The following is a 1,153,433-nucleotide window of genomic DNA, read 5'->3' as shown; positions in this document are numbered from 1 at the left end:
CCTTCATTCCCTCAGCAGCCAGTACTGGTTTCCTCCAGGACCCAGGCTTCCCTCTTCTAGCCGCCTGCAGGCACCCGAGACTTGGACTGGCTACCCTCCTGCCCAGCTTCATCAGGAAAGACATATAGAATGACATCCAGAAGACATCCAGTCTAATTGGCATATATATATATATATATATATATATATATATATATATATATATATATATATACATACACACACACACACACAGTCATATGCTAATTAGACCAGACATCCTTCCGGATGGCCAACTGGGCGAAGCCAGGGCTGTGAAGGAAATCTGGGTTCTCGGTGCCTACTGGAGTGAAGCTGGTGCCAGCAGCCAGGGGAAGGAAGGCCTACTCTTGCAGAATTCCATGCTTCAGGCCTTTAGCACTTATATAATTTCAGAGAGGAAGAAAGAGAAACATCAATGATGAGAGAGCATCACTGATTGGCTGCCTTCTTCATGCCCCCTACTGGGGATTGAACCCTCAACCTGGACATGTGCCCTGACTGGAATTAAACTTGGGAACCATCAGTCTGCATTCAAATGAACCTTCAGATATGGTTAGGTCTTCTTCCTTAGGTTTAGAAGTGGTTCTTTGTGGTCGAGCTGTGTAGAAACCCTTGATTCAGCCTTGATTCTGCTCTCTGGAAGGATATCCCTTTAACATTGTCCTCTGAGATCTTTGTCTTCATCATTTAGATTTTTTATTCCATGTATTTCGTTCAGCACTAGGGTAGGGTATAAGAAAAAGATGAAGATACCTTGGACAACCAAAGGTAGCCAACAAAACCCAATTTCTTCTCTTATACCTGATACACCAATCAAAATCAAACAGTCCAACTGAAAAAGTTTAAAATACAGGAAAATATATTTCACCAAATACCACATACTAAGAGCAAATAAGATATTTAATATTATTATTTAACAGGAAAATATAATTAAAAACATAATGAACTATCACTACATATCTATAAGTATAACTAAAACAGAATATAGTAGCAATATCAAATGCCGGCAAGTGTGCAGAGAAACTTAGTCATAAGTTGCTGGTGAAATATAAAATGATATAGCTACTCTGAAGAGCAAATCAGAAAGTTATTACAAAGTGCAATCACCAAACTGCACACTTGGACACTTTTCCCAGAGTATTTGAATACATATGTTCAAACAAAAGCCTTTATTCCTAACAAAACAAAAACAGAAACATCTCAAGTGACTTTCAATGGGAGACTAGTTAAATAAACTGATGTATATGCATAAATTGTTATAACACTGTGCAATACAAGGAACAAACTACTGATACATGTGACAACATAAATTAATCTCCAAATAATTATGCTGATAACAAACAGCTAATACCTAAAGATTACTTGTTATATTATTCCATTCATATCACATTATTGAAACAAAGAACACATAGTCAACATAATCATTGCCAGGGGTTAGAGGACTGGGGGTATGGGAGTGGGTGATTGGTGGTGGGGAGAAAAGAGATGAGGAGGAGAAATGTGAATTTGACTATACAAGAGTAAAAAGAATGGTAATGGGTAATAAGGTAGTGAAGACCTCAGGGGCAGAGGGTAGGTACTGGCAGAAAGAGGGGAAAAGAGCAGAAATGGGAGATATCTGTAATACTAAATGTTTTTAAAAGAGGAGCAAGAGCAATCCTTGCTTTGATGAATTTTTCTGTATTTGTACTGTCAGTATCCTTCTGATAATATTGTACTATCACTTTGTAAGAAGTAACAACTGGAGATTCTAGGTAAGTGGTACATGGGACATCTCTATTAATTTTTACAACTGCATGTGTATCTACACTTTTCTAAAACTTAAATATTGTGTTTATCATAAAATGTTTGTCTAAATTGTCAAAATTTTATTCAGGTATAAGCAAAGCACTAACTTAGTATTTCTTAGTATTAAAATTACTGATTAGTAAAGGAGGTATTCGCTATTCAATTCTTCTGTATTTACCTTTTAGAAACTTACTTGTGTATTTTATGACCACAAAGGCAACAATTTTTCATTGTAAAATGTTATGTTACATAGATAATTATAAGAAATGATCCTATCTAAATCAGCCTAATCCTTTTTTTTTTCATTATTTTTTACTGTAATGGTATTGTCTTTTTTCTTGAAATCAAGTTGATCATTTCTCTCATGCTTTGCATTATATCAATTTTCTGCTTTCTCGGTAAACTTGAGCTATCAATTAACCGTTTGCCTTTAAACTTCTATATATCTTACTTTCCTTCCATTAGCAATTATGTATGCTCAAATGAGTCTCATTCAAAACACCAAGTCAGAACAAAAAAGTACAGAAATAACCTTCAAAGTCAATTTTCCTCTCTGCATTTGATTTCCCCCTCTTACCAAATTCTATTTTCTCCTTCTGAACAATATAGTTTCTTTCCTTAAATTTCCACAGATGCTGCAATCTTTAAAAACATAAATAATCTCAATGTTTTAAAAAAGTATACACAAACGGATCTGGCACTTAAATTTTTCATTATCAGACATTGTTCCCCCATTCCTAGGTCAACACTGGGCACACTGTATTTTGTATTAATGAAAAAGAGTTACTAGTATAATGTGAAGTTAATAACACTTAAACTTTAGGAATCTTCACTTACACTGTAAGGTGTAGCAGCAATACATTCACATTTTGTGTTTTTGTACAATTTAAGAAAGTAAGAAAATTTTATTTCAAAATGTTTAAACCACTATTTTTTTTTTATTTACTTTCTAAATTATTTTCATTCACAGTTCCCTTTTGGAGGTGGCTTACACATGGCCTCTTGCATTTCTGGGATTTATCAAAGGAGGTGCTGAGGTTTGGCTAGTGGGATATATTTATGTGGTTCATAACTGTTTTTTTCAATAGTATTTTTAAGTCTTGTGGTAGGAATGGCTTCCCAGAGTAGTCCTTCCTCCTTCTGTACCTACACACTAGATATCATGACACAGAATATAGAACCAGGCATCTTATTGAAATATAAAAGTGTTCTGTCAACCCCAATTCCAAAATATTTGAGGGAAAAAAGAAACCTGGAAATGTGCAAAGCTAGATGCTAACCTTTAAAAAATTCTTTCGGTAATTGTATCTGAAAAAATGTTAAGCAGAGCACTTGTTTCTATCTAAAACATGGTCAAACAAGAAGTTCTATTCTGACAAGAATATGTGAAGAAGTGATCATAGATGGTATATCCAAACCTTCAGAAAAAAAAGGAATTTGAGTTGTATGTCAGGCAGTTAACTGTTATACACTTTGTTATTTTGGGATATTTTCAAGTTCGTGGAAGTATATAGACTTTTCCTTAAATTCTATTTTGTAGTGATTTTTTCTAATTTTAAACGAGCATTCATTTGCATATATAATTTTGTGCTTGTTATTGTTATTTTGTATTTTTTAAGAAAACAGCGAATGAATTTTAAATATTCAATTTTCATATAACCTGAAGTTCTTTTTAATTCCAGGGTTCATTTACACTTTACCTGTGGCTTCACTTCTGTGTTGATGATTCCAACTAGACATCTCTAATATGAGCCTCTGATATGTCTGTATTTATGAAGAGCCTTTCTGTTTATATGTTTCTAATGAATAATGTTATAGTCATGTCTAAAAAAAGACTAGGTACAGATCAGTAGCTGTTGAAGTGAAGAAAAATATCTGGACAATGGGTCATAGATATTGGACAATGGGTCATAGTAAGGTGACCAGATTTTAACATTGGTAAAGCAGGGCACCATTGACCAGGCAGGGGAGAGGGGAAGGTTCTTGATTAAAAAATTGGTCTATATTATATTATAAATTATTATATACATATTGCTTAAAAACACAGTGAGTAGGTACATAATTACATGAACATATTTAATTGTTAGTTTATAAATTAAATTAATTTGATTGTTATAAAGTAACTATATTTTTTAAATTATTTAAATTTTAATCCTATATTTCTTTCTAAATAATAACAATACTAACTTGTATTATTTTTCCTCTGAATTTGCCATAACGTAAGTCATAAGTGTTACTTTCAAGGCTGGCGCTAGACTTTTATTATTAAAATGTAAATAATACAAATACTGTCTGCTAAATTCAAGAAAATTTGTATACTTATGAAATAAATAAATAAATTACTTACCTAACTTATCTGAATAGCTGATTTGTAATGACATCACTTGTTAACTAGTTTACTAGCACGCAGTATGATGTGTATCATCTGAGAGACAGTCACAAAATGTTTTCGTCGTTGCCAATCCCAAAAAATGCCATTACTCATTAAGTCCAAACAATGGTGGTCAAATTCTAACAACTGATCAACAATGCGGACTTTGATAAGCAATTCTCTATAATCAGTTCTCAACAATTATTTGTTATTATTAAAGTTTAACATTATAAAATTAACAAAAATAGTATAAAACTCATTTCCTGGCTAAATAGCCACATGGCCACCGAAAACCATATATTCTCTTCCCCTTCTCCCGCCTTTCCCTTGCTTATCATGCATTCTTTCAAAAAAATCGGGACTTTGACGTGGGCAAATTGTTAAAAATCAGGACTGTCCCGCCAAAAGCGGGACGTCTGGTCACCTTATATTAGAGCAGAGATCCACAATCAGGTGAGTATCTCACCTTGCAGGACACAAAAGCAAAGGTCAGGGCAAGGAAAGGCATTTGAAATAAGACATGTTCAGCAATTATGTATATGTAGCTGCCAAAGGACAAGGTAAGTAGGATAAGATGCCAAAATCTGAGAAGACAACCCAGAAATCAAAATATTCTTAAGAACAATTCTGCCCTCTTTACCCTCAGGAATAGTAAAATAATTAAAAATGAAATTATTAAATATACAAAATATGACCAAAATAGCATGTTATTACTATTCAGATTGTCAGTGAGCCCACTCTGGTCATGTGTAGGGAGGGCATATGTATTAGTTTAAGTGATTAGCATCAATGTACTCCCAGAAATGGCTGCATCATTTTGAACTCAAACCAGCTGGCAAATCCTCCTTGATACTTGGCATCCTCCATATTTCAGATTATCCCCAACTGACAGATGTGTATATCATTTTCATTTGCATCCTAAATGTGTATTTATTCATCTCTTCATGTGCTCATGGCCTTGGCATTTATTTTATTGTATAAAACTGTTACCATTTTTACATTGAGGTTCCTGTCTTTTTATTTCTGTTTTCCATGTGTTATTGATGTACTCCAGATATTGAACTATTTTTTCTTAGGCACAGCATATAACCTTGCATCCTGTCACCTATACTCACTTTATATATGGTAGATTTTTTGTACAAAGTCCTCTACTTTGCGTGTGTGTGTGTGTGTGTGTGTGTGTGTGTGTGTGTGTGTGTGTTTAAATAAAAGGGTAGTCTACAATAAATGCAGTCAATTTATAAGGTCTTGGGATAAATAGATTTGCAAGTATTAGCAATTCCATGTCATTCATTACCTATTTATCTTGACCTAAATTGGGAACACTACTGATATAGTTGATCTGAAAATGTTAAGTGGACAAAGCCAGAAATAGGTTTTAAATAGAGTGTTGTACTGAGTAGCATAATGCAATCTCCTGTCCACTGAGAATGGGAATCATCCCTTTTGTCCCTTCTGTGCACATCATATATGCTGCCCACCTGTTAGTCACTCAGTAGTTGTCTAAGTTATCAGATCCACTGTTGTGGTATTACAGTACTTGTGCACAAATAAATCTTAACTTAGCTACTAATAATGACCCCAAAGATATCCCCATAAATTTTATTAAATATAATGCCATAATTGTTCCAATTTATCACTAGGTAGTCTCTTATTGTGACTAACATAATTTAAATTTTATCATAGGTATGTACTAAGATTATTTGGAAATGATTTTCTACTCACATTTTATAACTTAAGAAGTTATGAATCTTAGCAGCATTTTTTCTTTTTCTTTTTTTAAAAATATATTTTATTGATTTTTTACAGAGAGGAAGGGAGAGAGATAGAGAGCCAGAAACCTCGATGAGAGAGAAACATCGACCAGCTGCCTCCTGCACATCCCCTACCGGGGATGTGCCCGAAACCAGTGTACATGCCCTTGACCGGAATCGAACCTGGGACCTTTCAATCCGCAGACCGACGCTCTACCACTGAGCCAAACCGGTTTTGGCATCAGCATTTTTTCTATACTCCTTCACTCAGTGTAAAAAACAAACTGTATGAGTTATCCTTATTGTTTTGATAAATGCATCACACTTTCCATGGCTTTTTACTTCCTGGTATTCTAGTTCAGTAATCACTCTGTATTCTCACCAACCCTTTAAAAATGACTGTATAAAACCTATGATAAAATTTGACAGTAGAGATCTCAAAGATCAATAAATCTAAAGCAATCAAATGCTTTCAGATACCTCAGCAATATAAAATAATGACTCATACTTCTTTCTTATTTTTTTTCACTCAGATATTTAACTAATTTAAATATTGATAACATTTAAAAAGGTATGGAAGCTAAAAATTAAATCAATATTTTTTTCATGTTATGAATTTCTAATTTAAATAACTGCTACTTCTTTAAGAGAAAGAAATGAAAATAAATAGAAGCACAGTACTATGGCAGATACCTCAGAAGAGAGAAAGAATTCCTATAGTTACCTAGAGTATAATTGTGTGTGTGTTGAACAAAAACAAAGTGACCCAGACTTGTAGTTTATTATTAGCAAGGAAACATACAATATATAGCATACCAATAAATAAGTATAATAACTCAAGAGAAATGAGAGGCTCATATTTATTATATATTAATATACTATAACTAGAGGCCCAGTGCATGAAATTTGTGCACAGGAAGGGGGTGTCCCTCAGCCTATCCTGAACCCTCTCCAATCTGGGACCCCAAGAGGGATTCTCAACTGTATGTTGTGGCCTAATCCCAGCAGTGGGACATCCCTCTTACAATCTGGGACTGCTGGTTCCCAACTGCACTCCTGCCTGCCTGATTTCCCCTAACTACTTCTGCCTGATAGCCTGATCACCCCATAACCACTCCCCTGCCAGCCTGATTGACGCCTAACTGCTCCCTTGCCAGCCTGATTGCCCCTAACTGCCCTCCCCTGCCAATCTGGTCACCCCCAACTGCCCTTCTTTGACAGCCTGATCACTCCTAACTGCCCTCCCTGGCCTACCATCTTGTGGTAGACATCTTTGACCACATGGGTGTGGCCATCTTGTGTGTTGGAGTGATGGTCAATTTGGATATTACCTCTTTATAATATGGGATAATTATTTAGGATTAGTGCTGGCTCTTTCAATGATGTTTCTCAGAAACTTTGTAATATATCATTGTTATGTTATAGACTAGAAATTTAAGGTTTAGAAAGTTTAAATGACTTTTCTGAGGTTACACAAGTAATTAGATAGAAAACCAGGATATCATCCAATTAATACTACACTGCCTCTAGGTACCTCTGGATGGGCATTGTGAGAGTTTCACTTTCAGCCATATATTAGTGCCATTTTCCTTTTCCTTATTGGAGCATCAGAGAAAGGTGCTTATTCAGTCATTCCAAGTATATTAAACTATGAATTTATATAATAAATTCATAGTTTAATATAGTTTAATTTGTATCAAGTAAAGCTCCATCAGAATTCCTACATCATATTTTTGTTAACAAAATAGAAAAAAATGTAATAAATATAAGAAATCAAACATTTTGGATGTTACACAAGCATATGCTATTCTAATCTGACTTCTGACTTAGAATTCATACTTCGTTTCTTAAAAAATAATTAGCTTTCACATAAATAATTTCAACTGAAGTGTTGTACAATATAAAATATATAAATAATAGTAATGGCATTAATTTAATTTTTAATTTGTGACATTTGTTTTAGTCCTAGGTATCATTTTACTTTAGAAATTAATGTTTGCCTGGCCCTGTGGCTCAGCAGCAGTGTGTGGATCTATGAACCAGGAAGTCACCGTTCGATTCCTGGTCAGGGCACATGCCTCAATTTCGGGTGGATCCCCAGTGCAGGGTGTACAGAAGACAGTCTATTGATGATTTTCTCTCATCATTTGTTTCTATCTCTTTCTCCCTCTCTCTTCCACTCTCTGAAATAAATAAAAAAATATTTAAAAATGAATTAATGCTTAAAAGTATATTCTTGAGTTCTGTGCATTACAACTAAAAAAACTGCTAATATTTCAAAAGGAAGCCAACGTGTATAATTTTTTAGATCCATGCTCCATAAAACTAGATATAAATCAGATTACACGTTTGTTTTTGAAAAGTAGGTATTACCAAACAGGTCCACGGAAGCAATCAGTAAAGGAAGACAGTTCTGGGGAAAAGGGGGTGATGCTGAGAGTGCATTTCCTAGAGCCTGTCTGGGGACGCAGCCAGGAGAGCTCCTGGATTTCCCACGGGGAGTGACAGTGATGGAAGAAGGAGAGCCTAGAAGAGTTTTGCTCAGAGTTGGCCAGAGGTTTGGTTTCTATTAAAAGTACTCTGACACGGAGAAGAAATATGAGTCTAAAACAAGCTGAAGGGATCGCAGTTAAGACTGCCTAACACAGATAAGTATACTTGTTTGAGGCTTTGAGAGCTGGCTTAGAGTATTGCAAAGCCTTGCCAAAACCACTGGGAGTTAGAATCTGCTTGGAAACAGCAGTAATAAGTTGGGTTTAACTAGATGCCATAAGTGAAGTGTGAAAAAATACATGTTAGGAAACGCTAGATGTAGCTCAGTTGACAGTTTTTCTGACAAAAAAAAAAAAATCATTTGTAAATTGATCTTTGGAACTCTGAATCCATTTCTCAAAATATATAATAGTGATTAGTACATCAAAGTTCAGTAGTGATTAGTACATCAAAGTTAATCCTTAACTATATATAAATATACACTGAGTAATGCTTTTCTGACATGGTGAAATTACTATAGTCTAAGTTCCAAATGAGGATGCCTAGAACATGCCTCACAGCCTGAAGACCCCCTGCCCCATAGGACCTGCTGGCCGTAGTGATGGATTGTGTGGGGCGGGCCAGGGAATTGACTCAAAAAAACAAGTATAACAGAGCCCCTGGGAACTTTTAAAGCTAATATTCTTTATAGCAATAAGTGTTCTTTATCACACTTTAAAGATAGCTTAACTGAAACATAGAATAGTTTTATAAGATGGTATTATATCTTTGGTTCCAAAGAATATTATTATTTTACTGATATTTATTTATTATATGTTCATTCTCTGGTAGGTGTGGTTTTATTGATTTGTTTTGTTTGCTACAATGGCATTAATTGTCACTTGTGAAGCTTCTCCTGCACCGGATTATGTGTGAGTGTGTGTGTCTGTTTGTATGGGGTGAGCAGGGGGTGGGGCAGGGTTCAGGGAGAGATGAGGGCATGTCAGTAAAGTCAAAATGGCACAGGGGAAGGTGCTTGACCCTAGAGGCTTGTCAGTCTGACCTGGAAAAGAGATCATTGGACCCATCAAAAGCCCAGAAATCTTGGGAAGTTAATTTCTTATGTTAAAATGTTTCCTGGTTTATCTTTCTTGTTTGTGACTGGCCCTCGCCCCATCTTTGTGTTCTCCCTCACCCAGGAACACATGGCCATGCTGTCTAGTGGCCATGTAGGGACCACAGCACACTGTGTAGGCCCCAAAGGACCAGGAAGCAGAAACTCTGGGCATCGGCCTTTGCCTGGGCCTTGCTGAAGATGCGGTTGCACATTTTTCAGGACAGGACAGAGGGAGATGAGACACTGGGAACCCAAGAGGAGAACTCATTTGCTATTGCATCACAAATAAAACACCACAGTCTCCCATGTGTGGATCCTGGAATTATTTCCTCAAAATCCCATGCAAGAGCCTGTTTCCCACCAACAGCACAACTACTCTTCTCCTTGTTTTCTTCCTTCTTTTTCCTTCTCAGATTGTCTCTCTTCCTCCCTTCTCCAATGTTGCTCTCTCCTACTCCTGCACACTCTCATTCTTCAGATAAGTATCATTCCAGCTACTATACTAAGTGTTGAGAAACAGTGGGAACCAGAGAGAGTCTGTCCCTGCCCTCAAGAGGCTGACATCTATTGGAAAAGACAGACACCAAACATTTGTTAACAGTAAGATAATTATTATAAAAAAACTGTGAAATACATGGAACTGTGAAGTATATAAAATGAGTTTCTGACTTTAAGTGTACACATGGGATAGTAGTAAAAATGATGGAATTTATAATATATTGGTAAATTAAATAATCCACCTAAAATGTGTATGTAGCTTTATATTCCAATAAAATTCACCCCCCCCAAAAAAAAAAATGTTTTCAATTTGAGAACAATTACAGAGATAACAAAAGAAGTGATTTAGTGTTGGGGGCCAACATGACACTAATAAATGGAATTGGAATTTGGGACTCCCAGTAAAGACTTAAAGTTCTTGCTATAATCAACTGTTTGCTTTTCAGGTGACCTGCTATTGACCCATGTTCACAGATGCTTTGTTCTAGGTAACATAAAACAAGAGGTAAAGGAAGATAACACTAAACCGCATCATCGGTTGTTATGCTATTGCTAATGCTACACGTTTCTTCCCTCTTCGTCTCTTTTTAGTGTTTCTTTAGTTTGTAAACATCTGACGCTTAAACTCTTTTCCTTTAATTCCCCATTTCCACTAACTCAGATTCCTGTGCCTGGGTTCAGCAGCTTTATTCCTTGAGCTTTGGCTTGACTTATTTATCACTCCTTTACTAATAATGCTTTTGCCCATGATTGTCCCTTCCTTCTTAAAAAAAAAAAAAAAATGGATATAATCCAACTTGCCTTGTTGCAATCTTCCCTCCATACTGATCTCATTTGACATTTGCCAACTGCTTTCCTAAGTGGAGCAGATTTCATGCCTGTTTCTCTCACTTCGGGCACCACAGGATCCAGAGCCTCCCATGCCCGTAGACTTGTCACACAGCCTGCCAACTGTTCCCTGTGCCAGATGGGCATTTTCAGTTGAAATCTTCATAGTTTTTTATAGTTTTGAACTCCACCTTTGATAACCTGACTTTGGGTGCTCTTTCACCCAATAGGCAATGCTGTCCTTGAGGTCAGGCCTGTTTCCATTATAGCCACAACTGAACTCCCAGTGTTAAAGAAATGTTTTTATACTAGAGGCCCAGTGCATGAATTTGTGCATCAGTGGAATCTTTCGGCCTGGCCTGTGAGATCAGGTCAAAACTGGCTCTCTGACATCCCTTAGAGGTCGCAGATTATGAGAGGGTGCAGGCCAGGCAAAGGGACCTCACCAGTGCATGATCAAGACCAGGGAGGAAGGCAGGAGGTTGGCCAGTTGGGAAGGGATTGAGAGAAGGATTCAGGGCATGTCCAGCCTATCTTGCTCAGTCCTGATTGTCCAGACCCAGCAGCAAGTTAACGTATTGGTCAGAGCATCTGACCCCTGGTAGTCAGTGCATGTCATAGCAAGTGGTTGAGCAGCCTTAGTATATCATTAGCATATTTCACTTAGTATATCATTAGCATATTGGTTAAATGGCCGATCAGTTGACCAAACACTTAGCATATTAGGCTTTTATTATACATTATAGGATTATTTGCTTTTTTTAGTTTAGACCTTTCATGTTTACAAAAATACATATAGCTATGTATTTAAACTACTGCAAATATGGTGATATTTCACACCACTTTGTATTTCATAATTATGCTTCTGATTCAATATTTAAACCAACATTTCTAAATGGGGAAGTTATGCTGAAGATAACATCTAACTTTGCTCCTTCAAAACTAAACAGCTAAGATTACTGATTTTATAGTTTTCTTAGTAACACACCTTCAACAAGGCATCACACATTGTTTATTTTGAATTAGCTATATGCATTTTCTATGACATAAAAGTATTCCTAATGGGATAAAAATTCTTCTTGTGCGAGAATAAAATAATCTTACTCTCTTTATGTATAATATACATGTTTATATAGTTTAGAACAAATAGACAGTATATCTGTGATACCAACACCTCATGGAATTGATTGGAAAATCATGTTGAGAAATGCAAGTAAAAATAAGAAACAGCTTCATCCCTGCTTTAGAGAGCATCCAAGTCAACAGATAACCCTCACCAGGGATTGAGTCATTTAAAAGTGGCATGTTCTGCCCCAGTCAGGTGGCTCAGCTGGTTGAAACATTGTCCCATGCAAAAAAAATGGTCCCAGGTTTGATTCCTGGTCAGGGAACATACCTAAATTGAGGTTCAATCCAGGTCAGGGGGTTGGGGTGCCTACAAGGAGGCAATTGATCTCTCTCTCTCTCTCTCTCTCTCTCTCTCTCTCTCTCTCTCACTCTCTCTCTCCCTCCATATCTCCTCTCTCTCTCTCTCTCTCTCTCTCTCTCTCTCTCTCTCTCTCTCTCTCTCTCTCTCTCTCTTGTTTTGAGATAACTGTAAGAATAACCTGGAAAATGATGTGATAGATCTCTCTCTCTCTCTCTCTCTCTCTCTCTCTCTCTCTCTCTCTCTCTCTCTCTCTCTCTCTCTCTCTCTCATGTTTTGAGATAACTGTAAGAATAACCTGGAAAATGATGTGATAGATACAGAGGAACATAATCAAGTGATACTTTCCAGATTGTCAACTTATTTTAAATTTATAAAGAATTTGTAATTTGCTGACAATCTTTTAAGCTTTTAATTATTTTTAAATTTCCTATTCTATATAATAAAAGGCTAATATGAACAACCAAACAACTGGTCGCTATGACGTGTGTTGACCACCAGGGGGCATGCATGGAGCATGGTGGGCATTGGCTGTGGTAGGATGGTGGACCAAGTGAGTAGGCATGCCAGACCAAGACAGGGCATCAGTTGCTGTCATCAGGGTAAACCTCTGATGGTTACTGAAAATTCTTTTCTTCTTCATGCCATAGTCCTCCCAGTGTTCTCACCTCCTGACTGTTTACACCCACTGCTGGTGCTGGAGCTGCCATTCATACCTGCTACCAGCATCCAGAGCTGCCACTCACACCTGCTGCTAGCATCCAGAGCCAGTCCTGATCTCTCAGTGCTAACAGCAGTTGCAAGCAGTGGCTGTGGGCCCAAATTGCCCTTAAGGGATTCTCTACCTCCCCCTGCTCTTGAAGGGTGATTGGTGCAGAAGCTGCCACACATACCCATTGCTGGCACCAGCCCCAATTGCTCCACACCACCAACACTTTCCCCTGTGCCATGAATTCATGCACTGGGCCCCTAGTGTAATATAAATAGCTATTTAATATATATAGACACAAGCTTTTCATAATAATGCCATATTACTTTTTTAAAATATATTTTTATTGATTTCAGCGAGGGAGGGGAGAGAGAGAGAGAGAGAGAGAGAGAGAGAGAGAGAGAGAGAGGAGAGAAACATCAATGATATCAATGATGAGAGAGAATCATTGATCAGCTGCCTCCTGCATGACTCCCACTGGGGATAGAGCCTGCAATATAGCCATATGCCCTGCCCATGAATCAAACCATGACCTCCTGGTTCATAGATCTATGCTCAATCACTGAGCCATGCTGGTAGGGCACCATATTATTTTAAAAGCCATATACAGGTAGTTTCAGACTTATGGTGATTTGACTTATGATTTTTTTTTTTTTTTTTTTTTTTTTTTTACTTTACAATGATGCAAAGGCAATACACATTCAGTAAAAATCTTACTTTGAATTTTGATCTTTTCCTGGGCTGGTGATATGTGATATTCTTTCATGATACAGGATAGCATCAGTGAGCCACACCACTCAGTCAGCCATGCATTCACGAGGGTAAACAACCGATTTTCCACAGTGCATTCATGTATTCGATGATTTTGCCCTACAGTAGGCTAATATAAGTATTCTGAACATGTTTAAGGTAAGCTAATCTAAACTATGATGTTCATTCAGTAGATTAGGTTTAGTGAATGTATTTTTTACTTAATATTTTCAGTTTATGATGGGTTTATCAGGATATAACACTATCATAAGTTGAGGAGCATCAGCAATTATGTGAAGCATTTGTTTTCATTCAAGAACAAAATAAATTGGATTTAAATATATATCTATATTGTCTCCTGAAGCACACAGATTCATTTAGTCACAGCTACTTCTGAGAGGAAATTATTTTCTACAGAAATAATTCATTTCAGTTATAGACAACTTTGCACAAGTCTCAAAGGTCCTGTATCCTCTAAGAAATAAGCACTCTTCACAACTCAAGTGCCATCAGAGCCATGACTCAAACATTTGAAAACATTTTATTTGGATTGATGACTTATATTAACTTTACTATCTCTAATGTTCCTCTCCATTTCAATGACTTTCTTTATTCTGCCAAATACAGAAACACACTTCAATACTTGTTGTCTTAGAATTCTGTAACACTTAAATGTTAAAATTTTGACATACCTATTACATGTTAAAGACAATCAATTAAATGATATCTTCTAAACTCTCATCCACTTGATCTTTTTGTAGCATTTGACAGATTTTAATATCCTTAAATTTTGGATTTTTGTTACATGTTGTGGTACTGCCTTTTTTCAGATTTCAATCTTCATGTTATTTTCTATTCTCTGTCCTTAGCTCCTCTGTTCTAAGGCTATTACCTTCTTCTTTCTGTTTATATATATATTCCCAACAATTTCCAAGAATTTAATGTCAGGTATATAGCAAACTATATTAATGTGCAAGGTGCTAAGTATATCCAAAGGTAGACTAAATATAAATCTGCCTTTTAGAAGATCTAATAAGATGCTTTCTAAATGTCATACATATATTTGGAACATAATTTCAGAAATTTTTACTTTCACGTTTTGTGAACATTTCAAACTTACTCTATACAAACTTGATTTTTTTAAGCCCTAAAACATATTCTTCTTCCTACATGCCTCTATCTTGGTAAAAGGCACAGCACCCATCTTAACAATTGCTATACACAGTTAACTTTTTCTCTGTCTCTTCCTCAAACCTTAAATAAAATAAGAAAAAAATTATTTCATAAATATGTCTCTTTATTCCAGAGTGTAATAATGGTTTTAGAGACTCATTAAGGTTAGTTTTAAATTATGGTTTCTCCACTTACAAGTTGTGTTGTCTTGAGCAGGACAAACAAAATCCTTGTAACTCAATTCCCGTAAACTCTAAATAATAGGATATTGTAAGAATTACTTGAGGCAACATGTGAAGAGCATAGCACATAATATGTACTGAATACACTTTTAGACTTTCCTTCTCCTCAAATGTTCCTCCTTTCTCATGCCATTGGCATAGATTATAAATTTATTCAGTGTCAACTGGATATTCTGGTAGAGGTTTAAATATATCTATCCTCTGCCAATATTTATCTAAATATCAGAATGTTATTAAGTTGATTATTATGCTGAAAGAATTCTAGAATTTTCAATTTTTCACAATAAAAATATTAATTTCTGTAACATAGTTTATAAGAATCTTTATCCCATTTTATATTCCTTAATATATATATGAATATATATATCCAATAGAACACAGCATTAGGCATAAAGCAGGTATTTGTCTAATGACTCCTGAATTTGGATACCTCTTTTTATAAGAACTTGTGAATAAAGTCCATCTTGATATTACTCACTTTTGAAAGAGAGCTGTCGAAGTCAATCTAATGTTGATTTAAGAATTGTATGGGTTTGGAAGAAGGGACTGAGTTAAGGCACAACTTCCTTTGGTTCTATAGAATCTAATGTGCCCTTACCAACTCTGTTTTCTCTTCTGTTTTATTGGTATCTTTCTGTGTTTTGGTTTGGGAGATGGGAAAAGGCCATAGTGAAGTCACATAATCTCTATACTCTCAGTTGGAGCTAATACTTATTTTACCATCCTTGTTTCATTTCTAATACTGTTCCCTGATTGAAAACTAAGTCTGAATTGTCATAATAACAATAATAATAATAACAATTAATAATAATAGTGGGGTATAAGCAGATTTCCCCTATGAGATTCACCTCTCTTGTACTTTTGTAGTGGGTATGACCTCAGTCGCTCTAGGAAAATCTGGGTTCTTGTGGTTCTCATGTGATACTAGGTCCTAAAACCTTGGTGACTGAATGTGACACTCAGTACTCTGACACTTTTTGGGAAAATATATTTCTTGCTTGAAAATGAAGGAATTATGTACCTTTCAGCATCTTCATACACTTTCATCCAGATTTAACAAAATATGGTAATATTTCTTCCTAGTTCTTAGCTTGATGTTAGCAGGACTCATTTTTGTTTAGTTTGGAGTGCAATATTAGCAGGGCTCATTTTCTGATTTCACATGTCTTTAAACTCTGATGAAATCAAGTTACTTGTTAACATCAGTAATTTAGAAATATAAATTTTTGCATAGATGAATATAAAAAATTGATAGAATATGAAACATCTAGTAATCAAATTTCACTATCTCAAGCTCTACATGAGAACTTTACTTTAATGTTCTAAAATGTTCTCTTGAAGGATTTTATTGTATGGACTCTAGAACTTAAATTTTCATTTCCAATATTTTGCATTATATAATTTTATCTTTGTTATAACTTCAATTTTGTATGAGCATAGCACATTACTTTTTGAGGTGAAATAAATTTTCAAGTTATAATTTTCATAAATACATTCATACAAAATAAAAAGCAAAGTATAAATGTGTGCTTTCTTATTAAATTGATATATTTGGTTGTAATATATTTTTTAGCTCTAATTCCATTTCTTATCAGATATTCTAGTTTCTAAGCAGATTAAAGCAGTGGTAAAGCTGCAAGCACATCCTTAATTTTCTTTTTTTACCATGTGTCTTGACTACTTACATCCACAACAGTCACATCACAACCATCCAACAAAAATGGAAATATTATACTTTACTTTTCTTCAGCTCTTCATTATAGTCTAGGTTAGCATTGAGACCATCATATTCTGAGGTAAATTAGTGATGTTTGATGTATTACTTTTTTACCAAACTAAAGATTTCTTGAGGATAGGAACCATGTCTTGTTTTATTTGTATGTTTTCAATCTTTATTGTTGAAAGTATTACATATGTCCCCTTTCCTCCCAATTGAAACCTTCTAGCTTGCCCCCACCACCCACTCCAGACTTTCACCACCCTATTGTCTGTGTCCATGGGTTATGCATATATGCTTGCAACTTATTTGGTTGATCACCTCCCAAGTTCTCACCCTTCCCAAACTTGCCTCTGAGATTCCACAGTCTGTTCTGTGCTTCTGTCCCTGAATCTATTTTGTTTATCGGTTTCTTTAGTTCATTAGATTTCACATATGAGTGAGATCATGTGATACTTGTCTTTCTCTGACTGGCTTATTTCACTTAACATAATAGCCTCCAAGTCTCTCCAGGCTTCTCAAAGGATAAGAAATCCTTCCTTTTTATTTCTGCATTGAATTTCATGGTATACATGTACCACCACTTTTTTATCCACACATCTACTGACAAATACTTGGGCTGTCTCCAGATCTTAGCTATTGTAAATTGTGTTGCTATGAACATAGGGGTGCATATCTTTTCTCATACTGTTGAGCATCCTTGCCATCATTATTAATGTCAGACATTGTTTCTGACTGGCCCTGAGTACTCTGTTTGAAGCTATCAGCAATCCACAGCTTGTGGCTCCCTCTGCTGGGACTGGGTGTCTTTGGAAATGATGAAGATGTGCAGCAGGGTATACTTTTCTTTACCTTGAGCCCATGCAAGGAATCAATGCCTTCAGACAACAGTCTTTTCCCAAAGTCTGATTGTATTCAGGCTTTATTAGCATCAGGCTATTGACCACAGGGTAGAGAGAGAGCTCTACCAATAGGGTGGAGCAACTGTCTTCCCCCAGGCAAAAACCGCCTAAATAGCCAAAGTCCATGGAGAAAGATGTCCTCTGCAGCTTGAGGGAATGACCACCCAGCCCAAGAAACAGGGGTGACTGTCCTCTGGACTCCAAACCTAGAACCCCCCAACCCTGGACTCTCTTCACACAACTCTAGTCCACTCTTCCCTCCCTCTGCCAGAGCCCAAGGTGAGTGGCTTCACATGAAATTTTGGGTATTGGCCCTTTACTAATGTGCCTGCATTTCCAGTTCTCTCCGGTTGGCAGGCAATCTTACTGCTTTTCACAGCCAGATGTTTTGTGGGCACCTTTCTCAGTTCTGGTTCTCTGGGCTGGAGAGCCCATCTTGGGGCTTAGATCTCAGAGTTCTCAGGGGAAGCCCCTTTCTCCACAACTGAGATAACTTTCTGGACCTTCAGTTGCTGTCTATGGGTTCCTGGCCAGCCTTTTCATGGCTCCACACTTCCTACCAGTCTCTGTGCAGTCTCCACTTTCTATCCTTGGTTATCAGTGTTCTCTCCAGCTAGTCTTCAGTTGACTTTTCAGGAAAGTTTGTCTGTATTTTAGTTGTATTTCCAGTTTGGTCCTGGGAGAATGTCAGTGTAGTTTCCACTTACTCCATCCGATTTTTAAGGTTATTCTGAGGATTATGTTTTTCCATTGATTTCTAGAGTAAATAGAAGGGAGGGAGAAAGGGGGGAGAGTAGACCAAAACATTGATGTGAGAGAGACACATCTATTGGTTTTTCACCTGCACATGCCCTGACAAGGACAGGGATTAACCTGGAACTGAGCTATTTGCCCCTGGTTGGGAATTAAGCCTAAGACCCTTCAGTCCATAGGTTGATGCTCTGTTGAGCCAAATTGGCACAAGAGCTCTTTTTACTTTTTTTTAATTAAATTTATTGGGTGATATTGGTTAATAGGATAATATAGGTTACAGGTATAGATGCCTATGAGAGAAGATTTGTATATTGCACTGTGTGCCCACTACCTTAAATCAAATAATGTCCCCTCACCACATATTGGGCCCCTTCCACACTTCAACCTCCAGAAAAAAATTAAAAAATATATATATATTATTGATTTTTTACAGAGAAGAAAGGAGAGGGATAGAGAGCTAGAAATATCGATTAGAGAGAAACAACGACTAGCTGCCTCTACCAGGAAATGTGCCCACAACCATTGCATATGCCCTTGACTGGAATTGAACCTGGGACCCTTCAGTCCACAGACCAATGCTCTATCCACTGAGCCAAACTGGTTTCGGCTAGAAAAAACTTTTAAGAGACAGTAGTAAGTGATTTTACCAGAACAATGGGCTGATATTATTTGGATCAAGAAAAAAAAAAAAAAGATATAAAAGAAACTGCTCTGGTTTGGTACTTCGGTAACTGAAATACCATTACTTATCCTATATAATAATCCTATATGATAAAGAGGTAATATATAATTTGGCCCTCACTCTAACACACAAAATGGCCACTGTTATGTAGTCAAAGATGGCTGCCCCCATGTGGACACAAGATGGCTGCCACAGGATGACCAGCAGGGGAGGGCAGTTGTGGGCGATCAGGCCAGCAGGAGAAGGCAGTTGGGGGTGACAAGAACATCAGTGGAGAGCAGGTAGGGGCAACCAGGCTGGCAGGGGAGGGCAGTTAGGAGCAACCAGGTTGGCAAAAGAGGGCAGTTAGGAATGACTGGGCCAGCAGGGGAAGATAGTTGAAGGCAACCTGGCTTGCAGGGGAGGACAGTTAGGGGAAACCAGGCTGGCAGGGTAGGGCAGTTAAGGGCAATTGAGCTGGCAGGGGAGCAGTTAGGCTTTGATCAGACTGGCAGGAGAGTGGTTAGGGATGATCAGGGTGGCAGGCAGAAGTGGTTAGGGGCAATCAGGCAGGCAGGCAGGCGAACGGTTGAGAGCCAGCAGTCCTGGATTGTGACAGGGATGTTCTACTGCCCATTTAGGCCTGATTTCAGTGGGACGTCTCTCTCAGGGTCCCAGATTGGAGAGGGCTGAGCTGAGAGGCACACACACACCTTCCTTCACCTCCCATGCAAGAATTTTTGCACTGGGACTCTAGTATCTGAATAAATCACACCTTGAAAATATATCTGTGCCTGTTGTTATTATATACTGAGTCTTGGAGATCTGTTTATTGTATGTGAGTAGGAAAGAGGATCTCTAAGGAAGCCCCAAGCCAGGCATACTGAGAGCAGAAATAAGATAGGAATGGAACCAATGAAGAAATGTTGGTGTATTTGTGACAAAATGAGAAAGATTTAGTGAATTTAAAAATGAAATTAACTAGCAGGTGAAAGGAGGATGCTGTTGAGACTTAAGGGAGAAAATATATACAAGATTTCACCAAGTTATTAGCATGTGTAAGGGAATAGTGATAAGAAAGAAAATCTACATACAAATAAATACATGGACATCTATACCATGCTTACTATGCTAAAGTACTTTCTAAGATATTAAAAAGATATTGACTTTTTGTTGAAATAGATGTAGTATTAAATGCATTTTCTACGTTTTCTCTTAAAGAAAATAGCTTTCCAAAATGAAATTCATGCAAAAATATAGACATAATTACACATGAGAGTCACAATTTACTTCTTCATTATACAGCCTAATGCTTAAAGTGGAGATGAAGGGATTTGAATATTTCCAGAATAGAATTCTGGGGGGAAATTTTTTAGAGCAAAATATATTAAACTAGCAGACTTACCTAAATAAGTACAAACTTCAGTTTACAATCCAGGAATTACTGTTTTATGGTCATTCTAATTTATCTTTCACCCAGTGTGTTTCACTAAAGAATGAATTTAGAGTTATGCCTTTACTGAAGTTCATTTGAAACAATCAGATACCCTTTCAGGGGTCTTCAAACTACGGCCCGCAGAGGAGTCTGATCCGGCCCGCCAGGTTTTTTGGGCAGTGAGCGCAGCCGAGGTGTTACAGTAGGAATTAGTAGTTCATATAGTCCGGCCCTCCAGCTCTCTGAGGGACCGTGATCTGGCCCCCACTTTAAAAAGTTTGAGGACCCCTGCTAGATCCTGTAAATGCCAGAGCACTGGAATGTAGAGTTCTGAAGAGATACATGTGGCACAGAGCATCTTCTGAACTGTGGCTGTCAGTGCAAGCCCTGGGGGATCAACACAAAGATCAGTATCTCTTCTCAATCACTGATTCTCCACCCAGGCAGAGCTGAATATGAGTGAAATTCTGCACATGTGTGTTAAAGCGATTGCCTGCTTAGGAAATCTGGAGAATAAAATAGAGGTATAATTTGATTAAAGACCAGGAAATTAAATGAGGAAGTTTAACAGGAAATTAATGATGAAGATAATTTTAAGAAAGGTTTGGATTGACAGAAATACCTGAAATTATATCTGGCTCCAAAGTAGCAAATCTGATCTATGTGCCATTTTACTCCATCGTGCTCCCTCTGAACATATTTTCATCTTTACTCAGATAGATTTAGGATTTTGCCAGGATTCTACACCGATTCAGTCATCTATGCACTGCCCAACAGCATTCACTTGGTATACACTAGACAAGTTAAAATAATTATTTATAAGTATAATTTATTTTGTATCCACATTTTACAATTGAGTATAATAATGTCTTCCTAGCCAGAAGGCAAGTATCCAGGAAAATCAATTTATTGAGTTATGAGGCTAAGATTGTTTTATTATGTGACAAGTCAGCTTATTGCTGTCTTGCTAAATTGTAGTTACCTATGATCATAACCGCTAGCCTTCTCAAAGTTTCTTGGTGAATGCAGTAATAAAATGATAAACACTATTTTAGTTTTGATTCTCACATGTATTTAAGAGTTATCACTCAAGAACTCAACCATTAATTCTTGGTAACTGCTCTTGCAGAAAGATTTGCGTTCAGTACACAGAATCATTTTCCTCTTAAGTTAGTTCATTGTCCTTGAACTTAAACTATACTACCGATCTTCTACTTTTTCTTGGTTTAATATATGGGGTGTTCCAAAAAAAGTACACACAAACTTTGAATGATTATAAAGGCAGTGTTTATTAAAATACATTTCATTTTCAAAATTGAGTGATCAGCTGCTAAGTGTGTATACATCTTTTGGGACACTCCTAGAGTAGACCATTGTTTGCTTCCTATCAATTCTCTGGAAATGCTCAATTTTTAGGTGAGAGTAAGGATATGAACCCAGGTCATCACAAAAAACACCTGCCATTTAGCTCACTTGAACACATAGCCACAGTATTGTGCTTATGGGAATTATTTAAGGTTTTACATTTTGGAGAGAAAAAAAACACACAAACTAGTGGAATATGCTTCTCAGAGATATGAAGATGATGAACTAGAAAAACATTTTTTTAAAATATATTTTAGTGATTTTTCACAGAGAGAAAGAGAGAGATATAGAGAGATAGAAACGTCGATGAGAGAGAAACATCGACCAGCTGCCTCTTACACACCCCCTACTGGGGATGTGCCTGCAACTCAGGTACATGCCCTTGACAGGAATCGAACCTGGGACCTTTCAGTCCGCAGATTGATGCTCTACCACTGAGTCAAACCGGTTTCGGCTAGAAAAACATTTTAAATGACAACATTCAAAAACAAAAACTTCATTTGAAGATGATAAAAGGTTATATTATATGGTAATTATTGAAAACTACTTTTTTAATAGGAGGTAATCAACTATAATTATATATTCCAGGGAACAATTGAAGATATGAAACATGAAGATATACAAAACTCAATTTAAAAATGAAATCAGACCTATTTGGTTTGGCTCAGTAGTTAGAATGCTGACCTGCAGACTGAAGGTTAGAGTGTTCAATTCAAAGGGCATATACTTCTATTGAGGGCTTGATCCCTGCTGTCTGTCTCTCTCTCATCAATATTTCTCTCTCTCCCCTCCCCTTCCATTTTTTAATGAAAAAATATCCTTGGGGGAGGATTAACAAAAAAGGAGAAATTATTATAGGCTAATACATTTGATAGTGTGCTATTACAATTTATTTATTTATTTTTGTTTAAATCAAATAGCTATAAAAAAATGCTTCAGTTTTTTTTTTTAATTTTTATCTCCTAGATTCAGTAATTTTTCTAAAATCTTTGGAGAACAGCTGTACCTTTCTATAAATGTCTATCTTGTGGCTCCTCTTTATTTATTTATTTTTAATTTCCCCAAGAAGTTAATTTATATCTCATTAATGTTTTCTTCAAAATATTTAACAAAGTCCAACTAACTCAGATTCCTGCCCTCAAATGTGAACAGGAGGCAACCATTACATTTTGCAATCTTTTTCATTCTCTCACTTAGGAAAGTATTTTATTTAATTCACATTTGTCACCTACTTTTACAAGTTTACCTGACTCCAGCATCCTATTTATTCAAATTCCCATTTCTTTAATTACTTTGCTGTTTGTAATGGTTTTATACAGTCTATCTCTTTCATTTCACTGGATCATCAGATAAATTCTAGTCTCATCTTTTGAAGAAAATGAGATTGCTAGAATATATTTCATCAATTTATAGATGTTGTAATTATTGTTGTATAAGCCACATGCTGAAATCCTTCAATTGAAGGGAATATAAAATATTTGAATAACTTAACATATTAGATTTTAATACAATTAATTAGGTTTCTCAGGAACCTGTTACTTCTTGATAACAGTTTAATACCAATTCAGAGTCCTTTTTCTGCCAGAAGGGTGAGATATTCAATCTATCACCCCAGACTTGTCCCACAGTTACAATATTCTATATAGAGCCATGGTGTAAGTGAATAATCTTTAATTAACAGCAGTTGACTTTGGCTCCTCAAGAGCCCATTGTATGGTCTGTAAATATCTCCAGGCTATTATCTCTGTTACTTCCATAATCCAGCCTCTGAAGGCACATACCACAGTCATCCTCCTCCAGCTCTTATCACCCCAAAAGAGGTGCCACAGATTTGTGGCATATCTCTACTTTCTGTCACCAGCCCCATCACACCTCCTAATTTTTCACTTTACTGTTATCTGAAAATGTTAGCCTTTCTCCTTTCTTTCCTTCAAGAGTAGGGCAATGAGGACCCAGAATAGCCCCTCAATAAGTTTACACTTCTATGAAAGTGAGAAAGAAGGCTTCAGACAACTACTATTTTCTGCTTTGTAAAAAATATCTGAAGCAAAAACATGCATGGGACTTGGGTATATGCTTGGAAGTAAGTGGTAGGGAATGGGAAGAACTTCAGAAACACATATTCTTACCTCACTAAATTCTCCTAAGACGTAAACAAATCTCTTAGGCTTTGAAAAACTTTAATAAACATTTATTTTCAGGCTCAGCTTTGAAACAGATAAGGCATCCTGCATAGTTATGATAAGACAAATGAGGATCATACAACAGTATGTGACTTACCTAAGTTAAGATGAGAAAAAGTGATGAGGAAATTGGTATTGTCTTTATAAAATTTATAATATAGTGGGAAAACTAAATATCATAGATATGGAAAAAATAAGTAAAAGGACAGTGTAAGAAAATAAAGTATAATGTAAAATCATAAATTCCTACTTTGGATTGTGTATTAGTTTTCTACTTCTAATTTAACAAATTACAATACACTTAATGGCCCAAATTTATTATCTTAAAGTCCTGTAGGTAAGAAGTTCACTGGGCTAAAATCAATGGATTGGCATGGCCATATCCCTTTCTGGAGGCTCTAGCAGAGAATCCATTTCCTTATATCTTCTAGCTTTAAAAGGCTCCTTACATTCTATGGTTGGTGATCCTCTTACTCCATTTTCAATGCCAGCAACATTTCATATCACTGAGACTTTTCCATAATCACAGCTTCTGACCATATTCAGAAAAGGTTCTCACTTTGAAGGACTCATGTGATTATTCCAGACCCACTTGGATAATCTCTCCAACTCAATATTTTTAACTTAATCATACCTTCAAAGTCCCTTTATAATGTGAGATAATAAAGTCATGACTCCCAGGAATTAAAAAGTAGACATCTCAAGGAGTGAGGTGAGCATTAAATATCTTTGAGATTTTTTTCTAAGTATTTTTTGAACTATAGTTAAAATATATATGTTCTCTGTCAAGGTTTCTTTCTAAGTAAAGTGTTCAGAATGGCTTACTGGCCTCATTTAATTGGTTTTAAGTTTAGGGCATAGGGACATTAGCCAGGAAGAATGGAAAATCCATTACCTGGACCTCATTAAATATTTTGATTAGAGCAAAGTAGATAAAATCATTGACTTAACAGATTTCAAGGTGGTAGAGTAATATACAAATTGACCATCACTCCAACACACAAGATGGCTGACCCCCTGTGGTCAAAGATGGCTGCCCCCACGTGGACACAAGATGGCCAGCAGAGGATGGCAGTTGGGAAGGACCAGGCCTACAAGGGAGGGCAGTTGGAGGCAATCAAGCCTCCAGGCTGGCAAAGGACGAAAGTTGGAATGACCAGGCCTGCAGAGAAGGGCAGTTGGGGGAAAATAGGCTGGCAGAGGAGAAGTTAGGCATTAATCAGGCTGGCAGGGGTGTGGTTAGGGGGTGATCAGGCTGGCAGGCAGAAGCGGTTTAGGGGCAATCAGGAAGGCAGGCCAGCAGTTGCAAGCCAGCAGTCTTGGATTGTGAGAGGGATGTCTGACTGCCTGTTTAGGCATAAACGGGCAGTCAGACATCCCTCAATTGGAGAGGGTGCGGACTGGACTGAGGAACACACACACCCTCCATGCACGAATTTCATGCATTGGGCCTCTAGTATGAGTATAACCAATGGACACAGTCTGTAGGGATGTGAGGGCATTTGCTGAGTGGGGTGCTGGAGTAGTGGTCGTGGAGAGCTCAATGGATGCATCATATCTAATAAAAGAGTAATATGCAAAAGAAGACTTATGTAATACTTTGAACAATAAAGAAAAAAAAGAATTGATTATGTTATAAAGGGAATTAGTATAGTCATTAATGACCTCAAAGGAATAAAAAAAATGCTATAATCACTTCAAAGGTGATAAAATTTATAAATACACATTAAAATAAAGTTTAAAAAGAGACCAATTTCTTGGATGTTAGAATATTGTTTAAATTATGGAGCAAAGGAATATGCATTTTACAAAATACCATTTTTTCTTAAATCATAAGACAAAAATAAACAACTTAACCTAAAGCAAAAATTTCCACACTAGCCCCAGTTAGGTTGGCTCAGTTGATAGAGCATCAATCTTCAGACTAAAGGGTACTGGGTTTGATTTGATCTATAGCACATGCCTGGGTTGTGGGCTTGATCTCCAGTAAGGTGTGTTCAAGAGGCAGAAGATCAATAGCTCTCTCTCATCTGATGTTTCTCTCTCTCTCTCTCCCACTCTAAAATCAACAAAAGTATATTTAAAAAAATATTTCCAAAAAAATAAAAAATAAAAAAATATTTCCATACTAAGCTAAATCACTTTGGGGGAAATGTTGTTATGAAAGAAAATGAATAGTACTAGTATGAAAAATCACATTGTTTTTAACAGAAAAGGAAATTTAAAAACAATACAAATTGGTAGAAAAAATTGATAGACCAGTATAAAAATATAGCCAGATTACCACCTAAATAAAAACAGTTAATTAAATTTTATAAAATAGAAGTGAAAATCTTCAAAAGTTTGTATAACTTAACATGAATTATCGTCTAACACATTTTAATGCCCTAGAAATGTAACCAGAAGTATATAATATAGAATGGTTTTAAGCAATAATAATACAGCCATAACTGTGGTTCTACATTGATAGCTTTTTAACTATAAAAATATATTAGAGCCCTGACTGGTTTGGCTCAGTAGATAGAGCGTTGGCCTGCAGACTGAAGAGTTCCAGGTTCAGTTCTGGTCAAGGACATGTGCCTTGCTTGTGGGCACATCCCCAGTAGGGGGTGTGCAGGAGGCAGCTGATCAATGTTTCTCATTGATGTTTTTATATATATATATATATATATATATATATATATATATATATATATAATAATTAGGACTAGCATAGAGTAGGGAAAATATATAAAATTTTTAATTATTGTGTATTATTGTGGAACTTTTAACAGCTCCAATAAAAAGGACATATTTGTAAAATGAATACAGGACCCATAAACTTGGTTTCTATTTTTGGCATTTAAAGCATTAAGTTAAATTATTATTATTATTATTATTATTATTATTATTATTATGTATTTTTAAATATTTCCTCTGGGATTGTATGATTTTTTTAAATTAGAATTGGGTTATGAGTTTTTCAGGAGGAATGCAAAAGTAAAATGCCAGTTTATCACATCATGTTAATAGTTTGTATGATCAACATGACATAATACTGTAGATACTGGCCTCATTTTCTGACTGGAGTACTGTTTGTTGGGTTCCACACTAAAATTTCTCCTTTTCTCCTTTTCCATACTGTACTCTTTAGAAGGAAGTCACTATATATGACCCACACTTAAGGGTTAGGCAGTTATGCTTTACCACCTTGAGAATGGGCAGCTATATAAATTATTAAAAATCCTTCTACAAGGGATATTTGTCTCTTTTCCCCAATTATCCACTTTAAAATAATGTATTTATATCAATATGGACTCATGGGTAGTTATTTTATGCTTCTGATGATATTTCCATACTATTTAAGTTGGTACTCATATTGCTTATTGCTGGGATACAGGAAAACGATTTACTTTATATTTCTTTTTCCTGCAACCTTGCCGTACTCAATAGTTCCAGTGATACTTTTTTGTTGTTGATTCTTTGGTATTTTCTTCATAAACAAGTCTCCTGTTAACAAAGGATCCTTTGTTTCATATTTTCAAAACTATATACTTATTTTATTTCTTTTTCTTATCTTAATTCACTAGCTTGGACTTCCACTGCAATTTTAAATAGCAGTACTGAAAAAAGGATAACTTTTCTGATTCTAAGGAAAACATGTCCAGTTTCCCACCATTAAGTACAATAACTATATATTTTTGAAATGTTATTTTTCAAGTAGAAGAAGCCCCTACTTTATTCAGAGTTTTTACTGTGAATGGGTGTTAGATTTTTCTCATATGCTATTCCTATATCTATTGTTATGATCATATGATTTTTTTTCTTTAGTGTGTTGATGAATTGAATTTACTGTTTGATTTTCACTTTTTGAATCAGCCTTACAAACACATAGTAAATTTCACTTAATCGTGGTGTATAATCCTTCTTTCATATACTTAGATTTAACTTACTAATATTTTGTTGAGGTATGTTGTATGTTCGTTTATGATAGATATTAGCCTGTATTTTCTCTTTCTCCTAGTATGTCTTACTTTCTTGTAATTAGTAAACTTTTTATCCTAAGGTGAAAGCTAAGATTATTGCTTTTAGATCTTTCTTCTACATGTGTTTAATGCTAAAATTACTTTAAGCAGCAATTTCACTGCATCCCAAAATGTGCATAAATATTTTGTCATTTTCATTTAATAAATTTTTAATTTATCTTGAGTCTTTTACTTATGTGTTATTTAGAAATGTTTTGTTAAATATTTTGAGATTTTTTGAGCAATCTTTCTCATATAATTGCTAGTTTAATTCCATTGTGGTCTTTGAACATACTATATAACATTTCTATTTTGTTAAATATGTTAATGTGTTTTGTAGCCCATTATGTTCCATCTTGTTGAATGTTCCCTGGGAGATTAATAATCTATATTCTCCTGTTGTTGGATGAAGTATTCTATACATAGAAACAGGGTCTGGTTGATTAAGAATGTTGTTTAGGTCAGCTCTATTTTTACTGATATTCTACCTGCTTAACTATCATTTACCAAAATAGAAGAGGTAAAATATCAACTACAACAATGGATATGTTATTTCTCTTTGGAATTCTATCAGTTTTTGTTTCACAATTGTGGTACTGTGTGGTTAGTTGCATATACATTGAGGATTATGTTTTTTGGATAATTATCATTATTAATTCCCTTTATTTTTTTGGATTCCCTCTATTGCTGATAATTTTTCTTATTTAAAGTTAGCTTTGTCTATAACTAATATAGCTACCTCTTTATTAGCATATATCTTGTTATCTTGTTGTATGGCATATATCTCTTTATATGGCTTTGGTTGCTTATTTTCTTTTAGTACTAAATAACATTCCATTTTCTGAATGTATCAGTCTATTTGCCCATATATTTATTGTAGGACAGCTTAGTTGCTTTCAAATTTTGGCAACTCAGAATAAAGTTGATATAAACATCTGTGTACAGGTTGCATATGGAAATATGTTTTCAATTTATTTGGGTAAATACTAAGGAATACAATTGCTTGATCCTATGTTTCATTTTGTAAGAAACTTCTAAATTGTCTTCCAAAGTGGCTGTACCATTTTTCATTCCTACCAGAAGTAAATGAGAGTTCCTATTTCTCTACATCTTTACCAGCATTGGTATTATCAGTGTTTTGGATTATGGTCTTAATAAGTGTATAGTGGTATTGCATTATTTAAATTTGCAATTCCCTGAAATAAACTATGCCTAAACTTTACTGTTATTTTTTAATGCTTAATAACCAATGTGGGCTTCCTATTATTTCCTAGATTAAATCCATGTTTAACTTAGCTTTCAAGAACTGCGTTAAGAGGTGACATCACCAAGATAACATAAGCTATTTCTGACAAGAACAACTAACAATTATTCATAGACTGAGAAAATAATAGAACATGGGGGTGAGCCTGAAGCATCTCTCTGCACCCCTGAGATGACTGCATTAATAAGAGGGGCAGCTACCTGTTGACCATATCACTCCTTTCTCAGACAAGGGCAGTCCCACACCAAGGGGTCTCCAAACCTAAGCCTGTAGTTGCTCAGTGGGAAGAGAGCCCAGGATGGGAATTGAGGATTGCTTCTTGGGATTACCTACTCCAGTTTCACCCATTGAGTACTCTGGGGGAATCTGTGGGACGTGACCAATGGGAATCTGATTGAGATAGAGAAGGGGGAAGGCCTTGCAACCAGCACTCATATATTGGCAGACCAAGTTCCTATTTGCTGCACCCAAATAGTGGTCTCCATCAGCAACTGCAGAGCCACGATTGGGGCACACACAGGTTGCTTGATTTGAGATCTCAAATGAAGAGCATTGTCAACTCTGGAGCTTAACTTCCTCCTCCTCACCTGCTGCATAGGCAGGGGGACTGAGTGGAGTCACAGCCCTGCCTATTGGTGGGTATAACTTCTGCCCAACCAGAAAGCCAGCCAGAACTCCTAAAAGCTTTGTAGCCCCACAAGTGTAGGGCAAAGACTCCAACAGGAAGGACCGATTAATCACAAAGCAAAGCCAGCAGCTTTTAGCCAGAGAATTTGGGGCACAGGTGGCTTGAGTCAAGTTCACAAACAATTTAGTCCATCTTGGAGCCGGTTCTCCCATCCTGCCTAGGTATGGGAGCTAATTCACAGCCTAACCCTGCAGCTGGGTATGTAGCTCAGCCCTGCCAGGCCAGAAAGCCTGATTGGAACACCTGGGAAGCTGGTTGGCACCAACTCCACCACTCCACCTGTGCCGGGGAGCTAATCCATAGCCTCCCACTCCACCTGTGCCAGGGAGCTAATTCAATGCCACCCTTACTGATGAGCATAGCTCCCACCCACCCACCCAGGGATCCTGGCCTGAGCACATGGAAGCCTTTGTAGCCCAGCAGCACTCTAATGGGGAGCCAGCCAACAGTGTTGCCTGTCAGTGGAGCAGAGCAGGTGGCCCATGTTAGGTAGAAAACTTGGAGTGTGGTTCTGCTTTTCTGGCCTTACTCACCTTTGAGCCAGTTTTGCCACCATGCGTGGGAAGAGGAACTAATTCATAGCCTGGCTTCATGCAGAGGGTAGCTTCTGGATTCCTCTGACCGGGAACCCTGGTCCAAACACCTGGGAAATGGTTCGGGCCAGGTGCACTCAAGCAGAGACCCGAGCCAGTGACTGCCCGTCTGAAGAGATAAGCCAGCTACTCCATCTGCCTCAGGAGTTTGATACCCAGGTAAGCCTGCTTAGTCCCCACATAAGAGTCTAGCCTGCTGTGGGGCTTGCTCTGAGACTGTCCCCAGATAGGGGAGCTATTTCATAGCTCTGCCCATTGCTGAATACAACTTCCAACCCTCTCACTAGAAAATTTCACCTGAGTTCCTGAGAATCTTGGTAACCTGCCCTGCATCCCCAATTACAGCAGCACTTAATTAAAGAACCCTACCAGAGGTCTGTCATCTGCAGAGCCAACACAGTGGCTCCAACTGCTCAGGTGGCTTAGCTAGCAGGCCTGTCAGATTTGATTTCCAAATCAAGAGCCTTGTTAACCCCAAGGCCTCTTCTGCAGTGCCAAATGGGCAGAGAAGCTAATTTATGACCCCCAGCTTAAAGCTAAATACAGCCTCCGGTACACCTCCACCAGGAAAGCTAACCGGAGCTCCCAGGAACCTATGCAGCCCATCTTGCAGGCAGAACTTGAGCAGAGAGTGTGGCAGGCAGGCCTGTTCATCTGCAGAGCTGGGAGAGTGGCCTGTCAGGCCAGGGAACTGGGTGCATATTTCTGCCTAATTTAAGTTTCAAATAAGAGGAAAAAAAATATTTAATCCCACCCCCTACTGAGTATGATCTTCAGCTCACCTGACCAGTCACAGAGGCCAGAAGAACTTAGTAGCCCAGCCTATCCTAGAGCCCTATGTGTAGTGGCACTAGAGCAAAACTGTAGGAAAAAACAGGGCCCTATCTGACCAGGAAATTCAGTGCACAATCCAGCCCGAGTTAGGTCCCCAAACAATGAGTATTTCCGTCTTTGAGCCCATTCCGGCTGTCAACAACTGCTAAGTATAGCACCCAGTCTAGGAGCCTGACCAGAGAATGCAGGAAACGAAAAAGCCCATGCTGCAGCGCTGCCTGTGCAGAGAGCCAAGCTAGCAGGCCTACCCAAAAGTTCTCAGCCACATGGGTAGTGGCCTTTCCCTAACGTAGACCCTGATAGTTCCCGCTGTACTAGGGCATTACCCGCAGACACATCCTAACATCAAGCCAAGCAGACAGGGAAGAACTGCCTCTGGCAAAGTGAGCGTATGTGATATATTCAAAAGTTGCTAAGAGCTAAATCCTAAAAGTACTCATGAAAAGACAAAAAAAAAACTCTTTTTTCCTATTTTTTTTGTATCTATATGAAATGATGGATGTTAATTAAACTTACTGTGGCAATCATTTCAGTTATATGTAAGTCCAGTCATTGTGCTGCACAACTTAATTTTATATGGTGCTGTCTGTCAATTACATCTCAATAAAACTGGAAAAAAGAACTGCATCAACTCATAGCTACATTCCCTTTATTTTGTTTCTATTTGACACAAATTCTTTTTTTCTGCTTTAACACTGGTGGTTTATACTACCAATTGGATATGTAAACAAACTAACTACAATGTAATTCTATATAATAAAAGGCTAATATGCAAATATACTGAACCGTGGAACAACTAGAACACCCAAACAAACAGTTGGAATGATGTGTGCTGCCCACTAGGGGTGTGTGTGTGTGCAGAACATGCGGGCATTGGCTGTGGAGGGGTGGTGGAGCAGGTGAGCAGGGGCCTCAGACCAAGGTGGGCTGCTGGTCACTGTAGGGTCAGCCTCTGGTAGTTACTGAAAATTCTTTGCTCCCACACACCGCAATCCTGCCCAGTGCTTGCAACTGCTGCCGGAGCTGGCCCCACTTGCACCCATTGTGGGTGCCCAGTGCCAGTCCCAATCACTTGGTGCCACCAGTGGGTGCAAGCATGGTTTCCACCCTGATCACCCCTGAGGACATATCCATGTCCCTCTGCTCCTGAGGAGTGATCAGGGCTGGCAGCTGCCACTTGCACCTGCTGCTGGCATCAGCCCTAATTGCTCTGTGCTGGTAGTGGGTGCAAGTGGGGCTGGCAGCATCAGTGTCAGTGTGTGGAAGGGGCAACAGCAGGAGCAGAGCTTCCAGCAGACAGAGGAGCTGAGCTATGGCAGGAAGGGCCAGGTGTAGGGGGGGAGGGTCAGAGGATGGGCCAAGACCCACCCCTGTGCTTACGGCAGCCTTGCAGCCCATAGTTCCTTTCAAGGTGCACAAATTCATGCACTGGGCCACTAGTATGAAATAATCTAGTAAAATTCATGCTGCTCAAATAGCCCTGCAAAGAGCTAAACCTGAATTTTGGGTGAATGGGTGATATCCTGATGCAGGTGACATTTTGGCTATGTTTATAGAGTAGGTACAAGAAAATAATTGAACAAAAGGGCTAGCACACAAGCCAAGTGAATACAATCAGCTGCTAAGATATCTGCTGCTAGTACTAGTGGAGAGAAATGGTGCACCTGCATGAGAGGCAGGTAAGGGGAATGAATGCAGCATGATTATAGTAATTATTCATTAGCGAACATTGTGATTCATTTTTAATAATCATATATAATAGAATATTATAAAAATTAAGTTATAAAATTTTTATTAAAAAGTTTTTTACATACCATTATATTGGCTGGGCCACAAAAATACTTTTTTGTGGACTGCATGCAGCCCGCAGGGCCCCAAGTTTGACAAGCTTTTACTGAAAGAAGGAAAACTAGTTGAGGCTATTACAGTGTACAGTTGGGGAACAATGGAGATCTGAACTGAGGAAGTGACATTCACATCAGCAAAACCTATGCAGAATTTAGTGTCTTAGCAGGTCATTCCCAAAGACCGCTTCCTGCTTTGGAATGTCCATCTGGTAACTCTTGCTCATGTTGCTGCTGGTGGCTCCCACCTGTAGGCTCTGCCAAAGCACTGTCCTTGCATAAATGCATCACTCACAGTTTTTATCACCCCGTGATCTACTGATATGAATGACCAGTTTTATAGAATTGGGGATAACTTTTGCAAAAACCTAATTCTTTAGCTCAACAGGACTAAATCTGTGGCACAATTTATATTGTACTTCCCTCTGAGTCAAGCTAAGCCTAGACTTCACCTCAAACTCCAACATTGTTTGGCTTTCCCCCCAATTATGGACAGAACTATATATCTTGGAAATTCTTATGTTGAAATATCAACTTCCAAGGTGATTGTCTTTGAAAATAAATTTCTGTTGTTTAAGCCACCCAGTCTGTAATATTTTATTACAGCAGCCTTGGCAGACAAGTTAATAAAATACATCTTCTTTTCTATATTATTTTGCCCTCACAAGTTTCTCCTGAAAGAATACCCTTAAAGTTAACACTTACATGAAAATCCCCAGCTCAGGCTTTGGATCTAGGGAATCTGAGTTTATAGGGTGACTTATTCAAATATTATATTGGAGTAAAAAGGATAGGGAGACCTCCAGATTTGGGTTTGTGACATTGTATGTATACATTGGGGAGAAACATGGAATTATAGTCTTTCTAAGTCATTAACGAAGGATGGTATTTTTGTCGTCATTTACAATCTTAGGCATCAATTTCTCCATCTTTAAATTGGATCCCCCTGACTCTAAGCCAGTGGATGTTCTGCTTCCTGTACTAGGTTGTTAACATTTGAGTGCATTAAATGGCATTACATATTTTATTCTTGTTCTCCCTCTGCTTTTATTTTATTATTTTTTAAAATTTACCTTTATTGTTGAGAGTATTACAGATGTCCCTCTTTTTAACCAATTGCCCCCTCCACTTGGTTATTGTCCCACCCCAGGCCTTCACCACTCTAATGTCTGTGTCCCAGGGTTATGCATAAGTGCATGTAAGTTCTTTTGTTTATCTCTTCCCAACCCTACTCCTCCCTTCCCTCAAGATTCATCAGTCTGTGTCATGCTTCCATGCCTCTGGGTCTGTTTTGTATGTCAGTTTATTTTACTCATTAGATTTCAGATATAAGTGAGATCATGTTATACTTGTATTTCTCTGACTGGCTTATTTCCTTTAATATAATAATCTTCAGGCCCCTCCATGCTGTCTCAAAGGGTAAGCAATCCTTTTTTATAGCTGCATAGTATTCTATTGCGTAAATGTTCCATCTATCATTTGATGAAGCCCCCCCCCTACTTTATTGGAGGTAGTGAATGATCAGTTATATTATTCACTTATTAATCTCATAGAAAGAGGCCAAAGGAATCCCTCACATATTAAGTACAAATTAATGTCCCTTTTCAAGTGTTGGGGAGAAATCAATACACATACATTTCTGTAAATATTTCAGCTCTTTCACTTAACTTGGACATTTTGGAGGAAGGTAAATGGGTTTAGCCAGCTAATTTTTGCTACAATTTAAACATTTAAAAGGTTATCTTTTGTTTTCTAAACTTGCTAGATTCTGTGTCTGCAGAGAACACAGGCATGATATAATGCACAGCCTTAATAATCAAATTAATCTGCTCACTTTGGCAATACACATAAGACCTGAAAAAGAATGTAGTAAAAAATAGGTGAAAAAAGTCAGATTGGCACAATATAGGCCATAAAACACTATGGTGGCTAAGGAGAATGAGAACAGGTTGAATAAAAAAAAAAAAAACATTAATCAAGAACTGACAAGTGTTGTATTCAAAGCAGGACATGAGTTTGTTGAAAGGCCTTCAAATTTGTCAAGCTTATACCGAAATTAATCTTAAACAGGTAGATATTTATCTGAGGGTTACATTATAATTCATATCATGTGCAGGCAAAAAATGTCTCTTTGTGCATAAATCCTACAAGATCTTTCTAGGGTTTTCTAGGAACTAGGACTTTAACTCTAATGGTCAGGAAATAGACCAGTTCATGATTTTGTTATTTTGTATGGAGAAAAATTATAGTAAATGATTTGTCACAGAAAAAGTAAATTTTGATTAAATAATTTGTTTCCATAATGAGAACATAAAATTTACACTGAATGAACAGATTATTATTATCTGAACACAATAATCTGGCCACTTAGTGTATATTCTATATAATAAAAGGCTATTATGGAAATTGTCCCCTGGACCAGAAGTTCAATGAGCAGGTAGGCCAGTCAACTGCCCATGTCCCCTCCCCCTGGTTAGGCTGGCTACACCACCCATGCACAAATTCATGCACCGGGCCTAAAATACACACACACACACACACACACACACACACACACACACACACACAGATCATAATAATCTGGCCCCTCAGTGTGTGTGTGTGTGTGTGTGTGTAAAATTCAATTCTGTAATTCCGGCTAGGTAAGGAATTTATACAAATCTTGAACCAGAGAGGTGGTAGATGTAAGGTGACTATTAGACTGTTTGGAAATTCAACTTTAAGCACATGCTTTTTTTCCCAAGAACTGGTTTGAGTTGAGATGACTGATTAGGCTAGTGTTTGCTATAGGACCTTTTTTTTGCTTTTATTGAGAAGACTGCCTTTTTTTTTTGTAACTCCACATTATTTTCCATAGTGGTTATAACAGTCTGCATTCCCACCAATAGTGTAATAGGATTCCTTTTTCTTCACATTCTCTTCAGCACTTGTTTGTTGATTTATTGATGGTAGCCATTCTGACAGATATGAGGTGCTACCTCATTGTCCATTTAATTTGCTCTTTTGATGTTTAGTGATGTCCAACATTATTTCATACTAGAGGCCTGGTACATGAAATTTGTGCACAGGGGTGGGGATGTATCCCTTAGCCCAGCCTGCACCCTCCCAATCTGGGTCCCGCCGAGGAATGCCCAACTGCCCGCTTAGACCTGATCCCCAGGGAATCAAGTCTAAATGGGCAGTTGGACATCCCTCTCACAATCCAAGACTTCTGGCTCCCAACTATTTTCCTGTCTGCCTTCCTGATTGCACCTAACTGCTTCTTTCTGCCAGCCTTATCACCCCCTAACCACTTCCATGCCAGCCTGATTGATGTCTAACTCCTCCCTTGCCAGCCTGTTTGCCCTCAACTTCCCTCCTCTGCTGGCCTGGTCACCCCTAACTGCCCTCCCTGGCAGGGTTGATTGCTTCCAACTGCTCTCCCTTGCAGGTCTGGTCTCTCCCACCTGCCTTCCCCTGCTGGCCATCTTGTGGTGGCCATCTTGTGTCCACCTGGGGGCAGGATCTTTGACTACATGGGTGCAGCCATATTGTGTGTTGGAATGATGGTGAATCTGCATATTACTTTTTTATTAGATAGGATAGAGGCCTGGTACATGGGAGGGGGCCAGCCAGTTTGCCCTGAAGGGTTTCTAAGATCAAGGTGGGGGTTCCTTTGGGATCTGGGGTGGCCTGAGCGAGGGGCCTGTGGTGGTTTTCAGGCCAGCCATGCCCCCTGGCAACCCAAGTGGAGGCCCTGCTATCTGGAATTTATTTACCTTCTACAATAGAAACTTTGTAACCTGGAATGGAGCCAAGTCTCCTGCTTGCTCCATGGCTGGCAGCCATTTCTGTTGGAATTTATTTATCTTCTATAATTGAAACTTCATAGCCTGAAGTGGAGGCCTGGGCCAGCCAGAGTGTACAGAAAGCTTAGCTTTCTCCAATGCCAGGGGAAACCTTAGCCTCCCGCTCTTTCTAGCTCCATGGCTGCCACCGTTTCTGTTTGGATTTGTTTACCTTCTATAATTGAAACTTTGAGTGGAGGCTTAGGCTGGCAAAGACAGGCAGAAAGTTTGGCTCTTTATTGCCTGGGAAACCCAAGCCTCCCTCTTACTCTCTGTGGCTGTAGCCTTCTTGGTTGGGTTTATTTGTATACTTGCTCTGGTTGGCTGGTGGGCATACTGGTGGGCATGGCTTGTGGGTGTAGTGGAATGATGTTTAATTTGCATATTACTCTTTTATTAGGTAAGATGACCCTGGCCATTTGTATGTCCATCTTTGAGAAGTGTGTATTCAGGTCTTCTGCCCATTTTTTAATTGGGTTGTCTTCCTTTTTCTGAATTGTATAACTACTTTATATGTTTTGGAAATTAATCCCTTATCAGATATATCAATAGAAAATATGTTCTCCCATACAATGGGTTCCCTTTTCATTTTGATGGTGGTTTCTTTTGTTGTGCAGAAGCTTTTTAGTTTGATGTAATTACATTTGTTTATTTTTTTTTCTTTGTTTCTCTTGTCCAAAACAATGTATTAGTAAAAATTCTGTTCCATGTGATGTCTGATATTTTGCTTCCTGTGTTTTCTTCTAGGATTTTTATTGTTTCACAACTTACATTTAAATATTTTATTCATTTTTAGTTTATCCTTGTGGATGATGTAAATTGGTGGTCTAGTTTCATTTTGTTGCATGTATCTGTCCAATTTTTCCAACATCATTTGTTGAAGAGACTATTTTTACTCCATTGTATGCCTTTGCCTCTTTTGTCAAAGATTAGTTGAACATAATGGCCTGGATTAATTTCTGGATTCTCTTTTCTGTTCAGTTGATCTATCTGCCAATTCTTGTGCTGTTTTCATTACAGTAGTATAGCTTGATAACTGGTATTTTGATTCTTCTATGTCTTTTATCAATGTTCTATAGTTTTCCATGTACATGACTACTTGACCCAGTGATCCCACTTCTAGGAATGCATCCTAAGAATCCTGAAACATAAGTCATAAAGATTATATACTCCCCTAAGTTCATAGCAGCAATATTTGCAATAGATAAAATCTTGGAAACAGCACAAGTGCTTATTATAGTAGATGAGTGGATTAAAACCTGTGATACATTTATACAATTGGATATTATGCAGGTATAAAATATTATGCAGGTATAAAATTATCCTTTGAGACCTGGAGAATATTATAAGTGAAATAAGCCAGTCAGAAAAAAAGACAAATATCACAGGATCTCACTCATATGTAAAATCTAATGAATGAAATAAACTGATGAATGAAGCATGCATCAGACTGAGGTATTGCAGAGGGAGATGGGGAAGGGAAGAGATTAACCAATAAACTTATATGCATATATGCATAGCCCATGAATATATAATAGTGCAGGGAAGGCCTAGTGAGGGGATGGGAGCAGAGTGTAAGGGGCAATGAGGGAAAAAGGGATGACATCTGCAATACTTTCAACAAAAATCTATTTTTTTTAAAGACTGTCTTTGATTAGGCACTTTCTCATAGTGCTCTGTGGGATTCTAATTATTTCCTTTTCTTATTAATGACAGCCAAGAAATGATGACCCAAAATCTGCAACTCACATCTAAGAGCACTGCTTCTGCTCATTTTTCTCCAAAATATGTAATTTTCTCCTTAGATGGCTGTGTCCTCTCCCCCTGCAGTGTAAAAAGGAGAGTATAAAAGCCCTCTTCTTACTTCAAAGTATGAACTGAAAATGGACCTACATTTAACCACTTTTGTAACATGTTTTCTTATCATTAAGTTATTATATGTTCTCCTACAAGGGTTGTTGCAGAATGGTTTAGGACTTCATTTAGTAAATTCTTGACCAATATTATTATGGTTACATATACCAGTGAATAATTATATGGTAAGAACCACCCAAAACACCATAAATAGACCCTGATAACTTTTTAATTAGCATTTGTAAAATGCAGTACTTCGTGACAGAAACTATGTGACAAAATTTGGAATATTCTATCCTAGAAGGTAAATAAGTAGTTGGTAATTGAGGTTGTATCAAAGCAGACATTTTAGCAAAGATTGCATGTCAAGTATTTCTGAAGAGGAATTGCATGTTTTATTACATTCTTTTTTTAAAAATAAATTTTTATTGTTCATATTATTACAAATGTTCCTTGTCCCCCCCCCTCCATTCCTCTCCTTCACCAGGTTCTCACCCCACCCTCTGCCCTTTCCCCACCCCCCATTGTCCTCATCCATAGGTGCACAGTTTATGTTCAGTCTCTTCCCACATCCCCGTCTCCCCTTTTCCCCAAGAATCCTCAGTTCACTCCCCTTCCATACCTCTGATTCTATTACATTCAACAGTTAATATTATTTATCAGATTTTTTTTTTAATTTCCTTGGTTTTTAGATTCACTTGCTGATAGTTATGTATTTGTTGTTCATAATTTTTATCTTTATTTACTTTCTCTTCCGAAAGAACCCCCTTCAGCAATTCATATAATTCTGGTTTATTGGTGATGAACTCCTTTAGCTTTTTTTGTTGGTGAAGCTCTTTATCTGGCCTTCAATTCTGAGTGATAGCTTTGCTGGATAGATTCTTTTTGGCTGTAGGTTCTTACTATTCATCACCTTGAATATTTCTAGCCATTCCCATCTGGCCTGCATGGTTTCTGTTGAGAAATCAGCTGACAATCGTTTAGGTGCTCCTTTATAGGTAACTACCTGCTTTGCTCTTGCTGCTTTTAATATTCTCTCTTTGTCTTTTGCTCTTGGAATTTTAATTATGATTTGTCTTGGTGTGGTCCTCTCTTGATTCCTTTTTTTTGGAGTTCTGTGCACTTCCTGCACTTGTAAGTCTAATTCTTTCACCAGGTGGGGGAAGTTTTCTGTCACTATTTCTTTTAGTATGTTTTCGATATCTTGCTCTCTCTCATCTTCTGGGACCCCCATAATTCTGATGTTGGTTCGCTTGAAGTTGTCCCAGAGGTTTCTTACATTATCTTCAATTTTCTGGATTCTCTTGCCTTCTTACTTCTGCGGAGTAAGAAGTCTTCTGGCTCTTTATGTTTCAGATCTTTGACTTGATTCTTGCAATCTTCCATTCTGTTTTTAGGACTCTGTATAATATTTTTTATTTCAGACAATGTATTCTTTATTTCTTGTTGATCCATATCATTTCTTGTTGATTCCTTATTAATTCTAGTTGATCCCTTTTCATATCCTCATAGGTCTTATCGACCTTTTCTAGGAAATTATTGAAAAACCTTATAAGCGTAGATTTGAACTCTATATCCAGTCGCTTTTTTTCCTCCATTTCTTTCGTTTGTGATCTATTTCATTTTCTCGGCATTTTCGCAGCTTCCCTGATGGGGCAGGGTTTCAGGATGGAGCCTACAGCCTTGGCTTCTGTCAGCCCCACCCTATGCAGCTCCTGAGTCTCAGTAATCCCCAGGGTCCTTCAGTACTCGTTGCAGGCACCTCTGAGAGAAAGGTGCCCTCAATTTTTGCCTGCTACCAAACAGTCTAGGCTCTCCCCCAATGAGCCTGGAACTGGGGTTCAGTTCAGTTGGAAGTGGAGTTGGAGGTGGCGTTCAGAGCAGTCTGGAGCTTTTGTCTCCTTCCCTTCAGGGCAATCCCAAGGCACAGCCAACTGTCCCTTCTCTGCGAGCAATGTGCGTGCCTCTGGGACCTCCTTTTGCTGCTCCCCTGGGGTTCCGCTTTATAGCCCAGCTCTCTGTGGATGAGCCTGAGTCCCCGGGGTCTGGCCTAGAACTGGGGTTCAGAGCAGTCGGAACTGGGGCCCAGCACAGTCGGAGCTTTTATCTCCTTTCCGCTAGGGAACACCAGCCAGGCACTCAGCTGCCCCCTCCTCTCCGGCTCCGTCCTCTCCGCAGTTGCGCGGCGTGTCTCTGTACCTTAGGCTTTTATAGCTCCTCCGCGCTTCCTTCTGGTTTTCTCCTTGCTTCTCGTTGTAGAATTTCCAGTCAGTCCACTTTCCTGTAGTTCTGGGTATTGTCCATTTTATATTTTAGTTGTATTTTATTGAAATTGCTGTGTGCGGCTGCGGCTAGGTGTTTACCTGTGCAGCCATCTTGGATTCTCCTTATTACATTCTTATACTTATGTGTGCAGAGTAACTAGCTCTTTAAAGAAGCCCTCATCCCTTGTATATTCTTGCACCTGGCACAAGAAGTTTTAGACTCTTTGTAAATAAAGACTTTACAAAATAAATAAGTGACCTTTCTAAGGTACACTTGTTATGAAATAAGTTTCTTCCAAGTACTTGACAAAGACAACTACATTCTTTTAGTAAACATTGTATGTGGTATTAGTGAGGAGGAAATATTTTGTGAAGATTAATCACAAGTGAAGCTTTGACTCATAGTGTTTTAGGTCCCTGTGACCTTTTTCATTGCCAATTTTTGAAATATCTTTATGTTGTAAGAATAAGTGGAATAAATTAAATTTATATCTGTGACACCATATTTGCTTAGGAATAGATGACAACAATGGGTTCAAAAAATGTTGCCAAAACTAAAGCGGCTCTCTGTGGTCTTCAGTTAATTTGGCCTCATTCTTTAATTTTTTGTAAATGGGGAAGATGACTATAGAAAATAGCCTATGAAAGCGGACACTCATACTCATAATAAGAAAAACATATGTTACAGCACTAAGTAGAAAGTAAAAAATAGGAATTCTAGCCCAACTCAGCCACTTATTTACATGACATTAACTTTATGAAACATAAAGTTAAAATGAACATTGAGTACTCCCAGTTTATGAGGTAAAAATTCAAGGTAAAAAATGCCGCTGTTAAATCTACAAATGACTAGTGAAAATAAATTACTACCATAAAAGCATAAATGTTACTATAGGCATTATCATCATCTTTTTCAACTTTCTAAACAGTCCACCAAAATAAGCAGCTGGCCAAGCAAAGATGACTTTGTTACTTACGGCAGTAATGGACATCGGCAGGGTCTTAGTAGTGTCTCTGAAAGGCAGGTGGGTAGATACCACAAGGATTAGACTCTGACTTAGGGTAATTTTTTAATACAACAACCCACAATTCATGGTATAATAATTAAGAATTATTAGAGAGTAGTGAGGGCTTTGAATGTGTCTTGATGAATGATCATTCTTTAGATAAGAGAATGAGTTCACTTATAGCATAATGTATTGCCCTGAGAAGGCAGGCAGTGGAGTAGTCTATTATTCATATTAAGTAGATTTTCAGGAAGTTTCTGAAAAAAAAAACAATATTTTTATTGCCACATTATCTTCCTGAGCAAAAGTTTGCTGAAAAAGTAAAAGCATGTCAATTTAGATTGTCTTATTGTGTGTGTGTGTGTGTGTGTGTTGTTGTTTTTTTAATCCTAGTAGCTAGTATATATTTACATGCAGTTTGTTGTAGCAATTATAGGGTTAAGTAAATATTATCTTGTGAGCTGCATTGAGGCATTCTTCTACCTGGTGTTGTACATAACAAATCTTAGCTGAAACCGGTTTGACTCAGTGGTAGAGCATTGGTCTGCGGACTGAAAGGTTCCAGGTTTGATTCTGGTCAAGGGCACGTACATTGGTTGTGGGCACATCCCCGGTAGGGGGTGTGCAAGAGGCAGCTGGTTGATGTGTCTCTCTCATCGACATTTCTAGGTCTCTATCTCTCTCCCTTCCTCCTCTCTGTAAAATATCAATAAAATATATTAAAAAAAACAAACAAAAACAACAACAAAAAATCTTATTTAATTCTAACAGCTAGGCTGCAGTATTTTTATTACTATTTGAAAGACCCAGTCGGTGAGGTTAGCAGCCTTGTTTAATGACAAAAATCCTGATTTCTTTAAGAAATCCAACACACACACACACACACACACACACACACAAAAACCAAACAAACAAACAAACAAAAAAACCCCCACAATTGATAAGTCACTAAACTTTTAATACAGGTATTTGCTCTCTCATTAGTATATTGGAGGTAAAGTCATACATGTATGTTCAATTCACGTCAGAAATGCCAGGGTACAGACTGCACAGACTTTTGCTAGCCACTGGGAGGACATTGAAGAGTCTGTGATGTAGTTTAAATATTCTGACATTTACTCAAGTTCTTAGGCAATAAAGGCACAATTGCGAATGGCTCTTAACATTTTGTCACTATGACTATAGTGGAAAATAAAGACATATTGAAAATTGCAAAGTTATTAATTACTGGCTCTCTAGCACATGAAAAATTATTGCATTCTACATGCTAAAGAGACAGGTGTATAACTGCAGAAAGGTGTAATGCATATCGGAAATGTAAAAGTCTTTAACTGATTGAAATGGGACTAAACACTCAGGCTTGTACAAACTCCAAATGTGCACAACTTCCAATGACTGCCTCAATCTCTGATCCCTCTGTGTTCATTACTTCTCCTATTTCAGAAGTTAGAATTACCACTAAGGAAGGCACATAAGAGTTGGTAGTTGGATTCCAGTGAGGACACATACCCAAGTTGCAGTTTGATCCCTGGTCAGGGTGAGTAGGGGAGGATACTCATCTGGCTGGTGTGGATCAGTGGTTGAGCATGGACACATGAACAAAGAGGTCCCTTGTTTGATTCAGTGACATGGCACATGCCCAGTTTGTAGACTTGATCCTTGGTAGGGGGCCTGCAGGAGGAAACCAATCATGTTTCCATCTCTCTAGCCCTCTGACTCCCTCTCTCAATGAAATAGAAACATAGTTCTTTTTAAAAATAAAGAAAAATATGTGAAAAGTATAGAGTTCAAGAGTAAATGACATTTTAAAAAAGTCCTCACTCATGGATATGTCTTTTTATTATTAGTATTTGCTTGTTTGTGTTACTGATTCTAGAGGGTAAGGGAGGAAGAGAAATAGAGAGAGAAACATCCATGTGAGAGAGAAACATTGATCAGTTGCTTCCAGTACCTGCTCCAAGGCAGGATGGAACCTGAAAGATAGGTATGTACCCTATCATGTGTGCATAGGTATGTAACCAGCAACCTTTTTGGTGCATGGGATAACACCAAGGGAAACACCTGGCCAGGGCATGAGACTCATCTTTAAAGAGATTGTTATTTAACAAAGCATTATTTATAACATTCATGAGATCATATAAATTTTACTTATGGTAAATTTATTCAAATGATGGATTAAAATTTATTTAAAAGAAAAATGTATTTTGTTTTGTAACTTACTAGTTTGGTCTTGATTTATATTCTATTCAGAAAAGATTTCACTCCAGAAAGAAAATTAAATATTTTGATTACAGAAAGCTATAAATTTTTACTCTACTAATTACTGCTTATAGTTAAGCAAGCTTATTTTAGAACAAACTTACATGAGTAAGATGATACTTAACCATCAGCTGATTTTGAGAAAATTAATCAACTATAAAAAGACTATATAAAATATAGTTACAAGAAAACTGAAATCTATTTTTTAATTTACATATCAGAGTAAGAACAATTTTAGTTTTCTATATTTAGAGATATACATTGAGAGAAAATCAGAAGGTAATTAGGAATATCACCAGAGGCTATAAAAATCCATTACTTAAATGTTCAGTATACAAAATTAATATGCTCTCTTTGACACTGAAAAATAATATATTCTTCTTGAGAGCACAGAAAATTAAATATCTTAGAATTATGTGCTTTCCTAGTTATAATACTTGCTCAAATATTATGAATAATTTTATAGTAACAGAATAGGTGATCACCAGAAGATTGTTTATCATATGTGTGTAATACCTTAGAGCCATTTATTTTGAGCTGTCAGGAAGGAAGAACTGCAGTAAAAATCCACTTTGGAATATCAGAACGTGTTTAAGAAAACCATTTGATGACCAGAATAAAGTACATATATCAAAAATACAAACAGTACATTTGGTTTAAAGAAATATTAAAATTTGGTTCATTCTGGTGTTACATTGTGTGTGTGTGTGTGTGTGTGTGTGTGTGTGTGTGTGTAAAATTGTGTTTCTATTTCTATGAAGAAAAATCTAATGTTCTCTCCAAGTGTAATCAATGCAAGTGTAAGCTATAAACATATTATAAAAGGTAAAGCTATAACAAAACAATGTTTTTTAACTAGGAGACCTTTTTCTACAGTGTTAACAATGGTAGTAATGGATCCACAAATATATAGAAATTTGCAAAGTACTTAATGAATTCATGCATTTAAATGCAAACATTGGAATAAAATTATCAATGCTGTTTGTAATAAGTTAATAGGTATTCAGGCACTGTTTCTTTTTGCCTTTCCAACAAAATTCAACTTATACTTAAGGACCTCTGATATTCTGAAAACATGTATAAATTTACATTTTTGTGGGTTTTTTTTTAAAGTACAGACCCCTTACTGTTCAGGAATAATATAAAAGATAAATCAGTTTCTTACTAAATAGAAGATAATTCGGAAAAATTTAAAATACAACTGGTATGGATAAATGAGAGAAAGTGCTAAAATCATTCTTAGTGGGAAAATTTGGCTAAATATTTAAATACAAGTAATTTATATTTACTATAATGACACCATTCTGTGTTTTGTTCATTTTGGAGCTAAAGGAAGGGAAGCCAATCAATGAGAGAGAAACATTGATTGGCTGCCTCCAGATCTAGGAACTGAGCCTGCAACCCCAGCATGTGCCCTGACCAGGGATCAAACATGAGGCCTCTTGGTGCAGGGAAAGAGGCACAATTCACTGAACCACACTGTCCAGGGCAATGGCACCATTCTTGTCTTGGATTTTTACTTATTTTATATTTTAAAGGTCATTGATATTTATATAATTCTATCTCCATACTTGTCATTTTTCTATTTTTAAATTTATTCATTGATTTTAGAGAAAGAGGAAGAGAGTAACATTTGATTTGTTTTTTCATTTATTTATTCATTCATTGGTTACACACTTTGGAGCAGAACTAATTTTACAAAATGGCAAATGGACTGGAGGGGCTTTCCCTATGTAGCATGCTGATTTTGTCCAAAATGCTCAAAATGAGTCTGATTCGTTGTTGTCGGCATGTTATTGTCCTTATAACTCTGGGAAAATTTGTAAAGTCAGTAAGACTATCATTTTTGGGCTTATCTCTCTGGTTAGTGACTAAATTTTATCTATCTTTTATTGGACCTGACACAAAAATACTGAATAAATTATCTATAATAATAAAAGCATAATATGCTAATTAGACCAAACATTCTTCCAGACAACCTTCTGGATGGTCTTTGGATAAAACCAGGGCTGCAAGGGAAACCCGGGTCCCGGGTGCCAGAGGGAAGCCAGTGCCAGCAGCTGGGGGAAGGAAGGCCTACTCTTGCACGAATTTTGTGCATTGGCCTCTAGTGTTAAATAAATGACCAATCACATAACTAATGTTATAGTTATTGCTAATATACTACCCACATTGATTGAATCATTTGCTATATACTTTACCTACATTGTCTTATTTATCCCTGAAACCACCCAGAGATGCATGCATGTTTTATGATCATAATCATTTAACACATTTTAAAAAAATAACCCACTGTGGAGAACAGTGTGGAGTTTCCTCAAAAAACTGAAAATGGAACTCCCATTTGACCCAGTAATCTCACTTCTAGGAATATATCCCAAGAAACTAGAAACACCAATCAGAAAGGATATATGCACCCCTATGTTCATAGCAGCACAATCTACAATAGCCAGAATTTGGAAACAGCCTAGGTGCCCGTCAGCAGATGATTGGATCCAAAAACTATGGTACATCTACACAATGGAATACTATGCTGCCATAAAAAAGAAGGAATTCTCATCATTTGCAGCAACCTGGATGGAATTGGAGAACATCATGCTGAGTGAAATAAGCCAATCAATGAAAGAGAAACACCACATGACCTCACTCATTTGTGGATAATAAAGAACATTATAAACTGATGAACCAAAAGATAGATATAGAGACAGTATATCAACAAGTAGACTGTCAAATTACAGCGGGGAGGAGAGGAAGATCTGGGGGAGATAATAGATCAACCGAAGGACCTTTATACATGCATATAAGTACAACCAATGGACACAAAACTCTGGGGAGGGAGGGGATGTGTGGGAGGGAGGGAGGGGGGCAAAAAAAATCAATAAAATATATTAAAAAATAAATAAATAAATAAAAATAACACATTAGGAAATATTGAGTGACTTCAGTGCTGCAAAATTAATATGTGGTGTGACTGTTTGGTTGTCTTCATTGACATGAATGCCACAGATCTTTACTCTGGGAAACAAATGAATATGAGTAATATACAATCACAGCACCAAGTAAAGAGAAAAAGCAGGTAACTGCCCTTACTCCATTAGCAAACTGAATGGTTGAAAGACAAAATTGTGCAAATTAAATTCAGAGGAATGATAAAAACGTCTTTATAAAGAATAACATCATATAAGGAAAAAATTTTGTTTTGACACTAGAGATTTATTAAATCCTTGAACAAGAAACTGTTTCTTGAGATTGAGTTTCATAGTTCAAATCACTACATCCAATATACTTTTTCTCCTGTTTGAATAATGAAATGATTAAACACTTCAAAGTATTGAAAAGAATTTTAAAAAAGTGACAATTCCAGATGCCTACAGGCCATAAAGAGCATGCTCCACAAGCCAAACGGGGTGTGGTTTCAGGTTGGAAGCCAGTTGGCAAGAGTCAGTGATAAAAATGAAAGTAAGTAAAAACTGTAGAGCTGAACTTTCGGCAGCTCATATTAAGAATATTTGTCAGTTACATTATAAAATTAAAAATAATTTGACTTGAGGTTGATCAAAAAAATTCAAAATTATCGATAGATTACATTGAACCTATAATGTAATTTTCTTTGGGAAGACAAGGCAAGAATAATAATATACACTCTGCATGTAGTGTGTTATTGAATACTAGAGGACCAGTGCATGACATTCGTGTGAGGGGATCCCTCAGCCTGGCCTGTGCCCTCTTATAGTCCGGGACCCATCGGGGGATGTGCACCTGCCCTCTAAGGCCCGTACAGGCCTAAATCAGCAGGTGGACATACCCAGATGGATCCTTAGAGCTACCACTGAGGTGAGAGAGGCTCCAGTTAAGGCTGCTGTGCTCCTCAGCTAGAAGCCAGTCTTGCTGCTCCTTAGCATTACTTCGAAGTCAGGAGAGGCTCCTGCTGCTGATGCAGAGCTCTGCTGCGGACACAGAGCCTGGCTTCTGGCTGATCGGAGCTCCCCCTGTGGGAGTGCACTGACCACCAGGGGGCAGCTCCTTCATTGAGCATCTGCCCCCTGGTGGTCAGTACACATCATAGTACACATCAGTTGTTCCAAGTTTAGTCAATTTGCATATAGGGTTCTATTATATAGGATTCTGACAATTATCTTATATACAAATCTTTTGAACTCTTCAGGAATAACTACGAGTTTCCAAAGCAAAATAATTTTAAATGTTCTCTACTCCCAGTTCTAAATATCCACCCACAACTCCACTGAAATGACCCCCTCCCCGCCAGCAGCCCATGTTGGACGAAAACAGCAAAATAAGGAGAGCCCCTTTAGTGCCTTTGCCTTTGTACAACTGTCCCTGCCCTAAAGAAGTGTGTATTCAATGAATGCCAAATAAGTAGAACAGCAAATAGATGTTTCTCCCTCTTTTTTTTCTCTTTCTCTCTCTCTTTCTCTCTCTCTCCCTCTCCCTCCCGTCTTTCTTTTCTCTCCAAAATCAGTCAATTTGAAAAATGGCAACTATAAATATAGAATTGTATAAATATTAATGATTTCTAAACTATAAAATACATAAAAATAAAAATAAGAATGGTGCCATTATATTAAATATATATTATTTGTATTTATATATTTAGCCAAATTTTCCCACCAAGAATGATTTTAATACTTTCCTTTCTTTCATGTTTCCATAACACAAATGTTTTAATTTTTTCCAATTATCTTGTATGTACTAATAAACTGATTTATCTTTTATATTATTCCTAGGCAGTAAAGGGTATGTACTTTATTTTTAAATTTTTTTATTTTTATTTTTTATTATTATTATTTTAAATATATTTTATTGATTTTGTACAGAGAGGAAGGGAGAGAGATAGAGAGTTAGAAACATCGATGAGAGAGAGTCATCGATCAGCTGCCTCTTGTACACCCCCTACTGGGGATATGCCCGCAACCAAGGTACATGCCCTTGACCGGAATCGAACCCGGGACCCTTCAGTCCCCAAGCCGACGCTCTATCCATTGAGCCAAACCGGTCTAGGCTATTTTTAAAAAAATTTAAATATATTTTATTGATTTAAGAGACAGGGATAGAGAGGCAGAAACATCGTTGAGAGAAAATCATTGATCAGCTGCTCCCTGCACACTCCCCACCAGGAATATGCCTGCAACCAAGATACATGCCCTTGACTAGAATCAAACCTGGGATCCCTCAGTCTGCAGACTGACGCTCTATTCACTGAGCCAAACCAGTTTTGGCGATGGGTATGTACTTTTAAAAAAATTTCAATTTAAACATGTTATCAGAATATCAGAGGTCCTTAAGTATAAGTTGAATTTTGTCGAAAAGGCAAAAAGAAACAGTACCTGGATACCTATAAGCTTGTTACAAAAAGCATTAATAATTTTATCCCACTGTTTGCATTTAAATGTATGAATTGCATTAAGTTTTTATAAATTTCTACATATTTGTGAACCCATTACTAACTTTGTTTACACTATAGAAAAGGGTCTTCTAGTTAAAAAAAATATTGCTTTATCATTTACAATATATTTATAGCTTAAACTTGCATTGTTTATACTTGGAGAGAACATTAGATTTTCCTTCATTGAAATAGAAACACATCCCTAGCCAGTTTGGCTCAGTGAATAGAGTGTCAACCTACAGACTAAAAGTTCCAGGTTGAGTCTGGCCAAGGAAGGGCACATGCCCAAGTTGCAGGCTTGATCCTGAGTAGGGGGTGTGCAGGAGGCAGCTGATCAATGATTCTCTACCATCATTGATGTATCTGTCTCTTCCTCTCTCTTTCTCTCCAAAATCAATAAATTTTAAAAAAGAGGAAAAAAAGAATAGAAATACAATTTCTCTCTCTCTCTCTCTCTCTCTCTCTCTCTCTCTCTCTCTCTCTCTCTCTCCCTCTCTCTCTCTCACACACACACACACACACACACACACACACACAATGAAACAACATAATGAACCATATTTAATGCTTCTTTAAACCAATGTACTGTTTGTATTTTTTATATATTTTACCTTATGCTGGTTATCAGATGCTTTTCTTAAACATGTTCTAAAGTGGATTTTCACTATAATTCTTCCTTCCTGACAGCTCAAAATAGATGGCTCTTATGTATTACACACATATGATAAATAATCTTCTGGTGATCACCAATCTGTTACTATAAAATTATTTATATTTGAGCAAATATTATAGCTAAGAAAATACATAACTCAAAGGTATTTCATTTTCTGTGTTCTCAAGAAGAATGTATTACTTTTCAGTGTCAAAGAGAGCATACTAATTTTGTTTAATAAACATTTAAGTAAAGGACTTTTATAACTTTGGTGATATTCCTAATTACTTTCTGATTTTATCTTGAAACCAGCCTAAATTTGTAATGCCTACTGCCTCTGATCGGCATAGCAAGAAATTATACACAAATTTTAATATAATGAATATTTTGGAATAATAATCTACTACATTTAATAGTTGTGACTTTAAGGATAATTAAGTTTTATAATAAGTATCAACAGTACAATACAAGTAATATATTTTCATGTGTATTTTTAAAAATGTATCTTCAGCTGGTTTGGCTCAGAGCGTTGGTCTGCGGACTGGAAGGTCCCAGGTTTGATTCCGGTCAAGGGCATGTACATTGGTTGAGGACACATCCCTGGTGGGGCGTGTGCAGGAGGCAGCTGGTCGGTGTATCTCTCTCATCGATGTTTCTAGCTTTCTATCCCTCTCCCTTCCTCTCTGTGAAAAATTAATAAAATATATTTTAAAAAATGTATCTTCATATATTATGGCCAATTTTTCATATATAGAGAGCTTTTAAAATCAATACACAATGAGATTGGAAACTGAAAGCTATAAATTCTTCAGAAAATTAAGAATTTCTATGTAAGAGCTATTCATAAATGCTTTAGGGGTAATATTATCTGGCTTCCAATCATAAGTTAGAGACCCCCAACCTTCATCAGTAGACATAAGAAATTAATAGAGATATCATAGAGTGTATTCTCTAAAGATAGATAAGTAATATGGTAAAGCACAAAACATTCAATTTCAGTGCAATTAACAGTACAGTAACCTCTAGATCTGGAAAGTTTTAAGTCAATAGCCGAGAACCACTTGAATGGACAGTGATTGATTTTGCTTACTCTAGCCTAGACGGGAATGATTGATCTAAGCTTTGTTTGTGGTAGCCTTTTTTTATTCCAAGCCTAATGAGGCATAAGGAGTAAAGTGAAAAAGGAAACAATAGAAATAAATTGTGTCTGTATGGGGCCAGCCAACAACATGATGAAATAAAAAAATTAATCCAGCCAGATATTTGATATATTTTAAGCTATACTCTCAAATTTCCATGAGCCTTTTATCCCCACATTTATTATTATTTTTTTTTACATTTCAGCAGTTCAATTGTCATCAGTTAAAACAAATAACTACTTAGTAACTTCTATGAACCTAGAACTTGCAGGAGAGCTTTAGCAAAAAAACATTTTATTTCATATCTTTTATAGAAATGCCATTACAATAGAAGAGTCTGTTGCCAGAATATAAAAATATATTCTTGGCTTTCTGCTATAAACAACATTTGTGAGAATCAATCCTCTTGGTAAATACTTGTTTTGATGGTTTATTTAAGAGCTTAAAAAGAAATTATATAAAAAATCATGGAATATAATACCTTTAAGACTCCATTAGGTTTTTATAGGCTCTCAACCCATCAGTACATGATATTTGGAGATTTGAAATCATACATATTTACAACTAAAAAATAAATTTAAACAATTTTGTGGATGTAGTAGTTAAGATGTAAATAAAATATGTTCAGTGAAAAAATATATTAAATGTTATTGGTCACAATAAAGAAATATTTGATGTGGCCAATAAAAAGTGTTGTTTTTGTCTCCGGAGTATAGTTTCACAGACAAAAACTACAGTATTTTATTCATCCAATAAACATTTATTATGTTCACTCTTATTTCAGTTAATTAATTCCTACTCAGTCTCCAGAATTCACCTTATATAACATTCGCTCAAAGCAATTTTCCAAACCTTCAGACTATGTCAGTTCCATTCTACTTTATATCCCTATAATCCTTTAACTGCCTTTCCTTGTACTTTCCATGCTAGTAAAGATAAATAATTGTGTAATTAGCTTTCCCATGCATATGTATACTGAAGGAAAGCAAAAACTATTTTCCTTATACACATCTATATCTTTAGCACCTAGCCCAGGGCTTTTCACTTAATACATAATAAATAAAAACTGTTTAATCAGCAATTACATAAATCTGTCGGTGTAATTGTAGACAATAAATTTATAGAGTATTGTCAGGCATGTGGCATGTCCTTGGAAAGAATAGGTGTTGCGAGAATACAACAAGTGAATGAACTGTTATAGTTCAAGCTCTGGAGCAAAGATGCCTCGTTAGAGGGTCCTGTGGTGGGCAGAAGTGTCCAGGCCCTAGTTACAATAGTCTTACTCGGCCATTGGCTGGGGCCATCCTGAGAAGAGGATGACTCCCCTCAAAAGCTGAGGCAGGCATGAAAGAGGTGCAGCTGGTCGCCATAAGTTGCCCACACTCCTAACAGCTGGACAGTGAGTCTTCCCTTGGAGTTATTGCCTGTCTGCTACAAGCAGTTTGAGTGGCATGACGTGTGCAGCAGCTTTCTCTAGTCCATGCATAGTTAGGGTGTAAGGACATGAGCTAGGATTGTGGCTGGTGGCAAGGCCAGAGTGAGGTCTTGAAGGCCCTTGTGTATGTCTCCAGGAAATTTGGATTTTATCCCACAGGCAGTGGAGGCCATGAAAAGTTTTAAGTAAGGAAGCAAAGGGAGCATATTTGCATTCTAAATCTCCTTTGCAGGATTAAAAATGAAAGCTGAATGCAGGCCGTTAGTGACCAGCTGTTGGAGAAGCCCTTGTACAAGCATAAACCAAGAGCTCCCTGTAGGAATGAGCAGCCAGATAAATGAGACAGACTCTAAGAAGGCAGGTCTTCAGGATGTGAAGACTGCTTAGAAATGAAGAATAAGTGAGAGCAAAGAGTCTGGGGCACCTTCTAACTTTCTGTGGCCTAACATCTCCATATGCTCCGAGAAGAAGCTTTAAAGGAAATAATGAAATGAGGTTTACTGTACACTTCTACCACTCAGATTTTAAAGCTGTCCAATGATTGCAGCCATATCCTTGAGCATCTCCATACAATCTAGTTCTTACTGTAATTACATAGCACAGTGTCTCAGATTGATATCAAGTGTCAAAGGAAGAAATATCAAGTATTAAACATGATTTGGAGCATGGGACGAGTCCCAGGATCTCAGTCTCAAAGGAAAGTTCAAGACAGGTGGTCAGAGAAAGTAAATGGAGGGGGTTAATTATTAAAAATAAAATAAAACAAAAGACAAATGTTTTCTCCCTCATGCACACACACACATAAAATGGAGTGCAAAATGTGATATTCCCTGCCTCTAAATTTGAAATAAAATAAAATGCCATAATTAGTATTAGATTATGTTGTTGTCAATGAAACTAATGTCTAATTAAACTTTATGCATAAAGGACACAGCTGAATTAATATGAAAATAGGCCACTTACTTTCTGATCTCAAGATAATTATTCAGCATCATTCTCCAAAGAAACCTACATTTGCCTTTACTCATACATTGTGGGGCCTTTCCTTCTTCCCTCTGTCTTCAAATTTCTACTCATTCAACAATGTTCAGCCCAAATTTTGTCTTTTCTGTGTGTTTATCTCTTATGTTCTCCCATGAATGAATCAATTGCTCATTCCTCTCTGCCACCATGAACATTTACACATATGGAAATTGATATTAATATATACATATAGATATTTAATTTAAAATTTTTAAAAAATCACTTTTATATTTCTTGAGTCTAGCAATATGTTTAAAAATAATACTTTCTACCCTAAATAGTTTGACTCAGTGGATCGAGTTTTGGCCTTTGGACTTAAGGGTCCTGGGTTCGATTCCAGTCAAGGGCATGTACCTTGGTTGCAGGCACATCCCCGGTGAGGGTGTGCAGGAGGCAGCTGATCAATGTTTCTCTCTCATCAATATTTCTAACTCTCTATCCCTATCCCTTTCTCTCTGTAAAAAAAAAATCAATAAACTATATTAACAAATAACACATAAATACATAAAAATAATAATGAATAATTTTAATTAAGTTGATTTTATTGGAGACTATCACTTGATCACTTTAAGTAGAAAAAAAATTGAATGAAATATATGTAGAGGTAGAGGAAAAAATAAACAGTATAAGAATAGAGGAAGATTTGATATCTTTTATTACAGAGTTTAGAAATTTCTTATCCTTGACTTAACATTTCTAAATCCTACTAATCTCTTAAGATGAAATGAAAGTAAAGCTTCCTTCAATAGTTTTTTTCTAGTCCAGCTAGAGTGTTTCAGTAGGTTTAGCGCTGCCCCATGCATAGAAAGGTTCCAGGTTTGATTTCCTGTCAGGGCACATACCTGGGTTGTGGGTTTGATCCCCTGTTGGGGCGTGAAACTGATTGATATTTCTCCTTTTCTCTCTCTAAGCATGTCCTTGGGTGAGTATAAAAAAAAAAAAAGTTTTTTCTCGATTCTTTCTTAGGTTGAAATAATTCTTCAAACTCCCATATACTTTCAAAATTTTATTTCTTAATAACTATATTTTAGTTTTACTATTATTTATTTATATTTGTATATATGTGATGTAGATATATGTTATATTAGATAAGTAAATTACATATAAGATATATATTAGATGAGGAAAATATACATAATATAATAATCAGACCTATAAAATAAGTCTTTTCTTAGATTAGACTAAAAGCTCCTTGTAAGCAGGTTTCTGAGGGAATTGATTATTTAGTTCCCAATGTGCTATGATAAAAGCCATTGTGTATTTATCTGGAAAATGAGAAAACAAATAAAACAGAAACTCAAAATTTTTGTACATTGCTATTGCATTCTTTTCATAATAAACATTTTTGATAGTGATTTAAACTGACACAACAAATATTTTCAGGGTCAAGTGAAAACCTCTGTGGCTAGATTTATTTATATGTTGAAGAAAGCACAATTTATCTCTGACATAGATAAACCATCAATTCATATAGAAAATTATAAGCTTAAGTACTCAGCACTAAAGCCTAATATTTTGAACTAGTGGCTAAGTGCACAAAATTCATGCACAGTAAAAGGAAATTAATTAGAGGAAATATTTTAATATCGCTATTTGCCCTTTATAATAGAAATGCCAGAGATGAAAGAAAATTAGTAAAATGTATATAATAATCTTCCTCCTATTCAGAGTCTGGGGCATGCTGCAGGACTTAGAGTCAAGTGCCCGCCCACCCACCCTGTGCACCTTGAAATCATTCGAGACCCAGATCCAGCCTGCCCCACACCAATCAAGTCCTGCCAGGTGAGGGGGGCGGTGAGTGCAACCTCAGGTCCTCTGTCAAGCCTCGCTGGGTGAGTGGTGCAGCCTCAGGTACTCCAACCTGGCACTAGGGTGAGGGGTGTGGCCTGAGGTCCCCCAGCTTGGTGCCAGGGTGGAGGGCATGGCCTGAGGTCCCCAGTCTGGCGCTGGGGTAGGGATTGTGGCCAGAGGTCCCCCATCAAGTCCCACAGAACATGGGGCACTGCCTGAGTCCCACATCAAGCCCTGCCAAATGCGGGGTGGAGGGTAAAAGGCCTGAGGTCCTGTGCCTGGGCCCAGCACCATACAGCCTCAGGTCCCTGCTAATTGCTCACTAAGGTTCATTAGGGAAACTTGGCTTCCACTGTGGGTACAGCCTTCTTGTGTTACAGAAAACCTGCCTCTGCTGTGGGCACCACCATCTTTGTGATGGTGTGATGGTCAATTTTCATATTCACTCTTTATTAGACAGGATTTGCACGGTATTTGTATGTATATAATACAGATATTAATTAAATTTTGTGAGTTATTACTTTGTTTTATATCTTGTTTTAAAAATTGTTTGTTTTGTTGCTATTAGTAATCAGAATGATGCATTCTACTTATCAAATGTTTATTAACAATAATTTTTTCAGACATTTTAATAGCATACAACTGAATAGACATAATTGTAGTTTTCAAGGAACTTATATTTAGTGGCAATAAGTTATCCAATAAAATAAAATAATAATATAATGTACTTGGTTCTATGATACAGATGAAAATGTTGAGGAGGTGTAGAAAAGACTCTTATTCAGTGTCAAAGGCTATACAGGAGGCACCTGGTGGTTTTAAAGCAGAAGAGCGATATATGTATGAATGTGCTGGCAATAAAACATTAGTACTGCAGGCAACGAAACTACTTCAAATAATATAGATATCCTAGTTAAGATATGTTAAGGGCTTGAATAGATCAGAAGAGTGGGGGGAGGGAATAAGACAAACTTGAGAAATACTTGAAGACAAATATTATTCGAATTTCATGAATAATATAAAGTTTTTGGACATAAAGGATTTAAATTGTTTCCCCAGATTCTACATATAGATGAATGAGTATTTAAGTTCTCCACTAATTGAGATAAGAATAAAAGAAGAGTAAAAGATTTTATGAAAAATATCTTGGATTCCCTTCATTTTCATTTGAAATAGTGCACATAACTGAAGCATTTTTACCTAATCTAAGAATAGGAAGTATAGAAGTAGTAAAGACAAATATTAAGATTGACTCAGATAAAGCTTTTTTTCTTGGAAGAAAAATGGCAGAGGAATAGACAGAAGGGTCCTGAGCCTTGTCCCGGAGCAGAAAAGAAAGAACAGCTGAGGGTCGTGTGGGGATTATTTGTTGGTGAGTTAAGGGACAGCTATACTCTTGAAGAATGTGAGGTACTGCTTGACGGGGTTCCCCTGCTGCAGGGTCCCCACCCAGAGTTATGGGCTCAGACAAAGAGAACACGCCATCTTGAAGGGGAAAGTGGATCTTATTGGAAGCCTGAAAATCTACAACTACAGCAACCACCAAACAGCTGTGAGCCCAGAACACCAGTCCCCAATTGGTGCAAACACGCAGATTCAAAGGAGCTTTTCACTCCACCACAGAAAGGTCAGATTTTGCCTGGGATAAGATGAGGTCTCTAGTCCTGGTGGGAGAGAGAAACGCATGCACTGCGGGAGCTGGAGGACCAGGGAAGTCTGTGCCTAGAAAAAACCGTGGCTGTTGGGGCTGGCATGATTCATGAATGTGGAAGGGTTCCTCAGAGCTGCTAATAGAAGGGATCTCTAAAAAGCAACCCATTTTGATTTGATGCAAAAGACAGCCTAAAATTTTTTAAAGTGTGCTGACTGCTTAGACCCAAGGAGAAAGGGGCAGTGCACAGACTTATTTATGTGCAAAGCTGTTGTTTGCGCACTTGGGCTTTCCCACCTCCAAAGCTTTGCTTCTGATTACTAAGCCCAAAATATAGGATCATCCAGTTGGGGACACCCTGAGAAACTGCAGTGGAAAACTGTTTTTCTGAAACCTGGGGATCAGATCAGGGAGTGACCATTGGAGAACCAGCTCTGGGGCAGCTCACTCCCACAAACCAGTATTGAGTGGCAGAGGGAAAGCAGGATCTAAGCACAGAATAGAGAGGCCATATAGATCCAAAAGTTAATCCAGAAACACTGCCACCCAGGGGCTAAATCACAAATTGACTCTCGTGTAATAAAATGTAAAGGGATACAAGAAAATAAGACACCATCTACTTAAAACTCATGAATGACTTACAACACTGTGGAGCAGTGGAATGCAGGGAACTGCAATACTGTCTGGACTGGAAACAGGCGTGCCAAACAGAACAATAGAGGAATTGAATGACCTTTACTACTTCACATTTTATTTTTTTATTGTTTATTTTTTCTTTTCATTTTTTCATCTTTTACTTAAGAAACTAATTTTTCCCTTGCTTGATTTTACCTTTTTAATTACCACATTTTTATTTTCAATCAGTATTATTACTACTACTATTTTACCTTTTTTATTTTTAAGGTGTCATTTTATTTTTTCTTTATTTTACTATGGGATTAGTGTACTACATTCTATTTTCATCTTTCCTTTAGATTCCTTTTGCTCTATCTCAACTCTACCTTTATGCCATCACTCTCTTCCTAACTTTTCTCCTTTTAGTGTTATGTTTCACTTACCCTTTTCCTGCTTCAGATTTTCTCTATTTTATCTGTTTACCCCCTGTTAAAATCTCACCTTATTTATTTATTTACGTATTTATTTTATTGATTTTTTTTTTTATAGAGAGGAAGGGAGAGGGATAAAGAGTTAGAAACATCAATGAGAGAGAATCATCAATCAGCTGCCTTCTGCACACCCCCCACTGGGGATGTGCCTGCAACCAAGGCAAATGCCCTTGACTGGAATCAAACCTGGAACCCTTCAGTCCACAGGCCTACGCCTGATGCAGTTCTGAGAATATATTCCAAGTGAATAAGGGGAAACTACAATAATCATGAAGTCTACTATAATCTGTTCTCATTTGCTTTCTTGCTTCAATTCAGTTAATCCCTTTAATGCTTCCTCTAGTCAGTGTTTTCATTACGATTATTATGCCTTGATATATTCCCAAACTTTCAGTTGGTTAATTATCACTTTGAATATTTCTTGCCACACCCTTCTGGCTTGAATAGTTTCTGTTGAGAAATCAGCGGACCTTTGTATGGTACTTCCGTGTAGGTAACTAACTGTTTTTCTCTTGCTGCTTGTAAGATTCTCTCTTTGTCTTTTGCTCTTGGCATTTTAATTACAATGTGTCTTGGTGTGATACTCTTTGGATTCCTTTTGTTTGGGGTTCTGTACGCTTCCCAGATTTATAAGCCTATTTCTTTCACCAGGTAGGGAAATTTTTTCTGTGATTATTTATTCAAATAGGCTTTATCTTTCTCTCTCTCTTCTTCTGGCACCACCATAACTCTGATGTTGGTACACTTGAAATCGTCCAAGAGGCTCCTTACACTACCTTCATATTTTTTTTATTCTTTTCTCTTTTTGTTTTGGGCAGGGTCGGGTCTTAGGAAACACTAGGGTGTAGCAACCAGTGATCACTGCAAGTCAGCCCTCTGTGTCTCTGCATTTCTGCATCCCTGTGTCCTGCAGCCCAGCACAGTAAACAATGATACCTGTCCACTTCTCTGTGAGAAAGCCACCCTCACTTTGTGACCAGATGCCAGACAATCCAGTTTCTCCCTGTAGGAATCTGAGTCCCCAGAGTCTCACTGGAAACTGGAGTTCAGAGCAGTGAGGAGCTTGTGTCTCCCTCCAGCTTGATAAAGACAACTGTGTCCTCAGTTGCCAGTCGTCTCTGTGTGGGCCTCTGTACCTCTTCTTTTCTGCGGCACTGCACCTCCTACTCAGTCTCAATGCACTTTTTTCTTTCCTTCTAGTTGTAGAATTTCCACTCAGCCCACTTTCCTATGGTTCTGGGTGATAGTTGTCTTTTAGTTGTAGTTTTGGTGTGGTTGTGAGAGGCAACATGTACAGGTATATACCTTATGACACCATCTTGGTTTCTCTGAGAATGTGGCATTTAGATAAAGATCTAAAGGATTGGGAGTTGTAAGTCCTACCACACATGAGTAAGAAGATTCTAGGCAGAGAAACAGCAAACATTACAGTCCTGAAGAGGGAACTGTGGCTCATATGCCCCATAAGAGAGTAGGAATGGATGGTGGAATGCAGTGAATGGAAAAAAGTAATGGGAGATAAGACAGGGAGCTATGTGTGATGGGCTACTAGCCCCGTTAACTAGGCCCATTATAATAAATTTAGCTTTTACTCTCAGTGAGTCAAGAAGGCATCGCCGAAACCGGTTTGGTTTAGTGGATAGAGTGTTGGCCTTCAGACTGAAAGGTCCCAGATTTGATTTTGGTCAAGGGCAGTACCTTGATTGCGAGTACATCCCCAGTGGGGGGTGTGCAAGAGGCAGCTATTCATGATTCTCTCTCATCGGCGTTTCTGACTCTCTACTCCTCTCTCTTCCTCTCGTAAAAATAAAAAATAAAAATAAATAAAAAATAAGTCATCTGAAGGATTTGAAGTAACATTATCTGACACATTTTAAATGGTTGCCATTGTTTAGAAAGGACAAAAGGGGGCAATAACAAGAACAGAGAAACAGTTAAAGATGGCTGAGAATTCAAGCAACTTGTACTGGAGTGTGGGACTCCAGTAGTGATGGTGGAGAAGGAGCAGCTGGGTTCTGCATCAGTTGAGAAGGTCGAGTGTCAGGGGTGGGTAAGGATTGCATGCAGGGTCTGAGAGAAAGAGGAGTCAAAAATTCAAGTTGTTTGTCCTGAAGAATGAAGGATGAAACTACTAATAGATGAGGTGGTTAACTGGCCTTTTTGTATCTTGACATTTGGTTTTCTTTTTGTTGTTTTAGTTCCAGATTATACCAAACCATCTCAAGCATTATGTCTATTAATAATAAATATCTCCATTTTGACCACATTTCTTCAGTATGATCACATAATAAATGAATAATGATATCTTAACTCCTATTTGCTTATGCAGTTTGAAAAGGTTCTGGTAGTTTTAGGCTCATCTGGGAATCAGCCCCTCTCGACCACAACTCTTCTCTTTATATTACCCATCGGTTTAGTAATTTTTAGACTACTGAAATGTTCAGTTGCCAATTTTAAGTTTCCTGAACTTTTTAAGTGAAAAGATGCATAGATTTAGATAGCTTTTTAATTCAAACAGTGTATTCACCTCCCGCCCTCCCCACTCATTAAAGAATAATGAGCTTTGGAAATAAGAAAAAATCTTAAATGGTTATTGTAATAAATGAGAAGAAGACAAATGACAAAGGAAAAACAAAATATGTCCAGGAATTAAGTTAGCCCCTATCAAATTCATGAATAGCTGAGTCCTTTTGTAAAGTCACATAATCTAATTGATCCTAAGCTTTTGTAATTATACTCTGTACTAGTGCCTGGGGCACAAATTTGTGCACACTGAAAAGAAATTAATTATAAGAAATATTTTAATATTGCTATTTGCCCTTTCTATATAATAAAAGTATCAACTAAATTCATAATCTATAATGACAGATCAAAACACCTGCATGCAATTGGTGCCAGCAAGAGCTATATATATATATATATATATATATATATATATATATATATATATATGTATATATATATATATACACACACAAACATACACATATTAGTGGCCCAGTGCACAAAATTTGTTCACATTAAAAGGGAATTAATTATTAATTAGAGTAAATATTTTAATATTGCTATTTGCCCTTTCTCTATAATAGAAGTGTGAGAGATGAAAGGTAATGAGTAAAATGTATTTGAAAATAACATGATTCCATTAATAAATAAAAATAACAAAATGATATATCAATAAACACATGATATAAAAACAAGAAAAGCATATGAAAACAGCAAAAACATGATATAAAAACAACATGATGCAAACAATGACTGATAAAGTGATTAAACTTATTCTAATATCTCCCTGATTACCACATTAAGAGTGAAAACACTTTCAGAGTACTTGACTAATTTCTGTTGTGATGAATTATTTACAACTTTAACGTCACATTCTCTTTGAACTTGAGAGAAAGCAGCATATAACTGACCATGTGCGAAAACGGGTTCAGGTAGGAACATGACTACTCTGTCTAGAGTTTGTCCTTGTGATTTACTAATAGTCAAAGCAAATGCTGGCATGAAGCTGGCTTTTTTGGCCTCAGAGCGATGTTTTTCCAATAGCTGCTTTCTAATACATTCTTTTGCGGGTGCCACCTCCTTCCAAGATCAGACACACGTTGCTCTTCAGATATATTCTGTCAATAATGCCGGCATCGTTTAGCTACAGAGCTATGTTGCACCAATAGTTGTTTTTTAGACATAGTCCCACCTCCCTGCTGTCAGTCTGAGATGCAGGGGAATGAGAGTCCTTGCTGTCAGGCCACTGAGAGCTGTATGACCCACAGCTGATTCTGGCTGATTCTGTGAGGGTGGGACTTCCTGCTCCCTCCTGTCAGTCTCCACAGTGGCCATGAGGAAGCACTTCCCCTATGCCACTTCAGAGGGCACCGCTCTCAGCGGTGGCAGCCACAGGGATCCAAGTGCCCCATGCGCTCCCCCGCTGCTGCTGCTGCCCAGGGCGCCTATGAGGAAGCTTTCTTCCTCATTGTCTCTGTGGAGACTGACAGCAGGGAGGAGGAAGTCCTTCTTCTCCCTGCTAGGCAACCACCGAGAGAGGCACCCTCCACAGCGGCAGGGGGGAGCACCCTGGAAACTAAAGCAAGCCCAGCACCTCGCATGCTCCAGGCACCTCTGGGCCTCTCTCAGCGGCAGAAGCATAGGGAGAGAGAGTGCATGGGGCCGCTGCCCCCATCTTTGTGGCTATGGGTGCTGCCATTTTTATCACAGAGTGATGGTCAATTAGCATATAATGCTTTTATTAGTATAGATACACTTTCTAAATTAGACCTGCTTTCTGATTTAGATAAACATTTTCCAGCCCAGTGAAGCACCCCAACTTCTCTTTCAGGTAATTGTCAGCAACACAGCAGTAACTATCAACATGCACCAGATTATTATTATTGTAGATCATGCAGGGAGAACAAGGGTAAATATTTAACTGCAACAATGTTTGACTATATTCTGAGCGTTATGAAAACCTGAAGTCATTTTCAAGGTCTGCTATTTCTTTCTTCTTTTCAGTAGGGTCAAGTTTCTAAGCCTCCTAAATCTCCATTTTCTGGCTAATGAAAAGAAAATAGGTTTCCACTGAGTCTCCTATCTAACTACTCCAGGACTTCTGTGAGGATCAAATGAGATGATGCATGGGAAAATGCTACACAGACATTAGGTTAAAGTGTACAATGTTTGCTCTTGGCTATAAAGCAAGTTGTGTTCCAGGGCTGAAGAAATTCCAAGGAGACTAGTTGCTAGGGTGGGGAAGCCAGACATTGCTACAAGACATCATTACCCAATGCCAACAGTGACATTTGCTGGGCTGGGCTGGGCTGTGGTCCGAATTTTGCACCATGGGGTCTCAGCGGTGTTGGCTGTGATTTGGTGGGATGTTGCTCTTGGGTAGTGGCGAGCCTGAATCCCACTTGGGAAAAGCCGAGTATTGCTTTTTTCTGTGGTGCCATTTCTCTCTAAATGGCCATTGCATGTGACAGCAGTTCCTGCATTGAGTATCTGTTCCCTGGTGGTCAGTATGCATCATAATGACTGGTCAGACAGTCAGACACTTAGCATATTAGCCTTTTATAAATATATAGATAGATTTGTTGTTCCTTTTGAAAAAAAAAAATAAAGATACAAAATATCTGGACACCTGAAAAATATTAAGTACTAAACTAATGTTAGCTTATAAATTCCAGAGCTTCAAGAAACACAAACCCGACAATTGGAAAAAACGACAATATTTAGTTAACTGAAAAAAAGATAGGTGGCACATCTTAAAGCCTCAAGTGTGAACCCATTATACTTTATTCCTCTACTTTATGCTTCTTTATTTATGTTTTGTGAAAGCTATTTACTTTTCTGTTACAAACCATTTCACTAATGGCATTTCGCCCGGCTTAGAGGCAAAACTCTTGCATCTATAACTTCTAGCATCAGTATTTGCCCATGAGTAATCATAAGCATGAATAAGTGTCAGAGAATGTTCTCTCCCAGTTACTCTCATTATGCTGCACAAGCAGAGGCACCTTATTTTTTCCATCCTTTGTTTTTTGAACTTAACATGTTTTCCATAATATAAAAAATTAACAATGTAAAGAGTGTAGGCAAATTGAAAAACTACAAATATGCTTGTGCAGCACTATACATATACTTTTAATGACTGAAGTCGGAACAAAATAGCATTTTAATAGATACAGTTAAACATAAACCACTCAGACAAAATAATTACATATACTTTTTCAATGTACTAAATAAGAGGATAAATTACCAATATAAAATCAGAAAACAAATATGATTTTCTATTTCAATGACCAATTTAATATTCTAGTTTCAGGCAAACACAGGAATTACATTTTTTTAAACAATATTAAGTTTTTGGTAGGTGTTAGAAGGCAGAAATATCATTAAAATTATGACATTTTTCAGGTTGACCTATATATTATTTATTTTTCAACAACAATGCTGCTAAAATTTTGTCAAAATCAGCCCATAAGAGATCACTGCAATATTTTCCATTTATTTTTTTTAACCACAAGATTTTTAGTATTAACATAAATTTTAACCATTCCCAAAATTACATTACAAAATGTACCATCCTTGCATCAAATTTAAATGAGGAATGTAAGATTGATAACTTAAACTCTACAACTCAAATTCTATCCCTATGTTAGCTTTGAAAATTTGACCAGATTTTCACTATTTTTGGCATCTATTAAGTAATCATTATCAAAATTTGTTAGAAATAGATATGAATACAAATATTCAAAAAGACCTATCACTGCTCTTTTATCCTATTTGTTCTTATTTTTTTCACAGCAAAATAATTTACAAAACACATAGGTATATTTTCTCCAAAAATATATCTCTCACAAACAATCAGAGTCTCCTTTCAGTCTAGCATTAAATTCATGTTTTAGGTTAAGCAACTATTTGTTACCAAAAGGAAACATGAATCTTGGTGAAGTAATACACTGCTATTATTGATTTATATTTTTGAACAACGTAGTTAAAATTTTTTCACTTTTAACTCAGCATGTCATTGAAAATAAATTATTTTAAACAGAAAATGAGCTACAGAGAACAGGAGTTAAGTACAGAATGAATAAGTACAGAAGGATTCATAAGAGGAAAATGAGCAAACATGAAAGGCAAATTCTTCTACTTTAATATTTTGTCTGGATCTAGCTGGTCTTATTCCCCTCTAACATCAGAAGTGACTGAATCACATGCTTTATTAACTAATGCTTTTTCCTTAGGCTAGATACCCATATCACAATGTCTAAGATAAACACACACACACATGTTTATAGAAGAAGAAATGCGGGACTAAAGGAACGACACACGGAAAGCTAATGCATTGGTTCATTATTGACTTTGCCATCACTGTGCATGTGAATAATTCTCACTACTGCTGGATCCTGTTAAGGAGCATTAGGAAAAGTCTCTCAGAACCATGCATCCCAAGGACAAGGAAGGGAAACATTTATTTGTCACTCTTTCCCTTCATGGAATAAAAGACTGTTCCATAGGATATCAACTCTTTAATACTTGCAAATTGTAAATGTGTGACAGACATAAGATTTCTACAAGTCCTCATGTCAAAGCATCAGAGACAAACTAGGGAAAAAAGCACAATATGTGTGTGTGGCATGATAAACTCTCAGGTATTTTCCACTCAAAATTAGTACCACAGCTTTTCTAGTATATTAAATGAGGCCAAGCTGATTTGAAGTGCTTTAAAAGGCATTTTATACAAGTATAGACACTAGTATGTTTATATTTGTCATTAACTCCAATCTATCCTATAGGTCCCTCTAGCCAGATTTAAAGTGTATAAAGTTTCATAAAAGACAAATATTATGACTAATTATATTCCCTGCTTCTTCATCTCACCCTGAGTCCTTAAATGATATTCACAGTTTTACTCCCATCCATCTCTACCATGCATTCTAAATTTCTTGACCTCTCATTTTCCATATCAACTGGTCAAGTGTTTTTGTCTGGTAATTGAACTGATAATATCATCCCCCAAGCATTCCCTCAGTTGCCTTGCCTTTTGGGGCTATGGGTGCTGCAAGTGTAGGTCAATAAAAGTTAGGATGAATGGGGCCCATCTTACTTCGACTTCATTCTTCCTGGATGAGTGTTATTTTAGGATGTAACACAACATGCCAGTCATTAGTCCATCATTTATGCCACATCATGGAAGATAAAACTCCAACCTTCAGTGGTAGACCCTTAGCTGAAAATTTATAAGAAACAATCTATTGTTCCACCAGGTTAGATGTTTGAGTGACAAGATATGGGAACACTAGTGGGTCACATAGTCTTATTCATATTCTAGACTCTGTTCTAAAATAAGTGATGTTTATTATAAAGTTAGATGAAATCCTTCCTCTAAAAATATTAACTAAGCCATAAATTGGGTATTTTCCCATGTGAATATATTAGGGAGGGTTTGATAGCAAAGAATAGGAGTTTGGCAATTCATCTAAGGAATATTTATATTTTTCAAGCTTTTTCATCAGTGGTTTGATGCAGCAATTTTTATTCTTATTGTTTTTTCTTTCAGAATAAAATTAGATAAATTAAAGTCATTAAGGAGTATACTCTTTTGATTTCATGGTAATTTTGTCATAATTATGGGTTAATCTAAAGTATTGTCAAACTAGTTACTTAAATTTTACTAGCCCATAGGATTGTCATTCCCATGGGCTTAGTCAAGTCATCAGGTGATTACATTTCATTTATTAGAAATGGATGTTATTCACTCTTCCAGGCTGTACCTTCAGCAGTAAGCTTTGGGATAAGGTTTATGAATTGCATTATAATCACAATAAAATGTTTCTCCAGTACACTTTATTAAGAATATTATAATTCTTAGGCTAAAAATGTTACTCATCCCACCACCCCCTTCCTCCCACAAATAAATATTTGCATATTTGAAGAAAAATATAACTTCTATAAAAAATATGGGATATATATTCACAAATAGACTGAATGGCAGAACAACAGGTGTTTGGAAATCAGTCATAAGTGAAGTTAGCAAGGTCAATGCAGATAAATATGGACCATTAAATAGCATCCAATTAGAAAAGCAAATATGTGGGCAGCATGATTAGTCAGCATTCATGGCAGATAAGAGTCAGCTGTCAGATTGGCCAGTAAAAAGCAGGGCAAGTGCAGATGTAATCAGGAAGATAAAAATAGAAAGATGCTGCAGTATGAGAGAAATAGGCACCAGGGTTGGCTATGCCGTTGAGTAGTGGGACGGAAATGTCTGAAGGAGTTGAAGTAGCATATGAAAGACAGATGGGCATGTTAATATCAAGGAGACATGATTCCATGAGGCACTTTTCTGCTTCCTGACCCTTGTTTATGGTCTTAAGACAGTTAGTATATGACCAGCGGCAATATAATCCACATGGAAAGGACCAAGTGAAGTTTGAAAGTCATATTTAAATTTCACCTGCCTCAGCTAAAGCTTGATTTAGTCATTAAAATATGTATTTGTTAAATAAGATTTATTCTCTTTGATAATTATGTGGTCAATATAATCAATAGTAATTTTGGCTCTTTAATATTTTAATTACTTAAGCAAAAATTCCAAAAAATAGATTACATTTTATATGTTTCCATACTTAATAGATCAATTTCTTTGATCAGTCCGTTTCTTCTTTCTCCTAGGCACACAACAAGATTACATAGCTTAGTTCTCTTTCAATTTGCTATGTCCAGGTTACTGAGCTCTAGGCAATCAATTTTTAGTAAAATTTATGTGTTTTTTTCCAGATCAAGGCTTTTATAAGTGGCTATGTTTCCTCCAAAACCTTTTACTTCTTCTCCCAGCAAGATACAGATAACAACAATAAGACTCTAAATTTACACTCTCCAATACAATAGTCACTAACTACACATGACAATTTATATTTTAATTAGAGGTCCAGTGTATGGATTTGTGCCAGGGTGAGGTCCCTTGGCCTGGCCTGTGATTGGGGCCTTGGGGAACAAGCCATCAATGAGGAGGGGCGATGGGATATTGGCTGTGAAAGCGCACTGACCAGCAGAGGGCAGCTCCTGCATTGAGCATCTGCCTCCTGGTGGTCAGTGCACATCATAGTGACTGGTTGACCAGTTGTTCCAGTTGTTTGGTTGTAATGGTCGCTTAGGCTTTATATATATATATATATATATATATATATATATATATATATATATATATATATATAAATTAAAATTAAATACAATTATAATTCAGTTCTTCAACCACTTTAGCCACATTACATGTGCTCAAAGGTCACATAACACTTGGCTACTCCTATCATAAAATGCATCTATCATTACAGAAAGTTCTATAGTATAGTGTCACCCTGACAACAGTGAAGCAAAAGTACAAAAATAAACTAAGTCAGCGAGCCACCACAAGGAAAACTACACAAAAACCAGCACTATCTACTGTGACGATTATGTGAGTGAAAAATGAAACTCGCACTGTGTTCGAAGGATTCTGTAGTTTGGGTCTATAGTGTTACAGCTTCTAATTACCCTAGCTAATGTGATCAGTATGATATATACCCAGAAAATGTAGTTCTAGTTAACCAAAAAGATAGTACATTACCAGTCAAGCATTAGCATCAGGTAAGCAGCACAGTATTTCATTTTTGTAGCAGACAACATTTAATACTCTGGTAATACTTAGTGTAAATCTTGTATAACCAAGTGAAATTCCATCATCTATGTGGGGCATATGTCAAGTTAAATCAAGCAATTCAGAGTTTGAGTACATGTGGAAAACAAGGTTATTTTATAGCCAACCCCATTCCCATTACACAGTACAAGAGATTCTCATAACTAACTGTGGGAAGCAGCTGTTTCATCTAGAGCTGATCTATTCAAGGACAGAGAGAAATTGAGGCTTTGTAATTTTCTCAAGATGGCAAGCAACAGCACATTTACACTCACAAATATGGAAAGGTTAAGGAAAGAATATATAAACATTCACTTAGAATAATAACATTAAACTGATGAAAGGACTTTGAAAAGGTTCTTGATTGTTTATTAGGAAATCTCTATGACCTTTATCAAGGGAGCACATTTTATGTTAAGAGTCTTTATCCTTCATATTGAAAGCTGATTATATCAAGTAAAATTACAAAGAGACAAAGACCCCTTATCTTATTTTTATTTCTACAAAAAAATGGTGCCCAGAAAAAGTTAAGAATGTTGTGAGTTAGAAAGTACATTTTAACTCCTGCACTGAAATTAAAAATTCAATTGAAGTATAAATATTCATAGTATGAAAAGTGACAGTTTCCATTCAGAGTTTTTGTGTTTGTTTTTTTTTCCTTCCCAGAGTTTACTGCAAGAAAAGTAATAAAAAATATGAAGAGACTTTCATGTGATCTTATAAAATAGAAAAACATAATCACTGTTTAATTGCTAAGCAGTTATATGCAAAAGAGTGCTTTACCCTATGAGCCTTTTACTTTGGGCCAGAAGGTACATTTGTAATAGCTGCTTAATCTTAACCTCGGGATTTTACAGCTCATGAACTTTTCTATTGGCATTAATGATCAGGCTGGACAAGGTAAAACACAGATCAACACAGACATCTTGTTTTTTGTTTTGTGTTTTTTTAATAAAATTAATAAGGAGCATTCTTTGAATGATTGCCTTAATGGTGATTCTTGATTGACTGAGAGATAAAAAAAAAGTTTTTCTGGTGTGAGAAATTTCCATATCTAGTCATCCCCAAATTTCATTATTTTTTCCTCATTATCATTCCTTATGCAATGAGTGCTGAATATGGTAATAGATTGGCAATTAGAAATTAGAAACCTTGGGAAAGAATCCAGTTGATTAACAAAGTAATAAACCATTTCTTAAAAAAGATAATATTTCAATTAATTATAACTCATGATGCTACACTTATTGAAAGTGAGAAATAAAATTTTCTGAGAATAACACATACACTAATATATTATTTTTCTTTCTTAGGATGGAGCTATTTCTATAATGTGCAGTCACTTTGACCCCACCCTAATTTTATATATGTATGAATAAATATGAGATACATAATATTGAATTGGCAGTTTATTTAATAAGTAGAGGCTCAATGCACAAAACTCATGCAAGAGTAAGCATTCCCAGCCATGGCGGCTTCCTGGATCCCATGGCTGCAGCCCTGGCTCCATCCAGAAGAACGTCCAGTCTAGTTAGCATATTGCACTTTTATTATTATAGATGACCTCAGTGCCAAGTAAACCGAACTGCTTGACAAAATCAATGAGTACCAGTAATTGAGCAGCTTTTTCCCTTGCCGGGTCATATATCTTTCCAGATCATGTGCCTGACAATGTGATTATATTTTTACTATGAATGCTGAAGGAACAGAATTTTGATGGCAGCTGTAAGCATGTGCAAACACTAAATGATCCATGTCACACAACTTTACTTTTAAATAGAATTCTTTCCTCTAGTCATAAAGGTGCAGTAATACTAAATGATTCATGACACCTAGTATCTTAGTCAGGTTGGGCTACTATCAAAATTACCATCTATACTAATAAAAGGGAAATATACTAATTAGACTAGGAGGCCTTCCAGGAGACCTTCCAAATGTTCTTCCAGACAAAGCCATGGTGGTAGGGCCAAGGCAGAGGAGGTTAGGGGTGATCAGACCAGTAGAGGAGGTCAGTTGGGGGTGATCAGGCTGGTGGGGGCGGGGGCAGTTGGTGGTGAACAGATTGGCAGGCAGAGTGGTTAGGGGCAATCAGTAAGGCAGGCAGGTGAGTGGTTAGGAGCCAATGGTCTCAGATTGGAGGAGTCCTAGATTGGAGAGGGTGCAGTCTGGGCTAAGGGACACTCTCCCCTCCCCCGCCTCGCCCTGCCCCATTTGTGTACCCAGCCACTAGTAGCTTATGAATAAGACATTTGTATCTCAAACTTCTTTTTTTTAAAATATATTTTATTGATTTTTTACAGAGAGGAAGAGAGAGGGATAGAGAGTTAGAAGCATTGATGAGAGAGAATCATGGATCAGCTGCATCTTACACATCCCCTACTGGGGATGTGCTTGCAACCAAGGTACATGCCCTTGACTGGAATCGAACCTGGAATATTTCAGTCCACAGGCCGATGCTCTATCCACTGAGCCAAACTGGTTTTGGCTATCTCAAACTTCTTGAGGCTAGATGTTCAAGATTATGGTGCTTCCACAGTCAGGTTCTGGTAAGAACCCTCTTTCAAGTTGCAGACTTCCCCTCCTCCTTGTATGTCACATGGCAGAAAGATGGCTAGAGGATTCTCTGAGCTCTCTTTTATAAGGACACTAATCCCATTCATGAGGGGTCAACTCATACGATTTAATCACCTGCCCAAAGCCCCACCTCCTAACATTGGGAGTTAGGATTTCAACACCCTGCTCTGCATGTGGTCAGAGTGTGACAAAAGGCCATGTCCTGCCACTCTGCCTGCTGAAATCCTATTGCCCTTTCACAATGAGCATGTTAGACAGATGATGACTATCAGAGGTTCATGAGAAAATATATGAAGATCTGAAAATGTGTATAGAAACAAAGTGGAGTACAATTCAATGTTTGGCCATTTTGTGCTGATTTCAGAAATAATTAGTGCTTATGTTTGATGGAATAAAATATTACCATGATCTTGTCCTAAGAGTAGACCAGAAATTGAGCTGTCCTATTATTTTTATTTGATGGTTTAATATTAAAACCTTTAGCCGAAACTAACTCTCTGTCCATCTCTCTTCCTCTCTGTAAAAAATCAATAAAATATATTTAAGAAAACCTTTAAAGAATCAACTAAACCAGCTACCAGGGAATAATAGACCTCCTCAATTGGTGACATCAGAATCTGTGATTGGCATCATTTAATCAAAGTAAGGACCAGATTCCTCATGGAAGACACAGAATTTTCTCAATCAGCCTGTCATTATCTGATGGCATAGGCATCATTTGGCTATTGATATTTGAGGGAGGGGGGAATTAATGTTTGTACTTGAGATTGCTGGTTCTTTTAGGAAAAATAAATCAATACACTTCATTAGTTTTGCATTTTCCATCTTCCCCAAAAGGTGAAAAGTGCTTAATTAAGACTTTCAGTATGGCATTCTCAAGACTCAATCATGTGTGTCTGCTGTCATTTTACTGGGTATTGCATTGGCCACCTAACCAGATTTAAACTTAAAATTACCTTTAATAAAGAAGAGTTTGATTATTTACTCTAGAACAGTGTTTCCCAAACTTCTCTCATGATGAGAATCACCTTGTGGAGTTGTTAAAACACAGATTCCTGAATCCCAACTAAGAAGTGCTAAACTAGAATTTTTGAGAACATATAGGTAAAATTGCATACCTAACTTAGTGCTCTGTATATAACATCTGTCTTAGAGCACTAGTTAAGTATACAATTTTACTTATATGTTCCCAAAAATTCTAGTTTAGCACTTCTTAGTTGGGATTCAGGAATCTGTGTTTTAACAATTCCACAAGGTGATTCTCATCATGAGAGAAGTTTGGGAAACACTGCTCTAGAACTTTGGGGTTCATCTTTAAGTATCTCTCTTAATACCAGATAATCCCATCATGCAACTTTGTCAATCCTTCATGCCTAATTGGTGGCCTAATTTCATTTTTTTTTTTGCATGTATCTGTCCAATATTCTAAACACCATTTATGGAATAGACTAACTTCCCCATTGTATTTTTTTTTTTTTGCCTCCTTTACTCACAGGTGTGAGAATAGCTATCATCAGTTTTGAGTTACCTAAAAAAACACCCTATATACTAAAGAGCCAATATGCAAATGGTCGTCAGGCCCACACACCTTTACATAGTCACACCTGATCCGCTCAGACATTCAACACTGGGGAGAGAGGAATGGGACCAGCCAGGCTGCAGCCCATGAGAGGGACAAGCTGCCTGCACCTATGGCCCAGGAGAGAATCTGCACATCCCTTGGTCCCGGGCTCCAGTGGCTGAGGCTGGGGCCCAGGAGGATAAGCCACCTGTCCCATGGCCTCGCAGTCCAGGGCACCAGTGGCTGCACCTGCGGTCCAGGAGAGGTACAAGCCACCTGCCTCGTAGTCCCAGGCATCTGTGGCTGCAGCCCGGGTGAAGCTGGCCCAGGTCCTGGGTGCCTGCGACCAGCCAGAAGAGTGAATTCTGTGTCCTGGGTGCAGGATGAGGCAGAGGTGGTTAGGGCTGATCAGGCAGGCAGGCGAGCAGTTAGGAGCCAGTGGTCTCAAATTGCAAGAGACAGTCAGACATCCCCCTAGGGGTCCCGGATTGTAGAGGATGCAGGCCAGGCTGAGGGCTTCACTCCTCCTCCATAAATTTCATGCACTGGGCCTCTAGTGACTATATAAATAAATTTAGGGGGGGGGGGAAACATTTGACAAAATGCAGCAAACTTTCATGATAAAAACTCTCAGCATATTAGGAATATAGAAGAGCTTTCATCATTAATTTCTTTAAATCTATGAAAAGCCTGCAATGAACATTATACTTAATAGTGAGAAACTATATCCTTTCTCCTAATACAGAGAATGAAGCAGGGATATCTCATTTAATCTCTCCTATTCAATATTGTACTAGGAGTTTATCTGATATATAAAACAAGGGTAAAAAAAAAGGCTACAGATTAAAAAATTATTTAATACAATTGTCTGTTCATAGATGAGATAAATATCATGAAAAAATCCCAAATAATTGAGAAAAAATCCTCTTGAACTTATAAGCAATTGTCACAATGTTGCTTATAATGTTATAATAATTATATAAATAATTATCTATTTAAATTTAAAATTAAAAAGCACAATAAGATGTATATTAGTATCAAGTTTCTCTTTTGTATGACACAAAATCAAACCACTGCTCCTTTGTGTGTAAAATTAAAGAGAGGTTTCTGGCTTACATGGACACCAAAGGAAGGGACTATCACTACTTGTTCCTGTGAGAGGTGTAGAAAATGTAACTAAGACCTTGTCTATACAAAAAGAAATTGTCAGCCAGTGTGAAATGGAATTGCCATGGCCTAGAGCAAAGAATATTCTTACATGATATTATTCTACAATGTCATTATAATTTCCCCCAGATTTGTGTTATCCTATTACCTATAATTGTACCTCACACCTTTGGGAATAATAAAAAAAAAAAATCATCTTTTTGGTGATTGGAGACAAAGGTAACACATTTCTTGATAATTTAGAATTACAAAAGCATAATGAACAATTATCCCAAACAAACTTACAAACCAATTCTTTGAATGACTGGCAGCAATTTAAAAATGACATGAAATGATTTACCCTTCTACGGTGCAGAGGGCCACCTGGGAAGGCACCTGAGCATTCTTTATTGTTCTATCTTGCCCTTTTGGCCAAGGGGGGCCCTCTTCTCATGGTCCAGTTGCCCACAGTTATTGCCTGAGCTTTCAGTTCATGTTGAGGTTGAAGCATCATGGTAGCTGGTACCATGGCTCTGTCTCTTGCCCAGTGGGGTGAGCTGGACCCTCCCTGGAGAAGAAACCTGAGTTCCCCAAGATATGTGATCAGTGCCAGGACCTTGCCAGCAGGCAAGGGGATCCCTAGATTGGTGCTGAGTGTGGAGGCCATAGGGGCTTAGATTACTAAGGAGACAGTACTGAACCTCACATCACCCTGCTTGGCCCCAGAGGATGGCTGGTTAGCCAGAGATGGGTATGATTCCTCAGGAAAAGAACAGCCTAAGACAGACACAGTCACAGAGGGGCCATCAGGAGAGAACTTGGGATCAACAAATGTGTGGCACAGACCCGCACCCCCAACTTTGTAGGGACCTGAACCTTCACCCCTTCTGAGGGAGGTCTCCTGCCCCAAGGCTGATTCGCTTCCCATGCTCAGCTCAAATTGGGACCCAGGAAACAAACAGAGACTTTGCCAACAGCAGATGCCCTCTCACTACAAGACTTGTTTGAGATGTCTTATAGCCAAGGTGTGGGAAAGTGAGTTTTTTATATCCAAATCCAGCCTAGAACCTAGAATGCTCAGGGCCTACTCAATAATCCTTTCCACCAATATACACAGGGTAAAATAAGATTGTTGTTAGAGTGTTGAGTTTGACAGTAGAATAGTAGTCAAGTTTTCAGGGTAATTTAAACTGGCTAATTAAAACAAATGAATATTCTAGAAAAACTAAATGTACAGTATCAAAAGCTGTTCTTAAAATGTTAACAAAAATTCTTATAGGCAATTCATCTCATGGTAAAATTGCATAACATGTAATTAACCTAAAGCAGTCATATTTTAGTGTAAAAATTAAAATGTAAAAGCTATCAAGACTACATTATAAAATTCCCAAAGCCTCCTAATATTTAAATTTAAAAAGGGGTGATAGTAGAAGAATATCATGTAAGGAAAAATATACTGAAAGTAAATTATATCTAGAAAATTTTTACTTTAGAGAATTAAGTTTCATTTGTAATGCTAACAGCAAGACACCCATGAAAAACACACATGGTGTCAAAATAAGCCAGAGGATAATCATTTGGGCAAAAAAATGAAAAAGGATCTTAAGACAAATTTATAGAAAATATTCCTTTACTAACTTTTTGTAGAGAAATGTTTGTATATTTTCAGAAAATAACTCCAAGACCATGTGTATTCTGGCAACAGAGAGGAATTGACAGAACTGCTCCAGCCATGAAGACAGAAGAGAAACAGTCCAGAGATGGAAGATACTGATGACACCTTGCCATACTAGCAGACAGCTGTGCATCACTGCAGGTTGCCCAGGACCAAACCAGAGATAGTCGAACCTGCATCACTACTATTTATCCACCATCCAGAACTGAAATATCATTGCTGACATGTAAACACGAGGAAATGTTCAATATTGAAATTGGGACTCAAAAGAACTGGGCCCTGAAAGAAACTCACTACAGACTGATTCATTTGCCTCTCAGCAAATAACCATTATGGCTTGTCTCATTTTCAGTTCTTATAAGTGTATTTCTAGTATTACATGATCTCACGCATTTAAGGGAAATAATGAACAACATAAGCTGAAGAAAAAAACAGATCCAGTGACAGGGAAGCATTGATCAGACTGTTAAACCTCAGAGGGAAAGCAAGAGAGGGTGGAGGAAAAGGGGAGAGATCAAGCAAAGGACTTGTATGCATGCATATAAGCCTAACCAGTGGTGAGAGACAAAAGGGGGGTGGGAGCATATGTGCCGAGGGGTTTGGGATAGGAATAGGGGGATAGGGACAATTATGTGATACCATAACCAATGAAGAAATTAAAAAAAAGTAAAGAAAAATTGGAGATAAAAAAGTAAAATATTTAGGCATAATTATAACAAAATACATACAGAACCTACATAAAAACTATAAAATTATGATGAAAAAATTTTAAGAGTTATAAACACAGAGCCATTCCATGTTAATAGTTAGGAAGACTAAATTTTTAAGATGTCACTTCTTCCCAAATTCATCTATATACAATCTTAAATTCCCAAAAAGTTGTTATGGTATCTCAGGAAACTGACTCTACAGTTTATATCCAAAGGCAAAAGACCCAAATAGCCATAAAGCACTGAAAAACAGTGAATTTGGAGGACTGACTATACCAATTACAAAGCTCCATGTAAAAGTACAGAGAACAAAATAGCATGATATTGATTAAGTATAAGTATGTTTTACAATATATGAAGGTCAAAACATGTTGTACTCCTTAAACTTCTATAATGTTGTATGTCTATATCTCAATACAACTGCTCCCCCCCCAAATAAAAAGGCCAATGGAATGGAATAGAGATCCCAAAAATAGACCCATACAAATACAATCAATTAATATTTTATAAGGAACAAAGACAACTCAGAAGGGGAAAAGTAGTCTTAAATTGTACTGAAAAAGATTTAAATTCCCAAATACCTCAAAACATTAGGCTAAGCACAGACCTTATATCTATTGGAGAAAATCATCAAGAAGACCACCAGCTTACCTGCAAGCTGGAACAGGCAACTGGATTCTTCCCAATCACTCCCCTGTGCTTAGAACATGTGTTCCACTTGCCTTCCCCATGGCAGAAGCTGCCAAGGACAGAGTCATGATATAATAATGTGGTGATGAGACCATCTATACTGGCTATGTGACTGAAACCAATTGAAGCTTCTATATAAATTTTTAAGATTTAGTGTGAAATAAGGTAGGTGTGAAAAACTCTTTGTCTTGAGGCCACACAAGACAACCCTTATAAGTAAATTATCTTGCTTACTGAGCCTGCTACCTACCATTCTTGAGCAGTCTGCCTTTTTATTTGGTGTCTCCTGGCATGCTATATATGGGGCCTGGGCCAGTTTCAGATTTTACCAAGGAAGCTCTTGAGGAGGTTGCAACCCAATAACAACTTTTCCAAATATTAATTCAAAATGGATCACAGACCTATGTATAATATACAAAGATATTGAACTTCTAGAAAATAACATGGGAGTCAATATAGGTGTCCTTGGATTTGATTAATAATTTTAAGACACAACACCAAAGGGGGACCCATGTGAAATATAAGTCAACAAATTAGACTTTATTAAAGTTAAGTATGCATTCTGCAAAGGACACTTTTAAGAAAGTGAAAAGACAAGCTAAAAATTGGCAGAAAATATTTGCAAATCATATATCTAATAAAGGACTTTTATGTAAAGTATATGATGAACTGGTTAAATGCAACAATTTTAAAAAACAACAAAAAGATTCAAATAGCTGCTTCACCAAAGAAGACATACAGATATCCAATAATCATATGAAAAGATGTTGAACATCATAGATTGTTAGTGAAATGCAAATTAAAAGCTACCAATATATACTCATCAGAATGGGGGGGGGGGGAGAAACAGGTGACAATACCAAATGCTGGTGAGGATTAGGAGCAACAGATTTCGTGCTAATGAAAATGCAAATGGCACAGCTACTTTGGAATATAGTTTGACAGTTTCTGAGCAAGCTAAACATTTTCATATAATACAATTTAGCAATCTGTCTCCTACATATTTACTGAAATGAGTTGTAAACCTGTATCTAAAAGACCTTGAACACAATATTTGTAGCTGCATTACTCATAATTGCAAAAAAGCAGAAGCAACTAAGATGGTCTTCAATAGGCAGATGAATAAACAAACATTGGTATCTGTATAATAGAACATTATTCAATGATAAAAAGAAATTATTTATCAAGCCACAAATAGACATGGAGAATTCTTAAATGTATATTTATAAGTAAAAAAATACAGTCTATAAGTATTATTATTCCAACTACATGGTATTTTGGAAAAGGCAAAACTAAATAGACAGTAAAAAGAATAATGGTTGATATGATTTCATGGTAAGGAAAAGGGATGATGAATATGTTGAGTACAAGATATTTTACAGTCATGAAATTATCTACACTAATAAAAAAAGGAAGATGCAAATTGATTGTACCTTCATGATGCCAACCAGCCAATCAGAAGTGAATATGCAAACAAACACAACAAAGATAGTGGGTTAATTTGCATATGCACATGACGAGCAGCTAGGGGTGGGTGGAATGCTCTGTCCCAGCTGCTCTGGGCCTGTAGACAGCGTGGGAAGGTGGAAAGGCGGCTCTGGGCCTGAACAAAGGTGGTGCCAGCAGCCCAGGGTAAGAAAGGCCCATTCTTGAATTAATCTTCATGCATCAGGCTTCTAGTCTTCACTAATAAAAGAGAAACATGCGAATTGACCATACTTCCACTACGCCCACAAGCCATGCCCACAAGCCAATCAGGAGTGAGTATGCAAATTAACCCAACCAAGATGGCTATGGCCATGGAGTGAGCAAGAGGCTTTGGTTTCCCCAGCGATAGAGGAAGCCAAGCTTCCTGGCCAGCCCTGGACTCTGCTCAAGGCTACAAACTTTCAATTATAGAAGATAAATAAATCCCAGATACCAGGGACTCCACTTGGGTCACCGGGGGGCATGGCCAGCCTGCAAACCAACACAGGACCCTTGCCTAGGCCACCCCACACCCTAAGGGAACCCCCACCCTGATCCAGGACACCTTCAGGGCAAACCAGTGACCCCCACCTGTGCACCAGACCTCTATCCTATCTAATAAAAGAGTAATATACAGATTGACCATCACTCCAACACACAAGATGGCTGCCTCTGTATGGACACAGATAGCCGCCACAAGATGGCCAGCAGGGGAGGGACCAGGCCTGCAAGGGAGGCCAGTTGGGGACAATCAAGCCTGCAGGGGAGGGCAGTTAGGGGTGACCAGGCAGGCAGGAGAGGGAAGTTGGGGGTAACTGGGCCTGCAGGGAAGGGGGATCTTGGCCTGCAGGGAAGGAGGACCCAGGGCAGTTGGGAGGGACCCAGGCCTTCAGGGAAGAACAGTTGGGGTGGACCAGGCCTTCAGGGGAGGGCAGTTAGGAGTAACCAGGCCTGCAGGGGAGGGTGGATATGGGCAATTGGGCTGGCAGGGGAGCAATTAGGAATCAATCAGGGGAGTGGTTATGGGATAATCAGGCTGGCAGGCAGAAGCAGTTAGGGGCAACCAAGGAAGGTAGGCAGGTAAGCAGTTAGGAACTAGCAGTCCTGGATTTTGAGAGGGATCCTAGATTGGAGAGGGTGCAGACTGTGCTGAGGGTCACACCCCCATGCACGAATTTTATGCAAGGTGCCTCTAGTTCTATATAATACTGTAATGATGGACATATTATATGAGGCATTTGTCAAAACCCATAGAATCATTCGATACAAAAGGTGAATCTTAATATAAACCATGGTTTTTAGTTAATAATAATATATCAAACTGGTTCTTTAATTATAACAAATGTATCACACTAATTCAAGATGATAATTACAGGTTAATCTTTATGGAAAAAAGTGAGGAGGGCACAGAAAAATCCCAGGCAATTTTTTTTCTATAATCTAAAACTGTTCAAGAATAAAGTCTGTTAATTTAAAAAGTTTAAAAATTTTAGATTAAATGTTTTATTCTCCCAGCATAATAAAGTCATCAGTTCTGTATGTGTGAAGTTGTCCTGTGACATATTTTTCTGAAGTGACTTGATACTTAGCTTTTAAGCACTGTCAATATCTCATATTAATAACAATTAACACAATACCAGACAAACTAATTGTTATTTTATTGGAAAGAATAATTGTATCATTAAAGTCTTCCCACTGAGGTTTCTCAATAGGATAAGTTATAGTATTATAACATTCAAAATTAGTGATAGACTTATGTCCAGACCAAAAAGATACTTCCTCAGAAACTCATCAATAATTTACTTAATTTTTTTTCAATCCAAATAGGCCATGCTGTATATTCATGAATTCCTCATCCCCATATTTACTTTGTACCTGTATTAGTTTATTTAAATTTATCTTTATTGTTGGAAAATGTCCTCTTCCTCCCCCCATTAAACACCTAAACCCCACGCTCTTCAGGCCTACTGCACTACTGTCTGTGTCCATGGGTTATACATATTCTATACAATAAAGAAGCAATATGCAAATTGACAATCACTCTAACACATAAGATGGCCACCTCCATGTGGTCAAAGATGAACACCCCCATGTGGACACAAGATGGCTGCCACAAGATGGCCAACAAGGGAGGGAAGTTGTGGGCAATCAGGCCTGCAAGGGAGGGTAGTTAGAGATGACTGAGCTGGAAGAGGAAGGCAGTTGAGGGCAACCAGACTGGCAAGGGAGGGAAGTTGGGGGTTACTGGGCCTGCAGGGTAGGGCAGTTAGGGGGCAACCAGGCCTTCAGGGGAGGACAGTTAGGGGCAATCAGGTTGTCAGGGTAGGGCGGTTGGGGAGGACCAGGCCTATAGGGGAGGGTGGTTAGGGGCAATTAAGCTAGCATGGAAGCAGTTAGGAATCACTCAGGCTGGCAGAGGAGTGGTTAGGGGTGATCAGGCTGGCAGGCAAAAGTGTTTAGCGTTAATCAGGCAGCAGGCAGGCAGGCAAGTGGTTGGGAACCAGAAGTCCTGGATTGTGAGAGGGATGTCTTACTGCTCGTTTAGGCCCGATTCCAGGATCAGGCCTAAAGTGGCAGTCAAATATCCATCGAGGGATCCCTAATAGGAAAGGCTGGAGGCTGGGCTTGGGAACACACCCATCCTGCATGAATTTTGTGCACTGGGCCTCTAATCTCTATATATAAAAGGTTAAGTATCCATCCATCTCTCTGATCTGTAGCTATGATGCACACTGACCACCTGGGGACAGACGCTCAATGCAGGAGCTGCCATGACCTGCACTGGCCATTTAAAAATAAATAGCACCATGGACCTGGTGCCAACAAACCAACACTTGGCTTTCCCCAATTGGTTCACAGGCCCTGCCACCACCCTGAACAACACCCCACCAAAGTGAAGCCAATGCTGCGAAGACCACATCACAAAATGTGGCCCCCAGTCCAGCCCAGCCCAGAAACAATTGCTGTGGGTGCCAGGTAATGACATCAGGTAACAGCACCTGGTTTCCTTTCCCTAAGGACTGCCTCCTTGAAGTTTCTTCCGCCCAGGAACCTTGACCAGAATCGAACCTGGGTCCCTTCAGTCCCCAAGCCAACGCTCTATCCATTGAGCCAAACCGGTTTCGGCTCAAAATATATACATATATATTTTTTTTAATATATTTTATTGATTTTGTACAGAGAGGAAGGGAGAGAGATAGAGAGTTAGAAATATCGATGAGAGAGAGTCATCGATCAGCTGCCTCTTGCACACCCCCTACTGGGGATATGCCCGCAACCAAGGTACATGCCCTTGACCGGAATCAAACTCGGGTCCCTTCAGTCCCCAAGCCAACGCTCTATCCATTGAGCCAAACCGGTTTCAGCTCAATATATATATATATTTAAAAACTTATTTTTCTACACATTGTTATCTGTTATAATCAGTTGAGGCTTAATTAATTTACATGAAATAACCCATCTTTATAAAAATGAAATTTAATATTCTTTAATAATAATATTAATACATTTTTATTTATACTTTTATGATAGTTTTAATATTTTACAATAGTTTTATTTCTTAAGAAAAGGCAACATTATTAAAGGAAAAAATATAAAGTTCAAATATAATCTTTGACATTCTATTAATTAGCCATCATTAAAATAATTTATCTTAAGAGCTCATATCTATAATAATAAAAGGGTAATATGCTAATTAGACTGGATGTCTTCTGGACGTCATTCTGGATGTTTTCCTGATGAAGCTGGGGGTTGAGGGAAGCCAGCCCAGGTCTTGAGTGCCAGAAAGAAGACCTACTCTTGCATGAATGTGTGTGCATTGGGCCTCTAGTAAGATAATGAAAGCATAATATGCTAATTAGACCAGATGTCTTTCCAGGCATCCTTCTGGATGACCTTCCAGATGAAACTGAGGTTGCAAGGAAAGCCCAGGTCCTAGGTACCTGCCAGTGGATGGAGGGAAGCCCAGGTCCTGGGTGCCTGCTGGTAGCTGTAGGGAAGCCCTGGTCCCAGTGCCAGAGGGAAGCTGGTGCCAGAAGCCGGCACCTGCAGCCAGGGGAAGGAAGGCCTACTCTTGTATGAATTTTTATATCAGGCCCTTAACGTATAATAAGAACCAATTTCCATAAGAAGAATGAGATTTGAAGATTTTATAAAATCAAGACAATTAGAACATTTCTTTAAAAATACTTTATTCAAATGCATATCAGGTCTACAGATAATCATAGCAATTGTTTTCTCATGAATAATAACCCAGATTGCACCCTATAATTAATCACCATGCCATCAATGAAATATATCATGTATTACTTTTATTACTGAAAAGCTGTTTTTAGTATTCATAAAAATGTACGATGAAGAATAGAAGCCCAGAGTAGATTAATGAGAAGCTAATGAAGCTTAACTTTCAGGCTACTCACTCTCAGGGGCCTCTTCCTGGGCCGTGGGTGACATTCTGGCAATGTGTTCATATAATCATTTTTTTTTTTTTAAATTACAAGTTTAGCCGAAACCGGTTTAGCTCAGCGGTAGAGCGTTGGTCTGCGGACTGAAAGGTCCCAGGTTCGATTCTGGTCAGGGGCATGTACCTTGGTTGCGGGCACATCCCCAGTGGGGGGTGTGCAGGAGGCAGCTGGTCGATGTTTCTCTGTCATCGACGTTTCTAGCTCTCTATCTCTCTCTCTTCCTCTCTGTAAAAAAATCAATAAAATATATATATATTTTAAATTACAAGTTTATTAATGTTTAACTATAATCAAAATCCCACACATTATAAGCTGTCATGTTGGTGGAGTGATTGTGAGCATTTGGGGAATTCATGAAAGAAAAAGTGAATTTGTGTTACATTTAGTTGAGGTGTAGAAGAATGTCTTCATCTGAATTGCAGTGATCAGGTTATTGGTAGGTATCAGTAGAGAAGATTTCCACTATGCCATCTTACCTAGCATCAGAACATGGATGTGTAGGGACTGAGAGCTTATCATGCTAGAACATGCCCTGTGGTTCCTTGCATCAGTTGTATGTACACAGTGAAAGAGAAACTAAGTTTGAAATGAACAAAGTAAGAAGTTAGTCATGAAAAATTTTCCAAACATTCCATAATCAAAATTAAAAGTAAAGGATTGATCTCTAATCAATCCCTAATCAAATTCTCCTATCAGGACTATATTAAATAATTATTCAAAATATTTGTTTTAATTTTTCTGATGGCAATTATGCAAAAGAGAAATTATCAGTATTTGTAGTTTGTGTAAAATATCTGCAGTGATGAGAAAGTACATTGTTGAGTCAAATCTCAATCACAATAAAATTTTGATCAACTATAATAGAAGAAACACTGAATAACCTTTATAATTTCTATAGAAACTTTTATTACAAAGTCATGGTCATATAAAAATGAAATATGAAAAATGCAAGTCAAAAATATGAGAACAATTAGAGATGTATCAGAAGATTCATTTAATAATTATTTTTCTATATTTTATGATGTTTGTGGTATTAATAAGCATTTTACAACTTGTAATTTGTCATTTCATTTCTCAATGCTAATAAATGGAAATAAATTACCCAATTTATTATTTATAAATTTTACATTCTGTTTTCAAAAGAAGCTATAAAAAATTGTTGGGCTCTCAATCACTTTTAAAGTCATATGGTTTATCTAATCAAAAAAAGTATCTTTAAATAGACTGTAAACTACTAAAAAACTGAGCACCTGTTTTAAAAACACCTCCAAATCTGTTGATGCTAGTTAAAAACTTTATTGCTCAGTAAGTTTTCTTCTCTTTTACTCAACATTCTTTGTTCCATTGAAATACATTTTCTTTTGTTTCCTCTACAGATTTTATTTGAAAATGCTATTTATTGCTTATATTAATATCGTGTATTTTACCTCAAGAAACTTTTAAGAATAAAGACTATCATTTGTAAGTTGAATAAGAGGAAAATAATTTTCTTCCATATTTTTCAGCCACAATCTTGGTGATGGTACTTAAGACACATTTGAATTTCAGAAGAGTATTTTAAAATGAGCCTATGTAAATGATCCTATACTAGAGCTCAGTGCATGAAATTCATGCATGGGTAGGATCCCTAGGCTTGGGCAGTGATCAGGGCCAAACTGTGGGGTGACTGGTGGGATGATTGGGGAGCCCCCCACTCACACCCATCTTGGTTGGTTTGAGGCCTGTGGGCTGGGGGCAGCTCCTGCATTGAACATCTATCCCTGGTGGTCAGTGGATGTCATAGCAACCATTCATTCTGCTGGTCATTCCACTGTTATCCTATTTAATAAAGAGGAAATATGCAAATTGCCATCACACCCTCACAAGACGGCTACCTATAACCAGGCTGGCAGGAGGGTTAGTGAGGGACGACCAAACTATTGAATAATTAGACTGTGTAGAGCGACCTGGTCAGAGGGGAGGCTGTGAGGGGCAACCAAACTGGCAGAGAGGGCAGTTGGGGGTGATCAGGCCAGCACGGGGGTTGGGGGGGCAGTTAGAAGCAATCAGGCTTCCAGGGTGGAGCAGTTGGGTTGACCAGGAAGGCTGGCAGATGAGGGATTATGAGCGAGTGGTCCAGGATTGTGAGAGGAATGTCTGACTGCCAGTGGTCCAGGATTGTGAGAGGGATGTCTGATCCCCAGGATCGGGCCTAAACTAGCAGTTGGACAGCCCCTAAGGAGTACTGGATTGGAGAGGGTCCAGGCTGGGCTGAAGCATACCTTCCTATGCATGACTTTTGTGCACCTGGCCTCTTGTTCTATATAATAAAAGCCCGATATGCAAATTGTCCCCTCAGATGGTCATTTGACCACTCAACTGGGAGTTGACTAACTTTGATGCATGTGCTGACTACCAGAGGGCAGCATGGAACATGGCGGGCATTGGTAATGCACTGTGACCTCTCACCTGCTACCTGGGAGTGGGGGTGATGAGAATGGAGGTGTGGTGAGAATACTGGGTGTCTGCCGAGCTTGCTTGTGCTCCTCCTGCTATCCTCTCCTGGGACACCAGGGATCACATGCCAGGAAAGCCCCCACACTTAGGTGCCAGGTGCCCATGAGGAGCCTGCCCTGCACCTGCGCAGCATCTTCCAGATGAACTGAGCTCCAACTGCTAGGACCACAGGGGCCAAAAGCTTGTCTGCATGGCCAGCCGGGAGAAAGCAAATCTCAAGCCTGGCTTCTGTGTAGCGCCACTGGGCAGCCCAAAGGCCCACGCTGTGTCCTGGCCCATGGCATCTGGCCGCACTCACTGCATCTCCACATGGGGACTTGGGCGCCATGACTCAGGCAGGGGGAGAGGATGCAGGGTCCGGAGGCGCAGGTACTGCCCAGGGCCCACAGGGCAGCTGGGACCTGCCCTTCCATGCCTGATTCTCACTCTTCAGTCACTGGCCAGGCCTGGGGGCCATACCAGTGCAAAATTTTATGCACCAGGCCCCTAGTTTAACTATAAAATAAAAAATAAAACACATTTAAATAATCAGAAATTTAAAATTTAGTATTCAAACCACCATATTGTTATTAGAAAACTTATTGTTTTTTTAATTTAATTTTGTGATTGGGGTCAAGGGTTTACTCACTGTTCATTTTAATTAAAACCATTTCTTGTACCCTTATGTTTTTTCAATAGGAAAATATTTGTTGTTAAATAATTGATAATGTTTTATATAATACAAATTAGATATTCTTTGCAAATAAGTAACTCCTGTACTTGTATAGGAGTTATTCTTAAAACCATGCTAAGCTAGGAAGTTGAATGTAAGCTAATAAGATTTTGGATGATAAATATATCCTGAAAAGTGAAATAATATTTCATATTAGAAGGATTTCTACATATAGGGAGCTAACCAGGGTACTCATTGTATTATTTTCTTTGGTTTTAAAATTAAATTTTGGTAAATAGAATAACTACTTGAATATTTAAATCACTTCATATTTTTAGTTTTATTGAGATATAATTGGCATGTGCTAATGTGTAAGTTTAAGATGCAAAACATGATGATTTAATATATGTGTATATATTGCACAATGATCAGCACAAGTTTAGTTAACAACACCACTACACATAGTTACAAATTTGTGTGTTTTTTTCCTTCTGATGAGAATTTTTAACATCTATTATTTTAGCTCTTCAAACATTCAAAATGGTATTAGTAGCTATAGTGTCATGTTGAACATTACATTTCCAGAATGTATTTATTTTATAAGTAGAAGTTTGTAATTTTGCCATAATCACATCACCCACATCCTGCTCTTTGTAACAAGTTCAAAAAAGGGAAATAATTTCTTCATATTTTTTAGAAATATACTAGTCCAAGTTGGAACAACTTATCATATTCCTAGTTTTGAAATTTTTTCTTGCACTACTTTTTCCTCAAAATTTTCTTACCTTATTATTCCACTCCATGATTAGACATATTTTAGTACAATATCTTTGCCCTCTTGTAATTATTTTTAAAATATTTTTTAAAATTTTTAATTACAGTTGACATATATTTTATTGGTTTCACCACAGTGAATTATATAACTTGATAAGGCATCATCCCATTAAATCTTGCAACTATCTGATTCCATACATAGTTATTACAATATTATTACTATATTCCCTATACTGCCTCTGCCAGCACCTCTGTCTGGGAGAAAACTGCCCCTCCAGCTCTTGCTTCTATGCCAGATAATTCAATTCCTCCCCTTGTGTCTCTGCTGCCTTCTGAGCTGCTGTCCAAGCAATGGAGCTTAAAGTGAGTGAGCCAAGTAAGTCCATGTGTGGGCCCTTTAAGAGGAACTGACTAACAATTCAACAGGTTATCTTTCTCAGCCACAATCCCCACTAGTTTTTACAGCCAGGAGTTATAGGCACTTCTCTTCCCAGCATTAGAACCTTGGACTGTAATGGGGCTGGGACCTGTTGCTCCTCAGGGAGGACTTCTGCAGATGTGATAGCATTCAAATTTGAGTTGCTGGAGAAAGTTGAGGGGCTGTGTTGGTCAGATTGAATTTGATGTGAGATATCCAGTGACGACACCCAGGAAACAGTCCAGCATGTCTGATACTCAAAAATATTACTCTTCATTGAAATTTATGTATGATTTTAAGCCATAAAGTGATTCTGAAAAAAGAGTAGGAAAGAGAACATACATGACAGGTATAAGGAAGAAAACAATTTGGAAAATTAGGAGAAAGATGGTTGTGTATCTACTTTCATAAAGCTTTTATTCTTGTGGGAAAACAGTAAAAACTTAACTAAAAATAATGTTTCTAAAGATATTTCCAAAGCCAGACTATTTTTTCTTTCTATTTCTCTACCTCACCTAACCATATTCTGTCTCCTTTCTTTCCCTCTCTCCTTCGCTCACTTTCTCTGTTTCTTTAGTAGTAGTAGTAGTAGTAGTAGTCATGGAAATTCAATAAATACTCATTGAATATTGTTTAACATTATATTACATTTCATTTACAGCATTTCTGAAAGTATCTTGCTAGGAACACTGATTATTTGGACTAATAATGGGTTTACCTTGGAAAAGAAGTAAGGTTTGGTAGATAATAATAAATTTAACAATGATCAACTTATTTAGTACAGAAGTACTTGGAGCATTTAATGAGATCATGTGAATTATAAATTTTCAATACACATTGTGTCCTGCTTTTTACAAATGATTCTATTGTCTAATTTTTCTATCTCACAGCATGTCTCATATAATAATGAATAATCTATATAGCTAACTTTTTATTCAATACTCTTCTACAACTATTTTCTCTCTCTACAGTTTGATGACAGTAAACTCTTCCTGCAAGAGTTAATGGCACCAATTACTCTCAACATCTGTAAGCTAATGAGTGACAAAATTGTAACACTTCCACAGATCAAAGTTCATATGAAAGTTATTTTACAGAACTATTTTTTACTGACTCATTTGTACTCACCATCAAAGAAACATGCAAAATATAAAGACCAATTATCAAAAGAACTAAATAAATAGAATCATTAAAATTTAACTGAGAGAGTATGTATTAAGGAACAATTTGTTTTCATGACAAACATTTTAAGTGCTAATTGGTTCCAAAGGGAGATCTTAAGATTATAATTTACTTCCTTAGAGACCCCGTTATCAAATATATCCATACTTGGGATTAGAGCTTCAACATAAGAATTTTAATTTATTTTAAATTTGTGGGCTACTGCAAAAAATGCCCATGTGCATGCAACCATAACAAAACAACAATAAAAACATTAATATAAAGCATCTTATCAATTGACCATAAATAACATGAACAACTGAACAATATTGTTAAGATGAACTTCATGAGATCTATAATAAATCATGAAACAAAGAACAATCACAAAAAATGATTCTAAAAATGTAGATGTAAATCATCAGAATTAGTTAGGGTGCTTGCTAAATTTCTGGTTGTCTCTATGAAATATAGATTCTGGTTTAACACATCTACCATAAGAAAAGCATGGGATTCTATATTATCAAAATGTCATAAATAAGACATTCACAAAATTTCTTCATTTCCCATACTTTTAGTGTTTTGTTTTATCCCACAACACTCTTAGGTCCAAATAAATACAATACATAATAGCTTGTTTATTGACTGGTTAGGCCTAAACAACTTGAGTAGTTAGGTTTTAAAAATGTAATAACTATTTGAAAAAAAATAATGAATGTATGCCAAAAACAGTTTTGCTCAGTTGATAGAAGTCTGCCTGAAGACTGAAAGGTCCCAGGTTTGATACCAGTCAAGGGCATGTACCTTGGTTGCGGGCACAACCCCAGTAGGGGGTGTGCAAGAGGCAGCTTATCGATGATTCTCTCTCATCGATGTTTCTAACTCTCTGTCCCTCTCTATTCCTCTGTAGAAAATCAATAAAAATATATTTTAAAAAAAGAAAAAAATAATGAATGTAAATTGAAATAATATAATATTTTTATTATTTTTCATATTTAGTAAATTTTTGTATACCTTTTCTCTTTAGATTTATTTCAAATTTGTATAAAATGTTTTGCATTAATATAAGCATCTATATTTTTCCTTTCGTTTGATTTAATTGATTGTCTACAAAAGAATCAAATTTTGAGCAAATTTGCATGCCTTTAACTAACTATTCTTGGTAATTGCAGTTTCCATAAATGTGTTTTAATATGTATTAACTTATTTATTGTCATATAAAATCAACACTTCATTGTTTAGCTGAGAGGAGTTTATAACAGTGGCAAACAAGCAGGTGGGGAAACCACATAAAAAGAACTAGACCCACATTAATACAGTCAATTGATATTTGACAAAGGTAAAGCACTGCAGAAAAGATAATCTTTTCAACAAGTGGTATTGGAATAAGAACATCCACATGTAAAAAACAAAAAAAATGAACCTCAATAGATAACTTCCAATCCTGACAAAATTAACTCAAAATGGATCACAGAGCTAAATGTAAAACACCAAACTATAAAACTCCTAAAAGATAATAGGGGGGAACAATAAATGAAACTATATGGCAAAGTTTTGTTTTCTGGGGGTTTTTTGATTCAACAACAAAGGCACACTTTATATTTTTATAAGCTGTACTTCTTTATAGTTAAAGGTGTCTTCTCAGGGCACAAGGATGGTTCAAAATTTGCAAATCAATCAATATAATACATCACATTAACAAAGAAAGGATAAAATTATATGATCTTGTCAATAAAAAGCATTTGATAAAATTCAACATCCATTTATTATTAAAATGTTCAATAAAATAGGAATAGAAGGAAAGTACCTCAACTTAATAAAGGCCATATATGATAAACCCTCAGCCAAATATACTCAATGGTGAAAAACTGAAAGCTTTTTTTCCTAATATCAGGAAAAAGACAAATTGCATATTTATTATATAATCAAGTATGTACACGAGGGAGTACTACATGGCCATAAGAAAGATGAAATAGCATCATTTACAACAAAATGGATGGACCTTGAGAACATTATATAAAGTGAAATAAGTCAAACAGAAAAATCTAAGAACTGTATTATTTCACTCATAAGTGGAATATAAAACAGAAACTTAGGAACACAAAACAGTGTGGTGGTTGCCAGATGGAAGAGGGTCCTAATATGAGGTGACAGGAGATTTGACTTTGGGTTGTGGCTCAAAAGCTTATATACAAATTTTGTAAGTTAGTAATCCATGCATGAAATCTATATGTTCATGTTGAGTAATGTTATCCCAATAAAATTAAAAAATATAATGTAAAAAAAAAAAAGCCGGAGCTGGTTTGGCTCAGTGGTAGAGCGTCGGTCTGCGGACTGAAAGGTCCCAGGTTTGATTCCGGTCAAGGGCATGTACATTGGTTGTGGGTAGGGGGTGTGCAAGAGGCAGCTGGTCAATGTTTCTCTCTCATCAACGTTTCTAGCTCTCTATCTCTCTCCCTTCCTCTCTGTAAAAAAAAATCAATAAAATATATGTTTTTTAAAAAGGATCTGCTGAATGAAAAACCCTGTCAAAGAATTAAAAGACAAGCCATAGACAGAGATAAATACTTATAAAAGACATATAAATGACAGATATCCAAACTATACAAAAAATTCTTAAAACTCAATAAGAAAACAACAGAAGTAAAAAAAAAAAAATGGTGGGGGGGCCTGAACATATATTTCACTATAAAAAATATACAGATGACAAACCAACATATGAAGGATTGTTCCACATCATATGTCAGCATGGAAATGCAAATTAAAATAGTGATATTCCACTACATACCTATTAGAATAATCAAAATTCAGAACATGGAAAATACCAAATGGTAGTGAGGATATGGAACAACTCTTTCATCCATTGCTGATGAGAATGCGAAATGATACATCCACTTTGGAAGGCAGTTTGGTAGTTTCTTAGAAAACTAAATACTCTTATCACATGGTCTGGCAATCTTGTTCATTAGTATCTATAGAAAAGAGTTGAAAAACTATATCAGTGCAAAAATCGGCACACTGATGTGTATAACAACTTGACCCATAATTGTGAAAACTTAGAAATAACCATACATCCCTCAATATATGAATGGATAAACTGTGGTATATCCAGACAATGGAAAATAATTCAGTGCTCAAAATAAACAAACTATCAAGGTATAAAAAACACATGCAGAAAACTTAATGTATATTGCTAAGTGAAAGAAGCCATCAGAAAATGCTATTTGCTGTATAATTTCAATTATATGACATTCTGAAAAGGTGAAACTATGAAGACAGTAAACATATTAGTAATTTCCAAAGGTCAAGAGGAGGAAGGGAAGAATAGATGGAGCACAGAGGACTATTAGGCCAAGGAAACTTCTACATATGATACTGTAATGGTGGATATGTGTCATTCAACATTTGTCAAAACCCATCAAACATACAAACCAAGAATGGACTTTAATGTAGATTATGAACTCTGGGTGATAATATATATGTTAGTTAAAGTTCATCAATCATAGAAAATGTACCATTCTGGTTGGAGATGTTGATGATAGAAAGTTATGTATGAGTGGATAGAGGGGTACGTGGGATAATCTCTGTACCTTCAAAAGTTTAATATATGTCCCATTCTTTTAATTTTGAAAAAGATAGATAGGCAGCTATATTAGGTTTGTAACACCAGTTAGTCTACCATCAATCTCTGGTCCGTGGTCTATCTCCTCTCTATTTTTCTAGTTGCACTCTAAGTACAGAAAAACCTCATGCTTGCCTGCATGTCAATGACATACCCAGCCCATTAACTATTGAGCCCGAGCTGTGCACACCATCAATGTAGTTCATATTTGAGAGAACAGATCCAGAAATCATTCAACATGAGCCCCTGGAATGGGTCCAAGGTTTTGTGCAGGAAACAGGGATATGAAAACAGATGAATAATCTCCTTTGTCCTTGAAATCAGATTCAACCAATGAAGGGCCAGAGGGAGGCTATCTATATTATACAATCTACATCAGGGTCTAATGATAGTATTTCAAATGGTCCTATTTTTTAAACATATGCTTTGAAAGTAGCGCATCATACATAAATGGCTCTGGCTCATCCCATACATTTCCAGTTCCATCATTATCAGCATGTTTATGATGCCATCCAAGGATCAAAACCATGAACAGCAACACTCTATCTATAAAAACTGTCCATAGGTTTTCAACTTTCAATCTCTCTTTAAATAGTCAGGAAATCAAATGTTTTCTTCCAAACATTCTTTTCCTTTCTACTGGCCTAGCAGGTGCAGAAAAAAATGAAATTCTATTCATCTCTATCATGGAGATCTGCATGAAATTGATATCACCAGTTACATAATTATCTCAACTTGTTTTAGTCTATATAAGTGAACATAAGCATTAGATTGTCCAGTCAGACTTACACAGTATCAAGCTTTACAAGTTCAAGAATATAAGAAAGCAAAAAGCGCATATGAAGTAAAGAAAGGTCTAAGGCATCTCATGAGGCTCTTCATATACTTCTCTCCTATATCACATTCTATGGCCTAGAGTTAAGAGCTATCTAAAATCAGAATTGCACATCATCTCTCAAACTGTATTCAGGATATGGAACATGTTCATTTTATGTATTCATATTCAACTACCTAACATGACATTTGTCAGGGACCATGTACCCTTAATCCAGAGATCCTGGGGTTGGTTACCATAAGGAATCCTAGACTAAGGACATCCTGCTCAAAACATCCCATGAATGAGAACTCTCCTCCAAGCAAAAGCATTGGTCTGTTTACAGGAGATCAGTTATCATATTGTTTGCAAAGATATTAGACCAGTTCTAAAATTAGGTCTCCTACATTCTTTATTTGCATAAGAAAAAACATCTGCTTGGCTCTAATTAAAAGAGTAATGAGTCAGAGTCTTAAAGATTGAATTTCTTCATCTGCATTATATTGTTTCAGAGAAGAGTATGGAAAGGAGAATGTCAGGGACTTAATTCCATGTCATTATTTACCCAGATTTATAAAATTTTTCTCTTTATGTACCATGAAATTTTAACTAGTATAGGGAGAATACATTACTTTTATGTTGGAAAAAATCAATGGGGTATTTTTCTATGGTCTTTATAGTCACACACACAAAAAACAAACAAACAAAAAAAAACAAACAGGAAAATATAATACTATCTTCAAAGATATGACTTCTGATTATAATTTTAAATTCATACTTAAATTATAAACAGAATGTCATCCTTCAAGTTATGAAAACTACAAATAATTTATTGAAATCAGTTATTAATGAAAGTTTCCTCTAAATTAATTGCTAAATAGCTTATTAATCCTACAAATATAGTTTATGCTAATTTTTAAAATAATTCACTTTTCTTAAATTCTACAAATTATAAAGGGCATGTGCTTGTAGGTGGGGGTGGCATAGAGAGGCCAATGGGGGGGGGGAAGAGAGACTTATGTAAATCACTACACAAAAAATAATTTAAATTAAAAAAATAAACAAGATGGGGTCTTTATTTCTTAAAATATAAAGCAGGATTGTTGTTTTTTTAGGTGGAATTTGTATGTATGTTTAATATTAATACTCTGTGCTTTGTCACACTATAAAAGTTTATCAGGGGAGAAACCAAGATGGTGGCATAGTTAAACACCTAAACTGATACCTCACACAACAATTTCAAAACTACAACTAAAAGACAAAACAGATATCATCCAGAACCATAGGAGGCTGGCTGAGTGGAAATTCTATAACTAGAGGGAAAGAGAAAAGCACACTGAGATTTAGAGGAACTTCGTAAGGCAGAGGTACAGAGGTGTCCGTGGAGAGGGCTGGCAACTGAGTGTGTGGCTGGCTTTCTCAACTGGGAGGGAGACAAAAATTCCCAATGGCTCTGAACTTTATTTCTTGGTGAGAATCTAGAGACCCAGACTCATTTGGGGAGAAACTGCTCTGTGTGGCACCGAACTGAAGGGCAACTTTCTCTCAGACGTGCTTGCAGCAATTACCTCAGGACACAAAGACCCAGGGACTTATTATGGCAGGACTTATAGTAAACCAATGCTGTCTGCTCTGTCATGAGACTCCACCCCATCCAAGCGGAGCACAGAGACTTTTGCAAGTCTTGTCTCATAAGGGTGTCTCCAGCACAGAAGTTCTCTAAGCATAGATATGGCTGATCCTCACAACCAATTGGCTTGGAGGTCAATTCCTCCCAGTGATACCAACAACAATCAAGGATTAACTACAACAAGACTGCCCACAAAGGGGTTCACCATGAGTGTCCACCTCAGTTAACTGGGGAGGCTGAGCCACTGGACCCTAAAGGACACCTAGCACACAGAACCACTTTATCAACTCAGGAAATTAGCCAAAATGTGGGGACAAAGACACAGATGACAAATGAAAGAAATGGAGGAAAGCAAAAAACTGGATATAGAGTTCAAAACCATGGTTATAAGGTTTTTCAAGAATTTTCAAGAAAAGGCCAATTAATTTAGCGAAACCCTTCAGGATATGAAAAAGGACCAAGTAGAAATTAATCATACACTGAATGAAATAAAAAATAATATACAGAGATCCAACAGCAGACTAGAAGATCACAAGAATCAAGTAAAAGATGTGAAATACAAAGAAGCAAAAAACACCCAACCAGAAAAGCAAAAATAAAAAGGAATCCAAAAATATGAAGATAGTGTAAGGAGCCTCTGGGACAACTTCAAGTGTACCAACATCAGAATTATGAAGAAAAGAGACAGCAAGATACAGAAAACTTATTTGAAGAAATAATGTCAAAGAACTTGCCCCACATGGTGAAAGAAATAGATTTACAAGTCCAGGATGCACAGAGAACCCCAAACAAAAGGAATCCAAAGAGGACCACACCAAGACACATCATAATTAAAATGCCAAGAGCAAAAAAATAAAGAGAGAATGTTAAAAGCAGCAAGAGAAAAGCAGTTTGTTACCTATAAAGTAGCACCCATGCGATTGTCAGCTGATTTTTCAATAGAAACTATGCAGGCCAGATATGAGTGGTAAGAAATATTCAAAGCGATGGATACCAAGAACCTACAACCAAGATTACTCTATCCAGCAAAGCTATCATTCAGAATTGAAGGGCAGATAAAGAGCTTCACAGATAAGAAAAAGCTAAAGCAGTTCATCACTACCAAACCAGTAAGTATTATATGATATGCAGAAAGGTATTCTTTAGGAAGAGGAAGAAGAAAAAGGTAAAAATAAAAATTATGAACAACAAATACATATTTATCAACAAATGAGTCTAAAAATCAAGTGAATAAAAATTCTGAAGAACAGAATAAACTGGTGAATATAATAGAATCAGGGGCATAGAAAGGGAGTGGACTGACAAGTCTCAGGGGGAAAGGGGTGTGTGGGGTGCAGGAAGAGACTGGACAAAAAGCATATAGCTACGGATGAGGACAGTGGGAGGAGGGTAAGGGCAGAGGGTGGGGTGGGAACCAGGTAGAGGGGAACTATGGGAGGAAAAAGAGGAACAAATGTAATAATCTGAACAATAAAGATTTATTTAAACAAAAGTTCATCACTTCCCCACAGAATGAATAAAATGTTTAATGCTGCAAAGAAACTTACAGGTATTTTTGGCTTAATGTACCTACTTTATAGACCAGGATACTGAAGGACTAAAGTTAAAGGACTGTCATTCTCAGCTCTATAGTGGTCGTCCTCTCAAAACTTTTTATACTGAACCTTATAATAACTCAAATACTAATACTTCCTGAAATTTCCATTGTGATCTCCAAATTACATTCTAGTACATTTTCAGTTGCTGCAAAATTCAACTCAGTATTTCAATTTTAATTAAAATAGAATTTATCTTATTTAAAACCTGTGTATATTCAGTCTCCTAATCTAGTTAATGTATCATAAATTGCATTTATCATATTAAGCAGTAGAGAGTGACAGTTCTTACATTAAAGCAACTGAAACTTAAAATTAATGTAACGTATTTTAAAGTATTGCTTTAACTAATTTAAAGTTTTCATCTCATTTTTATTTAAGAAATGTTACAAACTGAGAATTCCTACAAAATGAAAAGATGATGCTTGATTCAACTGCACTTTAAATCAGTCAGAGAAAGAGCACAGGAATTCAGGAAGACTCTCATTAACTTAAAACACTTATTAACTTTCCATTTCCTTTGTAGACCCACACCAAATACAAGGATGATTCAATCATTATATGCATCATCTTCCTGTTTAATTATATTGTAAAGTAATCTTTAATGGAAGTGTAATACCAATATGGTATAATTATGTCTAATTTTAGACAACACTTTCACCTTACAATCGAGTGAATAGCCTCAAAATACCATCTGTTGCTTTTGTTAAGCATAAAAGTAATTGGATTCATATTTCTAAAGTCAGTTGGAATATTTGGGTAAATGAACATGAAATTATGTTATTGGTAGGTGTTATCTTAGAAATATTTTGATAAAATACCTACTAGTAAAATGAAGTGCTTTATTTTAAAAATTGGAAAAAGAGAATCTATATATCTATACTAATAATAGAGGAATATGCAAATTGTCCAGGACAGAGTCACAGTAATGGCCAAACAGCAGGCTGCTTAGGGCAACAAGGTTGACAGGGGGGTTAGTGAGGGACAACCAAATGACTGAAAAGCAGACTGCATGGGGCTACCAGGCCAGCAGGGAAGCATTTGGGGGCGGCCAGGCTGTCAGGGGGTCAGTAAAGTGTAAAAGGTGACCAGTCTGGTGGTGGGGAGTCAGGGGTGGCCAGGCTGGCAGGGGCAGGCAAATAGAGCCATCCAGGCCAGCAGGTGGGCCAGTTAGGGATGATCAGGCAGACAAGCAAGTGAGCATTTAGAAGCCAGCATTCCCAGATTGTGAGAGGGATGTTCAACTGCTGGTTTAGGGCTTATACTGGCAGTTGGACATCCCCTGAAGAGTCCTGAATTGAGAGGGTGCTTTTTTCACAATCACTCTTGTTAGCAGCATCAGGCTTTCTACCTAACCTTCCTCAAGAAATGTATCCTATCACATCTCCTAGTACCAAATGAGATTTACTGTTTCTTTCACAGAGTCCCAAATTATGAGCAGAGAAACCAGTTGAGCAAAAGGGAAAGATGCAGCAAGGGCAGTACCAAAAATATTCTTCCCATTACAGACAGAAAACTCAAGAACACTGAGTAAAAGTTTTAGTTACACAGTATGTAAAGGTGGAAATGTCCTATGTACTGGCAAAAGCTGTCTAGAAAACATCTAAGTACATCTATAAAGCCAGGTGCTAACATATTTGTATCAACTACAACACCATAGATTAATTTTGCAAAAGACATATTTAAATAAATAAATTGTATTAATTTGAAACAGTGTAACATTAATAATAACTTTAGAATCTAGTTCCAAATCAAGAAATGAAAGTATTTCAAGCATCTCTGTCTTCAGAATTTCGCACAGAAATTCCTACAGGACTACTTGTATATTTTTATGTACATAACACAAGCAATAAGGCATGGATATCTACATGGGCTCTGTTTTATCTTTTTCCTTTTATTTATCTAAATATAATTATTTATGAAGATCTTCTAGGGGCTTGAAGTTGAAACAAAGAGGATTTTCTCTAGCAAAAAGCAATGCACAGGTCCTGCACTAGTGGGTGACAACACACAGGAAGTTTGCACTGCAATCCCAGGCCATGATCAGATATGACCCCCACAGAAAACAGCATGGGCATGGTGCAGATCGAAAGCTCCCATTCTTTCCCCGAGTCATGAAATCAAAGCTACCTGCTCCTGTGCAGAAATAATAATTATTATAAATGGCTTTTGATCTTTAAATTTCACTATTTTAAAAATTTTAATGTTAAAATATGATCATGATTTAAGATATCAACTGTTTTCAGGTATAAAAAATTCCCACGCCTAAGATCTAAAACTATAATTATTCAAATATTAAAATTAATAACCTTTTAAAATTAAGTTAAGAACAATTTTGATCTTCTTGTCCAATGTCAAAGTGATTCAACATATTAGTTATTCTCCGGTGAACTCAATACTTTCTACTTTCTCAGTGAAACTGAAAGGACTTCTAGAAACAGAAATAGACAGATCTAGGGAGTCCTAGGAATAAAGAGGGTCCATGGGGGAGGAATGCATAGGTGAAGAAGGCTTGAAGCTGCCAGAAGGCATACATTCACAGAGGATAGAAAGGTGCCACAGGATAAGTGAGAGGAGGGCATACATTCACAGAAGATAAAGAAAAGTCAGAGTATGGGGAAAAAGGAAACACACTTTTACAAAGGATAGAGAAAAGTCATCAAGTGCTGGAAAGAAGGAAACATGTTCACAGGAGATAGAGAAATGCAACAAGACAAGGGGAAGAGAAAGAGATGGGCAGTACATGGGTTTTGGAGTTTGAAGCTGATATTCTGCAAAAACAGTGACAAATTAGAAAAGCACAGGGTCATAAAATGGAGAAGGGGTCCAGTTAAAAGGGAAACTGAGGGGACAAAGAACTAGAGCATTTATAAACCTTAGAAAAAAAGGGGCTTGATGGTGCCCCTTGGGAATCCTTCCCTATATGGACGTCTGTATTTGCTTCCAATAATTTTCTATCCTTTCACCAACAAGTCCTTTTAGTCTGTGAATTTTATTCTTCAAACATAGCGAGGCAAGAATCCACAATGGGGAGATCCACTCCCTGCAACCTACTTTTCAAAACTTTAAATAAAGAAATTGGAGAGTTTTATAATCACACTAATTAGAAATGCTGAATTTTCTACCAAGGTCTCACATAACAGGAATAATTGCTTAAATTTAAGGCAGATTACTATTTGTTAATGGTACATTAACCACCACTCACTCTATAGAGATTGGCTTTAGTAATAATGCCATGAAAATACACAGGGATGACTCTCTGATAAAACCAGCAGGTTAACACAGCTCTATTTCTGTGTATAATTCTTCAATATCACTGATATTATAATGCAATGTCATACTTATTTATTAATTTTCAGAAGGGAGGGTAGAAAGATCTGGGGGAGATAATAGATCAACTAAAGGACTTATATACATGCATATAAGTACAACCAATGGACACAAAACTCTGGGGAGGGAGGGCATGAATGGGAGGGGGTAGGCAATGGTATATGTACAAAGATAATAATTTAATTTAAAAAAAAGTAAAAAAAATTTTTTCAAATAAATGTGTTTAATTTGGAGATTTTTTTGTGGAAATAAAATTTAAATAAGATTAAAATTAAGAATACATCCTATATAATAAAATGATAATAATAAAAGGGTAATATGCAAAATGACTGAACAGCAGAATGACTGGTTGCTATGACATCCTCTGACAACCAGGGGGCCAATGCAGGAGCTGACCCCTGGTGGTCAGTGTGCTCCCACAGGGGGAGCTCTATTCAGCCAGAAGCTGGGCTCATGGCTGGTGAATGCAGCTTTGGTGGCGGGAGCCTCTCCTTCCTCCACAGCAGTCAGATATTCCCCAATGGCTCCTGGACTGTGAGAGGCCTCATATTGGGCTGCAGGATCTTCCCAAGTGCACAAATTCTGTGCACTGGACTCCTATTATAATAAATACTAGAGGCCCCGTGCACGAAATTCATGCAGGGGGGTAAGGAGGGGGGACTTTCCCTCAGCCCAGCCTGCACCCTCTCCAATCTGGAACCCCTCTAGGGATGTCTGACTGCCCCTTTAGGCCCCATCCCAGTGGGCAGTCAGACATCCCTCTCACAATCCAGGACTGCTGGCTACCAACTGCTCACCTGCCTGCCTTCCTGATTGCCCCTAACTGCTTCTGCCTAACAGCCTGATCACCCCCTAACCACTACCATGCCAGCCTGATTAATATCTAACTGCTCCCCTGCTAGCCTGTTTGCCCCCAACTTCCCTCCTCTGCCAGTCTGGTCACCCCTAACTGCCCTCCCCTGCAGGGTTGGTTGCCTTCAACTGCCCTCCCTTGGAGGCCTGATCCCTCCCAACTGCCCTCCCATGCTGGCCATCTTACGGTGGCCATCTTGTGTCCACATGGGGACAGGATCTTTGACCACTTGGGGCAGCTATATTGTGTGTTGGAGTGATGGTCAACCTGCATATTACTCTTTTATTAGATAGGATAGAGGCCTGGTGCACTGGTGGGGGCCAGCTGGTTTGCTCTGAAGGGTGTCTTAGATCAGGATGGGGGTTCCCTTGGGGTGTGGGGCAGCCTGAGCGAGGGGCCTATGGTGGTTTGCAGGCCAACCACACTCCCTGGAGACCCAAGCAGAGGTCCTGGTATCAGGGATTTATTTACCTTCTACAATTGAAACTTTGTAGCCTGGAGTGGAGCCAAGCCTCCAGCTTGCTCCATGTCCAGCAGTTATTTCTTTTGGGTCTTGTGTGTCTCCTATAATTAGAACTTTGTAGCCTTAAGCAGAGACCTGGTCTGGCCAGGGTGAAAGCTTTGCTTCTTCCATTGCCAGGGGCAACCCTAGCCTCCCATTCTTTCCAGCTCCTTGGCTGCCGCCATTTCTGTTTGGATTTGTTTGCCTTCTATAATTGAAACTTTGTAGCCTTGAGTGGAGGCTTAGGCCAGCAAGGGCAGGCAGAAAGCTTGGCTTCCTCCATAGCCTGGGAAACCAAGCCTTCCTTCTGCTCTCTGTGGCCACAGCCATCTTGGTTGGGGTTAATTTGCATACTCACTCTGATTAGGTAATGGACGTGGTTAGTGGGCATGGTTTGTGGGTGTAGCGAGGTGATGGTTAATTTGCATATTACTTTTTTATTACGTAGGATATTTCATATATATATTTATGGTTGAAATATCTGAGGCATGAATGACAATGATGATCAATCTTTGATTTCTACTTGATTTTCCAGGTTTATTTCATGTAATTTAAAGGACATTTTAGTTTGTGTCTTAGTAAGCTATTACATTGCAACTTATTATAATATCAAACTTCATTTTTATCATGATTTGAGATAGGATAACATAGTTATAGAACCAAGGCTTTTGAGTTTGAGAGGCTTAGTTCGGAATAAAATTTACCACGGTTACCAGCAATGTTGACATTAGAAAAATAATTTAACATTTTAAGCCTATCCTACTTCAACCATGAAATTGGGTATCTACAACATAAAGTTACTCTTACAATAATTATTTTTGGGCAAGCATATACTCAGTAAATGTTATCTATAAAATAGTTCACTAACAAAAACAATCACAACTTTATTCTTTAAATGTAATAAAGTTATATTCAAATATCAGAAATTTATAGGACAAGTAGGGAAGAAAACTCCCTGGGGAAAAAGAAGCAGAGAGCAATTTGCCTGTCTGGGCAATGCCATTCAGTGGCAAGGTGAGGAGGCTCTGGATCACAGAGCATTGAAAGACAGCGGTGTTTTGGAATCTGTTATAGCTATAGAATCATTTAGTCTATGGCTAGCAGATGTTGGATGCAGTTTCACAAGATATGAAAAGCAGACATATTCTAAATTGACAAAAATAATCAAATTGGGCTATCTTTAAAGCAGTTGGATGGGTAGAAATTTGAATTTGGTGGTGGTAGGTTTTAAGCTAACATTCCTAGCCTGCTATGAAGAAATAAACAACATCGGGACCAAAACTTATGAACAATCTTCAGTCCATTTATATAACAAAACTAGAGAAAGCCATCTGTTCTGCAAGACCTATCCTAATATATAAAAAGCCAGGGGCTGTAACAACCAAAACAACTGGACAGATGACTGAACAGCATGCTAGGGAACTGAGGGAGTGGGATGAACTGTCACCATGAAGGTACCGAGGGCATGCCCACCTGGATCAGGGGCATGGCCAGCCTTCAAACTGCAGACAGCCCCTAGCCCAGGGAGGCCTCCTAACTGAGAGCACATGAGTCTGTTCTGGACCTAGGACCGTGCTCTCCCTGTGAGCAACTTGGAAACCACCAGTGTCTAACTGCCAGTCTCTGGGATGTGGGAGTGCGTCCACCATCCACCAAAGAGTAGGACCATTAACCATTCACAGTCTCAGTGCAGGCACTAGTCCATGGCTGACAGGGTGGAGGCCAGACCAAAACAAATCAACAGAAACACCCTGACCACCTTGGTGGGCGCAGCTGCAGCCCATGTGGGCTGGGCAGTGTAGAAAAGGCTACCTTCTCCCAGGTCCTGTGCTGGCACCACCCCCTCGCTCACCCTCAAGACCCCCTGAGTACTGACAATGAAGTGTGTAGGGCATCCTGCAGGAGTTGTGCTGTTCTCGGTACTTTTGCCCAAAAACACCCTTTGGGATGAATTTAGAGCCACATCTCACTTCCCATGAGACTGGAAGAACAATGTAAAAGGTATTTGAGAAAAGCTTCCCACATCTCTGTTTATTCTCTTGAATCCATAAAACAACCTTAAAACAAACAAACAAAAACAAAACAAACAAACAAACAAAATTGGGCCACCTAAGAGAGAATGCACTTTCTGGCCAGGGCATGCAGGATTCTTTTCCCCAACAGGTTAAAGGAAGCAGAGAGCTGGCACAGTGGAAATGGCCCTGGTGCCCTATGAGGAGCCACAGGAATGGGGTTGCAGAAATCCCACAAGCCTCTTGCCACCTTCTCCTTTGCAAACCACACCATCCAGATCCACCAGGACTGGAGGCAACTGGGAGTCACAGCCATGGTTTGGGTCGCGATAAGCAAATCCTGGGGGGCCTCTGAAAACATCTGCAATTGATTATAAGAATAGTCTTTATTTAAAAAGAAATAAAAGAAGAGCTTTGTTGAGATATAATTCATATACTGTACATGTCCCCTAAAGTGTACAATGAACTGTTGGTGTTTTTTTTTATAGTAAACTCAGAGTGGTACAACCATCACCATGCTCAATTTTTAAATATTTTCATGACCCCTATCCCCTCCAAAAAAATGTCTACCCACTAGAATAACTTTCCTGATCATCTTCCCAAAAATAGATTGCATTTTAAGGGTGGGCAAAGGAAAGTTAAAATACAGCACAAAGGATGTTGTAAAATGACAAGTCCAAAGTGAAGATCCTGTGTTTGCTTTTTTTTTTTTCTTTTTTAACAAATTTTTCTTATTGATTTCAAAGAGAAAGAAAGAGGGAGAGAGATAGAAACATCAATGATAAGAATCACTGGTCAGCTGCCTCCCACAGGCCCCCTACTGGGGATTGAGCCTGAAACCCAGGAATGTGACCCTGACCAGAATCAAACCTGGGACCCTTCAGTCCACAGGCTGATGCTCTTTTCATTAAGCCATACCAGCCAGGACAATGTGTTTTCTTTAAGTTCTGCTTGGTTGTAATGGTCCCCAACTCTATACTAATAAAAGGGTAATATGTTAATTAGAGTGGACATCTTTTGGATGTCCTTCCAGACAAAGCCACAGTGGCTGCTAGGGCCGAGGCTCAGGCAGCCCTGAGTGGCTGTGAAGGGCTGAGACTCAGGCTGGCAGTAGCAGCAGCAGTGGGGTAATGGGGGTGGTGACTTCCCCTGATCCGCTAAGCACCTCCAGCAGAAGGAGACCAGACTAAGGGCTGAGGCAGAGGCAGTTAGGGGTGATCAGGCCAACAGAGGGGGGGAAGGGGGGTTTTCGGGGGGGCCATGTTTGGGTTGATCAGGCCAGCAGGGAGGAAATGTAGGGGTAGTCAGTCTGGCAGGGGGGGCAAGATAGGGGCAATAGGGCTGGCAGGCAGGGGGGTTAGAGGCAATCAGGCAGGCAGGCAGGTGAGCAGTTAGGAGCCAGCAGTCCCAGATTGCGAGAGGGATATTCAACTGTAGATTTAGACATGCCCTGAGGAGTCACAGATTGGAGAGGGTGCAGGCTGGACTGAGGAACCCCCTCTCTGCACGAATTTCGTGCACCAGGCCTTTAGTATGAATAAAAGAGGTTTGCCACTAGTGAGAAAGGACTGGAAAGCCGACTGTGCCCTGGACTCTGATCTAATTTTCATAAGGAGCCATATGTGGATTTGATAGTTGTCATTTTCATAGAAATTCTTAGGAGCCAATTCATGATCTTCTTGCCCTTTCCAGCTGCCATGATCATAGTCACTGTTCATAATGCAGGCTCAATCTACCTCCATGAGTGAGCTCAACAGAAAAATACAAAACAAATAAAAAACACCACATATGTCAAAATTAATATATGGTGCAAGCAAAAAGCTCATTCTTTTCTTAATTTACAAAGATTTGAAGGTTGTTACCGGAGAATAAACTAGCCAAACCTGACTAAAACAATGTAATTTGATTTGTTCATAAAAATTAAATTTACCATTTTATTGAGAGGATGTGATTTACTAAGCAATTTCCCATACCTGAAAATTTTTATAAATCTCATTTTGACAGTAGAAATAATATTGAAACAGACATCCTATATATTAAAAGCCTAATATGCAAACCGAATAGCAGACCGACCAGCAGAATAATTGGTGGCTGTGACATCACTGACCACCAGGGGGCAGATGCTCAACACAGGCACTGCCTCCAGCCTGAAGGCCCCAGGCTAGCCAATGTGGGTGCCAGCACCCCCACCCCACTGGTTGCCCGCAGAGGGAGGTGACTGGCAGCAGCAGCAGCAGGGCCAGTGAGTGGCGGTGCCAGGATGAACACGGCAGATGTCAGCTGGGGCCCCACAGATCAGCCCTGATCACCAGCAAGGCCGAGGGACCCTACACATGCATGGATTTTGCGCACTGGGCCTCTAGTATTTTTATAAGTATAAATATTTTTTACTGATTTAATGTTATCTCACCATTAATCAAAGCTTAAGGACATTATATATATAAGTCTTTAGTTTGCTCTCTCAACTTTGTGCAACACAGATGGTATTTTTAGCTCCCAGATAAGACAGAGTTTTCTGTTATGGTTACTCTAAATTTTTATCACAAGCTACATATTGTTTTGTTATGAGTTCATCACTGGATAATATTTGTATCTTTAAAATCCTACCTAATAAATGAATGAGTGATATACAAATTAACCATCACTCTGCTACACTCACAAGCCACTCCCAACAGCCACACCCACCAGCCAATCAGAGAGAGTATGCAAATAAACCCAACCAAGATGGCAACAGCCACGGAGAGCAGGAAGGAGGCTTGGGTTTCCCTGGCAACAGAGGAAGCCAAGCTTTCCACCTGCCCTTGCCAGCCCAAGCCTCCACTCAAGGCTACAAAGTTTCAATTGTAGAAGGTAAACAAATCCCTGATACCAGGGCCTCCACTTGGGTCGCCAGGGGGCGTGGGTGGCCTGCAAACCACCATAGGCCCCTCGCCAGGCCACACCACTACCCAAGAGAACCTCCACCCTGATCCAGGACACACTGCAGGGCAAACCAACTGGCCCCCACCCTTGCACCAGGCCTCTATCCTATCTAACAAAAGAGTAATATGCAGATTGACCGTCACTCCAACACACAATTGTTGCCCCCGTGAGGTCAAAGATCCTGCCCCCATCTGGACAAAAGATGGCCAGCACAAGATGGCCATCAGGGGAGGGCAGTTGATAGAAACTGCAAGGTAGAGCAGTTGGGAGGGACCAAGCCTTCAAGGAAGGGCAGTTGAAGGCGATCAACCCTGCAGGGGAGGGCAGTTAGGGGTGACCAGGCCGGCAGAGGAGGAAAGTTGGGGGCAAACAGGCTGGCAGTGGAGCAGTTAGACATCAATGAGGCTGGCATGGGAGTGGTTATGGGGTGATCAGGGTGTCAGGCAGAAGAGGTTGGGGCAATCAGGAAGGCAGGTAGGTGAGCAGTTGGGAGCCAGCAGTCCAGTGAGATCTAAAGGGCCAGTTGGACATCCCTAGAGGGGTTCCAGATTGGAGAGGGTGCAGGCTGGGCTGAGGGACACACACACACCCCAACCCAGCCCTGTGCATGAATTTTGTGCACCAGGCCTCTAGTTGTAATATAATTCCAAATAAAGAATATTGAGATATCTTTTAGAAATATATATATATATATTTATCCCAATACAAAGCTCAATGAAAGTTTTGCTGTGTGATGTGATAAAACCTATCAAAACAAGAGTATAAAAATATAATTTGGTTTCCTTGTCAAATTATAGTAACTTAATATAATTTTACTAGTTTTAAATCCTACAATTTTTTTCAAATATATATTACAATAATCTCTTGCTTTTCTTGTTCATCTGTCTCTTATTCCAGGCCCTTAGTATACTAGATCTGGACCACAGCAAGAGTCTGCTATCGCTATCTCCTGAATCTTCCTTATGCAACATTTCTGTCTTCTCAAACATCTTCCTTTTTATTTCAATTTCATGCTCAAAACCTTCTAATAATTACTATAATAAGTATAGTGAAAGTTTCTCCCTCTACCCCTGTACTATTAGAAAATATTTATAGCCTTTTACTTTCCACAGTGAATCTTCTTTCCCAGGGAATCTCAACTTTCTTCTACCAACAGCCCCTCAACATCCTCTTCATCTTACAAACTAGTAAGCTCCTTGATGTAGTGAAATCCAGTTTTACCAACATGATGCTTAGTACATATTCAATTAGATTTCTCTATGGAGAGTAGGCAGAGGTTCTCAATCTTTCTTTAGCTGATATTTTAATATGAATTGTACTAATAAAAAAATTAAGAAGTCAGTATGCATCTGGTGAAATGTTTAAATCACTCCTGATCTTACATAACTTAGAGACTAACTACACAGCACTTTACATTTTTGTCCCTTTTTAAAAATATTTAAAACCACTTTTTTAAATATTTAAAACCAACACATACACACACACACACACACACACACACACACACATACACACACACACACACACACACTTTATTGTAAGAGCGATTTTAGGATTCCAGCAAATTGAGCCAAACATATGGATGTCTTTTACAAAATGTCTTTTTCTACAGAATATCTTACAGCACTAATCCAGAAAAAGGAAAGCATCTTGTATTTTCAAGCCAGTCATGTTTATAGTTTTTATATAGCACCAGAGGCCCAGTTCATGAAATTTGTGCACTGGTAGGGTCCCTAGTGGCTGCCAGCTGCTGGCCAAGGCCTCCCTCCTTTCCCTCTGCCTGCCCCACCCACACCCCTGTCAAACTCCTGGAAGAACTCTGGTTGAGGGGACAATTTGCATACTATGTGTCTATTATAATGGATGAATCTTATTTAAAAAATCTCTTGTTTTACCATTTGGCAAAATGTATTTGCTATGTTAAAATACAGTAGCTAAAGGATAAAGCTTTAATTTCTCTCAACCAGAGTTCATGTTAAGAGAAAGTGATTATTATGGTAAAGCTAAAAGTATAGAAAATGCTGCTAAATTTAAGGTATAAGATATAACATATAATGCTAATCAGAAAATGTAATCAAATAAAAAATATATAAATTAAAAAATAAAGTTACTAAATAAGGGTACTAAATACAAAAATAAAGGTTGGGCAGTAGATCAAAAGATTGTGTCTAAAAATGATAAAATAGTTTACACTATTGTCATAAATGTTAAGACCTAGGGGTGTGTGTGTGTGTATATATATATATATATATATATATATATATATATATATATATAATGTTTCTTATGGTTGATAATTTATTAATAATTAGACATTTTTTTATTTTTTGGTGGTACATAATAGCTTGTGTTATCATAGATTGCAACTTAGATCCCATGAAATATGGTAAATATTTTAAACATTTTAGGATTCAAAGTAAAAATTAATTTTACAACTGATACCATGATTGCATTCAGTAGTCATTTATTTTCAAAACATTTCGCTTGATATTGTATTATGAAATATGTATAATTTATATGATGAAATAGAATTGTCAATAATCCATTTAAAATACTATTCTGATACATGCATAAAACATTCCAGGAAACATAATCAGTAGAGTATTTCTGAAACATTTAAAATATACTGTATATCATAGTGGTGTGAAATGAGGCATATATAATATTTTACACTTTGGTGTTATTAAATATTTATGCTCAAACCCAATGGAAGAATAAGGTCCCCAAAAGTTGTGAAAGTCAAATGCCTCACTTACAAGATTGTCTGAAAATAGTAAGCAAGGATTTACCCTCAAAAAATAAATGCATGAATTCACTCCATACTTTAATATTTAAATATTAAAATTTGGCTGAAAAAATATTCATTCTTTCTGTTTTCAGTTTAGAATATTATCTTCCATAAGCACTACAATGTAACTGTGACTTTAGTGAAACCATGTAGAAGGAAACTAAATTTAAGTAGGCTAATTGATATAAAGGAGTAAAGTTCCTAAGGCAGTCATCAGCATTATAAGAAAACAATGTTTAAGGAAAGGAGGATGTTATTAGAGAACCAGCTGTATATTTAAAGGGTCCTAGGGACTGGGGTAAATTATTTTAAGGTGTGTTTTTGTTTGTTTGTTCATTTGTTTTGTTTTTTAGAGCTGTCCAATGCCCCTGGTTGCAAGCTTCCTGAGGTCCCTTGAGGTTGGGGGACTCTGGGCTGTGGGGGACGGATAGGGCAAAGGGAATAGCTCTCCCTTGGAGGGAGAGATGGCACTGGGTCCTTCATCCTGAGGGTATTTATATCTATTGCACGAGGAAATCTTAGGGGAGGTCTCAGCAGAGTGTCTCAATAGAATATCCATCAGCCTTCCCGGTGTGCTGTCAGGGCTGTGGTCTCTGGTTGGTGCCAGGGCAGGGGTTATTGTCAATGTAGCTGGTCCTGAGACATCCAAGGCATGATTTGTCTGGTTTTGCTGCTTTTCTGGGCCTGGAGCTGAAATACAACTGAGGCCTAGATACTATCCTTAGGGAGGAAAAGGTCAGGGGCTCTAAGCCACCTGGCCAGCAATATGAGGATCCAAAAAGCATGACCAGTGATATGCTAGGAGAGGATAGGTTACCCTGGAGGCGAGGCTCTTGTTTCTTCAGTTTTGCTCTTTGCTAGGCATCCAGAGTGTGCTGCGCTCAGCAGGGCCATGGGTGATCCTGAGGGAGGGAGGTGAAGGATTAGAAAAGACAGACAAGAGAATAAAGTTGGAGTTAGGTGGGGATGCTGCCTTCTCTGATGGAGAGACATCACCACAGCCGAAACCCAAGTCTTTCTTTTATTGCCAGATTCCAGGAGACAAAGTAAGGGCATGGTCAAGATGTTTACAATGTTCTCCTGGGTTTTGAATCTAGTCAATTACATGCAGCTGAACTCTATCAAGCCCACATCACTCAGCTATGTGAGACCACAGGTTCGGACCATAAGGTCAAGCTTACAACTATAGCCTTTTGCTGGGAGGGCTTTGCCCTCCAAGCTGGGACTTGCACGTGGCTTTGCCACAAGAGGACCGTACCCTCTCATTAGTCTGAGGCTTGAACCTGTCCAAACACTGTAGCCACTCTCTGCCCTGGTGAATTTCTGTACCTGGCCCATCCTCCTTTTTTCTGCTCTTTTTCTGCTCGTGTCTGTTTAACACGGTGGTTCTCAACCTTTCCAATGCCTCGGCTCTTTAATACAGTTCTTCATGTTGTGGTGATCCCGAACCATAACATTATTTTCGTTGCTACTTCATAACTGTAATTTTGCTACTGTTATGAATTGTAATGTAAATATCTGTGTTTTCCAATGGTCTTAAATGATCCTGCTAGCAGTTCTCAACCTGTGGGTCATGACTGTAGAAAGCCCTGGTGTGGAGAGTGGCTACAGTGTTTGGACATGTTCAAGCCTCAGACTAATGAGAGGGCACGGCTGCTGGGGAGCCTAAGACCATCGGAAAACACAGATATTTACATTACGATTCATAACAGTAGCAAGATTACAGTTATGAAGTAGCAGCGAAAATAATTTTATGGTTGGAGGGTCACCACAACATGAGAAACTGTATTAAAGGGTCACGGCATTAGAAAGGTAGAGAACCATTAATCTAACACATTATTAAGTGAAAGAAGCCAATCAGAAAGACTACATACTGTAGGATTCCAACTATATGACATTCTGGAAAAGGCCACACTATGGAGACAGTAAAAAGAAAAAAATCAGTGGATGCCAGGGGTTACAGTGTAGGAAGGGATAAATAGGTGGAGTACTGAGGACTTCTCATGTGGTGAAAATATTAGGATAACATATGATGGACACATGCCATTAAATATTTGCCTAAACTCATAGAATGAACTGCAATGTAAGTAATAGACTTTGGCTATTCAATATGTGTCTATGTGTTTCCTCAGTGCTAACAAATGTACCACTCAGTTGTGGGTGCTGACAATGGGGGAGATTGTGCATGTGGGCAGGATGTGGATGGGAAATTGTGGTACCTTCCCTCAATTTTTCTTTAAACTTTAAAGTACTCTAAAAAGTAAAATCTTAATTTATAAAAATGTGTTATTTAAGCCACTGTTCTGGTATTTGTAATTGAAAATACCTTATTTGAAACACTGCCTTGCGTAGCAATTACTATTCTTATTTCCATTATCTAGATTCTAGATTATAAATGTCCTCAAAGAGAACTTGACTAAGGTAACATAGCTGGTTAAGTGTCAAAAACAAACTATATATCAGTTGTCTCTGATTCCAGTTTCTAAGCTATTAACTACATTGGTATATTGCCTCTCATGTGATTAAACATGCATATAAAATGATTTACAGTTGAAAGCAGTGTTGTTACATCAATTTGTAATGAAGAAACATGTATGCTTTTTCTTAATTAGTGAACTGACTGCAGTGAGCTTCATTTTCCTTATCTATAAAGGAAAAAACAAACAATAATACCATCATGCAGGCATGGTTGTATTTTACTTAGGTAATATATAGAGCCCAGCCAGTATGGCACAACAATTGAGTGTAAACTTATGACATAGAGGGTCATGGTTTGATTCCTGGTCCTGGCACATGCCTGAGCTATGTGTTCAATCCCCAGTAGGAAGCATGCCGGGGGCAGCTTATCAATGATTCTCTCTCATTATTGATATATCTATCTCTCTCTCTCCCTTCCTCTCTGAAATCAATACAAATTATTTTAAAAAAGAATAATAATCTATTGAAAATATTCAGAAGCAGTGAACTCCTATACCCACATACAAAATGAAGCACTATTTAATAAGGTACATTTGAGTATTTTATATTAGTCAACATATCTATATATGGGGACAGGTCCTGAGAAATGTGTTGTTAGGTGATTTCATCATGCCAACATCCCAAAGTGTACTAATACAAATGTGGATGGTATAAGCTGGCACAGCTAGCATATCTGGTATAGCTGGGTGCTTCTAGCCTAGAAGCCTGTATAGCATGTTCCTGAATAAAACAACATGAGATTAAATCAAGGACAGAAAAAAGTAATGCAATCAAGAATCACAGTAAACACAAGCTGTATAAGCCTACTGCCTGAGTAACAAAGCATATAGTTTTACAGCAAACATTTTTTGTAAGTAGGAACTGTACAATCTATAAAATAAGTAAAATAGTAAATACATAAACCAAAACATAGTCATTTATTATAATTATCAAGTAATATGTACTGTACATAATTATATTTTCTATAAGACTCATATGCAAAAGGTTTGCTTACACCAGTATCACCACAAACACTTGAGTAATGAGTTGTGCTACAATATTAGAAAGCTAGAATGTCACTAGGTAAGAGGAATTTTTCAACTTCATTATAATCTTACTAGAGGCCCAGTACGTGAAATTGATGCACTGGTAGGGTCCCTAGCAGCTGCAGGCTGCCAGACCCAGTACTCCCTCTCTTCCCCTGGCTGACGCCACCTCCTGGTGGAACTCCTGGACAACTCCTGGTCCAGTGGACAATTTGCATATTATGCTTTTATTATATAGGATGAGACCACTGACACATATGCATTTGAGATCCACCACAAAATTTCAGTATGTGGCCCATGCATGACTACTTCTTTATCAACCAATTGATAGATTTCTCCAATAAAATAATCTCACCTTTTCTTATTTCACAAGTATTTTACTAGCAGCTTTTGTTTTCTTGTTGCTTTTCCATTGTATCTTGCCTCTTCTAATTTAATGTAAGCTCTTAAAGCTAAGGATTTATGATTTCACAGCTTTATATCCCCCACAGACTTCTGAATCATAAAATGGCACACTTAAGGTTCAATAAATTTTGTTGAATGTACACGATATTTTCTTCTTTCACATAGAGCATGTACTTTTTCTATTATATCACATAAAGTATAAGATAATGCTTATCTCAAACATTAGCTAGAAATGAATCAGCAAAAAAGAAATGTGTGCTTCTACAGCTTAGTTTAGGAGAAATGCTCTCACTTGTAATTCTTAGTGAATAAAGCAAACTCACCAGAAATGTCATTTCTGAATTCACTTCAAATGGCTCAGATTTTTGGAAGAGCTGAAAAGTTTGTAATAAAAAGAAATCTCCTGGGGATCAATAAAATTTCACTTCCACATCCAGACTTTTCTACATTTTTCCTCCCACCTATTTATTATATTAAGCCACCCACCCTGCCCCACCAGACACTGAGAATATAAGTTTAACTGAAAGTTCTAAAAATGTATTTGGAAGTACAGCTTTCTTTCTTGTTCTATAAATTGTCATTACTAGAATGTATCTTTTACTACAGAAATCCTAGGGTTTTAAAAAACTAATTGGCACTAAATGCAGCACATAACTGAACTATACTTAGCCCCCAATATGGTGATAATACTTCTGACATTTAAATGTGTTTACAACACTTAACAGAAAGAAGAAAATAAAATGACATTGAGAGATGACTTAAATAGATTTTAAGCTTTGACATAATCTCTCCAAAGTAAGATAGCATTTATTATTTAAAATCAATCTGCATACAATTCATCACATTTTTTACTCCCCATTGGCAAAACTATGAACAGACATAAAAATGCATCTTATGAATTAGGGATATTTTACATTAATGTTTACTTGATTCTATGTAACCTAAAAACTGTGACTACTTAAGATATGTGAAACGTAATTTTTAAAATATAAATATTTACTAAGTACTTGTAATAAATCATGGAATATGTTGAAAACTTTAATATTAAAACTTTATTATTTATTTACTACTTCAGCAACAATTTTCTAATATAGGTGAAATGATGCCAGTTTTACAGAGTAGAAAGCTGGGATTCTGAAACAAGATTACATGACTCAATTTCTAGGGCTTTTGCAGAGCTTCGTAAAGTATTCAAACTGCTGACTGAATAATCTATTTATATTAAGAGGCAACATGCTAATTGGCCCTAATGGTGTCACAGTCAGGGCTGCTAAGGAGGAGGCTGCCTGCGCATGCCAGTGGGGGCGGGAGGGGTGTTGCTGCTGAGACAGGGTAGAAGAGGGGAGGCCCCTGGAGGAGGCCCGCGCCTGGGAGGAGGGGGTGAGAGCCCGTAGCGCCCCCCAGCACCCGTCCTTCCCACCCACCCTGGCACTCAGAGTGTCCCTCCACTCACCTGCCTGGGAAGGGGCACTGAGCAACAGGCAGGAGGTTCCCAGGCTCTCCTCCAGGGCCATGCTGGGGCAGAGCCACTGTATTGCTCTGGAGATGGGGCGGAAGCAGGGAGGCTCCTGGGGGAGGCGGACCAGCCAAGGCCACTCGAGGGACTGAGGAAGGGGCTTGAAGTGGCCAGAGAAGGCCAGAGAGGTCAGGGTGCTGGGCCAGGTGCGCTGGAGCTCTGCGTGGAGAGGTTCAGGTGTCAAGGCAGGCCGGCAGGTGGGTGGGCAGGCTGTGTAATTTCACCCGCTGGGCTCCTAGTGTATCAATAAGCAAGGTCTTGGTTCTATTGTCAATCATTTTGTGTAACCTTAAGCAATTTTCAACTACTCCGTGCTATTATATCTGTCCTAACAAAATGATAAGTAAGTCACCCATTCCTTTTTTCCTATACCATTCATTCTTTGAGTCAGTAATTCTTTTATTCAATCAATCAATATTAATTGAGCATATGATACATTCTTAGCTTAAGCCTAGCTGTCAATATAGAAATGTAAGATTCAAGCCCTATCTTATGAGAATTCCAGTATACTTGGATAGATATAATTTAAAAAAAAAAACTAATTACAATGCAGGGAGATAAATGATATAATAGTGGCATGCAGTTGGCTCTAATTAGAACACAGGGAAGGTGCTTTTAATTCAGACCCAGTCTCTTATCTGAAAAGGTTCCCAGAGGAAGTAGCATTTGAACTGAGTATTTGTAACATGGCATCTTCAGGTTAGTATCCAATTCCTAAAGTCAACTCACTGCTTTCAGCACTCAGTAAAATTATTTTTATTTTCTTTATTTTTTTCTGGGTTAATTAAAATAAGCACCTGGATCATATGAATCAATAAATCAGACAATGGAAACTCTTCAATGTCAGGTCAGAAAGTGAGAAGTGTGGGGAGGAGTGGGGCTTCCTCACACATCCAACCAATGCTCCAGACACCAGTGGGGTGTCCTGGAATTCAACTCAACTCTGACACTATTTCCTGGTAGATCCCACAGGTTAAGGGTTTACTTCTAGGAGACGGCCTCCCTCCCACACTTCACATGACAGTCACAAGCCCAGGTTATCACCTGTGCTTCTGACTACCTACCATAGATAGCAGGTTCCAACAATGCCATGCCTCCCTTGGTCTTCAGACACCATCCTAAGCCCAGGTTTCTACCTTCTGTACTGACTACAAATCAAAGGTTCCTACAGCCTCCTTCTGGGGTTAATTTACTAGAGCTGCTCACTACTCTAAGAGGTACATTTTTCTTGCCATATTAACCATTTATCACAAAAGATATAACTCAGGAACAGCAGATGGAGGTGTACAGTGCAAGGTAAGGGGCGAACGATTTAGTATTTCTAGAATTTTAAGCCTCTTATTTTGCATTCTGAAAAAGAAGACAGAGGATGGAAGGGAAAAAAAAGAAAGAAAAAAAAAAAACCTTACTTTTTGTTGACTCAGCTCACATACATAGCCTTTCAGGAATTACTAGACAATATTTATATTTACATATTATATGACCACTTCTAGCTATGAGTGAGGGAATAGCAATCCTATATAATAAATAAGTGATATGCAAATTGATCATCACTTCAACACACAAAATGACTGGCCCATGTAGTGAAAGATGGCCACCCCCATGTGGACACAAGATGGCCACCACAAGACTGCCTGTGGGGGCAATCAGGCCAGCAGAGGAGGGCAGTTAGGGGAGACCAGACCTGCAGGGGAGGGCAGTTTGGGGAGGGGGGGTCCCAAGCCTACAGGGAAAGGCAGTTCAGGGCAACCAGGTCAGCAGGGGTAGGCAGTTGGGGGCAACCAGTCCAGCAGAGGAGGGCACTTAGGGGTGACCAGGCCAGCAGTGGAGGGCACTTAGGGGTGACCAGGCCAGCAGTGGAGGGCAGTTGGAGGGACCAGGCCTGTGGCAGGGAGGGCAGTTAAGGACAATCGGGCTGGAAGGGTAGGGCATATAGGGACGACCAGGCTGGCAAGTGAGGGCAGTTAGGGGTGACCAGGTATGCAGGGAAATGCAGTTAGGGAATATCGGGCCACCAGGGGTTAGGTGTCAATCAGGCTGGCAGGGGAGTCCTTAGGGGGTGATGACGCTGGCAGGCAGAAGTGGTTAGGGGCAATCAGGCAGGCAGGCAAGCAGGTGAGCAGTTGGGAGCCAGCAGTCCTGGATTATGAGAAGGCAGTCAGACATCCCTTGAGGGGTCCCAGATTGGAGAGGGTACAAGCTGCACTGAGGAACACACATACACCCCGTGCACAAATTTCATGCACCAGGCCTCTAGTAATGGTAATAATAGTAGAGGTCATTTCTGCAATGTATTTTGGACTCAGGATATGTTTTTAAGGCAGATACAAGATTTACTAATATGGCAATTGAAGAAAGCAAGGAATTAAGATAACTTTAGGTTTGGACCTGAGAAAATGGGTGCCTATAGATGGAATTAATTGAAAAGAAAGAAACCAGTTTTAAGTCATAAAGGAGTACCAAGATTTTTGTTTTGACATTATTAAGTTTTCAGTACTCAAAAATCATAGAAGTGTTACTTGAAATTGGTATAAATTTAGAGAAAGGTTAGGGTTAGTGTTATAAGATGAGATCATAGACAACCTGTCTAAAGCACAAACTATCCTTCTAGCAAAAAGTTATGTCCCTAGACTCACTTTAAACTGACATCACTTTTTATCTCAATTATGACATGTATTTTTTCTAACTTACATAATAAAAACATTTGCATAGTAGTAGTCTATTTACAAAGAAATGCCATCTAAATCATTGGGTCTGTCATAACATAATTTACAGCCAGGTATCTGGGACTGGATAAAAGATGATATTTGCATTGATTATATATTTTTTCAAAATAAAAAAATTATTATTTAAATACATTTAATACTTATATAGTAAATTGATAATAAATCATTAAAAGTGATAAAATAAAGAGGTTGAAAATGAAATATGTAGGTATTTTATCAATTCATCCACTCATCCATCCATCTAGTTCTAGCCATATAAATTGTTCTCATCCCCAAAGTAATTCAGGCAGGTTATAAGCACAACCATAATAATGCAAAAGAAAATAAACTAGTGATATAAAGTAAAAGTTGCTGTTCTTTAAGCTTGACACTTTTCTTATTCCACATAACTTTTGTACATCTTTATCAGCTCAACTTTTTCCTCTCTGTGTTTTATTTGGCTCATTCTTATTTGAGAGAGGCGAAAGATATTTTGGTTATAAAAGAGTAGCAAAGGAATCTTGTGCTGGAACTGTTCTGCACCTTAAATGTGGTGGTGACCACATGAATAAACATAATAAAATTGCAAGATCTACATATACTCATACCCATAAATGTCTGCAAAACTGGTGGTAACTGAATAAAGTAAACGAGTTTCAAAATTATCAATTTTCTGACTGTGTGTTATGTCATAGTTATGTGAAATATCACCACTGGAGTAGCTGAATGAATGGTAATAGGATATCTCCATATTATCTCTTACAATTTTATCTGAATCAACATTATTTTAGAAAATTTGGTTTAGAAATAACCTTTCCAGGTAATTCACAAACATTTGCATTATTTGTATGACATTACCATTGTCTATTTATTTAGAAAACATTTAGTATTTTTACAATTAAATGATGGTCAGTGGTAATGGATTATTAATCTCAGGATAAATTTCCAATATTTGAGTAGGTCTAATTGAGTAACTAGTTTCTATCACTTGATAGACCCAGTGGGCAATTATCTGTTTAAATACTAGGTATCAGAAGAATAAAGACAGCCTTACATTAAAAAAATTTTTAAATATCAAATTCCATGAAAAAAAAAAGAAAGTTAAATGAATTCCTCTGAATTTGCTCCTTCGATATGACTGGCTTTTCTTTTTTATTTCCCTTTCCTGCATCCTCAATCTATCTTCACTTGTACATGTTGACAAGTCCAAGATGCCATTGTCTCTCTCATTTCTCTTCATTTATATTTTTAAGAATTGCAAAGACTCTGAAATTTTACCTTAATTGCAAATTAACGAGTTGGTTTGCCAAAGTTCTGTGGATGCTAGTTGAAGACAAGTGATCCTGAGTCAGAGACAAAGAACTTCACTGCTCATGGCATAAACATATAACATCATCATCGTTTCCATTATTTTCCTTCTTTCCCTCCAAGGCCCACAGAAATGGGTTGGTGCCAAAGCACAGATTTACCATGTGTTTAGGAAAGACCTAAACAAATTTTTTAAGAGCATCTAGAAAATAAGCCCAACATTTGTGCTGGATGGAGTCATTCTTTTTATCACCTTCTCAATCTCTGTCATCAAAGGCAATTTTACTTGCAAGATAAATGTTCATAAACATACTTGAAAAAATATAGTTACAAATAAAAACTGAACAATTGTCTTGGAGAATTATTTGCCAATACTTCATTTTCCTGGTAATCTCATCATGATGATTACATAGTTTTAATATCATCATTATATATTTTTCTATGTGTCTAGTCAGAAATAGAACCCAGATTCATAGTTAACTACTCTACTAGAATGAATGAAAACCTGAAGTGATAAGTACTGCCCACCCTATACTTCTTTGCCCCTTCAATCTTCTGGAACAAAACCAGGTTTTCCATATAAATGAAAAAGGAATTATAAGGTAGGAATAAAATAGTCTCTCATTACTGCAGACTATACCACAGGTCACAAGGGGAAAGGATCTTGGACAAGAGGAAATCTTGCTCCTCAAGTCTCTCTATCCCCTGCATTCCCCTCCTTCCTTCATCAAAAGAAATACATCATTGGTGTATCATCACTAGGCATCAAAGAATAAAGACAATCTCACATTTTAAACATTTTAAATATCAAATTCCATGTACAAGTGAAGATAGATTGAGAATGCAGGAAAGGAAAAAGAAAAAAGAAAAGCCAATCATATAGGAGGAGCAAATCTAGAGGAATTCATTTAACTTTTTTCCCCCCATGGAATCTGATATTAAAAATGTGCGATTGTCTTTATTCTTCTGATTCCTAGTGATGAAACACTAATGATGTGTTTTGCTTCCCAAGTCTGCGGATAACTTAGGTACTCTGCAACACCTTCTCTAAAGTCAATATGGATCATCTGCTCAGGTCTCTCTCTCTCTCTCTCTCCCTCCCTCCCTCCCTCCCTCCCTCCCTCCCTCCCTCCCTCCTCTCTCTCTCTCTCTCTCTCTCTCTCTCTCTCTCTCTCTCTCTCTCTCTCTCTCTCTCTGTTTTTCTCTCTTTCAATTTTCCCATCAACTGATGTGGAGATATGCCAGTTCCCTTAAATTTTCTGTTTAGTTAACCATATGCACATTTCCAAGTAAAAGTATTAGTTTCCATGGATAATAGAGTTTTATCAATTTTAATGTAAAGATTGACTTCAAAAGTGCATTCCTTAGCAGACAGTCTTTTTCTGGTAAGATGGCAGTGGGGCAGAGGTATCCAGTTCTGCCATATGAGCTGCTGTTAAAGATGAGATATAGAAATAGGAGCAAGGACAGGATTGCTCAGATATGAGAAACAGTGAATTACCGCACATAAAATAAAGTTGTGGGGAGTGCAAGAAAGCAGTGAATAATTCTGCTTTGCCAGATAATAGTAATATCAAAAACAGTGAGCTCAGTGTTTAGGAAGCAGATAGAGTTATATAAAAATTTTGTTCTTTTATACAAAGAACAAGATTATAATTAGTCTTTATGAACCCAAAGAGGTAGCATGCCTGGAAAGGCTAAAAATGGTTTAAGTGAAGTGGAAACTGGACACAGTGAGACTATTAAGCTAATAGAGGTGATGAAACCATACAATACCTTTCATCCATATTACCTCCAAGTCAGTAAATGCCTCTCTATTGCATAGAAATACTATGAATAATAAATGCATTTTATATACAGATTCTTAGCAAGTTAATGTGTAAAACAAAACAAAAAATTATGAGAACTATTAACTTTTTCAGAACATCAAAATATAATGGAAAATAAAAAAGGTATTTTCTAAAACATTTAACTTAATTTTCAGATAGTGCATCCTATTGAGAGAATATGGTGAGGCATGCTAACCATTTTAGATACACTGGTTAAAATATGTTTTGATTCCTGTGGTTTATCTGGTATTAGCACTGTATTAGACTGCAATACCTGAAACTAAAGTATACTGCAGTGATCTATTTTTGAACTGTAAAATATAGTGGTATATTCTGTACCACTATAAATGTGCTAGTGTTATGTAATGTGCTGTTCTTTGTGATAAAACTTGAAATAAACATTTAGAATAATAGTTGGTAAAATATATTATTAATAATCACTTAAGGCCGAAACCAGTTTGGCTCAGTGGTAGAGCGTCAGTCTGCGGACTGAAAGGACCCAGGTTCGATTCCTGTCAAGGGCATGTACGTTGGTTGTGGGCACATCCCCGGTAGGGGGTGTGCAAGAGGCAGCTGGTCGGTGTTTCTCTCTCATCGACGTTTCTAGCTCTCTATCTCTCTCACTTCCTCTCTGTAAAAAATCAATAAAATAGATATTTTTAAAAAATAATCACTTAAGTTTAAAGGAGTTATTTTTATTCCATTTTACAAGTAAAGAAATTGGGACTAACTGAAACTGAGAAAATCATCCAAATTAATAAGCTGCAAAGCTGTGGTTCAAAATGGCTGTCTCCAAATACATAGCTAAAGCTTATAAGAAGAGTTATATATTGAATTTGTCACTGAAGAAATTCTAGGACTTACCAACTTTTAAAAAATATATCAAAACCAGGACCTGCTGTTATTACAACCATCCATGATATTCTTTTAAAATTACCACAAAAAATAATATACCTTCTTTCTTTATAGAGAATTCTATTTACTTCAGGAAGATATTTCCAATGGAAACCAGCCTCAAACTTGCCAGAATGACCATCATCAAAAAATCAAAATAAAATTTTTAAAAATCAACAAAAAATGTGTTGGTGAGGATGTGGAGAAAAAGGGAACTCTTGTACACTGTTGGTAGAATTGAAAATCAGTGCAGCCACAATGGAACATAGTATAAATTTTCCTAAAAAATTAAAAATAGAACTATCATATAACCCAGTGATTGCACTTCTGGGTATTTATCCAAAGAAATACAAAACACTACGTCAAAAATACATATGCACTTCTACGTTAATTGCATATTTTTTTAAAATGCCAAAATATGGAAGCATACTAAGAGTCCATAAACAGACAAATGAATAAAGAAGAGGTGGTACATATATACAATGGAATATTACTCTGTTATTTGCAGCAACATGGATGGAGCTAAAGGGTATTATGCTAAGTGAAATAAGTTATACAGAAAAAGACAAAAACCATGTAATTTCACTTATATGTGGAATCTAAAAAACAAAACAGAAACAAATTCATAAATACAGAGAACAAATTGATGGTCACAAAGTGGGAGGTAGGTTGCAGATATGGGTGCAAAAGGAGAAATAATTAAGGAATACAAATTGTCACTTAGAAAAAGAGTCTTGGGGAAGTAAAGTATACCATTGGGAATACAGTAAGACTCTAATAACTATATATGATGTCAGATGGGTACTAGACTTGTTGGGGTGATCACTTTGCAAGTTGTATAACCGTCTAATCACTTTGTTATATACCTGAAACTAATATAATATTGTATGTCAACTTTAATTGAAAGAAATAACAATACATAAGGTCTGTTGTTTTGGAGCCTACCTAAGGAGAAAATAAGAGCCATCTTCTTGCATTTCTGGATCAATGTAATACTTTTCAGAATTCTAAAAATTACTTATTTCATTGTGCAAGGAGTCCTAAACATTCTCAGGAGTTTTGCACCATGGTAAGTGAAATATGAAATATGGGAAATGTCTTAATTCCCATTGAAGGAAAAGAGCAGAGTGGGAATCAGACTTTCTGAGGCATGATTTTAAATCGGGAATTATTGCACTGAAAGATTAAAAGTAAGCACTTTCCCATATCTCTACAATGAGGAAAATTAATTTGATTATTGCTAAATGTTATTCTAGTTTTGAATTTATTTCTGCTATACTAGTAAGATTCTTGGAATAGGTCAATAACATTGATTTTTTTTCTCTCAAATGACAGGATCTGACAAAGAGTATGCTCTCAATGAATATTTATCAAAAGAATGAATTAATAATTGGAATTACAGTAAAAACAGAAAAAGGAACCAATGTTAGTCAGTCTCAAGCTGGCAAATGCACAGTATTTTTGCTCCTTATTGTTTCAAACTTTCCTTCTATTTAAATTCTCAATAAAATACTCAGTTATTTTAGTAAGATACATGAGCAAAGCGAAAACTGAATCTTTCTCCTTACCCCTTTCTTCTTACAGGTTCATTACCAAACTGTGTCAAATGTTTTTTTGTTTGTTTGTTTGTTTTTTGTTTTCCCTCTACCATCCATTTGTTCTAACTTTTCTTTAATTGAGTATTAATACTACTTCCTTCTTTAAAAAGAGGCTCTAGGAAACACTTTGAAGAAGGCAGTTGTTTTTCCATCATCAAAGTCCAACTCATGTCTTCCCATTTACCTTCTAATCCTTAAGTATCAATATCAAAACCTAATTTCAGGTAAGGATCTAATTAGTGCAACTATTACTAAGGTCTAAAGAATGTATTATTTGCACTGTAATAAGGGGTAGAAGTCTCACCTGCAGAAAGGATTTCACTTGTGGAACTGAGGCCTTGGGAAGGTGGAGAGGAGCTCTTTAGGGAAGAGGGATGCAGCATAGAGATAAAGGCCATCGTCCTCTCCTCATTCTCTCTAAAATAACCAAACTAAGCAGCCAATTATATTTCTCAAAAGTAAGTGCAGCCTTGATGATTTTAAAATGCTGATATAGACCATTCCTGCTTAAAGAAACTTTGATGATACATAAATAGAACACTAAGTCAACTATGATAATTATATATTTTAAATTTTAATCCACTCCTTCAAAAGCCATCTATATAATCAGTTAAAACAAGGAAGTAAACCTGAGGAGGCAGCTGCACCATTGAAACACTGATAATGGAAACAAAACATGTAATTTTTAAACTAGAAAATGCTTGGTAGAGGTTAACTGAAAATGAACCATACATATTCAATACAAAATACATAAGATATAGCCCTATTTGGTTTTTCTCAGTGGTTAGAGCATCAGCCCATGGACTGAAGTTTGATTCCAGGGTTTGATTTCAGTCAAGGGCATGTACCTGAAGGCTTGATCCCTAACATTGGTCCCAGCACATGTGGGAGTCAACCAATCAATGTTTCTCTCTCTGTGTCTCTCCTTCTCCCTTCCACTCTCTTCAGAAATCAATGCGGTGGGGGAGGGGTGATATCCTACTTGAGGAGTAGGATAAATGAGCAACATAAACAAAAAATATGTAAGATCTATTTTATAATGCATAAACATTGATAAATGAACTAGTTTAAAGAAGAATCATCTTCACTATTGAAAATATACTTTCTTTGTGTAGAATATCTTTTATGCCCCTTCCAACATCCTTTAAACTAATCTGTTTGCTCCAGGCATTTGCTGGGACACCCAGCTGTATACAAATGTAGGCTAATGCCACCAGCCTCAACTGCTATAATCTCTGGAAGCTTTTTTTGTTTTGTTTTGTTTTGTTTTGTTTTGTTTGTTTGTTTGTTATTCCCCCAGCTCTCTCTAGCACCACCACAAAAGATGCAGTAGCACAACTTGCCACTTAGCCCCCACACAAAACTCACCTGGAGACATGAGGTGTTTATGTTTCCTGGGGCTCTCCTTGAAAATAGAGAATGGAATAAAACCAGTAAAACAATCCCTCATTCATGTCTTAGGCAGATAATACTAAGGGGTATTTCACATGGTTCCTCAGAGGGCCCCACGTGGCATTGAAGCCCAATTGCTTTCAATGGAAACCAGCTTGATGATGTCCTTTATCTAGCTTTCTCTCCTTCTTTGTTTCATTCTTCCTTGTTCTCCCCTTCTGTGCTTCACCAAGAAGCTACTATCAAGCAAGTCCTTGTCTCTGATTCTAGGACAGTGGGTTATGGAAGTGGTCTTAGTAGTAGTAAATAGACTGGTTGCTTGGTCATGGACCTGAAATAAGAAGGATTAGAAGATGGAGGATAAGGGGTTCTGCATAAGCAACATTATCAATGGAGGTATGGGAGTTGGCAAATGTGAATATTTTTTAATCACATGTGAATTCCAACAAGAGAACATCTATGGTGGAAGACGTAATAAGCCTCCAATGTATAATAATATATATCAGAAATATTTAACAAACACATTTGTTATTTGTCCTCCTAAAGAAAATCACCATTTTCAAATAAAACTTGGTGTCTTGTTTGGTAAATATATGATCCTATAGTTATAGGCATACCAACATCTAGTTGTATATAAGTATTCTCAGAGGGGAAAAATGTGTAATGAATACTTCAATGACTCCTGCTCCCTTGTGCTTAAGGACTTAATTGTTGATGTGCCTGATATCAAATCATCTGAAAGTTTTAGAGATATGTGATATGGTGGCTTTGTGAACTCTTCCACACACACTCACAATGTTACAGTTTCTTTGACAGAAAAAATATAATTCAACATAAGATTACATGAGAAAATCTGTAGAGAATACACACATTTAAGATTTTATAGACAAAGATATTTGGGTGAGAGTAAAGATGAATTTGTAACTGGTTTCCGAAGGAAAGAAAACCTGGGAGATTGCAAGGAACAAGAGCAAATTTGAAGGTGCACAGGAATAGAATTAGTGTTTGTGGTGGAAAAGATGAGAGCTCATGCTTATTGTACTCTTTGTATGAGACAGATCATGTTCTGGGCCATGTCCAGACTATGCCCTCTCCCAAGTAAAGTCCTTCTGTTATCTCACCCTTTCACATCTCAGTGAAAGTGAAATCTACTCTTATAGTTGCTCAACAAACATTTTTGTGGGCTATCTATTTAAAAATATTGTGGGCTCTACTTACGACATATATCCTGAATCTAACTTTTTTTTTTATCACATATATTATCAATAAGTAGTCTCATTTAACCCACAGTCATATCTCTCCTGGACCATTTCTACAGTCTCCTAGTTTGTCTTACTGCACCTAACCATGCTCTCCTATAGTCTCTTCTTCCACAAGAAGTCAGAGGAAAAATACCTCAGAATCTCAAGGTTACTATTCTGCACAAAATACCCAATATTTCTCTTCCTACTTCAGAGTAAAATCCAAAATCTTTATTATGGCCTGAACTTCTCCCCACTACCTCTCTGCTGTAATCACCAACCACTCTCATTTTGACAGGTTATAACACATTGTAAGTAGTTTAAAAATATTTAGTAAATAACTGAATTTATTACTTTAATTATTTTATAGCACTATGAGATAGGTAGTACTCCCTATTGCATTAAGAGGGAACTGCACATAGAAATATTACATGCTTTTACCACAGTCAATAGTTAATAAGACTTATAATTCAGATTTATACACAGGGTGAAAAGTCTACATTTTTAATGACCATTTTATACTGCCTTTTCAGAATGGAACTATAAGAAGAGGCATAAATGAGCAGAAATTGCATATTAGCAAGAAATAAAAGGTAAGATTTGATAAACTGTATTTTCATACTAGGTCATAATATAAAATATCCTAAATTTAAATCTTTCATTTATTAATGCTTGACTTAGGGATTATAAGAAGTTTATTTTAGCCCATAAATCTAAATTCAAAAAGAAATTAAAAATAACTACTGCTGAGATTGTAAATGTTATATACTTTATTACAATAGCAAAGAATAAGTACTTGAACATATCTTCCCCATTAAAAATAAAAACGAAAATAGAAAATACCTAGTATTTAAGTGTTGTTTGAAAATTTTGCAATTTCCTATTGGAAGGAAAATAAAAGTAGCAAACTATGTTCCTGCCAGAGGTAGGGAAAACATTGAAAATATCATTTAGGAATTACTATTTGTTGATGGCCATAGTTTGGAAGTATATATGTAAGCAAATGTGTTCATTTCCAGAGTAAGTATCATATTCTTCAGAATGATGTCAAGCTGATGAAGACTTGGGTGGTAACCTTAAAGTACATTATTAAGTACAATTATCTCTAAATATTTAATACTGAGTGATACCACTAAATTGTCTTATGAGATACACTACCTGAAAAAACAGCATGCATGTAGGTGATATATGAATGAAAAATTAATTTTTATTATCTTAATCATATGTTAAATCAATGAGCTTTTAGAACATAGATACTATCCTCAACTTATCAATAACTATTTATCAAGTATTTCTTGTCATTTTAAATTTATAAAGTAAGGCAATTTCATTAAATGCCTTCATTTTTTGTGCTGGTCTCGTGCTCTGCATGTTTACCTAGACTCTGGATTAACATCATTTCTTACATTGAAGCAACTTTAAAAACCATTTAAAAAAAACCATTATTTTACTTAATAAGCTTTACTAGGGCTTAATTCTGTTTTACGTTTTTTTTTTTTTGTTTTTTTTTTTTTTTTGCCTTCAATAGCACCACTTTAGTAATTTGTGATTCATTTAAAAATTATATAGAGATATGACATTAGATATCCTTAACTTTTACTATATAAAGAGAAAGGCAGCCAAATAATAGTTAATTTAATCAACACCTATGAAAGGAAGCAAAATAATTCTTATTTGAAATTCAATATAGTGATTCTGCATATATGAAGAGTGGACACGTCAATTCAAAGATATGTGTGAAGAAAAACACACATAATGTGGCTACCAGTAACATATGAATAGCATCATACTGGTTTTAGTTTTCTCTTCCATATATAAAGAAGTTATCATTCCCATTTTCTATAAGAAAAAAACTAGATAAACAAATTGAAAACAAATAACTTTTCTTATACCCAACAGAGAACTGAGGCCATAGGGCACAGAGACAACCCAAAATACGGAGACAGGAGAATCAAGAGAATAAGCTTTGGTTTGCTTACCTGTAGCAGAAACCTCTAGAAAAGTAAACTAGTTACAGCTGAGGCATTTCCAACTAGTTCCTTAGTGAACCCTGACTCTGGTCAATTTTCTTTCCAGGAACCCTTGCTGATTTTCCACAGTGAAGACTCAAGAAAAGATTCCCTTACGGCTTTACAGAGGGAGGGAAAGAGTAGCCATTGTGAAATATGCTCACACCTTTTCCCACAGAGCTACTTTCCAGGAGGAAAGACCCTATTAGACTTTATCCCACCTATGGTAAGAGCACTTAGGCTCCAGTACCCTCCAGTCTTCCTGTATCACTGAATAGGGGGGAGGGTGGGCAAGGTAAGAAACAGCTATGAAGGTCACAATCCAGAGACGTAGATCCATTTATACACTGAGATATAATCACATGCTTAGGGAATATTTCCTCTCTCCCATACCTTACCACACAACAAAAGGGACCTAGTATAGAAACTGGATTACAACTACAAGAGGTCTAAAATAAAGGCTCTGTTTTAGGGAAGCACAAAAACAAGAACACTATAGTATTTTAAAGCTTCTGGAACCTACAGCTATAAGAAACATTAAACATGACCTAATTTCCAGGCAGATTAACATTTGTTGTTGTTGTTGTTGTTGTTGTTGTTTTTAAATATGTTTTTATTGATTTTTTACAGAGAGAAAGAGAGAGGGATAGAGAGTTAGAAACATCGATCAGCTGCCTCCTGCACACCCACTACTGGGGATGTGCCTGCAACCAAGGTAAATGCCCTTGACCAGAATGGAACCTGAGACCTTTCAGTTCGCAGGCCAATGCTCTATCCACTGAGCCAAACTTGTTTTGGCTAACATTCCTTTTAACATAAATCTCTATTTACCTCAGTTCCTTTTATACAACACACCTTATCTGGCTTTCAACAAAACAACCCAATGCATGCTAACAGTCAAGAAAAAAGTCTGAAGTGACCCCCCCCCAAAAAAAAAATAGTATCAGAATATGACTCAGGAAATAGTTTTTGAAATATCATATAGGAAATTTCAAATAACTATCATTAATATATTAAGATCTCTGATGGAAAAAAGTTGACAACATGCAAGAATATCTGGATAATATAAGCAAAAAGATGGAATCTCTATGAATCAAAGGGAAATATTAGAAAACAAAACCACTACAGCAAAAATAAACAATACTTTTGATGGACTTAGTAAAATAAACAAGAGAGAAGAAAGAATCGGTGATCTTGAGGGCAGGTCAATAGAAACACTCTAAACTAAAATGCAAACAGAATGATGAGAACAGAACATCTGAGAACTGTGGGAAAACTATAAAAAGTGTAATATATGAATAATTTTATTTATTTATTATTTATTTATTTATTTATTTATAAATATATTTTATTGATTTTTTTACAGAGAGGAAGGGAGAGAGATAGAGAGCTAGAAACATCGATGAGAGAGAAACACCGACCAGCTGCCTCTTGCACACCCGCTACTGGGGATGTGCCCACAACCAACGAACATGCCCCTAACCAGAATCGAACCTGGGGCCCTTCAGTCCGCAGACCGACGCTCTACCACTGAGCCAAACCGGCTTCGGCATATATGAATAATTTTAATACCAGGAAGAGAAGAAAGACATGATAGCTGAATAAATAATTGAAAAAAAATGGCCAATTTTTTTTCTGAAATTAATGACAGACACCAACATAAAACCAGAAAATTAAATGAATACCAAGCAGATTAGCTACCAAAAATTCTACACCTATGCATATCATACTTAAATTGCAGAAATCAAAAACCAATAGCATCATACTAGTGTATTAAATTTCATTCTGATTTAAAATGACATTTTTTAAACATTTTTAGCACTAGAGTGCTATCTTAAGATTCACTCTGATATGGAAGAACAAGGTATAAAACAGATAAAAAGTATAGTAGAAGAAAAGAGCTGCACTTGTTTAAGAATGTTTGGTATGGGGAGGATAACACTGTTGACCTTCTGTCTCATACATCAAATATTCTAGTACTAGAGGCCTGGTGCACAAAATTCCTATGGGGAGTCAGGGGGTGTCCCTCAGCCCAGCCTACATCCTCTCCAATCTTCTCGCCTGTCTGCCTTCCTGATTGCTCCTAACCACTTCTGCCTGCCAGCCTGATCACCCCCTAACCACTCCCGTGCCAGCCTGTTTGCCCCCACTTCCCTCCTCTGCCAGCCTGTTCATCCCTAACTGCCCTCCACTGCAGGGTTGATCACCTCCAACTGCCCTCCCTTGCAGACCTGGTCCCTCTTAACTGCCCTCCCTTGCAGGCCTGGTGCCTTCTAACTGCCCTCCTCTGCTGGCCATCTTGTGGTGGCCATTTTGTGTCCACATGGGGGCAGCCATCTTGTGTGTTGGAGTGATGGTCAATCTTCATATTACTCTTTTTTTAATATATTTTATTGATTTTTTACAGAGAAAAAGGGAGAGAGCTAGTTAGAAACATCAATGAGAGAGAGTCATCGATCAGCTGTCTCTTGCACACTCCCCTACTGGGGATGTGCCCACAACCAAGATACAGGCCCTTGACTGGAATCGAACCCAAGACCCTTCAGTCCTCAGGCCGACGCTTGCTCTGTGGCAGCAGCCATTTCTGTTGGAATTTATGTATCTTTTATAATTGAAACTTTGTAGCCTGGAGATAAGATCTGAGCGTGCCAGGGCTACAAAAGCTTCGCTTCATCCATCCATCGCCCTAGCCTCCTGCTCTTCCAGTTCAGTGGCTGCCGCCATTTCTATTAGAATTTGTTTACCTTCTATAATTGAAACTTTGTACCCTTGAGTGGAGGCCTGGGCTTGCCAGAGTATGTGGAAAGCTTGGCTTCCTTCATTGCCAAGGAAACCCAAGCCTCCCTCCTGTTCTCTGTGGTCATCGGCCATCTTGGTTGGGATTAATTTGCATACTTGCTCTAATTGGCTGGTGGGCGCGGCTGGTGGGTGTAGCAAAGTGGTGGTTAATTTGCGTATTACTCTTTTATTAGATAGGATAGCTTTATTTAATACATATCTACTATAACTTAAAGGTATTATTTTAAATCACCAAGGAACCACCTTTTCAAAAAGTAAGAAGTCATAGGTGAAACTAATTTTATAACTTTGTTTTATTTTACCTAATATATAAAAAAATCATCATTTCACTATGTAATCAACATAAACTCTATTATGAGATAATTTAATTTAAAAATTTTAATTGATTATTACACATATGTCTTTATCCCCCCATTACCCTCCCTCCCCCCGCACTCATCCCCTTACCCCCCTGTTGTATTTGTCCATTGGTTAGGCCTATATGCATGCATACAAGTCCTTTGGTTGGTCTTTCCCCCTTACCTCCACCTTCCCCTATCTTCCCTCTGAGGTTTGACAGTCAGATCGATGCTTCTCTGTCTCTCAATCTGTTTTGCTTATCAGTTTATATTGTTCATTATATCCCATAAATGAGTGAGATCATGCGATATTTATCTTTTTCTAACTAGCTTATTTCACTTAGCATAATGTTCTCTAGTTCTATCCATGCTGTTGCAAATGATAAGAACTCCTTTTTTACTGAAATGTAGTATTCAATTGTGTAGATGTACCAGTTTTTTAATCCACTCATCTGCTAATGGGCACTTAGTCTGTTTCCAAATCTTAGCTATGGTGAATTGTGCTGCTATGAACATAGGGGTGCATATATCCTTTCTAATTGGTGTTTCTAGTTTCTTGGGATATATTCCTAGAAGTAGAATCACTGGGTCAAATGGGAGTTCCATTTTTAGTTTTTTTAGGAAACTTCATACTGTTCTGCACAGTGGCTGCACCAGTCTGCATTCCCACCAGCAGTGCACCATGGTTCCTTTTTTCTCCACATTCTTACCAGCACTTGTCATTTGTTGAGTTGTTGATGATAGCCATTCTGACAAGTATGAGATGGTACCTCATTGTTGTCTTGATTTCCATCTCTTGGATTATTAGTGACTTTGAACATTTTTTTCATATGTATCTTGGCCTTCCTTATCTCTTCTTTCAAAAAAATATCTATTTAGATCATACAAAACAATGAAAGAGAATTACAGGCCAATATCGCTCATGGATATAGATGCCAAAATTCTAGCAAAATGAATCAAGCAGTACATCATAAAGATCATATACCATGACCAAGTAGGATTTATTCCAGGGATGCAAGGATAGTTCAATATCTGCAAATCAATAAATATAATACATCACATAAACAAATTGAGAGATAAAAATCACATAGTCAAATCAATTGACACAGAAAAATCATTTGACAAAATCCAACACCCTTTCTTGGTAATACTCTCAGCTTGTGGGAATAGAAGGATCATACCTCAACATAATAAAACACATATATGACAAACCCACAGTCAAATCATACTCAATGGGCAAAAGCTAAAACCATTTCCCCTAAGATTAGTAACAAGACAGAGATGCCCACTCTCACCACTCCTGTTAGACATAGTACTGGAAGTGCTACCCATTGTGATCAGACAAGGAGAAGAAATAAAAGGCATCCAATTTGGAATAAAAAAGAAGTAAAACTGTCCTTATTCTCAGATGACATGACATTGTACATAGAAAACCCCAGATTCCATAAAAAATTGATAGACTTCATAAATAAATTCAGCAGTGCAGCAGGATATAATTTTTCTTTTCTTTGACTAAGTCTTCAAATTCATTTTTTGTTTTTACAACTTGATTCAGATGCTTAATTTTCAATGGAAATCTGTGATTTCACAGAGTTGAAAGGTATATTTGCATACCATTGTTATTCTAAACATAATTTTTATGTTTCCCAAACTAAAATAAGTAACCAATTTAACTCAAATTAGTTAAGATTAAAATCTAACAAAATTAACAATTTAATTAAAATTGAAATTTTCAGTAAAACTAAAATTTAAAATTCTGATCTTCAATTTTATATACAAGCCATATTTCAAATGTATAATATTTATGTCTGGCTAGTATTTGCCATATTGAACAGTGATTCTAGAGCTTCACATAATACAGCTTGAAAACTACTTGCCTAATCATAAAACTTATGAACACTGCCATTCAGAGGCTAATACCTTGCTCACCAAGAAGCATTCTGCTTTTATTTGACATCTGGGTGCACAGATAAAATCCTGTTCCTAGACCAATAAGGTGGAGTTTCAAACCTGGACCTTGTTAAATTCATTGACAATAATATCCCATGAAGGATGGGTAATCCAGCTAGCTAGCTATAATTTCCTGGCAGTGCTCCCTTTCAGCATGCATATTGCTTTCAAATATGAACATAGCATCACTCTGAGACTTTGCTCATCTCACAGATGGCAAAGTCAGCTCCTTAAATTAATCAGCCTAACCTGGAAGATGTAATAAGTATGAAATAAATTGGGCAGGAATTATTCCCTAAAGCTTTGTTCTTTCATGAGCTTAAAGCAAAGCTGATCATTGCACTGATAGTTGCAGATAGTTGCTGAAGATAGGCAAAAATCTCCCAGGTGGACAAAAATTTCCCAGGTGAAGGAATAAGAACTTCATCTGCAAAGACATAATCATAAAATAATTACAATTTCAAGCAATAGTAACTTAATTGTGGGCAATAAAGGGTACAGAAATATGAAGGAAAACAATTCAATAAAATTAATGTCTTAATTTAGGCTATTGTAGTTCACAAATGGTTTAAAAAATTAAAAAGCAATTCTTTAGGAAGCACTAAATGTTGGGAATCTTTACAAGGGAATTTTAGCTGGCAAAATCCTGAATCCAAGATATAGACCTCCTAGTAAAGAAATAGATAATAGAAATTCACTATGGGAACCTCCTCTCATTTTCTTTTCTCTCTTGGTCTTTCTATAACCCTAGGGCGTGAAAATGAACACAGGCATGATAATTCACCCTGATTTTGTTGCACTTGAACTCCCTTTCCCCTTCTGTCTTCCCAAAAAAGAAGGCCTGATCTTACAGTTTTTTACATAAGTTTATGAGGAATGCGAAAAGAAGTGCTATTTATGAAATTAGAAACAGTACAGATTAGATATTAAAGGAACAGAATAGATTTCAAAGAATAACATTGGATGGTTTATATGATTTCATGTGCTCTATCGCAATTATAATTTTTTCCTAGTTAGGTTGGATACTTACATCAAGAGTCAAATCCATGCACTATCTTACTAATAGGGGTGTTTTTGTTTTTGTTTTAGATAATTAGAGTATTTAATCGTGTCACCTACTTCTTTTAAAACAACTAAACAACCAAACAAACATTAATCCTGGGCTAAATCCTGAGCATCACAGTCAAGGCTCTTCACAGTATGTTTTCAATCTTTGTTTTCAGATATATCTTTCATTCTAGTATATTTATGCAGAAGTTAAACTGAAAACACATAATTACCACCATGGTACATTTACTGACTAAAAAATATTGATGTTACAGCTTTGGTCTGCACCAGGCTCTTTGAGAATCCCTGCTGTGCAGGTCAGGTCTGGCTTTCTTTTCTTTTCTTTTTTGAAAAATATATTTTATTGATATTTTTTACAGAGAGGAAGGGAGAGGGAGAGTTAGAAACATCAATAAGCTGCCTCCTGCACACCCACTACTGGGAATGTGCCTGTAACCAAGATACATGCCCTTGACTGGAATTGAGCCTGGGACCCTGCAGTCTGTAGGCTAAGGCTCTATCCACTGAGCAAAACTGGTTAGGGCAGGTTTGGCTTTATTGATTTGATCCTAAGGTTCACATGAATCCAAAAAACATTCTGTCTGGACAGAGAAGAGAGCCATATTTGAAAGAATAAGCCTTGACTGTCAAGTGGAATCACAGCAGTTCAATATTTTAACACTCAGAATTGCTGTGTCAGTATGTACCAGCTGAGTGTCAGTCTGAAATGCACCCTACATGATAAATCTCAGACTTCCAATTATCCCTTGTGCACAGAATCGAGCAAGTAAATACTTCTTGAATGGAGTAAAATTAAAAGTCTACACATTTTCATATGTCTCAATGTCTGCTCATAAGATTTCCCTTAGATTACAGTAATTTTTCCACTGTCTCAGCTCTTGTGAATCAGCTGCAAAACCAGCACAGCTCTGCAGGCTTCCCACATCCCTACGATTGGAAGTAATGGCTGCTTTCAGAGCCCTCCCAACAGTTACCATAGGGGGGTTTAATTATGGTTACTTCTACATGGGTTAAGGGCAGGGTTGTCTGTTTATGCTGTAAATCTATAATGGAAGTCCGGCTGAGTGCCACATACAGAAATTTAAGAGAAATCCACAGATACTGCATGAGTAACCCTAGTTCAAATTTACACCCATTCAAGAATAGCTAAAAACAATGCTTTTGTGTATGTTATACTAATCAGTTCATTCTCCTTGTTAAGATAAGCTATTGGGAGCATAAAGAAGGAAACACAAAACTTAGGACTGCTTTTATAAGATGAGGACTAAAGGCTAGTACTAAACCCTGTTTCCAAACTTTTATGTTTCTACCGTATATTACTTTAATAATTCAGTGCTTTAATTTACTTTTAATAGTTGAATAAGTACTCTCATGGTCTTTTTACTATAAATTTTAAAAATTAAAAAAAAAGCACTGTAATTTGTTCCCATTATAACACTGAGTGGTTGTTCTCAACTTTCTGCTGAATAGGCTGTCTAAGAGCAAGCTAAGTACCTTGAAATTCAAGTTCATGAGCACAGTGACACCAACCTGCAAGAAAAGTCAAAGCCTCATTATGCTTCTTTCTAGATGACTGTCTTGTAACCTGTTTTTATTTTATACTTTCACATATCTATGTGTAAAGATTCATTGGTCACTAATAGAAATTATTTGAATTTTAGGGCAAAATTGCTTTCAGCTGCATGAAGAGAACCTGGCAACCTTACATCCATTGCAGGCCTACTTTCCAACTGTGAAAATATTCACTGCATCAAAAATTAAGCCTTGGTTTTGAGATATAGTAGTTTATTATATGCAATACACAGCTCCTGTCCTATCCTATGTATCCTCAACTTCATATTTATTTGTTTCTGAGACAGAATAGGGTATTTTGTTAAAAAGTACTCTATCTTTTCTTTTATCATCAATCCTTCCTTTATTTCCAGCCTTGAATTTCCCAATTCTCTGTTACAAATTTGCAAAGAAATTGTGAATAATAAATCTTCTATTGCTATTTTCCATTTTCTCAATTTTTATTTTTCATTTCAATATAACCCCTTCTAATGACTATTATGTACCTGCATGTGGTTACCACCAGCACAGGTAATCAAAATTACTTCCTGGGTTGGTTCTATTATCTACACCACGTTGTTTCCCTGAGGCTTTTAGTAAATGACAGAGAAATTTCTTTTCCATACCTTCACTTTCCCCTTTCACCTCTAATGCATACATACAGCAAATAAGGCAACAAATTAATATTCTACTTGAAAGTATTTCAACACCTAATTTTATTTTGTCAATGCTTTTCTTTCAGTATGTTATGCTGTTACTAAAATAGTTTGGGGGGGGGGAAATATGTTAGCTAACAAGTCTTTTTAATGTTGGCACACACACATTGTTTAGTTTTTTTGTTCCTATTTTCACGAAACATTAATGCTATCACAACTTGTTTGGTATATTTTCGTAGCTCATTTCATGTACAGTTATTTCACATTTTCAACAGTTTAAATTATTTCTCTTTTACTTTCTATGAGGTATTTAGAAAATAAAGTGAGAATCTTAGAAGGGAGTGATACCTTGTAATGGATTTATGTTGCTAGCAGAGTACAAACTAAAAGGAATTTTTGTCTAAATTTATATATATATATATGTATTATATATATAAATACTTTGTAAGCTAAGACTTTCTCTTTTTGCTTGTTAAAATAATTTACATTATTCTGTAAGCATGTGCCAATATAAAATACATTAAAAATTTTACTGAAAGATATATTTTTATTTTATATTCTATCTTTTATACTTTCTATATAATTTGTTTTTAAATGTGACAGAAAAATAAAATCAAAGAGATTCTAGAAATTATTTTTAACTGGTCAGTGTACTAAAACAAATGAACTCTTGCTAAATATTGGTCTTAAAATTTAATGAATAAGCATAAAAATAATTTATATAGATATGACTGTAATTACAAACTATAAAAAGGAAAACTTATATTACTTTAATTTTTTTTAAAAAGTACAACCCAGACTCCTCCTTAAAACCAAATATGGCATCCAAATTTGAAGAGTAATGAACTATTCTTTTATGTATGTTATACTATGGAAAGATATTCAAGGTCACTAGTCATCAGAGAGATGCAATTAAAACCACAACAAGATATCATCTCACACTTGCCAGAAAGGTTATTATCAATAAATTAACAAACAACAACTGTTGGGGAGGATGTTGAGAAAAAGGAAACTTCACATGCTGTTGTTTGGAAGGTGGGTTGTTGGGAAAGAGTACTATGGAGTTTTCCCCAAAATTAAAAATGCAACTGCCTTAGATACAGTAATTCTACTTTTGGTAAAATATCTGAAGAAACTTGAAAGACTAATTAGAAAGAATTTATGCACTCCTATGTTCATTGCAGTGTTATTTACAACTAGATGCCCAGTGCATGAAATTTGTGCAGGGGGGAGTTACCTCAGCCTGGCCTGCCCCTTCTTGCAATCTGGGACCCCTCAGGGGATGCCTGATCAGGCCTATACCAGCAGTCCGTTGCCCCCATCCACTTGCCTGCCTACCTGATTGCCCCCAACCACTTGCCTGGTTGCCTCATCATCCTCAACCACTTGCCTACCTGCCTGGTCACCCCTAACTGCTTGTTTGACTGCCTGATTGCCCCAAATTACCTCTGCCATTTTTCCTGCTGTGGTGGCTTCATCCAGAAGTACATCCAGATTGATATCTGGAAGGTCGTTCAGCTGTCTGGTCTACTTAGCATATTACTCTTTTATTATTATAGATAGCCAATATTTGGAAACCCATCAGAAGAGTGGATTGGAAAAGCAGTGGGGCATTTACACAATGGAATACTATTTAATTGTAAAAAGAAGGAAATCTTACCTTTTGTGCCAACATGAATGGATCTGGAGAGTATTATGCTAAGTGAAATAAGCCAGTCAAAAACACCATATGACTTCACTTACATGTGGACTCTAATGAACAAAATAAACATACAAATAATATAAAAATAGATTAATAGATAGAGAAAATAGACTGAGAGTTTTCAAGAGAAGGGGATTTGGAGAGCTGGGTGAGAAGATATAGGGATTAATCCTCACCTTCCAATAAAGAACTCATAGACACAGACAGCAATATGGTGATTACAAAAGAGGAAGGAGATGGGGGAAAGTAGAAAAGGGTAATGGAAGAATAAATGATAATGGAAAGGGATTTGAGTTTAGATGGTGAACACACAGTGAAATGTACAGATGGTGCCAGGACCGGTTTGGCTCAATGGATAGAGCGTTGGTTTGGGGACTGAAGGGTCCCTGATTCGATTCCGGTCAAGGGCATGTACCTTGGTTGCGGGCATATCCCCAGTGGGGGGTGTGCAGGAGGCAGCTGATCGATGACTCTCTCTCATCGATGTTTCTAACTCTGTCTCTCTCCCTTCCTCTCTGTATAAAATCAATAAAAAAATATATTAAAAAAAAAAGAAATGTACAGATGGTGCATTTTAGAATTGTATACTTGAAACCTATATAAATTTATTAATCAATGTCACCTCAATAAATTTAATAATAAACTACATGTAATGTATTTTAAACTTTCTTCTAGCAAAGAACTAGAAGTTTCAAAAATTATTTTGCATAATCTTTTCAATAGTTTGTAATCTAATTCAGAAAAAAAAATTTTAATTCCTAAGCCTTGTTTTGGTTTCTTTTATTGTAGTACGCCAATGTTCATATTTTGATGACAACCCCCTGGATAAGCTCTCATTCATGTTCTGATTTCAAACCTCTTTGATTTCAAAAATTTTGATTTAGGAGATTTATGAGTGTTTTGTTTTTTTTGTTGTTGTTTTTTTTTTTGTTTCTTTTTAGGATCAGTTATGTGAAGACTTCTTATCCTTCAGGGATAGCTCTGTCTACCTGAACATGTACATTTTATTGCTTCTCTCCCCTTTGTTCTTACCCTACCTTAATTCTTGATACCCTAGCCCATTATAAAAAGTTAAAAATGAGTTTTAAAAATGCCCTTTTCATTTTTTTTTTATGTGAGCAATGAAAAGAAAAGGGATTATCAACAGAAATATCTGATCAAGAATGAAGGGGCAGGACGAAACCAGTTTGGCTCAGTGGATAGAGCATCGGCCTGGGGACTCAAGGGTCCCGGGTTCGATTCCGGTCAAGGGCATATATCTTGGTTGCAGGCACATCCTCAGTAGGGGGTGTGCAGGAGACAACTGATCTATGTTTCTCTCTCACCAATGTTTCTGACTTTCTATCCCTCTCCCTTCCTCTGTAAAAAATCAATAAAATATATTATTTAAAAAAAAAAGAATGAAGGGCAGGCCTGGTTTACACGGAAGTGGAAAGCTTTAAGAAGATAAAATTCAATGTTCAAATTTACTCTACAATGGAGCTGGATGTATTACATATCCTTACTAGATCCAAATGTACCTAGATTTCTTAATCCATCTAAGAGATGAATAAAAGATCCTTGATCTGCTTTGCATTGAACACAAATTCCTGATCCTATATTTCCCACATCCAGTTTTCTAAATTAGACATTTCCCAGAAAAAAAAAAATGACAAGAAAAATCAGTAGACTATGAAATTTTCAGAACTAACAACTCAATCAATACTTGAATAAATATAATATAGTTTTTTTCTTAACACTCAAATTTAAGTGAAAGAATGCAAAAACCCAGGATATACCTTTCATTTATAACACCAAACACTTGAATTTTTCAAATATACAAAGGAAATTATTTTTTCTACCTGCTTTCTAAAATTAAAATGATAAAAACAAAAATACATCATTTAATAATTTTGTTTAAAAATATGGATCCTGGGTTGATCTTTCAGCAAATTGGGAAGAACAATATATCACCAATATTGGACTCTATCTTTTAATTTGGTCATTTCTCATCTTTCAAGTGTTTCTTACTGCTCTTGATTCCAGCTTTTTTTTTTTTTTTTTTTTGGAAGACCTGGGATGACCCAAATATTTTCCTATTTGATGGATAAAACTACCTTTATACTATCTCCCTAGGGAATGTGTTAAGTAAATGAATGAATGTAGCTTAAGGTAACTTTCAAAAGCATATAAAGATTTATGGATTGTAGAATTCATTCATTCAACAAATACATATACTTATTGTGTCTATTATCTCCTAAGGCATATGTATTGCCATAAGAATAACCTATAAAGAACAGTTACATTAGGAAAATTACTATTAATGAAATACTTTTCTGTGGAAGAACATTTTAGTACCTTTAAATTCATTACAAATGTTAATACTTCAAAATGCAAAAGCTATATGAAATGCCACAAATATATATATATATATATATATATATATATATATATATATATATATATATAAAATTCATGATTAAAAGGAAATTCTTCCCTTATTATCTTGTAAATAAGTTTTACAAAATTTGAAGGCTCAAAGAGGCCCACATATTACAAGTGCCCACGATTTCACACATGAAGACAACAGGTAGAAAAGGTAAATCTTACACACCTAATTATTGAGAGAATTGGAATCTAATTTCAGATCTCTTAATATCCAACCAAATTATCTTTCAGTAATAATAAAAACACTTTCTTACAGACTATTTTATGACTCTATGCTAATTCTTGACAAAAACAAAAATATTAGAAACAAGATTTTTTTCTGCATGACTCTCAAAAGCTCACAATAACTTTTATCACCATTAACCTGGATTAAAAATAATGATAATAAGTCTAACCAGAGTGGCTCAGTTGGTTGATCATTGTCATGTGCACCAGAAGGTTGCTGGTTTGAAAGACGATGGTACCATATCAGCCCTGCCCCCTATCACCCACTCGCCAGCTGGCCCCACCCCTACTGCTAAGATATCCGGAGAAAATGAATATTCTGAGAATTGCATAACAGGATGAGATGTTGTATAAAGCTTTATTTCTGTGAAATTATACCCCTAAGTTTTCAAGGCCCCATTTATCGTTGTCCCCCAAGGAAGAAGTGTAGCTATGGCTTCAGCATAGTTAGAATCAGAGCCAGTGTCCAGGATTTTCACTTCGTATTGAAGCAGTTCTCAGTCCAGCATTAGGCTAGTTTAATTTGTGTTTCTAACTGTACTTCATTGTATGTAGGGTCCACAGTGCCACATGGTTTCAGAGGAAACATGGGTGAATGCAAGAAAGCAGGAACAAGAGAACCCCATGAGCCAAGAGCAGAGCTCGATTGTCTCAGGGATTATGTAATCCCAAATTTTAGCAGGCTTGCAGTGTGGCCCTGCCCATTCTGGCTAATGATCTCACTTCCAAAGTTTGACTGACTACAAGCACATTCCCTGTCACCCCAAATTTAGTGAGCATGCATTTATCTGCCATTTGTCCAGTCCTTTCCCACATTGATCTGTGGGGAATAGACTAGTGGTTGCCTGGGGAGTGCAGTTATAGCGACCTGGTAAAGCTGCACAAATGACATGTTTAGGATGTCCAGTTTTCCCTTCTTATTATTAAATAGAGGCCCAGTGCATGAAATTCGTGCATGGAGGGGTGTGTGTCCCTCAGCCCAGCCTGCACTCTTTCCAATCTGGAACGCCTGGAGGGATGTCCAACTGCCTGTTTAGGCCCAATCCCACCAGGATCAGGTCTAAATGGGCAGTCAGACATCCCTCTCACAATCCAGGACTGCTGGCTCTCAACTGCTCACCTGCCTGCCTTCCTGATTGCCCCTAACTGCTTTTGCCTGACAGTCTGATCACCCCTTAACCACTCCAATTCCAGCCTGATTGATGTCTAACTGCTCCCCTGCCAGCCTGTTTGCCCCCAACTTCCCTCCTCTGCCAGCTTGGTCACCCCTAACTGCCCTCCCCTGAAGGCTTGATTGCCCCCAACTGCCCTCCCTTGCAGGCCTGGTCCTTTTCAACTGCCCTCCCTTGTAGGCCTGGTGCTTCCCAACTGCCCTCCCCTGCTGGCCATCTTGTGTTCACATGGGGGCAGGATCTTTGACCACATGGGGGCAGCCATCTTGTGTGTTGGAGTGATGGTGAATCTGCATATCACTTTTTTATTAGATAGGATAGAGGCCTGGTATATGGGTAGGGGTCAGCTGGTTTGCCCTGAAGGGTGTCCTGGATCAGGGTGGGGGTTCACTTGGGTCATGGGGCAGCCTGGGAGATGGGACTGTGGTGGTTTGCAGGTCAGCCACACCCACCAGAAACCCAAGCTGAGGCCCTGGTATCTGGAATTTATTTATCTTTAAACTTTGTAGCCTGGAGCGGAGCCAAGTCTTCTGCTAGCTCTGTGGCCACCGCCATTTCTGTTGGAATTTATGTATCTTCTATAATTGAAACTTTGTAGCCTAGAGTGAAGGCCTGAGCCGGCCAGGGCTGCAGAAGCTTGACTTCCTCCACTGCTGGGGGCAACCCTAGCCTCCTGCTCTTCCAACTCAGTGGCTGCTGCCATTTCTGTTGGAATTTATTTATCTTCTATCATTGTAACTTTGTAGCTTTGAGTGGAGGCCTGGGCTTGCCAGGGTGTGTGGAAAGCTTGACATCCTCCATTGCCAGGGAAACCTAAGCCTCCTTCCTGCTCTCTATGGCTACAGCCATCTTGGTTGGGTTGATTTGCATATTCACTCTGATTGGCTGGTGGGTGTGGCTGGTGGGTATAGCTGAGTGATGGGTAATTTGCATATTATTCTTTTATTAGATAGGATACCTAGCTAATTACAACCACATGACCACAGGTAGAATCTACTTCAAATGACTTTAAGAATAACAGTATTTAGCAGAGAATCATTGATCAGCTAACTCCTGCATGCCCCCTACAGGGAATTGAGCTCAAAATCTGACCATGTGCTCTGATCTGCAATCAAGTCATGATCTTATGGCACATAGATCAACATTCACTGAGCCACAGCTGTTGGGCAGTATTTAGCATTTTAAAGCAACTCTTCAAATTGTATTATTATAAATAAAAAATATTTTTAAAATTATATCAATTATATTACTTTTATTGGTTTTCAAAGTGGTAGTAGAAGATATGTGTATTGAATAAAAGGGCTGAGTGGTTCTACTTTATGTAGGGAAAAGAAAAGCATTCATTCACTTAACAAATATTTATTATATCCTTTATTTATTTATTTATTTATTCTTTATTCTTGAAAGTCTTATATATGTTCCCTTTCCCCCCCATTGACCTCTTCTAGCCCTCCCCACCCTTCACCCCCAGTCTTCACCACCCTGTTGTTTGTGTCCATGGGTTATGCATATATGCATATAAGTTCATCTCTTCCCACCTACTCACCCAACCCTGCCTTCCCTCAGAGATTTGGGATTCTTTCCCATGCTTCTTATTTTACCTTTTATATATTGAGGGTGAAAATTATGCTTTACTATTCCTTCCTTAATGTTCTCCCTAGTTTTAGAGAGAACAGACATACAAATGAGTAATTATAATATGTAGGTCAATTATAGAATAGTAGCATAATTATAACAAATTATTAGCTTATATTTACTCTACATATATATTCCATCTCTTGGTTCCTGAAACAGGAGCATATTTTATTCTAACATTGATCTTTGACTCCGGTTTCTAATATAGAGCTCCCAAATCACTTGGAATTTCCTGGGTGATAGGAGTATCTTTTGTTTTAATGTTTTGATTTTTTTTTAATTTTAACATCTTAAAAAATAAATATTTTGGGACTCTTCATATTATCAAGATTATATATGCAATAATTTAAAATTCTTGTTTCACACTATTGGTCAAAATGCAGTACTGATGATTCTGAAGGAGAGGAACATAGGGTCACATGGACCAATTTGAAGCATACCTAATTAGTAGTTAGATACCAAACAAGAAAGAAAAACTTATACAGGTCAGATAATTCATATTTAAGAAATCTGTGTGAATAGAGGAATGAGTCCTTTAGTATTTTAAGTGTTCAACTAATAATATCACAATCAGACATTCAACTTGCCATACACCTTAAATTTAGAGAAAATGTTAATTCAGCTTGGGTAAATATACTAAGTTCTAATTTTTTTTTTTTATTACGCTGTCACTCCTGTTTAACTATTTATTCTTGTAAATATTATACTTGTATTGGAAACAAATAGGTGATACTACATTATACCCCATTTTCTACTTCTTTCATTAAAACATTAAGATCTTAATGATACATAAATTTAATGTCTGAAATTAAATGTGAAAAAATAACTGCTTAATTTCATATTTTAAAACAATATAAACCATTACTGAAGGCTCTAAGTTTAAACCAGTAATTTGTAAATGTTTTTTAATGATATAGAATAAAACATCTCAAAAAAAGCTCTCTCTAAAATTCTAGAATGGCTAGTGATTATGCCTTTTAGAAATGATAGAGGTAACACCAGGAGAGATTGTTTACATACCTGACAGGGGAATTGGAGTGCCTTAAGGGCCTCTTTCAAAGACATTAATTTGGAACTATATGTTGAGTACTTCTGGTCTGAGCAGAAAACAATATACCCTTGAGAGCAGCTGTATGTAACACAACATTAACATTACATTTTCTGAATTTCAGGCTGTTTAAATATGTCCTTTCTCCCAAATTTAACTATTTTTGTATTTCCTGTAAGCTCATCTTTAAAATAATGTATATTTTTAACAGAAAGTTATTTTACATATGAATATTTTTTAATGTGATAAAGCTAAACTTGCCAAAGTGTATTCCTGATGCATGGGACCATTTATCACTTCAACTATGAAGACAGATAGAATATATTCATTCTTGGTTTTGCCTATTTTCCTTCATAATAAAACCTCAATCAGAAAAGAAAAACAAAGGAGGGGAGGTGAGGGGAGATAAGGTGAAAGGATTAAGCCCAAAAAAATTAAGAAAAGAAAAGAAAATCTCATAGACATAGACAACAGTATGGGAATTACCAGAGTAAAAGGGGGATGGCGGAAGGGAAGGGAGTAAAAAAGGGTAAAGGTGATGGAATGAGATTTGACTAGGGATGAGCATCACACAATGCAATATACAGATGCTGTATTATTTAATGTATACCTAAAACCTATATAATTTTAGTAACTAATGTTATCCCAATAAATTGAATAAAAATAAAAAAAAACACAAACTAGTGAAGGACAATAGAATTTAAAAATGGAAAATATTTTAAAATGCAATCATTTGGGTGATAATCTAATAGTAAAATACAGAACTAAATAGAAATTTAGGGTGCAAAATTTATATTATATACAGATTTAATATGTACTCAGAATGTCATTTTTAATCATAAGATAAGAAAGAATTTAAAAAGTATTCTTGGTGCTATAAAACCTCATAATTGGGGAAATAAAACCTACTGATTTTACACAGTATTAATAAAAACAATAAATATTACAATTTTAAAAATAAAACAATTTATTGAATAGAAGAAAATAAATGCTAATTATCATTATGTTTAAGTGCATGAACTATGGAGTTAGACCACCTGGATTGAAATCCTGGCTCTGTAAATTACTGACTGTTATAACTTTGGGAAAATTATTTAATAACTTTATTGCTGTTTATTCATTTGTAAAATATGACAAGCATAGCTACTTCTTACAAGGATTTTGTAAGGATTAGAGGAATGAATACATTGTAAAGAACGGTGTCTGACACATAAGAAGCTTCACATAAATGAAGTAGACATGTGAAAACCATTCTGTGTTAAATTAGATAAAGGAACAATACCAGAATGACTAATGAACATTTAAGAAAAAGTGAAACTATTCTACTGTAAATAGAACTAACGAAGAAATAACAAAGAGAAAAAACTGCCACATGTAAATTTAATGGATAATATACTTGATGAAAATTTGCAAATAAAAAAAGAAACAAATAAACCTGTCAAAGGGAAAATGGGCAAAGCCAGGAACTTCATCAAATAGTAATATAAATGACAGGTAAATGTATAAAATACATTTTTACCCCAGACACTAAGTAAAGTAGTAGTTCATAAATAACTTTAGCATAAAAAGGATCTTAAAACTGCAACAATAGTATATTTTAAAAAACCCATGAATCGCCGAAACTGGTTTGGCTCAGTGGTAGAGCGTCTGTCTGCGGACTGAAGGGTCCCGGGTTCGATTCCGGTCAAGGGCATGTACCTTGGTTGCAGGCACATCCCTGGTAGAGGGTGTGCAAGAGGCAGCTGGTCGATGTTTCTCTCTCATCGACGTTTCTAGCTCTCTATCTCTCTCCCTTCCTCTCTGTAAAAAAATCAATAAAATATATTAAAAAATAAAAATTAAAAAAAACATGAATCTTCACTTGGATCAGGTGGGCAATTTGACACTTTGAATCAAGATGCTTAAGTAAGTTCAAGTTTCTTAGCTCAGAAACTACATATCTAATATTTTTTCATAATACAACATTAGGCTTGTGTACAAAATGTTATACAAAATGTCCATCAAAATCTTTTTTCTATTATTGAAAAAAAGCTAAAGCAATTTGAATGTCAAAAATAAACATATATTAAATTATATGATATATTAAAATTAAATTTATATTATAGAAGAACTAAAGGTCTGGTGCACAAAATTTCTTCACTGGGGGATGGTGGGTAGTGTCACTCAGCTCAGCCTTGCACCCTCTCAATCTGGGAACCCTCGGAGGATGCCCAGCTGCGGGTTTAGGCCCAATCCCTGCAGAATATCATTCTCAAAGTCCTGGACTGCTGGCTCCTAACCACTCACCTGCCTGGCTGTCTTATTTCCCTTAACTACTCTGCTTGCCAGCCTGATAGCCCCCAGCTGTCCTCCCCTGCTGGCCTGATCTCACCCCTAACTGCCCTCCCCTGCAGGTCTGGTCCCCACCAACTGCCCTTCCTTGATGGCTTGATCACCCCTGATTGCCTCTGCCTGCCTGATCCTCCCCTACAGCCCTCCTCTACCAGCCAGTTAAGTTCTGATTGGTCGGTTTCTATGCCAGTCAACATCAAAAGCTCCGCCTCCTAGGCAGCCATTGGCTCCTCACAGTTTACCAGATTTGGTTCTGATTGCTCGGTTTCTATGCCAGTCAGCATCCCCCTACCTATCTCCAGGCCTAATCATAGAGACAGGACTGATCAGCAGCCACAACAATCTGCTAGTGAGCAGCTGAACTTCTGACTTCTAGGGCAGAGAGAGAGAGAGGCTTGGCTACTTCTGAGGGAGAGAGAAGCAGGGACTACATTCTTGAAATGACTATTAACATTGGATTAAATAATGCATTAGCCTCAAGTTAAACTTTTAAAATACATTTGTTTTGATTTCAGAGAGGAAGGGAAAGGGATAGAGAGATTTAAAAAAAAAAATCAATGCTGAGAGAGAATCATTAATCAGCTGCCTCCATCATGTCACACACCAGGAATCAAGCCTGCAATCCATGTATGTGTCCTGACCAGGAATTGAAGCATGATTTCCTAGTTCATAGGTCAATTTCCTGGTTTAACTACTGAGCCACATCGGCAGGGCCTCAACTAACATTTTTATAACAAATTCCAGTTATAATATTTTGATTCATTTGGTCACAAGTGATAACAATACTTAATTTTAAGAAAAATTAAGATACATAAAGTGGGCAAGTGCTTTTCACTTATTTATTCAATGAGTACTTTTAAAACCTACCATCTACCATGTGCTTTTCTAAGCAGTAGAGAGACATCATTGAAAAAAGAATTTTAAAAAAATTGTCTTATAGATATTATATCCCATTAGGTGAACAGAGAAATTAAAAATAAGTAATAAAATACATTATAAACTAGAGGGTAAATGCTATGAATAAAAATAAACCAGTGAAAGTGTGTAGTCAGTGCCAAGGTAAAAGTGATGGTCAATTTAAACAGATTCATCAAAAAACTTTTCACTGAGGAGACTATATTTGAAAAAGTATTAATATGAGATGAGGGAGAGAGCTGCCACAAATATGTCTGGAAAAAAGACATTCTGGGCAGAAGAAAAAGACCTAAAGGTAGAAGTATTCCAGAAGCAAGAACAGAGAGGATAAGGAGAATACATGAAATGAGCAATCCAAGAAATAAGAACCAGATAATTTGGGACAAGTGAGATGGAAATTTGAATCCAGGAGAGTGAGATCACTGTGAGATTGAGTGTGTATAAAGAAGAAATAGCCAGCGACTAAGGCTAGAACATGCCCCTCTCAGAGAGGAGAGACATCCTACAAAGGACTTTAAGGAACAGACAGACAAGAGGGAAGGAAGACCTAAACCTAAAGATATGTTTCAAAGAGAAGAAATTGCAATTTTGATGAAATGTACTGAAAGGTCAGTGTGACTTGATATGAAGATTGACCAGTGAATTTAGTAATGTGCAAATCATTGGCAATTTTCAACAGTCTGAGTTTAGTGAAGAGTTGGGAACAAAAGAACATCTGAGAGTAAGAACATGAGGCAGCCTTTTGTGAGGAGATTTGAAAGTAAGGAAACAGATCATTGAGAAGTAGATAGAGGACTAAATGCGGTCAAGTTTGATAGCTGATGAGAAACACTCAATAAAACGGAAAAATCAGTGATCCCTTAGATAGTGGGGAGATTTGCTGGAGGAATGACCTGAAGGTCTGTGCTTCTTGCATAACCAACACAAACAGAAACCAGTTGAACAATGAGGTGATGGCAGAAGACAGATAGTGTAACAGCACCCTTCTCCAATCTGGCAAATCTTACCTAATAATAGACAAGCATGTAAATTGATTGTACCCTTGCTACACCCATAGCCAATCAGAATGAGTATGCAAATTAACCTCCCCAAAAAGGTGGTGGTTAATTTGCAAACATAGGCACCCAGCCCCTATGTCCCAGGAATATCCTGGCACCCAGGTCACTGTGAGGTAAGGCCATGAAAGCCCAGAACAGCCTGGGAAGGGCCTGAGCCAGGGAGATCCTGGGCAGGGCCAACCCTGCAATCAGAATGAGGGGGCAGAGGAAGAGTCTGCAATCCGAGGGAGCTGGAGGGCCCCTGCCCAGGCCTAAAGATTTAGCCAGAGGCTATAGGCCTGGGCAGGGCTCAGCCCATGATTGGTGTGAAATATAGAGGAAAACTCTTTTCTGACTGCACATTGGCTAAGCTTCCCGTATGCCACTAATAATATTAGTAACTTGAATAATAAGAATCCAAAATGGTGATCTAGGGTTTTTTGGGAGAAAAAAAACAAAGGCTAGCTGCTGGAGAGCTAAGAAATATCATATCCTTCCCTAGCCGGTTTGACTCAGTGAATAATTCCTCGGCCTGCAGACAGCAGGGTCTGGGTTGATTCTGACCAAGAGCATGTACCTAGGTTGCAGGGTCCTCCCTGGCCAGGGCCCAGATCAGGACTCATGCAGGAGGAAACCAATCAAAATGTTCCTCTCACTTGGATGTTTCTCTAGGTCTTTTCCTTTTTCCTTTCTCTTCCACATTCTCTAAAAATCAATGGAAACATATCCTCAGTTGAGGATTAAAAAAAAAAAAAAAGAAAGAAAAGAAATGCATATCCTATGAAAGACACATTTTGAAAATGCCTAAAGAAAGTTGTCATTTTTTCTTGGTGAAGGGACTGGAGTCCATGTTGAAGAAAACACCTTGGTGGCTGTGGTGACTGGCAGTTGCTGCAGCAGCAGGGTGATGGGGCTGGTGCCTTCCCCTGATCCACTCGGTTGCCTCCCACTAAGCCATCAGTAGGACATCCCCTGAAGGCTCCCAGTATGTGATAAGGGGCAGGTTGGGCTGAGGGACCCCCACCCTCAGTGTACGAATTTCATGCACCGGGCCCCTTGTAAAGATATGAAAACCCAGTGAAAGGAATCCAGGGTTAATCTGGCTCTGAGCCGGTGTAGATTTTTCTTTAAAATTGCTAAGGGAAGTTTGAAGATTTAAGATAAGAAAGCCATATTCCAGTATGCAGGAATCTCTATAGATTCCTGTTGATGGAGGCAAAAATACCAGGGAGGGATATCAAATAGCATAGAAATGTTTGTTGACAAGAGAAAGCATGAAATGTTAAAGAAACAGCAACATGGGGATAAATATGGCTTGCCCTATATGCACTGAGGAAAGTAATATGAAATAGAGACAAAGTTTAGGGGGCAATCAGGGAACAGAACATAAAGGAACTCAGAACACATTTTAAACACTTGAGGTTTTTTCCTAATGGAATTGGAGAGAATTCTTAGGAAAACTTAAGTAGAATATCGCCAGATAGGTTGCAGTGTTCGCAAAATATCCTATCTACAAAATGGACAGTAGATTAAAAACACTAGTGGGTTGTATAGTTTATTTAACTAATCTATTTTTTAAAGGGGAAAAATGTGTTTTAAAATAATTTCAATAAAGATCTAATAGTAAACATGACTGGTGCCTCAAGAGAGTGAGTTAGGGATGCAATGCAAAGGCTCCTTCCTTTGAAATTCTCTGTAAGGCAATCTCCTCCTGTTTTCCTAATCTATGGTTTTAAAGCTCAGGAATATTTTCCCTTTGAACTGCTTCCCAGACTGTCAAAGCTCTTCTCCCTTCTATCGCAGCAGTTACACAGGTGATTGAACAGATAGTTCAAGCATTTTCCTTCTCTCCAGAATCTAATTCCTCACAATCAGAAACTATATTATATTTAGCTTTGAATACCAGTGTACAGAACAATGTTTCATACACAGATCTTAATAGATCTTTAAAAATTAATTTTTAATAAATTAGCAGAGTATGTGAGTTTTGTGGTTAACTAGTTAGATATGCAAATATCTAGTTCCCTAAAACTAAGAACAAGTAAGGAAAATCCATATAATCTCTTCTAAGATGTTAAAAATTAGTCCTATTATATATTTAATATATGCATATTCCTAAGTATTATTTTAATAATGAAACACACAAGCAGCATGAAAGCAAATTAGTAATTTCTTTAAAAAAAAAAAAAAAAAAACCACAAATTTCTTGACTCACATTAGCACTGTCAGACAAAATAGTTTTGATCAAAAATATGTTCCCATGTTCCAGGAAGTGATGGAAAGAAGAAGAAAGGAGAGAAATCCAAGATGGCTGCTCAGGTAGACACCTAGCCGCAGCCGCACACAACAATTTCAATAAAATACAACTAAAATATAAAATGGACATTATCCAGAACTACAGGAAAGTTGACTGACTGGAAATTCTACGAGAAGCAAAGAGAAAACCAGAAGGAAGAGCGGAGGAGCTGTAAAAGCCTAAGGTAAGGAGACACGCGGAGAGGACAGAGGTGGAGAGGAGGGAGGCTGAGTGCCTGGCTGGCGTTCCCTAGGAGGAAGGAGATAAAAGCTCTGACTGTGCTGGGCCCCAGTTCCGACTGCTCTGAACCCCAGTTCTAGGCCAGACCTCAGGGACCCAGGCTCAAACAGAGGGTGCTGGGCTGTAAGGCGCAACCCCAGGGGAGCGGCGAAAGGAGGTCCCGGAGGCTTGCACATTGCATGCAGAGAAGGGACTGTTAGCTGTGCCACGGGATTGCCCTGGCGGGAAAAAGACAGGGGCTCCAGACTGCTCTGAACGCCACCTCCAACTCCACTTCCAACCTAACTGAACCCCAATACCAGTCTCATTGGGGGAGAGCCTAAACTGTTTGATAGCAGGCAAAAATTGAGGGCACCTTTCTCTCAGAGGTGCTTGCAAGGAGTACTGAAGGACCCTGAGACTCAGGAGCCGCATAGGGCAGGGCTGACGGAAGCCAAAGCTGTAGGCACCACCGTGAAACCCCACCCCATCAGGAAAGCTGCGAAAATTCCGAGACGAAATAAATCACAAACGAAAGTAATGGAGGACAAAAAGCGACTGGACATAGAGTTCAAATCTACGCTTATAAGGTTTTTCAAAAATTTCCTAGAAAAGATCGATAAGACCTATGAGGGTATGAAAAGGGATCAACTAGAATTAATAAGGAATCAACAAGAAATGATAAGGGATCAACAAGAAATAAAGAACACATTGTCTGAAATAAAAAAATATTATACAGAGTCCTAAAAACAGAATGGAAGATCGCAAGAATCAAGTCAAAGATTTGGAACATAAAGAGCCGGAAGACACTCCTCCACAGAAGCAAGAAGGCAAGAGAATCCAGAAAATTGAAGATAATGTAAGAAACCTCTGGGACAACTTCAAGTGAACCAACATCATAATTATGGGGGTCTCAGAAGATGATAGAGAGCAAGATATCGAAAACATACTGAAAGAAATAGTGACAGAAAACTTCCCCCACCTGGTGAAAGAATTAGACTTACAAGTCCAGGAAGCGCACAGAACTCCAAACAAAAGGAATCCAAAGAGGACCACACCAAGACAAATCATAATTAAAATTCCAAGAGCAAAAGACAAAGAGAATATTAAAAGCAGTAAGAGCAAAGAAGGTAGTTACCTATAAAGGAGCACCTATATGATTGTCAGCTGATTTTTCAACAGAAACCATGCAGGCCAGACGGAAATGTCAAGAAATATTCAAGGTGATGAATAGTAAGAACCTACAGCCAAAGATAATCTATCCAGCAAAGCTATCACTCAGAATCGAAGGTCAGATAAAGAGCTTCACTAATAAAAAAAGCTAAAGGAGTTCATCACCAACAAACCAGAATTATATAAATTGCTGAAGGGGGTTCTTTCAGAAGAGAAAGTAAATAAAGATAAAAATTATGAAGAACAAATACGTAACTAACAACAAGTGAATCTAAAAACCAAGGAAATTGAAAAAAAATCCGATGAACAATATTAACTGGTGAATATATATAATAGAATCAGAGGTATGGAAAGGGAGTGGACTGACGATTCTCGGGGAAAAGGAGAGAGGGGGGTGTGGGAAGAGACTGAACATAAACTGTGCACCTATGGATGAGGTCAATGGAGGGTGGAGAAAGGGCAGAGGGTGGGATGGGAACCTGGTGGAGGAGAGCAATGGGGGGTCGGGGGGGAAGAGGGACATTTGTAATAATATGAACAATAAAAATGTATTTAAAAAAATGTTCCCAAATAATATTTATATGGGCAAAAGCATGTTTACAGTTATTCATTTGTAAAAATACAAATCCTATCTAATAAAGATGGAACATGCAAATTGATCATGACTTCATGACAAAGATGGCAGTGCCCATAGCCAATAAGGCGGGAATATGCAAATTGATGCAACAAAGATGGTGGCTTCTGGGCCACGATGCTTGCATCATCTCCATGGTGACTCTGCAGGCTTTTTGCCACGCACTGGGTCCTTCAGGGCCTTTGGGTAGCGTGTGAAGGTGGAAGGTGGCTCCAGGACAGAGCAAAGGTGGAAGGCAGTGGCCAGAGCAAAGGCTCAGGTCCCTGGTGCTGGCAGCCAGCAGTAGGAAGGCCTATTCTTACATAAAACTTCATGCATCGGGCCTCTAGTTAAAAAGAAATAATACAAAAACAAACTGTGTTTCATGTATTCCAAATGAAAAGCCAACTTTTGCCAACCCCTATATATATGTGTGTGTGTGTATGTATATATATATATATATATATATATATATATATATATATATATATGAAATTCCCTTTGACACTTTTAATCTATTTTAAAAGAGTTGTTTAGGAATTTTCTTTTGAAGAAACTATCTTGACTCCAGCGTATGCTCTTTCTCCTTTGTCACATATTAATTGAGCATAATGACTGGGTTGATTTCTGGGTTCCTCTTCTCATTCCATTGATCTATATGCCTGTTCCTGTGCTATAATGAGTAAAATGGCTTTGTAGTATAACTTGATATATGATTTGTGATCCCTCCAACCTTATTCTTCTTTCTCAAGATGGCTTTTTCTTTTATTCCATATAAAATTTTTGGCAATATTTGTTCTATACCTGTAAAATATGCCAATGGGATTTTTATATGATTGCATTGAATCTATTGATTGCTTTGGGTAGTATGGACATTTTAATGGTGTTGAATTACTAATCCATGAACTCAGTATGCCCTTCCATTTGTTTATGTCTTCCTCTAGCTCTTTTTTCAATGCCCTGTAGTTTTCAGAGTACAGGTGTTTTAACTCCTTCATTAAGTTTATTCCTAAGTATCTTTTTGTTTTGTTGCTGTTGTTATTGTTGCAATAGTAAATGGGATTTTTTTTAATTTATCTGAGAGTTCATTATGAGTGTATAAAATTCCATTGATTTATGGGTGTTAATTTTTTATCTTGCTACATTGCTGAATTCAGTTATTAAGTCTAGAAGTAATATGTTTTTAGGATTTTCTATGTATAATACAATAGCATGTCTGATCACTATTGCTAGCACTTCCAGTTCTATGTCAAACAGGAATGGTGAGAGTGGACATTCCTGTCTTGTTCCCATTCTTAGGGGAAATGTTTTTAGTTTATGACCATTGAATATGATATTGGTTGCAGGTTAGTCATATAGGGCTTTTAATATGTTGAGGTTTGATGTCTCTATTCCTACTTTGCTGAGAGTTTTTATAAAAATTGGGTGGTTGAGCATCAACCTATGAACCAGGAGGTCATAGTCAAGGCATATGCTTGGGTTGTGGGGTTGATCCCCAATGTGGGGCGGGCAGGAGGCAGCCTATCAATGATTCTCTCTCAACATTGATGTTTCTATATCTCTCTTCCTCTTTGAAATCAATAAAAATTACTTAAAAAATGGTTGTTGTATTTTGTCAAACGCTTTTACTGTATCAATTGATATGATCATGTGGGTTTTATTTTTCAGTTTGTTTATGTCACATTTATTAATTTGCAGATATTGTACCAGCTTTGTAACTCTGAAATAAATCTTATTTGGTAGTGGAGTATGATCTTTCTGATGTAATTCTGGATCTGATTTGCTAGAATTTTGTTGAACATAGGTGTTGATTTTAGCACCTATGTTCATCAGGGATTTTTGTCCTGTAATGTCTTTATCTGGCTTGGGGATTAAGGTAATGCTGGTCTGATAGAGGGAGTTTAGAAGTGTTCCTTCTTCTTGAATTCTTTGGAATAGTTTGAGGAGGATAGGTGTTAGTTCTTCTTTGAATGTTTGGTTAAAATCCCATGTGCAGCTATCTGCACAAGACTGTTGTTTGCTGAGAGGTTTTTTTTTGTTTTGTTTCTCTGACTCAGTTTTATTTATAGTATTGGTGTATTCAGGTTTTCTGATTCTCCCTGATTGAGTTTTTGGAACATTGTATTTTTCTAGGAATATGTCCATTTGTCAAGGTTTTCCAGTTTGTTGAAATACAAAAAATGGTGTTGGTAAAGTTGGACAGATACATATAAAAAAATAAAAGTAGACCACCAACTTATGCCATACACAAAAATAAACTCAAAATGGATAAAAGACTTAAATGTTAGATAGAAACCATAAAAACCCAATAAAGGGTTAACCTCCAAAATTTATAGGGAAATCATACAACTTAACATAAGGAAGATAAGCAATCCAATTTAAAAATGGGTGAAGGACCTAAACAGAAAATTTTCCAAAGTGGACATTCAGAAGGCCAAAAGACATATGAAAAAAATGCTCAAAATCACTAGTCATCTGAGAAATGGAAATCAAACAGTGATGAGGTAGCATGCCACACCTGCCAAATGGCTATCTTCAACAAATCAAGAAACAAGTGCTAACGAGGATGTGAAGAAAAGGGAGCCCTTGTACACTGCTGCTGAGAATGCAGACTGGTACAGCCACTGTGTGAAACAGTACGAAGTTTCCTCAAAAAATTAAAAATGGAGCTCCCCGTTGACCCAGTGACATCTCTTCTAGGAACCAGAAACACTCATCAGAAAAAATATGTGCACCATTATGCAGATAGAAGCACGATTTACAATATCTATGATTTGAAATCAGCCTAAGTGCCCATTAGCAGATGAGCAGATTGAAAAACAGTGGTACATCTAGAAATGGAATAGTAGGCTGCTGCAAAATAAATAAATAATAAATAAATAAATAAATAAATAAATAAATAAATAAATAGATAGATAGATAAAAATTATTACCATTTGTAACAGCAGTATGGACTTGGAGAGCATTATGCTAAGCGAAATAAGTCAGTCAGAGAAAGATAAGTATGACATGATCTCACTTATATGTGGAATCTATTGAACAACATAAAATGATGAACAAAAATTTACTCAGAGAGATAGAAGCATCAAACAGACTATCCAACCTCAGAAGGAAAACAGGGGAGGGTGTTGAGGGTATGAAGAGATCAACCAATGAACTCATATGCTCATATGCATAATGTATAGACATAGACAATAGAGTTGTGAAGGCCTGGGGTGTGGCAGCACGAGTAAGATGGGAGAGATCAATGGGGGAAAGAGGAGCATATGTAATACTTTTAACAATAAAGACTTTAAAAAATAAAGAAAATTTATTTTAAAAGAAAGTTTGAACACTGAATAAATAATGCCAAAAATATTTCTAGCTTTTAAAATTTAAGAGTACGTTCTACTAAAACCATTCCAAAGTTACACGTTATTGTCAATTTTAATTGGTTGGTTATATATTTTAACTTATTTTATTGTATTATCAAATAAATTATTTTCAGCCAGTAAGTCACTGGATTTGATTCCTCACCTCAAAATATGTGTCAACTAAAAACATGTCATACATGTGAGTCTATAACAAAAATATCTGCTTCTAAAGCAGTAGAGAATCACCCTGCTTGAAGGCAATATAGTAAAAACAGAATACCATTTACTCTTTTACTTAAAACAACCAAAAAACAAAGTAGATGTAATGTATGCAACAATGTTTTTAAAAAACGTTGGACATTATGCAACAAAGGACTGATCCCTGAAAGACAGGACAAAAACCTGTGGTCCTATGACTGTCTCAGCTCATTGCTTTAGGAGAGTTTTTAGGTCATGACATAGACATGAAACTGATGGACTTCCCGAGTTGAATCTAAGATAAGCAGGGAAGAGAGCAAAGAAGGAAACAAAGAAAAGTCCAAAGTTTTGGAGGGGGTCTTCTCCTTTGGGTATTTAGCAGAGTACTGATCAACACATGTAATGAACAAACTACCAAAGACCAAGGAAAGTACCACCCAAAAGAAGTAGAGACAATAGTAGTGGATGTTTCCCTAGGGCCAGACAACCTGTAAAACATCAAAATTAACAGGGCATTGATAAAGAGTCTTGACTCATTATTAGAACAAAAATAGCTTTGCTTTAAATGCTGCACTGTCTTGTCTAACATATTTGATATCAAGAAGCGGGGCTAAGGGGACTGGGTACCACCATCTTGTGGCTGTGGGAGCCATCATCTTTGAGGGTGGGGCAGTCAATTATTATATTCCCTCCTTATTGGCCATGGGCATCAACATCTTTGTGATGGTGTGAGGGTCAATTAGCATATCCCCTCTTTTTGATATAGGATTGAATTAAATTTGCTAAAATTTTACTGGGTGTGTGTTGTGTTCTGTAATTCTTAAATAACTCAACACTCATATAAAAACTACAGGAGAAAAATTAGTAAATCAAAAATACTTCTGGCCCAGTTGAGCATTGACCCATGCACCAGAAGCTCACTGGTTTGATTCCTGATCAGGGCTCATGCCTGGGTTGTGGGCTCAGTTCCTGGTGGGAGGCATTCAGGATACAGCCAATCGATGTTGATTCTCCCCCATCAATATTTCTATCATCTCTCACTCCCCCTTCCTCTCTCGCTCTCTCTCTCTCTTTCTTTCTCTCTCTCTCTCTCTCTCTCTCTCTCTCTCTCAAATAAAAAAAAATTAAAATACTTCTGTATAGCTGAATTGTTATTAATGTTCATAACTCTGTCAAAAATTATACATTTATAGAAAGGACTGGAGGTTGTGTAGATCTGGTAATGTCATTATTGTCCATAGCATATTCTAACTTCTAGGGGAATCAGTCAAGAACTCCTGATGAAATACTATGTATTTTAATATAACAAAGAATAGATTAAATTAACTATAAGTATTTAGTCTCATCTACACATGACTTATGCTCCCCTAAAGGCTCACATGCTAGATCTTATGTCTCTAGTAAAGAAAGGCAACACCAGAATATTATAGAAAAAATGAGCCTGACATTCTTAACTATTGATAATTAAAGGAGTAGACCAGCTTCAAAGATGAATCCTGGCATAGCTCAGATATTTGTCAGACTGAATCATGGATTGGTGAAATTTCTAGGACTTCTTTTAGTCCTAAGTATGATATGTTATCAAAGAGAGGCTTATACAAACCCACTAATAAAAAAAGAAATTATACAGGACTCAACTAATAAGTAAAAAGTAGTTGTGGCAGTTTTATTTGATATATGATTGGTATTCATTTTTAATGTTCTATGTTCTAGTATATATAAGGAAGAGAGGCTTTTTAAATATATTTTCAACTTAACTCAATATTTAATGTTTTTATCAACTGAAATTAAACATTTTAAATGATACCTGATTATCACTTACTCTTCAGAAATCAGGGAAAAAATAATTTACAAAGGACTCTTCCTAAGACTTTCAACCAAAATCTTTCTGTGGAAACAACTTTTCAAAAAAATGAGGTGAAATTCACATATTATAAAATTAACTATTTTAAGTGTACAATTAAATGGGTTTAGCGCATTCACATTATTTACAAACCACTATACCTGTCTAGTTCTAAAACACTTTTGTATTACTCTAAAAGGAAATTCTGTGCTCTTTAAACAATCATTCTCTATTTCCTTTCTTCTTAGCCCCTAGCAATCACCAATTTCTGTCCCTATGCAACTATATATTCTGGATATTTAATATACATGGAATCACATGGTATATAACCTTTTGTGTAAGCCTTTTTCTCTTTGTATAATTTTGAGGTTTATATATGTTGTAGCATTTATTAATACTTCATTAATTTTTATGGCTGTTCAATATTTCATTGAATGGCTATGCCATACATATTTTGTTTATCTATTCACTGATATATATATATATATTTGGATTCTTTTTTTTGTCATTGTCTATTGTGAATGGTGCTATGAGATATTTTAGTTTTATATATATATTTGCATAACAAAATTTTCCATAAAGGAATAAGAGGACAATATATGTACATAGCTTTTAATCAAAATTAATTGCATTACTTTTTCTTACATAAAATTCCATATAAACTATTGGAACCTTGCAGATTCAGGAAAAATATAATCCAATTTTTTTCTTTGTTTTTAATTTTTTTAAATATAGATGGGTCTACAGGGTTTTAAGCTAAGAGAAGTAAGTCAGACAGAGGAAGATAAATGCCATGTGATTTCATTTATATGTGGAATCTAATTAAAATAATCCATATTGTTTTATAGTTTAAAATAAGGCTATTAGGGATTATTATCACTGGATGTGCTAAAGGATACTTTATCTGGTGTGCAGAGTCCTTAGGTCTATCTCAAGTTGCTTAGATTGGCGATAAGAATATTATTGAGAAAATTTATAGAGCAGAGAAAAGTGTGTACAGTCTGTGGGTGCAATTCTGAGTATGATTAAATACATGATGGAATGGATCAGAGGAATGGCAGCATGAGAGATCCCAATGGCCTCTCCCCTTTAATTGCAACAAGTTAATTGATTACAATTCAACAAAGAAACCCCTACAAAATACAGAGGCATGTCTGAGAGACCTGCGCATTGAAACATCTGAAGGTGAGAAACCAGGAATAAAAGGGGAGATAAGGGAGGAAAGCTCAGATGGGCAGCTGTAGACGGGCAGCTGCAGATACATTCCTGCAGCTGGGAGCTTGAGGCCAGGCCTGCAGCAGGAAGGAATCTGGCAGTAACAGGAGTTTCCTTCAGCCAGGAGGAACAGAGAGCTGCAGAGGGACAGTACAGCGAGGCAAGCAGAGCGAACAGGAACTGAGACAACAGACACCTAACAGAGCATTGGGCTTTGCCCTTTCACTGTCCTCTATTGGACAGTGCAGTGGTGTTTCAGACAAAGAAACAGAAACAGAGAGCCCTGTCTCCCATTGAACTCCCAAAAATTGTCTCCCATTACCCCTGATGTTGGGTAGAAGAGCACATTATCAGTAAACCAAGAGCTACTACAGCAAAACTGCTGTTTCCCTCTTTGTTTGATCCCAGGTGGAGTACTTGGGAGTCTAGGTCATCATTACAGTAAGAACAAAACAAACTCCAAACCAAAACAGTGCATCTTTACTGTCTTACTGAAGCAGTGGAGATTAAATCTGGGAGTCACAGATGTAAAAAAAAAAATTCTTCTAATTCAGTGGTGTCTACAAGAAAATAGTAGGAAGATGACTCCTGAGAAAGCTACTGGATAATAAGATTATCTATAAGAAAGAATGAAATGTTGGAAGTTCACACAACATGGACGGACATTGAGAATATTATGCTAAGTGAAATAAATCAATCAGAAAATGCTAAGAACTATATGATTTCACTCATATGTGGGAAATAAAACTGAAACTAGTGGACACAAACAGCAATGTGGTGGTTGCCAGAGGGAAGGAAGTGAAGGGGAACCTAATATATGGTGATGGAAGGAGGTTTGACTGGATGGTGGGCACACAGTACAATCAATATACAGATCTTGCAGCATATTAACCAATGTTACCCCAATACATTTAACTAAAGAAAAATAAATGAATGGAAAAAATACATGTCAGTCTTACTTAGGGAATCACAAAGTTCAGTTCTAAATGCATATCTGCTAACTTATATCTAGTAATAGAATGTAAAACTCTGCAAATGTAATACAACATTTTAACAAAATGTTCATCAAGTTGATAAAATATGTAGGAACCTACCTACTATTTGGATTTGCTTAGATTAATGAGTATTGCCATATAGCTACATTTTTAAGTCAATTTTTGAGCTATTTGGTGCTTGACACATAATAGGTGCTAAAAGTATTTTTGGCATCAAAAATTATATTATTAAGTCTTTGGCCTACATTATTGTTGAATTTAGTATCCAGTGGTATCTTTAAAATGTTAAAATATATTTTATATATTAGTGATTGTTCACTTTAGTGAAAAAGCTGAATGGCCAATGATAGTATATCAGTTATTTATAATAATATACATAGAAAAAGGAAATTGTATGTTATTAAAAGACATCTTATGGTGAAATATTTGTTGATATGAATCATGTACAACTAAGTGAAAACAGAAGTTTCAAAGATAGCTGAAATATAACTTTTTTTATGTCTCTGTGTGCAACACAGACAAAGTAAGATGATGAGAAGAATATACATGAAGATATCATGGTTATCTTGGGGGAATGAACTCAGAGTGTTTTCCATTTTCCTTCTGTGTCTATATGATTATAGTTTCCCCTAAAAATTCACAAGTAATGCCCGTATCTTATTTAAATGAAATATATTTTCTTCAGAATTATACTTTCAAGCTTTTTCTTGAAGAACAGATTGATTATGTACATAGGTACTCAGATACATGATTCATTGACTGTTTTTCATGGACTGCCTATACATTGAAAGAAGTTTCCAATTACTTCTAGCATTTCTCAGGCCACCTTACAAATCCCATGAAAGAGGATTTCATTTTAAATGAAATGTACTTGATTTATCTAAAAAAAATTTTTAAAAAATCCAAATAGCAATTACTTTTTATCAATTTTCCTTTCCCTGAGTGTGGTAGAGAGTATTCATTTGAGGGGTTTCATTGTACCATTTCTGTAATGTTGTCAGACAGGGAACAAAATTATTTATTTTATTCTTCTAAAAGTTATTTGACTTGAGTAATAATCTTTTGAGAGCAGACTACTGAACTAAGTACTGAACTAAGATTTTTCTCCAATCAAATACCACAATAGAAAAAAAATTAATAAAAGCCTTAAAGAAGATAGAAAATCTATTACATTGCAAGGTTGACAGAATTTTGTGTTTTGTTGTTGTTGGTTGCCTCCTGCATGCCCCCTCCTGGGGAAGGAGCCTGCAACCCAGGCATGTGCCCTGCTAGGAATCTAACCTATGTCCTTTTGGTTCATGGGACAACACTCAACCAACCACACTGGCCAAGGCAAAACATTATTGTTTTAATGACCTTCATATTGTTTTAATGTCCTTTAATATAAATATTTTAATTGAAGATTCAAAGTCAATTTTTCTCTTTAGCTTTGGAAATTCTCAAATATTCTTCAGTGGAAGAAAATGACAATGCCTCATTTTGTAAATACCTAGTCAGTAATGCACTTTCTCAGCTCTGACAAAGATCACCAGGTTCAAATGTCAGTTCTGTTAATAGCAGGTTATGTCACTTGGGCAAGTTCAATTACTTTTCTGTACTCCAAACTCTATATGTAAATTATAGTTGACAAAAGTACCTATTTTACAAGGGTGAGAATTCTGTCAGATAATTCATGTAAGGTGTCAGAATAGTGCTTGGCCCATTATAAATACTCACTAGATAATAGCTAAAATTAAATTAAATTAATAAAATTAAATTAAAATATGTTATCAATATATAATAGTAAATACTCTCAATGACATTACCATTCTATATAATAAAAGCCTAACAGTCATTCAGTTGTCCATTCAACCAATCAAAGCATAATATGCTAATGATATGCTAAGGATACTCAACTGCTCCCTATGACATGCACTGACCACCAGGGGGCAGACACTCCAACTGGTAGGTTAGCTTGCTGCTGGGGTCCAGCTGATTGGGACTGAGCGAGATGGGCTGGAGCCCTCTCTCAGTCCCTCTTTGGCTGGCCAACCTCTCACATCCCTTCTTGGCCTCAATCATGCACTGGCGGGGTCCCGCAGCCTGGCTTGCACCCTCTTGCAATTGGGGATTCCTCAAGGGATGTCAGAGAACCGGTTTTGGACTGATCTTGCTCAATGCAGGAGCTTCCCCCTGATGGTCAGTGCACTATCACAGGGAGAGTGCAGCTCAACTAGAAGCCTGGCTCATGGCTGGTGAGCGCAGCAGTGGTGGCGGGAACCTCTTCCACCTCCACAGCACTGCTAAGGATGTCTGACTGCTGGCTTGGGACATCCCCTGAGGGCTTCCAGACTGCAAAAGGGCACAGGTTGGACTGAGGGATGACCACCCGCCCCCCTCCACCACCAAGTGCAGGCTACAAAGTTTCAATTGTAGAAGATAAACAAATTTCAGATACCAGGGCCTCCACTTGGATCACCAGGGGGTTTGGCCAGCCTGCAAACCACCACAGGCCCCTCACCTAGGCAGCCCCACTCCCCAAGTGAACCCCTACCCTGATCCAGGACACCCTTCAGAGCAAACCAGCTGGCCCCCACCCATGCATCAGATTGACCATCACTCCAGCACATGGCTGCCCCCATGTGGTCAAAGTTTCTGTCCGTATGTGGACACAAGATGGCCAGCAGGGGAGGGCAGTTGGGAGGAACCAGGCCTTCTAGGGAGAGCTTTGTGGGCGATCAGGCAAGCAAGGAGGGCTGTTGCGAGGCTCCAGGCTGGCAGAGGAGGCAAGTCGGGGGCAAACAGGCTGGCAGGGGAGCAGTTAGGTTTTAATCAGGCTGGCATGGGAGTGGTTAGGGGGTGATCAGGCTGGCAGGCAGAAGTGGTCAGGGGCAATCAGTAAGGTGAGCAGTTGGGAGCCAGCAGTCCTGGATTGTGAGAGGGATGTCCAACTGTCTCAAGGGGTCTCAGATAGGAGAGGGTGCAGGTTGAGCTGAGGGACACTTCCCCTGCCCCCATGCACGAATTGTGCACTGGGCCTCTAGTATGCTAATTATAATGGACAACCTTCCAGATGAAGCCAGGACTGCGAGGGAAGCCCAGATCCGCGGTGCGGGATGGAAGTTGGTACCAGCAGCCAGGGGAAAGAAGGCCTGCTTGCACAAATTGGGTATCTATTCATAGTAATGTTATATTTCACATATAACTTTTATATAAACTGTATAATCTTGTATATATTCTTCTGAAATTTGTATTCACTAAGCATTATGTATAGGAGATTTATCCATATTTATATAGTTTTCTTAGATGCATTTTTTTTGCTAATCCTGTTTCTACTTCCTTTGACCCAGTATCATTATTTTCAGGTATAATTTTTGGTTGAAATAATGTTTCTGTGAATATTCCTATACATAAGTACTTGCATCTGAATGAACATTTCTTTATGTATATCTATAGACATCGAGAGAGGGCTTTATTGGGCATGTGTTACATACCTTTCAAGAAATTTCAATTTATTCTACCAAAGTCTTTTTACAAGTTTTATTTCCACCAGTGTCCTAACTAGGGCAATCAGATAAGAAAAGAATAAAATGTCTTTAAATTGTGAAAGGAATGAATAAAATTGTCACTGTTTGAAGATTACATGATATTATATATAGAAAACCCTAATTTATATATAGAAATTGGTTGCATTTCTATGAACTGAAAATTAACAATCAGAATGGGAAATAAAGAAAACAATGCCATTTACAATTGAATCAAAAAGTAGAAAATGCCTAGGAATAAATTTAACCAAGAAGGTGAAAGACTGGTACTCTGAAAACCAATAGGACACTGAAAAAAGAAATTGAGTACACAAATAAATGCAAGAATATATCAGGCTCATGGACTGGAAAGATTTATACTGTTAAAATGATCATACTACACACAGCAATCTAGAGCTTAAAAAATAATCATTTTTAATTCTCTATAGCATGATTTCTAATTTTAAGGTATGTTTCTAAATAGAAATATAGCAATATGTGTGAAATTATAATTAAGACAAAATTAAATAGATACAGATTATGTGATATAGTGTCAAGAGAAACAGACTGAGTGTAGGACATACATAGCCTGCTGCTAATTAGCCTTAAGACTTTATTTTTGGATCTTTATTGAATTCTACACCTGGGAGATCTAAGTGTTAAGAAAGCCATTCTTGAAGTGAGGCAATCTTGAATGTGCACCCTTGCTAATTTACTAGCCATGTAATCTTAAACCAGTTTTCTTCTAACCTTAAGTTTCCTACATTACAAAATGAGAACTAATATCCCAACTTCCTGGGGCTGGTATGAGGATAAACTTATATTACATTAATGTATATAAACTGTATAACAATTTCTGCATAAGTGTTCAAAAGTAGAATTAGTTTTCCAATAATTTCTCTTCTTCTCTTAAAATCAATCATAGCATTTCCACTGTTTTTTTATTATGACTATAACTGGTGATTTTTATTTTCATCAAATGAATTTAAAAATAATGGGGGAAAATAAAACTATGGCTATGAATATGTGACAAAAAAGTATAAATCAATCACAAAAATAATTAAACTTTAAGCTCATAAAAGCCCTCTTGTGTATTTTAGATCAAATGTTTTCAACTAAAATGTTTTAATCTTGCATTTTCTCTAACTGCTTTAAAATAATACAGCATCTTTGCAAAGCAAATTTATTTTTCTCAGAAATAGTTAATGTTTTCATTAATGTTACTGAACAAAAAAAGAGTTTGAAGTGGTAAAATTATATATATTTTGCACATATTTGGCACCTCTGACAATTCTTTCAGTGCTGTCAACAAGGTCATCTAGTACTTTGAAAGGAAATTACTTCTTTGGCATTTTCCTTTTCAATCCATTGGCCCACAGTTTTGCTTTTACATAAATCCTTTTCATCATGGCTCCTACAGAGCAAAATTCTGTTTTATTTTTATTTCTTAAATATAATATTTTCATCAAGTCATCTTCTAAATAATAAAAATTTGGAACTGTTTACTTAAAAATAACAGGAATTAATATATATTTTCCTTTGTAACAATTTTTCTATGCAATGAAAAAGCTTTATATCTCTGATTATACCTACAATATAGAGAAATAATCACCTTTTAACCACAAATGGAGTACATGCCTAGTTGTCATGTAATCTTAACCACTCACACAAAGTTAACCTTTGATAAAATTGGTTTCATTATATGTCATTTCCCTTAAAGTCTCAGAACATATTGGAAATATTAAATGGGGACTTAGTATAATTACTTAGAAAGAAATTTAAGATTGCCTTTCAAAGATTTCCACAGGAAAGTGGTGTCTGCATGTGTGACAAATGGTCCTTGATCCAAGCATTTTACAGGATAAAAGTTGAGTTACCATAAATGCTAAACTTTTATGAGTATAACGAACACAGCTCAAATAAATGCATCATAGAAAATGGAAACAGTTTTCAAAAGTATTCATAATATTCTTAAAACTACTGCCTATTAAAAACAAACAAACAAACAAACAAAACCTTATCAAATCAAATCAAATCAAACCATCTACTCTACATAAAGTTATTTATAGATTGCCTTGAAGAGTCTAATTAGCTTTCAATCATTTGGAACCACATTAAGATAATTTAACTAGCATAAACCCTTGTCAAAATTTCTGAAACAAGAAGAGATCCTTGAAGGCATAATTCAGACATAGCTTTAAATCAACTCTACAGACCCAAAGAAAACTTCTTTGAGAACTTTTTAAAAAAATTTATAAAATCTAAATAAAGTGAAGCATTTTTTTATTTTAAGAACAAATATCATAGATACATTTTTCATGTGAGAATGTATCAATGTGTTTATTGAATATAAGCTTTAAATGTTACATATTTTAATTTAATTTACATAATTAACTTAAATAAACACAAAAAATTGGGAATAGAATAAATTTCCAATTTTCAGATACACATGCAATTGGAAGTCAGGGCCCAGCTATACAATTATTAAAATTATTTTCTTTGTGAAATAATGAGGAGATTTGGAAGATGGTGACCAGCAGGAAGGTAGGGAGGGAGAGACTGACGGAGCCATAGAGGAGTGTGTGGACATGTGTGGTGGGTGTGTGTATGAGCTGGGGACAGTTAAATTCTGCAGGTCTTTCAAGGGTCTGCCAAACTAGGCAGGCTTAGACAGGTGAAGCCCAGATCCCACCACAGATACTCCAGGGGTTGCCAGCAGAGGCACAAACACCACGCCATCTTGAGAAACAGAGCTGCTTGAGACTAGAATCCTGGCCTCAGCACCACCCAGGCTGGTCTCAGACGTAAAACAGGATCCTTCAGTCACTGGGGACAGAGACCTGCAACCACAGCTGCAGACCTACAGACACCAAGAATCCAGACAGCCCTGCCACAGATTTCTGTGAGTCACAGAGCCTATCCCCTACCCGCAGGCTCACCGGCACATCATAGTAACTCACTGACATTAGCGGCGCTACAGAATTTCAGCCTGGGAGCTCAGGGATACTGGGAATCCATTCCCCGCAACACAATCCGCCAACCAAACCTGAAGGCCACACAGGGCGGCACTGCCACCTGACCTAGATTCTGGGCAAGCGCAGACAGAAATCTGTTTTCCACAATGCAGGAGTGCACCTCCTGCTGACACAGTGCCCTGTGCAACCCAGTCCCCCAAGCTGACCAAGACCACGATTCTCCAGGTGGGAGGCAGCACTGAGCACCAGTGACTTGACTCTGTTTCTTATCGCGTGCACCTGGGATGCCTGACTCCCAGGGCATTCACACTAAGAGCCAGTGACTCCAATTCTTGCTGCATGCACACACAGGCACCCTAATTCTCAGTGCACATGGAGCAACAGAAACTCTGATACTCAATTATTGGTGCGCTCAGGGAAACTCTGATACCTGGCATGGACTAGGGGACTCTGATTTTCAGCACATGCCAGCAGGGTTTCTGTTTCAGTATGGTGCAGGTGAGGTCCCTGATTCTAGGTACCCACATGAGGCCCCACTGAGCACTAGTAATGCTGACCCCAGGCGAGCCTGATTCCCACAAACCCACGGCAGCCACATGTCTTGGTGTCGGAGCTCTTCAGTGACACTCCAGTGGTGCGAAGATCCCACTGCACATGGCCCGGGATCACACAACTTGATGTTTGAATCTTATGGTGACAGTCAAAATGGGGAGACAACACAATCCCCAAAGGAAAGAAAATGAGGAGTCATCAAGAAATGAAATTAGTGAAATTGAAGCATGCAACATGACAGAATAAGAATTCAGAATAATGGTCATACAATTCATACACTGGATGGATGAGAAAATCAATAACCTATGAAAGAATCAGGAAGAAATGAAAAGTGATATGACTACAATAAAAAACACTATAGAACGTTTCAAAAGTAGACTAGAAGAAGCAGAGGAACAAATTAGTTAGAAGACAAGGTAGAAAAACAAGCTCAATCTGAACAGCAACTGAGGGGGGGAAAAAAAATAAAAAGCAGGAGGAGAGTCAAAGAAGGCTTTGGGACAACATGAAACAAAGTAACATACATAGAATAGGGCTGCCAGAAGTACAAGAAGAGCAGCAAGGATTAGAAAATATATTTGATGAAACATTGACAGAAAACTTCCCGGATATGGGGAAGAAAAAAGTTACACAAGTACAGAAAGTAATCCCAAAAGACACACACCAAGACACATCATAATTATTATACAATGGCAAATGTTAACTATAAAGAGAGAATCTTAAAGGCTTCAAGAGAGAGACAAAGAGTTACCTACAAAGGATCCTCCATTAGATTATCAACCTATTTCTCAACAGAAACACATCAAGCTAGAAGGGAATGGAAGAAGGTATACAAAGTGTTGCAAAGCAAAGGACTGAATCCAAGAAAACTCCACCCAGCAAGGCTATCAATCAAAATTGAAGGGGAAATCAGGAGCTCTACAGACAAAAAAAAAAAAAAAAAAAAAAAAAAAAAGGCTAAAGGGAGTCCACCACTACCAAGGCAGCAATGTAAGAAATGCTAAAGGAAATGCTGTAAAAAGAAGAAATAAAAAGGTAAGAAGGAACACAGACACAATAACAGAAATGACTTCAAACAATTACCTTTCAAGAATAAGTTTAAATTTAAATGGACTAACTGCTCAGATCAAAAGATATTGAGTGGCTGAGTGGATAAAAACACATGACCCATATATATATACTGTCTACAAGAGAACCACCTCAAAATGAGGGATTCACACAGAATGAAAGTGAAGGGTTGGAAAAATATCTTTCAGGCAAAAGGAAATGGGAAAAAAAATCTGGGGTAGCAATACTTATATCTGACAAAATAGATCTCAAAGTGAAGGCCATAACAAGAGATAAGAAAGGCTACTTCATAGCACTAAAGGGATGGATACAGCAAGAGGATATATACTGATTAACATATATGCACCCAATGTAGGAGCACCCAAATACATAAAGAATATACTGGAAGATATCAACAGAGGGATTGGCAACAATAAAATCATAGTCAGGGACTTTAATACACCACTGACATCACTGGATAAATCCTCTAGACAAAAAATCAGCAAAGAAACTGCAATCCTAAATGACTCCCTAGATCAGATGGACTTAATTGACATCTTTAGAACATTTCATGCCAAAGCCATGAAATATATGTTCTTCTCAAGTGCACATGAGACATTTTCAAAAATAGACCACATATTGGGTCACAAGCATAGTCTACACAAATCCAGGAAGATTGAAATCATACCAAGTATTTTCTCAAACCACAATAAAATAATATTAGAAATAAAATACAATAAAAATAATCCAAAAAACTCAAACACTTGGAAACTGAATAGTATGCTATTAAATAATGATTGGGTTACCAATGAGATCAAAAAAGAAATGAAAAACATCCTGGAAAATAATGACAATAAAAACACAACAATCCAAAATCTATGGGACACAATGAAAGTAGTTCTGAAAGTTTATAGCTCTATAGGTCTATCTAAAAAAAATAAGAAAAAATGGTAGTAAACTCAAATAATTAAAAAGAGAGCAATAAGAAAAGCTCAGAGTAGAAAGGAGAGAATAAATATCAGAGCAGAAATAAATGACACAGAGACTAAAAAGAAATACAAAAGATAAATAAATCCAAGAGCTGGTTCTTTTAAAGGGTAAATAAGATTAACAAACTTCTATTCAGGCTCACTAAGAAAAAAAGGGAGAGAACTCAAATAAAATCAGAAATGAAAGAGGAGAAATAGCAACAGACCTCACGAAAATACAGTGGATTGTTAAAAACAACTATATTCCAACAAACTAAACAACCTGAAGAAAATGGGCATATTCCTGGAAAAATATAACCTTTCACAACTCAATCAGGAAGATTATAAAAATATAAAAAAGAATATAACTATGGAAAAAATTGAAGGAGTAATCAAAAAGCTTCCAGCAAAAAAGAGCCCAGGGCCAGATGGCTTCACAGGGGAGTTATACCAAACATTCAAGAAGGTACAAAAACCTATCCTCCTCAGACTATTTCAAAAAATTCAAGAGGAAGGAGCACTTCCAAGCTCATTCTATGAAGCCAGCATCACCCTAATACCAAAACCAGATAAGGACAACACAATGAAAGAGAATTATAGACCAATATCCCTCATGAACATAGATGCTAAAATCCTCAACAAAATTCTAGCAAATCAGATCCAGCAGTACATCAGAAAGATTATACACCATAACCAAGTAGGATTTATCCCAGGGATGCAAGTATAGTATAATATCTGCAAATCAATAAACATGATATATCACATAAACAAACTGAGAGATAAAAATCACATAGTCAAATCAATTGATGCAGACAAAACAGTTGACAAAATCCAACACCCTTTCTTGATAAAAACTCTCAAAAAGGTGGGAATAGAAGGGTCATACCTCAACATAATAAAAGCCATATATGACAAACCCACAGCAACATCATACTCAGTGGGCAAAAACTAAAACCGTTTCCCCTAAGAACAGGAACAAGACAGGGATGCCCACTCTCTCTACTCCTGTTCAACATAGTGCTGGAAGTACTAACCATTGTGATCGATACAAGAAGAAGAAATAAAAATAATCCAAATTGGAAAAGAAGAAGTAAAATTGTCCTTATTCACAGAGGATATAATACTGTACATAGAAAATTCTCAAGACTCCATAAAAAATTATTAGACTTAATAAATTAATTTGGTAATGTAGCAGGATACAAAATTAATACCAAGAAATCTATGGCATTTCTTTACACCAATAGTAAACTTAAAGAAAGAAAGACTAAAAACAGCACCAAAAAAAATAAGATACCTAGAAATAAATTTAACTATGGAGGTAAAAGACCTATATGTGAAAAACTAAAACACACTGAAAAAAAAAAGATAGAGGAATACATAAACAGATGGAAGAACATACCATGGTTGATTGGTAGAATCAACATCATCAAGATGTCCACACTACCCAAAGAAATCTGTAGATTCAATGCAATCCCCATTACAATACCAAAGGAATGTTTTACAGACCTAGAAAGAACTCTCCAAAAATTCATCTGGAATAAAAAAATGCCCTGAATAGCTGCAGCAATCCTGAGAAGGAAGAACAAAGTAGACGGGATCCCAGTATCAGATATCAAGCTCTATTACAAAGCCAATGTTTTTAAAATAGCCCGTTACTGGCACAAGAACAGACATTTAAATCAATGGAATAGAAAATTGAACCCAGAAATCAACCCAAACTACTATGCCCAATTAATAGTCAACAGAGGAGGCATGAACACACAATGGAGTCAAGACAGTTTCTTCAATAAATGGTGTTGGGAAAATTGGACAGATACAAACAAAAAAAATGAAACTAGACCACCAGCTTATACCATACATGGAAATAAACTGAAAATGGATCAAGGACTTATACATAAGTCAGGGAACCATACAAATACTAGAGAAATCAACAGTCAGCAAAATCTCAGAAATATGCCAAAGCAACTTCTTCACTGATACTTCTCCTTGGGCAATGGAAACTAAAGAAAAAATAAACAAACAGAACTACATCAAAATAAAAAGCTTTTGCACAGCAAAGAAAAACATCAACAAAACAACAGGAAAGCAAACTGCATGGAAGAATGTATTTGCCAATGTTATCTCTAATAAGGTTTTAACCTCCAAAATTTACATGGAACTCATACAACTTAACAAAAAAAAAATGAACAATCCAATAAAAAAAAAAATGGGAAAAGGACCTAAATAGATACTTTTTGAAAGAAGACAGAAGGAAGGCCAAGAGACATATGAAAAGATACTTAAAGTCATTAATTACCTGAGAGATGCAAATCAAAATTACAAATATATTATCATCTCACTCCTATCAGAATAAATGAATAAATGAAAAGTGTTGTTGAAGATTTGGAGAAAAAGGAACCATTTTGCACTGCTGGTGGGAATACAGACTGGTGCAGCCACTGTGGAGAATAGTATGGAGTTTCCTCAAAAAACTAAAAATGGAACTCCTATTTAACCCTGTGATCCGACTTCTAGGAATATATCCCAAGAATCTAGAAACACCAATCAGAAAATTTATATGCACCCCTATGTTCATAGCAGCACAACTTACCATAGCCAACATTTGGAAACAGCATAAGTGCCCATCAGCAGATGAGTGAATTAAAAAACTGTGGTACATCTACACAATGGAATACTACACTGCAGTAAAAAATAAGGACTTCTTACCATTTGCAACAGCATGGATGGACCTGGAGAGCATTATGCTAAGTGAAATAAGCCAGTGAGAGAAAGATAAATATCACATGATCTCATTCACTTGGACCTGGAGAGCATTATGCTAAGTGAAATAAGCCAGTGAGAGAAAGATAAATATCACATGATCTCATTCACTTATCAAATATAATGAACATAAATTGATGAACAAAAACAGATCCAGAAACAGAGAAGCATCGATCAGACTATCAAACTCAGAGGGAAGGTAGGAGAGGGTGGAGGTAAGGGGTGAGATCAGCCAAAGGACTTGTATGCATGCATATAAGCCTAACCAATGGACACAGACAGCAGAGGGCTGAGGGTATGAGTGGGGGGGTGTGATTAAGGGGGTAAAGAGGGGATGAGAACATATGTGTAATATCTTAATAAAGAAATTATACACACACACACACACACACACACGTAGGTGATGCAGACCTTTTAGGGGGTAAAAAGAAGCTGTTGAAGTCTATGTGCAGATTGATGATACAGTGAAAGTGTGCTTTGAGGATGTTTTCTGGCAGGAAGGATGGATTAGAAGGCCAGCAAGTGGAGCTGTGTTTCTGTTTTAGAATATTCTTGTAAAAGACAAAGTGAGAGGTAAAAGGAGATTAAGTAAGTTTATGGAGCTAATATAAAAAACAACTGAAGTGACTATTAAAATTCAGTGTGCAAAAGATGGTGTTTAATGACATGTGGTATCTAACAAGAAGGAAATGTTAAAATATATGTACAGCATTTTCAGCATGGATGACTAGAGGAATAATGGTGCCACCAGCAGAAATAGAAAAGTCAGGAAAAAATTTATTGTGGCAGAGGGAATAATGATAAGCATGGTTTTGACTATTTTCAGTTTGATGATCTGGATGGAAAAAGCAAGCTTGAGACATTGTCAATACAAAATTTCAATGTGAAATCCTTCATGACTTCAGTTTGTTTTTTGGTTTGATTTATGATGATAGGTGATTTCAAGCACTAAAGAAACATGGGATGAAAAGGTGAATGGCACTGAGCATATGAGCTAATGATCACAAACCAGCAATGGGTTGTTTACCATTCCAATTTTTATCTAGAAAATACATTTTTAAAGTTTTAAAACTACTTGTTGAATAGTGAACAGGAAAAAAAGGCCAACTGGAACCCTTGGTACAGACTTGGGACAGGGGCATCAAGGCATGGATACATGGATACAACCTTGCTCTGCTCAGACCTTAGCCTCTGAGTCTGGTATGCATGACACAGATAAATAGACAGAAGGCTGAACAGCAGCTACACCTTGTGGCAATGACAACATCTACTGTATCCAGTACAGAGGATTTATGGCTTCTGAGAGACGGAGCAGCAGCAGCATTCTGATATGCTCTGTCTTTCATGGGTTCCTTGCTTCTCACAAAACTCATCTACAACATCTTGTTATTGGTGTTAATCTGTGCTAGATCTCAAATCTTTCCAATAGATTATAATTTGTTTAAATTAGCCAAACTCACTTTGTCAACATGTCACCAAAAACTATGATTAGCCCAAAGTTCAAGCACAGATTGTCCATGTGCATTTCAGTCTATTTCAGTGTTGGAGAGAACTTATTTTTGGGAATGAAACTTGGAGATAATTTCATAAGTGCAGAGCAGTGATGGCAGATAAGTTAGAGTCTGGGTCATTTCAGATGTTTTATCTGAAAAAAAGAAAAGAAAAGAAAAGAACGATTCTTCCCTTTTTTCTAACTTTACTGACAAGTTTCCTGGGTGGAGGTAAATCAACCCTGCCTTTGAGAGTTCCAAACAAATCCAGTTATATAGGTGACCTGGCTGTTCCAGGAGAATAGTCAGAAGTTGGAGTGGAGGATGACAAAGCTGTGTGGCTTGGAGGTTGATAATTTCAGAATGAGACTCAGAGATGGTGTTCCTAAAAATTACTGGTCTCAGGAAGGTGGCTCTTGGTGTGCAAGCAGTGACACTCCTTGTTTCTAAGATAGATAAAGACTTCAAAATGGCTGGGTCTTCTCTCTGGAAAGCTGAGATAGGGCTTAATATGGGATAATCTGCAATCTGGCATTCATTCTCCAATATTAGCAGCTTAGTTTCTAACCTAAGCACGATTCTCCTGGCAAACATTGCTTTTTGTGACTCTCATAATTTGTGCACTCTCCAGATGCTGGCTTTTATTTATCTATTTATTAATATTGTTTTTTGTTTAGAAAAGACTTACTCTTTAACTTTGTGCACCAAATCCTGTCTACCCATCAAAGCCATATTCAATGATAAGTTCTTCCATAAAGTCTAAGCTGATCTTCCTAGTATTTTGTACTAGATAAATGCTGTAGCCCTGGTTATGCCTCTGGCTGAGTCTATTGCAGGGTATCAGAAATCAATCAAAGCAGGGAAGAGGCCTCACATGTGGACTAATGCAGGAGTTGCTGGAAAAATTCAGAATTAAGAACCTCAGCACTGCTCATTAACTGGATTATTGCATACAGGCTGGGGGAAGGGGGCTAAATCCAGGTGTGCACAAATATCCAGGGACATCCAAAGCCATGAGGACCTCTTAGTCCTTTCTTCCTCCCATTAGTAAATGGAAATGCTTTCCATTCTCCTGGGCCTGATTCTAGTTGTAGAGTAAGACAGAACTTCACACACATAATATTATTGCTTGCACCCAAGACAAGGGTTGTGAAGTATAGTTCTCTTGTGGTGTTTTATTAGCACTATTTTTGCATTAGTTATAAAGGCAAATAAAATTTACTATATCCTTTCCAGTTTCCCACAAAGTGCTATGCTATGTATGAAGGAGAAGCTCAGTAAAATATTTTCAAAGAGATAAATGAGCAATTTTCACTATAAAATATGTATCTAGGTGTGTGTATTAATGCCTATTTAATTCCCCCAGTTTTCCTCTTTAGCATCTAATACTGTAATCTATAAAAATTGCTTCTCATGTTCTATTTATATTTAACACTCAGAAAAATATCACTCTAGTTTATCTTACCCATGTTACTTTCATCTTGTGGATGGTGTTTTAATACATTTTTGTGAATGTATTTTAGTACAGAGTTAAACTTTTCTTTAATTATAAATTTTTCATTACATCATCCCCAAATCTGAGTGACAGCCCTTGTATTTCTGTAAATTACTGGGGATTGATCATTATAACATATTTTATGCCTTACGGTAATAAAATCCCAAATAATAAAATCAGATATTATGAAAAATATAGTTCACTCTTCACAAAAATATATTCTTAATGTCCTAAGTCAACCTGCATTTTTATTTTCTTTATGTTTACATTTGGGGAAATAAGTAGACCAAGGAATTGCTATATTTACAAGCTGCATACTTTTCAAAGAGTAACACATTATCATCTGATTGATTTTGTTCTAGGCAATTATGTTGAAATGGTCATCCTGAATAATAAAGAGAGATTAGATTGTTTTACTGGGGTCTTATACAGAGAAATAACAAAACATAGAGAAAAGATGACACAATTATATTATCAATTTATGAACAAAATTAAACTTAAAAATGAGAATTTTTATTTTATATTATGAGCTTTTACAGCTTAAATAATAAAAAAAAATTAGTTTCATTTTCCAGGAAATATTCTGAAACTTCAGAAGATGTTTAATAATATATCTAGGTAGTAGCATACACCAGATTTACTGCATTTCTATTTTGGAAACCATTAGGTATTTTTACAGGCTTATTGCAGATTATATTTCAAACAATCTACTTTAAAGTACTGTTGATTATGAAAACCATATCTAGTCAAATTCAGCTAAGTTACATACTCTCTCAACTAAACTTGGGCATATTTAGGCGAAACCAGTTTGGCTCAGTGGTAGAGCGTAGGTCTGTGGACTGAAAGGTCCCAGGTTCGATTCCTGTCAAGGGCATGTACCTTGGTTGCGGTCACATCCCCAGTGTGGGGGGTGCAAGAGGCAACTGGTCGATGTTTCTCTCTCATTGACGTTTCTAGCTCTCTATCTCTCTCCCTTCCTCTCTGTACAAAATCAATAAAATATATTTTTAAAAAAATAAATAAAAAAATAAACTTGGGCATATTTAATTGAATTCCAAAAGACTTAAAATATCATTCCCTATGTGCAAAGAACTGTGTTAGGTAATTACAAAGATCAATGTTATTTCATTTAATCCTAGCAGTAAGCCTTTAAAATGAAAAACCTCAATTTCAAAGCAGTTCAATAACATGTTCAAAGTCAAACAAGTTGTGATAATATTTGAAATCCTGAAATTAGGTCCTCTGACTAAAAGTGCACTAGTTTTAAAGATACTTTATCATATTTTATACATGCATTATATATAACACATTAAGAGAGCAATTTTATTTATCCAGCATCAAGGAAATTTCCAGTTAAATAATGTTCTAAAAATAGTTTAAATCCTTAAGCATGAAGATGTTAGTTTTATAATTTTTATAAAACTAGACTATTCTTTTATATCCTATTAAATAGTGCAAAATAAAATGGATGCACTTTTTGATGCTTCAAAGTTGCCAACATAATCAGATTTTGTAGGGAGGAGTAATGTAGTCATGCGTTAAGTGATGTTGAAGCTCTATTTCTCCTCACTTTAGTGGAATCTGGAGTATTGTGCTTGCTTTTAGTAGTTGATTTTTTATATACTTTAATTTTTCTACAGCACAATGGTTGTTTCTTCAGTTGTGAGTTTGCCTGTTTGCTGGGATGATTTATTTTTTATATGTTCAAATGGTTCTGTGGAATTTGCAGTATGAAGAAATGTGATTACACATTGCATTTTAAAATTCTACTTGAAGTATAAATTAACTAGCTCTGTGTGATGGCCTAAACATCTCATAAATGAAGCCATTTTCATAATCAATGACCCAATAATGCAATCATTCATTCACAAATATTAAATGACCAATTACTATGTGTCAGAAACCGCTCGCCTGCCTGCCTGCCTGATTGTTCCTAACTACTTCTGCCTGACAGACTGATCACCCCCTAACCACTCTCCTGCCAGCCTGATTGATGCCTAACTGCTCTCCTTAGCAGTTAGCTCTCCTTAGACTGATTGACCCTAACTACCCTCCCCCTGCTGGCCTGGTTGCCCCCAACTGCCCTCCTCTGCCAGCTTGGTCACCCATAGCTGTCCTCTTCTGCAGGACTTATTGGCCACAACTGCCCTCCCTGCCAACCATCTTTGACCATATAGGGGAAGCCATCTTGTATGTTGCAGTGATCATCAATTCCAATTTACATATTACATCTTTATTATATAGGATACCTTTTTTGGCGTAGTTGTTATAGATTTGTGAAATATGCTGATGGTATTTTAATAAGGATCACATTGAATTTATATATTATTTTGGGTAGTATAGACATTTTTATGATTTTAATTATACCAATCTATGAACACAGTTTAGTCTTCCACTTGTTTATATCTTCTTCTATCTGTTTTCAACATTCTGTCATTTTCTGAGTACCAGTCTTTTACTATCTTGGTTAAATTCAGTCCTAAGAATCTTAATTTTATGGTTGTTATGATAACTGGGATTATTTTTGTTTGTTTCCCTTTCTGATAATTCATTATTGGTGCATTAAATGCCATTTACTTCTGTGTGTAAATATTGCATCCTGCTACATTATCAAATTAATGTATTGAATCTAGTAGGGTTTTTTTTGGTGGAGTCTTTAGCGTTACCATGTACAATATCATGTCATCTGCGAATAATGACAGTTTTACTTCATCCTTTCCAATTTGGATGCCTTTTATTTTTTGTGGTCTGATAACTGTGGGTAGGACTTATAATGCTATGCTGAAAGCAGACATCTCTGTTTTGTTCCTGTGTTTGGGGGAAATGTTTTATCTTTTTTCCTTTGAGTATGATGATGTTGGCTATGGATTCATCATGTATGGCTTTTATTATGTTGAGGTATGATCCTTCTATTCCCACTTTGCTGAAAATTTTTTTTTTTTAAATCACAAATGGGTGCTGGATTTTGTCAAATGCTCCTATATTGGGTGCATATATATTTGTTACCCTTAGTATTATGTAGTTACCGTCATTGTCTCTTGAAATGGCCTTCATTTTGAAGTCTATTTAGTCAGATACAAATACTGATATTCCAGGTTTTTCTTTTTTCATTTCTATTTGCATGGAATATATATATATATATATATTTTTACCATCTCTTCACTTTCATTCACTGTGAGTCTTTTGTTCTGAGGTGGGGTGGCATTCTTGTGGCACCCAGTGATATAGTCTCCTTGGTTTTCTGAGCTGGTTGCTCTAGGAATGACCCTTTGTGAGTTATATGGTTTCTTCCGTTGAATTTGGGTCTTGATTGCTATTATTCCACTTCTAGTTTGACTCAGTCCTCAGGCTCGATGGGTGTGACTCTCAAACCTGATCACACAGTGCCACTTGTTTTACCATTGCTGATAGAACAAATCAAGACAAAGCCTGACCAGACCAAAGACACATGGGAAAAAAAGAAAGAAAGAAAAAAAAAACACAAATAACTAAAAAGCAAAAAGAAAGAAAAAAATACTAGAAGACACCAGACTGAAATAATTAGATGAGGAAAGAAAAAATTAAATTAGTAAGTAAAAGAGAATCTGATAGCAAAGAAGAAAGGGACCAGAAAAAGGGTAAGTATAAAAAATAAAAGATAAAAAAATAAGAAATGAAATAATACTTTTTAAAATTAATAATACTAAAAATATAAAGTATAGAATAGGAAAAGATAATGGGGAAAGAAATAAATGGGATTCAAAATAAGAATTAACAAAAAATAAGGAAAATGCAAAAGAAAAAATTAAGATTAAAATAAAAAATAACCATTAAAGAATATGGGGAAAAGAGAAAAATCCAAAAAAAGAAAAAAAAGAAAAACAAACCAAAGAAGAAGGAAGAAAGGAAGGAAGGAAGGAAGAAAGGAAGGAAGGAAGGAAGGGAGGAAGGAAGGAAGGAAGGAAGGAAAAAAGGAAGGGGAGGAGAGAGGAGAGGATGGGATGGGAGGAGGGAAAGGGAGAGGAGGGGAGGGGAGGGAAAGGAAAAACTAAAAACCAAACAAAATCTAAAACCTAAACCTAAAAAAAGAAACACAAAAAACCTTTGGCCCTGCTCCTTGTGGAGCTTGCTGGATTTTGCTTTGATGCTGTTTTACCTGGCCCTTTAATGTTGGGTCCTGGGCCTCGGGGGCAGTTCTCTGGGGCCGTTTTCTGGTGCAGGCCAATGGAGTCCTGGGCCTGGGCAACCTGGCGAAAGCCCTGCAGAGCTCCCAAGATAGTCCCGTAGGTAGGGCCTCCCTAGCCCAGAGGTTAGGTCTGCTTCAGGGCTGGTCCTTTGAACATACTTGTTCTAGGCTACTTTCCTTCCCTCACAAAATTGGGCTCTGCAAGGTTGGTCAGGGTGGTTTCAACAGGTTTGTGTTGGGAATGGTGCCCGTAGCTGCAGGAGAGGTGGGAAGGTGGTTTTTCTCCTTCCCATCTTCAGTTCTGCCTTGGCCACTCCCAACCCCCCGTCACCAGTTCCAGAGGTCAGGAATTACAAAAACAAAAAGAACACAAACAAATAAACAAAAACAGCTCACCTTGGTTCTCTAGTCTTCCAGCACAGCAAGCTTTCACTGCGCAGGGCTTCTGCCTAGGCTCTCACAGACCCAGATGTTTCAGTTGTTGAGGACACTGCCACGAGGCCCAGCCTTTGGGTGCATATTCCCAGACCATTCCAAAGTGGAGGAAGGGGACTCTCCTCCCTGCAGGAGGCGGGAGGATTGCATCTCTTTCTCGGACACTGACTAGTCTGCATCCCGCACTCTGTCCAAAGTTCTTTCAGAGAATAATTGACCCCTCCGATTCATCGCTAGCCAGTCTGCTCACATACCTCCACCAGTCCGGATTTCTGCTGAATGGCCCCTCCGCACACACCAATTGAGGTGGGTTTCCCAGGCTGGTGTTGTAACCCAGCACTCACTTTTTACCTGGGATAAGACAGTCCGAGTCCCCCCAGTGGACTGATGAGCAGCGAATCCCACTGTCAGATGCTACACGAGCTCCCTTCCTTTCTCTGTTGCTCTGGTTTGGGGTCCCTGTGTGTGGTTGAGACCCCACACTCCCAGGGGCCAGGAGTTGCCACAAAGTCCCTCAGTTGGCTCACCCACTCCGACTGTTCTCCTGTCCTCTGGCCACACTCTCTGCTTGCAGTATTTCCAATCAGCTTTTCTCAGCTGGATTTTCAATTTTAATGTTCTGCAGAATAGAGAAAAATTCAGTCCGGTGTTTGGAGCAAGGAGACAGAACTCCTTAGGATGCACTTGTCTTTTTTCCACCAAAGCTTTTTAACTGGGTAGTGAGAAGACCCAATTTTTGTATTAACATAATGAAAGGAATTTTAGGAATAAAATAGGCAGGTTTAGGGTGTTTTAGAAATAAAGAGGGTCCTTGCCGAGACCTGTTTGGCTCAGTGGATCGAGCGTCGGTCTGCGGACTGAAAGGTCCCGGGTTCGATTCCAGTCAAGGGCATGTACCTTGGTTGTGGGCACATCCCCAGTAGGGGGTGTGCAAGAGGCAGCAGGTCGATGTTTCTCTCTCATTGATGTTTCTAACATCTTTCTTCCTCTCTGAAAAAAAAAAAAAAAAAAAAGATCAATAAAATATATTAAAAAAGAAAAAGAAAAAGAAATAAAGAGGGTCCACAGGGGAGGAATAATAGGTGAGGGCTTGGAGCCACCAGAAGGCACATACTCACAGAGGGGGGAAAATGGTGTCACGGGATAAGAGGAAAAGAAGACATCCATTCACAGGAGATAAGGAAAAGCCACAGACCATGGGGGAAAAGGAAACATGCTTTCACAGAGGACAGAGAAATGCAGACAAGTGGCAGAAAGAGGAAACCAGATTTTCACAGGAGACAGAGAAACGCTACAAGATAAGCGGGAGAGAATGAAAGGGACACCATGGGGTTTGGGCTCTGAAGCTGATATTCTGTAAAAAGAGTAATCAGTTAGAAGGCAGCATGAAGACACCCTCCTAAGTGGAAGTCTGTATTTGCTTACAATATGCTATCAGCCCATCGGAGATATCGCCCAAGACCTGGGACACCCCCCTGCAAACCTCCTCCCATGCCTTACCCGAATGCTCTGAGCCAAACCCTGCCCTTGCTGCTGGGATGAGGCTTATGTGGGCGGCCATCTTGGCTATGCCTCCTCACACTGATGGCGTCACTTTGCTTATTCACAGTACACCCTATCAGCACAACAGGGGCCCCGTAAGCCACGCCCCAGCCACGCCCCGGCCACGCCCCCTCAGGCCGCCTCAGCTTTGCTCAGAGCCTCTTCCATGGTCCCCAGGCCTGCGCAGTGACTTGGCCCCGCCCCACCCTCCCCTGAGTTCACACCTCCTTCCAGCAGGACTTCCTTGGCCGCCTCTGAGGGCAGCGAAGCCAGGCCTGTGGGCTGTGCGCCCCTCCCGTTCAGGGTATGTCCTTGTGCACACTACTCCTCCACGGCCCCTCCTCTCTATTGGTGTTCACCTTCATTCTGCTGACTCCACATCTGTCCCTTGTGCCCATGTCCCTGCTTTTAACTCTAGTAATTCCTGTGCCTGAGCTTACCCTCCCGCAACCTCTGGGGCAGGCCAAGGCCATGCCCCATCCTGCAGGGCGAGCACCCATGCTCCTTACCACGCTTCCAGGCTCTTCCCCTCTGGTCGAAGTCCTGGAGTCCTTACCCCACATGGCCAGAGTGCCAAGGGACAGCCCCAGGTCCTGGAGTGCCACCCTGATGCCATGCCTCTGGGCAAATGGAGCAGAAGCTGCATGAAGTAGATGCTGCGACCCCCTCAGGACCACTCTCAGTGGCCACCCCTGACCTCAGGACTGGGGGACTCTGGCATGGCTCAGAGGACTGGGTGCCACCATTTTGTGGCTATGGGCACTGTCATCTTATGGGGGAGTGATGGTTAATTTGCATATTACCCTTTTATTAGATAGGATTTCCACTCTTTTCATCTACCACCTTTTGTCCATGGCTTCATTCTTCAAATCCATCTGGACAAGGATCCAGGAAAAAAATCACTCTTGCATCCTAACAGTTCTTTCCTGAAAGGGACAATGGCAGAAAGGAAACAGATGTAGAAGGTATTCAAGTGTTTTGATGAAACATTTGTGGCAGGAAAATAGCAGTGGCAGTGGTAAAAAGTGTCAGATCAGGCATATTTTGATGCTCACAGCAGTAGGATTTGAAGATGAATTGCTTGCGATAAAGGAGAAAAGGACTTTTTGAGTTTAAAAAAATGTAGTAGACATTTAACTTGAAATGTTGAGTATATGAGACTAAATTATATGAGTATAGACTCAAGAGGAAAGTTCTAAAATATAGACAAAATTTGGAAATCACCACATATAAATAGTATTTTTAAACCCATGAGAATAACAACATCACTAATGATATTCTCTTGATTATTTATGTTTTTTGGGTAGCTGTTTTTGGTTACTTATCTCCATAAGTAATCAGATAATCTATATATTAATAATATAGAAAGTGTGTAGATTCTCTTTAAACAAAATCATGGAACCTTATATTTTAAACTAGAGGCCCGGTGCACAAAATTAATGCACGGGGCGGGGGGGGGGGGGGGAGGGCGGGGTTGGGGGGGGAGGTCCCTCAGGCCAGCCTGCACACTCTCCAATCTGGGACACCTCAAAGGATGTCCAACTGTCCCTAAACGGGCAGTTGGGCATCCCTCTCACAATCCAGGACTGCTGGCTCCCCACTGTTCACCTTCCTGCTGTCCTGATTGTCCCTAACTGCTTCTGCCTCCCAGCCTGATCACCCCCAGCCACTGTCTTGCCAGCCTGTTTGCCCCAACTTCCCTCCTCTGCTGGCCTGGTCACCCCAAACTGCCTCCCCTGTTGGCCTGATTTCCCACAGCTGCACTCCCTTATAGGCCTGTGCCTAACAACTTTCCTCCCCTGCTGGCCATCTTGTGGTGGCCATCTTGTGGGGCAGCATCTTTGACCACATGGGGGCAGCTATCTTGATCTTGTGTGTTGGAGTGATGGTCAATCTGCATATTACTCTTTTATTAGATAGGATAGAGGCCTGGTGCATGGGGGCGGGGGGGGGGGGGAGGAAGGGTGGGCAGCTGGTTTTCCCTGAAGGGTGCCCCGAATGAGGGTGGGATTTCCCTTGGGGCTTGGGGTGGCCTGAGCGAGGGGCCTGTGGTGGTTTGCAGGCCAGCCATGGTGACCCAAGCGGAGTCCCTGGTATCTGGGATATATTTATCTTTTACAATTGAAACTTTGTAGCCTGGAGTGGAGGCCAAGGCCTGCCAGGGCAGGTGGAAAGCTTGGCTTCCTCCATCGCTGGGTGCAATCTTACCCTGCTCTGTCCAGCTCTGTGGCTGCCACCATTTTTCTTGGGGTTTTTCTTCTATAATTGAAACTTTGTATCCTTTAATGAAGGATACAAAGGATACAATTGGTTTCTCCATTGCAGGGGAAACCAAACCTCCCACCTGGTCTCTGTGGTGGCAGCCATCTTAGTTGGGGTTACTTTGCATATGCACTCTGATTGGCTGATGGGTGTGGCTTGTGGATGTAGCAGAGTGATGGTTAATTTACATGTTACTCTTTTATTAGGTATGATATTCTTGCTCAGAGGGAGTCATCCTACATTTATCCCAAGAGCTTGACTTCTAAACAGTTGTATTATTTAACGCTCTTGTTACAATTCCAGCTCATATTAAGCAGGAAATTTATAAGACACTAGTGGTGGTTAACAGAACCGAACCCTAGGATACACTATCAGGGCTTGAACACTGTCAGGGCTCATTTGTGTCTCTTGCCTCAGATTCTTCACCAATCTCGGCTGCATTTTTCTCTTTGACTCAGGCCAGCCTTCTACATATGAATATATTCACAATCAATTGCATCTTTACTTCATATGGCTTCTATGCCTTAGACAAAAAGCAGTTCTCAGGGAAATAAGGAAAAACTTAAGTACCAGAAAAAGTTATGTTCAGTACAGTTTTCAAAGTCAGTTTTTACACTCTCTTAAGAAAATGTATTTTTTCATTCTTTAATTGCCTGCATATATTTTGAACATGAAATTATTAGTAGTTCTCCTTCAAAATTACATAAGGATAAAAATAATGACAGCATTAGAAACTATCTTCATTTTATATAATTTTTAAAAAATTATTTGCACTTTATCCCAGTTCTCATAAAGAGAGTTAGGATTGATGTAACAATTTGTCTGCAGTATATTTGATCAGTATATTATAATAAAGGCTAGCATTAGCTCCAATTAAGAAAATTATATACAGTAGAGAACTACACAGGGAAATATTATTTCATTTTAAACCCAACACTACATGCCATATTTTAGAATTATTCAAATAGCTACACTTAAAATAATGATCTCAAAGATGTGGAGCATATTGAACTTACCACAGTATGAGGTGATGATAAAATATTCAAAACTGCATGAGAAAATAGATCTAAAAAACAGGAAGGATATACATTTCTGTCATTTTTTTTAGTTGTTTCTTATTGATTTGAGGGGGTGGGGGAAGAGAGAGAGAAAGAGGCTTGTTCCATGTATTTATGTATTCATTTATTGATTCTTTTTTTTTTAATATATCTTATTGATTTTTACAGAGAGTAAGAGAGAGGGATAGAGAGCTAGAAACATCAATGAGAGAGAAACATCAACCAGCTGCCTCCCGCAACCAGGGCACATGCCCCTGACCGGAATCGAACCTGGGACCTTTCAGTCCACATGCCGACACTCTATCCACTGAGCCAAACCGGTTTTGGCTCATTCATTGATTCTTATATGTGTCTAACTAACCAGGGTTCAAGCCCTCAGGTATATTAAGATGATTCTCTAACCAACTGAGCTACCTGGCCAGAGGAATTATCTCCTTTATTCAAAGGATAGCAATATTCTGAGTCTAAAGAAAGAAAAAATTAACTGAAAAGATAAATTTGTGTAATTGTAAATATTACAAAGAAGATAAGCACTTTATGGATTGATGTAACAATTTGTCTGCAGTATATTTGATCAGTATATTATAATAAAGGCTAGCATTAGCTCCAATTAAGAAAATTATATACAGTAGAGAACTACACAGGGAAATATTATGAGTCAAAAAAATATCCAGAATTGCTCTCCACCCCCTGCTACCACACAGTCTACCACATCATCTCTGCTGGTGACCAACCCAACACAGAAACAGCCTTGATCCTGCTCTTTCTGTACTGACTCTCCTCCACACAGAGCTCAGAGACAACATTACGAAACAGAAATCAGACAGAATCACTTATTTTGTGTCAACTCCCTAGGGATGTTTTCCTATATCCTTAAAATAAAACTCCAAGTTCCTCCCTAGGCATACACCATCTGGTCCCTACCTTACTCTCAGAATCATCCTCAATTCTTCCACTACCCTTCCTCCTGATCATTTTGTTATTCCTTGACTATGCAATATATACTTATCTAAAGCATGAAGGCTTTCTCTTCTCTGTGCCTGGCATTCTGTTCACTCACATATCTCTTCTGGTTATTACACAAAATTCAAGTCTCTGTTTAGATGCCAACTCCTCACCCTTTGGATGACTTTAATTTTCTTCATAATGTTTATATCTAACTGGCAATATAGTGTAAATTTACTTGTTTAATATCTTTTCCCCTAAATAACATATAAGTACCCATAGATTTTGCCTAAGTCGTAGAAGTGGATGGCACACAGGCAATATGCAATAAATTATTGTTAAATGTATTAGTGTATTAATTGTATCTATACATGCTGTCATGCAAGTTATATAAATTCTAGCTGACCACTTTCTAGCTTTGAAAACTTAGGTTAGTAAAACTCTTTTTATTAAAATAGTTACCATGACACTTATTTTATGTGTAAAGTGCTTATAATATTATATGGTTCACTTAAATGCTTATTGAAGATTTCTTATATTTTGATTATGTTTTTATTATTATGTTGTGGGAACCATGCTAGATATGCCTATTAGTCAAGGCTAATTAAAGCACAGAGGCCTTGTCAATACATCGAATTCCAGGGCCACTCTAAGATAAGACACCATAAGCAGGTGTAAGAAAATAAGCACAACAACCCCAAAGTATATTGCCCATGTATGCCCTTCTGTAGCTAATATATGAATGGTATAACTATTGGCATGAAGCCTTCTTTATCTCTAGAATATTATGCATGTTGTTAACCATCCAGTGGACTAGGGGAAAAGGCTAGAGAGCTCAGATGGAGCAGAGAGCTGGTACTGCTACAATGTAAGGCTAATAGCTCATAGAGAGCTCAGATATAGCTACCTTGTTAACCAGTAGAGTGTGCTGAGCCAGAGAGCTATGATGTAAGGCGGTGAGTTTAGAGGCAGTGCGTGGCTTCTCAGATAATAGCTGTGGGCACAGAGACTAATGCTGCTTTGTGGGAAAGATGCACGTGTTAGGCAGCCAGTGTCTGGCTGCCTGCCTGTATGGACTTTGCTGTGAAGAGCTGTTTTGTCTGGTGGCTATATGGCCACTCGCTTCTGCAAGGACTCATTCTTATACACCCACACTTCTCATGGACTCTCCATCTAAGACCTGGCATTTTAGGAGGGCCATCTAGGCAGAGGGGCTTGGACCCAACACCTGTATCTAGTGAACAGAGGATAAAGGAGGAACTTGGACTAAGTTCCCAACAGTTAGTACAATGGGCAGGGTTTGAGAAGGAACCCGCCCAGGCACAGGTTGAATTTAAAATATATGGACTCAGAACAACTCAGAGTAGCAGTGCTGTGCAGCGCTCCTGCTGTCTCTTACATATGCTATTCTTCATATTTCAAAAATGTGTTATATTCATGTGAGCTGAAATGCATATATAAAATGTGCATAAATATAGGGTCCTCATTACCTTATCAGTATTAGATTCCTGGAGATAATGAGGTTTCTTGAGGAGGCAAAATTCCTAAATATCCCAAATTATTTATTTATGAATGTTTACAATTTCCCCCCAAATACTTAATTTATATTTTAGGTATAGTTTGTAGTTTCACCTAAATTTTATTATGGTTCAAAAAGTATTCATAATACCTATTTAGTTACAATTTTTATTTTTCACTTCAAGTTGACTTTTTCTAGTAACAATTATTTTCAGATTATACAATTTTAAAAATATTTTACTTGTCTTCAAGAATCAGATAAATAAATGTATGTGGATAATGTTTAAGAAAAAATCAAGTTGTAGGTGTAAGCTTCCAGTTTTTATTATCAGTGGCAGAATAAACCTAGGTAAATAGAATTTATCTTTTTGTGAACTCTGCTTTTGAGAGAAAAAGACATGACAGTATGGTGTGTGTGTGTGTGTGTGTGTGTGTGTGTGTGTGTCTCTGTGTGTTAAGATCGGTACATATTTAACACAACCTTCCATACCTTTTCACATAGAGTCCTCTACAATGACAACTTATTTTCCAGAGATGGCTCATTGCACTTACTATGTGTGAAGTTCCTTTGGTAAGTTATCAGATTATTCCAAATTTCCAAATGGATTCAACCACAACAAAACCATATCACTTGAAATTAAGAAACATTTTTCTGCTTTTCTGCAAATAAATAAATAAATAAATAAATAAATAATCTGAACACTTATTCACATGGTTTTAGATTGATCTGATAATAATATTCAGAAGACTGATTGATTTTGCTGAGAACATTTTCTTCTGGCACTGAGCCAAATATTAAAACGAACCCCTATCAATAGCATTAGTTTACTGAGAAAAGGCAGTAATAACATAATATCATATTATTAGCCTGATGTCAGTCAAATCTTTGCTGCTCTTGCTGATGGGAATTTATTGATAGACACTGAAAGTTTTCCAACTTTGTTCATTAATATAGTTCAAGTTCCAGTGTCTCCAGAGATTACAAGACAGTTTTATTGGCATTGGATATGGATTTATTTCAGGTGAGTTTAAACAGTGAGTAGACAATAATTTTACAAAAGTTGATGTTATCAGGGGACTGATTAATCTTATAAGATGGGAAAATATGTTTACTATTTCCTGAAATACTTGCTAGAGATCTACCAAAAAGATTGAGGATGTTTCCTTACTCAATATGCCACTACAGTAGTCCCTCCTTATCTGTTGTTTGGCTTTCCACAATTTCAGTTAACTATGGTCAAGGGCAGTCCAAAAATATTAAATGGAAAATTCCAGACAAAAATAAATCATAAGTTTTAAATTATACACTATAATGAGTAATGTGATGACATATCATGCCTTTCCACTCTATCCTGTCTAGACATGAATCATCTCTTTGTTCATCATATCCACATTGTACAATATATGCCACCCACGCATCAGTAGCCAGTTCGGTTATCACATTGACGGTCATGGTATTATGCTGCTTGTGTTCAAGCAATCCTCATTTTTCTTAATAACGGCCCCAAAGCACCAGAGTAGTAATGTTGGCAATTCAGATATGCCAAAGGAAAGTCATAAAGTATATGTATGTATAGGAAAAAATCATTGTTTACATAAGGTTCGGTACTATTTTCAGTTTCAGGTATTTACTGGGGGTATAGGAACATACCTCCTCATAATGATAGGGGGTATAGGAATGTAAAAATAATAACAGCTTCCACCAACTTACAAAAATTTAATATTAACCAATTACAGCCAGTAATGACACCCACATAAATACCGTCAATTAATCTTTGACAAGGAAACAAAGACAATATAGTGGAAAATAAAAAGATATACTTTTCAATAAATGGTGATTGGACAACTGCATGTTAAAAAACTAATTTAGACACAGACCTTATAACCCTTGATAAACATAAACTCAAAATAAATTATAAACCTAAATGTAAAGTTAAAAACTCTTAAGACTCCTAGAAGATAACATAGCAGAAAACCTAGATGACCTTAAACATTATAATGACTTTTTAGATAATCACCAATCACAATTTATGAAAGAAATAATTGATAAGAGGTACCTCATTAAGAGTTTTTGTTTTTAATCTACTCTGGGAATTGCACTCAAGATAATGGCAAAATAAACACAGACTGGAAGAAAACATTTGCAAAATACATATCTAATAAAGTACTGTTCCTCCAAATGTTCAAAGAACTCTTAAAATTCATATTCAAAACAAACAACTTGACTAACTAATGGGCCAAAAACCTGAATAGAAACTCACTAAAGAAGACATTCAGTAATAAAGAAGCATATGGAAAAATGCTCCACATCATGTCATCAGGGAAAAGCAAGTTAAAACAAGATATTGAAACACAGGCCAAAATACAGAACACTGTAACACTACCAAATGCTGGCTAGGATGTGGGCAACAGGAACTCTCACACATTGCTGGTGAGAATACAAACTGATAAAGACACTTTGGAAGACAGTTTGGTAGTTTCTTACAAAACAAAACATGCTTTTGCCATATGATCCAGCAATCATTCTCTTTAGTATTTACATAAATTATTTGAAAACCATGTCCACACAAAAACCTGCACATGAATGTTTTGTAGCAGTTTTATTCATAATCTAAAAACTTGAAAACTACTAGGAGCATTTGAGATCTTGCTCTCCAGCATATGTCATCAGTATTGGCTCAAATATACTCTTAAATAAATTAAAAAAAAATAATAATAAAACTACCAAGGTGTCCTTGGTTAAAAGGATAATTAAAACAATGGTACATGCAGACAATAAAATATTTTTAGCACTAAAATAGAAATTGTCAAGCCATAGAAAGACATAGAGGAAATGTAAATAATATTACTGAGAAAAATAAGCCAATATAAAAAAAAAACTACATACTAAACAATTCAAACTGACATTCTGGAAAAGGCAAAACTGTGGAGGGCATGAAAAGATCAGCAGTTGCCAGTTGGCAGGATATAGTGAAGGCTGAATAGGTGAATAATGGAGAATTTTTAGAGCAATAAAACTATTGTAAATAATAAAGAGTAATATGCAAATAGACCATCACTCCAACACACAGAATGGCTGCCTCCATGTGGTCAAAGGTAACGGCCACAAGATGGCAGGCAAGGGAAGGAAGTTGTGGGTGATCAAGCTAGCAGGGGAGTGCAATTGGGGGCAACCAGGCCTGCTGGGGAGGGCAGCTGGGGGCAACCAGGCAGGCAGGGGAGGGCAGTTAGGAGTGACCGAGCTGGCAGGAGAGGGCAGTTGGGAGCAATAAGGCAGTTAGGCGTCGATCAGGCTGGTAGGGGAGTGGTTAGGGGATGAACAGGCTGGCCGGCAGAAGAGGTTAGTCAGTGAGGTAGGCAGGCAGGAGAGCAGTTTGGAGCCAGCAGTACTGGATTGTGAGAGGGATGTCCCCCTGCCAGTTTAGGCCCAATCCCAGGGGCCCCAGATTGGAAAGGGTGCAGGCTTGGCTGAGGGACACCTCCCCCAACCCCCCAGTTCATGAATTTCATGCACCAGGCCTCCAGTTCCATAATAATGTATACATGTCATTGTACTTTTTTCAAAATAGACAGAATTGAAAACACTACAAGTGAGCCCTAACATAGACTATGGATGTTGAGTTATAATATGTATCAGTGTAGGTTCACCAATTGTAATAAATATACCACTCTGGTCATGATGTTGCTAATGAAAGAGGTGCTGTGTAGGTAGGCTGTGGGGTAGGAAGTGTTTTGAAAACTTCTCTGTTTTTTTTTTGTTTTTTTTTTAATATATTTTGTTGATTTTTCACAGAGAGGAAGAGAGAGGGATAGAGAGTTAGAAACATTGATGAGAAAGAGAATCATCGATCAGCTGCCTCTTGCACACACCCCCCCCCCCACTGGGGATATGCCCACAACCAAGGCACATGCCCTTGACTGGAATCAAACCCGGGACATTTCAGTCCGCAGGCTAACGCTCTATCCACTGAGCCAAACCTGTTTTGGCAAACTTCTCTGCTTTTTATTTTAATTTATTGTAAACCTAAAACTTCTCTTTAAAGAAGCCCATATATATATTTTTATTAATTTCATAAAGGAACAGAGACAGCCCTAACCAGTTTGGCTCAGGTTTGAATCCGGTAAAGGGCATGTACCTTGGTTGCAGGCACATACCCAGTAGGAGGTGTGCAGGAGGCAGCTGATCGATGTTTTTTTCTCATTGATGTTTCTAACTCTCTGTCCCTCTCCCTTCCTCTCTGTAAAAAAAATAAAAATAAAAATATTAAAAAAAGAAAGAAAGAGAGGTAGAAACATCAATGATGAGAGAAACATCATTGAAACATCAATCATTGATCAGCTGCCTACTCAATGTCTCACATTGGGGATCAAGCCTACAACCTGGGCATGTGCCCTTGACTGGAATTCAAGCTGGGAACCTTCAGTCAGCAGGCCTATGCTCTATCCACTAAGCCAAAGCAGCCAATGCTGGATCCATATATTTTAATGGTGATTGCACTGAATCTATAGATAGTTTGGGGTCTTAAGGACATTTTAATGATGTTGACTCTACCAATCCATGAACACTGGATATTCTTCCACTTGTCTATATCTTACTTCATCTCTTTTTTCAATGTCATGTAGTTTTCTGAGTACAAATGTTTTACCTCCTTAGTTAAATGTATCCCTATGTATCTTAATTTTTTTGTTGCAATGATAAATGGGATTTTGTTTTTGTTTTTTAATTTCTCTTTCTGTGAGTTAATTATTGGTATATAAAATGCCTTAGATTTCTGGGTGTTAACTTTGTATCCTGCTACGTTGCCAAATACATTTATTAAATCAAAAGGATATATGTACCCCTATGTTCATAGCAGCACAATTCACCATAAGATTTTGAAATAGCCTAAGTGACCATCAGCAGATGAGAGGATTAAAAAACTGTGGTACATCTACACAGTGGAATACTACACTGCAGTAAAAAATAAGGAGTTATTACCACTTGCAACAGCATAGATGTAACTGAAGAGCATTATGCTAAATGAAATAAGCCAGTTTGAGAAAGATAAATATCAGATGATCTCACTCATTTATGGAATGAATCAAGTAGTTTTTATTGAGTCCTTAGGGTTTTTGATGTCCACTAGCATGCCTTCTGTGAATAATGACAGTTTTACTTTTTTTCCCAATTTGGATGCCTTTTATTTCTTCTTCTTGTCTGATTGCTATGGCTAGCACTTCCAGTTCTATGTGGAACAGGAGTGGTAAAAGTGTGCACCCCTGTCTTGTTCCTGTTCTTAGGGGGGATGTTTTTTTGTTTTGCCCATTGAGTATGATGTTGGCTCTATAACCTACCTCCATTTCTAAAAATAAATTCTACTAAGCACAAAAGCATCCACGAGGGAATTATTTTTAAAAATTCTCTAAAAAGTTTAGTGCTATATAAAATGTTTCAAAGCATTGGAAGAGAAAATGAAATGTTTTATTAATAATGATAATATATACTACACAAAAACCCAAAGGGGATGCCAAAACCGGTTTGGCTCTGTGATAGAGTGTCTGTCTGTGGACTGAAAGGTTCTAGGTCTGATTCTGGTCAAGGCATGTACATTGGTTGCGGGCACATCCCCAGAAGGAGGTGTGCAGGAGGCAGCTGGTCAGTGTTTTTAGTTTTCTATTGCTCTCCTTTCCTCTCTGTAAAATATCAATAAAATATGTTTCTAAAAATCAAAGGGGAAAAACACAGAGAAATATAATTCATGAATATGGTTTCAATAACACTATAATTATGAGCTAATAGAATTAAGAAACCAAATAACAAAAACAACCAAAATAATAGTTTTTTTCAGAAGCTTCAGGATGGCTCACTGTTTGAAATATTTTAATATATTTCAATATATTTCTAAGATAAAGGATATCCTATATAATAAAAGGCAAATATGCTAAATTGTCCCCTTTGGAGTTTGACAGATCAGGAATTTGACTGACTGGGAGTTCAAGGGCTTTCTATGATTTGCACTGACCACCAGGGGGTGATGAAGAACACAGTAAGGTCTCTGGCCAGCAGCCAGGGGAAGGAAGGCGCTGATTGACCCTGATTGCCAGCAAGGCCTAGGGATCCTACCCATGCATGAATTTTGTGCACTAGGCCTCTAGTATTTAATAAAAACTTATATTATAAAACTGTAATAGTTAAAAAACGGGAAAGCAAGAAATGTCTATCAGAATGCAGAATTTCTGTCAGAAATACATTACATGCCCATCAATGGAGTTGTTGTGATTAAGATATGGCACATTCATGCAATGCACTGCTATCTAAAGAATAAAAATTGCATTTCTATATACAAAGAATATTGCATGAAAATAAGAGCACACACACACTTGCACATTATATTCATTTATATAAAAAGAGCAAATTAAATAAGTATATATATTTGAAATATATAGGATATTTTTAGAATAATATCACAACAGTACTGGGTAAATAGGAATTGAGAAAAATATATTCCATTGTATATTCTTTCCTAGCTTTTAATTTCTATAGCAATTACATGTATTACCTATTCAAAAATAAGTTAATTTGCCAAGAGCAGTTTGGCTCAATGGATAGGGCGTTGGCTTGGGGACTGAAGGGACCCAGGTTCTATTCCAGTCAAGGGCATGTAACTTGGTTGTGGGCATATCCCCAGTAGGGGGTGTGCAAGAGGCAGCTGATCGATGACTCTCTCTCATTGATGTTTCTAACTCTCTATCTCTCTCCCTTCCTCTCTGTACAAAATCAATAAAATATATATTAAAAAAAATTAAAAATAAATTAATTTTAAAATATATAAAAGCTATCTTATAGTGGCAAGAAAAAAAACAAAACAAAATGTAACTCAACTATATTCACAGGCAAAAGGAGTGGTAAAAAAATAAAAATAATAAAATAAAAAGATTAATAGAGGGACCAGTGAGTATGAGTCTTTAAGACAGATGCTATATTTTGCTGCTTCTAAGAACCCTGACTTGGAGCCACCACTAAATTTAGACTTCTACTAAAAGCCATAGTCCTTTCTTTATTTGCCCTAAACTTCCTACATTGTCTTATAGCAATTAATTTGCATACTTTACTCTCTCATGTGTTAGTGCCTTTTCCATGCACCAGGAGGGTTGCAGGTTCCATTCCGTATCGGGGCACAATGTCCAGTTGGAACATGTATGGGAGGCAACCAATCAGACTGTCTCTCTCTCTCTCTCTCTCTCTCTCTCTCTCTCTCTCTCTCTCTCTCCTTCTTAAACCCTTGGTTGATACACACACACACCCACCCACACACACACACACACCCCGTATTTTCCAGCATATAAGATGACCACTGTGTTCTAGTAAAAAGCCTGCTCAGATTGGCCAGAGTCAGAGAGGCTGTCTATTAAAAAAGAACTGGTGTTGTTGCCTCGAAAGTGGGCGTTAGTCTTATTCAGCGAATATAGGCCTAAACCTATGTTTTAACTGTAAAATTAGGGGGTCGTCTTATACGCTGGAAAATACGGTGTGTGTGTGTGTGTGTGTGTGTGTGTGTGTGTGTGTGTATGAAAGATTATTTGACTTTTGGTGGTGGGCACACAATGCAATATACAATGATATATCATAGAAATGTACACTTGAAACCTATACAATCTTATTAACCAACCAGAGGCCTGGTGCACGAAATTCGTGCATGGGGGGGAGGTCCCCTCAGCCCTGCTTGCACCCTCTTGCAATTTGGGATCCCTAGAACATCTCTCTCACAATCCAGGACTGCTGGATCCTAACTGCTCACCTGCCTGACTGCCTGATCACCCCAAATCACTTTGCCTGCCTGCCTCATCACCCCTAACCACTTGCCAGCCTGTCTGATCACCCATAACTGCCTCTGCCTGCCTGGCTGACCGCCTCTATCTGCTCACCTGTCTGCCTAATCAACCCTACCACCTCTGCCTCGACCCCCACCACCACAGCTTCATCCAGAAGGACATCCAGAATGAGGATGAGGTTTGGATGTCCCATCTAATTAGCATATTATGTTTTCATTATTATAGGTGTCACCCCAATACATTTAATTCAAAGAAGGTAAGTGTCTCATCAAGATTTTTTAAATTTTGTACCATTTTAGCCATAAAATATATAAGCCATCAATATTCAGTATGTCTCTTTTTATCCAAATCTGCAACTTATAGTAAAGGTATATTGGGACTACAAAATAATTTTTAAGACGCTGAGCACCAATAGTTTACCATTTATTGGTATGCCACCAAAACAACACTAAAAAATAGGATTTTTCAATCAGCTCTCACAAGCAAGAATGTTGTATGAATGCAAGTTTCTAAAACAGCAGCTGGTGTGGAGTTTTAAAATGCAATTCAGTGTCAAGGGAATAAAATTAAAGTGAGCCTCAGTGGGACTGATAGCTTCTGTTGATTACCAGCTGTCACGGGAACAACTTCAGGATTGTATTCTGTTTCCTGTCTTTAGATTTACTACTTTGAGGGAAAACATATGTTTTTTGTTTGGTTTTATTTTCATTTTTGTACAGAAAGTTTACTGTAACTGTTTTCTCCATTCACTACAAATATTTTGATTCTTCAGGGAAATAAAATTTTGAAACATAGTAAGAAGATTTAAAAGTATGAACACTTCAATGGAGTCTTTCCTGGCACCGATTATTTGGGTGACCTTCTATTCTCCCTGAAATTCAACTCAGACCTGCATAATCTCTTAATATCCTTATATTAGTAACCTAAAATGATGCACTACGAAAATTGTAAATAAAATGTATCCTCCAAATAATTTATTTGCTTCCAAGTAGAACATCAACACATTTACTTTAGGAATCAACTATTCAGCATAGGATACTTGACATGGTTATAAATCAAGTGATCAACACGATTGTTGCATTCTAGTTTGATATTTTATGTAAAAATATACTCAGCTTTCCTGATGCTACTGATAGTATAATCCTTAGTATCATCACAGATGAGTAGTCACCAATAGGTAAAACAAAATGTATTTATTAACTGATAAATATAAAGTGATTATCTATTATATCTTAGATGGCATCATTTCAAGTAAAATATTCATACCTCACATCTTGTCTCAGAATTAAAAAAAAATAACACCTAGTTATAATCTTCATATTAGCATAGTAAAAACAACATTGTTGCTTCTTTTATAAGAAGCATTTAAATTAATTTTACATTTCTGAGACTGCAGTGTTATGACATTATGCCTAAGATCAGATGGAAAGACCTAATACCTAATACTGTACTCTAATATCTGCTGGGGGAAATCATTGGTCACCTTAGCTCCACAGCATGTCTGAAGTTACTTTCTTCCCCTCCTCTTTTCCTCATCTAGATGCTGGGTTCACTTTTAATTAGTTAACATCTATGCTCTGTAACGATGCTCTCTTACAGCTACTGAGTGATTTTCACAGACAGTCAATTCTATTTGGCTTGCCTTATTACACACAGAAAACAGAGTTCAGGGTTATATCCTTTGAGATCAATATACAATATTTTTGTTTTATATTTGCTGTGTCATTTACACACTTCTATTAAAGTTTCTGAAAGTGTACCTGGGATTCCAAATACCTTCTTTACTAAGGAATCATGATACTTAGCTTCATGGTTATGTGTTTCTTCTTTTAATGCATAAAGAAAAACACACTGGGAGGAGAGAAAAACCACGCATGATTATAAGATTAGATTATAGAGTTATGTATATTTATATATAAATATATAATATTTTAGAATATGTGATTAATGAAATACACATGTACCATTTCTATTAGAAATATTTGATCCACCTAAATTTTCATATTTATGAATTTTATATTTGACTCCTTTTACTCTCTTCAACCTCTCCCTAACCCCTTCCCATCTTATAACCACTATATTGTTGTTGTATCTGAGATTTTGTTTGTATTGTTTGCTCATTTATTGCTTTCAGTCAGTTTTATATCCCCATAAAAATCAAATCATATTGCTCTTTATTTTTTTCTGACTTATTTTTTTAGCTGGATATTCTCAAGATCACCTGTATTGTCTCAAATTTCATTTTTTTCTTATTGCTGAATAGTTGACTTTGGGTGGTCCCTTTGCAACTAATTTGTCATAGATTTTAAGTTCTGTCATGTATTTCCACATTAGATATAATTATAAATATTGAATGTAGTTTATCAGAAAGATAATCCTGTATAATAAAGAGATAATATGCAAATTGATCATCCTTCCAACACACAAGATGGCCACCCCATGTGGTCAAAGATGGCCATCACAAGATGGCCGGGAAGGGAAGGCAGTTGTGGGTGATCAGGCCAGCAGGGGAGGGCAGTTGCGAGGGAGACCCAGGTCAGCAGGGTAGGGTAGTTGTGGGTGATCAGGCTAGCAGGGGAGGGCAGATGGAGGGGGACCCAGGCCTGCAGGGGAGGACAGTTAAGGGGGAATAGGCTGGCAGGGGAGGACAGTTGGGGGGGAGCAGGCCAGCAAGGAAGGGAGAGTAGTCAAGGGCAACCAGACTGGCAAGGGAGGGCAGTTGGGAGTGACCAGGCCAGCAGGAAAGGCAGTTGGGGGCAACGAGTCCTACAGGGGAGAACAGTTAGGGGCAATCAGGCTGGCAGGGGAGTGGTTAGGGGGTAATCAGACTGGCAACCAGAAGTGATTAGGGGCAATCAGGCAGGCAGGCAGGTGAGTGGTTGGGATTCGGTAGGCCAGGATAGTGAGAGCGATCCACATTGAAGAGGTACAGGCTGGGCTGAGGGAAACACCCCCCACCCATGCACAAATTTCGTGCACTAGGACTCTAGTATTTAATAATTTCTTATTTAATATTATACTAAGCACTTATGATTGAGCTAAAAATAATTAATTTCAAGACTACACATTTTAATTTTTTGTTTTGCTCCTATAAAAATTAAGTCACTAAACACATGATATTTTTTTCAAATCTACCAAGGTGGGTGATTATAGTGGAGAACAATTAGATGCTTATTTTTAATTATGCAAGAGAATAAGAGTTACAGTATACAGAACAATATAATACAACAAAGAATAAACATACACAATTCAAATTGATAGAAGGTGCATTTGCAACTCTACTTAATTTATGCATAGAAATAGACTTATACTTTACAGAGATATAAATCAACAGCATCTTTAATCCTATCTAATAAAGAGAGAATATGCTAATTGACTGCCCCACCCTCAAAGATGGTGGTGCCTACAGCCATTAAGGAGGGAATATATTAATTGACTACCACACCCTCAAAGATGGCAGAGCCCACAATCACAAGATGGCAGTGCCCAATGCCTTCAGTCCTGACAGGACAGCAGGCATGTGGTCTCCCATTCCCTGCAGCCCCCCAGCCACCCAGGGCCAGCCTGAGGCACAGGCAAACCTCATATGTTGGCTGCCCAGCTACCTAGGGCCACTCGAGGCTCAGGTAACCAGGGCCAGCCAAGGCTTGTGCTGCTGGCAGTGGCAGCAGCAGAGGTGTGATAGGGGTGTCTCCTTCCCCTGATCACCAGGTCACCTCCCACTCCTGAGGGATTCCAGACTGTGAGAGGGGGCAGGCCAGGCTGAGGGACTACCCCTCCAGTGCATGCATTTTCATGCATTGGTTCTCTAGTATATTTTATAAATGATAGTTTTCCCTCAAGGGGAACTAATGTTGCTGATTAGCTAAAGCAAATAGGAAGTGATATGCAATTACAAGAGGTTTTCAGTGACAGCAGCTTTTCTTTTCAAACATAATAAAGATTATAAACATGACACACTTCTCTATACACTCAGGGAAGGCTGAAATAGAATTCTAGAATTCAAGTAGTGTTTTAACTTTGTCATTAATTAGCCTTGTGCTATACAACTTAACTCTGATTCCAGACATATTATAAGACCTGCCTTAGGAACTTAAAAAGGTATCTTAGAATTTCCAACAAGATTCATTTTGATAAACATTTTTATTACCCAACTCTACTAATGTAAGGACTTTTTATGTTGGAAATCCATTGTATATAATAAACCCCTATATTTTTAAGTATTTATGATATATTTTAACAGTTATAAAGCAAGAGATAAAGTAACTATATAGTTGGGAGAAAGGTGGCATGAGACATTTAGCATTTTCTGATTATGTCTACATAGCCCAAAGTTATTTTACACATAAACACACACACACACACACACACACACACAGACACACACACAGGCACTAATTGTATACATATTTCTCAAGTCTATTATCTAATTTCATATACATGGCAATCCTTTAAGCAACATATACCTGCTCAATATTATTTATCCTCATCTCATAGATCAAGAAACTAAATTTAATTTCTTCTGCAAGTGCCAAACACATAATAACGTCAAACAGTGCACCAGATAGAGAACTTCCTGATGCCCAGCTTGTTGCTGATTTTATAGCATGACTATGACTAGCACACAGTTAAGTGGAAAACCATTTTTTTACTCTAAAAACCTGTTTTTACTGTAGAAAAACAAAAATCTGCAAGGGAGGGTCAATGATGGGTTCAAATCATCTTGCTTTACAAAAATCCTGTCTTAGTTTGAATTCCCTTCCTACTCTTTGCCTTGTCAAGTTCCATGTCCTCCTTGTATTGCCAATCATTAACTTGGATAAATGAAAAGGACTGCTACTAAACTTATGAAGAATCTATTGAACATGGTACTTAGCTTTCACTTATTATATGGAACCCTATACTGATTTTTTAACTTTAATGTACTTCTTATTTTTCCAACTAAACTTGGAAAATGGAATGGCTCAATGTTTATGAAATCTCTCACTCTCTGCCAATCATTGCTTCTCTTCTCTGTTGAACAGTTCTCACATAATTTCCCATAAAGATAATTTCTGCATATGTCTGCCTTCTACCGACTCTGAGGTTCTGAAGAATTGTTTTGACTATCATCTAGATACCACAACACCTAGTCCATGAGAATTGCCAGCTAGGACTCAACAAATAGTTAATGAAGACATAAATAGTTGACATATGTTTGTTCTATATTTTATAATAGAATTAGTCAAGCATTTCTTCAATTTAAATTTTTAAAAATGAGAAAGAGCTCTAGCTGGTTTGGCTCAGTGAATAGAGAGCATGAGCCTGTAGACTGAAGGGGTCCCAGGTTCAATTTCCTGTATACTATTGTGAAAATATTCAAAATCACTTGTGGAAAATTTTTATATGTATTTGAATGTTATTAGAGACTTTTTATTTTGATCTTTGTATCAGGTAAATAAAAGGTTGACCATCTAATAGTTTAAGCTTTACATACCAAACTAGAAATTGATTCACTAAGTAAAATATTTATGGTAACATTCAACAAAACAAATAAAATACCTAGGAAAAACTTAACAAAGGATATGAATGACCTATAAATTGAAAATTAGAAAGTATTATTATATTACATTGATAGAGATACAATGAAATGGAAAGAACTTGGAATGGAAGGATCAACATAGTTAAATGTCCATATTACCAAGTAATACACCATCAAAATCCCAATGTTATCTTTTAAAGAAATACAACACACACACACACACACACACACACACACACACACACTCATCAGATTTGTATGGAACCACAAAAGACCTTAAATAGAGCAAGGAAATCCTGACCAAAAAAAAAGATGAAGCAAGATGTATCACACTACTTGACTTTAAATTATATTACAAATAATCAAAACTGCATGGTATTGGCAGAAAAATAGACACATAGACCAAAGGAACAGAATTGAGAACTCAGAACTGAAACTACATGTATATGGGAAAATAATTTTTGGTAAAGGATCCAAAAATATGTATAAAATAAAGCCTCTTCAATATATGGTGCTGGGAATATTGGAAAGACACATGAAAAAGAATGAAACTATATTACTGCTTATCTCCATATACAAAAATTAACTAAAAATTAACTAAAAATGGATCAAAGACATAAATATAAAACCAAAAAAATAAATTACATAAAAGAAAAGATAGGAACTTAACTATGGACATCAGTCTTAGAGAAAATTTTATAAATTTGACCCCAAAGTCAAGGCAAGTAAAGGCAAAAATAGATGAATGAGAATATAGAAACAAACAAAACAAAACAAAAAAAAAAATCTGCACAGCAACAGAAACTACCAATAAAACAAAATAAAAGGCCACTGATTGAATGGGAGAAGATATTTGCCAACAAAAGCTCTAAGAAGAGGTAAATATTCAAAATAAAGAATTCATAACTCAACACCAGTTAAACAATCCAATATGAAAATGATCAGAGGATCTGAACAGACAGTTCTCTCAAAAAGACATACAAATGGGCAACATATATATGAAAAGAGGCTCAACTTCACTTGCTGTTACGTAAATGCAAATTAAAACTACAAAGAGCTACCATTTCACACCTGTTAGAATGGTTATTATCAAGAAGACAATCAGAAGTGTTGAAGAGATTGTGGACAATTTGTTATATTTTTTATTATGTATTTATTTGTTTATTTCTCACTGGAGGACATTTTTTAACTGATTTTTAGAGAGAGAGGAAGAGAGAATCAAACCTCCAACCTAGGCATGTGCTTTGATTTGTATCAAACCTGTAACCTGTTGGTGTACAGGACAATGCTCCAACCAATTGAGCTACCCAACTAGGGCTGTTATATATTTTTAAAGACTTCTATTTAGAATTAGCAGTCTTTAAAATGTACTTCTATAGATTAGGTTAAGGCATTTTTGCATAAATAGTCTAGTGTACCTATAATTAGACTAGATGCTATGCATGAAATTTGTGCAAGGGACTCGGCCCTCATAGCCACAGCTTCATCCATAAGGTTGTCCAGATGGTCGTTCTGCTGTTTTGGCCTTCTGGGTTTTTTGTTTGTTTGTTTGTTTGTTTGTTTGTTTTTTAAATATATTTTATTGATTTTTTACAGAGAGAAAGGGAGAGAGATAGAGAGCTAGAAACGTCGATGAGAGAGAAACATCAACCAGTTGCCTCTTGCACACCCCCTACTGGGGATATGCCCGCAACCAATGTGCATGCCCTTGACTGCAATCAAACCTGGGACATTTCAGTCCTCAGACCAACGCTCTACTACTGAGCCAAACCGGTTTCGGCTGGCCTTCTGGTTTAATTACCATGTTATTATAGACTATTATAGATAGCTTATAAGTAGATCAATCAAACTACTTTATTATTAAATCAAAAGGTACACTCTTGGTTTTCAAAAACATGGATACTAGTTATTGTATAGGATGTCTACTAAAATGAGGAAATGAAAAGAAATTCAAGTTATTCTCTGAAGACATTACTGCTGTAATTATCTAATATTAAAATGTTTACCATTATTCTAAAATAACAAATGGTAAGAAAGCAAAGCAATTAATTATTATTCAAATGATATTAGTGCTAAATTTGTTGATGTACATAAAATATATAAATGTTTCAGTTTCCTCATATATAAAGTATACATATGTTTGATGTACTTATCTCTATAAACATTTCCTAATGAATACCGAGATACCAAGGCTTTACTTTGCATAAATCTTCCATAATAATTCCTAAAATAAAACATCCCTCTCTTATTTTTTAGTTGGCAAAAGACACATTGACTGATACCAAAATAGACTGTTTAAAAAAATGCACAAGAGCCTTGGCCAGGTGCTTCAGTCGGCTGGAGCAGCATCCTATATCCCAAAAGGTGTGGGTTCAGTTCCTTGTCAAGGCACATACCTTGGTTGCAGGTTCAATCTCCAGTCTGTCAGTTAAGGGGTGTGTGGAAGGCAACTAATTGATCTTTCTCTCTTATATCAATGTTTCTCTCTATCTACCTTCCTTTCTTTCTAAAATAAGTAAAATATATCCTCGGGTGAGGATTAATAAAAAATGCATGATAATTCTTTTTAACTCTTTGAAAATTATATGATGAAACATACAGATGTTCCTTCAGAATACCTAGGGGAATTCAACTGTAGAAGCCAATAAAAGGTAAATAATATTTGATCTTATAGACTATTTTAAGTTCAAAAAGCCTTTCTTCCCTCTGCTCCCCAGGAAGGCAACTGTATCTTTATTGATTATCTTTTCTTCCCTTCCCTGTTTCTGGCTCTTGGTCAACTTTAATTTTGGTTTAGGATTGAGAATGATCAATAAATATTTCCCCATTGGTGGTAGGAATGATGTGACATAAATCTATTTTCTTATCAGTCAAATAACAAAAATGTGTTGCTACATTTTTTTCCTTTTTCTTTTCTTTTTGGCCTTTTGGTTTGTTTACTTTACATATCACCCCATGTCAATCAGAAAACTATGTGTTGACTATTAGAAAGAAGGATGGCCCTATGAGATATGGATTATGAGTTATTCTGCTTCTTCTATCTTAACTCATTGCTTAAATTAAAGAACTAGAAAATAACTTACCTTTCATTAAGTGTGAAATATTTCCTATCTCTGAAGGATGTTAATAAATAAGATTATAAAACATCTTATAAAACTCTGTTCTGACTAGTTTGGAAATATAAACATGTTTACATAAATATAATATTGTCAGGAATAATTTCTTTACATGTAACTTTTAACTCTGTCAATGTGGCTTGCTTTTTAAAAATTCCTCTTATTGAAACTGCTACTTCAGTGGCAATTTTGCATAAATCCAGTCAATCAAAATGAACCTTAGACCAATCATATGGCTTGATAAGTTGATTTAAAAATAAGCCATCTAAACATGTTTTCTCTCATTTTTCTCAGTTTGGAGTATATAATACCAGCATTTATTTATTTTTCCTGTGAGAACTGGGTATTCTAAACTTTTCAAACTTATACTAGTTATCAGATGAGCTAATGTTACTATTACATCATATCTGGAATTGAAAAAAAAAGACATAATTATAGTTTCCATCACTAAATTAAGCCATATTAAAAAAACACACATTTCAGTAGTTTTGCTCAGTAGTATGGCAGTTTAAATATAATTTCCATGATAGTGTCTTAATTTTAAAACTTTGAATAATATTAAAATGAATTCATCAATAGGTAATCTTTGCAGAATGTTTTATTGCCTAAATAAGATAAATCACTGAAACAGTTTTACAAGATATATCTTTATAAAGTTGTATTTCTTACTTTATATATTACAAATAATATCTAGCTAATAAACTTATATCTTTGGTGAAAAAAATGTCAGTAGTTATGGGTATTCAGTATATATGGTCATAAGCATTGCGCTTGCTAAAATGCTTGTGTAGAACAGCCGAAACCGGTTTGGCTCAGCAGTAGAGCGTCGGTCTGCGGACTGAAAGGTCCCAGGTTCGATTCCGGTCAAGGGCATGTACATTGGTTGAGGGCACATCCCTGGTAGGGGGTGTGCAAGAGGCAGCTGGTCGATGTTTCTCTCTCATTGATGTTTCTAGCTCTCTATCTCTCTCCCTTCCTCTCTGTAAGAAAATCAATAAAATATATTTAAAAAAATGTTTGTGTAGAACAGACAATTTTCAATTACCTAACTTTCAGTGTTCGTTGTTAATGGTAGTTAATTTTGGTAGAAGTTAAAGTTAATATGGGTGAGTTGTTAGTTTAGTTAATTTTGGTAAAGTTGTAATTTATATGGGTGACTGAGTATATGCTGGACATAAGAATGGCAAAGATATACAACTGTATACAACAAATAATGGGATATCTTTTTTCCCCCAAAGAAAAACAACAACAATAATGTCGTTCTAATAAAAAGTGATTTGGGTAACAATTACTTCCCTTCAGTTTCCATATTTCTTATGACAATGTTGCTACTTACATAAGTGTAATAAGACTTAATCCTCCTCTATACCAAGTAAAATTAAATTAATTATGCAACAATTAAGATCACCTGAAGTGTCACATTGGCTATAAATCAATTTAATAAGCTTGCCATTAATAAAAAAGGATTGCACTTAATAAATGGAGCCAACACCTTCAAGTTTGATACCACGTTTCCAGGATCTCAGCCTCCCAGGCAATGATGAAGATGAAGCAGGACAAGAACTTTAGAAAATCTATTGGATCTCAATAAGAGAAATCTCTCAAATCTGCAGATGTGGTCAGAGAAATCTGGTAGAAAGAGTTTCTTCCATTTAATTTTTTAGCCTCAGGACAGGAGAACAAATTGTAGAGGTTTTTAAAAGTACATGCCATATTTAAATGAAAATTTCTTGGAAGAACTTTATTATCTAGCCTTAGTAGTTACTTAACATTGTGTACTTAAAACTTATATAGTCAATTAGCAACTCTTGGTAAACCTATGTAAATAAGCAGGCCTACACACACACACAAAAAAAAAAATCAATATTTTTGTCATCAAGACTTTGTCATCAAGATAATGTTTAGAAATTATAAATATAGGATATTGTTAATAAACATTATTTTATTTAAATATCATTTAATTACCTACGGCAGGGTGTTAGGGCAGCAAAGGCACTGCTGCTCTGAGTCCGTATATTCTTCTGAATTCTGCTGGACTATGCCCACTGTCAGGGCAGATTCATCTCAAACCCTGCCCATCGCACTTACTGTTGGGGCCGAGCCCCTCTGCCAGGGGATGGACCTTCTTGAGTGCCAGGTGATAGATGGAGAAGCCATGAGAAGTTGTGGGTGCATAAGAATGAGTCTTTATTGTAGGAGCCAGTGGCTGGAAGCCTTTAGACAAAATAGTTATCCACTCACATAGGCAGCTGCACACTGGATGATAAACCAATTCATCTTTCCTATAAAGCAATAGTAGTCTCTGTACCCACAGCCATTATCTGAGCAGCTGCACTCTGCCTCTGGACCCACCACCTCATAAAGCAGTGGCACCTGAGCTCTTTCTTAGAGGTAATGCCTCAGTAGCCTCTTCAGCCTCTTTCATGTCTCCCAGCTTTCTCTCCCTCTTCACACTGGCTTCACATAGCAGTTATATCTGAACTCTTAGCCATATATATTAGCAGCATCAGTTCTCAGCTTCATCTCTGCTCTCTTGCCTTGGTAATATATTTTAATACCAGTAGACAAAAGTGGTCTCATGCCAATAGTTATATCAATCATTTGGGTTATTGAAGGGCACACTGTACCATGAGTTTGCTGTGGCCTTGTAGCTGTGTAGCCCTTGGACATTCTGATTAAGATCCCCATGTTTAGAGTGGCTTTGGCTGTTAAGTGTATTAAGAATAAGGCCTTGACTACCTGGCATCTCTGGTGTGCTTCCCCCACAAGGATAAGCAAAGTTTTTAAAAGTAATTGAGGTTTTTCCGAAACGGGTTTGGCTCAGTGGATAGAATGTCAGCCTGCAAACTGAAAGGTCCCCAGTTCGATTCCAATCAGAGGCATGTACCTTGGTTGCGGGCACATCCCCAGTAGGGAGTGTGCAAGAGGCAGCTGATTGATGATTCTCTCTCATTGGTGTTTATAACTCTCTATCCCTCTCTCTTCCTCTCTGTAAAAAAAATCAATAAAATATATTAAAAAATGGTTAATCTGTTTAAAAAAAAGTATTTGAGGTTTTACAGGACATACAATCTATGCCACTGACTACTCAAATGATGCACAACGTATCAATTAATGGGTATAACTGTGTTACATTAAAAATTCACAAGAAGCCGAAATTGGTTTGGCTTAGTGGGTAGAGCGTCAGCCTGCAGACTGAAAGGTCCCAGGTTGGATTTTGGTCAAGGGCATGTACATTGGTTCTGGGCACATCCTTTGTGGGAGGTGTGCAGGAGGCAGCTGGTCGATGTTTCTCTTCCATCGATGTGTCTAACTCTCTATCCCTCTTCTGTAAAAAAATCCCTCTCTCTTCCTCTCTGTAAAAAATCAATAAAATATATCTTTTAAAAATTCACAAGAAGAGGGAGAAACCAAGATGGTGGCTTAGGTAAACTCCTAAACTGCTGCCTCACACAACAATTTCAAAACTGCAACTAAAAGACAAAACGGACATCATCCAGAACCACAGGAAGGCTGGCTGAGTGGAAATGCTACAATTAGAAAAAAAGAGAAAAACACACTGAGACTTGCAGGAGCTGTGGAAGGCAGAGGTATGGAGGCGCATGCACAAAGAGGGATGTGCACATACAGAGAGGACTGTCAATTGAGTACACAGCCGGCTTTTTCAAGCCTGAGGGAGACACAAGCTCCTGACTGCTCTGAACTCCAGTTCCAGGCAAGACTCTGGGGACCAAGACTCATAAAGGGAAAAACTGAAATGTCTGGTAGCAGCAGGCAAAACTCAAAGCTGATTTCTCAATAGAAACTATGCAGGCCAGATGGGAGTAGCAAGAAATATTCAAAGTGATGAATAGCAAGAACCTACAACCAAGATTACTCTACCCAGCAAAGCTATCATTCAGAATTGAAGGTCAGATAAAGAGCTTCATAGATAAGAAAAAGCTAAAGGAGTCCATTACTGCCACGGTATCATTTGAAATGCTAAAAGGTATTCTTTAAGAAGAGAAAGAAGAAGAAAAAGGTAAAGATAAAAATTATGAACAACAAATATGTATCTATCAACCAGTGAATCTAAAAATAAAGTGAATTAATCTGAGGAACAGAATAAACTGGTGAATATAATAGAATCAGGAGCATAGAAAGGGAGTGGACTGACAACTCTCAGGAAGAAAAGGGGTGTGAGGGGTGCAGGAAAAGACTAGACAAAAATCATACACTTATCGATGAGAACAGTGGCGGGGGGGGTAGTAAGAGCATAGTGTGGAGGGGAGCTATGGGGGGGGCGGAAAATAGGGACAATTGTAATAATCTGAACAATAAAGATTTAAAAAAAAAAAAAGAAAAGAAAAGAAAATGAAAGAGAGAGAGAGATTTTTAAAATCCCAATGATTCCACATGGAATCATATTGGACAGAGGATAATATGTTTTTCTCATTCTAATTATCTTTAGAAAAAAACACACAAAATGGTGATTTCAATCCTCTGTTAATTCTTTATGCTGTTGATGGGAGAAACTAGTTGTAGATGGCTTTTTTTGTACTGTTTTGTTAAGAAAAGTATCAAAGAATTTTCTTTGAGTGGTGCAAAGATCTGGAAAGCCGAAATTTTTATTGTGGGCAAGGCTCATCTATGAAGTTATTTTTGCCTTTTAAAAAAAAAGCCTCCCTTATTTTGGATTTAAACTGCTTCATCTCTAGAAAAAAAGAAAAATTTAATAAATTAAATGCTTCATCTCTGAAAAAAAAATTTATGAAAAGAGATTGGTCAATACACATAGTTTGTTACCTCTGATCTAGATAAACATGTTTTGTGTTTATCTTTGTTATTTTCTGTTAATTAATTCATACATTCTGTAGATTTACATGTTAATTGCAACATTTATATTTAATGTAAGTATAAAAAGCAAAGAATATGATTATATTACCCTGTAGGATATCAATAATATGTGTTTCTAACCTAGGAATCTCATCTCTAATGCTTTTTTGGTAATGTTTCACTTATTCCTTTTCTGTTTTCAGATAGGCTTTTTAGAAGTCTATAGTCTCTTTCTTGGGGAAATTTACAAAATGCCACACAAAATAGTTAATACATTCTAAAACACCGTCATTTCTCAATGAAATTTCCAAAAGCCTATCCTCAGAGGACTAAAAATTTGAAAAACCAAGGAAATTTGCATGAACGTGTCAGTATAGGTAATTTTTCCCCACTGTACTAGTATAACAGATATCAATATCTTCTCAATGAAGGGTGGGGGGATTTTCATTCTATATTCTTTAGCAAATAAACTTAATTCACAGTTTAAGACTTTATTTTCAGGGACAAATTTCAGAATTATAATTCTTTTCAGTGCCAACAAATTCAAAGTAGTATAAGTAAGTATGTTATGTGTTATTTAACTGAACATTCCAAATAATCACACCACGTTGGGAGAATTCTGTCTTTTTTTATCTCTCAGATTAGAATTTCTATTCTGGTGGTTATATTCTCAGTTAAGTTTTTCCTCATAACACAAAATGGCCACAAAAGTCACAAACTCGTATTTGTCTAGTTCAGCAGTGCCAGAGGAAGGGACTTCCCTGTTTCCAAATGGTTCCAGAAATCCCAGGGCTTATTGTCTGGCTAACCCAATTGGTTTGCCTGAGAGGTGGAATCCTTTAGATGGCAAAGCCAGGACAATGTCTTACCAACACGATGGCCAAGAGTAGAATAGAAATGGTTCCACAAAATAAAATCGGGATTTTTTTTTTTTACAAGAAAAGAAATAGGAACAAATGTAGTGAAGAGCAAGCAGCTATAACCTGTAAAAGCATGTTGAAAATGTAATAAATTTGATTTCTGTTGAACATTGTTGGTAGACCTATAGTGACTGAACAAGCATCATTTTCTTTTGTAAATGCTTATAAACCATTTATTTAATAAATTACCTATTTAATAATCTCGGCATTTTATTAGATTTACCTTTTATCATTTATATAATGTTTTTTTCTTAGTTCTGAAATAAAGTAAAAAATGATTTATTTTTATATCTTAGGTATCATGTCATTCCTTTTTAAGCCTATTTTTTTTCTTAAACACTTTTAGACCGGAGATTAAGTTTCTGTTTAATGATATTATTTCATTTACTATTTTGTTTTCATTGGATCTTCAAGTGCTAGAGTTCTCTGCTTCTCTGTCTTCTTGCTGTTAACATAGTTAAAACCGTACATCATCCTTTGAAGAATCATTTTCACAGGCTTTTAGCACAGTCTGTCATTTAGTGTTCCTGACACTATAAATGATACTTTTACATTTATATTTTCTCTAAGACATATGTTCCAATATCCATGCAATTCTTTAAAGTTTTGCTCATTAATATTCCCATTCATGTATTTGATATTTTTCAGTTGATCTTCTATATTTTATTTCTTTATTTGGATAATTTGTAATAAAAGAAGTACCACATATTTTTAGAAATCTTTATTACCCCAAAATATCTGTTTTCAGAAGTCTGAAATGCTGCCATTGATAATATTATTTCTTAGTCCTGTGGTGCTTATATCAGCCTATATCTAACAGCCTCTCCATTAAGTATTATAAACTTAAGGGTTACATGTTCTCAATTTCTGATGGTGCTGTCAGCTCTCAATAATACTTCGGGGAGGCATTATAATGCAACATAAAGACTACAGGCTTAAGGCCTTTCTGTTCTTATTGAAATGGTTAATAATTAGAGTATTAACTTCTTTGAGCCTTAGTGTTCTTACCTATAAATGATTATAATATTATTTGTACCTTGGAAATGTTTAAAGATTAAATATAATAAACTGAATACAGTACTTAGTATAATACCTGATACAGACCAGTGTTTAACAGGTGGATTTGTTTTATTATTGTTGTTATAATTTGTTAGATTTTTTTCTTTAATGCTTCCATCTTGGAGATTTTGGATGTAAAGGATCATTTTTACAACACTAGCCCATTTCTAAGTTTAGTTTCACGCTATGGCTATCTTCCTATGCACAGAGAACTACCAATTCATGACACTACTCATACTTGCAGATGCTTTTGTTTTCTGTAGGGTTAAACATGCCATTATTTTTAAACAAATATGGGTCCCTTCTATCTCTTACCTATTTAAAAAAGTATACAAATTATCTGATATGAAAATCCTATAATTACTATTTTCCTTTTTCTTTGTGTTTCCAGTCATCAATTTCTGGATTCTGGCTTATATCTTTCTCTATTTCCCCATATATTCTCCTTGTTTTCATCCTTCTTGAGTAATTTTTCTATGCAGTAAAGGAACATTTCATCCACTTTAATAACATTTCAAAATCAGAAAGATATTCCGTAAATAGTTTGAATTTGGCATCAATGTTCGGAATTGGTGCCTGTCATTTTTAGTTTAGTTATTCCTCATCACTAGCCTGGATCATCCAACTGTTCACTGCTACCTTCCTGTGTCTTTACTTTGTCTTATTCCTTACATATCCAGAAGTGTTACTTTTAAAGAACTACTATAACTATGAAACTTTGAAGTTTTAGAAAATTAGAGGTTCCAAATTGTTACTGATCAAAGAGCAATGTCAATAGTATGACATTTTATAATCCTGCTTAATCTACTGCTAAATATCAAATGCATGTACACCTACCATATTGAGCCAATTGCTATCCCACATTATTGCCCACTGGACCTTAACAATAGAATTTGTCATAATCACTCTTCTGATTATAACTGAATGGATTAGAAAGAAATCCATGCTTTAACATGAAAAGATTTGCTAGGCCAATCAGATTTCCCTAGTGACAACTTGAAATGTGTACATTAAGAAATATATATAGCCGAAACCGGTTTGGCTCAGTGGTAGAGCGTTGGTTTGCGGACTGAAAGGTCCCAGGTTTGATTCTGGTCAAGGGCATGTACATTGGTTGCGGGCATATCCCCAGTAGGGGGTGTGCAAGAGGCAGCTGGTCGATGTTTCTCTCTCACCAACGTTTCTAGCTCTCTCTCTCTCTCCCCCTTCCTTCTCTCTGTAAAATAGCAATAAAATATATTTTTTTTAAAAAGAAAGAAATATATATATATTTATACCTATCCAGCTGCAAAGTTAGTATATTATTATAGAAACAGATTTTTAATTACTATAGTAAATATATTTAATAATTATTTTTAAAGTTAACTGACTTACTGGTTACTAATCAAGAATAATCAAGAGAGAGAGAGAGAGGGGGGGGGGATGCAGTCTAAAAGTCATGTAGGTTCTGGGACTGGAAAACTGAATATAATAGAAGAGGAAGTCAATCAGAAGAAAGAAACAGGAAGAGATGCTGGTTTGGAAAAAGAAGTTTAGTCATTGAGAACACTCAGAGAGACAGAGGCAGACAGAAATATGGACACATTTCCTTCATTCATGGCACTTTCTAGATGCTATTTTCACTGAGACTTTTGTGCCTTTTAAAAATAAGCCTTTCTCTTGATGAAATAGCTTTTTTTCTGCTGAAAAAGTCTTGACACAGCAGAACAGATGAGCTATCCGTGGTCATCTATATATTTTTCCTCCAGAAAATTAGTCTCTTCTTATAAAATTCTTACCTTTATGTCAAAGCTTAGCTCAAACATTGCCAACTCCATGAATTCATTTCTATCTTAGACCAAACTGATTTTTGTTCTAGAATGATTTAAGAATACTATTTATTTCCTTTTACTAAATGTACTATATGTATCACATTTTCTCTTAATTGACCTAACTCAACTGGCCATGCTTCAGTTTCTGTATTTGTAAAAAGTTAATACTAATGGTATTACCTCTCAGAGAGTTGTAGTTGGAATTAAATTATTTGACACATGTAAAATGCTTACCGATTAGCTATTGTAATAGTAGCAGAGCCTTTCATATCTAGACATTACTTATTCTGGTAGAACCAGTCTCTAGTATATTTTTCTTGATTAGTAACATGTAAGTCAGTTAACTTTAAAAATAATAATTAAGTATATTTAATACAGTAATTAAAAATCTGTTTCTATCCTAATTTTGCAAGTAGATAAGTAGGTATAATATAAGCAATAGGTGGGGCCATGTACAAAGTTTCAAATCAATTAATTTGGTTGGAAAAGAATGGTTTTCTATAAGATGTGTCACTAGTAAATTTTATCCTGAAATGATCAGTAAGAAGCATGTTGGTTGAAAAATTGTTTTATAAACCAGATTGCTCATTTTTCATATGGCAGAGACAAGGATAATGAGGGGTGTGGTGTGACATCTAAATTTTGATATGCAAATATAGAAGCACTTAGTGCTTCAGTCGTCTATTTGAAAATTCAGCTTTTATAAGGGCCGAGTCAGTCTGTCAGATACCCAATGTAACAATGCCCAGGATAACATTTCATGATAAATAGGAATAAACACAGAGGGCTGTTCAGTGACAACTGAGTGCATTTCCACTGTGCTTTAGCCTTGCTTGTGTTATTAGTAAACTCTGCTATTGGTTTTGATGAAAATGAGGAAATAAGCATGTTACTAGTACATTACAAGAAAAAGAGAGTTTAAAGGAAACAGATCAAACAGATTAACCTGCTTCTCTAGCCTTGATCAATTGGGTTAGTGCGTAGTATTCTATTTGAAATGTCTCTGGAACAGCAAAATGAACCAAGCTTCCCAAATCTCTAGCTTTTAGGAACCAGCTAGAAATTGTTTTATTTAAAGTTTAAACAGCATGAATGTCAAAGCCACAGTTCCACATCTTCTATGGCACAACCCTATAGCTGTGCTGTGCTTTAATGGTATGCTCATTAGGAGTGCTTTGATTCTTTGTAGATGAGTCTAGAAACTGATTAGAAGAAACACCTCGTTGCATGTGGCTATAATACTGTGTTTACATAAATATTCCTCAGGAAATTAATTAAAATCTGCCAGTAGGCATACAAAGAATAATAAAATAGCCCAGAAAAATAACATAGAATTGAGTTAAAAATGAGGTTAGTCTTTGCAGACCTATACCAGGAAAAATAATATTTATTTTTCAGTGAAGACTTGTATTTCTTTTATATATATATATATATATATATATATATATATATATATATATATATATATATATATATATATATATGTTTATATATTATATATATGTATAAAATTGTATATTTTTAATTTTTTAAATCAATTTCAAAGAAGGAACATATAGAAACATCAATGATGATAACCTAACCATTGATTGGCTTCCTTCTGCAAGGCTTCTACTGAAGATGGAGCCCGAAACCTGGGCATGTGCCCTGACTGGGAATTGAACTGTGACCTCCACATTCATAGGTAAACACTCATCCAGTGACCCACACCAGCTGGGCAAAACTTGTATTTCTTTAAAACATTTTTAATGTTTTATAGGCTATAACCAAGCACTACAAAGTATGTGCTTTAAACAACAGATATTTATTTTCTCATAGATTTCAAGATTAAAAGTCCAAAAATATAAATGACAGGAGTTGCCCTGGCTGAGTTGTTCAAGTGTCTACAGTGTAGTTCCAGATATGCCAAAGTTGTGGGTTTGATCCCTAGTCGGGCACATTAAACCAATGGATGTATCAATAAGTTGAACAACAAATGCATGATTCTCTTTCTCTCTCCCTTCTCTCTCTCTCTCTCTCTCTCTCTCTCTCTCTCTCTCTCTCTCTCTCTCTCTCTCAATAAAAATAACAATGATGTCACCAGTATTTCTGCCTTATGAAGGCTGTGAGAGAAGGATCTCTTCTAGGACACTTGCTTGGCTTGTAGATTGCCTTCTTTTCCCTATTTTTTTTTAATTAAAATTATTTTAATGTTGACATTATTGCAGGAATCTCCATCCCCCCTTTTCCCACCTCCACCCTTCCTCACTTAACCATTCCTTGGCCTTTACTAAATTATTTTCCATTTCCATGGGCTATGCATATATGTTCTTTAGCTATTTCCTTTATGTTCTTTATCCCTTCATCACCAGTTCCTTCCCTGGGACATTGGCCAGTCTGTTTCATGCATTCATGTTTCTAGGAGTATTCAATGGAGTGAAGGCAGTCTCATCAATAAATGGTGTTGGAAAAATTGGACAGGCATATGCACAAAAATGCAACTAGACTACCAACTTACACCATACATAAGAATGAACTCAAAATGGATAAAATACTTAAGTGTAAGTCATAAAACCATAAACATACTAGAAGAAAACATAGGCAGTAAAATCTCAGACATCTCTTGCAAAGAAAACTCAGGAAAAGATAAGAAATGGTTCTGCTTCTCTGTATTTTTATATCATCTTCACATGCAACACAGCTATCTCTGTGACCAAATTTTCCCTTTTTATAAATTTTCCAGTTATATTGCTAAGGGGCTTCTTCACTCCAGCATGAGCTCATCTTAACTAATTACATATGCAATAAGTTTATTTCCAAATAAGATAGGTATCTATGGTAATGAGGGTTAGGACTTCAGTACCTGAATTTTAGTGGGATATAATTCAACCCATAATACTTCCCTTCTTAATTTTGCTACAGTCATATATTTATTTGATAACTGCCTTTAATATATATATATATATATATATATATATATATATATATATATATATAAAATTGATTTTTTACAAAGAGGAAGAGAGAGGGATAGAGAGAAACATCGATTGGCTGCCTCCTGCACACCCCCTACTGGGGATGTGCCAGCAACCAAGGTACATGCCCTTGACCGAATTGAGCCTGGGACCTTTCAGACCGCAGGCCGACACTCTATCCACTGAGCCAAACCGGTTTTGGCAATAACTGCCTTTCTCAATGTAGGCATGTGTGCCCTTCACACAGAGAATATGTTCTAATCTATTATACATTTATATTTTCAACAACATGAATTGCTTAGAACAAAGGTGAAAAAAATTTCCATCTAGTTGGCTACCTTCTCAATACTGTAGCTAAAGTTGACAGGAGCTTGCCTTTATATTTTTGGCACCGTCTTTCTTCTAGTGTACATTTAAAAGTGAAACCCCCAAATTACCATTAAATAGTCTCTTAAATATTTTCCTTTATCATTGTCTCACCCAAAAAAGGCATACAGATCCATATTTTTCTTCCCAACCACACCAAACCAACCTTTAGGTCTTTTCACTTTCAAACACTCACCCACATCTATCTTTCTGGTTTGCCTGTTTCCAAATTCTTTCAAATTTGATTTCTTTAGGGAACACAAAGTCAACTTATTCGTTTGCTGTTCCTTTCTATTTTATCTCTATTTTCTTATGGAAAATTTTCATGAGGTCACTTTTCTTCATTCACTAGCCTCAAAGTTACTCTTAAAGTGTGATAGTTTTAACGTAACAAATAACATCACATTACATAGGTGGAGACACTGAGTAAATATCAGTGCCTGTATATGGTTTACACTGGTAATTCAAATAGCTATTACCTAGAAAGCCTAGAAAAATGTTACACATGTAACTTAGAGAAATCAGCCACTGGATGGTCAATTATTTTTTTTTCTTCTATGACTGTTTATGGGTATGACATACTCTAAGTATTTAGCTCTGAATCATTAATCTAATTAGTTCTCTAATTAGAACTTTTTCCTAGTTATTTCTAACTTGATGACCCAAAGATAACATATAGGAATGTATAGTTATACCTTGCATTATTAGTTGTCTTAGAAAAACATAAACATTAAAAACATAAGCACGATAAAAATTATCTATGAGGAACTTTTTAATAAGATATATGGTATGTCTCCGAGGAGAAACAAAATGAACAATATGAATCTATAGCGTGGGCAAAAGTAGATGTTTACACTTCTGAGTATGCAAAACAGTTTATTCTTGTATTATTATTTATTAATTATTATTTTCTTTTCTATATAAATAGCTGTAAATCTGTTTTTCCCACCATGTATATCTGTACTTTCTTAGAAATATAAAAATATTAATAACAGTAATAATGGTAATAAGTAAAAGTAAATTGTAAATCACATCTGGTATACAGGATTAGGCCTAAATATATATATCACATATCATATATATATATGATAAAGTAGAAGGAAGAATTTTCACTGTTTACTTTATAATGTGTTTTTATTTTTTGAAATATGTGAATGTAAGAACTATTTGGAAATGATTTTCTTGTAAGAAAAGGGCATTTAATTTGATGGATGACCTTTCCCAAAATAATATATCACAAAGGAAAAATATTTTCTTCTAAAAAATAGTTATGTCTGTTCTAATCCAATCTCTTATTCTTAAAATACATTTTTAAAAATCTCAGAATAAATTCTAGAGTAATACAGAATGCTTCTAAGTATATATATTCCTCAGAGTGAGGAAATATTAGAAAGTATATAGAATGTATTGAATAAATTAATTGTCTATTATCTTGATTTACTTGTGCTAGCTTTAAAATATATTTTATTGATTTTACACAGAGAGGAATTGAGAGGGACAGAGAGTTAGAAACGTCGATGGGAGAGAAACATCGACCAGCTGCCTCTTGCACACCCCCTACTGGGGATGTGCCCGCAACCAAGGTACATGCCCTTGACCGGAATCGAACCCGGGACCTTTCAGTCTGCAGGCCGACGCTCTATCCACTGAGCCAAACCGGTCCCGGCTGTGCTAGTTTTAACACCTGGTCAATTTATTTTATTCCACTAGACAATAATATCGTGAAAACATAGTGTGACAGAAATTAGTTCTAGAGCATAGGATTCCTACATTACTCTCTTATATCCAATTCCCCCTTTACTTTTCACATATGATTAAACTACACTAAATTCTAATTCCACTTTTTCAGGACATCCTTAATCTTTTTTATTATGTAGAAATGGGCATACTGTGAAACAGTAATGAAATAAACAGCTGATGTATCTTGCTTTAGCTTTATTTGGAAATAAATGGATATGCTATCCTTAAAAAGAACCCCTTTCTAAAAGCATTAGGCAAATATCAGCTGTAAAAATGAGCTTTTCTCCTTTCCTTAAGTTTTCTTAATTATATTTGATGTTCAAAGCAAACATATAACATTGCTGATGAGGAATTTAATATATGTATATACATAGAGTAGGTACATAAAGAAAATCACATTACAAACAGGAGAGGATACAAGAATTTAAAGGAAAGTAAGATTTTTACATGTTATTCAATTGTAAAACATAGACATTAGTATATCTACATGGTAGCATAGTTCTATATTGTGGTGGTGGTGGTGGTGGTTACAGGAATTTATCCTGTATAATAAAAGCCTAATAAGCAAATTGTTCAACCAGAAGTTCAACTGCTTGCTATGATGTGTGCTGACCACCAGGAGGTGATGCAGGACATGGCGAGCATCAGTGATGCTATGCTGGCAGCCTGCGGCAGTGGAAGCTCTGACACTCCCAATGGGCCCAAAGGAGAGCAGGACCACAGCAGGATGGTGGAGCAGGTGAGCGGTTGGTGCCAGGCTGATCTCCCCACACATGGTCACCAGTGGCAGTGGCAGTGGCAGCAGGGGGCAGGGCTGCCACCCGGCTCTCAGGAGCTGAGGGAGCTGGGTGGGGGGCCTGGCCCTGACCAATAGCCACACAGACGGTGACCAGCAGCCAGGCCCTGGGCTGGAACAGGGAACTGGGGGTGGGTGGCAGCAACCAACCTCCTGCAATGCCCGAGAAGGGGGCTGTGATCTGCTGGCTACCAGGGGGCAGAGGGTGAAAGGGGTGGGGGTACAATGGCAATGCGGGGTGTCCACCGAGCTCACTCTCCCCTGCTACCTCCCCCCGGGATGCCAGGGCTCACGCACTGGGAAACCCCCTGTGCTCAGGTGCCAGGCACCCATGAAGAGCCCAACCCGCACCCACACAGCCTCTTCGGGGGTGGTGAGCCCTGGTGCAGTCACCAGGACCGTCCCTGTGGTTTTGTTCAGGGGCTATTGGCTAGGCCAGCCATGAGAAAGTACGCTGCCCACCAGGCAGCTTCTGTGTGGGGCCTCCCACGTGTGTCCGCACTCACCACATCTCCGCATGGGGAGTCAGGCACTGTGACTCAGGATGAGGGGCAGGGGTGGGGGCTTAGGGGTGCAAGTGCTCCCCAGCGCCCAGAGGTCAGCTGGGACAAGCCCTTCCATGCCAGATACTCATGCTTGGATCACTGGCCAGGCCTAGTGACCGCACTCATGCAGGCCTTTCTTGCACTGGACCTCTAGTATATGTGATATAATAACATAGAATTTCATATACTTTATACCACTGTCAATTTCCTGGTTTCAATATTGTACTACAGTAACACAAGATGTAACCATTGTGGGGAAACTGGATGAAGAGTACATGGCACTTTTCAATTTTGTAACTTCCTGTAAATCTGCAAATATTTTTTTAAAATTAATTATGATAGCAATGTGCTTAAGAAGATGACCTTTTCATTTCCCTAATGTACACACCAAAAAATGTACAATTTTTGTTACAGTATTCTTCAAATTGTCTATTCTTTTGTCTATAATCATATATAGAAATCTCCTCCCAGTATTTTGATACTACTCAGAATTTAAATAGGTGGCCTTAGAATGCAAAAGGCAGTTCAATATGTAATCAGTGTTAAAAATTTAGTCCAATGGAATAGGATAAAGAACCCAGAAATCTACCCAAACCACTATTCTCAATTAATATTTGACAAAGGAGGCATGAACCTGAAATGGAGTCAAAACAGTCTCTTCAATAAATGGTGCTGGGAAAATTGGACAGATACATTCCAAAAAAATGAAACCAGACAACAACTTATACCATACACAAAAATAAACTCAAAATGGATACAGGACTTAAACATAAGACCGGAAACCATAAAAATACTAGAGGAATCCACAAGCAGAGAAATCTCAGACATATGATGAAGCAATATCTTCCCCAATACTACTTCTAGGGCAATGGAAACTAAAGAGAAAATAAACTAATGGGACTACATCAAAATAAAAAGCTTCTGCATAGCAAAAGAAACCATCAATAAAACAACAAGAAAGCCCCCTGCATGTGAGAACATATTTGTTATCACCAATAGGGGTTTAATCTCAAACATTAACAGAGAACTCATACAACTTAACAAAATGAAGATAAACAACCCAATCAAAAAATGGGCAACAGATCTAAATAGAAACTTTTCAAAAGAGGACATAAAGAAGGGCAAGACACATATGAAAACATGCTCAAAGTCACTAATCATCCGAGAGATGCAAATCAAAATGACAATGTGGTACCATCTCACACCTGTCAGAATGGCTATTATCGACAAATCAACAAACAAAAAGTGTTGGCGAGGATGTGGAGAAAAAGGAATCCTTCGCTGCTGGTGGAAATGCAGACAGGTGCAGCCACTGTAGAGAACAGTATGGAGTTGCCTCAAAAAAATAAAAATGGAACTCCCATTTGACCCAATGATCCCACTTCTAGGAATATATCCCAAGAGCTAGAAACACCAATCAGAACGAATATATACACCTCTATGTTCATAGCAGCACAATTCACCATAGCTAAGATTTGGAAACAACAGCCTAAATGCCCATCAGCAGATGAGTGGATTAAAAAACTGTGGTACATCTACACAATGGAATACTATGATGCAGTAAAAAAAAAAAAAAAAAAGAAAGAAAGAAAGAATTCTTACCATGTACAACAGCCTGGATGGAACTGGAGAGCATTATGCTAAGTGAAATAAGGCAGTCACAGAAAGATAAATAGCACATGATCTCACTCATTTTAGGAATATAATGAAAAACATGAAGTGATGAACAAAAACAGATCCAGAGACAGAGAAGCATGGATCAGACCATCAAAACTCAGAGGGAAATAAGGGAGGATAGGATAAGGGGGAGATATGTGTGCATATAAGCCTAACCAATGGACCCAGACACCAGGGGGATGAGGGCCTGAGTATGGGGGTGGGAGGGCAGTGGGGGACAAGGACACATGTAATACCTAAATCAATAAAGAAAATAAAAATAATTTGAAAATAATAATGAAAGATAAAGTAAAAAGAAAAAGAAAAACATTGGCTTTCAATTCTTATCAATATTTACTTAGCAAGTGTCATTTCAATTTAAAATATCAATGCATAATTTTTAACACTTTATTTAAGAGAATGTTTTATATACCTTATTTATTCACTAATTAGCAATTAGATCACTGAAAAACTTCTACATTAAACTTAATACATAGAAAATATATTAGCTTGTGTTAGAAATTTATAGCTTTTTGCCTTCATATTTCTGCTAGAGGCCCAGTGTATGAAATTCATGAATGGGGGTGGGGTGTCCCTCAGCCCAGCCTGCACCCTCTCCAATTAGAGGCCCTCTTGAGGGATGTCCGTATGCCTGGTGGGATCGGGCCTAAACGTGCAGTCGGACATCTCTCTCAAATCCAGGACTGCTGGCTCCCAACTGTTCTCCTGCCTGCCTTCCTGATTGCCCCTAACCATTATTGCCTGCCAGCCTGATCACCCCCTAACCACTCCCCTGCCAGCCTGATTGATACCTAACTGCTCCCTGCCAGCCTCTTTGCCCCTAACTACCCTTCCCTGCAGGTCTGATCACCCCTAACTGCCCTTTCTAGAAGGACTGGTCCCCCCCCAACTGTTCTCTCCTGAAGGCCTGGGTCTCCTCCAACTGCCCTTCCCTGCAGGCCCTGTCAACCCCAAGTTCTCTCCTCTTTCAGCCTGGTCAACCCTAACTGCCCTCCCCTCCAGGCTTGATGCCCCCAACTGATCTCCCTTGTAGTCCTGGTCCCTCCCAACTGCTCTCCCATGCTGGCCATCTTGTGGTGGACATCTTGTATCCACATGGGGGCAGGATCTTTGACCACATGGGGGCAACCACCTTGTGTCTTGGAGTGATGGTCAATCTGCATATTACTCTTTTATTAGATAGGATAGAGGCCTGGTGTATAGGTGAGGGCCACCTGGTTTGCCCTGAAAGGTGTCTCAGATCAGTGTGGGGGTTTCCCAGGGGTATCGGGTGACCTGAGTGAGGGGCCTGTGGTTATTTGCGGGCAAGCCACATGCCCTTGTGACTCAAGTAGAAGCCCTGGTATCTGGTATTTATTTATCTTCTATAATTGAAACTTTGTAGCCTGGAGTAGGGGCTTAGGCCAGCCAGGCTTCCTCCAATCCTGGGGAAAACCCTAGCCTCCTGCTCTCTCCAGCTCTATGGATGCCACCATTTTTGTTGGGATTTATTTATCTTCTATCATTGAAGGTTTTAACATTGATTGGAGGCCTAGGTTGGCAAGGGCAGGTGGAAAGCTTGCCTTCCTCTTTTGCTGGGGAAACCCAAGCCTCTCTCTTGCTCTCTGTGGCCATAGCCATCTTGGTTGGGTTTATTTGCACATTTGTTCCTGATTGGCTTGTGGGCGTGGCTTATGGGTATAGTGGAGGTATGGTCAATTTGCATATTACTTTTTTATTAGATAGGATGCTCATATCCCTATTTCCAACTCAACCAGTTATATTTTATTTTAAACCAGAGGCCTGGTGCATATTGAATGCATGCATGGGTAGGGTCCAGCTGGCCCACCCTGATGGGTGCCATTGGGCTGGGTAAGTGTGGAGAAGGGACTGCCTTAGGTTGGCCATCAAGCTCCACCCCTGATGGGGGGCGGGCAATTGGGGGCTAGGCTGACTCGGGGGAGAAGCCATGGGAGGTTGGCTGGCCAGCCCTGCCTCAGATATGTCTGGACGGGCCATCTCGGGGGAGGGGGCACATTTGATCAGTCCTGTTGGCCAGCTGCAATGTGCATCATAGCCACTGGTCATTCTGATTGTTCAGGCATTCCAATTGCTTGGCTTTAATATATATATTCATATAATCAAGTGTAACCATGTATATCAATATATATAAAGAGAGCCATATTGTTTATTTGAAGAGAAAATTTTAGCAAAAAAATCGATTTTATTGTCCCTATGTCTCCATGTGTCAATTTATTAACATAGAAAACTAGTTGATAAAGAGCAATGCAGCTAAAATTTCTTCCTGAATTACACTTTTCTTTCACTTAGATTGCATAACACCAATGGTCTAATTATCACATTTGTTTCAATAACAGATGTAGCACTGCTCTTAATTTACTTATGTTTCTATGCTTAATGTAGGAATATATTAAATATAGAATTATGTGTGTAGAAATATGTAAAAATAAAATACTTTTTTTATTTTATTAGCTGATTTCCTATTGATGTTAGGCTGCCAAATTAATATGGCTTAATCTATATTAATAAGAGGGTAAATATGCTAATTAGACCAAATGTCTTCCAGACAAAGTCATAGTGGCAGGGGCCAAGACAGAGGTGGTTAGGGTGATCAGGCTGGCAGGGGAGAACAGTTATGGGCAATTAGGCTGGCAATCATGGATTGGGCCTAATCCCGCAATTGGACATCCCCTGAGGAGTCCCAGACTGGAGAGGGTGCAGTCTGGGCTGAGGGACACTCCCCATGCATAAATTTCGTGCACTGGGCCTCTAGTATTCTATCATCTCCATTCACACAAAAACTCATACAGTAGTAAAAAAAATTAGAAGGGTCTTATGAAATTCACCTGGCAATATATTCAGCTGTTATAAAAATTTCTGATCACTGAGTTACAATCTTGTATTCTCTTTATTGCAAATATATAATAAGTGAATTAATATGATAATGCTAATTTTATTTTATGTCAGGTCCCCCCTTATCCAATGTGGATATGTTCCAATATTCCCAGTGTATGTCTGAAATTGTGGATGATACTGAAGCTTTGTAGGTATTGGTTTTCCCTACATATATATATATATATATATATATATATATATATATATATTTTTTTTTTTTTTTTTTTTTTTTTTTTTTTTTTTTTTCACTTAAAGGAAGTACCTGCGGATTCTCGGGATATCAAAATTGTCAGCATCTCTATCCTTGCAATTTGGGGCCATTATTCAGTAAAATAAGGGTTACTTGAACACAAGCACTGTGATACCATGATGATAAATCTGATAACCAAGAGTACTACTAAGTGTCAAATGAGCCATAGCATATAGAGCTTGGATACACTGGACAAAGGGATGATTCATGCCCCATGTGATGGAGAGGGACAGCTCCAGATTTTTTTATGCTACTCAAATGAGTGTGCAATTTAAATGGGTTATTTATTTCTGTAATTTGTCACTTAACATTTTTGGTTAAATGCAGGTAACTGAATTCTTGGAAAGCAAAAACAAGGGCAACTGTACACATAAATTATAAAAGTAATACATTTTTAATTACTTCATGATGTGAAATTAATGAGTTATTTATTTAGTTTTAGATCTTAATGATAAGCATGAGACAAACAGAGCTGTTCCAGTCTCCCATAATATATCCATAAGCAGTAGGTGGTAAGCCTCTATCAAAAGGAAGTTGCCTATTAAGCTACAAAATTCCTCATTCAGTTGCATGCGTCTCTGCATCCTGTTGTGCCTATTAATATTACAGGGAAACAGAATCAAAGTCAGAAAGAAGTAAAATCTGTCATGAGATATTAGATTCTACCTTGAGGTGATGCTAAGCATTCTCCTATCAAATGGTTTTAACTATCTCTAGTTAAATTTATAAGAAAGTTTAATCAGAGTAAACCCTTGAAAATAATGTTACAATGCAAGAATTATAATAGAGGGATGCATTGCAGTGCTATAATTCAGACTTCTTGAGATAACATCAATTAGCAAATATCCTATATAATAAAGAGGTAATATGCAAATTGATCATCACACCCTCATATAAGATGGCCACCCCCATGTGGTCACAAGATGGCCAGCAGGAGAGAGCTGTTGTGGGCAATCAGGCCAGCATGGAAGAGCAGTTAGGGGAGATGAGGCCAGCAGGGGAAGGCAGTTAGGGGTAATTGAGCCAGCAGAAGAGCAGTTAAGCATAGATCAGACTGGCAGGGGAGGATTTAGGGAGTGAGCAGACAGGCAGGCAGGCAAACAGTTGGGAGCCAGTAGTCCCGGATTGTGAGAGGGATGTCCACAAGGATCGGGCCTAAAACAGTAGTTGGACATCCCCCAAGGGGTCCCAGATTGAAGAGGGTACAGGCTAGGCTGAGGGAACCCCCCCCACACACACCCAGTGCACAAATTTTATGCACCAAGCCTCTAACAGATATAAAAATGAAATGGACTAAAGTAAATTAAACTGAGACTAGACACCAAACAGATGTGTTTGCAACTTGATAAAAGGAAGATAAGTTGTAAATATAATTTTCTAATTATTGGGGACTTAAAAAGAAATGGTCTGTAATTTATCATGTAAATCATAATATACCCACTCACATAATAATCAACAAAGTTGGTAAATCCCCGTTTAGCAGAAGGTTGTATATCTCAACAAGAATACTGAACTTTTTTTTTTTAAGTTATTTGCAGGAAAAACAGGATTGAGGATGATCAGAAGTTCAGGATTTTTGCATTCAGATCCATTTCCCGACATGCCTCAGAAGAGGATCACTATCTTGAAAGACAATCCCATAAAGCCCATGGTGTAAGGGGAAAGCAAGCCATTCGAGTTTTGGAATCTGAGTTTTATAGCTGAAGTTTCAATAACACTACCAGATTTGAATAGGCCCCCAGTGTCATATTGAAAAGTCAGCTTAAGTGACTAATTCCTTGTGGGGAAATGGCTGAGAGCTTTCTATATTGAGCTACCTAAGGAAAGGGGAACCTGTCAGCTACAGAGGATTGCTTCATTGTACAACAGGGACTTGGAAGATATGAAGGTCTTGACAGAAGAAACTTTTTGGAAGATATAATGCTGAAGGAGAAATTCAGCTGTATTAACCATTCATATCAGTGTCAACTGGGAAGATTTCATGAATGAAACAAGGTTTGCAATTAGAGAGGTCCTTAAGATACTTTGGTAACACAAATCATGTCAGATTGGGTAAATTAAATATAAAGTCACTGTCATGCCCCTTTGAATCCCTACAATGACTCAGGTCTGCTCATTCAAGCCTCCTTGTAAAAAAGCAACATTCAGGAACAAAAGAACGAAAAGAAAGAAAGAAAGAAACTTTTGATAGGCTAAACAAAAGAAATACAGATTGTTTTCTTTTTATTCTTGGTGGCTATAGATAACTCCTGGTTGACTCATACTGTTTCTATTTTTATTGTAGTCATGATCAAACAGATATAGCAACACCTATATTTAGAAATAAAACAAAAATACCATGACCTCCAACAATGAGACAGGAACAGAATTTCTTTTTTGGGGGAAGTCTCCTTTTCTATAGCTTTCTTTAGAGAAGGATGATGAGAAGACTCAGCAAACATAAAAAAATTACCTGAAGTTGTGCCTTGATGGAAGACCTATTTGATATTCTCCTGGTGTAGGTAAAAGGGCTTGCAGTGTCATGTTTACTGACCCTTGAATTTTCTTCTTTTGAATAAAACCTTAGTGGCAGGTAAAGAACTCTTTGATTAACTGCTGAGTTAAATCTGAAGGAGAATACTCAGGAGTTCCTCCCAGGCAGGCTCTTCTAGCCTGTCTTTTTCTCACTATGCTTGCACGTATTGGCTAATGTCAATTAATCACATAAATTGGTGGCAGTGGATTTTGGACAATTTCCCCCCTTTGTCATAAAGAGAATGAATTATTCCATACAGAAGTAGACAACTTGCACGACCAATTCAGCTCAATTGTAACCCAGAGTGGACTTACTGCTGTCAAGGGAGAAGTTTGGGTTGATGATTCTTCTGAGCTGCCCAGCTCAGTGGTTTTCTGTTCACAATATTAGCTTTCTCTTGCAGGCTGAAAGCTGTATAAGAAGCTTCACTATAGAAGGAATATGGAGATCTATTTAACAAAAATCTCTTCTAGAGAGAAAAAAAAGTTCCACCTTAACTAATATCAGAATAATTCTCCTCTTTATGCTATAACTTCTAGTTTACCATCTGTAAAATTGAAGTTAATAGAGGAAGTATAAGATTAGCATAGCAATCAATTAAAACATACAAAAAATATATGATCCTGTTTTAAAAATTACTAGTCACTTTTAGAAGCATAACATTTATTGATCAACTACCACAGAGAAGCAATCAGGTGCCTGGAGTTTAACTGGTTGCAAATGACCTAAAGCAGCATTTGTAGCAAAAGAAACATTGATATAAATCCAAAAGCAAACAAACTGGTACTCTTTCTCAGTAACCACTGACATTTCAGAAACTATTCAAAAAATGTAAGCGCTAAACTTTTTCTAAAAATATTGAGAGATTTTTTTTAAAGATGGACATTTTCACCAAAAGATGAATTTATCATTTGTTGATTTGTTGATGATAGCCATTCTGACAGGTATGAGATGGTACCATATTGTTGTTTTGATTTGCATCTCTCAGATAATTAGTGACTTTTAGCATGTTTTCATATAGAGAGTTTACTGAACTTCAGTTTTTCCATGAAAGTCTCTTTTTCAGTTCAAATCCAGGAACACTTATTGCATTGTGATGCCGCCGTCACTGTACTTACTCCCCTTCGATGTGTTACGTACAGTTCCTGGATCCTCCCTTGTGTATGCCCTTTACACATTTGAATATTTGGGTATTTTCTGTTGTCTGATTTTTTCTCATTATAGATATGTTATTAATTATTTGGAAGGCTACTGCATTCATTTCATTTCTCTGCCATAAATACCACAAACCTAATGGCTTAAAACAATAAAATGTATCATCTCACTGTTCTATAGGTCAGAAATCCAACTTGCCCCGGCTTCTCTGCTCTAGGTTTTACAAGCTGAAATTAAAGTGTTAGAAATGTCCTTATGGGAACTTTTTGGGGGAAACCTGTGTTTCTCCTCATTTAGGTTTTCCTGAATTCGGGTTCCATTTCTTTGCCGGCTGTCAGCAGCAATTTCGGCTTCTAGAGCTGCCTGCGCTCCTCCTGCTACCCTGCTTCCTCCGTCTTTAACCAGCACTTGGGTACTGAGTCCTCAGTTTTCATGTGGAAGTTTTCAGTTTCCTCTTCTTGGAAGAGACAGCTAAATAGCTAACCTAACTTTTATTTTGTTAATCCTCACCTAAAGATATTTTTCCTCATTGATTTTTAGAGATAGTCAAAAGAGTGTGGGGGGGGAGAGACAGGAAGGAGAGCTAAGGGAGGAAGGGAGAAAGAGGGAGGGAGGGAGGGAAGGAGGAAGGGAAGGAGAGAGAGAGAGAGAGAGAGAGAGAGAGAGAGAGAGAGAGAGAGAGAGAGAGAGAGAGATCATTATCTCCCACTTGCACTCCAGACCAGGATCAAACTAAAACCAGACACAATGGATCCTAGGCCGACTGTCACTGGTTGACCAAATTAAGCAGAGACAGCATTTAATCATATAAAAGCAGCTATTCCAATAATGCCTTCAATATGGGGAGAGCAGTCAGTCACCTTTAAAATTTTACTCTGATCCCCCTTGCCAATTGGCTGATTATATATCCACTAGAGGCCCAGTGCACAACATTCGTGCATTGGTAGGTCTCTAATGGTTGCCAGCTACCAGCCAGGGTCTCCCTCCCTCCCCTGGCTGCTTGCATGTGCCAGTACTTCTCTCCTTTCCCCCAGCTGGCTTTCCCTGTCCTGGCCAGCCCACCTCCTGATTGAACTGGAAGAACTCTGGTTGAGGGGACAATTTGCAAACTACCCTTTTATTATATAGGATGAGGAAGAAGATAATTTCATGCACGTGCAAGCTGCAAGTGCATGGTAAAGAGAAGGGGAGGGTCTTCAGCCTAGCCTTCAGAAGCTCAAAGTCCCATAACAAGGTGGCAAATCTTCTATGATGTTACAAACAGCTCAGCTCCATTCCTGGGACAGAATGGTCAACGTTCCTGAGGCAAACTCCCCGAGCGGGTCAGGGTCTCAGCACAGCCATGAAATCAAAGAGTGTCCTGTCCTTAGTCTGTTCTCAAAATATATTTCTTGTCTGAGTAATGGACCCATTGAGGCATCTCATTTTTATACAGCCTTGTTTTGTCCTCCAGTTTCTCAGGGTCTGTAAGAAAACATCTTGCTTATAGTTAGTAAGGTTAATAATTATTAAACTACTTTTGCTTTATTCTTATTACTTGCCCTTCCTCTCTATCAAAACCTGCAACCCAGGAATCAAACCTCGACCCTTTGGTGCACAGACCGATGCTCTAACCACTGACTAACACTGGTCAGGGCTGACCTAATTTTTAAAAACAGTGTTTTGTTAAGGCTAACAACAGAATGTACTGGACAGCAATACTGTACTCTTGGTAAATTTGTTTTTTATAGAGGCACGGGTTAGCAATTCTGAAATTATAATATTTTTGAGTTGAACAAACAAGTAAGTATATTGTACATATGAGAGCTAAATACCTCACTGATGGCTAAAGAATATAGTGACAAGCCATTAACAATAGTCAACACCTAGGACCTGATCTTCATTTCTAAACAAACCATTTTTAATTATGAACCTTTTAATGATTTTTTTATCTTACCATAACTCATCAATGGACTGCTTTCAAGCAACAACTGAGCTCATTTCTCAAATGATCTTTAAATTATTTGACATTTAAATGGCAAATCTAGCAATGACAGTTACAGTTCCACTGATGTGGCAGCAAATATCTCTAAGTCCCTGCAGGCACAGTGATGGAAACTATATTGCAACCTCTTTCTGATCAACAATCATAAAACAGCATCAGTTGTGTGATACATCCCAATTTCAGAGGTGAATATGTGAACTAAAAACATGTAACTTAGAATGAATAAAATACTGTAAATATAAAATGCAGGAGATACCAATCAGTTAAGTCTGGGTAGACCACAGACTTATCCTTAGTTCCCTTACTTGTTCAAAATCTCACCTTATTTCACATTTAAATTACTCCCCACTGTAATTCCTGTATCTCACTACACATTACTGGCACACAAAAATTGTCTCTCTATATAAAAGGTTAATATGCTAAGTGTCCAATCATCCAACCAGTCACTATGACGTGCACTGGTGCATTGACCACCAGGGGGAAGGTGCTCAATGCAGGAGCAGCCTTAATGCACACTAGCCATTTATAGAGAAACAGGACCAAGGACCTGACCACACAAAGCAACACTCAGCTTCTCCCAAGTGGTACACAAGACCCACCACCACCTGGAGCAACACCCCACCAAATTGCTGCCAATGCTGCCAAGACACCATGGTGCAAAATGTGGCCCATATCCCAGTCCAGCCTGGAAACTGTTGCTGTGGGTGCCAGGTAATGATGTCACATAGCAACACCCAGCTTCCTCTCCCTAGCAACTAGACTCCTTGCAGTTTCTTCAGCCCAGGAACATGAGTTGCTTTATATCCAGGTGGAAACATTTTACACTTTAACCAAATGTCTATCAAGTGTTTTCCCATGCCTCATCTCATTTGATCCTCACATAAGTTCTGGAGTAGGTAGTTAGGAGACTCAGTAGAATCCTATTTTCTTTTCATTAGCCCGAAAACGGAGATTTAGAAAGCTTAGAAACTTGACCCAACTGAAAAGAAGTAAGAAATGGTGGACCTTGAAAATGATTTCAGGTTTTCTCAACTGCACAGAATATAGTCAAACACTGCAGCAGTTAAATATTTTTACCCTTTGTTCTCCCTGATTGATCTACAATAATAATCCACTTCATGTTGATATTTACTGCTGCATTACTGACAATTACCTGAAAGAGAAGTTGGGGTGCTTCATTGGACTAGAAAAAAATTAGCTAAATCGGAAAGCAGACAAGGGGTAGGGGAAAATGGGGGAAAGTCAATGGGGGTGAAAAGGAGATATATGTACTACTATATGTAATACTTTAAACAATTAAAAATTAATTAATAATTAATTAATTAAAAATAAATAAATCAAAAAGCAGGTCTAATTAAGCAAGTTTATCCTATATATATAAAAGGCTAAATTGATTTGCACATGCGTGATACATATAAAGTTCTCACTGGTGCCAATTGCACACTTGTGTTTCAATTTGTCACTGTTGATTAGATTTTGTTTGACACTTCTATTATAGAGAAAGGGTGAATAGCGACATTAAAGTATTTCTTCTAATTAATTTCCTTTTAATGTGCATGAATTTGTGCATCAGGTCACTAGTTATAAAATAATTATCAACCAGCATAAATGTATACCAAAGAAATCCTCCTTTTTTCAGCAATGGTAACATTGATAAACATGAACACATGCATTACAAGGTACACTAAATTAGAATTTTATGAACTGGTAATTCAATATGCTGACAATATACATACATACACATATACATGCACACACATACATATAAATTATTTGTATATCTGACAGTTAAATCAGCTTTAATATATATTAGAAGATATTCAAAATTTAAGCCTTAAATCAATTTATCCTAGATTCTAATTGTACCCATTCATTTAAAATGTTTCTCCTTAAAAATCACTATAATTAATATCTACTCTATAAAATATTTAGAATATAAATATATTTTTATTCATGCTTTAGAAAGCTTTCAACATGGGCTTTTAGGGGATTCAGTTTATTAATATTAGTACATAATGTTCTCACCATTGGATAAGGACTTAATTAATAGCAGTTTGTGGCACATTTCCTCTATAAATGAATCTTAAGAATGTTGCAGGATGTCAATTCATAATCTTATTAAAAAGTACATGATAATTTCAAATATAATTAAACCTCATCACACATGGTTCCTTTCTATTATCTACAAATAACTACTGGATGAACAAATGGTTACTTGGCAGTAATATTTATTCTAGGAATAAAATAACCTTTTGAAAACATTTAATAACTATAGATTTAATACAAAAAATGATGGTATATTCTCATATACACACTTTTGACTTTTCACAATTTAATTATTGATCTGCTTATATCACTATTTCTCTTTCATATCAAAATCATTGGCTTAAAATAATTTGGAATGCTATCATTATTGTTATTGCCCAAGAAAAAGGTATTTCTTTTTTTTAAATATATTTTATTGATTTTTTACAGAGAGGAAGGGAGAGAGATAGAGAGCCAAAAACGTTGATGAGAGAGAAACATTGACCAGCCGCTTCTTGCACATCCCCTACCAGGGATGTGCCTGCAGCCAACGTACATGCCCTTGACCGGAATCGAACTGAGGACCTTTCAGTCCGCAGACTGACGCTCTATCACTGAGCCAAACCTGTTTCAGCGAAAAAGGTATTTCTAAGTGCCAAATGGTTTGTCTTTGACTAGCAGCATAAGCTTTATAAGTGTTTATAGTTAATAAAACATTCCTATCATCTTTGTAAAATTATAAGATAGCTTGTTACCAGGGCAGAAAAACTAGACAGCAGTAAAGCACAGAAAAAACAACATGTACTTTGCATTAAAAACCCTGGTTGTATTTTCATGAAAGACTTTCTAACCATATGGTCTTTATCATGTTAATTAACTTCTTCCTTAGTTTCCTGATCTATAACATAGGAAGAATTGTGATACAACATTGCATTGTTGTGATCATTTATTACATTAAGGTATATAAAGTTCCTGACATAACTGCCAAACGAGTGGTCCTTTATGCATTAAAATGATTCATGATCCATACATACAGAAAGGTTTTCTCTTCACTATAGCCTCTTATGCATTTCAATGAAAGATTAAACCACATTGATTTACTTGTAGATTACTTACATACATACCATGAATTTGCTATTAATATTTACAGTGGAACCTCTATTCTCAAACTTAAGGCTATTCAAGAAGCAGTTTGCTTGAAAAAGGAATCATATTTTCCCATTAGAAACAGAAACCGGTTTGGCTCAGTGGATAGAGCGTCTGCCTGTGGACTGAAGGGTCCCAGGTTCAATTCTGGTCAAAAGCATGTACCTTGGTTGCCAGCACATCCCCTGGAGGGGGTGTGCAAGAGGCATCTAATCAATGATTCTCTCTTATCAATGTTTCTAACTCTCTATCCCTCTCTCTTCCTCTCTGTAAAAAATTAATAAAATATATATTTTTTAAAATAATGTAAACTGAATTAATCCATCCTAAACACACAAATTATTCCCTGTTTTAACATTTCTTGTATGCCATACATGTCTAATGCATTCTTTAATCTATACACAAACACTTTTTAAATATATTGAACCATCTCCCACTAGCCCTAAACAAATCAGTTTTAGCACTGGCACTCATGATATGGGTGTCTTTCAGGAAGTTAGTATGTGGAATCTTTGCTTTTCCCATATCACTGCCTCTGAAATGCGGTCACTAGCTAACTAAGCACCATGCACTCTGGAATATAAAAAAATCTGATTTAAACACACATTATGGCCTTAATAAGTTAATAGTCCAATTGTGAAATAAGTGAAATGTATTTTTTATCTAATTAAAGCATTTTCATATGTAAACTGGCCTTCTTCACACTGTCTTCTATTCCTTTGATCTACAAAAAGAAGTAATAACTGTTAAATCACAACCTATTGAAAGAACATTGCTGACCATGACCAAATCCAAAAGCTTCTGCCTGAAAAATCAAATGACCAAATCAAGGGAAACTTCAAACTGCTAAATAGTAGATTTATGAAAATCATATACTATCATATTTTAAAATGTAAAACATATATATAAATATATATATTCCTGTTCATATATAAATATATACATACTAGTATAAAATATTATATACTAGTAAATATAAGCACATTCTCTCTTCCTCCCTCCTCCTTTCCCCTCTCCCTCTGTCATGCCACGATACAGCCAGAAGGCAGCATTCCATATGCCAGGAAGACAAACTTCACCTTGATCCTGCACTTCCATCCTCTAGAACAGTGTTTCCCAAAGTGTGGTACACGTACCCCCAGGGGCACGGGAAGAGTTTGGTGGGGGTATGCGTTGCACTGGAGTTTGATGGGAATATGCACTGTACCATGCTTAGTTGCGCCTAATTCTACTTTCTCATGAGTACAAGGTGTACTCAGCATTATAAAAATTATAGAAGGGGTACACATATGTCAAAAGTTTGGGAAACACTGCTCTAGTATGAGAAATATGTTTATTGCTTATGTCACCTAGTCTATGGCCTGAAATGACTAAGATAGAAAGTAATTCTACTTCTTTTCCAGTTCCAAGTGGTTCTATACAAAGATTTGAATTGTTGCAGCTAATCTAATTGGTTCACTCAACACAGATTCTAATCTCTATTTTTCTTATTTTAGAGGCTGGGAAATTAAATTTCTAAATTTACCTGTGCTGCTAGGTGGGGCAGTATGACAGCATTTTTCCAATAAGCTATAAATAGTAGTACACAAATGCCATTATTTACTTTCCTTTCCTCTTACTGCCTGAAATATGTGTTATATCTGTAGAATAGCAATTGTCACTAAGGATGGTGGAGAAAAAAAGAGAAAATTCTTGGTTTATTCATCAAAGATTTGGTATACTTGCCCTGGATTGCACACTTCAAGACAACTCTCACACAGGAAAATTAAACATGCTTGGCTAAACAAGCCTATAACAGAAATTTCTGCAACCCACAGAGGAATTTCATCCTAACTGATACACAGGCCTGGGAAAATTCTATTATACTCTAACCATGTCTCAGAGGCCCTTATAGATTCCTCAATATGTGATGAAAGCATGACTTTTTTCTCTGTGTTTTATAACCCAAAATAATGCTCATTTACTTGAACATTAAATGAATCATTTACATGAACAACTACTCCCAAAACTCTGTGCCTTTGGAGACAAAGATAGCAGGTATCTTTGCAATATTTACATTCCTCATAGTGCTTAGGACGGTTCCTTTCTCTTCATAGATGCACAAATATATTTCATTTGAATTAAAGAATAAAGTTGAAAATCATAGTATAAGAATGGAGCACGTATGAAAAATAACATATTAGAAAAGTAAGTTTAGCCAAAACTGGTTTGGCTCAGCTTGAGGACTGAAAGGTCCCGGGTTTGATTCCGGTCAAGGGCATGTACCTTGGTTGTGGGCACATCCCCAGTGGGGGTTATGCAGGAGGCAGCTGGTCGATGTTTCTCTCATCATCGATGTTTCTAGCTCTCTATCCCTCTCCCTTTCTCTCTGTAAAAAATCAATAAAATATATTTTTAAAAAAAGAAAAGTAAGTTTATTTATTCCTTAATCATAACAAAATTTTGTGTTAAGTAATTAAAATAAGAAATAAAACTCTTTTGCCCATGTTATTTGGTTTTTATTATACCTCAGAAATTCAATATTAATTTTAAAACATGTTTATTACTAAGAGATATGTAGCTATTGGTTTAGCCTAAGGCAGCAGCACTTCATAGACTCTATTAATTCTTAGGTAATGCCTTATGCTTCAATCAGTAAAAATCATAATATTTTGCCCATCCAGCATGGCTTAGTGGTTGAGCATAGACTTATGAACAGGAAGGAGTTCATGTTTTGATGCCTAGTCAGGGCACATGCATGGGTTGTGAGCTCAATTCTCAGTGTGGGACAGCAGGAGGAAGCTGATCCATGATTCTCTCTCATCGACTGAAGGCCCAGTACCTGAAAATTTGTGCACTTGGGGGCTTCCCTCAGACCTGCCTGTGCCTTCTCACAGTCTGGGACCCCTAATGGAATCTCGAATTGACGGCTTAGTCCTGCTCTCCAGGGGTTCATGCCTAAACTGGCACTCAGACATCTCTCTGGCAGACCAGTAGCCCTCGAAGGATGTCCATCAGCCCTGAGTTGGACATCCTTAGTGCTGCTGCAAAGTCAGGAGAGGCTCCTGCCACCGCTGCTGCACCAGCCAGCCATGAGCCAGCTTCTGGCTGAGCGGCGGTCCTCCTGGACCACCGAGGGGCAGCTACTGTGATGAGCGCCTGCCCCCTCAGGATCACTTCAAGTCATAATGACTGGCTCTTCCTAGTTGTTCCACCTTTGGGGTCAATTTGCATATTACCCTTTTATTGGGTAGAATGTTTCTATTTCCCTTCTCTGAAATCAATAAAAATCTATATATTTTTTAAAAGTATAGTATTCAACTTTGTCTTTAAACACAGGTAATAAAAATATTAATATTTTTTAGCTTGAAATATTTATTTTTAATGCAGAAAATGCTCAATTGGGACAAAAAAAGAACTAAGGAATTCTAATTGTGTAACTTACAGTGGAATTTAATGTATTATAGTAGTTAATAAGGAGTCCAATACAATGAATGTAACTTGTAAACTTAATCTTCCTCCCCTCACCCCTCTTTAGGTTTCCGTATAAAATGTGATTTATGAAGAATTTTGCAATCATTTGGATCATAGTTCAGCAATCCTCTCAAAAAACATTCATTAATTTTTATATCATTTATTAAAAAAAAAAACTGTTACCAAAATTCAGCAGCAAATGTAATTGCTTTCTTGATATTCAAATTTTATCTGACTTTCCTTAGTTGTCAATGTGTATGAGAAACATTTAAAGATGATTCTTAGGATTTGTAAATAGTGTGAATATTTGCCATTGCCTTCCCTTTTTCTCAAAATATAGACTGACATAATTATCATTTTGTCCTATGAAGTCTACTTCACAGATGAAAAGGGTTTTAGTCTTTTGTTGTCTGCTGAAAAGTAAAAGAAACATCTTTTTAGGCCTAGGAAAAAGTAAAGTAAATAACTCTCAGGGAATAGCAGAAATCTGTAGTGTATTCTATATGTCATCCTTTCAATTATTGATGTTAATTTTAAATTAGCTGACTATTTATCTAGGTACACAAGTATGATTCTGTTACAAAATTATCTGACAGAATATAGTTTAATTTTTTTTAAAGGAATGAATACATTTTATGGAGAAATTATTTTTAATAGTTTTAATCTCTGAAACTATTAAGGTCAGACTTTAAAAAGAGACTACATTATTATAGGATGACACTAACACAAAGATACTAAAATCCAAGGAATTAAATTGTTTAAATGCCACAATTTTGATTCTTATTTTAATTATGTTTTGAGATCAAAGAATTTCTTTAAAGAAAATTGTAGTACCCACCCCCAGTATCTCTATTATTTTCATGTGATTATAGGATACTTGTGTAAACATGAAGCAAAAATATCTAGTAAATCTAGCTAAATCTTGTGTGTCCGGCTGTATGAATTATAATTTGAACATACCTTATATACAACATATATAATCTGAACATTCATTTAATTATTAAAAGTGAAAAGTAGTAAAAAAAACAAAACAAAAAAAAAGAAACAGAAAAACTAAAAGCCTCAATGTATAAAAAAATTTTTATTGTTGAAAGTATTACATATTCCCCCTTTTTCCTCATTGATTCCTTCTAGCTCCCCCACCCCAGGCCTTTCCCCATTGACCCACTCCTTGTCCGTGTCCATGGGTATGCATATGTGCTTACAAGTTCTTCGGTTGACCACTTACCACCCACCCATCCTCCCCCACCTTCACTCTGAAAATCTATAGAAGAAATGCCAAGAAAATATGTAGTTTTCAAACCTAAATGAAAATTTATTATCATAACTATAAATAAAAACACTTAGTAAATAGAAAAGCAATGATAAATGAGTAGGGAATAAAGCAAATGGAAATATCAAATCAAATAGTCATTGATCATTCATCAAAATGGAAAAGCATGTTACAAAATAGCATTTCAAATGTTATCGCCACAAACCAGGGTACTAATATTGAACACTTAGAATACAGCAATACTAAATAATTAGTAACTATTAGAATATGTAATACATTGGTTACATGTACTTATTCAAATGTGGGCTAGAAGAACTGTGAAAGCTAGAGCATTATTTTTTTTTTTTCATTTAAACAAAACTTTAACAAAACTATGTGGGATTATAGAGTTGTGAATACTAGTTCTTAATACTATTGAAATAAAACATGTCTCTGAAACTTTACCTAAAATCAGTAATTGGAGAGTGATAGCTTCAAACAACAGGGTTTTGCAGTATAAAGGAAAATTTTCATTTAATCATTAAGTGGTCATTTTAAAATGTAGAGGGTTACTTGTACATTTATCATGTTTTAACAAGCTAATGTGTTCCCATTGGATTATGATACAATACCATCATTTTATGATATTACTGGAGGCCCCATGCACAAAATTTGTGCATGGGGTCAGGGGAAGGGGCTGTCCCTCAGCCAAGCCTGCACCCTCTCCAATCTGTGATCCTTCTCACAATCCAGGACTGCTGGATCCCAACTGCTCACCTGCCTGCCTTACTAATTGCCCATAACCACTTCTGCCTGCCAGCCTGATCTTCCCCTAACCACTCCCATGCCAGACTAATTGATATCTAACTGCTCCCCTGCAAGCATTTTGCCCCCAGCTTCCCTCCTCTGCCAGCCTGGTCAACCCTAACTGCCCTCCCATGCAGACTTGATGGCCTCCAACTGCCCTCCCTTGCAGGCCTGGTCCCTCCCAAATGCCCTCCCTTGTAGGCCTAGTTCCTCTCAACTGCCCTTCCTTTGCAGGCCTGGTGCCTCCCAACTGCCCTCCCCTGCTGGCCATCTTGTGGTGGCCATCGTGTGTCTACATGGAGGCAGCCATCTTTGACCACAGGGGTTCAGCCACCTTATGTGTTGGAGTGATGGTCAATCTGCATATTCCTCTTTTATTAGATAGGATAGAGGCCTGGTACACTGGTGGGGGTCAGCTGGTTTGCCCTGAGGGGTGTCTCCAGATCAGAGTGTGGGTTCCCTTGGGGCATGGGGTGGCCTGGGCAAGAGCCCTGTCTTGGTTTGTAGGCCAGCCACACCCCCTGGTGACCCATGCAGAGGCCCTGGTATCTGGAATTTATTTACCTTCTACAATTGAAACTTTGTAGCCTGGAGCAGAGCCAAGCCTCCTCCTTGCTCCATGGCCGCAGCCATTTCTGTTTGGATTTATTTACCTTCTATCATTGAAACTTTGTAGCCTTGAGTGGAGACTTAGGCCAACTAGGGCAGGTGGAAAGCTTGGCTTCTTACATTGCCTGGGAAACTGAAGCCTCCCTCCTGCTCTCTGTGGCTGTAGCCATCTTGATTGGGTTTATTTGCATACTCACTCTGATTGGCTGGTGGGTGTGGCTTATGGGTGTGGCTTGTGTAGTGGAGTGATGGTTAATTTGCATATTACTCTTCTATTATGGTATGTAGGGTGATTATTATTATTGAAGCTTATTAAAGGTATTTATAAATGTATTTATTTATTTAAAAGTATTTTTAAATGCCTCCCAGAAGGAAGTCACTATGTCAGGTTATATATACATTATATATGCTCTAGAGTAGTGATTGAGTGTAGTCCATAAAGGTTGGCCTCCCAAAGCAGAGAGCAGAGTTGAGAAGTGTGGGGATGGATCTGAAGAGACAGAAGACATTAGCAGATTAATTATCTTAATTTCACTATAACACTCATTTTGGCCTTAGTTTCTTCTTTCAGGATTCTAAAATTTAAGCAAAGTGCTGCACAGGAAGTTGCACAACATGTAGTGACTATTATTTGAATTTAAGGCCATCAGAATAGAGAGCCCATGTTTGTCTTTTTCTACCGCTATGCCCTGCTGCTTGCCTCAATGTGAGGGTAAGATCTCAGAAATGCTGAAATCCAGAATCTCAGTATCTCATGTCATTATATGAAGGTTAAATTAGAGACACTGAGCATTATCTGAGAATGTTGAGGAGGCAGAAAAAATTGAAGACATTGAACTGAATGGCTCAGAATGGCTGACTGAATCCATATGTCTCTTTTCTAATGAGTTTCCAAATTACTTTAACTACTAACAAAATTATTTTTTTTAAATAATTAATTTTCCGTTTTCAGCAACTTGGTAAAATATGTACTGAAAACATTCTCAGTTAAAAATATATAAAAAATGTGTTAAATTTTAAAATTCCTTCTCAAAATCTTTATAAGGAAAATAATTGAAAGGCAGAAGAGATAAAGAAGCAATATAACAAAGAGGCAAGAGGACATCCAAGCAGATAACTCTCCTGAAGGGATCTTCTAAATCTGTTCTAGAGTCTGAAATTTAATTGATCTCAAGAGCATGGAAACTGGGAGATAAAGCCTGGGGCTACTGTAATCACAAAAAGTATAGAAATGCAGTTTGTAACATCAAAATTAGTAAAGATAAAAAATAGATTGAAGCAAACAAAAGCAAACACCATTAAAATCAAAAGAAGTCAAGAAAGTTTTATAAAAGAAAGGAAAATATTCTACACAATATAGGACAAATAAATACAAATTAAGAAAATGTACACATTTTTTATGTGCTGATGGAACATTTATAAAAACTGGCCACCATCAAGGAATAAAAAATAAAACAAAAATATTTGGAAATTAATTTTAAAATGAGATTAGAACATGCAGTGCATTTGGGGGGTAAGGGAATACACACACACACACACACACACACACACACACACACAATTCATGCACTGTTGGGATCCCTAGGCCTGGCTGGTGATCAGAGCCAGTGGGGTTCTTTACCTCCCAACCTCCCCTCTTCTCTTTTCCTCACTGCCTGCATCTGCTGCCACCCACCCCCGTCCCCTTTCCCAGCCTGGGGACCAGCCCCAATCAGGCAATCAGGACCTGCTGGGCAGGGGGAAGGACCAGGAGGTTGGCCAGTGCCATCAGCAATCAGGGCCTGGGGGCTGGGGGCAGCTCCTGTGTTGAGCATCTGCTTCTTGGTGGTCAGTAAGCATCATAGCAACTGGTCGTTGCAGTCATTCTGATGTAATGGTCACTTAGGCTTATATATATATATAGATATATATTATAAAGCACCTCACTAATTTAAGTAATCTATGGGTTAAGCAAAAATTGTGGATAAGAAAGGGGGTTCTATGGAAGGTAACCTAACTAGGTGTTCTAATAATAAATTCCTAACTGAGCAGGTCATGGTAAGAAGTCATGCCCCAGGCTCATAACTTCTTTACTAAAAGGTTTAAGGAAGCCCTACCCATTGTTTCACTGCCTCTAGGTTAACACAAATTTTAGACTCCTTCTAATACCTGACCATTCTTTCAGACCTCTTCTAAATCATGCAAGAGGGAACATAGTCTTAATTATCCTATAATCTGATTCCTATCTTGCTTTCTCTCACCCTCATGTAATCTTTCATTCATACACACACACACACACACACACACACACACACACACACACACATACATCTTCTTACTAGGTAGAGGTAATGATATGGATCAATAGGAGCACTCACACTCTGCTGGTTGAAGTATTAATTTTCCCAAGCACTTAAGAAAATAATTTGGATTTTCTACTGAAGTTTGAATATAACTATATTCTATGATCCAAAAATTCTAGATCTAGCAATACACATTAAATGATAGATAGATGATAGAGATATGGATAAAGATAGAGATGAGAGAGAGAGAGAGAGAGAGAGAGAGAGAGAGAGAGAGAGAGAGAGAGAGAGAGCGCGCAATGAGAGAGAATCATTGATCAGCTGCCTCCTGTACACCCTCTACTGAGGATCCAGCCTGTAACCAGGGCATGTGCCCTGACCAGGAATCAAACTGTGACCTCCTGGTTTATAGGTCAAAGCTCAACCACAAAGCCACATCAGCCTGGCACCTGGTAGCCTTCTTTGATTCATACAACATGTCTGTAAATTCTTTCTACACCAAAACACACTTCATAGCATTCTCATTCACTCCATCATGTCTCTGAGCTTGACTATCACTCTTCAGTCTGGCAACCATGCATTCCCTCTTGCACCTCCCTCATCAGTTATCAGTGTAACAGCCAGAGTGCTTCTTTAAAATAAATATAACCAAGCCGCTATTCTGTTAAAGAAGAAAATAAACATATTTAATAATCTCTCATTTAACCCAGAGTAAAACCCAAAGATTTTTATAAAAGGTTACACGGGTTCCTAATACCCAGGCATTAGCAACCCCCCTATGTCACCTTTTGTGGCATTTTTGTCTTTCTTCCTTTGCCTCCTTGCTGTCTCTCAAGTGCAACAATAAGTATTTGCCTTAGAGCTCAGGATTTTGCTGTCCCTGCTGCCTAAGCCTGTTTTTCCACAATGTACCCATCTAGCTCGCTTCTTCACTTTATTTTACTCTGCATGTATTATCTCTTATGAGAAGAGTTCCCTGCCTGTAATTTACATTTCACGTCCATTTTCAGCTGATATCTCTTTTATCCACTAATTTTTAAATTAAAAAAGTTGAATATTAATCATGAGTCAATTCTATTTTAGGCATTGAGAATAAAATATAAACAATCATATATGGATTTGGAAGAACATGTGCCACATGTGCCAGATGTCATTTCTATAATTTAATAGTAACAATAGATAAACTCTGATGTGTTTATATTTCATAGAGAAGTGCACACACACACGCACACACACACACACACACACACACACAAAGCATAAAAATATGTAAAGAAGCAAAGTTGCCCAGATGCCTCTGTTGTGACTTAGACCACATTATCTGCAATCTTTTACCAGTCAGTGATTTAGGAAATCCATTCTTACTCCCACATCTTCAAAAATGTCTTTGATTAGGTGGCTATTTTTATTGTATTTTTATAAACCTAACAAATAAGATACCACTTTACTTTTCATAATTTCTCTCCCCAAATATATTGCACAACTACTAAATTAAGCAATTTCCCATTAACAAAGTTGATTCTCAAGCAAAATTACTCAAAAGGAAATTTCCTAAGATAGAAGAGTATATCAACATAACTGATTTTTTCCCTAAAAACACCAAATCAATAACTAGGCCAAAAAACAAAACAAACAACAAAACAAACAAGCAAAAAAACCTTAAGTTTAAAAAGTAAATGAATTCCATTTTGTCCTGAATCTGCAAAATACCTCACAATTAAATAATACAATTTAACTGATCTATTGAATATGTTTATTTTATAGAGAGTAAATATAATGAGCTCTCCAACAACAAATCTTTAAAGTACTCTAAAAGGTAAAAATTAAAGAATGGAAAGTATTTCATTATACATATGTTAAAATATTTAATAGCATTTGCTTACTTTTGTTTTTGTAATTCTCACAATATCTCAATTTTTTTCATTATTGTTATATTTGCTACAGTGATCTTTGCCAATGATTTTGGGTGTTAATTTTGGGACATTATGAACCATGCTCAAACTTAATCACCAAATCGATAAATGTGTGTATTCTGACTACTCCACCCACTGGCCATTTCCCCCGTTTTTCTCCCTTTCCTCCAGATTCTCTATCCCCTGAAACAAAACAATATTTAAATTAGGCCTATTAATAATTCTATAATGGCCCCCAAGTGTACAAATAAAAGGAAGAGTAGCACCTCCCTCACATTAAATGGAGACCTAGAAATTATTAAGCTTAGTGAGAAAAACATGTCAAAAGCTGCAATAGGTTGAAAGCTAAACCTCTCATACCAAAAAGCTAGCCAAGTTATGAATGCAAAGAAAAAAAGTTCTTGAAGAAAATTAACAGTGCAGTGCTACTACAGTGAATACACGGATGATAAAAAGTGAAACAGCCTTATTTTTTATATGGAGAAACTTTAGTCTGGATAAAAGACCAAACGAACCAAAATATTTCTTTAAGCCAAAACCGAATCCAGAGCAGAGCCCTAATTCTTTTCGGTTTTGTGAAGGCTGAGGGAGGTGAGAAGGCTGCAGAAGAAAAGTGTGAAGTTAGCAAAGTTGGTGAAGAAAATAAGGAAGCTATCTCTATAACATAACAAAGCTAGGTAAGCAACAAGTCTGTTATAGAAGTTGCGGCAAGTTATCCAGAAAATCTAGCTAAGATAATTAATGAAGGTGTCTAGAGTCTAGACTCTAGACTAATCAACAAAATTTAAATGTAGATGAAACAGCCTTATATTGGAAGCAGGTACATCTAATTAGAGAGGAGATGTCAATGCCTACTTCAAAACCTCAAAGGAGAGGTTGACCCTCTTCTTAGGGGTTAGTGCAAGCCGGTGACTTTATGTTGAAGCCAATGCTCATTTAACACTCTAAAACTCCTTAAGAATTATGCTAAAGCTATTCTGCTTGTGCTCTATAAATGAAACAACAAAGCCTGGATGGTAGCACATCTGTTAACAACATGGTTTATTAATATTTAAGCCCATTTCTGAGGCCTACTGCTCAGGGAAAATAAAAGATTTCGTTCAGAATGTTATTAATCATTGTCAATGCACCTGATCACCCAATACCTCTTAAAGAGATATACAATATAATTAATGTTTTTTGTCTGCTAATTCAACACTGACTCTGCAGCCCCTCGATCAAGAAATACTTTTGACTTTCAAATTGTGCCATTTTAAACAATATATTTTATAATGCTATGACTGCCAGGGAGAGTGGTCACTCTGATAGATATGGGCAAATTTAATCAAAAACCTTTGGGAAAAATCACTATTACGGAATTTATTAAGAACATTTGTGACTTATGAGAAGAGGTAAAATATCAACATTAACAGGAATTTTTAAAATGTTGATTCCAACTCACATGGATGTCTTTGAGGGATTCAAGACTTCTAATGCGATGGAAATAAAATTAAAAAATTACAAGTGGAGTCTAAAGACGTGACTGAATGGCTGCAATTTCATGATATTACAATAAACATTAGCAGATGAAGAGATGCTTCTAATGTATGAGAAAACACACACACACACACACACACACACACACACACACACACACACACGATTCCTGGAGATTAAATCTACTGATGAAGATGCTATGAAGACTGTTAAAATTACATAAAAGGCTATTGAAAATTATAACAACTTAGCTGATAAAGCAGCAGCAGGGCTTGAGAAGGCTGACCAGTTTGAAAGAAGTTCTTTTGTGATAAAATATTATCAAACAGGATCGCATGCTACAGAGAAATCATTCATGAAAGGAATAGTCGTCTGATACAGCGAATGTCACTGTTGTCTTATTTTTTAAAATATATTTTATTAATTTTTTACAGAGAGGAAGAGAGAGGGATACAGAGTTAGAAACATTGATGATGAGAGAGAATTATGGATCAGCTGCCTCTTGCACACCCCCCACTGGGGATGTGCCTGCAACCAAGGTACATGCCCTTGACCAGAATCAAACCTGGGACCTTTCAATCCACAGACCGACGCTCTATCCACTGAGCCAAACCGGTTTCAACATGTTGTCTTATTTTAAGAAGTGGTCACAGCCACCACAAACTTTAGCAACCACCACACTGATCAGTCAGCAGCCATCAACATGGGGTAAGACCCTCCACCAGCAAAAGGATTATAACTCGCTGAAGACTCACATGTTGGTCAGCAAATTTTAGCAATAGGCATGTGCAGCCTTTTTAGATATAATGCTATTATTGCATTTAATAGATTAATGATAGTGTAAACAACTTTCATAAGCACAGGGAAACAAAAATGTGTGTGACTCACTTCATTGTGGTGGTAAGGTATCAAACATGAAATTGCTTTAAGGTGTCTATAAAAGGATTAATGATCATTCTTATTATCTGTCTTTTAATAATATTTACTTGCTGAAACCGGTTTGGCTCAGTTGTAGAGCGTCGGTAGGTGGTGTGTAAGAGGCAGCTGGTCGATGTTTCTCTCTCATCGACGTTTCTAGCTCTCTATCTCTCTCTCTTCCTCCTCTCTATAAAATATCAATAAAATATATTAATAATAATAATAATAATAATAAATAATATTTACTTATTAACCTAATTTTTATTGATCCTACACAATGCAGTTAGTCACATGTAGATATAATTATGAAAGCTTTAAATTTATTCTTATGATTTCAAATTTTATTCCTCAAATTATGCATTTTTTTAGTATTAAATAAATGAAATGATTATTTTGAATTTTATTAACATAATCAGGGAAACCATAACATAATAAAAAAAAACATATGAGCAGATATATGAGGAATTTAAGCAAAATAAACAAAAAAAATCTTAATATCTACATAATTAAAGAAAAAGTTTTGTTTTTAATTTCATGTAACATTTAGATTTGGATAATTTCTTTAATACTTTTTCATTAGTAAATTATTTTGTCATATATAAAAATTGGGAGTTATATTTTTTTCATTTTGTAAATGGAGACACATTTGTGTCTCTGAGGCAGGTCCTCTACTTTTACTGTGTGACCCAGACAGTGCCAAGTCTCTCCTGCACTCTGTCTCAGAGCATGTTCTTCAGAATGATCCTTCCTCCTCCCAGGCCTGTGCAAAGAGCTGCTGCACTAGAACAATGTGATACAGAGAAGTCACCAGAAACTAGAACTACATAGCATTTCCACACAGACAAAACTCAGAACCCTCCAACGGATTGTTGACAGTCTTCTAAGGAAGTATAGGCAAGAAGACACACTATAGAATATGGGCAATAAAGCTGGGTTCAGTTCTTCTACAGTTCATGATATGTGAAAAGATCCAGCATAGTTTATCAGCTTTTTAAGTCCAGCTCCTCATATGTCTCCACTCAGAGATAAAAATATGGGTGTCATAATGATGGAGTGTAAAGTGGAGCAAAAACCAAAGATGTTAATTGCCTAACTAGATTTTGATTATTCTTTCTGTTCAAGAGAGAACACTTCATTTCATTAGACTTTTGGCTAAGTACAAGGATTTAAATGTTTTTGCTTTTCATTAAGTGACAGATACTAGGAAAGAGAGCGTGCATTTAATAGTATCATTATATTCTCCCTGTTGTATATCGAAGGTGTAATCATAGAAAATTTGAAACTAATAACATACTCAAAGTCTTAAAATAACTTGTAATGACAGATAATACTTTCTACTCCTGAATGAGTATAAATGAAGAATACATGAATACATGATGTGCTTTATAATTCCTAATCTATCATAATGCCAGTAGCCTTAAGTAAAAGTAAGTCACGAGGTTTTTATGCTGGCATGAAAAGGTTCTCACCTAAAGAAAGCATTCCTCCCTCAGATCTAACAATCAGACAAAGGTGCTATAACTTCTAAAGGAAAACTTTGAATTGAGTGTTTACAACAAGTACGTACCCAAATCAATAGGTGCGATTAAATTGCAACAAATAGGTAGGATAAATTACAATTGTTGTCATATATTGTGGAACTTGCCTCATGGTAAAGAGCAAGCAGTAACTGATTCAATAAAAAAAAGCCAAAGAATTGTAGTTATATTCAACATTTATTACTTATCACCTCACTTTAATATTATCAATCAAAATAAACTCTAAATTTATTATGTAATAAATTTTAGTAAATAAATAGCAAATTTTTAGAGATAAGAGTTTTTTAAATTATCATGGCATAGTCAGGAATTAGCATTCTCCATCCCTGATCAGATGTTTTGAGTTCTAATTTACAGGTGAAAGTTTAATTGGAAGATACAAAGAAAGGCATCAGTGTACCATTCTAGGATCTCCTGGCAAGACTGCTTACAAATATTTAGTAGTAAAAGGGATAGTATTCCGTATTAAGTGACTTCATTCTTTCATTAAAATGAGATCTTATAATGTAAAAAAGCATTTGAGTAAATATATTAGAATATTGAAGTTCTTGGTCTATAAATATAATCTATATTTGACAAGATTACTAAAGTAATTCAATAAAACAAAGATAGTCTTTTAGAGAAATGATGGTGGAACAACTGGACATGCACAGCAAAAAAACAAAAACTAAACATAAACCTTATAATATTCATACCAAGTAATTCAAAATAGATGATCAACCTAAATGTAAAAGAAAAAACTATAAAATAACAATGATATATTCTAAATTATAACTTTTAAGATATAATGCCAAAGTGTAATCTATGAAAGAAATTATTGATAAATGGACCTCATTAAAATTAAAAACTTCTACTCTGAAAAAGACATTATCAAGAGAATGAGAAGGCATGCTATAGCCTGGGGGAAATTATTTGAAAAATATATATCTGATAATGAGTTGTTATCCAATATATACAAAAATACTATAAAAACTCAATAAGAAAACAATGTGATTAACAATGAATATCAACTTCACCAAATAAAATATACAGATGACAAGCATCAGAGAAGGTGTTCCATATCATATATCATTAGGGACCCTCAAATTAAAACAACTATACACCTATTTGGAATCACCAAATAGGTGTATAGTGGTACAAATCCAGGACACTGACAACAATAAATGCTGATAAGGATGTGAAGCAACAGGAATTCTCACTCACAGCTGGTGGGAAGACAAAATGGCATAGCCACTTCTGAAGACAGTTTGGTGATTTCTTACAAAACTAAACATACTCTAACTTTACAATCCAGCCATCACACTCCTCAGTATTTACTCAAAAAGGTTAAAAACGTATGTCCACATGAAAGCCTGCACAGAGATGTTTATACTAGTTTTATTCATAATTGCCAAAACTCAGGGAAAAAAAATCAATATGCCTTTCAGTGAGTGAATAGATAAATCATCTGTGGCATATCCAGACAATGGAATTAGTACAAAAATGAATGCAGAGATTAAAAGAGAGAGAGATAAGTCCATTGCAGCTTTGAATATTTTTAGGGCATTGAAACTATTCTGGGTAGTCATTATCCATTTGTCCAAACCCATAGAACATATAATACCAAGTTTGAACCCTACTGTTAACTATAAAATCTGGATGATAATGATGTTGGTTCTTCTTTTATAATGCTCTGATATGAAATATTGTTAGTGGGGGAGGCTGTGCCTGTGTAAAGACAGGGGATGTATGGGGAATCTCTGTACTTTTAGCTCTGTTTTGCTGTGAACATAAAACTGCTCTAAAAAAACAAAGTAAATAAAAAATAATGTACTGCGTTTTCTTTTATTTTGCTCCCACTCTTTCCTCAGAGTAGCAGTGTCTCTCCCTCTTTTCTTTTTTATTCTTATTTTTTGTCTTTTTCATTTATGCTTCTGCCCCAAGACTTCTCAACTCTCTAATCTATTTCACTGCTCTGGCCCCAAGACTCATTACTACTTTTAGGTTAAAAATTCACCCTTGATTAACATTACTTTAAAATGCATGGTTATTTGTGATAACTGTAAGTTCATACTACCTAAAAATATAAAAGTATCTCGGTAAAACAAAATTGCATTTCAAGCTTAAAAACTTAGCTTGTATACAAAACTGTAAAGATAAAAGCACTATTGATTTCTTCTTGAAAAAGATGTCATTAGCAAGGAGAACCATGCACTTCCTCCCACATTTTCTTCCCAACTCATAATTTAGAGCCCTTAACCCCCTCAAAAGTGTTGGAAGCTCTTGCCTCTTCTTCCTTGTCTCATGCCAGAGGCCGCAAGTGGCCTTTCCTGGCTGGTGGGATGGAGAGAGGCTGCCATCTGGTGGCCAGTGCTTTCTGGTGGCAGAGGCAGGTGGTGCTGAACGTGAAAGCTCACAGCTGGTCTCCCTTGGGCTCCTCTCCTTCCCAGGGAAGGGCGCTCTGGCCCTCCGTGCCTCTCACCAAGTGGCTGTCACAGCAGAGTGTTAGACAGAAGTCTGGTGCAAGTGGTGTTCTAGAAGTTAGGTTCCTCAGCTGTGAAGCCTATATTTTATTTGTTTCCTGTGCCCAGTTCTTAGTTGGCACATAGATCAGAGCAGAGGAGAGGAGAGGATGCCTAGTTAGCATGCCTTCAAGCCCTTACAAATCAATGAAACATTCTATTGCTTTTTAAAAAGTCAATACAGAGCTAGAAAATATAGAAACATATTTATAAATGTGACATTCATGTCAAAAGTTTGCAGGTCATCTCCAAAGGAAAAGGGGGGAGGGGGTGTTCCATTTAAAATTTTATAAAATTCTCATTGTTTTCTTCAACCTCCCTGCCCTTTCTCCATGGCTGACTCCCATCTCCACAGCCATTACTTGCATTCTAAAACTTTATCAAATATTTAATTAGAAGGAAGAGCAAGTAGAATTGATGTGAGCTTGGCTGGAAGTGAAAAAGCTTTGTGAAAGATGAGTCAGAGGGCCAAAGACCAGGGCTACAGGTTTTATTAGAGGAGAAGGACCCTGCCAGGCTGCCTTGCAAAGGAAGAGAGCACACGTGCAGGAGTGAACATGCCTTTTGAGGGAGGACTGGGAAGGGATGGGGCTTAGGGTACTAGGCATGCCCTGATTTGTGGTTTCATATAAGGCACATGATTAGGGACTTAGGGACTTAGGAATTAGGGGCTTGGGGTATTTGGCAGGTGCTGATTGGTGGTGCAATGTACAGTCCACATAAGGTGCCTGGTTAGATGCTCAGGAATGTCCAGGATGCAGGTGCAGTTTACGTCATTCTCCATCCATCAGTTGGGGGAAGGGAGGATCTATCACTTTGCAGAGGAGAATGTTGGAGAGAAAGCACAATAATAAATAAAATAATCAAAAGAAGATCCTAAAGAAGTTGCTTGCTGCATATGCAATAACCTCTCCTCTGAACCTCTCCTCAAAATGAATGAGCAATATGAAACATAAAAATGCTATACAGGTAACTTATCCTTGCTGTTATCTTTGAATGCTGAGAGAAAAACTTAATGTAAAGAGTAAAACAGTTAAATTGGTATCAAATTGGTAAGGTATACACATATTCTAGGCAAAAAATTTTATAGCCCCTTATATAAATGTGAGACATATGAAAGAAAAGTATCTCTAGTGGTTTCTGGAGTTGGTGTGCTCACAAGTGGTCATTTAATTTGAGGTACAAAGAGTTGTTGGTGTCTGGCCTTCCTGGATATTTAACAGAAGCAAAATAATTTGTGGAAGATGAGTTATCATTACAGTAAATGAGGTGGAGGGGAGTAAGTGAAGCAGCGTTCAGGACAGCGGGAAATAAAAGGCTTAGGGAGCTACTGAGCCAGAAAGGGGATTGAAACAGACCTGATGTAGCACTAATCATTAGTGAGTGAAGCAATGAACTAGGAAGAGATGGGGTTTAGTTATGGTTCGCCAAGTGGGAATGAGAACTTCCCAGATGTTCCATATGGTCTGTAATTCAAATGTTTTGTACCTTCGGGTCAAAATTTTCAAATAGATAACAGATGTAGAAAGGATTCAAAATTTCATGCACACACCATGGTGGTTAGCTTTCAAAATGTCAGGGCTTGTGTGCAAACTCCTCTCTTTAGAAGTAGGATTTAAAATAAAACCTGTTAGACCTCCGGCAGAATTCCAGTTGAGAAAAAGACTTTCAGATTAATAATAGCTTTATTTTTACATACCATTTCAAATGGTACAAAACAGCTCCAGGGATTTTAACATGACAGTAACAATTCAAGAGCTGTTGGGGTTCAAAAGAACAATTCTTGCTAAATGGCCTTTTGCTAAAGAAAATATTTTAAATTGAAGATATGGAGATATTAATCCCATGTACAAGTGGACATAATGTCCAATATTTCAAAATACCAATTTCATCTTAAAGGAAAGGACACAGAAATTATAAGAGCAATGAAAAATTCTTGTCATTTAAAAATATATTAGAGCTAAAGGAATTATTATATTTTTTATATTTTCAAAAGTAAAATATAAGCAATTGCATAAACATTGGTGAGGTCCTATGTGATATAGTGACATCATTTCTTTCTTTCTTTCTTTCTTTCTTTCTTTCTTTCTTTCTTTCTTTCTTTCTTTCTTCCTTTCTTTCTTTCTTTCTTTCCTTCTTTCTTTCTTTCTTTCTTTCTATTTTTAATCTTTCTTGTTGAAAGCATTACACATGCCCATTTTCTTCCCCATTGACCTCTCTCATACCACCCCAACCCCAACTCAGGCCTTCACCACCCTATTGTCTGTGTCCTTGCATTATGCAAATGCATATATGAATTCTTACTCTCCACCTTCCCCCACCTTCCCTCTCAAATTTGACAGTCTATTCTATTCTTCTATGTCTCTGCATCTATTTTTGTTCATCAGTTTATGTTGTTTATTAGATTACACATAAGAATGAGATCATATGATACTTAATTTTCTCTGACTGGATTATTTTGCTTAGCATGATGTTTTCCAGGTCCATCAGTGCTGTTGCAAATGGTAAGAGTTATTTCTTTTGTAAGTCTATGAGGTATTCCATTGTATAATGTACCATAGTTTGTCAATCCACTCATCTACTGATGTGCACTTAAACTATTTCCAAATCTTAGCTATTGTAAATTGTTCTGCTATGAGCATAGGGGTACATATATTCTTTTTAAATGAGTATTTCTGATTTCTTAGAATATATTCCTAGAAGTAGGATCACTGGGTCAGAATTTTTCAGGAAATTCCATATTGTTTTCCAGAGCCTGAACCAATCTGGATTCCCAACATCATTGTATGAGAGTACCCTTTTCTCCACATCCTGGCTAGCACTTGTCATTTGTTGATTTGTTGATGGTAGTCATTCTGACATGTGTGAGGTGGTACCTCATTGTCATTTTAGTTTGTATCTCTCTGATGTTCAGTGACTAAGCATTTTTTAGTATGTTTCTTGGCCATCTATATGTACACTTTGGAGAAGTATCTGTTTAGGTCCTTTGCCCATTTTTTAATTGGATTGTTTGCCTTTCTTTTGTTAAGTTGCATCAGTTACTTATATATTTTGGATATCAACCCCTTATCAGATGTGTCACTGGCAAATACGTTCTCTCATGCAGTGGTCTCCCTTTTCATTTTGTTGCTGGTTTCTTTTGTTGTGCAGAAGTTTTTTTTATTATTTTTTTATTTTTATTTTTTAATATATTTTATTGATTTTTCACAGAGAGGAAGAGAGAGGGATAGAGAGTTAGAAACATCGATGAGAGAGAGTCATTGATCAGCTGCCTCTTGCACACCCCCCGCTGGGGATGTGCCCGCAACCAAGGTATATGCCCTTAACGGAATCGAACCCGGGACCTTTCAGTCCACAGGCCGACGCTCTATCCACTGAGCCAAAAATGGTTCCGGCTATTATTATTATTTTTATGTAGTCCCATTTATTTATTTTTCTCCTTTTTCCCCCTTGTCCTAAGAGATGCATTAGCAAACATATTACTATGACATGTCTAAAACTTTGCTACCTATAGTTTCTTCTAGGATTTTTATGGCTTCATAACTTACATATTTTTAATATATAAACATTTTTATTACTTTATTGACTAAGGTATCACATATTTGTCATCACCTCCCATTCCCATCCCAAACCCCTCCCCACACATGCCCTCACCCCCTTTTTGACCATGATCACTGGTTAGGCTCATATGCATGCACCTAAGTCTTTTGATTGATCTCTCTCCCTTATCCCCACCCTCCAATACCTTTCCTCTGAAGTCCAAAAGTCTGAGCAATGCTGGTCGTGTTCATCTGTCTATATCGTTCATCATTTCCCCTAGATGGGTGAGCTCTCATGATATTAGAGATACACTTTTAAGAACCGAAATGAGACAAGCAATAATAGTTATGCTGAGAGGCAAATGAATCACTCTGTAGTGAGTTTCTTTCTGGGCCAACAGTTCTTTTGAGTCCCAATTTCTATGTCAAACAGTTCCCTATGTGTACATGTCAGCAATGATATTTCAGTTCTGGATGGTGGACAAATGGTGGTAATGCAGGTCTGACCCTCTTTGGATTGGTCCTGGGCAACCTGCAGTGACGCACAGCTGCTGATTGCTAGTATGCATAGCAAGACATCGTTAGCATCTTCCATCTCTGGACTGTTTCTCTTCTGTCTTCATGGCTGGAGCACTCCTGTCAATTCCTCTTTGTTGCAGGAATCCACATGGTCTCAGAGTTGTTTTCTGAAAATATACAAACATATTCTTAATCAAAAGTTAATAAAGGAATCTTTTCTATAAATTTGATTTGTGATTCTTTTTCATATTTTGCCCAAATGATTTTCCTCTGGCTTGTTTTGAGACCATGTATGTTTTTCATGGGTGTCTTGCTGTTAGCATAACAAATGAAAGTTAATTTTCTAAAGTACAAATTTTCTAGATGTAATTTACTTACAGGATATTTTTCCTTACATGATATTCTTCTACTATTCCCCCTTTTTATTTAAATATTAGGAGGCTTTTGGAAATTTTATAATGTTATCTTGATAGCTTTCAAATTTTAATTTTTTTGCACTAAAATATGACTGCTTTAGGTTCATTACATGTTATGCAATTTTACCATGAGATGAACTACCAATAAAAATTTTAATTAACACTTTAGGAACAGCTTTTTTTTGTCCAGTACACTTGATTTTTTCTAGAATATTTGCTTATTTTTCAATTAGCCAATTTAAATTAGCCTGAAAACTTGACTACTATTTTACTGTCAAATTTAATACTCTAAACTGAGAAAAGCCATAATGGTTATGCTGAGAGGCAAATGAATCAGTAAGGACTTGTGTGAATGCATATGGGCCTGGCCAGTGGCCATGGACAACGGGGCGGGGGGGGGGGGGGGGAGAGGGGTGAGGGCATATATAGGGAGGGGTTTGGGATGGGATTGGGGGAATGAGGACAATTATGTGATACCATAATCAATAAAAAAAAATGGAGAAAATAAATAAATAAAAGCAGAACACTTTACTATAAAAAAAAATTAATACTCTAACAAACATCTTATTTTACCCTGTAAATATTAGTGGAAAGGATGATTTGCCTTCTTGAGTAGGCCCTGAGCATTTCTGTTACTAGGCTGGGTATAGATATCTAAAACCCCAGTTCCCCACACCATGGGTACAAGATGACTCAAACAAATCTTGTTGCATGAGAGGGCAGCTGCTGTTGGCCAAGTCTCTGTCTGTTACCTGTGTCTGGATTTGAGCTGGGCCTGGGAAGCTAAGCAGCCATGGGGGCAGGAGACCTCCCTCAGGAGGGGTGAGGGTTCATGCCCCTGCAAAGTTGGGGGGTGAAGGTCTATGCCTCACCTCTGTTGAACCCCAAGTTCTCTCCTGATGGTCCCTCTGTGCCTGTGCCTGTCTTAGGTTGTTCCTTCCCTGTGGAATCTTACCCATCTCTGGCTAACCAGCCATCCTCTGGGGCTAAGCAGGGTGATGTGAGGTTCATTTCTGTCTCCTTGGAAGCCTAAGCCTCTGTGGCCTCCATGCCCAGCACCTGCCTTGGGATCCCCTCTCCTGCTGGCATGGCCCCAGCACTGATCACATAACTTGTGAAACCCAGGTTTCTTCTCCAGGGAGTGCCCAGCCCACCCCACTGGGTGAGAGACAGAAACATGGTGCCAGCTACCCAGAGGCTTCAACCTCGGCATGAACAGAAAACTCAGGCAACAGCTGTGAACAATTGGATTGTGAGAAGAGGGTCCCTCTTGGCCAAAAGGGCAAGGGGGCAAATGTAGAGTCCTCAGGTGCCTTCCCAGGAGGCCCTCTACACAGTGGAAGGGATTAAATCCTTTCATGTCATTTTTAAATTGCTGTCAGACATTCAAAGTTTGTAAGTTTGTTTGGGATAATTGTATATTATGCTGTTGTAATTCTAAAATATCTAGAGATAAGTTACCTTTGTCTCAAATCACCAAAAAGATGATTTTTATTGATACCCAAGGGTGCGAGGTACTATTATAGGTAATGGGGGTAACACAAATCTGGGAAAAATTATAATGGCATTGTAGAATAATATAATGTAATATAACTTACATTTAAGTCTTCTATCCATTTGGAGAATACTGGACAGTAACATGCAAAAAACTGAAATAAGACCACCAACTTAATTAATACACAAGAATAAGTGTATTTTTATTTATCTTATTTATTCAGCTATAATGACAGACTTAAAATTTAGGACTAAGAAACCATTTAAAATATCTACAAGCAATATCTGGTCATCTTCAATACAGTAAGCTGGAGTTTATACAGCAAGAGATTAGTAAAATCCAGAATATATGGCACTCCAAAAAATTGTCAATATTTTGAAAAATTGAAAAATAAGAACACAGTTGATAATTTTACTTTTTTTCTTTTTTCCTTTACTGCATCTAAATGCGTCATTATTTCAAAGCCATTGATTATTGTTATAAAATATATTTTAATAGCTTGAGAGTAAATGAACCTGTGAATAATCAATATTTCTTTAACCTGTTTCCTGTTGGTGGGCAGGATTTTTTTCTAAAATGTCAATACTGAAATGACAGTACAATGAACAGTCTTGTAAATTTGTTTCTATATTTATGATAGTGTCATTATTTCCTAGAATTAAATTTTTGAATCAAATTTTATGAATATTTTAATCAATATGTTCAAATAGTTCCACAAAGATGCTACACTTTGAGTAACAATAAACCTAGAAAGGGATTGTTCCTATAACACAAGACTAATGTATCATTTTGAAAACTTTATTTTAATATGGGAAAGTTCCTTATAGTTTTATTGTTCTTTGGTTGAGCATATTTCACTTTTCTTTTTTATATTTCTCATTTAATTATTTTCAAGCTTTATTAATCTCTATTGCTTATTTCCTCCTGAAATACTCAAATTTTTCTGTATGTGTAATATTAATTTTTATTTATGATATTTATTACATACGATTAATAGCTTGTAAGTCATATGCTATACATGCTCTTCTATGTTTATTTTGCTTTTACTTTTGCTTTTACATACACATATATGCATATATAATATAAACTTTAACATTTTACAGTATAATTTTCTGATTTTTATAACTTGTAAGAGTAATTCATGTTAAAATGATATAAACATTTATAATATCACTAGAGTCCCGATGCATGAAATTCAGAGGTCATTCTGATGTTTGGCCATCTGGTCTAATTAACATATTATGCTTTTTTATTATTATAGATTATTTATTAGTCCTATTTATATATTAGTATTTAGTCTCTAGAAATTCAATTTTTAAAACAAATTTTGTTTGATAATCTAACTTTTTAATGTATTCATTCAGCTATCTTCACACTAATTGTTTGACAAGTAATTATTTTTAGTCATGTTTTCATTTGAATGGTATATATCAATTTTCTTGATGTTAACCCTTACCACTTTAGTTTTACATATTTTGATAGCCTTTATTATGAATTTATGTTGCACTTAATCCACTTATATTTATTGTCATAACTGATAAGATTTCTCTTATTTTTATATCAATTTAATTATTTGCTTTTTATTATCATTGTTTCTATTTATTTTTAGTCCTTTGATTTATGGACTTTTTCTAATATAATTGATTTTGCTTTCTGTAAGTTGGTCCTTTTAATTTTAAAAATTAATTGTGTTTGAACCTATATTTTTGTTATCAATATTAAAAATTATATTATCCATTCACTCCTTGTTTTAAGGTGACTGTGTTAGCATACTTTTAAACTTCCTCTATTTATCCTCTTTTAATACCCCCTTTATGGTATAAAATCTAGGATCAGAAAACCAATTCCTTGTATTTATATTTTGTTCTAATTTTTTTTTCCAAAATATATATTTTAGTGATTTCAGAGAATCATTATTTGGCTGCCCCCTACATGCTCCCTAATGGGGATCGAGCCCACAACCTGGGCATGTGCCCTGACTGGAAATAAAACTGAGACCTCCTGGTTCATGAATTGATGCTCAACCACTGAACCACACTGGTCAGGCCTAATCTTCTGGTTTAAAAAATGTTAATGGTATATCCTTACATGATATTCTTCTACTATTCCCCCTTTTTAACCATTTAGCCATAACCATTATGGCTTTTCTCAGTTTAGAGTATTAATGGTATGTATGTTTCATTTTCTTTTATAATCTGACCTTCTCTCCAAGTACCTAAGGTGGTTGTCCTCCAGGTGTTATTGCTAATGTTCATCACAGAGAACCTACCATATGGCAGCTCTCAGCTCCCCAATGCAGTCAATACTAAGGATTTAAGGAAACTGCAAGAATTTAGCCTCTCTGTCATCTGGGTCTGTTTATATGTGTACTATCAGCTCTAATCAGTATGCTGTTAGAGTAAGTGTCATATTATTATAATAGTACTAAAGGCCCAGTGCATGAAATTCGTGCACGGGGGGTAGGGTGTCCTCAGGCCAGCCTGCACCCTATCAAATCTGGGACCTCTCAAGGGCAGTTGAACATCCCTTTCACAATCCAGGACTTCTGGCTCCCAACTGCTCTCCTGCCTGCCTTCCTGATTGCCCCTAACCACTTCTGCCTGCCAACCTGCTCACCCCCTAACCACTCCCCTGCCAGGCTCATTGATGCCTAACTGCTTTCCAGCCAGCCTGTTTGCCCCTAATTGCCCTCCTCTTCAGGCCTGGTCACCCCTAATTGCCCTTTCCTATAGGCTTGATCTCCCACAACTGCCCTCCCACAACTTTTGCAGGTTTGGTCTTTCCCAACTGCCTTTCCCTGCTGGCGTAAACATCCCCAATTATCATACTTTAAGGCCTGGTCTCTCCCAACTGCCCTCCCCTGCTGGCCATCTTGTGGCAGCCATCTTTGCCCACATGGAAACAGCCATCTTGTGTGTTGGAGTGATGGTCAATTTGCATATTACTCTTTTATTATATAGGACTAGAGTCCTGGTGCATGAAAATTCATGCACTTGAGGGGTGGCAGGCATCCCTCAGCCTGGCCTGCTCCCTCTCACAATCCAGGAGCCCTTGGGCAATGTCCTACTGATGGCTTAGGCCCATTACTTGTGGGGAGTAAGCCTAAGCCACAGTCTGGCCTCCCTCTGTAGGTGGCCTATCAGGGGATGGCGTCCCACCTTCCATCCCCACCCAACATTGCCCCTCCCCCACTGCTGGTCACTTTCCCCTCCTCACCCATCATTGCTCCCTCCCTCTGCCCACTGGCATGCTCCTTGGCTGGCCTAAAACTGCCTGCTCGCTGGACTTGACCCTGCCAAATGGTCGCTCTACTGTTTGGTGGATTTGTACATTACACTTCTATTATATGGGGTGTCATATGAATATTGTACCCTAAGAATTCAACTCAAAAGAATGTAACCCAATAGTGTTATCACACAGGGGTAGGGATGGGAGGGAATTATTGGGAAAAATACTGAGGTGCTTTAAACTTCTCAGATTTTGTGGCTTAAGCCAAGGAATACCTTAGGGTCACTTAGGTCAGCTGAAGCAGGACAAGAAGATTGAGAACAATTAGAGGTGCACACACTTTTTTAAACAAGCCAAGGTGCTCTAAGGCTTGCTTATGGCTACGTTCTCTCTTGCTAACATTGCTGCCAGAGCCTGGGCCACTGCAATGTGTTCCCATTTATCCTTGGGGCAGGGAATGGGTCACAAGAAAAACATCTGATTTTTAACTGATCAGATACCTGTTTTACCTGTAGGATGAAGACTTGACATAATGTTCACATCAATGTCTGTAAGTAAGGCATTGTGTGTATTAACACTAGCAATTCACTGTTTCACATGATTGAATTACAAATAGCAATGAAATTTCTGAGTTAAAGCAATCATAAATGTAGGAAATATAGCTTAAGTAAGTAGTTGGGTTAACAAAGAAGCAGCTAGAGGACTCTTAGGACCTCCAACTACTACTTTGAAGATCAGTGTGGAGACAGGAATCCTGCTAAGTAGATAACCCTTGCAGGGTTCTGTTCTCATGACTATACCATACTAGTTGAAAATGTCGTCAGAAAGGCACCTTGCTTGAAAACCAATACTTTGGAGCCCAGCATATGATCCAAATGTCCAGCTGTTCATAGGTGGAATCACACTCAGAATAGTAAAATGGTTTTAGTCTGGGATGGGAACATGCCTTGAATCTACAGATAAATAAACCTATATGTCATTGGAGATAATATGCATGTGTTTACTGCTTCCCAATGTTACCTGTGAAGCAAAGTGAACTGAACTCTAAACTTTATAAAGATCCTTCGGGGAAAGGACAGGGGACATCTGTAATACTTATAGCAATAAAGATAAATTTTTAAAAAAGGACTTACCCTTAGGGCTGTAGGAAATTCTATTCATACAGGTTGTATGATGCAGTTCCCTAAACAATAGAATGTATAAATTTGGACCAGTTTTGTATATCATTGATACTTTGGGGATCAGAGTAGCAAACAAAACTATTTTCCATAATATTCTTTCCCCCATGCTATTTTTCTCTTTTTTAAAAATCACTGTGGGCCGAAACCGGTTTGGCTCAGTGGATAGAGCATCGGCCTGTGGACTGAAAGGTCCCAGGTTTGATTCCTGTCAAGGGCATGTACCTTGGTTGTGGGCACATCCCCAGTAGGGGGTGTGCAAGAGGCAGCTGGACCATGTTTCTCTCTCATCGATGTTTCTAACTCTCTATCCCTCTCCCTTCCTCTCTGTAAAAACTCAATAAAATAAAATAAAAATCACTGTGGATGAATTTAATGAGGATGGATTCAAACTGGAAAAGTAAAAAAAAATAAAGGTGATGTAAAGTCAATGTGATAGGATATTATTTTCTTTTAAACAAAAAAGAAAATAATACTACTTCCATTTTCTCTTTTTTATGTTATTTGTTATGTCTATTGTAAAATAATGTGATTTCTTAAATTAATGTTCCAGTTTTGCACACGCATGCATATATATATATATATATATATATATATATATATATATATTTGTTTATGTATATGTATTATAAATAGAAAATATTGAATATATTTTATATATTCAATATTCAAATAAATTGAATATATTTTAATACATATACATAAACAAATATATATATTTGTTTATGTATATGTATTATAAATAGAAAATATTATCTGAGTGTAATAAAGATATAAATGTGAAATTTTTAATTTTAATATATTTTTCACTTGACTTGATGTATATAGTAGACTTATATGCTAGATATTACATTAATATTAACATTAGGAATCAGAAAGTAAAAGTGCCTACATTTCCTAACAAGATATTATAGCCTTGGGGTAGTTAACATTTTTCAATGACAAAGACAAAAGCTGTGTGTGGATTTTAGAAGAAATCCCTTGAGTATTTGAGTGTGCTTCACATTGCACAGGGTGGTATCTAGTTGGAAAATGCTGAGGTGGCAGCCAATAAATGGGTGCTGTGCACATTTCCCTGTTAGAAATGATACTTGTTCAGTTTTTCCCATATCTACCAAAGCTTTGTACTCCTTTCTCTTTATTTTCTTTTTTTAATTTCCGGTGCCTAAACTCCAATAGAAACTTGATTCCATTAACACTATTCCTCCCGCTTCAATATCCATGATTGAGATTACCACTGGTAATATATACTCCAAAGCCTGGATTTTTATAAATTGAATATATTTTAATAGTTATTTTTACTGGACTTAGATCATTTCTATAACACAGGCTTATATAATATAATTTAATTTAGCCAACAATATGCAATATACAGAATGCTATATAAAACCTGAAACATTCACCAAATAGTTTAGATACAAGAAAAAAGTTAAAACTAAAATATGAGATGGAATCTGCAATGCACCTTGAGAAAGTTCAAATACCATGGGAAGAAATGACCACTCATATCTGCTTGATGGGGTAAAAATTCTTTCATAAAGTGTTACCAGAGACAGATCTAGAAGCTCACAGCAGAATATAGGGAAAACTTTTTTAGACACTTACTTGCATAAATAAAAATGAATGCTGCAATGGGGATGTTATGGTGGAGAGTTAAATTCAGATATGATGTACCATAGAATATTAGAAAATCTGACATAAAGTTTGAAATGCAATTTAGGACAACATTGTTCTGAACTTTAATTGGTAAGGTAAGAAATACCCATTATTTTCAGGCAGCATCAGAAAAAGTGTATTCAGGTGAGTGATGCCATCATCCTAGCAGCATCATAGATAATGATATAGGCATCCGTTTACAAAGCAAGACTCAGGAATGAAGGTATTAATGAGGAGAGTTCAGTTAAAAGGCTATTTCACATTCTCTAACCTCTGAATTTCAGATACCCCTTCTGTAAAAAAATAAAAACCTTATAGCATTGTAATAAGGATGAAATTATTTGTGGAAAGCAAAAGTGGGCACAAAATAAATGGTAGTTCTTGCTAATATTACAAATTATGTAGATTTAGGGAATAATAATATTACCTGAGGATTTTAAAAGTGTACAATGAAATAACATTTGTTAAAGACCTTTGTGAGCAATGGAGTCCTACAAAAGTTATATATATATATATATATATATATATATATATATATATATATATATATATGAAGCAACCAGAAGAACTAATCACAATGATGTACACTGCTGCCAGCCAACCAGCCTGATGGGGGCAGGGCCAGCTGGCCAACCTCCTACAGTTCTTCCCCCAGCTGGCCCCAAGTCCAATCACACCCCCCCAATTGGTGACAGGGCCAGCTGATCTCCCATGTTCCCACCCCTCCCTGGACCAGCCCTGATTGACCCCAATTGGAGGCAAGTTCAGCAGCCAACCTCCTGCAAGCCCTCCCCCTAGCTGGCCCCAATGGCCCCAATCTGGATGGGCTACCCAGGCCCCACCCATGCACAAATTTGTTCATTGGGCCTCTAGTGATGTAATAATTATTTGATTTATAATCTTTAAGCGTTGGTGATATGAAAAAAAGAAGTGTTGCTTCAGAAAAAATGTTTGTATTGGATGGCTAGAAGGGAAAGGGGAAGAATGTGGATTGGAAATGCATAACTTTAGATAGAGCTGTTTGATTTTGTTGAAATATTAAGGAGACAGATTTAAAAAGATTCTGGGGTAGAAAAAGATTGGGGTGATTAGGGAATCATCCACCAGGGTATCATTTGAAGCTTTGGAAATGGAGAGGTATGACTAAGGATGGGTTATAAGGAAAAACTAAAGACTACAAGCCCAAACTTAGAGATTTTCTATATTTGGGAATGGAATCATGAATAGGAGCCAGAGATGTTCTCAGAGAGATAGGCAGATTATTAAAGTTCAGTAATCCCTCTGCACATCTGTTCAATTAATATTGTGTATATATAAGCTCAGTCATCTCTATACTCATTGCACACTGTACCTCAGGGACATCAACAAAGGGTTCGCCATCAAGTGGAGGAGACAAACATACAAACAAAAACAATTATCCATTTCTGACTAATTCACCATGCTAGACGTGGTCTAAGGAAAGCCAGTATCTAATATTCCAAGAACATCCTAGAAAGGCTTCAGAAAATATAGGCAACAGGTGTTTAGATCTGCACTCTTTACCCAGAAAGCCAATGGGAAGGGCATTTTGGGGTGGGGAATCCCTACACCTGAAGAGAGTCATGTCAGCTGAGGCAAGAGAAAGAGAGAGAGTACATGGCATTTGGAGCAACATGTAGTTGGGAAAGTCTGTGTGATCTTATAAAAAACAAGGGAAAAAATCTCAAAAGATATAAGTATAAGTTGAAAAACTCCACCATATTTGTTGTTAACCAAAAATAATAATAAAAACTGTTTAGAAAATGAGTACTCCATGTCAAGCATACCATTGCTACAGAATTACTGATTTTAATACAGTAATTTAGTGTCACTATCATACCCATTTAAAAGATAACACTAAAGCATCAGTAATTTAAAGGAGTAGCCTATATATTTTCTTCTTTATTAGAGAAAATATTTTTATTGATATCAGAGAGAAAGGGAGAGGAAACTAGAAACATCAATGATGAGAGAGAATCATTGATTGGCTGCCTCCTGCAGGCCCTCTACTGGGGATGGAGCCCACAACCCTGGCATGTGCCCTTGACCAGAATCAAACCTGGACCCTTCAGGCCGACACTCTATCCACTGAGCCAAACCAGCTGGGCCCCACATATTTTCTTTAGATATTTCCTTCAACTTATTTATCCAATTGCCCCCAAACCCCCATCTTGGGCATTGGCCAGTCTGTTCCATATAGTCATGCTTCTGGCTCCATTTTCTTTGTCAGTTTACTTTGTGAGATCATATGATATTTGTCTCTCCCTGACTGGAGAGCAAAATTCTCTCCAGGTCTATCCATGCCATATCAAAGGGTAAGACTTCCTTCTTTGTTTTTTTGGTCTTTGTTTGTTTGTTTCTTGTGTGTGTGTGTGTGTGTGTGTGTGTGTGTGTGTGTGTGTGTTATTTTTGTTTGTTTGTTGGCTTTTTTATAGCTGCATAGTATTCATTGTGTAAATGTACCACAGTTTTTTATACACTCACCTGTTGATGGGCACTTGGGCTGTTTCCAGATTTTAGCTATTGTAAATAACACTGCTATGAACATAGGGGTGCATATATTCTTCCTAATAGGTGTTTTGGGATTCTTAGGATTATTCCCAGAAGTGCAATCACTGAGTCAAAAGGCAGTTCCATTTTTAATTTTTGGAGGAAACGCCATACTGTTTTCCATAGTGGCTGCCTTGATCTGCACGCCACCAGCAGTGCACAGGGTTCCTTTTATTCCACACCCTTGCCAGCACTTGTTTGTTAATTTATTGACGATAGCCATTCTGGCAGGTGTGAAGTGGTACCTCATTGTAGTTTTAAGTACCGCCCCCAATCAAGTGTCACAATTGAGATTCAAAACTAGTTTTAACCATAGCTGGAGTATATGAACATTCACAACCATTATCCCAGGAAATAATCAATGTCAAAAAACAGGAGTATGCAAAGAAACTGTATTTGAAGAGTAAATGGTTAATGAGAAAGGGAACAAAAACCTATCTTTCAAATTGAATCTTTTCTAACTAAAATCATCTGAATAAAATAAAAGAGATCACAAAAACTGAAGTGATAATTTTTAAAGGTATATTTATCCCTTAATATGTGAAATGCACAGAGGGGTCAATAATCTCCAATCACCAGGGCCAACAGTCCCTACTAAGCAGCTCTGAGAATCTCTGGAAAGCACTGGGCTGCCCATGGACCTCACCACATCTCTTCATTATTGATCAACTCTGAGACGGAAGTTTCAAAGAAAGCATACACAGGAAGATTACTCTCATTTTTCCCCCCAGTACAATATTCAGGGAACTAGTAAGAATTCTCTGCAGCACTGTGTTTCCTTGGGCTGCCATGACACTAGTGAGAGCTGGCCCCCTGTGCTGTGAGAGGTGTAGGGCTCCTTTTTCTTTTACATCATTCGTGTTTGGCTTATTTAAATCAGATGCCAGTGTCCTATTATTTCTACAACATATACCATATATTGGTAAGCAGTATGTTATCATTTTCAAAAATGTTTACAAAAATATTTCATCAAATTACTATCCATTTGAAACAGCCTTACAAACGTAAATGTGTAAGACATAGTACATGTCTTTTTTTTTTTCAAAAGCGCTAGTATTATAATCATGGAGTTCTCCATCAATGAAAACTTAAACAATGAAAACCATAGTGATCATAAGCATGTCACCTTGCTCTGACTCCTGGCTTATTAGAAAAATCCTACCAAACAACAGCACAACTCCTCAGGGGATGTTTATAGAAGCCGGCAAAAGCATGTTAACACTGAAAATAACATAAAACCTAGTAATTGCTTTTGGATATGTGACTGGAAAGTTTATCTTTCCCCTCAAAAAGAAAAAAAAAAAAAGGTGAACTATTTCAGACCTGGCAATTAACCAGCCACTAGGTTGGCATAGAATCGAATCCCCTCTCTTTGCCTTAAAGCCCTAAAGGAACCTGTCCATGAAGAATGCTCATTTTCTGCTAGGTAAGACACTGTGCAAACGGAGATTTCACAGTTAGCCAGAAGGATGATACCACTTTTCTTCTTTGGAAGACGGCCAGATTTCATCATGAAGGTGCATCACATTGTTACACTGCCGAAAGCAACATATGGCACAATGTGATGTCTCTAAACATCTAAAAAAGGACTTTCTACAGCAAAACTTAGTTCTGAAATAAACAGTATATCTTCAATATGTGCAAAGTTTATCAGTTCAGAGTATAAGAAATCTACAGATTGTGAACAAATAAAGCAATGTATAAGTATACATTTCTTTCAAACATCCTGTAGTAGAAATTCAATGTATAATTTATCATGTGCTAGAAGATATCACATTCTTTTTTAAAAATATATTTTTATTGATTTTTTTACAGAGAGGAAGAGATAGGGATACAGAGTTAGAAACATCGATGAGAGAGAATCATCGATCAGTACCTCTTGCAGGCCCCCTACTGGGGATGTGCCCGCAACCAAGGTACATGCCCTTGACCGGAATTGAACCCAGGACCCCCCCAGTCCGCAGGCTGACACTCTATCCACTGAGCCAAACCGGTTTTGGCAGATATCAGATTCTTTACCTGGTCAAGGACATGAAACATCGGATGCTTTATATGTGATCAAAAGACTGCCAAAATTTGGAAGATGAGTAAACTGGCAATAACTTTGCAATGGTTTGTTGCATCCTTATGCAGAGTTCCATTTTTAAAAGATTAAATAAAGCCAGTAATGGAGACAAGAAATGCATCATTAACTGTAACAGCCATTTATGTAATATTATTTTTATGTACTGTGTTAATTCTCTGGATAGTCAAATATTATTGAAATCTGATAACCAGTTATGGAAAGCAACCCATACACTCATAGATTGATGACTTTAATTATAAAGGGCACATTTCTGTGCTTGTCTTTTCCTCGAGTCCCTGCTGCTGGCAAAGTTACATTCCACAGTTGCCTACAGGTGCAGTATGATTTGGTGGTAAAAAGACCAATATTCTTGTTGTATATCACATATAAAAATAATATGCTCAACGGTAGCTAAAAATGGATAATTGTAGTTTTCCACATAACCTTCAAAATCCCACTTTTCTCTTTAAAGATAATGAAGTCTGAATTGTGTGGCACTTCAAAATATTAAGGAAAGAAATATATGCATATGTACCTCTTTTTCATGCTGGAAAATATTTAGCAATATATTTTATTTTCAGGTGATGTTTTCACTTAAAGACTATGGTGAAGTGTACTACTTTCCCAAGAAAGCAAAACAAAGTAGCATCATATATTGCTAACTTTTACTTTATTTCATATGATTTCCTATAGTATAATGTAATGTTAGGTTTGGGTATAAATGTTGCTATTTCCTTAAATTGCTCACTCTTTAGTTACAGTTAAAATATTTGAGCATTGTTTTTTTCTGTAGATATGACGGATGACATAACCTATAAATCTGAATGATAGGATAATCTGTATATACTTGGATTTCCTTGGACTTTGCATATCATGGTCCATTGCATCATATGTGTTGTTAAACTTAATACCAAATAGATATCTAAATAAACTACTGTCAATAAATGATGATGGTATTCAAATATAAGAAGGATACTCTTGCTTTGTGGGAAATTCCTTAATGTATCTGTTATTCTCACTATATTTACTTATTGACTCTATCAGAGATTTCTTCATTTTCCATATGCAGAGGCACCTGCTAGGCATCTCTTGTAAAGCTGAAAGTCTGTCCCCATATCACTAGCAAGAAAAGTTATATACTTTATAAGGAAATTAGAATATAATTATATTATGTATCTTCACACTGGATATAAAATTACAAAAGTACACACACACACACATTCTCTGTGTGTGCCCAGAGTACTTTCCCAAATATCCTGCCCATCAAACCCTAAATTCCAACAGCTATTTCTCCTGTATAATATGGAGAGAAAAATCTTCTGGGCAATGCAGTACAATAACACAGATATTCAAATTCCCCTGGAATTCAATATTTTATCCATGATGGAATTTTTTATGAACCAGAAAGAATTAAACCGAAGAAAGTGTGTTCTTGTTTGTAGTCACACTAATTACTTTTCTGTATATTGTTTTAAATTAATGGAAGGTCTTCTATCCTGTGACCTTTCCAATACAGGATAGCATAATCACACACACACACACACACACACACACACACACACACACACACACGATTGTTAGCTTAATAGTGGACTTCACTTTAATTTATAGTTATATAATAGACCAAAGATTTAGTATTTCTAGTAGTCTTTCTATACCTTCTGTTGTGGTGCTGTTTGCTAATATTTATAAATGTGACCTTATATCTTATGCCAGCAGTAAAAAGTAGATAAATAGGACTCTAAAATACAACACAATAGCACACAGTACTGTTTAAAGATTAATCAGTGATCTCACTATAGCACTTCAGCTGCCTACAACCTAAAAATATCTTTCCTGTGGAGCTCTCCAGGCAGTTCCCGAGGGACCAGTAAACCAAGAGCAGTAGGCAGAGCTGAGCTCATCTATCACATTTCTGATTGTGCTTTGTTCACCCTGTGTCTCCTTAAAAGCAAATTAAAAGACAGCCTACTGAATGGGAGAATATATTCACCAATGATACATCTTATAAAGAGTTAACATTCAAATTTAATAATGAACTTATAAGATTTAACCCCAGAAAAACAATTCAATTAAAAAATGGAGAAAGAACTTGAATAGATTCTTCTCCAAAGTGGACTTACAGATGGCCAATGACATATGAGATGCTCAGCATCACTAATTATCAGAGAAATTCAAATTAAAACCACAATAAGATATCACCTCACACCTTTCAGAAGGGCTATTATCAATAAATGAACAAATAGCAAATCTTGGTGAGGATATGGAGAAAAAGGAACCGTTGTGCACTGCTGGGGGAAATGCAAACTGGTGCAATCACTGTGGAAAGCAGCATGGAGTTTCCTCAAAAAAGTAAAAATTCAACTGTCTTATGACCCAATGATTCCACTTCTGGGACTATATCTGAAGAAACCCAAAACACTGACTTGAAAGAAGGTATATGCACCCCTAAATATATTGCAGTTTTATTTACAATGGCCAAAATTTGGAAGTAGCCCAAATGTCCATTAACAGATGAATTGATATAAAATCTGTGATAAATTTACCCAATAGAACACTACTTGGCTGTAAAAAAATAAAATAAAAAAAGAAGAAAAAGAAGTAAATATTACCTTCTGAAATAGAATGGATAGACCTAGATGGTATTATGCTAAGTCAGAGAAAAATAAATAGCATATAATTTCACTTATATGTGGAATCTAATAAGCAAAATAAACTAACAAACAAAATAGAACAGACTTGTAGAGACAGAATACAGATTGAGAGCTGTCAGAGGGGATGGGTTTAAGGGATTGGATGAAAAACTGAAGAGATTAAACAAAAATAAACAAACTCATAGAAAAAAATGATCAAATTCAGTACCTGTTCACTGTATTCAAATAAAAGTTTTAAAGGATATACTGTAAAGTGAATTCATTGTATTTTCCCTTTTTATTTATAAAAATCCCAGAACTATGTACTTCTCTGAAGATCTGATTTCTACACCTCTTAATATTTTGCCAGATATAACACCTGCACATTTCCAACCATGTTCTGCCTCTTAGTGATCTGACTGTGCAGGGCACCAGGATGCCCAGGCAACTCACTTCCTGTCATCAGGTACCTAAGGGAATTCAGTTTTTCCCCCTGAGGGCACATACTGCCTTTGCAGTAAAAATCTCAGGAAGGAAGAAGCCAGTGTATGGAATTTGGAATTCTACTCATAACCTACTTGCCTCCCCCACCCCTTCTTACTAGGGACTGAATAGTTGGAAACCCCTGACCTCCAGCTTCCTGCTGAAATAGCATCCCAAAAACTGTGGCCGAAACCAGTTTGGCTCAGCGGTAGAGCGTAGGTCTGCAGACTGAAAGGTCCCAGGTTCGATTCTGGTCAAGGGCATGTACGTTGGTTGCGGGCACATCCCCGGTAGGGGGTGTGCAAGAGGCAGCTGGTGGATGTTTCTCTCTAATCGATGTTTCTAGCTCTCTATCTCTCTCCCTTCCTCTCTGTAAAAAAATCAATAAAATATATATATTTTTTTTAAAACAGAAAACAAAAAAATGTGATGACTGCAGAATCCATCCTGTTATTATTAAACATTAGCATAAATAATTCATAATAAACTGACTAGGACTTTACAATCATTTGACGGACTAAATTGCTGACTCAAACATACTTTCGTTTTAAAATATAAGTATCAGATCTATAATATTAAACACTACAAATATGAGAAAGTGTCTCTAGTTACCTATTTCTTTAAGCAGAGACATTGATATAACACAGTAAAGAATCATTATCTTAACCTGAAGAAAAGGTACGTGCAAAGACCAGATGAAGAGAGACAGCTAAAATTAGAAACCAGATAATTCAAGCCAGCTTCCTTTGGAGCTAACTTCTAATTTGTCTCTGTTTTGGCATTCACTACGTCATCTTCACATCACTCCTTTTGTGTGTAAGCCATCTATACAAGCACAGATTTTAAAAAATGACAATGTTCTCTTATTAACCTCAATTAAACTGGATTTCTCATTGAGATGCTTATTTTTAATTAATTCCTTACATTTACTTCAACAATAAAGGTAGTGAAGAAATTCATTAGTTAATAGCCTTTAAGACAATTATATTTGGCTGTGGTGAGTATCTTGTCTTCTCTGTTCTAATTTTTGTAAAGTTATTTTTTTAAATTCCCAACACTAGATCAAATAATATCTTCTATCAAATAATTTTCATTTTACTGTTCCCAAGGTAAGAGTACATCAGAGAGAATGTAAAATAAATAGGTTCCTAATAAATCACTATTGTTGTAAAGATTATAATTTACCTTTAGAAATACCTCCTTGCAATAAATATTAGTGACACCCAATCAAGCTGTTGTTAAATGATTGCATTATCTATTGACAAAAATCAGCCATGTTATAAATAAGTACACCCTAATGAGCAGACTAATGCAGAGATGAGGTTTGCCTTAACCAGTATTTTTTAAAAATATCTTTGTCATTTTTGAGCTATAAAAAAAGAAGCAGGCATTCAATGTTCATTGTAATTTTTTGAGCCCATGGTGAGGATAAAAATAAAATGACAGAAAATATTTTTTTAATGTGATAGAACTGTAATGAACTTTTAGAATTCACACTTTCATCCCCATAAAAGCACTGAGGGTTCTGATGTGCAAACTGCATTCAGTGCTGCACTAACAAATACAGGTGAGCTGTGGCAAGAGCAGGAGTCACCTCATTACTACTCTTATGAAATAGGAAGACATCTTCACAACTGATACCTACCTATTGCTGAAAGACACAGTCTTTTGAAGATGACCAAGACTGTTTCTTGACATGGTTATATTGAAGAATCATAGTATTCTTGTTGCTAACATTCTAATACATCAGACAGCCTGCCAACATTTGTTAAATGAATGGCCCACTCTCCATTTTTTTTTTTTAATTCACATGGAAATAAACACATTCCAATTTTTTTTCCCTTGAATATATCAGAGGTTGTGAAAGTTCTAGACACAAATGCCACAGGAAGAGTGATATACCTTGCTGTATTTTATTGAGGACATTGGTCATTAAAACTCAGAGATAAATATGAATTACCACATAATATATCTTTTCAGAACTTATGTCAAAGAAAAAGCTTCATGTTATTTTCACCAGTTTATTTTTAAGAATTGATTTGGATAATATGTAATTAAGGAGAGAGGCATAATAGCAACCTAAAATATTTAAAATAATGTCAATTAAAAGGAGAAACTAATAGATACTATGAATTAGAATTAAATTCAAGGCATTGAATTTAAAAGAATCATCTGTCAGATCTGTAAGAGCAAGACTTGGCCAATCATTCATTCTCCCAGTCCCTCAAAAGCTGTGGAAGCTTCAAAACTGCACATGTTTAAACAGTGGCTAAACAACCATTCCTCTGGCATGTTGACAAAAGTTCCTGGATTAGAAGAAAGGTTAAAGTGGGAGACCACAAAAATCTCTTCCACTCTGTAATTCCATAATTAAATATGCTATACTTAATAAGCCATTTGTTATCTCCATGGAGGTGAGTGAATTATAGCATGTGTCTCCATGCTAGCTCCCTGCCAGATCAAGAAACTAAATTAAATTTCATCACCACCAGAAATTAGGAATGTAGGAAAGATATGTCATAATGGTTGAGAGTCTGAAGTCTTTGAATATTCACTTAAGATCTTTACTGTTGATAACAGTTCAGAGTCTATATCATATCATTATCCTAAATATGAGGAATGAAAAGAAAAGTAACATTGATGTTTCCCAAATTAAAATATGAAAGGAGATTGATAAAATACACTTTAATTTCTAAATAATAAAAAGTAGATTATCTAAGCAACCATCTCATAAATATTATACATTTTCAAAGTACTTTAGATAACATTAGAGGCCCAGTGCACAAAATCCATGCACTCAGGAGTGAGGGGGCCTCGGCCCGACCTGTGCCCTCTCACAGTCCGGGAGCCCTTGGGGGATGCCAGACTAATGGCTTAGGCCTGCTCCCCGTGGGAAGTAGCATCATTAGCACTGCTGTGGAGGTGGAAGAGACTCCCACCACTGCAGCTGCCCTTGCCAGCTTGAGCTCAGCTTCTGGCTGAGAGGCACTCCCCCTGTAGAAGCACACTGACCACCAGGGGTCAAGTCCTGCTTTGAGCATCTGCCCCTTGGTAGTCAGTGTGCACATAGTGACTGGACATTCCACTGTTTGGTAGATTTGCATATTAGCCTTTTATTATATAGGATTAAATATTTTAAAGATTGCTATCACTGGAATGTATAAATATTTGGAAGGGGTTTGAAAGACCACTGTAAGCCAATAAACTAAATTGAAATGACACATGTAATACCTATTCATAGCTTTCATTATCTTACCTAATAATAGACAAATCTGTAAATTGATCATACCTTCACTATGCCCACAGCCAATCAGAATGGGTATGCAAATTAACCCACTAACAATGGTGGTTGATTTGCATACATAGGCAGGGCGGGCAGCATATTGGCTGGCTTCTGGGGGTATGTGTCCATCAGGGGCAGAGGAGGCCCTGCGGGCAGAGCCAGACACCACCCACAAGGTACCAGTCCATCTGCCAGGGAGGCAAGATGAGCAGTGCCAGACACCACAGCAGGGGTCCAGGTTCATCGCAGGCCCCAGGAGGGTCAGCTGCCTGCCTGGCCATGCCTGTGATGCCCTGAGAACATCTCAGGCATGGGGTTGCTGAGACCCAGACTGGGCCTCTGGCCACAGATTCATAGCATCAGGGAGACTGAGGGCAGGGATCTGCCTCACCTGCAGAGAGACAGAGGTTCTACAGTGGCCCCAAGATGCGGGTGGGCCCAACCAGGGATCAAAGGGCATGGAAGGACTCCAGGCAGAGGGGCAAGGACCTTCAGCCTTGAGGCGGGGGTTGAGGGTCGGTGCCACCTCAGTGGAGGGGTGCCACACTGCAGGGTATTGGACAGACTGATGTGATTCAGAGAAGCTCCCAGTGCTAACCAGTCTTGCTCAGGCAGCCTTCGCACGTCAGAGGCAGTGACTCCTGCTCCTGCCTTGACCCAAAAGCAAGCCCATACCACCCTGTGCCCCATATATTTTTGCTGAAATAGCTTCTAGGGCAAGGAAAACAAAAGAAAAGATAAATAAATGGATCTAAATCAAACTAAAAAGCTTCTGCACAGCAAAGAAAATTGAAAGAAAACCCACTATATGGGAGGACATATTGGGCAATGATTACATCTGTTAAGGGGTTCTTTCAAAATATATGAAGAACTTATCCAACCCAACAGAAGGAAGACAAAAATCCAATTAAAAACAGACAAAGAACCTAACAGACACCTCTCCAAAGAAGACATACTCCTGGCCATGAGACGTATGAAAAAATGCTCAATCATCAGAAAGATGCAAATTAAACCACAATGAGCTACCACTTCACATCTGCCAGAATGGCTAGTGTCAAAAAAATCAACAAATAACAAGTGTTGGTGATTGTGTGGAGAAATGTGAGCTCTCATTTTGGTGGGAATGCAGACTGGTGCAGCCACTGAAGAGTTTCCTCAAAAAATAAAAATGGAACTTCCTCTGACCCAGTGACCCTACTTCAGGGAATATATCCTGAGAATCCTGAAACACCAATCAGAAAGAATATATGCATCCCTATGTTCAGAGCAGCATTATTTGCAATAGCCTAGATCTGGAAACAGCCCAAGTGCCCATCAGAAGATGAGTGGATGAATAAGATGTTGTATGTTTACACAGTGTAAAACTACACAGCTATATAAAAGAAGGAAGTCTTATCCTTTGAGACAACACAGATGGACCTGGAGAGTATACTACCCTAAGCGAAATAAGGCAGTCAGAGAAAAACAAATACCATATGATCTCATTAATATGTGGAATCTACTGAACAAAATAAACTGACAAAGTAGAACCAGACTGACAAATGTCAGATGGGTTAGGGCACTGGATAAAAGGAGATGAAGAGATTAGCCAAAGAACATATATCCATAGCCCATGGACCCGGACAATGGTGTAGCGAAGGCACAAGGAGGTCGGGCGGGGGTTGGGTGGAAATGGGCAAATGGGGACAATGGGGGACATCTGTAATAGTGTCAACAATAACACTATTTTAAGCTATAAAATAGATTGTGGTAATAGTGCAAAATTCTGTGATTTGCTGCACAATTTTAATAAGTAAATTATATGTTATATAAACTGTATCTTTCTATAGCTGTTGCCAAAAAAACAAAAAAACAAAAAAACAAAAAACAAAAAAATAGAGAATAGGAGCATGAATAAGTGATAACTGATACAGTTAAAAAACTTAAAAAAAACAACAATCAACAATTAATGGTAGTCACCTAGATAAAAACAAAAATTAAGAGGTAGTGTATTATTCAGGAAGACAATTGGGAAAAAAATATTAGTTTCAAGGAGTTAAAAGAAAAGCAATGTTTAATATCTCCTTTTTAGACTTTGAAACTAAAATTCAGGAAAAAATTGGGTCACTAATTTTGACCAATTATATTTTCAGCTTAAACTCTATAGAAGATGTATTTACATTAATACTGCACTCCTTTCCAAGGGGATATTTGCATAAATGTCAATTTACCTGAAGGTTTGAGGCCTCTACAAATGATTTCTCTCTTTTTTATAATAATTGATACATTTTTTCACCCAACAACAGAAACAAGTTTAGTATACTTTCTTTATTGTCGCAGACATCTCATTCTGGTTTTGAGTATGATCTGTCTGTGACATACCACCCTATGGCCAGTGTGTTTGGGTTTGTTTATCTGATTATACAGGGTTATCTTATCCCTTCATTCCATTTCAGCAGAGTACAAGTTTACAAGTGCAAACATGTTCTCCATAAAGAAATATAGAGTTATATTTTAAAGAATATTGTTTTAAAATGGCTTGAGTATAATTTTAGCTATTATTTTGTGTGACTAGACACAACTAAAAATAACTGGAAATAAAGGTAAGTTTGCAGTCTGATCAGTAGATATATATTAAGCACCTACAATGTGCCAGTCTGTGTTCAGACAGAGTAGTGAGCAAAATTGACAGATTCTCACTGTCATAAAGTCTAATTTTAGTGATGTGTGACAGAAAAAAAAATCAAATGAATAAATGAATTTATGAATAGTAGATCAGAAAGTAAAAAGTGCTATCAATGAGACTTTAGCAGAGTAAGAAAACATGAATAGCAGTATTTATGGTGTTGTTTTATATAAATGAGTGAGAAAAGGTCTTTCTGATTATGCTACATTAGAGAAAATACTTGAAGAACTGAGCTATAAGGATATTTTTTCTTCTTTTCAGAGAAAAGTATTACAAGCATAAGGAATAAAAATGCCGTCAAGAGAAGTGGAAGCTGGAAATGTATAGAAATAGTATAACAAAATTCAAATGAGAGATGATGGTGACCTGGACTAGAGATCAAGGAATGAAGGTGGGATAACATGGTTAGGTTTTGGATATATTTTAAGGATAAAACCAACATTTATACTGGACCTTGAAATAAAATGAGTAGTTACTGCTTGCTTTATGGTTTTGTCTTAAGCAATTGGAAGAATAGACTTTCTATTTTTAGACTGAGGATGACTAAAGGTTTCGCTGTGAATTTTTTTTTAGGTATCTTAAGTTTGAAATGCCTATAAGACTGCAAGTTGAATTTATGTGTTTGCAGTTCAGTACAAGGACATAAATTTGGGAGTCAGCAGCATGCAGATAAGATGTAAATGCACATCATTGGATGAGATCGGTTAGAAAATTACTATTGACAAAGAAAACATATTCAAGGATTGAGCCCTATGGCACACTAACCTTTAAAGTCAATGAGAATGTCAGGTCAATGAGGAACAACCATAGAAGATACTTTAACATATCTTTTAAGAACTCAGAGAGGTGTAAGAGAAGCAATAGATTTCTGGTGATAGGTGAATAAAGTGTATCAGGACCCCCTGCGAGAGGGCACAGGCCGGGCCAAGGGACCCCACCTGTGCATGACCAGTGCCAGGGAGGTTGGCAAGCAAAGGAGGGACCATGAGAGGGCTCCAGGGTATGTCCAGCCTATCTCGCTCAGTCCCAAGGTAACCTACCAGTCGGAGCATCTGCCCTGTGTTGGTTAGTGCACATGATAGCTACTGGTTAACTGAGTGACTGTCTGCCCCCTTGTGGCCAGTGTACATCATGTGAGTGGTTGAGAAGCCTTAGCATATCACTAGTATATTATGCTTTGATTGGTTGAATGGATGAATAAATGAATGGATAACCGGATGACTGGATGACCAGATACTTAGCATATTAGGATTTTATTATATTGCGTTTAACGAAATGGAAACTATTGATGATCTAGAAATCAGAAATTCTTATTCATAGATAAACATGTAAGCATAGATAAATTATGTTTAGTGATAGTGAATATAGATATATTTTCAGGAATTGGTGTATAAAAGTAAGCAAAGAAATGGGGAGGTCATTGAAATGTAAGACAAATGTATGCTAAGAGCTATTACAGCACACTTGTATAACAATGAGAATTTTCCAGTGTATTCCTAATAATGAAGAAGAAATAGAATAATAGTAGAGACAAATGAAAATTCCAGAGCTGAGTGTGAGTTGTAATGAGAATGTGATTATATCTAAATGTTGGCTATGCTTGTATTCTTTAAAAAGAAACTTCTTTTTCTTATTTCAGAGATGAAGGGAGAGGGAGAGAGATAGAAACATTGATGATGAGAAAGAATTATTGATCGACTGCCTCCTGAATGGCCCCTACTGAGTATTGAGCCTACAACCTTGACCTCTGGTTCATAGGTTGATAGCCACTGAGCCAGAGCTAAAAAGTAACTTTGTAAATTAAACTCCTCTAACTCCAAAAAGAAAAAAATATAGTATAGGGTCTTTATAATAGAACTAAAGCCCTGGTGCATAAAATTCATGCACTCAGGGGCTGTCCCTCAGCCCAGTCTACACCCTCTCACAGTCCGGGAGCCCTCAGGAGATGTCCAACTTCTGGAGCAGTCCTAAACCAGCAGTCAGACAACCTTAGCACTGTTGCGGAGTAGGGAGATGCTCCCATACCACCACTGCACTCACCAGCCTTGAGCCTGGCTTCTGGCTGAGCAGTGCTCTCCCTGTGAGAGTGCACTGACCATCAGAGGGCAGCTCCTGCTTTGAGTGTCTGTCCCCTGGTGGTCAGTGTGCATCATAATGACCGGTCATTTTGCAATTGGTCAATTTGCATATTAGCCTTTTATTATATAGGATAGTTTAAGCTCTCAAAATATCTTCCCTTCATTCCATTTATGGAAATATTCTTAGCATAAGCAGACTTTTTCAACATACTATTGTATATGCTCTTGTCCTCTGGTTTGACTAATCTAAACATGTTTCTATTAAAGGCTATCATAAACACCAACAGAGAATCCAATGACATTTAGTCAAGCCTCACAGCCAGATTAACATGCCAATGGTTATGCTGATACCTACAAAATATTGCTTTAGCCCTGCTGGTGTTGGTCAGTGGCAGAGCATTGACCCATGTACCAAGAGGTCACTGGTTTTATTCAGTGAGGACACATGCCTAGGTTTCAGGCTTGATATCCAGTGCAAGATGCAGCCCATAGGTGTTTCTCTCCTCAATATTTGTATCTCTTTCTCTCTCCCTCTCCTGACTTCAGTCTCTGAAATCAATAAAAACATATATATTTTTATTGATTTCAGAGACAAAAAGAGATAGAAACATCAGTGATGACAGAGAATCATTGATCAGCTTCCTCCTGCACATCCTACGCTGGGGATCGACCCTGCAACCTGGGCATATGCCCTGATCAATAATTCAACCATGACCGCCTGGTTCATAGGTTTATGCTCAACCATTGAGCCATGCCGGTAGGGCAATATATATATATATATATATATATATATATATATATATATATATATATATAAATGTTTAAATGTTTAAATGTTTAAATATATATATATATATATATATATATATATATATATATATATATATATATTTAAAGGCTACTTTACATTTTCCCCCTTAGCTTTTTAGCTACAAAATTTAGCTTCAGGCAATCAAAGCTTATTGCTCTTCTAAGTTGTTTTTCCCAAAGCAGCTGTTGGTAGTCTAAAGCTATATTTGTGTGGTAGTCATTAGCATTGTGTTTACAAGTTTTCTTTTCATCATGGCTTCTGTAAAACTATATTATGATTTATATTTTATTTCTTAATATTTTCCTATGTTAATTAATTGTCTGGTATGGCATTATATGAAGCATGAATTAAATCATCTGCCAGTCAGACCTTCTTGGTGTTTTAATTATACTTCAAAATATATCACTTCCCCTTTTACTGTATTCCACATATACTTACTGATGCAGTATCTAGAGCAACTTTTCAACCCACTGGAAATTAGTTGCTAAATTTAAACAATAACTGATGAAGTTAGTCACTTAAAAGTTAGGATTAACTCCAGGCATTATTTTTTTTTTTCTTGCATCATATCATTTATGCCACTCAGTGAGCAACCATTGTTAATCCTAATTGCCAATTTTTCATTCTTTTGATCTGACCCTCATTAGTTCCATTTAAAATATCTACAGTCAAATCTCTACTAATTTGAGACTCTTGGACAAAAATAAATAAATGGAAAATGACGTCAGAGGAATGGCAGTGTAAGGGTCTGTCTATCCTCTCCTCCTAACATTTTAACAAAATAACCACCTATAATTCAACAAAGAAGTCCCTGCTCAACACAGGTGCATGCCTGAGAGACCTGCACACAGGAACAAGTAAGCTGGGCTCCTCTGGATAAGTGGGGAGACATGAGAAGGAAGAGAAGCTGAACAGAGCTGCAGCACAGCTGGCAACTGGAGGAAGCAGTCAAAGGCATTTTCCTCAGCCAGTCTGTACCATCAGCGAGTTAACACAACAAGTGGCTGGTTGTTGGAATAGACACTGGAGTGACAGCATTGTGTGGTCCTGCACACAGTGAGAGAGTGTCTGAGCCGTGGGGCACATGTGAATGGGATATGAAGTACAAGTAGGCAGACACCCTCCCTACAAAATCGCTCCCCATGGCAGGGCCTGGCTGCCGGGTTTTAGGCAAAGAAAGTAGATCCCAGTGCCCTGCCATAGATTAGATTCTCAAATCTTGCCCCTGTTGCCCTTGGATTGTTTCCAGGAGTGTATTTCCTATAGGCCAAGAGCTGTTGCAATAGAAACACAGTTTCTCTCTGTGACTGAACCTCAGGAGCAGTGGTTGGACCACTTGGAGGTCAAGGACTGCCATTACTGTGATGAAAAAACAAACCTCACCCCCCAAACAGCAGAAGCAGTACAGCCCCATGAAAGCTTCAAAAGCTCAAAACTTTGAGACCACAGAGAAAATAAATCTTGCAATTCAGCGCCATCTACTGGAACAGAGTAGAAAGACCTCCTCAGAGATAAATGGGAAAACAAAGAATAATCATGAACACCATGAACAAACACAACAATGATGACCAGAAATAAAATGAAAAATCCCCAGAAAACAGGCGGGAACACACAGAATTATGTGAGTTGAATGACAGAGATTTTAAGATTGCAGTTCTGAAAGTGTTAAATGAGATGCAAAAAAAAAAATACTGACAGGCAATTTCACTCACTCATAAAATAAATCAGTGAACAAAATGAATATTTCTCCAAACAAATTGAATTGTTAAAAAAAAAAAAAAGAATATAGCAGAAATCCTGGAAATGAATCTGGGAATTAAAGAAATTAAGTGTGAACTGATGAGCATAGAAAAGAGAACCAACCAGTTAGAGGAAAGAACTAGTGATATTGAAGACAGAAACCAAGAAATGATAAGGGGAAAAAATAACAGACTATAATTGAAACCGGTTTAGCTTAGTGGATAGAGCGTAGGTCTGTGGACTGAAGGGTCCCAGGTTCGATTCTGGTCAAGGGCATGTACATTGGTTGTGGGCACATCCCAGGTGGGGGGTGTGCAGGAGGCAGCTGGTCGATGATTCTTTCTCATCGATGATTCTCGCTATCTATCCCTTTCCCTTCCTCTCTGTGAAAAATCAATAAAATATATTTTTAAAAAAATAACAGACTATAATAAAAGTTATTATAATGAATGTGAAAAAAAAAGATAAGATGCAGAGTGAAGAAGAGAAAGACCTGAGAATAAAGAAATGCAAAATAGCCCTATGAGACAACTCTGATTCCTTAAAAAAAAAAAAAAATTAAAAAATTAAAATTAAAAAATAAATAAATAAATAAATAATAACATCAGATTCATAGGCACAGCAGAGGAGGAAGGAGAGAGTATGGAATGGAGAGTCTATTAAAATAGATAGTCAATGAGAACTTTCCAAATCTATGGAAAGAATAGATCCTCCAATCCAAGAACTGAACAAAACACCTAGATACCTCAATCCAAAGAGGTCCTTTCCAGGACACTTAGTAATGAAGCTGTCAAAAAATCCTCAAAGTATCCTGGGAAAAGAAGGAAATGACCTACAAAGAAAAACCCATCAAAATTTTATCCAGCTTCCCAGCAGAAACTCTATAAGAAGAAAATGAAAGCAAATATTCAAATGCCTAAAAGAAATTACCAGCCATGCATATTATATCCAGCAAAATTATCCTTTAAATATGAAGGAGAAATAAGAACATTCCCAGACATACAGAAGCTGAGAGATTTTATTACTAGAAAACCTCCATTGCAGTAAATACTCAAGGGAATTATTCTACTCAAAACAAAGAACATAAGCTCATAACACTACCAATAGGATTGCTGAGGGAGGTCTCCTGCTCTCATGGCTGCTTAGTTTCCCATGCCCAGCTCAAATCCAGACACAGGTAACAGACAGAGACTACTTGGCTGACAGTAGCTGCCCTCTCACTGCAACAAGACTTGTTTGAGTTGTCTTGTACCCATGATGTGAAGGACTGGGGTTTTGATATCTAAACCCAGCCTAGCAATAGGAATGTTCAGGGCCTACTTAAGAAGGCAAATAACCCTTTCCACTAATATTTACAAGGTAAAATAAGATGGTTGTTAAAGTATTAAATTTGACAATAAAGTAGTAAAGTTTTCAGGCTAATTTAAATTGGCTAATTGAAATAAGTGAATATTCTAGAAAAATCAAGTGTACTAGACAGAAAAAGCTGTTTAAAAAATGTTAACTAAAATTTTTCTTGGCAGTTCATCTCATGACAAAATTGCATAACATGTAATGAACCTAAAGCAATCATATTTTAGAGCAAAAAAATAAAATTTAAAAGCTATCAAGATTACCTTATACAATTTCCAAAAGACTCCTAATATTTAAATCAAAAAAGAGGGCTGTAGTAGAAGAATATCATGTAAGAAAAAATATCCTGTAAGTAAATTACATCTAGAAAATTTTTATTTCAGAAAATTAACTTTCATTTGTAATGCTAACAGCGAGAGAGACACCCATGTAAAACATACATCTTGTCAAAACAAGCCAAAGGAAAATCATTTGGGCAAAAAATGAAAAAGGATCACAAGTCGAATTTATGAAAAAGATTCCTTATAAAGTAATTTAAAAAAATAAAAAATAAAAACTCACATCATAAACTGGGATATTTTGTGACAATAAAAACATACAAGGGGGAGAGGGACAGGTATGGACAGGCAAAGGAAGATTGAGATCAGATGTACTCAAAAAGGAAAACACTATGGTATATTTGCAACTTCAGTGTTTATAAAACGAATGCAACCACACACATAAATTCCCCAAAAAAGACAAATAGCTTAAGAAAAGAGGAGACAGAGGAAAGATGTATGGAATACCACCAAATAAAAAGAACAGATAGAAGCATAAAGAAAAATAATCTATGGAGGCACAGAGTACCAGAAAACAAAAGATAAAATGACTATATGAAATCCTCATTCATCAATAATTACCCTAAATGTTAATGGTCTGACTTCACTAATAAAGAGCCACAGAGTAGCAGAGTGGATCAAAAAACAAAACCCAACCATATGCTGCCTATAAGAGTCACATCTAAACAGCAGAGACAAAGGTAGATTCAAAGTAAAAGGGTGCAAAATGATACTCCAAGCAAATAATATGCACACACACACACACACACACACAAAAAAAAAAAAAAAAAAAAAAAAAAAAAAAAAAAAAAACACAAAAAAAAAAACAGATATAGCCATACTTAAAGCTGATAAAATAAATCTAAAGATATCAAAAGACAAAGAAGGACATTTTATAATGATAAAGGAAACATTACATCAAGAAAACATAACACTTCTTAATATTTATGCGCCCAACCAGGGAGGACCAAAACATATTAAATAGCTACTCATAGAATAGAACTAGATCAAAACACAATTACAGTTGGAGATCTTAATACTCCATTGACAGCTCTAGACAGATCAATTTAAAAAAATCAACAAAGATATATCAGCCTTAAATGAAACACTAAACCAAATGGATATAATTAACATTTATAGGACATTTCATCCCAGAACATCAGGCTATACACTCTTCTCCAGTGTACATGGAACATTCTCAAGGATAGACCATATGTTGGGTCACAGAACAAGCATCAACAAATTTAAAGAGGCTGGCCAAACTTCCACTTCCCTCCCCAGCCCCAATCATGCACCAGTGAGGTCCCACAGCCTGGCCTGTGCCCTCTCACAATCCAAGACCCTAGGTGGATGTCAGAGAGCCAGTTTCAGCCCAATCCCTCAGGCCAGGCTGAGGAATCCCACTAGTGCACTGGGCCACAGTAAATAAATAAGTAAGTGAGTATAAAGAGATTCCAATCTTACCTAATAATAGACAAACACGTAAATTGACCGTACTTTCACTGCTACACCCACAGCCAATCAGAGTGAGTATGCAAATTAGAAGGCCAAAGATGGCGGCTGCCCAGCTGCTCCAAGCAAAGAGTGGCCAGGCGGGCAGGATGCCTGCTATGAGACAGAGGGTGGGGGGCGAAGGGATCTACAGGAGCAGAGTGCTGGAATAAAGACAGGACTGCAGACTGCAGAGTCTTTGGCGAAGACGAAGATGGCAGACTCTGCCCAGAGTGAAGGCCTGGGTCCCGGGTGCCAGAGGAAAACAAGTGCTGGAAGCCAAAAGAAGGAAAACCTATTGCATGATTCTCTTCATGCAATGGGCCTCTAGTCTTATATAATAAAAGCCTAATATGCAAAATATCCCCTTGACTGGGAGTTGACCTGGAGTTCGACCAGGGAGGTGGGCCAGATGGCCAACTGCCTGTGGCCTCTCCCCACTCTGGCCCTGCCCTGGCCAGCAGTGGCAGGCAGCTGGGGGAAGGGAAGCCCTGGTTGGCAGCCAGCAGCCACTAGGGACCCTACTTGTGCACAAATTTCATGCACTGGGCCTTTGAACAGCTTTTAAAGTGTGGTTATTTACCCCATATGGAAGTTACTTTCAACAACAGTGTGAGAAAGGTATCAAGCATTCATATTCCTTGATCTAGAAACCTAAGACCAAATAAGTGTTCCCATGTACCCAGTGTACAATGGAGAAACGTAGTCAGTATAACTACAATGAAAACTTCAACTTGGAAAATGGAAGAATTTTCAGTTTACAAAAATATATGCTTCCTTGTTGTAACATTCTGAAATCCCTCTGGGCACATATTCAATGTCTCCCTCCTGTAGGATGTAAAACATCTCGTAATTAGTTTATGATTCCACTCCTTGAAAGGAGTTTCCCATCCATGGTTCTCTTTGATCACTGGTTCCTCACCTGGGTGATTATTCCATTCCCATTTTGCTACTAAGACATACACTGGACATTAGGGGGGGAGGGAGGAGGAGTCATCTTTGTAGACTGAACCACCTTCGCATCCTATTTACTACCTGGAGAATGCTGGAGATCCAATAGTTATTTTAAGTCTTAAAGAGACAATTTTAAAATTTATTAAATTATCTTATAGTTTCTTTGGCAGTATAATACTCTTAGAAAATTCATAGGCTGCATATTTAGTAGAATCCAGCCTATTTCATGTACCAATTACTGCCCACACAATCTTCTCTAGTTGTCTCAGATGTTTGAAATATCTCTTTACTTTCTCATATGTCTGACTTTTTTATTGGAGTAACATTGTTTAATAAAATTATATAGGCTCCAGGTGTACAATTCTACAACATATCATCTGTATGTGGTATTTTGTGTTTGCTCCCCCAGTCACATCTCCTTCCATCATTTATTTATCCCCTTTACCCTCTTTACCTCTCTCCACTGACACCTGACTTTTTATTACGCAAATTCATTGCAGTTCTCTGCAACCTATTCCTTTTGTGGTAAAACCAAATAATTAGTTTCTTGTCCTTGAGATATTTTTTAATTAAAAAGATTTATTGAAACTACCTTTATACTGAATTGGACCTTTACATTAAGACATCTTAGTTGATTTAGAGATTTTAACATAATAGATATATCAGTCATTCTCTTGATATAACTATTGCCTATGGCTGAGATTTAATCTGTATTTATTGATCAAAAATTTCTTCAGTTTCTCCTTTCCACTTCTATAAGTCTCCAATTTTTAATATTTCTCTATTCCCTTTCATACCAACCTTTGAGACAATGACAGAAAATTCTGGGCTCATTTATTCTTTGTAATTTTTTTTGTCAAATGCAGTGAACAGCTAATATTCACTAACATACTACTATTATATTATGTTTAAGTTTATTTTCTTATACTTAAATGTTCATTAGGTAAATTGTCTGCCTTCCCAAGTTACTACAAGGCTGCAGTTTTCCAACTACTTGTTCACTGAAAATTATAAAATGCCAGCCATTCAACCTCCAGCAACAACAAAAATTAAAGTCACCATAAGTGCATACTAACATAATGAAAATCTATGGTATCAGTCACTTATAGCATCTTTAGGTATTTTTTACGGACTAAGAGAGAGAGAATGAAGGTTATGATACAGAAAGAAGTAACCCTGAAATACACATAAACAAAAATTTGTTTGGACTCAGGTTACATTCAATGTGGTTCATTAGGAGGATTTACGCCATCAGGGGACTTACTTAGCTAATAGAAAGTCAATATTCTCACATATTTCAAGGACTCCCAGAGCATGGGAAGGGATCCAGTCAATCACACATTGCTCAAAAAGGCTTCTGCTGCTGATAACCCAACTGAAGTAACACTTTCTCTTACATTTCATTGTCAAAGCCAGTCATATAATAGTAATTATGCTCACCTTAGAGAGGGTGCAATCCATGCCCAGAAAATGCCACTAATGATTTCTATACACATATCAGCTTTCTGCATGTCCTGACTACAAATTGCTAAACAATATTTTATGAAGAAATTTTACTTTATGCCCAATATCACTACCATGTTTTATATAACTTAATGAGAAGCTAATTGTAGGCTTAGTAATTTATGTTCTGAACAATTTGAAATATGGAGTTTTATAACAAACTAGAGGCCCAGTACATGAAAATTCATGCACTCAGTGGTGGGGGTCCCTCAGCACTCTCTCCCAGTCTGGGACCCCCTCGCTCCTTATTGTCCCTCTGCTTGCTCCTCCTTACAACTCAGCTCGCTGCTCCTTAGTGCTGCCTTAGGAGTGGGAGAGGCTCCTGCCTCCACTACTGTGCTCACCCAGCTTCTGGCTGAGTGGCACCCCCCTGTGAGAGCACACTGACCACCAGAGGGCAGCTTCTGCATTGGGCCTCTGCCCCCTGGTGGTCAATGTGTGTCATAGCAACCAGCCCTTTCACCATTCAGTCGATTTGCATATTTCCCTTTTATTATATAAGAATATTAATAATCATTGTTACCTTTTGTAAGTGAAAAAAACTTTTCTCCTACAACATACATTTAATGTAGGGTAGAAAATTTACACTGCATACTCAAAGAAAACTTTTTGGTCTCTATCTGTTCACTTTCTCCTATTCACAGGAGGAAAAGTGACTTTAACGAACAAGATCCTGGTACCATTATCTAGGTTAACTAGGTTAATCTGTTGAGGATAATTGTTCTACTACTAAGCTTTTTGTTCTCTCTCTCTCTCTCTCTCTCTCTCTCTCTCTCTCTCTCTCTCTCTCTCTTTCTCTCTCTGAAGTGCCTACTTGCAAGTAATGTACGCCCCCCTCTGCCATTTCCTATATATTAACTTCTTCCTATGTACTAAATTATTCTCATACTGAAAAGATGCTGAATTTTCTGCCAGTGACAGAATGAGTATAAATTATGCTAACAGGTGTATGAAGCTGAATTTTTGGCCTCTAGTTCTTGATACATTCATTATACAATCTGGACATTCATTAATTCCTACCATCTTCTGTTCCTATTTTCTATTGGCACAGCACTCAGAGAAAGTACGGTTATTTAGCCTACCCCAGGGTAACCAAAATGTGGCAAAAACAAAATCCTTACGAATAGGGATATATTTGGAAATTAAGGGACCAAATAACACAAAGAAAAGACAAAATACCTTTTGTTATATAGTAGTAGGTTTCTGCCACCGTGAATCTGGTTTCAGTAGATTCATGCCTTATAAATAGGAGCTATTAGTAGTGGAAAGTCAAGCATGATCTCACTACACTCCTGACACAACCTGACCTTGTCTTACATTGAAGAAAAGGCTGAAACAATAGTCATTTACATTCACTGGGGACCCACACACATCAAAACTGGCAGAGCTACTATATATAAGTTCTGTATACAAGCTTAAATTTCAGTTGACATATAAATTCCTCACAGACCACAGAGCTTTAGTCATAAGTTATGAACCATTACCATATCCTATCTAATAAAAAAGTAATATGCAAATTGTCCATCACTCCAACATGCAAGATGGCTGTCCCCATGTGGTCAAAGATGGCTGCCCCCATGTGGACACAAGATGGCTACCACAGATGGTCAGCAGGAAAGGGCAATAGGAAGGGACCAGGCCTACAAGGAAGGTCAGTTGGGGATGACCAAGTCGGCAGAGGAAGGAGGTTGGGGGCAACTGAGCCTGCAGGAAAGGACAGTTGGGGGGGTCAGGCTGGCAGGGGAGCAGTTAGGCATCAATCAAGTTGGCAGGGGAGTGATTAGGGGTGATCAGGCCAGCAGGCAGAAGTGGTTAGGGGCAATCAGGAAGACAGGCAGGTGAACAGTTGGGAGCCAGCAGTCCTGGATTGTGAGAGGGATGTCCAACTTCCCAATTAAGCTCTATCCTACTGGGATCAGGCCTAAATTGGCAGTCGGACATCCCTCGAGGGGGTCTCAGATTGGAGAGAGTGCAGGCTGACTGAGGGACACCCCGCTCCCTCCCTGTGCACGAATTTTGTACACCGGGCCTTTTGTTTCTGTATAACAAACTACCCAAAGTCAATGGCTTAACACAGTAACTATTGAGATTTAATGTGAATCTGTAGAATTTTGGAAGTTTTTCTGGCAGGCCTCCCTGGTTTCATTTATGTCTGTATCAGTAAGGGTCAGACAGATCTCTGCTGATTTTTTCTGGGTTTTCTCAGATGTTTCGGGATGGGCTGACCCTTGGCTAGTCCATGATGGACTCTTCTCTCTCAGATGCATCTCTTCCACCCTCCAAGTAAGTGGGATTGTTCTCATAATAAAAGCAGGTTCAAGTAATCAAGTGACTCAGAATTGTACAATTCCATAGTATTCTATTAGCCAAAATAAGTTATAAAGCAAGTCAACATTCAAAGAGAGGGAAAAGAATATCTATCCCTCTAGTGAGAAAAACTGAAAAATCAAAGTATGTGAACATAGTGAGGGGTGAAGTATTTTGGTCATTTTTCAGTCTTTCACCACTTTTAAAATGTAATGCACTAAAATCGTTGCTGCAGTTGTCCCTCTGTAGATAAATTAATTTCACCTAAGAACAAAGAGGAAGCTAAAGATTATAACTTTGAAGATTCATGTGGTTTGCTACTGACTTCTAGACAATAATCTCAAGTTCCTAGTCATGGTTAATTAACTAAGCCCTGACAAAGGCTTTTGATTTAGAGACCTGGGCATTGCAGCCATCATAGTGGAATGATAATTTTTGTCAGCCAGCTGAAAAGCAGAGTCATTTTTTGATTGAGATATAATTCTTAGGTTGAATAAAAGGAAAGTAACACCATTATTAATGATTATAAATTTTAATTCTCCAACATTAATATTCAGGTTTCTCAGAATATCATTGAGAAACCATATTAGTTTTTTGTGTCTTTTAAATATCTTTTTCCCCATATTTTTTATTGATTTTTAGAGAGAGAAACATGAGAACAAAGCATTGATTGGCTGCCTCCTGCATGCCCCCTACTGGGGATTGAGCCAGCAACAAGCATGTGCCATGATTAGGAGTTGAAAAGAAACCTTTCAGTGCATGGGACAATGCCCGACCAACTGAGCCACACTGGTGAGGGTAAAACCATATTAGTTTTAATAGCAAGTTCAATCTTGCTTTCAGAACAAAAACAGTGAGATGTTAAAATCAAATTAAAGAAAATAGCCCTAGCCAGAATGGCTTAGTGATAGAGTGTCAGCCCACAGACCAAAGGGTCCCAGGTTCCATTCCAGTCAAGATTCCCTGGTTGCAGATTCCCTGGCTCTGGTTTAGTGCATGCTGGAGGCAACCAATGAGTGTGTCCCCCTCACATAAATGTTTCTCCCTGTCTCTCCCTTCCACTCTCTCTAACAATCAATGAAAAATATCCTCAGGTGATGATTAACAATACATTAATTAATGAAAGGAAATAAAGTAACACTATGTACACTATTTTATTAATAGACTAGAGGGCTGGCACATGAAATTCCTGTACTGGGGGTGGAGGAGGACCCTCAGCCTGGCCTGCACCCTCTCGTAGTCCCTCAGAGGATGTCTGACTGCTGACTTGTGGCTGGGTGATCTTCTGCTTCTGCATGGCCTGCTGCTTGAGCTTCAGCAGCTGCTGCAGGTGCATGGGTGAGTTTGCTACTGACTTCTAGATAATAATCTCAAGTTCCTAGTCATGGTTTGTCCAGTGAACATTATTGAGTGGGTGAGTCAAGTGAGGAGGCAGGTTCACCCTAAGTTCCCTGTGCTTCCCTGAGTCACTGAGTTATTCAGACTGACTACCTTCTACAGAGAATGGCACCACCCCTCTCACAGTCCAGGACCCCTCAGGCGATGTGCTACTGCTTACACTGGCAGTCGAACAGCCCCTGAGGGATGTAGCAATCCTCCAAGTGGCAGGTGGCCTGGGAGAAACCCAAATCAGGGCCAGGAGCCATGCCCCTCAAGCTCACCTCAGCCCACTGCACCTGCTGCCTCTGCTTGGTAGTGCTGCTACAGAGTTGGGAGAGGCTCCTGTCATGGCAGCTGCTCTCGCCAGCCTTGAGCCTGGTTTCTGGCTGAGCCGTGCTCCCCCTGTGGGAACACACTGACCACCAGGGGGCAGCTCCTGCATTGTGCATCTGCCCGTTAGTGCACATCATAGCGACTGATTGTTCCATTCATTCTGCCTTAATGGTCACTTAGGCTTTTATTAGACTGGAGGCCCAATGCATGAATTCGTGTTCTGGTAGGGTCCAGTCGGCCTGCCCAGATGAGGGCTGATCAGGGGCTGGGCTGGCCGGGGCAAGGGGCTGAGGTTCCAGTCATTCAGTTGTTCTGCCATTCGGTCTCTGGGCTTTCATTATATAGGATCAGTCATCTCAGACAGCCATAACAAAATATCATAAATGTATGTGGCTTAAACAAACAAAAATGTATTTTTCTCACAGTTATGGAGGCTGGAATTTGGGGTCAGGGTACCAGCATAGCATCATCCCATACACCAGAAAGTGGTGGATCAATTGCCAATTAGGTCACATGCCCATGTTGCAGATTCAATACCCCATCCAGTGAGTGCAGGAAACAATGGAACAATGTTTCTCTTTCTCTCCCTTCTCTCTGAGATCAATTAAAATGAATGATAAATAAATAGTGTTCTATAAATATGGCTTTAACAGGAAAGATATTAGTGATCTATGAAGTGAAAAACTCATTGTAACACATAAATACAGCATGAACCCACTTTTTAAAAACATGGATTTCAGAGGAAGGAAAAGGGAGAGATAGAAACACTAATGATGAGAATCATTGATCAGCTGCCTCGCGCACACCCCTATTGAGGATCAAGCCTGAAACCTGACTGGAAATCATATCATGACTTCCTGGTTCATAGATCAGAGCTCATCCACTGAGCCCCACCAGCCAGACCCCATTTTTATCAATGCCAGTCACATGAGGTACATTGGCAAGATCTCACTCCTAGATGAAAGTCTGAAATTGCCCACATTCCCTTGCAACTAGTTTTCTGGATGTTAATTCCTTTCTGCCAATCGGATGTGCTTGCACAATATTTTGAAAGCAGAAGTGGGGCAGAGGCATCTTCCCACAGTTTGGGCTGTTTGCTGCTGGGATCATGTTTGCAGAGATGTGGAGGTTTTCTGTAGCGTAATCCAGGCTGTGCACAGGCAGTTGTGGCAGAGACAGTGCCCAGTGATTTGTTTTGTAGGAGCTGGAGGGCACTTGCGGTGGCAGCAGTTTCCCGATCCCCGGGTCACAGCTGTGCCAGAGTGTCCTAGAGTTCAGCTGTGGCTGAGGGGGTAGCTTCTCTTGCTGGCCAGGGAGTATTTGCTGGAGGCCTAGCCTAATACAGACAGCCTTCAGGTTACGTCAGACTCTACATACATCGTTTCATGGTTATGTCGCCATATCCCATTTATTTATTTAAAAAAATGTTCCATCATTTTGACATATGTACATATGTGCTTTATGATTCTTACTATTTATTTAACAGCAGTGAAGGAATTGCTATCCTTCTTTTATTTTTTTTAATTTTTTTTTTAGTGTTTCACTTTATTACTGCTGTGTATGTGCTACATGTGAGTGACATAGGTGCTTATGTAGGAGGGTTCTGACTTACAGCGAAAATCCTGTTATGTTGCACCGTAGGAACGGATCTCCAACGTAATCTGAGGAGCTACTATACCCACTCCTCCAGCTTTCCAATGATTTCCCAAGCACCAATTCCCTGTGCTAAATTCTTTCCTGCCTAAAATAGCAAAGATCTAAAAACATTTTGGATCTTTTACTTCCCACTAAAACAATGCTGCACAGGGTCAGGTCTGAGAAGTGGGTGAGGTGTTGTGGAAGGCTCCCTCCTTTGAGTCTCAGCTTCCTCTTCTGTAGAGGAGAGATAAAAAAATTACCTGTTCATAGTTATTGAGTATCATGGCAGCTGTGTTTCCCGAAGATGGCCGCAGCATTTCCCATCCCTCCTGTGGCCTTGCCACTTTCCACCACGTCCTTTCTCTTGAAGTGGGTCTGACCTCTGACGCGCTGGTAGCCAGTACACTTGTTGCCCCCAGAAAGTGTCCTGCCCACTCCACCAGGGTTTCCAGCTCCATCCCTGTCCGTGCTGCTCGGGGCTCTGGCTAGTGCAGGGCCTTGCCCCTTGGCTCCCTTCCCCTCCGGTTGGTGGCCTAATGCCTCACTGCACACCATGGCTCACCTGCTGCTGCTACTGGGCCAAAGGGAGGGGTAAGAGCCAGGTCGTGCCTCGTGCCTCCTGGCTCCTGTGTGCTGCCACCCCCTGTGCACCATGGCCCTTATTCCTGCCACTGCTCTGACCAGGGCCAGATGTGTGTGGCCCACGGGGACTACTGAGGCCACCAGGAAAGCCTCCCCACCCATCCCCAACTCCAGTGCCCTGATCCTGGGTCTTCTCCCACCAAAGGAGAGCTTTGCCTATGCAGCTGCCTGAGACCAAGCACCTCCAAGATCCCCAGACCCCAAATTTCTGCCAGCCAAGGTGGTTGGCCAGCTGGCCCCACCATGATTGGGGTGTTGGGGACAATCTGGCCCAGATCAGGTTGATCGTTTTGGTTGTCCTGGTCATTCTGCTGTAACAGTAACTGGGTTTTTATATAGAGAGAAGATAATGGAGGATATGGAGCCCCAAAGAGACTTAAAGAAGAAAGGAAGATAAGTCTATGAAAAAAATCAAATAAAATTATGGTCATAGGGAATATTTAGATACAAAAAAAGCATTCAAAACTGCAGGTACAGTCTATAATGAGTACAACTGGGAACCCTCAGCTTAAAAACAGACAGGCAACAGAAGGAAATTCAGAAAGATTACAGAAGGGAGGAAAGAAGATCAGTGAAATACTTTAATCAATATTTAATTATTTTGAAGTAATTATTTGTCTTTGTGTGATAGTTTTGTTTTGTTTTAGGTAAGAAAGCATATCTATCTACCATGTTTCCCCGAAAATAAAACATCCTCCGAAAATAAGACCTACTTACAAGTTTCCTTCTGAGTGAAATATAAGGCATCCCCCAGAAAATAAGGCCTATCTCCAGACTCTTGATATTGCAATAAACAAGCCACTCAAAGACAATTTGTGCATGGAAATTAATGACTACATTGAAAATAGAATGGAGAGAAATCAGCGTGGAAACTTTGTGAAACCTAAACTGCAAGAAGTTGTGACTTGGGTGAAGAACTCATGGGAGAAAATCACTGACAGTTGCATTGCAAATGCACTGCGAGCAGGCTACCTTAACAAGAAGTATTTATTTAAAGACAGTGCTATTACTAAACATGAGAGATTTGGTCCACTGATTCTGAAAGAAATGGAGTCACAAGAAATTCACCAGGAAATTCAGGAATTGGGTTGTTATAATGATGTTCCAGAAGATGATGACATGATTGTCATTGAATAAATGAGTAAATTCTTAATACTGTAGGATTCACAGTTTGTCTGGTTTGTGTTGACAACTACCGTACTACCGTACCATATGCAGGTAATAAAATTCCTTTATTTTCATTTAACAATAAATGTGTACCTTATTCTTCTTCATGGAAAAATAAGACATCCCCTGAAAATAAGACCTAGTGCATCTTTGGGAGCAAAAATTAATATAAGACACTGTCTTATTTTTTGGGAAACAGGGTATTTCCAGGGGGAATATGGTAAGAAAATTTATGGAGTTAAATCTCTAAAGACACACTGGAGATAAATCATCCTAAAAAGATCTATAATAGATGAAACAATAAAAATTCTGGTATAAGTTATATTCTATGTAGAATTCAACAATATGATGATCACAGGGCTGATGTGATTTCATAGCTCACCATGGAACACACTCTAAGGGAGAAGCTAGAGAAATATAAGTGAAAAACAAATTTTTGGGCCCAAGAGCAAAGGGGTAAAAAATGAAAACAACTTTATAACCTAGCCTTGCACATGGTAAAGAAAAAAAATAATAATCTAAAAAACACATGAAATATTTAAAACCTAAATAGGCCTACTGTCATGATTAATAGAGTACAAAAGACATAAAACATACTAGGAGTACATACCTCTATTACATAGAAGTGATGAGTAAAAGTAATTCAACTACTATATGAAATAATAGTTACATACACATTGGAAGTTGAAAAAATGAATAAAACTAATATATTAATAAGTATATATTTCAAAACAAATGTTTCTATTCACTGGGATCCTGAGAATATTGTCTCACAAAAGAAATATTGACATAATTCTAAACTGAGACAAAAAAAAAATGAAGAAAGGGAGAGAGTATCACCAGAAATTAATAGCTCCAAAACATTTCTAGATCTGAAACAATGACACAAATATTGTTACAAACACAGCTAAAATTATTCATTAAGTTTTAACAAAAAATTACCCAAAACTCTGTGATAGATCTCCAGTAAATTGGTCATTTTAGTAATCTGTTGCTATCAAAAATTTTAAACTCCTCTACTTCTAGATAGGAAGAATTAAATGAATTGAACTCCAACAAAATATGTGCTCTTATGGCTCTTATTTAAAAAAAAAAAAAAAAAAAAAAAAAAAAACTTTCACACTGCCCCTTTCACACTCCAGTAGCCCTCGGGGATGTCCTAATGATGGCTTAGGCCCACTCCCCCCAGTCTGGCCTCCATCTGCATCTGCAGGCTGATCAGGGATCAGGGGAAGGCACCACCCCCATCACCCCACTGCTGCTGCTGCCACTGCCGCAGCCGCCAAGGTGTTTTCATCAACACGGACTCCAGTCCCTTCACCACAAAAAACAACTTTCTTTAGGCATTTTTAAGATTTCTCTTTCATAGGATATGACATATCTTTCTTTCTTTCCTTCTTCCTTCCTCTCTTCCTTCCTCTCTTCCTTCCTCTTTCTTTCTTTCTTTCTTTCTTTCTTTCTTTCTTTCTTTCTTTCTTTCTTTCTTTCTTCCTTTTTTTTATCCTCACCTGAGGATATTTTTCCATTGATTTTTAGAATGTGGAAGAGAGAGGGAAAGACAGAGAGAAACATCAATGTCAGAGAGACACTTCAATTGGTTGCCTCCTGCATGAGCCCTGGCCTGGGCCCTGGCCAAGGAGGAGTCTGCAACCTAGGTACATGCCCTTGATCAGAATGGAACCCAAACTCTGCAGTTCGCCGGCTTAGGCTCTATCCACTGAACCAAACTGGCTAGGGCAGGATATGACATTTCTTAGCCCCTCCAGCAGCAGACCTTTGTTTTCTCCTCCAGAAGTGTGGTGGAAAAACCCTAGATCACCTTCTTGGATTCTTATTACCAAAATTATCAAGAACACTGAGAGTGGTGTGCAGGGAGCTTAGCCAATGAGCTGCAAGGAAAGGTGTTTCCTCCAGCTCACTCACAGAGGCGGGCCTGCTGGGGTGCTGTCTCCCAGTGGCAGCAACCTGGACACACCCCCCTGCCTCTTGGCTCTTGGTACCTCTTTAGGCCTGCTCCACCTGCTCTCTGTGGACCTGATCATCACCAGGACAACTGGCAGGCACTGATTCCTGTTCTCTGTAAGTCCTGCTCTGTCTTGCTCTCTGTGAGCCCTGCTCATTGCTACAGTACTGGCAGGCACTGTTCCCTGCTATCTGCAAGCCTGCTCATTGCTTGTTGCCTCATCATGCAGCAGTCCTCTCCCCTGCACCTATAAAAAGGTAATATGCAAATCTGTCCAGTCATGACTGTTATGGTGTCCCAAACAAATTCGCAGATTACCTCTTCATAAAATACCACCTATATTTTGGCCCAAAATATACCACCTATATTTTCCTGCATTTTCTTACTGTTTTTATTTATTTCAGAGAGGAAGGGAGAGGGAGAGAGAGATAGAAACATCAGTGATGAGAGAATCATTAATCAGATGCCTCCTGCATGCCCCACACTCAGGATCAAGCCTATAACCCAGGCTTGTGCCTAGACCAGGAACCTAATTGTGACCTCCCACTTCATAGGTCGAAACTCAATCAATGAGCAACACTGGCTGGGCCTATTTTCCAATATTTTTATGAAGAAACTAGAACCCCAGTGCATAAAATTCATGGATGGGTGGGGTCCCTAAGCCTGGCTGATGATCAGGGTTGATCAGGGCCTTATGCCAGCCAGCAGAGGCCTTCCTTCCAGCTTCTAGCTGGGACCTTCCTGCTAGCCACTAGCTGTTGGCTGGGGCCTGCCAGATGGGGGAAGATACTGCAGGAGGTTGGCCATCACAGAGAGGAACCAAGGGAGGTTGGCTGGCCATGGGAGATTGGCTGTGGAAGTGCACTGACCACCAGAGGGCAGCTCTTGCATTGAGTATCTGCCCTCTGATGGTCAGTACACATCATACTGACCAATTGTTCTGGTTGTTCCGATATTCCAGTCACTTAGGCGACTGGAATGAGCCTCAAGAGTGTGTGGGTATCTTGAGGCCCATTGTACGAAATTTGTGCACTGGGAGGGGTGTCCCTCAGCCCAGTCTGTACTCTCTCCAATCTAGGATCCCTCAGAGAATTTTCAACTACAGGTTTAGGCCCCATCTCTCTGGGATGGTTTCTAAACCATCAGTCAGATATCCCTTTCATAATCCGGTATCATTGGCTCCTTACCGCTTACCTGCCTGCCCGCCTGCCTGATCACCCCTAACTGCCTCTGCTTGCTGGACTGGTTGAACCCCAATGGCCCTCCTGCTGGCCTGATTGCCCTTAACCACCTCTGGCTTGGCCCTCATAACCATGGCTTTGTCCGGAAGGAAGACAGACGTCTGAAAAATGTCCGGTTGACTTGGTCTAATTAGCATATAACCCTTTTATTAGTATAGATGTAACCAATTCATGATAGAAGGCAGAATGGATCTTAGATATTTGTTAAGTTAGAAACTCATAGGCAAAGGAGGGATTTTTACGATAGTACAGCATGGTCATTCTCAGGTGATAGACATTTCGAGAGTACAAAGTGTACATTATTGGAGCTTAAGAGATTGGGACAAAGAGAAATTCAAGGCTATGAACCCAAATTTGTTAGCTAGTGAAAGAGCCCTAGAGGTGCATACCAGTTCAGCAGGTGCTTTAGTACATTTTTGGTAGGAAACTCTTCACCTGAACAAATGACAGTAAGACTTAAGAGTGGACTCTTAAAAATATGGGCATGTTGTTGGTTCAATTGGTTGGGTATTGTGCTTTGAATAAAAGGTTGCCAGTTCAATTCTGCTCTCACGTTGATGTTACTCTCTATCTCCCTCTCCCTTTCTCTCTCTCTCTGAAAATCAAACTATAAATATCTTTTTTTCTTTTTTTTAATATGAGCACTTTGTTCACAAAAGGAAGAGGAGGCCTACCTTCAGTTTAAGTATTAGTAATCCAAAGTTCAAAGGATAAGTGAAAATCAAGAAAGATATTAAGAATGAAGGATCAAACCTATGGTAAAAATAGAATTTAAAAGTATATCTTCATACTATAGGTGTCACTGCTATAAATTTCAAAATTTGACAGGAAGATGAATATTAAAATACCAAACTTTAAGAAAGAAGGTTCATAAGACTATCTTGGATTCCCCCCCCCCCCCAAATATGATATATAACAATTGTAGAATCATAAATACCATTTGAATGGGAGATTTCTTCTAATTTATATTAAGATAGGATTTTTGGTATTAGATTAAAATAAATAACAGATTGAAATGCATTTTTTGCAATAAAAAAAATCACAATATTTTTCTTCACTACCTCCTTTCCTTTCCCTTTTCCCTTCCCGTACCCTTATTTCTCTTCCTCTAGCTAATTACACCTCCCATGCAGTTTTTAATGGCCACAGTAAGGTGGCTCTAAAGTGTGCTGGAATAATTTGGGTCATTTTTTGGCCCAATGGGATGCCTATTTTATTTTCAACTTTTTATATGTGAATATGACTAGTACATTAATGCTCTGTTGTGTCTTATGTAACTCTGGAAAATTGGGTTCCCATGAGTAACTTGAGGTTAGATATATTTAACTCTGTAAGTACAAACTAACTATATCCATTCAAAAGGAAGGAAGACAGTCCAACCTGTGACTGCTGATAGACATTCATCTCCACCTAGGCATCTGAATGAAATATGTCCAACAGCAAATGAGTAGATTATGAAATTGGAAAAGGTGGGACTTTATACTTTAATTTTATTAGACTTAATAAGGATTTTTTTTTTTACTTTATCTCTTTGAAATTGTGTGAGGAGTTTAATTTTATACATAGGTATATATTTGAAGACTTTTTATATTTCTTGCAGTGTATTATGACTTATGTTGACATTTGGGCTAGTTACCCAATCTCAGCTCAGTTATACTGAGGGGGGAAAAAAAAGCTGAGCATAATTTAAGGTGGAAAATAAAATACGCGGCAAGATTCTAGTTAATAATAAAATATATACTTTATTTAATTTATTAATGTCTTATTCTCACCCATTGCAAAGATTTATGGGGGAATAGCAGAGGTTTTTACGCTGGATCCTACAGAAACATATAAAGGAGCAATAAGTGTTATTGAGGAAGCATTTCAATAAAAATCTGCTCAGGCTAGCTGGGCTGGGTGCCACTAAGGGGAAAAAACACATAAACATTGCTTGTCCATAGATTTGACTATTAGGTTCAATTAGGTAATAAAAAATGGTCTGGGGAGTTGTGGAAAACATGTTTGATAGAGAGAAGGGAACTTCCACTCCAGCCCAAGGGAAGAAACAGGTTTGAAGTAACTTTATGGTTCCCCCTTATTTCTCCTCATCAGAGTGCACAATATCTTTATGTGGGGTCAATGTGTGAACGGTCTCTGCACATACATGACTTAGTCTTTGGCTCGCTCTCTTTATCTCCAAGCTGCCTTCTTCATCAGTATGCATTCCCCTCATGAGTCAAGAATTTTCAGGTGGAGATTTCCTACTCTATGGAGAAGTCCTAAAATTTCTCAGTTCCTTATACTATTACTGAAAGGGTTGATGAAGTATATTATATTATTTTTCAAAGAATGTTGCCAGTTCATTTAAGAAGCAAATTTTCTGACCAATAGGGCACTGGAGTAAACTATGTCCTTATGAAAGATCAGGGGAGGGATGCTGGGGTTAGCCAGCAAGTGAGGGACTGCAGGAGGGCTCCAGGGCATGTCCAGCCCATTTCATTCAGTCCTTATAGGCTGGACCCAAGAAGTGAGCTAACCTACCAGTCAGTGTGTCTGCCCCCTGGTGATCAGTGCACACCATAGCGAGATATTGAGCAGCCTTAGCATATCATTAGCATATTATGCTTTGATTGCCTGAAAGGATGATTGGATGACCATACACACATATATTAGGCTTTTATTATATAGGATTGTCTATTCTTTTTTTCAAGTCACAACTTGTCTGTTCTTTTTTTTTTTTTTTTTTAATATATTTTATTGATTTTTCACAGAGAGGAAGGGAGAGAGCTAGAGAGCTAGAAACATTGTTGAGAGAGAAACATTGACCAGTCGCCTCCTGCACACCCCCCACAGGGAATGTGCCCGCAACCAACGTACTTGCCCCTGACCAGGAATCAAACCCGGGACCTCCCAGTCTGCAGACCAATGCTCTACCACTGAGCCAAACCGGTTTCGGCAGATTGTCTATTCTTACCAACTGGATGTATTACATATTCCTACCTATGAATGTCCAGTTTGGCCATCTGATTTGCTCCATCCAAGAAAAAATTGAGGGATAATGACTATGCCTCTTCTAAGCAGAAACTTAAGAGCCTTCATATGGTGATTCATTTTTTTTCTTTCTTTCTTTCTTTTCAATAAGCCTGATAATATTCTTACTCCTCAGTCTGGATTCTGAAGAAACCAGACCACAGGAAACACATAATCAAACCATAGCTGTCATATAATATCAGCTAGTTCTTATTGTACTAAGCCATTAAAATTATGAGTGTGCTTTGCAACTGTAGCATACTATAGATAAAGGTGACTAATAAAGCAATATAATTAGGGTACTTCAGTAAGCAATCTAAAATGTGTGGCATTAGCTCAGGGACTGAAGAGCCTACATTTATTCAACTATAATTAGAGCCAAGAAAATGGAGACTCATTTTCTGCAGTGGCAAACATTTCCTATTAATAACCTAATGAACTTGTAACAAGAGAAAACCCAATTTGGTAGTGTGATTTAGTTTTTGTGACTAAATTTAATATATATTATTAAAATCTATAAGAAAGAGATAAGCTCACAAAAGAATTGGCTAGTTTGCAAATGAATTAAAATGGAGTTTAAAAATTCTTTGACCTACAAAGTTGGAAAATGCAACTGTTTTTTCTCTTTTAACCATAGAAAATGAAAAAAAAAAAAGAAAACCTGAATTATACAAATTTTCACAAAACTTCAACTTAATGGCAAGAACAAATCAAAGAGAAACTATAAAATTTATTTTAAAGCATCTGAAATGGTTTATATAGCAGCCATTAAATTATTTTAGTTGGACAAATGGCTTGGAAGAAAGAAACTAAAGGTTTGGCTTTTCCATAGGAGACCTGATAAATCCAAGTTGCCCTTAATTAAATGTAAAGAAAAAGGCATTTTTTATAAAGAGCTATGTATACAGCTCTGGGCAAAGGCTAAATGGTATCAAATAGGTCAAGAGCTGATCATGTTTTTCAGAGTGTTGTACTTCCAAAAGCCCTATGTGTCATGTTGAAAATGAAAGCCTTCTAGGAAGCAGGGCCCTAATCAAGTGTATTCAACATGTCCTAAATAGAGGGGGCACTTATGGCATCTACCAGAAGGACTTCAGAGTTGTTGTGGAACCATGATTACTGAGCACTTCACACTCTTACATTTTATAAATTGTAGTATTTATTGGAGTTACTCTGGCCCTCTCCACTATATAAAAAGATTGTAGGGGAGGCAGATAAATTCAAGCAAAGCTACACCCAGAGCTGGTGCAACTATAATCACTGAACCTCACTCCATGATTGATGTTACACTTGGGGAGAGGATGAATGTGCTTTGATTGTGGAAGGAAAGGTAATAAATATTTACACCCAAGATGTGAACTCTTAAAGATTGTACTCCTGTAAAAATGTTGATGGCTTCTTCCAAAGACACAGATTGAACATCTCTGCCACATTGATGTGAGGCTTGTCATTTGGCTTGTTTTGGCCAGTGAAATATCTGTGTAAGTGACATGGGTTCCTCTATGCAGTTGAATCGCATGACTTAGCCATTTATTTACCTGTGATATGAGCTTAATAATGTTCTGAATGGTGTCTGTACCCTCATTGATGATCCTAACTAAAGAGGATATAGAGAATAACCTAAGATGAGGAAATAAATATTTGTTTTGTAAGTCACAGATATTTGGGATAGTTACTAGTTACCACAATATCACCTAACAAAACCTAATTAATACAATGAGCTGGTGCAATTAAATAAGAACACCAATGTGACATTTTGTCTAAGTTGATTATTCCAAATCAAATAGCAAAGTCAAAGGAGGTAATCCATTTAATTCTAATCTACTACAGACATCTATATATTAGAGGCCTGGTGCAAAAAAATTTGTGCCCGGGGGTTGGGGGGGAGGGTTGTCCCACAGCCCAGCCTGCACCCTCTCCAATCTGGGACCCCTTGAGGAACGTCCGACCTCCCATTTAGGCCTGATTTCAGTTTAAATGAGCAGTTGGACATCCTTCTCAGGACTGCTGGCTCCCAACTGCTCGCCTGCCTGCCTTCCTGATTGCCCCTAAGCACTTCTGCCTACAAGCCTTATCACCCCCTAACCACTCCCCTGCCAGCCTGATGGATGCCTAACTGCTCCATGGCTGGCCCGATCGTCCCTAACTGCCCTTCCCTGCAGGCCTGGTCCCCCCAACTTCCCTTCCCTGCAGACCTGGGTCCCCCCCAACTCCCCTTCCCTGTTATCCTGGTCTCCCCCAACTGCCCTCTTCTGCTGGCCCAATCACCCCTAACTGTCCACACTGCTTGCCTGATTGCCCACAACTGCTCTCCCCTCAGACCTGATCCCCCTCACTGCACTCCCCTGCAGGTCTGATCTCACCCAACTGCTCTCCTCTGCCAGCTTGTTCACCCCCGACTGCCCTCCTCTACTGGCTGGTCACCCCTAACTTCCCACAACTGCCATCCTCTGTAGGCCATCTTGTGATGGCCATCTCATGTCCACATGGGGGCAGCCATATTTGACCACATAAGGGCGGCCATCTTGTGTCTTGGAGTGATGCTCAATTTGCATAATGCTCTTTTATTAGATAGGATTTTTTTGGTTGAAAACTTAGAAAATATTCTGATACTACCTTTTTTATTCTTTTCTTTGTCCAAGACACTCTGTTAACTATTTCATATGTGTTGTCTCAATAAAACTCACCAAACTCTCTATTGCTCTATCATTTAAAGAAAAGGCATCTGAATAGAAGTTATATAATATTTCCAATGTTGCCTGGATAATAAGTGGCTCTGGTTCTGTATAGCCAACCACTATTCTCAAGTACTCAGGATAAACTTTCCCTTGTAAGACTTGATCTCTAATTCTTAACTTCTGACAATAATCAGTGCTCAGTATGTGAAATTAACATATTCTTTAAAACTAAGGGCCTGTTTTACAAAATTTGTGCATTAACATATTTAATCAACATATTGTTTAAAACTAGGGGTCCCTCAGCTTAGCCTGCCTCCTCTCACATACTGGGAGTCCTTAGGGGATGTCCTAAGCCCTAAGCTGCAGTCTGGCCTCCCTTTGTGGGAAGTGACCAGGTTGATCAGGGAAGGCACCAACCCCATCAACCTGCTGCTACGGCCACTGCCAGTCACCACACCCACCAAGGTATTTTCATCATTACGAACTCCAATCCCTTCACCATGAAAAAATGACAACTTTCTTTAGGCATTTTCAAGATGTGTCTTTCACAGGATATGCCATTTCTTCCTTCCTTTCTTTGTTGTTGTTGTTGTTGTTGTTGTTGTTGTTTTTGTTTTGTTTTTTCCTCACCTGAGGATATGTTTCCATTGACTTTTAGAGAGTATGGAAAATAAAGACAGAGAGAAATATCAATGTGAAAGGGACACTTCGATTGGTTGCCTCCTGCATGAGCCCTGGCCTGGGCCCCAGCCAGAAAGGAGCCTACCACCTCAGTACATGCCCTTAATCAGAATTGAACCTGAATTCTGTGGTCTGCAGGCTGAGGCTCTATCCACTGAGCCAAACTGGCTAGCGCAGGATATGACATTTATTAGCCTCTCCAGTAGCAGACCTTCGTTTTTTCCTCCAAGAGTGAAGTGGGAAAACTCTAGATTACTTCCTTGGATTTTTATTACCAAGGTTATCAAGAACACTGGGAGTGGTGGCATATAGGGAGCTTAGCCAATGAGTGGTCAGATTTTCTGGCTCGAGCCACCCAGGAGCCAACATGTCCCCGCTCCTGGGCTGCCTGAGACCAGCACATCCTTGCTCCTGCCAGGAGCCAGCACATACCCACTCCCCAGCCGCCCAGAGCAGGCAAGTCCTCACTTCTGTCTGGAGCACCACTCTAGTAGCTCCCTCTGCCACCCCCTTTTTCCTCATAGCAGGCTTCCCACCGCTCTGTGCCTGTATATGCAAATTAACCTCCATATTTGTTGGGTTAATTTTCATACTTACTCTGATTGGCTGTGGGCATAGCAAAGTGATGGTTAATTTGCATGTTTCTCTCTTATTAGGTAAGATGATATCTTATAATGATCCTCTGCACAGATCAAATATCAGAACATGTTCTGGTCACATATTTTTTGATAAAATGAGTCTTTAAAATGACACTGTCCCCTAAACTGAGTAACATGAAGCAACAAGCAACAGTGAAGTAATCTGGCTTTCTATTTGTCGCCCTATGACGGAGGGTTTATCACTGTTACCTTCTAAACCTAAGACCAAACAAACCCTTGTAGGTCAATTCAGCCAGTTTTCTCCTTCAATCTAAGCAGCCACCTAAGGAGAGCACCTCCAACAGCTGTGGCAGAAATGAATATGGCAGATGTTTTCTCTTTGGATAGACTAAAACTGAAAACTAAAAGCCACTGCTGTTTTGCTTCCTGCCTTTCCCGAATCATTCTTTGTGTAAACATGTGTCACCTAGCAAACTTATGTAAAACACAATACAGCTGCATTTTACAGTCATCTTTACAATGCAGGTGGAATAGTAGGAAGTGTATCATATTTGAAATTAATTCCCCTTTATTACCTTTAGAGGATCAAATCCTTGAGAAAAGTATCCTTTCATTTATTACTTTATTTAGGAATTAGTTCTTTTAAACATAATTTTAGAGTTTGTGTCTTTTTCTGCAAAAGGAGAGTAATATTTCCCATATCTGTATTGTTTAAAATAAAGCAACTAAAAATGAGATGATATATTGATCAGAATAGGCTAGGTTATGCTCTGTTAACAACTTTTGAATCTCATCAGCTTAAGATAGTACAAATTTATTTTTCTTTGCATGTGTAACTTGGTTGGTGAGAGGTAGGGGCAGAAGACTGATGCACAGTCACATCGTCACTACAAGATACCATCATCTTATAGCTGCATCATCTGGCATTTCTGACCTTTTTTCACTGTGGCCAGTGAAGAGAGCACTAAAGGGTCTTGTCCCAGAAATTAAATGCCTCTTTCAGAAGTGACAATATCATTTCTGATCACAGATCATAGCTCCAACTAACTGTAGGAGTACAAAGAAGCAAAACCTTCCTATATCCCCAGAAGAACATGAGAACAATAGATGGATGAGTTCTTAAAGACTCTTCTATAACTAATGTGGCAAATACATGCCATATGTTTGTACCAGGTGCTATCAGTATAAAATAATATTATCTGAATAATATTTTTTTTACCTTTGCATTTAATTTTACCTTCCCCACTCAACCATAAACTGAAATAAGTTCCATTATTCAGATTTTTAACATTTTTAACAAACTGGAGTATCAACTAATCACATATGAGCATTTCCAGAATTTTCTGAGGATACATTGTAAGTTGTCGGGTTTTTTTTAGTTTTTTTTTTAAGAAACTAACACGGTCTCATGAATGTGACTAGACTTGAACATTGACTAATTCAAAGATATTAAAGGAGAGAAGACATATAGTGCCACAGGGTAATCTCTAGCAGAGGGTCAAAGTAAGAAGATAATTAAATTTGCTGATATTTAAAATTCTTTAGTTTGAACTATTTCATCTTATGGCCCTGTCTCATAACTAATTAGAATTTGCAGTGTTGATTTGGTTTCTGTTAGCATTTGCAGTTTGAAAACTCAAATGTTATACACCAGATAATTTCAAGGTTATAAAGCTTTATTTTTATCATCCTATATAATAAAAGCTTAAAATGCTAAGTGCCTGATTGTCCAATTATCCGTTCAACCAATCAAAGCATAATATGCTAATGATATTCTAATTTTGTTCAACTGCTCACTATGACATGTACAGGAGGCAGAGAGTCAACCAGCTGACCAGTCATTATGATGGGCACTGACCACCATGGGGCAGATGCTCCAACTGGTAGGTTAGCTTGCTGCTGGAGTCCAGCCGATCAGCACTGAGTGAGATCGGCCAGACACACCAGGGAGCACTCCCATGTTCACTCCCACATCCCTTCTGGGCCCCAATCATGCACTGGTGAGGTCCCTAAGCATGGCCTGCATCCTCTCACAATCCAGGACCCCTCAGGGGATGTCAGAGAGCCCTTTTGGCCTGATCCAACTCAATGCAGGAGCTTCCCCTTGGTAGTCAGTGTACTCCTATAGGGGGAGCACCATTCAGCCAAAAGCTGGACTCATGGCTGGCAAGTACAGTGACAGTAGCAGGAGCCTCTCCCGCCTCCGCTGCAGTGCTAAAGATGTCCGACTGCTGGCTTAGGTCTGCTCCCCATCAGTCAGACATCCCCTAAGGGCTCCCAAACTGCAAGAGGATGCAGACCGGGCTGAGGGAATCTCTGCCTCCCATGCATGAATTTCATGCACCGGGCCTCCAGTTTTAATTACAATTGCTCCAGTGGCTAAATACTCTGTTTTCCAACTGCTTTACTAAGAGAAACTCTAAGTTTGATCTTACAATCTGATATTTATGTTTAAAAATAAGTTTGTTTAATTTAAGGGTCTTTAAAACTAAAAGGACTTGGTAAAGTCATTAAAACTGTTGTAAGCATTAAAATTCTTTCTAAAGACTTAATCATCTTTTGACTGAATTATAAGGAAATTTTAAAGGTTTTTCTATTCTTATAGCATGGGGGGGCATATATTTACAGAAAAGCATAGGTCTATATGTTCAAAATATAACATGTTCAAGTTATCATGTTTGGTGCCCCCAGGTGAAAATAATCATTTTTTACATACCTAGGCCAGAAATTATAATCTTAAATTATAATCTTAAATCTTAACACATGAATAAGAGAACCATAAATGTCTGGAGAGTAATAATGAAGAAAGATAAAAGGCTTAAAAACATGAGTTCACTTAAAGTCTGCCACAGAGGAGAGGCACCAAAGAACCTTTGGTGAAGACTCAATGAATCTAGACACACAGATGTTTCTAATCAACTAAAAGCTAGCACAAAATAAAGCCATGCATTGACAGCAATCAGCCTAACTATATTCAGGCTTAACTATACTCAGGCTTACAGCTAAAAGTGAGGACTATTTCCTGGAAGTTACAATCTGAGTTTAAAACAAATTTGACATTAAAGCTATTCAACAATAAGAAAAGTAGAAATATGATACCCTACTATGTTTAAACCAAATATTTTTAAATTATTTTAAAATAGCTACTCATTGTGTATAGTTTCTACAAACTCAACTAACAATTATACTACTTTAATAGTATATTTTGATAAAAACTAGATCCTGATTTATCCTACATTTCCTGAAAGAAATATTCACATCATTTTACTTGCTAACAAATATTTGAAGCACAAGCACATATCCTAAAGAAATAAACAGGATTCAATCTTAATTCAAGAAATAAAATTTAAAAAGTGCTATCATTTAATTTTATAATTTTATTTGTTTTAGCTGTTTCTTTACCCAAAGACAATGAAAGTACTAATGCTCTACCCTCAATGGGAATAAATCCATCTTAACTAATTAATCTTCAACAATTGAGTTTAATAAAATGTAATTGGGGAGGTGGCATGATTGTTGTCTCATGTTGATCCCTGTTGTTTTTTTCTTTATTCCTAGATTAAATTTTCTAATATGGTATCTTGTCATTTCAGGAAATAAAGTGATTATTTTTGCACTATTAACCCACAAATCAGCCTCTAGCTTTTTCTAGGACAAATATTTTCTCTACTCTGTAGGAATAGAACCATTTGAGAATCCCTGAGCTATCCCATTTGGCAGATTTGTCTTTACATTGAATGTGCTCCCCATTGCTCTTAGCTCTGCCATCAGCACAACTGGTTTTGTTTCTCATCAACTTTCATCACTCTTTCCATAAAATATTGCACTGGCTACAGTTGAAGCATCCAAAGCAGGGGAAAGAACAGCCCTCCTTCAACACCCGAAGCATTTCTTCCTTTCAAAGCCCCAAATATTCTCCAAACTAGTAATCAACAAATACCTAAAGCATAAAAGGCCCCTGGAGTAATTTTTCGGGTAAGTAATTACAATTGCTTAAGAATAACTGGTCCAGAAATCCCACATGGCAGCCAGCAGGGTGGCAATGAAGGACAGAGTGTGAGTGAGTAAAGGAGTGAGGGGGCGTGTGCGGACATGTGTGGTGTGTGTGGGGGTGAGTGAGGAAGAGGTAAATCTCACAAGAGCCTCATGGACTGGCAGATCAGGCTGTCCTGCACAGGAAGCCCCTGCTGCCACCACAGGCACTCCCAGGCCAGGCATGGAACTGGCACAGAGCCCATGCCATCTTGAAAGGGGAAGCAGTAGAGACTATGAGCCCAGCCTCACAACACCCAGACTGGCCTTGGATACCACCCCAACCCCAAGAAGTGAACCATTCACCAGCCATTACTTGCAAGGGATCACCTCCACACCCCTGCAGTGAGTAGCGACCTACCTCACCATGGATCCCAGACATGCAATGAGCATATACCAGAGAGAGACCTCCCAAGTTGCACCTCCCCACCTAGGCTCCTGGACCCCTCACTGCCATACCCATGATGTGAGTGCAAGCCGGAGAGACCCCACATGCCTCTCTGCCCAGGTCCCAGGACCACGCTGTGTGAGTGAGCCAGAGACACTGGACATGACAGTGCACACTGCCTAGGATCTAGGACCTTGCTGCAATTTACAGAGTGTCCTAGGGTGCCCTACCCTGTCATGGGTGCTGGGCCAGCACATTTTCAAAGATAGAACACATGCTAGGACATAGGCTAAGTCTATACAAATTCATCATGATTGAAATCATATTAAGAATATTCTCAGGTCACAATGGCATAAAATTAGAAATCAACTACAATAAAAACAATACAAAATCAAACACATGGAGGCTAAATAATATGCTATTAAACAATGAATGGGCTACCAAAGATATAAAAAAAGAAATAAAAATACACTGGAAACAAATGAAAATGAAAACACAATAATCCAAAATCTAAGGGATACAGTGAAAGCATTCCTGAAAGGGAAGTTTATAGCACTACAGGCCTACCTCAAAAAAACAAGGTAAACTTGTAAGAAGTTATCTAACACTACAACTTAAAAAACTAAAAAGGATATAAAACTGAAACTTGTAGACACAGACAGCAGTGCAGTAGTTGTCAGAAGGTAGGTAGGGGGTTAATATATGGTGCAGAAGATTATTTGACTTTGCTTTATACAGTGCAATATACAGATCTTGTATCATAGAACTACATATTTGAGACCTATATGATCCTAATAACCAATGTCACCACAATAAATTTAATAATAAAAAAGATTACTTCTGAAACAGTAGCAACAAAAAAGAAATATAGCAATCTAAGTTAAGTTTGATTCAGCATAATCATCGATGCATAATATAAAAGTATATAAACTCTGGAGGAAAAAATCATAGGTTGTTTTTTATGGAGCATTAGGGGATGTGAGAAGTTTTTCTTATTTAATGGCAAGATACAAATCTTATCTAATAAAGAGGGAATATGCTAATTGACCCTCGCACCATCACAAATATGGCAGCACCCACACCCAATAAGGAGGGAATATGCTAATCGACTGCCCTGGCCTCAAAGATGGCAGCACCTACAGCCACAAGATGGTGGTGCCCTACCACTCAGCCCCACCAGGGTGGTAGGCACATGCCTGCCTCCAGAGTCCGCCAGCCCCCTCAGCCCCCCAGGCACCCAGAGACAGCACAAGGCACAGACAAGCCTCAGATGACAGCTGCCCCGGTATCCAGGGCCGCCCAAGGCTCAGGTAACAAGGGCCAGCCAAGGCTTACACTGTTGGTAGTGGCAGCAGTAGAGGTGTGATGGGGGCTTTGCCTTCCACTGATTACTAGGTTGCCTCCCACCCCGAGGGCTCCCAGACTGTGAGAAGGGAAAAGCTGGGCTGAAGAAACCTCCGCTCCAGTACATGAATTTTCATGCACCAGGCCTCTAGTAAGAAATAAATCTAAGCAACTGTAGAAATATAAAGTTAAAACATTTTAAAATTTTAATTATAATATATAAACACAGTAATAAAAAAGAATAGTAATAGCAATAGATTGTGCAACCTGCATCCAACCACAAGGGAAAAAATGAAATCAAATACTTAAAATAGTTCAAATATAGAAATGAAATATTAACCAAAAAATGATAAATTGAGAAAAAGAATATGGCAAAAATAAATACAAATGCATAATAATCATTAAAAAATGAGAATGAGCTAAACCTCCTATTTTAAGGCAGATTCTCTAAGATTTGGAGATTGCCCATTTTGACATACACTGACTCACAAAGATCTGTTAGTCCTCCTACTGTATTTTCCAGTGTATAAGATGACCCCCTAATTTTACAGTTAAAACATAGGTTTAGGCCTATATTCGCTGTATAAGACCACCCCCCACTTCCGAGGCAACACCAGTTCTTTTTTTAATAGACCACCTCTCTGACTCTGGCCAATCTGAGCAGGCTTTTTACTAGAACACAGGGTACATGTTCTGTACCCGAAGCTACACTGTGTTCTAGTAAAAAGCCTGCTCAGATTGGCCAGAGTCAGAGAGGCAGTCTATTAAAAAAAGACTGTGTACACTGTGTAGCTTCGGGTACAGAACATGTACACTGTGTTCTAGTTAGGTAGTATGGTGGGTTTCAAAGATCCACTGGGAGTCTTGGAACATATTCTCATGAATAAGTGGGGGGTCTACTGTATTTGGATCAAAGTTAGAATAAAATAACCCCTCAAAAGTGGATAAGAAGAAAAATGAATATATAAGGACTTTGGTTAAATACGTTGGATTAAAAACAAACTTCCTTCTAAAACCCCACTGAAATGAGAGCAAAGGAATAACAAGCTTCCACCAGCAAGGCAAAATAGGAGAGGATGATTGATGGTGTTTGATAATCTTGGAAGCTGAAAAGCGAAAGGTTGAATGGAAACTTTACAAAGTACATAAAACATATACTTGAATTAACAAGAGTAATCTGTGGGGGGCAGGCAGGATTGTTGATTGATGTTACAGATTCTGGCTTCTCCAAGTACTCCTGCTCACACTTGAATATTGGCAGGTCTTGATCACTTCTGCCCCTAAGAAAAGCCTTATATCTCCTGCCTCGTCCTCAGTCTTTGTTTGGTACCTGGAAAAGGTCCACGGAAAGGAGCTATGAGCAGGTAGATTCAGACTTCACTGCATCTGGAATTCCCAGGATTCTAAAATGACTCACTAGCAATACTCAGCTTCTATAACGTTACCTTAAGTTTGACTCTGTGTCATCCAAACAGCCTCAACTAGCCTCTCATATCATTAAGAATTTCAAAAATAAAAATAAAAAAAATGTTTGTAGATGAAGGAACCGCTGAGCTAAAGCCAGCCCAAGATAATAATTTAATAAAAAAAGGTAAAAAAATAAGTAAATAAAAAATAAAAATAAAAAATGTATAGAATGAAATCAACGCAACAATGAAATAGTGCTCCAGAACTAACAAAGTATAAATATTTCATTTTATGATGATAATCTTGTCCAGATAACTTTTCAAAATGTTTATATTTTTAAAAGATTTAAATTTCATTTAAATGCCCCATTATTAAGTTCAATTAAAATAATCAAATTATTAAATTTAAGCTCTATTATTACCAATATTTTATAATATAAACACTTAAATATTTCCATTTTATTTGCTATTTATTTTTATCATAGAACTGTTTTGCTAGACATATTAATAAAGTATACATAGATTTTCAAATACATTTATACTTGTTTTGTATTTATAAGTAATAAATTATAAGCTATACAAAAAATTATAACTGTACTAGTAGACAGAAACTTAGTGTTAACAAACTTAACAGTTTATTTTGTACCCTGTGGATTCCTTTTAACTTATCACACAAACACAATAAATTAAAAGAGTAATACCTAAATCTAATTGTTTATAATAGATATATCAGTTACTTGTCTTCAGCTATCACAGAACAACACCACCAAAACAAACAAGCAAACAAACAAAAATGCCTTTAAACTAGTGATTATCAAACTTTGCTGCATGTTAGAATCATTTGGGAAGTTTTGAAAACTCCCAATGCCCAGGCAGCATCCTATTTAAACTAAATTAGTATCTCTTGGGTTAGAACCCAAGCATCTTAAGTATTTAAAACACTACAGGTATTTCCAATTTGCAGCCAAGTTTAAATGCCAGTAGTTTAAACAAGATAAAAGGTAATTCCCACCCACATAAAAAAAGCAGTTTAGAACTGATATACAGCTTTACAGGGTCATCAAGGACTCAGGCTCCTATTTTTCCACAGTTCTGTTCTTAAGAGCCAAACCTGCATGTTCTTAAAGTCACCTCATAAAATATGCACTCTTGCTGTTGGCAGGCAATAGGAGAAACTGGAAGGCAAAAAATGGTGTCCTTTTATTTAGGAGCCTTCTCACCTAACACTTATATGCTTTCATGAAAGTGAAGTCAGAGGCATGAACACACCTACTACTGTGTTTCCCCGAAAATAAGACATTCCCTGAAAATAAGACCTAGCGCAACTTTGGGAGAAAAAAATTATTATAAGACACTGTCTTATTTTTGGGTAAACAGGGTAGCAAAGAAAGCTGAAAAACACTTTCTTCTAGCCCCAGTTTTCTCTTACAAAAGATAGATATTGGAGTTAAGAAGCAGTGTTCCTCAAATATGCTTAAAATAATACCAAAATATGTCCACTCTCTCCTCCCTCTGGCCCTCACCACATTGTTGTCTATGTAATATGCAAATTGACCATCACTCCAGCACACAATATGGCCACCCCCAGGTGGACACAAGATAGCCTTGAGGGGAGGGCAGTAGGAGGCAATCAGGCCTGCAGGGGAGGGCAGTTGGGGATGAGCAGGACATCAGTAGGGATCAGTTGAAGGTGATCAGGACAGTTGGGGGGGGGCAGTTTGGAGTAAGCTGGCCAGTAGGAAGGCAGTTGGGAATGAGCAGACCAGTGTACAAGGAAGGTGGGGGCAAGCAGGTCAGCAGGGGAGGGCAGTTAGGGGTGACCAGGCCAGCAAGGGAGGGCAGTTAGGGGTGACCAGGCTGGCAGGAGAAGGCAGTTAAGCATCCATCACACTGGCAGGGGAGTGGTTAGGGGATGATCAGGCTGGCAGGCAGAAGCAGTTAGGGGCAATCAGGCAAGCAGGCAAGCAGGCAAGCAGTTAGGAGTTAGTAGTCTTGGATTGTGAGAGGGATGCCTGGCTGCCCATTAAAGCCCAATCCAACTGGGATTGGGGCCTAAATGGGCAGTCAGATATCCTTTGAGGGGTCCCAGATTGGAGAGGGTGCAGGCTGGGCTGAGGAACATACACATCCAGTGCATGAATTTTGTACACCAGGTCTCTAGAATTTATATACATACATACACACACACACACACACACACACACACACACACGCACGCACGCACATATATATACCTACAGACACACATACACTGAGTGGCCAGATTATTATGACCACCTGACGTTTGTAGGCAAATTAGCTGTACACTGCATCATATGAGATATGGAAGCTGAAGGCCAGTTTGAACACCTTTGCTGTCTGCAGTTACAAAGATAAAATGTTTCTAATTCACACAGGAACATAAGGATTGGACAATCAAGCATTGGAAAAAGTCATGTGGTCCAATGAATCACATTTCCAGTTGCATGATGCAGATGGCAGAGTGAACATTTTGTGGAAACAGCATGAAAGCATGCACCCCACATACATGAGTACAACCCTTCAACCTGGTGGGGGCAGTGTTATAGTTTGGGGCATGTTTTTCTAGCATGATTGGGGCACCTTAATTCACGTGGAACAATGTCTGAATAGCACAACATACCTAAGTATCGTTGCTGATCAAGTTCATCCTATCATGTTGATGCCATATCCCAATGATCATGGCTTCTTCCAATAAGACAATGCACCATGTCACAGTGCTTGTATTGTGCAGGAGTGGTTTCAAGAAAATGAAGATGATTTTACCTTTTTGATGCCCCCCACAATCACCATATTTCAATCCAATTGAGCATTTATGGGACAAAGTTAAAAGAGCCATCAGGCAGCTGTCCACAACCATCAAATCTCACAGAACTGGACAGTGCTATTCATCAGGCATGGTGTCAGATTCCTCACATCAGCTTTCAACATCTCATGGAGTCAATACCAAGAAGAATCACCACAGTGGTGAAGACAAAAGGTGGCCCAATGAAGTACTGGTGGGGTGGTCATAATAATCTGGCCACTTAGTATATAAGGCTATCTCTTCACCTTTTTTCATACCATCCATCTCTACCTCCCCTTTGATGTCAGTCTATTCCACATCTCTGGTTATTTTGTTTGTTCAGTTTATTTTGTTCATTAGATTCCACATATAAGTGAGATCTTATGGTATTTGTCTTTCTCTGACTGGATTATTTTGTTTCACTTAATGATCTCCAGATCCATCATGCTGTCACAAAATTGAAAATATGTGAAAATCAGAAAACTTTTGAACTCATAAGGAGGCTGAAATAACATTTTATTTTGTTTTGACCCAAGTTTATGTTTTTGCATTCTATTTTCTTCCTCAGTGTCTTTGTTCCACTAAAAATACCTCTTTTTTTTCCTTTTAAAAACTATTTATACAAATAAATAAAGAAAAAAATTAACTGTGCATTGTGCTATCAAATGGAATAGTTAATGATATGTCTGAAGAAATTCATTAGTGTAGACACAACCTGAATATTTTATTATTTTCAATGGAATTGACCAATTTCCTAGTATATAAATTGATGCTTAAAAGTATGTAGATTTTAAATTAGTGTTCATCCATGCATGTCTCTAGAACATAAGTATGCATTTATTTATTCATCATGAATTGCATTTCTAAATACCTCTTGTAAGTTTTGAGTGTATCAATTTTGAATTACAGTTATTTCCCTCAGTATAACATAACTCAGAATGTCATTCAGTATCCTCACATCACTTTTTCATGCAAAAAAATAACAAACATATATACATTGGTATAAAATTAATAAGTAAACCTTTTTTCTTACTCTTAGTGCAAACTCATGACAACTCTATTAATTTTTCAAAGAAGAAGCAGTTTAATAACAAACAAAATGTTAAAAATAGAAAGGTTGTGTTATTCTCTCCTTTCACAAAGAGAAGGAAAAGTCAGATCAAATTCCATTTTCACATTAAAATATTCTAATATTTCTCCATGCATTATTCAAAATACCTGCAAGTCAGATAACTAAAATAAATTTCTCTATAAATTAAGGTTAAAAAAATCAAATTTTATTTTAAACTTCTATAGTATTAATAAAATGATTTGAAAATTCTTTGTACCCATGGATCCTACATATTTTTCAATATATTAAACATTCTTCAAAACAAAATGTCATTATTAAAATTGCCTATTATGATTGATTAGATGGGAATATCATTTAAACTTTTTAGGTAGAAAATTGAGATAACTGCCTGGCTTGTGTGACTCAGTGGTTTAGTGTCAACCTATGAACCAGGAGATCACAGTTCAATGCCCAGGTTGCAGGCTCGATCCCCAGTGGGAGGCATGCAAGAGGCAGCCAATCAATGATTCTCTCTCATTATTGATGTTTCTATGTCTCTCTTCCTCTCCTTTCCTCACTGAAATCAATAAATATATATATATATATATATATATATATATATATATATATATATATATATATATTTACAAAATTGAGATGATTTTTTTCGTTGAGAAATAATTCAAAATAATTAACTAAAACGAATGCTGATAATTCTTCCAAATAATATGAATCAGAGCCTAACTTTATAGTAGGCAACATAGAATGGCATATAACTTATGTTATTACAGAAAAAAAAATGTTTGTATTTGCTAAGCTTAAGACTAGATTTTTAATGCAGTAAAGAAAAAATGCTATTAACATGTATCTGGCATAGGTCAACCAAGAAGCAAGATCCAAAATGACATTTTTAGAAATGTCTGAATTTTTAGAAATAGCATACAATATTTTAAAAGCATGATTCACATCAAAGGAAGACTAGTTTTAAGTTCAGGACATTGAATTTATGGTTTTAAAATCTAATCAAAGATGCCATAAATATTTTATTGATCTTCAAGTAAATTAAAATGAGAATTAGAAAACAAATTAAGTACTTATGTTTCTAAATCTGACTGATTGGTGGATCTTCTCCTTGGATGCAACTAACAGAGAAAAACAAGGAAAAAAGTTTTGGCTAAATATTATAATACATAGATGCCTTCAAAGAAAGGGAGTTGGATTTTGTCAAATGTTTTTTTCTACATCAATGGATATAATTATATGGTTTTTATATCTCAATTTACTTATGTGGTGTATCATGTTTATTGATTTGTGGATATCGTACCATCCTTGCATCCCTGAAATAAATCCCACTTGGACCTGGTGAATAATCTTCCTAATGTAATGCTGGATTCAATTTGCTAGTATTTTGTTGAGAATTTTGATATCTATGTTCATGAGGGATATTGGCCTATAATCCTCTTTCTTTATATTGTCTTTATCTGGTTTTGGGATTCGGTAATGCTGACTTTGTAGAAAGAGCTTGGAAGTGTTCCTTCCTCTTGAATTTTTTGGAATAGTCTGAGGAAGATTGGTTTTATTTCTTCTTTGAAGTTTGATAAAACTCCCCTTTGAAGCCATCTGGTCCAGGGTTTTTGTTTGTTGGAAGATTTTTGATGACTGCTTCAATTTCCTCCATAAATATTGGCCTAATTCATTTTTTTTATTCCTTCCAGTTGAGTTTTGAAAGGTCATATTTTTCTAGGAATATGTCCATTTCTTCTAGGTTGACCAGATTTTTGAAATAGAGTTGCTCATGGTATTTTTTTTTATGTGTTTTCATACTTCTAAGGGGTCTATTGTTATTTCGCAGCTTTCATTTCTGTTTATTTGGGTCGTTTCTCTTTGCTTCTTGGTGAGCCTGGCTAGAGGTTCATCAATCTTGTTTATCCTTTTAAAGAACCAGCTTTTATTTTAATTGATCTTTCGTATTTTTGTTGTTGTTGTTCTCTATGTCATTTTTAAAAAATATATATTTTATTGATTTTTCACAGAGAGGAAAGGAGAGGGATAGAGAGCTAGAAACATCTATGAGAGAGAAACATTGACCAGCTGCCTCCTGCACACCCCCTACCAGGGATGTCCCCGCAACCAATGTAAATGCCCTTCACCGGAATCGAACCTGGGTCAGTCCACAGACCAATGTTCTATCCACTTAGCCAAACCGGTTTCGGCCTCTATGTCATTTATTTCCACTCTGATCCTTATTATTTCTTTCCTTCTACTCATTCTGGGATTTTCTATTTACTCTCTAATTCTTCAAGTTGCAGAGTTAGATGGTTTAAAACCACTTTTTGTTTGTTTGTTTGTTTTCTGAGGTAGGCCTGTAGAGCTATAAACTTCCCTCTCAAGACTGCTTTCACTGTGTCCCAATTATTTTGAGTTGTGTTTTCACTGTCACTTGTTTCCAGGATGTTGTTTTTTTTTTTAATTTTTTCTTTGATATCTTTAGTAACCCATCATTGTTTAATAGTATGCTATTCAGCCTCCAAGTGTTTGAATTTTTGTGATTTTTTTATTGTATTTGATTTCATGCCATTGTGATCTGTCAAGATGCTTGATATGACTTCAAGCTTCTTGAATTTTAAGAGACTTTCTCTATGTCCCAATATGTGGTTTATCTTTGAATATGTCCCAGGTGTGCTTGAGAAGAATGTACATTCTGCACTTTTGGGGTTGAATGTTCTAAAGATGTTGACTAAGTCCCTTTGATCTAGTGAGTCATTTATGATTGCTGTTTCTTCGCTAATTTTTTGATTAGATGATTTATCCAGTGATGTTAGTGAGGTATTAAAGTATCCTACTATGATCTCTTCTGATACCTTCCTTCTTTACAACTGCATGTTTCATTAATTAATTATTAATTATGATTGAATGTATTGAGGTGACAATAGTTAATCAAAAAGGTACAGGAAAAAAAAAAAGGTTTCACAGACAAGGTTGATCAAATTCAATGCTTAAAGTGTTTTCCAGACTGAGGACTATCCTTAACACAAAGAAATAAAAGTCAAAAAATAAAGGCAAAGCTATGTAAGTTAGCTTGTGACCTCATTTTAAATTTTGAATAATCAATCTGACCATAGAGTAGAAAATGTATTTCAAAAAGACAACCCCAAAGAAGAGAGACTAATTCTGATACTACTATAGTAATCAATCAGACACAATAAGTTAGATGATTTAATTATCAATAGCTCTAAGGTTAGAAATAAAAGCCTAGATATGATAAATGATATGGAAGTTAAATATGTAAAACTTGCTATTGAATAGGAAAAGAATGAAGGCTACAGAGGTACCTATTATGAATATAGAAATATAGTTATTGTTTTTAACTAAAGAGTGAAATAATAAGACTCAGATCTTTTAAAATAGCGGTCTGAAGAATGAATTTGGCAAAGAGGAGAAATTAGAGTTAAGGAGACAAATTAAGAGACAAATGCAATGTTGCAGATAAAACTTGTTGATAAGCCAAAATATATAAATGAATCAAAGTAACGTATTATAAATCCTTTGCTAAGACACATCAATTCTTCTAAACTGTTCAGCACTTTAGGTAATTCACATGAAAATTAATCACAGAATGTAACTCTAATAGTATAAAATAGTTGGAGAAAAATCTGAAAATTTTAGGCAAATATGTAAACCAACATGAAATGAATTACTTCTGAAGAAAAGGTACATAATATAAAAAGCATAATTTTTATTTGGGTTATGAATAATTACTTCAAAAAAACTTAAAGTAGCAAAAGTCATGCCTAGGAAAACTGTGTTTGACAAATTATTTTAAGCTGGAGGACTGGTGCACAAATTTGTGCATGGTTGGTATCCCTCAGGCTGGCCAGCAATTGAGGCTTATCAGAGGGCTGGCCGGCCCAGGGGAAGGACTGTTGGAGGTTGTCCAGGGGTGGGAAGGGGCCATGGGAGGTTGGCTAGCCATTCCCCACAATCAGGGTGTATGGGAGGTTGCCAGCTGGCTGGGGAGAGAGGCCACAGGAGGTTGGCCAGCAGCCTGGGAGGGGCCATGGGAGGTTGACTATGGGAGCACACTGACCACCAGGCGGAACTCCTACCTTAAGCTTCTGTTGGTCAGTGCACATCATACTGACTGGTCGACAAGTTGTTCTGTTCATTCAGTCGTAACAGTCACTTAGGCTTTAATATCTATATCTATATCTATATCTATATCTATATCTATATCTATATCTATACCTATACCTATACCTATACCTATATCTATATCTATATCTATATCTATATCTATATCTATATCTATACCTATACCTATATCTATATCTATATCTATATATATAGAGAGAGAAGTAATTTAAGTTAAAAACATTAAGTTCTATGTTTTTGACTTGTAGTATATTTATACCTGGATACCTCTATATCTTGGGATCTGGCACTAAACACTGACTGTACAACCTATAGCCCTAAACTTTTGTTCTCATTACTAATTTGACTTATACTCCAGGGAAATGGCTTTCCATATCACTTGATTTATACCAATTATACAAAAGATGTTTGTTTCTGAATAACACACATTTTTGTGTATTATAGTTTAACCAGCTCCAAATAAAAGTTTTAAAAGCATGAAGTGTTGCCCTAACCCAGTGGTTGATAAACTGTGGCTCTCAAGCCATATGCAGCTTGTGAACTGTGGTTTACCACTCTATTGACTAATGAGTTTGTTGACCACTGCCTTAGGGAAAAACTCTTAAAAAATCATTTTAATAATGTACTAATGTCATTAACCTGAAGTCAAAGCTTCTGGGTAAGGGTAATGCCTTACGCAGTGGTCAGCAAACTCATTAGTCAACAGAGCCGCGAGCCACAGTTTGCCAACCACTGCCCTAACCAGTTTGGCTCAGTGGATAGAGCATCGGCCTGCGGACTGATTCAATTCTGCTCAAGGCATATACCTTGGTTGTGGGCACATACCCTGCAGTGGGTGTTCAGGAGGTGTCTGATTGATGTTTCTCTTTCAGTGATGTTTCTGACTCTTTATCCTTCTCCCTTTCTCTCTGAACAAAAATAAATTAAATATATATGTTAAATCATGAAATGTTTATATCAGTTCTCAGGTTTTTTTGTGTTTGTTTTTTTTTTGCCATTTTGCCATGGAAACAGCATTTCCAAAAATGGCTTTTTTTTTTTTTTTTTTAGAATGGGCCTAACAATAATAGGGAGAAGAGCCAAAGCAGCAAAACATCAATGGCTGACATGTAAAATGAACAAAAAAATAGTATTTGTTGTTATTATCTACTTGGATTTGGGTTATTCATTACTGTATAAAGCTGACTGATACAATTAGAAAGAAATAAAGGCAAAAATGGAATTACAGAAAAAAGAATGAAGATAGTGAATACTAAAAACACTCTTTTAAAAAAGCGTTATTATTGAGAGTATTATAGATATACCTCTCTTTTTCCTCTTGCCCCAACCACCCAGTTGCTGCCCCATCCCAGTCCTTCAACATCCTAGTCTCTGTGTTCATGGGAAATGCATATATGCATATAAATTCTTTGGTTAATCTTTTCCACCCACCCTTCCTTGTTCCCTCTGAAACTCATCAGTCTGTTCCATGTTTCCATGCCTCTGATAATTGTGATCATTAGATTCCACATATAAGTGAGATCATGTGATATTTGTCTTTTTCTGACTAGCTTATTCCGCTTAGCATACTCATCTCCAGGTCCTTCCATGCTGTGAACAAAGGGGTGCATATGTTCTTTCTGATTGGTGTTTTGGGATTCTTAGGATATATTCCTAGAAGAAGGATTCCTGGGTCAAATAGCAGTTCCATTTTTAATTTTTTCAGGAAACTCCACACTGTTTCCACCAGCAATGTAATCTCAATTAGAGAATAAACTCAACTCTAAGGAGATTTGGGAGAGAGAATATATATATATAATTTTTTTACTTATTTTTTACCTGAAATAAGATGCTGCTAACAAGAGGATATTGTATGTACAGGAAAAGAAATAATTCAGAGAGAGCCCTGAGAAAGGGAGCTAACATACATTTCAGAGCAGACAGAAGGGTTATCTTTCAGGGGAAAGAATCATGTTTTTCTTTGTAACTCATGGTCAAGAAAAATACTGGGTGCATATCAAGTTAAGTTAGTAAGTAGGTAAAAAAAAAACAACACACACTCCATTTACCTATATGCTCACCCTACCAGCACACTCTCAATAATTTTGACACCAAAAGTATATAGCCTTTCCATACCAAGCAATTCTGACCCTAACTGCCTGGAGTTAATGCAGATCCCATAGATTAAGGGCTCAGTCTCACAAGACTGCCTTTCATTTTAGATATCAATCATAAAAATGAAGTCACCAGGTTTCTCACAATTTTTATCTAACTTGGCTTCAAATCAGAGGTTTAGACCCACTCTTTAAATTCAATCATTTGCAAGAGCATCACACAGAATTCAGGAAAACACTCGTTTCCATTTGCCAGTTGATTATATAATAAAATTTATGATAAAGTATGCAGATGAAGAAAAGTATAGGGCAAGATCTGGAAGGGTCCTAAGCACAGGAGCATCTGTTTTTGTGGAGTTGAGGTATTCTACCCTCCCAGCACATAGATGTGTTCACTAATCTGGATACTCTCTGAAACACATACTTTGGGGTTTTTATGGAGTCTTCCATTACAAAGGCATGATCCATCATTAATACAATCTACAGCCCCAATTCTTTCTTTCCCATGGGGATGGGGCTGAAAATCCCAAGCTTCTAATATAATTTGTTCCTTCTAGTGACTAATCCCCTTCCTTAAGTTATCCACGAGCCCACTAAGAGTTGTCTCTTCAGAACAAAAGACAATTCAATAACACAAGAAATTCCAAGGGATTTAGAAACTCTGTGTCAAAATCAGGATCAAAGATCAAATATAAACCCAACCAGCATGGCTCAGTGATTGAGTGTTGACCTATGTGAATCAGGAGGTCACAGTTCGATTCCCTGTCAGGGCACATGCCCAGGTTGTGGGCTCAATCCCCAGTGTGAGGACCGCAGGAGAGAGCCAATAAATGATTATCTATCATCATTGATTTTTTTTCTATCCCTTTCTCTCTAAAATCAATTATATATATATTTTTAAGACTAAATATAAGAACAAAAGATACTTCTACTGCTCATATCACTTAGGAATGTACAAGAATTTTAGGAGCCTTGTGCCATATTCTCTATTATCCCACAGGAGGAAACCAGAAATTGAGGGAATTTTTTCAGTAAAGAGGTGGGGATAGCCCTAACTGGTTTGGCTCAGTGGGTAGAACATTGGCCTGAGGGTCCCAGGTTTGATTCTAGTCAAGGGTATGTACATCCCCAGTAGAGGGTTTGATTCTCTCTCATTGATTTTTTCTAACTCTCTATCCCTCTCCCTTCTTTTCTGTAAAAAATCAATTAAAAATAGTTTTAAATAAGAGTTGGGGGTGGCTGAGGCTATAAGAAGGCAAAATGGGCAAAAGTCCCCAGTTTGAGAAAAATAGATAATCTGTCTAAGAAATATATAAAAGAATTTCTGGGCACACTAAAGAAACAGATGAAGTTGGAGACTGATCTATAGAGGTAAAAATCTGCCACACTTTTGAAGAATGTTGAGATTTCTAGGAACTGTCCAGAAAAATACATTTCATCCAAAACTCATCTAGGATGGTGTTTTACCAGGGTAGTGCAATGGAATTACAAGGATACAAAAATCTCAGAGGGTGTTGGTTAAAGATATATTAAAGTGATAAAAAATGGTATTTAAAACTGAAGAAAGAAGGGAGGTGTAAAGATGCTAACAGTAGAGAAAACTATATAGAAAGAAATGTGTATTCACTATAAGTCCAATGAAGAAGATACTTGAAGTAATTGAATAAAAGTCTGTTATAGGACATTTCAGTAAACAAAATAATTTAAAGAAATGAGTTCTTACACTTTCATGTAAAGTAAGTAGTATCTGGCTTTCATTCTGAAGCTTCCCATCTATATCACTCCAGGCAGCTCCTTACTCAGTTATTGTGTAAAGTCAACTAAGCTCTTGTCAATTTTTAAAATCTACTAGGAAAGAAATCCAAACCAACTGGAGTGCTCTTTTAAAAAACTATTACTATTGATTTCCACTTCTTTCAAACACAGTATAAGTTTTCCTGATGAGAAATAGATTAGCTTAGAAATAGATTAACTTTGATGAAAAACTCAACAACAGACCAGAAACAAAATAAAAAGCAACTTAGTATGTTTGCTGTAATTGATTTTATCACTCATATTTTTCTTGACGCATTGCCAAGATTAAAAGCAAACATGCTGACATCTTTGAGTTCTTTTTTTATTATTATTATTATTACAGGCATGGAATTTTTAAAGGACATTATCACAGGGAGCCCACTTTTCCATTCTTCTTGACCTAAAAAATCCAGAATAAGTCATTGAAACTTAGGACTATACTAAATTGGGCTCCTATTGAGAAAGCCATTTTATAGCTCATTTGCCAGGGAGAAAAACTTTGAGATTCAATGATAATCTTCTATCATCTTCTATTCTTTTGAAATAATGTATTTTCCACCTCCATGCACATAATATTTCCCCAATTTCACTCTAAAAGTGTTCAATCTATAGTGAAGCCCCTTTTAGAGGGTAAGGGGGAGAGGTTTAAAAAAGATCTAAGGAACCACAGATATCTATTTAAACCCCGACCTAATTCACATATTTAATTGTGGAGATCTCTGTATTACTCTTCTATTATTGTGGGTTTTCAAATACACAAAGATAAAAATAAATGGAGTCCATATTTCAAAGTCTAGAAAATATCCTGGTATATCTAAAGCCGGATTATTTTTTTATTAATTGGGATTCACGGTATGTTAATAAAAAGAATTAAAGTAAAGAATTCACTTTAGCTATTACCTATAATCTTGTCTACCATTAGCTCATTAGCTCCTTTATTAAAACTACTTGGAAAGAGAATCTATCTTTCTCATTTTGGTTCCTCGTCCTTATTTTATTTTATTTTATTTTATTTTATTTTATTTTATTTTATTTTATTTTAATGTATTGGGGTGGTCCCTCATCTTAAGGCAGTGATAAGTAGGAAAAGAAGATACTGATTTAGAAGATTTCCTGGTCCATAAAATTATTTTCTCTATAAAAATATGGCATTCATGCAATTTTAACTTTGATGAAAAACTCAATAACAGACCAGAAACAAAATAAAAAGCAATTTAGTAGTTACAAGATGTTATCAGTATGAAGACTTATAAAATCTCCAGATACCTTTGTCACGGAGTTCAGTAAAAAAAATTGATAGGTGTAGATGATAGGTAGATATATAGGATATATAGGAACTTACATAGATAGGTGGGTGGATGGATAGATGGATGAGCAGACAAAGACAGATAAGTAGGTTTCAGAATTTGAAAGTCTTCTTCAATTCCCAAACACCTCTCAACTTGTTTTAGATTAATGTGCTCCCTGCTTCTTTGTTTTCTTCTGGCTCTTTATGGTTGGTTTTGTTTCCTTTGGTACTATTCTTTTTCTATAACTCTTTGTCACACAATAAATAGTATCCTTTTGTTTCCACAAAACCTTACTAATCAAAGAATGTTCTCCACAACAGACTTCTAATACTATCAAAGTTATCACCTACCATGCCTAACAGCCTAATATTACTTTCCTTGATAACCTTATAGTTCCTTCTTTTCGCCATACTCATGTTTCTCATCATCACCATATCTCTCAAGAGAAAAGAATATTATTTTTTTATTATTAGGGGTCTGGTGCACGAAATTCATGAACTGGGGGTAGGGTGGTCCCTCAGCCCAACCTGACCCCTCTCACATACCGGGAGCCCTCAGAGGATGTCCTACTGACCAGGAGCTGGCCTAAGCCACAGTCTGGCCTCCCTTTGTGAGAGGTGACCAGGTTGATGAGGGGAAGGTACTAGCCCCATCACCCCGCTGCTACAGCCACTGCCACCATCGCAGCCACCAAGGTGTTTTCATCAACATGAACTCCAATCCCTTCACCATGAAAAAATGACAATTTTCTTTAGGAATTTTCAAGATGTGTCTTTCATATGATATGCCATTTTTTTCTTTCTTTTTTTTCTTTATTTCTTTTTTTTTTCCTTACCTGAGGATATGTTTCCATTGACTTCCAGAGAATGTGGAAGAGAAAGGGAAAGACAGAGAGAAACATCAATGTGAGAGGGACACTTTGATTGGTTGCCTCCTGCCAGAGGCCCCAGCCAGAGCGGAGCCTGCAACCTAGGTACATGCCCTTGATCAGAATTGAACCCATGCCCTGAGGTCGGGAGGCCTAGGCATTATCTAATGAGCCAAATAGGGTAGGGCAGGTATGACATGTCTTAGCCTCCAGGAGCAGACCTTTTATATTTTTTTTCCAGGAGTTGGTGGAAAAACCCTAGATCACCTTTTTGAATTTTTATTACCAAAGTTACTAAGAATATTACCAGTGGCATACAGGAAGCTTAACCAAAGCGCAATCAGAAAAGGTGTTTCCTCTGTAGTTCACACCCATCACAGGCTGGGCCTTGCCCAGGCCTAAAGCCTCTGGCCTAAGTTTTAGGACTGGGCAGAGGACCCCCAGCTCCCTCTGATCTCTGACTCTGCCCCTGCCCCCTGGGCTCTGATCAAAGATTAGGCCCTGCCCAGGAGTCCCCTGGTTTAGGCCCTTCCCAGGCTGCTCAGGGCCTACCTCAGAGTGACCTTAATTTGCATACATATTAATTAAATTGCATACATAGGCACCCACATGCCTATGTATGCAAATTAATTTCCATCTTTGTTGGGTTAATTTGCATACTCATTCAAATTGGCTATGGGTGTAGTGGAGGTATGGTCAATTTACATGTTAGTCTATCATTAGGTAATATTATGCAAAATGACTGTGGTCAACTTTGAACTAGCCCTTTTCATCCAGACTGGGAGCTGTGGTTAAAGTAGAGACAGATCCATCAGGGTGCTTTCCTAAACAAAGAACCATCTAACCCCAGTGGTCATGTAAACATCCATCTATAAGACATTCATATTTTGCTTTCAGTGGCCTATTATTTGACTTATTACTTAAATACTGAAAGTTGGCAGTCTGATAGGGAAAACCAACTGTGTATAAATTTGTGACAGAGAAAGTAAATGACTGCTGCTACTTTGTGAGAAAAATGCCTAAAGCTAATTTCAAATACTAAGTATACATAATGGCTTGTGATAAGAGGTCCACTGTGTTAAAAGCAAACTGTTTATAAATGCATTCTAGGTCAACAAGTGTGAAAAACATCTGAACTAAAAATAAAAAGGAGTATATCACATGGCAAGCAACTGAAATTTTTCCAAAGGTTTCAGAATGGTTTCTTTGTATTAACTTCAATAATTTTCTTTCAGTCTGGTCCTCTTTGTCATAGCCCTCCTACACAGTTCAAGCTAAAACAATACTTCTTAACAGCAAGCACAGGAAACAGAAAAATAAGGCTATTTAGAGAGTACATGGACAAAAGAGAAAATAGCCCATGCCTGTCCGCTAAGTGGAAGGAGAATACAGGTCTCCCACTCAGAATCAATGCGCAGTCCATGGCACTTACATGTTTTCCATGGCTCCTCTGGACGTACTGCAGCTTTGTGCAGCCCTGCCTTGCTACCTCCGTTAAAGGTAAAAAAGAGTCTTTGGGCACTGGCGGATGGGTATAATTGCCTCTCTAGCAGCTCTAATTGGTAGCCTGGGCTTGGGATTTCTATAGTGCCTGTCTTCTCATTCCTCTCCATCAATACTTAACCACCTTCCCTTTCCAAAGTGAGGGGATATTTTTCAAAACTTGGTCAGGAGATCAGGATTTAGACATTAACGGCTCAAATTATTTGCCTATCACATTGACTATCTGATTCTATCATATAGCACTACCTAAGCTTTTTTCCTCTCAGAGAAGAAAGACATTTTTAAAAAATAAGAATTGAGTCCAGTAGGCCTGGCTTGCTCAGTGGCTGAGTGATGACCTAAGGACCAGGAGGTCATAGTTCCATTCCCAGTCAGGGCATATGCCTGATTGTGGGCTCAGTCCCTAGTAGGGGGTGTGCAGGAGGCAGCCAATCAATGATTCTCTCTCATCACTGATGCTTCTATCTCTCTCTCCCTTTCCCTTCCTCTCTGAAATCAATAAAATATACTTTTAAAAACTATATAAATGAAGAGTTGAAAGGAGGAACTAAAGTTTAAATAATTTTAAATAGCATTTCAATATATATCTGCTACATCAATAGGCATATGGTCTCCAGTATTCAGAATCACATTACAGTGGTGCCTCGCATAAAGAACGCCTCGCACAGCGAACGCTGCACACAACGAACTTCATTTCATGATTCATACAACGAACTTCGTTTCACACAACGCAGTTGCTCGAGCTTCCACGACCGCTTTGCCCGAGCTTCCACGACTGCTTCGCCCAAGCTTCCACGATCGCTGCCGATGTATTGCATCCTTCCGCGCAGGCACTGCAGGCAGTCATTAGTCACTGCGCTTAACTTAAGCACGTATCGCAGCAATCGTTCTTCATTAGGAATTAAATCACGCACGTATCACAGCAGTTGTCCTTTTAAGTTAAACTCAATATTTTTTTTATATCATGGCTTCTAAGGATCAACGATCTTTACTCCGATACTCTTGTCCGTTATTTCCGGCAGATGTTGGAGAAAAGAGAAAAACAAACGACTTTGGACAGGTTTTTCATGAAACCATCGGCCAAAAAGCAGAAAATGGATGAAGATGTGCAAGATTCGGTAGACTCTACTTAGTCTGTCTTAAAATTAAAAAAATGTGTGTTTTTTTTTTTAAAAATTATGTTTTTAGATGTATCAAAATAAAAATAATAACAAAAAATTTATCTTTTTTATGTCATCTTAGCATATTTTATGCTACAGAACGAATTATTTTTTTTAACATGTATTGTTATGGGAAAACGCGTTTCACATAACGAACTTTTCGCATAACAAATTTGCTCCTGGAACGAATTAAGTTCGTTGTGTGAGGCACCACTGTACTTAAAATGCAAATGTGTAATCCTATATGATGAAAGGCAAATTGACTTTTTGACTGGGAGTTCAACCAGGGGGTGGGGTTGACTAGCCAACTGCCTGTGGCCCCTCCCCCTGGCTGGCCTGGCCTGATCAGCCCCAGTCTGACCAGGCTGGCCAGACCTCACCTGTGAACAAATTCGTGCACTGGGCCTCTAGTGCCAAATAAAGGAAAATCACTAAGCAATGCCTTAATAATCAGTTTTCACCTAGAAATCTTAATACCTTTTAATAGCAGCAATAGTAAGTTCTTACAGTGATCTCTATATAAAGAAATATTCTTGTTACCATGCCAGCATTTTGTTTTCCAGGTCCTAAAAATAGTGCAGCTTACTTGTGTTTTAACTGTTATTGTTTTTATAATATAAAGTAAGTGTACCTCTGTCCAAATTTTAAGAACTAGAGAATAGGGGTTGGAAGGAAATAAAAATCACTAACTTTAAAAAATCTGCTTTAAACGGATATTACCCACCTTTGAGCACACTTAGCAAAGAACTAAAGTCAGCAACAATGCTGAGACATCAGCATCCTTCACACACATACTCCCTAACAAACCATACTGAAACCAGCTCTTCAAGTTCTCCATTATGACAAGAACATCAATTTAAATTGAGGCAACAAAGCCTCACAGGTCTGACATGGTAAAACACTTAAGCTTTTTACCCTCGCTTATAAAAAGCCTTCAGATTCTCATTTGTAAAACAATGGTGATAAGACTATAAATCTTACAGGAGTTTCCCTAGGATTATATGAGTTATTGCAAGTAAAGCACTGCATTAAGTAAAAGGGCAAATAGTAAAAAGTGTTTTAAGGTTAACCATTACTATTATTTTTTTTTTTCTTTTCATTAAATTGGCACTGGGTGAAGAACAGTGTATAATTAATGTCTAAACAGCAAGTAAAATTTATATATTTGGGAGAACATTTAACATTTTCCTATTAATATAATTCTAAGATCAGTGACCCTCTTCCCTCTTTTCTTCTCTCCCTTCCTTTCTGCCTTCCATCTTTTGGTTCAATGTGATAAGCTCACTCTCAAATATATGTGAAAAAAATAATGGGTAAAGAAAGAATATGAGATTCATAAAGAATAGGTTTTTATGGCGGGGGGGGGGGGGGCGTTGAAAATCATATTCTACCAGATACTGAGTCATCCTACCTAATAAAAGAGTAATATGCAAATTAACCACCACTCTACTCCACAAGCCACACCCACAAGCCATGCCCACCAGCCAATCAGACTGAGTATGCAAATAAACTCAACCAAGATGGCTACAGCCACAGAAAGCAGGAGGGAGGCATTCCCCCAGCAACAGAGGAAGCCAAGCTTTCTGCCTGCCCTAGCCTGGCCTAAGCCTCCACTCAAGGCTACAAAGTTTCAATTATAGAAAGTAAATATATCGCAGATATCAGGGCTTCCACTTGGGTTGCTGGGGGGCCGTGGCCAGCCTGCAAAACACCATAGGCCCCTCCTCAGGCTGCCCCGTGCCCCAAGGGAACCCCCACCCTGATCTGGGACATCCTTTGGAGCAAACCAGCTGGCTCCCACCTGTGCACCAGGCCTCTATCCTATCTAATAAAAGAGTAATATGCAGACTGACCATCGCTCCAACACACAAGATGGCTGCCCCCATGTGGTCAAAGATCCTGCCCCTATGTGGACACAAGATGGCCAGCAGGGGAGGGCAGTGGGAAAGCACCAGGCCTGTAAGGGAGGGCAGTTGAGAGGGATCAGGCCTGCAAGGGAGGGCAATTGAAGGTGATCAATCCTGCAGGGGAGGGCAGTTAGGGGTGACCAGGCCGGCAGAGTTGGGAAGTTGGGGGCAAATGGGCTGGCAGGGGAGTAGTTAGACATCAATCAGGCTGGCATGGGAGTGGTTAGGGGGTGATCAGGCTGGCAGGTAGAAGCAGTTAGGGGCAATCAGGAAGGCAGGCAGGCAAGCAGTTAGGAGCCAGCAGTCCTGGATTGTGAGAGGGATGTCCAACTGTTCAACAACTCCCCCCTGCCCCAGTGCATACATTTTGTGCACCAGGCCTCTAATCTTTATATAAGTTCTAGAGGCCTGGTGCACAAAATTCATACATGGGGGCGAGGAGGGGGTGACCCTCAGCCCAGCCTGCACCCTCTCCAATCTGGACCCCTCGGGGGATGTCTGACTGCCAGTTTAGGCCCAATCCCACAGGGCAGACAGTCAGACAACCCTCTTGCAATCTGGGACCCCTGGCTCCTAACCAATCACCTGCCTGCTGGCCTGGAAGCCCCCCAACTGCTCCCCTGATGGCCTGGTTGCTCCCCAACTGCCTCCCTGCTGGCCTGGCAGCCCCCCAACTGCTCCCGTGCTGGCCTGGTTGCCCCCTAACAGTCTGGAAGGAAGTTGGATGTCTGGAAGATGTCCAGCCACCCATTCTAATTAGCATATTACCCTTTTATTAGTATATATAATGTGGTATTAATGTAAGAATAAACCAGATAAACCAGTAAAACAGAAAGAGGTGCTCTGTAATAGGTAAACACACCCATATTTCCCCATGGTCCCAGACGTTATACTGAAGAGTATTTAATAAAAACACTACTAAAGTTCACAGTTTTATGGAAATCACTAAAGGATTGTACTGATATTTTGATCATGCTCCTTCTAATTTTCTGACTAGCCAGCTACCTGTTACCCAGTGCCAATAAGTTGTTATGAATTCATACTCAGACTATTTCTCCTTCCACGTGAATTTGCCAAACAAATGTATTATTATCTTTAGTTTCATATGTCTGCCCATTTGGAGGATTTTCCTTCACTCTAAACGAGCAATGAGAGAAGTAAAATGCAGCAGTCATGTGCTTCTAATTTGTACCATATTACCATGTAGATCCATCAATATACAAAACTCATACTTTTTACTTTCTATTAGCTAGTTAGAGTTTTCCTTATCAGGCTTTAGATGTGAATTGAGGGAGAAATGATAGAATCAAGTAAAATTGAATTCTGAACCAACAGTTTGTACTTTTACCCAATTCCCTGTGTTCTTTAATATCTACTTGGGCCCAGTCTTATTCACATTGTTTTTATTTCACATTCAGTACTACTTTTGACCTCTGACCATGTATTTCACTAAACAACACAGTAACCAGTTCAGGTAGTCCAGACTTGGAATACCTTGATCAGCTTCTGGGTTTTTTTTTTGTTTTGTTTTGTTTTGTTATCCCATGGCCCAGGAGGATTTGGAGTCTTTATTTGCATGAGAATAGGCCAAACAGGGACTAAGGACATGGACTTCTGTCTGTATAAGCCAGCTCCCCTCCGGCTTTGGTGGAATACTTCCCTTTTCCACTAAAGACAAAAACTGAAGACTGCATTTCCACAGCTGATGAAATACCAAAGATGTCTTTCTGGAGCTGAGTAGAGCAGACCAGCACAGGCCAGAGCAGATGGACATAGAACAAAGCAGAGCAGATGAGCACTGGAGCAGACAAATGAAAAGCAGAGCAAAATGCCCTGGCCAGTGTGTCTCAATGACTGGAGCACTGTCCCATGCACCGAAGGGGTGACAGGTTCAATTCCCAGTCAAAAACACGAACCTGGGTTGCAGATTTGATCCCTGGCCTGGTCAGGTCTCCTGCAGGTGGCAAACAATCAATGATGCATTTATTTATCTTTCTCCCTCTCTCCCTTCCTCCCTTACTCCTTCCCTCCTTTCAATTCTCTCTACGAAAGAATGGGAAATATATTCTCAGGTGATAATAAAAAAAAAAGGTAAGCAAGTAAATAAATAAATAAGTGAATAAATAGTAAATAAAGTGAATAAATAGTAGATAAAGTGAGCAGAGGTTCCTGGCCCCAGGGCTGCCTCACAGCTGTGCTCTATCACAATTGAGCTGTTTTGCACTAAATAAAGTTTCCTTCTTCATTGGCACCCCAAGTTGGAAATTTCTGTTGGTGTTAAAGTTTATGCCATTGAAAGGGATTATATGTCATCTTGAACTAAGGAGTAAATTATAGTGGTTTGGAACTTCAGAGGTGAGGAAACCAATTCAATGAAGATGAAGAGCAAATATTTGGTAAATAAAAACCATGGGAAATAGAGTAGACTCAGATCTATAGACACTGGGTAGTCTCCCTCATCATACATAGTTCACATTATACTACACCTATCTAGAGTGATAGCTCCCTTTCTGTAACAGACTCTCTATCTAAATTATTTTTGGTCATTAGGGGCAGTGTCAAAGTTTCTTCCTAATTATTTTATTTTTAAAAATATAAAATAATCCTCATGCCAGAGAAATACTAGTACATTTTCAGTTGTCAAATATTTCTTCCCTATGCAGACTAGATTGAACTGCTGAATATTTTCCGTAAGACAGGATATCTAACATCCCGGTCCAAGGAAAATTGTATCGCCTTTTTCTCTTCCCTTTCCCAAGGAGCTTGGTGTTAGAATTCTGAGACTGAAATGACCTGCGATTTCAGTACCCAACTGAATGAAAATGCAATGTAAAATATAAATATCAATTAGTTCAATGAAATATCTAATATGTGACTCCTTGTTTTAGTATAAGCTGAAAAGTTTCACCAGGCAGTGGAAGAAAAAGAATACTCAGCAATAAGTGAAGCCACTTAGAAAAGCTATTGACCCACACAAAGTAAGGATTTCCCCTGGTGTTACATTTTCATATGGAAATAAGAGATTTTCTTAAATTAGGAAAGACAATCTAATAAAGCATATTCTTAAATACATGGTCTTGATATTACTCTGAATTTATTATAACTAGGTTTAATTCAGAAGCATTGTAAAAACACAATTTTGGAATAATAAATCATGATGTGGGAAGGTATTTTATCTCATAAAATAATACTCATCTAGTTTCCAGGAAGAAAAATAAATTTCAATGTACTTATCTAATAATCAAATCTAGTGTTTCACAGGATGGTTTTTCATAGAATGTCAATAAATATTTATCAGATAAATAAAATAGATATCTTTCTTTGGGATTTTATATAGCTATAAATATGCTAATATGAGCTCACACTGTCTTCAAGACCATTGCATTTTGCAATTACTCCTTGGGAAAACTTTTCTTAGAAGAGAAAGATGTGTAGCATTTCCAAAATCTCTCTGACAAAGAAAACATTTTTTCAGAAAGATGTTAAAATTTCTCAAATACTGTTCCATACGACACAGGCTTGGAATGCTGCCATAAAGATAGCAATTCATTCAATAGTTACCACCATCATTTCAACATAGCAATAATATACAATCCTAATTATAAGTGCTGAAAGTTGTATCTGTTTACTGATGTGCCCAAATATCTAAGAAATCTCTTAGTTCAAATCCCTGGGTGAGCAATTAACCAAAAGAATGCTGACTGGTAAATTCAATCATTTTCATATTTAAATGATGAGTCATCTATTTAATACTAATTTATAGAGCCCATAGGCTCTTGAAAATTCAATATCAGTAACAAGATACAATTTTTAAAAATCTGATATCACAAAGGATTCACTGGCTTCCAGGCCTTCGCATTTGCACTTTGTACATCTTGGGAAGGTTTTCCTCCTGACACATTGCATGGCTTCCCATTGCGTCTTAATGAGAACAAAAATTTGAGGAGAAAAAACAGTATATTGTCCAGTATTCTAATCCTAGAGGCTATGGTATTGCCAGGAATATAGAAGGCATTCATAACTATTCTCAATTGATAAGTGAATAAATGTCTAATGGAGACATAACTTAGGTACAGCTATTTTTTCTTAAGCATTAAATCAATTACATATTAAAAAGTAAAAAGGAAAGAAGTTTTTATTTCAGTATACCTTCATGGAATTTATCATTACTATTCAAAGTATACACAACCAGAAAAAAATGACAATGAGCCTGAAAGGCAATCCAGTATAGAAAAAATAAAACAAAAATATAACTCATAATTATGTAAAAATTATTAAATTTATAAATAATAAAAAAAACAGACATCGATCAGGCTGGCATGAGAGTGGTTAGGAGGTGATCAGGCTGGCAGGCAGAAGCAGTTAGGGGCAATCAGGAAGGCAGGCAGACAAGCAGTTGGGAGCCAGCAGTCCTGGATTATGAGAGGGATGTCTCAGATTGGAGAGGGTGCAGGCTGGGCTGAGAAACACACCCTCTCCCCCCTGTGCACGAATTTCATGCACTGGGCCTCAACTAATAAAATAACACAACCTGGGTCACTTGAACAACAGAAATTTACTTCTCACAGTTGTAAAGACTGGAGTTCAAGATCAAGTTGCTACCAACTCTGATTTCTGCTGAGACATCGCTCCTTAGCTTGCATAGTGACTTTGGGTCCTCACACGGCTTTCTCTCTGTGGAGCATGATGTGGTGTCAGTGATTCCCCATTATTTATAAGAACACCAGTCCTTTTGAATCAACACCCCTACCATTATGACCTCATTTAACGTTAATTACCTCCTTAATGGTCCTATCTCAAAATGCAGTTACATTGGGGGTTAAAGCTTCAACATATTAATTTTAGGAAATACAAGTCAATTCATAGCACAGGAGAATGGCAAAACACATCCTATATGATAAAAGGCTAATATGAAAATAGACCGAATGGTGGAACAATCAAAACAACCACACAACTGAACAACCAGTCACTATGACATACCCTGACTCTCAGGGGGCATTGTGAAACATGGCATGCATCGGATGGTGGAGAAAGTAAATAGGGGTTCCAGACCAAGGTGGACTGGTCACAACCATTGGGGTAAGGCTTTGGAAGTTACTGAAAATTCTTTGCTCCTGCATGCCCCAGTCCTGCCTGGCAGTTGTACCTGCTGCAGGTGCTGGCCCTTCTCACACCTGCTGCCAACGCTGGAACCACAACTTGCACCCACTGCTGGTGCCTTGCACCATCTCCAATCGCTCAGTGCCATCAGTGGGTATGAGCAGTGGCTGCTGTCCCCAATTTTCCCTCAGGGCTTCTTTACTTCCCCCTGCTCCTGAGGGTAGATAGGGCGGGAAGCTGTGAGTGACAGCACCACTCACACCTGCTGACAATGCTGGATCTGCTGCTTGCACCCACTGCCAGTTCTTTATCTGCTGCTTGCACCCACTACCAGCCCTGACCCTGCTCACACCGCAGCTGTCACCAGAGACACTTGTACCCATTGCCGGTGCCTGGCACTGGTCCTGATCACTCAGCTCCATCAGCAGGTGCAAGAGGTGGCTGTTGGCCCTGATTGCCCCTGGGGGCTTTTCCACCTCCTCCTGCTCCTGAGGGGTGATAGGGGCAGCAGCTGCCACTCACACTGGCTGATGGTGCTGACCCAACTCACACCTGCTGCTGTCATTGGACCCAGTCGTTCCATATCTTCAGTGGGTGTGAGCAGTGCCAGTGCCATGAGCACATGGGAGTGGTGGTGGCGGGAGCAGGGCTGCTGGCAGACAAGGATCCAGGCCATGGTGGGAGGGGCTGGGCAGGGGCCATGGAGAATGAGCCGAGACCCACCCCTGTGCCTACTGCAGCTTCACAGCCCACAGTTTCTTTCAAGGTGCATGAATTTGTGCACTGGGCCCTTAGTCCCTATATAAATATGGTGAACTATTACCAGCTATAAATAAAACTTACCCTTTCTAAGATTTAATGATCTAGTCAATGTTAATCATTATATTAGTAAAAACACAATTTACAATACTATAAAAATAATAATCTCAAATTAGCTGAAAGCATCTCATAATATTTTAAAAACCGAATTAATATATATTTGATAAAGCTGTATTCATCAGTTGGAAAGGACTTTACTTTTATCTCCAGTTGTCCTTAATGCGTGTGCAAATAGCCACTAAGTAGCAAAATGCCATTTAAGTTATTTTTCTGTCTAAAATACATGAACAAAACTATTTGTAACATTTGAAGTAAAGAGTAGAAAATATTTAAGTTGGCATGCTGTCAAACAATACAATGGAAAGAAATTTGCATAGCTAAGCCTCTCAGACTATGCTGCATTCTTCTGATATAAAACCAAGAACTATTAGCCTAACATATCAATATATTCAAAGAATATTTACATCAGAGAATTGGCACTATAATAAATCATATCCTCCCTTATGGCTTTTTATTAAAACATTTACTCCATGTGCAACACCTAGATTAGAAAAAGAAAATACACCTACACCCCCTTCACTTAGAAAACATATGAAGTGATAAATGTCTCCTAAAGATTAGCAGGCAGCAATTTAGATAATAGGAGGAAGCCTATTCATATATTCTTAAAGATTTCCAATTTATTTTCTTTATTATCTTTCCAGCTTTAGGGTTGCTGTCTTAGATAATGAGAGTCTGGATAAATTGGAATCTTAGAATCCTGCATTTGTTAAATCAGGGCCCATCAAAGGTAACAAATGAGGTATTTTTGTTCTTATAGTCAGCATCCATAGGCACAATGCCAAGGGCCAGGTAATTCTACATTTCCAGCACTTAGGGAGAAAGTGGTACAGAGAATGCTGAGGAGCCTAGAGTAAGATGGGTGGCCATAGGGTCATCTGCTTACAAAGTGAAAAGAAGAAAAAGAAAACTTTCCTCCGGGGTTTTGGAAGAAATAGGGAAATAGTCATTTGAAGAGTCAAGGCTAAATTTTTAAAAATAGAAACACAACTCTAAATAATAATATGAAATACATGTCAAATTCTTACCTTCATTAATAAGGTTAAATTTATAGACAAAAAAAAACTTGTTATTAAATATTAAAGTCACAAAGCAACATACAGTTAAAATTTTAAATAATTATAGATTTATTACTGGCATTAGTCCAAATCATGTTATCTGCAGTGAATATTTAAATAAAACCAAACATGTTATTAGTTTGCACATGTTGTTCCCATAAAAGTATCTACACACACACACATACACACACACACACACACGGAGTGTCTTCCCTTTTTCTGCTCAATTGAGATTTTTCTTAATTTAAGGAGATAATGTTTTAATGATGGGATATATATTTTTGCCTCCATGAGCTTGGAGCTAATTATTATGTTTTTATTGTAGGGAATAGTATATCAGTTATAAGGAAAGATTACATGCACATTTATCTATTCATATATAAGTATTTTATTGCTCTATATTAAGTTAGTCAATGGAAATAAAGTCATGACAGGATCACTACCCTGAAAGAGTTGATAGTTTTGCCGAAACTGGTTTGGCTCAGTGGATAGAGCATTGGCCTGTGGACTGAAGGGTCCTGGGTTCCATTCCAGTCAAGGGCATGTACTGTGGTTGCAGGCACATCCTCAGTAAGGGGTGTGCAGGAGGCAGCTGATTGATGTTTCTCTCTCATCGACATTTCGAACTCTCTATCCCTCTCTCTTCCTCTCTGTAAAAAAGTCAATAAAATATATACTTTTTAAAAAGAGTAGATAGTTTTTGACCTGACTGAAAATGAAAATGAACTATCTCACAATATACATAGAAATTAAAAGTATTATCAAAAAATAAATAGAATATTTATGGAACATGAAAATCTAATTGTGTAATTCATATGAGAAAAAAAACAAAACAGCAAGTACACTAAAAATATTGCCTCATAAGCTATAAAACCAAAACACCAGTATCTAAACTAATAAAAGTGTAATATGCTAATTAGACCAGACATCCTTCTGGATGATCTTTTGGACAAAGCTGGGGCTGCGAGGGAAGCCCTGGCCCTGGATGCCAGAGGGAAGCCCGGTCCCAGGTGCCAGAGGGAAGCCAGTGCCATCAGCTGGGGGAAGGAAGGCCTCCTCTTGCACGAATTTTGTGCATTGGCCTCTAGTGTAGTTACAATAAATGACCAGTATGAATTTAAGTGGGAATTGCCAAAGATGTAAAGGGAGCAGAGTATAACGTTCATTAAAAACTTACAAACACATGTATATACTTAACTTTAGACTAAATAAAAGCATCACTGACCCCAGTAGGGAGAGTGTGGATCATTTAATAAACTATATTGGACAACCTATTATCAATTTGAAAAACATGTCAGACTTAAACACTAGGGGATGCAAACACACACATATCAAATGGATTACGAGGTTAAATGTTAGGCCATTATTAAAGTATTAGAAGCCAAGTATTTTAATTATATCAAAGTGGAAGTGAACTTTCTAAACAAACAAAAATGTAGATGATGTTTATAAAAAGGCTGACGTTTTAAACCTCAAAAGTTTTAAACTTCCCTACTACAAAAAACACTGAAACAAAGTCAAAAGACTACTGACTAGACTTTCCACTAATCATGGCATTTTTTTAAAAATATATTTTTATTGATTTTTTACAGAGAGGAAGAGAGAGGGATAGAGAGTTAGAAACATCGATGGGAGAGAGTCATTGATTAGCTGCCTCTTGCACACCCCGCAACCAAGGTACATGCCCTTGACCAGAATCGACCCGGGACCTTTCAGTCCGCAGGCCGACGCTCTATCTACTGAGCCAAACCGGTTTGGGCTAATTATGGCATTTTTGAGTATCACCTGACATCTTATTAAAATTACACAAGAGGGATTTGTTTTAAGTTGGGGGAGGAAAAATCTATAAGGATAAATAAAAGTACAATGGGAAAGAAGAAAATAACTGACCAGAAATACAAACTTTTGGAACTGTAACTCCTTGGAATAGTGATAACTGACCTACTGACAGACTAGCAGACACCAAAGCACCTGGTTAAAGAAATTCCAAAGAAGAAAGCTGATCTGAGTCTAGCATATCAGAAAGAACCAAAAAATTGCCATTGGGCATACTGGATATAATTTTCCTTTTCAAAAATTTAAAAGCAAAGAATTCAATGTTTTGTCACTGTATTAGTCACTAGAGGCCCAGTGCGCAGGTGGGGTCCAGCCAGCCAGCCCTAATTGAGATGCATCAGGGCTGGCCATATAGAGAGAAGATAGTGGAAGGTTGGCTGGCTATTGCAATCAGGGCTGATCAAGGCTGTGCCAGCTGGGGGAGGGGCCACAGGTGATTGGCCAATGTGCCCTGCTTCTCAATGAGGTGGGGGAGGGGCTATGGGAGGTTGACTGGCCCGCCCCACCTCTGATTGGTTTTGGGGGGGCCGATCAGGAGTGGAACTGCTGAGGGGAGGGGCTACAGACCGATCAGGATGGTGGAAGGTGGGGTGGAGCGAGCTATGGAGAGGGGCTAAGGGTCTGTGGGTGGTGAGCCAGCTGGCTCCACTCCTGAATAGGGTGGAGGGCCAATTTGGGGCCAGGGGCCTGGAAGAGGGATCAAGGGTGGTTAGCGAGCCAGCCCTGCCTCTGATCAGAGTGAGGGGGCCCATCGGCCCATAGGGAGCAGAGCTGGCTGGGGGAAGGGGCCAGCAGGGAGGTAATGAGGGCTGGGGCCAGCTGTGTGGAGGAGGTGGGTGTGAGCGGATTGTGGTGGTGGAAGCCCATGAGGGGTGGGGCTGGGTGGGCAGAGTGGCTGAGGGAGGTTGACCAGCTGGCCTCATGCCCTGATCGGGCTGCTTCACTGGCCACAGTGGGAGTCATAGTGACTGGTCATTCCTATTGTTATGGCATTCTGGTCACTGGCTTTTTGTATATATAGATGATGGTAGTTATGTTTTTGGATCTCTAAGTTTGTGGACTCTCCCTTGTTTTTATAACTTGGGAAATTTTTATTATGCAATGAGTCATCAAATGCTTTCCCTATATCTATTTATTATATATCACCCTATCACTTCCTCTTTTATCAATAATATGTCAAATTAATGGATTTTTAAATTTATGCTAATCTGTCTTTCTGGAATACACCCTATCTGGTTGTGATATATTGCCTTAGTATATCACTGGATTTAACTTACTAATACCTTGATTGATCCAGGAATTTCCACATTAAACTAATTAATTTTTCCCAGAAGAAAACATCCAATCGTATATTTAATGTTTTCTATAGAACTGAAGGAACTTATCTTTCAAATTAAAAATTCAACATAATTCCCAACTCAAGAAATGAGAAATACAATTGTACCAAAATTCATCAATGCAAAATTTAAGAGCATTAAAAACAAAGTAAATATCCACAAAGCTGTAAGAGAGGAGGATAAAAGGTTCAGAATCAGATGAACAGGAATGGTTTCTGATTTTTTAACAATCACATGGTAAGGTAAATGATAATAGAGCAATGCCTTCAAAATAGTGAAACAAAGTTATTCCCAACCAAGTATTCTTTATCCAGTCAGACTTTTATTCAACACTAGAGGACTGGCACATGAAATTCATGATTGAGGGGAAGGGGGTTGTCCCCTCATCGCAGCGTGCACCATCTCCGATCGGGGGCCCTTTGGGGGATGTCCAATTGCCAGCAGCCGGCTGCCCGCCAGAGCCTTCCAGCTAGCCCCTGGCTGCTGACCAGAGCCTCCCAGATGGGGAAACTGCAGGAGGTTTGCTGGCACAGAGAGGGACCAGGGGAGGATGGCTGTGGAAGTGCACTGACCACAGAGAGCAGCTTCTGCATTGAGCATCTCCCCTCTGGTGGTCAGTACAAGCCATTGTGACCGGTTGTTCAGGTCATTCTGGTCATTCCAGCATTCCAGTCACTTAGGCTTTTAAAGATATACACTAGAGGTCTGGTGAACAAAATTTGTGCATGGGGGTGTGTCCCTCAGTCCAGCCTGCACCCTCTCCAATCTAGACCCCTCGAGGGATGTCCAACGGCCTGTTTAGGCCCAATCCAGATAAAATCAGGCCTAAATGGGCAGTCGGACATCCTTCTCACAATCCAGGACTGCTGACTCCAAACTGCTTGCCTGCCTGCCTTCGTAATTGCCCCTAACTGCTTCTGCCAGCCAACCTGATCACTCCCCTGCTGGCCTGATTGTCCACAACTGCCCTCCCCTGTGGGCCATCTTGTGGTAGCCATCCTGTGTCTACATGGGGCAGCCATCTTGTGTGCTAGAGTGATGGTCAATTTGCATATTACTCTTTTATTGGATAGGACTAGAAGCCCAGTGCATGAAATTTGTGCTTTAGGAAGGATGGTTCCTTCAGCCTAGAAAGTACCCTCTCCAGGACCTCTTGGAGAATGTCCAACTGCTGGTTTGGGCCCAAACCAGCAGTCGAACATCCCTCTGGACGGCTAGCTCCTAACCACTCACCTGGACCGCTAGCTCCTAACCCTGACTGCTAGCTCACCTGCCTGCCTGCCTGATCACCCCTAAACACCTTTGCGTGGTGACCTAATCACCCCTCACTGCCTCCCCCACCTGTCGGGCCACCCCTTACTGCCCCCTGCCAGACTGATCACCCCTAACTACCTCTGCCTACTGGCCTGGTTGCCCTTTATGGCCCCGCCTGCTGGTATGGTTGCCCCAACACCCTCCCCTGCAGACCTGTTCAACCCATGCAGGCTGCTGCTCAGTCATTTGGTTGTCCCTCACTAATCCCCACACCAGCCTGGTTGCCCCATGAAGCCTGTTTGGTCATCTGTTTGGTTGAAATGGTCACTTAGGCTTTTATTATTATAGACTAGGGGGCTGGTGCATAAAATTTGTGCATGGGAGTGTGTGTCCCTCAGCCCAGCCTGCATTTTTCCCAATCTAGGACCCCTCGAGAGATATTCAACTGCCCATTTAGTAGGATCAGGCCTAAACGGGCAGTCAGACATCCCTCTCATAATCCAGGACTGCTGGCTCCCAATTGCTTGCCTGCCTGCCTAATTGCCCCAACTGCTTCTGCCTGCCAGCATGATCACCCCCTAACCACTCCCCTGCCAGCTTGATCAACGCCTAACTCTTCCCCTGCCACCCTGATTGCCCCTAACTGCACTCCCCTGCAGGCCTGGTCCCCTCTACCATCCTCCCCTGTAGGCCTGTAGACCTGGTCCTCCCAAACTGCTCTCCCCTGCAGGCCTAGTTCCCCCCCAATTGACCTCCCCTGCAAGCCTGGTCCCTCCCAACTTCCCTTCCATGCAGGCCTGGTCTCCCCCAACTACCTTCCTCTGCCACCCTTGTCACCCCCAACTGCCTACAACTGCCCTCCCCTGCCAGCCATCTTATGGCAGCCATCTTGTGTGCACATGGGGGCAGCCATCTTTGACCACATGGGGGCAGCCATTTTGTGTGTTGGAGTGATGTTCAATTTGCATATTACCTCTTTATTATTAGAATAATAGTAAAAAAAAAAAAAATGGGATGGTGTTATAAAGGAAAAATTCAAAGCAACAGTTGTTTTCCCTCTCTGTCATTTTTTGTTGCTCCAGTTATATGATGAAACAACTGGACCATTTGACCTGTGATTTTTCCAGTCTCAATTTTCTCTCTGTACATTTGTGCTGCAATTCAACATGTTCTCTGAAATTCTTGCAAATTGGCATCTGGATCAAGATATTTGACTAAATTCAATCTCTTTGACAAGAAAAAAATTAAGCATTTCTGTGGGGTTCTGTCACCAGAAAGAACAGGGTAATATCTGGTTGCTTCCTTTTCTGATGCTAGCAGAGGGTGATGCTCAGTCCTGGATCCTTAATTCAATTAATTAATGAATCAATTCAGTGAGGTTGTAAAAAGGCAATATTCTAATTTTAAAATTTTTGTATTAGCTGTAATAATTTTTAATAAGATAATTTTCTTCTATTTGGTTACACAATAGAGTTGTTCTTGTTGAAAAAGGGAGATAAATGCTCTGTTCTTTCTTTTATTTAACCTATTTTCAAGATAATAAATTTTGTCTCTCTGTTTTAAAAATGTGGCAAATTGGAGTTTTTAAAATAATATTGTTATAAACTCAAGGATTAAAAAGTATTTTGAGTTTCAATCTACTCTAATTCATATCTTTTTAAAACTCAAATTTTACTCAAACTTTAGCAGATAGACATTTTAAGTTACCTCCTAAGTCTTTTTGATATTACCATTATAGTTTTGATAGCTTCTTTGATACCTAATATGTCAAGATATTCCAGGTTCATGTTACATTAATTGCCCTAAAATCAGGCATCTATCCAAGCAGCTCTGACCAGTTGTAATGAGAAGTGATATTTCAATTTGTCATTGTATGTACAAGGCATGTTTCTTTTATCTATGTTTCCTTTCAGTTGACAGATTGGGATAAAGATAAATATAGATTCATAGATTTTTGTACTTCATGAGTTAATATGTCCAAATCAAATACAGAAAAAGGGGGATATTTCCTAATTTCATATGCTTTACTCTGTATGTTCTTTTGTCCATACTGATGACTATGATTTTGAAGAACACAGATGATGGTTAACATATCTCAAAATTGTTTTTTGTTTCATTCCATATTAAAAATGGAAATCTTTTAGATTAATTGCTAATATGAATAATTAAAGCAATTATGATTTTTCTATATGTCATTAGAATTCTTTTTTTTTTCATTTTTATAATTATACTAGAGGCCCTGTGCACAAAATGTATGCACTATTCGGGGGGAGGGGTCCCCTCAGCCTGACCTGTGCCCTCTTGCAGTCCAGGAGCTCTCGTGGGATGTCCGACTGATGGCTTAGACCCAAGCCATCAATCAGAAATCTTAAGTGCTCCTGAAGAAGTAGAAGAGGCTCCCGCCACCACCACTGCACTGGCCAACTGAGAGCCCAACTTCTGGCTGAGTGGCACTCCCCCTATGGGGAGCACACTGACCACCAGGGGGCAGCTTCTGCATTGAGCGTCTGCCCCTTGGTGGTCAGTAAACTTCATAGCAAACAACTGGTTGCTATGACATCATAGCAAACAACTGGTTGTTCCACCATTTGGTTGATTTGCATATTAACCTTTTATTATATAGGATTGCTTTCATTATCAAATCATATATCCACTCTAAAAAGGACCAAAGTTTTTCCACCCTAAAATGTGCCTTTTGGGGTATTCATTTTAAACTCATTATTTAAAAAAATAAATAAATAAATAAACACTCAGAAAGAACATTTTACCAGCCCCACCCCTGCCTAAAGGAATTCAGAGAGATAAACATGTACAAAATCATACATAAATAATTAAAAGTATTGGCAAAGTAGACAGATACATGCAAAATAAATAAAATTAGACCACCAATTTACACCATACACAAAAATAAACTCAAAATAGATAAAGGACTTAAACATAAGGTGGGATACAATAAAAATCTTAAAAGAATTCATAGGCAGCAAAATAGCAGACATATATCGTAGCAATATCTTTACCAATACAGCTCCTTGGGCAATGGAAACTAAGGAAAAAATAAACAAATAGGACTACATCAAAATAAAAAGCTTCTGCATAGCAAAAGAAACCATTAACAAAACACCAAAAAAAGCCTACTGCATGGGAGAACATATTTGCCAATGTTATCTCTAATAAGGGTTTAATCTCCAAAATTTATAGGTAACTGATACAACTTAACAAAAGGAAGATAAACAATTTAATCAAAAAATGAACAAAGGACCTAAATTGACACTTTTCCAAAGAGGACATTCAGAAAGTCAAGAGACAGATGAAAACATGCTCAAAGTCACTAATCATCTGAGATGTTTAAATCAAAAGGACAGTAAGATACTATCACACACCTGTCATAATGGCTATCATCAACAAATCAATAAATGACAAGTGCTGGCAAGGATGTGGAGAAAAAGGGACCTCTGTGCACTGCTGGTAGGAATGCAGACTGGTATAGCCATCGTGGAGAACAGTATAAAGTTTCCTCAAAAATAAAAAATGGGACTCACACTTGACCCAGCAACCCCACTTCTAGGAATATGCCCCAAGAAATCAGAAAGAATATATGTATTCCTGTGTTTGTAACAACACAAATTATAATGTCTAAGATTTGGAAACAACCTAATTGCCCATCAGCAGATGAGTGGATTAAAAAAAGTGGCTGTACATTTATACCATGGAATACTATGCAGCAGTAAAAAAGAGAAGAATCTCTTACACTTTGAGACATCATAGAGGGGCCTGGAGAGTATTGTGCTAAGTGAAGTAATTCAGTAAGAAAAATACAAGTATCACATGATCTCACTCATATATGGAATATAATTAACAAAGTAAACTGATGAACGGTATAGATCCAGTGGGGAGGGGGGCATGGCACATGACCGTCAATGGCCAATGTGTCTTCAGGTTGCATTATTATATGACACCTATGAATGTACATTCCTAATAAATGGCACATTTTCTCCTGTTAGTCTGTCTTTATTAAATGTGATTATTATCTAGCTAGGAGAACTTAGACAGTGGAAGGAAAGTTGTTGGTTTTTGTGTGTGTCCCAACAACTACATATTACATATTATAGTATCCCCTTACTTTCTCATTTTATCTTAGTTTTACAAAGAACCATAAATGTTATGGTCACCTCCAGTCTTATAATGTTAGCATATCAATTCATTTTAATCCTATGAAATTAATTTTGTAGTGAATCCTTATAAGTTACTTTGGGGATAATATTTCATGATTTCTTCAATATTGGTAACAATGTGTGTGTTTCCTTTTTATTGGAAAGCCAGTTTTTCTGGAAGTAAATCCTTGGTTTACATATTATTTCCCTAATATTTTCAATAAATATATATATATATAAAAGCTTAATCAGACAACTGGATGACCTGAAAACTGGCCAGTAGCTATAATGTGCACTAACCACTAGGGGGCAGATGCCCAATGCAGAAGTTGTCCCTGGTCGTCAGTGCACTCCCACAGTGGGAACTCTACTCAGTTGACAGACAGGCACCAGATGCAGGACACTACCCCTGTGCACCTGAGCATTGGCGGAGGCAGGCACAGTGGGGCTGGGATGAGTGAGATCGAGGTGGACAGCAAGCTAGAGCCAGAAGAGCTGGCAGGTAAATCCAGGCTGCAGCAGTGGCAGGGAGGTCCACTGATCACCCCAGGCCAGGTTGGGGGACCCATCCACCAAGCCTCTAGTGTTACTATATTTTTTTAGCATAAAAAATTGCTGTTAGAAAGATTACTACTCAATTTTACGTCTCTTCTAAGTCACATGTACTTTACTGACTAGATGCCCAAATGCTTTCTATTTCATCCTTAAAATTTTAAGTGTACCCTAATGTCTATAAAAATATGGAGGCACCAGAATTGGTGAATTACACATCCCCAGAGACAACAGAGTCTTCATCCATTCCAGGAGTTGTTCAACCATACTGATCAAAGCCATACTTTAGGTTGTAAAGAAAAGGGACCATGCTGGATCTGGAAGTGTTAGATTTCTAGTCATGAACTGCCCAGACAGAAAGACTAAGAATATTACAATTACAATTTGCAACATAAGATATATCTTCTTTGAATTTCTTGAGCCCTTTTATAAATGGTTACAGTTATTCCAAATTGTCAAAATTTCAAATAATTTATAGTATGTGTTGTTAAAATAAATTAACATTCTAATTAGTCATACCTCAGGCATAGCTATTTCTAATCATTGGGGAAGTATATTTTATTAAAGATGCTTATTTGAATATCAATATTTTTACTAAAGATAACTATAATAAGGAAAGAGAAAACACATGTTATTTAAGTTATTAACAAGAATATAAATATTCTAGCAAGTTTAAAGGAAAAAATAATATGATAGAACACAAAAGAATTGGTATAGGTTTTGGGGAAACCATTGAAGATGAATGGCTCTTTCTCATATGTCTGCAATAAGAAAGCAAACTGCTTCTGACTACCTTTACTGGTAAGGTTGGGGAATAAGAATTTGGAATAGGTGCATATAAGGTTCAGGGAATAATTTTATTTCCTCTAAGAAAGAACACAAATCTGGAACTACAGCTGTGTTTGGTATCTTTAACTGTACTAATCCATAGCCATTCTCTAAGACATACCTAGTTTTACACTAAACAAAAGAGTTTAACCTCTTGCATTTTTCAGGTCTTTTTTGGTGCATCTAAATTATTTATTTCCCCAAGAATGAGTAATGATTCACCAACTTAAAGTTGGGAGGTTGGAACAAGGGTATACTTGACATTTCCAAACTTAATGGCCTTAATGCCATGGATCCTAAAATGAATTTTAGAGTTTTTAAAATTACTCAATATATCAATTCTTATTCTGCACTAAAGACCTGGTGCACAAAATACATGCACTGGGGGGGGGGGGGGGGGGAGGGGGAGTCCTCAGCCCAGCCTGGACTTCTGGCACCCAACCGCTCACCTGCCTGCCTGCCTGCCTGCCAGACTGACCCAAATTGCTTCTGCCTGCCAGCCTGATTACCCCCTAACCACTCCACTGCCAACCTAATCAACACTTAACTGCTCTTCTGCTAACCGATTGCCTCTAACTGTCCTCCCTACTGGCCTGCTCCCCAAAAACTTCAATCTTCCTAATCCCATCTCTGCAAAGACCCAACAATTATATAAAGATAATGGTAACTTGTTTATAGTTTAATCTAAATACAATGGGAAGCCATTGATGGTAAAATTATCTCTTGTGTGAAGAATGATTTAAGAGGGAATATATATAAGCAGGAAGACCACCTAGGGGATTATTGAAGTAAACCAACAAAATAACAGCATAGGCTTAGGTTGTGATAGAAGAGATGGAGAGAAATATTTACATTAAATACACATTTTAAAGCTCAACCCAACAGAAAAATAGGAATTACTATTGTTTTGAATGTGAAGTATGATATCAAGACTGACTTCTAAATTTTTGTCTTGAGAAACTGAGTGAATCATGAGACCAACCTTGAAAGGCAGAGGATATCAAGAGTTCTATTTAGAGATGTAAATTTTGAATTTTTATTAGATATTGAAGTGGTTATGTCAGATATGCACTTGAATAAACACTTATGTGGAGATATCAATATAAAATAGAGCTGTTTTATAAGTGTTTTTAATGTTTTTTTTTTAGTGTGAAATAAGCATTTGAGTATTTTTAGTAGCATTTGATGTTACATATGAAATTGATTGCTACAGTTATGTTCAACTTTCTATTGACATGTTTTTTACAAGGCAAGGGTAATTTTAACAATTTATTTTACAATAAGTGATGAAATGCATAAAGCCGTCTAAATATGACTGATCTTCCATCAGGAAACAAAATGTTTATAGTTTGTTTGCTTTTATCTCGGTGGTAATTAATGTTCATTTCTACTTTAAAATTATTAAAAGGAACTTCCATTTAACTCTAGATCATTCAACTTGATAATATCCAAATATATAATTTATTAGTGTATCATCACAGTCACGTGTAAAATGAACAAAGAATTTCAGAAGAAATAATCTTTTTTAAAATTAATTGCATTCTATGACAAGAGAAATGATGGTTAATATTGTACTTTCAGAACTTTATGAGACTAACGCGCTACCTACTGCGCTAACGAGGCACCTACTTTCAGAACTTTAAAACAGATATTAAATTTTATAGTTTAATCATGATAGAAATTTAATTGTTAATTATACCTAATGACTATTATTGACTTTAAGAAAAATACAAACCTAATTACTTTATCCTGAAATATTTATTGAGTTCCTACCATGTTCCAGGTACTAAGTGGACATAAAACACAATTTTGACCTGCTATAATAGATTTTTAATCTATGTGAGGTACACACTGAGAAAGAACCCTAGAAATGATTATTTTTATTGTAAGTAAAATATTTCTATGAGAGGAAATTAAAAGTGCTGATCTAGTCTTATTGTGTGTGTGTGTGTGTGTGTGTGTGTGTGTGTGTGTGTATATCTCTTCCCCTTTTCTTCACTTCAGTTGTGTCAGGATGAGAAGTGGTGATTCTGAATAAATCCACAGTGACCTATTTATTCACAGCTTTATGAGAAATGTGTACATGTGCTTGTTATTGTCTTTGAAAATAAAAAAAGGATAGAAATATATTTTCTGTTAAACCTTCCCCCATCCCAAAGAGGAAATATTTCAAAGAATATTGGAGAACAGAATAGAAAAAAAAGTTAAAGATCTTGTCCTCAGAAAGTACTGGAATTGCATTGGTTTGCTAGGGCAGCTGTATCAAAAGTACCAAAAGCTGAGTAGCTTAAGCAGAAATGTATACTGTCTCACAGTTCTGAAGATTAAAAGTTCATGGTCAAGATGTCAGCAAAGCCCTAACCAATTTGGCTCAGTGAATAGAGCTTCAGCCTGTGGACTGAAGGGTATCAGGTTCGATTCCTATCAAGGGCCTATACCTTGGTTGCAGGTAATAGAGGGTGTGCAGGAGGCAGCTGATCGATGTTTCTCTCACATTGATGTATCTAACTCTCTATCCCTCTCCCTTCCTCTCTGTAAAAAAAAAAAAAACCCACAATTATATATATATATATATATATATACACACACACACACACACACACACACACACACACACACACACACATATATATATATATATATATATTTCTTTTTAAAAGATGTCAGCAGAATTGGTTTCTTCTGAGAACCAATTATGAAGGTGAATCTGTCCCATGTCTCTACTGGCTTCTGGTGGTTTGCTGGCCCTCTGTGGTATTCATTGCTTCTACTGCATTGATCTAATCTATGCCTTTATTTTCACATGGTGGTCTTCCTGTGTTGTGTGTGTCTGTGTCCAGATTTCCTCTTTTTTATAGGACACGAGTTAAATTGCATTAGGGATCCACTGTATTCCAGTATTACCTCATCTTAAACTTGTATATCTGCAATGACCCTGTTTCCAAATAAGATCACATACTGAAGTATATTCTGAGTTTCTTCCTAATAATTTAGTGCCACAGATTGGACTCTACCACCATGAAATTCTTCATTCTTGCTCAAATCTAAGCCCATTTGAATTGTAGACCTTTTCACCAGTATCGCAGCTCTAGAGAACCACTAATTTTTTTTAATGTATTCTTCTCCCTCTTCATCAATCAAGGCCTCTCTGGGGAGATAGATGAGATATAGGGTAGATTTAATTCAGAGTTCTATTATTCAAAGTCCTTTTATTTCTTTTTTATCATCAGGGGTCACAAAATGAGCACAGTGGACTAGGATAGAGTTGCAATAAAGCAAATTGAAGCACACTTGCCCCATCTTAAGCAGACAGTAGCAAATTGCTGCTGCATAGGTATATAAACTCAATGTTGCCAAATCTTTCAAAAGGAGGATGTAAATAAAGGTCTTTTATATAGGTGTATTGGCATATATGTGAACTGTTTTATAAGGGCCACAGAAAGCACTGCTGACAGGCCAGATCCAGGTTGCAGATTGGTTGCAAACAACAGTGGCCAAGTTAATGCTCATGGAGACAAAAGAATTCTAGTGAGTTCTAGATTTTAATTCTGAAAGTATAACTCGTGTGATCAAAAAAAAATAAAGACCTTTATTCCTCTATATATAATTTAACTAACTCATAAGCTCCTCCATTGCATGATTATTTTTCCTCTTTAGAGGTGGTGAATCCTCCTTTTGGTCAAGTACTCAACTAAATTGAGAGTCTTAGCCCTGAGGGCTTCCATCCTTTCTCCACACTTGGGACAGTCTAATGTCAGGGGGAGTTTCTGGTCATTGGATAGCCTCCGACCTTATATAACCTCAATTACTATATAACTTACCCTGCCTGTTTGTGGATATATATATATATATCACTTGCTGATATATATATAGTCCCTATCATGCCAAATTAGTGATATTTCTACAATATGGCCATCTTACTTTAAATCCCAGTTTCTTTTAGTTCAAAATCTGGGAAGGGAAGAAAACAGGTCCCTTACTAATTCCAAAGGCCTGTCATATTGCCTCAGAATCTCCCTCCATGAAATGCTGTTGGTGTCTAGTGTATACCTTTCTGGCCTCACCCCACTTCACTCATAATTAGAGTGGACGGTGTCATAGGGACTCTAAGTCACCTCATGCCTTTAGTACCCCACTACTAAGACATACTGCCACATCTGACACTTTCTCCCCAGTCCTTCTCCAATGCTGAGGTAGCCTGAGCAGCGTTCACAGCCAGGAGTCAAGGAAGGTAACACTCTCACAAGTAACTCTTGACCAATGTGGTGTGGGAGCCTGTGAATAAAAGGCTTTTGCCTCCCACCCTTGGGGGCAGTCTCTATATTTCCCTGGAGATATAACTATAAGGGCCATCTTTGGGGGCAGTCTCTATATTTCCCTGGAGAGTCTGGCAAAAATAAAATCAATTCCATTGCTCACAACAGAAACTTTAATAATACACTTATATTGGCTTTTTCTGTTTGCCTATCTTACTCTCCCCGTTTCCTGAGGATCACCTCCCCAATAACTGAGCTACATGTAAGGCCTTATCACTACCTCTGTTCTTAGTAACAGTTAAAATGTTCTCCACCCTGATACCCACTTCTGGGGTGATTTTTCACCTACTTCTAGAGTGAAATAAAACCATTCCCAAGTCATAATATGTTGATAGTTTTAATTTAACCACAAACATACTTCCATGTATGCTTTCTGTTATGTAAAAACATCCTTAAAATTTCAGTCCTTAAAATTTCAGAGAGATTTTTTTTCTTCGTTCTCAGCTGCCTAACTCTTGAAACTGAAAATCAAGTTTTATGGCCTTTGTAAGTCCTGTGAGGTTTTAAAGTTGTCTATAGAATATTAGAGCCGAATATTGCCTTCACTTTTGGCTGTGTTCTGCCTTCTCCCTAAAGTAATAATTGCTTCTGTTTCAATGGACAGAGCGTCACAGGTAAGAGAATCACAGGAATTAAAAAAAAAAAAAAAAAAAACTGCCAAAAATATTATTCTGCCACATTTAGTTGCAAGGAAGATGTTCTCATATTGGAATGGGATGAAGAGTGACTAGAAAAGTCAGAGTGAAACAGGAACTCTGGGTGACTGTTGATAAGCTTGAGAAGGGAAGCGATAGAAGCTGAACAGGGTAATAGGGCCACAAATGGTTTGTTTATTTGTTTTGTTTGTTTACATGTAAGTTAACTATTTAACTGTTTTAGTATTGGGTATATATACCGGCTAATAAAAGTAAAAAAGCACTGTTCTTATGAAATGTGTCATACACTGATAGGCATTCACCAAATAGTCAGGCTCTTTGTTGACATTGAAGAGTAGCTGCCTAATCAGGGCTACATCCCCAACATGCTTGCATGGCCATTTTACTGGCTATCCTAATTAGAGATGAAATGGAATAAAGTTGGTCACTTCTATGCCAGAGCCTTTAAGAAACAAGAACAGGCTTAGATGATGAAATTTAAAGATGGCAGGGTTTGTGGCAGCCTGGGTCACTGAATGACCATAAGGAGCAAACGCTTTCCTGAATCTCTGATCATAAATTGAATATTTATCTGAGGCAAAAATAAACTGTATTGCTAGCCTCATGAAATTTCACTCTTTATTTGTTACACTAGCTAGTGTTACTCTAAAACATAGGGCTTATATTTTACTGGTGGTGGCAGAAAAAAAATGAAACAAATAAATAAAAACATGCTCTGCTATGAAAAGGACAAAGTAATAGGCTAAATAGATATCTTGGAAAAGACCATTGCAAGAAAAAGTGATAGCAAGTGAAAGAGTTTCAGTTGCAAGCACACTGGCATGTTTAAGGAAAAACTGAAGAGCTAACAAACCATTGCAGCTAGAGTAGAAATTAGGAGTGATGAAACAGAAGTAATTTGAAATGAGAAGAAATATTGTAGGATCCTGTGGAACACTATGAGAACTTGGACTTTTATTCAGAATTATATGTAACTCATTTGGAAGATTTGGGTTTCACCACATTCATTCTGGCTTCTTCATAGGTTTGGAATTGGGGTGGAAGGTAGAACAGGGAAACCAACTAAGAGATTTTGAATGAAAGGTGACTATGATTTTGATCAGGGTGCAATTACACTGGAAGCATGATCATTTGTATCCTGGATATATTTTAAAGGTAAAGCATAAGATATAAAGAGCGAGGGGGAAGAGAATATCTAATTTTCATCTTGGAAGGAGATAGAATTCCCCTATAATTAACAGAAGAGGAGGAAAGGTTAGATGACAGCAAATTAGTAGGTAGGGAGAGGGAGAGGAAAATAAAGTATGCTAATGTATGATAGTTTCTATTTTCTCTCTGAACTAAGCTACAAAACCATCAACTGAAAACGATATGGAAAGGGAAGTGTGAGAGAGTCAAAGAAAGTGCAAAATGTTGGAAATATGATTTAATTAACCTTATTAACTCATAGTCGTTTAAGGATCTGGTTGAGGTTAAAGTTGTAGAAAGACCATTTGTGATGTTTTATTCAGCTCTGGCATGTTGTGAGAAGACAATACTGGAACCAGTCAGGGATAGTGACATGTACCTTTTAAGGTTATTGTAAGGATCAAATAAGATAAAGTATATGATTTGCCTAAGACCAGTATCCAGAATACCACAATACTCCATAAATATTATTTCACTTTATCCGATGCCTTTTCTTTTTCTTCTAAAAAGTGAACTTTTAAACTCACTCATCAGAAGACTGTTAGTTTGTGGGAAAATGGTTAAAAATACTTTTAGGACTATGTATTTTTTCTACCAATCTTTCTTCTTTTCCCAAATTACTTTACCTCATATACTCTCCCTTAACTAGTCAAGCACACATGGACTGAATGTGTTGAATTTATTGACTCTAAATGTATTATTTACTTTAAATTTAAAGTGGTTACATATAATATAATATTAGGTAAATGGTGACTGAAGGTTTTAACTGTTTTGAAATAAATACAGCTTAATACTTTGGTTTTTGAGAATATAATTATCATCAATAGAAATTTTGAGTAAATATGAAAGTGTATGTGATTAGTTATATATTTCTTATCAATCCCTTGGCATGATGGACAAAAGATGGGTAATAATATATCTGGTATTTATTTTTGCTCCAACTTTAGACCACAACCTCCAATATTTTTTGAACTGTAAGCCTATTTTCTATAACTCTTTTAACTATTGTAATTTTATCCCAAAGGGTTTTACAAAAGATAAAATAAGAGAAGTACTTTAATTTATGAGCTTCTACATCAATGATAAGCAAAATTGCTCTTAGAACTGGAGGAAGTGATGCCAAGAACTAAATTTGGTTGAAAGCCAGAAGTCCCCCACCTTTCATGAAACCAACATTAGTCTAGAGAAAACAAATAAGAAAAGAAACAAGGAGACAGATAAGACATAGAGATAGTGAAAAATACAGAGACAGACAGACAGAGAGAAGGTATTTATTATTTTTACTTTTAATAACTGTACTAAAAAAAAACACCACACCTTTCACAGAGAAACATCATGGAAAATGAAATGTTTTCGTATTATAGATAACTAGAAGCCCGGTACATGAATTTCGTGCACCGGGCGGAAAGGTGGTGGTGTCCCTCAGCCCAGCCTGGGACCCCTCTGGGACCTCTCCATTCTGGGACCCCTCAAGGTATGTCCAATTGCCAATTTAGACCAGATCCGGTGAGATCTGGCCTAAACCAGCAGTTGGACATCCCTCTCACAATCCAAGACTACTGGCTCCCAACTGCTCGCCTGCCTGCCTTCCTAATTGCCCCTAACCACTTCTGCCTGCCAGCCTGGTCACCTCCTAACCACTCCCATTCCAGCTTGATTAATGCTTAACTGCTCCCCTGTCAGCCTGTTTGCCCCAAACTTCCCTCCTCTGCTGGCCTGGTCACCCCTAACTGCCCTCCCCTGCAGGGTTTATCATCTCCAACTGCCCTTCCTTGCAGGCCTTATCCCTCTCAACTGCCCTTCCCTGCTGGCCATCTTGTGGTGGCCATCTTGCATCCACATGAGGACAGCCATCTTTGACCACATGGGGCAGCTATTGTGTGTTGGAGTGATGGTCAATCTGCATATTACTATTTTATTAGATAGGATGTGTTGCTCTATCAAAACACTAATAAACACAAGCTCAGAATATAGAGAAAAGCACACTTGAAAATGTCTTGCATGTCAAAGAATAAGTTTTTTCCTAATTTTATGAAAATGATGAGAATATTGTTCATGAAGACCTTTGAACGTTGGAGAAGTTAATAATGAAATAGCTATTAGAAGGAAGATTAGCTATTAGAAGGAAGATTAGCATATATATATATATATATATATATATATAGAGAGAGAGAGAGAGAGAGAGAGAGAGAGAGAGAGAGAGAGAGAGAATCCTTCTGTTGTAGAGATAAACAGAAAAAGCAAATGCTCTTGCTCTAAGCCATTTCTCTATTTTAAGGAGAGATAATAACAAGGGCTTAGAAAGTCTAGGTAAAATTCATTAATTTACTCACCCACTTATGCATCCATTCAACCAATAGTTACTGAGTACCAGCAACTAAGTGTGAGCACTCTTCTAAACATTGGGGCACAAAAGATTAACAAGAAAAGTAAGGTTTCAACTCTTAAAAGATTTTCATTTTAATTGGATGAAGCAAGGCAGTAAGCAACAAATAAACTAAGATTATTTCAGATAATGATTAGAACTTTCATGAAGATAATATAAAGTGACATAAAACATCCAGGAGAAGGAAATATACTACAAAACTTAGCTACTTCAAACAACACACCTGCATTATCTCACAGTTTCTGTGGGTCAGGAATCTGGACCCATATTAGCTCTGTCCTCCAGCCTCTCACTGGACTGCAATTACAGTTTCCACCTAAGCAGCAGTTATTTCAAGATCTAACAGTGGGGGGATCTGCTTCCAGGTTAACTTGGCAGTTGTTGGCTAAATTTAGTTCTCTGTGCACTGGTAAATGGGGGTCTCAGATTTTTGCCACCGGGGTCAGCTCACAGCATGGCAACTGGCTTCCTCAAAGTCAGCCAAAGAGGGAGAGGAAGCAAGAGAGAGGGAGAGACAGAGTCAATATTTGATAGCCTTATCTCAGAAATGGCCTGTCACTTTTGTTATATTCTATTCATTGCAAGCAAGTCACAAGAGGCAGTCCACACATAGCGGAGGGAATTACACGAGAGTGTAAACACCAGAAGTCAGGAAGCAGCCTTGGGGAGCCATTTTAGAACCAGCCTACTCCATAAGGAATCAGAAAAGCAGAAAAGGACCTGAAATTATGCCAGAAAGAGAAATGCAGACCTTCTTAACACTGGGATGAGTCCAGATTTAGCTAATCTCTTAAGAAAGAAACTTTTGTGTGGTATGCAATGGCAGTCCAAAGTCAGAATATACTGTTCAACTTTCATAAATTTTACACTGTTATATCAAAAACATATTTTCTGTTTCAGAGGTAACTGAATACTTTTATCCATCCTTTTAATACCAATTCCCATTCTCTTTTTCAACTTACAGGCACTCTTCCAAAAACAAAACAAGCAAAAAAATCTTTTTTAAATTAAGTTTAGCTCTAGTTTAGCCAAAGTAGGTTAAATTCAGTTAGAGTTGGTCTACCCATAGTTTAGTCAGAAAGCAAGTGAGCATAAATCATTTAGAATTCTTTGATATCAGAATAGTTGTATGCTAAATTCTAGATGATTAGCTTTGGGTAGATAATTTTACCTCTTTGAAACCCAGTTTCCTATATTAAATAGGAACATAAAAATAGTGGCAATATTAATTTCAACATCAAAAATAGATGAAGATTAATAGCATATGTTTAGCATTTTGTAAACTAGAAAATACTGTGCATTTTAGGAAGCTTTATTTAAAAGGCATTTAATACAAAAACAAAACAAAACAAAAAAACTAAGAAAGTTGCTAAGCTTTGGAAATCATGCAAGATTTTTTTATATCACTACTCATTTCTTTCCTGCACAGAAAAATAAGAACATACTGACCCAGTGTTATTCTATTCACAATATTCTAAAATGTAAAGTTAAAGCTTTACATTTTTAACTCATTGCTTACACTATAAAGAACCCACAAACACAGCAATTTGGAAACTCAGAAAAAAAATTTGGAAGATACATTTGTTTACTAAACTGCAGTAAAATTGAGTCTCAAAAGAGTTAACAGGGGAATGAAAGCAAAGGATTATATAATGCATATGGGAAGGAAGAACTATATTAAAATGAGCTTAAGAAAATGATTATTTTAAAACAGATGTGTGTCCTTTTACAATTACAGAAGCTGAAATATAACTGTAATCTATCACCATAAGGTAAGATTTCCATCTTTATATGACATGAAAAATGTGCCAAGCCAAGACTTTCCCATAAACAAAATTGCTTTCTTCAACTCACACTTTAATGCAAGATATCAATCATATGGTAGATTTTATTACGCAGAATTTAGCTTTGTTTTTTGAAAGATTGCTTGCAGTCAACTTCAAGTACAATTGTACATCATCCCTACTATATATACATCTGAATTTGTGGACCCTTTTTTTATTTTAAAAAAGAGTATTATAAATGGGGAGAAGTACCTGGTCAGGCAGAATTAGTTTGACATGGAGCATTTTTACTCAATGTGTGGCTTTGAGAACCTATCATTATTTATCCACAGTATGGCCTGAGGCTACAGGCTTTCTATGACTTCAGGGGATAACAACAGTTCATAACTATATGAACCACCCCTGTATTTTGACATCTTTTTTTTCCTCTTTCACGTGCTTCTCTTTGTCAAGCCATTCTTATCTAATCTAACAACAGAGGAATACACAAATTTGTCCCTTACAGCATCACGGGTCATGACTGGATCAGCAGGCGAGGTCCCCACCTTCTGCTCAGGCAGCTGCAAGGCCCGGGGTAGGATAGGGTACAATAGGAGGGAAAGGAAACTGCATATGGAAGTGGATGGCGACCACAGGGGTCAGAGCAGGGAGCCCAGAGAGGGGAGGGGTGCAGGCGGCGCAGAGCGGGGAACTCCGCCCAGAAGTAAGAGGATGGCAGTGGCAACTGTTGGCTGGGAGGTGCCCATGGGTCCAGGACCAAGTGGAGGATGATCAGAGGCCTTCTGGGCGGAGGTGCTCCTGCTTCTCGGCAGCAGCACACGGGGCTGTGCGGGCCTCGGCCATCCTTGCTGGGCCTGGCAGGAGTCCCAGGCAGGGAATAGGAGCAGGACAGCAGAGGGGAAGCTGGGGAAGGGGGCAGAGAACACCTGGTCTGGACTGAGCCCTGGGCTGGGGGTTAATGCCCCACCAACGGAAGCTTTAAGAAGGGAAGAAGGGAGGGAAGAAATTTATAAAGGAGTCAGTGGAGAGCAAAGTTATAGAAGGATGTATGAGTGAACTATAATGAAAATCAAGTATGTATACTGGGGACAGATTTTAAAAGTAGGAGTCAGAAAAGAAAAAAGTAAATGACATAGCGAACAATTAGGCAGGTAGATATTAAAACAGTGAACGTAAGTAGAGAAGAATGTATGGGAAAGACAGGATGAGAGAGAAAGAGGGAGGGAAGAAAAGTTTTAAAGAGGAGCTGGTAGAGCTTAAAAGGAGAATGGAAGAAATGGGGGAGGGAGCAAAGCAGGTCTGAGGGAGAAAGTGAAGAAAAAAATTAAGGTGTGAAGGAAGGAAAAGGGGAGGACCGGAGGGGTAAAGATAAAGGAAAGAAGGAATGTGTGGAGGGAGGAAGGGTAGGAGAAAGTTGGGAAGAAGGGTGGTGGAACAAAAGTAGGAAATAGGAAGAATGAAAAGTTTATAAATGATGAGTCAGTAGGAAAAAGTGTTAGATAAAGGAGAGAGAAAAATTATGTGAGAGGGAGAAGCCAATTAGGAAGTCAAATACAATTGTGTGTGAAGGGGATAAGATTTTAAAAAAGTTAATAGGGGCAATCATGCAAGTGAGCGGTTAGGAGCCAGAGTTCCCGGATTATGAGAGGAATGTTCAACTTTCAGTTTAAGCTTGATCCCTGCAGAAGATGTTTAATGTGATTTCAATCTTTAAATATATAGAATTGATTTGAGAGAGAGAGAAACATCAATGATGAGAAAGAATCATTGATTGGCTGCCTCCTGCACAACTGCACTGGGGATCAAGCCTGCAACTGAGCATGTGCCCTGATGGGGTATTGAACTGTGACCTCCTCATTCATAGGTCGACACTGAACCCCTGAGCTATGCTGGCTGGGCTAATTTTAATCTTTTTTCATTTATTGAGACCTGTTTTATTTTCCTAACATGTGTTCTATCCTGGAAACTGTTCAATGTGAGCTTGAAAAGAATATATATTCTGCTGCTTTGAAGTGAAATACTCTAAAGATATCAATTAAATCCATCTGCTCTAGTGTGTCATTTAAGGCCACCATTTCCTTGTTAATTTTCTGTCTGGAAAATGGATCTAACTATTGATGTTACTTGGGTGTAAACAATTCTCACTAGGACTATATTATTGTCAGTCTCTCCCTTTAATTTCATGAAGATGTGCTTTATATGTTTGGATACTTCTATACAGGATGCGTAAATGTTTACCACGCTTATATCCTCTTATTGGATTGCTACTTTTATCATTACTAGAGGCCTAATGCATGAAATTCATGCAAGGGCTTGGCTCCCACCTCTGCCTCGGTCCTCACAGCCCTGGCTTCCTCCAGAAGATCATCTGGAACAACATTTGGGCTAATTAGGATATTATGATTTTATTATTATCTGGTGTAGTGTCCATATTTGTCTCTTACCATAGCCATGATTTTAAAGTATATTTTGGCAGATATAAGTATTGCTGCTCCAGTTTTTTGGTTTTTTTAAATTTCTATTTGCATGAATTATATTTTTTCATTTTCCTTACTTTTAGTCTGTGTGGATCTTTTGTTCTGAGATGGGTGTCTTGCAGACAGTATGTATTTGAGTCTTGCTTTCTTATCCATTTTGCTACCCTTTGTCTGTTGATTGGAATATTTAAACCATTTACATTTAAAGAGATTATTGATAGATACATATATATTGCCATTTTATTCTTAACCCTGTTTTTTTTATTTTTGTCTTCTTCTTCTACTTCTTAAGTGCTCTTTAATATTTCTTATAATGCTGGTTTGGTTGTAACAAACACCTTTAGCTAATTCTTGCCTGGGAAGCTCTTTATTTCTCTTCCAATTTTAAATGATAGCCTTGCTGGGTAAAATAGTCTTGGTTGTAGGCCCTTGCTTTTAGTCACCTTGAATATTTCTTGTAAATCCCTATGGCCTGAAATGTTTTTGTTGAGAGATCAACTGACAGTCTTATGGGAGTTGTCTTGTTGTTTATTAACTGCTTTTCTCTTTCTGCTTTTAATATTGTCTCTTTTTCTTTAACATTTGCCATTTTAATTATGATGTGTCTTGATGTGGGCCTCTTTGGGTTAATATTTTTGGGGACTCACTGTGCTTTCTGTACTTTTGTGTATTTTCCTTTATCAGGTAAGGAGAGCATTTAGTCATTATTTCTTCAAATAGGTTTTTAATCCATTGCTGTTTTTTCTTCATCTGGTAACTTTATTATGGGGATTCTATTATGCTTCTGTTGTCCCAAAGTTCCCTTAAAATATCCTTCTGACTTTTAATTCCCTTTTCTTTTTGCTGCTGTGATTGAGTTATTTTTCCTACCTTGTTTTCTAAATCACTGAATCAATCATCTGCTTCATTCAAAGTATTTTTTTATTCCTTTCACTGTATATATATGCAGCCTGCTGTCCAGTTGTTTGGTTTTCCCTCACTGACGCCCCCTGCTGGCCTGGTCATCCCATACAGTCTGCTGTTTGGTTGTCCATCTTTTTATATAAGCCAGGGGCCATCACAACCAAAAAACTATTAATAGATGGACAACCAAACAGCAGGCTATATGGGATGACAAGGCCAGCAGGGGGCATTAGTGAGGGACAATCAAACAACTGGACAACAGGCTGTATGGGGAAAGCAGGCTGACAGGGAGGTTAGTGAGGGTCTACCAGGCCAGCAGGCAGAGGTGGTTAGGGGTGATCAGGGGCAATTAGGGGCAATCAGGCAGGCAGGCAGGTTAGTGGTTAGGAGCCAGCAGTTCCAGGATTGGGCCTAAACCAGTAGTCATACATACCCTGAGGGGTCCCATATTGGAGAAGGTACAGGCTGGGTTGAGGGGACATCTACCCCCCCTCCCCATGCATGAATTTTGTGCACCAGGCTTCTAGAACTTATATAAAGATGACTCAGTATCTGGTAGAAAATATAAAATCTATATAAAATCTATATATATAAAATCTTAAAGTCTATATCTGAGAGATTGCTTGCCTCCATTAATATATATATAACATATATATTAATCCTTACCCAAGGATATTTTTCCAATGACTTTAGAGATAGTGGAAGGCAGAGAGAGAAAAAGAGAGAGAGAGAGAAAGAGAGAGAGAGAGAGAGAGAGAGAGAGAGAGAGAGAGAGAGAAATGAGAAATATTGGTTAACTCCTGCTCTCCTACTGGAACATAGTATAAAACCTGCAACATAGGCACATGCCCTTGAATGGGAATCAAATCCACAACTGTCTGATGCATAACCCAATGCTCTAACCAATGAGCATTGTTCAGGACTTTCCAATATATTCTCAATATCAGATGTGCTGTTCTTGTGACTGTTTTTCCCCCCATGATTTCTATGTACTTTTTCATGCCATAATAGTTCTCACTATGTTCCTTGAGCATTCTTATAACCATTACTTTAAAGTCTATATCTGAGAGATTGCTTGCCTCCATTTCATTTAGCTGTTTTTCTTGGACATTCCACCTATTCTTTATTTGGAGCCTGTTTCTTTGTCTCCCCGTTTTAGCTGTCTGCTTTTGTTTCTATGCATTAGATTGATCTGCTAGATTCCCAGTATTTTTGTGGTGGCCTCCTGTAGTAGGTATCCTGTGGGACCCACTGGGGCAGTCTACTTTGACCTTCTGAGCTGGGTGCTCTAGCAATGTCCCTTATGTGGTGTTTTGTAAGCCTTCTGGCTGTAATTGAGTGTTTATTGCTTTTGGCCCACTTGTATTTGATATCGAACCTTTGGCTCAACCTCAGCCATACCATGTGAGCTCTGCAGATGCTGACTAAAATAATAATAATAATAATAATAATAATAATAATAATAGAAACAAAAAGGAAAATAAGGAATAAGAAAAGATAAAAGAGAAAATAAGAAAACAAAAGAGAAAGAAATGATAAGAAAAAAAGAAAGAATAAGAAAATAAAGAAGGAAAGAAAGACATAGAAAAAGAATAAAGAAATAAATTCTAAAATAAAAAAGCATAATTTATCTTAATAAAGTGTGGTTCCTTCTGAGATCTCCATTTGGGTATACTGTTTGTGAATTTTGTTATATCCTGCTCCAATGTTGTCTGAAGCTGGCCACTTAGGCATGTTGGTTCTGAATGCCTTCAGAGGGTCTTTGGTGCAGGCCAATGACAGGGGCCCAGCCTTGGGCAACCTGTCTGTAGCTACATGTGTGGCTGCACACAGGAAGGAATAAGCTACACTCCAAGGCTGGCCTTTCTGAGCACCAAGCCTCAGGTCAGGTCAGCAAGTGTCTGAAGACACCAGGGATTCATCACTCCATCTTGATGGCATCTTGTTAAGCTTAGTTACCAAAATAATCTGATGGCAGAATCAGGAGGCTGGGGCCAGTGGATCTCCAGTGAGGGGAGGTGCCATTCAGAATTAAGCAAAGGTGGTGGGTTTGATTCCCCACCCTAATGCCACCCAACTGAATCTGTATCAGATTTTTCCCTAATTTTGGAAGGGCAGAGAGTGATATGAGTGGGGCCTCTGGAGCCCAGAGTTTGGATCTGAAGGGAGCCAAGAGGGTGTTTCTCTGTCCTAAGATTTTTGTTTCTTGAAAAACTTAAACTAATCAATATCCCAAAGAGGCATATTTTAGTGTGGCAAACTTTGCTCCTCTTCAATGGGCTACCGTGAATTTAGTATTCCTTGAACGCACAAATAAAGAACAGCAATGCATATTAAAACAAAGATATAGAGCTGTGAAGTGAAGAGTTCATAGCTAACATTGCCAAAAATTTTCAGTCTACTTACAGATAAGAAAAGTGTAAAGAGTTTTTAGGGTTCTCCTTTAATGGGTCAAATACAGAATAGTATTTGCTGAAGTCATGGCAGATACACAATCCTATTGGATTCCAGCTGTCTATGAATAACTATAATACTTTAAATATCTCTTAACCTATCTGTGATGAAAACTGCATGCTAGTTTAAACTCCCTTAGAAACTTAAATTAACCACTGCAGCACATTTAGCCACATAGTACAAGTAGTCCTAAAACTACCATATGCTAAGATGCAAATTAGCTCTGTGGTTCCATAAAAAATATTCTAACCCAGGCTAGTTTTGAGGCTTCCCTTCTCTTTAGCAAAGTGCTTAATTTCCTAGGCTGTCTTAGCTGTCATATTGATTGGTGTGAATTTTATTATTGAAAATAAAGGATAAAAGCCTAATCCCAATGCAATCAAATTTAAGTTGGGATAAATGACTAAAAATCACATTCAAATGCTTAGAAGCAGACTTTTAGATAACTTCTCTATCTAATCCCCACTTAAATGTCCTTATAGAGGTGAGTCTCATTTCCATGGTTTTACATTAATATTTTCTTAACAATTCTAAAATGGTACTTAAAGCGGCTAAGCACATTTCATTATTGCTTTTGAGAAACTTGGCTTAAACATTTGCTTTGTGAGGCATCACAGGCTGTTTCTCTGTGATCAAGTGTCAGCTTTTCTTAAAGCCAAACCCTATCAAAATAAACGTGCAGTAATGTAGAAAGTTAAGGCCAGATCTCTAAAACCACCTTTTACCCCCTTTAAATAGAAGTCAAGAAATTGTTCTTTTATCTAATTTGGTAAGAAATACATTCCTTCTGGTAATTTTTACACTCATTTAAAATCATGCAAAAAAATGCCATCCTATCTAATAAAAGAGTAATATGCAAATTGACCATCACTCTAAGACACAAAATGGCTGCCTCCATGTGGTCAAAGATGGCTGCCCCCATGTGGACATAAGTAGGCTACCACAAAATGGCCTGCAGGGGAGGGCAGTCATGGGCAGTTAAGAGAGATCAGGCCAGCAGGGAGGGTAGTTAGAGGTGACTGAGCTAGCAGAGGAGGGCAGTTGGGGGCAACCAGGCCTGCAGGGAAGAGCAGTTGAGGGAGACCAGGCCTGCAGGGGAGGGCAGTTGGGGGGTGGGGACCAGGCCTGCAGGGGAGGACAGGTGGAGGGGACTTCAGTGCAGGGCAGTTGGGAGGAATCAGGCCTGCAGGGGAGGACAGTTGTGGGCTATTAGGCCAGCAGGAAGGGCATTTAAGGGTGACCAGGCCAGCAGAGGAGGGCAGTTGGGAGAGACCCAGGCCTGCAGGGGTGGGCAGTTTGGGGGGAGCCAGTTTTCAGAGGAGGGAAGTTGGGGGACCAGGCCTGCAGGGAAATGCAGATATGGGCTACCAGGCCAGCAAGAAGGCCAGTTAGGGGATACAAGGCTGGCAAAGGAGGGTATTTAGGGGTGACAGGGCCTGCAGGGGAGGGCATGAGAGGTGACAGGACAGGCAGGGGAGGGCAGTTTGGGGTGACTAGGCCTGCAGGAGAGGACAGTTAGGGGCAACCAGACTGGCAGGGGAGCAGTTAGGCATCAATCAGGTTGCAGGGGAGTGGCTAGTGGATGATCAGGTTGGCAGGCAGAAGTGGTTAGTGGCAATCAGGGAGGCAGGCAGGAAAGCAGTTGGAAGCCAGCAGTCCTGTATTGTGAGGGGGATGTCCAACAGCCCGTTTAGGCCCAGTCCTACTGGGATCAGGCCTAAACAGGCAGTCAGACATTCCTCAAGGGGTCCCAGATTGGAGAGAATGCAGGCTGGACTGAGGGACATGGGGGATGTGCACAAAATTCCCCATGAAGGAATTTTGTGCACTGGGCCTCTAGTGTTAGTATATAACCCAGCTTTAATATAATGGCCATAGGATTAGGTTCCCACAAGTTTATATACCAAAGTTCCTCCTCAAAAAATCATTTGTTTCATTAACTCTTCTTAGTAACATATGTTGTTATATTTGATTTAAAGAACGCAATGTCTATTCACCAAAATTTGCAACTATCAAATGGTTCCACAAGGGGTTAAGATGTGGTCTAGATTATTGAAGTTAGAATCAGTATCTGTCACATATGAGGTGCTCAAAAGAAATTTAAGGAATTGACTGTGCCTTTGCTAACTATAAGGAATAGTTTAACATGTATCTCAGTACCAAATAAATCTATCTGGTTTTTCTAAAGATTACAAATAATACTATCAGTAGCATATTATGTGGCAATATGTCAAACACTGTACTAAGGATTCACACAAACTTTAGATGTGTAAAGAAACTTAACAGTGCCCAGCATTCCAAAGAATTCAATAGTAATACTTAGCCTTATTTGTCTAGATCACACATTTTACAATGGAAGTAGCATTGCTTAGAAAAACTTAGTGCCACTGTGAATCAATTACATTCTGCACTGCATAAAGGCACACTAGGGTGAAGCCCCATATTATGTAAGTTAACTATAGTATTTACCAGTGGTCCATGTAACTAGATTTAATCTGCGATGCTCTGTGTTTGGTTATGTCTCTAAATAGGATGCATTGTATAAAACTATCATTGTAAAGGTACAATCCCACATCATAAAAAGCCTGTGGGACGTCTTGATGACCAATCACCAGGAGGCTGTGTGCACAGCAGACACACATGGGTGGGCGGGGACTTGATGCTGCATCCCCACAGGTTCTGGCAGGGGCTTGAAACTGTGAGAAAAAGGGCAAATAGTTATATTAAAATACTTCTAGTTAATTCCCTTTCAATGTGCATGAATTCGTGCACCAGGCCCCTAGTAGAATTATAATAAGACTAGGTATTTGTTTTATTGCTTGCATTTTCTAGATGAGAGAACTGAGGCCAGGAAGGTTTAAATTACTTACTCAATGTCAAGCAAGTAATAAGTGGTAGGATAAAACTTCAGACTAACATTGTCTGATACCCCTTCCTTGGAACTTAACTACCATTCTATGCTGCTCTCTGTTTATTTGAAGCAGTGGTATACTTTGAAGGACAAAGGCAAGTTTTCAGCCCTTGAAAAAAGTCTGAAAATTCCATTATTTAAAAAAAAATTTAACTTCAGAGAACATTAGCATCTTTATCATCTTTGATAATTTCTTATCTGAAGAATTTCTAATCCTCATGAAAAATATTGTTGAAACAGTATCAAATTGGGCAAGTGCCATTTCTTTCTATCCCCTACCAGGCCCATAATAAATATCAATAATAAATCCCAACACACTTCCACTGAGCCTAATATTGCCTAGAGTCCATGTCAACATCATGGCACATGCAGCTCCTCAAACAGTGAAAACTAGATAGAGCATTTTCCTATCCCAGCCGGAGGTCCTCTCATTTCTGTTAATAGACTTGGAAGCATTTGTTGATATTTGTCCAACTAAGTTTTCCCAGGCACTGTGCTAAATATTGGGATTACAACAAAAACAAGTGCAATTTTGGCCATCAAAGAATACACAAGGTCTCAGGAAAATTGACTAAAAATGTAAAAAATCAGGCATTAATATTCTACTGAAATAATATAGAAAAAGCTTAGATAGATGTGCATATGGAGTGATGAGGGGAATTAATCAGCTATCACAGTGTAGGTGGCTGTGAGAAACAACTCTAAGGGAAAATTACATTTGAGCTAATCTTCAAAAGGCGTTAAGAGTTGGTCAAGGAAAGACCCTGAGGGACAGTGGTTGGATTAAGAAGGTATGGCGTGTGTAAGGCTGGGAAGGTGAACAAAGCTAGATCATTATGGCTTTGTTTCACTAGCTAGAATCTGTTTTTTATCCTGAAAGATTTGGGGATACACTTGAGCAATTCAAACAGGTACATGACCGAACCACTGATCTGTTTTATAAAGTTCCCTGGCTGTGCTGTGTGGATCCATTTGAAAAAAAAAAAAAAAAAAAAAGCATCATTTCAATACAGGATTTTTCTCAGGATTTGCAACAATCCAGGTGAAAATTTATTAAAACATGAACCAAAATAATCACAGTAAGATGCATAGGAAGGGTTAATTAGAGAAACATTGAAGAAGTAGAATTTATGTGACTTTAAAATTGATTGGAGGTGATAGAGAATGAGAAGGAGGTATCCAGGAGGAAGCCTACACATCTGGCTTGGGCAAATTGGTGTATGATGATTCCATTTAATGAAATAAGGAATACAAGAGAAGGCAGGATTTGGGGTAGAAAATGATGAACTCATTTTGGGATATGTTAAGATTGACCTAGTAATGCTGTTTCCATATAGACTTATACACTTTGTAGTTCAAAATAAAGATATGAAGCACAGGAGATAGGAGAACTGATATCTAAGTGACAGTTAAAAACAGAGGCACAGATGAACTCATCCAGGGAAAGTACATTGACAGCCGATGAAAATTTCTGTTTTACATTGTGGGAAGCAATGTAACATAGTGGTTATGATAGTGAGCACTGCAGCCAGACTGCCCAGGTTCATATGGTGGTTCAAACATTTATTATATGTATAATCTTGACAAAATTGCTTAACCTCTTTATGCCTGAATGTCTTCGTAAGTAAAATATGGTAATGATAGTATCTATTTCATAAGGTTACTTTGAAATGTTAATAGATGCAAAGGCTTCGAAGATTGCCTGTCACCCAGGAGCATAATAAATGTTAGCTATTGCAATTATGATCATTTTTGATGATTATAGAAAAAAGAACATACAGCCTTATCCTTACTATTAGGACCTTTCAATATAGAAAAGAAACACAAACACATCTAAAAAATAAATAATAATAATTAATGGTATGATAGTATCCAAAATGTTATGGTCTCAAAACTGCTCAGTGAGTGCTGGGGTGAATGGCGATGTTGGTAACTTTGTGGTGATCAAGCTGTACTTGGAGTGAGACGTGGCTATCATTGGGACCAAGAAGATACACTTCTTGGAGTGATGACCCTGGAAAAGTGTTAGTAAAGACAAATACCACCTAATAAACAACTTTGTGTAAGGCCAGCCCTGCCCATATCTTCATTTCTTATGTGGTACAAAAGGCTCGGCCCAAGATAAAGAAAATGTCAACGGGCACGATGCCTTGAATGTAGACAGACTAGCCTATGGAAGGTGGAGTTGACATTTTTATTATTTCTTTATATAAATCAAGCCACGGATTCTTGGTAGAAGTCGTAAAGAGACAGATACACAAAAGAGAGCCCCTGAAATCAAACATATCCCTGGAAGACAGTGATCAGTGTTGGAAGGTAATAAAATGACGCACTTTCACAGCGGGTGTTCTAGCAAACACTGGACTGTATTTGTCAGGAATTTTATAGAAATGATTCAAACACAAACTTCTCAGTGTGACTAGATGAATCTGTAAGGATTTTTCTCAGTTTTGACAATCTGTGCTAAGTCCAGTATTTCAAACACTCTGTATCTGTAATATGCATGGAAGAAACTGGGGTCACTAAGGGACACTATTACAGCTTCATATCACCAACTATTATCAATGGTAACTAGAATTGTATCTTACTAGTATCATTATTATTTTTTCTTTGTAATTGTATCTTCAATTTTAAAGAGAGGCTGAAGAACTCTCCTATGTTCTAAGAAATTCTATGACAGGGGCTTACCCTTTCTCTCTCAGAAGAAATAAAATACCCAACTGATTCCTTCAACAAGAACTACAGATTGAAATGACTTGTTCTCATCTGATTTTACTATATTCTGAAGAATTTACTTAGGCAAATTGGCTAGTTTTATGCTAATTCTGGCTCATCTTTTACTTGTCTGTTATAGGGAGAAATAAGATTTAGTTTTATTGTTTGCTTTTTTAATAAAATATCTGGCTTTGGTTCCCTCTGTGTTGCACAAAATTGTTAGTACTTTAAGTAAAGAACAGTCCAAGGCACAGCTAATATGTTTACATAATTTCTACTATTCAAATAAACTGTTCTCCCCCATCCCCCAACAAAAGTATGTAACTAATCAGCTATATAAATTGCCTCTATATACTATCATGCTTAAAGATTTAATTAAAAATATTTTATGGTAAGATGATAAAATATCTCTTCCACATGTTTGTTTTTTATTTTTAAAATGTTTTAAATTTTATTTCAGAGAGGAAGAGAGAGAGATAGAAACATCAATGATGAGAGAGAATCATTGATCAGCTTCCTTCTGCACACCCCCTACTGAGGATTGAGCCACAACCAGGCATGTGTCCTAACTGGGAATTGAACTTGACCTCCTGTTTTATATGTTGATGTTCAACTAATGAGCAATACCTGCTGGGCACCTAGGACTAAATTTAACCAAAGATGTCAAAGACCTGTACTCTGAAAACTTTGAGACATTGAAGAAATATATTGAATAAAATATATTCAATATATTTCTTGAATATTTATTGAAGAAATAAATATTCAAGATGTACCTTTGTTAATGGACTGGATGTACTTTCTTAATGAACTGGACAGATTATTATTGTAAAAATGTCCTTAATACCTAAGTTAATATGCAAATTAAGTGCAATCTCTATGAAATACCAATGACATTCTTCTCAGAATTAAAACAACTAATCCTAAAAAATATTTTTTTTTCATATAAAACCACAGACAACCCTGAATAGCTGAAGAATCTTAAAAACAAAGTGGGAAGCATCATGCTCCCTGACATAAAATTATACTAAAAAGCTACAATAACAGAAACAATATGGTACTGGCATAAAAAGAACATAAATCAATAAAATAGAATAGATCCCATAAATAAGTCATCTCTTATATGATCAATTAATCTATGATAAAAGAGGCAAAGATATACAATGGAGTAAATACAATCTCTTAATAAGTGATGTTGGCAAAACTTCACAGATGCATGCCAAAAAATGAAATGGACCGCTTTCTTAAACCACATGCAAAAATAAACTCAAAATGGATTAGAAAATTAGTGAATTAGAGAATTAGAGAATTCATGTTGGACATGAAACCACAAAACTCTTAAAGAAAACATAGGCAATAAACTTTTTGACATTACTCCTAGCACATTACCATGCAGTATAAAAACATTTTTTTCTAGCTTCCTTTCCTTTGTAAACACTGTCTATAAATTACTTACTAAATCAACTTGCCCTAAATAGCATCTTAGAGTAGAAATTTAATAATAATGCAGCCAGGCTGGCATGGCTCAGTGGTTGAGTAGCAACCTATGAACCAGGAGATCATGGTTCGATTCTAGTCAGACACATGCCCAGATTTAGGCTCAATCCCCAGTGGGGTCATGCAGGAGGCAGCAGATCAATGATTCTTTCTCATCGTTGATGTTTATATATCTCTCTCCCTCTCCCATCCTCTCTGAAATCAATAAAAACATATTTTTAAAAATGTGTCAAAGTCTAAATAAACAATTCTCAAAAGAGTCATACAGATGGCCAAGATATATATGGAAAAAAAATGCTCAGTGTCATTAATCATTAGAGAGATGCAAAGTAAAATAACAATGAGTCATCACTTCACAGCCACCAGAATGGCTACCATCAATAAATCAATAAACAACAAGTACTGGCAAGGATGTTGGGAAAATGGAACACTAGTATACTGTTGGTGGGGATGCAGACTGGTGAAGCCACTATAGAAAACATTATGGAGTTTCCTCAAAAAATTAAAAATGAAATTGCCATTTGACCCAGTAATCCCACTTATAGGAATATATTACAGGCAGCCCAAAACACCAATCAAGAAGAATATACACACCCCTCTGTTCATAGCAGTGTTATTTATAATACAATAGCTAAGATATGGAAACAGCCCAAGTGCCCATCAGTAGATGAGTGAATAAAAAAAGCTGTGGTATATTTACACAATGGAATACTATGAATCTGTAAAAAAGAAGGGTCTCATACCCTTTGAGACAACATGTAGGGACTTATAGAGTATTATGCTAAGTGAATAATCCATTTAGAGAGATATAAGTATCACAGGATCTCACACATATGTGGAATCTAATGAACAAACAAACTTACAAACAAAATAAATCAGAGACAGAGGAGATTGCAAAATACTAGGATTCTCGGGGGGGGGAGGGGTGACCGTGAGGGAGTGCTAGAAGAGATTAACTAAAGAACACATGCATAACCCATGGGCTCAGACAATAGTCTGGTGAAGGTCAAGGGAGAGAATGAAACAGGGAGGAAGGTTAATGGGGAGAAAATAAGGGGATATCTCTAATAATTTGAACAATAAAGATACATTTTTAAAAAATAAAACAGCTATATTATTGTTTTGTTTTTGGTGTTTTTTTGTTGTTGTTTTTTCTTTTAAAAGCCCCAGAAAAGTTTTTATGGCATTGTCTGTTATAATTTGTATTTGAACATAACTAAATAATAGTCCAGGAGAAAAATTCCAGGTAATTCCAGCTAAAGGTTTTTATTATGTAACAAAAAAAATTAATATAGTAGTTAGCAAATAATTAGTTTAAAAGGAATAGATATGAATTCAGTAGTGTGAGTTTATGGCCCTCAAAGCAGACTCATTTCTTGAAATAAAATTTTTTTTATTCTTAAAAACAGAATTGGTTTAGCTATATGTTTAAATGAAATAGCATAGTGCCTCTGGCTCTCTAAACTCTAATCATCTAGTCTTCTATGAAAAGATAATTGAATTTCTTATCTAAATATTGGATATTCTTTACTGACTAACTGAAAGTCAAAATTCTTTTTGGTAGAACTTTAAATTACCAGGTATAGTCCTGGGTTATTGACTCAAAGGACCACTATAAATTATATATTAAAATAACTTTCAGGGGATAGTGATTACTTTTAAAAGAATGGTTGTGAAAATCTATATTTCAAAATAAAGAAAGAGTTGTAAAGCTAATGTCTAAATTAGAATTGACCACTTCTCAATGTCTAGCTGAGATTCAGAAAATTTTTACTATCATAAGATGATTTAATATTAGATAATTTATAACCTGGAATGGTTATTTAAAAATCTTGAATGATATTACTATGATCTTATAACTTTGAATATCCCCCTACATTTATATTTTCAGATGTGTAAATAAATGAAAACTACCTAAATGAACACAAGCAAAGGCTATTTATGCAAACCTTGTCTATAGCAAGGGAATCAACCACCACCACCTACATTTGGCAGAAATTCAAAGGCAATCAGGGTAGTGGAAAAGATTTCAAGTGACATATAGGGGGGCTTCAGGTATCCCTTGGTTGGAAGCTATTGGCAGGAAGGTACTGGAGACAGGGTTAGTAGATGTGGGACACCCTATACTCTATGTTTGCTAGGGAAGCATATTTGATTTCCTCTGGTTGGTCCTAATTTTAAAATGGGGCAAACATTAGGGAAGGTGGCAGTTATTGATCCACTTTGCCATTTAGAGCTGACTGCTACAGTGGTTGTGGTTTCGCTCGCATGCATGGCGGCTACAGAGGTTGTAGGTCAGTTCTATTTTTATTTATGTTCTGGCCATTATCTGTTTGTGTATTCTGTTCCTAATAGATATAGATATTATTTTATTATAAAGTTATTTCTAATATAAGGTTCAATATTTATCCAAAGTATAAGCTGTTCTTTGATTTAATAAAACCCTGTGATTTTTATTAATATCTCACCTATAAATTAAAATGTAAAATAAGGTATGATTTTCTCTTAAAGGATACCAAAATGTTCAAATATAAGTCAGAGATTTTCCTTTAATATTAAAAAAGCCAAGGTTGCAAATTATTCAATAAATATTTAAAACATGGCTCAGAAAGTTATCATCCCAAATACAATTATACTATTCCTATTGCCCCAAAGTAGTCACTCTTTATATCTCAGTCACTTTTGGGTCTAACTCATATGAATAGGACAGGATTCTTTCTATTCTACCCTGATTCCAGGCTAATACAGTGCTTCTGATGAAATCACTGATCCACTGGCCTCCCACCCTCTGATTAGCTGCTGCTCCTGCCAGCATTCCAGCTTCCACAGAACATGCATGTGTACCTTATAAACCTCTAAACATGCTACTGGCTTACTCTTCCAGCTTTTATTTCTTAAAGATATTCTATGATATTCATGTTTATGGTTAGAATAAATACCTAAAATTCTAAAGCATTATAAATCAACTAGAGGCCCAGTGCACAAATTCGTGTACCAGTGAGGTCTGTTGGCCTGGCATGTGTGATCAGGCTGAAACCTCTCTCTGATATCCCCCAAGGTGTCCCGGATTGCAAGAGGGGCAGGCCAGGCCAAGGAACCCCACTGGTGCATGATTGGAGCCGGGGAGGAATGTAGGAGATTGGCCAGTCAGGGAGGGACCACAGGAGGGCTCCAGGACATGTCTGCCCAGTCTTGCTCAGTCCCAATCGGCCAGACCCCAGCAGCAAGTTAACCTACCGGTCAGAGCACCTGCCAGCTAGTGGTCAGTGGACATCATAGTGACTGGTCAACCAATCAACTGTCTGCCCCCTGGTGGTCAATGCATGTTATAGCAAGGAGTTGAACATCCTTAGCATATTATGCTTTGATTGGTTGAATGGCTGACCAGTAGATCAAACACTTAGCATATTAGGCTTTTATTTCCCTATATAATAAAAGGCTAATATGCAAATCAACCAAACAGTGGAATGACAGGATGCTATGACATGCACTGACCACCAGGGGGAAGATGCTCAGTGCAGGAGCTGCCCACTGGTGGTCAGTGCACTCTTAGAGGGGGAGCACTGCTGGGCCAGAAACCCTGAGCCAGGCTCACGGCTGGTGAGCACAGAGGTGGTGGCAGGAGCCTCTCCCGCCTTCATGACATCACTGAGGACGTCCCTTAAGGGCTCCCAAGGCCTCCAGAACTGCGAGAGGGTGCAGGCCTGGCTGAGGGACTTCCTGAGCACACGAATTACACGCATCAGGCCCCTATTAAAGGATAAATATAACAAAGGCTAAGAGTGGTGAAAGTATGTATTAAATTCAGTCACATTTCAAAAGCACATCCTATAAGCAAGAGAAAAACTTGATGAAAGTACCTTGTAAGCTAAATGTTGACACCAAAGAACATAAAATATATTTCTTAACATTAAAATTAAACTGAAAAATAAAGTGAAAAAAAAACTTGGAATTTATGTCTCTAGGTTTTTCCATTCATAAAGCTTTATTGCACCTACATCAGCTTAATACATGTGTTTTAACAATTATGCTTGCTTGGTCCTGAAAATTTTGTAAGACATTAAATAAAAGTAGCCACAATTTCAAATTACTTCCCTGTTAACTATTTTACATTCTCATTAAACTTTTAAAAAATCACAAGAGCAAAAAAGCTAAAAAAAAAAAAAAAATTTAAACACATGTTTTTATTCTTTTAATTCCCTGCTTGATATATATGAAGTAATGGGTATCAAGCAATTAAATGTAATGGTTATTTCTCTCTCCAGCTTAAGCCTCTAATGCTGACTCCTATTACTTCTGTGCCCCCATTTCTTACTTTCCCTGTCCAGTTCAACCTGATACCACATTCTGCGACCTCACTTTTCATTTATCCTAAGAACACGCATTAAAGATGTCCTTCACTGAGACTATTGCTTAAGCTAACAATTTTGCCATACCTCTCATGTCTATGTCATTTCCCAGAGCCAATCAGTCCTCAACCTGCCCTGCCTCTTGTGCCCCATAGCTTGACCCAAATAAGCTTAACCTTATTGTAAGTATTTTGATACTATTAATAAAATACAATGATATTACAAAATCATTTAATTCTGAGCAAGAGCATATATAATATGGGTGAGAAGAAAGCAGAAAGATGGGGTATGAAAAGACAATCTCACCATGATGGTGTTACCTGATAATGAGGGTGTCTTTCCTTATGTTGGGGTAATTGGAACTACAGTAAAGTAAAGACATACCTATGGAGCCTGCAAAGGGTCTTCACACACATGAAACAATATATTTCATGTGGTAGCTGAAGGCAGTGAGCAGAGCCTTGGAAGGACATGAGGTCTCCAAAGGCCAAGAGCTACAGGGAAAGTTCATGCTGACTATTTCACACCATGAGTTACAATCTATATATACATAAAAGCCTAATGCTAAGTGTCTTACCAAGCAGTTGACCAACTGGTTGCTATGACATACACTGAGCACCAGGGGGCAGATACTCTGATAGGTAGGTTAGCTTGCTGCTGGGGTCTGGCTGATCAAGACTGGGTGAGATGGAGCTGGACATGCCCAGGAGCCCAAGGTACTTCTCACAGTCTCTCCCTGGCCCACCAGCCCTGATCAGCTCCAATTGGGACTGGGCAAGATGGCCCTGTTTGACACTAATCACCAAATTTCATGCACTGGATCTCTAGTGACAATATAATTTATTGTAATTTTTTAATATGTATATTCTACTACTAACACAATTTTTAAATCTAAGGCTTCTGATGGTAAAGTTCTCAGATGCCCTTCAAATCAATAGAAGAAAATGGTCATGCTCATGATCCATATTCTCTGAAGAAATACTGATTTTGAAAAACATATTATTTTTTTATTTTTTATTTTTATTTTTATTTTTTTAATGTATTTTATTGAGTTTTTACAGAGAGGAAAAGAGAGGCATAGAGAGTCAGAAACATTGATGAGAGAGAAACATCAATCGGCCACCTCCTGCACACCCCCCACTGGGGATATGCCCACAACCAAGGTACATGCCCTTGACCAGAATCGGACGCGGGACCTTCAGTCTGCAGGCCGACTCTCTATCAACTAGTTTTGGCAATATGAGATTTTTTAAAATCTGATGTCATAATGCTTATTATTAATGAGAGCATATCCATGTTTTATCTAAAAATATTTTTTTTCAAAAAAATGTGTCTTAAATTAAATACCCCCAAAAGATTATATATGTACATGTATGGTTAAACCCAATTTAGGAACATATGTCCTAAGAAGAAAAGAAAATCTACTTATTCTGAAAATGAACTTTGGTTGGTGACATTTCATTTACATGTCTTAGGAGGTCACTTATCTCTCTATTCAGTTCTAGATAAATTCAGTGACACTGTCCCAAACTGAATATTAATCTTAAACAGTCATAGGTCCACCCCTCAAGTTTAAAAACTGCATATTAACCTTAAACAGACACTGGCCCACCCCTCAAGTTTATAATCTGATTTCACCCTTCCCTAAGTTAACAGTACTCTCAATTCTCAGCCCAGTCGCCTTTGAATATGCCTTTTCTCTTCAGAATGGTTTGTTTGATTCTATCGCTTGTCTTCTCTTTGTTTTTAAGTAGTGAGCAATAACTTTCCCCAATTATATTACAACTTCTTTAAGGGTAGGAAACATATTTATTTTCCTCTTTATCCTGAAGCCCTATCAATATGTCTGCTCTATTTTTAGGGACTCAATATGTATTTGCTGAACTTATAAATTAATTAAGAAATAAATAGACAGAATATTAAATAGAATGAATACTAATAAATAAATCATATGGCTTTTTCTATATGAATATAGAAATCATATATTCATATTTCTTTTATATAGCACATTGTTTTTAGGATTTATTATATATGTGTATATACATATTCATATTTATATATACACACACATATTTTTATTTCGGTATCTCAGAGATACTGTCAATAGTTAATTAGAACTCATTTATTCCTTGTTAACCAAGTCTATGACTCAGCTCCTTCTAAATTATCCATGAAGGAAAGGCACTGATGTAAAACAAATGTGTCTAAAATTCTCTGACCAAATTCTAGCTCTGGGACTGTCCTTAGAAAATGGTGGCTGTAAATAAAAAATCAAACCATTTCATTTACTTAATTTTTCAAATTAAATGAATTCCTTAATTTTAATAGAAAATAGAATGTCATAAACTTTTTAAAATATGTGGCAGAGATAATGCTATATATTTATTCAATTATTTTATTTTTCTTACAACCACAGCTTCATTTCTCGCTCCCATTTGCAGCCTGAAGCAAAATGATCAGATATGCCTGATTTTTGCTCTTGGTTTTTCTTCCACCTGCACACACCAGGCCACACCAGGCCTGCTCCATTCCCTGCAGATGTCAAAGGTAGCATGTCATGTGGTTACTTACTGTTCACTTCTATATTTTTTATTTCTTTGAATTTTTGTCATTATGTTTTGATGTACATGCAATAAATTTGCTTTGCTTTTTTATGGAAGTTTATGAGTTTTGATAAATGTATAAAGTATTCCTTGTAACAAACACCATGGTCAAGATGCAGAACAATACGATCGTACAAAGAAAATATTCCCCTGTGGCCTGTTTGTGATCAACCCCTCACACATTCTCAATCCACAGGATTTCTTCTTGGTGCTTATAGGTTTGCGTTTCCAGAATGTTTTTTACATATAAAACATTGTGTGTATGTGTGTGGGGGTGGGGGCAGGGGTATAAAAGAGAGAGAGGAGAATATCATACAATAGTCTTTTGTGTCTGACTTTTTTCATTTAGCATAATACATTTCTAATTTATCCATGTTATTGATTTATATCAATAGTTTATTCTTCTTTATTGTTAATTATTATTTCACTAGAGGCCTGATGCATGAAATTCATGCACGAATGGGGCCCCTAGGCCTGGCTGGTGATCAGGGCCAATTGGGGCCTTCCAGCTGCTGGTGGAGACTTCCTTCGTTCCACAGTGCCCCTAGTGGTCAGCACACATCATAGCAAGCAATTGAACTCCCAGTCTCCCACTTGAATTCCCGAGGGGACAATTTAGGCTTTTATATAGAGAGAGATTGTATAAATATACCAGGATTGGCTTATCAATTCACATTGGTTGTTCCCATTTGAGGAAATTAAGACTAAAACTGTTCTAAACAATCACTATTGGTTCTTATGTACACATGAATATTTGTTTCTCTTAGGTTAATACCTAGGACTGAGATTGCTGGATCATATTGGAACAAATACATTTAATTTTATATAATTAACTGCCCAGTTGTTTTTCAAAGTAGTTGCATCACTTTTCATTTCTATCATAATAAAAGAAAGTTCTGTTTCCATCCTCACCAGGAATTGCTAATATCGGTTTATTTTTGTTTTTGGTCTTGTTTTGTTTTAACTATTCTAATATGTGTATATCACTTTGATTTTAATTTTCATTCCCAATTTTCTTTACATGTGTTTTTTTTTTTTGCCATCCTTATATCTTCTTTAGTGAAATGTCTATTCAAACCTTTGCCCAGTTTTGAATTGGATGGGTTTTTTTTCCTCTTATTTTTGAGTTTTGATTGTTTTTATATAACCTGTGACTATTTCTGAATTGTAATTACTCCAGACATGAAATCTTCATTTCAAAAGGTTATCAACAAACTTCAGCACACAGGTTATGTGGCTTCCTCAGAAGAATAAAAATAATAATTATTATCCTACAAAATATGATTCTAAAAGTCCCAAATAAATCAATTTTTGGTTAAATAATTAAAAATTAAATAAATACATTTTTTCTTCAAAGACACCCAGATATCATGGTAAACAAAGGGCAGATTAAACTGTTGTAATTAAATGTGTGTGTGGATTCAGGAATCTGTATTTTAACAACTCCACCAGGTGATTCTCATCATGAGAGAAGTTTGGGAAACACTGCTCTAGAGCATTATCTCAATTCATTGAGGTTCTGCTTCCTGAAATATGTGGACAGTTTGGCTCAAATAAACCCTCAAAATTTTTTACAGGTTTCAAACTGGGTTTGCAGTTACTCAGAAAGACAATGGTTCAAATTCTAGTTACATCATTTTCTACCTGTAGAATTTGGGGCAACTTATTTATCTTCATCTTCATAAAATGGAGATATTTTAATTACTGTGTGAATTAATAAAAAATTCAAATAAAGAAGCATAATGGCTGTCACATGGTAAGTACAAAATAAGTGTTAGTTATTATTATAATTACTATTGCCTTTACACATGTTAATAAAAACTGGTAATTTTAAGCCAGATATACCAATAATTTTATCTGCATTTGAAGTAGACTTTGACTTCTAGATATTTAATTTTAAATACATTTTTATTTACACTATGTATCATTAATTAAAAATTAATATTTTATAGGAATAGAGAAGGTGTGGGGATATGAGTAGAATGATGCAGTATTTAGCTATTAAAGAAATATACTTGAATATTGTAACAGTAATATTGACATAATCCTAAAAACAATCCTGAAATAAAATATTTGGTTTGAAAATAATAGGAAAGTTGCGAAATGCTTTGAAACTCTATGGCATCTAATAGTTATAATTAAAGAGTCCATAAAATTGCATATGACTAGTATAAAGAAATAAGTCTTTCATCCTGATCCTCAAAATACTGAAACAAAAAGGTTTACATTGGCAAATTTGTTTGCATTGTCATATTGTAAATATGTTTGTGAAAGATAAGTTCAGCTGCTGCAGAGATATTAAAACTTGAAGGCAGTCATGCTCTATAAAACTTAAGGTAAAGATGTTATCTCTCAGGTCTCCCCTCATTGCTTATGTCCTATGCCTCTGCAATTACCATTGTCCATTAGTTTTGTAGAAATGAGCTGCTGAAAGGATGTTGGGTTGAGTAAAGGAATCATTTAAACAGAGTAAGACATAAAATAATAATAAAAAAAACAATCAAGGAAGAATAAAAACAGGGACTTGTAGAATATGCTTTGATGGCAAACTGGTCACCTAAAAGTGTCTTTGCACTACTCTTTACATTGCCATGGTGCTAAACTCTTTTGACTTGGAAAACATAAATATCCACAAGACAAAGAAAATTTTTAATATCTTGCTAAAAGTATTGAATTATATAATATAGAGTAAATACAAAAATATTTTTGTTATTTTCCTTTAGCTGTGTTTTTACTTCAGAAGGAAAGGGAGAGTGGTTGTCACATCAGAAACACTTCCAAAGATCTGCCCCTGTGGTCCTTAGTGCCACTCCATCGCTGTAATTCAGGAAACAACAAGGCTACCGCTTTCATTCCAGTAAGTTGGCAGCATTCTAGTTGAGATATTACATTCTCAAGTCAGTCTTAAGCACTTTAGACATATAATACAGCAATATATCTTGCTTCTGAGATTCTTAATAATAAAACTTGAATGTGTGCTGTCCCTAAAGACTTTTCTTCTTTTAAATCTCTTTGAGTTTAGATTCTTCAAATAAAGTTAAATTTTCAATAATGTTTATAATATTAACTGTAAACTCCTTAGAAACAGGCTGTTTATTTTTTCTATCCTCTACACCTGAGGCAGGATAGTAAGAAGCAAGGAAAATTCCTTGGAAGTGGAATTTAGAAACAGAGACAGATAGCTGAACAAACTGGCCTGGTAATTTACAGCCAGCTAGAGAGAGAACTTCTAGGCTTTAGTTGTGTTTCAGCTCCAGGCCAAACCAGGTGGGCATGCCCTGACCAGCTCCAATAACCCCTTGCCCTGAGGCTGACCAAACAACAAAAGCCAGGACCCTAAAAGAATACACCTGGGAAAATAATGAATATTCTGCTGAAACCCTCTCCAGAGACTGCCTCTAGGGTTCACACCCCCAAAACAGATAAAAGCCCTCCAGGGAAAGGACCCAATGCTGTTTTCCCTCCTGGGAGCACACATAGGCCTCTCCCTCCCACCTGTCTTCCCCTGAATATATCTCTGCACCTTGCAAAGGATGATACATTCCTACCAGAAGCAAATGAGATAAATCTTATCACACACTTAAATTCTGTGGCCAAAAGGGCCACATGCTAACTAGTTAAGGAAAGGCCTGCAAGGAGGTTGTACAAACTCAAAAACCTAAAATAATCGCAAAAGATGGTCTGAAAATTAAATATTTAACTACAAACAGGTTATGGTGGGTAGTTATGTCCCTGACAAAGATCAACTTAGATTTTAGCTGAGCCCATTTGTCTTTTTGCCTCTAAAGATAACATACTGGAGAGATGACTGGGTAACTTGTAACTTCCCTTTTTTCCTGACCCCTCAGGGCACAACAAATGGCACCAGGACATTCCCTAGTTGTTATTGTTATCAAGTTAATTGTCAACTGTTAACTATGTTAACTATCCTGTATCCATCTATGTAAAAAAGAAGCATATGTCCATCATTTCACTTTTCACCCTCTCCCAGAGGTTTCCCAGCCTTGCTTTATCCCACTCCCTAATCTATCACCAGTGAATTTCATGTAACCCACCTACATCCCTTTCCTTTAATTGCAATGTATACACACAGATGTAAACTTGCCATTCTCTAGAACAGTGTTTCCCAAACTTCTCTCATGATGAGAGTCACCTGGTGGAGTTGTTAAAATACAGATTCCTGAATCCCAACTAAGAAGTGCTAAACTAGAATTTTTGGGAACATATGGGTAAAACTGTATGTTCCCAAAAATTCTAGTTTAGCACTTCTTAGTTGGGATTCAGGAATCTGTATTTTAACAACTCCACCAGGTGATTCTCATCATGAGAGAAGTTTGGGAAACACTGCTCTAGAGCATTATCTCAATTCATTGAGGTTCTGCTTCCTGACATATGTGGACAGTTTGGCTCAAATAAACTCACAAAATTTTTTACAGGTTTCAATGGTTTTTACAGTAAAAATTCATAGAATACTAGAGGCTCAGTGCATGAAATTCGTGCATGGGGGGGGGGCAGTTATCCCTCAGCCCGTCCTGCACCCTCTCCAATCTGGGACCCCTGGGGGGCAATCAGACATCACTCTCACAATCTGGGACTGATGGTTCCTAACAGCCCCCTTGCCTGCCTGCCTGATTGCCCCTAACTGCTTCTGCCTGCCAGTCTGATCACTCCCAACTGCCCTCCCCTGCAGGCCTGATCACCCCAAACTGCCCTCTCCTGAAAGCCTGTTTATCCCCAGCTGCCCTCCACTGCTGGCCTGGTCACCTCCCACTGCCCTCCCTTGCTGGCCATCTTGTGGAGGCCATCTTGTGATCACATCATGCAAGGGTGTCACACAAGAGCATGACCCCACCTGGGTTTTTATTATATCCTACCAAATAAAAGAGTAATATGCAAATTAACCATCACTCCGCTCAAGCCACACCCACCAGCCACAACCATTAGCAAATCAGAACGAGTATGCAAATTAACTCCAACCAAGATGGCTGCAACCACAAAGATCAGTTGAGAGGCTTGATTTTCCCTGGCAATGGAAGCCAAGCTTTCCACACACCCGGGCCAGCCTAGGCCTCCACTCAAGGCTACAAAGTTTCAATTATAGAAGATACATGAACCCCAACAGAAACGGCTGCTGGCCACAGAGTGAGCAGGGGGCTTGGCTCCGCTCCAGGCTACAAAGTTTCAATTGTAGAAGGTAAATAAACCCCAGATACCAGGGCCTCCACTTGGGTCACCAGGGGGTGTGGCCAGTCTGCAAACCACCACAGGCCCCTGGTCCAGGCTGCCCCACACCCCAAGGGAACCCCCACCCTGATCCGGGACACACTTGAGGGAAAACCAGCTGGCCCCCACCCATGCACCAGGCCTCTACCCTATCTAATAAAAAAGTCATATGCAAATATACCATCACTCCAACACACAAGATGGCTACCCCATGTGGTCAAAGATCATGCCCCCATGTGGACACAAGATGGCCACCACAAGATGGCCAGCAGAGGAGGGCAGTTGGGAGGCACCAGGCCTGCAAGGGAGGGCAGTTGGAGGCAATCAACCCTGCAGGGGAGGGCAGTTAGGGGTGACCAGGCTGGCAGAAGAGGGAAGTTGGGGGCAAACAGGCTGGTAGACGAACAGTTAGACATCAATCAGGCTGGCATGAGAGTGGTTAGGGGGTGATCAGGCTGGCAGGCAGAAGCAGTTAGGGGCAATCAGGAAGGCAGGCAAATGAGCAGTTGGGAATCAGCAGTCCTGGGTCCAAACAGGCAGTTTAACATCCCTTGAGGGGTCCCAGATTGGAGAGGATGCATGCTGGGCTGAGGAACACCGCCCCCCCCACTCAGTGCACGAATTTCATGCACCAGGCCTCTAGTAGGACAATAACATTTAAAAATTTTATTACATTGATAAAAATAAAAGAAATATATTTTGTAATATTTCTAATTTTTTTATTAAAAAAAATTATCATTCTACTTTAACTTCAAAAGACCTAGTGATTTTCTAAACAACTAACAAAAGGCAAAGCAGTTCAGAGTCTAACTTTTTTAAATTGGAAAATAATCATTTATTCCTTTTCTTGCTTAACTATTTTGATTCTGCAAACAGTATAAACTTAAGTGGTTATGATTCTAAGTGTAAAAATACTAAGAATCCTTAGGTATAGTATTTCCATTATCCCATTAAAAAAAAAAGCTTTATCGTTGAAAGTATTACATATGTTTCCCTTTCCTCCCCCCTTAAGTCTTTTTATCCCATCCCTCTCCCTGGCCCAAGCCTTCATATCCCTATTGTCTGTGCTTCTGGTTTACAAATATATAAATACAAGTTCTTTGGTTGACCTTTACCCACCCACCCACCCCCACCTTTCTTCTGAGATTCCACAGACATGCTTCCATGTCTCTAGATCTACCATGTTTCCCCGAAAATAAAACATCCTCCAAAAATAAGACCTACTTACAGGTTTCCTTATGAGTGAAATATAAGTCATCCCCCTGAAAATAAGCCCCCCCCCCCCCCCCCCCAGGCTCTGTCTCAGAATGAAAATTAATTTACCATAAACTGGTCACTAGGGCCACCCAGACTGGAATCTAGCAACCAGTGATGTTGCACAGAGTCCTGACATCACTGCTGTGTGGAGGCAGAGCGGAGGTCAGAGTGAGCAGTGAGCGCAGGGCGGAAGAGAGAAGGAGACTTTCGCAGATGCATGTGGAAGAACAGGAGGATTAGAGTGGACAGGACTCGGCGAAGGTGCTGAGTGCTGGTCTGCCTCTGGTGACACTACCTGATGCTCACAGCTGCCCTCATGATGACTGAAGGTTCTCAGTCAGAGGCAGACCCTGCTCCAGCCCAGATCCAGGCCCCAGCAAGCCCAGTGACAATCCCCAGGCAGGCCCCAGGGGGTAAATGTCTGATAAAGGGGTAAGGGGGATGTCTGGTGAAGGTGTTCAGTGGCACAGAGGTGGGGGGAGGGGGATCACTTAAAATGACCTGGGAGGATCAGAGGGGGCAATCAAAATGACACAGGAGGATCAAAAGGGGTTACTAAAATGGTAATGCCCCCTCTGATTCTCCTGTGCCATTTTGATTCCCCCCTCTGATCCCCCTGTGTCATTTTAAGTGATCCCCCTCCCCCCACCTTGATACCCCAATTCCTTTTTTTTACCCCTAGAAATGATCACAAAAAGAAAAAGCTACTTTGTGGAGTACAAGATAGGAATCATGCAAGACTTTTGGGGCCATCACTTGATTTCATTGATCTTGTCTGCTGCTGTGTTTTCATTTTGTTTTATTTTTTGTTTCTGTTTTTTAAATCTGATCTGTATTGTTTCCTTCCTTAGCTTTCTTTGGGCTTTTCTTATTTTTCTCTTTCTAATTATATTAGTTGTTGGATTAGATAATTTATTTGAGTTATTTTTGTTTCTTGAGGTAGGCCTGTAATGCTATGAACTTTCCCCTCAGGACTGCTTTTACTGTGCCCCAGAGATTTGGAGTTGTTATTTGTTCATTTTCTTTTCTTTTTTTTTTTTTTTTTTAGGAAGTTTTTTATTTCTTCCTTGATTTCATTCATACCCCATTCATTGTTTAATAACATATTATTTAGCTTCTATGTGTTTAAATGTTTTTGAGTTTTTGTCTTGTAGTTGATCTATAACTTCGTGTGATGGATATTACTTCAATCTTCTTAAACTTGGAGTTATTTTGTGTCCTAACATGTGGTCTGTCTTTGAGAATGTTTTATGTGCACTTGAGAAAAATGTATATTCTGCAGATTTAGGATAAAATGTTATGTAAATATCATTTAAATCGATCTGATATAGTGTGTTGTTAAAGGTCACTGTTTCCTTGTTACATTTTTTGTCTGAAAGATCTACCCAGTGATGTCAGTGGGGTAATAAATTCCCCTACTATGACAGGTTCTTTATCCCTTGCTCATTTTCTTCTCCCTCTGAGACCACTATTATACAGATGTTACATTTCATATTGTCCCAAAGTTCCTTAAAGTCTCCTCATTCATTTTAAGTATTTTTTTCTTTATGCTTCTTCTCTAATTAGGTGCTTTTTTCTAACTTGTCTTCTAAATTACTTCTCCACGCCTGCTTACAATTCCTTCCAGTGTATTCTTTATGTCAGACATAGTATTATTCATTTATTATTCATAGTTTCTATGTCTATCTCCATGCTGATATAGTTTCCATTAAGTTTTTTTAGGACTCACTAAATTCCTTTAGCATTCTTATAACTATCACTCCGAACTTTATGTTAGATAAATTATTCCATTTCATTTAGGTCTTTTTCTGTGGACTTATCTTTTTTATTTCATTTGAAGTTTGTTTCTTTGCCTCCCTATTTTAGTTGTCTCTTTGTGTTTGATTCTGTTTATTAGATATACCTGATATGAATACCAGTATGTCCTATGGGACCCAATTGGTGTGGTCTCTTTGAACTCTTGAGCTGTATGCTCTAGGAGCAACCCTTTTGGGTTATTTGTGCCCTGATGTTGTAATTGGGTTTTTATTTTGTTGTCCCATTCATGGTTGGGATCTCTTAGGCTATAAAAATGTGAGACTCAATACTGACCACCTTTTCTGAGCTGTTATCAAAACAGGAAACAAACAAAAACATACAAAAGAACCCAACAACAGCAGCAAAAATAACCACAAAAGAATAGAGATTTAGGAAAGAGAAAATAGAATAAGATTAATAAATGAAAAGAAAGAAAAATTCATAATAAAATAAAAATAACACTAGAAGAGAAAGGATTCTGAAAGGAAAGAATAAAGATAAAAATAGTAAAAGAAGAGAAAGAAAGATAAAACAAAAGAAAGAAAAGAAATAAAGTAAGAAAAGGAGGTAAATAAGAAATATGAAAGATCCAAGAGAGAAAATAGAAATAATAATAATAATAATAATAATAATAATAAAAACCAAAGGAATAAAAAAGAAAACAATGACAAGTAAAAATAAAAACAAAAATACCAACAAATGAAGTTCATCTTGGAAAATTTTAGTGTCTGCTAGGTTTCCCATTGGTTCCTACTCTTTTACTGTCTGAGGTTATTTTGTATGCTTATTTTGGGCCTCCTGGAAGGTACTTTTGTGCTATCCAATGTCAGAAGCTGACAGTTTGGCTCTCAGGGCCTTGTTTGAAGCCTCAAGTCATCTACAACTTGTGTCTGCCTTCATTGGGCTTGGCTGCCCTAGGTAGTGGCCAAGCTGAGCTCCTAGGTTGGCGTTTTAGCAGCATGGGGTCCTAAGGCAAGATAGTAAACATTCAGCTTTCAGAGATGATGGTGTGTGTGTGCCAAGACCACTTCCTTTTCCTCAGCTAGGCAAAGTTCTCAGGCAAGCAAGTGAAGTCTGCTGAAAGCCAAGAGTTTCCATCAGCTCTCCTGTGAGAGGGAAGCACCAGCCAGGTTCCTGGAGAATGTCCCCATCCCAAAGCCAGACACTGATGATCCCTGAAAACGCTGTTCACTGTGTCTGCTGCCTTCATAGTAGGAGTCATGATGCAGGCTGAGGCACACTTTCAGAAAGTGGGGCACACAATTCCTTAAGGTGGGGCAAGCTGTATCCAAGGTGGTATTTGACTTTCCCCAGGCTTCTGCTATTGGGAGGGGCTGTGTCTCTGAGGAGAAATGGCCTCTGGAATATAGAGGAAGGACTCAGTACAGGTATCCCAGTAGTTGTCCTACCCATGACTCCTCCCTACTCCTCCACCCCTTCTCATCTTAAGTGACTCCACTGAAACATAGTTTAAATGCCTGGGAATGAAAATCCCATGCTAAAAAATGTGGTTTTGTTGCCTGGCTCTGTTGTTTGGGCATCACCCCGTGCACTGAAAGGTTGCTGGTTTGATTCCTACACAGAGCACATACCAGATTGCAGGCTTAATCCCCAGTTGGGAGTATACAGGAGGCACCCAATTGATGTTTCACTCTCACATTGATGTTTCTCTCTCTCTCCCTTCCTCTATCTCTAAATTTCAATACAAGATAAAAAAAAGGGGGGTGGGTGCTTTATCTAAAGAGACCTCAGCTCCTTGCCTGTTAGAAACCCCACTGGTTTTTGTCACATAGGTGGCTGTTTCTGTCTCTAGCTGTTCAGGCTGGCATGCTCTGCCTAGGGTCCAGGCATCGCTCCTCTCTGGAGGATCCCTTCTCACCCTTAGCTTGCTGCCCCTGAGAGCTGGGCCAGCTCCTCTCACAACTGCGCCCTTCCTGCCCATCTAAAAATGGTTTCTTCCCTTCCTGTTTAAACATCTCTTCAGCCAGTCTTCAGCTGGTATTTCAGGTTCTAATTCCAGTTAGATTCTGGGGGTAAGTGGGAGAAAGATCCACCTAGTCTGCTGCCATCTTCCAATCTCCTCAAAGCCAATCATTTTTGAAGTAGAAATTGTTTTTTTCCTTGAATTCCCCAGAGTAACAGTTTCTACAACCCAATTTAGAGAGCCTTGCAAAGGTCAGAGGCAGAAGCCACCAGACCCTTGCAGCCACTGAGACCTCCCTCCTGGCCTCCTGCCTCCAGCTTGCTCTCCTGGGACCCTGGGTCTGGGATGACCCAGCTAGGGGAAACAAACTAGGTGGAGTGGGCCTGGTCCCCCTTAGACTGTCATCCTGACTTCTGAATCTCTTCCACTGTCAGACTCAGAGCCATAGTGAACTGGTATCACCAAGCACCTTGTAGGGTTAAGAAAAAGTGCATCTTCTATCTGATAGAGTCTATCACATAGCTCTAAGGTCTTTTTATTTGAGATTGGGGATCAGAAGTCCTGGCACAGAGGACACCATGACAATCTTCTGGCCCCTTCAAAAGTAATTACTTCTTTCTTTAACTTGGAGGATGCTACCTAATATGGAGAAAAATTGAATGTCATGCAGTCTAATATTAAAAAATAAGTTTTACAAGATTGTTCTATCCTAAAGGTAAGATAAAATTCAATTGATATCATTAAAGATTCTTTAAGCACATTAAATTTTATAAAGCACCCTTTGGGTCACATTATTTGCTGCTATATAAACTAAATTCTAGTCTAATCATAGAAGCCCAACTAATTAAAATTGTTTTCAAATAATTTACAAATTTATGTATTGCATAGTTATTTTTTCATGCATAAGTACACAATATTGAAGTTGTAATAAAGAAAAAATACCTGATAAAATTAAATTAAAGGATAATTTTGGTTGTTCATGAGTATATCTTCCCTCCATAATTTACATATGTTAATATATAATAATTTATTTCAAAAAGTCTCCTAAAAATCATTTTTACTTTATTTTTGGTTATGTAGCATGTGCAGGCAAATAAATTATAAATACTAATAGTTAAGTGCTTCCAAAAAATTACTTCACACAAGGTGAGAGAAAATTTTGCATATATTAAGACTAAATAGGAAGATAAAAATAGGTCCTGTCCAGGTAGCTCAATTGGTTAGAGTAGGGGTGTCGAACTCAATCAGAGAAGGGGCCAAAATCTAAAATCCAGCCTAAATTGTGGGCCGAATGGTTTACTGAACAGTCATAAACTGACAATGTCATAAACTGACAGCGGAGTGCAGTGATGACAGCGCGGTGCGGGCCACATTGCAAGGCCTGGCGGGCTGGATTTGGCCCGCGGGCCTTGTGTTTGACACATGTGGGTTAGAGAATCATTCTGATACACCAAGGTTGTGGGTTTGATCATCAGACACAAAACATATAAGAATCAACCAATGAATGCATAAATAAGTTTAACAACTAATTGATTTATCTCTCTCTAAAATCAATTTTTAAAAGATAAAAAAATAACAAAAATAACTTTGTAAAGTAGTTTTTACTTCATTAATAAAAAAATAGGTCATGTGCCAAAAAAGCATAGACACATATATTCCACAATCAGCCTATTGAGAAATTTTTTTATAAGAGATCTTTCTATCCTATAATTTAAATATACTTAGTCAAATCTTGGGATGTTTTGCTCAAACTGTCATGTTCACATCAGATCATAACAAGAATGTATACTCTGTTACTAAGAATAAGTATTTTCCTAAGCACAACTGCCACCGTGTTACAGATGAAGTGATAGCTAGAATCACTGGTTTAAACTAATATATGCAAACTAATGGGAAGAGTGTGAATGACTGCACTTATTTATTTAAAATATTTGTATATAATAAAACAGTTTCTTTTTAAAACTAAATGAAAATTTAGGGACTATTTTAAAAAATGAATGAAGTCTATTACTCAGTAAACAAAAGCAAAGAATTGTTTTTTGTGACAATGATTGTGCTAAAAGCATATCCAGAAGTTTCTAGGAGAGTATTATTTTGTGTGTGTTTTTGTGTGAGAGAGAGTGTGTGTATACATACATACTACAAGTATGGCATATGGTGACTCAAACATCTTTTCCTATTTCTGAAAGGTTTCCATATTGCACAATTTTGTCCTACAGTTGTTCTTCTGATAGTGTTATCAATCGTTGTGTAAAACTTTTATGTAGTATGAGTTCACATTTTCTGTGAGGACCCAGAGAGTAAATATTTTAAGATTTACAGACCACTTATGGTCTCTGTAAAATGTTCTTTTTTTTTCTTAAAACACATTTCCAAACCAGGAAGAGCATCTTGAAGGATAAAACTGATCTCAGAAAGAGGAGGGATTATGTGGAGAAAGTGAAGTGTAGGTAGGAAGGCAGAGAAGGTTGAAGGGGCTGGAATTCCTGGCAGAAAAAGATGACCCTGAAAGCAGATGTTTAGTGGCTCTGAACGTTTTGTGTAAAACCTGGACAGTGGGCAACCTAGAAGACAAAGAAAGAAATATTTAAAGGAGGAAATGAACAACAGTAGTTCAATTTAGAAAAAAAAATTGAAAAGTATGCATTACATTTAAACAATAAAGATGTATTTGGTGATCTTGGTCAAAATAATTTCATATCTGGATGGACACAAAGCCAGAGTATGGCAAGCTAGAGGGTGTTTGGGGGCAAAGAAAGCAGAGTTAGCTATGCTGGGCTTTGTGATGTGAAATATGAGGATTTTTGTATTTTTGAGGGGAAGAAGGAAGTAGGGAGAACATGAAGAAACAGGAGAAGAATTAATCAATTCAATAAGCTCCCTGAGGAGGAAGATATACAGCCTAGAAGAAGAGGTTTTTAGGAGATTCTTAGGTATGTTTCATTATATGACAAAGGAAGAAATTAAAATTGAGTACAGATTTAACCAAATCTGTGTTTGCTGGTAGGAAATTGAAGGAATTCTTACCTGTGGCTTCTATGATCAGTGGCAGTTAGGAATTAGTACCATTTATATTCTTCGGAGAAAGGGAATAAGACTAGGAATTTCAAAAGCATGGAGAAGGATATCATTATGGGAAATGAAAAAGAAATGGAGCTGATGAAAGAGTAAAGAATCTGTATGAGTATTTAATCTCTCAACTGGTTTGTGTTGTTATGATGACAGTGATCATGGATGTGACAGTGGTCTTAGTCCTGGCCTCCTTCAACGCCAGCAGCAGACCTGTATGTCTTTGGTCAACATAGAATTTCTGAATGCAGCCAGATCCTGGTCTCCTGGATGGATTTCACTCTACCTGCCCTGTTCCAAATCCTGAGGCCCTACATTCATATCTTATTCTTTAAGCTAAGACTCCCAGACTATTGGTACCGTCCACAAATTAACTCATTGTATTACACTCCATGAACTTGTTTCTCAGGTCTTCGAATTACTCTATGTTTACTCTGTTCTATATCACTATGTGTGACTGCGTGTGCACATACAGACACACATGAACACACACACACACACACACACACACACACACACACACACTTGTCTAGGCTCAAAATTATTCTGTTCAATGATAATAATAGATATGAACTGTTATTCTTAGACCCAAGGCTATACTAAATGTCTCCTGGAGGAATCCCAAACAGTCATACTTACAAGGATGTTAAATATCCCCAAATATCCTTGACATTTAGATAAGGTTACACTTCTCCTTATGTGCAGAACCTACATATTTCCATTTACTCACTAGTGGCTGGCTAGTACAATCTCTCATAATCCAACTCAACTCTGTAGGAGAATTATAGATTATTGCATTTTCTTTGCAATGCCTGCATCTCTCAAGAATCTAATGAAATCAGGCAAAATGTATGAGTAACTTTTCTTTCTGAGAATAAAAATCTGAAGCTTGATTTCTGTTCACAAATATTGTTATAAAGCTACACAGGATGGGAAAATTTCTAGAATGGATTATCTGAACAAAATAAATTTATGGAATGATCAGATTTCCTCTACCTGGATTAGCAGGTAAATTTGAGACAAGGGGGAGGTCAATACAATTCAATATCCAAACTGCTTTGCAAAAGCAATATGGCAAATTGGTTATGAAGGTGGTCCTTTGTGGCCAACCTGACTGATTCTGTTACCCAAGCAAATTAACCACTTACAGCCTCAGATTGTTCCTCTAAAATAATTTTATTAATAATATCTACCTCATGGGATTGCTGCAAGTATTAAACATGGCATTTTATAAACAATAGCCTGGGAGCAGTCTACCCTGGCAGGAGGCTTGTTTTATCACAGACATTTAAAATTGCTCAAGCACTCTGGTGATAATAAAAAGTTTTTGTCTCCTCAAGTAGACCACTCCCATTCTTGGTGCTCATAAGACTTTGTCTACAACAGTATTTGTTACTGATATTGTTAATTACCTCCTTTTTCTTACCCTGAAAGGTTAAATTTGTCAGGGCCATTAACTAGATACAATGTCTACTGCCCATGCGTGATTGTTATTATATTTTAATGAAATGTACCAAGTCCTAAAGTTGCATTCATAGAAAAATTAAAAGAATGAATAATGTTAATGACATTACATTTTAAAATATACATTTCTGAAAAATAACTACAGTTTATGCTCTGAATCTGCTTTCGTTAATATTGAGTTAATGTAGGTCAGAGAACTGTGCTATTATGAAATGGAATTGAGTGTGTTTATGTCCTAAATTATAAACATACCCCAATTCCTTGAACACTTATTTAATTTATTGTCATGGATCAAGTTCAGTGATATCTAGGATAGTTAGAAAGCTTCTTTCATATCATGGATATTGTGCATCCAGGCATTTCCCACATTCTGGGGCACCCAGTTATCCAAACCAAATAGCCAAGGCCATGCACAAGCTTTTCACCTCCCTTTCAGCAAAGGAAAGTGTAACATGAAATTGTTACTCAAGATCAACTGAGTCCTAAGCCTCTGCTCCCTTGATTGGCTTTTGCTTTCAGGAAACATGTTTAAACTGAACCTCCCAGAAAGGAAATCAACCAATCCATTAAATTCCCCTTCTCTCTGCCTCTTCCTCCCTTTCTCCTCCCTTCATTCTTCTCTCCTCTTCTTTCCCCCTCCTCCTCTCTGGCTTCACTCACATAGGGACACACACAGACACATACTTGTGAATGCAGTTCGCTTTTCTTCTGATAAAATAAATGTATTTAGCAAGCATCCATGTTTAACACCTAAAACATGAATATTTCTCTGAGGTGACTGTGAATAGCTGTGCTTTGCTTTTCACTATTTTAACATGTGTTTTCTTGACATACCTATTGTTTTAGAAAGCTATATTTAGAAAACATAAGCCCACTATTCTTATTTTCTATCTGCCAGATGCCAAGTTGTCTTTAGAGTCTCTCACAGAACAGCAGCCAATGGGCTCTTTGCATTTGCATTTGCATTCTTGTTTACAGAGTGGGCATGATAACAGCTGAAATGAATAGCCACGGCTTAGGGAAATGGTGATGTTTCTTAACTGTCACTGGGCTGTAATCAAGAAAAGCTCAAGGATAAAACATAAACCAGTTTTCAAAAAATAATGGCTCACTGTTTAATTTTTCAGAATCTGCAATGATGAATTTAAGTTTTGGTGTTTTGTTTTGTTTTTCAGTTATTGAAGCAAACTCACCTGAACTTAAGCTGTTCTGAGGCTTTAGTGAGATGACTCTGAAGTTTAATATATCTTTTCAACAATTATCATTCACTTTAGTAAAAAAAAATTTTGAAAATTATAACTTGAGAAAAATATGTTCTTTACAAGAGTTATTTAATGGATATGAATATATAACTTTGAGGTACACATAGGGGTGATAAAAATATAGGAAGAAGGAAATAATTTTCTAATTTGATAATCTATGCCTATACTGAAAAGGGTCAGCTAACCATTTATTTCTCTATCTACCTCAGATACCTGGAATGTTCTTGCACTTACCACTTTGAAAAGTATTTCCATCAAGGGGAGGTAGGGTGGAGGTGGAAGAGAGCATAGAGTGGATACATGGTGATGGGAGGAAATAAGTAAATTTGACTTAAAGTACAGTAAATAAATACATAAGGAAGTAAATAAATAATAGTAATATTAGAATGCTAATCCAATATATCTCTAGTTAACTCCCCATTCCATCTGTCCTAATCCCTTTGGATGGGCTGCTGGATGGCAGCAAAGGGTAAGGAAAACAATCAAGACAAGTTTCAAAATAATAACACAAGTCATTTCACAAAAACCACTACCTTCTGGCCTTGATTTCTTACTGAAGCCTCCAGCTAAGCAATACCAAAAAATTCATGAATCCACAATTCAATACAATCTTCTTCATTTATAAAATATTCTCTTGTATTTCTACAATTTTTATTCTTTATTTATAGCCCTCGGTACCTTATTTTTGTGCACAATCCTTTCAAACTTCCCCCTTTAACTATCATCTAGTGCAGTGTTTCCCAAAGTGTGGTACACGTACCCCCAGGGGTACGGGAAGAGTTTGGTGGGGTACGCGTTGCACCGGAGTTTGGTGCAACGCGTACCCCACCAATGATGGGGTACATTGCATATTTGGGATACGCACTGCACCGTGCTTAGCTGCGCCCAATTCTACGTTCTCATGAGTACGAGGGGTACTCAGTGTTACGAAAATTATAGAAGGGGCACACATATGTCAAAAGTTTGGGAAACACTGCTCTAGTGCATGAGCCAGCTGGAACAATTGTTACTTTATATCTAATTACAATTTACATTATGTTCTTGTAACATGGATTGGTATAACCTCATTAATGTGATAAGTAGATCCAATAATTTGACCAAATAATGTAAGTACTTCCCCAGATCTATGTTAGGTGGATTATCTCTTTCATATGATTACACTCCCTCAAAGCTTTTGACTTTATTCTTACTGTAACAAGAATATAAATTCTGCCGAAACCGGTTTGGCTCAGTGGTAGAGCATCGGTCTGCGGACTGAAAGGTCCCGGGTTCGATTCCGGTCAGGGGCATGTACGTTGGTTGCGGGCACATCCCCAGTAGGGGGTATGCAAGAGGCAGCTGGTCGATGTTTCTCTCTCATCGACGTTTCTAGCTCTCTGTCTCTCTCCCTTCTTCTCTGTAAAAATCAATAAAATATATTTTTTAAAAAAAAGAAGAATATAAATTCTGTACATTCTACCCATTCAACAAATATGTATTGAGTACCTACTATGTACCAGGCATTGTTTTAGATTCTTTGGACAATGCACTGATCAAAAGAATAAGAATATACCATCACTTGAGAAACTTACACTCTTTAGATGGCAGACAATAAATATCAAAAATAATAAATTATACAATTATAAATAATATGACAAAAGTAATAAAGGCTCTGAAACAGAATTACAAAGCAGAGAATGACCAATAAGAGGGAAGCAATAGATAGAGCTGGGCAGAGGACCAGCTTTTCTACCTCAAGTGGTCAGATTAGGCTTCTTTGAGAAAGTGACATTGGAATAAAACATTTATGTTTACCCTTAATCTCTGCTGTTGCTCACAACATTACACCATGATTCACTAATAAGCATGTACTATATATTCTCTATTAACCAAACTATTATATTTTCCTCTTTTGGTATAACAGATTTACTCTGATTTACTCTTTCACAAAGGCAGGTCATTTTAGCTCATAAAGTCTACCTTTACAACAGGAATTAATCAGATAAAGGATTCTCTCCAAGACCTATCCTTAAAAGGCACCTTTCATTGCCAAGTTATGTGTGAAGTGGAATGATAACACTCTCTTCAGTGCTCCTAAGCAAGAAATAGCTGAAAGGTTTTAAGAAAGACCTATGTCTTACACATCATTGGTTCTCAAACTTCACCCTATATCATAACCACCTGGAGTGCTTATTAAAATATAGATGGCTGGGCATTTATCTATTGGAGAGGTTCTGATTCCATAGCTAGGGGTGGAACCTGAGAATTTGCATTTCTAACAATTTCCAGGTGATACTAATCAGAATACATTGAGAACCACTGCTTTGTATCAATCTTAGTAAAGTTATCATAATTTTCCAACTCAATTGTGAAATGCTAAATGAAACAAATAGTCTAGTCCTAATTTTACACAACTGAATGAAAGGATGTTATTTAAAATTTATTATTTTAATCTTTTCTCTCTGCCAGGAAAGAAAGAGGAGAAAAAAGTATATTTTTCCTAACTCTAATATCTGTCAGATATAATATTATCTTCCAAAATAATTAAAATAAATCTTTTTTTCAAGATCCAAATAATACTCTACTTGGAGGATTACATTATATTACTAAACTTACAGCATTTATTTCTAAGATGTTCACAGTCATTCAAGCAGGTTAGCTGTAAACTCAGCAAACATTAGCACTTCCCTTCTTACATCAACTGCGGAAAATCCGTTTTGTGTGTGTGTGTGTATGTGTATAAAAAACCACTCTAAATAAATGTAATTTGAGAGTTTACAGATAAGAAATCACACACACAAAAAATACTCCTTCTCAAGCAGTAAAGGCCCTGATTTCAAATTCCTCTACCTTGTCCTTAACCAATATGGTGTTCCAGAAAAAAAATGTACCCCAAATTGATGGGTGAATTGAGAAAATAACTAGAAGAAACAAGTGGTTTAGTGCTGCTTTCAGAAACCCAGTGAAGTGAGGCTAGAATATCAAGTTATGTTTTGGACCTGTAAAAGCTGTAAGTGTCTCAGTTCATCTTTGTGGAACGGAAGCCTTACCTGTAAATGTTTCTTAGGCAGAAGTGAAGCATACTCCTATCACTACAAAAATGTGTTTATGTGCTAGTATTTGTCAAGGTCTGCTGGATATGTCAGGAAGACAGCAGCATGAACAGCATGAATAGCTGGATGTCAGGAAGACAGTGGGTGACCAGGAGTAAAGATACAATTCCCTTGGTAAACTGATAGTGCATACTTTATAAAACCATACTTATTCTCCAAAATATAATGAGATACTCATTATTATGTGTCAATTAGTCATCCTATTTAAATCAAAAAAATATATTAGAACAAAAGCCAAAAGCCTGTTTCAAAAGACACAGCCATCTACGTGCTATTGAGATGCTAAGATCCTTCCTGATTGAATTTTGGAAGGTTATATTTTTTTAGGAATATTTCCATTTCCTCCAGGTTGTCCAGTTTGTTGGAATAGAGTTGTTTATAGTATTTTTATTTTTATTTTTTTGAAAATTCTTTTCTTTTTAAATATATTTTATTGATTTTTCACAGAGAGGAAGAGAGAGAGATAGAGAGCTAGAAACGTCAATGAGAGAGAAACATCAACCAGCTGCCTCTTGCACACCCCCTACAGGGGATGTGCCTGCAACCAAGGTACATGCCCTTGACCAGAATTTAACCCAGGATCTTTCAGTCCGCAGATCGACGCTCTACCACAGAGCCAAACTGGTTTCGGCTGTTTATAGTATTTTTAACAATCCTTTGTATTTCTGTGGGTTCTGTTATTTCTCCTCTGTTATTTCTCCTCTTCTTGGTGAGCCTGGCTAGATGTTCATCAATCTTGTTTATCCTTTCAAAGAACCAGCTCTTAGTTTTGTTGATCTTTCGGGTTTTTGTTTGTTTGTTGGTCTCTATGTCATTTATTTCCGCTCTGATATTTATTATTTCCTTCCTTCCTTCCTTCTGCTTACACTGGGCTTTTCTTGTTGCTCACTTTCTAACTCTTCGAGTTGTAGGGCTAGTTAATTTATTACCATTGTTTCTTGTTTTTTGCAGTAGGCTTGTCGAGCTATGAACTTTCCTCCCAAAACTGTTTTCACTGTGTCCCATAGATTTTGGATTGTTGTGTTTTCATTGTCATTTGCTGTCATGATGTTTTTTACTTCTTCTTTGATCTCTCTAGTAACCCAGTCATTGTTTAATAGCATGCTATTTAGTTTCCATGTGTCTGATTTTTTTTTGGATTGTTTTTATTGAAGTTGATTTCCAATTTTATGCCATTGTGATATGAGAAGATGCTTGATATGATTTCTGTCTTCTTGAATTTGAAGAGACTGTCTGTGACCCAATATATGGTCCATCTTTGAAAATGGTCCATGTGCACTTGAGAAGAATGTATATTCTGTGGCTTTGGGGTGAAATGTTCTGAAGATGTCAATTAATTCCATCTGCTCTAATGAGTAATTAAGGATTGATGTTTCTTTGCTGTTTTTTTTTTTGTTTGTTTGTTTTTGTTTAGAGGATTTGTCCAATGGTGATAATGGTGTATTAAAGGCCCTTATTATGATTGCATTGGTATCAATCTCTCCCTTAATATCTTCCAGAAGGTTTGTTTGTTTGTTTGTTTGTTTATTTTGTATTTGGGTGCTCCTGTATTGGGTACATATATATTTACCAGAGTTATTTCTTCTTGTTCAATTGCTCCCTTTAGTATTATAAAGTGACCTTCTTATCTCTTGTTCTGGCCTTCACTTTGATATCTAATTTGTCAGTTAAAAGTATTGGTACCCCAACTTTTTTTTCATTTCCATTTGTCTGAAAAACCTTTTCTCATTCCCCCACCCCCCCTGAGGTGGATTTCCTGTAGATTGCAGATGTATGTGTTATGTTTTCTTATCCACTCAGTTACCCAATTTCTTTTGATTGGGGAATTTAATCCATTTACATTTAAAGTTATTATTGATGGTTACTTGTTTGTCACCATTTTTATTCTTTACCCCTGTGCTCCTTCTTTGCTTCCTGTTTCTTCTTTTTACAGCAGACCCTTTAGCATTTCTTGCATTGATGGTTTGGTCGTAATATACGCCCTTAGTTCTTTTTTGTCTGTGAAGCTCCTGATTTTACCCTCAATTTTGATTGATAACCTTGCTGGGTACAGTATTCTTGGATTCAGACCATTCCTTTGCATCAGTTTGTATATTTCATTCCATTTCCTTCTGGCCTGATGTGTTTCTATTGAGAAATCAGTCAATAGTCTGATGGAGGATCCTTTGTAGGTAACTTTCTGTCTCTCTCTGGCAACTTTTAAGATTTTTATTTTGTCATTACCATTTGCTAATTTAATTTTAATGTGACTTAACATTGGTCTTTTGGGGTTCATTTTGTTTGGGACTCTTAGCTTCTTGGATTCGTGTAAGATTTTCTTCCCTATATCAGGGAAGTTTTCTATCATTACTTCTTCAAACAGGTTTCTATTCCTTGCTTATTTTCCTCTCCTTCTGGCACCCCTATTATTGGATGTTGTTTTGTTTCTTGTTGTCCCAAAGTTCTCTTATGCTCTCCTCCTGCTTTTTATTTTTTTTTTTTCCTAGAAGCTGCTGTGCTTGCATATTTTTTCCTACCATGTCTTCTAGCTCACTGATGTGATCCTCTGCTTCTTCTAGTCTACCGTTGATGCTTTCTATTGAGTTCTTTATAGCAGCGATGTCATTTTTTTTCATTTCTTCTTGGTTCTTTTTCATTTCCTCTTGGTTCGTACACATATTGTTGCATTTGTCTTCCATTCTTTTCATCCACCTTATGACCATTTCTCTAAATTCTTTCTCTGATAAGTTGCTTACCTCCATTTTGTTTGCTTCCTTTTCTGGTGATGCCTGCTTTTCTTTCATATACAGGCTGTTTCTTTGTCTCCCCATGATTTCTCTCCTCTAGGTGTCTGGTTATGTTGTTCTCTCTCTCCTACATTGATTTCAAGGCACAAAATACAACACAATAAGGCATAAGGCACTGAACACAAATGTATTCACAATACTAATAACCCCAAATAAAGGTCACCACCAGAGAAAAGTGAATTAGATGATAAGAAAGGAAAAAGAAGAAAAAATAAAAGGAGTGCAAAAAAATAAATTTGGAAAAGGAAAAAAAGTAAGAGAGAAAGAAAGAGAATAAGAAAGAAGAGGGGCTGTAACCAGTTTGGCATGTGGATAGAGTGTCAGCCTGTGGACTCAAGGGTCCCAGGTTCGATTCTGGTCAAGGGCATGTACCGTGGTTGCGGGCACATCCCCAGTGAGAGGTGTGCAGGAGGCAGCTGATCAATGTTTCTCTCTCATTGATGTTTATAACTCTCTATATCTTTCCTTTCCTCTCTGTAAAAAAAAATCAATAAAATATATCAAAAGAAAAGAAAGAAATAGGAGGGGGAAAAACTATTTATATGGGGAGAAAACTCCAATATAACAGCCAATAATTCCAATGAATGCCAGCAACAAATACCTAGACATGAATGCAAACTAGTACAAACAACAATGAAGATCAAGTGAGGAGAGGGAAAACAGAAGCAAAAAAACAAAATAAAACAAAAAAAAAAGAAAAAGAAAAAAAATCTCACAAACAAGCATTAAAAACAATATAATAAACAATCAAGCAAACAGCAACAAAAGGACAGAGAGAGAGAGAAAAATTAAATAGTGAAGAAAGAGAAGAGAGAGTTGTGTAAGGACTTGTAGCAAGGGATTGAAAAGTAGATATATAAGTAGGGTGAAATTTTAACAGGGCATAAAAAAGAAGGAATGGGGAAAATCTAATGCAGGAATAGGGTAAGAGAAACAGAACAACAAAGGAGGATAGTGAGGAGAGAGTGTTGGCATAAAAGTAAAGTTGAGATAGAGTAAAATGATGCTAAAAGAAAGTGACTTAATTATAGGTTATCAGGAATGTTCACTGAGCTTACTGGCTTGGATTCAGATCACTAGCCTCCAAATATGACGGTTACATTGGAATTACCCCTTTAGCTTCCTCAGGGCCATTTAGCAAGAGGAACAGGACACAATAAGGCCAGATACTGGTTATTTGATAGATTTTAGGAAAGTCTGAAGCATAATCCAAGACAGGCCATTTGCATGGAAAAGCCACTGGCAATAGCTTTGGTGGGCCCACAAGATGGTAATGTGGGATCTCAGGGAATCTTCAGGATGGAGCCAACATTTATGGTTCTGTGATGAAGACTCAGATATGGTATGTGCTTGTGTTTGCATAATTTTATGAGAAATTGGTGTCAAGAAAGAACTTCTAACAATGTTTTTGGGTAGTAGACAACCACACATATGCAGTTATTATTTCTACTGTAATTCACTGGATCCTTATTTGAAAGCTCAATTTGTAATGGGTCTACTTTAAAGGACTGAGATGTCCAAAGAAGAAAAATTTTGGCATGCATAAACAACAGTGGTAATCCACAGAACATATACTATTTGCCAAACTCTTCAACACAAATCTAGAGAGGGCTACCTGGTCTTATATTTTTGGGTATTTCACAAGTAGCATACCATATAGTACTATGTTTTTCTCTGCCTTGTCTAAACTACTCAGACTCAATAAATCAGGGAAGTGCATCATAAAGAATTTATGGAAGTTTCAAATGATATAAATTTAAGATTAAATAGTACAATTGAATATTGCTTGCAGATTTTCATTTGAAACTAGCAGATGGTCAAACAAGTTGAACTACATAGAACAAGGACACCTAAATGGAGGCAAACTTGGATGCTGACTTGACCTCAGATGGTTTTACAGTCATCCTCTCCTATCCCCAGAGATCACTATGATGGCAAAACATAAATTCCTAGCTCCTTCTTGAAAAAGAGAAGACAGCCGGCTTCATCCCCGAGGGAGAATGACAGACCTTGATTGGTTGTGTGAGAAGTCATCCAACCTCATAAAGTGTGTTGATGATTAAGGTGGAATTAATAACTTTATCTTCTATCGTATTTCAGATTCATATTAATTGCTCAATAGAAATTTAAAATGTTAGATTACTCACTTATTCTTTCAGTAAATATTTTTTGAAAACCTATTATGTGCCAAAGTTCTTGATGTTAAAAGTACCCACTCTCATGGGGCATATGTTCAGTGGGAGGAATAGACAATAAACAAATAAGCAGTGCTATGTCAAGTAATGATGAATGATGTTAACAAAATCAACATATGTGAGAATAAAGAGCACTGGGGTAAATTTCGGGAGAAATTAAAGGATCTAGACTATTTTAGATCAGATAGTAAGGGAAGACCTTAATGATTAGATGGTATTTGAGCAGGGATATGAAAGAACTAAGGGGTTGGGCAATGTGTGGATTGAGGTCAGAGAGGTTGCCAGCAGGAGATAAGATCTGTAGGAAGTTATAGGCAATAGTAAAAACAAAGAATTTTATTTTGAGTGAACAGAGAAAAAATCATTAGAAATTTTGAGCAAAGTAATAACTTGGACAGACTTAGGTATTCCAAGTTTCACCAAAAGAAGCCTTTACTTTAGGGGGGTGGGAGGGTGGGGGGACTGAGATGGGAATAGATAAACAAGTTAGGAAAACTCTAGAAATAAAAACTAATCAATGAAATATAGCTAGTGTTTATAAAGCAATCAATAATAAAGTATTAGCCATGATTGGTTGGAGTATCACCCTGTCCACCAATGGGTCATGGGTTTGACTCCTAGTCAGACATATACCCAGGATTCAAGTTTGATGGGATGCATACAGAAAGCAGCCAGTTGATGCTTCTCTCACTCTTTCTCCCTCTCCCTTCCTCTTCCTCTCTTCCCCAAATCAATAATAATAATAAAAGTATTAATTTACAAATATTGCTGTACAAAATATCTGTGCAGAAGAAAGGGCATGAAACTAGGTAGCCCAACAGATTGCTCTTACTTGAAAAGAAAATAAAGTATTATTTCCAACTTTTAAAGAAAATGCAATATTATAAAAAAGACAGGTAAATAATAAAAGCTACAAATCAAATAATCATTAGGAAGGCCACGTTCCACAACCTCTCATCACATAATACATAGAGTTCAACTCCAGGAGGATTACCTCTGTATCATAGCCCACTCTTTAAAATGAGTCATTCCCACAGCTATTACCTGAGGTGTTATTTCCTTCCTGGAATGTCTTTCTAACTCTGTTTCTCTAATTAATGCACACAACTTCATTTAAATGCCTGCCAACACTCATATTTACCAGTATATTTTCTGTGATTTATGTCACCCCCTGCTCAGCATACCCCTTACTTTGCAAGCATAAGCACTAAAAGAAAACTTGATCTGTACATTGCACATTAGATGAGAGGTAGCAGTGAGAAAACTGCAGGCTGTACAATGAGAAATCAGAATCTTAATCTACTTCAATTGTGTGATCTTATGCAAGATGTCTAATCTTCTAACATCGCATTCCTTGTTTATACAATGAGAATAAAAATGCCTACTCTATTTGTTTGTTGTGAAAATCAATTATATGATAATAATCACTATCATGTGTTAGACACTTAGAATCTGGTTCCAGAGCCCACACTGTTAATCATTGCCTGATATTGCTTCTGCAATGACATTTGTAAACCATGCAGTCCAACGTCTGATTCATAGTAGACCTTAACACAAATACCAGTTATCTTTTTGTGTTTGCTTATCTTCCCTGATTGTTATACTATTTATTATTTCCCTCTAAATAAATGGACAATTGTGGCAGGCATGAACTGCAATTTTTCTAGGCTTTCCCAATGGAAATGATAAAGTATTGTATACATCATAGAAAATGGATAAGCACCTAGAGAACAATAAATAAGAGAAAAATATGTTTTGTTTTTGTAATAGACTGAAATTTTTATTTCATTGGTTTCACAATAAAGTTGGTTTTTGTATGTTTTTTAATATATATTTTAAATGGTTGACAATATTACAAATGTCCTCGATACCTCTTCCATCAAACCTCTGCCCCACCCCAAGCCTTCACCCCACTATTGTTTGGGTCTATGAGCTTTGCAAATATGTATAAAAGTTCTTTAATTAATCCCTTCCTGTTATCCCAACCATTCCCCTCTAAAAACATATTAGAAATATTATAGACATAATATTTCTAATATATTTTTTAAACTCCCATCTGTCAGTCTGTTCCATGAATCTATGTCTCTGGACTTATTTTATTCATCAGTTTATTATTCATTAGATTCGCTTATAACAGAGATCATGTGATATTTGTGTTTCTCTGACTGGCTTATTTCACTTAGCATAATACTCTCCAAATCCATACATCCTGTTGCAAAGGATAATAGATTCTCTTTTTATAACTGTATGATATTCCATTTAGTAAATGTACCACAGCTTTTTTATCCATTCACTTACTGATGGACACTTGGGCTACAGATCTTAGCTATTGTAAATAACACTGTCATTAACATACCGATGCATATATGCTTTCTAATTTGTGTTTCAGGATTCTTAGGAAATATATCTGGAAGTGAGATCACTGGGTCAAATTGGGAAGATTAGGTACACGCAAAAAAATGAAACTAGGCCACCAACTTACACCATACACACAAATAAACTCAAAATGGATGAAAGATTTAAATGTAGATCATGGAAACTATTAAAAAAAAGCCTAGAAAAAAACATAGGCAGTAAAATTTCATATATCTCATGAAGCAGAATTTTCATTGATATATCCCCTAAGGAAATAGAAACAAAGGAAAAAATATACAAAAGGTCTACATCAAACTAAAAAGCTTCTGCACAGCAAATGAAAACATGAAATGAAAAGGAACACACTTGTGGTAGAACATAATTGCCAATAATATATCTGATAAGGGGCTAATCTCCAAAATACATAAAGAACTCATATAAGTCAACAAAAGGAAGACAATAAAATCCAATTAAAAATGTCCTAAGGACCTGAATAGACATTTCTCCAAAAAGGATGTACTGATGGCCAATAGACATGTGAAAATATGGTCAACATCACTGATCATCAGAGAGATGCAAATTAAATCTATAATGAGGTATCACCTTACACCTGCCAGAATGGTTACTATCAATAAAACAACAAACAAGTGCTGGCTAGGATGTGGGGGAAGGGTAGCCTCATGCACTGCTGGTGAGAATGCAGACTGGTGCAGCCACTATGAAAAGCAGTATGGAGTTTCCTCAAAAAATGGAACTGCTGTTTGAGAAAAAAACATGTTTTCAATAAACTAATTAGGGATATATTTAGTAAAATGACAAAGTTTGCCATCAAGTAAACATTGTCAGTAACAATCCTATGAAATATTCAACTTCATTTGTGAAAATTTTGCTAAGTGCCATTAGTTCCTTAAACTTCCATAAAAACTTGATCAAATTAGTTAGCATATACACAGTAAAACTCATAATGAAAAAATTCCCTGCTGAGAAAATAGTCAAATGAATCTATCATGCAGAAGCCTTTAACTCAACTAATATGTTAATGCTTCCCAGAAACCTTTCAATTTTCTCTTTCCATGTTTTTTTTTTTAAATATTTCCAATATATTTTTCAAACTTCCACAACCCATAATTTATCCCTTTATTTTTAGCAAGACATTTTGCTTACACATGACAAGGAAATCCAAGTGGACCAGATAATAACAGTTTAATTCTTGCAACTTTTATAAATGTTCCCTCACTCATTGAACAGTGAATCCCTCGTGCTCCTTTATCCAACGAAGGCTCAAGTTCCTTCCTCTGCTTCATCATTCCAGCTCCTAACACTACTTCAAATACTTCACTTCATTTGCTACTGACTTTCTAACCTGGGCCCCAACCTCTTCCTTTCTGTTTGTCCTTCCCACTGAATCTACAAACATTCAACTTGCTCCTGGCATACCAAAATAAACAATAAAAAACTTACTTTGACCCTCTCCCTGCCAAATTCTTAGAAATAGAGTCTACATGTGATATTTCCATTTAAAAATGATTGAAGCTGCTCCTGTCAAGGGAACTGATAGTGTTCTTGTTGCAAAATGTTTTACATTTGTGTAGCCTTTGGTATTGACAATTCCTTCCTTCTTTAACATTATCCAACTTTTATTATTTTCTCTGTCTTCATCTCCTTGAAGGCTCTCTTCCTGTCCTGATCTCTACATTTATGTCTTAGACCCTCTTTTCCCATTTTACATATTCCTTTCTGGTGACATAATTTCTTCCATGCATAAACCTCTATCTATGTTAAAGAATGGTTACTAATTCTAATCTCTGCTGAGCTCCAAAACACTTGCCTATAGGATGCAGCCCCAATCAGTGTATTCAAAAGTGACCTAATTTTCTCCCAGTTCCAAACCTGTCCCACTTCCTCTATAATCAACCCTAATAATGGTTCCATATTCACCCCATAACACATACCTGAAATCTCCAAATCACCCCTGTTCATTTCAATCACAGCCCTAAAATTCAGAGGAAGCCGAATGATTCCAGACTGTCTATGCTTCATCAATAATGCTGGCAAGAGAGCCTCCTGAGGCAATCATGAGCTGTCAAGTCAGGAAAAACTACAGAAAACTCCCTTAAAAGATGATGTTTTTCTCATAAATAACCCTATGATCTCCTCATCTTTCCTTCAACTCCCATGCCTTTGAGAATGATTGTTTGTACTAATTCATAGCATTTATTTCAGGTGACTTAACACAATTATAATTATTTCTGCAGGGATTTTTAAAATATATATCTCCTATATTTCAGTAAAGATTCAACCAGGTAACATATCTGACTTGCTTACACTTCATAATTTCTTAATAAATATTTTAAATGAATGTATTAACATTTTAAATAAGTATTTTGAATGAATGTCAATTTATGTCTAATTGACTGTTGACTTCATCCAATGAGGGTTTTTTTTCCCAATCATTGTGGTTTTCAGTTCTATAATTTTCATTTTGTTCTTTTATTATAAGTTTTGTATCTTGGCTGATATTTTTAATTTATTGTTTATATAAAAAGAATTTTTAACTGATTTTGAGTCATTTCATAATGGCTGCTTTAAAATTATTGTTAGAAAATTGCAACATCTGATTCACCTTGGTGTTGACATTTGTATATTTTCTTTATTCATTCAAGTTGTGATTTTTTTAAAATATATTTAATTGATTTTTTACAGAGAGGAAGGGAGAGAGATAGAGAGCTAGAAACGTCGATGAGAGAGAAACATCAACCAGCTGCCTCCTGCACACCCCCTACCAGGGATGTGCCCGCAACCAATGTACATGCCCTTGACCGGAATCGAACCTGGGACCTTTCAGTCTGCAGACAAACGCTCTACCACTGAGCCAAACTGGCTTCGGCTCAAGTTGTGATTTTTAAAAAGAATTGCATCCTAGATACTTTTCTACTACATTAGGAGACCCTGTGTCCTATTTCGCCTTTTTATTTAGCAAGCAGTCAGCCTATTTAGGTATAGCATATGGGTCATGGGCTCTGGGTCCAATTGAAGTTCAATTTCAGCACCTTACAAGTGTTATTATAGTTAGTTTGGGCTTCCACTGGTTATGATCTGGTGCTGTTATCAGTGGAAGTGCAGTTTTTGTGGTACATCAAGGAAAAGTATTTCCTGAGGCCTCCAAGGGTGGATGAGGTTTAATGGAAAGCTCTATGGATTATGCAAAATCAAGGGGATTTCCCCCCAAGGTCTCATTTCTGTCATTTTGCCATGGAATAAGTCCAATCTTGTGTTCAGTAGGGCCAGAATTAAGGCCACTGCTAATAGTTTCTGCTCCATATTAAAATATAGTCCAATCCTGAATCTGGCTAGCTTGGCTTGCATTCTTAGCTTCAGTTCCCAGTTGTGGGTGAGGGTTGCAGGGCCATGGCCTTGCAGCTGCTTAAAGCTACATGGCTATTGAGAGAGAAGAGGTGAGCACATGGGGGAATGTGGGTCACAGAGCAAGAGAGGGCAAGTGAGAACAAGAAGAAGGTGAGTACTTTGGGGATTGTTAACCAAGGTTTTTGTGCTTGCAGGAGCTCCACCTTCCTAGCCAATGATCTTTTTCCCAGGCTAAATTGACAGGCAAGTAGCTTCCCTACAGCACCTCAACTTCACTGCATATGTTCCCATCTTCCCCTTTGTTAGTTCCCTCCCACTGATGATCTGCAGGGAATGGACTAGTGGTTCCATGGGGCATGTGAAGCTGTAGCTTCCTGGTGAACTGCCCAGGTAACTATACTTATAATTTCTGACTTCTCCTTTGCTCTCTTCTTATCATTACAATGATAACATTCCCTCCTAAATAACATGAGGCCTTATAACCTTCAGAGGTAAATGGGTGAAGGACTCATCTGCAACTGCTTCTTTGACAGGAAGAAGCAGTTGCTATTCTTTCTATCTGTAAAAACAAGAAAGAAGCAAAAAAGAAGGGGAGTCTTTATACAAGGAAGAGGGATTTTTGCAAAATCCAGGTCACTCTGCTGTCCCTGGGAGGCAGCATATATGATGCCCAAAGGATGATGTCATTAGAGGATGGAATTTCTGGAGAAACTGGCATCCTTACTGTAGTCTAGAAGTGACAAACTTGACTAGAAATTAAAAAGGCATAGCCCCAAAATGAGGAGAATTATAGTAACTAAAGATCTGCAAAGAGGTTAAAATCAGGTGATGGAAGGAGGGACTACTTTATAGTGTCTGAGATTAGGCTGAAGGGATGGCTTCCCTGGAAGAAGGTATGTCACTCCTATCTGAAGCCATTCATACCTAACTCAAACTAGGCTGAGGGCAACATTCTAATTCATCCCCTCTAAAGAACTGTGAGCCTTTTCTCTTTGACCCATTTGGGCAGAAAAGGGAATGAAGTTTCAAGGGAAGCTGATAGACCATGTCACATTTTATCAACTCAACCATCTAATCATGACAAGTCATTCCAGCCAAACCACTGAGTCTCCTTTCATGAGATGGCAATGTAGATGGACTTCTAAAAGTAGATGGCAAAGTAGGAGGCCTACACTGTGTAAAAAAGTAATCAGGTAAATAAGGTCATAGGCATACATCCTATGAAAACAGAAGAAAGACCAGAAAATACAAAGGTTAATAAACATAGCAAATCATAAACCAGTTTCTGAATTTGTAAGACTTAGATGCAAGGCTTTTGCTGGAATGAAATTAAGCAGTAACAATCTGATGATTTTTCTTTGTAGATTAAACATTTCTGATGATGTCATCAGGTAATTAGGCAAATTCTGCCTGGTCTATACAGACACAATCTTAGAAAAGAAACTATGAAGACATTTAACTGCAATGGAATTTAACATTCACAATTGGGCATTGTGATTTCCATTGAGACATGATTTTTCTCTTTAAAGTTACCCTAATTTTTTATTAGAAAGACCACATTAAGTCCAGCTTTAATTTGACCTGAGTATTTGCATATATACAAGAAGAATAGCAATTGGTCATGCAGGCTCTTTCAAATCTTCTAGATCTGCTTTGCTGAAACCTCACAAGGAATCTTTACATTTTAGGCCCTCAGGGCAAAAAGCCAAGCCAGAGTTGCCAACAGGCTTTGCCTTCAATACCTATAGGTTTGTGTAAATTTATCAAGCTCTTAAGGTTTCCAAAAATGTCTTGATGTTTTTCCTTTTCCATCTTTCAGGGAAACAATCTTTGTTCCCTATCTGGAAAGATTGCCATGAACCATGTGACCAGGCAGGATACCAGGCTATTTCTGCAGTGGACTTCTATTAGTTTCAAAAGTCTATCTCAATTCTTTTTTTCCCTGGTGACATCCAAAGTCCAGGCATGTCTCTCTCAGATATGGAATTCTAGTCACTCTAGTTAATAGAACCACACAATTTCCAATTGTAGTTTTATTGGATTTGTGCAAAGAAGTGTATTGCCATGTGTTAGTCAATAAAAATTGGCAAATTCTGGAGGGATTAGGTAGGGGGAAAAACCTGTTCCTTTAACCAAGCTTTAACTTTATTTGACATTTAAAAGTAAGTAATCAGCATTTCCTAAATTTGCATATATATTCCATAACCTCTAGAAAATGTACCTCATGCAGCATACCAGTATGGTGCAGCACACCAGTTGAAAATCAATGAGTTAGCTTCTAGTCTTCCACCCTGAATGAGATTTTTTATTTATCTTTAACACAATTTAATGAGTGCCAAGCAATAGGAAAGCCTAGGCTGAGCTGTTTTGGCTCACTGGGAAGTAAGAAAAAGGGGGACTTGGAGTCAGGGGGATAATTCAGGATGAGCTGCTGCTGCCCATTGCTCCCCTGGTTGCAAGTCTTGTGGAGTCCCTTGGAGTTTAGGAGATAAGTGCCTATCAAATACTTTGGTTATTGTATCCTTTGTTTGGTTAACTAGCTTATAGTTAATTTTATACTTTTGAACCCGTAATATGCAGGATACTGTGTATACTAAAGAAATGATCATATAGAGACATAAAAGATGTGGAAGACATTTTCCAAAAGTTTATTATCTAAAATAAAAATAAATTTTACAAAACCAATCAAAATCTAAGTGTTAGACATATATGAGCAGAGTAAGGATGATGGGCCAGGTACAGAAACTCACCAGGGAAGAAAGCCCTGTATTCCTAGCAAGGGGCAAAACTGTGAAAATAAGAACTTCACTCCCAGGGTTACCTATCCTCCCTAGCATATCACTCACTGGTCATGAAGTTTAGACACCTGGTTCCCTCGTTTACTGGAAAAAGAAAAAGAAAAAAAAAGTTAAGAAATGAATTCAAGTTTAGACCATAGGAAATTAAGGAAATTAATTTTGACTTGAACAATCAAAAAATTGCTATGATTAAGTGTGCAAATGCACATAAACAAAACTAAGACTCAATAATTTTAGTGTGTCTACACACATTGTGAAGCTCACTCAGGAACTCTGTAGGAGTCAATATGTTTCCATGTTAAAACACTCTGTCTTTAAGATAGGGCAAGTTAACTACATTTCAAACATTACTATGAAAAAAAAAACTTTCTGATTATAAATTAGTTTCTAATAAAGATAATAAACTGGACACCAATTAAAGCAGATGAAGAGAATAGACTTCTGCCTAAACCAGTTTGGCTCAGTGGATAGAACGTCAGCCTGCGGACTGACGGGTCCAAGGTTTGATTCCGGTCAAGGACATGTACCTTGGTTGCAGGCACATCCCCAGTAGGGGGTATGCAAAAGGCAGGTGATCAATGATTCTCTCTCATAGATGTTTATAGCTCTCCATCCCTCTCTCTTCCTCTCTGTAAAAAAAAATCAATAAAATGTATTTAAGAGAGAGAGAGAGAAAGAGAGAGAGAGAGAGAGAGAGAGAGAGAGAGAGAGAGAGAAGATTTCTGAAAATTTCCTGCTAAATGTCTTTCTGAGTGTGTTAGATATACTCATCTATTTATATAAGAGTTTATATTATATTTTGCAACACCAAGGTAATAGCTATAAATATTTTAAATACATACAAAAGTATAGGAGTTTCTATAATAGACACAAGCATGCATGTGAGTAACATTTTTTGAAGTTTATGAAGCTCTTTAATAATCAAATCTGCATGTATTTTTCTGTACAACTATAAACCTACTTTTGCACAACCCTTTCTAAGCCTGTAGAATGGATTCAATTGGTCATATACAAAAGTGATATACTCTACATAACAATGCATAAAGCAAAACTCTTCTAGAAATGGTTGCTAATGAAATAAAAAAAATGGAAATAATAGATATTTAAAAAGAGGTTTTAATTAGAACATTAACTATCTATCCCTCCCCTATGCCCACCAGCCAATCAGAGGCAAATTTACCCAACAAATATGGTGGTTAATTTGCATACACAATTGTAGAGCAAAGACTGAAGACAGCTTAGAAGGATGCCACGCACTGCAGAAGGGAGGGAAGCAGTGGAGAAGGGAGTTAGGCAGCAGAGACAGGAAGGAGTGAGGCAGTGGAGACTGGAGGGAGCAGGGCCACTGAGGTGGAAGGGAGTGTGGCAACAGAGAATGGAGCAAAGCCTGCCTCAACAGGCTTCACTCCCTTCTCTGATTCGCTCCACTGCAGGAAGCCCTATTCTTGTAGGAATAGGCCCAAGGAAGCCCTATTCTTGCAGGAATATTCTTGCAATGGGCCTCTAATACTATTAATATTTGAGGAAGAATCTAAATGTCCATTAATAAGTTGTGATAAACTATAATACTCATACCAGTAAATTAAAAAACAACAATAAAAGAACATTTGTTGCCATAGGAAAATATACAATTCAAAATACAATTAAAAATCAGTGTGTAAAATATGTTCACCACATTATCATGTTTGTAAGAAACATTTATCACGTTTTAGGTAGTTTGAAAACTTAGTTTATTTTTTCCTGTATTCCTACATCAAACTTAGGTTTTTATTATAATAGGGGGAAAAAACCAATAAATGGTATTTTACAAAATGTAGTTATACACTCACATATCATTTTTTGTCATGATAATACTGCATACTTTTAAATATAAATAATACATTTGTCTCTTAAATGGCTTCAGTATATCTAAAATTTAACTACTGTTATAGTAAACTACATTATAAAAGGCTCGTGGCCGTAATGCCTTAACGCCGTAATGACCAAAGGAGCAGTGGCTCTCGTGTTGGGCAGAGCGGGGCGTGAGACACTAGCATCAGGAGAGCTATGAGAGGCAGAGGGCAAGCCAGCAGCTATTGGCAGAGAGCTATGAGTGGTGGAGGGCGGGGTGCAAGGTACTAGCGGCAATGGGCGGGGCGGCCAGCTGAGGCAAGCCAAAGAGAGCTACTCACACACAATTTCCTGCATTCTGGGCCTCCAATGATATAATAATATATAATATGTCTACAAAATGTTTCATAACAGAAATATGGTAGTTTGTGTAAAGCTGGGGGGGGGGGAGAGAAAGCTAGAGACTGCCATTTTATAAGCAATTCACAAGGGCTGTGCAAAAGAAAGACAGTGACTAAGATACCTGTGTGTTTCGGGCAATAGGAAGTTAGGTGCACAATATTAGATAAGGTAGGTCATCAGCCTCCACATCAGCCAGTTCTGATTAAATGCTCTGAAAAACTACAAGGTCCCTTTGCTCACCAGGCACACTTCTGATTAATCATTTGGTTACCCTAGTATCTTGATGGAAGAACACATGGGCCCAAGAGATAAGAGAATGATAATGGTCCTGAGGAAAGCCTTATGTTCCCATAGCATAAATTAAAAAGCTGGTGTGTGTTTATAAATCATTTTCTAGTAAGCTTAGGTTTTGGCTTTGGTACTGTATTACCATTCTGTGTACTCTGCTCAAACGTGAACAGAAAAAAAAAATGGGTTTCCAAACCAGTGAAATTAACCACCTGGTATCATTACCAAGCTGTGTATGTGTATGTATTTGTATATATATGTATATATGTCAGTAAATTTAACCTGGAAAGTCAGCCTCCTGGCCTCTCTTTAGTAATGTTTCTAAACATTTCAACCAAAACAAAGGAAGCAAATAAATTTACATATCCCCAATACCTTAGCATTTTTCCTAGTTGCTCATCTCCCTTTCCTGCTCATCTCTTGATTTGACTGATGACAAGAAGTGCAAATGTAAGTAGCATATGGATCAAATTAGATATAAATGTGTAGAGCATATTTCTTAAGGCTTCATATGTGAATGTCTTGGGTGTGATGATATATGGGAGAACAGAGACTTATGTACAGAGGTCTTCCCCTACAACATAACCTTATGAACCTCCTTATCTCTGTTGAAGAGACAACCAAGGCTTAATACTTAAGTCATGATAGTATATCTGTTTGGCTTACATTTAGAATAAAGAGATCTTAAAGATTTTTTTTTTTTAATTTCTAGGATTGCCACATCTTCTCTAGTTAATTAAAGAGCATCACTCCCCACATCTACTTTCAAAGCTGTAGAAAATAAACCATTACGTAGTTAGATGTGCTGGGTTGTAGGGAAGTGCTGGGGATAGGTCAATGTGGGGAACAGGAGGCATATGTAATACTTTAAACAATAAATAAAGAAAAAAAAGGAGAAGATGGACAAAAGAAGGAGGAGGAGCAGGAAAGGGAGAGAGACTGGGAGAGGGAAGAGGAGTAGGAGCAGGTGGGAGAGAATGAGGAGGAAGAGGAGGAGGAGAAAATTGAGAAGGAGGAGGAGGAGAAGAAGAAGGAGGTGCCTGTGGGAAGCTCGAGGGAAGCCCGCCCAGGTCCTTGGTGTCTGTGGGTGACCAGAGAAGGGAAGAACCACAGGTCCCAGGTGCCGGAGGGAAGCCAGTGCCAGCAGCCATGGGAAGGTAGTATTTCTGTGCTGGAGACAGCCTTATGGGACCAGACTTGCAAAATTGCAAAAGCCTTTGTGTTCAGGTTGGGTGGGGCAGAGTCTCAGGGCTGAGCAGACAGTCTTGGCTTCCCATCAGCCGTGCCCTTGTGCATGCACCTCCAGACTTCTGTTTTCCGTGGCTCCCCTGAGTTTCCGCCTGACAGTCCAGATTCCCTCCATAAGAGTGTAGGTCCCCTGGGGTTTGCCTAGAACTGGGGTTCAGTGCAGTCAGAAATGGGGTTCAGTGCTGTCATAAGCTCCCAACTTCCTTCTGCTAGGGAGAGCTAGCAGCAACCTCCACAGTCAGTCTTCTCTGTGCACACTCACGTACCTGCAACTTCAGACCTCTGCCTGCCTTGGGTTCCCTGAGTCTCCAAGTTTCCGTGTGCCTTTCTCTCTACCTGACAGTCCAATCTCCCCCCGTATGAGCCTGGGTCCATGGGGTTTTGGCTGGAACTTTTTTTTTTTAGTGTATTTTTATTGATTTCAGAGAGGGAGGGAAAGAGAGAGAGAGATAGAAACATCTTTGATGAGAGAGAATCATGGATTGGCTCCCTCCTGCAAGTCCCACATTGGGGATCAAGCCCACAACCTGAGCATGTGCTCTTGACCAGAATCGAACCTGGGACCCTCCAGTTCACAGGACGACACTCTATCCACTGAGCCAAACCAACTAATGCCATTCAATTACCTTTGCCTAGCACTTCATGAAAGTCACCAGCAAGACAGATCTGTAATGGTCCTGGGGCCTAGAATCTTATAGAATCTTATTTTCCTATTCAAATTTCTAGGAGTAGGTCACATTTGAATGCAAATTTATTGTGTATAATTTAAAATTTTTTCTTTAGCTTTGGTTCTCAAATATAACCTTTGAGAAACTGCAGTTGCTTAAGAGTGTCATCTATTTTTATCTTATGTACTTTATTTTATGAGAAATTTTCCCAGGCAGGCACAGCCCCACACTGTCACAGTGACTATTTATAAATATCATAAAGCTTCTGAATGCCTAGAATATATAAATCCCTAATTCTGGGTCTTGGAAGGAATTGAAGGAATATAATAATTTCTGCTCTCATGGACTATGTAATCTCTTTTACTGTATCTTTGATTCTAATTTGAGCATTAAAATGATCCAAAATGTAATCCATGTACATTATTCAGTAGATTAAAATGATTGGTACAAGGTACTATCTCAAGAAAAAATATACAAGTGTATGCAATTATCATCTGGCATTATAACTGCCAAATTTTTATATTTTTTATATTTGTATGTGTTTATATATTTTGCTGTATTTTTCTCTCAGTATAATGTATATTATACAATAAACAGAAGCCATGGCAGGAGATAAATGCATCTAGGGATGTGTACATGTAGAGCAGAGAGAAGGATAAAAAGCTACACAACATGGCACAAACAGGAGATAAAAGCACAGTAACTTATGGCATCTTTCGGAGACCTCACTTCTCAGTCAGAGCAGCCAGTCCATAGATAATAGATGAGAGTCTTGCTCCCTATGCTACCCCAAGGATTTAAAAGAGCACTGGTTGAGATTAAAGGTTTTGACATTTAGAGAGGCAGGCTTCAGATTTTCTCCAGAGATTGTAAGAACCAGACATAAAAGAGTCCAAGGACAACACTATAAAGTACCTTTTTAAGAACTGATTTTTCAAGCAAGAAATTCCTGATTTTTACCTAACCAGATCTTTAGTTACTATAATTCTCCTCATTTTGGGGCTATGCCTTTTTACCTTCTAGTCAAGTTTGACACTTCTAGAATACAATAAGGATGCCAGTTTCTCCAGAAATGCCATCCTCTAGACAACTATGTTTTTTCTAGGCTTTTTTATACTTTCCATGACCTACATTTAAGTCTTTCATCCATTTTTAGTTTATTTGTGTATATGGTATAAGTTGGCTTTAGGCAGTCATTTAGTAATCCCAACAAATGTAAACAAATTATTTGTAAGTGATGCTTTAAGTCATGTATGGGCAAAATTTTGCTTTTCAAGAGTACTAAGTTAAACGGGCTTTAGGAGAATTTTCCTTTAGGATGATGCAATAAATACCACTGTTGGATTTGCTGCTTGAAATGCCCTCCTCCAGAAAAGGATGTATCTAATTATTTTAATTTATTGTTAGAAGGTACATTTAATATATTCAAAACTGAGTAACTCTCTATTTAGCCTATGATACAGCCTCCACTGCTTTGTGGAAAGGCATCAGTTACTATAATAAGAGCCTGTTATAAAGAATTACAATCCAAGGATTCCACTACTGCTAAGAAGAAGGCAAATAACCAATATCTCTTAGTCTCAGACCTTACGGATCATCACTGTCTCTTCCTACCTGCTGCACAAATAGCAGCTGCAAGGTAGAAATGTGTTTTAACAAAAGAAAAATGAACATTGCCAAAAACATTTGGAAAATTCAGTCTAACTAGGAGTGAGAAAAAAAGTTACGTATAAAGTTGCAGTAGTACCTATTACAATGGCAAAGATAAAAAATAAGAGTGAAACTAGTATAGGTGAGTGTGCAGTGAAATAAAGCTTCTTTTAAAGTTGGTGAGAGTGTACATTCATACTCTCATTGAAAAAAAAAAATGGAAGTCTATATCTAGAGCCTAAAATGACTGTACATAATAACTCATGAATTTCACTTTAGGAATTTAGACTAAGGTTAAATCAATAGATATGCCCCCCAAAATTTTAAGAAGATAGTTCATTGTAGAACTATTTATTAAAAATATATATGTGTAAACAGCTTAAATATTTAACAATTAGTGGTATTATTTTGCAAACCTTGGTGTGTCTATGTAATCAGTATATGGTATTGTTATTTAATATTATTTTCCCCCAAAAAAATCTCTAGGGTGAAAATTTCCTGCGATTAAGTAGAAAATCCAACAAAACATTTGCATTAAAGGTTTTATGAGGTTGGGGTCAGCAATGAATATAAAAATTTAGAAATAGGAAAGAACCTTTCACTTGTGCTCATCCCCATAGTGATGTAAGGCATTTGTTGTCTGACTTGAAAAGGCAAATATGGCTGTGAGATCCTCCTTCCCTGTGTCCCTAGTCTTTTGCAGAACAGAATGCAGGCATTCACCAACTAAAAATATTTACTGCCTGGCCTTTCTCAGAAACTGTTTAATGACCTCCTGAGGAAAATAAAGGACAAGGGATTTATTATTAGGTTCTTTTAAATGCTGTCATTACATACTTATGGCATTCTCTTTCCAATGTTTGAATCATTTTTTGGTTATATGATAACTATTTTCAATTTTCCAGGATTTTAGACCCAGGAACTACCATTGCTCACTAGGTAAGTGGTAGGTAATGATCTGAAAGAGTTACTTCATTAAATAATCAAAGGAGAAAATCTAGCTCATCTCAGAATAAAGTTCCATAAAGTATAGTGATTATTCTGCTTAGTATTCCATCAAACTGTTGAATTTTATAGGACTCTCATAAAACTTTAACATTCTTCCAGTGCTATAATCAGATGAGCAAAGCCATATATTAACATAGAGCACTTCTGGTTATCTGACATATTAAGATTTTAAAAACATATGTACAATCTTCAATCTGAAAGCAACAGGATGTTGTATAGTTAATGGTTACAGCTAAATCTGTCATAAAGTATGTTATTCTTTTTAAATCTGGATACAATTTCACTGGCAAAAAATGGTTTCTGCTAAGCCATTAATGTGAACAGGCAGTATGAGTCAACTATAATGTATTAAACAAATCACAGCTATGAACTGTTTATTAAGTAATTTGTTTCATGTCATGTTTATCTCTGTTACTGATCAAGACATTTTTACCTCATGAAGTGTTTTTTTTATTTAAATGAAAATACATACAGATTTATAGTTTCACAATTTTTCATTTTTGTTATGGAAGAAGAAAAATTTTTTAATCTTACTACATTATTTAATGTAAATAAAATATTTTGAAATATGAAAATATTTACATTTTAATAAAAACAAGTCAGTTTCAAATATGTTTCTGAAAGAACAATGACAAAACAAAGAAAATTATTACTTTCTCTCATTTAAATAATTTGTCAGTGCTGTCAATTGAAAGACAAAAATAGGACCTTGTATTCTTATGCCATGCAGCATTAAAATAATTTACAAAATAGTTATTAAAGCAACATTTTGAAAGGGGTAGGTGTAATATAGTTTTAGTTTACTTCACCAGATCCTATATAATAAAAGTGTAATATGCAATATCCGATCAGTCTCTATGATATGCACTGACCACTAGGGGGCAGATGCTCCAGCCTGTAGGTTAGCTTGCTGCTGGGGACCTGTGATCAGGACTGGGTGAGAAGGCTGGACACACCCTGGAGAGCCAGCCCCCATTGGCACCGATCAGGACTGGGTGAGACGGTTCTGATCAGCCCCAATCACTGGCCAGGCCAAGAACACCACAGGTGCATGAATTCATGCACTGGGCCTGCAGTTGAATTATAAGGATGGGAAAATGAATTCAATATCTACTTTTAGCAAAACCAGGAGAGTTTCTTTATCTGCTAAGGTTAAAAGATTTTTCCAAATGACTAAACACTCTGGAGTAAGACTAAAGCTAATAAGAACAAATTCTTTAATTATAACACATTGGGAGGAGGTATTTAGTATAAATTGATGAAAAACCTTAAGCCACTATAACTGCAAGAATAATCTTAAAACTGGTTGGATCCAAATTCTATGGTTCTCTCATTGTACTTCCTCTTCTAATGATCCTAAATATAGGTTTTCTATTCTTTATTTTCCATAGAAAGCTTTTGGCCTCACATCCCCAGACGTGGGACATTCAGGGCTACAACTTTATCCTCTATTTATTATAACTGGCTCTTTTGTATTCTCTGGGTATTTTCTGCCACTGTGAAGAAAAAAATCTTCCTAAAAGGGTTCTTCATGTTCCTTGATTTCCTCTCCTAAAGAATTATATTGATATATTGTGCAAATTTTTTAAAAAATGTGCTGCTAAGACAATTGTATGTCCTCTTTGGAAATGTATCTATTCAGGTTCTCAGCCCATTTTTAAATTAGATTGTGTCCTTTTTGTTGAATTATAGGAATACTTTACATATTTTTTTATATTAACTCATCATAAGATTACTATCAGTAAATATGTTCTCCCATAGAGTAAATTCCCTTTTCAATTCTATGGTGGTTTATTTAGCTGTGCAGAAGTTTTATTTTTATGTAGTCCCAGATGCTTATTTTTTTTTTCCTTAGTTACTCTTGACCTAGGAGATGTATAAGAAAAAATTATGCTATGGGATATGTTTGAGATTTTTAGTGCCTATTATTTCTTCTAGGATTTTTATGGTTTCATGGCTTACATTTAAGTCTTTTATCCATTTTTAGTTTATTCTTATGATTGGTATATGTTAGAGATCTAATTACATCTTTTGCAAGTATCTATCCAGTTTTCCCAACACCATTTGCTAAAGAGACTATCTTTTACTCCATTGTATTCTCTTGTCTTGTGTTTTCAAATATTAATTGACCATAATGGTGTGGGTAAATTTCTGGGGTCTCTGTTCTGTCCCATTGATCAATGTGCCTGTTCTTATACATGTATTAGGCTCTTTGATTGCAGTGGATTTGTAGTATGACTTGATATCTGGTATTGTGATCCCTCCAACTTTGTTCTTCTTTCTCAAGATTGCTTCAGCTATTCAGTGTCTTCTTTTGATTCCATATAAATTTTTGCAGTATTTTTTCTAGCTCTGTGAAGTATGCCATTGTTATTTTAATAGTGACTGCATTGAATCTATAGATTGCTTTTGGTAGTATTTTTTAATTTTAATGGTGTTAATTCTTCTAATCTATGAACATTTTATATATTTTCATTTGTTTGTATCTTCCTCTATTTCTTTTGCCAAAGTCCTATTGTTTTTCAAGTATACCTTTTACCTCCATGGTAATGTTTATATCTAGGTATCTTATTGTTCTTGTTGTAATGTTAAATGGAACCAGTAGGCATGGTTCCATGGTTGAGCATTGACCTATGAACTAGGAGGTCACGGTTCAATTCCTGGTCAAGGCATATACCCACGTTATGGGCTGGATCCCCAGTGTGGATCAAGCAGGAGGCAGCAGGTCAATGATTTGCTCTCATCACTTATGTTTCTATATCTCTCTCTCTCCCTTCTTTTCTCTGAAATCAATAAAAAAATATTTTAAAAAATATTAAATAAGATTAATTTTTAGTTTCTTCTTTTTTATGTTTTATTATTAATTTCATAGAGGAAAGGAGAAGAAAAGAGAATTAGAAACATCAATGATTAGAGAGAAACATTAATCCACTGCCTCCTGCATGGCCCCTAATTGGGATCAAGCCCACAACCCTAGCATATGCCCTTGACCGGGCATCAAACCCTGGACCCTTTAGTCCACAGGCCAATGCTCCATCCACTGAACAAAACAGTTAGGGCTAATTTCTCTTTCTGAGAGTTTATTATTAGTGTATAAAAATGCCGTTGAGGCATAATATTAGAAATCAACTACAAAAATAAACAATAAAATTTTCAAACACTTGGAGGCTGAATAGTGTGCTATAAAATAATGATTGTGCTATAAAAGAGATCAAAGAAGAATTAAAAACATCCTGGAAACAAATTAAAATGAAAACACAACAATCCAAAACCTATGGGACACAGTGAAAGCAGTCCTGAGAGGGAAGTTCATCGTTCTACAGGCCTACCTCAAAAAACAAAAACAAAAACAAAAAACCCAGAAATCAACCCAAGCCATTATGCTAAGTTAATTTTTGACAAAGAAGGCAAGACATACAATGGAGTCAAGACAGTCTCTATAATAAATGGTTTTGAGAAAATTGGTCTCATTTTCTCAAATGAAGCTCAACCAGCAACTTACACCATACACAAAAATAAACTCAAAATGGATAAAGGACTTAAATGTAAGAGTGCCACCATAAAAATCTTAGAAGAAGCGACAGGCAACAAAATAGCAGACATTTGTTTTAGAAATATATTTACCAATACAGCTCCTAGGGCAATGTAAACTAAGGAGAAAATGAATAGGACTACATCAAAATAAAAAGCTTCTGCACAGCAAAAGAAACCATCAACAAAAACAACAAGAAAACCCACTGCCTGGGAGAACATATTTGCCAATATTATCTCAGATAAGGGTTTAATCTCCAAAATTTGTTGAGAACTCATACAATTTAACAAAAGGAATATAAAAATCCAATAAAAAATTGACAAAGGTCCTAAATAGATACTTTTTAAAAGAGGATATACAAAGAACTGTTAGCCCAGAAAGAAACTCACTACAGACTAATTCATTTGCCTCTAAGCATAACTATTACTGCTTGTCTCATTTTCGGTTTTTATACGTTCATTTTTTGTATCACATGATCTCACTCATCTAGGGGAAATAATGAACAACATAAACTGATGAACAAAAACAGACCCTGAGACAGGGAAGCATCGATCAGACTGTCAAACCTCAGAGGGAAGGTAGAGGAGGGTGGGGGAAAGGCAGAGAGATCAACCAAAGGACTTGTGTGCATGCATATAAGCCTAACCAGTAGTCATGGGCAACAAGGGGAGGGTGCATGCATGGGGAGGGGTTTGGGATGTGAATGGGAGGATGAGGACAAAATGTGTGATACCTTAATCAAGAAAAATTATTTTTTAAAAAGAAAGGATATACAGAAAGCAAGAGACATATGAAAACATGCTCAAAGTCACTAATTATCTTAAAATGCAAATCAAAACAACCTATCAGAATGGCTATCATCAACAAATCAACAAATGACAAGTGCTGGAGAGAATGCGGAGAAAAAGAACGCTTAGTGCACTGCTGATGGGAATGGAGACTGATGCATCCTCTGTGGAAAACAGTATGGCATTTCCTCAAAAATTTAAAAATGGAACTGCCAATTGATCCAGTAATACCACTTCTAGAAATATATCCCAAGAAATCAGAATCACCAATCAGAAAGGATATGCGCTCTACGTTCATAGAAACACAGTTTACAATAGCTAAGATTTAGAAACAGCCTAAGTGTCCATCAGCAGATGAGTGGATTAGAAAACTGTGGTACATAGTACACAATGGAATACTATGCTTCTATAAAAAGGAAGGAATTCTTACCAGTTGTAACAGCATAGATAGAACTAGAGAGCAAAAGAAGCCAGTTGGAAAAAGATAAGTATCACATGATCTCACTCATTTGTGGAACATAATGAACAACATAAACTGATGAACAAAAATAGAACCAGAATCATAGAAGCATTGCACAGACTGACCAAGCTATGAGGGAAGGTGTCTGGTGATGGGGTAAGAGATCAATCAAGGGACTTGTATGTATCATATGAGCATAATTAATAGACACTGATAGAGTTGGGGGCGGTGAGAGCATGTGCTGAGTGTTGGGGGTGGTCAGGGAGAAGTCAATGGGGGAAAAAGAAGACTTATGTAATACTTTAAACAATAAATAATTTAAATTTTAAAAATGCCACTGATTTCTGGATGTTGATTTTATATCTTGCTACCTTCCCGGAATTATTTCTTAAGTCTACTGGTTTCCCAGTGGAGTTTTTAGGGTTCTATGTTCATGTCATCTTCAAATAATGACATTTTTACTCCTCCTTTCTAATTTGGATTCCTTTTATCGCTTCTTCTTGTCTGATTGATGTGGCTTGGATTCCAATACTATGTTGAAAAAGAGTGGTGAAAGTGAACATTCCTTTTCTTACTCCTTATCTTAAGAGAAATGTTTTCGGTTTTGCCCATTGAGTATGCTGTTGGCTACAGATTTGTCATATATACGGTCTTTATTATATTGAAATATGATCCCTATATTTTCACATTGCTGAGATTTTCGAACAAAAAAAGATATTGAATTTTGTTAAATGCTTCTTCTGCATATATTGATAAGATTATGTGATTTTTATCTTTCACTTTTCATGTAATGCATCACATTTATTTATTTATTTATTTAACACTTACCTGAGGATATTTTTACATTAATTTTTAGGGAGAGTAGAAGAGAGAGGAAAGATAGCAGGAAGAGAAATGTTCCTGCAAGAGCCCCGACCAGGGCCTGGGCCGGGGAGGAGCCTGCAGCTAAGGTACATGCCTTTGACTGAAATCGAACCTGGGACCCTTTGGTCCACATGCCGACTCTCTATCCACTGAGCCAAACCAGCTAGAGCTATCACATTTATTGTTTTGTGAATATTGTACCAACCTTGCATTCCTGGAATAAATCACACTTGATCATGGTGTATGACATTTTTAATATATTGCTGGATCCAATTTGCTATTATTTTGTTGACAATTTTAGCACCTGTTTTATCACAGACATTGGCATGTAATTTTCTTTCCTTGTAATATCTTTGTATGTTTTTAGAATTAGGATAACCCTGGTTTTGTAAAAAAAAAAAAAAAAAAAAAAAAAAGACCTTGGAAGTGTTCCTTCACTCTTGAATTTTTTGGGATAATTTGAGGGTATAGGTGTTAGTTCTTTGAATGTTTGGGAAAATTCTCCTGTAAACCAATCCAGTCCAGGACTTTTGCTTCTTGAGAGTTTTAAAATTACTGCTTGAATTTCATCAATTGTTACTGGCCTATAAATATTTTCTAATTCTTCTTGATTGAGCTTTGAAAGATTGTATGTTTCTAGAAATTTGTCCATTTCACCCAGGTTGTCCAGTTTCTTGGCATATAGTTGTGCCCTCAATCCTTTGAATTTGTGTGGTGTCCATTGTTACATTGCCTCTTTCATTTCTGATTTTATTTATTTAGGTGCTCTTTCTCTGTTTCTTGATGAGTCTGGCTAGGGGTTCAGCAATCTTGTTTATATTTTTCAAAGAACCAATGCTTGGATTCATTGATCTCTGTACTTTTTTTTTTTTTTGTCTCTATGTCATTTATTTCTGCTCTAATCTTTTTTATTTCCTTCCTTTTACTTCCTCTGGGATTTTCTTAGTGTTCTCTTTTTAGATATATGGTTAGATAGTTAGTGCTTTTTCTTGTTTCTTGTAGTGAGCCTATAATGCCATGAACTTCCCTCTCAGGACTGCTTTCACTGTGTTTCATAGGGTTAAGGTAGCTGTTCATTTTCATTTGTTTTCAGGATGTTTTTAATTTCTTGCTTGATCTCATTAGTAACTCATTCATTGTTTAATAAGATTCTAGTTCAAAGCTACCACCTATGGGATTATGACTGAATGCCTCTAAGTCAGAATTCCGCATGGGCAGAACAAAACAGCAGTACCACGAAGCCTTGGTTGGCCTCAGATAGCCAGTCCCCCGCTGTCCCTGCTGGTGGGCTGTCATGCCCAACCGCCTTGCTGTGGTGACATGGCTAGCACTGGGCCCTGGTCTCCATGCTGCCCGTGGAGACCAGGGCCCAGTGTGGCGAGCCCTTTGTCCTGGGAAACGGGGTGCAGCCAGAAAGGGGCCACCCTCATGCCCTTCATGCAAGGCATGCTCTTCGGGAACCTGGCGCTAACCCATTTGTAGACGACCTGCTTCTGGGTTGGGATTTTGTACGTAGCAGAGCAGCTCCCTCACTGTGATCTGTTGAAAGTCGGCCCTTGACACAAGGATTTGTAAAAATGAAAAAGAAAAAGAAAAAAAAAGATGCTAGTTAACCTCCATGTATTGGGTCGGCAGCTAAGTAATTGCGGATTTTTTAAAGAAAATCAAAGACAATTTTTTCATGGAACTAAATAACTTTATTCTGTAATGTATTGCCCATTTTGATCAATGACCTTTTGCCATCTTTCAGGCAGCATCATAATCCCACGTTCAAAAAACTTCTGGTTTTTATTAGCAAAAAACTGAATCAGGTACGATTTGACATCATCATCATTATTGAAATTTTTACCATTCAAGGAGTTTTGTAAAGATCGAAACAAAAAGTAATCAGATGGTGCAAGGTCAGGACTATATGGTGGATGTGGCAAAACATCCCAACCAAGCTCCATTAATTTTTGCCGAGTGACCAAAGTTGTGTGTGGCCTTGCATTGTCATGATGGAATGCAACACCTTTTCGATTTGTCAATTCGGGCCGCTTTTCTTCAACTGCATTGTTTAATTTTGTTAGTTGTTCAATGTAGACATCAGAATTGATCGTTCGGTTGGGTGGTAAGAGTTCAAAGTAGACAATTCCTTTGTAATCCCACCAGACTGATAACAAAACCTTCTTTTGATGAATATCAGCTTTTGATGTTGTTTGAGTTGGTTCACCTGGCCTGCTCCACGATCTTTTCCGCTTGATATTGTTGTAAACAACCCATTTTTCATCACCAGTTATCAGTCGTTTTAAAAATGGATCATTTTCATTACGTTTCTTTAGCAAATCGCAGCTGCTAATGCGTTGCGTTAACTGTGATTCTTTCAGTTCGTGAGGAACCCATGTATCGAGTTTTTAAACATAGCCAAGTTGTTTTAAGTGATTTTCAATGCATGTATGTGATACATGAAGCTTCTCTGCAATCTCACGTGTTGTACTGTGACAGTCCGAATTGATTATTGCTTTGATTAGGGCGTCATCAACTTCAACTGGACGACCAGAGCGTTTTTCATCTTTGAGTGAAAAATCACCAGAACGAAATTTGGCAAACCAATTTTGACACTGCCGTTCTTTTAAGGCTTCGTCACCATAAACAGCACATAACTTTTTATGAGCTTGCGATGCGTTTTTCCCTTTGAGGAAATAAAAAAGCAAAATATGACGAAAATGTTCCTTTTGATTTTCCATTTTTTAACGAACGCCAAACGAAAACTACAAAACAGATCAAAAAACTTTTTTTACTGATTAACAGCTGAATAGCCAACTATCAAATAACAAAATGTGTTTTACATTTGTACTATGTCTGCAAACCTAAAAATTCAACTGAAGCCATATATGTGTGAAACCCGCAATTACTTAGTTGCCGACCCAATATTTGAGTGTTTTTTGAGGTATTTTTTATTGTAGTTGATTTCTACCTTCATGCCATTGTGATGAGAACATTCTTGGCATGATATCTATCTTCCTGAATTTGTATACAGTAGGTCCCCAGGTTATGTTGGAGATCCATTCCTACGGGGCAACATGACATGATTTTTGCCATAAGTCAGAACCCACTTACATAAACACCTATGTCATTCACATGGAGCACATCCACAGCAGTAATGAAGTGAAATAGTAAAAGAAAGGTAACAAAAGTATAAGGTGACCTTTGACTTTTTAAAATATATTTGGATGTCCCTATATTGGATGCATATATGTTTATAAGGATTATATTTTCTTGTTGAATCATTCCCTTTAGTATTAAGTAAGTAGTAGCCTTTTTTGTCTCTTGTATGGTCTTTGTTTTGAAGTCCATTTTGTCATATATAAGTATTGATACCCCAGCTTTTTTTTTTTTTCCCTTTCCATTTGCATGGAATTTTTGCATCCCTTAAACCTCAATATGTATGTATCTTTTGTTCTGAGGTGGATGTTTTGTAAATAGCGTATATATGAATCATGTTCTCCTATCCATTATCCTATCCTATGTCTTTTGACTGGAGCATTTAATCCATCTACATTTAATGTTATTATTTTTTTTAATATATGTTATTGATTTTTTACAGAGAGGAAGAGAGAAGGATAGAGAGAGTTAGAAACATCAATGAGAGAAAGTCATCGATCAGCTGCCTCTTGCACACCCCCTACTGGGGATATGCCTGCAACCAAGATACATGCCCTTGACCGGAATCGAACCCGGGACCTTTCAGTCCACAGACCGACGCTCTACCACTGAGCCAAACCGGTTTCGGCTAATGTTATTATTGATAGGTATTTATTCATTGCCTTCTTTACCTTCTTTATGGCTATGATCCCATTCTCCAAGTCCTTTTAACATTTCTTGCATTGCTGGTTTGGTGGTAATGTACTCCTTTAACCTTTTTTTTTTTTTGGTCTGGAATTTTTTTTTTTCACCTTCGATTTTAAATGATAGCCTCACAGACATAGTAGCCTTGGATTTAGATTCTTGCTTTTAATTATTTGAATACTTCATGCCACCCCCTTTTGGCCTTAAGGGTTTCTATTGAGAAATCAGCTGACATTCTAATAGTAACTCCTTTGAATATAATTTTCTGTATCTCTCTTGCTGCCTTTAAGATCCTTTCTTTTTTTTTTTTTTATTAAGGTATTATATGTGTACATACCTTATTAAGATCCTTTCTTTGTCTTTAATGTTGCCAGTTTAATTATGATGTATCCAGGTGTGGTCTCTTTGCATTCATCTTAACTGGGACTCTGTTCCTTCTGAACTTGTGTGACTTTTCCTTAAGCTGGTTGGGCTAACTTTCTGACATTATTTCTTCAAACAGATTGTCTGTTCCTTGCTCACCTTCTTCCCCTTTTGGTATTCCTATGATGTGAATGTTGTTAAGTTTCATGTTGCTACACATCTATATCCTTTAAGCCACATGTGTCAAACACAAAGCCCGTGGGCCAAATCCAGCCCGCCAGGCCTTGCAATGTGGCCCGCACCGCGCTGTCATCACTGCACTCCGCTGTCAGTTTATGACATTGTCAGTTTATGGCTGTTCAGTAAACCATTTGGCCCGCAATTTAGGCTGGATTTTAGATTTTGGCCCCTTCTCTGATTGAGTTCGACACCCCTACTTTAAGCTATCTTCCTGCTTTTTAATTATCTTTCCTATTTGCTGCTCCAATTGAGTATTTATTTCTGCCTTGTTTTCCAAATCATTAATTTGGTCCTCTGCTTCATCTTGACTGTTGATGTATCATTCATGGGAGTGGTCTCCCCTTGATTTGCTCAAAGTGAGGCTCAATTCCAACCTATTGTGCCAGCTGTTAAAAAAGGTGCTGACAGAACGAAGTAAGACACAACAGGAATGAACCAAAAATACCATAAAAATTAACCTATGGAAAGCAATAAGAACAGGAAAAACTAAGAAGGAAATAGACAAAAAATCAAAGCAAAGAAAAAAATAAAAATAATACTAAAATACATGTAACCAAAGACTTAAGATATAAAGAAAAATTAGGAATAAGAAAAAGTGGAAGTATTAAAGCAAGAAGAAAGCTAAAAGAACTAGTATAGGAAGAAAAAAGAAAAGGAAACAAAATAAATGAAATAATGATGAACTTAAAACATAGTAATAATGGATATGTTAAGCTATAAATAGGTAAAGTTAAACCAAAAAAAGGAGAAAATTAAATAAGAAAACAATAATTACAACAAAAAATAAAAAAAGGATATAATCCAAGAAAAGAGAAAAATTAGAGCTATGCAAGGAAAAAGAGACAAAAGAAAAAAGGGAGAAAGCAAACAAACAACAAAAAACAAAAGTAACAATAAAAAAAGCCACACACAAAAACTCCACAAAAACAACAACAAAACAACAACAACAACAAAACACACACACACACACACACACACACACACACACTCAAAAACCTTTGTGTCTAATATTTGTGGAACTCACTGGATCTTGCTCTGATGTGTTGAATCTAGTTCCTTGTGTATCTATCCTGGGCCTCCTTTGAGTATCTTTGTTGCTGGCCAATGTGTCACTGCTCCTTTCTGGCCCCAGGCAACCTGATTAAAATCTGATAGGTGAAGCCCCTTGTAGTTTAGCAGGTAGGGACTCCTTAGCCCAGAGGTTGGGTCTGTCTTGAGTCTCACACCTTGATTGTCCCTGTTCTGAGTTGTTCTCATTTCTCCCCTGAAGCTGGGCTCTGTGAGGGTCCTGGTCTTGGCTGGGATTGTTTAATCAACCTAGTATTGCAGGTAATGCCAGTAACTTGTAGAAAAAAGTGTGTGTGTCGGGGGGGGGGGGGGGGGTAGTTCCTTTCTCTTCTTCTTATGCCTCAGCTCTGTATGCTTTGTTGGTACCTCCTTTCTGCCACCTGCAGGGGAGCATATTTCCTGCCCTGGGCTCTTGCAGGTTGGGTCAGAAGCAGCTGTCTTTCAGGTGGGAAACCATTGTGTTTCAGGTAGGCAGGGCTGATCCTGCTTCCTGGGCTTACAGTCCAGACCCCTTTCTGTTCACTAACACAAGTTCCTCCAAGAAATAGAAGGTCCCTGAGATTAAAAGTTGGGTCCTTCAGATCCTTCCATTGAGGATGGCCCTGAGCTCTACTTTGTGGCTCTTCCCACTGATCAGAAAAAGCTTCTCAGGCTGCACAATGGCCGGGTGCTAGCACTACTCTATTAGTCTCCACAGCTAGTGCCCTCGGGGCCTCCTCTCTCAGTTCCAGGTACTCCCATTTCACTCAGACATCTGAAGCCTCTTCAGTCTCCTCACGTCCTCAGTTCAATAGGTCTAGGTCAGGGGAGGCTACATCTACATCCAGGCTTTCAGCACAGTTCCTGCCTCTGAGTTCTGGTGGTGGATCTGAGAAGCTGGGTCTAAGGTGGCAGTGGCAGTGGGTGAATACACAGCAGGTGCGAGAGTCTTGTCAGGTCAGTGGCGGTTATGTGGTGGTCACACAGGGTCCAGACTGGGTGTGTGCCAGGCACATAGAGGTCCCACCTGTGTCTGTTGCAGATGCTCGGGCTCCTGCTAGTGTCCACTTAGGACATAGTCCAGGTGGTGTCCATGGCAGATGCATTGGGTCTTTGCTGTTCCTGTGGCAGGTTCTCAGGGTCCAATGTGAGGTGCATGTGGGTTTGGTCCTGGCCCTGGCGAATCCGGGTTGGGGGGAGGCTGGGTACCTAACCATTCATGTTCCCTTCAGCCTCCTCCCAAGGAGAATCTTGTAAACCCTTCAAGATGGCTAGACCTCCAAGTAAGAGCTATACCTGGGAGTGGCTGTAGTGGTAGCATCCCCACCCCAAAGACTCTGTGCATCATCAGACTGTCCCTACCCACACATACACACATACACTCTCCCTCTCACTCACTAACTCACTCACACTACCATCTTCCCTCAGGTCTTGTTGGCCTCCATGTTGGAATTCCAGGTGTCACCAGAAATATGTTGTCTTAAAGGAACTTTAAAGAAAAGTTTCTATATAGCAATAAAAATATACCTTTTGCTTGTTCTCCTTTTAGACAATGTATTTCTAGTTTTTATTGTAGCATGAGTCTAACCATGCCTTTGTTTTATTTTGAATATCTTATTTCATCAAATAGCCCATTACAACATTCTAATTTTTATTACTTTGATGTATTACAACCAATAATTCTATTAGTCAGGGGTTCAACAGGATTAAGTGAGTAGAATTTAATGAAGAAATGGTAGTGGGTTGAATAGTAGCCCTCCAAAAAATATTTCTACCTGGACCCTCAGAATGTGACCTTATTACAAGTAAGCGTTTTTGCAGATGTAATCAAAGCAATATCTCAAGATGAGAACATACTAGGTTAAGGTTGACTTAAAATTCAAAGACAGGTACCTTCAACAGAAAAGAAAGACAAAGAGACACAGATAAGAAGGCCATGAGAAGATCAAGGTAGAGATTGATCTTCCACAAACCAAAGAATACCAAGAATTTCAGAAAGCCACCAGAGAAAGGCATATTCTCCATACAAAACCAAACCTGTTGACACCTTCATTTTGCACCTCTGGCCTTCAAAACTGAGAGAAATTCTGTTGGTTTAAGCTACCAACTCCATGTTAATCAGTATGGCAACCCTAGTAAAATATTGTAATATAAAACTATTTACAAAAATTTAGCAAGAGTTAAGAAAAATTATCAAGGCATGGAGAAGCACCTTATTTGGCAAAAGAAGAGGAGGAGATTATAAGTACCTCTAAGTCTGAAAAGGCAAAGGAAGGTAAAGTTTCCACAATCCAGAGAAAAGCTCTATGGGAGAGAGCCACCTGTCAGGAACTGTGGCCTTAAACAGAGGAGAGCAATCACCAACAATCTATGACCCAGAAAGGAGAGGAAAAATGCCCCCTCTTTCTTTTGCTCCTTCCAATACTTGTCATTAGTCAAGTAAAGGGAAATGTGAGGAAAAGGGCACAAAGCAGAATGCAGAATGGAGAAAAGTAGATTTAGCAGAACAAATGAAGAATATTTAACACCATATAACATGAGCAATACCATGGAATTATCTTCACAGCAAATGTTGCATCTAATGTTTATTTCTGAGCATGAGCAGGAATGAAAGATATAAAATATAGTAGCTTTTAAAATCTCCTAATGTCTTAATTTATAAGAAATAAATTGCCTTAATACATTTTTAGCAAGGCCTATAGGCCGATAAAGAGTATTTAACTGCAAATATAAGGGGTTTGTGTTATAAATTGAAAGAAAAATGCTTCCCCTATAAACACTAAAGTACATTTTTATAGAGCATTGACTGGTTTTCAAAATATAAAGCTAACATTTTCAAGTTATTATGACACCTTGATTAATTTAGAATTGTAAAAGTACCAGTGTAGAGTAATGATATTTCCTGGTTAAGTCATTTCAAACTTCGCAATCCTCATTTTTGTCCTCTAGCTAATAGCTGCTATTGGAGTCAAACTTTAAAACATGTCCACTATAATGACATTAATTAGTCCACCTTGAAACTTCATTTTAGTTATTTGTAGTTCAATACTATTAGTGCTTGTACAATCAGCTAATATGATGAGTTTAAACAATAGAAAGTATGGGTCAATTGATATGTTATATCAATTTTGTTCCCAGTACTTCCAATTCCTAAATTTAAAAACTTCTCCACCAACAGAGAGTTAGAGAGTCAAACAAATGATGTGAACTGTGAATAGGGAAGGAGAGCTACAAAGATAGTTTCCAGAGATAGCTTCCCAGCTGCAGATCTGTGATGATGCAGACTCAGGTGAAGAAAGAATATTTACATAAGGAGCTTTGACAGCCACAATCAGGAATTATGGCCCCTAGACCACTGTCAAAAAAGATCAATGCTTCCTGCAGAGAACACATTGCAAAGAATGACGTCCCGCCAGACTAGATGTTGAACATTCTATTCCAAAAACAAAGAAAGAGCTTTTATCAAGCCAGCAAGAAGAGAAGGCACATTGAGTGCCGTTCTTTTGCCTCATTTATCTTAGCTGAAAGATGTTTCAAGTAAGAAAGGAAAATCAATTATAAGTCTTAAAGTGAGAGAAACAAATGAACTTAACTTTGGAAACAGACAATCAAGCAGCATATAAAAATTGGGCTTTCCTAAAACTTAGCAAGAAATAAATATCGATGAATATATTTCTGAGAGTAACATAGACTGAATCATAATGAAGCCACAGGGACTGCACTCATGATCTTGATGCTTCAGCTGGACACCCCTCCAGGGTCTACAAGAATCAGGCTTGTTACCACTCTTGCCACTTGACCTGTGTCATGTTTATAGCAATAAGGCACCTCAAGACAAAAGATATGCACATAAATATATTCTCAATTTCAATTCAGAAGAGAAGTTAAACAATAGGAACACTCTAAATAAAAAACAAAAATAAAATAAACATTTCATACCCTATCTTTTTTGTCCCTCAGAAGAAAATTGAAAGTGTACCATGAGCCTATCAGTCAATACCTGTGTGTACTAAGATAAAATGTGGAGAATATGATGTCAGGAAAAGTTAATCCAGTAGACCTCACTAGATATAAAGGATTTAAGATTCAAAAAGAGCACCTTAATGGACCCTTGGCAGAACCAGTCAACATTAAATACATTGCATTTCCAAGTCAGAGTGCCCTCAGGCAGAAGACAATTACAAGAGTGAAGTCTCAGAAGAGAGCCAAGAGCTATTCTGGTCTGCAAGATAAGGAAACAGATTTAAGGCACTGTTCCTAGTCCAGTGGAAATTTGATGCCCATTTTCAATTTTCCTCAATTCTAAGAGGCAATTGAACTCATCTCCAATTTGTGAAATATGAAGTAATCTCTCTGACTCATTTTATTCTTTTTTTAAACCATTTTTCTTGCAATATACTTTAATTCAATTCCAAATACTCAAAACTTAACTAATCCATGAATCATAAATTTAATTTTATAATAATATGTAAGACACAGTCCAAACTTGGATTTGATAGGATTTGGAAAAACTCCTATAAAATCAGTAGCAAATAATTGCACCAAATTTTAAAACCAAATGGCTGCAAAAATATCAGTTGTTCATTAACTTTTCTAATGGTTCTATTTCAGTGAAATATAGTGGCAACCATACTTTGGTAAAAACCGCTGTTTGGATCTTATTGGCTTAGGGAGGATGAATTCAAATTCTAAGCAAGGTTACATGCAGAACTTCCTTTTTTTTTTTTATTTTTATTAAAGAGCCAGCCCTAGGTGCACTTAGTGGTTATCTCGATGCTGGCCTTGAAAACAATACAGTTCTATCCAATTGAAAAAGTGCACCTGTCATGGTATTGAGATTGTGGGCATATCTGGTCTCTGGCCTACAAGGTCAGACAGCTAAGTTTATCTTCATCATTCTTCAAACGGGCTAAAGCAAACTAGAAAGCAACTTTGTATCTAGGAAGAACAGTGGAAAATTCCAAACAACAATGTGTTGCAAAATAGGGGTTTTCCTTCTCAGAACCTTTAAAAAGAATTACCTGCCCCTGAAGCAGTGAAGTTGTGTGGAGTCCGCCTGCGTGTGGTGCTCTTGGGTATGCCCTGGCCAGATATTTCAATAAATCTTTGCCTGCTTTTTTTAATAAATCATCAGCCTCCGGTGGTCTTATTTTGAACCCAGGGTTCAACCCCACAACATTCAGAAATTTTGTTCAACTTAATTTTGTATGATTTTAAAAGTATATGTATTAGCCAAGGACTTCAAATAAACATAAATTTTCTAAAGGCCAAATAAGTAATTATTTTTGTTTTTCTGTCCAACAGTATTAGCTTTATGAAGGAGTATAAACCTAGCCTGTTCTTATTAACTTATCATTGATTTTTACCACCTTAAACAATGATTTTTTTAAATCCAGTTTTATTTAATAGTAAGTGTACCCTGTACTACTCTATATTTCTATTATTTTTCTCATTTCAGGATTTAATTATTCATTTTTCATATCAAAACAAGTAGTCTCACTATTCACTTTTATAGCAGAACTGCCATAAGAATAAATTGTACAAACTATGATTAACCATAAAGTTTTATTAGTATTACTGCATTGTTTCATTGCAGCATCAAAAAAAAATCTTATTTTACTTGAATTAGCATTAGACCAAGTAGCTCTAAAGCTCACAGTTTTTCACATGATCCCACATTCACATTGTATAAAAACAGCATGAAATCAGTAGATTATGATGTTACTAGTATAGTACATGTATAATGTATAAACCAAACACTGAAAGATCATTACAAAGAGATACACTAAAAAACATTATAGATAAATCAAAATGGAATTAAAATAATGTTTAACCAATAGGAAGACAGGGAAAAGATAATAGAGAAACAGAAACAAAGGAAAAAGCGGGGGGGGGGGGGGGGGGGCGCGGGGGGGGGGGGGGGGGAATGACTGACTTAAGCCCTAACAAATGCTTTAAATATACCACTAAAAGACAGATATTGGCAGAGGTAATAAAAAAATAACAAACAACAATAAAACAAACAACCATGACCCAATGATGTGTTGTCTATAAGAAATTCACTTCAAATATAATGATATTACAGAGAAAGGAGAAAAACCAAGAGACTTAACTGGTAATGTTAGGTTAAAAATTTACATTTAAGTGATAAAACGAAAGAAATTGAAGGAAGTAATTATTTTAATGTCAAAATGGTGGATAATTATGCTATGAAGCAAAAATCTGAGATTGATATGGGCATATGGTAGAAAAGGGGAATTTAAGGTGGTAGTTCTAATGCTTTTTTCTATCAAAGTTCTATTTTATCCTGTAGATTGTGGTTACAACATTGTTTACTTTATAATACTTTGTTTAGCTTTTTGTTTATTTTTTGTGGCTTTCTGTATCCCTGTTTTAGTTTCATATAAAAAGGTCAAATTTATAAAAAGTGAATATGGGATAAGGAGAACTTGCCTACATAATGAGAAGAAAATCTAAAATATTAGGCTTTTTTAAATTTAAGAATTATTTTTAAAATAACATGATGTAGAAAGTTTAAAAAGGAAAAATTACCCATATTCTCATTACACAGAATGCATAGCCTGAATTTTCCTAGTTAAAAGTATGCTTTCTCATGAGATAGAAAAAAATTTTGTTAGAAAAGTTTGAGATAATAGCTCTAGATCACCTGAAAACAAAATTCTCCTTTTGACTTAAAAAAAAAACAAAAAAAAAAAAACACGAACACGAACACGAAGCATAAGATCATGCATAATCCTCTCTCATCCATAAAATAAAAGTTTTACTGGGGTTTATTGGCAAATTTACTCTATTCTTAATCTTACAGAATGAGGAGGATTGGGGGATAGAGAAAAATCTTTGAGAAGAAAGTATTATCAAAAATAGTACATTAGTGCTTGCTTCGGCAACACATATACTGAAATTGAAATGATACAGAGAAGATTAACATGGCCCCTGCACAAGGTTGACACGCAAATTTGTGAAGCGTTCCATTTTTTTTTAAATAGTACATTAAAAAGTCTTCAACAAAGTTATATCACCTCTCCCTACAAAAAAAAAAATAAAAATCTAATATACTTCTATAGAAATATAGATGTATAAAGACAACCTCCAAACTAACTAATTAGTATACTTGCTCAACTCTTGTTTATTTTTAAATGAGTAGAAATGAAAGTGCATTTGAGGAATTCAAATACAGAAAATGTGTTCACTGTAAAACTCACAGGCAAAAATTATCCAAAATTCTCTTTCAAAAGCCACTTAGCCGGTAAAAGTCTTATCTGTTCTTCTCACAAAGAAGAATAAATTTGTTCTCTGCCCTTTCAAAACAACAAATTGAGTGGAAGATTCATAATGGGATTCTTTTGTGGTGTCTCTAAATATTTGGATTCAAGCCAAAATGATACCGTTCTATGACTTTAGAAACTATAAAGTTAACCTTAAGTTGAATATAGATGACTTTTGAAATGTTTTTGTTACTTATGTTTACTATTCTATTCTTAAAATAAGTCACTTTTCCAATTATTAATATATTTTAGGATCTGGAGCAGTCCTCAATTCATGCTCTATGAAGAAAAAGGGAACAGGCTCAGAATCATTTTCAGGAATAAACCACCGTGTTAGCTGACAGCCCTCTGAGGTGCAGAGGTGAGGGTGGCTGTTCCTTCCTTGGCTCCTGTCAGTCTCATAAGAAGGATTTCAGACAAGTGACAGACAGCAGTATTGCAGCAAAGCAAGCAAATTTATTAAGGAAGCAAGTAAGCAAATATATTAAAATTATACTTGGCATATAGCACAAGCGGGCACCCAGCTAGTCAGAGCATATGCCCAGTTGAGATTCAAGGGGTTTTATACCTTTCTTCCTACAGGTTCCAAAGCTTTCTTGCCATATATCTTGAGTAGCAGACTAGATTTCAAGATTATTTTTTTAATTATTTATTGTTTTAAGTATTATCTAAGTTTCCTTTTTTCCCCATTGACCTCTCCCTGGCTGCCTCTACCCCTACCACATGTCCTCTCCCCTCCCCACACCCATCCCCAGTCTGTGTCCATTGGTTATGCTCATATGCATGCATACAAGTCCTTTGGTTGGGGCCCCTTTTTACCTTGTGGCTTTTCACAGAATTTATCAGAACATCTGGCATTTTTCTCTTGGTGAGTCGCAAGATCTCTGAGAGACAAAATTCTCCTGTCTTTCCCCCTGCCCCTTTCCTGTATTCTCTGGTCAGGAGGAGAGGTATTAACTATTTGTTCTCAAGTGTCCTAGGTTGAGGAAGATAAACTTTTGTGATTCACAAACTGTCTTCAAGTTACCCAAACTGTTTGACCTTGTTTAATTTTCTTGCCTTGGTTTATTTATTACACCTGCCCAGGAATTTTCCAAGCTTATTACTATCCTGTCTCAACCTGACATGTTAGGATATCAGACTCCAAGGCAAAAGTGCTTAAGTTGAAAATACAAGGTCTCTCTAATAAAACCAAAAGATGTGAAATAAGAAAACATAAGATAATCTGAAGAAAGAGATGTTTTTCACCTTCTAGTCCCTCAATATAAACTACTGATTACTTAGGCAGCAAAAATAGAATCTGATTCTGAGAAAATATCACTTTATTAGCTTTAAACTCTGAAAAAGTGATGAAGCACTAAAAAAAATAAAAATGTATGAATTTTACTGTAAATAAAACCTATCGGCCAATGTTATTACTATCAACAAATAATAATATAGGCTACAAGATAGCATTTTCATATGTAGATGAATTGAGCTTTAAATGTCAGCAATGGCAATATCAGCATATCCATCATGTATGTTTTTATACAGAAATCTCAAATTGACTCCAGAAATCAATTTGTTCTAAGATACAAATCTACCAGAATCCTAAAAGATTTTGAACAATCCAAGCATCTGAATAGCACAATTTGGCCTACAGATTGATATGTTTACAGTCACATATCTACCCATATTCCAGCCAACTGTGGACAGTAGTATGCTGTTATGTGGTATAAATAGAAGTATAAATGTACTAGGAAATGAATACACTATCTAAAGATACCCAAATTAATTTTAGTAAACCAGCTTGTTACTATAACCTGATATTTTCTCTTAAAACTAGAGCTTACATGTTAAAAGTTTTTATTTTTAATACTAGAAGCCCCATGCACAAAATCTGTGCACAGAGTGGGGAGGGGCAGGACCCTCGGCCCAGCCTGCACCCTCTCCAATCAGGGACTCCTTGGGGGATGCCCTGATGCCTATTGCCAGTTTAGGCCTGATCCTGGCCGTCAGACATGCCTCACATAATGCGGACGGCTGGCTCTTAACAGCTCCCCTACCTGCCTGCCTGATCACTCCTAAACCCCCTGTCTGCCTGTCTGATCACCCCTAACCACCTTTACCTGCCTGCTTGATTGTCTCTAACTGCTCCCCTGCTGGCATGATCACCCCTAACTGCCTCTACCTCGGCCCTGCACCTGGTACCCAGGATAACCTCCTTCAGCTGGCTGCAGACACCAGGACCGGGGCTTTCTTCTTTCTGGCCAGCCACTGGCACACCCGGGCCACAGCCAGAGGTGCCTGGGACCACAGGGTGGGTGGTGTCTCCTGGGCCTGGCTTTGTCAGGAAAGATGTCCAGATGGTCGTCCGGAAGACATCTGGTCTAATTAGCATATTACCCCTTTATTAGTATAGATACTTCATAATCAAGCAGTTTCAGGTCCTTTGTGGACACAAGGAGCAGTCTGACTGACCTTCAAGGCTAACACTGCCACAGAAATTCACTGATGATAAAAATAAATATCAATAAATAAAACTTAAGGATGCTGACCCTGAAAATCCACATCAGGACCAGCAAGGATACTGCTGGCATTCCCCCTTGATCTCTTTGTTCTACTTTCCCTCTTCCTCTTTATAAAAAACTCTGCCTGAACTGAGATCTTAAGATGGGTTTTGAGGACTGGGAAATGTTTCTTATCTTCTCAAGATGCCAGCACTTGAGTAAACCTCTTTCCTTTATGAGCACCTGTGCCACAAGTTGGCAGGCAGCAGAATCCAGATTTATTTGGTTTCAAAAAGGCAGGAAAAAAAGGAAGTTGGATAGAATAGAATTGAAAATAAAATAGAATGGAAGATAAGACAGGTTAGAAAAGAATAGAATCCTATCTAATAACATAGTGATATGCAAATTGACCATCACTCCAAGACACAAGATGGCTGTCTCCATGAGGTCAAAGATGACTGCCCCCATGTGGACACAAGATGGCTGCCACAAGATGGTTGGCAAGGGAGGGCAGTTGGGGAGACAAGGCCAGCAGGGGGAGGGCAGTTAGGGACAATTGGGCCAGCTGGGGAGCAGTTAGGTTGATCAGACTGGCAGTGGAGAAGTTAGGGGATGATCAGGCTGGCAGGCAGAAGCAGTTAGGGGCAATCAGGCAGAGAACAGGCAAGCAGTTGGGAGCCAGCAGTCCTGGATTGTGAGAGGGATATCTGACTACCAGATTGGAGAAGGTACAGGCTGGGCTGAGGGACACCCCCTTTCTATGAATTTCATGCACCATGCCTCTAGTAGAATAGAATAATAGAATAGAATAAAATATATTAGTTATTACAGTGACTGGAACATTACAATGGTTAGTATTCAAATTCTCAAACACCCACAGGTTTTCCAGAATTCAACTAAATCCTGACACAACCTTCCGAGAGATAGCATCGGATTTGACAAGATAAGCTTGCAGTCCTACAAGACTTCAACCACCACCACCATCACCCCCCCACACACACACACACACACACACACACACACATACACACTTCAGATGCCATATGCAAGCAGAAGTTACCTGTACTTCTGACTGAATGGCCCCAGGTTGGAGGTTCCAACCACCCTCTCTAACTCAGAATACCAACTGCAAGGTTTGTCAACCACACTTCTGAACAACTGGCTATACATCAGAGATTCCCTTTTTAAGTTCAGGTGATTTGCTAGAATAGCTCCCAGAACTCAGAGAAATCCTCAGAATGCAGAGAAACACATTACTGAGCAGATCTCTGGTTAATGTAAAAGGCTATATAACTAAGGAGCAGCCAGGGGGAAGAGATGCGTAGGGCAAGGTGTGTGGGAGGGGGCAGAGTTTCCCTGCAGCGCCAGGTATTCAGCTCTCAGGAAACTCTCTGAACCCCACCAGGCCTTTTTCGAGGCTTCAATGCACAGACATTATTGATTAAATAACTGGTCATTGGGGATTGATTTAACCTTCAGGCCTTCTCTTCTCTCCAGAGTTCGAGGGATGGGATTGAAATTCCAAACCTTTAAACACATGGTCCAGTTCTCCAGCAAGGAGCTCCTCTTCTCAGGTGCTCTCCATCACCTCATTAATGTAACAAAATAAATCCTTTCTCAACACAGGAAATTCCAAGGATTTAGGGTGCTATGATCCAAGAATTGTGGATGAAGACCAAATACCTTATAAATCACAATATCACAGTATTGTTTCTGGAAACTTTTGAATAGAACAAAGTGAGAAATATCATAATATCACAGTGAATGGAATACTGTAAGGCACATGTGTCAAACACAAGGCCCGCGGGCCAAATCCAGCCCGCCAGGCCTTGCAATGTGGCCCGCACCACGCTGTCATCACTGCACTCTGCTGTCAGTTTATGACATTGTCAGTTTATGACTGTTCAGTAAACCATTTGGCCCGCGATTTAGGCTGGATTTTAGATTTTGGCCCCTTCTCTGATTGAGTTCGACACCCCTACAGTGTAAGGGCTGGTTTTGTTTCTAGAAATGTTATTGCTGTTGACGCTGATGAGCACACACATCCCATACATATGTGTGCTCCAAAGCCTGTTGTAAAATGTACTTCTTGAAAATAAATTTCTGCTATTTTTTCCAGCAATCTCAGTGCACCAACTATCTTCAGAAGGGAATTCCTACAAAAGAGTTACATACTGTCTTTTCTTTTGCTCCTGAGCCAGATATTTTGAAATCTGAGTCTGTCTTTTTCATGCTGTAATTTTCCCAATGCTCCAAAAATAACCATTCAATATCCCCATCCTTACATTTTCCATCCCTTTAAATTATGACAGTAAATTCCCAAGCACCCTAAATAAACCACAGGCAACATGAAGATTGTTAGCTTCCCATTTTAAGATACAATATGGATATTTCATTGCCCTTTATTCTAATAAAATCTAGTAACAAATACAAGAATTTCATATTTTCTATGCCTCATACTCCCCAGATTCATTCTCTGTCTTAGTTTCTTCTCATGTCAGGATATGAATTTCTCAGCAGCCTAGAGCAAACAGAACCAATGATCCCTCTGTAAAGATAAAGTCTGAAAGCTGTGGAGAAATAGAATCAGGATTTTATGTTTTTTCTCTTAAGATATGTTTAATATTTAAGATTCAGTATTTTAAAAATCTCAAATTTTGCAAAGTGGCTTAAAAGAGCAGTCTCTAAAATTAGCATTAGCCATTTCAGTGCCAAATGAGGTTAGGCAAGGAGGTCATAAAATATAAAATTAAAATTAATGAAAATTTCCCTCAGGAAATCCTAGCAATATATTTCACCCAGGTCATAGCAAGTTGAGACTAAAAGATACTCTCTGAAACACCAAGCATATGGCACATACATATATATAAGTCTATTGCATGCCTCTATCATAGAATTAGCTATGTTATAAAGAAACCGTCTGTTTACATCTTGCATCTTAATAATTCTTATTAGACTATGTTCTTGGGCAAGGATTTATAACTTATTCAGTAGGTGCTCTGTACTATTGTGTATTCCATATGCTGTATAGTGTTCTTACTCTTAGGTAATCTATTTGCTATATTTATATATCTTTGAACTAAATATTTCTTCCAGATATCATTATAACCACATGCTTAGACCAGGTGGACTTCAATTAACAAATGAGTTAAGATTCTGATGCCCAAAGACAAACCAAATAAGAACACTCTTATAAAATGCAATGATCATTACTGATACCCATTAGAGTAACTTATCCTATATAACAATAGAGGAATATGCAAACTATCTGGGGCACCTCAGGGTAGACTGGCAGGAGCTAGCGGGATGGGCTGCCTGCCGCCTAGGCCGGGAGGTGTGAGGCTGCTTCAAATAAACTAAAATGCGTTCGCATGCCCTAAAGCACAAACGTGCCAGCAGATAACTCAATGCAGGTTACTGTGTCATCACAGTGATTACACAATATTAATTACACAGCAAACTTATTTTCACTGGGAAAAAAAATAATAATAACATCTTTATTTAAAGATGCCCCAGTAAGGCTGCTGAGGCTTTCATCTGTCCCTTTCTACTGACGAAGGGCTCCAGTTTCGTTTCTCACAGGCAGCTAGGAGGCCTCCCTGGGCAGCCTCCCCTCAGAGCCTTGAGCAGGACGGGTGCTCAGCTCCAGGCAGGGAGCCCCGAAGGGAGGCGGAGCGAAGTGCTTTCCCTCTGGGACCCCCTCTCCCTGGGAACCCAGAAATCCGCCTCCCGGGGCGACTGAGCAGCAGCCGGGCCTGGCGAGCCACGGAGAGGCCGACCTACCCATGCGGATGTGTAGCTGGCAGAGGTGAAGTGTCCCGGATGGAGGATTGGGGGGATGGGGATCAGAGTGGCCAAGTCGGCAATGGAACCCCAGCTCCCCCCAATGACTAGAGCACACGGACCTCAACGGTCCTCCGTCACTTCCTGAGCAGCAGGCAGCCTGACCCGGGATCAAACCCGAAACCTAAGTATCGAATAGGAGCCCTGACCCAATGGAACCAAACCTTTGCTGTGGCGGAGGCGCTCGGCCCACAGGGGCCAGGGCACCCAGAGGGTTGTTGAGGGGCCCTGACAGGCAGCCCCCAGCGCAGGGCGTTAGAACCTCCTCCCGATACAGCAGGTTGTGGGCTGGATCCCTGGTCAGGGCACAGGCAAGAAGCAACCAAAGAGAGCACAGTAAGTGGACAACACACTGCTGTTTCTCTCGCTCCCTTCCTCTCTAAAATAATCAGTCAACAAAAATTAAATTAAAAAATAAAAAACCTCTGGCTTTCAGAGTTGCTAAAACAGTTAGAAAGCTAAATCCCATCCCTTCCTGTTCATTCAACAAATACTTCATATGCTCCTTCAATAATCACAGTGGAGATGGGTGTTTGTTTGTTTGTTTTGGTTAATCCTCACCTGAGGACATTTTTCTATTGATTTTTTTTTTTTTTTTTCAAAGAGTGGAGGGGAGGGTGAAAGGCAGGAACTAATGTGAAGAGACATCAACTGGTTGCCTTTTGCTGAATCCCAGACCAGGGCCCTAGATTAAGCCTGCAGCCCAGGTACATGCCCTTGATCAGAGTCCAGTCCGCCTGCAGAAGCACTCTTCATTGAACCAAACCAGCATTTTTCTTTTCTTTTGAAGTCCTCCTCTAAGGATATGATCTTTTCATTGATTCTAAAGAGAGAGGAAGGGAGATGGATAGAGAAAGAGAAACATTAATCAATTGCCCAATCAATCCGACAGAGATGGAACCCACAACCTGTGCATGTGCCCTCAACTGGGATCGGCCATGACTCTTTGGTGCATGGAAGACACTGTAACTACTGATCCACACTGACCAGGGCCTGAACATTAATTTTTTTTTTTTTTTTTTTTTTTTTTTTTTTTTCAGATCTGACCTGGCCAGGTGGCTCAATTGGTTGGTCTCTCAACCTATGCACCAAAGGATTTCCTGTTGGATTCTAGGTTAGGGCACATACTTAGGTTTAGGTTAGATCCTGGGGGGCAGCAGATGCAGAGGCAGCCTACTGGTATTTCTCTGTCACAGGGATGTTTCTCTCTCTAAAAATCAATTTTAAAAACTTTCTCAGGTGAGAATTAAAACATGTATATTAAAATTTTTTCAGATCTAAAATTTTATTTGGTTCTATTTAAAATGTTATTTTTCATTTACAACACACATTCAGTATCCTATCCTATATAATAAAACCCTAATATGCAAATCAACCAAACGGTGGAATGACTGGTCGCTGTGAACTGAACACCAGAGAGCAGATGCTCAATGTAGGAGCTGCCCCCTGGTGGTCAGTCTACTCCCACAGGGGGAGAGCCAGCTAGTGAGTGCAGCAGCAGTGGCAGGAGCCTCGCAAGGGGTCCCGGACTGGAAGAGGGCACAGGCTAAGCTGATGAAACCCTCCCCCCCTCCCCCCACCACTCCAAGTGCATGAATTTTGTGCACTGGGTCTCTAGTACAAGTATAGCACAACTAATCATGTCATATTCCCACATTCTTGAGTCAGTGATCTGAAAAGCAGCGCATCACAGTTAATGGGAGGCAGTAAAAATGAAGTTTGGATTCTAATTTCATCATGACTCAGCTCCAGGCCTTTCAACAAATAATAACTTGCCCTTCTTCCAGGATTCTCATTTGTGAAATCAAAGATAATTAATGTCTATCTTATGTATATAATCACTTAATATTTTAAGCACGTAGCACATTATCTCTCACAAGCTGAGCAATTAGTCACTTACAGTTTTGATTATTAGTAGTGGTATTATTATCGCTGTTGATACTATAGTACTATTATTACAAAAGAAGAAAAGAGGAGGAGGAGAAAAATGCACATGTTAAATTTTAAAGTAGGACAAGCAGGTGTTTTTGGTTTTTGTTTTTAAATAGACCATGTATAATAACTCTACAGAAGTCTTCTATTGGCATTGTATTTGAAAAATTCATGGTTATCAGCATACATTGATATGAAAAAAATTATTGGTACAAGAAAACTTACTGGTACAAGTAACTCTTTTTAGATTCAGCAGTAGCTCATTTACTGCTGATAGAAGTTGTGTTGTTGTTGTTTTTCTCCTTAAGGAATTCATAATTATATTTTTCTAATTAAGAAAAGCATTTTCAAAAGTCTGAAAACATTTCCAAAAGTGAAGTTGCTGGGTATTTGTTTCCAGATTACCACCATGGTTAAAGGGATAGTACAACAGTTTTGGCAACAAAAAGTGAGACCTGTAGTCTCTTCAAAAGACCACAAAATGATGAGAACTTTCAAATATATGATAAGATTCTTCCCTCTACTCATAATCTTTAAACTGATAATCCTACATTTATTTCAAAATTCAGGGATAAAACAATGATATTTCAAGTCAGGCAATAAAATGGAGACTTAAATAATTCTAGAAAAAATTAAATAGCATAGTGATTTAAACAGATAGTCCCACAAAAGATATGCGAATGGATATTGAGCACATGGAAATATATTTAACATCATGCCCAGCCTATATGGCTTAGTGGTTGAGCATCCACCTATGAACCAGGAGGTCATGGTTCAATTCACAGTAAGGGCACATGCCCAGTTTCTGGGCTCATTCATCAGTAGGGGAAGTGCAGGAGGCAGCCAATCAATTATTCTTTCTTTTCACTGATGTTTCTCTCTCTCCCTTCTTCTCTGAAATCAATAAACATGGGAAAATTTTATCTTCCTATAGCACTGAAATTCTAATATGTGAAATTTACACTCTTTTATAAACTGGGATTAAAATTTACTATATTGTTTGTTTCAGTTCCAGATTATAAAATCAAAAAGTCAAGTTGGTCTCAATAAAAAAAAACAAAAAACACACACACACACTTGAATTTCAAATAATTTAAAAGTTAAATTGGGAGGCCTTGCCTCATCAAGAAAATAAAATACATAATTGCCCCTTATAATGAAGAATATTAAATCACCATACACAATGAAAATTAATGGATGAACTTCTACAATTTACATCAGAAAGATTTAATGAATGTGATGAATTATTTTGGGAAGTTCCCTTTTTTAGCTTTTATCTTTTTTCCAAAATATTCAAAGAAACTAAATAGTTGAGACACTTGTGTGATAATTGAGGGCCTGTCATCAACAACAAGTGCTTTAGACTTCTGAGTATATTCCCCTTGCCCAGATACTTTTAATGGTTGAGGTCTAAATATGAGCCATGCTTAAATAACAAATAACAACCCACAAATCTCAGTGGTTTATAATAATACTTATTTTCACCCACATTGTGCATAAGTTGTAACCAGCTGTGGCTCTGCTACACGGGTGCTCTCATTCCTATACCCTGTCTTAGACATGCCACTTCTCACTGTAAGAGCAAGATAAGTGACCAGAAACTTGTCACTTCTTAAAGCTTATTATTTCCAAAAGCTTTGGAATATCGTATGTATTCAGCTACAACATAGAAAAATAAGAATCACCATACAATAAAATTATTGGAGATTTTTTTTGGGGGGAGTATTATTTTCCCCTTTCATTTCTGCTAGGATGCCAGTACTTTTCTACTTAAATAAAATGCTACAAGAGAAAATAAATATAGCCTTGCCTATGACATTGATGCCCTGCAATAACCTGGTTATTATTTAACAGGAAAGGATATGGGCATGCCATTTATACAGATTTACCAAAAGGCTGCATTTAACACCCTGCAAGTCTGCTCCCTGCTGATTGTGGTGGGACAAAAGCAGTTTAGACTCAGTAAGAGCTGAGTGAGGGAGGAAGGTGCTTTCAGGACAATCATACCTGGGAACAAATTAGTGGCCAGAATGGGTGTGGCCACTGCAAGCACTGAAACCTGAATATTTAAAATTCTGAAGTACCAGATCACTGGTTTTACTCTCTCTCACACACCCATTGGACCTCCCTGGGACTCCTGTGGCAGGGTGCACTCCCCTGCACCCACACAAATTAAAAATCACTTGTTCAAATGGACTTCACAGAAAAATTACAGACTTTCAAAACCCTTCACAGAAATCTACAAGAATGTCACCAGAAGAGGCCTGGGACCAAGGCAGGTCTGCCCTACATGGTTTAGAATGTGTAGGTTCTTGACTTCTTACAGGGAAGATATCATGACACGAGTCCAGGTGATTTTGAGAGGACATTTTTTAAAGCTGGGGACATAATAACAAAGAAAGGGCTTAAAATAGAAAAGATCATAGCAACAGGTCTGAGCCTATCCAGAGCTTGAAAACATGAGAAACAGTCAAGCCTAGGCAAGGCTGACTTGGACCTTTGGAAAGAAAGTCACAGAGGCAGAAGAAGTGAGTCGGTGGGGCTTTGTGGACTCAGAAAGTAAGTTACAGAGGCAAGAAGAGGGCCTTGAAGACGGGTTAAGGGGATTAGTTCAGAAGGAGTTGTGCTGCTCTCTGCTTCCCTGGTTGAAAGTCCAGTGAAGATCTTTGGAACTTAGGAGAAAGAAATAAAAAATACAAGCCTCAGAGGAAAGGCGGGGGCGGGGGCGGGGGAGGGAGGGGTACAAGTCCCAGAGAAAAGGCAGGGGGATGTAGAGGGGGAAAGAGGAGAGGGGAGAGCTCAACCTAAGGACTTGTATGAATGCAAATAAGCATTACCAATGGACACAGACACTAGTGGGGTGAGGGCATGTGCTGGGGGAGTGGGAGTGGCCAGGGAGAGGTCAATGGCGGGGGGGGGGGAGTGGTGAAGGGGGGGGGTGTAATAATATTGTAATAACTATGTATGGGCCAAGGGGTACTTGAAATATCAGAGGTAGCACTCTGAAAGTATAGGATGGTCTAACTGCCATTTTGTACACCTGAAACAAATACAGAATAATATCAAATGTGAACTATAGTTGAAAAAAATGAAAAATTGTATGTTATGTTTTCATCACAATAAAATGCATACATACACATACATACTACAAGCCTGAGAAAAGGAGAGGCGGGTTAGGTGCAGGCATGTTCAAGAGCACCTACATTGGGTCCTTTGTCTTCAGGTGGGAATTTTAAGAGGAGGTAGTAGGGGAGGATTTAACAGAATATTCATCAGCTGTCCAGGTGTGTTCTTTAAAATGCTGATTCATCAAAATGAGCATATCATGGTCATTCTCTGGTCAGTTTCACCTTCAGAGAATGTCATAGAACAGGAATTGGGATCTGAGCAGGTATGCCCCCTGCAGGGTCTGGAATGCATAAACAATTTGCTTTCAAGTGTTCTTGACAGATAAGACCTTACTATTATTATCTGGCTGTAAATTGCTCTGCTATTTAACCATTTGAATCAGTTTTCCCATTCCATGAGCCAAGGAATTTTTCTAGCTCAAGAAGACATCAACCTAGCTTTCAGTTAATTATCTGAAGATCAATATACTAGTAAGTACTATATTTGTTTTTCTTTTTTAATTAATGCCAATAATGAAATTCTACTCTATTTTTATACTAAATTTCCATGGTTGTTAAAAAGAATCGAAGGACAGATTTCCCCAATATTTGGAACACCCAAAAAAAAAACCTGAATACATATATCAATACTTATTGTACTTTAAGCGGTAGGTAGCTAACTGCCAGCATTATTTCTCAATATAATGTACTTAAAATATTTATCATCAAAGTCAGTTATGCATACAGCAAATTAAAACTAACAAAATATTCTTCACTTAATTTAATGAAACTCTTAAAGTATAAGAACTTTCAAATTAATATCAAGGGGAAACACCAAATACCATGCAAATTGGTAGGAATCAAAATCCCATTGGGAAATTAGGGGAGGGAGTGTTGTCTCCTCACTGATTTTTATTCTTTTTAAATTTTTTCCCATTTTTTTATTAATGTATTACATATCTTCCCATTGCCCTCCTACCCCACTCTCATACATGCCCTCACCCCCAGGTGTCTTGCGTCCATTAGTTATGCTTATATGCATGCATACAAGTCCTTTGGTTTATCTCTTATCTCCCCCACCTCTCCCTAACCTTCCCACTGTAATTTAACAGTCTGTTTGATGCTTTACTGCTTCTATATCTACCTTTTTGTTCATCAGTTTATAATGTTCTTTATTATCCACAAATGAGTGAGATCATATGGTTTTTTTTTTGTGTGTGTGTGGTTTTTTTTCATTCTCTGGCTTATTTTACTTAGCATAATGTTCTCCAATTCCATCCCCATTGCTTCAAATGGTAAGAATTCCTTCTTATTTATGGCAGCATATTATTCTATTGTGTAGATGTACCACAGCTTTATAATCCATTCAACTGCTGATGGGCACTTAGGCTGTTTCCAATCTTAGCTATGGTGAATTGTGCTGCTAAGTACATAGGGGTGCATATATCCTTTTTGAATGGTGTTTCAGGTTTCTTAGAATATATTATTAGAAGTTGGATTACTGGATCAAATGGGAGTTCCATTTTTAAATTTTTGAGGAAACTCCATGCTGTTTTCCACAGTGGCTGCACCAGTCTGCATGCCCACCAACAATGCATGAGGATTCCTTTCTCTCCACATCCCCGCAAGCACTTGTTCTTTGTTGATTTGTTGATGATATTCCATTCTGACAGGTCTGAGATGGGACTGCATTGTCGTTTTGATTTGCATCTCTCAGATAATTAGTGACGTGGAGCATGTTTTCATGTGTCTCTTGGCCTTCCTTCTGTCTTCTTTCGAAAAGATTCTATTTAGATCCATTGTCCATTTTTTTTTATTGGATCATTTATCTTCCTTTTATTAAGTTGTATAAGCTGCCTGTAGATGTTAGAGATTAAACCTTTATCAGTGATAACATTTACAAATATGTACCCCATACAATGGGCTTTCTTGTTTTGTTGATGGTTTCTTTTAATGTGAAAAAGCTTTTTATTTTGATGTAGTTCCATTTGTTTATTTCCTCTTTAGCTTCCAATGCCCTAGGAGCAATATCGGTGAAGTTCTTTTGGCATATGTTTGAGATTTTGCTGCCTGTGGATTCCTCTAGTATTTTTAGGATTTCCCATCTTATATGTAAGTCCATTTTGAGTTTATTTTTGTGTATGGTGTAAGTTGGTGATCTAGTTTCATTTTTTTTTTTCATGTATCTGTCCAATTTTCCCAACATCACTTATTGAAGAGACTGTCTTGATTCCATTGTATGTTCATGCCTCCTTTGTCAAATATTAATTGAGCATAATGGTTTGGGTTGATACCTGGATTCTCTATTCTATTCCATTGGTCTATATGTCTGTTCTTGTGCCAGAGAACAGTGGTTTTGCAATACAGCTTGAAATCTGGTATTGAGATCCCTCCTACTTTATTCTTCTTTCTCAGGATTGCTGTGGCTATTCGGGGTCTTTTTAAATTACAGATGAAATTTTGGAGAGTTCTTTCTAGGTCTGTGAAATATGCTGTTGGTATTTTAATGGGGAGTGCAGTGAATCTATAGATTGCTTTGGGAGTATGGACATTTTAATGATGTTGATTCTATCAATCCATGAATATGGTATGTTCTTCCATTTGTTTACTTCATCCTCTATCTCTTTTTTCAGTGTCCTGTAGTTTTCTGCATATAGGTCTTTTAATTTCTTAGTTAAGTTTATTCCTAGGTATCTTATATATATATTTTTTTTGGTGCTATGGTAAATGGGATTGCTTTTTTAGTTTCTCTTTCTGTAAGTTCACTATTGGTGTATAGAAATGCCAGAGATTTCTTGGTGTTAATTTTGTATCTTGCTACATTGCTGAATTCATTTATTAAGTCTGTTAGTTTTTTTATGGAGTCTTTCAGGGTTTTTAAGTATAATATGTCATCTGCAAATAAGGACAACTTTACTTCTTTTCCAATTTCGGTGCCTTTTATTTCTTCTTGTCTAATTGCAATGGCTAGTACTTCCAGTACAATATTTAACAGGAGTGGGGTAAGCGGGCATGCCTATCTTGTTCCTGTTTTTAGGAGAAATGGTTTTAGATTTTGCCCATTGAGTGTGATGTTGGCTGTGGGTTTATAATATATAGCTTTTATTATGTTGAGGTATGACCCTTCTATTCCCACCTTGCTGAGAGTTTTCATCAAGAAAGGGAGTTGGGTTTTGTCCAATGCTTTTTCTGCATCAATTGATATGACTATGTAATTTTTATTTCTCAATTTGTTTGTGTGATGTAACACGTTTATTGATTTGCAGATATTGTAGCATCCTTGCATTCCTGAGATGAATCCTACTTGGTCATGGTGTATGTTCTTTCTGATGTAATGCTGAATTTGATTTTCTAGAATTTTGTTGAGGATTTTTGCATCTATGTTCATGAGGGATATTGGCCTATAATTCTTTTTCATTGTGAAATTCTCTAAGAGAAAGTTGAGAAAATAAAATTAGGTTTAATTACCAAGGACAAATTTCATAAAAATCATTTTGGGGAATCTGAGAGCAAAATTTTCTCATTAACCATTTTTTACATATCTTTTCAAAACTGTCTTTCCTGAATGCTTTAAAATTTTAATATATTTTTATTGGTTTCAAAGAGGAAGGGAGAAAGAGAGAGAGATAGAAATATCAATAATGACAGAGAATCACTGATCAGCTGCCTCCTGCATGCTCCACACTGGGGATCAAGCCTGCAACTAGGGCTTGTGCCCTGACTGACCATTGAAATCAGAATCCTTCAGTCCACAGGCCGATGCTCTTTTTACAGAGCCAAACTGGATAGAGCTTTCCTGAACTTTTGACTACAAAAAATAAATTTAATGTGGTCTATAGAGTCAGTCATCATTTATATTACTTGGAGAACAAAAAGTAGAATCATGGCTCCCAGAAAAACATTATGTGATAACAAAAAGCAATATTTTAAAGAAGAGTTTTTCTTCTAAAATTATTATTTATTTTTTGTCATTTTAAAGAAATTATCTTCATTATTTAAAGTATTATAGATGTGCCCTTTGCTTGTTTGTGGGGGGTCTTATCACTTTTTAAAATTTTAAACATCGTTTATTGGCTCCTCTGTTTCAAGATGGCATCCTGAGCAAACAGATTTATTTTCCTATCTGTAGCCTTTAAGCATATTATAGCAAAAAGACACAAGAGTCAGATAATGTTAAGTCAGAGAAAAGTTTAACTTTATTCTAAATGTAATGTGAAACTACTGAAGATTTTAAGCAATGGAATGACATTAGCCTGTGTGCTATTTAAAACCATGGGAACATGTGAGATCACTTTGGGAATCAAATGACAAGGAGGTAACTAAGCCCTGAAGCACTTCTCATAGTTGTGAAGACACAGAAGAGAAAGGAGCCAAGCAAAAAGGCAAAGGAGCTGGCAAGAAGAGAAAAAAACAAAAAACAAACAAAAAAAACAGTGATATCAATCCAGTCACTATTCTACATTCACAAATTTAAAAGAACAACCAAAAACAACCAATTAGTATAAGAAAAATGGACAAAAAATGAACAATGAGGAAAACTGATCTTAGAGAAAACATATAATTCATAAAATTAGAGAAAAAATAAAAATAGATAGAAGAACCTCGAATCAAAGAGATTTTTACTATCTCTATTATATGCTGCACTCCAGAAATAACAATGCTCATGGTATGCTAATCATTAAAAGAATTCTGCTTGCAGCTTGAATTTTACAAAAATAACCCTTCCCATTTTCCTTTCCTTGACATAAAAGAAGCCTGAACTCAGCACTATCTTAAAGAGGATTTGAGACACCACTAGGACTCCATGTTCTTGGTCGGCACCTTCTCAATCAATAAATCTGTCCTTATTCCACACTTTTGAGTTTTAGCTTTTAGAAGCATTGGCCACATCAACTTTGAACCTGTAACAATTATGGAAAAGTAAGCTAAAGTTGGCACAACTGGGAAAAGCAGAGAGGTAAAAGAGGAGAGAAATGTAAGACTACTAATTTCCTCTGCTTGTTTGAAGGAGTCAAGAGTTACTATCACAAGTTTGTGGCTCAGGAAATACAAATTTAAGTACATTTTATAGTTTTAATTATACTCAATAAGAGAATCCTATCTAATAAAAGAGTAATATGCAAATGAACCATCACTCTGCTATACCCAACAGCCACGCCCACCAGCCAATCAGGGCAAATATGCAAATAAACCCAACCAAGATGGCTACAGCCACAGGGAGCAGGAGGGAGGCTCAGGTCTCCCTGGCAATGGAGGAAACCAAGCTTTCCACCTGTTCTGGCCAGCCTAGGCTTCCACTCAAGGCTACAAAGTTTCATGATAGAAGATACATAAATCCAAACAGATAAGGCTGCCACCATGGAGCAAGCAGAAGGCGTGGCTCTGCTCCAGGCTACAAAGTTTCAATTGTAGAAGATAAATAAACCCCAGATACCAGGGCCTCCACTTGGGTTTCCAGGGAGTGTGGCCAGCCTGCAAACCACCACAGGCCCCTGGCCCATGCCACCCCATTCCCCAAGGCAACCCCCACCCTGATCCAGGACATCCTTCAGGGCAAACCAGATGGCCCCCACCTATGCACCAGGCCTCTATCCTATCTAATAAAAGAATAATATGCAGATTGACCATCACTCCAACACACAAGATGGCTGCCCCCATGTAGTCAAATATCCTGCCCCCATGTGGACACAAGATGGCCACCACAAGATGGTCAGCAGGGAAGGGCATTTGGGAGGAACCAGGCATGCAAGGGAGGGCAATTGTGGGCAATTAGGCCAGCAGGGGAAGGCAGTTGGGAGGTACCAGGCCTGTAAGGGATGGCAGTTGGGGGCGATCAAGCCTTCAGGGGAGGGCAGTTAGGAGTGACTGCAGGGAAGGGCAGTTTGGGACAAACAGGCTGGCAGGAGAGCAGTTAGGCATCAATCAGGCTGGCAGGGGAGTGGTCAGGGGGAGATCAGGCTGACAGACAGAAGTGGTTAGGGGCAATCAGGAAGGCAGGCAGGTGAGCAGTTGAGAGCAACCAATCCTGGATTGTGAGAGGGCAGTCGGACATCCCTCGAGGGGTCTCAGATTGGAGAGGGAGCAGGCTGGGCTGAGGGACACAACCCCCCCTCCCGTACACGAATTTCATGTACTGGGCCTCTAGTTATACTATAATATGACATACAAGTGGGAGAAAGAGTGAGAAGAAAGAACATTGGCAGAGTAAATTAGCTCCCTTTCTTACTAATAGTAGTATGTCTATCACTGCTGCTTAATTTGACAATCAATAAGTAACATATAACAGAGATAACCACTGCCAAGAGCTTAAAGCAGAATGTCAAAAGTTCTACTTCTGAGGAAGAGAAAGGAGGAGAGAGAAAGTAAAGATACTAAAGATACTTTAGGTTTTAATTTTTGAAAGATTAATTTTTCCCAAGCATATGCATTACTTTTCAAATAGAGCAACAACAATAAAGGCAACTTAAGAAAGCATTAAATGGAGCTATGGGATTTAATGGTTATACTTGAGGCCCGGTGTATGAAATTCGTGCATGGGGTTGGTGGTGTTTTTCAGCCCAGCCTGCACCCTCTCCAATCTGGGACCCTTCGAGGGATGTCCAACTGCCAGTTTAGGCCTGATCCTGGTTGGATCCTGGTAGGATTGGGCCTAAATGGGCATTCGGACATCCCTCTCACAATCCAAGATAGATAACTCTCAACAGCTCGCCTATCTGCCTTCCTGATTGCCCCTAACCACTTCTGCCTACCAGCCTGATCACCCGCTAACTACTCCCCTCCCAGGTTGATTGATGCATAACTGCTCCCCTGCCAACCTGTTTGCCCCTAACTGCCCTCCCCTGCAGGCCTGGTCCCTCCTGACTGCTCTCCCCTGCTGGTCTGATTGCCCACAACTGCCCTCCCCTGCCAGACTGGTTACCCCCAACTGTTCTGCCCTCCCGACCTGATCGCCCACAACTGGCCAACCCTGCCAGCCATCTTGTGACAACATAGGTGTGGCCATCTTGTAACATGGGGGTGTCCATTTTGTGGTGGCCATCTTGTGATGACATGGGGGCAGCCATCTTGTGATGATGTGGAGGTAGGCATCTTTTGATGACATGAGGGTGCAAGGGCCACCTAGTCTTTTATTAGTATATATTTGAACAAAATTGGTGTGTTTGTTGTAAATGAAGCAATATTAATCTGTTTCTCAATAAGGTAGTAGTCATTTTTAACCGAAATTTTGAGATTTTTTTTACCTCTATGTATTATGAAATGTAACATGAAATTGTGATATTAATAACCCCAGTTCTACATGCCAGCTGTAGAATCTTGCACAAGTTATTTAACTTTTGTGCCTTAATTTCCTCATCTGCAAAAAAAGAAAAGAAACAGAAATAATAATGGTACCTTCCTCTCAGAGTGGTAAGGAAGATTAAGTGAGGTAATAAAGCACTATAGCAGTTTCTGGAAGTAGAGGCACCTTTTAATTGTTATCATTATTATTCTTCATCTCATTCATTATATTAAGAGCATTTGATAGAGTGCAGAAGGGATGTAACAAATCATAGTATCAAGTTAATTTCAATAGACAAATAGCCTAAATTTTTCCTAAATATTAGGTAAATAGAAAATTTTTATTAAATATGATTGTACAAAATGATTACACTTAGTGCTCGTTTGATCAGTTTTATCAAAAGAAAGGATGACAGTTTAATTCCAACTTATTCTGTAACATTGAAGGGCAATACCCTAACCCTGGATTGTCAAATTGGACTGATCTCATGAGGAGTACACTGCCTCACCCAAGAAGAACACCATGATCCTAACTCACTTGATGAAGAATTTCAACAGGATTTTCAGTATCGTTTATTTACTTATTTACTTACTTATTTATTAAAATACTGATTTAAATTGATTTTTGGAGAGAGAGGAAGGGAAAGGGGTAAAGAGAGAAAGACATCAATGTGAGAGAGAAACATTGATTGGCTACCTCCTGCATACCACCTACTTGGAATCAAACCCACAACCTGGGTACATTCCTTGACAGAGAATTGAACCTGCAATCTTTCTGTGCCTAAAACTACCCAATCAACTGAGCCATACTGGTCAGAGTTCATTGTCTTTTAAAAGGGAGTAAAGCCATCTACTCTAATTTTCTTTGCCTAGTCAAATATTTGATGCAGTAAAAAGCAGCCATAAAAGATAAAGGCAATTAAGACAGATACCATGCCCATCATTCGAAAAATAAATCATCCAAGGACAATTTTCTAGAATTCTGCATTTTTTTTAGAAGAACATGTTAGAAATGCTGCATATGTAATTTATGCTTCATAATTCAATGCTTATTGCTGCTAACTCCTAAAGCTGAGAAGTTCAGTATCACAGAGAGAGAACAGAAAATATTCTTAATAATGACATACTTGCTAATTCTATATCCAACACTTATGCTCCCCTTCTGTCTTAGTAACTCAATCCCAGTTTTAAAAAATACCAAATATGAATTATGAACAGTTTTATTTAAAAACTAGGGGGCTGGTGTACTAAATTCATGCACAGGGAGTAGGGGCTGGGTCCCTCAGCCCAACCTGCACCCTCTCCAATCTGTGATCCTTCAGGGGATATCCTAATGACGGCTTAGGCCTGGTCCCGATGGTTCTCTGCTCTCTGCGGACTTGCCTGCTTGATGCCACTGCAGGGCCTGGTGTCTGCTCTCTGTATGAATACTGAACTTCGGGGCCAGGGCAAGGCCCTACTGTCTGCTCACTCATTGCAGGATATGTTCCCACCCTGCCCCAGCCACTTGTAGGCACGTTGGCTTGGAGTGCCTGTGTCCAGAGATGTTCCTGCCCCTCCGCCCCCCTCGGCTGCTCCCCACTTGTGCACATAGGCCCAGAGAGGCCATGGGGTTGTTCCAGGTCTCCAGCTGCTCCAGGCTTACTCCCAGGCCTACAGGCTCAGGGCGGCCTGGCTCCTGAGGATGCCTGTCTCCAGGATGCAGGCTGCTAGGTGATGGTGTGCACATGAGAGGCTGGGGGGCAGGAACATCAGCCACATTGCCATGGTGACACTGCAGTTCTTCCTGCCCCACCACTTGCTGCTCTGTGCCTGTGCTCATAGGCCCAGAGTGGCCAGGGGTGTTGTTCCGGGACCCCAGTCACTCCAGGCACAGATGCAGGCCTACAGGCTTCGAGCCAGCATCCACACAAGTGGCTGCCTCACCCCCAGACACTCTGTGCCTGTATATGCAAATTAACCCTCCATCTTTGTTGGGTTAGTATGCATAATCACTCCTGATTGGCTGATGGGTATCTTGAGGTATGGTCAACTTACATATTTCTCTTTTATTAGTGTAGGTAAATAAAGGTAGATTTATTCTCCTGTTTTGATTTAGTGCCAATGTCCTTTCTTTGAATGTCCCCATTGATTATAATCTTCCATTATCTTTCCTACAAAAATCTTACTCATAATTCATCTTTTAAAATTTCCAGCTTTTTAATTGTTTAAAGTATTGCATATGTCTCCTTTGTCCCAGATTGACCCATTCCCTGCTACCTCCACCCCCAGAACAAGCCCCCACTGTCCCAGTGTCTGTGTCCACTATTTACGTTAATATGAATGCATACAAGTACCTTGGTTGATCTCTTACTCCTCTCCTTACCTCTCCCCTGCCTTCCCACTGAAGTGTGTCAGTCTCTTCAATGCTTCTTTGTCTCTGTATCTATTTTTGTTCATCAGTTTATAATGTTTATTATATTCCACAAATGAGTGAGATCATGTGATATTTATCTTTATCTCACTGGCTTATTTTACTTAGAATAATGCTCTGCAGGTCCATCCATGCTGTTGCGAATGGTAAGAGTTATTTCTTTTTAACAGCAGCGTAGTATTCCATTGTGTAGATGTACCACAGCTTTGTAATCCATTCATCTGCTGATGGACACTTAGGTTGTTTCCAAATCTTAGCTATTGTAAATTGTGCTGCTAAGTACATAGGGGTGCAAATATCCTTTCTGATTGATGTTTCAGGTTTCTTAGAATATATTGTTAGAAGTGGGATTACAGGGTCAAATGGGAGTTCCATTTTTAAATTTTTGAGGAAACTTTAAAAATGGAACTCCCACAGTGGCTGCAGAAAAAAGAAACTAGACCACAGTCTGCATTGCCACCAGTAGTGCACAAGGGTTCCTTTTTCTCCACATCTTCTCTATCACTTGTCATTTGTTGTGATTTGTTGATGATAGCCATTCTGACAGGTGTAAAATGGTACCTCACTGTTGTTTTGATTTGAATCTCTCAGATGATTAGTGACTTTGAGGTTGTTTTAATATGACTCTTGGCCTTCTGTAACTCCTCTTGCAAAAAGTGTCTATTTAGGTCCTTTGCCTATTTTTTTATTGTATTATTTATCTTCTTTTTTTTTTTTTTTTTTTTTTTTTTTGAAGTTGTATGAGTTCCCTGTAAATTTTGGAAATTAAATCCTTATCTGAGATAGCATTAGCAAATATGTTCTCCCATCCAGTGGGCTTTTTTGTTGTTTTGTTGATGGTTTCTTTTGCCGTGCAAAAGCTTTTTATTTTGATGTAGTCACATTTATTTATTTTCTCATTAGTTTACATTGCCCTAGGAGCTGTATAGATATTAAAGATATTACTATGACGTATGTCTGATATTTTTCTGCCTATGGAGTCTTTTAAAATTTTTATGGTTTCCCAACTTACATTTAAATCCTTTATCCATTTTGAGTTTATTTTTGTGTACGGTGTAAGTTGGTGGTCTAGTTTCTTTTCTTTCTTCTTCCTTTCTCCCCCCCCCCCCCCCCGCCCCTCCATGTATCTGACCAATTTTCCCAACACCATTTATTGAAGGGACTATCTTCACTCCATTGTATGTTTTACCTCCTTCATCAAATGTTAATTGAATATAATGGCTTGGGTTGATTTCTGAGTTCTCTGTTTTGTTTCATTGGTCTATATGCCTGTTCTTGTGTCAGTACCAGGCAGATTTGAGAATAGTGGCTTTTTAATGTAGCTTGATATTTTGATATCTGATATTGTGATCCTTCCAACTTTGTTCTTTCTCAGGATTGCTGTGGCTATTTACGGTCTTTTTTATTCCATGTGCATTTTTGGAGAGTTTGTCTTAGGTCTATTAAATATGCCATTGGTATTTTAATGGGGATTGCATTGAATCTATAAATTGCTTTGGGTAGTATGAACATTTTAATGATGTTAATTTTACCATTCCATGAACTCAGTATATTCTTCCATTTGTTTATGTCTAGTGGAAATAAAACACTTGTGAGGCATTGAATGTACATCTTTTCACAATTTGACAATTTTTTCCAGGCTTTCATAATTATTTACCTATATCTAATTTGACATTTTAAAAACATATGCCTTCATGGTATATTTCCAGCATGTAAGCCTTATTTTTATAGAAATAACTTTATTTTCCCCATATAAATATTGTGAGATTATGTAATATATTACTATAGTTAAATCACATAATTATATTGACATGTCAAGAAATACAGGTTTGGAAGCAAATATAACTAAATCTTGTCAAACAAAACAAAAAATATCTCAACTAGAGGGAACACAAGTGAATAGCCATTATTTGAGATGAGCCCCATAACTGCTGATTCAACACACACACTTATCATCAGAATATTCCAGGTAAAGGAAAGTTTAGTTTTATCTAGCAGGTGAGTAAATGGAAGTTGAATATCAGAGATTTTACCATAAGAAATATTCTATAGTCTTTTGAAATATTTACAATCATCTTCATAATAGTAGTATTTTTAAATATGCATTTCTTAGGCAGCCTATGTAATCTCTTTAATTCTGATGTTTAAAGAACAACAACAAAAAATACAAGGCACAATCACATGCCATTATCTCTAGGAGGACATTCAGTTGATACAGGTTGAAATGTGTCATCAAAAAATTCCTATGTTGTAGTTCTAACCCCCAGAACCTCAGAATGTGACCTTATTTGGAAATGGAGTCATGGCGAACATAATTAGTTAAAATAAGGTTATACTGAAGTAGGGTGAGATCATAATGCAATATGACTGGTGTCCTTTATAATAGGGGGCAAGTTTGGAGACAAACAGGGAGAGTTCTATGAAAACAGGAAGGCAGAGATGGAGGTGGTGCATCTACAAGACAAGGAACACCAAACATTGCAACCAAACCACCGGAGGCAAGAGGAGCGGCATGGAATAAGTCCTCCCTGTTTCCGTCAGAGGCATTCCCTCCTGCTAATACCTCGGTCTCAGGCTTCTTGCCTCCAGAACTGAGACAACGAAGTTCTATTTTTAGGCTACAAATTTGTGGTATTTTGTTACAGCAACCCAAAGAAACTAATACAGTCAGTCTCTGGACCAATTTATCCTTAGATTACAGTTATATTAAACTTAAGTCTGGTTCTAACTGGTCTCCATTTACATTTTGTCCTTTTCCACTCTTCATACTTGTCACATCTCTTTAAAAGGCAAAGTATCCTCTTATCTTAAAGATGTTTCTTCATGCCCTAACCATTTTGGCTCAGTGGATAGAGCATTGGCCTGCGGACTGAAGAGTCCCAGGTTCGATTCTGATCAAGGGCATGTACCTTGGTTGTGGGCACATCCCCAGTAGGCAGTGTGCAGGAGGCAACTGATTGATGTTTCTCTCTCATTGATGTTTCTAAATCTCCCTCTCACTTTCTCTCTGTAAAAATCAATATATATATATATATATATATATATATATATATATATATATATATATTTTAAAAAGATGTTTCTTCATGTTATATTATTTTAAGTTCTTTATTTTTCTTTTATACTAATATATTCCTAAATATGTTCTAGTGCCTAACACTGAAAATGGCATATGGCCTGGCTAATGAAAAAGTAGAGCAAAGGATGAATCACCCTTGCTTCAGACACGATTCCTTCAAATGGCACAGCCCAAGGTGGCAAATTTGGCAGCCACGCAAGACTGTCACCCACAGTAATTGAAAACCTTAGTTTTCACACATGCTTCTCCTAAGCTATATCTTCTTTTGTCCTTGTTGTAGCTGATTTTTTAAATCTGAGGATAAAACTTTAATGCTTATTTCTGATAAAATTTACTTTGCTGCTCTGCCACATCATCATAGCATATGGACTGTGGCTTGGATCTAATTCATCCATTTAAGTTACTAACAAAATTGTTAAAATGTACAGGGCAAGGACAGTCCCTAAACCACATTACCAGAAATTTTCTACAAGACAACATAGTAGCAAATTGGGATACACCTTATCAATCAGTAACCAAGAAACATAGCTGTACTACCCTCAGTCCTACAATCTTTTCACAAGCTTAAAGAAACTTTCAATCACTTTAATAAAATCCAAATAAGCTTTATATCTACACTTCCTCTGATCTATCAGCCTAGCAATTCTGTATAAAAAAGAAATGGAGCTATTTTGGTATCACCTGTTTTTGGAGAAACCAACTGACTCTGTGTAACCCCGGCTAAGTAATGTAACACAATTCATTTATTGAAAAATTGACTTCCAGATTTAGTTGATATCATATCTGAATTTATTATGTGGCTTTTCTTCATAAATCTAAATAAGCTGCAAACTTTAACATATTTAAAATAATCATGATAAAATTAAATCTTATTTAATTTTAGAAAGTTAACCTGAAATTGCCTGAAGGATGGAAAAATAATGTTTTTCTAAGTAAACTATCTTTCTGGCTTATAGCACTGCACTTGTTTCCATCATATGAAAAGAAGCTAACAAATATGCTTCTGAATATAATGTGATTGATCTGAGAATTAAATTAGTAAATTAGAACTTCAGTGCATCCTTCCATGTATATAGTACTTTATCCTAATCTTCTAATCCTTCATTTGCATATTTTCCTAAGACCCTTGGCTTACTCTCTCAGCTCCTTTTATGACTTTATTTATAGGATCCCCTTCTTCCTCTCTAAAAAAGCATATGCCAGCCCAGCCAGATTGGCTCAGTGATTGAGCATCAACCTATGAACCAAGAGGGTCATGGTTCCATTCCTGGTCAGTGCATATGCTTAGGTTGCAGGCTTGATTCCCAGTGTGAGACTTGCAGGAGGTAGCCAATCAATGATTCTCTCTCATCATTTTTTTTTCTCCCTCTTCCTTCCTTTCTGAAATCAATAAGAAATATATGTTTAAAATAAATATAAAATAATAAATAAATAAATAAATAAATGAACATACTCATTTACTCAATTTCGTATCCTCTTCTTTCATTCTCTTGATAACATATCATTTGACATTATTTATTATATTGCTTGCTTATTTATGCATGGCCCATCTCTTTTGTTAGAAGATAACCTGCAGGAGAGTAGGAAATGTATTTCTTGTTTTCTCAGCTGAATGCCCAGCAGGTTTAGAATAGTGCCTGGCACATAGTGAATTCTCAATCTGTATGTATTGGAAGATGAATGAGAGAATGTGCACACATCACCATGACATTTAAGTCAAGTCTTGTCAACCAAAGTAGTAAAGAACTGGAAAAGAGTAGATAGTAAAAAACACCATATCACAGTAGAAATTATAAAATATGTTATGAATTAATTAAATGTAAAATTGTTTAGTTAAAATTGCATCCAACATTGTAGATACATGCTTACTCTTTAAGAGGGATAATCTGTATATAAAACAATATCATCATTCAACATCACTGTATATCACATCAATTGCTTGCAAAATGCAGACAAAATGCCACTATGTTTATAGCTAATCTTTTTATTTCCTATTTGTTATATAAGTTCCTTCTTTAATTCAAATACTAGAATAAGATCCAATTTAGAAAAAACTCAGTATCACCTCCTGTTCTATTTTGCTTTTTACCTCCAATTGCCCATATTTGTCTTGCTGACATTCACTGACATACATTTATCTTCATTGTCTATGCTATCAATTATCATTTTATGATCAGAAAAGGCAAAAAATTATTTAAATAAGTGCTTGTTTGAACTTATTTTTTCTTCCTTTTTATTAAGTTTATTGGGTGTCATTTGTTAATAAGATTATATAGGTTTCAAGTGTACATTTCTATGATACATGGTCTGCATATTTCATTGTGTGGCATCACCCTAAGTCATATCACCTTCTGTCACCATATATTTGTCCACCTTTACTATTTATTATCCCTCCTTCACTCTGATAACCACCCTCTGTTGTTGGTCTCTGTTTATAAGTCCTTATTTGTTTTTCTTGTTTGTTTCCAACATTTTTATTGGTTTATATTATTAGCATTGTGTTTAATATTTATTAAGAACATATAGTGCCTTTGAACAATAGATATTTAATGACTATCACTAATCTCCTACAGACAATCCCTAAAAGTTCCATGGTATTCTTAAAGATTTGCACAAAGCTCTCAAAAACTTAGACTCTTTTCAATGAAATCTGGGAGAACACTCAGAAGTTACTTTAATGCACTATTAAAATAGAACTAATCAGTTACATTAATGACTACTAAAGAAATAACTGATGGATATATATATATATATATATAATATATATATATATATAATATATAAGTGTAAATATAATATATTTAGTATATATTATATATAATATAATATATAAATATATTATATATATTTAATATATAAATATATATATTTAATCAAACTACTCTTAATATCAAATAAATAACTAATATTTTATAATTTTAAAGTTAAAAAGCATTAGTTGTAATATTTTACAATGTAAATGTACTTTATAATTTATGAAATACTTCCACATAGTTTAAACTCCAATGAGTTAATACATTAGTATTTTCAGAAATCAAATTTCTCCAGAATGTCACCAGCCTTTGTGTTAGCAAGAGTTGATCCTTTAAAATCAGCTCTCCAAGACAGCACAGCACTATCATTCTTTGTCATTTGCATTTCACAGAGAGGGAAATGGCAGGAATGGAATGTGGTGTGGAAGAGGACAGGTGCAAGCCCAGGAACTAGGGCAATCAACTGGTGCAATGAGACAAAAATCTATCTCTGCTCCTTTTCTAATTCCTTTTCTGCCCATCTTGACTGGAAATTCCAACAAGATATTGGCTGATTTTTGCATTCGATAGGAGGCTTAAAGAATCTAGTTGTCATAGACCCCACTTCAGAATGATACTGAACAGTGTGCTTAACTGCATTAGAACTAGAGAATATGTAAGGTTATGGACATAAAAACACTCTCATTCTCCAAGCCCATTATAAACCAGGTCATAACTCTAACAACACAATCAGGAATGAGCTCACATTTTCTATGCTCCTGCGAGGAATAAACATGTGGGAGAGTTTATAGCTATTTAGTACTTTCTGAGCAGCACTATGAGTGATGTTAGCATAGTAACCCAGATAAGCAGGTTTTAAAAAAAATAATAATGGTTTTCATGTTTGCTATTTTACTTTATGACAGCAGAAAAGACAGGAAAAAATATTTTTTTCAGAAGTGCTGAGGAGAAAATACACTTACCTATCTATAAAATCTGTTTCAAAGATTCTTATTTTAAAACAGCATTATTGATAAGGCTGTGCTAACTTTGCCTTTTGGCAACTTATTTAAAGGATGGCATTGCAGTACTCTAAACTAGTGCTCTAAAGTAATGTTTCCCACTGCAGCCTACATTTAAAATATTATATTTATTTTAAAATTTATTTTAGTTTGTCATATTGAGATATTGTGGTTTTTCTTTTTTTCATTTGATTTTGTCAATTCACTTAAGCTTTACAGAACTATTTTTTTCTGAAAGTCTATATAATCATAGGAATGATAAAATATTGCACTAAAAGAGAGTTCAATAAACATTATAGAATGCTGGACAATTCCATTCAAGAAATAAAACTGAAAATTTTAATTTATCTGCCTACTAAAAGAAATTGATAAGCTTCTTTTACTAGTATATAATGCTCTAGAGGAAATCCTATCCAAATGTTATTACAAAAGTAAAAAAGAATTAGTAAAAGATTTGTCAAAAGATAGTGCAATTTCTTGTATCTATTCTCAAAGGTATGTGGTCTATTTTAATTTTACTTTGCCTACTGCCGGTATTTATCTCATTTGTTTGGAAATTATATAGATTCTCTGGATGTGTTTTCTTGAATGAGACTTTTCTTGATGGAAATAAAATCATCATGTTAGAAGGACCCCCATGAGGAAATCACAGTTATCTCTTTGCTTCAAGATATAATTCATTTATAAATTTCTTTAAAATTCAGGCTCAATTGTTTCCAAAAATAGATATATCACCTTGGCAACAAACTCCTTTGCAATCAGTACTGCACAGGGGAAGAATACAGACTTTATAGTCATAGGGATCTGAGTGACTGGGTGAAAAAATATTCAAAGGGGAGAAAAAAGTGAAAAAAGTAATTGACAAGAATTTTAAGCAGAGAAGTGACAGAAAGGAAAGAGAGAGCACATGGGCAAAGATAGGTATGTATTGTTTTGAAAACTAACAGAATTTAATCTTAACATTTTGTATCCTACCTTTTTCCTTAAAACTTTAATGGGACAAGAATATTTAGTATTACCAAAGGCTTAATTTTTTAGGCAAAAATAACTTACTGAGATCATTACTGGCATTTCAAATAAGATTAGACTTATATTTCATCATTTCTAAAAATGTCTTTTTCAAAGTCATTGTGAAGTACACTTTTATAAAATATCTACATTGTTTTGAAACCTAACTGCACATGGGTGAAGAAGTGGCTTACCATGTGATGTTCTTGGAGGAAGGTAAGGCAAACCTAAGGCCTTATTAATGTTCTTAAAATTAGTTGCTAAAAGTTAATTTTTTAATCTCACACCTTAGAAGTTATCCACAAATCCAGTAATATATGAATCATCCAAAAATATCTATTTATAAAAATGATTTCTTATAGAATTATGACAAGAAAATTGTATTCTATAAGAAAGACAAAGTCTATCTCATATTGAACCTCAGTGAGTAAATGTTTTACTATTCCGGTAAAGAAGGAATGAAAAATCTTTTGCTTCAAATATCCACCTGCACTCATTCAACCATGCAAAACTAATTCCTAGGTGAAATGTATTTATCCAGCTTTTCAACATGGTGTATAGAATTAGGATTAGAAGTTTTACAGAAACTTCACTGACACACAAAAAAAATCTGTTTCCTTTTCCTTGCAGCAATCATGCAGTGAAATTTAGCTGTTATCTGTATGGCCTTGAGAACCTAATCTCTAAACTTCACAAGCACTGGTTTGTGTCCAGTGCACTTGTTGCCTTGCCCTTCAGTAACTCTGATTTGATTCCATTAAAGTTGTACAAAATGGATCTGGGTTATGGCAAAGACTGTGTGAGAGAGCACACGTGCACAGGGACCATCTATACAACAACATACCTTTATTAAAAAGATCAGAGACCTAGGAGAAAATCATCTGAACTTGTTTCCTGAAGACCTAGTAGGACAACAGATAGTGCATCAATAAACTTGAAGAGCTAACAAGTGCCTTTCAATGCCAATCAATAACCTGAGAAAGAGGCGTTGCTGTTGACAACTGGAAACTTTGGGGCCCTGAGTTGCAGAAACTGTCTTCTTCCTCCTGTCCATAATTTTTATAAATCTGTGGGTAATTATTTTCTCATCTCCACAATGTTTTCATAGAAATCCTTTATAAAATGGCAATATTTAGTCATAAACAATAGGTAAATGTTTTAACTATAGGGGGAAAGGATATATCTAGTAGATAGAAAATCCACATTCTTTCAGTCAGTGGTTTCCAAAATATAGATAATCACTAAACATGTAACTCACACATAATTTTACTGTTTTATGTTGCAAACAACTTGAACAACCATACTTGTCAGCCCTACAGACTTACTTAGGTTACTATTATTATCACTATTATTATTATTTAACCATAGGATGCATTTATTTTAAAAATCTTTTAAAAATCTATTATCTATATACACTAAGTGGCCAGATTATTATGATCTCAGAATGCATAATAATCTGGCCACTCAGTGCATATTCTATATAATAAAAGGCTAAAATGCAAATTGTCCCCTCAACCAGTATTTTGACTAACAGGCAGGCCGGCCAACCACCCATGTCCCCTCCCCTGGCCAGGCTGGCTGGACCTCATCCATGCATGAATTCATGCACCAGGCCTCTAATATATACACTGAGTGGTCAGATTATTATAATCTCTGAACGCATAATAATCTGTCCACACGGTGTATATAAAAGGCAAGTGACCGGAATGCTGAAAAAAACCAGTTGCTATGATGCACCCTGCGGCAGCCAACTTGCCTAATCAGGGCCCTGATTGCCCCCCCCACCTCTCCCTACCCCTTCCCCCAGCTGGCCCCCTGATAGCTCACCACACCAATCAGGGGTGAGGCCAGCCAGCCAACCTCCCTTGGTTGGCCAGGCCCCATTGGGGCAGGCTGGCTGGACCCACCCGTGCATGAATTCGTGAACCAGGCCTCTAGTCATAGTTTCATAAAAGAAGGTATGAACACCTAAAAGTGCAAAGTATATAATTGCAGAAGTTAACACCAACATTTTTTTAATTGTAGAGAGGAAGGGTGGGAAAAAGAGAGAGAGAGAGAGAGAGAGAGAGAGAGAGAGAGAGATCACTTGGTTGCCTCCCTTTATGCATCCCAAATGGGTATAGGGTTGCAACTTGGGTATGTTACCAGGAACCAGACCACAACCCATCAGTAAACAATAAGACACTCCAACCAACTGAACCACACCAGCCAGGGCTATAAAAGGGTTTTAAATGAAATAACATTAGCTTCATGATAAACCCCTTATATCTCTTTCTCATTACCTGAGAGGTTGATGAAAGAAAATGCTTGTCATCCTCCACAGATCAAAGTTTGCAAAATACTGCTTTACCTCTAGAAAGATAAAAGGTCTTTTAACATTAGGTGAAAGTAAGGTTTATAATGTCTGCAAGATGCACGTATGTCCCTTGAAAGAATGACTTACCTGCTGCTGCCAAAATCAGTAACAGATTTTGACACAAGCTATGAAAGAGGCATCTGTGTGACTAATGGCCTGGCACACACTTTCACTCGGTGGCTGAGTGCCAATATTTTATCTGGAAGGTTAGCTTCAAACTCAGATGTTTCTACTTAATTTCTGAATGGGACTTTGAAAGCAGCATCATCCCTTTGAATTCTATGTCCTTATCATCTCTAGACTCATCCACCCTACTGCCATGCTCTCTTTCAATTCCTAGGCAGGCCCTTTCCTCTGGAGGACCAGAAGGAGGAAAACGTAGATCACTGGAGGTAGAATGTCTGTGTGCCAACCTCACCACGACACATCAATGAGACTTAGGAATATGATCTAGATTTCTCTGAAACATTATTTATGTGTGGATTTACCTGTAGACCAGAGAATCTTGCCTTACAAGTGAAGGGAATGTCTCTTCTTCATCCAGGAACGACTGCCTTCCACATTCCACAAGTCAGGTCTCCTCTGAAGGCTTTCTGTGCCTTCTCTAACTTACCCACAACAATGGGTACAGTGAATCAGATCAAACAAGGTAAGGGCAGATGCAAAATTAGGCCACAGAGTGTATGCTGGGAACTTTGTATGCTTTCTGGAAGTGGGTACTAACGTTAACTTTATACTTGCCAGCAAATAATTCAAAGGCAAAAGCACAGTCAGTTATGATTCAGTGTTTATGTGCACCTAAACATGTCCGCTGAAAAGAGAGCCCAGCCCATTCATGCCTGGCACATGCATGGAAACCTGGCATGGACAGATTTCTCCTGGGGAAATGTAGTGAAGAATCATTAGCAACAGCCTCATGGTTATTAAGCACAGTGGGTTTCAAAGATCTGTTCCTTCTACCACACTTACTGCAAATGCCACTCCACAATTTAGAGAATATTCCCAGTGTTCCAGAATTTCTGCCTGTCTGGGAAGATTTAAGAGTAACTAGGTGAATGGACAGACTGCATGTCCCTTAGACAATCTTTCATAAACACTGTCTCTCTCAGCTGAGCTTCTGATAAACATTGAATGGCAGTGAATTAAAGATTATATTCACTGACAAGTACCTGGAATGCAGATATTCTGTGTTTTAATAGCTCCTCAACCCAGAGGCCTGAATGACATTTTCTTAAAAAAGTTGACAGCAGCCCGAACCGGTTTGGCTCAGTGGATATAGTGTCAGCCTGTGGATTGAAGGGTCCTGGATTTGATTCTGATCAAGGGCGTACCTTTGTTGCAGGCACATCTCCAGTAGAGGGTGGGCAGGAGGCAGCTGATAGATGTTTCTCTCTCATAGATGTTTCTAACTCTCTATCTCTCACCCTTCCTCTCTGAAAAAAAAGGCAATAAAATATATTAAAAAAAGGAAGTTCACAGCAAAAATTGCTTGAAAAGAAAGTTTCTCTCTGCATGGAGATAAACAAGGAAGCATCTGTGGGCAGGGCCAGGTTATTTTTTTTTAAGTAATTACTCTCATGCTCAGAAATAAAGATGATCAAAGTGTCAATGATCAGTGCCACATAATAAGAGTGTAACAATTTTAGGCTAGATTAATTTTAACCTTTTAACAAAATACTTTGCCCACTTGTAGGAACCAAAATTTGTTCCATCCTGCTACCACTACCATTCCAAAGGTAGAAAAGTACTGCTGAAAACCAAATACTTTTTATCCATTCTATCACAATGAATACCCCACTAATGGGTGATAAGGAAACTAAAAAAGGACTGAATTTAATTTTATTATCTATGCTTGCTTGTAAAAAACTGGAAAGTAGATATAGATTTGAATGCTACCCTTCTGGGAGAAATTGAAGCCATTTCTCTTTCCTTTTCTCTCTTTTAACCATTTCTTCCATACATGTGAGGTTAAGGGGATCAGAGAATACTGGTAAGAACTACAACCTCCATAAAAATCCTCCATAAAAAAAGCCAGCAGGTTAAAACTGACTCTTCTCGTGCTTTAAAGAGAAAGTATTTTGCAATTCCTACTATTACTAAAATGGGCAAATGGAGCTATCCATTGGCCCAGCCTAAGTTATCAAGTCCATCCAGGGATTTGAAGCAAAAGTCTGTTATGGATTGGACCTTACATAACATTTGCCCACAGACGTCTTGAAGAGATATTGAATAAATGCAATCTATATGAAGATATATATGGCAAAATATAATCACAATATTGTATGACAGTGGTCAGTAATGGAATAAAAATGTCTGAGACACCTGTTCCTTGGGAAAATGCAAGTTTAAAATTAATGGATTGAAAAAGAAATTAGCAAATATTTCAAATGTATAAGTTCCCTGTAGATGTTGGAGATTAATCCTTTATCAGTGATAACATTGGCAAATATGTTTTCCCATACAGGTGGGTTTTTTTGTTGTTTTGTTGATGGTTTCTTTTGCTGTGCAAAGGCTTTTTATTTTGATGTAGTCCAATTTGTTTATTTTCTCTTTAGTTTCCATTACCCTAGGAACAGTATCAGTGAAGGAATCTCAGCTCATTTTTGTCTGTGAAGCTCCTGATTTCACCTTCAATTTTGATTGGTAGCCTTGCTGGGTACAGTATTCTTGGATTCAGACCCTTCCTTTGCATGACTTTGTATATTTCATTCCATTCTCTTCTGGCCTGATGAGTTTCTGTTGAGAAATTACTTGCTAGTCTAATGGGGGTTCCTTTATATGTAACTTTCTGTCTCTCTCTGGCTGCTTTTAAGATTCTTACTTTGTCATTGGTGTTTGCCAATTTAATTATAATGTGCCTTGGCATTGGTCTTTTAGTGTTCTTTTGCTTAGAACTCTGTGAGCTTCTTGGATTTGTGTGGCCTTTTCCTTCTCTATATTAGGAAAGTTTTCTGTCATTATTTCTTCAAACATTTTTTCTATTCCTTACTCAGTTTCCTTTCTTTCTGGAACCCCTATTATGTGAATATTGTTTTGTTTTATATTGTCCCTGAGTTCCCTTAAGCTCTCCTCCTGCTTTTTAATTTTTTTTTCTAGAAGCTGCTCTAATTGGGTATTTTTTTCCTTCTTGTCTTCTAGCTCAGTAATGCGGTCCTCTGCTTCTTCTAGTCTGCTTTTGATGCTTTCTATTGAGTTCTTCATAGTAGTGATGTCGTTTTTCATTTCTTCTTGGTCTTCTTCATTTCCTTTTGGTTCTTACTCATATTGTCAAATTTGTCTTCCATTCTTTTTAGCCATCTTATGATCATTTCTCTGAATTCTTGTTCTGATAGGATGCTTGCCTCTAATTCGCTTACTTCCTTTTCTGGTGATGCCTGCTTTTCTTTCATATGAGGGCTGTTTCTTTGTCTCTCATGGTCTCTCTTCTCAGGATGTCTTGTTATGTAGTTCTCTCTCTCCTGCGTTGATTTAAAGGCACAAAATACAACACAACAAAGTAAAACACACAAGGCACTGAACAGAAATGTATTTGCAATATTAATAACCTCCAAATAATGGTGACCACTAGAGAAAAGCAAATTAGAAGATAAGAGAGAAAGAATAAGAGTAAAAAGAGAAGAAAAAAATTTTTAAAAAAAGGAGTGTTGAAATGAAATTGGGAAACAGGAAAAAAATAAGAGAGATAAGAATTAGACTAAGAGAGAAAAGGGGAACAAATTATATATATGGGGAGAAAATTCCAATGGAACAACCACTACTCCCCACAAATGCCAGCAACAGTACTTAAAGATTAATACAAACTATTATACCAACTAATATCAAGCGAGGTAAGGGAAAACAGAAGTAAAAAAACAAACAAACAAACAAAAAAGCAAACAAAAAATACCAAGCAACAACAACAAAAGAATAAGCAAAACAATCTCACTAAAAAGCATAAAAATTCAATATAATCAACATTCAAGCAAACAACAACAAAAGGACAGGGAGAAAAACAATTTTGTTTTTTATAGTTGAAAGCGAAGAGAGTGATGTGTATGCACTTGGAGCAGGAGATTGGAAATTAGATATATAAGTACTGTGAAATTAGCAGGGGCTAGACAGAAAGAATAGGAAAATTCTAAAGCAGGAAAGGGTTAAGATAAACAGGACACCAAAAGGGGAAAGTTTAGGAAGAGAATGATCGTGTTGAGATAGAGTTAAATGATGCTAAAGGAAAAAAGAAAATAGAATGTAGAACACTAATCCCAATGTAAAATAAAGAGAAAATAAAATGGCAATGAAAAAGAGGAAACAAAAAAGATAAAATAGCAATAGTGATAATGCTGAGTGAATCTAAATATGTAACAATTAAAAAGGTAAAATCAAGTGAGGAAAAAGGAAAAAAAAATATTTCTTAAGTAAAAGATGCAAAAAATAAAAATAAAATTAAAAAATTTTTTTTAAATAGCATAAAAATGTGCAGTAGTGAAGGTCATTCACTTCCTCTATTGTTCTGTTTAGCTGGCCTGTTTCTCATTCCAGACAGTATTGCAGTTTCCTGTGTTCCACTGCTCCTCAGTGTTGTAAGCCAGTCCTCATTTTTAACTAGGCAGTTTCTTGTATTCCTTTATTTTTTATTAAATAAAACTAATAATAAAAAAGTCAGTTTGTAATTCACCCCCTAAGTGGCAGTGTTTCTGGATTGACTTCCCAGTCTTTTTGGCTGCTCTAGCCTTCTTTCTCTATGGCACTCAATACGGGTTTGTGTAGGTGGGCTGCCTCTGAGCTGGCTCCCAGATGGTCTCTCCCTGCTCTGATCCCCCGTTTCCAGAAAAGCAATTTCCCCCTGCAGTCTCCCTGGGTATGGCAATCTGGGTGGTCCTTACTTAGTGATCAGAAGCAAGGGGATGAAGGAGAAAAAGCCCAGCTGTGCACAATTTTAAGCAGCCTGCACACTTTTCAAATTCTTATGCTCTCCCTCCTGTCAGATCAGAATGGATTGATTTTAAAGATCCCTTCTGGTAGCAACCTTGAGGACCCCTTCTACATTCAAGGATCACACCAGACCCAACAGCAGGGGACTTTTGTGGGCACAGACTCCCCCGGTCCTCAGGGCCCTGCACCGTGCCTTTTCTCTCTGCCACCACCGCCGCAGCCACTGCAGCCGCTGCTGCTGCCACCTCTACCACCGGAACCCAGATCCCTCACCTTATCCCTGAGAAACCTGACCTTTCCGTGGTAGAGTGAAGAGCATCCTTGAATCCATGTGTTTGCACCGATTGGGGCCTCACAGCTGTTCGGTGGTCTCCACAGTTGTGGGTTTTCAGGCCTCAGATAAGATCCACTTTCCCTTGCAAGATGGAGCAGTTTTCCGTCTGAGCCCATAGCTCTGGGAGAGGTCTCTAAATGTATTATTGTATTATTTATATAGTTGTAAGTTAATTAAATGATTACGTATACATTAAACATATACAGATAAATTTAGGAAAGAGAAGAGAAAGGGAGAAAAAGTGTAAACACAAACTCCAGACTGAAAACCCAAGATGAAATAATCGGACAAAATTCTTCACTAGAATTAAGTTCTGATACTACATCATATTTGGGTGAAAATTGTAACACCATTACACTTTTGTCACATAGATAAACAGAATGTGAAAGACAGTTTTGTCTCCTCAAATAACCTCTTTGGAAAGGTGAGCAAGGTCCTTAATTTTCTTTTCCAGATTCCTTAATTACCTCCTCTGCTTTCATCTCTCCTAATCTAAGGGATTTTTTTAAAAATATTTTTTGAGTCTTATTCTTCATTAGCCCTACAGCCATCTGGACCACATTTCCTGTTTATTTCTTACTTATAGTTTATGTGTCTGTCCACCATCTATAAGAATAAAAGCATATTATGCTAATTAGACCAGACAGCCAAATGACCTTCCAGGCATCATTAGGATGTTCTTCCTGATGAAGCTGTGATGGTGGGGGCTGAGGCAGAGGTGGTTAGGGGTGATCAGGCGGCAGGAGAGCAGTTAGGAGCCAGTGGTCTCAGATTGTGAGAGGTATGTCTGACTAAACCGGCAGCAGAACATCCCCTGAGGCATCCTGGATTGTGAAAGGGTGCAGGCTGGACTGAGGGACTCTCCCTCCTACCTGCACCATGCATTAATTTCATTCACTGGGCCTCTAGGTAATGAATATAAAAGAACCCCCAGCACAAAGTGCCTGGTACAACTGGTGGGGTATGCAAGGGGGTGAGAAACAAGTTTCTAGAAATCAGTTTGATTAGATAAGGCTCCAGGTCTCAAAGTTCTTTTTAAAATATGGACCCCTGTTCTCTCCCTGAATGTTTATTAAATGCTTTAGGGTTGCCTTTTAACTAAGAAATAAATTCAATATGCCTTTTGAAATTAGAACAGTTCCCTCTGATTTAAATATTAAGTTATCTTCTCTTTTATTTACATTTAGTACCGTATTTCTAAACATTATTTCTAGACTCTTAATTAGTCAGATTCAGATATAATGAGAATAAAGAACACTTTATTGTTTATTAAGAAGATATTTAGGAGGTTATTTCAATTGACCAAGAATTGCAACTATATTGAAATAAGGACAAAAATATTTTTCTTATTTTTTTTGTCAGGGAAAGATGAAAATGTTTTATAGATTTATAAGAACACACTAAATCCAGAATGTTCATGAATATAATATCCTCTGTTGAAAATATAGATGTGGGCCATACAATTTGAATGAAATATTTTAGGGATAAAATATTTAACATTTACTAAGTACTTGATATATGCCAGTCCCTGAACCATGGTGTAATGGGCATTTCATAAAGCCCATTACAACAGCAAGGACATTTCCAAATGAGTTTTAGGTAAAGTGAGCAGAAGGAATGAGCTTTCTAAAACATGCTCGATTAGAAGAGAATATGAATGTTAGGATTTGCATTGCCATTTCTGTATAACAACTCTTCTAGCTGACACTATTCCATTAACTAGTCTCCCTGTTTCACCTCCTTCATAATAGATTATACTGAGTTTCTAAAAGACTCCAAAAAAAATCAATATCACATTTCTTTTCTACTTCTAGATGTTTCATCCTTATTTATTAATTTTAGTGTATTTTATACCTCTTTAAAATCTTCTTTAAATCCTTTTAAGATCAAAGAAAGATATAAAAAATTAAATATTGTTTATTTGCAATCTGTTGATTAGTGTTATTATATCAGTCTTACACTTCTCTCTTTGCAGTTTTTTACATCTAAAAGTTTTGGCTGCTTGTTCTGTAAACGTAGACAAATATAATTAATAGTATAAGACTAAGAGAAATCACTTTTAGTAAAGTATCCTAGTAAATCAATATACAGAGCTCTAAAATCACATTTCTAAGTAGGTTTCAACTCCTTCCTAGCCATTGATACTCTTTTTTAAAAAAAGTTAGTAGTTGGTTGCAACTGTACTTTGGAAGCTGAAAATTCTCCTCTTTTGAGATGCTGTTAATCTACATAGAAACCCTATTTCAGAAAACATTTTAGTGAAATTGAATGGACATTAACTTTCAAAAAGGAGAGCCTGAATTTCTACTCTTCTATTTATGTGTCTTTCTAACAAATGGAAGATTCCACAGCAGAAAAAAAAAAAACTATTTTTCAAGTCTATTACAGACAAAACCATCAATGTCAGTTATTGTCCAAAAAATCCAATTTAGGATTTGTCTGAGAGGAACATTCTCCCACCTCTTCAGAAAAAATGTGGATTCCACCTTGTAATTTGTGATGTATGACAATGGCTGAAGCAGCAATTCATATGACTAATGCACCTGCAGATGCATGCTGCAACACATTGCAGGAAATCTCTTAATACAAAGGGGCACAAGTGTATCCAGAAACTGTTAGGCAGGTCATTTGTTTTTAATCTAAGTAACTCTTCACCTGCTCATGGTAGGATATTACAGTCTTGATGTTAGTTACAGCTATGGAAGTGTTACCTGAAAAATTAATTTTCATGCTGGGCAAACAGGTAGATTAAACCAGGGAGAAAATAGCACTAATATAGATAAGAAGTTCCTCTAGAGTCCAATGAGACCATCTGTGTCTTTTACTGACATTTTTCCTTTGGTTACGTTTGAGCTGTAACATCCACTAGTGGAAAATGTTCTTATTTCAAAAAGGAACACCAGAGAAAAGAAAATAAAGTATATTTTCCTTTTGACTGTTCTTATTAGTATGTATGCTCAAATGCATCAAATTAATGGGGCAGTATCATTATATGAAACAGCTGTATTGAGTATTCTGGAAGTTTCAGTACATTGGAAGGATAAAAAAAAAAAAGCTATTAGTTAAACACAAGTAGTCATAAAGTAATAATGAAGACAGTCAAGCAATATGTTGACTTCACTAACAACTACTGCAAGTGGTGTGAAGGGTGGAACGTTAGTATATTCATGTTTTCCCCATGCAGAAATTACTGAAAGCTACATTTCAAATACAGCACACAGTATAAAAACTTTCTACCTTAAAAAGTGTGATCCCAGAGGACCTGGAAGGTAGCAGTTGGCAGGATGGAGGTGAGGGAGAGGGTGTGAGTGAGTGAGGAGGTGAAGAGAGAGTGCGTGGATGTGTGTGGTGTGTGTGAGGAATGGAGTGAGGAAGGGAGGGAGAATTAAATCCAGCAGGGGTATCAGAGGCTGGCAGAACAGGATCTCCTGAACAGGAAACACCTACCACTGCCACAGGCACTCCCTGGACTGTGGGGCCTAAGCACTGAGCTGATGCCATTTCGAAGAGGTAAGTGGCATCTTCGAGGAACTCATCAGCACCACCACCCACACTGGCCTTGAACACTGCCCGCAAACTTGCACCCTCTCCAGCCAAAATTCTGCTGCCATGCCTCCAGACCTGCAGACCCTGGACTTCCACCTCTAAGGGTGCATGGCTTTTGCAGAAGTAAGTGTGACTTCCCCCTTCCTGTTGGCTGACCTCCAGACACCACAGTCATTCCTTTCCAGTGTTCAGGACTCTTGATTTCACTGTCCCAAAGGCAGCTCTTGGGTGCCACTGTGAGCCCCCACTGGGTGTGCTCATTTCCAAACAAGGATGGACATCCCCAGAGGTAGAAATTAGGACTCCCTGCTCACAGACACCATGGATCATGCAGCTTCAGCACAAGGACCCCTCTGAGTGCTCCAGCCTCACAAATGGCCCCTGGGTGCTGGGTTTGTGCAAATCCAACCAAGAACAAAAAATCTGGACAGCAAAAACAGAGTCTTGCTAATCCACAGGTGCCAACCACCAGACACCACAGTTTCACCTATCCAGTGTGCAGGCCTCCTGAGACCACTGCCCCAAAAGGCAGCACTGAGCACCAGTGATTTGACTCTAGGCATGTACATGCCAGGACTCTGTTTCTCATTGTGGGTGCATGGGATCTCTGATTCTCAGTGCATGCACACTGAACACAAGTGACTCCAATTCTCAGTGCATGCACACACAGGGACCCTTATTCTCAGTGCAAGGCCTCACCAAGCGATAGAAACTCCAATACTGAGTCCTCGGAGCTTGCACATGTAGACTCTGACTCCAGCGTGTGCTAGGGGACTCCAATTTTTGGTGCACACCCATGGGGATTTTTTTTTTAATGCAGAGCATGCAGGGTCCCTGATTCTAGGTGTACATGGCATCCATTGACCTATGGCAGCCACACGTTAGAGTGTCGGAGCTCTTCAGTGATACTTAGGTGATCTGATGCTTCCACTGCACATGGTTCAGGGCACAGCAACTCAGCATATGAACCTTCTGGTGATAGTTAGAATGGGAAGACAACAAAAAATATCCTAGAGGAAAGAAAAAGAGGAATCATCAAGAAAGGAAATAAGTGAAACAGAGGCATGAATATGACAGAAAGAGAATTCAGAATAATAGTCATATACTTCATAAACTGGATGGATGAGAAAATCAACAACCTATGCCAAAATCAGGAAGAGCTGAAACCGGTTTGGCTCAGTGAATAGAGCGTCGAGCTGCGGACCAAAAGGTCCCAGGTTCCATTCTGGTTAAGGGCATGTACCTTGGTTGTGGGCACATCCCCAGTAGGGGGCGTGCAAGATTCAGCTGATCGATGTTTCTCTCTCATCAATGTTTCTAGCTTTCTATCCCTCTCCCTTCCTCTCTGTAAAAAACCAATAAAATATATATTTTTTAAAAAACCAGGAAGAAATCAAAGTGACTCAGCTTCAATACTATGTAAGGTCTTAACAGTAGACTAGAAGAAGCGGAGGACTGAATTAGTGAGTTAGAAGATAAGGTAGAGAAACAAGCTCAATCTGAACACCAACTGGAGAAAAAAATTAAAAAGCAGAGGAGAGCATAAGGGAGCTTTGGGACAACATGAAATGAAGTAACATAGGTATAATAGGGGTGCCAGGTGGACAAGAAGAGCAGCAAGGATTAGAGAATCTATTATATTTGAAGAAATAATTACAGAAAACTTCCCTAATATAGGGAGGGGAAGAGTCAAACAAGTACAAAGTACCAAGCATGATAAATCCCAAAAGACCCACACCAACACACATTATAATTAGAATAGGAAATGTTAACTACAAAGAGAATCTCAAAGACTGCAAGAGATAGTTACCTACAAAGGATCCCTTATCAGATTATAAAATGATTTCTTAACAGAAACACACCAAGCTAGAAGGGAATAGAATGAAGTATATAGTGTTGCAAAGAAAAGGACTGAATACAAAAAGACTATCAATCAAAATTGAAGGGGAAATCAGGCGCTTCATAGACAAAAAAACAACAACAAACAAAAACACAAAACAGCTATCACTACCAAATCAGCAACGCAAAAAATGCTAAAGGAATGATGTAAAAAAGAAGAAATAGAAAGGGAGGAAGGCACACAATCATAAAGTACCGAAATGGCTACAAACAAGTATCTATCAATAAAAACATTAAATGTAAATGGATTAAATGCTCCAATCAAAAGACATTGAGTGACTGAATGGATAAGAAAACATGGTGCATATATATATGCTGCCTACAGAAGATCCACCTCAGAACAAGGGACTCACACAGACTAAGAGAGAAGGGATGGAAAAATATCTATCAGGCTAATGGAAATGAAAAGAAAAAAAAAAAGAAAAAGGCTGGGATAGCAACACTTATATCTGACAAAATAGGCCTCAAAGTGAAGACCATAACTAGAGACAATGAAGGCCACTTCACAATTTTAAAGAGATCAATTCAATAAGAGGATATAACTCTAGTAAACATTTATGAACCCAATGCAGGAGCATTCAAGTACATTAAAAATAAAACTTCTAGGAGATGTCAAGGGAGAGATTGACAGCAATTCAATTATAGGAGGAGACTTTAATACCCACTTAACATCACTGGATAAATTCTCTAGTCAAAAAATTAGCAAGGAAACAGCAATCTTAAATGACTCACTAGATCAGATGGACTTAATCAATATCTTTAGAACATTCCACCTCAAAAGTACATTCTTCTCAAGTGCACATGGAACATTTTTCAAGGTAGAACACATATCAGAACACAGGAAAAGTCTCTCAAAACTCAAGAAGATTGAAATCATATCAAGCATCTTCTCAGATCACAATGGCTTAAAATTAAAAATCAAGTACAATCAAAATAATTCAAACACTTGGAGGCAGAATAGCATACTACTAAATAATGAGTGGGTTAACAATGAGATCAAAGAAGAAATTTTAAAAAAATATCCTGGAAACAAATGACAGTGAAGACACAAAAATCCAAAATCTATGACAGTGAAAGCAGTCCTGAGAGGGAAGTTTATAGTATTACAGGCCTACCTCAAAAAAAAAAAAAAAAAAAAAAAAAAAAAAAAAAACCACAAGAAAAACTGGTAATAAACAATCTAACTCTACAACTTGAAGAATTAAAAACAGAGCAAAAAGAAAAACCAACAGTGAGCATAATGAAGGAGATAATAAAGATCAGAGCAGAAATAAATGACATAGAGAAAAAAAATAATACAAATAAATAAAATTATTTTTAAAAGGTCAATGAAACCAAGAACTGGTTCTTTGAAAGTATAAACAAGATTGATGAACTTTTAGCCAGGCTCACCAAGAAGCAAAGAGAGAACCCAAATAAACAAAGTCAGAAATGAAAGAGGTGAAATAACAACAGATCCCACAGAAATATAAAAAATCATGAAAAACAAAAAATACTATGAACAACTCTACTCTAATAAACTGGTCAATCTAAAAGATCTGGACATATTTCCATAAAAATACAATCTTTCAAAACTCAACCAGGAGGAATAAAAAAATCTGAATAGTCAGATAACTATGGAGGAAATTGAAGCAGTAATAAAAAAATTAAAAAAAAAAAAAAACTTCCAACAAATAAAAGTCCTGGACCAGACAGCTTCCCAAGGAATTTTAGCAAACATTCAAAAAAGAAATAAAACCTATCTTCCTCAGGCTGTTGCAAAAAATTCAAGAGGAAGGAATGCTTCCAAGCTTTTTTTATGAAGCCAGCATTACTCTAATCCCAAAACCAGATAAAGACAATACAAAGAAAGAGAATTACATACCAATATTCCTCATGAACACAGATTCTGAGGAATTCTCAACAAAATTCTAGCAAATTGAATCCAGCATTACATTAGAAAGATCATACACCATAACCAAGTAGAATATATTCCGGAGATGCAAAGGTGGTCAATAAATGTGATAACCATATAAACAAAATGAGAGATTAAACACCATATAATCATATCCACTGATACAAAGAAAACATTTGACAAAACCCAACACCCTTTCTTGATTAAAAAAAAAAACTCTCAGAAAAGTGAGAATACAAGGATCATATTGCAACATAATAAAAGCCATATATGACACACTCACAGCCAACATCATACTTAATGGGAAAAAACTAAAGCCATTTCGCCTTAGAACAGGAACAAGACAAGGATGCCCACTCTCACCACTCCTGTTTAACAAATACTGGAAGTACTAGCCATTGAAATTATACAAGAAGAAGAAAATAAAAGGTATCCAAACTGGAAAAGAAGAAGTAAAAATGTCCTTATTCACAGATGACATAATATTGTAAATAGAAAAAGCTTTTGGTTTTAGATTCCATCAAAAAACTAGTAGACTTAATAAATGAATTTTACAATGTAGCAAGATACAAAATTAACACCCAGAAGTTTGTGGCTTTTCTATGCACCAATAATAAACTCTCAGAAAGAGAAATTAAAATAGCAATCCCATTTACCATTGCAAAAACAACAAAAAATAATAATAAGATACTTAGGAATAAATTTAACCAAGAAGATAAAGGACCTATACTCAGAAAGTTTCAGGATTCTGAAAAAAGAGATAGAGGAAGACGTGAACAAATGGAAGAATATACCATGTTCGTGGAAATGTAGAATCAACATCATTAAAATGACCATACTACCCAAAGCAATCCCCATTGCTTAATTAATGCAGTCCCCATTAAAATACCAATGGAGGAGTTTGGAAACCAAGATGGTGGCATAGATAAATGCCTAACTGCAGCCTCACACAACAATTTCAAAAAATACAATTAAAATACAAAATAGACATTATCCAGAACTCCAGGAAAGTTGATTGGCTGGAAATTCTACAACCAGAAGGAAAGAGAAAACCAGAAGGAAAATCAGAAAGCTTTAAAAGCCTAAGGTACAGAACACAGTGCGCGTGTGGGGAGAAGACAGAGCTGGAGAGGAAGGGGCTGCTGAGTGCCTGGCTGGCATTCCCTAGCGGGAAGGAGATAAAAGCTCTGGACTATGCTGAACTCTAGTTCCGACTGCACTGAACCCCAGTTCTGGGTGAGACCCTGCAGACCCAGACTCATTAAGAGGGAATCTAGGCTGTAAGGTGGAAAATCAGGGGAGCAACTTAAGGCAGGAAGCCAACGCTGTAGGCTCCACCCTGAAACTCCGCCCCATCCAAGCTGAACACAGAGGCCTTTGCAATTTTCCAAGTCTAGTTGAAAAGGCTGTCTCCCTGCATAGACACAGCTGATCCTCACAGCCAATTGGCCTGGAGGTCAGTTCCTCCCAGTGATACCAACAACAATCAAGATTTAACTACAACAAGGCTGTACACACAGTCCACAAAGGGGTGCACCAAGAGTGTCCACCACCTCAGGTAACTGGGAGGCTGACCCACTGAACCATATAGGACAACCTTAGCACACAAAGCCACCCTACCAACTCAGGGAAGCAGCGAAAATGCCAAGACAAGGAAACAGATCACAAATGAAAGAAATGGAGGACAACAAGCAACTGGATATAGAGTTCAAAACCATGCTTATAAGGTTTTTCAAAAATTTCCTAAAAAAGGCCAATAAAATAAATGAGATCTATGAGGATATGAAAAGGGATCAAGTAGAAATAAAGAATACATTGTCTGAAATAAAAAATATTACACAGAGTCCTAAAAACAGAATGGAAGATCGCAAGAATCAAGTCAAAGATTTGGAACATAAAGAGCCAGAAGACACTCCTCCGCAGAAGCAAGAAGACAAGAGAATCCAGAAAGTTGAAGAAAATGTAAGAAACCTCGGGGACAATTTCAAGTGAACCAACATCAGAATTATGGGGGTCCCAGAAGAAGAGAAAGAGCAAGATACCGAAAACATATTGGAAGAAATGGTGACAGAAAACTTCCCCCACCTGTTGAAAGAATTAGACTTACAAGTCCAGGAAGCGCACAGAACCCCAAATAAAAGGAATCCAAAGAGGACCACACCAGACACATCATAATTAAAATTCCAAGAGCAAAAGACAAAGAGAGAATATTAAAAGCAGCAAGAGAAAAGCAGGTAGTTACCTATAAAGGAGTACCCATTCTATCAACAAGTGAATCTAAAAGCCAAAGGAATTAAAAAATTTGATGAACAATATTAACTGGTGAATATAATAGAATCAGAGGTATGGAAGGGGAGTGAAATGACGATTCTCAGGGAAAAGGGGAGTGGGAGTGCAGGAAGAGACTGAACACAAACTGTACACCTATGCATGAGGACAATGGGGAGTGGAGAAAGGGCAGAAGGTGGGGTGGGAACCTGATGGAGGGGAGTACTGGAGGGGGAAAAATGAGGAACATTTGTAATAATATGAACAATAAAGATTTATTAAAATAAAATAAAATAAAATAAAATAAAATAAAATAAAATAAAATAAAATAAAATACCAACTGATCCCTGACTGGTTTGGCTCAGTAGATAGAGCATTGGCCTGCAGACTGAAAGGTCCTAGATTAGATTCTGGCCAAGGGCATGTACCTTGGTTGTGGGCACATCCCCAGTAGGGGATATGCAGGAGCCAGCTGATTGATGTTTCTATCTCATCAGCATTTCTAACTCTTTATCCCTCTCCCTTCCTCTCTCTGTAAAAAATCAATAAAATATATTAAAATATATTAAAAATAAAAATAAATAAAAATTAAAAAAATAAAATACCAATGAAATACTCAAAGACCTAGAACAAACTCTCCAAAAATAAATCACCTGGAATCAAAAAGACCCCGAATAGCTGCAGCAATCTTAAGAAAGAACAGTCAAAACTGGTTTGGCTCAGTGGATAGAGCATTGGCCTGCAGACTGAAAAGTCCCAGGTTTGATTCTGGTCAAGGGCATGTATCTTGGCTGTGGGCACATCCCCACTAAGGGGTGTTCAGGAGGCAGCTGATCGATGTTTCTCTCTCCTTGATGTTTTTAACTATCTAGCACTCTTTCTTTCTTTCTGTAAAAACTCAATAAAATATATTTTAAAAAGAAAAAAGATAGAAGAACAATGTTAGAGGGATCATAATACCAGATATCTAACTATACTACAAAGCCACTGTTTTCAAAACTGCCTGGTACTGGCACAAGAACAGACATATAGGCCAATGGAACAGAATAGAGAACCCAGAAATTGACACAAACCATTATTCTCAGTTAATATTTGACAAAGGAGGCAAGAGCATAAAATGGAGTCAATACAGTCTCTTCCATAAATGGAGCAGGATATTGAAGGCTTAATGGAAGAAATAATGACAGAAAACTTTCCCTACCTGGTGAAAGAAATAGACTTACAAGTTCAGGAAGCATACAGAACCCCAAACAAGAGGAATCCAAGGAGGAACACACCAAGAAACATCATAATTAAAATGCCAAGGGCAAAAGACAAAGAGAGAATCTTACAAGCAGCAAGAGAAAAACAGCTAGTTACCTACAAGGGAGTACCCATGTGACTGTCAGCTGATTTCTTAACAGAAACTATGTAGGCCAGAAGGGAGTGGCAAGAAATATTCAAAATGATGAACAACAAGAACCTACAACCAAGATTACTCTACCCAGCAAAGCTATCATTCAGAATTGAAGGTCAGATAAAGAGCTTCACAGATAAGAAAAAGTTAAACGAATTCATCAACACCAAACCAGGATTACATGAAATACTGAAGGGTATTCTTTAAGGAGAGGAAGAAGAAGAAGAAAAGTAAAGGTAAAAATTACGAACAACAAAAAGACATAAAATACATACCTACCAACAAGTGAATCTAAAAATCAAGTGAATAAAAAATCTGAAGAACAAAATGGACTGGTGAACACAATAGAATCAGGGACATAGAAAGAGATTGGACTAACAATTCTCAGGGCGAAGGGAGTCTGAAGGGTGAGGGAAGAGATTGGACAAAAATCTTACACCTATGGATAAAGACAGGGGTGAGGGTAAGGACATGGGGTGGAGTTGGGAATCAGGTGGAGGGGAGCTATGGGGGAAGAAGGGGGAAATAGGAACACCTGTAATAAACTGAACAATAAAGATTTATTATTAAAAAATAAATAAATAAATGGTGTTGAGAAAATTGGACAGATATATGAAAAAAAAAGAAGAAAAAGAAAAAGAAAGAAACTAGAACACCAACTTGCAGCATTCACAAAAATAAACTAAAAAAGGAAAAATAACTTAAACATAAGATGGGAAACCTTTGAAGTCTTAAAAGAAGCCTTAGGGACCAAAATAGTATACATTTGTCCTATCAATATTTTTACCAATACAGCTCCTAGGGCACTGGAAGCTAAGGAGAAAATAAACAAATGGGACAACATCAAAATAAAAAGTATCTTCACAGCAAAAGAAACCATTAACAAAACAACAAGAAAGCCCACTCTATGGGAGGACATATATTCCAATGTCATCTCAGATAAGGGTTTAATATCTAAAATTTACAGGGAATGCATACAACATAACAGAAGGAAGATAAACAATATGATAAAAAAAAATGGGCAAAAGAACTAAATAGATACTTTTCAAAAGAGGGCATACAGAAAACTAAGGGACATATGAAAACATGCTCAAAGTCACTAATCATCTGAAAGATTCAAATCAAAACAATAATGCCGTACCATTTTACACCTGTCAGAATGGCTATCATCAACAAATGAACGAAGGACAAGTGTGGGAGAGGATGCAAAGAAAAAGGAACCCTCGGGCACTGCTGATGGGAATGCAGACTCGTGCAGCCATTATGGAAAACAGTATGGCATTTCCTTAAAAAATTAAAGTTGAACTGCCATTTGACCCAGTAATATCACTTCTAGGAATATATCCCCCCCAAAAAACAGAAACGCCAATTAGAAAGGATATATGCACCCCTGTGTTCATAGCAGCACAATTTACAATAGCTACGATTTGGAAACAGCTTAGTGCCCATCAGCAGATGAATGGATTAGAAAACTATGGTACATTTACACAATGGAATACTACACTGCTGTAAAAAAGAAAAGTCTGATCCCAGAATGATTATATTCTCCATTTTATTTAGAAACAGAACAAAAAGCACATTCTAATATCATAAATATGATGCTCAAGGTATTTGTTTAATCTTAAGGTTAAAATAAATGCCATCACCAATTTGTACATTGAAGTGAAAATCTAATAAAAAATAAAATTTGGAAGAAATATAGATTAAATCCTCATCTTTATCCTACTGATTACTACTCTCATATCCAAAATATGATAGTAATACAATTAAACTCACAGTGAAATCATAAGCTGCATATTCTAAAATTAGATAGAAATAAAAATTATATAGTTACAAATGAGAAATAAAAAAATATTTAGTTATTCTTGACATTGTTGCATAATGTATTACATTATCAGCTGAATTTTTGTTACAATAATTCTAGAATCCCTTCTCATTCCCATTAACACAGCCTATACAGTATAATATTAGAGAGAGCTCAGTAAAACCCCACCACCAAAACTCTCCAAATCTACCAAAGAAATAAAAATGATACTTCTCTTTGCCCAGCTGGTGTGGCTCAGTGTTTTAGAATTAAGAGGTCATGGTTTGATTCCCAAACAGGGCATATGCTAGCCTCATCCCCAGTGTGGAGCATGTCGGAGGCAGCCAATCAATGATTCTCTCTCATCATAAATGGTTCTATCTCTCTCTCCCTCTCCCTTCTTCTATGAAATCAATAAATAAAAATATACCTTAAAAAATAAAAAAATATTCTTTTCATTTCACAGACCTGAAATTTTAGAGAATATCACCCTCAACTATAGAACATGCTGGAAGCCTCTTTTAATTGAACTTAACCTGATATAGGAAGAGTAGGTTAAGTGATATTTCTCTAGAAACTATATCTATTGCCAATGCCTGAATTTCTAAGGAAGAATATAACTTATTTTCCTCCTATGCAATAGAAGACACTGCCTCAGACCCTCTAAACAATAAATTAATCTTTGGCTTTATCACAATGTCTCTTTTCCCCCTAACAATTAAGCATGGATAGATCTAGAAGCCGGTACCTCCTCCCATTTATGGTACCTCCTCCCATATTCCTCTTCCGTGTTTCATTTTCTTCTTCCACTACCATTCCAGCCTCCTCCAAACCTCCCAAGTCCTCATATTCTTCCCTGAATGTAAGAGTCTCATCATTCCAGCTTTAATATTCCAGTTGTTGATTCATTCAATATTCACTCAGCACCAACAGTGTACCAGGCCCTACACACTAGAGCAAGTATGTTATTCCCTGCCTGTTTTTCATGCACAAAAATTGCAGTCTGTTTCATGTTCTATTCTCTCAGGATTCTGCTGCTAATATTTTGATAAAGTTATCTATACTAAGATATTGCTAGGTGCAAATTGTGTAACGTGCTACTTTTCAAGTTACATACAGTACTAAAATTGATATGCTGAATTTTAGGCAGCCAAGTAATTAAATTGAAATCTTTCCTGGAATTTTCTGGGCCACAGGGTATTTTGTATGATAGAAGTGAAAAGAATAGACTTAACTATAGTGAAATGTTCAGTGTAAAAGGTATTAGGACTAAAATTAGGCTGGCCTAGAGGAATGCGGTAAATACTCTGAGGTCTGACTGCCATGGGGACAGGTATATGGGAGAAGATCATTCCAGTCGGTTTTAGGAAAGTATAGTGACTGCAACTGTTACTTCTCACCAGCATTTCTACAAGCAGACTCTTTATTGAAATGATGGCTACTGGTCTTGCTCCTTTTTATTTTGTACACTGCAGTGCCATCTGAGGCGACTTTTCTGAAACAGTGTATTTATTAACTGTTGCCACATAAATATTTACTCAAAAAAAAAAAAAAAAAAAAAAAACAACCCACAAGTGATTTAGGTTGTGTAATGTGAACCTGGGAATGGCTTAGCTGGGTCATGGATCTGGGTGTGGCTTAGCTGGGTCTTCTCTCTTAGACTCTCACAAGGCTACTGTCAAGGTGTCTGCTGGGGAAGCAGAAATCTCAAGGCTCACTGGGGGAAGATCAGCTTGCAAGCTCATTCACATGGTTGTTGAAGGGACTCAGCACCTCTTAGGATATTGGACTAAGAATGCACCGTGATTTCTCTCATATCCAAACCTTGGCACCTTCTGTTTTCATTACCTGGAATATCATTTGCGGTAAAGTGTGCGCATGTATATAGTACTTACAGTTATGGGTCTAGAAGAGATTACCAACAATATGAGTAGAGTTCTCCATTCTTTTGAACTTGATCCCACTTTTGTCACCAGCTACCACCCATTATTTTGCATCCTATAGCACCAAAACACTTCAAAACTTGTCTATCATCTTTGTTCCCAATCCTTCTCAACCCAGTGACTATTGAACCTGCTTCAATCAGGTTTTTATTTCTATCATGTGGTTCAATCCTGTGGCCAATTCATTCTCTGTCCTCATAAAACTTGGCTACTAGGAGTATTTCACACGGCTAATTGCCCCTTTCTCTTTACTCACTGTGCTTTCTTTATTTGGCCAGAATGCCACACTCAGAGTTTCCCCAAAACATCACTAATTACTATTTTTGGATTACCCAGGCCTTTCTCCTTTCTACTTTACTAAAAAAAATATATATTTTTTTATTGCATTTTAGAGAGAGAAGGAGGGAGATGGAGAGAAAAACATGGAGGTGAAAGTGAGACACAATCGGCTGTCCCCTGCATGCCTTCCATAGGAAATTGAGCCTGCACCCCAGGCATGTGCTCTGACTGGGAACCAGTGCATGAGATGATGCCCAATTAACTGAGTTATGCTGGCCAGGGCTTTATTTTATATATATTCTCTCAACAATCTCTTCCATCTCTATACTACTATCATCTATATACTATCTGTGTAACATCTATATATGAATGACTCCCAATTTACTTCTCCATGCCAGACCCCTCTCATGAACTCCAGGGCTGTATAGCCAATGTCTTACTTTTCAGCTTCAATTGAGGGTGGAGGGGTCCAGATAGGAAACAGAGTGCACACTAAAATTAGGAAATTTGAGGACGGTTTATAAATAAATTGCCTGTTTACAAAGATGTGGACAGAGTGGAGAAACCATGGTAGATAGTGCAGTGACACTGGGTCATTAGCCACAAACCTATTAAAACCCATAAACCCAAAAAAGGGGCAGTTACTAGAAACTGGCAGAGAGAATTGTGAGATAAGACCACCCAGGGAATGGTGAAAATATTCAGTCACGTAACACAGAACTGGAGAAAAACCGCAGTGTGATAAGGCGAGGAAAATAGAACCATGATCTTATCTTCTTTCTTCTCTCTAGTCTTTGAGCTCGCCATTTGCTGAACAAAATCAAAAGTTACAGAGCAAAGGGTTCCATATAAAGATCAGCCTTCCAGATTGCAGAGAGCACAATAGAGAAGCGTGGAAAAGGGATATTAGAGACCAAACAAAAGATATCCTACACTTATAGCATCTCAAAATTAACATTTCTAGAACTCAATATTTTCCCCAGAAAATGCCTTTAGCCTTTTATCTCACAGGATGAAGACTCCATCCTTCCATTTGCTAAGACCAAAATGCTTGGTGTCATTCCTGATTCTTCTGTTTCTCTCAAACCTACAGCTAACCCATCAGGAAATTCTATGGTCTCCATGTTTGAAATATATCCAGAATCCCCATCCACTTTCAAGCATCAATTTATAGCTCCAAGCCAGACCCCTAGCCTAAACTCCAGAGATGAAAAACCATGATCTCTTGACTGGATTTATGCAACAACAACAAAGTTGTATTGTAAAAGTATTTTTGTGGGCAAATTTTATTAAATACCTTTGAAAACACATCAATGTGTGCTTATGTGAGTCTTAATTATGATATGTACAGCAAAAATTACATTCAATTCTGCTTTTAGAATGATATTTGTATCCTTATTCATTTATTTCAAAACACACACACACACACACACACACACACACACACACACACACACACACAAATTTAGAGTTAATATAGGTGTGAGATTGGGAACAGCCCTTAATTAAAACTTGCAGTCTCACAAAAAGATTTGCAAAGTTCCAGAAACATTACATATCTGCCCCAGCAAGTTTGTGATGGTAAATGAGAAATTGAAGTCACTTTACTAAAAATAAATTTAAATAATCCTCTTGTAAACCATGCTAAGCACTGCCTGTTGGAGTAAGCTTTGGCAAAGAAATTCTGATCATGACAGTAAAAATATGCAGATATATTTTGAAATTGTTCTTGGCCCAGAAAAATGCCAATATAATTAGCAAGTTTACAAGGTAGGTTGTGCTACCTGTTCCAAAAGTACCATGAGCTTAACAAAAGTCTTTCCTAACTTGCTGGTATCTAGTTTTGGGAAAAAAGTTGTTCTAGCTTTTTCAACAGAATTTTAAGTGAAACAATCAGTTAATCTTATATAATAAAGAGGTAATATGCAAATTGGCCATCACTCCAACACACAAGACCCCTCATGTGGACACAAGATAGCCAGCAAGGGAGGGCAGTTGGGGGTGACTGGGACAGCAGGAGACAAGTGGGGGTGACCAGGCCTTCAGGGGAGGACAGTTAGAGGCTACCAGGCCAGCATGGGACACAGTTAGGGGTAACTAGGTCATCAGGGGAGAGCAGTTAGGAGCAATTGGGCCAGAAGGGGAGCAGTTAAGAGTGACCAGGCTGGCAGGGGAGCAGTTAGGCATCAATCTGGCTGGCAGGAGTGTGGTTAGGGGATGATCAAGCTGGCAGGCAGAAGCAGTTAGGGGCAATCAGGCAGGCAGGCAGGCATGTGATAGGAGCCAGGAGTCCACTGGGATCAGGACTAAATGGGCAATCGGACATCCCTGGAGGGGTCCCAGATTGGAGAGGGTGCAGGCTGGGCTGAGTGACACCTATCCCCATGCATGAATTTCATGCACAAGGCCTCTAGTTTTTTATAAGAAACAGTATCACTGCAATGGCAGTGATGTATAAGAAACAGTATACATCTCCAATTTATAATTTAAATTATAAATTGAATATGTATAATGTAAAAACAAAAGTAGTATTATTCAGAAAAAAATTATAAATAATCAAGATATATTTGGTGGGTCATGTTAGATGTACACCTAGAAACTCAGTGTATCTTCAGTAAGCTTTAAAACTTACATTGATGCTTAAACTAAAGTCAAGAAAGAAAACAGCCTTCAAAAGTCAGCTATGAGGATCAGAACCCATTAGGTTTTAAAAAATTATATATATATATAATAGAGCAATATGCAAATTAGGTCAGGAGTTAATAACGATCACGACCAGCTCAGGAGAGGGGCCCAGAGCTTGAGAGAACATGCAGAGACACCTGCTCTCAGCCTCCATGCTGCAGCTGGGGTAAGGCCCCCAGTGATCAGACAAACACACACACTCACACAGCACCTACTCCAAGCCACCCCAGTGAGGTGCACACACACACACACACACACACACACACACACACACACACAGCACCTTCTCCAAGCCTCCCCAGTGAGACACAGAAACACACACATACACACACACACAGGACCTGCTCTAAGCCTCTGTGGTGAGGCTGGAGGCAGGCCCCAGTGGACACACACACACACACACACACACACACACACACACACACGCCTGCTCCAAGCCTACACGGCACAGTCTGACATGCCCTCATCCTTCTCCCTATCTCATATCCTGGAATTATTGTTCCTTACTTGAATGAACCAAGTAGCACCATCACATCCCAGTTAAAAGATCATCAATTGCAGTGAAACTACACTTTCACTTCATCTCAGCCACTATTTCCAAGGCTGTACTCTGAGCATTATCACCACCTGCAACTGCTAACATCGAAAATCATATAGCATGGCCCTGGCCAGCGTTACTCAGTGGTTAGAGTGCCCACCTGCCCACTAAAAAATCTTAGGTTCAAGGGCACAAACCTGGGCTGCAAGCTTGATCCTCAGCTCTGTTCAAGGCAGATGCAGGAGATAAACAATTTATATGTCTCTCATTTCTCTCTCTCTCTCTCTCTCTCTTCTCTCTCTCTCTCTCTCTCTCTCTCTCTCTCTCTCTCTCTCTCTCTCTCTCTCTCTCTCTCTTTCTCTTTTTCTCTCTCAAAATCAATGGGAAAATATTCTCTAGGGAGGATTAACAAACAAAAAAAATGAATCATAGCATATTGCCCCTTTGTCCTATTATATGATTTCTTCTTCTTTTTTTTTCTGGCCTATCAATGTCTCCTCTTCATCCTCCTCCTCCTCCTCCTCCTCCTACTTCTCCTCCTCCTCCTCCTCCTCCTCCTCCTCCTCTTCCTTCTCCTCCTCTTCCTCCTCTTCCTTCTCCTCCTCTTCCTTCTCCTCCTCCTCCTCCTCTTCCTCCCCATTCATATTATTCTTTGCATAGGCTGGGCTGTGGGTTCACCTGCATCAGTGGAGAAATAGAGCCCCCACTAGTTATTTCAAACAGATAGAATTTAATATTGGGAATTGGTTACCAAAGGGTTGGAAATGAAAGAATAGAAGTGAAGTTAGCGATTAATAGCTACAGGAAGCCATTATCACTCTCATGGATGAAGGAACCAGACCAGGCCCTGCTGAGGTTGCTGAGAACTTGCTACTGCCATTGGAACGGTGCTGCCAAGGAAGACAGCAGCCTGCAGACTGCACTGCCTCTGCCCCTGCCCCTGCCCCTGCCCCTGCGCCTGCCCCTGCTCCCACCCGGGCTGAGCCCAGTGAGGAGCAGAGAGTGGAGCTTCTCCACTAAGCCTATGCTCCGCAGTGAGAAGTTAGCTGCCAGAGGCATCTAGGAAACGCAATGTGCCCAGAACTACAGGACAGCACAGAAGGACACAGATGTAGCTCTGAGCCAGCAGACAAAACCTACCCTTTGCCTTTTTGGCATTTATTCTCACCCTTTTCCCTATATCAAACTTCCAGGAACGATAGCAGGGTCACACAAATACCCCTTAAATAATTAAAGATGTTGTCACTTTCCCAAAAGAGAAGCACAAGGCCTCATCAGTCATTATTTCCATCTCTAGGTGATCTTCGCCCATTTGAATTTTCTTAGAATAAAAGTAATCATCAGTAATATTTCTTATCTATAATTCTATAATAATAAACGTGTAATATGCTAATTAGCCTGGACAGCCAAATGACCTGCCAGACATCATTCCGGACATCCTTCTTGACGAATCTATGGCAATGGGGGATGAGACAGAGGCAGTTAGGGGATATCAGGCATGCAGGCAGAGGCAGTTAGGGGTGATAAGGCAGGTAGGCAGACGGATTAGGAGCAATCAGGCAAGCAGGCAGGCAGGCAGGCAGGCAGGCGAGCAGTCAGGAGCCAGCAATCCCGGATTGTGAGGGTGCAGGCCGGCTGAGGAACGGCCCCTCCCCTGCAGGAATATCACTAGTGGGCCTCTACTAGAAAATAAAAGCACAACACACTACAACAGTGCTTATATTGGAGCACTGTTGGATTATGTTGGCTTATATGTTCAGCATGATACATCAAGCTCCTTTTACGTTTACTCATTCATGTGCTATGACCTTATGGCTTTTTTTTTTATTGTCATATATCTGTTTTCTATTCAGGATGTATCCAATTTAATTTATTTAAAAGAAATGTATGACATATAAAATGCACATTAAATCTGCACTTTTATGACTTTAACCTTTGGGCTAAATTGTGACAAGATTGTTGCTCCCTCCCTTCCTAGGCACCCTAGAAACTTACTCAAGCAAATAGAAGTTTATTGTATTTATGTTGCATGTATATATTTATTATGAAAATTGTAATAATAACAATAGTTAAGTTGCATTTACTGTTTGTTTTCTCTCAGTTATCGTGCAAACCAGTTTAAATGCATTGGCTCATTTAACCCAGTGAAGAAGGTATTAATAGCCTGACATCTCAAAAAGGCTTTAAATTAGTTATCTTCTAATAGCTACTTAGTAAAATGTTTATGTTCATTAGGGCGTGATTAAAATAATGGTTTATTAATTATAAGGGCTTTATTACACCTCTTTCTCCAAAGACACTACTTGCTCAAGGGGTAGACACTATTTCTAAGTGAATGACAGAATGGTAAAACATCCACATTTAACAAGTGAGCTACTACTGACAGGTGCTCTGTAAGAGAACACGTTCAGGAAAGCGTAGTGTTCACACTCCCTTCAGGGAGTGAAGCCTCCAGCCAGAATTCTAATTTCAGTCTCCGTTGCTAAGGAAGAGGAACAAAACCTGTCAGCATAGGCCACGGAGGATAATGAAGGCGAAACACGGCTGTGAGCCCTTAATTAACGGGATGTTCTGCGATGCCAGTGCGTGCTCTATAAAGCCTCTGCGGAAGGCTGCGTTTGCAACAGATACGGGAGATCCTAACTGTTATCACTAGCTTCAGGAGGTAAGAAGACAGTATCCAAAGTGCTAGTCAGTGGTGAGAGGGAAATTACTTGCTCTGAAAGACCTAGACCTATCTCTCTGGAAGCAATTTTATACTGTTAAATGACTTGCTTAGGTTCCAAAACTCTGTTTCTGAAACTCATTCGAAATGTGCACTCAGCATTGAATGAAACAATCATAAACAGAAATACTAATGGCATAATGATTTTAACTAATGTTAAATTCTCAGAGGAATCAGAGAGCTTTCTAAATATTTAAGGCAAGATGAAAGTAATACAGGATCTCTTTTTTTCTAAGTAAAATAATCGAATTTAATAATTTAGTGAAAATGTTTAATTATGCATCAATGGGTATAAGGAACAATTTTACAAAGTGCCAGGCACAGTTGTTGGGCACAAGAACTACTAAGAAGAAAGACACCTCACAGTCTACTTGGAATGAATATCCAAAATTCCTGTGGTAAGCCACAGGAAGCTTTATAATCATGTTTTAAATTATTTGGTTAATCTCTACCCCAACACCTTCCCACCCTCGCTTTCCCTCTGAGATTCATTGGTCTATTCCATGCTTCTATGTCTCTGGATCTATTTTGTTCATCAGTTTATATTGTTCATTAGGTTCCACATGAGTGAATCATATGATAGTTGTCTTTCTCTGACTAGCTTATTTCACTTGGCATAGTACTCTCCAGATCCCTCCATGCTGTCTCAAAGGGTAAGAGAACTTTTTTTTATAGTTGTATAGTATTCCATGGTGTAAATGTACCACAGTTTTTTTTATCCATTCATCTATGCATAACCCATGGACACAGACAACAGTTGGTGGAAACCTGAGGGGGAGGGGGGGAAAGAGTGGAGGGGATCAATGGAGGAAAAAATGGGGGACATATGTAATACTTTCAACATTAAAGATAAATTTTTTAAAGCTAAATATTTATATAATACTTATCAACCTATTCTTAAAGAAATGTTATCAAAAGGAAATTTCTGGAAATAAATAGTTGTTTATTTCATAATTTAAGGAGGTAGCCAGCACTAGCAACCAACACTATAACTACTATGACTCCTTCAAGATGTGGACAAACTGGAATACACATTAAAAAAAAATAAGAACAGGAAAAAATGAGTTTTAAAAAATGTATGCTAAGCTGTATGTTTACAAGTAATATTGTTTATAGATACATAAATAGGTTGTCCTCAAAGTTTTCATGGCTTATCAGATGTTAAAGGGATCAGCCTTGGTCAGTATGACTCTAGTATACTAACATTTACTGGGCACCTACATCTGACTGGCATCATGCTAAAGGCTGGTGGGGCAAAGAGAAAGCCAAATCACTTGTCCCCAAGGAGCCCAGAGTCCAGTGGGAGAGAGAAACAAACAAACACTCAATTACAGCAGGCTGTATTAAATTGCCAGGATAGTCACAGAAATGCTATAGGAGCCAAAGGAAGAGACTTTATAACCATGAGGACTTTATAACTATAGTTCAGTGTGTAAATACCTTGCTGATCATCAGAGCTGTCCAACAGAGGGACCCTTCAGGCCTCAAGGACTGCTAAGGCAGACAAACCAGTTATCAACATGTTGTAAAAAAAATGTATAAGAGATTAAACTAGGTGATAACCTAGACTTTCCAATTAAATACAATTCAAAAATTTCAACTCTGGATATATCTTTCATTGCTAAGTTACACAGGTTTATAAAAAGTGGACTCTGTTGTCCCTTTTTAAGGTTCTTCAGCACACACTTAGCCACAGGCTTTTTCAGCTCCCCACCCTGGAACAATCTCCGCCAGGACAGCTGGGCCCACATCAGCAGCCGCCAGGTAGCTCCACCCCAGTGATGGATGTGGCCTTCCCTTTTGTAACAGGCCTGCCCTGAAAAGCAGGATTGTCAGCATCCTCCTAAACTGTACGTAGTTTCCCAGCCATGTTTAGGTTTGGGGGCCCTCTTAAACTTGGTTCGCACTGTCCAATACTGGCCTCTGCCACCTCCACACTTGTAAAATCTCCTCACTCTTCCTCTTCTCTCTGCCATGGTTTTCTTAAACCACAGCCCAAACTCCTCACGCTACAGAACATCACTGTAATTTGCCCATTTATTCATGGCCTTTCACAGCAAGCGTTGACCACAGAGATGTGAAATCCTGTAAAGGGGGATAGGAAAAAAATATTTTTTTTTCTAAAACACAAACATAAAAGCAGAAAATCTTTTTTCCAGGCTTGTTCATCTCTAATAAAAATAAAATCTAACATTTATTGAGGGCTTCATCTATGTCTAATACCCCTTCCAACACTTTTTAGAAATAACCTCATTTAATTTTCAGAGTATGAGTCAATATCACTATTAGATACAGAAAACAGTGTGGCCAATAAGATGTCCTAGACTATTCATTTCATACAGAGCAGAACTGGGTTTGAACTGAAGCAATATGGGTTCAAAACTGTGTATTCAACCACTACTCTACTCTTCCTCTCTGTGAGGGCAACAGGTGACTGATTTGTTGACTACACCTGCTTACAGGAACTAAGGCAGAGAAGATGGGGGAAGGTACCATTTAGTTGCTAGATTAGCACGTATAATCCCATATATTATGAGCTAAAGCCAGTTCAGGCATAGGCCTCTTAGTAGAAAAGATAAAAACCACATGAAGTAGATCTACTCTGATACTATAAATTTAAGAGAACTAAGTAAAAGAACTGTAATCCAGGAGAAATTGACCCAAAATAATAACTAAGCATAAAAGATATGTGGACTCTTTACAATGTGAAAACAGAGACAGAAAGACAAAGCAAAAACCACATGTGAAGGATCCTACCCTTCAAAGCCAGGCAGAGGATTCTATGGAGCCGTCATTGGCAAACTGAGTTTCACAAGCCACATGAGGGTCTTCAGCCCCTTGAGTGTGGCTCTTTCACAAAATACTACGTGTGAGTGCGCACGTACAGTGCAATTGAAACTTTGTGTCCATGTGCAGAAGTCGGTTTTCGGCTCTTAAAAGAAATTTCAGTCATTGTACTGTTGATATTTGGCTCTGTTGACTAATGAGTTTGTCGACCACTGCCATAGAGCATATTTGCCTGCACTATTGTTAGGGCCTAGGCATATGTTGTAACTCTGATGCTATTTTATTCTATTACTACTTATTCACCTCTTTCTTCCCAAATCATATAACTGTTAAAAATTCACATCATTGAATTGTAAGACATTTGAGAAAAAGAGTCCATGCTTCCTCCTCCTCCTCCTCCTCCTCCTCCTCCTCCTCCTCCTCCTCCTCCTCCTCCTCCTCCTTCTTCTTCTTCTTCTTCTTCTTCTTTTTTTTGTATCTACCAAAATTCATGGAACAGCATTTTGATAATAATAAATATTTAATAAAGAGATCTTGAAATTAAATCTGCCTGTTAAAATTTAGATAACTCTCCTAGGAAGTAATATTCTCCTAGGGGAAAATATTTTTCCTCAAAAGCTTCTCAAAGGAATTAAATTAAAGAGGAAATGGAAAGTTTATTTTAATCAAACTCACCAAAATGACATACAGCAAAGAAGTGAAAAACATCAATAATTCTAAAAAGATTTAGGTGAAGAAAGTTTTAATATTTAGAAAGGAAAGTGTCTCTCTGAAATAGAAAATGAATCAGAGAATGCAGAATTTATTTTAAATGGATGCAAAAAAGGTGGAATTTTGAAAATGCAAAATTGCACTAGAAACAAAATGACTTTTTGTAAAGCTCAAACAGGAGCCTGGTTTGGGAAGAGGACTTTTCTTGGCATCTATGCTTCTGTATTTTCACATTCGTTAGAGGCACCTGCTATATTATGCACCTGTCTTCTCTTAGGTGATTTAGTGCAATCAAGAGTTTGCATGTGTTTTTAGCTGCCTGAGTTGAGCTTCTTTTCAAAATAGATTTAAGAGAGCAATAGAGAGAGAGAAAGAGACATGCCTGATAAAAGTATACTGCTTTAGTCTGTCATTGCTATCAAAGTTCATATAAAAATTATGGTCTTCACTCACCTCACTCCCTAACAATGATGGCTTTTGCCTCCATCATAAAATCCAAGCTAGCCATATAGCTATTCACATACAATATTATTTGTGGGAGCCTGATCTGGTGGGATCTCCCTTTCCTCATCCCGCACAGAAAGAGAGATGAACGAACCGGTTCTAAGTAGAGGTGCCCAGGGATTGAGAAATATTAGAAATAAAAAGAGAAGACACAGAGATAGATTTTAAGCTGGGATCTGGGAGGGCCGCTGACCTCCTCTGCTGGAGAGACAGACTGACGACCTCCTAAGCCACACAACACATCTACTTATAGTCCAATCCAACAAGGGGGTTTCACAGGAAAACAAGGTGCCTGGGAGAGCCCAGGTTCCACCCACTCCTTCCTCCTGGACAAACACAAGTCAGGAACTAAGAACATCTCCGCACTCCCAGGGGGGGAGTGCAACTGACATGACTCCACCAATATCCCGGGCCCAGTCAACAACAATCTAAAGAATATCCAGGTGTCTTCCCATTTGGCCCTCTACAATTAGTAACCTGTTCTCTGAAGAGAAAAATTGCAGAAGCCAGATAAGTTGTCAACAACGCTTGATGACACTATTGTGTTATCATAATTTGACAATCCTAATAAAAGAGTAATATACAAATTAACCATCACTCTTCTACACCCACCAGCCATGCACACCAGCCAATCAAGAAGTGAGTATGCAAATTAACCCAACCAAGATGGCTGCTGCCTGAGTGAGAAGGAGGGAGGCTTGTGTTTCCTTGGCAATGGAGAAAGCCAAGCTTTCCACAGACCCTGGCTAGCCAACACCTCAACTCAATGCTACAAAGTTTCAATTATAGAAGATAAATAAATAGCAAAAGAAATGGCTGCTGTCACAGAACAAGCAGGAGGCTTGGCTCCATTCCAGGCTACAAAGTTTCAATCGTAGAAGATAGATAAATCCCAGATACCAGGACTTCTGCTTGAGTCCCTAGGGAGCATGGCTGGCGTGCAAACCACCACAGGCCCCTCGCCCAGGCTACCCCACACCCCAAGGGAATCCCCATCCTGATCCGGGACACCCTTCAGGGCAAACAAGCTGGCCCCCACCCGTGGGCCTCTATCCTATCTAATAAAAGAGTAATATGCAGATTGACCATCACTCCAACACACAATATGGCTGCCCCCATGTAGTCAAGGATGGCTGCCTCCATGTGGATATAAGATGACCACCACAAGATGGCCAGCATGAGAGGGATCAGGCTTGCAAGGGAGGGCAGTTGGGGGCGATTAAGCCTGCAGGAGAGGGCAGTTAGGGGTGACCAGGCCTGCACAGGAAGAAAGTTGGGAGTGACCAGGCCTGCAGGGAAGGGCAGTTTGGGGAGACCCAGGCCTTCAGTGGAGAGCAGTTCAGGAGAACCAGGCCTGCAGGGGAGGGCAGTTAGGGATGACCAGGCCTGCACGGGAAGGCGGTTAGTGACAAACAGACTGGTAAGGAAGCAGTTAGGCATCAATCAGGCTGGCATGGGAGTGGTTAGAGGTGATCAGGATGGCAGACAGAAGCGGTTAGGGGCAATCAGGAAGGCAGGAAGGCGAGCAATTGGGAGCCAGCAGTTCTGGATTGTGAGAGGGATGTCCAACTGCCCGTTTTGACATCCCTTAAGGGATCCCAGATGGGAAAGGGTACAGGTTGGGCTAAGGGACAACCACCCCTACCCCTGTGCACAAATTTCTTGCACTGGGCCTCTAATTACAATATAAATTTCCAAGGACTTTCTTTGAAGAATGAACTTTTTATCAATCCACAGCAAGCTTAGACTACTAATTGAATAACTTAAGCTTTTTTGGGGAAACCAGTGACCTTTCTTTTGCTTTGAAAACTATGGAGGATAATAAAAAAATTGCAAGTAAAATTACAAGTGTGTATTCTTCATATCTTTATGGAAAAAATATAGGTACATTCATATTTATCTCTCCTGAAAACCATTGCTAGTATTTAAGAGTATATCTCTGGCAATCTATAAAACTGCAATGTTACTCATGATAATTATTATTTTCTTAACTAGAGGCCTGATGCATGAAATTCATGCAAGAGTAGTCCTTCCTTCCTTAGGCTGCCATCTCCAGCTTCCCTCCAGCCTTGGCTTTGTCTAAAAGGACATCCGAAATGATGTCCTGTCTAATTACCATTTTACCCTTTTTTATATAGCTCCTCATCTGATAATAAAATTTTAGAGAGATAAAGAATCATCGATTAAGAGAGAAACATCAATTGATTGCTTCCCATATACTTCCCTACTGGGGATTTAACCCACAACCTGGTATATGCCCTGACCACGTGAACCCAAAACCTTTTGGTGCATGAGAAAATGCTCCAAACAACTGAGTCACCTGGCCAACACCACCTGATTATTTTAAAATGTTATTTTCTATAATTAAAATATATTGTGATGCCAATGTTCATTTTTTTATGCTAGATAAGTCAATTTATTTACTTTTTAAATAAATCTTTATTGTTCAGATTATTACAGGTGTTCCTCTTTTTTCCCCCATTGCTCCCCTCCACCTGATTCCCCACCCCACCCCATGCCCTTACCCCACACTACTGTCTTCATCCACAGGTGTAAGATTTTTGTCCAATCTCTTCTCACACCCCTCAGAACCCCTTCCCCCTGAGAATTGTCAGTCCACTCCCTTTCTATGTCCCTGATTCTATTATATTCATCAGTCCATTCAGTTTACCAGGCTTTTTATTCACTTGATTTTTAGATTTAGATTCATTTGTTGGTAGGTATGTATTTGTTGTCCTTTTGTTGTTCATAATTTTTATCTTTACATTTTTCTTTTTCCTCTTCTTTTTTTTATTTTTTATTATGGTCTTACATAATTGTCCTTATTCCCCCATTCCCATCCCAAACTCCTCCTTAGATATGCCCCACCCCCACCTCCCTGTTGTCCATGGCCACTGGCTAGGCCCATATGTATGCACACTAGTCCTTTGGTTGATCTCTTCCCCTTACCCCCATCCTCCCTTACTTTCCCTCTGAGGTTTGAGAGTCTGATCACTGGTTCTCTTTCTCTGGGTCTGTTTATGTTGTTCATTATTTCCTCTAGATGTGTGAGATCATGTGATCCAAGAAATACTCTTATAAGAACCTAAACTGCAACAAGCCATAATGGTTATGCTGAGAGGCAAATGAATCAGTCTGTAGTGAGTTCCTTTCTGGGCCAACAGTTCTTTTGCAACCCAATTTCAATGCCAGATAGTTCCTTATGTGTATATGCCAGCCATGATATTTCAGATCTGGTTGGTGGATAAATGGTGGTAATGCAGGTCCACCCGTCTCTGGTTTGGTCATGGGCATCCTTCAGCAACTAGCAGCTGCTGTCTGCTGGGTTCATTTTTAAAATGTTTTAAACTTTTTAAATGTTCTTTCTGAATGAACATTCCTAGGTTTCAAATGGTCATGATAAGGCAGGCCAACATATGGCCCACAAGAATCAAAGAGCTCCAAAATATTGATTTAGAAAAAGAGTTGACAATTTTTTTCTGTAAAGTGTCAGATAATAAATATAGGATGTCCCCCCCAAAAAAATAATACATTTTAAGAGCTAATAGCTCAATTTTGAAAATGAAATGTATTTTAATAAACACTGTCTTTAGTTAGTCAGAGTGAGTATATACTCTGGGACACCCTATATGTTAGCTTTTATTGCAACTATTTTTGGGATACCCTATATGTTAGCTTTTATTGCAACTATTCAACTCTGGGAGCAACTCTGGGCTACCCACAGACATTGTATTAAAAAATCGAGTGTCTGTGTTCAAATCAAGTTTTATTTACAAAAGTAGATAGCAAGACAGGTATGGCCCATAGACTCTAGTTTGCCGAGCTCTGAGTTAGAGGCAAGAAGGCAGTGGACAGAAAATGGAGATCAGTAACACCTTACAAAACCAGAAAGAGCATGTTCTCTGGCCCACGTAAAAATAATAAAGGGAGGACTGGCTTGTGTGACTCCATGCCCCTAACTGCTCTCAACCCAGGAATCAAAAGGTTGCCTGCCAGTTAGATTCCCAGTCTAGACACATTCTGGGTTGTGGGCTTGATCCCCAGTGTGGAACATGCAGGAAGAAGTCAATTGATGATCTCTTTCTCTCATCCATGTTTCTATCTCTCTAATCCTTTTCCTTCCTCTCTCTCTAAAAATCTTTTATAAAATAGAAAATTATAAAGGGAGAAAAGTGTCACATAATTATTGAGCTGCAGCTAATATTTAAGTCTTATCCTTGGAATATTGCTTAGATTTTACTTGATGTTATCCAGATTGCAAAAGTAAATGATTTATTTAAAGTCAAAATAAGTTAAGTTCTTCTTATTATGAAGAACCATCACAACAACAAAAAGTCAGTGGGATGAATATAATAATAAAAGCATAACTTGCTAATTAGACTGGATAGATGAATGACCTTCTAGACGTCATTCTGTATATCCTTCAGGATGAAGCCGTGGTGGCGGGGGCCGAGGCAGAGGTGGTTGGGGCAATGAGGCAGGCAGGAGAGCAGTTAGGGGCAATGAGACAGGAAGGTGAGTGGTTAGGGGCAATCAGGCAGATAGGTGTGTAAGTGGTGATGAGGCAGACAGGCAGAGTGGTTAGGGACAATCAGGCAAGCAGAAGGCGAGCAATTAGGAGCTAGCAGTCCCGGATTGTGAGAGAGGTCTGACTGCCAGTTTAGACCCAATCTGGCAAAGATCCCTGCAGGATTGGGCCTAAACTGGCAGTCAAACATTCTGAAAGGAGTCCTAGATTACAACAAGGTGCAGGCCAGGCTGAGGGACACCCCCCCCCCCACGTGCACAAATTTCATGTACCAGCTATAATAATAACAGTGAAATATGTTAATTAGACTGGACATCCTTCCAGACAACCTTACAGATGAAGCTGAGGATGCAAGGGAAGCCCGGGTCCCAGGTGCCTGCCAGCATCTGGAGGGAAGCCGGTGCCAGCAGCCAAGGGAAGAAATGCCTACTCTGCACAAATTTTGTGCAGCAGGCCTCTAGTTTGTGCATAATGTCATCTATCTTAAGATTGGTGGATGGTGGGAGAACTTAGGAGGAGTCTATTAAAGTTTTAACATTTTTGGAAAAAAATATTTTCAGTTACAAAAAGATAGCCAATTTTGTACTATCAGTTAAAATATTTAGCATAATCCCACCTGACTACTGAGCAGCATAAAGAAACCACACACACACACACACACACACACATACATACACACACACCACACACACCTTTTTTATATAATTTTAATTATGATGATGATGGTGGTGGTGGTGGTCATAACTCCCAGCATAAAATAGGCAAGTAATAGAACTTGCCTATTTTATGCTGGGAATTATGATAGATCATTTTACAAAATTATTTTTAAGCCTCAATGACCCTATGAAATAGGTACTATTATCCCTTCATCCACAGATGAGGAAATGAGTAAAGTTATTAAATGGCTACAGCTGATATTAATCTGACATCCATAAGACAACATTTCCACCCATGATAGAGCAAAGTTTTCTAGTTGTACAACTTAAAATAAGAAAAGTTAAGTTAGTTATAATAAAGCTGAGTTTACATATATGGACCTCTGACCTACCTTACCTGCTACAGTGACAGCTCAGAAGAGCAAAATGTAATGTACACCTACTCCCCAAGACCAAAAGTCTTTAGCAGAACAGTAATGTAGGCCTGATAGCGAGTAAATTGTGTAATTATAACCAGCCAACATTTTCTTCATCTACTGACTAAGCCAAAAGAAGAAGTCAACTCATCAAGTTTAAGTCTAAGCAAGGAATATTAGGTTACTAAAAATTTCCAAATGAGACTTGTGAGCAAGATGGCAAAATAGGAGGCCATCAGCTCCACTCTCATCCAACCTTAGAAACAATAATTTAGCATCCACCCACAGTCAAAGAGCCTTTGTGGGAGCTTGAGACTCAGGTAAAAGATGATAAAACTTTATTGGAGCCAAAGACTGAGGAGGGCCATTTTCAGAAGGTAGTCCCATACCCAGGTGCAGACTCACTGACCAGGGTCTTGGCTACAGACTCAGAAACAGCCCCAATCTCCTGTGAGCTCACCTATAGCCCTGTTGGACCTTGGTTCTGTCAGTAGCATCCAAGGGATCTGTCAAGGGATCCAATAAGAATCACACTCACCTATGTTTCAAGTAACAGGCCCACCGGTTTCAATCTAAGAACCCAGAAGCAGTTCATGACCTGGTTATTGACCCTCTTGGCTGCCAATCTACCAGTCCTTGTGTGGGAGATATGCTTGTCTATGACCCTGAAGTAGATCCTCCAACTTTTTTCAACTATAGATCCTGAATAACTCTATGAATAGGTTTCAGCCCCTCTCAAATACAGGCTTAGAACATATCTGCCAATCCAATGATCCAAGAGAAACACATTTTTATGCCCCCAAAGAAAAGCTCTGTTACGTTGGTCCAACTGCAGATCTTGGAGCAAACCCATATCTTGGCTTTAGGCACATTGCAGTTATATTAGAAGTTTGGAGGGAGACACTCAATGGGCAAAAACTAAAACCATTTCCTTAAGAACAGGAATAAGACAGGGATATCCTCTTTCATTACTCATCTTCAACATAGTACTGGAAATCCTAGCCACAATGATCAGACAAGACAAAAACATAAAAGGCATCAAAATTAGAAAGTAAAACTCATTATTCTGAGATAACATGATATTGTGCATAGAAAACACTAGAGATTCCACCAAAAACAAAACAAAACAAAACAAACAAACAAAAAAAAACTACTGGATTGAATAAATACATTTGTCAATGTAGCAGAATACAAAATTAATACCCAGAAATCTATGACATTTTTATACACTAATAATGCATTCTCAGAGAGATAAACTAAACAAAAAATCCCATTTGTTATTGCAACAAGAAAATTAAGATACTCAGAAATAAACTTAACCAAAGAGGAAAAGACTTGTACTTAGAAAAACTAAAGGACTTTGAAAAAAAGAGAGAAGAAGTGGGAAAATATACCATGTTCATGAATTGGGAGAATCATGATTTAAAAGTTCATACTACCCAAAACATTATATAAATTCAATTTAACCTTAGTAAAAAGCAAACAGTATATTTCACATATCTAGAGCAAATACTCCAAAAATTTCTATGGAACCTTAAAGGATCCATAATAGCCATAGAAATCTTTAGAAAAAAATAACAAAGTTGGAGGGATCTCAATACCAACTTATCTGACTACTGCAATTTTAGCACACTTTAAGAGCTGATAGCTCAGATTTGAAAATGAAATATATTTTAATAAATACTGTCTTTATAGTTAGTCAAAGTGAGTATATACATTTTGGGGACACCCTATATGTTAGGTTTTATGATTCATACCATTTTATTGCAACTATTCAACTCTGCCATTGTAGCATCACAGAAGCCACAGATATTAAGTTATACTACAAAGCCACTGTATTCAAAACAGCCTGATAATGGCACAAGAACAAGCATATAGATTGGTGGAACAAAACATAGATCCCAAAAATTGACCCAAGCCATTACGCTAAAATAATATTAGATAAAGGAAGCAAGAACATACAATGGAGTCAAGATAATCTCTTTAATAAATGGTGTTGGGAAAATTGGACAGATACATGCAAAAAGTTGAAACTAGACCACCAATTTACATCAGACCCAAAATGGATAAAAGACTTAATATAAGTCAGGAAACTCTAAATTTAGGAGAAATTATAGGCAGCCCATACAACTTCTAGGGCAAGGGAAACTAAAGAGAAAATAAATGGGACTACATCAAAATAAAAAGTTTCTGCACAGCAAAAGAAAACATGAATAAAATGAAAAGGGAACCCACTGTATGGGAGAACATATTTGCAATGATACATCCAATAAGGAGTTAATTTCCAAAATATGTAAGGAACTCATTGAACTGAACCAAAGGAAGACATACAAATTAATTTAAAAAGGGACAAAGCACCTAAATAGATATTAAAGAGACATATGAAATAATACTCAGAGTCACTAATCATCAGAGAGATGAAAATTAAAATGACAATGAAGATGCAAATTAAAATCACACATGTCAGAATGGTTATCATCAACAAATCAACAAATGACAAGTGATGGCCAGGATGTGGAGAAAAGGGAACTCTATTACACTCCTCCTCCTGGGGATGCAGACTGGTGCAGCCATTGTGGAGAACATTAGGGAGTTTCCTCAAAAAATTAAAAATGGAACTGCCATTTGACCCAGTGATTTTCACTTCTAGGACTATATACTAAGAGACCAGGAACACCAATCAGAAATAATGTGTCACCCCTATGTTCATAGCAGTGCAATTTACAATAGCTAAGATCTGGAAACAGCCCAAGTGCCCACCAGCAGATGAGTAGATAAAAAGCGGTGGTGCCCTCCTGGCTTGGCTCAGTGGTTGAGTGTTGACCTATGGACCAGGATGGCAGGGATGGATTCCTGGTCAGTCGGGTACGTGCCCGTGTTGGCTTGAGCCCCAGTATGAGGCATGCAGGAGGCACCCAACCAATCATTCTCTCATCATTGATCTTTCTATCTCTCTCTCCCTCTCTCTTCCTCTCTGAAATCAATAAAAAGATATTTTTAAAGGCTGTGGTATTTTTACACCATGGAATACTATATGGCTGTAAAAAAGGATTTCTTACCCTTTGAGAAACCATGGAAATAGTTGGAGAGATAGATGCTAAGTGAAATAAGCCCATCAGAGAGATAAGTATCACATGATCTCATTTATATGTGTAATTAATGGACAAAATAAGCTAATGAACAAAATATATATATCATGGACATAGAAGCATGGAACAGACTGACAAATCTCAGAGGGAAGGAGATTGGGGGTGAGGGTTGAGAGAGTTTAATCGGGGAACACAATATTAGACATCAGGTAGCAATTGGGGACTTAGAGCAAGGGAATTTGTCAAACAATTTAAAAATTGTTACCATTATGCTATGCAACATAAGCATTTTCTATATGTTAATAAGAAATTTAACGTACATATTTTATTTTAAAGCCTGACTTTCAGGATTATTTAATTCATAGGAAGTGCACAGGTCTAAAATAACCTTTAAGGTGCATTAAATTATTGATATATAAATTATTAATGAAACCCTATTAGATATATGTGAAAATTTAATGAAGATAGTGGGAAAAGAAAATGAAGTTAGTTGAGACTATAGAAAACAGCCTAAATTTAGGGTGTTTATTAAGGTGACATAAAGAATCAAAGTGAATCAAAGTGTAAAAGAACAATTTTTTATAAACCAAACAAATAGTAAAGGGACATTTCTATCTTGATTTTGAACTTGGTCTAAATGCGTTGAACTGTCCAACTCTCCTATCTCATGCCTCTCTTATTTCATTTCAGGAAGTATTTCAGGAAGTATCCACATAAAATATAGTAAGTCATCATTCTAAGTATACCATGAATCTGGACTTCAATTTCCCGCTAATCTCTTTATTGCTGCTTACAATGGTCACATCCCAAAATCCTGTTTCTTTCACACTAGGAAGGCTTAAATTGCATCATGTTGTTTTTAGAAACTGCAGAGCAATTATAGGATCAACTAACAAAGAAAAACTAAGTGCAAGTTCAATGCTGTATAAAATAAAAGGTGGTCTACAGGAAAATACTGATCCAGAGGACAGAAAATTACAGGTAAAATACAAATCCTTTTTACATGATACAAACAAACAAACAAAAAAAAGAGCATCTTTTTAAATAACAAAAAGCCACATTTTGTATTTGCTTCTATGGGATCCTTTATGTATATAGATCTTACCTATTTTGCACAATGGATATTTTAGGAATTCACTTATTCTACAAAATTATAAAGCCATTTAGTAAACTCACAGACTTTCAGACATTGTACAGAAATGAATATCACACTGTGGCTCCTGTAGCTCAGTAGCTTCTGCAACTGAGAAACTAGAAATAAGCACAGGCAGCCGTGCTTAGCTCCAGCAGAGACTAAGCTCTGACTTCCCCAAAAGTACTTGAGAGAACTGAAATCAGTCTTTCCAGTTCACAAGGTTCCGGAAGTATGTAACCGGGATCTTGTTACATTTTAGGCAGGGGACTGAAGGAAAGCAGAGTCCATTGTTCAGGGGTAGGAATTAATGAAAAGGTAATGGAGGTGCCTTGTCAGATCCCAGCAAGAAAATATTGGTAGGACTTTAAAGGATAAAATCCAAATCCCGCTGTGATGTGAAAAGAGCGCTACATTTTGAGTAAGGTTTCAGCCACTTGTTTGCACAATCTTTTCCGATGGCACTTTCATAGCATGGAGCAGAATTTGAGAGCCCAGTTTAGGGAGGGTGTACAGGCTGGGGTTGGAATATGTGAGGAGAAACACAGGATGGGCTCCAGGGTAAGTCATTGTACTAAAGTAAGGGTAACTACTGCTGATTAAATGCTTATGACTGTATTTGTTGATCATGCATTATCTCATTAAATAATAATAAATGCTATGGAAAAGACACTATAATTATTCCTATTGTCAAAGATGCCAACCTCCCATCAGTTTTGAATTGCAAGCTCTGGTTGTTGTGATTTACTTGCAGGCCCTCAGGAAAACCTGGGCTGGAGTCCAAACTACTTACACAGAGGAAACACAGCTGATGAATTGTTTTGCAACTCAAAGGAAAAATTCCATTTCCTCTACCAAATATATTATATAAATGAAATGAAAATATCATGCATCCAGGAACATACCCTTGGAGATTAGGTTCCAGAATAATTAAACATTAATTTTTTAAGCATCTTAAAAAGAACTTGTATATAGAGCAATAACAAAGAGGACTGTTTTGAACACTTTTGACAATCCAATATGAGGTTACTGTCAGCTATGACAGTTCTGTCAAGTGCCATATCAAGACTGAGATAATGGGGTGTAATGGGAATGCTCTTGGGAGGGACCCAGAATGCCCAAACCACAAGTCTGGACACTGGGATAAGAAATCCATATGGACACTGAAATGAATAGAACCTCCACTCATTGTGGGCTATAAGTACTCAGAGTTCTGACCATCAGACACTGGAGCTTGAACCAGGGGTCATGTTCAGATTCGAACCAGACTTCCATTCCACAGATGCATGTGCCACTGTAGCCGCCTGACTTGAGACCATGCCTGCCACTCCACCTGCGGACACCGCCAGTGACCAGGACTTCATGTCGGATGCTCACTCTGCTCACTTCTATCACATAAGTCCCCCTCTCTGTGTGTAACCTGCATGTGACTCTATTGGCTTATCGGAGAGTTCTCCTTTAATAATCCCAGCGTTGTGGGGAAGACACAAACCTGTGAGTGCCTCCCTCCAGGAATGCTCCCTTGCTTATGACAAGAAGGAAGCTTCTTCTTTCCTTCTGTATAACATCAAGATAGAGGTGGTATAGATTTGAACTTAAGTAGGGCCTTTTCCCAATTCATCCGTGTCATAAAAACAATCTATGCTGATTGTGTATCTTTGAACAAAGAATATAAATATCTTTACCTCATCATCAGTCTTTCTTCCTAATCTATTATCATTGTGAAATGTGATCTTTTTAATCAAGGCTGAATAAAGTTTTCTGTTTTATAAGTTCTATTTCCTTTACATATGTTAGCACTGAAGCTCACAGAGGTGAATATGTCCAAGTTTACACAGACTAAAGTTGAAGATCAGAACTTGAACCGAGGACTATCTCATTCCCAGTCCCCTGCTCTGACTTGCTATATTATCCTGACTCCTTCAAGTGTTGATAGAACAGATGAGAAGTTTAATGTGAGCAAGAAGTCTGGACATATTTCTATGTGGGAGCTGAGTTTTTAGACTAAAAGCTTTGAAAAAAATGTATGCTAAACAGAATTTTTTCCCCATGAACCTGTTTCTGCACCTAAAAGGTGCATTAGAAATTTAAGCAACTATGCAAAAAAGCCAAAAACATTAGTAAGTTGTGCCACTGTGTTTAATCTGAATAAGGCAAATACCATAATAATATACTCAGGGCACATCTGGTACCAAGTCACTAGAAAGGGACCCAGGATGACTCTATTGGCATCCGTTAGAGGCAGTATTGCATAGTAGTTATAAAGGCAAGTCCGAGTCAAATTAGTGACAATGCTTGGTCCATCTCTTGCTACTTGTGTGACCCTGGAAAAAGTACCCCATCTCTCTACTTCAACTTCCTCACATAAAAATAAGAATAATAATAGTATCCATTTCACATGCTTATGTGAGGATAAAATTAATTAATATACATAAAGAACTTATAAACATGTATTATTTAGGAAGCACTCGTTAGTAACTGTTATCATCAATAAGTAAATGGCATTGAGAGGAGAGATACATCTCTATCCTACACTGTCTACTTTTATCATCTTAGATGAGCAAGTTTGAGATACTGTATGGTACACGGAACCATCAAAAGCTGTTAACAAAGACTGGTTGGTTTCAAAAACACGCAGGCCAGTTTTGCATGGGGGATAAATACAGAAAGACTGCTGGCCACACTACATATATTTACTCAAAGCCTGGCAGACATGACAAGTGACCCACTTGGCTTGATGGAAGAACCCAATCAATTTCTCAGAATGTGTTGCTGGCAGGGGTTAAGGTCAGATTGTAACTTAGTGAGCACATAGGTGCTTATATGATCATGTTGAATATGTGGATTAGGGACAACAAGATTTGTTCAAGTAGACTCACTTGGGGCTACCACCGTGTTTCCCCGAAAATAAGACATCCTCCGAAAATAAGACCTAGCACATGGAAAGATAAGACATCCCCTGAAAATAAGACCTAGCGCAACTTTGGGAGAAAAAATTAATATAAGACACTGTCTTATTTTCGGGGAAGCAGGGAACAGCCTTATACAGGATCTGCTTAGTTCAGTGCACATTTGTTATTTTTCCTACTAAGGATTAATTCCCCGTTAGAGTACCATATCTGGTTCCAGTGGTGATCCATCCTCAAAAAGGGGACATGCAACCCATGCTCTTCTAGTCTTTTGGTTTAAGGTTAGGGATGTAAGCCATGTTGTTCCAATCAGAGTGAGCCAGCATTTGATGGGAATTTCCAGGAAAAAAAAGAAGAAAAAAGTTGTTTTCACTTCTGTATTTTAACTTGGGAATATTTAGACTTAGAACAGCTGGGTGACGTTTTTTGTTTTTGTTTTTCTCTCTAGAGATGAAGTATTAAGGCATTAGAAAAAGATATAAGAAATAAAAGTGGGGGAGAATGAAATCCTGATAGCATTGTTTAAGCCCTTGAACAAAACTCACTTAAAATGAGACTACCCTTGAACTTTCAAGATATTTGAACTAATTATGATTGTTTTTCTATTATATGCAACAAAACAAAACAAAATCCTGATATACTTAAGAACTGGGAGACTAAATTTGTTAGTTGAAAGCATTATTCCTATAGTGACAACAACTGGAATAGTGGAGATCCACGATGGTGGTGGGCAGGATGACAGTGAGGCAGAGAGTGTGAGTAAGTGATGGAGTGAAAGGGAAGTGTGTGGGCATGTGTGTGTGTGTGTGTGTGTGTGTGTGTGACTGAGGGACAGTTATATTCCACAAGATTGTTGGGGGCTGGTGGACCAGGCTTCCCTAGCTGGGCAGCGTCTACTGCTGCTGAAATCTCTCCTGGGGTGAGATTTCAGCTGCAGAGACCATGCCATCTTTGAAGGGGAGAGCAGCTGTGACTGGGAGCTCAGCCTCACCTCCATGTGTCAGACCTTGGACACCACCTGGGTCCCTACAGCCACACCGGCAGAGACCTGCTGCCTTGGCTAGGAACCCACAAACACCAGGACTCCAGCCTACCTGGCTGCGGCTCCTAAAACATTTGTCTGGGGGGGGGAAACAAAGTGGCAGCCAAAATGGCAGATGTGTCTTGTGCCTTCTCAAGGAGCAGATAGAAGAAACAACTAAATTGAGTAACATCCATCCAGATTTGGTGAATTAAATATAACTGGTGAGACAATCCATGGCCTGAAAGGACAGAGGACTCCTGGAGAATGGTAGGACCGGGGATCTGGGCTAGAGAAAGAGACATGAGCTACCAGACAAGAGGATCAGAAGGAAACTGCGCTGCACCAAGTCCACATCCCTTGGGTACACGCATAACACTTGACTGTGGGAGGGGTGCACAGACTGGCAGCCATGGACCCTAGATCTGGGTCCAGAGCTGTGGGAGGCTGCACCCAGAAAGGCAGCCTAACGTTCTGCACCGGCCACACAGTGCTGGGGGGAGAACATTATGCTGAGTGAAATAAGCCAGACAATGAAAGAAAAATACCACATGATTTAACTCATTTATGGATAATAAAGAACATTATAAACTGATGAACAAAAACATAGATACAGAGACAGTAAAGCATCAAACAGACTGCCAAATTACAGCAGGAAGGTTAGGGAGAGGTGGGGGAGATAAGAGATGAGCCGAAGGACTTGTATACATGCATATAAGCATAACCAATGGACACAAAACTCTGGGGGGTGAGGACATGTATGGGAGGGGGGGCAATGGTAAGATATGTACACATATAATAGCAGTACAATTTACCATAGCTAAGATTCAGAAACAGCCTAAGTGCCCATCAGCAGATGAGTGGGTTAAAGAACAGTGGTACACATATACAATGGAATACTATGCTACTATAAAAAAGAAGGAAGTTTTACCACTTGTAACCAGGATTGATGGACTTGAAGAGAATTATACTAAGTGAAATAAGCCAGTAAGAGAACGATAAATATCACATGAACTCACTCAGATGTGGAATATAATTAACATAAATTAATGAACTAAAATAGTTCCAGAAACTAAGAAACACTGGACAGTCATCTCAAAAGAAGGCAGGGGAGGGGCAAAGTTAAGAGATCAAACCAAAGGACTTGTATGCATGCATAGTAGTATAACACAGACACTGGGGATGTGGGGGCTTGTCCTAAGGGGAGGTAGTGGTGGGGGGTGTCAAGGTGAAATGGAGGCATATGTAATACTTTAAACAATTAAAAAAAAACTTCGATAGTCAATAAAAATAACTGGAATAGTCAAAGATGACAGATTCATAGCACGGTCAATGGTGGTCTTCAATGTCTTTATTGGTTCTTTTTGTATTCTTACTATATTTATGATTAATCCACAACTGATTTTGATTGTGTCTTTTTTCCAAACATCCTAGAATAATCTTTCAAGCAAAAGGAATAAAATATCTTCAATTTTATACATGTGGATCTCATATCTCCATTTACTTTTTTTTTTACTTTTAAGTATGTCTATCATACTAATAAAATTCTCACTTTATGACAAGTGTTAAATAAAAATAAAAAATCTAAGTCTCTAATTTGAAATACTAATCAAGTTGAAAATAAAAACAAAAATTATTGGGTCACAGGCAAAGTCTCTTCAAATTCAAGAAGATAGAAATCATATCAAGCATCTTTTCAGATCACAGTGGCATAAAAACTGAAAGAAACTACAATGAAAACAATCCAAAAAAAATCAAACATATGGAGACTAAATAGCATGCTATTAAACAATGACTGGTTTACCAGAGAGATCAAAGAATAAATTTAAAAAAATATCATGGGAACAAATGACAATGAAAACTCAACAATCCAAAATCTATGGGACACAGCAAAAGCAGTCTTGAGAGGGAAGTTCATAGCTCTATAAACCTACTGAAAAAGAACAAGAAACAATGGTAATAAAGTACATAACCATACAACTCAAAGACTTAGAAAGAGAGCAACAAGTAAAGCCCCGTGTATGCAGAAGGAAGGAAATAATAAAGATCAGTGCAGAGATAAATGGCATTGAGAAGAAAAAAAAATACAAAAGATCAACAAAACCAAGAGCTAGTTCTTTGAAAAGAAAAACAAGATTGATGAAACTCTAGCCAGGCTTATCACGAAGCAAAGAGAGAGGACCCAAATAACCAAAATCAGAAATGAAAGAGGAAAAATAACAATAGAACCCACCAAAATACAAAGGATTGTTAAAAAATACTATGAATAACTATTCCAACAAACTGGACAATCTGGAGGAAATGAACATATTCCTAGAAAAATGCAACCTTTCAAAACTCAATCATGAAGAATCTAAACATCTCTATAGGCAAATAACTATGGAAGAAATTGAAGCCATCATCAAAAAACTTCCAGCAAACAAAAGCCCTGGTCTGGACAACTTTACAGAGGAGTTATACCAAGTATTCAAAGAAGAACTCAAATATACCCTCCTCAGACTATTCCAAAAAAAATTCAAGAGGAAGAAACACTTCCAAGTTCTTTGATGAAGCCAGCATTACCCTAATCCTAAAACAAGATAAAGATACCAAAGAGAGAGAGAGAGAGCAGAGAAAGAGAGAGAGAGAGAGAGAGAGAGAGAGAGAGAGAGAGAGAGAGAACAACAGGCCAATATACTTGGTGAACACAGATGCTAAAATCCTCAACAAAATTCTAGCAAATCAGATCCACCAATATATCAGAAAAATCATACACCATGACCAAGTAGGATTTATCCCAAGGATGCAAGGATGGTACAATATCTGCAAATCAATAAATGTGATTCATCACATAAACAAATTGAGACATAAAAATCACATATTCATATCAATTGATGCAGAAAAGGCATTTGACAAAAGCCAACTCCCTTTCTTGATAAAAACTTTCAGCAAGGTGGGAATAGAAGAATCATACCTCAACATAATAAAATCCATATATGACAAACTCAAAGCTAAGATCATACTCAATGAGCAAAAACTAAAAATAATTTCCCCTAAGAACAGGAACAAAACAGGCATGTCCACTCTCACTACTCCTATTCGACATAGTATTGAAAGTATTAGCATTGTGATTAGAAAAGAAGAAGAAATAAAGTCATCCAAATTGGAAAAGAAGAAGTAAAGCTGTCCTTTCTTTTCAGATGACAAGATATTGTACATAAAAAAACCTGAAAGACTCCATCAAAAAACTATTAGACTTAATAAATGAATTTGGCCAAGTAGCAGGATACAAAACTAATGCCAAGAAATCTATGGCATTTCTATAGACCAATAGTGAATTTAAAGAAAGAGAGACTAAAAAAGCAATCCCATTTACCATCACACCAAAAAAATTAAGATACCTAGGAATAAACTTAACATCATCTGGATGTGCATGGAAAAGACCAAGCTATGCACCAAATCTGGCTTCTTCCAGCACCAGGACCAGGGATAGATCAACAAAAGTCCCAGGGAATACTAAGATCTACCTCTGTTTGCCTCTGTCTGCTGGCTACCTGTTAGGCTCAATCACTTAAAAAGCCTTCAGAACTACTTGAGTTGCATGAGGTAGGTTCTCAGTGAGTCACCAGGTTAGAGCAAGTGGTGTTCACCAGATTGATACAGATTCAAACTTAATACCAGTGGTAAGGCAATTCAGCAAAAGTCACAGCATACACCAAATCTAGCTGCCCTCTGCTGGGTGCCCACAGACGTTTGAGGTGGACCAGGGTCTCAGGGAGTTGTCAGGTGAGGCCAGCAGAGCTTATTAGGCCCAAACAGACCAAAATTTGGCCATGTGAAGGGAAGGCTCTGCATCAGTCAGGCATACAAGGAAAAAGTGGTCCCATTCCTAGAACCACGTAACTCAATATTTCTCAGATTCCGTCAGGAATCCAACCTCAGCAGGGCAGGACCACTGGATGCTGAGAGTGTGGGACTAGTGGATCTGCTGTGAGGAGGAGGCACCAGTCAGGCTTTGGGGGGAAGGGGGGAGGCATGGCCCCTGTCCTGGTCACACAACTCAGTTTGTCTCAGATATTCTGGGAAGCCAGCAAGCCGAAGGGAACCACTGGGAGCCAAGAGGGTAGGCTAGTGGAATCCTGTGAGATGTAGGCAACCATGAGGCTCACAGGAAAATGGGGGAGTGGTCCCCACCCCAAAGCCACACAACTCATTCATATCCCCTGAGTCAGCCCAGACCTCTATACCCTGGCCCAGGTAGCTGACTCCTCAGCAGAGCATGAGGTCAAGAGGTTGTGGTGACAGGGCATCTAAAGAGTAGAGCTATTGCATTTCCCCAGGACGATGTTTATGGAGGGGAGTTCTCCACCCAGAAAAGATGACACCTACAGTGTGCTAGAGGGACTCAGCACCAGGGTTCTGATGGCTGTCTTTCAGCTTTCTCTCCAGAGCCTCAAATCCCTAACTCTCTTTACAGAACTCTAGTTCACTCAACTCCCCTTCTGCCATAGCTAGGGTGAGTGGCTGCAAATGAAATTTTGTGCATTGGTCCTTTAAGAAGGCACCTGTGTCTCTAGCAGACTCTGGTCTTTTGCTGGCAGATAGAATCCCTGCTTATCTTCACAACCAGATGTTATATAGATACCTCCTACTGGCTCTGATGTTCTGGGCTGGAGAGCCAGGTGTGGGGTTGAAACGCCATGCTTCTCAGGAAGAAACTTTGAAGCTGACAAATCCCTATAGAATCTCAGCTGCTACCTATGGGAACAGAGCCATGTATCCACCACGTCTCTACCCTTCCTACCAGTCTTGATGTGGGTCTTTTTTTGTAAATCTTTGTTTCTAAGACTTCTCTTCAACTAATCTTCAGTTGGTTACTCAGGTTGATTATGTTATATTTTAGTTTTAATTCCAGTTTTGTCCTTGGAATAGGTGATTTGTACCTTCCACCTAATCCACTGCTCTCTTGCACTTTCCAAGGCCGTCCTAAATTTGACAAAACCTGTCAAAAAAGTAAACATTTGCACTTCTCAGTCTGGAATTTAGACAAGAGATATGAGCTGGAAAATGTTAGTTTGAAAGTCAGTAGTATATTAGCTTTTGTTGAAATCATCGGGATGCTCAGAAAGGAGTTATAAGGAGAGAACAAAATTGCTATCTTAGATTGAGTTCCCTAGAAGCAGTAAAAAAATGGACATTCTTAATCAAATTATGTATTGAAGGAGTGCTCTCAAAAGGAGAGTGGGAGAAGAAGGATAGTGCAGAGAAAAAAACTTAGAATGCAGTTTCAGACAGAGACTAGCTTCAGCTTAATCCCATAGGACCTCAGAATCAGCGTTGTACAATAGATTTGGCCCAATCTTGACACAAGTAAACCAGTTTTTAGAGTACTTCTGCCAACAGAAAGTTGTTAGTTGTGGGCTGCTCTTGGAAAGTAGCAGAACATGACCTCAAGAAAAGATGGCTCCTTATTCAGGCAAGTCTTCAGAGAAGAGGGTCAACTGTGAGCCATTAGCAACTAAAACTAACAGCAGCTGAGGAACTGGGAGCACTGGCAAGTAAAATCTGAGTGGAGCAGCCACCGTGTTTGCATCATAAAGATCAACGAATGAACTCTGTGAGTCCAAGCAGAGGAAGAAGATCTTTGAAGGAGACCAAATAGAAGAAATCTAAAAGGGATTAATCAAAAGAGAATGGTAATTGTAGCAACCATAATAGACATCAAAACATTACAACATAAATTACAAGAGTAAAACATTGGCAGAGTAGAGCAGTTAAAAATAACTCTCTGCATTCAGCTCATTGTCAGACGCAGATCATTACTCCAGACTGCTTTCAGAAGATTACAAATATTTTTGCATTGCTTTCTGTTATTTTATAAAACGTTTTGTATGAAATATAGCAAAATACACCAGGAACAATGACAGACCACTTGTTCTTGCAAGATGTCCATCTCAGACATCAGGGCCCAATAATAAGCAAACCACCTAGAATGTGATAAATCACATGTAGGGAAACTTGGCAGTGGCTTCTAGGTCTACTGGCTTTCCACCCTGCTGTCCTTGCAAGGATTTGAGGAGATTTAAAAAAAAAAAAAAAAAAAAAAAAAAAAAAAAAAAAGGTCTTCTTACATTTGCAAATGCAATGCTAATCTACACTATAAAGAAGTAAACTGGGAACTTGATAATATACAATAAAATAAAAAAGTAAAAAGTACTTTATGACAATATCCTAACAATTTGTGATTATCCCACCTTGAAAAATAGCACACTGTAAGTAGTTTTGTTTAGATTATGTTGCTTTATTATATGAAATAGATAAACATTTATACTGGCTGGAAAATTAAAACTTTTTATTTTAATTTTATTAAATGTTGCTTTCTTATTAAGATTAAACCAACTGAGCCAGTAGTAATTGACCCCTGATTATTTTAGCAAGTCTTGGAAGTTATGCCCATGGAATATAGTCAGAATACACCTTTATGCTCTTGTTTCCCACTGCCCTTTAAATATATTCAGTGGGGCTAGTTTATCCTCTGCTTTTGGTTGAAAACTCATTTAGCCTAGTGATTTCCTGGCACTTGCTGAGTGCATAGTCCTAAATTGACCTCACACTCTCTTAGTATAGCAGATGTTTTTACTGGCTTTAGCTGATGGAAGAAATTTGTGGATTCTTCAGAGATGTCCAGCATTAGAGTGGGCTCTCAAATGTGGTTCCTTGATCCAGTTGAATTTATTCTCTTTCAGGGTTTCTTTATACCCCCTCCAGCCACTACTAATGTGACAATCATTTTTAACTTCTCTTTAGTGCCCTCTAAGGCACCCTATTGGGCAGCATTATGAACACCCCATCCTAGCTCCCTTGAGCCTGTGGTCCACTCTAGTTTGGATGGCATTTTTTAATCCTTTGCCTCCACAACTTCTAGGATATTAGTGTGATCCCAGTGTCCTCTTCGGCTCATTTTCAAGCAGATATCGAATCAAGGTTTCTAGGTGATCTTGAATCCCTCCTCTCTCTTTTTTAAAAATTTCTTTATTGATTAAGGTATCAATATTTGTCCTCATCCTCCCATTCCCATCCCAAACCCCTCCCCACATATGTCCCCTTCCCTCTGTTGTTCTTAACCATTGGTTAGGCTTATATGCATGCATACCAGTCCTTTGGTTGATCTCTCCCGTTTTCCCCTACCCTCCCCTACTTTCCCTCTAAGGTTTGACAGTCTGATCAATGCTTCCCTGTCTCCAGGTCTGTTTTTATTCATCAGTTTATGTTGTTCATAACTTCCCCTAGATGAGTGAGATCATGTGATACAAGAAATACACTTATAAGGAAAGAAAATGAAGGGGGACATACTCCAGGGGAAGACAAATACTCTGAAATGTAATTAACACCACTTTTAAGGTATTAATGACTCAGATATATTGACACCTAAATCCTTTCACATTTGAAAGTCAATAGGAAATGAGTCTCATATCTTATACAAGAGTTTCAGGAAGTTGCAATAGTGAAAACATCCCAAATTTAATAAACAAAAGCGAAGGGTGGGGGGCAAAACAGAGATGAGCCCTGGTTCCAGGGAAAGTTGCTTCTTCAGGAGATCCCTGAAGTCTTAGCAGCCCTATCCATGCAGAACTCTTGGAACATGTGAGTAACCTGCCTTAGAGCCTTGTGTGGGGACTTGGGGAGCACAGGTAGTTGGCCCCCTGACTAGAACATCAACTTCTTTCTTATTCTTTGTCTACTATCCACTATGAAGAGACTTCCTTTCTTTTTTGCAAAAATTATTTATACTAAATAATTTGTACTAAAGTCAATTAGCCATAGAGGGTGAGTTAGGGAAGACTGACTCAGAAGTCACCAGACAACTTTTTTAAGCCTCATTAAACTTAATATTTAAGGGGAATCATTTTCTCACTTGAAGTATTTAGGTAATTATTTTAATTTTCCTGTTTCCCCCTACTAGTATAGAACTATTCTGAACCAACTAGCAAGGAAGAAATCTGTGATAGAAATAAATCCAATCTTAATAAGATGTGGATAATTAGTTTACATGGTAGAGCCAATATACTTCCCCAAATTAACTTAATTTTGCATTTGATCACAACTCATAAGGCTTCTTTAAAATTCAAATGTCCTTGTTTTTAAAACTCTAATAATATACTCAAAGCTTCACAGTTTATAAATCAAGAGGTTAAGTTAATGTTTTATGCTATTTCTTTGATAGGAAAGACCATCTTGTGTACTCATAATAATATAAAATTATTCTTTCACAGTAATAATTTTTTAAATTTCATTTATGATGTTAGAGAGAGAAAAAGAAGAGAGAAAGAAAAGAAGAGAGAAAAAGAGAGAGAGAGAGAGAGAGAGAGAGAGAGAGAGAGAAAGAGAGAGAGAGAGAGAGATTTGTTGTTCCACTTATTTATGCTTCATCGGGTGATTCTTGTATGTGTCCCAAGCAGGGATCCAATGTGCAACCTTCATGTATCTGGATAATGCTCTAGCCAATGCTCTACTGGCTAGGCCTAAAAGTAATAAATTTATTCTATTATACTAGACTAGAGGTCCAGTGCACAAATTCATGCATAGAGTCTGGCTGGCCCACCTCCCTGAGGGCTGATTGGGCCAGGCTGGCAGCTGGGAGGGGCCACAGGTGGTTAGCTGGCTAGCCCGGGCCCAGATTGGGATGGGGGGTGCTGATCAGGGGCCAGGCCAGTTGAGGGAAGTGGCCACAGAAGGTTGGGGGGGGGATGATTGGGATCCCAATCAGGCTGGTTGGCCCCCACAGCACATGTCATAGTGACCAGCGTTCTGGTCATTCCGGTCATTCTGTCTTTCCAGTCACTTGGCTTTTATATAAGTAGATAACTAAACTATTATATCACACTCATATATACTAGTGTTTTTCAACCTTTTTTGGGCAAAGGCACACTTGTTTCATGAAAAAAATCACGAGGCACACCACCATTAGAAAATGTTAAAAAATTTAACTCTGTGCCTATATTGACTATATATAAAGTAATTCTCTTGAATAGGAATCAAATAAACACAAAGAAAGTATTTTATAATTACTTTATTATGAAATATTAAGTAAACAAAATAGTGAAAAATTATAAAATTCTTGTCTTGTCTGCACCTACGGCACACCAGGCAACACTAATGTGCCGCGGAACAGCGGTTGAAAAACACTGATATATACCATATTGCACCAAATTCCATATATGCTTGAAAAGTTTTTCATTTTCATCTAGAATCATTATGAATACTAATAGAAACACTCTGCATAAAAATTCAGTCTTCAGTAGTCCTTCTTTAGCTAATTGTCACTTCAAATAAATTAAAGAGAAAAAAATCTAATCATTCAATCTAATGCAAAAGAATTATAGAGCTCATCAAAAATGCCCTTTTAATTTATTAGCAGACTTATTGAGAAATTTGTTGGCCATTTCTTCATCACCTGTTCAGACCCTGAACTTTTAAAATATGATTAGTTCCAACCACTTTAAAGGTTTAGATTATATATGTGTATATATATATATATATATATATATATATATATATATATATATTCAGGCAGATTTAAAAACCACTCCTTGTTCCATCCAAATAATTAATTAATGTTTTATTTTACTCAGAAATAAGTAAACTATCAAACTTGTCCCAATACTCACTGCCTGGAAATCACCTTTGAAGTATTTACAGAAGGGTAGCTTTATTAAGGTAGCAGAAACCAATTCTGTCTTCCTTCACTATTGTCAATACTGTAATATAATGGTATAAAACTTTTATAAAACTTTTTCCTCAAAATCACCTTTTACATAAAGATAAAAGTATGAAAAGAGACCTCCAGTTTTAAGAAGAAAAATTTTGTAGGGGAAGAATTAGATAGGGTGATAAGAGAAATTCATGCAAGCTAGAAAAATAAAAGAACAGGAAAAATAATTTATAATTTCTATTGGTTTATTAATAAAATAAATAAGTTTTTATGAGTTTGCTGCTGAAAGAAGTTAAGCATTCATCATTTCAATAATTGTATATAGCAGCAAGAATGTTAAAACTATAACATCGTGAATCTCAAGATTTTTATCCTTCTAAGAGTAGTCCTTATAACTCCTCCTCTGATACCATACAGCAATGTTTCCCAAACTTTTGACATATGTGTACCTCTTCTATAATTTTCGTAACACTGAGTACCCCTCGTACTCATGAGAACATAGAAGTACAATAGATGCAGCTAAGCACGGTGCAGTGCATATCCCCACCAAACTCCGGTGCAACTCACCCCCACCAAACTCTTCCCATACCCTGGGGGTACTCGTACCACACTTTGGGAAACACTGCCATACAGCTTTATTTTTCTGACCTCAACACTCACATCAGGATTTGAAAAGGATATATACTGAAATAAGAATTTTAGGGGAATATAGACAGGTTTAGGGAATTTTAGGAATCCATGGTGTTATGCCCAGAGTTCGTGATCCCCAAGGACCACCAGGGAGCCGAGTCTGATGCAATAAACAAAAGACCCTTTTCCATGCCAGCATGGGCTCTGTCCCACTCACACCTGCAGCATGGCGGAAGATAGAGTGAATTTCGCCCAGTCCAGGGGTTTTACTCTGGTCGGTGGTAATGTCACTGCCTCGGCTAACCCTGATTGGTTGGGTGAGGGCTAGGGTTTAGTTACAGAATGAATAACTCCGCCCTGCCCCACAGTGGAGTCAGGAGCCCATCCTTGCCCCGCCCTGCCCTCTCACATGGAAAAAAATACAGGACTACAGACTGGGAGAAGTTACATTTCTATAAGACAAGGACAACTGAGAAAAGGTACATTTCCATAACACAAGGAATCCAGGTACAGTTATTGTACATTTCCATAAGACAAGGGAAACTGGGAGTAGCCAAGAGGTCTATATTTATAAAATAAAGAAGAAGGAAAACCCAGAAGGAATAGAACAAGGAGGGAAGAAGGCATCACATGTCCCATGTGATGTTTGACCTTTGAGATGGGGAGTTACTATAGTAACCAATTCAAAAGGGAATATTGACCAATCAGAAGGGATATCAGGACACAGTGATTTACAGCCTTTATAAACCAGGGAAACAGGAAGTCAGTTTGACTCTTTCCCCCTTTCCACCTGGGAGTCCATACTTGTTCTTAAATAAATCTCCACCTTTGCTATTCCATCTTCAGTCCATGGATTCATTCTTTGACTCCAATGGACGAAGAATCTAAAGAACACTGAGTATTCCAGGCCAAAAATCATGTATCAATACCTAAAATCAAAAAATGGTATTAATTTCAAGGGTCCTATGTTTTTGTTTCTATATCTTTATTTAATGTTTATCTCAAATATTAAGATGCATAAAACTTATGCAAACTTGTTTAGAATACAGAATCTAGCACAGAGATTATCATCATCAAAGATTCCCAATCAATAGATCTACATTTTCAGAAACAAATAACTTTTTAAAGGTTTAAACCACACTGAAAAAAATGCTAATCTAATTTTGAGACTCATATTTAAATTATCTAAAAACTCTTGTTAAAAATACTATAATCAACCTGTGACATCTCTAAGTAACTGAAATAAGCATAAAAATAAATACACAAAGATGATGATGAGATAAATATAGATAGATGATAGATAGATAGATAGATAGATAGATAGATAAATAGATAGATGATAGATAGATAATAGATAGATAGATAGATAATAGATAGATAGATAGATAGATAGATAGATAGATAGATAATAGATAGATAGATAGATAGATAGATAGATAGATAAATGATCCAAAAGGAAGAAATGCAAGGGCAGGTGGGAAGTGAAAAAAGGAGGTGATGAAAGAAGAGGAGATGAAAAAAAATTTAAATAAGGTAGCTTAGGTTGTCTATATAATGTAAAACAACTATTTAATTTTTATACTAGATTGATTGGTTATAATTTTTATACTATATACAGACACTGACTTTGGCAACTTTAGAACAGGAAAGATTTGGGTGAAATCTATCTCCTTTTTTTTTTTTCTTTCTCCCCCATAACCAGCTTACCACTTTTTCATCACCTTTCTTCTCCTTCTGTGATTTCCTTTGCTCATTTCTTCCTAGTCAATTTAACAACTTATTATTTTATTACATCTTGTCCTATGCCCACCTTAAGCACACATAGTTACTTTTATAGTGCAACTAGAAGGACTTGCATTGATATAATGGCTTCTCCAACCCCCTGGATGAAAATTTAGAGCTTCTTTCTTTTAGGTTAAGCATTGCCTTATCTATCAACTTGTCTCTTTAAAAAATTATATGTTCCTGGAAGGGATATATGCTTCTGGAAAATTCAGGCATGATCAGCTGGAAACTTTTTTACCCTGACAATCAAGAACCAGCAGGCACGGTTTTGTGTTTTTAACCAAAATAAAGGAAAGTTCTCTTGGCCTACTTTAAACTTTGGAGACATCTCACAATATGAAAACAATATATATCAAGTAATTGATTTTCCATCTTTAACTATTTTTTTTGTCACACTTTGAATGCTAGCAATAGCAAATTCTAACATGAAAATATTTTATTAGACTCTTAGACTCATAGTCAGACAAATTAGGGAAATAAGCTGAAGAGAACAATAATCCATCCTTAAATGGAATGTAATATAGAATAGTAATCTATCCTTTAGTAGTAGTCCATTCATTAAAATGAATTTTACAGTCTCTTGAAAATATAGTCTTAAAACACACACACACACACACACACACACACACACGTGGATATGGGAAGTCATGTGCCTCTCTGCCTCTACCTCCTTTCTTGCCTAAAAATATTACACAGGCTGCATTAATAAAGGCCCAATCTAGCTTTACATTTAGCAAAAATTATTTCTGGGAAATCTTTCAAAGTATTAACAAAAAAATTCTCACAGTATGGCTTACTTTTGTTTTGGGTATAGTGAATATAATAGCTCATCATGATTCTTTATTTAAAACAGAATCTGTACTTAATACAGAGGCTGTTCCTGTGTTTATTTTCTCTTTTAGAACTAATACAACCCTTCAGCAGAGGTTCTACTAAGAATTTTTATTCCTACTTCCTTGCAACCAGAATCATTATTGAAGCTCACTTTCACACACTGCTTATATTTTCATGGAAATTTCTGCATTCTGAAAATATTTTTTTAATACTTAGCACATAAGAAACAGCATTTTTCAATATAACTGGAAATAGGAAATGATTAAAGTTTAAATTCACTAGGCACTCAATAACTGCATATTGAATTTAGATGAAGTATCATAAACTTTTCTATTTTTAACCTTCATTATGATTTATATTCTATTTTCACTTATTATAAGAAAACATTTTTATATTCCAATAAAGTAGTTAGATTTAATTTTTTCCTTCCTTGCATAATTTTTTTATTTTTTGTTATTATATATACTATTTCATACTAAAATGTTCTTACTTCAAGTCTCCTGCTTTCAATATGTGCTTTTTTTTCTTGCAACAAACAAATGTATTAAGTTTTTCTTCTCTTAATTGTAATTCTTATCACTTACCTGACTTACAGGAATATTGTGAAGATTGATAGGGTTATGAATAAAATATTTGAAATTCCTTAATTTTGTTTTAAAAAGGTGGTATAATGGGAAATAGTAGTATCATATTTGTTTTTGTGTTTTTCTAGACACCTTCCAATAATTCCTCAAAGGATCTTTCTCTTCCTCTGTCCTTGTAATAAAATTATGAGTAAACATCGACTTGATAGAATATGGATCCCTGTTAATAAAAGCTCATTCATTTCTATTTGTTACAGAAGACAGGTTCGCCATTGTCCATTCAAATAACAACTAAATGGGGCATGACCAAACCAACTGATTTCAGATTCAGATATAGCAGCTTAATAGTGTATCTCAGCAGTTGGCTTTTTCACAGCTAGCCCATCAAACAATGGGGAAAAAAGCTGTCTCCTAAAGTCAAGGGCTATAAAATTCTCTTGCTAAGAAATTAGAGATTTTCAGGTAAATTATTTACTCTTCTCTATGCTATTCATGTCAATTCCAATGGTTATTTCTCTGTCAGTTTACATGTGTGGTATAATAGTAAACCTGACACCAGGAAATCTGAGTCCAAAACTTTCTACACCACTTGTCAATTGAATAACTTTCAGCAAGTGTTTTTAAGTCTCATTTGCCTTGTAATGGATAGAAGAAAAATATTTTCCCTCACTAACCATAAAGTTTTTGAGAGGATGAAATTAGAAAATATCTGAAAATATCTGGTACTGTATACTTTAAATTGCATTATTTTATAAGATATTATGATGCCAGTCTATGTAGATTTATTGACACTTTATCCCATAATTCTATTCTTCAATTATATCATAACTAGAGATCCAGTGCACAAAATTTGTTCACTGATAGGGTCCCTAGACCTGGCTAGTGATCAGAGTTAATTAAGGCCTTCCAGCTGTTGGCTGAGGTCTCCCTTCCCTGGCTGCCCGGGTCCTCCCTTCTCCAGATGCCAGCTGCTCACTGGTGCTTTCCTTAGTTCCATGCTGCTACCTGGTGGTCAGTGTACATCAGTGAGCAATCAAACGCCCAGTCTCCTGGTCAAACTCCTGAGGGGACTCTTTGCATATTAGCCATATATATATATATATATATATATATATATATATATATATATATATATATATATATATATATATATACTAGTGGCCCGGTGCACAAAATTCGTGCACATTAAAAGGTAATTAATTAGAAGAAATATTTTAATATTGGTATTTGCTCTTTCTCTATAATAGAAGTATCAGAGATTAAAGAAAATTAGTAAAATGTATATAAAATCTCCCTCCTGTCAGATTCTGGGGTACACTGTGGGACCTAGAATCAAGTCCCCACCCACCACCTCCATCAAGCACCTCCAGGCAGGGGACACAGCCTCAGGTCCCCCGGCCCAGCGCTGGGTGGAGGGGCACACAGCCTCAGGTCCCCTGGCCTGGTCTTGGCAGGGGGAGTGATGGCACCACCCCAGGTCCCCCAGCCCTGTGCCTGGTGGGGGTAATGCAGCCTCAGGTCCCCTGGCCTGTAGCCTGGGCAGGGAATGAGGCCTGAAATCCCCCACCCCGGTTCTGAGGTGAGGGGTGCAGCCTGAGATCCCCTGGCCCAGAGCCGGGGCAGGTGTGGGCTGATGTCCCCTGGTCTGGTGCTGGGGTAGGGTGTGTGGTTTTAGGTCTCCGGGCCTGGTGTCAGGGCAGGGGGCATAGCCTGAGGTCTCCTGTCAAGCCCCGCAGGGCAGGGGACACAACCTGCGGTATCCTGGTCCAGCCCCAAGGCGGGGGGCACAGCCTAAGATTTCCCGGCCTGGCACTGGGGCAAGGGGTGTGTGGCCTGAGGTCCCCCGTCAAGCCCAGCCCTCCCCACAACCCCCGTCCCAGCATCACATCAGCACTGAACAGGGATGCACACAGGCAGTGTCATGTCCCTAACCAGGGATGCAGGCAGGCAGCTTCACCTCAGCAATGGGCAGGGACACACACAGGCAGCATAATGTTAGTACTGGGGGCGGAAGTCCCCACCCCTGTCCCCGCCCACAGAGGGGTTGTGACTGGGACACGATAATGGACAAATTAGCATATTACCTCTTTATTTGTATAGATAGATGCTCACATAAGAAACAAGTAAAGTGAAAAGTTGATGGCAAACTGAGCAGGGTCTTCCAATTTACCCAGCCTTGATCTACATATAAATTTAATGACACAAGGGCCTTAAAACCACTCAATATTTTATATATTTCTTCCAATGTTTTACCCTACAATCCTGTCACTGCTGACCCCTGCTGCTAGCCAGTTCTTCCACCTGAATGTCTTTCCTTTATCCCTACCTACAGAAATCCTCCTAATCCTTTCAAAGACCAGTTTAAAAGTCACCTGTTCCATTAAATGTCCCTCAGTTCCTTAAATTAAAAGTAAATACTTTAAATGTTTATTCTAGCACCTCTATTTATATTACATGTAATCCAGACTCCTCCCCAAAACTATGGCCAAATTTAGTCAAAGGAACTACAGTTATTACTATATCTTACTGACAAATAGAGGAACTTGAAATTTACTTGACAACTTTCTGTTATTCTTACTCCTCATCTGTCTCACACAAATTAGTCTTTCATTTGTTTTCTCTGCACATGCTACATCAAAATCTGTAAGGATATAATTTGCCACCAGTTATGAATCCAGTTTAAATGCTTGAGTCATTTACTTAAGACTGCATTGCTACCAATTTCTCCCACCCATCTTTCTTAACTTTCTATATATGACTGACTTCAATGTTTATCCTTATCATCCCAGAGGATATTTTAAATTCCAGTCTATATTTCTCCATATATTTTGCATCTCGTGGACCGTCCTTTCTTATCAATTACTTCAAGATCAGCCTAAAAGTTTACATTCCCCAAGAGCCCTTAGCTGTTCAACCTTCTGTGTAGGCCTTTTATAAACCATAAGCTCTCAGACACCAGAGCAGTATCCTTATAAAAATGAAAGTGATTTGACAGTCTGCCTGTTGCTTTACTGTCTCTATATCTGTCTCTTGGTTCATCAATTTATAATGTTCTTTATCATCCACAAATGAGTGAGGTCATGTGGTGTTTCTCTTTCATTGATTGGTTTATTTCACTCAGCATGATGTTGTCAAATTACAGTGGGGAGGGGAGGAAGATCTGGGGGAGATAATAGATCAACTGAAGGACTTGTGTACATGCATATAAGTACAACCAATGGACATAAAACTCTGGGGAGGGAGGGTATGAATGGGAGAGAGAGAGGGGGGGCGCAAAAAAAATCAATAAAATATATTTTTTAAAAAAATGAAAGTGAATGTGTGACTCCATACTAGAAATGCATTAGAATATACTGTCTAAAAGCAAAACTGCCTTTCAGCAATTTATCAGTGCCCCTCAGGGTTTGTTTCTAAGCATAAAATTATCAACTGCAGAAAGTTATTTTTAAAAATATTTATAGACAAACATTTTTCATCCTTACATTTTTGTGTATGTGAATAGTATTTCTTGAGAGCAGAGAATTTTGCACTATGCCAAGGTTTCCAGTATGAAGACAGAATATACAAACAACTCTTGCTTATTTAACAAACTGTCTTTGTGGAAATCATTTTGTGAATTAGATTGCCATAAAGTAAATAAAAATTGTTCATTGGAAGACATACCTCTCATGAACCCTGACAAAGAACACAGCAATTAATAAGTCATAGATATGACTAACAGCACTTAAAAGACATATTAAGAAATAGAAAGCTCTTTCATAATTCTAAAAATGATTTTAATTTTAGCAAAGTATAAATCATACTGTATAAAATTTTTTCAAGGACCTAGATCATATATTAATTATCAAGGATTCCATGTGGACATGTAAATATTTTTTTTGATTTATTTATTTTTTTAAATAAATCTTTATTGTTCATATTATTACAAATGTTCCTCTTTCCCCCCCCCCCCTCATTGCTCTCCTCCACCAGGTTCCCACCCCACCCTCTGCCCTTCCCCACACCCCATTGTCCTCATCCATAGGTGCACAGTTTATGTTCAGTCTCTTCCCACATCCCCTTCTCCCCTTTTCCCCAAGAATTGTAAGTTCACTCCCCTTCCATATCTCTGATTCTATTATATTCAACAGTTAATATTGTTTTAAAATTGAATCTACCATGCTGGGTTTAATAAACATTTAACAGGATTTTCCCAGAAATTAGAATGATGGCTAAGCTTTGAGTCTGGAAATATACTCTCTTTATTCTGAGTAGCCAAAGGCCCTTGGTCTGGTCTCTAATCTGAGACCTACAATCTATAGATGCTAAAACTGAAAAGCATAGTTCCATACCCAAAAACTATTGGTAAGTAGGATTAAGCCCACCTGTGTGTGCATCCCACATTGTAGCTTTGCAAATATTGGTAAATTATTTAAATTCTAAGCTTCAGTTTTAACAGTTGTAAACTGAGAACAATTATACTTAACAAGAGGCCTGCTGCACAGGTTTGTGCACTGGGGGCCTCCGTTGGCCTGGCCTGCAGGGATCAGGCCAAAACTGATCTCTGGGTCTGTGGTCTGGGTGAAGCAGATTTGGGACCAAAAGTGCCCAGCAGCAACCTAACTCATGGCCAATTTTGTGAGGAATTTGGCCACCCCCTCTACTGGTTGCGGCATCTGCCCCCTGGTGGTCATTGTGAGTCATAGGTACTGGGCGTGTGGTCAGATGGTCACTTAGGCTTTTAGATACTATATAATAAAAGCCTAATATGCAAATTGTCCCCTTGACCAGGAATTCAACCTCTTGCTATGAAGTGCACTGACTAGCAGGGAGCAGTGCGGAACATAGCGGGTATTGGCTACCCAGCACTGGCAGCAGGCGGCAATGGAGGCACTGCAACCTCCAACGAGAGTGAGACCACAGTAAGATGGTGGAGCAGGTGAGCAGGTGGCGCCAGGTCAAGGTGGATGAAAGTGGGGCCCGATTGTCCCACCAGTTGCCCTGTAGATGATAACCAGTGGCGGCAGCAGGGGGCAGGCTGCTGCTTCCTCACCAGGTGCTGTGGGAGCCAGACAGGGGCCCTATGACTCAGGCAGAGAGGGATGTACAGGGGTCAGGGGGCCTAGGTGCTGCCTAGGGCCCAGAGGTCAGCTGGGACCTGCCCTTCCAGGCCAGACCCTCACGCTTCAATTGCTGGCCAGGCCTAGGGACCGCACCCATGTATGAATTGTATGCACTGGGTCTCTAGTATATAGATAACAACTAAGTGGCTGGTGAAGATCAAATTAAATAAAGCCTATGATGTTTTTAGCAGGTACCAATTTTATAGTAAATATAATAAATACAAATAAAGTTACTAATATTATTATATCATTATCACTTTCATTATATAGGAAATGCTCATACACTTGCTTGTGGTAAATAACCTTACATATTCTGTCCATCCCTGCTTTACACCTAGGAGAATAATTAAGTGTAATTCTCAGTGCTAGGGATGTGATATAGTAGAAGAAGAAGAAGAAAAAAAAAAGCCTTGTAAGCTTACTAATAATAGCAGAAAGATGCTGACTCTCATAAATCTTGACAGACTTTTGTCATATGAATTGATGTTAAACCTCCTTTAGTTACTGAGCAGTAATTTAATCATGTTGTTAAATATCTTGAATGAAATTTGTTTATGGCATAACAATTATCCTATATACTTCCATCTAACTTGAGCTTTGTTTTTATCAATTATCTCCTCTTTTCACTGTATTCAAATGGCTCCTTACTCTTATGCTCAGTTCAATCTCAAAAATTATGCATCCATCACTACCTTTTCCCCCACAGTTTTCTTTGCTTCCATTCAATTTTCTAATTCCCAACACCGACATACAATTTGATTTCTATCCTCCCATCTTAACATTTAAACTTTGTTGGCACCACTGACTTCCACGTTACCAAATCCAATGTGCTGAAATTTTTAGCATTTGACACTACTGATTAGTCTTTCCTTCTTAAAACACTACCCTTTCTTTGCTTCCATAATCTCATTTAAATAAAATATATTTTTAGTGTTTTTTACTGGATCTTTCTATTTCACTCATCCCTAAAATGCTCTCTACTAGACCTTCTTGTATTTTTCCCTTATATTTCTTCCTTTGTGTTTCAATCTATTCCCATAAATTTCCATTTATAAACTTGAGTCCCAAATCAGAACCTCTATCCTCAAGTACTTCTGAACTCAACAACCAAGTATTTTTAATCCACTGTTATGCCAACCTTGATGTACCTTTTCCTTGGTCATATCTATGAATTAACCATGCCAGAAATTTAGGAATCATTTTTGAACACTTGTACTTCCTATATCTCATCCAAGGTTTTGTCAGTCTTTATCCCAAAGTTATTTCTAATTTATTGACTTTCTTTCATCCCCATGTTCTACAACTGCCTTAGTACAGGTTACCTTATCTCTTCCCTTAGGACAGACTTCCTTAAAATTTTTAAGGTAGAATAATGAATTTCAAAGAAATATAAAGTAGACATGTATCAAAGATATTATTCCATAAATTAACTAATGAGGAAACTAGTAAGATGTTGCAATGGGTTCAAAGGAAAACTCAAAGTACCACATTTATACAGCCTAATTAGGAATGCTGAACTGAATTTATAAATAGTTGCAAAATTGACTTTCCACAGCAAAGAGGGAAATTGATTTTCATTCCACTGGACAGAATTCATTTGCAAATCTATGGACAAGAGTCATTTGCATTGCCATGATCTACAATTTATAGAGTCTTAAATAGCTCTGATGTTGAAAGAGGCAAACTCCATAGAATCAAATAAACCACCAGGATGTGCTCTAGACAGCAAGTACATTTTAATTGAAGACCTCTAGTAAAGTTTTTGGTCTTCTTCAAAGTCTTTCATAATTTTTTTTCTGACAGATTTCAGCATGTTTACCAAAAATTAGTCAATAATGTCTCTCCTCTGTTCAAAATACTTCAATGGCTTCTTACCAACCACAAAAAAAAAAAAAAAAAAAAAAAAAACCAGTCCCACTCCAACTGAGTGGGATGACCATTGTGATCTCCTGATCTTCAACTCACCCGCCCTCACTTCCACAGGCACTTTAAACCAGTGGAAGCAATAACCAAAATACTTACTCTTTCCCAGATCACACCTTGCTGATTTATACTCATTACCTTTCACATGCCATAAACTTTTCCTGAAATGTGCTTTTATCCAACTAATAAAACCCTATTAATTTTAAAGCCAATTTCAGAAGATTTATTTTCCAGGAAGATTCTGGCCTATACCAGCAGAGTTATTAATTTCTTCTTTATTAATGCAAATTATTTATTTTTATATATGACTCCTCTAATATACAGACAGCTGCCTAGAGACAAAGATTAAAATGTTTATTGTGTGGTTATTAACAGCAGAGATTTAAAGTCAGATCTGAGTTCAAATTTTGAATCTATTATCTATTAGCTGAGTGACATGGACAAGTTACTAAATCTCTCTATCCCCTAGTTTCTTCACCTGTAAGTAGGAGCATTGTAATTTTGAGCCCTGGCTTTAAATTTGACTATCTATTTGAATCCCTGTTCTGCAATTTACTAACTCTCTCATCCAAGACAAATCACTTGTTTCTCTTCCATTCAATTTTTTATCTATAAAACAGCATTACTAAGAATACCTCACAGGGTTGTTGCACAATGTAAAGATATAATATACTAGAGACTCAGTGCATGAAATTTGTGCACAGGGCCAGGGGGTGGGGGGTCCCTCAGCCCAGCCTGCACCCTCTCCAATCTGGGACCCTTTAAGGGATGTCCGAAAGCCCGATTAGGCTCGATCCCGGAAGTTGGACATCCCTCTCACAATGCAGGACTGTTGGCTCCCAACTGCTCACCTGCCTGCCTTCCTGATTGCCTCTAACCGCTTTTGCCTGCTAGCCTGATCACCCTCTACCCATTCCCATGCCAACCTGATTGATGTCTAACTGCTCCCTTGCCATCCTGTTTGCCCCAAGCTTCCCTCCTCTGCCAGCCTGGTCACCCCTAACTGCCCTCCCCTGCAGGGTTGATTGCCTTCAACTGACCTTTCATGCCTGGTCCCTCTCAACTGCCCTCCCTTGCAGGCCTGGTGCATCCCAACTACTGGCCATTTTGTGGTGGCCATCTTGTGTCCACATGGGGGCAGCTATTGTGTGTTGGAATGATGGTCAATCTGCATATTACTCTTTTAATAGATAGGATAGAGTCCTGGTGCACAGGTGGGGGCCAGCTGGTTTGCCCTAAAGGGTGTCCCAGATCAGGGTGGGGATTCCCTTGGGGCATGGGGTTACCTGAGCGAAGGGCCTGTGGTGGTTTGCAGGCCAGCCACAGCCCCTAGCGACCCAAAGAAGGAATTTATTTATCTTCTACAATTGAAACTTTGTAGCCTGGAGCAAAGCCAAGCCTCCTGCTGGCTTCATGGCTGCCATCATTTCTGTTTGGATTTGTTTACCTTCTATAATTAAAACTTTGTAGCCTTGAGTGGAGGCCTAGGCCAGCAAGGGCAGGCAGAAAGCTTGGCTTCCACTATTGCTTGGGAAACCCAAGCCTCCCTCCTGCTGTCTGTGACTATCACCATCTTGGTTGGGTTTATTTGCATACTCGCTTTGATTGGCTTTGTAGGCATGGGTGGTGGGCGTGGCTTGTGGGTGTAGCAGAGTGATGGTTAATTTACATATTACTCTTTTATTAGGTAAGATGTAAAGCAGTATAATGATTCATTTTATTGGTCAACTTGGTTAGACAAAAATAGGCTAGCCTCGTATGTTTGGTCAAACACCTATCTATCAATAGGTATCACTGTCAAGATTATTTTTAGATAAAATTAACATTTAAATGAGTAGAGTTTGGGAAAAGCAGATTACTCTCACACTGTGACTGAGCCTCATCCAATTGGTTGAAAGCCTTAAGGAAAGCCCAGCAGTTTTCAGACTTGCCAGCCTTCACAGTCACATGAGCCAGTTCCTCAATGTAACTTTTATTACTATTGGAGTTTTGTGGAATAAATGAACTAATGTATGTAAAACACTTAGCTGAACAATTTGGCAGATAACAAATAGTCAACAAATTTTATACAGTGTTATTAATCATAATTATGTTCCCAGGGGCAAAGATAGTACTCGGCAAAATAAATGTTTGTTAATTGTTTAAATGAATGGATGAAAAAATATGTAATAACAGGTAATATTGAACAGTCAATTTAAGCTTGCATATGTTACATATTTTCATATTTATCATATGGTATTTAATGTTAAATGTCAAAGGTATTATTCTGAATGCTCTGCAAGTAGATTATAAGAAACTCAGAGAAAGGAGAAGTGCTTGAGGAGAAACTAACAAATTGGTTGTTTTCAAGTAATCAGGACTGGTCTGGAGTTAGAAACAATAAGTGCAAGCATATTTTAAAAGGATTATTGACTGACTTGGGTGTGGAAGAAAGATGATACAAACAACATCAATTAACTTCCATCACCCAATAGTGGAATCCAGACACCAAGCAAGAGAGGTAAAAGTTAAGATTTTCAAAACTGAATCAAGCACGAAGATTGAAGATGGAAACTAGAAGGTAGAGCTTTAGAGCCATAGCCCTACCATTTGAGTGAAATCGCATTGGAAAACACTGGGGAGGAAGGATTGGCCAATGTGATTAAGCCACCTGTGTTTGCTAATTGTCACAAATGGAAGTTAGGCTCCAGTCTACCTCTAGGTATTAGGAGATAGGAACCTATCTTCCTTGATTATATTTTAAAGTCATGATTTCTGAATCCTTAAGAATGATATTTCTGGGTTGTAAAACTGACACAAGACTTGGATTTACCTCTAGAAGGAACAGAGAAAGGATTTACAATTGCAAATGCTTTTATAAGTGTTCTAAGAGAATGGTGGTCAGGGGAAGAAACATATCCAAAGTTTAGGCAAGCTGAGGGGAACATTAAGGCCAACTTGGTCACTTATTCATTGACCACATTTTCTTCATCATCCAAGCAATTTGATCTTTCTCCACTTCACTCAGTAAACCTATTTTTCTAAATCCCCTCGTGTGCTAAATCTAATGTCAATATTACTTAATTTTTATTTTCCTTGATTTGTCTGTTGCTATTATCTAACATCTTTTTGGTATGCTCTCCCTCTCTTAATTTCTTTAAAGCCTGCTTTCCTGGTTCTTCCATCTCTTCAGATATTGCTTGGAATAACTGAAAGTTGCTCTATTTTTTAACTTGTTCCACAGGGTTCCCTCACTTCTTTTCCTTTTAACTGTGTATAGTTGACTTTTGCAGAGATCAGAGGCACTGACATACCCTACAATGAGAAATCTGCATATCAGTAGAATTAGCCCTATGTGCATCCCCAACCTTGAAGCTGACCTTTAAACAATGCGGGTTTGAACTGTGCTGGATCATTAGACTTACAGTTGATTGAACTACTCCTAATTGAAAAAATCTAAGTATAAGTGGACCCCTGAAGTTCAAATTCATGTTGTTCAAGGATTAGCTGTATACTGCTGTACTCTTTCATCACCCTGAGACAAACATCACAACTTCTCAAAAGAGATTTTATTTTCATGTTCACCAGATACAGGAAAACGTAGCAGTGTATTAAGTAAGCTAAAAACTTGTAAAGCAGAAGCAACAGGTGACACTAAAATTTACAATTCTTCATCAAAATCAAAATAATGCAAAAAAAAAAACAACAAAAAACTCTGCCCTTTGAAAAAAATCTACCACTATAACGGTAGTTTAGTTCTCTCTTATCACAACCATCATCACCATTTAGTTATACTGTGCCCCTACCCCCTGGATGATCTCATCTAGTTCTCAGCCCAATTTGAATGTTACATAAACATTTAATACTCAAAATGCCCAAACTCGATTTATAATCCTACCCCAAACCTACTAATCTCACTGATTTTCCATTTTAGAAGTGACACTTTCCTTCACACAGTGTTCATTGACCCTTATCATTTCCATCAGCTCCTATTCAATCCATGAATAACTCCTACCTATTCTTTCTCCCTAATAGCTAGTCAATTGTTCACATCTTTCCTTCTGCTGTCCATGTTGTATTTACATCCTTGTGTTTCATCTGGACTATTTCAGTAGCCATCTACAAGCATCTACATTCGTGGGAATGAAATAAATCCTTTACACTCCATTCAGAGAAAATCTTTCTAAGCTGTACATCTAATCATTGTTAACTTTCTGCCTCAATTCTTTCAACAGACACCACTATCTTCGTGTTAAAATCAAAATTCCCTATGATGGCAAATAAGGTCTTTCCCAACTTTCTTTCTGCTTCTCCAGAGACAACATCTCTCACTATTCTTACCCTCAAAATCTATGCCCCGGACAAACTTAACTATTCGAAGGTGCAAGAACATGACAAGTTACTTACTGCCTGCTAGCCTTCCTCTCATGTAGCCCCTTCTGGCTGGAAAGCCCTTCACTCATCACCACCCTATTGCTTAGTATTTCCCTTTGTTGAAGGCTCACTTTATGAAATCCTTCTATGTTTTGTCCCCATATTGACCTGGTGATGTCTCTTCTCTGAGCTCCTGATGACCTGCACAGTTTTCATTAGATCATGTAGCTAGAGTTCATTTATTCTTTTCCCCCCTACTTCAATAAGAACATATTGAAAGTAGAAACTGATTTCTTATCTTTGTATCCCTACTACACGGACGCTGAATTAATGTAGTCAAATCTAAGTTCTCCTAAGGTACAATTTTAGAGCTATGAGAATCAAATTACCTACTGTACACAAACCTTTAGTCAGAGGCACAATATTACATTATGACAAAGAGAAATTATCATGTATCCTGTTGTGAGCCCTCACCCAGAAACTTTGGGAAACAACCTAGGAAACAGGCTAGCATCTCTAACATTTAAAAACACTAATGTTACAAGTTTAAATTAAAAGAAAGCATAGAAAGTAATGTAATCTGCAATAGGCATATCATGTTAATCAAAATTTCTTTTTTTAATTTATTTTTTATTGTTGACAGTATTACAGATGTCCCCCATTTTTCCTCCTCTATCCAGCCTCCACCCCACCTCAGACTTCACTGCACTATATTCTGTGTCCATCCATGCATATATGCATATAAATTTTTTGGTTAATTTCCTCTCCCTCCTCCCCATCCCTCTGAGATGTCAGTCTGTTCAATGCATCCATTTCTCTGGTCCTATTTTGTTCGTCAGTTTATTTTATTCATTAAATTCCACATATAAGTGAGATCATGTGATATGTGTATTTCTCTGACTGGTTTATTTTGCTTAGCATAATTTTCTGCATTACTTTACAGTTCCTGGGAACTCAATGATGTCCCACAATTTATTCAGTGTCTGAAAGGATCAATTTTCTCAAGACCTCCAGTCAATCATGGGTCTTAAAAGACTAAAGCTCTAGCCCTATTCTCCATACCCAGATAAGCAAGAGGAAAATTCACAGGGCATGTGAATCTACCAATATTTTTTCTAACCAATGACTCTGTTGTGTAGGAAGGATTGAGCTCTTTTTTTTTTTTTAATACCCTGAATCTCAACGGAGGTGACCTCCATGTTTTATACCTGCTAATCTTAACATCAATTATTCCTATCCTTATAATGGTTACCCCTAATTTAAGCTCTCCACTATTTGTGGACACCAATCCCCTAAAAAAATGACTCTCACATTATTTGACTCACTAGCAGTGGTTCTGAAACCTGTAGGGACAGGTTGCCACCTGTTAAATAAAAAATATGCTGAGTCCCATCTCTGGTGATTCTGTATTTTTAATAAGTGCTCAACATTATTTAAATAGATGTGATCCGTGAGTCAGAGTTTTAAAACCACCATGAAAAGGAGTATTCTACCCTACTACCTTATTTTATCACTGATATTGTCAGTTTCTTTCTTTCTGTATTTCTTTTCTACTGCTGAGAGACAGTAACCCTCAGGAAAACTTTGTGATTTGGGTTGGAAAGCACAAGTTTTCTGGTAGTGAAACTACAATAAATATCTCTTCATGAGGCCAAACACATTTTTCTCTGAAATGTCCCTATATAGAAACACCTGCAGGACACTGAACATGGTATCAAAGACAAGCAACTAAAAATTCCAAGTGACAACTTTTGCTGCTCTTTCTTATTGGTTAAGTATATTTGTAAACATTATGAAAAATGTAAAGAATCATGCAATGTCAGATATTATTGTGACTATCTTAATATTTTGATGCCTACTGTACTGCATTTAATGAGCCTTGTTTATTTGAGAAAGCTATTTCTTAAAGAGGCTATGAGAAATGATGCAAAATTAAAGCTTTAAAGAGTCCCAGTTCACACGTCATCAGAAATATTTTCATCAATATTATTTATGCTCTTTGATATTGTGGACCACTGTGATAAGGTTGTTGTTTTTTTCAACTTTATCTAGAGGAAAATCACCTAACAAGTACTAGGACTAAGTCAGAATAATGGTGAGTTAAAATTTTAAGTTAAATTAAAAATTTTTAAACTTTATAGTTTAAGTGAGACTACTTAAATTTATTAGTTTAGTTTAAGTGAGGTTACTTAACTTTATTAGTTTAGTTTAGTCTAACAAAGAATGTGTTGCATAATAATGGGCAAATTCTACCACTATTTAAAGAAAAGCACTTTAGTTTTAAATTCAAAAATTTTAATAGTAATAATAATAAAACATATGAGGTCAAATAATTGTGGTTTTCTTACACTATTGCTTATATTATAAATTGATATGAGGGGTTAAAAATATGTATGTGTAAATATCTGAAGCATAATGGATCCTCCATAATTTACATACATGGATGTCAAACTCAGGTTCTATAAGTAGTTTTTCATTACTCAAATATTGTGGTAAAGAATTTGGGTTTGTCCAAAGAGAGATCTAGCCTTTGTCCTCAACTTTTGGAATACAATCTATATTATACCTCAAGGGAATGTCTTTGCTTAGGGCAAGAGCCCACCACAAAAGATCTAAGTATAAAACAGTCACAACAGTTTTAGAGTGGGAACTGGCTATGCCAGAAAGAGGAACCATGTTTTAGGATGTGAAATTTGGATCATGTGACATCTACAGCATAGCATTAGAAATCAAAAGCACAATTAATCATGATTGTGTAATAAAGGGTGAGGGCATGAGTGGAGGATAGGGGGTCAATGGGCAATAAGAACACATATGCAATAATTGAATCAATAAAGAAAAAATTCTAAACACTAAGGGTTAATTGTCACCCATCAATTCTAGGAGAGCAACATACCCTGAAGACATAGGAGGCTTCACATGTGTAACCCACCCAAACTCTGCCCAGATATCTTCCTTGGCTGTATCCTTTACTTGTTATAAGCTCTAACTTTGAGTGTAATGGCTTTCAGTGAATTCTGTGAGTCCTTTTTGTGAATAATCAAAATTGAGGGTAGCTTGGAACTCCCAAACTTGCAATTGGTGTCAGAGATGAGAGTAGTCTTAGTGAATGTGCTCTCAAACCTCATGGTTTGCTGAGTAAAGTGGTAGCATATAATTTAAGTTCATATAACTGACAATTATTGACTCAGTATTTACCATCATAGTCAAGTCTTTTTAAAAATAAATAAGCAAAGCACATTTCTATTCTATCAATCATACATTTTTATTACAATTAGAAGTTTCCTAATTTTAAAAAATACCTGCCAAGTACTTATGCTAATTTTATTGAAGAAAGATATGGTCCTTTAATTTTGTCTGAAAGCTATACCCATAGAATGCACCCAAAATTCAAGATTTTTGTATATTGAAAAGGGTTACGTCATCATTAAGTTTTTTGTCTTTCCATGAAGTTATGATGAATTGGTCTAAATTGTAATACACATGCTAAAGTTATACACCAACTGATAGGGTTTTTTTAATGTTTTTAAAAAATTGATTTTAGAAAGAGGAAGGAAGAAAGAGAAATAGATACAACAATTAGAGAGAAACATTGATCAGCTGCCTTTTGCATGCCCCCTACTAGGAACCACACCTGCAACCCCAGCAGGTGCCCTGAGCCAGAATCAATTTGGTGACCTCTTGATTCATGGGTCAATGCTCAATTACTGAGCTACACCAGCCAGGAAACCTAATAGACTTTTTTTATATAATATATTTTATTGATTTTTTTACAGAGAGGAAGAGAGAGGGATAGTTAGAAACATCGATGAGAGAGAATCACCGATCAGCTGCCTCTTGCACACCCCCTACTGGGGATGTGCCCGCAACCAAGGTACATGCTCTTGACCGGAATCGAACCTGGGACCTTTCAGTCCACAGGCCGAAGCTCTATCCACTGAGCCAAACCGATTTTGGCAAAACCTAATAGACTTTATAATTCAAGAAATAATATTCCATCTGCCTTCTTTTTGTATTTGGGAAGCATTTATATCCTTCCAAGATCAAGCTTGGAAGTCTATATCCTACCCTGAAACATGTGAAGAGGCAACAGGATAAAGACCTTGTGATTACTAAATCTCTTTTAAGTAATACTCTAAAGATTTTTAAAAGTTTAATTGAATCATAGACAGTGCTCTATCCTTTCTTGAGAGCAGCAATATTCAACTGAGTGTGATTTTTTTCCCCAAGGACATTTGGCCACATCTAGAGACACTTTTAGTTATGAAACTTGAGGAGTGCTACTGGCATCTAGTGGGTAGAGGCCAGAAATGATGACCATCTTACAATGCACAGGGAAGCTTTCTACAACAAGAATTTGTCCAGCCTCAAATGTCAATAGTGCTGAGGCTGAGAAATTTTATTCTAGAGATATTATAGTTTCAGTAACACTGATTTTCCCCAAAAAATAAATATAGGAGGAATTCACCTTCCTGAAGATATCCCTATACCCTACAGGCCCAGATTAGATATACTCCCTTATTTGAAGTGAAGTCCTAAAGTATTTAAGCTCATAGAGGTTACACAGGAGTATCTCTTAAGGAAATTGAAATACAGATTGTTCAAATTTCTCTTTCAGAGATTCTTAGTCAATATGTGGATTTAGCTCTAAGAATCTCTATGTGTGACCACTCTTCAGATAATTATAATTAGAAGTCATTTTTGGGAACTACTAAGCTAGAGAAGTTCTGGAGTCCTTGTGAAAAATATAGAATATCAGGCCTATCTCAGAGTTATTAAATTAGAATTTCCAAGGGTAAAACCTGAGAAGTTGTGCTTATCATCAGACATGTTTGGGGAACATCTAAGGGCAGTTAAAAAATTAGGATCTGTGATCATGGTTTATAGAGTATATTTTCATGAGGATGACATGACCAAAGAAGGGGAAAAATGTGTTAAAAGATTACTTTAGTTCTAATAGGAATCAGGGGAGGAAGAAGTACTTGACATTTATTTTGTAAAGGTATTTTATTGTCTCTAGAACTGCTGAAAATATATTGTGAAGAGGGAAGTAACTTTTCCTTTCCGTGAATATTACAAATAAAATTTTTCCAGCCATAGCTTTGGAATTTATATCCAGATTCTGTTAATCTCTCCCTTCCCTCTAATATTCCACAGTTTGTTCCATGCATCAGTCTCCGGATCTATTTTGTTCATGAGTTGATTTTATTCATTAGGTTCCACATATAAATAAGATCATGTGATACTTGTCTTTCTCTGACTGGCTTATTTTGCTTAGCATGCTGTCTCAAAGGGTAAGAGATCCTTCTTCTTTATAGCTGCATAGAATTCCATGTGTACCACTTCTTTTTTATCTATTCATTTACTGATGGTCACGTGGGCTGTTTCCAAATCTTAGCTATTAAAATAGTGCTATTATGAACTTAGGGGTGCATATATTTTTTCTGATTGGTGTTTCAGAATTCTTAGGATATATTCCTAGAATTAGGATCCCTGGATTAAATGGCAGTTTCAGTTTTAATTTTCTGAAGAAACTCCATACATCTTCCACAATGGCTGCGCCAGTCTGCATTCCCACCAGCACTGTGCTAGGATTCCCTTTTCTCCACATAATCACCAGCACTTGTCCTTTGTTGATTTGTTGATGATAGCCACTCTGACAGGTGTGAGGTGATACATCATTGTTGTTTTAATTTGTATCTCTCAGATGATCAGTGACTTTGAGAATTTTGTCATATGTCTCTTGGCCCATGTATATCCTCTTTGGTGAAGTATCTATTTAGGACCTTTGCCTCCCCCACCCCCGCCTTTTTTAAATTGGATTGTCTTATTTTTATTGAATCAGATAAGTTCTTTATATTTTTTTGGAAATTAACCCCTTATCAGATGTATGATTGGCAAATAAGTTCATTTTGTACATTACATTCCACATATGAGGAATATCATATGGTATATGTCTTTCTCTAACTGGCTTATTTCACTCAGCATAATGTTCTCAAGGTCCATCTATGCTGCCACAAAGTGCAATATTTATTTCTTTTTTATAGCCAAGTATTATCCCATTGTGTAAATATAGCACAGCTTTTTTATCAATTCATCTACTGATGGACACTTTGGTTGCTTCCAAATCTTGGCTATTGTAAATAGCACTGCAATGAACATAGGGGTGCATATATTCTATAGTGTTTTGGGTTTCTTCAGATAAATTCCACTCTTCAGGAGTAGAATTGATGAGTCATTAGGCAGTTCCATTTTTAATTTTTTGAATTAACTTCATATTTTTTTTTAGGTAACTTCATACTTCCACAGTGGCTGCACCAACCTGCATTCCCACCAACAGTGCACAAGGGCTCCCTTTTCTTGCCAACACTTTCTTGATTTATTGATGATTGCCATTCTGAGAAGTGTGAGGTGATATCTCATTGTGGTTTCTAATTTACATTTCTCTGATGATTGGTAACCTTGAGCATCTTTTCATATGTCTATTGGCCATCAGCTGCCAGTGGGGGGAGGGAGGGTGAATGAGCAAATAAGAGGGGAAAAAAAAACCCTCATGAACACAGACAATAGTGTGGTAATTGCTGGGGGAAGGGTATGTGGGAGGTGGAGGAGAGTATAGGGGGAATAAATGGTGATGGATGAAGATGACTTGGGTAGGTGAATACACAATACAGTGTACAGATGACATGTTATAGAATTGTACATCTGAAACCTGTATAATTTTGTTAACTAATGTCACCCCAATAAATTCAATAAAAGGGGGGGGGAAAGCAATACTTACCCTCTTTCTTTTTTTTTATTCAGGGAAAACAGCTAAAAATAAAAAAATAAATAATAAATAAAGGCAAGCACATAAGCAATCAAGAGGCATAAAGAGGGAGAAGTCTGGAACAGCCTGTGGCTCTCTAGGTCCTTTCTTTTCACATTGGACAAGGAGCCATCTGACCCAGAAGAATGGATGAAGTCTCTAAGTGATGTTTGTGTCTCACCTTACATAATCAGGAGGGTTTAATTATAAAATATCTCCATTGTATAACCCAGAGAATTATAAAACTTATGTGACATTTTCCATGAGCTGTGCCTCATAAATCCTAGACAGATTTTCATAAATAATTCTCAGCCAAGGATAGCCTATAAAGGACATTCCAAAAAGAAAAATAAAAAAGAGAGAGAAAAAAAGAAAAATGTGTAATAAGTCATCTAACACTACAACCTACAACTTAAAGAACAGGAAAGAGAGCTAAATAAAAAGCCCAAAGTAGAAAGAAGGAAATAGTAAAGATCAGAGTGTAAATAAATGACATAAAGACAAGAAGAAGAAAAAAAGCCAATGCAAAAGATCAATAAAACCAAGAGCTGTTTCTTTGAAAGGATAAATAAGATTGATGAACTTCTTGCCAGACTCACCAAGAAACAAAAAGTACCCAAATAAACAAAATCAAATGAAAGAGGTAAAGTAACAACTGACCTCACAGAAATATAAAGGACCATAAAAAAAAAAATACTATGAACAACTGTATTCCAACAAACTGGATAACCTTGACCAAATGCACATAATCCTAGAAAAATATAATCTTCCAAAACTCAATCATGAAGAATCAAAAACCTAAATAGACTAATAATTACTGAAAAAATTGAAGCAGTAATCAAAAACTTCCAACAAACACAATCCCTGTCTGGATGGCTTCACCTGGGAGTTTTACCAAACATTCAAAGGACAAACATCTATCCTCTTCAAACTATTACAAAAAATTCAAAAGGAAGGAACACTTCCAACGTTTTCTATGAGGCCTTCATTACCCTAATCACAAAACCAAATATAAGCACTACAAAGAAAGAGAATTACAGGCCAATATCCCTGATGAACACAGATGCTAAAATCCTCAACAAAATTCTAGCAAATCAGATCCAGCAATACACTAGAACAATCATACACCTTGACCAAGTGGCATTTATGACAGGGATGTAGGGCTGGTAAAATATTCACAAATTAATAAATGTGAAACATCACATAAATTAACTGAAAGGTAAAAACCACATGCTCATATTACCACATGATCATATCAATTGATGCAGAAAAAGCATTAAAAAATACAACACCATTTTTTTATTTAAAAAGAAAACACAACTCTCAGCAAAGTGGGAATAGAGACATTATACCTCAACATAAGAAAAGCCTTATATGACAAATCAAGAGCCAACATCATACTCCATTGGCATAAACTAAAACCATTACCCTGAGAACAGAAACAAGACAAGGATGCCCACTTTCAGTACTCCTGTTCAACATAGTACTAGAAGTACTAGCCATAGCTATCAGACAAGAAGAAATAAAAGGAATCCAAATTGGAAAGAAAGAAGTAAAACTGTAATTATTCACAGACCACATGATATTATAAGTAGAAAAGACTCCATTAAAAAACTATTTAATATATAAATTTGGCAACATAGCAAGATATAAAAGTAACACCCAGAAATCCACAGTATTTTTATATACTAATAATAAACTCTCAAAAGGAGAATCTAAACAAACAATCTGATTTATCATTGCAACAACTACAAAAAAATAAGATACTTAGGAATAAACTGAGGAGGAAAAAGACTTGCACTCCAAAAACTGCCGGATGTTGAAAAACAAGATAGAGAAAGATATACACAAGTAGAAGAATATTCAGTGTTCATGGATTGGTAGCATTAACATCATTAAATGGTCATACTACCCAAAGCAATCTATAAATTCAAGATAATTCCATTAACATACCAATGCCATATTTTTCAAACCTAGAACAAATAATCCAAAAATTTATATGGAAACCAAAAAGACCCTGAATAACTGCAGCAATCTTGAGAAAGAACAAAGTTTGATGGATCACAATAACAGATATCAAATTATACTACAAAGCTACTGTACTCAAAACAGCCTGGTGGTGGCACAAGAACAGACATATAGACCAATGGAACAGAACAGAAAACCCAGAAATTGAACTAAGATGTTAAACTCAATAATTGACAAAGGAGGCAAGAACATACAATGGAGTAAATGCTTCAATAAGTAGTACTGAGAAAATCAGATGGATACATAAAAAAAAAATGAAACTAGACCAACTTATACCATACACAAAAATAAACTCAAAATGCATAAAAGACTTAAATGTAAGATGTAAAACAATTAAAAATCCTAGAAGAAACCATTGGTAGCAAAATCTCAGACATCTCTCATAGCAATATGTTTACAGATACATCTCCTAGGACAATAGGAAACTAAGGAGAAAATAAATAAATGGGACTACATCTAAATAAAAAGCTTCTGTACACACACACACACACACACACACACACACACACATACACACACACACACAATGAACAAAATAACAAGACAGCCCATTATAGGGGGATAAATTTTGATAAGAATTTAACCTCCAAAATGTATAGGGAACTCATAAAATTTAACAGAAGGAAAATGACCCAATTTAAAAAAAATGGGCAAAGGACCTAAATATATAGTTCTCCAAAGTGGACATACAGAGGGCCAAAAGGCATATGAAAAAAATGTTCAATGTCACTAATTACCTGAGAGATGAAAATCAAAACAACAATGACATACCACCTCATACCTGTCAGAATGGCTATCATCAACAAAATAACAAAAAGCAAATTTTGGCGAGGATTTGGAGAAAAGGCAATCCTCTTACACTCCTATTGGCAATGCAGACTGGTGCAGCCTCTGTGACAAACAGTATGGAGTTTCCTCAAAAAATTAAAAATGGAACTCCCATTTAACCCAGTGATCCCATTTCTAGGAATGTATACTAAGAAATTAGAACCACTCATCAAAAAGAATATATTCACCTCTATGTTCATAGTAGCTCAATTTATAGTAGCTAAAGATTGGAAACAGCCTAAGTGCTCATCAGCAGATGAGTAGATTAAAAAATTGTGATACATCTATATAATGGAGTATTTTGCAGCTATAAAAATGAAAGAACTCTTATCATTTGCAACAGCATAGATGGATCTGAAGAGCATTATGCTAAGCAAAATAAGCCCGCCAGAGAAAGATAAGTATCACTAATCTCACTAACATGTGGAATCTAATGAACAACATAAACTAATGAACAAAAATAGACCCAGAGACTGATGAACATCAAACCTCAGAGGCACAGGAGGATGGGGGGGGAGGGGGGAGAGAGATCAACCAATGAACTCATATTTGTAAATGCATAATCCATAGGCACAGACAATAGAATGGAAAGGCCTGAGGTGTTGGGCAGGATGGGATGGGAGAAGTCAATGGGGAAAAAGGGGACATATGTAATACTTTCAACAATACAAATTAAAAAATAATAAATAAATAAATAAAGTAAAGTGAAAAATAAAGACCTTTCTAGGCAAGAAAAAGGTAAAGTTTGTTACCACCAAACCAGTATAATAAGAAATGTTAAAGAGCTTGCTTTAAGATATGGAAGAAGAAAAAGGAAAAATAATTCCTGGCCAGTGTGGTTCAGTGGTTGAGCTTTGACCTATGAACCCCTTGGTCATTGTTCGATTCCCTTTGGGGCATGTGCCAGGATTGTGGGCTCAATCCCCAGTGTGTGTGTGTGTGGGGGGGGGGGGTGTGTATGAGGCAGCCAATCAATTATTCTTTCTCATCATTGATGTTTCTATCTCTCTCTCCTTCTCCCTTCCTCTCTGAAATAAATTTAAAATAAATAAATACATAATAACAACAGAGGAACATAGTTAAAATAAAGTGGCAATAAATATGCACCTGTCAATAATCACTCTAAATATAAATGGCTTAAATGCTCCAATAAAAATATATAAGGTAACTGAATCAATAAGAAAACAAAACCCACATCTTCAAGAGACCCACTTCAGAACAAAAGATACACACAGCATGAAAGTACAGAGATATATATTTAATGCAAATGGAAATGGGGAAAAAATACTGATTTAGCAATAATTATATCTGACAAAAATAGAATTTAAAACCAAGGCTATAGAAACAGACAAAGAAGGACACTGCATAATGATAAAGGGATCCTTTTAACAAGAGGATATAACCTTCTAAACATTTATGCATCCAACCTATCACCACCTAAATAATCAATGCAAATCCTGATGGATATAAAGGGGGAGAATGACAGTAAAACAGTTATAGCAAAGGATTTTAACACCCCATTGGCATCAATGGATAGATCTTTCAGACAGGAAAAAAGATGGATATCTTAAATGACACATTACATCAAATGTATTTAATTGACATCTTCAAAATATTCCACCCCAAGGCAGAAAAATGTGTATTTTTTAAGGGCACAAGAGACATTTTCTAGGACAGACCACATGCTAAGACATGAAGGGAGACAACACCTTTACATTCTTGGTGGTATGTTTAGGTTTGTCAGTTCAATTTGTGTAGTTGGCTTCACAAAGAAAAAAATGCAGTGGTTTGGAAACTATATCTGGCTGCTGGTCTTAGAAATAATATCTTATCATCTGAAGAATAAACTCAAGTTCTCTTTTTCAAGGCTGGCTCTTGGAGCTCTGCTGAAGGAAGTGGAAACTCTCCCCACCCTCCCTTCCCTACTTAACTACATGACACTCTAAATAATGGGTCACATTTTGATATTAGGATATCAAAATATACTCAAACCAAAGCTCCCCCCCCTTTTTATCATACTCGTCACTTTTCTTGTATAACTGCTCTTGTTAAAATGCAATGTTCCACCACCAGTATTCCTTTCTTTTAAATCCAATTATTTTCTGAAAATTATTTTTGTTTTCTCAGGTATAAATAAAAAGATAGCAATGGAGATGAAAATCAAGATTCTGGCTATTTTTTTAAGATATAACACCTTCCCAGTGAAAAAAATGTCTATCAGTCAACAAGTGAAGGTTGTGAGTTGTCTGTCTCAGAGTTCTGCATTCCCCATGGAAATACAAACCATCAGATAATTAAAACAATATTTTAATAAGATTAAATGAGTTTACTATGAAAGTGAATGTACATAGAGGAGAGAAGTGGGGGGGGGGGGGGGTAGGGAAAGAGATGCAGGAAAAGAAAACTAGATTTCTCCAGATTAGAAGGGTGGGAGATGGGGAGAAATTAGCAATGAAAATTGAGAATAATAAGCCAATAAGCCGAAACCGGTTTGGCTCAATGGATAGAGCGTCGGCTTGGGGACTGAAGGACCCGGGTTCAATTCCGGTTAAGGGCATGTACCTTGGTTGCGGGCATATCCCCAGTAGGGGGTGTGCAAGAGGCAGCTGATCGATGACTCTCTCTCATCGATGTTTCTAACTCTCTATCTCTCTCCCTTCCTCTCTGTACAAAATCAATAAAATATATTTTAAAAAAATAAGCCAATAAGTTAGGAAAAAAGGATTCTGAATGCAAAGAGGGAAATAAATTAAAGAAGATACTATTGATTCACTGTTAAATGATGTATCAGGCTGAATAAGATAATGATGACTACCTATTGAATTTGGCAATGATCACCATGGACCTCTATAAGAACAGTTTCAGTGGAGCAGTGGGAGTGAAAGTCTGATTGGAACAGGTTCAAGAGAGAATGGGCAGAGAGGAATTAAATAACTAGAGGGAGAACCAGCATCTGTTGCTTACAGTGTATTAGGTGTTATTCACAAAACTTACTATGGAATAACTATTTTGTGATTCACAACAATCCTATTGGTTAGTTATTGTTGTTATTATGCTGGCTTTTCAGATGGGCAAACTGAAGTAAAGGGAGCTTAATTAACTTCAGCTAATCCGAACAGCTCATAAATGATGAAGTCAGGATTTTCAAACTTGCAGTGATGATCTTAACTTTCACTTTATGCCCTTACCCTATATTGTATGAGGGTGATAGAAAATAGGCTAACGTAGATTATAAAGGACCATGACTGATTTTAAGGAATAGAAGTTTTATTCTCTAAGCAAGTGACTACATGTACAGATTTGTGTTTAAAAAAAAAAAAAAAAAAAACACACACACACAAAACAACAAACAAACAAACAACTGCAGCAATTATAGGAAAGGTTATTTAAAAGGAAGACTAGAATAAGAAAAGCAGATAATGGCCACAATAAACAAAGGATATTAATTACCTGAACTAGACAAATAACAATGTTACTAAGAAGAGGCTATTACCAGGAATACAAAGGGGTCTTTTTCAAGAATATAATAATTCCAAACATTTTTATAGCTCATAGCAAAGCTACAAGATACATGAAGCTTAAACTGATAGAACTTCAAGGGGAAATGAACAAATTCACAATTACAGTCAGTGATTTCAACATACCTCTCTCAGTAATCTCTAGAACAGGTAGACAGAAAATCAGTAATGATATAAAAAAGAGAACAATACTTTCAACCAATTGTTGATTGTAAGCTAACATTTATAAAACCCTCCAACAAAATAATAATAGAATATTTTAGAACGTAGAGCACTTACCAAGATAGGTCATATGCTGGGTCATAAAACAAGTCTCAATAAAATTTAAATGTTTACTAAATAAAGTATATTTTCTAACAAAAAAGTAAATAAATGAATAATCAACAGCAAAAACATAAAATGTAAAAACAAAACAAAACAAACAAAAAAACCTCCAAATATTTGGAAATCAAATAACATACTGTTTAGTAATGTTAAAAAATACATCAAAAACAAAATTAAAAAATATTTGAACTAACTTATAAAAGCACTAGATATTGGGATTTATTGGACTAAACTAAAGCACTGTTCAGAGAGAAATGTGCAGCACTAAAAACCCATATTAGAAAAGTAAAGACTCAATCAATGACATATTACCTGGGGGGAAAAAACACTAGGAAAAAAGGTACATAAGGAAGTTAGGCAGAAAAGTATAAATAATAAAGATGAAAGCAGATGTCAATGAAATTTTTAAAAATAGAGAAATCAATGAAACCAAAAGCTGTTTCTTTGAGAAGATCAATAAAACTGATAAACCTCAAACCAGGCTAGCTTGAGGGAAAGGTAGAAAAAGAGAGGGAAGGAGAGAACACACCAATTATATTAGTATAAGGTGCCAATAATAATACCATAATTAGAGAAAGAATATCATTGCAGACCATATAGACATAACAATAGGAAGAAATATTATAAGAAATAATACAAATAAACCTAATATTTATTAAAGAATTATAATTTTTACTTAAAAACTTTCCCATAGGAATTTTACTCAACAAAAATCTTGCTTGGAGTCCAGACAAGATGATGATATAGCGAGTTCCTGAATGTCCCTCATCCCACAGATGCAACAAGTATACAGCTACATACAGAGCAACCCCACTAAGAGAACTTCATAAACTATTTGAAATAGGGAAGTCTGAGATACGCTCTTGCCATAAACCCTACCCCTAGACGTGGTCATACAATCAGAAGGGGAAACCCCAACTCGAGCTTCTGCTTGAGTAGTGAAGATTTGAACCACACATCAAGTGCTCCAACTTTTAAGGCTACCGCTGAAATTGGGGCCTCAAAAATTTCCTAGCTCTGAAAGCCAACAAGGTTTGCCAGAGGACTATAGCAAATAAGCAGCTGTCAATCATGTGATCATCTCAGTAGATGTAGAAAAGCATTGGACAAAATCAACATCCTTTCATGATAAAAACTCAGCAAATTATGTATAAAAGGAGTGTTCCTCATCATAATAAAGGTCATATATGACAATTCCACAGCTAACATTATACTTAATGATGAATCAATGAAAGTTTTTTCTCTAAGATCAGAAACACCTGTCAGAATGGCTATCATCAACAAATCAACAAATACCAGTGCTGGCAACAATGTGGAAAAAGGGGAACCCTTGTGCACTGTTGGTGTCAGTGCAGATTGGAGCAGCCACTGTGGAAAGCAGTATGGAGTTACCGCAAATATTTAAAAATGGAACTACCTTATGACCTAGCAATTCCACTTCTGGGAATTTATCTGAAGAAATCAGAAACCCTGATTCCAAAGGATATATGCACCCTATGTTCACTGTACCATTATTTACAACTAGAGTCCTGGTGCATGAAATTTGTGCACGGGAGGGTGCCTTCAGCCCAGCCTGTACCCTCTCCAATCTGGGACCCCTCGGAGGATGTCTGACTGCCTCTCACAATCCAGGACTGCTGGCTCCTAACTGCTCACCTGCCTGCCTGCATGATTGCCCCTAACTGCCACTCATTGCGAGCCTGATTACCCTTAACTGCCTCTGCCTGCCAGCCCGAACACCCCTAACTGCTCCCCCTGCTGACTTGGTCACTTCAACTGCCACCTGCTAGCCTGGTCACCCCCAACTGCCCCCCTCTGCCAACCTGGTCACCCCTAACTGCTCCCCCTGCTGGCCTGGTTGCCCCCAACTGCCCCCCTACTGGCCTGGTCTCCCCCCAGTTGTCCCTCACCAGCCTGGCTGCCTCAAACAGCCTGCTGTTCAGTCGTTTGTTCATCCCTCACTAACATCACTCTCTGCCAGCCTTGTCTCCCCACTCAGCCTGCTGTTCTGTCATCCATCTGGTTATTTCGGCCGTGATGGCCCTGGCTTTTTATATATTAGGATAGCCAAGATTTGGAAGCAACCCAAGTGCAATGGCAGATGAGAGGATAAAAAAGCTGGGGTATATTTGCACAATAGAATACTACTCTGATGTAAAAAAATAAATAATTTTTAAAAAGGTTAAAATCTCACTTTTTGCAACAGCATGGGTAGAGCTGGAAAGTATTATGCTAAATGAAGCCAATCATAGAAAAACAAATACTATATAAATTTATTTAATGTGGAATCTAGTGAACACAATAAACTAACAAACAAAATAATAGAAACAGACTCATAGCTGTCATAGGGGAGGTATAAGGAGAGCTGGGTGAAAAAGGTTAGGACATTAAGAGGAAAAAATAAATAAAAATAAAAAAAGGCCTCATAGATATAGACAACAGTATGATCATTACCAAAGGAAAATGGGGGTCAGGGGCGGCATGAGAGGATAAAAGGGTGATAGAGACAAGACTTTGGTGGTGAATACGCAATGCAATATAAAGATGATGCATTATAGAATTGTGCACTTTAAACCTATATAATTACATTAACCAATATAAATCTAATGCATTTAATAACAGAAAAAAAAATAACAACAGAAATTTCTACTACCTCTATATTCATTCAATATAGTGCTCACTGGAAATCCCAGTCAGAGTAGTTAGTCAAGAAAAAGATATAAAAGGTATCCAAATTGTAATGAAAGAAGTAAAATTATCTTTGTTTGCAAATGACATAATATTTTCCATATAAAATCCTAAAATTTTCACTAAAAACTTTCAATTTAGTAAATCTGGAGACTATAAAATGAATATACAAAAATCACTTGAATTTTATATAACAAACTATTGTAAAGAGAAATTAATAAATGGTTATATATCAAAAACAAACAATGAAATACTTAGGAACAAATTAACCAAGGAATGAAAGATCTCTACACTGAAACCTATAAAACACTGATGAAACAGATTAAGGACATAAATAATTGAAAAGATATTCTGTATTCATGAATTAGAAAATTAGCATTTTTAAGAAATATTCATTCCACCCAAAGTTTTCTGTAGATTGAATGTAATGCCTACCAAAATTCCAGTGGCATTTTTATAGAAATAGAAAAAGCAATTCTAAAATTCATATGGAACCATAAAATACTACAAATAGCCAAAGCTATTTTGAGAAAGAACAAAGGTAGAAGCATTACATTTCTGCTTCCAAACTATATTACAAAGCCATAATAATTGAAACAATATGGCACTGACATTAAAATGGATACATAGATCAGTGGAATATAGAGCCAAAATTAAACCCCTGGATATATGGTTAATTTCTTTTTTAACAAGCATACCAAAACTAAATAGTGGGGAAAAGATAATTTACTCAATAAATAGTGCTGGGAAATTGGATAGCCACATGCAAAAGAATGAACTGAACCCTTATCATACACCATAAACAAAAATCAACTCAAAATAGATTAAAGGCTTGAACATGAAACCTGAAACCATAAAACTCCTAGAAGAAACAATAAGGGGTAAACTTCTTAACATTGGTTTAGTAATAATTTTTTTTATTTGATACCAAAAGCAAAGACAACAAAAATAAACAAGTGAAACTACACTAAATTAATCTTCTCCACAGCATAGGACCATCAATAAAAAGAAAAGGCAACCTATGAAATGGGAGAAAATATTTGCAAAGCACATATCTGATAATGATTTAATATCCAAAATATACAAGGAATTCATACAAAATTTTTTTTTTTTGGGGGGGGGGGGGGGAACACACCACAAAACAGTAACCTAGTATCTTTAATAACTAGGGAAATGCAAACCAAACCAAAATAAGGTATCACTTCATACATGTTAGGATGTCTACTATAAAAAGACAATAACAGATGCTGGAGAGGATGTGAAGAATTGGGAACCCTTGAACACGGTCAGTGGGAATGTAAACTGGTATAGCCATCATGAAACTAGTATTAAGGCTCCTCAAGAAATTAAAAATGGAACTGCTGTATGATCCAGCAATCTCACTTCACTTCAAATGAAATGATTAGTTAAAAAAAAAATCTATACATTTTTGTTCATTGCAGCATTCTAATAACCAAAGTATGAAAACAACCTAAGTGTTTATCAATGGAGGGACAGATAAAGAAGATGTGGCAAACATGTACAGAATGGTATAATATTCTGTATTAATAATAATAATAATGGAAACATTGCCATTGAAGATAACATGGATGAACCTTCAGGGTATTATGCTAAATGAAATAAGTCAGATAAAAATTTATTTGTGGTATAATTTATATGTGGACTCATAAAAATGAAGAGTAGAATGGTGGTTCCTAGGAGTTAGGAGGTGGGAGAAATGGGAGGTGTTGATTAAAGGATACAATGTCCATTTATAAAATGAATAAGTTCTGGGCATCTGAAGTACCAAATGGTGAGTGTATATTATATATTAAATACTGTATTATATACTTACACTAGAGGCTCGGTGCATGAAATTTGTGCACAGGGGGTGGGGTCCCTCAGCCCAGCCTGCACCCTCTTCAATCTGGAACATCCCTCTCACAATCCAGGACCGCTGACTCCCAACTGCTAGTCTGCCTGCCTTCCTGATTGCCCCTAACCACTTCTGCCTGCCAGTCTGATCACTTCCTAACCACTCCCCTGCCAGCCTGATTGATGCCTAATTACTCCCCTGCCAGCCTGTTTGCCCCTAACTGCCATCCCCTGCAGGCCTGGTGACCCCTAACTGCCCTCCCCTGCAGGCCTGGTCACCCCCAACTGCTCTCTACTGCAGGCCTGGGTCCCCCCATCTGTCCTTTTCTGCATGGTCTGTCATCCCTAACTTCCCCCCTCTGCTGGCCTGGTCCCTCCCAACTACCCTTCCCTGCTGGCTATCTTGTGGTGGCCATCTTGTGTCCACATGGGGACAGGATCTTTGACCACAAGGGGGCAGCCATCTTGTGTGTTGGATTTATGGTCAATCTGCATATTATTCTTTTATTAGATAGGATAAAGGCCTGCTGCTTGGGTGGGGGCCAGCTGGTTTGCCCTTAAGGATGTCCTGAATCAGGGTGGGGGTTCCCTTTGGGCATGGGGCAGCCTGGGTGAGGAACCTGTGGTGATTTGCAGACTGGCCAAACCCCCTGGCTACCCAAGCAGAGGCCCTGGTATCTGGGGTTTATTTATCATCTACAATTGAAACTTTGTAGCCTAGAGCAAAGCCAAGCCTTCTGCTTGCTCTATGGCAGCAGCCATTTCTGTTGGGGTTTGTGTATCTTCTGTAATTGAAACTTTGTAGCCTTAAGCAGAGGCCTGGGCCAGCTAGGGTATGCAGAAAGCTTGGCTTCCTCCATTGCCAGCGGCAACCCTAGCCTCCTGCTCTTTCCAGCTTCATGGCTGCTGCCATTTCTGTTTGGATTTGTTTGCCTTCTATAATTGAAACTTTGTAGCCTTGAGTGGAGGCCTAGGCAGGCAAGGGCAGGCAGAAAGCTTGGCTTCCTCCATTGCTTGGGAAACTCAAGTCTCCCTCCTGCTCTCTGTGGCTATAGCCATCTTGGTTGAGTTTATTTGCATATTTGCTCCTGATTGGCTGGTAGGCGTGGCTTGTGGGCATGGCTTATGGGTGTAGCAGAGCGATGGTTAATTTGCATATTACTCTTTTATTAGGTAGGATTAGATCTTAAATTATGTCACCACTTCAAAAAATTTAATTATGTGAGGTGGTGGATGTATTAACCTCAATGAAGCAAGTATTTTACAATGTTACATATAGCAAATCATCACATTGTGCATCTTAAATTTACACAATAAGTCAATTATCTATATATATAAAGAGCCAATGTCCATAACATCCAAAATGACCAAAGGCTCAACCGAATGCCAGGCTGCATGTTCAGCATGCCGAGTGGACTGAACTGCTGACCTCTCGGAAAGAGAGAGAGGTGGGGACTTGTAGCAGGGACTTGCATGAGGCTGCCTCATGGCACCCTACTCCCTGGCCAACCACTGTGACTCCAACCCAGCGAGGGTCGTCTCCAGGCCACAGCCCCAGGTCCCTCGCCCCCACCCTAGGCCCGAGAGCAAGCATGGTGCCGGGCAAGAGCACCCGGGGGTGGAGGAATGCAGCACGAAGACAGCACAGTATGGAGGGGCTGTGTTTACACTGCCAAGTTCTCTGCTTCTGCTCTGGCCTGCACATCCCTCCTCCCTCTCCTGGGCGGCCCAGCTCCTGCCTTTGTGCTTGCTGGGCAGGCCTGACTGCACTGGGGAGTGAGCCATGCTAATCAGGATGAGTACTTCCTGGGATGGGATGTCTGGGACGGCGATTCATGAGGGTGACGAGGCCCACAGGGCAGGCGCAGCCCTCCGGTGGTGGGGATGGCCGGCCAAGCGGAGTCTGGCTTCGGTGGGACCAGTGGGAACCTGAGGCCCCCTCAGCCCCCACAGGTCCTGGGCCGGACAGTGGCAAGCAGTGTCTCCATGCACAGCAATTGGGGCCGACCACGAGCTGCTTTAGGGAGGGTGAGGAGGTTCACAGCCACCGGTGCCCTAGGCTGCATGCACCCCCTGCGCTGCTGCCTGCCAGGCTGGCAGGGTCCAGAGCGGGCCAGCTGCTCCTGCCGCCCTGGCGGTGGAACAGGCTGGAGGGAGCTGGGTTCAGGGAGGGGACCTCAGCTGGAATACTCCCGGCTTGGGGAAGGGGCCCAGCCAGGGCCCAGTGGGGAGCTTAGGAAGTCTGGCTGAACAGGCTCTGGTTCCTACCAACTCTTACTCTGCCATCTTCCTCCAGCTCTTCAAACTAGCCCCTCTGCCCAGGGGAACGGGCTCTGGGCGACCTTCCCGAGCACAGACTGTGGACCCGGATACCTCGAGGAAGAGTGCCCGGTGGGGCCCAGGTGGGGGCCCCTGCAGAACTACCAGGGCAGAGCCGCTTCGATGTCTTGGTGAAGTTTGCAAAGGACCCAAAGAGGAAACTGAGAGGGGAAACGCTGGGAGCTGTGGATTCCCGGGGCTTTAGCCATTTGAAAACAGCCCCGCTTGGAATGAGAGGTGGCTGTACATTCTACTGAGAAGTAAGGGGGATGAACCCTACCATCGCTGGGCTCCTGTGGGTCCAAGGCCCAAGAATCCACCACAACAAGGAAAAAACGGAGGGAGAGGCCCAGAGGAAGGGAGGACAATTGAAGGAAACCGTGTCTAGACTTTCCCCAGCCCTCTCTCTCTTTTTTTCCGCTGCCTACAAAAGCCCCAAGCCCAGGCACAGTTCTGTCTCCACTTGTTAGTCCCCTATTCTCCAACCAGAGAGGAAAGGAAAGAGGAAGAAGTCCGAGCTGCCTTCAGAAAGTATCTATATACCTGATCAGCTGGTTGTCTCCTGCAGAAGGAGGCCAGACTGCAGCTTATGCCTGCTCCCCACCCAGGTAGGACATCCCATGAGGGCTCCCAGACTGTGAGAGGGGGCAGGCTGGGCTGAGGGACATCCCCAGTGCATGAATTTTTGTGCACAAGGCCACTAGTATCTCAATAAAGCTGGAAGGTAAAAATATCAAATCCAAAACAGAAAATAAGCCATAATAGAATATCTAAAATTATTTTTTAAATAATTTTCATATTTAGAAAAATAAGTTTAACTGGATTTAAAACATCTCAAAAATATAAAATAAAAAGAACTTGAAATATCAGAAAAACAACCCTCATTCAAGTCTAGAATAACATTTCCCAATCTCAAATCTGGTCAATTTTTTTTTTTTTTAAGTACATGTATTCAATCCTCTATCTGTTGGTTTTGCATCTACAAATTTAACTAACCATGATTTTAAAAAAGTATTTTCAATCAGCTATATACTTTTTACTATATCATTCTACATAAAAGACTTGATAATTCTCATATTTTATCTTTGGAGGGTGCTGGTATCAATCCCCCATGTATACCAAGGGACAATCATGCTTACAAATTTTTTGTAAAATTCTGAATATTTTACTTTAAAGTATCTCAAGCTCTTGGTTATAGATATAATGAAGAATGTGAGGAAAAGGTAATAATTATAAGGCATCATAGCTTAACAAGGTTTGTAATTATCAAATCATCCATCTAGAGTTGTCACTAAACAAAAAAAATATTCTTACCAAATTGAAATATTTATGAGAATCACCTCATCATTTCAGAACAGTGTAACTAGAACATTGTAGCTAGACAAAATTTTCTCTGAAAAGTTATCATAATCATAGAAATGAAGATGCCATTTAGTAATAGACAAAATAATTCATAATTACTCTTTTAAAATGTGAATAACTTATACTATAGTAATTCAATTTTATCCTAAGTTTCTCTCTTCCGCAAGATCAGAGTGCAAAAAAATATGAGGCTAGTTTCTAAAGGCCCCATCACATTGTAACCTAAAATGATGATAAAACTAAATAAGAATTTGGCCTCAAGGCAATCTAAGTATATTTTTCTTAATGCTTAATACTGCTTTTTAAATACTTCATCTATGGTTATCTTGATTGAAATGAAGATTTTTCCAAATAAATAAATTTCTGTATCCAGACATTGAAATGTAAGATATGCAAAAAGATAGGAGTGGAAACAGGATAAAAATGTCTGTCTCAGAAGGAATCAACTGGAAAGAGAATAAATGATATGATGAATTATACTAAGGAGAAATAAAATACCACATAGATGTAAATACGTGATTCAAACTCAAGGAATTTAAAGTAGATAAGAGAACTGAAGAAAAGAAAATGCCTTCTTCACTACAAGTTACATATAGAGAAAATATATATGGCTGTATACTTTACCCTTGTCAACAGGGTTTAATTTAAATAGGATACTTTAAGTAATTATTTCAACCATACACGTATTTTATTTCAAAATAAGTGCATTTTATACATTCTGGATTGAATGAAAATAGCAAGTAATTTTAAACCACTCATTTTTATTATTCATTTTCCAACCTGCAGGCCATATCTTGGGGTTTTCTTTTCTTTCCCTGTTCACAAACCTACTTCCAAATGACTACCCTGTTGTAAAGTATTTAGTTCCAGAACCCCCTCGCCTCTGATAGCTAGCTTAGTCAAGATTTTACTACAGCTGTGGAAGAGGCCCCTCCTTTAGTTCTATATGGTGGACGCTCTATTTCAATAGTAGAAACCTATTCAAGAACAGTATCCACTGGTAAGGACCCTTCATAATTTGGATTCTCTTTTACAATCACAGATTCTGGAACATCTATTGTCTTGGAAGGTTGATATTCAGTAGACACATTCTCTACCAGAGTCTCATCTGCAGAAGGTTTTTTAGATGTTGGAGGCTGAACTTCATCATCGGAGAGTTTTGTAGAGCTATGTGTAATAATGGTCTCTTCAGATGATGCACGTTTTTTGTTAGCAGCGACAACTTCTGAAGTCGTTTCTTCAGTTGGTGGAAACTGAAGTTCAGCAGAGACTTCTTCTACAGAGGCCTCATCAGGTGGTGGAGCTTTAACTTCAACTGGGGCCTCTTCTGCAGAGGCCTCCTCAGCTTGTGGAGCTTGAAGTTCACCTGGGACCTCTTCTGCAGAGGCCTCCTCAGCTGGCGGAGCTTGAAGTTCAGGTGTAGCATCTTCTACAGAGGCCTCATCAGATGGTGGAGCTTTAACTTCAACTGGGGCCTCCTCTGCAGGGGCCTCCTCAGCTGGCGGAGCTTGAAGTTCAGGTGTAGCCTCCTCTGCAGAGGCCTCCTCAGCTGGCGGAGCTTGAAGTTCTGGTGTAGCATCTTCTACAGAGGCCTCATCAGATGGTGGAGCTTTAACTTCAACTGGGGCCTCTTCTGCAGGGGCCTCCTCAGCTGGTGAAGCTTGAAGTTCACCTGGGACCTCTTCTGCAGGGGCTTCCTCAGCTGGCGGAGCTTGAAGTTCAGGTGTGGCCTCTTCTGCAGGGGCCTCCTCAGCTGGTGGAGCTTGAAGTTCAGGTGTAGCCTCCTCTGCAGGGGCCTCCTCAGCTGGCGGAGCTTGAAGTTCACCTGGGACCTCTTCTGCAGGGGCCTCCTCAGCTGGCGGAGCTTGAAGTTCAGGTGTGGCCTCTTCTGCAGGGGCCTCCTCAGCTGGTGGAGCTTGAAGTTCAGGTGTGGCCTCTTCTTCCAGGGCCTTCTCTGCTGGTGGAGACTGAACTTTCACCGGGGCCTCTTCTGCAGGGGTCTCCTCAGCTGGTGGAGCTTGAAGTTCAGGTGTAGCCTCTTCTTCCAGGGCCTTCTCTGCTGGTGGAGACTGAACTTTCACCGGGGCCTCTTCTGCAGGGGTCTCCTCAGCTGGTGGAGCTTGAAGTTCAGGTGTGGCCTCTTCTGCAGGGGTCTCCTCAGCTGGTGGAGCTTGAAGTTCAGGTGTAGCCTCTTCTTCCAGGGCCTTCTCTGCTGGTGGAGACTGAACTTTCACCGGGGCCTCTTCTGCAGGGGTCTCCTCAGCTGGTGGAGCTTGAAGTTCAGGTGTGGCCTCTTCTGCAGGGGTCTCCTCAGCTGGTGGAGCTTGAAGTTCAGGTGTAGCCTCTTCTTCCAGGGCCTTCTCTGCTGGTGGAGACTGAACTTTCACTGGGGCCTTTTCTGCAGGGGCCTCCTCAGCTGGTGGAGACTCAGCTTTGACAGGAGCCTCTCCTGCAGTGGTCTGCTCTGTAGGAGCCTCCTCACCTGATGGAAGCTGAACTTCAGCTGGAACCTTTTCTGCAGGGGCCTCTACAGGTGGTGGAGATTGAAATCCTGTGGCCTCCTGTATAGAAGACTCTTTAGTTGATGGAGGCTTAACATCAGCAGAAAGCTCTTCTAAAAGAACCTCTTCAGCAGGACTAGATACTAGTTTAGCAGGGACTTCTACAGGGATTTCCTCAGCTGGTGAAGACTGAATTTCAACAGGGGCCTCCTCTGTTGGAGCTTCTTCAACTGGGGAAGGCTCAATTTCACCTGGGGCCTCTTCAACTATCGGAGGCTGAACTTCAGAGGGGGGTTCTTCTGAAATAGACTTTTCAACAGGGATAGTCTCTACCTTAGCAGGGGCCTCTTCTGCAGAAGCCTCCTCAGCTGATGGAGGTTTAAATTCACCAGGGCTCTCTTCTGCAGTAGTCTTCTCAGTTGGTGGAGATTGTACTTTAGCAGAGATCTTTTCTACCATGGGAGGTTGTACTTCAATTGCAAAGTCATGCTCATCTAAAAGTACTGGCCTATCTTCTTTTATTTGTTGACTAAATGAAGATCTAGTGGTACTTTTCTTCCTAGTTTCCTCATTGCTACTTGTTGCAGGTTGAAATGCAGGATGCTCAGTAATTAAAGTCTTCCCTGAGGATTTACGTTTCTGCACAATATCCTTTGACTTTGAAAAAGAACCACTTGGCCTGCCAACTATTTTTGATTCACCTGAGCTCTTCTGTTCTTTGTCTGTGTCTCCAGTATGACTGGTTTTCTCAGATCTTTCTAATTTTGAGTGTTTGCTTGGTGGAAGTTCTACTTCATCAACACTCTCTGGAAATTCAGAAGCTGCTTCTCCAACAGCAGCTGGCTTTTCTTTAGGTACCACTGTTGCATCACCTGGCTTGGTTTTCTTTTTCTCTTCAGTAGTAAAGTCTGTCTGCATGGATTTATCAGCCTTATCTTGCACACGCTTTCTCTTTGTCCAAGTTTGCTGAAGCTGAGAAGATAATCTAAGAGACTCATAGTTGACTTTGCTTTCAGGAATATTACTAATATTAAGGTTAGCTTTGGGGCCACCTGATTGTGGTGTAGGCAAGTACTTCTTTATCTCTGACACTTCAGTCTGTTGGGATTTGTCTACCATTGGTTGGCTAGGTTTTCTTTTCTTTCGAATTTCTTGCCTCCCTGCTGAGATAGGTTGATCAGGTTTATCACTTCCTTCCATATTCAAAACTGCTGAATTTCAAATTTACTAACAGCAGGAATCACAATGTACCAAATGGTTAAGCCTTTACTTTCCTTCATTAAGTGTTATTCAGTTGAGATTCTTCAGAAACAAAAAGTAATGTATAAATTACTAAATTCTGCATTACACTTTGTTGGACCCCACCTTACTTAGTAAGCATCTTTCTTATTTAGTCTCTACTATGACTACATTTCACTTCCAGAAGTTTCCCTCAAGTGTCTATGACATCACAGGCAATTCTCACTACAATGTTCCATCTATGGTATTCCCAGCACTTTTTAACTTGGTAAACACTCCTGGGAAATGGCTGCAAGTGAGAGATCTACTTTTGAAACATCAAGTTGAAAAAGAATCTGTCTATCATGGGAACATAAGTAAACTCCAGTAATGCTGCTGGCTAATAACTAAAGTTGATACTTTTGAACTTTCAATTCTGTTCTTTTCATCCTACTATCAAAGACAGTTAAATTGCAGAATTCACAACTCTGTAGGCTATTTTCAATTGTTGGAGAAAACAACTGCTAATAGATATTTGACAAAAATTAATGTATGATTTTGTAATTTGAAAGCTAATATTGTTTGAAAAATTTGAGTTCTGAGGACCATATCCTTATAAACACCTTTCTTATGTCTTTCAGGGTAGAAAAAAAAATAATATATATATATATATATATATATATATATATATATATATATATATATATATATATTCTTTCTACTCCATTGTTATATAAGTATAGATAGATAGATATAGATATAGATATAGATATAGATATAGATATAGATATAGATATAGATATAGATATAGATATAGATATAGATATAGATATAGATATAGATAGATATAGATGATGATATAGATGATGATGAGATGATGATATAGATATAGATGTAGATATAGATATAGACATAGACATAGACATAGACATAGACATAGACATAAAGAGATAGAGATAGAGATAGAGATATAGATGGTATGCCATGCTAGATATTTTTGTTTTCAACTATTTCAGAAAATAGTTTCATTCAAAGTTTACCAAATAAATAATGTTGAATCTAAAGATATGTCAAATAAAAAAATAATGTATTTTAATGTAATCACTACATATTCTGCTTAATAACCACATAGAAATGAACTTCCCAATGAAAATAAAAAAAAATTAAGTTGAAGCTTTGAAAAACAGAAACCCCATTTAGCAAACTGTAAATGGCACTATATTCTATTTGGAATATAAATAAAAATTTAATTTATATGTGACAAACATTTTACCAGAAAGATTGACATTGGTCAAAAGATGTGCAAAACCATAATTCTTTAGTCTGAAGAAAGTTCAAGAAGAGAAAATAGACTTTAAAAATATAGTATAATCAAAAGAAAAAAGGTAATAAGCATATTTAAACGATCATTATGACTTCATTAACCTGAAAATATTTTTTAAATGGTGGCTCAGTTGGTTGGAGCATTTTACTGTACACCAAAATGATGGAAGGTTTAATTCTGGTGAAGGCACGTATCTCGGTATGGATTCGATTCCCCAGTCAGGGGCATTTGGGTGGCAACCAATCAGTGTTCCTCTCTTATAATACATTAATGTTTTCTCTCTCTCTCTCTCCCCCCACTCAAAAAAAATCAATAAACATAAACATATTCTAAGCTGAGGATTTTAAAAATGCCAATGCTGCATTGCCTCGAGGAAATATAAAAGTATCATTGAATAAGTCCCTTTATTTGATACACATTAGTCATAACTGTAGCCAGGTCATCTTAGCCATGAACTAGGACTTTCCACATTTTTTGACCCAGCCCCTAAAATACCCTCTGTCTCTTGGAAGGGATCAGTGAATATTTGTTCATGGAAGGAAAATTATTAGATTGAAGGAACCATTATTTTCAAAAATTCTGATTGCTTGTTCCCCCCGCCCCTTTCTTTATTGATTAAGGTATTACACATGTGTCCTTATCCCCTCATTGCCTTCCACCTGACTGCTTGTCTTTTATCTCAACTTCTTCTGCTCTAATTTTTGTCTATTCTACTTCATTGTGTTATATCTTTCAAATGCTCATTTACAATTGAATTAACATAGGTTTTAATCATATCTGATACAGTTTGAAAACTAGGTTATTTATCATCCTCTTTGTGTCTAATGTTCCTTGTAATTGCGTCTGTAAAATATTGCATGTATATTTTATACTCAAGTTTCTGACATTTTACTTAGTATCTGCAATGTCTATTTTGGGTTCATTTATAACAAGAAATAAGTGTCAAAAAGGGATTATAATAATTGAGTTAATATAACTGCATATATAAGACTAATTTTGCTGCCACAGCTTAAATAAAATTTTGTCAAATTTTCCATAGACATACACTGAATTTCTAATTCAGTTAAATTAAATTAGCAATTTCCTATTCTTTAATAATTATTTTTTTTCATTCAGGAAATAATGAAAAACTTGATCTTTCTTAATTATACTACAAACTATTATAGTAAGCTGCCTTTTGCACTAGCTTATTCATAAAAGAAAATTAGCACACTTAAATAATCTGTTAAAATTTACTTGAGATTTCAAATAGAATTATGAAGGATTTCATGTAGCAGTTTCTCATGATACCTTTTAATATTCACAAATGTTCCTTTTGCCTTGATGATCTACCAAACCAACTAATCATTAATCTATCTTGTCAATTTAGGGTTTGGTGCTTTATCCCTTGTTCTGGCAGCCTCTCAGAATTCAACTCTCTCCAATTCATTTGGTTCACATCTTGTATGGGTTGAATTGTGTATCCCAAAAAGATAACTCCTAATCTCTAGTGCCTGCTAATGTGACTTTATTTGGAAAGAGTCTTTCTGAATGTAATCAAGTTAAGATGGTACCATTATAAAAAGAGGAATATTTGACTACAAAAAGACACAGAGGGAAGATGGCCATGTGAAGATGGGGACAGAGATTGGAGTTATGCTTCAATAAAACAAAGAACACCCAGAGATACCAGAAGCTGGAGGAAGCAATGAAAGATCCTCCCCTAGAGGCTTCAGAGGGATATGGTCCTGCCACCACCTTCATTTGAGCCTCTACAGCTGCGAGAGAATAAATGTCTGTTGTTTTAACCCAGTTTGTGGTACTTTCTTATGGAAACCCTAAGAAACTAATACAACTTTTTTTCAGAGCCTCATGTTTTTTAATCCTACCTGTCATGCTGTACTTCTGACTCTTTATCAATCTCTAGGGCTAATTTTTTTTTTATCTTGACTCAGGTCTGGCATTTAGTTTCACATAATATTGGGCTTATTTCTATAATCATAAAACCAAAAGGATTTGCCTCTGCCAAATGATTTACATTTAATTTTACCAAAAACAAATTTGTTGGGTGGCATGTAATTTTATTTATAATTTTAATAACTTTAAAAACTATTATTTTATAGATAGCAGAGATGTTTCAAATCAACATAAACCAAATAACTAAATTGTGACATGGCTTTGTTCTTAACTAAGTATCATAGATCAAAGAAGATGAAGTCTGAAAAAATTCCCATTGAATATAACAACTACTAAGTCATTGGTAATTTTAGTGAGAGCAATTTCAGTGTAAGAGTGAAGATCTTATATAATAAAATCCCCATATACAAATTGTCCCCTCTACTGGGAGTTCTACCTGGAGTTTGATCACTTGCTATGACGCACTGACCACCAGGGGGAAACACAGAACTTGGTCGTTGGCAACGTGGCACTGGCAGTGGGCAGCAATGGAGATGCTGCCTGCCCCAATGGGCCTCAACAACAGCAGGACCAGGGCGGGATGTTGGAGCAAGTGAGTGGGCGGGCCAGGCCAAGGCAAGTGCAAGCAGGGGCCGATCACCCTGCTGATCACCCCGCAGGCAGTGGCCAGCAGCCACAGGCCCTGATTGCCTGATCGGGGCCAGACTCAGGGCTGGGACTGGGAACTGGGGATGGGTGGCAGGGACCAACCTCCTGCGGTGCCCGGCCAGGGGCTGTACCTCTCTCTGGCTACCTGGGGGCAGGGGTGACAGGGATGGAGGTGAGATGAGAATACGGAGTGTCTGTCAAGCTTGCTCTAACTCCCCCTGTTACCCTCCCCTGGGACGCCAGGGCTTGCACAGCCTCTTCCAGGTGAGCCGGGCTGGAGCCACTGGGACCACAGGGGCCGGTCAGGCTCCCCGTGGGTTCATGCAGGAGCTGATCTGCGAGGCCGGCCAGGAAAGAGGGCACTGCCTGCCAGGCTTCTGTGCAGCGCCTATTGGCAGCCCAGAAGCCCATGCTGTGCCCCAGCCCACAGTGTCTGGCCACGCTCACCGCATCTCCACATGGGGACTTGGGCGCCGTGACTAAGGCGGAGGGGGCCCAAGGGGGCATGGAGGCCCAGGTGTTGCCCAGAGGTCAGCTGGGACCTGCCCTTCCACGCCAGACACTCATATTTCAATTGCTGGCCAAGCCAAGGGACAATGCGCATATTTCCTGCACTAGGCCTCCAGTAGAAGACATAAAATTCTAACTCTGTGAATTAAAAAGAAATAAAATTAAAATACAATAAAAAACATGAAAAATAAGTATGTGAGAATATCACAAAGACAAAGAACTATACTTAAAATACTAAAAGATCTTAGAAATTAACATAAATATAATTAAATATTAACAAAGGACTTAAGTAGAAAATGTATAGAAGAAAATAAGTGACCAATAAGCATATAAAAGATACAATTTACTTATATTATTAAAATTAAAATAATACCAATGTAAAATTAGCAAAGATTTTTTTATCAAATATTGTTTTAAAATAACCCATTTCCCAAAAAGGAAGCATATTATTAAACTAGAGGCCCAGTGCATGAAATTGTGCAAGGGTAGGGTCCTTAGGCCTAGCCTGCAATCAGGGATATCTTCTGCCCGCTCACCAGTCCCCAGTCCTGCCCCACCACCACCCCCTGGCTTGCCATGGGTCTCCAATTGCAACATGGCTCCAGTTCCCCGGAGCCTGCGGGCTGGAGGAAGGGATCCAGAGATAGGCCATTCAGCCCACTCGCCAGTCCCACCCCACTGCCACTCACCTTGGTTTGCTGTGATTCTTCGTTCACTATGCTGCAATCAGAGTCTGTGGGTGGGGGGGGACCAAGAGGTGGTCAATGCACCTCATGGAGACTGGTCGAGCAGTTCCAGTAATTAGGCTTATGGCCACTGGCCTTTTATTATATAAGCTGGATGGTCCTACATTACTAGCAGGTGTTTAAATTGATACAATCTTTATTCTGGATAATTTGAAAGTAAACATCAAAAGATTTTTAAATGTGCATACCATTCACAAAATTCTACTTATAAGAAACTTAAGTTTTGGAAATAATGGTTCCTTCAAAAAATATTTATTGAGAACTTATCTATTCCAGGAACAATTACTAGGTATTGGGGTGACAACAAAATACAAAAAGATATTTTTCCTATGCTTGTGAATATCACAGTCTATTGGAAGAAACTGAATAAAGAAGTATAAAAATTGTGAAAATATTGCTAAGTATTGAAGAAAGAATATTTTTTATCTTCACCTAGAGTAATAAGACCAAGAGGGTCTATAGGAGAGAACATCTAATTGAGAAATCATCTAAAGGTGTAACAGGAATAGAATGCCATATTCTAGGAACTGTAAAAAATCTGCCGTGGCAGGAGAAAAGGCAAAAGTGAGCAAAGAAGAGCATTTATGAGATTTGCCTGAAATAGCTAGTGGCCTGATTATGCACTGATCCACAGACTCACATCTTTTTTAATCACAATGATGTGAAATTAGAAATCACTTATAAAAGGTAACAAAAATCCACAAATATTTTAATGTTAGACAAAAAAATTACTGAACATCCTATGGGTCTAGGATGTATCAAAAGGGAAATAAAAATATCTTGAGGGAAAAAAAGTAAACAGTATACCAAAACTTAAGGAATGTGGCAAAAGCAGTTCTAAAAAAAAATGTTTATAGCAATAAATGCCTACATTTTCTTTAAAAGAAAGATCTCAAATAAAAAAACCTAACTTTACACCTCAAATAACTAGAAAATAACAAACTAAACCAAAAGATAGCAGAAAAAAGAAAATAACAAAGACCAGGCATAAATAAATGAAATAGTGGTTAGAAAAACAGTAGAAAGACTTAAAAAATGAAGATTGTTTTAAAAGATAAATAATATTGACAAACCTCTAAGCAGCTTAGAAAAAAAAGAAAATATATTCAAATAAAATAAAAATGAAATTGAAGACATTATAACTAATAGAAATAATGAGGATCATAACAGACTACTCTTAATCATTATATACCAACAAATTGAGTCATCTAGAAGAAATGGATTCATTTCTAGAAAAATACAATCTACCAACTTTGAATCGTGAAGAAAAAAAAATCTGAACAGATCAATGATAAGAAATAAGATTAATTCAGTAATGAAACTACCCCTCCAAAAGAGATAAACCTAGGAGAGCTCCCTTCACTGGTAAATTGTACCACACTTAAATGAGAACTTAATCCTCTCAAACTCTTTACAAATGTTTAAGAGAAGAGAACAATTCCAAAATCATTTTATGAGTCCAGCATTATCCTGACACCAAAGCCTGACAAGAACACTACAGGAAATGATAATCATAGGCCACTATTACTGATAAGCATGTATGCAAAAACTATTTTTTTTCATTTTTCTAATTAAATTTATTAGGGTGATATTGGTTGACATGATTATACAGGTTCCAGGTGTGAGTTTATATGTTACAAGATCTCTATATTGCACCTTGTGCCCACCACTCAAAGTCAGATCTTCTCCCATCACTTCCTTCCCACAACCCCTTCCCTCTGGCAAGCACCACACTGCTATTCGTGTTCACGAGTTTCAGTTTTATATCCCACATATGAGTGAAGTCATATGGTTTTAGCTTTTTCTGACTGACTTATTTCACTTAGCATAACATTCTCAAGGTCCAACCATGTTGTTGCAAATGGCAGTTTGTTATTTTTTCTTATGGTTGAGTAGTGTTCCGTGTGTATATGCACCACACATGCAGTCCTCTATCACAGTACATTTTTTTTGTTCCCATGTCTTAACCACAGCTGCAATGAACATAGGGGTGCATATATCTATTAGAACACACGATTTCAAGTTTTTGGATATATGCTCAGGAAAGAGATTGCTTGATCATCTGATAGCTCTATTCTTAATATTTTGAGGAATCGCTAGACTGCTTTCCATAGTGGTGTTACCACTCTACATTCCCACCAGCAGTGAATGAGGGTTCCCTTTTCTCTACAAACCCTCCAACACTTGTTACTACTTGTCCTATTGATAATAACCACTGCAACTGGTGTGAAGTGGTATCTCATTGTAGTTTTGATTTGCATTTCCCTAATTTCTAGTGAGGTTGAACATCTTTTCATATACCTATTGTCTGTTCATATGTCTTCTTGAGAGAGGCGTATTTTCGGTCCTCTGTCTACTTTTTGCTTAGGTTGTTTGGTGTTGAGTTTTTGTTATTGTATTTTAATTTATTTATTGATTAAGGTGTTACATATGTGTCCTCATGCCCCATTATCTTCCCAACACCCCCACCCACACTCATGCCCTCACCCCCCTGTTATCTGTGTCCATTGGTTGGGTTTATATACATGCATACAAGTCCTTTGGTTGATCTCTCCCTTTACCCCCACCCTCCCCTACCTTCCCTCTGAGGTTTGACAGTCTGATCACTGCTTCCTTGTCTCTGGATCTGTTTTTGTTCATCAGTTTATGTTGTTCATTATTTCCCACAGATGAGTGAGATCATGTTATAGTTATCTTTCTCTGACTGACTTATTTCACTTAACATAATGCTCTTCCCAGTTCCATCAATGCTGTTGCAAATGGTAGGAATTTCTTCTTTTTTACAGGGGCATAGTATTCCGTTGTGTAGATGTTCCACAGTTTTTTAATCCATTAATCTGCTGATGGGCACTTAGGCTGTTTCCAGATCTTAGCTACGGTGAATTGTGCTACGTATTATGAACATAAAGGTGCATATATCCTTTCTGATTGGTGTTTCTAGCTTCTTGGGATATATTCCTAAAAGTGGGATCACTGGGTCAAATAAAAGTTCCATTTTTAGTTTTTTGAGGAATGGTGTTGAGTTTTATGAGTTATTTATATATTTTGGAAATTAAATCTTTGTCAGAGTTACTGTTTGAAAATATTATCTCCCATCTAGTTGGCTGTCTCTTTGTCTTGTTGTCAGTTTCTTTTGCTGTGCAGAAGCTTTTTAGTTTGTATAGTCACATTCATATATTTTTTACTTATTTTCCTTGCCTTTGGGGTCAAGTTCATAAAATGTTCTTTATAACCAAGGTCTATATGTTTGGTACCTATATTTTCTTCTATGTAACACTGTTTCTGGTCTTATATTTAGGTATTTGAGCCATTTTGGATTTATATTTGTACATAGAGTCAAACTATAATCTAGTTTCATTTGTTTGCATGTGGCTTTCTAGTTTTTCTAACACCATTTATTGAACAGACTATACTTACCCCATTAAGTGTTTCTGGCTTCTTTATCAAAATTATCTGTCCATAAACATATGGCTTTATAGCTGGGCTCTCTATTCTGTTCCACTGATCTGTGTGTGTGTTTCTCTACAAATATCATGCTATTTTGATTATCAGAGCTGTGTAGTATAATTTAAAGACAGGTGGCATGATAACTCTAGCTTCATTATTTTTCTCATCTTTTGTGACTCCATACAAATCTGATAATTTCTCATTCTGTTTCTTTAAAAATATGACATTTGAATTTTGATAGGGATTGCATTAAATCTGTATGTTGCTTTGGACAATATGGCCATTTTAACTATGTTGTTTCTTCCAATCCATGAACACAGGATATTTTTCCATCTTGTTTCTTCTTCAATCTCTTTCAATAATGCTTCATAATTTTCAGTATAAAGGTCTTTCACATTTTTTGTTAAGTTTATTCCTAGATATTTTATTATTTTAGTTGCAATTGTAAAGGTAATTCTTTTTCATTTACTTTTTTGAAGTTTTGTTTTTAGTAAACAGAAAAGTAGTTTTGTATATTGATTTCATATCCTGCAACTTACTGTATTTGTTTATTGTGTCAAATATTTTCTTGGTGTAGTATTGATGGTGTTCTATGTAAAGAAATATCTAGTAAGCAAAAACTGGCACTTTTACTTTTTACTTCCAATTTGAATGTCTTTTATTTTTCTTCTTGTGTGCTTCCAGCAGATGTTGAATAACAGTGGTGAGAGTGAACATCCTTGTCTTTTTCTTATCTAAAAGGAAAAGCTTTCAGTTTCTCACCATTGAGCATGATATTAGCTGAGGGTTTGTAATAGATGGTCTTTCCTTCTATTACTATTTTATTTATGTTTTAATCATAAATGGATAAATGGATGCTATGTCTTATCAAATGTTTTTTTCTGAATCTATTGATAAGATCGTGACTTTTATTCATTCCTTTGTTAATGTAGTATATTACATTGCTTGATTTTCATATGTTGAACATCCTTGTGCCCACTTGATTGTGAAGTATTATTTACACTTAGGAGGAAAGAAAGAAGTAATCATATAATCACCCTGAAGAATATTTAATTACAGATTGAGTAAAGCTTTTACATGAACATACACATTTTTTACAAGGACAATAGCAAAACCTTAAACTGAGTCTAAAGGCTTAATTTCAGCGCTCAACCACCAGGGACTGCCTTCAACTCCTAGCCATGTGGCCTTCTCACAACATGCCAATTTAATTATTCAAAGACAGTAAGTAGGACAATCTCTTTTCCATTTGCTACAGCAGAATCTTATATAATGCAGAATTATCACAAGTATGGCTAATAATCACATCACTTTTATCATATAACATAACCTAATCAATTAGCCTATATCATCTACTATATCTCATGATATTCAAAGGTCTCATCCACATTCAATGGAAAGAGGTTTAACATGACATAGAGACCAGGGAGCAGGAAACTTTAAAGTCATCTTAAATATTTGCCTACCACAGGAGGCAAAAGAAGAATTATACAAATCAGCTAGAATGCTAAACTAAGGTTAGCTGTGATAGAAAGTGAAGACAAGTATAAACGGAGATGTAGGGGGAAGTGGAAGAGACTAGGCTCAATGACCAAGAATAATGGAAGCAAAGGAGTAAAGAAATGAAAAAGATAAGAACAGGTGATGAGAACATAGGATGCTATAATCTATCTATATAAATAAAAATGTAAATGTTCGTTTGTTCAAAATATTAAATCTCCAAAAGTTCTTCACCAATTACTTTGAAATTTTGACATAACATTGCAATCAAATATGCACGTGTTTTTATATACCTTATACCTACTATTATGTAGATGTCACACCTGTGACAGGTAAAAATATGCTTTTTTGAAAAACAACACCATCTGTTGGATGTAAAAGCAACACGAGCTATATTAAATATTTTATGATTCCATTTCAATGTTTCCAATTTATGATCCATTTATGATTTCCAAATTTTCAATTTTACAATTCCATTTCAATGTTGATAATGATTGAAAATGTGTGCTTAGAAATTGCGAACAAAGTTCTCAATCAATTGGGAATGCCATCACCAAATCAATCTGCTGCTGCTTCGTTCGATGTAGAATTGCATCTCGAACAAAATTACAACACTGGTGTTCTTTTGTCGTATGTGCAATCAAATATTCCTAAGCTAAAGCCTGAGCAAAAAGGCATTTATAATCAAATAAGGCAAACTCTCAATAACGGGGTTGGAGAAATCTTCTTAGATGCGCCAGGAGGAACTGGTAAAACGTTCATAATTAGAATGATTCTGGCAGCAATTCGATCCCAAAATGACATAGCCTTAGCTATTGTGTCATCCAGAATAGCTGCGACATTGTGGAAGAACTGCTCATTCGGCTTTGAAATTGCCATTGAACATGCAATTCACTGACACTCCCACGTGCAACATTTCCAAAGCATCCGGCATGGCAAAAGTATTGCAGAAATGCAAACTTATTATTTAAGATAAAAGTAAATGGCACACAAAAAATCTCTTGAGGCTCTTGATCGATCATTGCAAGATTTGCGTGGAAACATCAGACCATTTGGGAACGCATTAATATTGCTTGCAGGAGATTGCAGACAAATATTACCTGTAATTTCTTGATCAACACCAGTGGATGAAATAAATGCTTGCCTGAAATATTCTACTTTGTGGTGACATGTAAAGATATTAAAATTAACTATAAATATGCGTGTCTAGCTGCAAAACGATCTATCAGCTTAGATATTCGAACAGCAATTGCTAGAAATTGGGAACGGAAAGGTGCAGGTTGATCTGATCTCAGGACGAATTTCATTGCCTCATAACTTCTGCAGTTTAGTGACATCAAAAGAAGAATTGGTTGAAAAAGTATTTCCCAATATTAAAACCAATTATAAGTATCACAATTGGCTGAGTGAATAAGCTATTCTTGTGGCCAAGAACAAAGACATCTACGATTTAACAATATTATTCAGTCTAACATTCAAAGTGAGGCAGTCACATACAAGACCTTCGACACTGTAGTGGAAGCAGAAGAAGTGGTTAATTATCCAACAGAATTTTTGAATTCACTCGATCTGTCAGGGATGCCACTGCACGTATGTACTGCAATGAAAATCGGTGTGCCAATTATCATGTTGCAAAATATCAACCAGCCAAAGCTTTGCAATGGCACGCTGCTTGCAGTAAAAAAAATTAATGAGCAACGTCGTAGAAGCAACAATCTTGACAGGATCTTTCAAAGGTGAAGATGTCCTCATTCCTCGCATTCCTATGATTCCAACGGATGTGCCATTTCAATTTAAGAGATTGCAATTTCCTATTTGATTGGCGTTAGCAATCACCATCAACAAATCTCAGAGCCAATCTTTAGAATTGTGTAGTTTAGATCTAGACACGGATTGCTTTTCACATGGAAAATTATATGTTGTGTGTTCTAGAGTAGGCAAACCAGACAATCTCTATATCTGCACAGGCAATGGAACAACAAAAAATATTGTATACCCACAAGCATTGTGAAATTAAACATATTAGAAATGTGTACTTTCTCTTTTCTTTCTTTTCCATTTAACCAGACTGACTCACAGCACCGTGTGATCGGGTACAGCATATGGCCCAGACACCGTAACACTACTGAACAGCAGGGAACCACGCAGCTGCAGGTTCCCAGAACTACCAGTACCCAAGCAACGAGCTCTGGCTCCTCCTTGCACTCAGGCCCTGCCAGAAGGCCATGTGGGGCCCTCTGGTGTCTGCAGTCCCACACGGGACCATGGGCCATGTCTGAGCCACTCTGAGGTGGAGCCCACATCACCTCTTTAAAGTTTTCACTTTTGCTGATTGGACCTTTGCCTTCTGAGGCATAGAAGCCAGGACGGTGGGCACAGTGGAGCCCACAGATGGGCACCCAGGAGCTAGTCACCTCCAATGGCCTCATTCAGAGAATGTGCCCCCCTCCCCACAGCACAGCTCACCTCAGCCTGTAGGAGCAGCACAGTCACTGCAGCAGTCATGGCCCCAAAGCTGCTCCTGAACCTCGTTCTTCCTCCCTGGCTCCCAAAGCCCAGGCCAGCCTCGCCAAGTGTTGGCAGGTACCCCAGTACCTTCCCCAGGACCCTCCCCAGTACAAGACAGGACCAGGCAGCAGGGGGGGAGTGAGGTTGGCCTGAGATAGACTTAGCTCCTGCAAGCTGTGTCACAGCAGCTCCTCAGCAGCTAGAACTTACCAATAGGGATGTTTGTGCAGACATTTTAAATAACTTCCACTTTTAAAACGGAATTGAAAAGCATAGGACCCTGCAACCCCCACTCTGAGGTATATACCCAAGTGAGGCAGCTAGTCACAAAACACCTATTGTGTATGGTCCCATTTCTATGAAATGTGTGAAACAGCAGTGTGCAGATGGCTGGGTGGGGCAGGCAGCTAGATGGGGAAGGTGACATGGGGTTCCTTCTAGAAGCAACACAATGTTCTAAAAGTGATTGGGGGTTCCGTGGCTGGTTTGGCCCAGTGGATAGAGCACCAGCCTGCAGATTGCAGGGTCCTGAGTTGAATTCTGGTCAAAGGCACATGCCCGGATTGTGGACTCGGTCCCCAGTAGGAGGCAGGCAAAAGGCACAGGATCCTTGATCCTCTATCATTGATGTTTCTCTCTCCCTTCCTCTCTGAAATCAATATATATGCTAGAGGCCCAGAGCACAAAATTCATGCATGGGATGTGTGCCCCTCAGCCCCGTCTATACCCTCTCCAAAGACCGCTCAAGGGATGTCTGACTTCCTGTTTAGGCCCGATCCCAACAGGCAGTCAGACATCCCCCTCACAATCCAGGACTGCTGGCTACCACCTGCTTGCCTGCCTGCCTGCCTGCCTGATTTCCCCTAACAGCTTCTGCCTGCCAGCCTAATCAACCCCTAACCACTTCTGCCTGCCAGCCTGATCAACCCTCTAATCACTCGACGCCTAACTGCTCCCCTGGCAGCAAGATTGCCCCTAACTGCACCCCCCTGCCAGCCTGGTTGCCCCCAACTGCTGTCCCCTGTAGGCCTAATCACCCCCAACTTCTCTCCCCTGCTGTCCTGGTCACCCTTAACTGTCCTCCCTTGCCAGCCTGATCACCCCTAACTGCCCTCCCCTGATGGCCTGGTCACCCCCAACTGCCTTCCCCTGCAGGCCTGGTCACCCATAACTGCCCTCCCCTGCTGGTCTAGTTACCCCCAGTTGCCCTCCCCTTCAAGCATTGTCCCTCCCACTGCCCTCCTCTGCAAGCCTGGTCCCCCCCCCCCCGACTACCCTCCCCTGAAGGCGCAGTCTACAGGAATAGCACCTCCCAAGTAACTTCCAGAGCCTCCTTCTTCAAATAGCCCCATGGTGTCACGTAGGTTAAAAAATCCCTACATCTACTATTCCCGGAATGTATGACCTTATAAACACATAACAAAAGTAGCATTAGAGCAGCTGAGAAGAAATATATCCTTATGAAATGAAGACATTTAAAATAATCATTTTTAAGGGATTGAATGTATAAAGAACTAAAGTTCTAATTCAGCTGAACAATATAACTCCTTGTATTGGACATGCTCAGCTCTTGCTGAAAGGTCAAAGCTCTCCATGGACTATAGAAGCTACTGCACATGCAAATGGAGCATAGCACATGACTCTGGAGATTCATTCTAAAAGTATGACTTGTCAGCTCTAGCATTACAAGGCATTAAAACTCAAGCACTGTTCTTTGATGATAACATTGTGCCTAACTACTTGGCACCAGGAGTCACTAAAAACCACTGTCAGCAATAAAAGGCAGGCTAGGAAATGGGATCCCGTCTCTCCCAAATTTCAACCTGACATTAGGCTGTATTGCATTCAGTGCATGACTAGATCTCTTTAAGCGTGAAGCCCATAGGGCTCAAGAGGAAAATTTGATGATGCATTTTGAAAACTGGAAAGCATCCTTACCTCAACTCAAAATGTAAGTTTTCTGCTTCAATCATACAACCAGCACTTATACAACTATGCTTCTGTTTTGTGTCCTGTTGTTTTAAAAGAGCTATGGTAAAACAATTCTTTGCAATAGCATTTTCAGATTGAATGCCAAATCAATTAACAGAGGTCAAGCCAAAATAGGCTCAACCTGTAGCAGAGATTCCAAGTAGGCATTAATTGAAGTCCAGTATGTCAATACAAACTAAATACTGATGTTGCATCCAATAAGATGAAACAGAAATTTCTAAATTTTTTAAAAGTGTGATTTGACTCGGATTGTTTAAATCAGAAGGTGTGCACATACCTGTATGGGGTGGGGGCGAAATAGTTCTACATATACATTTCTGTGATTCTAAACATAAGGCCTTCCCCCAACTCTGCTGCTAAAAGTGTATTTAATAATTCTATAAGAAATGTAATCTACTTACAAATGTCCTTCAGAGAAGAAAATGATTGATTTAATTTTACGATAAGTTTATAAATGTGATTTTGGTGTTATTGTTGTTTGTTTTTCAGAATAGAACTTGTTAGTGGACAGAAGGAAGAAAATATGTAGGTCCTAAATATCTTTAAAAAGGAGGAAATAAAGAACACAGGTAAAGAAGGGTTGGAAGATGTGGCAAAAAAAATATCTCTGCCTATTTCACAATTTTGTGAAGGTTCAAAATCATCATAGAAAATTTTCCAAAAACACATTAACATGCTAAGTACTTCCTCTAATAATCTATGGTTATGGATATCATTGAAAATATCAACCAGCATGTGTTCCTAACATATAACACACACAAAAAAAAGAATATGAGAAAAAAAACACTATTAAAAATGGATATTCACACCAATTTATATTTTTTGCCAGAAAGCAAATTTCCCAGTAAATATATTTCTTCAATAATATTGAGTTGCATTAGCAATACTGCCAAATTTTCTGAATGGTCATAAAATAAATGTTTATCTCTTATATTCAGCCAGGTAAATATCAGTGATATTAGAACATCTGGTGAAATTAACAAAAACAGCTTCAAAAGCTATGGCATTTTTCCATGTAAGAGAATTCTGATAGAGCTTGGAGTGGGAGAGAAGACAAGATGGGTATCAGTGAAAGTCAGTAACTACTGATTGTTGCCCTTGTCTCCCAACCAAAAAAAAAAAAAAAAAATGGATTTATCCATAGCCACCACTTTCTTAAATTACCTCATTTTTCTCATGTTCCTTTTTAAATTACCTTTAATTATAATTTTATAATTATAAGTTTTATTAACTTCAAATAAAGAAATGTTTTAGGAACTTTGGATAGTACTGAAAAATAATATCTCTATTAATGGCTGACTATGTGCCAGGCACAGTACTAAACACGTCATATGCATTATTTATGCAATGAATTTTGTTGAGTGTTGTAGGCAAAAAATGGCCTCCCAAAGATGTCCAAATCCTAAAATTCGAAATTTGTGAACATGTTAGCTTTTATGATTTGCACGCTATCAACACATGAAGCTCCAAGGTAACTCATGTCAGGAGGGCCTACCCAGCTGACATTTCTGGCACAACTTCAAGGCATTTCTGGGGAATTCCAACAGATTCTTTATATATATATAGACTGCTTAGAATTCCATAGTATCTGAAAATAACTTTTTAGGATAACAGAATCAGACTTTGTTTCCTAGAGCGACACGGGACCTTAAAACAATCTGCCTCTAGTCTCTTGCTTCATTGATTTAAACAAGAAATAGAGTGAAGTTAATGAGCGGTCAAGGGCACACATATTCTCAGCTGTTAGTGGCAGCATAGGGCTAAATTCTGGTTTCTTGTATACAGGTCCAACATTCTCTTTTAGCTCTACATGCTGCCCTCCCTTAGGATTATTGGGGAGTTATAAAGGAAAGGCAAACAATCTGGAATCAAAACTGACATAGAAAAAAAAATATATAACACAAATAATGGTGTGTGACTAACTTTACAGAAGGGACACTAGACACAGATTAGTGTATTTAATTAATATGTAAGATACACACATATTCTGCATATTTCTCAAAGACGGGCCTTAAAAATATAATATTTAACTTTCACAGCTTCTGTTCTACCTTCCAAGTCTTTGAATTCCCTTGACCTAGCCCAAATCTGGGCACATAATAGTTGCTTCCCAAGTAGCTGATTGTAATCCCTGCCAAAACATCCACCTTTAGAACATTCAAATTATTTTAAAACTTGTCTTTTTGGTATAGCAAAGTAACATTTAGAGTCTTTCTGAAATAATCTACAGTTGTCTTGGCTTTCTTATTCAATTTCAATTCTAAAGTGTGTGTGTGTGTGTGGCTATTTTACATAGAGAACATCTTGTTTTATTCAGTCAGCCATTTTTAAACAAAATTCACAAATCAAAATTATGATTTAGTTAATATAAAGTAACACATTTGAAGTTATTAAGCTTCATTTTATAAAAGACTTAAAACAAATAAAGGTTATTCTACAAAAAAAAAGCCACATAAAGCAATTTAGCTGACTTAAAAAGCACAAAAAGGAAGGGAATATGTGTAAAGAATTACATATAAATGGAGCACTTTTGGTTTCTATGGTAACCAACATAAATGAATACATTTTTGAAAAATGGACAAGCAAAGTAGATGAGATGTAAATTTATGAGCACAAAAACTAAAGAACCAATCCATTTCTATTTCTCTATGTAAAGAAGTTCACACTTTTCCCCTAAATGGGATTGTAAATTCAAAAAAGAAAGCCCTATGGCTAACAGAGGATTTTTTCTTAATTCATTGTTTTGCTTTTTGGGTTATTTGTTTACTACACAAACATTTACCTATAATTAGAAGTATGTTTATTGTTCACTGCATTAGTGAGTATAATGTTGGCAGGGAAGTCAATGAGGTCATGATCCTCTAAAAATGCTCTTTTTTCATCAGAATATGATAAGCTGACTCTAAGCTCCAGAACACCCAACATGATGACATTCTTAATTAATTAAAATATCAATAATGAATCAGAAAAGAAAGGCACTGACATGTATATGATATGCTACTTTCTTATCTAGGAAGGCAAATAAATCCCCATTGTTTTAAAGACTATATTAAATGTATGTTTTCAGATTTATAGATGTAGAAGACAGGACTGTGTGAACCTATTTTCAGGGACAAAACAAAAATCCATGTCCAGTCTAGCCAGTGGCCATGGACAACAGGGGGGTGAGGGCATATGTAGGGAGGGGTTTGGGATGGGAATGGGGGGATGAGGACAATTATGTGATATATAATCAATTAAAAAAAGAAAGAAAGAAATGGGACTAAATATGCTGTATGTGGACTTTAGCATATAAATATCAGTGTGAATGATGAAGTATTCAATAAATATTATTGGGACAAATATCTAGATAGTAAACAAAACAAAAAATCAGTGTCCAGGTACCCTGATGCTTTCCTGACCAGTTCATGCTTAGCCTACTCAGTATAATAAAAATGGTCAGAGCTCGGCCGACATGGTTCAGTGGTTGAGCATTGAAACTATGAACTAGGTGGTCACGGCTCTATTCCCGGTAAGGACACATGCCCGGGAACAGGAGGCAGCCAGTCAATGATTCTCTCTCATCATTGATGCTTCTATTTTTTTTCTCCCTTTCCCTTTTTCTCTGAAATCAATAAAAATAAAAAAGATGGTCAGAAGTTATATATTTTATAACCACTTAAACTAAATCATTTTACTCCCAAAGTGAATGTGACTGAGGTAAGACAGTATTTAAAGAAGAATCTCCTTATAATCACATAAGAGTTACAGTGATAAAAAAAAAAAAGAACTTAAACAATTTTAACATTTCATGTAAAATTAACATGAATAGGAGAAAATTTCAGTGTACCTTGGGAAATACTTTAATACTTTCCTGTAATACTTGTATCATTAATCTCATAGAGATGCCTAGAGATCAGTCAATCAATGCCTTTGAGCATATTGAATTTATATTTCAACATGCAAATTCTCACACTCCATGTATCTATTCCAACTCTTTAAAAAAAAAAAAAAGGAGTTGAATTTAAATATGGAGTGTCGATATATTGCATCAGGTTGATGACTGATGCTGCTACTTCCCTTTGCTCCAGATAATAAAAATCCTCCTACACCATTCACAGGACTTTTATGACACTTATGTCATCAGATCTAAATTTGTAATTGTCAATCATTAATCTATTCCCAAATAATGCCACTGATAGAGTATATTTGCACAATAATAAAATCAAAGTCTAAACAAGAGATGCTAGAAATTAAGGGATTAATAAAAAGCCCTGCTGTGGAGGTTCAATTACATACTACTGAGAGAAATAAATAAATAAATAAATAAATAGTGGTTTTATCAAAATGTGATTGCATAAGAATGCATTAACAATTCAAGAGAAAAATCCTCAATTAAAACAAGTTTTCAAAAGATATCCTTTAATGACTACTGCTTTGTTTTGAAATATTTCTAGATTTGAAATTCCTAATTTTCCAAAAACACAAAATTCTCAACAATGCTTTGAAAGTCTAGTACCATGTTTAGGACAATTCCAAACACATGTGAGGAAACACTAGAAATTGCTTACATGAAGTATCTTCCTGAATTGCTGAGCCTTTTTGTAGTGTCTGGAAAACTTTTATGACATTATATCTAAATATTTGAATATAAAAAAACAATAGTAATTATTAATGTATGTAATATCTAGAAAGTTTATATTTTTTTCAATAAATATAGCAAAGTATAAACTGGAAAGAAAAAATGTCTTGACTTTCATGATTATCTAAAATTTCAGTGTTTCAAAGATGACATTACTGGATTTTCTGATGTTTCCCTCCCACAGATTATTCTTGTTCAACATAAAGTCTATATAAGAATCTATGAAAGACAAAATCACAAGTAAAGATGTAAGTCTTGGACATAGGTAACTAAATCTTAATTCTGCTATAAAGAAGCATACCAGAATGACTAAGGAAGTAATAATGATTTTTATAAATTTGTATAAACATGTAGAATAACTATGGTTTTATGCAAGAAGATAAGTGAAATGAAAATAAAAGCAAAGCCTGTTATGAGGGTTTTTTTTTTTTTTTAAGTTTTTCATTGTGTCCATTTAAGTTGTTACTTAATTTCAGCAACTCTTTCCAGTGTGAGCATTTTAAGTTACTTCTGGATTACTTGTCACCAACATTTCATAATCTATTAAAAAATAAAATCACGATGCAATAAGTAAGTTTGATTCTTTTAAAAAATGTTTGTGTTCATTATGGATGAGAAAAATGCACTGTAAAGAGATCAGGAATTATCATATTATCTAGTATAGCCATTTATTTGTGGAAATGGAGCATGAAATAAACTATTGAGTTCATTAGCTCAAGTAGGAGAGCACTGTTCAAGCATGTTGTCCATTAATTATTGATAAACTAGGTTTTCAGTGCAGACATGCATGACTGTGAAAATGGCTAAATAATGTATAATTCTCTTCATAAAAATCATAGTGTACCCAACTTTTATGTGTGATTTATCACAGCACCCTTGGCAGAGCCCTTAGGAAGAGCTTGGAATAAAAATTAATTAAATAGTAAATTTTTACATGTTTTTAGAAAATGAATCTCAAATAACATTTGCCAGGACATCTGTGTATTCAGTAAAAGCAATCACTCCCTTCTGAAACCAAGGCCCACTCCCTATTTTTGGTAAGATCTATAAACAAAGTATTGATTTCCTGTTATGAACCATGTCCTGATGAACACTGTTAAACACTCTCAGTAATAGTGAGTGGGAGAAAATCCAAAGAAAATCTTATACAGGGTATATTCAAGTCACTATTTCTCTCAGTGTTAAAATACAAACAGTAGGCTAATTACACATTAAAGGTGGGACAGTGAATAATGTTTTGTTCTCTGAGGTTATCAATCAGACAACCAATAGTAGTAACTCTGTCACTTTTCAAATATACTTTCCAACTTTAATAACAAAAAGCTTTAAAATCTGTTTTGTTAATTAGAAGCATTATTCAAAATAGTGAAATATGAAAATGCCAAATATTCCTATGACATCTGAATGAATAAAAAAAAGTATTGTCACTAAAAGGAATATACATTATGGAAGAGATCAATGAAAATGAACACTTTGCATTTCAACAATATAGATGAATCTCGCCAAAGCCGGTTTGGCTCAGTGGTAGAGCGTCGGTCTGCGGACTGAAAGGTCCCAGGTTCGATTCCGGACAAGGGCATGTACATTGGTTGCGGGCACATCCCCGGTAGGGGGTGTGCAAGAGGCAGCTGGTCGATGTTTCTCTCTCATCGACGTTTCTAGCTCTCTATCTCTTTCCCTTCCTCTCTGTAATAAATCAATAAAATATATTTAATAAAAATATAGATGAATCTCACAAACATGATAAGCAAAGGAAGCAAGGCAAAATAATATATACTCTATAATTACATTTATATAAAGTACAAAAACACAAGAAAACTAAAAGGTGCTATTAGAGTTAGGATGTGATTACACTGCAGTGATGGGGATAACATGAAAGAGGTTTAGGAGAGTTGGTATTATATATATAAAATAATTCTACATGGATTAAGGGTAGAAAATATAGGTGCTTTCCTATTAAATCCAGAGAAGCTAGGTGATGGCAGACTGGAACAGAGGTGCCCCAAATCAGAAGACAACAGTGAGTACAGAAAATGGGCACACAAGCTGAAAGCAATAGCAACAGTGTGACCCATGTTATCTGAAGGCAGCACTCAAAGCAGAGATACAGGCAGGAAAACATCAAAACAGGTAAAAAAAAAAAAAAAAAAAAAAGAAAGAAAGAAAGAAAGGAAGGAAGGAAGAAATAGACAGTTGCTATTAATGGAATAAGATAATGCTCTCTGCTTACTATTAACTTTTACTTTTTGATTGAATGTTAGGGAATACTTATTGAGGAAGTACTGGCATCTCTGGGTGGCATACTTCCCAGATTTTTTATAATAAGAGCTAGAGCCACAATAAGGATGAAAGCAAATCAAAGTAACTCAGAGAGCAACATCATCAAAATGGCAAGATAGGAGTTTTCTAACATCTTCCCCAGAAAGAACAGTGATTTTGACAATCATCCATAGATAAGATTGCCTTTTTGGAAGTCTAAGAGTCTAGCAGAGCAGTGGGAGCAATAAAAGAATCTGAGATTGAATATAGCGAAGTCAGTAAAGACTAGATAAAAGTGACTCCTTCTTGATATGCAAATATAGCAACACAAGATTTAAAGAAACATGACACCATCAAAGTAACACCACAATGTTCCAGTAACCAACCCCAAATTAATGGAGATCTGTGATTTATCAGATTAAAAATACAAAATAGTTGTTTTAAGAATGTTCAATGAGCTACCAAAAAACAATTTAATTAAATTAGGAAAATAATGCATAAACAAAATTAGAAATTTAACAGGGAGATAAAAATAATCTTTAAAAACACAAAGAAATACTAGAGCTGAAGAATACAATAAATAAAATGAAAAATACAATAGAAAGCATCAATGTCAGACTTCATCTAAGCTTAAGAAATAATCTATGAAGTAGAGGACAGGAAATTTGAAATCATCTGGTCAGAGGAAAATACGTTTAAAAGAATTATTTTTAAGTAAATAAAGCCACCCAGTTGATGTGACTCAGTGGTGGAGTGTCAGCCTATGAACCAGGAGGTCAGAGTTCAATTCCCAGTTAAGGCACATGCTCCTGTTTTGAGCTAGATCCCCAGTAGAGGGTATGCAGGAGGCAAACTATAGATATTTCTCTCTCTTCCTCTTCCTTCCTCCCTGTGAAATCAATAAAAACAAACATTTTTTAAAAAGTGAACAAAGCCTACATGAACTATGTGATGCCATCAATAGCAATAATATGTAAATTACTAGAGTCCCAGAAGGAGAAGAGAGGGAAAAGAGGGCAGGAAGCAAGGGTTTGAGAGGAATGGGAGACATCCATAATACTATCAGCAATAAAAAATATCTTTAAAAAAATAGTGGCTGAGAGCTTCCAAGTTCATGAATCTTGTAAGTCACCAAATTTAGTCAACAATGTCAAAATAAATTTAATTTAAAAAGAAAAAAAATAAAAGTAAGAGAGCATTTCTGAGACACATTATAATAAAACTCTAAAATCAAAGACAATTTTTAAAGCAGCAAAAAGGAAAAAAGGATATAAGTAGATTTTTTGGCAGAAAGCTTGAAGGCCAAGGGACAGTGGGAGGACATATTGACCATGCTGAAAGAAGAGAAAACCTGCCAGCTAATAACTTATCTGGCAAAGTTGTTCTTCAGAAATAAAGGATAAATATTTTCCCAGTAAAACAAAAACTGAAAGAGTTAATTACCATTAGACCTGTCTTATAAGAAATGCTGGAAGTTCTTTTGCTGAAATAAAAGGATGCTAACTAGTAACATGAACACATATGAAAATGCAAAACACACTGGTAAAGGTGAGTATATAGTTGAATGGAGAATATCCAAATAGTGTAATATGGTACTGTGTTAATCATTTATTACTAGTTTAAATTAAACAATAAAATTATTTTTTAAAATAACTATAAATACAATAATTTTTAATAATACAACAATATATAAAACATGCAAGTTGTGACTTCAAAACATCTACATAAACACCCACCTACATAAGCACCTACATCACTCACATGGAGCATATACACAGCAGTAATGAAGTGAAACAGTAAAAAAAAAAAAAAAAAAAAAAATTAACAGAAAGATAACAATTCCTGATCTTTACTTGTGGTAAATAAATAATAAAAAACATAAAGCACATATGTACATAGGTCCAAATGACAGAACTTTTTTAAAAATATATTTTATTGATTTTCTACAGAGAGGAAGGGAGAGGGATAGAGAGTTAAAAACATCAATGAGAGAGAAACATCGACCAGCTGCCTCCTGCACACCCCCTACTGGGGATGTGCCCACAACCAAGGTGCATGCCTTTGACCAGAATCAAACCTGGGACCCTTCAGTCTGCAGGCCAATGCTCTATCCACTGAGCCAAACTGGTTTTGGCAGACAGAACTTTTTTTTTAATATAAATAAATGGGAGATGATGATGTAACCATGAAATAACATATGTTGAGTCTAACGTAAATCGAGGACTGAAAGATAGGCTTTATACACTTTAGGTTATACTGTTATCTACTTAAAATGGGCTGTTATATGTATGTTTCATGTAAGCCTCATGGTAACCACAAAGCATATACAGTGGTTATACAAAAGATAAAGAGAAGGAAATCAAAGCATACTAAATACAGATAATCATCAACTCACAAAGGAATACAGAAAGAAAGGGTGAAAGGGGCAAGTAAACTAGAAAACAATAAGATGGTATTAGTAAGTCCTTATCTATCAATAATTACTTTAATTGTAAATGGATTAAATTCTCACATTGAAAGGTACAGAGTACCTGTTGAGTGGCTAATAAAACAAAAAGCAACTATATGCTGCTTATAAAGTGATTCACACAGCTCTAAGAACATCCATAAGATCAAAGTGAGGGATGAGAAAGCTATCCCATGCCATCAGGAAACAAAAAGAAAGAGGGAATTGCTATAATTACAACAGACAAAGTAGACATTCAGTCCAAAACCATAACAAAACATAAAGTCATTCTATCTAATAAAGAAGAAATATGCTAATTGACCATCCTGCCCTCACAAAGATGGTGGCACCCACAGCCTATAAGGAGGGGATATGCTAATTGACTGCTTTGCTTTCAAATATGGCAGTGCCCACAGCCACAAGATGGTGGCGCCCAGTCCCCTCAGCCCTGCTGTGGTGGCAGAAGTATGGCATGGGGTTAGTGAGGGATGGCCAATGATGAACAAGCAGGTTGCATGGGACGACCAAGCTGGCAGGGAGGAGCATTTAGGGGTGACCAGGCCAGCAGGGGGGGTGACCAGGCTGATGGTGGGGGGGGAGCTAGGGATGACTAGGCCAGCAGGGGTGGGAAGGTCAGTGAGAATAAACCTTGCTGGCAGGGAGGGGACAGTTAGAGGTGACCAGGCAGGCAGGCAGGTGAGGGATTAGGGGTCAGTGGTCCAGGATTGTGAGAGGGATGACCAGCAGTCAGACATTCCCCAAGGTGTCCTGGATTGGAAAGTGTGCAGGCTGGGCTGACGGGGCCCCTCTCCATGCATGAATTTCATGCACCAGACCTCTAATAATAAAGGGGTTAATCCATCAAAAGGATATAATAATCATTAATATATATGCACCATACATTTGAGCATCTAAATATAGTAAGCAAATACTAGCAAATCTAAGAGAGAAACAAACAATAATACGTATAATAATAATTACTTTACTAGTAACACTTCATCAATAGATAAATTATCCAGCCAGAAAATTAATAAGAAAAAAAAATGGATTTGAACTACACTTGACACCAGATGTACCTAACAGACATATACAGACATTTCATTCAACAGCAACAAAATACACAGTCTTCTCAAGTGCACATGGAACATGTTCTAGGATAGATCCTATGTTAGATCACAAAACAAGTTTTAGGAAATATAGAAACATTAAACTCTTATCAAGTATCTTTTCTGATCATGATGGAATGAAACTAGAAACAATAACTAGAAGAAACATTTAAAAATTAAAAATTATGCTGATTTAAAGAACATGCTCCTGAACCATCAATGGATCACAGAAGAAATAAAAAGTAAAATTTTAAAAAATCTTGAAACAAACAAAAATGTAAACACAACGTATCACACAAGGTATCAAAACTAATAGGCTGTAGCAAAAGCAGTTGTAGGAGGGAAGATTTAGCAATCGTTATCTATATTAATAAAAAATAATCTTAAAAAAGCAATCTACTTTATAACTCAAGGAACTAAGAAAAGAACAAACTAACCCCATAGTTAGTAGACTGAAGAAAATAAAGACCAGAACAGAAATAAACTGAGATGAGACAAACAATAGAAAAAATAAACTGAGAATTGGCTTTCTTTAAGAGTTTAAAATTGACAAATTGTTAGCTAGACTAAGATAAAAGAGAAGAGCCAAATAAAAGGGAGGTATTACAACTATTACAACAAAATACTAAGAATCATAAGAGACTACTATGAAAAAGTATAGGCCAACAAATCAAATACAGTAGGTCCTTGGGTTATGTTGGAGATCCGTTCCTATGGTGTGACATAGCACGATTTTCACAGTAAGTGGGAACCCACCTACAAAAGCACCTATGTCACTCACATGTAGCTCATACACAGCAGTAATGGAGTGAAACAGTAAAAAAAAAAATTAAAAGAAAGATAACAATTCCTGACCTTTACTTGTGGTGAATAAATAATAAAAAACATAGAGTACATATGTACATACATTGAAATGATGGAACTTTTAAAAAAAAAATAAAATAAATGGGAGATGGCGACATAACCACAAAATGACACACACTGAGTCTGACATAACCCGAGGACTGTCTGTAATCTAGAGGAAATGGATAAATTCCTAAAATCATACAACCTACCAAGACTGATTCATGAAGAAATAGAAAATCTAAACAGACCAAAACAAGTAAGACTATTAAATTAGTAATTAAAAACCTCCTGTGCTTCCTTCAGCAGCACATATACTAAAATCGGAACAATATAGAGATTAACAAGCCCCCTGTAATAAGATAAAATTTGAGTTCATGAAGAGTTCCATGTTTTTATGTAAATTGGTGAAAATCACTACAATACTAGTTATACTACAATATGTAAATGTATCTAACTAATATGCTTTACACCTTAAATTTATACAATGATACAAGTTAACTACATTAAATAAAATTAAAATTAAAAGTAAAAAACTTCCACAAAGAAAAACCTAAGACCAGATGGTTTCATTGGTGAATTCTACCAAACATTTAAAGAATAATTAATACCAATCCTTCTCAAACTCTTCCAAAACTTTAAGAGCAGGGAACACTCTTAAACAAATTCTACAAGGCCAGCATAACCAAGATATCGAAACCAAGGACACTACAAGAAAATAAAATTACAGGCAACTACCCCTGAGGAATACAAATGTACTCTCAACAAAATACCAGCAAACTAAACTCAACAGCACATTAAGAGGATTATATATCATGACTAAGTGAGATTTATCTCTGGGATTTGAGAATGATTCAACATATGCAAATCAATAAATGTGAGACATCACATTAACAGAATGAAAGATTAATGCTACCCTCAATAAATGCACACACAAAATTTGACAAAATGTAAGAGGTTTTCATTATTAAAAATAATCTCCAGCAAGGTAGCTATTGAAGAAACATATTTTAATAAAAGCCACACATGCTAAGTCAACAGTTTGCTTTAATGGGAAAGGATAGATCCAATAAATGGTACTGGGAAACCTGAATATTCACATGAAAAAGAATGTAATTGGATCCTTTTCTCAAACCAATCATAAAGATTAACTTTGAGTGAATTACAGACTTAAATGTCAGATCTGAAACTGTAAAATTCCTAGAAGAGAACGTGTGGGGAAACTCCTTGACATTGGTCTTGACAATGATTTTTTTTTTCTATATGACACCAAAATACAAGCAACAGAATCAAAATAAGCAAGTGGGACTACATCCAACTGAGAAACATCTTTCTATACAGCAAAAGGAACAATCAACAAAATGAAAAAGCAGCCAACCAAAAGGGAGGAATATTTGCAAAGCATACATTAGTATACCGAGTTAATATCCAAAATGTGTAATGAATTCATATAACTCAATAGCAAAACAAAACAGTCTGACTTTAAAAAATGTAATACATGTGCTTTGAGTTTCAGCACCTCAGGCCCAAAGTTTATTAACATTTTCAGCTCCCAGGTAATTGAGCCATCTCTGTCCTTTTATATTCTGTTGAAGTAGATCTAACCTACAATGCACTTGCTCTATCTGAATATATTAAAGCCATACTCCAGGCTCCGCTGGCTCTGAAATTTATAAATTTGTTTATATTTGCCACTGTACTTTCTCTGGTAATATGACCTCAATTCAATCCTATACCTCAGTTCCTATTATTTCACCTCAGGTTCATCCTACAATTGAGACAGCATTGGTAATGTCTCTGGCTTGACTTTAGCACTCTTTCAAGACAAGGTTTTTGCTGTTTTCCCTCAGAAGATGAAAGTCCACCTCACATCCCAGTTTTCAGATGTAGTTCTCAGATGCAAGGTGCTCATTTTGCCAGCCTTTCACCATACCATTCTATCAGAGAGCCAGAGTGGACAAACAACATTAAAGGAAACATTCCTCCTGTTAAATTCAAGAAGACACTTGAATGGCATTTAGTCTTGATTTTGATATAAAAAAAGTCTCCAATTTATACATATGTAGATATAGATATAGATAGATAGATAGATAGATAGATAGATAGATAGACAGCTAAAATGGCAGAGAAAAGTAATTGTTGTTAATTTTATGATAGTTCACATTGAATCATCCTTTACTATGTGCTAAAGACTGACCCAATGTTTTTACATGAATCATTTATTTCAAATCACACAATTGACATATTCTGTCCTTGAATGAAATTTAGTCAGGCTTCTCTGAGCCTGCTTCTGGAGTATGCCTTGACATTGGCCCCAGTCCTGTCTTAAAAAGTCCTACTAAATCAGGGTAGTAGGAATCATTCTTTGATAACTGGTCAAATTCCCCATCCTACACCTCTGATATCTAAGTCCTGGCCTGCCCTTAGCAAGAAACTGTTAGGCCAGTTTAGCAAGAATTCCTCTCACTGTTAGGAAGAGGGGACTGATGTCTTCTGCTAGTAATTTTCCATCCTCTAACCCCCTCACTCTATTCTTTGGCTATAAATCACCAGCTGTTTTTGCTGTATTCAGACCTGAATCCAATTTATCCCCCTTATTGTGATAGTCATGACCCCTAATGCAATCATCTTGAATAAAGTTTTCCTTGCAATTTTAACAAGTGTCAGAATAATTTTTCTTTACCACAACCACACTATGTAGGGTATGTAAGATTTGTATCCTCATTTTACTGAACAAAAACTCAGACTTAGAGAATCCAAATAAAACATTCGAGTACAAACAGTAAGCACCAGGATTTGAAGGCATGCACCAGGATTTCAGAGGTTAAGCTATGCTACTGTCCTCTATAGAAAAATGTTATTCAGCCGGGACCGGTTTGGCTCAGTGGATAGAGCGTCGTTCTGCCAACTGAAAGGTCCCGGGTTCGATTCCGGGCAAGGGCATGTACCTTGGTTGCAGGCACATCCCCAGTAGGGGGTGTGCAAGAGGCAGCTGATCGATGATTCTCTCTCATCGATGTTTCTAGCTCTCTATCCCTCTCTCTTCCTCTCTGTGAAAAATCAATAAAATATATTTAAAAAGAAAAAAGAAAAATGTTATTCAACTTAAAATTATGTTTCAACCACAGAGAGTCCAACTGGGTGATGTTAGAATAGGCTTTTATGGCTTATGAAGATGTAGGTTAACAATAGAGAAACAAACTAAGTTAATCTTTCTCACACAACTTTCTTTAAAGGGAATGATGCCACATGAATTTCAATGGAAATAGAATTTAATGTCATGGAAACTTAGCAAGTGTGAATAAAGTGGAGAAATATTATTTTAATAATACACAGAGTATTATTCAACTTCACTGGCATTTTGTTTTCAAAATGTGAACTCTGTTGCTAAGAATTTTAATGAAAGAAAATACATTACCTTTTATTCATAAGTCAGTGAAACTCACATTAGGGGCCACTTTTAGTACATATAAAAATCCTTTTATTAGAGACAATGCAGGCCTTTAACTTCGTGCTAGGCGACCTGACAGTTTAAAACACTTTATGTTTTTGAAGGTCATGCTTCAAGTTGGAGAAACAGGTTTAAGAGTCCATCTACTCAGAAGGATAGGATTTTATTCCTACTCAACATCCTACCACTATAAACAGGATAAGACCACCATTGCTATAGTATCAGTTGTGGGGAAAAAAAATAGGCCACTTGCTGTGGAGACTAGTCGGGGAGAGGAAAAGGAGGAGGACAGCAGGGAATAGAGAAAAATTAATGTCTGGACCACTACTACCAAGTTCAAGGGTCTGAGGACTCTCCAGAAGCCTGGCTGAACTCAGGACATTTCTTGAGTCCTGGACAACTGCACTGAACCTGCATTCAGTGCAGAGGATGACATATGAATGCCCATACATGGGCAGAGCTGGGCATTTATCCCCTCTTCCTTTTGGCAAAAGAATGCCTATGTTTTAGCTGGGATTGTGATCTACAAGCTAGAACCTACCCAGTTTCCCTTGCAGACAATTGTATTACAAATATCTTTCCAATGAAACTTGAGTAACTTCTGGGACCTTTTCTTCATACAGGTGGAAGTGCTCTTCTCATTCTTTTTCTTTGCCCCTTCCTCCAGGACAGAAACGAGGACACAGTGCCAGCAACCAGCTTCCACCAAGTGAACAAGGTCCACACCCTAGGACAGTGTCTCTCAATGTATGGTTATAATACAAGCAACATCAGCATCTCCTGAAAAATTGTTAGAAATGCAATTCTTAGGACCCACTCAGACCTGAATCAGAAATTTGGCAACAGCTGAAACCGGTTTGGCTCACTGGATAGAGCGTTGGCCTGCAGACTGGAAAGTCCCGGGTTTGATTCCGGTCAAGGGCATGTACCTTGGTTGCAGGCACATCCCCAGTAGGAGGTGTGCAGGAGGCAGCTGATTGATGTCTCTCTCTAATCGATGTTTCTAACTCTCTATCCTTCTCCCTTCCTCTCTGTAAAAAAATCAATAAAACATTTTTTTTTAAAAAGAAATTTGGCAACAGAGTCCAGGTGATCCTAAAGTATAATAGAATTTGCCAACTTCTAATCTAAGGAATCAAATACAATAAGACAAAAGGGAACAGAGTCCATATCCACCCTGCATTGGCCACACCTTTCAGAACTGTTACATGAGAGGGCATACTTTGAGGTATCTTTCTTCTAGCAACTTACCTTATATGATAGTTAATAAATAGCCTATATTAAAACATTTGACCCAGTCAACAAATAAAAAAGACCAAGAGTTTTGGCTGTTCAGCTTCCATGTAGTCTCAAATATGGTTCCCTGTTCATTCCAATTATCACCCAGCCTCCTAAAACAGATATGGAGAATTTTTCATCATCTTAAAAATAATCCTTGGCATTGTTTCCAGCACCACCCCAGATTTACTTGGTGATCAATTCTAGGAGAGTGTTATCCCCATTTCTAGGATAAATTTTCTCAGATGCAGAGGGTCAAAACATTTTCTTACTCTTCTCTTAATACTTCAACATAAAATCCTCGGCCTCCACCAAGACAGCTGCAATCTCAGTCAAACTATATCACCCATTTTTCAGAGACCAAGCATCTTCAATCAATTTCAGTTTGAAGCAGCAGTGATGGTTTAGTTTCAAATCTCTCTGGTAAACTGAACACAACCTGAACACCAGTCTCTGTACCACCTGTGAACCATATGGACTTTAGGATTTGTGCTCTCTACTCCATTCAAAGACACCAAGTAAAGTACCAGACAAGTAAAAAACAAAAATTACAGATTGTTATCATATGATGCCGCAATGGCTGATATATTGGTCTGCAATTGTGCTTTGGGAACAAAGCATTAGAGAAAAAATAAGACCAGGAGATTAAGGCAAGTTTCCCAGAAGGATTGACAACTGGATTGAATCTGCAAAAAAGATCAGGAGTGAAGCAAATGAAGAAGCCAGATAAGGTTATTCCAGGGACAATGACAGCATGTGTAAAACCACAAAACAGAACAAGTGCAGGAGGCTACAGGTGTTGAAATGACTGACAAATTGTTTGATGTGGGAATATAAAAAGACAGGGCAGGTAAGCAGGCGCAGATGTTACAGGTTATTGTAGACTTTGCCATAACAATTTAACTTTACTCTGCTTATCATATGGAACATTCAGGATTTTAAGTAGGAGACTGACATCAGTCTTTATAGAACTAGAAATAAAAATGGAATGGCAGCAATAAGATTCAGAATATCGGCTACTATAATATTTTAACTTGGATGAGAAATAAGGCACACCTAAACTAAACATGGTAATGACTGATGTCAGTCTCCTACTTAAAATCCTGAATGGGGAAGAAAGGTCAGATTTAAGAGATAATAAAAAGGCAGAGTCTATAAGATTTAGTTAACACAGCTCTGGAGATAAGTGATAACCAAGATATCTAGAAGACTAGATAGTGGAGCATGATTAGGGAACTTAGAATCAGTCTTGGTTAGTTAACACACTGTAGCTGAGGCATCTGGCAAATAGATAAAAACCACATTTCTTTACAGAATATCAGCACCCTCAAAATGCAAAACAAAATAGAAAATATAGGACCTGATGCATCCATTCCATAGGTCAGAGTACATTGGTTTGAAAGCACAGGTCTATGCATTACTGTCTGGAACAGAGGTACCAGATCAACCATACAGGATCTCTTATAAGATAGAACTCTGATTCTGTATCTGAAAATGCCTTCTCTCTATGAGAACCTTCAATCCTGGGTGGCAGGAGGGGTAGAACCCAGGAGGCATGAACAGGTGAGGCACATAACAGATTACAGACATGAAGGGAAGCATCAAAATTTCATGCCCGGGCTCTCTAATAAGGAAAGAGCAAAAGAAATTGAGGAGTGATATATGAGGTGAGAATACAGTCATTCAGTATTTCCTCCTATTTTCTGTCCAATAAAGTACTCCTCATTTATTGATTCACTGTTGACAATAGAGTACTCCACACTTATCGACTGACTCATTGTTGTCAATAAGTATTGTAAATGTATCACTACCATTTGGATTAAAAACATAACCACCCCTCCAACAGGAATCACCTGCAGGTGACGTTCACTGCATGGAGATGCATGAAAAGGCTTAAATATGATTGACAACTGGGTCTACTGGGCTTGCCCAGCAGTGTCTTATCCATAATGTGACCACAGCCCCGGGGGATATCTAGTTTATCTGTTTGGAGGCACCTATCAGTCTGAGGTGCTAGTTGGAAGTTGGAAAACATCCTTCCTGTGAATGAAGGACACATGAGGGAAAGAAAAAAGCAGACATAAAGAAGAGATGTCTGACAAGACACAAATCTATGGAAACATATGCACAATGCCCACCTTGATAGATGCAAGAAATTTTTATCAAGTTTTCCTCTGGTTGTCTGGGTTTGCCAGAGCCCTGCAATTACCCCACAGGAAGCAGCAAAGTACAGTGTAACTATACCATCAATTTTCAATCTTTTTCATTTTATGGTACACATAAACCAAGTACTAAAATTCTTAGCACACCAAAAAATATTAGTTTTTGCCAATCTGACCCCCCCCCCAAAAAAAATGGTATACATTTTAATTCAGCTATTGTGTTGGCTGTTGATATTTTTTTTAATTTGACAATCTAAGGGAAAATATGTCTGTTCCCCTGACTAAATAGTCATGTATTGCATGCTTTAAAAATTCTTGTAGCACTAGCTAGTTTGGCTCAGCAGATAGAGCATCGGCCTGTGGACTGAAGGGTCCCAGGTCTGATTCCAGTAAAGGGCATATGCCTAAGTTGCTGGCTCATTCCCCAGTGGGGGGTGAGTAAGAGGCAGTTAATCAATGATTCTCTCTTATCATTGATGTTTCTATCTCTCTTTCCTTCTCGCTTTTTCTCTGAAATCAATGAAAATATATTTTAAAAAATTCTTGCAGCACACTGGTAGAAACATTGTTGAGTATCTATACTAAGACATGGAGCACAGTCTTCTACTAAGCCAAATAGTTTTTCTTCCAAAAGTTACCCAGTTAAGAGCTTTTATTCTCTACTAGAGGCCTAGTGCATGAAATTTATGCACAGGAGGGAGGGGTCACTCAGCCCAGCCTGCGCCCTCTCGCAACCTGGGACCCCTCAAAAGATGTTCAATTGCTGGTTTAGAACTGATCCACTAGTTAGTGCCTGCTGAATTTTGAGACATTGCAGGTCTCTGTCACAGTAAATGGTATCTGCAAATTCCTTGAAATTCAGGAATACAACCTTGTTCATGGTCACTGGCACACTCTCAACAACAGCTTACTCGTACATCTTCTACCTCTCTGATAACTGTTCCTGTCTGTATGTGTTCCTTCTAAGTCTGCGGCCTCCACAGCCACATACCCAGGTGACTATGGTGGAGCTCTTGCTTGTTCCCATTGTGAAAGGTTCTCTTTTTTTAAAGTTTTCTCTCAGTAAAAGTACAGTTTTCCAAGTGTCAAACATACCCATCATATCACTATCCTGAACTATATCACACATAACTCCTCCCCACAAAGTTTACCATATTTGATTTAATGAGATGTCTCTTTCCAGAAAACTAAGGCTGCCTATTAAGGTATTTTGAGATTCTCATCTCTTTCACCTCCTTTTGAGGAAGAGAAAAATAATTTTGGGTGCTTCTTGAAGCACTCCTTTAGTAGGACAGAGGACCACAAGGTAAATCCAAAAATGAGGGTCTTTGCAGAGTTCTCAGTACAAAGAAAATATGTTATTAACGGAATTATCGGAATTTTATTTCCTTTGACAGGAGCTTTATCTGTGGTGCTTCACAACTATTTCCTCTCACTTATAGCACCTCAAATTTGAATACAGGGATTGCATCCCAATTAGTCAGCACTGACCTGTTCCAGCACATAGCAGCCTCTCCATCCCCACCAAGTAGTATGTATTCAGAGGTCATTATAGCCCTCCCAGATCTAACTTAATAGTTTTCAGAGTACTTCATATAAATTCTTTATTTAGGAGCTAAGATCTTGTACAAGAACATAAGTTTACAAGAGCTAATTTAGCAAGTAGTAAGTACCACTTCTACTTCAGTAAAAGCTTGCTGTGGCAAGCTTCAGCTAGCCTGCTCCTGTACTTTGGAAATATTTTCAGGTTGTAATGATGCAAAATATAGAAAGGTTTTATTATTTCCATCAATTTAATACCAAAGAGAGCCCTTTGTACTAACTAGGGACATTGAAACAAAAAACAAATTTCCAAAGTCAAAATATTGAGTCCTAGAAAAGCCTACAGTACCCAGAAGGAAGGCCATAATAAAGATCAGAACAGAAATAAACATAGAGACAAAAAATTAAAATACAAAAGACCAATGAAACCAAGAGCTAGTTCTTAAATAGGATAAGCAAGATTGATGAACCTCTAGTCAGGCTCACCAAGAATCAAAGAGAGAGGACCCAAAAAAACAAAATCAGAAATGAACGAGATGAAGTAACAATTGACTCCACAGATATACAAAGGATTGTAAAAAATTAAAAATAAAAATAAATACTATGAACAGCTCTACTTCATCAAACTGGACAATTTCAATGAAATGGACACATTCCTAGAACAATACAAGCTTCCAAAAATCAATCAGGAAGAATAAAGAAATCTCAATATACTGATAACTACTGATGAAATTGAAACAGTAATCAGAAAGCTTCTAGCAAACAAAAACCCTGGACCAGATGGCTTCACAGGGGAGTTTTACTGAACATTCAAAGAACTAAAACCAATCCTTCTAAGACTATTACAAAAAATTCAAGAGAAAGGTATACTTGCAAGCTCTTTCTATGAAGCCAGCATTACCCTAATCCCCACAGCAGATCAAGACACTACAAAGAAACAGAATTACAGGCCAATATCCCTGCTGAACATGGATGTTAAAATCCACAACAAAATTCTAGCAAATCGAATACAGCATTATATTAGAAAGATCATACATCATGACCAAGTGGGATTTATTCCAGGAATGCAAAGTTGATACAATATCCACAAATAAATAAATGTGATACATCATATAAATAAATTGAGACACAAAAATCACTTAATCATATTAATTGATGCAGAAAAGGCATTTAATAAAGTGCAAAACCCTTTTCTGATAAAAACACTCAGCAAAGTGGGAATAGAAGGATCATATCTCAACATAATAAAAGCCTTATATGAGAAACCTACAGCCAACATCATACTCAATAGGCAAAAACTAAAACCATTTCTCTTAAGAACAGAAATAAGACAGGGATGCCTACTTTCACCACTCCTGTTCAACATAGTACTGAAATTGCTAGCCATAGCAATCAGACAAGAAGAAGAAAAAAAAGACATCCAAATTGGAAAAGAAGTAAAATTGTCATTATTTACAGATGACATACTATACATAGAAAACCCTAAAGACTCCATCAAAAAATTATTAGACTTAATAAATGAATTCGGCAATGTAGCAGGATACAAATTTAACACTCAGAAACCTATGGCATTTATATATACCAATAGTGAACTTACAGAAAGAAAGACTAAAAAAGCAATCCCATTTACCATCATACCAAAAAAATTAATATACCTAGGAATAAACTTAACTAAGGAAGTAAAAGACCTATACATGGAAAACAACACAGAATGTTGAAAAGAGTGATAGAGGAAGGCATAAACACATGGAAGAACATACTGTGTTCATGGATTGGTAGAATCAAGATCATTAAAATGTCCATACTACCCAAAGCAATCTATAGATTCAATGCATTCCCCATTAAAATACCAATAGCATATTTCACAGACCTAGAACAAACTCTCCAAAAATTCATCTGTAATTTTAAAAAAAGACCCCAATAGTTGCAACAATCCTGAAAAAAAAGAACAAAATAGGAATAATCTAAATACCAGACATCAAGTTGTATTACAAAGCCACTGTTCTCAAAAACTGCCTAGTACTGGCACAAGAACAGACATATAGACCAATATAATACAATAGAGAACCCAGAAATTGACCCAAACCACTCTGCTCATTAATATTAGACAAAGGAGGCAAGAACATACAATGGAGTCAAGATACTCTCTTCAATAAATGGTGCTGGGGGAGGAAAACCAAGATGGTGGCCTAGGTAAGTGCCTAAACTATCGCCCCACACAACAATTTTAAAACAACAACTAAACGACAGAACAGACATCATCCACAACCACAAGAAAATTGGCTGAGTGGGAAATCTACAACCAGAAAGAAGAAGAGAGGCTCTCAGATCAGGGGAACCACGAAGTGCTGATGTAGGGAGATGTGCACGCAGAGAGGAAGGGCGGCCAAGTGCCTGGCTTGTGAGAGGGGAAAGGAAGCCCCCAACTGCACTGAACCACAACTCTGGCCAAAACCCTACGGACCCAGCTCATATGGGTGGAGTCTGGTGTGTAGAGAAAGACACCCGGAGACTAAGACACTTGGAGACTCAGGGGAGCAGGGAGCCGCAGTGGGCAGGGTCTAGAGTCATGCACCAGTGAGTGTGCACAGAGAGGTCTAACTGCAGAGGGTGCTGCAGCCTCTCCATAGCAGAAGGAATGGGAAGCTCCTGACTGCACTGAAACCCAGCTCCAACTGCACTGAGCACTGAAACCCAGTTCAGAGCGAGCCCCTGGAGCACCCACACTCTTACAAGGAGAATCTGGACTGTCAGGCAGAAACTCAGGGAATCAGTGGAAGGCAGAGAGCTGAGGCACATGCACAAGGGCAGGACTGATGGGACGCCAAGACTGGTGGCTCAGCCCTGAGATTCCACCCCATCCAAGATCAGCACAGAGGCTTTTGCAATCTTGCAAGTCTGATCCTCTAAGACTGTCTCCAATACAGAAGGTATCCCAGCGTAGACACAGCTGATACTCACATCCAATTAGCCTGGAGGTCAATTGCTCCCAGTGATACTAACAATAATCAAGACTTAACTACAACAAGGCTGTACACACAATACACAAAGGCAAGCATTAAGAATGTCTACCTCAGATAACTGAGAAGGCTGACCCACCAGCCCATATAAGACAACAAATATACAAAGCCACCGTAGCAACACAGGGAAGCATTGAAAATGGGGAGACAAGGAAACAGATCTCAAATGAAAGAAATGGAAGAGAACAAAAGACTGGATATAGAGTTCAAAACCATAGTTATAAGGTTTTTCAAGAATTTCCTAGAGAAGGCCGATAAATTTAATGAGACCCTCAAGGATATGAAAAAGGACCAACTAGAAATTAAACATACTCTGACTGAAATAAAAAATATTATACAGAGACCCAACAGCAGACTAGAGGAACACAAGAATGAAGTCAAAGATTTGGAATACAAAGAGGCAAAGACACTCCTGCAGAGAAGAGAATCCAGAAAGTTGAAGATAGTGTAAGGAGCCTCTGGGACAACTTCAAGTGTACCAAAATCAGAATTATCGGGGTGCCAGAAGAAGAGAGAGCAAGGTACTGAAAAACTATTTGAAGAAATAATGACTGAAAACTTCCCCCCCCCCCCCCCCCCGGTGAAAGAAATAGAGTTACAAGTCCAAGAAGTGCACAGAACCCCAAACAAAATGAATCCAAAGAGCACCACACCAAGACGCATCATAATTAAAATGCCAAGGGCAAAAGACAAAGAGAGAATATTAAAAGCAGCAAGAGAAAAACAGTTAGTTACCAAAAGGGAGCACCAATACAATTATCAGCTGATTTCTCAACAGAAACTATGTAGGCAAGATGGGAGTGACAAGTAATATTCTAAGTCACATGTGTCAAACACAAGGCCCGCGGGCCAAATCCAGCCCGCCAGGCCTTGCAATGTGGCCCGCACCGCGCTGTCATCACTGCACTCTGCTGTCAGTTTATGACATTGTCAGTTTATTACTGTTCAGTAAACCATTCGGCCCGCGATTTAGGCTGGATTTTAGATTTTGGTCCCTTCTCTGATTGAGTTCGACACCCCTATTCTAAGTGATGAATAGCAGGAACCTACAACCAAGATTACTCTATCCAGCAAAGTTATCATTCAGAATTGAAGGTCAGATAAAGAGCTTCACAGATAAGAAAAAGGTAAAGGAGTTCATCATCACCAAACCAGTATTATATGAAATGCTGAAAGGTATTCTTTAAGAAGAGGAAGAAGAAGAAAAAGAAAGATAGAAATTATGATCAACAAATACATATATATCAACAAGTGATTCTAAAAATCAAGTGAATTGAAAACTGAGGAACAGAATGAACTGGTGAATATAATAGAATCAGGGGCAAATAAAGGGAGTGAATTGATAATCCTCAGGGGGAAAGAGGTGTGGGGGATGTAGGAAGAGACTAGACTAAAATCATACATCTATGGATGAGGACAATGGGGGGGGAGGGTAAAGAAAGAGTGTGGGGTGTGAACTGGGTGGAAGGGAGCTATGTGGGGGAAGAAACAATTATAATAATCTGAGCAATAAAGATTTATTAAATTTAAAAAATAAATGGTGCTGGGAAATTTAGTCAGATACATGCAAAAGGAAATGAAACTAGACCAACAACTAGACACTATACAGAAATATAAACTCAAAATGGACAATGGACACAGAACTTAAACCTAAGATGAGAAACCATAAACATTTTAGAAGAATCTACAGGCAGCAAAATCTCAAATATATGTCAAAGCAATATCTTCACTGATACTGCTCCTAGAGCAATTAGAAACTAAAGAGAAAATAAACAAAGAGATTACATCAAAATAAAAAGCTTCTGCACAGCAAAAGAAACCATCAACAAAACAAGAAGACCCACTGCATTGGAGAACATATTTGCCAATGTTATCTCTGATAAGAATTTAATCTCCAACATTTACAGGAACCTTATACAACTTAACAAAAGGAAGATAAGCAACTCAATAAAAATAAAAATAAAATGGGCAACAGACCTAAATAGATTCTTTTTAAAGAGGACATGTGGAAGGCCATGAGACATATGAAAACATGCTCAAAGTAACTAATCATCCAAGAGATGCAAATCAAAATGACAATGGTACCATCTCACACCTATCAGAATGGCTATCATCAACAAATCAACAAATGACAAGTGTTGGTGAGGATGTGGAGAAAAAGGAACCCTTGTGCACTGCTGGTGGGACTGCAGACTGGTGCAGCTACTGTGGAGAACAGTATGGATTTTCCTCAAAAAAACTAAAAATGAAATTTCCATTTGACCTAGTGATCCCATTTCTAGGAATATATGCCAAGAAGCTCGAAACACCAATCAGAAAGGATATATGTACCCCTATGTTTATAGCAGCACAATTTACAATAAAGATTTGGAAACAGCCTAAGTGCTCATCAGCAGATAAGTGGATAAAAAAGCTGTGGTACATCTACACAATGGAATACTATGCTGCTGTAAAAAGGATGGAACTCCTACCATTTGCAACAGCATGAATGGATCTGGGGAGCATTATGCTAAGCGAAATAAGTCAGTCAGAGAAAGATAAATATCATATGATCTCACTCATTTCTGGATTATAATAAACAACATAAACTGATGAAGAAAAACAGACCCAGAGACAGAGAAACAGTGATCAGATGCACAAACCTATCCCTGTCATTTAAGCAACATGTGACTGTATCTCCATTCTGTTCAGTCCTCCCAAAGAATAATCCCGTGGCCTCAATTTTGGTGACCTATAAGATACAAATTTACCTAAATGCCTTTCTTCCTTTGTAACATTCTTGCCACAATTATTCTCTTTATTACCACCCCCAGACATCTTTTTCCCCCACTTTATTCACTTTATTCACTTTACCTCTTATATTAACAGAATCCATCTGTCATTTTTTTTTTTTTGAGGAAGTAAGAATGAATAGCTAATTCAGGAAATGTTCCAGGAACACAATTATAATGAAAAGCAAGAATTATCTTCAAAGTTCTTCAAGAGAAGAAGGTGTAGCTTGAGAGAGAGGTAGTGTCACTGATAGAGCATGGACTGGAGTCGCCCTCATTCAAATTCCAGCTGCAGCACTTTCCATCTGTGTGATGTTGGGAAACTTACCTGACACTGCTGCAGCTGTTTCTTAATCTGTCCCATGGGGATAGTAATAGGACCTGCATCATAGAACTGTTACAAGGCTTATGAGTCTTGGCATATGGAAAGTGCTAAGAACCATGCCAGACACATAGTGAGCATGATACAACCATTTGCTTTTGCTGTTGTTGGCAACCACTGTGTCATCCTGCCTCCTAAGGTAGAGAAGATGAGCTCTGCAAACAAACACACTGGGTTCCAGTCCTGACTCTGCCTCTCACTAATTGCTTGACCCTGGACAATTTGCATAATGATAATAATAATGACTCCTATCTGATAAGAGTTTTATGAAGATTAAATTTATTTTTTTAAAGAAATCTAAAAGAAATGCACACTCCTCAAAAACTGCCAGCTATTACTTGTCTTAGAACCTCTCCCAAGATACAAGGGGAAAAAGGCTAAAAGCAAACAAATAAGTAAATTTAAATTTAAAAAAAAAAAAAACTGATGAAACCCATGCATTTCTAAGTTTGCAATTGCTTAAACTAGAGAGGTAACACCAAAAAAGCAACAAGAATGGGGGGATGGTCTGGGTAACAACTAATAAAGTGCAATGTTATTGTTTCCAAAATCTCGGGCTATTCTGTTTCTAAGTAAATCCAAGCTCCTCTCCTGCTCCAACGTTCAAAATTGTCTGTTTATCACTATGCCCCCCCAAAATAAAAGCAGTTGTGCTTTCTATGTGACAATTCTAAAACAAAGAGTCTGGATTTTTTTTAATGACGGTTTTTAAAAACATAGTCATTAAAAATAAATTTATTTCAATTCCATGGTGTAAAATTAAGTTGGATTAACTAAAACACTTCTTTAATTTTAATGGTAACACAGCTGAGAACAAGAGAGGCTGAATAATTTACCCAATGTCGCATGGCTCCTAAATTGCAGAACTAAAGTTAAATTAACACAGACTTCTGATTCAGAATTCACTGGTCTTTCAACTATACAAGTTGCTTGCTTCTCTCATGTCTCTTTTTTAATCGTGTACCAGAAAGAGGTTTCTCCTCGTTTATTGTTTCATTTCTTTGAGATGTATGCCTCTCTTTATCCCTGAGAAGGTGAAACTAGCACATACAGAAAGTGGAATTAAATGCAAGAACACAGAAAGTGGCCATGCTTCATTAGGAGCAAATGGAGCAAACCTATGTGTAGCAGAGCAACAATTTCGCCATAGCTATCTGATTTTCCATGTTACAGAATCTGTGTGTTCCTTGCTTGTGTCTCATTAAAAGTTGCTGTTGGTTCACTGGGGTAATTTTAAAAGTTTGGAAGACATGGGCAAAAGTTATTGCCCTACACATGAGAACTTAATTGCATTTGAGGTTCGTTGACCTGTTTACTTTCTTCAATCCATTTTGTGCCTATGGTAATGAGAACTTGAAATAGACCCTAGTCAGTAGAAAAGACAGCATCATCTGCTTTTCAATTAAATTATCCAGCTCAACAATTTCTTATTTACATCAACAGTACCACCAGATGGAGGGGAGGACCTATCATATCTATAGTTGACACTTTATTTTATTTTTCAAATTCTAAGTCCTTACTGATTTTCATCATTCCAATTTGTTAGGGGGAGAATTTCACTTTCTTATTTAAAAACATAATTACCTGATGGTAGGGTAAATTAAAAAATTTACTAAGGCATATTTCTTAGTACAATTTGTTTTTTAAAAAAAAAAAACAACAAAAACAGCCGAAAGCGGTTTGGCTCAATGGATAGAACGTCGGCCTGCAGACTGAAAGGTCCAGGGTTCAATTCTGGTCAAGGGCATGTACCTTGGTTGAGGGCACATCCCCAATGGGGGGTGTGCAAGAGGCAGCTAATCGATGACTCTCTCATCGATGTTTCTAACTCTCTATCTCTCTCCCTTCCTCTCTGTAAAAAATCAATAAAACATATTTAAAAAAACAACAACAATCTAGAACATTTATTTCAATGTGACTGCTTTTCAAAATAACCAAGATACCTAATATATAAATTGCATTTATTCATGCTATCAGCAAGTAAACTATAAATGCAATGATTTTTGTCAAAATACACAGTTTAGAATCATGCAATTTTTTAACAGAGATGGTGCATTTTTATTGTTAAATGTGTATGGGCAAAAATGAGAACTGAATTATCACACAGTCCTATCTTTATAGTGTTAATAGTGTGGTACATGCTAACCATCAGTTGTGGGTATTATTGCAACATTTTGCTCATATTAGAGAGTCCTCAAATAGCCTACATAATAATATAATGACTCAAAGGTGAAGCTAAATACTAATCCAAGAACTCTAAATTCCAGGTCAACCAGAAACTGTACCTTTTTATTTATTAGAAATTTTTAAAGGGGGTAATTGAGAAAATGGAAGAATTTGAATCAAGGAGGACTCAGAAAAGCATATTTGGTGAGACTCACTTGAGTAGGCTCAGGAGATTTCTGGCACTTATTCTTGACCCCTCATATGATTCCAAGAGAATCCATCAGCTCTCAGGTATTATGGCTTCAGTGAAAGCTATGAGAGACTTTCCTCCTCATCCACACATAGAAGTGTAGCCCCATCCAAACAGACATATGGATGAAGAAGCAAAACAATATATAATTGTCAGTATACTGTAACTAACTTATAAGAGTAAATTTGTAAGAGATCGCTTACTTCACACATTAGCCTATTGTTATCTCACAAACATCACCCCCCCACGCACTTCCCAGTACAGTGCCTAAGATAAGGACGATGTCCAAATAATATTATAAATGTATTTCTTTCATCCAAGGCCTTTAGTAGGTCTAAAGACTCTATATGTCTCTGGCCAATTTTAAGACATGACAACCTGCTAAAGCTATTCCAAACCCCATGTGCTTCCATTACAGTCATGTCTTCAACTGCCTTATATTAGCAATAGTGATATAAAGCCTATAAATTTAGGATAGTAAGATAACTTGCTCTTTCATTATTGACTATTTTTAAATACCCAAACTGTTTTGCTCATAAGAGATAATCAAATTAATATGTTCAGATAAACATAAGCAACTTAAATTCCACAGAACCCCCATCTGATCAAAAGATAGCCTTCAAAATGGCTCCTCAATAGCCCAGATAGTAGCAGTCACCTAAGAGATAAACTCCTCTTCATCTTTCATAATAATAGGTTTGCAGGGCACAAGCAAAGTAGTCTCCTAGCCTTCAGTGGTGCCAAATTTTGAAGTCTTTCAAGGCCTTCATCTCTCCTAATTAGAGATGATAGATTAGATGATTGATAGATAGATGATAGGCAGATAGATAGATAGATAGATAGATAGATAGATAGAATAGATAGATAAATCTAGATCAAATTATGACCTCCATATGCAGAAAAATTGATAAAGTTGTATTATGTATCAATCATTTTCTCCTGTCATACCAAATTTCCTGTATTCATATAACAATAACTGTTATGTGAGATATCTTGCTTCTCCTCATTCTCAGTCTATATTAGAGGATAGATCTCACCCCTGACTCTGGGATTGTAGGTGCCTCAGTTCCTGCCCACCAGAGCATTAATTAACAGAGGGTTCTGTTAGGCAACCCAAGGTAAGGCAATCAGAGTAAAAGAAAATCAGTCCCAAGGATATTTTATTATAATTTTAGGAAAGAGAAAATTTTGCCATGAAGAGGAAGGAGGGTGAAGGTGTTGCAGTGGGTGTCTAAATGAAGCTGATGCACAGGAAAGGGGTGGGGTGAGAACTAAAGAGAGATTAATCTTGAGGACCTTATTTTAACTCTTAAATAAAATGTGACCTTTGCCTGTAATTTTCAGTTATGAATCAATAAAATCCTTTTCCCTTAAGCCAGATCATATTACATATAACAAAAAGTCCTCACTATATAATTTTATTAAACTTTTCTAGCTTCATTCAAGTCATCCTTTTCAGGTGAATCACAATGATTTATTTCAAAGAAAACTAATTTTATTAATGAGTTTCTTAAAAATTGGTACACTGGATATACATTATCTTAAATACAACTTATCTTTTTTTTAAGGAAAAAAATTGAGTCATAATATGAATACCATTAGAGAATTGGATTATTTAATATCTTAAATTCAACCAAAAAGGTTGCTTTGATACACATCTGAAATTTTTCACAATAGTATTAAAATTTTGGATGTCAATCCAAATAATATATTTTTATAATAATTAGGTTAGTTGGAATTTCTACTGAAAAAAAAATCAAACAAAAAAATCAAAAGGCTATACACTTAGTGGCCATATTATTATGATCTCTGAACACATAATAATCTGGACACTCAGTGTATATCCTATATAATAAAATGCTAATATGCAAATTGTCCCCTTGACCAGGAGTTTGACCAGCAGGCAATCCAGCCAATCGCCTATGTCCCCTCCCTCTGGACAGTCTGGTTGGCCCCATCCATGAATGAATTCATGCACTGGGCCTCTAATCTACACTAATAAAAGAGAAGGATGCAAATTGACTGTACCTTCATGACTCTCACCAGCCAATCAGGAGTGAGTATGAAAATTAATCCATCAAAGATGGCAAGTTAATTTGTATACGCAGGCACCAAGAGGCCAGGGGCAAGGCAAGATGCAGGCATTCCACACTTCTCTAGCTTCTCAGGGCCTCTGGGCAGCTTGGGAAGGCAGGGCTGGAGCAGAAAGAGGTGACTCTGGGGCCAGAGCAGAAAGGTGGTGCCAGCAGCTAGGGAAAGGAAGGCTCATTCTTACACAAATCTTCATGCATCGGGCTTCTAATATATATATATATATTGAGTGGCCAGATTATTATGCATTCAGAGATCATAATAATCTGGCCACTCAGTGTACATTCAACAATAGGGAAATGCTATTCTCCCAATTTTAAAAAGGAAAGAATTTTGTTCTATTTTAATAATTTTATGTGGAACTAAGAAAAAGGATCATTCTCATTCTTTTGTTCTCTCCAAAGCTGGTAAGGAATGTGTAGCAAATGAACACACACACACACACACACACACACACACACACACACACACACAGAAGAGCTTGTTTTCATGCACTACAGATTCTAACCTTGTCTCTAAGAGCCAAGGTTGATGCATCCCATGCCAAATTAAATCTAAGATGCATGCAGAAAAGAAAAGGGCAGCATTCCATGAAAAATTCCACTTTTCAGTTAAAGTAGCTGAGGCTATTAAATATGCCAAAATTACAATGTCAATGTAACTTTGCAAATTAAGGTTTTCTTTTTAAATGTTTAAGCACTGTACTGTAAATGAATGAAGCAGCTGAAGACTTTCACAGCTTGTTACCTGTATCTATTTCTAAAAGAACCTACACTAATAAGTGTCATACATTTCCCAAAGATAAGGGATTTTTGTCATATTCCAGTGAGCAGTTTACTGAATATAGTTGAATAAACTGTCTTTGTTCACTGACTCTGACAAATTTTCTTGCTAGTTGGATCAATATGACAAACCTTGGAACTCTACAATACACAGGCATCATATTTTTAAGCTGGCATATTCTCTCCTTGCAGCTGATCATTGAACACAAAGAAGTTTTGTACTGGGGTAAGATGCATTGTATTTCTAAATGAAAGTTTGCAAAGGCTTAAGGAAGTTGAATGCAATAATATAAAATATTTGAAATAGCCTGCATTTTAGTAGTATAAATAATTAACTTTAAGGTAACTTTTACTTTTTTCTGATAATAATGGTAATGAAGATTCAGTGGGAAAATACGGAAAATACAGAAAAGTATAAAGAATAAAAACCACTTGTATGTAATCCCTATATCCAAAAACTATTAAAAATTCTAGAAACTTGGAAAGCTTCCAAAAGTGTTCAAATCTAGGGTAAAGGAAATTTCTCCTGACTTTTTCTAATGAAAACAAATAAATAGATAACTTCTTTGTAAATTGAGATTATATTCTACATACTGTTTTGTCCTCCAGTTTTTACATTGAATGCATCACAAATATTTCCTTACATCATTAATTATGTATAGTATTATATTATATTAATAATATATAATATATATAATATAATAATAATTTAATGATTGCTTCATTTTAAAATACTTTTATTGAGGCCCTATCTCTTGCTAGGCTTTATGCTAAGCTCGCCTGAATGGATCTCCATGGAGAAAGAGAGAAACTAACCGTTATTACATACATGAATACTTTTATAGTTATTTTTATTATGACACACAAGGTCCTATGAGAGCAAAAAACATAGGGGTTCAGCCTAATATAAGAAATCAAGAAAGATTTCCTCAAGAAAACACAATTTAAGTTGAGGCCTGTGAATGGGTAGGCACTACCCTGGTGAAGAGAAGAGAGAAAAGCAAGCAAACAAAACAGGATACAGTATGTGAAGTCTTTGAACTTAAAAAGAGCTCCTGAGTGTCTGAAGAACAGAAGGTCCAAGTGATGGGTCAGTGGAGGCTGGCAGGGACTGGAAATTCAACCGATCAGGCTGGTGGTGTAGTCAGAGGCAGAACTCTCATAATCTTCCAGGGCATATTATAGATTATGGGTTTTACCCTAAATGCAGTGAGAAACCAAATGAAGTTTGGTTCATTTGAAGTGATATAATCAGATTTGTGTTTTAAAAGATTTTTTTTTTGGGCTGCTAGGTAGATGATGAATTATAGGAGAAAAAAAAGTGGAAGCTAAGAGAAAACATGAGAACAATTGTAATAATTCAGGTTACCATCATTGGTTGGGCCCAAGACAGGAGAGAAACATATATTAAAATATATTTTGAAAATAGAATCAGCAGGGTCAATGTGGGGGATACGTAAAAGGCTAATGTGTAGGATAACTCACAGCATGAGAAACTGAGCAAAAGCCTCATTTGCTAAATTGGGAGACACTGATGGAGGAACAAACCCGAAGGGAAGATAATAAATCTAGGTTATCTGTGAGACACCAAAATGAAATTGTCACAATGACAGTTGGATGTGCGCAGAAGTTTGGCACTAAGAATAGGACCTGAGTAAAATATTAAATTTTTGAAACCATCAATAAATAATGTTATCTAATATCTTCAGAATCAGTGAGGTATTTTAGGAAGAGTAAGCAAAAAGTGCAGTGTCAACTGAAAGAGTTAAATGACACAAAGCTTTAGGCAAAAATATTTTTTAAAGTAATGGCCAGAAAGGTAAGAGTAAAATCAGGGTAGGGTAGTGTCAAAGAAGCCGAGAAAAGTAAAGTTCCAAAGACAGGAAATCATACATGTCAACAAGAGATGAGGTGTTTTGATGACTGGAAATGATCCACAATTTAACAGCATAGAGTTCACAATAATCTCAGCAGGAGATGGTTATGGAAGAAATGGAGCAGAAGTTAAATAAGAGTGAATAAGGGATGAGGTGGTGAAGACAACATAAATAGACAGCTTTTTTGAGAATCTTGACTATAAAGGACATTACAGAAAGAAAGGTGAGTTCAAGGAAAAACATAATTGATCATTTGTTTGTTTTTTGTTTTAAATAATGAGAGACTCAAAAACATGTTTGAAAGCTTAAAAATTATAGCAAAGGTTAAAAGGAGAAGAAATATAACTTCTTGAGCAAGATCTCAAAAAAGGTGAAAAGAGATGCGATGCAGAGCATATAGAAAATTTTATATTTCATACGAGATGGAATCATTCATATTACCTAAGAAAGAAAAAAGGATCATAATATATAAATACTAGATTTGGTGTTACTGTGTAATAGCTTTATACTTTTTCATATAGTATACAGCAATATAACCCTCTAAAACCTAAGGAGAATAAAGTTTTAAGAAGATTGGAGAAAGTGTGCAGGTATGAAGTAATCTTTTTTTGAGCACAAGAGAATGGAATTTAAGAGCTCAGTAAAGTGAGAACTGACTTAAAAGATGTGTGTTTTTCTCCAATAATTCTTAGTTGCAGCAATACAGGTATAAAGAAAGCTGGGAACTGAGTTTTCCCAGGGCTAAAATTTTTCTGGGAAATAGAGCAAGAGAAGAGAAACAAAGCTATTGAAGTTTTGCAGAAGAGTGATCATAATGGACAATGGACGGGATCCATGAGAACAGGAAGAGAAGGTAGAGTCAATATAATACTTTCTTGAACATATTAGTTGAACATTATGTCACTTAAGAGGTTTCATTATTATTTATAAAGTTGTGCCTATCTTTGCAAATAATTCATCAATAAAAATTTTGATTATGTCACTTAGATTCCTGAGTGGAGCCCTGTGTCAAAGTTAATAAACACTGTCAGAGTTTTAATACATGGAGCCATATTGCTTTCTATTAAGAGTATATACAACCAAAATGAAAGTATATGAGTATACTGCATTAACCTGCACTTCTATCACCTTTAATTGTTGCATATTTGATAGCAAAAATGGAAGAATTCTTTAAAAATAAATATTGAGATAAAATCAAAATATATTTTTAAAGAGTGGTTTATCTACAATTTTTATTTCTTCTTGCTCAGCTATACTAAAAAAAGGTGAATGTATTTTAATTCACATAAATAATAGAGCATAATATTAAAATGTATCAACATTTATAAACTATATTTTATCTTAATAACACTTTCAAAACTATGTTTGGTTTTTAATTTATGTTTTAAGATTTTTTTTTAATGTAAGGATAGATAGTTGGTAAACCATGTCTGCCATCAACGGTTCACATAACCCATGAAGAAATAATGTCAAGTTGGTTAAAAACATTGATTTCTATTGTACTGGAGTTTTACTATATACCTAAAGAAAGCTGGGAACTGAGTTAGGAAGAAGTATGTCAAAGAGAAAAAATAAAAGGATCCTCCCCTCAAGTAATTTACAATCTAGTTAGAAAGACAATTGTACTAACACAAATTTCTTAAGAATAACTGACAAAGCTACAGCTACAAATTATTAAATTTCAGCCAGAATAATTCCCAAATAAATGTGAAGGAATACAAGAAAATGTGGATGGGTCAATTGACTGGATCATCTTGTTTAGAACTGAACTCCTTTTCTCTGATTCCACACCTCCTCCCTGCTGTGTACTCTGCTCTAGTTTATCCATTCAATTACATAAACCAGAAACTTAAACAGTCTCCCTGAGGCACTTGCTTTCAACTATGCACCAAATCCTATCTCTCCCAACTCTAAATTATCTTGCATCCATAGTTCTCTCTTTCTCTAACTCCACTGCCACTATCTTAAATGGGGTACATAGAATTTTATGCCCAAAGAATTAGATTACCATTCTCACCAGCACCCTCCTCCCAAAACAACTTATATGGAAGAATTGTGAATTGATTGAACTTTTATTTCCCCAGACAATATTAAATGGGAATAGGTCATGAATTTCAACCAATTAGGTATCATTCATATGATACTAGAGGCCCGGAGCATGAAATTCATGCATGGAGGGGGGTGTCCCACAACCCAGCCTGCACCCTCTCCAATCTGGGACCCCTTGAGGGATGTCCAACTGCCCATTTAGGCCTGATCCTGGTACTAAATGGCCAGTCAGATATCCCTCTTACAATTCAGGACTGCTAGCTCCCAACTACTCACCTTCCTGATTGCTCCTAACCACTTCTGCCTGCCAGCCTGATCATCCCCTAACCACTCTGCTGCCAGCCTGATTGATGCCTAACTGCTCCCCTGCCAGCCTGGTCACCCCTAAATGCCCTCCCCTACAGTTGATTGCCCCCAACTGCCCTCTCTTGCAGGCCTGGTCCCTCTCAACTGCCCATTTTGTGGTGGCCATCTTGTGTCCACATGGGGGCAGGATCTTTGACCACAAGGGGGCAGCCATTTTGTGTGTTGGAGTGATGGTAAATCTGTATATTACTCTTTTATTAGATAGGATAGAGGCCTAGTGCATGGGTGGGGGCTGGCTAGTTTGCCCTAAAGGGTGTCCTGGATTAGGGTGAGGATTCCCTTGGGGTGTGGGGCGGCCTGGCGAGGGGCCTGTGGTGGTTTGCAGGCCAGCCACACCCCCTGGGGACCCAAGCAGAGGCCCTGGTATCTGGAATTTATGGATCTTCTACAATTGAAACTTTATAGCCTGGAATAAAGCCAAGCCTTCTGCTTGCTCCATGGCTGTAGCCATGTCTGTTGGAATTTATTTATCTTCTATAACTGAAGCTTTGTAGCATTGACTGGAGGCCTAGGCCTGCAAGGGCAGATGGAAAGCTTGGCTTCCTTTGTTGCTGGGGAAACCCAAACTTCCCTCCTGCTCTCTGTGGCTATAGCCATCTTGGTTGGATTTATTTGCATACTCACTCTGATTGGCTGGTGGGTAGGGCAGATTACTCTTTTATTAGATAGGATAATACCAACTGTTCAGGAGGATATTAAGTTTTACTAGCAGAGCTTCTAAAACAATTGGAAGTTTTATGTAGCTATGCAGTGAAATAATCATTTTCCTTTAATTAGTTAACAAATATTTATTGAATGTTTATTGAGTATTGCCCTGATATTTTTCCTTTAAACATCATTGTGTTGATGCATTGTCATGGCTGATGATCAGACATTTCTCTGTAATTCTGGGTTTGTTAAAAAAAAAAAATTATAATAACTCAAGGATACTATTTTGAACAACTCACTTGATTTCGAAGTTTGGTATATTTCCTGACTTTTTAGCCATATGTCCTCTTTCAGTTTCTATAAGTATCAGAAAGCAGTACAATAAAAAAAATAGAAGTTAAACAATATATTTAAGTTTTTCACTTTTGATGCAAAACTTTACCAATAAATTATGTACAATTCATTATTCATTCCTCCTAAGTGGAAAAAATTAATAGAAATTAATTAACTAGCTCATAACTAACCTGTACTTCATACATAATTAAAAGTTAAACATCTAGTATTTGTCACTGAAGTGTACAAACATTGGCAACACACAGGTCTGGAACTTTCAGTTTTGGCTAATATGAGCCATTATTTCAGTTTATGTAAAGCTTAACTTTTCAGTGATAGAATCTCACTAGGCCTCCTATTCCATTTGAAAGGAATAGGACAAACAGTTCTTTGCTTCTTTTGGTATATATATAAAAAATTCTGTTAAAAGCTTTGAAATTATTTTTTAAAATATATTTTTATTGATTTTTTACAGAGAGGAAGGGAGAGAGATAAAGAGTTAGAAACATCTATGAGAGAGTCATCGATCAGCTGCCTCCTGCACACTCCCTACTGGGGATGTGCCCACAACCAAGGTACATGCCCTTGACCAGAATTGAACCCAGGACCCTTCAGTCCGCAGGCCGACGCTCTATCCACTGAGCCAAACCGGTTTCAGCGAGCCTTAAAGTTATTTAGAAAAATAAAAACCATTACATTTCACCAGAGGGACAAAATCCAAAATATCTGAAACTAAAATCTTTCTCCCCTTCAGATATATAGCACATGTTTGTATTAGCATTTAATATGTAATTTGATTAAATACTCTATTTACATGCCTAATGGTTCCACTGTGTAATGATCATTCTCATTTTATAGAATGGGAATATCTTTTAAAGCCCTCTCATAGAGTCTGAGTAATGTATTTCATAAAATGTATCATTAAATTGCTAGCTACTGAAATAATAAAAGAGAAATTCTAAAAGGGGGAACAGAAATCAGAGTATTAAGATAGGAAGATGGGGAGGAAAATAAACAAAAAGCAGATGAAAGAAATATTATGGCTGTTAAATATTTTGAACACACTCCAGTATTTACTCACATAGAAACTGGAAAGTCTGGTCATCAAAAGGAATACAGAAGCCATTTTTGGCCCTATATCATAAGTGGTAGCTGCTCAGCTGAAGCTTAGTGGCTTTAATTGTTGGTTGAATATACCAGGTATTGCTCCTTTATGATGTCTAATAAGATTGTCTTATTGCCTGTTTGTTTGTTTACTATGGGACTTCAAATGGTCTACAAAATTGTTAGTTTGGGGAAAATAACAGCATACAATGGAAAGAACTGCCTTTGGTTAAGAGCAAGTAGTCTACATATATACATACTGAAATGCACATGGCATATGGGTATGGTTCTGGTTGTGGTTCATTTAACAAGCATTTACTCCATAGTTATCACATTCCTATCACATTCCCACTTTGTGCCAGGTGTACAAAGTTCGTTGTCCCAAACTTGATGCTGGTCCACCTGTCCTTTTCTCACTGACCTGGTCTCTAAGCTATTCAGTTCATGACTGAACTGCACACCATCAGTGCTCTGATATACAAACTGCAAGGAGAAATCCCTGAAAAATTTCTTCTTAAAAGAGAGGGATACCATAATGTTCTGGGGGAAAAAACACAGAATTTAGACAAAAACAGATTGATTTTAAATCTTGGACTTGACTCTCATAATGGTATTGCCTCAACTTCTTCAACTGTAAAATGAGAATAAGAATTATACCTTTCTCATAGAATCTTTATGAAAGTATTAAATGTGATAATATATGTGACATGCATAACAAAAGTTATTTTAAAATGTGAACATTCTCTCTCAAGGTCTTAGGATTTTATTTCTAGTTCTGGTCAGACCCTCATTGTTCAAATCCACGTCCCATGGGTACTACAGGAAGTGTGTATATTCTGTGCAGTTTCCTTCATGTATCAACCAATGGCTTTAAGTGGGGTGGGGGATTGTTTTTTAAGCTTAGTATCTGTCTCTTTCACAATAACCCAAAAACTTATCACTGTATCTATTTCCTGTGTTTCTATTTTCTTTCCCTTTTCCCCATCAATTTCATTGAAAAAGAAACTTAAAATAATAATAATAATAATAAATGACTTGCATCTGGAACTGAGTTTAGATTGACTTGCAAGATAGTTGTTTTCTGCCCACCACATGGAAGATACACAATAAGCAAAACCTTTGGAGATACACACTCACTGGGACACTACTCAGCACTGGCTGCTTTCTCACAGATCTGTTGTCACACATTTTCCTGCTCTCCCGAAGCAAGTCCATCAAAGTTCAAGTGCTCTGCAGAGAAGCAGATCTCTAGATATATGTACATAGCCACATTATTTTGAGTGAAAGTTGTAAAAATTAGAAGAATGTACATATCTCTTCATATATATGTAATATACATTTATATAAAGTTAAAATACACACAACGAAATGAATTATATTTTAAGGGTGCATTCATATTCAAGGCTATACCAAAAGCACAGTAGGGGAAAGTGCCTACAGGGAAGAAGGAATTGGAGACATGAGTCAGAAATTAAAACTTAAAAAATAAAATTAAACAAATTTGTGGAATTGAACAAATGAATTAAGTTAAATATCATTAGGTAGAGCTATTTTAATAACTGATGTTTAAGAAAGATAATTCCATTTTTAATTACTATTGCAGCTTCATTTTCAATATAATATGCCTGTAAACCATTGATTTTTCTCCCTTTGTAAAAAGACATTGTAGATAATTGAATGTTTGATTATAGAAAGGTCATTAGTTTCTTGTTACACATTTTATTAGTCTGGTTTTTGTTGCTTTATTGGGTTTAATATTGTTCTTGAAAATAGTTGATGCTATATTATGTATAACTTTTCTAATAAAAGTTGTGTTATGAGCTAACAAAAAAAAAGAAAGATAATTCAAGCAAATGCATTTTATTATTCATGTTAGACTAAGCTCAGCTGCAGTAACAAACCCTCAAGATGAAAATATTACTTTTATTGTTATTACAAAACTGATATTGCAGAATATCATCTGAATTTGAAAACTTTTGTGCTCCTTAAGACTAAACTACAAAATTACTTACCCAGTTCCGCATTGCACTGAATTTCATCAGATTTCCTGACATGGGAGATCACAGTCATAAAACAATGCAGAGACTAAGCCAGTTTGTGTGTCTACCTTCTGTGGGCAGCTAACTCCCAAAGAGAAGGGGGAAAGGGGCTTAATTTTCATTTGTTCAGTTTGCCCTTCCAAATTCACCAGTTAGATTAAGTCACTGTGAAACTGCACACAATGGGGTCTGAGGCTACCTTGAGCCAAATTAAGCAGAGACAGGGTTGAATCATATGGGAGCGTTTATTCCAATAATGCCAGCAGTATGGGGAGAGCAGTTTGTCACCCTGGAAATTCTGCTCTGACCCCTCTCACCAGTTGGCAGAATATATACAAGCAAGAGAGAAGCTAACTTCATGCAACTCCAAACTACAAGTATAACACAGAAAGACGAGGGGTAAGTCTGCACTCCAGCCTTCAAGAGATCCAAGTCCGATAACAAGGTGTCAAATCTTCCATAATATCACAAACAGCTCAGCTCGTTCCTGGGACCAAATGGCCGGCATTCCTGAGGCAAACTCCCCAAGGAGGTCAGGGTCTGAGTACAGCAACCAAATCAAAGCATACCCTGTTCTTTGTTCTCAAAATGTATTTCTTTTCTGAGTAATGGACCCATCCAGGCATCTTATCTTTTTACAACCTTGTTTCTTCCTCCAGTTTCCCAGGTTCTGTAAGAAAACTTATCTCTAGTTAGTAAAGTGAAATTATTAAACAACTGTGGCTCTTTTCTACTGCCCTTTCCCACTGCTTACCCTTTGTGAGGGAGTGCAGAGAGGGCAGGCATGTTAACCTAGCAGAAAGCCTTCCACATGGAACAAAGCATTAGGAGTAAAAAGTTTCCCACCCTATGACCCACAATGAGCATTTGAATAGTCCTTTGCCAGATCCTTTCTGTGAACTTAAAAAATTTTATCACACTTTTCAGTTATGACCTTAAATCAGCTAACTTTATTTGAACAAACTTGAGATTTCTTTCTACCGGTAAATCATATTCTTTTCATTATACAAACATTATAGCTTATTAATATTTTAAAATTTTTTCTCTTCTTTACTAAAATTTAAAAATCAGTTTAGGATACTGTTATCAGACCTTTAATGGTTAGAAATCTACTTAATTCATCCTCATAAAGAGAAATAAAAAGTTAATTTTTACTATTATCAGGGCTGTAATTGAGTACTTTTAATGCTGTTTTGGGGAATATCCGATACAATAAGTTTTGTATGAAATTTTAAAACCTAAATTTATATACACTATTAGAATTATCTTGATTTCTATTCAGTTATATTTTCAAATATGAAATGGAATCTATTAAGATAAGGCAGACTATATAAAGAAAAAACTAAAAGGAATCTTTTTGTAGATGTGTTTTGGGCCAGATACATAAGATCAGAATTGAAATAAACACTTCAGATAGTATACACTATATACTTTCCCACCACTATGCATTTTAAATTCCTTAAATTCACAGACATTTTTTTAAAATCTTCTCATATTCCATTATATATCTCAAAACCTTTCTCACCATTATTTATTGCTCTTTTTAAGAAGAAACTATAGTAAATTTGGCATTATTCTCAGGTTACATCTGATGCTAAAAACAATGAATCTGGTGTATATTTGATGCTAAATGAATGCACAATTTTTATTTAAAATAAAAGAGAATTCTCTTTCTTTACATTTATCTAATGGGTATCACCATGGCAACTAAGTACTTTTTACAAAGCCTAATTTATAGCACAAAAAAAAAGAAAAAGAATTTATATTTTCCATATTTTGCAGACTGATAGAAAAAAACTTTGGAATTGACACGTATTTGGAAAGGAGAAAAAGATCTGAAAAACAATATGGACAAAAGCAATTTCAATTTGTAAAGATTCTGGCCTCTCAAATCTATACTATAAGAAAAGCTATCTCAGGAAAAAGCCTTCTCAGAGAAAATAATTTAATCTCACACTAGAAAACCACAGAAACAATATAACTTAACCCCTTTGTTTTGCAAATGATGTCCCTAAACTTTAGGGCCTAAAGCTTAGTCAGGTTGTCTGAAATCTTTAAGATCACATGATAAATATTAGTTTGTGACAGAGCCCCACCTCATCCTCAGCTGTTTCCTTGTCCCTTGCTCTTTCTGTCTAGTCACATCTTGGATATTGCATTTTTACCACTTGTCATCATTAAAACATAACTACTGTGATTGAGAAGTCTTTGAATCTGGTCAGGCACATTTAAGTTTATTTCTTTAAGAGCTGGTTTAAAAGAATATCTACTGTATCAACCAAACAAGTGATAAATTATTATGTAAAAACTCATGTAAGGTTTAGATGTGATCTTTTTTTAAGTTTGTTTATGTCAAGATCTAAATCCAAGATTTTATTCTAGTTGCAAGCTAACAAGTTAGCCCACTAATTTCACAAATGCTGACAAAAGACAGGAGACTTCAATCAGAGACAAAATTGTTTATTCCTCACAGCAATATCAATAGCTAGAGTATCAGTATTCATACCATCATCCCAAACCTGAATTCCCAAGGCCAATGAGAAAAAGGCCCGTGATGCTTACATATACAGTGGGTTTGTTAAAGAAAAACAACCTTAAGTTTAGAAAATCCAATTTTTTATAAGGAACGAAAAGCCTACCTGATCTTTCCCCAGGAGGAAGACTTTGTTTTCATTTTGCTGAACAATAAGCAAGCTTGTCCTTCGTTCCAATGACAGATATTATCTCTATCTCCCAAGCTGTTTGCTATACAGAGCTCCTCAAATAAATATTTCATATCATAGTCAACTATGTGACTCTGCTTGTAAAAATACAAGAGACCCTTGGAGAATTATGTTGTAATAATAACCACCTCTCATTTCTACATTGTCTGAGCTTCTGGAAAATATTCCCAGAAGTAAAACACTCTATCAGCCATGATGATTAATTTTACCATCCGAGGCCAGAATCAAACATTTTCAACTTGTGCCTTATAGGATTTAATTAAGCCGACTAAACAGCAGGATGAAGATGACCTACAGTAGTGGCCTTAACAGTACCTCTTAGGGTTCCAGACACACCAGCTGAACATCCTATATAGCTGGCAAACTATGACCTACCAGCTAAATCCAGTCTGCTATCAGTTTTTAAAATTTGGACACAACCATAGTCATTCATTTATGTATTATCTATTGCCATTTTTATACATCAAAGTCAGAGTTCAGAATACCTTAACCATTAGCTCATTGCTGAGTGGCTTTTGTGATAAACAACAACAACAAACACATCACTGTCAGACTGCAAATGGTCTGGAAAACCAAATAAATGATACAAGTTAGTTTCAAGGACCACCAATGTGTCACTATAGTCAGCTTTGGTTTGCAAAGATGAAAATATTTACTCTTGGGCCATTATTTAAAAAGTTTGGTGACTGCCAGCTAATGTGACTCAGTGGCTGAGCATCGACTTATAAACCAGAAGGTCACAGGTTTGATTCCCAGTCAGGCACATGCCAGGTTGCAGGCTCGATCCTCAATGTGAGACTTGCAGGAGGCAGCTAATCAATGATTCTCTCTCATCTTTGGTGTTAAGACTGATCTGAATGCCTTCCAAAGTTGAGGTGGTGTCATGAAGATCACATCAAAATTAGGGACAAATTTTATACCATCTTTTCTAATTGTATAAAACACTTGACTGTCTCTTATGATCACTCCTAAGGTATCGATAACTATATTTTTGGCAGGAGATCAAGTCAATATCTTAAAAACTAATGTTTCCCCTGGAAAATGCTATTTATAATTTTGGGGATTTTTAAGAAGCACCTTCATCAGCCAGAAAGCAGAAATGATAATATTTTTATATGGCCTCCTTGCCAGCTGGTAAACCTTAAGGTTTCTAGTTCAATTAGAATAATTGAGTCTAGTCATTTTTGGGGGGAGGTAGTCCTTGAAGCAGTAAGCCTCAACTGTGCTGTTTGCCCACACTAAGAAGTGAATATTCTTCATCTATCTCAGAGAATGACAGTGATGCTATGGGTGTGGGAAAAACATCTGAAAGCATTGACAGATGTTTTCATGGGCCATCTTCTGATAGACTTCTCAATAAAGTTTAAAAAAAATGGTGATAAAATTGTGGTCTGCCATCTAGAAAAGAATTATAGAGTCAGCAATTGATAAAAGTTAAGACTACTGCAAGAATTTGGGAAAGCTGCCTAGGGAAATTTTCTTTGTGAGAAAGGTCTCCTAGAATAGTTCTGAAAATCAAATATCATTAATGTGTCCTCCTTCATACCTTCTGGGGCTTAAAGTGTTCCATTACTGACATCTGGGACACTTGTTTTCCTTCTACTGACAGAATTAGCATGTCCCATTCCCATTGCTATAACTCCCCCTTCACCTTTGTCCACAGCTCACTCCTGGATCTTTTGTTAAAAATAATCAAATGTAAGAAAGAAAAAAAGATTTTTTCTTTTTTTTAAATAAAATTTGCAGAGACCCATTCTGTCCTCACTTTGAATTATATCATCTATAGCAGGTAAACTTGACAAAAAGTGTTTTCAACAAAGTGGTCATTATTCTTATGATCTAGGATTATGTTGATTTAATAAGAGAATGCAAGTGGCAAAATAAAAATTTGGCTTGAATTCTTACATCTCCTTTTGTCTGAGCTGCTATTTTCATGTATCATAAAACTTGACCTGAGCTTGCTGTTAGAAGATAGAAAGGAGCATTGTATACAGGAATAGTCATGGGAAATCCCTAATTTTCAAAATAGATCTAATACATTGTCCCCATTACCCTTCATTCTTACCATTTCCCAGGAAGCAAATGAGAAGAGATGATCCCTTTTGGAGACAACCGCATTCAGTGACCAAACTGCCTTACTGAGCTGTGTGAGCCAGAAGGAGGTAAGAAATGTAGAATTTGAAATACTTCAAGCCAATTCTTGAGGAAACCATTCCAATACTCAATAATCTCTGTGGATGGATAGAGGTAGAGAAAGTTCATTATGACATTGACTATCAATCCACTATTGACTATCAGGCTTTTGTGATAAAATGAACATTTCTTCATATACTACAGATAGTCCAAATATATAACACATTACTTTTAAGGAAAAAAAAAGATGTGGCTGGACTCAGCTAATCAGATATAGAGAGCAATCTATAACCAAAAAGTTATCAACAGTAGGGAAGCAATAATATATAGTCAGCCTGCCAGAAGTGGTGGAGGTCAATGAACCCATGTAATGCAGCTTCCCTTATTGAGAGATAAAAAAGAGTTTACTATTGGCAGGAGTTTAAAGTACTTTATGCAGAAGTAGCCTTCATTAGTCATTGAGACTTTTAATTCTAATGTATCATCAGAGTTGTGGGATTCCAAAATTACTTCTTTTCATGTACCCTTCCTGATCAGAATTCCCTTTGGTATTTATAGGATGGGAAATACAGTCATATTTGCATAAATTCTTATAATATATGTAAATGTAGAAGCAATAAAAACAGTACATTTTATTGGCCACATCCACAAGGTTATATTAGTTGTCCTTCCCCACTTTGAACTTGCCCCAATTCAATCAAATGAATCTGTGCCTTCTTTCCTCCCTAACACAAAGTAGAATAGTAACTTGAATACCTATATCCAATAGAGTCATAAAAGTTTGAGTCCTTCCCCTCCTTGAAGGGTCCTATCATACTTAGATGAGTGAGTATGTACCTTGATCCTCTTGAGGGTAGATAGACCTGAGCCTTATCTCTATTCACCTTTCTTTATGAAGGACTTGTGATGGAAGTAAAGACAGGGGAGTGGTAAAGGGCTTTCTGAAGAGGTACAAAAAGAAAAAAAATAATTAGTAAGCAAGACTAATTTATTTTAAGTTTTGAGTGGCATAGCTCATGGCTCAAGCAAATGAGTTTCTAATGTTTTCCATCTGCCCATCATTCTATATCCAGTGGCAAGATCCTCATGGCTGATGCCATTTATTTTACTTTTGGGGATCTCTTGATTTCATAGCCACAGCCACATTGTATTCCATTTGGGGCCACTGGGTCATTCCCTTTACCTGACTCTAGCCAGAGATGCCAGTGACTTTTTAAAAAGTTTCCTTAATTTGGGGCATCTGATAAACCATTGCTAAGGTAACATGTCACAACTTCTTTCCAACATAAGAGCTGGAGGAATTTACTAGGGCTATTGGGATACCCATAAAGATTTATCTAAAAATTTGTTTCAGTATCTTATTCTCTATCAGCATTTTAAACTTAACTTGTATCAATAAAATCTTAAATACTTTTCAATGCCTCATCTATGATTTTCCACAGAAATTTGTCTCTCAGGGAAATTTCTCACATATCCCTAATAACAACCATAAACCGCTAAGAAAAAAAAAATTCTGAGGATTTTTGTTTTCATCTCTGAATAGGTTTAAGACTGGCACATTAGATTACAAGAGGCACCAAGACATGTAATGGCCCTGCTGTTGCCATTCTTTCTTAACAAGCATTATATCCTCTGCCCTCTTTTCTCTTAAGTAAACCAATGAAGTACACTAAGTCCTCACTTAATGTCATGGATAGGCAATAGGTTTTGTGACTTTAAGTGAAAAAAAAATCAAATTTACCATAGGTTAATTGATATAAACAAGAGTTAAAATTGTAGGCATCTCATCAACATTATAACAAAATTGTGTTTAATAAAATTACATTATTTGAGGACCTGTTGTTTTAGCCATTTGCCTGACTCCTGCCTATGGGTGTTTCAAATTTCCCTCCTTTCATTCCAGGTACAGGTGTTCTTCTGTAACTGTTGCCAGGTAGTGGTCAGAAACTTCTGGTCCCCTCAGGATGAATTTTAAAAATAGTTATTACAATGGGGTGGGCCTGAGGCTGGCCACCAGATTGACAAGAAACTCTTCACACTAAGAGGAGAGTTAGACACAACCAAAGAACCATTCAGGCAGCTTTCTTTTAATTTAGTTTCTAGTACTAAGCCTGTAACAACTGCCCAAATTCCTCCTCATTAATTGGCAGTAAAGTGGAAGACCATTAATTTTCTGATTGATCATTTATTTTATTCAACATTTTTGCTTTGAATTTGTTATAGAATCCCATGAAATCCTTATTTGTCAACCCTCTTTCTTCCTCTTCCAGAAAGTGATGTCTCTTTCAGAATCCCATTCCTATCTCAAAAACGGTCAAGAACTTTGAAGAATCTGAGATTTTATTTAACATGAAAGCTAGCAAGTTAGACAGCCATTGTTTCCCAGAGGCTGGCAAAAGATATCCCAATGTCAGAGAGACAGTTAGTTTATTCCTCACAGCAACATCATATCATCACTTGCATCATGTCCCTAGAACTCTTTCTAAGGGTGATGTCAGCAAGGTACATGCCATTGGTTGCCTTAAGAAAAACCCAAGCCTAGGGAACTCAGATCTTTTATAATAGGCAGTAAGCAAGTTTTCCCTTTTCCCCAGAGGAAACATTATCTTTGCCGTACCAGACAGTAAAGAAACCTGCCCTTTGTCCCAGAGGGAGACACATCTCTATTCTCCAAAGCTGTTCACTATTACAATTGTCAACAGAGAACCTAGAACAGTGGTCGGCAAACTCATTAGTCAACAGAGCCAAATATCAACAGTACAATGACACATTTCTTTTGAAAGCCAATTTTTTTAAACTTGAACTTCTTCTAACACCACTTCTTCAAAATAGACTCACCCAGGCCGTAGTGTTTTGTGGAAAAGCCACACTCAAGGGGCTAAAGAGCCGCATGTTTGCAGACCACGGGCCTGGAACAAAGGTAGCCAGGGTCTCTGTTCATAAGATGTATAGAAAGGGAAAAGATCCATGAATTGTCTCACAATCATATAAACCACATGTGTCAAACACAAGGCCCGCGGGCCAAATCCAGCCCGCCAGGCCTTGCAATGTGGCCCGCACCGCGCTGTCATCACTGCACTCCGCTGTCAGTTTATGACATTGTCAGTTTATGACTGTTCAGTAAACCATTCGGCCCGCGATTTAGGCTGGATTTTAGATTTTGGCCCCTTCTCTGATTGAGTTCAACACCCCTAATATAAACAATCAAAGTGAAATTTTTTAAAAAGACAAATATCTACATGAACTGGATATTGTTATCCTAATTATATTGTTGTTAATAATCTGGTTATTATTAAACAGGAAAGGAGTAAGGGAAGACTAGATAATATAGTCATGCCATTTATACAGCTCTGTTAATTTAACACTCTCAAGTATGTTCCCCACTGATTGCTGGAAGAAGGGACTGGACAAAGGCAGTTTGGATGCATGCCCAGTAAGGTCTGAGTGATGTGGGATGGTGCGTATCTCTGTGTCAGTCACACTTGGGAACAAGGCATGGCCACTGCAATGGCAGATAACCTGAATATTTTAAATTCTAAACAAAAGAGTGCTCTCTCTTGGTTCTTGGCCCTCCTGGGACTCTTGCTGAAAGGGCCATACGTTCCTGCAGTTGTCCATGTGGCTCATACCCATGTGGGCTGCACACAATGGACTAATGGACTTTAATTAGCGTGAATCCTGAACTGGACTTGACTGCAACATGGAATGGAAGCTCTGGACACTGGTTTTGCTCGTGGCTTTGCTAAACTCACAGCTGCTGCTCTTTCAAGACTAGCTTAAGGGAAATGGAACACTGGAAACTGAGGAGGGTATCTTCATGCAAATAAAATATTTTACTGTATCTCATTCTCCTATGGGGACTTCTGAAAATGCTTATCTCAATGGTAACCCAAGAACTACACTCCCATGAGCAACAGAGAAATTTGGCCCACAAATTTCTACTGTACCACTAATATATTCATTTTTCACACATTTATTGAGGTATAATTGACATTTAAAAACTATACATATTTACAGTATAAATTTTGCTAAAATTTGACATATGTATATATCCATGAAACCATGAGTATGATCAAATTAGTAAATATAGTCATCACCCTTTAAAGTTTCTTTGTGTCTCTTTTATTTTTAATTTCTTCTTTTACTAAATATCAGGTGATTTTTACTAAAAGCAGATGGAATTATATTTCCATCCTGTGAGGTGGAAATTATATTTCTACCAGACAAAACATGATAAGTGATTTTTGGTGTTGTGTGAGTATATGCTTTTGAGCATAGTCTGAGCTAAATGGTTGCACTAGAAGAAATTAAGTAAGTTTTAAATTATTGTTCTCATGTCCTGTGAATTAGACATTTAGAAAACTGAGTTCCACTTTGGTCAATGTAGATTTTCACTTTGATATTTTACCCACCAAACATGATCTTCTTGTAATATTTAGATAAAAAACTGAAATATAAAGCCTGGTTTTCTTTCAAGAAATTTCCTGCCTACATTTTTTAGAGTTAATTCCTCTTCTGGTAAATGAGAATAATTTAAGTATTCTTTTCATCTTTCAAAGATGCCTTTTCTCTGTTTTTGAGTTTTCCAAACTAAAGATTTTATTTTCATAGTCTTTTGAGTATTAAAATAAATTATAGGCAACTTCATCTATACTAATAAAAGGGTAATATGCTAATTAGACTGGGAGACCTTCTGGATATCATTCTAGTCAAAGCCATGGTGGCAGGGCTGAGACAGAAGTGGTTAGGGGTAATCAGGCCAGGAGGGGAGGGCAGTTGGGGGTGAGCAGGCCAAGTAGGCAGAGTGGTTAGGGGCAAGCAGGCAGGTGAACAGTTAGGAGCCAGCAGTCCTGAACTGTGAGAAGGATGTCTGACTGCTGGTTTAGGCCCAATCCCTGTGGGACATTCCCCAAGGGGTTCCAGATTGAAGAGGGTACAGGCCGAGCTGAGGGACATCCCTCCGTGCACAAATATCATGCAGCAGGCCACTAGTATTCACATAATATGAAACGATAGCTAAATAAAATAAAACCATTATATATGTGGCTTGCCATGTTTTTGTTTTGTTTTGTTTTGTTTTGTTTTCATTCATTCAAATATTTATTGAGCAGCTAGGGAGATACAGAGGTGTTTAAAACATGGTCAAAAGAGATAAATGAACAAGTCAAGAAAAGTTCACTGAATCACAGCAAAAGAAAGGTGCATTAAGAGACTAAGTGAGATTACTTCCAGCCTGGAAGGGGGCATGGGTGAGTGATAAACCAGGAAAGGGCATAAGATTAAAATAGAAGACTTCGGTCTGGATTGTTGATGATACTCAGCATGGACTATATTTGTCTCTCCTTTTCCTCTTTCCCCATCTTTGGGCTTAAGTTACCAGTAGTGCCCAGGATTGTTCAATACGCCTTTTCTATACTTGCTTGCGTTTTTGCTTTAATGTTTTCTACAGAACTAGGTCCTTTCGGTGTTTTAGGAGTTTTTTTCCTGTTTTTTGAAGGATTCTTGACCTTTTGATCTTGGTGTTGATGGTTTTGATTCTTTTCCATTTTGATTTGATTTTTGTGCATTTTTAGCTGGAGTATCTCGTATGGATTTCTTTACTGGAGCTTTTTCTTCTGCTTCATCATCATCATCATCTTCATCGTCATCCTCCTCATCGTCGTAAAGATAACCTGTGCTCATTTTCATCACTATCCACCTTAAAGTGATAATCTTTGCCGGCCTTTAGTTCACAACCGAAAAGGTAGTTCTGGGGCCGCAGAGGGCTCATGTCCATGTTCATAGAATCTTCCGCGGGGTGGGAGCATGCACTTGGGTGGCAGAGAAGGCGGGCGGAGAGAAACGGCTCCGGTGCTGCAGAGCAGACGTGCAGGAAGGAATCGCACCAGGGCTGGTTTACCATGTTTAAATCAAGTACCACTTTGCTTAAACAGTAAAGAACTAATTGGCTACACGTTGTATTATTTGAAATGAAATATATAGCAGACCTTACAAGAAATGAATGTATTGCCTCAGAATTATTCGAAGTAGAATTTTAATTGCAATAGTCCTTGAAGTAAATTTCTATTCAGGAAAAAAATATTTAATTGCAATATATAAACATCTTCAATTGGATGAGTCAGTGGAAATCAGTAGAATTAAAATGAATAAAGAGCACACAATTAATAATGAAACGTCATTTTAAGATATATACACAGCAAAAAGAAGCTGTTTTTACATTAATATTTTGTTGGTACTTATGAACTATTCAAAGAAGGTAATTTTAAAAACATCATATCATCTTTTTTTATTATACCCTAAAAGCTAGGGATATAGGAAGTCAAAACTCACTGCAGCTTGAAATATACACAAAATGCATTATAAAAGAAATATGAATATATTTATCACACAGTGTCCTGAAAGATGTTAGAAATGCAGAAAATAAATGATAAATGTTTATTGTTCTACTATCTTAGGCAATGACAAATTGATAAAGAAAACTGAAAGATTTTCTGAAATTAAAATAATTTTTCAATATGTTATATAAATATAGCAATCAAGAAAATATTTGAACAGGCATAAAATATTTTATTGGCTTTAGAAAATTTAATGAAAGTTTCATTCTTGAAAACTAGCAATATGCTAGCAAGTAAGCAGCAAAGAGGATATGGGAGAATGACCAAAATCTATGCATAATACTCTAGGGTCCCCTTTTTGTCACATCCCCCTATTCTTCTTTATTTTTTTGGATACCTTATTCAATTTAGAGCACAATGTGGGATTTTTTTAACTTCTTGATGTAACTTGTGTTATTACTTACTCTACACCTATCAATTAATTTCCTCAGGCTGTTCACAGATTACATTTTTCTATCATCTCTAATTCTCATCATTTTTCTACTTTAAGATAAATGATTCTCATCAAGACCATTATAATCATGAGACTTGGGCTTATTCCTCCATATAGTTCTCCATCTTGATATTTTTCCCACCAAATCTAAGTCTCACAGTATGATCCTTAAACTAGGACTCAGCACAGAACATTGAACCAGAAAAGTCTTTCTGTAAAGAAGTATATCTACAGATACATTTCCTGTCTATGTCCTGAGTATGAATTCTGAAAGCAGAGATGGAATAAAAGGATTGTGGCAGCAGCATTAGATTTGTGGTTGACCAGAATTTAGTTCGAATACTTTGCTCCATCATTTTTAAAATTTATATAGCAATTTTTAAACTTACCTGGCTATAATATTTCTCAACTGTAAAATGGAGATAATAATTTTACCTACCCCATGTGGGTTCTTGTGGAATTTTCCACTTTTGTACAGACTTGGATGAAGGTGAGGTCTTCAGAAAACATTTATTCGAAAGTAAATGTGTTACGCTGGAAGAAAAAGGTATTAATCCATTTTCACATGTACATAGACTTGTTTTACCAACCAGCAAGCCTTAGAACAGGGTTTTGAGGGTTTCTAACAGATCTCTTTATGGGGCAGATATTGCCACAGGAAGAATCTGAAGCATCTACCTCTGCTGAGGGAGAATAGAAAATTCATTTGAACAATAACAGTGGATGTTCTAAACAGGTTATATAATTGATTCATTGTAAAAGCTGTCTAGTCACCAATTTGCTACAACACAGCAGCACATAGCCTCCTCTGGGAAGACAAACTAATTTTAACATTAGTAACATCAAATTTTGTTAAGCACGTAAATGTAACTAAAAACAAAGATCATTTGAAAGTTATAAATATAAATTATGTTTTGGATTTTCCATGCTATTACCTCTCTAATGTAGTCTGAATAGCTTATAGCTTGTAAAAAATTTATCAGACATCAAATGAAAAGCTAAATAACTGACCAAATCCTGAGAGAACCACCACAGCTAAGTAACCTGTAAGACAATCTTTAACTATCCTTACCAATAATATTTATCCCTATTCTAAGAAAAAAAAGAGAGAAAGTTGCTCCTGTTAATAAATAGAAATTCCAGAAAGAAAGAAAGAAAGAAAGAAAGAAAGAAAGAAAGAAAGAAAGAAAGAAAGAAAGAAAGAAAGGAAGGAAGGAAGGAAGGAAGGAAGGAAGGAAGGAAGGAAGGAAGGAAGGAAGGAAGGAAGGAAGGAAGGAAGAAAGAAAGAAAGAAAGAAAGAAAGAAAGAAAGAAAGAAAGAAAGAAAGAAAGAAAATATTGTGTGACAAATAAGACTATTTTACATTAAATCATGTTATTTATCTTCATTGTTCATGGTGAGAGCTGGGTCAGAACAAAAGGACAGAGACCAGCAAGACACAGTGGCCTCCCTGGCAGAGATGTATTGGCACTGCTCACCTGCAGTGCCCAGGGAGGAGGCTGGGAGGTTAACTCTGACACCGGGGCGAAAAAGGAGTCATTGAGAGGAGTAGGCCTAGACAAGCAGTGAGGAATGACAGTGCTCCCATAACCATACTGGTGGGAAATTGCTGTATAATAGAGTACAGACATATTTCTGAGCATGAGTTTCTTTCCCACCATTGTTTTGATATAACTTTATGTGAGTAAAATGTCTGACTCTCAGCTTTAAAATATTCCTCCCAAGATCATTTGTGAAAAATGTAACAGTTTTAATGCTATGGTAGATTGTGTAACTATTCACAAAAATGTACTGCCTTTCCTCTGGGAAGATTAACCATCCTTACCCTGTTGAATGCAAGAGAAGCATATGACTTGCTTTGACCAATGAACTGTGGGAAGGGACATATATCACTTGAAATAGGAGCTTTCAGAGAAATGAATGCTTTGCCATTCTATCATTTCCTGCTTCCACAATTGGCAATTTTCAAGTGAAAAAGCTTTTCCATTAGCCTGGATCCTGGAGTGAAGATGACATGGAACAGAACTGCAGACAAGCTCAAGAGACATGCAGCATGAATAAGAGAGAAGCTTTTATTTTATTTTATTTTATTTTTTTTTTTTGGGGGGGGGGGCTTTAAGTTGCTAAAATCTAGAGGAATGTGTATCACGACCAAATACCCTAGCTCCATCTGACTAACAGAGTTGCCATTTCTCAGACTAGAATGTGCCAGACCAAAAGGAAGACTTCTTAATTGCTACCTTTGTAATACTCTACTGCCATGTGGGTGGCAGCACCACTAGGAAATGGGATCATTAGGAATAGACTGTCCTAGAGGGTTTGGCTCAATAGAGTGTTGGCCTGAGGACTGAATGGTCCCAGGTTAGATTCTGGTCAAGGGTACATGCTGAGTTGCTGGCTTGATCCCCAGCAGGGGCAGTGCAAAAGGCGGCCAATCAATCAATGATTCTCTCTCATCATTGATGGATCTATCTCTCCCTCTCCTTTCCTCTCTGAAATCAATAAATATATATATATTTTTTAAATGATATGCAATATGCACTGTGATTCTTAAACAGCCAATGTTCCTAAAACTAAAGCAAATCCACTTAAATTAAAGTTAAATCAGCTGAAAAACTGTAATTTTCCAAAAGATCATTCTAGGGAAGAATTCTTCTTACAAAGGAACAATATTAAAAATGGAAAATAGAATCCTATGCTAGTATTTTACAATAGTACTCAGTCTCCAAAAATTAACATTATTTTAGTTATAGTATATACTTGAAAGACAGAAGGAACATAATTTCTAACATTGTTTCTTTTATTAAATGTGTTCATTAAGACACATTTCATTTTCAAAGTGCCAGAGCTATAAGCTGTTAAAATCTGTATATATTTTGGAGGGACACCCTGTATTTCTCCTCTATTTGTGCTTTGGCCCTAGAACAAGAGCAAAAATTCCCTCTGTATAATCCCCTCACCTGCTCAGTGGAGTGCCAACTCTTTCTTGTGTTATCAAAAATTCTGGCAGTATGAGTAAGTAGCGACAATAAAATTGGAAAAGCAAAGAGGAAATAGAAATTTTGCTGGTAAGGTTCATTAGTAGTATATTGATATATAACAAATTATCCCAAAATTTAGCATCTTAATAAACATTCATTATCTCACAATTTCTGTGGGTCAAGAATCCATTTTAGCTGGGTGGTTTTTGCTCAAAATCATTTGTGAAGTGGAATGTTGGCTGGAATTACAGTCATGTGAAGGCTGGACTGGGGCTGAATGGTCCACTGCCAAGGTGTCTCATTCATAAGCCTGGCAAGTTAGTCCTGCTTGTTGGCAAGAGTCTAGTTCCTTGCAGCATGGGCCTCTCCTAGTTGAGGACACTTACTCAAGTTGGTTTGAGTAGCTGATTTTCCCCCAAGGCACATAATATTAAAGAGATCAATATTTTTCACTGGGTTGCCTCCAAGCTCACACACTGTCATTTCCACATTATCTTGTTTCTTATACAGATTAGCTTGTTCAATATGGGAGTAGATTACACAAATTCTGAATATCAGGACACGGGAATTATTTGGGGCCACCTTGGAGGGAGGGCCACATTTATATTTTCCCCACAACCTATAAAATATCTTGGTCACAGATCTTTCTCACTTATTAAATTCAGCTTTATAAAAGCAGCTCATATAAAATTCTGACCAATATAATTCCTATTTATATATCTATTAAAGCAAAAAAATTAGATCAATTTTTAATTCAATCACATTTCCATGGTAGGTAATAAAATAAATATTGTAATTCATTTAGCATATCTAACTTTCAAATTTTCTTGTAGTATAATTCACTTAGTACAAAAAATAAATATTAAAAGGGTATTAAAATTATGTAAATCTCTTCCTCAATTTTTAATATATTCTCTCTTATTACTAATATCTGGTTATGAATCATACAATTAAGAGTAATAAAAAGGCAGTGTCAAATTTCTAACATTATAAAAATGACAAGGAAACAGATGGCATCCGATTGAAGATATAATCCTAGAAATGTTTTAAGAATAAGCTCTTGTTCAAAAGACTAAATAAAGCTTTCAAGGCTTCATTCCAATTTAATTTGTAGATTTCCACATTGTCTTTTATATTAATGGTTTCAAGTTTTGACAGACCTAACTATCTGAGAAGTATTATACTTGCTAACATCCTTCACACCATTACCAACATGTTGGTGAGTTATAGTGTCTGGTCTGGCCAGCATGGCTCAGTGCTCAACTTATAAACCAGAAGGTCATGATTCAATTCTCAGATAGGGCACATACCCAGGTTTCAGACTCAATCCCTAGTGTGGGGCATGCAGGAGGCAGCCAATCAACGATTCTGTCTCATCATTGATGTTTTTCTCTCTCCCTCTCCCTTCCTCACTGAAGTAAATAAATAAATAAATAAATAAATAAATAAATAAATAAATAAATAAGATGTAGTATCTGCATTCAGGAATGAACAGTTTAATATAGGGAGACAGATACATAAGTAAATATATCTAAAATGCCCCCCAAAACATGAATACGATTTGAATGTCACACTAATAAATACACAAATCTGGCTAGTTACAAGTCCCATTCACACAAGAAAATAAAGATTCCTTTCCGCTGTCCTCACCAGCCACAAAATTGGTCTTTGAAATCCATGGGTTTGCTACATGTATGTGCATATTGCCCATATAGTCAGGAAAGCTCTAGTTGGCTGTGTTCTCTGTATCTGAGTATTTCTATTTTGTTTGTTTGTTCATTTGGTTCATGAGATTCCACATATAAGTAAAAGCATATGTTATGTCTTTCTCTGACTGGTTGTTTCATTAGTGGAATACTCTCCAGGTCCATCCAGGCTGAAGCATCCTTTTTCTACAGCTATGTAGTATTCCACTGTGTAAATGTAACACTGCTTTTCTAGCCACTTATCTGCTGATGGGCACTTGGGCTGTTTCTAAATCTAGGTTATTGTAAACAACACTGCAATGAACATAGGGGTGTATATGTTCTTTCAAATCTGTGTTTCAAGTGTTGTTTTTTTAATAAGTTCCCAGAAGTGGAATCACTGGGTCATAAAGCAGTTCCATTTTTAATTTACCGAGGAAACTGCACACTGCTTTCCACAGTGACTACACCAACCTGCATTACCGACAAGAGTGCACAATGGCTTTCTTTTCCTCACATCCAAGACAAAATTTTTTGTTTGTTTGTTTTAAAATATATTTTATTGATTTTTTTACAGAGAGGAAGAGAGAGGGATAGAGAGTTAGAAACATCAGTTACAGAGAATCATGCCCAGGTTTCAGACTGCCTCCTGCACACCCCCTACTGGGGATGTGCCCGCAACCAAGGTACATGCCCTTGACCGGATCGAACCTGGGACCCGTCAGTCCACAGACAGGCTCTCTATCCACTGAGCCAAACCAGTTTCTGCATAACTTGTTTTGTTATTTATTGACTAGAGGCCCAGTGCATGAATTCATGCATGGGCAGGATCTGGCCAGCCTGGCCCCAAGAGGGCCAGGCCTGTTGGGAGGAGGAGACACTAGGAGGTTGCCTGATCAGGGCCAGGTTGGCTTTGGGGAGGGGTTGCAGGAGGTGGCCAGCCGGTCCCACCCCCTATTGGAGTGGGGTGGGGCAATTAGGGGCTGCAGGCAGATTGGGGTGGCACAGGCTGATTCAGGGCAGGGCCAGCCAGAGGAGAAGGGCCCTGAGGGGTTTGGCCAGCTGCCCTGCCCTCAATTGGAGTGAGAGAGGCCAATCAAGGGCTGGACCAACCAGGGGAAGGGGCCCCAGGAGGTTGACAGGCCAGCACCACTCCCCAATTGGGCTGGTTAGCTGGCTACAATGGGCATCATAACAACCAGTTGTTCCGGTTGTTACAGCATTCTGATCGCTAGCTTTTTATATATGTAGATAATAGCCCTTCTGAAAGGTATGAGGTGATAGATATCTCATTGTGGTTTTACTTTCCATTTATCTGATGATTAGTGATGTTGAAAATCTTTTGATATGTATATTGGCCATTTATTTGTCCTCTTTGGAAAAGCATCTATTCTGGCCCTTTACCCATTTTTTAATTGTGTTGTTTATTTTTTTGGTGTTGAATTGTATAAGTTCTTTATGAATTTTGGATATTAACCATTCTCAGACTTATCAGACAATACGTTCTCTCTTTAGTGAGTCAATATATTGTTTCAATCATTTTGTTGATGGTTTGTTTTTCTATACAAAAACTTTTTAGTTTGATGTAGTCCTATTTGTTTTTCTTTTGTTTCCCTTGCCCAAGAGTTATATCAGAAAAAAATTAATACTACAAGAGATGTCTGCGATTTTCTGCATATGTTTTCATCTAATATTTCCATGGTTTTGAGTCTAATATTTAAATCTTTAATCCATTTTGAGCTTATTCTTGTGTATTGTGTAAGTAGTTGGTGCAGTTACATTTTTTTCTTGCATATATCTCTCCAATTTTCCCAGCACTATTGATTGAATATAGTATCTTTACCTCATTATATGGTCTTTCACCCTTAATCAAATGTTAATTGACCATTATGGCATGGATTTATCTTTGGGCTGCATATTCTTCTTTTTATTAATATATGTTATTTATTTTTTTACAGAGAGGAAGGGAAAGGGATAAAAAGTTTGAAACATTGATGTGAGGGAAACATTAATCAGCTGCCTCCTGAACACCCCCTACTGGGGAATGTGCCCACAACCAAGGTACATGTCCTTGACCAGAATCGAACCTGGGACCCTTTAGTCCACACACCGGCGTTCTATCCACTGAGCAAACCAGTTAGGGCATGGGCTGCATATTCTTTTCTATTATAGTGTCTGCTTTTATGCCAGCGACATGCTTTTTATTACGGTCTTGTAGTATATTATTATGGTCTTGTAGTATTTACTATGGTCTTGTAGTATAGTTTGATATTAAGCAGCATGATTCCTCCAACTTTGCTCTTTGGTCTTATTACTATGGTCTTGTAGTATAGTTTGATATTACTATGGTCTTGTAGTATATTTTGATATTAAGCAGCATGATTCCTCCAACTTTGCTCTTTCTCAAGATTACTGTGGCTATTGTGGTTCCATATAAATTTTTGGAATATTTGTTCCAGTTCTGTGAAGTACACCATTTGTATCTTGATAGGAATTGCATTAAATCATAGATTGCTTTGATTAATATGACATTTTTAATGACAATTCTTTCTATTTATGAACACAGTATATGCTTTTAATTATTTATATCTTCCTCAATTTCTTTCTTCAGTTACTTATAATTTTTCAATACACATCTTTTTACATTCTTGGTTAAATTTACCCCTAAGGGATTTATTTTTTATGCAATTATAAATGAGATTGTTTTCTTTAGTTTTTCTTTCTTATTTGTTCATTATTGTTTTTTCTACATATATAAATATGATCATGTACTTTTATCCTTCATTTTGTTTATGTAATGTATCACATTTATTGATTTGCAGATATTGTACCAACCTTGCATCCCAGTAATAAATTCTACTTGGTGTATCATCTCTTAAATATTTTGTTGGATCCAGTTTCTAATATTTTATTAAAGATTTTAGTATTTATGTTCATCAGGGATATTAGCCTATAATTTTCTTTCTTTGTAGTATACTCATCTGATTTTGGAATTTGGATGATGCTGGCCTCCTCTTATATTTTTTGGAATAGTTTGAGAAGGATAGATGTTAGTTCTTATTTGAATGTTTGGTAAAATCCCTTATGAAGCCATCTGGTTCAGGGCTTTTGTTTATTGGGGGTTTTTAAATACTGCTTCTTTTTCACTAACTGTAATCTTTCTATTCAGATTCTCTGATTCTCCCTGATTCCGTTTTGGAAGATTGTATGTTTTTAAAAATGTATCCATTTCTTCCAGATTGCCCAGTTTGTTGGCATATAATTATTTATAATCTTTTCTTACAATTCCTGGTATTTCTGTTAATCAGTTGTTATTTCTCCTCTTTCATTTTATTTATTTGGGTCTTCTCTGTCTTCATTCTTAGTGAGTCTGGTTAAAGCTTTGTCAATCTTGTTTATCTTTTTAAAGAACCAGCTCTTGGTTTCATTGATTTTTTTTATTGTTTCTTTAAACTCTGTTTTATTTATTTATGCTCTGGTATTTATTATTTCCTTTTTCCTACTCACTTTGAGCTTTGTTTGTTGTTGATTTTTCTAGTTCCTTTTAGTGTAAAGTTAGATTGTTTATTTGATGTTATTCTTGCTTTTGGAGGTCTGCATGCAATGGTATGAATTTCCTTCTGGATTGCTTTTGCTGTGTCCCACAGATTTGGGGGTGTTCAGCAAACTTTTCTTTATAAGTAAAAAGACTATGGCCTAAAAATAAGGATTAAAACTATAATATAGTAAATACATAAGCCAGTAACATAGTCATTTATTATCATCATCTAGTACTATACATCATTGTGTATTATATTTTTGTGACTGATAGTATAGTAGGTTTGTTTATACCAGCATCTCACACACACACACACACACACACAAGTAATGTCTTTATATGTTACAATAGCTGTGTCACTAGGCAAAAATAATTTTTCAGCTCATTATAATTTTATGAGACCTCATTATAAATGCAGTCTGTTGTTGGCAGAAATGCCATTATAGGTACATGACTATACACCAAGCATGTCAAACTCGTGGCCTATAGGCCATATGTGGCCCACAATGGATATTTTTGAGGCCCAGCCAATATAACGGTATGTAAGAAATGTTTTAATAAAAATTCAGTAACTTAACTTTTACAATACCCTATTATACATAACTAGAGACCCAGTGCATGAAATTCGTGCACGGTAAGGGGTCCTCTCAACTCAGCCTGCACTCTCTCCAATCTGGGTCTTCTCAGAATCTCTGGCTCCTAACCATTCACCTGCCTGCCAGCCTGATCCCCCTAACTGCTCTACCCTGCCTGACTGTTTTCCCTAACTGCTCTCTCCTGCTGGTCTGATCCCCCTAACTGCTCTCCCCTGCCTGCCTAATCACCTCTAACCACCTCTTTCTTGGCCCCGCCCACATGGCTTAGTTGGAAAGGACATCCGGAAGGTTGTCCAGAAGATGTTCATTCTAATTAGCATGTTACCCTTTTATTAGTATAGATGCCACCTTGTCCTAAAAATGCAGGTTGTTCCCAGGTTTTCCTATCATGGAACCCAGTAGCATCCTGGGTTCTGACCAGGGCTTATGCATTTGTGCTTTATCTCAGCAGATGTGTTTCCTAGAAGAAGACTCTTGGATGTACCTTGAACATTTCTATAGAATTTGGCAAATCATCCTCCAAAAACGTTTAACCACTTTAAACTCCCACCAGCAACCATGCATGTGCCCTTCATCCCACTTTGATGCCAATTAAAGGATTTTCCCCTAGAAACTTACCTCCAGTCTCTGGGATTGCTTGGTACTTGAGCCAACCTCATTATTCAGCTGGGGACTTGATTTCCCGAGAATTATAGAGGAGGAAAAATAGTTTTCCTCTACCTTTCTGAGTTCTTAATGGAGGCCCTTGTAATGAAAGACAGATCACCAAGAGAAAAACAAAAGTTCATAAACATGTGTACCTCGTGTATATGTGGGAGATCCCAGGGGAAAATGAGTAACTCCCCAAGGTGGCTGAGAATGCAGATTTAAATATCTTCTTCCTAGGAAAAGGAAACAGGAGATGTAGCTCTTTTAAGGGAGTGTAAATGATTTTTAGGAATGGGATGGGGGGAATAGTTTGTAACAAAGTTTGAGTGTGATGTCAACTTCTACTCTCCTGTTCTGTGACTGAGTCAGTCTTCTCTGCCTGATGACAATTTTCCCATCAAGGGGACCTATGACATTTAAGCTCCTTTTGGGGGGTCCGATTTTAGGAGATCAGAAGACTTCATTGAAATCCTCTGCATGCATTTGCTGTTTTACAAGCATCTGCAGGTCAAGATCATCAGTATAACAACACAGCATATGTTGGGGTGGCATGGTCTCTGACCTTCAGAATAAACCCAACAAAAGCTTGTTTCCTCTCTTAGATGATTTGCCACAGTAGTTATTCCCTGGAGACGGTATTCTGACCAGACCTTCCTGGAAGTGGTCATAACATGCCCTGTGCTTGTAGAAAGGTGTGGGCCACATCGCTAAATAAACCCTAGGCAGTTTTCTCATCCTGTGGAAAGGGAGATAGATATGGTAGTTTATCTCTCTTTTCACAGGTTTTTTGGGGGGTTGTGTCTCTGCTGCCTCCTCCCACTCCACCCCCCCCCCCCCCACACACACACACACACACACTCCCTCTAGCAGCCCTAGCACCTTGACCACCAGCCTTGGTGCTGCTGGGTGAAAGGTTTGTGGGTTTGTGTCCGGATCTGCCCCCCCCCCCCCCCCGCCCCAGCCCCAGGTTCACCGTGGCGGGGCTTGGGGCTGCTGGGTGCCGGTCTCCCTGCTGATTTGTGTCTCCTATCCAGCCCTCTAGCCCCAGTGCGGCCATGGTGGGGCTTGGTACTGCGTGGTGCCGGCCTCCCTGTGGGTTTGTGTCTCCCATCCACTCCTGCAACCCCAGTGCCATGTGGCCTCTATCTTGGTTGGGTTAATTTGAATATTCACTTTTATTGGCCGGTAGCATAGTGAAGGTACAGTCAATTTGTATGTTTCTCTTTTATTAGACAGGATTATTAATAATGAAATACAATGTTCACTAATGACTGACTACTATAATCATGTTGCATTCATTTCCATTATGTGCCTTATGGGCTGGTGCACCATTTCTCTCCACTAATACTAGCAGTGAATATTTAGCAGCTGATTGCCATGTCATTAGTCTTGTACTGACATGTTTGGTGTGTGCAACAGAAAATATTTCATTTTGGAGAACAAGAAAAATATATTTGCATTACACTTATTAATTTGTACAGTTATTCAGTGTCTGGTAAGTTAATGTTCAAGAAAATAATTTTTATTAAAATGTTCTATTGTTTTATGTTAATGATTACTCATTTATTTCAGACCTTTGTATTCAGCATGTCTTTATCAAAATACACCTACATTTCTATGAAAATTGAAGCTTTTTTTTGGCCCACATAAACTTAAACCTTGCCTGTGTTAGCCTTCGAGTTTAAAATGCTTCCTATACCCAAAACAGTATTATTTACTATAGTCACCATTCTGTATATTAAATTGCAAGAAGTTATTCATCTTTTAACTGAATGTCTATACCATTTGGCCAACATCATCTCCCCATTTCTCCCATATCCCAGCCCATAGCAGCCATCATTCTACTCTGTTTCTGTATGTTAGAATTTTTCCTTTTGAGTATTCCACAATATAAGTGTGATCATACAGTATTTATGTTTGTCTATTCAACTTATTTTACTTAGTATAATATCCTCAAGCTTCATCCCTATTTTTCCAAATGGCAAAATATCTTTCAATGTTATGTCTGGTGGCTGAAATATATATATGGCACATCTTCTTTATGCATTCATCCATACACAGAAAATTAGGTTATTTCCATATCTTTGCTGTTGTGAATATGGAAGAGTAAATATCTCTTCAACATCTTGATTTTGTTTGCTTCAGATATATAACCAAAAGTGGAATTGCTGGACCATGTAATAGTTCTATCTTTAATTTTTTTGGAAACCTTCATACTGTTACTTATAATGGCTGTGTCAATTTACATTCCCACCTTCAGTGTGTAAGTGTTCCCTTTTCTTCATATTCTCACCACGTGTTTTCTCTTGTATTTGGATAGTAGCCATTCTAACTGGTATGAAGTGATAGATCATTGTGACTTTAATTTGCACCTCCCTGATTATTAGTGATTTTTGAGTACCTTTTCATATACCCATTGGTCATTTGTATATATTCTTTGAAAAATATCAACTTAGGTCATTTGTTTATTACTTAACAAGTTATTGTTTCACTTTTTTCCTATTGTGTTATATGCATTACTTATATATTTTGGAAATTAATTCAACAGATATATGGTTTGCAAATATTTTTCTCACATTCCATAGGCTGCATTTTCACTCTATGAATTGGTTTGTGTGTTGTTGTTTTGTCATGCAGAAGCTCTATAGTTTGATAGAGTCCACTAGTTTATTTTGGTATTTTGTTGCCTTTGTTTTGGTGTCTTATCAAAAAATTTATTGCAAAGACCAACGTAAAGGAGCTTTTTCCTTATATTCACTTCCTGCATTTTTAAAGTTACAAGTTGCCCGGGCCCAGGTAGCTCAGTTGGTTGGAATTTTATCCGTACACTAAAAGGTTGCAGGTTTGATCCCTTTCAGGGTGTGTGCGAGAAGCAACTTAACAAGGAGTCTCTCTCACATTGATGTTTCTCTTCTCTCAATCTCTCTCTCTTTCTCTCTCTCTACCTCTCTCTACAAAAAATATTCTCAGGTGAAAATTAAAAGGATGTTGCAGGTTTACAACTTAAGATTTTAATTGATTTTGAACTAATTTTGCTGAGTTGTGTAAGACAGTGGTTCAGTTTGTTTTTCATGTGAATATCCAGTTTCTAAGACCATATATTGAAGAGACTATCTTTCTCCATTTTGTATTCGTGGGGCTCTTGTCAAAACTAAGCTGATGTATATGCATGGGACTATTTTTAGATTCTCTATTCTGTTCCATTTGTCTATGTGTCTGTCATTATGCTACTACCATACTGTTTGTATTAGCTCTGTAATATAGTTTGAAATCAGGAAGCGTGATTGTTCCAGCTTTGTATTTCTTTCTCAAGATTGCTTTAGCTGTTCAGGGTCTTTTGTGGTTCCATACAAAGTTTTGAATTATTTGTTCTATTTCTGTCAAAAATGTCACTGGAATTTTGATAAGGATTGCATTAAATCTATCAATATATATGAATTTCACAACTGTAAACATTTTAAATATTAATTTTTCCTATCCATGAGTTTGAAATATTATTTCCATTTGTTTGTGTCTTCTTCAATTTATTTCATCAGTATTTTATAGTTTTTAGAATATAGGTCTCTTATCTCCTAGTTTAAATTTATTTCTAAGTATTTTACTATTGTTTTTGATGCTACTATAATATAAATGGAATTATTTTCATAACTTTTTCAGATGGTTTTTGTTTGTATATAGAAATGAAACTAATTTTTGTATGTTGATTTTTGCAACCTGCAATTTTGCTGAATTCATTTATTAGTTCTGAAAGGTTTTTGGCAGTCTTTAAGATTTTCTATATATAATATCATGTCATCTGAAAACAGTTTTACTTCTTTCTTTCTGATTTGAATGTCTTTTATTTCTTTTGTTTGCCTAACTTCTCTGGCTAGGATTTCCAGAACAATGGGGAATAGAAATGGCAAGAGTAGGAATCCTTGTTCTGTTCTTGTTCTCATTAAAAAAAAAAAAAAAAAAAGCATTCGCTTTTCATATTTGAGTATGCTGTTAGCTGTGGGCTTGTCATATATGACCTTTGTTATGTTGAGATATGTTTTTTTTATGTCCACTTTAAGAGTTTTTATCACAAAACAATATTAACTAATTATGTCCACTTTTTTGTGCATTAGAATGATCATATTATTTTTATCTTTCATTCTCTTTATTTTTAACCAAAATGCATTTATTTTTCACAGTCTGAGGGCAAGAATGTCCAAGATCAAGGTGCCAGCTGATTTGGTTCCTGATGAGAATTCTCTTCCTGGCTTGCAAACAGCTGTCTTGGTGTGTTTTCACATGGTGGAAAGAGTGAGCTTTCTGGGGTCTCCTCTTATAAGGACACTAATCCAATTGGTCAGGGCTCCACTCTTATTATTTCATTTACTTACTTATTCCCTGACTCTAAATATAGCCACATTGGGGGGTAGTGCTTCAATATATGAATTTGGTATTGTCAGAGACACAACTCAGTTCATAACACAAGGCCACCTTGAACCTTTGGTGCAAATAGAACCTATGACAAATATCTTCCTTAGTACTGAAAAACAAAACACAAATTGGATAGTATTGAAGCAACCTGGTAGTAGAGAGACACAGACTAGTTGTGGGGCTACAATAAATTGAGACAAATTTCTTGGCCACTTGACTCTCTGCACATGAGCTATGGGCAACAAAAGCAGCTTTGACCATGTCACTGCCCTTTCCACTCAGATACTTATAGAGGACTGATTAAGGATATGATGTACAAAGAACCGTAAGGAAGTAAAGAAGAGTCTGACATCCCTGCTTTCAAGAAAGCTTAATTGGTGCCTATTAGGGATAAGGGGGATATATACTAAATTACTTTGCTAAGTAATTCACAGTTATGCAATGTATGGAAGCAATTATTTCTGGAAGGATGGGAACAATGCCAAAAGGTGAAGTATTCAAGTAAAATTAAAAAGAATCAGGGTTGGATTTTGACAGGCAGAGATTCAGGAGTGGCAAAAAAAAGAAAGGGAAAGGGGAGAGGTTTTCTAAAGAAAAATAGTTTCAGCAAAGGCCAAATTGGCTACATAATTTTCAAATGCATGGCCTCTTGTTGAAAATGCAGGAAGAATGACACTATTTCATTTTCTTAATGTGGTAGATCACATTTATTGATTTACATTCCAGGAATCAATCCCACTTCATCATGGTAAATGATCCTTTTAATTTACTGTTGAATTCTGTTTACTAATATTTTATTGAGGATTTTTGCATCTATGTTTATCAGAGAATATTGGCCTATAATTTTTCTTTTTTTTGTGGTGTCCTTGTCTGACTTTGGTAGGTTAATGCGAGCCTTATAAAATGAGTTTGGAAGTATTTCTCCTCTTCTATTTTTGGAAGAGTTTGTGAAGGATTGGCATTAATTCTTCCTTAAATGTTTTTATAGAATTCACCCATGTAGCCATCTGGTCATGGGCTTTTTTAAAATGGGATATTTTTTATTACTGATCTAATTTTAATACTCATCAATGGTCTGTTCAGATTTTCTATTTCTTCATAATTCAGTCTTAGTAGGCTGTATGCACCTAAGAATGTATCCATTTCTTCTAGTTTAATCACTTAGTGGCCTGAATTGTCCATAGTAGTTTCTCATGATCCTAGTATTTCTGTGTATGTTTTAATGTCTCCACTTTCATTTATTATATTATTTATTTGAGTCTTCTCTCCTTTAGTTCATCTAACTAAGTTTTGTCAATTCTTCTTATATTTACTTTGCAGTGTATAATTATGTTGCTTATTTGAAGTCTTTCTTTTTTCATTTATCACTATAAACTTCCCTCTTAGAATGTTTTTATTTCAGCCCTGACCAAAAGATAGAGGGTTTGATTCCCAGTCAGGGCACATACCTAGGATAGGGGTTTGATCCCCAGTAGGGGAAGAAAACCAATTGAAATTTCTCACTTTTGAAATTGAAAAATCTCTCTCTTTCTCTCCCTTAATCCCATTTGTTTTAGGATGTTGTGTTTCCATTTCATTTGTTCCAAGATACTTTTTTTTTATTTTCATTTGATTTTTTTTTATTTCAGAAAACAGATTTATAAATTTCTACATATTTGTGAGTTTGTTCCAGTGTTCCTTTTATTATTAATTTCTAGTTTCATGTCATTGTGGATGGAAAAGATAATTGCCATTATTTCAATCTTCTTAAATTTGGTAAGATTTATTTAATAACCTAAAATGATCTATCCCTGAGATTGTTTTCTCTGAACTTGAGAAGAATGTATGTTCTGCCTCTGTCAGATAAAATGTTTTGCATATGTCTGTTAGGTTCACTTGGTATAAACTGTAATTCAAGTCCAACGTTTTCTTATTTATTTTCTGTCTTGATTTATTCATTGATGAAAGGAGAATATTAAAATTCCCCACAATTATTAAATTAATGCATATTTCTGCCCTCAGATCTTTTAACATTTGGTTAATATATTTATGTGTTTCAATGTTGCATATATATTTATAATTGTTATATCCTCTTGATGAATTGATCCTTTATCAATAATGAGGCTCTTTCTGTCTGTTTCTACTTACAACTCAAAGTCTATTTTACCTTGTGTAAGTATAGTTACCCTTGCTCTCTTCTGTTTTGCTTTTGTATGGAGTTATCTATTCCCATCTTTTCATTTTGAGCCTATCAATGGACTTACAGTTGAAGTGAGACTCATTAACAGAATATATTTTTATCCATTCAGCCACTCTATGTTTTTTGATAATTTAATTCACTTTTATTTTAAGTAATTATTGATAAGCAAGGTCTTAATATCCCATCTTATTGCTTTCTGGCTGGTTTGTATTTCCTTTGTTTCTTTCTTCCATTCTTGATATCTTTCTTTGTAATTTGGTAGTATACTTTGATTTATTTCTCTTTATCTTTTGTTAATCTACTATAGGTTTTTGTTCTGTGGTTGTCATGAGGCTAACACAAAACATACATATAACACTATTTTAAGCTGATCAGAATTTAATTTCATACAAAAATCCCACTCTTTGATTTCCTCCAACATATTGTGTTTTGGTATCTCAATTTACATTTATGCTCTGTATCAATTATAAAATTATTAGAGCTCAATTATTTTAAGACATTTGTCTTTTAATAGAGTTAAGTGGTTTACACACCACCAATAGATTATTGGAGTATTCTGAATTTCACTACATACTTCATCTTTACCAGTGAGTTTTATACTTTCTTGTTTTCATGTTAATAATTAGCATATTTTTATTTCAGCTTGAAGGACTCCTTTTAGCATAACTTTTTTTTAACTTTGTTTTTATTGATTTTTTTTAAAGATAAGAAAGGAGAGGGAGAGAAAGAAACAATGATGTGAGAGAAATATTGATCTGTTGCCTCTCATATGCACTCCAACCAGAGACCAAACCCACAATCTGGGCATGTGCCTTAACCAGAAATTGAACCTGTGACCTTTCAGTGCATGGGGCAATGCTCAACCAACTGAACCACACTGGCCAGGGCCCTTTAGTGTCACTTGTAAGGCAGGCCAAGTGGTAATGAATTCCCTCAGCTTTTTTTTTTTTTTTTTTTTTTTTTTTTTTTGGTCTGGGAAAGTCTTTATCAAAGCTCCTTTATGTTTCTTTTTTTTTTTTTTTAATATATTTTATTGATTTTTTTACAGAGAGGAAGGGAGAGAGACAGAGAGCTAGAAACGTCGATGAGAGAGAAACATCGACCAGCTGCCTCTTGCACACCCCCGACCGGGGATGTGCCTGCAACCAACGTACATGCCCTTGACCGGAATCGAACCCGGGACCTTTCAGTCCACAGACCGACGCTCTACACTGAGCCAAACCGGTTTTGACAAAGCTCCTTTATTTTTCAATAGCATCTCCAAAATACAGGGAGAGTAAAATATTCTTTTTGGTAGTCTTTTTTCTTTCAGCACTTTAAATATATCACCACCCTTGCTGGCCTAAAAGCTTTCTGCTGGGAAATTCTCTGGTATTCTTTTCAGAGTTCTTTTAAATATACTTAAATATAATGTTTATATTTTCTCTTGTTGCTTTCAAAATTCTCTCTTTGTTTTTTATTTTTTTGACATAGTTTTATTATAATATGTCCTAGTAAAGACTTGTTTGGGTTGAATATGGTTGAGACCATGTCCATATCTCTCCTCAGATTTGGGAAATTTTCAGCTACAATTTTTAAGTGAGTTTTTGCCCCTCTCTTCCTCTCTTTTTTTGTACAATTCTCATAATTTATAACTTGCTTCATTTGATGATGTGCCATATGATATATATGCTTTCTTTTTTCTTTTTCTTTTTTTTTTCTTTTTTTTGTCCTCTGACTGGATAATTTCAAATGATGTACCTATGAGTTCATACATTCTTTATTCTGCTTGATAAAGTCTGATGTTGACATGCTTTATTTTCATATCAATCATTTTATATTCTTCAGCTCCAGAATTTATGTTTGGTTCTTTTTTTATTATTTCTATCTCTCTGATAAAGTTCTCATTTTGTTCATATATATTGCTTTCCTGATTTTGTTGAGTTGTATATCTGTTCTCTATAGATTGCTGAACTTCCTTAAAATAATTATTCTTAATTCTTCATTGGGCAATTAGAAGATCTTCATTTGTGTGTGTGTGTGTGTGTGTGTGTGTGTGTGTGTGTAGTTTGTTATTGGAAATTATTGTGTTCTTTTAGTGGTATCATGTTTGTTGATATTCATGTTCCTTGAAGTCTTACACTACTGTCTTCACATTTGAAGAAGCAGTCACCTCCTCCAGCCTCTACTTACTGATGAAAAACACTATCACCAGTCAGAAGGGATTCTGAGGCTTTCTCAGTCCTTTTGCATAGATGTGCCTACACTATGCTTCTTGCTTTCTCTTGAGGGAAATTATTTTTTTTTTTTAGATTTTTAAAATTAATTTTTAGAGAGAGAGGAAGGGGTAGAAGAGAGAAACATCAATATGAGAGTGAAACATGATCAGCTGCCTCCTGCACACTCCCTACTGGGAATTGAACACATAATCTGGAGATGTACCCTGACCAGCATCGAACCAGCAACCTTTTGGTGCATGGAACCCAACCAACTGTCACCTGGTCAGAGCTTGAAGGGGATTTCTTAAGATTCTATGCCTTCTCTCAATCCTGCAAAACTAGACTAATTACTGAGAGCCTCCTGTTGGTTTTCACTAGGAGACTCCCCTGAAATGTCTGAGGCTGTGTGCTTTCTCTCAGTCTAGCACAGACAGGCTGGCTTTCTGCACATGAACATTAGCTGTGTGCTAATGATGGTACTCATCACTCCCAGGGACCCAGCCATAGGATGTGTGGGTGAGGTACGCAGAGCGTTGGGCATAACTGTGGGCCAGCGAGGGGCAGGATGTCCCCAGCAGCTCAGGGCCAGACTTGCTGATAGAGTCTATAAAGCAGTTAGTAATAACCATGTCACATCAATGAGTTCCAAGCCCTAGGTGCCATACTCCCAGCATCTCCCAGTCCTTCAGGTATACATATTACCTGAGCATTTTAGGTGGAGTGGGAAGAAAGTAGGCTTCTTTGGAAATATCCTGTGCAGCTGGTGAAGAAGAGATATGTTCTCACATTCCCTTATGGAAGAAATCTCTCAGAATAAGGGAATCTTTCTTGGCAGTAATCTGTGTCACTGTGGGACAGAGGTACACTGGTAAAGTGAAAATATTTTTCTTATTCTATTCAATGGAATTTTTCACTCCAAAGCCATGCTGGAACTCCTGAACTCCCATCAGTATTTTGTCTATTGATAACTGTCAAAAGCAATGCTCTGTGTGTAGGATGGAGGGAGAAGGGTGACAGCAGAAAACTCCTATTGCACCATCTTGCTGACATCCCATCCTATCAATTCTTAAAATACGGGATTGTTGTGAGGCTAAAACTCTATAAATATAGCAAAAATTCTTGGTAAATAAATTCATTCAGATGTTAGTTATTAATAATAGGCACAAATACTCAAAGAAGTCGTAAGACAGATCATAAAAATATATTGAATTGTTTCTCCCCTTTAACTGGATCTGAGGTACAATAACATACAATAACGTGATCACAAAGGGAGAGGCTGCTAGACTGTGAGGCAATTTAAGGGTAAAATCTAAGGAGAAACAGTAGCTATAGTTAACCATTGCCAGGCATTTTAAAAGCTCTTACCAAGTAATATTTCATTCAATTCATCCTCATTCTTCCCATTTTAAAGGTAAGAAAACTGAGCACAGGACAGTTAAACAATTTGCTCAAGATGACCCAAGTAGTAAGAATCAGACTGCCAGAATTTAAACTACTTTTCCTCAAGAAAGTAAAAAATTGGAACTGCCTTATGACCTAGCAATTCTACTTCTGGAAATATATCTGAAAAGACTTGAAACACTAGTCCTATATAATAAAAGCCTAATATGCAAATTGTCCCCTCAGCCAGAAGTTTGACAGGGAGTTCGACTGCTCACTATGAGGGCCACAGCTGCCAGGACACAGGGGCTGGTCTGGCTCACCGTGGGTTCATGCAGAGGCTGGTTTGCTGAGGCTGGCTGGGAGAGAACGCACTGCTCACCCAGCTTCTATGGCACTGCTTGGGGGCCCAGAGGCCCATGCTGCACCCTGGCCCCTGGTGTCCAGCCATGCTCACTGCATCTCTGCATGGGGATCGGGGCACCATCACTCAGGCAGAGGGGGAGTGCATGGGGACCTAGCGTCCAGGTGTTGCCCAGGGCCCAGAAGTCAGCTGGGACCTGCCCTTCCACATCAGATGCTTGTGCTTTGATTGCTAGCATCACACCCATGCACAAATTTCGTGCACCAGATCTCTAGTTTAAAATAATACATGCAACTCTATGTCCACTACAGCATTATTTACAATAGCCAAGATTTGGAAGCAGCCCAAGTGCCTATTAGTAGATGAGTGGATAAAAGAGGGGATTTCGGGAAGATGGCGGCTTGTCCCTGTTTCGCCACAGTTCCCAGCTTGTGAGCCTGATCTCCTTACGCTGGGAAGACTGGAACAGGAGGCCTGGAAAAACCGCCGCAGAGGAGACCATCGAGCAGCTGAGACACCCCAATTGGCGCAAACGCGTGGATCCAAGGGAGTTTTTCAATCACCCATGGAAAGGTCAGAGTTTGCGGGGATAGCGTGAGGGATCCAGCCCCGCTGCGCCGGCAGCAACTGCAGCCACCGCTCCCCGCGCCTAGCAGCGCGGAAAGAAGGCTTGGCTGCAGCGATATCCTGCCTGGGGAGACCCAGTGCCCGGTCTGGGTCTGGGTCTGGCGTAATCTTCCCCAGAAGCGGGACTCTTTTTAAAACGCCAAGGGACAAGGAACAGATTGTTAAGAATCGGGACAGTCCGACCTGAGCGGACAGGTGGATTCAAGAGAAAGGTTGGATTTTGCAGGGATAGCACAGGGTGTCTGTGTCACGAAAACGAAAGTGAAAGCAGCAGCAGCTGCAGCAGCCACAACAGCGGCAGCCACTGGGGCGGCAGAGAAAAAAAAAAAAGCACGCTCTGGGACCCTGGAAATCTGCGTCCACAGAAGCCCCCCACTGTTGGGTCGGGCGTGATTCGAGAGAGTGGACGGGGGTCCCCAAGGTTGCTACTAGTGGGGTTCTCTAGGGAGCAACCCATTCTGATCCAACACAGTGGGAGAACAGAGGAGTTGGAAAGCAGTCTGTTTGTAAGTGCATGCAGACTGGCCCATCGAGCACCTGGGCTGGTTCCCCTGCAACACTTTGCTTCTGATTACAAAGGAGAGATCACCCAGATTGGCTGACCCTAAGAGACAGGAGGGGGAATCTGCTTTTCTGGAAACTGAGAAGCAGAGCGGGGAGAAATCATCCAGGATTCCGCTCCGAGGCATAAATAAATAAATTAATAAATAAATAAAAATAAACAAATAAAATAAAAAAAACTGGTATTGAGGACCACAGAAAAAGAAGGTAAAGCAACCAAAAAGACCGGACATCAATCCACATACACTGCCACCTAGGGTCTGGAGTACAATCTGACTGTGTTTATTATTAGTTTTATTTGATCAAAAATCAAGAAACTAAGGAATCGCCACTGAGGTGCAGCAGAACACAGGGAACTGCAATACGGGCTGGACGAAGAAACGGGCAAATAAAATAAACAAATAAAATAACAGAAGTGAATGGCCTTCACAACTGGACTTTTTTTTTTTTTTTTTTTTTTTTGCTAATTTTTTTTCTTCATTTTTTGCATCTTTTACTTAAGAAACAATTTTTTTCCTTTTTTCCTCACTAGATTTTAACTTTTTAATTATTACATTTTTAGGTTCAATAAGCATTTTTAACACTGCTATTTTAATTTTTTTAAGTGCCATTTTATTTTCTCTTTATTTTACAATTGGAATTAGCGTTCTTTATTTTATTTTCATTTCTCCTTTAACATTGTTTAACCCTAACTCAACACAACCTTTACACCATCATTCTCTTTCTACCCCTCCCCCTTTTTGCTATCCTGTTTATCTTAACCCTTTCCTGCTTTAGATTTCTTTACTCTCTCTGTATCCCCCCTGCTAAAATTTCTACCCTACTTATATATCTTATCTCCCATCCCTAGTGCCAAGTGCATACACACCCCTCTAAGAGCTATATTAACTAGCAAAAAAAAAAAAATTGTTTTTTGTTTGCTGTTATTTTATTACTTCTGTTTTCCCTTACTGTGTTGGAAATTAGGGGATGTTGTAGATTGTATTATTCTCTAGGTACTGCTGACACCATTTGTTGGGGTTAGTGGTTGTCCAATTGAAATTCTCCCCCTATATATATAGTTTGTTCCCCTTCTCTCTCTCTCTCTCTCTCTCTCTCTCTCTCTCTCTCTCTCTCTCTCTCTCTCTCTCCTCCCTGTTTCCCAAATTCATTTTGACACTCTTTTCCTATCTTTTTCTTTTGCTCCCACCCTCCTCTCTTTTTACTCTTCCTCTTTCTCCCCTATTCCTTAATTTGCCTTTCCCTAGTTGTTACCTTTATTGGAAGTTATTAATATTGCAAACACATTTCTGTTCTGTGCCTTGTGTATTGTACCTGGTTGTGTTGTATTTTGTGCCTTTAAATCAACGCAGGAGAGATAAATCAACACAGGAGAGAGACATCCTGAAGAGAGACCATGGGGAGACAAAGAAACAGCCCACAAATGAAAGAAAAACAGGCATCACCAGAAAAGGAAGTAAACGAATTAGAGGCAATCAACCTACCAGAGCAAGAATTCAGAGTAACGATCTTAAGATGGCTAAAAAGAATAGAAGACAAATTTGACAATATGAGTAAGACCCAAGAGGAAATGAAAAAAAACCAAGACGAAATGAAGATGACTCAAGATGAAATGAAAAATGACATCGCTACTATGAAGAACTCAATAGAAAGCATCAAGAGCAGACTAGAAGAAGCAGAGGATCGCATCAGTGAGCTAGAAGACAAGATGGAAAAAAATACCCAATTAGAGCAGCTTCTAGAAAAAAAAATTAAAAAGCAGGAAGAGAGCCTACGGGAGCTTTGGGACAATGCAAAACAAAACAATATTCGAATAATAGGGGTTCCGGAAGGAAAGAAAACCGAGGTAGACATGAAAAATGTATTTCAAGAAATAATGACAGAAAACTTTCCTGAGATAGAGAAGAAAAAACCCACACAAATCCAAGATGCTTGCAGAGTCCCAAGCAAAATGGATCCCAGAAGACCGACGCCAAGACATATTATAATTAAATTGGCAAACACCAATAACAAAGTAAGAATCTTAAAAGCAGCCAGAGAGAGACAGAAAGTTACATATAAAGGAACCCCCATCAGACTAACAACTGATTTCTCAACAGAAACTTATCAGGCCAGAAGGAAATGGGATGAAATATACAAAGTCATGCAAAGATACGGTCTGAATCCAAGAATACTGTACCCAGCAAGACTATCAATCAAAATTGAAGGGGAAATCAAGAGATTCACAGACAAAAAAAGACTGAAGGAATTTATCTCTACCAAACCAGCAATGCAAGAAATGCTAAAGGGTCTACTGTAAAAATAAAGAAATAGGAAGCGAAGAAGGAACACAGGGGTATAGAATAAAAATGGCGTCAAATGAGTACCTATCATTAATAACATTAATGTAAATAGTTTAAATGTTCCAATCAAAAGACATAGGGTAACAGATTGGATAAGAAAACAAGACCCATACATCTGTTGTCTACAAGAAACCCACCTCAGAAAAAGAGATGCACACAGACTGAGGGTGAAGGGATGGAAAAAGGTTTTCCAGGCAAATGGAAATGAAAAGAAAGCTGGGGTAGCAATACTTATATCTGACAAATTAGATCTTAGAGTGAAGGACATAACAAGAGATAATGAAGGCCACTTCATAATACTAAAGGGAGCAATCAAACAAGAAGAAATAACCCTGGTAAATATATATGCACCCAATATGGGAGCACCCAAATACATTAAAAAAAAACTGCTGGAGGACATTAAGGGAGAGATTAATAGCAATACAATCATAGTAGGAGATTTTAATACCCCACTGTCACCCTTTGACAAATCATCTAAACAAAAAATCAGCAAAGAAATATCAATCCTAAATGACTCACTAGACCAGATGGAATTAATTGACATCTTCAGAACACTCCACCCCAAAGCCACAGAATATGCATTCTTCTCAAATGCACATGGGACATTCTCAAAGATAGACCACATTTTGGGACATAGGCAAAGTCTCTTCAAATTCAAGAAGATAGAAATCATATCAAGCATCTTCTCAGACCATAATGGCATAAAACTGGAAATTAACTACAATAAAAATAATCCAAAGAAATCAAACACATGGAGACTAAACAGCATGCTATTAAACAAGGACTGGGTTACCAGAGAAATCAAGGAAGAAATTAAAAACATCCTGGAAACAAATGACAATGAAAACACAACAATCCAAAATCTATGGGACACAGCAAAAGCAGTTTTGAGAGGGAAGTTCATATCCTTACAAGTCTATTGCAAAAAAACTAGAAAAAATGGTAACAAATGATCTAACTCTACAACTCAAAGAGTTAGAAAAAGAGCAACAAGAAAAGCCCAGTGTAAGCAGAAGGAAGGAAATAACAAAAATCAGAGCACAGATAAACGACATAGAGACCAAAGAAACAATACATAAGATCAACAAAACCAAGAGCTGGTTCTTTGAAAGGATAAACAAGATAGATGGACCTCTAGCCAGACTAACCAAGAAACAAAGAGAGAGGACCCAAATAAACAAAATCAGAAATGAAAGAGGTGAAATAGCAACAGACCCCACCAAAATACAACAGATTGTTACAAAATACTATGAACAACTCTACTCCAACAAACTGAACAATCTGAAGGAAATGGACATATTCCTAGAAAAATACAAACTTCCAAAACTCAATCAGGAAGAATCTAAAAATCTCAATAAACCAGTGACTTGGGAAGAAATTGAAACAGTCATCAAAAAGCTTCCAGCAAACAAAAGCCCAGGGCCAGATGGCTTCACAGGAGAGTTTTACCAAACATTCAAGGAAGAACTAAAAACTATCCTCCTCAGACTATTCCAAAAAATTCAAGAGGAAGGAACACTTCCAAACTCCTTCTATGAAGCCAGCATCACCCAAATACCAAAACCAGATAAAGACAACTCAATGAAAGAGAATTACAGGCCAATATCCCTCATGAACATAGATGCCAAAATCCTCAACAAAATTCTAGCAAATCGGCTCCAGCAGAGCATCACAAAGATCATACACCATGACCAAGTAGGATTTATTCCAGGAATGCAAGGACGGTACAATATCCGCAAATCAATAAACGTGATACATCACATAAACAAATTGAAAGATAAAAATCATATAGTCATATCAATTGATGCAGAAAAAGCATTCGATAAAATCCAACACCCTTTTCTGATAAAAACTCTTAACAAGGTGGGAGTACAAGGATCATATCTCAACATAATAAAAGCGATATATGATAAACCCACAGCCAACATTATACTCAATGGGCAAAAACTAAAACCATTCCCTCTAAGAACAGGAACAAGACAGGGATGCCCACTATCGCCACTCCTCTTTGACATAGTACTGGAAGTACTAGCCATTGCAATTAGACAAGAGGAGGAAATAAAAGGCATCCAAATTGGAAAAGAAGAAGTAAAGTTATCCTTATTTGCAGATGACATGATATTGTACATAAAAAACCCAAAAGGCTCCATTAAAAAACTAATTGACTTAATAAATGAATTTGGCAATGTAGCAGGATACAAAATTAATGCCAAGAAATTCATGGCATTTCTATACACCAACAGTGAAACTGCAGAAACAGAGACTAAAAAAGCAATTCCATTTACCACCGCACCAAAAAAATTAAGATACCTAGGAATAAATTTAACTAAAGAAGTAAAGGACCTATATGCGGAAAACTACACAACACTGAAAAAAGAGATAGAGGAAGATGGAAGGAGATGGAAGAACATACCATGTTCATGGATTGGTAGAATCAACATCATCAAAATGTCCATACTTCCTAAAGCAATCTATAGGTTCAATGCACTCCCCATTAAAATACCAACTACATATTTCACCGACCTAGAAAGAATTCTCCAAAAGTTCATTTGGAACAATAAAAGACCCCGAATAGCCACAGCAATCCTGAGAAAGAAGAGTAAAATAGGAGGGATCTCAATACCAGACTTCAAACTATATTACAAAGCCACTGTTCTCAAAACAGCCTGGTACTGGCACAAGAACAGACATATAGATCAATGGAATCGAATCGAGAACCCAGATATCAACCCAAATCACTATGCTCAATTAATATTTGACAAAGGAGGCACGAATATACAATGGAGTCAAGACAGTTTCTTCAATAAATGGTGTTGGGAAAATTGGACAGACACATGCAAAAGAATGAAACTAGATCACCAACTTACACCATTCACAAAAATAAACTCAAAATGGATACAGGACTTAAACATCAGACGGGAAACCATAAAAATACTAGAAGCATCCACAGGCAGCAAAATCTCAGACGTATGCCAAAAGAACTTCTTCACTGATACTACCCCTAGGGCAATGGAAGCTAAAGAGAAAATAAACAAATGGGACTACATCAAAATAAAAAGCTTTTTTACAGCAAAAGAAACCATCAACAAAACAACAAGAAAGCCCACAGTGTGGGAGAACATATTTGCAAATGATACCACTGATAAAGGTTTAATCTCCAACATCTACAAACAGCTTATACAACTAAATAAAAAGAAGATGAATAATCCAATTAAAAAATGGGCAATAGACCTAAATAGAACATTTTCAAAAGAAGACAGATGGAAGGGTAAAAGGCACATGAAAACATGCTCAAAGTCACTAATTGTCCGAGAGATGCAAATCAAAACAACAATGCGGTACCATCTCACACCTGTCAGAATGGCCAACATCAACAAATCAACAAACGACAAGTGTTGGCGAGGTTGCGGAGAAAAAGGAACCCTTGTGCACTGCTGGTGGGAATGCAGACTGGTGCAACCACTGTGGAGAACAGTATGGAGTTTCCTCAAAAAAACTTAAAATGGAACTCCCATTTGACCCAGTAATCCCACTCCTAGGAATATATCCCAAGAAACTAGAAACACCAATCAGAAAGGATATGTGCACCCCTATGTTCATAGCAGCACAATCTACAATAGCCAGAATTTGGAAACAGCCTAGGTGCCTGTCAGCAGATGATTGGATCCAAAAACTATGGTACATCTACACAATAGAATACTATGCTGCCATAAAAAAGAAGGAATTCTCATCATTTGCAGCAACCTGGATGGAATTGGAGAACATCATGCTGAGTGAAATAAGCCAATCAATGAAAGAGAAACACCACATGACCTCACTCATTTGTGGATAATAAAGAACATTATAAACTGATGAACCAAAAGATAGATATAGAGACAGTATATCAACAAATAGACTGTCAAATTACAGCGGGGAGGGGAGTAAGATCTGGGGGAGATAATAGATCAACCGAAGGACTTTTATACATGCATATAAGTGCAACCAATGGACACAAAACTCTGGGTAGGGAGGGGATGTGTGGGAGGGAGGGAGGGAGGAGGGCAAAAAAAAAATCAATGAAATATATTTTAAAAAATTAATTAATTAATTAAAAAAAAAAGAGAGAGCCGTGGTACATCTACATAATGGAATACTACTTGGCCATAAAAAAAAGGAAATCTTATCTTTGGTGACAGCATGGATGGACCTGGAGTACTATGCTTCAAGGGTGGGGAACCTTTTCTCTGCCAAACATTTAATTAACTCACAGCTAATACTTTGGCAGGGCCAGGCCAAATGGTTTCACAGCCCTGATATGGCCCATGGCTGGATGTTCCCAGCCACTCTGCTAAGTGAAATAAGGCAGTCAGAGAAAAGTATCATATAATTTCATTTATATGTGGATTCTAATGAAAAAAATAAATAAAATGGGAACAGATTCATAGATACAGAAGACAGACAGATAGCTAAGTGGAAGAGCTTGGGGGCTGGGTGAAAAGGGTGAAGGAATTAAGAAAAAACAACAACAAAAAAGAAAAAATAAAAAACCCATAGACACCATTTGAATTCCTAACCCCTGCACAAAGCTGCTTCTACACGAGGCGGGGGCAAACCGAAGATGAGAATGGGTGGGAGAGCGAACACTGTACTTTCTTTTCAAAGACCCCAGAAGCAAGTGTTCTTTCTTTTCAAAGAACCCTTACAGCTGACTCCTACCCTGTTTCCCCGAAAATAAGACAGTGTCTTATATTAATTTTTTCTCCCAAAGTTGCGCTAGGTCTTATTTTCAGAGGATGTCTTATCTTTCCATGTGCGAGGTTTTATTTTCGGAGGATGTCTTATTTTTGGGGAAACACGGGTATTCTTAAAATATCCTTGAATGTTGAAAAGAAAAGAGAATCAGCTTATGTGGCAAGCAGTTATATCAGAGGAGAAGGTAGGTTTGAGCATAAACCTAGAGTAATAAGGATCAGAAGGTTTTTCTTTGTTACTCATAATCTGCTAATTTACTCCAGTACACATCATTGAATCACCCATTCTCATTTCCTGCACTTTGAAATATCCCAGGAGTTCTTTTCAAACAGAAAAGAGAATTCAACTGTTCTTTCTCCTCTTAAAGAGCAAAAGCCCAGAGTATAATGGGGGAGGGGAGTAGATAAAAACTGTGAAATCATGCTTACTGCTTGAACATCCATTCTAATTAAAAAGCATCCTGGGATTGCTAGGTATCTGTCCATCACGCATAGCAAACACAAAGTACTCTGCTGTAAGTGCCCATAGAGTATTTTGGCAAGGTCCCTCCTAGAGCCATGTGATCGAAAGGGTATTCCTTACCTTTTTTAGAGACAGAAGGAATTAAAAACACTGAAAACAGCAATGTCTCCTTACCAGGACCACATTATTCCAAACCCACAGAGGTCCAGCACCAGCTCCTGGGAAGGCAGCCTTCTTAGGGATGCACAACTATGGACAGTGTGGTGGGGAGGTTTTGAATTGCTTCAAACACAATCTGGGGAAATGCTTTAGGAGCTGCCAGCTCAATCATTTTCTCTCCTTTTCAGAGGTTCTGTATATGGCTCAGTTGCTCGCCAGGCACACTTCATGTCCAGGTAGAAACAAAAGAGAACAAATGTCTGAGTGATGGATAGATTTCACAGAGTTCAGGTCTACATCAAAGCTTAGTGAGCAAGTATTGCTAAAACAAAAGCTTTCAAGTAAATAATATGTAAAATCTTGATTTAATAGAAGATAAAAATTGAAAAATGAAACTGGAGAAGCATAGGTTAAATACAGAGAGACAGAAATAATGAAGGGCAAGAGGCCACTCGTAAAAAGTGACTGTAAATATAAGACATGACTCAGTAGCTCCCTCACATTAAGAAGAAATAAAACTTTGCTTTCTCTAAGAATGTTGAAGGATTAGCATTCCCCTCCCTCCATTCTCTATCTTGTTCTTTTCCCCTCCTCATTTCATGGGTTTGCAGACTAGAAGACTCAGATTGCAACTTACAATCATGTTTTGGCTTCCCAGTTTTTAGAAGGCAGTAACTTCTACATTCACTCACCACGTTCTTGAAGTACCCAACTCCACATAACCTGAAAAATATTTAAACCAGCTCTAGGCACTTTTGCTCAGTGAATAGAGCCTTGGCTTGTGGACTGAAGGGTCCTAAGTTCCATTCATATTAAGGGCATGTACCTCGGTTGCAGGCTTGATCCCCAGCCCTGGTTGGGGCGTGTGCAGGAGGCAACCAATTAATATGAGAGATCTCACATAGATGTTTCTCTCTTCTCTCTGTTTCTCCACTCCCTTTCATTCTCTCTAAAAGTTGATGGAAAAAAATATCCTCAGATAAGGATTAACAAAAAGAGAAAAAGAAAAATATTAAAACCATGAAAGTCCACGGCGGAGAGGGGAGTCTATGTTTCCAGAAGTTCCTGGACAGATAAGTTCAGTAAAAAATTAACAAATTAATTTTGATTTATCAGCTCTTCTCATATACATACCACACAATGCCTTATTTTGCTAGGATAACATTTTAAAATACTAATCTGTAATTATTTATTTCTCCCTGCATTGTTTCCTTTTTCTTTCCTTAATTCAAGTAAGCAAGATACAAATTGTGGAAAAAGCAAAAAGCAGCCAATCTTTCTATTATCTTCCAAAGCCTCAGCTCTGGAACTCCTCTGTCCATAGAGGAGGATAAAAGAAGAGGATTCTCATACAGTAATAATGTATTAGCCAGAAACCTGAAAGGAAAGAGACTTCCCCAGAAAGAAAAACAAGGGCTTTCCCTGGATGGAACAAAAAGAGGGTGTGTGTATTCTGTGTGATGGAAGAGCACAGAAGAGCTTTGCTCTGCTTGCCATCAAAGCCCAGTGAGCAGTAGATAGGACCACTGGAAGCCCTGCAAAGGATTCTGGATGCTGAAATAAACTTCTAAACTGACAAGTCTAAGAAAAGAATGACACATATCTTATCGGTGAATTATGTACTGGTAAGAAAATGCCAATTTCAATAATTAAAAAATTTTAAAAATACGTCTGAAACAGCTCAAAAAAAAAAAAAAAGGCCAAGAGCCCTGGCTGGTGTTACTAAGTGGTTAGAGCATTGGTCCATGCACCAAAGTGTTGTGGATTCAATTCCTGTTCAAGGCCATGTAGTTAGGTGGCAGGTTCCACCCCCTGGGCCTGGTCAGAGTGCGTGCAGGAGGCAATCCAATGTGTCTCTTTCACCTCTCTCTCTCTCTCTCTCTTTCTCTCTCTCCTCTTACCTCAGGTAAAGCTCCACTCTCCTCTTTCTTGGATGACACTCTTTGTCTTAGACCTACAGGTACTCTCCTAACTCAGGGTTGTATCTTTAGACAACAAAGGCTGGAGGGAGAAATGCTTGCCATGCAACACTGCTGATTGGTCTGCTACATCTACCCCTGAATTAATAAGCACAAAGGAGCACATAACCTGTCAGACTCCTTGGAAGGAAAAATTAAAAATACAGGAAGAATAAAATATATATCCTTCAGAATATTATCTCAATTATATTCTTTCCTAAGTAAATATTGCATGTCCTTACAAATAGAACGCCCTTTTAATAAATGCTCTTCCTCCCAGCTCCAGTACTCCAGCCTCCAGCTTCTACATCTCAGCATCTGGAGTAAAGGGATATCTGATATCTGCTCCAGGATCCCAAAAGATTGAGTAGGTTAGCCAATGTAGAAAACTTCTCCCCTCTCCAGTGTGTGTGTGTGTGTGTGTGTGTGTGTGTGTGTGTGTGTGTGTTGGGGATGGAGAGGGAACATATCAATATGAATCCCCATTTCTTTTCCCTACCAACACTGATTCCATAGAACAGAGAGCTCAGCCACAGGTAAGGAAGCCTTGCCCTTGATTAGATACCACTCTCTTGGATCTAGAAAAAGTGAGCACTGAGCTTCTGTCGTCAGCAAATCCTGGTCAGTTTGTTCAGAGATGGGGGTATCCAATTCAAGTCTCTTCTTGCTCAAAATCATCGTCTTCCCCCAGCTTCACCTTCGTTTCCATAATGAGGTAGAATGGCAATAAATGAATGAAGGAAGTCCTTGCTTACTACCTACTAAGGAAACCAGAGGTCCCTGTAGGAAACCGTTCCTTTGGGTTCTTTTGCTAAGCTCTCTGAGCATCAAGTAAGGAAATATCTGAATGACTAGAATTCCTCAACCATATTTCAGTCTTTTGTTGTTTCATACATGCTCATTCCCTCACACTTTTACATGAATAGCTATCAATTTCAGAATAAAAAATATTTCTATCTTCATAAAAATATTATTCATCTTCTCCAAGGTGTCTTATAATAAATGTAATACAATTGTAAGTATTGTTAACATTAAGTTAATACACTATAAGTATGAAAGGGCTAAACATTAGAATATTAAATGTGCTTGTTCAGATATTTGGTTATTATTAGATATTATTAATATCTATGATTATAAAAATAGTACTTTAATGGTAATATTCATGCTGCTGTATAATTTCAAACCTTCACTTTAAACTCAGGAAAAACATGTGATTTGAAGTTAAAACTTAAAGAAAATAAAAAGTGAAAATCTTCCTTACACATTCCTCAACCTTCTCTCCCCAACTTTCTCTCTCTCTTCTATTTTAATTGAAAACACTGCTGTGAGAACTATTAATTATAAACTTTCTTACTCAACCAAAAACACTTTCAAGCCAAAGTAAAGTTAAGTCAGTGGGGTGAGGGTGGAGTATTAAAAATGTTTTCTCTAATATTGAGTCATGTTGAGGAGATCCTTTCAGAAGCAACTCCTACTTTAAACTCACTTATATCAACAATGGAAATAACGTTTTGACCTTGAAGTGCTAGCGGCAAATGCTTCCTTCCTTTTGAGTATTCTTGGTTGTATGTGCATCTGAGTACCCTGCCTTATACCAGCAAGGATATAAAACATTTAGAAAAAAGTCATGCAATACCACAAAATATAATAAAATAAAACTTAGAAATAGGAAAAATGAAGGGAAAAGAGTAGCATGCAAGTAGGAAATATAAAATGAACCTATGAATTAGATGAAGGAAGGAAGGAGAGGGAGAGGAAAGAAGTCTAAAGCCTATTTTATGCCAAAAGTAAGCCAAAAATTAGGAATGATATCAGACACACCAGGAAGGAAAACATGAACAATTATGGCCTTCTTGGTGTCCATAAAATAAAACCCACCAATTCCTTAAAAGAAGTTCAATACCTCCTAACGTAAAAAGTGGAGAATTTTTTATGTGGATATGACTGGTAGTAAACTGTCTGAGATAGCAAATAACACTATCCTTAGCAGGCTTACAGTAAACATGACAATGCGTCTCATAGGAATAGTTCTTTAAACACCCTCAAAGTAGTTGACTGATGCAATGTCAAAAGAGCAACTTGGCAAAAGCAAGTTTACAGGGGAGACCAGAAATGGAGTGAAATTCCAGTTCCTTGCTTACCTGACATGAACTGGCAATCAAATTTTGAAATGGACTACAAATCCTTGGGGGCAAACCTACATATACACTGTTTATTTTGACCAAGCTTTCAGTAAGTATTGAGCAATGGTGAGCCAAAGACAGCCTCTTTCAAGTACCTAGATTGTTATTTTTCTAGGTCACAGGCTAAGTGCAGCTCCCTGTGCTTTAACAGCCAGCCAAGCTGGAAGTAAACAGTCATCTTTTTATAAAATTGAGGTATCTAAAGAGAACTTGAGTCAGAGGCAATGCCACTTCTGCACAGAAGTGACCAGAGGAGGGGCTAAGTATCTTCTCTTCAAGCAATGCTGCTTAAATCTACCTTTGTTTTAATTAGCAGCACTGAAGTTTCTACTTGTATCATGACCAACTCATCCTAGAAAAAAATTAAGCTACCATTTTCATGTGTAAGCTTAAAGATATTTTTAAAAATCCCCTTAGGAATATAGACACATCAATAATAAGGCACACTGTTGCTTATATCTAAAAACCAAGAAACTGACACATTTCATATAAATACTCTTAGTGGACACTAGAGGCCTGGTGCACAAAATTCATGCACAGAGCAAGGGCATGGGCGTGGGGTCTCCTCAGCCCAGCCTGCATCCTCTTCAATCTGGACCCTGGTTTAGATTAGCAGTTGGACATCCCTCTCACAATCCTGTACTGCTGGCTCCTAATCACTCACTTTCCTGCCTGCCTGCCTGATTGACCCTCACTTCCTCTGCATGCCAACCTGATCACCCCTAACTCCTCCCACCGCCAGCCTGGTCACCTGTATATTGCATTTTATGTGCCCAATATCTACAAGTTAAATCATTTTCTCTGACCATATATTTGACTCCCTCTAAGCTTAACTACACCTCAACCCTCTTTCTCTCTGGTAAACAACATATTGTCTGTTTTTGTTTGCTTGTTTTTCTTGTTTGTTCATTTGTTGCTTTCAGTTGTATATCTGACATATGAGTGAAATTATGTGGTTCTTGACTATTTCTGACTTATTTCACTTAGCATTAAGATCCATCTATGTTATGGGAAATGGCAGTATTTCATCATTTCTTATGGCTGATTAGTATTCCATTGTGTATATGTACCACATCTTCTTCACCCAATCCTCTATTGCAGGACATCTTGGTTGTCTCCATGTCTTGGCCACCTGAATAATGCTGCAATAAACAGAGAGTGTATATATCTTTATGATATAAATATTTTCAAATGTTTAGAGTAGATACCCAGGAAAGGGTTTCTGGGTCATGTGGTAACAAGATATCAACTTCTTGAAGACAGAGATTGATCTGTTTTACTGTTTTATTCTTCATATTAAATTCTTCACAGTATCTGGCTCATAGAAAAAGATAATTGACTATTTATTAGGTAGATAAAGAAGAAGAAACAAATGAAAAAATGAATGAAATATTAACTTCCCAGTTGTCCATCACCATACTTAAATAAAGTTACAAGATAAATTGTGTTCATACTACATAAAGCTACAATATAAATTGTACATGTATTTTGAACACATTTGCATTCTGAGATAAAAAAAAAATATTCTAGTCCATTCTAACTCTACCTTAGGCACTAAGTAAATGATAATGATAATGATAATGATAATGATAATGATAATGATGACCAATGTCTCTACAAGGTATTTTCCTATAGAAAATCACAATGCTGACAATAAAATATAGTGATTGTGTTAAAGCAGGTAGATTATTTTCATTGGTTACATCAAAACACAAAGGCTTGCTTGTCCATTAAACATAATACCAAAAGAAACATGTTCCTCTGAACCTAAAGTGGTACGTGACCACCAAGGTTCATGTAACCAGTCTCTGCAAACTTATTATGTAATATGCAAATTAACCATCACTCTGCTACACCCACATTCCACACCCACCAGCCAATCAAGAGCAAGTATGGAAATTAACCCAACCAAGATGGCTGTGAAAGCCAAGTTTTCTGCACTCTGGTGGACCTAGGCCTCCACTCAAGGCTACACAGTTTCAATTATAGAAGATAAATAAATTCCAACAAAAATGGTGGCAGTCACAGAGCTGGAGAGAGCAGAAGGCTTGGATTGCTCCTGGCAATGGAGGAAGCCAAGCTCCTGCAGCCCTGGCCTGCCTTGACTTATGCTACGAAGTTTCAATTATAGAAGATAAATCAATCCCAACAAAAATGGCTGTGGCCACAGAGCAAGCAGGAGGCTTGGCTCCGTTCAAGGCTACAAAGTTTCAATTATAGAAAATAAATAAATTCCAGATACCGAAGGCTCCGCTTGGGTCACCAGGGTGCGTGGCCAGCCTGCAAACCACCATAGGCCCTTGCCCAGGCTGTCCCATGCCCCAAGGGAACCCCCACCCTTATCTGGGACATCCTTCAGGGCAAACCATCTGGTCTCCAACCCTACTCACGCACCAGGCCTCTATCCTATCTAATAAAAGAGTAATATGCAAATCTACCATCATTCCAACACACAAAATGGCTGCCTTCATGTGGTCAAAGATGGCTGCCCCTGTGTGGACACAAGATGGTTGCCACAAGATGGCCAGCAGGGGAAAGGGAGAGGGAGCAGGCCTAAAAGGGAAGGCAGTTGTGGGCAATCAGGCCTACAGGGGAGGGCAGTTAGAGGTGACCAGGCCTGCATGGAAGGGTAGTTGGTGGAGACACAGGTCTGCAGGGGAGAGAGTTGGGGGTACCAGACCTGGAGGCAAGGGCAGTTAGGGGTGACCAAGTTTGTAGGGGAGGGCAGTTAGGGGCAAACAGGCTGGCATAGAAGCAGTTAGGCATCTAGCAGGCATCTATCAGGGGAGTGGTTAGGGGGTGATCAGGCTGGCAGGAAAAAGTGGTGAGGGGCAATTAAGAAGGCAGGCAGGCAAGCAGTTGGGAGCCAGTAGTCCTGGATTGTGAGACGGATGTCCGATTGCCCGTTTAGGCCCAATCCAAGTAGGATTGGGCCTAAATGAGCAATCAGACATCCCTTGAGGGGTCCCAGATTGGAGAGGGTGCAGGCTGGGCTGAGGGACACATACCCCCCTGCATGAATTTTGTGCACTGGGCCTCTAGTTTTAGGTAAATTGCTTGGGGAAACTTCAAGCAGAATGATTTTTTTAACTTGCCTGAAAAGAGAAAAAAGTGTGACTTTGAGACACATAATTTGCAGAAGCAATCAATGAAATGCAGGGTTTATATTGGATTTAAACTAGGGCTTGCCTAGAAGTTAAAGGAGTGTTCTTTATGGATTTAATTAAAATGCTGCATATGAGTCCTTTCTAATTTACTGTGTTGCAACTGTGTGAAGATGCTCACATCAAAATATTTACATTTAAATATTTTATAATGCCACATTTTAAAATATTAATGATGCCACAAGTAATCTATGACATTCCTACAGCTTTTCTGTAGTAAGTTTGTTTAAAAACAACAACATCAGAGTCCAATTGTGTTATCCCTAGTCAGCTATTTAAATTCAGCTTAGCAAACCCACCATTTCTACAATTCTAATAAAACTTCTCTAAGAGCTTAATTTTATGTATTATACTTAGTTCTTATTCTGTTCTAGATAATGGCACTAGAGGGAAGAAAAAGAACTCTTCTTCAGCCACTAAGTGCCACTGATGGGTTTAAATACACTCTTTTTTAGTGAAATAAATTTATTGAAAGGTTTCATTTTAAATGTGAGAAAAGCACCTGTAAAACATAACTAGTGAACAAGTCAATGTAATTTCATGTGTTCTACAGTGAAGAGATCTTTACAGGGACTTAAGTGCTACTTGGAAACAGATAATGTTGCAAAACAGTGCATTTGTACATAGCAAAGGTTTTGTAATTATAAGATTCAGTCCTTAACAGTTTCTCCTTGAAAATACCAGAGAACTATCTCTCCATAATCATGGCTATATTCCGATGTCTTTCCTTCTGGTCACTGACCAAAAAAAAAAAGGCAAATGAGGAAGACATTATTCAAACTCTCATCTCTATAAACAAGTCAAATACAAGTTTGTTGTGATAATAAATATGGTAAAAACAATAAATGTTGGCAGCATCATCTTGAATATGATACCTGATTACTTATTTCTTTGTTCCTCAGAGAAAGATAATTATTATGGCTAATAGTAATAAAGGAAGCTAATGATAACAGGAATGTCAACCAGGTGACAGAGACTCTTCAAAATCTGCCTAAGGGTTTTCAGATGCATCTGGCTATCAATTTTCTTTACTGTAAAACAGAACACCATATCATTTGCACAACTTTTTTCAAGATGTATAAAACACATTATTCTGCCTTCATATGTAGTTGGTTATGGAGGGTTAGATATAGTGATAGTCCTGGATTTGGGGATGAGATAGAAAACAGCTATGTGACCATATAGATTTCTTTTGGCAGGGGACTTTCTAACTTGCAAATAAAAATCACATAAAATAATGATGACCCACTCAGAGGCATAAAATGTAACTTAACAATTCATTGACTCCTTTCTGATCTTTTAGAGTTAGTTGTCAAATGCTGTGTATAATTACAAATTGAATTAAAGCACCCAACCTATCTAATAAAGGAGTGATATGCAAATTGACCATACCTCCATTGTGCCCACAAGCCATGCATACCAGCCAATCAGTAGCAACTATGCAAATTAACCCAACCAAGATGGCTATTGCCATGGATATAGCTACAATAAAAAAATGTTATGTAAGGTTTCAATAGTAGACTAGGAAAAGCAGAGGACCGAATTAGTGAGTTAGAAGGTAAAGTAGAGAAACAAACCCAATCTGAACACCAACTGGAGAATAAAAATAAAAATAAAAAGCAGAGACTAAGGGAGCTTTGGGACAACACAAAATGAAGTAACATGTGTATAATACGGGTGCCAAAAGGACAAGAAGAGCAGCAAGGATTAGAGAATCTATTTGAAGAAATAATGACAGAAAACTTCCCTAATATGGGGAAGAAAAAAATTACACAAATACAGAAAGTCCCAAGCAAGATGAATCATAAAAGATTCACACCAAGACACATCATAATTACAATGGCAAATGTTAGCAACAAAGAGAGAATCTTAAAGGCTGTAAGAGAGAGACAGAGTTACCTACAAGGATCTTCCATGTAGATTACTAAATGACTTCTCAACAGAAACATGCCAAGCTAGAGGGAAATGGAATGGAATATACAAAGTGAAGCAAAGCAAAGGACTTAATCCAAGAATATTCTATCCAGCAAGACTATCAATCAAAATGAAAGGGGAAAATAGGAGCTTCAAAGACAAAAAAAATTTTAAAAAATGCTAAGGGAGTTTATCACTACCAACCCAACAATGTAAGAAATCCTAAACAAAATGCTGTAAGAAGAATAAATATAAAGGGAGGGAGGAACACAGGCACAAAGCACATAAATGGCTACAAACAAGTACTTATCTTATCTAATAAAGAAGGAATATGCTAATTGACCATCAAGCCCTCACAAAGATGGTGGCATTCACAGCCAATAAAGAAGGAATATGCTAATTGACTGTCATGCCCTCAAAGATAGTGGTACCCAGTCCCCTCAGCCCCACCAAGATGGCAGAAACGCAGTATAGCCAGGACCACTCTAGTCTGGTCTGGCCACTTCTTGCACCTGCCTCCAGAGTCCTCTAGTCCCCTCAGCCCCCCAGCCACCCAGGATCATACCTCAACATAATAAAAGCCTTATATGACAAACCTATAGCCAACATCATACTCAATGGGCAACACTAAAATCATTTCCTCTAATAACAGGAACAAGAAAAGGATGACCACTCTCACTACTCCTGTTCGACATAGTACTGGAAGTACTAGCCATAATGACCAGACAAGAAGAAGAAATAAAGGGCATCCAAATTGGAAAAGAAGAAGTAAAATTTTCCTTATTCTCAGATGATATGATATTATCCATAGAAAATCAAAATTATAAATCTATTATACATAGAATCCATCAAAAAACTATTAGACTTAATAAATGAATTTGGTAATGTTGCAGGATATAAATTAACACCCAGAAGTCAATGGTTTTTCTATATACCAATAATGAACTCACAGAAAGAGAAACTAAAAAAGCAATTCCATTTACTATTGCAACGAAAAAATTAAGATATCTGGGAATAAATTTAACCAAGAAGATAAAGGATCTGTGCTCAGAAAATTTTAGGAAGATGAAAAAAGAGACAGAAGAAAATAGGAACAAATGGAAGAATACACCATCTTCATGGATTGGTAGAATCAGCACCATTAAAATGTCCATACTACCCAAAGAAATCTATAAATTCAATGCAATCCTCATTACAATGCCAACAGCATACTTCAAAGACCTAGAACAAAATCTCCCAAAAATTCATCTGGAAAAAAAAAAAACCCGAAGCTGCAGCAATCTTGAGAAAGAAGAACCATGTTGTAGGGATCACAATAGCAGATATCAAGCTATACTACAAAGCCACTGTTCTCAAAACTGCCTGGTACTGGCATAAGAACAGACATATAAACCAGTGGAAAAGAACAGAGAACCCAGAAATCAACACAAGATATGCTCAATTAATATTTGACAAAGGAGGCAAGAGCATACAATGGAGTCAAGACAGTCTATTCAATAAATGCTATTGGGAAAATTGGACAGATACTTGCAAAAAATTAAAATTAAACTAGACCACCAACTTACATAATACACAAAAATGAACTCAAAATGTATAAAGGACTTAAATGTAAGATAGGAAGCTATAAAAATCTTAGAAGAAGCCATAAGCAACAAAACAGCAGACATCTGCTGTAGCAGTATCTTTACCAATACAGCTCCTAGGGCAATGGAAACTAAGAAGAAAAATATACAAATGGGACTATATCAAATTAAAAAGCTTCTGCACTGCAAAAGAAACCATCAACAAAACAATAAGAAAGCCCACTGCACAGGAGAACATATTTGCCAATGTTATCTCCAATAAGGGTTTAATATCCACAATCTACAGGGAACTCATACAACTTAACAAAAGGAAGTTTTGTTCATCAGTTTATAATGTTCTTTATAACTAAACAATCCAACCAAAAAATGGGCAAAGGACCTAAATAGACACTTTTTGAAAGAGAACATTCAGAAAGCCAAGAGACATATGAAAACATGCTCAAAGTCACTAATCATCCAAGAGATGCAAATCAAAACAACAATGAGGTAACACCTCATACCTGTCAGAATGGCTATCATCAATAAATCAACAAACTACAAGTGCTGGAAAGGATTCGGAGAAAAAGGAACCCTCCTTCACTGCTGGTGAGAAAGCAGACTGGTGCAGCCACTGTGGAGAACAGTACAGGGTTTCCTCAAAAAAATTAAAAATGGAATTGCCATTTGACCCAGGAATACCACTTCTAAGAATATATCCAAAGAAAATAGAAACACAAATCATAAAAGACATATGCACCCCTATGGTCATAGCAGCGCAATTTACGATAGCTAAGATTTGGAAACAGTCTAAGTGCCCATCAACAGATGAGTGGATTAGAAAACCATGGTACATCTACACAATGGAATATTACACTGCTGTAAAAAGAAAAAAAATCTTACCATTTGCAACAGCATAGATGGAACTGGATAGCATTATCCTAAGTGAAATAAGCAAGTCAGTGAAAGAAAAAAAACTACATGATCTCACTCATTTGTGGAATATAAAGAACATTATAAACTAATGAATAAAAATAGATACAGAGGCAAAGAAGCATGGAATAGATTGTCAATCTACAGCAGGAAGGCCAGGAAAAGTTGGGTGGGGGAGCAGATGTCAGAGATCAACCAAAGGACTTGTATGCATTCATATAAGCATAACCAATGGACGCAATCCACTGGGGGGTGGGGTGAGTGGGGTGAGAGCAAGTGCAGGGAGGGGAGGGAAGGTCAATGGGGGTGGGGAAAGAGATATATGTACCACTATTTGTAATACTTTAAATAATAAAATAAAAAAGTAAAAAAATTATTTTCTCGTTTTGCTGCTCTGATTGGGTGTTTTCTGTTACTTTGTCTTCCAAACTACTGATTTAATCCATTGATTCATTGAAACTACTATTGATTTCTTCTAGTCTATTCTTCATTTCAGATACTTTGTTTTTATTTCTGATTGGTTCTATCTCATGGTTTCTATATTCTTTTATTATGATAGCCAAGTTTAACTCTTTGTTAAAGTCCTGCCTAAATTCCTTGAACATGTTTATAACCATTTTTTAACTGTTTGCCTCTATTTCATTTAGCTCTTTTTCAAGAACTCTCTCCTGTTATTTCATTGGGGCATGTTTCTTTGTTTCACCATGTTGGCTACTTCTTTGTGTTTGTTTGTGTGTATAAAGTAAATTGCTATGACTCCAAGTCTTGGTAAGGTGGCCTTATGTAATAGGTGTCCATTGGCACACTGTGTTGCAGTCTTTTTGACCATTTGATCTGGTTGTACCAGGAATGTCCCTTGTGTGCATTAAGTGGGACCTCATGTTGTAATTGAGTCTTGATGACTATTGGTCCAATTGTGTGTGAGGTTGACCCTTAGGCTGCCTGACTGTGGACTGACCAGACAATAGTGTACATGTTGCTATGCTGGTGCTGGCCACAAGAAGTGGGATTTGCTTCAGTAGGGTTTGGCACCTTTTGAAATCTCCCTTTGGATATAGAAGTGTTTTTCTCTGGCTAGTGTCAGAAGAGGAGGTCAGAAATATTCAAAGAGTAAAATAAATTCGACATGCCATTGCTAGCTTGGAGATTAACAAGTCCATGTAGCAGGAAGTGCAAACTTCTAGCAGCAGAGAGAAACCTCAGCTAAAAGACATGGTGTCAGGTACCTCAGTCTGACAGTCAGGAGGAATGGTACTCTGCCAAACACTGGAATGAGCTTGGAAGTAAACTCTCCACCAGCCTCCAGATAAGAATTCAGACTAGCTGACACCTGATTTCAACCTCATAAAAACCCTAAGCAGAGAAGCCAATTGAGCCCATCTGGACTTCTGACCTATAGAACTATTGGATAATAAATAGAAGTTTTTAGCTGCTAAATGTATGGTTATTCCACAGCAATAAAATGTTATACAATATGATAGCCTATATAATAAAAGCCTAAAATGCTAAGTACCTGACTACTCTGTCAACCATTCAATCAGTTGCTATGATGCGCACTGACCACCAAGAGGCAGATGCTCCAACTGGTAGATTAGCTTGCTGCTGAGGTCCTGCTGATTGGGACTGGACAACATGGGCTTGACACACCCTGGTTTCCTCCCCAGCCCCGATCATGCACTGGAAGGGTCCCTCAGCCTGGCCTGTATCCTCTCGCAATCCAGAGCCCTTCAGGGGATGTTGGAGAGCTGGTTTCAGCCCAATACCTGCAGACCAGGCTGAGGGACCCCATCAGTGCATGAATCCGTATACCAAGCTTCTAGCAGTAATATAAACTTAGTGCCAATTGAATACAAAGATGAAGATGTATATGAAAGTTTAAAGGAGGAAAAGATTAATGTGGCTGAAATGGACAGTCTCCTTCTTGTTTGTTACAAATATGCTTATTTCCATCTTTTGGATCTTTGCACATTTTATCATTCTTGCATCTAGTGGTCTTTATTAGGCATTCGTCAACACAAGATCTACCTCTTCACTGATGCCTTCTCTGACCTATCTAATATTCTGTATAATGTTTCTCTTATCAATGAACAGCTGTTAAATTCATACTTATTTCTGAGAACTTTTCCACTGACTTCATGTTCCCCCCTATTAATACCCTAGCTTATAAGCTTATTTCTCTTTTTGTGTCCCCAGATAACCAAACAAATTATTATTTAGTACTTGACTAAAAATATGCCATGACTACGCTGTATAGAAAGTTTTTAATAAAATTCATGGAGTTTTGTATTCATCTTACTTAAACCAAATTAAAGCTTTCTTTTGTTCCCATCACACTAACTGCTAAACACTTTAGCTTACCTCCTTCTGAATCACCATTTTAAATTACTCTGCACAATTGGTTTTATGTGATCAATGTTGACCACATATTCAATTTCAATGAAGACGCAACTTTGTAAAATGCTCTTGCTATGAAAACTTGTATACTCAGTTGATTCTTATCGAGTTGAACTATACCACAGTGCTATTTTAGCATTGCTAAAATTACTTCTTTTAAATATATATAATATATTCAATAAATATTTAATTATATATAATATATAATTAATAAATATATATTATATATAATAAATAAACACATGCATATTGATTTCAGAAAGAAAGAAAGTGGGGCAAGAGATAGAAACATGAATGATGTGAGAGAATCATTGATTGGCTGCCTCCTGAATGCCCCACATTGGGGATTGAGCCTGCAAAACAGACATGTGTCCTGACCAGGAGTCAGATAGTTACCTCCTGGTTCATAGGTCAACACTCAACCACTAAGTTATGCCAAAATTACTTTAGGCTAAAATTATTTCTTGAGAAGTTATTTCAGTGGCCTCATCTACTTCTAAGAATGTAAAGTCTTCAGTGTAAAAATATGATCTTTGTATTTGTTGATATGCTGCTACTGGTTGAACAACAATCAATTTATTTATGGTCAGCTAAAACTATTGTCTGGGGTTTTAAAAAAGCACTTTTTCTCTCTCTCTTTGTTACAATCCTGTCCTCATTTAATTGGGTATCTTTGTTTTTCCCTTTTAGTTGTTCACAAGATAAATATATGAGGAAAAATAATTATCTCCAAAAAAGATTGTTGCTAAAAGACAGAAAAAAATATTTAAAAACCAGCAATTAATATTCTTTCCAAAGTCTTCATAAATTTATACTTATACAAAATCAGTACCAACCCTCTTACAAATATATTTGTGCCTAAGGAGGATGTATACTCATTTCCCAAAGTGTATTTTAAAGCACTTTTTTTCTCATCCTCCATCACCTCTTCCAGGAAGTTACTGTTACTCTAAAAGAGTTTGCAGAAGTGCTCCTATTCATAGAGATAAATCACTAAGAATAATTTTAAAAATAAGTGACCTCAATGTCATTTTTACAGAAGGGAGCTATGGATTAAAGTTAAAAAACTTTTATTTTAGCTCAGTTTTTCCACTTACTTCTCTTTCTTGATTCCTGAATGCTATACCTATATAATTGATATAAACATACCTACCCAGAAGAAACATGGGATGACAGAGAGAATCAAATTATGCCAAATACATTATAATTATTTTTATATGTATATTTTAATAAACAATATGAACAAAAACAGATCTAGAGACAGAGAAACATCGATCATATGCTCAAACCTCAGAAGGAAGGTAGGGGAGGGTGGGGGTAAGGGGGAGAGATCAACCAAAAGACTTGCATGCATGCATATTAGCATAACCAATGGACAGAGACAGCAGGGGGGTGAGGGCATGTATAGGAGAGGGGTGTGGGGGCAATGGGGGATATGGACACATGTATAATAACTTAATCAATAAAAATTTTTGAAAAAGAATATATAATTATTTTTAAAGCAGCAAAATGTTTTATAAATTCGAGGCACCTAATTAGTGGTAATTTGATATTTTAAATTATATACTCTATGCCTAAATAACAGACTCAAAATCCTATATTTTCCTCAAAGTTCAAGCACAAATTGATTTCTATCCAATAGACATTTCTTGGTTAAATCTAAGATCTCTAGCTCAACATAATAAGCCTAAAATTAAATAAAATAAAATAAAAACACAATTCTAAATTCTAAAATAAAATAAACCTTTAAAAATCTAGAAAATATATTATAATTTATGTTAAACATATTTAAATATATTATAATTAATTATATGTGTTATAATGTATGCTAAGTAGCACTCAGCCACTAGGATAAATATTTTACATTCATTATGTTATTTAGTTTTCACAACAGCCACAACTCTGGGATGTATCATTATTCTTCATTCTACAGATGAGTCATCCAACTTTCAGAGATCTGTCAAAGTGAACAGGGAATAAGTACCATGGCTGGGATTCACACACAGGTATGAGGACTGGGATTCATACATAGGTATGCCACAGATACATTAGAATACAAAAAGAAAATAGTATATAACAAAATCAAATGAATCAATTCCTTTATAAATTCAATGGATCAGAGAGGGGATCTCTGCCAATAAGGGAAGGCTTCATTGATAGTGATGTTGAGTTGTAATGTGAAGTAGAACTTTTAGATTCAATGAAGCACTGAGTATAGACTATGCACAGAATGGATACTTATTAACAAATACTGAATAAATAAAACAAAAGTGATTTTCCTATACCTGATGCTGAGCATTTAATTTTAGGAATCTACTAAATTCACTGTTTCTGTCTATTCCTTGATTGATAAGCTTTCTTTTTCCTTTATTTACCTGCCCTGTTTAACATTTAGTAAGTATACATAGATGTGATAGTCTGAGTTCTCAATGATTTTCATCATTCTGAGTCATTTCATATTGGGAATCTATTTGAAAATCAGTCCTATAAAACTCTCTAAATAAAGATAGTTTCTGGTTTCTAAAAGACTGAATACATGTAAAAGAATTTACTCTAAAGAAATATTTTCAAAATAAGACTTTGTAAATAATAGAAATTTCCATCTGGGTAAATGACAATGAATTACCCTTTTAATGATAACTATTATGCTCTTCCATCTGGCAAGCTATTTATTTTTGCCTTTTAAATTGAACTAAAAGACCATTAGGCTAGATTTTATTATCCTGTTCTATGTTTTTAGGTTTCATTCAGTGTATTGTTGAGAATATCAAGCAAAATTATATTTTGTACTTTAATATTGAAATTGGACAATCAAATGTTTAACAGCATTTATTTCTCAGATCCTCCTCAAACTAGTATTCTTTATCAGCCTAGACTCCTCATTTTGAAGGTAAGGCTAAACCAATTAAAACCAGCTTAAACAATAAAGAGCATTTATTGACTCATGTGACTAGAAGGTTAAGAGAAATAGAAGACTCCAGTGTTTTTCTGATTCAGCAGATCATCCTGTCTTCTTTCCTTCTGCCCTTTGTTTTCCTTTTAATCAACACCATTTAATGTCTTTCTTCTCTTCTGTGAGGAAAAAAAATCCTGCATCATTTCCACATATTTAAATCACATTGGACTTTCAAGATGGCTGCAGAGTAAATGGATCTTATACTCAACTCCTCCCAGGACCAAAATGGAAATACAACTAAAGAGCAATCGTTCTGAAAAAACAATTAAAGACTAGATGAACAGGAGTCTTATAACCAAGAATTTATAGAAGAAGCCACATTGAGACTGGTTAGAAGGGTGGAGACATGAAAAAGACTGGTCTCACTCCCATGGGCAGTGGTTGAGATTCTGAAGGAATAACTCAGTTGTGGGGGGTTCCCCCTGAGAAGTGTTGGGACTAACCCCAAGCCATCCTCCCTTATCCCAGACCACCAGAGTTGGGAAGAGATGCCTATTAACACAGCACTATTTCTGCCCTCCAAGGAGAGACAGAACTTGTAGGAGACATAGAAGCTCTCTTAAAGGGCCAATGCACAAAATCTCTTTTGTAGCCTCTTGCCCTGGGCTCTGGTGGAAAAAGGAAGTTCTGACTAGAGTTGCCTGGGGAGAGTCTGAGATTTGAGGTTCTGGGGAAGAGACTGGGGAACAGGCTCCAGGATCCAGAACTAAGTCATTCATTGATTATGGAGGTGACATAATTCTTAGTTGGGGCACTCCCCTCTGAGTAGCATCAGCCTGGGGGAAATCAAATACCCCACACTCTGGTTTCTCTCTCAACCCATCATGTGGAGCGTAGACCCTGTTGAAAAGTCAGCTGCATAGGCTAAGATGTAGAAGTCTGGGTAGATTTAGGGGGTGTCAGTGACTGGCTTTGGGATGGGGCCATTACCTAGACTTTCTTGTGAACCTGATTGGTACTTCCCCCTCATGGGAGAATGTTTCCCTAATCTGGCAAGGAAGTGTACACACAAGTCCAGGAAGTGCAGGGAATCCCAACAAGATGAACCCAAAGAGGCTGATGTCAAAACACATCATAATTAAAATGCCAAAGATTAAGAACAAAGAGAGAATCTTAAAAGCAGCAAAATAAAAGCAGTTAATTAAATATAAGGGCATTTCCATAAACTGTGAGCTGATTTCTCAACAGAAATATTTCAGGCTAAAAGGCATGAAATATTCAAAGGATGAAAATCAAGGACCTACAACCAACAATACTTTACCCAGCAAGGATATCATTTAAAATTGAGGAAGAAATAAAAAATTTCCCAGACAATAAAAACCTAAAGGGATTTGTTTACCACCAAACCTGTATTATAAGAAAAGTTAAAGGGCCTACTTAAGAAAAAGAAGAAGAAAGAAGGAGGAGGAGGAGGAAGAGGAGGAAGAGGAGGAGAGAGGAGAATGAAAAGTCAGAGGAACAGGGTTAAAAGAATAAAATGCCAAGAAATATGTACCTGTCAATAATTACTATAAAGGTAAATGACTTAAATGCTACAATAAAAAGATATTGGGTAGCGGAATAGATAAGAAATCAAAATCCATATATATACTTTCTACGAGAGACCCAATTATAGCCAAGTATTTAATACACTGATTTATCAAAACACAGTTTCCTGGGCCTGTACAGTAGCACGCTATAACATAGGCGTTGTAAAAAGGGCACGCAGGGACTGAGAGAAATAAAACAAGCAGCCTCACATTTTAGGGTACAACAACTTTTCAGGCTTCAGTGAGGATGCTTTCCTCCATGTCAGGTACCTGAACAGCAAGGTATAATCCCCCTTCTTCATAAACTGGTAGTAACATTCATCCATGTGGTGGCTACCAGTCCAACAATGTGCTTGGTGGGTGACTATGACAATTTTAACATTAATTAGTATAACTAAATGCTTTGGCTCAATACCTCAAGGGAACTTTTTTTTTTTTTCAGAAACACAGATTAATAGTATATAAATGTATTTAGATCTATGTATCTAAAATGAATTTTGCCATCTAAAAAAAAAAATAGACTACATAACAAACCCTAAACTGGAAACGAAATACCTCTAAAGGAAGAAAACAAAGCAAATGCCTATGTAAGAACAGAATATGGCTTAATTTGAACAATCCACTTTGAAAAGAGAAAACCATCAAGATAAGTTGTCTATACACAAAGCATGAGACACATTCAATTAAATTTCCTTTTATCTTTGTTTATGTGACAACTCTTATTATCACTTTATATATTCTGAACTCTGAATTAGAAATGATATATGTGCAAAGTTTCATTAAATTCATCAGGCAGAAAAATAAACCTTTTAAAATCTCATTTAAATATGGTTTGTTGTCTAGTAAACAAAATACATTGTCTACCTTAAACTTGAAGAAAGCCGAATTAATTTAAATACCACCTTGAGTACCTCTGCCATTGATCCAGGGAAAGAATTTAATAACATGCTGAAACAGTTGAATGCCAGTGTCTGCTTTTTCCTTATGTAGTATACAATAAAAATCACAGGATAAGGTAAGTATACTGGTTCTATGCTCCAAATTGATAAATTTCTCACATTTCTCAGTCATTATCCTGTCTAATAAAAAAGTAATATGCAAATTGACTGTCACTCCAACACACAAACTGGTCGCCCCCATGTGGTCAAAGATGGCAGCCCCCTTGTGGACACAAGATGGCCACCACAAGATGCCAGCAGTCAGGGCAGTTGTGGGTGATCAGGCCAGCAGGGGAGGGCAGTTGTGGGCAATCAAGACAGCAGGGGAGGGCAGTTGGAAGAGACCCAGGACTGCAGGGGAGGGCAGTTAGGGGTAACCAGGCCTTTAGGGGAGGGCATTTTGGGGGGACAGGACTGCAGGGGAGGGCAGTTGGGGGTGACCAGACCTGCAGGGAAGGGCAGTTGGGAGTACCAGGCCTTCAGGGGAGGACAGTGGGGGCAACCAGCAGGGGATAGTAATTAGGGATAACCAGGCTGGCAAGGGAGGGCAGTTAGGGGTGACCAGGCTGGCAGGAGAGGGTAATTAGGGGCAATAAGACCAGCAGGGGAGCAGTTAGGCATCAATCAGGCTTGCAGGGGAGTGGGTAGGGGGTAATCAGGCAGGTAGGCAAGCAGTTGGGAGCCAACAGTCCTGGATTGTGAAAGTGATGTCCAACTGCCCATTTAGGCCTGATCCCACTGGGATTGGGGTAAATGGGCAGTCGGGCATCCGTTGAGGAGTCCCAGATTGGAGAGGGTGCAGGATGGGCTGAGGGACACATACACCACCACCACCACCACCATACTGTGCACAAATTTTGTGCACTGGGCCTCTAGATACTGAATAAAATTATGGAGCATTAACCACTCTCATTTACAACTTTACTAATAAAAGTAAATATATTGTATCCTAGCCAGTCCTCAGTCAGGACACCTGTGGGAGACAACCAATGGATGTTTATCTATCTGTCTATTTATTTATCTATCTATCTAATCTCTCTCTTCCTCTCCTCCCCCTTTTCTCTCTCTCAAAAATCTATAAAGACACTTCCTTGGGTAAGAATTTAAATAAACAAACAAACAGGTTGTCTTTTAAGAAAAATTATTTTCACTCTCAAGATATTTTTTTATATATCTTCCTGATACAGAGAAAGTCTTTCAGATATGAGGCCACAACAGTGAAGTTTTTAAGTATGTTCCTTCCATAGATAAACCTCTTTCTTGCAAGAAGAACTTATCTTGTAATTGGGGGGAGAGGGGGGATGCTTTCCAATAATACATTTTGCTAAATAGCGCAAAGATAATAAATTTAGTAATTTCTCTTCCAGTCATGATAGAAGACAGCACAGGACATGGAGCTGATTATACCTATATTAGTATTAATACCTTGGTAGACATCTTTCTTGAAAGAATAAAGAGGTTTTTTTTTTTCATTTCAAAAATGAAGATGGTTGTTTTCCAATTACCGTAATAGTTGATTTTTCAAGTAACTTGGTTGCTGATCTGAGCTAGAGTCTGGAGGTCTAGGCCAACCTTCAAGTGAAGTATGATGGCCAGAGGACCAGAGTGTAGACCAAGGTTTATCAAGAGACCATGACAAACAGTCTAGGTTAGGCCTCAGCACCAGGCACAGAGGCAGCATCCAAGTGTGAGCTGGAAGATTAGACCAGAATAGAATGGATGGAGAGAAAACAGCAGTAGTTTGGAATGTAATGTTCCCCTAAGCCTCTATGCATACCTGGATGGCCTTTTAACACACCTGATCCTTCCACCATGGGTAAGGAGGGTCTGTTAAAAATGCCAAGTTGCTTCAGATATACCTAAGAAGTTCACAGAACTCTCTGCTGAGATCAATGTGAGAGGTTTTTTTAAATTGTCTGCATCCATGCTAGAGGCAACTTTGTTATCACAGAAAGAGTTGAACTTCCTTGGTGGGATGATCCATAATTTTCTCTAAAGAATAAGGTTTGATTGTTAAAAACATGTAAAATATTTTTTCCCAAATTCCAAATGAGAAAATAATGAACTTCCACAAAAGTTTCTTGTGAGATCATGAAAAGCACCTTTCTCTCCCAGGGAATGAGAATGACCAATTCTAGTTTTTATGTAAGACCCACACTGAAAGCACCTACTTCTGAATCTGAAGCTAGGATTTAGAGCTCCACTAATTATTTCAGGCCTCCCTTTCAACTTTCACTTTTCCCCCAAGATTCCTGGAAGTAGTCAGGACAGACCAAGGCCATCACGTAGGCCATGTGAACCATGTGCTCCTGCTCACCTCATTGAGTGCTAAGAACATCAGCCAGTGAAAAATGAGTTGATAGGCACATAGGGAAAGAGTTTGAAAAATCCTTCTGTGGGATCAAAGGACTAGACTGGAAACCTCCATGCTAGTCCTTACTCCTCTTTTAAATTTTCCAAGCAAATGGTTAAAAGTAATTCCACTCATTTACAACCCCCAACCGCCTTCAGCAATAGCAGAGACAATGCCCCTTAATCTAGAAGCAAATCCTGCTATCAGGGTTCAAAAATCCTCCGTGAATTGGACTAATCAAATTTCCACAATTGAAATACATCCAGACAGCTATGGTTTATCTTTTAGAGTTTTCCTAGATTCAGATAAAAGTAACTATCTGCTTTAGATAAACCCAACTCTTTCTCTCTAATTCAAGTATTTAAGTTACAAAATAATTCATTGATAATATCTTTTTGTTAGAATATAATACAATATTTATTAAGTTAAAAAGTTTTTTTCTAAGTTTCAACCTAAACATCATTTTAAAAAATCAAGGTAAGCCTGATAATTACATTCTCTTTGAAATATGAACCTGCTTTTGAAATGCAAAGGAAATCTGAAAATGCATATTTCATCAGAAAGAAATTTTCATTAAATGTGTATATGGTCTATATTTTAAAGAACATTTGCATTTCTGGGAAATAAAGATACCTAATATTTTTACTGATTTCACAAAAAAATGAAAGCCATAGGATGTTGAATAACTTTTTTTATATATTATCTCAGGACTGCTTTCATTGTGTCTCAGATTTTGGATTGTGGTGTTTTCATTGTCATTTGTTTCCAGGATGCTTTTTATTTCTTCTTTGATCTCTCTGGTAACCCAATTATGGTTTAATAGTATGGTATTTAGCCTCCAAGAGTTTGATTGTTTTTTCATTGTTTTTATTGTAGTTGATTTCTAGTTTTATGTCATTTTGATCTTAGGGGTCCTCAAACTTTTTAAAGTGGGGGCCAGATCACGGTCCCTCAGAGAGCTGGAGGGCCGGACTATATGAACTACTAATTCCTACTGTAACACCTTGGCTGCGCTCACTGCCCAAAAAACCTGGCGGGCAGGATCAGACTCCCCTGGGGGACTTAGAAGATGTTTGTTATGATTTATATCTTCTTGAATTTGAAGAGACTGCCTGTGTTCTAATATGTGGTCTGTCTTTGAAAATGTCTCATATGCACTTGAGAAGAATGTATATGCTGTAGCCTTGGGGTGAAATGTTCTGAAGATGTCAATTATGTCCATCTGATCTAGTGAGTCATTTAGGATTGTTGTTTCTTTCCTGATTTTTTGTTTAGAGGATTATCCAGAAGCTGGTGTGGGGCTGGGTCCCCTGCTTCTTGTGGGAGGCCTTGGAGATATCCCTCCCAATTAAAAAAAAAAAAATGCTACACATGGATGTCAGACCGGCCCATTCCTTGCCTTTGTCCCTCCTTCTAGTCTCAATGTGCTTTCTTCTTTGTTTCTCTAGTTGTAGGACTTCCATTCAGTCAGCTTTCAGGCAGTTCTGGATAATGGTTGTCCTGTATTTTAGTTATAATTTTGATGTGGTTGTGACAGACAGTGGGCACCTTCATTTACCTATACCTCCAATTGGTTCTCTTCCAAGTAGTTGATTTCTTATACCTTCCTTTTGTATTTTGATTCCATTAAAGAAAGCATGTACTATAATTAATTCTTGGGTATCTAAAAACCTCAGAAAAGAATTCATTCTAAAGTGTGTGGCTTTAAAAAGAAAGTTATTTTTATTTTTGTCATCTATAATGAAATTCTTTCAAGAGCTATTCCTAGGCTTCTCAACCAAATTAGATGGAAAATAATTTTTCCTTTACTGACCTAAATTTTTTTTTGTAAAGAAGATGCCTTCTGGCTCCACTGAGTTGTATATGAATATTTACCTTTATTCTAAATGGCTCCAAAATATAATTCTTCACTAGTAATTATACTTTTTAATTCATGTTTCTGACTTCTACCTCATTATCATATTGTCAATTGTATGCAAATGCTTATAGTAAGGAAAGGGGTGGGCTAAGGCCCATTCTAAGTCTATAATTCTCTTCCTTCTGCTATCATTTGCCTTCCTAAGGATGTTTTCAATTGCAAGCAACAAGAACCAGTTAAAGGTGACTTAAAGGACACATAATCTCACCCATTGAAAAATCTAGGGGTAATCAATCTCAAGATCTAATAAATGAGAATCAGAGATCCAGTTCAATGTCTCTGAAATTCTTTTGCGATTTCTTTTGCAGGTTCAATAGGGCCCTTATCAGATACCTTATCACAGGTAGACAACATTGAGCAGAGATATAATTTCCAATCTTGCATGTCTCTGGTCCCATTTTAAAAGAAAAATTTTCCCAAAAGCTTCCCATGAGAGCTCTCTGGTATCATGGTCCATAATTACAACTCCTACCCACAATTAAGTTGTCAAGTAAAGACCTTCATGACCAGATTATCACAATCAATATTTATCTATCTGGGAAGATTTGGTTAAATAAGGGTGAAAACATTAAAGCCTGTTTATAAACAAATCAGGAGCAGAATGGCTATTAAAATGTCTTTCAGTGCTCTCTTTTTTGCCAATTCAAATGGGCTGCTACTTCTCTGATATGGATATAAAAATCAAGAACATAAAAATTCATAGCCTACTGAATTTGTGGATAAATTAAAATTCAATACACACTGAGAGATATCCGTATGTTCCCATGACTAAAATGTGTAAGTCTTTTGCATTAGTTTCATGACAATTTTTTAAAGTCTTGGAAAATTCTTTAGCCTAATTCCTTGCTTTAAGCCAAATCATATACTGTATAGCTAACATTTATTCTTTTAAAAATATTGAGTATGAATCTCTTTTTATTAATAAATCTTTATTGTTCATATTATTACAAATGTTCCTCTTCCCCCCCCCCCACCTCCGTTGCTCTCCTCCACCAGGTTCCCACCCCACTCTGCTCTTTCCCCACCCCCATTGTCCTCATCCATAGGTGCACAGTTTATGTTCAGTCTCTTCCCACACACCCCTCTCCCCTTTTCCCCAAGAATCGTCAGTTCACTCCCCTTCCATACCTCTGATTCTATTATATTCAACAGTTAATATTGTTCATCAGATTTTTTTTAATTTCATTGGTTTTTAGATTCACTTGTTGATAGTTACATATTTATTATGAACAACAAATTATGAGTATGAATCTCTTATATGCCAAGCATTCCACTTGGTACTGGAGACTCAAGAGTTAGCAAAACAGAAATTATTCTCATAAAAAAAAAAAAAACAGAGTATACAATCTAATGAACTATAGCTGACCTATGGTTAAGAAAGTTGTTTAAAAAGGAGACAGTAGGTTAAAAATGGAGTCACTTGTTCCAAGCCCCATGTCACATAACTGAGACTTATATCTAACTTAATTACAGTTTCAGCCTGCCCCAAACATGGACCTTTAAACCAATCCATCTGGAAATACCTGGTCAGCACTAGTGAAGTAATCTGCCAGACAGACCCCTGATATTCCCTAAAGAAAGGTGACCTTGCCACAAATAATCAGTTGTTTGTTTGTATAACTTATTTGTCCTGCCCTCTCTTGCCTATAAAAGTATTTCACTTCACACAGCTCTTCAGAGCTCTTTTTATTTGCTAGATGAAATGCTGCCCAATCCATGAATCATCGAATAAGGCCAATACGATCTTCAAAATTTATGATTTTTGAATTTTGTTTTTAACAGTGTTATACTAGCTCATTCCCAAAATAAGGATATGAATTAGAAACCAGAAATGGTATAAGTTTCCCAGAATAAAATATTATATTAACATGTGAAATTATGTCATTTTTTTCTTTTCATCTAAAAACATTACTCAAATCTTGTTTCTCATTTTACTTTCTTGTATTCCTAATTTCAACATAATGTTGCTGTTGTCATTATCACTTTACTTTCTTAAATAGAATATATAAAATATTCAGCTTGATCAATGGGGAAAAGCTCTACATTAAAGCCAACTAAACTGGTGGTTCTTTATTCTACCACTCCATATTTAATCAAAAGGCTATCTAACAAGATCTCTTCAGGTGGTAATATTCTAGTGTTTTTGTCCTGTTGTTCTAGAAAATTGTCAGTTTTTATTTCCTTAAAAATAGCAAGTATCTCTTGTTTTAAATTTAGGTTAAGAATGAAATCATTTGCATGAGTTCTTAGTATCCTATTCATTCATGCAGTTCCCTCAACCTTTCCTTTCATTTCCTCATTTCCATCTTCCCATTCCAAAGAACCTAATAATAGGTGTTCCCTGAAGCAATCATCAAGTGAAACCATCTGATGTCACACTTTTCTCAATTAACAAATCCAGAGCAGTCAATCTACATTTTTTTGCCTTAAGAAGACACTACATTTGAAAAATTCATATAGGTTTTTTTATTTCTTAAAATATGTATGATCTTTTTTATTTCCTAAAATTTGTATTAAATATTTTTATAATAATAGAAAATAATCACTGCACTAAATTTGATGATGCAAAGTCCTTAAACCTAAAAGAGACCACTATACCAGTAAAAGAGAAACTATATATAAATTATAATTTGTATTACTTATAAATTCAAAACTATATATAAAATATAATTTGTATTACTTATTTAGTAGTAGTAATTATTTTAAAAGTAACCCACAAAGCAAGACACATAAAAACTAACTTGCTCATATTTCCAATTCTACTCACATTTGCATGCAGAGTTGGAGCAATACCAAGCCTTTGGAACAAGCACCCATATGTTTTTCTTTTAATTATGCACAATGCCAACCAACATTGTTGACTTGCTGCAACAACTGAAAACAAATTTTCATTCTTGGTAAACTCTGTGCTCTCCTTGATTCTGAGTCCCTGAGGACAGACACCACATTTTTGTTTGCCCTAACACCACCTAGCAAAATATTTTCCTTGTTACAGTCACTCAACAAATACTCAGCTTGTTATGATTTTCTCTTCTCTTACTTTCTTGTTAAAATTAAGTTTCCAAAGGCAATATCAACTGTTAGAATAGTTTGGAAGTGAAGAAAGTCAGCTAACCTAGCAAAAAGGAGTATCTGTCACCATTTCAGGAAATGGTGTAAACACATATACTCAAATTGATTAACCTACCTACTAGGATCAAGATCGTACTATTTACTTATTGCAAAATATATATAATTATACAAAAATAACTTTTAGGAATAAAAAAAAATATGGCACAAATGTGTTAGAGATAAACACTAAGAAGTTTCAAAAGAAAAAAAAATAACTCTATGCCAAAATTGTAAGAAAAGTCTTTACGGAAGAGAAAGATCTACAGTAAATCAAAATGGCAAAGAGAGTTTCAAACAGACAAAATGTGAAGAAGATATGAATAAGAGCATGAAAATTAGAAAGTATACCCTTCACAAAAATTAACTCTAAATGGATCAGAGACCTAAATGTAAAACACAAAACTATAAAACTCCTAGAAGAAAACATAGCGAAAAACCTAGATGACCTTGACTTTTTATGTTGATGCTTTTTAAATATACAATATAAAATAAATGATCCATGAAAAAAAATAATTGATAAGCTTGGCTTCATTAAAATAAAAACTTCTGCTTTTCAAAAGAGAATATCAAAAGAATTAAAAAGCAAGTCACAGACTTGGAGAAAGATTTTCAAAAGACACATCTAATAAAGGACTGTTACCCAAAAAACACAAAGAACTCTTAAAGCTCAACAATAGGGAAACAAAAAGCATGATTAAAAAATGAGCCAATATGTAAATGTACCACAGCTTTTTTATCTCTCAACTACTGATGAGCAATATTAGTTGGCCATATAAAAGAGGAAATCTTACCTTATCTGACAGCATGGATGGGTCTGGAGTGCATTATGGTAAGTGAAATAAGCCAGTTAGAAAAAGATAAGTACCAAGTATCATATAATTTTACTTGTAAATATAACTAACATTATGCTCTGACTGGTATGGCTCAGTTGGGAGCATCATCCCATATACCAAGAAGTCATTGGTTTGATTCCCAGTCAGATCACATGCCCATGTTGCCGATTCAATCCCCAGTAGGGAGCATGGGAAGTAGCAATGTATGTTTCTTTCTCTCTCCCTCTCTTTCCCATTCTCCCTCTAAAAAAATCAATTTAAAAGAAACATATTTTAAACTACCAAAATAGAAACAGACTCAAAGATACACAGAACAGATTAACAATTATCAGAGAGGAAGGGGTTGGGAGCTGGGTAAAAAGATGAAGAGATTAAACACAGAAAAAATAGGCACAGACAACAGTATGAATATGGGGTGGAGAGAAATAGAATATGGAAAAGGGAGGATAAATGGTGATAGAAGGAAACTTGATTTGAGGTGGTAAACACGGAATACAGTATACAAATGATGTATTATAGAATTGTATACCTAACACCTATAAAACTTTATTACCCAATGTCACCCCCAATAAATGCAATAAAATAAAATGACCAAAGCTCTTAATAGATACCTCACCAAAGAAGACATGCTGATAGCAAATGAGCTCCACAACATATGTTGCCAGAGAAATACAAATTAAAACAGCAGTGAGATACCTCTATATGCCTATTAGAATGGCCAAAATCTAGAACACTGACAATACTAAATATGGGCTAGGATGTGAAGCAATAGGTACTCTTATTGCTGGTAGAAATGAAAAATGATACAGCCACTTTGGAGGATAGTATGGTGGTTTCTTACAAAATTAAACATACTTTTACTATACAATCCAATAATCTTGCTCCTTGGTGTCTACCCAAAGGAGTTGAAAACTTATGTCAGCACAAAACCCAGCATGTATAGATTTATAGAAACTTTTTTCATTATTGCCAAATCTTGGAAGTAGCCAAAAGGTCTTTCAGTAGGTAAATGTATATATAAACATTGATATATCAAGACAAAGGAATATTATTCAGTGCTTGGGGTGGGGGGGGGATGAACTAAGATATGAAAATACATGGAGGAGCCCTAACAGGTTTGGTTCAGTGGATAGAAAGTTGGCTTGTGGACTGAAAGATCCCAGGTTCAATTCCAGTCAAGAGCATGTACCTTGGTTGCAGACTCTACCCCAGCCCTGGTAGGGGAAACATATGGAAGGCAACCAATAAATGTTTTTCTCTCTCTCTCCCTCCCCTCCACACTGTCTAAAAATCAGTGGAAAAATATCCTCGGGTAAGAATTAACAAAAAAATAAAGAAAATACATAGAGGAGCCTTAAATACATATTACTAAGTAAAAGAAACCAATCTGAAAAGGTGACACTGTGATTTCAACTGCATAAAATTCTGATAAAGGAAAAGTAAGAAGATAATAAAAAAAATCAATGGTTACTGGGGCAGTTGCATGAGAGGAGATGGATGAATAATCAGAGCACAGATGATTTTTAGGGTGATTAAATACTCTGTACAATATTATGGATATGCACTAAGTGGGCAGATTATTATGATCTCTAAGCACATAATAATCTGGATACTCAGTGTATATCTTATATAATAAAGAGGTAATATACAAATTGACCATCACTTAAACACACAAGATGGCTGCTCCCATGTAGACACAAGATGACCCACAGGGGAGGCCAGTTGGGAGGGACAAGGCCTGCAGGGAGGGCAGTTGGGGGGGTGGAACCAGGCCTACAGGGGAGGACAGTTAGGGGTGACTAGGCTGGCAAAGGAGGGCAGTTAAGGGCAATCAGACTGGCAGGCGAGCAGTTAGGTGTCAATCAGGTTGGCAGGGGAATGGTTAGGGGGTGATCAGGCTGGCAGGCAGAAGCGGGTAAGGGCAGGCAGGCAGGCTAGTGATTGGGACACAGCAGTCCTGGATTGTGAGAGGGATGTCTCAGATTGGAGAGGGTGCAGGCTGAGCTGAGGGACACACACACACACACACACACATACATACACACACACGTGCACAAATTTTGTACACTGGACCTCCAGTCCTATATAATAAAAGGCTAATATGCAAATTTTCCCCTTGACCAGGAGTTCAACCTGAAGGCATGCTGGCCAACTGCCTACGTCCCCTTCCCCTAGCCAGGCTGGCTGGACCCCACCCATGCATGAATTCATGCACTGGGCCTCTAATACACACACACACACACACACACACACACACACACACTGACTGAATGGCCAGATTATTATGCGTTCAGAGATCATAATAATCTGGCCACTCAGTGTATTTCATTATACATTTGTTCAAAACCATAGACAGAATCAACAACAAACCCTGAAGTAAACTGTGGACTTGGGTGATAATGATGAGTCTATGTACATTCATTCTTGGGGGTGGGGATGTACCATTCTGGTGAGTGATGTTAATAATGGGGCAAGTGACACGTGTTTGGGAGCAGGGGTTATGGGAAATATCTGTACCTTCCCCTCAATTTTGCTGGAAACCTAAAATGCTCTTAAGAAAATAAAGTCTTAAAAGAAGAAAGAAAAAGTACAGACATATTTAGGGGATAATATGGAGGTCATTTCAAGTAGAGAAGAAATTTCATATAAAAGAGAGGCAGAAGATTCTACTTTTAACAACACTTTAAACTATTTCTTGGAAACTATCAAAATGGCAGCCTCTCATCCATCTCGTCCTGAATTATCAGAGGCCTTTAGGGTAAAAGTGGTCCCAAATTCCTTACTTGGTTTCTATCTTCTCCCAAATCTTAGCTCCATAATTCTTCACAATACTTACTAGATTTATGGTGTCTTTTTTGTTTGTTTTTTATTGAGGTGTAATTGGCATATAACATTATATTCTATAGACTGTATAAGATAATGATTTAATATTTGTACATACTATGTAATGCAAAATGACCACCACATTAAACCTAGTTGGCATCAGCCAAGACCGGTTTGGCTCAGTGGATAGAGCTTCGGCTTGGGGACTGAGGGGACCCGGGTTCGATTCCAGTCAAGGGCATGTACCTTGGTTGCAGGCATATCCCTGGTGGGGAGTGTGCAGGAGGCAGCTGATCAATGGCTCTCTCTCATTGATGTTTCTAGCTCTCTATCTCTCTCCCTTCCTCTCTGTACAAAATCAATAAAATATATTTAAAAAAAAAAAAAAAAAAAAAACCTAGTTGGCATCAGCTGCCATACATAGATACAAATTTTTTCTTGTTATGACAACTTTTAAGATCTACTCTCTTATCAATTTCAAATATACAGTACAGCATCGTGATGTCTTTAAATATTTCTATAGAACTGGAGAGCAGGGGCAGCCTCTGTAATATTCCTTAATGGGAGGGCTGTTCCAAAGAACCAGGTTCTCCATTACTGCAACTAGAAGTCAAAAGAAAAACTTCTCAAAATTTCATTTTCCTAGTCTTTGTCCTCTCCTTCCTACAAATGGTAAATATCCCCAAAGTCTCTTTCCCATCCATCCTGTAAACTTCCTAGGTAAACATTTTCAAATTTCAATGGACGGGCTAATTGTTCATACCTTATTTTCCCCTATCCACAGCTCTCTTTTCTGCATGAGGAAACTTCTCTATTCTTTTAGTTCTCACTCTCAGCCATTACTTTGATCTTCACAAAAATAAGGACTATCTCTACTGGTAAGGTTTGTAGGAAGTTTTATTTCTTTACTTTTATCTCTATTTTTCTAAAGTTTTACAACGAACATGATACGTTATAGTTACTATATTTAACATTGCAAGATTTCTTAGCAGATCACAGGACCATGTGATATTTCATACCTATGCATAAGTTGATATTTACCGCTGCCACAATCAATTCAGCAGATCTATTTATACAGTTGATTTCCCTGTTTCATTAGGACTCTAAAACTCTGCAGCTGCTTTCATGTGCGAAATAAATTCCCATGCAGGTATCCTTACTTAAATGACAGATTCACAATTCTGTTTCCAGGCTTCCCTCTTAGCTTTTATTTTTACTCATCTGGCACGCATAGGTGGAAAATATGGAATTTTTTTGTTCTTTTCTTTTTTAATAGTGTAATGGAGATAATATTTTTGGAAATATTTTCAGATGTACTTTCATATCCTGTAAATCATACAGTCCCATGACTCACTGCCCAAGAAATGGCTGACATCAGCTAGAACAATGAAGTCATGCTCAGCTTTGACTCTCAAATTCAATTTTTTAAATTGCTAACACGAGAACGGTCTTGAAAGCTATACATTTTGAAAGAGAAAATGTATTGAAAGAGAAAGAGAAACATTCTATGAATTATTTAAGGTCATTAACATAGCAAGGGCTAGATCTCTGTCTCTGAGCCATGAATAGAAATAACTCAGGCTGTGACACAGTGATTGTCACTACCACACAGAAAGTAGGAAAGCCTGCACATTGAAACCTGTGGACTGCAGAAAGAAAGAAGACAGAAATACCAGCATACCTCATAGATATCGCAGTCTGTTCAAGACCACCATAGATAAGCTACTATTGCAAAAAAGGTGAGTTGTATTCTATTTGCTGGTGGAACATCTTGCTGTCAATTTGTAAAAAGCACAACACAATAAAATGAAGCACAATTACAAGAGATATGTCTTAGAGGGAGGCATCAACAAGTACACCTGCTATCAAATTTCAGAGAGAAAGTATATAATAGGCATTAAGGTATCTTGTGCAATAAGCCCCATTTGGAAATCTCGGATGAGCCGACGATGGCCCCACATCAGTGCAGGAGGTGCTGCATTGACACAATATAAGTGATCTGCATAAGCAGGTATAGAGGAGCTGGAGTGAACACTCCTTAGCCTCCCTTGGCTGCTAGGTGATAAAACAGGCCCTCAAAATTACTGCAAGTCCATGGGAAAGAGATGAGCTGAGGACCTGTAGTGCTCTCATGGAACCACACTGGTTATGTGCAAAATGACTCCTCCAGAGGTTGTGAACTGGATAGCCATGGGCTGTGGGAGGGAGGAGAGCATGTCTCAAACTAAGAAATGCCTGCAGCTTAGGCTCTGACTAATACAAGAAAATAAAATGCAACTGTGTCTGCCAAACATCAGCAGACCTCAGCCCAAGAGACCAAGAACGCTACCATGATGGATTTAGTGCAGTAGAAAACAAAGAAGCACAAAGGGAAGCAGAGGACCTATTGGCACTGCAAGGTCATGTCCCATATAGCCACATACCATTTTGGAGAAAACCAAGAGGATAGAAAGAAATCTAAGACAATCACCTAACATGTACCAAAAAAGTGAGATTCCTAAAGGTAGTATTTAAACTTGAAGACACTCAGATTCAATTGACTGGAAAGTTATAGTTTGTTCCTATTTACCCCCACCAGCAACCATGGAGTTCATGAGAAAAATTATCTGTATAAAATAAACATTTCTTAAGCATAGAAGCAAATATACTCATGTATGAACATTTGATTTATGACAAAGATGATACTGCAAAGCAGTAGGGAAAATATTCTTTTCAACTCATATAGCTAGTACAATTAGATTATCATATGGGGAAGAAATGAAACCATCCGTGCTCCACACAGAAATATAAAGTTCAGGGCAAAACAAAATGTTTAGGAGACTATGCTGCCCAATATGGTGACCACTAGCCACATGTGACTATTAAACACTGGAAATTTTGAAATTGACTATTTGAGTTGATATATGATACAACTACAAAATACATACCAGAGTTGAAGACTTAGTATGATTTTTTAAAGTGTAAAAATATCTCACTGAATTTTTATATTGATTACATGATGAAATTTGATATTAAGAATATGTTGGGTAAAATAAAATAAATTATTAAAATTAAATTCACCAGATACCTTTTATTTTTTAAATGTGTAAAATGTTGCCCTAGCCAGCTTGACTCAGTGGATAGAGCTTTGGCCTGCAGACTGAAAGCCCTCAGTTTTATTCTGGTCAGGGCATGTACTTCAGTTGCAGGCTCAACCCCAGTCCTGGTCAGGGCCCGGGCAGGAAGTAACCAACCAACATGTCTCTCTCACAGTGATGTTTCTCTCTATGTGTCTCTCCCACTTCCTCCTACTCTCTCTATAAACCAATGGAAAAATATTTTCAGGTGAGTATTAGCAGCAAAAACAAAATAATAATTTTATAATGTGGAAATTTTTAAGATATACAGGTAGCTTTTATATTTCTCTTAGGTATCTCTAGGTTATAAAAAAATATTGGAGAATATCTTCTCATTTATTTAAGAAAAATATTTTTAAATTGCACAGAAAGTCACTGATCTTAATGGAAAAGAACAATAAGTTAGACTACATTAAAATTAAAACTTCTATTCATCAAAATACACCATTAAGTAAAATAAGTATAAACCATGGAGTGGAGAACATTTTTGCAACACAAAAAAATTAACAAAGGACACGACCCCTGCTTGATTTGAGAGCTGGCCCCAGGTAATCAGAAGCTGATCTTACCACACACCATCCTTGAAATGTACATTCTGCCTACCACTCTCACAGTAGGAGCCAGTTTCAATGACACAGTCTTGTGAGAGTAAGAAGTTATTGAGAACATATGGACAATATACCTAACTGAACCCTGTTAAGGCCTCTATGTAAACTTTAAAATTCTGTCAGATAGACAGATGTGGAAATCTACTTGTCTTTTAATAAAAATTCAAAATATGATCATTTTATCACTCCATGTCCAGCTTGTATTATGCTTGTTTGCCTACCCACAGAAAAGTGTGTGGGGGGGGGGTGGCTGAGCATGTGTATATATGTTCATTGTGCATGTATACGCACAGTGATGCATGAACAAAATAATTTTTCTCTGGTTTGATTGTTTGGTAGTCTGATCAGTATCAGCTCTAGTTTCTTTCTTGGTCTGTGTGATTATGTAAAAATTATGTCAATACAGATCTTAGTATCATTTTTAGAAAAATTGTTTCAAGATTACCCAGTGAGTTACAAAGGATAAAATCTGCATAAAAGTATTCTATCACCATCAAAAAACTTAATCTTCTGGAAAAGATTAAGAACCAAATTTATTTATCTAACTCTCACTCTTCAAAATTTCCAATGACATGATAGTAAAAAGAATACAAATGACAAAAATATACTGAGAGCACTAGTAATAGAAAAGATAACTTTCACTGAGCAGAGTAGAGATATTAATAATTTTTTCTGGAAGATGGAAAGAGAAAGCAGAAATCCAGACAATTCAAAGCAAAGCCTGCTTTAGAGGTGGTTCCTGGTCCATCTAAGTAAGCCCAGAGACCCAAGAGCCAAGCTAGGACATAGAGAGGATGGCAACAGGAAGAGGAGCAAAGAGGTATAGCACTTATACATCTGCCTATACAATTACTCCTCTCCTGCTTACCCTATCTCCTCCCAAAAACTCTGGTCCTCTACCAAGAGATTTTGTGTTTATGTCTAGTCACAAGATATAACATTTGCTCTAAAGAAACTGATCTGGCTGGATGTTATATGTCAATTATACATATTTTTAAAAAGGATTAGAATATGATTCTATGCCAAATGGAACAATCAGATAATTTTTAAAATTACCTTGAAAAGCTAAAATACGTTTGCTGAATTTTTTAACCCAACAGAAGGGTTAGAGAGTACAATTGAAAAAATGGGAAGAAAAAATATGAGCCAAAAGAGAGACAGACCAAAGCTTCTCCAATGTTAATGTGCCCACAAATCACCTGGAGATCATGTTAAAATGCCAGATCTGATTCCATGGATGTGATTGAGATTCTACATTTCTAACAAGCTCCCAAATGATACCATTGCTATTGCTAACACAGGCCACATTTTGAGTAGTAAAGGCTTAGAAAGAGCATTCTAAAATTTTTTAAATAACAAGAAAGTCCTAAGAGTGAGGTCCAGTATCAGTCTCAAACCATCAGTTAGCAGAGTTAAAAAGGAACTTAGTGTGTCATCTCCTGAGCAGGGCTCAATCCTCTTAACAGCCTTCTCCCTCCTGTCTCTTTCCAGCTCCTCTAAGGCCACTGCATTCCCAGAAAAGGTTTGTTCACCTCTTCAGATTTACCAAATATATATATGTAAACTTTTAAAAATTCAATATATATATTGAATTTAGAAATTCAATATACATATTGAATTTCAAAATTCAATATATATATTGATTGATTAATTTCAGAGAAAAGGAGAGAGGGAGAGAGATACAGAAACATCAGTGATGAGAGAGAATCATTGATTAGCCTGCACACCCCCTATTGGGGATAGAGCCCATAATCAGGCATGTGCCCTTACTGGAATCAAACTGTGACCTTCTGATTCAGAGGTCAATGCTCAATTGCTAGGCCATACCGGCCAGACCAGATTGTTTTATCTGCAGATCAAGTTAGAGAATCATAATTCACTGCAGTCTTGCTTAGGAAGGCAAAGTTTAATAATTACAGAATTAACACTAGCTCATAATATTATTTATAAACCAGAAAGCAGTTTCTCACCAGACACTAAATAGCCATGTCTTGATCTTGGACTTCTCCACTTCCAGAAATGTAAGAAATTAATTGCTGTTGTTCATTTTTAAAAAAAGACTAGGTCATGTAAACTGTACCAAATTACCTCTAATTTATAGTACAACTAGAAGTCTAGTGCATGAAACTTGTGCACTGGGGGAGGGGAGGTCCCTCAGCCCGGACTGTGCCCTACCACATTGCTGCACTTGCCAACAGTGAGCCGGACTACATTGTGTGCATTGTTTGCTGTTTTTAAAGAACTTCTGAAGAGTAAAGACACATTTCAGAATGGCTGATGTAGCTCCGTGGTTGGACACTGATCCATGAACCAAGATGTTCCTGGTTTGATTCCTGGTCAAGGGAACATGTATGCAAGAGGCAGCCAATCGATGTGTCCCTCTCATCAATGTTTTCGTCTCTCTATCCCTCTCCTTTTCTCTCTCTCTAGAAATTCAATAAAAACATATTTTTTAAATAAAAATGAAACATTACATGCTTTAGCAAATGATACTTGAATATTCAGATAGCTGGTGAATCAAAAGGCTTGCTAAGCTTGTTTTGTAAATTTAATCTTTTTGTTTAAAATGTTTATAACTTACTGATTGTTTCAGAGGTTAGAATTTATCCTTTGCTTGAAAACTCTTTATCACATTCTAATTGTTAAACAAAATATAAAGAATTTCCAACTGAAACTATTGACTATTTTCTTTGTTCCATAAAGTAGAAACAACGGAATACTTTTGCAATTATAATTGAAGGAAACAATGAGTGTTTATAAAACCATTTGAGAAAGAATGGAGCATTTATTTCAAAATATTATCTTTAAAAATATCCAAGATTTTTTTAAATGCCTCTTTTTTTGAAGGAAAATATGAACTCTGATCCTCAAAAAAGTTCCTGGCAACTCAGGGAGTGTAGTTTTTTTCTGAAAATATTATTGTCACAATACAATCCCACTCAGAAGAGACCCTGAAAGACAGTAGTGAGTGGAAATCCCTCAAGGGAGCTCAAATTGGTGAATGGGTTTTAATTAAAATACTGAGAAATTTGAATTCAGTGACAGGAAGTACCAGAAGGGCTGGAAGGTGCTGAAAATAAACTGCACTTCTATTACAGATTAAATGTTTATATTCCCCTGAAATTCACATGAAGCTTTAATCCCAATGTGACCATGGACCTTTGGGAACTGATTAGGTGTCCTTATAAAAAGAACCCAGAGAGCTCCTTCCACTGAGTCAAACCAGTTTTGGCTAGTTTTCTTTATCTTATGTGATGGTCATTGAAAAACTGCATTCAGGATTCTTTCTGTGCTATTGTCACCTTTAACTTTGGCCTCTAACCTGTCTTTAATAATTTTTATAATTTCTTCTGTCATCCATCTCATTTTTTGTTTTTTATTTTTTAATTTCACTTCATAGGTGTCACATAAGGTGTCAAACAAGAGTTCATTTTATCTTCCTATTTGTTTAATCTGCACACAGAACACCAATGAAATCCTGCACTAGACTCTGAGGAAGAAAGCATAAAAATCATATAAAATATCAATTAAGATAAGCAAATGGCATCATCTTACTGGCTGAAAGTTGCAATGATTAAAAATAACTTCTGGTGAAAGTAAAAGAAGAAAGGATCAAAGCAAAGCTCTATTTGAACATTATCAAAATTTGAACAAGACAAAAATCATGACTACAAAAGAAATCCACAACTTTAACATAGACAATGAAGACATTGAAATTGTTATAGATTTTTCTTACCTTAGTTCAGTCATCAAATCAAATGGAGACTACTGCCAAGAGATCAAAAGAAGGCTGAGACTTGGAATGGCACCAATGGGAGAATTAGGAAAGGTCACCAAGAACAAAAATGTGTCACTGGAGACCAAGGCTAAGTTCATCCTCATCCTCATATTTCAAATTACTATGTACAAATGTAAAACTTGGACAGTGAAAAAGACTAATAAGAAAAAAAAATGTTTCATTTGAAATAGGGTATTGGAAGAGAGCTTTAGAAATATCCTGGACTCCTAGAAAGATGAATAAGTGGGTCCTGAAGCAAACTAATTCTAAAACATTGCTGGAGGCAAAAGTGACAAAAACCGAAGCTTTCCTTGCAGGCACATTATGAGCAAGCAGGAAAAGACAATAATTCTGGGAAAAATAGAAGGCAGCAGAAAAGGAGAAAAACCAAATATGAAATTAACTGACTCAGTTTTTTAAAAGCCATAGGCATGAGTCTCCAGCAGCTAAGTAGGGCTACTGAGGACATGGTGGAGAGCACTCATTCATAAGATTGCCAAGAAAGAAAGAAAAAGATTACCAAGAATTGGAGTGGCTCATGGCACATAACACGTATACAGGATATCTACACATAGCAAAGAGTACAACACTTAGTTTTAAAACACAATCCCTGCCCATAAAAATTCTCCATTACTCTAGTATCCAGCATTATCTATAAATACATCATTCTAGAAAGGCTAGTTTTCTGGATTGCATTTTAAGGATTATACCTTCTAATTATAAAGTGTAGTAGAGTGTAAACACATGTACACACATCCACACACACAAAGCCTGTTCTAACTTCTGATTTATAATTTTTGGCTAAAACTGCTGGAGTGAAAGATACAAAATCCCTGGCACTGTCATTGTTATCACCTCTGCTTCTGATCTCTCCCTCCTTTTTCTCCCTTTTTTTTTTCTCTTCTGATCACCTGTCACTCTGTGACTCTCAGATTTCACATAGGGCAGTCTGCCTTTTACTAACATCCCTATCTTATAGAGCCCTCCTCACCTTCTGTTTACAATGAGAATGAACTAAACATCACCATATGATGGTTTCAGTTGTCCTTGTTCATTGCACAAACGAATTTGGAATATTTTTCCAAATGAAAGCACGTCCATTTTTAATATTTCTTACTTCTGGGCACAGTGCCATTCAGGTGTTTGGGGGAACCAGATAACCAAAGTTTACTGTAAACAAATGTAATGATTCTAAGTTTGTTTAACATAGTCCCAACAGTGATGAATTTGCAAGTCTGCTTTTATTAAGAATAGATATGAGAAATGATCTTCTGATGAATGTCTCACTTCTATAGAATCATTTTTCTTATGCACTGTTGCTATTCATGTTGCTAAGGCACTTTGATTTGCTCATTTATTTAATGAACATTTGTCAAGTTTCTATTATCTTTGAAGCTCCTTGCTAAGCACTGGCAATATAAAGATAAGAAAGGTATGGTTCTTTTCCTCAAGGAACCCAGAAACAGGCAAGTACACAACTAATTTTTGTATCATTGTTGAATAGCATAGCAAAAACAAACACAAGATACAGTGGGAAAGGGAAGCAAAGATTTAATTCTGTCCGCTGGGATCTTGGATGTCTTGACATGAAATGCAAGATCTGAGTTATATCTTAAAGGATGGGTAGAAGTTTCATAGACAACGACCTATGAATAGGATAGTAAAAAAAAAAAAAAAAAAAAAAAAAAAAAAAAAAAAAAAAAAGCTTCAAGTGCCAAGGCATGGAAGTACAATGTAACAATGTACCTAGAGGATTAGGTGTTTATAATTAAGTGAAAAAAATAAATCTCAGAAGAAGTGCAAAAGCTTAATCCAGACTGACCTTGTATGCCATGCTAGAGAATGGTTTTTAAACTGAGATGCTAAATGGAGAGCCACTGAAGAACTTTATGCACTAGAGCAGTGTTTCCCAAACTTCTCTCAGGATGAGAATCACCTGGTGGAGTTGTTAAACCACAGATTCCTGAATCCCACCTAAGAAGTGCTAAATTAGAATTTTTGGGAACATATAGGTAAAATTGTATACTTAACTAGTGCTCTAAGACAATTTTACCTATAAGTTCCCCAAAATTCTAGTTTAGCACTTCTTAGGTGGGATTCAGGAATCTGTAGTTTAACAACTCCACCAGGTGATTCTCATCATGAGAGAAGTTTGGGAAACACTGCACTAGAGTATCATAATCAGATCTGCAGTTCAAAAAATCACTCAGATCACATTACAGGAAAAACTGAAGCAAGCTAACATGAGAAACTGGATGTCCAGCTGAGAGAAATAATAAAAGCCTAACTCTATTAGTGGCCAGAGGGTGGGAGTAGAGGAGATAGACAAGAGAGACAGTCTTGTCATTGAGGACAATGACAGCAATGACTTCACTATGATTAAAGAAGGAGGGGCAGGGAAAGGGCTGGAGCTCAAAATGAAGAGCTTGTTTTGCAACTGTTGAAGTTAAGTAGCCTGTGGGATACCCTATTGGAGAAAAACAGGAGATTGCTATATATCTGTTAGGATCTCAGGAGAAAGGTTAAGACAAAACAGGGCATATAGGTAGTAGTTTAGGTAAAACTCTCCCCTTAAATTACCACTTGTAATAAAAACAACACATAATAGTATCACACTTAGAAATTATGTGTGCATAAAAGCCCTGCGCACATGGACAGTAACATTAAGAAATATTCAGACTCATTAAGACATTGGCTCTATCTTCTGATAAGACAACTCCATATAATCCTTCCAAGTGAAACCATATTATCCTTTATTTTTTCACCCTTTCTTTATTGATTAAGGTATCACTTACGTTACCCCCATCCCAGTCCCCCCCCCACCCGTGCTCATGCCCTCACCCCCCTGGTATCTGTGTCCATTAGTTAGGCTTAGATGCATGCATGCAATTCCTTTGGTTGATCTCTCCCCCTTACCGCCACCCTCCCCTACCTTCCCTCTGAGGTTTGCTCCTCTGTGTCTAGGTCTGTTTTTATTCATCAGTTTATGTTGTTCATTATAACCCCCAAATAAGTGAAATCATGTGATATTTATCTTTCGCTGACTGACTTATTTCGCTTAGCATAATGCTCTCCAGCTCCATCCATGCTGTTACAAATGATAGAAGAGTCTACCATTTTTACAGTAACATAATATTCCATTGTGTAGATATACCACTTCTGCTGATGGGCACTTAGGTTGTTTCCAAATCTTAGCTATTGTAAATTATGCTGCTATGAACATATGGATGCATATACCCTTTCTGACTGGTGTTTCTGTTTTCTTGGGACATACTCCTAGAAGTGGGATCACTGTGTCAAGTGGGAGTCCCATTTTCAGTTTTTTGAGGAAACTCCATACTGTTCTCCACAGTGGCTGCACCAGTCTGCATTCCCACCAACAAGGCACGAGGGTTCCTTTTTCTTCGCATCCTTGCCAACACTTGTCATTTGCTGATTTATTGATGATAGCCATTCTGACAATTGTGAGATGGTACCTCATTATTGTTTTGATTTGCATCACTCCAATGATTAGTGGCTTTGACCATGTTTTAATATGTCTCTTGGCCTTCCTTAATTCCTCTTTTAAAAAGAATCTATTTAGATCCATTGCCCATTTTTTGATTGGGTTGTTTATCTTCCTTTTGAGTTCCCTGTAAATGTCAGAGATTAAACCCTTATTGGAGATAACATTGGCAAATATGTTCTTCCATGCAGCGGGCTTTTTCCTTGTTTTGTTGATGGTTTCTTTTGCTGTGGAGAAGCTTTTTATTCTGATGTGGTCCCATTTGTTTATTTTCTCCCTAGTTTCCATAGCCATAGAAGCTCTATTGGTGAAGATATTGTTTTGGCATATGTCTGAGATTTTGCTGCCTGTGGATTCCTCTGGTATTTTTATGGTTTCCAATCTTATGTTTAAGTTCTTTATCCATTTTGAGTTTACTTTTGTGTACGGTGTAAGTTGGAGGTCTAGTTTCATTTTTTTGCATGTATCTGTCCAATTTTTCCAACACCATTTATTGAAAAGACAGTCTTGACTCCATTGTAGGTTATTGCCTCCTTTGCAAATATTAATTGAGCATAGTTTGTGTTGATTTCTGGGTTCTCTGCTCTGTTCAACTGGTCTATATGTCTGTTCTTGTGCCAGTACCAGGCAGTTTTGAGAACAGGAGCTTTGTAATACATCTTGATATCTGGTATTATGATCCCTCCTACTTTGTTCTTTTTCAGGATTGCTGCAGTTATTCAGGGTCCTTTTTTATTCAAGATAAATTTTTGGAAAGTTTATTTTAGGTCTGTGAAAAATGCCATTGGAATTTTAATTTGAATCTGTATATTGCTTTGGGTAGTATGGACATTTTGATGATGCTGATTCTACCAATCCATGAACACAGTATGTTCTTCCATTTGTTAATGCCTTCCTCTAACTCTTTTATCAACAACCTGTAGTTTTCTGATTAACAGACTTTTACCTCCTTAGTTAAGTTTATTCCTAAGTATCTTAATTTTTTATCTTAATCTTTTAAATCTCTTTTTCTGTAATTTCACTATTGATGTATAAAAATGCCATAGATTTCTGGGTGTTAATTTTGTAACCTGCTACATGGCCAAATTTATTTATTAAGTTTAATAATATTTGATGGAGTCTTTAGGGTTTTCTATATATAGTATCATATCATCTGCAAATAATGATAATTTTACTTCTCCTTTTCCAATTTGGATGCCATTTATTTCTCCTTCTTGTCTGATTGCTGTGGCTAGCACTTCCAGTACTATGTAGAACAGGAGTGGTGAAAGCGGGCATACCTATCTTGTTCCTGTTCTTAGGGGAAATGGTTTTAGTTTTTTTCCCATTGAGTATGAAGCTGATTGTAGGTTTGTCATGTAAGGCTTTTATTATGTTGAGGTACGATCCCTCTATTCCCACTTTGCTGATCATTTTTATTAGAAAAGGGTGTTGGACTTTGTCAAATGCCTTTCCTGCATCAATTGATATGATTATATGATTTTTGTCTCTCAATTTGTTTATGTTATGTATTGTGTTTATTGATTTGTCGATATTATACCAGCCTTGCATCCCTGGAATAAATCCTTCTTGGTCATGGTGTAGGATCTTTCTGATGTAATACTGGATCTGGTTTGCTATAATTTTGTTGAGGATTATAACATCCAAGTTCATCAGGGATATTGGCCTGTATTTCTCTTTCTTTGTGATGTCTTTATATTGTTTTGGGATTAGGGTAATGCTGGCTTCATAGAAAGAACTTGGAAGTGTGCCTTCCTCTTGAATTTTACATAATAGTCTAAGAAGGATTTGTTTTAGTTCTTCTTTGAATGTTCCATAAAACTCCCCTGTGAAGCCATCTGGTCCAGGGCTTTTGTTTGATGGAAGCTTTTTGAGTACTGTTGCAATTTCATCAGTAGTTATCAGCCTATTCAGGTTTTTTTATTCTTTCTGATTGAGTTTTGGAAGTCTTGTATTTTTCTAAGAATATGTCCATTTCATCTAGGTTGTCCAGTTTGTTGGAGATGTTCATAGTATTTTTTTTACAATCATTTGTATATCTGTGGGGTCAGGTGTTACTTTACCTATTTCATTTCTGATTTTGTTTATTTGGGTCCTCTTCTTTTGTTTCTTGGTGAATCTGATAAGAGATTCATCTATCTTGTTTATCTTTTCAAAGAACCAGCTCTTGGTTTTATTGATCTTTTGTAGGTTTTTGTTTTTTGTGGTTTGTTTTTTTGTTTTGTTTTGTTTTGTTTTGTTTTGTTTTGTTTTTGTCTCTATGGTGTTTGTTTCTGCTCTGATCTTTGTTATTTCCTTCCTTCTGGTTATTGTGGGTTTTTTTCTTGTTGCTCTATTTCTAATTATTTAAGTTGCAATGTTAGATAATTTGTTACCATTTTTTCTTGTTTTTTGATGTAGGCCTGTAGAGCTATGAACTTCCCTCTCAGGACTGCTTTCGCTGTCTCCCATAGATTTTGGATTGTGGTGTTTTCATTGTCATTTGTTTCCCAGGATAATTTTTTATTTATTCTTTGATCTCTTTGGTAACCCAATCATGGTTTAATATAATGCTATTTAACCTACAAGTGTTTTATTTTTTTCATTGTTTTTATTGTAGTTGATTTCTAGTTTTATCTCATTGTGATATTAGAAGATGCTAGTTATGATTTCTATCTTCCTGAATTTGAAGAGTCTTTGCCTGTGTCCTAATGTGTTGTCTATCTGTGAAAATCTCCCATTTGCACTTGAGAAGAATGTATATTCTGTAATCTTGGGGAGAAATGTTCTGAAGATGCCAATTAAGTCCATCTGATTTAGTGAGTCATTTAGGATTGTTGTTTCTTTGTTGTTTTTTTGTTTAGAGGATTTATCGAGTTGTGCCAGTGGGATATTAAGGTCTCTTACTATGATTGTATTGCTATTAATCTTTCCCTTGATATCTTCCAGAAGTTCTTTTATGTATTTGGGTATTCCTACATTAGGCGCATATATATATATTTATCAGAGTTATATCTTCTTTTTGAATCAATCCCTTTAGTTTTATGAAGTGGCCTTCCTTATCTCTTTTTATGGCCTTACTTTAAGGGCTATTTTGTCATATATAAGTATTGCAACCCCAGTTTTCTCTCATTTTCATTTTCCTGAAAAAAAAAAAAAAATTTTCATCCCTTCACCAAGAGTCTGTGTGAATCTTTTGTTCTGAGGTGGGTCTCTTGCAGACAGAAAATATGTGGGTCATGTTTTCTTATCCATTCAGCTACCCTATGTCTTCTGATTGGAGAATTTAATCTATTTACACTTAATGTTATTATTGATGAGTACTTGTTTGTCAACATTTTTATTCTTAATGTTTGTGTTTCTTCTTGTCTTTCTGTTTCTTCTTTTTATAGCAGTCCTTTTAGCATTTCTTGTATTGCTGGTTTGGTGGTAATAAACTCTCTTCACCCTTTTTTGTTTGTGAAGCTCCTGATTTCACCTTCAATTTTGAATAATAGCCTTGCTAGGTATTGTATTCTTGGATTTAGTCTCTTGCTTTGCATCACTTTATACATTTCATTCCATTCCCTTTTGGCCTGTTGTGTTTCTGTTGAGAAACCAGTTGATATTCTAATGTGAAATTCCTTGTAAGTAACTTTCTGTCTCTCTCTGGCAGCTTTTTTAAATTCTTACTTTGTCGATATTTGCCAATTTAATTATGATGTGTCTTGGTGGTGTTTTGGGGTTCATCTTGTTTAGGACTGTATGTGTTTCTTTGAGATTCCGTGTTTAGACACTCTTTGACTTGTATGGGGGTTTTTCTTGCCAGTATCAGGGAAGTTTTCTGTCATTATTTCTTCAAACAGGTTTCCTATTCCTTGCTCTACTTCTTCTCCTTTTGTTACCCCTGTTATTTGAATGTTGTCTCATGTTTTGTTGTCCCAAAGTTCCCTTAGGCTCTCCTCCTTTTTAAGTTTTCTTTCCAGTTGCTGCTGTGTTTGTATGTTTTTCTTACCTTGTTTTCTAATTCACTAATGCAGTCCTCATCCTGTTGTAATCTACTATTGAAGCCTTCCATTGAGTTTTTTATTGCAGCAAGGTCATTCTTCATCTCCTCTTGGTTCCTTTACATGTTGGTTCCATCCTCATTCATCTCATTATAATTCTCATTGAGTTGTGTGTATTTGTCATCCAAACATTTGAGCATCCTTACAACCAATATTCTGAATTCTTTCTTTGACATGTTTCTTGTCTCTATTTCATTTAATTCCCTTTCTGGTGATTCTTCTTTTACTTTCCTTTGGAGATTATTTTTTTTAATTTAATAAATCTTTATTGTTCAGGTTGTTACAATTGTTCCTTTTTTCCCCCCTCATTGTTCCCCTCAACCCAGTTCCCACCCCACCCTCTGCCCTTACCTCCCCCCACTGTCCTCATCCAGAGGTATATGATTTTTGTCCAGTCTCTTCCCACACCCCACACATACCTTTCCTCTGAGACTTTTCAGTCCACTCCTTTTCTATGCCCCTGATTCTATTATATCCACCAGTTCATTCTGTTCATCAGATTTTTAATTCACTTGATTTTTACATTCACTTGTTGATAGATATATATTTGTTGTTCACAATTTTTTATCTTTACCTTTTTCATATTCTTCCTCTTCTTAAAGAATACTTTTCATCATTTCATATAATACTAGTTTGGTGGTGATGAACTCCTTTACCTTTTTCTTATCTGTGAAGCTCTTTATCTTCAATTCTGAATGATAGCTTTACTGGGTAGAGTAATCTTGGTTGTAGGTTCTTGCTATTCATCACTTTGAATATTTCTTGCCACTCCCTCTGGCCTGCATAGTTTCTGTTGAGAAATCAGCTGACAATCATATGGGTGCTCCCTTGTAGGTAATTAACTGTTTTTCTCTTGCTGCTTTTAATATTCTCTCTTTGTCTTTTGCCCTTGGCATTTTAATTATGATGTGTCTTGGTGTGATCCCCTTTGGATTCCTTTTGTTTGGGGTTCTGTGTGCTTCTTGGACTTATAGGTTTATTTCTTTCACCAGATGGAGGAAGTTTTCAGTCATTATTTCTTCAAATAGATTTCAGTATCTTGCTCTCTCTCTTCTTCTGGCACCCCCATAATTCTGATGTTGGTATGCTTAAAGTTGTCCCAGAGGCTTCTTACACTATCTTCAACTTTTTGGATCCTTTTTTCTTTTTGCTTTCCTGGTTGAGTGGTTTTTGCTTCTTTGTATTTCAAATCTTTGACTTGATTCTTACGTTCCTCTAGTCTGCTGTTGAGTCTCTGTATAATATTTTTTATTCCAGTCAGTGTATGTTTAATTTCTAGTTGGTCCTTTTTCATATCATCGAGGGTCTCATTGAATTTATTAGCCTTTTCTAGGAAATTCTTGAAAAACCTAATAACTGTGGTTTTGAACTCTATATACAGTGGTTTGCTTTCCTCCATTTACTTCATTTATGACCTGCCTCTTTGTCTCCGCATTTTCGCTGCTTCCCTGTGTTGATGGACTGGTTTTGTGTGCTAGGTGTCCTATATGGCCCATTGGGTCAGCCTCCTAGTTACCTGAGGTGGACGCTTTTGGTGCACCCCTTTGTGGACTGTGTGTAGAGCATGTTGTATTTAAATATTGATTGTTGTTGGTATTACTGGGAAGAATTGACCTCTAGGCCAATTGGCTGTGAGGATCAGCTATATCTATGCTGGGAGAACTTCTGTGCCAGATACAGCCTTATGAGACAAGACCTTCAAAATTGCAAAAGCCTCTGTGCTCTGCTTGAATGGGGTGGAGACTCAGAGCTTAGCAGACAGTGTTGGCTTCCTGTCAGCCCTGCCCTAGGAGGCCCCTGGGTCTCAGTGACCCTTGGTAATAGCTGCAAGCATTTCTGAGAATAAGCTGCCCTCTAGTTTTGCCCACTGCCAAACAGTCCAGTTTCTCACCCAATAAATCTGGGTTCCCAGATTCTCACCCAGAACTTGAATTCAGTTCAGTGGGAAGCTTCTGTTTCCCACACACTAAAGAAAGCCAGTGGCACACTCAGCAGTCTGTCCTCTCTGCATACACTCGCGCGCACCTCCAGACCTCTGCCTATTGCAGCTCTCCTGAGTTTTTGCCTGACAGTCCAGATTCCCCCATAAGAGTGTGGGTCCCCAGGGACTGCCTGGAACTGGGGTTCAGTGCAGTCAGAACTGGGGTTCAGCACAGTTGGGGGCTTTGGTCTCCTTCTCGCTAGAGAAAGCCAGCCCAGCACTCAGCCACTCACGTGTGTGTCTCTGAACCTCAGCCTTTTGCAGCTCCTTTATTCTCTGTGTGCTTTCCTCTTTCCTTCTAGTGGTAGAATTTCCACTCAGCCAGCTTTCCTGAGGTTCTGGATTATGTTTGTTTTGTCTTTTAGTTGTTTTGAAATTGTTATGTAGGGCAGCAGTTTAGGTGTTTACCTATTCCATCATCTTGGTTTCTCTCGGGATTGTTTTATTGTCTTCCCATTTTCTACTGTAATTGTTTCTGTGTCTTAGATCCCACTGCTTTGCTATCCAGGTTCTTTTGGGGGTGGTGCTAATAGTGCAGTCTATCAGGTCTCCTGGGCTTGGTGATCTAGCGGAGCTCCCTACTTGAGCTATGTGGGTTCTCTTTATGTAGTTGGATCTCAAATGTTAGTTTCTTATTCATGGATGAAGTTTCATCATGGGTTGGCAATGTGACTCACCCCAGCTTCATTGTGCAAGCTGTTTTGTGATCATGGTTCTGACCCTTGTGGAAAAGATTGTCTGAGGTCTCACTGGTATATGATCACTATGTGTTCCCAGAGTCCCCAACCTGGGAGGAAGGAGTCTTGGGGTCTGGGGCTCAGGTACTGTGACTTTGGCTGGTGTGGTGTGGCTCTTGCTGGAATACTGTCACCCTGCAACTCACTATGAGGGTGCCAGAGCCATGAAAGTGGGGGGAAGGTGTCTCATAGTCTGTGGTTGAGGCAGTGGGACTATGGCCAAAATGATTTTCCTCTCTGAATCACAAAGGGGTTCAGAATCCAGCAGCAGAGGAGGTGGGAATCTCAGAGACTGTGGTTGAAACAATGTGACCTTGTCCAGGGAGGCAAGTCCTCATAACTCACCAAGCTGTGCAGAGGTAGGTAGCCGGGAGGGGGATGGCATGGATCCTGCTGAGGGAGCTGTGAGTCTTTGCTTGGAGAGGCACACACCCGGTGGCAGCTCACAAAGGGGCCCAAGAGCCATCTGCAAGGGGTATGCACTTGTGGGGCCCACACACTGGATCAGAGCGGCTGTGGTGTGCCTCCAACCCCATGGAGGGAGAAGTCCCAGTTTCTGCTTCAGGGGATGTGCACCCTTGGTTGGATACATGTGCTCAGTGGCTGCTTACAGAGGCGCCCAGGAGTTGTGTGCTAGGGTAGTGGGCTCAGGGGGCCTGTGTACTATCACAGTGCTACCACAGTAACTGGATGCCAGCAGTGGGGGTTGTGCCTTGCAGTGGCTCAGAGCAGCACCCGGGGCCCACCTGCCAGGGCAGTGGGTTCAGGGGGCTTGTGCACTGGATCAGTTCCTCTGCAGTGACCAGAGATCGGCAGTTGAGGAGGGGAAGTCCAAGTTTCTGCTTCCACAGCCTTGCACCCTTGGTTGTATATGATTGTACTACTGGAAGCTCACAGAGGTACCCGGGAGTTGCCTGCTGGGGCAGTGGCCACAGGGAGCCTGGGTCCTGAAGCCACATGACTGTGGTGTCTGTGGGTAGGCATCCAGGAAAGGGGAAGTCTAAATTTCTACAACAGGGGCCATGCACCCTTATTTGAATATGAGCATGCCCAGCGGGGGCTCAAGTAGGCACCCAGGAGCCACCTATAGGGGCAGCAGGCTCAGTAGGCCTGCATGCTGGAAAGGCACAACTGCAGTGTCTGGAGGGCAGCAGTCAGGGAGGGGGAAATCCCAATTTTTGCTGCCTTGCTCTTGGTTGAATATGTGCGTGCCCAGTAGGGGCTCACAGAGGCACCCAGGAGGCATCTGTTGGGGTGGTGGGGCTCAGGAGGCCTGCATGCTGGAAAGGCACAACTGTGGTGTCTGGAGGTCAGCAGCTGTTGAGTGAGAAGATTCGGTCTCTGCTGTCCATGCCTCACACCCTTGGGTGGATTCGCACGTACCCAGTGGCGGCTCACAGAGGCATCGGGGGCCCTTTGGCATGGTGGCACACTCATGCACTGAGAGGGGACCCCGTGCTGAAGCCCCAAGACTGAGGTATCTGTAGGCAGGCAGCCAGGAAGGGGGAATTCAGAATTTCTATTGCCAGGGCATGCCCCCTTGTTTGGATAAAAGCATGCCCAGCGGGGCCTCACAGTGTCACCCAAGAGTGGCCTGTGATGTGATAGGCTCAGGCCTGTAAGCTGGGACAGTGCAACTGAGGTGTCTGGCGGTCGGTATCCAGGGAAAGGAAGTTGCATTTACTGCTGCAGGAGCCGTGCACCCTTGGAGATGGAAGTCCTAAGGTCTGCAGGTCTGCAGGTGGGGCAGCAGGATTTTAGCTGGAGTGTCTGCAGGGTCATGGGCAGTGTCCAAGGCCTATCTGGGAGGTGAGCGATCCGTGCAGAGCCCCACAGCCTGGGGAGTGCCCACAGTGGTGGTAGGTGCTCCCTGTCAGGAGAGTCTGGCCTGCCAACCCCCACTACTCCTGCCAGATTTAACTGTTCCTCACTCACTCACACACACATATCCACACACTCTCCTTTCACCCCCTCACTCACTCACACCCTCTCCCTTACCTCCATCCTGCTAGCCACCATCATCCCTCCCCATATTATCTTTTCTTAACCTGGCAGTTTATCAAAAGCAAATTCTATCTTTTTTCTCGGGTTCTATTCATTTATGTATTAAACTTATATATTTGCTAATCAGTGGGGCCCAGATATCAATAGCTTTATCTGTTTAGCCCTGGAATGGCTCCTGAGATCGTGGGGAAGAGAGAAATTGCCCAGATCTGGGGCACTTCTTTCAGTCTATTGTGCATTGTTCTATACTAGATTTTTTAAATTGTTTACTAAAAAATGAAATAATTATGTCATGCATTGAAGTAAATGATACTGTTATTACAGTCATTCCAAGTTTTTACATATTTAAAGTTTCCTTCAAGCAATGAATGCTGACCTTTAGAAAAATCAGTGCACTGACCTCCTGATATGGTCAGTGTCCTACTTCATAAAGTAATTACCATCATCTCATTCAAATCCTACAGATCAGATCATTGATTTCTTTAAAACAGTAAAAATAATTTAGTATAAATCAAAGCTTCTTCCTAAATCTCACTTTAATGTAGTTAGGTTTTGCAAAATAATAAGGTTTAAATCACATCATGATTGATACAGATTTATTCAGAGTTTATATAAGAATTAATGGACATTAACAAACTCACTCCATGCATACTGATATGTGATTATGCCTGAAGGTATGTAAAGGCACCCACAGCTGGAAACATGCTAAGATAATAAGGCTACAGTTGGAAATGCTGTCTTATTTATGAATTTCTCTTCTATTTTTAGATAATACTGATCTCCACTTACATGTATTAGAGATACATTATTTTAATTTCCATTTTCATTCTTTAAAATTCCTATATATAGAGAATTAAAAAAATACATCACAGATACATGTAATAGTTTCTACATTCAGAAAATTCCTAAGAGAGGTTTATATTTTCATTTCAGAGAGAAAAAGAGATAGTCAGCAATTTATGTGTCTAATTTAATTAGATAAGTAGGGTTTAAGATGTGTTCACTTGATGCAAAAATTGGTGTCATAAATATAGGAAGGAGAAACACATACACAGAGGTCAGACAAAAACACTGCATTGCCCTGCTTTCCATCTAACTTCCAGACTATCTCTACATTATCAAGGAAGGAAACATTTATTGAGCAGCCACCTAGCCAGTCATATGATAATACAGACTCTGCATAATTTAATCCTTTCAATGTTCTTTATTATTAGCCTCACTTTATAAAAGAATAAAAGAAGTTTATATAATGGCCTTGTGGTGGTTCTAAAATACATTTATAAATTCTTTTCAAAAGTGGAGTCCAGTTCTCTTCCTGTTAAGTGTGGGTTAAATTTAGTGACTTAGAATATGGCCAAAGCGTTACTTTGTAATTTCTGAGACTAGATCATAAAAGATATTGAGATTTCCCCTTGGATGGCTCACTCTGGGGCACACTGGCTATCATGTCGTGAGAATATTCAAGCACCTTTACTAGTCAGTTTTGGCTACCATAACAAAATACCACAGACTGGGTTTTCTAAACAACAGAAATTTATCTCAAAGTTCTGGAAACTAGGAAATTCAAGATCAAAGTGCCATCTGATTCCATTCCCGGTGAGAGCTCTCTTGATGATTTGCAGAGAGCTGCCTTCTCACTGTGTCCCCACCTGGGGAAGAGGTAGAGCTCTGCTGCCTCTGGCCTTTTAATAATGGTACCAGCCCTATCAGATTAGGGCCCCACCTCATGACCTCATTCAACCTTTACTACCTTCTACCAGTCCCTTTCTCTAAACAGTCAATTGGAGTTAAAGGTTCAATGTAGAATTTGGGGAGACACAAACATCCAGCTCATAGCATAACCCTATGGAAAAGTTCATGTGGCTAGAAACCGAGGATCCCCTGTCAACATTCATGTGAGTGAGCCAGCTTGGAAGCAGTTCTTCCAGTTCCAGTCAAGCTTTCGATGACTGCAGCCCAGGTCTTATTGATCTTAAATGTACCTGATGGGAGGTCCTGAGCCACAGCCATCTGGCTAATCATAACCAAAATTCCTTACTCTCAGAAACTGTATGAAAGCTGTTAAATTTTGGGATAACTTGTAACAGCAATATGTAGTTCTCAGTCAATAATTGGTAAAACAGGGATTAGCAAACAGGTTTTTCTAATTGCTAAAGTATGTGCTCTTTCCACTATCCCCCGGGCCCACACTGCCTCTCCAATATTTACTTGAAAGTTTATTTATAGTGAGAGCTTACTTTTACCACCTCAGTTAATTCTAATAACAACTTTGACAGATTGATTTTATAATAATGGCATACTATGCAACACTTTGGCCATATTCTAAATCACTAAATCTAACTCACATTCAACAGGAAAATAACTTTAAAACAAACAAAAACGTTATTTTGATATTACAAAGCTTTACATATACATAAAAAATATGGAATAAAGAGCACTTCAATCTGCCTATTTCTCTCTATGACCACACTAACCTTTGCCTCCATCGCCTCTGGCCTGGGTCACTTCAGTGGCCTAACTGGTTCCTAGCTTCCATGTTCTTCCCCAATCTGTTTTTACATAACAGGAGGAGTGAAGTTTTAAAAATGTAAATCAAATCATATTACTCTCCTGTGTAAAACTCCTCCATGACTCTGTGTGACTCCTTTTCCTGGTTACACTTAAGATAGCCAAAGCAAAGTGAGTGGCACTAATCATTTGGTCACCCGGTTGGTGGTAATCCATTGCAACCCCAATACAATACAAACTACATGAGCACCTCTGTTTTTTTGCTTCCCACATTGGTCTTTTTCTATCCCATGAACCCGCAAACCCATCCTCATTCTGGTTTTAGAGTCTTTGCAATTTATAAGCCAAGGAAGAATATGATCTCAAAGGGATAAAAGATCAACTCCTAGGTTTAAAAAATTATGGAATAAAGATTACAAACACTAAGAAATAAAGACAGGACTCACTGAACATTTTAGAATATAGGCCAGAATATAATTAAAGTTTATGAGACACTTTAATAAAACATTCCACACTAGTTATGAAAATAGAAGCATTCTGTATCTATAAGTAACCTAAGCAAAGCCAAGGTACTTCCTCCACCCCTAACAATTCTTCTAGCCAAATTGCATTAGATCAATAGGTCAGTTCATCTGTCTGTTCTGCTTTTATTCTGTCACACAGCACCTCAAATTCTCTCCTCTACTGAGTTGGTAATGACCTTACTGTAGACAGTTTTATAATAAAAGGCATCACACATTTTCATTACACCAAACTCAGTGCTCAGATATTCAATCACCACAACTGAGAATCTGCCATTCAGATAAATGTGCTTACTAAGACCCCCATGCTCTCTTTTGCCTGTCTCTTCCTTTTTCTCCTTCTCTTTTTTTTTTTTAACTTTATCAATCCTCTGCATTATGCACTCCTAATGTGCATATGCACACCCCACTAGACTCTGGTACTCTCTGTTCTCTCTACAATTCCTCTTTCCCTACTTTTGCTCAACATAGGAAAACAATTTATTCCTCTCAGAAATTCCATGTTTCTCTAACAGTGGCACCAGAAAAACAATTCAAAAAAAATCCTACTTATCTAGGATCTTTGAGACTAGCACTTAGGGATTATCTCCATGTCCTAGCTGGTTTGGCTCAATGGATAGAGTGTTGACCCATGGACTGAAAGTTCCCAGGTTCAATTTCAGTCAAGGCCACATACCTCAGTTGCAGGCTCCATCCCCAGCCCTGGTCCGGGCGCCTGCAGGAAGCAACCAATCGATGTATCTAATTCACATTGATGTTTTTCTCTCTCCATCTCTCCTTCTTCATTCCACTCCCTTTAAAAATCAATGAAAAAATCCTCTGGTGAGGATTAACAACAACAAAAAAAATAATTGTCTTCATCTCTGCACCTATGTGGTAAAAAAGAAAATAACTACAGTGGACTTGCCTCCTCCTAGTTAGATTTTAAGTTTTTCTAATTTAAAATACAAAAGTCAAATATGGAGACCTGTATTAGAGACTATATATGCCATCTCTCAATAAATTTATCACAGTTTTCTTTCTATGGATAAATAACATTATTCATTTTAGTTTAACACCAGATGTAAGGGTTAGCTTATGTTTGGCATCCAAAATGTATTAACAAATCACTACAATTAAGCACTGCAATCACAATTCCGTGCTGTGAGGGATATGAAAGGACTGAGAACACCCAAGGAAAAACAGCAGATTACCACCTCCCCTCTCACACTTATTTTGGGTATCAGACACCCTGTATAAAATGGTAAACTCAACCCTGACATTTAAATTTCTCTCTCCTCTTCTCTCCCAGCTTTCTCTTGCTAAATTTGCCTAAATAAAATCCACATATGATGCGATTCCAAAACATAAATGAAATTCCATTACCTGCCCCAAATGAATGACAGCTACCTTGAGAAGGAGGGAAATACCTTCTCCTTGTTTTTAGCCATAAACAGCCCCTGCATGTAACTTACTCAGGCTTGTAAGGGACGGCAATCAAGTCTGGAAATACAAATACAAAATAAATACTTTATTGATATCATCTATACTAACAAAAGAGAAATATGAAAATTGATCATACCTCCGTGACACCCACCAGCCAATCAGGATTGAGTATGAGAATTAACCCACCAAAGATAGTGGGTTAATTTGCAGATGCAGGCACGGAGCGAAGACTGAAGACTGCAGAGGCTTGGCTTTTCTGCTGCGGCCAGAGCGAAGGCCTGGGTCACGGGTGCCAGAGGAAAACAGGTGCCGGCAGCCAGAGCAAGAAAGGCCTGCTGCATGGATCTTCGTGGAACAGGCCTCTAGTGTTACAATAAAACAATAACATCTATATTCACAAATGCTATGGCCACCCTATAATAAAATAGTCTTATCAGTTACAGTCTCTACTGTTTGAGAGTTCGTTAACTAAAATAAGCAAATAATTATTGTAGATAAATGCTTAAAAGTGGTGAGACTATTTAAATAAAATAATTTATTTCAAATTCATAACTAAAAATCTAAAGGTAAAGGTAAGATGTAGTATCCAGTTTTTTGAGGGGTAATGAGAAAAGAGATAGTAATGTGGTGATATAATTTTTTTCTTAGTTCCTATTCTTAAAGTCATTTAGTAGCACTTGCCCAACCATTCAATAAATGAGAAATATATATTTGCACCACTTCCCCATTACTTATAGATTTGGGGGTACAAACTTTTCTTTACAATACCAAGCTTCTGTCTAAAAAGTAAAAGTTAGATAAACTTCCTACCTGGTAATTTTAGCAACCTTCACCTTCTTGGAGTAAAAGCAATTAGGTATTAATTGAATGGCTGAAGGAAAACCTGCTAATTTCCAGGCCAACTAGATGTGTCAAGTTAGAAAGAGAGTGACTGTTCTCATCTATTTACTAGTAGATTGGACACCTGGTAAGCTCTTAAGAGGACCACATACCAGTCTTAGAGAAGAGCAATATGGGCTCAAAATGACCAGCCAGATATACACAGCATCATGAAAATTTCATTTTCTGCCAATAGTTTTGTAAAAACTATAGGAATAGAAAATTAAAAGTTTAATTGCTGGACAGATGGGTACACATGCTGGGAAGTCATATAGCAGGCTGACACAAAATGGATGAACAATCTGATTTTCATAGCACTGCACTTGAAGACACAGCATATTTCCTGCCTGAGCAATAAGGAATAGGCAAGACCCCTTTCTAATATTTTCCCATATAGTTAAATGTGCATGTCTAGAGAATTTCCTTTCACAATTAGCTTGGCTGTGCTTGCCATGCCTCCTACCAGGATTCATTATCCACTCAGCTCCAGGTGCCTGAGGGAGGTGGGAGAGAAGGGCTGTGTCCACAAGGCCTTGATGTCTGCTATCTGTTAACCTTGTCTAACTATGGCAGCAGCTGAATTACATTTTTGCTCCTCTGGGCTATTTATATTTAACACAGGATTCAAGCAACGGTTCCCAAATCCTGGTCTAGCAAACATTAAGTATATAGTTTCCTCAGACCACACTACCTACAGTTATAATTTAGCAGAGGGGTGGAGGATTGATGTATACTTTTCAGAAAACTATATTTTAACAGGTATTTCCAATACACACATTTCCATGTAAAAATCATTGCTAAGAAGATCAAAGAGCATCAGAACACAAAGTAATAAATCTCTAATACTACAATTTAATACATGGGCAATGAAAGTAAAAATTTTGGAAGGGAAATCACACCTTAGCAGCTGTCTATCCACCTTTTTATGAAACCTAGCCAGGTTTGGCTGTTTTAAATTTCTATCTAGCCAACATCTAAATGCAGAAAATTTGAACAAAATGACTTTTCCAACCCCCACTTCAAGGATTATATGCAGTGATGAGCTGGTAAATGTTTAATAATCAGATCTCTGTGTAAAGATGTGTGATAAGTAATGTATGTGTATGTATATAAGTACATGGTTATTTAAATTTTTTCTGATATAAAAATATGTAATACGCAATTTACATATTATGACAAAATACAATATTCTTTATTATAAAGTCCATATACCTACAACTTTAGTGGGATTTGTTATTTTTTTGAAAATCTAGTAGATCAAGTTTTATAATTCTATCTCCAACAAAAGCATTACAAAATGAGAATTTTAATATACACTTAATTACTATCCAATTCAATCAAGAATTCACCAATATCATTAATAAATTAGTGTAGTTGTGGCATTAAAGTTGATAATTTTGTTTATGTGAACAAGTAAGACTAAAGTGAAATAAAAACAGACTATGCAGGAACTTCACTCACTCATCGACAATTTGAGCAACTTCTTGCAATTGAAAAATGGTTTAGTTTCTGACTACTGGAAGAAAAGCTTGTCATGCTTTTGTTATTTAATAATTACAGACAAGATACATTTTCTTTAATCACCATTTAACATATTCTCCATCACTTCTAAAATGTAAACAATCAACACATTAAATCAAGTCCTAACTTGTACCATTTGCTGATTTCTATGGTGTAAAGAGCCCACACCTGGCTCATTTCAGGCTACCAACTGGACACCACGGAGGGCCAAGCGTGGAAGAGGTGTACAGTAGTGTCCCTCCCAACCAAACAATTGGTGAATATGGCCTCAAGGGCACAGATCATGGCTAAAAGTAATCAAAGAATTAGGAAGCAATGAGTTTTTGAGTATTTAGTACTTTTCATTCCTTTTTTATTTTTTAGTACTTTTATCTGAATGTAAGTTAACTGTAAGTTTATTTGATTTAATTTTAATAATGGTGTGTTTAACAAAAGATTTACAAAACTTCTGAAAATTTAACATCTGACTCAAAACATTTAGAACCACTATCATGTGTGTACTTAACAATGTACAGGTGAGAAGAGGCAAGGCAAAACAGGTTAGAGAGCCCATGCTGTGGAAGGAGAAGAAGAGAGAGAGACTAAAATATGTATAAAAACGTTATCTGCAACCTTCTCTCTCAAATATCCCCACTTCTTAATTATACCGGTGGCAATTCACCAACAGAATCCTCAACTGAAGGACAGAAATCAACCAGTTGATGATGGGCCATTGTCACTGGCCATGACACCTTTTCTAAAAACAATGGGCCAGTGGTTTTCTTTTCTTTTCTTTTAATAGTTTACTGATTTTTAGAGAGAGGAAGGAAGAAGAGAGAAACATCTATGTGGGAGCACAACGTTGATCAGGAAGTCAAGCCCATATCCAGGGCATGTGTCCTGACCTGGAGGGCTCAAACCAGCAATCTTTCAGTGCAAGGGACAGTGCCCAACTCACTAAGCCACACTGGCCAGGGCTGAGCCAATGGTTTTCAACCCTGTTGCCTATCAGAATCAGCCATACTTTATTCTCTCTCTGTCTCTCTCTCTCTCTCTCTCTGTCTCTCTCTCTCTCTCTCTCTCTCTCTCTCTCTCTCCCTCTCCCACACACACACACACACACACACACATACACACACACATACACACACACACATGCACACACAGGTATCAAGGCCACCTACACCAGAATTTCCTAAGGTAATTTTACATTTCAAACTACTTTAAAATTTTAACCTGGAATGTATTTAATGTTCTCTACTGGTTTACTACATTAGAGTACATTTCTGAAAGCTCATCTTTACTACCACATCAATTTCAACAAGTGTATGAAATAATCCATTTTTGTGTTTAATTGGGAATTTGTATGCAGCAGTTTCTTTTTAAAATCAGCTTTATTAAAAAGAGGCATCTTATTTACAAAATTTATAATAATTGTTTTCTAATATTCAGTCATAAACTCCTCATGAGTGAAAAGTTTATATTCATAGTATTCTGTTGCCTTGCTATTTTTTCAAAACTGAAAGATGAAGAAGCAACAAACTTTGATCTGACTGACTTATGATGACAGGGGCAGAAAAGTATTTTTTAGGACATATTTTCAAAATTATGCACATGGAATGATATATCCAGTTTGAAAAATCCCATTACTTTAAATGGGATTTACATGGTTACATTCCAAACTACTTTGAAATTTTAACCTAGAAAGTTCAACTTTGATGGTGTCTATTTGACTTAAGCTTACATTGGGTAACTTACTTTATAAAGTCACTATTTCAACACTCAAGAACTTTGAAGTTACTAAATAACCACCTAATAGTTTTAAGCTTTTAATCAACTTTTACATAATTATTCAAGCCAAGTAATAATTATTTTAATAACAAAACAAACTTATTTCCAAAAAAAACTTTATGTAATTAAGACAGTGTAAAAAGGGGAGTTAAAATTATTACAATATGAACCTGAATTGAGAAATACTAGTAATCAGGTGATGTTTTAGCACTATAATAAATATATTATATCAGAACATTTATATTCAGTACTTACGTAACTAATCTTTTTTCCCATTTTTTTTTATTGATTATGGTATCACATAATTGTTCTCATCCCCCCAATACCATCCCAAACCCCATATGCCTCACCCCCCCTACCTCCCCTGCCCCACCCCCCCCCTTGTCCATGGCCATTGGCCAGGCCCATATGCATGCACAGAAGTCCCTTGGTTGATCTCTTCCCCTTTACCCCCACCCTCCCCTAGTTTCCCTCTAAGGTTTGAAAGTCTATTCGGTGCTTCTCTTTCTCCGAGTCTGTTTTTGTTCATCAGTCTATATTGTTCATCATTTCCTCTAGATGCGTGAGATCTTGTGATCTAAGAAATACCTTTGTAAGAACCTAAACTGAGAAAAGCCATATGGTTATGCTGAAAGGCAAATGAATCAGTCTGTAGTGAGTTCCTTTCTGGACCAACAGTTCTTTTGAGTCCCAATTTCAATGTCAAATAGTTCCTTATGTGTACATGTCAGCCATGCTATGTCAGATCTGGTTGGTGGACAAACGGTGGTGATGCAGGTCCAACAGTCTCTGGTTTGGTCCTGGGCATCCTTCAGCAACACACAGCTGCTGTCTGCTGGTATGGTGAGGTGTCGTCAGCATCTTCCATCTCTGAATTGTGTCTCTTCTGTCTTCATGGCTGGAGCACTTTTGTCTATTCTTCTCTGTTACAGGATTCCAGATGGTCTCGGAATTGTTTTTCTGAAAATATACAAACATATTCTCAACCAAAAGTTAATAAAGGGATATTTTCTATAAATTTGACTTGGGATTCTTTTTCTTTTTTTTTCTTTTTTTCCCCCAAATGGTTTTCCTCTGGCTTGTTTTAACACCATGTGTGTATTTTCATGGGTATCACATAACTAATCTTGAATGTTGTCACATTTTAACCATTTTTCTAGTTGATAGTCTCTCATCAGGTCAGCATTCTGACAATTCATGAGCAGTTTTGCTGAGTCTCCATTTTCTCAGTTTACACATGGCTTCTCCTCCCACCCCCAAAGCTTCACAATGATGGTGTCAGCATTGGTGACAGTTTCTCCAAAAGCATGAGCCATTTTGGATGATAATTACTTTGGTAATGGTAAAATTAGTGGCACAACTACAAGGGTATCAGTGGACCAATAGGTTTCAATTTTCTATTTGCCCTTGAATTAACACTCAGGTATATAGACACAATGATTCATAGACAGAAAACTGCAGCACAAACCACAATATGTCACTATCCCCAGCACTAATTTTCCAATTATCATTTCTTTTTTATTCATTTCTTTCCATCTGTTTATTGCTTACAAACTCTTCTAGTCATTATATTAGTCAGATACCATCTAATGTTCCTTGGCGCTTATTACAGTTCCCATTAAGCTAAAATTCTAAAATAGCTTTTTAAGTACTAAAGTTTAATCTTTTCAAATGTGAAATTGTAAAACCTTTTTTATTCATTCATTGCATCAAAAACTTGATTTTCCCAGATGCTAAATCATTAATCTTGTCTGGATGTATTTCAAGATCAAAGCTCCCATTTTAATAAATTTACATGACAACCAGCAATAAATCCTCAGATTCCTACCTTTTTGGATCACAACCTGACTAAATTCTTCATTTGAAGCTGATGCTACATTATTCTGAATTTGGAAACAAAGAGCATATTTAGAGGATTAGATTTAGACGAAGCAGCAAGGAATCTTCCTTTTACATATTTGTCCCTTTCCAGAGCACATGCAATAAATGAAAAGCTCTGCAGGTTAACGGAAAACATGGATGCTATTATACATGCTGCTTTGTTCCCTCTAACTCTTCAAAATATCCAAAACCAAGGCCTCCGAGAATTTTCTGTAACAGAACTTTGCTGCCACCAACCGAACAGACTCACCCAATGCAAGTGGATTTTTTTTTTTTTTTTTACAATTTAGTGCTAGAAAGGAAGATGAAGGGAAGATCACATATTCCCTTTGCCCATAGCCCAAATCCTAACCAGAACTTCATTTGTAATCAATTTCCAATCAGTAATTTCACCAGAGCATTGGCAGCCCTCCCTGTGTAACCCTAAACCAATTTGTAAGCACTGGCATCATGCATATAAAGAAGCATAAATCAAAGGCTTTGTGCCAGAATCATCATGTCATGAAATGGTGATGCTGGGCTAACTGGGTCACCATGCAAGAAAAGCAGACAATTCTAATTTCATTCTCATTACCAAAAAATGTGGGGAAGTCACCAGAGGTGACCAATCTCTTCACTCCAGGCCAAATCCACAGCTATCTGTTAAAGAGAAACGATCCCAACACATCAGAAGGACCTAGTAAAATATAAACTCCAAAACTCCTCCCCAGTACTACCAATAAGAACTTCCCAGAACAAGGTTTGGACACCAAAAGATCCCAATTCACGGTGAAAGTTGAAGACCACCAGCTTAGTCCTATTCCCTCTTTTTTTTTTTCTTTCTTTTTTTTTTCTTTTTTTTTTTTTTTGCTCAGAAGAGTAAAGCAATAGACCAAACTGTGTGCACAGGCCCACAAGAACAACTCTTAAAAGACCTGAAGCCCTAGGTTTAGAGAATATGGTGCTTGAACTCAATGAAGAGATGAAGAGACGTGCTCTGTGGGCAAATACCTCCAGCATGCTGACCTTTGCCACACTGCTTTGTTCTCTTGAACAATTTAGCATAAGCAAGATTAAAATGCTGTTTTCCTCAAGAAAACAGTCCTTTGAAAGATAAGAAAAATAATTCTGGTTTATTTTTATTTCATACCTGCCCTATTTAGCCTGAAATTTTTGCCTTGGACTATGAATGCAGAAAATAATTTTACTGTGACCTACTTTGTTAATTCCCATTACTCTAATTAATTTTCCCCTGACATAGACAACCTACAAATGAAATGCTTTACATAGAATTAATATAAATTTAAAGTTTTTTATGTATTTGGCTTAGTATTTAAAATATATAAAAGAAAACATTTAAAAACATGGTATAATTATATTTGTTCCTGTAACTTTGTAAATCTTTTTTACCTCAGTCTTCAGAAAGTTCACTTTAGGTTTGTTTTATCATCTTATGAAAAAGATTTACCTACCACCATTAATGAAAGAGAGTTAATGGGTTTATTGTATGCATTTTAATATTAATTGTGACTAAATTAATGGTTAATATTTCTTTTTTATTTTTATTGTCGAGAGTTATTACAGATATTCCCCCCATTTTTCCCTTCATTGTCCACCTCCACCCCATTCTCACTCCAAATCAGACCTTCATCACCCTACTGTCTGTGTTTATAGGTAATGCATATATGCATGTAAGTTCTTTGGTTAATCTCTTCTCACCCTCCTTCCCCTTCCCTTGGAGATTCTTCAGTTTGTTACATGTATCTATACCTCTGGTTTTATTTTATTCATCAGTTTATTTAGTTCATTATATTCCTTTGTTTATTTTGATTTTTATATTCTACTAAAGGCCCAGTGCACAAAAGTCATGCACAAGGGGCAGAGGCGGGGGCGGTCCCCTCAGCCCAGCCTGCACCAGTCTCCAATCTGGGACTCCTTGGGAAATGTCCGGCTGCTGGCAGTTGGACATATGCTCACAATCTAGGACCGCTGGCTTCTAACTGCTCACCTGCCTGCCTACCTGATCGCCCATAACTGGCCCCCCTGCCAGCCTAATCACCCCTAACCACCTCTGCCTGCTGGCCTAATTGCCCCTAACTGCCCCCCTGTCAACCCAGTCACCCCCAACCTCCCCCACCCCACTGGCCTGGTCACCCCTAACTGCCCCCCCACCAGCCTGGTTGCCCTTTACTGCCCCCCTTGCTGGCCTGATCACCCCCACTCCCCTCCTCTGCTGGCCTGGTGACCCCTAATTGTCCCTACTGCCACCCTGGTTGCCCCCAACTGCCCCCCTGCTGGTCTGCTCACCTCCAACTGTCCCCCACACCAGCCTGGTCACATCTAACTGCCCCCCCACCAGCTTGGTCACCCCTTACTGCCCCCCTGCTGGCCTGGTAATCCCCAACTGCCCCCTATCCCAGTCTAGTCACCCCCAACTGCTTCCCTTGCCAGCCTGGCCGCCCTATGTAGCCTGCTGTTCTGTTGTTACTGTGACAGTGTCCTGAACAATTTACATATTCAGTATAGATTTTTAAAAGATATGTATTTATTGCCATTTTATTTTCACATTTTGATCTTTTTCTTCTTATCCTTATTCTTCTTATTATTCTAAGAAGACCCTTCAACATTTCATGTAATACTGGTTTGGTGGTGATGAACTCCTTAGCTTTTTGTTGTCTGTGAAGCTTTTTATCTGACCTTCAAATCTAAATGTTAGCTTTGGTGAGTAAACTTGCTTATAGGTCCTTGCTTTTCGTCACTTTTAATATTTTTTGCCACTCCCTTTTGGCCTGCAAAGTTTTTATTAAAAAATCAGCTGACAGTTGTATGAGTGTTCCCTGTTGGGTAACTAACTGCTTTTTCTTGCTACTTTTAAGATTCTCGCTTTGTCTTTAACCTTTGGCATTCTAAGTATGATGTGTCTTAGTGTGGGCCTCTTTGGGTTAATCTTGTTTGGAACACTCTGTGTTTTCTGAATTTGTAAGTCTATTTCTTTCACCAGTTAGGGGAAGTTTTCTGTCATTTCTTCAAATAGCTTTACAATATCTTGCTCTCTCTCTCCTTCTGGTACCCCCATGATATGAATGTTGGTACACTTGAAGTTGTCCCAAAGGCTCCTTACACTATCTTCATATTTTTGGACTCTTTTTTCTTTTTTGTAATTCTGTTTGGGTTTTATTTTGTTTTTGCTTCATCATAATTCAAATCGCTGATTTAATTTTTGGCATCCTCTATTCTTACTGTTGATTCCCTGAAATTATTCTTCATTTCAGTTAGTGTATCCCTCATTTCTGACTGGTCTTTTTTGATGTTGTTGATATTCTAACTAATTTCCTTAAAAGTCTCACTAAGTTCCTTGAAGCTCTCATTAAGTTCCTTGAGTACCCTTATAGCCATTGTTTTGACCTTTGTATGTATTAGTTTGCTTGCTTCTATTTTATTTATATCTCTTTCTGGAGATTTCTTCTGTTCTTTTATTTGTGTCATGTTTCTTTGTCTCTACATTTTGGCTGCTTCCTTGTGTTGTTTCTATGTATTAGGTAGAACTTCTGTGCCTCCTGAAATTGGTAGTGTGGCCTTATATAGTAGGTATCCTATAGGGCCCACTGTCTCAGCCTCCCCAGTCACCTGAGCTGGGCACTCTAGATATGCCTCTGTGTAGGATGTTTGCACTGTCCTGTTGCAGTTGAAGCTTGATTGCTATTGGTGTCACTGGGAGGAATTTACCCCCACGCCAATTGGCTGTGAGGACCAGCTATATCTACAATAGAAGAACTGCTGTACAGGAGATATCCCTATGGAGCAGGACTTGCTTCAATGATGCTTTGGTACTCACCAAGCCCGCCTCTTGAGTGTGTCACTCATGGATGTGATACAGTTGTAATCTGGAGTAATCTGAAGCTGTCCACTGGGTGTACCAGCTCTGGGGTCTCCTGGGAGATGAAAATTCAGCCAATGTTTGGGGCCACCAGGCAGGAGCTACAGAGCAATCTCAGATAGCTGCTACTTGTGTTGGGCTTAAAAGTGCCTAGGAGAGGCGAAGCTGTGAACCTTGGCAAGTTGCTGCTAGTGCCTTCTCTTCTCCTACTGGTACCCCCATGATATAAATGTTGGTACACTTGAAGTTGTCCCAGAGGCTCCTTACACTATCTTCAAGGGGTCACTTATAGTAAGGTATAGGGCATGCTGAGTCCAGCTGTTACTTGTTTTAGAGATTTTAGGAAAGTCTGAAGCCTGAGCCAGAATGGGCCTTTCATATGAAAATGCCACTGCAAACAGCTTGGGTGGGGCTGCAAATTGGGTTGGGCAGTATCTCATGGGGATATTGGGACAAGGCAAACAGAGTGGGCCAGATTGATAGAAACTCATACATGGTACCTTCCAGTCAGCTCTTTGTGGAGGGAGATCTCAACAGAGGATTAATGACCTCTGCCATCACAGTTCTTACCCTAATGCCAACAATTTATTTTTTTTAATTTCTTTATTTATTAAGGTATTACATATCTGTCCTCATCCCCCCATTACCTTCCCAACCACCCCCTCGCTCATGCCCTCAATTTAGTCCCTTCCTATATGGCCCTGGATCCTTTCAAGCTGCTTCTCCAGTGCTGGAGATCCAAGGGATTGAGTCCAAGTAAGTCCATGAACCAGCTATTTAAGAGGAACTGCCTGGGTCTCTGGCAGCCTCTGTGTTACTCTGCTACAATCCCTGCTGGTTTTTACAGCCCGAAGTTACAGGGACTTATCTTCCCAGCAATGGAACCCTGGGTCGATTGTTCTGGTGTGGGGCTGGAACCCCTTGCTCCTCATGAGAGACCTGTTCAGCCAATATATCCCTCCTAATTAAAAACATGCCACACATGGGTATCAGATCAGCCCTTCCATACCTCTGCCTTTCATATCAGTCTCAGTGTGGTTTCTTCCTTAATTCTCTGGTTTGGGAGCTTCCATTCAGCCAGACTTTAGGCAGTTCTGAATGATGGTTGTATTTTAGTTTTAATTTTGATGTGGTTGTGGGAGGATTCAGCATTTACCTATGTTACCATCTTGTTTTTCAATCTAGAGTTAATGTTTTATTTCTTCTTGTTCCCCACCCCCAACTCCACCAGCCCTATCTCCATTCACCCCTATAAGTTCTACTTCACTCAGACATGACCTTGCTTCAAGTCTAACCCTGGTTCATCCACCCTCCTACTTAGTGGTGACTTTGACTTACTCTTCTAATGAGCACCCAAGAATCCTTTGAATTAAATGAGCACTGCTTATCCCACCTGACCTAATGGCTCTGTTCTTCACAATAACAAGCTGGTTTTATATAGCAGAGATTCTTATTTTTCGGAAATTCAATTTGCACTGATTTATGGAGAGAGAGAGAAGCAGGCTAGAAAGAGCTTGGTGGTGGAAGTAGTTAGACTCTACCATGAGTGAGAGCTGTATATCTATATAAGGCATGACTGCTCATCATAAATCCTATAGGATAAATAAATGGGGAATCTCCTGGGAGCAACTAACCCAAAAAAATGAAGTGGTCAGGCAGACAAGATGTTTTCAATTAGCAAAGCCTCGGCAGTTGTAGGGAATAGAGGTATCGGTGACCCTGACCTAGTTCCCATGATGAAAAGTGTACAGCTAAAAGCAAAAGCATGTTTTATTACCGCTTCTTAAGAGAACACAGAATGGATTCTGAAATTCTGAAGACACTAGAGAATACAAATATGATTTTGGCCCCTGAAGGACTTCAAAATATTAGTGGAAGACAGAGAACTCCAACAGATATAGTTTATTCAAGTGTCAGAGGATAGATGAAAAGAAGTCCAAACCAAAAAAAAAAAAAAAAAGAAGGAAAAAAAATGGGGGCCATGCAATTTTAAAGAGTAACTTAGGAGTATTGTATACACAAAATGTCAAGAAGATTTATATTATTAAGTTAGAAGCATTTACAAGGGGATAATGATGCTGAAATAGCAGATGAAATTGCTATTGAGACATCCAGTAGGTTCAGGTACTAGTGATAGAAATGAGTGGGTTTTACCCCAAGATGTTTCCTTTCCCCTCTTACTTGTGAACATATATCTCTTGGAAATATAACAATATCCCTATATATTCTTAGACCTGATGTGACCTTATTACCATAAACTAAAAGTTTCCATAACAAGTGGTTAGTTGGTGGGGAGGGAGCTGAAGCAATAACTTGGCTAATTATTGTCATAAAGAGCAAATAATATTAAATATAAATCTATTGTATTTTTCAGATATTGTCATCTAACTAAGTAAATGACACCAAAATAATCCCATCCAATAGGCTCAGTCTTATAAGAACATATTCTTCAGCTAACACATTCTAGAGGGGACAATAGTATAGATTTTATAAAAATAAAGTCTTTTATAGAGATTATATCGGAGTTTTATTATAACAAGGTAATACTTGGCCTTGAATATATTCAGACTGAAGTAATATCTTTGATGCTTTAAGGTGTAAAAATTCAGAGTTCACAACCAAAAACTTGTGTACATTTTGAAGTTGTAAAAGTCCTTTTTTTATAGGGAAAAGAATGTGTGGATTTTACCCCCACTAGTGCCTTTAAACTCAGATGGCAGGGAATAGGAACTGCTTTTCACCAAAAAGAGGACAGAGAAACAAATATTCAGCTGTGTTCTTCTGGACAGTAAATGACCATCTGTAACATCTGTACTGACTCCTCAGAGTCTCTCAAGTCCCATGGAGATGTACTTGGCTGGTAGCAGGCTACTTCAAGTGGATTTTGATGGGTCTGTAGGCCTGCCATTGTTAGCTGTCCTACCCTACCTGTTATATTCAGCTGCTGAATATTATATTATATTCATATAATTTGTTATTATATGGGAAACTTTGCTATGCATAGACTGCTGTATCATTGTACCAGGGCAGTTCTCTGCCATTATAAAAATTATGATGCATATTCATTCTAGAGAGAAAGTTTATTGGAAGTTTATTCAAAGAATAGCTTCTGGACTTCCATGATGTGACCCTATGACCAACCCTTAAATCCCTATCAGCCAGCCTTATGATAAAGTATAAATAAAATTATAAACATCAAATATTTCTAAATAAAATGTTGTCTTTTTACCTATAATTTTTAATTAACCAACACACCCTAAAGTTTCAAGAATTTAGTGGAAACTTCCAAAATGACTTTACTGCCACACAGAACTGGCAGTATAGGAATACAGTTCCATCGATATAAAAGCTATGAAATCCAAGCTCAAGGCATCCCCACTCCAGTGATATCAGTGAGCCACTGTAACATAAAGGCTACATAAATTACATGGTTCACATACCAAGTATGTGAGAAATACAGTTGCAGAGGAGGGGCTGTCTCTGTCATATCTTATTATTGGTGTATTCCTATTGTTGTAAGATATATCCTCTAATCCTAATAATCCCATCATGTAAGACTATATGTACCCTCATGTAAGACTAGAGGCCTCAAACATCTAGCTGAATCATTTAGACACTTAAAAGCATATGATATCCCAGCTCTTATCTGCTGAGTGATAAGCTAGCTTTTTGTGTAAACAGAGTGGGCACTCATCTCAGTTGTGATCTTTGAGTTTCCAGGAAATCCTTGGTACCTAAAACTATTCCCCTGATTTAAAGAATGCCAAGCTCTGAAATTTCATGACTGGGAACTCATCCTATGCTCTATTTTTAAAATGGAAAATATTTTCAGATTTTTACATATTTTATTATCCTACGCTAAAATAATAATTTATCAGAACTAAATTTGTCATTTGGGACTTGAGGAACTGTGGCCTGAAAGAGAAGAGACAGTTACAAATGAGGGAATAACCAAAGAAATGAAACTAGAGTACAAGCATTGAGAACTTGCCTACTTCCTAAGTTGGTTAGTTGCCAAGCTCCCAGAGATATCCTGGCACGCCAATATATTCCTTCTATCACAATGGAGGTAGACAAAGAAATCATCACAGGAGGTGAGATAGAGCCATGGGAAAACTTGGCTATGGCAGGTTCTATTTTACAAGAAGTTCCCACTGTGGGAGACAGAAAACTGTAGTAGAAAGGAAGGCAAGTCACATTACATACCTGTGCTTCAATTTCCATATGGATAAAATGTTGAATATATACCAACCATAGCCTACCTTGACCCTAGAGAGTAGCAAGTAAGAATATATACGTGAAAATACTTTGAATGTCATAAGTATTATATAACAGTGAAATACATTGCACATATCAGATTCTTTTACACTAAACAACAAATAAGAGTACTTTTGCTGAATTCCTGCTTAGTGTCAAAATGTGAGCTCCTGCTAATACTTCATAACCCAAAGACAGTAACTCTAAAGAAATCCATGGTGCTTCCTCGGCCATTTCATTCTTGTAACTTCTTCCCCTTAGGATGGTAGGAACAAGAATGGGATGGAAAGATGCTGCCTGTTTCTGAAGCTCTGGAGTTGCCACTATAGAGATTTCCTTTATATTTTATTTGTTTTTCTGTCTCTCTACCAGCACATCTCTAGCTGAATCTGCAGAAGCTCTGTATAAAGAAAATGAACACAGAGTGAAAGAATTCATAGAAGAATTGGTGACATATAAGTTACTAGAAGTCGCATTTGTAAAATAACCATGATTAGAGCAGCTGTTAACTATTCTTTTAACACAGTGACACACTAGGTTGAATAGACTAGTGAAGAGAGATAATAAACCATACTATCAATATGCAATGACACTGGGGAACTTATTCTGGAAAGTGGCTGGTATAATGAAACAAAATGAGAAGGCTGAATTTTAAAGAATAGCTAGACTAAAAACTATTGGGATCCATAACATTTCTTCTAGGAACATTGGCTAATATTTTAGTGGCCAACAGAGTCACTAAATTTATTCTATAGTAAAGTTATATAAGTCAATATGGATTATGGATTCTAAATTACTTTTATTTACTTTTAAATGTAGTTCATATGGAAATCACAATGACTATTCTATTCCATCTATATAATAATGGACATACCTCCTGATAAATTCTACTGCTTTCGTCAATAATAGTAAAACTGAAATATGGCTCCAATATTATAGGGCATAGCATAAGTGTAAAAGCAGTATAAAACAAGGCATTTAAAAAAAGGAAGACAAAGCAAAATACACCAAGAAAAAGAAAAATGTATTCAGTCAAAAATTAATCAAATTATATTTGTTGAACATTTACTGTATTCAAAAGCTATCTTTCTACTTAAGCACATTATTTTAGTTATTTATCTCACTAACATTATAGAAGATGGTTTTAGCCCCATCTTGGAGTTGAAGAAAAGAAAAAAGGAGGAGAGAGAGAAAAGGATAAAAGGTGACATGGCATTCATTTCAGCGAGTTTAGGTCCCCATGGGAGCTTGCTTTGGCTCCACTCTTCTGTTCTGTCTGCCAATTCTGGGCTTCCTGGGAGACACTTAGGTGCCACCCACTGTCAGAAGCTGTCTTCCTTTGTTTCTCAATAATTTGATTGGAGCTCCAAGCACTGATCCACAGTTGTGTCCGTCTCCACAGGACCTGGCTGTGTGTGCCCTCTAAGGCTGATTGTTAGCAGCAGGACACCCAGGGAGAGGTCAGCAAACTTCCTCAGGCTCCACCTCTGCCCGTCCTCACCTACCAGCCAACTGCCAATCTTAGTTACTCACAAGTCTATTTCTGAAAGGGCTTAGGCTGAATCTGGAATATGATCTCTGCATCTCCCCTGAGGGGGAGGGGCTGTTCAGATTTCAGGGAAAGTGATGGGTGTGTTTCCCTGTCCCAGAGCTACTCCTCTGAGTGCCCAGGATATTCCCTTGCCCATGTCTGGGCCAAGATCCTCATATGCAGTCCAGTGTGATCAGCTGGATACTGGGAGTTTCTCTCAGCTCTCACATGATAGGTAGGCACCAGCTAGGTTCCCAGGAGAGTAGTGTAGATGGCCCCAACCCTAGAGACTGTTCAAATCCTTAGGCTTGGCCTCTGCAAAAGTCAAGATGCTGTCTCCTCTGCAAAGGTCAGGATGCTTGTGTGGCAGGCAGGGCTCCTAAGGGCGTGGCAGGCTGTACCAGTGGGGTGGGGTTTTTCCCTTTACCTGAGCTGTGGCTTCTGGGAGGGGCTAGCATCTCGGGGAAAATGGCCATTTGGGTTTGGAGGTGTATGACTGATGCAGGACTCCTGGCTGCTACTTTTCCGTGTCTCCCCCAGTGCTTCCCTCCCCGCCTCTCCTTAGCCATCCCCCAGTCACACTGCTATTCCTCCACCAAAGCCGCAGGTGAATAGCTGCAAATGAAACTCCTGTGCTCTGGGTTTAAACAAAATAAAATAAAATAAAATAAAATAAAATAAAATAAAATAAAATAAAATAAAATAAAATAAAATAATAAATAAAAATACTGAGGCTTTCTCTCTGACCAGCTCCAATTCACTAGCTCTGATCTCCCTGGCATCCTGCTGCCCTGTCACCTTTTATGGCTGGATGTTATGTGGGCCGCTGTTCTCAGCCCGGTTACTCCAGGCTGCGGAGCCCAGCCTGGGTTCCAGGCCTTGATCTTCTCGGGGAAATAGCCCTCCTGTAGCTGAGAGATCTCTTCACTCTCTGCTGCCACCCGTGGAACCTGGGTTGGCTCTCTCACCACCTCACCGTTCCTTCCTTGATATAAGACTCCTCCTTAGCTGAGTCTCAATTGGTAATTCCAGGTGAATGTTCCCCAATTTAGTTTTGTTTCCAGTATGGCCCTAGGAGGATGTGCATCATAAGTCTGCCTGTTCTGCCACCATATTTCCCCCTCTATTATTGTATTACTAAAGGACTGGTGCACAAAAATTCGTGCACTGGGGTGGTCCCTCAGCCCAGCCTGCAGGAGGCGACCAGGTGGGCCAATCAGAGGACTACACCTGCATTTGGCTGCCTCGCCTCCCCCACTGCAACTCTGCCACTGATGATGGCTTCCTACTCCACCACCCAATCGCTGCCCCCTCCCTCTGCCCGCTGGCACATGCCTTGGCTGGCCTGGCACCACCTGCTCACCAGCCCTGCCATCCTTGACCAGTAGTTCTGCTGTTCAGTTGATTTGCATATTACTCAAAAGAAACAGAAACGCCCAAAAAGGTTTGGCTCAGTGGATAGAGCCTCAGCCTGTGAACTGAAAGGTCCTATGTTGGATTCCAATCAAGGGCATATACCTTGGTTGTGGCCATATCCCCAGTGGAGGTGTTCAGGAAGCAGCTGATCGATGTTCACAAATCTCTATCCCTCTCCCTTCCTCTCTGTAAAAAATCAATGACAATATAGTTTAAAAGGGGGGGAGGGGGCAAAAAAAGAAAAGAAACGGGAACAGTTATATTCTCTTCTTGCTTTAGTTCTCTATAGTATCTTAATGTTGGTATCATTTTCTTTCACCTTTTCTTGGCACATCACTCTGGCAAAATTATGAGAAAAAAAATTTAATAGAAAATATTTTTAAACCCTGAATAATTTTCATTACAAATGTTAATGTTAGCAGAGTTCCAATTAATAAAAGGGAAATTGATAAATATGTTCACATTATGAGCCAGGAAAATGCCTCAAATTTGTTTACAGCAAAGTAACTGTCATTTTACTCAGAAATTAATCATATTAAGTCCACATCTAGAAATTAACTGGAAAAATGAGATAACCTAAAAAACATAAACCCCAAACCAAAATCTCTTTATTTTGAACATTAATTTGTATATAAGATATAATTTGTAATGGCATATGTTATCTGTACAACAGTATCTTTTTAGTTAGTCTGAACTCTAACTAGTACATACACTGAATGGCCAGATTATTATGACCTCTGAACGCATAATAATCTGGACACTCAATGTATACCCTATATAATAAAAGGCTAATATGCAAATTGTCCCCTCCATCAGGAGTTCGACCAGCAGGCAGGCCAGCCAATTGCCCATACCCCCTGCCTTTGGCTAGGTTGTCCAGACCCCATCCATGCACAAATTCATGCACAGGGCCTCTAATATATGTACTGAGTGGCCAGATTATTATGCGTTCAGAGATCATAATAATCTGGCCACTCAGTGTAAAAAAAATAAAAATATAAATCAGCCCAACTATTCTGCTTTGAGAACAAAAATTAAGTACTGATAAAGCATAAATGTGGAATATGAAAAGTATAACATAAGATCAATGAATGTCAAAAATATGTGATAAAGAAAGAAACCAGGCCCTAAAGACCATATATGGTAAAGGTTAACTGATATGAAATGTCCAGGTTAAGCAAATATATAGAGACAGAAAGATTAGTGATTGTGTTGGTCTAGGCATGGGAATATAGTCACTGCAAATGGACAGGAGGTTACTTTCAAGGATGATAGGAATCTAATCTAAAATTAGATTGTGATGATAACTGCACAGTTCTGTAAACTTAGTAAAAATTACTTAATTATATACTTGAGCAAAGTTTATGCTATGTAAATTATACCTCAATAAAGCTGTTACCAAAAAAATTTTTAATGCTTTTAATTGTAGTCCTAAAAAATAACACTTTAAATTCTAAAAAGGTTCCTTGACTCTTTATTAATGTAAAATAAAAATGGTTCTTCAATAAGAAGAATTCTTTCCTATCATTTCTCATGAGTGTGGAGGGGCCAACAGAGCAATATTTATATCTCATTTCCCTCTGCAACTCTTCCTATTAAAATTAAGATTAAAATCTAAGCAGAAACCATGAGCCTTTGAAACCTCTGACTTGTATTCTCTTTTCTATCATTAATAGAAATCTATAAAATGGTCAAATTTATGGCTGAGCCAAATTCTGGACTAAGATAATACCTAGAACTATGTATGTCTGGCCACACCCATAATAAATTTCTTTAACACAACTGTTCTCAAAGTACTTTATGTTTTGGAATATAAGTTTTCTTTTTAAAATAAGGTCTTTGATACTGTGGTTGATAAACTTACTTTCTTGAGCTGTCCATATTAGTGGTAATGCTTTCCTGGACCTGAAAAGACCCTCTTTATGTTTCATTTTTATAGTATAGGCCATATCAGGTTGGGTTAGTCTTGCTTGTTAATAAAAAAATCTCCTAGATTTAATGGAGCAGCCACAAAACTAATTTGAACACAAATAGAAAGTAATAGAAAGGATTCTTACCTTTATGGTTTTAAAGGATATATACAGACATTAACAACAGCAAAACTAGTTCACCAAAAAGATATTTTTATTTCTATAGCAATAACTAAAAATAGTATCTTCAAGTCTTGAAAGAAGACTAAATTTATCTGAATTAATACAACTTCCCTGCCCTGCCACCATACTGTAAGCATTCACTAGTACATAAGAGACTTAACAGTGGTAGTTAAATTTACCTTTTAGTTCATAGGTAGAAGAACAGCAAGGAAGTAACACAAAAGTAGGAATAAGCCAGAACTAGAGGTGGGGTGAACACCACCAAGGGATCAAGGCCTTTGATGCTGAGAAAAAGATTTGAATGTCACCAGTGACTTACTTCAAGGTGAAGTAACTGAATACCACTTCACTTTTACCATATTCTGTGTTTTTAAAAAACATCTATCTCCTTTTTTTAATACAAGCCTTCTTCCTAACCTCAACTTCAGTTGGAACAATCACTTTTCAAGCCTACTGGACAAATAACTCTCTCAGACTTCTTTCCATTGATCTCCTAGATTAGGTTCTCTGTTTCTTAGACTTGGTCATTTTTTCTTAGACTCTATATTCCTTTATAGAAACTAATCCTCACATAATTATTTTTAAAACAGGCATATAAAAGGTAAATTTGCTAAATCCATATGTCCCTAGAAATATCTTTAAAATGTCTCACTTGAAAGTTTATTATTAAAGCTTCCAATCATTTTTTCTAATGATTGTCTCTCAACTGCCATTCCTGTGTAGTTAACCTGTTCTCTCACAGACTCTTCTTTTCTTTAATGTCCTATGATAGAATTTCACCAGGGTGTAGCAGGTCTCAGTCAACCCCACCTTTTCAATCTGAACGTTTGTGTTATCTTTCAGGAATCCCAAAACTTTTATTTTTATTTAATTCCATCTGTTCTCTTTCTCTGAAACCACTAATCAGTACCTATAATTTAGTCTTCATGTTGATTCTCCATGCTTCATAAAATTTTATCTCCCATTTTATTCTTTTTATTTTGGGATATTCCTTTGATTTTTTTTTCTCCAGATCTTCCATTGAACAATTGTTTTTATTTCAGCAAGCATATTTTTTAAATATTTAATTCCTTTCATTTTCTAACTACTCCTTTTTCATGATAGCATTCCTCAGTGTCTAGAAATATTGTCTCAATTAAAATCCTTCTGATAAATGAGTTACAACTTTTTAAGTTATCCTCTACTTCCTGAATTATACTGATAGTTACATTTGTTTGATTCATCTTCTTTGTCATTGGCTTGCTGAACATGTTAGAAATATTCTTGATTGACTATTAATATTTTTGAGTGACAACTAGATTTATTACTATCAGTTCCTAAAATTTCTCTGACACTATCCAGGTTGATTTCCTACCACACATCTTTCCTCTGGGCAGAAGAACTGGTTGCAGGTTCTGACTGTGGTCAGGGTTTGTCCACCAACAAGTTCATTTAAGGATGAATAAATAGGGATTCAGCACATCAAATGGATACCAACCTCCATGCTAACATAAGGAAAACTCTGTTCTACCGTACAAATACTCAAACGAGGCCCCTAGACAGGGAGTTCAGTTGTTTTTCCTTACTGTGGTTGACAGTCTGGCAGGGAAGCATGTACTCAGCAGTAGGTACTCTGTGGGAGAAAGAGGGAGGAGCGAGGGGAGTGGGCAGGAAATAAGGGATCTGCATACAGCCCTTTAATCAACTGCCTTGTTATCTCAGCACCTCAGTTACCTTACCACCTCAGTTATAACATTTTTCTGGACATAGAAAAGTAGTTCTGGGCAGCTATTTCTCCCGTTGTATTTTATTCACCTCTTCTAGTCTCAGTCCACCAGAAACTCACATATCTGATCCACTGGCCCCAGCCCCACCCTGTTCTCGTGCCCATACTTCATTCTCTGCATTTAACTTTCAATTTATCCACTTCTCATATGTATAACATTATATCAGTAGCATTTCAGCAATTAAGGAAGGTAAATAAATGCATTATTCTAGCCATCATATTGAAGCCAAAAAAAAACCAAAAAAAAAACCCTACACAAATATATTGAATTATGAAATTTGAGGAAATTTTTTTCTTTTTTTTTTTATATCAGAACTGAGTAAGTTAGGACATGAATCTATATATATATATATATATATATATATATATATATATATATATATATATATATATATAACCTTAATGTGCAAATAGACCCAACAAGATAACAACTGAACCCAACTATCAATTGCTATGATGTGCGCTGACCACCAGGGTCTAGGTATGGAACGTGATGGGCATCAGCAGCAGGCGGCAGAGCACGGAACATGGCGGGTGTTGGCCGCAGGGGATGGTGGAGCAGGTGAGTAGGGGCGCCAGACCAAGGCAAGGCACCAATCACTGTTATTAGGGCAAGCCTCTGGTGGTTATTGAAAATTCTTTGCTTCCGCAAGCGTGGTCCCACCAGACATTCACACCCGCTGTATGCACCTGCCCTGCTCGCACCTGCAGCCAGCGCCAGAGCCGCCACTCGCACCCACTGCCAGTGCCCAACACTGATCCCAATTGTTCCGCGCCATAAGCAGATACAAGCAGCAACTTTCAGCCCCAATCGCCCCTGAGGACTTCTCCACCTCCCCCTGCTCCTGAGAGGCGATCAGGACCAGCAGCCGCTGCTCGTACCTGCTGACCACACTGGCTCTGTTCACAGCTGCTGCTGGCACCAATCAGTCTGGGCCATCAGCAGGTGAGAGCAGGACTGGCACCATCAGCAGGTGGGAGTAGCGGCAGGGAGAGCGGGCTGCCTGCAGACAGGGGACCAGGGGCTGTGGCAGGAGGGGCCGGGCAGGGGCCCAGAGAATGTGCCAAGACCCACCCCTGTGCCCACTGCAGCCTTGTGGCTCACAGTTCCTTTCAAGGTACACCAATTTGTGCACTGGACCAGCAGTATTACATAAGAAAATATTTTTAAGATGGAATAATCTTAAGTAGATCTTGGATCAGGATTTTATTTATATTTTTTTATTATTGTGCTATGTTTCAAAGATGTTACAATATTTCATACAAGATCAAATAAAATTTAAGAAGAAAATTAAGATTTGGTGGATCATTGGTGAGCAGATTGAATAAGAATAGAAAAGACAAGAAGCCAGAAATCAGGTTAGCATACTAGTATGCCAAATGCATTCTAAAAAGTGGAAGCCAGATTTAACAAGTTTTTTAGTAACCAACACACAATAAGTAAATAAAATCTGTCACATATATCTGTTTTTACAAGATAGGAATAAACCAGGTAAGAAAATGAATGTATTTCTGATAATTTTTATTACAAACAATATAGTGAATATCAGCAACAAGTATAACAACAATCTTCATAGAGGAAAGACTTAGAGAGTTAGAATATCCATGAAAAGAAACAATTAACCATGTGCTTAAAAGAGTAAAAAAGATTGCCTTATTAGAAATGAGATGGCAGCGCTAAAGAAACTCTAATAGTCTCTTCCATTTATTTATTCTTGTGTTTTTACTGTAAAGATTTATATAATTTCAGAATCTAATTATGTTAGAGGCCCTCTAATCATATTCTCTCTATTTGTTACATATCTGAACAAATTATTAATCATCTTCTAATTTACACTTTTGGTATAGAGAAATTTATTATTTTCCAAGGTAGTCCAATTCACTTTTTGCCACTTATATTTACTAAACTTTATAACTTATGACCCAGTAATTCCATTTCTCAGAATATAGCTGAGGAAACCCAAAACACTGGTTTGAAACAATACATGCATCCCTATGTTCATTGAAACAAGATATGAAAGCAGCCCAAATTCCCATCAGTAGATGAGTGGATAAAAAATGCTGTAGTATATTTATACAAAGGAATACCACTCAGCAGTAAAAAAGAAGGAAATCTTGCCATGGATGAACCTGGAGCATATTATGCAAAATGAAATAAGCCAGGCAAAGACAAATGCCATATGATTACATGTATACAGGGAATCTACTGAATAAAATAAACAATCAAAATAGAAACAAACTCATATATTCAAAAAACAGACTGACAGCTGTTAGCAGGGAGTGGGTTAATTTTCAATAGAATAAATACTACTGGGAATTGTCAAAAGGAAAATATGACTTAAAGTGGATAAGAATAAAAACTCGCCCTATTTTTTTCAAAATGTGTTAGTGACATAGCAAGTTTTACTTCAGAAAGAATATTCTTAGATGCTTTAGTCTCTTTATTAGAAAAACTAAGGCATCCTTTTTAGAGAAAGTAGAAAAATAAAGCTACTTTTCGTCTTGGAAAAAGAATCCAACGTTATAACTGCTCTTAAGGGTATAACTGAAGAAAACAGACTATTTCACAAAAGGTATTACACATAAAGTACATAATAATATATCATAAAACCTGGGAAAACAGTAACCATTAATCTTATAGCATTAAACTCCATTCTTGTTCTTCCTGCAAACTTCCTTATTTTCTTCATGATACTCCATCTACCAAATTATTCAAATTCACTTTTTCTGAACCAGTCTTGAAGGCATTGGTTGTCACTAGGACCTCTTTTCTATGCCATAATTGATCATTACAGAGGAAATATATAAGGAGAGGTCAAAATAAATTTACATTATCTCACTTAATCCAATGGACTCTGAAGGGGGGGGGGAAGGAAAGGTATTAATATTATGCCCATTTCACATGGAGAGGAAAACTCAAAGATGATGACATTTGCCCATAGTTGGAAAATTTTTGTCAGAGCCAGGACTAGAGTTCCTGCCCTCTGAGCTCCAGTTTAGCTCTCTTTCCACATCACAGTGAGTCTTCTCTACACACTGCTAAGTGGTTAATGTCCTTACTAAGTTTCTTATTCTTCTCATCACAAAAGAAAGGGAAATTTTTTACTTGAATTAAAGTATGCAGATCTGAAGTATTTATATTTTTGAGGGCATACACTTTCTGTAAGTTTTCAAAATGTTCTGCATTATCACAACTTCTATATGCAAGATAATTCAACCTACTTCCCCTGCTATTACTTAAATTTATGCAAAGTAATTTTTTTTTCTTTTCTGCTCAGATATTATTTAAATATCAGCCCCCACCATCATGGCTTCTTTTGGAAGGTCATCATGGCTTCTTCCAGAAGGTCATCCATAAGGTCATCTGGTCTAATTAGCATATTATGCTTTTGTTATTATAGAGACTGAATTTTATGATATTTCAGTAGTTATGTTTCAATTCTTCACCCAAAACTGGTCATTTCTAATATACCACCACCCAATATCATTTATCTTATGTATCTCATGATTGTGAACACGGACCATAAATTAAACCTGCATATAAAGTTGTCTTCCAAGTTCCACCTTAAGCAACTGCCACATTTGTAAAGCATGTTTCACCTATGTAACATCATTCAATAATATCAAAGAGAAACATGTATGTTTACAGGGACATGTATGTCTATTTGGGTGCATGTATATGAAGCATTTGCAGTACACTTGATGTTTCCTGTGTTGTTTTTTTAAATAATGATCAACAAGTGCAACCTTGAACTATTAAGTGTTTGAAAACTTGAATCTGTGGCAACCATGTGTTACCAGAGCTGGCACTGCCAATAAGCAGACTCTCAAACCCACAGCAAATATTTCTCCTTTTTTTATATATAATTCATAGCTTGATCATCCAGAGTAAGGTGATTTGTACATTATTATTCAGCACAGTCTCATCGACTTTATTCTTTAGCAATGACCTTATGACAAGAAATTAAGCCCTATGAAATAGCATTTGTAATTAATCTATTTCCATAAGATTAACATGTCAAGTATCATAAGAATGCATGTAATAATCTTCTGAAGTTTTAAAATCCTTGGTCACATTTCACTTTAAACCATACAAAGTATTATCACAATGTAATCAGCAAAATATAAATTTCTAGGTGGTCTCTCTGTTGATTCATTCATTTCTTTAAAAAATACTTATTAATATTTCAATGTCCTAGGCACCACACTGTTGGAGTCCAGAGAAATAAGGCCAAGTCCTGGTTCCAAAAGCATCCACAATCCAGAGGGCAAGAAAGTCTTGTTTTTAAAAGAGATAGTAAGTTATTCCAGTAGACTATAAGAGATATGAATAGAGTCAGGGGTCTTAGAAGCATAGAGTCAGGAATAGCATTCCTACATACACACCAAAAAAAAGACTCAAAGTAAAAAGAGGCATGAAAATTATGATATGTTCTGAGAATAACAAAGTAACTCCAATGAAACGCATGACAAGCTATCCAACACTTCATTCCTCTTTTTCTAAAGTAATGGTCAAAGGTAAGACTATACAAGAGAATAATAGAACACCAAGTTAAAAATGCTGATCTGGCACAGATTTTTTTTTTCCTTTAAACATTCTTTTTTTAAGTAAAAATCTTTATTGTTGAAAGTATTACATATGTCCTCTTTTCCCTATTAGCCCTTTCTAGACTATTCCCACCTCCACCACCCCAGGCCTTTACCACCCTATTTTCTGTGTCCAGGGGTTATGCATATATGCATACAAGTCCTTTGGTTGATCTCTCCTCATTCACCCATCCCCACCTGGCACAGATTTTATATGACCCTGTGCACTGTGCAAAGAGTGTGAAGAGGATTCGGGCTTTCTCCGGATGATGAGAAGTCAATTGAAGTTTCTAGCAGGGAAGCCACATGATAAAAGAATTCTTCAGAAAAGTAAGTATTGTGGCTGATGTGGAAAATTAACTGTATGAGAAGAAACAGGATTAGAAGACTACTGAATTAATTTCAGCAAGGACTTCAATAAAAACAGCAATTGTGCTTGGCTGGTGTGGTTCAGTGGTTGAGCATCAACCTAAGAACCAGGAGGTCATGGTTGGATTCCTGGTCAGGGCACATGCCCGGGTTGTGGGTAGGGGCATGCAGGAGGCAGCCAATGAATGGTTCTCTCTCATCATTGATATTTCTCTCCCTTCTCCCACCTTCTCTGAAATCAATTAACATATACTTAAAAAAATAAAAAAGAGAGAGTCAATGTTCATACATAGGTGTGTAAATATCCCGTAAGGTCCATCTTGCCTTTCTCCAATGTTATCCACTTGAGACCACTGATATAAAGAAACATGAATTTCATTACAAGATGTAAACATTGCAATCTGCATGAAAAAAATCACATTACAAGCTAAATATTACCCATTTATATTTGCAGCCAAGTTACAACTCACTACATCCTAGGGGCTTTTTTTCCAGCCAAAGCTATATTTCATTTCAATTATTTTGTTAGAAACTGATGGTAGGAATTGACAAGATAATAGGATGGAGAAAGTTTTCAGATCTTATTTACAGCAGGTGGGAAAGGGGTCAGTTTCCTGTGTAATGAAGCATTGTCTGGTTGCCCCTAAATCACACGAAACTCTACCTGGTTCCTAGAGACTTAAAAAGCATCTGCATTTTTAATATTTTTTCAGAGCATTATTGTAACACCTCAGAAAAGAAAAGTTATAATAGATGATCTGAGGGCCAACTTGCAAATTTTGGTTTAAAAGAAATAATCTACAATCCTTTTTGTAAGACAAAGATACTTACAATTCATAGAAACAGCTTTTAATTTAAATCTAATACTAGATCTTTTTGTCTACTCTGTTCTTTCTCAAATTAATGTGTCTTGAAGGCTCCCCTTAACAACTCGTTGTTAACAAAGCACAGAGAAAAAATAAAGGTGTGCTGTTTCTGTCCATCATTCCAATTCTACTGTCATGTCTCCGTTCTTTAATCTGTACTTTCTCTCCACCCTTGCCTTCTAGAACAGTGCCTCATACTATGAGTTATGTGTTTGCTCCCCTGGGAATGCATGGAACATAATGTTGAGGGTTAATACTACATCAGGAATGTAGTTACTGATGTTTATGTTTATGTTTTAATTTCATCATCAAATAGCTGTCTTTAGTCCTCATGGTTGGTTCAGTTAAGCTCCCACAGAGTGTCCTGCCATACTGAGGAATAGAAGGCCTTTATAGAACTCCAGAAGTTCTGGAGTGACAATATACACTATGATGGGCAACTAGATAAGTGGCCCACTTGTCAAGCTCACTAGTCTCCATAAATGTAAGTATAAACAGTATTTATATGCAAACATTATTATATTCCAGAAAAAATAATACCATATGAATTAGTCCAGAAACTTCCACTCTGCTAAATTTCACCCAGGTCCAAAACCTGTTTACCCAGCCCTTCCATATTGCCTTTATATCATATTGCACTGAAAATTGGGAGACTGAATAAATGCTATATGAATTATCACTGTGGGCCATGTTTTACATGTTATTGAATTTCTAACTTGCAAAAGCTTGATTTATTTGAGTCCTGGTTGGTGAGCCTAGGCTAATTTATAGTGACTAATTCATCACTTGTGTCTTCATTAATTGTGAAAAGCTACCCCACACCCCTGAAAGTTTATTTCACATCAGCTTACATGAATTTCTCTATATGTGAAAACATTCTTTTGGTTGTCTTTACAGAAATGTGCATGACAGAAGAAATAAAAATGATTTCATGAGAGACCAAATATAGGGTAGGGAAAAAGATTCCTATATGCATAAATACCTGTAAGGTCTCACACACTAAGGTATTTAGGATACAAGAGAGAATATTCACTTTCTCTTTCTTTCTTAAATAAAAGTTTTAAATGAACCTGATTCTATTGATAATTTAATTCTTTAGTTCCACTCCTACTTTACAATATAATGGAAATAGTGGCATTACTATTAATAGTGGAACTATTAAGGCTGTTATAAAGTTTGTAACATTTCCTTGTTTACTGTTTCTCATTTTCTAAAATCCCCTATTTATTACCACATATTTTCAGAATAAAAATTGTTAAAATAAAATATCTTGCCGCCTGTGTTCTGGTAAAGAACTAAGGCATTGGGGACTGAGACCCATACTATTCATGGTATTCAAAGTCTTTAGAAGAGAAAGAAAAATTAAGCACTCCTGGGGCCTGTCTGGTCAGGAGGAGCCAGGCTGGCCCAGAGAAGAGGCTCTGTGACTACAACAGGAAGATCCGTGGGACAGTCTCCAGCAACTTGCTCCCTCTAGTTTCAAAACATCAGGGTAATATGCAAATTGCAAATTGATCATGACGCCCTCACAATAACAACCGAACAGCAGGCTGCATAGAGTGACAAGGCCAACAGGGAGTTAGCGAGGGATGACCAAATGACTGACCAGCAGGCTGCGTGAGTAGTTGGGGTTGACCAGGTCGAGGCGGGGGGGGGGGGGGGGGGGGGGGGGGGGGCCAGTGAGGTGTGACCAGGATGGTGAGGTGGCAGTGAAGGGTGACCAGGCCATGAAAGAGGGGGGGAGGGTGGGGGGGAATTAGGTGCGATCAGGCAGGCAGGCAGGTGAGCAGTTAGGAGCCAGCAATCCCAGATTGTGAGAGAGATGTTCAACTGCCAGTAGTTTTGGCCTGATCCTTTTGGCCCAATAGAAACTAGCAGTGGGACATCTTCCAAGGAGTCCTGGATTGGAGAGGGTCCAGGCTGGGCTGAGGGAACCCCTCCACTCCCCATGTACAAATTTCATGCACCAGGCCTCTAGTTCTTCTCATAATTATTTTAGACCCATGATTATTCATGCACCAGGCCTCTAGTTCTTCTCATAATTAAAAGAAAGCAATAATGAACATATTCTTAAGATGAAGAAAAGCAACTTGAGGCGCTCCTAACACATTGAGTGTTGACTGAGTGTTGTTTACTTTTCAGTCTCATTTGTTGATATACTTTGCTTTGGTTTGGATTTGGGATTTGGGTTTGGATTTGATTTGGGTGGCAGTTTGGATTAGTTTGGGTGGCAGTTTTAATTCCTTTTTTTACTTCTAATAATGTGAAAATGACTCCACAGGTTTGCTCCTAACTTTCCCGCTGTCTTTTCTCTTTTTCTTCTTACTTACCTCGCTCCTCTACCAGTTCTCAAACTCCATTATGACTATATCTTACATTTATATGAAATTTAGTATATAAGTACTCACACATGTCATATTTATTTAAAACTTATAATAACCCTATGCAATGCATATTATCACCACCATTTCAAAAATTTAAAAAAATATAGAATTAAGTGACATCAGAGGAATGGTAGTGTGAGAAGTCCTCTTGGTCTCTCCCCTTAAACTTTCAACAATTTGAACAGCTATAATTTCACAAAAGATTCCATGCTCAATGCACAAATGTGTCTGAGCATCCACACATTGAACCATCTGAAGGATGCAGGTGGGAGCAAACGGGGAAGGTGCAAAGAGAGAAGAGCTGAGACAGGCCAGAGAGGCAACACAGCCCGGAGCTCACAGCCTAGAGTTCAGTGCAGGGTTCCGCCGGGGAAGAATTAGGTTGCCACTGGCACTCCCTTTACCTGGGAGCAGCAAAGGGATTCTGCCAGCATTCCTGCAGGACTAGGCAATATGAGCTGTGACTAAGCCCATTGACCTGGGCAGTAATGAAGCACAGGGGCGCAGACACAATTGTTTATCAGCATTCCAGACAGACAAAAAAGCCTGAAGCCTGGCCATATCCCTCACCCTCCAGAGTTTGTCTCCCCTATCCTGCCAAAGCTAGTAGCAGCCCCAGAAGGACCTATAGCAGTGAGTGTCCTGTTAAAGAGCACATTATCTGCAAATCCAAGAACAGTACAACAGAAACATTTTTTCCTTGATTGACTAATCCCAAGGTTGTATAAAGACAGGGAGAGGAGGCAGCAGAGGTCTGTCAGTCACCATTACTGGAAGGGCAAAGCAAAAAAGGAAGCAGCCAAATTTCCCTAGCTCCTACCACCCCACACATCACAGCTACACTGCTGGCAGCATGTGGCTGCAGAGGACAGTGCTAGGATTTCATGGATTTGGACCCCTGAGAATGAGGTGGCCTGAACATAGAGAAGATGTCCACTTTCCCAGGGAACACGGGCCATTTTTTAGCACCCCTCAGAGATATGAAAAAACAAAGCAGTGTAAGAGAACAAAACAAAAACAAAAACAAAAACTTGTGATTCAGGGCCACCTACTGGAAGAAACTAGAAAGACTTCTCAATCTACTAAGAAGTGCCAGTCATAGAAGGAATCCATCAAGTATTATGAATAATCCAGCCTCTGGGCTGGTGTTAGGGTGTGGTGAGGAAATTGTTAATCTCATATAATGCAACTTAACAGTTTTAAGGTTTAAAAAAAGAAAAAAACCTCCAGAGGGGGAAAAAAAAACTTAAACACAGGAAATATGTGATTTTTAAATGGCAGAGAATTCAAGATTGCAGCTCTTAAAAAAAAATCAATGAGATGCAAGAAAACACAGATAGGCAGTTTAAAAAATTCAGACATAAAGTAAATTAACCAAATGAGTGTATTACCAAACATATTGAAACTTTTAAAAAACCAAATAGAAATTCTGGATATTAAGAATGCAATTAAAAAAGATAAAGAAGGACCTAGCAAAAAGAGGAAGTAGAGCTGACCAGATGGAAGAAAGAGTGATATCAAGATTGAAATCTAGAAATATCACAGAGATGTAAGCATTAAAAAAATGAAGTCTACAATAACTATCAACTATATCAGAAACACAATATAAGAATAATAGGCATACCAGAGAAAGAACAGAAGAATAAGAGAGAGCACACTAATAATTTATGAGAACTTTCCAAACTTAGAGAAATAGCTTGATCCTTGAGTTCAATAAGCAAACAAAACACCTAATTACCTCAGTCAGAAAAGGCTCTCTCCAAGGTATTAATACATTATATTAAGACTGTCAAAAAGTAGTGACAAAGGAATAATTCTCAAGGCAATCGGAAAAAAGAAAGTAAACTATAAAAGAAAGCCCACTAAATTATCATCAGACTTCTCAACAGAAATACTATAACTTAGAATAAGTGAATCAAACTATGAGGAAGATCCAAGATGGGAGAAGAGTAGAGGAAAGCTACACTCACCAGAACTCTCATAGATACAGACAACAGTACGGTGATCACCAGAAGGAAAGGGGGGTCAAATGAAGTGGACAGAGTTGAGGGGGAATAAATGGGATGGAAAGAGATGTGTTTTGGATGGTGAACACACAATATAATATGCAGATGATATATTATAGAATTGTATACTTGAAATCAATATAAGTTTATTAACCAATATGACCCCAATAAATTCAATAAAAAAAATTTTAAAGAAAATTTTGAAAATATTCAAACTTCCGAAATAAAGAATTTACCAAACAAGAATAATAAATACAGCAAAGTTGTTGTTTATATATGAAGGAAAATAACAACCTTTACCATCATGCAGGAAAAAATATCAAATTTTTTTCCTTAATAGTCACAAAACTATAAGTAATATTACCAACAAACTCAAGCATAAATAGGAATAACTGGTGACAAAAAAAAAACATAATAGAGGAAGGGATAAAGATCTGAATTTGCTAAGAGAGTTGAAGATTAGGTTCATTAAACAATAAACTGTATATATAAGACTTCCTTTTACATAAGCTAAGAGCAACCCACACAAAAACTAAAACAGAGACACATAACTTTAAAAAAGGAAACAGAGAAATGAAAGTATGGAATACCACCTAACAAAAACAATAGACACAAACAAAAATAACAAATGGAGACACAAAGCTATGAGAAAATAAAGGATAAAATGGCTTTAGGAAATCCTCATACCTCAACAATTACCATATATGTAAATGGATGAAGTCACCAGTAAAGAGACACATAGTGGCAGATTGGACAAAAAACAAAACCAACCTTATGCTGCCTTCAATATACATATCTAAGCTACAAAAACAAATATAGACTCAAAGTGAAAAGATGGAAAATGATTCTTCAAGCAAATGGAATTCACATAAAAGTTATGTAGCCATACTTACATCTGACAAAATAGATTTCAAGATAACAAAAAGTAACAAGATACAAAGATGGACATTTTATGATGGAAAAAAAATACACTACATCAAGGAGGCATAACACTTCTCAATATATATGCACCCAATTAGGGAGCACCAAAATACATAAAGCAACTACTATCAGAACTAAAGAGAGAAACTTTTAAAAATAAACATAGTAGGAGACCTAAATACCCATTTACATAGCTATAGATAGATCATAAAAATAGAATATCATCCTTAAATGACACATTAGACCAAATAGAAATAATTGATATTTATAGAGCCATTCATACAAGAATATCAGGTTGTACATTCTTCTCTAGTGCATGTGGAGCTTTCTCAAGGATAGACCATATGTTGAGACACTAAATTACCATCAATAAATTCAAGAAGATTGAAAGTATATCAAGCATATTCTCTGACCACAATGCTTTTGAATTAAAAATCAGGTGCAGAAAGGAAGTAAAGAAACCCACAAATATGTGGAGATTAAACAACATACTACTAAAAAATGACTGAATCAAAGAGATAAAAGGTGACATTAAAAGATATATAGAAAAAAGATAGACAAATGAGAATGACAATGCACACACCAAAACTTCTGGGATGCAGTAATAAGAGGGAAGTTTATATTATTACAGGCCTATCTCAAGAAACAAAAGAAATCCTAAGTAAACAATGATGGTTAAAACCATGAAGGATACCTTGGCTGTGGAGGTTTCCTGAGGAGTGAGGGGTCCTTACTCCACACCAGGCCCCCAAGTCATGGAAGGAGTAGGGGGAGGAAGAGTTAACCAAAGAACTTATATGCATATACATATGTATAACCTATAGACAGACAATAGTGTGGTGAAGGCCTGGAGAGGGGCCAAAGTGGGGTGGAAGGGGTCAATGGGGGGAACAAAAAAGGGGATATCTATAATACTTTCAACAATAACGATAAATTTTTAAAAAGAAAGAATATTTGAAAACATTTATTCACAAATTATGCATCCCAATGTTCATTGCAACATTATTCACAATGGCCAAGATATGGAAAAAATCACAGTGTCCTTTGATAGATAATTTGATTTTAAAAACAGATATGGTACAAATATACAATGGAGTACTACTCAACCGTAAGAAAAGTTAAATACTGTCATTTGCAAAAACATGGAGGGACTTTGAGAATAGAACCATGATTTCACTCATATGTGGCATATTAAACGGAAGCTCATAGACACAAACCACAGTATGGTGGTTACCAGAGGGAAGGGAGGGGTGATCAGTAGGGCAATCAGGCCCCCACTTGCACCCGCCTTGGCCTGGCACCCACTCACCTGCTCCATCATCCTGCAGTGGTCCTACTCTTGTTGGGACCCATTGGGGTTGGCAGTGCCTCCAATGCCACCCGCTGCCAACGCCACGTGCCTATGCCTGCCATATTCCGCACCACACCCTGATGGTCAGCGCATGTCATAGCGAGTGGTCAAACTCCCAGTCTCCCAGTTTCCTGGTCAAACAACTGCCTAAGGGGACAATTTGCATATTAGGCTTTCATTAAATAGGATGTCAACCAAATAAATTTAATTTTAGAAAACAACAAAAAATAAAATGCAATTAAAATTCAGTTCTAGTAACATTTAACTCTTTCAAATGCTTGTAAAGAACAAAGCTTTGTGCTAGGCATTAAATCTGAACTTTTAATTCTCACAACAGCCCAGAGAGTCAGCATTATTAATTATCCTCATGTTACAGATGGAAAAAAAAATATGCTCTAGCAAGATTAATAACATACCCACCATCACAGAGCTAGTAATTGGTGCAGCCAAAATTTTCCTGAGGTTGCATAGCCACTGAACAGCAGAGTTAACACTAGTTTTGAATCAGGGGCAAACTTATTACAGTTCTTTTGTTTCCACTTCAAGCCCTGTATCCTGGCAAACATATTTGGTTATTTCTTTTGTTAAAACATCCTAAATAATAAAAGGCAAATATGCAAATCGAATGAAGGGCAGAATGACTGGACTGGTTTCTGTGAAGTACACTGACCACCAGGGGGCAGACACTCAACACAGGAACTGCCCCCTATTGGTCAGTGAACTCCCATAGCCAGAAGCTGGGCTCAAGGCTGGTGAGCTCAACAGCGGTGGCAGGATTCTCTCCTGCCTCAGAGGCAACATTACGGATATGTGACTGTGAGAAGACACAGGCCAGGCTGAGGGAAACCACACACTCCCCCCGCCCACCCCCAATGCATGAATTTTGTGCACCAGGCCTCTAGTTTTAAATAAAAGGCATGGATATAGGGAACAGACTGACAGCTGTTAGAGGGGAGGGAATTGAGGGCTGGGTGAGAAGAGTGAAAGGATTAAGCAAAGGAAAAAAAAAAAAGAATCATGGATACAGACCACAGAGTGGTGATTGCCAGAGGCAAGGAGGACTGGGGGAGGTAGTAGGTAAGGGTGGGGGAATGGTGATGGGAGGAGATTTGACTTGTGGTAGTAAACACACAATACAATATGCAGGTGATGTGTTGTACAACAGAAATATAAACCTGAAACCTGTATAATTTTATTAATAAACTAGAGGCCCAGTGCATGAATTCATGCATGGGTGGGGTCTGGCTGGCCCTGCCCCAATTGGGGCCGATTGGGCTGGACCAGCTGCAGCCCAACCCCAACTCAGGGGGAGCAATGGGGACCAAATGAAGGGGCCATAGGAGTTTGGCTGTCCCTTCCCACCCCTGACTGGGGGGGCCTGATTTGGGGCAGGGCTGGCCGAGGGGAGGGGCTATGGGCAGTTGGGAGGGGCCGATCAGGAATTGATCAGGCTGGTTGGCCACTGCAGTGTGCATCGTAGCGACCAGTTGTTCCAGTCGTTCAGTCATTCCAGTCTCTTGGCTTTTATATATATAGATGTCATCCTGATAAATTCAATTTAAAAAAGCAACACCTCAAGCAAAATTAAATAAATAAATGTATGGCAGACATCAAAATAAAAAGAAGTACTTTCCCTAGAGGTTAAACTTACCACACAAGAAGGCAGTGCACTGAGTTAAAAGATCCCCCTGAAGCTGGCTCATCCCATAATGTATCTAGTGTTATAAAAATGAAAGACTGCTATAGTTTTTGGCAACATTGCCTTCTTAAAGGTGAAATGCCCTCGGGGTCCATCAGTAGCTTTTGTTCTTTTGGAGTGCTCAATATTCCAAAATGTTTTTTTGTCTTTAAAATATTAAGTAAATAGTACAAAGTACTTAAATGGGCTCTGGGGATAGCTCTGGTTTGACTCAGGCACTTCAGCAAAGCTACTGAAGTATAGATCTGGAAAACTAATCAAAAGAAAAGCAAATTCACAGCTTTCTCTAAATATTTTATAGGGCAACGTTTTAGTGTCTCACCTGCCTGCTGCCTCTGCTGATTTACGAGCAGCTATCCTCAGCACGGGGATTGTGCTTCCCCCACAGACCCCTCATCCACAAAAGCAAGACCCTGCAGCAGGGGACGGGCCAGAGAAAGGAAGGCATCGGCACCTGCCTGCTGCAGCCTCCTGTTCTTTTTTTTACTTCTCTCAGCAGGAAGCACATCAGGAGATGCTTGAGATGAACAATAATTTGCCAGGTTTCCGTCACCCCTCTGGCAGCAGCATCCACAAGGAGCACTTACCATTGCATGAAGAAAATGGTTCCCAGCCATTGACTTCCTCCCCGCAAGCAGCCAGCCATTTCACAAATGGGGACCTGGAGAGCAGCAGGAAAGGCTCAGCTCAGACCCATCCTGCTGTGGGAGGAACAAAACCCACACTAAACACTCAGTTTGCCAACAGCATGTGTCAGTAGCATCATCATCTATACACACAGACTTTTTTATAGCAATTCTCAGTAAAACTCCAACATACTCCTCACCCATCTGAACTCCTAAAGTTTCAAGAGCCAGATCAGTGAAGGAATTGATCTGTAAGACATGACCTATAAAGAAAAAAAAACAACGGAAAAGCTTTTTTCAGACTAGCCAGCAGGCTAGCAGGTGCACATGAGCATGCAGACACATACACACACGTTGCAATTTTTTCCCAGATTCCAGTAATAAGCACCATTATTTTAAGCCCCTAAAATACATTTTTATGGTACTTCAGAAAATCTGAACTCCATTTCTCTTTCTGCTTCTCCAAAGATCTGAGCTACTATAGCATGGGTACGGGGAGATAGATATTTCATATCCATAGTGTTTCTCTTCTCCCAAACCCATATGTGCTCTAAAGCTTTCCAGTTAGCCTAGAAACAGACAAGATGTATATCCATCCAACATGTGAAACTGAGTCACAGCCTCTGGTACCTTTCTACATCCACTGATTTACAAGAAGGATGAGGAGACTCAAAGGCAAAGAACTCAAATATGGCCCAAGATTAGAGTTCAGACATAGATGGCATGTCTGGCAGGCAAAGGTGAGAGGGATAAGGTAAATTGCTTGGGAACACTTCCAGAAGAAAGAAAGCATTCCAAGGGAAGAAGGTATCCAGCAAGAACCCTTCTTATCTAATAAGCCTCATCAACAGAGCCTAAAGTTTGGAGGAAAGTGGAAATTGCAGCTATTTTGAAATAGCTATTTGAACCTGCCTGTACCAAGAAAAGTGAAAGAAAAGCAGTGTGGAGTGCAGCAGAGCACATTTTGAGGGTAGAGCAGATGGATGGCATTAGTCCCAGCAGAGCAGGGACAGACAGCAGCGACTGACCCACCCACTGAGAAGGCTGGAGTCTGAAGAAATAAGTCAGTGTTGGAGTGATCTAGCCAGCAAAAATCTAGAACTGCATTCTTATACCTTTTAGATGTTGCAGATTACTGAAACCTAAGCATTCAATTCTCAAATACTTATTCCTAAAAGGTTACAGCTACCCATTGTAGAAGTACAACAGCTAGTTGAATTCCTAGCAGGAAAACAGGTCCAAGTGGCTCTTTATGTCTTAAAGGTTGCCGACCCCTGCCTTAGACATACATAGCAGTCCTCCTTCCTTGTCACAATGGTGTGAGCCAGTTCCTGCCTAATAATCCCCTGAATCATCTACATTAATAAAAGAGAAACATGCAAATTAACCATCACTCTGCTACACCCACCAGCCAATCAGAAGTGAGTATGCAAATTAATCCAATTAAGATGGCAGCAGCCACAGAGCTGGAGCAAACAGGAGGCTTGGATTGTCCCTAGCAATGGAGGAAGCCAAGCTTCCCACCCGCCCTGGCTGGCCCTGGCTTCTGCTCAAGGCTATAAAGTTTGAATTATAGAAGATAAATAAACTCCAGATACTTGCTTCCAGCCAGCCCTGGCCTCTAATCATGGAGGCGCTGAAAAAAAAAGGAGGGGCTGGGAGCTTGGGTCACCAGGGGACGTGGCCAGCCTGAAAATGGCCATCAGGCCCTCACCCAGGCTGGCCAGGCATGCCAGTGGAACCCCCCCGACTCTGAAGGGGGTATTACCATCCTAAAAAAGGCCCTCAGCTCTTCACCCAGGTTGGCCACACCCCCATGGGTGAGGGTCCCTGCTGGGGGGCTTGGCCAGCCTGCAAACATCCATTAGCCCCTCATCCAGGCTGGCCAGGCATCCCAGTGGGACCCCCACCCTGATCTGAGACACCTTTTAGGGCAAACCAGCCGGCCCCCACCCATGCACCAAGCCTCTATCTATACCAATAAAAAGGTAATATGCTAATTAGACTGGGAGACCTTCCAGGAGACCTTCTGGATGTTCTTCTGAACAAAGCCATGGTGGCAGGGCCAAGGTAGAGGTGGTTAGAGACCAAGAGGGGAGGGCAGTTGTGGGTGATCAGGCTGAAGAGGGGCAGGGCCGTTGGGTGTAAGCAGACCAGCAGGGGGACCAGTTAGGGGCAAGCAGGCCATCAGTGAGGGTCAGTTGGAGGTTATCAGGACAGCAGGGTGGGGCAGTTTAGAGTGAGCAGGTCAGCAGGGGGTATTTGGGGGTGAGCAGGACAGCAGGGGGGCATTTGGGGGCAAGCACACTGGCACAGGGAGCAGTTGGGGGCAAGCAGACCGGTGACAGGGGCAGTTGGGGACAAGCAGGCCAGCAGCAGAGTGGTTAGGGACAATCAGGCAGACAGGCAGGCAGGTGAGCAGTTAGGAGCCAGCAGTCCCAGATTGTGAGAGAGATGTCTGACTGCTGGTAGCCCAATCCCTTTAAAATGGCAGTAGGATATCCTTCGAGGGGTCCCAGATTGGAGAGGGTGCAGGCTGGGCTGAGGGACACTCGCCACCCCCCCCCCAGCCCCTGTGCACGAATTTCATGCACCAAGCCACTAGTTTCTGATAAATGAAAACATCTTCCTGAAAAAATCACTCAGTGTAGTTTCTAAACAGCTCCAGTTATCAACTGTTATACCCTGATAAAAGTATGGTCAACTTGACTACCTTAGTAAAAATACTGTGTAAATAGCTTTACTAATTACTTCTGAGTTACAACCAGTATCAACTTCCATTTAGTATAAGTAACTATTTAAAAGTATCAATGTGCCGAAACCGGTTTGGCTCAGTGGTAGAGTCTGTGGACTGAAATGCCCCGGGTTCGATTCTGGTCAAGGGCATGTACCTTGGTTGCGGGCACATCCCCAGTAGGGGGTGTGCAAGAGGCAGCTGGTCGATGTTTCTCTCTCATTGACGTTTCTAGCTCTCTATCTCTCTCCCTTCCTCTCTGAAAAAAGTCAATAAAATATATATATATATAAAAGTATCAATGTTGCTCTGCTGGAGTGACTCAGTGGAATGAGCATCATCTTACACACAAAGAGGTCAATGGTTTCATTCCTGATCAGGGCACTTGCCCATGTTGTGAGCATGCAGGAGGCAACCAATCTATGTTTCTATTTCTCCCTCTCCTTTCCACTCTACAATCAACTTAAAAATATATTTTTGAAGTATCAATGTTAATCTTATAGCATATTATGGCATTTACACTGAATCTTTTAAAAATGTTATAGACCTTAGATTCGCAACTGTGAATAATTCAGCTGACTTTTCCAGATACAAAAAGAGTTCTGAGATACCTTTTCTCAAAGAAGCAATTCTAGAAGGCCTATCAATTTCTTTCTACTGTCTTCATAAAACCTAATTTACCAACATCCTGGTAATGACAGCGCTACATACTTCATGCTTCTGGGGAAAGGAAATAGAACCAAGATGGAACCTCTGACCCAAGCTGAGCTAATGAAATTCTCTCTCGAAAAAATTTTGAAATTGGAACCCAGAAAGTGAGTCAGTCAATTATAGTCAGCAAGCAAAGCAATGTGTGTGAAAGTGATGCCTCAGCAAAGAAGCCAGTCTGCAAAAAGAGGAAACAGAATGTCTTATTTATCACTGCATAACAAATTATCCTAAAACTCAGTGCCTTAAAACAACACATATTTGTTCACAGTTTCTGAGGGTCAGCAATCAGAACAGTTTAGCTAGATCACCCTGGTTCAGTCTCACATAACTGCCATCTGGGACTTCAAAGATCACAAGACCAGACCGTGGTTAAAGAATCTGTTTCTAAAATCACTCATGTGGCTGTTGGTAGGCTTCAGTTCCTCCTAGGAGAAAGCCCTTAGGGAGCCTGGTTTCTTGCAACACCACATGGAAATCTCCATGGGCCTGCTCACGCCCTGGCAGATTGCTTCTCCTCATTCCAGTAATCTAAGAGAGGGAGAGAGCACACACAACTGAGATGAAAGCCAAGTGATTTTTAAATCTAATCTCAGAAGCTACAGCCTATTCCTTTTGCTAAATATATTCGTTGAAAGTGAGTTCGACCCATACTCAGTGGGAAAAGCATGAGTACTAGGAGGGAGAATCATTGGGAACCATCTTAGAGGCTGCCTACAACAATCCACACCTATAGCTCCAATGATTCACATCTCTCTCACATGCAAAATTCTCAACCCTTCCGGTGACCTTAAGAGTTTCATTCCATTATTGTGTCAGTTCAAAATCCAGAATCCTGTTGTCTAATGTTATCTAAATTAGTTCCAGTAGTTGACGAATCTTCTCAAACATAGTTCCTGAAGCATAGTTCCTGAAGTACAGATTCTCAAAAACAATTCCTCTTGATCTATAGACTTGTGAAATTAGAAACAAGTTATCTGTCCCTCCTACACACACACACACACACACACTCACCATACAATAGATACAGGTATTGGGAAACTGCTATAATATCTGCCAAAAAGTAGGAAGAATACACAAAGGAGTCACAGGTCCATGGCAGTTCTGAAATCCAACTGGGCAAATGTCAAATGTTCCTTAATTGAATTTCAAGACTGGGAATAATTTTCCCTGATATCAACTCTACCTTCTCAGTTATTATTTCTGTCCTCTGTGCCTTCCTTCCTTTTGTGATGAAAGGGAACATGTGTTTACAGCTAAATAGATAGCACACTCTCCTTCCTTCCTGTTTAATTCTGGAGTCCAAAGACCTCTCCTCTTTCCATACTGCCTGCCCTCGAGTCCAAGCTGGTGATGTTTCTGCTTTTGTAACTTCTATAAGAGCTTTGTGGGTCTCCTGTGAATCATCTTTGGGTTCACTGCACTAGACAAAAGCCACATTCACAAATCTTAAGATAAGGGCTTTGAGCCTGGTATGAGACAACTGAGACATAATGCTCTTAAGCTTCCTAGGTTCAGTATTGTTTCATTGAGAGAATCTGTGAGACACACTATTATAATCTTTTTAAAAAGCCCTTTGTGTAACTGAATAATGCACTGGGGCATAATCTTTTATCTTTCTGAGGTCTTAACAAAAGTTTTGACAGTAACATCCTTTGCTTTATCTTTAGACCACTGTTCTCCAGGCAGTGATCTGGATCTGATCTTGGATTTAAAGCCATTTGTTAATTTTGGTGCCAGTTGCCACCAGAAAAATCAGAATTTTCAAAAGTGTCAAGTCTTGGCTCCTTTTTACTAAACATCCCTACTTCAATGTAATCTATTCCTCTCCTATATTGCTATAGGTAGCAAAAAACAAAAACAAAAAAAAACCCAGATAGCACCTTCAACACTGCTTGGAAATCTCCTTACTAGATCATCCAATTCAGACACTTTTTATTATATATATGGTTAAAATGCAAAGTGTCCCATCAGGTGTTCAACTGGGAGACCAGGAGTTTTATAGCTCACTATGACATGCGCTGAACACCAAGGGGCAGCACAGAACAGAGGAAGTCCCTTGCTGGCAGCTGGCAGCCAGGTAAGGAAGGCCCTGGAAGCAGTTGGAAGGCTCCAATCAGCCCTGATTGCTGACCAGGCCTAAGGACTCTACCTATGCACAAATTTTGTGCACTCAGCCTCTAGTTATAACATAACTATAAACAACAATGTTGCTAAGTTTTCTGCCACTGCATAACAATGATTCCCCTTTCCTTCAGCTTACTGCCAGCATTCACTGTCAACCATATTTAAGACTAAGAAGCTTCTATTATTACTGGATTAGAGGAATCCATTTGCATCAAAGCCCAATTAAAAAGGAATAGGAGCTTATAGCAAAGAAAGTAAGGGTTTATTTTTGGAAGTATTTCACACCCAGAGACACAGGTGAATTCATGCTCAAAGACCTGGCTTTGTCTGGTTTCACCACTTTTCTGAGCCTGGAACTAAAACACAATTGAAGCCTAGATATTATTTTTAGTTTGATTAAAACTATCTCTGTGGTCAATATAGACCTCAGGCTTTGTTCTTTTCTTTTGTTTGTTTTTTTAATCCTCACCTGAGGATATTTTCCCATTGATTTTAGGGAAAGTGTAAGAGAGAGGGAAAGACGAAGAGAAACATCAATGTGAGAGGAACTTATCAATTGGTTGCTTCCTGCACAAGCCCTGACCAGAGCCTGGGCCAGGGGGGAGCCTGAAACCAAGGTATGTGACTTTGACTGGAATCGAACCCAGGATCCTTTGGTCTCTATCCATTGAGCATCTGAACTAGACCTCAGACTTTGTTTTTAAGATTATTTGATGCCTATTAAAAGCTTCTTCGAGGCACTTAAGAATTTCACTATCACTTTGCTCAATTCTCATTTCAAAGCCACTCTCAAACTTAGGTTTTCATCACGGTAACATGCACCAAAATCTGTATTCTTTTGCTCCTTAACAAGTTATACCAAGTTAGCAGCTTAAAACAACAAACTTTTATTATCTCACTATTTCTGTGGATCAGTTCACCTAGGAAACTTTGGTTTTGAGTCCCTCCTGAGGTTACAGTTAAGCATCAGCTGGGGTTGCAACAATCTCAAGACCAAATGACTCAAATGGGGATGACATATCCACTTCCAAGTTCATGTGGTTATAGGCATATTTTAGTTGATCATGGGCTTTTAGAGTGAGGAGCTAAGTTTCTCATAGGCTATTGGACTGATGACCTCCATCCTTCACCATATCTGGGCCTCCATATAGCTGTTCAGAACGTGACACTTTGCTTTCTCCAGCACAGGTGTTCTGAGAGAGAGAAAGAATGTACACACCCAAAATTGAAGAGTAAACAAAAGTTCCATAGAACTCATCTGAGGGATCTGATTTGTAAATTTGAGACATGCTCTATGGTAGGAAGAATAAGACAAGATTTTAAAGGGGAGAGTTTTGAGGAGTTGCTGATCAAAAGGATGGATTGCTAGGAAAACAAAATAATTCATTTTCTGATTGCTGCAGGCAACTGTATTTTCAGGGGTCTCCTGACTCATTGGTCAACAACTAGAGTCATGAAATAATGATTTCAATTGACTCATGGTTATCAGGTACACTCACAAGATATGGCCAACAGTTGGAGTCATAAGACATGGTTAGCAAAGGGGAGAGCACAAGGCAGGGCCAACATCTCAGTTTCTCTTCAGAGTCTACAAAATAAACTATTAAAACAAGTTTTGTAGTAAAATGGACAATGCAAGGAATGCAGTTCATCATGTAGTCAGAATCAGAGATTAAACTATAAAATGGCCTAGTCACTGGAGCAAGATCAGAGACCAAATTACAGAGGGTTCCAATATGAATCCTATTACTTCCACCTTTAGAAGTGGGTCAATAAGTTTAGCCCACACTCAAGGGAAGAAGATTATGTAAGGGCATGACTACTATGAAGTGATGGTCATTATGAAACATCTTACTAGCTGCCGACCCCAGAGACCCCAAGATAAGAGACGAAGACCATATAGCTACAAATATACATTGAAAATGATCAGACTCCATAGCTAACTTTACCTCACAAATTACCCATATGTTCAAGCTCATGTTATAATTCTTTTGGGAGCATTAAAATTATTTTCAATTTTCTCACTCAATTTCTTCTATCTCTGCTGAAAATAAGAGATGACATTGTATGACAAGAATAAGTCACTTTAAATTAGAGCAACTTGATTTTTGTCTTACAGTCAATCAAATGTGTGTTTTTCCCGAAGAAAAAACAAACTGTGAGAAATTCATAAAGAAGCACTTCTTATATTTTTAGAAATACAAAGGATTGTTTTTAAATTTCTCTATTTTAATATTCTGTCACACTGATAAGCTGTAAATTTTAATTTACCACTCTACCACATCTTCAAAACAAGACAAAAGCCAAGAAATGTTTTCTGAAGGATGAACACAATAAGGTTTCTATGGTAATATGTACCTTTAAAATGCAGAACTATATTTGTTTCAAATAGTCCACAAAAATTAGCCTCTATTAATCAATAGATTTTCTGTGGTATTTTTTCAATAAAATAGAAATGTATGCAGAACTTCCAAGTCAAGGTATCACAACACAAAATGCTTTTATAATATTTTCAGATAGTTTACTAATATAATAAATTTAATATTAAATGCAAATTCCAAAAAGAAGTATAATCTGTAAAGTTATATGTTAGATTTGGAGCAAATAATGACTACAATATTTTATGGACTTTTGGTGTGTTAAAAGATTTGCTAATGAAATAAAGGTTAATGATCAAACAAATGTAAACTTCATGAAATGTGTCTGTCTCTGAAATTATGCAGAAGTAGTAAAACAGCTAGAAATTCTGAGCCCCTAAGTGTCCCTTATAGTTTCTTAATGGTTGTGCTTGTATTTTTTTGTGTTTTTTTTTTCTAATTCTCCATAATCTCTTAGTGCAGAAACTTTCTGAATGACACTTAATTGACTACTGAATTACTGCCTTTTATGGGCTAAACTTTGTACAAGGTGACAGAAACTAGTGTCTTCAGACTACTACAGAGCTGATAGATATAATGCAAAGCTCTCAGTTACATTTTAATTGCATCTAAAAGAGTAATTTTTAAATAAAAGCATGTGCCAACTATTTCATGGAATACATTTTTATTTTCAAAAATCCTGGCAACCTAGGTCAATAGAACTAAGTGTTTGTTCTTACACTTCAGAATCAATACCTGGACATCTGGATAATACTATCTAAACTTTGACCCTGCCCATACCTCTACTGATGCCCTTCCTTCCGCCCTCTTCTATGTTGGCCTAATTTTTCTTCTTCTTTTTTGGAATTCCATGATTTTTAATGAAATTTATCTTCAAATAAGTTCCATAAGTAATGATGTGAGAATAAACATTCTGCACTCTTACATGTTTAACAGTATCGCTATTCTGCTATCACATATAATTGATATTTAAACTGAGTATAGAGTTCTAGATTAGAAATAATTTTGCCTCAGAACTTTGAATATATTGCTCCATTGTTTTTTCTAGAATCCAGTATTGCTGTTAAAAAGTTCAAGGTCAGTCTGATTCTCATTCTTTCTACAGGTAATCTGCTTTGTTTTGTTTTTATTTTCTGAAAGCATTTATCTCTTCATTTTTGATTGTATTAGTTTGCTAAAACTGCCTTAATGAAATGCCACAGAGTAATTTAATCAACAGAAATTTGTTTTCTCGAGATTCTGAATGCTAGAAGTCCAAGACCAAAGGGTCAACAGGTTCATTGCAGCAAGATATGGAAATAGCCTAAGTGTCTGTCAATGAATGAATATGTTTTTTTAATGATGTATACATTTGCAATGGAGTATTATTCAGGCATAAAAAGGAGAAAATCTTGCCTTTGCGACAATATAGGTGAAACTGGTAGGCATTGTTGCAAAATAAAATAAGCCAAGTAGAGAAAGATAAATACTGTATGGTATCATTTATTTGAGTAATCTTTTTTTAAGTCATACCTTTTACAGGCCAGAAAGGACATTCTTTATTCTAAGTGATAAAGAACAAGGATCTACAACCAAGATTATTCTACCCAGCAAAGCTATAATTTAGAATTGAAGATCAGATAAAGATCCTCATAGGCAAGAAAAAGCTAAAGGAGTTCATCAACACCAAACCAGAATTACATGAAATATTGAAGTGTATCCTTTAAGAAGAGAAAGAAAAATATGAAGATGAAGATGAAAAAAAAGAAAAAAAGTATGAGCAATAAGATGGCAATAAATACATACAATTGAATATAAAAATCAAACTAAATGAACAAGGAATCTAATAAAATAAACTGATGAATAAAATAAAACCAGAGGCATGGAAACATGAACAGACTTATGAATCTCCAAGGGAAGAGAGTTGGGAAGATTGGGAAGAAATTAGCCAAAGGTCTTATATGTATACTAGTGACCTGGTGAACAAATTCATGCACAGTGAAAGGAAATCAATTAGGAGAAATATTTTAATATTGCTATTCACGCTTTCTCTATAATAGAAGTGTAAACCAAATTCATGATCAACAATGACATATTGAAGCACACATGTGCAATTGGCACCAATGAGTGCTCGATATGTATTGTGCATGTGTGAGTCAACTTATCCTTTTATAGATATAGAATAAACTTGCTTAATTAGACCTGCTTTATGATTTAGCTAAACTTTTTCCTGCCCAGTGAAACACCCCCAAGTTCTCTTTCAGATAATTGTTAGCAACACAGCAGTAAATATCAACATGAAGCAGGTTATTATTGTAGATCGCTCAGGGAGAACAAAGGATAAAATACTTAACTGCAGCAGTGTTTGACTATATCCTGTGCAATGAGAAAACCTGAACTAATTTTGAAAGCCCACCATTTCTTCTTTTCAGTCAGGCCAAGTTTTTAAACTTTCTAAATCTCTGTTTTTCAGCTAATTAAAAGAAAATAGGATTCCAATTAGTCTCCTATCTACTTCACGACTTCTGTGAGGATCAAATGAGATGAGGCACAGGAAAATGATTCACAGACATTTGGTTACAGTGTGAAATGTTTCCACCTGGCTATAAAGCAATTCATGTTCCTGGGCTGAAGAAACTATAAGGAGGCTAGTTGTCACTAGGGAGAGGAATCTGGGTGATGCTACGTGATATCATTTCCTGGATAGACACTTAACATATTATCCATTTATATATATAGACTAGGAGCCCGTTGCAGGAAGATTCCTGCAAGCGGCCACCACGGCCCTACGCATGAGCCATTGCTGCCCACTTTGCCCCACCTGTGCTTTCCTCTAGCAGCTGCCTTGCTTTCCACTTTTCCTCCCTCTTCCTTCTATGCTGTCTTCAGTCTTCACTCCTCCCTCCCTCAGTGTATGCAAATTAACTGCCATCTTTGTTGAGTTAATTTGCATACTCACTCTGATTGGCTGTGGGTGTAGTGAAGGTACGGTCAATTAGCATTTTTCTCTTTTATTAGTGTAGATATGCATTACCTATGGACACATACTGAAGGCAACTGATTAATATTTCTCACATCAATGTTTCTCTCTCTCTCTCTCTCTCTCTCTCTCTCTCTCTCTCTCTCTCTCTCTCTCTCTCCAGAGAAACACAAACTCACATCATGAAGCTGAGTTCCATGTGAACTGTATATTTTGCTATGATATTTGAGACACAGAACATGTGAGGCCATAAGTGTATTATGCTTTGATATTTGAGACATTCTTTATTGTTCAATGTGATTTATTTCTGTATGCCTTGGTTTTGTAATACTTAAATTACTAGAATAATATATTTTGCTATAAAATATTACTAGGAGATCAAATGGTCAGGTGACATTTATTGTTATTTTCTATAAATGAACACCATCTCTGGTATACTAAAGTGATAGATATTATAGAAATATTCAGATAGGGAGACCTACAGGCTTGATTACAAGTGAGGTTTACTATTGCAACCCAAATTTATTGCTTAAAAAAAAAAAAAAGCAGGGAGCCAACTAGAAACTGAAAGAAATAGAAGTCTTTGAAGGGCAAATGTAAATTACATAACTTCACGATTACAAGAGCAACAAGAAAGAATTCAGAAGCAAGAATGAGAAGCAGACTGCATCCATTCTAAGTTGCTGCTAAAGAAAAAGAAAGGTATACTATGAAAATACTTAATAGATATTGTAAATAGGTTTATTCAAAGAGGATTTCCTACATTAGGTGGTATTTCAGTTAATTTTTTTTTAATGTGAAGAGGTTACCTAAATAAGAAAAAGGTGTAGGGGTTCCAGATTGGAGAGGGTGCAGGCCAGGCTGAGGGACCCCTCCCTCCCATGCATGAATTTCATACACTGGGCCTCTAGTGTCTCAATAAAGCAGGAGGGCAGGAAATGCAAATTCTTCAGTCCTATTTGAAACTGCTAAATTAGAAGTTCTGAATTTTGAGTTTAACAAGTCTACCAGGTGATTCTGGTGTAAAGGGGAGGGCAGGGAGAAAGAGATGCCCCAGAATGTCATGATGATTTGTCAGAAGAGGGAACTGTAGTTACCTACATGAAAAATTTAACTTTAGGAACTAAATTTTAGATCATTATAATCCTCTAAAATAGTAAAAGCACATTTAAAATACAGAACAGAGTATTCAGTTTATTTTATGTTCATCATATGTCTTCTTTAAATTTAATTTTTCTATCATCATTTATTCCCTCTATGCCATCATCCGCCTCCACCCATCCCTTTCCACCCTCACAATCACCATACTGTTGTCTATGTCCATGAGTTTGCTCTTTTTTTTTTTTCCTTTTATACTCAATCCCTCCATCATCATCCTAGCACCTTCCCCACTCCCAGGTGTCTGATTGCTCTTTATCTATGAGTCTGTCTCCATTTTGTTTGGTAGTTCCATTTGTTCATTAAATTCCACATATGAGCCGAAATCAATGATACTTGTCTTTATCTGGCATATTTCACTAAACATAATGTCCTCCACGTTCATCCATGTTGTTGCAAAAGGTAAATTTTTCTTCCTTTTTACAGCAAAGTAGAATTTCATTGTGTAAATGTACCACAGCTTTTTTATCCACTAGTCTATTAATGGACACTTGGGCTGATTCCAAATCTTGGCTATTTTAAATAATGCTGCAATGAACATAGAGGTACATATATTCTTTTGAATTAGTGTTTCAGGTTTCTTCAGATAATTCCAAAAGTGGAATGATTGGGTTATAGGGAAGTTCCATTTTTAATTTTAAGTTAACTTCATACTGCTTTCCACAGTGGTTGCACCATTCTGCATTCTCACCAACAGTGATTGAGGGTTCCCTTTCCTCCCTATCCCTACCCAACACTTGTTGTTTGTTGATTTATTGATGATAGCCATTCTCACAGATGTAAGGTGATATCTAATTGTGGTTTTAATTTGCATTCTTCAGATGAACATTAACATTGGGTATCTATTGCCCACCTGTTTACCCTCTTTGTGAAAGTGTCTACTCAGGTCTTTTGCCCATTTTTTAATTGGCTTGTTTCTTTGATGTTGAGTTTTAAAAGTTTTTTTTTTTCTTTGCTAGAGAGGTTGCTTTTTACTCATGTAAAAATATATATATTAGAGGCCCGGTGCACAAAATTCATGCATGGACAGGGGATGGTGTCCCTCAGCCCAGCCTATTCCCTCTCCAATCTGGGACACCTCAAGGCATGCCCGAATGCCCATTTAGGCCTGATCCCTAAATGGGCAGCTGGACATCTCTCTCACAATCCAGAACTGCTGGCTCCCAACTGCTTCCCTGCATGCCTTCCTGATTGCCCCTAACCACTTCTGCCTGTCAGACTAATCACCCCCTAGCCACTCCCCTGCCAGCCTGATTGATGCCTAACTGCTCCCCTAACAGCCTGTTTTCCCCTAACTGCTATCCCCTGCAGGCTTGATCACCCCCAAATGCCCTCCCTTGCAGGCCTGGTCCCTCTCAACTGCCCTCCCATGTGTCCACATGGGAGCAGGATCTTTGACCACATGAGGGCAGTCATCTTGTGTTGGAGTGATGTTCAACCTGCATATTACTCTTTTATTAGATAATATAGAAGCCTTGTGCAAGGGTGGGGGGCAGCTGGTTTGCCCTGAAGGGTGTTCTGGATCAGGGTGAGGGTTACCTTGGAGCATGGGGCTGCCTAGGCAAGGGGCCTATGGTGGTTTCAGGCTGGTCACACGCTTCAGTGACCCAATCAGAGGCCTGGTATCTGGGATTTATTTATCGTCTACAATTGAAACTTTGTAGTCTGGAGTGGAGCCAAGCTTCCTGCTTGCTCCATGGTGGCAGCCATTTCTGCTGGGATTTATGTATCTTCTTTAATTGAAACTTTGTAACCTTAAGCAGAGGCCAAGGCAGGCCAGAGTGTTTGGAAAGCTTGGCTTCCTCCATCGCCGGGGACAACCCTAGCCTCATGCTCTTTACAGCTCTGAGGCTGCCACCATTTTTGTTGGGATATTTATCTTCTATCATTGAAATGTTGTAGCCTTGAGTGGAGGACTAGGTCAGCAAGGGCAGGCGGAAAGCTTGGCTTCCTCCATTACCAGGGAAATCCAAGCCTTCCTCCTGCTCTCTGTGGCTGCAGCCATCTTGGTTGGGTTATTTGCATATTTGCTCCTGATTGGCTGGTGGGCATAGCTTGTGGGTGTAGCAAAGGTACAGTCAATTTGCATATTATTATTTTATTACATAGGATAAGTGTACACAATTTATAGTGCATGACAGTTTCCAAAAGAACAGATTAATAAAAAATATTGGCCATTTCTGCATAATTGCATTCTTTTTACAATTTTCTCAAAATGCAAGAAGTTGGCTCTAATTGAAATGCTACATTTAGTAGGAAAATCAGCAAGTAACAAAGTAAACATAACCTCGACTTAACATTGCCCCTAAAACCCACCATTTGAGTTTTTAGTAGGGGTCATAAGCAAGAGACTAGTTAGGTAGACACTGGAGTCACACACTGTCCCTGAGGACCAAGGCCAGCCCACTGAACACACACATGCTAGATTGATCCTGAGTTCTTTATAAGTTTTGGATATTAACCCCTTAGCAGATGTATCATAGGCAAATATGTTCTCCCATTCAGTGGTTTATCTTTTCATTTTGTTGATTGTTTCCTTTGCTGTGCAAAAACTTTTTAGTTTAATGTAGTCCCATTTGTTGATTTTTTCTTTTGTTTCCCTTGCCTGAGAAGATATATCAGGAAAAAAAATATTGCTATTATGAGAAATATTTGAGATTTTACAGATAATGTTTTCTTCTAGGATTTTTATGGTTTTGAATCTAACATTTAAGTCTTTAATACATTTTGAGTTTCTTTTGTGTGAGTGTGTGTGTGGGAGCAGTATTATAAAGTGGTCTAGTTTCATTTTTTGTACATATCTGTCCAATATTTCCAACAACATTTATTTCAAAGAGCATTTTTAGTCTATTGTATGTTGTTGCCTCCTTTGTCAAATATTAAATGACTATAAAGGTGTGGATTTAATTCTGAGCTCTCTATTCTGTTTCATTGATCTATATGACTATTTGTTTACCAGTACCATGCTGTTTTGATTATTATGGCCTTGTAGTATAGTTTGATATCAGTTTGGGTGATTCCTCCAACCTGTTCTTCTTTCTCAAGATCATTGTTGCTATTCAGGGTCTTTTGTAGTTCCAAACAAGCTTTTGAAATATTTGCTCTAGTTCTGTGAAATACTCCATTGGTATCTTAATAGAAATTGTGTTGAATCTGTAGATTGCTTTGGGTAATAGGGACATTTTAATTATGTTAATTATTCCTATCCAGGAACATGATATATGCCTCCATTTATTTGTATCTTCCTCAATTTCTTTCTTCAGTGCCTTATAATTTTGTAAGTATAGGTCTTTTACATCTTGGTTAAGTTTATTCCTATGCATATTAATCTTTTTGAAGCAATTGTGAATGGGATTATTTTTTAGTTTTCATTTCTGATAGTTCATTTGTTCATATAAATAGATGCAAAAAAAGCATTTGATAAAATCCAGAACCCATTTATGATAAAAACTCTCAACAAAGTAGTAATAGAGGTAACATATCTCAACATAATAAAAGTCATATATGACAAACCCACAGCCAACAGCATACTCAATGGGAAAAAATTATAAGCATTTTCCGTAAGATGGGAAACAAAAGAGAGATGTCTGCTTTCATCATTCTTAAACAATATAGTACTGTAAATCCTAGCCACAGCTTTCACACAAGAAAAGTAAATAAAAGGCTTTCCAATTAGAAAGGAAAAAGTAAAACTGTCACTATTTGCACATAAGCTAATACTGTATATAAAGAACCATAAAAAATACATACACTAAAAAATACTAGAACTGAAAAATAAATTTAATAATGTAGTAGGATACAAAATAAATATCCATAAATCAATTGCATCTTTCTACATTACATCATATGTTTTAAGTATTTGTCACAGGCTTCTTTGTCCATTTTCCTCTCCTTTGGTTCAGGGAAAGGCAGTATGGTTAAACTCACAGATTCTGGAGCCATATTCCTCTGACTTCAAACCCCAGCTCCCTCAGTGTTTTGCTATACAACATAGGCAGGTTAACCTCTCTCCAATTCCTCATCTGTAAAAGTGGGCATATAATAATTGAACCTTTTTCACAGAGTTACTATAAGGGTTAAATGTTCAAACATGTAAAGAACTTAGTCTCCAATGCAAAATCTATATAAGTGCAATCTATTTAATATGCATTGCCTTATTTCTATCATACTTAAATTATTTGCTTCTTAATTTCTATGTCACAATAAAGAAGAATCTGGTATTTAAAATTTATGTATTTAATATGTGGCATGACATTGATTTCATTTTAGAATAAAAGAACAATGTGACAATGTCTTGCTGAAGTACCAGAAAATCCTTAATGATCTTTTTTTTCTTTTCTTTTAGTTGTCATTGAATTAAGCATATAAAGGCAATTTATGACAGTGATTATTTTGGGGATATTTTTACATCTGGTACTGTAAGTGTTAACTAAAGCACTTATCAAAGAGAGAAACTAGCTGAATAGAAACTAAATGAATTTTTTAAAGGCTGATGTGACTTCTGGAGTACATTTTGGATGTAGCAATGAGTCACAGCAGCAAAAATGTGAAATTGTTGTTATGAACATTTTCATGAGACATATTGAGTCTAGGAACATTATCTTTCTTTTCATTTGACTTCCTTCTTGGGTAATTTCCTAGGATTTCTATTAATAGACTCACTGCACTTGGCCAAAGTATTGACTTCCCCAAATCAGTTTTCTCAACCAGAGGAGACATCGGATCACCAGGGAAGCTAATTCAAAATACACATCCCTGCCACAGCCCACCATGAAGAGCTTATCAAACTTTTTCAAAAGGATCCCAAGGCATACGTACTTAGAAAAGTATCCTCAAGGGATGAAGGTATTTTGCTCCCCATCTCACTTTAAGCCTCCACCTCCCACATACCATACACATGCTAAATGCAAACCACTGTTCTAGATGGTAGCTAGTTCCCCAACAGAAGCATTCATAACATGCATTCCACGTGAAACAGCACTGGTAGACATTGAAAAGTCGGGCTCTGAAGTCATGTTAGGTTTTAACTTTGGCTCTTGTCTGTATGACCTTGGCTGACTCACTCTCTAATGCTACTGTTATAGTTTTAGCTATAAGTAACATTGGGCATTTCTGTATTCTAGGCATTGTGGTAAACCCTAAACATGGATTAATTCACTTAATTCTACAGTGAACCCATGAAGTTGGTGCTATTATTATCCAATTTTATTGATGAGGAAATTAAGCCTTAGAGAGTATTATTAAAGACTAAAATTATACAACCAAACAGTAATGGGGTTAGGATAACATGGCTATCTAATTATAGGGACCTTGTACTTGGCCACTTCGCTATATTAACTCTCAGAAATACTGAGAGAGTGAAAGAGAAAAACCTGCAAAGAAAAATAGGGGTTGGTGAATCTAAGATAGAAAGAAACCCAAATGAAAAGCTGTGCATTGGATTAACCTGACACGGTTTGAGAAACCAGAAATGGCATTAAAAATGGGAATAGTGGATAATGTTCAAGGAAAGTAATGGAGAGGTTGCCCATAGAAGCATTTTATTAATACCAGCCTCTTCCCACACCAACCTATTAAATAAAGAGTGCTAATGTCATTTTCACATGTGGCCTTTTTAATAGACTTTTCCTGAAAGCGCTGAATGGAAGTCTCAGTACAACCACTGTTAAGCAGGTCTAGATAGCATCAAGTCCAAAACTGAAATAGAAAAGACATAGGGCTCTGGGAGGGTGGTCTCCACGGAGAAAAAAGAAAGGAGACTTAACAAAGCAGATTATATTTTAGAGAAGTTGAGTGGAAGATTGAAGCAAAAAACTTATATATGCTAATTTTACAGATATAAAAAATTAGAACTTCTTGACTTTGTATTAAACAATATTATTCAAATATAATTATGTGGATACTATTTAGGCTCTCAATTTTTTGGATCAAACGAAAGGCCAATCATAGAAGACCTAATTTGGGTTACAAAACAGAATGTAACTATTATTGTGTTCGATTGGGTTCAGCTAAAAGAACCCCAAAATAATAATGTCTTAAACATGATGTAAGTTTTCATGTGAACAGAGTCTATAAGCAGAATAGACTCAGGCTCTTTCCACTATGATGAAGGTGTGAACTGATAAATAAAAATGACAACTCACACCATATGGGACTTTTTTGTTGTACTACTTTGTGCTGTCTACAAAAAAATGCATTTCTGGATCAATACCACATTTGAAATCCTAAAGTTTTGTGTCACATCAGCAAAATAGAGCCTAAAGTCAGCAATGTTTTCCTGTGCTGCTCATATCTCATGAAGGGAGATTGTCAGCTTGCCAAAGAGAATATTGTATGCCAAGCAATGTAGTAGAAAGTGCTAAACCCTATAATTCGACAGCTTGGAATAAAATTTAATCATATATACTTACAATCATGGAAGGTGGTAATTAAAAAATGTTATCATTCCTTTTGGCCATTCAACAAAGTTTATTTAATAATTATGAATGATTAGCCTTCTGTGAAAATCATTTAGTAAATAGCTCTTGCCCAGCCAATAGAACCCCAAATTTTAAGTGTGAATATGGAAACGTATGAAAAATGAACAAATAGCCCTAGCCAGTTTGACTCAGTGGACAGAGCATTGGCCTGTGGACCTACAGGTCCCAAGGTCAATTCTATTGATAGTCAAGGGCACATGCCCAGATTGCGGGCTCAATCCCCAATAGGGGCCTGCAGGAGGCAGCGGATCCATGATTCTCTTTCATTGATGTTTCTATCTCTCTCTCCCTCTCCTTTCCTTTCTGAAATCAATAAAAATGTAATAAAAAGAAAATGTACAAATACTCTGTAACACTGAGTTTCACACACAAAAAAAGTGCTTAGAAGATATTTTTTCCCCAATCAAAATTGGCCTTGTACTGCAGATACGTAAAACTGAGAAATTATAGAAACCCCAGCAACAGACTTGAGCTGACTCTCACCTTTCTAAGAATTATGTGTCTTGGTTCATGAAAAGTGTCAAACTTCTCTGCAAGGACAGCCATTTAAATTTGTCTACTCAGGAAAAGGATTTTAACTGAACAGAAAAATGAGAATTTCACCTACAGCAACTCTTGCAAACAAAAACTTTGCGATCCTTGGATTCTTTTCATTATATATTACTTTGTTCTGCCATAATTGATAGGAAGTAATCTGAGCTTCAGAACAGCAATGCTTCTTCAGAATCGCTGACTTCAGAATATGTCAGGTGGCTGTGATCATTAGAACAAAACATTTTAAGGAAGAGTGAATGTTTTCTGTAGAATTCTCGGAACTTTGGTTGTTTCCCTTTGGTATATTTATCTACAGTTTAGCTGAAATTGTTCTGACTGTATAGGGTAATACTGCTCCCAGAACAAGCATGATTCTGGAAGAGACTATCCATATTTTTCCATCCCATTTGTGACTTTCTTCTTAGGCTTCAATTCTAATTTACAGTTTATAAATCATATGTTAGTTCTCAGTAAGCACACCTCATGCTTGTACAGTTTTTCCTATGAGGGAGACAAGACTGTCTTACATTTTTAAGTGGAACTTCATTCTTTACTTTCAAGGCAACAGTTTTAGATATTTTGATTAGGGTTGGTTAATAATCCCACTTGTTTAAATTAAGGAATCCATCTTCAAAAAACCTCTTCCTCAGTTTCCCTCTTAAATTTCAGAGTTGCTCATGTTTCCTTAAATTTCAGAGTTGCTCATGTTTCCTTTCTCCCAAATTTACTTTAATCAGTCTTCTCAGTGAGTTAATCTAAAATACATTTTCACTGAGATTCAATATGTATATGACTCACCTGTCAACACTATCAGCCACATTTCTGCCATGAACCTTTCTTCTGGACTGCCTCCCTGAATGTCTCAAAGACATAAGTATACTTAACTTTTTTCCCCTTGAATTGTATTGTCCTTCCTGTGAGCCTTATCTCAGTAAATGATATCTCTGTTACTGAACTTGAAACAAAAATTATCCTAAATTTTTCCCTTTATCTCATTCCCAAGCATCTAATCAACCCAACAAATTCTGTAGATTTATTAAATCAGGAAGGGCCCAGCAGAAAGATGCCATATGGAGCTACATACCTCAGTTCCATCCTCATATTTCCAAATAAGAATCTATTTTTTGTTTTGTTTTATTTTCTTAAGATTTAGAGTCTTGGTGTGTGTGTGTGTGTGTGTGTGTGTGTGTGTGTGTGTGTGTGTGTTTTCCTGAAGGGAAGAGAAAGACCAGACTGCAGGATGCAGGGAAATGATGAAGTAGTTTAGAAGTGGAGAGCAGTATGGTATCTAACTCCTAATCAGTTTGAAGAGATTAGTCTGACCCTCTGTAGAGAATGGGATGCAGACAGAAGTCAAAGGCTTTCTGAATGAGGGTAATTATAAAACTTTCTGTAGCTCTGGTTCATCACTTCACTCCTGGACTCTTGAAGTTGCCTATTACCAGGCTTCCCTGTATTTCATGATAGCTACTTCAATTCACCCTCCACAGCGCTATAAGAATGGTCCTTCCAAAGCATTAACTTAATTATTTCATTTCCATGTAATGAGACATCAAAAGCTACCCAATAGCTTTAAAGTGATAAGTCCAATTTTCCCCCTATTCTCTCCATCAGTCTCATGTTCTGGCTCTATCAAACTACTAGTAGTTATCTAAATACATAACCACGGTTTCGCATATGCTGTCTCCTCTTCCAGGGTTACCCTACTTATTATAACTGCTTCTGACTGCCAGCCTGATCACCCCCTAACCACTCCCCTGCCAGCCTGATCGACACCTAACTGCTCCACTGCCAGCCCAATTGCTCCTAACTGCCATCCCCTGAAGGCCTGATCCCCCACAACTGCCCTTCCCTGCAGGCCTGGCCACCCCCAACTGCCCTCCCCTAGAGACCTAGTCCCCCCCAACTGCCCTCTCCTGCAGGCCTGATAGCCCACAACTGCCCTCCCCTGCCAGCCATCTTGTGGTGGCCATCTTGTGTCCACATGCAGGCAGGATCTTTGACCATATGAGGGCAGCCATCTTGTGTGTTGAAGTGATGATCAATTTGCTTCTTCATTACACAAGATATATTTTAAAAGAAAAGCCCTTTTTGGCCCTCCTTTTTCAGATGTTTCTCAGAAGATAAGTCTCTTTTTTGCATTCCATGGTTTTTATTAACATTTCTCAATGAAATGAGCTTTTTTATTTTTAGCTTTTAGATTAAATTCCCTTTGATGTATATTTCAAGATTCCCCTTAACTATGGCAGCATTATAGACCTCACTAAATCCTTAGTCATTGCAGGCATGACACTTCCCTTCTCTAGTCACAGCAGCACCCCCCAACAGAAGCTATTCCAAGGTTCTTAGGGAGAAAAATCGTGTTTAATCTATAAGAAATGATTTAAAGTGGCAGGACTTCATTTATCTAATGTATATACATGTGTGTAAGATACAAGAAACACAAGAAAGTGCTACTTGAAGCTGTTTTGTTTTGTTTTGTTTTGTTTTGTTACCAAAGCAATATGTGGAATCTATGTACTGACTTACAATCATTCTGGCTTAATTTGATTATTGTGAGACTTGGAATGTAATGTTTAAGGAACATTACATTCACATGAAGTTCAAATGAGACACAGACCTTAGACAATGGCAGACTTGGAGGTAATGAAATAACCAAAATGATAAGATTACTTCAGCCTTTATTTTTTTCTGTCAATAAAGGGATATTAACTTCACTTGCTATTTTCATATAAAATATTATGGGAGAAAATTAAAGACCTATAAATTTCTTCTTGTCTGATCATCATTCAGACAAGAAGAAATAGTAGCAACTAAGCCTCAAGAGTTTGGATAAGAATTTTTCAAGCTTGTTTTCATGTATAGTTGACAATAAAAGCCCAGTGTTTTATAATATATAACCCAAGAAGTTTTTAATGGATACATTTATATTATTTTTTGTTGTTGTCAATTCTCACCTGAGAATATTTTTCCCATTGATTTTTAGAGAGAGTGGAAGAGAGAGAGGGTAAGAGAGAGGGAGAGAGAGAGAGAGAGAGAGAGAGAGAGAGAGAGAGAGAGAAAGAAACATCCATGTGAGAGAGACACATCGATTGGTTTCCTCCCGTAAGCACCTCAACTTGGGGCCAGAGATCGAACCTACAACCCAGGTATGTGCCCTTGGTTGGAAATCAAATCCACCACCCTTTGGTGCAAGGGCCAGTGTTCTATCCACTGCACAATACCGGCCAAGGCATACCCAAAAATGTTTTTAAAATTTCTCTTTATGTTTATTTCCAAATGAAAAATCAGTATTTCTATTTGTTTTTTCTCTATTAAGTATTTATATTATAGCTTTTATGCAAGCACTTCTCTAATGGATCAAACTTTTCTCTTCAATTAAACATTATAAACTAATCAGCCAACTACCTCAAAGACTGGCAATAGATGTCCTAGGGAGAGTGAGTATGTATAAGACAGCAGTTGCTGACTTCTGTCTAGTGCTTATGAATAAGATACTAGTCACTAATTTAGTTTATACCTTATTATTGGGTGAGCAGGGCATGTGCAGCCAAAGAAGTCAAGGCAGAACAATAGGAGCTAAAATAGAGGTATAAAATGCTACAAAAGTTCAAGAGATTCCAACTAGGTGGTTAGGGAAGTGTTATGACTTTCCTGAAGGAGATAATCATTGAGATGCATCTTAAATTGACTATAAATTATAAAGGCAAACATAATTAATCTATGACATAAAGAAGTTTAAATAAAAATAAAAAATTCAAAATGACATATGCAGATGAGAAAATAAGTACCAGTCTAGTTTGGTTGAACTGCAGAGTTCAAAGGAAATAGAAAGAGAAATTAAGTTGGAAAGAGTTAACATAATTGGGCTAACATAGTTAATTACATGGGAGGCAAAAGAAGAATCTCTGCTTTTTTCTGCAAGTGTAGAATGTAATAGTTGAAAGGAGCTAAAGAGCCATATAGAACAGCCTGCTGATTTTTCAGTTGAAAAAACAGAGACCCATACAAAGAACATGAATTTTCCAAGATTATATTGTTAATTAGTGCCAAAGCCAAGATATGAATTAAAGTCTCCAGATTCCTAATCCTTCCACTTATCTGCTTCTGAACAGAGGAGAGACACATTTAGAAATGTAATATGAAAAAATCACCTTGGCAGTGTCTAAAGAATAGATTAAAATTATAGAGAAAGGAAGCAGATTCTGTTAAGACCGAAGAGACTAGTCTAGGTGAGAGATAATGAAGGCCCAAACTAAAGTGAGAATAGTGAGAATGTAAAGGAACAGACAGATTTGAGTAGCATTTCCCAAGCCTGTGGGTGTTAATAAATAATGCCCAGAGTAAAATGGTTCTTGTTCATTTAATTTCAGAAATGCTAGGTTAAACTATGATAAACAAATGTCTTCACTATAGAATTTTTTAGAGGCTTGGCTCTCATAATGTGGATTAAGAATCTCCCAGAAAGAGATAGAGACAACAGCATTGCCCGAGTACTTTAAACAGAGCATTTTTTTTTTTTCAAATGGAAGAACTAATGGAGTTTTTATAGAAAAAAAAATAGTTGTAAAAAACCAGGTCAAAGACATGATAAATATGGAGAATTCATGAGTGATTTTATCAATAGGGGCGCGGGGGGGTTGGGGGGGAAGAACTCAAAATTGACTCTTCAGATTTACAAATATAAGTGTAGGGAAGAGTTGGTTGTGTTAACACCTCAATTATGGATTATAAATCACAATCATATATCCCATAAGTATCAATAACAAGAATCTAGTTGATGTCCTAGCCAAAATTTCTTATATTATGGCATTTCATCCAGTTGGAAGGTCTCTCTCAAATGTTTGAGAAAACAGTTGTTTCCTAAATGAGTAAGATTTCAAATTAAGTATAGAAGTGTTTGAAGAGTTAAAAACATAGTAATAATATTTGTTCATTAGTATTTTATATACATGTATCATTTAAGAATATTTGGCCTATTCAAATAATAATTCAGACTTATAATTATATTATAGTTTAAAATGTATAATTAAATAATTTATTTTATTTTTTAAGTTTTATTGATAAGATTTACAAGTAAAAATTATATATTTAAGTTGTGCAATTTAAGGTGTTGTTGAGTAATTGATTAAGACGTGATTTTAGTGGGCATCTTATTATCAAGAAAAATGAAATCTTACTATATTAATATTTATTAGGGTTTCTATAGTAATTAATTAATTAAAAGCCTAGAAGATTTTGCTTATTAAAATAGATCATTTTAGTGTTTATAAGACAAATCAAATGTTTAAAATACAGATTTAACTGCTTAAGTGAGTTTAATTAACTAAGTTTGTAACTATTCTCAAATATTAATCAAAGGACCTTTGAAAAGTAATAGCTAATATTTGCTGAACTTATAAACAGAATACGATTTGTAAGGTGAACCTGAGAACTAAAGAAAGAACTATTGTTTTATTTGTTGTTGAGTTTATTTCATTTGTAACTATAATAAATTGAGTAATAATTTTAAATAACAAAGTTCAAAGTATGAGTAGTTGAGGCTGCAAAGAAAAGCTTCCCCTGAAGACAAAAAAAAAAAACAACTCACATTTGACACAATAGCAAAGAAGTCCTGGTGATGGATTGGTAGATTACAGAGATTGTTGAAAGAGCAAGTTGGGCAGAGTGGTAGGAGTAGAGGGCAGGATTTTTAGTGGTGAGATATGAAGGCAAAGTCGGACTATTGAGTTACTTTCCTATTGCTGCTGTAACAAATTACTATAAACTTAGTGGCTTAAAACAATAAAAAATATACTCTCTAGTAAAAGTCCAAAATGTGTCTTCCTGGGCTAAAATCAAGGACTCAGGTGGGCCGAAGCCAGTTTGGCTCAGTGAATAGAGCGTCGGCCTGCAGATTGAAAAGTTTCAGGTTTGATTCCAGTCAAGGGCATGCACCATGGTTGCAGGCACATCCCCAATGGGGGTGTGCAGGAGGCAGCTGATAGATGTTTCTCTCTCATCGATGTTTCTAACTTTCTATCCCTCTCCCTTCCTCTCTGTAAAAAAAATCAATAAAAAATATATTTTTTTAAATATGCTAGAAAAATCTTTATTCTTAAAATTAGGCATTGTGCCTGATCAGATAAAAATATACTTTGTTCTAAATTCATTTCATGCTACCCTAGAGAAAATGTTAGAAAAAGCTGTGGTAGTCAGGAAAGCTGTTCACAAATATTCTGATTTGGTATCATTTCAGGCATGTGGTATACTTGCCTGCCTACTTGAAGTTAGCTGTAGCCATATAACTTGCTTTGGCCAATGAAACAAAGGAAGCGACATGTGTTAATGTATATGGAAGTTTTTAAGAGCTCATGCATGCTTTGCCACTACCTTTTTTTACCCTTTGCCATGGCAATGTTGCAGATGGTGGATGTTCTTTATCTTGGGTTCCAGACAAAGCAGTAAAAAGATCCAGAAGTTTCCCATGATGGACATATACTCTGGGTAAGAAATAAACCTTAGTGGTTTTAAATCTTCGGGGCTGTTGTTGAATGAGCATGAGCTAGCCTTAACTAATACAAAGTCACTAAAGAATTTCTACACTACTTTAGATTTTGGCCTAACCTACAGTGCTTAAACTCTAAATTGGAAGATCTAGATTATGTATTCAGAAACATTTTCTCAGTGACATAAAATCACAGAATGTATTGTAGTTACAAGTTAAGCTGTAGAATTGTCTTTTTGGGCAGTGTTTGAGAAGAGAATTGTGTGTAATCTGCTTTAGATTTCAAGCTGCTTAATGATAAGGCAGTATATTATATAACCACTCAAATTTCCTCCTAGCCTTCTGATTTTACACTCTTTAGCATAATGCCATTGTTAGAAAGGAATAGCTTACAGAGAAAAAATAACATGGCTCATTTTCTAGGTTAGTCAGCAATTTCTATAGAATATGTTCATTATTTTAAGATTTACAGTAACTCTTCAATGCTCCTAAAGTAAAACTGGTGAGTTGTAACAGCCTTTTATATAAATTACTTGAGAAAATTAAGACCCCAGCAGTGTCTATAATGTATACTATCAAAGTAAACTAATCACTTTTTTCTTTTGTTCAAAAACATGTATTAATCACTAATGAAGTTCCAGGCACTAGGCTATAGCCCAGAGATACAAATGTAAATAGGAAGTGGTCCCTGTCCTCCAGGGACTTACAGAGGCAGAGTTGTCATCTGAAAAACAGACTTATAGGTGGAGAATAGGCAGACAGCTCAGGGAGGTGAGAGTCGGGGTGGGGTGGGGTGGGAGGTGGGGACTAACAATAAAGAAAACATAAAGACATGGAATGGACAACATCAGTGTGGGGATTGTGGGGGTGGAGGGAGAGGGATGGTGGAGGTGGAAGAAGGCATAGGAGGGGATAAATGGTGATGGAAAAATCTTTTCATATTATTAAACTAAAAAAAATGTTCCTATTATTCTTTAAAAAAATGTACAGGACTGTGTGTTAAGTGTTATAATTGAGAGATTTAATAAAGCTTTAAGTGATTACATAGAGATAAGAAAATAAGGAACAAAGTATGTTAGAGAAAGTTTCCAGGGAAGAAAAAAAATTCATGTCATTAATTGTTGCTGAAATTTTATATATATATATACATATATATACAAACACTGTATATATACAAATATATATACAAATATATATGGGTAGTAAGAGAAAAAGAGATGTATAGATAGATAGATAGATAGATTTTTAGCTAATTTATACGCATAATTTATGCCTTTATCTAAAATGAATCTGAAAATCAATTGAATATTTTAGAATAAAAATGGTAAAGAATACATAGCAAATTTAGGTTTTCAAAAACCACCTGAAATATAGTGATCTCTATATTTTATAATTCAAAAAGAATTACAGGATCATGAAAGGCCTGAGTTGTTACCTATTGAAAGTTACCTTAACCTCTGAACCTCAATTTCTGATCTGTGAATTGTAGATAATGCCTAACCTGAAAGACTGTGTAGAGAATGAGAAATAACATAGAAAACACCTTCCACATACCTTGCAAACAATTTCCTTTCAATAAATACTAGTTGCTATGGTTATAGTTGTTTTATTTGTTATTAGTATTAGGAAGCTGAACTTGACCTGCACTTAACCTAAAACATGCTTTGGAAGTTATGTTTTTGATCTCTGCCTTGTTAGGATTTTGTTGTGTATTGTCTTTCTATTTTCTTATGAAAGTATACCAAAAAAAAAAATATTCAGCATCTGGGCTTTTTGATTATTTGAATGCAAAATCAACAGAAGTTTATACATTTTAACAAAACGAAAGGAAAAGAAACTGGAAACATGATGAAGTGGAAAATGTATAAAGAAATGAAGGATTCGAAGACATCTGGCAAACCCAGTCATCGAATCAAAATATCCAGTGAGCTATGGTTACTGCTTCTTTCAGGCATAAAATACGTTGTTTTTAACATTCCTTCTCCATTTACAAGCAAGGCAAACTACTCCATAGCTAAATAAATACCTGGAGTAGATATTATTGTACTCTTGGTTACATAAATTACTGAAAAACAGTACCCATGTTTTCCAAACATATATGTGATATTTTCAACAGTAAGTACAGAACACAATATGAATAAATGAGAGTATATACTTTCCTCTAAGAAACTAGTATATGTACTCCTTTTTATTTTTTATTTTTATATTTTTGGTAAAATAAAATAAGAATGCAGTCAAGAGATAAGAACATCTCCTTAAGTCTATCACCGCAGCTGATTGGGAAGTGAAGATTTGGCAATTAGATAGTTAATGTTAAACATAAAATAACATATAAGCCTAGAAACTCAATTCTGTATTACTAAGATATGTTTAACGCGTGTTGCAATCAGAGGCACTGACAGCTTTGGTTCCAGAATATAGTACCTCCTTTGGGAGCAGTTTATTTGCTGCCCAGTATAATAAAGATAATGCCTCCAGGTTAAAGATTGGGCAGTGTTGTTTGCAGCCCGTATGAAAAATTGGAGTTCTGTAAACTCAGACTTACTCAGTTGGGATGCACACCCACTGTATGATCATCATCCACTGGATGGCTCCACGTTGCACCCATGGGACGAAGGGAGCAAGAAAACCAACATGAACTGGAATTGTTTGCTGCTTGTTGTGCCATGAGCAATAGTTTTCTCCTCTAACACAGGCGGCTCATGTCTTTGTTCAGCATCCATGAACCTGTGCCAGGCTAACTTGTTATCTCGCAGGTACCATCTCAGTTCATGACAAAACATAGCTGAAGAGTAAAATACTTTGTGAGCCATAAGCACACTTCAGAGGAGGGGTGTCTTTCAACTATATAATATTTATAGATAATCTAGCATATATTGTACAAGGAACAGTGCCTCAGTTCTGAAATTCCAAATCCTACTCATATCAATATGAGGGTTAAGTAAGAATGTAGACATTAGTTTCCTTCAGTAAAAAGCAAAGTTTTAAGACTTCAGAAAAGTTAAGTAAAAACAAATTCCACTGAAATGTGGTTGTAGTGGCACAATTTTAATGTGTGTATTGCCAAATTTCTAAATTTCAATGTGTTCTAAATCTTCAAATGTCAAGTCTATGGATACTGAAAGTCTAAATTCACCGGGATAGACTTGAACTTTGCACCCTGGAATTGGAGGGAAAAAGTGTTTTTATCAGAGAATTACATGGGTGGGATTTCTCTGTTGCTAGTGGGAATGGGGTATCCTTTCCCCACTGAAAGCAGTAGGTCAGGTACCTGCAATATCTTGAGAAAAAGAATTTTTAAAGACTCCATGGGAGAATGAGATGTGGTAGAAAGGTTTATTCGCATGAAATTATATCCCTCGGGTTGTATCCCTTAAACCAGTTCTGGGGCTTCAATAGAGTTAAAGGTAGAGTCAGTTTCCAGAGTTTCCATTTCCTGGTGAAAGTGAGTCCAATACAACATTAGGCCAGCCTCAGTCTATCAGTCCATTGTGTGGGTTCCACGTGGCCATGAGCCACATGGGAGAATGCAGGGGAGCACAAGAGGGCCAAGAGAGCAAAAGAGGGAATTTCCTTTATTTGGGAGTTTATGTATCAGATTTTGTGCCTTCGCAGCAGTTGCCACGACTATTCTGGCCAATGCCCTGTTTCCAAGTCTGACTGACAGCCAACCACCTTCCCGCATCACCCAGTCCTTACTGGGCCTGCATCTACATTGCAGCTTCCCTTTGCTCCTTTCCAGTCATAATTAATAACCAAGTTATTACAATAGTATCAGTATTACCCATTGCTCAAATTTTATATTCCTTGCTCATCAAGTATTAAACCTGCGATAAAACAGGCCACATGCTAACTTAACAAGATCAGGGAAGACCTGTGTGGTGGTCTTGCAAATTCAGAGACCTAAAATTTTCCCCTCCAATTCCAGAGTGCAAAGTTCAAGTCTATCCCTGTGAATTTAGACTTTCAGTATCCATAGACTTGACATTTGAAGATTTAGAACACATTGAAATTTAGAAATTTGGCAATACACACATTAAAATTGTGCCACTACAACCACATTTCAGTGGAATTTGTTTTTATTTAACTTTTCTGAAGTCTTAAAACTTTGATTTTTACTGAAGGAAACTAATGTCTGAAATTAAAACTTTTTAACTAAAGGCTGTTTGTGGCAGGTAGTCATGTCCTAGGCTAGAATATGCCCTGACAAAAGTCAATCTTTACCTTAGCTGAGCCTGTCTGGTGTCTTTTGCATTTACCATAACATACCTTTGGAATATCAATTTTTTCCAAACCCCTCAGGGCACAACCAATAAGGGGGGGGGGGCTATAAATCCTCAAATTGTTACTGTTATTGTCATCATGGTGATTGTTGACTATTAACTATCCTATACCTGCCTATGTAAAAGATGTATGTGTCTATCATTTTACTTTTCAACTAACCTCAGAGGTTTCCTGCTTTGCTCTCTCCTACATCTCTAATCTATCACCAGTGGATTTCATGTAACCACTTATAACTTCTCTTTTGATTGTAATGTATAAATTAAGGTGCAAAACTGCTATTGGAGCATTATTCTCAATCCATTGAGATTTTGCTTTCCAACAATTGTGGATAGTTTGGCTCAAATAAACTCACAAAAATTCTCTGTAGATTTGAATGTTTCTTACATTGACATATCCAATTCTTTTTTTTTTTTTAATATATTTTATTGATTTTATACAGCGAGGAAGAGAGAGAGATAGTTAGAAACATCGATGAGAGAGAATCATCGATTAGCTGCCTCTTGCACACCCCCTACTGGGGTTGTGCCCGCAACCAAGGTACATGCCCTTGACAGGAATTGAACCCAGGACCTTTCAGTCCCCAAGCCGACGCTCTATCCACTGAGCCAAACCGGTTTCGGCGACATATCCAATTCTTATAAGCTCATCTGAGAACATACACTTTTTTAAAAAGCAAAATATCTTTCACTTCAATGCACTATAGTTAGATAGACTGTATAACATATTATTCAAACAAGGACACTTTTAAGGAGTAGAAGGGTTACACTTTATAATTATACTGAGGCAACAGATATAAACTATGACTGACAGAGGCAAACCGATACCTATAACCAGGGTAAATATACCACCTATGTTCAAGGAATTCAAAGGACCAATCCTTCAACAAAGCCATTCACAATCTGAGAGAAAATGTTTTTGTCTTCAGCGCTAGTGTCAAGCTTTCACTTTCAAGTTGGTTATAAATTTATAATTAGAACAAAGCAAACCAAAATCTAATACATGTAAACAGCGTAGCTTTGCCAGCAATTTTTCAAAGTATTTTCTGGGACTGATTCAGCATACTTTCCTTCTCACAGAGAGTTTTTATTTTGAGTGACTTGCTACAATAGATTTCATTCAGTGTCATCCCTGCAGGGTACAGAAACCACAACTAGCATCAAGAAGAGTTGTACTGCAAACTCCCTAAATACTGCATTAATTAATCCCAGTGAATAACAGGGTTTCTAATGCAAATTATTCTATCATTGCCTAAAGGTATTTCTAATGATCAGTGTGAAATGTCAGAAGACATCTCTAGTCACTAGGTGATAGAGAATTTGGACAACTAAGCAAGAAAATCTGGTTGATTATTCTAAACTCAGTGGTAGCTAATTTTTTTTTAATTTTTTTAAATAAAAATATAAATAAATCAGTGGTAGCCAGAACAACAAAAGCTTGTTACAGAACTTGAAAGAATTTTATTTTCCCAGAAGTTGTTTTCTCTTCCTAATGAGCAAGTCCAATAAAATTAAGACAGACATGAAATTTCATTGGGAAGTGACTAAAATGGACAATGAGTCATGCAAAACAACTCTGGTCATTTCTCTCCTAGGCACACTTCCAGAGAGGTTCCGTTTTCCATTTTTTTAAGCATAGCTGCTAAGGAATACATGTTGGCGTTCATTGCCATTTGAGCATTCTAAAGGAAAAGATTTGTACTCTGTATAGTCAAGATTTAACATGTGAACCATTACTATTGTTGCTTCTCATTTTTCCTTTCTCTTTTTCATTAATGCACATTATTAAACTAGTATATGAACTGTAGACTGAACATGCAACAATGGATTAAATGCTTATAACTTCTTCTTTGTGTGGCTTACTGCCACAAAAAAAGAATTTCAGGTTTTGAGCATTATTCTATGACTTCTGCAATTCTAAACATTGATTTACCCCAAGGAAATACACAATAGAGATTTATTTATCCACAGATAAACTTTGTCTTTGTGGCTCACACATTTGTGATAAAAATTGTTCATTGCCCTTCAATACCTATTATTTCTTTTTACCTTTTACTACCACCATTCCTCAACTATTAGGTAGGCAAGTTGCTTCCAAGCTATGTTTCCCAGCCTCCTTGCAGTTATATGTTGGTTCCAGATTCCCCAGCAACCTTTTCAGCCAATAGGATTGTGAAATGCTAGCTCTCTCTATTTTAACCTGTTAACCGGGGAGTTCCCTTTTTAATGACGCAACCTGTAACGGTCGCGTACTCTTTCACTAGGACATGTCAGTACGTCATGCCCGGAGGACGTAATTACATATTATTTTTTTTTTATTTATACTTAATGAAAATAAATGAAATATATATATATATATATATATATATATATATATATATATATATATATATATATGTTTATTTATATATATAAAGCACAAAGGAAAATACAAAATTACAAAAAAAAATAGAAAAGAATACCGACAAAAAAAAATGGACACGTCGAATTAAAAAATTACAAATTTTACAAACAATGATAAAGATTACAAAAAATAGCCGAAACCGGTTTGGCTCAGTGGATAGAGCGTCGGCCTTCGGACCTAAAGGTCCCGGGTTCGATTCCGGTCAAGGGCATGTACCTTGGTTGCCGGCACATCCCCAGTGAGGGGTGTGCAAGAGGCAGCTGATTGATGTTTCTCTCTCATCTCATCGATATTTCTAACTCTCTATCCCTCCCCTTTCCTTCCTCTCTGTAAAAAATCAATAAAGTATTTAAAAAAAAAAAAAAGATTACTACAAAAAATATATACCGTCCCTCTCGGGGCAAACATATATTTCAAGGATGTATTCATACGTCCTATCGGTTCCCGATATTCTTTACATTTGACGAAGTTATAGGTCCCGCTCGGTTAACAGGTTAATTCTAGCCTGACCTTTAATTCTCTCATAGCCTTCAGGCCCACAGCTCTTACTATAGATATGCTAATTAACTAGAGGAATCCTGCTGGAGGCTTGAGTTTTTGCAAGAACAATGCCTTGCCAGATGATGCCTTTCCCAAAGATGTGGGAAGACCTGTACCAAACAGTAATTGTTCATGAAAGATTTACAGGAGTCTCCAGACCAGACTCAGATTAGCAAGAGCCAATGGGTGGACCAAAGCAAAGAGATTTGGAAGTTTCCCGGTCCTCCTCGGATCCTCTCTGGATCCCAGCTGATTACGGCCTTCACCTGCCTCTTTTCTGCCCCGCCTCCCCTCCCTTAATATAAAGGACTCCTGAGTTTCCATTGTCCTAGGAGATGTGTCTGTAAACATATTGCCTCAAGATATGGCTTATATTTTGCTGCCTGTGGATTCTTCTAACATTTTTATGGTTTCCCATCTTATATTTAAGTCTTTTATCCATTTTGAGTTTATTTTTCTGTATGGTATAAGTTGGTGGTCTAGATTTGATATGGAATTTTGGGACTGGAACCCAAATTCTTCGTCTGCCTGGAGTCTAAAAATGAATCCAAGGACAGAGGGTAGGATAACAAAGGTGGAGATTCACTGAAGTACAGACTCCCACATGGAGAGAGGAATAGAGTTCCTGTTTTCCATGGTTTATAAAGGCTGCAGTTCCTGTGTTCCTTTTGAATTGGTTACTATAATGACTCCTGAGGCCCTACTCCCTCATTGTCCTCCTAGTCCAGGGGTCGGCAACCTGCGGCTCCGGAGCCGCATGCGGCTCCTTTGAACCTTTGCTGCGGCTCCCAGCAGGGCCAACAGCAGGGGGCGGGCCGGGAGCTGTATCACTTACCTCTAATACTAATTTTTGTTGTTGGTTAAGCATGGGAGACAGGTCCTTTTGTAAGATGTACACTGTAGGAAATTTGTGGCTATTATATAAAAATTTTTTAAAATAAATAAATTAATTAAATTATTATTTACATTTTTAAATTTAACTTAATTTAATTTACGGAATATTGGGGGGCCTGATGAATTATTTTTATGGCATGCATGGCTCACTGATTAATTTACAAAATATTGGGGGCCTGATGAATTGTGTTTTTTTTTTAAAAAAAAAAAAAAAGGTGACTTGTTGAGGCGGGCGCAGGGGCGGGGTGGGGAGGGAGCAGCCGCGCTCACCGGCGCTCTCTTTCGGTTTGCTCCGGCTCGGACCCCCACACGCTGAGGCGCTCCTCCTCCTCCTCCTCCTCCTCCTCCTCCTCCTCCTCCTCCTCCTCCTCCTCCTCCTCCTCCTCCTCCTCCTCCGAGCGCCCCCCCCCTCCCCCGTCCTGTCCTGGTCCCAGCCCGGAGCGGGGTTCGGGGATGCCCGGCAGCATGTTCAGCATCAACAACATCCTGGCTGCGCGGCCGCGCTGCAAGGATGCGGTGCTGCAGGTGGCTCCCCACCCCGCAGACCCTGTCCCCACCCCGCTGACCCTGTCGTCTACAGTGCTGGTGGCAGTGCCGCTGCCTCCTCCCCAGACTACGGCCAAACAAGGGGTGAGGATATCTGTAAGGCTGTCCTGGACTATTTAAGTGCCGAAAAAATAAACACCAACCACCTGGTCTCAGTGGCTACTGATGGGGCGCCGAGCATGAGAGGAGCACAGAAGGGCTTTGTGGCTCTCCTGCAGAAGGCTCTGGGTAGAACGCTGCTCTCATTTCATTGCATCCTGCACCAAGAGGCATTGTGTGCTCAAACATTTCCCCCGGAATGCACAAAAGTGATGGATGTGGACATTCAGATTGTTAATAAGATAATGGCAGAGGGTTTAAACCACTGCCAGTTCCGTTTGCTATTGGATGAGGTGGAAAGCATATATTCTGACCTTCTGCTCCACAACAAGGTCCGGTGGCTGTCCAGAGGCGAGGTGCTAAAACGCTTTGTCGCATGTTTGGAAGAAGTAAAAACTTTCCTGGCCAGCAAAGAGTTCACCTTTCCTGAGCTGGAACAACCAGAGTGGCTGGAAAAATTACATTTTATGGTAGACATGACAGCACATCTAAACACACTAAATACAACCCTTCAGGGGAAAGGAGGCACAGCCCTGCACATGCTGGAGGAGGTTTTGGCATTCGAGCGCAAGTTGACAGTGTTTGTCAAAGATTTACAGAGAGGTACACTGTCTCACTTTCCCTCTTTGAGAGAGTTCAAACAAAGTCATGATATGATAAATTTGTAATATTTGAAGTCTGCAATCACCACAATGCAAAGTTCGTTTGGGAAACGATTCTGTGAGTTCAGAGAGGTAAAAAAAACACATTATCCTTCCGTCACTCCCCTGGCGATCAATCCATCCCTATTGAAGATGAAACTGGCCGATATAGCCGACAAAGATATATGGGTGTCCAAGTTCAAATACTTGGCCGCTACTCTTGAGGATGTTGCCCGTCAGAAGGCCATTCTGGCTCAGAATCATAAATGGAGTGATATTGAAAACCTTCCCAAACAGGACAAACTTGTGTTCAAAACATGGAATGCCATCCCCAACACTTATATAAACATGAAAAGTATGCATTTGGAGTCCTGTCGATCTTCGGCTCCATATATGTATGTGAGCAGGTCTTCTCCAGCATGAACTATATTAAAAACAAACATCGATTACGCCTCACAGATGACAACTTGCAAGCCTGTGTGAAAATGAAGGTAACGTCTTACAGCCCTGATGTGCAGACACTGTGCACTGAGGTTCAGGAGCAAAAATCCCATTAACCAGGTAAATTAAATATTTTAATTAGCTATTAATTTGCAAAAATATATTTTACATTGTTAAGTGAAAAAATCCTTTTTTTCTTCAGATTGACAGCTAACTGCACGATCCGGTATATAGCATAAAGGTAAGAAACAATATATGTAGTGTTATATTTGTTTTAAATGTCGCAATGGTTTTGCGGCTCCCAGGTTTTTTTTTCCTTCGAAAACGGTCCAAGTGGCTCTTTATGTCTTAAAGGTTGCCGACCCCTGTCCTAGTCCTTCTGGGCTTTCTTACTATTTATTTTGTAAATATAGACCTTTTTTGGGGGGAGAGGAGGGCGCCTACTTCCAGTTCCCTTAATATACCTGTTGCTAGTTCCTTATCTTATGTATATGCAACTGTTGCTACTAGCCTTGTTTTATAGATATGTTACTGCACCTGGGACCCCAATTCTAAATATTCTCTAAATCTGCCTATATTCCCCTAAAAAATTCCTGTTTCAGTTTCATTTTGTTGCATGTCTGTTCAATTTTTCCAACACCATTTATTAAAGAAGCTGTCTTAACTTCATTGTATGTTCTTGCCTCCTTTGTCAAATATTAATTGAGCATAATGGCTTGGGTCAATTTCTGGATTCTCTGTTCTGTTTCATTGGTCTATATGACTTTTCTTGTGCCAGTACCAGGCCTCTTTTGAGAACAGTGGTTTTGTAATTATAAGGTTCTCCCTCCTCCCAACTGGCGGGCGGAGTTACGACATTACTGGCAGCTGTCACAGAGACATCTCCAAGACATTGAGCCATCAATCAGCACCTGCCAAAGTGTCCTGGAGCCCACCCCTTCCTGTTCTGCCCTGGGTCCAATCCTCTTCTGTTTCTCCCCTTAAAAAGACCCCCAGACCAGTCACATGCTGCTGATCCTCCATGTCCAGGTGGCAGCCCAGCTGGGTCCATCCCCACTCCCAACTCCTTCAATTCTGATTTCTCTACCTCCGTAATGAGTCCCGTTCATTACTGAGGAATAAACTTTACTTTAAAACTCCTTGGTGATCAGTTTCCTGCGCCTCAAACCTTACAGTAATATAGCTTGATATCTGGTATTGTGATCCCTCCAACTTTGTTCTTTTTTCTCAGATTGCTGTGGCTATTTGGGATACTTTTTATCCCTTATAAATTTTTGGTGAGTTTTTTTTAGATCTTGAAATATGCCATTGGTATTTTAATGGAGATTGCATTGAATCTATAGATTGCTTTGAGTGGACATTTTAATGGTGGTTATTCTACCAATCCATGAACATGGTATACTCTAGCACTTGTTTTATTTTGACTACATCAAAATAAAAAGCTTATGCACAGCAAAAGAAACCATCAACAAAATAACAAAAAAGCCCACTCACTGCATAGGAGTATACATTTGCCAATGTGACATCTGAGACGGGTTTAATTTCCAAAATTTATAGGGAACTCATACAACTTATGAAAGTGTGAAAGAAAAGAGCCACATGCTAACCTGACAAGCTCAGGGAAGGCCTGCATGGCAGTCTTGCAAACCCAGAGACCTAAGATAACCACAAAGGATGGTTTGAAAATTAAATATCTAACAGGTTATTGTAGGTAGTCATGTCCCAGATATTTTCCCAGACAAAGATTAACTTTGATCTTTTTACTGAGCCCATTTGCCTTTTTGCCTCTAAGATAACATATCTATGAGATGTCTGGGTAACTTGTAACTTTCCTTTTTCTGGAGCCCCTGAGGCACAACCAAATGTGGTGAGCGCCAGGACAGATGCCTCAAATTCCTTCATTATCATGTTAATTGTTCCTGCACTCACCTGAGTACACGTCCATCATTTTACTTTTTATCCAATCCCAGGAGTTTCCCACTGCTTTGCTTTCTCCTGCCTCCTTACTCCACCAATGAATTTCATGTAACCCAACTATGTCCCTACTTTGATTTTAGTGTATGTAACCCACCATTCTTTGGAGCATTATCTCAATCCGTTGAGGTTCTGCTTCCCGGTATTTGTCGACAGTAAGGCTCAAATAAACTCACAAAAAAATTCTTTACAGGTTTCAATGTTTTTTTTTCATTAACAAACTTAACAAAAGGAAGATAAATAATCCAATAAAAAAAAAATGGACAGAGGGCCTAAATAGACACTTCTCAAAAGTAGACATACAGAAGACCAAGAGACATGAAAAAATGCTCAGTTACTAATCATCTGAGAGATACAACAATGATGTGCCATCTCACACTTGGCAGAATGGCTATCATCAACAAACCAATAAACAAGTGCTGGCCAGGATGTGGAGAAAAAGGAACTCTGGTGCACTGCTGGTGCAGACTGGAGCAGCCACTGTGGAAAACAGTATGGGATTTCCTCAAAAAATTCAAAATGGAACTCCCATTTCACCCAGTAATCACACGGACAGGAATATATATCCTTATGCACCCCTATGTTTATAGCAGCATAATTTACAATAGCTAAAATTTGGAAACAGCCTTTGTACCCATCAGCAGATGAGTGGATTAAAAAAGAGTGATACATCTACACAATGGAATACTATGTTGCCTGTAAAAAAGAGAGGAACTCCGACCATTTGCAATAGCACGGATGGAGCTGGAGAGCATTATGCTAAGTGAAATAAGCCAGTCAGAGAAAGATAAGTATCATATATCTACCTCATTTGTGGAATATAATGAACAGCATAAAATGATGAAAATAGATCCAGAGACATAGAAATATTGAACAGACCTCAGAGGGAAGACAAGGAAAGTTGAGGGGGGTGGGTGGTGGTAAGAAATCAAAGGACTTATATGCATGCATATAAGCATAACCAATGGACACAGACATTAGGGGGGTGAAGGCATGTGCCAGGGGTGGGAGCAGCCAGGGAGAGGTCAATGGGGTGTAAAAGGAGAACATATGTATTGCTTTCAACAATAAAGAATACAAAAAAGATTCCTGAATTCTGACCTCTCTTAAGATGTATTTGCAGAAGCTAAAAGGTACCCCACATCTTATCGAACTGGGGTTTTCCAATCAATAAACCTTTCCTTACTTCAAACTCTGACATTTTGGATATTGGCTTTTTTTTTTTCTTTTGAACACACAAACTTCATTCCCATATCAAGGTAATCTAAAGCAATATGACAGCCACTTCATTTTCCCTTTCCAAAGATTGAAACCCAGATATTCTAATGGTGAGCCAGCTTAAAACATGAAGCTTAGTGGTGAAATGGCACAGAATGGTACCAGATCTTAAAACTTGAGTTTGGTAAAGAAAAAAATTCAGAGTAAAGAATTTAAATCATAAGCAAAAGTTTATTTAGAGAGTCACAAAGGTAGGAAAGGTGAGCCAGCTAGGCTGAATGGGCTCAGTAAACAAGTTACAGAGGAAAAAGGAGGCCCCTTAGAGCATAGGAAAAACAAAGGCAGAGAATTCTCCTGGGGAAAAGAGAGGGGGATAGGAGCAGGCATGCTCCAGGGGGAATGTGCTTGAGAACCCTGGGGAATGAAGTGGGTGTGCTCAAGAGAGAGAAAGAGCACCAGCTGTGTCCTTTGTCCTGAGGGTCACTATGTGCTTTCTATAAGATGAGGATCTTAGGGGAGGTAGAACGGCAGGATCTCAATGGAATATTCATCAGATTTTCAGATTTGCCCTTTCAGAGTCATGGTCTCTACTAATTAGTTGATTCCAGGGCAGGGGGTCATTAGTCATCATAGCTGATCCTGATGTCAGTCAGTGGATAAATGGATAAAGTAAGTGTGGGACATTCACACAATGGAATACTATGCAGGGTAAAAAATGCAGGGATCTGTTACTCTTTGGGACAGCATGGATGGACCTGGACACTATTATGCTAATGAAATAAGCCAATCTGAGAAAGACAAATATCACATAATCTCACTTGTTTGTGGAATTTAATGAAAAAAAAATGAATTTACCAATAAAATAAGATCTGAAACATGAAGGCATGGGACAGATTGACATATCTCAGGGGTAAGTGGACAAGAAAAGCTAAATCAAACAACTTATATAGTTAATTGCATAACCCATGGACACATGCAATAGGGTAGTGAAGACCTAGGAGTGAGAGGTTATGGACTGGGCAGAGTAAGGTTAAGGGGGGTTGGGGAAATGGGATACATCTGTAACACTGTCAACAATAAAAATAAATACATTATACAAAAAGAGAGAGAAGTGAGTATACTTCACAATTTTGCCTAGAGTTGATGCTGACATTATTTTTTAAGCTCTTGAATGAAACTTCTGGCTTTTTTAAGTGATCTAATAAATTATGACACAGTAAAAACTAGGTAAACCAAATGCAAAAATATTCTTAAAATATATCCAAACAGATTTGTAATGATTAAAAAGAAAGTCAAAGAAATTATCAGGGTCTATGGTAAAAGACTATTTGCCCCAGACAAGTTAAATATTTAAGGAAGACTTTATTCAAAACTCTTGCAAAAGGGAAAAATGATTATTGCCAAAGGGGAGTTGAGATAGAACTCAACTCCACAGAAACAAAAAGCAGGAGAATTTTTAAAAGCTGGAGTGAACTAGAGGGCATTAGGAAAAGATTGGTCAATGTAATTAGGCCACCTGCATTCGCTATTTGGGGCTTATTAAAGTTAGGTTTCTACCCTCCCACAGACACTGGGAGACTAGGGTCCTATTATTACATTTCAAAGGGAGGAGAAAAATACCTCAGATTTGTGTAAGATTTGTAGTTCAAAGAGACAGAGAAATAATTTACAATGGCAAATTGCCAAAGTAAATGTTTCTAAAGGGAGGTCAGGGTTGACCTATGAACCACGTGGTCAAGGTTCAATTCCCAGTCAGGGCATATGCCTGGGTTGTAGCCTAAAATCCCCAGTGGAGGGCATTCCAGAGGCAGCCAATAGATGATTCTCTATCATCACTGATGTTTCTCTCTTCTCCATCTCCCTTCCTCTCTGAAATCAATTTTAAAATGTTTTGTTTGTTTGTTTTTTAAATAATGGGGGGGGGGAGAGGAAGATAGCCTAAAGTTTAATCAGGCTAAGGGGAAGTTAGAGTCTTGGTCACTATTTTCAACATTGAAATTGTCATGATGAAACTGATTTGCATCTGGTTCAATAAAGATCTCTTTTTCCCTGGTGCAATTCATGGTTCTATTTTGCAGGTTAATTGCTTCAATGAATAATTACTCTTAAGGCAAACAACAACCACTCTAAAAACCTCTTTGCAAATGCTATTTTCTTCTTTCAACTTAAATCCTCCTTGGGGACTTGCTACTACCCAAACACACATTTGGTATTTAAACCAAAAGTACTTGCCCACATAGGTTAATCTTTCAAGAAGAGGAGATTCCAGTTTAATTTTTCATTCATGACTACAGGAAAATCTTTTCTGCAAAGGAGACTATCTGAGGGAAGCTCTAGCTCAATCTGCATCTCAACTTAAAACTTCCTTCATGTGTGTCTCAGTCACTTGTCACTGAATGGGACCAGAGAGCAGGAATGAAATGTTTCTGACAACTGTTATAACAAAAACATAACGAAATTCTTTTGATGAACCCCATTTTAATAAGTCATGGCATCAGATTGATGGGTCTAGCAATTCATTTGATTACTGAAGCTTTGCAGAGGAAAACAGGTCTAAGAAAACCAGGTGATAAAAATGCACAGCAAAGGTTGAAAGAAAAAAAAACAAAACAGAAATGATCAGCCTAATGAGCCACAAAATTATTTATTTCCTTGTAAAAAAGAAATTAGCCATAATTCATCATATATAACCAATGCCTGTCTTAGTTAATGGAACGCATGATTGCTCAGGCAAAAAGAAGCAGTGTGGGAGTATCCAGGTCTGCAGCCCCTAGAGGGAATTATTGCAGTTTTAACCGTTCGAAAACCCGAGAGACATACTCAGAGCCAAAACAATTAGGAGACCATTGTTAATTAAAGCCAATATTTCTGAAGGGACTTCCAGCTTGTTAAGGTGGATTCTACATAAACAGGGAATGAAAGCACTGAATCCTAGTTCATTTTGTTATTTGGCATCTATTGTATTTATTCATGACTATCAGAATGTCTTAACCTTATCTGCCTATTTTATCCTACTGCTGTCAGGATAATCTACCCCCAAATAAACTTTGATAGTGGTTATTAAAGATCTCTTGTTTTTCTTGGCTAGTTTTACTCTTACAATATTTTTTGCACAGATCTTGCCCCTTCATTGTGGGTTGTTGATGAGGCTCTTATTCATTTATATGCACAGAGCATCAATGTTCTATAAAGAAAATTAATTCTATGTCCCATGATCTACACTTAGAGCAAAAGAGTATGCACTCCAATCCCATCAAAATTCCAAAACCATTTTTAAAAATAGAACAAAAGCCAAAAACGGTTTGGCTCAGTGGTAGAGCGTCAGTCTACGGACTGAAAGGTCCCAGGTTCGATTCCTGTCAAGGGCATGTACATTGGTTGTGGGCACATCCCCGGTAGGGGGTGTGCAAGAGGCAGCTGGTCGATATTTCTCTCTCATCGACATTTCTAGCTCTCTATCCCTCTCCCTTCCTCTCTGTAAAAAATCAATAAAATATATATTTTTTAAAATAATAAAAAAATAAAAATAAATAAAAATAGAACAAATACATCAGATTTTTATGTAGCCACAAAAGGCCCTGAATAGCCAAAACAATCCTGAGGGGAAAAGAATGAAGCCAGAAGTATCACACTACCTCACACAAATTATACTACAGAGCTACCATAATCAAAAGAGCATATTTGCAGAAAAACAGACACATGGACCAATGGAATAGAATTGAGAGCCCAGAAATAAAACTACAAGTATATGGATTGTTGTTTTTTGGAGGGTATTTTTTTGTTAATTCTCACATTTTTTTCCATTGACATTTAGAAAGAGTAGGAGGGAGGGAGAGGGAGGAAAAAAAAAAAGAAACATCTATTGGTTGCATTGCCTCACACATCCCAATTGGGACCAGGGGTTAAAACTACAGCACAGATACATGCCTTGACCAGGAACCGAACCCACCACCCTTCAGTCCATGGACTGATGCTCTAACTACTGAGCAACAAATAATTTTTTACAAAGGAACCAGAAACACACAATGGAAAAAAGAAAGCCTATTTAATAAATGGTGCTGGGAAAATAGGAGAGCCACATGCAAAAGAATGAAACTAAACTACAATCTATCCCCATGCACAAAAATTAATTCAAAATGTATCAAAGACTAAAATAGAAGATCTGAAACAATAAATTGCATAGAGGAAAACATAGAAACTAAAACTATGGACCTTGGTCCTAGAGAAGACTTTATAAATTTGACCCCAAAGGTAAGGGAAGTAAAAGCAAAAATAAATGACTAGGACTATATCAAATTAAAAAGTTTGTGCAGAGCAAAAAAACAAAAAACAAAAAAAAAACAAAAAAAAAAAAAAACCACCTACAAAACAAAAAGGCAACCAACTTAACGAGAGATGATATGTACAAACAACAGTTCTAACAAGAGGTTAATATCCAAAATAAAGAACTCATAAAACTCAACACCAAACAAACAACCCAGTTTTTTTTTTTAAGTGGTTAGAAGAACCATCAACAAATTGAAAAGAGAGTTCACTGCATGGGAGAACATATTTAGCAATGATACATCTGATAAAAGGTTAATATCAAAAAATATAAGGAACTCATACAACTTAACCAAAGGAAGACAAACAATCCAATTTGGGCAAAGGACATAAACCGACACTTCTCCAAAGTGCAAAGTGGACATACAGATCACCAAGAAACATGAAAAAAGGTTCAAAATGGAATAAATTCTGCCAGCAGCCGGAGGGAAGCCCAGGTCCCAAGTGCCAGAGGGAACCCAGTGCTGGCAGCCAGAGGAAGCAAGGCAAGCTCTTGCATAAATTTCATGCATCAGACCTCTAGTTATCTTATATTTCATTTCAATACCCTTTGACATCTCAATTTGGCATTATAAGCCAGTGTCTTTTTCTCATGTAATTAAAAATGAATGTAATCTTCCAAATTAGTACAAGATGCATTGTGAATGGCCAAAGCGTAACAAGTATTTACACTATAAAAAACAGAGACCTGTGTGTCATCATTAAAAAAAAAAAAAAAAAAAAAAAAAAAAAATAGGCTGAATGGGTTTTTTAACTGTTTAGTTTTAAATGATTATAGACTCATAGAGAGTTGTGGAATTATTACATAGAATCCTTTGTACAATTAACTTAGTTTCCCCCATAAGTGACATCTTATACAACTGTAATATAATATCAAAAACAGGAAATTAAAATTGATAAAATATTGTTAACTCAAATATTAACTACAGAATTTATTCCATTTTCACCATTTTACATTCATGTGCTTATATCTGTAATAGAGCCCAGTGCACAAAATCCGCAGAGCCAGTCGAGGCCAGCTTGATCGGGGTCAGGCCAATCAGGGCCAGGCCAGAGAGGAAGCAATAGTCGCTGGGCTGGACGCCGACGCTGCCATCGTTGGTGCCCGCCATCATGCAATTCCCCTCCTTCCCCCTCCTCCTTCCTCGCCACCACGCACCACTGCAGCGGGTGGACAGGCAGGCCGATCAGGGCCTGCTGGCCAGCGGGGAAGAACAGGGCACAGGTAGTTGGCCACCGGCTCTGAGAAGAGAGCCAGTCCTTGGCACCCCTGGAAAAGGTGCCACATGGCTACCACCCACCCCCAAATCCCCTCCCAGCCCAGGGGCCCACAGGCCTTGATGGGGTCGGGAGAGGAGGCGAAGGTCACCGGGCTGGACACAGAGGGAACGAACACTGGATGCTGCCATCATCAGTGCCCCCACCACATGGTTTCCTGTCTCCCCCACCCCCTTTCTTCTCTCACTGCCACACCACCACCATGGTGAGCGGGCAGTGGGCCAATTGGGGCCTGCTGGTGGCGGGGAGAGATACAAGGGGGGAGAGGTAGGACAGGGCATGGGAGGTGGCCAGCCCTTGGCCACCCTGGGAAAGGGGCCGTGTCCACCACCACACCGCCCCAGATCCTCGTGCTGGCCTGGGGGCTGGCCCTGAAAGACAATCCAGGGCCTGCCAGCTGGAGGGAGGAGCTGCTGGAGGTTGGCCCACCAGGGAAGGTTGGCTGGTGTTCCAGTCATTCTGGTCACTTAGGCTTTTATATATAGACTAGAGGCCCAGTGCATGAAATTCGTGCATGGGGGGAGGGGGGGTCCTTCAACCCAGCCTGCACCCTCTCCAATCTGAGATCCCTCTCACAACCCAAGACTGCTGGCTCCCAACTGTGCACCGGCCTGCCTTCCTGATTGCCCCTAACCGCTTCTGCCTGCCAGCCTGATCACTCCCCTAACCATTCCCCTACCAGCCTGATTGATGCCTAACCGCTCCTCTGCCAGCCTGTTTGTCCCTAACTTCCTCCCCTGCAGACCTGGTCCCCCCCAACTGCCCTCCCCTGCAGGCCTGGTCCCTCCCAACTGCTCTCCCCTACAAGCCTGGTCACCCCCAACTGCCTTTTCCTGCAGGCCTGGTTGCCCCCAACTTCCCTCCACTGCTAGCCTGGTCACCCCTAACTGCCCTCCCCTACAGGCTTTGTGGCCCCCAACTGCTCTCCCCTACAGGCCTCGGTCCCCCCCAACTTCCCTCCCCTACAGGCTTGGTCACACCCAACTTCCCTCCCCTGCCAACCTGTCCATTCCTAACTGCCCTCCCTTGTAGGCCTTGTCCCTACCAACTACCCTCCCCTGCTGGCCATCTTGTGGTGGCCATCTTGTGTTCACATGGGGCAGCCACTTTGACCACATAGGGGCAGCCATCTTGTGTATTGGAGTGACAGTCAATTTGCATATTACTCTTTTATTATGTAGGACTAGAGGCCTAGTGCACAAAATTTGTGCACTTTGGGGGGAGGTCCCCCAGCCTGGCCTGTGCCCTGTCATAGTGCAAGAGCCCCACAATCAATCGCCCCAAAGAGGTTGGCCCCTCCCACCCATCCAGACTCTTTGATGAATTGCCTCAAAGAGGCGGGAGCCAGGCGTCCAGCCTCCACACCATGCTGCACAGAGCTAAGAGGAGGCAGGACACCCAGGCAGGCCTCACCACGCACAGCCGGGGATTCCCAGGAAGGCTTTACTGGACCCCCAGGCAGGCCTTGCCTCTCAGAGCTGGGGGATCCCCAGGCAGGCCTTGCCTCTCAGAGCTGGGGGATCCCCAGGCAGGCCTTGCTGCATGGAGCCAGGAGGAGGTGGGACCCCAGGCAGGCTCCGTGCCATGCACGCAGCATCAAGCCCAGCCCCACCCACCTGCATTCACCTGCTATGGGCACAGCCATCTTGTGACAGCATAAGGGCATCACGGCATGACAACTACTTAGGCTTTTATTAGTAAGGATGTGTGTGTAGATCTATCCAATTTTATCCCATGAATATATTTGTGAAACCACCACCACAATCAAGATATGAATCTGTTCCATTACCACAAAGGAACACCTTCAGGCTACCATTATATTTGCACCCCACTCACTTCATCCCCACTTTGTCCATGTCCCCTGGCAACCACTAATCTGTTCTCCATCTCTGTAGTTTGGTTGTTTCATGAAGGCTATATAAATGCAATCATACAGTATGCAGCCTTTTGATATCTTTTTCACTAAGAATAATACTCATGAGATCCATCCAGGTTGTTACATGAATCAATAGTTTGTTCTTTTTATTGCTGAGTAGTATTCCCTTGAATAGATGTTCCACAGTTTAACTATTCAGTCTTTAAAGGACATTGAAGTTTTTCTATTACAATTAAAGCTGCTATGAACACTCACTCATGTCTTGGTATAAACATAGGTTTTCATTTCTCTGTGATAAATTCCCAAGAGTTCAATTGCTGGATTTTATAAAGGCACATATCTATAATAATAAAAACATAATATGCTAATTAGACCAGACGTCCTTTCGGATGACCTTTTGGATGAAGCTGGGGCTGCAAGGGAAGCCGGGTCCTGGGTGCCAGAGGGAAGCCAGTGCTGGCAGCGGGGGGAAGGAAGGCCTGCTCTTGCATGAATTTTATGCATCAGACCTCTAGTAGCTTTATAAGAAACTTTCATATTATTTTCTGGAATGGTTGTACCATTCTACATTCCCACCAGCAATACATGAGAGATAGTCTCTCCATATTATTGCCAGCACTTAGAATTTTCACTTTTTACTGTAGCTATTCTAATAGGTGTATAGTGATATCTCATTGTGGTCAGATTTTTGTCCATTATGTCCCCATTAAATAAATCACAGCCTTCTACATTTCCCCCACCATTCTCCATTATAGAATCACTTTGTATCCATAAGCCTTTAGTTTTCTCTTCTCACTCCTATCCAGCCTTCTATCCCCTATCAGACATACTTTCACCCAAAGATTACCTGTAAAACTGCTATTAATTTTGTTCTCATTTTTTTCCTTATCTTTAATCACATCTCAAGAATATTGTAAGAGTAGATAGAGATGTATTGCATTGAGGAATAAGGAAACGAAGTTAAATAAACTTAAATGATGAACTTCATAATGCATAAATCAGACCTCAGCATCTGATTTTTTTTTAAATAAGAATTTACAGAGTTTAAGGTAGGAAAGAGAATGCTTTAGGGGCAGTTTCCTTAAGTCAAGCAAGAAGCCATGGCTTCTATGTTCTATCAAAAAAGTGAGAATATTTATATTCTGGGAATCATTTGGGACTGAGAAATGAAACTGATTTTATTTGTGCAGATAAAGAACAAATGAAGATAATGAAATCCAGCTGTGGTAAAATCAAAACAGAGACAAAGATTTGATTCTTATGGCTCCTGAGAAACCCAGGAAGTCAACCACCTGCTGTGCTGTCAGAGGCACTTTCTGGCTATAGCAACTCCATAATGTATACTTGTGCTCACATCATATGTCTTAAAGGAAAAGACTTCAGTACAATCTACACATTTCTTTATATTGTCTTAACAGTGTATCACAGTGGGGTCAGTGAGGTTACAGAAAAAGTTAATTTGTTTTTTAATACAATATGATAGCATAGTGTCAGGAAAACACGTTCACTGTTATTAATGTGCCTAAAAAGCACATTCATAACAAAATTGCAAATAATCCAATTTTGTACCAAAAATGCATAATACTTAATACACATGTACTCAAAATTTAAGTGTTTTCTGGTACAAAGTCAAATTTTGTACTGTTTTATTATCTAATTTTGTTTTTTTTTATTTACTATTTTTACATTTATTTTAAATTATAGTTGACATACAACATGATATTATTTTCAGGTGTACAATATAGTTCTTAGATATTTATGTAACTTACAAAATGATTGCTACAATAAATCTGGTACCCATCTGGCACCATACATAATTATTACAATACTAGAGGCCCAGTGCATGAAATTTGCACATGGGGGTAGGAGGTCTCTTAGCCCGGCCTGCACCCTCTCTAATACAGGACCCCTTGGGGGATTCCAGGACTGCTGGCTGCTAACCATTCACATGCCTGCCTGCCATCCTGATCACCCCTAAATGCTTCTCCCTTTCAGCCTGATCGCCCCCTAACAGCTCTCCCCTGCTGACCTGATTGCCCCTAACCACCTCTGCCTTAGCTCCCACCACCAGGCTTTGTCCAGAAGGACATCCAGAAGATGTCTGATCTAATTAGCATATTACCCTTTTATTAGTATAGATTACTGACTATATTCCCTGTGTTGTGCTTCACATACCTATGACTCATTTTATAACTGGTAGTTATACATCTTAAACCTCCATACATTTTTCAGGCATGTGCCCATCCCCTTTCTATCTGGCAACCATTAGTTTGTTCTATGAGTTTGTTTCTATTTTGTTTGTTCATTTATTTTTTTTTTTTGTATTTCACATGTAAGTGAAATCATATGCCCTTGTCTTTTGTCTGACATATTTCACTTTGCACAATACCCTCTAAGTCCATCCATGTTGTTGCAAATTGCAACATTTCATCCTTTTTTATTGATAGTAATAAAATAATTGTTCTTTATTTTCATTCTATTGAAACATAATATTTTATTATATACCGTATATGTACCTTAAGGTGACCAGATTTTAACATTGGTAAAGCGTGACACTATTGAATTGGGGGGGAGGGGTTCTTGATTAAAAATTTGGTCTGTATGTTAAAAGCATGAAAAGACATAAGTCCTTCTGCTAATGCTAATTTCTTTTCTTCGTCCCCATAAGTTGTTTTCCAAAAAAAAATCCTGTATTTTGGAGGAAGATGCAGCAGTATTTAAATATCTTTTATGTTTCTCTGTCTCCAAGTGCTTTAAAATATCATTCTTCCTGCCGTGCAAAATAGAAAATTCACCATTACATTTCTCACATTTTACCATGTAATGGCTTTTGGTTTTTTTAATAAAAGAAAATTCACTTCTTACATCATCGTTGAATTTGCATCCTCTTTTTTTACTCATTATGTTAAAAATCTAAAAAAAAATTAAAATTATATTATAAATTATTATATACATATTGCTTAAAAACATAGTAAGTAGTAGGTACATAATTACATGAACATATTTTATTGTTAGTTTATAAATTAAATTAATTTGATTGTTATAAAGTAACTATATTTTTAAAATTATTTAAATTTTAATCCTATATTTCTTTCTAAATAATAACAATACTAAGTTGTATTATTTTTCCTCTGAATTTGCCGTAACGTAAGTCGTGTCACTTTCAAGGCCGGCATTAGACTTTTTGCCGCCACTATAAAATATAAATAATATGAGTACTGTCTGCTAAATTCAAGAAAAGTTATGTATTTATTAAATAAATAAATAAATAAATTACTTAAATTATCTGAATAGCTGATTTGTAATGACATCACTTGTTGAGCTTACTAGCAGGCAGTATAATGTGTATCGTCTGAGAGGCAGTTACAAAATGTTTTCGTTGTTGCCAATCCCAAAAAAATGCCATTGTTCATTAAGTCCAACAATGGTGGTCGAATTCTAACAACTGATCAACAATGCGAACTTTGATAAGCAGTTCTCGATAATCAGTTCTCAACAATTATTTGTTATTATTAAAGTTTAACATTATAAAATTAACAAAAATAATATAAAACTCATATCCTGGCTAAATAGCCACATGGCCGTCGAAAAACCACATATTCCCTTCCCGTTCTTCCGCCATTCCCTAGCTTGTTGTGCATTCTTTCCAAAAATCGGGACTTTTTTAAAACACCTTGGGATGCAGAACAAATTGTTAAAAATCGGGACTGTCCCACCAAAATCGGAATGACTGGGCACCTTAATGTACCTCCTCTACTTTTTTCTTTGAAAATTACTTTTTCTTTTGTTTTTCTTTTTTTCTTTTTTTCTTTTTTTTCAGAGAGGAAGGGAGATGGAGAGAGATATAGAAACATCAATGATGAGAATCATTGATAGGCTGCCTCCTGCATGCCCCCTATGGGGATCAAGCCCACAACCTGGGAATTGAACTGTGACCTCCTGGTTCATAGGTTTAAGCTCAACCACTGAGCCACACCAGCCATGCTTTAAAAAAAAAAACTGACAAAATATTTAGTTTCTTACAAAAAGGTATAAACAAGACTATCAGAAAGACTAATAGAGAAACTTAAATTTATCTTAAAACCAATTTTAATCAGAAAGATTTCTTCACAAATAAGTGGTTAAATACATAAATCCTGAGCACATCACAGTATTCCCCTCACCTTTTTTTGGTTATGGAAGATTTAAATACATAACTTTTAATTTGAGGAGATCCAATATCTTCCCCTAAATGTGAAGTGAAATCACTCTTAAATATGTTTAATGAGAAATAAATTTTAGTCTATTTTAGACAAATTCTTTTCATTTCTGACTACACTTCATTTCAGCATAATTATTTCATTACTCAAAGGCAATTGCATTTTTATTTTAGAAAGGCAAAGTAAATTTTAAATTAACATCAGAATTCTACCCTAATTACCTACTCAATGAATATTGAAGTAGATGCCATCAAATAGGCAAAGATTAACAGAATTTCAGTATAAAATTTGGAGGTAAAATATCTCAAAAGGGTATAAAAATGTTGACACATTGAAGCTAGACTTAGCTCTAGGACATTTTATTGTATTTTTACCTTAAAAGGATAAATAACTAGGCATCAACAGAAATGGCGTTCTTTGTTTGCTCAAAGTTGTTCATATGTTATTTTTATTGATTCAGAGAGGAAGGGAGAGAGAGAGATAGAAACATCAACGATGATAGAGAATTATTGATTGCCTGCCTCCTGCATGACACCTAATGAGGATTGAGCCCACAACCCAGGTATGTACCCTGACTGGGAATTGAACCTTAACCTCCTGGTTCAGAGATCAATGCTCAACCACTGAATCATACCAGCCAGGCTAAAGTTGTTCATGTTAATGAAACAAAAATTAATAGTATTCAAGTTAAATTTCACAAAATGGAACCATGGCCTCTGATTTAACTTTGCAGGATAATTTAGAGGGAAACCCTAGTATCATATTATTTCTGTCCATAAACACAAATAAAAATCACTACCAATGCAAATGATAAGGAAATAAACACATGGTTATTTATGTCTCAGGTTCCACAACATAGTACACTATGATTTAACTCTTCTACAGTAATTTCCATTTTTTCTAAAATAACAGATTAATAGAAAGATGAATTTTCAAAATTTCATGTTCATTTAGTAACTAATTATTTTAATGACACTATTGTATCACAAGCTGTAAAACCCAAATGTTTACTGTGTCACTCAGTAAAGAAAGGGTGAGGGAGAATGCTCTGCTACTTCATCCTAGACCCAGTTTCTGATCATCCACTCAGTTTTGTTTTGTTTTTAAATATATTTTATTGAATTTTTACAGAGAGGAAGAGAGAGGGATAGAGAGTTAGAAACATTGATCAGCTGCCTCCTGCACACCCCCAATGGGGATGTGCCTGCAAACAAGATACATGCCTTTAACTGGAATCAAACCTGGGACCTTTCAATCTGCAGGCCAATGCTCTATCCACTGAGCCAAACCAGTTTTGGCCATCCACTCAGTTTCAATGCTTCCAAGTTATCAGTTCGCTCTATTCAGTAAACTGAGTCCTTTTGCCTCAAGAGATGTGTCCTTTTGCCTCAAGAGATAAGTTTCCACTCTGTCAATTAATCCTAATTTTCCAGAAAACTCTGATTTTTCTGACTTCACATTATTCTAATCCATTTTAAATAAAAGAAAATGCTATAATGCTTACAATATAATCTTGCTTTGATTACTATTCAGAATAAAAAGATGAGCAAAGGCCATAAAACATGCATTTAAAAAAAGAAGAAGAAGATAGCACTGGAAGATTTCTTGGAAGTTGGTCCAGGTGTTTTTATATCTATTACATATAAGGACTGTCAAACTCAGCATATCAGTTATTCATAAAGAATGAAGATTCTTGGGGAGAAACCAAGATGGCGACATAGGTAAACATCTAAACTGCTGCCTCACACAACAATTTCAAAACTACAACTAAAAGATAGAACAGACATCATCTAGAACCACAGGAAAGTTGACTAAGTGGAAATTCTACAACTAGAAGGAAAGAGAAAAGCACGCAAAGAATCAAAGGAGGTGTAAAGGACTGAGGTACAGAGACACACGCACAGAGATGAAGGGTGACTAAGTGCCTGGATGGCGTTCTCTGGTGGAAGAGGGAAGGAAGCCCCCGACTGCGCTGAACCCCAGCTCCGGGAGAGCCTGGGGGAATCTGGACTGTCTGGCAAGCATTCAGGGGACCCGGGGAAGGCAGAGGTCTGGAAGCATGTGCGCAAAGGCAGGGCTAATAGAAAACCAAGACTGTCTGCTCAGCCCTGAGACTCCGACCCATCCAAGCTGAGAACAGCGGCTTTTTCAATTTTGCAAATCTGGTCCTATAAGGCTGTCTCCAGCACAGGTCTCCCAGTGGAGACATAGCTGATACACATAGCCAATTGGCCTAGAGGTCAATTCTTTCCAATGATACCAACAACAATCAAGACTTAATTACAACAAGGGTGTACACACAGACCACAAAAGGGTGCACCAAGAGTGTCCACCTCAGGTGACTGGGGAGGCTGACCCACTGGGCCATATAGGAAACCTAGCACACAAAGTTATCTGACCAACTCAGAGAAGCAGCAAAAATGCAGAGACAAAGTAACAGATCACAAACGAAAGAAATGGAAGGAAAAAATGACTGGATATAGAATTCAAAACCATGGTTATAAGGTTTTTCAAGAATTTTCTAGAAAAGGCCAAACAATTTAGCCAGACCCTCGAGTATATGAAAAAAGGACCAACTAGAAATTAATCATAAACTGACTTAAATTAAAAAGTATTATACAGAGACACAACAGCAGACTAGAGGAAGGCAAGAATCAAGTCAAAGATTTGAAATACAAAGAAGCAAAAAACACTCAACTGGAAAAGCAAAAAGAAAAAATAATCCAAAAAGGTGAAGATAGTGTAAGAAGCCTCTGGGACAACTTCAAGCACACTAACATCAAAATTATGGGGGTGCCAGAAGAAGAAAGAGAGAGAGCAAGGTACTGAAAATCTATTTGAAGAAATAATGACTGAAAACTTCCCCCACCGGGTGAAAAAAATAAACTTATAAGTTCAGGAAGCACACAGAACCCTAAACAAAAGGAAGCCAAAGAGGACCACACCAAGTCACATCATAATTAAAATGCCAAGTGCAAAAGACAAAAAGAGAATATTAAAAGCAGCAAGAGGAAAACAGTTAATTACCTACAAGAGAGCACCCATATGATTGTCAGCTCATTTCTCAACAGAAACCATGCAGGCCAGAAGGGAGTGGCAAGAAATATTCAAAGTGATGAATAGCAAGAACCTACAACCAAAATTACTCTACCCAGCAAAGTTATCATTCAGAACTGAAGGTCAGATAAAGAGCTTCACAGATAAGAAAAAGCTAGAGTTCATCACCACCAAACCAATATTATATGAAATGCTGAAAGGTATTCTTTAAGAAGAGGGAGAAGAATAAAGTAAAGATAAAAATTAACAACAAATACACATCTATCAACAAGTGAACCCAAAAATCAAATGAATTAAAAATCTGAAGAACAGCCGAAGCCGGTTTGGCTCAGTGGTAGAGCGTCGGTCTGCAGACTGAAAGGTCCCAGGTTCGATTCCGGTCAAGGGCATGTACATTGGTTGCGGGCACATCCCCGGTAGGGGGTGTGCAAGAGGCAGCTGTTCGATGTTTCTCTCTCATCGATGTTTCTAGCTCTCTATCTCTCTCCCTTCCTCTCTGTACAAAATCAATAAAATATATTTTTTTTAAAAAAATCTGAAGAACAGAATAAACTGGTGAACATAATAGAATCAGAGGAATGGAAAGGGAGTGGACTGATAATTCTCAGGGGGAAAGTGGTTTTGGGGATGCGGGAAGAGACTGGACAAAAATTATACACCTATGCATAAGGACAGTGAGGAGGAAGGTAAGGGCAGAGGATGGAGTGGGAACCAGGTGGAGGGGAGTTATGGGGGGAAAAGGAGAAACTATTATAATAATCTGAACAATAAAGATTCATTAAATTTTTTAAAAATGGAGACTCTTGCTTATCACTGACTTCGGCAAAAGTACATTTGTATATCTCTCCCTTGTAATTGCACAGCCCTTCGATTACAGGCAATGAGTGTACCCACAGAGAAGAACAAAAGTTTTATAAACATTTTATGATAAAAAAGGAAAGCATCACAATCCAGCTTTACCAAATTCTAAAACACCCCCTCCTTTGCCCATGGATTACTTTGTGTATCTCTGAAACATCTGAAAAAAATACCTTTCTGTGACTTCCTAGGCTGTAAAGAATGAACACTTTTATATACATTACAATCATCTCTAGTAGACTTTGAAATCTTTGTTCCATTAACATTAACTGAATGTTTCAACTGGAACTTTAAAAAAGGTTGCCAATTTTCATAAGTGACACTTTAATATTTAAAGTCAAAATGTTGAGATATGGATGTTGGAAATTTGTATTAATTGATAGTGGCCAGTGAGGCATGTAGAACAGCTTGTAATTAATGGAATTTTTCACTCTACCCGGATAAGTTGTTAAGAATAGCATTAAAAGGACCTATACGCGGAAAACTACATGACACTTAAAAAAGAGATAGAGGAAGATGTAAACAGATGGAAGAACATACCATGTTCATGGATTGGTAGAATCAACATCATCAAAATGTCAATACTTCCTAAAGCAATCTATAGGTTCAATGCACTCCCCATTAAAATACCAACGGCATATTTCACTGACCTAGAAAAAAACTCTTCAAAAGTTCATTTGGAACAACAAAAGACTACGAATAGCCACAGCAATCCTAAGAAGAATAAAGTAGGAGAGATCTCAATACCAGATTTCAAGCTGTATTACAAAGCCACTGTTCTGAAAACAGCCTGGTACTGGCACAAGAACAGACATATAGATCAATGGAATAGAATTGAGAACCCAGATATCAACCCAAATCACTATGCTCAGTTAATATTTGACAAAGGAGGCATGAACATACAATGGAGTCAAGACAGTTTCTTCAATAAATGGTGTTGGGAAAATTGGACAGATACATACAAATGAATGAAATTAGATCACCAACTTACACCATATACAAAAATAAATTCAAAATGGATACAGGACTTAAACATAAGACGGGAAACCATAAAAATACTAGAGGCATCCACAGGCAGCAAAATCTCAGACATATGCCAAAAGAACTTCTTCACTGATACTGCCCCTAGGGCAATGGAAGCTAAAGAGAAAATAAACAAATGGGATTACATCAAAATAAAAAGCTTTTTTACAGCAAAAGAAACCATCAACAAAACAACAAGAAATCCCACTGTATGGGAGAACATATTTGCAAATGTTATTACTGATGTGTTATCTCCAACATCTATAGACAGCTTATACAACTTAATAAAAGGAAGATAAATGACCCAATTAAAAAATGGGCAATGGATCTAAATAGAATCTTCTCAAAAGAAGACATAAGGAAGGCCAAGAGGCACATGAAAACATGCTCAAAGTCACTAATTATCCTAGAGATGCAAATCAAAACAACAATGCGGTACCATCTCACACCTGTCAGAATGGCCAACATCAACAAATCAACAAACGACAAGTGTTGGCGAGGTTGCGGAGAAAAAGGAACCCTCGTGCACTGCTGGTGGGAATGTAAACTGGTGCAACCACTGTGGAGAACAGTATGGAGCTTTCTCAAAAAACTGAAAATGGAACTCCCATTTGACCCAGTAATCCCACTCCTAGGAATATATCCCAAGAAGCTAGAAACACCAATCAGAAAGGATATATGCACCCCTATTTTCATAGCAGCACAATTTACAATAGCTAGGATTTGGAAATAGCCTAGGTGCCCATCAGCAGATGATTGGATCCAAAAACTATGGTACATCTACACAATGGAATATTATGCTGCCATAAAAAAGAAGAAATTCTCATCATTTGCAGCAACCTGGATGGAAATGGAGAACATCATCCTGAGTGAAACAAGCCAGTCAATGAAAGAGAAACACCACATGGCCTCACTTATTTATGGATGATAAAGAACATTATAAACTAAAGAACCAAAAGATAGATATAGAGACAGTAAAGCAACAAGCAGACTGTCAAATTGCAGCAGGTAGGGTAGGGAGATCTGGGGGAGATAATAGATCAACCAAAGGACTTATATACATGCATATAAGTACAACCAATGGACATAAAACTCTGGGGAGGGAGGGCATGTGTGGGAGGGGGTGGGCAATGGTATATGTACAAAGATAATAATTTAATTAAAAAATTAAAAAAAAAATTTTTAAGAATAGCATTAAGCCTAGCCACCATGACTTAGTATTTGAGCATCAACTTATGAACCAGGAGGTCATTGTCAATTCCCAGTTGGGGCATATGCCAAAGTTGAAGGCTCAAACCTCAGTGCAGGACATGCAGGAGGTAGCCAATCAATGGTCCTCTTTCATCATTGATGCTTCTATCTCTCTCTCCCTCTCCCTTCCTCTCTGAAATCAATAAAAATATTTTTTAAAGAATAAAATTAAAAGAAGATAAAACTGCAATGATGATGACTTATTTACAAAAGAAAAATGGAACTATGGTGATATTTAAAGCATAATCATAGAAGACTTCTCTATTACAAATATATATACCACTACAGAGATTTTCTTTTAGCTGTCCTAGGCTATTGCTCAGCTGAACTAATAAGTCTGAACTGTTTTCTAGTTCCTGTGTAAAGATGAAGGTATTGGAAACTTATCATGAATACTAAAGAAGAAATATATGCACTAGGGAAAATGCACCTGTGCATTGCTATTCGCTGTCTGACTCTCTAACTGCCACCATTATTATTTTTTGTGTTTCTCACAGCTGTCAGAATGTGCTGCCTTCTGCTTTATTCTGAGACTAAACACATATTTTCAAACTTCCTGGTTTGCATACTAATGTTCAACCAAGGCATATTATTCACTCTGATTTTGATATTATCAAAGGCAGGACAAGGATTTTAAATGCTACAACCATTCATGCTAATTAGAACTTTTTAACAGCCAGCTTTAGCTTTCTCAAAGATTAAAGCATAAGTAAGAAATAGGCACAGAAAATTTTTAAATTTCACATTTGTTTATTTTATGTTTCAATTCCAATTAGGTACTATTTTCAATAATCAGAAATCAGAGAATATATCATTTACACGAGATATGATCATAGGGATTACAATCCAATTGCTACCATAGAGATCATTTAACACCACTTCCTACTTTTCATGAATTAGGAAGCTTGGAAGAAGTTACAAGTCCTAACCAAAGTCACACTGTAAGTCAATGGCAGAGTCGAGATAAAAAAATCATGCTTTTCTATCTCCTTGCCATACAATATAAGCTATGACCAAACAGCAAAAGAAAAAATAGACCACTTAAAAGATAATTTTCAATTGCCTTGTTCTATATGAAGCTCTATTCAATTCATAATAATCAACTTTTCTTCTTTATAAGCTTTGTACTTGTGCTTTTTTTTTTTTTAATCAATGTCAGAGAGAAAGGGAATTAAACCATGACCTGCTGGTTCCTACGTGGATATTCAACCGCTGAGCCACACCAGCCACACTGCTGTAAGAATTTTAAGCCATACCCCATCCGAAAACTGTAATTGATTAACGTGCCACTTCTCAAAATACTACACTATCCTAGTGTGGCCTTTTGCCACTTTATTTGGACTACTGATAATCTCAATACTTACAGAGGTGTGGCTTTCCACACCAAACATTCTTTAAAAGCTATGACCTTATACAAACAAATATATAGAATGCTAATTAGCTTATCATTATTTAAATCATTTAGCCAACTTGGAGGCTTACAACTTACCCTTAAGTCATCTCTATAAAATAGACATATGCATTGACCTCTACAATCTTGAAGCTCAAATTAGGTAAGGATCAAATATAAAGAACATATTGAGCCTGTTTTGCTGATTTAATAATGTATGAAGTCTACATGTAAAAGAGAAGGCAGCATATGAGGTTAAGCTGCTTTAAAAGGATTTAAGAAATACATTCAAATTAATAATTTTATAATTAGAATATGCTAAGTCAATTGTTAATAAGAGGCTGATGAGTTTGTGAATTTTCTATAAGATATGGGCAAATTTATACCTTAGTATTGTTAAATGAAGATATTTTCAGCTATGAAGACTTTCATATTAAAGAGGTTATTAATTTCATATATCATGTGTTAACTGAAAATTTGGAAGTCAGTAGAAAATTGCCAAACTAGTAGAAGCAAAATAAATGCCCTGTATTAGTAAACAGACTAATAGAATGATTTCAGAGGATATGTCACTACTTTATTAGATTGAACTATATAGAATTATATATGCAAAACACAAATGAAAAGTAAAACTTGGGGAAAAAAAGAACCCACAATGAGTAAAATACATGTTGAGTAATTGTTTACCATATACTTAAAAGATATGAGAATCTATACATTTTGTGTTAGCCTTTTGATCTGTCCCCTGTGAGAAATGAAAGGAAGTAGAATTTTCACTTCCATTTTAAAGGAAACTTGGAAAGCCTTAGCCAGATTGGCTCAGTAGATAGAGCATTGGCCTGCAGACTTAAGGGTCCTAGGTTCGATTCTGGTCAAGGGTATTTGCCTGGGGTGCAGGCTCAATCCCCAGTAGAGGGCATGCAGGAGGCAGCCAATCAATGATTCTCTCTTATCATTGATGTTCCTATCTCTCTCTCCCTTTTCCTCTCTGAAATCAACTTTTTAAAAAAGAATAAAGGAAACTTAAAGAAACAAGAGAAGTCAAATTATGCTCTTAGATATCAAGATTCTGAGAACCAAAATAAAAATAGCTATTAAACTTTCTGCATCAAACTCATATAATCCCTGTATTTATTTTCACAGACAATATACAATGAAAATCAATAGTCTCCTCTGTTTTAACTGATGAAAGATGGCAATGAGTAGAAACCTTCAATTGGAAGAGAACCATGGACTATAAATTCAAACTTTCCCTTCTTAATCATCAAACTAATCTTGTAAAGAATCTCAGAAATACAGAAATATCAAATAACTTAATTACTGTATTAAGTCAGCATCAAGGATTATATTCTAAACACAAAGACAAATGAGAAAAGGGTTCTGGCCCCAGGTCTTTCCTGTCATATACTTGGCAAACAATCACAAGATATACATAAGTCTGTTTGCATAATAGGATAGCAAAGAATAGATACCTTTAAATGAAATGGTCATTTAACAAATGGCATTTCCTTTACAAAATTAAAAACAGCTTCAATTAATTTTATTGTACTACTGATTTCTAAGATGAAAACAAAGACCCAATGAGACTTCTTTCACATAGGAAAAAAAATGCGTTCTTAAAAAAAAAAAAAATGACGTGGAATCAGATTGCAGACAGAGGTGGGTCTCTGGAGGCTCTGAGTCTTAGCCTGATCTAATTCAGGGTCCATGGCTAGGAAAAGCAGACCTTGGTGCACATCTAGGTTCATTCCAAAGGCATCTAGCCCTAAAAGAGGGAGCCACAAGATATGGATTGCTGATAACTCCAAACAAGGTACTCAGAGCCAGTCAGAAAAAGCATCTGAAACTGTCTTGCACTAGAGTTTGGGAGTCATACAGTACAAAGACACAAACCCAAATAGGCAGCCAAAATGGGAAGATAAAAAAATTAGCCCCGAATAAAAGAACAAGAGAATTTTCCAGAAGAAGAGCTAAATGAAATGTAAATAATAAATTTGTCAGGCATAGTATTCAGTGTAATGATGGCAAGGATGCTCAACAGCATGAGAAAATATATAGTAGGTATGAAGACTGACATAGCATTTAGTAAAGATCACAGTGCAAGGAATACACAGCAGACAAGGGGGAGCTGGGGATCCAATAAGTGAATTAGAAGACAGGAGAGGGGGAAAAATCAATCATTGAACCAAAACAGAAAAAATTTTAAAAAAACACTCACAAAAAAAAAAAAAAAAAAAAAAACAGTAGGACAGCTTAAGGGAGCTGTGGTACAACATGAAACGTAACACTATTCACATTATAGAAGTAGCAGAAGGGAAAGAAAGTGAACAAGGAAGAGAGGATGTGTTTGAAGAAATAATGGCAGAAAACTTCCCTAACCTGGTGAAGGAAAAAGGTATACAAGTCCAGGAGGCACAAAAAGCCCCCAACAAGAAGATCCCAAACAGGCCCATGCCCTGACAAATCATAATTAAAATAATTTTGCTCAAATTTGCTTCTGTACAATCTGCTTTCACAAGATAGCTCCACATTCTAATGTCTAGCAGGATGTGGTTTTTGCCTTTATAAGCTCGCTAATGTGGTTACTCAGGGCTGAGAAATTTTGAGAGCTAATGCCCCCTCATAGCTGCTAGCTTTTGAATAAAGACTCCTTAATTTAACTTCTTGATTGGGGTGTCCTTTGTGCAATTTGCAGGGTACATTACAACACATGGATTGGTAAAATTAGCATCATTAAGATGTTCATACAACCCAAATTACAAAGGGCATAAATTACCAAGTATTAGTAATTTACAAGTGCAGAAACAATATTTCAAAAATTTATATGGAACTAAAAAAGACCCCAAATAGCCACAGCAATCTTGAGAAAGAACAAATTTGGAGGTATCACAATACCAAATATTGAGTTATTCTGCAAAGCCACTGTTCTCAAAACTGCCTAGTACTAGAACAAAAACAGACATATAGATAAATGGAACAAAACACAAACTCCAGAAATTGTCCCAAGCCAATATGCTCAATTAATATTTGAGAAAGGAGCAAGAGCATACAATGGACTCAAAACTGCCTCTTCAATAAATGTTGTTGGGAAAATTGAACAGATACATGCAAAAAAAGGAAGAAACTAGGCCACCAACTTATATCATGCACAAGAATAAACTCAAAATGGATAAAGGAATTAAATGTAACCAGTAAAAGCATAAAAATCCTAGAAGAAACCATAGGCAGCAAAATCTTAGATATCTGTCATAGCAATGTTTGCAAATACATCTACTAGGACAAAGGAAATTAAGGAGAAAATAAACAAATGAAACTACATCAAAATAAAAAATAAAAAAAACTTCTGCACAGCAAAAGAAATCATTAACAACATGAAAAGGGAGCCCCCAGTATGGCAGAACATACTTGGCATGATACATTGGGTAAATGGTTAATATCCAGACTATATAAGGAACTCATACAACTTAACAAAAGACAAACAATCCAATTTAAAAATGGGTAAATGACCTAAATAGACACTTCTCCAAGGAGGACATTCAGATGGCCAAGAGACATACAAAAAAACAATGCTCAAAATCACTGATCATCAGAGAAATGCAAATTAAAATGACAATGAGGAAACACCTCACACCTGTCAGAAGGGCTATCCTCAACATATCAACAAATGACAAGTTGATATGTTGGAGAAAAGGCAACCTTAGCACACGCTGGTGGGAATGCAGACTGGTGCAGCCATTATGGAAAACAGTATGGAGTGTCCTCAAAAAATTAAATATGCAACTACCATTTGACCCAGTGATCCCACTTCTAGGAATATATTCTAAGAATGTATGCAACCCTATGTTCACAGCAGTTGCAATTTACTGTAGTTAAGATCTGGAAACAGCCCAAGTATCCATCAGTATATGAGTGGATAAAAAAATAAATAAATAAATAAATAAATAAATAATAAAAAATAAAAACTGGTATATTTACACCATAGAATACTATGCAGCAGTAAGTTAGAAAAATCTTTTATCCTTTGAGACAGCATGGAGGGACTTGGAAAGTATGTTGAGCAAAATAAGCTGTTAAGAGAAAGACAAGTATCACATGATCTCACTCATGTGGAATCTAATAAACAAAATTAAGTGTTAAAAAAATAGATCTAGAGACATGGAACAGACTGTCAATGGGTAGGAATAGGCGGGTGGGTGGGTGGGTAGGTAGGTGGGAAGAGATCAACCAAAGAACTGGTATGTGTATATGCACAGCCTATGGACACAGACAATAGGTGGGGAAGGCCTGGGGCAGGGTGGTGGGGGCAGACTAAAGGGGTCAATGGGGGAGGGAGGGTAAAGGGACATATATAATACTTTCAACAATAAAGATTTTTTTAATTGTCTTGGAGAAACTTGAGATTATAAAGTGAAGTTTTGCAAAAGTACTTTTTTCCCCACATCATGGAGATAGTTCATTGTATTGTGCAGTTCACTCATGTATTCCCAGGTGCATATCAATGGTTCTGTCATAGCACCCAGATCCTCTTGAGTAGCAATAAAGTCTGTTTCTGTTATAACTGTCAGTGTTGTTTTGACTCCCTTTAACCTTCTTGGCAACTTGAGAATCCTTTTGTCAGGATCTACACCCAGAAACTGACTGTGGCATGGCCTTTTTCGATAAACTGTTCTCAGTTCACTGACAGATATTTCTGATGTGTTGAATATAGTGACAGTGATTCCACAGTGACAACTAATACTGGAAAAATTTTGTAGTTCAATTTCAGCTACAAGATGTAAAAGAAGAGACAGAAACCTAGGCAAATTGAATTGATGAGTTATAGCATAAAAATGCAAACTTCTTCTAGGAATGTTGAAAGTACAAGGTTATGTACATCCTTAACAATATTTTTAAGTATTATGCTGTTTTTAAATCTTTGTCAATTGAATTAGTTAGAAACATATCTTGTCGTAATTTATCTTTTTCTAATTTAATATTTTATGTCAATAATTTGTCACTTCTGTCATTCACTTGTTCACTCTCTTCACATGTTTTTATATTAAGGACATTATCTTTTTTATTGACTTGGAAGCACACTTTCTGCACAGAATATCAATTCTAAATTTAAGACTATATTAAGGGATAAATGACCGATATAATTTCTATCTAAAATACCTGTAACAAAAATAAAGAAAAAGGTATTTATTAAAATTTTACAAGAATTGGTAAGAGAGTAATATATTTCTCTGCAGTATGAACATGAAGAAAGAATTGCTTTAGAGTTTGGATTTTTGGAAGGTTCCGGTATAAAGTAGGCATGAAAAATATAGTCAAAATGCTTTGTAGCACCAAACAGGTTACCAGAGCCAGTCACAGGCAGCATCTGACATTGACCTGTACCAGAATCCCTCTCAAAAGACGCCAGAACAGACACACAGAGTGGCCAGTTTCAGAAAACATCAGAGCAGGACCCAATTATCTCACAAGTGAGGCAGACACCAGACCAAACTGAGGCAAAATCCACTTTGTGTGGTCAGCACCTGTGGTCAAGGTTGATCCTCACAGTTAGCCAGCCTGAAGGTTCTCCCCACACATTAATGGACCAATAGCAATCAAGATTGAAATTACAACATGAGAACTCACATAACCCACACAAGGGGCATTCCTAGAGTACCTAGATCATGTGACTACAGAGACATGACTGTCAGACTCACACAATTCCATTATACCAAGCAAAGCAGAAACAAATATAGAGAGGCAGCCAAAAGAAGAAGAAAAAGAAACATGTCCCAAATAAAATAACAGGAGAAATAAAAAATAAAAAAAGAATTTTAAAAAATGGAGGCAAGCAATCTACCTGATACACCATTCAAAGCAATGGTGATAAGGATGCTCAAGGTACTTAGTAAGAACTTCAAAAGCATGAAAAAGGACATAGTAACCATAAAAATGAATCAATCAGAATTGAAGAATACAATATCAAAAATTAAGAATATAATAGAAGGAATTAACAGCAAGCTAGATAAAGTAGACCAGATTAGTGATTTGGAAAATGAGGTAAAAGAAAATAGCCAATCAGAACAACAAAAAGAGAAAATAATTTTTTAAAAAGAGAAGGAATTTTTAAAACATTCAGGAGGGTAGTTGGGGAGACAGGGGAGCAGGATTGGAAAAGATAATAAGTGTCAAAGCTAGTTTTTAATACAATATATAATTCTCTTTACTTATAGGCATGCTTAAAATTTTCTACAATAAAAAATGACAGATAAATAAATTTTAAAAGAGGGTTTTCTCAAAGACCTTCAGTCTTGGTCATCTCAGTAATGCTAAAAATATACTTCAGACGGGGTGACTTAAACAACAGAAATTTACTTTCTCACATCTCTGCAGGCTATAAGTAAAAAACCAAGGTGCAACATGATGAGTTTTTGGTAAGGAATCTCTTCCTAGCTTGCAGATGGCCATATTCTCACTGTGTCTTCAATAGTGGGAAGAAAAAAAAAAGAAAAAAAGCAAAGCTCTCTGGTTTTTCATTTTCTAAGAAATTAATTTCATCATGGGTGTGTGTGTGTAGTTGGTGGGGGTGTGGTAACAACCTCATCTAAATCTATTTCACAATGGCCCTATCTGCAAGTACCATCACATTTTGGTTAGGGCTACAACACATGAATTTGAGGAGGGTCCAATGTGGTCTACAATGCCTTCCTACTCGGAGAGGCACCCTCGCAGACAGGGATAGTTTTCACTGGCATCCATGCTACCTTGATGGTAGCTCCACCAGGTTAGAGGTTTGTTTGCATCTATATTGTACATACTCCTACCCAGCACACTCCATTGGGTCCAATTAAAGGGTTGATGGTATTGACATTCAATCCCCAAACTAAGACATATAACTTTAAAAAAGAAGAAACAAAGGAAATATTATGGAATACCAACAAACAAAAACAGATAGAAACACAAAGGAAAAGAACCGTGGAGGTACAGAGCTACCAGAAAACAAAAGATAAAATGTCTATATGAAATCCTCATATATCAATAATTACCCTAGATGTTAATGGTCTGAATTCACCAAATCATCAACAAATCAACAAACAAGTGCTGGTGAGAATGCGGAGAAAAAGGAGCCCTCGTGCACTGCTGGTGGGAATGCAGACTGGTGCAGCCACTGTGGAGAACAGTATGGAGTTTCCTCAAAAAACTGAAAATGGGACTCCCACTTGACACAGAGATCCCACTTCTAGGAGTAAGTTCCAAGAAAACAGAAACACCAATCAGAAAGGATATTTGCACCCCTATGTTCATAGCAGCACAATTCACTATAGCTAAGATTTGGAAACAGCCTAAATGCCCATCAGCAGATGAGTGGATTAGAAAACTATGGAACATCTACACAATGGAACACTATGCTGATATATAAAAAAAAAAAAAAAAAAAAAAAAAAAAGGAATTCTTACCATTTGCAGCAGCATGGACAGAACTGGAGAGCATTAAGTTAAGTGAAATAAGCCAGGCAATGAAAGAAAAATACCATATGATCTCACTCATTTATGGAAAATAAAAAACTTTATAATCTGATGAACAAAAAGATAGATACAGAGGCAGTAAAGCACTGAACAGAGTGTCAAATTACAGAGTGGGAAGGCTGGGGAGAAAGCGATCAACCAAAGGACTTGTATGCATGCATATTAGCATGGCCAATGGACACATGACATTGGGAGTGGGTAAAATGAGAGCATGCAACAGGGTGTGGGGGGTCTTGGGGAAGGTCAATGGGGGGGGGAGATATACATACCAATATATGTAATACTTTAAACATAAATAAATAAATAAATAAATAAATAAATAAATAAATAAATAAATAAATAAATAAGGGGGGGAAAGAAAGGAGAAAAAAACAAAGGCTAATAATGTGTAATTACATATCCCCAAACAACTTAAAGATAGGAGGAGACTAATTCTCACTTTTTATTTGATTTTAGCTTTCAGCTTGCTGGTGAGATTTGCAGTGTCTTTCCATTGACCATGAGCATGTTTGAAACTACCACTAGAGAAGGAACCTCTGCTCTAAGGTTGACCTCACTCAGAAGCACCCTGTCTGCTTGATCTTAGCTGGAGCTGACCACTGATTTCCCAACTCTATGAGCCTCAGTTTACTTCACATACTCCCTCCTCTGAGTCCTCACAATCACAGTCACCCCCTGAACAGCCCAGTTCTGTTCCTGCCAGCCCTTTAATAAGGCATGATGTTGTTTCAGAAGAATCTACAGAGGAATAATAAAGCGAATAAATAGGCAATATTTCAGATAATATTAACAAAGGAATCTGTCACCAATTTAAAAAAAAAAAAAAAAACTCATTGCAGATAAGTTGAATACCAAATAAATCTTACTGAATCTCACTTGGCCAATGCAAACATAGCATTATAGACTCATAAAATGATATATACAGGGGTGGGCAAAAGTAGGCTTACAGTTGCAACACAAATAAATAATATCATAATTAATAAATAACTAGAGGCCCAGTGCATGAAATTCACGCATGGGTGGGGTCCCTAGGCCTGATGGGCATTCAGGGCCAATTAGGGCAAGGCCGATCAGGGCCAGGCTGATAGGGGCCCGAAGGCCTCAGCAGGGTAGGGAGAGGAGGTGAGAGTAGCCGGGCTGGGTGCAGAAGGAACAGATGCCATACATGGACACTGCCCTTGGCACCCCGCCACCCACAGTTCCCTGCCTCCCACCCGCCCCTCCTTCCCTCTGTGCTGCCACCACAAGGGGCCTGCTAGCCAGGGGAGTGACAGGGGGAGTGGGAGGGGAGATTTAGATCCCCAGTTTGGAACATGCAGGAGGCAGCCAATCAATGATTCTCTACCATCATTAATGTTTCTATCTCTATCTCCCTCTCTGAAATCAATCAAGTCGATAATTTTTAAATGCCAGGTTTTCAGAGGGCAAGGGAGCTATTGACAGGGGGCATTTGAGATCTTGCTCACATTTCAGATAGGATAACATAACGTGGCCCTCAGGGGGTGACAGGTGAGGAGTGGCAGTGGTGGAGCAGGGCACTGCAGGCTGAGGAACAGCTGTAATGAATGGGAATTTCTGTGACAGTGACACCCAGTGTGTGTTGGGGCCATCGCTGGGATAATTCGTCCCCAAGAGGTTTTGATTCCAGATGGGAGGAGAAACACCGAGAACAGAGGGCCTTTCTTAGCCTAGAAGGTAAGGCGGGCAGCAGGAATGGGCTGCTCTGCTTCCCTACAAATGTAAACACTCAGTGTAACTGCACATGGACCTCAGTCATCGGCCAAATCAATGCCCAGCCAGCCCTGGTGGCTGTGTCCTGCCACTCTCAGGCTGTGCTGCGGTGCTACTGGCCAAGGAGGCCAAAGCCACACACCCAAGTGCATGCAGTATTCGAAGGGGCAGGCAGGAAGCCAGAAGCTTGAGTCGGAGCTCAGGCTGTCTGGCCTGGCAGCACTGCATCTGCCATGGAGCAGGACGGGGAGCAGCTGTCAGTGCGACCAGCTTTAGAGTTGAAGGGGCTGCGCTTTCTGCATGTCACCAGTGAGTCCCAGAGAGCCGGGGGTGCCAGCCAAGCCGGCAGGCCTGGGGAGGACTTTCCCTCCTAGAGCCATTCTTCCCAGGGTGGCAGTGTTGGCCGCTTTTTTTTTTTTTTTCAATTTATTTATTTTTGTTGGAAAGCAAGCTCTGGGCTTGCAGTTCCTTGGGTCCCTGGGCCATAGCATGCACCTCCAGGCCTCACTGTGTCCCTCTCCCCCTCCTCCTACACTGAGTGCCTGGCCCCTGCTGGTCAGTGCACTCCCACAACAGGAGCTCCGCTCAGCTGACTGACCAGTCCCAATGGCTCACCAGCCTGGCGGCAGCCACTCACCTCTCAATAGTCCTGCAAGTCCAATCTCCAGAGAATGGGCCAGGCACCTATGGACCAGCACCACCAGCAAGAACCTGACAGTGGCACAGGCCCCCTGGAAGTCAGCTTCAGGCACCACAGCCGCTTCCCCTCCCTAGGCACTCCACAAGGAAGAAAGGATATAAAAGCGGCTGCCAGGTGGCTCCTGACAACCTGCATAAATATCAGCAGGACAGATCCTGGGGCAGCAAGGGTGTCCTAGTGCCCACCCAAAGGGCCAATCACATCATGGCCTCCCTCACCCCCATCCGGACCTCACCCATGCATGAATTCATGCACCGGGCTTCTAGTACAAAAATAAACTCTGTTTCATGTACTCACAATTGTAAATCTACTTTGCTCCCTCCTATATATACATATAGGCAGGCATAGAGGAAACAACCCTCTACATCACTATCTTATTTCTCAACCCCGTCATCCGCCAAATGGTCTTTTATACTCTGTGGTTCTTCAACCCCTTAATAACAAGAGCAGTAATTTTTTTTAATGGCTAGCTTGCATTTAGGGAGCCCGTCCTGTGTAGCATTTCATTACATTTTTATATGCATCTTTGCATTTAACTCTTATAACAACCCTATGACATGGGTATTATCATGCCAGCATTACAGATTAGGAAATTAGAAGTAATGCAGTTAATAACCTCAAATCTCATAGTAAGAGATGACAGGACCAGGACTACGTGACTTCCAAGTCCTGTGTGTAATAGATGGTTTAGCATACCACTTCTGCCTCTCTCTAATTAGAGTGCACAGGTGGGCCCAGACAAAAGTGACTTAAAGCACATGCTGGAGGATCCCAGTGCCTCCAAAGCATTTCTCCACTTTCACATTTTCTACAAAATGGCTTTGGTAGACCTTAACTTTCTTATTTTTCTAAACTTCTAGCTTTTCTCAAAGCTTCCTCTTTCCTTTACAGTCAATCAGCTACTCAATTCACACATCAGGGTCCCACATGCCATCTATCAGATAGTATTCTCACTCAGCATGGATATTAGTACATCTAAAACTTACATCTACACTTAAGATGACTCCTATTTTTTGCTCAGGGTTATAATATCCATACATATGTAGGAAGAGAGTGTTTGACACAAAATAGCTAGATTGCCAGTCTGTAGCATTTGAATGCACAATTTTTTCATAGGCAAAAACTTGTTAGCAATCTAAGTTCATTTAGTTTTATTAGTTTTCCCTTTAAATTAAAGTTAGGGATAATTATATTTTTTGATAATCCCTAAGCTACTCTGACAGATTTAGTCTAATACAATCTTAAAATAACACTTGTATAATAACCACTTGTAAGAGAAAAATAAGGATTAAAACTATAAGCTTGCATTTAAATGTTCAAATACATAAAAAGAACCAAAATAATAATGCAGATATCCTTTGTTAGGCAGAAATTACTCATGTAGAATTTTGAAGATTATAGAATTTAAACCAAAGGAAAATCTTCAATACTCAAAGAATCAAAAGAAAAATAAAACAGATTTGAGTTTTGCTCTGTTTTGCTCAGTATGCATCCATAAGGAAAACATGCTTATTCCTCATAGTCACATGGTTTTCAAATCTGAGGTTGATTGGAAAATAAAATTTAATTCTTGGATTATCAATACCTACCAATGTAATGATAATACAAGTCAATAACTATGTCAACTAATATGCTTTCAATTCAAATTATGTGAAAAATATTCCAATTGAAAAAATTATTTTTTTCTATACAAGTGTGATGCCACAGCTCATTGTCAATGGGACATTGGCTTCAGTCACACTCCTAGTAACAGTAGAATTTATCCACACCCTCTTGTGAACAATAGTATGTCAGTGGGATCAGAAGCCACAATGAAACATGAGTCTCTAACAATGAGAAAAAAGTTCCTCGGTTCAAAGCTGACCTAATCAAACAATAACTTTGGCTATGACACAGTCCTTCAATGACCAACTAAGCCTACTGAGTTAAGCTGAAGAAAATAACTCTTTATATTAATCCAGTTTTATTCTGGTATCTTATTATACAAGACAGCTGATCAAAGACTCCAAATGTCCTCTAAAATAAAATCTTACCATTTTTGGTTTTGCACACAAAAAAAACCAAACCACCTCAATCCCATTGTCTCATTCTATATCCCTAGCTCTTCTGTACATTCCACTTCAGATAAGGATACCCAACCTTCCTCCTCCATTCATCTCACTCACATCACTGGCCCAACTAGGCAGAGCTGAGAAGACCCACTCATCCCCATTTCTTCCAAAACCGATCAGAAGATCTCATTTTCTTAAATATGTATTTTTATTGCTGAGAGTTTTATAGATATCTCCCATATTCACCTCCTTCACCCCCTCCTCCCAGCCCTTACCCAATCTCCTGGTTCTTCAACACCCTATTGCCCAATATGCTAATTAGACCAAACAGCCAAACGACCTTCCGGACATCATTCCAGACATTCTTCTGGACAAAACTGTGGCAGTTAGGGGCAATAAGGCAGGCAGGCAGAGTGGTTAGAGACATCAGACAGGCAGGTGAGTGGGCATCAGGTAGGCAGAGGCAGTTAGGGGTGACCAGGCAGGCAAGGCAGAGTGGTTAGTGGCTATCAGGCAGGCAGGCAAGAAGGCCAGCAGTTAGAAGCCAGTGGTCCCAGATTGAGAGAGGGATATCTGACTGCTGGTTTAGGTCCGATCACACAGGGACTGGGATCAGGCCTAAACCAGCAGTTGGACATCCCCCTAGGGGTCCCTGATTGTGAGAGGGTGCAGGCTGAGCTGAGGAACACCCGCCCCCCTGTGCATAGATTTCATGCACTGGGCCTTTAGTAAGTACATAGTAAATTCTTTGGTTTATCTTTGTCCTCAACCCCACATAAAGATATGTCAATATCTTTGCCTCCTTGCTTCATGTTGGTCAATTTATTTTGTTCATTAGATTCCACAAATAAGTGATATTTGTCTGTCTCAGTCTGGCTATTTTACTTACCATTCTATTTTCCAGGTCCATCCATGCTGTCTCAAAGGGTAAGAGATCCCTGTTTTTGAAAGCTGCATAATATTTCATAGTGTAAAAATCCCACAATTTTTTTATCCATTCATCTACTGATGGGCACTTGGGCTGTTTCCAAATATTAGCTATTGTAAATAACACTGTTATGATCATAGAAGTGCATATATTCTTTCTGATTGGTGTTTTAGGAGTTTTAGGATATAGTCTCAGAGGTGGGATTGCTGAGTCAAACAGAAGTTCCATTTTTAATGTTTGAGGAAATGCATACTGTTTTCAATAGTGGCTGCAGCAGTCTGCATTTCCACCAGCAGTGCATTAGGGTTCCCTTTTCTCTCCATCCTTGCCAGCACTTGTTGTTTGTTGATTTTTTTGTTTGTTTGTTTTTATGATAACCATTCTGACAGGCCTGGGGTGATATCGCATTGTGGTTTTAATTGCATTTCTCTGGTGATTAGTGACTTCAAGCATTTTTTCATGTATCTCTTAGTCATTTGTATGTCTTCTTTGGAGAAATGTCTGTTCAGGTCTTCTGCCCATTTTTTAATTGGATTGTCTGCTTTTTGCAGAGTTGTAAGAGTACTTTATATATTTTGAATATTAACTTTTTATCAGATGTATGATTGGCAAATATGTTCTCCCATTCTGTGGGTTCCCTTTCCAATTTGATGGCAGTTTCTTTTGCTGCGCAGAAGTTTTTTACATTTATGTAGTCCCATTTATTTATTTTTTTTCTTAGTTTCCTTTGCCCTAGGACAGTGGTTGACAAACTCATTAGTCAACAGAGCCAAATATCAACAGTACAATGACTGAAATTTCTTTTGAAACCCAAATTTTTTAAACCTCTTTTAACGCCGCTTCTTCAAAATAGACTTGCCCAGGCTGTGGTATTTTGTGGAAGAGCCACACTCAAGGGGCCAAACAACTGCATGTGGCTCTCGAACCACAGTTTGATGACCACAGCCCTAGGAGATATATCCATAAACATATTATTACGTGAGATGTCTGAGATTTTACTGCCTATGTTCTCCTCTAAGATGTTTATGATTTCATGCCTTGTATTTAAGTCTTTTATCCACCTTGAGTTTATTCTTGTGCATGGTGTAAGTTGGTAGTCTAGTTCATCTTTTTGCAAGTGTCTGTACAGTTTTTCCAGCACCATTTGTTGAAGAGACTTTTATTCCATTGTGTGTTCTTACTTCCCTTATCAAATATTAATTGAACATAATGGTGTGGGTCAGTTCCTGGCGTCTCTGTTCTAATCCATTGGTCCATATGCCTGTTCTTGTGTCAATACCAGACTGTTTTGATTATAATGGTTGTAGTATCCTATATAATAAAAGCCCAGCAACTGAAACAGCAGAATGGCCAAAATGACCAGAGACCAGAATGACCGAAGCCCCCTACCCTGGCCAGCCCTGCCCCCCAGGAGGAACTCCTACCCCAATCCGGGGCCTGCATCAGGGTACATCAGCCAGCCCCCACCCATGCACCAGACCTCTATCCTATATATTAAAAGGGTAATATGCAAATTGACCCTAATGGTGGAATGACCAGAACGACCTCTCAACCAGTCACTATGAGGTATGCTGACCACCTCTCAGACCCTTTCCCTGGCCGGCAATGCTCCGATCATCTGATGGCAAATGGGCCACTGGGGGTAGGTGACAGCAGGGGGCGAGGCCAGCTGCAGGCAGCCAGGAAAGATGGCCCTGGTTGCAGACTAGGCCTAGGGACCATTCCTGCACACAAATTTTGTGTGCTGGGCCTCTAGTAGTTTGATATCCAATATTGTGACCCCCTCTTACTTTGTTCTTTTTTCTCAAGATTGCTGCAGCTATTTAGGATCTTTTATGGTTCCATATAAATGTTTGGAGTATTTGTTTTATATTTTTACTGATTTCAGAGAGAAAGGGAGAAGGAGACAGAGAGACAGAAGCATCAATGATGAGAAAGAATCATTGATCTGCTGCCTCTTGCACATCCCTTACTGGGGATTGAGCCCATAATCTGGGCATTTGCTCTTCAATGAAATTGAACCTGGGACCCTTCGGTCTATAGACCAATGCTCTATTCACTGAACCAAACCAACCAGGGTGGTCATTGGTATTTTTATAGTGATTGCATTGAATATGTAGTTTGGTTTAGGTAGTACAGACATTTTAATGATATTAATTCTTCCATGAACATGGTATATGCTACCATTTGTTAGTATCTTCATCTATTTCTTTTTTAAATGTAGTTTTCCAAGTACAGTACCTCCTGGGTTAAGTTTGTTCCTAGGTATTCTTATTTTTTTGGTGTATAAAAATGACATCGATATGTGGATGTTGATTTTGTATCCTGCTACCTTGCCAAACTCCAGTAATTTCCTGGTGGAGTCTTTAGGGTTTTCTATGTACAATATAATGTCATCCACATATAATGAGAGTTTTACTTCCTCTTTTCCAATTTGGATGTCTTTTATCTTTTCTTCTTATCTTGTCTCTGTGGATAGGACTTCCAGTACTATGTTGAATATGAGTGGTGAAAGTAGACAACCTTGTCTTGTTTCTGTTCTTAAGGAAAATGCTTTTAGTTTTTCCCTATTGAGTATTATGTTGGCTGTAGGTTCACCAAATGTGGCCTTTATTTGTTGAGGTATGATCCCTCTATTTCCACTTTACTGTGAGTCTTTATTAAAAAAAAAAAGGGGGGGGGGCGGGAGGAGAGGGGTACTGAATTTTGTCAAATGCTTTTTCTGCATCTAATCATGTTATTTATATCTTTCAATTTGTTTGTGTGATGTATCACATTTATTAATTTGTGAATATTGTACAAGCCTTACATCCCAAGAATAATTCCCAGGTGATCATGGTATATGCATTTTTTTAATATATTGCTAGATCTGATTTGCTAATATTTTGTTGAGGATTTTAGCATCTGTGTTCATCAGAGATATTAGCCTGTAATTTTCTTTCTTTATAGTGTCTTTATCTGGTTTTATAATGCTGGCTTCATAAAAAGATCTTTGAAATGTTCCTTCCTCTTCAATATTTTGGAATAATTTGAGGAGAATAGGTGTTAGTTCTTTGAATGTTTGGTAAAATTCACAGTAAATCCACCCAGTCTAGGACTTTGTTTGCTGGAAGTTTTTTAATTACTGTCTCAATTTCATCACTTGTTATTAGCCTACTCAGGTTTTCTGATTCTCCCTCATTGAGTTTGGAAGATTGTATGTTTCTAGGAATTTGTCCATTTCATATGGGTTGTCTACTTTGTTGGCATGTAGTTTTTCATAGTATTTGCTTACTAGTATAATCCTTTTATTTCTTTGGTGTCTGTTGTCATATTGCCTCTTTCATTTCTGATTTTATTTATTTGGATCCTCTTTGTTTCTTGATGAGTCTGTTTATAGGTTCATCAATCTTGCTTATCTTTTCAAAGAATCAGCTCTTGGATTTATTGATCTTTTATACTGTTTTCTTAGTCTCAATGTCATTTATTTCTGCTCTGAACTCTATTATTTCCCTCCTTCTACTTCCTCTGGGATTTTATTGTTGTTCTCTTTATAATTCACTTAGTTGTAGTGTTAGATAGTTTATTATTCCTTTTCCTTGTTTCTTGAGGTAGGCTTGTATTACTAAGGACTTCACTCTCAGAACTGCTTTTGCATGACCCATAGGTTTTGGTTGGTTGTGCATTCATTTTAATTTGTTTCTAGGAAGTTTCTAATTTCTTGCTTGATCTCATTGGTAACTTATTCATTGTTTAATAATATGTGAGGTGGGTTCTGGGATTACCTAAGATTCCGTGGAGAGTACTCAGCTTTCGACTGCCACAAGGACGGTGCTTTGTAACCACCAGCTTTTAGTGCTGTGATTCATGCACTACTGGTTGGTGGCCTGCGGGGATCAGCCTGTTGTGGGAGGCCATTTATCTCAGTCAACAACCGCCATATTTTAGTGCTGTGATTTGTGCACTGGTGGGGTGCAGCCTATGGGGATCAGCCTGCTGTTGGAGCGTCACTCATCCTGGTCAGCCCAATGGCTATGGAACAGCCCTTGAGCAACTGTTACCACTATAGGAGGATTACACACTGACCACCAGGGGGCAGTTCCTGTGTTGAGCATCTGGACAATTGGTTGTTTCTATCATCACAGTCACTGACTTTATATATATATATATATATATATATATATATATATATATATATATATATAGTTTATATATAGTTTATATATATAGTTTATATATTGTTTATATATATTGTTTATATATATTGTTTATATATATATTGTGTGTGTGTGTGTATATATATATATACACACACACACACAATATATATAAACAATATATAAACAATATATAAACAATATATAAACAATATATAAACTATATATATATATATATATATATATATATATATATATATACACACACACACAATGTACAAGCCATAAGAAACAGGAATAGCAAGTCTCAACACCAATACTAGAATATATTATAGAATACTAGAGGCCCGGTGCACATTTCATGCATCAGTGGGGTCCCTTGGCCTGGCCTGTGGGATCGGGCTAAAACCAACTCTCTGAAATCCCCTGAGGTGAGGGGTCTTGGATTGCAAGAGGGTGCAGGCCAGGCAGAGGGGCCTCACCAGTGCATGATCAGGGCCAGAGAGAAACATGGGAGTTTGACCAGCCAGGGAGGTACCACAGGAGGGCTCCAGGGCATGTCTGGCCTGTCTCACCTAGTCCTGATCACCAGACTCCAGCAGCAAGCTAACCTACTGGTTAGAGTATCTTCCCCTTGGTGATCAGTGCACATAATAACAACTGGTCAACTGATCAATTGTATGCCCCTGGTGGTTAGTGGATGTCATAGCGAGCAGTTGAGTGGCCTTAGCATATCATTAGCCTATTACGCTTTGATTAGTTGAACAGCCAACCAGTCAACTAGACACTTAGCATATTAGGCTTTTATTATATAGGATAAGAAATAAATGTTTTCATTCTTTTGAATGAGAAACATTTTTTGCATTACAGTTGACATTTAATATTATTTATGTTAATTTCAAGTGTTCAACATAGTGGTTAGACATTTATATAATTTTACTGATTTCCCAGACAAGTATCTGGCACCATACATAGCTATTACAATATTATGGACTGTATTCCCTATGCTGTACTTTACATCCCCATGACCATTATATAGCTACCACTTTCTAATCCCTTCACCTTTTTCACACAGACCCCCAACCCTCTTTCAACTGGTTACTATCAGTTTATTAAGGAAGATACATTTTTAATTCACAAAGCTATATCAAACAAAAGTAGTAATCAAATATGAGGATGAGATAGGTATTTTTGGACATGTAAAACTTTATTTCTCAAACATATTTTCTTAAGCATCTACTGAAGATTCTTTCTTTTTATAAAACAACAATAATAAAGGAATACATAGAACCCAGAAATATAGCCCACATAAGGATGGCAGCAACAGAAACTAATTTCTAATCAATAATTAAACAGACTAGTATAGCCACTATGGAAAACATGCAGTTTCCTCAAAAAAAAAAATTACAAATGGAACTGCCATTTGACCCAGTGATCCCACTTATGGGAATATACCTCAAGAATCCTGAAATGCCAATCAGAAAGAACATATGCACCCCTGTATTCATAGCAGCACAATTTACAATAGCTAAGATCAGGGCACAGCCATTAGTATATGAGTGGATAAAAAATATGTGATGCATTTATACCATGGAATACTATGCAGCTGTAAAAAAGAACAATCTCTTGCTCTTTGAAACAGCATGGAAGGACCTGGAGAGTATTATGCTAAGGAAAATAAGCCAGTCAGAGAAAGACAAGTATCACACGATCTCACTCATATGTGGAATCTAATGAACAAAATAAAATAATAAATAAAATAAAATAATGAACAAAATATATGCAGAGACACAGAAGCATGGAATAGACTGATGAATCTCAGAGTGAAGGTGAGGATTAGGAGGAGGGTAGGAAGAGGTTAACCAAAGAATTTATGTGCATATATGCATAGCCCATGGACATAGAAAATAGTGTGGTGAAGGCCTGTGGGGGGGGGGGGAGGGGATTGGAGGGGGTCAATAGGGGCAAAAGGGGAACATCTGTAATAATTTCAACAATAAAGATAATTTATTGTAATTTAGCTTCTGAAAAAGCCAGCCTTGGTGGTGGGATTCACAGAGCCTCGGGTAATCCAGGGTGACACAGCTGGGTGGATGTGAGGACTTAGGATGAGAACTCTGCATATGAAGCTGGTTGGGGTGTTCAAAAGCTCCCTCCTGAATGTAAGCAAAATCCTGGTCAGAATACTTGGTACATCTGATAGTAGGACAATCAAAGAAAGATATCAGAACTTTAATACCACTGAACCTGTGGGCATAAAACAAATCTTAAGGAATTTATAACAGAAGTATATTCTCTGATTATAATAGAATTAAATAAAAAATCAATTTTAAAAAATAACTACGACAACTTCCAAACACTTGAAAATTAAAAAGCATACTTCTAGATTGGTCAAAGAAGAAATCTCAAGGGAAAACAGAACTATTTTGAACTGAACAAAAATTAAAATGGAACATCAAAATTTATGGGATACAACTAAAGCGGTGGTTAAAGTGAAGTTTATGACATTAATTGCTTATCTTAGAAAAGAACAATTTAAAATCAATCTAAGCTTCATTTTAAGAAATTAGAAAATAAAAAGTAACACCAATCCTACACAAACTCTTCAAGAAAATTGAAGAAGAACAAACTTTTGCATTCATAAACCCAGCATTACCCTGATAAAACCAGAAAAAGACAGACATTAAAAGAAAAGTAAGACCAAGATCCCCATGAACATAGAAGCAAAAATTCTTAGCCAAGTTTTTGCAAATTGATTCCACAACATAAAAAAAGGATAATATGTTATAAGTAAGTGATGTTTATCCCAGGAATTCAAGATTGGTTTAACATTCAAAACTAAGTATAATTCACGGAGAGATCAGCTCAATAGATTCAGGAAATGCTTTTGACAAAATCTTATTATCCTCAACCCAATAATAGGCATTTATGAAAACCTATTACAAGCCAAAACAATCTTGAAAAAGAACATAGACAACTCACACTTCCTGATATCAAAACTTATTACAAAACTAGAGTAAACGGCCCTGATCAGGTGGCTATATACCAAAAGGCTGCAGGTTCAATTCTCAATCAGGGCATGTACAGGAAGCAACAAATCAATGCTTCTCTTTTACTTTCATGTCTCTTCTCTCTCTCTCTCTCTCTCTCTCTCTCTCTCTCTCTCTCTCTCTCTCTCTCTCTCTCTCTCTCTCTCCCTTCTTCCTCTCACGCTAAAAAAAAGAAATTAATAAAAATAGCCCTAGCCAGTTTGGCTAAATGGATAGAACAATGGCCTGTGGCCTGAAGGGTCCCGGGTTCAATTCTCATAAAGGGCACGTACCAAAATTGCATGTCATGGCTCCAGTTGGGGTGCATACAGAAGGCAACCAATTGGTGTGGCTCTCTCACACCCATATTTCTCTCTGTGTGTCTCTCCCCCTCCCTTCCACTTTCTCTAAAAATGCTCAGGTGAGGATTTTTTTTTTTTTTAACTACAGTAAATAAAACAATGTGATACTTTCATAAGGATGGGTATATAGATCATTAGTATAGAATACAGAAACTAGATGCTCACATATCTAGTCAATTGATTTCTGACAAAGGTTCCAAGACTATTCGTTAGTGAAAGGACAGTCTTTTCAATAAGTGATGCTGGGGAAACTGGATATCCACATGTAAAAGATAGAATTTGGACTCTTACTTTACACCATATATAAAAATTAATTCAAAATAAATTAAACTTATGCTACAAAGAGTAGAACTGTCATTATCAAAGTATATCTATATTTTCCTGGAGTAGAAACCTCTATAAAATTTCTAGTACAAAGAATTTATGCATTTTTTGTTGAACTAAGCAATGTGAAATTGCTCTCCCAAAAAATACTTTCATACTGTATTAAATTGTATTCTTACTAACAGAGCCTATATTTCCCTCATCTTTACCAGCACAATTTTCCCAACCTGAAAGATATAAAACGGCATCTGAAAAAAAAAATTGTATCTTATTGCTGTAACTTTCATTTTCTCTGATTCACTCTGAGCTTGAGTATTTTTTTCATATTTATTAACCACTTGTATTTCTCCGTCTCTGAATAACTCATCATATAATTTGCTCCATTTCCCACTGGACTGCTTTGCAAAGGGTACCAGATATTAAGATTCTGTTAGGCATGTATTATGAATATTTTATCCCAATCTGTCATTTATCTTTTAACTATCTAGGTACTCAAATCTGTCATTTGCTTTCCTTCAAAATTCTCTTGAATTATTTTCAATTTTTAGAACTTTATATATTACATTTAAATGTTTAATCAATCTTGTGTTTTTGTATGCAGTCTGAGATAAATTATTTTATTCCAAATATAATTAACTAATTTCCCAAAAGCCATGTCTTAAATAATTGTTTTTCCTCCAACAAATTTAAAATGTCATTTTTATAACATACCAAATCCTCATTTATGCGTGGTTTGGGGTTATAACTCTTCTTCCAGCATCATATCATTGTAGTTGCTATAGATTTGTGATATATTTTGCTGTGTGATAATGCAAGTATTTCATGCTCATTCTTCAACACTTGTTCATATATATATATATTCATATATATATATATATATATATATATATATATATATGAATATATATATAATTCATTTTTTACAGAGCGGGATAGAGAGTTAGAAACATCGATGAGAGAGAAACATCGATCAGCTGCCTCTTGCACACCCGCTACTGGGGATGTGCCCGCAACCAAGGTACATGCCCTTGACCAGAATCGAACCTGGGACCTTTCAGTTGGCAAGCCAACGCTCTATCCATTGAGCCAAACCGGTTTTGGCAACACTTGTTCTTAACTATTCTTTCATTTTCAATTTTCCTAATAAACTTGAAAAAGAATTTTCCATGAAAATTTCTAATTTAAAAAGAGAGAAATGCACACAAAGTATAAAATGATTCATTTCAAAAAATTAAAAGAGGTCTTTTGACAAAATTGGAAAATAAAATTAATTTACCTACTTCTAATATAATACTATATTTCCTCTAAAATTGCCTCTTTCTCATTTTGACCTTCTTGAAGTCAATACTACACTGAACTCTAGAGCAGTGTTTCCCAACCTTCTCTCATGATGAGAATCACCTGGTGGAGTTGTTAAAACACAGATTCCTGAATCCCAACTAAGAAGTGCTAAACTAGAATTTTTGAGAACATATAGGTAAAATTGCTAGAGCACTAAGTTAGGTATGCAATTTTACCTATATGTTCTCAAAAATTCTAGTTTAGCACTTCTTAGTTGGGATTCAGGAATCTGTGTTTTAACAACTCCACCAGGTGATTCTCATCATGAGAGAAGGTTGGGAAACACTGCTCTAGAGGGTACAAAATGTCTCTTCAAATATGAAAAAAAAAAAAAAACCTTTGGCATTTCTGAACCAGGAAATACTGATAACTTAATGTTTGTTTGTTGTTGTTTTTTCAAATTATTTGAACCTTTTATTTATCTTCCAAGTATTTTTCTTGCCTCCAAAATTTGTAGGAGAGTCCAAGGATTATAATTTATCCTTCATTATAACTGCAAAAGTCCTTAACATATGGTTGAGTATTCAATAAATAACTGTGTAACCTACATAAAAGCATAATTAATTCATGTGTGTTGCTACCTCAGGTGTGAAAATTCTTAATGGTGTTTCAAGAAGCTATCAGTGAACTGCATAATGAAGACCCAACAGGAGTAAAGAAATCAAGTGGGGCACCAGCATTTTGAAGAGTATATTAGAAGAAAGCCAACTCTCTCTAAATATCAAGTGATAGAGGCTCATTACTGAAAGAGCAACTACTAGGCAAACACTATGATATTTTTGTGATTCTGATTGGGGTCTGAAAACAAGATGACAATCCAGAACTGATGGCATGAGAAATGTAGGAGTATATCCCTAGGACAAATGAAAGAATAAAGGTAAGAAAATATGAAGAGAGCATAGAATGGAGTCAAAACAGTCTCTTCAATAAATGGTACTGGGAAATTTGATCAGATGCATGCAAAAAAAAAAAATGAAACTAGACCACTAATTTACACCATACACAAAAATAAACTCAAAATGGATAAAGGACTTAAATGTAAAATGGGAAACCATATAAATCTTAGAGGAATCCATAGGCAGCAAAATATTAGACATATGTCGAAGCAATATCTTTACCAATACAGCTCCTAAAACAATGGACACTAAAGAATTTAAATTAAAAGAAAAAGAAAGTATGGATACAGGATGTTTGGAAGAAGAGGAAGGAAATTTGATGAGAGGAAAGGAAAGAGAAGAGAAATCCAAAAGGAACAGAACGTTCCTAACTATTCTTTTAGTGTCCCTAAGTAAAGGTTATCAATGGTATACTCACAGAAATTATCATAATTCACTATTTCTTTCATCTATTAAACAAACGTATATTGTGATTCTGGTGTTGGGTACTATACTAGAAATTAAATGTTCAACAGTGAACCCTACACCATAATAACTCTCTTCATTGAACTTAAGATTTGTGTGTAGATATATACATACCTAATAAATGTATATTTTTCTCATGCTATTGTTTTTATAATTCTCAAAATATCCTTTTGTATTTTCATTAAAATCCAGGATAAAATACTCATTTCAGGCCTTAATTGTGTTGGTCTTACCTGATCATACTCAAGACTTAGGGGAAAGAGGCTGCCGAGGGCGGTAAAGCCAAATAAGCAGCACTCCACAGAATCATGTTTTGCTGAGATTTATTTTTTCTGATTATACTACATATTACAGTTGCTGGTTTGTTCTATTGCTGCTGTTGATGCTAAAAGGGACGTCTGGAACCAGAGATTGAAAGTTTTCAGCTCCACAGGAGCTCAGGGTCATAGCCTCAGACCTTACACAAGTAACTCTAATCAATTTGCTAGGGCCTCACTAATAGAATCTGTGAGATCAAGACTGGTGTGTCAAGGGTCTCTTGTACTAAGATATGTTTTAACAGCTACAGACTTTCGGAATTCTGTTTTCCTCTGTAGCCCAATAAGCCACTGAGATACACTGAAGCAAGATTTCAATACAGACTAAGTTCATATTTTACATGTAGAATTGGAATCAGACAGAGAAGACTTGAAACTCAGTCATAAGTTCAGGCAAGTTATTTTATGCCTCTCTCTCTCTCCACGCAGACTACAAGCTATAGCTCTAAAATTGATCCCACTGGGGCCTGAGACAAATTACTTCCCAGGATGAATACCCTGCACTAATTGCTCTCCTCTACCCATTTGTTTCCAGATTTTTTCCTATTTTTCCCTTCTCCTTACCATTGCCTCTCAGCAGAGGAAAGGTATTTCCTTTTTTCTCTTATAAAATCAAACAAAAATACTCAGAAGAAAGGGACTGTGTGAAATAAGAACTAGGAGGACAAAGGGCACATATAAGAAAAGAATCCCTTAAACACTACTTTGCATTTTGGATATGTCTTCATCCACAGCTTGTGCAATTGAATCCTTGAGACCAGAAAAAGAAGCATCCCAATTATTTAATAGACTAATAAGGTTATCCACTCATCCATTTACCTCTTCCTCTCCCTCATGTAAGCCACCCTAACAAAGAAGTGAATTCCTATCTCCTCTTTTCATTTTGATTGTGTGTGACAAAGTCTCAAATGCACATTTTGCTATTCTAGAGTCCTTGTGGACAAAGATATATGAGGTGTGAGAGGCATGTTAATAAACCATTTATAGCTTATACAACAGTGTTTTAAAAAAAACCTAGGGTCAGCACAGCAGTCTATTTCACCTAAAGCCAAAATTTTAAGCTAAGGAGAAAGAAAAATGGTGTTTTGAGCTTTATTTACCACATAATAATTCAAAGAAAAACAACAAGTGCAGAGACTAAATGCACTGATTATTATTGACTCCTCCATGCAAAAAATAAATAAATAAGGAATTTTGAATGTGCAAAATTAAAATTTTAAAATTACATTGCTTCAACATTTCATTTGATACCTGGCTTAAATTTAAAACAATCTCAGGAAGACACCAAGATGGCGGCATAGGGTAGACACCCGAATGCAGCCTACCACAACAAATTTGAAGTTAGAACTGAAAAACAGGGGAGGCATTGCCCTGAAGTGCCGGGTGGCTAGCTGAGAGGAGGCTCTGCCATCTGGGAAGGAGAGAGAAGGCACGCTGAACCTCAGGAACTATGAAGGTACGGAGAACAGTGTGCTCGAAAAGGCGCTGGCTTACTCCCAGCGCGGGGAGAGGAAGGGCCAGACAGAGATTGCTGCTGGCTTACTACCGGCGCGCAGAGAGGGCGGGCCGGGCTGAGTTCACTACTGGCTTACTCCCGGTGCGCGGAGAGGGCAGACAGCTAACGCGCAACTGGCTTTCTTGTTCGAGAGGAAAACAGAATCAGCCTATTGCTCTGATAGACGGCCCCAGACAGGGAGAGGCCAGACTGTCAGGCAGCAGGCAGAGATCTCTCAGAGGTGTGTGAAGCCAGAGGCCATTACTGCGGGACTTGGGGAGGAGCCCAAGGGAAAACAGTTTGTCTGCACCAACCTGAGACTCCGCCCAATCTCTGGCTGAGCATAGAAGCTCTCCCAGGGGCTGGCTTTCTCTAAGGAGGGACTGGCAGGAACCCAAAGCTTGTCTGTGCCTTTACCAAAGAGGTGCTCGCGCCTGCAACCAATCTTCCGAAACTCTCCGAGAACAGGTCTTTTCTAAGGCGAGACTGACAGGGAACCAAAGCTTGTCTGAGCCACCCCGAGACCCCGCCCTATCCAAGCAGAGTACAGAAGCCCTCCTAGCTGAGACACTGCTGATCCTCACAGCCAATTGGCTTGGAGATCAAAGCTTCCCAGTGATACCAACAATAAGCAAGGCTTAACAACAAGACTGCACACACAGCCCACAAAGGGCTACACCAAGACTGTCCACCGCAGGTAACTGGGAAGGCTGTGCTACTGGGCTCTACCAGAACACCTAGAACACAAAGCTATTCCATCAAATCAGGGAAACAACTAAAATGCAGACAAGAGGAAGGAGACAAAGGAAGGAAGGAGATGGAGGAAAAGAAAAGATTGGACATTGAGTTCAAAGCTACAGTTATAAGGTTATTCAACAATATCCTAAAAAAGGCCGATAAAATAAATGAGACCTATGAGTATATGAAAAGGGAGCAACTAGAAATAATAAGGGATCAACAAGAAATGAAGAAAACATTGTCTGAAATAAAAAATATTATACAAAGTCCTAAAAACAGAGTGGAAGATCACAAGAATCAAGACAAAGATTTAGAACACGAAGAGCCAGAGGACACTCCTCTGCAGAAGGGAGAAGATAAGAGAATCCAGAAAGTTGAAGATAGTGTAAGAAACCTCTGGGACAATTTCAAGCGAAACAACATCAGAATTATGGGGATTCCAGAATAAGAGAGAGAGCAAGATACAGAAACAATACTGAAAGAAATAGTGACAGAAAACTTCCCCCACCTGGGGAAAGAAATAGACTTACAAGTCCAGGAAGCCCGCAGAACCCCAAACAAAAGGAATCCAAGGAGGACCACACCAAGACACATCATAATTAAAATTCCAAGAGCAAAAGACAAAGAGAGAATATTAAAAGCAGCAAGAGAAAAGCAGGTAGTTAACTATAAAGGAGCACCCATACGATTGTCAGCTGATTTCTCAACAGAAACCATGCAGGCCAGACGGGAATGGCAAGAAATATTCAAGGTGATGAATAGTAAAAACCTACAGCCAAAAATAATCTACCCAGCAAAGCTATCACTCAGAATCAAAGGACAGTTAAAGAGCTTCACAAATAAAAAAAAAGCTAAAAGAGTTCATCACTGCCAAACCAGAATTATATGAATTGCTGAAGGGGGTTATTTAGGAAGGGGAAGAAGATAAAGATAAAAAATTATGATCAACAAATACGTAACTATCAACAAGTGAATCTAAAAACCAAGGGAATTAAAAAAATCTGATGAACAATATTAACTGGTGAATATAATAGAATCAGAGGTATGGAAGGGGAGTGGACTGACGATTCTTGGGGAAAAGGGGAGTGAGGGTGCGGGAAGAGACTGAACAAAAACTGTGCACCTATGGATGAGGACAATGGGGGATGGGGAAAAAACAGAGGGTGGGGTGGGAACCTGGTGGAGGGGAGCAATTGAGGGGGGGAAGAGGATCACATTTGTAATAATCTGAACAATAAAGATTTATTTGAAAATAAATAAATAAATAAAAATTTTAAAAAATTTAAAAAAATAAATAAAACAATCTCAGGAGCCAAAGTTTCCCTTTTCTAAAACAGTATAATCTGTAAAATGGGGTAGCTGATAATTATAGAACCAATATTTATAGTGCCTGATTCTTAAGCTATGTTAAATAGCTTGTCAAAGTAAATACTAGGTTTGTTATAACAAATTAATCTTTAAATTTAGATTGTAATCTATTTATTACCTACATATGTCAATGAAGTATAATCAGTCACCTTTGTTCCTTACTTTTTAATTTCTTAGATTCTTCACATTAGAGCCCTTTGGGCTACTACTAGTACATTATTCTACTGTATACAACATCAAATAAAACTCATTGTTCTGGGAGGAGAAACCAAGATGGCGACATAGGTCAACACCTAAACTGCTGTCTCGCACAACAACTAAAAGGCAAAACAGACATCACAGGAAGGTTGGCTGAGTGGAAATTCTACAACTAGAAGGAAATAGAAAAGCACACTGAGACGCAGAGTAACTGCAGGAGGCAGAGATACTGAGATGTGAGCACAGAGAGGACTGCCAACCGAGTGCACTTTTCAAGCAGAAGGGAAACAAAACCTCCTGACTGCACTGAACTCCAGTTCCAGGCGAGACTCTGAGGACCCGGACTCATATGGGTGAAAGTGGACTGTCAGGAAAGAGAAAAGCACACTGAGACTCAGAGGAACTGCGGAAGGCAGAGGTACCAAGGTGCGTGCAGAGAGGGCAGGCAACTGGGTATGTGGCTGGCTTTCTCAATCAGGAGGGAGACAAAAGCTCCCAACTGCGCTGAACTCAAGTTCTGGGCGAGACTCTTAGGAACCCAAACTCATTTGGGAAGAAAATGGACTGTCTGGCAGTAGGCAGAACTCAAGGATGGCTTTCTCTCAGAGGTGCTTACAGGATTACCTCGGGACACTGAGACACAGGGGCCTCATAGGGCAGGGCTTATGGGAAGCTAAGGATGTCTGCTCTGCCCTGATACTCTGCCCCATCCAAGCTGAGCACAGAGGCTTTTGCAAGTCTTCTCCCATAAGCATGTCTCCAGCACAGAAGTTCTCCCAGCGTAGACATAACTGATCCTCACCACCAATTGGCCTGGAGGTCAATTCCCCCTAGTAATACCAACAACAATGAAGGCTTAACTACAACAAGACTGTGCACACAACCCAAAAAGGGGTGCACCAAGGGTGTCCACCTCAGGTAACTAAGGAGGCTGAGCCACTGGGCCCTCTAGGACATCTAGCACACAAAGCCACTCTATCAACTCAAGGAAGCAGCCAAAATGTGGAGACAAAAAAACAGGTCACAAATGAAAGAAATGGAGGAAAGCAAATGACTGCATATAGAGTTCAAAACCACAGTTATGTTTTTCAAAAATCTTCTAGAAACTGCCAATAAATTTAGTGAGACCCTCAAGGTTATGAAAAAGGACCAACTAGAAATTAAGCATACACTGACTGAAATAAAAAATATTATACAGAGGTCTAACAGCAGACTAGAGGATCACAAGAATCAAGTCAAAGATTTGAAATACAAAGAAGCAAAAAACACTCAAGTGGAAAAGAAAAAAGAATCCAAAAATATGAAGATAGTGTAAGGAGTCTCTGGGACAACTTCAAGCATACCAACATCTGAATTATGGAGCTGTAAGAAGAAAAGAAAGAGTAAGGTACTGAAAACCTATTTGAAGAAATATTGACTGAAAACTCCCCCCCACCCCAACTCTGATAAAAGAAATAGACTTACAAGTCCAAGTCCAGAAAGCACACAGAACCCCAAACAAAAGGAATCCAAAGAGGACTACATCATAATTAAAATGCCAAGAGCAAAAGACAAAGAGAGAATATTAAAAACAGCAAGAGCAAAACAGTTAGTTACCTACATGGGCGTACCCATATGACTGTCAGAGGATTTCTCAACAGAAACTATGCAGGCCAGAAGGCAGTGGCAAGAAATATTCAGTGATGAATAGCAAGAACCTATAACCAAGATTGCTCTACCTAGCAAAGCTATCATTCAGAATTGAAGGTCAGATAAAAAGCTTCATAGATAAAAAGCTAAAGGAGTTTATCACCACCAAATCAGTATTATATGAAATGCTTAAAAGTATTCTTTAAGAAGAGGAAGAAGAAGGAAAAGGTAAAGATAAAAATTATCAACAACAAATACATATCAATCAACAAGTGAACCTAAAGATCAAGTGAGTAAAAAAATCTGGTTTATATAATAGAATCAGGGGCATAGAAAGGAAGTAGACTGACAATTCTCGGAGGGGAGACGGGGGGAGAAGGGTGTGGGGGATGTGGGAAGAGACTGGACAAATGTACACCTATGGATGAGGACAGTGGAGAGGGGTAAGGGCAGAGGGTGAGGTGGGAACCATGTGGAGGGCAGCTATGGAGGAAAAAAGAGGAACAATTGTAACAATCTGAAAAATAAAGATTTATTAAATTTAAAAAAACTCAAAATTATATTTCTTAGATAAGCATTTTGTTTCTTTTTTTCCCCCCTTAACAGTACTTAGCAAAAGAGCTTAAACTTGAATGGATTATTGGAAAAGTTGACCTTTTTTTTTCGTTTTTTATTGGTTTCAGAGAGGAACGGAGAGGGAGAGACAGAAATATCAATGATGAGAGAGAATCAATGGCTGCAACCCTTCCCCCCACACACACACCCCTGCCCATACTTCCACCCCATCTCCTATTCCATCCCCCTCACCGCGAATCAAACTCCGACCTCCTGGTCCACAGGTCAGTGCCCAACTACTGAACCACAACAATGGTTCTTAGAAGCACACTCCTCTGTCCTGAATGACATAGGGAAAACTATATAGTTTAGGTTTATTTTCCTTTTTCTTTTCTTTTTTTTTTCTTTTTTTCATGTGCAGGCTGTGCTTCCAAGCATGAACACAACTAAGGGGGGTGGGGGGGTGGTGCAAAAACAGCTTCAGTTACTGAACTCTATACGCCAGTACAAAAAGACACAGCTAAAGATGCCATTTTCCATCAAAATAGCCACCTTAAATGCATTTCGTTGTGATACTTCCAATTTTGGATGGTATTTTAATGAAAGAAAATAGAAGCTAAGGCCAGTTTGAGCAGCACTATATTGTAGGCTATAGCCATAACTCAGTGTAATTTGCTTTAACCAAAATCAATACTGGCTACGCAATGCATTGTATCATGAACTTCAGACTTTCCTCAGCAGTAAAACTCTTTATATATATATATATATATATATATATATATATATATATATATATATTATAAAACTCTTTATATATATATATATATATTTTATTGATTTTGTACAGAGAGGAAGGGAGAGAGATAGAGAGTTAGAAACATCGATGAGAGAGAGTCATCGATCAGCTGCCTCTTGCACACCCCCTACTGGGGATGTGCCCGCAACCACGGTACATGCCCTCTACCGGAATCGAACCCGGGACCCTTCAGTCCCCAAGCCGACGCTCTATCCATTGAGCCAAACCGGTCCCAGCCAGTAAAACTCTTTTGAATCCTGATTTCCAGAAGGAAGACTCACATCACCTGTTGTAATTCCTAATTACCATATTGTGGACCAAAACATGCCAATGGCCAAAATCTCATACATATTCAGACTAAAGTCAGGCCAGTAAGGAAGTGTAGAGCAAGCACTCAAGGGGGGAGTGGGGGGGAATTATTAATATGAAAAATATGAAAGACTCCTGGAAACAGGTATTTAAAATGTTCAACCCAATATGAGTTTAGAGACAGAGTACCAAGCCTCAAAAGAGTAACTAATCAATTTAGCCATAGTTGTTATTGGTGACAGACGAGGAGGTCCCCCAAGGTTTGCCACCAAGATTGACTTTTTAGTAAATCATGGTTTTGTTCATCCTCTGCTCTTGTTTGAGCTGTGATCAATGAAGGGATATCCATTTAGAGCCCTGACACTTGATACATATGCTTCATAAAACTCATCATATTAAAGATGCATTGATTAATATAATTCTAATTTTAAAAATTCATGGTAAAAGCCTTCATTTCAAAACTTAAAAGTGATTTTAGAAGCAGGTGAATATGTTTGTGAAAAAAATTACTAAGTAAAATCCCCAAAAGAAAAGTTTGAAACCATGTCAGAACTGTTTAATTGAGCACTCACTGTCTAATTAGAATTGTTATTTTGATAATGTTCAACATTTATAAAATAAACCAGAATATCTGTACTATGCAACCTGGCATTAAAAGAAAAAACAACAAATCTAAAAGGTCAATCAATGTGGTTTAAAAAAAAAAAAAAAAAAAAAGCCAAATTAAAGGCAGCAACAGATTTTAAAATATCCCATATATGACGTTGCTTTCATGTTGACAAGAAAACAGACCAAATGTGATCTAAATGTGAAACGCCCTTTCAACAGTGCCTTCAAATATGTTGACCTACACTAAGCCTGATGGCCCTTCATAGAAACACTAGGTTGGAAATTTTCTGAGAAACACTTGACCAAAGCCTCACTGATTATCTTCAAGTTGCATAATCAAGTACCCAAGGTTTGTTTTTTTTAATCATCTGACCTTTCTTTTGGAAATAGATAAAACTAACTGTTTTGAGCTCCTTTTTGTTCTCTTGAATGCACGCGCGCACACACACACTCACACACACCATGAATTATTAACAATGAAGATATTAGAAAACAACTAGAAATAATCAGCTTTTCTAAATAACAAAACTAAGTTTTGAACCCAGTTATTAAAATATGAATAGCTTGTGAAATTTTTTCTAATTCATAAGTAACACACTGCTTATGCATTTTTAAAAAGAAAACAGAAACAAAAATGAAAAAAAGCAAAAGTGATCTATTATTCCATTACCTAAAAAGTAAATGCTAATGTTTCAGTGTTTACATCACTCTTCATTCCATATATGTTTTAAGTTTTTATAATATTGGAATTTCACTGAATATAGTTTTACAAGTTTAATAATATATTATAAATATCAACATCATAAATATTCTTCTACTTATTTTAGTAACTAAATTGCATTTAACTACTCTCACTTTCAGATTATATAAATAATGCTTTGATTATCCAAGCAGATTCATCAAAAACTGTTTTCCTAGGAAACATTCCTATGAAGGAATTATTATGTTAAGTGATATGTATTTTTAATGTTTTGATATATATTGACCAATTCTGGTAGGCTTTTTTTTTATGTTCCATGTTCTACTTAATTAACCAAGCTTCTAGCTAGATTAATGAAAATCATAGTTACTTAGACTTTTCCTGTGGCTCAATAAAATGTTTTCACGATGCTGACTTTCAGTACAACCAAAGAAACATCAATTAGAGCTCATGTGTCATTGCCCCACCATCCCAACCTATGGCTCAGATATGCCACCAACAATAAATGTCTATGTAAGGTCCTCTAACATCAGCACACGCCTTCCCAACAGGGTTGTAGAAACATCATCGCTTTGTGATTGAGTGGCATTGAAAAAGAAAAAAATGCTACATTTTCTTAAAATATTTCAGAAATGAGGATTTTCTATTTCAGTAAATTCTATACTAAGTCACAATACCCAATTTAGAGTAATTCCTAAATGGGTTTCTTTCAAAAGAAGTGTTTAGTACTGTTTTTCACAAAGATTCTTCTTGGTGAGTTGACATAGTGACCAGTTAAAGACAAAGTTAAATTCAGCAATTGGTCTCCCTATGTTTGCATTCTTTTTCTGCTATTTCCTGGTCCTGTGGCTCTGAGCAAATTATATAACCTCTCTGTGCTCCATTTTCTTCACATGTAAAATTTGATTGTAATAAGAGTGAAATTCCTCCTGAAGTTGCTCTAAGAAAACGTTAAATAAGAGAAATCTGTGTAAAATGCTTAACACCATGCCTATGACAGAATAAGCATTTTATATCTCTTGGTAGTTATTATTAAGCAAAAATGGCCTTTGTCTCTTTAAAAACTTGTTGCCTTCATTCTTCATCCGCCTCTTAAAGAATGTTCATTCTGTGCAGCCTGTGAGGAAATAAGGTCTTTTTTGTCTCTGTGATGCTAAAAGTCCATGACCCTTAGGGGCCAGCAAAGGTGCAGAGTGTTAACAGTCTGATAGAATCCTCCTGGGCTCTTACTTCACCTCAGCCTGTGAGTTTGCAATGAAACAACACTGACATCTACTGATTAGAAAGGTGAATTACATGTTGGGCATATAGCAAATGTAAAAGCACATGGTCTTGGCATAAGGAGCTTTCCTATTATTTTAGGGGAAATAAGTTAAGTTCTATGTAGATTGTTCATATCCTCTTTATGTTAGCTATATCCCATGCTTTTTTGCATACAAAGTCTTGAACAAGTAAAATCAACATTACCCCATCACATCAACCATTGTTCTTTTGTTTTAATCAATTTACCTTACAATCCCAAAAAATAAACATGTATTTAAGAGAAATATTAATATTTTCATTATTCTTTTAAAGCCTATAAAAAGTCCATCAAAAATTAATCCAAAGATAATATAGCAGTCACAAAATACATTTATGAGCTCTAAGATAATCTCTTACAAGAAGTTTAGATTAGTCACAAGAAATCCATCATTATCAATAGATTCATAGTTACTGAAGCTGTGCTAGCACCATTTGCCTTGTGTTATAGTCACTTTGTTAAACTCTTGCAAAGAAGCCTAAAGATTTAGTTCAATAGCAGGACCTCAGAAATGCTCATTAAAAATGCTAATAGGGGCAACAATTAGATTATAAGAACAAACTAAGAATGATCCCCTGAGTCAGCAGAACCATTTGGTTCATTATCACCAATGTTAATAGCATCTATTGCCTATAGAGCATTTATTATTTCTCACACTCTGCTAGAAATTCATAATTGTTCACTTACTAGTATTCAACAAACGGACTCATGTAACTTGATGCCAGACCACGTAATAACAATGATGACTCACCACAAACACAATCCCTGTCTTCAATGAGGCCATAAGCTACTGGAGAAGACAATAATAATCACCAAACTGAATATCTTATATAATAAAATCCTAATATGCAAATTGACCAAATGGAGGAACGTCCAGCAGCAGGACCGCTCACTGTGGTGCACACTGACCACCAGAGGGCAGACACTCAAAACAGGAGCTTCCCACTGGTGGTAAGTGTACTCCCACAGGGGCAGCATCACTCAGCCGGAAGCCAGGCGCACACCCTCCCCTACCTTGAAAGGAAGATATTTTAGTTCACATGTTTAGATCAGGAACCCAAGGACCATAAAGATTAAATAATTAGACTTAAATAATACAGATTAAAATTGATTGAAGAAGAAGAAAAATGGCAGCGGAATAGACAAACAGTCCCGAGCCTTGTCCCGGAGCAGAAAGAAAAAACAGCTAAGGGAGTATTTGTTAGTGAGTTAAAGGACAGCTATATTCCAGGAGATGTGGGGGGCTGCTGGACGGGGTTCCCCAGACCCGGCAGCCCCCACTGCTGCTGGGTCCCCTCCCAGAGTTACAGGCTCGGATGTGGAGACTGCACCATCTTGAAGGGGAAAGTGGATGTTTTCGGAAGATTCAAAATCTACAACTAGGACCGACAACCCCTGAACAGCTGCGAGCCCCAGAACACCGGTTCCCTATTGGCGAAACACGCGGATTCAGAGGAGCTCTACACTCCGCCATGGAAAGGTCAGGTTTCGCCTGGGATAAGGTGAGGTCTCTGGTCCTGGAGGGAGAGAGAAATGCGCGCACTGCAGTAGCTGAAGGACGAGGGAAGTCTGTGCCTAGAAAAATCCATCCATGGCTGTTGGGGATGGCATGATCCATGAATGTGTAAGGAGGTCCTCAGAGCTACTAACAGAAGGGATCTCTAAAAAGCAACCCATTTTGTTCTGATGCAAAAGGACAGCCTAAAAATTTTTAAAGTGTGACAGCTGCTTAGACCCAAGGGGAAAAGAGGGACTGCACAGACTTGCCTGCACCCCCATTGTTCCCACACTTGGGCTTTTTCTTTATCAAATCCTTGCTTCTGGTTACTAAGCCCAATACATAGGATCACCCAGTTGGGGACACCCTGGGAGACTGCAGGGGGGAGTGTTTTTTCTGGAACCTGTAGATCGGAGCAGAGAATGACCATTAGAGAGCCAGCTCTTTGGCAGCCCACTCCCACCATACACAAAAATAAACTCAAAATAGATACAGGACTTAAACATAAGATGGTAAACCATAAAAATACTAGAGGGATCCATAAGAAGGACAATCTTAGACATATGCCTAGGGCAATGGAAGCTAAAGAGAAAATACCAGTAAACAAATGGAAATACATCAAAATAAAAAGCTTTTGCACAGCAAAAGAAACCATCAATAAAACAACAAGAAAACCCACTGTATGGGAGAACATATTTGCAAATGTTATCACTGATAAATCTCCAACATCTACAGACAGCTTATACAACTTAATAAAAGGAAGATAAATGATCCAATAAAAAAAAATAGGCAATGGGCCTAAATAGAATATTTTCTAAAGAAGACAGAAGGAAGGCCAAAAAACACATGAAAACATGCTCAAAGTCACTAATTATCTGAGAGATGCAAATCAAAACAACAATGCGGTACCATCTCACACCTGTCAGAATGGCCAACATCAACAAATCAACAAACGACAAGTGTTGGCGAGGTTGCGGAGAAAAAGGAACCCTCATGCACTGCTGGTGGGAATGCAGACTGGTGCAGCCACTATGGAGAATAATATGGAGTTTTCTCAGAAAACTAAAAATAGAACTCCCATTTGACCCAGTAATCCCACTCTTAGGAATATATCCCAAGAAACTAGAAACGCCAATCAGAAAGGATATATGTATCCCTATGTTCTTAGCAGCACAATTCACCCTAGCTAAGATTTGGAAACAATCTAGGTGCCCATGAGCAGATGACTGGATCAGAAAACTATGGTACATCTACACAATGTAATACTATGCCTCCATTAAAAAAAAAAAAAAAGGAATTCTTACCATTTGCAGCAACCTGGATGGAACTGAAGAACATTATGCTAAGTGAAATAAGCCAGTCAATGAAGGAAAAATTCCACATGATCTCACTCATTTGTGGATAATAAAGAACATTATAAACTGATGAACAAAAAAATAGATACAGAGTTAGTAAAGCATCAAATAGACTGTCAAATTACAGCGGGAAGGTTAGGGAGATGTGGGGGAGATAAGAGATCAACCGTAGGGCCTGTATGCATACATATAAGCATAACCAATGGACGCAAAACACTGGGAGTTGAGGGCATGTATGGGAGTTGGGTGGAGGGGATCAATGGTAAGATATGTACACATATAATACCTTAATTAAAAATGGGGGGGAAGTGATTGAAGTTGGAAAAGATAAATATCACATGATCTTACCTATTTATGGAATAGAATGAACAACATAAACTGATTAAACAAAAATAGATCCAGAGTCATAGAAGCATTAAACATACTATCAAACCTCAGAGGGAAAACAGGAGAGAGTGGGAGGAGGGGGTAAGAGATCAACCAAAAAACTTGTAGGCATGCATATAAGCATAACGAATGGACACAGACAATAGCGGGTGAAGGCATGTGCTGGAAGGTGGCCGTGGCCAACGAGAGGTCAATGATTGGGAAAAGAGATGTATGTAGTACTTTAAATAATAAAGAATTTAATTTTTTTAGTGATTGAATCGGGTCCCAAACCTAGGTCTATCTGATTCCACTTTGCCATGCTGTCGTCTCTCAATAAATATCTATTGTGCACCAACTACATGCAAGACCAAATGACATAATTCACATCTAACTAGGGTTGGAGACATTTTCAGTATACAATATTATAATGACCCTCCATAGAAACAAAAGCTGTTCTCTAGTAGGGAGACCCTTTCTTGCCTTAGAATCATCAATTAAGTTAAACATGAAAACTTAGAACTGCCTAGAATTCTAAGCAGGAGTTGGGGGAAGAGATGAAGAAATGGAGTATAAAAAGCAGGAAAGAGGGAACAAAGGCATGGTCTGAACCTCGGTTATGGTTATACCATTCTTTGAGATCCATGGAGAAAGCAATGGGATTACTAATTTGTATAATATCATAATACACCTGTAGTTCTGATGGTATCTTCTCATCTCATTTCTAACCCACATATCTTCCTTATAAAGATTTTTAATAGGTTAACACAGAAGTGGTTAAAATATATTTTCAATGGAACACACTGTCTTTGTTAGGGATATAATCCCTAACTACTGCTTGAATTCTACTAAAAAATAAAACCTCAAGAATCCCATAGACATACCTGTTGTGTTTTTTTTTCATTCTTCTCCAGAAAGAAAAAAAGGAAAAGCCCAGCGGCAGGAAAAAAACTCACCCCAAAAAACTGTTTCTCCATGGGGAACATAATATTGCGTTCGCTAGAGCCTTTTAGAGCGGCTGAGGAGGAGCCTCCTCCCCTGATTCCCTTTGCTCCTGGAGAGGAGCGGGAAGGAAAATTGAAGGAATGGCCTTTATGGCCCCCTCCACCTCCATGTCCTAATCCTGAAACATTTAATTCACCGCCAATAGAATCATCTATACAGAGAGCCATCAGAGAGGGAATGAAGGACATGTCGATGGAAGAAAGGCTTGCTTTTTTTTGTTATACAAGTAGCTGACTCACAGCTCCCAAACCAGATAATAAGACACCATGAAAAAATTGATTTTAAAGTGATAAAAGCTTTGCGAGAAAGTGTTGTTCAAAATAGTCCAACAGGCCAAAACTGGTTTGGCTCAGTGGTAGAGCGTCCGTCTGCGGACTGAAAGGTCCCGGGTTTGATTCCGGTCAAGGGCATGTACCTTGGTTGCAGGCACATCCCCGGTAGGGGGTGTGCATGAGGCAACTGGTCGATGTTTCTCTCTCATCGACGTTTCTAGCTCTCTATCTCTCTCCCTTCCTCTCTAAAAAATCAATAAAATATATTTAAAAATAGTTCAACAGCTCCTTTTATAAGAGAAATTATGAATAATACTTCTGAAGCATTCTTAGCTCCTTATGATTGGTATTCCCTGGCCCATGCGACTCTGGATGGAGGAAATTATTTACTATGGAAGGGAGAAATGTCAAGAGCAATCCCGTGCAAACGGAGGACCGAATGCTCAAATAACTTATGAAATGCTGACAGGACTGGGACAGTATATGGATGTACAAAATCAGTTACATTATGTGCAACAGGCAAACGGCCAGAGGGGCGACCCCCAGCCCCGTTATCAATAGGGGATATCTGCCTTGCAAGGCCTACAGTGGATTCCCTCTTCCGAACAACTCCAAGAAGCACAGGCCTAGATCTTAACAGCACTATGGCGGTCACTTTGACCCTGATATTGCTCAGCAAGCTATTCCTAAAGGAATTTGGGGACCTGTGCCACAGGGAACTTCAGGATTAATCTTAGGGAGGAGTGGAAACACTCTAAAAGGACTAACTGTTCTGCCTGGAGTCATTGATTCAGTTTATGAAGGAGAAATTAAAGTTATACTTAGAATGTAATCATGTTATGCAAGTTACTCTAGGACAAATAATTGCTCAGATACTATTTCTACCTTATGTTCAGAAGGTTTGCCCTGTTAAACTAAGGAAAGATATTTCCCAGGATCTCCTTCCTTGTATGTTTCTGAGAGATGTTGGACAGAACTTGCACAAGATTTAAAAGGCAGAAGTAAAGCAGTGACCATTACACTCTGAAGGTCACTGCTGACAGATACAGAGCAGGATAGGTGCAGAAATAATTAGAAAATTCCATTTCATCCTTGTGCTCCTATTTTCTGTGCCCAACCCTTCTTCCCAAATGCTGACCTCACTGATCCCAAGCCCACCATCAGACAACTGGCTGCAGATCCACCAGACACAGTAACCACATCGAGGCAAGAGCTTACCATAGATCTTTCCCTTCTCAGCCCCACTTTGGTGGCTGGACAGGGTTGGCTTCTCAGATGGACCAGTGAGTCATTTCTTTTCTGATCTTGCAACTCTCCTTCCATATCTTCACTTCTCCAGCTCCTCAATCATATACAGTCTAATGCCTCTAATAATTCCCTATTACATAACACTCATGGTGCCCTGCTGCCCTGACTAATACTGCCGCCTACCCACTCCCTACATTATACATAAAATGAGCCTATTCCCAATTTCCTCCTCAGACCAGGTGGTGAACAGTGATATTACCCACATCCTATTTCAGTTCTTCAACCAAAGTGAGCATGTGTCCCCCAATTCTAGTTCCAGTTTCCCTTCTGTGACAGTGGCAAGCTGGCTGATTCCCTCGCTAGGGTACCAGTTATAAACACTTCTTAGTGACAAACATTAGCTTTCCCTGAAGACAACTAAGTCTTCATGTAGAAAAAAGAAAACATTTGTCCAATAGTCGATCTTTGGTTTGCCATCAAGAAACAAATGGCAATTCATTTCTTTAAGGTAACTCATTTCTTTCAGGAAAAACTGGTTCTGTTCAACTGCACTGAGACCAAACATAGTCACACAGCTGCACAATGCCTTCCAGGTAATAGCCCCATCACAGGTTTCATCCTTTCAAATTAAGAGTCTCTCTTTGATGGTAAAATTGGGGAAGAAAGGTTATTTGGCAATTTATCCCAGGTGGAGTATGGAAGGAGACTGGAGAAAGTACTAAAGGTAGAGTGATAAAGGTAGCTGGGGAAAGTTGGAAAAGGTATCACCCAGGAGATTCTATTCTTAGAGAAGGGAGATTTTTCCAAATAGAAAATCTGACTATCCATTCCTATGTTAGAATGAGAAATGGGCACAGCATTATCTGAGTCTACTCCAATTCCTGTTTCAAACAAACTGGAATACTTCAGCAGCTCCTTGCAAGGAAAGAGGAGGGAGATAATTATCACAGCAGTTCAATAAAATATCAATCTTGTTTTATTATACAGTATTTCTGTCATAGGTTTTTAAACACTATAATTTAATGAATCATAACCCATAGTCATTTTTTGTAAAATATTAAAGGTTAGCACAGAAACCTCTTCGCAACCATTTTTCTGAAGGGAGACAAGAATTGTCATTTAAACCTTTCTCAAATTTCAAAGCAGCCAAAAATGTATGTAACAACCTCCTAGAATAAAAATAAATGACATCAAAAGCAATATATTTTCAAATTGTATCAAAGACAGTAGGTATTACTTAAAAATTAGGACAAATTTAGGTTTCCTTAAAGACAAGTCGCAGTTTAACATATAAATCAGATCATAAAGTTCAGCCACAAAATTAACTTTTCCCTTAGTGAACTTTTCTTAAGCTTCTGAAATATTGCTATAAAAGATCAAATCCTTGGTAAACTCTATAGAGCAAGACTGTTCAAACAATGTTCAGGTTGAAATATTTGAAAGAGGCAAAAAAAAAATGTGCTTACCATTTGAGCAGGATGAGACTAGAGTACATGGAAGATGAAATGCAGCTTGGAAAAGTCATTTCAATATAGCCAATATTAATATCGGGGGGGAGGGGGGGACTCACATGTGAAAGAAAACCACTTGTATTTACTACAAGTCAATATAGTAAATACAAAAAAATATATATATGAGGCATCTTGATGCTCCCATGTACACTCCTAGGATTTAGCCAAAGTTCCATGATCTTACCTAACACCATTGCAAACAGAAGATCATTGGGTCATATGCTCAAACAGCTCATGCCTGTGAGCTGGTCTCAGTGGTTTACTTCTAATCCTCTACTGCTTTCTTGCTACAAATGGTACACAAGAATCTGCTGATATTGGAAACCCAGCACTTCATGCTGTCTTCTGCTTACACAAACTCCCCTCTGTATTCTGGCTACACCTTTGGAATACAGCCAACGATAGTATACTCTACAAGCAGTACCCACAGATCTCTTTCCCCTTTTAGTCTTGGATGGTATTCTCAAGTTACCTTCAGTTTCTCCAGTGTACCTTGACTCTTTCTTCAAGCCCTATCATCCCTACTTTTTTAACAAAACACCTTAGTAGGCTGCTATGGTCTTACTGCTTTATCCCCCAAAAACTCATATGTTGAAACTTAATACCCAATGGTAAGAGGTGGGGCCTTTGGGATGTGATTAAGTTGTGAAGTGAGTCCTCATGAATGGGATTCGTGCTTTAATAAAAGATACCTCAGAGAATCCCTAGCCATTATAACTTGAGGTTACAGCAAAAAGACAGCACGCTAGAAAGTGGACTTTCACCAGACACTGAATCCTACGGAGTCATGATCTTGGACTTTCCAGCCTCCAAAACTATGAAAAATAAGTGTTTCAAAAGTTGTTGAATAAGTGTTGAACATACTAATTTAGCCACCAAACAATAGTTTTCCTGTCCACATGAGCAGGGATGGTTTAATCATCAAACCAAAGGAAAATATTTATTTTCTAGCCATTTAGTATACTTAATAAAGGAAAGAAAAACAAAAAGTTATATTTTCATGTTTAGAATAGTGTGAATGGCCAAAACTGGTTTGGCTCAGCGGTGGAGCATTGGTCTGCGGACTGAAGGGTCCCAGGTTCGATTCCGGTCAGGGGCATGTACGTTGGTTGCGGGCACATCCACGGTGGGGGGTGTACAGGAGGCAGCTGGTCGATGTTTCTCTCTCATTGACGTTTCTAGCTCTCTATCTCTCTCCCTTCCTCTCTGTAAAAAATCAATAAAATATATTAAAATAGTGTGAATGGTCCTGACTGGGTGGCTTAGTTAGTTGGAGCACACACACACACACACACACACACACACACACACAGGGTTGTAGGTTCCTTTCCCTGTTAGGGCACATACCTAGGCTTGTGTGTTTGATCCCCAGTTAAGGTGCGCATGGGAAGCAACTAATCAACGTTTCTCTATCCCTTCCTTTCTTTAAAAATTAGTAAACATGGGGTTACAACAAAATAAAAGACTTCTGCAATGCAAAAAAAAAAAAAAAAAAAAAAAAAAAACATCTGCAATGCAAAACAAAATGAAAAGGGATCCCAGTGTATGGGAGAACAGATTTGACAATGATACATCTGATAAAGGGTTAATATCCAAAATAGGAAGAGTGAACATGGCAGTCAGCAGGACAGGAATGAGAGAGAAAGTTGAGTGAATAAAGGAGTGAGAGGGGAGTGTGCAGACGTGCATGGTGGGTGTGTGAGAGTGTGTGTGTGTGTGTGTGTGTGTGTGTGTGTGTGTGTGTGAATGCGTGCGCACACGCGTTACAGCTCTCTCAGGAGTCTCCAGGGCTAGAAGATGAGGCTATACTGGACAAAGAGCCCCTGCTACCACCACAGACACTCCTCAGGCTGACGGGCATGCACGGCTCTAGACAGCCGTGGGAAACAATACCATCTTGAAGTTGGGAGCACAGCCTCACCACCACCTAGACTAGCCTTGGACATCACTCCACACCCAAACAGTGAGCCTCCGCCACTGGCACTGCAAAGTGAGTCGTGCACCAAAGGGACTTTGCCTATGATGCTGCTACAGGCTCCAGGAAGATGGAAGCCAGGGACCACAAGGTGAGTCACACACCAGAGGACCTTGCAAGCAATCACACCTTGGCTCATTTCCCGTCAGCAGGCTCAGGAACCTCACAAGGAAGTGCACAGCAGAGTGATGGCATTGCACACCCTGGTGACCCCAAGTGCCTACAGATGATACCTGTGGGACCAGATCCATGGATAAAGAGAGTATAACTCAGAGCAGACACTATTAAGGGGTGAGACTCCAGGAAGACCCTCTCTTTGGGCTAAGGAGATCCTGACCAAAGGGCTAGCAGGGGCTTCAACCTCTCAGACCTCAATCAGGTTGTCCAGTGCCAGAAAAGAACAGCAAAACACATTCACCTGCACTAGAGCAGCTTCCAGGAGACCCAGAATAGATACACCAAGGGACCAATAACATCAGAGCAAAATCCAGTGAGCCGCAACCTCATTGTCAGGATGTCTAAAAGATCACTCCCACAATAGGACATCAACAATCAAGTCCCAATTACAACAGAAGAGCCCAAATAACGTATAAAAGGAGCACTCCTAGAGCATCTAGCTCAGGTGTACAAAGAGACTATACCACTGGACCCCTCAAGACTCTTTCTACATTAGGCTAACCCACAAATATTGGGAGGCACAAAAGTTTATCTAATACACAGAAACAAATACAAAGAGACAACTAAAATGTGGAGACAAAGAACCAATCCTCAAATGAGAAAAAAAGAAGGGATCTCCAGAAAAAGAACTAAATGAAATAGAGGCAAGCAACCTATCAAAATTAGAGTTCAAAGCAATATTTATAAAGATACTTAAGGAACTTAGTGCAAATTACAGCATCATGAAAGGAAAATAGAGGCCATGAGCAATAACCAAACAGAAATGAAGAACAATATATCTGACATTAAGAACACACCAGAAGGGATTCAAAGTAAATTGGATGAAGCAGAGGACTGAATCAGTGATTTGGAAGACAAGTTAGAACTAAATAGCCAATTAAAGTGGAAAATAGAAATAGAATTAAAAAGCAGGAAGATAGCTTAAGGGAGCTCTGTGACAACATGAAACATAACAACACCCACGTTATAAGAATACCAGAAGGAAAGGGGAAGAGCAAGTAACACAGAACCTGTTTAAAGAAATAATGACAGAAAACGTCCCAAACTGGTGAAAGAAAATAACATAAAAATTCAGGAGGCACAGAAAGTTCCAATCAAGAGGAATCCAAAGAGACCCACACCTAGACACATCATAATAAAAATGGCAAACATTAAAAACAAAGAAATAATATTAAAGGGGGATAGAGAAAGAGAGAGAGAGAGAGAGAGAGAGAGAGAGAGAGAGAGAGAGAGAGAGAGAATTTCCTATAAAGGAGTTCTCATTAAAATTTCAACTGACTTCTCAAGAGAACACTTCAGGTCAGAAGGGAGTGATATGAAGTACTCATATTAATGAAAAGCAAGGGCCTAAATCCAATACTACAGTATCCAGTGAGGCTATTATTTAAAATTGAAGGTGAAATAAAAAGTTATCAAGGCAAAAAAAAAAAGTTGAAAGAGTAAATTACCACCAAATCAGCAATGCAAGAAATGCTAAAGTAACTTCTTTAACAAGAAGAAAAAGAGAGAGAATCATAGACACAAAGAAATAAAAATGGCAGTAAGTAAATTCCTGTCAATAATAACCATAAGTGTAAAGGGATTAAATGCTCTAGTCAAAAGATATAGGGTGACTAAATGGATAAGAAAACATGGCTCATACATATGAGTCTAAACATGACTCTACAAGAGACCCACCTCAGAACAAAAGATATACACGTACTGAGAGTGAATGGATGGAAAAATATATTCCATGCAAATGGAAAGGCGGGGGGGGGGGGGGGGGGGAGGGGGGACGACGACATTGGGATAGCAATACTCATATAAGACAAAATAGACTTCAAAACAAAAGCCATAACAAGTGACAAGTAAGGTCGCTTCATAATACTAGAGGGAATGACTCAATAAGAAAATATAACCCTTGTAAACATATAAACATATAGGAGCACCCACATACATAAAAACTCTTAACGGACTTTAAAGGAGAGATTGACAGCAATACAGTCATAGTAGGAGACTCTAACACCCCACTGACATTGTTGGATAGATCGTCCAGACATAAAATTAACAAGGAAACAGAGGCCTTAAATGAGACAATAGATCATATAGATCTAACTAATATTTTTAGAATATTTCACCCCAAAGCAACAGAATATACAGTCTGTTCAAGCACACATATGACATTCTCAAAGATAGACCATGCATTAAATGTACACAAAACAAGTCTCTACAAATTCAAGAAGATTGATAGAACACCAAGCACTTTTGCAGGTCATAATGGCATGAGGTTAGAAATCAACTATAATTTTCGAAAGATGGCTGCTCGGGTAGGCAACTAGCTGCAGCCGCACACAACAATTTTAATAAAATCAACTAAAATATAAAATGGACATTACCCAGAACTACAGGAAAGTCGACTGACTGGAAATCCTACAACAAGAAGCAAGGAGAAAACCAGAAGGAAGCACGGAGGAGCTGTAAAAGCCTAAGGTACGGAGACACGCGGCGCACTTGAAAAGGACGGAGCCGGAGAGGAGGGAGGCCGAGTGCCTGGCTGGCGTTCCCTAGCGGAAAGGAGATAAAACTCCGACTGTGCTGGGCCCCCGACTGCTCTGAACCCCAGTTCTGGGCCAGACCCCGGGGACCCAGGCTCAGCCATAGGGAGCTGGGCTGTAAGTCGGAACCCCGGGGTAGCGGAGAAAGGAGGTCCCTGAGGTGCGCACACTGCCCCCAGAGAAGGGACGGTCGGCTGTGCCGCGGGATTGCCCTGACAGGAAGGAGACTGGGGCTCCAGACTGCTGTGAACGCCACCTCCAACTCCACTTCCAACTGAACTGAACCCCAATACCGGGCTCATTGGGGGAGAGCATAGACTGTTTGGCAGCAGGCGAAAATCGAGGGCACCTTTCTCTCAGAGGCGCCGGCAGTGAGCACTGAAGGACCCGCATAGGGCGGGGCTGACGGAAGCCAAAGCTGCAGGCTCCACCCTGAAACTCCGTCCCGTCTGTAACTGCGAAATGCGACAACAAAATAGATCACAAACGAAAGAAATGGAGGACAAAAAGCGTCTGGATATAGAGTTCAAATCTACGCTTATAAGGTTTTTCAAGAATTTCCTAGAAAAGATGGATAAGGCCTATGAGGATATGAAAAGAGATCAACTAGAATTAATAAGGAGTCAACAAGAAATGATAAGGAATCAACAAGAAATAAAGAATACATTGTCTGAAATAAAAAATATTCTACAGAGTCCTAAAAACAGAAGGGAAGATCGCAAGAATCAAGTCAAAGATTTGGAACATAAAGAGCCAGAAGACACTCCTCCACAGAAGCTAGAAGGCAAGAGAATCCAGAAAATTGAAGATAATGTAAGAAACCTCTGGGACAACTTCAAGCGAACCAACATCAGAATTATGGGGGTTCCAGAAGATGAGAGAGAGCAAGATATCGAAAACATACTGAAAGAAATAGTGACAGAAAACTTCCCCCACCTGGTGAAAGAATTTGACTTACAAGTCCAGGAAGCGCACAGAACTCCAAACAAAAAGAATCCAAAGAGGACCACACCGAGACACATCATTATTAAAATTCCAAGAGCAAAAGATAAAGAGAGAATATTAAAAGAAGCAAGAGCAAAGAAGGTAGTAACTTATAAAGGAGCACCTATACGATTGTCAGCTGACTTCTCAACAGAAACCATGCAGGCCAGAAGGGAATGGCAAGAAATATTCAAGGTGATGAATAGCAAGAACCTACAGCCAAAAATAAGCTACCCAGCAAAGCTATCATTCAGAATCGAAGGCCAGATAAAGAGCTTCACTAATAAAAAAAAAAGCTAAAGGAGTTCATCACCACCAAACCAGAATTATATGAATTGCTGAAGGGGGTTCTTTCAGAAGAGAAAGTAAACAAAGATAAAAATTATGAACAACAAATACGTAATTATCAACAAGTGAATCTAAAAACCAAGGAAATTAAAAAAATCTGATGAACAATATTAACTGTTGAGTATAATAGAATCAGAAGTATGGAAGGGGAGTAGAACTGATGATTCTTGGGGAAAAGGGCACAGGGGGATGTGGGAAGAGACTGAACATAAACTGTGCACCTATGGATGAGGACAATGGGGAGAGGGGAAAGGGCAGAGGGTGGGGTGGGAACCTGGTGGAGGAGAGCAATGGTGGGGGGGGGGGGAAGGAACATTTGTAATAATATGAAAAATAAAAACTTATTTAAAAAAAATAATAAAAAATAATAATAATTAAAAAAAAAAAAGAAATCAACTATAATAAAAAACAAACAAACTCAAATACATGGAGGCCAAATAGCATGTTATTAAATAATTAATCAGTTAACAATAAGATCAAGCAAGAAATTGAAACCTTCCTGGAAACAAATTAAAATGAACAAAGCCAACTAAAACCTATGGGACATGGCAAAAGCAGTCCTGAGAGGGAAGTTCATAGCACTACAAGTCTACCTCAAGAAATAATAAAATGGACAATAAAATATATAACCCTACAAGCAAATTAATTAGAAAGAGAACAATAAGAAAAAGCCAAGAAGTAAAAGGAAGGAAATAATAAAGATCAGAGCAGAGGTAAATGACACAGACAAAAAAGAAAGTACAAAAGATCAATAAATCAATAAGTGGTTGTTGTTTTTGTTAAGATAAACAATATTGATGAATCCCTAACCAGACTCATCAAGGAAAAAAGAGAGAGAGCTTAAATACATAAAATCAGAAATGAAAGAGGCAATATAACAATGGACACCATAGAATACAAAGGATTGTAAGCAAATACTATGAACAGCTACCTGTATGCTAACAAACTGGACAATCTGAGAGAAATGGACAAATTCTTAGAAACATACTATCTTCCAAAATTCAATCAAGAATAATCAGAAAATCAGAGTAGGCAAATAAAAAGTGATGAAATTAAAGCAGTAATTTAAAAACTTCCAGCAAACAAAATCCTGGAATGGATGGATTTACAGGTGAATTTTACCAAGCATTCAAAGAAGAATGAATGAATACCCATCCTCCTCAAACTATTCTAAAAAGTTCAAGAGGAAGGAACACTTCTTAACTCTTCATATGAGGCCAACATTATCCGAATATCAAAACCAGACAAAGACATTACAAATAAATAGAATTACAGGCCAATGTCCCTGATGAACATAAGATGCTAATATTCTCAACAAAATTCTAGCAAATCAGATCCAGCAATACATTAGAAAGATCTTACACCATGATCCAGTGGGATTTATTCCAGGGTTGCAAGGCTGGTACAATATTCTCAAATCAATAAAGGTGATATATCACATACACAAATTGAAAAATAAAAAAACACATGATCATATCAATTGATGGGAAAAAAAAAACACTCAATAAAATCCAGCACCCTTTTTTGATAAAAACTCTCAGTAAAGTAGTAATAGATGGTTCATAACTCAACATAATAAAGGCCATTTATAATAAACCTACAGCCAACATAATACTCAATGGGCAAAAGTTAAAGCATTTTCCTTTGCAACAAGACAAGGATGTCCACTTTCACCACTCTTATTCAACACTAGAGGCCTGATACACAAAGTTCACGCAGGGACTCGGTCCCCTCCACCACAGCAGCTGCCCCTGCCTTGGCCCCCGTCCCACAGTGGTTGGGGGCCTCTTCCTCAGTTCCTGCTGCCACAACTTCATCTGGAAGGACATTCAGAAGGACCTCTAGAAGGGCATCAGGTCAGACATCAAGTCTAATTAGCATATTATGCTTTTATTATTAGAGGCCTGGTACATGAAATTTGTGCACTGGGAGGGGGGTGTCCCTCAGCCCAGCCTGCACGCTCTCCAATCTGGGACCCCTCAAGGGATGTCCAACTGCCCATTTAGGCCAGATCCCACCGGGCAGTTGGACATCCCTCTCACAATCCAGGACTGCTGGCTCCCAACTGCTCACCTGCCTGCTTGATTGCCCCTAATCACTTCTGCCTGCTAGCCTGATCACCCCTTAACCAGTCCCCTGCCAGTCTGATCCATGCCTAACTGCTCCCCTGACAGCCCAATTGCCCTTAACTGCCCTCTCCTGCCAGCCTGGTCACTCCCAACTTCCCTCCCCTGTCGGCCATCTTGTGGTGGCCATCTTGTGTCCACATGGGAGCAATCATCTTTGACCACATGGGGGTGGCCATTTTGTGTGTTGGAGTAATAGTCTGCACATTAGCTCTTTATTTTATAGGATTTTCATATACATTTTACTAATTTCCTTTCATCTCTGACACTCTATTATACAGAAAGGGCAAATAGCAATATTAAAATATTTCTCCTAACCTAATTCCCTTTCAATGTGCTTGAATTTGTACACTAGGCCACTAGTAAATTAGTAAATAAATAAATAAAATTTTTTTTTAATATTCTGAATGTTCTTATATTGCCACATATGTTTTCAAGTTAAATGATTATTATGCAGCATCAGGTTGTTGTGAATTGCCTACATTGTGCTAAAGCTAATTTGTTCCAGGAATGAGGACTTGTACTTTTTTCCCCCTGCAATGCAATGAGGAAAATTTGTGAAACCTGAGAAGAGGAGGGCATAAGGGACTCCTGATCTTGCTGTGCATGCTCTACATCTATTATATTTTCAATAATTAAACTATGTCATGGGGTTCTGGGAAACTGTATAGAAATCTTCTTATTCAAGAACAGTGAAAACTAGATAATTAAAGGAAGAAAATACATAAAAATTAAATAAGAATTGTAATTGGTAAATGGAAGATAAATCCTTGAGAGAAGGATGTCTATTAAAAATTATATACTCATTAGTTTACTTTTATCTAGACTCTAAAAGAGAAAAGTAGAAATCCACTTCACAAAAATGGCAGGTATCTTATCTTTTTATCACTGTGTGATTGCACTTATAATGTATTCATCAGATTTGTTGACTCAAGTTATTACATTCTAATATAAATTAGCTAAATTGTTGGAATACAGATACACACTCAAAAAGAGCATGAATTTTAATATCCAATTTTATATCATAATTCTTGAGAAATTTTACTGTGGTTGGAGATTCGTCCTGGCAGAGCATTGTAGAATATTTTTCCCACTTGCATTTTACATGACAAAACCAACAGGTCCGCTACTTATTCTTCACTAAAATTGAATTGTCTAGAATTGTAATAACTGTCAGCCTCTAAAGAGTTTATATCATATCTCACAGTTTAATTGAATTGTTTTCTGAGACAGCCATTTCTTTTCAATTTCATTAGACCATAAGTGCTCATATTAATATTCTTTTGTTCTCTGTTCTCAAAACTGAGCTCATTTTAATTTGCAGTCTAAAATGACCATGTTTTCCCTTCTAACCTAAAATTGAACTGAACTGTACTTATGCATTTGACATCTTTCCACCTATAATTCCATGGATAAGATAAAAAGCACTTAATAAGAAAAGCAATGAGTGCATCATTTATATTTTCAAGTGATCAAAATCATAAAGGAGCAAAGCAAATTTAATTCTACATACCAATGATTCTTTTTTTTTTTTTTAAATATATATTTTATTGATTTTCCACAGAGAGGAAGAGAGAGGAATAGATAGCTAGAAACATTGATGAGAGAGAAACATCAACCAGCTGCCTCCTGCACAACCCCTATTGGGGATATGCCCGCAACCAATGTACATGCCCTTGACTGGAATTGAACCTGTAACTTTTCAGTCCGCAGACTGACGCTCTATCCACTGAGCCAAACTGGTTTCGGCCATAACCACACTTTAAAAACCTCTCCCTAGGAGCTAAGGCAAAGAGAGCAATGTGTCGGGGTTGCACCCTCACTTCCTACACCTCTGGGGGCTTCCCTAATGGATCATAGCATCCCTTCTGCCACCCCTGAGTGCAGCCTCAGAGTTCTGCATATAGCACTTCAGCATACCAATGATTCTTATGTACCTAGAGATAGATCAGTTTATTTGGTCATGCCAAACTCATAGCTATAAGTACTAAGACAAACGATAGCCCTTGGGAAGCAAATAAACCAATGAACAAAATTTACTGTAAATCAAGTATACAGGAGTGGGCAAAGTAGGTTTACAGTTGCAAGTTTGTGAAATACAGAATTTACTTCTGTATTATAATTTATTGATATTTTTGTATTATTTTTTAACAATTGAAAACCTACTATTTCTCACCCTGTGTATAACCACAAATATTTTTGAGAACATTAAAAATGAAAATAGGGGACAGAAGATGGCGGCTGGCAGGACAGAGCTGAGAGAGAGGAAGTGAGTGAGTGAGGGTATGAAAGGAGAGTGTGTGGATGTACGTGGGTGTGTGTGTGTGTGTGTGTGTGTGTGTGTGTGTGTGTGTGAAAGTTAAATCTCGCAGGAGCAGCAGGGGCTAGCAGACAGACTCTCCTTGACAAGGAGAAACTACCACCGCTGCGGGTACTCCCCCGACGGGGGGACTGCAGCATGGAGCCAACACCATCTTAAAGGGGAGAACGACCTTTATTAGAAACTCATCAACACCAACAACAAGACAGACCTTGGAACTGCCCCGCGACCCAGCACCCACTCCAGCCAATATCTTGCTACCCCAGCTACAGACCCGTGGACCCTGGGGCCTCCACCACCAAAGATACACCACTCAGCAGCTGTAAATGCAACTCCCCCTCCCCAACAGCAGAACCCGAGACTCGCGCGTGTGCATTTCCAGCCCCATAGGCAGTCAGGACACTTTACTCCGGATTTGCGTACATCTCTGGCTGCATAAACAGCCAGGACACTGTGCATCTTGGGCAGTGCTTGGGAGCTGCCAAGAGCACCTGAGGGTGTGGATCTGTGCAGAAAGGGGCGCGCAGCCTCACAGTGGAAATTATGAATTCCCTCTTCCTGGAGAGTTGCCCACATTCACCCCAGCTGCTCAACCACAGTGCCGGGACCCCTCAGAGTACATCAGAGCTCTATGCCCAGAGAGCGCACCTCCACAGATTCGAGGTTCCGGCAGTTGGGCACACTGAGCCCAACTACCCACAGGGCACTAGTAGGAGCCATTGTGAGCTCTCCTTGAGTGTGATCTTGAACAAGCAGGGAGTACACTCCCCTCCAGCAGTAGAAGCTTTGAATTCACTTAGCCTGGATACCGGCCCACAGGCACCTCAATTGCACAGCTACACTGCCAGAGCCCTTAAGAGTCCTTCAGTGTGCCTCGCTGGCAAACGTACCAAGGGTGCTCCTGTGAGCCACTGCTGGAAATAAGTGCCTATCCACCACAGGTGCAACAGCAAAAGCTGGGTCTGCCCACCCCATGACTGCAGAACTCTAGCCACCAGTCACCCCTTTCCAAAGAGCAGGTTCCCTGAGCCCCAACACCCCAACAGATGGTTCCGGGGGCCACTGTGAGTCCCTGCTGGGCACGTGTGATTACAATTAAGAGTGCAAGACAGAAAAAATTGGGACACTCCCCTCCACAGCGGCTGACTTCTAGACACCACAGTTGTGCTTCTCAAGCTCGCAGGCCTACATCAAGAGAAACCAAATAGTTTGAGTAGGAAGCTACACTAGATTAACAAGCCCAGGAGAACTGAGAGATTATGGCAGTAGCACCATCCCCAAAAGAAGCTGGGTAGCAAAGCAATTGGATCTACAATTAAAACATTACAGGAAAACATGGGAAGATAAAAAAGCAATCCCCAAAGGAAAGTAAAAGAGAAATAACCAGAAAGGGAGTTAAATTTGAGGCTAGCAGCTTATCAGAGATAGAATTCAGAGTAATGGTTAAAATAATGTTTAAATGGCTGGATGACAAATACACACAACTCAATGGCAAATACAACTCAATGAGAACTATAAGGAGCTGAATGAGAATGTCACCAACATGAAAAGAAACCAAGAGTAAATGAAGAACAACATAGCTGCAATAAAGTACACAATGGAAGGCTTAAACAGTAGACTATAAAAGGCTGATGACCAAATCAGCAAATTAGAAGACAAGGTAGAAAAAATATACAAACACAGCAGCAACTAGAAAGAAGACTTAAAAAGCAAGAGGAGATCCTAAGGGAGCTTTGGGACAACACAAAAAGAAATAACATTAGATTTATAGGGATACTAGAAGGAGAGAAAGATAAGCAAGGAATAGAAAACCTGTTTGTATAAATAATGATAGAAAACTTCCCTGATATTAGCAAGAAAAAACTATTCAAGTCCAAGAAGTACAGAATCCCAAACAAGTTGAACCCTAAAAGACTGACATCAAGACATATCATAATTAAATTGGTGAACATCAACAACAAAGTAAGAATCTTAAAGGCTGCAAGAGAGAGACAGAACGTTACTTACAAGGGATCTCCTACTAAAATATCAACTGATTTCTCAACAGAAACACACCAGGCCAGATGGGAATTGAATGAAATATACAAAGTGATGTAAAGGAAGGGAATGAATCCAAGAATATTATACCCAGCAAGGCTATCATTCAAAATTGAAGGTGGAATCAGAAGCTTTATAGACAAAAAAGGTTTAAGAGAGTTTATCAGTACCAAGCCAGCAATGCAAAAAATGCTAAAGGGACTGCTGTAAAAAGAAGAGAACAGCAAGAAGAAACACAAACACTGAGGAAAATATGACAACAAACAGGTACTTGTCAATAATAACATTAAATGCAAATAGATTAAATGCACCAATCAAAAGATATAGGGTAGCTGAATGGATAAGAAAACATGACCCATATATTTTCTGTCTACAAGAGACCCACTTTAGAGCAAAGGATTCACACAGACTGTGAGTAAAGGGATGGAAAAACATTTTTCAGGCAAGAGGATATATTATAACTCGAGTAAATATATATGTACCTAATGCAGAAGCATCCAAATACATTTTTTTTTAAAAAACTTCTGGAAGATATCAAGGGAGGGATACACAGCAATACAGTCATAGTAAGGGACTTTAATACCCCATTGACATTGCCATATAAATCTTTTCAAGATTTATATGTCAGTGGGGTATTAAATTTATAATTGCAAAGAAACAGCAATTATAAATGACACACTAAATTAGAAGGAACTAATTGACATCTTCAGAACATTTCACCCCAAAGCCACAGAATATACATTCTTCTCAAGTGCACATGGATCATTTTCAAAAATAGACCACATATTTGGACAGAGGCTTAGACTTCAAATTCAAGAAGATTGAAATCATATCTAGTATGAAGTAGTGTCAGAGGAATGGAGGCATAAGGGTGCAACTTTTCCTCCCCATTGGACATTTCAACAGGTTAACCAACTATAATTCAACAAAGAAATTCCACATACATGCCCTTAGCCAGAATCAAACCAGGAACCCTTCAGTCTGTGGGCCAATGCTCTATCCACTGAGCCTAACCTGCCAGGACTGTATGACATTTTTATACACCAATAATAAACTCTTAGAAAGAGAAATAAAAAAAAAAAAATCCCATTTACCATTGCAACAAAAAAATTAAGATACTTAGGAATAAACTTAACCAAGAATAAACTTAAAAGATCTGTACTCATAAAACTATAGGACATTGAAAAAGAGATAGAGGAAGATATACACAAATGAAAGAATATACTGTATTTGTGGATTGGTAGAATCAACATCATTAAAATGTCTATACTATGCAAAGCAATCTATAGATTCAATTTAATCCCCATTAAAATACCAGTGGCATATTTCACAGACCTAGAACAAACTCTCCAAAAATTTATATGGAATAAAAAATAGACTGAATAGCCACAGCAATCTGAGAAATAAGAACAAAGTTGGAGGGATCACAATACTAGATGTCAAGTTATACTACAGAGAAACCAAAATGGAGGCATAGGGTAGACACCTGAATGCAGCCTGCCACAACAAATTTGAATTTAGAACTGAAAAACAGGGGAGGCATTGCCCTGAAGCACCGGATGGCTAGCTGAGAGGAGGCTCTGCCATCTGGGAAGGAGAGAGAAGGTGTGCTGACCCTCGGAAACTGTGAAGGTACGGAGAACTGTGTGTGTGAAAAGGCGCTGGCTTAATCCCGGTGCGTGGAGAGGGCAGGCCAGGCTGAGTTCGCTATTGGCTTACTACCGGTTCGTGGAGATGGCAAACAGCTAACACGCAGCTGGCTTTCTTGTTCGAGAGGAAAACAGAATCACCCTATTGCTCTGATAGATGGCCCCAGTCAGGGAGAGGCCAGACTGTCAGGCAGCGGGCACAGATCTCTCGGAGGTGTGTGAAGCCAGAGGCCATTACTGCGGTACTTGGGGAGGAGCACCAACCCAAGACTCCGCCCCATCCAAGCTGAGCACAGAAGCTCTCCCAGAGGCTGGCTTTCTCTAAGGAGGGACTGGCTGGAATCCAAATCTTGTCTGCGCCTTTACCAAAGAGGTGTGCACGCCTGCAACCAATATTGCAAGACTCACCGTGAACAGGACTTTTCTAAGGCAAGACTGACAGGGAACCAAAGATTGTCTGCACCACCCCAAGATTCCGCCCCATCCAAGCGGAGTACAGAAGCCCTCCTAGCTGAGACATTGCTGATCCTCACAGCCAATTGGCTTGGAGATCAACGTTTCCCAGTGATACCAACAATAAGCAAGGCTTAACAACAAGACTGCACACACAGCCCACAAAGGGCTACACCAAGACTGTCCACCACAGGTAACTGGGAAGGCTGTGCTACTGTTCTCTACCAGAACACCTAGCACACAAAACTATTCCATAAAATCAGGGAAACAACTAAAATGCAGACAAGAAGAAGGGCACAAAGGAAGCAGATGAAAGAAAAGTAAAGAATGGACATTGAGTTCAAAATTACAGTTATAAGGCTTTTCAAGAATATCCTAAAAGAGGCCAATAAAATAAATGAGACCTATGAGGGTATGAAAAGGGATCAACTAAAAATAAAGAAAACATTGTCTGAAATAAAAGTATTACACAGAGTCCTAAAAACAGACTGGAGGATCGCAAGAATCAAGACAAGATTTAGAACACAAAGAGCCAGAGGGCACTCCTCTCCAGAAGCAAGAAGATAAGAGAATCCAGAAAGTTGAAGATAGTGTAATAAACCTCTGGGACAATTTCAAGAGAACCAACATCAGAATTATGAGGGTCCCAGAAGAAGAGAGAGAGCAAGATACCGAAAGAATACTGGAAGAAATAGTGACAGAAAACTTCCCCCACCTGGTGAAAGAATTTGACTTACAAGTCCAGGAAGCACACAGAACCCCAAACAAAAGGAATCCAAAGAGGACCACACCAAGACACATCATAATTAAAATTCCAAGAGCAAAAGACAAAGAAAGAATATTAAAAACAGCAAGAGAAAAGCAGGTAGTTAACTATAAAGGAGCACCCATACGATTGTCAGCTGATTTCTCAACAGAAACCATGCAGGCCAGACGGGAATGGCAAGAAATATTCAAGGTGATGAATAGCAAGAACCTACAGCCAAAAATACTCTACCCAGCAAAGCTATCATTCAGAATGGAAGATCAGATAAAGAACTTCACAAATAAAAAAAAGCTAAAGGAGTTCATCACCGCCAAACCAGAATTATATGAATTGCTGAAGGGGGTTATTTAGGAAGAGGAAGAAGATAAAGACAAAAATATGAACAACAAATACATAACTATCAACAAGTGAATCTAAAAACCAAGGGAATTTAAAAATCTGATGAACAATATTAACTGGTGAATATAATAGAATCAGAGGTATGGAAGGGGAGTGAACTGATGATTCTCGGGGCAAAGGGGAGTGGGGGTGTGGGAAGAGACTGAACAAAAACTGTGCACCTATGGATAAGGACAATGGGGGGTAGGAACCTGGTGGAGGGGAGCAATTGAGGGGGGGGAAGAGGAACACATTTATAATAATCTGAACAATAAAGATTTATTTTTTTAAAAGTTATACTACAAAGACACTGTGCTCAAAATAGTCTGATACTGGCACAAGAACAGGCATATACGAGTAGATCAATGGAACAGAACAGAAAACCCAGAAATCAACCCAAGCCATTAATCTCAATTAATATTTGACAAAGGAGGCAAAAGCATATAATGGAGTCAAAACAGTCTCCTCAATAAGTAGTATTGGAAAAATTGGACAGATACATGCAAAAACAAATGAAACTAGACCATCAACTTACACCATACACAAAAATAAACTCAAAATGGATAAAAGACTTAAATGTAAGATGTGACACCATAAAAATCTTAGAAGAAACCATAGGCACAAAATCGCAGACATCTCTCGTAGCAGTATGTTGGGCAATTGAAACTAAGAAAATAAACAGATTACATCAAAACAAAATGTTTTTGAACAGCAAAAGAAACCATCAACAAAACAACAAAAGAGCCCACTGTGTGGGAGAACATATTTCCCAATGTTAATCTGACAAAGGGTTAATCGCCAAAATTTATAGTGCACTAACACAACTTAGCAAAAGGAAGATAAACAATCCAATTTGAAAAATGGGCAAAGGACCTAAATAGACAATTCTCCAAGGTGGACTGTATACAGAAGGCCAAAAGGCAAATTAAAAAATGCTCCAAGTCATTAATCATCTGTGAGATGCAAATCAAAACAATGAGGTATCACCTCACACCTGTCAGAATGGCTATCATCAACAAAGGACAAGTGTTGATGAAGATGTGGAGAAAAGGGAACCCTAGTACACTACTGGTGGGAATTTCAGACACTGTGGAAAACAGTATGGAATTTCCTCAAAAAATTTAAAAATAGAATTCCCATTTGTTCCAGTCATCTCATTTCTAGTAATATATCCTAAGAAATCAGAACCAGTCATAAAGAATATATACACCCCTATATACACAGCAGTACAATTTACAATAGCTAAGATTTGAAAACAGCTTAAGTGCACATCAGCAAATGAATGGATTAAAATAAAACAAAACTGTGGTACATCTATATAATAGAATACTATGCAGCTATAAAAAATAAATAACTCTTACAATTTGCAATAGCATGGACTGACCTGAAGAGCATTATGCTAAGCAAAATAAGCAAGTCAGAGAAAGATAAGTATCACATGCTCTCACTCATATGTGCAATCTAGTGACTAACATAAACTGATGAACAAAAATAAATCCAAAAATATAGAAGCATCAAACAGAATGTCAAACCCTAGAGGGAAGGCATGGGATGGGGTGGTTGGGTGGATGGGTGGAAGAGATCAACCAATGAACTTGTGTGCATATATGCACAACCCAGAAACACATACAGACAATTGAAAACCTACTATTGGTGAAGGCCTGGGGTAGAGGGCAGGGGCGAGCTGGGAGAGTTCAATGGGGGAAAAGGAGGACATATGTAATACTTTTAACAATAAAGATTTTAAAATATAATAAAAATAAGGGAAAATAACTTAAAATTACAAAAAAAAAATTTTAATTTGAAAAAAATAATTTGCTGAATCCAAGAGACTCTTTGGATACACTTATAGAGTATTATAATTAGTTAATAGTTAATTCCCAAGCATTAATCATTAAACAATATAAAGCCAGTTATTTATAAAAATAACTAGGGCCCCAGTGTGCGAATTTGTGCAACTTGAAAGGAACTGAGGCTGCAGTGGGCTCAGGGGCGTGTCTCAGTCCATCCTCCACACCCCTGCCCAGCCCCTCCCACCACAACCCCCAGTCCTCTCTCTCCTTGCAGCCCTGCTCCTGCTACCACCCTGCTCCCACATGCTGATGGCATTGACCCTGCTCATACCCACTGATGGTGTGAAATGATTGAGACCGATTCCAGGCATTGGCAAGAGGTGGCTGACTACCCTGATTGCCCCTCAGGAGCAGTGGGAGGTAGAAAAACCCTGAGGGATGATCGGGGCTGGCAGCCATCACTTGCACCCACTGACAGCACCAAGCGATCAGGGCCGGTGCTGGGCGTCAGCAGCAGGTGCGAGCGGCTGCTCCAGCACAGGCAGCAGGTGCAAGCGGGGCTGGCGCTGGCACTAGGTGTGAGTGCCAGGTGGAATCGTGGTGCACAAGAGCAAAGAATTTTCAGTAACCACCAGAGGCTCACCCCAATAACAGTGACCATTGCCCTATCTTGGTCTGGCACTCCTGCTTACCTGCTCCACCATCCCACTGTGCCCAACACCTGCCATGTTCTGCACTCTGCTACCTGCTGCCAATGCCTGCCATGTTCCGCATGCCCCCTAGTGGTCAGTACACATCATAGCAACCAGTTGTTTGTTCCACCATTCAGTCTATTTGCATATTATGGTTTTATAGAGAGAGAGATTCCTTATGTACAATGAAGTACCTAAAATTTTCTATTTTATTAGATAAAGATACCATAACAAACTGTATCTCATTGGATTACCTTATCAATAAACAATTTTAAAAACTATGTGAGTAAAAATATTAACCAATCATTTATATTTAAGTACCAAAACCAGGGCTGCAAAATCCAATGGATTTTTCTCCATTCTGATTTTATTTAACCTTCCAGTATTATTTCCCAATCTCAAACTTTCTCTTTCCTTGGTTTCCAGGACTCCATTATCTCCAGGTTTTCTTACTGGTCATTTCTCCTCCATCTACTTCATGGCTCTTCTTCCTCTACCTCAAAATTTTGAAGTGCCCCAGTGTTTATTCCTGGGTGCTCCCCTCTCCTCTGTCTTCATTCTGTAAGTCTCCTCATCAATTTTCACAGAAATAGAGACTAGTTGTATGCTAGTGATTCCCAAATTTGGATCTCTACCTCAGACTTTTTCCTCTGAGCCCCAGACTCAGACAATAGCTATTTAAAAGTTTTACTTAAAAATCTTACAAACATCTCATTTTAACATATCCAAAATGATACTCTGCATCTTATTTATCAATTGATCCTATCTAAGTCATCCTTGCATTCCCCCTTTCTCTTGTGCCCCTCAACCCATCTCCAAAAACATCTTGAATCTACCCAGATCCCTTTTGTCCCTCTGCACCAGTTGCATGATAGGTGTCCATTATCTCTTACCTAGATTACTATAACTGTCTCATCCCTGATCTCATTTCTACTGCCTTTCTCCAACCCACTAGATATATGGATTCAAAAATAATCCTAACGCGTGTTTTGAACAAGCCATTTCTTTACTTTTTAAAAATATATTAATTATTTATTTATTTATTTATTTATTTCAGAGAGGAAGGGAAGGAAGGAGGGAGGGAGCGAGGGAGAGAGAGAGAGAGAGAGAGAGAGAGAGAGAGAGAGAGAGAGAGAGAGAGAGAGAGAGAGAGAATCATCAATCGGCTACCTCCTGCACACCCCTTACTGGGGATCAAGTCCACAACCCGGGCATGTATCCCTACCAGGAATCAAACCATTATCTCCTAATTCATAAGTCGATGCTTAACCACTGAGCCTTAACAGCCAGGCAGTTCTTAAAACCTTTCTGTAACTTCCTGTTTCACATGGAATAAAATCTAAACTCCTTAACCTTTCCACAATGGCTTATAGTATCAACCCCCATCTATGTTTCCATCCCTCTCCACCTTTCTCTGAAGCCTCTGGTCACTCCTCCTGTATATCATTAAGCTCTTTCTACCTCAGGAACTTTGTATACACTACAGGTGTGGAGAGATTCCAGATTTATTTTTGGAGATGGGTTGAAGGACATGAGAGAAAGGGGAGATTCAAGGATAACTCCTGTTTGGTCTTCCTTTCACTCTTCACATGACTCTCCACATGGCTAGCTCCACAGCCAGCCCTAAAACATCATTGAGCTCAAGCCTATCAACACTCTCAGACTATACCCTGCCACTCCATAGCCCTTCAGTTAGGATTAGTGGGACTTCCAGCACAGGAGTAAATAGAAAAGGATGAGCTCTGCTAGGAGATGTGGGACAGTGAGTGTTATAGCACATATGAATTAAAAAGTCATCAACAAGACAGTAACCCAAAAAATGAGTCTATCTTTATAAACAACTGTACATAATTTTCTTGGTTCTAAACTCTTACTCAGATTGTAAAAAGACTACTTAGTCTATCCCATTGTTATAAAAACAGTCAAGTATAATAAACTAGAGGCTCGGTACATGAAATTAATGCATGAGGGAAAGGATCCCCTCAGCCCAGCCTGCACCCTCTCTAACCCAGGACCCCTCGGGGGAAGTCTGACTGCCAGTTTAAGCCTGGGAATTGGACCCAAACCAGCAGTCGACATCCCTCTCACAATCCAGGACTGCTGGCTCTTAAATGCTCACCTACCTGCCTGCTGATCGCCCCTAACTGCCCCCCTTCCACCGGCCTGGTTGCCCCTCACTGCCCCTCCCCCTGCTGGCCTGGTTGCGGCACGAAACCTGCTGGTCAGTCATTTGGTTGTCCCTCGCTGACCCCCCTGCCGGCCTGATCGCCCCATGCAGCCTGCTGTTCAGTTGTTACTGTGAGAGTCATGACCAATTTACATATTACCTTTTTATTAGTATAGATTTCAAGTCACTTTTAGTTTAAAAATTCTTCCCTTTCAGTAAAATTCAAGTATTATCTCAGTCACAATTCACAGTTCAAGGGTTTGCTTTTAGCTTTCTTCCCCTGTACCCTCTTCACTCTACTAGTAAACTCTCAAATGAGCCAGTTCTCTGCTTCCTGGCAGAAAGTCAGTAAAGAAGGGAGAGTCTGCTTATAAGAGCCAGTTAGCACAGCTGGCTCACAGCCCCTTTTCATCCGGCCCTGGCTACTAGCATCCCCATAGACATGTCTTCTGCTGCTGGTGGCTCCACTGCTGGCTCCATCTTATGGCAGGTTTAATGGTCATTGAACATCCAGTATCTCTTAAACTGCTTATTTTCAGGAGAAAGGCTGCAGTTTGCCACTTCCGCTCCCAGTTGGTTGAGTACTCCACAACCTCTCTATAAGACCAGTCTACAGCCCCACATATTTTCTTTGACCTGCTCTATATCTCTAGTAAAAGTATTAATATCAACTAGTCCAAACTCAGCTCCACAAAAACCTAGGGGCTCTTTGCCTTCTTTAGACAGGCTGTGCACTCTGCCAGTTTTCTGCTGTCCTCCCAGTTCCAGAAATTGGTTATGCCTATGTGTTCTATTTCTCAGAGAGCTCTATACAAGAAGCTACCACAGTGCCTGTATTAAAAATACATCTAATCTTAAAAGAGAATTTCTTTGGGAACCTAATTTCAGGACATATCTAATAATAGAATAGGTAGAACATTCTCCTCTCCTTGCGTGAGGTGGCAGGAAGACACAAAACACCTGACAATAATGTTCCATAAACTCTTCATGACACAGAAATTACCAACCTCTATCCACTTACCTTAAACATCCTCTTTGAAAGTGAACAATAAAATTTTCTCTCACCTGACAAGGTCTACATCCTGTCTAGACATTATTTTGGTTCTCAGAGATCCGAAGTAGAAAATTATACTAAAAAGGGGGAAAAACAAGCTTTGTATTTTAATATTTGACGTTACTACCATGAATAAATGAGCAATATTTGTCTCATATCCCCTGTCAAAGATTGAGACCACTATTTAAAATCTAAAACTGAGAGCACAAAGATAAAATTAATGCTTATTTTAAGTACTAAATGCTATGCTGGCTGGGCAGAACAAACTTCTTATCTTATAAAGAATTCTTGGGAAATACTTATTGATTATAGAGGTGAGAGTGCGTTGACATCAACCTTAAAAGCGTATTTATGTTACAAAGGCAGCAATTTTATGTCAGCTTTAAAAGTGTGTTCACTGGAGTGAAGCCACTACCTATTAGTAATCATTGTCACAAATCAATGACAGGTTTAAAACCAGTTCTAATCCTACCATAACTGTAGAATTGTCAATTATTTTCTAGAAGTGTGGAGAAGTGTTTTTTGTTTGTTTGTTTGTTTGGTTGGTTGGTTGGTTGGGGGGGATATTTATATATTTTGTTTTTTGTGTTGTTTATTTTATTTTATTTTTTTACTCTCAATCTTCTGATCCTCTCTCAGCCAAAGCTGCAGGAAAGATCACCAAGTGTGTCCACACCTTCATCATTGTTATAGATTCTCTTGAAAATTAATGTTTAATTTGTGAATTCTAATTTTCAGTTTGTTTCTCAACATGATTTTACCTCTATTAGTTTTTGGATCATCTCTTAGGAGAGTGGTGTATAGAAGCATTCAAGATGCTGGATAATAAACATGACATAACTGTAAAGAAAACAAAAATAACTAAGATACTATAAGAAGGCACTCTGAAACCATGGCCTGTGATTTCACACACTGGACCAAGAAAACAAGTCTCAACAACTCTTTAATATGTAGATTGTTGCCCTGGCCAATTTTGTTCAGCAGTTGGAGCATTGACCCACAGACTGAAGATTCAATTTCAGTCAAGAGCACATAGCTCGGTTGCAGGCTCAATCCCTGGCCCTGGTCAGGGTGCATGTGGAAGGCAACCAATCAATGTGTCTCTCACATCGATGATTCTCTCTGTCCCTCCCCTCCTTCTATTCTGTCTAAAAATCAATGGAAAAAATATTGTCAGGTAAGGGTTAACAACAACAACAAAACTAAAAAAAAAGTAGATTGTTTCACAATCTCCAGCCCTGGTGTTAATCCAGGTACAAAATAAAGTGTTACTAATGGCCAGCCAGAGTCCCTGCTGGCTGGCCAGAAGAAAAGAAAGCCTATTATTTCATATGTAATAATTTGAGCTAAATAATGTAAATCTTTATTCCGCTCACTGTATTATCTACACGGTTGGGGACAAAATTTGAGACCATCTGGATAATTCTACTATGAATGGAATAAGTATGTCTCACAAGACTCTTTGGAGAGTTATTACCCCTACTACTAGTAAAAGTTTTATCACTTTAGACATTTTTTTAGAAGATATAGTCTTTTGAAGCTATAGGGGAGTCATTCGATAGAAATTATCTAACTAATAGCTCCTTAGAACAATTAGCCAATTACTTAGTTGGTATTACCAACCACTTACTTGGTATTAAAAAGCCTGATTTACACACAGATAAAAGAATCCAATAGCTGATAAAAGATGCATTCAACCTTATAACCTCGGCTTATTTCCTTTGAGTTTGTAATTACAGTCACTATTATATCCCAAGAACATCTGTAGCTTCAACTAACAATACAAGGACAGTTTCCTTTATTTATATATTGTTTAAAAACTCATCATGGGTAAAGGCTAATGTAACATATATTTATACCAATCTTTAAATTGGTTGCACTAGTAATAGCTTGGGAGAGCTGAGTTATAGAGTTATGGTAATAATTATCCCTAGACTCGAGCACATTATTATTGCAGTAAAAGAACTATGATGGATTAACTGAGAAATGTGTTACCTTAAACTAATAAAGAATAAAAAAATATGGCATAATTTGTTATTACATGATACAGCAATAGAGATACAAATGCTCTGTTTTACCACCTCCAACCTCTGGTAATTTATACCATAACCAGCAAGAAAGTAAGAACACTTTGAAATGCTCAGATTGATGAGACCTTAAAAGTAAAGCAGTATGACTAACAGGCTGAGACTACTATTCTCCTGAGCTCTGTCCTCAGCATGTAGGAAGTGTATAAGCCCAAAATAGTCACCCTTGCCTCAGAGGTGGATGGAGGAAAGCACACTGAAAAGATGTAGCCCTATTGGTTGACAGTCATTTAAGTTCAGCTCCGTAAATAGTAAAAATTATCATGAATGAATGGAATGGGTCACTAACTATTTTTAATTGAATTTATTGGGGTAACACTGGTTCATAAAACCATACAGGTCTCAAGTATACAACTCAATAAAATATCATCTGCATACTACATTGTGTGCCCATTGCCCCAAAGCAGTTTCTTTCCATCCCCATATACCTCCCTTTGCCCACTTCCACCTTCCTCCAACCCCCTTTTCATGGGGTTGTCTATATATATATGACTTTGCTTAATCCTTTTACCTTCTTTCATCCAGCCCACAACCCCACTTCCCTCTGTCAGCTGTCAGTCTGTTCCATGTACCATCTATTTGATTCATCAGTTTACTTTGTTCATTAGAATCCACATATAAGAACATATGGTATTTGTCTTTCCCTGACTGGCTTATTTCACTTAGCATAGTACTTTCTAGCCCATTCATGCTGTCACAATAGGTAAGATTTCCTTCTTAAAAAAAAAAGTTTTTAATTACTTCAAAGAGAGGAAGGGAGAGAGAGATAGAAACATCAATGACGAGAGAGAATTATTGAATGGCTGCCTCCTGCATTCCCCCTACTGTGAATTGATCCTCCAACCTGGGAATCAAACTGTAACCTCCTGATTCATGGGTCAATGCTCAACCACTGAGCCACACCAGCCCAGCAAGATTTCCTTCTTTTGAACAGCTGAGCAGTAATCCATTGTGTAAATGTACCACTGCTTTTTTATCCACTTATCTACTGATGGGCACTTGGGCTGTTTTCACATCTTGGCTATCTTTAATAATAAAAGTATAATATGCTAATTAGTCTGGACATCCTTCCAGATGAAGCCAGGGCTGCGAGGGAAGCCTGGGTCCCGATGCCTGCTGGCGGCCCAAGAAAGCCAGAGGGAAGCCAGTGCCACCATCCAGGGGAAGGAAGGCCTACTCGTGCATGAATTTTGTGCATTGGGCCTCTAGTTGTAAATAACATTGCAATGAACATAGGGGTGTATATATTTTTTCAAATTAGTGTTTCGGGTTTCTTAAGATATATTCCCAGAACTAAGATTGCTGGGTCAAAAGGAAGTTCCATTTTTAATTTTTTGAACTAACTCCATACTGTTTTCTACAGTGGTTGTGCCAGTTTGCATTCTCACCAACAGTACTCAAGGGTTCTTTTTTCTCCACAGCCTCATCAACACTTGTTTTTTTGTTGATTTATTGGTGATAGCCATTATGACAGGAGTGTCGTGATATCTCATTGTGGTTTTAATTTGCATCTTTCATTTTTTTTTTAATAAATCTTTATTGTTCATATTATTACAAATGTTCCTTTTTTTCCCCCCTCCATTGCTCCCCTCCACCAGGTTCCCACCCCACCCTCTGCCTTTTCCCCACCCCCCAATGTCCTCATCCATAGGTGCACAGTTTATGTTCAGTCTCTTCCCACACCCCCCTCTCCCCTTTTCCCCAAGAATCGTCAGTTCACTCCCCTTCCATACCTCTGATTCTATAATATTCACCAGTTAATATTGTTCATCAGATGTTTTAATTCCCTTGGTTTTTAGATTTACTTGTTGATAGTTACGTATTTGTTGTTCATAATTTTTATCTTTATTTTCTTTCTCTTCCTAAATAACCCCCTTCAGCAATTCATATAATTCTGGTTTGGCAGTGATGAACTCCTTTAGTTTTTTTTTATTAGTGAAACTCTATCTGGCCTTCGATTCTGAGTGATAGCTTTGCTGGGTAGATTGTTTTTGGTTGCAGGTTCTTGCTATTCATCACCTTGAATATTTCTTGCCATTCCCGTCTGGCCTGCATAGTTTCTGTTGGAAAATCAGCTGATAATCGTATGGGTGCTCCTTTATAGGTAACTACCTGCTTTGCTCTTGCTGCTTTTAATATTCTCTCTTTGTCTTTTGCTCTTGGGATTTTAATTATGATGTGTCTTGGTGTGGTCCTCCTTGGATTCCTTTTGTTTGGGGTTCTGTGCACTTCCTGGACTTGTAAGTCTAATTCTTTCACCAGGTGGGGGAAGCTTTCTGTCACTGTTTTGTTTTTGTTTTGTTTTTATATATATATATATTTTTTATTGATTTTTTTACAGAAAGGAAGAGAGAGTGATGGAGAGTTAGAAACATCGATGAGAGAGAATCATCGATCAGCTGCCTCTTGCACACCCCCCATTGGGAATGTACCTGCAACCAGAATCGAACCCGGACCCTTTAGTCTGCAGGCTGACGCTCTATCCACTAAGCCAAATCGGTTTCGGCTTCTGTCACTATTTCTTCCAGTATGTTTTCAGTATCTTGCTTTCTCTCTTCTTCTGGGACCCCCATAATTCTGATGTTGGTTTGCTTGAAGTTGTCCCAGAGGCTCCTTACACTATCTTCAACTTTCTGGATTCTCTTGTCTTCTTGCTTCTGTGGAGGAGTGTCTTCTGGCTCTTTATATTCAAAACCTTTGACTTGATTCTTGTGATCTTCCATTCTGTTTTTAGGACTCTGTATAATATTTTTTATTTCAGACAATGTATTCTTTATTTCTAGTTGATTCCTTTTCATATTCTCATAGATCTCGTTTATTTTATCGGCCTTTTCTAGGAAATTCTTGAAAAACCTTAAAAGCGTAGTTTTGAACTCTATATCTGGTCATTTTTGTCCTCCATTTCTTTCGTTTGTGATCTGTTTCCTTATCTTGGCATTTTTGCAGCTTCCCTGAATTGGTAGGCTTAAAAGTCTCTGTGTTCAGCTTGGATGAGGCGGAGTTTCAGGGTGGAGCCTTCAACCTTGGCTTCCATCAGCCAGCCCTATAAGGCTCCTGAGTCTCAGTGTTCCTCAGTGTCCTTCGGTACTCGCTGCAAGCACCTCTGAGAGTGCCCTCGAGTTTTGCCTGCTACCAAGCAGTCTAGGCTCTCCACCAATGAGCCCAGAACTGGGGTTCAGTTCAGTTGGAAGTGGAGTTGGAGGTGGCATTCAGAGCAGTCTGAAGCTTTTATCTCCTTCCCGCTAAGGCAATCCAGGGGCACAGCCAACCGTCCGTTCTCTACACGCAATGTGTGCGCCTCCGGGACTTCCTTTTGCCGCTCCCCTTAGTTTCCGCCTTATAGTCCAGGCTCCCTCTGTATGAGCCTGGGTCCCCAGGATCTGGTCTAGAACTGGGGTTCAGTGCAGTTGGAAATGAGGCTCAGCACAGTCTGGAGCTTTTGTTTCCTTCCCTCTAGGGCACATGTGTCAAACACAAGGCCCGCGGGCCAAATCCAGCCCGCCAGGCCTTGCAATGTGGCCCGCACCACGCTGTCATCACTGCACTCCGCTGTCAGTTTATGACATTGTCAGTTTATGACTGTTCAGTAAACCATTCGGCCCACGATTTAGGCTGGATTTTAGATTTTGGCCCCTTCTCTGATTGAGTTCGACACCCCTACTCTAGGGCAATCTAGCATCAGAGTCAACAGTCCGTCCTCTGTGCATAATGTGTGTGCCTCTGGGACTGCCTTTCACTGCTCACCTGAGGTTCCGCCTTACAGCCCAGACTCCTTCCTTATGTGTCTGAGTCTTCAGGGTCTAGCCCAGAACTGGGGTTCATTGATATCAGAACTGGGGTTCAGCACAGTCCAGAGCTTTTATCTCCTTCCCGCAAGGGAACGCCAGCCAGGCACTCAGCCTCCTCCTCCTCTCCAGCTCCGTCCTCTCAGCAAATGCAATGTGTCTCCGTACCTTAGGCTTTTACAGCTCCTCTGATTTTCCTTCTGGTTTTCTCTTTCCTTCTCATTGTAGAATTTCCAGTCAGTCGACCTTCCTATAGTTCTGGGTAATGTCCATTTTGTATTTTAGTTGTATTTTATTGAAATTGTTGTGTGAGGCTGCAGTTAGGTGTTTACCTATGTTGCCATCTTGGTTTCTTAATTTGCATCTTTCTGATGATTAGTGACTTAGAGCATTTTTTCCTATGTCTATTGGTTATCTGTATGTCCTCTTTGGAGAATTGTCTATTCAGGTCCTTTGCCCATTTTTTAATTGTATTGTTTGGGTTTGGGTTTTGTTTGTTTGTTTTTGTGTTGTGTTGTACGGTATTTGTTCTCTATATATTTTGGAAATTAACCCCTTTCATATGTATCATTGGAAAATATGTTCACCCATACAGTGGGCTCCCTTTTCATTTTGTTGATGGTTTCTTTTGCTATACAATAAAAAGAAATATAACAGCAAATCTGTCTTTTTTACTTTTACGTAGTCCCATTTGTTTATTTTTCCTTTATTTCCTCTGCCCAATGAAATATATAGACAAAAATATTGCTATGAGAAATTTCTTAAATTTTACCATGCTTTTTTCTATAGTTTTATGGTTTTGTGACTTACATTTAAGTCTTTAATCCATTTCAAGTTTATTCTTGTGTGTGGTATTAGTTGGTGGCCTAGTTTCTCTTTTTTTATGTACCTGTCCAATTTTCCCAACACCATTTATTGAATAAACTATCTTTACCCCATTGTATGTTCTTGCCTCCTATGTCAAATATTAATGGGTCATTACGTATTTTAAAAACAACCTAATGAATGGACTATTAAAGCATTTGGTCATGCCATAGAAACATCACCTCTCTGTATACTCACATCTGCATGGTTCCTATATCTCCTCTCTTATTCTTCCCCATTCATGACACCATTTAACTAAAACTTTAAAATTTTTCAAGTATGCTTTCAAATCATTCCCCCTTAATCCATCATTTTTTTAGTCTAATAGAACGTGTATTTCTAGGTGACCATGTCTATCTGATTGAACCAGGAGAGGGGAAAGGTCTTTAGGTTATAAGAGAAAGAATTTAATTAGATGACCTCTTTGGTACATGGATTAATATCTTCAAATACGTTGCCATCATACACAAACTGCCAATAAGAATGTAGCCACTGGTTTCACTTACTACATCCTAATGTCATTCTCAATGACCTCTGTTTTAGGGAAACACTCTTCTGATAGAGGTCTAGAAGAGTGCAGTCTCCCCAAGCAACTTATGAGACATCTATTGGGGCAGCTCCTAAGAGCAGAACCAGGAGCTACAGATAAGACATTGGGTCTTGCCATAGGATTAGATATAATAGTGAGGTTGTTTAATGAGATCTTGATATTTGGAGGTTCATCTATTAGAATACTCTTTTCCATTTCCAAAGCACAGCCAAAGATGTGGTCAGAGCTGTCAATGTGATACTTTGCAAAACTCTTCAAACCTTTGTGGAACTGATATAAATGGCTCTACTTCATAAGACTGGGTTCTCCATTTACTTAGCAAAGGATACTAAAATAAGTTAAAATGAAGTGATAAAATAAAAACACATACACAACTTCCAAGGCCCACCAAAGTTCCAAATTGTGGCACAAAGTCCACTTCCTCACAACACTCAATATGAGATTGATCAGTGAAATTCTAAACATGATTGAAAGAGACAGACACAGGGATAAAAAGTAAAGAGAAAAGTGTCAGAAGAACAGGAGACCCTTTGATAGGGGAGATCGGGTCTATAAGGGAACTCTACCATCTCTGTATATAAATAGATCACAAGAACTCTTGAGCACATTATAACCCAGTGCAGCAGCAGCATTCGAATACTGGAGCTAACTCCGAGTCCCAAGGTAAAGCTGGGTCACTGATTCTGGAATAGTACTGCCAGGTGAGGAGAACTGTCTTTTAAAGATAAGATAAAGAATCCCTGTCAAATTTCAGGGTTGGCCCCAGGCCCTTGAACAAGTCGCATTAAATAGAGAAGCTACACCTTCTCTTCCACACTCTAACTTATGTATAGTGTGGGATATATTGCTTTAGTCTGAGCTAAAGGGCTCCAAATATGATTTCATGTGTACTTGACAAGCTAACAGCAAATCTGTCTTTTGGACAGCAAATTACTCCTCCCTTCTCTGATACACAACCAAGATAAGCCTTGATAAGTTCTTCCTAGCACTAAGCATTTGCCTCCAACAAAGCCTCTGGTATGATTTACAACTCTTCAAAGTTGACCTTTAAAGGAAACTTTACTATACCCTAGGAACATAGAGGTACTATGTTAGAATTATCACTGATTCATTCAGGTCCATTCTTAAAGGAATCTATTTATTTTACTAAATTCTGACTAAATATGACTATCAAAGACAAAACACTTCCCACAGAAAATTTGTCCTTTTCTTTTTCTAAACACTTCACATGATTTAAACAAAACCACTTTATGCTCAGTTATACAGTAGTTTTACCTAGTATTTTAAAATAGAACACCACTTTAACACAGAAGGATGAATTTCTAATGATAAACTTGGAAACAATATGTCAAGTAAATAGTGGATAGAGATTTAAGGGGGAGAGGAAGCTTTATAAGACCTGGCAAATCACAGCAAATAGCTATCCGCTTATTTCATCTTATTTCATTCAGACCAAGACAACAATGGCTGAATCAGGACAAAACTGCAGAAGGATTTTAATTGGTTTCCAAAGAACCTGAAAAATTTATCTATATAAAAGCCTAAGCAACCATCGCAACAGAACGAACGACTGAACAGCTGCATGAGGCAACCAGGCCACCAGGGAGATTAGTGAGGGGTGACCAAATAACTGAGCAGCAGACTGCATGGGGAGACCAGGCCTGTAGGGGGGTTAGTGAGAAATGACCAAATGACTGAGCAGCAGACTGCATGGGGAAACCAAGCTTGTAGGGGAAGTAGTTGGGGGCAACCAGGCCAGCAGGGGGTTGGGGGGAGTTGGGGGTGGTCAGGCTGGCAGGTGGGGCAGTTAGGGACAATCAGGCAGGCAGGCAGGTGAACAGTGAAGAGCCAGTGGTCCAGGATTGTGAAGGGATGTCCAAGGGGTCCTGGCTGGAGAGGGTGCAGGCTGGGCTGAGGGAACCCTCTCCTCCCCCATGCATGAATTTTGTGCACCGGGCCTCTAGTATGCTGTATTTCTTTTAGAAAAATATAGTTCCAATATGAGTAATTTATATCACTCCTTGGGCATCAAGATTCTGAGTCCTGCTTTCATGAATGCCCATTCTGAAGGAAACCAGTGTTCTCTATAAGACAATGGAAGGACATTTATTGGGAACCTACTATATGCTTTACTAGGGGACTTACAACATTATAAAGTAGGTACAGGGCCAGCTACGTGAACATGTGACAAGTACAATCACAAAGAGCCCTGCACTCAGAGGGCCCTGCGTGTGTTTAAAAGCTCTGCTGTTACCATCTTGAAGTTTTTAAGAATTTCATCTTGGATCATGGCTTTTTGTTCGGTGTGCTTTTCCAGCATGTGTTTTATAAGTGAAGTTGAATGGGACAATGGAGCGTGTATAAGAGCAAAGCAGGTACATGCATGTGCCAGCCGTAACTTGCCATTTCAAGTTACCCAAATAAGCTTCTATAACATGCTTATCTGGGTCTCACTAAAACCCAAAATATAGTTGGTCCACCAGAATTCCGTGGTCATATTCCATAGAATACACCTGTGACTGAGTAAGCCGGGTCACTGACAGATCAGAGTCCATGATTTACCCTTTTGAACCAGGACTTGCTGGGAACAAAAAAGAATAAGCTGATGGTACTCTAAGAAACATGAAGAACCTAGGAATCCTGCCACATCCTTTTTTATACTGTTACTTCCCAGCACCACTAACGCTGAAAATGATGACATGGGGTGGGGAGAGGGGGAGAGATGGGGCATCTCTCTTGGCTTCATTTCCGTCTTTCCTTCTAGGAATTGAAAGTAGAGTGTTGGTAAAATGTGCACATATAAATAAGTAAAATAAAAAAGTTAGTTTTGTGCAGTTTTTCCCTCACTGCCAGCCTGCTTGACCCCAACTGCTCTTCCTGCCAACCTGATCACCCCCAACTGTCCCCCACTGCCAGACTGCTCACCCCCTGTCATCCTGTTTGCTCCCAACTGCCCCCCCCCCTTGCCAGCCTGACTACTCCCAGCTGCCACCCTGCTGGCCTGCTCACTCCCATCTGCCCCCCCCCCCCCCGCTGGCCTTATTGCTCCCAAGTGCCCCCCCTGCCAACCTGCTCACCCTCAACTGCCCTCCCCCCCGCCAGCCTGACCACCCCCAACTGCCCTCCCCTCCTGGCCTGATCGCCCCTAACTGCCTCTGCTTCAGCCCCGCCACCATGGCTTTTTCTGGAAGGACGTCCGGAAGGCCTCCCGGAAGGTCTCCCGGTCTAAGTCATATATTATCCTTTTATTAGCAGATAGTGAAGGGATCGGAATTCTTTGTTACCTGTAAATGGTCAGTGAAAGAGTTACTTTTTATCACACATACGGGGGGAGAAAGTGTTTATAAAGCTAGAAAATACAAATTAGGATACAGATCCTTCCTTTCATCTTCTTGAAATAGAAGTTATCACCTATACATTCAAAGTATTTTATTCTTTTTTTTTATTTCAATGTTTCCCCGTAGAATTGTGGAGCTGCTTCCAAAGCTGAAAATGTGAAATATTCGTGTCAAAAAATTTATCACAGCAACTATTCCTTTGAAATTTTCAGGAAATTGAATATATTTCATAGCTATTTCCAGACACAGAACACAAAAACTCTTGTCAAGAAAATTTCCTCTAAGAATGATGCAGCAAAGATGTACTGTCAGAAAAAAAAAAATTTTTTAGTGATAATTTCTATAAAACATTTACGAAAGTATAGTGATAACACTACATAAATATTCTTACTTGAATAACTTGAGAAGACATGCATAAACATAAACTGTATTAATAGGTTTAAAGTTTACACTACATGAAGTCTTGAAAAATATTCCTTGTAATATTTAAATCCATGGAATCATATGCTAACCAAAAAATAAAAGGAAAAGTGAAAGTTGCAAAGACACACAACCAAAAACTTTAGACCAAACCTAAATGTAGCATATCACCATAAAATATTTTTAAATAAGGGAGAAATTATTTTTCTTATGCCAAAAACTGCTCATCTGGTCTCCATTTCCAAAGGAAAGAACAGTGAGCTTACTATATGAGGAAACTAAAAGCAAATGGCATTCTTATTTACAAGATGGTGCTGGAGAAAGTATATGATTTTAATTTAAAGAAGCATAATTTCATAAATATAAAGTAATAAATATGGTGTTTATGCCCTAGACATTTTGGCTTCGTGGATAGAGTGTTGGCCTGCAGAGTCCCGTGCTGGTCAAGGGCTCATGCCTGGGTTACAGGCTCGATCCCCACTGGGGGGCGTGCAGAAGGCAGCCAATCAATGTTTCTCTCTTATCATTGATGTTTCTATCTATCTCTCCCTCTTCCTTTCTCTCTGAAATCAATTTTAAAAAAATATGGTGTTTGCAATATTGTAACATCGATATTGTGATAGCCAGCTTTCCAAGATTGTCCCAATAATCATAGTCTCATATTCATGCCATTAGATATTCTCCCACTCTGAATCATGGCTAGCCTATGTGACAAATACTGCAGAAATAAAAGTCATTCCAGCTTCAGCCTTGTTCTGCCTTGGATTTCCAGCCATGAAAAATGCCAGTCACATGTCATGAAGATGCTCATGCAGCCTATTGAACTAAAGAACTGCCCTGCTCTGCCAGCCTGGTCACCCCTAACTGCCCTCCCTTGCAGGTCTGGTCCTTCTCAACTGCCCTCCCCTGCTGGCCATCTTGTGATGGCCATCTTGTGTCCACATGGGGGTGGCCATCTTTGATCATACTGGGGCAGCCATCTTGTGTGTTGGGGTGATGGTCAATTTGCATATTATTCTTTTATTAGATAGGATAATCCAAAGAGGAACCATAAGTGGGTCATTTGAAAGCCATTGGTGATAGATTAGAAGGTGGGAGAAAGCAAAGCAGGGAAACCTCTGGGATTGACACATACTTCTTATACTTAGGTCAGTGCAGTATAATTAACAGTCAACAACTAACTCAATAATAATGAGGGGATTTGTGGTCTCCACAGAGCAGTATCTTTGTTTTGAGGTTGTCCAAAAAAAGGAAAAGTACATTGACATTCCAAAAAGACAATAGGTTCAGTTAAGGTAAAGACTGACCTTTGTCAGCAAAGATACTGGCTTAGGAAATGACTACCCATTATAAACTATTTTTAGTTGAAAAATTTCAGGCCATCCTTTGTGGATATTTTAGGTCTCTGAGTTTGCAAGGCCACCAGGCAGGCCTTCCCTGAGTTTGTTGATTAGCAAGTGGCCCCTATCATCCACACTTAACAAGGAGTCTTACACTTATACTTCATCTCTCACATGCAAATATTTTCAATGGTAATGAAGGAATTTTTAACAATACTTAAGACTTTAAAAATTCATGTTACAAAAGTGAGATTTATCAATTCCCTTTTAAAAAATAAATGTCTTCAGTTCTTTAAATCATGTTCAAATTTAGCCTTGCAAATAAAGCATTTAAATGGGAAAAATCTTTGGCAGAAATATTATGATATATATACATACATTATATTATATTTATTACATAAATAGCATTATCCTTATACTTTATTCTGATACATTATATAAGATTATTTAAAGAGAAACCAAAATGGCAGAATAGGTAAACAGCTACACTGCTGTCTCACACAACAATTTCAAAACTACAACTAAATGACAAAACAGACATCATCCAGAACCACAGGAAGGCTGGATGAGTGGAAATTCTACAACTAGAAGGAAAGAAAAAAGCACATTGGAATTTACAGGAGCTGTAGAAGGCAGAAATACAGAGGTACACTTGCGGTGAGGGCTGGCAACTGAGTACATGGCTGGCTTTCTCGATCAGGAGGGAGACAAAAGCTCCCAACTGCTCTGAACTCCAGTTCTGGGCAAGACTCTGGGGACCTAGACTCATATGGAGAGAAACTGGACTGTCTGGCAGCAGGCGAAACTCAAGGGCAGCTTTCTCTCAGAGGTGCTTGCAGCGATCACCACAGGACACTGAGACCCAGACCTTTGTGTTGACTAAGCCTAATTCAATTTTAGAACAATACCCAGTAAACAGGAATCAATAAATTTTTATTGAATGGGGAAAAAAAACAACACCCTTCAGTAATAGTTATATATTTAAATAGTATTTTAAAGATCAGTAGTTTAACTAATTGTTTTTATTTATTTTATTTTTAAAATAAATCTTTATTGTTTAGATTATTACAATTTCCCCCCCCCATAGTTCCTCTCCATTCCATTCCCACCCCACCCTCTGCCTTTACCCAACCCGCCACTGTCCTCATACATAGGTGTACAATTTTGTCTAGTCTCTTCCCACACGCCCCAAACCCTTTTCCTCCTGAGTATTGTCAGTTCAGTTCCTTTCTATGCCTCTGATTCTATTATATTCACCAATTTATTCTGTTCTTAAGATTTTTTTCTTCACTAGATTTTTAGATTCACTTGTTGACAGATATGTATTTGTTGTTCATAATTTTTATCTTTACCTTTTTCTTATTCTTCCTCTTCTTAAAGGATACCTTTCAGCATTTCATATAATACTGGTTTGGTGGTGATGAACTCCTTTACTATTTTAAAAAATAATTTCTGCCGAGACCGGTTTGGCTCAATGGATAGAGCGTCGGCTTGGGGACTGAAGGGTCCCGGGTTCGATTCCGATCAAGGGCATGTACCTTGGATGCGGGCATATTCCCAGTAGGGGGTGTGCAAGAGGCAGCTGATCGATGACTCTCTCTCATCGATGTTTCTAACTCTCTATCTCTCTCCCTTCTTCTCTGTACAAAATCAATAAAATATATATTTAAAAAATAATTTCTACCATGAACCATTTTCTGAAATGATGTTTTTAAAGTGAGATAAATTGCCCTACCCAATTCAGTGGATAGAGTATTGACTTGCACACCGAAGAGTCTCCAGTCAAGGTCACATGCCCAGGTTGTAGGCTCAATTCCCAGTGGGGTGGCATGCAGGAGACAGCTGATCAATGATTCTCTCTCATCATTGGTGTTTCTATCTCTTTCTCTCTCTCCCTCTCCCTTCCTCTCTGAAATCAATAATTTTTAAATGAAATAAGTTATTTATGAAAATTCTACCTGAAATTGCTATAAAACATAATATTCTGGAGGCCCATGCATGGATTCATGTACCAGTGGGGATCCTAAGCCTGGCCTGAAGGGATCGGGCCAAAACCAACTCTCCAACAACCCCCAAGAGGTACCAGATTGCAAGAGGGCACAAGCCAGGTTGAGGGACCCCACCAGGGCATGATCGGGGCTGAAAAGGGACTTCAGGAGGGCTCCAGGGTGTGTCTGGCCCGTCTTACCCAGTCCCAATCCACCAGACCCCAGCATCAAGCTAACCAATCGATCAGAGTGTCTGCCCCTTTGTGGTCAGTGCGTGTTTAGTGACTGGTTGAACGGTCGAACATTTAGCATATTAGGCTTTTATTATATAGGATTATTTTCCAACTCTACCTTATTTAATAGCATAAATAATTTTCCTTATTAAAAAAAAATTTTTACTTTACAGAATATTTTTACCCACCTTCTTTCCCTCTTATATTCTATTGTACCAAACAAAGCCTTTTCACCAATGTGTCTGCCAAGTTCAGAGATCTTTGGGCCCTTCTGGCCTTTGACACACCTGATGCTAATGCTAAGCAAACTCCGGTGCAGGAACTAGGAAGGATCAGGATGCACAGGACCCTCATACTGGTCAAGCCCCTGAAGCACTCTCCAGCCCAAGCTTGTGACCAGCCTTGGGCCCAGAGTTCTGCTGTTACATCTTCTTCTCACTCACTGTACTAGCTGCCTATTGATGCTGTGGCAAGTGGCTTAAAATAACACAAATGTATTCTCTTACCATTCTGAAAGTCCTGAATGATCTTACTGAGTGTACTAAGTGGTCAGCAGGGCTGTTTTACTTCTGGAAGCTCTATTTCCTTGTTTTTCCATCTCTATTTCTTGGCTTATGGCCCCATCTTCTATATTCAAAGCCAGCAACATAGCATTGTCAAATCTCTTTCTTCAGAGGCCATATTCTGCCCCCTTTGTCTATCTACTGTATTTTTTGAGGCTATCTCAAGTTCAGCTGCAAATTATAAGCCTGTCTGCCTAGATCTCCACTATATTTCTCCCAGGAAAACTAGATACAGATACCTTTCACTTTAAAGGTTTGTACTGCTAATCACTATAGAGGAGTTAATTTAAAAACTACTAAGTGAGGAATACTGTAAAGATCCAGGGAGACTTACTACAAGACCACAGTAGATGAGAGCTCATACTTTAGCATCCACAGGACCTGAGTCAGAGGCGTGGTTACCAACTTTGAATCAATTTATCGTGTCGGTTATTTCCAATGTCAGATTGGAGACCTGTTTCAATTCAAATCAATCTCCCTCTGGAAGGGAGAAATTGGACCATTTCGTCTCTAGGATTGAAACGATACAGCAAAATGTGTGATAAGAAACTATAACATCTGAGCTGGGCACAGCCTCTGGAACCTGGCTGCCTGGCCAACTCCTTAAACTCTCAGTGTATGTAAAGTACTAAGAACAGCACAAGCTATGAAAGTGTTGGCTTTGCTGAGGGTTTCCATGTGGCCATGCAAAAAGAGAGAGTTAAACCTGATTCTATGAAGATAAACAGAGAGTAAGGGCAATGACAATAAGATGGCAATGAAAGTATTAGCTAAACTTGAGTGCTTACTATGTGTAAGGCACCTTGCTGGGAGATTTATATAATATTTAATCCCTACAACAACCCTATAAAGTATACTTATTATAATTACCACTTAACTGTGAGGTTTTTATAATCTTTTTTCCCATCCCTATACAGTGTCATTTCCTACCTCCCTGATTTTGCTCACATACTCTCCTCCATTAACCCTCACAGCTTTATCCCACACATATCCTTTGCCTTACCACTTGCCCACTTCTCTTCATGTCCTCCCAACTGGATTAGGAATACTTCCTCTATTTCCCCATAAAATACTATTCACATCACAATTATCACATACAAAATTCTCTTTTATGTATCTCTCTCCCCATTACACTGTGACCTCCTAAGAGCTAGGGCCACCTCTTCCTAAGAGTTACAATACAGCCTCATACATAGTAACTGGTACAAATAAGTGTTCCTAGGAATAAAGGAAATACTAAAAATTAGATAAATAAAACCATTAGAGAAGTATACAAACATACAGAGATATGTTATATGGGGACAACCATATCACAAATTGGAACAAGATGTCCAGCAATAGGGACATGGTAAATGCATTCTATTTCCTCCATAATTTGTCTCCTGTGTTTTCCAAGATATTTAAAGTCATGGAGCCCTGCCAGTTTGGCCCAGTGGATAGAGCGTCGGCCTGCAGATTCAAGAGTCCCAGGTTCGATTCCCATCCAGGGCATGTACCTTGGTTGCGGGCACATCCCCAGTAAGGAGTGTGCAGGAGACAGCTGATTGATGTTTCTCTCTTATCAATGTTTCTAACTCTCTCTCCCTCTTCCTTCCTCTCTGTAAAAAATCAATAAAATGTATTTTTTAAAAATAAATAATAAATAAATAAAGTCATGGAAGGATGCTACATTAAACAAGTAGACACAAAATTACATACATAATATTACTGCAGTTGTGTATTTAAAAATAACCTATGGATAGAAAACATACTATAAATAAAAATATCAATAGTAGCTATGTGTGGATAGGTAAATTGTGGATAATTGTTTTTATAAATATTTTTATACACTACACATTCATTTTTTACAAATTAGAAAGTTCAGAGAAATAAAAATAAAAAAATCTCTATATATGAAAGCCTAAGCAACTGTTATGATCGGACAAACAGCTGGTAGCTATGACACACACTGACCACAGCCAACCTCCCACGGTCCCTTTCCCATGGTCAGCCAGCCCAAATCAGGACTGGATCAGCCCTAATCACTGGCCAGGCCAAGCGACCCCATCCGTGCATGAATTTGTGCACCCGGCCTATAGATTAAACATAATCCCACAATAGATAGGTGTGTAGATACATAGAAAGATATGTAAGTTTTATTTAATGGGTTAAACCCAGTAGAGTACAAACAAAAAAACCTCTTTTTACCACCTTCTTCAGATTGGATCTGTCAACTCTCCCTTCTCCTCCCCTTGATAAGTGGATCACATTGTTTTGCCAGGTCACTTTCAGCTATAGCAACCATTCATCCTCTCCCCTACTTCAGACTGATCCAAGGATTAGAGATCTACAGGGGCCAGGAGCCTGAGGGAAGAGACTTTTGTTCTTTCTTGCTTTCCCCCTCCCTCCTTCTTCTGACTGAGACAGGAGGTTAAGTTCAACTAGCAAGAGAGATGTGGGCTGGGGGAGGCTTTTTTACTCAACTGATGCCCTTGTGTCAATCACCAGCTATCATGAAAAGCAACCAAAATTTAGTTCTCTCTCATGGGGTAAAGAACATTATTTTCATAGTTATTTAGAGATACCTGTGTACCTCCATGGGCACCATCTTGACACCAATGATGTTCTCAAGGATACAAACACTACCCTTATTATCTATCTTTTGGTGGTTCACCTACAGCTTCTTTCTACTGAAGTCTCTCCCCAGAGCAAGCAGCCCTCTTGGGTGAGACACTTTAGAAAGGCATTAAGACCCTCCTCAGTGTCTACTTGGCTCACAAATCTTTGTCCCCTCCTATTCCCATTTTTGCCCTATCTCAGGCAGCCTCCCAAAATCAGGACTGTCCAAGTTAGAGGCAGTCACCAGTTTTAATCTGCCTTTTATTTGTCCCAAATGCCTGGGCACTGGTATCCAATTCTCATCAAATCTCTCAAGTGACCCTAGCCAGTTTGGTTCAATGGATAGAGCATTGGCCTACAAACTGAAGGGTCCCAAGTTCAATTCTGGTCAAGGGCACATCCCGGGATTGTGGGCTCAATCCCCAGTAGGGGGTGCAGGAGGTGAACTCAATTCCCAGTAGGGGGGTGCAGGAAGCAGCCGATCAACTATTCTTTCTCATCATTGATGCTTCTATCTCTCTCTTTCTCTCTGAAATCAATTTAAAAAATTTTTTTAATCTCCAAATGCCACATCTATGAATTTGTGCTGTTCAACAGACATCCAGCAGAGGAGCAAAATGCCATCTCCCCTTCTTACAAATACTCCTCCAACCTCACTGAGGAGTGCTCTTACGGGTTTCTCACTTGGCTCATGGAGAAGATTCAAAGACCCATCTACTACAAACTACCTTCAAAGAATCTCCCAATAATGTACAGGCTGTATGTAAGCAGGCTGCTGCTGACAATGTATTCTGGGCTGGGCTGGTCCAATATCTCAAAACAAGTCTCCTGGCACATCACCTAGCACCTCTTTTGAAAATGTGGTGGTACTTGATCCTCACCTTTGCGGATCAAGCCAGAATTCCATGGCAACAGAAAAATTGTCATTCCATCAGTTATGTACATATACTTTTACAAAAATGGAATTTTATGTATATATTAATAACCATATGTCCCAAAATGTATTGGCCTATTATGTCCTTGGTATTAAGAGAAATAAAAATATGAATATGATAAAGTCTCTGTCCTTTTAGAAAGCTTGTAATCCACCAGGGAAGATAAGACATAGAATAAATAACTGTGATAAAAAGCATTAAAAGCCCAACCACGTTTGAGCATTGACCCAGGAACCAACAGGTCCCAGGTTCAATTCCCAATAAGGACACATGCCTGGGTTGCAGACTCAATCCCCAGTAGGGGGTGTGCAAGAGGCAGCTGATCAATGATGTTTCTCTCTCATCTATGTTTGCATCTATTACTCAACCTTCCTCTCTCTCTAATAAAATCAATTAACAAAACACATATTTTTAAAAAGTATTATAAATGCCATAAAAGTGACAAAAGCAAAGCATTATAAGTGATACACAAACAGAACATTGTTTCCAGTGCTGAGTATAGAGGATCATTTCTCAGGAGAGCTTAAACTTCAACCAGATTCTGAAGAATTGGTAAATCTCAGTAAAAATGGAGGTGGGAAAACACATATTCCAGAAACAGGAACTTCATGAACAAAAGGGCAGAAACTAAAAAGCATGACTTTTCTTCAGGGAATACTGAGTAGTCTAGTTCAGTGTTTTTCAACCTTTTTTGGGCAAAGGCACACTTGTTTCATGAAAAAAATCACGAGGCACACCACCATTAGAAAATGTTAAAAAATTTAACTCTGTGCCTATATTGACTATATATAAAGTAATTCTCTTGAATAGGAATCAAATAAACACAAAGAAAGTATTTTATAATTACTTTATTATGAAATATTAAGTAAACAAAATAGTGAAAAATTATAAAATTCTTGTCTTGTCTGCACCTACGGCACACCAGGCAACATCTCGCGGCACACCAGTGTGCCGCGGAACAGCGGTTGAAAAACGCTGGTCTGGTTTTCTGGGGAATACAGTATTGTGGAGTTACTGCGACAATGTCTTGGGCCTATGTCACAAGAGATAGCTAGAGAACTTAAACTGTTCATTTGGCAGTAGAGAGTCACTGAAGAATTATGAATTACAAAGAGATAACACGCTGTGCAAGGAAAGCCTTAAGGCAAGAAAGAATCATGGAAGCATAGGCAATAATCCCTGCCTGAACTAGAATGGTGACGGGGGAATGCAAAGGGATGCACACTGGTTCAGGTGGCAATCCATAACCTTTCAAGCCCATCAATCTCCCTGATAAGAGCAGTAAAGCCTCGCTGGAGAGACTGGCTTCACTGTCCGCCAGTAATGAAGGATTTGCACTGAGAATACAAATTCCCACCTTCTATCCCTCTTAAGGCCAGGGTAATGCATTTTCAAAGAGGCTGTCTAGTGTGAACAGTCATGGAAAGAAACAAAGTTAACTAGCTCATATAAGAATCAAACAAACAAAAAACGTGTTTTTAAAAAGTATTACAAATGCCATAAAAATGACAAAAGCAAAACATTATAAGTGACACACAAACAGAATTCACCAACAGAGACAAAGAGCCACAGGCACAGGTCTACAGGCTTAAATTACAGGACAGAAGAAATGGATGGCAAATGTATTAACATCTTCTTGAACCTGCCTCCCTAATAAAATTTTCCATAATAGCAAAACATTGAAATGATGATGGTAAGAAATGATCTCTGCTAATTAAGAAATAACAATAAATGTTATCTATGGATTGTGAATATTTAGACATATGGTGCTAATTTAAAGTGCTATATAGCACTCAATTTCTGTACTAGGTACCCTAATAACATGTCAGTGTGACCAGGAATTCATGTTGTAGGCAGCCTTCATTTTTATTATCATTAAAACAACAAGTTTAATGGATGCTTTGACTTTGCAGCACCCTAAACACCCTGCAGCTATCTTGATGTCTCACAAATTTCACTTTGATGCCAGATATAATTAGTAATCAAATGTTTCAAGATTAGGTCAAAGGGGAAGTAATGAAAGGAGAAGACGCTATCATTGGCAAAATAAAGGTCATCTTTATAGAAGCAGGAATACCAATTGTGATGTATAGCAGAAAAATAGATGAGCTTCTTGGATGGTACTGTACTGCCCTCTGGAGGCACAGCAACATACCTATCACTTGCAGCATGGTTAAAACTTAGAACTGAAAATCTAGCAAATATAATTAAGGTAAACCAGAAAAGATGTGAAATTCTAGAGTAATTTTTTCCAAGATCTTCTGCTTCAACAGGAAATAAAATTGGCATCTGAATCAAAAATAAAGGTAAGGGTGTTTTGAAGTACAGGATGTGCATTTTCCCAGAAATTCTGAAATGTAAGGGCAAGAGAATTAACAACAGAACTTGAAGTAGTATGAAGATCAATATAAACGTGGGCAAAAAGAAATTGAAGGAGGGGACAATAAAAGGAAAAGTTTTCTGGGAAGGCAAGCACCATTAATAACTTGAATAGCAAAAGATAGTTCAAAAGATGGGGGGTGGGAGAAAATGAGGAGTTTGTTTTAAGGAGTAGGTTCTGATACCTAAAGTACAGCATGGTGCCTACAGTTGATAATAATGCATTGTGTACTTGAAATTTGGTAAACGAATAGACTCTAGTTCTCACCACACACATGCCAAAAGAAATGATAAATTTGCTAGGTTATAGATATCTTAATTACCTTGGTTGTGGTAATCATTTCACAATATGTAATATATCAAAACATCACATTATATTTTTTAAATATATAGTTTTTATTTGTTAATCCTACTTCAATAAAACTAGAAAATAATATATGGGCTGTGAGGCTAGATAAATTCCCTTCCCCGAGCAAAAATTAAGACCCCCCCTCCCCCAAAAAAAAAAAAGGACAGCCTTCACAACGTCTTTGGTCATTTTGGAGGGAATGGAGTGTTAATCCTCACCTGAGGATATTTTTTCTATTGATTTTTAGAGCGTGGAATAGAAGGAGGGGGAGAAAGAGGAAGAAACATCAATGTAACAGACACACATCGATTTGTAACCTCCCACATGTGCCCCAACTAGAGTCAAAAACAAACCTGCAAGCCAAGAACGTGCCCTTAACAGGAAATCGAACCTGTTTCCTTTTGGTGTGTGGGCTGTCTACCACTGAGCCACACTGGCCCAAGAGCATATCTCTGCTCATTTTAAATAATGCCAAGATTTCTCCCCTATAGCAAATGCCTCTGAAGCTTGAGTCACATTCCCTCATCCTACTCCTGATTCCAGCAGCAACTTTGGAGGACAGTCTCAGTGAGCTTAGACTAACCCAAAAGTAACTGTATTAACAGAATGCTGGAATATTCTATTAAAGGTCAGCTGAGGTACCAATTCAGGGATGCTACTTTGCAAGATAGGTACTCTGTTCTCCAGGATGCAGTACATGAATTCAACCAATGGCTGATATTGAGATCTGTGACCCAGTAGCTGAATATATAAGTACGGAACCAAGAGGATGATGTAGTATTGGCCCCTCTCTCCATCACTCCAGTGACTCCATGTACGGAATGTGGCTTTCCTCTTCACCATCCTGGGCTCTCCGATCTTCCACCCTGGTTCTCAGGGTGAGGTGGGGAGGACGGCATTTCTACCAGGAGGCATAGCAGGACTGTGCTGAATCTGAAGCTACAAATAAAGACCTGATCATTTTCGCATCCTTATGCCAGTGGCCCAGCAGAAGACACAAGAAGTTACTATGTTGCCCGGCTGATGTGGTTCAGTGGTTGAGTTTCAACCCAGAAAACAAGAGATCACTGGTTTGATTCCCAGTCAGTTCACATGTCCAGATTGCAGGCTTAATCCCCAGTGGGGATCACCATGCAGGAGGCAGCCAATTGATGATGTTTCTACTCCTCCCTCTTTCTTTCTCTCTAAAAAAATCAATAAAAACAAATTTTAAAAAATTTATTATGTTGCAGAGGCAATGAACTCTGATTATCATGAGGAGCCAAGGTTGCTGCCATGTAATGGGAGCATGGAGAGGTATGTAAGTACCTGGGATGTTCACTTGCATCTTCTGGTGCTTTCATGTCCAGTTACCACAGCAAACAGTTAATTGCAACAACTAACACCTGATAAGAGCAAGACAGCCAAGAGTTCAGACACCTCAGAGATGAATCTGTCTGGATCACCCTGCCAGATAAGCAAACTGTGCCCCAAGTGCTGATTAAGAGAAACCTAGAATGGAAAAAAAAATATATATCAGTCATGCCTTATGACCCACTGCCACAGCAGGGACTAAACCTTGTTCTTCTAGCCCTCTACAGTAAGTCTTACATAGTGTGAGGCCTTCCAACTCCTAAAGACTCAGTGAAAAAGTAGACTTAACATGTGGTACATGTGAATATGAGCTATGTGATGGATGGACAATAGTAAATGCCTCCTGTGTCTACATCTCATCCTCAATGCCCACCTCTAATTTCACCCATAATGGTGGCAGGCAGCTCCATGTGACCCCAGACTCACCTCCAGCCTCTTGCATTAAAAGCAACACCACACTTCTTTCTCCTGTTCCCATGATTCACTTCCCAAATAAACTATCTACATCCAACTCCTAGTCTCTGGCTCTGCTTCTTGGGGAAATCCAACTTGTAGCAAGCATTTCTCTTCTTCCATCCTCACTGCCTTTGTATGGCTATTGCTGATTTTACTTCAACCACCCCAATCCTGCTGCCATTAACATCCTCCACCACTTCTCCGATTTCCCATCACCCCTGCCCCAAAAGAAAGCCTCAGGAAACCAGCAGTTCTGTCCTTCAAAGGCCTTTGCTCAGGTACCAGACCTCCACAAATGAATCACTTAGTTGAGATTCTTTTTAAATACATATATGAAGGCTCTCCAGTCTGCCTACATTTTCAAGTATAGAATATTTAGCACAATGACTGTCACCACCTCAAAAACTGTTCTTTTTTCTGTCAATACCTGATAATCATTAATCAATAAATAATCAAGAGATATAAAGCATTACTACCAAACCCAGCCTGCTGGCTAATGCTTCTCCACTCATCAGTGAATGAGAGGAGGTTTATAGTACTAGTGTTTCCCTTCTCCTCGCCATACCTTTTGTTCCCTAAGTGGTTCTGTACAAATCCAGGGTAAATGTGGAGAAAGATAAGAAAATATACTTACGGTACTCTTTTCCCTAAATGCCACATATCAAATGGTTCATGTCTTTCAGCCCAGACCTATCTATGTGTTTTAGAATGGAGTTGTGACTGATGCTAGGCTCTAGGGAAAGACTTTTACCCTATAACCAACCAGTTGGCTGTATCTCACCAGGCACTGTTCCTGCTGTATAAAGTTCTCAGAGGAAAGACTATCCCCTGTGCAATATACAAGTCCATCAATGGTCACTCATGAAATAATAGTAATTAGGTAGTAAGAGATGGAGGAAGGGAGGTGGGAGGGAGAAGAGAGAGAAAACAGCAACCATCATGTGGTGTGCTGAGGTCCTCACTGCTAAGAGCAAATAGCTCACAGGACTTTTAAATGCCTCTATTGTTTGATGCATATGTGTCTGTTATAAAAGCTATAATCTTCAGCGTTTTATGGGGGGAAAAAGACCTCTGGCACCCTTTGGCACAACAATGGGGCTAATTCAAACCTGACTTAAGCCTATGGTCTTAAACCCTATAAAACAAGTGTTGATGATACTTATTTGAGACTCTCTGGATTTAAAAAAAAAAAAAAAAGCATAAGTATGAGCAGGTTCAAAGACTCCTCATCCTTGAAGTATATCCAGTAGTAACACACACACACACACACACACACACACACACACATACACAAAGCCCCACAATTTTATTCAAATGGAAATCCAAAGTTTACTAAAAGAAATTATACAACAAAAGATAAAAGAACATTGTTTGGCTTTGGGGGCTTATACAACACTAGAGGCCCGATGCACAAAAATTCGTGCAAGAGTAGGCCTTCCTTTCCCCAGCTGCCAGCACTGGCTTCCCTCCGGCACCTGGGACTGGGCTAGTTTTCCTCAGGTCCCGGGACCCAGGGTGGCTTCCCTCCAGCCGCCCACAGGCACCCAGGACCGGGCTGCTTTCCTCTGGCCACGGCTTTGTCAGGAAGGATGTCCGGAATGATGTACAGAAGACATCCATTCTAATTAGCATATTACCCTTTTATTATTATAGATAAGTTCTGAATTAACTTTAACCTCATATGATGAAATGTACCAATTGGCAAATGTTCATGGACTTAATAAATACCAGGGATTTCCACTGCATTTAAACAAGGTACATCCTCTACTCCTAGGAGAATGAAGTATAAAATAGGCAACAAATAAATACACTTCATCTTAACCTTTGGTCCTACTACTTTGTCCACAGATACAACACTATCTTGAATATATCATGGTGGACATGGACACTCTAACCCAATAAGTAATAAGTTAAAATTAAATTAAGTTGCTAGCACTTGACAAAATGGTATACTAGCCAAAGCCGGTTTGGCTCAGTGGTAGAGAGTCGGTCTACGGACTAAAAGGTCCCAAGTTCGATTCCGGTCAAGGGCATGTACATTGGTTGCGGGCACATCCCCGGTGGGGGGTGTGCAGGAGGCAGCTGGTTGATGTTTCTCTCTCATTGACGTTTCTAGCTCTCTATCTCTCTCCCTTCCTCTCTGTAAAAAAATCAATAAAATATATATATTTTAAAACAAAATGGTATACTATGAACCTTCTCCCCCTGCTAAAATAGTTAATATGGCCCAATATAAATTAAAATATTCAATTATTGAAATTCATTATATAAGACCATTTACAGAAGGGGTGATTGTCCTCACTGTCTTTATCTTAACTTGGAAAGAATGAAAGGTGCCTCATGGTGAATTACCACAACCTTAAATCCTGTGGGCTGACTCATCAGGGCTCCTATACCCAATGTTGTTGAAATTACAGGCTATCCAATCAACAACTGATGAACATTTGCTATTATAGATTTGATTAACACATTCTGAGTGTCTATTTCTCAGCTGCAGTTTGCCTTCACCTCCAAAAGGGAAGAATATAACTTTACTCAGCTGATAATGGGACACCTCAACAACCTTAATATCATACACAATCTTTGCAGGCAAGAGCTTAACTCTATCCAATTTTTCTTAGGATTACAGGTATGACATTACATTGGTGAGATTCATTGGAAGTACTTATTTGGGACATACAGTTACTCACAAAGGAACTCAGAAAAGAGATGGGCCATCATACCACACAAAATACAAAGCCCCACTGCTTCAGTTAATTTCTAAAAAGTATTTCATAACCCAAGGGCTATTTTATCCCAGGCATTGTCAAGAAACAACTACTGACCATCCGCGCACCCACAATATTTTTTCATTCTTTTGGGGTTCTGAAGACAACATATTCCTCATTTACAATTTTTACTTAAGCCCATTTATACTATTACTTGCAAATCAGTCTACCTTAAATGGTCCCCCTCCAACAAAAGACTAGAATCTACCCAAATTGCAACATAACATGCATTCTCATTAGTGCCCTACAGACTCCTCCATAGAAGTTTCAACAACCTCATCTCAAGCCTCCTGGAGTCTCTGGACCCACCTGTAAGGGTCAAAAGTTGTCAATATGTTTTGTTTTTGTTTTTAAATCCCCACCCAAGAATATTTTTTCCATTAACCTTTTTTTTTTCCTTAGAAAGGGAGAAACATCAATGTGAAAGGGACACATCAATTGATTATCTCTCACACTCACCCAACCTTGTATGAGGAATCAAACCTGCAACCCCTTAACCAAGAATCAAACTGATGACATTTTGGTATAAGGATTAATGTTCTAACCACTTAGCAACATTGACCAGAGCTGTCCATATGTTTCTTTAGCAAAAAACTGCTCTCCTTAGCCTATGCTATATATATACCATTAGAGCAGCAATTGTTAACCACTTTCTTGTCTCTCCTGGAACAAAAGTTCTCATAGGCTCTGAGTTCACAAACTAGATTCAGCTGTCCATCATTCCTTAGGCCATGGAAACAGCACCCCACAAGCTCTGCAGCACCCCACTTGCTACTGAATGGAGCTAAACCTGAACCCTCAGGCATATTCCACCTGCAGAAGTGGGTGGCTTTCCTTAACCTCATTTTTTTTGCCAGATGTTATGATGCTGACGGTCAAACACCTCCCAGATTCCTTAGCTACCTGGAAGACCCCTTGGGATCAACTGAGTGAACAGCAACGTTAGCTCGTGCACTTTATAGTATTTCTTGGGCAGAAGGAATGGATCCTAGATGGAAAGACAAAGAGTTTGAAGGAATAAAAAGCAATTAAAATGTAAGTATTTGGGTGAATCTAAATGAATATTGACTATACTGAGCAATAATAACAAAATATTAATATTTTATGGGGCTTCAAATGAATATAAAATTAAAATACAATACTAATAGCATATAAGTCAAGAGAGAGTTAAAGTGTTCAAAGGCCCTAACATCACTTAGGAGAAAAGCAAATGTATAAATTAACATTAAACTCGGTTGAGTCAAAAATGCATGTTATAATTTCTAGGGTAACTGCTAAAAGAATAGTAAAAGAATATCTACCTTTCAGTCAATCAAAGGAAAAACTGGAATAATAGCATAATAAGTCCAAAACATGAAAGCAGAGAAAAAGGACATAGAATAGGTGGGACAAGTAGAAAGACATAATAAAGATATGCAATAATTAAATATAAAGTAAATATTCCTATTAAAAGACAATATTAGTGACTTAGAGCATGTTTTCATGTGCCTTTTTGCCTTCCTTCTGTCTTCTTTTGAAAATATTCTATTTAGGTCCCTTGCCCATTTTTTAATTGGATCATTCATCTTCCTTTTATTTAGTTGTATAAGCTGTCTGTAAATGTTGGAGATTTAGCCTTTATCAGTGGTATTATTTGCAAATATGTTCTCCCACACCGTGGGCTTTCTTGTTGTTTTGTTGATGGTTTCTTTTGCTGTAAAAAAGCTTTTTATTTTGATGTAGTCCCATTTGTTTATTTTCTCTTTAGCTTCCAAACATGCTCTAAGTCACTAATTGTCCGAGAGATGCAAATCAAAACAACAATGCGGTACCATCTCACACCTGTCAGAATGGCCAACATCAACAAATCAATAAACAACAAGTGTTGGCGAGGTTGCGGAGAAAAAGGAACCCTAGTGCACTGCTGGTGGGAATGCAGACTGGTGCAACCACTGTGGAGAATAATATGGAGTTTCCTCAAAAAACTGAAAATGGAACTCCCATTTGACCCAGTAATCCCACTTCTAGGAATATATCCCAAGAAACTAGAAACACCAATCAGAAAGGATATATGCACCCCTATGTTCATAGCAGCACAATCTACAATAGCCAGAATTTGGAAACAGCCTAGGTGCCCGTCAGCAGATGATTGGATCCAAGAACTATGGTACATCTACACAATGGAATACTATGCTGCCATAAAAAAGAAGGAATTCTCATCATTTGCAGCAACCTGGATAGAATTGGAGAACATCATGCTGAGTGAAATAAGCCAATCAATGAAAGAGAAACACCACATGACCTCACTCATTTATGGATAATAAAGAACATTATAAACTGATGAACCAAAAGATAGATATAGAGACAGTAAAGCAACAAGCAGACTGTCAAATTACAGTAGAGAGGGGAGAAAGCTCTGGGGGTGATAATAGATCAACCGAAGGACTTGTATACATGCATATAGGTACAACCAATGGACATAAAACTCTGGGGAGGGAGAGTATATGTGGGAGGGAGGGAGGGGGGCAAAAAAAATCAATAAAATATATTTTTTAAAGACAATATTAATTATATTGGATTAAAGAAACAAAACCCAACATGTGCTGTTTATAAATTATACATCTAAAATGCAACATACAGAAAAGTCAAAAGCACAACAGAACACAAAAAGCTATACCATGCAAAAACTAACAGAAAGCTGACATATTACTATATTAATATAAAAAAAATAGACTTGAAAGCAAAAAGTATTATAGAGATATAGAAGGTTACTTTATCATCTTAAAAAGGTTCACTTCACTGATAAGTTAAAACAATCTAAATTTCTATACCCCCTAGCTCCTACTTTTCATTGTTAAGTTTCCATGGAGAAATCAAAGTCCAAAAGTATCTAATATACAAAAGGCTAATATGTGAAGTATTCCTCTGCCCATCACTATGACACACACTGATTACCTGGGTGGCAGACGCTCAATGCAAAAGTTGCTGTGATGTGCACTTGCCATTTACAGAGAAATGGCACCATGGACCTGATGCTGGCAAAGCAATACTAAGCTTCCCCCATGTGGGACACAGGCCCACTACCACCCTAAAGTGACAGCCCATCAAATCATAGCCGATGCTACTAAGACACCATGGAGCAAAATGTGGCCCACAGCCCAGCTCAGCAAACAGTGGCTATGGGCACAGGGTAATGACATCATGTAGCAACACCTGGCTTTGTCTCCCTAGTGACTAGTCTCTTTGGAGTTTCTTCAGCCCAGGAACACAACTTGCTTTATAGCCAGGTGCAAACATTTTATACTTTATGTCTGTGAAGCTTTTCCTGTGCCTCATCTCATTTGATCCTCACAGAAGTCCTGGAGTAGGTAGATAGGAGACACAGTGGAATCCTATATTCTTTTCATTAGCCATAAAAGAGAGATTTAGAAACTTGACTGAAAAGAAATAGTGGACCTTGAAAATGACTTCAGTTTTTCTCACTGTGCAGAATATAGTCAAACACTACTGCAGTTAAATATTTTACTCTTTGTTCTCCCTGTGTGATCTACAATAATCTGCTTCATGTTGATATTTACTGCTATATTGCTGACAATTACCTGAAAAAATAAGTTAGCATGCTTCATTGGGCTGGAAAAAGTTTATATATCAGAAAGCAGGTCTAATCAAGTAAATGTATTATATATTATGTTATATATATATATATATATATATATAGTATATCCTACCTAATAAAAGAGTAATATACAAATTAACTATCACTCCACTACACCTACAAGCCACGCTACTAGCCAATCTGAGCGAGTATGCAAATAAACCCAACCAAGATGGCTACAGCCACAGAGAGCACAAGGGAGACTTGGGTTTCCCATGCAATGGAGGAAGGCAAGCTTTCCGCCTGCCCTTGCTGGCCTAAGCCTCCACTCAAGGCTACAAAGTTTCAACTATAGCAGTTAAACAAATTCAAATAGAAATGGCAGCAGCCACAGAGCTGGAAAGAGCAGGAGGCTAGGGTTGCCCCCCCGGCAATGGAGGAAGCAAAGCTTTCCACACACCCTGGCCAGCCCAGGCCTCTACTCCAGGCTTCAAAGTTTCAATTGTAGAAGGTAAATAAATTCCAGATACCAGGGCCTCTGCTTGGGTAGCCAGGGGGCATAGCTGACCTGCAAACCACCACAGGCCCCTCACCCAGGCTGCCCCACGCCCCAAGGGAACCCCCACCCTGATCCAGGATACCCTCAGGGCAAACCAGCTGGCCCTCACCCGTGCACTAGGCCTCTATCCTATCTAATAAAATAGTAATATGCAGATTTGTCATCACTCCAACACATAAAATGGCTGCCCCCATGTGGACAAAGATCCTGCCCCCGTGTAGACACAAGATGGCCAGCAGGGGAGGGTAGTTGAGAGGGGTCATGCCTGCAAGGGAGGGCAGTTTGAGGCAATCAACCCTGCAGGGGAGGGCAGTTAGGGGTGACCAGGCCAGCAGAGGAGGGAAGTTGAGGGTAAACAGACTGGCAGGGGAGCAGTTAGACATCAATCAGGTTGGCATGGGAGTGGTTAGGGGGTGATCAGACTGGCAGGCAGAAGCGGTTAGGGGAAATCAGGAAGGCAGGCAGGTGAGCAGTTGGGAGCCAGCAGTCCTGGATTGTGAGAGGGATGTCCAACTGCCCATTTAGGCCCGATGCACTGGGATCAGGTCTAAACAGGCAGTCGGACATCCCTCGAGAGGACCCAGATTGGAGAGGGTGCAGGCTGAGCTGAGGGACACCCCCCTGCCCCCGTGCACAAATTTCATGCACCAGGCCTCGAGTATATATATACAAATTTATTATAAAAAAATATATGGCTAAGTTGACTCGCACATGCGTGATAATATAAAGCTCTTGCTGGTGCCAAACGCACGTGTGTGTTTCGATCTGGCATTGTCAATTGTGAATTTGGTTGACACTTCTATTATAAAGAAAGGGCAAATAGTGATATTAAAATGTTTCTTCTAATTAATTTCCTTTCAAGGTGCATGCATTCATGCACTAGGCCACTAGCAAAGCAATAAAAGTGGCAAGGAAACTGGAGCCCCAAGTTCTCCCCTTCAATCTTTAATTTTGCTCAGTGTCCATAGTAGGGTAGCCTCAGAGGACTAGCTGCCTTCTTCAGCTGTCGCCTAGTACTCTTCCCCTAGAATGAGTGTTATTCCTTCGGCACCACCCTAAATTAAATTAATCCCAATATCAACCTGCAGGTATCTGAGTTCTGTCCTTCAACATGTCAGTAAAACACACATGAACAACAATGTCATCACCTATCTATTTTTAAATTTAGAACCAAATGTGATAACTGCCCCAGTGGCATTTTCCAGACAAATCCAAGTTCCCACATTGCTGTCACCTACCATGACCATGGCAGAGAACTGGTATTATCTGAGAAAGAAGGGCAGGCCAAAACAAAAAACAAAAAAAACACAAGACTCTCTGTGGTTTCTGTCTTGCCAAGATGCTGGTCAGTCCATCCAAAACATTTGGATACTCAGCTCATAAAATGAATGCAACTGAATTCAATGAAATCCAAGGCTTATAGAAACTCAAGATGTTGGTAATTTGTTATGTTGCTGTTATCTTCTTTTTCCCTGGGGTCCAAGAAGAAGCAAGAATCTCTCACCAAAACTTGATTTTCCTTAGATTTTTCATTCCCAAGGCCTTAGTTAATCTTCACTAGTCCATGGGGTAAAAATAAAATAAAAAATCCTAATCCCTTGCTACTGTCTAGTTTCCCACTGCAAAAGAACCTGATCTTCCTTGGAGAACAAAACTTGCCTTTGCTGAAAGACCAGAGACACAGGGGAGGAGAAGAATGGGCTTCTGCTACCTAATTGTAAAGTACATTCTCACAAAGCCTGAGCACCGAAGATCTGCCGTTTTGACGTTGGTTTTCTCTGATCCCAGAGAGAGTTTGCCCCCTCCCTATGTATTCTGTTCATAACATCTGGCGCTGTCTCTGCAAGACTACAAGCTCCTAAAGAGGTTCTCCCCGCCCTGAGAAAATACTTCTCTCCCCTTAGCAAGACCAGATCCCTGCTTGCTCTACCAAATCTGTTCTGACCCCAAAATGAACCCTTTTTTTTTTTTTCTTTTTTTGCCAACCCCAGCAATGGCCTCATGCCAGCAATACCATCTGCTGCAGCTGAGCTGCCACAATTGAAGCCTGCTGCTGCATACCACACAAAAGCACTGTGACTCTAAACTCCAGGCTCTGTTTATACTCACTCAGCCCCACAGTGAACAGCAACATTTAAGCATGCAAAGTGAGGTTTGAATGACATTAAGCTGGTATTAAACTCAGATCCTGCCCTATCCTCACCTCTCCTATCTGCACATTTTCCAATCATGGGGAAATTTCTCCTTTATTAGCAGCCAAGCCAGCACCCAATAACTCCCAATGCTGAGGTCTGACAGAAGCTGGTTTGAAGAATGTGACTTAGTCCTAAAGGTTTACAAATCAAAAATGGCAAGACTCACAGAGAAAACAGACTCTGCCATTATGTAACCACCCAGTTGCAGACATGAAATGAAAGAAAAAGATAGACAATCTTGTCTAGGCAGTTCAGCATGACAACTCAAGATGCAAAAGACATGGAAAATGCCTGGCCTCTTCTAAAAAGACAGGGCCTACTTGGGAGTGTTTACCACATCAGGGTAGGATAAACAAACAGGACACCACTCATAGGTATTGACACTTTTATATATACATACAATATATATATATATATAATTGTATGTATATATAAAAGTGTGTATATATATATTTGTATGTATATATAAAAGTGTGTGTGTGTGTGTGTGTGTGTGTGTGTGTGTATATATATATATATATATATATATATATATTATTGCTTTCAGAGAGGAAGGGAGAGGGGAAAAGAGATAGAAACATCAATGATGAGAGAGTATCATTGATTGGCTGCCTCCTACACGACCCCTACTGGGGATCAAGCCCATAACCTGGGCATGTGTCCTTGACCAGAATTGAATCAGGGAGCTCTTGAGTGTCTGCAAGCTGACACTCTATCCATTAAGCCAAACCAGTTACCTCAAAAATTAAAAATTGAATTGCCTTATAACCCATTGATTCCTCTTCTGGGAATTTATCTGAAGAAACCAGAAACACTCATTCAAAAGAATATATGCACCACTATGTCCATTCCAAGATTTGGAAGCAGCCCAAGTGTCCTTCAGTAGATAATGGATTAAAAAAAAATTTGTGGTTTTACACAGTGGAATTCTATTCTGCTGTAAAAAAGGAAGAAAGTTTTACCTTTTGAGACAGCATGGATGGACCTGAGAAACTTTATGATGAGTGAAATAAGCCAGTCAGAGAGGACAAGTACCATATGACTTCACTCATATATGGAATTTAATGTACAAAATTAAGTACCAAGAAAAATGTAAACAAACTCATAGAGAGCAGGTTGACAGCTCTGGGGTAAAGGTGATGGAGGGATTGAGCAAAAAAGAAAAAAAGAGAGAGAACTCATTAACATGGAAAACAGTGTGGTGATTGTGGGGGTGGTGGGAAATAAGAGGGCATAGAGGGGATAAAGGGTGATGGGGAAAAATAATCCTATTTAATAAAAGCCTAATATGCAAATTTCCCCTCTGGTGTTGTTCCACCGGGAGTTCGACCGCTCACTATGACATGTGCTGACCTCCAGGGGGCGGTGCAGGACATGGTGGGCACCGGTGATGTGGCACTGGAAAAGGTGGCAGTGGAGGTACTGCTATCCCCAATGGGCCCCTGACTAGAGTGGGATTGTGGTGGGATGGTGGAGCAGGTGAGGGGGCAGTGCCAGGCCACAATAGGGTGCCAGCTGGGGTTGCAGGGTTGTAAGGCTGGGGGAGTGTGAGCTGAGGCCCAGTTCCCATAGGCCACCCAGAGGAACCCCTCCCATGCACAAATTCGTGCACTGGGCCTCTAGTTTTTTAAATAATAAAATAAAAATAAATAACTAAAAAGAGAAGTTATCTATTCCACACAGACCCAAAATATGATGGTGTGAAAGACACAGAGTAACTTCAATAAGTAAATAGCCATTAATAAAGGAAGAAAATAGGAGGTCACTAAGTCACTGAAATTATAAAATACAGTTGAGCATAGACTTTCAGTTCATGATTGGGGCCTAATCCTGCTTAATAGGAAATGATTTTCCATTTTTGGTTATTCCCTTTGAGATTTTGGTTTTGCCCCCCAAGTCATTCTTCCTTTTCCTTAAAACTATACCATTTCTTTTTTTTTTTTTTTAATTGGGTTAAGATTGGTTAATACGATCATACAGGTTTCAGGTGTGGGTTTCTATGTTACAGGATCGGATTACTGCACTGTGTGCCCACCACCCAAGTCCTCTCATCACAGTATATTAGGACCCCTGTAACCCTCCACACCCTTCTCTCTGGCAACCACCACACTGCTGTTTGTGTTCATGAATTGCAGTTTTATATCCCACAGATGAGTGAAAATCATATGGTATTAGCTTTTTCTGATTGACTTGTTTCACTTAGCATAATGTTCTCAAGGTTGTTGCAAAGGGCAGTATTTCATCCTTTCTTCTAGCTAAGTAGTATTCCACTGTGTACATGTATCACAGCTTCTTTTCCCAGTCCTCCATCGCAGGGCACTTTGGTTGTTTCCATGTCTTGGCCATGAATAATGCTGTAATGAACATAGGGGTGCACATATCTTTAAGAATACAGTATTTTTGTATTTTCAGATATGTACCCAGAAGAGGGATTACTGGGTCATATGGTAGCTCTATTTTTACTTTTTTGAGGAATCACCAGACTCCTTTCCATAGTGGTTGTACCAGTTTACATTCCCACCAGCAGTGAATGAGGGTTCCCTTTGTCCCCAAACCTCTCCAATACTTGTTATTGCTTGTCTTGTTGATAATAACCACTCTAGCAGGTGTGAGGTAGTATCTCATTGTAGTTTTGATTTGCATTTCCCTAAATGCTAGTGATATTGAACATATTTTCATCTATCTATTTGCTGTTCTTGGGAGAGGTATATTTTCAGGTCCTCTGCTCACTTTTGGTTTGGTTTTGTTTTTTGACTATTTTATATTTTAACTAGCGACCCGATGCACAAAATTTATGCAAGAGTAGGCCTTCCTTCCCCTTGTCAGCACCGGCTTCCCTCTGGCCCCCAAAACCCAGACTTCCCTCACAGCCCCAGCTTCATCCAGAGGTTGTCAGGAAGGACATCTAGTCTAATTAGCATATTATACTTTTATTATTATGGATATTTTTTATTATTCTTTATATCTTTATTATTGAAAGTGTTATAGATGTCTCCTTTTATCCCCCTTGATCCCATCTATAACAAATCCACCCCTGCTAAGGCCTTCACCACACTATTGTCCGTGTCCATGGGATATACATATATAAATACAAGTTCTTTGGTCAATCTCTAACACCCATCCATCCCCACCTTTTCTCTGAGATTTGACAGTTGGTGCCATGTTTCTATGCCCGTGAATTTATTTTGTTCATCAGTTTATTTTGTTCATTAGATTCCACAAATGAGCAAGATCACAAGATACTTGTCTTTCTCTGACTGGCTTATGTCACTTAGCTTAATACTCTCTAAATCCCTCCATGCTGTCTCAAAGGGTAAGAGATCCTTCTTCTTTACTGACGCATAGTATTCCATGGTGTAAATGTTCCACAGCTTTTTTATCCAATCATCTACTGATGGGCACCTGGGCTGTTTCCAGATCTTAGCTATTGTAAATTGTGCTGCTATGAACACAGGGATAGATATATTCTATCTGATTGGTGTTTCTGGTTTCTTAGGATATGTTTCTAGAAGTGAGATCATTGGGTCAAATGACAGATCCATGTTTCACTTTTTGAGGAAACTCCTGTATTCTACAATGGCTGCACCAGTATCATTCCCACCAACTATGTGCTTGGGTTCCCTTTTCTCCACATCCTGGCCAGCACTTAGCATTTGTTGTAGCCATTATGACAGGTGTGAAGTAATAAATAGATGATTATTATTTTGATTTGCATCTCTCAGATGATTAATGACTTTGAGCATTTTTTTTCTTATGTCTCTAGGCCAGTGGTCAGCAAACTCATTAGTCAATAGAGCCAAATATCAACAGTACAATAATTGAAATTTCTTTTGAGAGCCAAATTTTTTAAACTTAAACTTCTTCTAAAACCATTTCTTCAAAATAGATTCACCCAGGCCATGGTATTTTGTGACCACACTCAAAGGGCCAAAGAGCTGCAGGTGGCTCGCAAGCTGCAGTTTGCTCACCATGGCTCTAGGCCATCTGTATGTCCATTTTGGAGAAGTGTCTATTTAGGTTCTTTACCCATTTTTTTAATTGGATTATTTGACTTCCTTTTATTAAGTAGTATGAGTTCCTTATACATTTTGAATATTAACCCTTATTAGATGTATCATCTATCTATATAAAAGGCTAAGTAGCCGATAGTATGTCCCTTTGACCATCTAGTACATATGACACAAACTGGCAATTTAAAAATAAACATTGACACGAAAGTTCACAATACATATAAAGCTTTCACTGGTGCCAATCACACACAATAACAGAATGTATCAAAATACCAAGTACTGGCACTTTGTTATTGTTATATCATGCTGTTGTTATTTTTTTTTGTTATTTATTCATTAATCAATTTATCAATCATTATTTTTATCAATCTTGTTTTTGTCTTGTTTTTGTTATTTTTATATCATGTCTTTGTTGTTTTTATATCATGTTGTTATTGTTTATTTATTAATAAACTTATATATTATTTTCATATACATTTTACTAATTTTATTTCACCTCTGACACTTCTATTATAAAGGGTGATAGCAATATTAAAATATTTTGTATTTTAATTTTATGCTATATTATATTAATATATACTACTTTGACATGTAATTTTTTGCAGTAACATAATTACCACAAGGATCTTCTAATTAATTTCCTTTCAATGTGCATGAATCCATGCACCAGGCCACTAGTTGGCAAATATATTTCCTATACAATGGGCTCCCATTTTATTTTGTTTGATGATTTCATTTGCTGTGCAGAAGCTTTTTCTTTTGATATTAGAGGCTCGGTGCATGAATTCGTGCACCACTGGGGTCCCTCGGCTTGGCCTGTGGGATTGGGCCAAAATTGGCTCTCCAAAATCCCTTGAGGGGTCCCAGATTGAGAGAGGGCACAGGCTAGGCTGAGGGACCCCACCAGAGCATGATCAGGGCTGGGAAGGGACATGGGAGGGCTCCAGGGCATGTCTGGCCCATCTCGCTCAGTCCTGATTGGTCGGACCCCAGCAGCAAGCTATTCTACTGGTCAGAGTGTCTGTCCCTTGATGGTCAGTGCACATAATAGCAAACAGTTGAGCAGCCTTAGCATATCATTAGCATATTATATTGATACTTTGATTGAACAGACAACCAGACAACTGGACACTTAGCATATTAGGCTTTTATTATATAGGATAGTCCCATTTGTAAATTATTTCCCAAGGGACAATTTAATGATGTCCCTTGCCTTAGGACAGTGTTTCCCAAACTTCTCTCATGATGAGAATCACCTGCTGGAATTGTTAAAATACTAATTCCTGAATCCCAACTAAGAAGTGCTAAACTAGAATTTTTGGGAACATATAGGTAAAATTGTATACTTAACTTAGTGCTCTAGCAATATATTTTTAAAAACCATGCATCATGACCAAGTGTGATTTATTTCAGAGCACTAGTTAAGTATACAATTTTACCTATATGTTCCCAAAAAATCTTTATGGTTTAGCACTTCTTAGTTGGAAGTCAGGAATCTGTATTTTAACAGCTCCACCAGGTGATTCTCATCATGAGAGAAGTTTGGGAAACACTGCCCTAGGAGATATATCGGCAAACATATTGCTCTGAGAGATGTCTGAGACTTTGATGCCTATGGTTTCTTCTAAGGTTTTTATAGTTTCACAATTTACATTTAAGTTTTTTATCCATTTTTAGTTTATTCTAGCATATGGTGTAAGTTGGTGGTCTAGTTTCATCTTTTTGCAAGTGTCTGTTCAGTTGTCCCAACACCATTTGTTGAAGAGACTGTCTTGTCTCCATTGTATGCTTGTGCCTCCTCTGTCAAATATTAATTGAGCATAGTAGCTTGAGTGGATTTCTGGGGTCTCTATTCTGTTCCATTGATCTATATACTAGTTCTTGTGCCAGTACCAGGCTATTTTGATTACAGTGGCTTTGGTATTGTGATTACTCCAACTTTGTTCTTTTTTCTTAAAATTGCTGCAGCTATTCAGGGTCCTTTATGGTTCCCTATAAATTTTTGTAGTATTTGTTCTAGATCTGTGAAATATGCTGCTGGTATTTTAATAGGGATTGCATTGAATCTATAGATTGTTTTGGATAGTATAGACAATTTAATGATGTTAATTTTACCAAGCCATAAATACTGGATATTTTTCCACTAGTTTATATCTTCCCTTATCTCTTTTTCAATCGTCCTGTCGTTTTCTGAGTACAAGTCTTTTACCTCCTTGATTAAGTTTATTCCTAAGTATCTTAACTTTTTCATTGCAATGGTAAATGGGATTGTTATTTAGTTTCTCTTTCTGAGAATTCATTATTGGTGTATAAAAATGCCTTCAATTTCTGTGTGCTAATTTTGTAGCCTGTTACATTGCTGAATTCATTTATTAAATCCAATAGTTTTTTTTGGTGGAGTCTTTAGGATTTTATATGTACAATATCATATCAAATAAAGACAGTTTTACTTCCTCCTTTCCAATTTGGATGCCTATTATGTTTTCTTCTTGTCTAATCACTATGACTAAGACTTCCAGTACTATCTTGAGTAAGAGTTATGAAAATGGACACCCCTGTCTTGTTCCTGTTCTTAGAGGTAATGGTTTTAGGTTTGCTCATTGAGTATGATTTTGGCTGTAGGTAAGTCATATATGGTCTTTATTATGTTGAGGTATGATCCCTCTATTTCCACTTTGCTGACAGTTTTTATCAAAAATGGGTGTTGGATTTTATCTAATGCTTATTCTGCATCTATTTTTATGACTGTGATTTTTGTCTTTCAGTTTGTTTATGTGATATATCATATTTATTGACTTACAAATACTGTGCCAGATGTGCATCCCTGAAATAAATCACACTTGGTCATGATGCATGATTTTTTTAAATATATTGCTAGATCCAATTTGCTAATATTTTGTTGAGAATGTTGGCATCCGTGTTCATTAGGGATATTGGCCTGTAATTCTCTTCCAGTGTCTTTATCTGGTTTTGGATTAGGGTAATGCTGGCCTCATAAAAAGAGCTTAGAAGTGCTCCTTCCTCTTGGATTTCTTAGAATAGTTCGAGAAGGATGAATGTTAGGTCTTTGAATGTTTGGTAAAACTCCCCTGTGAAGACATCTAAACCAGGGCTTTTGTTAGATTGGCGGTGTTTTTGTTTCATTTTGTTTTTTATCACTGCTTAAATTTCATAATTTATTATTGACCTATTCAGGTTTCTGATTCTCCCTAATTCCATTTTGAAACATTGTATTTTTCTAGGAATTTTTCCATTTCATCTACATTGTCCATCATGGTATCTATATATATAAAAGGCTAATATGCAAAGTGTCTCCTCGGGAGTTCAACTGGGAGCTCAATCGCTTGCTATGATATGCGCTGACCACCAGGGGCAGTACAGAGCATGGCAGTTGACCAGCTGTGGGAGTGGAGCACTGAGGGAGCAAGGGAAGGAGGAGGCAGGGAGGTCGGGAGGCAATGTAACAGGCTACAAAATTAGCACACAGAAATTGAAGGCCTGAATGACCCTGATTGCCAGCCAGGCCTAGGAACACTACCAGTGCACAAATTCCATGCACCAGGCCTCTAGTGTTCTTAAAATTTGGTACTGTGATCCCTCAATGTAGCTTCCACATGATCTTCTGCCATATTTGTAGCCCTCCCTCTGCCCACTTTTTGATTGGGTTGTTTGTGTTTGGTGTTGAGTTTCTTTTTTATGTATTTTGGAAATTAAACCTCTGTCAGAGCTACTGTTTGCAAATATTATCTCCCATCTGGTTGACTGTCTCTTTGTTTTGTTAGTTTCTTTTGCTGTGCAGAAGGTTTTTAGTTGGACATAATCACATTCATTTATTTTTTGCCTTTACTTCCCTTGCCTTTGGGTCAAGTTCCTAAAATGTTCACTACAACCAAGGCCCATAAGTTTGGTTCCTATATTTTCTTCTATGTAACTTATTGTCTCAGGTCTTATATTTAGGGCTTTGGCACATGTTGAACTAATTTTTGTATATGGGGATCAAAGTGTAATTCAGTGTCATTATTTTGCATGTGCCTTTCTAGTTTTCCCAGCCCAGCATTATTTATTGAGGAGACTATCTTTACTCCAATGTGTTTCTGGCTCCTTTGTCAAAAATTATCTGTCCATATATACATGGTTTTATAGCTGGGCTCTCTACTCTGTTTCATTAATCTGTGTATCTCTTTCTCTACTAATAACAATATATATATATATATATATATATATATATATATATATATATATATATATTATTGATTTTTTACAGAGAAGAAGAGAGAGGGATAGAGAGTTAGAAACATCAATGAGAGAGAATCATTGATCAGCTGCCTCTTGCACACCCCCTACTGGGGATGTGCCCACAACCAAGGTACCTGCCCTTGACTGGAATTGAACCTGGGACCTTTCAGTCCATAGGCCGACGCTCTATCCACTGAGCCAAACCGGTTTCAGCTAACATGTTGTTTTGGTTATCATTGTTCTGTAGTATAATTTGAAGTCAGTTAACATGATACCTTCAGCTTCATTCTTTTTTCTCAGGATCGCTTTGATTATTTAGGGGTTTTTGTAATTTTATACAAATTTGATGATTTCTCATTCCATTTCTTGAAAATATGACAATGACATGTTGATGGAGATTGCATTAAATATGTATATTGCTTTGGATAATATGTCCATTTTAACTACGTTGATTCTTCCAATACATGAAGATGGGATACTTTTCCTTTTTGTTGTGTCTTTTTCAACCTCTTTTATTTTTTTAAACATATTTTTATTTATTTCAGAGAGGAAAGGAGAGGGAGAGAGAGATAGAAACATCAATGATAAGAGAGACTCATTAATCAGCTGCCTCTTGCATGCCACACACTGGGGGTCGATTGAACCCATAACCCAAACATGTGCCCCAGCCAGGAATCGAACCATGACCTCCTTGTTCATAGGTCAATGCTCAACCACTGAGTAGCACTGGCTGAGCCAACCTCTTTTACTAATGCTTTGTAATTTTCAATATATGGGTCTTTCATGTTCTTTATTAAATTTATTCCTAAGTATTTTATTCTTTTGGTTGCAATTGCAAAAGGAACTGGTTTTTTTTTTTTTTTTCTTTTTTCTTTTCTGAAGTTTTGTTATTAATGTAAGGAAGGCAATGGATTTTTTTTTAATATATGTTTTATTGATTTCAGAGAGGAAGGAAGAGGAAGCGAAAGATAGAAATATCAATGATGAGAGAGAATCATTGCTCGGCTGACTCCCTTCTGGTAAGCCCTAAGCTGGAATAAAACTGACTTCCTGGGTCATAGATCAATGTTCAACAACTGAGCCATACCAGCCAGGCAAGGCAATGGATTTTTGCACATTGATTTCATATCCTGGAACTTAACTGTATTTGTTTATTGTTTCTAATTAGGTTTTTGGTGAAGTCTTTAGGTTTTCTATACATAGAGTCACTTTGTTGGCAAAAAGTGACAGTTTTATTTCTTTCTTGCCTATTTGGATGCCTTTTATTTCTTTCTCTTGCCTCATTGCTCTGGATAGAACTCCCAGCACTGTGTTAAATAAGAGTGTTGAGAGTGGACATCATTGTCTTGTTCCTGATCTTAGAGAAAAAGCTTTCAATTATTCACCATCAAGATTGACATAAGCTAAGATTTTATCATAGATGGCCTTTATTATGTCAAGGTACTTTCATTCTATTCCTATATTATTGAGCATTTTAATCATAAATTCATGTTATATCTTATCAAATACTTTTTCTGCATCTATTGATAAGATGATATTATTTTTATCCTTTTTTTTTTTAATGTGGTATATTACATTGATTGATTTGAGTATTTTGAACCATCCTTGTGCCCCTGGAATGAACCCCACTTTATCATGATGTATTATTTTTTTATGTACTCTTGTATTAAATTTGCTAGTTTTTTGTTTAGGATTTTTATATCTGTATCTGTCAGATACTGGTTTTTCATTTTCCTTTTTGTGTGTTATCCTTGCCAGATTTTGGTACCAAGGTTATATTGGCCTCTTAGAATGTGTTAGGAAGTATTATTTCTTCTTCAATTTTTGGGAAGAGTTTGAGGATTGGTTTTAAATCTTTGAACATTTAGTAGAATTCACTGAAGCCATTTGTTCCTCAACTTCTATTTTTTGGGAGATTTTTGTTTTTGTTTTTGTTTTTGTTTTGTATTTCAACTGACACTCTATTTCCATCTTTTATGTTATACATGGGATTTCTTTGAGTGAGGTGGAGGGCTTTTTTTATAGTTGTTTTAATTTCCTTACTGCTGGTTGGTCTATTTCAATTTTCCAATTCTTCATGATTTAGTCTAGAAAGGTTATATATTTCTAAGAACTTACCCATTTCTTCTAAGTTATTGAATTTGGTGGCATGTAGTCTTTCATAATATTCTAGTATGATCTTTTGTGTATCTTTGATGTCTGTGATGACCTCTTCTCTCTCATTTCTGATTTTGTTTCTATGGAGCTTTTTCCTTTTTTTCCTTAGTGAATCTAGTCAGGGGTTTGTCAATTTTCTTAATCATTTCAAAGAACCAGTTCTTTGTTTTTTGTGGGGGTATTTTGTTTTGTTTTGTTTTTGTTTTTTGTGTTGTTGTTTTTGTGTGTGTGTGTGTAGTCATTTTTGTTCTCCATTTTATATAATTCTGCTCAAATTTTTATTATTTCCTTTCTTCTACTGACTTTGGCTTGCTTTTGTTCTTTTCTCTATTTCTTTCAGATGTAATGTTAGCTTGATTACTTGGGATTTCTCTTATTTCTTGAGATAGCCCTGTATTGATATAAACTTCCCACATTTTACTGCTTTCATTGCATCCCAGAAAATTTGATATTTTGTATTAACATTCTCATTTGTCTCCATATATCCTTTGACCTCATCTGTGAAAGTCACAACCTGCACAGCTAGGGTTTAGGATCTGAAGAAGGGCTGCACACAAATGGAGATACTAGACAAGAAATATGAATTTGGAAATTACAGGGGGCCAGGCGGAGAGTCTTTCTCTAGCAAAAAGGCTTCACTGGAGCCCAGACCCAGTTAGCTTTTTATTCACTTTTAGAGTACACATCTTGCCCTTAGTCAGCAGGCAATTCCGGTAGCAGATAGATTATCTTAACGGTCAGTAAATATTAGTAAAGATTCACTTTGATACTATTAGGTCAGGAAATTGCATGAGCCACCATTGTCTCAACAGACCAATTGGTGCATAGCTTTTAGTCCTTGCCAAAGCTCAAGGTCCATCAGCCCTCTGGGTTTCCTGTTTGCACTTTCATGATAGTGTAGACAATGCATAGCTTCCAGCACTCATCTTTTGTTTCTTCTTTGACCCAAGCATTTGCTAGAAGTATGTTGTTTAATCTCTACATATTTGTGGGTTTCTTTATTCCTTTTTACAGTTGATTTCTAATTTTAAAGCATCATGGCCAAAAAATATACTTGGTATAATTTCAGTTTTCTTGTATTTTTTGATGCTAGCTTTGTGACCCAACATATGGTGTATCTTTGAGAATGTTTCATGTGCACTGGAAAAAATCTTCTATACATGTCAATTATGTCCATTTGGCCTAGTGTTTCATTTAAGAGTGATATTTCTTTATTGATTTTTCTGTCTAGAGCTGTCAATGAAGTACTAAGGTCCCCACCTATGATTGTGTTTTTGATCTGTTTCTCCCTTTAGTTCGGTGAATAGTTGTTTTTATATATTTCAGTGCTTGCTCTTTGGGTGTAATATATTAAGAAGTGTTATGTGTGTGTGTTTTATATAGTGTCCCCTTTTCATTATAAAGTTTCCATCATTACCTCTTATTATATTTGTTACCTTGAAATCTATTTTGCGAGGTATAAGTATGGATATTTGCTTAGAGAATCATTATCCGCCATTTTACTTTGGTCTTTTTGTTTCTTTGTTTTTAATATTTTTTATTGATTTTAGAGAGGAAGGAAGAGGGTGAAAGAGATAGAGGTATCAATAATGAGAGAGAATCATTAATCAGCTGTCTCCTGTATGCCCCCTCCTGAGAATGGAGCCCACATTCTGGACATGTGCCCCAGGCATGTGCACCAAACTGTGATCTCCTGGTTCATGGGCCCACACTGAGCCACTGAGCCACACCATTTTACTTTGAATCAATCTTTTCTTTACTCTTTAAATCTGTCTTTATAGGCAGCATATAATTGTGGTGTTTTTTTTTAATCCACTCTGGTACTCGGTGCCTCTTTTTTGGTGAATTCAGACCATTTATACTTAGGGTAATTATTGTTGTATGAATGAACATAAAGTTGTGACATTTCCTAAAGTCATTTTATCTTTTGTTGTCTGGTAGCTCTGTACCTCCATTGGTTCTTTCCTTTGTGTTTCTATATGTTGGGTTTTGTTGTTTTTGTTATTTGTTTGTTTGTTTGTTGTTTTGGTGATATTCCATAATTCTTTTTTTAAGCTATGTGTCCTGGTTTATGGATGTTTTGTGTGGTTATCATTATGTTTATAAAAAATAAAGCTGCATATATACAGGTGTTTATTTTTCTTTTGAGTGCATCTAATCTTCATTCTTCTTTTCCAGTTCATATCTATGTCCCCTCCCCTTTTAAGTTTTTATTGTCACAAATTATCCCTGCTTATGCTATATGGTTTTTGGTGATTTTATATGTAGTGTTGTGGCCTTATCTTCTTTGTTTCAAGTAGAATAATTCCCTAAAGTATTTCCTGCAATGGAGAATTTCTGATGATAAAATTCCTCAGCTTCTCTATGTCTCAGAATGTCTTTATTTCTCCTTCATATTTAAAGTATAATATTTCTGGATATATTATTTATAACTGGTAATTTCTCTTTTTCACATGTTTGAATATTTGATTCCACTCTCTTCTGGCTTGTAGAGTTTCTGCTAAGAAGTCAGATGAAATTCTGATGAAATTTTATTTTGTAGGTAACTTCCTTATTTTCCTTGGCTGCTTTGAGAATTTTTTCTTTGTCGTTAATTTTTGACAGTTTTAATACAAAATGCTTTAGAGAGGGCCTCTTTGAATACAAGTAACTAGGTGTTCTGTTTGCTTCTTGGATTCGAGGATCTAGTGTTTTCCATATGTTTGAGAAGTTCTCATCCACTATTTGTTTGAATAGACACTGTTCCCTTCTCCCTCTTTTCCTCTTCCAGAATTCCTATTATTCTAAAACTGCTTTTTCTGGTGTAGTCAGATAGTTCTCACAGAGCTCTTCCATTTTTCTTTATTCTTACGCCTTCTTCCCTTCTTCCCTCTGCATCATTTCTAGATTCCTGTTTTCAATATCACTAATTTTTTTCTCCATCAGGTTGGCTCTGTTTTCTATGCTCAGTAGTTCACTCTTAATCTCCTTAATTGCATGTGTCATTTCCAGGATTTCTGATTGGTTCTTTTTTAAAGTTTCAATCTCTTTGGTAAACTACCTGTTTTGCTCATTGATTTGTTTCTCAGTGCATAGCATTGCCTGTCAGAATTTTCTCACATCTCATTGAGTATTTTCAGAACTGTGAACTTGAAATCTGTCATTTTTATCACATATTTACATGTCTTCCAGTTTGCTTTATGGAATTTTTCATTTTTTTAAATATATATTTTATTGATTTTTTTTACAGAGAGGTAAAGAGAGGAATAGAGAGCTGGAAACATCAATGAGAGAGAAATATATCAGTCAGCTGCATCCTGCACACCCCCTACTGGGTTTGTGCCTACAATCAAGGTACATGCTCTTGACCAGAATCGAACCTGAAACCTTTCAATCTGCAGGCTGATGCTCTATCCACTGAGCTAAACAAGTCAGGGCTTCATTTTCTTTTTAATAATCCTCATTACTGTGGTCATTCATGGTATTTGCTGTTCTTCTTAGTCTAGGCATGTATATCTATTTATATTAATGTCCTATAACATCTTTCTCTGAAGAGGTCTTTCTACTATTTCCCGTAGATGGCACTGAATCACAAGGTTTTTTACGCCCATGGCCTCCCAGATTTGCCCTCTATGGCATCCTTAAGACAGTACAGCCGCACTGTTTAGGAATGGAGTTTATTTTGCTCTCACTATAATGGAGACCCCTGACCTCTGTGGGGACCCACCACATGCACCCCACCTGTGGATCAGTCACTGAGGGAAACAGCAGTTCTACTGCAATAGTTCTTGGTTTGCAGGTAATGTACTCCTTGATCCAATAACAAAGGGAACAGTGAGTTTTAGGATAGCAGAGCTCTGTTTCTTTGTCTGAAACCCCACTACCCAGTCCCACAGTGGAGAGCCTCATGGCAAAACCCAATGCTCTGTCAGGTGTCTGTTTGCTTAGTCCCTGTTCCATCCACTTGCCCTGCTGGACTGCCCCCTGCAGATCTCTGTCCTTCCTGAGGGAAGCGCCTGCTACCACCAGCTTCCTCCCCTCTCCAGGCTGAGCCACAAGCTCTTGGCTGCAGAGCTGCATCTGTGGGCCATCTGAGTTTTCCACCCTTCTTGTTTGCACATTTTTTCCTGGTTACCTGCCTTTAGATGTTTCAATGTGCATGTCTCTCAGATGTGCCTCTGTATTGAGCAGGGAATTCTTCATTGAATTATAGTTGGTTAACTTGTTAACATTTCGAGGAAAGAGCTCAAGGGGATCTCTCATGCCACCATTCCTCTGTCAGTCAGAGCTATGCCATTTCTGAAGCTGTGTAGCCTGCTCAGCCTGCTTCCTGCCCATAGACGGTTGAAAGTCCAAAATTCTCTCTTCATTTCATGAAGTCTCTGTTTTGGTTTTAGGGGTGGTGTGGGGGATTTAAGTCCAAGCTGATATAATTACTGTACAAATTTCATCAATTTTTTTTTGTGTGTGTGTGTATCAATTTATATCCTAATTCATATAATAGATAAAAGTCACATCCACAAATTCCTTCTAAATAAGTCCTTTTCTACCTTGGGCTACCCGTGTGAGGTTGCTGTGGGGCAATGTCCCAAAGATTCTTAGAAATTGTAATGTTTAAGAGAGAGAGTTTATACTATCAATATAAATCTTTAAGCATCTTACAAGCCCTTTTATCTGTTTCTGAACTCTTAACAGAAAGTTTTATGAACATAACCTTGGCTTCATCTCTACCTTGAATCCATGCTTTTCTAACAGGGCCTTAGATTTTATTTTTGTCCTGAGGTTGTACTTTACTTTGAGTTTGTTCTGCTGGGAGAAACTAAGGATGAGAAATAGTTTCATTTTCAGATCTTGTTCCTCTAAATTCTGTTTGAAATTGAATAGTTCCTTCTCTAGTATAGCTTTGTCTACCCATACTTTATGATTCACAGTTAAAAACAAACAAAAAACAGTTGACCCATTCAACATTCTATCTCCAAATCTCCTAAGCAGGATTCGTCAGTTCATTAAATACATAATTATCCACATTATAAAATTTTCTAAAGCATGTGCCATGACACAACAAGGTCCTCCATTATCTTCCAGTAAAATTTTTCTTATTTTCCTTTAAGTCCACACTGACACCTTCCTCCATGTCCATGAGGATTCTACTAACAGTCTTCTCAAAGTCCTTTCAACTTCTATCTGACATCTTGTCACAAAGACAAGGCCACATTTTGGGTTTTTTACAACAGCACCCCAAATTTTGTCCTACTTATCTAATGTTGTTTAACTACTTCAAAAATAATTGCTTAAACCAATGATTTCATTATATCTCACAATTAAAAGAATCAGGAATTTAGGCAGGTTTTAGCTAGGTTATCTTTCCACTCCTAGTAAATGAGAGGCTTAGTGGGGTTCAAGACAGCTTCACTCACATATCTGATGCCATGGCAAGAGTGTCTAGACTAGGGGTGTCGAACTCAATCAGAGAAGGGGCCAAAATCTAAAATCCAGCCTAAATCACGGGCCGAATGGTTTACTGAACAGTCATAAACTGACAATGTCATAAACTGACAGCGGAGTGCAGTGATGACAGCTCGGTGCGGGCCACATTGCAAGGCCTGGCGGGCTGGATTTGGCCCGCGGGCCGTGTGTTTGACACATGTGGTCTAGACTGCTTGGCTTCTGTTGACCAGAATGTGACCTCGCCAGCCTGGTAAGTTTTTGCTGGAGGATAAGGGCAGTAGATAACATAATAAATGTGAGAAGTCTGTCAGAAGGCTGATGGAACTCTTTTAACACTTACCAACAAAGTTTATAGATTCAAAGCACAAATAAAATGTTGGAAACATAATAGTAAAAATAGTCTACTAATATTAATATAAGTCCCAAAATTACTTATTAAATAGATCAAAATCTGTGTATGTTTAAAGAAAAACGTTACTGCCGAAACCGGTTTGGCTCAGTGGATAGAGCGTCAGTCTGCGGACTGGAGGGTCCCAGGTTCGATTCCGGTCAAGGGCATGTACATTGGTTGTGGGCGCATCCCCGGTAGGGGGTGTGCAAGAGGCAGCTGGTCGATGTTTCTCTCTCATTGACGTTTCTGGCTCTCTATCTCTCTCCCCTCCTCTCTGTAAAAAAATCAATAAAATATATTTTTAAAAAAAAAAAGAAAGAAAAAAAGAAAAACATTACTATTAAATACTTATATGAAAAATTTGAATTGATTGTAAACCCATTCTCATTATTATAAAGAATTTCAACCTTAACTTGTTAGTGAAACAGTTACTAAATTTAGAATACAATTTTTAAAAAATAAAATTATCTAAATTCTGATTAATGACAATTCTGTGATTGAAGAAATGCAATCAAGAATTCATTTCTCATGCAAAAACTGGGCTAGACTTATGAGTTTAGTTCAACAAGGCCATGCAGATTTTGCTTTGTAACACTTGCTGTTACAAACCTGAGTCCCCATGTGAGAAGACACCATGCTGGAGAAGCCACATTCTAGTAAACAGAGATAGCTGAGCCCAGCCTTGTCTGTCAATAATAACTATCCACAATCTGAGGAGCACATTATTAATACATCTTGAAGAGGATTTTGTGTACCCTTTTCAAGCATAAAACCTAGTATTAAGAAACCATGTTCAAAATTACCAGGTGGCAGAGTTTGGAAAACTGTTCAACAGTATTACTAAAATTTAATATATGCATACCCTAAACCCAGTAATTTCACTCCTACACATATTCTCAATACACATAAGTACTATAACACATGGAGTAGAATTTCAAATCAAAACCTCTCATATTAGCCAAAAACTAGAAACTGCCCAAATGCCTGTCAACAATAAATAGGACAAAAAACATTATGTGCTATTTACAAAATAGAATACTAAACAGTAATAAGAATAATCTACATGGAACAACATAGATGAATCTCACAACCAATGCTGAGAGGGGAAAAAGCTAGACACAAAAGGTACATATTGCAGGATTCATTTCCATAAAGTACAAAAATAGGCAATCTATGCTAATAGAAATAAGGGAAATGGTTACGCTTGGGGCAGCAGGTAATGATAGGAATGTGAGGTTGAAGTATTGGTAATGTTCTGTTTCTTGAAAAGAGAGCTGGTTACATAAGTGTGGTAGTTTAAAAACATGTCCACAGATCCTTTGACACTTCTCCCATCAGAAGGTGAAGTCAAATTCCTTCCCCTTGCTGAAACCGGTTTGGCTCAATGGATAGAGCGTCGGCCTCCAGATTGAAAGGTCCCAGGTTCAATTCTGCTCAAGGGCATGTACCTTGGTTGCGGGTACATCCCCAGTAGCGGGTGTGCAAGAGGCAGCTGATCGATGATTCTCTCTCATCGATGTTTCTAGCTCTCTTTCCCTCTCTCTTCCTCTCTGTAAAAAATCAATAAAAATATATTTTAAAAAAATAAAAATATATATTTTAAAAAATAAATTCAAGCCTTGGCCAGGTAGCTCAGTTGTGTAGAGTATCATCCTGATATGCCAATGTTGAGGATTTGATACCATGTCAGAGCTCATATAAGAATCAACCAATGAATGCATAAATAAGTGGAACAACAAATTGATTCTCTCTCTCTTCTCTTTTCTCTCTCTCTCTCTCTCTCTCTCTCTCTCTCTCTCTCTCTCTCTCATCTCTCTCACCAATAATTTTTTTTGAATTTTAAATTGTGGCTATGGTAAATTTTTAAAGAATTAACTCAAAATATATCATAGACCTAAATATACAGCCTAAATAAGAAAAATTCTAGAAGAACACAGGAAAAGGTCTTTGTGAGCCTAGAGTAGGTAAAGATTTCTTAGAAATTACACTAAAAGCACAACCATAAAAAAAATAGTTTGAACTTTATTAAAATTTAAAACTTATGTTCTTAAAAAATGTACTGTTAAGAGAATGGGGTTGGGGGAAGCCACATATTGGAAGAAAATCTTTGTAAAGCCTATATCTGATGAAGAACTTGTTTCCAGAAATATATATAGAACTCTGAAAACAAACAACCCAGCTTTTTTTTTATCCTTATCCTAGGACATGCTTAGAGAGAGGAAGGGAGGGAGGGAGGGAGGGAGGGAAGGAGGGAGGGAGGGAGGGAGGGAGGGAGGGAGGGAGGGAGGGAGGGAGGGAGGGAAGTAGGGAGGGAGAGAAAAAAACAAACATTTATTAGTTGCCTTATGTATGTGCCTCAACCGGGGATCGAACCCACAACCCAGGTATGTGCCCTGACTGGGTATGAAACCAGCAGCCCTTTGGTACACGGGTAGACACTCAACCAGCTGAGCCACTCTGGCCAGGCACAACCCAATTTTTTTAATGGAACAAAGATCTTAACAGACACGTCACCAAAAAAAGATATACAGATGGCAAATAAGCACATAAAATAATGCTCAACTTCATTAATCACTAGGAAAATTCAATCCACAAGATATGACTATATACCTATTAGAACAGCTTGAATTAAAAATTATTGACATATCAAGTGCTGGTGAGGTTATGGAGGAAATAAAACTTGAATACCCTCCTAACGGGAATATAAAATAGTACAACCACTCTGGAAAGCAATTCAGCAGTTTCTTACAAAGTTAAACATACATCTTCCATGAGATCTAATCATTCCACCTCTAGATTTTTACCCCAGAAAAAAATAGAAATATACAGGGTTGGTCAAAGTAGGCTTACAGTTGCATTGTAATATTCCAATAAAGCTACTCCAATCATCATAACCTGCATTTTTTTTACATACAAACAACTGTAACTCTGTTTATATGGCCATTCCTGTATGGCCATATAAACAGTTGTAAACACTGTTCATAGTAGCTTTATTGGTAACAGCCCAAAAGTAGATGCAATGCAAATGTCCATCATCAGGTAAGTGAATAAATAAATTACAGTACATCCACATAATGGAATATAGCAAAAAAAACTAAAAGGAATGAACTATTGATACACAGAACAACATGGATGAATGTCAAGATAATGATGCTAAGTATAAGAAACCAGACACCACCCCCCCCCAAAAAAAATACATACTGTCTGATTCTACTTATATAAAACTTTAGAAAATGCAAATGAATCTATCATCATAGAAAATGGATCAGTTGATGCTTAGGTGTGGAGGCAAAGAGGGATGGGGAAAAAGTTTAAAGGGAATGAGAAAACTTGAGGATGATGGATCTATTCACATGATGGTTTCAAGAGAGTATACATATGTCAAAATTTATCAAATTATATACTTTAAATATGTTCTATATATTTGTCAATTATACCTGGATAAAGTTGTCTTTTAAAAAACTGCAACTCAGGTATCAGACTTTAAGGGGAGCAGAAAAGAAGCAGAATGAAAATCTGGGTTAAAGGCTTCAGTGAGGTCTGTGAGTTATCCAAGTATGCAAGGAATTCATGATTCCCCTCCCTAGCCAACCCTCAGCCGAATTTAATGGGCCCTGCTATATCTCATATTCTCCAGAAATGGTAACAACCACCATTATTGGATCTGTTTACTGGAAGAGAATGACCCAAAAAGTATAAAATGAATTCCATGTCTCATGAGAGATTGTCAATTAAACATATAATCCAACTTATAAACATTTTAAATAAATTTTTACTTGCAGAATGGTTTTAATATTGAGAGTGAACTTTTTTGCACGTGAATTTCAATACACACTAGTTATTTAATGAGCCTAAGTTTCCTCATTTGTGAAATACCATAATAAGAAAAGGCAGAAAAGAGCAGACTTTGACACAATTATTAATTCCTTTGGTTGGGGCAGAGCCATCTTTCTTCCCCTTTTGCTCTGAGAGATATCCATTTATTCCCACCTCCACCAGCAGTAATTAACTTCATAAGTCAAGCTTCTCTCCCAGCCTTCATCCTTCCATCACAAGACTCCTTGAGAGAGGTCTGAGGTCCACAGTCTGGCTGACCATCACATTGGTCAAGATGGCATTCTACCTCCACTGTGACTAAGGACCACAATGATGTGCTGGGCTGACAATGAGCTCTCTGAATTGTGTGCTCTAACCGTTGCACTTCACTTTCCAGACAATCATCTGTTGAATGACTAGATAGGGAAAATCTCAACATTATCCCATTTCTAATTGTAGGTGGAGGTAGTTTTCCAGGGTGGTCTGTGTTCTACAGAAGCAAAGCCATGTGGGCTTTGACTCTTAAAGAGGAATACAAGAACCAAGGTCTACTGAACAGCTATTATGGTTGAGCCCACAGACTACAGCATTAAGCAACTCGAGGTTAAATTTTTGGCTGTCACTTCGTGTGTAGAGTCTTATCATATCCAAACCAAAACATTTTCATCAGGAATTAAAGCTATCTAATTTATTTAAATGATGTTAACTTCTATTATAAATTACAGCATTTTGACTGAGCATTACAGACAGCTACAGACAGCATTTAATACACTAATTCAAAATTTTCCTAAATTTATATTAAAAAAAAACTTGAATAATTAAAAACAAACTGAGAAAACAAAGCTTTTCCCCTCCAAGTTAAGAATTTGAGAAGGCAAGATCTAGAATCAAACAAATCAAGGAAGGTCCAAAAATGGTACAGACCTCAAAAAGCCTAAGGGGCTTGGCACTCAGCTCCACCTCCGTGCAACCCCGCCCACTTGGACGGCTCCACCTTTCCTCCGACACTGGGACCACGCCCCGCTCTACGAGGTCCCGCCCCCCGCACCTGATCTTCGCTCCCATTGGGTAAAACTGAATGCGGTGTACACCCCCGACACACGAACATCTGACGGGGGCGTCTCTGCGCCTGCGCAGTCGCACCGCCGGGCGTCTGGGAACTGGGGGCTGGGGGAAGGGAGGCGGAGGTCAGGCCGAATCTTCCTCCGTAATAAGCAACGCGGCCCGCGGTCCTGGCTCGGCGGATCCAGTCGGGTCGGGCCTGGGCGCCGGAGCTGCCGTGGCTCCCGCCGCGGCGGGTGCGATGGGGGCCGTGCCGGAGCCCACCGCTCTCGCCGGGGGAGGCCGAGGCAGCCGGCGGTTCTAGTCCATGCGGCGGCGGCGGCAGCGGCGGCGGCCCGGGCTCTCCATGAGCGAGCGGCGGCGGCGGCGGGTGCGGCGGCACCGGCGGTTTTCGGTCCCCGAGGAGGTACGAGGACTCGGCTTCCTGCGGACGGAGGCTGTCGCGGGTGGAAGCGCCGTCCGCGGCGCAGGCCTCCAGCCCGCTGCCGGCCGCCCCGGGCCGCGGACCCTGGCGCCCAGCCTTTCCCGGCGGCTTCTGTCCGGGGACCCGCCCGCATTGCGGAGCCGGTGCCCGGCGCCGGGCCTCCAGGGGCGGCGGGCGGGCGGGCGGGCGGGGGCCGGGGCGGGGTGGGCGCGGCCGGGCCGAGCTGGGGCCCCGCGCTCCCCTCCCGAGCCCGCGGCGGGGCGCGCGGCTGTTTTCACATTGTTTCAGAGCGCGGCTTCCAGGCGGGACCTGCAGGACTCCGAGCTTTTAGGGAGTCCGGCCTTCAGTACCTTAGGGAAATGGTCTGGTTGCCACACCAGTGTGGAGTACAGATTGTCACTCTTGGAAATGACCGCAAAAAAAAAAAAAAAAAAAAAAAGGCGGTGCTGTGCCAAGGCAATACCGTAAGAGAAATGACCGCAAAAAAAAAAAAAAAAAAAAAAAGGCGGTGCTGTGCCAAGGCAATACCGTAAGAGATCTGAGCAGTTCAGCAGGTTTGTTCAAACTGGAGGGCCTGTTGAGGCAGGAAATTAAAGACAGCAGGATAACTCCTCCAGGGTTTCTAGCACAATGCCTAAGGAACAATCTTAGGTGTGGCGAAAACAAGTCAGGGCTTTGCCGGCGTTTCTTCATCTTTTTAAGTAATTTTTAGTTCTTTGGGACACATCACCACAATAGTGTTGATACTAGAGTAAGTGCCGTCTTGTTCCTCCAGTCTTCTCTACCCCCTCTTTTTTTTTCCCCTGAAAAAGGCTAAAGAAGTTTCATTGTGTGTGTGTGTGTGTGTGTGTGTGTGTGTGTGTGTGTATAAAATTGTAGTGTAATTCTCTTAAGTATAAATGTTGCTTTGTAGAGCTGTAGTTACTCTTCATTTGGTCATGCCCAAAAGACAATTTGGAAAATAGTACTAGAGATTTACCATTCCTTTTCAGTGTGATATGTAGGAGTGTGAACTCAAGCTGTTGATCCTATAACTTTGCTACAAAGTTCTTTAAAATTCAACAGAAATAAATCAAACCATGAAAAAATTTATTTTCATTTTTAAAGTATTTGAATGCCTTATGATTTTTTTTCAAATCTGTTCTGGATATGTTAGTTCTTAAGAAGAAGAAACTGAGTTTGTGTTTTCCTAGGTTCCAGGTTTACCACACCCTCTTATTTCTAATTGGTTGACTAGAGCCAACCTGTTACTGACTATATATAAACATCTACATTTCAGACTAAATATAGTATTGAATACTTCAGAGTGGAGGATATCTTTTTTCAAGCCAAAAATACTGTGTGTTTATATATCATAACTGAAAATTTTAGTCTAATACTGTTGTAAAATCAACTTCAGCTAAATTTTTCGCACAAATAAGATATATAGGTCCAAACTATTGAGTGTTGGATTCATGTTATGCTTGGGAGGGTGTGGCACTTGAAAAAATGGTCAAAATAAGACACTGACCGCAGTCACTCGCTTCTCTTTTCCTATTCCTCAAATGATTCCTTTTTTCATGAAAAATATACTTTTCCATGAAAGTAATATATTAGAAAGTACTATGATGTTTTTAGTTGACATTTTTATCCCAAATAAAGCAGTTTTATATTGTTTTATTAAGACATTGTTCTTTAATTTTTAAAAAAATTTTGTCCTGCATACCATACATATGACATGACCATTTTTGTTAGAATAGTCAGTGACTTTAAAAACAGAATACTTAGAGCTACCCTCAAAGTTGGGGGAAGGATATGTACCAATTCAGAGAGGACACCTCATTTCATTCCCAAATTGTGCAGAGAAGGGAATCAGGATACTTACCAAGTTCTGAATCAAATCTTCACAGCATGAAAAAAAAAAAAAGGAGGGGGGGGTCTTCACAGCATGGCCTCAAATTGTAAGGATATATAGCATGTCCTAGATTGTAAATAAAAATCCCAAAGTACATACAAATAATATTTGTATTAGCTGTGCTACTATTCAATTCAGTTCTCACAATTACTCTTCCTGTTATCTTTCATAGCTAATTGGTCATCATTCTGTAGCCCAAATAAGGGTTCCATTACAGCTCATTTTATAAGTAAAATCACACATATTAAGAAAATGAAGCACAGCTTGTATTTTGGAAGGTGAAAGAAGTTTACATTAGGAATACACAAAACCAAATTTAGATTGTATCATTAAATAGTTTTACCTTCATTTAAAATTTATTACAGGGTTTTCCTATATCATCGGAAAAAATCTGTGGTATAATATAAAGCCTCTCAAAAAAAAAAAAGATTGCAATTTCTTTTCCCCCCCCATCTTTATTGTTGAGAGTATTGCAGATGTTCTCTCCCCCCCCCCCCCCCGATTTTTCCCCCATTGCCCCCCTCTGCCCGGTTTCCACCCACCCTAGGCCTTCACCACTCTATTGTCTGTGTCCATGGGCAATGCATACATGCATATAATAAATTCTTTGATTAGTCTCTTCCTGCCCACTCCCCCAGACTCCTTACCTCTAAGATTACCTCTGAGATTTGCCAGTCTGTTCCATATTTTCATGCCTTTGGCTTTATTTTATTCCTCAGTTCATTAGATTCCACATATAAGTGAGATTATGTAATATCTTTCTGACTGGCCTATTTCACTTAGACTAATAGTCTCCAGGTCCTTCCATGTTGTCTCAAAGGGTAAGAGATCCTTTTTTATCCACTTACCTACTGTTGGGCACTTAGGCTGTTTCCACATATTAGCTATTATAAATTATGCTGCTATGAACCATAGGGGTGCATATATTCTTTTTTGGGATTCTTAGAATATATTTCTAGAAGTTGAGTTTTCCTATATCACAGATAAAAATCTTCAGTATAATTAATATAAAACCCTATCAAATAGTATTCAGTACCTCATAAAAAAGATTACAGCTTCTTAAGTGGTCTTTTCAAAGAATATGTATATTGCTCCCAAAATGACATAGCTAGAATTGTCTTAAGGTATTTTTGTTGCATTGAGAGGCCCATCTAACCAAATTAAATTTAAATCTTTAGATAGCTTTATTTTCATTTAAACATATATCTAATCATATATATGTTCTTTTAATTTTTAAAATGCAGGATGAAGACACTGTTTGAAGAGATCAAAGCATCAATTAAAAATAACTATAATCAAGATCGCTCATTTTGGAGGCCTGTTCTTCCTTGGGGAGGTGTTTTTACTATCAAAGCTGGCCGCAAAGCAGTATCCTGTACACCACTCTATGTTGAAATAAGACTGAAGAATACCTGCACCATAGATGGTTTCTTGATGTTATTATATGTCATTCTTCATGAAAATGAAAATTTTCCCAGGGAACTCTCTCTTCATTTAGGTAGAGAGTTTGTAGACTGTTTTCTTTATTTAATGGACACCTACAGTTTTACAACTGTGAAGCTACTTTGGATTTGGGACAAGATGGAAAAACAGCAATATAAATCTGAAGTTCATAAAGCTTCATTAATAATTGATTTGTTTGGAAATGAACATGATAATTTTACAAAAAATCTCGAAAATCTCATGTCTACCATACAAGAGAGTTACTGTTCCAATTGGCGATGCCCAATTCGAGTGCAGGAAGATCAGCAGCGTACAATTAATATAAAGTAAGTTCCTCTAAAAGTCTTTTATCTGCTCTACAGTTTGTTTTTGTCACTTTTTTAAAAAATTGATTTTATTTTGTTGTTAATCCTCACTTGAGGATAATTTTTCCATTGATCTTTCAGAGAGAGGGGAAGAGAGAGAGGAAGACAGAGAAACATCGATGTGAGAGAAACACATCAATTGGTTGCTTCCCGCCTAGGACCCAGGCCGGGGAGGAGCCTGCAACCAAAGTTCATGCCCTTGACCAGAATCAAACTTGGGACCCTTTGGTGTTATTATATGTCATTATAAAGAGCAGGCCACTGAGCCAAACCTACCAAGGATATTTTGTCACTTTTAGAAACAGTATACAACTTTTTTAATGAAGTGCTATAAATGTAAATATATAGTCAAAGTACTTCTTAAAGTACAACACTGTAATTACACATAAATCAACCACACAAATTCAAGGTTTTTTAGTCCAATGACAGAAATATCCAAACATTTTAGAATTTACTTTAGAAAACCAACTGATAACCATTTTGCTTGCAAAGTAATGAATTATTCAGAGTGCAAAATATATTGCCCTTGCTCTGAATTACTAATGTGATTTTATAGATAATAAATTTCTGCATCACAAATGTAACCTCTTGAAGAACACTATCCAATATATGTTTCCAAGATAATGTTTCACTTTTAAATAGATCTGTGCTGAGTGGGCTAGTTCTACATGAATAGGAGGATTGAGCCATGGCCAGTGTGGCTCGGTTGGTTGGTGGCAGATTGATTCCAGGTCAGGGCATATATCCAGGTTGTGGGTCCAATTCCCCATGGGTTCACATATAAGAGCAACTGATCTCTCTTCCTCAGTCCCTCTCTCCCTCCCTCCCTTTCTTCCTCTAAAATCAATTAAAAAAAAAAAAAAAGATTGAACATATTCAATGTACTTTGAATAATTATAGACAGAAATCACAAACTTGGAACCTTAACACCTGGAGATGTGGCTGTAAGGAGCATTTTCACTGATTAGGAAAGGTGCTGGTAGCCTATTTTTGGCTTTCAGAACGAAGGCAGACTGCCAGGCTAGTAAATGACAGGGAGGAAGGACAAACTGGCAAGCCCTAGTAGAGTGTTAGGAAACATTAACACCCCCAAGGGGCATGAGCTGGAACAGGGATAATTGTCAGTGGGAAAAAACATGACCGAAAAACAAACCCAAACACATTGTTGTCAGAAATTGTATTTGGCCCTAGGGTCCAGAAAAACAGCCTAATATATATCTCACATACAGTTCATATTTCTTTATTGCACATTTACTTTAATATTATACTAGAAGCCCGGTGCATAAAATTTGTGCACTTGAGGGGTGTCCCTCAGTCCATCCTGCACCCTCTACAACATGGGATCCTATGGGATCAGGCCTAAATCGGCAGACATCCCTCTCACAATCCTCGACTGCTGGCTCATAACCACCCTTCTGCCTGCCTGCCTGATCACCCCCAACTACCCTCCCCTGATGGCCCAATGGCCCCAAATGCCTTCCCCTGCTGGCCCAATCACTCCTAACTGCTCTCCCCTGCCAGCCTGATTGCCCACAATTGTCTTCCCCTGTTGGCCTGATTGCCCACAACTGTTCTCCCCTGCCTGCCATCTTGTGGCCATCCTGTGATGATGGGGGGGCAGCCATCTTGTAGTGGTCTAAGGGCCACCTAGGCTTTTATTAGTATAGATCATGGAGCACTGAAGATACTTTATTCTTTTTAGAGTCAATGTCTCTATTTTTCTGAAAAATGCTTTGTCCATTTTCCTGTATTGCTGATTGATATAAGGATGTTGATTTTCAAATCTATCTGGCAAGAAAGCTTTATTACTTTAAACCACATTTTAAAGCGTTTCAGGAATTTGTCTTTTTTTTAACTAATATTTTAATCTGCATATGTTTTGGAACTATAATGAAATATTTACAATAGCATATTAATGCTAATATTTTGTGTTTCTCAATAAAATATTTTTATCATACTCTACTTTTTCAAGCTTTTGCCCATTTTATTTAATCCTATATTTAAAACAACTTTTGAAATATGTAGGAAAAAATTTTTTAACAAATCAGGTAAGTGAAGCCAACAGTGGCTGCAATTTAGGCTGGCAATTTTAGTAACAAATCAGCTGCTTTCCTGATTCTGGGTCCTAATTTCTCTCTTCTGTTGAATCCTCTGGAAATTTTTTAAAAAATATATTTTATTGATTTTTTACAGAGAGGAAGGGAGAGAGATAGAGAGTGAGAAACATCCATGAGAGAGAATCATCAGCCAGCTGCCTCCTGTGGGGAGCGCCCGCAACCAAGGTACATGCCCTTGACCGAAATCAAACCCAGGACCCTTCAGTCTGCAGGCTGACGCTCCATCCACTGCACCAAACCTTTCTCGGCTGGAAATTTTTTTTAAAGTAACAACAACTGCATATTTCAGCATTAGTTTACAGAAAGATTTAATATTTCTTGGCAAGCTTCATGCATTGAAATTTATTAAATTTAACTGGTTTCTCTACTATTTACAAGTACAAAGATGAATAACAGAGGTTATTCTTTTATTGGGTTTGCTAATAATGAATTGACCTCTAAATTTTGTAACCCTAATAATGTATTTGCCTGTAAAATGTTGAAGCAGTTCTTACATGCATTTTGCAATTTTTGTAGTCCTCCCCAAGAAATTCCACATGGAAACTTGATACGACTGGCTGTGGATGAGTTATTCTGTTCTAGGATTGAACTGTGTGAAGAGCAGGGGTGAGTAAATGATAGACATTTAAGATGAAAGTATTCTGTGTTTTTTATAAAGAAACCTGGACTGATATTTTTTTATGTTAATACTATATGAAATAGTTACTCATAAGTATTTAGGAAGTCTAACATTTTTAAAATCTTAACACCTTCAAGTTTCCTATACTTATTCTGCATTGTCATTACCAAGTAAAATATAATACTACTAGAGGCCCAGCGTACAAAATCATGCACGGGTAGGGTCCCTAGGCCTAGCCTGCGATCAGGGCCATGCCCGCTGCCACCCACCCCGGTTCCCCGTTTACGATCCAGTGATTGGAGTCTGCAGCCTGGGGGGAAAGACCAGGAAGTCTGCCTTCTACCTGCTTGCCAATCTCCAGTAATGCCCTGCCACCACCCACCCCAGTTCCCGTGGTTTCCTATTGCCATGATCAGAGCCTGTGGGCGGGACCAAGAGGTCAGCCTTTCCTCCCACTCACCAATCCCCGGTCCTGCCCCACTGCCAACACTCACCTGTGGTTCCCCATTCACCATCCGGCGATCAGAGCCTGTGGGATGGGGGGAGGACCAAGAGGTGGTCAGTGCACCTCATGGCAACTGTCAATTGGTCATTGCGCCATTATGATCACTGGCCTTTTGTTATATAGGATAGTTAATTGATGAATACAAAGCAAATGCCTTTTCTTTTTTTCCCCACTGCTGAGTAGGTACAATAAAACCTTGCTTAACCGGAACCCAGATAGTCGGCACCCTCAATTAACTGGATTTTTTCTGCACTCCTCATTTAGGAGAAAGGTAAATTGTAACCACAAAATTTAACACAATAAAATGTTTAAATAATAGAAATCCAAAGGGGCAAAAAGAATATATTCATCCCAACCTCTTTATTTCTATATCTACATTATTGTACAATGAGAATAAATATTGAGAATTACGATCTTACAGCTAATTAATCACTGAAGAAGGAAAGAATAAAATATTTTCAGTTAATTGTACTTAAGTTCAGAGAGTGAACTCATGCATTTTAGCAACCAATACTACAGCAAAATGGTTTTCCTGTTAATTTAGTTTAGTCAGTGATGTTTGTTAACCAAAATATTATACCCTGAACATTCCGGTTAATCGAGATTTTACTGTATAACTGTATTTGTTGGATTCTAATCCATATGCTTAATACCTGGTGTTGCTAAGAAAACAGAATTTGCTTCATTCAATAGCAAAAGGAAGCAATTCGAGAATTATATGCAGTCTAAAGAGGCCTGTAATCCTATTTTCCCATCTCTGTCATTATTTCCCTTTGAAACCATCTTAAAGAAAAATGTATCTAAAAATCAAAGCTACTCACTTTTATTAGCCTAGATAAAGCAGCTAGCTTTTCCTTGAATTTTAAAAGTATCAGAACTTGTGAACCTTTGGAAATAGATATACAAAGATGTGCAAAAGTAAATTTACAGTTTGAATGCAAATTAACCCTCTCAGGGGACATCGGAATTCTAGCATATCACTCGGATGTCCCCTCTCAGGGGACATTGCAGTTTATTAGTGATTACGGGGAATTGAGTTATTTCAACTCACGTTTCCGCCGCAAAGTAGCGTCGAGTAGCTGGTAGCCAATGTCCAGAATGGTTCGGAGTGCAAAGGGTTAATAATATAATCCTATCTAATAAAAAGGGAATATGCTAATTGACCTTCATACCATCACAAAGTTGGCAGCACCCACAGCCTATAAGGAGGGAATATGCTTATTGACTGTCTCACCCTCAAAGATAGCAGCACCCACAGCCACAAGATGGCGGTGCCCAGTCTTCTCAGCCCCCCAGCTGCCCAGGGCTCAGGCAAACCTCGGATGGTGGCTGCCCAGCCGACGCCCGAGGTGCAGGCAAGCCTAAGATGTCCAGTCTGAGGTGCAGGCAAGCCTCATGTGACAGCTGCCCAGCCGCCCAAGGCTGGCCCGAGGTGCAGGCAAGCCTCAGATATTGACTGCCCAGCCATCCAGGGCCACCCAAGGCTCAGGTAACCAGGGCAGCCAAGGCTTGCGCTGCTGGCAGTGGCAGCAGCAGAGGTATGATGGGTTGTTGCCTTCCCCTGATCACCGCACCCCAGAGGGCTCCCGGACTGTGAGAGGGGTAGGCAGGGCTGAGGGACGCCCCCCCTCCAGTGCATGAATTTTCATGCACCAGGTCTTTAATCTGTATACTAAAAGCCTAAGCAGCCATTACAGTAGAATGACCAGAATGACTGGTCACTATAATGCACACTGACCGCCAGGGGGCAGATAACACAGGAGCTGCCCCCTGGTGGTCAGTGCCCTCAGCCAGAAGCTGGGCTCATGGCTGGTGAGCACGGTGGCAGTGGCAGGAGCCTCTCCTGCCTCCACGGCAGTGGTAAGGAGCAGTAAGCAGGCAGGTGGTAAGGAGTGAGGGCTCCCGGACTATGAGAGGGCACAGACCGAGCTGAGGGGACCCTACCCCCTCAGTGCATGAATTTCGTGCACCAGAGCTCTAGCACTAAATAATAATAGAAGAATAAACTGTTTCGTGTACTTACAAAAGTAAATCTACTTTTGCCCACCTTGTATAAGCTATTAATATGGCTACATTATTATTACCCATTCCAAAATAGGTATTTATGCTTATTATGACATGAAGTAATAAAGACAACCCAAAAGTGATAAAAGGCAGCTTTATTCCAAGTTTAATAAAGTTCATGCCTACTTTCAATTTTAGGTGTGGTGGCTTAAGAGAATTCTCCCAACGAGTTTTCTGCCATGGGGCACCTCCTTTTGTTGTCTTAAATATGCAGCATTGGAAATCTGAAGATCTGGCATATGTACCCTATTATTTGGATTTATCTGATCACAAGTAAGTGGTTTTTTTTGTTTGTTTTATAAAATTAGTGAAAAATAAATTTATTTTATGTTTTTCTGCTATTCTGGTATGACTTTTTGTAACCCGAAAGGAAATATTATTTAAATTTGTGTATACTGAATAGGATCAGCATCTACTACAGGAACTTAGTTGCTGACAGGGTGCATATTGGTGAGGTGCTTGAATTATGGAATAGAAAGAATTGGATTCAAACCCAGCCCCGCCATTTATAAGCTATGTGACCATGGACCAGAAAGGTCACATAGCTTATAAAAACAGTTTACTTGTCAGATTTCTTATCTATAAAGCAGAGATGACAACATCTATCTGGGGTGCCTTACTGTGAGGATTTAATTTACATAGCACGTGAAAATTTATGGGATAGTATCTATACACTGAGTGGCCAGATTATTTTGATCTCTGAACACATAAAAATCTGGCCACTCGATGTATAAATATTTATATTAGAAGCCTGGTAAATGAACTCATGCATGGGTGGGGTCCGTTCAGCCTGGCCACGGGGAGGGGACATGGGCGGTTGGCCTGCATGCTGGTCGAACTCTTGGTCAAGGGGACAATTTGCATATTAGCCTTTTACTATATAGGATGTACACTGAGTGGCCAGATTATTATTCATTCAGAGATCATAATAATCTGGCCACTCAGTGTATTCAGTAAACTAAATTCTGATTATTACTGGTATTTCAAGTCAAAGTAGTGTATAGTACGAAGTCATCATTTAAAAATAAAAGGTTACTGGCTCTAGCCGGGTACCTCAGTTGGTTGGAGCATTGTTTAAATGCTCCAAGTTTGCAGGATTCAATACCCAATCAAGGCAACTTTAAAAATTTTTTAAATAAAATGTTACTATCATTATTATAGATAAAAATAACTGCATACATTGCCCTAACTGGTTTGGCCCAGTGAATAGACCATCAGCCTGTGTACTGAAAGGTCCCAGGTTTGATTCTGGTCAAGGGCATGTACCTTAGTTGCGGGCACATCCCCGGTAGGGGTGTGCAGAAGGCAGCTGCTCCATGTTTCTCTCTCATCAACGTTTCTAGCTCTCTGTCCCTCTCCCTTCCTCTTTATAAAAAAAAAATCAATAAAATATATTTAAAAATAATAAAATAAGTTTAAAAAATAAAAAAATACAAAATAACTGCATGCAAATTGGGACATACAGGGTTCCTTTAACTTTTTTCTTTAAAAGTTTTTTGTGTGTTTTCTTTTACTTAATAGAACCATATAGGTTATGAATTAAGATTTTTTTTTAATTCTTAAATTACATCAATGTTTTAAATTCCTAAATGTTTTATTCCAAATTTCCTATTATAGTACATTAGTTTTATAGATGGATATCTCAATTTTTTTTTTTTTTTTAGTTAAGAATTTAAGGAATGTTTCTCTTAAGAACAAAGTATTTCAACTTTCTGCTACACTTTGTCATTGAATTTACAGGTATTTGTTGGAAGGTGCCACATTATTTAACAAAGAGGAACATCATTATTCTGCAGCTTTCCAAATTGATGGACATTGGATGCATTATGATGGCCTCAGAAATGTGAATTTAATTTTGTTAAATAAACCCCCAGAGTTTCTCCTCTTGTCATCATTGGTTTATATTCGAGCAGCAGAGAAATAAATATAGACTGATGCTAAATTTAATTGTTTTCCCTCATGCCCATTGCTCCCTAAGATGAAGGGCTTTTATTTTGTATGTACTTGGTATCCAAGAAAAATAGTTCAACTATATTAGTTTCAGAGGTGTATTTTCCAGTGTATAGCCCCAGGTAAATATTTTATATGGAGAATCTATGCAAAAATGTTTGTATTTCTTTTTTCTATATCATGGGTTATTTTTATACAAGCATATTTTATGTTGAGAGAAAATATCTTTGTATTTTTTATTTATATTTACCTCAAAGGTTTTTTTACAATTCTGTCTGTGAATCTAAGAAAATACTTTGTCATTGAATTATCAAAGTTTTTGTTTATATTCAACTAAAACCTGGGTACACGTCACTGTTTAAGTTTTTATAAATTTCACAGTACAAGATACATCTGACTTTATTTCTTTGCCCTACCTCATTATAAGCCAAAGTGCACTATTGGATTAGTATGTATTTGAATGTACAAGTTATAGATGGCTTAGTCTATTATACCTGTTGTTTTGCCTAATTTTTAAAAATTTTGGTGAGAATGATTTTTCTGGGCTGGAATAATTTCCTTACAATGGCAAATTCCTTTAACCACTTGCTAAAGTATTATAAACCTGCCAGTGGATTTTAAACGTTAACTAAGTTCCTGAGAGTAATTGGAGTTACTTTTCAAAATAAATTATATAACTAATCTAAACATTTATTTCATAATTAAATGTAATGGAAATTCTCCAGTAGAAATGTATTTTGCAGATAAGACAACCATAAAAAAAATTAGGCAACTGGATGTTTACTAATGTTGGATTGACAGTAGAAATGTACTTTAAATATATACTTAGGGGAAAAAATGGGTGCTTGGGAATATTTCTTTTTCTAGTAAGTCATATTGGCACAGGAAAAAAAAAACAAATTTTTGTAGTAATATCCGCTAGCTCCCTTATAAATAGTAAATTGGTAAGATCAGGCTTTGATTTGCAATAGAAATAACTAGAATTGTATAGATAACAGAATATTGTGTTTCTCTTCAAAGACCCTAAGATCTCTCCCTCTTTTGTGATGTAAAGGAAAAAAATAAGTAATTTTCTTAAGAAAAATTACTTTTTGAAATTAATAATTTTTTTGTGTTTACATTTCATTTCTACCTTAGGCTTTGGGTTAAGATTGAGCGCAACATATTGGAGATTTCTATATGATAACCCAGGTCACTGCCATATACCAAATTGCTAAGTTTTAATTTAGTAAATTAAGTCTTAAATTGGCATAGTGCCATGTAGAGAATTTGCCGAAGAATGGATAAATGTGAGTGAAACTTTGCTGAGAATGCCTCATTTTGAGCAAATACTATGAAAATTCCTTTTTTACATAAGATTAAAAATACTGATTTATTTTACAAAAAAACTTCACCCCAGAGTTTGTTTAAATAGTTCCCCATGTGTATTTAAATAGAATTTGATTTGCAGTAAACTTTTCTGGAGACAGCTTATTGCATGAATCAAAGTATACTGAAACACAAATTCTAGCATATTCATAAATGGAATCATTAACAAAATTATTCCTACTGTAGATTTATTTTTTTAGGAATTGCACTTTATTTGGAATGATGTTAGTTTATCACAAAACAGTGACTTACCTACCTCACAGGGTTGTTGTGAGGAATTAGATATTTGTTAAAAACTTGACTACCCTGAACATGCTAATAAACATATTTTTTCTACCTCTTTCATGTACAGGAAAGTCTCCCAGATTCTTACTAATGAACTTTTCAGACAAGATGGGGCGCATTCAGGGTGGTATGGCCGTAGACTAATGAACTTTTCAGAACTTTTATTATTTAAACAGTAGCTCCTTGAGTAATGGATTTAATGTATAATGGAATTTAAGTATATCTTCTGGGCCCCAGATGGCTGGGTTTTTCAGATAATAGGTAGTTTATTTTTATGGTTGATTGATTGGTAGAAATAAAAAATTACTCCCTGCTGATCAAATAGTAGAAAAGGGGTGAAAAAGAATAAATTAGATTATTGGCAGATGTTAAGGTGAGGGCATGGAACATTCTTTATAACCTTAAACACCCTTAGAGAAATTGGGGAGAGGAGGCAAAGATCTGAGGGAATAATCAGAATATATTTTTAATCAAAATGCCACAAATCGTATACCTATGGGGAAGGCAAAAATGGTTTTTAAACCCTGGCCTCAAAGAGGTATAAAGAATAAATACAGCAAACTTAAGGAGGAATTTCCAATTTCTCTTCATAAAAAGAAACCTTTTCCCTCCCAATTTAACAGATGATCTTACTTAGATGTATTCTTCAAGGTGACTTTTAATTACTAATTATTAGACTTTATTTAATATCTGAGGCCTTCTCACTCCATCTGATCCTATCAAAGAGGAAAAAGAAACTAAAGATAACTGATTACAGGCAAGCTTTGCATGCTTGCTACGGTAAATTCTATATCTATTACATTCTCAGATCTTGAGCAGCAAACAACTAAGCTATATAAGCCAGATAACTACTATGACATAAAAAGCTGTACTTGTTAAGCATATCAACAGTTTAGTTTTATAATTAAATGAATTTATGACAATTGTTTGAAAATAATTGCAGTACTCTATACGAAGAAATAATAAGCAGTTTGCATAAAAATGACTGCAACAAGTATTAAACTATAGCCAAAGCAAGCATGTATACTCAGAGAGGCAAAAGTAGGTTTACAGTTGTTTGTATGGGAAATAATACAAGAATAAATTCTGTCTTGCCTACTCACAACTATAAACCTACTTTTGCCTCACCCTGTATTCTCATCATCCTTTGTTAGTTCTCCAACATTTAAAATCAGCATCAAGTGTTTCTGCATTAAAAGCTAAACTCACAAAGCTTTTGACGTGCATCTTAATGATGCCCTACTAACAGGTTCCAACCCACCTAGTGACCCAGGTTCACTAGGGTCACCTGGACAGCCTTTAACTTCCAATTTAAATTTGATTCCAGGGAAAACAAACTTTTACTCTATCTCTGAGAAATTGAGAAAGAAGTTAGTAGGGAGTCTCTGTAGCAAAATAATTTCTTTATATGCTGATATCTACCTGAGGGGTATATTAGGTTATTTTCCCTCAATGAGCAATCAGTTCTATAGACCTCCATTCTTTCCTCAATGAGGTCTGCTAGAAGCTATCAAGAGGAATTATCTTGAAAATGAAAAAGTGAGCAGCTCTTTGGGGCCTTTAAAAGTGATGGACTGGAACAAGAGCTTGGGACCAAATGATCTGTGCAGTCAAGTTAGCTATGGTAGAATTAGAAATCTGTTCCGCCCAACCAGCGGCTGAGTGGCTCAGTGGTTGATTGTCAACCTATGAACCAGGAGGTCACAGTTCAATTCCTGGTCATGGCACATGCTAGGGTTGCAGGCTCCATCCCCAGTAGGGGGCGTGCAGGAGGCAGCCAATCAATGATTCTCATCATTGATGTTTCTATTTCCCTCTCCTTTCCTCTCTGAAAACAAATATATTTTTTTATAAAAAGAAAGAAATCCTGCCGGGACCGGTTTGGCTCAGTGGATAGAGCGTCGGCCTGCGGACTGAAAGGTCCCGGGTTCGATTCCGGTCAAGGGCATGTACCTTGGTTGCGGGCACATCCCCAGTAGGGGGTGTGCAAGAGGCAGCTGATCGATGACTCTCTCTCATCGGTGTTTCTGACTCTCTATCCCTCTCTCTTCCTATCTGTAAAAAATCAATAAAATATATTTAAAAAAAAAAAAAAAAAAAAAGAAAGAAATCCATCCTAACTGGTTTGGCTCAATGGATAGAACATCAGCATGGACCAAAAGGTCTCGGGTTCAATTCCAATTAAGGGCACACATCTTGGTTGCAGGCTTCTCTCCAGCCCAGGCCTGGTGGGGGCACATTCAGGAAGCAACCAATTGATGTTTCTCTCACATCGATGTTTCTCTCTGTCTTTCTCTCTCTCTTCCACTCTCCCTAAAAATCAATGGAAAAATACCCTCGAGTGAGGATTAACAAAAATAAATCTGTTCACCACGATGACATATCACCTCACACCTATCAGAAGGTCATCAGTGAATTAACAAACAAGTGTTGGTGAGGATATAGAGACAAGGGAGCCCTCATGCACCTTTGGTGTGAATGCAGATTGGTGCAGCCACTGTGGAAAGCAGTGTGGAGTTTCCTCAAAAAATTAAAAATGGAACTGTAGCAAAATAATTTCTTTATATGCTGATATCTACCTGATCACTTTTGACCCAGTGATTCCACTTCAGGGAAATATCCAAAGGAACCTATAGCAAAATAATTTCTTTATATGCTGATATCTACCTGATCACTTTCGACCCAGTGATTCTACTTCTGGGAAATATCCAAAGGAACCCAAAACACTAATATGAAAGAATATATACACTTCTATGTTCATTGCAACATTTTTTACAATAGCCAAGATTTGGAAGCAGCCCTGGCCAGTTTGCTCAATGGTTAGAGTGTCAGCCCCATGCACTGAAGGATCCCAGGTTCAATTCTTGGTCAAAGGCACAGCTCGGTTGCAGGTTCCCCAGCCGGGGTGAGTATGGGAGGCAACCAATTGATGTCTCTCATCTAGCTGTTTCTCACTCCCACCTCTATCGCTTCCATTCTCTAGAAATCAGTGGATAAAAAACCATGGTACACAATGGAATACTACTCAGATACAAAAATACCTATACTACTAATAGAGGATTATGCAAATTAGCTGGGATGCTGTCATGTAACGACCAATCAGGATGGGGCTGAGCTGTGGCAGAGAGCTCTCAGCATGCCTGTTCTAAGGTCCAAAGGCCATGGAGAGGAAGGGAGAGCAGATAGGCAGTTAGGGGATCAGGCCAGGAGGGGAGAGCAGTTAGGCAGTTAGGGGGATCAAGCTAGCACCGGGGAGCAGCTAGACAGTGTGATCAGGTCAGCAGGGGAGAGCAGTTAGGGCCAGCAGGCCAGCAGGGGAGCTGTTAGGGGCATCAGGCAGTCAGGCAGGTGAGCAGTTAGGAGCCAGTGGTTCCAGATTGTGAGAGGAATCCTGGATTGGAGAGGGTTCAGGCCGGGCTGAAGGACCCCTCTCCCCCACATGAATTTCATGCACCAGGCCTCTAGTAAAATAATAAAAAAATGATGAGTAGACCTGGTAAGTATTATACTAAGGAAAATAAGCCAATCAGAGAAAGGTAAGTACCAAATTATTTCACTCATGTGGAATCTAATGAACAAAATTAACAAAATAGAAAATGACTAGTAGAGAATAGACTGTCAGAGGGGAGAGGTTGAGAGGCTGGGTAAAAAAAGTAAAGAAATTAAGAAAAAGAAATTCATAGACACAGACAACTGTATGATAATTACCAGAAGGAAAGGAGGATCAGGGGAGGTAGAAGAGAGTATGGGGCTAGGGGGCGGGGGGGTAAGGAGTTGAGGGATTTAAAAAATCTGTTCTTAGTTTTATTATTCCTTGTTTTCTCTTTGAATTCTATAGTGTTATTTTTTTTTTCTTTCTTTAAAATATATTTTTATTGACCTTATGAAGAGAGGAAAGGAGAGTGACAGAGAGATAGAAACCTCATTGAGAGAGAGGAAACCAAGATGGCGGCATAGGTAAATGCCTAACTGCAGCCTCACACAACAATTTTCAATGTTAATCAGCTTAACAATAACCCACAACCTTCGGACCAACTCTCACACAACAATTTCAAAAAATACAACTAAAATATAAAGTGGACATTATCCAGAACTACAGGAAAGTTGACTGACTGGAAATTCTACAACTAGAAGGAAAAAGAAAACCAGAAGAAAAATCAGAGGAGCTGTAAAAGCCTAAGGTACGGAGACACAGTGCACGCGTGGGGAGAGGACGGAGCCAGAGAGGAGGTGCGCCTGAGTGCCTGGTTGGCATTCCCTAGCAGGAAGGAGATAAAAGCTCCAGACTGTGCTGAACCCCAGTTCTGGCTCATTGCGGGAGAGACTAGACTGTCCGGTAGTGGGCGAAACTCAAGGGCGCCTTTCTCTCAGAGGTGCTTGCAGCAAGTACCAAAGGACACTGAGGAACACTGAGACTCAGGAACCTCATAGGGCGGGGCTGACAGAAAGCCAAGGCTGTAGGCTCCACCCTAAAACTCCGCCCCATCCAAGCTGAGCACAGAGGCTTTTGAATAAGGCTGTTTCCAGGCATAGACACAGAGGCTTTTGAATAAGGCTGTTTCCAGGCATAGACACAGAGGCTTTTGAATAAGGCTGTTTCCAGGCATAGACACAGAGGCTTTTGAATAAGGCTGTTTCCAGGCATAGACACAGCTGATTCTCACAGCCAATTGGCCTGGAGGTCAGTTCCTCCCAGTGATACCAACAACAATTAAGACTTAAATACAAAAGACTGTACACACAGTCCACAAAGGGGTGCACCAAGAGTGTCCACCTTAGATAACTGGGAGGCTGACCCACTGAACTATATAGGACATCTTAACACACAAAGCAACCCTACCAACTCAGAGAAGCAGCGAAAATGCCGAGACAAGAAAACAGATCACAAATGAAAGAAATGGAGGACAAAAAGCTACTGGATATAGAGTTCAAAACCACACTTATAAGGTTTTTCAAGAATTTCCTAGAAAAAAGCCGATAAAATAAATGAGACCTATGAGGATATGAAAAGGGATCAACTAGAAATAAAGAATACATTGTCTGAAATAAAAAAATATTATACAGAGTCCTAAAAACAGAATGGAAGATCGCAAGAATCAAGTCAAAGATTTGGAACACAAAGAGCCAGAGGACACTCCTCCACAGAAGCAAGAAGACAAGAGAATCCAGAAAGTTGAAGATAATGTAAGAAACCTCTGGGACAACTTCAAGCAAACCAACATCAGAATTATGGGGGTCCAGAAAATGAGAGAGAGCAAGATACTGAAAACATATTGAAAGAAATAGTGAAAGAGAACTTCCCCCACTTGGTGAAAGAAATAGACTTAAAAGTCCAGGATGCACACAGAACCCCAAACAAAAGGAATCCAAAGAGGACCACACCAAGACACATCATAATTAAAATCCCAAGAGCAAAAGACAAAGAGAATGTTAAAAGCAGCAAGAGCAAAGCAGGTAGTTACCTATAAAGGAGCACCCATACAATTATCAGCTGATTTCCCAACAGAAACCATGCAGGCCAGATGGGAATGGCAAGAAATATTCAAGGTGATGAATAACAAGAACCTACAGCCAAAAATACTCTACCCAGCAAAGCTATCACTCAGAATCAAAGGCCAGATAAAGAGCTTCAAAAAAAAAAAAGCTAAAGGAGTTCATCATCCCCAAACCAAATTTATGAATTGCTGAAGGGGGTTCTTTAGGAAGAGGAAGAAAATAAAGATAAAAATTAAGAACAACAAATACTATCAAGAAGTGAATCTAAAAACCAAGGGAATTAAAACATCTGATGAACAATATTAACTGGTGAATATTATAGAATCAGAGGTAGGGAAGGGGAGTGAACTGACGATTCTCAGGGAAATGGGGAGTGGGTGGTGCGGGAAGAGGCTGAACATAAACTGTGCACCTATGGATGAGGACTATGGGGGGTGGGGAAAGGGCAGAGGGTGGGGTGAGAACCTGGTGGAGGGGGAAAAATGAGGAACATTTGTAACAATATGAACAATAAAGATTTATTTAAAAAATAAAAATAAATAAATGAGAGAGAAACATTGATCATGCCCCTACTGGAGATTGAGCCTACAATTCGAATATGTGCCCTGACCTGGAATCGAACCAAGGACCTCTTGGTGCATAGGTGGATGCTGAACCACTAAACCGCTTTGGCCAGGCTTTTTGTTTTCCTCTTTCTTTTAAAATATGTTATTGATTTTTTTCACAGAGAGGAAGGCAGAGGGATAGAGTTAGAAACATCAATAAGAGAAAAACATCCATCAGCTGCCTCCTGTACACCTCCTACTGGGGATGTGTCAGCAACCAAGATACATGATGCCCTTGACTGGAATCAAACCTGGGACCTTTCAGTCCGCAGGCTAACACTCTATCCACTGAGCCAAACCAGTTAGGGCAGCCTTTTCTTTTTTTTAATCCTAGCTTGAGGACTTAGAAAGAGGGAGAGGGGGAGGGGGAGGAAAAGTGAAAGAGGAGAGAGAGAGAGAAAGAGAGAGAGAGAGAGAGAGAGAGAGAGAGAGAGAGAGAGAGAGAGAGAGAGAGATATGGATCAGTTGCTTCCTGTACACTCCCCAAGTGGGGATCAAAACCTCAACCCATGTATGTGCATGGACCAGGAATCGAACTGGCAGTCTTTGGGTGCACAAAACAATGCTCAACCAACTGAGCCACTCCAACTGGGCTGTAGTGTTACTTTTTAATATAATTATAAAAATAAAATATCAATTGATTTTTAAAAATCAATAAGTCCAGAAAAGTATAAAGAAAAAAATGATCATCCATGATTTCTCCACCCACTGAAAATAATTGGTTCATACTGGTAAAGCCTTTTCGAAACATCCAGCATAGCTGCCTAGTACTGAAGAGGACCAAGAATCAAGGAGTTAGGGATTTGAAATAAGAAATGCATATTCCTGGGGTCTGGCATAGTGGTGATGGAAATAATCAACATGAGACAACTTGGAGAGGGAAGTGAGACTGAAGAAAACTGCTGTGGCCACCTGTTCAGACACTTCCCTTCAGAAGCTTTCTCTTCTCAAACCTTCACAAACTCGTTATTTTATTTTATGAATTATATCATTCCTTTATGTTCCTCTACCTACATCTCAAAACTAGTATTACAGTTGCCAGAGTTGGGAAGACCCTGTGGTATACATTGTCCCCAGAAAGATACAATGAAATATAGACTTTGTGTTTCCTGTTAACATAATAAAGAAGTAACGGAAGTTTAAGGTCCTGGCTAAGTAGCTCAGTTGGTTGGAAGGTGGTCCCAATGTGGTAAGATTGTGGTTCAATTCCTTGGTTGGGGCACAAACAGGAAGAAATCAATGAATGCGTGAATGGGTGGAACAACAGATGGACATCTCTCTCTTCCCTTCCCTTCCCTTCCTCTCTCTCTCTAAAAAATCAATAAAATAAAATATAATGAGCATGATTAGCTTGCTTTAAACATAGAGTAGGTTAAAGCTATGTGAGGGAGTTTGTGAAGAGAAGGGAAGGAAACAATAAATACCTGTGCATTCAACATATAAGAATTTTAGAACAGAAGGAAAAGAAATGAGTAGAGAAGATGTCAGGTAACAGGAGAGCTGTCCTGGGCTCAGGTCAAGAAGCCCCATGCTTAAGACTTAGAGGAAATTGCTAGGAAAATCTTCACCCAAGCAAGCTAAGCTTGATTTGGGAGCTGCAAGCTAGGATAAATTAGTATCAGACATACTTTCTCTGTAGCATTCACTTAATACCTATTTACTATCTACTGTTTGCTAGTTGACCTAGATATGATTTCTGCCCTGAAGGTGTACACATCTAGAAAAAGGGAAAGACGCGTCAGTCAATGAATGTACGAAGTGAGGGACTGTGGCAGGGTAAGCACCTGAGGCTTTGAGAGTACAGAGGAGGTCAGCAGACATCTGTGTTAAAGTCCTTAAAATAAGCCCTTCACAGTTGCTGCCTAGCATTCCGGCAAAGAGGTTTGGGGAGGAAAGATGGTCCAGTTTGTGATTTCAAGGGCAACTGTCCGTGCTATTGCCTCTACAAAGCCTAACCCCCTTTAACACCATCACATTTAGAAACATGTTTATTACAGTTAAAGTAATTCACAAAGATTCATTATCTCAAATATTTTTTATTTTTAATAAGAGGGAAGAGACTTGAGAGGAACGCGGAGGGCCTTTGGGATAGGTCCTCTGCGAATACTTGGTGAATGAGCTAACTTGTGGAGGGGCAGGACTGGATTTCCAACTCCTGCAGTCTTCTACATGAACAATAGGTGGCGGACGCTCCTCAGTGTGGAATGCAAAGGAACTTTCTAGCCTTAAAGTATAAATCTACTTTATGATTTGGGTGAGGCGAGTCCAATCTTCCTTCTGTTCTATGACACAATACACACTCATAGTTTGGGGATAACATTCAGTGGTGATGTCTTTGGTGAGGTTAGCTTTGCTCTCTGCCAACAAATAACACTTGTCAGTTGACTCTGGTTTGTTTCTTCATCTGTTTCTCCAACTCTCATGGTTTCTGGACTCCTCTATGCTTTCTTTCTGCTTTCAAAGAAAGCAAACTCTGTTCCTAGAGATCTTATAGAAATGCCAGAAGACCTGATTCAGGATTCACATTTTTCACTCGGGCAAAAAGATAAAGGAATTGCATTTTCGAGATGAGTCATAAGATACGACCACTCTACCACTGATTTATATCTATTATCATCAGTCCTAAACTACTGAATTTTATGCCCAAAGAGAGAAATAAGAGGATGGCAATCTAAAGCCAGGTTGCCTGGGTTCAAATTCTAACCCGGTCACTGATTATATGCTTTGTGTCATCTCTGTTCTGTTTCTACTGTAAAATGGAGATAATAGAATATATCTCATAAGGTTGTGGTGAGGGTTAAGTGAATTTGTATAGCATCTAGTGTGTGGCACATAATATGAGCCATGAAAATGTTAGCTACTATTTTTGTTGATTTATCTTTTAATATTTTGTTAAAAATGAAATTAGTAGGTGTGTAGCACTGCTGTAGAAAATAAACTAAATGCTCTGAATATTTTGAGTTTATTGGCTGGCCTTTCTGTGGGCAATTAAATTCACAGAACAAATTATGACATTAAACTGGAAAAATGTTAAATACATTCATTAGTTTGAAATGCAAGAACAAATAAAGCAAAAGTTAAAATGTTGGAGAAAACTTAACAGCTTAAATTTTTCTTGATACCAAATAATAATGAAATATTCTACCTTATTCCTGCTCAAAATTGTCCAAAACTATTTATTCAAATTCTTTTAAAACCAGGCTCTAAAACTTTTTGACATGTAGCCCTCTATACAGTGGGAACCACCTACTCAAATAGATTATAGGACCACTGCTATTTAAATTCATAAGTCTCCTCAGAACACACCAAGAATATACCTTCCAAGACTTTCTTTCTGATCACAATAACAAAAGTGATTACTCCATCCTCATTTAGATTCTGCTTTACTCAATAAAGGATTCAAGTACACTAAAAATTATAAACTTTTCTTTTTTATTGAATTTACTGTGGACAATGGTTAATAAATTTATATAGGTTTTTCTGGGTATAATACATCCTCTGTATATAGTATTGTGTGTTCACCACCCCAAGTCAAGTCTCCTTCCATCACCATTTATCCTCCCTTTAACCTAAACTACTTTTCCCTCTCCTACCTCCCCATACCCACGTTCCCTCTGGTAATCATCATACTGTTGTCTGTGTCTATGAGTTTTTTGTTTTGTTTTGTTTTGTTTTGTTTTGCTTTGCTTTGCTTTTTCAACCAGCACCACAATGTCCATCCCCTCTGACTTCTGTCAGTCTGTTTTTTGTATCTATGAGTCAGTTTCTATTTTGTTTGTTAGTTTATTTTGTTCATTAGATTCCACATGTAAGTAAAATCATATGGTACTTGTCTTTTCTAACTGGTTTATTTCACTCATGATAATACTCTCCAGGTCCATCTTTGCTATCCCAAAAAGTAAGATTCTTTTTTTCTCTTTCTTTTTCTTTCTTTCTTTTATTTTTATTTTACTTTTTTGTTGTTGTTGTTAAGCCAAGTACAATCCCATTGTGTAAATGTATCTTTTATTTATTTGTGGTGTTTTTTTTTTATCTCCTCATCTATTTACGGGCATTTGGGCTGCTTCCAAGTCTTGGTTATTGTAAATAATGCTGCAATGAACATAGGGGTACATACTTTTTCCCATCACCATTTATCCCCTCTATGCTCTCTTCCACCTCAACCAACCCCCCCTCCGTTCCTTGTCATCACCAGATTGTTGTCCATGTGCACGTGTTCTCTCTTTTTCTTTTTTACTCAATCCATACACACACACACACACACACACACACACACACACACACCACCCCATACACGTGAGCTGTCTGCATGCTATGAGTCTGTCTCTATTTTGCTTAGTAGTTCAGTTTATTCATTAAAAGTCCACATATGAGGAAAGTCATATGGACTCATCTTTTTCTGGCTAGCTTATTTCACTTAGCATAATGTTCTCCAGGTCCGTTCATGCTGTTACACAAAGTAAAAATTTTTCTTCCTTTTTATGGAGAGTAAATTGTGTAAATGTACCACACCTTTTTTATCCACTCACCTACTGTTGGACACTTGGGCTGTTTGCAAATCTTGGCTATTGTAAATAACGTAGCAACTGACATAAAGGTGCATATATTCTTTCAAATTAGTGTTTTAGGTTTCTTTGGATAAATTCCCAGAGTGAAATAGTTGGGTCACAGGGCAGTTCCATTATTAATTTCTTGAGGTAACTCCATACTGCTTTCCATAGTGACTGCACTAATCTTCATTCCCACCAACAGTGCACAAGAGTTCCCTTTTCTCCACCTCCTCACAAGTACTTCTTTGTTGATTTATTGATGATAGCCATGGTGACAGATGCCAAGTGATATCTGGTTGTGGTTTTAATTGGCATTTATCTGATAAATAGTGACATTGAACATTTTTTCATATGTCTGTTGGTCATCTGTATGTTCTCTCTTGAGAATTTTTTCAGATCTTTTGCCAATTTTTTTATTTTTTATTTTTTTAAAATATATTTTATTGATTTTTTACAGAGAGGAAGAGAGAGGGATAGAAGGTTAGAAACATCATTGAGAGAGAATCATTGATCAGCTGCCTCTTGCACAACCCCTATTGGGAATTTGCCCACAACCAAGGTACATGCCCTTGACCGGAATCGAACCCGGGACTCTTCAGTCCACAGGCTGACGCTCTATCCACTGAGCCAAACCGATTTCGGCACTTTTGCCAATTTTTAATTGGATTGTGGAAGGGTTGGTATTGAGTTTTATAAGTTCTTTATAAATTTTGGATATTAACCCTTTATCAGATATACATTCATGAATATATTCTCCCATTCAGTGGTTTATCATTTCATTTTGTTGATGGTTTCCTTTGCTGTGCAAAAATTCTTTACTTTGATGTAGTCCCATTTGTTTATATATATATATTTTGTTTCCACTGCCTGAGGAGATACATCAGGAAAAAAATTGCTATGAGAAATGTTTGAGATCTTACTATCTATATTTTCTTCTAGGATTTTTATGGTTTCAAACCTAAGATTTATTTATTTATTTTTTTAAAAAGGAAACTTTTAATACATTTAAAAAAGAATTAGAAACTTTAAAAACATTTTAAAGTATTTAAGCACCAAAGTGCTTTTTATAAGGATAAAACTAATGACAGATGTTGTTTTTTATCCAAGAATTTCTTAAAGACAAAAGCAGTCAATTAAAACACATCTTGCCCTAACCGGTTTGGCTCAGTGGATAGAGCATCAGCCTGCAGACTCAGGAGTCCCAGGTTCAATTCCAATCAAGGGCATGTGCCTTGGTTGCTGGAACATCCTCAGTGGTGGGTGTACCGGAGGCAGCTGGTCGATGTTTTGTTCTCATCGATGTTTCTAACTCTCTCTCCCTCTCCCTTCTTCTCTATTAAAAAAAAAATCAATAAAACATATATTAATAAAAAACAAACAAAAAAACCCACACATCTTGATTGATCCTGGAGGCTGTGGGTGAGGACATTTGGTTGAACTGGGAGCCTCTATGTAAAATTGATTGTGGTCTCAGAATTTAAAATGAATTCCTTTTTTTAATTTAATAAATCTTTAATGTTCAGATTATTACAGGTGTTCCTCTCCTCCTCTCCCCTCCATATCTCCTCTCCACCAGGTTCCTACCCCACCCCCTGCCCTTACCTCACCCCACTGTCCTCATCCATAGATGTATGATTTTTGTCCAGTCTCTTTCCACACTCCACATTTTCCTTTTCCCCCAAGAAATGTCAATCCACTCCCTTTCTATGCCCGATTCCATTATATTCTCCAGTTTAATCTGTTCCTCAGATTTTTTATTCCCTTGGATTTTAGATTTACTTGTTGATAGATATGTGTTTTTTGTTCATAATTTTTGTCTTTTTCTTCTTCTTCCTCTTCTTAAAGAATACCTTTTAGCGTTTAATATAATAGTGATTTGGTGGTGATGAACTCCTTTAGCTTTTTCTTATCTGTGAAGCTCCTTATCTGACCTTCAATTCTGAATGATAGCTTTGCTGGGTAGAATAATCTTGGTTGTAGTTTCTTGCTATTCATCACTTTGAATTTTTCTTGCCACTCCTTCCTGACCTGCATAGTTTCTGTTGAGAAATCCTGTGACAGTCATATGGGTGTTCCCTTGTAGGTAATGAACTGTTTTTCTCTTGCTGCTTTTAAAATTCTCTCTTTGTCTTTTGCCTGGGCATTTTAATTTTGATGTGTCTTGGTGTGGTCCTCTATAGATTCCTTTTGTTTGGGTTTCTGTGCGCTTCCTGGACTTGTAAGTCTATTTCTTTCACCAGGTGGGGGAAGTTTTCCGTCACTATTTTTTCAAATAGATTTTCAATATCTTATCTCTGTCTTTTCTTCTGGGACCCCCATAATTCTGATATTGATATGCTTGAAGTTCCAGAGGCTCCTTACACTATCTTCAACTCTTTGGATTCTTTTTCTTTCTGCTTTTCCGGAGGAGTGTTTTTGCTTCTTTGTATTCACAGATTTTAAATCCACTCATCTGCTGATGAGCACTTAGGCTGTTTACAAATCCTAGCTATTGTAAATTGTGCTGCTATGAACATAGGGGTGCATATATCATTTCTGACTGGTGTTTCTGTTTTCTTGGGATATATTCCTATAAGTGGGATTACTGGATCAAATGGAAGTTCCATTTTTAGTTTTTTGAGGAAACTCCATACTGTTCTCCACAGTGGCTGCACAAGTCTAATCCCACCAACAATGCATGAAGGTTCCTTTTTCTCTGCATCCTCGCCAGCACTTGTCATTTGTTGATGATAGCCATTCTGACAGGTGTGAGATGGTACGCCATTATCATTTTGATTTGCAATTCTCCAATGATTAGTGACTTTGAGCATGTTTTAATGTTTCTTGGCTTTCCTTATGTCTTCTTTCAAAAAGTATCTATTTAGGTTCCTTGCCCATTTTTTTTAAATTGGGTTATTTATCTTCCTTTTGTTAAATTGTCTGAGTTCCCTGTAAATGTTGGAGATAAAACCCATATTGATGATAACATTGACACATATGTTCTCCCATGCAGTAGCCTTTCTTGTTTTGTTGATGGTTTCTTTTGCTGTGCAAAAGCTTTCTATTTTGATGTAGTCCCATTTGTTTATAATATTTTCTCTTTCATTTCCAATGCCCTAGGAGCTGTATTGGTGAATAAATTACTTTGACATATGTCTGAGATTTTTCTGCCTGTGTATTTCTCTAATATTTTTATGGTTTCCCTTCTTATGTTTAAATCCTTTATCCATTTTAAGTTTATTTTTGTGTATGGTGTAAATTGGTGGTCTAGTTTCAATTTTTTTGCATGTTTCTGTTTAATTTTTCCAACACCATTTATTGAAGAGACTATCTTGACTGCACTGTATGTTCTTGTCTCCTTTGTCAAATATTAATTGAGCATAGTGGTTTGTGTTGGTTTCTGGGTTCTCTATTCTGTTCCATTGATCTATATGTCTGTTCTTGTGCCAGTACCAGGCTGTTTTGAGAACAGTGGCTTTGTAATACAGCTTGATATCTGGTATTAAGATCCCACCTACTTTGTTTTTCTTTTTCAGGGTTGTTGTAGCTATTAGGGGCCTTTTTTTAATTCCAGATTAATTTCTAGGTCTGTGCAATATGCCATTGGTATTTTAATGGGAGTGTATTGAATCTATGGATTGCCTGGGTAGTATGGACATTTTAATGATGTTGATTCTACCAATCCGTGAACAATGTATATTCTTCCATCTGTTTGTCTTCCTCTATCTCTTTTTTCAGTGACCTGTAGTTTTCTGAATATAGTTCTTTTACCTCCTTAGTTAAGTTTATTCCTAGGTATCTTTTTTTTTTTTTTTTTTTTTTTTTTTGGTGCGATGGTAAATGGGATCGCTTTTTTAGTCTCTCTTTCTGAAAGTGCACTATTGGTGTATAGAAATGCCATAGATTTCTTGGCATTAATTTTGTATCCTGCTACATTGCTGAATTAATTTATTGAGTCTAATAATTTTTAATGGAGTATTTAGGGTTTTCTATGTACAGTATCATGTCATCTACAAATAATGACAGTTTTACATTTTCTTTTCCAATGTGAATACCTTTTATTTCTTCTTCTTGTCTAATTGCTATGGCTAGTACTTCCAGAGCTATGTTGAATAGGAGTGGTGAAAGTGGGCATCCCTGTCTTGTTCCTGTTCTTAGGTGAAATGTTTTTAGTTTTTGCCCATTGAGTATGATGTTGGCTGTTGGTTTGTCATATAAGGCTTTTACTATGTTAAGGTATGATCCCTCAATTCTCACTTTGCTTAAAGTTCTTATCAGAAAAGGGTGTTGGGTTTTGTCAAATGCTTTTTCTGCATCTATGGATATGGTCATGTTATTTTTGTCTTTCACACTTTTATTTATGTGATGTATCATGCTTATTGATTTGCTAATATTGTACCATTCTTGCATCCCTGGAATAATGGTCATGATGTATGATCATTTTAATATATTGTTGTATTCAATTTGCTAATCTTTTTTTTTTAAATATATTTTATTGATTTTGTACAGAGAGGAAGGGAGAGAGATAGAGAGTTAGAAACATCGATGAGAGAGAGTCATTGATCAGCTGCCTCTTGCACACCCCCCACTGGGGATATGCCCGCAACCAAGGTACATGCCCCTGACCGGAATCGAACCCGGGACCCTTCAGTCCCCAAGCCAACGCTCTATCCATTGAGCCAAACCAGTCTTGGCGTCAATTTGCTAATCTTTAAAAAATTTATTTTTATTGATTTTAGAGAGGAAGAGAGAGAGAGAGATAGACACATCAATAAAGAGAGCGAATATTCATTGGCTGCCTCCTACACATACACACACCTACCCCAGGTCCCCTGAGCCCACACCCTGGGCATGTGCCCTGACCAGGAATCAAAACCATGACCTTCTGGTTCATAGGTTGATGCTCAACGACTGAGCCATGCTGGTCAGGCAATTTGCTAATATTTTGTTGAGGATTTTAGCGTCTATGTTCGTCAGGGAGATTGGCCTGTAATTTTCTTTCTTTGTAGTGTCTTTATCTGGTTTTGGAATTAGGCTCATGCTGGCATCATAAAGAAGGCTTGGGAGTTTTACCTCCTCTTGAATTTTTTTGGAATCTTTTGTAAAGGGTAAGTGTTAGTTCTTTGAATGTTTGGGAAAATTTACCTTTAAAGCCATCTGGTCCAAGGCTTTACTTTGTTGGGAGTATTTTGATTACTGCTTCAATTTCATTGGTAGTACTCTGTCTATTCAGATTCTCTGATTCTTCCTGTTTTGGTTTTAGAAAGTTGTATTGTTACTAGAAATCTATTCATTTTCTCCAGATTGTCCAACTTATTGTCATATAGCTGTTCATAATATTTTCTTACAAATCTTTATATTTCTTTAGTATCCATTGTTACTTCTCCGTTTTCATTTTTTATTATATTTATTGGGGTCCTCTCTATTTTTTTCCTGATAAGTCTGGTTAAAGGTTTGTCAATCTTATTTATCTTTTTAACAGATTAGCTTTTGATTTCATTAATCATTTGTATTGGGTTTTTTTTTTTTTAGACTATTTCACCTATTCCTGCTCTGATCTTTATTATTTCATTTTTTTATACTCACTCTGGACTTTGTTGTTCATATTTAAGTTTATTTAAGTGTAAGGTTAGATTGTTTATTAGAGATTTTTCTTGTTTACTGAGATAGGTCTGTAATACTGTGAATTTCCCTCTTAGGATTGTTTTTCCTGTGTCACACAGGTTTGGGGTTGTTGTGTTCTCATTTCAATTTGTTTTAAGGTATCTTTTGATTTCTTCTTTAATTTCATTGTTAACCCATTCATTACTTAACATGTTATTTTACATATATGTCTTTGTGAGTTTTTCCATTTTCTTCTTGTGATTGGTTTCAAGCTTCATAACAGTATGGTCAGAGAAGATGCTTGAAATGATTTAAATCTTCTTAAATTTATTGACACTAGTGTTGTGTTATAACATATGGTCTATCCTAGAAAATGTTATATGTGCACTTGAAATGAATGTATATTCTATTGTTTTGGGTGAAATACCCTGAAGATAACAATTAAATCCATTTGATATAGTATGTCATTTAAGCTACTGTCTCCTTGTTGGTTTTCTGTCTGGAAAATCTATCCATTGATGTCAATGGGGTGTTAAAATCTCCTACTATAACTGAATTACTGTGAATCTCTCCCTTTATGTCCATAAAAATTTGCTTTACATATTTAGGTGCTCCTATATTGTGTGCATAAATGTTTACAAGGGTTATATCTTCTTGTGAGATTGCTTTCTTTATCATTTTGTAGTGTGCTTTTTTTGTCTCTTATTTTAGCATTGGTTATATTTTATCAAATATAAGTATTACTACCCCAACCTTTATTTTCATTTCATTTACATCTTTTTCCATCCCTTTACTTTTATTCTATGTGTATCTTTCATTCTGAGGTGGGTCTCTTGAAGACAGCATATACATGTCTTGTGTTCTTATCCATTCAGCTGCCTTATGTTTTCTTAATGAAGCACTTAAGCCATTTACATTTAAAGTGATTATTGATAAGTTATGTATCTATTGCCATTTTATTTCTTAACTATGTCCCTCTGTTTGTTTGGTTTCCTCCCCACTTCTTTTGCTTCCTAAAGCAAGCGCTTTAATATTTCTTGTAACATTTGGTGGTAACAAACTCCTGTAGTTTGTTTTTTTTGTGTCTGGGAAGCTCTTTATTTCTCCTTCGATTTTAAATGATAGCCTTGCTGGGTAAAGTAGCCTTGATTGTAGACCCTTGGTTTTTTACATGTATTTTTTTAAATTAGTGTTTTGGATTTCTTTGTATGATCTATAGTCCCAGAAGTGGAGTTGCTGGATCATAAGCCAGTTCCATTTTTAAGTTTTTGAGATAACTCTATATTGCTTTACACATGGTTGTACCATTCTGCATTCCCACCAGCACTGTGCACAAATGTTCCCTTTTCTCCAAATCCTCCCCAGCACTTGTTATTTAGTGAATTATTAATTTTAGACATTCTCACAGATGGGAGATATTTGATTTTGTTTTAACTTGGATTTATCTGATGATTAGGGACATTGAGCATCTTTCATATGTCTATTGGCCATCTGTATGTCTTCTTTGGAGAAGTGTCTATTCAGGTCTTTTGTTTTTGTGTGTGTGTGTGTGTGTGTGTGTGTGTGTGTTGAGTTTTATAAGTTCTTTATAAATTGTGGATGTTAACCCCTTAGCAGATGTATTTGTAAGCCATTCAGTGGGTTGTCATTTCATTTTGTTGATGGTTTCCTACTCTGGGTAAAAACTTTTTAGTTTCATGCATTCTCGTTAGTTTAGTTTTTCTTTGACTTCCCTTGCATGAGGACATATGTTAGAAAAGAATATTGCTACAAGAAATGTCTGAAATTTTACTACCTGTTTTCTTCTAGACATTTTAGGGTTTTGAGTCTAACATCTAAGTTTTCAATCCATTTTGATTTTATGGCATAATAAGGTAGTCTAGTTTCATTTGTTTGCATGTATCTGCCCAATTTTTCCAATACCATTTATTGAAGATACTATTTTACTCCATTGTATGTTCCTGCATCATTTGTCAAATATTATTTGACCATAAAGGTGTGGGTTTATTTCTGGGCTGTGTTCTATTCCATCCTATATAATAAAAGCCTAATATGCTAAGTGTCAAGTCGTCCAATCAGTGGTTCAACCAATCATAGCTTAATATGCTAATGATATGCTAAGGCTGCTCAATTGCTCACTATGATGTGCACTGACCACTAGGGGGCAGACAGTTGATTGGTTGACCAGTCACTATGACATGCACTGACCACCAGGGGGACAGACATTCTGACCAGTATGTTAGCTTGCTGCTGGGGTCCAGCTGCTCAGTACTGAGCAAGATGGGCCGGACATACCCCAGAGCCCTTCTGTAGTCCCTCCCTGGATGGCCAACCTCCTGCATTCCTCTGCAGCCCCAATCATGCACGAGTGGGGTCCCTCAGCCTGTCCTGCACCCTCTTGCAATCTGGGTCCCCTCTGGGGATGTCAGAGAACTGGTTTTGGTCCAACAGCAGAATGACCAGTTACTATGACACACAATGACCACCAGGGGGCAGTTGATCAATACAAGAGCTGCCCCCTGGTGTCAGTGTGCTCCCACATGGGGAGCACTGCTCAGTCAGAAGCAGGGCTCATGGCTGGCAAGTGCAGGGGCAGTGGTGGGAGCCTCTCCTGCTTCTGCGGCAGCACTAAGTAGTCAGATATCCCCTGAAGGCTCCCAGACTGTGGGAGGGCACAGGCCTGTCTGTGAAGGACCACCCCCCCCCCCCACACACACACACCAAAGCGCACAAATTTTGTGCACTGGGCTTCTAGTTAATCTATATGTCCGTTTTTTATGTCAGTACTATGCTGTTGTGATTACTATGGCCTTATAGTATAATTTGATATCAGGTAGTGTGACTTCTTCAACTTTGTACTTTTTTCTCAAGATTGCTATGGCTATTCTGTTTTTTTTTCTTGTGTGTGTGTGTTGTTGTTGTTGTTGTTGTTGTTTTGGGGGGTACATATAAATTTTTGGAATATTTGTTCTGAGTGTCTTATAATTTTCCAAGTGTCTTATAATTTTCCAAGTACAGACCTTTTACATCCTAGGTTAAATTTATTCCTGGGTAACTTATTCTTTTTGAAACAATTGTGAATGTATCTGTTTTTTAGTTTCCCTTTCTGATGGTTCAATATCTATATATTTAAAAGCCTAAGAGATTGTTACAACTAAATGACCAGCCAGTAGCTATAATGCACACTGATCACCAAGGGTCAGATGGTCAAAGCAGGAGCTTCCCCCTGGTGGTCAATGTGCTCCCACAGCCAACCTCCCGGGGCCAGCCAACCTCCCACAGTCTCTCCCTCTGGCCAGCAGGCCCCAATTGGCTTCAATTGGGACTGGGCGAGACACCCCATTGAGATTGGGCAATACAGCCCAAATTGACCTGATCGCCGGCCAGGCCGAGGGACCCCGCCTGTGCATGAATTTGTGCACCAGGCCCCTAGGAGGTGTATAAAAATCCAACTGATATCTGGATATTTATTTTGTATCCTATTACTTTGCTGAATTTGTTTATCAGTTCTAGTATTATTATTTATTTTTTTTTTTGGTGGAAACTTTTGTGTTTTCTAGATACAGTATCATATCATCTGCAAATAATGACAGTTTTACTTTTTTCTAATTTTGATGCCTTTTATTTCTTCTTTTTGTTGATTATTGTGGCTAGGACTTTGAGTACTATGCTGAGTAGGAGTGGTGAAAACAGAAAAATAAAAAATAAAAACCCTAGCCAGGCAGCTTAGTTGGTTAGAGCATTGTCCCAATATGTCAGTTTGCAGGTTTGATCCCAATAAGATCACATACCAGAATCAACCACTGAATGCATAAAGAAGTGGAACAACAAATCTATGTTTCTATTTCTCTCTCTCCCTTTCTTTCTCTCAAAATAAAAGAGTGGTAAAAGCAGATATCCCTGTCTTGTCCCTGATATTAAGAAAAATGCTTATAGTTTTTGCCCATTGAGTATAATGTTGGCTGTGGGTTGTCATCTATGGCCTTTATTGTGTTCATATATGTTCCTTCTATTCCCATTTGGCTGAGAGCTTTAATCTTAAGTAGGTGCTGGACTTTATCAAAGTTTTTTCTGCATCTATTGATATGATTATATGATTCTTAAAATTCCTTTTGGTTTATGTGATATATCACACTCATTGTTTTGTGGATATTGAGCCAATGTTTAATCCTCAGAATAAAACCCACTTAATCATGGTGTGTGATGTTTCTAATGTATTGCTGGGGATGATTTTATAGTATTTTTTAATGCATGTACTATTATATATGTTATTTTTATTTTTTAGAGAAAGAGGAAGTGGGGGAGAGAAAGAGAGACAGAGAAATCACTTGTTGCTCCACAAATTTATACATTCATTGGTTGATTAATATATGTGCCCTGACCAGGGATCGAACTGGCAACTCTGGCATATGAGGACAATGCTTTAACCAACTGAGCTATCTGGCCATGGCTGGTTTGCTAATAATTTGTTGTTGAGAATTTTAACATCTATGTTAATCAGGGATATAGGCTTAGAATTTTATTATTTTTTGTATTATCTTTATCTGGTTTTGAAATTAGAATAATGCTGGCCATATAAAATTAGCTTGGAAGTCTTTCTTCCTCTTGAATTTTTTAGAATATTTTGAAAAAGATTGATGTTATTCTCTTAATATTTGGTAAAATTCACCTGGGAATCCATTAGGTCCAGGACTTTTGTTTGTTGGCAGTTTTTTTTTTAATTATTACTGCTTTAATTTCATTAGTTGTGATCTGTGTATTCAGATTTTCTGAATGTTCCTGTTCAGTTTTGGAAGAGCATTTCTAATAATTTATCCATTTTGTACAGATTGTCCTATTTGTTGATCTATGGTATAATTGTTCATAATATTTTCTTACAACCCTTTGCAAGTCTGTGGAATTAGTTGTAATTTCTCTTTTGTATCTGGTTTTATTTATTTTGATCCTTACTTTTCTTTTCTTTCTTTCTTTCTTTCTTTCTTTCTTTCTTTTTTTTTTTTTTAAAGGTTATCTATTTTTAATCCTCACCTGAGAATATTTTTCTATTGCTTTTTAGAAATAGTGGAAAAGAGGGGGAGAGACAGAAAAATATCTATTGGTTACCTCCTGCAGGTGCCAGGGCCAGGGAGAGGTATGTGTCCTAGACCGGAATTAAACCCGAGACCCTTCAGTCCGCAGGCTAATACTCTACCCACTGAGCAAAATCAGCTAGGGAGCTCTCTTTTTCTTGATGAGTCTGGATATGTTTGTTTTCATTTGTTTAGTTTTTAAATCTCTATTATTGAGAGTATTCCCTCTTTCCCCCCATTACCCTCTTCCACCTGGTTCCAGCCCTGCCCCAGGCCTTCACCACCTTATTGTCTGTGTTCATAGAAAATGCATATATGCAAATAAGATCTTTGGTTAATTTCTTTTTGTGCCCCTTCCCCCTTTCCTCTGAGATTCGTCAGTCTGTTCCATGCCTCTGGTTCTATCTTATTCATCATTTTATTTTGTTCATTATATGTGTTTATTTTGATTTTTAGATTCAATTGTTGATATTTTCTTCCTCCTCCTCCCTCTCCTCCTCCCCCTCATCTTCCTGCTCTTCTTCCTCCTCCTTCCTCATCTTAAAGAATACCCTTCAATATTTCATGTCATATTGGTTTGGTGGTGATGAACTCCTTTAGCTTTTTCTTATCTGTGAAGCTCTTTACCTGACCTTCAATCCTGAATGATAACTTTGCTGGGTAATCTTGGTTGTAGGTTCTTGCTATTAATCGCTTTGAATATTTCTTGCCACTCTGTCTGGCCTGCATGGTTTCTGTTAAGAAATCAACTGACAGTTCTATGGACCCTCCGTTGTAGGTAACTGCTTTTCTCTTGCTTTTAAGATTCTTTGACTTTAGCATTTGGCATTTTAATTATGTGTTTTGGTGTGGGTCTTTTTGGGTTCATCTGGTTTGGGACTCTGCACTTCCTGGACTTTAAGTCTATTTCCGTGAAGAGAAGGGAAAGTTTTCTGTCATTTCTTCAAATAGGTTTTCAATATCTTGCTCTCTTTTCTCCTTCTGACACCCCCATAATGCAAATGTTGGTACATTTGAAGTTGTCCCAGAGGCTTCTTACACTATTTTCATATTTTTGTTTGTGTGTGTGTGTGGTTTTTTTTTTTTAAATCTTTTGATTGGGTGTTTTTTGCTTCCTCATATTCTCGGATCCACTACTCTACTGTTGATTCCCTGTAAATTGTTCTTTCAGTTAGTGCATGCTTAACTTCTGACTTGTCCTTTTTCATGTCTTTGAAATTCTAAGATCTTTGAAAGTCTCACTTAGTCCCTTGAAGCAAGTTCTCATTAAGATCCTTGAGCAACCTTATAACCATCATGACATGTTTCTGTCTCCACATTTTGACTGCTTCCCTGTGTTTGTTTCTATTTATTAGGTAGAGCTTCCATGTCTCCTAGAATTGGTAGAGTAACCTTATGTGGTAGGGGTCCTGTAAGACCCAGTGGCTCAGCCTCCCCAGTCACCTGAGCTGAGATCTAGGTGTGTCATTTGTGGGCTGTGTGAAAAGTCTTGTTGCAGTTGAGCCTTAATTGCTGTTGATGTTACTGAGAGGAATTGACCTCCAGGCTAATTGGGTCTGAGGACAAGTTGCCACTGCAGTGAAAGAGCTGCTGTGCAGGAGATACCCCTATGGAGCAGGACTTGCTTCAATGGGGCTTTAGTGCTCACTGAGTCTGCCTCTTGATTATGTTGCTTGTGTCTGTGTAGAGTTCTAATCTGGTATGGTCTGAAGCTGTTCACCTACACTGGCTCTGAGGCCTCCCAGGAATGTCAAAGTCAGCCACTGCTTGGGGGCCATCTGGCAAGAGCTACAGAGCAATCTGCAAATGGCCGATATTTGTATTGAGCTTGGAATTGCCCAGGTGAGGCCCACCTGTGAAGCAAGGCAGGTTGGTGCTAGTGCTGGGTCTTGGGCTCTTATTGATAGATATGAGACACAGTGATGACAGTTTGGTCTTAGGAGGTGAGTGTAACATCCACCTACTCCCTGCCATCTTGATAGAAACCAAAACTTATAGGCTAAGGAAAAACACACACACACAAAAAAAAACACATTAAAATCCAAAAATGAGTCCTGGCCAGTTTGGCTCAGTGAACAGAGTGTTGGCTTGCAGAATTAAGGGTCCCAGGTTCGATTCTGGATTATGGCATGTATCCTGGTTAAAAGCTCAATCCCTGGCTCTGGCTGGGGCCTGTGAAGGAGGCAACCAATCTATGTGATGTTTCTCTCTCTGTATCTCTCCTCCTCCCCTCCAGTTTCTCTAAAACAAAAAACAAACAAAAACAAAACAAAACAAAAACAAACAAGAATGAAAGTAAAAGCCCCTTTTCAAGACTGTGGGTTATCTAAAAATATGAGACATTTCCAATTCTTGCAGGACAGGTTATTTGAATCCATTCAAATCTATAGTTTACAATTCCTTTAAGGAAGGCTGCTGGTTACCTGACTCTGGCCATAAGATAACAAAATCTTCTGGACTGCTACCTTGTCTGCCTCAAGTAAACCTTCTTAAAGACTGGTTAGAGCAGTGGTTGGCAAACTGCGGCTTGTGAGCCACATGCGTCTCTTTGGCCCTTTGAGTGTGGCTCTTCCACAAAATACCAATGAAAGTTGATAACAATGTACCTACCTATATAGTTTAAGTTTAAAAAAATTGTCTCTCAAGAGAAATTTCAGTTGTGCTGTTGATACTTGGCTCTATTGACTAATGTGTTTGCCAACCACTGGGTTAGAGAATCTAAGGGATAGAAAGCAGGAACAGCATTGAACTTACCCACTGAACTCTTATGCCCACTTTGCTAATAAATATTTCTTTAGTAAGTGTGTGAATGAATGGCTATTCTACATCTACCTCAACTTTTGTGACTACTACCTCTCTACCAAGAACCACCTAAGAGTGGAGCATAAAGAAGTTAGTTTAGGTCAGTTCACAACAATTGACACATACAAAGTCATGTTTTTCAAATTTATTCTAAACATAGTCATTAGCATTACCACAATAGTACATACAAAGAACTTTTAAAATAAGACAAAAGAATACAACCTTCAACAAGTTAATGCCACTTAACTATGTAAACAAAATTAAAATGAAACCCTGATGCTAAAAAGATAACTATTCAGAGGTAAAATACAGATATAAAAACATTTAAATATTAACATAATCCACATTAGATCACATTCTTTGCAAGACAGTACATATATAGTACTCTACCTCTATAAAATTTTGGAATTCTGTTAAAATTAAAACCATCTCTGGTTTATGATACAGCACAATTCATAAGGCAAAAATATAGGCATTATTATCCAGTTCTTTATTTTCACTTGTATTTTAAGGCAAACTTGGAACTTTTTGCTTGGTATTTTAAAATAAATGGGACTTACATAAGATAACTTGACAAAAGTAACAATAAATATCCCTACTTAAATATGTGTAATATAAAAGACATATGGATAACAATGTTTCTCTCTGCAGAGATGTAAACTGGATTTTTATTTGACTCCATATTCACACCCATAAGAAAACTTGTAAACTTATAGTTTTAAAACTTACTGTAGTCCTCACTCTTCAAATATTTATCAACACTGAATCAGTATACTGTAAGTGAAAATCCAATATCTATCCAGCCACAGAATAATTGCATCTAATTAAATGTCTAATTAAAGTGCTGTTTTACAAAGAAAAAAAAGGTTAAAAGGTAGAACTGGATGTTAACTTGACAGGTGATATCTTATCATTCTTTAACTTTCAAACTACAGAGGTTATCACAAGTTTATTGAACTTTAAGCAGTATATTTATGGTGGAATCTGATTTTCCTGAAAATGAGCACTTAGGTGACAATATCAGAAATCCAACATCAAAACTAAAAACACAACATTAAATGTACATATATTTCCTTCAATATCAGCCAGAGCATTGATAATACAGTATTTTTTTAAGCTTCTATGATTTTATTACCTACTCAAAAATATATTATCAAATTCCAGGGAATTTGAAATTCTATAGATGTTATTTGTTTGTTTGTTTTTATAAATCTTTTTCATGCCAATAAAACCTAACTGAACATGAAAGGATACAAATGTTTATACATAAACTGGGTCACTAATTACTGTGGTGTTGGCGATAAGGAATTAGATTCACACTTTATCACTATAGTTATTTGGGTATAGGTCTCCCTCACTATATTTTATTCTTTGAGTGAAAAAACTATATCTTATTTCTATTTTTAGCCTCTATAGCATCTAGCACAATATCCCATACAGAAAGTAGACCCTCCATTTTTGTCAAGGTATCAAAATAATTTTCAAAACCTAATGAATGCTATTTTTCTATCATTTGATACCACTTCCTATAATTTTATATTCATTCATATCTAAAACAATATTAGCAATAACATATAGAATGTACATAAATAGCCTTTGGTCTACTTTAAAAATCACTTAAGTTCTATTACTGTATTCAACTAATACTAAATAGCCAAACATTCCGAACGGGTTATGTCCTCATAAAGTAATCATAAAAGACAATTATCTTCCAACTGATTAGATAATCTCACAACCACTTAAAAAAAATATTTGTGGGCAATCTTAATTATAGCTGTCTCCTCCGTGATTATATAAAACTAGAGGCCCTGTGCATGAAATTTGTGCATGGGGGAGTACCCTCAGCCCAGCCTGCACCCTCTCCAATCTGGAACCCCTTGAGGGATAATCTGACTGCCCGTTTAGGCCCCATCCCACTGGACTTCCCTCTCACAATCCAGGACAGTTGGCTCATAACCGCCTGCCTGCTTCTGTCTGATTGCCCCTAACCATTTCTGCCTAACTGCTCCCTGGCTGGACCAATTGCCCCTAACTGCTCTCCCCTGCCAGACTGGTCACCCTTAACTGTCCTTCCCTGCAGGCTTGGTCCCTCCCAACTGCCCTCCTCTGCTGGCCCGGTCACCCCTAACTGCCCTCTCTTCTGGGCTGATCGCCCACAACTGCCCTTCCCTACAGGTCTGGTTCCCCCAAAATGCCCTCCTCTAACAGCCCAGTCACTCCTAACTGCCCTCCCCTGCTGGCCTGGTCCCTCCCAACTGTCCTCCCCTGCTGGCCTGGTCCCCCCCCCCAACTGTCCTCCACTGTAGGTCTGGTCTTTCCCAACTGCCCTCCTCTTCTGGCCTTGCCAACCCTAACCAACCACAACTGCCCTCCCCTGCAGGCCATCTTGTGTCTTGGAGTGATGGTCAATTTGCATATTACTCTTTTATTAGATAGGATTATGTCTAGCATATTTAACCCAGTGAATTTATAATCAAATATCTTTATCCTCTTTAGCATAAGAAACATGTGACTTTAAATTCACAATTATCAGCAGAGTATTCATAAAACTTCTCACAAATCTGTACAAGAAGGTTCTACTGTAAAGTTATTAGTTGTCAAATCACATTAATACCTATGGGCCGAAACCGGTTTGGCTCAATGGATAGAGCATTGGCTTGGGGACTGAAGGGACCCGGGTTCGATTCCAGTCAAGGGCATGTACCTTGGTTGCCGGCATATCCCCAGTAGGGGGTGTGCAAGAGGCAGCTGATCGATGACTCTCTCTCATTGATGTTTCTAACTATCTCTCTCCCTTTCTCTCTGTACAAAATCAATAAAATATTTTTAAAAATTTAAAAAAATACCTATGGTTATGAATAGTACAGCAGCTTTAGCAAACCTGAAATAAATATTTCTAATTTTGTTTTCTTTTTTCTCTTCATTTTATAGATTTTCATGATTTTTTCTCTGGTATATGGCTTCGATTGTAGCCCCAAATATTTCACATTTAGTCTTCTTCAACATAAAATTCAAATTTTTCCAAAACAACAATCAAGAGATCCCTTTGATCTAATTTATCAAATGATTTATATATTTTATATTGAGAGTGGCAATGATACATTGAGTAAAACATAATTAAAATAAAATGTGTAGTATAATGCTGCTTACAATAAAATAATTTTCTAGTCTTTCAAATTCCCTTCTAGGGAGAAAGGATTAAATAGAGAATAACAGGATGTATTTAACAACTTTATTGATATAAATAGAACGAAAATTGAGTTGGAAATTTAAACCAAATATATGATGGAATCTATTTTAAATGCTTTTCTTTAAATAAAGTCTAAGCCAATAACAATAATGCACCTTGTTTCTATCCAAGAGATTTATTCAAATCAATTAAAAAGTTATTGCTATATATCATTGTGATTTAAACAAGCAACATAGAAAATAGCCTGTGAAGTTTATTAGTAGCTCCTGTTGAGTTCTTACTTACAAGAGACTAAAAATTATTTGCAAGGTTTGATAATCTGTACAATATTCATAAAGCATGATACTACTTGTGTTTAAAGATGATTTTAAATAATTTGGTATTATATATTTAAATCTATAACTGGCAGTTTATGGAAGAACAAGGAAAACAGCAAATTGCCAGCTACAGTTTTTAAGTAATAACATGTATGCTAACAAATTAACTTACGTTTTATAATTACAAATGGCTTCTTAACAATAGTTCAGAACCTTATGGCACTTAAGAATGCAGTATAATTTTTCTTACAAATTTTCATCTATAAAGAGATGATGAAAAAGTAAAAAAAAATATATGGAAAAGAAAATGAAATTACTATAGTAACAAAAATAAAAGTACCGACATCCTAATAAAATGCAAGGTAATGTGTTCAAGTCTAATGGACATTTAGTAAAACATGCTAAAACAAAATCAATCAGCCACTTCTTTTAAATAAGCTGTCACTTGGCAATAGCAAACCATTTTGCTTTAAAAGATCATTTCTTTAGTCAAAGTAGAACCAAATTTAGAACCATTACTCAAGTAAACAACGAGTTCCAGTTTTCCTCAATGACTTTAAAATATTCAGTTACCAAGAAATGTAGAGTAATGCATAATTGCCTAGTGCTTTATATTTAATGCATATATTTTTGTTATTACAGGAGGACATGTAATATCTAGCACAAGAAGAAAGGAGATAAAAAATGTATCTTTCTTTAAATCATTTTTCAGGAACCATGGGAAGCATAACATAGGCATTTAGGTAATTTTTGGAAGTTAACATTAGTATATTCACTAATATTTTTAATAATCACAAATAAATCAAGCCAGTCAAAATGGAAAATACTATCAAAACATGTCATGCAAATTTCATACTGAACATCCAAAAGAACATCGTTATAGCCTTGTTATAGCTCCTACGTTAGCACCATTTTTATATCTAAAAACACTTTGAAAAAGCAAACAAGTGTCTTAAAACCTGAAATTATTATAAGAATATATGAAAAAAATCAATATGCAAAAAGGGTGATACTAAATATTTGTCATTTATATGTATCAACACTGGGAAGCTTGCTGTACTACTAAAAAAATAAACTGATGTGCTTAACTCTATCCATGCTTAGCATAGCAGAACTGGATAAGTTCTTCCAGCATTAACCTGCCCACATAAAAAAGATATAAACAGTAAATATCTTTTAACAGGCTCCCAAATATGATAGTAAAAACATTTGTCTTGCAAAGATATTACAGCCCCAGCCATAAAGCCATTTAGCAGGAAGAATGTCCAGGTGATTCACTAGAGCATATAATTTATACCCCTTAAAAGTACCAAAAAAAAGCAGCCCTTTATTTAAAATGTGAAGCATATGAACTTATATCCAAAAGACAGTATCAGTACTCTATCCAGACATTCACTACACTCCAGTATCTAAACATCATTCATCCTAGTAATCATGGTGCATATTGAGGAAGAGAACTAAAATATTTTTTATAAAGCAAGTTTTTCACATGTACACTTTTGAACATAAAACTACTTTATGTCAGCCCAGCTGGTGTGGCTCAGTGGTTGAGCATCAATCCATTAACCAGGAGGTCACTGGTTCAATTCCTGGTCAGGGCACATGCTTGGGTTTCAGGCTCAATCCCCAGTGTAGGGCATGCAGGAGGCAGCCAATCGATGTTTCTACTCTAGTCCTCTCCCTTCCCCCTCCTCTAAAATCAATAAATAACATTAAAAGAAACTACTTTATGCCAGTATTAGAGGAAAAAGTGCACAATTCAATTGGCAAGATCTTTCCTTTTTTTTTTTTTTTTTTGGATTATTGGTTCACTGTGTAATCAAGAGCAACCAAAGCTACTTGTCAGTTCAAAGTACCCAACAAAATGTTGAGTCTTCATGACATTTCAAGTTAAAAACAAAGCAATGCAGCTTTGGGGTTTCAGAAAATTAGGCATCCTTTCATGCGGCACGAAGTTCTTCACCTCACTATTTCCATGACTCCACACTTGTCAAAGTGCAGTTAACCCAAAATTGCAGCGACAGTATATCATGCCAGCTGAATCCAGCCATGTATCTGAGATAGGGTCATATTTCTGTACGGTGTTCAGATAGGAAGACCCTGAGTGACCACCGACCACATAAAGGTAGTTATCGATTACTGCAGCACCAACTCCTAGGAAAGGTGAATAAAAATGGGGGGAAAATACACGTTAAGCATCTAGTAGACTTTTCACTAAAAATAAGTGAATTTGTATTTTAATGTTTTCTTAAAATACATTTCAATAATCTATTATTAATTATACAAGCAATATATTAATAGTAATACTAGAGGCCCAATGCACATTTGTGCCCTCTCGCAGTCCGGGACCCCTCAGGGGATGTTCACCTGCCGGCTTAGGCCCGATACCCCCAGGAATCAGGCCCAAGCCGGCAGTCAGACATCCCTCTCGCAGTCCAGGGTTCTTGCAGTCCAGGACCCCTCGCTCCTTACCGCCGCCTGCAGCGGAGGCGGGAGAGGCTCCCACCACTGCTGCTGTGCTCGCCAGCCATACGCTTGGCTTCTGGCTGAGTGGGGCTCCCCCTGTGGGAGTGCAGTGACCACCAGGAGGCAGCTCCTGCATTGAGCGTCTACCCCTTGGTGGTCAGTGCACATCATAGTGACTGGTTGTGTTCTGCTGTTTGGTCTATTTTCATACTAGGATTTTATTTTATAACATGAGCTCACTGGGAAAATATCCCTGAATATTAAAGTAAAGTAACAGTTGAAGGCTTCCTTCATCTCTGTTCTCCAATCGTACTGTCTCTCTCCTAGACTACAGAAAAATATTTTTAAAAAGCAGCCCTGTCCCAGTGGGTGTGGCTCAGTAGTTGAGCATCAACCCGTGAATCAAGAGGACTCCAGTTGGATTCCCGGTCCGAGCGCTTGCCTGGGTTACAGGCTTGATCCCCAATAGAGGCATGCAGGAGGCCGCCAATCGAAGTTTCTATCTCTTTCCCCCTCTCCCTTTCTCTCTCTCTAAAATCAGTAAAACATTTTCTTTCAAAACTGTAGCTCTGGCCAGGATTTCTCAGTGGTTAGAGCATCAGCCCACACACCAAAGGGTCTCAGGCTTGAGTCCAGCCAGTCAAGGGCATGTACCTTGGGTGCAGGTTCCATCCCTGTCCATGTTGGAGCATGTGCAGGAGGCAACCAATTGATGTCTCTTTCTCACCGCTCTCTCTCTCTCCCTCCCTCCCTCCCTCCCTCCCTCCCTCCTTTTTGTAAAAAAGTGAAAATTATGAATGGAAAAAAGTATTTCTGAGTGAAGATCAACACACACACACACACACACACACAGAGAAATAAATAAATAAAGCAGTAATTCCTTTCCTATAGTTTGTGTTAAGCTGTCACTATTAGATTGCAAACTCCTTGAGTTGGCACTATTTAAAAATTTGTCTTTGCATTCCTTTAATATTTGCACTGAAATATTGTGCATATGGTAAGTACTTAAGACTTGGATGAGTAAAAAAAAAAAAGGATGCAGTATACTATCCCAGCGTTTTTCAACCGCTGTTCCGCGGCACACTAGTGTGCCGCGAGATGTTGCCTGGTGTGCCGTAGGTGCAGACAAGACAAGAATTTTATAATTTTTCACTATTTTGTTTACTTAATATTTCATAATAAAGTAATTATAAAATACTTTCTTTGTGTTTATTTGATTCCTATTCAAGAGAATTACTTTATATATAGTCAATATAGGCACAGAGTTAAATTTTTTAACATTTTCTAATGGTGGTGTGCCTCGTGATTTTTTTCATGAAACAAGTGTGCCTTTGCCCAAAAAAGGTTGAAAAACACTGTACTATACCACCCATCTTAACTGTTTATGAATTGGAATGTTTGTAACACAACGTGTGTTTTTTTTAACCCTCACCCAAAAATATTTTCTCCATTAACCACTAGAGAAAGTGGAAGGGAGGAGGAGAGACAGAGAAAGAAGCATCGAGGTGAGAGAGGCACATTGATTGGTTGCCTCCCACACGTGACAGACCAGAACTGGGAATCCAGATTGTAACTGAGGTGTGTGATCTTGACCAGAATCAAACCTGTGACCCTTCAGTCCATGGCCAATGCTCCAACCACTGAGTCAAACCAGCCAGGGCCTCAACGTTTTTAATGAATAATGAACGAACATTTAAAAGAAGAATGCAGTATATACCTTTTCATATGTTTTCTTCTCATTTGATATCTTCACATTTTTTCAAGAAATTATTCATTTTCATCAAGTTTTCAAATATGCGGACCTCATATTTTGAAAGTTTGTGTTGCACCATTTTGCTTTATAAAAGACCTGTATTACAGTTGACCCTTGAATACTGAAGGGGTTAGGGGTACCAACACTTGCACAGTAAAAAATCTGAGTAGAACTCTTGATTCCCCCAAAACTTAAGAGTTTACTACTGACTGGAAGCCTTACCAATAACATAAACAGTTGACTAACCCATATTTTGTAATTAAGTGTATTATATACTGTATTCTTACAATGAAGTAACCTAGAGAAAAAATATTAAGAAAATCATAATGAATAGAAAATATACTAGTATATACAGTATTTTTTGAAGAAAATGCCATACAAATAAAAGCATGTATATGTAGACTAAAGCAGTTCAAACTCATGTTGTTCACGGGTCCACTTTACCTGTTCCCTAGTCAAAAGAAATCTGAAGAGGATTTTTGTTTTTACAAAAATGACAAAAAACAAAGCTAGCATTCAGCATTTGTTTTGTTGCAGCAAACTGTTACAGAGGCAGCATGCACCAAGCAGCGAGGGGGACACTGCCACATTCTTTCCCTGGGAACTACCCTCAGCATCTCAGCATCACGCCATCTGCTTTTAGGCATTAGCCACTTCGGTTTAGAAAAGGTTTCATAATAATGCTCTTTTTTGAGGAGCAGGGGAAACCTATATATTAAAGAATTCAAAAGTATCTAGTGAGCTACATAATTTATGCTCTAAAATTTTTACTTTGTATTTTATAGTTTTAAAAAGAACAAGGCTGCCTAAATGTTTTACATTCTCTTTTTTATGGCTTTCTCTTGCAATGATGTTACACAAACTATAGTAAATAACTAATAGTTCATTCCATTTTTCCTTTCAGTTTTCTTTGCATGTTTGTTTCACAAGTTTCTTAAGTCACAAATGTAAAGAATACTAACATATTCCATCAGTAATTTAAAACTTTCCAAATGATGTTACATAGAACTCAAAGATAATTTCTTCTTTTCTCTAATGTAATTGTTTTTCTCTAGGGACCCTGAAATTCAGACTTTTCTTGACTATACCACTTGAGGAGGAGAGGACATTTGAAAGTGAAGATATAAGTGGTGATGAATAAAAAACAAAATTGAACATCAGAGGATTCTGTGTGTGTGTGTATGTGTCTAACATATAAAAAGATGACATTTGTTATATGAACAAAAAGAGTTTCTAGAAAATACATTCTATTTTATCTCAAAATGTGTTCTCCAAGTTTAAGAAATAATAATATGCACACTGGCATATTAAAACCACAGTAAAGAAATCTATGTGATTTTATCTAATCTCGTCTTGCAAGCTTACCACAAAAGTGTATTTTTTTCTGAACAAGTAATACTCTTTATTATTATATTCCAAGAACATCACTATAAAAATGTTGTCCTATATATTCAAAATCAGTAAATTATTATTACCTGTTCTGGGTTCTTTCATTGGTCTACACACAGTCCACTGATTTTGATGAGGGTCATATCTTTCAATGCTTGACAAATGTGAGACACCGTTATGCCCACCGACCACAAAAATAAAGCCCAGCATGACACCCACACCAAAGTGGATCCTTTTATCTGCCATAGATGCAACCATCTCCCAGGAATCCTTACTTGGATCATAACGTTCCACACTGCAAATATTCAACAAAAGAAAGAATTAATTCACATATTCTTTGTGTTATTCTTTCTACTAAAGCAACACTAAACCCCACCTTTGAACTTTTAAAAGTTAAATAGTCAGATATAAAACCAGAGTAGTTTGTCCTAAATGTTTTGATATTGCTGGTGAGATTGCAGAGATAAAAGTTTATCTTGTATAATGGGTGAAAAATAGCCATATGTTATCCCATTATGTTGTGTAAACGGCAAGGTATATTAATGTTACAGAACTTTTGGAGTCAGAAAACCTGGGTTCAAGTGCTTAATGTACCATATTTAGAGCTGAATGAACCATAGTCCTACCACTTTGGATTTGTAATACTGGGTAAGTCATATTTCCTCTCAGCTGCAAAAATGGCAATAATTCAACCTCAAAGGACCTATAGAAGAATAGTCAAATGAGTATGCATGGGGAAAAACTTTGAAAATCATAAACTGAATATAAATATATTCTAAGAGTCTTCTTCTACACAGCCAAGAAAAAGGGGAAAGAGGGAAAGAATAGGAATTTTTTCTTACAGGAGAATTCACAGTGATTTACTGGAAAGCAAACACTGTAGATTTCATAGGACAAATTGGCTAATCATAATAATCTCAGAGTTAATTTAGGAAAATTCAAGGAAATAAGACAAATCTGCATTTCGGAGAATATTTGGCATTTTCAAGCTAGTCTATGGGAAACTGAATCAAATCAGAATTTCTAAAAGAGCTTCCCTAAAACATTCCGGAAGGCCATGTAGCCTATGCTTTGCCTTGAAGCAGCACAAAGACAAACTTCTTAAGCTTGTTCTGGTCTTAATCTAACCTCTCAAAAGATCCTAAAGCATTTGGGGTTTTTTCTTTTTTTATATATATATTTTATTGATTTTTTACAGAGAGGAAGGGAGAGGGAGAGCGAGTTAGAAACGTCGAAGAGAGAAACATCGACCATCTGCCTCTTGCACACCCCCTACTGGGGATGTGCACACAACCAATGTACATGCCCTTGACCGGAATCGAACCTGGGACCTTTCAGTCCGCAGACCGACGCTCTACCACTGAGCCAAACCGGTTTTGGTGGTTTTTTTTTTTCTTTCTTTCTTTTTTTTTTCTTTTTTTTTTTTTTTTTAAGTATATCTTATTGATTTTTTTTACAGAGAGGAAGAGGGATAGAAAGTCAGAAACATCAATCAGCTGCTGCAACCAAGGTACATGCCTTGACCGGAATCGAACCCGGGACCCTTGAGTCCACAGGCCAATGCTCTATCCACTGAGCCAAACCGGTTTCGGCAGATCCTAAAGCATTTGAATGTCAGTAACTTAATTCTGGATTTAGGATAGAGACTAGACTGTGGACTAGACTAGAATATAGACTAAATTATAACTTTCTGAAAGGACACCACAATAAAAACCTTTAGAGCAAAATCACTGGGTAAAAATCAATAAACTGTAGCAAAAACTTAAAACTTCCAGAGTACCTCATAACTAAAATACTTAACTTTTCATCTTATAAATCTCTGCCAGCAACTTTTCAAAGAGTAGAAATGTATGCTTGGGTCCTAGCCGGTTTGGCTCAGTGGAAAAACGTTGGCCCTCAGACTGAAGGGTCACGGGTTTAATTCCAGTCAAAGGTGTGTATTGGTTGGGTGCAGAGGCAACCAATTAACACGTCTCTCTCACATCGATGTTTCTTTTTCTCTCTCCCTTCCTTCCACTCTCTAAAAATCAATGGAAAAAATATCCTCAAATGAGGATATTTTTAAATAATATACTTTTAAATATATATTTTAAAATATACATATATATATATACATAGTATAAGCATATAGGAATTGCATTTTTCACTTTTTTATTATATTAAGCAATGCAATAAAAGACCATTTACACACACACACCACCCAAAATCTAGTTGTCTAACTTAATCTGACTTTCAGATTTCTGAATTTTAATATCTATCCATTTATATTAATTGAATGAATATAAAATTTAGTAAGAGGCATTTGACTCTTAGGTTTGTATTAAATCCCCAGGTAAACAATTATACTCATAGGGCAGATTAAATTTTCAAAATGTTTATTAATATTACTTTAAAATCTAAAAGGGGAAGTTAATTTATACACAAATTGTTTAAAAGCCAGAAATCATTGTTAATAATACTTTAAAAATCTACAGCTTGATTAAGTTAAGTACCTGTTCATGTGGGCGGGACCATACCCACCAATGGCATATATCATTCCATCCAGCACAGCTGCAGCAAAACAACTTCGTGTTGTAGTCATTGGTGCCACGGGTTCCCATCTTCTTAATTTGGGAATATACTTCTCTACTGACTGTAAATAAGACTGTCCATCATAGCCACCTAGGGCATAAAGTTCTCCCGCAAGTACTACTACTCCAAGGGTACTTCGGTGCTCATTCATTCTCTCGAGAGAAGTCCAGGTATTTGTATCAGGATTCCAGCATTCTACTGAATTTTCATGGTTTCTGACATTGAAATCAGGACGCACATCAGTTTCAATACCACCTATAACATACACTTTTTGGTCTAAAACGCATATTCCAAATTCATAGCGAGGCATGTTTAGGGGTGCCAAACCAATCCAAGAGTCATTCTGAGGAAAGTACATCTCCACACTAAAGAATAAGCAGAAAACATTAAATTTTAAAAATCAAAATGGTCCATCAACAAAAATGTTTAATCTCATTAGTAATCAGGGACATGAAATTAAAACCACAATAAACCATGACACACTTTCCAGATTGGTAAAAAAATTAAAGTCAGATAATAACTACTGACAAGGATGTGGAGCAAGGAATAAACACTCTGTTGGTGAGAGTGTAAACTGGCAAAACAACCCTGGAAAATGATTTCACATTTTCTGGTAAATTTGAAGATATACACACCTGGCAGCAATTTCATTCCTGTATATGTATTCTATGAATGTGTATTATAGTTTTACACCAGGCCACAAATACAGAAATTTTCATAGCAGCACAACACAATCATCCATCAAAAGAAAGAATCCTATATAATGAAACCCTAAATGCAAACTGACCAAACTTTGGAACTGGTTTCTATAACGTGTACTGACCACCAGGGGGCAGACACTTAATGCAGGAGCTGCCCCCAGGTGGTCAGTACACTCCCACAGGGGGAGCACCGCTCAGCCAGAAGCTGGGCTCACAGCTGGTGAGGGCAGTGGAGGTGGCAGGAGCCTCTCCTGCCTCTGTGGCAGAACTAAGGAGCAGCAAGCCAAGTATTGTAGTAAGGAGCAGTGAGCAGAGGGGTGGCAAAGCGCGAGAGTTCCCAGACTGCGCGAGAGGGCACAGGCCAAGCTGAGGGACAGCCCCCTCCCTAGTGCATGAATTTTGTGCACTGGGCCTCTAGTGAATAAATAAGATGATCTATCCACCCTATAACTGAGCAATTCCATTCCTAAGATATACTAGTACCCAAGAGAAATGTACACAGATATATATGTACAAGGATGTTCACAGATGTATGATTTGTAGTAGTTAAAAACTCGATGTTTTTAAATGTTCCACATGCTCATCAACAAAAATAAATTGATAAATTGTGGCATATTATACAAGAGAATAGTACACAGCAATGAAAATAAACAAATTACAGCTACATGCAACAGAAATAAATCTTATACATATAACATTGAAGGAAAGAAGCCAAAATTGAGAAAATTATATTCTGTATACAGTAGGTCCTCGGGTTATGTTGGAGATCCATTCCTACGGTGCAATGCAACATGATTTCGCCATTAAGTAGGAACCCACCTACATAAGCACCTATATCACTCACATGAAGCACATACACAGCAGTAATGAAGTGAAACAGTAAAAAGTTAAAAAAAAGATAATTCCTGATCTTTACTTGTGGTAAATAAATAAAATAAAAAAATAAAGCACATACGTACATACGTCGAAATGACGGGACTTTTTTTTTTTTTTTAAATAAATAAATGGGAGATGGTGATGTAACTACGAAACGACTTAAGTCAAGTCCGACATAACCTGAGGATTGCCTATAGTTTCATTCATATGAAGTTCAGAAACATTTCTTTTAAGTAAATCTTTATTGTTCATATTATTACAAATGTTTCTCTTTTTTCCCCACCCCTCCATTGCTCTCCTTCACCAGGTTCCCACCCCACCCTCTGCCCTTTCCCCACCCCCCATTGTCCTCATCCATAGGTGCACAGTTTATGTTCAGTCTCTTCCCACATCCCCCACTCCCCTTTTACCCAAGAATCGTCAGTTCACTCCCCTTCCATACCTCTGATTCTATCATATTCAACAGTTGATATTGTTCATCAGTTGTTTTTTTTTTAATTTCCTTGGTTTTTAGATTCACTTGTTGATAGTTACGTATTTGTTGTTCATAATTTTTATCTTTATTTACTTTCTCTTCCAAAAGAACCCCCTTCAGCAATTCATATAATTCTGGTTTGGTGGTGATGAACTCCTTTAGCTTTTTTTTTATTGGTGAAGCTCTTTATCTGGCCTTCGATTCTGATAGCTTTGCTGGGTAGATTATTTTTGGCTGTAGGTTCTTACTATTCATTACCTTGAATATTTCTTGCCATTCCCGTCTGGCCTGCATGGTTTCTGTTGAGAAATCAGCTGACAATCATATAGGTGCTCCTTTATAGGTAACTACCTGCTTTGCTCTTGCTGCTTTTAATATTCTCTATTTGTCTTTTGCTCTTGGAATTTTAATTATGATTAGTCTTGGTGTGGTCTTCTTTGGATTCCTTTTGTTTGGAGTTCTGTGTGCATCCTGGACTTGTAAGTCTATTTCGTTCACCCAGTGGGGGAAGTTTTCTGTCACTATTTCTTCCAGTATGTTTTCGATATCTTGCTCTCTCTCATCTTCTGCGACCCCATAATTCTGATGTTGGTTCGCTTGAAGTTGTCCCAGAGGTTTCTTACATTATCTTCAATTTTCTGGATTCTCTTGCCTTCTTGCTTCTGCGGAAGAGTGTCTTCTGGCTCTTTATGTTCCAAATCTTTGACTGATTCTTGCAATCTTCCATTCTGTTTTTAGGACTCTGTATAATATTTTTTATTTCAGACAATGTATTCTTTATTTCTTGTTGATCCCGTATTATTTCTTGTTGATCCCTTATTAATTCTAGTTGATCCCTTTTCATATCCTCATAGGTCTTATCGACCTCTTCTAGGAAATTCTTGAAAAACCTTATAAGCGTAGATTTGAACTCAATATCCAGTCGCTTTTTGTCCTCCATTTCTTTCGTTTGTGATCTATTTTCTTGTCTAGGCATTTTCGCAGCTTCCCTGAGTTGGTAGCCTTAAAAGTCTGTGTTCTGCTTGGATAGGGTGGGGTTTCAGGGTGGAGCCTACAGCCTTGGCTTCTGTCAGCCCCGCCCTATGCGGCTCCTGAGTCTCAGTATTCCCCAGGGTCCTTCAGTACTCGCTGCAAGCACCTCTGAGAGAAAGGTGCCCTAGATTTTCACCTGCTACCAAACAGTCTAGGCTCTACCCCAATGAGCCCGGAACTGGGGTTCAGTTCAGTTGGAAGTGGAGTTGGAGGTGGCGTTCAGAGCAGTCTGGAGCCCCTGTCTCCTTCCCGCGGCACAGCCAACCGTCCCTTCTCTGCGTGCAATGTGCGCGCCTCCGGGACCTCCTTTCACCACTTCCCCGGGGTTCCGCCTTACATCTCCGGCTCCCTCTGTTTGAGCCTATTTCTTTATCTAGTTTGTAATGTTCATGTGTTAATTCCAAGCTGTACATTTAGAATTCATGAACTTTTATACATGTGTGTAGCATTTTAATTTATTTTTATAATTTATATATTAATATATAACATGTAGAAAGTATTGTATTATGTCCACATAATACCACACACCAATGAAACTACATAAACTTACTGCTGAGCAAGAAAACACATATCTGAAATATATATATAGTACTTCATTTATATAAAAATGTATAGCCCTGACTGGTATGATGGCTCAGTTTGTGTCATCCTGTGCACCAGGAGTTTGCCAGTTGGATTCCCAGTCAAGGACACATGCTTGGGTTGTGGCCTCAATCCCTGGTAGGAGGATATAAGAGGCAGCTGATCAATGTTGCACTCTCACATTGATGTTTCTCTCTCCCTCTCTTTTCCTCTCTCCCTAAAAATCAATAAACTATTCTTTAAAGAAAGAAGAAGAAAAAAAAGTTTAAAACCTAAGGATATATTGGGGCACATAAAGATACGGCAAAATTGTAACACAAAGGAATAATGCATAGAAAATTAAGATCAGTGCTTCAGTTGATTGAACGTTGTCCTGTGCATCCTTGTGCACCAAAAAGTTGCTGGTTTCATTTCTAATCAGCCTGGGTTGTGGGTTTGGTCCCAGGTTGGGACAAGTACGGAAGGCAACTGGTTGATGTTTCTTTCTCACATCAATGTTTCTCTCTCTTTCTCTCTCTCTCTCTCTCTCCTTCCCTCTCTAACTCCTCCTCCCTCTTCTTTCCTCTCTCTCTAAAATCAATAAAAAAGATATTTAAAAAAGATACAGAATATATCAGTTGACATTGATAAAATAGCCTACCGTTAAGGTGGGGAAAGCAATCTACTAAATTTTTGGAAATAGCCAGAAAGAAATCCACAGTATTCATGAAATATATCAAACACAAAAGTTTTCATGAAGCAATTCCCTTCAAGGGAAAAGCAAAGATAACATCCTGTTAAATTTTCAATATATAAAAGTTATTTGTATAATGCTCTAAATCAGGGATTGGCAAATACAGTTATGGGCCAAATTCAGCTCATCAATTCTTCTGTAAATAAAGTTTTATTGGAACCTAGCTATGATAATTCATTTATGTACTGTCTATGACTTCTCTCACATATGGCAGAGTTGAGTAGTTGTAACAGAGACCATATGGCCACAAAGTTTAAAATATTTATTTTTTGGCTCTTCATAGAAATAGTCTGACAACTCCAAGTTATTAGGAAAGAAAGCACTTTATACTACTGTCACTACAAAAATTTACATTGAACAAAATAAACTACATATAAAGTCTATGATTTGTATCAATATCCTACTTTTTCTTTTTTCTTTGGTGGTTCTTCTAATTAACCGAATTCATTCAAAACCAATCTTGGCCCTAAGTCTCCCTCATCAGATTTCTAGCTCTCCTCTACCACCTTCTGATATAGCTAGCAATAATAAATTCCTCTGACCTGGTGTGACTCTAATAAAGATACAAATGATATCACAAAGAAAAAAGACATAAACTAGAAAAGTTACTAAGTACCCAGAAGAGATGAAGTTTGTACACTGCAAGTGGAGTGTTAATAATTGAGAGTGTTGTAGAGAATGGATGATAACATCATTAAAACAATCAGGTAAGTGTTTAGGAAGAAAAGAAAAAAGCAAATTTTAAAAAAATAAAAAAATCGAACTATTTAAAAATTATAGAAAGCACATTTAGAAAGTATAAAATCTATTAATATTAATCCTTCTATTTACCTATCCAAAGTGGCAAACAGTCCAGATTTTCCTCCTACTGCACAAAGTACTTTGGGAGCACAGCGAGGTCGTGTCATCAAGACTGTCTGATGGGAGAGTCTATGTTCAGGCATAAAGTGGTACTTTAGGGCTTCATTCAAAAGGTGTTTACAAGTACGGTCATCACGAATAAGATGATTTGCTTCATATAATCTAGTGAGAAACTTAACACTTAGCAATGGTAATCGCACACTGTTAAGTAGCTGTGCTAAGTATTTCTGGCGTTCTTGTACATCATAATTGATCCAAGATTCAAGTGCATAAAAAACAGTCTCTTCGGTAGCTACATTCAAACAGTCATTGGAAACAATTTCATCCAAATCAGCATGTGTAAGCTCAAAAAACTCTTCAGTCTGGCAAACAGCTTCAAAATTCTGGCATATATATTTAGTGGCTGCCAAATAAAGGTCATGACAACCATACGTCTCTGCAAAACGAGAAATTCCAATACAATTACCAGGATCAAGTTGGCTTTCAAGAAATGCACAACATTCTTTCAGGACAGGTTTTATCTGGAGTAGGTTTGCTGCTGGAAGAAGAGATTCTACTGTGTCCTGTGAAATAAAAATAGTCCCTGTGTAGGCATATTCCACAATAGCCTGGAGAGCAGTTTCATCAATGCACTGAAACTCAACCTCACTGTTCTCTTTTTCAGAAAGATTTCCAGTAAACATAGCTTTGAAATATGGGCTGATGCTGGCAAGTACCACTTTGTGAGCATGAATTTTAACATCACCTACTCGAAGAATGATGTCACAGAGTTCATGATGTTGACGAAGAAGATTCAGACCTTGCAGAAGTTGTTCAGAATGTAAGTGTGTTAAGTTAGCTAGCATGTAGGTCGAGGATGTATGGTCCATCTAAAAAAAACAAAAAGCATAAACAGTTAATTCAAAATAATCTTGCCAATATGATCTTTTCCTAATAGTACAAAATAAATAAAATTTGTTGTTTGTTGTGTTTTAAATACATTATGCTAACTGCCAGACAGAGGCTTTTTATAAATATATTTTTATTGATTTCAGAGAGGAAGGAGAGGGAGAAAGAGAAACATCAATGATGAGAGAATCATTGATTGACTGCCTCCTGCACACCCTCTACTGGGGATCGAGCCTGCAATTTAGACATGTACCCTAACCAGGAATTGAACTGTGACCTCCTGGTTCATAGGTTGATGCTCAACCACTGATCCACACCAGCCAGGCAACAGGGGCTTTTAAAGTTAAAAGGGATATAACTAGTCATATAATTCAACTCCTTCAATATACATATTAAGAAACAGAGGCCCGCCAAAATCGGTTTGGCTCAGTGGATAGTGCGTCGGCCTGTGGACTGAAAGGTCCCGAGTTTGATTCCAGTCAAGGGCATGTACCTTAGTTACTGGCACATCCCCAGTGGGGGGTGTGAAGGAGGCGGTTGATCGATGTTTCTCTCTCATCAATGTTTCTCACTCTCTGTCCCTCTCCCTTCCTCTCTGTAAAAAAAAAAATCAATAAAATTGATATAAAAGAAAGAAAGAAAGAAAGAGAGAGGGAAAGAAAGAAAGAGAGAAAGAAAGAAAAAGAAAGAAGGAAAGAAAGAAGGAAAGAAGGAAAGAGAGGCCCACCCTAGCCAGTTTGGCTCACTGGATAGAGTGTAAGCCTACAGACTGAAGGGTCCCAGGTTTGATTCTGGTCAAAGGCATATGCCAGGGTTGCAGGCTCAATTCCCAGTACGGGGTGTGTGCAGGAGGCAGCCAAGCAATGATTCTCTTTCATCATTGATATTTCTATCTCTCCCTCTTCCTTTCTGAAATCAATTAAAAAAGAAAAAGAAGCCGAAACTGGTTTGGCTCAGTGGATAGAGCATCGGCCTGTGGACTGAAGGGTCCCGGGTTCGATTCCGATCAAGGGCATGTACCTTGGTTGCGGGCACATCCCCAGTAGGGGGTGTGCAAGAGGCAGCTGATCGATGTTTCTCTCTCATCGATGTTTTTAACTCTCTATCCCTCTCCCTTCCTCTCTGTGAAAAATCAATAAAAATATATTTTTTTAAAAATAAAGAAAAAGAAACAGAGGCCCAAAGATTATGAGTTTATGCTCCAGACCACAAAGGTCTCTGACAATTGATTTTTGGATCACAATTCTGCCAACTCTTCTATTTACCTACTTTAATTTAATCACTGAGAAACACCAGCCAGGGCTACTCAACTCTTGATCACTACTTCAGATTATTCTCACTCAATCTACTTACGACTATGTGCTTCTGAAAGATGAAATAAAAATAGGAGAGAAGAAAAAAGAAGAGAAAAAATGAAAGACAATAAGGACTGTGATAGGCTAAATAATGGCTCCCTAAAAAGATATCCATATCCTAATCCCTAGAACTTTTGAAGGTTACTTTACATGGCAATTAAAAGCTTTGCAGGTATGATTAAGGATTCCGAGAAGGGAAGATTATTCTGGTGGGCCCTAAATATAATCACAGGTTTATTATACAAAGACAAGAGGTCTGATGCAAGGGGCTCAGCCCTAGAAGATCTGGCCCAGAGAGGAAGGTGGAGGGAAGGAGAAGTGGGGAGGGGAGGAGGAGAGGGAAGGGGGAGTGGGGAGGGGGGAAAGGGGAGGGGAGAGGGGAAGAGGAGTGGTTGTTCTGGAACAGGGGTCCTCAAACTTTTTAAAGTGGGGGCCAGATCACGGTCCCTCAGAGGGCTGGAGGGCCGGACTATATAAACTACTAATTCCTACTGTAACACCTCGGCTGCGCTCACTGCCCAAAAAACCTGGCGGGCTGGATCAGACTCCTCTGCGGGCCGCATGTGGCCCGCGGGCCGTAGTTTGAAGACCCCTGTTCTGGAAGGTCGTTCTGCTATCTGGTCTAATTAGCATATTAGCTCTTTATTTATTTATTATTATTATTTTTTTAAATATATATTTTATTGATTTTTTACAGAGAGGAAGGGAGAGAGATAGAGAGCTAGAAACATCGACGAGAGAGAAACATCCACCAGCTGCCTCTTGCACACCCCCCACCGGGGATGTGCCCGCAACCAACATGCATGCCCCTGACCAGAATCGAACCCGGGACCCTTCAGTCCACAGACCGACAATCTACCACTGAGCCAAACCAGTTTTGGCTTAGCTCTTTATTAATATAGGATTTGACACAGGCAAAAGAGAAGAAGGCAATGTGGCCACAGAGACAGAGATTACAGTGATGAAGCTACAAAGTAATACTGGCAGCCACCACAAGCTGGAAGAAGCAAGGAACAAATTCTCCCCTAGAGCCTCCAGAGGATGTACAGCCCTGCCAACACCTTAATTTCAGCCCAGAAATCTTAATTTTAGATTTTTGGCCTTTAGAATTGTAAAAGAATAAATTTCTGTATTTTTAAGCAACCTAGTTTGTAGTAGTTTGTTACGTCAGACATAACAAATTATATATAGCTACTAAGATAGCTCATTTGGTTACAGCATTGTCCCCAGAGCCAAGGTTACAGATTCAATCCCAGTCAGGGCACATACAAGGAACAACTAATGAATGCGTAAGTAAGTAGGACAACAAATTGATTCTCTTCTCTTCTCCCCTCCCTTCCCCTCCCCTCCCCTCCCCTCTCCTCCCCTCCCCTTCTCTCTCTCTCTCTCTCTCTCTCTCTCTCTCTCTCATTTCAATCAATAATTTTTTAAAAAGAAGGAGAGAGGGGAGAAAGAATTGTTTAAAAAAAAAAAAGAAAGAAAGAAGGAAATTAGCCCTAGATGGTTTGGTTCACTGGAGAGGGCATCGTCGGCCTGTGGACCAGGTTTGATTCCGGTCGAGGGCACACGCCAGGGTTGCGGGCTTGATACTAAGTGGGAGGCATGCAGGAGGCGGCCAATCGATGATTCTCTCTCTCTCCCCTCCTCTCTGAAATCAATAAAAAATATACTTAAAATAAATACATAAAAATTAAAAAAGAAATTAGTGCAGCTGGCGTGGCACAGTTGGTTAAGTGTTATCCCATGCACCAAAAAGTTGCTGGTCTGATTCTAGGTCAGGGCACATACCTGGGTTGCCAGTTCAATCTCTGGTCAGAGCATGTACAAAAGATAATGACTGATGTTTCTCTTTCTCTCACATTGATGTTTCTCTCTCTTTCTCACACTCTTCCTCTCTTTGTCTCTCTGAGCATGTCCCTGGATGAAGATTAAAATAGAAAATTAGCCAGGCTGGTGTAGCTCAGTGGTTGAGCATTGACCTATGAACCAGGAAGTCCCAGGTTGATTCCCGGTCAGGACAATTGGCACATCCCCAGTGTGTGGGCTCTTTCCCCAGTGGAGGGTATGCATGGGGCAGCCAATCAACGATTCTCTCTCATCATTGATGTTTCTATCTCTCCCTCTCTCTTCCTCTTTGAAATCAATAAAAATATTAAAATTCATACATAAATACTTCACACTAGATCATAGCTGCTTAGAATGCATAAAACATAACACACTTATACAATATAAATTGTTTCCTTTCTATCTCATTCACATCTCAAGCACAAGTTATCAAAATAAAAGTTACTATTTTTAAAGTATTATCAATAAATTAAAATTTTCAACACTATTAAATAATATAAATATTAGTAGGAATGAGTATAGCACTTCATTCCTGGATATTTTTTTATCCTCAACCAAGGAAATGTTTATTGATTTGAGAGAGAGAAAGTGAGAGAGAAAGATAAAGAAACATTACTGTCTGAGAAAAACATTGCTCAGTTGCCTCCTGTACACACCCCAACCAGTTACCCCTGGTTAACCATGGTGTAAAAATACTAAATGAAAAATTCCAGGGAAAAAAGTCATAAGTTTTAAATTGCTTGCTGTTCTGAGTAGCATGATAAAATCTTGGGCTGTCCTGCTCCAGCCCACCTGGAACATGAGCCATTCCTCTGTCCAGTGTACCCACACTGCATACACTGCCTGCCATTGGCCACTTAGTGGCTATCTCAGTTATAACCAGCTGTCATGGTACTGTAATACTAGTGTCAAGTAGCACTTATTTTACTTAATAATGGCCCCAAACTGTAAGAGTAGTGATGCTGACAATTCAGATATGCCAAGAAAGCCATAAAGTGCTTTTAAGTGAAAAGATGAGAATTTCAACTTAATAAGGGGAAAACAATCATATGTAAGGTTGCTAAGATCTACAGTAAGAACAAATCTTCCACCTGTGAAATTGTAACAAAGGAGAAAGAAATTTGTCCTAGTTTTGCAGATGACATGCAGTTGCAAAGTACAGTGAAAACAATGGGTAATAAAACAAGGATCCAAAAGAACTGGCATCTAACAAGAAAAAGTTTCATAGGAATAAATGTTAAGATTCTATAGTGTATTCCAAAACAACTACAAAAGTATAGAATAAGAGAGAAAAAACTCATCTGTAGGATGTGTTTAGAGGGCTTAAGGATTTTAACTTTAGTACTACTTTAGTACACAAAGCTTATGTAAGTTTAAGCTACATCAACAGAATTACAATATACAGACTTAGCACATTCTTACTTTGCTCTGAAAATATCAGAACACATCTAGAGTACAGATTTGGGGGACCATCCTTTAAGTAGAAGCTAAACAAAGTCTAATACCCGATGAGGCATAATGGGTAATGAAACTGAGGACACTAAGTCTGAAAAAAAGGATAACTGAAGATGTCATGTGAAAAACCAAGGGATAAAAAGTTAATAATCCTGCCTAATAAAAGAGTAATATGCAAATTAACCACCACTCCGCTACACCCATAAGCCACATCCACAAGCCAACTAGGAACCAATATGCAAATAAACCCAACCAAGATTGCTACAGCAACAGAGGGCAGGAGGAAGGCTAGGGTTCCCAGGCAAAGAAGGAAGCCAAGCTTTCCACCTGCCATTGCCGGCATAGGCCTCCACTCAAGGCTACAAAGTTTAATTATAGAAGGTGAACAAATCCAAACAGAAATGGCGGCAGCCACAGAGCTGGAAAGAGCAAGAGTCTAGATTGGACCCCAACAATGGAGGAAGCCTAGCTTTCTGCCTACCCTTGCTGGCCCAGGCCTCCGCTTAAGGCTATAAAGTTTCAATTATAGAAGAAACATAAATTCAAAGAGAAATGGCTGCTGTCACCGAGCAAGCAGAAGGCTTGGCTCAGCTCCAGGCTACAAAGTTTCAATTATAGAAGATAAATAAACCCCAGATACCAGGGCCTCCACTTGGGTCGCCAAAAGGCGTGGCTGGCCTGCAATCCACAACAGGCCCCTCGCTCAGGCCGCCCTATGCCCCAAGGGAACCCCCACCCTGACCTGAAACACCCTTCAGGGCAAACCAGCTGGCCCCCAAGCATGCACCAGGCCTCTATCCTATCTAATAAAAGAGTAATATGCAGATTGACCATCACTCCAACACACAAGTTGGCTGCCCCCATGTGGTCAAAGATCCTGGTCCCATGTGGACACAAGATGGCCACAAGATGGCCATCAGAGGAGGGCGGTTGGGAGGGACCAGGCCAGCAGAGAAGGGAAGTTGGGCATGCAGGGAAGGGCTGATGGGGGGGGGGGGACCCAAGCCTACCTAGGAGAGCAGATGGGGGGGAGCAGGCCTGCAGGGGAGGGCAGTTAGGGGTGATCAGGCTGGCAGGCAGAAGCGGTTAGAGGCAATCAGGAAGGCAGGCAGGCGAGCAGTTGGGAACCAGCAGTCCTGGATTGTGAGAGTGATGTCTGATTGCCCATTTAGGCCAGATCCCTCCTGCTCTCTCCAGCTCCGTGGCTGCCGCCATTTCTGTTTGGATTTGTTTACCTTCTATAATTGAAACTTTGTAGCCAGTGGGATCTGGCCTAAACAGCAGCCAGACATTCCCCAAAGGGTCCCAGATTGGAGAGGGCGCAGGCTGGGCTGAGGGACAATCCCTCCCCACCCCCCCGCACCCCCCATGAATTTCGTGCACCGGGTCTCTAGTAATAATATAATAGAAATAGAGCCTTATAACTTAGTAAGCTCTTGATAAATATTATAGTATTTACCAATAAGTTACCTTATTACTAGTAAAATTTTAAAGTTACTGTTTAAAAGGTATTTTGCTTTCTATGTTGTACCATCTTTCATTACCAGAAATGAAATCCACCTTGTACCACTGACATTCTAGGCCACACAAAATATTGCAGAATTGGTGAGTCTTACGTGAAGTTAATGAGTTATTGGTTAGATTCATTTTTCATATAAATAGGAAACATAATGATAGATCCTTATATAGATTTTTGAGTATCCAGTTCAAGACTGGTAAATTGCCATTAATTAGGATATCTTATATAATAAAAGCTGAATATGCAAATTGTCCCCTTGACTGGGGGTTCGAACACTTACTATGATGTGCTGACCAGCAGGGGGCAGCACGGTGCTGGCAATGGGCGGCATTGGAGGCACTGCTGACCCCAATGTGCCCCGAAGAGCGGGACCATGGCGGGATGGTGGAGCAGGTGAGTGGGTGGTGCCAGATTTCACCTCTGATGGTGACACGTGGCAAGGGTGGGGGGGCAGGGCCAATACCTGGCTCCCAGGCACGGAGGGAGCTGGGTGGGGGACCCGGCCCCAACCAATCGCCACACAGACAGCAACCAGCAGTGCCTGACGGGCATGTCCCGGGCTAGGACAGGGAACTGGGGGTGGAAGGGGGCAACCAACCTCCCTCAGTGCCCGGTGGGTGGCTGCAACCTCTAGCTGGCTACCTGGGGGTGGGGATGATGGGGACAGAGGTAGAGTAAGAATGTGGGGTGTTTGCTGAACTTGCTCTCACTCCCCCAGGACACCAGGGCTTGTGTACCAGGGAGGCCCCGGTGCTCAGATGCCAGATGCCTGCAAGGAGCCCGCCCTGCACCTGTGTGGCCTCTTCTGGGTGAGCCGGACCATAGCTGCCAGGACTGCAGAAGCTGGTCAGGCTCCTCATGGATTCACACAGGAGCGGCCAGCTGGGAGAGAGGGCACTGCCCACCTGGCTTCCGTGCAGCGCTGCTGCGCAGCCCAGAGACCCATGCTGCACCCTGGCCTACATCATCCAGTCACGCTCACCACATCTCCGCATGGGAACTCAGCTGCCATGACTCGGGCAGAAGGGGGTACATGGGGGCCGGGGAACCCCAGTGCTGTACAGGGCCCAGCGGTCAGCTGGAACCTGCCCTTCCACACCAGATGCTCGTGCTTCAATCACCAGCCAGTCATAGGGACCGCACCCGTGCACTAGTTTCCTGCACCAATATTATATTATGCTCTAGTGAGAGCATAATATAATATTGATTTGTAAATATACTCTCACACACACACAGATGTATACAAACTAATAAACATACATACATGTTTTTGAGATACCTTCCCACACCTGTCAAAATGGCTATCATCAATAAATCAATAAATGATAAGTGCTGGCAAGGATGCAGAGAAAAAGGAATCCTTGTGTACTGCTGGTGGGAATGCAGACTGACGCAACCACTGTGGAGAACAGTATGGAGTTTCCTCAAAAAACTAAAAATGGAACTCCCATTTGAACCAGTAATCCCACCTCTAGGAATATATCCCAAGAAATCAGAAACTTCAATCAGAAAGGATATATGTACCCCTATGTTCATAGCAGCACAATTTGCAATAGCTAAGATTTGGAAACAGCCTAAATGCTCATCAGCAGATGAGTGGATTAAAAAACTGGTACAGAGAACCAAGTACAGGTAAATGCCTGTACTTGCTGCCTCCCCCACCACATCAAAATTACAACTAAAATACAAAACAACTGTCACCCAGAACTGCAAGAAAGCTGGCTGAGTGGAAGTACTGCAACTAGAGAGTAAAGAAGAAAGTACACTGAGACTGGTAGGAGATGCGGAAGTGCAGAATGGGCTGGTCTGGCACCCGGGTGTGCTGCTTTTTTAATCAGGAGGAAGATCATCTCTTCGGAGGCTGCCTGGAGGAGCAAGGAGTCCCAGTCCCACACCAGCCCCCCAGCCCAGGGTGCCAGAGCTGGGGAAAGAAGTCCCTAAGGGCAGTAAGAAATAGGACTGTAAAAAACAGTGTGGATTGGGGCTGAGTGACACACAGGCTGCTGTAAACCCAGCTGCTCCTCTTAAAAGGCTGGTACCACAAACTGAATTTACAAACTCCTGCCTCCTCTAAGCTCCAATGTTGGGTGACAGACACATACCGGGAGAAACTGGACTGTCATTGGGGCAGGAATGCAGGATGGCTTTCTCCCAGAAGGAGATGCTCCAAATGGTCACTGATCCCGTGCTGGGACCTCCCTGGTGTATGCTGACTGATATCCATTTCTGTTTGCTCCTCCATGGTGATTCCCTGAGACCCCACTTCACCCAGTTTACAACCCCACCCAAGCTGTGCACAGCGGCTTTTGCATATGAATGGTCTGTTCCTTCTCAGGCAAAAACCCTCTTAATCAAGCTGCAACTGAGACAGGAAGCCCCAAACCTATCAATAAAAGGCCCAAGACCCTGCACCAGCAGTAGCCTGCCTTGCTTCACAGCTGAGCCTTGTCTGAGCACATCTAAACCCAACACAAAGAGGAGAAATGTGCAGATCTCTCTGTAGCTCCTGTTGGGTGGCCCCAGACAGTGGCTGACATTGCACCTCCCTAGAGACCCAACAGCCAGTGTACCAAAGGTCAGTGTGAGATCATATCATATTACAACTCATCACAGCCATAAGCAACACACTAAAGGGGCAGACTCAGTGAGCACAAAGCCCCACTGAACCAAGTCCTGCTCCATAAGGATGTCTCCTGCACAGCAGCTCACCCATTGTAGTCGCTGGTCCCCACAGCCAATTGGCCTAGAGGTCAATTCCTCCCAGTGAAACCAACAGCAATCAAGGCTCAACTACAACAAGATTGTGCACGCAGCACACAAAGGGGTGCACCAAGAGTGTTCACCTCAGGTGATTGGGGAGGCTGAGCCACTGGGCCCTATAGAACACCCACTACACAAAGCCACTCTGTCAACTCAAGGAAGCAGCCACAATACAGAGACAAAGGAACAGGTCACAAATAAAAGAAATAGAGGAAAGCAAACTACAGGATATAGAGTTCAAAACCACAGTTATAAGATTTTTGAAGAATTTTCTAGAAACCACAGATAAATTTAGTGAGACTCTGGAAAATATGAAAAAGGACATCTAGAAATTAAGCATACACTCCCTGAAATAAAGAATAATATATAAGAAAAACTGTTGGCCCAGAAAGAAACTCACTACAGACTGATTCATTTGCCTTTCAGTATAATCATTATTGCTTGTCTCATTTTCAGTTCTTATAAGTATATTTCCAGTAGGACATGATCTCACTCATCTAAGGAAAATGATGAACAACACAGACTGATGAACAAGAACAGACCCAGAGAAAGGAGGCATGGGCCAGACTATTGGACCTCAGAGGGAGGGTGGGGATAAAAGGGAGAGATCAACCAAAGGACTTGTGTGCATACATCTGAGCCTAACCAATGGTCAAGGACAATAGGAGGGTGGAAGCATGAGTGGGGAGGAGTAGGAGATGGGAATGGGGGGATGAGGCCAAATATGTGATACCTTAATCAATAAAGAAATTTTAAATAATACTAATAAAAATAAAATTTTAAAAAGAATAATATATAGGGATTCAACTGCCAAATCAGTATTATATGAAATGCTGAAAGGTATTCTTTAAGAAGAGGAAGAAGAAAAAGTTAAAGATAAAAAATTATGAACAACAAATATATATCTATCAACAAGTGAATCTAAAAATCAAGTGAATAAAAAAATCTCATGAACAGAATGAACTGTCGAATAGAATAGAATCAGGGGCATAGAAAGGGAGTGGACTGACAATCCTTGGGGGAAAAGGGGTGGGGAGGCAGGAAGAGACTGGACAAAAATCCTACACCTATGGATGAGAATGGAAGAGGGGGTGGTAAGGGCATGGGGTGGGAACTGGGTAGGGGAGAGGTATGGGTGGGGGGAAAAGAGGAACAACTGTAATAATCTGAACAATAAAGATTAAAAAAAAAAAAAAAGAATCTTCTAGAAACCTCCAAAGGGACTTGTGAGACTTTCAGGGATCTTAGTAAGAATGCAAAAAAAAAAAAAAAAAGAAAAGAAAAAGAAAATAAATAAATTTAAAAAAATAATAAAATAAAATAAATTGAAAAGGACCAGTCTAAAATTAAGTATACACTGACTGAAATAAAGAATAATATACAGGGATTCAACAGTAGATTAAAGGATCCCCAGAATCAAATCAATGATTTGAAATACGAGAAAGCAAAAAACTCCCAATCAGAAGGGCAAAAATTAAAAAGAATCCAAAAATATGAAGATAGTATAAGGGGTCTCTGGGATAACTTCAAGCATACAAACATCTGAATTATGGGGGTAACAGAGAGAGAGAGAAAGATACTGAAAACCTATTTGAAGAAACAATGACAGGAAACTTCCCCCACCTGGTAAAAGAAATACTTATAGCCAAAACCGGTTTGGCTCAGTGGATAGAGCGTCAGTCTGCGGACTGAAAGGTCCCAGGTTTGATTCCAGTCAAGGGCATGTACCTTGGTTGCGGGCACATCCCCGGGAGGGGGTGTGCAGGAGGCAGCTGGTTGATGTTTCTCTCTCATTGATGTTTCTAGCTCTCTATCCCTCTCCCTTCCTCTCTGTAAAAAAAATCAATAAAATATATTAAAAAGAAAAAAGAAAAAAAAGAAATAGACTTACAAATCCAGAAACTACAGAGAACCCCAAACAAAAGGAACCCAAAGAGGACTCCACCAAGACACATCATAATTAAAATGCCAAGAGCAAAAGACAAAAAACAATTACCTACAAGGGAGTGCCCATACAACTGCCAGCTGATTCCTCAACAGAAATTATGCAGGCCAGAAGGGAGTGGCAAGAAATATTCAAAGTGGTGAATAGCAAAAAGCTACAACTGAGAATACTCTATTCAGCAAAGCTATTATTTAGAATTGAAGGTTAGATAAAGAGCTTCACAGATAAGAAAAAGCTAAAGGAGCTCATCACCACCAAACCAGTATTATAATATTGATATATGAAATGCTGAAGGGCATTTTTTAAGAAGAGGAAGAAGAAAAGGGTAAAGATAAAAAATATGAACAACAAAGTGACAACAAATACATACCTATCAACAAGTGAATCTAAAAATCAAATGAGTAAAAAATCTGATGAAAAGAATAAACTGGTGAATGAAATAGAATCAGGGGCATGGAAATGGAACAGACTGATGAGTCTCAGAAGGAAGGGTGTGTATTGGGGATGTGCAGGAAGAGATTAGACAAAGAACTTATATGCATGAATGCATTTCCTATAGGTACAGAGAACAGGATGGTGAGGGCCTGGGGTGAAGTGGGAACCAGGTGGAAGGGAGATATGGAAGGAAAAAAGAGAGACATCTGTAATAATCTCAATAATCAAGATTAATTAAAAATATTAACCATCAGACATCTGGGCCTTTTTCTAAGTGATCCACATGGATTTACTTTTTATAAGTAAATTTGAGAAATGGCATAGCCAAAGGTCACCTGTTGCCAAGATCATTATCATTAATTCCCTTGAGCATGAAGAATAAACAGAGTTGTTTCTCTGCATATGAAAAGGACATTGAAAGGCCCAACACAATTTATGCCAAGATGCTAGTCAAATCACCTCTCTGGAATATTATGTGGTTCTGTCTTACCTGAATTTAAAGCAGAGTATAAATGTTATATTGTGCCATCTTACATAATGTGAAGTTTGTGTTTTTACGTGTTTAACAATCTTGTACCTTTAACTAGGGCCTTAGTTTATATACTAACACATTTAAAGTACATGCAAATACAACAGGGTGGTTTTTCAGATATGTTACAAACTGTCTAAAAGAGAAAATAGTATTTTCTAAATACTATGCCTTCTTACTCCTATCTCATAATTAGTCAACAATTTGCTTATTTCACGGTCACTTTTGAGTTCCTACTTTGTGCCTCGCACAGTGGAAGACCACTTAGTGAGGAAACAACTTATATTTGCAAACCTTCATTCTAGTGACATTTGAAGAGTTCGTGAAAAGGACACAATTTTTAAAGCAATATGGCTCTTATTTTAACTTAGCTTGTGAGTTATAGTTTTCTTTTACAACTAAATAGGCTTCTTATATATGAACTGCTGTAAAAACATGAACAACAAACTGACAACAAATACATATCTATCAAGTGAATCTAAAAATCAAATGAGTAAAAAATCTGATGAACAGAATAAACTGGTGAATGGAATAGAATCAGGGGCATGAAAATGGAACAGACTGAGGATTCTCAGAGGGAGAGGGGTGTGGAGGGGTGCGAAAAGAGATTAGACAAAAATCTTATATGCATGTATGCATACTTTATAAAGTACATATAAGGAGATTCCCATAATCACTTGTATGGAGGATGAACTTTTTATGAAATGGATAAATATCCTTACAGGTTTATGCTATTCTGAATAAACTTCTCTATACTCTTAAAAAAACAACAACAATAAAACTGTGGTACATTCTACACAATGGAATACTACGCTGTGTAAAAAAAAAAAGAGGAATTCTTACCATTTGCAACAGCATGGATGGAGCTGGAGAGTATTATGCTAAGCAAAATAAGCAAGTGAGAGAAAACTAAGTATCACATGATCTCACTCATATGTGAAATCTAATAATCAACATAAACTGATGAACAAAATAAGACCCAAAGTCATAGAAGCATTGAACAGATGGTTCAACCCAAGAGGGAAGGCAGGGGAGGGTGAAGGTAGGGTAAAAGGACTTGTATGCATGCATATGAGCATAACCATTGGAAACAGACGGTAGGGGGTGATGGCATGTGCTAGGGGGTGGGAGGGTCTGGAGAGAGGTCAATGGGGGAAAAAGGAGACATATGTAATAACAGTGTTGACCTGCTTAAAATATTTACTGAGTCTATTTATAATTGTTGCCACTCCTGACAAGACTAAATTATTCTACAAAGAGCATCTATTGTCAAATGTAGTAAGCTTTTTGCGTGTATTAACACCTTTCATCCTCAGAGTAACACCATGAGATAGGCACTGTTATTATTCCCATTTTACAGATGAAGAAATTGAAGCAACAAGAAATTAAGTTCTTGGCACACTGTCTCCAGAGTTCTAAAATAAAATAGTATGTTATTCTGCCTCACTTATGAGCTCATAATTTCTTAATCTTATTAAAGTTTTAATTCAAACAAGAAAATAAAAAAGTACAAAATAGAAACCAAAAAATATAGATCGATCTATCTCCTCTCTCCCTCCCCACCCCTCCCCCTTCTCTCTCTCTCTCTCTCACACACACACACACACACACACACACACACACATATACACACACATAATATAAACAAACACTATGCAGATCAGATACAAAAATACATAAGGGATTCAAAAGGAAATAAAGAGGGATTGTGGAACATTCATTTCCTTTTATTTATATCATAGGAGGATTGATTCTTCTTCTCCCACATCTTTGCCATACTTACTTTGTTTTTAATTTTGATACCATAAACAAATATTTAGGATACTCTAAATCCAAATAACTGGGTCAGTCAAGACTGAATAAACAGCACCCATTTGAAAAGTGTTTAAAAAGGTACGAGTACTGTACTTCACTTTTAATCACATTCTTCTCTCGTATTATATATTTTATATGTAATAAATATGCACAACTTAAATACAATGTTAGATAAAATTAAACTTTCCAAAGTCTACAGCAGCTTCACAATTTTAGGTTCTGAAACAAAGTTAATAAAGGTCAAGCTGTGTGTTTAGTAACTGCTTAATTGACATCTAAGCTACAAAACAGTGGTGCTGAAATCAGTTGGGAGGCAATTATCTGCCACAACAAAAGCAAATAAATGATGAAGGTAAGTGAAGATTGTTTAAAAAAAAAAAAAATCCCAACACACATGTACCTTTCTGCAAAAGTGTAATTTGTGAATTTAAGAGAATATTATATCATATCAGCTCTTTTCTTAAATTTCTTTCCCACAGTTCAACCCCTCACAGAAGAATTCAACTAATGATGGCATAGAATTTTATGAGTGACTCTATAGCACAAATTGACATATTTGTCTTTTCTCTGAGATTGACTTTCATTATCTCTGGAGAAACAATAGTAAAATTAGAGCATGTTATATAATATGAATCCTTACACCACAGAATCAGGAAAAACAGAAGGCACTACTGAAAACTAAAAGTTACATAAATTAACCCATCTACTGAAAAACTGGTTCCAATGGATATGAAATCCTGTTAACTTATTCAAATTATTGCTTAAAATGCAACAAAAATTGGATTTCTGTGTAAAATTATAGTTTTTACTCAGTCAGAAATGTACAATGGCTTTGAAACATAAACCTAAGTAATTTAAAACATTATCAATTATTTAAATTAAGAGCACCTGTTTAATCCCACATGTGTAAAAATAAGCTCATAATATCTTAAACCTTCCTAAAGTTTTGTCTCAAGAAACTAAAAAGATTCAGAACAGGAACAAAAAAATTAAAATATATACATGAAATATATAATAATAGATATGAATTATTAATAATTGGAAAAAATCTAATTTTATCCTATAGTTTAACACTCTCCCCCAACAAAACTTTCCCAAAGCTCCAACAAGTAGCTAAATGACTAATTTACATTTTACTTCCTTTCTCTGTCCAATTACTTTTCAATGAAAACATCCATAAAAATTGCCATATTACAAATGTACAAAATGTAACCTCAAAAATTTGTTGTCAGGATGAAATGAATTAAAATTCATTAAGTACCTAACACAGTGTTGGCACATAGCCAACACTCAATACATGGTAGTGTTATTATAATTACCTATTAACATTAATAACCCCTTTCATTTGCATAGTATTTCTTCACAATAACTTCTTAACCTACAAAAATTAACCTTAAAAGTCATAATAGTTTATAGAACTCACACTGATTTTCAATATTCCTGGATGTCTGTAAAATTTGAGTAAGAACACAGAAAAAAACTATAGTGGTTCATGCAACCAATTAATATCTTATCACTGATGAAGGAAATAAAGGATGTTTTTAGGGCAATTGTACTTAACTTGTTTAATTAATTCAGTTAAAAAAATTAAGGTATATATCACAAACACTCTTGTAATCCATTATTTCAACTAAGCTTTTTTGAAATTATTGATATTTTTAAGTTGTTTTACTTGAATTTTCTATTTTCAATGTATCTTTAATTATCCGCTTTCAACTTTTAGAGGTGTACTATTAATACACCTAACAGAGAATTCCACTCTTCTAGAATTTGATTAAATTTTTTATCCTTCCTCTATTTATGGTTCAGTATAAAAGTCTTTTCTAGTCCATTCACAATTCCTAGAATTTCCTGGATTTGTAGAATTCAAAAGTAAGATTTAAAAAATCTTTGTAATAGAAATAAGCAATACATATTAAATGGATGAGATTTATCTTTCACAGAATAACCCTAAAAGATTATCAGTAAGATAATAAGATGCTTTAAGAACCCAGTTCCTAAATATCTACCATGGAAACTAATGCATCTTTCAAATCTTCATCAGATATAGAATAAATTGCAATCTATAACACAGTGATCTATCTACAAGGCCCTGAGAAAAGTAGTCAAAATCAAACTTCATCTTGCTTTGTTCCAAGGAAAAGGACATAACTGGTTGGATTAGGTATCCAAGCCCCTTGTGAAGAATTCTCTATAGTAGGGGTGGGGAAACATTTTTTCTGCCAAGGGGCATTTGGATATTTATGACATCAAAGGCCATACAAAATTATCAACTTAAAAATTAGCCTTCTGTATTTGGTCAAACATTTAATTAACTTACCCCTAATGCCTTGGCAGGGCCAGGCCAAATGATTTTGAGAACCTTGTACGGCTTTCTAGCTGGACCTTCCCCACCCCTGCTCTATAGAGATAAGAGATACCGGTAATTCTTAAGCTTCTACCATACTTTGATGATGAATACCATTCAAGACTTTCCAAGTTCCTTTTCTTTAATTCTATGATTACACGCAACCTCTACTTACTATTCCCAAGTTCTCAGATACAAGAAAGAGCTCACTGGATTTTCAACCTGAAAATTCTAATCACTGGAAAGGGTAATCTTCTATTCCAACATAAACTGGCATTCTAATGTATACATTCTAATGTGTAAATCATTCCATTATTTACATTAGTTTGAATTGGGTTCCTGAAGTCTGAGAAAACTTGAGTAAAAGTAAACAGTGGAAATAAGAGAACCAGATATAATTGTATCTCTCCCTGCCCTTCCTCCGCTCCTATAAGGAGGGGGGGGGGGGGGGGTTGAGAATGGTTTTTCTTTAGTCTACTGAAACCAAATTTAGGCAGATTCACTTACCCATCAAAACGAGTAATTTTAAAGGAACAATCCAGAACTTAAAAGCAAAACAAGGATGCAAGGTTTACACAAGACTCATTTGCATTTATTCTAGTCCCAAAAGAAAAAAGGAAACCTATGATATTCAAATTGTATTTTCAGACAACATCAGAAATTATTCTTAAACTTAAATTATTCATCAACATTATTTATAAAGTGGTTTGGCACATGTGACTCAATTATTCTAAGGCTTAAAAACGTACTTAAGAAACATCCCATGTGGCACAGAGCAGAGTAGGTACACTTGCATCTGAAGTGCACAAATGAAAATTCAAACGTTGCTCACTGGATCGTTCAAAAGGAATTGTGTTATTCCTTCAACAACAACAAAATTCTCTTCCACACTTCAAAGAAGTCAGCCTTACAACAAACACTCCATCTCTTCAATTGTGTCCGCTTACGTTGCAAGCGGTTAAAATGCTCACCAAATCCACAGCTCACCTAAAACAAAGAAACGTCTAGTGTCAGCCTTAAATCTACCGGGCAGATTTCTCTTAGGACCATGATGCCAAGAAATCTACCCCAAGTGAAATTTTCTCTGCCACCTCCGTTTCCAGGAGACGGAAAGGCTGCAGAGATGCACGAGGATCCCGGAGAGCCTGGGGCGGCGCAGGGAGCGGGAGGGGCGGAGGGGGAGTCCCACAGAGGAACTGCATTGGGAGACTTCGAGAACACGGGAGAGGCGGTTAGCTTTAGGGAAAAACAGACTCATTACAGATTAAGTATGTTTTCAAAGAGAACTTAAAAGTGATGGTGGGAAGTAAAAATGACATTAAAACCTTGAACCCTCCACGGCCGGAGGGAGGATAAGCAAAGTAGGCACAGAGGGGTCGGGGAGAGGGCGGCGGGTGTAAGGGCCTAGAACCCGGATTTGAAAAAAGAACGCCAGCTCTGAGCCTGGTCTGGATCCGGACCTTTGGTCTCTACAGCGGACGGCGGGGGAGAGGCTCGCACCGCCTCGGGGTCGTAGAGAGCAACGCGTGCACAGCGCTGACCGGTGCTGCACGAGAAGATGTCTCCGCTCTCCTGGCTTACTGCCGTTTCTTTCTTTACCTCTCTCCAAGCACCAGCGGCCCTCCGGCACAGCTCTGCCGGCGCCTGCGCCGCGGTGGACAGCAAAAGGAAAATACCTGAGTCCCAGGAATCACGCAGGCAACGACCGGAGGAGGAGCCGTGGACAACTGGAGTCCGGGCAGGATCCCCGCTAGCCTCAGTCAAACCTCAATTCTCACGGGTGGGGCAGGGAACTTCCGCCCTGAACCTGCGGACCGTCACTTCCGCCTAATGCCTCCGCCCCCGCGGCTCCCCCGACACACCTCCTTCCACGGCTCCGGTCCGGAGACGTTCACTACGTTCGCTGGGTTCGCATTGTTCTCACCGCCTTTTCCCGGAGACCTCGGCCTGGCCGTAACACCTGACGTGGACTACATGACCCAGCATGCACCACCGCAGGTGGATTTCCGGGTCAAAAGGTCCGCGCTGGGGACATCACCATGGAAGCGGTGGGTTTGGTCACGTGGCGCCCCTGGTTACGCCCGGTGGTAGCTGTGGGGTCTGGGGCTTTGACGGGGGCCATTTTGCCGAGGGCTTCCGGAGTTGGGGGTGGCCTGGAAGCTGACTGAAGCTGTTTTTCTCCTCGGCAGCTCGGGGCTTGGACGGGAACGAGAAGGCTGGGCTCCATCAAACCCTTCGGAGACGATGGTTTCCTCCAGCCTCTGCCACCTAACGACCCACCATGGCAGCTGCGCCCTCCGCGCTGCTCCTGCTGCTTCCTCTCCCAGCCAGGTGTTCCTATCGCCGCGAGAGCCACAGCCGTCCTTCCGCCCCAGACACTGATGAAAGTCGAGGTGCGGGCACCATGAGAGGCGAGAAAAACTGCTGCCGTGGAGCTGCGGGAGATCACGGTTCCTGCCCCTCCACACCTTCGCCTCTGGCCTCGACCTTCCTGATGCCCGCGGAGGCTATCTCCAGCAGTTGGTCCGGGTCCGGGGGCGGCTTGTCAGGAGGGGATGAAGAGGAGACTCGGCTCCTTCAGCTCCTGCGGAGCGCGCCGGATCCTTCCGAGGCCTTCCAGGCTTTGCAGGCTGTGTTGCCGCGGCGCGGCGGGCGCCTGGGCTTCCCCCGACGGAAGGAAGCGTTGTATCGAGCCCTGGGCCGAGTGCTTGTGGAAGGAGGTAGAGACGAGAAGCGACTCTGCTTACAGCTCCTCCTGGACGTTCTTCGAGGCCAGGGGGAGGCAGGCCAGTTGGAAGAGGCCTTCAGCTTAGCACTTCTGCCTCAACTGGTTGTCTCTTTACGAGAAGAGAATCCAGCCCTGCGGAAAGATGCGCTGCAGATCCTACACATATGTCTGAAACGCAGTTCTGGACAGGTGCTGAGAGCGCTTATACAGCAGGGACTGGAAAGTACCGATGCTCGGCTCAGAGCTTCCACAGCACTGCTGTTCCCTATCCTGCTTACTCCTGAGGATTTGTTGCTCGGCCTAGATCTTACCGAAGTGATAATATCCTTAGCCCGAAAGCTTGGTGATCAGGAGATAGAAGAAGAATCTGAGACAGCTTTTTCTGCACTTCAACAAATTGGGGAGCGACTTGGCCAAGAGAAGTTTCAATCCTATATCTCTCGCCTGCCATCGGCCCTGAGGAGACACTACAATCGCCGCCTGGAGTCCCAGTTTGGCAGTCAGATTCCTTATTATTTGGAACTTGAAGCTTCTGGATTTCCCGAAGACCCTCTTCCTTGTGCAGTGACCGTTTCCAACAGCAATCTTAAATTTGGGATTATTCCTCAGGAGCTGCATTCAAGATTGTTAGATCAGGAAGACTATAAGAACCGGACTCAGGCTGTTGAGGAACTAAAACAGGTGATGGGACGATTTAATCCTAGTTCTAACCCTCATTCAAGCCTTGTCAGTTTTATTAGCTTGCTGTATACTTTGTTAGACGATTCTAACTTCAGAGTGGTCCATGGCACACTTCAGGTTCTGCATTTACTGGTTATTCGCCTTGGAGAGCAGGTACAGCACTTCTTGGGACCAGTTATAGCAGCTTCTGTCAAAGTGCTGGCAGACAACAAGTTGGTGATCAAGCAAGAATACATGAAAATCTTCCTCAAGCTCATGAAGGAAGTAGGTCCTCAACAGGTGCTTTGTTTACTCCTGGAACATCTCAAACATAAGCATTCCAGAGTTCGAGAGGAGGTAGTGAACATTTGCATTTGCTCCCTCTTGACTTATCCCAGTGAAGATTTTGACTTGCCCAAATTGTCATTTGATCTTGCCCCAGCTCTTGTAGATAGCAAACGCAGAGTTCGACAAGCAGCTCTGGAAGCCTTCGCTGTGTTGGCATCATCAATGGGCTCAGGTAAAACCAGCATCCTTTTCAAAGCTGTGGATACTGTTGAACTACAAGATAATGGAGATGGGGTGCTGAATGCTGTGCAGGCCAGATTGGCTAGAAAAACCCTCCCACGGTTAACGGAACAGGGATTTGTGGAGTACGCCACGCTCATGCCATCATCTGCCCAGGGTAGGTCAAGCCATTTGGCACACGGAGCAGATACAGATTGGCTTTTGACTGGTAACAGAACTCAGAGTGCATACTGTCACTGTGGTGACCACACAAGGGATAGCATGCAAATTTATGGATCTTACAGTCCAACTATCTGTACCCGGAGGGTATTAAGTGCAGGAAAAGGAAAAAATAAATTACCTTGGGAAAGTGAGCAGCCTGGAGTCATGGGAGAAAACCAGACCTCCAATCTGAAGGATACAGAACAGGTATGCATCCCTAATTTCCTTGTATTGATACTAAAATAATTTAAAATGAAAGTATGCCTGTAATAATTTAAGGGTTATGCTGCTTTAGAGTTGTTATGCTTCATTTTTAAATTAATTTGAATGCTGATGTGGGTATCTATCATAATGGTAGGTCACATAGGAGTGTTTAATAGGCTTTTTGTTTGATGGATTTGATTAAATTCTAGGCACTATGTGATGTAGACAATAGCTGGATTTCAGTTTTAACCTGTCACTTTGGCTTATCAGTGATCTCATTCAAACAACAAGCACTGATTATCTACAGTAGTAAGTACCAATTAAAGAGCTAAGTTCTCGGAATGAAAATGAGACCAACTCCACAAAGTCAGACCTGTAAACAGGCAGTTACAAATTTGTTAAGTGCTAAAATAGAAATAGTCTTGTGGGAATACTGAAAACAGGAAAAATAATTTCACTAGAAAAGTCAAAAACACCTTTGGAGAAGATGTGACATCTGAATTGAAATTCTCCCCCACGTCCCTCCCAGTTTTTATTTTGAAAATTTCAAATCTACAGATAGCTTAATAGTACAATGGATATTGTACTATTAAGCTATCTGTATACTTCATCTATATATACACCATTTGTTATCCTTTTGCCATATTTGCCAAACCAATTGAAATTGCAGATATCTTAACATTTTACTCCTAAATATTTCTACATATATCTCCTAAGAATGACATTCTTCTTTGTAACCAATCATACCATTATTACTCCTCAGAATAGAAATAGTAATTCAGTGATATCTAACAGATAGCCTGTATTTAAATTTCTCAAGTCGTCCCCAAAATGCGTTTCATAGTATTTGTTTTACTTTTGTCACTCAGGATCCAATCAAGGTAATATGGTTAATATATATCTCTTATCTAGAATATGCTCACCTATTTGTTTCTTTATTCATGACATTGAGTTTATTTGAAGAGTTTGGGGTAGTGTTTTGTAGAATTTCCCATATTCTTAATATATCTGATTGTTTCCTTATGAGTACATTAAACATAAACAGCAGAAATACTCCATAGGAGAGATGTTGTGAACTTAACATTACATCACACCACAGGGCATATAATACTAGGTTGGCCCACTATTGGTGATGCTAAATTTTATCATTTGCTTAAGGTGGTGATAGCCCCATCACACCATTGTAGAGGTTTATTTTCCTCTTTATAATTAGCACATGATTTGTATGCTATTTTGTGATCCTATTAATACCTCAACAACCTTTCACCCACTGTTCTTAGCATTTCTAAATGATCCTTACCTGTATCACTTAGTACATTAGGGGCTACAAAAAAGGGATAACTCTTTTAAGAATTCTAGTATTTCTCCTATATTTGTTACCTGGCATTCTTTTTAACTGTATATGTAAATAATTACATCAGTATTCCTTTTGATGCTAAAATTGTCTTAAAGATTTGACCAGTGGTTGGCTTCTATATCTTTGACATGGCTCTTTTTTTTTTTTTTTTAATTGATTTTTCACAGAGAGGAAGAGAGAAGGATAGAGAGTTAGAAACATCGATGAGAGAGAATCATCGATCAGCTGCCTCTTGCACACCCCCTACTGGGGATGTGCCCGCAACCAAGGTACATTTCCTTGACCTGAATCGAACCCAGGACCTTTCAGTCTGCAGGCCGACGCTCTATCCACTGAGCCAAACCCGTGGCTCTTTTAGTTTGTGAACACTTCCTTAACTTAAACATAACATGATGCCCAGGCTTACTTCACACTTTTGTTGCTCCAGACATGGAATCAACCTTTTTTTTCTTTTTTTTTTTTCTTCAAGTGTTCTAGAATTGCTTTTTTAGTGAAGAATGGAATTTAAAAGCCAAAGTTTGAGTATAGATGTACTCATTACTATTGCCTACTATTGCAAATTGACCTTTTCACCTGCTAGAACCAGAGAGGACCTTTTTTTTCTTTCTTCTTCTTTTTCTTTTTTTTTTTTTTTTAAATGAATTCATGCTAATACCTTCAAATTCAGTACTATAGGATACTTCCTCATCTAATTTTAGTCCTTTTGTATCTCTCACAATAAATTCTGGTTCCCAACACTTGTCATATTTATTCATATGCTGAATCCTACAATACACAAAAAATAATTACTATACCAGTAACACAACAACTAACTACCTATTAAATAAAGTTCAAGATTTCTTTGCAGTATTTTTTCTGCTTAGAAATATCCCACAATTAGAATTCTGTGTTCAAACTTTTCTTAAATTGTTTTCTGAGTGATTATGACCCAAATACGTAGTGTGATAGAAGATGAATAAGGATTTCGCCAAGTGTGCTTGGGTCCTGGTGAATTTCAGAACAAAAGAATGTATATTCAGAGATACTGAGTTATGAAAAGACTTAGCAAATTAAGAAATGGTGAGTTTCTGCGTAGCTGAATAAGGCATTTCAGTGGGAGTAGCCGAAGATGATAGTAGAATGTAGGCAGGGGCAGAGTATGGAAATCATTTTTGCAAATAAGGAATTCATACTTTTTGTGTTTTGACCTCAGAGTGATTAAGATGAACTAAGTGTTCTCTTTCATTCCTTCCAGTTCCAAAATTCATAGTTTTTAAAAATGATTTTTAGATTTGCATAATGTAGTTATACGGTTATACTTATGTATTATAAACATTACTTGGCAGTGGATGTTTTTCTGTAAGCATTGACAGTAACACTGCTTGATATGCTTCAAGTCTGAAATTTTAAGGTATTAAGATTATGGTCCTGGCCAAAGCACCAAGAATCTGAAAATAAGTGTCTTTCTGGGATTTCAGTGTAGACATTTGTTGCTTTTGAAAGATTTTGGTGAAGTTAAAACTTATCCAAGAAGTTATACTTACTCAGAAATGATCTATAAAAGAACTACATTGGAAATTATCTTAATAGAGGACAGGGGTTAAATTTTAAAATATTTTTATATGTGTAGTTTTTATAGTAAACAATTTTTAGAGCAGTTTTAGTTTCACAGTAAAATTGAACAGAAAGTACAGAGATTTCTCATATACTCCTGCCCCACACATGCACAACTTCCCACACTACTACATCAAACTCTGCAGGGGTATGTTTGTTACAATTGATGAACCTACACTGACACATCATTATTACCCAAAGTCCATAGCTTTACTTTAGGGTTTACTCATGATGCTGTATATTCTGTGGATTTGGACACATAGATCCATGTCCATATCTACCATTGTAGTATACAGAATAGTTTCATTGCCATAAAAATCTTCTGTGTTCTATCTATTTACTCCTTCCTCATTCCCTCTCTAACTCCTAGCAACCACTGATCTTTTTACTCCATAGTTTGCTTTTTCCAGAATGTCATGGCCTCTGGTCTAATTTGTACTGGTTCTTACCCAGCTCTGCCTTAATATTTACAATCTACTGTTAACCTGTTACAGTAAGTTCTTGATTTTGCAGACCTTGATTTAGCAAACTTCGGATTTAATGGTCAAAATTTCCGGCCTGTATGTTGTATGTGAAAAGTTAATACCTGTTAATTTAAAAATGCTTTTAACCAAGATTTACTTATAATTAAGTTAACAGGTTATTTCTTTTGTTATTAATTCACTGTTATTTTAACAAATAGTCCATATATTGGAAAAAACACTGTAGTAATTTTACCCACATAAATAAATATTACATATCTACAATTATAGTCTACATATATAAATCTAAGAGGCACCACTCCTAAACAATGTTCAGGGAATAATTAGCATGTGATCACACTATATCTCAGATGGTAATTGATTCTGTTGTTGTATGGTGTGACTTTGTGCAGCAGTTTTGTGGTGTTTTTTTTTGTTTTTGTTTTTGTTTTTAAATATATTTTTACTGATATCAGAGAGGAAGGGAGAGAGAGAAACATCAGTAATGAGAGAGAATCCTTTATCGGCCGCCTTCTGCATGACCCTCTGCAACCAACCTGGGCATGTTCCCTGACTGGAATTGAACCTTGATCTCCTGGGTCATAGGTTGACACTCAACCTCTGAATCACACCGGCAGGGCTGTGCAGCAGTTTGTTTGTTTTTAAATGTATTTTTATTGATTTCAGAGAGGAGGGGAGAGGGAAAGAGAAAGAGAAACATCAACAATGAGAGAGAACCATTGATTGCCTGCTTCCTGCACGCTCCCTACTGGCGATCGAGCCAGCAACCCAGGCATGTGATGACCAGAATTGAATCCGGAACCTTTCAATCTGCAGGTCGACACTCTATCCTCTGAGCCAAACTAGCCAGGGCTGTGCAGCAGTTTTAACCTGAGCCAGCCACAGGTATTCCAACATGTGTTAGGCCATGACCCAGCTGTGTACATTTGTTTACTGGAGGTGACTGGCGATGCACACATTTATTATTATTAATCTCTTCAGTATAAATCTAAAATTACTGTAATACATATAGAAAACTTTTCTGTGAAATTAAGCTTTTCATAAATACTTAACTTTAATTATACAACTGTGTCTACATAAGTAAAAATAGGTAAATTAACTAATTTGTCAACTTTTTAACATATACATTTGGAAAACCTACTTTATGGGACACTCCCTCCTTGCCAGTATTTCTGTCTTGTCCATATGTAGCACCATTGGTTAGTGACATTAAATAGCAAAGCTTCCAAAAAACTCAAGAATGTTTCAGTTACAAATTTCTATAAATCATTTTGAAGATAGACTAGTTTGGAATTTAGCCTCTAATTTTGACAGTGATTTAAGACTAGGGTTTATTTTTTGTTTGTTTGTTTGTTTTGTTTTAAAGCAATGTTTTAGAAAAATTAATCTCAACACGAGCAATGTGTAAGTTTTGTGTGTGTGTGTGTTCGTTTTTTGTTTTTGTTTTTTCCCCCAGAGAAGCTAGAGACTTAGACACTTAGAGACTAAGGACACTTAGAAGATCAGTTAGCCTTACACTTATTGGACTACTTTAGGTGTGAAGATTCACCTGGTAAGAAAATCATTAATGTAAGAGGTATTTTGAAGGATTCTATCACTAAGAGTTGAAGAGAAGGAGAGAAAGGGGGGAAACTCTAAAATTTGAATGAGATGACAAAAATGCATAATAGACCTGTGAATATACATAGAAAGGTACAAAAGAAGAGGAAATTAATTTGGGGGAAATATTCCAGTTGAGTTTAAAGACTATACTATTCAAGAAAAAAGAAAAGAATTGGAGATGTAAATCTTGGAAGTCATCTACTGAGAAGTAATTACTGAATGGTCTTTCTATTGAAGGGCATGTAGGAGCAAGAGCATAGTGCTTAAGACTCAATCTCGACATTCAGCCCCATTTAGTGAATAGCAATAGGGGACAGAACCAAACAAGGCAAAGAGAAAGGATGCCTAAGAGTTAGAAGAGAACCAAGAAACAGCAAAGTTTTAGAAGTGAAGTAGAGTTTCAGGACGTATATCAGTACTGTTATATGTAGGATAGATTAGGGAGAATAAAAACTGAAAAGCATGATTTGTTCTTAAATATTCAGCCTGCCTACTTGTAGGATAATTTTTATGGTAATTTTTTCTTTATTAAATTCCTCTAATAATTTTTTTTAAAAATCTTTATTGTTCAGATTATTACAGTTGTTCCTCTTTTTTTGCCCAATAGCTCCCCTCCACCTGGTCCCCTCCCCCACCTCATGGCCTTATCCCCCCCACCCCCATTGTCCTCATTCATGATTTTTAAAAAATATATTTTATTGATTTTTTTAAAGAGAGAAAGGGAGAGGGATAGAGGGTTAAAAACATAGATGAGAGAAAAACATCAATCAGCTGCCTCCTGCACGCCCCCTACTGGGGATGTACCCGCAACCAAGGTACATGCCCTTGACCGGAATTGAACCTGGGACCTTTAAAATCTGCTGGCTGATGTTCTATCCACTGAGCCAACCTGGTTTTAGTCATAGATGTATGATTTTTGTCCAGTCTCTTCCTGCACCCCCCACATCCCTTTCCCCCTGAGAATTGCCAGTCCACTCCCTTTCTGTACCCCTGATTTGATTTTATTCACCAGGTTTTTTTGTTCATCAGATGTTCCATTTACTTGATTTTTTAGATTCACTTGTTGATAGATATGTATTTGTTGTTCATAATTTTTATCTTTACTTTTTTCTTCATCTTTTTAAAGAATATTTTTCAGCATTTCATATAATACTGGTTTGGTGGTGATGAACTCCTTTTGCTTTTTCTTATCTCTGAAGCTCTTTATTGGACCTTCAATTCTGAATTATAGTTTTGCTGGGTAGAGTAATCTTGGTTATAGGTTCTTGCTATTCACCACCTGGAATATTTATTGCCACTCCTGTCTGGCCTGCATAGTTTCTGTTGAGTTGTATGGATGCTCCGTTGTAGGTAACTGTTTTTCCCTTGCTGCTTTTAATATTCTCTCTTTGTCTTTTGCTCTTGGCATTTTAATTATGATGTGTCTTGGTGTAGTCCTCTTTGGATTCCTTTTTTTTTGAGTTCTGTGTGCTTCCTGGACTTGTAACTCTTATATCTTTCACCAGGTGGGGGAAGTTTTCAGTCATTATTTCTTCAAATATGTTTTGAGTATCTTGCTCTCGCTCTTCTTCTGGCACCTCTATAATTCGAATGTTGGTACATTTGAAGTGGTCCCAGAGGCTTCTTACACTATCTTCATATTTTTGGATTCTTTTTTCTTTTTTCTTTCCTAGTTGAGTGTTCTTTGCATCTTTCTATTTCAAATCTTTGACTTGATTTTTGTGATTCTCTAGTCTGCTGTTGGATCTCTATATGTTATTCTTTATTTCAGTCAGTTTATGCTTAATTTCTAGATGGTCCTCTTTCATATCCTCGATGTCTCGCTAAATTTATCGGCGGTTTTTAGAAAATTCTTTAAAAACCTTATAACTATGGTTTTGAACTCTATATCCAGTCATTTGCTTTCCTCCATTTCTTCATTTGTGATCTGTTTTTTTTGTCTCCATATTTTGGCTGCTTCCCTGTATTGATAGAGTGGTTTTGTGTGCTAGGTGTCTTATACGGCCCAGTGGCTCAGCCTCCCCAGTTACCTGAGATGGACACTCTTGGTGCACACCTTTGTGGAGTGTGTGCACAGCCTTGTTGTAGTTAAGTCTTGATTGTTGTTGGTATCACTGAAAGGACTTGTCCTCCAGGCCAGTTGACTGTGAGGATTAGCTGTGTCTATGATGGGAGAACTTCTGTGCTGGAGATACCCTTTTGGGGCAAGACTTGCTTCAGTGGGGCTTTGGTGCTCACTGAGTCTGTCCCTTGAGTGTGTCCCTTATGGATCTGAGGAGTTGTAATCTGGATAGTCCTACTCTGACCCCTGGGTACACTGGTTCTTGAATCTCTAAGGAGATGCTAATTTAGCCTCTGCCTGAGGCCACCCAGCAGGAGCTACAGAGAGATCTACAGATTCCTCTTCTTTGTTTGGAGTTTGGAGGTGCCCATATAAGGCCCAGCTGTGAAGCAGTACAAGCTGCTGTGAGGCCTTGGGCCTTCTTTTGGATGTTCTGGGCCTCTCAGATTCAGCTGCAGTTTGTTAGGTAATATTAGATTGCAAAGGACCATTTATATGCAAAAGCTTCTGTGCACAGCTTGGATGGGGCAGAGTCTCAGGGCAGAGCATATAGTAATGGCTTCCCGTCAGCCCTGCCCTAAGAGGCCCCTAGATCACAATGACCCTTGGTAGTCCCTGCAAGCACCCCTGAGAGAAAGCCACCCTCGAGTTCCGCCCGCTGCCAGACAGTCCACTTTCTCCCCGTGTGAATCTGGGTCCCTAGAGTCTCCCCTGGAACTGGAGTTCAGAGCAGTCGGGAGCTTGTATCTCTCTCCCAACTGAAAAACCCAAGCACGTACTCAATTGCCAGCCCTTTCCAAGCGCATATCTCTGCACCTCTGTACTTTACTTCCGCAGCTCCTCTGAGTCTCAGTGTGCTTTTCTCTTTCCTTCTAGTTGTAGAGTTTTTACTCAGGCAGCCTTCCTGTGGTTCTGGATGATGTCCCATTTTGTCTTTTAGTTGTCATTTTGAAGCGTTTGTATGCGGCAGCAAGTTCAGGTGTTTACCTATGGAGCCACCTTGTTTCTCTTCTCTAATAATTCTTTTAACTGTAAAAATGTCATATGTTATCATTATAGAAAACTTGGAAAATATTTTTATAATATATATTTTTATTGATTTTTTTACAGAGAGGATGAGAGAGGGATAGAGAGTTAAAAACATCGATGAGAGAGAATCATCAATCAGCTGCCTCTTGCACACCTCCTACTGGGGATGTGCCCGCAACCAAGGTACATGCCCTTGACCGGAATCAAACCTGGGACCTTTCAGTCCACAGGCCGATGCTCTATCCACTGAGCCAAACCGGTTTTGGTAGGAAAATATTTTTTAAAAACAACAAGAAATTTAAATTTTTAGCAATCTCATTACTCAGAGAGTTCTGCAGTAAATTTTTTTGCTTCAAGTGTAGGTTTTTATGAGTGTATAATGGCTTAGTGGGGTCAAGTAATCAGGCATAACTTGCTAGCTACCATATGAGCTACATTTTTCCTTACAGATTTCACTATAAAATTGTAAGAGTCATAGTAGTCAGTAACCTAGACTGAAAAATAAGAAGCATATTTGCTTCAGGATAGAGGATTTGATTATTGCAAGATTGTTGGGACATGGAAAAGAGTATTTTTGGAAGAATATTTTTGATAAAGACCAAACTTAAAAGTTTATAAGGTGAGTTGATAAGGAAATATAGACAGTAAGCATTTACTTAACATCTTGTTTATTATCCACTATGTGCAAAGCCAAGTACAAGCTTGGAGACTACTCTCTAAAGCACTTAGTATTTTTTCCTCTTTTAATTCCGGCCAAGGACACATGCCTGGGTTGTGAGCTCAATCCCTAGTACAGGTCTTGCAGGAGGCAGCCAGTCATTGATTCTCTCTCATCATTGATATTTTTATCTCTCCTTCTCCCTTCCTCTCTGAAATCAATAAAGAAATATATATATATTTTTTAAAAACTAGCCAAGGTTTTAAAAACAAGTTTTTAAAAAATTGGACTTTCTGAATAAGAAAAAAACCTTAGTTTTAAAGTTTGTCAAAATCACGATCAACTCCTGCCCTGGCTGGATGACTTAGTTGGTTAGAGCATCATCCCAGTACTCCAGGGTCAAGGCACATACATAAGTCAACCAGTGAATGCGTAGATGAGTGGAACAGCAAATTGATATTTCTTTCTCACACTTGCTCTCTCTGTCCTTTCCTCTCTTTCTCACTCCAATAAGTAAAAAAAAAAAAAAAATTATTAAATCATGATAAACTCTAAAAGGATACCTAATATCAGCATAGTTGTTGGGTTGTTTCAAATAATTAGTCATTAATTTTCCTTTTAAAATTTTATTGTGTTGTCTGAAGAATTTGAAAAACTGTTATTTGTAATGCTTGTCAAAATTATGAACAATAGCCGAAACCGGTTTGGCTTAGTGGTAGAGCGTCGGTCTGCGGACTGTGGGGTCCCAGGTTCTATTCTGGTCAAGGGCATGTACATTGGTTGTGGGCGCATTCCCAGCAGGGGGTATGCAAGAGGCAGCTGGTCGATGTTTCTCTCTCATTGACGTTTCTGGCTCTCTATCCCTCTCCTCTCTCTAAAAAAATCAATAAAAAAAAATAATTATGAACAATAAAAAATCATATCTATTCTTAGTATAAATGATATATTTTAAAAATTTTAAACAATTTTTAGATAAAAAAATCTTAAAAGTATATTAAATAAAACAACTTTTTATAAAATATGTTTTTATTGATTTTAGAGAAGAAGGAAGAGGGAGAGAGAAGCATCACTCCATTGCCTCCCACATTTGCTCTGAGAAGGATCAAACCTGAAAACTGGGTATGTGCCCTGACCTGGAATCAAACCTGCCACCTTTTGAGACAGGTGATGACACTCAGCCAATGGAGCCACACAGGCCAGGGCTGATTTTACCATCTTTAAAAAGCTATAACAGCCCTCGCTGGTGTGGCTCCTTATTTAAGCATTATCACATGTGTCGCCAGTTTGACTCCTGGTCAGGTCATACATCTGGGTTGTGAGCTTGATCCCCAATAATGTAGGAGACAGCTAATTGATGTTTCTCATATCGATGTTTCTTTCTCTCACTCTCCTTTCCTGAACCAATTAAAATTAAATTTTTTTTAGATAAAATAAAAAGCTATAACAATTTCCTTGATAAATGGAGAAAACATTAATTATTTTGTATACATATTTTTATTTCCCTATAATTTTATTTTACCTAGGTAGTATTAGTTACAATAGAATTATTAAATACAACCTTACCCAAAGAAACCAACTGTTGTTTTCATGCAGACACAGAAAAAACTAAGTCATGTAACCAAGAACTATTTTTTCATTTTCTTCATCAATACACATTTCATATTATTTTTATAATTATTTCAAATGGCAAAATAAACATAATTAATATTAAAATCATTCAAAGGCACTTATATAACCTGTTTGTTTAATGGTTATTCTACAATGTATAAGACACAAAAATATATTAAAAACATCTAGTGACCAGTGATTTGCATTTTTCTTAATTAGAAATTGTTCAAGGGCTAAAGATTTTTCATTTTGTTTTATACTAATGGCCCCGTACACGAATTTGTGCATCAGTGGGGTCCAGCCAGCCTACCCCAATGGGGGCCCATCAGGGTGTTGTGGACAGAGCTGGCCGGGGGGGGGTAGGGGGTAGGGGATGAGACTGATTGGGGCCCAGATTAGGCTGGTTGGTTGCCACAGTGCATGTCATAGCCACTGGTCATTCTAGTTGTTCTGCTATTAAGGTCGCTGGCTTTTATATATATATCATATCATACACACACACACACACACTAGAGGCCCATTGCACAAAATTCATGAGGAGGGGATCCCTCAACCCAGCCTGCACTCTCTCCAATCTGGGACCCCTACACCTTTTTCTTATCTAGCTAACCTCTTCACAATAAAAAAAAAATTGACTGAAATACCACCTATTCTATGTAATGCTCTTTGAACAAATCTCTTTACAATCTATTAAGTATTTTCATAGTATACCATTCTTTTTCTTTAGCAGCAACTTAGAGTGGATGCAGTCTGCTTCTCATTCTTGCCTCTGAATTCTTTCTTGTTTCTCTTGTAATAGTGAAGCTTATCCAATTTACATTTGCCCTTCAAGGGCTTATATTTGGTTCAGTTTTTAGTTGGCTCCCTGCTTTTTTTTTTTAAATCAATATATTTGGGTTGTGATAGTAAAACTTGTAATCAAGCCTGTAGGTCTCCCTATCTGAATATTTCTATAATACCTATCACTTTAGCATATCAGACCTTGTGTTCATTTATAGAAAATAATGATAATTGTCACCTGATCATTTGATCTTCTAGTAATATTTTATAGCAAGGTATATTCTAGTAATGTAACTATTACAAAACTGAGGCATACAGAAATAAATCACATTGAACAATAAAGAATATCTCAAATATCAAAGCATGGTACTCTTAAAACCTCCCTTGTTCTGTGCCTCAAATATCATAACATAGGACACAGTTCACATGGAACTCAGCTTCCTTTAAAATAGGAACGGAGGCCATACCCATGAAGCAGCTACTTCCACACATTTTTTTATTTATTTAATTCATAGCACATAACCTTTGTACTACTTGTTGGAAATCACTCTAGCAATTGCCTCTGTTCCTTTCTGTATTGTTGCCTTACATTCTGATATCATCACTACGCTTTTATCATACATTTGCACTAATAAGATTGTGAATTATTTAAGGGCAGAGATCATGACTTAAGCTTGAGTTTGTGTCATGGTGCTTAAATAAATACTCAAATGCCATCCAGCCCAAATGACTATGATGAGAGAGGCCCACTATTGCTGAAGACCTCTGATTTTTATTTAAGGGCCTCACTTGTTCTGTGCCTTTACAGAGGGATGAGTAGGGTCTGAGGGAATTTGGGGAACCCCAGACAGAATTCTCCTCCTACAAGATTTTGCTACAAGGCACCCAGAACTGCGGACAGCTTCGCCCCTGGGAATCATGGGTAGCTTGGCTTCTTCACCCTGGGACCTCGGGTGGGACAGCCTCTTCACCCAGGGACCATAGGCGGCTTGGCTTCTTCACCCCAGAGCCGTGGACGGGGCGGCCTCTTTGCCCTGGGACCACAGGTGGCTTTGCCACTTCGCCCCGGAACCGTAGGCAGGGTGGCCTCTTTGCCCCGGGATCGCAGGCAGTTGGGCCTGGCTTCAACTGCAGCCACAGGCACCCGGGCCTGGCTTTGTCATCCGCTCTAATTAACATATTACCCTTTTATTAATATAGATAGACTAGAGGTCCAGTGCACGAAATTCATGCAAGGGGCTCAGCCCTTGCAGCTTCGGCCTGCCCTCGGAGCCCCAGCTGCTTCATCCAGAATGTCGTTCAGCTATTCAGTCTAGCTCTTTATTATGTAAGATTAGTTTAAAAATCTTAAAGTTAACTTTAGGGTTTGATATTAACAACCTAAGCTAATATATAAAGCATTATAAAACTTGTGTTATTATAAGAATTAATCCCTTTTAATAAAGATACTATCTATATAAAATTTAATGAAACACATAATCTTATAAATTTACTAGTGGCCTGGTGCATGAAATTTGTGTATGGGGATGGGGGAATGCAGGTGTTCCTCAGCCCGGCCTGCACCCTTTCCAATCTAGGACCCCTCAAAGGATGTCCTACTGCCAGTTTACAGGGATTGGGCTTAAATCAGCAGTTGGACATCCCTCTCGCAATTCAGGACTGCTGGCTCCTAACCACTCACCTGCCTGCCTGATTGCCCCTAACCATTCTGCCTGCCGGCCTGCTCTCCCCAAATACCCCCCCCCCACCAGCCTCATCATCTCCAACTACCCCCTGTACCACTGTACTCGCCCTCAACTACCTCCCCTGCCAGCCTGCTCACCCCCAACTGCCCCCCTGCTGGCCTGCTTGCCCTCACCTTTCCTCCCCACTGGACTGCTTGACCCTAACTGCCCTTCTGCTGGCCTGCTCACTACAAACTACCCCCTCTGCTATCCTGATCACCTCCAACTGACCCCCCACTGATGGCCTGCTTGCCCCAACTGGCCTCCCTGCTGGTCTGCTTACCCCCAATGGCCCCGCCCCCACCAGCCTGATCACCCACAACTGCTGTACCATCCTGGTCTGATCACCAACAACTGCCCTCGCCTATTGGCCTCTAACCACCTCTACGTCAGCCCTACCACCTGGCTTTGTTCAGAAGAACATCCGGAAGGTCTCCTGGAAGGTCTCCCAGTCTAATTAGCATATTACCCTTTTATTAATATAGATAGAGGCCTGGTGCATGGGTGGGGGCCAGCTGGTTTTCCCTGAAGGGTGTCCCTCATCAGGGTGGGGGTACCACTGGAGTGCCTGGCCAGCCTGGGTGAGGGGTTGATGGCTGTTTGCAGGCTGGCCACAGCCCCTTCAGTGTGGGGGGTCCCACTTGTGGGTGAGGGACTGATGGCTGTTTGCAGGCTGGCCACGGCCCTGGGCGACCCAAGCTCTCAGCCCTTCCTTTTTTGCTTTTTTTTTTTCAACACCTCCTTGAGCAAACACCAGAGCCAGCTGGAAGCAGGTATCTGGGATTTATTTTTCTTTTATAGTTAAAATTTTGTAGCTTTGAGCAGAGGCCAGTGCCAGCCACGGCAGGCAGGAAGCTTGGCTTCCTCCATCACCGGGGGCAATCCAAGTCTCCTGCTCGCTCCAGCTCCTTAGCCACTGCCATCTTGGTTGGGTTAATTTGCATACTCACTTCTGTTTGGCTAGTGGGTGTGGCTTGTGGGCATAGCAGGGGTATGGTCAATTTGTATGTTTCTCTTTTATTAGATAGGATATTTTGAAAAAGATTGATGAAACTAGTGTAGAAATTTTAAGAAATTTGCTCTGACTGGGTGGCTCAGTTGCTTGGAACATTGTCCCAAACACCAAAAGGTTACAGGTTCAATGCCCAGGGTATATATCTAGGTTGCGGGTCTCAGTCCCCTGTGGGGGGGCAACCAATTGATGTTTCTATTTCACATGGATGTTCCCCCTCCCTTCCTCTCTCTCTGAAATAATATATATATGTATATATATATATATCTCCTCTAGTGAGGATTTTAAGAAAAGAAATTTAAGTTAATTAGCCATTTCCTGAGAAGAAAGTTAAAGTTTACACAGTTATATCTTTCTATTATCATTTTCAGATGGTGATAAAATCTGGACAAAGAACTGCTTGTGTAGTGTTTTTGTTTTAGTTCTTTTCTTTTTTTGTTAATTCTCACCAAGGATATTTTTCAAATTAATTTTTAGAGAGAGTGGAAGGGTGGGGGAGGGAGAGAGAGAGAAGACATCAGTGTGAGAGAAACACATCAATTGATTGCCTCCTGCACAAAGCCCCATGTAGTAGGAATTGAACTTGTGGTGGATCAATGCTCTGAACCACTGAGCAGCAAAGGCGACAAATAGCTCTTTTTAAATGAGTGTAGGTTGTCCAAAGAGCCATCCTATACAAGGAAGAGGTAATATGCAAATTGACCATCATTCCAACACACAAGATGGCTGCCCCATGTGGTCAAAGATGGCTAGCAGGGGATGGCAATTGTAGCTGATCAGGCCAGCAGGGGAGGGCATTTGGAAGGGACAAGGTCTGCAAGGGAGGGCAGTTGGGTGTGATCAGGACTGCAAGGGAGGGCAGTTAGGGGAGACTGGGCCAGCAGGGAAAAGCAGTTCAGGGTGACCAGTCCAGCTGGGGAGTACAGTTAGGGGCAACTAGGCCAGCAGGGGAGGGCAATTAGGGGCAATTGTGCCAGAAGGGGAGCAGTTACACATCAATCAGTCTGGCAGGGGAGTGGTTAGGGGATGATCAGGCTGGCAGGCAGAAGCAGTTAGGGGCAATCAGTCAGGCAGGCAGGCGAGCAGTTGGGAGCCAGCAGTCCTGGATTGTGAGAGGGGTCCCAGATTGGAGAGGGTGAAGGCTTTGCTGAGGAACACACACACCCTTTCCCATGCACGAATTTCATGCATCAGGGCTCTAGTTGGAAATAAAATTTTTATGTGAACTTGTTTTTACAATTATATACCAATGTGAAAACTTTTGTTTGCTTAAGAACTTTTTTTTTTCTTGTTCTAGTGACCAAGGTCATTAATTAAATTCAGAGCTAGTCTGTTTTTCCTTGAATGTATAGCTTTTGGCAATACCATTTTTTTTCCCCTTAAAGAGACAACAGTACATTTAAATCATAAGAAATAAATGTTACAAATTTGTGGGTTTTATTTAGTTAACCTCATAATAGTGATTTTTATAAGCCAATTGGAACAAGAACTTGTTCTAGTTTGCTGTATTTTATCCTGATTGATTAATACTCTCTATAAATAGACAAGATATACCAATTTGTTTGCTCAAAAAATACTTTATATTCATAAAATGGAAGTCTTTACCTTCTATGTAATTTAGAGGACCTAACGATAAAGCAGCATAATTTAAGGTAAAAGGAGGTGCTAGTCTATTTAAAAAGTTGACCATATTTTCAAGGATTTTTTTCTTTATTTTAACATTTAAAAAAGACACATGGCACGATAATAACTACTTAAAGGAAAGATAAGATTTTTTTCTACTTTATGGCCTTTGTTTGGTCCTTACTCACCAAGGTTGCAGGTTTGATCCCTGGTCAAGGCACATGCAGGAAGCAACCAATGAATGCACAAATAAGTGGAACAACAAATGTATCTCTCTCTCTCTCTCTCTCTCTCTCTCTCTCTCTCTCTTTCTCTCTTTCCCTTTTTCTCTCAAATCAATAAATTAAAATAATTTTAAGATTTTTTTTCCTATTTCTAAATGTATGATACTGTGATACTTGAGGCACTAAAGCAGAGCTAGTTTTTCTTTTATAGCTTTATCTTGGCTTATTTTTATTATTTAAATCCCTCTGGAGATATATTTATATTGATTTTAGAGAGAAGGAAAATATGGGCCAGGGGGGTGTGGTGGCGGGGAGAGAAACAGCTGTAACTATTGGTTGCCAAACCTTCAACCTAGGTCGTTGGTGTGTTGCACTGCTAGGCCTGAGAGTAGACTGGGTTCAGCGGCCAGAAATATAACGCCATGTCCATCGAAATCGAGTCCTCAGATGTGATCCGTCTTATCATGCAGTACCTGAAGGAGAACAGTTTACACTGGGCATTAGCCACCTTACAGGAAGAGACTACTGTGTCTCTGAATACCGTGGGCAGCATTGAGAGTTTTGTGGCTGACATTAATAGTGGCCACTGGGACACTGTTTTACAGGCTATACAGTCTCTGAAATTGCCAGACAAAACCCTCATTGACCTCTATGAACAGGTTGTTCTGGAATTGATAGAACTCCGTAAATTGGGGGCTGCCAGGTCTCTGCTGAGACAGACTGACCCTATGATCATGTTAAAACAAACACAGCCAGAGCGGTATATTCATCTGGAGAACCTCTTGGCCAGGTCTTATTTTGATCCTCGAGAGGCATACCCAGATGGAAGTAGCAAAAGAGAAGAGAAGAGCAGCGATTGCTCAGGCCTTAGCTAGGGAAGTCAGTGTGGTGCCTCCATCTCGTCTCATGGCATTGCTGGGGCAGGCACTGAAGTGGCAGCAGCATCAGGGTTTGCTTCCTCCTGGCATGACCATAGATTTGTTCCGAGGCAAAGCACCTGTCAAAGATGTGGAAGAAGAAAAGTTTCCTACACAGCTGAGCAGGCATATTAAGTTTGATCAGAAATCACATGTGGAGTGTGCTCGATTTTCTCCAGATGGTCAGTATTTGGTCACTGGGTCTATTGATGGATTCATTGAAGTATGGAACTTCACAACTGGAAAAATCAGGAAGGATCTTAAGTACCAGGCCCAGGATAACTTTATGATGATGGATGATGCAGTTCTCTACATGTGTTTCAGCAGAGATACAGAAATGTTAGCAACTGGGGCTCAAGATGGAAAAATCAAGGTATGGAAAATTCAGAGTGGACAGTGTTTAAGGAGATTTGAAAGGGCACACAGTAAAGGCATCACCTGTCTAAGCTTTTCTAAGGATAGCAGTCAAATCCTTAGTGCCTCTTTTGAGCAGGCAATTAGAATTCATGGTTTAAAATCGGGGAAGACCCTGAAGGAATTTCGTGGCCATTCTTTGTTAATGAAGCAAAGTTTACACAAGATGGACATTATATTATTAGTGCATCCTTTGATGGCACTGTAAAGATATGGAATATGAAGACCACAGAATGTTCAAATACCTTTAAATCCCTGGGCAGCACTGCAGGGACAGACATCACTGTCAACAGTGTGATCCTGCTTCCTAAAAACCAAGAGCACTTGTGGTGTGCAACAGATCAGACACGGTGGTCATCATGAACATGCAGGGGCAGATTGTCAGAAGCTTCAGCTCTGGTAAGAGAGAAGGTGGTGACTTTGTTTGCTGCGCCCTCTCTCCCCGCGGTGAATGGATTTACTGTGTGGGAGAGGACTTCGTGCTCTACAGTTTTAGCACAGTCACTGGAGAGCACTCTGACAGTCCATGAGAAGGATGTGATTGGGATAGCACATCATCCTCATCAGAACCTGATAGCTACCTACAGTGAAGATGGGCTCCTAAAACTCTGGAAACCCTAATTAGTCGTGTTTTTTTTAAACTAGCTTGAGTGCATGTACTTAAATGAAGATATATTCATATATTGCTTTTTTTTTTTTTTTTTTCCCCCAGTTTCTCTAACTTGTCTGAATTAGGCACAAGAATAATTTTGTGAAAGTTCATGTTTAAGTTAGCAGTTACCCTTTACTACACACTTTTAAGGTATTCATTTGTCTTTCTAATTGGGGCGATCACTTAATGTTTTCAATAATCTTTTATCTGGAGAATGAAATAATTGATAGTTCTTAAAAAGTTATAATTCTTTGATTATTGCAATGCTTATTAAAATGTGCCTCCTTGCATGTAACTTGTAAATAGGGAACTATCCCATATTCAGTAGCTAGTCCTTTTTTTTTTTTCTTTTTTTTTCGATGGTATACCTTTCTGGGAAAAAATAAAACCAAAAACCCTCAACCTAGGTATGTGCTCTGACCAGGAATTGAATCTGCAACCTTTTTGTGTATGGAACAATGCTTCAATCAACTTAGCCACCCAGCCAGGGCTATGTTGGCTTATTTTAACAGAATGAGGTTATGTTTATTGGAAGGTGTATGTAATTTAATTTTTAACGTCATGGTCTAAAGTAGGGGTGTCGAACTCAATCAGAGAAGGGGCCAAAATCTAAAATCCAGCCTAAATCACGGGCCGAATGGTTTACTGAACAGTCATAAACTGACAATGTCATAAACTGACAGCGGAGTGCAGTGATGACAGCGCGGTTCGGGCCACATTGCAAGGCCTGGCGGGCTGGATTTGGCCCGCGCGCCTTGTGTTTGACACATGTGGTCTAAAGTGTTTAGCAATCAAGCAGATTCCTTAGTAGACAAATCTTCTGTCACTGAAGTGTTCTAAGACAAATGTGGTTAAAACAACTTTCATGAATCCTGAGGATTCCAACATGGTGGCCATCAGGATCCGAGTGAGGGTGAGTGAATGAGTGTGTGTGTGCATGTGCGTGTATGTGTGTGAGGGTCAGTCCCATTGCATGTAGGAATCTGGGAGCAGGCAACATGGGCTCTCCTGGCCCGGGAGCAGCTGCTACTACCACAACTACTCCAAGGGTCATGCTTAGGCTTGGAAACCTTACCACCTTGATTTACAAGGTCCTCCTTGGGAGGAGGCTGCAGGGAGTGGTAGTAGCTAGGCACCCAACATGGCCACCACCCAGACTCATGGAGGCCCAGGCCCGAACCCACGAATGAGTGCACCCTGCCCAAACCCCCTTTACCTGCAGCAAACATCAGCAGGACTCCATGCAACCACTGACCCAGCAGAATTCTTACCCCTGCTGTGGACTTACCTAACGCCACCACTATTATGCTGCCACCACCGCTATCTTCCTACCGCTACCCTAGAGCCCAACCATTCGACCTAAAGCCAGGGCCCTGGGAGGCAGGAACTGCGCTGAAGGCCAGGTAGGTCAATGGATATAGCCTCCCCTGGCCTTCAGCGCAGTTCCTGGACCTACTAGAAATGAGGAGACTGAAGAGCTGCAGATCTGTGGGTGAGATGGGAGCACATGGGACTGAGAGATGTGGCCCGAGGGCGCTGGCTGTGGAAACTGAAGAGTGGATGCAGCAGTGGAAGCCTGGGGCTAAAGTTCCTGGTTAGAGTAGTGCTAGCTAGCACCCTACCATCATGCAGCCTGGGAAGCTCCTCCTTATCAGTGGGAAGGGCAATGCAGTGGAGCTCAGGGCCAGCCTCCAGTGGAGGGCTATGAAGGGCACACCCAACACTGCATCTAAGGGACCCTTTATTTCTTAGAGTAACTAGTGCCGGTGATCACAGGGTGGCTAGACAGTAGGACCAGGAACGAGAATCAGCCTGCCCACCTGGAGCACAATGGATGTGCTCACTTTCCCTCCTGCAAAACAGCTGCTTCTCACCTGTATTGCAGTGACCTGAGGCAAGAGGGAACAAAACTGGAAATCTGTGTCCCTACAGGTGGCAGCTAGAAGGGGCCCGCAAGTGAGGCACAGCTGAGCATTGGAAGGAGAGGAACAGCCTGGTGCCCCATCCTACAAGTTACTGGCACCACCCTCAACACAAGTCTAATCAAACCATCCCGGCCAAGACCAGGATACCCCCATAGAGCCCAGGTCCATGGGAGGAAGGAGAACAGCTCAGAACAGGGACAGCTCAGAATAGGGACAACCTTCTGGATGAAGCCGGGGCTGTGAGGGAAGCCTGGGTCCCAGGTGCCTGCCAGTGATTTAAGGGAAGCCCAGGTGCCAGAGAGAAGCTGGTGCTGGCAGCCAGGATAAGGAAGGCCTACTCTTGCATGAATTTCGTGTATTGGGCCTCTAGTATGGAATAAAAAAGACTCCAAATTCCACAGCAATCATGAGAAAGAAGAAAAAAGTTGGAGGTATCACAATACCAGATGTTAAGCTATATTACAAAGCTACTGTTATCAAAACTGTGTGGTATTGGCACAAGAACGGACATACAGACCAATGGAACAAAACAGAGAACCCAGAGATCAACCCAAGCCATTATGCTCAGTTAGTAGATGAATGTATAAAATAGCTGTGGGACCAAAAAAGCTGTGGGACGTTTACACAATGGAATACTGTGCAGCTATAAAATGTGGGATTTCTTACCCTTTGGGACAGCATTGAGAGATCTGGAAACTATTAGGCTAAATGAAATATGCCTATCAGAGAAAGACAAAGATCACATGATCTCACTTATTTGTGGAATCTAATGAACAATATGTATTGATCAACAGAATAATACCTGAAGTATGGAGGCATGGAACAGACTGACATACCTCAATGTGGAGGTTGAGGGGACGAGGAGAGATAAACCAGAGATCTTATATACTTTTGTAGGTGGTGGACATGAACAATAGGGTAGTGAAAAAAGACCAGGGTGTGTGGGTAGGGGCTAGGCAGCAAGAAATAATGGGGGAAATGGGTGTGTGTGTGGGGGGGGGGGGGGGGGTTGGAGATAACTGTAATACTATCAACAATAAAAAATATATATATTAGAAAAACAAAAACAGAAAATTCCACCAATTTCATCCCAGGACTTATTTTTAATCCTTTCATCCCTTATACCCATAGTCAGCAAACTGCGGCTCTCGAGCCACATGCGGCTCTTTGGCCCCTTGAGTGTGGCTCTTCCACAAAATACCATGGCCTGGGCAAGTCTATTTTGAAAAAGTGGCATTAGAAGAAGTTTAAAAAATTTGGCTCTCAAAAGAAATTTCAATCATTGTACTGTTGATATTTGACTCTGTTGCTGAGTTTGCCGACCACTGCCCTATACCAGTGTTTTTCAACCTTTTTTGGGCAAAGGCACACTTGTTTCATGAAAAAAATCACGAGGCACACCACCATTAGAAAATGTTAAAAAATTTAACTCTGTGCCTATATTGACTATATATAAAGTAATTCTCTTGAATAGGAATCAAATAAACACAAAGAAAGTATTTTATAATTACTTTATTATGAAATATTAAGTAAACAAAATAGTGAAAAATTATAAAATTCTTGTCTTGTCTGCACCTACGGCACACCAGGCAAAGTGTGCCGCGGAACAGCGGTTGAAAAACGCTGCCCTATACTATCAACTGCACATAATCTCCAGAAAGTAGTATGCTAAGGTGAACCAACATGATGGGCGTAACTATCCATAGGCCTTGTTTTCCAAAGAAAAGTATTGTTTAGAGTAGCAAAATTATAAACCAATGTAGGCATGGTTTAAAGCTGTTTGAAAGTAACTCAGTGAGTTATTTTCAAACAGCTTTAAATGGAAATGGAAATGTAGTGTTCAAGTCACATTCTGCTTTAAAAGATTGTGATAAATACATATGAATTAAAAGGAAAAAAAATATTGACCAGCTAAAAAAATAAAATCATAATTAAGCACTACTGGTTTCTTCAGGTTCATCAAGGAACCATCATTGTTGAATATATTGGTTTTAAATATATTTCTTCAATATCTTTGAGATTCTTTCTTTGAAGACTTTGAAGTTCAATATCCCTTCTTGACTGTGTCTGGACTTAATTACAAATAAAGTAAAATCAATGGGTTATGGCTCAAGGAACTAGGTTATATAAAGGCACTTGCCTTCTGTCTTGTTTGCTCTTTCTTGGATAACTTGCCTTGGAGGAAGCTAGTTGTTATGTCACGAGCAACCTTCTGGAAAGGCCTACATGGCAAGGAACTGAAGCTTCCTGCCTGTCGCCACCTGAGTGAACTTAAGTCATCCTACAGTTGACAGCAGCCTAGACAAATCTTGATTGTAGCCTCAGACATACCTGCACCATCCAGTAAGACACTTTCAAATTTATGTTCCCCAGAAGAATAATGTTTGTTGTCTTAAGCTATTATATTTTGGGATAATTTATTACACAGCAATAAGTAACCAATAGCTTGAAATTGTGATTCCCAGGAATTTGGAGAGGCATCCTGTTGTATTTTTTTCAGTGTCCACGTCCTCTACAACAATGACACTGAATTTTCTTAGTTTTTAAAAGGCTGGACTTGCTTAAGGTTTGGGAAACTATTGTTTTGTTTGGCTTAGGGAAACTATCATTTTTCTGAGTTTGTCTAATTAATAATTAAGTTTCTTTACTATCTTTGGCTTTAGAATTCTAAAGTAATGTTAATTTTTAGTTACTTATTTAGAGAAATTTATGAAAGTTGCCTTTTGAATGTTAAGGATTTTATTCCCTTTCATCTTTGGTATAGGAATTTTGATTTTTATAGGTGTTCACAGGTATTGGGCCCAAAATAAGTAAACATGAAAAAAATCTTAACTTTTAGATGGAGGAAGTAGTCTCTGGTTATTAGAGTAAAAGAGTTGAGATCAGTACATTTAAAAACAGAACACACCTATAAGGAAACAACATCCAGATTCCCTGTCAGCTGCTACCAGACCAGAATACTGTCATCCAGAAGAAATCACCAAATAGACTATAAAATCAAAACCCATTTCCACCACACTGCCATCTGTGTGGAAACTATTGTCCATGTGCTCAGTCGAAATCAGAGCCAGAAATAGGCTTTGCCCAGAATCAGATTTATTGTGTAAGAGCCATATTGTTCAGGCAGTTATATGAAGAAAAGGTCCCAAGTCTCAGAAAAGGTATTCTTTCAGGCCATGTGTTTGATTCTCATGTTAGGACCCAGAATATATTAATTAAACCTTCAGAAATAAATATCAATCAAGGAGTCAAAAACATTTTATCTTGCAATTTGTTTTCTTTCATATAAGTGAGTCAAATAGTAATCTAAATCAAGGAAAAACTAGAAATGAAAAAGGAGAAAAAAATTGCAGACTGGACATAGTCTTATTTGCACATTTTATGGGTAAACTGGTTAGCTGATAACTAGAGTTTAATTGGAGTATTCTGCCCTTGTGTAGGAAGCCTAAGGATAGCAAAGAAAACATTTTACTTGTTTAAGAAATACTTTTTAGCTGTATAATATATGTGGTAATCCTTCTAAGGTCTTCCAATCTCCTATCAGCACTTTTTTTTTTTTAATAAGTTTTTATTGTTCATATTATTACAAATGTTCCTTTTTCCCCCCCCACCATTGCTCTCCTCCACCAGGTTCCCACCCCACCCTCTGCCCTTTCCCCAGTCCCCATTGTCCTCATCCATAGGTGCACAGTTTATGTTCAGTCTCTTCCCACGCCCCCCTCTCCCCTTTTCCCCCAAAATCACCAGTTCACTCCCCTTCCATACCTCTGATTCTATTATATTCAACAGTTACTATTGTTCATCAGATTTTTTTTTTTTAATTTCCTTGGTTTTTAGATTCACTTGTTGATAGTTACGTATTTGTTGTTCATAATTTTTATCTTTGTTTACTTTTTCTTCTGAAAGAACCCCCTTCAGCATTTCATATAATTCTGGTTTGGTGGTGATGAACTCCTTTAGCTTTTTTTTATTAGTGAAGCTCTTTATCTGACCTTCGATTCTGAGTGATAGCTTTGCTGGATAGATTATCTTTGGCTATAGGTTCTTACTATTCATCACCTTGAATATTTCTTGCCATTCCCTTCTGGCCTGCATGGTTTCTGTTGAGAAGTCAGCTGACAGTCGTATAGGTGCTCCTTTATAGGTAACTACCTTCTTTGCTCTTGCTTCTTTTAATATTCTCTCTTTGTGTTTTGCTCTTGGAATTTTAATTATGAGGTGTCTTGGTGTGGTCCTCTTTGGATTCCTTTTGTTTGGAGTTCTGTGCGCTTCCTGGACTTGTAAATCTAATTCTTTCACCAGGTGGGGGAAGTTTTCTGTCACTATTTCTTTCAGTATGTTTTTGATATCTTGCTCTCTCTCATCTTCTGGGACCCCCATAATTCTGATGTTGGTTTGCTTGAAGTTGTCCCAGAGGTTTCTTACATTATTTTCAATTTTCTGGATTCTCTTGCCTTCTAGCTTCTGTGGAGGAGTGTCTTCTGGCTCTTTATGTTCCAAATCTTTGACTTGATTCTTGCGATCTTCCCTTCTGTTTTTAGGACTCTGTAAAATATGTTTTATTTCAGACAATGTATTCTTTATTTCTTGTTGATCCCTTATCATTTCTTGTTGATCCTTTATCATTTCTTGTTGACTCCTTATTAATTCTAGTTGATCTCTTTTCATATCCTCATAGGTCTTATCCATCTTTTCTAGGAAATTCTTGAAAAACCTTATAAGCGTAGATTTGAACTCTATATCCAGACGCTTTTTGTCCTCCATTTCTTTCGTTTGTGATCTATTTTGTTGTTGCATTTCGCAGTTACAGATGGGACGGGGTTTCAGGGTGGACCCTGCAGCTTTGGCTTCCGTCAGCCCCGCCCTATGCGGGTCCTTCAGTGCTCGCTGCCCGCGCCTCTGAGAGAAAGGTGCCCTTGATTTTTGCCTGCTGCCAAACAGTCTGTGCTCTCCCCCAATGAGCCTGGTATTGGGGTTCAGTTCAGTTGGAAGTGGAGTTGGAGGTGGTGTTCAGAGCAGTCTGGAGCCCCAGTCTCCTTCCAGCCAGGGCAATCCCACTGCACAGCCAACCGTCCCTTCTCTGCGCGCAGTGTGCGCGCCTCCGGGACCTCCTTTCGCCGTTTCCCGGAGTCCCGCCTTACAGCCTGGCTCCCTATGGCTGAGCCTGGGTCCCTGGGGTTCAGAGCAGTCGGGGGCCCAGCACAGTCAGAGTTTTATCTCCTTTCCGCTAGGGAACGCCCGCCAGGCACTCCGCCTCCCCCTCCTCTCTGGCTCCGTCCTCTCCGTGCTCCGCATCTCCGTACCTTGGGCTTTTCCAGCTCCTCCGAGCCTCCTTCTGGTTTTCTCCTTGCTTCTCGCTGTAGAATTTCCAGTCAGTCAACCTTCCTGTAGTTCTGGGCAATGTCTGTTTTATATTTTAGTTGTATTTTATTGAAATTGTTGTGTGCGGCTGCGGCTAGGTGTTCACCTGGGCGCAGCCATCTTGGATCGTCCTCCTATCAGCACTTTTATCTTGAGTCAAGTATGTGCCATTTTCCTCACTGAAATTTCTTCTTCATTAATATTTTTTTAAAATCTAAATCAGCCAAATAAATATTCCATAATAGGAGAATGGCATATCTTAAATGACAGCCTTTAAAAATAGTTTGTGGCCGAAGCCGGCTTGGCTCAGTGGTAGAGCATCGGTCTGCAGACTGAAGGGTCCCAGGTTCGATTCCGGTCAAGGGCATGTACATTGGTTGCGGACACATCTCCGGTGGGGGGTGTGCAAGAGGCAGCTGGTCGATGTTTCTAGCTCTCTATCCCTCTCCCTTCCTCTCTTTAAACAATCAATCAATCAATAATATATATATCAATATATGTGTGTGTGTGTGTGTGTGTGTGTATGTATGTGTATATATATATATATATATGTATATATATATATATATATATATATATATATATTAAAAGATTATAATAGTGGAAAGTTGTGACAAAGAAAATGAGCTTCAGTAGGGAACTGAGTACAAACATAATGTGGAACACTAAGCAACCATTATAAAGAATAAGCAGATATGTATGGATTAACATAAAAGGGTAGCTACAATATGCTGAGTACTTTCTAGGTGCCAGAGTGTTATTTGATTTATTTTTATTTATCAATAGGATTCTATTGAAGGGGTGCCAAAGAAGAATTTCATTTTATATCTTACTAGGGGTCCAGTGCATGAATTCATGCACCTTGAAAGGAACTGTGGGCCGTGAGCCTGCAGTGGGCACAGGGGCGGGTCTCAGCCCATCCTCTGCACCCCCGCCTGGCCCCTCCTGCTGCAGCCCTGGTTGCCTGTCTGCCGGCACACCTGCTCCCACTGGCACTCCCATGTGCTCATGGTGCCAGCCCCACTCACACCCTCTGATTGCGTAGTGCCAGCAGCAAGTGCAAGCTGCAAGCGGGGCCATCCCCGACAGCAGATGCAAGAGGCAGCTGCCAGCCCCAGTCGCCCCTCATGGGCAGAGGGAGGTGGAGAAGCCCTGAGGGGCAATTGGGCCAGCAGCCACTACTTGCACCCACTGACAGCACCAAGGATTGGAGCTGATGCCAGGCACCAGAAGCAGATGTGAGCAGGGCTGGCGCCAGCAGTAGGTACAAACAGCAGACGGGACCACAACACATGAGAGCAAAGAATTTTCAGTAACCACTAGAGGCTCATCCCAATGACAGTAACGAGCCCTTCGCCTTGGTCTGGCGCTACCTCTCACCTGCTCCACCATCCTGCTGCTGCCGAAACCCGCTCACACCCCCTGGTGGTTGGCACACATCATAGTGACTGGTTGTTCGCCTGTTCTTCTGTTTGGTCTATTTGCTTATTAGGGTTTTGTGTGTGTGTGTGTGTGTGTGTGTGTGTGTGTGTGTGTGTGTGTGTATACATATATATATTTAGCAATAAGCAGTTACTACTTTTGTAATTAAACTTTATAGAACTTATGAGAGGTTTTAAAACAACATGGGAAATACTTTTGTTATAATGTTAAGTGTTATAATGTTAAGTTAAATGGTATAAAAATTTTATATATTTATTATCACAACTGTGTTTTCTTAAAGTGCATAAAAAGTGATTTCAGCACTGGCTGGTTGTGGTTCAGTTGGTTGGAGCATGGCCCTATTCACCAGAAGATGGTGGTTGGATTCCCAGTCAGGCCACATACCCAGGTGTCTGTTTGATCCCCAGTTAAGGCTTGTGTGTGAGGTGACCAATCAATATTTCTCTCCCACTCTTACTTCCTTTCTTTCTCCTCCCTGCCCCCTCTTCTCTTCTCTCTCTAAAGTAAAAATAAAAATATTTTTAAAGTGATTTGAAAAAACACACGAAGATGTTCCAGAAAGAGACTTTCGGTAATTGGAATCACTGTTTTTAATTGTTTAAAGTGTTACATATAGTAGTACATATACCTCCTTTTTTTCCCTATTGACATTCCCCCAGTTTCTCTTACCCCCTATCATATGCCCTCATCCCAACCTGCCAGTGACTTGTGTCCATTGGTTGTGCTTAGATGCATGCATACAAGTCCATCAGTTGATCTCTTTACCCCCCTTCCCAAAATTGCCCAGCCTTCCTGCTGTAATTTGACAGTCTGTTTGGTGCTTTACTGCTTCTGTATCTATCTTTTTGTTCATCAGGTTATGTTTTTTATTTTCCATAAATGAGTGAGATCATGTGCTATTTTTCTTTTATTTCTCTATTCTATTCCATTGGTCTATGTGCCTGTTCTTGTGCCAATACCATGCTGTTTTAAGAACAGTGGTTTTGTAATACAGCTTGAAATCTGGTATTAAGATCCAAACTACTTTGTTCTTTCTCAGGATTGCTGTGGCTATTCTGGGTCTTTTTTTATTCCAGATGAATTTTTGAAGCGGTATTTCTAGGTCTGTGAAATATGGGGAGTGCATTGAATCTATAGATTGCTTTGGGTAGTATGGTCACTTTAAGGATGTTGATTCTACCAATCCATGAACATGGTATGTTCTTTCATCTGTTTTGTCTTCCTCTATCTCTTTTTTTCAGTGTAGTGTAGTTTTCCACGTGTAGGTCTTTTACCTCATTAGTTAAGTTTATTCCTAGGTATCTTAATTTTTTTGGTGCGATGGTAAATGGGATTGCTTTTTTAGTCTCTCTTTCTATAAATTCACTATTGGTGTATAGTAATGCTACAGATTTCTTGGCGCTAATTTTGTATCCTCCCACATTGCCAAATTCATTTGTTAAGTCTAATAGTTTTTTTATGGAGTCTTCAGGGTTTTTTTTTTTTTTTATGTATAATATCATGTCATCTTTTCCAATTTGGATGCCTTTTTATTTCTTCTTGTCTAATTGCAATGGCTAATACTTCCAGTACTGTGTCAAACAGGAGTGATGAGAGTGGGCATCCCTGTCTTGTTCCTGTTCTTAGGGGAAATGGTTTTAGTTTTTGCCCATTGAGTATGATGTTGTCTGTGGGTTTGTTATATATGGCTATATTGAGGTATGATCCTTTTATTTCTACCTTGCTGAGAGTTTTTATAAAAAATGGGTGTTAGATTTTGTCTAATACTTTTCCTGCATCAATTGATATGACTATGTTATTTTTTATCTCTCAGTTTATGTGATGTATCACCTTTATTGACTTGTGGATATTGTACCATCCTTGCATCCCTGTGATAAATCCAACTTGGTATTGGTGGATAATCTTTCTGATGTATTGCTGGATCCGATTTGCTGGAATTTTGTTGAGGATTTTGGCATCTATGTTCATGAGGGATATTGGCCTGTAATTCTCTTTCATTGTGTTGTCTACATCTGGTTTTGGTATTAGGGTGATGCTGGTTTCATAGAATGAGCTTGCAAGTGTTCTTTCCTCTTGAATTTTTTGGAATAGTCTGAGGAGGATAGATTTCACTTCTTCTTTGAATGTTAGGTAAAACTCCTTGAATATTTGGTAACAGTTCTCTTCTGGCCTCCAGGTTTTGTTTGCTGGAAGCTTTTTGATGACTGCTTCAATTTCTTTCATAGTTATTGGCCTATTGATCTGTTTAGATTCTTCCTGATTGAGTTTTGGAAGGTTGTTTTTTATAGGAATATGTCCATTTCCTCCAGGCTGTTAAGTTTGTTGGAATAGAGTTGTTCATAGTATTTTTTATAATCCTTTGTATTTTGGTGCAGTCTGTAGTTATTTCTCCTCTTTCATTTCTGATTTTGTTTATTTGGGTCCTCTCTCTTTGCTTCTTGGTGAGCCTGGCTAGAGGTTCATCAATCTTGTTTATCTTTTCATAGAACCAAAAATCAAAATCCTTTCTTGATTTTGTTTATCTTTTGTTTTGTTTTTGTTTGTTTTTTGTCTCTATGTCATTTATCTCCACTCTGATATTTATTATTTCCTTCCTTCTGCTTACACTGGGCTTTTCTTGTTGCTCTCTTTCTAACACTTTGAGTTGTAGGGTTAGGTAGTTTATTACCATTGTTTCTTGTTTTTTGCAGTACGCTTATAGAGCTAAGAACTTCCATCTCAAAACTGCTTTCTCTGTGTTCCATAGATTTTGGATTTTTGTGTTTTCATTGTCCTTTGTTGTCATGATGCTTTTTATTTCTTCTTTGATCTCTCTGGTAGTCCAGTCATTTTTTAATAGCATGCTGTTTAGTCTTCATGTGTTTGATTTCTTCGGATTGTTTTTATTGTAGTTGATTTCCAGTTTTATCCACTGTGATCTGAGATGATGCTTGATATGATTTATATCTTTTTGAATTTGAAAAGACTTTGCCTGTGACCCAATATATGGTCTATCCTTAAAAATGGCCCATGTGCACTTGAGAAGAATGTATATTCTGTGGCTTTGCCGTGAAATGTTCTGAAAAATGTCAATTCCATCTGGTCTAGTGAGTCATTTAGGGTTGATGTTTCTTTGATGATTTTTTAATAAAGGATTTGTATAATGGTGATATTGGGGTATTAAAGTTCCCTAATATAATTGTCTTGCTGTCAATTTCTCCCTTGATATCCTCCTGGAGTTTTTTTTTTCTTTTATGTATTTGGGTGCTCCTGTATTGGATGAGTATATGTTTACCTGAGTTATTTCTTCTTGTTGGATTGCTTCCTTTAGTATTATGAAGTGGCTTCCTTATTTCTTGTTATGTCCTTCACTTTGAGATCTAATTTGTCAGATATAAGTTTGCTATCCCAGCTTTTTTTTCATTTTCATTCACCTGGAAAAACTTTTTCCATCCCTTCACCCTCAGTCTATGTGCGTCTTTTTTTCTGAGGTGAGTTTGCTTTAGACAGCAGATATATGGGTCATGTTTTCTTATCCAGTCAGTTACCCTATGCCTTTTGATTGGGGCATTTAATCCAGTTACATTTAAAGTTATTGATAGGTACTTGATTGTTGCCATTTTTATTCTCTACCCCTCTGTTCCATCTTTACTTCATATTTCTTCTTCTTTTTTTTTTTTTTTTTTTTTTTGCTTAGAACAATACAAATTTATTTCTCAGACGGAAGGTTGGAAAATCTAAGATCACGGTGCTGGCAAATTCTGTGTCTGGTGATGACCATTCCCTGGTGCATACACAGCAGGCTTCTTGTGGTGTCCTCATGTGGCCAGAGGGACAAGAGAGATCTTTTGAGTCCATTTTATAAGGGTACTCATCCCATTCATGAGACTTCCGCCCTATGATCTCATCACCTCCCAAAGGACTCACCTCAACATATTAATTTGGGAGTGACACAAAAATCCAGTCGATAGTACATATGAGTATGACCCAGGAAGGATTTTTTTTTTAATTTTAAATAAATCTTTATTGTTCATATTATTACAAATGTTCCTCTTTTTTCCCTCCATTGCTCCCCTCCACCAGGTTCCCACCCCACCTTCTACCCTTTCCCCACCCCCCACTGTCCTCATCCATAGGTGCGCAGTTTATGTTCAGTCTCTTCCCACACCCCCCACTCCCCACTTGATTCGCTTGAGGTTGTCCCAGAGGTTAGTTATACTATCTTCAACTTTCTAGATTCTCTTGTCTTCTTGCTTCTGTGGAGGAGTGTCCTCTGGCTCTTTGTGTTCCAAATCTTTGACTTGATTCTTACAATCTTCCAGTCTGTTTTTAGGACTCTGTATAATAATTTTTATTTCAGACAATGTATTCTTTATTTCTAGTTGATCCCTTTTCATATCCTCATAGGTCTCATTTATTTTATTGGCCTTTTCTAGGAAATTCTTGAAAAACCTTATAAGTGTGGTTTTGAACTCTATAACCAGTCGCTTTTTGGCCTGCATTTCTTTCGTTTGTGATTTGTTTCCTTGTCTCGGCATTTTCACTGCTTCCCTGAGTTGGTAGGGTGGCTTTGTGTGTAAAGGTGTCCTATATGATTCAGTGGGTAAGCCTCCCAGTTACCTGAGGTGGACACTCTTGGTGCACCCCTTTGTGGACTGTGTGTACAGCCTTTTGTAGTTAAATCTTAATTGTTGTTGGTATCACTGGGAGGAACTTACCTCCAGCCCAATTGGCTGTGATGATCAGCTGTGTCTATTCAAAAGCCTCTGTGCTCAGCTTAGATGGGACAGAATTTCAGGGTGGAGCTTACAGCCTTGGCTTCCAGTCAGCCCCGCCCTATGAGGTTCCTGAATCTCAGTGTTCATCAGTGTCCTTAGGTACTCGCTGCAAGCACCTCTGAGAGAAAGGTGCCCTTGAGTTTCCCCAACTACCAGACAGTTTAGTCTCTCCCCCAATGAGTCCAGAACTGGGGTTCAGTGCAGTTGGAAGTGGGGTTCAGTGAAGTCTGGAGCTTTTGTCTTCTTCCCGCTAGGGCAATACTAGGGCAATCCAGTGGCACAGTCAACAGTCCGTCCTCTACACACAATGTGCATGACTCGGGCTCTGCCCTTCGCCGCTCCCCTGAGTATCCGCCTTACAGCTTAGAATCCTTCTGTATGAGCCTGGGTCCCCAGGGTCTCGCCCAGAACTGGGGTTCAGTGTAGTCGGAAATGGGGCTCAGCACAATCCGGAGCTTTTATCTCCTTCCCGCTAGGGAACGCCAACCAGGCACTCGGCTGCTCATCCTCTCCGGCTCCATCCTCTCTCTACATGTGCACTGTGTCTCCGTACCTTAGGTTTTTACAGCTCCTCTGATTTTCCTTCTAGTTTTCTCTTTCCTTCTAGTTGTAGAATTTCCAGTCAGTCAACTTTCCTGTAGTTCTGGATAATGTCCACTTATATTTTAGTTTATTTTTTGAAATTGTTGTGTGAGGCTGAAGCTAGGCGTTTACCTATGCCGCCATCTTGATTTCTCTCCTATTGTGTGTTGTTCATAATTTTTATCTTTATTTTCTTCCTCTTCCTAAAGAACCCCCTTCAGCCAAAACCAGTTTGGCTCAGTGGATAGAGCATTGGTCTGCAGACTGAAAGGTCCCCTTTTGATTCCGGTGAAGAGCATATACATTGGTTGCAGACATATCCCTGGTAAGGGCTGTGCAGGAGGCAGCTGGACGATGTTTCTCTCTCATCAATGTTTCTAGCTCTCCGTCCCTCTCCTTTCCTCTCTGTGGAAAATCAATAAAATATATTTTTTAAAAAAAAGAAAGAAAGAAAGAAAGAAAGAAAGAAAGAAAGAAAGAAAGAAAGAAAGAAAGAACCCCCTTCAGCAATTCATATAATTCTGATTTGGCAGTGATTAATTCCTTTAGCTTTTTTTATTTGTGAAGCTCTTTATCTGGCCTTCGATTCTGAGTGATAGCTTTGCTGGGTAGAGTATTTCTGGCTGTAGGTTCTTGCTATTCATCACCTTGAATATTTCTTGCCATTCCCGTCTGGCCTGCATGGTTTCTGTTGAGAAATCAGCTGACAATCGTATGGGTGCTCCTTTATAGGTAACTACCTGCTTTTTTCTTGCTGCTTTTAATATTCTCTCTTCGTCTTTTGCTCTTGGAATTTTCATTATGATGTGTCTTGGTGTGGTCCTCTTTGGGTTCCTTTTGTTTGGGGTTTTGTGTGCTTCCTGGACTTGTAAGTCTATTTCCTTCACCAAGTGGGGGAAGTTCTCTTTCACTATTTCTTTCAATATGTTTTCAGTATCTTGCTCTCTCTCATCTTCTGAGACCCCCATAATTCTGATGTTGGTTCACTTGGAGTTGTACCAGAGGTTTCTTACATTATCTTCAACTTTCTGGATTCTCTTGTCTTCTTGCTTCTGTGGAGGAGTGTCCTCTGGCTCTTTGTGTTCCAAACCTTTGTCTTGATTCTTGTGATCTTCCAGTCTGTTTTTAGGACTCTGTATAATATTTTTATTTCAGACAATGTCTTTTTTATTTCTGATTGATCCCTTTTTTGTTTCTAGTTGATCCCTTTTCATATCCTCAGAGGTCTCATTTATTTTATTGGCCTTTTCTAGGAAATTCTTGAAAAACCTTATAAGCGTGGTTTTGAACTCTATATCCAGTCACTTGTTGTCCTCCATTTCTTTTGTTTGTGATCTGTTTCTTTGTCTCGGCATTTTCTCAGCTTCCCTGAGTTGGTAGAGTGACTTTGTGTGTTAAGGTGTCCTACATGGTTCAGTGGGTCGGCCTCCCAGTTACCTGAGGTGGACACTCTTGGTGCACCCCTTTGTGGAGTGTGTGTACAGCCTTGTTGTAGTTAAGTCTTGATTGTTGTTAGTATCACTGGGAGGAACTGACCTCCAGGCCAATTGGCTATGAGGATCAGCTGTGTCTATGCCAGGGGACAGCCTTATTCGACTAGACTTGGAAAATTGCAAAAGCCTCTGTGTTCAGCTTGGATTAGGTAGTTTCAGGGTGGAGCCTACAGCCTTGGCTTCCCTCAGCCCCGCCCTATGAGGTTTCTGAGTCTCAATGTTCCTCATTGTCCTTTGGTTCTTGCTGCAAGCACCTCTGAGAGAAAGGTGCCCTCGAGTTTTGCCTACTACCAGACAGTCTAGTCTCTCCCCAATGAGCCTGGAACTGGGTTTCAGTGCAGTTGGAAGTGGGGTTAGAAGTCGGGTTCAGTGAAGTCCGGAGCTTTTGTCTCGTTCCTGCTAGGGCAATCCAGCGGCACAGTCAACAGTCTGTCCTCTGCGCGCAATGTGTGCACCTTTGGGGCTCTGCCTTTCACCGCTCCCCTGAGTTTCACCTTATAGCCTAGAATCCCTATGTATGAGCCTGGGTCCCCAGGGTCTCGCCCAGAACTGGGGTTCAGTGCAGTCAGAACTGGGGTTCAGCACAGTCCGGAGTTTTTATCTCTTTTCCGCTAGGGAATGCCAGCCAGGCACTCAGCTGCCCCATCTCTTCGGCTCCATCCTCTCCCCATGCACACACTGTGTCTCCGTACCTTAGGCTTCTATAGCTCCTCTGATAATCCTTCTGGTTTTCTCTTTCCTTCGCTGTTTCCCCGAAAATAAAACATCCTCCGAAAATAAGACCTACTTATAGGTTTCCTTCTGAGTGAAATATAAGGCATCCTCCCGAAAATAAGGCCCCCCAGGCTCTTTCTTAGAATGAAAATTAATTTACCATAAACTGGTCGCTAGATCCGCCCCGACTGGCGTCTAGCAACCAGTGACATTATGCGGAGTCCTGACGTCACTGCTGTGTGGAGGTGGAGCGGAGGTCGAAGTGAGCAGTGAGTGGGGCGGGAGAGAGGAGGAGACTTTCGCAGATGTGTGTAGAAGAACAGGAGGATTAGAGCAGACAGGACGTGGTGAAGGTGTTGAGTGCTGGTCTGTCTCTGGTAACACTACCTGATGCTTGCGGCCGCCCTCATGATGACTGAAGGTTCTCAGTCAGTGGCAGACCCTGCTCCAGCCCAGATCCAGGCCCCAGCAAGCCCAGTGACAGTCCCCAGGCAGGCCCCAGGCACTAAATATCTGATAAAGGGGTAAAGGGGATGTCTGGTGAAGGTCTTCAGTGGCACAAGGGTAGGGGTAGGGGGAATCACTTAAATGACACAGAAGGATAAGAGGGGGCAATCAAAATGACACAGGAGGATCAAAAGGGGTTACTAAAATGGTAATCCCCCCTCTGATTCTCCTGTGCCATATTGATTCCCCCCTCTGATGCTCTCTGTGTCATTTTAAGTGATCCCCCTCCCTCCACCTTAATACCCCAATTCCTTTTTTTACCCCTAGAAATGAGCGCAAAAAGAAAAAGCTACTCCGTGGAGTACAAGAAAGGAATCATGGAAGACTCTTGGGGCCAAAATCTTACTGCTTTCTGCAAAGAGAAGATGTTGAGTATCCGATTGGTCCGAAAATGGCGAGCAGAGTATGGTAACCTCATTGAACAAGTGGACAAGGGAAATGCTATAAAGCGTAAGTGTGGATCAGGTCGGCAACCATTATTTTCTGAGCTGGAAGACTTGATCTGTGAATGGGTTGTTGACAGGAGAGCAGAGGCTTTGGTTGTGTATAAGGCTCAGATTCAAGAATTTGCCCTTGCAATGGCACCACAGTTTGACATAGCCCCCGAAGACTTCAAAGCATCACAACACTGGCTGGATAATTTCCTTCAGCGAAGTGAACTATCTTTAAGAAGATCTATAACATTGTTTATGTTGGAAGATACTCAAGTTATTAAGCGAGCACTTGCATTCATGTCTTTTATTGATGATGTTGACTTCTCTAAATACAATTTTTCCAACATGATTGCTATGGATCAAACTGCAGTGTTTATGGGCCAATCATCTCAAACAACAATTGAACAGCAGGGTGCCTCCTTAGTGTACATTCCCTCCACTGCTTACGAAAGCGCATGTGTTTCCTGTATTTTGGCAGTTCATCTGGATGGCACTAAAATCCCACCTTTAGTCATTTCTAAGGGCAAGAAGGAAAAGATTAAACATGTTTTGGGCGTTTTTATTTTTGAAACTGAAAAAGCCTGGGCAACACAAGCAATTATAAGGAAATGGGTTGATTTAATGCTGCCGCTTGTTATGCAAGGGAACCAAAGGGGTCTACTAGTCTGGGATGCAGCCAGCACTCACCACGCTAAAGACATGAAGACATTTCTTCACAAAAGAAAAATGGATCAGATAATGATTCCTACAGGAATGATGGCATATCTCCACACTCTCGATATTGCAATAAACAAGCCATTCAAAGACAATTTGTGCATGGAAATTAATGACTAAATTGAAAATAGAATGGAGAGAAATCAGCGTGGAAACTTTGTGAAACCTAAACTGCAAGAAGTTGTGACTTGGGTGAAGAATTCATGGGAGAAAATCACTGACAGTTGCATTGCAAATGCACTGCGAGCAGGCTACCTTGACAAGAAGTACTCATTTAAAGACAGTGCTACTGCTAAACATGAGATTTGGTCCACTGATTCTGAAAGAAATGGAGTGACAAGAAATTCACCAGGAAATTCAGGAATTGGATTGTTATGATGATGTTCCAGAAGATGATGACATGATTGTCATTGAATAAATGAGTAAATTCTTGATACTGTAGGATTCACAGTTTGTCTGGTTTGTGTTGACAACTACCATACTACCATACCGTATACAGGTAATAAATTTCCTTTATTTTCATTTAACAACAAATGTGTACCATATTCTTCTTCATGGAAAAATAAGACATCCCCTGAAAATGAGACCTAGCGCATCTTTGGGAGCAAAAATTAATATAAGACACTGTCATATTTTCGGGGAAACAGGGTAGTTGTAGAATTTCCAGTCAGTCAACTTTCCTGTAGTTCTGGATAATGTCCATTTTGTATTTTAGTTGTATTTTTTAAAATTGTTGTGTGAGGCTGCAGTTAGGCATTTACCTATGACACCATCCTTGTTTCCTCTCCTATTTCTTCTTTTTACAGCAGACCCTTTAGCATTTCTTGCATTGCTGGTTTGGTGGTGAGAAATTCCCTTACTTCTTTTTTGTTTGTGAAGCTCCTGATTTCCCCCTCAATTTTGATTGGTATCCTTGCTGGGTGCAGTATTCTTAGATTCAGACCCTTCCTTTTTGACTTTGTATGAAATTCCATTTCCTTCTGGCCTGATGTGTTTCTGTTGAGAAATCAGTCGGTAGTCTGATTGATGGGGGTTCCTTTGCAGGTAATTTTCTGTCTCTCTCTGGCCACTTTTAAGATTCTTACTTTGTTATTGGTGCTTGCCAATTTAATTATGATGTGCCTTGGCGTCAGTCTTTTGGGGTTCATTTTACTGGGCTTATTGGATTTGTGTGGTTTTTTTTTTTTCCCCCCCTATATCAGGGAAGTTTTCTGTCATTATTTCTTCAAACAGGTTTTCTATTTCTTGCTCAGTCTCCTCTCCTTCTGGCTCCCCTATTATGCGGATGTTGTTTTGTTTTTTGTTGTCCTAAAGTTCCCTTAGGCTCTCCTCCTGCTTTAATTATTATTTTTTTAATGCTGCTCTACTTGGGTATTTTCCCTCACCTTGTCTTCTAGCTCACTGATTCTGTCCTCTGCTTCTTCTAATCTACTGTTGATTCTTTCTATTGAATTATTTATAGCAGCGATGTTATTTTTCACATCTTTTTGGTTCTTCATTTTTCTCTTGGTTCTTACACAAATTGTTGAATTTGTCTTGCATTCTTTTCATCCACCTTGACCATTTCTCTGAATTCTTTTTCTGACAGGTTTCTTGCCTCCATTTCATTTACTTCTTTGGTGATGCCTGCTTTTCTTTCATATGCGGGCTGTTTCTTTGTCTCCCCATGTTCTCTCTTCTTTGGGTGCCTCGTTATGTAGTTCTCTCTCTCCTGCGTTGATTTAAAGGCACAAAATACAACGCATGAGGCACTGAACACAAATGTATTCAAGATACCAATAACCCCAAATAAAGGTGACTACCAGAGAAACACAAATTAGAGGATTAGAAAGAAAGAAGAAGAGAAAGAAAGAGGAGTGCAAAAATGAAATTGGGAAAAGGAAAAAAAAAAGTAAGAGAGAAACGAAAGAGGATAAGAAAGAAGAGGGGGGGAAAAACTATGTGTGTGTATATGAAGAATACTCCAATATCACAACCACTAATCCCAGCAAATGCCAGCAAGAAATACCTAGAAATGAATGCAAACTACAAACAACAACTAATATCAAGAGAGGCAAGGGAAAGCAGAAGCAAAAAACAAAAACAAAAAAAGGAAAAAAAAGTGAAACAATCTCACAAACAAGCATTAAAAATAAACATATAAGGAACAATCAAGCAAACCACAACAAAGGGACTGAGAAAAAAATTTGGATAGTGAAGAAAGAGAGAATTTGTGTATGTACTTGGATCTGGGGATTGGAAATTAGATATATATAAGTAGAATGAAATTTTAATGGGTTAAAAAGAAGGAATAGGGAAAATATAAAGCAGGACTAGGGTAAGAGAAACAGTACAACTAAAGAGAAAAGCAAGGAAGAAAGTGTTGGCATAAAGGTAAAGTTGAGATAGAGTAAAATGATGCTAAAGGAAAGATGGAAATAGAATGTTGAACACTGATCCCAAGGTAAAATAAAAGAAAATAAAATGACACTTAAAGAAAAGGTAAAATAGTAGTAGTAATAATACTTATTGAAAATAAAAATGTAATGATTAAAAAGGTAAAGTCAAGTGAGGAAAAAAGAAAAAAAATTAGTTTCTTAAGTAGAAGATGAAAAAATAAAATAAAAAAAATGTGCAGTAGTGAAAGTCATTCACTTCCTGTACTGTTCTGTTTGGCACACCTGTTTCCTAGTCAGGACTGTATTGAACTTCCCTGCATTCCACTGCTGGAATAAACTTTTTAAATGACCACCATTAAGGGACAAGGTTGAAATCCAGGTAAAACCAGAAAGAGCTGGTAGAAGATGAAAAGCTCACCAATCTGAAAATCAAGATACATTTTAGTACGAGTTCAATAAATGCAGGAATATAGGTAGTTTCTGAGAGCATTAGCTATTAAAAGGCCTTTTTCTGATAATTTGCTGCTATACCAAAATAGAATAAAACTATTCTTATGTTTTTTACAACCTTTGTCGGAAGATTAAATAAAATGTATTATGAGGTCAAAGAATCTTTCAATGAAAATTATATAAGAAAGCAAATGCAAGATTCAAATAGTACATAAGCCCAGCTGGTGAGGCTCAGTAATTGAGCTTCAACCTATGATCCTAAAAACCAAGAGGCCACAATTAGATACCCGGTCTGAGCACATGCCTGGTTTGTGGACTCAGTCCCCAGTGTGGGGTGCATAGGAGGCAACCTATTGATGATTCTCTCTCATTGTTGATATTTCTGTACCTCTCCTTCTTCCTTCTCTGAAATTAAATTTTAAAAAAGTACATATGACTATGTGAATTAAGTCATTGTTAAAATATTAAGTTTGAAACTTGCCTTTTATATTTTTATGTACTATAACTCAAAAGAGTTAAACAAATTAAAAATTTTGATATTTACTTCAAAGACCAAAAACTCAATGCCATGTTCACTGCTTTACATTCTGTAAATTTAGCTCATAACTCTTTCAAAATACATCTGTACTGTTCTCATTTACTCTCATTTCCCTTTCCCTTTATTCATTTAGTGTCATCACACCTTATTCTGATGAAAAATAATTGACTGATTTTAAGAGAGACCTAAAAGGGCATGTTTGTTAATAATAATTGTGTATCCTAGAGTCTGCTTTTAAATATTTGCAGAATTTTCTATAGCAAAGTTTAATTCCTTACTGACTTCTAGATTCTTGAAAATCCTATACTCCTACACACATTTTCCACTATGACCACTGCGCTCTTAATCCCCATCACCACCACCACCACCACTAGCTGTTGTATTTGGCATACATATGAATGCTCTATTCTATGAGCAGAAATTAATTGCCGAATAAATCTAATATGAAATTATTCCATACTGGAGTATTTTTTCTATTGATAGATTACTCTTTCAACTAGGTATGTCTTTAAATGTATCCAATAAGAAGTTGACTATAATTGGCCTCATTTTTATTCCATTGTGTCCTTTTAATTCTGACTACTATATATAATCAGTCATAGAAATTATAATATGAGATTGCAAGAAAGTAAAGTCAGGCCTTTGAGACATTTTTTTTTTCCTCATTGACATTTTCTGGGTTAATTTTTGAAGGAGTTAATAGATTTTTCTCAAAATTTGTTGAGGAATAACATGTCCCTAAGGTATATTTAATAGTTTATAGTCTCATATTTTAATTGACAAGTAGCTAAAAAGTTTTCAAATAGACATTGCTTTAATTTTTTTTAACCCTCACCTAAGTATATGTTGAGAGAGAGGAAGGGAGGGAACACGGTATGTGCCTGATGGGGAATTGAGCCACACCAGCCAGAGCTACATTACTTCAATTTTGTTTTATTTCAACACTATTTGATAATAGGTAACGTTTACAAAGAAGTATTACTGAGAAGGCTTATAGTTTACCACATGTCTAGATTTTATTGTGTTAGTAAACCTCAAGAAACTATATAGACATATGTATAATTTCTTGTCTGTTCACGCCATTTAAAAAATGTTCTATAGCTATGTTGAATATGAAGTGATCCAGAATAATTGAGGTTGTCATTGGTGAAGAATTCTGAACACTTAAATCATGTTCTCATTTAGTTCTTTAACTATGATTAGGTAGAATTCAAAATTCTATCCTGGCAATTCTGTACCTTAAGGATCAAAGGAGGTATGTGAAAAATGAATTGGAAACAATGTCCTAGACATATATAAAGTGTTATATACTTTGTTTTAAATAAAAGACCCATCTATCTTTAGAATATATTTTAGACTTGCGATCAGTGGGAGGATGGAGGGTGTAGGTCTATGAGAGGCTATGGCTGGCAGCGGCTGACCCAGAGGGGCGGGGACAGTGGTCTGCTTGAACCCAGCTGGGTTGTCATGTCCTACCAGGCTAAGGATTACTTCTTGCAGCACTACACAGTCTCCATCCCCTTCTTTCCCTGGGGTCTGTCCTATCTCCTCGTCTTGTAACTCTAGAGACCATTTCTGGAATCAGAAAAATGATGACTTTTCAGTTCCTTGACCACACTCGCCAGCATGGAATCAGAGACTCACACTTTTGATCCTGTCTATTTTAATGTGTGGGCAGTAGCTCTAGTCACTAAGCTCTCTTTTACCTTTCTAAAACTGGAGTCTGCAAACTGCAGCCTCTAGCCAAATCTGGCCTACCACCTTTTTTTTGTAAAGCCTATGAGCAAGAATGGTTTTTACATTTTTTTAATAGTTAAAAAAAATCAAAAGAATAATGTTCTGGCCGAAACTGGTTTGGCTCAATGAATAGAGCGTCGACTTGGGGACTGAAAGGTCCCGGGTTCGATTCCGGTCAAGGGCATGTGCCTTGGTTGCAGGCATATCCCCAGTGGGGGGTTTGCAGGAGGCAGCTGATTGATGACTCTATTCATTAATGTTTCTAACTCTCTGTTTCTCTCCCTTCCTCTCTGTTAAAAAATCAATAAAATATTTTTTTTTAAAAAAGAATAATGTTCTGTGACAGGTGAAAATGATATGAAATTTAAATATCTAAAAATACAACTTTATTGGAATAAAAATAAAGTATATTTTAAGGGAACCATGACCATGTATTAATTTACATTTGGGATGCAGATTAAGAAGAAGAAACTTGCTTTAGTATAGTTGAGTGGTTTGATGGCCTTCAGCTGTCATTTATTGTCTAACTAGAGGCCTGGTGCATGAAAATTCATGCACTAGAGGGGGCGTTCCTCAGCCCAACCTGTCCCCTCTCACAGTCTGGGAGCCCTCAGGGGCAGGAGGTGACCCAGCCATCATGGGAAGGTGACACCCCATCACACTGCTGCTGCCACTGCCAGCAGTGCAAGCCTCAGGCAGCCCTGATTACCTGAGCCTTGGGCTGCCCTGGGCAGCTGGGCAGCCGATATCTGAGGCTTGCCTGCGTCTTGGGCATTGGCTGAGCAGCCGCCATCCAAGACTTGTCTGTGCTTCAGGGCCGGACCTGGGCAGCTAGGTAGCTGACATTGAAGGCTTGCCTGTGCCTCAGGTCAGCCCTGAGCAGTTGGGGGGCTAAGGAGACTGGGGGTGTCCAGAGGCAGGGCTGAGGGGACTGGGTACTGCTATCTTGTGGCTGTGGACGCCACCATCTTTGAGTGTGTGGCAGTCAAATAGCATATTCCCTCTTTATTAGATAGGATGTTGAAACACAGATCGTTTTAGTGTGACAGGCTTTGCCACTGAGTAAAAAATGTTCTTTTCTCACCCTAGCCTGTTTGGCTCAATGGATAGAGCGTCAGCCTGTGGGCCAAAGGGTCCTGGGTTTGATTCCAGTCAAGGGCACATACCTTGGTTGCAGACTCCTCCCCTGCCCAGGTCCTAGTCAAGGCTTTCACTGGTGGCAACTAATCAATGTGTTTCTCTCACTTCGGTGTTTCTGTCTTTCACTCTTCCACTCTCCCTAAAAAATAAAAAATAAAAACACTATGGAAAAATATCCTCATGTGAGGATTAATTTAAAAAAAAAGGTTCCTTTCTCTATTCAAATGGCTGTTTTACTCTTTTTGTTACCTTTCTTTCCTAGCTGTTAGATGTGTTATATAGGAAGGTAAGATATAGAAAAGATTTGGGGGGAAGTAGTAAAAAAGAGGGAAAATTTTGTTTTTCTACCATAGAATGAAAAATACAGATATTTTATACTAAATATGGATTCTTACTTGTATCATTGTACATTTGATAAATTTAATTTTTTCTTTTAATATGAATTTCATAATTGGGTCTAAATTATTGTCTCAGTTATTGCACAGGTAGCCTTAACACAAATTTGCTAACTTATTATTCTGTTTCTATAGTTTTCAGCATATGATTTCATCCCTTCGTCAAAATTAAAGCCCTCTCAAGGAATGTCAGTCAATGATGATTTATGTTTTAGCAGAAAAAGTGTATCAAGAAATTTATTTCATAATAGTCTGGATTTTAACTCAGATTCACTTCCTGTATGTGCTGCTGGTAAGTAATAGGTGCAAGTAATTGACATGTTTAACTAAATAAAAGATGTCTGTAAACTTTATAGTTTATTTAAGGGCTCATAGAACTTTTAATCTAGTAGACAATTTAGGTTCAGTAAGTATTTGTTAAAGATCTGATAAGAGTGGACACTTAGACATAAATGGTCTTCTAAGACACTGAAGGGGCTTCTCATTGAAACCCTTCAAGTCGTAATATAAATCAATATTATTGAGTGTCTCCTATGTGTCACATACTTTCCTAAGTACTGGGCATATAGCTGTCAACAAAGAGGAAAAGTTTTGTGTCTAATATATCTTGTAGTCTGTTTGGAATGAAGCAGACATTAAATTAATGTAAAACAGATTAGACGGTGATAAATGCTGTGGAAAAAAATAATCAGAGAAGATGAATATAAAGGAAGTCCTATGTTAAATAATGTATTGAAAGAAGGCCATATTCAGATAAAAAATACTTGAAACAAACTATAAAGATATCAAGAGAGAAGAGCAAATAATTCCAGGAAGAGGGAATAGTAAGTGCAGAGTATGGAACAAGTTTGAGAAAGATCAAAGAGGCTATTCAATCTGGATTGAAATGACTAAGAGAAAAGTAGAAAATGAAATTCAAGAGATATTAGGACTCTATTCCCTTTGTCTCAGTGAATAGAGCATTGGCCTGCAGACTAAAGGGTCTCAGGTTCAATTCTAGTCAAGGGCACATGCCCAGGTTGTGTGCTCAGTCCCCAGTAGGGGGCATGCATGAGGCAGCTGATCAATGATTCCTCATCATTGATGTTTCTCTCCCTCTCCCTTCATCTCTGAAATCAATAAAAACACATTATTTTTTAAAGAAATATTAGGTGTTCTTATTTATAAGACCTAATGGACTATTGAATGAACTTGACATTTACTCTGAATGAGGGACATTTAAGGAAAGAAATAAAATCAATTGTTTTGTTTTGAACATTATATTTATTTACTAGAGGCCCAGTGCACGAATTTGCAAACAAATAACACCCCCCCCCCAACCTGGTGGAGCTCCTGGTTGAACTCCCAGTTGAACTTCCAGTGAAGGGGACAATTTGCATATTACCCTTTATATAGGATTGCTTATTTGTTTTTAATATATTTTTATTGATTACAAAGAGGAAGGGAGAGGGAGTGAGAGAAATAGAAACATCAATAATGAGAGAATCATTGATCAGCTGCTTTCTGCATGCTCACTACTGGGGTTTGAGCCTGTACCCCAAGCATGTGCCCTTGACCAAAATCAAATCCTTCATTTAGCAGAAAAATAGTATCAAGAAATTTATTTCAGCTGAAACTGGTTTGGCTGAGTGGATAGAGTGTCGGCCTACAGACTGAATGGTCCCTGGTTCGATTCTGGTCAAGGGCATGTACCTTGGTTGTGGGCACATCCCCAAGAGGAGGTGTGCAAGAGGCAGTTGGATGATTCTCTCTCATCGATGTTTCTAACTCTCTGTTCCTCTGTCTTCCTCTCTGTAAAAAATCAATAAAAAATATTTTTTTAAAAAGTAAGATTTCCCTTTATTTAAAAAAAAAAAAAGAAAAAAAAAAAGAAATTTATTTCAGAATAGTCTGGATTTTAACTCAGATTCACTTCCTGTATGTGCTGCTGGTAAGTAATAGGTGCAGGTAAAGGCCTATTTTTAGGGCCCAGGCCAAAGTTTTAGCTACTGAGCCAAACCAGCTGGGCTTGAATATTATATTTAAAATAGACTTAAGGAGGCACATGGGACAGGGGAGAAATCAAGATGGCGGCATAGGTAAACGCCTAGCTGCAGCCTCACACAACAATTTCAAAAAAATACAACTAAAATATAAAGTGGACATTATCCAGAATTACAGGAAAGTTGACTGACTGGACATTCTACAACTAGAAGGAAAGAGAAAACTAGAAGGAAAATCAGAGGAGCTGTAAAAACCTAAGGTACGGAGACACAGTGCACATGTAGAGAGAGGATGGAGCCGGAGAGGATGAGCAGCCGAGTGCCTGGTTGGCGTTCCCTAGCGGGAAGGAGATAAAAGCTCCGGATTGTGCTGAGCCCCATTTCCGACTACACTGAACCCCAGTTCTGGGCGAGACCCTGGGGATCCAGGCTTATACAGAGGGAATCTAGGCTATAAGGCGGAGCGGCGAAAGGCAGTCCCAGAGGCGCACATTGCGCGTAGAGGACGGACTGTTGACTCTGCTGCTAGATTGCCCTAGTGGGAAGGAGACAAAAGCTCCGGACTGTGCTGAGCCCTAGTTCCGACTGCACTGAACCCCAGTTCTAGGCCCGACCCGGGGGACCCAGGCTCATATGGAGGGAATCTGGGCTGTAAGACAGAAGCTCATGGGAGCGGCGAAAGGCAGTCCCAGAGGCGCACATTGCGGGCAGAGGACGGACTGTTGACTGTGCTGCTGGATTGCCCTAGCGGGAAGGAGACAAAAGCTCCGGACAGCACTGAACCCCACTTCGAACTGCACTGAACCCCAGTTCAGGGCTCATTGTGGAAGAGACTAGACTGTCTGGTAGCAGGTGAAACTCAAGGCACCTTTCTCTCAGAGGTGCTTTCAGTGAGTACCAAAGGACACTGAGGAGCACTGAGACTCAGAAACCTCATAGGGCGGGGCTGAGGGAAGCCAAGGCTGTAGGCTTCACCCTGAAACTCCGGCCCATCTAAGCTGAACACAGATGCTTTTGCAATTTTCCAAGTCTAGGCAAATAAGGCTGTCTCCCGGCATAGACACAGCTGATCCTCACAGCAAATTGGTCTGGAGGTCATTTTCTCCCAGTGATAATAACAACAATCAAGACTTAACTACAACAAGGCTGTACACACACTCCACAAAGGGGTACACCAAGAGTGTCCACCTCAGGTAACTGGAAGGCCGACCCACTGAACCATGTAGGACACCTTAGCACACAAAGCCACCCTACCAACTCAGGGAAGCTGCGAAAATGCCAAGATAAGGAAAGAGATCACAAACGAAAGAAAAGGAGGACAACAAGCAACTTGATATAGAGTTCAAAACCACACTTATAAGGTTTTTCAAGAATTTCTTAGAAAAGGCCAATAAGATAAATGAGACCTCTGAGGATATGAAAAGGGATCAACTAGAAACAAAAAGGGATCAACTAGAAATAATACATTGTCTGAAATAAAAATATTATACAGAGTCCTAAAAACAGACTGGAAGATCACAAGAATCAAGACAAAGGTTTGGAACATAAAGAGCCAGAAGACACTCCTCCACAGAAGCAAGAAGACAAGAGAATCCAGAAAGTTGAAGATAATGTAAGAAACCTCTGGGACAACTTCAAGTGAACCAACATCAGAATTATGAGGGTCCCAGAAGAAGAGAGAGAGCAAGATACCAAAAACATACTGGAAGAAATAGTGACAGAAAACTTTCCCCATCTGATGAAAGAAATAGATTTACAAGTTCAGGAAGCGCACAGAACCCCATACAAAAGGAATCCAAAGAGGAACACACCAAGACACATCATAATGAAAATTCCAAGAGCAAAAGACAAAGAGAATATTAAAAGCAGCAAGAGAAAAGTAGGTAGTTACCTATAAGGGAGCACCCATACAATTGTCAGTTGATTTCTCAACAGAAACCATGCAGGACAGACGGGAATGGCAAGAAATATTCAAGGTGATGAATAGCAAGAACCTACAGCCAGAAATACCCTACCCAGCAAAGCTATCACTCAGAATCGAAGGCCAGATAAAGAGCTTCACAAATAAAAAAAAAAGCTAAAGGAGTTCATCACTGCCAAACCAGAATTATATGAATTGCTGAAGGGGGTTCTTTTTTTTAAAATATATTTTATTGATTTTCCACAGAGAGGAAAGGAGAGGGACAGAGAGCTAGAAACATCGATAAGAGAGAAACATCGTCCAGCTGCCTCCTGCACACCCCCTACCGAGGATGTGCCCACAACCAATGTACATGCCCTTGACCGGAATCGAACCTGGGACCTTTCAGTCTGCAGACCGATGCTCTATTCACTGAGCCAAACCGGTTTTGGCTGAAGGCGGTTTTTTAGGAAGAGGAAGAAAATAAACATAAAAATTATGAACAACAAATATGTAACTATCAACAAGTGAATCTTAAAACCAAGGGAATTAATAAAATCTGATGAACAATATTAACTGGTGAATATAATAGAATCAGAGGTATGGAAGGGGAGTGAATTGACGATTCTCGGGGGGGAAAAGGAATGGGGGGTGCAGGAAGAGACTGAACATAAACTGTGCACCTATGGATGAGGACAGTTGGGGAGGGGGAAAGGGCAGACAGTGGGGTGGTAACCTGAAGGAGGGGATCAATGGAGGGGGGAAAATGAGGAACATTTGTAATATGAACAATAAAGATTTATTAAAATAAAATAGATTTGTGGAGGGAAAGGGTGAAAACAGGGAGTCTATTTTAGTAATCCAGGCTAGAATTGATGGGGCTTTGACCAGAGTAGCAATGAATATAATGAAAGTGATTAGATTCTGATTATATATCAAAGGTAGAGTTGATATGATTTGATGATTGATTGGGAATAGAGGGTGGGATGGATGAAGGGAAGGAGGGAGGGGAAGAAAAGTCAAGAGTACCATAAGGTTTTCTTGGTTAGAGCAACTAGAAAGATGTTTAATTGCCTAAGTAAGTATTACAGAAAGTAAATATTATAGTAGTTCAGAGTACATTGGCATTGTCATGGGCCATATCAGTTAGAAAAGACATTGAAGAGAAAATAACATTTTAATTTCATCTTTTTGGGATGTATGTGATACAAGTAATTAAATGGGAAGTATGAGAAGAGTAAAGACTTATATTATTGAATTTAATAAAAAAGAGACATAGAAACATTGATGAGGGAGTAATATCATCCATTGGCTGACTCTTGCACATCTCCTACTGGGGATCAAGCCCACAAACATCATGTGTCCTGACTGGAAATCGAACCTATGAACTCTTAGTTCTTTGGTTGATCAGTGCTCAACCACTGAGCCACACCAGCTAGGCTCAAAGGCTTACATTAAGAAAGGGCTTGAGATATTCTGGGAACTGTATAAAGGCAAGATTCATTGTAGATGGTCAAAGATAAATTTGGATATAGGGATCCCTTTAGGTTTAAAATTTGGAGCTCATACTGGAAAGCCATAGGGAGCTAGTGGAGATTTGTTGGTGTCATAGTAAAGGAAAAAAGCCAGGTGATAAAGTTATTTACAAATGGAATAAAAGGAATAATCAGGAAAATTTGATGACTAGGACAGTGGTCAGCAAACTCATTAGTCAACAGAGCCAAATATCAACAGTATAATGATTGAAATTTCTTTTGAGAGCCAAATTTTTTAAACTTCTTCTAACGCCAGTTCTTCAAAATAGTCTTGTCCAGACCATGATATTTTATGGAAGAGCCACACTCAAGGGGCCAAAGAGCCACATGTGGCTCTCGAGCTGCAGTTTACAGACCATGGGACTAGGGGAGTAGAGAAAGATGTCAAAACTTAACACCTGACTGATTAGAAAAATGATCATGTATATGTTAACAAAACAAAATTTGTTGGAAAGGAAAAATATTTTATAATAAAGATGGAGTTTGTCATAGATGTTAACAATTATTTAGTATCCAAATGATATCAGTTACTGAAATTTGTTTGCTATGAGTTTTGACACAATATTTAGAAAACATTGTTATCCTAGTAGAGTTTATAGATATTTATGCAGTAATATTCCATGGTATTTTCATATAAAAATGAAGTATCATAATTATTGTATAGTTTAATGTTTATTTTTGGGCCGGCAATTGACACATGCCCAGAGTTGAACCCAGGAGTATTCATTCTGGGGGACAATGTTTTATTCACTGAGCCAAACCTGCTAGGGCCTAGTAGCTCAGATTTTAAATAACTGAATTGTAAGACAACATATAACCCATTTCTATATGGGATGTTACAGATTATAAGTATATAGGAATTCAAGAAAGGAAAAGATAATAAGTATTGAAGTGATTCACAAAAATACCAAGAAAGAGTCTGGACTTTAAAGAACGAAGGGTCTGTGATTGGCAGTGAGGCAAAAGGGACTATTGCAGGTAGAGAGAATAACAAAAGCATAAATGTGAGAATTAACTTAGAAGATGTCTACTATGTGAAGGAAAATAGAACTTGAGATTATAGGAAGAGAATTTTTAAAATAGTTTTAGAAATGCAAGTGATAAGCTCATCCTATCTAATAAAAGAATAATATACAAATGAATCATCACTCCACCATGCCCACAAGCCACACCTGCAAGCCAGTCAGGAGCAAATATGCAAATAAACCCAACCAACCTGGCTATGGCCACAAAGAGCAAGAGGGAGGCTTGGGTTTCCCTGGCAATGGAGGAAGCCAAGCTTTCCAGCTACCCTTGCTGGCCTAGGCCTCCACTCAAGGTTACAAAGTTTCAATGCTAGAAGATACATAAAACCAAACAGAAATGGCAGCAGCCACACAACTGGAAAGAGCGGGAGGCTAGGGGTTTCCCCCGCAATGGAAGAAGCCAAGCTTTCTGCACACCCTGGCCAGCCCAGGCCTCCACTTAAGGCTACAAAGTTTCAATTATAGAAGATACATAAAACCCAACAGAAATGGCTGCCGCCACAGAAGGCATGGCTCCACTCTAGGCTACAAAGTTTCAGTTGTAGAAGTTACATAAACCCCAAATACCAAAGCCTCCGCTTAGGTCACCAGGGGCATGGCCAGCCCGAAAACCACCACAGGCCCCTTGTTCAGGCCACCCCATGCCCCAAGGGAACCCCCACTCTTATCCAGGACATCCTTCAGGGAAAACCAGCCAGCCCCCACCCATGCACCTCTATCCTATCTAATAAAAGGATGATATGCAAATTGACCACCCCAACACACAAGATGTCCACCACAAGGGAGGGCAGTTGGGAGAGATCAGACCTACAAGGGAAGGCAGTTGGGGGGCTGCCAGGCCTGCCAGGCAGGGCAACTGGGAGGGACCAGGCATGCAAGAGAGGGCAGTTAGGGGCAAACAGGCTGGCAGGGGAGCAGATAGGCATCAATCAGGCAGGCAAGGGAGTGGTTAGGGGGTGATCAGGCTGGCAGGCAGAAGCAGTTAGGGGCAATCAGGAAGGCAGGCAACAAGCAGTTGGGAACCAGCAGTCCTGGATTGTGAGAGGGATGTCCGACTGCCCGTTTAGGCGAGACCCACTAATCAGACATGCCAGTAGCAAAAGCTTTATCCCTTTCTTGACTGCCATGATCACTATCTGTGTACTTTTATATTTATTTCTACACAAATGACATCATTTATGAACCCTTTGCACTCCGAACCATTCTGGACATTGGCTACCAGTTACCACGATGAGTATGTATCTGCTTCTTAAGTTTCAAGTTCACACGGTTGCCTGTTGCATTGCTCCAGCAGCGGGAAGGGAAGGAATTAACTTAATTCCCCGTAATCACTAATAAACTGCAATGTCCCCCCTGAGAGGGGACATCCAAGTGATATGCTAGAATTCCGATGTCCCCTGAGAGGGGACAGTGGAGTGCAAAGGGTGAAATTAAATGTATTCATGAAATAAAGCTAACTTATTATATTTTTCTCCTTTCTTCCTTCCAAAGGCACTACTGGAACTCATCAGAAAAATCTTTCTGGGAAATGTGGACAAGTTGGATTTTCACAGATATGTAGTAAAACTGGAAGCGTGGATTCTGACTTACAGTACTTGGGGACAACTAACAGTTATCAAGATAAAGGTTTAAATTTCAAATTTATTTAGATACAGATGATATATAAATGTTGTGTGGGGTTTCAAAATCTAGCTTATATGTTATTTTGTATAATCATACTCATCAAAAAAGTTACATTTTAGTAAAAATTTTAATAACATTTAAATAGCTATTACCTCAAATGTTAAATACTGTAATCTTTATATAAATACTAGAGGCCCAATGCACAAAATTCATGCAGGAGGGGGGGGGGCGTCCCTCATCCCAGTCTGCACCTTCTCCTGGGACCCCTTGAAGGTTGTCCAACTGCCTAAGCGGGCAGTCAGGCATCTCTCTCACAATCCAGGACTGATGGCTCCCAACTGCTTGCCTGCTTGCCTTCCTGGTTGCCCCTAACCACTTTTGCCTACCAGCCTGATCATCCCCTAAAACACTCCCCTGCCAGCCTGATTGACCCTAACTTCAGGCCTGGTGCCCCCCAACTGCCCTTCCCTGCAGACCTGGTCGCCCCCAACTTCCCTCCTCTGGCTACCTGGTCACCCCCAACTGCCCTCCCTTGCAGGCCTGGTCCCTAACAACTGCCCTACCCTGCTGGCCTGATCACTCACAACTGCCCTCCCTTGCTGGCATAATCATTCACAACTGCCCTCCCCTGCTGGTCATCTTGTGGTGGCCATCTTGGTTCCACATGGGGGCAGCCATCTTGTGTGTTGGAGTGATGGTCAATCTGCATATTACTCTTCTATTAGATAGGATAGAGGCCTGGTGCATGGATGGGGACCGGCAGGTTTGCCCTGAAGGGTGTCCTGGATCAGAGTGGAGGTTCCCTTGGTGCTTGGGGCGGCCTGGGCAAGGGGCCCAGGTGATCTGCAGGCCGGCCACACACCCTGGCGACATAAGTGGAGGCCCTGATATCTGGGATTTATTTGTCTTCTATAATTGAAACTTTATAGCCTTCAGCAGAGGCCTGAGCCAGCCAGGATGTGCAGGAAGCTTGGCTTCCTGCATTGATGGGAAAACCCATGCTTCCTGCTTGCTCCATGACTGCAGCCATCTTGGTGGTAATTTGCATACTCACTCCTGACTGGATGGTGGGCGTGGCTTGTGGGTGTAGTATCGGTGCGGTCAATTTGCATATTGCTCTTTTATTAGATAGGATGATTGATTAAAATTGGAGTTTCTACTCATGGTGGAAATGATCACTTTAATACCAATTAATTGAAGGTAACATTACTCATTAAGGAGTACTGTGTTAGCAGAAGTTATTTTTCTTAACAGTTTTTAATTTTGAGGCTACATAGAATTTATTATGTTCCCTGTTAGGAACGATAACTTTCTGACTAACTTTCATTTTAAATCTCTTATATGTCTGAAAGATATAGATCAAAAGGAAGATTTGAGGCTATCAGTCATTTTGGATTTGAAAGTGTTTTCTTCCTTCCATGTTAATTAATAGCTTTTATTATTATTTAAAGGTTGGAACAAATCAGATATTTCTAAGAGATATTTTCATTTTTGTTGTATACTTATTAAATATTTTTGAATGATACCAATGTATGTACTTCTTTCTGTATTTGGTGGTGAAAAAAAAGTTATGCCCATTTGAAATTACTAAAAAGGATTTAGTTAATATAGCACTTAAATTTTAACTACCTTTTCCTCCATCCACTCCAAAGGGCCATGTAATTCCAGAAAGTTTTCTTTCAGGTGTTGTTCCTAATTAAAATAATTTAGTATCTTTCTTAATAATATAGGTATTCCCTAAATCTTTGCCAGATGCCTTTGGGACTCATAATTAATAGAAGCAGAGAGGATTCTCTGTGTTGCTTGGCTTTTTCCTGTTTAGGATATCCCTAAATGGTTACATTACCTTTGAAGTCTACTTTCACTCTCAGTGTTTAATCATATTTTTGTAGTGTATCTAATTTTCTATAACCTCTCAGAATACCTATTAGAGCAATGGCTAAAAAGATACCATGTTCTTCCAAAGTCAAGATTTAGAGGGGAACTAGATGGTAGTGTAGATAGATGCCTGTACTCGCCGGTTCCCATAACCACAAGTAAAATACAGAACAACCATCATCCAGAATCACCAGAAAGCTGGCTGAATGGAAGTCCTACAACTAGAGCGTAAAGAAGAAGCACACTGAGACTGGTAGGAGGTGAGGACGTGCGGAATGGGCTGGTCCGGCACCCACGTGTATCACTTTTTAATCAGGAGAGAGATCGTCTCTGTGGAGGCTACCCATGAGGAGCAAGGGGTTTCAGCCCCACACCCGAAGCCCAGCCCAGGGACCCAGAAGTGGGAGGAGAAGTCCCTGTAACTACGGACTGTAAAAACCAGTGCAACTTGGAGCTCAGTGACACAGAGGCTGCTGGATACTCAGCTATTCCTCTTAAAAGGCCAACACCACAAACTGAACTTACAAGATCCCACTTCCTCTGAACTCCAGCATTAAGGCAAGGCTCTGGGGGACCCATACACATATCAGGAAGAACTGAATTGTCTAGTATCAGGGCAAGAACTCAGGGGCAGCTTTCTCTCAGACGGAGTTGCTTGCAGGGATCATTGTTCCTATGCTGGGACCTCCTGGGTCGGTCGCAGGGCTGACTGATACCATTTCTGTTTGCGCCACCTGGGTGAATCTGTAAGACCCTGACTCATCCAATTTACAAACCTACCCATGCTGTATACAGCAGCTTTTGCATATGAATAACCTGTCCTTGCTCAGGCTAAAATCTGTCAAACAAGCTGCAGCTGGGTCAGGGAGCTCCAAACCTATCAATTAACCAGTTAACTGTCATGTGTCCAAAATGGAAACCATCCCCACACACCATAATTTGAATTTAATTTTTAAAAATTTATTTGCAATGAATATTATAAAAGTAAATATATTAACTCACAATTCAAGTGTTCTTGAATATTTTCGGTTGAAAATGCTCACAAAAAATTATTTTAGAGTTGGTTAGGGCTGCCACTTAGGGAAAACATTTTTTTTTTTAATTCTTCCAAATGACATTTTTAATTATTTTTATGTAGCAAATACATAGTGGGGGAAAAGTATTATTTACATTTAGTTATTATTAAAATTGCTTCAGTGTTTGATAAAGTTTGAAACACAGTAACACATAACAGAACATTACATTGTTTACAAAAGTACTTAGTTTCTTTTCACTATTTTGTACCAATGCTAGTAGAAAAGTATACCAAACATCTTTACCACATAGATTTTTTTTTTCCCAATTGGATGATACTCCCCCCAAAAAAAGTAATTTATGTAATCTGGATGGCAAGTTGTTGGCATAACGTTTTCTTTGCTCAGGTTGTACTAATTTATGTTTTTTCATTAATTGCTGATTACTTGTAACTGAAAATTACTAAGTGTAATATTGCCATTTTTAAATTTTATTTTTGGCTATAGACTCATGCTTGCATCTATAGACACTTATGGTGAACAAAGGGTAAAAGGCCCAAGACCTGTCACCAGCACCAGCCTGCCTTACTTCAGAGCTGGGCCTCATCTGTTTATTTCCAAACCTGATACAAAGAGAAGGAATCTGCAGATATCTCTGTAGCTCCTACTGAGTGGCCCCAGGCAATAACTGACTTTGCACCTCCCTGAAGACCCAAGAGCCAGTGTACCCAGTGGTCAGTGCCAGACCATACCAGATTACACCTCTACACATCCATAAGTGACACACTCAAGGGACAGACTCAGTGAGCACAAAGCCCCACTGAAGCAAGTCCTCCATAAGGGTGTCTCCTACATAGCAGCTCTCCCATTGTAGTCGCAGGTTATCCTCACAGCCAATTGGCCTGGAGGTCAATTCCTCTCAGTGACACCAACAACAATCAAGTCTCAACTACGACAGGACTGCTCACAGCCCACACTGGGGTGCACCTAGAGTGCTCAGCTCAAGTGACTGGGAGGCTGAACTACTGGGCCCTATAAGACATCTACTACACCAGGACACTCTACCACCTCCAGGAGATATCATAGCAGCTCTACCCAATACATAAATAAACACAGGGAAGGAGCCAAAATTCGGAGACAAAAAAACAAACAAAAAAACTGGTCACAAATGAAAGAAAGCAAACTATTGAATATGGAGTTCAAAACCACACTTATAAGGATACTCAATAATCTTCTAGAAACCTACAGGGAACTTAGTGAGACTTTCAGGGAATTTAGTGAGAATGCAAAAAATAAAAATAAATAAATAAATAAAAGAACCATTCAGAAATTAAGCATATACTGACTGAAATAAAGAATAATATACAGAGATTCAATAGTAGAGTAGAGGATTCTGAGAATCAAATTAATGATTTGAAATATGAGGAAGCAAAGAACACCCAAAGAGAAATGCAAAAAGAATCGATATATATGAAGGTAGTGTAAGGAGCCTCTGGGACAACTTTAAGCATACCAACATTTACATTATGGGGTGCCAGAAGAAGAAAAGAGAGAGCAAAACATTGAAAACCTATTTGAAGAAATAATGACAAAATTTCCCCTACCTGGTGAAAGTAACAGACTTAAAGTCCAGGAAGCACAGAGTGTCCCAAACAAGAAGAACCCAAGAGGGCCATACCAAGACACATCATAATTAAAATACCAAGGGCTAAACACAAAGAGAGAATCTTAAAAGCAGCAAGAGAAAATCAGTTACTTACAAGGGAGTGACCATACAACTGTCAAGATGATTTCTCAACAGAAACTTTGCAGACCAGATGTGAGTGGAAAGAAATATTCAAAGTGATGTAAAGCAAGGACTACAACCAAGATTACTCTAACCAGCAAAGCTATCATTTAGAATTGAAGATCAGATGAAGAGCTTCACCGGAGTTCACCATCAAATCAGTATTATATGAAATGTTGAAAGGTATTTTTTAAGAAGAAAAGGATTAAAAAATATGAACAACAAAATGGCAGCAAATACATACCTATCAATAATTGAATCTAAAAATCAATATAAACTAATAAGAAATCTGATGAACAGAATAAAATGGTGAATCAAATAGAATCAGCGGCATGAAAATGGAACAGAGGATTCTCAGAAGGAAGGGTGGTGGGGCGGGGGGAGGGTGCAGGAAGAGATTAAACAAAGATCTTATATGCATACTAGTGGCCCAGTGCAGAAATTCATGCACATTAAAAGGGAATTAATTAGAGGAAATATTTTAATATTGGTATTTGCCCTTTCTCTATAATAGAAGTGTCAGAGATGAAAGAAAATTAGTAAAGTGTATATATAAATCTCCCTCCTGTTGGAGTTTAGGGAACACCGTGGGACCCAGAATCAAGTCCCTACTCACCCACTCGCACCTCGAAATTGCACGAGACCCAGGCACAGCTGGCCCCACCCCGTCAAGCCCTACAGGGTGGGGGTTGTGGCCTCTGGTCCCCCATCAAGCCCTGCAAGGAGGAGGCATGGCCTCAGGTCCCCCAGCCCCGGTGCGAGGGTGTGAGGGCATGATGGCATGAGGGTGTGATGCCCATTTGTATATTACCTCTTTATTATATAGGATATGCATTAGTAGGGGCACAGATAATGGGGTGGAAAAGGCCTAGGATAGGATTGGAACCAGGTGGAAGGGGACAACAATGTAAAAAAAAAAATACATTTGCAATCTCAACAATAAAGATTTTTTAAAAAGTTAAGATTTAACTTACTAGTAAGTTATACATTAAAAATTTTGTTGAGACCCACAGTTTGATAACTGCTGCTGTAGAGCCTAAGATGATCAGAAAACACAGATATTTACATTACTATTCATTAACAGTAGCAAAATTATAGTTATGAAGTAGCAACAAAAATAATTTTATGGTTGGGGGTCAGCACAACATGAGGAACTGTATTAAAGGGTCGTGGCATTAGAAAGGTTGAGAACCACAGATCTAGGGAATACCTAGCTCAAAAGTAAAAGTATAAAATTTGAAGAGGAAGAAACAAAAATCATCATTATTACAGACTAGAGGCCCGGAGGGGGTCCCTCAGCCCAGGCTACACCCTTTCACCATCCGAAGCCCTCAGGGGTAGGAGGCAACCTGTCGAACAGGGGAAAGCGACGCCCCATCACACCTCTGCTGCTGCCACTGCCGATAATGCAAGCCTCAGCCGGCCCTGGTTACATGAGTCTCGGGTGGCCCTGGGAAGCTGGGCAGCTGCTATCCACACCTTGCCTGTGCCTCAGGCCAGCCCTGGGCGGCAGGAGGGCAAAGGAGACTGGGGGACTCCAGAGGCAGGTGCATGGCAGGGCTGAGGGGACTGGGCGCTGCCATCTTGTGGCTATGGGCGCCACCATCTTTGAGGGTAGGGAAGTCAATTAGCATATTTCCTCCCATTGACTTTGGGTGCCGCCATCTTTGAGGGCGGGGAAGTCAAGTAGCATATTCCCTCCATATTGGCTGTGGGCACCGCCGTCTTTGCAACAGCACGAGGGTCAATTAGCATATTTCCTCTTTATTAGATAGGATAATACATGGTACAATGTAATGGTTAAGAGCACAAGCTTGGGAGCCAGAATGCTTGGGTTGATATCTTGGCTTATAATTTCCTAGTGTATGATCTTTAGTAATTTACTCATCTGGTTTTAAATTTTTAAAATCTGTAAAATAACAATACCCATTCCCACAGGATTGTTGTAAGGATTATATTAGTTAATATATATAAAGTGTTTAGAATACCACATGGCATATAGTAAGAGCTTAATAAACATTAGCTCATCATTATTTTCATTATAGTCACCATCATCATTACTATAATCACTAAAGGCCTGGTGTACAAAATTTGTGCATGGGGTGTGTGTCCCTCAACCCAGTCTGGGACATCCCTCTCACAATCCAGGTCTGCTGGCTCCTAACTGCTTGCCTACCTTCCTTCTGACTGCCCCTAACTGCTTCTGCCTGCCAGCCTGATCAACACCTAACTGCTCCCCTGATTACTCTGGCCTGATTGCCCCTAACTGTCCTTTTCTGCCAGCCTGGTCACTCCTAACTTCCCTCCCCTGCAAGCCTGGTCACCCCTAATTCCCTTCCCTGAATGCCTGGTCACCCCCAACTGCCCTCCCCCTTGCATGCCTGGTTGCACCCTAGCTGCCCTCCCCTGCAGGCCTGGTCCCACCCCAGCTGCCCTCCCTTGCAGGCCTGGCCCCCCCTAACTGCCCTTCCTTGCATGCCTGGCGCCCCTCCCCCCAACTGCCCTCCCCTGCCAGCCATCTTGTGACAGCCATCTTGTGTCCAAATGAGGGCATCCATATTTGATCACATGGGAGCAGCCATCTTGTATGTTGGAGTGATGGTCAATTTGCATATTACTCTTTTATTAGATAGGATTATTAGATTATCTACAGAGAATATTCAAAAGGATATATAGAAAACTATTAAAATATTAAATAATTTAGCAAGTTTGCCAGGTATAATACTAGAATGTAAGCTAAATAATGTTCCTGAATACCAGCAACTTTTAGGAAAATGTAGTTTTGCCGAAACCGGTTTGGCTCAGTGGATAGAGCGTTGCCCTGTGGACTGAAAGGTCCCAGGTTTGATTCCGGTCAGGGGCATGTGCCTTGGTTGCGGGCACATCCCCAGTGGCAGCTAATCGATGTTTCTCTCTCATCAATGTTTCTAGCTCTCTATCACTCTCCCTTCCTCTGTAAGAAATCAATAAAATATATATTTTAATGTAATTTTTAAGAAATTACAGTATCAACAAAATTTGTAAATATATAGATATCTAACAAAGATTTGCATGTCCTTTATTATAATAGCTAAAATACTTTTTTGAGAGACATGAAAGAAGACCTGAATAAACAAACTACCAGTAAAAGATCTCATATATAAATATGTATGTTGATTTATTTACATAAATATATTAGTTAATACGTGTAAATAAATTTATGTAAATAAATATATTTTTTCAAATCCTCACCCAAGGATATATTTTTATTTATTTATTTATTTATTTATTTATTTTTTATTTTTTTTTAGAGAGAGAAACATCAGTGTGGTAGAGAAACATTGGCTGGTTTCCTCCTATCATCCTGACCTGGGATCAAGCCCACAACCTTTTGGTGTTCAGGACAATGCTATTATCAACTGAGTTACATGGCCAGGGCTAAAAGAACCTATATTTTTGAACAGGGAGACTCAATATCAGGAAAATTACACTTATTCTCAGATTAATATGTAAATTGTCATTTCAACCGAAGTCCCAATAGAATCTTTTATGGAGACTGATAGGCTGATCCTGAAATTCATGACAGAATGGAGGTTAAGAATGGCCTAGATAATTCTAAAGTAGACCAAAATGGAAGCGAATTTATCCTATTAGATAGCTTGATTACAAATAAAATATTGTAATAGGTATACATAAGTAGATTAATAGAACCAATAAGAAGCATCTAAGAATAGACCTAAATAATATATAGGAGATTTATAGATGAAAGGGAAAGAATGGATAGCTCAAAAAGTGGCATTGGAAAAATTGCATTATCTATTAGAAAAGTGTTAATTAGATCTTTACCTCACACCATACTAAAATACAAATGCCAGATGGAATAAAAACTTTAATGTGAAGAGCAAAAATCTTAAAACTCTTAGAAGTTGTATACATATATTTATATAGATATAGATATATAGATATATAGATATAGATAACATTCTCTTTTACTTATTTTTGTTAATTTCATTGGTTTCAAAGCTAGTGGGAAAAACATATTCTTTTTTTGTTTTATTACAGTGTATGCTAGCCTAAATTTTGGCGGTAAGATACAACAAACGTTTGGTAACCAAACAGAACATATTTCATCATACTCTGGTCCAAATCCAAGCCCAGGAGCCTTCATCCCTCCATCCTGTCCTCTCTCATCTCGAACTAGCCCAAAACACACATCTCTTATTGTGTCTCCAGAGAAGTCTCAAGATAATTCTGTTAATTTCTCAAATTCCTGGCCTCTTAAAAGTTTTGAAGGACTATCAAAACCAAGTCCTCAAAAAAAGCTTGTCAGCCAAAAATCATCTGGCTCCACAGGAAGAAATGATGGTAAAAATTAATATTTTTTCAAACTCATTTGTATGTTTGATTATATTTAAAGTTATGTTGTTAGATCTTTAAAAGCTTGTAAATTACATTTTTCTGTGCATTAGTAAATATTTAAGAAAATAACTATATGTTAGATTAAATGTGTAATATAAAATTCGTTGAAATTGTGAATTCCTTTTTTTCTTCTATTGCAACTTCAAAATCCTTTTCAGAACTAGGCAAACTATAATGCTTTATAATAGACATGAACATGAACAGCCTTAGAAGCTACTAAAAGTTTTGGCTTTACTAATATAAAATGTCATTCATATGTTTACTAAATATCATTCGACATTTATTGAATATTTAATATATGTTAAAATTATTTTGATGGGTTTTCTATTTGTTTTAACCAAAATATTTTTTTCTTGCCTGTCCAGAATGGCTTAGTTAGTTTAATAGAACCAATAAGAAGCATTTAAGGATAGACCCAAATAATCATTGGTTCTATTAGTTGGCCAAAGAGTTATCCTGTGCACCAAAAGGTTGCCTGTTGTAACCTCATACCTGGGTTGCTGGTTCATTCCCCAGTTGGGGCACATGCAGAAGGCAAATGATCAGTGTTTTTCTCTCACATCCATGTTTCTCTCTTTCTCTCCTCCTTCCTCTCTCTAAACATGTCCTTGGATGAGGATTAAAATGTTTTTAATTATGAAATTAGCATATAAGTTTATTCAAGACAGAGTCAGTCTCAAAATAAAAGGTCTGTTAAATGCAACCCCCTCATCCCACAGGCTTTCCTGTCCCCAGAGCCTGAGGTAAGATATTTTACCTTTAAACTATCCCACCGTGCTAAGTTCCAGTTTATAAACGTAAGGTCACTTTAACTCATAGTGAATTTTATCACTTTCTGTTAGCACAAAACTTTAATTTCCTTGTATTACTTTCTTTTTTTCTTGTTTTCTTTTTTTTTTTTTAAATATATTTTGATTTTTAACAGAGAGAAAGGGAGAGAGAGAGAGAGCTAGAAACGTCGATGAGAGAGAAACATCGACCAGCTGCCTCTTGCACACCCCCTACTGAGGATGTGCCCGCAACCAAGGTACATGCCCTTGACTGGAATCGAACCTGGGACCTTTCAGTCCGCAGACCAACGCTCTACCACTGAGCCAAACTGGCTTCGGCTCCTTGTATTACTTTCTTTCTGAATTTGTCTTTCCTACAAGATCAAATATTATTGAAAGCTGATGCATTATTTAATCTGTTCTCCCCAGTGAGCAGTATTTCTGTTTTGCATATGGCAGTCCTTCAAATGTTGCTTATGTAATTAAATCAAGCAAAAAAATTAGCTCTTCTACCTTATTATGGACTTTACCATACAAGTACTAGCTATGGTGATTTACATGAAGATAGAAATTTAACTTGGTACGCCATATTTTTATTTTTATAAATAAATCGTGTTGGCTTGTTTTTGTTATATGTGTTTAAATATATCTGTGTTGACTCATTTTTTAATATTTTAAAATATGTTTTTATTTTTTTATTTTTCTGAGAGAGAGAAAGGGAGGAGAGAGATAAAAACATCAGTGATGACTGAAAGATCATTATCAGCTGCTTCCTGAACACCCCCTACTAGGGATCGAGCCTAAAATCTGAGCATGTGCTCTGACCAAGAAACAAACTGTGACCTCCTGGTTTATGTGTCGATGCTTAACCACTGAGCTACACCAGCTGGGTGAAGTGGCTCATTTGTGTTATATTTGTTTAGGAGCCAATGATATTTTTATCTCATTTTAGGTAATCTATTTCTAATAAAAGATACTGTGCTTTTTCATTTTAAAACACTGTATTCATGGCATTTGTGATTTAAACTTCCACTTTTCTAAAAAAAAAAAAATAATAATAAATTCAAAATAAAATATGCATTTTTCATGCAGGAGAAAATTCTCAAGAAAAACCTCCAGTTCAGCTCACACCTGCCTTGGTGCGATCATCATCTTCCCGACGAGGCCTGAATGGTACCAAGCCTGTCCCTCCCATACCAAGGGGAATCAGCCTTTTGCCTGATAAAACCGATTTAAGCACAGTGGGACCCAAAAAGAAAGAACCTAATGATATTTGGAAGAGTGAAAATGATAGTGTTAAAATTGATCTTTCAGAATTAAATATCAAAGACAAAGATTTGGACCAAGAAGAGGTTAGAACCAAATACCATTTTTAATTTTTAAATGCTTGTGACTTTCTATAATATAATAGTTTTATCTAAGGAAAAATCAAGTAGTTTTTAATCCCATAACATGTTTTCTTGCTTATAAAAATATTTCATGTTCATTATAGAAAATATGGAAACTTAAGTGAAGTACTGGGAAGAAAATTCATTACACCAAATCCCAATGTCCAGAATAATTTACTATTAACACTAATGTGTTTTCCTTTAAGTATTTCTTCTGTGCATATATTATTACTTTTTAAATTAAAAATAAGAATAATATAGCAATATACTCTTTCACTAACCCTCCCAAATGAATAATTTGTCATATTTGTTTCCTTTTTATTTATTTATTTATTTATTTATTTTTAAATATATTTTATTGATTTTGTACAGAGAGGAAGGGAGAGAGATAGTTAGAAACATCGATGAGAGAGAGTCATCGATCAGCTGCCTCTTGCACACCCCCCACTGGGGATATACCCGCAACCAAGATACATGCCCTTGACTGGAATCGAACCCGGGACCTTTCAGTCTCCAAGCCGACGCTCTATCCATTGAGCCAAACCGGTCTCGGCTATTTCCTTTTTAAAAAAATATATATTTTATTGATTTTTTTACAGAGAGGAAGAGAGAGGGATAGCGAGTTAGAAACATCGATGAGAGAAAATCATTGATCAGCTGCCTCTTGCACACCCCCTACTGGGGATGTGCCTGCAACCAAGGTACATGCCCTTGTTCGGAATCGAACCCGGGACCTTTAAGTCTGCAGGCCGACACTCTATCCACTGAGCCAAACCAGTCTTGGCCATATTTGTTTCCATTTTTAAATAAATAAAACATAATATAGTTTCTTCCCCATTCTTGAGCATGTCCCTTGTTCATATATGTGCAAGTTTACTTATTTTTATGAAATTAAAATCATAGTTACTACTCCTCTTTGAATTCTAGGTTATTCCATTTAAATTATATAGCTGTATTGTCAATATGATAAAATTGTACATATTAATATGCCAGATAAAGAAAGTGGCTGCTATATTACTTTGGATTCAGAGCACAACTTTTATAAATTCTTCCTTTTTATCATTTGTTTGCCTGATTTTAGGTTTAAAAAGTGTTTTACATTAAATAAGTAAACTAAAACACTAGATGTTTATATTATGGGGTCTTTTTAAACTGATTTTAAAGCTGTATGCATTATGTACAGATCATTTGCTCAATAAAATAAATATTAGTGCATATTTATTTTCAAAGCATATTTTTAGCATTAAGCACGTGTAAAACTAATAAAGTGCCAAGATTGGTTCTTAATGAGTTAATCATTCTAAATTCTAATTACTTGTAAAAATTTTTCCTTGTTTTTTATTTCAATGGTACTTGGAAGGGGATTTATTTAAAAAAACAAACTTAGAGAATTACCTACATAATTTATAAATTTCATCTGATTATACATTTTGTATTGATTTTATGGTAACTTAAAATATGACTTTTTCTTTTAATGGATAATTGAAAGGGTAATTTTTAAAATATAATTATTAGTAAATGTAAGAGAATACTACTCTTTTTAGATACTGAATCTTTCAAAAATATACTAGGGAAGTGGCATCCTATCGAATCAACCATTATAATTGTTATAATCAAAATACAAATAAAGCACAGTTATGTATATTTCTGTGTTCCTTAATTTGTTCATATTTCTATTCCCAACCTTAATTGTATTAGTTTCAGATAATGATTTTTACTCTGCATTTCTAGAAATACTTGGCTTCATAAGTTAAATAAAATGATCTATTATTTTCTGAACTCTAACACTGGCAGGCTGGATGTGAACTTTAAATTTTATAAAATGGAATACTTTTTCCTAATCTCATAAAACTTCTAAATAGTCACATAAGTACACAAGTGACTTAAGATTAGCTGGACCTCTGTGACTTTAACCCACTCAGGTATCTACCATCTGATTTTAGTGATTCATTTATTAATCTTTGTGCCCAGTGTTGAAAATACCATGGTAAATATGGTATTTACAGGGTTTATAAAATAGTGGGTTATTTATAAATACCTACGTGATGAAGTCTATATTTATACTATGTGCAGCCGTAGCTGGTTTGGCTCAGTGGGTGGAGGATTGGCCTGCAGACTGAAGAGTCCCAGGATCGATTCCAGCCAAGGGCACAGGCTCAATCCCCAATGGGTGGCAGCCCATCAATGTTTCTCTTTCATCGTTGATATTTCTGTCTCTCTCTTCCTCTTCCTTCCTCTCTGAAATCAATAAAAATATATATTTAAAAAACACTATGTGCAGATATGTTAACATTTATCTTGTTACTACTGGATTGAAGAATAGTGGCTATCTAGATATAGTTAATGGGGAAAAATAGATACAGTTAATGGATTTTAAAATCTAAGGATAACTTCTAATATGATTATTTTGTAAAGTTGATTGTTTTTATTTTTTCTTAGATGCAAAGCTCTCTTAGGTCCCTTCGTAACAGTGCAGCTAAGAAAAGAGCAAAACTGAATGGCAGTACTTCAGATCTTGAAAGCCCTGATTCTGCAATTAAAATCGACTTGACTATGGACTCCCCATCTCGATCTTCCTCTCCAAACATCAGCTCTTATAGTGAAAGTGGAGTTTACAGCCAAGAATCATTGACTTCTTCTCTGTCTACAACTCCCCAGGGGAATAGAATGATGTATTTTATGTTTTACGTTGATAAATGAATGTTAATCTGTAGTTTGTAATCTCAAGCCCTAATATATTTTTTTAAAAACAATTTTCTAATTTTAAAAATGTTGAAATACATTTAAAAGACAATGGAAAAGTTTACATATCTTACTTTGCTTGACTTTGGTTTGGAATGGGGGTGGAGAGAGAGAACACAACCCCAACTCCGATCTAGAGCACCTAAATTAATATATATAAAGTCTGTTCCTCAGCTCCAGTTTTTCATTTACCTAAGATTTATCTCAATATTTATTGTTCCTTAGCTCTTCTCTGAATCATTGACTCTTTGGCAATTGACCCATAGCTGATATTACTGCTTTCATTTCAAATTCAGTACCAATTTTCTCTTAATTTATGGATAAACTCCATTCAGCTGCTACCCTACTATTATGTTTTGTTATTCCATTAGTTTGTAGAAAGTTAGGATTTCAAGTCATAACTTTCCCAGCCCTCTTAGAAATCTTCTGAAAGCAATAGTGTTAGAATTAGAGTCCTAACCATCTCACACTGACAGAAAATATGTTTCAGCATAGCAATTTGACAAATTCTTTTATAATACCTCAGTAAACTCTTAAGTTTTAAACAGTGATCTCACCTTGATTTCTGAGATCTCTGTGACTCTATTCTGGGATTTTAGGGATGTTTATCTTTTTATTTATTTTTTAAAAAATTTTATTATTTAAAGTATTACATATAGTATATATATCCTCACACACACACACACACCCCCCTTGACCTTCCCCCAGTCTCCCTTATGCCCTGTCGCATGATATCTTTTTTATTTTAGACAAAAATCTAAGACTAGAATTGCTTGGTCATAGGGTTGATGTACGTTTAACTTTTATATTGCTTGTGCAATTTTGCACTCCCAGCAGCAATGTATGAGAGTTCCAGGGTTTTTTTTTTATATACTTATTAACAGTTAATGTTGACAGTATTTTTTATTTTTATTTTATTTTCCTTTGATTTCATCCTGAACCATGTTTAAATACAACTATTACAAATAAATATTTTTTAAAAATATATTTTATTGATTTGTACAGAAAGGAAGGGAGAGAGATAGAGAGTTAGAAACATCAATGAGAGAGAGTCATCGATCAGCTGCCTCTTGCACACCCCCTACTGGGGATATGCCTGCAACCAAGGTACATGCCCTTGACCAGAATCGAACCCGGGACCCCTCAGTCCCCAAGCCGACGCTCTATCCATTGAGCCAAACCGGTCTCAGCTACAAGTAAATATTTTTAAAGTAAATATTTAAAATTAATATTATTTTCACTTAAATGAACTATAATCACAATAACTTAAGTAAACAGATTGTGTAATCAAAAGAGAGCCAGTGTTCTAGTACCTTTAATGAAAAGGGGTGTTTTATTTCAGCAGTTTATAGATGTAAACTGAATTTTTGCGTCCTGTTGTGGGATGTGTTTCTCATTCCTTGGTTTCCTATTTCTTAATTTGAATAGCAGCTTATTTTTCAGTTGGAATTTTTTTTTTCTACTTAGAAATTTCTTTGTTGTAATTACGTAGGTAGACTAATGCTATATATTTACAAAATGAAATTGGAATCAGTATGTAACTATCATTAAGTTACCAGACATTTAAAATATATATTTATAGTTGAGACCAAAAGTGCTTCCCTTATTGTTCATGAATGAGAAATTTTATGTTATATACTACTACAGTTGCATGGCCCTATAAGTAATTTGGTACACAATTGGGAAGAGAACTTCATTTGATACTATAACATTTAGAATTCACTATTCCCTATATTGTCTCATAGAGTTATTTTCTTCAGATATTGAACTCAGTGAGAAGTGAGTTCAGTATAGTACCTTCATATACGGACTGAATTATCTTTAAAGAATTCAGTATTTCCACATTTAAGTTTAATAGCTTTAGAGCAATTATTCTCAACCAGCTCTCATTCTACCTTAAGAATCATGACCAGTGAAAGCCACTACTACTTAATGCACGGCTTTCATCCTTAAGTGGTTTGGGGCGGAAAAATTGTTGAAAACCACTCTTCTAGAGACAGAAATGTGTGTGTTTGTGTTTTAAGTGAAATATACTGAGTATAAATGTAAATTTACAGTAATCTATTATAGATGAACTAGAGGCCCAGTGCACAAAATTCATGCAAGGAGGTGGGGTGCCCTTCAGCCCAGTCTACACCCTCTCCAATCTGGGACCCCTTGAGGGATGTACAACTGCCTGTTTAGGCCCAATCTCACTGGGGATCTCACAATCCAGGACTGCTGGCTCCCAACTGCTTGCCTACCTGCCTTCCTGATTGCCCTTAATGGCTTCTGCATGCCAGCCTGATTACCCCTAACCACTGCTGCCTTATTGATGCCTAACTGCTCCCCTAACTTGTGTCCTGTTGTGGGATATTTGCCCCTAACTGCTGTCCCCTGCAGGACTGGTCACTCCTAACTGCCCTCCCCTGCAGGCCTGGTCACCCCTAACTGCCCTCCCCTGCAGGCCTGGTCTCCCCCAACTGCCCTTCCCTGCAGGCCTGGTCTCCCCCAACTGCCCTTCCCTGCAGGCCAGTCACCTCCAACTTCCCTCCTCTGCCAGGCTGGTGACCTCTAACTGCCCTCCCCTGCAGGCCTGGTCCCCCTGAACTGCTCTCCACTGCAGGCCTGCCTCCCCTCACCCCCTGCCCTTCCCTGATGCTCAGTTACCCCCAACTTCCTCCCTCTGCCGGCCAAGTCCCTCCCAACTGCCCTCCCCTGCTAGCCATCTTGTGGTGGCCATCTTGTGTCCACATGGGGGCAGGATCTTTGACCATGTGGGGGCAGCCATCTTGTGTGTTGGAGTGATGGTCAATCTGCATATTACTCTTTTATTAGATAGGATAGAGGCCTGGTGCATGGGTGGGGGCCAACTGGTTTGCCCTGAAGGGTGTCCCGGATCAGGGTAGGGGTTCCCTTGGGACGTGGGGCGGCCTGAGCGAAGGGCCTATGGTTGTTTGCAAGCCAGCCACGCCCCCTGGTGACCCAAGCAGAGGCCCTGGTATGTGGGGTTTATGTATGTTCTACAATTAAAACTTTGTAGCATGGAGAGGAGCGAAGCCTCCTGCTTGCTCCATGGTGGCAGCCATTTCTGTTGGGTTTTATGTATCTTCTATAATTGAAACTTTATAAACTGGAGCGGAAGCCTGGGCTGGCCAGAGTGTGCAGAAAGCTTTGCTTCTTCCATTGTCAGGGGCGACCCTAACCTCCCTCTTTTTCTAGCTTCATAATTGCCACCATTTCTGTTTGGATTTGTTTACCTTCTATAAGTGAAACTTTGTAGCATTGAGCAGAGGCCTAGGCTGGCAAGGGCAGGCGGAGAGTTTGGCTTCCCCATTGCCTGGAAATGCAACCCTCCCTCCTGCTCTCTGTGGCTGTAGCCATCGTGGTTGGGTTTATTTACATATTTGCTCCTGATTGGCTGGTGGGCATGGCTGGTGGGTGTGGCTTATGGGTGTAGCAGAGTGATGGTTAATTTGCATGTTATTCTTTTATTAGGTAGGACTAGAGGCCTCATGCACGAAATTCATGCATGGGTAGAGTCCCTAGGCATGGCAGTGATCAGGGCCGATCAGTGGGGTAATTGACAGAGCGATTGGGGGTTCCCCAATGGCAACCGCCTTGGCTGGCCTGAAGCCTGTGTGCTGGGAGCAGCTCCTGCATTGAGCATCTGTTTCCTGGTGGTCAGTGTATACCATAGTGACTGGTCATTTTGCTGGTAGTTCCACCATTTGCTCATTTGCATATTAGGATTTTATTATATAGGGTTACTCTTCTAAAATGTTTAACATTGATTTCTCATTAGGCCAATTATCAAATATGTCTACCCAACTACAAAGAATTGTATTCCTTCATAACAATTCTTTTTATAATATCTACTAAAGGCCTGATGCACAAAATTTGTGCAAGAGTATGCCTTTCTTCCCCCAGCTGCCAGCACTAGCTTCCTTCGCAGCCCCAGCTTTGGAAGGTTGTCCAGAAGGACATCCAATCTAATAAACATATTACACTTTCATTATTATAGATCATTGAACTTATTGACATTATTTTTATTAGTTTAAAACAGTTACTTAAAGTAAGATTTAACATTCTTCAGTTTGCTTTTATATATACTAGAGGCCCAGTGCACACCTTTCATGCACTCAGAGGGTGCCTCAGCTCAGCCTATGCCCACTTGCAGTTCAGAAGCCCTATGGGATGTCTGACTGCCATGGAGGCAGGAGAGGCTCCTGCCATCACCACTGCTCTTCCCAGCCTTAAACCCGGCTTCTGGCTGAACAACGGTACTCCTGGGAGAGTGCACTGACCACCAGGGGGCATCTCTTGCATTGAGTGCCCCCTGGTGGTCAGTGTGTGTCATTGTGACTGCTTGGTTGATTTGCATATTAGCCTTTTATTATATAGGATTTTTTTTTTTTTCCAGAAAGGAAGTGGCAGAGGGAGAGTGATAGGAACAATGATGAGAGAGAATCACTCAGTGGCTGCTTCCTGCACGCTCCCCTCTCCCCCCCCACTGGGGAACAAGCCCACAACCTAAACATGTGCCCTGACCTGGAATGGAACCAGGGACCCTTCAGGGGCCAACACTCTATCCACTGAGCCAAACCAACTAGGGCTGCTTTCTTAGTGAAATAAGGCTTCTAGGCCTTTATAAAGTTAGGAATAGAAACAAATGGTAGTTGAAGAAGAAAGTGGCTTTCACTAAACTCACTAGTTGCAGATGTCTTATTTATCATAGAGTTAAATCTCTATTTTTATATTATCCTATATAATAAAGAGATAATATGCAAATAGACCATCACACCCTTACACAAGCTGGATGCCCCCATGTGATCAAAAGAGTGGGCAACAGGCCAGCAGAGGGTGGCAGTTGGCGGGGGGGGGGGGCAAGCCTGCAGGGGGAGGCAGTTGGGAGGGACCAGGCCTGCAGGGGAGGGCAGTTGGAGGTGATCAGGCCTGCAGGGGAGGGTAGTTGGGGGCAATCAGGTTGGCAGAAGAGCAGTTAGGCATCAATTAGGCTGGCAGGGGAATGGTTAGGGGGTTATCAGGCTGGCAGGCAGAAGCAGTTAGGGACAGTCAGGCAGGCAGGCGAGTGGTTGGGAGCCAGCAGTCCCAGATTGTGAGAGGGATGTCTGACTGCCAGTTTAGGCTCAATTCCTGTGGACATATGGCAGTCGGACATCCCCTGAGTGGTGCCAGATTGGAGAGGTTACAGGCTGGGCTGAGGTTGCAGGCTTGGCATGAATTTTGTGCGCTGGCCTCTAGTTATGTGTGAGGCAGATTTACATACATATATATATATATATGCCTAAGTGACCTAACAACCAGTCAGCAGGTCACTATGATGCACACTAATCACCAGGGGCCTGGCACTCAACACAGGAGCTGCCCACTGGTGGTCAGGGCATTCTTGCAGTCCCGATTGACCCCAATAGCCAGCCAGGTCGAGGGACCCCACCCAAGCATAAATTCATGCACTGGGCCTCTAATATTATATAATTAGAATCATTTGGTTTAGTTTGGAATTAACTCTCCTTAAATAGTTGTGTGGGTTTGTTTTTTGTTTGTTTGTTTGTTTGTTTGTTTTGGTTTTTGATTTAACGAAAGATTGTATGGCACAAGTTAGAGAGTTTTAAGTTCCTTTAGCAATCATCGTGACTAATTAATTACTGACAGTATGTTCAAAATATTGGAACTTCAAAAGGTAAACTAGGAATACCAATAAGAAACATTCTTGCCTGGCTTGTGTGGTTCAATGATTGTGTGTCAATTTATGAACCAGGAGATCATAGTTCAATTCCTGGTCAGGGCGCATGCCCAGATTGTGAGCTCAATCCCTGGCAGGAAGCAGCCCATCATTGATTCTCTCTCTCTTCATTGATGTTTCTCTCTCTCCCTCTCCCTTCCTCTCTGAAATCAATGCAAAAATACATATATTTTTTTAAAAACATTCTGAGCCATAGTTTTTTATACTTGCTGCCTGTTTAGTGAATTAATAAAAAGTATAAAGAATGTTTGATTTTAGAGTGTTGAATAGCTCTAGATCTTAAATGTTTATTGAAATTACTTTGTTTCATTTTAGGTCAGACATATTACCAACATTTGGATCAAAACTTTGTCTAACAAGTTTTTCTTCTGCAAAGAATAAAATCTCTCAAATAGCTGAACAAAGCCCCAGTACAGGTATTGTATGACTGTTTTATAAATGTGGTTTATAGAGAGTATGATTTTTAAATGATGTCAGAAATGATAATGTAGCCGAAACCGGTTTGGCTCAGTGGATAGAGCGTTGCCCTGTGGACTGAAAGGTCCCAGGTTCGATTCCGGTCAAGGGCATGTATGTTGGTTGCGGGCACATCCCTGGCAGCGGGTGTGCAGGAGGCAACTGGTCGATGTTTCTCTCTCATGGATGTTTCTAGCTCTCTATCCCTCTTCCTTCCTCTCTGTGGAAAATCAATAAAATGTTTTTTAAAAAAGAGAAAGAAAAATGATAATGTATACATTTCAGCGTTAGAATTTATGCAGGCAGTCCTTGGATTACGTCTGACTGGACGTACATTGTTTCGTGGTTATGTCACCATCTCCCATTTATTTATAAAAAACAAAAAGTTCCCTCATTTCGATAAATGTACATATATGCTTTCTGTTTTTTGTTATTTATTTACCACAGGTAAAGGTCAGGAATTATCTTTCTTTTAACTTGTTTTTACTGTTTCACTTCATTACTGCTGTGTATGTGCTCCATGTGAGTGATGTATGTGGGTTCCGACTTACAGCAAGAATTGTCACACCATAGGAATGGATTTCTGTAGCCCAAGAACCTACTGTAGTTACCAATTAAGACTAATCCTCTTAACTCCTTAAAAAGACATTTTGGCAAGATTAAATATTGTTTTATTCTTGGTAGATAATGTAATTCCCTGGCCCAGCCAGCATGGCTCAGTGTTTGAGCATCGACCTATGAATCAGGAGATTACAGTTTGATTCCCAGTCAATACACATGCCAAGATTGCAGGCTCCATCCCCATGGGTGGGATATGCAGGAGGCAGCCAATCATCATTTATGTTTTTCTCTCTCCCTTCCTTTCTGAAATCAATAAAAATATTTTTTTTAAAAAATATTTACCTGAATAATTGATCTCCCTGTAAGCCCATAGCTCCTAGACATTTAGACTTAATTGATATGGAAAGAGACCTGGCCATCAATTTTTGAAAACTTTCCAAGTGACTCTAATATGCAGCTTTGAGAACCAGTGGACATCACAAAGACAATTTCTTTTTATTATTATTTTTTTCTTTATTGATTAAGGTATTACATATGTGTCCTTATTCCCCATGCCCTCACCCCCTGCTGTCTTTGACCAGTGGGTAGGCTTATATGCATGCATACAAGTCCTTTGGTTGATTTTCCCTCCCTTATACCCATCCCTCCCCTACCTTTCCTCTGAGGTTTGATGGTCTGATCGATGCTTCCCTGTCTCTGGATCTATTTTTGTTCATCGGTTTATGTTGTTCACTATATTCCACATATGAGTGAGATCTTGGTGGTATTTATCTTTCTCTGTCTGGTTTATTTCACTTAGAATAATGCTCTCCCATCCTAAGTAGATCAGAATCTAATATTTTTCTAATTGATTACTAATAAATTCTTTTTTATGAAAAATGATTATAAATTAGAGACTTCCAGGTTAGTTCACAAAATGTTTAACATAAGATACACATGAACTCAACTACTAGTTAAATTTTTTTTTAGTTAAATTGTGAAAAAGACAATTTCTTAAAAAATTTTAACTAGTAGTTGAGTTCATGTGGATCTTATGTTAAACATTTTGTGAACTAACCTGGAAGTCTCTAATTTATTAGTAATCAATTAGAAATATATTTGGATTCTGACCTATTTAGGATGGGTACTGCATATGATTTTTTATGATTAGTAAACTGTGGCATTATGAATAAATTATAACAAATTAGGATGTAATACTTATTTTCACATGATCTCAATATAAAAATCCTATCAATTTTAAAAAAAAATCTTTATTCAGATTATTACAATTGTTCCTCTTTTCTCCCCCCCATAGCCGCCATTTTTTCCAGCCGAACCATCAAGTTGCATGAGTTTTTAAAATATATTTTGGATATTAAAACCCTTATTGTAGGGGGGGATGTTTCTCTCTTTTCCGCGTCCATCTCCATCACGGAAAAGGAAACAGTCAGGTTCCTGAGTGGAGGAGCTGGAGATTAAGAAATTAAAGAAAGGAGGACACCAGAGGCAGAAATAGATTCATCAAGCTGGGAGCTAGGTGGTTGCCATTCTCTCTGATGGAGAGGAAGCAAGCACCGGAGCCATGCAGCAGGTTTATTTTTATATCCCAAAATACCAGGAAGTAACACCAAAATTTAGGGTCAAAAGAGCTTATTTTCATTAACTAGACCCCTAGCATTACTGGATTATATATCTAGACCCGTCCCTGCTGATACCTGGACAAAGGTACATAAGTCAGAAACTGTAATGCTTTATGTTTTTTGTTATTTATTTACCACAGGTAACGGTCAGGAATTGTTATCTTTCTTTTGATTTGTTTTTACTGTTTCACTTCATTACTGCTGTATATGTGCTCCATATACAGAGTTATACCCTCCCCCCCCGCCCCCGTGCTCTTGGGGGGCATAACTGGGACAGGGACTCTGCCAGTGCCTTGGGCTCAGCTGACAATTTAAAGAATGTCCGTGTGCCTTCTCAGGTGGCACTCTACATTTATATGATTTGCAAATATTTTTTCTCATTCTGTAGTTTGCCTTTTCCTTTGCTGTGCAAAAGCTTTTTGGTTTAATGTAATCCCACTTGCTTATTTTTTGCTTTTGTTGCCTTTGATTTTGGTGTTAATTCCAAAATATTATCACCGAGACTGATGTCAATGAGCTTATCATTTAATTTATTTGGGTTAATTTTTTGTGTAGTTTGTAAGATAATCAGTTTCATTCTTTTGGAGTGGTGTCCAATTTTCCCAACACCATTTATTGTAGAGACTGTCCTTTCACTATTGTATATTGTTGGCTCCTTTGCTGTAAATTAACTCATCATGTTTAAGTAGTTTTATTTCTGGGCTCTCTGTTCTGTTTCAATAATTATGTGTGTTTTTATGCCAATACCACACTGCTATAATTACGAGCTTTGTAATATAGTTTGAAATCAGGAAGTACCATATGTTGGTAAAAGTTTGTCATTTTGTTTAGCTTTTTAAAAAACCAGTGCTTAGCCCTGGCTGGTTTGGCTCAGTAGATAGAGCATTGGCCTGCAGACTGAAGGGTTTGATTCTAGTCAAGGGCACATGCCTGGGTTGCGGGCTCAGTTCCCAGTAGGTGTTATGCAGGAAGCAGATAAGGAGTGATTCTCTATCATCATTGATGTTTCTGTCTCTCTTCCTCTCCCTTCCTCTCTGAAATCAATAAAAATATATATTTTTTAAAAATCTCTTAGTCGGCTCACATGGCTCAGTGTTGAACATCAACTTATGAATCAGGAGGTCACAGTTGGACTCCCTGTCAGAGCATACCGTATGCCTGGGTTGTGGGCTGGACCCCCAGTAGGGAACATGCAGGAGGCAACTGATCAATGATTCTCTCTCATCATTGATGTTTCTCTTTCTACCTTTCTCTTCCTTTCTGAAATCAATTAAAATGTATACATATATTTAAAAAGAACCAGCTCTTAGTTTTAATGATTAGTCTCACCTATTAATAGAAAATATTTTCACTCAAAACCACTATCTTTATGAAGCTTACTTTATGAATAACAAAACTAAAAAGAATTTGGAAAGATAGCCATTTTATTCCTGGAAGTTCTCTATAATTTATTTATCAGATTGTTTTCAATCCTTACCTGAGGACATTGCTGAGAGAGAGAGAGATGAGAGAGATGAGAGATAAACACCAATTGGTTGCCTTCCATATGTGCCAGGACCAGGGATTGAATTTGCAATCCAGTTATGTGCCCTGACCAGGAATCAAACCAACAGCCTTTTAATGCACAAGATGATACTTAATTAGCTGAGCCATTCTGGCCAGGCTATTATCAGATAGTTTTAAATCATTTTCTATGAACTGGCCTAGTGCCCTTTACAATCATCTCTAGCCCACCTGCAACCACCCACCTCCTCTCATTATCGTTTTATTAAAATACCCGCAACAATATTAAAAACATGATATGTTGTTATCACTACTTAATGGTTTACATAGGAGCTATAAATAAAAATGGATGTTGACTCAAATATAATTGCCTAGGACTTTCATTTAGTACACAGTGGTTTTCACAGCTGCAGAGTATTAGCATAGGGTGGTCAGTTTAAACATCCAAACATATATATTAAATTTTTGGTATTTGTTAAAAGGAGGCCTACATTAAGGTTTTCATTTGTTTAGGTATTTATAATATGCTAGGCACTTTGCTAAACACTTTACATCTATTCATTTCATCCTCTCAACAGTTCTGGAAGAAGTATTACTGTTATACCCATTTTACAATTAAGGTTAAGTGTTTTACCTAGGTTCTGTCAGCATTTTAAGTGGTGGTATTACGTTTTAAAGCCAGAGTCCTGGCCAATGGGGCTCAGTTGCTTGGAGTGTCATCCTGTGCACCATAAGGTCTCAGGTTTGATTCCCAGTCAGGGCACATGCCTAGGTTGCAGGTGGATCCCTGGTTGGGTCTCATATGGGAAACAACCAACTGATTTAACTCTCACACCCATGTCTCTCCATCTCTCTTTCTGTTCTCTCTCTCTCTCTCTCTTTCTCTCTCCCTTATTCCTTCTCTAAATTAAATTGTTTTAAAAAGAAAAGAAATACTTTCAAAAAAATAAAGCCAGGAAGTAAGATTTCAGATTCTGAGCTCTTAGTCACGATGTAGTTTATTGCCTCACCAGCCAGACCAGTATAGACCCATTACACAAGAATGAGAGATAGCCTGGCTAGTGTTGCTCAGTGGGTGAATGGTTAACCAGGAGGTCACAGTTTGATTCAGTGTCAGGGCACATGCCTCGATTGTGGGCTTGATCCCCAATAGGGGGCATGCAAGAGGCAACCAATTAGTGATTCTCTCATCATTGATGTTTCTGTCGCTCCCTCTCCCTTCCCTTCTGAAGTCAATAAAAATATATATTAAGAAAAGAATGGAGTCTCAAAACCAACAGCTTTTCAATGCAAGGATGTCTCAAGACACATTTTAAACATTTTAGACTTAAAATTTTTCTTTTTTCTGTAAAACTTAAAATGTCATTTTAACATGAAATGCTTGTCATATTTTTAACATATGTATTGCATTATTTCTTTCAACATTGAATTTTCTATTTCATTGTCATTTTAAAGCCTGTTTTGTAAAATGTTGTTGTATGGCTTATAATAAATGTTTTTATCTGCTAGTAAGTAAAAAGTAACACAAAATTGAAAATAATGTAAAACTTTTAAAATTACTATAATGTTATAATTTCTACTGTTGTATTACTGACTTTTTTAAAAATATACGTATTTTTATTGATTTTATATAGAGAGGAAGAGAGAGGGATAGAGAGTTAGAAACATCGATGAGAGAGAAACATCGGCCAGCTGCCTTTTGCACACACCCCTTGGGGATGTGCCCGCAACCAAGGTACGTGCCCTTGACCGGAATCGAACCCGGGACCTTTCAGTCTGCAGGGCAACGTTCTATCCACTGAGCCAAACCGGTTTCGGCATATTACTGACATTTTTTAAAGTGTAGAAGACAAGATAGGTTTAGAGGGGAGATATGTATCTACCATTATTACCTAATCATTCAAATAAATATTTTTGTTATTTTGTTTTGTAGGGACTGCAACATCCAACGTAAGCATAATTGGTCAACGTATGAACTATGGTTTTGAATGTGGTGATTTTGAAGATGTTAGGTCACATGACATTTCCTCTAGTGTTTTAAAAATACAAAATAAGGAACACCCAAGACATAAGCGTACAAAAGGTTAGTAAATTTCATAGCAAGTTAATTTTTAAGATTGGTTGTCTCTAAATCAGAATCCTCCCTAAGCTTGCCATTAAAGAAACATTGATTGAAATTTCTCAGTTTTGAAATTTTTTCTCTTACCCTTCTGCTAATATGTTGTTGCTCAAATAATTTTACTAAGTAGGAGAACACATAACTCACTTATTGGCTTATGGGCTTGCCTGAGGAGCCAGTGCAGGGAAGAACCTACCCAATAGGTTAAAACTAGGGAATCCCTACTTACCCTGCTTCCCCGCCAGAACACACAAACACACACACACTTTTTTTAAAAGACATTTTACCACTAAAATGGGTGGAGAAATCATGTGAGTAAATGACTCTCAAATGCCTATGTAGGTTGTAACAATGGAGTAACTATGGAAACTGGAATATAATTTCCTTGTGGTAGAACCTGGGAAGGCTTCTTTATTATCACTAACAATTTACATTCTTTGTTTGTTTTTCTTAGTAGTAAGTAGCATCTATGTGATTGCTCTTTCCATTTTTTCAGAGATCTTATTACAGCTTCATTTAAAAAATTTCCCTTAAGTTAAGGAGTAGTGATTTTTTTTAATCCTCACCTTAGGATATGTTTGATTTTAGAAAAAGGAAGAGGAAGGAAGAGAGAGAGATATCAATATGAGAAAGAAACATCAATCAGTTGTCTCCCATATGTACTAGTATGCCCACCAATCGAATCCACAACCTAGGTTTGGGACCTCACCAAAAATCAAATGGGCAACCAAATTTCATTGCAAAGGATGACACTTCAACCAACTGTGCCACACAGCCAGGGCAAGGAGTAAGTGATTTTTTAAGGGTATAAATATTTAAATAGCATAATTAGAAGTAACCTGTATTTAAGCATTGCAATAATCTGGTAAGTTTAAGGAGCTATCATTTTTTATGTATAGCAACTACGATTGTAATAAGGTCAACTTTTCTTATTTCTGGGTAGAATAATTTTGGTTGTAGGTTCTTGCTATACATCACTTTGAATGTTTCTTTTTTTTTCTTTTTTTTTTTTTTACTTGTAAAGAATTTTTGTGAGTTTATTTGAGCCAAACTGTCAACATATGCTGAGAAGCAGAACCTCAATGAATTGAGATAATGCTCCCACTTTGAATATTTCTTGCCACTCCCATCTGGCCTGCATAGTTTCTGTTGAGAAATCAGTTGACAATCATATGGGTGCTCCCTTGTAGGTAATTAATTGTTTTCCCTTGCTGTTTTTAATATTCTATCTTTGTCTTTTGCCCTTGGCATTTTAATTATGATGTCTCTTGGTGTGGTCCACTTTGGATTCCTTTTGTTTGGGGTTCTGTGTGCTTTCTGGACTTATAAGTCTATTTCTTTCACCAGGTGAGGGAAGTTTTCAGTCATTATTTCTTCAAATAGGTTTTCAATATCTTGCTCTCTCTCTCCTTCTGACATCCCCATAATTCTGATGTTGGTATGCTTAAAGTTGTCCCAGAGGCTTCTTACACTATCTTCAAATTTTTGGATTTTTTTGTTGTGGTTGCTTTTTCGGTTGAGTGTTTTTAGCTTCTTTCTCTTTCAAGTCTTGAAAAACCTTATAAGTGTGGTTTTGAACTCTATATCCAGTCATTTGTTTTCTTCCATTTCTTTTGTTTATGATCTGTTTCTTTTTCTCCACTTTTTTTGCTGCTTCCTTGAGTTGGTAGGGTGGTTTTATGTGCTAGGTGTCCTACATGGCCCAGTGGGTTGGCCTCCCAGTTACCTGAGGTAGACACTCTTGATGCATTCCTTTGTGGACTGTGTGTACAGCCTTGTTGTATTTAAGTCTTGATTGTTGTTGATATCACTGGGAGGCATTGACCTCCAGGCCAATTGGCTGTGAGGACCTGCTGTGTCTATAATGGAAGAGCTGCTGTGCTGGAAACAAGCTTATGGGGAAGGACTTGTTCCAGTAGGGTTTTAGTGCTCACTGAGTCTGCCTCTTGAATGTGTCACTTATGGATGTGAGTAGTTAAAATCTGGTGTCTTCTCACACAGACCACTAGATACACTAGCTTCTGGATCTCCAATGGGGTACAGGTCAGCTTCTGTCTGAGGCCACCCAGCAGGAGCTACATCAGGAACTACAGTTTTGTTCTCTTTGCTTGGGGTTTAGAGGTTTTGGAGATCTCTGACCAGAGCTGCAGTTTGTTAGGTTAAACTGCGATAGGGCAGGCCATTTATATGCAGAAGCCACTGTGTGGAGCTTGGGTGGGTTTGTAGATTATACAGGGTGGGGTCTCAGGAAGTCACTAAGCTAGAGAGTAGCAAATAGCGATGGCGGCCAGTCAGCCTTCTCTGCGTCTCCACGTTTCCAACTCCTCGCGTTGCACGCCTCAGTGCAGTAAACTGATTTCTGTCCACCTCTGCAATAAAGCCACTCTCAGTTTCCAACCCAATGACAGACAGTCCAGCTTCTTCCCAGAAACTGGATTTCAGAGTAATTGGGAGCTTGTCTCCCTTCGGGTTCAAAAAAGCAGGGCACCCAGTCACCCGTCGCCAGCCTGATTCGTGAGCCTCCGTACCTCAGCTTTTCAGCATTTTGCACATCTCAGTGCTCTTTTCTCTTTCCGTCTAGTTGTAGAACTTCCATTCAGCCAGCTTTCCCACAGTTTTGTTGATAAATGTTTTTCTTTTAGTTATAATTTTGAAATTGTTGTGCGAGGCTGCAGTTTAATGTGTTTACCTTATGCTGCCATCTTAGTTTTTCCAGCATTTTTTAATAGTAGTTTTTTTAGTATGTATAGTCTGCCTACATTTTTTTTTCCTGATCTTTATATGTCCACATCATGTCTACTTTTAGAATACTGGTTTAAAAGCTGTTTCTTTAGAAAGCTTTCCCTACCCTCCTGCTACTTTCCCTACTCTACCAGCCTGAAGCAAGACAAGATACTTAAAAATAGATATACTATTATCTTATATCTCTCTTATACTTTCTATATAAAGATGTTCAGCCCTGGCGTGATTCCTTAGTCAGTTGGAGCATTGTCCTGAATACCAAAAGTTTGTGGGTTAGATTCCTGGTTAAGGTTCATACCTAAATTTTGGGTTCGATCCCTGTTGGGGCATGTAGGAGAGGCAACCCATCAATGTCTCTCTCTCTCTCTTTCTCTCTCCCCCAAACCCCCCTGTCCCTTTCTCTCTCTCTAAAAATCAAAAATCCTCAGGTGAGGAGAAAATGAATGAAGGAGTGAAGGTGCTGAGTGCCACATGTTAAAGGAATGGAGTGGTGATGAGCCAACCAAAATTAATAGTGTAGCCTTGGGCATAATCACTCAAAATTGCATTCTCAAGTGAGCTGGTTAAAGTAAATACTAAATGCAGTGCAGGGAATGAAAAGACTTCCAAAGGAAGTATGCCAATGAGTTGTATATGTGAATTAATTAATATTTCAGGAAACTTCAGACTTTTGTAGGACAAGATCTCAGAACTTTGTCTTTTTCCCATTCTTCTCCTTTGCTGGTTGTCCTTTTAAACCTGTTTTCTAACATAATAACAACTTAGAGCCCCAACGAATAACTTGGGAAAGTTATTCATGATGAATAGTTGAAGTGTTAGCAAACTAGATTACATGCATTTATATTTTTCTCTAGTTGAATGAATTGGACTGAAGTAGTAAAAAGAGATTTATAAGGATAGTTTATATGTAAAGTATCTTTTAAGAATATTTTTCTCATTTTCCAAGAGATTTGAGCAATATTTCTTTCAATGCATTTTTGTTTAGAACAAAATATAGTGTAAGAAGTAAAAGTAACATGAAAAATGGTTATGTCAGTCTCTCTCATAACAAATATTAAATTACTTATAGATAACTTGTTCTTTATTTCCTGTGATTTATCTAATCATTTAGTCATCTCTTGATAGTTTATATGTAGATTTAATGTTTGTGGGCTATTGAGTAAATTGTTTCATTTACTGAAATTTATTTTTCTTTGTTACTGAACATCTTTGGGGGCTATTAATATGCTGAAACAATGCACATTAATTTTGATTATTCAAAACTATACTTAAAGAAAAATATGAAATACTAGAGGCCCAGTGCACAAAATTCATTACCTGGGGGAGGGGTCCCTCAGCCCACCTTGCCCCCTCTCACAGTATGAGAGCCCTCAGGGGATGTCCTACCGATGGCTTAGGTTCCTCCTGTAGAGGGAGGTCCACTGTAGGAGGCAACCTACAAATATATATATATATATATTTTTTTAAATATATATTTTATTGATTTTGTACAGAGAGGAAGGGAGAGGGACAGAGAGCTAGAAACATCGATGAGAGAGAAACATCGACCAGCTGCCTCCTGCACACCCCCCACTGGGGATGTGTCCACAACCAATGTACATGCCCTTGACCGGAATCGAACCTGGAACCTTTGAGTCCGCAGACCAACGCTCTATCCACTGAGCCAAACCGGTTTCGGTGCCACCAAGGTATTTTCACCAACAGTGATTCCAGACCCTTCACCACTAAAAAATGACAACTTTCTTTAGGCATTTTCAAAATGTGTCTTTGATGGTATATGACATTTCTTTCTTTCTTTTTTATTCTCACATGAGGATATTTTTCCATTGATTTTTAGACAGTGGAAGAGAGAGGGAAAGACAGAAGCATCAGTATGAGAGGGACACTGCGATTGGTTGCCTCCTGCATGAGTCCTGACCTGGGCCCTGGCCATGGGGAGCCTGCCACCTAGGTAAATGCCCTGGATCAGAATCGAACCTGGACCCTGCAATCAGTAGGCTGAGGCTCTGTCCACTGTGCCAAACTAGCTAGGGCAGGATATGACATTCCTTAGACCCTCTAGCAGCCAACCTTCATTTTTTTTCTCCAGCAGGGAGGTAGAAAAACCCTAGATCACCTTCTTGGATTCTTATTAGGCAAGTTACCTAGAACACTGCAAGTAACATACGGAAAGCTTAGCCAATGAGTAGTCAGAAAAGGTGTTTCCTCTGCAGCTCATGTGCAGAGGTGGGACTGCTGGCAAGGGCCTGCCGCCAGCTGTGAGCAGGCCCTCTCTTACGCCCTCTCCCTCTGGTCCACTCTCTCTAAAAAGCAGTGAAAAAATATCCTCTGGTGAGTATTAAAAAACAAAACAAAATAACAGGCCTCCTCCCTGGAGATGCTGAATATGTAGGCCTGAAAGAGAGAATTCTTGGCTCTGTGAAGATCCCTACATGAATTTTATTAACAACTAGAGGCCCGTTGCACAAAGAGATTGGTGTAATGGGCCTTTCTTCCCTTGGCTTCCAGCACTGGTTTTCCTCTGGCAACTGGGACCCAGGCCTTCACTCCACTCGGAGTGTGCCACCTTTGCTGTAGGCTCCGGCCAGAGTCTGTCGCCTTCAGCTTCCTTGCAGACTCTGGATGGAGTCTGCCATCTTTGCTGCAGACTCTGGAGTCTGCAGTCTTTGTCTTCCCTGCAGCCTGAGTGCCACTCCTGTAGATCCCTTTGCGGCCCCACTCTCCCTCTCATAGCAGGCATCCTGCCCTGCCTGGTTACTGGCACCTGGAGCAGCTGGGTGGCCACCATCTTTGGTCTTCTAATTTGCATATTCCCTCCTGATTGGCTGATGGGTGTAGCAGAGTGATGGCTAATTTGCATGTTTCTCTTTTATTAGTGTAGATATTTGAAAAATTAGCCTAAGCCACACCAATGAATCAAGTTTGCTTTTTTGTGTTCAGGGAAGAATCAAATAATATTTTGTTTTATTGTGTCAAAACAAAATTTTACATGTGTTAAATACATAATTCTTATTCAAATACATGATAGCAGATGCAAAAGTTCTTTTTAACTCAGTGAAGGGACTGATAGGTTGATAATGCTGTCCAAATAAGATTGCCTGAAGTAAAACTGTTAAATTATATACAATCTGGCTAATGACCTATGGGACAATGAAACAATCACTTTTTTAATTGGTTTGACTTCTAGACAGAAATTAGTTACATCTTTTTTTTAAAATATATTTTTATTGGTTTTTTGCAGAGAGGAAGGGAGAGAGATAGAAAGTCAGAAACATCGATGAGAGAGAAACATCGATCAGCTGCCTCCTGCACACCCCCTACTGGGGATGTGCCCGCAACCAAAGTACATGCCCTTGACCGGAATCGAACCTGGGACCTTTCAGTCCGCAGGCTGACGCTCAATCCACTGAGCCAAACAGGCTTCGGCTAGTTGCATCTTTAAAAGTCTAAAAATTCTATTCATTGTCTTACTTTGCTGATCATTATATGTAACTTTCCAGGCCTGTAAAATGTCAAAATATATATAACTTATTTAATTGTAAATAGTGTGTTAGAGTTATGTGTTTCATAGAAAAAGAAATGATCATTCTGTGGACCTCTGATGCCCCAATTATACTGAAAGAGCTTGCTGTCAGCATTTTACTCTGAGCCTGTTAGTGGCCACAAGGCTGTGAGTGGGCGCACCCTTTCTTCTCTTGGCCTGCGATCTGCCACGGAGGCTGCAGGCCAGCCCCCCTGTCCCTGTCTATGTCTGCTCCTGTGGGCCTGCCTAAGCCTGCTTTCATGTCTTGGCCATTATAAATAACATCTGGATATATGTCTTTTCACTGAGCCACACTGGCTGTGCGTGGGATTATTTTCTTGTGTATCTTTCCCCCTAACACTGCATGTATAAACTTCTTTAAGGGATGAAGGTTTCTTTTCTCTCCAGTGCCTAGTTTATATTAGATATTCAAATTATAAATATTTATTGAATTAATGAGCATGTGTGAATAAATAAATTCTAAATTCTTTGTATATAATAATTTTTTTAGTTTTAAAAGACCATATTATGATATCCCAAAATACTATGTATTTTTTAATGTGGGTGTGTGTTGTTGTTGTTGTTGTTTTTTAGGATTTACAGGGTCATCATCAAATTTACAACATATTACCAGTTTTGACTTCACATCCACAAATACCTTATCAGAAGATTCAGTAGTAGTTGTTGGAAAAGGTATTTCAAAGCTATTTAGCTTTTTAATTGTATTTCATGTTCTTCACTCATAAGCAAAGTATCTCAATAAAGAAGAGTTTGATCCAGGGGTTGAATAGAACTTTCATTTTGAAAAGTTACTAAATGAAAAGTATTAGAAGTGAATAATTCACATTTCTAGTGAAACTACAGTAAGTCATGTCAGTAATTTTCAGAGAGATATTTTATGTACATTTGGATACGTCTAAGGCAATTTTAGAGTAGATAAGACAATTTTACCATAGTTTAAATTCAAATGGTAGTCCTTATTTATGAACTTAGTGATCAGTACAAATTAATATCAATTTATTACCACTTATATAGTGTCTAACCAAGTTAGAATTAACACCTGTTATATTTTAGGGGATTAGGGGACCTTTGTAGTACATATTTGCAAATATCCTTTAAAACTAGATGAAGTGTTTTCAGCTTTATTGATAATTAACTGACAAATAAAATTATAAGATATTTGAAGTGTAAATCATGATGATCTGACATCCATACACATTGGGAAGGGATTCCCTATCAAGTTACTTAACACGTCCCAACTAGACTCTGTTTTAATTGAAAAACTAGAATGTGATGACAGGCATTGAGGAGATACATCTTATTTTTGGTAAAAAGAATGAAATGTCTGAAAAGCTTCCCTAACTTCTTTACCTGATAGAGTCTCATTAAGTCATATAAAGGCCCTCCTCAGATTGACTCCAACATACTCTATTTTCTGTTAGTTTTCTACTTTCCATGTACCAAACCAAACTAATTTATTCATTCCATATTCATGCTTTATACTTATTCAACTCTGCTTACAAGCATACTTACCTTCATAGGATATCCTTCCCTTCCTCTGGTCTCCAAACTCATTCTGTCTTCCAATCCCAGCTCAAATCCTTGCTTCTTTTTATCATATATATATATAATATATATATGATAAAATGTACACACACACACACACACACACATATATATATATCTGTATATATATCTATATATATTTTAAAATATTTTTAATTGATTACAGAGAGAACAAGGAGGGAGAAAGAGAGAGAAAACCATCAATGATGAGAGAGTCATTTTCCAGTTGCCTCTTGCACGACCCTTCCTGGGGATTGAGCCCATAACCCAGGCATGTGCCCTGACTAGGAATCGAACCATGACCATCTGTTTCATGGGTAGATGTTCAATCACTGAGCTATGCCAGCCAGGCATATCCTTGCTTCTTGAAACCATCTTTAATACCTCATATTAGCCTTTCCTTCCTGTGAACTTGGCACTTATATTATGTCTTGTAATACTCTTGCAGGGGTCCTCAAACTTTTTAAAGTGGGGGCCAGATCACGGTCCCTCAGAGAGCTGGAGGGCTGGACTATATGAACTACTAATTTCTACTGTAACACCTCGGCTGCGCTCACTGCCCAAAAAACCTGGCGGGCCGGATCAGACTCCTCTGCGGGCCGCATGTGGCCCGCGGGCCGTAGTTTGAAGACCCCTGTATTAGAGCATTTGCTTTTATACTTTACTAGAAGCCCAGTACATGGAGTCATGCACTGATGGGGCCCCTCAGCATGGCCTATGCCCTCTCACAACCCAGGACCTTTCTGGGGAATGTCAGAGACCTGGTGCTCTGATTCAGCCCAATCCCCACAGGCCAGGCCGAGGGAACCCACCAGTGCATGAATGTGTGTACTGGGCCTCTAGTCCATATATATAAAATCTAAGCAACCATCTGACCATTTGACTGGTGGCTATGATGTACATTGACCACCAGGGGGAACATGCTCAGTGTACAGGCATGGAAACATGATAAATTTCAGAAGGAAGGGGGAAGGGAGGAAGGTGGAAAGATATTAATCAAAGATCTTATATGCATACTAGAGGTCCAGTGCACAGGTTCATGCACCTGGGGTCCCTCAGCCTGGCCTGCAGGGATCGGGTTGAAACTGGCAGTCCAACATCCTCTAAGGAGTCCCATATTGCAAGAGGGCACAGGCCAGCCCAAGGGACCTCACCGGTGCACAAATCCATGTACTAGGTCAGTTTTGGCCCAGTTCCCACAGGCCAGGCCAAGGGACCCCACAGGTGCACAAATCCATTCACCGGTCCACTATATTATAAAAGGCCAGTAGGCTGTAACGACCAAAGGACCGGATAGCAGGAGGTGCATGGAGTACCTCTTGGGTCCTCCCCCACCTTACTCCCACCGGGTTCTAGCAACATTGACAGAGTGTCGCAGGTCGCCAGCAGCGTCCACGGAGCGTTGTGGGGCACCGGCAGCATCTGTGGAGCATCACAAGGCTCCAACAGCATCCCTGGGGCATGACAAGGTTCCAACAGTGTTCCTGGAGCGTCCTGGGGTGCCAGCAGCGTCAGTGGAGTGTGGCAGGGTGCCGGCAGTATCCGAAGAACGTGCGAGGCATCACGGGACAGCAGACACAGCCCTGACTTCAGGCTAGGCCTCGGGGACCCTACATGCACACATTTAATTGTGCGCTGGGTCTCTAGTCCTATATAATAAAGAGTTAGTATGCAAATGATCATCATGCCATAACCATTCAGACACTCAAAACTGGGGAGAGAGAAATGGGGACCAGCCAGGCTATGGCCCAGGAGAGGGACAAGCCGCCCACCCCTGTGCCTGTGGCCTGGGAGAGGGACAAGCTGCCCACCCCATGGTCCTGCATGCCTGCAGCCGTGGCCCAGGCAAAGCCACCCACCCATGATCCCTGTGGCTGCAGCTGGCCTGGGCAAAGCCAGCTAATGTCCTGGGTGCCTACAGCCAGCCAAAGGGAGGGAAGCCTTGGTCCCAGGTACAGGGTGAGACAGAGGCAGTTAGGGGCGATCAGGCCAGCAGGGGAGCAGATAGGGGCAATCAGGCAGGAAGGCAGAGGTGGTTAGGGGCTATCAGGCAGGCAGGCAGCGTTGTTCGGGATAATCAACCAGGCAGGCAGGCGAGCAGTTAGGAGCCAGCAGTCCGAGATTTTGAGAGACAGTCAGATGGCCCCCAAAAGTTCCCAGATTGGAGAGGATGCAGGCCAGGCTGAGGGACCCCTCCCCTCTTGTGCATGAATTTCGTGCACCAGGCCTCTATTATATATATAAAAGGCTAATGTGCTAAGTGTCTGTCTGACCAGTTGCTATGATGTGCACTGACCACATGGGGCAGATGCTCAACGCAGGAGCTGCTGAGTTGCAGTGACGTGGCAGCAGTGATTCTCAGGTGACGCACCCCGGAACCAGAGAGGAGGGAGCCTGATTCCTCGTGGGACCACGCAATTCCACCTCTAGCTCTGTGTTGTTGCTGGAGTACTCTCGGTCCCGAATATGATTTACTGAACACTGAGTTTGCGTTCCACACCCTTTACAACAGCAACTTTGCAGAGTACCCTCTCGTATTCCAGGACATCTCCAGATGTCAGAGAGCTATTTCTGGCATGATCCCTACAGGGCAGGCTGAGGGTCCCTACCTGCCAGAGGGACCCCACTCACTCTGTAGACACCTTTTGAGCCATGGCATCACCCCAAGTGTGGCCAGCCAGGGAGCGACCGTGGTAGGTTGGCTCCAGGGCATGTCTGGCCCATCTCACCCAGGCCTGCCCCACCGGCTACCTTCTAATTAATTTCCTTTCAATGTGCACAAATCCATGCAACAGGCCTCTAATATGGATATAAGATCTCTGGTTAATCTCTTCCTGCCCTTATCCTTCCCTCTTCCCTCTGAGATTAATAAACCTGTTCCAGGTTTCCATGCCTTTGCTTTGAGCATCTGCCCCCAGTCAGTGTGCATCGTAGCTACCAGTTGGATGGTTACTTAGGCTTTTATATAGAGATGATTAACACTAGAGACCCAGGCATGAAATTCTTGCACGTGGTGGGAGTGGGGGGAGGGCTGTCCCTCAGCCCAGCCTGTAATGTCTCCAAACTGGGACCCCTACCAGGATCAGGCCTCAACAGGCAGTCGGACATCCCGCTCACAATCCAGGACTGCTGGCTCCCAACTGCTTGCCTGCCTGGCTGACTTATTGCCCCTAACGGCTTTTGCCTGCCAGCCTAATCATCCCCTAACCACTCACTTGCCAGCCTGATTGATGCCTAACTGCTCCCCTGCCAGCCTGTTTGTCCCCACCTTCCCTCCTCTGCCAGCCTGGTCACCCCTAACTGCCCTCCCCTACAGGCTTGATCACCCCCAAATGCACTCTCCTGCTAGCCTGATTGCCCACAATTCCCTTCCTTGCAGGCCTGTTCCCTCCCAACTGCCTTCCCTTGCTGGCCATCTTATGTCCACATGGAGGCAGCCATCTTGTGTGTTGGAGTGATGGTCAATTTGCATATTACTCTTTTATTAGATAGGAGAATAGAGGCCTGGTGCATGGGTGAGGACTGGCAGGTTTGCCCCAAAGGGTGTCCCGGATCAGGGTGGGGGTTCCCCTTGGGGTGAGGGACCTGTGGTGGTTTTCAGGCTGCCCATGCCCCCAGCGACCCAAGCAGAGGCCCTGGTATCTGGGATTTATTTATCTTCTATAATTGAAACTTTGTAGCTTTGAGCGGAGCCAAGCCTCCTGCTCACTCTGTGGCCGCAGCCATCTTGGTTGGTTTAATTTGCATATTTGCTTCTGATTGGCTGGGGGCGTGGTTTGTGGAGTGGTGGTTATTGCATATTACTCTTTTAGTAGATAGAATGTTTCTCTTATTAACTATATTGTTTATTTTTTGAAGACCAAAGCCTTACCTTAAACTTCGTTATTCAGAGGGACACCTAGGTACTTAATGGCAGTCTATTGTTGGTTAATTTCAGGTGTATTTGGAAGTTCAAATTCAGTGCCGGCAACCTGCAGCCAGTCAATGATATCTTCTGTTGAAAATGGGTATAAATTTTCAGTTAAACAAAGCTTTGAACCACCATCAGGGATTTATGGAAGATCAGTCCAACAAAGTATTCCATCATATCTTGATGTTGAGAATGAAAAAGATGTAAGGTTATTTTCTTCTTAATTATTAGAGTAACTTTAAGCCTGTCATACATTATTGTTTTGTATATGTCTGATTTGGGTTGAGGAAAGTGTTCCAGTTAAAAAAATTTTTAATTGCAATGTTATTGAAAATTCTGATGCTAATTTTTAAAATAATAAATTATTTTTTCCCACCAAATATGTTCATGTTGTGGTATAGCATCTGGTGTATTTTATACTGTATGTTACTTTATGTATGTACATGTGTATGTGTATGTGTACATATATGTATAATATATATATATTGATATATACATAACAGTTTTCTAGGATATACTCAATGAATAACAGACTAATATCCTCAGACAAAAATTTAGTTGGATATTATCTCTATGTAATCCTATTCTACTTTATGATTCCTGAAGTAAGAACTAAGAAATGTATGGTTTATAGTGTATATAGACATTTAATGCCTATATACAGTTGTCTGAGATTAGAATAGTTATTTTAAATGTCACACTCCCTGAATACTTTCAGATATTTCAACTTTTTAATGCAGATCAAACTTTCTGTTTCAAAATTTACTTTTGGCAAGATGAAACAAAAGAAGAAAGAGGAAAAGGAACTTTTTGACATTAAAGATTGTGGAAAGAAGGAACATAATTCCTGGGAGGAAATGAAACATACAGGAACTGAAAAAATGACATCAGAAAGTAAGTGGAATTTAGCTTTTGGTTTGTTTTTTTAACAATAATATTCTAGAGCTAGTGTAATGAGATTTAACTTAGGGTTATATGTGGCTAATAGTGGAATATGTTGAACTCTAATGCTGAAATTTATAAAACCCAGTATCCTATAATAAATAATTATTACTCATAAGCAGGGGGTGACTGTTTTTCTTTTTCTAGATTTAAATATTTTTGGAGATGAGATGGGAATATCAAAAAATGAGAGTTCCTCTTTAGAAAACATTACCTTTAACCCTAAATTGAAAACAGGGGCCAATTTAAAAAGGTCACCATCTCTAGTGTTTTCAGATTCAGATAAGTCACTTGATTAAATGTAAATAGTAATGTCACAATGCTTGTTAAGCTTAAGAGACCACACCTGGTTCAGCTCATTGGCGACGGAGAGAACACTAAACCAGTAGGAGTCATTAGACAGACTCAAAGATCCAGATTTTCTCAAAGATTTCTTCCATGCTCCCTGCAAATATTCGTTTCATTGAATAGAGTTTTTCCATTTTATAGGTAAGGTAACAGAGATTGTGAAGCTGGTTGATATTAGGTCATGATTTTAAAAAAATTATATTTATCATTTATTCAGTACTCTCATTTAGTAACTTATAAGGTTCCATACCTGGCCAAGTGTAGGCTCCACATTTCCTGTATTGTTTTATTTTATTTTATTTTATTTTAATTGATTTCAGATAAAGGAAGGGAGAGGGAAAGAGGGATGGAAACATCAATGATGAGCAAGATTCACTGATTGGCTGCCCAATGTAATGCAAGAAGTTGTGAAAACTTTTAAAAACTCTGTATCCTCAAATACTGAATGATAATTACCACAAGGGGAGGAGGGTATAATGGGTGAAAGGAGTCAAAAGATACAAACTTCCAGTTATAAAATAAATACGTAATGGGGATGTAATGTACAACGTAGTGACTATAGATAATAATACTTTATTGTATATTTGGAAGTTTTAAAAGAGTCAATCTTAAAAGTTCTCATTACAACAAAAATCCTATATAATAATAGCCTAATATGCTGTGTCCAGGCATCCGTTCAACCAATCAATGCATAATATGCTAATGATATGCTAAGGCCACTCAACCACTTGCTATGACTTGCACTGACCATCAGGGGGAAGATGCTCTGACCAGTAGGTTAGCTTGCTGCTGGGGTCTGGCAGATCAGGACTAAGTGAGATGGGCTGGACGCACTTCGGAGCCCTCCCGTAGTTCCTCCCAGTCCTCAGTCATGTACCGGTGGGGTCCCTCAGCTTGACCTGCACCCTCTCACAATCTGGGACCCCTTGGGGGATGTCAGAGAGCCAGTTTTGGCCTGATCCCGCAGGCCAGACCGAGGGACCCCATTGGTGTACGAATTTGTGCACTGGTCCTCTAGTATTTTTATAACTATGTATGGGGACAATGGTTAATAGACATACTGTGGTGATTATTTTGCAGTCTGTATATATATTGAATCATTATATTATACTCATGAAACTAATGTTATATGTCAATTATACCTAAATTAAAAAATAAGATAAACTTTGTTTTTTAAAAAAGAAAAAATTATGTACAGTAGGTCCTCAGGTTACGTAAGAGATCTGTTCCTACAGCATAATATATTGCGATTTTTGCCCTAAGTTGGAACTTACCTACATAAGCACCTATGTCACTCACATGGAGCACATACACAGCAGTAGTGAAGTGAAACAGTAAAAACTAATTAAAAGAAAGATAACAATTCTTGACCTTTACTTGTGGTAAATAAATAAAAAACATAAAGCACATATGTATATACGTCAAAATGAAGGAACATTTTTTTTAATAAATAAATGGGAGATGATGACATAACCACAAAATGATGTACATCGAGTCCAACTTAACCCGAGGACTGCCTGTATCCTCAAAACTAGTAATTGTTGAAAGTATTACTGATGAGAGATGTTGGTCAATAGAATTACTAGGGAAACATGGCCCTAAGAACTATTGGGAGAAAAACCCACAAAATGTCTTACCTATGCTAGTAGTTAACAGTACCAAATAGTACAAAATAGCAATAAATCATAATTATTTTTAATATGTCTTTATTGATTTTAGAGAGAGAAAGAGAGGGGGTAGAAAGATAGAAACATATATATAGAAACATCAATTAGCTGCCTCCTGCATGCCCCCTACTGGGATTGAGCCTACAACTCAGGCATGTGCCCTGACTAAGAATCAAACCGGTGACCTCTTGATTCATGGGTTGACACTCAAGCCAAATTATAAATTTTTAAGTATTCGTTCTTGTTAGAGACATCACCTAATTTTGTTATTTTTGCCTATAATGGAGGCTTCAGATTGTGTTTCTAGGAAGTATAAGGAGAGTGCATCCTTGAAGTCACCCTGGTATTATTTGAGCAGAAGAATATGCTTACAGAATAAATACAAAAAGTGAAAGTAAACTCTCATTTATTTATTTTTTATTAATCCTCATCTGAGGATATTTTTTCCATTGATTTTTAGGAGAGTGGAAGGCAAAGAGGGAGAGGAGAAAGAGGAGGTTGAGGAGGAGGAAGAGGAGGAAGAGGAGGAGGGGGAGGAGGAGAAGGAGGAGGAGGAGGAAGAGGAGGAGGAGGAGGAGGAGGAGGAGGAGGAGGAGGAGGAGGAGGAGGAGGGAGAGGGGGAGGGGGAAGGAGAGAAATATGATGTGAAAGAGACACATTGATTGATAGCCACATGCAAAGGAGGAGCAGGAGGAGGGTAAGGAGGGGAGGAGGGGGAGAAGGAGGAAGAGGGGAAGGGGGGAGGAGGAAGAGGGAAAGAAATATCAATGTGAGAGAGACACATTGATTGGTAGCCACCTTTAGGCACCCTCACCAAGGTCAGGTATTGAATCTGCAACCCAGGAACCCATGTCTAACCACTTAACACACTATCCAGGGCTGAAAGCAAACTTTTAGGAACTATTTTAACAGTTTGATGTTGCCATGACACTTTTATTGTATTTTATAAAGAGTATCAGTCTATGCCGAAACCGGTTTGGCTCAGTGGATAGAGCGTCGGCCTGCGGACTGAAAGGTCCCAGGTTCGATTCCATTCAAGAGCATGTACCTTGGTTGTGGGCACATCCCCAGTAGCGGGTGTGCAAGAGGCAGCCGATCGATGATTCTCTGTCATCGATGTTTCTAACTCTCTGTACCTCTCTCTTCCTCTCTGTAAAAAATCAATAAAATATATTTTTTTAAAAAAGAGTATCAGTCTACAATATAGTGGAAGTATTAAAAAACACAAGTTAGTTTGAGCATTATTTTTTTTTTTTTTTTTTTTTTTTTTTTTTCTTTGCATGGCCTCTCTTCAAATTTTTTTTTTTTTTTTTTTTAATTTATTTATTTTTTACATATTTTCTTGATTTTTTTTTTATTGCCCCCCTCCCTCCCTCCCACACATCCCCTCCCTCCCCATAGTTTTATGTCCATTGGTTGTACTTATATGCATTTATACAAGTCCTTCGGTTGATCTATTATCTCCCCCTGATATCCCTACCCTCCCCACTGTAATTTGACAGTCTGCCTGTTGCTTTACTTTCTCTATATCTGTCTCTTGGTTCATCAGTTTATAAAGATCTTTATCATCCACCGATGTGTGAGGTCATGTGGTGTTTCTCTTTCGTTGATTGGCTTATTTCACTCAGCATGATGTTCTCCAATTCCATCCAGGTTGCTGCAAATGATGAGAATTCCTTCTTCTTTATGGCAGCATAGTATTCCATTGTGTAGATGTACCATAGTTTTTGGATCCAATCATCTGCTGACGGGCACCTAGGCTGTTTCCAAATTCTGGCTATTGTAGATTGTGCTGCTATGAACATAGGGGTGCATATATCCTTTCTGATTGGTGTTTCTAGTTTCTTGGGATATATTCCTAGAAGTGGGATTACTGGGTCAAATGGGAGTTCCATTTTCAGTTTTTTGAGGAAACTCCACACTGTTCTCCACAGTGGTTGCACCAGTCTGCATTCCCACCAGCAGTGCACGAGGGTTCCTTTTTCTCCGCAACCTCGCCAACACTTGTCGTTTGTTGATTTGCTGATGTTGGCCATTCTGACAGGTGTGAGATGGTACCGCATTGTTGTTTTGATTTGCACCTCTCGGATAATTAGTGACTTTGAGCATGTTTTCATGTGCCTTTTGGCCTTCCTTCTGTCTTCTTTTGAAAATATTCTGTTTAGGTCCATTGCCCATTTTTTAATTGGATCATTCATCTTCCTTTTATTTAGTTGTATAAGCTGTCTGTAAATGTTGGAGATTAAACCTTTATCAGTGGTAATATTTGCAAATATGATCTCCCACACCGTGGGCTTTCTTGTTGTTTTATTGATGGTTTCTTTTGCTGTAAAAAAGCTTTTTATTTTGAAGTAGTCCCATTTGTTTATTTTCTCTTTAGCTTCCATTGCCCTAGGGGCAGTATCAGTGAAGAAGTTATTTTGGCATACGTCTGAGATTTTGCTACCTGTGGATGCTTCTAGTATTTTTATGGTTTCCCGTCTGATGTTTAAGTCCTGTATCCATTTTGAGTTTATCCTTGTGAATGGTGTAAGTTGGTGATCTAGTTTCATTCTTTTGCATGTGTCTGTCCAATTTTCCCAACACCATTTATTGAAGAGACTGTCTTGACTCCATTGTATATTCGTGCCTCCTTTGTCAAATATTAATTGAGCATAGTGATTTGGGTTGATATCTGGGTTCTCAATTCTATTCCATTGATCTATTTGTCTGTTCTTGTGCCAGTACCAGGCTGTTTTGAGAACAGTGGCTTTGTAGTATAGTTTGAAGTCTGGTATTGAGATCCCTCCTACTTTACTCTTCTTTCTCAGAATTGCTGTGGCTATTCGGGGTCTTTTATTGTTCCAAATGAACTTTTGGAGAGTTCTTTCTAGGTCAGTGAAATATGTCGTTGGTATTTTAATGGGGAGTGCATTGAACCTATAGATTGCTTTAGGAAGTATGGACATTTTGATGATGTTGATTCTACCAATCCATGAACATGGTATGTTCTTCCATCTCCTTACATCTTCCTCTATCTCTTTTTTCAGTGTCGTGTAGTTTTCCGCAAATAGGTCCTTTATTTCTTTAGTTAAATTTATTCCTAGGTATCTTAATTTTTTTGGTGCGATGGTGAATGGAATTGCTTTTTTAGCCTCTGTTTCTGTAGTTTCACTGTTGGTGTATAGAAATGCCATGGATTTCTTGGCATTAATTTTATATCCTGCTACGTTGCCAAATTCATTTATTAAGTCAATTAGTTTTTTAATGGAGTCTTTTGGGTTTTTTATGTACAATATCATGTCATCTGCAAATAAGGATAACTTTACTTCTTCTTTTCCAATTTGGATGCCTTTTATTTCCTCCTCTTGTCTAATTGCAATGGCTAGTACTTCCAGAACTATGTCAAACAGGAGTGGCGAGAGTGGGCATCCCTGTCTTGTTCCTGTTCTTAGAGGGAATGGTTTTAGCTTTTGCCCATTGAGTATAATGTTGGCTGTGGGTTTATCATATATAGCTTTTATTATGTTGAGGTATGATCCTTGTACTCCCACCTTTTTAAGAGTTTTTAACAGGAAAGGGTGTTGGATTTTGTCAAATGCTTTTTCTGCGTCAATTGATATGACTATATGATTTTTATCTTTCAATTTGTTTATGTGATGTATCACGTTTATTGATTTGCGGATATTGTACCATCCTTGCATTCCTGGAATAAATCCTACTTGGTCATGGTGTATGATCTTTGTGATGTTCTTCTGGAGTCGATTTGCTAGAATTTTGTTGAGGATTTTGGCATCTATGTTCATGAGGGATATTGGCCTGTAATTCTCTTTCATTGAGTTGTCTTTATCTGGTTTTGGTATTAGGGTGATGTTGGCTTCATAGAAGGAGTTCGGAAGTGTTCCTTCCTCTTGGATTTTTTGGAATAGTCTGAGGAGGATAGGTTTTAGTTCTTCCTTGAATGTTTGGTAAAACTCTCCTGTGAAGCCATCTGGCCCTGGGCTTTTGTTTGCTGGAAGCTTTTTGATGACGGTTTCAATTTCTTCCCACGTCACTGGTCTATTGAGATTTTTAGATTCTTCCTGATTGAGTTTTGGCAGTTTGTATTTTTCTAGGAATATGTCCATTTCCTCCAGGTTGTTTAGTTTGTTGGAATAGAGTTGTTCGTAGTATTTTGTAACAATCTGTTGTATTTCGGTGGGGTCTGTTGTTATTTCACCTCTTTCATTTCTGATTTTGTTTATTTGGGTCCTCTCTCTTTGTTTCTTGGTTAGCCTGGCTAGAGGTCCATCAATCTTGTTTATCCTTTCGAAGAACCAGCTCTTGGTTTTGTTGATCTTATGTATTGTTTCTTTGGTCTCTATGTCATTTATCTGTGCTCTGATTTTTGTTATTTCCTTCCTTCTGCTTACACTGGGCTTTTCTTGTTGCTCTTTTTCTAACTCTTTGAGTTGTAGAGTTAGTTCATCTGTTACCATTTTTTCTAGTTTTTTGCAATAGGCTTGTAAGGATATGAACTTCCCTCTCAAAACTGCTTTTGCTGTGTCCCATAGATTTTGGATTGTTGTGTTTTCATTGTCATTTGTTGCCAGGATGTTTTTAATTTCTTCCTTGATTTCTCTGGTAACCCAGTCCTTGTTTAATAGCATGTTGTTTAGTCTCCATGTATTTGATTTCTTTGGATTATTTTTATTGTAATTAATTTCCAGTTTTATGCCACTATGGTCTGAGAAGATGCTTGATATGATTTCTATCTTCTTGAATTTGAAGAGACTTTGCCTATGTCCCAAAATGTGGTCTATCTTTGAGAATGTCCCATGTGCACTTGAGAAGAATGTATATTCTGTGGCTTTGGGGTGGAATGTTCTAAAGATGTCAATTAATTCCATCTGGTCTAGTGAGTCGTTTAGGATTGATATTTCTTTGCTGATTTTTTGTTTAGATGATTTGTCGAAGGGTGACAGTGGGGTATTAAAATCTCCTACTATGATTGTATTGCTATTAATCTCTCCCTTAATGTCCTCCAGCAGTTTTTTTATGTATTTGGGTGCTCCTGTATTGGGTGCATAAATATTTACCAGGGTTATTTCTTCTTGTTGGATTGTACCCTTTAGTATTATGAAGTGGCCTTCATTATCTCTTGTTATGTCCTTCACTCTGAGATCTAATTTGTCAGATATAAGTATTGCTACCCCAGCTTTTCTTTCCTTTCCATTTGCCTGGAAAACTTTTTTCCATCCCTTCACCCTCAGTCTGTGTGCATCTTTTTTTCTGAGGTGGGTTTCTTGTAGGCAACAGATGTAAGGGTCTTGTTTTCTTATCCAATCTGACACCCTATGTCTTTTGATTGGAGCATTTAATCCATTTACATTTAAGGTTATTATTGATAGGTACTCATTTGATGGCATTTTTATTCTATACCCATGTTCCTTCTTCAATTCCTATTTCTTTATTTTTACAGTAGACCCTTTAGCATTTCTTGCATTGCTGGTTTGGTGGAGATAAATTCCTTCAGTCTTTTTTTGTCTGTGAAGCTCCTGATTTCCCCTTCAATTTTGATTGATAGTCTTGCTGGGTACAGTATTCTTGGATTCAAACCCTTCCTTTGCATGACTTTGTATATTTCATCCCATTCCCTTCTGGCCTGATATGTTTCTGTTGAGAAATCAGTTGCTAGTCTGATGGGGGTTCCTTTGTAAGTAACTTTCTGTCTCTCTCTGGCTGCTTTTAAGATTCTTACTTTGTCGTTGTTGTTTGCCACTTTAATTATAATGTGCCTTGGCGTCTGTCTTCTGGGATTCATTTTGCTTGGGACTCTGTGAGCATCTTGGATTTGTGTGGGTTTTTTCTTCTCTATCTCAGGAAAGTTTTCTGTCATTATTTCTTGAAATACTTTTTCCACGTCTACCTCAGTTTCCTTTCCTTCTGGAACCCCTATTATTCGAATATTATTTTGTTTTGTAATGTCCCAAAGCTCCCGTAGGCTCTCCTCCTGCTTTTTAATCTTTTTTTCTAGAAGCTGCTCTAATTGGGTATTTTTTTCCATCTTGTCTTCTAGCTCACTGATGCGGTCTTCCGCTTCATCTAGTCTACTCTTGATGCTTTCTATTGAGTTCTTCATGGTAGCGATGTCATTTTTCATTTCTTCTTGGTTCTTCCTCAATTCCTGATGGTTCTTCCTCATTTCTTCTTGGTTATTGTCAAATTTCTCTTCCATTCTTTTTAGCCAACCAATAATCATTATTCTGAACTCTTGCTCTGGTAGGCTGCTTGCCTCTGGCTCGTTTACTTCCTTTTCTGGTGATGCCTGCTTTTCTTTCATTTGTGGGGTGTTTCTTTGTCTTCCCATGGTATCTCTTTTCAGGATGTCTGGTTATGTGGTGTTCTTTCTCTTGCGTTAATTTATAGGTGCAAAATACAACACTGCCAGGTACAACACGAGAGGCACTTAACAGGAATGTATTTACAATATTAATAACCTCTAATAAAGGTAACCCCTAGCGATAGGCAAATTAGGGTATAGGAGAGAAGGAAGGAAGGAAGGTAAAAATAAAATAAAGAAAAATTAAAAAAAAAAAAAGTCAAAGAAGAAATAAAGTAATGACAAAATGAAGTTAGAAAACAGGGAGAAAAAGAAGAGAGAGTAAGAGAGAGAGAGAGAAGGAGAGAGAGAGAGAGAGAGAGAGAGAGAGAGAAGAAGAAGCAAACTAAAAAAATGGGAAACAAACTATATATATGTGGAGAAAATTGCCATAGATCAACCACTGAGCCCAGCCAATGCCGGTAACAATACTTGGAGATTAATACAAACTACAATACAATATCCACTATTATTAAGTAAGGTTATGATATACAGAAGTCAAAGAAACAAACAAAAACAGAGGATTTAAAAAAAAATACAAAGCAACAATAACAACACTGGAATAAGCATAACAATTTCACTGAAAAGCACAAATATTCACAATAATCAACCTTCACTCAAACAATGAGAAAAGGATAGAAAGTAGAACCGTTTTTTTTGTGTTTTTTTTTTTTTTTTTTTTTTTAACTAGTTAATATAGTGCAGAGAGTGATATTTATACACTTGTATCAGGGGTTGGAACTTAGGTCTATGAGTATAGTGAGAGCTTTAGCAGGGGGTATACAGAAAGAATAGAGGAAAAACTAAAGCCGGAAAGGGATAGGATAAACTGGAGACTAAAAGGTTAAAGTTTAGTAAGAGAGTGATGGGGTAAAGGTCGAATTGAGATAGGGTTGAATGATGCTATAGTAGAGATTAAAATAGAATGAAGTTTACTCCCAATGTAAAATAAAGACGAAGTAAAATGGTACTGGGGAGGAAAAGAAAAAGAAAAAAAAAATTGCAAAATAGCAGTAGTAATAGTGAAGATAGAGATTGAAAAATGTAATAATTGAAAAGGTAAAATCAAGTAAGGAAAAAAGAAAAAAAAATCGTTTGTGAAGTAAAAGATGTAAAAAATGAAAATTAAATAAAAAATGTAAAAAATGAAAATAAAATAAAGAATAGTATAATTAGCATAAAATTGTCCAGTAGAGTTCAATCACTTCCTCTGTTATTGTATTTGGTATGCCTGGTTCTTGGATCAGAGAGTCTTGCAGTTCCCAGCTTTCCACTGCACCTGTTTTGTAAGGTAGTCCTTAATTTTAGGTAGGCTATATCTTAGTTACTTGTGTCCATTTATTTTTGATTAATTAAAAGAAAAAGAAAAAGAAAAAGAAAAAAGAAAAAAAAAAAAGGCAGTTTGTAGTTCAGCCCTTAGGTGTCAGTGTTACTGGTTTGACCTCCCAGACTTTGGTTGCTCTGGCCTTCTTTCTCTCTGGGGGCGGGCCCTCGCAGCTCTCCTGGGCTACAATATAGGCGGGGCCGCGGCCGCACTGGGGGCGGGGCCTCGCGGCGCTCCGGGGCGCAGCGCTCAGGGCCGCACTGGGGGCAGGGCCTCGCGGCGCTTTGGTGCTACAATATATCAATAGGTGGGGCCGTGGAGCTCAGGGCCGCTCTGGGGGCGGGGCCTCGCGGCGCTCCGAGCCACGGCGCTCAGGGCCGCTCTGGGGACGGGGCCTCGTGGGAGCAATGGGGCTATCGCAGCCTGAACTCTCAGCCTAGCCACGCAAACTCTGACCTTTCTGTGGGTGGTTGAAGAGCTTCCTTGAATCCACGCGCTTGCTCCGATCGGGGCGCCACAGGTGCTCGATGGACTCCTCGGCTGTGGGTTTTCCAGGCCTCAGAGAAGCTGCTCCCTTCCTGGTAGGGTGGCGCCGCCTTTGCGCCGAGCCCGGAGCTCTGGGAGAAGTCGGGAGTGCTGGCCGCTTGGTCAGGAAAAATTGTCCAGCGGACACTTCCTTACCTTCCTAGAGTGATCTGCTAATCAACATTCCCTGAGCGACTCAGATGTTGCTTCTATCTCGGCCTCTCTTCAAATTTTGACTCGTGATAATCTGACCCCTTGAATATCAACTTTTTCAGCTTCTTGAGTCCTCTTCAGTGAACCCCAGCAGGATTTCCTAACTTGAATGCCACTTCCTCAGAAGATCTCCTAGTTTGAGCATTATTGCTTTAGATTTATATTCTATAAAACTCCTATTCCAGACTAAAATTTTGTTTAGTTTTGTTTCTTTTTTTCCCCCATGTGAAAATGCTAAAGATACTGATATAACTGCAAGGTTAAAAATTTGGTATTCATCTACATATCTTTAATAATGAGTTATTCTCTCTCTAACTTAGGTGTAGTATAGAAAGGGAATCTTGCCCTAGTGGATTTGGCTCAGTGCATAGAGAATCTGCCTGCAGACTCAAGGGTCCCAGGTTCGATTCCAGTCAAGGGCACATGCCCAGGTTGTGGGCCCAATCCCCAGTGGGGGGCAAGAGGCAGCCAATCAATTGTTCTCTCTCATCATTGATGTTTCTATCTGTCTTTCCCTCTCCCTTCCTCTCTGAAATCAATTAAAATATATTTTTACAAAGGGGGAATCCTTAAAACTTTAGCTTCAGTTTCTTCATAATCTATACTAATAAAAGGATAATATGCTAATTAGATCGGGTGACCAGACATCTTCCGGACATCTGACTGAAGTTAGGGGGCGACCAGGCCAGCAGGTGGCAGTTGGGGGGCAACCCAGGCTGGCAGGGGAGCAGTTAGAGGCGATCAGGCAGGCAGGCAGGCAGGTGAGTGGTTAGGAGCCAGCGGTCCTGGATTGGGAGACGGATGTCCGGCTGTTCCCAAACCGCAGTCGGACATCTCCCGAGGGGTTCCTAATTGGAGAGGGTGTGGGCCAGGCTGAGGAACCCCCCTCCCATGCACAAATTTCATGCACCAGGCCTCTAGTCCTATATAATAGAAGGGTAATATGCAAATCAACCAACCGGCAGAACCATCAGTTACTATGATGCACAATGACCATCAGGGGCAGACGCCCAATGCTGAAGCTGCTCCCAGCATTCAGGCCCCTTTCGCTGGATGGGGCCTACTGGCCAACCTCTTGGTCCTTCCCCCGGGGGCAGACCCTAATCGCCCAATGGCAAACAGAGAACTGGGGTGGGTGATGGCAGACACGGGCAGTGCCAGACAAAGGCTGCAGCCCCACTGGGAGTCCCACTCACAGAGGGTGACCCACAGCAGGGGGCGGGGATCACCAGCCGGCAGGAGCAGTCAACCTCTCTGTCCCTACCCCCTGGACAGCAGATCAACCTGATGGTGAACAGAAAACCGGGGGTGCGTGGCAGCGGGGGCACAGGGCTGGCACAAATTTCATGCACTAGGCCTCTAATATAGGAATAATATAACTATCAGATAGGGTTCCTGAATGAATGAAATTAGATAATGTAAATGAAGCACATTTCACAATACCAGGCAAATTCTCAATAAATAATGGCTAGTATTTTGTATTTGTAATTTTTGGGGGATTGTGAAATTCCAAAGTTGGAGGATTTTGTTTATACACTAGAGGCCTGAAATTTGTGCATGGGGGTGTGTGTCCCTCAGCCCAGCCTGCACTCTCTCCAATCTGGGACCTCTAAAGGGATGTCTGATTGCCGGTTTAGGCCTTTTCACCTGCCTGCCTGCCTGCCTGCCCTAACCACTTCTGCCTGCCAGTCTGATCACCCCCTAACCAATCCCCCGCCACCTCGATTACCCCCAACTGCCTCCCCTGCTGCCTGGTCACCCCCAACTGCCCTCCCCTGCTGACCTGGTCACCCCTAACTGTCCTTTCCTACCAGCCTGGTCACCGTAACTGCCCTCACCTGCTGGCCTGATCCTCCCCAGCTATCCTCCCCTGCAGGCATCATTGCCCGCAACTGGCCTCCCTTGTAGGCCTGGTCCCTCCCTACTCCCCTCCACTGCTGGCCTGATTGCCCGCAACTGGCCTCCCCTGCCAGCCATCTTGTGGTGGCCATCTTGTGTTCACATGGGGGCGGCCATCTTGTGTGTTGGAGTGATGGTCAATTTGCATATTAACTCTTTATTATATAGAATATCAGACTTAGATATGAAACCTAATAAGGGTATAATATGAATCATACCCCCCAAAAATTTTTTAAATGAGGGTGCTTGGTTTGGCAGCACTTGTACTAAAATTGGAACAATACAGAGAAATTATCCTCACCCCTGTGCTTGTATGACACACAAAATAATATTTTTTATTTTTTTACAAAATAAAATAATTTTGTAAAAATTTTTTTATACAAAATAATATTGAATATAAATTGTAATTGAAAAAAATTTTAAGAAAAATAAAAGGTCTATTATATTCTTTTGAAAAATTTTGTTTAAATATGTGTTTTGAAAAATTTTATTTGTTTAAATATGTGTTTATTTATTTTTAGAGAGAGGGAGAAAGAAAGGTAGAAACAGATGAGTGACAGGGAAGCATCATCGATTGGCTACCTACTGCACATCCCCTCCCCTGCCACTGGGGATCAAGCCCACAACACAGGAATGTGCCCTGATCGGAATGGACCTCTTGGATCATGAATCAACGTTCAGCCACTGAGCCACACTGTCTAGGCAAAAATTTATTGATTTGAGAGAGAGAGAGAGAGAAGTGGAGAGATTGGAGCCTGCCCTGTGGGAAGGGACCAAGGGGTTGGCCGTCAGGCCCCATCAGTGATTTATACATTCATTGGTTGTTTCTTGTATATGCCCTGACTGGAGATCAAACATACAACCTTGTTGTATCAGGAGAACACTCTAACCCAGTGTTTCCCAACCTTCTCTCATGATGAGAATCACCTGGTGGAGTTGTTAAAACACAGATTCCTGAATCCCAACTAAGAAGTGCTAAACTAGAATTTTTGAGAACATATAGGTAAAATTGCATACCTAACTTAGTGCTCTGTATATAACATCTGTGTTAGAGCACTAGTTAAGTGTACAATTTTACCTATATGTTTCCAAAAATTCTAGTTTAGCATTTCTTAGTTGGGATTCAGGAATCTGTGTTTTAACAACTCCACCAGGTGATTCTCATCATGAGAGAAGGTTGGGAAACACTGCAACCAACTGAGCTACTGGACCAGAGCTACTAATTATACTCTTTTTAAGAAATTAGTATAGCTGAAACCGGTTTGGCTCAGAGGTAGAGCGTCGGCCTGCGGACTGAAAGGTCCCGGGTTTGATTCCGGTCAAGGGCATGTACCTTGGTTGCGGGCACATCCCCGGTGGGGGGGGTGTAAGAGGCAGCTGGTCGATGTTTCTCTCTCATCGACATTTCTAGCTCTCTATCTCTCTCCCTTCCTCTCTGTAAAAAATCAATAAAATATATTTTAAAAAAAAAAAAGAAAAAAAGAAATTAGTATAGCCCTAGCTGGTTTGGCTCAGGGGATAGATCATCGGCCTGCAGACTGAAGTGTCTTAGGTTTGATTCCAGGCAAGGGCACATGCCCAGGTTGTGGGCTCGATTCCCAGCTGGGAGACGTGTGGGAGGCAGCCGATCAATGATTCTTTCTCATCATTGATGTTTCTCTCTCTCTCCCTCTCCCTTCCTCTCTGAAATATATATATATATATATATATATATATATATATATATATATATATATATATATATATATGAAAAAAATTAATATAGAGAAGTGTTTATTGGGTTTGGTAACATGTAGATCATTGGTATCCTTGACAAGTTTTTTTTGTTGTTTTTTTAAAGGGAGAGAGAGACAGAGAAAAATTGATGTGAAAACGCACATCAATTGGCTGCCTCCTGCACACCCCCTACTGGGAATGGAGCCCAAAATCCTGGTCCTTGACCAAGAATCCATCTGGCAGCCTTTTGATACATGGACAGTGCCCAGCCTGAGCCATACTGGCCAAGGTTACTTATTATATTCCTTAATTGCTACATCATCTTCCTCATGTATGATTTACTCTGATAAAAACTATTACTAATTTATTAATGCAATAATCCAAAATATCATATTTATCTATTTGAATATCTCTTGTCAGGTATGTGGTAAATTTCTAGTGGTAGGAATTTTGTTTTAGACCTCTATATATAAAATCAAAGGTAATAGATCTAAATCCTGCCTTTGCCACTCATCATTTTATTTTTTTAAATATATTTTATTGATTTTGTACAGAGAGGAGGGGAGAGAGATAGAGAACCAGAAACATTGATGAGAGAGAGTCATCCATCAGCTGCCTCTTGCACACCCCCCACTGGTGCTATGCCCGCAACCAAGATACATGCCCTTGATACATGCCCTTGACCGGAATCGAACCCGGGACCTTTCAGTCCCCAAACCAACGCTCTATCCATTGAGCCAAACCAGTCTCGGCTCCTTTGAATTTTAAATGCATCTGAATACATAATTAGGGGGTAGCATCAAATGAAATTTCTTGTATTTGTATATCTCATATATTTTATGTAACATTTTCTTACAAATAGCATGATCGATAAATACTTTTGTGCTAGTCATTTTTTAGTACCTAATATTATTTTAAGAGTAATATTAACATGAAAAATAGCTAATAAATCTTTACCCACTTATAGAAGCCAGTACACATTTCTTACACCTGCCTGCAAAATTTACATTGTGCAATACTCTCAGGACACTATCCTGAGCACTCAGGGGTGATGTAAGGAAATACTTTATATCTGGAAATCATTGATTATGAAAAAACATTGTTTTAGTACTACACATAGGCTTAAGATGATATACTACTGATTCTATGCCAATAGCAAAATTTGATATTTTTATAATTCAACTAAAATTCTAAATGCGGATGCCTTGAAGCTTCATTTTTAGTTATCATTTTATGGTTAAACAGATATATATTCACACATTTTTACAAAATCCTCTATAATAAATAGGTAATATGCAAATTGAATGTCCCACCCTCACACAAGATGGCTGCGCCAAGTGGTCACAAGATGGCTGGCAGGAGAGGGCAGTTGTTTGAGATCAGGCCAGCAGGTATGATGTGACACTAACCTCTGGGTACACAGCTCCTAGGTCTCCAGGGAGGTGTAAAGTCAACCACTGCCTGGGGCCACCAGCAGGAACTACAGAAAGATCCGCAGATTCCTCCTCTTTGTATCAGATTTGCAAATGTTCAGATGAGGCCCAGCTATGAAGCTAGGGAGGCAGGTGCTGCTTCTAGATCTTAGGCCCTTTATTGATAGGTTTGGGGCTCCCTGGCCCAGCTACAGCTTGTTTGACAGATTTTAGCCTAAGCAAGGACAGGCCATTCATATGCAAAAGCTGCTGCACACAGCTTGGGTTGGGTTGTAAATTGGATGAGGCAAGGTCTTAAAGAATCACTAGAGTGGAGGAAACAGGAATGGCTGCCAGTCAGCCCAGAATAGGAACAGTGATCCCTTTGAGAACCTCTATCTGTGAGAAAGCTACCCCAAATTCCTGCCCTGTTACCAGACAATCCAGTTTCTTCTTATATGTGTCTATGATACGGGAGCTCAGAGGAAGTGGGACCTTGTAAGTTCAGTTCCTGGTGCTGGCCTTTTAAGAGGAACAGCTGGGTCTCCAGCAGCCTCTGTGTTACTGAGCCCCAATTCACACTGGTTTTTATACCACATAGTTTTTAATGCCCATAAGAACTTCTTTTTGCAGCCTTGGGACCCCTAGGCTGCAGGGCTGGTGTAGGACTGCAACCCCTTTTTTCTTACTAGCAGCCTCCACAGTGACGATCTCCCTCCCAATTAAAAATGCAGCATACATGGTATAAAAGCCCATGGGTGCCAGATAAGCCCATCCCGCACCTCCTACCTGTCTCAGTGTGTTTTCTTCTTTATTTCTTTAGTTGTAGGAATTCCATTCAGCCAGCTTTCCAGCGGTTCTGGATGATGGTTGTTCTATTTTAGTTGTAATTTTGATGTGGTTGTGGGAGGTGGAAAGTATATATATTTACCTACACCACCATCTTCCTCGATTTCCAGTTGATTCTTGGTTTAATTTTTTTGTTTCTTTTAGGTGAAGTGTCTCCTGGAGCCATTCCACAGTATAGAGAAAGGATGTCTGCTGTCACTCATAGTCCAGAAATAATGGATCCATCAGAACTACGGCCATTTTCTAAACCAGATATAGCTCTGATAGAAGCCCTGAAGCTTTTAGCTGATGAGGATTGGTAAGTTCACCATTCTTTTCTTTTTAACAAGTTTTTTATTTTTAAGATTTGTTTTTGCCATTAAATAAAATTTTTTTTAAGTAAATCTTTATTGTTCAGCCTAAGCCAGTTTTGCTCAGTGGATAGAGCGTCATCCTGCTGACTGAAAGGTCCTGGGTTTGATTCCGGTTAAGGCCACGTACCTTGGTTGCAGGCACATCCCCAGTGGGGGTTGTGCAGGAGGCAGCTGATCAATGTTTCTCTCTCATCGATGTTTCTGTCTATCCCTCTCCTTTCCTCTCTATAAAATAATCAATAAAATATATTTTTTTTTTAAAAGAAAATCTTGCCGAAACCGGTTTGGCTCAGTGGATAGAGTGTCAGCCTGCGAACTGAAAGGTTCCAGGTTTGATTCCGTTCAAGGGCATGTACCTTGGTTGCGGTACCCCCAGTAGGGGGTGTGCAGGAGGCAGCTGATCGATGATGCTCTCATTGATGTTTCTAACTCTCTATACCTCTCTCTTCCTCTCTGTAAAAAATCAGTAAAAAAGAAAATCTTTATTGTTCAGATTATTACAATTGTTTCTCCTTTTTCCCCCATTACTCCCCTCCAACCTCTGCCCTTACCTCCCCACCACTGTCCTCATCCATAAATGTACAATTTTTGTCCATTCTCTTCTTGAACCCCCACACCCTTTTCCCCCTGAGAATTATCAGTCCACTCCCATTCTATGCCCTGATTCTATTATATTCACAAGTTTATTCTGTTCCTCAGATTTTTAATTCACTTGATATTTAGATTCACTTGTTGATAGATTTGTATTTGTTGTTCATAGTTTTTATCTTTACTTTTTTCTTCTTCCTCTTCTCAAAAAACACTTTTAGCATTTCATATAATACTGGTTTGGTGGTGATGAACTCCTTTAGCTTTTTCTTATCTATGAAGCTCTTAATCAAACCTTCAATTCTGAATGATAACTTTGCTGGGTAGAGTACGCTTGGTTGTAGTTTCTTGTTATTCATCACTTTGGATATTGCTTGCCACTCCCATCTGGCCTACATAGTTTCTTTTGAGAAATCAACTGACAATCGTATGGGTGCTCCTTTATAGGTAACTACCTACTTTTCTCTTGCTGCTTTTAATATTCTATCTTTGTCTTTTGCCCTTGGCATTTTAATTATGATGTCTCTTGGTGTGGTCCTCTTTGGATTCCTTTTGTTAAGGGTTCTGTGCACTTCCTGGACTTGTAAGTTTATTTCACTAGGTGGGGGAAGTTTTCATATAGGACTCTCTTTCACAGCCCGCGTAGAAAGAGTTCAAATTCAGGGTTCAGATTCTGGAGAAGGGCCGCACACAAATGAAGAGACTTGAGACTTGAAGAATTTCAATTTGTTGATATGGGGGCCAGGTGGTAGTCCAACTCTAGTGGGAGAACTACTCCCTGCTCTGGCCCTGCCATTCCTTTTATTGAGGCTTTGGGGAAAACGTCTTAGGCAACGTAAACAGAAATTTACATGTAGCCCTTAGGCAAGAAATAACAGAAACTTACTCAGAACAAAACAAGGTGGAGGCTGCTTCAGCTAACATCTCAACTGAAGGTTAAAGAGCAATTAAGGTTGTTGACCAGCCTTCCTGGCTTCCTGTCAACATCTCTTTTTTAGTGAAACTGATTTGTTTTCCAGCATTTTCAGTCATTATTTCTTAAAATAGGTTTTTAGTATCTTGCTCTCTCTCTTCTTCTGGCACTCCCATTATTCTGATATGTTGGCATGCTTGAAGTTGTCCCAGTGGCTCCTTACACTATCTTCAACTTTTTAAATTCTTTTTTCTTTTTGCTTTTCAGTTGAGTGTTTTTTGCCTTTTTGTATTTCAAGTATTTGACTTGATTCTTTTCTTTTTCTAGTCTGCTGCTGGGTTTCTGTATTATATTTTTTATTTTAGTCAGAGTATGTTTAATTTCTAGTAGGTCCTTTTTCATACCCTCAAGGGACTCGTTAAATTTATTGGCCTTTCTAGGAAATCCTTGAAAAACCTTATAACTGTGGTTTTGAACTCTATATCCAGTCGTTTGTTTTCCTCTATTTCTTTTGTTTGTGATCTCCTCATTTTTGCTGCTTCCCTGAGTTGGTAGGATGGCTTTGTCTGAGGCAACACAATAGGAGCTACAGCGAGAACTACAGTTTTCTCCTCTTTGCTTGGGGTTTAGAGGTTTTGGAGCTGTCTGACCAGAGCTGTAGTTTAGGTTAAGCTGCAATAGGGCAGGCCATTTCTATGCAAAGCCGCAGGGTGGAGCTTGGGTGGGTTTGTAAATTGTGCTGGATGGGGTCTCAGGGAGTCACTAGGCTAGGGTGTGGCAAACAGCGATGCCTGCCAGTCAGTCTTCTCTGCATTTCCACATTTCCAAGTCCCCGTGTCCTGCATCCCAGCGCAGTAAACAATGATTACAGGGCGCACCTCTGCAAGAAATCACCCTCAGAGGGAACCAAAGCTTGTCTGCGCCACCCCGAGACTCCACCCCATCCAAGTGGAATACAGAAGCCCTCCTAGCTGAGACACTGCTGATCCTCACAGCCAATTGGCTTAGAGATCAACGATTCCCAGTGATACCAACAACAAGCAAGACTTAACAACAAGACTGCACACACAGCCCACAAAGGGCTACACCAAGACTGTCCACCTCAGGTAACTGAGAAGGCTGTGCTACTGGGCTCTACCAGAACACCTAGCACACAAAACTATTCCATCAAATCAGGAAAACAGCTAAAATGCAGAGAAGAGGCAGGACACAAAGGAAGGAGATGGAGGAAAATAAAAGAATGGACATTGAGTTCAAAACTACAGCTTTAACGTTTTTCAAGTATTTCCTAAAAAAAGGCCGATAAAATAAATGAGACCTATGAGGATATGAAAAGGGATCAACTAGAAATAAAAAGGGAACAACTAGAAATAAAGAAAACATTGTCTGAAATAAAAAATATTACACAGAATCCTAAAAAACATACTGGAAGATCGCAAGAATCAAGACAAGATTTAGAACACAAAGAGCCAGAAAGTACTCCTCCACAGAAGCAAGAAGATAAGAGAATCCAGAAAATTGAAGATAGTGTAAGAAACCTCTGGGACAATTTCAAGCAAACCAACATCAGAATTATGGGGGTCCCAGAAGAAGAGAGAGAACAAGATACCGAAAGCATATTGAAAGAAATAGTGACAGAAAACTTCCCCCACCTGGTGAATGAAATAGACTTACAAGTATAGGAATCACACAGAACCCCAAACAAAAGGAATCCAAAGAGGACCACACCAAGACACATCATAATGAAAATTCCAAGAGCAAAAGACAAAGAGAGAATATTAAAAGCAGCAAGAAAAAAGCAGGTAGTTACCTATAGACGAATACCCATACAATTGTCAGCTGATTTTTCAACAGAAACCATGCAGGCCAGATGGGAATGGCAAGAAATATTCAAAGTGATGAATAGCAAGAACCTATAACCAAGATTGCTCTACCTAGCAAAGCTATCACTCAGAATCGAAGGCCAGATAAAGAGCTTCACAAATAAAAAAAAGCTAAAGGAGTTCATCACCGCCAAACCAGAATTATATGAATTGCTGAAGGAGGTTATTTAGGAAGAGGAAGAAGATAAAGATAAAAATTATGAACAACAAATACGTACTATCAACAAGTGAAACTAAATTTATGAACAACAAATATGTAACTATCAACAAGTGAAACTAAAAACCAAGGGAATTAAAAAACCTGATGAACAATATTAAAATATATATTTTTATTGATTTTTTACAGAGAGGAAAGGAGAGAGATAGAGAGCTAGAAACATCGATGAGAGAGAAACATCGACCAGCTGCCTCTTGCATACCCCCTACCGAGGATGTGCCCGCAACCAAGGTACATGCCCCTGACCAGAATCGAACCTGGGACCTTTCAGTTCGCAGACTGACGCTCTACCACTGAGCCAAACCGGTTTCAGCTGATGAACAATATTAACTGGTGAATATAACAGAATCAGAGGTATGGAAGGGGAGTGGTCTGACGATTCTTGGGGAAAGGGACAGTGGGGGGTGCGGGAAGAGACTGAGCAAAAACTGCATCTATGAATGAGGACAGTGGGGGGGGGGGCAGGGGAGAGGGGGGTTGGGAACCTGGTGGAGGGGAGCAATTGGGGGGGTGAGAAGGGAACACATTTGTAATAATCTGAACAATAAAGATTTATTAAAAAAAAATAAAAAGAAAGAAAGAAATCACCATCAGTTTCTGACTCAATGACAGAAGTCCAGCATCTCCCCGTAGGAGTTTGGGACCCAGCGTCTCCCCAGAAACTGGATTTCAGAATAATTGGAAGCTAGTGTCCTTTCAGATTAAAAAAAGCAACACCCTCCATCAGTCCAATTTGAATGCTTTCGTACCTCAACTTTTTAGCACTTGTGTATGTCTCAATGCTCTTTTTTCTTTCCTTCTAGTTATAGAACTCCACTCAGCCTGCTTTCCCATGGTTCTGGGTGATAGATGTTTTGTTTTTTAGTTGTATTTTTGAAATTGTTGTGTGAGGCAGCGGTTTAGGTGTTAACCTATACCGCCAACTTGGTTTTTTTCTATTTCAATATTTTTAATTTATTTTTAGAAAGAGACGAAGGGACAGGGTGAAGGAGAGGGAGAGAAACGTCACTGTGAGAATGGAACATCTCTCTGCTTCCTCCTGCACACCCCCAACCAGGGATCTAGCCTACAATCCAGGCATGTGCCCTACGCAGAAATTGAACTGAAATCTTCAGGTCACAGCTTAAGGAGGGAGACACCATCTTGATATCAGCAGAGATGGAGATGGAGCTGGGAGTTTGGGGAGTCCGTGGTAGCTAGAGTTTGCAGGGCAGAATGGCAGAGAGAATAGAGCCCCACAAGAAACTTCAGAAGCCATCAGAGAAATCTTCTCAAATGTTAATCTGAGAACTTGTCAGAACATGCATGTAAGTAAATTACCTGATGCCAGAACAAGCGCCATTCAAAAAAGTATAGGCAATAATTCCTAGAGCATATACAATACCAAGAATACCTCCTGTTCCTACCAGCATAGTGAAAAACTTCATAACTCACAAGGATCAAAAGTTCAAAGGAATTTTATTTCATCTATGGAATGAATAAACTCTAAGGCAAGACTGGATTGGTCCCACCAAAATGATCACATTTTCCAAATAACTACATCCCAGTACAAAGTTCAAAAATATTTATAGGAATACAAGATCCAAGGTAAAATTCACACTGTCTGGCATCTAATAGGAAATTGCCAGACAGGCCCTAAATGGTTTGGCTCACGGGATAGAGCATCAGCCTGTGGACTGAAAGGTCCCAGGTTTGATTCTGGTCAAGGGCATGTACCTTGGTTGTGGGCACATCCCCAGTAGGAGGTGTGCAGGATGCGGCTGATTGATGTTTCTCTCTCATCGATGTTTCTGACTCTCTGTCCCTTTTTCTTCTTTTATGTAAAAATCAATAAAATATATATTTTTTAAAAATTGCCAGGTAGCCCTCGCTGGCTTGGCTCAGGAGTTGGAGTGTCAGCCCATGGACTGAAGAGTCTTGGGTTTGATTCCCATCAAGGATACATAACTCGGTTGCAGGCTTGATACCCTACTCTGATTGGGACTCATTCAGTAGGCATCTAATTGATATCTCTCTCTTACATCAATGTTTCTCTCTATGATTGTATTGCTGTTAATCTCTCCCTTGATGTCCTCCAGGAGTTTGTTTTTTTTTTTATGTATTTGGGTGCTCCTGTATTGGGTGTGTATATGTTTACCAGAGTTATTTCTTATTGTTGGATTGCTCCCTTTAGTATTATGAACTGGCCTTCCTTATCTCTTGGCATGCCCTTCACTTTGAGATCTAATTTGTCAGATATAAGTATTACTACCCCAGCTTTTTTTTTTTTTTTTTTTTTTTTTTTTTCCATTCGCCTGGAAAACCGTTTTTCATCCCTTCATCCTCAGTCTGTGTGCGTCTTTTTTTTCTGAGGTGGGTTTCTTGTAGACAGCACATATATGGGTCTTGTTTTCTTATCCAATCTTACCCTATGTCTTTTGATTGGGGCATTTAATCCATTTACATTTAAAGTTATTATTGATAGGTACTTATTTGTCACCATTTTTACCCGTATGTTCCTTCTTCACTTCCTATTTCTTTTCCTTTCTTTCTTTCTTTCTTTCTTTCTTTCTTTCTTTTTTTTTTTTTTTTTTTTTTTATAGCAGACACTTTAGCATTTCTTGCATTGCTGGTTTAGTGGTGATAAACTCCCTTAGTCCTTTTGTGTGTGTGAAGTTCCTGATTTCACCTTCAGTTTTGATTGATAACCTCGCTGGGTAAGTATTCTTGTATTCAGACCCTTCCTTTACATGACTTTGTATATTTCATTCCATTCCCTTTGTGCCTGATGAGTTTCTGTTGAGAAATCAGTTGCTAGTCTGATGGGGGTTCCTTTGTATGTAACCTTTTGTCCCTCTCTGGTTGCTTTTAAGATTCTTATTTTGTTGGTGGTGTTTGCCAATTTAATTATAATATGCCTTTGTGTTGGTCTTCTGGGGTTCGTTTTGCTTGGGACTCTTTGAGCTTCTTGAATTTGTGTGGGTTTTTTCTTCCCTATGTCAGGAAAGTTTTCTGTCATTATTTCTTGAAACAGGTTTTTTATGCCTTCCTCAGTTTCCTTTCCTTCTGGAACCTCTATTATGCGGATGTTGTTTTGTTTTGTGTTGTCCCAAAGTTCCCTTAGGCTCTCCTCCTGTTTTTTGATTTTTTTTTTTCTAGAAGCTGCTCTACTTGGGTATTTTTTTCCATCTTGTCTTCTTGCTCACTGATGGTGTCCTCTGCTTCTAATCTACTCTTGATACTTTCTATTGAGTTCTTTACAGCAATGATGTCATTTTCATTTCTTCTTGGCTCTTCCTCATTTCCTCTTGGTTCTTACTCATATTGTACAATTTGTCGCCATTCTTTTCAGCCATTTTATGACCATTTTTCTGAATTCTTGCTGTGATATATTGCTTGTCTCTAATTCGTTTACTTCCTTTTCTGATTATGCCTGCTTTTCTTTCATATGTGGGCTGTTTTGTTGTCTCCCCATGGTCTCTCTTCTCGGGATGTCTGGTTATGTAGTTCTCACTCTCCTGCGTTGATTTAAAGGCACAAAATACAACACAACCAGGTACAACACACAAGGTACTGAGCAGCAATGTATTCTTGATATTATTAACCTCCAATAACAGTGACCACAAGAGAAAGGCAAATTAGGGAAGTAGGAGAGATAGAAGAGTAAAAAGAAAGGAAAAAAAGGAGTGGCAAGATGAAATTGGGAAAAGGAGAAAAAAAATAAGAGAGACTAGAACGAGACTAAGAGAAAAATGAGGAACAATCTATACATATATGGGAAGGAAACTCCAATAGAACAACCATTAATCACAGCAAAAGCCCACAATAAATATCTGGAGATTAATACAACCTATAACACCAACTAATATCAAGCAAGGAAAGGGAAAGCAGAAGTAAAAAACAAACTGAAACACAGGAAACAAAGACATACCATCAAACAAAAAGAATAAGCAAAACAATCTCGCAAAAAAGCATAAAATTTCAATATAGTTAACATTCAACAAACAACTACAAAATGACAGAGAAAAACAATTTTTATTATGTATTTATTCATTCATTTATTTCTTTTAGTTAGGACAACAAAAAGGGATGTGTGTATGGACTTGGAGCTGGGGGTTGGAAATTACATATATATAAGTAGAGTGAAATTTTAGCAGGGAGTAAACAGAAAGAATAGGGAAAAGCTAGAGCAGGAAAGGGTTAAGATAAACAGGACACCAAAGGGGAAAGGTTAGGAAGAGAGTGATGGCATACATGTAGCATTGAGATAGAATAAAGCGATGGTGAAGGAAAGGTGAAGTGACTGTAAAACACTAATCCCGAAGTAAAATAAAGAGCAAGTAATATGACACTTGAAAATAATAATAATAAAAATCACAAAAGTAAATAAAATAAAAAGATAAAGTAGTAGTAATAATGCTGATTACAAATAAATATGTAATAATTAAAAAGGTAAAATCAAGTGAGGAAAAAAGTTTCTTGAGTAAATGAAAATAGAAACAAAAATTTAAAAAAATTTTAAATACGATAAATTGTGCAGTAGTAAAGGTCATTCACTTCCTCTATCATTTTGTTTGGCACACCTGTTTCTCAGTCCAGACAGTATTGCAGTTCCCTGCGTTTCACTGCTCCTCAGTGTTGTAATTTAGTCCTGATTTTTAGCCATGTGGTATCTTAATTTCTAGTGTTCTTTTATTTTTCATTATACTAGGGTCAATTTGTGATTCAGCCTCTGGGCGGCAGTGTTTCTGGGTTGACTTCCAGGGCTCTAAGGCCTCTCTAGCTTTTTTTTTTTTTTTCTGTGTCACTCAACCGGTTTGCGGAGGCTGGCGGGAAAGTCCGAGCAGACTGCACTCCCCTGAATCTCGCAGGCTGTCCCTCCACATCAGATTAAAACGGGTTGCTCTTTAGAGATCACCCCTATTAGGAACCCCTTCCACAATCACGGGTCACACCAGCCCAACAGCCCGGGGCTTCTCCTTGTAAACACCTCCTGGTCCTCCATCTTCCGGGCGCCCTGAGCGCACTTCTGTCTTCCGCTAGGACTCACCATATCCCCGCGAAATCTGACCTTTCCGTGGTGCACTGGAGAGCTCCTTTGAGTTCACGCATTCACGCCACCTGGGACCAGTGTTCTGGGGCTCACAGCTGCTCGGTGGTCACTGTGGTTGTGATCCACTTTCCTTTAAAGATGGCAGGATTTCCCCATCCAAGCCCGTAGGTAGCTCCGGGAGAGGACCCAGCCCCGCTGTGGGTGCTTCCCTGTCAGGGGAACTCTCCTGGAGTTCGCCTGTCCCTTAGCTTGCTAACAAACACTCCAAGTGCGACCCTCAGCTGCTCTCTCTTTCTGCTTCTGGACAAGGCTCAGAACATGTCTGTCTATTCTGCCAACATTTTCCTAAATAAAATTTTTAAATATATTTTATTGATTTTTTACAGAGAGGGAGAGAGAGGGATAGAGAGTTTGAAACACCGATGAAAGAGAATCATCGATCAGCTGCCTCTTGTACACACCCTTTTGGGGATGTGCCCGCAACCAAGGTACATGCCCCGACTGGAATCGAACCTGGGACCTTTCACTCCACAAGCCGACGCTCTATCAATTGAGTCAAACCGGTTTCGGCTGAATCAATGAAATTTGACAACTTAGTGAAATGGACAAATTCCTTGAAATATAGAAACTAACAAAACTAAAAAAGAAATTAGATAATCTGTATCACTCATTATCTATTAAGAATATTGAGTTTAAAACTTTGCCACAAAGAAAACTCCAGGCTCAGATAATTTAATTGGTGCATTATCCCAAATATTTAAGGAAGAAATCAACTCTCCACAACATTCTAGAACATTGAAGATGTTAGAGTACTCTCTATCTAATTCTTTGAAGCCAGTATGACCCTGATATCAAAGCCATACAAACACACACAAAAAAAGAAAACTACAGAATTATACCCAATATATATCATGAATATAGATGCAAAAATCCTTAAAACAGAACTTTTTATTTCCCCTTCTTCTAGTCCCAAATCTGCTTCTCCACTAGTACTCACCATCTTACTTAATGCCTCTGCCATGGACATTTATTTGTTTGTACTAGCTGAGCGTTAATATTTTCTCATATCTTCCCATTTCATCAGTTTTACTATTTATGAAACATATCCTAAACCCACTCACATACTGCAATCTCTGCTGCTGTTCTTCTAATCTAAGCCACAATTGCCTCTCGCCTTTCTATAGCAGTGTGATTATTGGTTTCCATGCATCCGTTATTTGCCCACCTTATATAACAACCAGAGAGATGCTTTTGAAATATAAATCAGGCCAAAACCGGTTTGGCTCAGTGGATAGAGCATTGGCCTGCGGACTGAAGGGTCCCAGGTTCAATTCCAGTCAAGGGCATGTACCTTGGTTGTGGGCACATTCCCAGTGATGGGTCTGCAAGAGGCAGCTGATCAATGATTCTCTCTCATTGATGTTTCTAGCTTTCTATCCCTCTCTCTTCCTCTCTGTAAAAAATCAATAAAATATATATTTTTAAAAAATCAATAAAATATATCAAAAAATAAAAATAAAACATAAATCAGATTTCCGCATGAAAAAACCCTCCTGGCTCTCTAAACCACACAAAAAAATTTTTTAACTGTTCACTATAGTTTACAGGGTCCTTTAACTGCTTACTATAACTTTTAGGGTCCTTCATTAGCTGTCCCTTGCCTTTTATGTTTTTTTTGTAAACTTTATTGTTGAGAGTATTACAGATGTCCTCCTTTTTTCCCCAATGCCCCTTCACCTGGTTTCTGCCCCACCCCACGCCTTCACCACCCTATTGTCTGTGTCCATAGGTAATGCACGTATGCATATAAGATCTTTAGTTAATCTCTTCGCACCGCTCCTACCCCCAGGTTATGCACCTTACCTGGCGGGGTCTTGATGTGAGACCCTCCCCCCAATGCAGTGTCAGGCTGGGAGACCTGAGGCTGTTCTCCCCCCACCCCCAACCCATTGGGGCTTGACAGGTGACCTGAGACTGTAACCCCCACTCAGCATCGGGCTGGGGGACCTGAGGCTGTGCACCAGACCCGGTGCTGGGCTGGGGAACCTGAGGCTGCGCCCCCTGCCCTGAGGGGCTTGATGGGGTGGGGCCAGCCGGGTCTGGGTCTCACCGTGGGGGGTAGGGATGGCTGGGGCTGGGTCTCTTGCATTTTTGAAGCACATGTAGGTGGTGGGCAGGGACTTGACAGGAGGGAAATTTTCTTACACATTTTACTAATTTTCTTTCACCTCTGACACGCCTATTATAGAGAAAGGGCAAATAGTAATATTAAAACATTTCTTCTAATTAATTCCCTTTTGAATTTCATGCACCAGGCCACTAGTTTCATATAATACTGATTTGGTGGTGATGAACTCCTTTAACTTTTTCTTGTCTGTGAAGTTCTTTATCTGACCTTCAATTTTAAATGATAGCTTTGCTGGGTAGAGTAATCTTGGTTGTAGGTTCTTGTTATTCATAACTTTGAATATTTCTTGTCACTCTCTTCTGGCCTGCCAAGTTTCTGTTAAGAAATCACCTGACAATTGTATGGGTGCTCCCTTGTAGGTAAATAACTGCCTTTCTCTTGCTGCTCTTAATATTTTGTCTTAAATTATAATGTGTTTTGGTGTGGGCCTCTTGGGCTTCCTCTTGTTTGGGACTCTCTCTGCTTCCTGGATCTGTAAGTTTATTTTTTTCACCAGATAGGGGAAGTTTTCTGTCATTATTTATTCAAATAGGTTTTAATATTTTGCTCTTTCTCTTCTCCTTGTCTTTCTCTCTTCTCTCTCCCTGACCCCCAATGTAAATGTTGGTGTGCTTAAAGTTGTCCTAGAGGCTCCTTATACTATCTTCATATTTTTAGGTTCTTTTTCCTTTTTGCTCTTCTGGATGGGTGCTTTTTTGCTTCTTCATATTCTAAATTGTTGATTTTACTCTCAGAGTCATCTACTCTACTGTTGAATTCCTATAAATTATTTTTTATTTCAGTTAGTGTATGCATAATTTCTGACATGTCCTTTATCATGTCTTTGAAATTCTCTCTAAGATCCTTGAAAGTCTCACTAAATCCCTTGAAGCAAGCTTTCATTTAGATCTTTGATTAGTAACCTTAGAACTATTGTTTTGAATTCTGCATCCAGTAGTTTGCCTGCTTCCATTTCTTTCATTTTTGACATGTTTCTTTGTCTCTGCATTATAGCTGCTTCCCTGTGTTTCTATGTATTAGGTGGAGCTACTATGTCTCTTGGAGTTGGTAAAGTGGCCTTGTGTAATAGGCGTCCTGCCCAGTGGCTCAGTCCCCTGAGCTGAATAAACTTGTTAGGTCCACCCCTGTGTGGGCTGTGTGAGCAATCTTGTTGTAGTTGAGCCTCGATTGCTGTTGGTGTCACTGGGAGGAACTGACCTCCAGGCAAATTGGTTGTGAGGACCAGTTGCTAGAACAGTGGGAGAGCTGCTATGCAGGAGAAACCCCTATGGATCAGGACTTGCATCCATGAGTCTTTGCTGCTCACTGAGTCTGCCCCTTGAATGCGTTGTTTACGGATGTGTAGAGTTCTGATCTGGTATGGTCTGAATCTGTCCACCAGGGGCACTGGCTCTGGAGCCCCTGGGGAGGTGCAAATTCAGCCATTGCCTGAAGCCACCTGGCAGGAGCCACAGAGAGATCTTCAGATGGCTGCTATTTGTATTGGGCTTCGAAGAGCCCAAGCAAGTCCCACCTCTGAAGCAAAGCAGGCTACTGCTAGTGCTGGTTCTTGGGCCTCTTATTGATAGGTTTAGGGCACATGTGTCAAACACAAGGCCCGCAGGCCAAATCCAGCCCGCCAGGCCTTGCAATGTGGCCCGCACCGCGCTGTCATCACTGCACTCCGCTGTCAGTTTATGACATTGTCAGTTTATGACTGTTCAGTAAACCATTCGGCCCGCGATTTAGGCTGGATTTTAGATTTTGGCCCCTTCTCTGATTGAGTTCGACACCCCTAGTAGGGCATGGTAACACCAGCTGCTGCTTGTTTGAGAGATTTACAAAAAGTCTGAAACCTAGCCAGGACAGGCCATTCATATGGAAAAGCCACTGCAAACTGCTTAGGTGGGGTTGGCAAATTGGATGGGGCCAGGTTTCAGGGAATCAACAAAGCAGAACAAACACTGTGGGTCACCCAGAAGGTGACAGATATGGCTGCAGTCTGCCCTGCTTGGGGGGAGGGTGGTGCGGGGAGGAGGAGTCCCAGCACAAGAACAGTGACCCCTGTGAGCACACCCTCCCCCAGCATAGGAGAGCTGCCCCGAGTTCCTGCCCCAATGCCAGACAATTCAGTTCCTCCCCTTATATCCCTGGGTTTCCCAAATTCACTGCCAGATGCTGAAGCTCAGAGGAAGCAGGATGTGTACGTTCATGTGCTGGCCCTTTAAGGGGAACTGCCTGGGGCTCTAGCAGCCTTGATATCATTCAACCACAATCCCCACTGGTTTTTACTGCTCAAAGTTATAGGGAATTATTATCTTGGCTCCAGAACCCTGGGCTGGGGTCTGGTGTGGGGCTGGGACCCCTTGCTCTTTATGGGCGGACTCCGCAGCCAAGAAATCCCCCCCCCCCCCCAATTAAAAAAACAAACACAACACAACACCTGGGTTTCGGACCAGCCCATTCCATTCCTCCTACCAATCTCGATGTACTTTCTTTACTTCTCTAGTTGTAGAACTTCCATTTAGCCAACTTTCAGGTGGTTGTGAATGATTTTTGTTCTGTATTTAGTTGTAATTTTGATGTGATTATGGGAGGTGGTGAGTACTGGTGTTTACCTTACACCTCTGTCTTGGTTCTCTCCCTTGCATCTTTTTGTAGCTTCATTCTCTACCATGCTCTGCCTTACTTATCCACTCTAGCTACCTGGCTGTTTTCTGCATACCCAAGCTCATTTCTAACTCAAGATCTTTGTATTTCATTTTTTGAACAGTTTCCCAATGGCTTTCTCTCTCACTTCATTCAGATAACTGTCAAATGTCACCTCCTCAGAAAAGCTTCTTTCATCACCAGCACTAAAGTAGTGTTTTTCCCCATCATCTTATGCTGCTTTATTTTAAAAATATATTTCTTTTTATTCGAGAGAGGAAGGGAGGGGGAGAGATAGAAACATCAACAATGAGATAGAATCATTGATTGGCTGCCTCCTGCACTACCCCTACTGGGGATTGAGCCCACAAACCTGGCATGTGCTGGAATTGAACCTGGCACCCTTAAGTCCTAAGGCTGACACTCTAACCACTAAGCCAAACCAGCTAGGGCTGCTGCTTTATTTTTAATATTCCATTTTGTGACCTGACCTTATTTTTCCCCCTCATTAGGAGATCCATGAGGATAGAGATGCTTTCTCTTTTTCAGATGAACATTTCACACGAAGTTGGAAGGAATCTGTGTTCTGCTGTTATTGGTTATAGTGTTCTATAAATGTCTAGTAGATCAAGTTGGTTGCTAATGTTTAAGTTTTCTGTGTTATTACTGATTTTCTCTTATCAATTACTAGGAAAGGGCTTTTGAAATCTCCAACTATAATTGAAGATTTGTTAAGTTTATTTTTATTGTTGTTGTTTGTTTCCTTTTAGCACTTAGATTTTATTCAATTGATTTCTAGCTTTTATATTTCTGACCTGAAGTCTTCTGTAATTCTTATCTTTGTTCTTCTGTATGTTATGTGTCTTTTCTATAACTACCTTTAAGAATATTCCCTTTAACACTCTTTCTAGCAATTTGATTCTGATTTCCCATCTTGTGGTGTTGAGGGGGCGGGTTGTTTGTTTTTTGTGGTTTTACTTTTGGGGGCTTATTCTTGGATCTGAGAGTTTATAATTTTGATCAAATTTGGAAAAATTTTAGCCACTGATTTTTTTTGTTTTTGTTTTTTTTAAAATATATTTTATTGATTTTTTTACAGAGAGGAAGAGAGAGGGATAGAGAGTTAGAAACATCGATGAGAGAGAGTCATCGATCAGCTGCCTCTTGCACACCCCCTACTGGGGATATGCTCGCAACCAAGGTACATGCCCTTGACCGGAATCGAACCCGGGACCCTTCAGTCTGCAGGCCGACACTCTGTCCACTGAGCCAAACTGGTTTCGGCTAGCCACTGGTTTTTAATTTCTTGTTTATACTTCTCTCAACTCCACTTTCTATTTACTTTAATTTGTATAGAATTGGGTTGCTTCTACATCTAAATTGTTACTGTAAACTGTTTTATGCTTATGTATAAAATGAAATTTTTGAACCAGACAGTTACTAAGTAGGTTTGGTTTTAACATCTTAGAATATTAGCTCTTTTCTCTGTTTTTCATAATTTATTCAGAAAATTTAACTGCTTAAAAAAATAACCATTAGAGATCAACCAAAGGACTTGTGTGCATGCATCTAAGCCTAACCAGTGGTCATGGAAAATGGGGATGGGGGCATTCGTGGGGAGGAGTTTGGGTGGGAATGGGGGGATGAGGACAAATATATGATACCTTAATCAATAAAGAAATTTAAAAAAATAACCATTAACTTAATATTACCAACTTAGGAAACTCACCTTAGTTCACATTATCAAACCAACAATATAAAAACCATCAAATTTGAAATGTTGTATCTAAAATCCAAATGAATTCACCATGTTGGTGTTAGTATTCACCTACCCTTCATTTGACTCATTATATTATATAATGAAAAGGAATACAAGTTATAGATCCACCTATTGGTGTTTTTTTGTTCTTGAATTACTGTATTTATTCAAACAAGGTAATAGGTAGTTATTTTTTCCTATTTTTTGTTTTACCGTTTTTCTCATCTTTTGTTTGCCATTCCTTTCCCTCTTTTTTAGAAAGGATATATCATTCTTACTAGGGGACAAACATTTTCCTTTTTATTTACAAAGCATGATCTTAGTTTGTGAATAGTGGTTTTGAATCATGAAAGATAACTACTAGAGCAAATAATACTACACATATTTTTTTAGTTTGGAATTCCTACATGATAAGGGAAAATAGGCAAGGTGTCCTCATGGGCAGTATTTCGTACACAAAAGAAGACATCCTGTTCCAGTTGAGCCTCATTTTAATAAGTGATTTTGTCATTTGTTTCTTTTTCCCACAGGGAGAAGAAGATTGAGGGATTGAATTTTATTAGATGCTTAGCTGCTTTTCATTCTGAAATATTAAACACAAAGTTGCATGAAACAAATTTTGCAGTAGTTCAAGAGGTAAACTTATTTTCAACTGAGTTAAGGATTGTTTGAATAATAAAGAATAAACATGCCACATTTATATTATCTCTAAAAAAAAACCTTCTAAATGATGTTAGTAGGCTTGTATATAAAGGAACTCATGCCTTTTCAACATTTAAAAAAATTACTAATGCTTATTTTTATTACATAAGATAATGCATGTTAAAACTTGGTATTTTAATAGTAAAATTCAAAGTTATTATTACTGATTTTCTTTCAGAGTATCAGCAAAATGTACATTTTAGAAATGTTTTTTAGGTGAAAAATTTACGCTCTGGAGTTTCTCGTGCTGCTGTGGTCTGTTTAAGTGATCTTTTCACTTACCTGAAAAAAAACATGGATCAAGAACTAGATACTACAATAAAAGTTTTGTTGCATAAGGCAGGAGAATCAAATACATTTATAAGAGAAGATGTTGACAAAGCCTTGAGAGCTATGGTCAGTAATGTAACTCCTGCACGTGCAGTTGTTTCTCTTATCAATGGAGGACAAAGGTAATGTTTAAAATAATCTTCATATATCCTTAATCTGAAAATGCAGTTGTTTATAATCTCAGGTATAGAGAAAAACTAGCAGATTCCATTATTATTTCAGTTGAAAAACATTTATTAAATAATCTGTTTGTAATAAACACTGTATTCGGTGCTGAACATACAAAGAATAATAATATTTTTTCTAATATCTATGTTGGAGATCTAGCACTAAATAAATGTCAGTGATTGAGGTTTGTTTTATTTTGTTTTTAATAAATCTTCATTGTTCAGATTATTATAATTTTTCCTCTTTTTTCCCCCTATAGCTCCCCTCCACCAGGTTCCCACCCTACCCTTTCTCTTGGCCTCCCCCCAATGTCTTTATCCATAGGTGTACGATTTTTATCCAGTCTCTTCCTGCACCCCCCATATCCCTTTCCCCTGAGAATTGTCAGTCCACTCCCTTTCTATGCCCCTGATTCTATTATATTCACCAGTTTATTCTGTTCATCAGATTTTTTATTCACTTAATTTTTAGATTCACTTGTTGATAGATATGTATTTGTTGTTCATAGTTTTTATCTTTACCGTTTTCTTCTTCTTCCTCTTCTTAAAGAATACCTTGCAGCATTTTATATAATACTGGTTTGGCAGTGATGAACTCCTTTAGCTTTTTCTTATCTGTGAAACTCTTTATCTGACCTTCAATTCTGAATGATAGCTTTGCTGGGCACAGTAATCTTGGTTGTAGATTCTTGCTATTCATCACTTTGACTATTTCCTGCCACTCCCATCTCGCCTGCATAGTTTCAATTGAGAATCAGTTGACGTTCATATGGGTGCTCTCTTATAGGTAATTAACTTTTTTCCCTTGCTGTTTTTAATATTCTATCTTTGTCTTTTGCCTTTGGCATTTTAATTATGATGTGTCTTGGTGTGGTCCTCTTTGGATTCCTTTTGCTTGGGGTTCTGTGCGCTTCCTGGACTTGTAAGTCTGCTTTTTTCACCAGGTGAGGGAAGTTTTCAGTCATTATTTCTTCAAATAGGTTTTCTGTATCTTCCTCTCTCTCTTCTTCTGGCACCCTTATAATTCGGTTGTTGGTAGGCTTAAAGTTGTCCCCGAGGCTCCTTACGCTATCTTCATTTTTTTTTTTTTTTTTTTTTTTGCTTTTTGCTTTTCCATTTGGGTGTTTTTTGCTTCTTTGTTATTTCATATATTTGACTTGATTCTTGCAATCCTCTCGTCTGATGTTGGATCTCTGTTTATTATTCTTTTTATAAAAATATATTTTATTGATTTTTTTACATAGAGGAGGGGAGAAGGATAGAGCATTAGAAACATTGATGAGAGAGAAACATCAATCAGCTGCCTCCTACACACCCCCCACTGGGGATGTGCCTGCAACAAGGTACATTCCCTCGATCGGAATCAAACCTGGGACCTTTCAGTCTGCAGGCTAACGCTCTATCCACTGAGCAAAATTGGTTTCGGCTGTATATTATACTTTATTTCAATCAATGTATGCTTAATTTCTAGTTGGTCCTTTTTCATATCCTAAATTTATCGGTCTTTTTTCAAAAATTTTTGAAAAACCTTGTAACGGAGGTTTTGAACTCTATATCCAGTAGTTTGTTTTCCTCCATTTCTTTCATTTGTGACCTGTCTCTTTGTCTCTGCATTTTGGCTGTTTCCCTGAGTTGATAGAGTGGCTTTGTTTGCTAGGTGTCCTATAGGGCTCAGCCTCCCCAGTTACCTGAGGTGGACACTCTTGGTGCACCCCTTTGCGGGCTGGGTGCACAGTCTTGTGTGCAAGTCTTAATCAAGTTAAGCCTTGATTGTTGGTGTCACTGGGAGAAATTGACTTCTAGGCCAGTTGGCTGTGTCTATGCTGGGAGAACTTCTGTGCTAGAGACACACTTTTGAGACAAGACTTGCAAAAGCTTCTGTGCTCAGTTTGGATGTGGCACAGCCTCAGGGCAGAGCAGACAGCAGTGGCTTCCCGTCATTCCTGCCCTAAGAGGCCTGTGGGTCTCAGTGTCCTGCAATAATCGCTGCACCTCTGAGAAAAAGCCGCCCTCAAGTTTTGCCCGCTGACAGACAGTCCAGTTTCTCCTCGTATGAGTCTGAGTCCCCAGAGTCTTGCCATGAACTGGACTTCAGAGTAGTCGGGAGCTTTTGTCTCCCTCCCGATTGAGAAAGCCTGCCCATATACTCAGTTGCCAGCCTTCTCCACATGCACCTCCATACCTCTGCCTTCTGCAGCTCCTCTGAGTCTCTGTGTGCTTTTTCTTTTCTTCTAGTTATAGAATTTCCACTCAGCCAGCCTTCCTGTAGTTCTGGATGATGTTCGTTTTGTCTTTGAGTTGTAGTTTTGCAATTGTGTGATGCAGCAGTTTAGGTGTTTACCTGTGCTGCCATCTTGGTTTCTCAGTCTAGTGATTGAGTTTTTATTTACTTATTTATTTTTAACTTCCTGATGAGGGATAGGTAATGCAAATAATTTGTCATTTTAGCTTTCAAGGGTGATGAAGGTTAGGAATAGATTAATCATTTAACTTTAAGGGTATATATTTGGAAAATTGTTTATACATCAACTTTTTTTTAATTCACCATGTTTCCTTATAGCCATTTACACATTGCAGTAAGAAGATGTACAGCCCAGCACCTTTCAGATGTAGTGGAACTTATGGAAGTGGACCGTATTTTATCTGGAACAAAAGATATGGCTGAACGTATATTACCAGCTGCTGCTAAGTTTGCTCAGGACAGCTCACAAGAAACTAGGTGAATGGTTGCTAATATTTGTTGAATCTCTTAGTATAATATGAGGGCTTAATCTAAAGAAACAAATATTTAAAAAAAGAATGAACATGTTTTTAAATGTACAAATGGTATACACTGGGATTGTTGCTGGGGGGAATGGTTTTATTTAACCAATTTGTAAATGATCTTTGGGGAATGTACAGTGAATCCTCCAGATTTATAGATGGCACTACAATAATTCTCTGTAGTTAGATGCCATGATACATGGATGAACTGCATGAAAATGTCACAAGACTGTATGAATGGGCAGAAAAGTGGCAAAAGAACTTCATTGTAGGAAATGTAAAGTAGTGAATGTATGGAAAAATTATATATTTTCCAAGCAGCCAGGTAAAATCAAGAAAATAGGAGCACATGAAAAATGGATACCATAGTAACTTCAGAAATATGGGATATCTGCACTTAGAAAATTACATAAATTTTTAATTGCTATCTGTACTTGAAGAACAAAAAAATTTATGAAGGTTAAGAACTGTCAAAGAAAGCTGATAAAATAATTAAGATGTGTATGGTACAGTGGGTGTAGTGGTGACAGAAATTTTGGGTGTAGTCAGAAGCCTAGTTTCAATTCCTAGCTCCAATCACTATTTGCCCTTAAACAAGTTACTCAACCACTGTTAGCCTTTGTTTCATTGTATACAACATTAGGAAAGTTAGAATGGGGATTGATAATGCCCCACACAAAATCTAAAAATTTATGGCAGTTATTGATGAAGTTAGATCACATGTGTCAAACACAAGGCCCGCGGGCCAAATCCAGCCCGCCAGGCCTTGCAATGTGGCCCGAACTGCGCTGTCATCACTGCACTCCGCTGTCAGTTTATGACATTGTCAGTTTATGACTGTTCAGTAAACCATTCGGCCCGCGATTTAGGCTGGATTTTAGATTTTGGCCCCTTCTCTGATTGAGTTCGACACCCCTAAGTTAGATTAAAAGGGGAGAGGGAGACTACTGAGTTCATAGAGACTAAAGTAAAAAAGGATATCAAGTTTTTAACATTTTAAGATGCCTATTACTTGAGGTTATGAATTAATCTTGTGGGAGTTATTATATCAAAAGCTAATAATGTAGAAGGTAACTATGTTAATTTTCTACTGCTGCATAATAAATTACTACAAATATCAACACTTTTTTTTTTTTAAACTTACTGTTCTTTGGGTTAGCAGTCTGATATGGCTCAACTGCTTTTATTTAGGGTCTCATAAGGTGGAAATCAAGGTGACCTCAGTACTAGACCCTTACCTAGAGGGTCTATAGAAGAATCTGGTTACAGATTCATTCCACTTTTGGCCAAATTTAATTCCTTATGATTATAGGAATGAGTAACCATTTCTTTGCCTATTTAAGACATAAAACTACTTATGTATTTCTCAAATATCTATAGGTATTATGGTCGAAAGATGCTTTTCCTCATGATGTGTCATCCTAATTTTGATAAAATGCTTGAAAAGTATGTCCCATCTAAAGATTTGCCATATATTAAGGAATCTGTTAAAAGCTTACGACACAAGGTATGTAGAAAAGTTTAATATAAACAACTTTCAAAGCAAAGTATATTTGCCCAGGAAGGTAAAGGTTAGAAGTAATTACTTTTCCAATTGTCTTTGTTGATCATTTAGAATATAACTACTGTAGCATTTTAACAACTACAATGCTAAGTAGACAACCATTTCTTTGCTGGCTGTCAGTGTTCTCTCTCAGTTCCATAAGGATAAGAATCCTACTTATGCTGTAAGCCACAGAAAGCTCTCTGCTTTTAAGGGCCCATGTGATTAGATTAAATCTAGATAATTTCCTTATCCTAAAATCATTGGTACCATCCTATCTAATAAAGAGGGAATATGCTAATTGACCCTCGTACCATCACAAAGTTGGCAGCACCCACAGCCAATAAGGAGGGTATATGCTAATTGACTGCCATACCCTCAAAGATGGCAGCACCCAGTCCCCTCAGCCCCACTGGGGCGGCAGGTCCCCCAGTCCCCTCAGCCCTCTAGCCACCAGGAGCTGGCCCAAGGCGCAGGCAAGCCCAGCCACCCAGGGCCAACCCGAGGCACAGGCAAGCCTCTGATGGTGGCAGCCCAGCTGCCCAGGGCTGCCTGAGTCTTGTGCTGCCAAAGTGGCAGCAGCAAACGTGTGATGGTGCATTGCCTTCCCCTAATCACCAGGTCGCCTCCCATTCCTTAAGAGGAAGCCCTGATAAGTTATGGGATTTAGAAATGTCTATGAAATGAGTGGCTCAAGGAATACCAAGTAAATTAAAAATTTTCTATGGTAATTTATGTTATTTCTCTCTGATAACCTTGGGCAAAGGATTAATTTATGAAAGGATATTTCAAAGATATATGATAATATATATTTTGTTAATTTATTTTTTTTAGGATCATTTTATTTTTTTTATTGATATTTTTATAATGATTTCAGAGAGGAAGGAAGAGGCAGAGAGAGATGGAAACATCCATGATGAGAGAGAATCATGCTTCCTGCAAGGCCCCCACTGTGGATCAAGTCCACAACCCGGGCATGTGTCCTTGAACGGAATCAAACCTGGGATCCTTCAGTTCATAGGCCAATGCTCTATCCACTGAGTCAAACCGGCTAGGGCATAATATACATTTTAGAACATTTTTTTTCTGCCTATTGATGCTAAAGACTTCAACTTCATTCCTATAGAACTTATTAAAATAACCATGAAAAGCCAAAATCAGTTTGGGTCAGTGAATAGAGCGTCGGCCTGCAGACTGAAAGGTCCCAGGTTCGATTCCGGTTAAGGGCATGTACCTTGGTTGTGGGCACATCTCCAGTGGTGGGTATGCAAGAGGCAGCTGATCGATGATTCTCTCTCATCAATGTTTCTAACTCTCTATCCCACTCCCTTCCTCTCTGTAAAAAAAAAAAAAAATCAATAAAAAAATATTTTTAAAAAAAAACATGAAAAAATTATCTTACTCAAATGAGACATTTTATATTTGTGAATTATTTCACATACAAGTATCAGAGGGATAAAAAAAGGTTTCAAATTATTATTTTTTAAAATATATTTTATTGAGTTTTTACAGAGAGGAAGAGAGAGAGATAGAAAGCTAGAAACATAGATGAGAGAGAAACATCGATCAGCCTCCTGCACACCCCCCACTGGGGATGTGCCCTCAACCAAGGTCGAACTTAGGACTTTTCAGTCCGCAGGCCAACGCTCTATCCACTGAGCAAAACCGGTTTCTGCTTCAAATTGTTATTATCAAAAGGTTTATTCTCACACTGGTGTTCCATTAGAATTCATTGTTTATGTAATGTGTTCTTATTTTAATATATAAAAACCCTGGGTTGTAACTGAGGCTCAACCGACTGGAAGTCAGTCCTGCAGGCATGGTGCCCCAGCATTGACTATTAAGGGGGCTGCCAATCAGGGCCAGAGAGAGGCCTGAGATATAGGAACTGATTCGTTGCCTATGTGGCAGCTTTTGATCAGCACTCCTCTCTCTCTCTCTCACCCAGTCTGACCAGCAGCGTGCCTCCATTTCTCTACAGGCCTCCACCAGGGCTGCTGATCAGCCCCACCTTTCTGATTAGGCCCGTTGATAAGCTCAGAGATGCTGACTAGCATAGAAATTGACGATTCAGAACCAAATCTAGGTGAAGTGTGTGGAGCCAATGACTGCCTAGGAGGCGGAACTTTTGTTTTATTATTATTTTTTTAAATATATTTTATTAATTTTTTTTCCAGAGAGGAAGAGAGAGGGATAGAGAGCTAGAAACATTGATGAATGAGAATCATCAATCAGCGGCCTCTTGCACACCCCGAACTGGGGATGTGCCCACAACCAAGGTACATGCCCTTGACCAGAATTGAACCTGGGACCTTTCAGTCCACAGCCCCACACTCTATCCACTGAGCCAAACCCGTTTCAGCGGAGGTGGAGCTTTTGATGCTGACTGGCATACAAACTGACCAATCAGAACCAAATCTGGGTCAACTGTGAGGAGCCAGTGGCTGCCTAGGAGGCAGAGCTATTGACGCTGACTGGCATAGAAACCGACCAATCAGAACCAAATTGGCTGTCAGAGGAGGGCAATTGGGGGCAAGATCAGGTTAGCAGGGGAGGGCCATTGGGGGTGAGATCAGATCAGGGGAGGGCACTTGGGGGCATCCATGCCCGCAAGTGGAGGGCAGTTAGGGAAGAGATCACACCAGCAGGGGAGGGCCGTTGGGGTTGAGATCAGTCAGACACAGAAGGGCAGTTGGGGGCAACCAGGCCTGCAGCAGAGTGCAGTTGGAGCTGAGATCAGGCCAGCAGGGGAGGACAGTTGGGGGCAACCAAGCCTGCAGGAGAGGGCAGTTGGGGTGAGATCAGGCCGGCAGAGAAAGGTAGTTGGGGGCAAGATCAGGCAAGCAAGGGAGGTCAGTTAGGGGCAATCAGGCAGGCTGGCAGGTGAGCAGTTAGGAGCCAACCTTCCCAGATTGCGAGAGGGATGTCCAATTAGAGAAGGTGCAGGCTGGGCTGAGGAAACCTACTGCACGAATTTCGTGCAGTAGGCCACCAGTTTTCTATATAAAGGTTAGGTTTAAGAAGAGTACTTATAGCCCTAGCTGTTTTGGCTCCGGCTCAGTGGATAGAGTATTGGCCTGCAGACTCAAGGGTCCCAGGTTCGATTTGGGGCACATACCCAGTAGGGAGTGTGCAGGAGGCAACTAGTTGTTGTTTCTCTCTCATCAATGTTTCTATCCCTCTCCCTTGCTGTAAAAAAATCAATAAAATATATTTAAAAAGAAGAGTATTTATATAAAATATAGCATATTCATTTTTAAAAATTTCATATATTCATTTACGAAATTTTAAACATTTACCAAGCTAGTATAATTTCCTATTAGTTGTTCACATATTTTATTAATTTATTACTAATTACAAGATACTTTATATATATCTAATACTTGATAATTTTTAAAGCATAAGCATAGCAGATTATTAAAATATTTTCAATTATTCTCGTCTGATGTGGCTCAGTGGTTGAGTGTTGGCCTATGAATCAGGAGGTCATGGTTTGATTACACTCAGGCACATGGTCAGGTTGTGAGCTAGATCCCCAGTAGGAGCATGCAGGATGCAGCCAGTCAACAATTCTCTCTCATCATTGATGTTTCTCTCTCTCCTCCTCTCCCTTCCTCTCTGAAATTAATAAAAATATATTTTAAAAATAAATAAATAAATAAATAAATAAATGTCATTGCCAAACCCCCCAAAAATAAAAATGTTTTCAGTCATAAAAACAGATTAATAATGGTTGCTATGAAAATTACATTTTATGAGTTATTTCAATTTAATACTATTAAGACTTTCATTACAGTGCCTTTCTTTATATGATTTACAGGGCTTGGGAGATTTACCATTAGATACTTCTTCAGCAAAAGGAAGACGATCTCATACTGGCAGTGTTGGAAATGCAAGGTCATCATCTGTTTCCAGAGATGTTTTAAATTCACCTGAAAGGTAGAATCATTTGATAGTCCACATCATTAGAGGGATTACTCTCTAATGATAGTAGTCTCATTTGGATGTTTCCATAAGCTATCCCAGAGGTATTTGTCAAAATTTAACAGAACTCTAAAAGTTGTTAAGGACTTAAAAGTGTGAGGTAATTAGATTTAATAAGGCAATTATGCGTATACTTATTGTACAACAACTTGCTTTTACATGTACTAAACATTAGTAAAGCTTTAGTGTTATTGAACTTAGCAATATTATGCTTGTGTTGGATAGCTGTGATTAATTTTTTTTAATATATAACCTTTAATTTTTTTCTTAATTATAAAAGTAATACATAATTATGGTTAAGAAAGAAACAACTTTAGGAAATACAAACATTAAAAGAAGAATTTAACCAATAATACCAATAACCAGTAAAAAAAACTGCTTGTAAACATTTTATAAAAATAATTATATATGTTGTTGTCTCATCTGTTTTCTTTTAACTGCTTTTATAATAGTAGGTTGATTATTTCATTTTTTTAAATCTTTCAAAAGTATTATGATTGCTCTGATATATTTTAAACATTTAAAAATTATATGAGTAGCCCTGACTGGTTTGGCTCAGTGGATAGTGTGTCGGGCTGTGGACTGAAGGGTCCCAGGTTCGATTCTAGTTGAGGGCATGTACCTTGATTGTGGGCTTGATCCCCAATGAGAGGCATGCAAGAGGCAGCTGATCAATGTTTCTCATTGATATTTCTGGCTCTATATTCCTCTCTCTTTCTCTCTGTAAAAAGTCAATAAAAAAAAATATTTTTTAGCCGAAACCTGTTTGGCTCAGTGGATAGAGCGTCGGCCTGCAGATGTTTCTAATTCTCTATCCCTCTCCCTTCCTCTCTGTAGAAAATCAATAACATATATTCAAAATATATATATATTTTTAATTATATGAGTAAATACATACGTATACTTTATGTTTTATTTTTATTTTTAAAAAAATATATTTTATTGATTTTTCACAGAGAGGAAGTGAGAGGGATAGAGTAAGAAACATCAATGAGAGAGAATCATCTTTCAGCTGCCTCCTGCACACCCCCTACTGGGGATGTGCCCACAACTAAGGTACGTACCCTTGACTGGAATCAAACCCAGGACCCTTCAGTCTGCAGGAAGACACTCAATCCACTGAACCAAACCGGTTTCTACAATATACTTTATGTTTTTTGTATTTGTATATCTTTGAAATATTTTATAAACTAAAATAATATTTATGTGACAATATATGCTTCAGAGATCTTGTTACTGAAAGTACAGTCAACAGAACAGCTGCATTATCATCACCTAGAAGTTTATTTAAAAATGCAAAATCTTATACTCCCCAAGGCCTACTAAATCAGAATCTGTTGTTTTTCCACATTAAGATATAGTCGCAAAAGATCCTATATCAGATATTTTAGTCAAAAATGTTTTTTCACATCCATCAAAAATTATTTTTTAACATTTATTGAGAGTGTACTATGTATTACTAGTGAGTTACTTATTTTGTAGATGTTTCTCAATTTGGGTTTATCTAATACTTTCTCACAGTTAAGTGAGGCAAGAATACCACAAAAATTATATTTTGTCCTTCCTAGTGCATCATTTTATGAGGTGGATGATGTTATTATCTTATTATTGATTAGAGGCCCAGTGCACAAAATTCGTGCCCAAAAGGGGGTGTCCCTCAGCCCAGCCTGCACCCTCTCCAATCTGGGACCCCTCGAGGGATGTCCGATTGCCAGTCAGGATCAGGCCTAAACGGGCAGTCAGACATCCCTCTCACAATCCAGGACTGCTGTCTCCCAACTGCTCACCTGCCTGCCTTCCTGATTGCCCTAATCACTTCTGCCTGCCAGCTTGATCACCCCCTGACCACTCCTCTGCCAGCCTGATTGATGCCTAACTGTTCCCCTGCCAGCTTGTTTGCCCTTAACTGCCATCCCCTGCAGGCCTGGTCCCCCCAGCTGCCCTTCCCTGCAGGCCTGGTCATCCCTAACTTCTCTCCTCTGCGGGCCTGGTCACCGCTAACTGCCCTCCCTTGCAGGCCTGGTCCTTCTCAACTGCCCTCCCCTGCTGGCCATCTTGTGGTGGCCATTTTGTGTCCACATGGGGGCACCCATCTTTGACCACATGGGGGCAGCCATCTTGTGTTGGAGTGATGGTCAATCTACATATTACTCTTTTATTACATAGAATAGAGTGGGTGGGGGCCAGCTGGTTTTCCCTGAAGGGTGTCCCGGATCACAGAGGGGGTTTCCTGGGGGTGTGTGGCAGCCTGGGCGAGGGGCCTGTGGTGGTTTGCAGGCCTGCCACGTCCCCTGGCAACCCAAGCTGAGGCCCTGGTATCGGGTTTATTTATTTTCTACAATTGAAACTTTGTAGCCTGGAGCAGAGCCAAGCCTTCTGCTTGCTCCATGGTGGCAGCCATTTCTGTTGGGATTTATGTATCTTCTATAATTGAAACTTTGTAACCTTAAGCGAAGGCCTTGGCCAGCCAAGGTGTGCAGAAAGCTTGGCTTCCTCCATTGCTGGAGAGACCCAAGCATCCCTCCTGCTCTCTGTGGCCACAGCCATCTTGGTTCGGATTATTTGCATATTTGCTCCTGATTGGCTGGTGGGCATGGCTGGTGGGTGTAGCCAATTTGCATATTACTCCTTTATTAGATAGGGTAATATAATGATGGTTTCTTCTGGTATTGAAATAATGCTGGTTAATATCATTGTGGTTTCTTCTTTAATACAGGAACTTCTTTTAATATAGGAGCTATTTAGAAAAGTGTTTAATTTCCAAATATTTGGAGATTTTTCAAATACCTTTTAGTTAATAATTCTGAATAGTTATTTTGTGTCATTAATTATACTCCATATTATTTCAGTTCTTTTAAAATTACTGTTTTATGGCCCAGCATATACCTTGTTAGAGAATATTTTTATATCTACTTGACAGAAGGTGTATTTATATTGTGATTGGATGTAATGTTCTATAAAATGTCAGTTAGATTAAGTTGATTAATTTTTTAAATAAACTATATGCTTTCTGATTTTCTACACTCTATCAACTGCTGAGATAGAAGTATTGATATCTCCAGCCATATTTGTGAAATTGTTTCCTTTGTTCTTTAAGTTCTATCACTTTTTGCTATTGATGCAGTGTGATTAATGTGATTAAATTCACATATATTTGGGATACTTGTGATTTTTTGGTAAATCGACCTTTTTATCATTTATTAAATCTCTCTCTTTCCCTCTTAGACTATTTCTTTTCTTAAAGTCTACTTGTCTAGTTTTGTAATGTTTGTATGATATGTCTTTTTTATTTTTATATATCTTTAAAAAAAAATAACTGTTGCCCTAACCAGTTTGGCTCAGTGGATAGAGCATCGGTCTGTGGACCCATGGGTCCCAGGTTTGATTCCAGTCAGGGGCATGTACCTGGTTGAGGACACATCTCTCATTGATGTTTCTAACTCTCTATCCCTCTCCCCTCCTCTCTATAAAAAATCAATAAAATATATTCTGGTCAAGGGCACATCCCACCAGCAATAACGAAGGTTTCAATTTCTCCACATCCTCATCAATACTTGTAGTTATCCAAGTGGTGTAAACTAATATCTCATTTTTCAGACTCTCTCTTTGACCAAACTTTAGTGTCAGCCCTCTTTTGCACTGTTCTTGGCCCACATAAGCCAGGCTTAGCAAAGAATTCTGCTGTCACTCCCTCCCGCCCCCTTGTTATCTGAGAAGGTTCCTCATCCTCCACCTACCTAGCCTACCTTTAGCAAATTCTTATTCAGCCAGTTTAGCAAGAAACTCTCTACCCTGATGTCTCCTCTTAGTAATTTTTTGTTCACTTACCCCCTCACTATATATGTTGGCTATAAATCCCATTTGTCTCTGCTGTATTCAAAGTTGAACACACTTTTTCTCCCCTGTTGCAATGGTCATGATCCCTATTGCAGTAGTCTTGAATAATGTTTTCTTAATCATTTTACAAGAGCCAGAATAATTTTTCTTTAACATATTGTGGTTTTGACTTATATATCCTACTACATATTTTTTTAAATGTTTTTGTTTTGTAGATAGTATATAATTAAGCCTTGCTTTTTTTATTCAATCTAATAATCTGTGCCTTTTGATTGGAGTATTTGCCCATTTATTTTTTATTTTAAATATATTTTTATTGATTTCAGTAAGGAAGGGAGAGGGGCAGAGATAGAAACATCAAAGAGAGAGAAACATTGATTTGCTGCCCTGGCACGCCCCCTACTGGGGATCAAGTCTGAAACCTGGGCATATGCCATGACCAGGATTTGAACCAGCAACCTCCTGGTGCATGGGATGATGCTCAACCTACTGGGTATTTGACCACTTATATTTGATATTAATTATTCATAACTAGAGGCCCAGGGCATGAAATTCGTGCATGGAAGGAGGTGTCCCTCAGCCCAGCCTGCACACTCTCCAACCTGGGACCCCTCAAGGATGTCAGACAGTCCTAAATGGGCAGTTGGACATCCCTCTCACAATCCAGGACTGCTGGCTTTCAACTGCTTGCTTGCTTGCCTACCTGATTGCCGTTAACTGCTTCTGCCTGCCAGCCTGATCACCCCCTAACCACTCCCCTGCCAGCCTGATTGACGCCTAACTATTCCCCTGCTGGCCCAATTGGCCCTAATTGCCCTTCACTGCTGGCCTGGTCCCTCCCCACAACTGCCTTCCCCTGCCAGCCTGGTCACCCCGAACTGCCCTCCCCTGCAGGCCTGGTTGCCCTAACTGCCAGCTCAGTCACCCCTAATTGTCCTCCCCTGCTGGCCTGATCTCCCACAACTGCCCTCCCCTGCTGGCCATTTGTGACAGCCATCTTGTGTCCACATGGGGGTGCCCAGCTTGTGTGTTGGAGTGACGGTCAATTTGCATATTACCCTTTTATTACCTAGGATGTTTGGTGTAAGCCTATATCTTGTTTGTTCAGTCAATCCTATGTTGCTGTTGTTTTTCTCTTTTCCTCCCTTCTTTTGAATTGATTGATATGTGTGTTTCTGCTTTTTCTGCATCTATTGAGATGGTCACATGACTTTTTATCCTTCATTTTTGTTAATGTGGTGTATCACATTGATTGATTTGTGGATGATAAATGATCCTTGTATCCCTGGAATAAATCCCACTTGGTCATTGTGTACGATTCTTTTAATTTATTGAATTTGGTTTACTAATATTTTTGTTGAGGATGTTGGTATCTGTTCTTTTCAATAAAATATAAATATTTTATTGATTTTTCACAGAGAGGAAGGGATAGGGATAGATAGTTAGAAACACTGATGAGAGAGAATCATCGACCAGCTGCCTCCTGCACACCTCCTACTGGGGATGTGCCCACAACCAATGTACATGCCCTTGATCGGAATCGAACCTGGGACCTTTCAGTCTGCAGACCAACACTCTACCACTGAGCCAAACTGGTTTTGGCTGGTTATCTGTTCTTAATGTCTTCTTTCTTAATGTTATTCTTAATATCTTCTCTTTTTTAAATAAATTTTATTATTGTTAATCTACCTAGTGAGTTCCTCGATGTTACTTTATCTTTTCCCCCTAAGGTATATTAGTGTTTTTTTACTATCAATTGCATCCTGTTGTGTTTTTCTAAAGCCTCACACATTTTTATATTTATTTTTTAAATATGTTTTTGTCCACCCACCATGGCTCAGTGGTTGAGCTTCGAGACCTGTGAATCAGGAGGTCATGGTACGATTCCAGTCAGGCCATATACCCTGGTTGCGGGGCTTGATCCCCAGTGTGGGACTCTCATCATTGATGTTTTTATCTCTCCCTCTCCCTTCCTCTCTAAAATCAATAAAAACATTACTTTAAATATGTTTTTATTGATTTTTAGAGAGAGAGTAGGGAGAAGGAGTGACAGAAACATCAGTTGGCTGCCTCCTTTGCACCTCGTACTGGGGATCAAGTCCATAACCTAGACATGTGCCCGGACCAGGAATCGAACCTGTGACCTCTTGGTGAACAGGATGACGCTCCTTCAACTGAGCCACACCGGCCAAGACAGGTCACTTTGTGAATTTTTAGAAAATAAATATATAACGAGAATTACATTTTAGGTTTGCGTTTTATATAGAACATTAATAATAAAATTAAATTTACCTTCCTTTTACTTTAGAGAGGTAACTGAAATTTGTGAAGTCTCCAAAAAGTCGGTTCCCCGTAATTCCTTAGAAAGTGCTGAGTATATCAAAGTCATAACAGGTTTATTAAATGCAAAAGACTTTCGTGATCGTATTAATGGGATTAAGCAGCTTTTATCAGACACTGAAAACAATCAAGAGCTTGTTGTTGGAAACATTGTGAAGGTAAGGACACATCAAAATTAATTTTCGTTTTCAATATGTTGCTAATAAAGTTTATTAGTATAAAACGTTTCCCTAAATGTCAGTATTTATATATATATATATTTTAATTGATTTTGTACAGAGAGGAAGGGAGAGAGATAGTTAGAAACATCGATGAGAGAGAATCATTGATCAGCTGCCTCTTGCACACCCCCTACTGGGGATATGCCCGCAACCAAGGTACATGCCCTTGACCAGAATCGAACCCGGGACCCTTCAGTCCGCAAGCTGACGCTCTGTCCATTGAGCCAAACCAGTTTTGGCTATATATTATTTTTTAATGTTAAAATATTGCTCTTTAAAGAGCATTCTAGAACAATTCAAAGTAATTATTAAAAAAAATAAGTAACAAAATAGATGCTTATTTGTATGAATCTTCTCACTAGATGGTAACTCCTTGAAAGTTCTTGGAACCTGACAATCAGTAAATATACGTTGAGTGAATTAATAAATATTTTAAAGCCAGAGATTTTAGGGGATTTGCTATCACTTTAGAATTGGATATATTAACATTTTTCATATATAGGGTAGAGATTAAATATGCCAGCTTAACTACCTACCTTTAGGAAAACAAAGAACATAGAAAGAGAGATAGTAATAAATGTTAGTGGTATTAAAGCATAAGTTAATTATACTTCATCAGAGTTTAGTTTACTTAATTTTATTATTTACTAATTAAACTTCATTAAAAATTAGTATTATGTATTAAACTTGGCAAATATACACTGAGTGGCCAGATTATTATTATCTCTGAACACATAATAATCTGGCCACTCAGTGTATATCCTATATAATAAAAGGCTAATATGTAAATTGTCCCCTCGACCAGGAATTCGACCAGCAGGCAAGCCGGCCAACCACCCATGTCAATTCCCCCTAGCCAGACTGGCCAGACCCCACCCATGCAAGAATTTATGCACTGGCCTGTGTATGTATACACACACACACACACACACACACACACACACACTGAGTGGCCAGATTATTATGTGTTCAGAGATCATAAAAATCTGGCCACTCAATGTATTATACTCTTCATTCCAGTAGTGTTGCCTTTTAATTTTAAGAAGAAAAGTACCCCGTTATCCTATCATGCAAACCAGAAAGTAAAATTTTCTATTTCTGCTGAGTAAAAATAAATGTCTTGTCCTAGCCAATATGGCTCAGTGGATAGAGCATTGGCTTGTGGATTCAAGAGTCCCCGGTTTGATTCCAGTCAAGGACATGTACCCTTCTTAAGGGCACATTCCCAGTAGGGAGTGTGCAGGAGGCAGCCGATGGATGTTTCTCTCTCATCCATGTTTCTAACTCTCTATCCCTCTCCTTCCTCTCTGTAAAAGAAAAAAATATAACTAATGGCCCAGTGCATTAAATTCGTGCTGTCCCTCAGCCTGGCCTGCACACTCTCCAATCTGGGACCCCTCAGGAGATGTCTGACTGCCAGTTTAGGCCTGATCCTCATGGAATGGGGCCTAACCTGGCAGTGGGACATCCCTCTAGCAATCCAGGACCATTGGCTCCTAACCACTCACCTTCCTGCCTGCCTGATCACCCCTTAACCCTACTGGCCTGATCTCCTACTGCTCTCCCCCGCCAGCCTGATCCCTAATTGCTCCCCTGCTGCTGGCCTGATCCCCCTAACTGCTCTCCTTTGCTGGCCTGATGGCTGCTAACCGCCTCTGCCTCGGCCCCACCCCCATGGCTTTGTCCGGAAGGACTTCTGGAAAATGTCTGGTCTAATTAGCATATTACCTTTTTATTAGCAGAGATGGTATTTCATTGTGCAGATGAACCAGTTTTTTAATACACTCACTGCTGATGGGCACTTAGGCTGTTTCCACATCTTAGCTATTGTAAATTGTGCTGCTATTTTAATAATCATAGGGGTGCACATGTTCTTTCTGATTAGTGTTTATGATTTCTCGGGATATGTTTCTAGAAATGGGAGTACTGGGGTCAAATGGGAGTTTCATTTTTAACTTTTTGAGGAAACTCCATACTGTCTTCCACAAAGGCTGCACCAGTCTGCATTCCCACCAGCAGTGCATCCTCACCAGCACTTATTTGTTGATTTGTTCATGATAGTCATTCTGAGAGGTGTGAGATGATACCTCATTGTTGTTTTGATTCGGATGATTAGTGACTTTGAGCATGTTTTCATATGTCTGTTGGCCTTCTCTGTGTTCTTTTTTGAAAAGTGTCTATTTAGTTCCTTTGCCCATTTTTTGATTGGATTGTTTATCTTCCTTTTGTTAAGTTGTATGAGTTTCCTGTAAATGTTGGAAATTAAACCCTTATCAGTGATAACACTGACAAATATGTTCTCTTGTTTTTTTGTTGATGGTTTCTTTTGCTGCCAAAACTGAATTTTTTATAATAAAACTTACATGTCTACTTTTTCTATGAATAGATAAAAATAGAAACTTAATCTTAATTCCTTAAAGTTAGCTAAGCTACCTGCACCTTCCAGAAAACATCACTTTTATCACATTTATAGTATATAAGACATTGCCTACTGATCCAGATTTCTCAAGCTTAATTTATTAAGATGTCTTTTGGAGTGATTTTTTAAGCTTTCTCATTTTGCTATTAGAAAATTTGACACTTAAATTTATCATCCAAGTTTTTATAAATTTTTTTATTTTCTAAATGTAGGTTAAATGAAATGTGCATGTGTTTTCAAATAGTATGCTAAAGGAGAAATACTATGAAATGCCAAAAGAAATTTAAGTATAATAGCTATAAACAGTATTTCATCTTAAGTAATTTATCACTTTACTTTCAGATTTTTGATGCTTTTAAATCTCGACTTCATGATTCTAATAGTAAAGTAAATCTGGTGGCTCTTGAAACAATGCACAAAATGATTCCTTTGCTTAGAGACAACTTATCTCCTATCATCAACATGCTTATTCCAGCAATAGTAGATAACAATCTGAATTCAAAGAATCCAGGCATTTATACTGCTGCCACGAATGTTGTTCAGGCACTGAGTCAGCATGTAGGTAAGAAATCTTACTTCGGCATTCCAGTTACTTGAACTTAACTGTTGTACTTTCTTATTTTGCTTATTTTTATAATGCTAAAATTCTAACTATCCAATTTTTTGTCATTTAATGTTAAAAAATTTCTTCATTAATATATTTTAAATTACTATTAGTAATTAAATGTTATCATATGAAATTGACTTTCTCTTCCCTTATGGTTGACTTTTCGATTTTTTTTCCTACCTCAACCTCACATCTTTTTTAAAAATTAATTCAAAATGGATCATAGCCGAAACCGGTTTGGCTCAGTGGATAGAGCGTCGGCTTGTGAACGGAAAGGTCCTAGGTTCAATTCCGGTCAAAGGCATGTACCTTGGTTGCAGGCACATCCCCAATAGTGGGTGTGCAGGAGGCAGCTGATCTATATTTCTCTCTCATCGATGTTTCTAACTCTCTATCCCTTTCTCTTTCTCTCTGTAAAAAAATCAATAAAATAGATTTTAAAAAATGGATCATAGTTATGAAAAACCTAACCATAAAACTTTTAGAAGACAACACAGGAAAAAATCCTCAGGACCTTAGGGCTTGGTAAAGAATTTTTAGCGTGACACTAAGTGCATAATCCATAAAAGTTTATATATTGGACATCACCAAAATTAAAAACATTTGGTCTGTAAAAGTCACTGTTAACTGATATAAACTACAGATTGGGGCCAAATACTGCAAACCACATATATGACAAAGGACATATCTAGAATATATGTAGAACTCTCAAAACTCAAAACATTAAATTTAAAAATAGCATTTCAACTAGAAAATGAGCAAGAGACATGAAAATACTTTTTACCAAAGAGGATATATGGTTGGTAAATAAACACATGAAAAGATTTCAACTTCACTAGTTACTAGGGAAATGCAAATACAAATTAAGACCATGTTCACTTGGTCTTTCTTTTGTCTTTGAACTTTGTCTAGGGCTTTCTTTTGGTTAATAAAAACAGATATAATGTATGTCTTTTCTAAAAGCAAGGTGTTGAAAGATGAACTTTCAGAAAGCAGAGAACACCTGTAATTATGTAAGCTATAACCTTTGGGTGAAAGGTACATAAGACTGCTCTGTACTGTCTTTACAACTTAACTATTAATCTATATTTATTTCAAAGTAAAACCTGTAAAAGTCAGTAAAGGTAAAAACAAACAAAAAAACCCACAATTATTTTTCTGTTTTTTTTTTTTTATAAACATATATAGTATAGTTTAGAATAAGATACCTAGGATGTAGACAATTCCTTATATATATACACCATACAATAGCTCCTTTAATGTTTTCTAATGTATTTTTATGTTTCATTTGCTCTAAGAATGTTACTCTGTTAAGGTTTTATAGAGAATTTTAAATTGTGGTCATTTAGGAAGATTAAAAAAATCTTTCTAATGCATTTGCATGTTTTTTATTTTCAATGCTATGTAATTGAAAATAACTAAGATCTCATAACTCTTTAAACATGTCTCTGTTCTTTTTGTTCAGACAATTACTTACTTCTACAGCCATTTTGCACAAAAGCTCAGTTTTTAAATGGAAAAGCAAAACAGGATATGACTGAAAAGCTTGCTGGTAAATATTTTTTGTTAATTTTATTTTATTACTTTTGAGAGAAAGGGGTAGGGGAGAGAAAGAGAAAGAGTCATCAATTTGTTGTTCCACTCTTTTATGCATTCACTGGTTGATTCTTGTATGTACCCTGACAGGGCATCAAACATGCAACCTTGCCATGGGAATGACACTCTAACCAACTGAGCTATCTGGTCAGGGATAAAGAAATGTTTTATTAATTAAGAATAAACTTATGGATATTTCATTTTAATTTAAGGAAAGTTGCCAAATTCAATATCATTACCCATGAAGTAGAAATAAATTATATCATGATTCACAAGACTTTTACCCAAAAATTTTCTTTAAAAGAATTTTATTATTTTTTCTCCAGTAAGTGTTTAGTCTTCCTGTTAGTAGAAATAAACAGAATGAATAAAAATAATTAAAATCAAATGTTGGTTTCATATTATAAAAACTGCTATTTCAAATTATGTGTTTGATAAAAGGTCCATGAGTCGAATATGTAGAAATTTTTAATTAACTGCATTTAGAAAACATGAAGATGAAATTTGGATTTCATTCCCATTTACCATTTTTGCCTGAACTAATCATCATATATGGAATTCTAGTTCTTGAAGCTGCCAATCTTTAGGAGGAAAGTTTCTGACCTTTTAAGATAGTTAACATTTTAGAAAAATGGCATTGGGAAGAAGTTATGTATATACTAAAGGCCTGGTGTATGAAAATTCATGCACTGGAGGGGGGAGGGTCCTTCAGCTTGCCCTGCCCCCTCTCGCAATCTAGGAGCCCTCAGGGGCAGGAGGCAACCCAGCAGTCAGGGGAAGGTAATGCTCCCATCACACCTCTGCTGCTGCCACTGCCAGCAATGCAAACCTTGGCCAGCCCTAGTTATCTGAGCCTCGGGCACAACTGGGTGGCTGGGAAGCTGCCATCTGAGGCTTGCCGGTGCCATGGGCCAGCCCTGGGTGGCTGGCCAGCTGGCATCCAAGGCTTGCCTGCACCTTGGCCAGTCATGGGTGGCTGGAAGGCTAATGGGGCCTGGGAGAGGGGTGGGGGCTCCGGAGGCAGACACCCCAGCAGAGCTTAGGGGACTGGGTGTAGCCATCTTGTGGCTGTGCCATTTTTGAGGGCATGGCAGTCAATTAGTATATTCCTTCCTATTGGCTGTGGGCACAGCCATCTTTGAGGGTATGGGAATCAATTAGCATATTCCCTCCTATTGGCTGTAGGCACCACCATCTTTGGGATGGTGTGAGGGTTAGCATATTTCCTTTTTATTAGATAGGATGCTTTTTAATTAGCAGAACTTGAATTTATTTTTTTAAACCTTATGATTTATCATATTTTTATATTTCAGATATTGTTATGGAACTCTATCAAAGAAAGCCCTTTGCCACAGAACAGAAAGTATTGGTTGTTTTATGGCATCTCTTAGGGAACATGACAAATAGTGGCTCTCTGCCTGGAGCTGGAGGAAATATACGAGTAGCCACAGCTAAATTATCCAAAGCACTTTTTGCACAGATGGGCCAGAATCTGTTAAATCAGGCTGCATCTCAACCACCACATATTAAAAAGAGTTTAGAGGAATTGCTCAATATGACAATTTGAAATGAATTATAAATCCTTCATGTAATATGGTATGATGAACAAAAGTGTTTACATGATGACAAATGGAGCTTTTTTAAGTTACATTTTCAGTGCCTGCACCTCTAATCCAGTAAATTAAGTCAATGGCTATTTTTATTTACAGCCTATGAGTACACATCTGACATATATCACCCTATCACTTGTCCCATCACACAAAAACCTAAAATAATTAATATAACAATATTCATGAAATACGAGGAACATGAAGTGAATCCAATTTTAATATTTTTGAGAAAAGTCCTTCTCATTTGCACTATTCTATAGATATCGCAATTTGTTGCCCTAAATGTACAATTAGATTTATAATTAAAAAGATACTTTTATTATGTAATCATGTTCTGCTATGTCTCATTACTCAAGCTTATTTTATGAAGTGGAAGAAAAGTCACTATGTTAACACTAAGTTTTGTGTACTATTTTTGGAAAACGTGTATTCTCAAATCAGTCTGCTAATATGATTGTTCAGTATTAGCTTGCTTTTGCTGTTTTGTGTTAATGTGATATATTTGCTTACCACTTGGGTTTAATCATCTACATAATTGTGAAATTTAACAAATTATAATAAAGCATGATAACCAAAGTTTTAGAAAACATTTAAACATTTTGAATGCACGTTTAAGAAAACGTGTTGAATGTAACTTCCCTATTTTTTGTGCAAACACTAAATTATATTTCTATATGTCCTTAAATTTATAAAGGTGTTAATTTGCTGTCCAGTTGTATAATTCTCAAAAATAGTGCCAGGTTGTCTATAGATTTTCTCAGAATTCTTGGACTACAAGTACTGTATGCATCTTAAAAAGGAAAAGGATTGTTATAAAATAAAAGGATTTATTTCTGTAGGTGTGTGAAAAGTGTCCTATTTTTCCAGCTCCCATATATGTTAAAATGGCAATATATATATATATATATATATATATATATATATATATATATATATATATCCCGTATTTTCCGGCATATAAGATGACCCCCTAATTTTACAGTTAAAACATAGGTTTAGGCCTATATTCGCTGTATAAGACTACCCCCCACTTCAAAGAAAAGACTTACTTTGCGTCAAGATCTGCAGGTAATTTTTGTGCAATTTTGGTCTTTTGCCCCCGATTTTCGGTTGACTTTTTTTCGTTTCAAAAGTCATCTTATATGCCGGAAAATACGGTGTGTGTGTGTGTGTGTGTGTGTGTGTGTGTACACACACACACACACACACACTCTGAGTAGCCAGTGGCCAGATTATTTATTATGATCTCTGAACGCATAATAATCTGGTTACTCAGTGTGTGTGTGTGTGTGTGTGTGTGTGTGTGTGTGTGTGTGCATGAAGCCTGGTGCATGAATTCATGCATGGGTGGGGTCCGGCCATCCTGGCCAGGGGGAGGGGACATGGGCAGTTGGCTGGCCTGGCTGCTGGTTGAACTCGTAGTCAAAGAAACAATTTACATATTAGCTTTTTATTATATAGGATGTACACTGAGTGGCCATATTATTATGCATTCAGAGATCATAATAATCTGCCAATTCAGTGTATCCTATGTAATAAAAGCCTAATATGCTAAGTGTCCAGTCAACCCATAGGCCATTCAACCAATCAAAGCATAATATACTAATGATATGCTAAGGCCACTCAACCACTTCCTACAATGTGTAATGACCACCAGGGGGGCAGACAGTCAACCAGTCGCTATGATGTGCACTGACCACCAGGGCGCAGACAGTTGACCAGTCACTATGACGTGCCACTGACCACCAGGGGGCAAACTCTCTGACCCACAGGTTAGCTTGCTGCTGGGGTCGGGCCAATTGGGACTGAGCAAAATGGGCCGGATATGCCCTAGAGCACATGTGTCAAACACAAGGCCCGCGGGCCAAATCCAGCCCGCCAGGCCTTGCAATGTGGCCCGCACCGCGCTGTCATCACTGCACTCCGCTGTCAGTTTATGACATTGTCAGTTTATGACTGTTCAGTAAACCATTCGGCCCACAATTTAGGCTGGATTTTAGATTTTGGCCCCTTCTCTGATTGAGTTCGACACCCCTACCCTAGAGCCCTCCTGTGTCTCTCCCTGGCCCTGATGGTGCACCAGTGTGGTCCCTTGGCCTGGCATGTGCCCTCTTGCAATCTAGGACCCTCTGGGGATGTTGGAGAGCCGGTTTTAGCCCCATCCTACAGACCTGACTGAGAGACCCCCCAATTCGTGCACCAGGCCTCTAGTATTATAATGTTGATCTATTTCTATTGATGTGGGTTGTAGTACCTTTACAGGAAAGTAGCTATGTGACCTTGGATACGTCATTTACAAAATCTAGACCTCAGATTTCTCATTTTTAGAATGTGAGGGTTGGACTAGATGATCTTTAAAGTTCCATTTTGTTCTACATTTCTATGATTCTGAGTTGTAGTTTACTCTATGATCACTTTATTACCGTTGTGAACTAACTTTATTCTCTCTTACTTCTTATGTCACTGACCAGTTTTTAAATGTATTTGCTTTTTAAATTGTGTGTGTTTGTTTGTTTGTTTGTTTGTTTTGCCCTGATCAGTGTTCTCAATGATTAGAGCATTGGCCCTTGGACCAAAGAGTCACACATTTGATTCCCCTTCAAGAGCATATAGCTGATTTGCATGTTCGAAACCGGCCCTGGTTAGGGTGCATGCAGGAGGCAACCCATCAATGTTTGTCTCTCTCTCCCTCCCTCTTTTCTTTTTTTTTTTTTTTTAAATCAATCTTTATTGTTCATATTATTACAAAGGTTCCTCATTTCTTCCCCCTCCACCAGGTTCCCACCCCACCCTCCGCCACCTCCCCATCCCCCATTGTCCTCATCCATAGGTGCAGTTTATGTTCATTCTCTTCCTCCCTCCCTTTCCCCGATAGTATTGTAAATCCCTTTTCAGATAGTAAATCAGTTACTTAGCATTTTCTCATATCAATAATACCTCCACATGCCCAATGATACATTTCACACAAAAGACATTTCCAAATAGGTCAACCAGCCTCATCCAGGCCCCACCCGAGGCACTCACAGATCAACACCCCAGCCCTATACTAACACAACACATCCAGATCTTAGCCTTCATCACTTGATTCAACAGACCCTCAAGTTCCCACAAAAGTTTCCAGCCATGTCTGAGAGGCAGCCGTGGGGCAGGGGCAGGCAAGGAGCGAGCTGTTCCGGGCCTGGCTGCTCCGGGCCTGGCCTCTGTTGCTCTGGTTCGTTCCACAACCAGCTGCTCCGGGTCTGGTCACTGCCACTCCCGACCTAGTTGCTCTTGACTTGGCTGCTGCTGCTCCGGGCCTGGCCACACCCGACCCGGCTGCTCCAGGCCTGGTCGCTCCCAGCCTGGCAGCCGCTGCTCCAGGCCTGGCCGCTCCCAGCCTGGCAGCCGCTGCTCCGTGCCTGGCCGCTCCCAGCCTGGGAGCCGCTGCTCCGGGCCTGGCCGCTCCCAGCCTGGGAGCCGCTGCTCCTGGCCTGGCCGCACCCGACCCAGCTGCTCCGGGCCTGGCCGCATGAGACCTGGTTGCTCTGGGCCTGGCCGCTCCCAGCCTGGCAGCCGCTGCTCCGGGCCTGGCCGCTGCTGCTCCGGGCCTGGCCGCACCAGACCCGGCTGCTCCGGGCCTGGCCGCTCCCAGCATGGCAGCTGCTGCTCCGGGCCTGGCCGCACCTGACCCGGCTGCTCCGGGCCTGGCCGCTCCCAGCCTAGCAACCGCTGCTTTGGGCCTGGCTGCACCCGACCCGGCTGCTCCGGGCCTGGCCGCACCCGACCCGGCTGCTCTGGGCCCGGCTGCCCCAGGCCCGGCCGCTCCGAGTCTGGCCACTCCCAGCCTGGATGCTCCGGGCTTGGATACTGCTGTTCTGGGCCTGGCTGCTCCCATTCCGGCTGCTCTGGGCCCTGCTTCGCCGGGCCCGGCCACTCCGGGTCTGGGTGTTCCTGGACTGGCCACCCTGGGCTTGGCTGCCTCCGCCTCAGGCCTGGCTGCCACTGCCCCAGGTCTGGCTGCTCCAGTGCTGGCTGTTGTTGCTCTGGTTCTGGCTGTTGTTGCTCTGGGCCCGGTTACCACTGCCTTGTGCCTGGGCCCTCTAGGCCTGGCCGCTGCTGTTCCAACATTCTGTCCATTTTTTTTTTTTTTTTAAACGCATATATGTTGCAATGTTGGCTGGTGAGTTGAGTTCTGACTTAGTCTTTGATTTTTCAAGATCTTCTTTGTATTCTTTCTTAAGTAATTTTACTATCTTTTGCTCTCACTTGATTTCTTCACATTGAGAACTTCTTTGGTTTCTTCCTCCTTGTCCTGGGAGCTCAGCAGGTTGGCCTGTGGCACCCCTTTGTTCTCCGCGCGCTCCCGCGCTGCTCCAGCCTGTTGCCAGGGTCGGCGCTGCCCAGGAAGCAGCCCAAGGCCTTGGCTCCGTTGCCAGTGCTCAGAGGTCGAAGGCTCAGGAGCACACCCCCCCCCCCTGGGGGCCCCGTCACCCAGCTCCCTGTCGCATTCCTCCAGTCTGGAGCTTTTTTTTCTCTTTCCCGCTAGGGGAGTCTAGGATCAGAGTCAACAGACTGTCCTCTGCACGCAGTGCGCGGGACTCTGGGGGCTCCGCTTTTCGCCACTCCCCTGGGATTCCGCCTCACAGCCCCGTCTCCCCCTGCTCGAGCCTGGGTCCCCAGGGTCTGGTCCAGGACTGGGGTTTAGAGCAGTTGAAACTGGGGCCCAACACAGCCGGGGCTCCCATTTCCTTCCCTCCAGGGCAATCCCGCATCAGAGTCAACATTCCTTCCCTTGCAAGCAATGTGCGCGACTCCGGGGGCTCGGCCTTTCACCGTTCTCCCAGGATTCCACCTCACAGCCCCGTCTCCCTCTACTTGAGCCTGGGTCCCCAGGGATTGGCCCAGAACTGGGGTTCAGAGCAGTCCGGACTGAGGCTCAGCGCCGCCGGAGGCCCTGTTCCTTCTGGCTAGGGTAATCCAGCCTCAGAGTCAACATTCAGTCCTCTGTGTGCAACGTGCACGCGACTCCGGGGGCCCTGCTTTTCGCTGCTCGCCTGGGATTCCGCCTCACAGCCCCGTCTCCCCCTGCCGGAGCCTGGGTCCCCAGGGTCTGGCCCATAACTGGGGCTCAGCGCTGCCGGTTCGGGGGTTCAGCCCAGGCTGGGGGTTTTATTTCCTTCCTGCTAGGGAACGCCAGGCAGCACCCAGCCCTCTCCTACTCTCCGGCTGCGACCTCTCCGCGTGCGCATGCGTGTGAGCGCGCAGCATGTCTCCGTACCTTAGGCTTTTTTTCAGCTCCTCTGATTTTCCTTCTGGTTTTCTCTTTCCTTCTTGTTGTAGAATTTTCAGTCAGTCGACTACCTGTAGCTCTGGGCGATGTCCACTCTACATTTTAGTTGTATTCCATTGAAATTGTTGTGTGCTGCTGCAGTTAGGTGTCTACCCGAGCAGCCATCTTGGATTCTCCTTCTCTCCCTCCCTCTTTTCCACTCTCCCTAAAAATCAATGGAAAAAAAATATCCTTGGGTAAAGATTATTTAAAAATGGGCTTGCTTTTTTTAAAAAATAATCCATGACTTAAAGGTTTTTAAAAAATGTTTTTAATGCCATTTGAAGCTAAGCTGAAAGAAGATCAAAGACTTACTTTATTTATATGCACTGTTTTATATTTACAAACATACTTTTAAAATACTTTATCTTTTCTTTAAGTGCATTTTATGTTCCTATAATTCAGGTTTGAAGTTGGCAAACTTTTTCTGAAAGAACCCGGAAGGTAAATAATTTTGACTTTGTAAGCCATGGACAAATTGTAGCATATTCTTTGTTTTTGTTTTTCTTATAACCCTTTAAAAAAGTATAAAACACAACTTTAACTCAGAACAAACAAAAACAGGCCTCTGGCATAGTTTGCAACACCTGGTTTAGACTCGTATAACCTAAGTTATAAATTTGAATGTGTCATTAAATTTGTTTCAGCCCTTTATGATATGTGTCATTGATACCATAATTACAGATTCCAGACTTTATTAATTTTGAATACTAGCCTTCTGTCATGGCAAATGTGTCTACTAAGTTTATATCGATTGTTGTTGATAAGGTAAAGTTTAAATTTTAAAGGCAAAAGACCATTTCTCTATATGCAGACCCATTGTTTTATTTTTTAAATACATGGAGCCACTTTATTATTTTTGTTGTTAATCCTCACCTGAGAATATTTTTCCATTAGTTTTTAGAGAGAGTGGAGGGAGAGGGAGAGTAAGAGAGAAAGAAACACCAGTTGTTACCTCCTGCACACACAGGGATTAAGCTTGCAACCAAGGTATATGCCCTTGACTGGAATCAAACCTGGGACTCTTCAGCCCGCAGTTTGGCACCATATCCACTGAGCCAAACTGGGTAGGGCTGACCTGCTATTTTAAATAGATATAGTTTGAACTTTGTATTGAAGAAAGTACAGTAAATTTAATCACTATTGGGAAATGAAGACTCTACATAATCTATGCGTTTTCTCTCTCTTTTTTAATTTATTGATTTTTAGAAAGAGAGGATAGGAAAGAGACAGAGAAGCATTAATTTGTTGATCCCCATTTTTATGCATTCATTGGTTGATTCTTGTATGTGCCCTCAACAGAGAGTGAACCCATGACTTTGGTGTATCGGGGCGATGCTCTAACCAACTGATTGCCAGTGTTTTCTCTTATTATAAAGAAAACTAGAGGCCCAGTGCACGAAAATTCATGCATTCATGGGGGGAGTTGGTCCCTCAGCCTGGCCTGTGCCCTCTCACAGTCCAGGAACCCTCAGAGGATGTCCACCTAGAAGCTTAGGCCCATTCCCCAGGGGATTGGGCCTAAACTGGCAGTCAGACATCCCTCTAGCATCCTGGGAGCCCTCAGGGGATGTCCACCTACTGGGGAGGGGGGCAGGCCTAAGCTGTCAGTTGGACATCCTTAGCATGGCCAAGGAGGCAGAAGAGGCTCCCGCTTGTGGCTGAGTGGAGCCCCCCCTGTGGGAGCACACTGACCACTAGGGGGCAGCTCCTGCATTTAGCATCTACCCCCTGGTGGTCAGTGTGCATCATAGAGATTGGTTGTTCCTCAGTTAGGGTCAATTTGCATATTACCCTTTTATTATATAGGATTTTTATATAGGACTAGAGGCCTGATGCATGAAAAATCACACACTGAAGGGCGGGGGGTGGGGGGGTCCTCAGCCCAGCCTGCCCCCTCTCTCAGTCTGGGAGCCCTCAGGGGCAGGAGGCACCCCGGCAATCTGGGGAAGGCAATGCCCCCATCACACCTCTGGTGCTGCCACTGCCGGCAGTGCAAGCCTTGGCCTGCCCTGATTACCTGAGCCTCGGGTGGTTCTGGGAGGCTGGGAAGCCGCCATCCAAGCCTTGCCTGTGCCTTGGGCCAGCCCTGGGGGGCTGAAGGGACTGGGGGACTCCAGAGGCAGGCACACAGCAAGGCCCTGGCAGGGCTGAGGGGACTGGGTGCCACCATCTTTTAGGGCCTGGCAGTCAATTAGCATATTCCCTTATTGACTGGACACTGCCATTTTGGCTATGGCATGAGAGTCAGTTAGCATATTTCCTCTTTATGAGATAGGATAGTAATAATGTAATAAAATCCCAGACCTAAAAGTGTTCTCTATTTTAACTTCTTAATATTGAGTACTTAGAATTCTTGCACTCTGTTATCAAGAACTATTGTCAATTTGGAAATCAGCAAGGAATTGAAGCCCAGCTAGCATGCTCAGTGGTTGAGCATCAACCTATGAAGCCGGAAGTCCACTGTTTGATTCCTGGTCAGGGCACATGCCACAGTTGCAGGCTCAGTCCTCAGGAGGCAGCCAATCAATGATTCTCATCATTGAAATTTCTCTTTCTTTCCCTTCCTCTGTGAAATCAATAAAAATGCTTTTTTAAAAGAATTAAAGACTGATTGAAAGAACTATAGAAAAGCTGAAGGCCTGAATAAGTTGGAATAAAAGGATGGGATTTTTTGTGGTTTTTAAAAAATATTTTTTATTCATTTTTAGAGAGAGAGAGGAAAGGAGAAAGGGGAATATCCATGTCAGAGCCAAAATCATTGTCTTCTGCATGCCCAACAAGGGATGGAGCTGGCAACCAAGGCATGTGCCCTGACCAGGAATTGAACCAGCAACCTTCTGGTGCACAGGGCAACACCCAACCACATCAGCCAGGGTTAAATGATTTTTTTTTTTTACAAGCAGTGATAATTATAAAAATCTAACCCCACTAACACTGCAACTAAAAATAAAAGGGGGATGAAAAGCATTTCAATGAAATACTTAATTGAAGTCATGTCATTTGGTCCTTAATATCTGAAATACTTTCATCACAGGATAATGTTCATAATGTGTTAAAGTGTGTGTGTGGGGGGGGGGGGGGCGGGGCTTACTAAAAAATAAGTACAGTGCCTCCATCAAATATATATGCACCCAGAAAATAAAACTGGAGTTATATACACCAACATATTAATGGTGGTAAATGGTTGGTGAAGTTTTTTTTTTCAGTGTACTATTCTGAAATTTCTAATTTTTCAGAAATAAGCAAAATGTATTGCTTTTGTAAAAATTTAAATTACAATAAATGAAGGTAATCTGAAAATAAAAAAAATATGAAGAGAAAAAATATGGCCCAAAAGAGAGACAGTAGTGAATATCTATTTCAGACAATGTATTCTTTTTTTTTTTCTTTTTCTTTTTTTTTTCTTTTTTTAATATATTTTATTGATTTTGTACAGAGAGGAAGGGAGAGAGATAGAGAGTTAGAAACATCGATGAGGGAGAGTCATCGATCAGCTGCCTACTGCACACCCCCTACTGGGGATATGCCCGCAACCAAGGTACATGCCCTTGACCGGAACCAAACCCGGGACCCTTCAGTCCCCAAGCCGACGCTCTATCCATTGAGCCAAACCGGTCTCGGCTCAGACAATGTATTCTTTATTTCTTGTTGATCCCTTATCATTTCTTGTTGATCCCTTATCATTTCTTGTTGATTCCTTATTAATTCTAGTTGATCTCTTTTCATATCTTCATAGGTCTTATCGATCTTTGCTAGGAAATTCTTGAAATATCTTATAAGCGTAGATTTGAACTCTATATCCAGTTACTTTTTGTCCTCCATTTCTTTCGTTTGTGATCTATTTCGTTGTCGCATTTCTTAGCTACAGATGGGGCGGAGTTTCAGGGTGGAGCCTACAGCCTTGGCTTCCGTCAGCCCCGCCCTATGCGGTTCCTGGGTCTCAGTAATCCCCAGGGTCCTTCAGTACTTGTTGCAAGTGCCTCTGAGAGAAAGGTGCCCTCGATTTTCGCCTGCTACCAAACAGTCTATGCTCTTCCCCAATGAGCCCGGTATTGGGGTTCAGTTCAGTTGGAAGTGGAGTTGGAGGTGGCGTTCAGAGTAGTCTGGAGCCCCTGTCTCCTTCCCGCCAGGGCAATCCCGTGGCACAGCCAACCGTCCCTTCTCTGCGTGCAATGTGCGCACCTCAGGGACCTCCTTTCGCCGCTCCCCCGGGGTTCCGCCTTACAGCCCAGCTCCCTCTGTTTGAGCCTGGGTCCCCGGGGTCTGGCCTAGAACTGGGGTTCAGAGCAGTCGGAACTGGGGCCCAGCACAGTTGGAGCGTTTATCTCCTTCCCGCTAGGGAACGCCAGCCAGGCACTCAGCCGCCCCCTCCTCTCCCGCTCCGTCCTCTCCACGGTTGCGCGGCGTGTCTCTGTACCTTAGGCTTTTACAGCTCCTCCGCGCTTCCTTCTGGTTTTCTCCTTGCTTCTCGTTGTAGAATTTCCAGTCAGTCTACTTTCTTGTAGTTCTGGGTAATGTCCATTTTATATTTTAGTTGTATTTTATTGAAATTGTTGTGTGCGGCTGCGGCTAGGTATTTACCTGGGCAGCCATCTTGGATTCAGCGCTTTTATTCGACAGTAGTGAATATCTACAGTGCTAAAGGAGGTAGACAGTGATATGACCAGAAGGGAGATGAGTGATTATAAAGATAAAGAGCATAAGACTTTGATTTAGAAAGAATGGATTTAGAAACCAATTTTATTATCTGCCAAATCATATATATGTATATCCTGTAGTTATTATGGCATACTGAATTAAAATGGGGTTATGTATAAGAAAATATTTGCAAACTTCAAATTCCTACAAAAGTCTTTTATTCTCAACAGCAAATGAAGATGAAAGATGAGCAGAAACTCTATAGAAATCTTTAGTGCTAGGATAAGCTATGCCTACTTATTTCATTGCTAGTTGTCTGATTGAATATGTCAAGTGAAGGCAAAATCAATTAAGCACTGTAGTATTATTAATCATTTATGGTCTCATAATGTGTACTGTGAAAGAGAATTTAAACTCTTAAATCAAACTTCTCTGGGCAGAACAATGGGCCAAGTCAAGATTTAAAAGGGCATTGAAGTAAATTACAGATTTAGCAAAGTACTGGTTAAAAAAAATGCCAGAACATGGAAGGTGTGAGACATCACTATGTAAAATTGAATGCAGAATGATCTGTTGGTACCCAACTATGACCAATTTTGAATGTGTATTTTTTTTTTCTTCACCACTATGCCTGGAATATGGTCTATATTGAGAACTAAATAAATAGTACTTGAATAAAATGATGAATGATATATAATTTTGAAATTTATTCTGGAGATAGAAAAAAAATGTTTTCATGATTGGAAATGGTGTATTTAAAATTACCAGTAGCAGAGGGATAGCTGGATGGATGGAAGGAGGAAAAGATGTAGTCAGGGAAATCAATTTGGAAACAGATCAAAAGCCTACCTGTACAAATGGATTCCATCAAAGGTTCTAGCCTAAAGGGTTGATACAGTCTGTCTGTGCACTGTGTTGAAAAATATTGTGAGGTTATATCAAATTCCTATAGGAGTTGTAGTGATTTAATAGTTAGGGCTCTGAGCTAAACTATAAAAGCAGTGGGAATTAAAAGAATGGACCTGGAAAGTATTTTTGTAGTAGGACTGAACTGAACTGATGCAACACTTAGGTAAGGAGGATAAAGGAGTCAACATTTGAGTTTGTAACACTAAGGAGTTTCTCTAGTGAGATTTTGTTCTTTATTTAGGAAATAAGGCCATTCCTGTGTACTTCTGCCTAAATCTCTTGGGACATGCTTAGATTCAAGGGAGGCTGGGAAGTAGGGTATTTAATTCCTAGTCTTAATAGTAGAGGAAGATAATAGAAAGGTCGTAGAAATGGATGTGATCCAACCTACAATATGTCATATTCCTGTGGTCCTCGGCAAACCGCGGCTTTCGAGCCACATGGGTTTGGCCCCTTGAGTGTGGCTCTTCCACAAAAATACCACAGCCTGGGCGAGTCTATTTTGAAGAAGTGGCATTAGAAGAAGGTTAAGTTTAAAAATTTTGGCTCTCAAAAGGAACTTCAATCATTGTACTGTTGATATTTGGCTCTGTTGACTAATGAGTTTGCCGACTACTGAGCTACCCTGACATTTCAAGGATAAATTTTCGTAGATGCAAAAAGACAGATTAAATATGTTCAGTTAAGGTAAAGGTTGATCTTTGTCAGGGAAGATACTGACCTAGGAGGTGACTACCCACCATAATTGCTTTTAATTGAAGTTTAATTTCAGTCTGTCCTTTGGGGTTCATTTTGGTCTTTGAGTTTGCAAGACTGCCATGAAGGCCTTCCCTCAACTTGTCAGGCTAGTATGTGCCCTTTTTGTCCACAGAGTAAAACAGAGACATTTACTTTTTTCTAACATATGTTTTTATTGATTTTAAAGAGAGAGGAAGGGGAAGGGGGAAAGAGATAGAAACATTGACTGGCTGCCTTCTGCACACTCCTTCCTGGGGATCAAGCCTGAAACCCGGGCAAGTGACCTGACCAGGGATGGACTTCGTGGGTCAAAGCTCAACTACTGAAACATTTAAGTCTTTTACATTTGTGGGTACAGGATGGTTAAAAATTAACATTTATAGCACAAGGGGATGGTATTTGAGGAACAAGATAACAATGAGGGGTTCTGTGGTCTAGTGGGTTGCACACTGTGAGGTCCAGATAAAGGAGATTATTCTTACTTTCCAAGTGTATGTTATCTTAGTGCAAAAAGATAATAGACGGGCTCAGACAGATTAAATATGTTCAGTTAAGGTAAAGACTGACCTTTGTCAAGAAAGCTACACGCTAGAATGTGACTACTACCATGACTTGCTTTTAATTAGCTTTTTTATGTTCAGACCAATCTATGTGGTTACTTTTGGTCTCTGAGTTTGCATGGCCTGCCATACAGGCCTTCTATTAGCTTGTCAGGTTTAGTATGTGACTCCTTTTTCTTCCACAGAGAGGAAGGGAGAGGGAGAGTTAGAAAACCTTATGGGGCTTGAGCCCAAAACCCTGGCATGTGCCCTGACCAGGAATTGAACCTGAGACCCTTCAGTCCACAGCCCAACGCTCTGTCCATTGAGCCAAACCGTCTAGGCTAACAGGATTTTCTTAAAAATTGATTGTGGAGAGAGAGAGGAAGAGGTAGAAACATCAATGCTGAGAGAGAATAATTGATGGCTGCCTGCTGCACACCCCCTACTGTGGATTGAGCCCAGAACCTGGGCATGTACCCTGACGAGGAATTGAACCAGATACCTCTTTGTTCATGGGTCAAGACTCAACCATTGAGGCACTCTGGCAGGGCCACAGGGGTTTTTTAAGTCTTAATTTCTGTCCATTTTTAGGTAGAGAGGTAAAACCTAAACAATTGTTGGGAAACATCAGATTTGCCTACAAAGTAAAACAATTTCTTTCTTTGGGGGGCAGGGGGAGGGCTGAGCGCTGGCTGTGTTTAAGATCACGGGTGTGAAAGGACCTAAATGCCCTTTCAGTTTGGGAAGAACCCGCTGAGGGAGGAAACGGCCCGCAGCGGCCGCGGCCCCCGGAGCCCGGGCCGGCGGGGGGCGGGGCTCTCGGATCCCGAGCGGAGCCGGACGCACGCAGCGCGACCACGTGACTCCCTCGCGCCCCAAGCCCTCGGCGCATGCGCGGCGCGCTCTCTCCGAAGGAGGTGGTGTGGCGCCGGTGGCGGTGCAGCGGCGGCTGTGGGCGCGGAGACCGTGGAAGTGCCGTGGCCGCCCAGTTTGCGGCTCATGGCCTTGAGTCGCCTCCACCGTCAGGTCAGCTGGGGTGGGCGCCTCGGGATTGGCGGGGGTGAGGGGGGCGGCAGGCCGGGCGGGCGGGGGCCTGCCCGCCTTCAGGCCGCGCGGGGCCGGGCCTCCCTCCCGCCGGCTTGCGGCCTGGCCGGCCCGGCCCGGGCGCCCCGCTGCCGCTGCTCCGGCCTCCGCACCTGTTGGGTGGAGCAGTGGAGGTTTCTTTTCTTAGACTGAACGTTTCCGGGCGGGCCTGGGAATGCGGGCCTCCACGTGACTGAGGAAGCGATTTGGGGTAAGTGTGGAGCCCGTGCTTCCCCAGGAGCTGGAAACCGGTGTGGCTGGGACGGCTGGAACTGGAAGGCTCCGCGGCAGACGCCAGGACATTGGGGACATACAGGTTCTGTTAATGAAGCTTAATTTAGGGGCCTTGTAGGCCGCGCTCCGTATTCTGACTGCATCAGCTAAATCTCTGGGCCCCGAGTCGCAGCACCCCAGCATTAACAGAGCTTTTGGCAGGATAGAAGCAGAAAAACTAGACATTAAAGGTCTTTTTTTTTTTAAAAAAGTATTTTTATTGATTTCAGAGAGAAAGGGAGAGGAAGAGAGAAACATCGATGATGAGAATCATTGATCGGCTGCCCTCTTGCATGCTCCCTACTGGGGATGGAGCCTGCAACCTGGGCCTGTGTCCTTCAGTCCGCAGGCTGAGGCTCTGTCCACGAGCCAAACCAGCCGGGGCGACATTAAAGATTTTTTGAAGAAATCTGTTTAAGAATGAAGTCTTCCTTAACTTAATAAGTGCTGCTCTTAATGTGTGACTGATGATTATTTTATGTCATGAGATTGTTACTTTTTAGTTTGATATTCACAGTGCCTCCTCCTCTTTGAGGATTTCAAGTTATTTGGCAACTGATTCAATCTGTTTAGGAATACTTGAAACTTTTCTATAAGGAAGGTTGAAACTTAAGGAAGCAAGTTTTATGATGGAATTATGAATATGAAGTTCACTTTGGAACTTGAGTGTTTTGGGCTCTGTAGGAGAGTAAGTGGCTTGAAAAAAAAGCAATAACTACTGTTGGGTATTCTTCCTCCCCCCCCCCCCTGTATTTATAACTACACTCTGGAGTTGCAAAAGTTGGAACTTTCCACTCTACAGTCTTTGGTGGGAAAAGGTGAACAAAAGGAATCCTACTGAAGACTTCTTCCTTATATTTCAAACTCTAAAATAATTAGAGGGAGACTAAAGATGGCTAATTGAAAAGCAGAAAATTTTCAGTGTCACTATGTGCTACTGGTTTTACTTACATTTGAATAAGAAAAAGAATTTTATAAATCAAGTGATAAAACCTGTGTTTATGTTTTTCAAGCAAAAGAACAGAACCTTCTATGGTATGTTAACAATTCTTCATTAAGCAGAATTTTTTTTTTTAATTGTCAAAGGAGAAAGTGGTAATTCTAGCCAAATGATGATTGTTTTCCCTAAAAAACCTGAGTGATTGCCCTGGCTTGTGTGGCTCAGTTGGTTGGAGCATCCTGTGTACACACGGAAAGGTCAAGGGTTCAATTCCCAGTTAGGGCACATACATGGGTTTTGGATTTGGTCCCTAATCGGGGTGCATAAGGGAGACAATTGATGTTTCTCACATCAATGTTTCTCTCCCTCTTCTTTCATCTCTCTAAAATCAAAACACCTATCTTCAGATGAGGATTAAAAAACAACACCTGAGTGGTACAGATATGTGTGTTCGTTCCAATTTCTGGAACATAATCTGTGACCATTCTATTTAGTCTCTGAAAACAGTTGCTAAAACCAGTGGTTATGGTAGTATCTTTTCCTAACATCCTGAGCCTTAAAATTAGCTTATCTGGATGAAGCACTGAGTAACTTGTTGATTGCAAAGTTAATTTGTTTTGTTCAAACTTCTCCTGACTTTCAGTCCTTAGTAACTAACATCTTCAGTTTTTTATGTGTTGCTGCTTATGAAAAAAATAATCGCTTACCTCTATTGGCATAAATATAGTTTTTAAAAAAGGTATTAGATCAAACTTACTGTATTCTTAAAATTAACAGTTGCCTTTTTTCTTTTCTCACCTAAGGATACATCATTTATTTTTATTTTTTTTAAGAGAGAGAGAAGTAGAAGTAGAGAAACATTAGTCAGTTTCCTCTCATATGTGCCCAGACTGGGGATTGAACCTGCAACCTTTTTGGTGTATGGACTATGCTCCAAGCCACCCAGTCAGGCCCAACTTCTCATCTTTAATTATGTGTGGATTATTTAAATCGTCCTCCAAATTTTACGTTGGTGGGTAGAATTTAGTCAAATGTATATGTCATAACTAAACATTAAAGGTATAAACAAAACTAACGTCTCTGTTCTCACTGAATTTAATATTCTAGTAATATTAATTTATCATAGTAATAGTGTAGCAGTGTTTTTCAAATATTTTGACTGCAACCCATTATACAGGGTGGGATAAAAGTAAGTTTATAAACTGTTTGGGTTATTCACAACTGTAAACCTACTTTGCCCCACCTTGTATTATGTGCATGTAACATTGCAGCCCAATAAAAGGTAGTTGAATTATTTCAACAATGTGCCCTCAATGTGTGTGTTAACCTGATAAATTTTTTTCTATATGTTTTCATTTTTAAAAATATATATATTTTATTGATTTTTTACAGAGAGGAAGAGAGAGGGATAGAAAGTTAGAAACATTGATGAGAGAGAATCATCGATCAGTTGCCTCTTGCACACCCCACACTAGGGATGTGCCTGCAACCAAGGTACATGCCCTAGACTGGAATCGAACCCGGGACCTTTCAGTCCACGGGCTGATGCTCTATCCACTGAGCCAAACTGGTTTTGGCTATGTTTTCATTTTTAAGTAATATACATTTTTTTATTGATTTCAGTCAGGAAGATAGAGGGAGAGATGGAAACATCAGTAATGAGAATCATTGATTGGTTGCCTCCTGCTCATCCCCTTCTAGGCGTCAAGCTCAAAACCCCAGGCATGTGCAGGAATCAAACTGTGACCTCCTGGTTTGTAGGTCGATACTCAACCACTGAGACACACTGGCTTGGCATGTTTTCATTTTTTAAAGAGGGAAGCAGTTTTAAATAGTCCAAAGTTTAACAAATATTCAGGTGGGATGTTAATAATTATTCAAATTGTAACAGTAGCCGTGTGACTGAAAAGAAGAGAACATTCATTTTTAAAAATATATATTTTATTGCTGAAACCTGTTTGGCTCAGTGGATAGAGCGTCGGCCTTCCTCTCTGTCACAAAATATTGATTTTGTGACAGAGAGGAAGGAAGAAGGATAGAGAGTCAGAAACATTGATCAGCTGTCTCCTGTACACCCCCCACTGGGGATGTGCCTGGAACCAAGGTACATGCCCTTGACCGGAATCGAACGCAGGACCCTTCAGTCTACAGGCCAACGCTCTATCCACTGAGCCAAACTGATTAGGGCAGGACAGTTCATTTTTATAGGAAGTTAGTGTGTTTGTTTTGTTGATGAGGTTTAATGATAGTAATTGCTCAAAGTTCCCTAATGAGTAACTGGGCCAGATCTTTAATTTAAAACCAATATATAGTTGAATTGCATGTGTGTATATAATTGTAACCAATGTAACCAAACAATATACCTTTACTATGTGCAACGTATTCTGATAAAAATATTTAAATTCCATTTTCCATTTACAAAAAGAATGAAGATAATATACAGTAGGGGTGGGGAACATCCAGCCTGCAGGCCATATAAGGTCTGCAAAATCATTTGGTCTGGCACTGCTAAGGCATTAGGGTGAGTTAATTAGATGTTTGACCAAATATAGGAGGCTAATTTTATTTTACTATTTTAAAAATTATTTACTTTTTAATCCTCACTCAAGGATATTTTCCCATTGATTTTTAGAGAGAGTGTAAGAAAGAGGGAAAGACTACCCTAGCCAGTTTGGCTCAGTGCGTAGATCTTGACCTGCAGATTGAAAGGTCCTGGGTTTGATTCAGGTCAAGGGCACATGCCTAAGTTGTGGGCTCAATTCCCAATGTAGGCATGCAGAAGTCAGCCAGTCAATGATTCTATCTCATTGATGTTTCTGTCTCTCTCTCCCTTCCTCTTTCTGAATCAATAAAAATATATTTTAAGAAAGAGGGAACGACAGAGAGAAATATGGATGTGAGAGAAACACATCAATTAGTTGCTTCCTGCAGGAGTCCTGACCATGGTCGGGGTCGGGGAGGATCCTAGGAGGCTAATTTTAAAATCGATAATTTAAAAATATATATTTTTTTATTTCAGAGAGGGAGAGAGAGTTAGAAACATCAGTGGTGAGAGGGAATCATTGATCAGCTGCCACCTGCACACCTCCCACTGAAGATTGAGCC

The 1,153,433-nt window shown here is 38.2% G+C and overlaps 5 protein-coding genes and 1 long non-coding RNA gene across 16 annotated transcripts in view; 5 read left to right on the top strand and 1 right to left on the bottom strand.

The window, feature by feature from the left end:
- Window positions 1–193,343: 193,343 nt before the first annotated feature.
- On the top strand, window positions 193,344–957,553 carry LOC311623442. The gene is made up of 2 exons (XR_014795149.1): window positions 193,344–193,374; window positions 957,472–957,553. It is a non-coding gene; the product is annotated as an uncharacterized lncRNA (long non-coding RNA).
- Window positions 917,869–959,958, top strand: DORIP1 (dopamine receptor interacting protein 1). Of its 3 annotated transcripts, XR_014795141.1 has the most exons (7): window positions 917,869–917,996; window positions 921,153–921,677; window positions 924,350–924,439; window positions 925,141–925,228; window positions 927,160–927,294; window positions 946,264–946,362; window positions 958,879–959,958. XR_014795141.1 is itself a non-coding variant. In XM_084885358.1 (5 exons), the coding sequence occupies exons 2-5, from the start codon at window positions 921,154–921,156 to the stop codon at window positions 928,943–928,945; spliced, it is 933 nt and encodes a 310-aa protein (XP_084741484.1). In that variant the 5' UTR covers window positions 917,869–917,996; window position 921,153; the 3' UTR covers window positions 928,946–930,686. The 3 variants fall into 3 exon arrangements, 1 of the variants encoding a protein (XP_084741484.1); XR_014795140.1 differs by lacking the exon at window positions 925,141–925,228; XM_084885358.1 differs by lacking the exons at window positions 925,141–925,228; window positions 946,264–946,362; window positions 958,879–959,958 and adding an exon at window positions 928,762–930,686.
- Window positions 959,959–960,070: 112 nt separating this feature from the next.
- On the bottom strand, window positions 960,071–990,353 carry KLHL28 (kelch like family member 28). Its single transcript, XM_084885206.1, has 5 exons — window positions 990,245–990,353; window positions 971,646–972,544; window positions 966,337–966,780; window positions 963,931–964,139; window positions 960,071–960,390 (listed from the first exon to the last, which is right to left on the bottom strand). The coding sequence occupies exons 2-5, from the start codon at window positions 972,542–972,544 to the stop codon at window positions 960,227–960,229; spliced, it is 1,716 nt and encodes a 571-aa protein (XP_084741332.1). The 5' UTR covers window positions 990,245–990,353; the 3' UTR covers window positions 960,071–960,226.
- A 269-nt stretch (window positions 990,354–990,622) lies between these two features.
- Window positions 990,623–1,136,732, top strand: TOGARAM1 (TOG array regulator of axonemal microtubules 1). Of its 6 annotated transcripts, none has more exons than XM_084884878.1 (21): window positions 990,623–992,892; window positions 1,035,330–1,035,486; window positions 1,043,128–1,043,262; window positions 1,051,978–1,052,280; window positions 1,054,197–1,054,456; window positions 1,056,932–1,057,164; window positions 1,063,296–1,063,396; window positions 1,069,053–1,069,202; window positions 1,076,098–1,076,196; window positions 1,081,007–1,081,182; window positions 1,081,756–1,081,873; window positions 1,098,359–1,098,512; window positions 1,114,306–1,114,411; window positions 1,114,694–1,114,929; window positions 1,117,535–1,117,693; window positions 1,119,118–1,119,244; window positions 1,123,101–1,123,219; window positions 1,129,410–1,129,599; window positions 1,132,424–1,132,643; window positions 1,134,154–1,134,240; window positions 1,135,598–1,136,732. In XM_084884878.1, the coding sequence occupies exons 1-21, from the start codon at window positions 990,850–990,852 to the stop codon at window positions 1,135,849–1,135,851; spliced, it is 5,427 nt and encodes a 1,808-aa protein (XP_084741004.1). In that variant the 5' UTR covers window positions 990,623–990,849; the 3' UTR covers window positions 1,135,852–1,136,732. The 6 variants fall into 6 exon arrangements, with proteins under 6 accessions (XP_084741004.1, XP_084741003.1, XP_084741008.1 ...); XM_084884877.1 differs by having other exon boundaries at window positions 1,081,720–1,081,873; XM_084884882.1 differs by lacking the exon at window positions 1,051,978–1,052,280 and having other exon boundaries at window positions 1,081,720–1,081,873.
- LOC311623258 (WD40 repeat-containing protein SMU1-like) lies at window positions 1,009,026–1,011,971 on the top strand. The gene is given in 6 exon segments (XM_084885256.1): window positions 1,009,026–1,009,476; window positions 1,009,478–1,010,108; window positions 1,010,111–1,010,296; window positions 1,010,299–1,010,485; window positions 1,010,487–1,011,197; window positions 1,011,408–1,011,971. Coding segments are annotated over 5 exon segments (1,524 nt in total). The 5' UTR covers window positions 1,009,026–1,009,065; the 3' UTR covers window positions 1,010,596–1,011,197; window positions 1,011,408–1,011,971.
- A 12,179-nt stretch (window positions 1,136,733–1,148,911) lies between the features above and the next one.
- PRPF39 (pre-mRNA processing factor 39) overlaps window positions 1,148,912–1,153,433 on the top strand; it is a 46,589-nt gene continuing 42,067 nt past the window's right edge. For all 4 annotated transcript variants that reach the window (XM_084885154.1, XM_084885152.1, XM_084885157.1 and 1 more), the window contains exon 1: window positions 1,148,912–1,149,058. The gene's annotated coding sequence lies outside the window, so the exon portion shown is untranslated. The remainder of the gene's footprint in view (window positions 1,149,059–1,153,433) is intronic.

The sequence above is a fragment of the Pipistrellus hanaki genome (assembly GCF_964339955.1).
Source record: "Pipistrellus hanaki genome assembly, chromosome: 1".
NCBI classification, from domain to species: Eukaryota; Metazoa; Chordata; class Mammalia; order Chiroptera; family Vespertilionidae; genus Pipistrellus; species Pipistrellus hanaki.
Note: the sequence above shows the minus strand (reverse complement) of the source record. Positions and strands in the feature narration are given on the sequence as shown.

Coding starts and splice junctions, on each gene's coding strand:
- DORIP1 (XM_084885358.1), top strand. CDS start 921,154: ATGAAGACACTGTTTGAAGAGATCAAAGCATCAATTAAAAATAACTAT. Junction 921,678..924,349: donor CAGCGTACAATTAATATAAA/GTAAGTTCCTCT, acceptor CAATTTTTGTAG/TCCTCCCCAAGAAATTCCAC. Junction 924,440..927,159: donor GAACTGTGTGAAGAGCAGGG/GTGAGTAAATGA, acceptor TTTCAATTTTAG/GTGTGGTGGCTTAAGAGAAT.
- KLHL28 (XM_084885206.1), bottom strand. CDS start 972,544: ATGGACCATACATCCTCGACCTACATGCTAGCTAACTTAACACACTTA. Junction 964,140..966,336: donor GGTCCCGCCCACATGAACAG/GTACTTAACTTA, acceptor GAATATTTGCAG/TGTGGAACGTTATGATCCAA. Junction 960,391..963,930: donor AATGAAAGAACCCAGAACAG/GTAATAATAATT, acceptor CACCTTTCCTAG/GAGTTGGTGCTGCAGTAATC.
- TOGARAM1 (XM_084884877.1), top strand. CDS start 990,850: ATGGCAGCTGCGCCCTCCGCGCTGCTCCTGCTGCTTCCTCTCCCAGCC. Junction 1,098,513..1,114,305: donor CTTTTAGCTGATGAGGATTG/GTAAGTTCACCA, acceptor TTTTTCCCACAG/GGAGAAGAAGATTGAGGGAT. Junction 1,123,220..1,129,409: donor GTTTTAAATTCACCTGAAAG/GTAGAATCATTT, acceptor CTTTTACTTTAG/AGAGGTAACTGAAATTTGTG.